This window comes from Euleptes europaea, chromosome 6, assembly GCF_029931775.1.
Source record: "Euleptes europaea isolate rEulEur1 chromosome 6, rEulEur1.hap1, whole genome shotgun sequence".
Lineage (NCBI taxonomy): Eukaryota > Metazoa > Chordata > Lepidosauria > Squamata > Sphaerodactylidae > Euleptes > Euleptes europaea.
Window position 1 is genome coordinate 72,391,947 of NC_079317.1, and position 1,127,115 is coordinate 73,519,061.

The following is a 1,127,115-nucleotide window of genomic DNA, read 5'->3' on the forward strand; positions in this document are numbered from 1 at the left end:
TTTAGTTTTTCACGGTGAACCGTCGTTCAGGAAGCGACTGCGAAGCCGGCACATACCCACTTCGCATTTCTTAAGAGCCCCTTTAAGTGACCTTTTGTGTTTGCTCCGCCCCTGCCGCGAAGAATCCCCTCAAGGCAGCATGCAAAATCACAGCGCTTTAGCTATGCAGCAGGCGATTGCTAATGGCTATGCAAACAAGGAGCAGGCGAGTGTGTGTGTGTGTGTGTCTGGGGGTGGAATTTCTCCTTTTGCATAGGGACGTGAATAGTCATTTTAAAGGTCGCATTAAAAAAAAAGAGCTTTGAGCGAACTTCAAAACTGACCCTGCATAAATGGCCTTAGGGACGGCTCCCTTGTTCCACGGCAAACCCCCGCCCCCAGCTCCTCTCTTCTTAAACGCGACTTTCCTCTTGTAGGATTATGCCGGTCAGAAGGAGATGAGCAGGCAACTGGTCAACAGCCCGGCCGAGGCGGCGGCGGCCGGCGGGCCCCTGGACAGCGCGGGGATGATCCGGAACAGCCCGGAACGCGAGCAGCCGCCGCACCTGCCTTCCCAAGTCCCGTCCCAGCTCGCCAAGGTGGCCACGGCCCTTTCCGGCGACAGCCAGGCCGGGCCGCCCGGTGGAGCCGCGCTGAACGACCCCGAGAGGACCAAAGTTGGGATCTGCAAACTCACCCCCGCCCCGGGCAAAGACGCCATCGAGCCTTTCCCTCTCAAGAACGCCCCCAGCGTGGCGCCGGCCAACCTCGCCCCTTGCAAAATCCCCCCCTTGCAAAGCACGGACGGGGAAGCCCACCAGAGTCTTGGTAAGAGCACCCTGGAGCAAAACGATGCCAAGGGCGGCTGGGTGCCCCTGAGCCAGAGCACCGTAGTCTTGGGCACAGACGGCAACACTTCTGTTCTGCCTGGCAGCCTCGGAGAGGTAAGTTCTCCTCCTCCCCCTAGAACTGCTCTCGCTTTCGGACCGGGTCGCGCACAAGCGCTCTGCGTTCAGACGAGACCGATGAAGCTGACCACACACAATGGTGTCCCAGGCCAAGCCTTTGAACACATGAAGCTGCCCTATACTGAATCACACCACTGAGGTCCATCAAAGTCAGTATTGTCTACTCAGACCAGCAGTGGATCTCCAGGGTCTTTCACATCCCCTCCTTTAACTGGAGATGCCAGGGATTGAACCTGGGACCTTTTGCATGCCAAGCAGAGGCTTGACCACTGAGCCACAGTCCTTTTAGTTCAGGTTTAAGGACTGCTAACCCGAGGTCCTGAATGCAGACCCCTCCCCCCTCTCTGGGACTGCCCCAAAGCAATTGGACCCAACCGGGGGGGGGGGCTGTGGCTCAGTGGTAGAGCATCTGCTTGGCATGGAGAAGATCCCAGGTTCAATCCCCGGCATCTCCAGTTAAAGGGACTAGGCAGGTAGGTGATGTGAAAGACCTCGGCCTCCTGAGACCCTGGAGAGCCGCTGCCGGTCTGAGTAGACAATACTGGCTTTGATGGACCAAGGCAGCTTCATGTGTTCATGGAATAGCACAGCGAAGGCTGAAAATGCTTTGCTCGGACAGGGCGTTTAATAAAAGGGCAAGATAATCAATAGATTATACTGCACCGATCTACCTTTCCTTCCTAGGATCTAAGAAGAAAACGGAGGGGAGGAGAGATTTCCTCCAGTGGATGATAACAGGTCATCATCCAGCAACTTCGGTCTGTTAGGAAAGATGCAGTATTACAGTGCATTCCTAAGGCGAGTTACTCCAGTCTAAGCCCAATGGGCTTAGACTGCAGTAACTCTCCTTAGGAATGCACCGTTAGTCTTAAACTTTTCCTGGTGACTTCACGGCAGGGCTCTCTCTCCCTGCAGTAAGCCCATTCAGCACAGGGGGATTTATTCAAGTGTAAGCATTCTTAGGACCACTTGTGCCCTCTTGTTACGTACAACCCCCCTCCCCCCCACATTCGACTGAACTTCATGGAAAGGAGGGAGATGTTTAGTGTGTTTGATGAAGAATCATAGAAAACCGTAAATTGTAAAACTGAGATTTAATGCTCACCACAGGGCCCTGTTTTGTTTACGTGATACTCTAATCGCACGTGCGTGAGAGGACCCTATAGCTCAAAAGTTACTTTCAGAAGTGCGTGTTCAGCCTTCCCAACTTCACTCTCCCTTCTTGGCATTGAACGCCCCTGGATATTCTTTATGGGAGGACTGGAACAGGAGGAACCCTCTGGGAACACTCTTGCCAGCCGACCGAAGGGGAGTGCAATAATAATAATAAAAAACCCCAACCAACAAAAACCATCCAAGCAAAGAGCGGACTCTGCCAGGCCCTCTCCCCAAAGCCCCACCAGGCCGGGCCCTGCGATCAATCACTCCAGCTCAGACAGTTCAATCGTTGCTCGGGGTCAGTGAGCGAGAGCCCCGGCACTGCGCCGTGATGTGGAAATGGGGCTCCGGTGGTGGAAGGCGCACCTGAGGCCCTGGCAGAACAGCGGCCTCTCCCAGGAATAGCCGGCAGAGGCAAAGGCAGTCACCACTACTCAGAGAGTCAGGGGCCATTGATGCACGGGAGGTTTTGCCTGGGATTTGCCCCTCTCTAGATGCGCATTTTCCCCATCCAAATGCTCAAAACTTAAAAATAAGTCCCCATGCAGAGTTTTGAGAATTCGGATGGGGGAAATGTACACCTAGAGAGGGGCAAATCCAAGGCAAAACCTCCCGTACATAAATGAACAGGGATAGACGCAGTCCCCAAGCCATCTCCGGAGCAGAGAAGAAGCAATATCGGGGCTTTAGCGAGGCGACTCCGACTGCCTCGCTAAAGCCCTGATATTGCTTCTCCTCTGCTCCGGAGTAAATGGAGACAAGGAGGACTGAACCTCCAGCCACAGGCGGAGATCAGTATTTATAGATGGCCCCTAGCACATTTCCCCCCTCTTGTCTGGAAGTCTGGAAAGGTTTCTTAATCCAACGCCAAGCTATAGTCTATTCTACATTCTAATGTATATTTTACGTTGGAGTTACAGGCCGATTTAAGCTTCAAGAGAACATTCGCCGTTGTTGTTTTTGAAAAGGTGTTAGCTTTCCTCCGAGGATGGGTGTATCTAGAACCCAACCCACTAAGATTTAAGATGTTTCAAAGTGCGAGTTGATTGATTGAGCTCAATTGGTTTTAAAAATCTATGGTCCAACTGAATGAGTTACAGAAAAAGCGACCTTAGAAGGATTATTTTGATTCTTATTTTCCTTCATTCATTTCTTCATTTATGATAGAAACACCTCCCATCTCCCCCTCCTTCAAATCAGACACAACTGAAAGTCTGTCTGACAGCTAGATATACTCCATCCGTGCACCGATCTTCAGAGGGTTTCAGTGCCAGGATTTTGCTTTGAGAACCCCTAACAGTTATTGCAGGAAGATCACGAAGTTCTTGCAAGGATTGCTCCGGGCGGCGGGCTGACCCCCTAGGAAGAAAAGCCGCCCCAAAGGCGAGATGGGGCAGCGAGTGGAGAGATTCGGCTCTTCCCTTTTTCCAGGCTGCGCCTTTGCAGGAATTCGGCAGGACTGGGGTGAAAAAGTCTTAAGAGTTTCTCAGATTTTTATTTGGCCAAACGATGGATTCAGTCCTAAAGGCACTTTCCTGGGAGTTAGCCCCACTGAATAACGTGGTTCTTAGTTTGGATTTCTCTCTGTGATCATTACTCAGTATGCCGGCGATCATCAGTGCTGGAAACCTGCCTCTCTTGGCACGTTTTTACTGAAATTAGGTAGATACAATTATGGTTATGGGATTTAGGGTAACAAGATTTTTAGACCATTTATGCATGGGAGGTTTTGCCTTGGATTTGCTGCTCTCTAGATGCACATTTTCCCCATACAAATTCTTAAAACTCACAAATAAGCGCCAATGTAGAGTTTTAAGAATTCGGATGGGGAAAATATGCATCTATAGAGAGGCAAATTCAAGGCAAAACCTTCCATGCATAAATGCCCTTAGTCTCCCGGGTATTTGCAAAGTTGTTCTTTTGTCTTCGGATGGTCCTACTGAGCACAGTTACCTCTTCCAAGAGAGCGGCGCTAAAGGGAGAATTTGCCACGTGGGAACTGATGAGCAATGTGGGATCTGGGATGGCAGATAGCCATGTGAACATGCTTGAAAGCAACCGGAGTAATTATGGCAATAACTCGAAGCCATTTATTAATTAATCGTTCACAGCCCTTCGAAGGGAATGGGATTACATGAAAAGTCCCTTGACACCATTTGGCTTTACCTCCGCGGGATTATTATGTTTTGCCCTTTCCAAGTTTGAAGCGACAGAGGGCGTGTTGTTCCCGCTTGGGTTTAAATGCTGTAAATGCCAATGTTTTTCGTCCGGTTTTTCTTCCGGAGGCACACCCGGCGCACTGGACACCAGGAAAAGACAGTCTGAAAACCGCTTTTAGTGTCCGGTGCAGAAAACTAGTTTTTGTAATCCAACACAAAGGCTTGCCTAAATATCACCTAAATATGGTCAGTTGTATTAGGATTAAAGTGTGTCTGGATAGCGCCCAGTTGATCCGGGGAGGAAGTTCACACGCGCTCGTTTTGTTACCCATTGAGTCCTAAAGCGTTAAGGGAAGTATGTGCATGAATTGGTCTTAATTTGTATCGGACGCCTTAAATTCGTGATCATGCCACAATAAACCTGCAGCCTTTAAGATTCTATAGGTCCAGATCTCTCTCTCTGTCTCTCCACTGCAGTAGATTTTACTGCGCTATTCTTACGTTGGCCACAGCTTCTCTGTGGATTTTTTGGGTAGCTATTTTCGTCTGCTAGTAGCCAGATATTTGAGCTCTGAGACTGAAGTTTGCCAGCCATGGCTATTTTCAGGTCAACGTGATGCATATGTGTGCGTGTGTGTTTTTTTGTCTCCCTGCATCAGGATGACGATGAAGGGGATGAAAATAAAGCCCGGGGCAACTGGTCTAGCAAGCTGGACTTCATCCTCTCCATGGTGGGTTATGCAGTAGGGCTGGGCAATGTCTGGAGGTTCCCGTACCTGGCCTTTAAGAATGGGGGAGGTATGGATTTTCCTCTCTTTTTTACATCCTGCAGCTCCGCGAGGGCTAGACTCGAGGCCTTGATCCACAAGCCAGTCGAAACGAAGGGCTTGGCTTGAATTCCAATCGCTCCGTTTGGCGTAACTGGCTTCTGGATCGACTACCCGCCTGCAAATTGGGGGGTGGGTGTGAAGGGAGGGAGCGTGGTGGAGCTGGGGGACGGGGGGAAGGGAAATTGCGCAGAATGTAGGCAGTCCTAAAAGGGAAAGGGAACACCGCAAGCACGTCCGTTCTTGGATTTCAAGCTGGTTGTCAGTCGACCGTTCAAAGCATTGCGTAACAATCTTATCTAATCCGATTGATGGAGAGTAGACAAAGGGTGGGTGAGTGGGGGTGGGTGGGTGGGGGTCCTCCCTCGGTTTCTGCTTTTGGGGCGAAGCGATCCCAGGCTTCGTTAGAGAGTGGGAAGGGTGGGCAGGGGCTGTGGCTCAGTGGCAGAGCATCTGCTTGGCATGCCGAAGGTCCCAGGTTCAATCCCCGGCATCTCCAATTAAAAGGGCTAGTCACGTAGGTGATGTGAAAGACCTCTCTGCCTGAGAGCCTGGAGAGCTGCTGCCGGTCTGAGCAGACAATACTGACTTTGATGGACCAGGGGTCTCATTCAGTATGAGGCAGCTTCATGTGTTCATGCCACGGTAGTTATTCTGGGTTTAAGGCGGCGGAGAACAACCATGCCGTGTTGTAAAGATTAGATGCATTTGATTTGAATTATGGCACTGCTAAGAATGACCTTGGTAGAAATAAAAGTTAAAGGCCTTTGTAAACATAACACCCAAACCTGCAGTAACTAGCCGCTTTTCTTTTAATGCCTCACCAACCAGTACTCTATGCTTACTTGGAAGTAAGCCTCACTCTAAAGAATGGGATTCCCTTTCGAATGCGGTTGCTTAGTTCGGGCCATACGATTTCTAATGCAACAATCTAATAGCAGTAGAAAAGAGCAGGAGTCCAGTAGCACCGTAAAGACTAACAAATAATTCTGGAAGGGTATGAGCTTTTGTGAGCCACAGCTCCCTTCTTCAGACTGTTCCAACGTGTTTCAGTAGAGCTCACCTCGAAATAAGAGAAGGGCAGTCTGATGCTGTAATTATTTCGAAAGGAAAAAAGTGCGAAAGGATGGCTTCAAGGAGAGCAGATTTCTGCTTTCTAAAATCCTTTGGGAAAGTGTTTTTTATTGGAACGAGCTGGTTCTCATGCTGCGCCTTAGTGGCTAGGAGCTCCTAAGGGACAAAGGCAGGCGTTGGGAGGCTGCCAGTCTGAATGGGGAGAGGAAACGGCTTGCTTAATCCTGCCCTCTGCGGCCATCTGCCCGCTCAAGAGCGCCCTCCCCAGGTCGCTTCCCCCCTTCCGAGTAAAAATGCACACGGTCGGAATGCCAGTTTACAAACACGAAGGTTGATATAATGAAATAAAATATTTAGCTGGACAGGTAATCCATTAACGTTAGACCAGTTCCGATTCAATATATTTGTACTTCTTTATTTGTAAATAAGCCTAATGGAAAATTGTTTTCGAATTAGTCTTCATAAGCAGAGGGAAATCTATATAAAGGACTGGACTCTTAAAAATTCTATTTCTGATATGAAAGCATTTTAACAAGTTTTTTTTTTGTGTGTGTGTTTAATTTTACGAAGACAGAACAAAAATACAGGAAGGCTTGTTCCAAATAACCAGATAATTTCATTCAAATACCTTGTTTAATGTTATCCCCCTTTGTGTTTCAAGTATAAAACTGCAAAACATAACAGTCTGGCTAAAGACCTTTCTTTCCAAATCCTATATTTATTGTAAATACCTCAGGAAGTATTTCTCTTTCATTATTAAAGAAAGCTTATTTTTCTTTTCTGATATTTGGATATTGCCAGGAAGCCACCGTCCCAGTCTACACTCCATTTAAAACATATTCTAGTTATTTATTTGTATGCATCTTTGGGTGTGAAGCACTAGAAAATAACGGTTTGTCCCATATATAACCCCATTCAAATTTAATACATGCATCAACTTTATAGTTTTTAGGGGGCAAATGTCTAAAAATACTTTAGAATGTATGAATAAGTGTTAAAGTCTGTGTGTGTGTGTTAAGTGCCGTCAAGTCGCTTCCGACTCATGGCGACCCTATGAATGAAAGTCCTCCAAAATGTCCTATCTTTGACAGCCTTGCTCAGATCTTGCAAATTGAAGGCTGTGGCTTCCTTTATTGAGTCAATCCATCTCTTGTTGGGTCTTCCTCTTTTCCTGCTGCCCTCAACTTTTCCTATCATGACGGTCTTTTCCAGTGACTCTTGTCGTCAGAGTTAAAGTCTACCTGAAACAAAAAAACTAAAATATTTTCAAGTAAACCTTTTGTTTATCTCAAAAACTCCAGGGAGGCTTGGTAGTAATTACTGCAGAACATGAGGTGTAAAAAGGAGTTGATTCCCCTACAAGCTTGCCCAGGGTGGCTTCCGGGCGTTGTTAAAAAGGTATATGGAATCCATCCCGTTTCCCACATCTGCCGCTGTGGAGCTTGGCTAGGTCGCTGCTGAATTCGGTGCAGAGGCTGCCATCTCATGGATTGTGGGTGGCAGAGAGTGCCGCCGAGGCGATTTAGGGCGACCCGGTAGGGATTTCAAGGCAAGAGACGACAGAAGTGGTTTGCCATCGCCTGACTCTGCGTAGCAACCTTGGACTTCCCTCCAGGTACTAACCAAGGCCGACCCTATCTTGCTTCCTGGATTTGTTAAGATCCGGCTAGCCTGGGCCTTCCAGGTCAGGGCCACGGCCATTTGCTTGGGAGAAAATCCCAATGAGTTGACTCCCACTCCATGGGGTTCGACAGACTCCTGGGCACTTTCACACATGCCGAATAATGCACTTTTCAATCCACTTCCAATGCACTTTGCAGCTGGATTTTACTGAAACAGCAAGATCCACTTGCAAACGATAATTAAAGTGCATTGAAACGGCATTATTCAGCATGTGTGAAAGTGCTCCTGGTGCACTCCCAAAATGGTCCCATTGGATTAGGCGGAGATGAACCCCCCCCCCCCACTCGAGGGCGCATTGGGTTACAGTCCCAGCAAGGGAGTCCCAGGCAGCTGTTCGCTGCCGAGTCGACGTCCCCACTCCGTTCGCTGCTAAAGGGCGTGGAGGAGCCATCGCTCCGGGCTTCTCTCGCCTTTGGCTTCAAAGCGTGGCTCCGAGGGCGATTTGCATGTGAATCAGGCCCGGCGTGGCTGAGTCCGCCCTAGAGTGGCTCCATTGGGCGAGCTGCCGCCTCGCCCCCCCCCCCCGAGCTATCGCCACACCCCAGCCGCGATTGGATTAGCTCGATAAAGCCAAAGAATTACATCCATAGGCTCTTTTGGGGAAGCGGCCCTGGTCAAATAATAAAACGCTCGAAAATTGTAGCCACTTATGCCTGGGAGGTTTTGCCTTGGATTTGCCGCTCTCTAGATGGACATTTTCCCCATCCGGATTCTCAAAACTCAACAATAAGCCCCCCGCCCCATGCAGAGTTTTGAGAATTCGGATGGGGAAAATGTGCAGCTAGAGAGCAGCAAACCCAAGGCAAAACCTCCCAGGCATAAATGGCCCTTAAGATCCAGCTGCTCCCCCCCACCCCATTTCGCCTCAGAGGGACGTGCTTTTCCTTTGGCCGCCCTCCAGGAGGTTGGGAGACGTAGTTGTAGGTGATGATGAGCGAAACGATTGTCCTAATTGAATTAGCTTCGCCACCTGCTGCAAGGCCATTCTGGTTCTGGACAGCCTGCCTTGTCTGACACTTTTTGGAAGCAAATCCAAAACATACCCGAAGGCCGCTGTTGGCTGGCCTAAACAAGGCCTAAACAAGGCGCTTCTCATGGTGGCCGCTAGGGCGGGGGAAGAGCCCCACGAGCCTGAGCAGAAGAGCCGCCTAGGCTTGTTTACTCAGAAGTAAGTGTAGTGGCATCCAGTGGGGCATACTCCCGTGGGAGATGGCCCCTTTCACTGGAAGTCAACCCCACTTAATTACAGAGCGGGATGCACTGGGAATAAGCCCTATCCAATGCCATTGTATTCCCTATTATAGAATCATAGAGTTGGAAGGGAACACCAGGGTCATCAAGTCCAACCCCCTGCACAATGCAGGAAATTCACAACTACCTCCCCCCACCACACCTAGTGACCAGAAGATGGCCAAGATGCCCTCCCTCTCATCATCTACCTAAGGTCACAGAATCAGCCTAAGGTCACAGAATCATACACAGAATCATCTTCCTAAGGTCACAGAATCATACATTACTATGTATGGGTGTGAAAGTTTGACGTTGAAGAAAGCTGGCAGGAAGAAAGTAGACTCCTTTGAAATGTGGTGTTGGAGGAGAGTGTTACGGATACCCTGGTCTGCCAAAAAAATCAAACCAGTGGGTTATAGATCAAATCAAGCCTGAACTGACCCTAGAAGCTAAAATGACTAAACTGAAGCTATTGTATTTTGGTCACATTATGAGAAGACAAGATTCATTGGAAAAGACAATAATGCTAGGAAAAGTTGAGGGCAGCAGGAAAAGAGGAAGACCCAACAAGAGATGGATTGACTCAATAAAGGAAACCACAGCCCTCAATTTGCAAGATCTGAGCAAGGCTGTCAAAGATAGGACATTTTGGAGGATTTTGATTCATAGGGTCACCATGAGTCAGAAGTGACTTGATGGCACTTAACACACACAATATAAACATCCTGAAAAAAAATCATCTGCTGTACATGTGCGTAGGGTATCCTATGTCAAAGTTGTATTCCTGAACCAGTTTACTTGGAATGAAATCAGATTGAAATAGGGAAGGCTCATCATAGATGAGGATGGTTGGGAAGCAGCCTGGAAAACGTTTCTGCCTTGGTAGTAATAATCACAGGTTTTATGGTGCATGAAAACGCCATCTGTCAATCTGACCAATGTTCAAACCTTTTTCGCAGGAGGGTCCCCTGCCTTCTGTCAATAAAGCATATCTACTAAAGAGGAAAGCTTTCCTAATGCTGAAAGGTGTCATGTTTTGTGACGTTCTTAGGGTTGCAAAAAAAGAAGCAGCGGGGATACTAACAAGGGAAAAGGTGAGGGCTCAGTCCTGTCTCCTACTTTGTCACTGAGGTCTGTCCTCTTCTCTTCCATTAGGTGCATTTCTTATCCCCTATTTGACAATGTTGGCTCTGGCTGGGGTTCCGATCTTCTTCCTAGAAGTTTCTCTGGGGCAGTTTGCTAGTCAGGGACCTGTGTCGGTTTGGAAAGCCATCCCTGCCTTACAAGGTGAGCTAAGCAAGAGCCAGCCGTGTCCCCCTGGGCGTTTTGAAGAAGCTCAGGTTTGTTCAGCTTAAACAAGAGAGATCTCTCCGGGGTGTCACTGTTTCTAGAACGTGGCTGATGTGCTGCAGTCTGACTTTGACCTTGAGATAACCTTAGGTTGACTGATGGAGTAGCAATGCAGCACTTCCCCTGCTTTCGTAAATCTTGCCTGCATTTCCCAGCAGGAGCGCATGCCATTGTGCGATGACTTTTATTGCATCTCATGCATGTAATGTGGTAATGATACTTGCATTTGCTGCTGAATAACTCAGGAATACCATACGGCACATTCATTATCCACCTTCCTTGTAGAAGTTGTGTTTAGGGGGTGTTATTTCAGATGAACAAGATGCACACCAAGAGGCAAAGGTACCCTTGGATATAGGCACACTTAAACTGCAACAAAGCAGTGTATTTTAAGAGTGTTTGTGGTGCTTTTTATCTTGCATATAAATAAATGTTCTTCGGAGGACTAATCACATCAAATGAGATGAGTAACTGCTCACTAAATGACAACGATGGATTGATTTAGTGTTTAACCAAATTAAAATACGTGTGCTGCTCATTGTACACTTATTTGGGATTAAGACCTTATGATTTTAATTGAGTAGTGGATAGGATTGGGCTGTATAACCTAGTGAGTCTATGCAAGGTGAATGAAAACAGGTTTATAAGATTTAAAAATTATATAAAGAGCTATTCATGACATTTTTCAGATTGTTATATATTTTAGCAGCTAAATGGAATCTGGCATCTAATTTTCTCTGTTTTCTTTTTTTCCCCAGGCTGTGGCATTGCTATGCTGATTATCTCTGTCCTAATAGCCATATATTATAATATTATATTGTGCTACACACTTTTCTACCTTTTTGCATCCTTTGTACGTGTGTTGCCTTGGGCTTCCTGTAACAATCCATGGAACACGCCGGATTGTAGAGATAAAAACAAACTTTTGCTAGGTAAGACATCAGAGCATGCTTTCCCTTTATGTCCTTGATGTTTTCTTTTAAGGTCTGATGGCCGTGGGTTTGTACCTTTGGATAGGTCAGTGAGGTTCTGCCTCAAAATGACTAATTATAGCTCCCTATAGATCTGCTATGACAAACATTTTCATTTTTTCCTTATTATCACAATTGCATTGAAACTTAAGTGTAACAGATTTAGATCTGACAGTGAAAATGATTTTTGCAACACCATCCACCTTTCACATTTATTTCCCAAGCATGGGATTGAGCCCAATACAAGGAACAATTATCCTCATACCAGCCTTCCAGTGCTTCACAATTAGAGATTGGGCACATCATATACTGGTACCAAAGACTCATACATGCCAACCTGCAGCTTTTCTGAAGATGACTCTCATAGATTCAGTTCCTGTTCTAGATCAAATTCCTTTCCTCCTGAAATGAATTTCTGTCTGTGAGATTTAATGAATGCTTCTTCCACTTCCACAGCTGATGATATAGAGATTACTAATCTTGGTGGGAAATATAAATGAAAAGCCCATGGCACCTTAACAAGGAACAAAATTTATTCCAGCATAAGCTTTCTTGAGACTGAGCTCCCTTCAGACACACGAACTGTCTGGGGGCAGTCCCTCCTCCCCTGCACTTAACAGACTACCCTTGGCTGGTTGAGAGGGAGTCACTGTGAAGCCCCTGGCCCCTGACGGCTGCCTAGTGTAGCTCTGGGCCTTCTAGAGCTGGCAGAGATGTAGGAAGAGCCAGGAAAGCCAACTGATGGGCCCATAAGGAAGTTGCTGGCCGAACAGTGGCTCTTTAATGGACCTCAGCCCACTGAACTATTGTGTCTTCACCCTGTTTTCTGGATGGTGGCTGCCAATAAGGCTGCTTGTAGGTAACATTTTTATCTAGGCCCAGGTGAAGATAGCAAACGCCGTGAAAGCCACACAGGATCTACTATTATAAGCAATTTTTTCCTAGATACAGAAGACATCATACAGTACAGAACTCAATGGTCATTTATGCATAGGAGTTTTACCTGGGGTTAGTTGCTGGCTGAACCCACACTTTTCTGTTGGGAGTCTATGCACCAGCAGTCTCCAAGCTCAAATCAGGAAGTATTTGAATCCCCGCCCCTTGAAATGCTGCTTCGTAATTGGCTGTAGTGAGAGAAAAGTTCCCTTCCCACCCCTCAAACCCAATTGCTGCATAAAAAAGCATTTTAAGAACAAAAAAAAATGGAGCAATCTGAAAAGAAGGGGGGGGGGATCCAAGCCTGGGTTTTAAAAAGCCTTTCGTCTGCTCAGAAAGAGCTCCCAGGAAGCAGGAAGTATTTGAATCCTTGCCTCTGGACATGCCACTTTGTAATTGGCTGTGAGAAAAACTAAGCTTGTGTGTCCCAAACTTTGCCTTATGCATGGAGATTTCACCTGGGCTGAGCTCAGGGGAGAGGGAAGAATCGGGTTAACGGAGGAATGGGAAGGTTCGGGATTTGTAGTGCTGGTCATCTCTAATGGAGGAAAAACTCATGCATAACTCCAAAGAACAACCCAGATAGACAGAGGGTGTGTCTCTCTGTGTGTGTGAATGTGAGTAAAAGTACCCATGCATAAACGACAAATAAGTACTAACCTTCATGATAAATTGACAGGTATTTGCAGGGTCTTTAAAATGACATTTCTATGTTTCTGCCACTTCTCAACAAAATGTGGCATACAATGAAACAAAAGGAAATTATTATAATTTAAATAATTTAAAAACCATTAGCTAAATAAAGGCTGAACAATAAAAACAGCAATCACTTGTGAATTTGAACAATGGAAATTTGGAATCAGCAGGACAGTTTAAGGGTGCCCAAATCTTTAGGAATCTTCCATCAAGATAGTCTGGGAAGCAAATGTATTGAGGGTTGTGTTGTGTATTAATACCAGTAGTTTATTCCATTGTTGATGCTTAGACGTTTGTCACATTAGGGAGACAGTAAGCTGTTGCTGGGCAGACTAGAGCCCTATAGACTGAAAGGGAAGAAAGCAGAGGGGAAGGGGAAAAGAAGGATGGGAGAGGGACTGTAAGAAGAACAGGAGAATAAAACCTTTTATTAAGACTCTTGCTTTGTGTCCTTGCCTGTATTAAGCTACAAAAGGATGCCAGTCTGCTTTTTAGGTTATAATTTCCTTTTATTGTACGTGTGTGTGTGCGTGCATATGCTAAGAATCCATAAGCCATTTATGACAGTTTGTTTCAGATGTACAGCAACCGTTGCTGATGCCCTGCACGGCACCAACTGGCTAGCGTGTTTAATTAGTTTCTTGTACTTTTGTCTATAAATTGTGAATATCAACTGCTTAAATTCACAGACTTTAACTTATCTGTCAGTTATTTGTTTGTCAAATTAGCTGACAAACAATTAACCTTGGAATAATTCAGTTGGAAACGGTTTAGTTGAATAAGTTATCCCTATGTTGGTTAGGAAGTCATCAATGAAACAGCCATTCAATTAGATTGTTTCTTGCTCTGTGGGATACATAATCATGGTTTCTGCCTCTCTGAAATGGTTCTGAGTGATCTGAAGAATGTTATAGATGGAAATTTTTTGCTAGTTGTGGCTTTTCTTATCACATGGTGCACTGAGGTAAGCTATACCTGGCAGAATTTTCTTCTTTCAGTCTAATTTCTTTTGGTCAAATAAGCTCTTAAAAGCATTGGACCAGACAAATCTGTATGGCCAATATCTGCTGACCATTTTGAGTCTCATGGTCCTTTGACTCCTATGGCATTCTGATCTCTCGTGTTCTGTGCTTATACCATAGCATAAATTGAATTGTTTATTTGTTTGATTGTGTGTGTGTGTGTGTAAAGTGCCTTCAAGTCGCAGCCGACTTATGGCGACCTCTTTTGGGGTTTTCATGGCAGGAGACTAACAGAGGTGGTTTGCCAGTGCCTTCCTCTGCACAGCAACCCTGGACTTCCTTGGTGGTCTCCCATCCAAATATTAACCAGGGCTGACCCTGCTTAGCTTCTGAGATCTGATGAGATCAGGCTAGCCTGGGCCATCCAGGTCAGGGCATTTGTTTAATTACCTATGACAATTTTAAATTAAAGATAAATTGAATTTGTTGAACCCTTTAAGTCTGATGATCTTTTCAAAAATAGAATTTAATGAAGCTCTAGATTCACATGTGTGGAAACAGGTTCCTTTAGAACCAGTAAAGTTGACCTCTAAATCTTTAGGACTACAGCATTATTACATAATAGAATGTAAGTCTTTTTGAGATGTTCGATTTTGGTCCTGCAACTGCACACAGTGTGAGCATATATATATATATATATATATATATAAATAATATATTCACTACTTTAATTACAACATAAACATCAATGTATAGACAAGTTACCAACTTTTTACATTCAATCAACCTGTCTTTGGTTATAAGTTCAGTTCACAGTGATCCTGAAATCAGAAAACACTATACCAAATAGTGTTTTCTGATTTCAGGATCACTGTGAACTGAACTTATAACCAAAGACAGGTTAATTGAATGTACGCAGTTGGTAACTTGTATATACATTGATGTTTATGTTGTAATTAAAGTAGTGAATATATTAGTAATTATCAGTGGCTGTGTACTGAGAATTATTTCCTTTTGGATTGCAAACCTCCAGGTTCTAGCTGGAAATCTCCTGCTATTACAACTGATCTCCAGCCAATAGAGATCAGTTCACCGGGAGAAAATGGCCACTTTGGCAATTTGACTCTATGGCATTGAAGTCCCTCCCCTCCCCAAACCCCACCCTCCTTAGGCTCCTCCCCAAAAATATCCCGCTGATGGCAAAGAGGGACTTGGCAACCTTACTTATCTGATGGTGTTGACAACTGAAAAATCTGTCCTGAATACAATGAGAAATAATTGATCGTGCTGCAGTTCAGGGTTGCCAAGGGCCTGCCCCTTTAGAAGTGGCTTAATGGGATGTTATTTACCAGGTGATGGTTAGCTTCATGCCATGAAAAGCTTAAATTGCTAATTTCCATACATCAAGCCCCTATTAAAAAGACAGGGCTCTTTTTTCCTCCAAACCTTTGGCAACCCTACTGCAATGTAATCCAACACATTTAAAAAATATATTATTTTGAAGGAATAATCGAGGTTTGGTCTAGACATGAGGTGATAATGAGGCAGCAGAGTACTGAGGTAGTAGAAATGTGAGGGGTGATGTTGTTCAAAGGTTCCCTGCCATAATAATTCTCTGTAAGGGGAAAACTGGCGCAGTGTGTGATGGGTTATGCTTTCACAATGATGTCCTAATTTTTATTTGCAAGGCATTTTTTTCATGGGGAACATTATTTATTATTTTTCATTTATATCCTGCTCTTCTCCTTAACTGGGACCCAAAGTGGCTCATCACATCGTTCCCCCCCCCAGCCTACCCCACAACAACAACCTTGTAGAGGAGGTTAGGCTGAGAGATTATGATAGGCCCAGGATCACCTGGTGAGTTTCTGTGGCAGAGCAGGGGTTTGAACTGGGTTGTTCCAGATCCTAGCCCAGCACTCAAACCACTTTGCCATGCCAGCATTAAAAATGTCACTCACCTCACCTGCAGTCTGAATCAGCGCATTGGTCCTGTGTAGCCCCTCAAGATTCCCTCACCTTATTCCGCATGTCTAGACCAGGACTGGGTCCATTAGGGTGGACTAGTGTGGCATGGGTAGTTGGGAAATATTGTTTGGGTTAGTTGTTAAAATGTTTTGAAAATTTTAATAACATTTAAGTAATAGAAAAATGATGATCTAATGTCAGTGGAGGGAGCCCCGTGGTGCAGAGTGGTAAGCTGCAGTACTGCAATCAAAGCTCTGCTCACAACCTGAGTTCAATCCCGACAGAAGTCGGTTTCAGGTAGCCAGCTTGAGGTTGACTCAGCCTTCCACCTTCCGAGGTCGGTAAAATGAGTACCCAGCTTTCTGGGGGTAAAGTGTAGATGACTGGGGAAGGCAATGGTAAACCACCCCATAAACATAGTCTGCCTAGTAAATGACATCACCCCATGGATGACCCTTTACCTTTTTTTAGCCTAATATAAGTGGATATGGTTCAATGAATTTTCATGCAGTACAGTCTCATTTTGTTGTTTAACAAAAAGAGTTTTCCCAATGTATTTTTTGTTAAATGTATTTTTTGACCATATTTTAAATAAATTAAAGTCTTATTGCATTTTTAAAATATTATTTCTCATGAAAAAGTAGCTTATCAGAGCTGATGCTATGGGTCATTAAGTTTTGCAATGGAGGGGGAGTTCAGTGAAATGTCTATGGGGAAGATCTGACCTCCTGCCAAGACTATCCATCACATTGCTCTCCTGCCTCTTATTTTCACCTCCTTTGTGAGCATTACATAAAAGTTCCTAGCTGACTATGATGCTGACATGCAAGTCTCAGCCATGTTTATTCAGAGATAAATCCCATTGATCACAGTGGGATGTATATCTAAGTAAACATGCTGGATTGCAGCTGTACAGTAGGTCTGGACATTTTTTTAAAAGTGGTGGAAGCAGAGAAGTATCTGTTCATATGTAGTTTCCAAAATAACATTTGAAGAAGAATGTGTGTAAGGCGATGTGCCAGCTGTTTCAACATGAGTTTGTGTACAAATATGTAGATGCATACACACACATTTCTTTTGGAATGTTACATTGTAAGGTCAGTAAAACAAAGCAAATCAAATGTGTGCATTTTCTCCACACTTCTTTAAATTACATCAAGCCACTGGCTTAAATCCTCAGGAGTTTTTCCATGGGCAACTCCCTCCTCTTGCAGCAGCTAGAATGCAGTTCCTGGGGTCATCCCCCTAAAACATCATTAGGTGGCATTTTGTACTTCAGTGGGAAGGAGGAAAAGAAAGTTGCACTCCATGGGCAGAAATCTTTCCCCTCAAAGGTAAACTCCAGTGAACCATAGAATCATAGAGTTGGAAGGTACCACCAGGGTCATCTAGTCCAACCCCCTGCACAATGCAAGAAATTCACAACTACCTCCCCCCCCACACCCTACACCCTCAGTGACCCCTACTCCATGCCCAGAAGATGGCCAAGATGCCCTCCCTCTCATGAACTGCCTAAGGTCATAGAATCAGTATTGCTGACAGATGGCCATCCAGCCTCTGCTTTAAAACCTCCAGGGAAGGAGCGCTTACCACCTCCCAAGCCATTCTCTCAGGTCCAGAGAACACATTACAGTTCTTATGGGAATGCTGCCTAAAATAACTTACTCATAGCAAGTGGTCCCAAACCAAATCCTAATATAATATATAGGAACTACTTTCTGTGTAAGTCTCCACCATCAAATTTTGAGCTTTCACGTACCCAGTGTACAGCTAGTGACTTTTGCACATGCTTTGGTTCTAATCTGATCAATTGTGAAGAACAGGAAAGTTAGATTAGTAATGGCCCTGCATAATTCTGCATTTCCTTTGTAGTAACAAGTTCTGCCAACTGTCCGCAGGGCACTGGGTTAAATATGCTGCTGTCTCCACTGTGAGGCTACCCAAAAGCTCTCCAATAGTGTAAAGCAGGCTTTGAGTAGCCTCCACAAACCATGTCACATGCATTGACTGCCATACTTCATTGGTGAATTCCAAACCTTCAGCTTAGCTGGTTATTCCTAGGTGCAAAAACAAATGAATAAATTCATGAGTGCCTAAAAAAGACTAATTTGGGGTATTTCTAGAAGCACAAAGTGAGCTGTATAAGATCTCTGGACAAAGCCTCAACTGTATCATGTCCAGCCAGTGTTTCTTTCAAGTGGCGCCCATAAGGAACAACATGTTCTCTGATTTTTGACAGGCTATGTCCAGATTCTGGATCCCCGCATATGTATTGCAGGAACATTCAGGCAACGGCAGAGCCGAAAACTTGTGCCAGTGAAATAAATTGACGTCTCAGTTTCTGTACTCTGTTTTCGGAGTTGTACACTACGGCCAAACATGCTTATTTCCTTTTGTGCTTCCTTGGAATTGTAGCCTTGTTAATGTTTTGATCTGCTTCAGTCATCATACATACCTGAAGGCTAGCAGGATTTGTTCATTGTTTTGGGTATACAATAAGCACAACCGGCTCATCTCTCCCCACCTCCCATGTTCCAAATGAATGATTTTACTTATTACTAATTTCCCATGTAAATGTAGTTTCATGCTAGCACCTTCCAGTTCAGTGTAGTCATTATTTTTCTGCCTATCTTTCAAGATTTGATGAATGGCGCTGCATGGGGAAGATCTGTTTGTCCTTTGCTGCAAAGGCTTGGGCTTTTGGGGGGTATGCTTGCGCCCTCTGCTGATTGGAAGGGCCTTGTGCAAGGAAATCCACAGCCCTCGAAAGCTAAGCTGTAAAAAATCTGCTGCAGTGCAGCAAAAGTGACCTTATGTGTGCCATCCTTCCTGTGATCTCTCGCATGCCACGATATGCCCTAAACAAGGCAAATCCATATTGTGCCATTGCATTATATTGTGCTATTGCACTATATTGTGCTATTGCAATATTGTACTATTTCACTATTCTAGTGCAGATTCCAGAACTTTCACTTTCCTATTAATACAATATCATTAGCCAGATATTTGATTGTGGTTTTTTTTAAATCAAGGAACTGTTCAATAATGCTTGCACTCAATTAAGGCTTCAGAGACTGTTACCATGAAGGAACTTGGAATATGATTTCCCGAATGCAAATATGATATTGTACGTACAGTCTTTGCATCAGCCTATTATAGTATTAGAAATCGAAACAAAATCTGATGATAAATATACTAGCAATGGGGTCTCACTTCATTGAAACTCCCCCCACCCCAAAAAAAAACAATTGAGGCTTTTGTAAGAGAAGTATGCTCAGTTGTGGAAAAGCGAATGTCTTTTTATTCGACTGCACTGAAAACTCAAACCCCAAATGTGGGAGAAAGCCTTCTAAAAAAACCCACAAATTTGAAGGTACTCCCGTTTGTGTTAAATCCAAGTTCTTCTCTTAGATGCACAGCCTACCCCATCACAGAATTAGACATGCTTCTTGTTAATTTCAATGCCTTAAGTATACTTAGTGCCTCAAAACTAGGATTACTATTAAAATAGGCTATTTATATGAACTGTTTATATATGAGCAATATTACTTTACATTGCCAATACAGGATGCCTACCACCCAGGTAATATTCAGGCAAACCAAAGTATGCAAAAGTAGGAAAGTAAGAAGACAGCGTACTACTACTCTCTCTGCTGGCTGACTTACGGTATAGCACCTTTTAGAGCAATATCTACATATCTTTCTGAATAGAAGGCTAGACAGGATACAATAGCAGTTACAAATGAGCTTAATAAAACAGGGATGTATGAAGTGCTGCTTTCACATCAGTGAAATCAAATTTTGTATTCCTTAGAGTCTGATAAACCATTATTATTTGTATGTACTGGCTTTATGACAAAATTGTGATAGTAAAGGATACAAAACTTATAGTTTCCAAGAGTGTGTAAGTGAGTTAGGAACCTGATGGTTCATTGTATTCCACTGATAAACATTTAGGGTTGGATTCAGTGACTCCGACAGTTGCAGGTGTTGCTGGATCCATAGGCTGCAGTCATGGGTAGATCCATATACTCAAAATGAAATACCACTGAGAGCCAGAGTTAACAGTGGTGGTTTGGAGTGGTGGACTCTGATCTGAAGAACCGGGCTTGATTCCCCAATCCTCCACATGAGCTGTGGAGGCTAATCTGGTGAACTGGATTTGTTTCCCCACTCCTACACATGAAGCCAGCTGGTGACCTTGGGCTAGTCACACTCTCTCAGCCACACCTACCTCACAGGGTGTCTGTTGTGGGGAGGGGAAGGGAAGGTGATAGTAAGGTGGTTTGATTCTTCCTTAAGTGGTAGCGAAAGTCGGCATATAAAAACCAACTCCTTCTCCTCCACTGTCTTTTGACAAGAGGTATACGTTCACATCTGTGGGCAACTCTTTTTACATTTGGGTACACCAGAGAAGTTCCGCCCAAGTCCCAATACAGAGATAATTGTATGGTTATATTGACACAGTCATCTAGCATTTGCCAATTAAAAAGTAAATGATAAAGCCCCTTCATGATGCTGGAGGGGGTTTCTGAAGACATATGGGCAAGGTTGGGTTGCATATCACTTTAAATCCAAGTGTGTTGCTTTAACTGAGTTGTAGAATCTCTTGTGTTACTCAAGTTCAGTTGAAGTTCTGACTTAGAAACACACAACAGTCCAAGGCAGATAACACTCTTCAGTAGAAATAAAAGCTGGAGTGATTAATGTTGGCAGGAAGATTGTATGTTTCAGATTAACATTTGATATGTGTTGACGTTTATTACATCCTTGAATGGAATATGCTACTGAGGCTTAGGTAGGTGTGTGTAAGATGCTTTTTATGTCCCAAGAGTCTTCGGAAAGGTTTTAGCCTGTTATTTATTGTTTGCATTTGTGTCTTGCCAGAGTCCTGCATCATTGGTGACCACCCCAAATTACAAATCAAGAACTCTACTTTCTGTATGAGTGCCTATCCAAACTTGACAATGGTAAACTACACCAGCCGTGTCAACAAAACGTTTGTCAGTGGCAGTGAAGAGTACTTCAAGTAAGATATTTTAAAAAGTGTATAATTAACCATTTGGGGAAAAAAATGAAGCTCCCTGTGTAACACATGCAATTAGCCCTTGAACAGAAAACAGTAATTTCGTTTTCTAAGAATGCTTTCCCCACAGTAATCATTTGTTGAGTATCTATGCCGCTTGCCCTTCCAATATTGACACTTCGCTTATGAGATGATAGCTGAGGACACATAGACAGATGCAATCTGATGGCCTCTTGAATGTGTGAGAGGATCTGGCTGCCTGAGAAATAATGCCCACCATTTGGCATTTCAGTGGTCTTGGCGGCTTGAGTGTGAACCCAGAGCCGGATACAGGCCCCATAGAGTCGTCCTTCAGTCTCAGTTCCCAATCCTTAAAAATAACTTCATACCTGGCCTAATAGACTTATGGTATCATAACATTAAAATATAGAATACAGTATAGAATTAGTGTGGTGTAACAGAGTGTACTTTGAGCATGGAGCTCTGGGTTTCTTTCTCAGTCATGAAGCACTGAACTACCTCGCTTTGTGCCTCATGAGGATAAAATGCGGAAGGAGCAAACCATGTTATATTTAGGTCAAGAGGTGAGAAGCTTCTGGAAAAATAAAGGAATACAAATCCATAGGTGGATCTAACTACTTCATAGGGATATTGTGTTATTGTGCAACAGCACTTATGTATTTTTTTAAGCCCTAAAAAAGTTCCCCCATGGCATGGCAGGGAAAATGGTTGCTGTGAGGGACCAAAGGAAGGAAAATGGCACTGATATGAGTGGGTGTGACAGACAGAGCCTTTTTCATATCCCTTTGTAACCTGGAGTCTGACAGAGAAAGCCAGCAATGGCCAACTAGGTCCCTTGGAAGCTTTGAAGGGAGGAGAGAAGCGGGGGGGGGGGGAAGGAGCCATTTAACTAAGGCTTAAATCAGATAGGGTTCAGAGGTTCCTTAGGCAGGTTGGAGGTCTTGCTCTGTCTCCAGTCCCTTCATGTGGAAGTGGACAGTTTAGTGCGGTGACCTAATATGGCAAGCACAGGTTTATGGCTCTTGTATGTATTCTTTCAGGGTTATTTGGAAAGTTCAGGGCAGGCAGACGGCTGTGGTTTAAAAAGACTTTAGTGACAAATCTAAACATTCAGAAAACCTGTGGGAAAAGTAACAGTTTTTATAATCCAAAGTAGTCTTTGGATAATCCAAAGTAGGCAGGCATTCCCTCTTTTTTTTTTTTTTTGAAAAATTTTATTGGTTTTTATAATATAAATTTTCCATGTTAACATACAACAATGAAACTAATGTGAAAAACTAAATCATAAGTAATGTTATAGTTATTTAAGTACTTAATAAAACAAAAAATAAAGGAAATTTTTTTGACTTCCCCATCACCTCCGTCTGCCTCTTAATAAAGTATTCTATCCCATCGTGATATGACCTGACCTTAATTATTCTTATATCTCAATTAAATTTCAATTACAATAATCTGTTGATATAATTAATTACAATTCTTTATGTTAATAGTGTCATCTAGATCAGATTAAAAGGTTCTCTTCCATTTTCCCCAGTCCTAATTCATATTCACAGTATTTCATCCAAGCCTCCCATTCCCCCATAAATCGTACATTGTCTTTTTGGTTTAAAGTAGCTGTAAGTTTTGCCATTTCCACCAGTTCAAACATTTTCATAATCCAGTCTTTTTTCTCAGGTGTATCTGCCCCTTTCCATTTTGCTGCATAAAGCAATCTTGCAGCTGTTTTCGCATAAATCAAAAAAATCCTTTTTATTAACAAGTCATCAGGTATCATACTTAATAGCATCATTTCTGGTGTTTTGGGTATTTTTTTTGTACTATTAATCTTAGTTCATTATAAATCATGTCCCAAAAATCTTTAGCTTTATCACAAGTCCACCACATATGATAAAAAGAACCAACTTCTTTATTACATTTCCATCATTTAGGGGATGTCACTTTGTAAATCCTTGCGATCTTCTTAGGTGTTAAATGCCATCTATACATCATTTTGTAGATATTTTCTCGAATTGACTGTGCATTCCTTTCAGGTCTTTCGACCATAGTCTTTCCCATTTATTTAAAACGATATCATGTCCCACAGTTTGAGCCCAATTGATCATTGTTGGTTTAATTGTTACCTGCTCACAATATATTGTTAAAAGAAGATTATACATCTTGGAAATCAGTTGGGTATTATTATCTAATAACATCCTGTGAAAAGGCGATTTTTCTTTAGAAAATCCATTTTTCATATCTTGTGCAAAGACTGATTTAATTTGATAATATTGAAGCCATTGTAGATCGTCTTTAAGTAACTGAAAGTCTTTTAGTGAGCATTTTTTCCCTTCCCAGGTTGTTAGCTCCTGATAAGTAACAAATTTATCCGGTCTGAGTGGGCGTAATGTCAGCATTTCCTGGGGTGATATCCACATCGGTGTTGCTGGTTCAAGAATATGTTTATATCTCATCCAAATACGAATTAAGGAGGACCTGATTATATGATTACTAAAGTAGGCAGGCATTCTCTCCACTCTGACACAGTGTACTTATTCAATAGAGAAACTGTATCTCCATGTCTCAGTCTCTCAATAAGTTATATGTGTATGATGCTGAGCATAAATTAACATATGAAGCCACCTTATACTGAATCAGACCACTGGTCCATCAAAGTCAGTATTGTCTATTCAGACTGGCAGCGGCTCTCCAGGATCTCAGGTAAAGGTCTTCCCCATCACTTGTTACCTGATCCCTTTTAAAAACTGCAGGTGCCAGGTATTGAGCCTGGGACCTTCTGCATGCAAAGCAGATGATCTACCACTGAGCCACAATCCTACCCCAAACCTGGTCCTTAACATCCACAGTTTATTTTCCCCTGACAATAAAATAAACCTTTTTCTTGTTGTGTTAAATTTCTGTTCTCTAATTCTGTGCTGTAATATAGCATTAATGCTTGCAGTCTGAAGTAGGACTGTTCATAAGTCGCTTGTTTGTGGGTTTCCTAGAGACACCTGGTTGTCCACTGTGTGAACAGACTGCTGGACTTGATAGGCCTTGGTGTGATCCAGTATGGCTTTTCTTATGTTCTTATGTTTATCAATGCATTTGTCTGGCTTTCTAAATTGGTGCTTAAAACAACAGCCTTGTGATGTAGGCCACTGTTTACTCCCATTTTATAGATGGGGAACTGTAGCTGAGATCAAAATAATGACTCGTTCAAGGACACATGGGTTGTCAGTGGTAGAAGTCTCTGAAATTAAACTCCAGTTGACAGTGCTCACTGTCATTTGCAGTGTTGGTTGAGTCCACAGCTCTCTGGAGACAATGGCAAATGTCCTGTTGAGTTTAATGATTGTATCCTATTTCAGAATGTCATGATATTAAAATATTGATCTTGAACTGAAATTCTCTTGAAGTGACTGCAAAAGCATACAGTGAGAGAAGGTAAGCTGTAACTACTTGTATTGGCTCTTACTCAGGTACTTTGCATTGAAGATTTCTGCAGGAATCGAATATCCTGGTGAAATCAGGTGGCCTTTGGTATTTACTCTCTTTCTGGCTTGGGTGATTGTCTATGCCTCCCTGGCTAAAGGAATCAAGTCATCAGGAAAAGTAAGTGGATATCTTTCTTTGCGATTTCCATAACCATGACTTGGGAATGATAGATTGTGCTGAATTCCTAAATACTGAACAACATCTTGAGAAATGAGATAGCCTTAAATGCTTCATGGAACCTGTCAGCTTGCATGGTGGCTGTAAAAAAAGTTAGTAAAATCAAACTTTTTCATTGCTATAAAATATTTGGTAAGTTGCCAAGGGTTCTGTGTGTGGGTCTCTCTTAGCATGCAATTTATATTCCCTCTGCTTTTATGATAAAGATCATTTAACTATGTTGCAAAAAATTAACAGATCAACAGAAATGGGGCCTACATAAAATATAGTTTGGATCCATCAATGTGCAAGTGGGAATGCAAACCTTGTGCAAAACCTGGTACTTACCTCCCTATATTTTATAGTGCCTTGCACAATGTTTGCAAAAAAAATGTTCAAGATATCCTTAACTTAGCACAAAGGGCTAGTATGAAGGTTGTTTTACATTTCCTCTTATATTAGGACTCTAGTGCATGTGGAAATCTTCTGGTGGATCCAAGCGTACAAATAGCAAATTTAGTGAAAACATTCACCCCACTGACAACAGTGCAAGAAAATGGCTGGCTGCCGCCCTGAAGAGTTGGAATGTTAACAAAACATTCTTTTAGTATCAATCATGTAGATGGAATTATTCTGTTTCTACAGGATGCCTTTTCTAATAATTCAGTTGAGGAACTACTCTGTTAAGCATTCAGCTCTTAAATTAACTATATATCCATTGACAACGCTGTGCCTCTTTAGAATGCCTGTCTTTTGTCTAGACCAGAACAGATTTGTGAGTTTCCCAGGGAGTTGAAGGTAGTATAAAGACAGGGGCATGGCTGTCCGTGTTTACACTCATTGTGATAGCTAAAGTTTGGAAACAAACAAATAAACCCTCAATTATAGACTGGAGAGAGAAACTATGGTTATATATGAGGATGGCCAGATTAACGGAATTTTTGCATGGAAATGATATGGAAGAATTTAAACAAACATGGTCTAAGGCCACCTCATATTGGGATAAGATGGCAAAAATGGACTTTATGAAGTTATTTAGTGAGATATAGAAAAAAAAAATATTTTAAGTAAAACTAACTTTTAGACAACTGATAAAAACAAACAAACTACCTGACACTTATTCGGAAGTCTGGTGATGGGTCACTTGTATTTCTTTCTTTCTTTTTTCTTGGGGTGGGGGAGAAAGGGTACTTTTGAATTATTAGATTGATGATTGTAACGAATATTGAAAATTGATGTTGTATAAATACCCTTTTACACTTTTTCCTTATTTTATTGATACTGTATTTTTTTTTCTTTTTACACTGTATGGTTTGTTAAAAATTCAATAAAAATTATATATATATATATAAAAAAGAAGGTAGTATAAAGACAGGGGCATGGCTGTCCGTGTTTACACTCATTCCATCACCATCTTTTCCCCCATAGGTTTTGCAGTTTTTTGATCTGTGCAAAAACCCGTTTAGCCTAGATGACAGTAGGCCGAAAGGAAAGGAGAGGTCAGCGCAAGATGCAAGGCGGCCTTTGTCACACCACATTCAATTTCAGTTCTCTTATTTTAAAAGCATTTGTCTGTCTTTAACCTTAGATCCCTTTAGCAACCATGCAGGCAACACCCACCTCCTTGGGAGGGTGTGTCTCCTGTATAGTTGTTAACCACAATGTAAAACCACATGAGTGGAAGACCACTGAGTTCCCGTATCATTGTGGGAGCCACCGCAGGAGCAGCTGCAACCACTATGGTAAGTGCATTTCCAGAGTGGGTTTTAGAGCACACTGTTTTGTATGAAATATTTAGCCTACATTTATTTTTAATCAGTTTCGTGGTCAAATACAGTAGTAGGAAGTGTGTCTGTATGTGTGTTAGGGTTGCCAGCTCCAGGTTGGGAAATACCTGGAGGTTTTTGGGGCAGAGCCTGAGGAGGGTGGGGTTTGGGGAGGGGAGGGACTTCAATGCCATAGAGTCAAATTGCCGAAGTGGCCATTTTCTCCAGGTGAACTGATCTCTATTGGCTGGAGATAAGTTGTAATAGCAGATTTTCAGCTAGTACCTGGAGGTTGGCAACTCTAATGCATGTGTATCATCCGTGGTGTCTCCTTTCACTTATGTATGAACTCTTTTTCTTCACATGAATTCATGAGCATGTCAGCATTTTTAAAAAATCTTATCCTCTGTAGGTAGCTCACATTCCCATGGGCCAGTATCACTGTCTGTGATGCTTTGCAGAAAACAAGGCAATATGTTTCCTATAGAACTAAGCTGAATGAGTAAATTCTTTGTCTTTGTGTGATCTCTTTAGGTGGTGTACTTTACGGCTACATTCCCTTATGTAGTACTCATCATCTTGCTAATCAGAGGTGTAACCCTGCCAGGAGCTGGGGCTGGAATCTGGTACTTCATCACACCTAAATGGGAGAAGCTAATTGATGCTATGGTGGGCTTATTATTCCAGTTATAACACTCTACTAGGGTGAATAACTCATACAGATTTATTATTTCCTGTATATTAAGAAAACACATGGAACTTTGCTGTGTTGTGCTGAACAATGCTATGTCAGCAGTAAAATCTCGCCTAGCTAAATTTATTGCATGAGAGTTTCATAAAGTTAATTTCATGCCTGCAACAGAAAAGCAGATCAAAAATGGCCCATGTGACAACCTGATAGCAAAGCATCAAGAAAGGCCATGCTCATATCATTCTTCTTTAAGGTATTACTTCATTGGCGTAGCACCCTGAATAGCCCAGTTTAGCCTGAGCTTGTCAGACGCTGGAAGCTAAGCAGGGTTGTCCACAGTCAGTAATTGGGTGGGAGACCACCATGGAAGACTGGAGGAAAGCAATGACAAACCACCTTTGCTTGTCTCTTGCCTGCAACATCCCGTGGATGGGGTCATCACGAGTCAATTGCAACTTGATGGCAAGTTGTTCTTCATTTGCTTTGGTAGTGAGCACTAACCTGGTTGGGATAGGACTGCAACATCGCTGTAAACATACTTTGTTGTCTGTTGGCCAAGTTTCCATTGTATCAGTGCTATATGTGAAAGGGAATGAATATTTTTGGTGCTGGAGAGCTGTGTGTGTGGAGTTCACAGCACCACTTGTAAGGTTGTATTGCAAATCCAATTAGAATACCTTGCTGAATCTGTCTATGCCAACATTTTGGTTCCCATAGAAGACAGTCAGATGTTTTTGGAAATTCTCATGCAGGACAAGGTGGTTCATTCCCAGAATCTCATACTCAAAGCTACACTGCCTCTGAATGTAAAAATTCCATGTGTTTCCATGGCTTAAGGGCGCTGATAGACTTATTTTCCATGGGTATAAATATCCCCATTGTTAAGACACCTTAACCAGAGGTCATAATTACAACTTGTGTGATGTGTTGTGTGAATAATTCCTTTTGTCAATCTTGAACTTTCATTGGATGACTGAGGAATACAATATAATTATTTAATGCACTTAAGTGTACATGGAGAAATCCTGTCCCAAGCATTTCAATTTACATTACAGAAACAGGAGAGGGGGGAGGGATTGAAATGAGCTATGGGAGTATTGCAGGGACAGTCAGATGATAGTGAGGGGCATATAAGGGGAGTTTAGAAAGATTTATGGAAAATGTAACTACAGGAACAGGTCTCAAGCAGCACCTTCAAGAAGAAAAGAAAAACAGCCTGAGAACAGAGGGATAAGGACAGAAAAAATGGCAGGAATAGTAGGGCTGCCAGCTCCACGTTAGAAAATACTTGGAGATTTTGAGGGTGGCACCTGGAAGGAATGGGGTTTGGGGAGGGAAGGGGAGAGTCCAACAATCAAATCAGCCATTTTCTCCAGGTGAACTGATCTCTGTCACCTGGAGATCAGTTGTAATAGCAGGAGATCTCCAGCTACCACCTGGAGGCTGGCAACCCTAAGGAACAGGGATAATCCAGTAAAAGTCCAGATGAAGCCCAAAGAGGACATTTCTCAACCTGGGCTCAGATCTTCATAATAATAATACTTGATCATCAGGCACTATTTATTAGTGGCCATAATATCCTGTTTTACTAACATCACGCAATGAGATTCATTAAGCATTTTGTGCAAAGTCTTTGACAGCACCATTGAGTTATAGTCTAGACCATTATTGATCTATTCCAACTTTCTAAAGTTGTTTGTTGAAGATTAATGCTAATTTTCTTTCCTGAACTGTTGTAGGTATGGAAAGATGCTGCCACTCAAATATTTTTCTCTTTATCTGCTGCCTGGGGTGGTCTGATTACTCTGTCTTCCTATAACAAATTCCATAATAACTGCTACAGGTAAGTGCCATGATTTTGATAAAGCCAGTGGCTTGGTAGTGCTTAAGTGGCAAAGTTCATTCATGAAATATCTGGAATCCATTTTGATCCTTACCAGTAGCCTGTTTGTTATGTTCATAATTTTGTCTCATAATTTAGGGCTACCAATGGTCCCAAATTATTCTAGATAATCAGGCTATGGAAAGAAGCAGATCTGACCCAATGGATTTAAATGAGTAATGGAAATAGAGTCTGTACGTTCAAAGCTATCGCTTAGTATAACCATTTCCAACAGTGAAGAGGGGAGATGGACTATTCTCACATGTGAGGGGGAAAATCTGTGCACATAAAAATTTAGCATGACAGGGCAATGGCTTAACTAGAACTTTTCTCCCTGACATGCTAGTATTCCACAGACATTGAGTTTTTAAAGTTATGTAGTAGCCAGGGCTGGTTCCGGGTTGTCATGGGTCCTGGGCAAAGAGTGCTCAGCCCCCCTCCCCTCTTATGCCCACCACCAGGACCCTCACATAGACCTCTCTTCCTGCCCCTACCCATGTACCCCCCAACCTACCAATGCATCATTATCTGCCTGCTCATGACCCCTCCCACATCCACCTCCTTGCCCTTTCCTCAATGGCACTGGGAGGGGTGTAAAGAGGGGAGTGCTGCTGCTGTGGCTCACTATCCATACACTTGTCCCCGGCAGAACTAGGCAGCCCAGGAAGCTAGGAGCACAGCAGGTGGAGTGCGTGCAAGCAAATGGGTGATGGAAGGGCACGTAAGCAGGTAGCAGAGGAGGTGTGTATGTGTGTGGGTGGGGGGCTGGAGGCAGTGGGCCCTTCCAGAAGCCCTGGGCCCTGGCAGATGCCCCACCTCATGGTACCATGGGTACTCTCATGGTACCATGGGTACTCTCATTTATAACATTAAATGGCCCATATCTGAGCCATATAATATATTTGAATCTGTAGGAAGAAGAAGAACAGTTGGTTTTTATATGTCGACTTTCTCTACCACTTAAGAAAGAATCAAACCGGCTTGCAGTCACCTTCCCCTCCCCTCCCCACAACAGACATCCTGTGAGGTAGGTGGGGCTGAGAGAGGTCTGTGACTAGCCCAAGGTCACCCAGCTGGCTTCATGTGTAGGAGTAGGGAAACCACCCCGGTTCACCAGATTAGCATCAGCCACTCATGTGGAGGAGTGGGGAAACCAACCCAGTTCTCCAGATTAGAGTCCACCGCTCCAAACCACTGCTCTTAACCACTACACCACACTGGGTCTCTGAATGTTCCATTGCTTAGCTAAACTGTGGCTGACTTGTAACTGTTAAAATTGGAAACATTTTCATCCAACAGCCGATTGTTAAAACACAGTCTCCTTCCGGTATGGAAACTATCCTCTGAGTTGGGTAGGACTCTTGGATTGGGTGCGCCCTACTTCCTCTTCAGTAATTAAAAAGAGGCCAGGTTGAAAAGCAATCGAGGGACTTGTCAGGGACCAGGGATAGCAACATGAAATACAGCATAAGTGTAAACTCTGCTGGAGAAAGCCTTGAGATTTAGAAGTAGGCCAGAATCCAGCTGTGCAGACAGTTCTGCATCAGCAAAGGTAACTTTCTGTTTCCACTGTCACTGTCGCTCTCAGTAGCAAGGTGATTATTCCTGTCCCTTCATTACCACCAAGCACAGATTAGGAAAAGCTCTAGGGTCTTAGCGACGGAACATTTGATTAAAGGTGGCAGATAACTTATTACGGTGCTGGGAAAGACGGTTTTATCGAGTGAGATGTTTGGCCTCTTTTTCCTCCCCTACCCACTTACCAAAAATATAGGCTTGTCCCAGATTTGTTTGCTGCTTCTACTGTTACAAGGAGAAACAAAAGCTACAGGTATACCCCAAAACCTAAAGCCCTGCAAACAGCTGATGCTCACAAGGGTAGTTACAGCTGGAACTTACTCTGATGTTTCGGCTGCAGTTGTTAGCAGTGCTCAAGTGACAATTTAATGTTCCACTGAAAAAGTATTACAGCAACAACAGCAAACAACGCCTTCATGTTTGTGTACATGTCACCTTCTTGGGGGAGGGGCTGTGGCTCAGTGGTAGAGCATCTGCTCGGCATGCAGAAGGTCCCAGGTTCCATCCCCGGCATCTCCAGTTGAAGGGACTAGGAGGGCAGGTGATGTGAAAGACCTCTGCCTGAGACCCTGGAGAGCCGCTGCCAGTCAGAGTAGACAATACTGACTTTGATGGACCAAGGGTCTGATTCAGTATAAGGCAGCTTCATATGTTCATGTGTTCACACACTGGAGGGATACTATTTATCACTTTTGTACCCCACCCTTCCTCCAAAAAGCTCAAGACATCCTAGTTTATCTTCATAATCCCAGGAGATAGAGGAGTGGTAAATCTCTTTCTCCTTCCATGTCTTTCATGTTTGAGCAGGGATTTTCTCCATGGTGTCTTCCTAATCCAAGTTTTATTACTGAATGAGAATCTGGGCCCAGGTCTCCCTGGTCTTAATCCAGCGCCCACGTGATACCAGCTTTATAGGACACGTACTCTATTTATAACTGTTTCTACTAGACTGGGAGCAAGCTTCTGAGGTACAGAGACCCCCTTGACAATTTTGTTCCATGGTTTCTTTACACACAAACAAGTACATTTCAACAATAAATATGGCTTTTTTTTCTTCACAGCTAGTTTGGCCTTCATACAGGGTTCCTTTTTTCCAGTGCAGGATTTCCTCTGAGGTTTTAGTGACATCACAACCAGTACAGGAAAATTAATTTTTAAGAACCTTAAAATAATTGCTGTTGCCATATACTTAGACAAGCAAGCTCTGATTCATTTCAAAGGAAAGACAGAAATTAGGGGCAGATCTTTAGGGGCAATTATTTTCAGTATACTTTTTTTTTTTTTTTTTAAAGGAGCACATTGTCTAGAACATTGGTTTTCAAACTTTTTGGTATGATGAGCTACTTAAAAACAGAACAAATAGAAATCAATTAAACTACAAAAGTCTGGGATCTACTTTCATGGGCTTCGTGTGGGTCAGGACCCATAGGATGGGGAACACTGGTCTAAGAGGCACCCCGTGCAGTCCTAAACAAAATCATACCATGGTAAATCCGTTTAGGAAACTGTAACTCCGCTTAGGAATACACTGACAACCATGTAAAAATCCTTTATTTTAACCTCATGATAAGTTTGTTATATAATACTCTGCTTATGCGATGTCTGGTTGTTCCCTTATGCAAGCCACTGATCAAGTCCTAAACTATGTGCCTTCAGCAACTCTGCAACATTAAGTACCATTCTCTGTGTCTAAAGAAAGTACAATATTTGATACTCTGTAGGGTTTGTAGTAAAAATGATTACAGAATCAATACACAAAACATTCATGTTCATACAGGTGTAAAAGACTCCTTTTGTGCTCTTCTCTAGTCCAGGGACTGCTATATTTGAAGTTCTTATGTTTTTTAAACCCCTGTCCCAGATAGTTCTACCATCTTTTGCTGAGGATTTTAAAGATAAGAGTGATGACACCTCTATAAAAATATCACTTTATTTCACAAATAACTCCCCCACCTTTATTTCTCTGAATAAGGCATTTTCTTTCTGTGTGCTTTTAAACAGATACTTGGCTTCACCTCGGTTGATTGAATTGCTGTTGTGGAGTAAGGCTACACACAATGCTGGAGATCTGTGATCAAATCTTCTGATTAAAAAAAATAATAGGAGCCAAGGAGAAAGGCAAATTGCACTACATTGGGGGAGCAAGTGTTATCCACCCCATAATTTTCCTGACTGAAATCATACATTCCCTGCTAAGATAATATTAACACTTAAAGGGACAGGTACATATATTCTTCCTTTTTTCCACAGTAAAGTACCCAGCTTGCTGGGGGTAAAGGGAAGATGACTGGGGAAGGCACTGGCAAAACCGCCCTGTAAACAAAGTCTGCCTAGTAAACATTGGGATGTGACGTCACCCCATGGGTCAGGAATGACACGGTGCTTGCACAGGGGACCTTTACTTTTTGAAGTTACTAGCAGCGGGCGTGTATATATTTGTAGGTGATTTCGACTCGGACAGCAGCACAGGTGAAACTGGTTAAATGGTCTCTTAAATAGTGCTCCCCCCCCCCCCCGAGCCAGCTCATACTAGATGGCTTTTGTGTTTAAAACACGTGAGATTCCGTTTTGGGAAATTCACTGTCAGCTGACAGAATTTGTCAAAAAGTGTCAGCTATGTTTTTCCCCCTATGCTGTTGCTTCTCCAGATACTTTATTTTTATAATGTATGCATATCCTCCAAAAAAACTGAAGGGCATCTTCCAATGTAGCAAGAGCAAGATACTCTCAATGAAATTCTTTAAAAATGTCTCATGTTATTTTGAACAAAACAGAAAAATAAACTCTTTAGAACACAAACAGCATACCAATAAAAAAGAAACAATCTTGAGCAGCACCCAGTACAGCAATTAAAATCCTATCCCTGACTCCCCAAAGCTTTCTATAATAATAAATGTCTTTGTAATCTTCTTAAAAACTGTAAGGAACTGGCATCTAAACATCTCTGGGGAATAAGTAAATAATGCTGCACTTAGGATTTGCTGACGTCTCATTAGATTAATAGTAATTAAAAATCTTTTTTTGTTGTTGGTCATGATCAATAGTGTTGTGGTCTCTGCTTGTATGTTGATTAAACCATTTCTTAGAGCTTTACTGCCCACAAAACCCAGATCTGACTTTACTACTTTCACTTCTCAGTACTTGTCCTATGAATACTGCTTTTGCTAATGGCACGAAAAAGTTCATTTTGCATTTGCATTGGGGCTGATTTAATTACACAAAAAAATAGGTCTCACTACGGCAAAACAGCAACATACATGGAATTATCTTTTTTCCTTTATAACAAGCCTATGAGGAAGGTTAGTTGAAAACAACTTATTTTAGATTTCTTTGTGGCTGGGGCCTAAATGCAAACCCACCAGATTTATGCATCTTGAATGTCAGCTTCTCACGTTATACTCGCCAGTGGCTTCTGAATTTCCAGCCAGGCAAACTGCCCACAGATATAATTGGAGTTTGTCTGTTTGTTTGTTTGTTCATTGGACTTATATCCCGCCCTCTATCCTGGCCAAGGACAGGCTCAGGGCAGTTTACAACCATTAAAATGTCATAAAACGCTGTAAAAATATATATACAGAAATACAATTCGGTACTGATTTAAAAACTGAACACTTCTAAGGCTAAAATCAAATAGGCACACAGGTTTTGGCACACAGGGCCACAACCAGCCTGGAGAGAGCAGTCAGTGCCCCCTATTTAAATGATCGAATGGAATATAAAGCAAGAGAAAGGGGAGGCCGGGAGGCCAGCTCTGATGGAAACAGTTGCTGCCCTCAACCATAGGCCTGGTGGAACATCTCGGTCTTAGAGGCCCTGCGGAACTGCGTTGGATCCCACAGGGTTTTGATCTCATCAGAAAGAGAGTTCCACCAGGCTGGGGGCCAGGACTGAAATAGTTCTGGCCCTGGTTGAGGACACATGGACACTTTTCGGGCCAGGGAGAACTAGTTAAGTTGGTATTTGTTGAGCATAATGCTCTCCTGGGGGTATATTAGGAGAGGTGGTCCCGAAGATACAATGGTCCCAGACCATTTAGGGCAGTGGTTGGCAAACTCATTAGTCAACAGAGCCAAATATCAACAGTACAACGATTGAGATTTCTTTTGAGAGCCAAATTTCTTAAACTTAAACTATATAGGTAGGTACACTGTTTATTAACTTAATAAACTTTAATTAAAGTTTTAAGTCTTAATCCAGAAGATTACGTCAGCATTATCATTATTTTTTAAAAATTACATATTTTGTTTTATTTCAAGGCGCTGTATTTTTTTGTTTTTGTGCAGAATGATAACTAAACTGTGAGACCAAAGATACATTATAGGAGTTCTTCAGCGTAATTACATCCTTGTAATACACTGCAGGGTATACTTTTCTCTTCTATATTATCATAATAACAGTGCCATTTTAATCAGTGACTGAACAGAAAACTTTAATTTTTTAATAAGTAACACAAGGCAAGTCTGATATGGATTCAGTTCTAAAACCATCGTGTAACAGCAGAAACAGACAAAAAACAGAGGATTTGCCGCTCTAGATGCACGTTTTCCCCACCCAAATTCTCAAAACAACAATAACCCTCCCTGCAGAGTTTTGAGAATTCGGATGGGGAAAACGTGCATCTGGAGAGCTACAAATCCCAGGCAAAGCCTCCCATGCAGAAATGGCCAGAGCAGCCAGCTTGCCCCGCTGCCGCCCTCAACCCTTTGGCCGGCAACGCGCAACTTGCACAAAGGTTCTGGGCTCTGGAATTGAAGGCAGCACGTCCACCCTTCACCCTCCTGGGGCGAGCAAGATGGGCTTTGCTTCTGCCCTTGCTCCCGCTCCAGACTCCACAGGAAACTCGGCTCTCCCTTCTGCACTTTTTGGCACCAGGCAGCCAAATTAATGGGATCCCTCCCCCGGCGCCTGGAACATCCCATCTGGGTGCCAGGCATGCCTCTCGCTCGCTCCCCCCCAGGCACGCAGCAGCTCCCAGGGTCACACCAACAGGGGGGGCAGAATGGCTCCCAATGCCCCCCTCCCGGGAGCCGATCTGCGCCCCACACTCTCCCCAAGGTGGGAGGAGGGAGCAATGTCAGAAAAGCAAAAGGGGGGCTCCCGCCCGCCCGCAATTCCTTACCTGTGAATGTCTCCACTCCCGCCGCCAGCCAAAGTCCAGCCAAAGTCAGCAGGCAACTTCCAACTTTCCCCATAGCCCCTCGCTCTCGAGAGGCGCCTCCCTCTGACCCTCCCGAGCGCCAAGGGGGAAGGCTGGGGCGGGCACCTCGGCTCCCTTCCGGGGCCCCTTCGCCTCCTCGAGGGGTGGGGGGACGGCTCAACTCCCTCCGCCAGCCAACTCCGGCCAGCCCTGTTGTGCAGCCCTGCCCATCGCCACCTCCTCCCCCCGGGCGAGCCCAAGGAGCGCACACCGCCATCTTGGTAAAGAACAACTCCGTGCCTCTCGCACCAGTCCCCGCACTGACTCGCGGTCCCCCCGGCAGGCGGGCGGGAGAGAGCAGGCAGGCAGGCAGCAGAAAGCCAGCCGCCAAGTCACGCCCAGCCACCTGACACTGCCGCCTCTCTCCCGCTAGAGGGTGAGCCGCTCGGAAAAAGAGGCTCGCCGCCAAAGCCACCCGCCTGGCACACAATGAGACTGCTGACGGACTGCGCGCCCGCATGTGGTCATTTGTGGCAGAGCCGCACTCAAGGGGCCAAAGAGCCGCATGCAGCTCGTGAGCTGCGGTTTGCCGACCACTGATTTAGGGCTTTAAAGGTTAAAACCAGCACCTTGAACCTGATCCGATGATCCAGCTGGAGCCAGTGCAGTTGTCGGAGCACTGGCTGGATATGTGCTTCCAGAGGGATCCCGCTAAGGACCCTCACTGCTGCATTCTGAACCAGCTGGAGTTTCTGCATCAGTCTCGAGGGCAGCCCTACATAGAGTGAGTTATAGTAATCTAGTCTGGAGGAGACCGTCGCATAGATCACTGTGGCTAGGTCGGGGCGGGAAAAGTATGGCACCAGCTGCCTAGCCTGGCAGAGATAGTAAAAGGCTGAATTGGCTGTAGCTGTGACTTGTGCCTCCATTTACAAGGAGGCATCCTGGATCGCACCCAGACTTTTGACAGCAGGAGCAGGGCTTAATAGCATGCCGTCAAGAGCCGGGAGCAGGCGTACCACATCTGGGCCAACCTGGCCAAGCCACAGGACCTCTGTCTTCGGTGGATTTAGCTTCAGTCAGCTCTGCTTTCAGTCGTCCTGGCCTGTGTGTCCAGGGCGACATCTGGCTGGCCACCCATTGACAGGTAAAGCTGGGTGTCATCAGCGTACAGATGACAAGCCCCAAACTCCAGACTAGCTAGGCGAGGGGGTGCATGTAGATGTTAAACAACATTGGGGAGTGGATCGTGCCTTGTGGGACCCCACACATCGAAGGGTGCCACGGCAATATTTTCTCTCCCAGTGCTACCCTCTGGCCCCAACCATGGAGGAAGGAGCGCAGCCATTGAAGGGCTATTCCCCAGATCCCAATGCCAGCGGTGGTCCAAAATACCATAATCCACCATGTCAAAGGCTGCTGAGAGATCTAATAAAATCAGCAGCCCCAACCCACCTCAATCCAGATGTATTATAATACAGGAAGTGCATATGATGCCTTCTGAAGAATGGGTGAGAAGCCAGGTGCCTGGGCAGGCAACTTGACAGCTGGGTGGGTGAGTGAGCAGGCAGGAAAATGGGTGAGTTGCTGTGTTTTGTTCTGCATGTTTATTCAGAGGGTAATGTCCAACAGAGTTCAATGGGGTCTACTCCCAAGTAAATGTGCATAGGGAGGTGCTATGAGTGAGTACAAGAGGCAATGAGTGAGAATGTAGTGCCTCCTTGACTCCAGAGGTGAGTCCCTTGGGTTGGTGCTGCTGCACCAAGGTTTTTTGGGAAGACTGCCATAGAAGATTGGGTGCCCATGACTATTCTCTGCACAGAGCCCACCAAAACCTGGAACCAGCCCTTGCAGATTTGCTTTCTGTGCTTTGTTTTAGACCATCTGTGTGTATCACTACATAAGTATGGGAACTTCTTCATTTTGTTTTGGTCCAATGCTGCTCTGGTCCCATCTGAATGGTAGATGAAGGGAACTCATGGGTGGGACAACTGACATATTTCTTTCATGCATGAATGTGGCCTAGAATAATGTGTGAACTATGCTATAGTTAGGGCTGTTGATTCGGTAAAAACCTAACTGAAAAAATACCAAAAAAATGCAAATTTGGTAAAATTCGGGTTCGGATTTACCGAGTCTGCAAAATCCGGGAGGTTGGCAAAGCCAAATTTACCATTCCTAAAAAGCCGGATAAAAAAAAACGTTTGCCCCGTGCCTCCATAGAGATACAATGTCTTGTATCTCTATGGAGGCACGGGGCGAACTTTCCCACCGTTTAAAGCCCGGCTTCTCCATTGAGATACATTGCAAAGATCACACTAAAGCATCTGAACACAGCCACTTTACCAATGCATTTCAATGGGGGAGACCCCTTCCAGACCCCATAACTCCGGGCTCCCTGACCCAATCTTTACCAAACCTGGGGGTTCTTGCAAGGAGAGTCCCTTATAGCTACCCTGAAAATTTGGGACCTCTACCTGCAAAATGCCCCCCCCCCCGGAGCCACGGAATGCAGTGAAAAGCCCCCATACAGTTTAATGGCCGAATTTTTTTGGGAAACCCGAATTTAAAGCTGAATTCCTACCTTTACCAGTATAAGAAATTCGGCATTCGGGTTTTCCTGGGGGGGGGGGGAATGGCCAATAAACCCAAATTTTACCAATTTTTTTTAAATCAACTGCCCTAGCTATAGTGGAAAACAACCAGGTAGCAATGATAAAGGGACCCCCTCCTCCCATATCTACAGTAAATAATTTGAGTTCATTTTCCTCTTCTTAACAGTGCAAACAAGCATACATGGTAAATATATTCTTTGCTATGGGGAAAATGAAAACCCCAGGGCCTATCAGGCAACTAGCTCTGGGTAAAATTCCTTCCCAGACCTGTTGATCGGCGACCTACTGCAGTTATAGCAAAGGAGGAGTAGCCACCCCAAAAAGAATCCCTGTGAGCATGGGGTGGGAGGGTGCATTGTTGAAGAAGAAGAGTTGGTTTTTATATGCCAACTTTCTCTACTCCTTAAGGAAGAATCAAACCGGCTTACAATCGCCTTCCCTTCCCCTCCTCTCAACAGACACCCTGTGAGGTAGGTGGGGCTGCGAGAGCTCTAAGAGAGCTGTGACTAGCCCAAGGTCACCCAGCTGGCTCCATGTGGACAAGTGGGGAAACCAACCCGGTTCACCAGATTAGCATCCACCGCTCAAGAGGAGGGGTGGGGAATCAAACCTGGTTCTCCAGAGTAGAGTCCACTGCTCCAAACCACCACTCTTAACCACTACACCACGCTGGTGAGTGCCAAGTACCTCTTCAGCCTCCTTCTTTCAATCTGAGCTACATACCAGAGACAAGCCTTCAGCGTGCCCCACCCATTCCATGATAGGCTGACCTCTGGAGTGGGCCACAGGAAGCCACTCTGGTTGGCAGCCAGTGCTGGGACCAATTACCCAGTCATCCTTGTTCCTCCTCCCTCACCCGGGCACAAATGATGCCCCAGCTCATAGCTTGAGCAATACTTATTCTCACCTACTTAAAGCAACTTCCTTATCCCACTCTGCAATCAGAAGGACCCAGATGATGCTAGAAGCTGAAGGTGAATAAGCAGCCAATAGCAGCCATGCTGGTGGTGGTGTTGAGAGTACTGAAATAAAGATGACATGTGCTATAAACACAGAGTACAACTGAAAGAGGCTTTGAACACATGGAGGTTCATTCACAGGCTGTTTGTATGAACTGAACTATCTCTTGAAACAATTCACTGCCAACTTCATGATTTGGGGAGGGTCATTTGATCATTGAGCTTTCAGGGATTGGTTAACCCTACAGGAATGTCTCACTTTGACAACTGTAGCCAAAATGAAATTGAAAGTTCCGCTTATTCAGCAGTGCACAAAACAATGATTGGTTTCATAAACAATAATTTGTCATTAATCACAATTATAGCAGTTAAACTGTCAGAAGGCCAAGAATGTAATGATTATGTATTGATTTTCTCTTCAGCTGTTGAGTGATTTCTTCCAGGTCATAATGTGGTCACTGAAAGAGGACTCATAGCCTTGCCATATTCTAAATTTATACAGTTTTCTCTTACTTAAAAATGTGCATGCCCACACATGCAAAAGTTCTCTTAGACATTACTTAATATATTTGTAATTCTTCCAGCAGTCAGTGATATTTAATGATTGGAACACGGGATCCCCATGTTACGAAATAAATCAGGCTAGTTTATCACACTGATCCACCTGTATATAATAAAGGATCTATTTATGTCCAAATGCTGAAAAGTGTTTTTGGTTTTCTCTTCAAATGTTGGCATGAAGTATTTCATTCTAAGGGTTCGTATATGAGCACAAAGAGGGTAGCCATATTGGTCTGCAGTAGAACAACGAGATTCAAGTCCAGTAGCACCTTAGAGACCAACAAGATTTTGGGGGTATAAATTTTCAAGAGTCAAAGCTCCCTTTGTCAGATCTGAAGAAGGGAGTTTTGACTCTCGAAAGCTTATACCCCCCAAAATCTTGTTGGTCTCTAAGTTGTTACTGGAATTGAATCTATATGAGCATGAGAAACTCCATTACTTGATTAGGTTCACCAAAGTAATTGGCTATATGAAGTATGGTGGTATCACAGCTTCCAGTGAGTTAATATCAATAGTTTAACACTTTTGGGTTCATTACATATAGTATGTATATTTTTTTCCATAATGTCTGCTGGTTTTAGGTACTTAAATAAATGATGACTGTTCCCACCTGCACTGTCGCATCTACCATGCACATTAAAACAATATGGCAAATATCTGTCTTCTTTTTTCCCTTTCAGGGATACCTTGATAGTAACTTGTACCAACAGTGCCACAAGTATATTTGCAGGCTTTGTCATTTTTTCGGTTATCGGCTTCATGGCAAATGAGCTCAAAGTAGATATTGAAGATGTTGCAGACCAAGGTAGGACAGTTTGTTTTGCTTGCAAATGTAGCTTATTAACAGAATGATCCTACCAGTGCATTCCTAAGGAGAGTTACTCCAGTCTAAGCCCATTCATTTCAATGGGCTTAGACTGGAGTAACTCTCCTTAGAAATGTACTGCAAGTGTGTTTACTCAAAAATGAGTCTCACTGGTTCCTTTACTTCCAAGTACATATGTTTAGGATTGCAGCCTGCTTGTGTAGCTGGACATTAGAAGCATGAATTATTATCTGAATGGCCTACATGTGAATATTCCTTGACTATAGAAGCATCCCCCTTTCATGTCAAGCACACCCACAAAAGTTGATCCTGGGCAATTCATATTGGGATTTACTGCCTGTTTTATACCAGTGTCCTTACAACATTCAGACTTGGCAGGGCATGGTCCTCAATCTCTAAGGAAAATATTGAGGTTGATTTATGTATTTGTTCCAGGTTCAAAGTTGAAACCATGTATTTCCCAACCAATAAACAGTCACGTAGTAATTAAACCTTTTATTATAGATTTGATTATACCAAATATTAAAAATATACACAGAACAACGACATAACTCATAGAAATCAATTATAATAAGCATACATCTTATTCCTATTCTACTGAAGTTGACTTTTAGAAAAGAAGGTTAATTCTCAAAGCTTCTTACCCAGTGCTTTGCCAAAAAAGGAGAAACCAGATTCCACTGATTTCCAGACCTGAGAGATTCAGAGGTTACAGGGTGTGGCCCGCTTATATAGCTATCATATAGGCCAACACATGACTGTATGAAATCTTCTGATTAGTGCTCTGCTCTCTAAAGGCATGATGTAAGACACCTCTGAACATCCCAAATAATAATGTCAAAAAAATCCTGAGCAGTGGTTTAAAGTTAAAATCTGCAACAGCTCTTTTTGAAGCAAGGTGTACTTATATCACTTTATAAAGTCACCATATGTATGCTAATTAGTAATAATAATAATAATGGGTTAGAAAGGTTTTACAAATATGTTTTGTTGAATTCAGAAGAAGGAATTAAACTGGCTGGAATGCTTAGGGATTCAGTAATACTGCTAATGACTATGCCACCTGATAGTTAAGGCCGTTTTATGGGATATACCCACAGAAATTTCCAACAAGGGTCAAAGAAGATATATCATAAGATATGAGTTATACCATATTTCTGCAGTTATACCAGATTTCTACCATGGTGTTGTTTGACCTAATAATTGGTCCAAAGCAATGGCAATAGGACCTCCTTAACTGAAAATGTAGTTGAATACCTACGTGTTAACATGGAGAAATTGCACAGCAGAGAGTGAAATAATTATTGTAGATTTAAAATAGAATATACCACTGCTTCTCAAGGTAAACAAGCCCTGCCATCCTAAGCACTGGGTTTATCAAGGTGCAACTCTATTTAGGATGGCACTGAAGAGCTGTATCCTCAGAGTCCATTACATGATGGGATGAACAGGTACGTTGCTAGCATCTAAAGGATGAAAGGGATGGTTGAATAGTCTCAACATAATTCTGCTTTTTTCTCCTACCATGCTGTCAGTTCATCTCTTGATGGACATTATTTTTGCCTGTCCAATGGAGATTAATATACAGGCCCACTATCTGGGGATATTTCCATTTTCTTCAATTAAAATATCCCCAAGGGTATGATGAATGTTACAAACTCATTATTTTGACTCCTTAATTTAATTACCAGATTCAAGAAACTAGTGCAAACAGCCATCTTATCTATAGCAGCCAAGACAAATTCTTTAATCAGGAGATGAAAGCACGCTCATGAATATACAAGGTCCCCTAAGCTTTCCAACCCAGAAAAACTGCCAGTTAACAGCAGGTTTTAAAAAGAGCTCCTTGCATCTCACCAGAGCAATAAAATGTCTTAAACCAGCCATACTTTTCACGTTGGTTAAGGATTTCCCAAATATTTTGTGAAGTACATACTGAAATTAACTGTCCTGTCATAGAAATGTACCAGCATTATAACATTACAGTGCGGGGCAAACATTGAATGGCCAAAAAAAAAAAAAGCATGATAAATACAAGAGTGAAAGGATCAGCTGCCACTCAAAGAAGCATGACCTACATTTGGAGACCAATTGAACAAAGTTGTGGCATAAGAAGACTAGTTGCTAGACCAGTGATTCTTATCAAGGATTCAAGGGGACCACTATGGTGTTGACCATGGTGCTTCCGGGTAGGGCTGTTGAAAAAAATATATTCGGTAAAATTCAGATTCGGCAAAATTTGGCCCGTTTTCATTCAGGAAATGCCAAAGTCCGAACTCCCCCTATTCGGATTCATGGAATTCGGCATGAAGTTCGGCGTTCCGGAATAAATTCGGCCGAATAAAGCCATTTAAAGCACATTAGCGGCTTTCTGTGGCTCCGGGGGGGGGCATTTTTGGAGGTAGAGGTCCCAAACTTTCAGGGTAGCTTGGAGGGACCCTACTTGCAAGAACCCCCACGTTTGGTGAAGATTGGGTCAGGGGGTCCCAGGTTATGGGGTCTGAAAGGGGTCCCCCCATCCGCCCATTGGAATGAATGTTAGCAGGCAATCCTTAATGTGCATCTAGAGAGCGGCAAATCCAAGGCAAAACCTCCCATTGTTTCTCATTGGCTATTTATGCATGGGAGGTTTTGCTTTGGATTTTCCACTTTCTAGTTGCACAATTCCCCCAGCCAAATTCTCAAAACTCTGCATGGGAGCTTATGGTTGAGTTTTGAGAATTTGGATGGGGAAAATATGCATCTAGAGAGCGACAAATCCAAAGCAAAACCTCCCGTGCATAAATGGCCTCTCCCCCCCACCCCAGGCCACACAGCAACCCAAGACCACGCACATGCACCCCCACGGGGATCTCTTTCTCTCACACACAGACACACTCTCTCTCCCCCCCGGGCTGCGCAGCAACCTGGGACCACGCACCCCCCTCACAGGGATCTCTCTCACATACAGACACACTCTCTCCCCCCCCCGGGCTGCGCAGCAACCTGGGACCAAGCACCCCCCTCACAGGGATCTCTCTCTCACACACACAGACACACTCTCTTACTCTCACCGGGCCACACAGTGGCCGGGCTCACGCACTCATCAGCGACTGATTGGCCAGAAGAAGACCCAGCTTGGCCGCTGGAGAATGCTGATTCAGGGTCGCCGAATTTGTACAAATTTATCCAGCGTCCGCCTGAACTCATCGAGTTCGGCTCGTTGTTTTCCCGCCTTTTTTGACTTCAGTTCTACCCGAACTAGAAACCGCTGAATCGGGGGAAATTCGGCTGTTTTTCAGTTCGGATGGAACCAAATCGACCGTCTTACTTCCGGGTGCCCACTTACTTCTTGAGTCTTGGGGATACAACCCATGTGGTCTTCAATGGTACGGAAACAAATAGGGAGTATTGGCTCACTGTTTGCCAGCTGACAGACAAGCTACACAGTGAGCTTATCCTTGGTTTGGCCATAGACATAAACTTGGAAATTATTCCATGTGACCATGCAGAGAGCAAGCTTTCCTCTTTCTTTGGAAGCAGTGGACTTTTCCATGTGGTTTGTTCTGTGTTGGTTCTGATCCTATACTGCTTTGGTTTATCCTCTGCTTTCCACATGCATTTTGGTGCCTTTAGTCTTCACTTCATTACTTTGTTGCTGTTGTTGTTTTCCCTGGTTTTTTTTTTTTTTTGCCATTTCTTTTGAGACCACTCTTACCCCGATCTTTTTCTGGGATCTGGTTTTCAGTTGGCTTTTTCCTTGTGCATAATGTTTGTGCCTGTTTTCTTTGTCCTGCTGACTACACTCACCTCCACCCCACTTTTTGATGATTGGGCTGTGGTGGCCAAACCATTCCCTCCCCACCAACCTGAAGATAAGTAGTTTTGATTTCTTTTTTTTAAAGGCCCTAAAATATCAATATATCACTAGAGCATTGTAATAATAGCCTAGCAGGTTCACTGAATTCCTAGCTTTCATTAAAAAAATTAAGTCTCTAGCCTTTCCCTCATGGAAATATGCCTTTTTCCTTATATCTCCATGAGGGAAGGGGCTACAGACTTAATTAAAAAAATGAAAGCTTGAAATTCAGAGAGCCCACTAAGACAATGCTGTAGTGATATGTGATATTTTAAGTTCATTTAAAAAAGGGAGAGATGACATCACTGATGATAACATCACCCTTCCTTGTAAAGACTCATTATTGAAGGCATGTGTAGAAGAAAATAAATGGACTCCCCAACTATGAAAATGCACAGGGAGGGCTGATGTGTGGAAGAGCCATGCCCAAACTGATTCCAATGCTTGTGGATGTTTGGCTTGAAACCTCTCAACGTTTTGCAGAGCCTCACAGTATTTGGTGATGGTCCCACTCCCCTCGTCATTCAACCATTTTGTGGTGGTGCCCATTGCTCTTTCCTAAAATTCCAAGAATGCCCACAGGCTCAACAAGGTTGAGGATCCTTTTCAACATCACACAGCAATCTCTAATCAGCAGTGCCCAAATTTGTCACCTTTAAGTTAGGAGGGAAGGAGCTAAAGAAGGCAGAACTTGTGCTCACCTAAAGAAGAAGAGTTGGTTTTTATATGCCTACTTCTTCTTCCTTTTAAGGAGAATAAAACTGGCTTACACTCTCCTTCCCTTCCTCTCCCCACAACTGACACTTTAGGTGGGGCTAAGAGAGTTCAAAGAGAACTGTGACTAGCCCAAGGTTACCCAGCTGACTTCATGTGGGGGGGGGGGGGGAAACCAACCTGGTTCATAAGATCAGAGTCCACTGCTCTTAACTACTACACCATGCTGGCTCTACAATCTACATAATACTACAATCTACATGATACTGCATTTCCCACTTGCCAGTTTGGTCATAACTTTTGGTTCCTTGATAATGCAATAATTTGCGTTATTGATTGAAATAACAACAATTCTCTCTTGTTTTGCCACTTCTAGGTCCTGGGATTGCCTTTGTGGTTTATCCTGAAGCCTTAACCCGGCTTCCTCTTTCACCGTTCTGGGCTATCATCTTCTTCTTGATGCTTCTAACACTTGGCTTGGACACCATGGTAAACTTGCCTTTTTCGTCTTGTTCTCCATTAAAGGACCAGATATCATATCTTGGATTAAAACTTTAGTCTAGAACCCTACTTAGACAGAAGGCTTTCAGACAAATAATATCTGTTTTGAGTTTGGCCTTAGTGTCCAATTTTAGCATCAGAGTCCCATATTGATGTTATCTTTCAAAATCAAGCTGCAGCAGGAGAAAACCAGTCAGGGATGAATCTGGTAGATTACTCTGCATTAATGTTTATGAAACACTTTGCAGCTGTTTTAGGAAACAATGTGGAATACACCTGGTTGACTTTGACATGATACACCTCTGGACCTGAGTTGCAGGACTTTTACATCTGGGTATAGATCAGTGTGTTTGGAAGCTATATTAAGAATCCATGGGATACAATTTAGCGTCAAAAAAAAAAAGTCCACAATTTTTTTCTTCTAAAACTTTTCATGCTGATTTCCTTAGCATCATATCCAGTGGCACTCTTTTTCTTTTTAATTGTGTTCTATATAATATGACCTCAGCTCTCTGGGTACCTTTCCCAAAAGATTACTTATCCTGTGAAGCCCTGACATGGCACATACCTTGTTTCTTCCTATTTTCTGCACATAATAATTTGTATGATGTGGAATAATCTTTAAAAGTGCAAGGCAGGCATGATTTGACATGTGGAAGACCTTGTCTTGGGTCATGATGGGTAACTGTATTAGTCTGTCACTAATAGTAGAAAAGAGTAGGAGTCCAGTTGCACCTTAAAGACTAACCAACAAAAGCTCATACCCTGCCAGAAATTTTGTTAGTCTTTAAGGTGCTACTGGTCTCCTACTCTTGTCTTAGGTTGGAAGAGTAAATCTGATGACCTTCATAGATTCTACAGAATGAAAGTAGTTGTAGCAACAATACTGAATATATTTTCCATCAAAATTTGAATGTTTGCATATGGTTTTTGATAGCTTATGTTTTGTCTTTTTGATGTCCCCCAGTTTGCCACTATTGAAACTATAGTGACATCAGTTGCTGATGAGTTTCCAAAGTACTTACGAACTCACAAGCCTCTGTTCACTCTCGTATGCTGCATTTGCTTTTTCATCATGGGCTTTCCTATGATCACTCAGGTAAAAGCACTGTTATCTGAACATTACCGTGTAAAAATGTGTATGTGTTATGTCCTGTGATTACCCTATGAAGTAAGGCTCAATCTTAACAAAAAAATTTAAAGAAAATGTGGAGGTCAAAATAATTTAAGTAGATTAAGGTATGAAAGTAGATACTGCAGAATTTGACAAGAAGGCAGATGAGTGCATTCTTGCACCAGATTAACATTTCCATACCAAATCACCTCCCTTAGAATATTACTTTTCAGACCATTATTCAGTTCAATTTTTAAACTTCTCTTCCGTTATAAATGCTGTAATCCCCTTATGCAGTATATCTCCCCGGTATACAAAATACAGATGCTCAACAAACATATGTACCCACAATGTTACTGAGGTGGAGCTTATATAGTTAACCAGTTCACCCAAGTTAGCTTGGAAATCTGCATCATCCTACGAAAGGGTAAGGAGAATATTGTATCAATTGTGAGGCAAAATGTGTGATAGATTATATGCATATGAGCTCTGATTCTGATATGAAGCTGGACTGTTGCAGAGTTCCAGTTCATTGAAATGGCTTATTTAGGGGGAGGGCCCCCCAAAATGACTTAAATCTAGTCCTGCTGCAACCTCTCAATAGGGTTCCTTTATTTAGACAGGTTTTGACATTTCTGTTAGTAATGATTTGTTTTAATTTCAGGGTGGGATGTACATGTTGCAGCTCGTGGACACTTATGCAGCATCTTACTCTCTCGTTATAATAGCCATCTTTGAACTTGTTGGAATTTCATACGTTTATGGTAAGCGAAAAGATGTATCCTGTGTACATCAAACAGTAGATGTGCAAATGATGAGTGATACGTAACATCCTGAATGTTAATTTGGTATGATCATGAACAGTTCATATGCATCTGATGTTGAGGCAGAGTTTTCAGCATTAGAGATGTGTTGGCCAGGAGCATGAGCATAACTATGAGTCCCCCTCTTATTTCTATGGGACTTGGATGTCACATGACATCCATCTCCTATATCAGGAAACAAACACTAGCCTCAGAACCCAAGTTTTCCCTATCTCCTGTAATTAGATGGAATGATATCGTTTATTGGACCCCCGGCATTTGAATTTTACAGGACTCTGCTTTATATAAGAATGCTCAGGCTGCAGCATTCAGACATAACTGAGGCAACCAATCAGTTTTAATAATTTAACTTTCACCATGATATAAGAATGTAAGAAAATAGTGAACTACTTTGTTAGTGTGTTCCATATAATTCTACCATCTGTTAAGGAGAATGTTCCCTGGAGTACTTGCTTGGATATTCCTCCGTATGGCTCTTAGTATAAGCAATCTCTTTGACCCATTGGCTACATCTGGGAGGCTGCTTATGTGCAGATGACAGTAGGATAGTATCCTCTTCCCACAAACTCCAGACACCCTGAATCAGAAATTGACAGAATGGGCAAGCAGAAAAAGAACAGAGGGGTGTTCAGTTTTCCTTCTTCTGACTCCTCAGATGTGCTTTGGAGCACAGGCAGGATAATGCTGCTGTAGTTGGCTTCCTAGAGGCTCCTGGTTGTAGGGCTGTTGGAAAAAAAATTCTGTAAAATTTGGATTTGGCAAAATTCGGCCCATTTTAATTCGGGAAATGCCGAAGTCTGAACTCCCCCGATTCGGATCCATGGAATTCAGCGCCAAGTTCCGAGTTCGGGGAAAAATTCGGCCGCATAAAGCCATTAAAAACACATTCGTGCCTTTCTGTGGCTCCGGGGGGGCATTTTTGGGGGTAGAGGTCCGAAACTTTCAGGGTAGCTTGAGGGGACCCTTCTTGCAAGAACACCCAGGGTTTGTGAAGATTGGATCAGGGGGTCCCGAGTTATGGGGCCTGGAAGGGGTTGCCCCCCCCAAATCGCCCACAGGAATAAAGCTACTTAAAGCACATTGGCGGCATTCCGTGGCTCCAGGGGGCATTTTTGGAGGGTAGCTACCTCCAAAAATGCCCCCCGGAGCTGTGAAAAGCCACGAATGTGCATACGCACCCCCCCCATGGGGATCTCTCTCACACACAGACACTCTCTCTTTCTCTCCCTGGGCCGTGCAGCAGCTTGGCTCACACACTCAACCATGACTGATTGGCCAGAAGAAGACCCAGCGAGAGAATGCTGCTAGTTGCTTACTAACTGACGGTTATGCTGCTGATTCGGAGCCCCCAAATTTGCCGAATTTATTCGGTAATTGCCCCGAACTCACGGAATTCGGCTCTTCATTTTCCCGCCTTTTAAAAATTTGGTTCCATCTGAATTGAAAACCCCCAAATCGGGGAATATTTGGCTGTTTTTCGGTTTGGACGAACCGAATCAACAGCCCTACCTGGTTGGCCGCTGTGTGAACAGACTGCTGTACATGATGAACCTTGGTCTGATCCAGCATCTTCTTATGTTCTTATGTCTTGCGCTTGGATTATCTGACCCAAGTTCAATGCATTTTTTCCTGCTTCCCCACAGCATCATGGTGCATGTACCACGTGTCCAGATAGAGAGAGGAAGTAGGAGGAGAAGGTTGCAGAGTTCTTTCTGAGCAGTGCTTCCAGTGAAGGGGATGGGACATGGAAAGAAGGAGGAAGGAGAGGTTTAAAGAAAGTTTCTGCTCTTAAAGAAAGGTTTAAAGAAAGTTTCTGCTCTTAAAGAAAGAGCAGAAAGTTTCATACATTGCCTGATCCTGCAGCTGGAGAAGTTCAAAAATAGCAGGTGGGGTGGTGGTGGAGGGGAGTCCAAGTAAAAAAGAAAAGAGGTTTCTGTTCAGCAGTTTGTGGTGGAAGGGCAGTCCTTGAGGATCAGATTGAACCTAATTTCTCCCTTGCTAGCATGATATTTTAATCCTATTTTTCTTTGGGCATTTTATATTGGGGCCAAATCTCATTTGGAACCTTTCTGTCATAGAGTCAAAGTTCGAGAGTTTTGTCTGTGATTGGTGAGTTTTGGGGTGCTCTCTAATTGGAAGGATATCAGAATTCTTGATCTGATTGGAGGAGAGTCAGAATCCTGTCAGTTATTGATTGGTTTGGAATTTTGTAAAGGTAAAGTGGAAGAGCCCTGTGGCGCAGAGTGGTAAGTTGTAGTACTGCAGTCCAAGCTCTGCTCACGACCTGAGTTCGATCCTGATGGAAGTTGGTTTCAGGTAGCTGGCTCAAGGTTGACTCAGCCTTCTATCCTTCCAAGGTCAGTAAAATGAATTGCTGGGGGTAAAGTGTAGATGACTGGGGAAGGCAATGGCAAACTACCCCATAAACATAGCCTGCCTAGTAAATGTTGTGATGTGATGTCACCCCATGGGTCAGTAATGACCCGGTGCTTGCACAGGGGGCTATTTTTACCTGAAGTGAAAGATGACCAAAATTGGTCATAAGGAAAGAGGGAGGAATGATGGGTGCCAGGTGAGGCAATGGAAAAGTTAGGATTATTGAATTTCCTGGGTTCACACTAATCAAGTTACCTGAGTGACAAGCCTAATTAAGAAAGGTTAGGAGATGGCTGATGGCCCTGGCTTTTCTTGCAATTAGGTTTCTAGGGAACCTAATTCCCTAGATTCCTGGATGGCCCAAGAAGGCAGGTTATTCTTCTGGAAACCTCAGTCAATAATCATGGCCTGAACTTTGATGAGCTCTCAGGAAGCCAAAGGATAAAGCTGTTGGCAGGGGAATGTCCAGGCCCCGAGAAGAACCTGACTACTTCATCATGCATTTAGTAGGCTGGTTGCCTGTAGCCTGGTTCTCGTTTCTCAAAACATTGAACATGAATTTTTTCCTGCAACCTCAGACAGCATATGGTCTGAGAAATCATAGAGGTGACCTAAAAACATGGCTCCTGACCCAGGGCTGCTTTTGGTGTTACAACTGATCTCGGTGAAGTATAGCTGTGGACTTGTGTTATTTGATCCTGCTGAGCTACAACGTTTGCAAACCACCCTCTGACCATCCCCAGTGGTAGAAATGCAGCAGAAAACCAGCTGGCAGTTATCTTCTGGCAATCTGCTATAGTAGCACTGGGAGCGAGACATCTGGGGCCCACTACTTCAGTCCTTAGATTGAGATTCCGGGTGCCATTTAAGAACAAGTGAGAGATCAAGTAAAAGAGACCATATCACATGGGACAGAGGAGACTGCATCCTCTAAAACACTCCTGGTATGTCAGTATACACTTCCTCATGATTAACGATTCACGTTGTTAAAAAAAAGGAATTAAAAGATGCTAGAAACCATTTGATGCACATATCCTGTTTCCATGGAAACTAACTGAAGCCGCATCCGCCCTCATCCAAAAAAAGATATCCCAACTAAATTCATTGCTGACTGATCTGTGAGTCAGAAGAGGGGAGGGCAGGGCAGCTTATAGATTTTGTCGGGGCACGGTTTCCCTGCCTGTGCCTTTTAACGATTGTGACGACTATATTCCAAATCGCAGCACCAGATGTTGTTTATGAAATGGGTGATTTCATACTGCTGTATGTCTCAAGAAGGAAGCATTAAAGTGTCAGGCATCTCTCTTTACATCTTCCAGTTTTTGAGTTACTGTAAATGAATTGAATACTCACTGGATATATTGCCAGGCATTTCAACTTTTGAGGCCTGCTTGTAAGATTTGTATTGCCCCTTTGTGCTATTTTACTGTAATAGAAACACATTACAGTCCTAGCTGGAAGTGGAAAGAATTCTCGTAAAACAGCATCCTTACAAGTGATGAGAAATTTGTGCTTAGAGAGAATACAAACTGGCTTCTCTTTCTGACTCTTACCCAGGATTCCTGGCATTCTCTCCAGGATGCGCTAACCATTTCAACCAGCGTTGCTAAGGGACAGTCAGGTATTCTGGAATTGAAAGTCATGAATCCACTTTCACCTCTACCTTTATTCATATGCTCAAGCGATGAATCAAAAGCTAGAGCAGTTGGATGTGAGTCAGGGGCTACTGACACTTTCATCCTGAGACAAAGGATAAAACAACATGTGACAGAGTTGCTGTTTCTGGTGGGTAGATTTCACCGTTGCATTAACTGACCAGAGGGAGTCAAGAAGGGTCATCGCAGTTAAGGAGACGCCACCATCTCCTGCATTTTCAAAAAACCTTAACCCATCCTTACCCTCGCTCCAGTCTCCTGAATGACACTAAACACACGCTTGATCTTTGTCTTCTCTCTCCAACCTGGATTCTGCCCTTTGCGCACCATTGAAACTAGTCTTGCTAAAATCACAGGTGACTGATAAATCTAAAGTTCTGTCCCTCGGGTGTTTGTGCGCAGCGCTCCCTTACTGTGCAAAGTGCCCTTTCTGTGGCATTCCCATCATCAAATCCCCCCCCCCCCCACACACATACAGTGCTCTAAGCATGTGCTACATGAGACCAGACCAATATAGTGGGCCTTGTGCCCTATTATCTAGCTGAGGTTTATAGAATGCTTTGAAGGGCTGCGGTTGGCTGCAGATTCAGTTGGCATCCTAAGGTTGTGCCAGTACTTGAGAGGCAGGGTGGGATACCCCCTAATGGTGCTCAGTTGTGAGCCAGTACAGAGGTTATACCAACACAGCACCGGCAGGGATTCTCCAGATATGCTGGTGCATTTCCAGGATATGCTAGCATTGAGTTTAGTCACGATTCTAAAGCTTTTTGAGATGGGATTTAGGATTGGACATTTTGTACTCTCCATCACATTACTTTTTAAGAATCTATCCCCAAATTTCCTAGGGATAGTTCCCCCCACCCACCCCACAGTGCTGGATTATTTTTACTGTTTAAAAGCACTTTCAGATTCCTTACCAAAAACTGTTTTGTAGCATGAAGCCACCACCTCTTGTATATCCCTCAGGAGCCCAGTTAAACAACACCTTTTCTCTTTTTTTATGACAGCTGTTTATATATGAAAGCTACTTTCATGTCCCCTTTCACTTTTTCTCTAAGCTAAACACACCTAGTTCTGTCAGCATTTCTTCATCCTGCATTGCAAGCAGCAAGCATTCCCTGTTTATTTCTAGGAAAAAAGTTTGCAAACATCTGAATCTGTATCCATAACATGTTATTCACACATAAACTCTAGTGCTGTTTAATATATCCAAAGCAGCCCGAAGACTTAAGAAGTCAGCAACCTTTGGTGGTTCTGAACCTACTGCTCCTCAGTTTCATTGTGATCAAAAATCATGAGGGAGCAAAAAAAAAAAATCTATAATCTCCTTTCATACATTCATAATTTAAAATCTGTATTGTGTTCCCCTCACATAGTCATTTTTTCTAGACTAAAAAGCTACAAAGCTATATGAAATTACAATTTTTTTGTCCCAGCACGCTTCACTTAGCACTCATTCATGCTGACTCTTCTTTGCCATTTCTTTTGTTTATTCTGCTAGTTTGAAGAGTTCTCCACAGTCAATTTCAAATTTTGCCGTCCATCCATAATTTGCTGTCATTTGTAAGTTTGTCACTTCACTGGTCCCCACTAATTCCATATCATTCATTAAAAATTTAAATGGCAGGTTTCCTAATGCAAATCCCTGAGGAAATCCCACTGCTGGCTTCAATTCACTGTGAAAACTGTCGATTTAATCCTACTCACTGCTTCCTGTATTTGAAGGCTTTGGTTACTGAAAAGTAAGAATGCTGTGGTTGCTTCCTATAGTATGTTAAAAAAAAAAAAAGGTAAAGGTCCCCTGTGCAAGCACTGGGTCATTCCTGACCCATGGGGTGACGTCACATCCCAATGTTTTCTAGGCAGACTTTGTTTACGGGGTGGTTTGCCAGTGCCTTCCCCAGTTATCTTCCCTTTACCCCCAGTAAGCTGAGTACTCATTGTGCTATTTTTGTCTGGCCACTGAGTGGCAGAAACACAGCAAAATCTATGCCAAATTTTGCAAAGGGTTCAATAAACATACAGAAAAATTATCTGAGATAACAGGCACCCCACACAAAGAAGATCTTGTTTACAGGGTTATTAATAACATGTATTCAAATGTATTAATTTGAGGCCATTTTATAAATCACAAGACTGAACTCATTTCAGTCTTTACTCCCGAGCTGTTACAATATATTCCTGTTATTTTTGCTGGTAATCATAAGGGCTAACATATGTGTCTCTAAAGGGAAGCTGGCATAACTGTGGCTTTGTTGACGGCAAACCATAAGAATAGTTCTAAAAGTTGTGACTGCAATACTAAGAATTGGAAATCTGGGGTTGTAAATATATTATTTTGAATAGAATTCTGCTCTTTTTATTTCTCCCATTTTCATGAGCTGAAATCCCAAATGTCCTTTTCTTTGTAAATAAATGTGTACCTCTCTTGCTTTTATAACTCAGCTACATTTTACCATCAGAAGGGGACACATGAGAACAAGCACTCTCCTTTAGCTTCCATTCTGTGATTTTTATAACTCCTTGTGACATTTCCTTTTACAAATATGGAGGTGTAGATTTGGAGCAGAAACTGCCCTATTGGTGGGGTAACAGTGAGAAAAACCCTATATTTTATTAGCAGCCAGTTCTCAAAACCTCCATGGATTTCTCTTGTCTTAGCTGGCCCCCATTGGGCAACTGCTTGGTTGCCACACTAACAACTTAAGAGTTTCTGGAAGGTCAATATTTGTGAGTAGAGATCTGCAATAAAAAAATAAAAAAGCAGACTGGTCTAAGACAAAAATGCCTCAGAAAATGTGATGGTTGTAAATCAATGCAACTCAGACAATGTTTACCCGCAATTTATATCACAATACAATACATTTTTGAGATCTTTTGTGTTTGGTGGCAGATGGTGGCAGAGACCTAAGTGTTGTGAGAGAAGCATTACCTTTCTTGGGAATGCAGCCAGTGCAGCAAGCCAAAAAAAGAAATAAAAATGATTTTATTTTTAAAACCCCATGGACCTCCCCATACAATTCCATGGGGCTGTACTACGATTTTGCAGGCATATCTCCATGCCTGCAAAATGACGCTTTTTGAGCCCGAAAGGGATTAGGAAGCTGCCTAAAGGCAGCTCTGCCCCCGGGAACACCCCCCTGGACCCTGGCGCGGTGAGATACGCCGGGAAAATGCCAGCAGTGCCTGATGACCGTGTTGCCACCAATGTCTGGGGGGCAGTATAAGTTGCCTTATACTGGCATCCGTGCCAGCTTGCATGGCTCAAGTGGCATTGATGCCGGCATGAGGGTCTCACCGGCTCCTGAGAGGATCCGCCCCCTCTTCAGGAATGGGCTGCCCGAGTGTTCAAATGGGCAGTTGAAGTTTTTCATGGCGTGGAAGTAAATAACATCACCAGATAAATAACATCCCATTAACTCTTTGTTAAAGAGATAAAAGAGTTTTCTCCAGACCAGTTGGCAGATCATTTGATAGAGTAATAGTCTGTAACATTCTGCTATGCTTGAATTAAGTATTGAGCGATCCTTTTGGAGCACAGCTATACTTCAGAGTTTTTAAAAGTTTAAAATCAGTTCACTCTTCATGGTCGTCCACCACAGCTTGTCCAAGGAATCCTGGACATTGTAGTTTCCTGATTAGAGCTGCAGGCCTCTCACATTGCAACAGTTTTCAGGGCTTCTGAAGATGAAGCCATGATATCAGTTTCTTCAGTAGAGTTGCACTTGCTAAAACTCTTTTGAGGAAAATCAATGCTCTAAAGATAGGAGTAAGGGCTTGACTTAACGGTATTCTTCTAAGTGACCAAGTATTTTTTTTTTTTTAGCTTCCTACATCTCAAAGCAGAATTTTGTTTTTTTTATTGGCCCACTTCTCTTTTTTAAAAAACCACATTAAAATGCAATGAAGTGGTATAGTCCAAGATAAAAAATCATCATTCATTCCTCTTGTGAAAACAATCTTGGAATGGGCAGCTGTACTGGCATTTTTGTCTTGCTTCTCTTTTTCTTCACATTCTAATTTTAGCTAGATGCATTTCTCAAACAATCACCTGTGCTGCACGTGAGCAACACCTTGCTGTGTGTACTTTGCTTTAAAAAATAATAATAAGCAAGATGCTATAGTGACAGCTTGTATGGTGAAATAAGTCTGTCCTTGGCTCTTGTTATACGTTCTGCTCACTGAGATTTTTAAATCAGAGCGGGGGGAAAGCCCTCTGCACTCCAGTCATCCTTTCCAAAGATCATTTCATTAGTGCTGCACTACAATTAGGGTTGCCAACTGCCAGGTAGTAGCAGGAGATCTCCTGCTAATACAACTGATCTCCAGCCGATAGAGATCAGATCACCTGGAGAAAAATGGCCACTTTGGCAATTGGACTCTATGCCATTGAAGTCCCTCCCCCCCAAACCCCGCCCTTCTCAGGCTCCACCCCCAAAATATCCCGCAGATGGTGAAGAGGGACCTGGCAACCCTAACTACATTCCTCTCAGTGACAGGCGTGCCTTCTGTGGGCAATGTATACTAATGTCCTTTCACTATTTTCTCAGATGAGGAATGAATGATTGGAAAGCACAATTAGGATTTTGCATTGCCAGTAATAATTTCCTGCACAATCCTCATTAGCTTTGTTTGGAAATGCAGCACTTCTGAGCCTGTGAATGTTGGAGGCGACTGTGTTTCAGCTGTAAAGTAAATTGCTTTCATCCATATTTTTCCCCCTGCTAGCACAATCAAAACCAGCTTTATTTTCATGCTTCCTTAAGGGCACAATGAATTTTCAGGTAGCTCCTTTCCGCAGAAATGGCCACAGGAGAAGAAATGTAAAATTGTGTTGTTGCTAATTTGTACTTATGTTTTATATTTTTCTTCAGCTTGAAGTACGAGCAGCTGTGTGCCAAGTGCTCAGGGCAGTTAGGCATAGACAGATGGATCCTGTCCCCCCCAAAGCTAGATGCTAATCCCATCACAAATGTTCCCTTTTCCTTATGCCTATAATTCCCTTGCAGTTAGCCAACACTCGTCCTATGAAGTACTCCCTGAAAACCAATCACATGACTCCTCATATAAATCCCGCTTAGCTTCACTCGCCCTTGCTCCTCCCAATATTACCTGTTTCCAAGGATGAAGGCAAACTCATTTTCTCACTGCCTCCCCTTGCTCTCCTAGTTTGATTTACTAGTGTATTTGTACTCCATGATGAGAAGAAGCATCCGTCAGATCTAGTGCAGTGGTTCCCAAACCGGGGGCTCGGGACCCCTGGCGGGCCCCACAAAGTTATTTCAAGGGGTCCGCAAAAACATATGTGCACTAAGAATTGTCATTTTGATCTTTTTGTCATTATGTATTTTCTCAAACAACAGATACTAATAGTGCAACTACTATTATGTAAGGGGGGGTGTCTGCAGAAATTGTTGGTGTTAGAAAGGGGTCCCCATACTCAAAAAGGTTGGGAACTACTGGTATAGAGGAAGGGCAAAGAAGAGCATGGAAGATTTAAGATTCCAGTGGTCCTAAAATGTCTAGTGTCAGAAATAATAATTGTCACATCTCTTTCCTGAGGAGCTTCTTAATCACTTTTATGACTCTTTTTACCACAATATATTTGTCAGTGTCTAAAGAAGTTCTCGGAAATAACTCTAAAGATTGCTTTCCGTCTCCCTCACAGCACTTCTGAATACAAAAGTGTACAACAGCCATTTTAAAATCAAGTGTGCATTCTGATCAATGTGGGTGTAATTTCCAAACATGGAAATTCAAGTACCGTGTTTAACACTAGTTATGATAATGCTGTAAAGTGCCTCATTGTTAACAAGGCAGCTGCTTTTCATACCAGCCTCATCACTGTGAGCTATGAAAGAGTAGTTTTTATTTTATTGAGGGACTGGGTGGGATGCAGGGATGTGATTTTAAGCACAATTAAATTACTAATTCTGTACAGATTAATGGTAGTTGAAATTCTCCAGCAGCTACTCAGGGCATATTCTTTTTATACCAGTTTAATGCCAGTTAACTGTTACCGTTTCCGCAAGAGAATTCTGGGAATTGTGGAAATGTTGAGACTTCCCTGTTAGAGATTCTTAGCCCCTTCTAAGAACATAAGGTTAGAATCTATGATGTATGGATATCTTTACAGCTCCATCGGATGAAGTAATTGCTCAGAAGTAATTTCCACGGGCTAGATTTCCTGTTCACCTTACAAAAGTCTAGTCTGGGAAAATCTGCACTTTCAAACTGTAAGCATCAAATGCCTCAAGCAGTTATTGCAGAGGAATGTATGTGAGCATTCCAAGTAAATTATTAAAGATATATGCATTATTTGAAGTTTCGTATCAGAATAGGGTTGCCAGGTCCCCCCTCACCACCAGTGGGGGATAGGGGAGTAGGGTTGCCACACCCAGGCTGGGAAACTCCTGGAGATTTGGGGGCGGAGCCTGGGAAGGACAGGGACCTCAAGGGGATACAATGCCATGGAGCCCACCTTTCAAAGCATCCATTTTCTCCAGAACTGATCTCTACTCCGAGGGATGCCCAGGTCACACCTGGAGGCTGGCATCCCTGTATCAGAAGCTAGACAGTCTGCTGAATAAACAGAAGAGTAAAGTTGACTTGACAGTGGCTTTACTCATGCAGTTTTAGTTTTCAGAAATATACAGTACCAGCTGAAGCAGGTCTGCTCAGACTCCTACGTAGGTTTATTCAATGCGGCTTACTCCCAGGAAAATGTCCTTAGGATGATACTGATATTTAGTCCTTTACCCCCATGGTGATCCTCACCATACAGAAAAAATGCATACGTGAAAGAATATACTATGGCTATTTTTGATATGCTTCTGTGTAGCACAATAGTGTATTTTTATAAGTGTGTAACATGTAGGTGTGCTATTCAGGGTCATCGTGGGACTTGCCTTCACACGTAGGGCATTAACGCATGGGCAGAATATTCCTGGTTCGCTCCTCTGTTATCCCACAATATTTTAATCCCACAATATTTAAGTCTGGATAATCAAACGCATGACGCCAGCCTATCCCACATTAAGTCTGAAACAAGTAGCTGCTGGAGGCTCCCCGTGCATTTGAACCAACCATATAATGTGGGATAGTTCGCAGTGCGGGATAGCAGGGGAGTGACATCGCCCAAGGATTGGCTGAGGGGTTATCCAATCAAAGGGCGATTCTCCCCCTTTTTTTCTTGGAACACCAGCGTTCCGGTATACCATCGTCTCAACCTGTTAAGCATTGATCTTCTCAGGCATAAAATGGCTTTTTGGAGTGGGGCAGTGGAATGCATACTAGAGTGAGGGAGGTGCGTTGGTGCTACTGAAAAAAAGATGTGGGTATTTTTTTGCTGAGATGTTAGAAAACCGGCAATCTGGTGAAGCTAGCATACCTCAGAAGTTTACAGGCATTGCAAACGAACTCACTAGTAGAAGCTGGTGTGGATGACAGGATGGATTGTGCTAGTCCCATGGGCTGTCATTCCAGTCCCAGAGCTCTGGGTTTAGAGATCTTACTGGAAAATCCATTCCACATTTTCTTTGCAACTCTGTTTGTGCTGTAATGTATTTCAATGGAGCTCATGCAAGGCAATTAGCAATCCAGGCTCCTTCAATAGGCTATGCATCCTCTCCCATTGTTTCTAATCGGCTAGCCTGTCATTCATTTTAGTGCATCCCGACTTCACCTCTTTGCTTCGTGGCCAGCCCAGAGGAGAGGGGAAGGAAAGCCTTGTACATTTTTCAGCGTGCCACTTCAGAGGCTCGCAACAGCACAGCAGATGGGAACGCGTTGATCAGATTGACGGACCATGTTTTGCTTCCACCCAAAGCTGGAAAGTTGTGCCTTTTCCTTCCGAGTGTAAATAAAGCTGTGTTGTGAGGGCGAGGCAACAAAACTGGCTGGGCTTATTCAAAACAGGACAAAATGGGCATTTTAATTAAAAAGACGGGACGGCCAGGAAATGTGACAAAAACCGGGTCAGCCTATACAAAAGGAAGGTAGGACAGGACTGTGCTTCAGCTGCCATTTGCCTTGGGGTGGGGGCTCAGTCCCCCCTCGCAAGTTCGGGGGGGGCTCGAGGGCTTGAGCCCCCCCCCCAAGTTTACGCCTATGTGAGGGAGACCAGTAAGGGGCGTGTCCTTGAACGAAAGGAGGTTAGTAACGGGCTAGTCATGTGATTACACGCACGTCGGCGTTCCAGTAATGTAGCGAAATTTAAAAAAGTAGCGGTTTAGCACTGAAAAGATCGCTAGAAAACCCGTTTTTTTTTGCCTTAATTCGCGACTAAGGTGGGTCCGATGCGCAGCACTTGGACGGTCGTGCGTGTGGACCACAGAGATTCGCTACTATTAAGGCACAAAAGCGAGACAAATTGGCCGTGCGTTAAGCCCCGTAGTCTCTCTGAATATTCAGCATTATGCAGAGACAAGAAACTCCACAACCCATGAATGAGACTGTTGTAATATTCTGAAGTAAATTCTGCAAGTACTTCCTTCAGCTTTAGCAGCATCACTGGCAGAGAGCCAGTTTGATATAATGGTTTGAGTGTCAAGACATAGCGATGTAAAATTTCTGGAAATTTTGAGGCCATGGGGAAAAAACAAGCAAACCACTTTTCCCTCCTGCTTTTTTCCCCTGGAAAAACAAGAAATTTGGGGGGAATTGAAATATATGCAATGCTTACTGTAATATCAAACCTAAACTAATTTTACTGCAAGGTGTAGCAGTGAAGCTGTTGGACCAGGACCTTGGAAGGTAAAGAGGTAAAGGTCCCCTGCACAAGCACCGGGTCATTCCTGACCCATGGGGTGACGTCACATCCCGACGTTTCCTAGGCAGACTTTGTTTGCGGGGTGGTTTGCCAGTGCCTTCCCCAGTCAACTTCCCTTTACCCCCAGCAAGCTGGGGACTCAGTTTACCGACCTCGAAAGGATGGAAAGCTGAGTCAACCTTGAGCCAGAAACCTGAAACCGACTTCTGTTGGGATCGAACTCAGGTCGTGAGTAGAGCTTTTGACTGCAGTACTGCAGCTTACCACTCTGCGCCATGGGGCAGGTTTACATCCCCACTCATGCCATGGAAGCTTGCTGGGTGAACTTGGGCCAGTCACAAACTTTTAGCCCTGACTCTGGTCAGTATTTGCATGGGAGACCAATGAATACCAGAGTTACTATGCAGAGGCTGGCAATGGCAAACCACCTCTGAATGTCTCTTGCCTTGAAAACCCAGTGGGGTCGCCATAAGTCAGCTCTGACTTCATGGCAAACTCCCCTCCCCATAAAATACATCATTTACAATTAGCATATACAATTACAATATTTTATGTATTTATGGAATTTAAAAGTTATACATGTCTTAGTTTTATACAAGCAAAATTGAAAATATACCCAATATACCCAATACTTGAGAGAAAACTGCAAGCTGATGCACCCAATGCTATCGTAGCACAGAGACCTTAATTTTTTCTATATGGTTAGAGAGAGCTAAGCGCTCAATGAAATGTTCAGTTTTCCTCTGAGGCTTTGATGCAGTTTCTGCCCCACCTCCTTTTGGTCTTTTTTCTCCTTCCTGCAAAGTAGGGCAGTTTTTACCCAACCTGTGGGTAAATGTGTCAAATTTGGTTTGAGGGAGAGGTGAAAAGGTCAGCCATGCCAGATCAAGAGCATGAAGCTATTGAGAAGCAATAGAAGTCCTGCATGCTCCCCTCATGAAGAGTAGGTATTCTTCAAGGGGCAGAAATGCTTCTTGGATTTAAGAGCTGTATATGTCTACAGCACGCCCACCTTGCTTTAAAAGCATTTCACTCATTCTACCAGAGAAAATATTTCATAGGAGTTTTTTTCAATACTCCCCAAAATGTCCAATCTTTCCATTAAAAAAACTGAAAAAAGTCCTAGGAAAAAAGGGAAACCCCCCCCCCCCAGCAACTTTCCTCTCCTGGGCCTTCACATCTCTAGTCAGTCTAGAACCAAGGTGACCTTGGTTCAAAACCTTACTCAGCCAAGTAGCTCAGCCAAGGAGCTTTGGCCAGTCACTCTCTCAGCCTAAGTTACCTCACAGGGTTTTTGTGAGGATGAAGGGAAAGGAACCTGTATGCTGCCTTGAGCCCTTTGGGAAAAGGACTGGTTTAAAACAAACAAACAAACAAACAAACAAAAAGCTCTTGTACTAGATAGTGTTGCATAACGTTTGTGCCAAATCTTTCTGTTATATTTTTTTAATTTCCTGTCATTCAAAGTTTAAGCCCTCCAGTTTAAGCTCCTGTTCTGTATCGTTTCTCACATACGGGTTTAGCCTGGGGTGTGAGTGACTAATATGATAAGGGTGCTTGTTATCAAGGCCCTACAAAGCTAAACATTAGGCACCAAACATAGCGCACCTAAGTCATTAGTGAAAGGGCTAGCAATGACCACAATACTAAAGCTCAAAGATAATTGCAACAAGCTTGTAAGTTTTTTCCCCCAGGGCTTTCCTTGGTGGTTCAATGTTGATACTTAGGATTTATTAGGGCAGAGTTAATAGGGGAACTTAATGTCTGGAGATAGTTCTGTGACAGCTGTTTCAGACACATGATGTTTCAGTTGTTTGAGTACTAACTGATAAATTTGACTGTGGGTGAAAACGCATGGTCGCTTTAGCCTCCTTTATTCCCTGTTTCAGCCAGGATTCAGCCAGGATCAAATGCATGCGTTTTGCCGAACGTGCATTCGATCCTGGCTAAATCCTAGCTGAAACAGGGAATAAAGGAAGCTAAAGCGACCATGTGTTTTCACGCTGTGTGTGTGTGTGTGTGTGTGTTGTGTGTGTGTGTGTGTGCGAGAGAGAGAGAGAGAGAGAGAGAGAGAGAGAGAGAGAGAGAGAGAGAGAGAGAGAGAGAGAGAGAGAGAACTGATCCATGAGCAGAAGGCATATAACTTCTGCCATATTGCTGCTGCTGGTTAATCCACATCATTAAAAACCCCATCCACATGCTACAGTCAACGCAACAGGGTGGAAAGGATTCTGTGTCCTTTGAATGGTAGGAGAATCCTGTTGTTGTTTTTTTCACAGAGGGAGGCTAAAAAGCCGAAATGCACATCACAGAGAAAAATCAGCCTTGATACCTCCTTTCCTGTCACTTCCACAGAAGCAGTGAAGTGACACATTTTATTTTGCATTGAGGTGGGATGGTTTTGTTCTTGGAGAGTGAATAATTAATAGCCCTGGCAGTGCTTCAGCATTGCGGGGCTTCCGCTAGAAAACATCTATTACTGAACAGAGGTGGTTTACTTAGTGGTAGAAAGGCGAGAGGAATGACAATGAGAAACCAAGGAAAAGAAATCACTCAGGCTAATTCTTACTCGGTGCAAAGTGGTGTTGCGCTGCTGCACACAACAAGCCTGACCCCCCCCCCCAAAAGTTGCTCCAGTATAATATTTGTCCCTTGATAAATCAGACTGACGGCAACTGCTGTATGCATAGAACTGGCTCAACAAACCAGATAATGTGGCCACTTTGTGAAGGCCTGGCAAACAGAAGAGTCAATGAACTGAAATAATGTGGGAATTAATGTCAGAGGAAACAATTCTGTTTAAACAATGCCCAGACGGTTTCACTTAATAATTTTTATTTGTATGCTGTTTAATGGTTTAACATATAATTTGATTCCTTGATAACAGAGGAAAATAAATGTTGGTATTAAGGTTCTTTTCCTAAGCGCTTTGCTCCTGTTCTCATCAGCACTGAAAGGAACCCAACTTTAATACTGAGGCCCAAGCCAGAATCCAGGAGATTTTTGCCTTGTAATATTGATTGGCTCATGGAGGGATTTCATTGAGAAACACCTAGGGTTGCCAGCTCCTGGTTGGGAAATAACTGGAGATTTTGGGGGCGGAGCCTGAGGAGGGTGGGGTTTGAAGAGGGGAGGGACTTCAATTAGAGTCTAATTGCCAAAGTGGCCATTTTCTCCAGGTGAACGGATAGTTGTAATAGCGGGAGATCTCCAGCCTCCGCGTGGAAGTTGGCAACCTTAGAAACACCAAATAATATTTTGGCTTCGGGGAAGGAAGCCAACAGAGGCAGAGCCCCTGGACAGCTGAGTAGAGGGTTCTAACAAGAGGTTTACTCTGCACAGAACCTCCTACAACCTGTTTTGGCTCTTGGTCCACAGTTACTAGCTTGAGTTAAATATCTGCATTAAAGTTGCAGTATGAAAATATAAAAGAATAAACAGGGGGGAAAAGACAGGATGCATTTGTAGTGTGTCAGTCGCTGTCAAGATCAGGTGGGACTCAGTCCAGTTAGCCCAGCCTACTTGGGCAAGAAGCTGAAATGGTTAGGCCTCAGGCAGGCAGTGAGGGTCATGGGCAAACAGGGTATCATGCCTGATAAGCAGTCAATAGGGCTGGAGGCGTGACTGAGGGTAGACAGAGGCCCCTTTCACATTGCCATTCTAAACTGGCTGTTGGCCCAATTCCAAGTAAAGCGACATTGGGACGGGGGTTACAGTGTATTTAAATCCATTTATGAGCGGTGACTGAAGTATTCTGGCCATTTCAAACCATGTCACTTTTTTGCGGCTTGTTTTTTTTTTTTTTTTTCATTTTGTGTGTGTGTGTGGAATATTCCAACTTTTGCACTATAGACCAATATCTCAATTCAGTGCTATATTGCCATCATTCATCTGAATGCTAGTAATATAGTGCTGAATAGTTATATTGATCTAGCGCTATTGCGCAAAAGTGAGAATGTTTTAAAAAAGCCAAAAAGAGTGCGCTGTAAAAAAAAAAAAAAGGCAGGAAAAAGTGGCACTTTCAGAAGTGCCTCCAACATTTCAAACACCAAACTGCACACTACAGTGATTCAGAAGGGCAAAGAAGACCTGAAAACAGAAGAAAGCCGTTTTTTTTTTTTAATCGGCTTAGCCCTGCTTTGTGAATGGGACACAACAAGCTGCTTTGTGTGTAAAAGTAAAAAAGCACACAAAACTATTAGCACCCGGGCACCTTTTGAAAGGGGCCCTAATGTTAAAATCCCATAAACAGGCAGTGTAAACCAAATACTCTCACATCAAGCAAGGTGTTAGGGCTGATGAGCCAAGTCAGAGGCATAGATAGCCTCCACCCTACCTGTTTTGCTCACTCAAAGTTCTAAACAGAGGTATACCTTTCTAAGCCCATTTTCTTCAGTTGGAAGGGTATAACTGTCTAGGATTGCTTTGTCAGTCACCCAGCTCTGCTGGGGTGACCTAAGACACAGTTCCCTGGGGAATGGGGCTGAGTCTCTTTTCGGGCTTCGACTTACCTGTGGCTGTTGGCGACTCAGGGAGGAAGGCACTAAGCCTTGGGATAGAAACTCCTGGAACCACATGGAAACAAAAACTGAGACACCTGAGAAATTCTCAAATTGAAAAAGAAAAAAATCCTAATAATTTACCGATGGGAAACTTATGAAACCACTTCCGCAACAACCCGCCACAAAAAGGTAGGTTAGAAGCATTAGCCTGATTTCTTTAATACTAATGCAAACACTAACAACTCATCTTTAACAGAGAGGTGTTTTAACAATATGGTTCAGATTTTTAAAGCTTTGTTTTCAAGAGAGCAACCCAGGAAATAATGCTGTTGTGCAACCTCTACTTGCTTAGGTGAAGCTTGCATAGACTTTCATCACAAGAAAAACAGTGCCTGGCTTTAAGGATTCAAGATAAAAATGGGAAAAATAAGTATATAGCACTGTATCTGTAATAATTAAAGTGGCATTCTTTGCATCCCAGGATGTTAAGAAAACAGCTTTCTGAAATATGCTTAGTAAGTATGTAAAATACCATTTTGGGAAGTAAATAATTTATTAGAATGGCTTTCCATATAATACTCTGCATTGTATCACATGAATAGAATATCTTTTAAGGAGTTAGACTGACAAGTCAGGAGTGTCTCTTCCCATAATTAGACACAAGGGAGATCGCTGTTGCTGTTTTGTAAGCTGCAGCCTGGTCTCTTTTGCATTTTTAAAACTTAATTTCCATGTGTTTATTTTACAGGCTTGCAAAGATTTTGCGAAGACATCGAGATGATGATTGGATTCCAGCCAAGCAAATTCTGGAGGGTCTGTTGGGCATTTGTGACCCCAACTATTTTAACAGTAAGGATTCAGGGAGTGGGGAGAGGAGGAGGGATGGGGGTCCTGGAGCATCTGCCTTTTCCCAGTGTTCTTCCTGCTAAGGATGCATTAGCAGCCACAGTAGCTGTTGAATAACACTAAAAACGGTAAAGGTAGTCCCCTGTGCAAGCACCAAGTAATTACTGACCCATGGGATAATGTCACAACCAACGTTTCCTAGGTAGACTATGTTTACGGGGTGGTTTGCCATTGCCTTCCCCAGTTGTCCACACTTAAACAACCTGAGCTTGAGCTTAGGTCCTCAGGAGAGCTTGTGCTTCATATTCAGATACTTGGCAAGACCCTAAATGAAATAAGGCCTTTGCTGTAGTGGTACTGGGGTTGCCAACCTCCAGGTGGTGGCTGGAGATCTCCTGCTATTACAACGGATCTCCAGACGATAGAGTTCTGTTCACCTGGAGAAAATGGCTGCTTTGGCAATTGGACTCTATGGCAGTGAAGTCCCTCCCTAAACCCCGCCCTCCTCAGGCTCTGCCCCAAAAACCTCCTGCCAGTGGTGAAGAGGGACCTGGCAACCCTAAGTGGCGAAGAGGGACCTGGTAACCCCAAGATTCTAGAATTTCCTTCCTTGTGAGGTTTCTTTGTGAGCCTTCCAATATTGGCTAAGCCAACTCGGTTTAGGCATGCTTTTGGAGTGAATTCTGATTTCTATAGTGTACTGCTGAATTGACCTCTTGGTGGCTTATTTATTTTGTTGTTGTTGTTTTTGGGATGTGTGTGATTTTTATCAACTTTTTAAAACATTCTGCTCATTTTAAAGCATTTTATTGATGTAATTCATGTTGCTGATTAATTATAACACTTTTGCAGTTGCAAGCCACTTTAAGGGTTCTGTAACCAAAAATTGGGGTAGAAGTTTTTTAACCAGTAAATAAATAAAACAAAATGTTTTATTTATCAGTGATAGCTTGGGAGTCTTTTCAGTATGAGAGGAATGCTGCCATCTTTCTTAGAAATTATACCATATTGAGAGTGGGTGGAGCAATCCAATGCCAAGGGCTCCTTTCTCCTGGAAACATTTCTCTCTTAATCAGGTTTTCTGAAGGTGAGCCGTTGCAGCAAACTGTTCTTGGCTAGCTTTCTTTTCCTGTGCACAACTTATGTATTTTAATATAAGCCATTAGATTCTTCCTACCAAAACAGTCCATGACAACCTAGATGCAGATACTTCCTATTGCCACTAGGTGTCAGCATATGTCTTGGCATTTTCTTTTCTTTTTAAAGAGGACCTTGAAAGAATTTGTGGTATTCTGAGCAGAAGGGGAGGGAAAGTGTATGTAATTTTTCAAGAGCAATCAAGATCAATGTATAAACTGCTGTCCAGTACTGCATCCATATTACCATTTTTGAAAAATATGGAACAACGTTATTAATTATATAAATACACAATCTTCCAGAGTTTTATTTTGCTGCAATTTTACTTAGCTGTGTTAAGGGGGGGATCTGTTGCATGTGTTTATTTTAAAACATTAGCAATTTTCAAATTCTAAAGTCAGAATAGAACAGCCATATGTTCACAATGCCTGGGATATTAATTCCTAAACAAGGCATACCCACATTTCTTTCTGAGCACGACCCTATGCTATTATATTTTCTTAGCATCTGTTATTGGCAGTGAGATAAAAGGGTCTTTCATCCCTCTCCCTCCCACCTTTTCAGCTGCCTGAAAATAGGGCAATTTTAACCCTTTATGATCAAGAGTTAGTATCTTTCTCTTTCCAGACTGAAGGTGTACAACCCTTGTTCTAAGATTCTACATGTAATAGCATTTTATCAGTCTAAGTATTGCTACTAAAGTGACCATTAGGGGCACAGTTCAAAGAGGGGAGCAGTCACACTCAGAAAGGCATACACAGATATTTCAGAGCAAATATGATTATTCCTCACAACATTTTTAAAGATCCATCTTTTTTAATACCCCTACAAGCAGCCTCTGAACTTTGCTGGAACCCCTGCTCTTCCCTTTCCCCCATCCACTGAAACAGAACACTTCTGCTGAAAGCTTTTATTGCGCAGAAGACATCAGGGGTGCAGTGAAAATAAAGCTCTTGGTTTAACTTCTGACTTGTTAAATAATGAAAGTCTGAAAAACTCTTCCTGCAAAATTTGAATAGATTCTGATCTTCCCTGTGGTAACAGATAACAAAGTGAAATTGTGGAAATTAAAGTATACTAAAAAAACTATAAATCCACCTCATATTTGTTATTAAATGTTTTACTCCAGCCTTCCCTCAAAGAGCTCATGGGAGCATACATAGACTTTGGGTTGCCAGCTCCAGGTTGGGGAATACCTGGAGATTTTTGGGGTGGAGCCTGAGGAGGGTGGGATTTTGGAGAAGGGAGGGACTTCAATGCCATAGAGTCCAATTGCCAAAGTGGCCATTTTCTCCAGGAGAACTGATCTCTCTCGGCTGGAGATCAGTTGTAGTAGCAGAAGATCTCCAGCCACCACCTGGAGATCTTCTGCTACCACCTGGAGGATGGCAAACCTACATAGACTGTTATCCTAACGGTGTTGTGAGGAAGGCTAAGTTAAGGTGGTGACTGGCACCAGCTCACTCCCTGAGCTTTCTGAATGAGCATGGATTTGTACCCAGGTATTCCTAGTCTCCAGCCCACAATACTAACACATTGGTGCTTGTTAAACAACCCTTTAGCTTATTATCCTGGGCCCTCAATAGAGCTGCCAGATCACACAGAAAGCCTGCCTGTCTCTTTAAAGGTTCTAGGGCAGCTACAGCACAGACAGTGACTGGGCTTTCTCCCCACCCAGGCCACCAATGCCTTTACCCTCCCCCTCCTTTATGCCCTGCTGCACAGTAGGGGTGCCAGGTCCCTCTTGTCAACCGGTGGGAGGTTTTAGGGGCGAAGCCTGAAAAGGGCAGGGCTTGGGGAGGAGAGGGACTTCAATGCCATGGAGTCCAATTGCCCAAACGGCCATTTTCTCCAGGCAAACTGATCTCTATCGGCTGGAGATCAGTTGTAATAGCGGGAGATCTCCAGCTAGTACCTGGAGGTTGGCAACCCTACAGGTCGGCCACCACTGTATCCATGCAGGGAGAGATGGGAAGCTTGACAGGCACTGCAGAGGACTCCTGGGAGCTTCTGGCACTCTGCCATTGACGGGTGCAAGAGAACAAATGAGTCAGCTTGGGATGGCTACTCCTCGTTTCTCTCTGTCTCTGTGATGCTGCCGGCCTGCCATCTGCCTGCCACCTACAATCTTCAGTAGCAACCAAGAAGTAGCACACGGCAGCTATTTTGAATTTTTCAGGCTGCAGTCACAGAAAATAGTTTCTACTGCTGGGGAAAGCTTCCTCTCCCCGCCCTTCAATCCCAGCAAGCTTTTTAAACAGGATAAAGAAAGAAAGAGAATAATTGAAAATAAATGGGCTAGAGAAAAAAAACCCGGCTTTCCTGCTCTTGTCCATAAATAGAAGAGGAAAATAGAAAAAAGCCCCCAAATCATCTGTACTCCCGCTACCCACATTGGTGATCCTAAATGAAGTGCAGCAGTTGTGTGTAGCCCCCCTCCCCTCATCCGACTGCCACTTTGAGGTCAGGAAGCAATTTTTCCTGCATGCCAGATTGGCCAGGGATCCTGGAGGAGTTTTATTTTGGCCATCTTTTGGGTCTGGTGTGGGGGGAGGCAGTTGTGAATTTCCTGCATTGTGCAGGGGGTTGTACTAGATGACCCTGGTGGTTCCTTCCAACTCTATGATCCTTTTTCTTTTAAATCAGCAAGTTTAGGGCGGGGTAGTGCTGGTGTTGGTAAGGCAGAGACTTCTCAATCCCTTTCCCTCCAGCATTTCCCCACTTGAAATCACCTTCTCAAGAACTTGAGATGTGTGTCATTTGTATGATGTCACAGCACAATATACGAGATTCTGGGTAACAGAATCCCTCCCCCCCATAGATTGCTGAAAACAATGTGTTGCATTCAGCAGAAACAGACAGGACATCTGCAGCTTTCTTGCTTGTTGTGGGCTCCATTAAAAAGAATATTTGATGTATTTGAATGGTTAGGATTACAGTTTAAATTGATCCACATCTTTTGCAATAAAGCTAGTCATTTTTTATATGGGCCTTTGTGGCAACACTGCTATAAATCTGCAGCGTGCAATTATTATATACATAGGCAGTTCACAGACTACTGAATTATGCTGAGACATAAGCAGATGCATTGCTCTTCATACAATAAGTGCAATAGACTAACGATAATTGCATTAAACAATACTGCCAACAGACTGTGTAATGCAACTTTTGATTATAAGAATAAGATCCTGGTATCCTCATGTACATCTAACCTGGTTTCATTGATTTCTGTGGAATTATGCTGGAGTTACAGCGATGCTACAGAGTTAGAAATTTGATAATTGACACAAACATTAATTGTTTTATTTGTATGGCTGTATGTTTTTATCAATATGCATGTATGAATACATATACTTTTATAGAAATCATGTTGCCGGCACACATGGGCATGATAATGTACACACAGCTAATATGTGTATGTCCACATGTGAGAGCCAGTGTGGTACAGTGGTTTGGAGTGGTGGACTCTGATCTGGAGAACCGGGTTTGACTCCCCACTCCTCCACATGAGCGGCAGAGGCTAATCTGGTGTACTGGATTTGTTTCCCCACTCCTACACATGAAGCCAGCTGGGTGACCTTGAGCTAGTCACACTGTCTCAGTCCCACCTACCTCACAGGGTGTCTGTTGTGGGGAGGGGAAGGGAAGGTGATTGTAAGCTGGTTTGATTCTCCCTTAAGTGGTAGAGAAAGTTGGCATATAAAAACCAACTCTTCTTCTTCTTTTACCAGTTCATCCTTTGCTTCAGCTTCTATCAGTGGGAACCGATGACTTATGGCACCTATCACTACCCAGGCTGGTCTATGATACTTGGATGGCTGATGTTGGGTTGTTCCGTCATCTGGATTCCAATTATGTTTGTGATAAAAATGCACATAGCTCCTGGCAAATTTATCGAGGTAAATCTTATTCTCCCTCTGTTTTTAACGTGTAAGATGCAGTTCCTGTGCTTTCTCCCAATTTCAGAAAAAGGGACCATGCTTAGCTTACAGCACACAACACCTTCAGGTTACAGAACAGGCATAGCTGAATTGTATGTTGCAACGGGATGTTGGGGAAGATGTCCTGACGGGCGGCGGTTGGGTTTGGTGCAGACAGCGCCTGAGAGGGAACTCTCACTTTCTGCTGCAGCGCCACTCCTGCCTGGGTGACAGGGGTAAGTAAAGACATGCTGCTGGTCCACATGGGAGGAGCCCACTCTGCAGCTCCTCCCCACTTCAAGGTTACCTTTAAGTGGCCTGAGCTCTCCCCATGTAGCCCAGGTCTTCTCCCCAGAGGGGAGGGGCTGTGGCTCAGTGGTAGAGCATCTGCTTGGCATGCAGAAGGTCCCAGGTTCAATCCCCGGCATATCCAGTTAAAGGGACTAGGCAGGTAGATAAAGGTAAAGGTCCCCCGTGCAAGCACCGGGTCATTCCTGACCCATGGAGTGACGCCACATCCCAACGTTTACTAGGCAGACTTTGTTTACGGGGTGGTTTGCCAGTGCCTTCCCCATTCATCTTCCCTTTACCCCCAGCAAGCTGGGTACTCAGGTAGGTGATGTGAAAGACCCCTGCCTGAGACCCTGGAGAGCCGCTGCCAGTCTGAGTAGACAATACTGATTTTGATGGACCAAGGGTCTGATTCAGTAGAAGGCAGCTTCATGTGTTCATGCGTTCTTAAGTTACCCCCTGGCATCATAGCAAAGAGCAGTATTGCAGTTGCTCCCGTGCCGCTGGGTATAATGTGAGACATTTGGTGTCATGGTGAATGTAAGAATTCAAGCCATAGGAAACTGTTCAGAGAGTGGAGTCAGGTCAAGGCAAAATTCCATTGACTGAGCCTTTTAAAAGGGCTTCTGCTTAAAGGCTTAAGAGTGATTGCATATGCATTCAGTGCACATCTGACCTCCACAGTCTACATGCCCTGCATGTCTACAGAGTTGGTGGGTACAAGTTCACAGACCTTTCCCCCCCTTTATATGGCTTATCTATGTGTGTTTGCATTTGAAATTTTATTCTAGTGAAGTAGTTGCTTTTATTCCTCCAGTCATGTCAGGTTTGTATTAGCTATGGAACTGCAGAGATCTGCGTACATGGACAGCTCAGAATATCGAGATTAGACATCAATATTCATGAAGGAGAGTTTTTGAGGAGAATTTTTAGTTGCAAATTAATTTCTGTCCTACTCAAACTATTAAAAAATAAGCGCTGGTAGACAGGATGTGATTTTGATCTTCGCTTTGAAAATATATTTTGATTGGGGCTATTTATTTAGTGCATTTTTATTCTGACCTGCATAAAAGGAGCACGGGATAAAATGCATAGTTCCCTCTCCTCCATTTTATTCTCACAACTGGTCTGTGAGGTAGGCTGAGAGACAATGGCTGGTTCAAGTCTCCTAGTGAATTTCATAACAAGCAGGGATTTGAATTTGGGTTTCCCTAAGTTGTAGGCTAACCACTTAGTCACATTGGATCACTGCTGTTTATACTTTGCCCCTAGAGCAATAAAACCGGAGACAGGTCCCCCCCCCCAAAAAAAAACCCCCCAAAAAGAATACATACTGTAGGAGTTTTAGGATCAAGTACTACTAGAGCAAAGGAAGGGAAATTAGACATTATTCATCTTACCTACTTAAGTGAGTTGATGCTATTCGGAGGCTTGTTGGTTTCCCCCCTCCCCTGCGTCTCACCCCATTTCTCTTTCAAATCATTAAGTGTGGCCGTTTATGCATGGGAGGTTTGTTGCTCGCTGGACCCACACTTTCCTGTTGGGAGTCTATGCACCAGCAGTCTCCAAGCTCAAGTCAGGAAGTATTCGAATCCCCACCTTTTGATATGCGGCTTCATAATTGGCTGTAGTGAGAGAAAAGTTCCCTTCCCCCAAACCCAATTGCCGCATAAAAAAGCATTTTAAGAACAAAAAACAACAACAACAAAACAGTAATCTGAAAAGAAGGGCGGAGAGAAATCCAAGCCTCGGTTTCATAACGCCTTTCTTTTGCTCAGAAAGAGCTCAGAGGAAGCAGGAAGTATTTGAATCTCCGCCTCTGGACATGCTGCTTTGTAATTGGCTGTGAGTGAAACCAAGCTTCTGTGTCCTGCACTTTGCCTTCTGCACGGGAATTTCATCTGGGCTGAGCTCAGGGGAGAGGGAAGAATTGGGTTAACAGAAGAACAGGAAGGTCCAGGATTTCTGAGGGCTAACAGAAAGGTCATCTCTAATAGAGGGAAAACTCATGCATAACTCCAAGGAACAACCGAGGCAGACGGTGTGTGTGTGTGTGTGTGTGTGTGTGTGTGTGTGTGTGTGTGAACGTGAGTGAAAGTACCCATGTATAAATGACCTATGTTTCTTGCCCTCTAAGCTTGGAACTGGTGCATTAACCAACTATAGTGACATCACTATTTTCAAACCATGGTACCAAGCAATACTGAAAACATTCTGTCTTGTTTGAAAGGAATTTATTTCTCTACAGCAGTTATTTCATTTTCGGCACACAATTTCCTGAGCTATCCAGTTCGTAACAGTTCATTTGGGAGGCAAAGGCTGCAAACTGGTAATTAAGCAGAAATTAAAATAACTGATATGGAGCCTTGATTCCCTTTAATAGGTAATAAACATATAATGGTTCCCTCTTAAACCATCAGAAATATGTTTTCTTTCCCTATTTCTATATACAATGCCCCAATCAAATTATATTTTTCAACAAAAAAATCAGTGGCAAGATGAACGAGATTTTCATTGTTTGTACCTCCGCAGAGTTAACACACTGTTTCCTCCTCCTCCCATCTCCAAAAGTAAAATTATTTGTGATCTGATAATTAAAATCTTTGTTCACTCCCAGCAATGTATTACTTTTTGGTCATCTGTATACTTTTGGGAAATTTGCTAAACAAAAATCCAATTATTTTGATGCAGCAACCCACTGCTCAGACAATTGGGCTAAATAATTGAGCACATGTCCTTGGCTATGTGAGCTTGGTGATTGGTGGCCATGATTATGAATTGTTCTTCTGTGGCTGACTGGGGGACTAAAGAGGGAGAGAAGAAGGGGAAGGCTAGATAATGAAAATCTGGACACTTTATCCTCTACTAATCTTGCATATGTGTAGAAAACAAACACTGAACAGCAGAGTATTTTAATATTGCCTTGTAGAATAACTAACACCACTAATTTCAACTGACCATGATCCACTTTTGCAATTGACCTCCCCACCATTTTTGTTGTTGTTTGTGATTCCAGAGGCTCAAATTGGTCTGCTCTCCACAACCAGACTGGGGGCCGTTTTTGGCTAAACACCGAGGCGAACGCTACCAGAATATGATGGACCCGCTGGGAACGTCGTCCCTTGGACTTAAACTGCCACCAAAAGATTTTGAACTGGGGACCCAGTGCTAGTAACTCCCCTCCGTAGTGGCCACATTGTACAGTCATTCCTTTGAGCTTTCTTTCTTTCATTGTCCCTTTTTATTCTTTTTCACAGTGCCTGAAAGTGGTTGCTTAGGCAGTAGGATTTATCGTTGCATGCTTGTAGTGGAGAACTACAGTGACCACTTTAAGTACCGGGTTTTGGTTTAGTGTGTGTATGTGTGTGTACACACACGTACACAGTGGTGTCCAGGAAAAAGTAGCTGCGCTGTGAAACAATGGCAATGAATCAGTTGCTTAAGGAAATTGCTTCAATCACTGCTGGGCCAATTCTGCTCTTAACGATGAGTTCACATAATCTACTTTTGTTACGGTCACAGGGATGGGTTGTAAGTGTCGGCGCCATATCTGGGCATCCCAAGAGCATAGCCTTTCATTCAGCTGTGCGGAGGGACAAGGTGTTTGGCAACTGTATGTAGTATTCAGCAGGTCACTAGACGGAGGCTATAGCCATAGCTTTTCATCCCATTGTTGGAGTCCAAAAATCTGATTTTCATCACAAAATTAATCAAGTGTAGTTGTTCCCGCAATTTCATGACATGCAGGGCTATGGTGGTAGTGGGCAAGTGACTAGGTTTCCCCTGAGGGGATACAAAGCTGCAACAAATTGTTTACCTGCTCTGTGCTCATTGATTTTTTAAAAAGAAATTAAATTGGGCCCTAAGGGGCCACTGGGGAGCAGATGTCTCGATGTGTAAAACTATCCAGTGATGACAAACCAATTGATTGGGCTACTATCTGGGCAAACCGGTTTCATATCTATTTGCCCCAGGTTACAACAGACACAATTGCTTAAAGGAACTGCTTAAGGGAATGCACAACTGTAAATTTTGGATATACAGATAGGATAAGCTGCCTTATGCCATATAGGCTATTGCCTGTTGCGCCCACTGCTACCAAGCCTGACTGTTAGCAAATACTAAACCCAGTCTCTCAGGCCAAAGCCTTTCCCAACCCACAATCCTGTTTACTGATGATGCTGTGGTTTGAAACTGAAGCATCATGCGCGAAAAAGTGCTGCTGCTCTTCCTGCATCCTGAAACCATCAGGACAGTCTCACACACAAAACTTAGATGCTGGGCATATGAAACAATAGAGCATTGCAGGGTGCAGCTCAGAGTTGCATGATTGGACCTATGGGACTAGACTCCTACCTCTGTAATGCTAGATATAAAAATGGAGGCTCCTCTCTGCCAAAAGCGAACTGAATCAAGCGCCCAGTATTTACACCGTAGGAGCTGAGCTTGGCCCGGTGATCCTACTATTACGTCTTCCATTCGAGAGCTGCTAGTTACATCGGCACAAGTTGTCCTGCTTTGTAACACAAGCGAGAAGGCAGCCTCTCAATACAGTGCACTAATATGATACTTGGCAGGGCTGTAGAGAGAGATTAATGAGCCTTTCAGGCTCTCCTAAAGGTATGTTGGGGGGAGGAGGAGGAAAAGAAGAAGAAGAGCCTGGTGAAATGAGCTGTAGGAAGCAAAGCTGTATCTGTTGTGAAATCTGACATGAAAGAGTGCAAAACAAAGGCAGATGGGCACCACTGTCTTAATTAATTTCATGCATTTTAGTTAATAATCTGCTAGGTTTTTGTTTTTCATTCAGTGTTTCGGTTCTTCCTTACATCTTCGTTTCATTGATAAACTGAGGGGGGAAATGCAAGTCCCACTCATGTTTTCCATGCTTTGTACACTTGATTTATAATCTCTCCTTCTCAAGAAGCCATCGTATGATTTGTGCCTAATTTTATATTGTCCTGGTAGTGTAAATCTCCTGGCTTCCACATGCCAAACACTCGTTCCCATTCAGCTCTGTTGTTCAGCTCTGTGCTATGCCCCTGCTCTTTTCTTACCAAGCTCTTTATACAGCCTTTCAGTGTCTCCTTCTCTTTCAGCCAGCAGGGTGAGTGGAATAACTGAACCCTGAAGTTAGTCTATATAGTTGTTGTTGTTGCTATTATATCCGTACACACTTTTGTAAAGACAGATTCTTCCTCCTAACAATAATCTGAGGTGTACATACTTTGCCTTTACTCCTCTTCCCCCTCTGCGTCTTGTGGTCATACCAAAATCATAAACCACCAACTCACATTGCAGAAGGAAACAGGGACAGTGTAAAACAACAGAGAGCAAGAGTTTAGCTGCTTGGCACATCACTCATCAACAGTGCTCCATTATGCTACTTGCATGTGCTACGCCCCATAGCATTGCACTGTGCGCAGTGATATATGAATATTAACCTTAAATAGTTTTTAATCTAACAAGTAGACTGAAAGCACAGCTTGTGAGAATACATTCAACAAATTCCATAAAAGTAACCAGTTTATTATAAATGCACTATACACGAGGAAGAAAAATATGTCTTCAATAATTGGCAAAACTGTAACCTTTAGTATCCTCTTGTATCCTATACATGCATATATGAGGTTTTAAAAAGTGATCAGTGTTCATGTAGTGTGTACTAGTGCTGTTATATGTCCCTATAAAATACTTTAGCAACCAGTGTAGAGATGGTGAGTTTTAGAGTAGTTTTGCTCGTTTCTTTCCTTTCTTCCAGTGTTCGTAGTAACCAATCTAACCGTACTTCCTTTCACGAGATTGTCTATATCATAGCCTTCCTTTCGTCTGTCTGTCTTCACATTACAGGGTCTCAGGTAAATCTTGAGTTTAGAAAAAAAATCTGTGTCTTGTAGATGTGCCGTTTTCATCCTATTGGGGAGAAAATTCAAATTTTACAAAATGCAAACAAAAATGACTAAACTTTAATGTACTTTATATATATATATATATATATATATATATATAATCCAGCCAGAGTTAAGCACTTTTTCTTCTCCCATGCTAAAATATTACTTATTAAAACATGGGAGTTAAATGTGCTTAACTTTGGCCAGATGGTAACCTTCATCATTTTGCTGAACTTTCTCTTCCATGAGGCAAATAGTGTTGCCAGTTCTTTGCTGCTGCTGGATGACTGTCAGTCCTTTAGCAGTTGACATGAAGCACAATCAACTTGCCATCAAATTAAATGGAAAATAGATTTTTAAAAAGTTCTGTCAGCCCCCCCACCCCAATTAGTTAATCAAAATCTGCTGGGATACCTTGCAAAACTGCTCCAATGAAATGAATGGGATTCGCTCATGATTATTCCACAGGACTGAACAGGCTATGTTTCAGCATGTTGTGCTTTGGAAGTCTTGAGTGGTCCTCCTGTAGCTTGAAGTGTCAAGACTTTGAAAGTCCCACAAGCTTACCATCAATCCCACAGTGATGGGGTCACTTTTGCTGGCTGATGCAGTAGGAATCCGTTATTCCACATTTGCTCTGGGATTTATTTTTCTGTCTTGAAGAGCCACCTCTAGCTCTTGGCATAATGAAATTTCATAAACATGAGCTGGAAATTAGCTTTTGCCAACATCCATGGCTGGGGAATAAAGATCTGTTGCAAGGTAAATGATGAGCATTCTTTTCGAAGAGAGCCAGCATAGTGCAGTGGTTAAGAGCAGTGGTTTGGAGTGGTGGACTCTACTCTGGAGAACCAGGTTTGATTCCCCACTTCTCCACATGAGCAGTGGATGCTAATCTGGTGAACTGGGTTGATTTCCTCACTCCTACACATGAAGCCAGCTGGGTGACCTTGGGCTAGTCCCAGCTCTCTTAGAGCTCTCTCAGTCCCACCTACCTCACAGGATGTCTGTTGTGGGGAGAGGAAGGGAAGGTGATTGTAAGTCGGTTTGATTCTTCCTTAAGCGGTATAGAAAGTTGGCATACAAAATCTAACTCTTCTTCTTCCTCTTCTTCTTCCTCCTCTTCCTCCTCCTACTGGAGGGGTGGAGAAAAGGACCATACTACAACCTAGTAATCTTCTGCTTGTGTTTATTGTATTGGGTAATTTTTCCCATTATGTTTTAAATCTGCTTTTATATTAGTAACCTAGTCCAATTTCAGCTACTGAAGAAATTACATTTCTGCAGTAATTAAATAATTTATTGTACTATTTTTAAACCTTATTAGTCAGCTACCCTGCTAAAAAAGCACTCAAAGTAGCATGCAAAGGAAACTGAAACAATTAACATTTATCAAAAAAACCCAACAATTAAAAGAATAATTGTCATCTCACCCCTCCCAATTTTATTTTAAGGGGATCTTTAGAGTAGATTCTGTATTACTTCCAAGTCTTATTGGAAGAAAATTCAACTTTTACATTAACCAAAAGATAAGGATGTAATATTTGCGGTTCAGATTCCCATATTTGCACTGACTTCCCATTCTTTTCTAGATATAACCCCTCCAATATCTTTCTGAACTTTTCCTGTTCCAAATTCTTTGCTTATCACATAAAACAGTGCAAATTCCAGCAAGCACGGTGATTATAACAGGAACCACTGCAGTATATGTATGAATAGGAGTGTACTTACTGTGATTTAACATAACTGGGTCACAATCCAACCAAATCAAAGCTAATTTTAATTGGAAAATTAAGTAATGCTTATTTCTTTCCATTTGATCTTAACTTGGGATAGATTTTGTTCTTTATCTTTTCTAGTTGCTTTCAAACAGACACTGCAGATTATGACTTCAGTCCTCCACTTTCCTAAAAGTGTGTGTGTTTACGTTCCAAGACTCTTTATGTTTCTTTTAAATATTTATTATTTATTTTCAAAATTTATACCCTGTCTTTCTGCCACCATCAGGATCACCAAGGCAGGTACCAGATTAAAAACATATCCTAAAAACCATCAAGGCCAAACAATAACACATCAATCAATCAAACAATTAAAAACAAGTTAAAATCCACACACAATGTGATAAAATACACATACGTAAAAACAACAATTAAAGGGCAGTAAGGAGGGATCGCTGGGAGAACACCAAACGAAAATGTCTTCAGCCACTGGTGGGAGACGGCAACAAAAAGGGACAGATAAGTCTTCCCTGGGAGAGAGTTGCAGAGTTTTGGTGCCACATCTGAGGAGGCCCTTTGTCAGGTGGTGTGTGTGTGTGAAGTGCTGTCAAGTCGCAGCCGACTTATGAAGACCCCTTTTGGGGTTTTCAAGGCAAGAGACTAACAGAGGTGGTTTGCCAGTGCCTTTCTCTGCACAGCAACCTTGGTATTCCTTGGTGGTCTCCCATCCAAATACTAACCAGGGCTGACCCTGCTTAGCTTCTGAGAACTGATGAGATCAGGCTAGCCTGGGCCATCCAGGTCAGGGCTTGTCAGGTGGACCCTCGTCTAATCTCAGAAGGCAGGGGCACCTGAAGCAGGGCCTCAGAAGATGACTGTAGTGTTTGGGTAGTTTCATAAGGGAGTAGTCAGTCCTTTAGGTATGTTGGTCCCAAGCCATGGCTTTAAGGTCAACACTTGTGTTCCTTGAATTGTGTTTTAAAGGCATACCTGTTTGAATGGAAATTAATTGCTTTCCTCAAATGATTGATAATCAAATTAGAGTTGATTTATGTAACCCACTGGGCAATATTTTTGACTCCTGCATATAGTTCCCTGGTAATCATATGCACTAGCACTATCCGCATGCTTTTGCTTTTGGTATACATTGGCAGTTGCTCAAAAATGGGAGCAGGGCATGCTAATGGCTGAATTCTCTGTATTGTAGCAGCTGCAGACAAGACAATCATCACAAGAATGGCACAGTTCTGACTACCAAATAAATTGGCTCTTAATGTCGTCTATACAAATATTCTGGAGGACATGAGAAATACAACATGTACTCTGAGAACATATAATCTGAAAAAAGTATATGCTATAGCATAAAAACACCACGTGGTATCTCTGTGTAAAGTTAGCAAAAATAACTATTTTGAAATGTCTATTTTTCAAATTGTAGTAATTTTCCATTGAATCTGATGGCAAAATCTTTCTTGACATGAAAGCTACAGTTGAGGGTGCTCAACATGGATGGTGTAATTTTAGTTTCTCTCTAATATCTGAGGAACGAAATAGAAAAAAAGAAAAATCAGTCATAACTGATTTGACCACTTAAATAAAAGCAAAAGATTTTGTTCATTTCTAAATTTATCAAGCATAATATATGAATTTAAACTACCAAATATAATAATTCTGCATATGTCATAGCTCTTTGGATTATATGATAGAGACTGCACATATATTTAAAATCACTTGCTGAACATAGAAGTATTTTAGTAACTCTAATTTTAAAAGTGTAAAAGAATGAAAAAGCCATATTTCCAGACAGGTGACATATCAATTTCTATAACTGTAGAACATGCAAATAAAAAAGATTAAAAAATCTAATGGTGAACTATCTTTGTGGCACATTTTGTCTAACAAATAAGGCTAACTTTTGAATAAGCCATCTGCACTATTGTATATTTTAAAATTATATTTTAGGCAGAAATATTCCACCTTCAAATTGTTTGAGGTCATATGTATAGTACCCGTGTTTCTATTTGATATAGCAGCACTTTGTTTCCAAAAGGAGGGTTTAACAAAATGACTTTTAATTGATATAAAGGCTTAGAATGTGTTTAGGCTAATGCTTCATTCGGGTCAAGTTACTGTATCTGTAGGTTCTGCTCCATTGATTGGATAGATGTGCTTCTGCACTAAAAAACCCCCTCATTGTTTCTTCTTTATTGTAGTTTCTTTCCCCATAAAATATCATTTAACATTGACGAGCCTTGCCTTCGCTCCCTGATACTTTTTTATATACATGCACGTTTATGGGCTTACCATGGTCTCTTACTAGGATTACTGCTTATTTCATGCAGATGTTGTTTTTATTTCCTATTAAACTGCACTTTTTAGCAGGTTTTCTGTCTCAAATGAAGAAAGACAAGAAGAGAACGTCGATGTTTTCCCATTGCAGCGGCTCAGCAGGTGTACCTCTGTTACATGGAGTGGTTAATCCAGCAGATGCTGCTATACGACTTTCACCCCTTTAAATGTGGCTTGACTGGGAAGAATACCACCCTGCTCTCCCATAAGTCACACTGAAATGAATTGTGGGGGTGTGCAGCAATGGTGGATTGCTCCCAGAAAGTGTTTTAACCAGAAATGCTACATGTTGCCACTGACCTGGTGTGTTTATGAGACTCTTGTTTTACTAGCCTGTAGCTAAAACCTTCTGCGCATATTAAACAGCGCATACTAACATGGCTGAAACTTAGTATTCCATGGGACCCATACTACAGACTTCAGAGGGAGGGGAGAAAAAAATGCTTTTAAGATATTTATGGTTTCTGCCTTTGTCACCCTCAGGCAGCCGATAACCAAAGAGAGAGAAAGAGAGAGAGAGAGAGAATGTGTGCTTTCGATGAGTTGAATTTAAAATGTGAGAGTTGGGCTGGACCTTATTGCTTGCAATAGTATGATTTTGCCCGCCATGTTTTAAATACATCTTCAGGTAACCATTTGCCTTATAGGTGTATTTCATTGTTAGGTATAAAATTAGTGTTCGACTAGAATATATTGTTGTCCATTACCTAGAGTATATAGTGTACTTTAGTGTCTTCTAGGCACTTTATTGTGAACCTATCATGGAATAGGTTAATTCTTAATTACTTGCGTAATGTCATAAATACTTACAGGCATTCTACAGGGGTACTGCTGCCTATGGATAAAGATATGTACCCCAATCAGGACGTTATATTTTCTCCATGTATAACCTAGTGGAAAAAAGAATATATTATGTTTCAAAAGATGCATAACGTATATATACATACATACATATATATCTATATCTTATATAGCACCTATGATGATATACTATACATTATTCATTTAAGAAGTCATTATTCTTGAGGCCCTACCTCAGATTTTGTATTTATGTGTACAAATGCAATTTACTGTATTATATATTTGCCTATTATATTCTGATGTTATAAAATAGAATCCTATAATGTATGAGTTCAGGAAAAATAAAAAAATAAATGTCCAGTGTTTAAAAGATACAACTTGTGATTGTATCTCTTGGAAGTTTTAAACCAACAAGTAAATTAAAAAAAAAAATCCCAAGCCAACCCCAAAATTATTATTACAATGTAACATACAGCCATAAGATACTTGTGAAATACCTTTCATGCACTTATTGAAAAACTTGAGTGGCAACCAAAAACAAAGCAAAAGCCCCTCAGGTCTCTCAGGAGAATGAAACAGCACAGAGATGCAGAAGTAAATATCAATTAGGTGGTTAGAATTCTAATGATTAGAGTCCTCTGCATGTTGAATAATTAATTACTTACCAATGAACCAATTGGATTTGTTTAAATCCTTTCATTGCATTTAATCAATCATGCAGGATATTAAATAAAAACGGAGGAAAGAATAGGGGGCTGGGATAGAAGTTCATGGAAATTGCAACTCGAAACACGCTTGCGAGGAAGTAAATCCCAGTGAATTCAGTTGGTCATTGCCGAGCAATATAAACAACATTACGTGTATAGGATCGTGGTGGAAGATGCACCGTTGAATTGGAGAAGGTACCAAAGTAAGAAGAGGCACAAAGTAAGAAGAATATGCCCAACGTTAATGAATTCCAAATTCCATTTATTTTAATGGGAGAACTTTACATATTTTTAAAGCTTTCCCACCAAAACAAAAATTTTGTGTCTGGATCCCCTTCCCCCAGGTTTTAAATATTTTCTGGTTCGGAATCTAAGGGCGCTTTCCCCCACCCTATGGCAATACTTGCACTGCAAAGGTAAGAATGCCTCAAAACAAACATACTGCAATGATATTAGTTATTTGAGCTGATACTGACAAGCCTGTTTTCACACATGCCAAAAAACAAATGCTTCTGACAAGCAATCTCCAAGTACAAACGCAGCAATGTGACACCTAATCACCATACCACTACATGAGATGGACACAAACAGCCTTGTTAAGCACACTAAAGACAGATTTGTATTATGTTAAGAGTTGTGAAGGTAACATAATATAGTGCTGGGTTCTAAAAATGTTCTTAGCACATGTTGCTCCCATGCTTGCTAAAGAAATGCAAAGGCCAGCTTCTCAAGTAAATGCTTTGCTTTAACAGTCGTCGTCTTCACTATGGTGGATTGTATATGAGGAATGACTCAACTTAACAGATGACAATGATACCTCTAATTCATCATTGCAATTTCAAGGTGTGAAATATATCTTCTCCCACAAGACTCTCTTCATGACCTCACTTTTACTTGAACCCTTAAATACCTATACATATGCTTTCCCAACTGCTGATTCCACCAGTCTTCCCAGAATAAAAATAGGCTTTGTGTGAAAGCAGCTGAGCACACATATATAAGCATAAGAAGCTAAGAAGAAGAGTTGGTTTTTATATGCCAACTTTCTCTACCACTTAAGGGAGACTCAAACCGGCTTACAAGCACCTTCCCTTCCCCTCCCCATAACAGACACTCTGTGAGGTAGGTGGGGCTGAGAGAGAGTGACTTGCCCAAGGTCACCAAATCAGACCAGTTCTATTGAAGGTTGGAAGCTTGCGTGTGTGTGCCATTAGGTCACATCTGACTTATGGTGACCCTGTAGGGCTTTCAAGGCAAGAGACGTTCAGAGGTGGTTTGCCATCGGCTGCCTCTGCGTGGGCTGAGAGGGTTCTGAGAGAACTGTGACTGGCCCAAGGTCACCCAGCCGGCTTCATGCGGAGGAGTGGGGAATCGAAACCTGTTTTCAAGATTAGAGTCTGTCGCTCTTAACCACTACACCATGCTGGCTCTCAGCATGAGGGAAGCTTAGCTGATCAGTTTATGTGAATTTCAAAGATTTATAAACCTTAGATTTAATTATCAAGTCCCCCAAAGTATGCATGAATTACCTATGTTTTTAAAGTCAGCAGGGACAGAATATGGCCCTTGAAAAAGGTCTGCATCATTCCATTTCCACATCGCATGCCACATTACTTCCAGCTCGCATCATGTTATACTTCTTTCAGCTTGGCTTTGTAATAGGGTTGCCAGGTCCTACCTGGTGGCTGGATTCCCAACTTTGTAATCTCGCAAGTCTGATCAAGGTGGTGCCACTGCTGCTTCCTCATGGGGATGGTGGTTCTGGTGCAAGCACAATGGCAGCTGCTGCACCCATGCCTGAACCACCCTACTTGTGAGGAAGAAGCACTTGCTGCCCCCTCCTCATAAATAGAGTCCAGGTGTAAGGGCAGAGGCTGCATCCATACCTGGATTTCCTTCCTTATAAGGAAGATGTTGGCCCAGATGCAAGCATGGCAGTTCCTGCCGTATGTCAAAATCAAAAGTAGGCACAAGGACAGGACACAGAATGCCACACATACACACCAGCCAGTGTGGTGTGGCGGTTAAGAGCGGTGGACTCTAATCTGGTGAACCGGGTTGGTTTCCCCCTCCTCCACATGAAGCCTGCTGGGTGGTCTTGGGCTAGTCACAGCTCTCTCTGAACTCTCTCAGCCCCACCTGCCTCACAAGATGTCTGTTGCGGGGAGAGGAAGGGGAGGAGATTGTAAGCCGGTTTGATTCTCCTTAAAAGATAGAGGAAATCGGCATATAAAAACCAACTCTTTTTCATCTTCTTAAAGCTTTCAGTGGAGAGGGGTTCATGAGAAAAAGCTAGTGAGTATTTGTGATAAACAGCTAGGCTGTTGTCCACATGTAGACCACACAATGGGACTGCATTCATTTTTATTACCATACAAAGTATAAACTGGAATAAAAACCCTTCAGCTACCAACCAAATTATCAACACTGGTTCTGTGCTCACAACAAGCTTTGCAAATTGCATATATAATAGTACCATTTTCCTAGTTGATTTCACTTAGAATTAGTTGGTTTATGCAGAATTCAGGAGGTGGAAAGAATTGCAGTACCAGCATTAGGCGAGGTGAAGACCACGAAGTATGAGAAAGGGCAGGTTCTTCCCCAAGGCAGTTTTTGTATTGTAGTTTCCAAGCCCTGAGCAAGCACGGTTTCCTTTTCAGACTTCCCTCCACAACTATGAGAACCGTAGACTTGATTTTTTAAGAATAAGAGCAAAGATTCCTTAGGAAACTACAGTAAATCACAGTAGTGTTGGTCCCACACAGCAGGAAATAGAGGAAAAAATAGGATAACATTTGTTTCAGCCAGCTCGGGTTCAAAAAGCAAGCATAAAACATACCTGGATGCTGAAACATCTATTATTCTTTTCCTCTCTGTTCTTGAACATCCAACCTGGGGAATAAGGTCTGAATAACATGAAAGCTTGCATTTTGAAAGCCAGCTGGTCCAAATAATAGACATTTAATGTCTCATGTGCTCTGAGTTTAGGAATCCAGCTTCTGTACCAGATCCTTCACTGACATCATCCATATGAAGGCACTCAGATTTCATACTTATTTACAGAGATATGAAAAGATTTCCTCAATTGATGGTGAATCGAAAGTGGTAACCAGGGAGTTCCAGAAAACACTGAAGATGAGACAGCAGGTGGCAGCTGTGGCTGGGTAGCCCACTGCAGCCTTTCCTGGGCAGAAAATATCTGGGCATGCCCTGGTTACATCTAGATTAGAGTTCTGCAATGTGCTCTACAGAAAGCTGCCCTTGAAAAGTGTTTGGAAACTTCCTACAGACAGGATAGGGTTGCCAACCTCCAGGGGGGGTGGCTGGAAAACGCCTGATATTACAATGGATCTCCAGCCAATAGAGATCAGTTCCCCTGGAGAAAATGGCTGCTTTGGCAATTGGACTCTATGGCATTGAGGTCCCTCCCCCTCCCAACCCTGTCCTCCTTGGGCCCCGCCCCCAAAATCTCCAGGTATTTCCCATCCAGGACCTGGCAACCCTAAAACAGGATGTTAACCGAAGTGGGCTTTAGGGACCGTATCACTCCAGTCTTGGCCCATCTGTACTGGCTCCCAATCTGTTTCTGGACATAATCCAGTATGCTGGTGCTGACTTTTGAAGGCCTATATGGTTTGGGACCAACATACCTGAAGGATCACCTACTTCCTTACGAACCTGCCTGACCACTACAGTCATCTTTGGAAGCCCTGCTTTGGGGGCCTTCACCTTCTGAGATTAGGCGGGTGCCAACCTGGGAGAGGGACATCTCAGTCATGGCACCAAAACTCTGGAATTCTTTCCCCGGGGATACACTTTCTCCTTCTGTTGCCATTTTCTGCTGACAGGTGAAGACTTTTTTGTTTGTTTGTTTGTTTGTTTGATCTGGTGTTCCTTTGGTGATCTCTTCTTTCTGCCAAAGATTTTAATTGTTTATATATATATATATATATATATATATATATATATATATATATTAGCTCTGGTTTTAATTGTTTTAATTGCATGTTTTTGTTGGTTTTAATGAATTTTAAGATGTAATTTTATTATGCATGTTTTAATTTGTTAGCCACCTTGGTGGCCCTTATAAGGGCAGAAAAGTGGAGTGTAAATTTTGTTAAATTAATAAATAATACATACAATTTTAATGCCTTTCTGTGGAAGATAGTGGACTTACAAAGCAACTAGTGTTTCAGTAGAGAGCAAATCAAAACAGGTAATTCAGAGGAATGGTATAAAGCCTCCTTCTCCTTTAAAAATTCTTCAGTTTCCAGTAGGAGGAGGGAAAGTTACTATGCTCTGGGAACACATTATACTTATTCATTTAGAATAAACAATGCATGGTTTATATTCATTTTATGAAATTGCCTCAAATGAGATGTCAAACATATAGCAATAATCATTTTATGAAGGAAAAAATGTCATTTTAGAAATAGGAAATGCCTATCCTTTTTATTTCTTTTCAATACTGTTTGAAAACTTTTTAATGTATCGGGTTTGCTGGTTGGCTTTGACCTTTTTGGAGAAGTAACTAATAAATAAAATGTTACATCTTAAAAAGAATTTATGTTCCAAAACACTCTCAAAGCTAAAAACCTCCCTTAGTATTACAGTTTGCCCAAGTTAACAGGGCAGAATTATAAAACCCAACCTGATTCCTGCTCGTGAAACGCATCTTCAGTTTTAACCCTATTCACCATGTGCCTCTTGTGCTTAAAACCAAACTGACTCCTATTTAATTGTTTCTGCCTATTCCTCATCCTTTAGCTCAATGTACTGAGGGTTAAACTCTAAAAGGAATTATTTGGTAGGACAAACAGCTTCTCCTGCCATCCTCTTTTAATGAGACCCACTTTCTTCTCATATGAATAATTTACAATGATAAAAGGATGACAAACAGCAGGTTGATGAGTGACAGAAAAAAATGTGGCTCTGAACTGTCCGGGCCCTTTTTTATCAGAAGGGGGCAGTTGAGAGGGATTAATGGATGTATTACGTATGATTAATGTCTTCATGAAATAGTTTTAATGGGCATCAAGGTGTCCAGGGGTACACATGTGGGTAAGGAAGGAAAAGCTATATATATCAACAGCAGCAGAGGAACGCCACAGCTGAGGTAACAGCGACACAAGTTATGATTCCTGCAGGCAGTTCTTTCTCAGCACATGTTTAAGGGTAATCTCTCGAGACTTTCTTTCACTGGAAATGAAATCCTTTCCTTTTGGTAGGCATGATAAGCTAGATCTGTGGCTGCTGCTCACTGTATTTCACAGGTGACCGATCACTTGTATTAGCGTAATCAGACTGACTGATGGAAATCCTGTAAAGATAGATTTTTTTCCAGATGACTTTCCTCTATTCCCATCTCATATTGCACAGTGACTTCTGAAGGCCTAAAGTTATTAGTTCAGTTGTTGTTGCCACGTGCCTTCCATGCAATCAGCGCTTCCATATATTTCCGGTGAGATCACTGGCAACTCCAGGCCACCGTAGAGAGTATCTAGGAGTGGCAAAGAAGTATCTTGGGGGGTCTTGGTGCTTACAGGATCCTGTTCAATGACTGATACTGCAGGCTTGGGAGTTAAGGAAAAAAATATTTATTTTATTCTGCTTTTCTGAAAGCCTGCATGGTGCAGTGGTTAGGAACGATGGATTCTATCCTGGAGAACTAGGTTTGATTCCCCACTCCTCCACATGAGCGGCAGACTCTAATCTGGTAAACCGGGTTGGTTTCCCCACTCTTCCACATTAAACCTGCTGGGTGGCCTTGGGCTAGTCACAGTTGTCTTGGAGCTCTTTCAGCCTCATCTATCTCACAAGGTATCTGTTGCGGGTAGAGGAAGGGAAGGAGGTTGTAAGATGGTTTGATTCTCCTTAAAAGGTAGAGAAAATCAGCATATAAAAACCAGCTCTCCTCTTCCTCCTCCTCCTCCTCCAACTACTACTACTACTACACTGGGGACACAAAGTGGCATACAAAATGAAATAAGCATAAAGATACCACACACCCCAAAAGGCTCCCCTCAATACAAGCTTCAAGCTGATAATGAGTCACAAGGACATCTCCAACTGATGATGGTTCTGGCAGCACAGTGCACAAAAAGCCACAAGCTAAGGACCAAGGCCAAGAAAATAGGTGAGATTACATTTCCTATGGAAGACAGAGTTACACACTTTTGTGGTAAGATTCCAGGGCTTTTAAGGTCTTCGCGCCTGACTATAGCACAAAAGGGTCTGCTATCCAATCACTCTATTTCATAAAGCAAATTTAGGATCCTAAACTCTTTATCATCTCTCCTCTGTAGCTGGCAAAAAGTCTGAGGAGGCAGAAGGTAACCAAATAAAGAGGGCAGAGGGGTTTTTTGACCATCAAGTTGCAACTTACTTATGGTGACCCATAAGTCAAGGCAAGAGATGTTCAGAGGTGGTTTGCCATTGCCTGCCTCTGTGTAGTGGCCCAGGTGTTCCTTGGTGGTCTTCAAATACTAACCAGGGTGGACCCTGCTTAGTTTCTAACATCTGACAAAATTGGGCTAGCCAGGGAAGGGTAGGTAGAGTCAGATGGAGGTAGTGGACTGAAATACAGGAGCCTGAGGGAAAGTAGGTAAAGGGGATGGGAAAAGAGGCACAGAAGATAAGCACTACATAATCATTTGACTATGTATTTCAGGTCCTACGGTAGGTGAGAACATGGCTGCTATCTTTTGAAGGCAAACCCTCCAGTATGTTCTGAGTGTGTGTGTGAGTACTTGGTTTGAAGGGCAGTTGCTCAGTGGAAGAGCATCTCCTTTGTATGCAGAAGGTTACAGGTTCAATCCCTGGCATCTCCAAATAACAGTATCACAAGTACAGTGAGAGACCTCTGACTGAGACCCTGAAGAGCATCTGCCAGTCTGAGTTGACAATACTGACCTCGATGGACCAATGGTCTGATTCAGTATAAGGCAGCTTCATGTGTTCATCAGCCCAGGGAAAGGAAACACAGGTTTATGGCCATGGCAGTGGTCCTGATTTATAGCTAATATTTAGAATATTCGAAAGGTTAAGTTGGTGTCTAGATTATTGTTCACCACACATTTGGATGCACAGATATTACTTCTGTTAATGCCCAAGATGAAAAATAGTACTATAACTACATCACAGGATTACAGCCTTGCGTTACAAGTTATGTGAATCTGGACTTCGGTAATAATACACTGAAAAGAAAATACCTTCCTCTAATGCTGGGAGTCTGCTGTTACTCCTAGCTTCAGCCTTCGAATGTCACAATTTCATTAGTGAATGATTCAAATACATCCATTTCCCCTGTTTGCAATGCTTATTTTATAGGGTTGCAGAAGTCCTTATTTACTTGTTAGGCAATGTATAATTTGCGTTTTTGTGAACCGGACTCTCACTCTCTGTCATAAGTTGTCCATTTATTTTATTGTAATTCGGTTTGGGGTTTTTTTGGTCTTTGCTGCTGCCTCAGCTTTGGAATAAAGGTATCAATTTAAATTAGGGTAGCCAAACCAACTATTGAAAGACAAACCAAGTAACACAGAATTTGCAATTTCAAGAAACTAATATTCCCACTGATTTGTAAATCTGAAAGTTCCTCGAACTGCAAAGACACGAAAAGACCCAGAGGCTTTTTGATGCGCTTCACATATCCAGTGCTCCAGTCATAGCAGTATACTTCTTTGACAGCAAGACTTGTGTTCACACCGCAAATAAAGAGCAGTGGGAATATCCTTCCATTCTTGAACGCTAGTTTGCAGACTCCTTAGTTTGTAGACTCACTATCACTCTATCTTCTAAGCTTGCTGTACATTTTTAAAGAACGCAGGAAAGTAATAGATGTCATTGAGCTTTGGATAGAGAAAATGTCTGATTATGTAAATAGCGTTAGTTCCCTGAGTATTCGATTGAGGTAGTGGACTGAAATACAGGAGCTTGAGGGAAAGTAGGTAAAGGAGATGGGAAAAGAGGCACAGAAGATAAGCACTACATAATCATTTGACTATGTATTTCAGGTCCTATGGTAGGTGAGAACATGGCTGGTATCTTTTGAAGGCAAACTCTTCAGTACTTTCTGAGTGTGTGTGTGGGTACTTGCTTTGAAGGGCATTTGCTCATTGGAAGAGCATCTTTGTATGCAGAAGGTCACAGGTTCAATCCCTGGTATCTCCAAATAACAGTATCACAAGTCTGATTATGTAACTAGCGTTAGTTCCCTGAGTATTCGATTGAGGTAGTGGACTGAAATACTAACTAGCGTTAGTTCCCTGAGTATTCAATTGGGTGTGTGCGTTCACTGCAGTTTCCTTGCCATTTGACATTGTAAATCCTAAATGCTCTTCCACTGAACTCAGGAGGACTTAATTTTAAGTAAGCATGATTAGGAACGTGCTGTGTATTCTGCTCAGTACTCTTCTATAGAGAATTTACTTACCAGCCCTCAGCTGAGCTGGCCTTCAGTCACTATCACAGCTGCAATTTGTTCATTTGTGCGTGCACAATTTCTGTTGCAGCCACTGGAGCACAACTGTGCAGAACTGACTGCAGGACTGTTAAGAGCGCCGGACTCTAATCTGGACATTCCCCACTCCTCCACACGAAGGCTGCTGGATGACCTTGGGCCAGTCACAGTTCTCTAAGAACTCTCTCAGTCCATGCCGAGGCAGGCAATGGCAAACCACCTCTGAATGTCTCTTGCCTTGAAAACCCCATGGGCTCCCCATAAGTTGGCTGTGACTTGATGGCACACACACACAAACAGAGACTTATTAATTTGTATTTACCATAGATGATCAGGCTGCAGCCCCTCTACACTCACTTGGAAACAAATGCTGCTTAACTCAGTGGGACTTGTTTGTAAATAGATATGCATATGGCCAAGGTGTTAGGGGAAGAATGGAGAAAAGATGGGCTTATCAACCCCATTTAGATCACATTTATGTGTGTGCAGCATTATTCTGTGTGATGATGGTACAGATACAGGCAACTGATTTGCCATCTTCTACCACACTGTCGAAACCTAATCTACTTATTTATTTATTAACTTTATACCCCGCCCTCCCTGGCACTGCTGGGCTCAGAGAGTCTGTGGGGTGACATACAGAAGAGGGCAATCATGACAATTAAGGGGTCGGAACACCTTTCCTATGAGGAAAGGGTGAAGACTTTTGACTTTCTGGTTTAGAAAAGGGATACCCAAGAAGGGGGGACATGATAAAGCTTTATAAGATTAGGCATGGGGTAGAGAGAGCAGACAGAGAACTTTTTCTCCATGTCCCAAAATAGTAGAACTTGAGGGCATCCCATGGAGTTGATGGACAGGACGGACAAAAAGAAATACTTCTTTATAGAACAAGTAATTCAAATGTGGAATTCGCTGCCAGAGGATGCAGTGTTGGCCACAGGTACAGACAGCTTCAAATGGGGATTAGATAGATTCATGGAGTATAGGTCTACCAGCGGGTGCTTGCTTCGGCAGCACATATACAGAGAAGATTAGCATGGCCCCCGTGCAAGAATGACATGCACAATTGTGAAATGTTCCATAGTTTGATTATTGCATTTGTTTTGCTCATGACCTGTTGGTCATTGACCATGAAGAACAGAATCAAGGAAAGGAAAGGTCTATTGGGGCTACTAGCCGTTGTGACTAAAGGGAACTTCCAGATTTTGAATAACAGTGCCAGGAGGCAACATCAGAGCCTCTATACCCTGTTGTTGGCCCTCAGCAGTAGCTGGCTGGCCATTGTGTGAGAGTGGATGCTGGACTAGATGGACCACTTCTCAGATCCTCCTTACCAGTTGGCAAAGTGATACAGAAATCAAAGCTATAGTGAGTTTAGGCAGCTTATCCAAGGGTTGCTTGGGGAGGGCTATGGCTCACTTTGTAGAGCCATCTGCTTGGCCTGCAGAAGGTCCCAGGTTCAATCCTCGGCATCTCCATTTAAAGGGACCAGGCAAACAGTTGATGTGAAAGATCTCCACCTGAGACCCTGGAGAGCCACTGCCGGTTTCATGCATGTGTCTTCCGTGCATATATATTTTTTTCTCCAGGCAAGTTGTCATTCCAGAATCATTAACAAGGATCAAGGGACGTGCTGGCTATCAGCAGCAGACCCTCCTCTCTGGATAAGGTAAGCAGCTTTCCGGATAGGGTTGCCAGGTCCCTCGTCGCTACCGGTGGGAGATTTTGGGGGCGGAGCCTGAGGAGGGTGGGGTTTGGGAGGGGAGGGACTTCAATGCCATAGAGTCCAATTGCCAAAGTGGCCGTTTTCTTTAGGGGAACTGATCTCAATTGGCTGGAGATCAGTTGTAATAGCAGGAGGTCTCCAGTTAGTACCTGGAGGTTGGCAACCCTATTTCCAGATAGCCTCTTTTCCTACCCACATGTGCAGTTCTTCTAGGGTTGCCAACCTCCAGATACTAGCTGGAGATCTCCTGCTATTACAACTGATTTCCAGCCGACAGAGATCAGTTCACCTGGAGAAAATGGCCGCTTTGGCAATTGGACTCTATGGCATTGAAATCCCTCCCCAAACCCCGCCCTTTTCAGGCTCCACTCCAAAAACCTCCCACCAATTGCAAAGAGGGACCTGGCAACCCTGGCTTAAGAACATAAGAACATAAGAAAAGCTTTGCTGGATCAGACCCAGGCCCATCAAGTCCAGTAGTTTGTTCACACAGTGGCTGACTAGGTGCCTCTAGGGAGCCCCCAAACAAGAGGACTGCAGCAGCACCATCCTATCTGTGTTCCACCGCACCTAAGATAATAGGCATGCTCCTCTGATCCTGGAGAGAATAGGCACGCGTCATGTGTGTGTGTGTGTGTGTATGTGTAAAGTGCCGTCAAGTCGCACCCGACTCTTGGCGACCCCTTATGGGGTTTTCAAGGCAAGAGGCATTCAGAGGTGGTTTGCCAGTGCCTTCCTCTGCACAGCAACCCTGGCCTTCCTTGGTGGTCTCCCATCCAAATACTAACCAGGGCCGACCCTGCTTAGCTCCTGAGATCTGTCGAGATCAGGCCAGCCTGAGCCAATCCAGGTCATGCGTCGTGACTAGTATCCATTTGAACCAGTAGCCACGAATACCCCTTTCCTCCATGCACGTGTCCCCTCCCCTCTTAAAGCCTTCCAAGTGGGAAGCCATCAAGTTGGCTTCCTGCGCTCATGCGTCCGGCGTGCATATATTCGTTTTCCCCGGGCAAGCTGCCGTTCCAGATGCATGGAGCAACCCAAGACAGCACTATAAACGAATTTCTTATGCAAAAAGTGAATTTTATAGTGAAAAAGGGCAAGATATATACAATTATATACAAATAAAGATACAACGAGTCATATCTTTGGATTGCTTATTGTACATTTGTATCTTGTTGTATCTTTATTTGTATATAATTGTATATATCTTGCCCTTTTTCACTATAAAATCCACTTTTTGCATAAGAAATGTGTTTATAGTGCTGTCTTGGGTTGCTCCAATTATCCTTATTGGTCTATCGGGGCTACTAAATTTGCAGGGTTCCAGGTGCATGAGCAGGGAGACCAGCAGCGCACCCTCCTCCCCGGCTAAGTCGGGCCGCTCCCCGGACGGCCTCCCCCCCTGCCCACTTGGGCAGTCCTCCCGAGCTGGCTTCGCCGCCCTCTCTGTCGATGGGAGGGGAGGCGGACGGATCCATTAGGGCTCCACGAGCAGGGGTGGGGGAGAAGCCACGCCGCCGACGCCGCCCTCTTTCCCTCTCTCTCTCCGGCAGTGGGAGGCGGCCAGGGGCGTGGACGGGGAACAAAGCTGGAGCATCAGGGCCTGGGCTGGAGCCGCCGCGGAGCAAGGAAGAAAGAAGGGCCGCCTGCGCCGGGGCGCGTGAGCTCGCCCAGGGTAGCCGCTCCGCCGGGGCTCCCTCCGCCGCGGCGCCCGGCCCCTCCGCCTGTGCAGGCGCTTCAACTTTGGCGGCTCCGCCGGGGCAAAGAGGGCGGAAGGCAGGCTCTGGCGAGCGGGGTTGGCACGGGGGAAGAGCAGCGCGGCCAGCCCCGATGGATGTCATGGTGGGCGTCTGGGTTTGCCTGGCGGCTGCGAGAGCAGGTGAGACCCCCCCCCCCATCTCTCTCTCTCCGTGTGTGCGTGCGTGTCTGTATTTATATATCTATACATTAGGGGATGGGCTGACTCCATAAAGAGGTGGACGGACTCCATCAAGGAAGCCGCAGCCTTCAGTTGGCAAGATCTGAGCCAGGCTGTCAAAGGCAGGACGTTTTGGAGGACTTTCGTTCATAGGGTCGCCATGTGTCCGGAGGGACTTGGCGGCAGTTCACACGTCTTAGGGGTGGGGAGGGATCCTAGCAAGGGGCCGCCCGCCCAGGGCTCGTGGCTAATAATGGGAAGATGTTAAGACGCTTTCTCTTGTCTCCGCTGCGAAGACAAAAGGTAGCCAGCAGGCGTTGTGGAGGATCTAACATCTCTCTCTCTCTCTCTCTCTCTCTCTCTCTCTCTCTCCCTCCCCCCCATTTAGTCTCTATATTTATCTTCGGGATCAGAGATCGCTCCTTAAGGGCGAAGACGCACGGGAGGTTTCGCCCCTCTCTAATTTTGCACGTTTCCCTCCCATCTGAATTCTCAGAACTCTGCATGGGGGGGGGGGGGCTTATTGTTGAGTTTGGAGAATTTGGGCTGGGGGGCAATGTGCATTTGGAGAGCGGCAAACCCAAGGCGAAACCTCCCAAGCTAGGGCCATTTATTCATGGAAGGTTTTTGCATTGGATGCGCCCCTCTCTAGAAGCCCATTTCCCCCATCCGAATTCTCAGAACTCTGCATGGGGGGGGGGGGGGCTTATTGTTGAGTTTGGAGAATTTGGGCTGGGGGGCAATGTGCATTGGGAGAGCGGCAAATCCAAGGCAAAACCTCCCAAGCTAGGGCCGTTTGTCCACGGGAGGTTTTTGCATTGGATTCGCCACTCTCTAGATGCGCATTTTCCCCATGCCAATTCTCAAAACTCTGCGGTGGGGGTTATTGTTGAGTTTGGAGAATATGGATGTGGGGGGGGGGTGCCTTTAAAGAGTGGAAAATCCAAGGCAAAACCTCCCGTGCATAAATGGGAGTTGGCATAAAACTCGGGGTGCGGGCGGATGGGTTTTCAAGGGGGGAAAGGGGTGGGGTGTTTGGTATTGTCCTTTCTTAAAAAAACAACAACACACACACACACACAAAACACACCCATTGACTCGATTGAGTCTGTCGGAGTAAATTAAAAAAAAAGAGGGCCATATGGTTAAAAATGAAACGGCTCGGGGAGAAGGGAGGAAAAACAATGCGGGACTTCCAGAGGCTTTTATGCCGCGCTAGATGCGAAGGGGACGTGCGGTTCCCGGGGGAGAGACCCTCCACCCCACCCCACCCCGTTCTCCGCCTTCCGCGATGGCCCGCCGCTTGCCGCGAGAAACTCGGAAACTTTGCATTGTAATGGCAGCCGCTCTCTTAGGACCGGGCGAGTCCTGCATGGAGGGGCCGTGGCTCAGTGGGAGAGCATCTCTGCTTGGCATGGAGAACGTCCCAGGTTCAATTCCCCGGCATCTCCAGTTAAAGGGACTAGGCTGGTAGGTGATGTGAAAGACCTCTGCCTGAGACCCTGGAGAGCCGCTGCCGGTCTGAGTCGACGATACTGACTTTGATGGACCAAGGGGTCTGGTTCAGTAGAAGGCGGCTTCGTGGGTGAACCCCACCCGGCCGATGCGGTTTGGGGAGCACCTTTGCTTCCCTACTGGCGTGTCGCCGAGGAAGGAGGCAGCATTTGTGCTTCTCTGTCGTTGTTAATAAAAAAACACCCCCTTTCCCAAGCCCACAATGTGTTCCCTCCCTACTTCGGGTCTTTGGATGCTCTAAGGGAAAATTTTGCTTGTGCTGTGCGAGCACCTGTTAAGGATTTGTCTCGCCTCCTGGTAACTTGTTGGAAGGCACCCACGAGCAGGTGGCTCTTACCGGCCAGAGAGAGAGAGAGGCAGGCCAATTATGCAGGGGAGGTTTTGCCTTGGATTTGCCACTCTTTAGATGCACATTTTCCCCGTCCAAATTCCCAAAACTCAACAATAAGCCCCCTATGCAGAGTTTTGAGAATTCGGATGGGGGAAATGGGCTTCTAGGGAGCAGCAAATCCAAGGCAGAACCTCCCGTGCATCAATGGCCAGAGAGATCTTGGGGGAGAATGCCAGGAGACAAGGGGTTTTAGGTGATCTGGTAGAGATTTCTCCTTCGAGGGAAGCGGGGTGCTTCTTCCTCGCCTTCCTGCATGGGTGGCACGCTTTTATTGTCTTCGCAGTCTCAGCCATTCAGCCAGCCCGGCTTTGCGTTAAAGACTGTTGGGCAGCGTTGGGGGGGGGGTGGAAAGGGAGGGTCGAGAAAGACGCTCCAAGGGTATGGATGGAGGGCTGATGGTGATGCTGGTGATCTTGGCCCGTGAACACGGCCTCATAGGAAAAGTTGGAAGGGACCACCAGGGTCATCTAGTTCAACCCCCTGAACAATGCAGGAAATTCACAACTACCTCCCCCCCCCCCCACACACACACATCCTCACTTCGATCGAAAGCAGCGACTTCGGGGAGCCGCGTTGCCTTTGGAGAGGCGAGATCACCCACCTCACAGCCGCGGATCTTGCCCTTGCTGATGCCAAGCCATCCCTGAGAATGGTCGAGAGTTGGGTCGGGGGCTTTGGCAGCCTTGGGGGGGGGGCAGGCCGTTCCCTCCAGCCACTTGCTCGTCCATCAGCCGCAGAGGCAGGCAGGAAAAGTTTAGGGCGCCCTCCCACACCTCTTTCTCCTTCTTTTGCTGTTAGAAGACGGGAAGGACTGAAAGAACTGACAGAGGAAAGGAAGCTGTAGGGGAATCCGCCGGGCTTCACTTGAAAGAAACAAACACCTTTTATGCATGGGAGGTTTTTCCTTGGATTTGCTGCTCTCTGGATGCACATTTTTCACATCCAAATTCTCAGAACTCAAAAATAAGCCCCCATGCAGAGGTTTGAGAATTTGGATGGGGAAAATGTGCATCTAGAGAGGGGCAAATCCAAGGCAAAACTTCCCATGCATCAATGGCCAAAAGGTTACGTCTCGAAGGGTTTCCTTGACCCAACGGAAGTACTGGCAGAAGTCTGGGGAATCCTTTCATTACACTTAGTGGGCAGGGGGGTGGTTGGTTCTGCATAACGCTGGGGATCGGAGCACTTGAAGGCACAAACTCTTCATTCCGTTAGAGTCTGGAGGAGGGGGGGGAAAGCTTTTCTAGTGGGGATTTCTTTTTAGTCGTCCATCTTCTGTGTTATAGATCAAATCAAGCCTGAACTGACCCTAGAAGCTAAAATGACTAAACTGAGGCTACGTATTTTGGTTTCATTATGAGAAGACAAGAGTCACTGGAGAAGACAGTTATGATAGGAAAAGTTGAGGGCAGCAGGAAAAGAGGAAGACCCAACAAGAGATGGACTCAATAAAGGAAGCCACAGCCCTCAATTTGCAAGATCTGAACAAGGCTGTTAAGGATAGGATGCTTTGAAGGACATTGATTCATAGGGTCGCCATGAGTCGGAAGCGACTTGATGGCACTTAACACACACACACACACACACACACATCTTCTGTGTTAACCCCGGAAACCGGTTTTAATTGAGACTCGCTGGAGCAGGCTGCCTTGAGAGCAACTGATCATGGTGTCGAAAGCCTGTAGAACGAATTGCTGGTGTATGAACTGCTCTCCTTGTGCCTTTTCCTCTTCCCAGGACTTTCTAGGGTTGTTGCAGCCAGGGCCTTTTTAATTAAAAGGGGTGGTTTAATGGGAATGGTTCTCTAGGGGTAGTAGATCTTCCTTGTGCAATTAAGAAGAACCTGGAAAATCCTCTGTAAAAACATTCAAGCTAACATCTAATGGAAACGGAAAATATATGCAAAAACAGATTTGGGTCTTTTTTTAAAAAAAAAAAAACTCTTTATCCTCTTTGCACTTGTTTAGAGTTGGGCAGTTAATAGGCTTAGTTTTCAACGGTTTTAAAGGAAGTTTTCTTTACATGGTTTTTGCGGAGATGTTTTTCATAGTTGCCAGCACTGCTGTATCACTCCTCATCTCATGTTACTAAATTCGGCACTCCAAAGAATATTGATTTGGAAGTAAGCCCCATTGAAACTGGTAAGATTTGCAAGGTGTACTAGATATGGCTTCCAGTATCCAGAGCCCTGAGAACAAAATACCTATTTTCTTCAACAGGTCCAGCACCAGTGTTGCTTGAATGTGATGCCCTAAGGGTTAGGCTATTTTGATGCCATTAGGCAGATCCATAGGATAGCTCTTGGAGTGAGCCTTTGTCAAATGGTTGGACGACTGCACTTGGAGATGGGTTCAGACCCCCGCATGAGAAAATTCACTGTGTAGCTTTGGACAAAGTCCTATATCTCCGTTTGAATTTTGTCGCCAGTTGTATGGCAGTTTGAGTGTTTCATAAGTAATCTACTTCCTTGGCATATGGAGAAACGAGAGAAAGTTTGCAAAACACTTTGTTAAGAGCACTTTGGAAATAATTAATGATCCCCTAAGTCCATGTATGTGAAGCTGTTTCAGGCATAATTCGACCAACGTTAAGCAGTTTCAAATTCCATTCATTGTAATCTTAATGGAATTAGTGGAATTTGACAATGCTTAACCTTGATGTCTGAATGGGTCATCCATAAAGGTAAAGGTCCCCTGTGCAAGCACCGGGTCATTCCTGACCCATGGGGTGACGTCACATCCCAACTACTAGTCAGACTTTGTTTACGGGATGGTTTGCCAGTGCCTTCCCCAGTCATCGTCCCTTTACCCCCAGCAAGCTGGGTACTCATTTTACCGACCTTGGAAGGATGGAAGGCTGAGTCAAGCTTGAGCCGGCTACCTGAAACCAACTTCCATTGGAATTGAACTCAGGTTGTGAGCAGAGCTTGGACTGCAGTACTGCAGCTTACCATGAGTACCCAGTTTGCTGGGGGTAAAGGGAAGATGACTGGGGAAGGCACTGGCAAATCACCCCGTAAACAAAGTCTGCCTAGAAAACGTTGGGATGTGATGTCACGCCATGGGTCAGGAATGTCCCGGTGCTTGCACAGGGGGTCATCCATAGTTGCAGTTAATATTCTCAGTGTCTGAATGGGTCATCTATGCAGCTAGCTCTTAGGTGTGTATGAGCAAGTTACACAGATGATGAAATTAGCTGAAATGTTCTCATCCGTTGAAGCTAGCCCTAGCAGGTAAAGAAATTGGAAAAGACTTGGTGAGAATCCTTTTTTCCATTTTCCTGACCAGTAGTTTAAGTTCCTGCTCGCCAGCAGATATTTTCATTTAGGTAATCGAATGTATTTAATTAGAAAGTCCCTTCTGTTCTCTGCAGCTAAGGAGTATCTGTTCGAGAGGGGGAAAGTCTGATGTGCTGGGGTTATCCGTAGAATATGTTGGTGGCCTAAATGAAGCGAAGGTTCCTCTGTGATCGCCATGTTCCAGATAGCCAAGTGGCTGGTGAAAGCACCAGATGGTGATAAAATTTCTAACACTGGGATGAAGAATTTCTTCCTTCCTGAACTCCCCCCTCCCCCTCCCCCCTTGTCATCAGGCATTGTCCAACTTAGTTCTGTGAAAATGCTACAGTGTCTTCAATGTGAATGGGTCAAATTCTTTTCTTCTTTCTCAGACAAAATTAAGCGAGGAAGTAATGAAAGTCAGAATTTGGCTTTGACTTCAACCAGGATAATAAAAACCAAATCCTGTGATTTGTATTGTATTTAGTGGTAATGGTTTCTCTGTTTAATGGCTCTTTTTTAATTTCTGAGAAGAGAAATGGGGCTTCTTCATCCATTTATTTTACTTAAGGCACTGGATACAAATGAGGCAGCTGTCTGCTCTTCCTTAGTATCTCAGAAGGAGATTTTAAGTCTACAGGGAGGAAAACAGACTTGGTTATACTATAGGAGCTTTTTTTGGTGTGTTTATTAATTATTCATTGTTAAAAAAACCCCTCAAACTCTGCATGCAAAGAAATGAATAGGTATGAAAAACAACATATTAATACCCTGCTGAAGAGCTGCTCTGAAGTTGGGATCACTGCTGTGTCAGGGACCTACTCCTAATTGGAGAGATGAACAGATTGGTGGTAATAAAAATTGAGGTCAGAGGAGCTGTCCAGCTTACTTCTGCTGAAGCTTAGTTGAGTAGCCTGCCCTTGTTACGAAGGGGTCCTTTAAACACTGCAATCTACATTACAATTTTCAGGTAGGAAAATGTATAACCCATGCTGTATTTTACTCGCTACAGGTAAAATAAGAAGTAGCCATAGGTAGCTCTGAGATGTTGCAGCCAATGAAGCTTATGCATTTTGCTTCTTTTGTTAAAACCCAGGGAAGTTTCTTCTCCCATGATTTCCTAATTGGGAGCCAGCATGGTGTAGTGGTTAAAGAGGGAGCCAGCATGGTGTAGTGGTTAAAGAATGGTGGTTTGGAGCAGTGGACTCCGATCTGGAGAACTGACTTTTATTCTCCACTCCTCCACATGAATGGTGGACGCTAATCTGGTGAACTGGATTTGTTTCCCCACTCCTACACATGAAGTCAGCTGGGTGACCTTGGGCTAGTCACAGCTCTCTCAGCCCCACCTACCTCACAGGGTGTCTGTTGTGGGAAGGGAAGGTGATTGTAAGCCAGTTTGATTCTTCCTTAAGTGGTAGAGAAAGTTGGCTTATAAAAATCAACTCCTCTTCCTCTTCCTCTTCTTCCCCCTCCTTCTTCTTGAGGAGCCTTTTGGGAAATCTCTCCTCTTTCTGGATTTTTGCAAATAGGATGGATCTTTTCATCCTTTAACTCTTTTGAAATAGATTTTCACTGACTCTGGAACTGATTAAACATTTTGATGATCCCTTCCCTCATGGCTGGAGTTACATTGAAATGGTCCAAGCCCTGTGAACTGGAGACAACTGTATGGACCCCGACTATGGAAACTGCATTGAAAAAGGGGGCCCATGCTCAAGTGGCTGGGCTATTTAACTGTTACTTCAGCTGAGTGGAAGCAGTATGTTGAAAAGTGGTTCCCATTCCATGGAAGCTAAGGTTTTGATTCTGGTTTAGGTGTTGTCGTTATGGAAACTGCAGGGCTGTGTCCTGAGGGAATCACAATTCTTCTTGTGTAGATCAAATTTAATACCAGTGGGCCCTGAAGTTCAAATTTTAGCAGGCTAATTCATACCAATCCAGTCTTTTTTCTGGTGCCAGAGTCTTTTGTCAGTCTGTTTGCTTCTTGACAGCACCGTGTAACTCTTTCTGTTCTTATACGTCTTCCTTCCCAGTGCTTTCTTCCTCCAGGCTCCAAAGCCCCTCATGTGAACCCCCCATTGCTCTCAGCCTGGTGTCTTCTGTGTTCCCCTTCTTTCAGTGACTGCTTCTGGGACCTCTTCTTACTGAGCTCATCTCTTTTCTTCCCATTTTAGAGAACAGCACTCCCCACACCTGTCCCAGGATTTTGAGTGAGGTATAAAGTCATTGATGCTCTCCAGTAGGTACCTGAGATGCTTGTGCATCCACAAATCAGACAGCACTCCCAATGACATTAGCTTCACCTGAGCAAAGTTATTTCTGTACAGCTTTCACTAGTAGGTCCAGGTCTAAAAAATACAGCATATTGTGTTTAAGCACTGGGAAAAATCCTGAAAAACCAAGCCTTTGTTCCTGTGCAACAAATGAGCGATAATGGTGCATTGGTGGCTGTTGAGAGCCAGCATGGTGTTGTGGTTAAGAGCTGTGGTTTGGAGCGTTGGACTCTGATCTGGTGAACTGGATTTGCTTCCCCACTCCTATGCATGAAGCTGGCTGGGTGTCCTTGTGCTAGTCACACTCCCTCAGCCCCACCTACCTCACAGGGTGTCTGTTGTGGGGAGGGGAAAGGAAGGAGATTGTAAACCAGTTTGATTCTTCTTTAAGTGGTAGAGAAAGTCAGCATATAAAAACCAACTCTTTTTCTCCTCCTCCTCCTCTTTATTTATAGCCCACCTTTTTCACTGAGACTCAAGGTGGGTTACAACATATATATAAATGCCATGAGAATCTGTATGAGCTGTTTTTTTGTACTATGCCTATTAAAGGTTATTGAATTATAAATGTAGCCAGACAGCCTAAGATATTCGGTGGACAATGCAATAGTTACTAGGATTGCAAAAGACAATGGCAAGTGAGAAACCATTTAAGAAATGATATACCATAAGCAATACAGAAAATTAATTACAAAAAGAAGAAAGTGCATTAAGAGTAAAATGATATACACAATAAACAGTGCAATAGGCTACTATCCCATTCCCTTATAAAAGTGATTTAAAGTGAACGACACCAACATACATGTTGGGAAGCAAGTTCTGTTTCTCATAGTACACTATCTTTCTTGGCATCTGACATTTCCCCCCAGGTCTGCTGCTCATTATGTACCATAGTTACAATAACTGAAGATGGCAGTACCAGCTTGAAAGAAAAGTAAGAGACGTTTTTGTGCGTCTTCTGAATAGCTGTTAAAAATAAAGTCAACAATAGACGTAAAGACAGTTAACGTTGCATGTTAAGAAAACTGGCGGCCTGGTTTTCTGTTGTAGTGTTGCTTTGTCCAGTTTTAAGTATCCAGCCCCCATCTCTAAAATTTAGTATAATCTGTGTGGGATAAATCACTTGCATACTCTGTCTTTTTCCTAGCGTCTATAAATGTATGGATTTGGTCAAAGGCCCTCTGTAGATAGGTGTTGTGTGATGTCACATAGGCAGAGCTGAGTGCCAGATTTCTGTCCACCTGCTTCATACAGTGGGCTACATAGGGTCAACATGATGCACTGAAATGTTGGTATTTCAGTGTCCTTTTTGTTATCGGAATTTACCCCTTGGTGTGTGTTTCCAGTGTGACATCAGTAGAAAAATTGACGAGAACGAAGACTGATGTCTAGAATATGCCCAAGACACTTGTGTTTCATAATGAATTGTGTGAGCGCTTATATGATTCAGCTTTACCGATCTGTTCATTTGTCTGTTGTTCTTGACTGGCTGAAAGTGGTGCATGATATTTAATCGTCTGCACAGTGTGTTGCTATCCTTTATTTCCATGATTAAATTAATGCAGAGCAGGTGTTGTTGTTTACCTGTCGGTTTATACTCTTATTTTTGGTGATGTTATCATATTTATAAGGAGCCCCGTGGCTCAGAGTGTTAAGCTGCAGTACTGCAGTCAAAAGCTCTGCTCATGACCTGAGTTCGATTCCGACGGAAGTCGGTTTCAGGTAGCTGGCTCAAGGTTGACTCAGCCTTCCATCCTTCCGAGGTCGGTGAAATGAGTACCCAGCTTGTTGGGGGTAAAGGGAAGATGACTGGGGAAGGCACTGGCAAACCACCCCGCAAACAAAGTCTTCCTTGGAAACATCGGGATGTGACGTCACCCCATGGGTCAGGAATGACCCAGTGCTTGCACAGGGGACCTTTACCTTTTAAAATCATATTTATAGTAATGGTCAGCTTCATGAGAGTGATTAACCATTTCTCCCCAAACAATATTGATAAAATATCCTATAATTAAAATGAGCCAGCAAAGATGTCCTAGATTATACACTAGAGTTCAAAACGCATACATATATTTTATGTATATCACACTGTTATTAAATGCAAACGTAATGGCCTGTAGGCTATAGGCAGGGGTAACATGGGAGATGGGGGGTAACCTGAAGTCTCTCCTGTAAGCTATCCCAAGGCTGACTTCATTGCGACCTGGACCTCCTGGACCAACTTCCTTTTTCCTCCACGAAGGACCTTGGGAAAAGAGGGTTAGTCTGCATTTGTATTTTCAGCTCCTTCCTAGGGGGAACCTGCAAGAAGTTCACTCCACTTGGTACACCCTCCCAGCTGCCACTCTGCCCCCACCTTAAATGGACTAGAGAGCTTTTGGGAATCTTCCCCCTTCTCTTTCTCTGCCAAAGCAATGAGGGTGGAGGTTGCCTGTTTACATGAGGCTGGTGTGATTCCGTCACCTCTGCTTTCTTTGTTGCCCTTAGCTTCTGCTTTGCAGCCCTTGGCTCTTATTTTCTTGGGATGGCAGCTGCATTTGCTGTGTCAGTCTAGCTCATCCATTCACTGCTGGCTGCTCTGATTGGTCGGCTGCCAGCATGCCAATGTCAGATGAGAGCAGGTTGGGCCAGCAGATGCAGGGAAGTGATATTTGGAACAGTTGGAAAAGGGTTGCTTAACCCTTTCCCTTCCTGCAGACTTACCCCTCAAAGCAGTGCCCACCAGCAGTTTCTATGGAGATAAAGGTATGGGTGGTCACCCCCCCACACCATAACCTTCTCCCATGGGAATAAAAGGGTGACCTTGCATATAGTTTGAAGTATAACACAGTGGCCTGCTTTCGACCCCCACGTAAGACAGAATATTGGGCATTCATCTTCAGGATATTAAAGTTCCCTTCATCTGCCATTTTTCTTCTGAGAGGCTGCCTGCCTCCAGCTGCTTTGGATAAAAATAAAAAACCCTCAGAAAAACAATAGTAAAACTCCACATAACTTCATTCAGCGCATCGGACCTTTCAAGCCATCTGTAGGTAGCTTGCATGTATCCCCGTTCAGTTTGAATACCAGGTGCAGGGAATTGTAGGTTGTGTATGGCCCATATAGGGACAGTACTTTTCTTAGGGATTGTTTTGTGCACATCCACTGTTTCAGTAAAGTGTAATGTGAGAGAGGAAGAAAATTCTCATATCCAATGTCAAGGAAATGGTGAAAATACCTACACAAAGACAGTGTTGCCTCTCAAACTACATCTACAGAAAACAAGGCTTGATTAATGTATAGGCTGACTTTTGGTGGGAAGCTTTGTTCCGATGTTGGTCAAGTTTGTCTAGCGAGATGTCAGTGTCAAAGAGGGGACAGGTTGTGGCTCAGTGGTAGAGCATCTGCTTGGCATGCAGAAGGTTCCAGGTTCAATCCCTGGCATCTCCAGTTAAAGGGACTAGGCAAGTAGGTGATGTGAAAGACCCCTGCCTGATACCCTGGAAAGCCGCTGCCAGTCTGAGTAGACAATACTGACTTTGATGGACCGAGGGTCTGATTCAGTATGAGGCAGCTTCATGCGTTCATGTGTTCAAAGATGCAGTAAATGCACCAGAACTAGGGGTTGACTGAGTGAAGAAAAGGACTTCCTTGGAATCCCAGAGTTCTTCATGTGCCACCTTAACATCTGGCTACATGCATGCTGCTGCTTGGGAGGTTCTTCTCTTCTGAACTTCTCAGCTTTGATGGTGCTGATCACCTGCTGAAATGGAGAGGGTGCCTTAATTATTATTATTATTTTTTTAACGCCAATAAAGTTACTTGACTTGAGAGGCTGCCTTGAAATCCTTTTTATGTGATGTAAGTTCCAGCCTACCTGCATGACAGTATGGCTTCGTCAAGCAAACAAGCTGAAAGGGCTGACAGGGTTTCTGATCTTTTGAACTCCTTTGACTCTTGCCCAATCTCTCTTTTTCCTCTTCTCTCTAAAGGTATTACACACTGTTCTTTCCCAATATGTTTTCCTTCTTGCCAAGTGTATTGTTGATCCTTTCCAATCTATTTTTTTGTTGCTCTTTTCATTCAGGGGAGAGTGCTCTAATGGGTATTTTTAGTGATTTTCTTCATCGGGTCTATTTCTGTACCTTTTTCTGGATTTGGACATCAGCCTTTGATACAGTAAACCCCTAACCTCTTAATTCTCTTGGTTTTCCAGGTACTATTTTGTCATAGTGTCAATCATACCTTCCTCAGCTCTTTAAGGTTTTCTTTCAACAGTTCAATTTCTCCATCTTTTTGTTTTCTTTAGAATATATTCGGTGATCAGTAAGGCACTCTTCTCTTTATACTGGTTCTGTTCGACCCTGTTCTGTTGGATCCAGCAGAGGATTGATGCGGATGGAAGAGCATACATTTATTTTTTGGGATATTTATATTCTGCTTTTCTCCACAAGGTGGCTTGCAGCATCATTCTTTCCTCCTTCGTTTTATCCTCACAAAAGCCCTGTGAGATAGACTGAGACAGAGTGGCTGGACCCAGGGTCACCCAGTGAGCTTTCATGGGACAACAGGGATTTGAATTTCCAACTCTCTAACCACTAAGCCACGCTGGCTGTCTATTGGACATTGCTTGTCTAATAGGTCACAGAGTTCTCCACACAACCTATGTTTTCATTGTACTGTTGGACCTTTTAATGGTTCTTAAGGTTTGTTTAACTATAGTGGTCCTTTGCCATTCTGTTGCCTTGATTATTGTCTTTATTTCATTATATCACATACAACACGGTGGTGATTTAGAGTGAGGTTACCATATATGCTGATGACACCCATCTCTATTCCTCCTTAACAGCGAAGCCAGGTGGGTCTGGGGGAGTCCTGAATAGGTGCCTGGAGAAGTTAATAGGTTGGATGAGGACCAATAACCTGAAGCTCAGTCCAGGCAAGTCAGAGGTGCTGTTGGTCATTGGAGAAGCTGGTTGGCGATAGTAGAGTCAGCCTGTCCTGGAGTGGATTGCATTCCCCTTGATGGAGCAGGTTCATAGCTTGGGGGTGCTGCTGCATCATATCACCCCTGTTCTGAAAGATCTGTGCTGGTTACCCAACTCTTTTTTGTCACAATTCAAAGTACTCATTGTGATCTTTTAAGGCCCTAGATGGCTTGAGGTCAGGGTACCAGAAGAACCATCTCCTCTCAAGCTATCCAGCTTGCCAGTTAAGATGCTCCTTTCAAGCCCTGCTCTGTGTGCCTCTGCCTTCAGAGGTGAGATGGGTGGCAACAAGAGAAAGAAGTAGAAGAAGATGAATTGATTTTTATACCCTGCTTTTTCTCTACCTTTAATGAGTCTCAAAGCAGCTTACAATTGCCTTCCCTTCCCCACTACCTTCCCCTTGTGAGGTAGGTGGGGCTGAGAGAGCTCTAAGAGAGCTGTGACAAGCCCAGGGCCACCCAGCAGGCTTCATGTGTAGGAGAAGGGAAACAAACCAGATTAAAACCCGCCACTCATCTGCAGGAGTGGGTAATCAAACCTGTTTCTCCAGATTAGAGTCCGCAGCTCTTAATCACTATACCATGCTGGCTCAAAGGGTTTTTTCCTGTGGTGCCATCTCACCTCTGGAATGCTTTCCCCCTTGAGGTATGCCTAACATCGAGTTTACTTTCTTTTAGGTGCCAGGGTAAAACACCTCTTTTTATCCAGGCTTTTAATTAGGGGTTTTATTTTACCAGCTTTTAAATGATATGCTTCAGTTTTATGGATAATTTTTATACTGTTTAAGTCCAATGGCTTGTTCTTAATGGCTTTTCAAATATTGTGGTGGTTTTAATTGTAAATTGTCTTGATCTGGATGCTGAAACATCAGCACAGAAATAGCCTAAATAGATAAATACAGAAAAATTGGGAAATAAAAGAACACTGTTTTGGTTAATGTAGTAAAACATTGGTTTTTGCTTGTAGGATAAGCACAGGTCAAAATATGTTATATGGATATAGCCATACTGCACTGAATTTGTAGCTCTTTTACTTTGGAATAAAAAGTGTCTTTCTTTCTTTCTTTCTTTCTTTCTTTCTTTCTTTCTTTCTTTCTTTCTTTCTTTCTTTCTTTCTTTCTTTCTTTCTTTCTTTCTTTCTTTCTTTCTTTCTTTCTTTCTTTCTTTCTTTCTTTCTTATAGTTGTTGGCTTTGGAATGGATCCCAATTTACGGATTGATATTATCTCAGAACTCGATCTTTTCAACATGTCCGTTGGAGTTACACAGGTGTCCGGACTACATAATGCTAGCAAAGCATTTTTATTTCAAGGTAAGGGCAATATCTTTATCTGATTAACAGGAGCATGTGCGTGAGTAACTGAAAACTTAGTGATGAGCCCATTTCTTATCTAGGAATTATGGACTTTCTGATTGATTTTTTCCCCTAGGTTTTGACACTACACTGGTGTTCTATTGATGTTGCTGGGTAGCTCAATTTCTAATTTTATTTGAAAGTATTTTGGTACACTAAAATAGCTCATTCAAAGTTGACCCTTTCTTGGAAATTTTCATGAAGCAATTGTACAAAGAAATGAGAAAGCTGCTCTTTCCTTTGCTAACATTAGATTATGTACTATACTAAATGGGAGTGGCCAATTAATATGTTCTTGGGGCTACTTATTTTTCTATAGCAGTGGTCTAGAAATATATATTGCTAAGACTCTGTGCAAATATTCAGACATTATAATAAAATTGGTGCCATTCAGCAGTAAGAGATTCTCATCTGTAAAACACATACAACCAAGCATAGCTGTGACACTGTTTCATGTCTTTGATTTGCATATTTGTCACTTAGCCATCTTTGTACAAAAAGGAATATGTCAAGTTGACAGTTACGCTGTATGGACATCCTCTGAGGGTCAGAAACAGTCTTGCACCTTTCTTTATTAGCCTTTCACCCACATGTCAACAAATTAGCTTTTTATGGAGTACAAGGCAACTTACCCAGTTAGTGTTAGATCCTATCTACGTTATAGTTTCAGGTGGGTAGCCATGTAAGGCTGTAGTAGTAGTAGAAGAAAATTCAAGTCCAGTAGGACTTTGAATACCAACATTTTCTGGGCCCTAATAGCTCAGGCTAGCCCAATCTTGTCGAAGCTTGGAAGCTAAACAGGGTTGACTATGGTCAGTACTTGGATGGAAGACCACCAAGAAAGACTGGGGTTGGTATGCAGAGAAGGGCAATGGCAAACCACCTCTGTTCATCTGTTGCCCTGAAAATCACTACCTCACTATCTAGAATGCCAGGTGCCTTTCAAACAGCCAATATAATCTGTTCTAGCAACCAGTTGCTAATGGTTTTTTTGTGTCATTTCAGACACAGATGTTTTGGCTCCTGGCTGCTATCGGATTTTTTCAGCCTTTTCATGCAAAGCTGCTTGTGCCCTGTTTGCAAAGTGGGGCCGTTTTTTTTTAATGGCTTTCCCCTATTTTCATATCTTCTTTGTGCTTTGGAATCGCTGTAGTGTGGTGTTTGAAATGTCTGAGGCGCTTCCGAATGTGCTGCTTCTTTTCCCCGCCCTTTTTTGTGGAGTGTTCTTTCCCATCTTTTTTTAAACATTCTAACTTTTGCCCTATAGTGCTAGACTCATATAGCAATTCAGTGCTATATTGCCAGCATTCAGTAGGAATGTTTTTTAAAAAGGATGGAATAGAACACGCCACTAAAAAGGGTGGGAAAGAAGTGACGTGGTGTGGCTTGAAATGGCCAGAGGGCTTCAAACACAGCTCTTAAATAGATTGAAATACACTGTATGATACCCTGGTCCTAATGTTGCTTTGCTCAGAATCAGGCTAACAGCAGATAACAACTGGTTTAGAATGGCAATGGGAAAGGGGCCTCAGTCTTGACTGGAGAAGAACTGAGTTCAAATTCTTTCTCAGAACGAAACTGCTTGGGTGGCCTTGGGTTAGTTATTTACTGTCAGATTCGGTTACTATATTGTAAACTGGCCTTATTAACTTCATAGTTTTCTTTTGAAAATGAAAACTGCAATTACTGTAATTGTACTCTGCACACATTATAAAAAGCCTTTAGAATGGTTGTAAATCAGTTGTAGAATCGCACAGTAACTTTTTTCTCAGTGTGTGCAGCTTGTCTAAGGCTTAATTTGACCCAGAGTGAGCTTCACAGCTGTTTTAAATGTCAGGAAATATGTGCAGTAGAATAGTGCATTTGAGCATGTGAAGGTTGCCATTCTATAACAAATAGCCAACCCCAACCTGTCACCATTTATCTGGCGACCGTTTTGAGACATTGCTTTCAAGCTTTCTTGAACCTTGGTAGCCCTGGATATCTTGGTGGTGCATAGGGAGTCAATATGTCGGTGGCTGCCAATCCACCAGTTGCTCGGTGCTTTAGTTTTAAGCATGAATCTTTTCTGAGCACTTTTGAGGTAGGGGAATTCTTTGTGTACTGATTCTATCCACATGATTCCGTTTCATGCAGATAATGCAGTGCAAAGTTAATAAGAAAAGTCACTCCATGAAAAAAGATGTGAATCTGTCCTGTATGTTGGGAGCAGCTCATCCTTTCTGAAGTACACATTTATGGACAGAGATTTCTCTTATTAAATGCTTCCAGAAAGCAGTTTCTCAGTATAGATGCAATTTTGTTTTAGAATAATAGACACATCAAATTCCAAAACATGTAACTATCACTTAACAGGAGCCAAAAATAAAAAGGAGACAACCCACTATTTTTCCACATCTCTAATAAAGAATGAAGAATGTGGAAACTACTATACATTTCAAAGCTTACAGTCATTGTCTAGTACACAGGAAAACAAAGGGAATGGAACTGTTTCCAAATTATCTCCTAACTCCTCTTTCTTTTTTGAATCTTAATTTTGAAAAGCACTGTTTTATTTCAGGAGCCATTGGGTATTACTATCATTGTGCAATAACAAGTTTGCTGCAGATAATGTCCTGTGAGATCATAAATGGGACTTCTTTACGTTCAATAACATAAACTAGGACGCTAAAGGAGTGGCCATTAATAGGTTGACTAACCTTTACATCTTTCTGCCAAAAGTCCTTGTATATACAATGATCAGTCATAGAATCATAGAGTTGGAAGGGACCACCAGGGTCATCTAGTCCAACCCCCTGCACAATGCAGGAAATTCACAACTACCTTCCCACCCCCACCCCCCAGTGACCCCTACTCCATGCCCAGAAGATGGCCAAGATGCCTTCCCTCTCATGAGCTGCTTAAGGTCATAGAATCAGCATTGCTGACAGATGGCCATCTAACCTCTTCTTAAAAACCTCCAGGGAAGGAGAGCTTACCACCTCCTGAGGAAGCCTGTTCCATTGAGAAACTGCTCTGTTAGAAAATTCTAGACATTAGGAAGAATTTTCTAACAGAGCGGTTCCTCAGTGAATGAATGACATGGGTGAATATGTCTAATATCCCACAATATTTTCCACAAAGATCTTTGTTCAGTGACAACATCTGGAATGCTGTAGGGAGGGGAAAGTAGAGTTGCCAACCTCCAGGTAGGGGCCTAAAGATCTCTGGGAATTAGAGCTGACCCTCCAGACTACAGAGGTCAGTTCACTTGAAGAAATGGCTGCTTTGGAGGGTGGACTCCATGGCATTACACCCTGTTGAGGTTCCTCCCCTTCCCAAACCCTGCCCTCCCCAAGCTCCACCCTCAAATCTCAAAGAATTTCCCAATCCAGAATTGGCAAGCTTAGGGGAAAGACACTGCAGTGGACCAGTGCTAACTTTCAAAAGATTAAGAGTGCAAGCCTAACAGGGGAGTACTTAACCCGGGCCTGGGGACAGCACAGCCTTGCTGCCTTCTGAGTGCTTGGTGCTAAGCACAGCAAGCCGAAGACACCTTTTTCAGGAAAACCCTGTGGAACTCTATGCAGATAGAACAGCTCTCCCTGCTGCTTCTCCACTCTAAATCTTCTCTTCCCAAAGCTAGTTTTTTAGGCACAAATGTTTGTAACGTAGAGGCCAGCAATCAGTAATGGGGGTCATCAGGCCCCTACCTGGAGGTTGGCAACTCCTATCCTTAACAACCTTGCTCAGATCTTGCAAATTGAGGGCTTTATAGAGTCAATCCATCTCTTGTTGGGTCTTCCTCTTTTCCTGCTGCCTTCAACTTTTCCTAGCATGATTATCTTTTCCAGTGGGGCTGATTTTTACACGAGACAGCCTCATGGTTGTGTGTGACACTTAGGAGGCATGCTTATTCTGCTTTCTCCCCTTCTCCATATGGGTTTGTGAAGTAGCCACGTGGCAATAGTTGAACAATTAAAAGAGCAAATGCACTTGCGTGTCAAATATTCTAAGCAGTAGAACTGTATTGTGTGGTTGAATAGCTAAACAGCTGTGGAAGGGATCTGGGTTCTAGTCCACTCTAGAGTTATGTAATTCTTTTCTTGCCTTATTTGTAACAGGAGGTGGCAGCACTTCTGTGGTCTTTCCCCCCAGTAGTAAAGTGAAATTTGATTAGGATTGTTGGATAGAAATAAGGAATTCATTGGAGCTGTGATGTGCATTCTTAGGAAAGAGTTGAAGTTTGCCCCCCCCCAAAAAAAAAAACAAGAAAAGAGAGAGAGCGAGCTATCTGCTACATTTTGTGAATGAATGAATACATTTATTTACGGCAAAGACCAGAATAGCTACATTTTGTGCAGATTTCATTAAAACGGTAAAAGTCCCCCTGTGCAAGCACCGGGTCATTCCTGACCCATGGGGTGATGTCACATTCTGACGTTTCCTAGGCAGACTTTGTTTACGGGGTGGTTTGCCAGTGCCTTTCTTCAGTCATCTTCCCTTTACCCCCAGCAAGCTGGGTCCTCATTTCACCAAACTCGGAAGGATGGAAGGCTGAGTCAACCTTGAGCCGGCTACCTGAAACCGACTTCTGTTGAGATCGAACTCAGGTCGTGAGCAGAGCTTTTGACTGCAGTACTGCAGCTTAACACTCTGCACCATGGGGCTCTTTCATTTCATTTCATTAACCCTGACAAAACCAAATACCACCATCCTATTTTTCTGCATCTTCAGGCCTTCCATCAGGTTTTCAGAATAATTCTAAATCAGGAATTTCAATGATCGCAGCTGCTGGGAAAAGTTCCCATTTTCAGAAGCTGCTGTTTGACAAGTGCTGTCAGCCAGCTTATTTGTTTGTATACAAAAGCGCACACTTGTAGAGGGTGTTGGTGGGAGTGGTAGCAATGATTGAATATTCTAAGTATTTCACATAGATTATCACAGTGACTCCTAACAACCACGTTGTTCATAAATATTACTATATTGCAGCGACGGATGTGAGGCTGAAAGACAGTGGCTTGCCTCTGAGCTCATATTTGAATTGCAGACGTTCTTGGTTCGCAGCCAGTCCCTTTAGCCCTTAAGCAACTCTAGCGTTTTGCATAACTTCTGCGGGCAAGAGTAATATCTGGACTGGTTTTCAATTAATGTTCCAAATTTTGATATGAGGGAATGGCCATCTGTCTGCTTTCCCAGCTTTCCTGTTCCTGATCCTTCACTTGCGAAGGTTGTTCTGTGTATTTCAGCTTACGTGCTATGTGTTCAGGGATGCGCTGAATAAAAGACATGGGACATTTTACTGAGCTGTGATGCTCCATAGTAATCTAGTTTAAGTTTCAGCTTCTCCCCTCTGTATGCATAGGGAGGCAGAGAAAATAGCAAATTTCCTCTATCCCCACCCCTGAAATTTGGCAGTCAAGAGAATTGGATCACCCAGCTTCCTGAAGCTGGATTTTTTATCTGTGTTTAAATGTTCTGGCACTTAAGCACATAGCTGCACTTTCCTTGTCATTTTAATAAGCGCTCCAGATAAGGAGCACTTTAGGTGCGCTTTCTCCTCACAAGTACTATCAGATAATTATACTGCAGAAGGAGCTCTATACCATAGCATGCTTAGCATAATTGTCTTTAAGAAGTTGTCAACATATGCAGGAAATGGAGTGTGATTCATGTTAATACTTTTGGACAGATAGAGGCAAGATATGGATTGAAAAGCGTTTTGACAGTTCACTTGTCTGGAAACCACAATCTCATTACATCAGCAGCTTAGGAGGTATAGTAGAACAAGATCTATAAGGCAATGTATAACATGAAAAGATAGCATGGGAGAAACAATGTTTAAAATATATAGTATGACTCATTCTTTGCAGTATTTTCTGTCAAAAAGTTTATTTTAAATTTCTAATGCCAGGTTTTTGCTCTGCAGCTAGCAAGAGAGACAGGGAAACTTCAAATTTCTGCCTGCCAGTTAAAATCCTCAAAATCTGCTTTTATGCATTAGCTGGCAGAGATGAGGCAGATGGTGACCAGAGATGGGTCTCCCCCCCCCCCCACAATGATGGTATATTCTAGCATTGCCAACTCTGGGTTGGGAAATTCTTGGAGATTTGGGAGGTGGAGCAGGGTTTGGAGAGGGGAGGGTTGCCGGGTCTGGGTTGGGAAATACCTGGAACCTCAGCAGGGAATAATGACCTAGACTTAGGGTTGCTGGGGCCGCCTGGCCACCAGCAGGGAATGGGGAGGTTGGGTGGCCAGATCCAGGTTGGGAAACTCCTGGAGGTTTGGGGATGGAGCCTGGAGAGGATAGGGACCTCAGTGGGGTACAATGGCACAAAGCCCACCCTCAAAAGCAGCCATTTCCTCCAGAATAACTAATATCTATAGTCTAGAGATGAACTGTAATTTCACAGAATCACCAGGTCCCATATGGAGGCTGGCATCCCTCCATAGACTCCAACCTCCAAAGCAGCCATTCTCTCCAGGTGAACTGATCTTGGTCAACTGGAGATCAATTGTAATAGTGGGAGATCTCTAGGTGCCACCAGGAGGGTGACAAACCCTACTTTTTATAATTTATATATAGAAAAAAAACTTTCTTCTCCTCATCTCCAACTTCCTAATGGTTCATAAGTACCCCCAAACATCTTTATTGAAGAGTCTGTCTTAAAGCCCTGTCTAGTCTCTAGACCAGTTCTCACTTGAGGGTAGGCTAGAAGTAGTGATGATTAGTGATACATTTCAATTCAAAATGTGAGGTATTCAGAGAAGAGTCCTATTCATGAGCGCTTTGGTCAAGAGTCATAAACTGTCTTGCAGTTTCTTCCATGATGGATGTTCTTATGTTGCTGCTTGGAAACAGGCGTGGAAGAAGGCAACCTTGCAACACTTCCCTTTCCTCCTGTGTACATTGTATAGTGGCAAGATTGCCCCTATGCCCATATTTGTCAGCATGGATCCCGTCATGGAGTAGGTAGTGCCAGAATCTCTGGTGGAATTTACAAAAAAGCTCACATCAATTTCAGCCATTGGAATTCAATCAAAGCAAGGAGTTTCTGAGCATGGGCCAACAGCGGCTCCTAGCCTTGGCTGCCTAGTATGAGGAATGCCATGCAGGTGCAGAAATACAAACGTGGCACATGTTTCTAATTGCAAACAGAGTGATAATTTAACGACAATGGACATTAACTCGTAATAAAAATGTGTTACACATTATGATTCTGGTATTTTGTAAATTGGTAGTATCCTTAGCTGGAATCCTGTCCCCTGCTGTACTAGTTTTCTATGTCCAGGGAATGTTTCCCCCCTCTCCCCCAAACACACCCACAAAGCCCAGATACATGTTTACCATTTCATAAGAACTCGGCCTCTGTGATATTTTTAATATGGACAGGAGTTACTTAAATCCTTGTGTTTTAAACAATACCTGGAACACATGAAGCTGCCTTATACTGAATCAGGCACTTGGTCCATCAAAGTCAGTATTGTCTACTCAGACTGGCAGCGGCTTTCCAGGGTATCAGACAGGGGTCTTTCACATCACCTACTTGCATAGTCCCTTTAACCGGGGATGCCGGGGATTGAATCTGGGACCTTCTGCATGCCAAGCAGATGCTCTGCCACTGAGCCACAGCCCCTTCTGATGCTCTGCAAGAGTTAGTAGCGCCATACCCCAGTAACATTTCTTTCATACACCGTATTAATGAAATAGTTCAGGTGACCAATTGTTCAAATACTTCCAATCTTCAGCAGTGGTCAATTTGGTTTAAGTAATATGACAGAATTTGTAACAGAACCTGGTTTCGATGAGCTGCGAATGTGTTGAAAGCTGTCTCTGCAGGTTTTGGCAGCCGGTTTTCAGTGTATTTGAAAAAGCTAAAAAGATATATATGTGCACGTTTCATCCATGCGTGCTGAAAATAAATTGGGAGGTGATCAGATGATCTGACAGTTCTGTAACGCAGTTCACTGTGGAGAGCTCCAAACTGCCTTCTGATTTCTAACAAGCTGACATGCAACATGTACATGTTGTAAAATGTACTCACCTCTGAAATAGAGGTTTCTCTGAGGAGAAAAATGGAAATAGAAAACAGAACTTCAGAAGTAGTCACCATTCAATGCAACTAAATCAATTGTATTTGATGGATGCATTTGATGCAATATGGCCTGCTTGGCACTGTAACCCTACTTTACCAACAGATCTCATGTAAGCAAGCTCTGTTAATTTGATTCAGTTTTTTATCTCTTGCCCTGCTGGGGATGATGTATGCAGGAACAGATATCCATACAGTGGCTGCGGCAGGGCTGGGGATATACAAGAACCCTCCGTGCCCACATATTGCAGTCTGGCTTGCAGGTGCTCTCCAATAGCCAGATATTTGTGAGTTCAGCAGTGGGTCATGTGTGGTCTTAGGGGGTGTCATCAGAGGCATAACACCCAAATCTCAAGATGCCATAGTCTCGCTGTACATTGCATTGGTCAGGCTGCACCTGGAGTACTGTCTGCAGTTCTGGAGGCCTCACATCAAAAAGGAATGTGGACAGAATGGAGTGGTGCAGGGGAGAGTGACGAGAATGATCAGGGGACTGGAGATCAAGCCCTACGAGGAAAGGCTGAGGGACTTGGGAATGTTTAGTCTGGAGAAGAGGAGGTTGAGAGGGGAAATTATTGCTCTCTTGAAGTATTTGAAAGGCTGTCATTTAGAGGAGGGCAGGGAGCTGTTCCTGTTGGCAGCAGAGGATTGGGCTTGCAATAATGGGTTTAAATTATGGGCGGAAAGGTATTGGCTGAATATTCGGAAAATAAGAGTAGTTCAGCAGTGGAATTGGCTGCCTTGAGAGGTGGTGAGCAGTCTTCAAATAGCAGCTGGACAAACACTTGTCAGGAATGCTCTAGGCTGATCCTTCATTGAGCAGGGGTTTGGACTAGATGGCCTGTATGGCTCCTTCTAACTCTATGGGCGAAAACGCATGGTCGCTTTATCCTCCTTTAATCCCTGTTTTGGCCAGGATCGAACACATATTATGTGAAATGCATGTGTTTAATTCTGGCTGAATCCTGGTTGAAACAAGGATTAAAGGAGGATAAAGCGACCATGCGTTTTCACCCTATGATTCTATACTGCTGGCCTTCTAGAAGTCCCCCTCTGGACCTCTAACTTTTTCATACATAACAATAACTGTGTGGATTTAGGACCTCATCCTTGGATTTTTCCAAGGCATTTATGAAAACTGCCTTTCCCTAATAGAATGACAACTTCCTGTCTTTTATGTTTCGGTCCAGATATGCACCTTCCCCTCTCTTGTCCATCACTTTCTCAGGGATGATAGGGATGCCTGTGAGTGATACTGTGGATGTGCTCAAACAGAAGTGGTTGCTGGAAGTGTTCCTGACACAGTAAAGGTACCATGGCAGCATCAGCAGTATTTTGTGGAATGTATTGTCCAGGCTGGCCTTGCATCTGAGCAACTGAGAGCCCAATCCTATGCATAATTACTTGAAAATAAATTCAGGGAAACCCCTGAGGGCTTATTCTCCTCAAAAGTATGCATATAAGGCTTGTATATGAAGCTTCATTACATTTACCTTTACACATTGACCAAGTTGGCGTTGATACAGATTTGATTTTAGGCAAATAATACTTTTAAAAGCTACCTATTTTTTTTTGCTTTGCCCCTTTTCTTGTCTTTTCATGGAGATGGATGGAATATGCGAGTATTATTAAATCCTCTTCAGTGTTTTACTGAGGGAATAGGGCTGCTCTTGTACTTGTAAAAACCATATTATCATGCCACAATTGCGGCTTGTGAGCCTGTCCTTCATTGCTAAAGGTTATTTTCCATCTGCTCTTCATTTGCCATACAATAGCCTGTTCTGCCTTGGCTTCTGATTTGAAGCAGGTGCTTTACTAAACTGATCATAACAATTTTGTTATTCTGTTTTTTTTCCTTTTTCTGATTTTTTTCTATTTAAAAATGTATATCCTGACTTTTAGCCTCCCTTCTTTTTAACAATTTAAGAAGCTTTAATATTTAATCACATCTGGATGTGCTTATATTTATCGTAGAGTATCTGCAACTTGGATATATTTGGTACCATATATATTTTTCTGGCAAGGCTGTAATAAAGTTGTTTGTTTGTTTGGATATATTTGGCAAGATATGTATAATTTGAATAGGTAGTTATGGTAGCAGCAGAAGGGAAGCAATGCACTCTATTGCACATGTGTGCACACAAACAACAATGTTTAAAAGCACATCTTTCAAAATCCCCTCAAAGTCAAATAGAGGACAGTGGTTTATCAGGGGACAGATACCAGGAAATAGGGACCAGCCCCAGTAAAAAGGGACAGTTGGAGCAAATGTAGTTCATGCATGGTAGTTCACTAAGATAAGTCATCAGTACTTTACTATGTTATGAACTATTCCTATTCCAATGGAAAGATGAGGGACTGTTTAGGCAGAAGACTCTAATGGCAGTATTAATGCTCTCTACGGGCACTGCTAGGAGCCCCGTGGCGCAGAGTGGTAGGCTGCAGTACTGCAGTCCAAGCTCTGCTCATGACCGGAGTTCAGTCCTGATAGAAATTGATTTCAAGTAGCTGGCTCAAGGTTGACTCAGCCTTCCATCCTTCCGAGGTCGGTCAAATGAGTACCCAGCTTGCTGGGGGTAAAGGGAAGTTGACTGGGGAAGGCACTGGCAAACCACCCCATAAACAAAGTCTGCCTTGGAAACGTCGGGATGTGACGTCACCCCATGGGTCAGAAATGATCTGGTGCTTGCACAGGGGACCTTTACCTTTTACCTACAGGCACTGCTAGTGAAAGTTTAATGCCATTGGCTCCTGACCATCATGGATTTTATCCCAAGCAACCCAGACAAGCCCTATATTGTAGAGCAACAAAATATGTCCGTCTGGGTTGCACATTTCTTGTTTCATCTGGTTTTGGTAGCAGTTCTGCTATGCTGCACTCTTCAGAAATGCAGGGTACTCAAAGAATGCGTATATAAATAAATGACAGACTGAGAAAAGTGCCTGGAAAAATAAGCCACAAGATTTTAGACATCACAAGGTTTTACCAGAACATGTCATTAATCCAGTGTGAAGCCTGCCTTCTCCTTTGTGTTCTCTGAGAGGTGACCCGTTCTTTTTGCAAACTGGTGCTTTGATCACTCGTTGTGCATTACTGTTTAAAGTCTGCTTTGCCTGCTATCTGCACAAGGCTCTAATACCTAGTATTTTCCTCTCAGCCTTCAACAGGGGCATCGTATGTTCCATAGCTAACTCTATTATGACTGGCTGTATTGGTGGTTGGATTTACTGTCAGGACACCTACTGATACCCTTTATATCATTTGTGTGTGTGTGTGTGTTTGTGTGTGTGTGTGTTTACCAGCTCTCTTTTTAGTTGTTCAGTGTCTGTCACCTTTACCTTGAGGGAGGACAGTATTTCTTGAGTGACATCCCTTGGTGGATATCTCCGCTATCATAATTATCACCTTTACTCAGTCCATAAATACATGGGTCCTAAGAAAGCAACATGTGACTCAGTAGTAACTAAATGGGTGGAGTAAAACAATCCTAAGCTCATTGTTAAATGCACTAATGAAATGATGTAGAAAAAAATGATTGCAGACAATTGCAGCTCTTGGAGTGCACACATCCTTCAGGGCGATTATGTACTAGGTAGATGTTCCTGAAATGATGGGAATGTACATGAAAATATAACATGGTGGGATTTTTTTTTTAATATCGTCCAGGGTTTTTAGTTGTGTATGTGTTAAGTGCAGTCAAGTCGCTTCTGACTGATGGCGACCCTATGAATCAAAGTCCTCCAAAATGTCCTATCTTTGACAGCTTTGCTCAGATCTTGCAAATTGAGGGTTGTGGCTTCCTTTATTGAGTCAATCCATCTCTTGTTGGGTCTTCCTCTTTTCCTGCTGCCCTCAACTTTTCCTAGCATGACTGTCTTTTCTAATGATTCTTGTCTTTTCATAATGTGACCAAAATACATAGCCTCAGTTTATTCATTTTAGCTTCTAAGATCAGTTCAGGCCTGATTTGATCTATAACCCACTGATTTATTTTTTTGGCAGTCCACGGTGTCCATAACACTCTCCTCCAATACCACATTTCAAAGGAATCTACTTTCTTCCTATCAGCTTTCTTCAATGTCCAGCTTTTACACCCATACATAGTAATAGGAAATACGATGGCATTAATTAACCTAATCTTGGTGGCCAGTGACACATACCGGTACTTACGCTTAAGAATCTTTTCTAGCTCCTTCATGGTTTTTTGTTGCCTACAAGCAAATGGTACTAGCAACTTGGGGTAGACATGTAGGCATCCCAACAGATGCACTTCCTGTCCCAGGTCTGCTGCATGGCTTGTGTATATATTGGCTCACTTTAGCGCACTCCTTTCTCATTGGAAAAAAAAAGAAGAATGCCTCTGATAAGCCAAATACACTTTATTGACCAGTAAGTTGATAGAAAAAGGTAGGCAAGTAGAAAGATAGGAGTAGGGACCCTGCAAGGACTTGCAGGATAACTGCATTTCCCCCTGTATCCCCTTCTCCACACTTTTTCTTCTTTCTGTCCTTCTGACATCCTCCATATCTCATTCCTTGCTTTCTTCTTTCCTTCCCACTCAGCAACCAGCCTTTCTTCTATCTGCCCCAAAGTCTTTAGCTTTATTTATTATTTGCTTTGCCCTGATCTGGATGGCCCAGGCTAGCATGATCTCGTCAGATCTCAGAAGCTAAGCAGGGTCAGCCCTGGTTAGTACTTGGATGGGAAACCACCAAAGAAAACCAGGGTCATTAAGCAGAGGAAGGCAATGGCAAATCACCTCTGTTAGTCTCTCACATTGAAAACATTACTGGGTTGCCATATGTCAGCTGGGACTTGACAGCATTTCACACAAACATTATTTGCTTCATTTATACCCCACCCTTTCTCCTCAGTGGGAACCCAAATCAGCTTACAACATTCTCCTCTCTTCCATTTTATCTTCAGTAAGGAAGATTAGTCCCTGACCTGGATGGCCCAGGCTAGCCTGATCTCGTCAGATCTCAGAAGCTAAGCAGGGTCAGCCCTGGTTAGTATTTGGATGGGAGACCACCAAGGAAGTCCAGGGTTGCTATACAGAGGAAGGCACTGGCTAACCACCTCTATCAGTCTCTTGGCTTGAAACCCCATAAGGGGTCGTCATAAGTCGGCTGCGACTTGACGGTACTTTACACACACACACACACAAGGTAGATTAGACAGAGAGATAGAGTGACTGGCCCAGGGTTACCTGGCAGGCTTGCCCAGGGTTACCTGGCAAGCTTGCATGTAGGATTGACATAACCACCCTGGGAATTTCCTGGAGATTTGGGGGTGGTACCTGTGGAGAGGGAAAATTTGAGGAGGGATTTCACCTAGACTGTATGGTATACCATAGAGTCTATGGTATACCATAGAGTCTACCCTCTGAAACTGCTATTTTCTCCAGGGGAATTGATCTCTGGAGAGCAGTTGTAATTCTGGGAGAACTCCTATTTGCATAGCAGAATGGGGTTATGAACCTGTGGGCGAAAATGCATGGTCACTTTAGCCTCCTTTATTCCCTGTTTCAGCCAGGATTCAGCCAGGATCGAAAGCACGTTCAGCGAAACGCATGCATTCGATCCTGGCTGAATCCTGGCTGAAACAGGGAATAAAGGAGGCTAAAGCGACCATGCATTTTCTCCCCCTGTCTCTCAGATCCCAGTCTGACATTCTAACCAGTATACCCCATTGCCATTTTGCTTTTCCCTTTGACCCTCTCCTGGCAATCTCTCTCTGGGAAAATTCTGGCCAAGCTGCAATAGTTGTGAGTAGCAAGTCTCTCAGGTGAGCTGTGTGGTGGCCACTAGTGGGCCTGGCCAAGTTGTGCAAGTTGTGTGGAGGACGCTGCTGGGCCTAGGCGAGTTGTGTGGCATCAATTCATAGCTGCCTCCACACCTGGGTGAGTTGAACAAATTGTGTGGAAGATGCTGGGCTTGGCCCTGATGAGTCTTCCTTTAGGGTAGGAGGGAGGTGAACTAGGAGGCCACAATAGCTCTGGAAAGGGTCCTAACTGCTGTTCTTTACTGAAACGAACCAAGGTTTGAATGAAGGCATTATTGTTGTGGTTTAGGGGTGTATATTCGGCTAAAGGCAAACCAACACCCCCCCCCCCCCCGAAAAATACTTTTTGGGTATTTTTCGGAGGGTTTTTTCATTGGCAGAAAAAATGGCAGCAATAAAGGGAGCCCAAAAAGTGGATACCAAATAATGCCAATTTTTTTCGGCATTATTTGGGCTGCTTTGGCCCTGCCACTATTTTCCCCCTCCCTCCCCTCTTCTCTCCACCCTTATCTGCTGGCTGACTCAGATCCACGCTGCCTGTCTTCTCTGAACTCCAGAGAAGGGGAGCTGCATGGATCTGAAAGAATTGGGTGATGTATGGGAGGGGGTAATGGGAGATGTATGGCAGATGGAGACCTAGGGATGGAGCACACACACAGAGAAAGAGTGATGGGGTAGGGGAAGAAAGAAGGAGAAAGTGATGGGGTGGGGGCCGAAAGAAAAAGTTACAGACAAGGATGATAGAGAGAGAAAGAAAAGGGGTGGCAAGAGGGAGAAACTGAGAGAGAAGTAGGGGGAGAGGGGAGGAACCCATGGGGGGGCCTGGGATAGCTGCTTCTGCAAGTTTCTTGTGGGTTCCCACTTGTATTCCTTATTTCCCACCTTTCTAAGGTTCCTATTATCATTTCGAGAGTCAAATACCTCATTTTCATTGTTGGGAAAGAGCAAATTGTGGTAGATGAGTATGCCATTATGACTAAATCAAGAAAAGGCTAGATTGTTGCCACAAATGTGCTGGGTATTGAGTTGTAAATCTTGTTCAAGTGTTTGGTAATTCCCTCCCCCCCCCCCCCCCGCTTGTCAGAAGTACTTACTATTTTGCGGTGATTAGAGTTTCTAGATCAGGGATCCTCAAACTACGGCCCGCGGGCCGGATCTGGCCCGACAGGGTCCTGAACCCGGCCCCCTCCTCGCTCTGGAGCCGCCGCCGCTGCGCCCGTCCCTTCCCCAAACTAAGGTGGCCGTTGGCCATATAAAGCGTTGGTGGCAGCAGCGGAGCGGCGACACCTGCGCTGACCCGGGAGCCGCCGCCGCCTCTGCGCCTTCCCCACCGCAGTTGCCCTGAAGAGCCGCCGCTGCCTTCCTTTCCCCAGGCGCGCCCGTGGCTCGGGGGACGGGAGGCGCCGCCTCGGACTGCAATGTGCCCCTCGCCGCCGCTGCTCCTCCTCCGCAGCAGCCACTGCATCCCTGAAGGAGCCATGCCGGGCTGGAAGAAGAACATCCCCGTCTGCCTGCAAGCCGAGCGAGGCGAGCGAGTGCCGGGGCCCCCACCGGGGGGCTTGGGTGGCAGCGCCTCCGGGGAGGGGAGGGCTGAGAGACCCCCATCTCCCTCCGGCCTCCTCCCGTGCCCTTTTCACTCCCCCTCAGGCACTCTTTGCCAAGCAGGGGGCCAGCCCACCTCGCCTCCCACTCCAGGAGGCGGGAAAGGAGGGTGCATGGTGGCGGCGGGGGGGGTGTCTCTCAGCCCAGCGAAGGGGGGAGTGTCGGCCATGGAGAGGCACCTGGGGGAGGGGCAACACGTCCTCCTGCTGCAAGTTAACTTTTCTTTGCCTGGGCGCCTGGCTGCCTTCCCGTTTGGGTGGGTGGGGCGGCCGGCCCCCAACAGTGTTTGAGAGACAGTGAACTGGCCCCCTGTTTAAAAAGTTTGAGGACCCCTGTTCTAGATGATCTGGTCAAGAATGCTGCATTCAAGACAAACCTTTTGTAGAGGGACACTTAATTGGGAGTGCCAGGTTTAGTTTGGTGATTTATTTCCTTGTTGAGTTTAATCCAAGATGGCTTCTCTCTCTTGCGTTCTGGGCTCTGGGTCTGGATGTAAATGCAAAAAGAGGGGACCATTTCACATGGCCTTTTCCTAGATCCTTGGATGTCATAAGGAGCTATGAGTCTTCTAGTGTTCTGGGCTGAAACACAGAGTGTGAAATCTTTTTTCCACCAGGTAATCATTTTCTTATTAAGCTTAGAAGTTTCAAACATGCAAATGATAGAAAGGGAAAGCAGAAATTGGATCTACTAGTTACACTGTTCTTAATTCTGCACTGAATATTCTTTTAAATTCCTGTTATTCCTAGTTGATTAGCCATACTGGATTTATCTCCCAGGTTGAAAGGTCATAATTTCCCCAAACACAACCTGTTAATTCCCTCTCAGCTTTGTGATGATATCTTTCTTGCTCATTGCACTGGAGATAACATTCATATGTATATGTGCAGACATTTGGAACATTATTTATCTGATGGGTTTCCAGCGTTGTACCATTAGAATGCCTGAAACTCCTGTTCATAAAATCAAGACTATTTCTCTGCGTATTCATAAAATTATACCATTTTAAAGTTTGCAATTAAATTATTAATTGACGTAAGGACAATTTATGAGTAGATGCATGTTTTGAGGAGGGAGCCTTTTGTCTGGAATGCCTTCCAAAAATAAAAATGGTGGTTACTTGCCTAAATAAAATGCATAAGATGTAGGGTTGCCAGGTCCCTCTGTCACCGGTTAAAAGTATAAAATATTTATACTTTATAAAAGTATAAAATAAAATTCTAACAGAATTTTCTAACAGCTAGAGCGGTTCCTCAGTGGAACAGGCTTCCTCGGGAGGCGGTAAGCTCTCCTTCCCTGGAGGTTTTTAAGAAGAGGTTAGATGGCCATCTGTCAGCAATGCTGATTCTGTGACCTTAGGCAGATGATGAGAGGGAGGGCATCTTGGCCATCTTTTGGTCACTAGGGGTGTGGAGGGGGGAGGTAGTTGTGAATTTCCTGCATTGTGCAGGGGGTTGGACTTGATGGCCCTGGTGGTCCCTTCCAACTCTATTATTCTATGATTCTATTCTATGATTCTATGAGGGCAGGGTTTGGGGAGGGAAGGGACGTCAATTGCCAAAGCGGCCATTTTCTCCAGGGGAACTGATCTCTATCTCCTGGAGATCAGTTGTAATAGCAGGAGATCTCCAGCTAGTACCTGGAGGTTGGCAACCCTAATAGGATGTAAGCCATATCTGAAAAGGAGAATTGGAAGGGTTGGCGTGAACTAGATGAAAGGAAGAAGCTTATTTTAGCTAGTGCTTTTATTTTTAAAGGTGAGTTTCAAAAAGTGTTTTTTGCATGATGGCATAAAGCACAATAACAGCACATCAACATAATAAATTAAAAACCACTTCAAAATCCACAGGGTGACAAACCTTGTTAAAAATACTTTTTTTTTTTTGGCACAGAAGGATTAGTTTTAAGGAAGTTCATTTTTATTTTATTTTATTTTTATGTTGCATAGGTGCATGGTTCTGTTCCACTGCTCTATTTTGCTGTAAAGGCCAAGATTAAATAAATGGTCCCCTTCCAGTATAAATAGTGCCTGTGATTTTCCTTTTCAATCAACAAGGAAATGACAAAATAATAGTTTAATACATAAAGCAGTTATAAATGAATGTACAATTTCCCCAAAGTGGAAATTGTAAGTTAATGCTGCCGCCAGTATAGTAATACTGTATAGTATAGTAATTTTTACTTCCAGTTGTCTTCCTCTGCAGCCTGGGCATGCAACACAGCATACAGGGTTGCCAACCTCCAGGTACTAGCTGGCGATCTCCTGCTATTACAACTGATCTCCAGCCGATAGAGATCAGTCCACCTGGCGAAAATGACCGCTTTGGCAATTGGACGCTATGGTAATGAAGTCCCTCCTCTCCCCAAACCCTGCCCTCCTCAGGCTCCGCCCCATAAACCTCCCGCCAGTGGTGAAAAGGGTCCTGGGAACTAGGGTTGCCAACTGCCAGGTAGTAGCTGGAGATCTCCGCTAATACAACTGATCTCCAGCTGATAAGAGATCAGATCACCTGGAGAAAAATGGCTGCTTTGGCAATTGAACTCTATGGCATTGAAGTCCCTTCCCTCTCCAAACCTTGCCCCCCTCAGTCTCCGCCTCAAAAATCTCCCACCGGTGGCAAAGAGGGACCTTGCAACCCTTCTGGCAACCCTAACAGCATACTGTATAAACGTTTCACAAGAAGTTTGGTTGCATATTGAAATTAATGACATGGAACGCCCATTGGAAGGAATGCATGTAGCAGCAATGCCAATTTTTTTTTTGGGGGGGGTACCCAAAAGGACAAGCAATGACCCAAACCTTTTAGCAATTATGAATCATCAGTCTGTACAGCATCTGTGTTGCTCATGTGGCATGGAAGTTAAGGAGGAAGCCATAACTTAAAATGTTATTGAAGTCATTTCCCCTTTCCCAAGAAAACTGCAAGTTCATTATCTCTTCTCTGAAACTATTTTTTAAATTTTATTTTAGAATATAGGCAGTTTGCTTTGTGGCTTCTCACAATATACATTATTGTAGGGTTGCCAGCTCCAGGTTGGGAACCTGGAGGTTGGCAACCCTATTTACTTGGGTATTTTGTTTCATTATGAATGTATTTTTATGGCTTGTTTTAAAATTGGTAACTTAATGATGTATTTTATTTATTTTATAGTACTGTGTTTTTCACTTTGTGAGCAAAGTTGAGCAAGTCCCTGGAAAAGGCCTATGGTCGAGGACAGCAATGGTTCCATCATAGCCGGCTTCCCTCTCCCCCACCCCATTTTTCCTTCTGCTTATCTCATTGAGGCTTTAAGTGGGAGCTCTGGCTGCTTTTTCCCAGGTCCATCATTAGGGTTGCCAGGTCCCTCTTCACAACTGGTGGGAGGTTTCTGGGGCGGAGCCTGAAGAGGGCGGAGTTTGGGGAGGGGAGGAACTTCAGTGCCATAGAGTCCAATTGCCAAAGTGGCCATTTTCCCCAGGTGAACGGATCTCTGTCGGCTGGAGATCAGTTGTAATAGCAGATCTCAGGCTAGTACCTGGAGGTTGGCAACCCTATCCATCATGGTCCTGTGCTGTGATAAATAAGCACCATTGGATTGATCTGATTTTATTGTTGTATTTTGTATTTGAATTTTAACTGTATGTTGTTGTTTATGTATTTATATAATGCTGCAAGCTGCCCTGAGCCCAACTTGGGCTGGGAAAGGGCGGGGCACAAATTGAATTAAATAAATAGATCAAAATATGTGACTAAAACAAAAAGAGCAAGAAAAATAGTTTTAGATGTGAGTTGTTAGGTCTTTCTTCAGAAGCATTCAATTGCTTTTATGCATAGCTTAATAACTTCTAGCTCTTTTTCACTCTCTCTTTGAACTCGGATGTTAAGTATTTGTGCCAGCCAACTAGACTATAACAATGTTATTAATGTACCCAAATACCATACCACTGTTGTTTGTGTTATTTATGCCACCTGTAATCCTACTTGGGAACACAAAGCAAATAGTTTATATGGGGCTCCCATTCAAGCATTGTCCAGAATGAAACCTGCTTTAGTAGCCTGTGGGACACATTTTTTGCTTTGTGATGGAGTAGCAATCCTGCTTTAGAATGCCTGACACTACCTCTATCAAGGCTATTTTTAAAAAATCTTATGCCTGTAAACCCAACTGCCAGAGTCCCAAGAGAACCACATAATGTTCTGGAATTACAACCAGTATATTTTAGTAGCCTTTGGAAATGTCTGCAAAAGGTTTTTCATATATAACAATAACAGTGTGGGTTTAGGACCTCTTAACGTTTGATTTACCAGTGTCTTTATGGAATGCCTTTCCCTAGTGGAATAAGCCCTCTTGGATTTAATACTTTTGATTTCTTTCAGAGGGTGTGTTTCTCTTGAGGTTTTCCCCTGCTAATTATCAGTGTGTTCCTTAGCTGTGGAAGGTTTGAGAGAAATCATTGCACAAGAGTTGGTATTATAACCTCAAGTATTTTCTGTCTGGTTATGAAACACATAAGCTAGTTATTTATTTTACCTCATTTGTACCAATTTTCTCCCCCGTGGGGATCCAAAATGGCTTACAACATGCTCCCCTTTTCTGTTTTATCCTCACAGTGTTTCTGTAAGGTAGGTTAGACCGAGAGCGTGTGACTGCCCCCAAGGTTACCCAGCAAGCTTCCTGGGCAGGCTGGGGATTTGAAGCTGGGTTGCCCAGATCTTACTCCCAGTATTCAAACCACTATGTCACACTGTTGTTTCTTTCCTTAATCTGTTCTCTTGCTCTGGCAGATTTATTTCTAATGTTCACACCACTGGCACTAGAATTTTATTTTCCCAGTAACTTTAATTGTTTGTAATGGATTCTCATGTAGTCTCATTGTGAGGAACTGGTATTTAACACTACTTGCTTTTTTTTTAATGGGGGGTATTGAAAATTGTTACATTAAGTTTGGCATAACAATTAGATTTCAAGATAGTGTTAGAATTCCAAGTTCCAAATCCAAGATGATAAAATTTATTTTGAAAGGTTATGAGATTTCCGTCTAAGAGTCCTGACTAAAGCAGTTGCTGAAGAATATGACTTCTTTGTCTTGGAGAGGTATGCAGATTTTAGATGTTTCATCGTGGTTAAAAGTCCTGGCTACTGAGAAAGAAATAACACCTAATTTAAGGTTGCTGCATTTTGATACACTGGAGTTAGTTGATGACTTCTGTCAGAATCACAAAAGGGGAAGAGGGAGAGAGATGAAGGAGGAGGTGCATGAGCACAACAGTCAACCAGGTTTGTGCACCATGAACAAAATCTGGTATGTTTTCAACATCTGAATGGTCTCCACAGGGGAAAGAATTTTTAAGATAATCTGACTCTCTGGAGATCCATGGATCCAGTTGGCTTTCATAATTCTTGGTGCAGGGTAGCTTGGTAATCCAATCAATGGCCCACTTGCATCCTGGAAAAGGGTGATGTGTTGGGCAGTAGATGAGATTGTTCTTGCATCCCTTTTACTACCAGCTGTGTGGGTCTCTGCTTTACAGAGGAGTATAATAAGGGAATAACTGCAGTAATAGCTAGGCTACGTGGTAGAAATCTCTGACTGATCAAACATGGTTTGGAGTCCATTAGGAAATCTGCAGAGTGGTAGCCTTCCTTCTGTGTATCTACTGGGATGCTCTCTTTTGCTTGGAAATCATAGAATCATAGAGTTGGAAGGGACCATACAGGCCATCTAGTCCAACCCCTGCTCAGTGCAGGATCAGCCTGGAGCATCCCTGACAAGTGTTTGTCCAGCCTCTGCCAGTGAGGGGGAGCTCACCTCCTCCCTAGGTAGCTGATTCCACATCCGAACAACTCTTACTGTAAAATTTCCCCCCTAATATCCAGCTGTTACCCCTCTGCCAGCAATTTAAACCCATTATTACAAGTCCTGTCCTCTGCTGCCAACAGGAACAGCTCCCTGCCCTCCTCTGAATGACAGCCTTCAAATACTTAAAGAGAGCAATCATGTCCCCCCTCAACCTCCTCTTCTCCAGACTGACCATTTCCCAACTCCATCAGCCTTTCCTCATAGGGCTTGGTCTCCAGGCTCCTGATCATCCTGGTCACTCTCGTCTGCACCCGCTCTATTCTGTCCACACCCTTTTTGAAGTGAGGCCTCCAGAAGTGCCCATAATACTCCAGGTATAGGGTATTCACTCGGCTTCCTGCTCTTAGGTTCATACAGCAGAGACTGGTGTGCTCAAAACATCAGTTATGCCGGGAAAAGGCAGGGTAGCAATCGAATAAAATAAGATAAATAAAATAAATGTATTAGCAAGAAGGATGGAAATGGGGGGAGCAGTCAGTGTACTAACAGGATGAGGTCACTTCCTGTCATGCTGGAAGCAATGTCATTACATGAAGACACTCAATGTTCCCCACTTTTTCCCCATCACCCAGCTGAGCAGTGGCAGGTACTAGCAGGGGACTGGAGGTATTTCACCCGAGGTGGGAACCTGGCAGCCCTAAATGTTTGCGTGAGAGTTTCTTGTCCTTCCCAAATCTGCCACCTGATGCAGCTGCCTCTGCTGGCTTAACCAGAGCTGGCCTGTTACCAAGGGGCAAAGGGTGGTCTTTACAGGGTTACCTCCTGAATTCAAAGGAAGTTTTAAAAATTTGCGTATGTAGAATCACAAACTTGGGGTTGATATTTCAGGTGAATCTGTGAAGGGGACAGAGAAAGAAAGATGGCAGCCTTGGATTTAAATAGAACTTAAACATATGTAGGCACAGAGATCAAGCAAGGAAAGAGAGTAGATACAAACTGCACTACGAATGACTTGAATAGTCCAGGTTAGCCTAATCTTGTCAGATCTCAGAAGCTAAGCAGGTTCGGCCCGGCTTAGTATTTGTATGGGAGACCACCAAGGTATACCAGCATCATTACACAGAGGCAGGCAATGGCAAACCACCTCTTAACGTCTTTTGCCTTGAAAACCCTACGGAATCACCATAAGTTGGCTGTAATTTGATGGCAAAAGAAAAGAAAAAAAAGAATGGGGAATCAATATATCATACCAAGCAATGGCCCCAGACTTACCTGGGACTGTGTGTGTTTGCAGCCTGGGGCTGGGAGTGGTCAGAGGGAGGCTGATCCTGCTGGCTTTGGGAGCATGTGTCCCAAAAGAGGCAGGTCCCCACAGCCCAACCAGCAGCAGGCATCTACATTTGGCTTGGGAGGGGGCACGGAATCCGGGCGATCCTGCATGTGCTCTTGCTACTTACTGGGCTTGCCCTTACATAGCCTGGCTGCAGCCGGGCCCTTCGCCTCACTTGGCTCCGGCTCTGCCACTCACCTACCCTTGCGTCTTGGTTGTTGTGGGTTGCATTGTTTGGTTTGCTTCTATTGTGTTTTCTGTCACAGCTGGGATGGCATTGGGGTGGATTCATTTGAAGGAGGAGACCGTGCCTGCGAGCCTTTCTCCCCCATTTGGGGGGCTCCCGTACGAGGTCCTGGGGATTGAAGCCATTCATCGGCATGCCCGGCTCGAGGCTGTTGGCTGGCTCTCATCACCAGGTGGCAAGGGAACCACACAGTGGCTTGCACCCATGTGGGATCCTGGGGATTGCCACACCGCAGTTTCTCCCACAACAGGCAGGCTGGGGGGATGGAGTATACTGGGCGGTAGGTGGGTTGCCCTTTGCTGGATCCATCCCCATGCTGCGCCAATGCTCCAGTGGTTGTGTTCATTAAAGCTGCGGCATACTTTCCCCCAATTGGTTGTGTGTGGCATGTTGGTGTCCTTCCCAGCCCCGCCCCTTCCCTTGCTTCAGGGTCCACAATGCAATCCACAAGCAATTTAAACAGTTCCGAGCGGAAGCCAGCTCATTATGCTAGATGTATTCTTCCACAGCATCCAAATATTTGGCCCCACCTGTGGTGTTATGGGAGAGAGAGAGAGAGAGAGAGAGAGAGAGAGAGAGAGAGGAGTTAAAACTGAAAGGAGACAGGGAGATTTTGGGTTAGAAGGGGAAGAATGAGGTATGGTCCTATCCCACTTATACAGCTTACTGCCCAGCTTCAATGGGCTGCAGAGAGTCCTCCCACTCCTCCACAGGGGCCAGCATAGGGTTGCCAGCTCTGGGTTGGGAAATACTTGGAGATTTTTGGGGTGGAGCCTGAGAAGGGTGGGGTTTGGGGAGGGGAGGGATTTCAATGCCATAGAGTCCAATTGCCAAAGCGGCCATTTTCTCCAGGTGAACCGATCTCTATCGGCTGGAGATCAGTTGTAATAGCAGGAGATCTCCAGCTAGTACCTGGAGGTTGGCTAATCTCCTGTTCAAGAATAAATATCTCAACACGCAGCCACTTATAATTCTTTTGTTATTTTTATATTTTTCTCATGCCTTCATTTATAAACAGTATCAGTTAGTAATTGCTTAATGTTAAAAGTAACAAGGTATAGCAGAAAAGATAAATTTGTGGGCATTGTACAGGGTAGACAGTCCAGTGTTCATGGTTAATGGAATTAACACACGTTTCAGCAATATATTTTGTAGTTACCACCATCATTTATGTGATGTATCTTTCTTTCACTGGCCCACAAACACTATGTGTGTGTCATATATATATACAGAGACAGACAGAAACACACACACACAGAGGCAATGTGAATTATAGGGCTGTGATTCTATTGAGTGATTCTAATGATGCCATAAATCAAGGGAATGAAGTTTGAATTGCTAAAATCCCAAGATGGAATGCAAGCTCTTTTATTTAGTATGTGTTTGTTTGTGTCTTTAAATAGAATACATGGGTCTGAATCTCAAATAAATCCAGTGCAGTGGCTAAGAAGGGCTGTTTGTTTCCTGCGTGTTCCAGTCGAATTTGGACAGGTTGGGGCTTTTGTTGCTGTTGTCACTTTTCCTTGAATTACTAAACTGTTGGCAGAGCATGTTATGAGCCAAAGTTTATTTGAGGCCCTTGTATGAAAAATGTATGCCTTGATCTTGTGTGCCAGTACAGTGTCACAAACCATAATGTTAGATTGGTGTTCAAGAGACGTTAAGTTTGCATCAGGCCTTTGTCTAGGAAGATGCCCCAGTTGGCCTGATTATTAGTTACTGCTACCCATTTAAGACTTGGGACAAACCTTGATCCGTCTCAGACACAGCTCAGTCCTAAGTGGGAGGGGAGGGCTTTGGAGGCAGCATGACCCCAGCGCTGGCGTAGATGCCACTTGCGCCAGCTAAATGGGCATTTACGCAGGTTCAGGGCCACTCATGCTGGCACTGGGGAGTGGCGCAGCAGCGCCTCACATGGCCACCAAAACAGCCAATGGGACAGCATATCTCTAGCACAGGGGCCAGCGCCAAAGGGGGCAGTCCTGAGGATTTGTCTGTCTGCTTCAATTGGTGTCTTTTGCCACCAAGTGAAGACTTCTTTGTTTTGTCTGGCATACCCCCCAAAAGTGGTTACGGGCTCTCCTTCGATTGTTGTTTATGTGTTTTAATTGAATTATTTTATACTTTTAACTGTATTTTAATTGCTCAAATGTTTGTTTTAATGTTTGCTGCCTTGTGGACCCTGATAGGGTGGAAAGGCATCATTAAAATGTGTTTAAATAATACTACTAAACGCTCCTAACCACCTCTGCCTCCTGTGTCTTTGTGGTCAGAGAAGCATCCAGAAGCATCCCCAAACTGACAGCTTGCTCTTTGAGGTGCTCAGCAGAACCATCAATGATCATTAGTCATAAGTAAGGTAGGAAATGACAGCAGTGGTCCAAAACGATATCTCCCGGTGGTGGTTAGTACGGGATTAAGCACCGAGTATTACGTTACGTTTTCTCCGTATGTTTACATATTTTCTACTCATTTTCCTAGAATGTTCAGGATACATTTATACAAGGAGCTATTTTTATTTTGGGGATATGTGTGTTCCTTAATTCACTCTGCCCTGAAAACAGTGCTTTGAAATAAATCAGAGAAAGCTCCCTTTATTTGGTCAAGAACTTTTTTTCCATACTCCCCTCCCCAAGGCTCTCTGCAGGTTCCATGGTTCCCACTGGTCTTCCATGGTGGGCTGTTGTTGTGCACTGGAGTTTCTGTACAGATTCTTCCTTGTAACTTGGGACTTCTGACATTTTATAGTGGTATAGCAGTGGCTCATTTTCAAGCAAAGAAGCCACTGAGCCTCACAAACGGATTACTTCTCAATTGCTGTAGCTCTTGCCCTAAAACATTTGGGGCTGAGAATTTTCTGGCCTCAAGAATGTTCCAGAACTCAAGTTGTTGTGAAAAGGCGGAATGTATATTTATAGAGGAAATGTTTTTTCGTGTTTATGTCAGCACGGTGAAAGAAAATGCATTACTGATGTCTAATAAAATCTTTGAGGTTTTTTTAATTTGCAAATATGATGGAATTTTTGTATCTCTTGTAGGATTCTCCCCCCCCCCCACACACAAACGTTTTCTTTCTCTGTACTTGCTTTTCTCATTTTACTAGTCACTTCTAAAGCAAGCTAGCTTTCTAATATGTCCCGGTTGACGGCATCCCCTTTAAATAATAGGCATAAAAATAGTTAGAAGCTATTATGCAGTATTACAAGTTGCAGACATATATAATCAAGGCATAATGTGGTAACCAAAGCTTGGCAATTTCCTGTGGTGAAAATAAAGCACTGTCTTGAACTTCTCGGAGAGAATAAAAATTAAATGCTTCTTGTGAGGCATCAACCTGCTTCTTATCTGCTAAAAATTCAGATTAATTTGCCACCTGAAGCGATATCTGTAGCACTGAGGAAAATAGCTCTTTCTGTGTTTTTTTTTTACTTCTGCTACATTCCTACATAAGAGCCCCATGGTGCAGAGTGGGAAGCTGCAGTACTGCAGTCCAAGCTCTGCTCATGACCTGAGTTCGATCCCAACGGAAGTTGGTTTCAGGTAGCCAGCTCAAGGTTGACTCAGCCTTCCATCCTTCCGAGGTTGGTCAAATGAGTACCCAGCTTGCTGGGGGTAAAGGGACGATGACTGGGGAAGGCACTGGCAAACCACCCCGTAAACAAAGTCTGCCTAGGAAACGTCGGAATGACCCGGTGCTTGCACAGGAGACCTGTACCTTTACCTACATTCCTACATATTTTGTTATATCAAGTTGTCTGTAGTTTGTTATAGCCTGGTCCACTGTAATGTAGTTGAAGAAGCTTGAATTGGGAGAACTAGATACTTAACCGACTTCACAGGGCTATTCTAAAGATAACCTCATCAAGACCATCCTGCTTTCTTTGGAGAAAGGATGGAAGTAGGGTTGCCAACCTCCAGGTGGTGGCTGGAGATATCCCGCTATTACAACTGATCTCCAGGCGATAGAGCACCTCGAGAAAATGGCCGCTTTGGAAGGTGGACTCTATGGCATTATATCCCATTGAAGTCCCTCCCCTCCCTAAACCCCTCCGTGCTCAGGCTCCACCCCCAAAATCTCCAGGTATTTCCCAACTGTTGGTGTGGCAACCACCAAACAAGCAGCTGGGATGGGAGCAGAACAATAGGTCAGGTACCTTTAAAAAGTGACGCACTGGGAAATCCAAACAGTTGACATGATGGGAAATGAGCACTCTCATAATCCTTTGCAAAACAATTCATGAGGCAGTGACCCAAGCAACTGACACAATTGCACCTAGGTGTCCCCTCTCAGGTTTGGCAGCCCCTTGGTTTAGTGATGGGCTGCAGATGATGAAAAGTCAGGGGAGATAGCTAAAGCGACAATGGAGAAAGTCTCAGGATGAATCTGACATGGGCTGGAGTTCATTTTAAAGCCTACTCTGTGATGGTTGCAGAGAAATATTATTTCTCTACCACTATTTCATCTTACATTGTAGACCTGCAGCACTCTTCTGGCCTATTGGGGTCCAACCTCTGCAGCCCATTGCAGTCATTTTGCTGAACCCTTTGCAGGTAAAATCTTCAGATAATATCTCTCACATATGCTTGACTTGGACTCTACATTAGCAGCAACAGGATTGTATAGTCCCAGAGTCCTGTTTACGTGGCTTAATTACCATTCTCTTACCTTTTTTGTGTGTTCCATAAAGTCGCAGCTGACTTATGGCGTCCATGTAGGATTTTTCAAGGCAAGAGATGTTCAGAGGTGGTTTACCATCGCCTGCCTCTGCGTCACAACCCTGGTGTTCCTTGGAGGTCATCCATCTAAATATTAGCCAGGGTCTACCATGTTTAACACACATGAACACATGAAGCTGCCTTATACTGAATCAGACCCTTGGTCCATCAAAGTCAGTATTGTCTACTCAGACCGGCAGCGGCTTTCCAGGGTCTCAGGTAGAGGTCTTTCACATTACCTACTTGCCTGGTCTCTTTAACTGGAGATCCCAAGGACTGAACCTGGGACCTTCTGCATGCTAAGAAGCAAAGGGGAGGGGCTGTGGCTCAGTGGTAGAGCCACAGCCCCTCCCCTTTGCTTCTTATTTAAGCTTCTGAGATCTTGCAAGATCAGGGTGGCCTGGGGCTATCCAGGTCAGGGCAGTCTCTCAACATCTCGCTGATAACCTGTCTATTGCCTATATTATCTTTAAAAAAAAATCTTTAGGAATAGGTTATTGAAAGGTTGCATTTTTCATTGTACTCTACTTGTTTTCTTCTATGAATGAAAATTTTGACCAAGCTTCAGTTTGGGTGGACCGTAGATTTGTGTAGATCATTAATTAATCAGGGTTCTATTTTAATGAATGTTATAAAGCCATCACAATATCTGTGTTTGATTTGTGTATGAGTTTCTTCTGGTCTTAAATATCAGTGATGCTATTTCAAATGCTTTTAACTCTCAGCAAATCAGGGCAATCCAATGGGACAGTTTGCTTTCTAGTTCGTTTGCCACTGTCATTGTTTTGAAATGCATTGATTCAAGAGAGGAAACAGTAAACATTATTTCTTGTATTTTTGCTAAAGGGAAGATATGCGAAAAGGAGGGGAGGACACATGAGGTGGTCCTGTTTAGAAGAAAGCCTGTGTTTAGAAACAAAGGCCTTCATGAAGCAAAGAAGCGGTTAGTACACAGATCACGTTTACCGTTACGGATGGACCTTCAGCAGCGGAAGAGATCAAACTTGTCATATTTTATTCATGCGTTCGGAGTATACTTTGGTGAATTAAGAAACGTGATGTTCCAAATTTGTAATTATGATGTCTTAAAAGTTAGGCTTCATATAGTTTTATTACATTTTTAAAAAGTTCTTTGATTTCTCAAAAACATAGGATTCTAGCAATGTATTTTTTAAATTTGTATTTGGAAAAGTATGAGTGTGTGCGTGTTTGTGTGTGTGTGTGTGGGGGAACAGACAGATACATCCAACTCTGTGTTAATACAATTTCATTTGTGCAAGCATACATTTGAAGTATTTCAGGATGTCGTATGTCTGAATATTATCATAATTATTATTTAGTATTTTATGATCCCACTTCTCCTCCTCCTCATTCGTCATTCTTCATAATAATTCTGTGATGTAGATGAGGCAGAGAGGGGCTGTGGCTCAGTGGTAGAGCATCTGCTTGGCATGCAGAAGGTCCCAGGTTCAATCCTTGGCATCTTCAGTTAAAGGGACTAGGCAGGTAGGTGATGTGAAAGACCCCTGCCTGAGACCCTGGAGAGCCACTGCCGGTCTGAGTAGACAATACTGACTTTGATGGACCAAGGGTCTGATTCAGTATAAGGCAGCTTCATGTGTTCAATGTGACTTTTGCACTCTTCAAGCTTCATCACAGGGAAGGGATTTGAACTCTGGTCTCCTAGGCTGGCTTTGAGCATTGTTCAAAGAAAAGAATATACAGAATTATAGAATTAAATATGTTTAAAAACAAAACATCAGAAGGTAGACAAAGTCAGTAATGAAAGATCTTCATGTTTTGCTGAAGTACAAAAAGGTAGTAAATAAAACAAACCAGTCTGATTTCAATTGTATGTCTTTGGTACTGTTGTTCATAGTATAAGGTGATTTCCCAAGTTTATAATCATTGAAAAAACAAACAAAACTTGTTTATATATGCTGCTAACAATCCCCAGCAGCTAAAGAAAGTTTATACCTGGTTGGTGAATCAGAACATTTGTATTGATTTAAGTCCTAATTGATTTGCTGTTACTTAATTTTTTTTTTTTTTTTTGCTGCTTACAACATTCCAGATGCCAGAATTCTGACTGGATATACCAGCTCAGATGCTGCTGCTTCCAATAGTCTAGGGCTGCCAATTCTCCGTTAGGAAATTCGTGGGGATTTGGGGGTGGAGCCTGGAAAGGGCTGGGTTTGGGGAGGGAAGGGACCTTGGTTGGGGTATAAAGCCATGGTCTTTGCATAGGTATAATAAAGCATTTCACCATGTGAAATTGCATTCTGAAACATATTCTCCCTGCTGTTCAATTAGTACTTCTAAAAAGATAAATTTAACTTGCAAGTCGGGCTGCTGAGAGCCACCATGGGTCCCCGGACAAAGATTCCATCTGGGCTGCCCCAGATGATCCTGACCAAACCAAATATCATAACAGAACAAATTACTTGGCCGGCTGTTACCACGCATTTGTAATAAGAAGAGGATCTGCATGTCCATCTGTCTGTCCATTTGTAGCATGCATAACTCATCAGAAAATAAAGCTAGCAGTCTCAAAATTGGCCACCAGCTTCAGGATGATCATGGGAGTTCCAGGACCCAAAATAGAAGGAATAGTAATATCTTGACCCAGCTTATCTCCAGACCCATCCCATACTATTTGCAATGGAAGCTAAGCTTGTGTAGCTTTGAAAGTTTTGGACTAGTATCTGGGAAAACCAGCTTCGAATCTCCATTCAGCCATGGAAGCTTGATTGATGATCTTGGACCCGTCACACACTCTCAGCCTAACCTACCTCACAGCTCGTGATGGGTAGCTGTGTTAGTCTGTTATTAGTAGTAAGCTCATACCCTGCCAGAAATTTTGTTAGTGCTTAAGGTGCTACTGGACTCTTGCTCATTTTTACTACCTCACAGGATTGCTGTGAGGATAAAATGGAATAAAGGAGAACAGTGTGAGTTGCTTTGGGTCCCTATTGAGGAGAAAGGTGGGGTATAAATAAAGTAAATAAATAAATATGTTCTAACTTGTGTTCCTTATTTGTTATCACTGAGGCAGATTAACTAACATTTATCATGCATGTAAAGGGTGGAGGAGGGAGCATCCTTTACTGCTTTGATAGATTATGGAGAAATATTAACTCCCCCCTTCTATCATAATCTTAACAAAGGTTTGCTACTATTGAGTTATGCATGCCACAGGTGAGTTATGCATTCCACAAATACTACTATTAAATACGTTCCAAGTTGCCAACCAGGTTGGATGAGAAGGAGCTGAGTCTGAAAAATAACCGGGGTGGGGGGAGAAAAACTGGAAGTGGGGATAGACAAATGGCAACATGGCAGATCATGAAAGGAAGAGAGCAAAACAGGAGGAGAAAAGTGTGGGAAAGAGTTAGAGAAGTGTAGGAAAAGATAATGAACTTTAAAAACTGTTTTTGCTACCACACACTAATGGGGCAGCCCCTTTGCAAAATCTGGCTGTGCAGGAGCTGTGCAGAACTGAAGGAAGAAGGAAGCCATGGACAGCTGGCAATAACAGGCTGCATCCTGGCTGCATCCTGGTAATCACTGTAACTTGTCCTGGCTGGTCTTGCCTTGCTCCCATGCTGGCTTGGCTGATGGGTTTAACAGGGTCTGAGAAGCAAGGGTTTCCCTCAACCTTGTAATAAACTTTGCGAAAAAGCTGAGCCGGCAGAGTCAGGTACTACTTTTTACTGTCCGCTTCCTGCCCTGCTCCCCTAGTGGCTGGGGTCAGAACTGCATTAGAATAAAAAAATGCTTTCCATGAATACAGCATGATGCTGGCTTCAGGGTTCCTTCTCCTGACTTGAGCCTCCTGAATTTTGTCCCCCCCCCCCGTCCTGCCCTCTCTAAGGAGCCCTGCTTACAAGTTGATTGGCCTTTAGTATAAGACACACAGAGAGAATACAGTAGCCAGACAGGCAAATCTTTGTAAATGTGAACATATGATTGGGGAAATGTACTTTTGTGTGAAATCTGAGGATTTGTTTCCATAGGTTGTCTTTTTTTTTTTAAAGTATCAACCACTAGTAATGCTGAAGGCCTCCTTATCTCAGAGCTTCTCATAAATGTATTTGCAAATGCAATATGTTGAATCGTACTTTTTGGGAGGATAATCTTAAAATCTTTAGTTTTATGGAGCTGTAACTTCAGATTTATCTGAAAATGTCCTTTAGAGAGGAAAATGTCGGTTAGACTGGCCTTGGCAAAGTTTTCAGCGTCTCGTTATTTAGTATGACATTAATGTTTATCATAATCGAAATTAGATCTCTAAAATGGACAGTGCTTCTGCAGGAAGGATAGTAAATCTGTAATGAGTCTTACAAATCATTTTCTTCTCCCAGTGCGCTCTGCATATTGCTGTTGGTTTGCTGATTTCTCTTCTTTTCATTGCTCTCCACTATTAAGTGTGTGTGTGTGTTTAAAAAAAAACACTATTCTTGTACAAAGGTGGAAAACAATAGTGGCAACATTATTCAGGGAGAGATAAAAACACAACACCTTCTGGGTAATAGCAGTAAATGGTGGAGAAAGTCCTTGCAATAAGTGACTCCTGAACTAATTAGTTAACAAGGCGTGTAATTTGATTAGCGAACATGATTTAAGAGCAGATGATGTGCTTTTAGTGGTACTGTGGCGTCTCCAGCGTTTCAGCTGGCAAAGGAATAAACATCAAGTGTAAGAGATCAACTAGTTGGTTCAGCTCAGGATCCTCTTGATTTCTCTGTTCGGGATATGGGAAAATCCACCACTAACGCGAATGACATGATTATCCCAAAGCATATGCTATCGTTTTCAATTTTTCTGTTGAATACAGACGGTTATATAACGCAGTGCGGTAAAACGAATATAAAAATGTCTGCACAAATAGGTTGTAGAACTGAGCGTACTTTTGACTTGCCACTCTAAAAGCCTAAAGAGAAATGATAGGAATATTTTAGACTCTGTATGTGCACAATTCAGACTGTAACAGACTTACACATTTCTCTACTGTGGCACGATATGAAACAAAAATAGGCCTTAATAGAAATCCATGCAATACCTCGGTCAATGGGCTTGCCTTATGTGGGCAAAGCTATTGCTAGTTGCTGTGTTGACATGCCAATGTATACCATATGCTTGTTTCAGTACAGTCGGAATTGAGATGTTATGCGCTGGACATAAGAAACATAATTTTTAAAAAAGTAGGAGAGGGACAGAAAAGCAAATGAGAGTAACTAAGGATACACTGCTGTCAGAGGTGACTAGGCTAGGATCCAGACCTGCCTTGCATTTTTCTAATCTGGAATCACGGCCATCTGTCGCTAACAGTTTGCACAAAAGTTGAAGCAAAGGGCTAGAATTTGGAGCAGAGAAAAGTGAAGGTTCTGCCCATCAGACCTAACAAGGGCATTGGGCTGGATCCCATGTAGTTACACCAAGTTTGAACAATCCAGGGACCTCATACTGCTGGACAGTCTGAAGGACTGACCCACATCTGTATTCCCACGTTTACCCATGGTAGATTCCTGGGTACAAAAAGTCCTGGATAGTGTGCTATAAGGTACTCTATTCATGCCCTGGAGCTTCTAGAATCACTTATCTATGCAGCCAGCATGGTTAAGAGCAGTGGACTCTAATCTGGAGAACCGGGTTGGTTTCCCCACTCCTCCACATGAAGCTGGCTGGGTGACCTTGGGCTAGTCACAGTTCTTTTCAAGTTGTCTCAGCCTCACCTACCTCACAAGGTGTCTGTTGTGGGGAGAGGAAGGGAAGCAGGTTGTAAGTCGCTTTGAGATTCCTTAAAAGGCATATAAAAACCAACTCTTCTTCTTCTTCATAAGAGAGCAAAAGGGTCTTTTAAAAATATATATGCAAGGTCCAGGTAGAAACAGACGAATTTATCATATTCTGCTACATAAAATTATTTGGATCAGTAAGTAGTGCACACGTGGTGGGGGGATTTCATTACTCCCAAATGCTATCTCCACTTTCTCTGAATTCCCCTTGCGATGTCTCGCATTTCCTCAGCCATCATGGGAAACCTCATAGAAAAGAGGCTCATGCATCGGGTGTGTGTGGGGGTTTGTCTGCCTCTGAAGTTGGAAATCGAAGTTTCTTATTGCTGCTGCCTTTGTTGTCTCATTTTTATGCTGCCAGGGCTCCGAGTTTTATTGTTTTTTAATTGGTTTTTTTTGCCAGTGTGTAATTTTATGTTTCAAGAGCTTTATAGGTATGAACCAAAGAGAGTTAATTAGATGGATCAATTCCTTAAAGAGAATCACACTTTGTGAAGGTGGAATGAGAAGGAATGCATTTTGACTCCATCCGATTTCTTAGTCCCAGCGCTTACTTTTCCATCTATTCTTGAAAATGTTCCAAATGCATTTGCAGCATTTCTCCTTTAGCAATTTATGCTATTTTCAGTAATTAGGTTAGTTTGTTAAGGTGGTCAGTCATAAATTGTTTTGTTTGTGTGAACATATCGGGATGACAGCAGCGCTTAATGTGTAAGAGAAAACATCCAGATAGTACTTGCATATTCAAGATGAAAGTGTATATTGTAATATGCTTTCCCACCCCTCTTCTAACACTGTCTTTGTTGCAATGTCATGAGATCTTACCTTTTGAAACATTTGTTGTTCACCCCGGTAATTGCTCCATCCTCTAATTTAATGAAAACTCATTACACCGAAACAATAATTAAAATGAGACATCATCTTGATAGGAGGTTTGCATATTAAAATCACAGAGCATTTCAGTGCTGGCGGATCTTATGTGTGTGAATCAGCGTTGGAAGCAACATATATGAAAATGATTTATGGCAGTAATAATAAATTACAAAGTACTGCTGTTCAACATGATGCCCTATGTTTATTATTTAACAGATCTTTGCAGCGATAGCAGTGTTGAACTCATAAAGCATTTGAAAAATCTCCTGAGCTGGAACATCCTTCGTTTAGGTCTGCTTCAAACAATATATTTTTTTGTACTTACACATGTTTACAGACGAAGCTGCCTTGTACTGAATCAGACCACTGGTCCATCAAAGTCAGTATTGCCTATTCAGATGGGCAGCGGCTCTTCAGGATCTTATGCAGAGGTCTTTCACATCACCTACTGCCAGATTCTTTAATAAGAGATGCTGGGGATTGAACCTGAGACCCTGTGCATGACAAGCAGAGGCTCTTCCACTGAGCCACAGCCTCTCCCCACAGCCTACTATTTGAGTAGTACCTCTGGCTACAAAATAGGCATGACACAGGTGTCATTTGAATTGCACACAGCTGTATTTTTTAGACATCATTCTCTTTACAATACAGTCGAGGAGGGGCCCAGTTGTTGATTTGTGTATTTTAGAACCAAGCATCTAAAAATACTCTTGTTTACAGTACAAATGAGACTCATGGTGAAAATCTTTTGTACTCAGTATCTGAATGTAAAATTATCATCGTGTGAAGTAGTCTTCAGAGCCAGAAGATGGAAAAGAATGTATTTAGCTACTTTGTTTTAATAGACTTCAGTGCCTGCTGCTACTTAATTCTTGGAGTTTTGTCAGATGCTCTTCAAAAGTCAGGTATAGGTATGTGTCAACTGTCCTGATGGGTGTGACATCTGTGCAGATTTGGGGATTTAGTGTCATTGTCCTGTGCTTGAAACCCAAGGTTTCCTACTGAAGCTTTGGAAAGCTGTTGAGCTCTAAAAATCATGGGAAATTTTACTGTTGCCTTCAGTGCAGGTTGAATAGGTTTTCTTTAGGCCTGATAACATCAAGAGCCAGCATGGTGGAGTGGTTAAGGTGTTGGATTAGGACCTGGGAAACCCAGGTTCAACTCCCCACTCATACCATGGAAGTTTGCTGGGTGACCTTAGGCCAGTCACACTCTCTCGGTCTCGATCCTGGCAAGTATTTGGATGGGAGACCTCCAAGGAATACCAGGGGTGTGATGTGGAAGCAGGCAATGACAGGGTTGTGATGTGGAAGCAGGCAATGACAAACCACCTCTGAACCCTATGCGGTCGCCATAAGCTGTGACTGGATAGCAAACACACACACACACACACACACACACACACACACACACACACACACACACTGAGGCCCAAGGTTTCTTGCCCACAAACTCTGAACTTGTCACTGTGTGGAACTAAATGTGGTGAGACATAGGATCAGCACTGCCTCAACAACTTCAGCAGGAAAATTAGTCATCCAGTGAAGCAAAAGAAAGATCAGTTTTGAGCAAAAATTTTAAGTTGACTGACGCACACCTTCCATCTTGTCATGTCTCCATTCAAGAAGTTTGATGTGATAGTTGAGAAGATCAAGGCATAACCCATGAACCAATTCTTAACATTTCTAGGTTCATTGTTTTAATATGGTTATCACTGTTTGTCCACCCCCCCCCCCAAGAAAACACAGTTTTGAGGAATTATCTCATGTGTTTGTGGGAATACTGAAGAAGAAACTAGAAAATACTGGAAAGGAATTGGTGGACAAATCGCCATTATTCCTGCAAGTGGTGAATAACCATAGGCAGCTGGCACTCCCCATGCGTGAGTTCATAAGGACACCAGAAGGCTTGCGACTTCTATGTTACGACTGTATGATGAGCTCCTCTATGTGGTTGTTATTGGTTAATTTTTACATTTGCAGCAATTTGTATAAATCGTGATAGTTCCACTCTGCCACATTTTTAATAATCTTGTGGACATTGGTATCTCTGAATTCTGTTTCCCTTTTCTTGACATTGTAATTGGCTCTGAACAACCACTGCAGCACTATGCATATTAACACAGGATGCTGGCAAACTTAGATCTCAGTATATCTTCTAAGCCTATAGTGCCATGTCATCACACAATCACCTTACTGCCATTGTGTGGGCCATTGCCTAGATTTTGGGAGCTCTTTTTAGCCAAGCATTAGAGCCAAGCCAATTAAGCTTGGAGTGGTAGGCGGTGGAAACCAAGTAGCTTCCTTGCACTTGTGCTATTGTAGTGTGGATTTGGGCTGGAATTGGAAAGTGGGCCATATTTATTTGTTTCGTGGATTTAAAAACAACAGCCTTCCTTTCTTCCTTGGAGTGCAGGATGGTGCTCATAATTCTCTCCATTTTATTTTATCCTCTCAACATCCCTGTGAGGAAAGTTAGGCCCAAGTCACCCAGTGAATTTCATAGCAAGTGAAGCTTGCTTCATGACACATGCCTGGAATAACGGTTTCTTGACCATACTTGGCAATAACACTAAATGATCAGAATCAGACTTGATCATTAAGGAAGGGCCTTCCTGTCATTAGCTACAGTATAAATTACTTGGAAAAAATTCCACTTGAACCAGTGACTATAATTCCACATAGGTGGTTTAGGTTTGCAGTGAGGTGATATGATCACTTGCTTCCTAGCATTTAAATTGGTAGCATGCTGAGGCAGAACTTCTGGATTTACCTTAGAGGTACTGTGGTTTTATTAATTACCAGAGCTAGGAGGATGGAGCTTAATTTCATAAGTACTGGACTGTTCGATGTCAGCTAGTGTTGTAAGTGTGCACAACATATAAATTCTTTAAATCCCAATTCTTCTGGGATCTTCACTCACCAGGACTGTAAGAGTAAGACTAGTTGTGCAGTTCACCCTTTCCAATCCCTATAATTTGTAGGGTGGGCCACACTGCAGTTTGCATCTGTCACAGTCTCAGTCCTACTTTTAAGAGGTCATGCCAACACATGCTTCAAAAAGCAAATAGTGATTCTCTGTTGGTGTTTTGGGTAGTGGGTGTTTTGGGTCAATACGAATGGATTTCCATGGTTTTGTAGGCTGTGGGCTCAGTTGAGTTTTCTCTCATCTTTTGGGGGCTTTCTTTGGTTGGCAGATGAGGCAAGACTAAACCCATTCTTCAACATCCTTCATCATACCAATCCCAAAAAATATTTCTGATACTAATGAAGCATCATTTCACATCCCTGACGATCTTCCACTTCATTTAAATTTAGTTTCAGAGGGTAGCCATGTTGGTCTGCAGTAGAACAGTTATATTTGAGACCAGTAACACCTTAGTGACCAACAGAAGTTTGGGGGTTTAAACATTCGAGAGTCAGAGCTCCCATTCCCAGACACAACAGTACTGTGTGTGATGAAAGGAGCTCTGACTCTCGAAAGCTTTGACCCTGAAACTCATGTTTGTCTCTAAGGTGCTACTGGACTCAAATCTCACTGTACATTTAAATTGTTACTTTGGCTGCTAGGAGGAGTAGAGAAAGTTCTACTAAGGAGCCTTCTTAATAAGAAGAGCCCATAAATAAGTATGCAGACATTCCCCTCTTCCCCCTCTTGATTGTCATTCCTATATGTATTTCAGACAGGCAAGGCTGCCCTTATACTGGCCTTTTAAGTGTTTGTAGAAATTCCTGAAGAGCCACAATCTGCCCTGAGAAGCTGCAGGTAAAATCCTTCAGCATCACCCTTTAAAAACACTGCCGAGTACTGTGCTGGCTTCTAGGGGTGTGCAAAAATATTAGGTTGTTTTGTTTGGATTTGGGTGTATTGTGTGGGTTAAGTGCCATCAAGTTGCTTCTGACTCATGGTGACCCTATGAATTAATGTCCTCCCAAATGTCCTATCATTAACAGCCTTGCTCACATCTTGCAAACTTAGGGCTGTGGCTTCCTTTATAGAGTCATTCCATGACTCATGATGGGTCTTCCTTTTTTCCTGCTGCCTTCAACTTTTCCTAGTATGATTGTCTTTTCCAGTGACTCATCTTCTCATAATGTGTCCAAAGTACAATAGCCGCAGTTTAGTCATTTTAGCTTCTAGGGTCAGTTCAGGCTTGATTTGATCTAGGACCCACTGATTTGCCTTTTTGGCCCCAAAATATCAGTATTCATGATATCCCCAAATTGCAACATCAATATAGTATTCGGATTCAGGTGTTCTTCAGGAATCTAAATTTTTCTGGGTGACTGGGGAGTTGTTTTTGAAGACACAGGCACCAGCAGCCATTTTACAATTTTGCTGCCTGTTTAAATAACCCGTAAATTTCAAGTAGATTGGACCAAGGGGTCCAATTCTATGGCCCCCTGAACAGCGTGCTCCCAGCTGTCCTCTGCTATTTCCTATGGAGGAGGGAAAAACAACAACCCCAAGCAGCTTTCAGGCAAAAGCCATGCCTACAAGCAGCATCACTCATCAAACCATGCCTCCCATGAAAGAACCAACACAACAAGCCCAACAGAACCATTTGCAGAATCCAGTAATCCCAGTAGAACCAGAAGCCAATGTGCCAAGCCCAACAGAACCAATTTCAAACCAGAGAATCTCTGCAGTGGAAACTCAAGGTGGGGGATTTTGCAAGCCCAGAAGAATGAATGGCAATGTATAGAATGCCCAGAAGAACCCATTGTCAGTTTGTCAGTGCAAGCTCAACAAAAGTAGTCAAATCAGAGACTCTCTAGAGTGGAAACTCAAGTTGGGGGATTTTGCAAGCCCAGAAGAATGAATGGCAGTGTACAGAATATCCAGCTGAACCCAGTGCCAGTCTCTCAGTGCAAGCTCAACATGACTTATGTGCATCCGGAGAATCACTAACAGCATTCCATATCCAAGCGGGAGGAGGGGGGCAAGGGTTGCAAGCCCAGCAGAACCAATGACAATGTACAGAATGCCCAGGAGAACCCAGTGCCAGTCTGTCAGTTCAAGCTCAAAAGGAGGACTAATGTGCATCCAGACAGAGAAGAGGACATCCAAGCACTGAGAGAGCAGCAATGTAAGTACAGCAAAAGCAACACAAAGCAACACTTGGAAAGGAAAAAAAAACACACTTCCTGAAACTGACAAAAAAACCTGAAACTGACAGATGCAGCCCTTTAAACTCCCCCTAGGCACAAAAACAAAGGCAAAGCAAGGGGAGGGAGAGGAAAAACAGTCCCCGGGAGCCTGCAAATGCTGGCTCCTGTTCTTCCCAAAAGTGCCAAATATTTACAGGATTTTTCAGGACCATTTTTTTTCAGTTTCCTGGAAATATTTGGGAGAGCTGAAAATGGCTGAAAAATACTGCTGAGGAATTTTAAAGTATATTTTTGGCTTGTTTTCACCTGAATGCACACCCCTGTTGCCTTCTGATTGTTCCACACATTTATAGACACCAAAAGCTCAAAGTCAGCCAGTTGCTCACTGATTCCAGGCCCATCTGAGTAACCAGTAAATTTCTTCTCAGAAGACATCAGAGGGCTTTTGCTACTACCAGTTGTAACACACTTGTTGAAGTAAGCCAAATTTAATAAAGGTTTTCAAGTGGTCTGCACAGCGTCCAGCACAGGTCTTAAAACAGCTGCCCCAAATCACACTCGAAACAATATAGAACCATACCAAACCCTCAGATGTTCAACAGCACCAACTATCAACAGGAAGGGCTTATATAACCATTACAATGCCTGCTGTAACCAGTACATAGAAGCTGTGATTTTACAGTGAAGCAATGTGTCCAATATCAACGAACAGATGAACAGCCTGTTGAACTGCTTGTCGAAAAATCACGTCCTGTTGCGACTGGTGAATAGGACATGAGCTGAATCAGAAGGTGCTTCCCCACCCCTAATCATTTGTTGTCCTTTTCAGGAGAGAAATGAAGAAATCAGCCTGGGTGAGGGCACTGGGCCTGTTGTACAGCTATAGGCTGCTTCTGCACTTAGTAATTTTTTCCCCTATATAGTCAACCAACCTCAATATTTTCTTGATTTATCTGACATATTGCTCGAGTTGTTATGCTCAGCGTGGCATCTGGGTTAATCAGTAGTCTTACTTGCTGTTGTAGGAGGTGTTAAAAAGGCAACTATCATCCTATCAATTAGCCTTCACTTTAAAGAGCCCTGCTGGGATTCATCCAAACAGTGATAAAACAGTACTTTTTATACTTAACACACAGAAACACAATCTTTGCACCTTATGTGCTAAGGCTTCCTGTGCATTCTGGGGCAGCTATAGTTGATCTAAAGTGCTGATCTGGACAAAAAGTGGCATGATTATATTTTATAATAAAAGTTGCCTTGGGAATGTTGCTTTTGCTGATGTAAATATAAACCTCATTCTGGAGAATCTTGAATAGCCCCTTCTTTGATGCAGAGGATGGGACCACATTGCTTGTTGAAATGAGTATGGTAAGCCGCTTACCACTCACCTGGCTCTTATTTCAGGAACATAGTGATTTGATTAAAATAACTCCTGGCATTTCAGATTAAAGAAAAAGAAGCCACCTTAGCAGCAGTTGTGAAAGGGAGGTCTTTATTTCTTTGTCTGTTCTGCTGATCTTGCATTATCATTCCAATGGAAAAAAGTCATATTTTACTGAAGATGACTCGCTAAAGTAATACTCTATATTATCTACAAAAGCGGCATTTTATTATGAGGTGACAATAATTTTCAATGGATAATAGAAACACTATCTTTTTTCCCCTTCATGCTGCTGTCTTTATTTTTTTGTAAGGACTTGAGGCTTAAAGTAAGTCCTGGAGCATTATTCAAATGCCACTTGAATTCTCCAAAGTCAATGCAACTGAACTAGTTCAAGTTGCCATGGAGCCACACTTTAATGTATAGCCCTGGCAGTGTGTCTGAACTGTGCTTTTCTATAGTTTGAGTGGTACATAAGAGTGAGCTGAGAGCATAACTGTATTTCATGTTCCTTAAAAAGCATCTATGTTGAGATTCTTCCAGAAGTTAAAATAATTATGCAAAAACTAAAGATGCTGAAAATAAGCAGATTTTTTTTTTTTAAAGAAGAAGTGAAATAGCTTAGAGAGAAGGACACAAAAAGAAGGAAGATATTTTACCAAACATCTAGGAATGCATTTGACTGTGTGGAAGAAAATGGTCTAACATACAGCTTCCGGAGTATTAACTGGAGATTATGGTATGAAGCATATAACACTGCTGTAGGGCACAAGTCAAAGTACAGTTTTTGACCCCAAAATTGGCCTTACAGGATAACTTGAGGATCACCTTCTTCCCATTCCTTCAGGTCATCATCAGAGCCTGTGCTTTGTCTCTGTCCTCACCCCCACTGAAATGTGGTTGGTGATTACATGAGGCAGACCTTTTTTGTAAAGGTGTGCAGGATATTTTTTCCCTATCAAGTCACATCTGACTTATGGCGACCCGTAGGGTTTTCAAGGCATGAGACGTTGGGAGGTGGTTTGCCATTGTCTGCCTCTGCGTCATGACCCTGGTATTCCTTGGAATACCATCTAAATACTAGCCAGGCTGAGAGTGTTGGTTTTGTCCATTAAAGCCCCACATGGCTTGGGACTGGGGTATCTGAAGGACTGTCTTCTCCCATGCATTCCTGCCTGGGAATTAAAATTGTGGGGATATGCCCTTTTGACTGCCCTACAAATTAAAGATGCTCGTTTGGTGAGTGTTCCTTTTTTTGGCAGCCCCAGTTCCTTTTTTTGGCAGCCCCACAAAGTATACATGAAATGTATATAATTTATACATAAATGTATAATTTATTGACACATGAATACGATTAAAAATGCAGGAAACCTACAGGAAATTTACAAAAATAGTAAATGGAGCAAAAATAAAGAAACTGCAGAGTTCCAAAGCGGTGCTCTACAGAGAAGGGATCCCCCACGAATGGATTTCATGGCACCCCTTCGCTCTCCTTCCCTCCCAAACAAAGAGCAAATCCTGGCTTTCCTCCAACAAATTGAAGGAGGATGTACTTCAGAAGAACCTCTGCATTTGCATACATAACATCTGCAGAAGAAACATACCAAACATCAACACCGGCAACGAAAATGGGCAGACCAGAACCATGCTAAACGACCAGCTATGAAAACAAAATGGAAAAAGGCAATGTTTGTCCATCCTTAGTAATAGGTAGTGAATGTGATATTAATTGACGTTAAAATAGTACAGTGTTTCCTGGAACAGGTTCTTTCAAAGCTGATTTCCCTTGCAATATATATAACGTGGTAGTTCAGAAAGGCAGTATAGTACTATTTATGCTCTAGAATTTTGGAACACTAATCTATTCTGTGGTAATATCATGTTTCTGTGCTTAGTCTATGTAATTTTAACAATGTATGTGCTAAAGTGACACAATTTTGCACTACTAAAACTTGCTTTTGGGCACAATTAACTGTGAATTTTGCTGCTCAAGCTCCATTGAAATGACTGAGAGCTGTGTGATACACTGAGAACCTGTTTCAGAGCTTTACATTTATAGTTTGCACTTCTGAATCATTGTAGAAACTTGGAAACAGCCTGGGGCTGAAAGACTTGGAGGTGGGTTGCAGTTGGGACAGCAGGTGTGAGGAGAGGCAAATAGAATGTAAAGAAGAAGCTGGGTCAGGAGGGAGGTGCCAATATAGTTGGGCATAGGCTAAGCCCACATCTGGAATGGTCCATTGTTAGGACCCTCCACAGGACATTTCTCCCTTCCACGTTCTTCTAACAAGTGATTGGAGACATTGAAACAAATGAGCAGTTCTTCATTTTGTTCTGTTATTGCTCACCAGTCCCACCATAAATTCCACAGATACCAGAAAATATTATTTCTAGGTGAGACTCTTAGGGCCATAGCTTCTAAACTTCTGTTTTGTTTTGTTTTTAAAATAGAAAATTGTCTTTTAACATGACTTAAACATAAAATATACTGGTGATGTGAATGTGTAAGATTTCCAGGATTTTTGTCAGTACATTACACTTCTTTCCCTTCAGTGGTGGATTTTTTTTTTTTTTACAAAGGTGTGCTTTGGTTATCCATGGGCCTCTCAGGAGGTGTACAAACATACATGTAAATCAGGACCCACTGTGGTTTTCTCCTGCTGTTTGATTCTTGCTTCCTCTACCTTGCGACGAATTTGCAGATGTGCTAGCTAGTGAGTGGAATGCTGATGCAGTAGTCCAACTTGCCTTCCCACCATGACTTCAGGGTGTTTTTAAAAGCATGCCCACCTGTACATACAAATCAATAGATGTGGAGTTGTCTCCTTTTTATTCCTGTTTTATTTTTTTTAATAGTTTGTTCATAAAAATGGATAGTCAACAATGAATATATACATAATCTAAAAATAAAGAATCACATAGACTGTCTTCACACATGCCAAATAATGCACTTTCAATCCACTTTCAATGCACTTTTGCAGCTAGATTTTACTGTGGGAAATGGCAAAATCCACTTGCAAACGATCATTAAAGTGCATTGAAAGTGGATTGAAAGTGCATTATTCAGTATGTGTGAAAGCGCCCATAATAACATAAAGTCACATAATTTTTTTCCATTTTAAAGAGAGAAAATCAGATGGGGGAAAAGTTGAAAAACTGCTTTGGAAATTAGGGTGGTCATGTATTAGTGGTTTCTATTTATGAACAGCAGCCTTCTGCTATAAGCATGCAGATATTATTTACCCTGAATTTAGTCCTAGGAAATATGGTGTGTTTCCATATTGGGTTTACCCTTCAGATCAGCTACATCTTTACATAATGTAAGTTGTTTGTATTTCATGTATTTAGACAACGTATATGCCTGCTCTCCAGAGAGATGACTTAGACTTGAGAATCACACTTGAGAAAACATGTTACCATACATATTTTTATATTGTTAAAAGTGGGAGGGTAAACTTGCCATCCTACCTATCTGGTAAATGTAAATTTCACTACCATTGGGATGGGGAAGAACCCTCTTGCATGTATCTTGTACAAAAGTTAACATGATGTCAGGGAATGCTTTGATCATGCAGAAAGAGTTCCCCATGATTTCAAGCAGACATCTGAACAGTGACAGACATTTGCAATGTATGCATTGACATTCCCTAAAGCTAGGCTTTAAAAAGAGTTAAGTTATTTTATGACCAACCATAACATTAGTACCTATCCAAGCGAAACAAAGCTTAATAATTAGGGTAATCAAATCTGGTGATTAATGAATTGTGCTGTTTAGAACAAGCAGGGAGGAGAGGTTTCTGTCCCTTCCATGGCAGAATAATTTGGTGGGGGAACTGTTTGTTAGTGGAATTGCTATATGGTACTTAATAAGATATCAAACCAACCTGTTACGATGCATTTTATCTCCCCATGACAAATGAGGTGTAACTCAGCCTCTGGTTAATTTATGTATAACTTGCCGGGGGGGGGGGGCGCTAACCAAAAATACATGCAGGGTAGGAATAGGAGGAGGTAGGAATTCCTTGGGTAGGAATAGGAAGCTTTTCTGGTGCTGCTTCTTTCTCCTAGTTCCTGTGTGACCCTTAGATTTAGAGACCTTTGTATGATATCTGAAAGCTATTAGAGTAGCTAGATTCCTTAACGCAGATTCAACTCCACAGTGATTATACTACATAAGGGATATTCACTGTTTTAAATGATTATAACTAGACATCTCTATGCTGCATGAATTGTTTAGATGGCGGGAGTGACAGGTGAATTATAGGCACTTGCAACAGCTGCATACCTTAGATTAACAGTGTTTTCTGTGGGGTTCATCTCCCTCATAGCAGCCCCTTCTTTTTATTTGGAAGCATCAGTTCTCATTGTTTCCCCCCCCCCATGAATGTAGCCAAAAGGCCTTTCCCTGCTGCTGCCCCCACTAGGAGTATTCAAAGGTACACTGCCTCTAAGCACTTAGTAATCACACCTAGAAGCTCTTTGTAGTTCTCTCCTCCTTCACTATTTTCTGTACTCCCCTTTTAAAATAATCTAAAAGAGTCATGTGGCACTAAAGGCCACATGTTAATTATGTTGCTTGAAGAAGTGTAGCATACTGTTCATCTTGAATTTATTGCCCATCAACTTCGTTGGGTGCCCACAAGTTCTTGTAGTATGGGATAGGGAGAAGAAATTCTCTCATTCACCAGTGGGAGGTTTTTGGGACAGAGCCTGAGGAGGGCGAGGTTTGGGGGGGAGGGACTTCAATGCCATAGAGACCAATTGCCAAAGCGTCCATTTTCTCCAGGTGATCTGATCTCTATTGCCTGGAGATCAGTTTTAATAGCAGATGATCTCCAGCCGCTACCTTAAGGTTGGCAACCCTAGGCTTAGGTGACCTCACTTTGTCTATAGATTCATCAAGGTGGCTGCCAAGTTTTCCTGCCTAGCTCATTTTTTTAAAAATCCAATTTGTCTGTTTATTTGAAAGCTTTAAAAAAGCAATCAGCCACAGAAGATTTTATTCATTTATTCATTTAACTTCAGATAGACGGCTCTAATTCTGGTGTGAGTTGCCACCAACAAGTGGCCTACCAAAACGTGGGGTGACCACTTGCCATGTTTTGCACTGAGGGATGTTCCTTATTCAGCTCAGAATTTCACTTTTACAAATTAAAAACATTACTGCCTTTTTCAAGAGGGAGCATACTTTTTTTTAAAGTTAGTAATGGAATTCTGGAACAGAAACCTGCACAAACCTGCACAAATCCCCAAAACATGTAATACAGCTGGAGTTTTGAGAGCCAAAAAACAGCAGTGCTGGATGAAAGATGGCAATTTATTCTCTCTAATATAGTTGTCACCATCTGCCGTCACTTCATTTTCACAATTTCTTCTCTTTTTCCTAATGACAATGGTATAAACTAACAAGGCCTGACGGAGATGTGATTTGAAAGTGAGCAGTGGTGTGTGGAGTTTTTCTCTGCTTGGGCAGCAAGTGGGTGCCCATCTCTGAAGCACAGATTCTGGTCTCATAAATGTTTCATGAACTACCTATTTAAACTCTGAAGTCCCAGGAATGATGGTTGTTCCTGCAAACATGTTTTGTGTGTGCCTGTGTATTGAATGAGATGCATTTGGGAGGCACCGATGTATCCATAGGGTATTTCTAGCAATAACACATTTCTGTCCCCTCATGGTACAAGGACAAGTTCTTGCAGTTATGTTATTGCAGAAGACAGTTTTCAAATTGAAATTGGACTTAGCAAGTGACTCTGGGAATAGTCAGTCTTTCTGAATTTGGAAGCCTATTATCTGGTTGCAATACAGTTCCTGAATCAGCAGTGTAATCTGCTGATAGCAGATCTGAATGGCTCGGCATCTCCCGTCAGAGACTCTGTCAGAAAATCACCACCTGTCCGATTGTGAACTTGTCAGTGTGACAAATGGGGCACAGATAAAGATAGTGTTTTCTGTATTCCCACTGCATGATTGCAATAGTAGCATATAGTATTCAAGTCTCTCAGAATGAAGAATGTGTCTCTAGGAGACATAAAAAATGAAAGTATTTTCTTACTCTTTCAGATGTAAACATTTTTACAGTATGTCTGTTCCCCTCCTCTTTTTTTCAATTGAACTTTCTTAGATGTAGACAGAGAAATCCACGCAGCGCCCCACACAAATGAGAAGTTAATTCAGCTCTTCCGGAATAAAAGTGAATTCACGTTTCTAGCTACTCTACAACAGCGTGCATCAACGTCAGGAGTCATTCTATCTATACGAGAACTGGAACACAGGTAAGGGAAAACTGGCTTGTGTTAAATCTTCTCTCACACCAGTGGCACAGACAGTGGGTCAGTTCACGTGCAATGCAAACCTGTGATAGTTTGGTGCCACAGGAATAGGTTTTGGGCTTGTACTCCAACTGCTTCTCAAACCTCTTGAATGTCTCAATTCGTTTAGCTGTGTGCTCTTGCATCCAGACTGATGTACCGATCTGAGATTGTATTCCAAGCTAGGATGGCTTGCCATAACGGTTTGGAGGGCCAGAGCAAGCCATATTTTTTATATTCTCAGATTCATCAGCACATTATGGTTTGTGCTAAATTGGAAATGACTAAATTAAACGGAGCATATGAAAAGAGGAAACAGGTATGCACAAGGCAATGTCAAAACATGATTTGGGAGGGGCTGTGGCTCAGTGGTAGAGCATCTGCTTGGCATGCAGAAGGTCCCAGGTTCAATCCTTGGCATCTCCAGCTGAAGGGACTAGGCAAGTAGGTGACGTGAAAGACCTCTGCCTGAGAAGGCACCAACTGAAGGCATTTCCAATATGTAGCATGCTGCTACTACAGCATGCTCACGGCAGCTGTCAGTGGGCGTGGGTGTTCAGATGAATGGAATGTATTCTTGCAGGGCAATGGCTTTAGACCACTTATGCTGAAGTGTGTTGGTAAAAATAGCCATGCTATCACCCACTGGAAGAATGCTTCAGAGTGGAGTACAAAACCATTCTTAGTCTATAAAAAGATTTCACATTAGCTTTGATGACTTTGCCACCTTACCTAGGAGCTGCTACCTTTGGATCATCCTTCAATTCCTCATGCATGCCTTCTGGTTCACTTCTTCATGGATCTTACATTTATGAGGATTGAACTGGCCTGTGATTCTTGCTTCACTATGTTTTATTTCTTTTAAAAGTAGTTTCTGTAGTCCTTGAAGCCCAGCAATTAGGTCCTTATTAGATTGTATACCCCAAGTGACTTCTCTACAGCGTTTGGCTTAATTAGCTCTTCCTAGTGAAAAAAAAAATAACATACAATGTATAAGGTTTTTTATTTTATCAGAAAGGGAGGCGGAATACTTTTTAAAAAAATAAACAACGGACCTTATAGTTTCCTCAAAAGGAAATCAGAGCAAGTCATCATATGATGAAGTGTGTCTTCCATGGGTTTTGTATTTGATGTTGCAAAGGAAGCACAGTGTCAAATAGTCCAAAGTGTGGGGCGCTTTTGCTTTGAACACTTTTCATCGTTTTGAATAACATCTCACTGTGCCTAGCTGAACGAATCAATTAATATAATGTGCCCAGGTGGCAACAGGCAATGGTCGTAAAGGCATTCAATTGGACACAAAGATTCAATTGAAAACAAGGGATTTAGGCTTAGTTGTCACAGAGGACTGATTAGGTATTTAAAAGGTTTCTATCCTGCCATTCCACTCTGTATGAGTTTCTGTGCCATTTAGAAAAGAGATCTAAAAGTACGGCAAGTTAACCACGTGTGCACACATGGCTGGTGGACAGTAGGGGTGTGCTAGTCCATGTATCTTGTTTTATCTGGCCAAGGGACGCAAATAAACTATCTATCTGTCATCTATCTATCTATCTATCTATCTATCTATCTATCTATCTATCTATCTATCTATCTATCTATCTATCTATCTATCTATCTATCTATCTATCTATCTATCTATCTATCATCTGTAGGGGTGTGCATTTGGCTGAAACTGAGGCAAACACGTACCCTGAAAATACATTATTGGTATTTTGGGGGGTATATTTTGGCTCTGCCACATATTTCCAGGATTTTTCAGAAAACCAAAACTGATGGCCCTGAAAATTCCTGAAAGTATTCAGCAGGTTAGGGAAGATCAAGAGCCAGTGTTTGCAGGCTCCTGGGGAATGTTTCTTCCTTTCCCCTCTTTGACTTGCAGTCTCAAGTTGCCTTTGTTCTTCTGCCTCCCGGGAGTTTAAAGAGCTGCTTCTGTCAGTTTCAGGAGGGGTTTTGTATGTGCAAGTTTTACAGTGCTGTGTGTTCCCTTCGCTGTTATACTGTTACAATGCTCACTCAGTGTCAAGAAGTTGAGGTCTCTCAATTTCTTGGATTGCATGATTTTTTGGTTCAGGCCTGGGAGGCCTATGAATTTTGTGTTATTGGGATTTTAGACCAGAAAAATAAGTTTCCTTTTGAAAACTGCTTCTGTGGAGAGGGTAAGCCCCAGCTGGTGCTAGTTAACCTCTCCCCTTTTTGGAATGCAAGGCCATGCATTGCCATAGTAACCAATTAGTCAGCCATCATGACGATGTCCAGGTGCAGGTAGTTCTGCAGGCTTCCTCACCTGAACACATCTCTGAGTGAGTCAGCAATTCTGACCAAGCGATTAATTAACAGCTAAGTGCTTGCGTTTTCTCAATTGGCCTCTATGAGCTCATGCCACTGAGAAAACGAATATAAGGACAAACCAATCCTTGAAAAAACTATGCACGCTTTGGGGTGCACAGCAGGAAGGCTGTGCTGGCTGCATCACAACCCATTTGATTTTGGCCCTATGGGGAAACTCTGGTCAAGCTGACCTGCTTGGAGAAACCTTTGGACAACCTTTTGAAACTCTTGAATACTGGAAGCATCTTTGGAAGTTGGTAACTATAAACCTGATGCAAGAAACCTTTGCCAATCTTTTTGAACCAAAAAGGCTTTTTGAATGTATTAAGTAGCTAAGCTAAATAGTTTATTGTTTTCTTGCTTAACACTTCATGACTTTTCTTTCCTGTAAACCAGCTTGAATCTTATAAATAAATTGTTAGCCTTTAAATGGCTTGTGTCTGTGATTTTGGGATTCCAAGCCTAAACTCTAAGTGCCTTGTTTGAGTGTAAAAACCACCTACCAAAAACCTAAGACATTTTAGGAGTGTAATCTTTCCCTGGCAGGCCTCTACCTTGCAGGGTAAGCGTTGCACTCAATTTTGGAGTGAGTTGGGAGAGGATTGCCCTTATCTTCCCCCTGGAGCTCAATCTTTTGAAAGAGCTGGTGGCAGCTACTCCTTGGACTTGGGGCGAAAGCCTGGAGTTCAAGGTTTTGTCTTTTGGAAAACTTTTGACCAAACCAAAGCAGCCTCCAACTGGTGGAGACAGGTTGGGGAGCTCTTTGACACTCAGTGCTCGAATTTTTTTCTCAGTCTGGATGCACATTAGTCCTTCTATTGAGCTCGTACTGGCAGGCTGGCAATGGGTTGTCCTGGGAATTCTGTACAATGAAATTGGTACTGCTGGGCTTGCCAACTACACTCCCCTGCCCTTTGGATATGGAATGTTGCCAGTGATTCTCTGGATACACATTAGTCCTGTCAGGCACAGGGTTCTGCTGGGAATTCTATGTTGCCATTCCTATCTCTGGGCTTGCAACCCCCCCCCCCACACACCCCATCAAAATTTTCAGGTCCAATATACCCAATTATCCGAATCCTCCCCCCATTTTTGCACACCCCTAGTGGACAGATATTTTAGTCTCTTCTCCATAGTCCTCAAGGTTTTCCTGCCATTGGTTCTCTGGTGGTTGTTCTTGCTTTTTTGCCCTGCTCCGCAGGGTAGAATGCGGTCAAAATGGAGACCTTGGCAGCTTCCCTCCACTTCTGATTCCATCAGCAGTGGCAGTTAAGAGCTGAAGTAAAGAGTTGTCAGTTGAGACTGAGCTCCGCCATCATGAGGCGAAAAACATTTCCCAAGATTGTTGATTTTATGGTATTTTAATAGCACATTGTGGACAGGTAGGCTGCAAATGTTTTAAATAAATAAGGGGAGGGTGAGATGGAAAATCTGTGCCTGGATTGTAGTTTCAGGGTTCCTCGTGAAAAAATATTTTTACACATGTCAGGGATGAGGCTTTTAATTGTCAACAAATACAGATTTTGGTGAATGGGAGAACATTGTCATGCAAGCCCCAATGTGTTGCTCCAGAGCTCTTTTCAATTCAGTATCTATTCATTTGTTAATTGAATTCCTGTATGGCTCCACTGCAAAGCTCTTTATATACAGTACAATGCCATGTACAACCAAATACAATCACGTATGGATATTTTAGCCATCTAGTAACTACTTGGCAAGAAGATGGATTGATTTAAATCACTAAGAAAAGACGAGTTGGTTTTTATACGCTACTTTTCTCTACCTTTAAGGAGACTCAAAGTGGCTTACAAATGCCTTGCTTTCCCCTTCCCACAAGTTCAGAGAGAACTATGACTAGCCTAGGGTCACCCAGCAGGCTGCATGTGGGGAATCTAATTCAGTTGTTCAGATTAGAGTCCACCACTCATGTGGAGGAGCAGGGAATCAAACCCGGTTCTCCAGATTAGAGTCTGCTGCTCATAACCACTACACAACACTAGACTAAAAAGACTAGTTTAAATTATTAATTTCAGTCAAGTTACCATTGTTGTAATTCATATAACATTCGAACTATTATGCATACTAAAAGGTTTCTGTAAAAATGAAAACAGTTTTGTCTGGGTCTGAATTGTACTTTTGTTACCTAGAATAGGGGTGCACTATTAATATCACTTTGTGCACCACTTCAATACTTTTACTTTTGCCATTGTTTCTTCATTTACCTAGAAAAGCAGGGTGTAACTCAGTGGCTTGGATTATAGGCCATGCTTTTACATGTGTAGTGTGTAGTGTTTTGAGGAGGGGCCATAGCTCAGTGGAATAGCATCTGCTTGGCATGCAGGAAGTCCTAGGTTCAATCCCCATCATCCCCAGTTAAAAGAATCAGGTAGTAGGTGATATGAAAGACTTCTGAGAACCTGGATGGCCACTGCTAGTCTGAGTAGACAATACTGACCTTGATGGACCATTGCTCTGATTCAGTATAATGTAGCTGCATGTGTCTTCATCCCTTTCTGTGCATGTTCTGTTGTGCAGAGCGTTCCACTGGCACTAGGTGGTTCTTAGGTCATTGAAAGGCATTGCTCTTGTATGAGCAGGTGTGTCAATGCTAGAAGAACACTCTCTTCAGCAGAGGACTATCTCCATAATGGGATAGATAGGGCACTGCACAAGTAGAAACAAGGCTGGACCCAAGCCACTGTCTTTGACAGCAGGCCATGAATTCATTCAAGTGGTAATGAGCAAGATGTGAGCACGATTGCGTGCCTGAAATTCAGGTGTCCTTTTAATCAGAGGTATTTTATTGAGAGACACTTACTAGAAAAGAAATAAAAATAAAATGAAAATGTTTAAAAGTCAATTAAATATTTTCTACCATGCTTCCTGAGAGAGCCACTCTGAGTTGACATTTGTGAGGCGTTTTGATGCAACAAAGGTCCCGTAAATTTCTTGGCACTTGTGAAAATTCTGCTCGCATTTTTCTCTTGTGTTTTTTGCAGCTTGTGTTTTGGGACTTTATGACTTTGTTTTCAGTGGCTCTTTTCCATTCCCTGTCATCTTAATACATCCTGTCTGAGGGTAGGCTATTTGTGGGTGCTTCTTGTCACACATTTTAGATAGCAGATCTTATTTGTAATGGTTCCAGTCCCTCAAAATTAAGTAAGCATTGGTGTGACTAAAATGCATCCAAAAAGAGTGGGTAGTTCTTGCAAAAATAGCACACAAAGTGCCTTTATTATATGCACCCATATACTAAGGTTCTTAAACCAGATGAGACTCAGAAGATCACTTTTAAGCGGAAAACACAGAAATCGCTTGGTTGTCATTGTATTAATTCTGCATATAAATTTAAGGTATTACATGATGTGTAAAATCAATTGGAGCCAAATTGGGTAGTTGTACCTCAAATGCTACATGAGTCTCACTTGGTTTTAGGGAAAAATAGGGTTATTTGTTGGACTTTGTTTTTCCTATGGAAATAAACCCATTTATTGCTTCTTGCTTGGAGGAAGTACAAGGGCTTCACTATTGCCACAATTAGAGAGTTGTATAAGGGAAATCTCTATCAAGATTTTAACACCCCCCTCCCCCCGGTATTTGTTTGTATGGGCAGAACTAGACAGGATGCAAGACGGGACCTCCTCATATTTTTGATACAGTGGAGAAATTTCTATAGGAAATGACGTAGTTAAAAAAAAGATTATGTTCTATCCAACCTGATATTATAAATCAGTATAGGAGCTGACTTTCAAACAGTTATTTATGTCTGTGCGGCTATAGTGTGGGCTTCTTCATGGTGAATCTGTCATTTGCCGAAGGGATCCTTTAACCCTCTTTAGCCTGTTTCAGAATAACACAGTGGACACCTGGCAGCACACTCTGCTGGGCAGAGGCTGAGGAAAAATATCAATTAGAGATGACCAGAATATCAGGATAACTGAGCTCTTATACCTTTTTCATATCAGTGTAGGTGAGGGGTTTTTTAGCAGGTGCAAAGATGAGCCAGAGACCACCCAAGGAGAAGAGCAGAGGCTCAGGGTCACTTGGCAGAACTAGATTCCATCCAAACCCAGAGTTCCTGGTCTAGGGTTGTCAGGCATGGCTTGGCAACTAGTGGCAGGAACTTATTGGGAGGAGCATGATCATTGTCACTGCACAATGACACAACTTCTGACATGACCTGGAAGTGATGGTGTTGCACTGGGGTGACCCTCTAGCACTCAGCCAAAACCTCTATGGTTTCCATAGAGTTTTTGATTGAGTGCTAGAACATCACCCCCAGTGTGATGCCATCACTTCTGAGTTGTGCTGGAAGTTGTGTCATCATGCAGGGATGATCATTGTGACCCCCCAATGTGGCCAGCCTGTTTCCACTCACCAACCAGCTGACTGTTGACAGGCAACAGCAGCAATACCTTGGAGGTCTTCTGCCATAAGCAGGCAAATAGTAAGCCTACCGTGAAGCCTTGGTTGAAGGGATTGCCTCTGAAGCTTCAGCTCCAGACAGTGCTGCCAATGTGCCTGATGCCAGGGAAGCCAGCCTCCCTCTCTTCATAGGGCCAGATTTCTGACCACCAGTGTCTCTCCCATCTTCTGGGGACAACGGAGACAGCTTGCCCAGAAAGAGGCAGCACCACGCTGACCCATGCTGTTATCACTGAACCAGACCACTGTTCAAGCACACATAGTTCTTGGCAGGACCAGGTCCCTGGCTAGAGGGAGCCTAGGAACAGGTGGGACTTTATTCTCTACAAGCCCTGGACTGTTACGCCAAATAGAGAGGTCTTCTTTTATTGGGGGAAATTAGCTAGGAGACTGGTAGAGCTTTGCAAGAAGTTGGCGTGGGGGATCTTTGAATCTATTTTTACGTGGATGAGAGCATCAGTGAAAAAGGTTCCCAGTAAAGAAACTTTTTATAAATTTTAAGGGTTTTATTAAAAATAATCAAATTTGTATACACACTCAGAGAAACACACAAATCCTGATACATACAGAACTAGGAAAATAAAGGTATGAGGGGGTGGGCACAAGGATTAGAGGTTCCCAGGGAAAAGTAGATTTACCGATCTGGGCAGTGAGGTCCAGAGAGAGGCAACTGCATGGAATGAGTAACGACCAGCGTTTCTCATAAGGAAAGCAAAGGAAAACTGTACATGCAAGTACAGGGCTCACATTTTGGATCCAAAGAAAAATGCTCGCAATTTGCCAAGGCAAACAGGAGATATTTATACCCCAAATGGGAGTTGGAGGTATGGGTTCACTACGTCTGGCAATGTCTGGTAATAGCCTATCATTCCCAATGGACAAATGTATGATTTCTCTTGTTGAGTTTAGGAGTTTGGTTAAGAAAAGGATAGGAGGTGAGATAAATAAAAAAATAATGCCTAGATACTTTGGACTGAGTGCCCCCAATTATTCACTATAGATTTCCAGTTGAGAGTGAGGTTTGGGAAACTATCTGTCAGGGGAAGGAGAGGGTAAGTCAGAGGGCTTGGATATAAACTTGATGAGTTTATTTGTGTCCACCCTGATTCTCTGAATGGAGTTTTGTCTGTGATGAGATTACTGAGGTGTGACTTATCTGCTGCAGGAGAGTGCTAAACAAATGTGGAAGAAGTCTGGCTTTTGTCCTTTTGTTTCCAGGCTACACCTGGTGTCCTCTCAAGAGGAAACAGGCAAACAAGCCTGAAGTTGCCCAGTTGGCTCTGTAGCTTGGCACATAATACAGATGCCAGCAGACCCCATTTTGTCTCTGGCTGTACAGCAGTGTGCCATCCCTGCACACTTGCTCCAGCCCTGGTGTACCAGGGTAGCCTAGGGCTGTCAGGGTGCCCTAACAGGACAAAACAGGGAGCTTTGCTGTTTCAACCAGTTCATATAGCCAGTGGCTATGGCTTCATGGTGGGAACCAATATCCAGCAAACTCAGACTGTGACCTTGACCTCCATGCTGCCCTGGCTGAAACTGCTGGATAGCTCCTTGGTACTGAGGAGTCTGTTGTCAGCCTCAGAAGCCTGCTGCTGAAAACAGAACGTATGCACCAATGCTTCAGAAGTTCATGGGACTGCACTGTAATATCTTTATTTCTTAGCTCATTTGCATTATTTTAAAACCAATGATAGTTGAATATATCATAATAAATATTTCTCTCTGTTTCTTTTTCCCTCCACTGCTGTTGTGCTGTTATTTCATAATTTAGGGTCCCACCAGCAATTCTTTTCATTATAACCTGAAGTATGATAATACCTGAAGTGAATGCATAACCTTCTGAATCTTGAATAATTCCTGGACTGTAGGTATTTTTAATATGGTTTGAAGGCAGGTAAAGGAAGATAAATGTTTTGTGATTAGCTTGATTCCAAGGCATAGGTTAATACTGACAGTTACAGCAGTGCTTGCAGAAGAACACAAAAAAGCCATTGTATCACAATGCAGATCACACTACTAGCCTTTAGCTTTGCAGGTGAGGTGATCTGATACATGATTATTGCGCCAAGTGCTAGATCTTGACATTCCAAAAGTTGTCGGCTTCAAGTGCCACTTCTCGCTGAACTTCAGTCATTATTGTTGAGGTTGTGTTTAGATTGCCTATAGATTTTGTACCATATTTGGATTGGGTTCCCCTCCTTTCTGTTTTTCTTTTCTTTTATAGAATAAACAGAGTGAAAAAGAGTACATTGCTAGGGAAGAAAGTGTGCAAAATGACCTTGTTAATCTTGATCTGTAGCTGGGTGTTGATACCGAAGAGGAGAACTGGATTGATTTTCAATAAGACAGATGTCCCTGTATTTTAAAGCCTATTGGAAGAGTACCCTAACACTTGTAAAGATTTTGTTTTGTTTCAAGAATTGCCAAAATAGCTGAAAACTAGTGGTTTTATTGTTGCACCATGCTAAGTAGATGGGTCGTGCTGATGAAAATTGTTAGGGCTATGACAGGCACTATTACCAAGGAAAGTTGAACCCCATGTTGAATTTCCTGACTTACAGTATTGCATGTTTATGTAGTGATCCACACTACATAGTGTGGAGGGGCTGTGGCTCATTGGTAGAACATCTACCTGGCATGCAGATGGTCCCAGGTTCAATCCCCAGCATCTCCAGTTAAAGGGCGTAGGCAGGTAGGTGATGTGAAAGACACCTGCCTGAGACCCTGGAGAGCCACTGCTGGTCTAGACAATACTGACTTTAATGGGCCAAGGGTCTGATTCAGTATGAGGCAGCTTCATGTGTTCCACATGTTCCTATTCAACAGAAAACCTCAGCTATGCTAAATGACATGGTGTTTCTCACTAGCTTTGACAAGGCATCCGCCAGTCTGTCAGTATGCTGCCCTTCATCCTTGGTGAGTGGCTGTGAAGAATGCAAGAATCCAGGAAGTTGTTCTGGTTTAGGAGCCAGTTGACTGACAGCTAAGGAATTCTGGGAGTGGCCAATGAAACAGTAATTTTTGGAACTCAGGGAGAGAAAGAGGGAGTCAATTCAGCACCGGAGTTCAGTACGGACAGAGCTCTAAGCAGCTAGTGAGAGCTGCGGGGCCGTCTGAGGAGGATTTGTCCTCAGGAGTTAAAACCAAAGGAACACTATTTAAGTTGTTTGACCAAAGCAGGGTCAGCAACTGGTTCATAAGGACATTACGTCTGAGTGTATAGAGTGCGTCTTGATATTGAAATTGGGAGATAGCTCTGAGGGAAAGAGAGTTCTCAAAACCAGGGAGAGGGAAGTCAACTCAGATGTATTGAGGGATCTGCAAAGGATTGAGGAGAATTATTCTCTAAAGTCCAGAGTGAGCCCAGTCCAGTTTAAAGATTAAACTGGTAAAGTGATTTGTGTAGTTCCTTACTCCAGAAAAAAGGATCATGTATTTCTTTAGCAGGAAGTGTCAGTGTCCATGTCTACTGACCTGACTGCTGTCAGTGAGAGACAGCTCTGAGGTTTAGGTAGGGTGGGAACGCAGAATATGGGGATGAAGGAAGAGACAGAAATATTACATGTTCCTTGGCTTCCAGTTTAATTTGGGATGGCCATTGACCTCTGCCTGATCTGCCTGCTGTGCCAACCTTATTCCCATCAGCAAAAAAGAAAAGAAAAAGTGTCATAATATAGTGGTTGGGGCTGGGTGTTATCAGTGGTGTGTGCTGCAGAGTTGTTAGTGCAAGGGCCATGCTGTGTGCTGTTGACACTATGAAGCCGGCTGAGTTTAGTTCACTGGTGCAATCTAGTTAACCCCTGTTGGTATAATGTGTGCTGTCATTTGATAGATGGGCTTCGTAATATGTAGATGATAGCATTAACTTTATTTGATTGATCCTGAGCTGTGTTAATAATGCTCCAAGGAATTTCATCTGAACCTGTGAGACAATGCAATAAGTAATGGTAAAATATCTTCCATTTCAGCCACACTGCATATGCTTTAAGTGGAACCTTCTCTTGTCCTTGTAAAAATGAGATGGATTTTAATGTTTTAAATTGGTTTTTGTAAATTGCATCAAAGGGAAATTTTACTTGAGATTATTAGACATTGTTTGTATGGTGATGTGCAATAGAGAGACTGCCTAGTTTCATTTAAAGGTCAGGGCAAGTTGCCTCCATGAAAGATATAGCATATTATTTCATTCTGTTGCTTGCCTCATTCACGTTACCCTTGACACAGTGGGTTTGATCTTGTACACTGTCAGCAGAGTGGTTTCATGGAACAGAACTGTCCTCCTGCCTTCTGGCCCATGAAAAGCTGATCCGGAGAGTTACACAAGAGACTTTCTTCTTGTCTGAGCGCTTCCACAAATGTAACAGTGTGGAAGAATTCTGACCATTTATCTTTGCTGCAGTGCCATGCAGTAATCTGTACTATGTTCCTAAGTGTTCCTCAGCCCATAGGAACAGTTTCTCAGGGTGCACATGGGGCTGAAGGGAGAGAACTTCATTCCATGAACTCTTTCCATTCAGAGTTCATTGGCTCCAACCTAGTGTCTGTCCTTTTATCTCTTCCTGACTCTTAAGCCCTTTGCTAGCGTAGACGTTTATTTATTTAGTATTATATTTTTATTCTTCTCTTCCCCCAAAGAGCTCAGGGCAGCCTATATCAGTCTCCTTCATTTTATACTCATGAGTAGATTATAGGGGTGTGAACTTGATAAATTATCATTTTAATTCTGTATCGTAATTTTAGAAAGGGCAGGATTATCATTTTCATTAAACATCAGGCATGCATCGTATTGGAAAATCATGTTGGGGGAAATTTCCATTTTCATTTATGTCAGATTGGATGTCTGCCCATTATTTTCTATGGGGTGGAATGGCAGGTTTTCTGGAGCAGCTGTTTTCCCATTAAGTGGCACCATAATTACAGCAAGTCAAGTCCTCTAAAGATCTCCGCAAGTTTCAAGTTAATTGGACAAAGGGGTCTGATCTGACACCTCCCAGAAGAATCACCCTTAGCCATCTTTCTTTCCATTGTTCTCTATGGGGAAGAGTATGGGGGAAATGGTGGGTTTTCCAGAGTGCCTTTTTTCACTAAATGATACCAAAATTTCACCAAGCCCAATTTTTACCAACACCCCCCCCCCCAAGTTTCAAGTGATTTGGACAAAGGTGTCTGCTTTTACAACCCCTTCAAGAACATGGCCTGAGACATCATTCTCCCCATGTGGGAAAAAAATGATCTTGGCAGCAGCCATTTTTAACTAAATGGTACCACCCCAAAACATGACAATGAACAACAATTAAAATAAGAACAGTAAATTAATAACAACAAAGCAACTTTCCCTTCCCCTCAACCCAGAAAAACATGTGTGTCCTCCCCAAAGGGAAAAATGGAAAACTATCGATTACTATAATCACAAAAAAGCAAATCGGTCTGTGGTACAGGTCATGGTGTAGTGCAGGAGTCCAAAACCCAGGTCAAGGTCTACATATTCCAAGCGAGATCCAGTCAGGACCCTCCAAAGCAATCCAAGGCTTTTTCACAGCCAGAAGCTCGCGGGGATCATTGGGAGGGAAATTGTTGCACAGGATAGCGGGATTGGCCAAGGTCAGTTTTGCTAATCCCTCCCTGGGATCAGATTGATGGTACCTGCTTTCTCCCCCTACCTCCCTCTTCCACAATACCCAAACAACTAGCAGGTGGAAAACTGAGATTAAGCCCCCTGATCTGATTCTAAATTTTTCTGATAATGAAAAAGATTGGGGTTTGGAAACTTTAGGGTAGCCTTTTGCTGTGTGGGATACTGCCTGTCTGATCTGATTACGGGTAAGTCAGACAGATGACTTTTAGAGGTGGCAGTATCTAATCGTATACCTCTAGTAGATTATGTCATGTAGATGGCCATCTGTCAGCAATGCTGATTCTATGACCTTAGGCAGATCATAAGAGGGAGGGCATCTTGGCTATCTTCTGTGCATGGAGTAGGGCTCACTGGGTGTGTGTGGGGGAGTTAGTTGTGAATTTCCTGCATTGTGCAGGGGGTTGGACTAGATGACCCTGGTGGTCCCTTTCAACTCTATGATTCTATGTTGAGAGAGAATTACTGGCCTAATCACACAGTGACATTTATCATCTAATGGGGACTTGAACCTGGATCACAGATACCCTATTCAACACTCGTTCTAATCTGTGCTGCTGAAAAGAGCAGGGTTTAGGGTAAGTAGGTGCTCCCATTCAGGTTGCTCTATCCTGGGTCCCATGACCCCCTATAGATTGCTCTTGTGCTATCCCTTTTTCTAAGTTTGCTTGCTGAACCTTTGAGAGCATCTTTTATTTTATTAAAAGATTTACACCTTGCCTCTTCTTTGATGCAGCTAACAATTGATGCAGCTAACAATCAGCACATTTATAAATAATAAATCTACATATTAAACATCACACATGACATAACACAATTAGATCTGACTTACTTTAGGTTCCCAAAGCCCTTCTGAAGAGCTCTGTCTTTTATTTCCTGAAAGAGAGTAAAGTGAGGTTTTTCTTGGCATCCTTGAGAAATCTATTTTAGAGTACGGATATAACTGCTCCAAAGGCTCATAACTGTGGCAAGGTGGTCCTAGTCTGCTGAGAGATGACGTTCCAGCCCAAAAGAGTTCTTTAAAAGAGCTAAGTGTGAGAGTGGATAAATGCAGGGGAAGTCAGTCCTTCAATAATGTTCCAGGTAATAACCACCTTGGACTGAACCCTGAAAAAAGGTAACCTGTGAAGTTGTTGTACTCTCATGGGGACTCACACCAGTTAATATACGAGCGGCAGCATTTTGTACCAGTTGTTGACTCCAAGTGAAGGACAGCACCACACAGAATCTGTTAGAATAACCCAACTAAAAAGTTACAGAAATTATGGATCAATGTGGTGCAATCTACCAAGTCTGGAAAGAAGAACAGACTCTTAAACAAATTAATATGATTAAAAACACCTGTTTTTGTTATTTACCTGAACTTCAAGGAGTAAGTCTAGGCCTACAAGCACCTACAGGCTTTTATTGTAACATGATAATGAGTAATTTAACCCACTGAAAGTGAATAAGAAATCCCCTGTAGCACCCTTTACAACCAATCTCACCTTGTTTGGATTCAACTTCAGCTTGTTCCCCCTTATCCACTTGACCACAGCTTCCAGACACTATCCAGGAAAGAGACAGCTGCATATGGAGGTTTATGCCCTCCAAAAAGCATTATGCTCAGCAAACAACAACTTGCTGGTGGTCCCCAGCCCGAGAAGTGTACAGCTGTCCTCAACAAGGGCCAGGGTTTTTTCAACCCTGGCCCCAGCCCCGGCCTCATAGAAATATCTATCCAGTGAGACCAGGGCCCTCGGTGCAGTTCTGCAGGGCCTATAAGGCCGAGATATTCCACCATGCATATGGTTGAGGGCAGCAACGGTTTCCATCATAGTTGGCCTCCCTCCCCCCCTTCCCTTATCTTATTTGGGTTTGATTTGTCTGGGGCTCCTGACCATTCCCCTCCAGGCTGGCTGCTGACCTGTGTGCTAATGTATTGGGTACCAGCTGGATTTTAGAATTATGTTGTGGTTTTAATTGTAAATTATATTTTGGATATTAATATTTATGGATTGTATAAATGATGTTTTTATGTAAGCCGTTCTGGGCCTGGCTTCGATAGAGCAGGATATACATTGAAAAATAAATAAATAAATAAATGGTAGTGTCATGGGCCAGCCTGCTGACACCTCCTCAGACTAGGAGGAGGTCAGTCCCAGCCCAGGGCTGATGACAAAGGAGAACTCGCAGGCAGAAGCTGTAACAGGGTAGCGGTCACAGGCAGAAACGGTTGCATCGTGCCCTCAGCTCTCCAGCTCAGGAACTCAAGCTGTGCCTGAGACCCACCAACTGGCAGCCTCACCTTTGGGGTCCCTGGAGCATCAAGAGCAGTGAAGGAAGCATTTAAGATGTGAAATTCAGGAGAGATGAAGAAGTGCAAGATTGCTGGCTCAGTGGAGATCAATCCCTGACTGCAGCATTGAGGCAGATGAATTACACCGGGCTTGGAATACTGAAACAACCTAATTAACTGCAACTGAAATCTGTCTCGGCAAGATAATTCCATGTTTAAACAGCTAGTGAAGAAGGCCTTGTGTGGGAGCATCATGTTGCTTGTGTGCCTGCCTTTGTAGCCATACTATATGTTGGACTCTGCAAACCTGACTCTTCTGGACTGGACCTGACTACGCCTTTTGGATTTGCTTCCTCCTGCTTTGATGCTTCTGACTTGGAATTATCTGTTCTTGATTTTGGACTGTATCTACTGACCATGTCTCGTGCTTCCTGCCATAGCCAGCTGCCTGACTTTGGACAGGTAGTATAGATATGTCATCAGCATATACCTGATTTGGAAGTTATGAATAATCTGATTTAGCCATCTCATATGGCTATAAATAACATGAAAGAAACATAGAGCAGAAGAGGCAGATGATTCAGACTCACCAGTGGGAACTCTCTTCTGTGTATCCAACAGAAACCACCCAAAAACCCATGTTAGATTCTATATCCTTGCTGTAATTGGGCCAACATCATGATCAAACATGGCCAGTAGATCTAATAATATTAGCAAGGTCACACTGCCCTTGTCCAATTGCAGCCGCAGATCATCCACCAGCATTATTAAACCCATATTTGTACAATAGGCATAAGCATCTGAAGAAAAGGATCAGAGAAGACGTCATGTTGACACGCCTAGAATGAGTGTCACCACCCACTCAATTATCTTACCCCAAAGAACTTGTTTTACCTCTCATCTCAGATGAGGAGGGGGATCGAATACAAGGTGCTTTTTCTTCTTTAAAAGTAATCGAGTAATTTAGATCGCATGGACTCAGTAGGGGTGTAATTCCTATACTTTTCTTTGAATTTCCATATATGGTTTCACAGAGAGTGCCTAACATATTATGTTTTTACTACATTCAGAAGTTCTATGTAGAAGAGCCATTTGTGCTATTCTGTGTGACATGGAACACACATTCCACTTGTAATGAATAAGCACATGCAGTTGTTACAAAACAAATGTTCTGTATTTCACTCACAAGGCACTTTGTATGTCATAATATGCCTGTTTTTGTCTACATTGAAATTATCTCTATGTAGGAAAAATGCCATGTACAAATTGGCAGTCATTTGCAATATATGTTGAAATCACTGTACTTCAAAGCTGGACTAAATGGTCTACTGCTTTTTGATAAGATATGAATCACCCAGTTGACATTTAGTAAGAGAAACATGCAATGGTGTCATTCCAGTCACCATTTCCTATTCAAATTGTAGTAGAGGTGAAAAAAATGCTGAATGCAATAATAATATCACTTTACATGCTGCTTTCATAGGATATTACTGGCAGCAACTATCTGTTATCTAGTTAGGCCCACTGGGCCTTGCAGCTAAGCATGATGGTTAAGGTTCCAGTAGTTTTCCTCTAGATGGGAAGTACCTTGTGAAAGGAAGCAAGCACTATGTCCTGATTCATGGTGGATTTTAATGATGTCTAATACATTTTCAATTGCTCCCAGATAATTATACCATAACAGGGGCTTCAGGTTGACTGGAGTCCTACTCTGAAGTGTTCTTAATGTAAGAATTATATTGAGTGTTCACTCCTTAGTTGATATTTCTCATCCTAATGTATCTTTAATATCATGCTCCAAAGTTCATGCACACAAGTAAATTGTCATCAGCCACCATGTAAGATTTCTTGACTTGATACTCCTGTGGCTTATTAGTGCCTGGCAAGCTCTCCCTGAGAAAATCTAGTTGATCTGGTAATGTGTAAAGGCTATTAACACTTTTAGTTAGGGCAGGAGTGACAGTTCAACAGCATACAAACAAGATTTGCCAACTTCCCATATGCCTAAAATTTCACCATTAGCATGGTGTATAACCAGCACGTGTGCTTCTGAGACTGATTTCAGTATTTGTGTATTCAGTAAAGGATTATCTGTAAAGTTTGTTGTACAGAAAGGTGGGAGAAGGGTTGCAAAGATGTAATAAAAGAAAAAAAATGATATTACTTTTAAAGAAGTAAATAACGTATGACTGAGGAAGGGAACTTTGTGTATGTGTGTGTGTGTATGTGTGTGTATATATATATATATATATATATGTCACTAATTATATAAGGAAAACGAACAAGGGTGCTTTCATAAGACCTTGTTCATCTTTGTGGCTTCTCTGCAGTCCCAGATTAGGACTGTGCTTGCATAGGCCAGTCATGGAAACAAACGTTTTGGACCCCTTTCAGATGACCATTCTAAACCCGATGTTATCTGTTGTTGGCTCGATTCTGAGTAAAGCAATACAGGGATGGGCATTTCATACAGCTGATTTCAATCCGTTAATGAGCTGTCCCTGAAGTGCTCTGGCCACTTCAAACAGTGTCACACTTCCCCCCCACCTTTTTTCATGGCATATTCTTTTTTAGCTTTTTTGCCACTTTCTAAGATTAGTGCTATAGCACCATAGCAATCCAGTGCATCCAAATGCTGGTAATATAGCACTGTAGAGTAGATGAGTTGAGCGCTTTGTGGTAGAACTCCCCTTTCACCAAGTTTCATGTGGACAAAGTGGACAAACCCAGCTTGCGGTTTATCCCCAGGGTTGTGTCCAGTTTGTACCTCCCCCCCCACGTACCATCCTCATAGGCAGAGCACATGCTACACTCTTCGGACGCTAGAAAAGTATTACTGTTTTATATAGAGTGTACAAAAGAATTCTGCAAAGATGTGTATCTCTTTGTCTGCTACAGGGGACCTAGGAAGGGTAATTTAGTTTTGCCTCAGTTGCTTTCTCAAAAGGTGATGTCCACCATCCAGTGCTCCTATGCTCTGGCTTAGACACCTTGTCCTCTACCAGTTACTGCACATGCTACCAGGGTTCAGGTGTCATTTGCCTTTGTCCTCAGAGGCATGATTTTGTCTGACATCTGTAGAGCTGCTACCTGGTCGTCCACTTCCACTTTCATTCCACATTACGCTGTGGGCATAAATTCAAGGTGTGAGGCAGCTGTTTGCAAAGCTGTGCTACAGAGTCTCTTCAGTTAAAGATACCACACTCACCTCTAGGGTAATTGAGCTTGTGAGTCTCCCAATGTGGGACTGCACAGAAGCCATGACATTGCCCTTACCTGTAACTGTTGTTACTGTGCGGATACATACCCCTTCCTCCTTTCCCTTCTGTGGGCTCTCTGCTTTAGGCACCCCATGATGCTCCATAGTGGCAAAGGGAGAACTGAGGGAAGGGGCACTCCCCCATCCCCCGGCCATGTGCCGTTTTTGGCATGCAGCTGGGGAGGGGAGCACTCCTATCACAATAGAAAGCACTGGAAAGATTTAGAAATTTCATTTCCACTGCTGGCCTGTGTATCTCCAGTTCCAATGTGAGCCTGCAAGGAAGACCACTTGATGAACAACCATTATAGGTAAGTGCAGTCTTATTTTTCTTGGTGATAGTACATGTGACTGTACAGGATAGTACTCATTAAGTCGATGCAGTCATGCAACTTCCTGATACGATCCCTTCTGGAAGAAAATTTCTTATTACTAAAGTAAGTTAGTACAATTCATAATTGATTTTTAGGTGTAGATCTTCCCTATCTAGAATTGGCAGATTGGATGTTCTAGGAACAAAAATGTCTGCCATCCATGTTCTAAATCTGCACACTACCACACTTCATTTACCTACTGGCTTCCTAAAAAGTTATAAACAACAAAATCCACACTTCAGTATAATCAAGTGGGATTTTTACACCTTAAATGTAATGCAATAAAAAATTGAAACCTAATTAAGAAAAAAACATGTCTTCACAAATTACTTTTGACCCTAATGAACCAGCTGGATGATTGCAGGTACTAAGTAAAGTGCTTTGGAGTGTCATCCTAAGCAGAGCTGCACCCTTCAGAGTCCATTTTGCTCAGGGGATTTAGGAGAGCTTAACTCTGTTTCGGATTGCACTGTCAGTGACTCATTCAAACTTGTATATATGCAGATCAGATTCTAGATTGTACAGTGCTCAAGAAATGGGCAACAGCAAATGTACCCATTAACCTTTCCAATTGAGGGCAGAAGTCACCAGCTTCATTAATATTTATATGCTGAGACATACTGAGAATGGCCAACATTGCTCTGAGTGCCTCAGATATATATATTCAGGAGCAAAAGAAAGTATTGTCTGCATCAGTGCATCCTAGTTGCATTTAATTTCACTTTACTTGACCTTGCCCATGTATTACTTGCAAAGGATTTTTTCATAATACATGCTTGTTCCTATTGGGAATTTCTTTGTTGTTAAAGTAACACTAGATTGCACATATGCAAAATCGTCTACATCTTAAGCAGTGGAAGAAAAGACTCCCCCCAAAAGACAGGGGAACCCAAGGTGGGTTTTTGACGTATTTGAATGATTCACAATCAGAATCAATCCTCATTAAAAAAATAAGAAACCAGGAGAATAAATCAGCAGATTCAGACCAAGCAAATGTGTCCAAATCCAAAACCAGTTTTTTCAAATCTTCTGTCTTCTGCTCCATTTTATTTGATATGCAGTGCAGTCCTGAACAGAATAATACCATTACAACTGATTGATGTAAGTGGATTTAGGGGTGTCAAACTCAATTGTTATGAGGGCTAGGGCTGTCGATTCGGTTCCATCCGAACTGAAAAACAGCCGAATTTTCCCCAATCCGGCGGGTTTCAGTTCGGATGGAACCGAACTCAAAAAAAGGTGGGAAAATGACACGCCGAATTCAGCGAGGTCTGGCAATTGCCGGATAAATTCGGCAGGTTCGGGAAGGAGACGGGGAGGGATCCAAAGGGGCCCAGGAGCAACGGGGTAAACCTCCCCTTACCGGCAGGGTTTTCCTTCTGGGCAGACTTGGCGGCAGGGAAGGAGGTGGCAGCCCTCAAAGAAGCCCAGTCCGGCGGGTAGAACCCAGATGACACCAGAGGGCGGGGCCAATGGCAGGAAGAGAGCCCAGGAGAAGCCGAGGCCAGAATGCAGCCAAGCGGCGGGGAGTGGAACAACCGGGGCGTCGCAATCACCCTCAAAGGCAACTGCCCCGCCGCCCAGCTGACAAGCGGGCGGGCGCGTCCAGGACTGGGGCATCACTGCGCCCCAGCCCTTAGCCCCAGCAATAGTCTCGCTGCCCAGCTGACAAGCGGGGAGTCCGGGGAAGGGGGAGTCTTTAAACTGCTCCACGCTGCCTGGGCTGGCAGCGTGGAGCAGTTTAAAGCCCCCCCTTCCCGAGACTCCCTGTTGTGCTCTATCTATTATCAGTGGCTCATAGAAATCTCTCTTAGAATGCTTGGCAATGCTTGGACCCATTTTCCAGGGTCCAAAGAGGTCCTGGCGTAGAGTAAATCTTTTTACAAGGAAGAGCAGATACTGTTACTGACATTTGGAACTCCCATTTCTTCTCATCCTCTTAAGGCAACAGACGCGTGTCTTGCTTCTGTCTCTGTGTTTTGAAGTTTAAGGGGTAAGTAAGAAACTGAAGTTAATTGTAAGTAAAAAGTCCCAGGATAATTAGGGGCTCTTGGCTTACTTTGGTTTCATCTTAAAGATATAAACCACAAAATATTCATTATTTTTAGTGAGCAGAGCTTGACATAGGTCAGAATTTACCACAGGGGACAGACTTGAGAGAATAAACAAGGTGATGATTGTCAACATCATTGAATCCCTGTACAAATAAACAAGCTTTTCTGATTAAACCTAAAGCATCTGGACAGTAACGTCAGACATCCTCGATGGTGTGAAAAGCAGCAATGAAATGGAAAACCTCCATGTAGCCTAGGAGAGAGGCCACTTTTGGGATTACTTAAAGGCTTGAAAATATCCAGTAGTTTTTAAATGGATTGCCATATCATCATTTCAGCCTTTTAGCATTACTATACAGTGAGGTCGTGATAATCATTAGATATGTGCCTAAAGTATAAGTAGCATGTGCACTCAGGATGAGTGAGGTGAACACTCGGTATATCATTATGAACGTGCCAATGAACTTCATTTGTGGCCCCAGCAGAAAAGGGGGCAAAGAGATGGCAAGGCACCTCCCGCCCCAGCAAAACTCATGTAATGACACAACAACCTTCTGGATTTGAAAATGGCCACAACATTATTGGTACAGCAGATGACAGAGCCTTGGCACAGCATGGAACAAAGGATCCCTGGATCATCCTTTAATAGGGTGAAAGAAAATGGAGGGACCAGAAAAGGGAAGGGAAAGAGGGACCAGAAAAGGAAAGGAGGTCAGTTGCTGTAAAACCGTTGTTGCCCTCAACCATGGACACTATGGCATTATACCCTACTGAAGTCCCACTCCTCCCCAAACCCTGCCTTCCTTACAAACCAGAGTTGGCAACCCTACTTTCAACCCATGTTACAGGTTGTGTTTGAAAGATATAGGGGAAGTCTTCATAGTATAAAAGAACTTGGAGTCAACTGTACGGTGAACTAAGAGCAAAGAACAAGTTCATTTTATTTTAAAATTTGGAATGTTTTATAATTATTCTAACTTCTTGGCTATATTTAACATCTGTTCTTGCCTTTGTTCATGTTGATACTTTCGAAGCTTGGTAGGAGGTGAGGCTGATCTAAAATGAATATATGTTCAGTGGGGTGATTATACAGAAGTAAAATTAATATTTGAAGAATTATCCATCCTTGTTGGCTTAGGCATGGCATTTATATGCTAACTCAGTAAACAATGCGACTTACCTGGGAGCATTATTATTATTGTGGTTGAAATTTATTGTTGCTAAGGCAATTATTGTAAGGATTATTGCTTACTTTTAACAGATGAACTCACATAATGTTTGTTAATATGAACTGTTAGCACATTCCATCTTTCTGTTTGTATTCACCCTCTTTAAACTGAATAACATTCATCTAGCCAGTCATCAGCTGCCAGTGCTATCAAATGGCACCAATCAGCACAATGTCTACATTCTTTTTCCTTGGTTAGGTGATTGGGAAGGTGTTAAAGGTAACTACAATAACATTTGACAAGGCTTTTTACCTCTTCCCATTTATGTTTTAATGCTGTTGTCATGCTAAAAGCTTTGGTTTATGATGGATGGGCTTTAGGCTCTAGGTACACAGTTATGTTTTGCCTTATTGCGAGTGTTCAGCTTCAGGAAATTCCTTTTCAGCAACATGTTGAATACTCCAAGACCTAGCTTGTTTCCTTTTTTTCCCTTGGCCCCCCGTAGAAAACTTAGAGACACTTCTTTTAAGTTCTTACAGCTATTTGAGACAAAAAAAGAAAACTTTCTTTTTTTTGTCTTAAAATAGCTGAAAGAACTTAAAAGAAGAATAAATGGAGGTGGGGAAAAAAGGGTTTCCCCCCCTTTATGTATTACTAGTTCGGTGACTTTTTCCTACTACCTTACTTTGTATTTTCATGTCAATTGAAATAGGAGAGCGCAAGGAACAATCCAATCCAAAGCACACAGGTGTGCTTCTAATAGGTGTTTACCAGGGCTTTTTTAATGATAGTACTCACCAGTACTGAGTACTGACACCTTATTTTGGGGCTGTCCCAAGTGTTGGTCCTTGTGCACTGGCCTGCCCTACTCAGCCAGAGAAAGGGAGAGAGGACTCTCAGGAAGAGCCTAGAGGATCTGCAGAGGGAAGAGGGAATTGGTGGCAATTGGAACAACTTTATATATGAGTACTGGCCTTTTTTTATTACAAAAAAGCACTGTTGTTTACTGATTAAATTTCACTTAAGCTGTCTTCAGTGCCTAGTGTATAAAATCTTTGTAATGCATTTTATAAAGTGTCTGTTCATAAAACAAGGACAGGGCAAAAGCAAAAACAATTAGGGTTTCTTTCTCCAGAAGTAAAACAACAACAGTAACAGTCCCAAAGCAAATATATTTTGCCTTTCTAATAATGTAAGGCACAATGGCTGCAATTTTTCACATTTCCACAGCCTGACTAGCGATGGAATGCAAAATACCACAATGTCCCTCATTCTGCTAGTACTAATTTGCTAAAATGTAGGCTTGCATCACAGCAGAGAAATTCCAGGTGTCCTTTAATTTGCATTCTTAAACCTCTAGTTTTTTTCTCACTATTCAAATGCTTGTTGGTCTGCAAATGGGTAAAAATGTGTTGTGAGAGGTTCACTGAGAACTTTGCTTCCATATATTATGGTTTCTGTACAGTAACACACCTACCCCTCATAACTTTGGTCATCTGGCCTGTGCTGTTGCCACCCTGACCCTATCTTGCCTCTTAAACCCTCTCCTCTTATGTTCTTTTCTGTATTCTTCTCTCTATCATATATGGCTAGGCTTTAGGGTTGCCAGCTCTGGGTTGGGAAATACCTGGAGATTTTTGGGGAGAAGCCTGAGGAGTGTGATATTTGGGGAGGGGACTTCAATGCCATAGAGTCCAGTTGCCAAAACGGCCATTTTCTCCAGGTGAACTGATCTGTCACCTGGCAATCAGTTGTAATAGCAGGAGATCCCCAGCTAGTACCTAGAGATTGGCAACCCTACTAGGGTTGCTAACAACCAGGAGGAAAAAAACCCTCCTTCCCTTTAATAGAGGCTTATTGTGTGGAATTAGGCAGGGGAAGCATTTCAGGGCATGAAAGTAAATAACATTCTTTTAAGCCTCTATTAAGGAGTTAGAACATTTTTTCTCCAGATTGTTGGCAACACTATATATGGCTGCTGGAGGCCTTACAGTTATCTCCCCCCTCCCCGGTTTGGAGTGGGTAGATGGTTGTATTTCATATTCTAGAAATATCAATGGAAGTTGAGACTTCTAGATGATAGCTTCCTTTGCTCATGACATTATACAACATGTAGGAATGGGTATGTCCCAGGAAAAGGCTGATACCTTTTTTTGCTAGAAAAACCCTGTGGTTATAGAGGAAAGACAGTCCTGCCAAATGCATGATTTACACCAGTCCCAGCTGTGCGGACTAGCAGGAGAGTTGTGGGCTGAAGCACCTTGCTTTTCTGGATTCCCATGAAACCACACCCTCTTCCCCTAATCTAGACATACCCCTGTGCAATTCTTGTGTCTACTTGATCTATTTTTATATGTCCCAACAAATACTTGTATGTCTAGCATCAGAGAGGCAGAGGTTTGTTTAAAGAAGTCAGTAGCTTTTTTGCTCATGGTGTTTGTGTGAGAGAGACTCTATTTCTCTCTAGTAGGAGAGAACGGTGATTTTGCTCAAAGGCAGATAAAATAAAATCAGATAGGTTTTTAAGTTTTTTTAAATCAATTATTGCAAGTGAACATTTTTTTTTTAAATCTTGATATAAATTGAAACCATGTCAACAAACATTCATGTGCACATTGAGGGAAGAGGGAAGAAAGGTTTCAGCAGCATCTCTCCTGCATTATCCTTCTACTGTTAAAGTAAGATTCCACCACCATGTGTGCATTAGGAGAGAACGGTGATTGAACTGTATGCCATTGAAGTTCCTCCCCTGCCCAAATCTTGCCCTCCTCAGGCTCCACCTCCAAAATCTCCAGGTATTTCCCAACCCAGAGCTGGCATCCTAATTATAGGGCAAGCAACTGGAGGCTGCTGGGCCAGATTTGGCTCTCTGAAAAGTGTCTTTGCCCACCCCCATTTTCCAATCTGATGATGGAAGAATTATGGGAAACAAGACTTCAATAGGTAGGTCCCTTTTGAGGGTTGAAAGTGGAGCCGCCGGCCTAGCAGCCTCGCTCAAAGTTGTCGCTGACTAAGGTCAGAAATGGTTTACTGCAGTGGGAGCATATCTGTGTGCTATCTCCCCATCTTGCTTTAGAATCGTTTTCTCTTCTGTACAGCTTAGTGAAAGAAGAAGAAATCACTCAACAAGTGATTTCTTTCTTGTGCCTTGACAGGAGATGGCAATTATGAAACATTTAACTTCCTAAAAGAAGCATCATTGACAGTACTTGTCTTACTAACTTTCTTTGATGGAGAAGTTCTGGCAGCAGCGATGCTTCCGAAGACTGACAGTACTACTCGTTGAGTGACAGCCAAACGAAAATAAATCACACTCATGAAACCATTTCCAGCATGCAGTGAGGATATACATTATCAAAGCTGCTCTCCCCCTTATTAATAACTTAGTTCCTTTTGTCCATTGTTATGTGTTTTGTTTAAATGAGAAAAAAGCAAGATCTTTCTGACCAGGTACCTTCACTTTTTTGATCTATGTGGACGGGTTTTTTTTTTGGCTCCCAAGATAAGAATGCTGTGTGAGAAAATGTAGTTAGCTACTTTTGGGTAATATTGTCCTTTTCTTCAATTTCCATGTTTTCTTTGTTTTATGCTCAAGGCTACGGCTGCATGAGCTGTAATAGGTAGATAGAATTTCCCTGTCCGGTTTGGCATTATTTGTGTTTAATTGCTACATGGATATATTTAATAGTTATCTGAGCTATATATATATATATGGGTTAGGTGATGCACACTCATTTTTGTTCCTATCTGTTTCTGTTGCAAAATGAGCCAGTAATTTATTGCATGAGCAAGTCAGTCAGAAGTTTTCATTTTGTAGTTTTTTGGGTGGAAAAAAATTATAGCTGTCTCAATATTACTGAGCATTAGATGTGTGTGTTTTCCTGCTGAGATTTCTTTTCTGATAGAGGCAACAGATCAAAGTCACAAAGGCATAAGAAAATAATGATCAAAATCTACTTTCAAAGGGATCAGCCAATCTTATTGCCCACAAATGATTATTTTCATAAAATCATAGGGGGGCGGGGGTCCAGAGCGAACAAGTGTCTTGAGATTTCTAGTGCTGCCTTGAGAGGGTAAATGATTAGTTCCCATTAATAGGAAAATTTGGATATGTGATTATACATATTCCTAAACATTTGATGTTGGTGTCTAGGACTTTGGATTTTTTTTTTAACAAGTTTTATTAATTTTACATATAAACGGTAATACAAAGAAAAGAAAAAGACAAAAACAAAAAAAGGGGGAGGGGGAAGGGATACCCCCACTTTTTCTAACATCCTAATTGAGTTACAGATATATTCCCTTTTTCTGGTCATAGTCAATCTAAATACATTTATGCATACATATTTGCTTGAGTTTAAGGTTAACCTCCATCAAACAGTGGTTTAATTATCATTTATTCCCCATTAAACCAGTTTTGTGTTCAAAACCTTTTTTTCTTCTTCTGCCCTATAGTTACATGAGTTATTCTTACTCTTTCTTATTCCCTTGTTCTCCCTTATCCTCTCTGGTTTCTATGTTTATACATCAAGGGTTTATCGTTTCATCTTTCACAACCTTTCAGGAATATATAAAAGGGTTCCCAATGTTTTTGATGGTATTCGTATGTTCTGTCTTTTAGAAGATCGGTGAGTCTTGCCATATTGTCATATTCACTTGATTTTTCCAGCCAGGTTGTAGTGTCTGGGATACAATGTTAAGTAGAAACATTTTAGGATTGAAATCAATATGCTGTTTAAGTATTTTTTCGATATTTTAATGTATTTCTTTCCAAAATATCTGTACTCTACAACATGTCCACCAACAATGATAAAACATGCCCGTATTACTGTGAGATTTCTAGCACATTCCTGATGTTGATTTGTCTATATTTTGAATATCATTAGGGGTGATGTACCAACGGTAAAACATTTTAAACCAGTTCTCTATGATGTTTTGACTAACCATGAATTTCATCCCTTTCTTCCATAAATTTTCCCAATTTTCCAGTGGAATATTTTCTTTAAAATTTTCCATCCAGACTTTGGATTTTTTTGTTGGTCTTTTAAAGTAAAGGTAGTCCCTTGTGCAAGCACCGGGTCATTACTGACCCATGGGGTGATGTCACATCACAATATTTACTAGGCAGACTATGTTTAAGGGGTGGTTTGCCATTGCCTTCCCCAGTCATCTCCACTGTACTCTATTCATTTTACTGACTTTGGAAGGATGGAAGGCTCAGTCAACTTTGAACTGGCTACCTGAACCCGACTTCCATCGGGATCAAACTCAGGTCATGAGCAGAGCTTTGACTGCAGTACCAGAGCTTACCGCTCTGCACCATGGGCCTCCTCCTTTAGTTGGTCCTTTAGGTTCCATTAAACATTAGATACTGGCAAGTAAAAATTGGAAGCATTTTTCCAGCTTCCCTCAGGGGTTTATTGTTCATAAAATAACTTTTTACACCCACAAGTGCCATCTAAATTATTTACAATCAGAACTTTAAGGGAGTTGGCTTTGAAAAAGAATATACACTGCATCGCTTTGGAAAATTGCAGAATAAACCGAGGAACTTTAGTTTGACTACTGTTATCTTTTATAGGCAGTATTTTGGGTAGCTAGTTTAATTTCTTATCATAGTTAATTTTTAAAACATTTCAAGTAATTTTCAACTGCAGCAGCTTTTGTGACATCTTAGAACATTCCGAGGAATAATGTACAGTTAGCAAAATTAACTTTCTTCTTACTTTGAATGCAGCTACTTTGAACTGGAAAGCAGTGGCCTGAGAGATGAAATAAGGTATCACTACAGATTTAATGGAAAGTCAAGGACAGAGGTGTTTCCGTATCGGCTAGCAGATGGGCAGTGGCACAAGATTGCATTGTCGCTCAGTGCATCCCACCTTCTGCTTCATGTGGACTGCAATAGGTAAGGTGGTCGCTTGTTTGTCTGTTGTCTTTAAATAGCCTCCCACAATATCACTTGATAAAATCTACACAAGTTCGATCTGCTGTAAAGTTCTACAGCAGAAGTAAATGAGCGAGAGAATATACTTAAATAAAATTCTGTGCTTTGATTATGAACAAAAGGCTGATTACTGATTTGGGCGATGAGTGTTATAAATACCACCATGTCCTGTGAGTTTGAGCTGAAGTTGTGTTTGTCTTGATTATACATGCGGTATATTGTGCTGTCTGTTTCTTCCCTTTCAAAATCTGAAGGTGTAATTGTAGCTGCTAATTTCTTTTCATGTAATCAGGTGCCTTTTAAAAAAACAAACCTCTTCTAAACAAACTTTTAAAAGTAGACTTGTCTTAATTGTTCAAAATGCGCACCACTGATTCCCTGCATCTAAATGCTTCATGTTTCTTCTCTGACTGATAGGGCTTTTGTGGCAACTGCAGCAGGTTCATTTTCCTTTGATGAAGAGAGCATTGGGACTCATGATGCTCTTGTAACAATTTATTGACGTATGTACAGTGGAACAGATGTTATGAGAGTACAGAAGCAAGCACATAGGCAGTTCTAGACTCATAGCAACATGGCTGCCCTGAAATTCCCAAAGTTCTCCAGAAACCCTCTTAGCAAGGCTGTGTCCTCTTTGAAGATACAATTTTACTGTCTGATGAAATAATTATAGATAGAAGGCTTACCTTTCTGTCCGTTGTTTTTTTTTTACATCGTATATCTTTTCCTTGGCCCAGGGCACAAGATAAGATCACATACTCATTTTGGTAAATTAGAAAATGAGCAGACAAAAAAACCCTAATATCTAAAATAATAATAGCCTTATAATTTTAGTTGAACCTGCATAATTTATATTTGTTGAAAAGGGGAAAAGACCTACAGAGAGAAACATCCATTGGTGTCCTGCATTTTTGAAAAACTCTCCAAAGTTTACCTGTGTGTGTATCAAAGAGCTCAAGTTCAGCATGCAGTGGTATTTTATGGCATGGAAATGTTTTTCAGATAAGTTGCTATTGGTCTGTGTATAACAGAAGGTAGATTTAATCAATATGTGGTGGTGATGTGGTACAACACTATCTTCTTGGGAAATGGTGGCAGAAACAGGCATAGAAATGTTGAAGGTTGATCCTATTGTTTTTGTTGAACTGTATAACATGGTGTCTTTGGCATGTTTATATTATTCAGTACAATATTCGTTTGTGTAGTAGAATCGGAATTTGGGAAACATTGGTGTGCAATCTCTGTCACAGGCATATCAGATGGGGGAAGGAAATGACGGAATTTGGTTGATTTGGCTACAGTTGCTACTTATCAAAAATCATGAATGTAATGGCTTAGCTTAACACAGTGTTTTGGTGGATGCTAAGGTTCGACCCACAGAGCATGACTTTTGTGCCTCCCCCCCATCTCTGCATCTCAAAATGCCTGCTGGAATGCTACTCCTGGAATAGCCAGGCCAATATTAGAATGTACAAATTGTTTGGAATTCAGCAATACATTGATAATAGTAGAATAATATACTGTAAATAGATAATATTTGAATTTGATATTATTATTATTGCTTCTCTTTACATAAAACCATACACACTTTTTCAATATGCAAATGATTTACTAAAACTATTCCCTGCCATGAAAGTAAATTTTGCATCGCACCTATAACTTAGTACCCTTTGTTCCCTGAATATGTTCTAGCATAATATAAATGACTCTGTTAGGAACATTTTGCATATGGAAGAATTCTTGATGTAGCAGAGAGAAGGGGGAAAGGTATTTGCCTATGCAAAACATGTACAAATGGACTCCCCCTGTGGTGTGAATGTTGACTCTCCCATGACCTTACTAAACGGCCCCAGGCAAGCTGCCTTAGAGTATAGAGTTACCAGGATTATGCAGTATTGCATGTGAAGTGCTTCAAACATACTGGAGCAATATATAAATGCTAAATATGATTATTAAACATGCCATAATGTTCATTCCTAGTTAAATGGAAGGATGGCAAAGACCCTAAAAGGTCTTTTAAACATTTGTTGAAATGTGCTAAGGGCTGAGAGAGAGTGCTTTCTGGATTTCTGCTGGGTTTCTTCATGGTTGAAATGAATAAAATAAATTTATTGGGCACTTAAGCATAAGCTTTTTCAGTCACATGTGCCACAATGCTTTCCAGCCCTGAGGAGTTATTTGAGGTGTTATTGAGGTAACCTTCAAAGACTTCAGCATAGGAATACTGAACATAGGAACATAGGTTAGCCTTATCTCCTGTTGACTGGGGATCCTGACAAGAACAGCAAACCCTCACTAGATCTTGAGTCATGTGTGACTTTCTGTGCTCTGAAAGTCTTCTTCTCAGATCGAGATTACAAAGAAATGTGACTGGTAGATAGGAAAGCTGTTTAAAGAATATCCCAATTAATATTCCACAAGTATATACAGGTTCATTGGTTCTTGTAGGTTATCCGGGCTGTGTGACCGTGGTCTTGGTATTTTCTTCCCTGACGTTTCGCCAGCAGCTGTGGCATGCATCTTCAGAGGAATAACACTGAAGGACAGTGTCTCCACTGTCCTTCAGTGTTACTCCTCTGAAGATGCCTGCCACAGCTGCTGGCAAAACATCAGGAAAGAAAATACCAAGACCACGGTCACACAGCCCGGATAACCTACAAGAACCAATGAACTCTGACCGTGAAAGCCTTCGACAATATATACAGGTTCTTTCCCCCACTCCATTCATCATGTTATTTTTCTATGTCAAAAAACATGCACTTGGCATAGCTGTACCTATTGAAGAAAGCAGATTATAGCATTGGGCTGCAACATGGATGAAGAGAGAGATGTCTGCACAATGGCACTTGCCCTCTGGCACCTTTCCACTCTTGGCACAGCTTTTGGACTACTGGTCCCTCCACCCTTTCCAGTTTAATTACACTCTTTGGCATTGAGGGGAGGAAACAGGAGACGTGACTAGAAATGTCACAAGCACTGTTCAATAAAAACTGTTTTACTTGTTTAACCAAAGGTTTATATCCCTAACTGGATATGATCATCATAGGAAGAATATTTCATGGATCTAATTCAATATAAATGGATGAGTCCTGAACTGTCAGAGAAAAGATCTTGGAGTTGTAGTGGATAGTTTGATGAATATGTCGTCTCAGTGTCCAGCAGCAGTGAAAAGGGCAGACTCCGTGCTGGAGAGTATTAGGAAATGGGGGGAAAAACCACCAACCAATAATGTAATGTCCACAAACAGATCTACTGTGCATCCTCTAGGAATACTGTGTACAGTTCTGGTTAGAACTGGAAAATGTACAGAAGAGGGCAATCAGGTTGCTAAAGGGATTAGAGCACCTTTCCTCTTTAGTCTGGGTCTTTTCAGTTTAGGAAAAAAAAGATGTCTGGGAGGCATGATAGAGGTTTATAAAATTATGCTTGGGGTGGAGAAAGGGGATTCTCCCTCTCCCATAGTACTAGAACTTGGTGGCACCAATGAAGATTCTCAGCAATAGATTCGGGATGGACTAAAAATATATATATTTTCACTCAATGACTAATTAAATTGTGAAATCCATTGCCTGCAGACATAGTGATGGACATTAACACAGATAGCTTTAAAAGGGAATTAGACAGATTCATGGTCAGCCAGTGGCTAAAGACAACCTCGATATACAAAGGCAGCAAATCTCTGAATACCAGGACTAGGAGGCAATGTTTGTTGACCTTCCAGGGAAGCTGGTTGTCCACTGTGTGAAATAGGGTGCTGGACTAGATGGACGACTGGTCTGACCCAGCAGGGTGCTTCTTATGTTGGCTGCAAGCATCCTGTATTTCTTGGGAGCTGAGGTAGGATGTTTGGGAGGGGTTTTTGTTGAGTTTGCCATTTTGGGTTTACACTGAAATCCGCAACATGATTTTACTTTCCTGGGGTTTTGGTGAGGAAAGGCTTAACATGAAAGTCTGGCAGCTTCCTTGGCTTGTCTCTGAATATGGGAGGCATGGCTCCATGGCCAGCTGCCTCTCCAAGGGTGGCCCAATCTCCCTGAGAGAAGCTTTCACACTTTCCTGCTGCTAGTAGTCCTTAGCAAGTGAATCAGTGATGTGGTGAGGCTTTGCCATTAGTTAGGTGCCACAGGGCAGGCAAGAAGAGTCCCTGGGTTTCTTGTGGTTAGGAAGGGGAAAGAGTGACAGTGCCGAAGCCTGGATTTGCTGGGACAAGCCAAGATACAGTAATAATGCATGGACCAAATCTTGGTTTCACAAATTAACCCATAAAGTGAAAACAAGTTCATCTACAAGCAGCCCTCTGGTAAGTAATCCATATAGGCTTGAAGCAGTAAAGGTAGGTACATTAATGCTTGTTAGATTCATAGCCGTATCATGTCGTACCATAATGTGTTGTTAATTAGCTTGTTTTATAGCTTAATTTCCTACCCAAAGTTTGCATTGAAAAAAAGAAATGAACCTTTTTTTGCTTCATTTTTTTTTTAAAAAGTGGCTTCTGCTGACACTTCAGCGAATTTCATAAAGCTGTGAAAGTGATTAGCTGTGCCTAACAAAGGGCATGGCAGCCAAGGGCACCGTTGAGAGCTGCCAAAGTATCTGAGCTTTCCTAATCTTCAGTGGGAGGAAGGCTGCACTTGAAAGAAAAATGTGTGAATCCTGTATTAGGGAAGGCAGCTTTTACATATCAATTCCCCCATTTTAGGGTGGCTTAGTAGTTTCTTAGGCTTACAGATGAATTGGGAATGCTTAATGAGAAGCAGCGGTTCTCTGGGCTTATTTGAGCAAATGAAGTCATAGGAGAAGGGAACGCTGTTGTAGTCGCTAGATCGGTGGGTTTAGCTGGCTTTGTTAGCATCACTGCCTTTCCTTCCCTTACTCACTCATTCCAGTCAGATGAACAAAATTCGAGACATGGATATCTGTTGAAAATTGTCATTTGTCTCAGTTTAAAAGCACCATAAAGAGGAGCCGCAGCCGTTCTGGACTGTGGCGTTGTAGCGTCAGGTTGGTTTTTTGGGTGGGTGAGAGAGGAGTGTATGAGACCATAGGGTCTCATACAGACTCTAAAGTTCTTTCAGACTCTAAAGCCTAGGTTGTTCCATGAATTTTGTTTTCCCATTCACTCAGACTAGGGGGGAAAGCACTTGTTATGTCACAATAGTGTCGTATAAAAGCAAATTTTAAGCTATAGTCGAACTGGTATGAGTTTAGTGAAGAACTCCCCACTTCAAACCATTCCTCATGATCTTAACGTCTCTTCAATGAATTCTTAAAATACTAACAAATACAAAGAATTATATACAAAGAATTAGTGTAAAATCTGAATACGTTTAAAATCTGCTGAAGCTGGAGGGTGAGAGATTCAAAACAGATAAAAGGAAGTATTTCTTCTCACAATGCATAGATAAATGGTGGAACTCCCTGCCCCAGGATGTGGTGATGGCTGCCAACTTGGAAGGCTTTAAGAGGGGAGTGGACATGTTCATGGAGGACAGGATTATCCATTGCTGCTAGTCAAAATGAATACTAGTCATGATGCACACCTATTCTCTCTCGTATCAGAGGTGCATGCCTATTATATTAGCTGTTATGGAACACAGGCAGGATAATTCTGCTGCTGTTGTCTTGTTTATGGGCTTCCTAGAGGCACCTGGTTGGCCACTGTGTGAACAGACTGCTGGACTTGTTTGGCCTTGGTCTGATCCAGCATGGCTTTTCTTATTTTCTTAATCTATTTACTTTTAATACATATTTCTGAAACACCTTTTGCATATAAAGCCTTGACTAGCTGTTGATCCTATTGTTTGCATGTATGGCTGTTACGGAGATGCGCTATATCATCCAAAAGGGTGAGTGTGTGCCATGATCTCAAGCACATGCCCAAAAGAAGATGGAAGTAAGCTTTTGTATTGTGATAATATCCCCCGTTCATAGTTATGCTTTCCAAACTGTTCGATATGCAGTACGCCGACTCACAGGAACACTTCGACACCTGACGCTTGATTAATCATTGACCTTAGCCATTCGACTACACTTGTAATTTTAATTCCAGTATATGCAAAGAATAGGCACTTGAAATATGAGTGGTGTTGTGGGATAAAAATTATGAGGCCTCTTGAATATTGTACAATTTAACTATGCACTAACGAGATGAAATTAGGGAGCGGGTGGGAATGAGACAAATGCATCTAAAAAGTGTGTTTGCCCATATGTTGGTCACTTTAGAATCTGTTCTTCCTAATTCCTAATAGTCCTAATTCTTTTGAATAGTATAACTGAATTCTGGGGGGGATGCAGTGGAATGTTACGTTTCAACTATGCTGACAGCAGTAAAGATACCTGTTTCCTAATAGAAAATGTCCAGCTTCAAGAAGGAATTTTTCTACTGGCTTCAACAGATGTTGGAGGGTAGAATCATAGAGTTGGAAGGAACCACCAGGTGTCCCAAATAGTAGCAGAAAAAAATTAATACATAGCCAAATTCAAATGTTTTTCAAGAAAATCAATGACCAATTCTTTCGGACTTTAAAAAAAATGCTAGTAATATTTGTGCATCATTTTAGAGCAGAAGTGTTATGTAAACGTTAATATTTATATCCATTAATCAAAAAATATAACTTGTATTCGGAAATGTGAACTTACTATAGAAAAAGGATAAGTAGCTGGATCTGTGAAACGGCATTTAAAAGAGAAACAAACTGGGATAATTTTATGTTTGAAATATATGCAGGCTGAAAATCGCTAAAACCCATTAGAAGTCCCTTACTGTTTCACAGTATCACATGGTATGAACAAACTAGTTCAAACGTCATCTTGCATGTTGTTTAGACCCTGTTTCTGTCTGATTTTTGGTGGTTGGGTCTGTATTTATAAGCCATGGGTACATGTGGAATCTTTCATTAATTAGGAATATTTTTTTTTACAGTAAGAGTTGTTCCATAGTGGAATCAGCTACCTAGGGTGGTGAGCTCCCCCTCACTTTTCAGGGATGCTCTAGGCTGATCCTGCATTGAGCAGGGGGTTGGACTAGATGGCTTGTATGGCCCCTTCCAACTCTATGATTCTATTATTCTAGTCCGCAGTAGGTACTGACTCTGAACCCTTGTCTTTGTCTCTTCCTTGTGAGTGCGCTTATTGCCTTGAATAGTTAAAATCTCAATGTTGCTTTTCGAGTCGTTAGCCGGCAGCCCTATGATTCTAGTGTGGTACAGTGGTTAGAGTTTTGGACTAGGATGTGGGAGACATGCTCTGCCATGGAAGCTTGTTGGGTGACCTTGGGTCAGTTGTGCACTCTGTGAGGACAATCAGAATTAATTAACCTGTCACCTGATCATCTTGATTCACATCATTTTCCTGAAATTTAGGAGTCTTTTTGCCCACTAAAGGATGGTCCATATGACCCCATAATAAAATCCTTAGACCAGTGAATTCCTGCTGAGAAACAGCAACTTCTAATGTAGGGAAAGAATGGAATTTTGAAGTTCAGTGTGTCAGATGCTCAAGATGGGCCTTGAACAAACGGCCCTGGCAACCAGACTTGCTGTTTCGTTCACATGTTACCATTTTACATCACCAGAAGATGGAGCCATAGGTGCATCATGTTAGCTACCTGTTGCTGTTGGGCATTAGCAAAGCAGCTGGTAGGAACAAGGGCGGTTGATGAGCATACAAAGGCAGTTTCAGCTGTGCTTATTTGTAGACTCGAGTGACCTACTGAACCAAACACACATCACTTTACCCTGTAAACGTGGCAAAGGTGATCCTTCCACAACTTAGTCTAGCTGGTTTTGTGGTTTCAGTGTAGTTTCCTGAAATCCCAGTCAACCGATGTACTCTTTTTTCTTCTGCTTTACAAATACATCTGAAGCAGTCTTTGAAAGAGCAAAAGATGAAACACGAATCTTGCAGCCTTGTTTTTTTGTTTTGATGATGGTATGCTGATTTTTGCGTTTCTGTTGTAATTGAAGCTTGATTCTACATTGTTCTCAACTCTGCCTGTCTGTTAATAAACCAATATTAATGTGAGGGAAATAATATCTGAGAGAATTTTGAGAGAACGTCGGTCATGAAAGAGCAGTCAGTTCATCAGTGTTATTTTCACCTCTTCCTGAGCTCTGGATTGTTAAAAAAAACCTATTAATAATTCCTGGTTGAGGAATTATTAAAAACATGCAGTCTGAACTGCTATCGTTGAATAATCCAACACATTTCCAAAAAAGGGAAAATTGATCTCTTTTGTCAGGACTCTGCATTTGCTTATGTTAACACCTACCTAAGTTTTATTTTTGTATTTGATATTTTCAACCCATCAGCTAACTTGGAAAAAAACCCAGTGCGTTAAGATATATTTTTTGCCCTGTAGAGATGCAGACCTGAAACCGTGTACATTTTATTAATTACATATAATTCATGCTTATGCAGATGTAACAGTAGGCGAGGGGTGTAAAACTGATTAAAAGTAGTACACCATATATTGTTCCTTTTTATGGTTTGACTGCTAGAGTGTAATATTAGAGAATACATAAATATACAGGAGTATTGGACTATTTAAACAATAAAACAATAAAAGCCAAACATAGAATTCAGTTTGTTTGTTTAAAAGTCTTATTTATAATTTTCAAGATTTCTTACAAATCAGTGAACAAACAAAAACTGACCTCATAATAACCTAATGTCACATACAGCTTCATGAGTTTAACACCTCCTTGATGATCCTTCTGGATCTGTTGGTAGAGTTTGAACTGAACCATTTTAAAGAGCTTTTGGCTCATGTGGAAGAGTGTTTTTAGTACTCCGGCTTTGAAGGGCAATTCTTTGGCTGCAGTTATAAATTTGTGATTGCTGGATATTTTAATTGTTATGATCTGATGTTTTATTATGTATTGGTTTTATTATTATTAACTGCCTTTGGTGCCAGTTTTCTGAGAGAAAGGCAGGTGTTTAAAGATTTTAAATAAATACTGTATGTTAGAAAAATTGATGAGAGAAAACACAGCTGCTAGAGATCAACACTTGTAAGTGTGTGTACCCCTTCTGGTCCATGACCAGCTTACCTGTTATGCTATCTTAGGGAAACGTTGCCTACCTTTGTTTGAACACTTTAAATACCACAAAGAGGGACTTGTGGGGCGATTTCATCCCGCTGCTGATCCTTCTTACCATTCTATCTCTGTGGTCCCTCCTGCTCTCAGCATCTGCAGCTTCTCCCCCTTCACTCCCCCTTCTCCCCGTTTCTAGCTTTCATTGGCTGTGTGTGTGTAAAGTGCCATCAAGTCACAGCCGACTCATGGCGACCCCTTTTGGGCGTTTTCATGGCAAGAGACTAACAGAGGTGGTTTGCCAGTGCCTTCCTCTGCACAGCAACCCTGGCATTCCTTGGTGGTCTCCCATCCAAATACTAACCAGGGTTGACCCTGCTTAGCTTCTGAGATCTGACGAGATCAGGCTAGCCTGGGCCATCCAGGTGAGGGCTTTCATTGGCTACGATGGCCTCAGTACAAACAATGCAGGGCAGCCATGCATCGATGTAGTTCAGTATCTTAGTTAAGGAATTAACTGCTGGAACAGCATTATGTATTGACTTTAATGCTAGTACACAAGCTGTTCTGAGCTTTGTCACGTATCTGTGTGGGAACACAGAGTTTTGTGTAGGGCAGCTAGGTCTCCTGCTCTAGAGAGAAATCTTCAGCCCAGCAGCTCCTCTGCCACCGCTACAGAATCCCAGAACATTGACCTGACATGGTGTCATTTCCAGGTTCACACCCGAAGTGCTGTTACGCTGTCAGAGTAAGGCAATTACAGGTCCCCCACCCCCTCTGTCTCCCACTACTTGCCAGTGCTGGGCTGGCAACCTTAGTGCTGTGTGTCATAATCCCTTGATTTATAAGCCTGGGCTATTACAATGGTTGGCTGTTAAATTATGGTGGTTGTGTTTGTATTAGCTGCTATGTGATGCATTTCCCCATTCTGCAATGCAATGCATTTTTCAAGCAGTTTAAGGCGATAGATTTCTTGAGCAAGCAGATGCATAAATTAGGTAAATTGTTGGAGGCTGCAAATGTTTTCACAGTGAACAGTGCAGGTTTTTCCTTGCGGAATAGTCTAAACTAATGCCTTTCTGCAAGGGAGGGAATAGCTCCCCTATTAAAAAAAATCATTCTATATATTTGGCAGAATAAATTGTACAATTTTGGAATAGTCTACATACCTGTGAAAGAATCCTCCGTGGTGAAGTCCCATCACTCCATCCTACTTTGCTTTCAGTCTTGCTGGAGACACACTCTTCATCTGTCTGGATGTTCAGCTGCCCCCAGCATAGTGCTGACAGGTGGTATCTGTAGGTTCTAAATGTCTGAGACCTACACAGCGACTTATAAGACTTTTCATCGTGAGGCAGAAAAAGTATTGACTGATAGGTCTGCGTTTTAAACAGGACAGGGGCAATATTGTGTTATGCTTTGCACGTGACATCTTGTATCCATCTTATGTGTATGCCATTGGTGTGGTGGCAGCAGGAGGAAAGGATATGTAATAATAAAATGAATAATTTCAAATCGAGACTGGCAAGGTTCACATGAGGAATTCAGACATTTGCTAAAGCATGGAAGTAGATGCATTATCTCAGACTCAAATATTATGTATTTGCCTTTTACAGTATAATGCTACCTATTTAGATGTTAGAGCAAAATGATGAGAAATCCTTAAAACATTGGAGGCTTCTTACTGCAGTGTAATGCTGAAGTTTTTAGCACAACAGCAGCAAAACAGAAAACCGTCTTTTCTACAGGGAATTTTCTATTACGTGGTCCCCAAAACAGATGCAATCAACAATGTGGTAATTGGAAAAGAGTGTAAATATGCTGTAGGATTTCCCCCTCACTGTTTAGAAATTGAAATGGATTGGATAGATGAATTGGGTGTGTGTGTGGGGAGGTGCAGGGAAAGACTGTGTTTTGTCTAAAGCTTGAGGCTGGAATTCAGTCCCATAAGAAGCCATGTAGTCCAATAGAAGAGATAAATGGGATGGGGGAAAATGAGGAGCTTGTTTCATTATGATCAAGAACAGATTAAAGTAATTGAGCCACTTCAGGCAATGGGTGCATCTTTTTGTATCTAAAATTCTCAATTTAAACCGGTACATACTTTGCTACTAAAGCTCCTCCATAGCAGCACACTCTTTTGTCACTGATTTAAATTTGAAATAATTCTGCTTAAAACTTAGGGTTGCCAGGTCTCCCTCTCCTCTGGCGGGAGGCTATTCGGCTGATATCTGGAATGTGTGCATGTGCACGCGCGTGCCGATACACACGCATCACTTCCAGTTTAGAACCAGAATTGCTGCCTCGCAAGGGGCCTTATACCTCTTAGTTTGAGTGGTAAAGCGGCCCTCTACCACTCAAACTAAGAGTTTGAGTGATATAAGGCCCCTTGCGAGGTGGCACTTCCAGTTGTAAGTGACGTGCACGCAGTATGTATGCGCACGTCCACATTTGCCCACCAACCCTCAGGTGGTCGGCGGGCAGAGGGGTAAATTGCCGGGGGGTTGCCCGCCACCAGCGTGCACCTGGCAACCCATTTAAAACTACACAAAACAGGAAGAAAGTTTGAGATATCTGATTGCATCTCCAAAGAGTTCTAATCTTCAGGACAGAGACATAGGGCGAAAACGCATGGTCGCTTTAACCTCCTTTATTCCCTGCTTCAGCCAGGATTCAGCCAGGATAGAACGCATGCGTTTTGCCGAGCGTGCGTTCGATCCTGGCTGAATCCTGGCTGAAACAGGGAATAAAGGAGGCTAAAGCGACCGTGCGTTTCTGCCCTTTGTTGGGGTTCCTTCAATGGCTAGTGCTGTTAGAGGACCACTTTGAAAAAGGGGCAGGGCTGTATCTGAAAGTATTTTGCAAGTTTCTTCTTTCCCCTCTGAAGCTTCTGCATTTTAGTTGCCCAGGAAAACACCTTAGGGTGCAAATAAACGTTTTGTTGTACTAGAATGTGAAGGAAACACAGGGTCCTTAACCCTGTGTTTCCCTTGTAACACTAATGGTGAAGTATTTCCCCTGGAGAAAATGGCTGCTTTGGCAATTCGACTCTATGACATTGAAGTCCCTCCCCTCCGCAAACCATGCCCTCTTCAGGCTCCACCCCAAAAATCTTCAGGTATTTCCCAACCTGGAGCCGGCAACCCTAAGGTGACAGTGATCAGTTCACTTGGAGAAAATGGCCACTTTGGAAGGTGGACTTTATGGCATTGAAGTCCTTCTCCCCTTCAAACCCCTCCCTCCTCAGACTCCACCTTCAAAATCTCCAAGTATTCCCCATTCCAAAGCTGGCAACCCTACTGATACATATACTTTTATATAAACATATAAGCTCATCCCTAGGGAATAGCTTGACAGGGTGGATTTGGAGGAGAGAACGGGTGGACATCTGGCTTTCTTTTGGGGGAGGGCAGGTAAGAATAATGGACAAAGACTCATGCAATTAATTAACGGCTCTGGTAATGGGCATAGATCAAAGCACTAAAACCTGTGGAGGTGATTTGCAGGATCAAAATGAGAATGTTCTAAATTATGAAACATGTTATGATATGGAGCTTGTTTTGCTGGATATCTGCTATTACTAGAAGGGTAAGGTAGTTAAGATTTAGCCTAGGGTTGCTTGTAACTAATTGTTGTTCCAGTGTGTTTTCCACATGGGGACAGGTTTGTGTGGTTTTCTCTAGAGCAACAGGAATGTGGCTTCTACATGGCTGGTCTCCCCATATTTTCCCTGCCCAGTTCCTCACCCCACGTCACCAGGGGGATTTTTCATTTTTTAAAAAGGCAATTGATATGTAATCATGATGTTATAGCATTAACATGATCTGTCTATTAGGTTCTCCGACTTCCCAGCTTTCATTAAAAAAAAATCAGTAGTCTCTTTAGTTGCAAAGATAAAAGGGGAAAGTCATATCTGTGTAATGAAGGATGCTGGAGACTTTTAAAAATTAAAGCTGGGCATTCATAGAACTTGATAGTTTGTTTTAACACCACACTGCATCAGTTGCTGATTTGAAAAAAAAAATGAAGAAAAACCCTGTGGTGGTAGGGAGAAGTGGCAGCTGTGAAGGGCTGGGGAAATAGTTCTGATGTGGTCAGGACTGGGATCATATAGACCAGCAGTTCCCAAACTTTTTGAGACATGGAGCACTTTTCAGGAGAGAAGTTCATCACGGAGCATTAATTTTCACCTAATACCTTTATACTATGCCATACTATGCTAGGAAAAGTTGAGGGCAGCAGGAAAAGAGGAAGACCCTACAAGAGATGGACTGACTTAATAAAGGAAGCCACAGCCCTCAATTTGCAAGACCCAAGCAAGGCTGTTAAAGATAGGACATTTTGGAGGACATTGATTCATAGGGTCGCCATGAGTCGGAAGTGACTTGACGGCACTTAACACACACACACACCTAAACTGAATGACAGTGGTATTTTTCTTTCCAATCTCTTCACGGAGCGCTATGAGATGTTTCACAGAGCACCAAGTTTGGGAAGATCTCAGACAAGATGGGGGAAACCTGCAAGGTGTGTAGAAGCACCAGAAAGCTATAGGGAAGCGAGAAAGGAAACCCCACTTCCCAGTAATTTAGGAATAGGGCAAACAAACTGTGTGGAAGTGCCCTAAATGATTTTACACTGGGGATTCCAACACTGAAGCATGTTAGAATGGCATATAATGGTTTATGAATATTTCCATTGTTAATATGCCTTTTGGTACTTAATTTTCAGAATTTAGTATTAGAATCATAGAGTTGGATGGGAGCAGACCGGGCATCTAGTCCAACCCCCTGCTCAATGCAGGATCAGCCAAAAGGATCCCTGACAAGGGTTCATCCAGCTGCTGCTTGAAGACTGCCAGAGAGGGGGAGGTCACCACTTCCCTAGGCAGCTGATTCCACTGCTGAACTACTCTCACTGTAAACAGTTTTCCCTAATGTCCATCCAGTACCTTTCCATGTGTAATTTATACCCATTATTGTGCGTCCTGTCCTCTGGTGCCAGCAGGAGCAGCTCCCTGCCCTCCTCTGAGTGACAGCCTTTCAAATACTTAATGAAGGAGGAGGAACTGGATTTTATACACTGCTTTTTCTCTACCTGTAAGGAGTCTCAAAGCAGCTTACAATCGCCTTCCCTTCCCCTCCCCACAACAGACACCTTGTGAGGTAGGTGGGGCTGAGAGAGCTCGGGGAGAACTGTGACTAACCCAGTGTCACCCAGTAGGCTTCATGTGTACGAGTGGAGAAACAAACCTGGTTCACCAGATTAGAGTCCACCGCTCATGTGGAGGAGCAGGGAATCAAACCTGGTTCTCTAGGTTGTGTGTGTGTGTGTGTTAAGTGCCGTCAAGTTGCTTTTGACTCATGGCGACCCTATGAATGAAAGTCCTCCAAAATGTCCTATCTTTGACAGCCTTGCTCAGATCTTGCAAATTGAAGGCTGTGGCTTCCTTTATTGAGTCAATCCATCTCTTGTTGGGTCTTCCTCTTTTCCTGCTGCCCTCAACTTTTCCTAGCATGACTGTCTTTTCCAGTGACTCTTGTCGTCTCAAGACGGGACTCTCTAGGTTAGAGTCCGTCATTCTTAACCACTATACCACGCTGGTGTTCTAAAGAGAGCAATCATAGCCCCCCTCAACCTTCTCTTTTCCAGATTAAACATTCCCAAGTCCTTCAGCCTTTCCTTGTAGGGTTTGGTCTCCAGGCCCCCAGTCATCCTGTGTGCTCCTCTTCTCTGTACCCACTCAATTCTGGCCATTTTTGAAGTGAGGCCTCCAGAACTGCACACAATACTCCAGGTGCAGCCTGACCAATACAGTGTACAGCAGGACTATGACATCTTATGATTTGGATGTTAATGCCCCTGTTGATAAACCCCAAGACTGGATTAGCCTCATCGAGATCATTTATAAAAATATTGAAAAGTACCAGGCCCAGAACTGAGCCCTGTGGGACCACAGTGGACACCTCCCTCCAATCATATGAAAGGCCATTGACAACTGCTCTTAGGGTGTGGTTCTCCAACCAGTTTCCTACCCACTTAACTATCCTAGAGTCTAGTCTGCAGTCCTCCAGTTTACCCAACAGAACATCATGAGGAACCCTGTCAAAATCTTTATTGACAAAGATAAACAACATCAATGGCATTCCCACGATCCAGTAAGCTTGTCACTCAATCAAGAAGGAAATGAGGGTGGTCTGGCAGGACCTGTTAGGAACAAATTCATGCTGGTTTCCCTGGATCACCCAGTTGTCCTTCAGATGCTTGCAGCTTGACCCCTTTAAAATCTGCTCCAAATCTGGGACAGGAGTCAGACTGACTGTCCTGTAGTTTCCTGGGTCATCCCTCCTCCCTTTTTTGAAGATTGGGATAATGTTCGTGTACATCTCCCATCTTCCAAGAGGATGTTTAAATATACATCACATCTTTATTGGCCAATGAGAAAAGCAAGGTATTTTTATCCCCATTGTGCTACTAGAGTTTGAAATACTCACACCAGGGATCATATAAGCTGCTGAAAGTATATAGAACAAGAAGTAGTACTAATGATTTCAGAATTTCATTGGTGTAAAAATGGTTCTAAGTAGAAAAGTAATACCAATTTCATGGAAATCCATATTCAAAATTGTAGCATGAGCTCTTCACTAATTTGTGAAATTTCCAACTAAACAAATGACACGGTTAATCAATTTTCAAGCTTCAGGGAGTTAGTTGATTACCACGAGGGATGAACATTTAGTCTCTTTTGGGAACTGCTGCTCAATTCGCTAATTACATTATGTTTTTGAAATATTTTTGAATACACCAGGTATTGGCTGTTGCTGTGTTTTATGGGTCACTGGGTTAGCTTTATGGATCAAAGTGAAGGCAGTGATGCAGTTTGAATTTCTAAACACATTGGTCAGATTATAATTAAACAATACTTCCTGGTGGATTTACATTTCACATGTGAGAGCACTGTGGAAAGGGGGAAAATGCAGAAATGTTGTATAGAACTTCCCTCTCCTGGAGTGCTTAGCTGTTACGAAGCAAGCTTGTGCTAAACTACCACTGTCACAACATAATTCAGATCTTTTCTCACAATGAAGACGATGAATTAAATTTATCATCGTTAAATTGTGGAACTCCCTGCCCCAGGATGTGGTGATGGCTGCCAACATGGAAGGCTTTAAGAAGGGAGTGGACATGTTCATGGAGGAGAGGGCTGTTCATGGCTACTGGTAAAAATGGATACTAGTCATGATGCATACCCATTCTCTCCAGGATCAGAGGAGCATGCTGAATATGTTGGGTGCTGTGGAACACAGGCAGGATGGTGCTGCTGCAGTTGTCTTGTTTTTGGGCTTCCTAGAGGCACCTGGTTGGCCACTGTGTGAACAGACTGCTGGACTTGATGGGCCTTGGTCTGATCCAGCATGGCCTTTCTTATGTTCTTATGTTAAATCACTGGCCATCGTTTTGTACAGCGTTCAGAAAAAACAATAATATTGTAACATCTTGGCTAAAAAAATTTGTGTTCAAAGTTTTCATTCACTGCTCTGTGTGTGTGTTTTGCTGGTCTGACTTCTGATGCTGCAACAGCAGAGTTTGTGATAGTGCTGAACAACTGGAATAGACCCAGGAAGACATCCTGTTTAGAAAGCCGCCAATGGATGCTTGTTCAACATTACCTCTAACAGTCCTTGGCTAACCAAGAAATATCTTCAAACACAGATTTCCCCCCTAGGCATATTAAAATTACCCTGTTAAGACTCCAGGAAACTTGTTCTTATATGTGCTTAATGCAAACATTGTTTCTGGACATGACATAACTTCTGTGTTCAATTCTTGTTCCATGCAGCTTGTAACAATTTATTTGCTATTATTAAGAATGTGAAATAACCGCTTTTGGAAAGTTCAGAAAAGGAGCAATTATTGAGAAAGTGAATGGTAAAAGTCAAGTTTTATTTACATGAATGTTATTTATTATATGCAGCAGCAATTAAGTGGCTGCACCATACATACTGGTTAGTTGCTTCCCGCATGGAACTTCAACCAAATTGCAACTTATTATAGTTGAGAGAGTTCTATTAAAACCTAGTCCCTCATATGTCGAAACATAATGTCGAAACAGGCTAAGCAGTTGATGCAGTTCACCATATTTCCACAGCAGGGCATGACGGAGATGGCTATCCTTCAGTTGTTTGTGCCTACCATGTGGTATTTAGAAGTATAAAGTTCTAAACTTGCCCTTGAAAGAGCAGATGGCACTCCTGCTCACACAAAATTATGATTTCCAATGGATTTTCTCTTAATCTGTAGCATCCTTCATGTCCCATGGATCTCACTGGCTCTTAGGTGGATTGTGGCAGGAAGGGGGCTAAATTGAGTAGGAGCTCTTTCCATCCATTTACTTCTCTGGACCAAAAACCAGGAATTAGTGGTAGAACACTGCAGCATTAGTCAGGGACAGGTGTTGTCTCCATTCCAATAGAATAGAAAGCCGGGGTGGTGTAGTTGTTAAGAGTGTTGGACCAGTATCTAGGAGACCCAAGTGGGGTTGCCAACCTCCAGGTACTAGCTGGAGATCTCCTGCTATTACAACTGATCTCCAGCCGACAGAGATCAGTTCACCTGGAGAAAACGGCCACTTTGGCAGTTGGACTCTATGGCATTGAAGTCTCTCTTCTCCCCAAACCAAACTCCTCAGGCTCCGCCTTAAAAACCTCCCACCGGTGGCGAAGAGAGACCTGGCAACCCTAGACCCAAGTTTGAATCTCCACTTGTGCCATGGAAGGTCACTGGGTGACCTTGGGCTGGTTACACTCTCTCACTCTTGGGCCTTTGGCCGGTTACACTCCTAACCTACCTCATAGGGTTGTTGTGAGGATAAAATGGAGGAGAGGAGAATGATGTAACATGTGTCACATTCCCGCCGTGGGTCTGTGTATTCCCATATGTGTGTTGCGTGTTTGCCTCCATGTAAAAAGTGTTTTTTTTTCTTCCTGCCACCCCAAGGTATAAAGCCCAGCCTCTCAGTAAACCAGTGCCTTGGGGAACCCTGGTAAGGCAGCCTTTGAGCAAGTACTTAGGGCAGAGCTTCCAACTAACTTAGTTGCCCCCGTGAGCGCGTCCTTTAGCATTCAAGATCTGTCTTAGTGTGGGGGTGAGATTTCAGGCACAGCCGGCCTTCTTAGATATGAAAGAAGCTTATAAAATATTAAACTAGAGCACATATATTGGTAATAGCCATCATAGTAAGAGATACAGATCTAAGGAAATAAAAAGGAAAAACATAAATCTAACTTAGCTGCATCATGCTAGTTACTTTCAGATGGAGCAAGCACCCCCACCCAATTCCCGCATCTCAGGGTTTCGCATGTCTGAGCTGAGCTCCCCTTCTTCTCATCTCTCTTCTCACCTCATCCTTCACTTCCACTTCCCACTCCCGAACAAAGGAAGGGTTGACCATTTAACCCTTCTGCCTGCTGAGGTAAAAACTTCCCTCTCCCAATCCCAAGTCAGATATCTTGCTCATGTGACTTCACCTGCACCATGCCTAATGGACTGAGTGTTATGATGCTCATCCATCAGGTCCTCTTGGGCTGCTATGCCAAATGGTAGATTTCAGACTGAACCCAGTTTCTATTTCTCATTACTTCCCCCACTTGGGATAATGAACAGTTTGCTCCCTGCTAGGCCTAATGCAAGGACTCTCCCGGCTAGGCCTAATGCAATTGCTCAGGAACCCCCAATCATAACAACATGTAGATTGGTTCTAAGCTCATGGCTATCACTGGGAGCTCATTCCCAAGCCTTGCAGCAGCTGGGGACAGCATGGCCGCAGCACCTCCACAGCACCTCCAGAAAGGTTTCCCGGCTGCTGCAAGGCTTAAAAAAAAAAAACCCCTTTTAAAAACAAAAAATAAAAAATGTCGGAAAAGCCCCATTGAAAACAGCGATGCTGCACCAGGATGCTGCTGGAGGGGGTGTTCCCGGACTGGAGGGTCTTTGGAAGTTGACTACCATCAGCTTTGCCCCTGGGAATGCCACCCCCATGGCGGTGCTGCATTCCTCTTCTGGGATTTAGGTCCCGGAGAGACTGTGGCGTTGGAGGAGCAGCGTGCAGCTCTGCGGCGCCCAGGCCCTGACGGAACTGCCCCTGCTGCCAGCCTAAGTGCCTCTTATTCCGTGATAAGAGGCCGCTTATGCTTGCGGTGGGGGTCACGCTGCCTCCAGAGAACTTCCAGCCCCCCCACCTCAGGAATTCACTGTATATCTTGGGGTGGTGAATTTCATAGTTGTTAGTGTATTGTTGTTATATTTGTTACCCTCAAACATAGTGCCAGTCTACTTCAAGTTGGATATCTTCGAGTATCGGGTAATATTTTTCCTAAGTAATTTTAGCTCCAGCTATGTACTCAGTGAAACACTGGATGGATATTCTTGGTTCCAGTTATCTGCATCAAGTTCAGAGAGACTTAGAGAAATATGGTCCTCCAGGCATAATCTTCATAAAGAAGTATTTCTACATACACTCTGTTCACAGCTCTCCCTGCTAGGCCTAATGCAGTTGCCCTGTACTACTGGAAAAATCTAGAGGATTCATAGCGTTTTATGAAAATTGTATTATGACCTTTTTCACTGGTGGGCTTTGTAATTTTCAAAATTTTAATTGATTTGTAGTCTGTAATAACAGGTAATCATACTTCAGCTGTTATCAGCATATCAAAAATACGTTAACACAATTAAATTTGAGATCTGTTAAAATGACTTTAAAGTACAGCAAATCCTTTTTTTAAAAATTTGTCTGACATTATTTTAAACCCTTTTCTTTCTCCCTCTGAGCCAAACAATAACTTCTTGATTAAATAGTTGACAGGTACTGTTGTTTTTCCAAATTCAATAAAGAAAGCCTTTCTTCAAGATCTAAATTTTTTATCTAAATTGCTTTCTTTTGGGGGAAGATTAGGAACTTCTGTAGTATGGCAGGAGTGCGGCACATGGAAATAAGAATTTCCCCAAGGCAGATGATTTGTTTTGAAAGAATGAAAGCTGAGAATCTTGTCCGTTTTGTTTTCAGATACTGAAACCTGAAAATCTTATCCATAATTCAATGAAAATAAAATTGAAGTGATTTCTAAAACCCCGCGATACTATTTTAAAATACTGTTTTAAAAAGCACTCAGTATTTAATTTTTTTGTTTGTTTGGGATGAAGTAGCCGAATGAAGCAAAATGCTGTCAGGAGCACCATGATTCTTGATGGCCAACTCTGGGTTGGGAAATTCCTGGAGATTTGGGGGTGGGGCTTGGAGACTGCAGGGGATTGGTGACAGAAGGGACCTGTCATGGTGGAGCAAAGGGGGAGAGGCGATCTCACAGGTACGAGGGTCCAAGGCCATGAAGTGCTTTGTATGTGAAAGCCAATACTTTAAATTGAGCATGGAAAGTATTGATCAGAGTACTGGTCCATGTGCTCTAACCATTTGAAATCCTCCTCAGTTTCTTAGTGACTTCTGAGATACCAAGCATTGACCACACACTTTCAAGCCTTCCTTTGCCGCTCAAGGATCAGAAACAGTCAAGATTATCATGTTGCTGAAGTTGTAAATTGGTGCCAAACTCTGTTTGCTATAGCATCATAGAAAAACCTTTGTGGTGTCTTGTACATGAAGTTCAGGTCCACCCACTTGGTCTCATAGTGTGCGTGACAAAAATATACATTTATGCCTATAAGATATCAAGGATAAATTCTGATATTTCTATGCAAAATACTTCAGCTTCTTTTGTTTGATGGTTTGTCCCATTCCCTGCCATAAAGTTGAACAGTTATGGCTGTCATTATTTTAGGCCCATTGATTTTTCTACTTTTGTTTTTCCTGCTTTACCCCTATCACTGTCGTTCTCGGGTCCTTGTGGTTCTCTTCTGCTTTATCTGATGCATTCCCTCTCTTAAAGTAATTTTCAGCTACTATCAGTCGTCTTTGACTTGTCTTCCCATAAAGTCTGCTAAAATGGTCGGCAGTTCAATTTAAGACCCATCCTTTGAACTGATTGGGAAGGCAAGGGAGTTAATATTTCTCAAAGCCCCCTTTTTGAAAGCAACATAGCCTAATTTTATTTTTAGCCCTCTTTGGAAGATTTTCCTCTGGTTTTGAAAGGTATTCATTAGGGTTGAAATTGTATTCCAGCTAAGGTACTGCAAGGCTAGAGTCCCTGTGGCACAAAGGTTAAATCACCTGCATGGGGTCTAGTCATATTTATCATGACTTCCACATCATTCAGTGTCATCATTCCAAGGCCTGTCCATATGTAAGTAAATCAAATGTCAAGATTCTTCCAGGGGCCTTGCTGCTTCCTCTCTGTCTGTCAGGTCGTTTCCTACAGTGAAAGAGGATGGGACAGGAAGTGAAAAGAAATACTGTATCTTGCAGGGAAACCATAGCATTAGGTATTCTGTATGGGTTACTCAAGAGGGGGCCCCTCCTGAACTTATCACAAATGTTTTAAAAAATAATGTATAGTTTTGAGTCCCCCCTCTTGAGTAACCCATACAGGATCAAATTCTGTAAAACCTTGTACAGATGTCATAAAATACTACTTGGCTGAGTATCTTACAGTGCAAAGCTCCTTCTGTTTTCAACTGTTATAAGGTAAAGGTAAAGGTCCCCTGTGCAAGCACCGGGTCATTCCTGACCCATGGGGTGACGTCTCATTCCGACGTTTTCTAGGCAGACTTTGTTTGCGGGGTGGTTTGCCAGTGCCTTCCCCAACTGTTTCAACTGTTAAATGTCTCTAAATCAAGGATTGCGCTTAGCATCTGGCAGTCACTTGGCAACTGTCCTTCTTGAACAACTGGTTAGTTTTCCATTGGCATGACTGGTTTTCCCTCTCGTGCATTGCCAGATGATGTTTCCTTCATACAGTGGAGATAATAGGAGAGGCTGGTGTTAGTGCAAAGGAATTTTAAATGAATTAACAGCACAGCAGGGCAATTTCTTTGATGTACTCAGCTTGCTGCCAGTTTTAAATTTCATTTTTAGCCCAGGTTATTCTGTGTCTCAAAAGCAGCTTCTCCAAATACTGCTGCTGTCTTTGTCTGCCTTTTCTTTCCCCCCCCCTTTCCTCCTGATATCTCCTTAATGGGGTGGGAGGGGAAGGGGGAAGGAGAGAGAGAGCGAGAGAGCGAGAGAGAGAGAGCTGTGCAATATTTTTTTTATTTATTTAGAATATTTAGATACCTAGTTTCTCCTGAGCATCTCAGGGTCCAAGATGGGATCTTCCTTTTTGGTTGCTCTCCCTTTGACAACTCAGCTTTGCCTCTGAACACATGGGTGCTACCTTTTGACCCTGTGTGGGTGGGCTCTGGACTGGGCTCTGTCCCTACGTAGCCCCTTGCCAGGTGTGCCTTCCAAGAACTGGAAACCTAGCAAGAAGATTCATGAGATCCAGTGTAACCTATAGACTTGCTTCTTTCCGTCTTACAGTAGAGCTGTACTGTGGCTTCATACACTCTTACCATGCCTGGTTATTATTGAGAAGATTTATGTAATGCAATATGTCATACAGAAACAAACGCCTTGCATAAAAATATTTATTAAATTAATGCTAACCTGTTATGTATGAGATGAGAGCCTGCCAAATAGTTCCATATTTTGGAAGTGTATCCAGCTAAATAAGCAGTACTTCCATTGAATGCAAACACAAAAATCTGAGAACCAATCTGGTGTGCCTGGGCCACAGTTTTAAATTCTGACAAAATACTATTTGCTTGAAAAGTCAAGGTATTTGGAAGCAAATAGGAGATTTGGTAAATGACAACTTTCAGAATTTTTGAATGGTACTAAAAGACTATTTTTGTTTCCCACTTGAAGTTCCATTTCCTTGTGAAATGCTCTTTGTTTTTTTTTTAAATGCCACATTTTAAGAAATGTTTTGTCTTTCTAGTACTATTTAGGCTTCAGTTATATTTGGAGTATAGATATGTCTATTCCAGGGAAAGTGTGTAGAAGAGTGACATTAATATCTGCACACTCAAGGCAGGACATTTTCCCTGTCCTGCAGCATCCCTCCAAGTCCCCCGCCGGTTGCTTCTGGTGTCCCCCCTGGAGCAGCATTTAGAACATTATTCTGCAGCTATCCCTTGTATGCTTTTTAAGTCTTGCATTTTAGGGCCAAACAACATGTTATGATTTGCAAAAAACTTGGATCCAACTCGGGTTCTCCGCAGCCACATAGGAGCTGCAGGGGAACAGCCTTTAAAAATAAAATAAAAAGAGAGCCCAAACAGGCTCAGAAGGCCAGTGTGGACAGAGGAAGGGCTCCTGTCTTCCTCTCCAAGACATTTTCCTGCTCTAAAATAGTACTGGGGGGGATTATTTCCCTGTTTTTGCTGTTCCCTGTGCACAGAATACTCCCCACAGAGCAGCAAAAATGGGAAAATACCCCACCACAATCATACACACTGTTTTCGCACAGGAAAACAGCGAAGGAGGGGAGGCAGGAGTCCTTCCTCCCCCCCCCCCGTGGCAGTGTTCCAAGCCTGTTTGGGCACTCCTTTATTTTAAAAACAAACAGTTCCTTGCAGCTGCTATGAGGTTGCAGGGTACCTGGACCCAACACTTTAAAACACGAACGTGTAGTTTGGCCCTTAGTCCTGGCAAGCAGATTGAAAGGACAATATTTTGTCATTCATTGGCAGTTACGGTATGAAATGTGTTAGGACTATTTTACAATATTTTACACCCATGACTAGTCCTGGCTGTCTCCGGGTACACTTTTATGTGGGGCGGTAACAAACACGAAGCCTTCTTGTGCTGAATGCTCTGTCTAGCCTCAAGTAGAGCCCTTTCCCAGGCCTGCTAAATGCACACCCTCCCTGCCTGCACTATTGGAGACTAGGGTTGCCAGGTCCCCTGTATTGATCGGCGGGAGGTTTTAGGGGCTGGGGTGGCCGTGGATGCGCGTGGATGCACGCACATGATGATGGCACGTCCAATTTTACTTCAGGAAGCGCCTAAGCGCCGCGGCCAATTTAACACTCAAACCCCCATGGGCGCTTCCGGATGTAAAACTGGAAGTGACGTCGTTGCATGCGTGCGTGGCTCATACGTTCACTGCTCTGGAGCAGCTGGGTGTATTGGTGGGCAACCACCCACCTGGCAACCCTATTGGAGATGCCAGAGATATTTTGGGTGCTAAGTATATGTGAAGTATGGGCTTTTCCTAGGAGGGGGACTGGGTGAGTACAGATAGCCAGCCACAGTTCTGATGACCACTGCAACCTCACACATCACTGCCACCCATTCTGGAGATCACCTGGCTTACACAGTATTTCAGTGCATTGTGTATATGTATAATTTCTCTGTATCCGACTTGTACAATGATATTAGGTGCTGCTGTTTTCAATGCACTCTATATTATTAGCAAAGTGAACATACAGAATTCTACTACAATAACTCAAATATATTTTGTGTCAAAACTGAAAACTGACTGGTTTCTACTGCTTTCCACGGTTCTAATGGCAAGAGTTACAACAAACGCCATATGCACCAGTGAGCAGGAGGAATACAAACTTTCTTGATGCCAGTTATATGGGAAAAGGTACCTAAAGCTTATTATGGTTAATCTGAACGGCTGCCTGAAGAAGAAGGCACACAGACGCTTCAGAAACATAATTAGACCAAAATGACACTTGGAGAAAAATGAAGAATCCTTTACCACTTAACACCTACCTTATGAATAGGATTTTCTAAAACGATGCCAGGAAGGAGGGGTTGTTACAACCTTTCTTTCGTAAAGGGCAAAGCCTTTGTTAAATTTTCAACAAAACCAGAGAGAAACCATTTGGGTCTGTGCCTCATTTGTCTTCCTTACATTGTTCTATTGAGCTGCAGCATAATACATGTCGATTTGTATGCTTTACATTGAAAAATTCATTCTTCGTATGTCATTGAAGACAGATATCGTACATTCCTTTTAGAACTTTTTACCAGGCCAGATAAATAAAAATCCAATACTCTCTCATAAGTAGTGTTGAGGAGAGAAGTACATTCCTTTGTTTCAAGCTTTGGGGCTTTTAGATGTTAACAGTTCTTTGTGGAATATTGACTCATTTTCTGAAAGGGCTAGATGTTTTCCAGCAAGGGTTGGCAGCTCTGGGTTGGGAAACACCTGGAGATTTGGGAGGTGGAGCCTGAGAATGGCATGGTTTGGGTAGGGGGAGGGACCTCAGCAGGGTATAATGCCATAGAGTCCACCCTCACAAGCAGCCATTTTCTCTGGGGGAACTGATCTTGGTCATCTGGAGAACTATTGTAATAGCGGGAGATCTCCAGGTGCTACCTGAGGTTGGTAACCCTACCACCAAGTCATGAATAAAAATATAGGAACCATATATCTAAGCAGATTTATGCCAAATAAAGGTGTGATTTGATTTGATATCTAAGTAGATTTTTTAAAACACCAGAGTGTCATTCAATGGCTTGTTTGCTCAGTGAATGGGTCAAAGGCTTTGTTCAGTCTCTCCAAGGAGTACTGTAATAGAGGTTTAATTGTGTATTTGTTACTGAAGAAGTGGGGTGCTTACACTTTAAAATATTGATACAGATAATATATACTTTCAAAGCTACAATGATCTCTAAAATATAGACTCAAGCAATGGTAATATGTTTTGCTGCTCAAAGAGGTAAATTAGTTTAAAGGGAAATACAACCAGGTTATTACCTAGGCTTAAAAAAAAAGCTCACTGCAGCATTGATATTTTCCAGCTTTGAACTGTTTTTTGTGTCTTGGTGTTTTGAGGAAGTAGTGTTGATTATAATTATAGTGCAGGTAAGCAGTCACTCCCCATAATTATGTGAATAACTCTTTTATGCTGTGTTAAAGTTCTTAAGCCATACATTTTAAATAAAAATATTCCCTGTTTTCCTGTCTGTTCCTTTTTAGCTCTCCCCAACCACCCCCGTTACTCTTTTGTCACCTTTTTCTTTTCAAAGACAGTGTGAAGCCTGCATATACTCAGATAGCTACTACTTACTGCTTACAACTAAGTGGTGGCTTTCTTAAGGTCTCTTAAAAACCCTAGTGGTCATTCTAGGCCTGATGCTAGAAAGCTAGCTAAAGTGTAATGAAAGGATAAAGGTGTACTGAGTTATGTTGGTTGCCTGATGTTTCTCTTTGGAGCCTGATTCTCACGTACATTTAAATATATATCTGTGGTGCTGATTTTGGTTGAGGGCAATGAGATAAAAGCCTTTCATCCAATTCCTGTTAAGTGCACACATTGCAAATGACAGGAGTCGATGTGTTTATTCCAGTACACTTGACTGTCTCGCTGCTATGGATTTGAAAGGATATATATTCCCTTGGGTAAAGTATTTCATTGCTTTCTTCAAAGCTTTATTTTAATATTCCTGTGTCATTATAAGGCAACACTTCATGGTATCACAGCTATATATAAGTAAGGGCTAGCAAACAGGAACTGAGATTGAACAAGTGGCTAAAATTCAGAAGTATACGGCTCTGCTGTTTTGGTTTGCTGTTGTCACTGTAGTTTTTCTTGGCTTGTTTCCATTTGCAAATGTAATAACTATTCTTTACTATTTTGGGTGGGGGAGTGAGGTTAGAATCTTTAAGAAAATACTAAGGGCACTTTTACACAGCCCAAATAATGCAGTTTCAATCAACTTTCACTGCACCTTAAGGATCGTTTGCAAGTGGATTTTGCCAGTTCACACAGTAAAATCCACCTTCAAAGTGCAATGAAAGTGGATTGAAACTACATTATTTGGGCTGTGTGAAAGTGCCCTATGTGTCAGTTATTTGTTACAGTTATCCTTTAACTACAAACCACTGTGTTAAACATAGTTTTTTCTCTAACTTACATTGAGCATATTGCAAGTAGTAGCTCTCATGAGCTCATTTTATCTTCTTTAGGCATCTTTGTTATAGAATAGCTCTTTTTTATGAACTCCACTTCTTGGCATTTACAATAACCTGTAGCTTCATCTGGTCATCTGTTTGGTGGTGTATTCTAGATGTACCTTGACCTGGCTGTCCCAGGTGGTCTGATCTTGTCAGTTGTCAGAAACTACTCAGGGTCGGCCCTGGTGTGTACTTGAATGGGAGACCACCAAGGAAGTCCAGGCATGCTACGCAGAGCAGGCAATGGCAAACCACCTGTTTTTATTCTAGCTGTATCTGCAAATATTTTTTTTTACAGTTGTGAAGTTAGAAATAGAGCATATTTAATGAATGGTTGTAGGTGTGTGTGTGTGTGTGTGTGTGTGTGTGTGTGTGTGTATATATATATATATATATATATATATATATATATATATATATATAGTTTGTGTTGTGTGTTTATAGATCTACAGTCTTTTATCAGTGAATTTATATTTTAAATCTTCTCTAATTCTAAGTTAAAACAAAAATTCCGTTGAGGCTAACTATAGCATTTTGCTCTGCAGGATTTATGAACGTGTTATAGACACCCCAGAAACAAATCTGAACCCAGGAAGCAATTTGTGGCTTGGACAGCGTAACAGAAAACATGGCTTCTTTAAGGTAAGCTTATGAAACTGTAGCATACATAATTCATTCATGTTTTGCCTCATACAGCTGTAGTTCATTGGTGTTTCGTATTGTGGACATAGGGCTGAGCTGTGGGGTCCTTTTGCCTAGGTAATAACCACCCACCAAGGCAGAAAACCGCCCCCCGCCAGTCACCTGTAGACCCCTGGATCCCTGAGTTCAAATGATGCACAGAGACTTTTGTTGGGTGAAAACTGGCCACAACTTTATTGGTTACAGCTCTAGGCATTGGCGTAGATCCAGGCTTCAGCTGACCCGGCTGTTAGAAACTGAGGTCCTCCTGCACCCAGCCCGCATTCTAGGTGCAGCCTGAGATGGCAATATGTGGGATCCACGTGGATGGAAGCCAGCTGTGTGGTCCCTTGCCACTTGGAAGGAGGCCATCCTCACAACTCCCAAGCTGGGCATGTACCAACCAGGCCTCCCCCCCAACCCCTTATTGGGGTCCCCAGAGCGGAGGAAAGGGGGTACGCAGGCCGGCTTTCCCCCCCAACTGGATCAGGCCCCATGTCCAAACCGCTTACCTCTAAAGTTGTGATAAGAGAGAAAAACAACATCAACATTTTTACAAACCAAGGGAGGGTGGGCAGGACAAAGGCGAGAGAACTGAAAGAGAAGCGATGAGGCAGCTCCTTAAATACCCGGCCGGAGGACCTGAGTGAAAACCTCTGGCAATGCTCCAGCTGGGGGGGCCCTTGCCCATTGCCAGGGCCTGATTGGCCCATTCAAATCCCCCAAGCCAGGAGGCTCCCTCCCCCAAAGGGCCCTGATTGGCCTAAGGAACTTCGGCTAGGGTGAGAAGGCAAAGGCGCAGAGAGGCAGCCCAGCATGGCCACCATTTGCCCGCAGCCTCACCAACCAGCTGGAGGGCTCCAGCCACATGGAGCGGCAGAGCTGCTGAAAGCCACCCAAGGAGCCCCTCTGCTGCCCGCTGGCATTTCAGAGAGCTGCCACCCGCCTGCTCCCTCCCCCCAAGGTAGGCTTTTGGCCCCCCCGCCCATGCCAGAAAAATGGGCCTCCTCTGAGAGGAGGTGTGTGCCTGTGCATGTGTGAGTGTGTGCTATCACTAGAGCAGTGAATCTGACTTCAGCTTTCAGTGTTTGTGCATAATATTTTTCGGATGTGAGCCGTTTGAGTCATTTGGGGGTAGCGTGACAAAACTGAACCTTGATACTGCCTGGTAACATGCTGTCTGAAGCGAAAGTCTGTTCTGGTTATATAAAGATACATAAACTATGAATGACATCTCTTGTGACTTTACTTTTTCTTTCACTCACAGCTTACTTTAAAAGCAAGGGCCTGCCTAGTACTGAGGGCTGGCTTAAAACCATATTTTCAGATACAGAAGTGGAAGAAGTTTATGTATGAGCTGACAAGAGTACGCATTTTCCCCGCAACAATTTGCATGAGCATGGGGTGTTTTTTTTTGCCATGCTTATCTGTATCACACTAGGAAGTTGAGTAATCCAATCAGCTCTTGCGTTTTCTGCATGCAGCTGCAGCCACAGTACTGCTTCACCTGGAGATTTTAAGCTATATAAATCAGACTGATCTTTCTCATCCTGAATGAGAGTAGGTTGGCTGTGATGCTCCATTGCTGAGGGGAAGACATTCTGCTGTATTGGCTGACATGTTTAAATTACTCTGTTTTAGGGCTGAGGCATAACAAAAATTTAACAAAATAGATCTTTTCACAGATGCATTTCCCCCCTCTTTTTCCAGCTGAGATTCTCATATTCTCATACATATAGAGCCAGGTCACTGGGCTTTGTGTTTCACTGTGATATGAAAGCTGATTTTTTTTAGGTCAGATGGCAGACTTAAAATTGGCATAACTTGCCTTAGTATAGAAGTTGCAAGTTCTTTTTTAATCCCTTCTAATTCTAATAATTTTGGATTCTCTAGGAGGATCCAATTTTTAATCCAAGTAAAACAAGCTGCATGATAATACATTTTCAAATCAGGTAGTCCCAACCCTCCTGTTTCCTTTAACTCTATTAAATTATTATATGCAATTCTGTGTCTTTCTTTACCCCAGATGAACCTCATAATATCCTTCTTCCAATCTTCAAATATCTGTGCTCCTTTCAAAATTGGTAAATTTTGAAACAAAAAATGCATTTTAGGTAACATCATCATTGGCATATAAAAATCACTTCTTCTCCTTCTCCTTCCCCTTCTCCTCCTCCTCCTTTTTTAGCCTTCCAAGTCTGGTTGTCAGATTAACATATTTTCAATAAATATACTTGCCTGTATTTTCTTGAGATTACCATAAATTTCCCGTGGCTATATGGCCAATATACTCAACTTCCATACATAATGTTCAGCTGTCAAGGAATCTATGTTTAGGTGGTGGCAGTGATGGAAATGGCTTTAAGCAAACTAGACAGAATAGCAAACACAATATTGTCTAGGTGGCTCAGTCAGTAAGAATCCTATAATGGTTTTAATATGATGCAGATAACTTTTATGTATGTTTGTTTTTTCATGTAAAGAAGGTGGATAAATTCCTCCTTTACCTGGACTTTATTTCTCCATCTTAACAGCTGAGCTGTCACTGTGAAGTGAAATTGATGGCAATATTTTATTCTACAGCTGTTGGGTTTTTTAACCTCAGCTGCTACCCATAATTCTGCAGATGGTAAACATATGTTTATGGGCTCATAGCAAAAAAAAATAAGGCACTTGTATTGTTTTTTCCCATTTTTAATTCTTATTTGATACAGACTGCCCTAGAGTCTAAGAACTGAGGGATATTATGCATTTATAAATTAATATTTTTACGCCGTAACACTTTGGAAACAGCGGGGTAGCTAATGATATGATAATGAGCTGCCAGTTTTTATTGATCATAATGAAAGTTGAAAAGTGTCTTTCCCCCCTCTATGTATGCTTGAATATTTTACTAACTATCTGCAGGGCAGAAATACATAATTGGTTGTATTTTTAAAGCCTGCTTGAGAGTTTCACAAGCCTTACTTTTTGTTGTTGTTATCCACTGAAGAGCTTATGCTTTCGGTAGTTTATAAGCTATACACATCCCCTGTTCATATATTTACATGCTCAGCAGGACCTCTTTTTCCCTTTCAAAGCAATTTGTTTCAGTGTTTTAGCATATAAAAACCCTATTTTCCTTAGTGTAAACAGAGATCTGCAGGGAAATAAGAGTGTTAAAAAAGAATTAATATTTTTTTATTTTGTATCTGTAGTAGAGCTGTGCTAGAAATGGTATCTAAAGTATCTAAACATTATTATGTACATTATGCTAATAATAGTTATTACAAATCTAGTATGAGTTTAATAGTATACTTTGCTAATATGTTTGCAATGTATCTTCTGCCTTTCTTAAGGGAAAGAAATCTACTAAAATTGTATCATTAAAGCACACTTGGAGGAATCATCCAGTGTTGTCCTTTTTACACTTTGCTGGAAATTTTCTGATAGGAAGCTATGATCCAGTAGTGTCAGAGGTCAAATTTGGATGTTTTTAAAAAATGCTGATTAGCTCCTTACTGAATTATATGGGATCTTGTAGTCCAAAGTGCTTTCTGTTGGAAGATCTGACTGAGGGCAACCTAAGGCAACCTTGCCTTACCAAGACTCTGACCTTACAAAGGAGTCAGCAACATCAATATATTTTTACATTAGTGGGAGGTAAGGATGCAGAACGCATCCTGAAGGTGGATGACAGAGTGAAGAACAAACAGATTAAAGAAAGAGTAAACATTCCATTCTTAGGTTCTTGTAGGTTATCTGGGCTGTATGACCGTGGTCTTGGTATTTTCTTTCCTGACGTTTCGCCAGCAGCTGTGGCAGGCATCTTCAGAGGAGTAACACTGAAGGACAGTGTCTGCTGTCACTGTCCTTCAGTATTACTCCTCTGAATATGCCTGCCACTGCTGCTGGCGAGACGTCAGGAAAGAAAATCCCAAGACCACGGTCACACAGCCTGGATAACCTACAAGAACTTATAAACTCTGACCGTGAAAGCCTTCGACAATATTCCATTTTTACCTTCTACACGAGGCAAAATAATGAATTATTCTATTAGAAATGGAGTAAAAGACAAAGTATTGCGTGTGTGTTGACCAGTCATGTTTTGGGATGGAAGGTCTATATGAGTACTGGGAACAATATCCATGTCAGAGTAGAATAACAAAGCAAATGGTGTAAAAGGGATTCAAAAGCTGAGTCTCTTCAGTGGCATAAAGGCTCTGAAGCACTGTGCTGAAACAAGATGAGGGGAAGTCTTAAGCTGTCCTAAGCTCGCTGTTGCAAGACCCACTTCTCTGGTAAGGCTTTTTCCTATGAGATGAAATGGAGATTCCACTCACAGTATATGTTTAGGTTTAATTTCACAAGGGCAAGATCAGAATGCTGAAGTCATCAGGACTGTTCCATATCTAGTTAATTGCTTTCAAGAGAAAATGCAAACTTGTGTTTTTGGCTCTAAAAGCCCCGAAAAGTCTGTGGCATACTTAACTCCTGCAAGTTCCCTTTTGTCCTTAACATTTGCTGGGGAGGTCCGGTTGAGGATACCTCTGCTGTCTGCAATTTGGTGAGAACCAACAGAGCCAGGGCTTCTCAGTTATTGACACTCTTGCTGTGGAAAGCCCATTTGGCCAAGTCACTCTTGTCTACAGAAGAAACCTTTTAAAACATTTTAACATAACATAAAACATAAAATATTTTAGCATAACATCCACATCGAAAGATGTCATAGTCCTGCTGTATTCCACATTGGTCAGGCGGCACGTAGACTACTGTGTGTAGTTCTGAAGGCCTCAATTCAAAAAGGATGTGGACAGGATGGAGTGGATGCAGAGGAGAGCAAAGAGGATGATCAAGGGCCTGGAAACCAAGCCCCACGAGGAAAGGCTAAGGGACTTGGGAATGTTCAGTCTGAAAAAGAGGAGGTTGAGCGGGGACATGATTGCTCTCTTGAAGTATTCGAAGGACTGTCAGAGGAGGGCAAGCAGTTGTTCCTGTTGGCAGCAGAGGACTAGCAATAATGGGTATAAATTATGGGCGGAAAGATACTGGCTGGACATTAGGTTTTTTTTTTACAGTAAGAGTAGTTCAGCAGAAGAATCAGCTGTCTGAGGAGGTGGTGAGCTTCCCCTCACTGGCAGTCTTCAACCAGCAGCTGGACAAACACTTGTCAGGGATGCTTTAGGCTGATTCTGTATGGAGCAGGGGGTTGGACTAGATGGCCTATGTGGCTCCTTGTCATTCTATTATTTTTGTTCAGGTGGGCTGTTGGCTGCTGCACATAGGGTTGCCAGCCTCCTGGTGGGGCCTGGAGATCTCCCTGAATTATAGCTGATCTCCAGAATGCTGCGATCAGTCTTCCTAGAGAAAACAACTCTTTGGAATGTAACTCTATTGAGGTCCCTTACTTCCCAATCCCTGGCTTCCCCATACTCCATACCCAGATCTCCTGGAATTTCCCAATTCTTAGCTGGCAATGTGATCTGGATTGCCCAGGTTAGCCTGATCTCATCAGATCTCAGGAGAGAAACAGGGTTTGCCACCTCTGCTAGACTCTTGCCTTGAAAACCCTATAGTGTCACCATAAGTCAGCTGTGACTTCACAACATTTTACGCACATGGAGCTGGCAACCCTATGTGCATGGAATTTGTTATTTTCAATGTGAACTGTTGGCTGAGCTAATTCTGTCAAATCTGTTTTTTAATTTATGATAGATATTGAGTTTGTTGGATTTTGTATTGCTTTATTGTAAAGTGTGAACTGACAATGATACCCATAAAATGGAAAAAAATTAGAAACATGGCAAGAAGCGAATATAACTTTGATTTATAAAGAAGGAAATGATCCATTATTACCATAATCGTATAGACCAATCTCATTATTAAATATAGATTATAAAATCTTTACAACAATTATGGCTGAAATACTAAGAAAACGTATTTGAAATTTAATTTATGAAGATCAAATGGGATTTGTTCCAAAAAGATAAAAGAAAGACAACGTTAGATATATACTGAACACTACTGAATATATGAAGAGAAAAGAAGAGAAGACTGCGTTTATGTTTTTAAATGCAGAGAAAGCTTTTGACAATGTTTCTTGGTCAGCTTTAATGAAAGTTTAACAGAATATGGAATGTGGAAGAGAATTTTTAAATTGGACACAAAGTATTTTTACAAAGCTGCAAGCTAGAATTGTAAAAAAAAATAGATCTCTAATGGAAAATGAAATAGCAAAAGGTACACAACAAGGATGGCCAATATCATTAATATTATTTATTTTAGTAATGGAAATATTAGCTACAAAAATGAGACAAGATACAACAATTCATGGAATAAAAAAAAGACGAAGAAGAGTCTAAAACGAAGAGTTATGCAGATGATGTGATCTCTGTTATAAAACCAAATATTTCTTTAAAAAGTACAATGGACAAAATAAATGTCTTTGAAATCGATTCTGGAAATAAATTGAATTAGACAAAGATAATGCTATTAATTGCATAAAAAGAAGATGAAGAAGAAATAGGAAAAAATAACAGCATTTACTGTTGCAAAAAAGCCAGTAAAATATATGGGAATATATGTAATGACATAATGATAACCTCTATAAAGACAATTTTCAAAGACTCAGGAAGATATGCAACAATGGAAAAGTTGAAAATATTGTGGCTGGGAAGAATCTCTGCTGGGAAGAATTTTAAATGTATTTTTTATCCCTTAGTCTGGCCAGAAAACCTTACAGGGCGATGCGACTGCACCATCCATGGCCACCGTCTTAATACCTTCCCCCTTACAAATGGGCTCCTCGTCCCTTAGTTTTACAATTGAGATCTCCAGTGGATGCTTATTGTGATAGTAACACACGGCTGAAAATGAACTATATAACTGATGAGAACATGATGGATAAACAAGGGAATATAAAAACCTGAGAAATAATCAAAGGAGAAAGAAAGGTCATCTCGTGGTTGTTACATCATCAAATGACTTCTAAATTGAGAGAACTAATAATAAAAGAAAGTGGATATTTAAGAAGAAAGACGACTTTTGAACAATTAATTATGGGAGATTTAAGATATTTACTAGGAAAAATGTACAGACTGTTATTACAATATGATACTGAAACAGAGCACGTTAAGGAATGCACTGCCTTGGAGGGTGGTGGAGTCCCCATCTTTGAAGGTCTTTAAGAAGAGGCTGGATGGCCATTTGTTGGGAGTGCTTTGATTGTGGGATCCTGCATGGTGGGGGGAGGGTTGGGGTCACTGGGGATGTGGGGGGGAGGTAGTTATTAATTTCCTGCATTGGGCAGGGGGTTGAACTAGATGACCCTGGTGGTCCCTTCCAACTTTATGATTCTAAGGACTATATGATAAAATGGATGCAAAATTTTGGAGAAAGTATACACATGAGTTAATGGAATAATTGTTGGACTAAAGAAATAAAGTTTATTGAATGTCAGGTATTAGGAGAAAACTGGTATAAAGTGTTCTTTAGATGGTACATCACACCTAAAGATATAGCAAAAACCAACAAAGATTTTAATGGGAAATGTTGGAAATGTTATAATACAGATGCAACATTTTATCGTATGTGGTGGACATGTAAGAAAGCAAGAAAATATTGGATAATGATACGTGACAAAATGCAAAAGATTTTAAAAATTAAGTTTGGGGTAGACTCTAAAAGTATGTTATTAAACATTTTACCAAGCAATATTTCAAAAAACATACTGAACCATTTAAGTATATGGTGGCAAAAAGTCCCACTACTTCTTCAATGTTTTGTCACTTCTGACTGATTAACAGTGCTTTCCTGAGCTTTAAGGGCGAAAGCGCTTAAGAGGCCAGGAAGGTGCTGCACCGGTGTTAGGGTCCCCTGCCCCAGCTCCATGCTATTTACGTCGGTGTTAGTGGGTTTTAGGGTGGAGCCTGAGGAGGTTTTTGGGGTGGAGCCTGAGGAGGACGGGGTTTGGGGAGGGACTTCAATGCCAGAGTCCAGTTGCCAAAGCCGCCATTTTCTCCAGGTGAGCTGATCTCTATCAGCTGGAGAACAGTGGTAATAGCAGGAGATCTCCAGCTAGCACCTGGAGGTTGGCAACCCTAAGTGGAGGGGGGGTTAGCTGGAGGATGGTGAAAATGAGGAGGGGTGGAGACAGAAATAGAGAGAGAGGAAAGGTTGAAAGAGAAGGTGTGGAGGGAGAAAGAGAAGGGGTGAGGGAAGATTGACAGAGAACAGGTGGGAGGAGAAAGAGACAGAGGGAAGATTGACATAGAAGGGGGGCGAGGAAAGAAGCAAAGGCCGGGCAGGGGGATGGGGGTTTCCAATTGTTAATAGATAATTGCAAATAATTTTGCAACAGTTGCCTCACTTCCTGCTCATCACTATCCTAACCCCAGCATAGAGCTCCTGTTTCTTCTCCTCTTTTATGCTCTCACAACAGACGAGAAAGCCATACAATGCTCTTGGGCTTCTGTTTTCGTTGCCCCTGCTGCTTTATTACACCAGCACCTGGCATAGCTAGCTTTTTTGGCATCTGGTGTCAGCGGAAGAAGAAAAGCTCCCATCACATGTTACCATAGCCACGTCCTGGCTATCCTGACTCCTTGTGTTGGCTTTATAAGGTTGGAACAGCCAGTGTCAAATTTCACCTAATGTTCAGTTGTGTAAATATTTCTTTCTTTCTTTTTTTCCACAGTGGAAAGCTGTAATCTATACCAGAGGTTTACAGGGAAGGGCCCTTCTTTTTCAAGTCATTTTTCTTAGTGAAAATTATTCCCCCAAACTGTTTCATTTTCATTTATTTATTTAGACATTTATACTACATTTAATCTTCCACGTGGCCTCAGCACAGGGGAGCCCTTGCCAACACAGCAGCAGTCACCCTACCTTAATCCTCCTCGGCCACTTCTCTATAACCTTAAGCCCCTATACATTTGTTTGCACCCTGCACCTTCCCCAGTTCTGTTCCCCAGTTTCCTTTTGCCCCCTGATGCGAGAATTCTGCAAATTCTCTCCCTTGAGCTCTTTGTTTTTTTTTTGGACTCCTCTGCCTGCTACTTACCAAGCAAAGCCAGAGTGTGTAATAGGAAAAATGTACTTAGGACAGTCTCAGACAACACACACACACACAAGTAAAGCATATAGGTTTATTGAACTTAAAGAGGCTGTAAGGCAAAGAGAAAAATAATACTTAGACAGATTTAACAACATCCCACATAGAGACTGATACACAGACAGACAGACAGACAGACAATCAGAGCTGCTCTGGGTCATTCCAAAGGAGAGACAGAATGATTTCTCCCTGAGAAGGACAAAGGACTGGACATTTGGACCGCCCTTTTATAAGCTGGACCGTGAGGAGAGGGTCTCAAATGACCCCTCCCTGTCACATTCTTTAGGAAATGAGTTTCCACAAATCATGACTAAAATTGTTTAGAAATATCTTGTTCCATAATAAGTTTGCTATGTTCAGGCCTCTGATAAATCTTGTTCCGTCCGTCACCCAATGTTCATAAACAATTTCCTCCCTGCGTAAGCAGGCACTCTGCTGTCCGTTTTAAATGACCTTGTTACCCCTGAACATAATTTCTAAATACCTAATGTGTTCTGGGTGACTAACTATTAGTAATGCAAATCTCCTGTTACTTTCTAAGGTCAGGATCCTAATGGAAAAGTTGGGGTCAGCTAAAGGACTGCTTTCTGAAAGCCTTAGTCAGGTTGTGTGTGACTATAGGTTATGATATTAAGGTATGAATGTGGTTATTCTTAACCCAAACTCATTACAAACTAATATATTTAATATGAATGAATGTTCAATACAAAAAAATTCTCGCGACATACAAATTGTCCTTAAGTCCTATGTCGGTGCACGTGAGTACTGCTCCCTGCTTCCCTTTCTGGTTGCCAAACATATAGTTCTTTCTTCCTTCTGGCTTCTGTTTCGCACATCACTAGCCCCTTCTTGTGTGTTCGGTGCTGTCTCTTTTCTCCTTGATTCCTCTCTGAGGTCACCTTGACTGTTGCATCCAGAGTCCTTCTGGAGCATTGCTAATTCTTCCTTGTTCCAGGTGAGTCAGACCTCCGATGCTTCCATGGCATAGTAGGAATTTGAACCTGGGTCCCTAGTGTAATCTGAACTCTAACCACCCCGTTTGCTCTTACTTATGATGTGTTTACCCCCTACCCAGGTTTAAATCCCTGACTTGGATGGCCCAGGCTAGCCTGATCTCATCACATCTCAGAAGCTAAGCAGGGTCAGCCCTGGTTAGTATTTGGATAGGAGACCACAAAGAAATCCCAGGGTCACTATGCAGAGGAAGGCACTGGCAAACCACCTCTGTTAGTCTCTTGCCTTGTAAACCCCATAAGGGGTTACCATAAGTCGGCTGCAACTTGACGACATTTTACACACATGCATACAGAGAAAGGCAATGGCAAACCACCTCTGTTAGTTTCTTGCCTTGAAAACCCTATGGGCTCTCCATAAGTCAGCTGCAACTTGATGGCACTTTACACGGATACACAGAGTTGTTGTTGTTTTTTAAACCCAACTATTCCGGGGGATTTGTAGGTCATAATGGCTCATACTTAATTAGCCTGTATATAATTTCTTCTTACATGATTGTCTGCCTCAGATTGCAGCTGGGTCCATGGCTGCTTGGAGTGTGTAGGTAAGCAAAAATATCAGAAGAACAGTGTGGGTGGCAGCAGATGAAAAGGGAAGGGCAGATGCAGTTTCACACTTGGCAAACTGGATATAATGGGGCAAACTATACCCTGCCATTCCACATCTTGCTGAACTCTATTGCTTGAAGCTCTTTTATTCCAGCCCAGCTCTGGTACTCTGATAGGCTACAAAGAAAAGTGGCTTAATAGAGCAGAGCACAGCAAGATGAGGACTGGGCAGGTATAGTTTTCTCATTACATCCAGTTTGCTAATGGTGAAACTGTCTGCCCAATAAGATAAAGCAGGAAATAGGGGGTGGTTGTTGCCAGCACCTGCATCTCTATCTATTATTATAATAATGAATTAAGTCATAGGCTTAAAGGCATAGATTTCCTTGTTATTTCTGTAGTTTAACTCAACCTGCGCAAACCTCTCATTGGCGCGTCGACTGGTACTTTGTGAAAGCTGTTTCCTATAGCCATTGAATCTGAATTCTGCCAATGATCTGTGCTAATCAACTAATTAGCCTACATAATGAGAAATGCCTACATAATGAGAAATGCTTGAAAGCATGCCATTAACTGACCTGTGGATGGTAAACAAGCTGGCAAAGTATTACTTGTGCCCTTTTCTAGATGAACAAATACAAAATTTATACTTGATAAGTGGACAAATTTGGGAACATTTGTTTGAAAACACCTAGTGCTCCTTAGATGTGTAATATTCCAAAATATAAAGAAATATTAAAGCACACAAAAGTTTTGAGCTTGTTGAAGAAATTGGCATATATTTCTTCTTAATCAGAGATGGACAAAGTCTTACTAGTGAGTCAGCATGGAGTTGAAGTTAGAATGTCAGGCTAGGATCTTGGAGACCCAGGATCGAATCCCTGCTCTGTCATGGAATTTTGCTGGGTGACCTTTGGCCAGGCATTCCCTTTCAGACTAACATACCTGATGGGGTGGTTGTTGTTGTAAGGATAAAACTGCGTTGTAAGCTACTTCGGGATCCCCATTGGGGAGAAATGTGGGGGTATAAACAAAGTGAACATATGAAGAAGTTATTAAAGTGAAGTAATGGATCACTTCAGATATAATGCAAAAGCATAGTTTAATTAAAGTAACCATGTTTAACTGGTTGCCTGAACCCGCACCACCACACTATCTTAAACTATGAGATGAATCTGTTTCACTAACCACAGTTAGTCTTAACTATAGGATATGTTATGTAGGAACACAGTGTCCTGGCTTATTCCTGGTATGTTTTCCCAGCAGCCTACATAGTCACTTGTCAACAGTGCACAAAAACAGGTCTAATAGTTCCAAACCTCACCCTAACACCGAGTCTGCCATGAATCAGAATCTGCCATGAAACAGCAATGTGGTAAACCCCTTTCATATATCCCTAAGAGGGAAAACAAACAGCAGGGGAGAGGGGGGATGGAGGGCAAATCAACTCCCTACCCCAGTGTTTCTTGAAGCAACCTTTCCCCCTTTTTATATTCAGCCTATCTGAATTAGCAGTTATTACTGCTTGGTACTTCCTGTTCAGTAAAGTGCATTTATCATATGCGTGTTTTATCTTGTGAGTGGGAATGGATGATAGGTGTGTGTGCTCTTCAAAGGCCTTTTGTAGATCTGATGACTCCACTGTAGCTAAGAATGTGTCAAGCAGGTGGTGTTTTCTTGAAGATGAAAACATGCTGGAACATATGAATAAGAACAGGAGGGGCATGCGGTGTATGCTGCAAGTAGGATTGCCAGCTCCGGGTTGGGAAATACCTGGATATTTTGAGGGCAGAGCCTGAGATGGGTGGGGTTTGGAGAGGGGAGGGACTTCAATGCCATGGAGTCCAATTGCCAAAGCAGCCATTTTCTCCAGATGAACTGATCTCTATCAGCTGGAGATCAGTTCTAATAGTGGGAGATCTCCAGCTGCTACTTGGAGGTTGGCAACCTTAGCTGCAAGCTTCTTGCATTCCTTTAAGCAGAAGCAGGGCAATTGGGGAGGGAGGTGGTGTTTGTGTGTGTGAAGGGGTTATGCGGAAAAAGAGAGCATCTATTTCCCATGCTTTTTGAAGAGGATGACATTGACATGAAATCTTTGCTGCTTTCTTGGCTAGCCGCTGAGTGGGTGAGGGAGTAGATGTCATGGGGCCCAAAGCTGGACAAAATAAGCTTCCGTGTTGTTGTGTTGCTGGCAGCCAATGCTGAGTTGATGTGATGAGGCTTTGTCATCTGTTGGGTGCTGTGTCTCTGGCAGGTGCAAAAGCACGGAAGCCAGGATTTGCCAAGACCTTAGCTAAAATGAGCCATAGTTTTGTGTTACTTCTGAACCAACTCACAGTTGAAGTCTGGGTTCTCCTAGTCTCTAGCTATTTTTTGGGGCGGGGGAGAAGTTATATATATGTATTTAAGTCAATTATGTGTACATTTTTGTGTACATTATGTGTACATTTTTACATATTGATTGATTGATTGGTCACAGCCATCATTTTGAAAAAGATATTAATGAGTGTTTCCTACCCACTGTCATTTCTCATTATCCTTTATTATCCTTACTGATCTGTGTTCTCTGAGTCAGGGGGTTTGATCTGGTTATTGCCATTAATATTTTCAATTAATGATCGATCTTAAAAAATAAGGAGGAAGAATTGCTTGCTGATTATGTTCTGCTGTCTCAGTAAAAGAACCCATGAATGTTAAGTGTTGCTGCATTTGCAAAGCTTGGAGCACTAAAGCCTATATTTTATTTATGGTATAAACTCAGTATTCTGTGCAAGATGCAGTGTCCTCCATCTGCTCTGTAACGTCCATTCTGTCACACTTTAACTCCAGATCAGTATTTTCATTGTCAAATGATAGCCTTGACAATTTGCTTTTTTTTTTTTTTTGAAAAGTCCAAGATATCTTTTACATGTTGTGTGTGTTTCCCAATTAGGCACCTGTTCTGGATTCTGATAAAAGCCCTTTTCTGACTTTCAAAGTGTGTACAAAAAGAATACGTAGAGGTGAGAATGAGATCATAGCAGCAAGCTCTGCCCCTGACCTTTGCATTTTTATTGAAAGGCTTGTATAGCAGTGCATATTATGCGTGTGTATAGAAGTCTATTCCAATCTTAATAGGAACCTTGAAAAATCAGGCTTCCTGTTGGCATGGAGAGAGATGTGTATGCTTACACATAAGCACTTGGGGTCTATTTAGGTGTTAAAATCATAGAATAGAATCATAGAATCATTGGCCATTTATGTAGGGTTGATTTTGATGCTCATTCAAAGCTGCTTTTTAAAATCCGCCCTTTAAAATGACTATTTACGGTCTTGATGCGAGAGGAGAAAGTCAAACAAATTCCACACACACCCCACTCGCTTGCTCCTTACTTTGTTTGCATTGCCATTAGCACTGGTTGATTGCATAGCTAAGCTGCGGCTGCGATTTTTCATGGTTCCTTCAGTAATTGCTTCGATGGGGGGGGGGCGGAGCAAATACAAAAGGTTGCGTTAAAGGGTCTCTTAAGAAATGCGAAGCAGGTATGCGCTGGCTTCGCAGTGAAGGCTGGAATGATGGTTCAGTGTGAAGAAATAAAAAAAATGTGCCGGGCACTTCAGCCTGGAACGTGCTGCTAATTACCAAGCATAAACAGCCATAGAGTTGGAAGGGGCCATACAAGTCATCTAGTCCAACCCCCTGCTTAATGCAGGGTCAGCCTAGATGAACATGTTTAGGTCAGGGGAGGACCTTGCCACTGTGATCCTAGTCCCACCTCTATGCATGTTTGTTGTACACACTTAAGATGTGTGAAAAACTATTCTGGGTACACATTTTTGAGTTCAGCAGTTTCAACTTCATGCATGTCTGTTGAAAGTAATTTTCCCCCTTTAACCTTTGTATGAGGCCTGATTCTAAAGAGAATACACCAGCATATTCATATTCAGCATAAAGTTGCATAGTCATTCTTTGTGAATGACTCCGAACACAATAAAATGGCTATCTAAAATATTATGGGGAAACCTCTCTAGAAAATTACTTCAAGAATTGTTGTTGTTGTTGTTGTTATCATTATTAATTCAGTTTATACCCCGCTCTATGTCCTGGCCAGGAATTGTGAAGAAACCTCTCATGAGAATCCCATTTGTTATGTTAGAAGGAAGGAGGCTTTAGCCCAAAATGATTCCAGGGAAAAAGGGGGATTTCCCTGTGTGGTAGTGACCTGGCTGCTTAAAATTTCCATTTGCCCTCAATCTCTCAGACTGCTAAAGTCAAATGTGCAGTTTGGATGTTTGTCCCATTGGAAATAGCTGGACTTTTAGCTCCCTCATCAACATGCTGTTACACTTTGTTTTCAGAATTTTTCCTCGCTGTTTGTGAGAGAGATTAATCCCCCAAACAAGTAGACTATTTTTTTAAAAAATCTAAAGCTATTGTGCTAGTTTTATTATGTTAGTCATTAAGGAAGGACGTCTCTATTATAGTTTCTCCCTGTTTCTAAAGATAATGTTAAATAATTAGTACAATCCAACCAACATTAAGCATCTGAGAATTCCATTCATGTTAACTGCAGAGGTTTAAAGTCGTGCAAAATAAACAAAAGGACATAAAAGTGCATAACTTTGCCTGGTGTCCGCAAAGGTTCCCTCCCCCTAGATTCCAACACTAGCTTCACTTATTAGTCCTGAGTTTCATTAAATAATTTTTTTAATTGAGAAAGACTGTAATGCAAAGTGCTGGTTCTTACTTGTAAGACGCTAAATGGCTTGGGGCCAGGGTACCTGAAGGATGATCTCCAGTACTACCCAGCCTTCCAGTTAAGAGGTTCCTCTCAAGCCATGGAACCATGAAACTGCCTTGTACTGAATCAGACCTTTGGTTCATCAAAGTCAATACTGTCTACTCAGACTGGCAGAGGCCCTCCAGGGTCTCAGGCAGAGGTCTTTCATATCAACTGCTGCCTAGTCCTTTTAGCTGGGGATACTGGGGATTGAACCTGGAACCTTCTGCGTTCCACTGAGCCGCAGCCCCTCCTGTGAGAGCCCTGCTCTGTGTGTCCATGCCTTCAGAGGTGAGGCAGGTAGCAACTAGAGACAGGGCATTTTCTGTGGTGGCACCTTGCCTCTGGAACACCCTCTCCCTTGAGGCTTGCCTGGTGCCTAATTTACTTGTTTTCTAGGAGCCAGGCCAAAATAAGCACATCTTTTTGTCCCGGCTCTTCACTAGGGGTTTTATTTTAGCAGCTTCTGTTTTTCTGTTATGGACGGTTTTTATGCTGTTTAAGTTCAATAACTTGGTTTTTTTTTTTTAATTTGTAAGCTACCTTGAGCAGGACTCTCACGAAGTGGCATAGAAATATCCTGTGTTAAATAAATAAATAACTGCTATTGTAGTTAAATATTTTAAAAACTTAAAAAAACTTCTAGTTTTATAAATTAATATATTATTGTATCATGCCTATCAACAATGATCTGTGAATTATTTTGTACAATTTTAATTGTATAACTATAATCTATATTACCAGCTATCTCTTCTGTTACAAAGGGTATCATTCAAGATGCGAATGTTGTCTTTATGCCTAATGGATATATAACACAATGCCCTAATCTAAATCGCAGTAAGTAGCAATTTTGTTTAGTAAGTTATTATTTTAAGATATGCATATAGCTCTTCTAGTGCAGAGTATGCATTACAGTTTTTATAGGCTGTTGTATAAACATGTGAACTTAATCTTTTAATAATCTTATTTTTACATATGAGGAACTAAGACTATGATTTGACAATCGCTTCTAGTAGGAAACTGCAAAGAGATCTTCAGATTCCAAATGATGTTTTAGTTCTGTTTTATTCCATTATGTGCATATTTATTTTTAGTTCATTTAAACTGTCTGCCTTAGGGGCACCAAAAATTGTTACCCCCATTTCCTGACCTCGAGGGGCTTAGCTGGGATACCCGGTGGTCTAACCATGTGAGAACAGCCTGGATTTATTTCCCTGTTAAAAATTCTGATGTGGCCTCTGCACTTTAGTTATTTGTAAACAAAATGTATATCCTGCCTTTCCATCCTCATCAGGCTAAAAACATACCTGATAAAAGCATATCTTGAAAACAATTGAAACCAAGCAATAACACAACATTAAAAGCAATGCTACCCTGACCTGGATGGCCCAGGCTAGCCTGATCTCGTCAGATCTCAGAAGCTAAGCAGGGTCAGCCCTGGTTAGTATTTGGATGGGAGACCACCAAGGAATACCAGGGTTGCTGTGCAGAGGAAGGCACTGGCAAACCACCTCTGTTAGTCTCTTGCCATGAAAACCCCAAAAGGGGTCGCCATAAGTCGGCTTCGACTTGACGGCACTTCACACACACACAAAAGCAATGCTAAAATACAAAAACATTTTAAAAACTCAATTAAAATAGAGCAGGAAGAAGGAATCACTGAGGGATTGCCAGACAAAACAAAAAATAATCACTTGTTAATGGAAGACAGCAACAGAAGGAGACAGAAAAGCCTTCCTCGGGAGAGAGTTCCAGAGTTTTGGTCTCATGATTGAGAAGGCCCACCCCCCAGGTTGCTACCCACCTAATCTTATAAGGCCGTAAATCCAAAGCAGGCCTCCAAAGATGACCATAGTGGTCATGTAGGTTCACAAGAGGGTAGGCTATATGCTGGTCCTAAGTAGGGCTGCCAGGTCCCCCCTCTCCTCTGGCGGGAGGTTTATGGGGCAGAGCTGGAGTGGGGATTCTGCATGCTGCTGTGCACAACATGATTATGTCACTTCCAGTTTATGCCCAGAAGCGCCGTATTGCGACGGGCCGCTTTACCACTTAACCCCCCAAACTGGAAGTGATGTAATCACGTTGTACGCAGCCACACACTTGTGATCCCTGCCCCTGAGCCGGCCGATTGCCTGCCAATCCCAGTGACCTGGCAACCCTAGTTCCAAGCCATATAGGGCTTTAAAGCTGAAGACCAGTACCATGAATTGTGCCCAGAAACAGATTGGGGCCAGTGTAGATGGGCCAAGACTGGACTTATATGGTCACTATGACCCACTCCAGTCAACATCCTGGCTGCAGCATTCTGCAACTATTGAAGTTTTTGAACACTTTCTGGGGGCAGCTCCACGTAGAATACATTGCAGGGATCTATTCTACATGTAACCAGGGCATGCACCACAGTGGCCAGATCTTTTCTGCCCAGGAAAGGCTGCAGCTGACTAACCAGTCAAAGCTGGTAAAAGGCACTCCTCGCAACAGCACCCACCTGCTTATCCAGCAGTAAGTCTGGGCCCAAGAGCAAGGGGAGTGCAACCCCATCCAGAATGGGTAACCCCTTAAATTCCAGGTCAGACCTTCTCACAAGTAGCACTTCCACCTTTTCGGAATTAAGCTTCACTTTATTAGCCTGCAGCCTCTCCAAAATTGCCACCAAGCACTTGGTTCAGGGTTTAGTGGATTGCAGTCTCTCCCATTCACACAAGGAACTGTCACTGGCTGCCTTCTCCAATTTTTGCTTTTGACTAACTCTCTCCTTGCAGCTAATGATTTCTGCTCCTCCACTTCCCAATTTTAAAGGCATGAGAGACGTGGGCACTACCAACACATACCGAAAGGCAGCTAGAAGTGGCTCTGTCCTGATGTGTGCGCGTGGTTGTGATCTCTTCCAGCTTTCTCTTCCTGTACATGAAAGAACTGTCTGAACTGTTAACCATCAGAGCAGAGATACTGTCATGGAGTGAGCATATGTAGCCTGGTTCTTAGTCTGCAAACATAATTGAAGAGCCATGAAATCCCGTTCAGATTTTATGCCCTGGAGTAAAATGGACTTTCCCTGAATGTCAGTCATGGGCAGTAGAGCTGCCGCATCTGTGAGCGTGGAAATATGCTTCATGCCAGCAATAGAAAAACTGGAAAAGTGAACAGACAGTGCTTGCTTAGTTATCTGGAGATAAACTTAGCCACTTTGAGGAAGGCGAAAAGCATTTCTGGACAATGAAAAGCTGCAACCCAAAAGCACCATTTTTAAAGGGTTTTTAAAATATATAACAGTGGATTGGATCCCATGGAGGCTTTCTGTTGACAAAAAGCGATTTCTGTCCACAAAGTATGATTTCCTGGCCTCCACCTCCCAATCCGAAGTAGTAAGTAAAGTAAAGGTCCCCCTGTGCAAGCACCAGGTCATTCCTGACCTATGGGGTGACGTCACATCCCGACGTTTACTAGGCAGACTTTGTTTTACAGGGTGGTTTGCCAGTGCCTTCCCCAGTCATCTTCCCTTTACCCCCAGCAAGCTGGGTACTCATTTGACCGACTTCGGAAGGATGGAAGGCTGAGTCAAATTGTGGCGGCTACCTGAAACCAACTTCCGTTGGGATCAAACTCAGGTCGTGAACAGTAGCCCCACAAAATGTCACTCCTGGACCTGGGGACTTCCAGGCATAGCATGAGGAAGCAGTTTCAGGCCTGTTACAGAAGGGGGGGAATTGGCAGAAACCACCACTTCCATCAGCGGAAAGCCTCTGAGGGATAGAACCCAGTGATTGCTTTCAAATATTGCCTCAGTGCCCACTTCAGCCCAGTTCAACTTGTTTTGTATTCAAGAATAAAAATTAAATGATGCACTTTAATAAAACCTAGAAAACTAATCCAGTCAAAGGTGCTATCTAACAACATTAACAGTACGTAAATACAATGACTAAATAAAATATAAATGCATTTTGGAAACTGACATCAAATGGAATTACTCAGAGAACGTTTAAATAATTTATAAGTAACACACATTTGTGTGGTGCTTGCCAAATCACAGTCCTCAGCTTCTTTTTCTATAAAAAGGAAACAGAGTCAAACTCTTCCGACTTGCCTTGACTTTTTGGAAATCTCAGTTGGTAGGTTAATTTTTTCCCATTACCATAATAATTATTTAAATGGTAAAGGGTTACTCTTCCAGAAAGTGTTTAGCAACTTTTCTTTGGGGTAATGATGGAATTAAATTTTGTGAAAGTAGAACTGGAATGTTATCAGGTTAGATAGTAAATAAAACTTAAATCTGCGATCACAAAGAATGCATTTTTCTATGATAGTTTCTATTCTCTTAGAACTGTAATTCAAATATGTTAGGGAGCCAGGTCTCCTGCCATAGTGGGAGACCTCCCAGTCTGGGCTCTGTTACCTGATGCTGTTCAGCAGGGCAGTTAGGGGGGAGTGATAGGGTAATTTGGCATTGCGACAAAATATGAGGTCACCTGTTATGAAACTAGAAGTGATGCTATTGTGTCAGAGTTTATGGATTTAACCATAGAGTTTTTGGTGGATCCTACAGCGTCACCCTGATGCGATTACATCACTTTTCTCCCTCTCTCATAATATTAGAACAGATTCAAAACATAAAAGGAAGTATTTCTTCATACAACACATGGTTAAATTGTGGAACAGCCTGCCCCAGGATGTGATGATGGTTGCCAACTTGGAAGGCTTTAAGAGGGGAGTGGACATCTTCATGGAGGAGAGGGGTATTCATGGCTACTAGTAAAAATGGATACTAGTTACGATGCTTACCTATTCTCTCCAGGATCAGAGGAGCATGCCTATTATATTAGGTGATTTGGAACACAGGCAGGATAATGCTGCTGCAGTTGTCTGTGGGCTTCCTAGAGGCACCTGGTTGGCCACTGTGTGAACAGACTGCTAGACTTGATGGGTCTTGGTCTGATCCAGCAGGGTCTTTCTTATGTTTTCACTTTTGGATTCGTGCCAGAAGTGATGTTGCAAGTTGGCACAACAGCAAATAATTTGTTCCCATCTCCCACTCCCCAAATACTCTTGCTGGGCTGCCAGCTAGGGCTGGCAATGTTCAAAAATATTCACTTTTGTGCAAGAGAGCAACATGTTTATTTAATATATCCTGCTTTTCTTCCTTCATGGAGCTCAAGGTTGTCTATATAATGTTGCCCAGAGGTTTCCCATTCAGTTAGTCATTGATTAGACCAAGTCATTCTTAACTTCTGCTACATCAGATGCCGTCAGCCCACGCTTGGCCCTACTTCTAACATATGATACGAAGTACCATGTTAATTACAACCTCTGTTCCATTAGATGTCTCAAATACCAGTCTTATTTTAACTGATCAAATGTGTTGTTGTTTTTTTTACAAAAAACTTACTCCTGTGTGCACACACAAGGCTTCTGTCAGATGTTTTATCTAAAACTTTCCCATTTTAAAGAGTTTAACCAACCCAGTGGCTTCCTGCTACTTTCCATAGCTATTTCATCCTAGTGATATATACTTGAATCGTGTATGCGTGAGATATAAGATAGCATTCTATTCCTTTTTTTATTCTATTTTCATAACAGCTCCCAAATGAATTAATTTTACTGTAATCTGTTGTAATATAATTGGATTATTGAATGAAACAAACAAATACCTGCTTGGTCTCTTTATGTTATTAATTATATAGTATTTCTTTTTTACAATATGGTACTTATCTATTGTTTTCCTTCCTTCCTTTATTGAGCCTGTCCAACATGTAGTGATTTCTTAAGCCTGGTACAAGGAATTATGGATTTACAAGAGCTTCTGGCTAAAATGACTGCAAAAGTAGGTACCTGACCATTGTTACTTTTCCGTTTAAGCTGATGTTTGATTCATATATGGAGCTCCATGTACATATTTTTGTCAGCTGATTTATTTCATTGTATTGAGGAAATAAGTCATACTACAAATAGATAATTAACTGAGTATCATATCAATATCACAAATGTTCTACCTTGTTAGTTTACATAGTTCATGGTATTGCTTACTAAGGTGCGCTAATCAGAGGAAGAGAAAGGGAAAGAAAATCACTTGGGAATGAATCACTGCCTGTCCTACTGGATTACAGCCACTGTAAGGGTTGTTTGATGTGTTACTTTGTGTGTGTGTGTGCACATAGTTTGAAGTATAATACGAATATTTTTTGCCTCTCACAAGTCAATATGTTGTAAAGCCAATAGCGTGCATTGCTTCTAAATTTATATTCCTGTTAGATGCAGAAATGTTCATGCTGCACTTAAAATGACAAGAGATATTCATGTTTTCTAACACAGCGATTTTTAGCTACGTAAAGCAGTAACACTGAAGTTGTCCCTAGGAGGGGGTACAACTGGTTGCTTTGGCTCATGATTTACATTAAGGCCTGGTTCATGTTATGGAGTCATGGCGGGAAAACATGAATGTACATAATGAGTGACATGGAAAAGTTTGGTAATACTTCCACATCAACAGTTTCTCTATAACATCTATTGAGAAGCTGTGTATGAACCTGGCTCATGAACATCAGAAATTAACTGTGTCTGTGGCCTTTGTTCAACATGTGGCCTAATATTATGACAGTTCAAATTGGTAGTCATTTTCAAGATAAATCCTCGATTATTTCTTTTTGTTCCAGAGAAATTCCTCAGCATGTCTTTCCCCTGTAGCTTCCCAGATGGTTCCATGTATGCATCTGATCAAACATATTTTTGCAGTGATTGGTGCTTAGGGTTGCCAGGTCCCTCTTTGCCACAGGCGGGAGGTTTTTGGGGCAGAGCCCGAGGAGGGCAGGGCTTGGGTAGGGGAGGGACTTCAATGCCATAGAGTCCAATTGCCAAAGCAGCCATTTTCTCCAGGTGAACTGATGTCTATTGGCTGGAATCAGTTGTAATAGCGGGAGATCCCCAGCTGCTACCGGGAGGTTGGCAACCCTATTGGTGCTTGAGTCGATAAAGCCATCGTTAGTCCTACAAAGGATTTGCAGCTTCAGTTAAATGGTAGAATTAGGGATGCCTGTTATAATTCATGTTTGCTGTCTTGGTATCCCTGTAAGTTTAACTGTAAGGCAGCTAGGGTTGTTGAGAGGATAAAATGGAGGCGAGGAGAAGGATGTAAGCCACTTTGGGTCCCCACTGGGAATAGGGTTGGCAGTTCCGGGTTGGGAAATACTTGGAGATTTTTGGGGCGGAGCCGGAGGAGGGTGGGGTTTGGAGAGGGAGAGACTTCAATGCTATAGAGTCCAATTGCCAAAGCGGCCATTTTTCTCCAGGTGAACTGCTCTCTATCGGCTGGAGATCAGTTGTAATAGCGGGAGATCTTCCGCTATTACCTGGAGGTTGGCAACCTTAATTGGGGAGAAAGGCGGGTGCAAATGGATTAAATAAATACATAATAAATAAGCAAAATAAATAAAATATTCTGTATGAATACACCTCTAATTATGAGATACTGGGGACAAACAACAGGAGACAGTCATCATGTGAAAGCTCTTCTAGAAGTGTCTGACCCTTTGCTCTTGGAGACAGACTGTGTGGAGAGATGAATCCTGGTTGGAAACACAACCCCGTTTGTCTATTCTTAGCGTTTCATGTCTTTATAATTTCTAGACATTAATTGTGTGGAGGGCTGTCCTAGATTTCTACTTAAAACACAAAATGCTTTATCCTGCTTCCTGATAGGGATGAGCCTTTGGCAACAAATTATGCTAGTTTCCCATTGTTCAGGCTGGCTTTCTCAATTGCAGGCAATGGTTTATTCTTTACCAAGATTTTCAGCATCATCTATCAGAACAAATTATGCAGATTAAATGTATTTGCACTTTTTTATTTATGACAGTTCATTGTGTGTCTAAGATTGCAGCTTTCCAATAATCTTGGCTTTATGACATGGAATATTGTGATAAGGATGAATGCAGAGCATGGAGACTGGGGTTATAATACCAGTAATCACACACATACACAATGATAAATATGTGGGAACTATAACACTGGCTTTAATGTGCTATGCTGAACCAGTAAAGAACACACAGCTATGGAAAAAGACAGGGAGTTGTAGGTCATTTGCATGGTCGCAGTAACCTCCTTTATTCCCTGTTTCAGCCAGGATCTAACTTTTCAGTATGCACGGTATCTTATTCCTTGGTAGGTCAACGCTGTTTCGACTCAAAACCAACCCGGGTCTTCCCGTTCCTCTGTTAATCCAACTTTTCCCTCCCCTGAGCTCAGCCCGGCTCAAAGCAGCGTGCAGATGACTAAACGGGGAAACACAGAAGATTGACTTCTCTCACTGCCAATCACAAAGCAGTGTGTAAAGAGGCGGGGATTCAAGTGCTTCCTGCTACCTTGGAGCTCTTTCTGAGCAAAAGAAAGGCTTTTTAAAAACGAGGCTTGGATCCCCCCCTTCTCAGATTGCTCCATTTTTTTTGGTTTTTTGTTCTTAAAATACTTTTTTATGCGGCAGTTGGGTTTTGGAGGAAGGAAATATTCTCTCACGGTGAGCACTGCGAAGTAAGCCAATTGCAGAGCAGCATTTAAAGGGGTGGGACTTGATTTGAGCTTGGGAGACTGCTTTTCTGTATTCATGGCTTGATTAGCACACCGTTTCGTCCCTGATCATGCAAGCCAATGCATACAGTTTTCCCCAAATTGGGTTACATTAATGTGCAATGAACTCAGGTCCAACCAGGAAGATCCAACCCATGCATAAAAGGCCGTAGAGAAGATACTCTAGACTTGCCTGTCCAAGCCCCATTCTGGTTTCTGCTTTTACTGACTTTATTTAAACTTTGTCTCACTTCTTCCATGTGCTTGGGCAGCTCATAATAAAAGTGCAACCTAAAATAACCTGCAAATAACAACTATACAACACAGAATTCTAGAGAAGAGTAATAAACGTAGTAGCAAAAATGTACAACAACTAAAGCCTTTCTTTAAAATAATGACTAAATCCAGCAGCTAGGGTTACCAGGACCCTCTTTGCCACTGGCGGGAGGTTTTTGGGGCGGAGCCTGAGGAAAGCGGGGTTTGGGGAGGGGAGGGACTTCAATACCATAGAGTGCTATTGCCAAGCGGCCATTTTCTCCAGATGAACTGATCTCTATCAGCTGGAGATCAGTTGTAATATCAGTTGTAATATCCAGCTAGTACCTGGAGGTTCAGCAAACAAAAGCAATCACTAATACTGTACAGTAACTGTCAGGACATAACCACACACTAACAAACAATCTACTACATACCTGGAGGTTGGCAACCCTACCAGCAGCTGACTTTTCCTGTCCAAAAGCCTTATAGAAAAAGGAGGCCTTTCTACTCATACTCGTTTTAAAATGTCATAGCATTCGTGGTTAGAATTTTGGATATCATCTAGCCAAAGGTAAACACTTTTACATCTTACTGATTTCAGTGGGAGAATTTAGTTCATAATGGGCAGAGTAATCCTGAAGGGCGAATGGCCATAGGAGCTTGACGTGACCCCTGTGCTGGCGTTAGTGCCACTTGTGCTAGCGAGATGGGCACTAACGTCAGCGCAGGGCCACTTACAGTGGTGTTGGGGAGCCGCATGGCAATGCCATGCATGGGTGCTGCTTAGGGTTTCCTGGTCCCTCTTTGCCACCGGCGGGAGATTTTTGGGGCGGAGTCTGGGGAGGGAGTTCAATGCCACAGAGGGGAGGGGAGGGGAGGGAGTTCAATTCCATAGGTTTGGGGAGGGGAGGGAGTTCAATGCCATAGAGTTCAATTGCCAAAGCGGCCATTTTTCTCCAGGCGATCTGATCTCTATTGGCTGGAGATCAGTTGAATTAGCAGGAAATCTCCTGCTATGACCTGGCAGTTGGCAACCCTAGTGCTGCTGCAGCTGCAGCTTTTTTTGGCGCAAGGGTTTGACCGGCACCAAAGGGGATGTTCCTGGGGGAGGGGGGTAAATTTAGTCAGCTCCCTGAACCCTTTCACCCTGGGAATGCTCCCTTTTGCCGGCATGAACTTGTGCCAGCAAAAGTGGTGGCGCAACCCCGTGAAATGAATGGAGCACTTTTACGGGGTTTTGAAACAATTCCCATTTTCCACTTGCATTTTCGGGCCAGCAAGCTGCTCAGAAGGCGGCGTGGTGGTGCCATCCCCAGATGTCCTGCAACTCCCCCCCTTAGGACTGCACTGTAAATCTCTCTCATTGAAATCAATAGGTCTTAAAATGTTCTGGTGTTTGGCTGAATCATGTCACCTTGTTTTTGAATGAAAGCTGCAAAAGCTTTGAAAATAGAATATGCCCTGGTTTTAATAGTCTCATTATCCTACTTTTTCTTTTACTGATGTTCCATCTTCATTTTACTGCCTGTTAGTCTTTGAGGCAGCGTGTTTTGACCAGGATCTACTTGAGAAAGAGAAATGTTAAGTTTCAGTTCATTTTACTGCAGTAAGGTGAGATAATGATCCTGAGGCATGCTGGTGGTCTTAGTAGGTGCCAATTAGGAAGTATATTGAGTGACTTGTTCTTGCTGCTGTTAATTATATAGTGCTCTTGCTGATACAGATATACAGGCACATAGACAAGGTGATTAACACTTTGAAGGTTACATGAACACTCACAAGAGGAACTCTCTTGTGCTGTATTGCCATATTCCCAGTGATATTGTCTTGTTGTCATTTGCCATGCATAAAGAGATTATTTTGTTGCATTGATGTGAGAACATGTCCTACGGGATTATTTAATTATTACAGAAAAGCAGATTGAATGTAAAATAAGTGATCTGATTTCTTGCTAAATGTCTACATTATGTGGTTCACTTCTAAATGAGAGTTGCCAGTCCTGCCTGATTGTCTGGCAGCTGCCCCTTGAGCTGTAAGGCTATATCCATAGTATCAGATGCATATGTAGGATCTCCCATTTTGGGCCCCCTCCCACTGGTGCCATCCAGCTGGCCGGCAGAGCTCCTACCAAGCTTAAAATGAGTCTAGGCCTTGATGTTGCTGGAGTGATGACATCGCTTCTGGAAGTGATGTCATCATACAGGTGATGACGGGGAGAAGCTCTGGTATTTGGGCAAAACTCTATGGTAAAAACAGCTTCTACCATAGAGTTTTTGCCCAAATACCAGAACGTCTCATTCATTGTCATCATGCAGGCACCACTGAGCCTTAGGCCTAATTTTAAGCTTGGTAAGATCCCCCCTCCCCTGCCGATGGCCAGGGGGGACCAGGCCATCTTATAAATATGAGCAAAGTGCACTCTGCACATGCTAAGTGGGGCTAGCTCTATTGTTATTAGCTGATATGGTGCAAAGTCCCAACATTAAAAAGTGGTTTCAGGTCTAAGTCCTGCATATATGTTGTTATTTTATTTAACTGGATAATTTGCTGCAATAGCAGAACTGCAACAAATGTTCTGATATCTCCATACACTTAATTTTGCACCATTAAATAGAAACAAAAATGGGGATATATTCTTATATTTCATTTCAGGGTGCTAAAGGGGATGTAAGACCATGTTCCCTGATATAGATATACGCTACCGTCTGGTCCCTGCTATGTATTTATTTACACTAGAATCAAATAAGTATAGGCGAGCTTTAACCTTTGCATGAGGATCTGCTCTAAAAGGTAAAGGTCCCCTGCGCAAGCACCGGGTCATTCCTGACCCATGGGGTGACGTCACATCCCGACGTTTCCTAGGCAGACTTTGTTTACGGGGTGGTTTGCCAGTGCCTTCCCCAGTCATCTTCCCTTTACCCCCAGCAAGCTGGGTACTCATTTGACCGACCTCAGAAGGATGGAAGGCTGAGTCAACCTTGAGCTGGCTACCTGAAACCGACTTCCCTTGGGATAGAACTCAGGTCGTGAGCAGAGCTTCAACTGCAGTACTGCAGCTTACCACTCTGCGCCACGGGGCTCCTGGATCTGCTCTACCCTCAGCTTTCTTGGAGGGAAAATTTAGGAAGCTGCCAAGAGCACAGTGGGAGAGCCTGTGTGGTGCAGGAGAAATGGAAAACACAAGCCATGTGCTCCTGAGATGTGGTTATTATGAGGGTATTTGGTGGAACCCATGTTGTGATATTTTAAAACTCAGTATTTAGTAACTAGATCTTTACTCTGTTGGGGGGCTACATTAAGTTGTGGTAGCCGTGTTGTACCTGTATCCACTAATCATCTCAGAGGTTCACATAAATTGGATAGATGAGGGAGAAATTTAATTAGTTGATAAATGCTAGGAATTTTTGCAGTGAGTTGGCATTAGTATATCACAACATGGATAAAGAAGTTAGCATCCAGTGAGATGCCAGTGAAAGTGATCTTGGTGCAGTACTTTCCCAAAATGGACAGCCTATTCTATTTGCATCAAGGTCTTTATCACACGCAGAATGGGAGTATGCACAACTTGGAAAAGAATATTTAGCTATAATATTTCTCTATGAAAAATTTGACCACTATATTCAAGGTCAGAAATCCATCCAGGTAGATAGTAATCATAAACCACTGGAAATCATTTTCAAGAAGCCATTGCTATCAGCTCCAAAACATGTTCAGCACACTATTATTCCTTAGATGTGTGCAAAAGAGATGCATATAGCTGATCTTCTTTCCACAGCAGCCCTACCACAGGCAACCACCCTGGTGTAGCAGTTAGAGTTTCATAGTAGTGCCTGGGAGACCCATTTTCGCATCACCAACTTGCTGTGGAAGCTCAGTGGGTGATTTTGGACCAGTCACATACTTTCAGCCTAACCTACCTCAGTGGGTGGCTGTGTGGATAAAAAGGAGGAGAGGAGAATAATGTAATCTGCTTTGGTCCCCACTGTGGAGAAATAAGGCAGACAAAGGGAGAGGATATCAGGGTTGCCAGGAGGAGGGAAAGAGGGAATATTTTGGGGAGCAGATACAGGGGAAAGTTAGATGTCCCCCCCTCAAGTCATTGAGGGTTCCCTACCAAGCATGTCAGCCTGGCCCAGTGCCCAGCAACACACATCTGGGCCACAGTTTTCCTAGGTAGAGGCTGCTGTGGGGGGAGAGGGAAAGCTTAATATAGGGGCAGATAAAAGTAGGTTGGCTGTAGGAGGGGAGATAGAGCTACCAACTCCAGATTATGAAATATGTGGAGATTTGGGGGGTGAAGCCTAGAGAGGGTGGGGTTTGAAGTGTGGAGGGTCATCAAAAGTGTATAATGCCATAGATTCCACCCTCCAAAGCAGCCATTTCTTCCATAGGAACTAGGGTTGCCAGCCTCCAGGTGGGGGCTTGATATCAGCTGTATTTACAACTAATCTCCAAATGACGGAAATCAATTCCCCTGAAGAAAATGACTGCTATGGTGGGTGAACTCTATGGCAATACACCCTTCTAAGGTCACTTCCCTCCCCAAACCTCACATTCCCAAAGCTCCACCCCCAAATCTCCAGGAATGTTCCAAGATGAAACTGGAACTCTAAGGGGGAACTAATCTCTGTAGAAGGGAGATATGTTGTGATTCCAGGAGGTATTCAGGCCTCATGTGGAGATTGGCAACCCTAGAAGGAGAGAACGAATCAGGAAAAGGATAGAGGCTATGGGGACTTTCACACAAGGGAAAAAGGAAATATTGGGGGGGGAATGAGATACCTCCTGCAAGTCCTTGTACATTCCCTCTTGTATGTTCTAATAATGAAGTAGGTCAAATCCGAGGATACTTAAATCCAGTGCTTGGAACTGTGAATGGGCTAGACATCTTTCTATAAACCTGAAAAACACTCCAGGTTTGCAGAAAAATCTGAAATGCAAAAACACAACATTGGGGGCGGGTTAAGACCCCAAAATGATAAAAGGAATGCCTGTAGCCTTAACAAGCAGATTCCCTGAGTGGCCATTGGTAGGCAACCACAGGATTCCAGGCTGAGTTTCTGTGGGTAAAAGTCAGGGTGATAGTGCAGGGAGAGGGATACAGGGGAAAGTGAGGTCCCCTCCCACAAGTTCTTGGAGGTTCACAACCATGCAAGTCGTCCTGGATTGGTTCCAACACCACACAACTAGGGTATAGTTTTCCTAAGCAGAAGCTACTATGGAGAGGGGTGAGAAAATGCTGAAGAGAGAGGGACAGATAAATATAGGTTGGCTGTTATGTGGGAAGGACAGAATGAAGCAGGAAAAAGGGAGAGGAGTTGGGTACTTGCAGGAAAGGAAAGAAAAAATAGTAGGGGAGGCAGGAATGAGATGCCTTCCAGAAGTCCTTGTGGGTTCCCACTTGTAATAACAATCAAGGCTTTTGTGAATCCTCTGGCTACATTCAAACATAGCAGTAAATCTCTTTCTGTGAAGGACCCAAAAGCAGCATATTATGCCTGTGTGCTCCTTGCTTCCCCCCCATTTGTTCACAGAGTAATTGAAATTTTCCATCAATCAAACTCCAATTTGCAGTGAATCTCTACTTTTCAATGCAGTTGCCTCTTCAGTAATCTACAGTGGAATGCAGCAAAGCAGAATTTTTGTTCTTTTTCCAAACACAGGCAAAAGCAAGAAGGAAAATTCAGAAAAGTTGATTTCCCTACCACCTTCAGTAACAGTTTTCTCCTTTTGATTGCTTAGTTTGTCATACCTAGTAGCAGCACAACTTGTTCTCCAAGCACCATTAAAATGCATTATCTGTATATACATTCGATGATCATGTCACATGCTTTTAACTTATAATACATTTTTATGTAGCTTACCATCTATATACTTTAAAAACTGCTTTATCTCAGGCTTATATTGGGCTTGAGATCACTCAAAGGGGCCAAAAGGGGCTATGCTTTGTATGGAGGTCCAATCTCTAGTTATCCCTTCAAGAAGCAAAGATCTGTGCCTAAAACTTTGGACTCACCAATCCATCATTTAGTGGTCTTACTCAATTTAAGGTAGTTTGCTAAGTGTTCAGAAACCTCTAAGTAATTGGAAAAGTTTAAAGATGCACCTGGATGTTTATGCTTGGACTGCAGAATTTGAAGTGATCTTTCCAATGATTATAGGAGGGGCCATGGCTTAGTGGTAGAACATCTGCTTGGCACGTGGAAGATTCAGTCCTCGGCACCTCCGGTTAAAAGGATCAGGTGGTAGGTGATGTGAAAAGAGTGATTTGGATTCCGGTACCATGGGCTACGTTTTCTGGAAGATGGCCTACTACCACATGATGGACTTCACCTGTCAAAATTGAAGAAGAATGTGTTTGGCAGAAACCTGGGCAGGTTCTTCAGGAGGGCTTTAAACTGACACCACAAAGGGAAGAAGACGGCCAACATAGGGCTTTCAATGAAGGAGAGCAAACAGCAGAGGTCCACTTGGGAGGGCCAGTTCAAACGGAGCTGAAGGTGCAGGGCTTCAGGTGCCTATGTACTAATGCCTAAAGCTTGGACAATAAGAAGGAAGAGTTTGAGCTTCTAATGCAGATGGGAGGATGTGATTTAGTAGGCTCTACAGAGACTTGGTGGGATGATTCCCATGATTGAAATGTAGTGGTGGATGGATATGAGTTGTTAAAAAAAAACCTGAAAGAGTTGAGGAGGAGTCAGAGTGGCACTGTATGTGAGGAGAGGGTTTGCTTGTCAGGAAATACTGGAGGAGGCGGGTGATAGCCCAGTAGAAAGTATTTGGGTGAGGATAAGGGAAGGAAGGACAAACAGTGTTGTGGTTGGAGTCTGCTACAGACTGCCTGACCAAGACTGCCTGACCAGGGTGAGGAGGTGGATGCTGCTGTCATGAGTCAGCCTAATGAGAGTAAGCCTGAGGTGTCCTCAGATGAAGAAGAAATAGAAGGAGGTGGTTTGAGAGCAACGGAGGAACAGCCACACCCAGAAGATGGTTCACCATGTGTCTGCAGCCTTCTAGCCCAAGCATTGGGACTGATACCTCACAACAAGTAGGGCCCCCAGAGGACTTGCCAAAGCCACTGGAGCAGAGCAGGTGGTGGGCTCAACTGGAAATGCAACAGCAATGCTAGAGTGTGAGGTTACAAGCCTGGTATAGAGCTCTTCCTTGCAGCGATGAGCCAGAGCAGGACTGAAGCAAACCACCTGGCTGAGAATGTCAGAGCAGCCTAATTGGCAACAACTGGCTCTGCTACAACAGCAGAGATAAGGCCCTATTTAAGCCATCAGTTAGGCTTGGCTGTTGTGGAAGCAACTTGTTTGCAACCACTTCAGGTTCTTGTGGTTTTCGGACCCTTTTATCTGCCAGCATTCTGGACAGCTGCCCTCCTTGAGCAGCTTGATAGCGTATCCAAGCAACATGACCTTGTGGTTATGGGTGACTTCAATTGCCCTGATGTGTGCTTGGAGATAAACTTTGCTGAGCATCCAGAGTCACGCAACTTCCAGACCTGCCTGGCCAACAACTTCCTTTTTCAAATGGTGGAGGAAGCTATGAGGGCATCAGCCATACTTGACTTAATATTAACCAATAGGCAAGAGATGGTAGATGGGGTCAAGGTGGTGGGGACCCTAGGGGGAAGTGACCAGATCCTCCTAGAATTCCTTTTTTTGGGGGGGGGGCAAGGAAGTTCATAGCCAGATGTTTATGTTAGATTTTAATTGGGCAGACTTTAATAAACTCAGAGGCATAATGAGAGTCATTCCATGGGCTTGAATGCTAGAAGGGAAAGGAGCAAGGGAAGGGTGAGCTCTCCTAAAACAAGAGCTCTTGCAGGCTCAAGCCATTGCTATTCCAACAAGATGGAAACATGGGAGGGGATCCAAGAAGCCCATGTGGATGAACAGAGAGCTCCATGATGAGCTAAGGAAGAAAAGGGAAATGTTCAAGAAATGGAGGGAAGGACATACCCTAAAGAAGGGTATCTATGGAGTGCTAGGCACTGTAGGCCAGCTGTCAGACAGGCCAAAGTTTTTGTTACCTGAAACAGTACTGCAGTGCTGTTATTTGCCCTGCAGCGATGAAGAGGGGCTCTACAGATTTGCTAGGGTAGATGTGGGGAAGAAGGATTTAAACCTCATGTGCTGTAGTCCCAATCCAAATTGAGTTCCAGCACATTTGCTGGCCTTGATTCTCTAAAATGGGCAAGGAAGAATGGCTCCTACTGGTACTCATGTGTAACCATTCTTACAGTTTACTTTTAAATGAATTCATCACCATGTTTAAAGAAGTCAAGAGATAATTCTAAATTACCTTCTTCAGACATTTCAGCATCTGTTATTTTGACAGTAAGTTTAAAGATCAGATCATTGCTGTGATTTTTTCCAAAGATGCAGTTTATTATTTCCACTAGGTTTACTAGATAAAATATATGCATCTACAATTCATACATATGGTCTCTCTCTATTGATTGTGCTTTGTTGCTGTCTGTGGATCTGGGCCAGTTTACGCTTGTATAACGTTTGCCTGTTTTCATATGGTTTTGCCAGGTATAATAAAATCTAGTTCTACATTTTTGTTTTGCTTTGCTTGAAAGCATGGGTATGAATTCCATAAATTGAATCAAGCAACTTTCATTTACAGCTAAATTATGCAGAAATGAGGCTTAGTCAGTTGGAAAACTGTCACTGTGAGAAGACTTGTCAAGTAAATGGAGTGATTTATCGAGACAAAGACTCATGGGTGGAAGACGATCACTGCAGGAATTGCACATGTAAAGTAAGACATTTCTAACATATATAAAGGACAAGACAATGCATTGCATCTCACTATTGGTTCTTGGGCATATCTCCTTGAACTCAAGGCGGGATAGAATTTTTTAAGTAAAATTTAAATAAATATAACACTAACTCTGAGAGTTATATGGGAATTGGGTAGGGATAAGAGCACTCTCTTGTTTGTTCTTGAATCTCAGATTAGTTTTTTTTTGGGGGGGGTGCATTGTAATGTTTTCTGTGTACGGTTTAGAATTGTAACAGTTGTGTGTGAGAAGGAAGCATTATCTTAATTTTATGCATTGTTGTTCACCTACATCTTGCATGACAACAACATGTAGATTTTGTTTGGGGTATTTATAATTCTGAGCACCAGAGAAACAAAACATTGAATTAATATGTAAATCTTGTACAGTTGAAATTATTTGATAGCTATCAGATGAGAGGTTTTGTTTGTCTAAGAAAATAGAAAACTGTTTGTTAAAATTTAGAAAATGATTGACAGAACTTGTGGAAGATGTTATTTATGAACTTGTAAAAATGGGTAGTTGGTTTATATTGCCTGATCTGCTTTGTTATCATTGGCAGGTGGGATAAAGGGAATAATTTATGTGAAAGAAGTTAACAAGGGTGTCTGTCAGATAAAATTGTATCTATTGCACAATGCCAGAAACAGTCATATAATTTAGATAATGAATTTTCATACGGTAATTGTGCTTTATCAAAAAATATTGCTTTGTATACATACATGTACACACTGGTTTAAATTTCATTTTTCTGATGTTGAATAGAGTGGAGTAGTGGAGTGCCGACGGATTGCCTGCCCACCACTGAACTGTTCTCCTGATAGCCTCCCTGTCCATGTAACAGGCCAGTGCTGCAAAATGTGCAAGTGTAAGTACAGATATTTTACATGCTCTTTCTTTTCCATCACACTAATATCTGCTGAAACAGCTGGCTTTTTTCGAAGTTGTTCTTGTTTGATATGGGAAACATTCATGAAAAATATGTCATGTCTTCCAGTGACCAACATGCTGTCATAGGGTTGCCAAGTGCCCGGTGGTGGTGGGCAAACCCCCGGCAATTCGCCTGTCTGCCCGCTGACCACCTGAGGGTCGGTGGGCAAATGTGCATGCACAGCACTTCCAGTTTACAGCCGGAAGTGCTGCCTCGCGAGGGGCCTTTTCCTTTTAGTTTGAGTGGTAAAGGGCCACTTTACCACTCAAACTAAGAGGAAAAACCCCTTGCGAGGCAGCACTTCCGGATGTAAAGCCCAATAGCTTCCCGCCGGAGCAGAGGAGGGACCTGGTAAGCCTATGGTGTCAGCAGGTGGACAGCTAGGTTATGGGTTTTGTTACAGTAGCTAAACTGGTTCAAAGCTGTACCACAATGGAATTAAATAGTGATAAAGAAAAGCCAGAACATCTTGTTCTGCACAGATGCAAAAAAAAAAAAAAGTTTTAATGATGTGATGGTTAGTTCCATTTCAGATTACAGATTCCTGCATGGAATCTCAAAGCCATTTTATCATGATGGTTATAGGTACATATTACAGAGTTCTATCAGGTACATTACATTTCTGCTCCTGGAATAGTGGCTTACTTCCTTGGGAAAGATTTGAGAGAGGAGGCTCTTTGAGAGAGGAGATCTGCAAAGATGGCCACCAAAGTCTTTATGGATCCCTTCCCCAGCCATTGTCATGTGGATTCTTTTACTTTGGAAGGTGTTGCCTTTGGATGGAGAGTCCTGCAGGATGTGTTACTACTCTAAGGGGAGTAGAGTGGCGTACCCTACTTTGGAATGTATTCTTGCATGTTCTATTGAAAAAGAATGCTTACTGTCACCTCCTGGGAAAGTAAAATTCTTTTAGATGTGGTAGGAGGACAATCTTCCTGCCCTTCTTTCTGGATCTGCTGATATTGTTGATAGTTTTTATGTATTGCTGGAGACCGTTAATTAAACCAGCCAGTGGATAAATGTGGTGTAGTGGATAAGAGTGATGGACTCTAATCTGGAGAACCAGGTTTGATTTCCCACTCCTCCACATGAGCGGTAGACTCTAATCTGGTGAACCGGGTTTGTTTCCCCAGTCCTCCACATGAAGCCTGCTGGGTGACCTTGGGCTAATCACAGTTCTCTCAGAATTCGCTCAGCCCCACATACCTCACAAGGTGTCTGTTGTGGGGAGGGGAAGGGAAGGCAATTGTAAGCCACTTTGAGACTCCTTAAAGGTAGAGAAAAGAGGGGTATAAAAACCAACTCTTCTTCTTCTCTCCCTTTTCCCACCCCCAGTGTATTCCTATTAGTGTGTTCTTACCTTCTATGGTAAATTGTTTATGTGTTTGCTGCTGAAGTGAACTATTTATATTTAGAAAAGTCACAGAGAGGTACCATAGAAATCTGGAAGAAGGAAGATCCTTAGCACTGTAAAGTGAATTCAAGCTTGCATCTGCCTCTTGTTCCTTGAGGTAGGAACTTTTGGTGATGGAAAAAAAAAAACCTTTTACCACATTGTAGAATGAAAATACACATGGGTAGAATTTTAGTTACACTACTGATGTGTGCACATGAATTTTGCATTTGGCTGACTGACCACAAGTAGAAAAGCATCATGAGAAACAACTGTAGCTTTTCAGTTTCTGAATCAGTCAGTTTTGGTAAAACTCCAAACAATGGCCAAGTACAGACAACACTTTTCTTAATTTCTTAATCGTGCATTGGGAGGCAGGGGTTTTTGTTTGCCCCCTCTACTTGAATCTTACTATGTATGGGTGTGAAAGATAGGCAATGAAGAAAGCTGACAGGAAGAATGTAGATTCCTTTGAAAAGGGGTGTTGGAGGAGAGTGTTACGGATACTGTGGATGGCCAAAAAGACAAATAAGTGGGCTCTAGATCAAATCAAGCCTGACTATACCTTGAAGCTAAAATGACTAAACTGAGGCTGTTGTATTTTGGTCACATTATATGATGACAAGAGTCAGTGGAAAAGACAGTAATGCTAGGAAAGGTTGAAGGCAGCAGGAAAAGAGGAAGACCCAACATGAGATGGACTGACTCAATCAAGGAAGCCAAGGCCCTAAGTTTGCAAGACCTGAGAAAGGCTGCTAAAGATACAACGTCTTGGAGGACATTGATTCATAGGGTCGCCATGAGTCAAAGGCGACTTTTCAGCACTTAACACACACTACTTGAACCCTTGTGAGTTTGATGCTCAGTCCTTTGGAATATTAAGCACAAGTTATATTTTCACAAAGATTAACGCTGCATATGATTATTGTAACCAGTTTTGCCATCGTTCGTAACATCCTGGTTATCATGCTTATTAAGATCAGTTCAGATGTAGTGATTGCTGATAAGTGAAGGGAGGCAGAAGTTGTGGGGGAATCTGGAGGAGGGAAGAGGAAGCAGTTTGTAAACCTGCAGCAACCCCAATCTTTGAATCGTTGTGAAGATCAGAAAATGTTACATTTGTATGCAGCCACTGAATTTGAATAGCCAGCTATAAAGTCTCTTTTGTTTCATATCCTATGTTGAAAATATGAACAATAAAACATCCTTTTATCCCTTTGATTGAATTTGGAATTTGATTGGCACCAGGCTCATCTTGAAGGATGTTTCAGGGAGTTGAAACATCTGTCAGAAAAACATGATGTATAAAAGTTGATTGAAATTGATTGCAAATGTCAGTTCCTTGACAGAATGATGGACTTGGGACATATCTTTTTTTGGTACAGAGTACCAATCACTAAAACTGTCTTTAGTGATAATATTGTATGGAATGATTTCTCTGCAGTTTGCCCATTTAGTCATGGATAGTATCATCAGCTATAATTTTCTTCCCTCTGGTCTTATTGAATGCCATGATTACTCTCTTTTTGTTCTTAGGTTAAAGTAGCAAACATTTCTTACATTTAGAATACATGGGGACAAGTTTGAAAAGAGATGTTTCTGCTTTTTCCCTCTGACATCTTCGGTTAATCCCTCCAATCCAGAATGTGCCTTCCAGATCAAAATTGACTTTCAGACAAAATCCCTTTCCTCATATCTGAGATGTGGGTGATGTTATATATATGTGTGTAAAGTGCCTTCAAGTTGCAGCCGACTTATGGCGACCTCTTTTTGGGGGTTTCATGGCAGGAGACTAACAGAGGTGGTTTGCCAGTGCCTTCCTCTGCACAGCAACCCTGGTATTCCTTGGTGGTCTCCCATCCAAATATTAACCAGGGCCGACCCTGCTTAGCTTCTGAGATCTGACGAGATCAGGCTAGCCTGGGCCATCCAGGTCAGGGCTGATGTTATATATATATATATGGAGATTTGGGGGGTGGAGCCTAGGGAGGATGGGGTTTGGGGAGGGAAGGGATCTCAGCAGGGGAAAATGCCATAGAGTCTACCCTCGAAAGCAGCCATTTCCTCCAGGGCACTGGTTCCCAACCAGGGGTCCATGGACCCCCAGGGGTCCGCGAGAACTAAATTAAGGTCCACGAAACAAAGTTATAAACCCATAATAAATTAATATTTTCAATTAAAAGTTCTCTATTATAATATATATATATATTCAAATATAATTCTAAGTTTAATGTTTAACTAACAGTTATGATTAAAGTTTATTTTCAAATTCCCGGAATTTTTATTTTGAACCTTGGGGTCTCTGCACCGAACAAAAAAGTTCTAGTGGTCCCTGGTCAAAAAAAGGTTGGGAACCACTGCTCCAGGGGAACTGATCTCTGTTGTCTGGAGAACAGTTGTAATAGCAGGAGATCTTCAGCCCCCACCTGAAGGTTGAGAGAACCAAGCAGCACCAAGCTCAATTGTTAATAATAACAAGACTTTAGAGTTAAACAAAAACACCAAATACTATCATGCAGACATGAACATATATTAATCACCATATATGCTATAAAGATTACAATCCAAATCTCCAGTAAGATACTGAAATTATACAATAACAAATAAATGTATTACTTTAACTTTCAATAGAAAAATAGTCTCAGGGTATGTTCCATCACACAATTTCTAAAAGAATCCCTTCAAAATATAAGTCTCATAGGATTGCTCCACAGTATCAGTGCAAGTTCCAAACGTAGGTATGAAGAATTCAAACTAAGGCAAATCCAAAGGAAAAGTCCAAAGAAGTCCAAAACGACACCTCCGGGTTTAGTGTTCGTTTCGCGGTTGCTTCATCAGTTGTTGTCTCCTTATCAATTCATGTCGGGTTAATAAACCTCTAAAAATATTTTTAATAGCCCAAAGATCACAGTTAACCATTCAGTCTAATATAACCATTCATAAATTAATTACTACATTTTAATCAAGCATGCAACCGCTTACCATCATTTGACCAGCGTCCCGTAGGGTTTCTATCTATCTCTGATAGCTGGTAAGAGACCTCATTGCAAGCCTCCATTAAGAGACCTGAGTCTGCCGGCACAGCTGAGTGAAATCAAGACCACATAGAGATTTTTAAAGAAAGACAGATAGGTCGAACTCATTGTTCAAACCGGCGGGGGAGAGCGATTTAAATAAATAAATGTGCCTAAGTTCTTGCTGATGTAATATTTTGGCAATATCCTCCTGATGATAGGAACGAGGTTTATATTGCCACAGGGCAAAAAATAAAATGTCATTCTCAGAATGTCCCATCTTGAGATAATGTTCAGTAAGTGGTGCCTCAAGAGTTTTGGAGCGGATCCTGGTTTTATGCTCACTGATGCGGATTTTTAATTGGCGTAATGTTGAGCCAATATAATATTTGAAACATGGACAGAGGACCGCGTAAATAACATTTTTAGACTGGCAATTAGTGAAGTGTAGAAGAGTATATTTAAAATTGGAGGTAGAAGAGCTAAGTTCTTTAATAGGAAGGCTATATGGGCACATCACACATGAACCACGTTTATGATGCCCACGAATATTGATCCTGGGTTTCTCCTCAAGTCTATCAGTATGGACCAGAAAATCACGAAGAGATCTGGTCTTCCTAAGACCAAATATGGGAAGTTCAGAGCAGCCAGGAATGGTGTCAATGACATGCCAATGACGGCGAATAATCTTCTGTATTTCATGGGTTAAATGAGTAAACTGCAAGGATGCAAAGACACCTGTCGTCCTACTTTTCAAGTCCTGGGAGGGTAATAGTAAATCTTTTCTGTCTTTATTTGCTACTCTGGTGAGAGCAGTAGACAGGACGGACTCTTCATATCCTCTATATTTTAATCTGTGGCACAAATCTCGTGCTGCTGGAACAAAGTCAGAGGCAAAAGTAGCATTCCTTTTTAACCTCAGCAGTTGGCTAAAAGGTAGATTACGCCGCAAATGCAGCGGGTGATGTGATCTAAAATGTAATCCTGCTCCCACATCAGTGGGCTTGCGGTACGGTTTCAAGGCAACTTTGTTCTCCACGGTCCTAAAGACCGTCAGATCTAGGAAGGAGATAGCTGATGGATCACATTGACCAGTGAATTTTAAATGAGGGTTTAAAGAGTTCAAAACCTGATGTACAGAATTATAGGCTTCTGTTGAGTCTAAAATGCAGAACAAATCATCAATAAACCGAAAATAATATAGAACATGATTCTTAAATGTATTATGACACATCAGAAAATGTTTCTCAAAAAAAATCATATAGATATTTGCCACGGACGGTGTGCAAGCTGCGCCCATGGAGACGCCCTGCGTCTGGTAATAAAATTGATCCCGGTATCTGAAAAAATTATACTCAAAAACTATATCTAACAAACTGAGTAAGAAATGAGAGGGAATATCAGTACAAGTCCTGGTATCAAGAAGCTCTTCTATGATCCCCCTAACTTCTTCCAGAGGTATATTCGTGTATAATGATGAAACATTGCCCCTCAGATTGCCAGCCTGAGGTAAGCTATAAGCGTGGCTTTCCAGGCCAGATAGTCCCACCATCCCCTAACATTGTTGCTGCTTTTAGGAGTATAGATGAGATAAGAAGCCATACGTGGGGTGTGTAATACATAGTGTCACTGTGAAGCAACATCTATATACATAACAATCGCAGTGTGAATGAACCTAATGGACTAACGTGGAGAATTCATTCTTCTGGCTTTTATTCATTTGCAGCATCTGTCTTTTAATTAGGGCTGCACTCAGGGAAGAATTTTCAAGCCATTCCATTTTGTTGCTTTACCCAGGTGTATAACTGAGCTTTGCCCTGACCTGGATAGCCCAAGCCTCAGAAGCTAAGCAGGGTCAGCCCTGGTTAGTATTCGGATGGGAGACCACTAAGGAAGTCCAGCGTTGTGGTGCAGAGGCAGGCAATGACAAACCTTCTCTGAATGTCTCTTGCCTCAAAACCCCACAGGATTGCAATAAGTCAGCTGTGACTTGACAGCTAAATAAATAAATAAATAAATAAATAAATAAAGAGACACACACACACACACACACAGACAGACATTTGATAGGTAGGAATGGTATCTGCTATCAGTAACCTCATTGCGAGGATGGATTTGTGGTCTGGTCATATTGCATTTATATATTTTTGCCTCAGGTTCTGATGTTATTCCATCAAAACTTAGATCTATATTTCCTTAGAAAGCAAAATCTTAGCCCCCCCTTTTGTTGTTTGCATAAACTACAAATATGCTGACAGAAAGGCTAAACTACCAGCAGTAGAACAAGAAACAGCAATATTTGTGTGTCTGTAGTTTTTTATAAATAAGTGTGGGATATTTGGAAATTCTTGGAGGGAAGAAGGAATTGTAACCTGAATTCCACTTGTTCTGCATTGATTTTAGCAAAATGGCTTACCTACCGAGTGCAGGTGGCTCATGCACATAGAGGGTACTTAGTGACATTTTTCATGTCTAGAGATTTATGGAAAACCTCAATAGGCTTCAGTTTGGACAAGAAATAGGTTCTAAAGCCAGAGGCTTATAAGGTATTTCATTTTGCAATTATAAATTCACAAGATTTGTTTAATTATTTACTTCATTTGAATCACACCAATCTCTCCAGTGGGCACTCAAACTGACTCACAATGTTTCCTTGTCTGAATTATTCTATTTCCAAAGGCAACAAGTCAAACAAAGAGGTAGATCCAGATGTTTATGAGGCTAAATTTGGCCCTTCAGGTTTTCTTCAATGTAGACTTTTATATGCGGTCTTCCTTTTTCTGTTTGTCTGTTTTACAGCAGTAATCGTATTTAATTTCAATAGCTGATTAATCCTTTTGTCTCTGTGAGGTACTTTCTTCTGTTACACAGGGGCGAAGTTTGTCAGTTTCTGCTTTTAAATGTTGAAACTGGGTTTAATGCGATGTCTGTTTTGTTGCTCAACAAGTCTAATTCTTCAGTAATTTGAATACCCCCTGCAAGTATACTTAATGTAAATGTACAGTGGCTGGACTACGGAATATCATTGCCATGACTAATTCTGTTAATGAATTGGGTTCAATATCTGCTCTGCTTTTACTGTTACTTCAGGTCACTAAGTAGCCCAGTTTCTCAATGTAAATGGTGAAATGTTTCAGGATAATAGTGTTTGTAATGAATTTACTATTACAGTCAAAATAAATGAGAGCAATTAACACTGACTGCTATTGAAAGCAAACGACTAAATCATATTTACCACAGTATAGCTATATGTACTTAAGCAATATTGTTTTTACTGAACTGTATAATTTATATTCATTTACTACTAAATACTCATGTCTTTTTCTTTTCTTTTTTCACATTCTAGCCAAGTGCATCTATGGAGGGAAAGTGTTGACAGAAGGCCAGCAGATTTTAACCAAGACCTGCAGAGAATGCCATGTACGTTTTTTTTTAACCTTCTAAATATCCACTGCTTCACTTTTAAAGACTGTGGAATCTTCATAAGTGACAGCACTGAGGTGCAGCATATTGCTTTAGGTGTTGTGGCATTTGTCATCCTTGCAAGGTGACCTAGATTCACTGGAAGCAATGCACATGCCCCAGGTAGTACAATAAAAGTGTGACTTGTGATTTAGGAAGTAATTTTTTCCTTCCTTCCCTGCGTTACATAACTTGACAGAAGAGGCATTTTAGAAGTAGGGTTGTAAACTATGATACATTTTAATCACATTTGTCATTGCGTCTGTGTCCTGCCCTTTCCCCAAGGGGGCACAAAGTGGAATATATGAATTTGTAGGTGATCACTCATCTAGGTGCTTCCCATCTGCTTTATCCCAGAAACAGAACGGTGTCTGATACTGTTAGGCCAGTGATTTTAAAATTGTGTTCCATAGAATATTTGGTTACTGGGTAGATTAAAAGGGATTTCTTAATAAGAAGGTCAATAATGATCGAGAAATGCCTCTGAAATACAATTTGCCAAGTTCTCTCTCTGCAAGGTAAAGATAAAAAGACAGTTTTGGGTGCACGTTCTCTGTTCTTATGGAACAAGTAGGATGCCCTCACAACAGGATATAAAAGAGAGCCTTGGCCTACATGCAGTGTCATCTGCAGTGACAAGATTCCAGTGCTTGGAGATGCCACAGTTGTCAAATCAGTGTGGAAAGGATCTCTGAAAAAAGAACACTCGGGAACCACTGCAACGATCCATTCTCTGCATCATCATTTTGTCTTATAAGAGAATACTTATATAAATTAATTACTGAGGTAGAACCTACCACTCCACTGAACAAAGTGTGAAGCTTTCCTCCAGCTTTAGGAGCCTTCCTCCAACTTAAGTTGCTACGTGGAAATTAATAAACATTTGGTTTTGAGGCAGTGGCCACATTCAGAGGTTTGTAATGGACATGAATACAATGTGCTGATGTACTTGTGCATTACTCTTGCTCTCCCCCTCGCCAATATATGGAGCACAGTTGAAGGCTCTGTGGTTTGGGTAGGCTTGAATCAAACTCCAATTCATTGTGTTTTCCAAAGGCAGACACAGCAACAACCTGTGTCGATTCCCATTACTGACAAAATATCTGTATGAAATTTGAATCCGACTAATGATGTAGTGGGCTTAGAATTCTTCACCACCCTTAGCATGGGGTTGCTTGGTCTCCTGATGGCTGGAATCATTCAGAGTGTGCCAGTGTATTGTTGTGAAAAAACAGAGTTAAACACACTCATACAATCATGCTCCTACCAGGCCCTTGCAAAGTACAAGGTCTTACTGTATACACATTCTCTCTGTCATAGTGCCAGATGTTTTGTAAATGCTAAAATATACATTATTCTGCTCAAATTCTGCAGCACCTCTCAGGGAAAGTGTAGGAAGTTCGATTTTAAAAAACCCATACTAGTTGTAAAAATGCTCTGACAAGCAGAGGACCTGTAAGACTTGAGAGGGTAGAATCTCACCTGCCCTCCCTCTGCTTTGCCTTCCTGCCCACCACTCTGCATGCCTGCCTGCCCCCTATCTCCTCCCTTTCACTCTGCGGGGAGCAACAATGCATGGTGGTGGCTGGGAATGGGGGGGGGCGGTGGGGGCAGCTCCCACTTTCCCCCCTTCTCTTGTCTACCTGATGCACCACTGCCTCTGCCTTTCTGGCTCATGTGACGGCCACAGCTCCCTCTCTTCCTTGTCCCCTGGTGGACCAACAGAGTTGTGTTGTCTGTACAAGTTCAGACAATGCTCCTTTGTTCTGGGGGATTTACCCCTCATGTTTTAAAACTTTTAGTATTTTTCTGCAAGCCTGGGGATTTCCCCAAGTATGTAGAAATATGTCCCCTCTCTCTCTCCACAGATGGGGCCATGTTGACTATTAGATACATTGACTTCCACTAAGGCTTTAGCACCTAGGGTTAATGGAGAAGAGCAAACTCCCCCCCCCATGCAGTCTTTATACAAGTGATCCTTAGACTGCAGTGAGCTTGTCTTAGTATTGGAGTCAAGGTGCTTTTAAGGTGTGGACAGTCCTGTTACTTTAATCTGCTTTCCTAAAATAGGATGCCACATGAGGTGTAATGCCCAAGTCTCTCCCTGTATCTGTGCCTGGCATGAGGCTGCTGATAGCACATCTGATCAAAAGCTGATTGTTTTATATACAGTAGTGGAAGAGAATCTTGTGGCATAGTTTTAGGCTTCTGAATAATGGCAACTTTAAAAAAAATGTGATATTCATAGTTACAGAGAAAAATGTTTTAAAACTATGATAAAATATTACTACTAGTAGTTTTCTTTAATTTAGGAAGCACTGCAGAAGCTAACCATTGCACAGTGACTGAGTTAGAAGAGTAAATACTGTCTGCAGGCTTACTTATAAGACCATAAAGTAAGGGGAAAGGGCAGAAAATTATGAGGACAGGAGTAGGAGAGGCAGGGATTAGAAGGTAACGGCATGCAAGAAGAACAGCAATTTGCTTTGAATTGAAGAGCTATTTTCACAGGGGAGTTAAGCTAAACTTGTGCTATTGGTTCTATTTTATGTTCGGTTTATGTCAACATATGACCTTTGTTAATCAAGAAAAACAAGTAGAATGAAAGCATTTTCAGTGTACAGGGTGCTTGGGAAGTGGCATGCTCATACAGCTGCTGACAGAGCACAGGGTTTCCTGCCTGATGTACACATCCACACAAAGGTAGGGAAAGGCCATGACTTCAGAGGTTATACAGTATAATGAGTTCAGGGAGGGAAATCTTCTTGGACAACACAATTAGGGGATGATGAAGGAAGTATCAGCCATTGCTGACAGACACAGGTATTGGATGATATCACAAATACACAATACAGTTGTTCAGTTAAAATAGTTTACCATTAATCAAATGTGTAACAATTCGCGCTCATCTAAGAGAACCTGGTAGTAGTGGTGTGGACTTAGTGAGTCCAAATGCCTAGATACCAGTCAGCTAATTTTGAAATCAGCCACAGTTTATGTCAATCTGAAGTAATACATGGTTACAGATTTCTTCTTATCTGGTTTGACACTTAGACCACTTTAAATAATGGGATTCTGTTATTAGTAAGCACAAGATGGGACCCTGTGAGGAATTAACTGAGAAAAGTATCAACAGATGGGGCCACGGTGAGAATAACATTTATTAATAATGAAGGTTAGGGCTCAACTACACATCTTGTTTCCACCATGTGTCTTCACTGCCCAGTGGCTACCTGCTTTTCCTTCTGCAAACTGTGCCTGAAAGAACATGCTTCTCAGTGCAAAAGCAGCAGCAGAGAGGTGGATGTTTGAACCTTTTCTTTGTCCATTATCTTTTTTTTATTCAGATCACACCCAAGTACTTCTGCCTTCTCTTCCATTAGTAGTTCCATATTACATATTAATCGAATTTCTGTGTTGGTGGAAAATAGCTGAGTGAATAGTTTGGGTGAGAAAGGTGGATCTCCAGTGGAAATCCCATCCCATTCCCACTTTCCAAAAGAGGTTTCCAGATGAGGTCCAGAGTATCATAACACACCGTGGAAGAAAGTGTTTGTTCCCCCTTAGAATTACAACGGAAAGGTCTCCCTAATTAGTTCTGAATAGACTGGTAATTGTAGAACATTTTACAAAATTGCTCAGAAAGACAGAATGAGCAAAGCATGTGCAGTTTGCCATTTGATTGATGCATTGTGTGGTAATGCTATTTAAAATGCTGTCACACTTCATATTATTTCTTTCAGAATGGAGTAGTTTGAAGCAAGTCTAGTTAGTTAAGATCTGTTCTGGTAATCATTTTTGTTCAAGTTGTAATTCCTAATGACAGGATAAAAATTCAAATTTCATTTGATAGGTGTGATTCAATACAAATCATGAACATTTACAGTGTTGTAGTCCATAGACTCACATATGCACCATGCTTTTATCTGGCATTTTGGGCAGTGCCCTGCTTGTGCTTAGGGCTCTTCTGCGGAGGAAGAATTTAGTAGAAACTGTGACTATTCTTAATGGTCATCCAGTTTTTGGTCACCCAGTTAGTGGTCATTCCGTTTTCTCCCCAAATTAGTCTTTCAGGTGCTGCTGAATGGGAACACTCTTGTCTAACAGTAACTGGGCTTATTTTTTCTCTGATCCTTATTTCAATGCTGATTTATATCCCAGAATATGTGGAACATGTCCACTGCTGTTGGCACAGTAGCCATCATTCTATAAGCTATGCTTGTATTTCCCTTGGTCCATTTATGTGGCACAACTAGGCTTGTGCCCCCAAAAAAGTTCAGTAAATTTCGAGTTCGGATTTATTGGGCCCAAATTTTTTCTGGGAAACAAAAAAGGCAAACTCTCCCACCATTGAAAACAATGGGCCATTGAAACAGAGAAGCATAGCAAAGTACGCAGTAGAGAATCTGACTGCAGCCACTTCACTATTTCTTCTCTATGGAGGAGGATGGAGGTGACCCAGACCCCATAAAACCGGACCCCCAGACCCATTCTTCACCAAACTTGGGGGTCCATTCAAGGGGAGTCCCTTGCAGACACACGGCAAATTTGGGGGCTCTACCTCCAAAAAAAACCCATAGGCGCTTTGAAAAAATCCCCATAGACTTCCCATCATAACTTTGCATGGGCCCATACCAAAAAAGAGAGCCCATTGAAAGCTATGGGAAGACAGGTCTAAGTTCCAATGAAAAAGCAGAGACAATCGCAGGCCAATGCCTCCCTCCCCAATAACTCACACAAGCCCTACCTACCCTACCAGACACCAACCTGATCCAACAGCACAACAAACCACATAGATAAGTCTAACAGAGCCGAGACTCTCTACAAAAGCCCTGAAACACAAACACTCCACAACCGAATCAAAAGTGGGGACTCTTATTAAAGCTAGTTGTGTCTGTGAAGTAACACTGCTAAACTTCCAAGAGAGTGTTATAATACACCAAAAGCTGCAGACCAGAGAACACAAGAAGAAATGCCAGATTAAACTCTCTCTAAACAAACTGAGACCAATGACAATAAAAACCAGGAAGTGCCCCCCCCCCCAACATTCAAATCAGCCACTCAAACCTGGAAAACCACACCAACCAACAGGCTGAACCCTGCTGGGCCGGCTTCTACCAAAATTAATAACAGAGGGCCCAGAAGCCAAGCAGTCTCTCCCCCCACCCCCGCCCAACCAACCAAAGAATAAAATCAGCAAGGCTGGCTTGGCTTCTAACAAAATCCCACCAAAATTAAATCAGAACTGAGGGCCTATAAGCCAAGCCCCTCAAAGATGCAACCCCCCCACCAAGCAACAGAAGGGCAAAGGCCTGCTTGCTTATAACAGAATGTAAAGACAAATGGAAAGGCCAAAAATCCAAAGACTTGAACTGTGTTAGAGCAAGCAAACAGGAGAAAGCAGGATTTTTCCCCACCCACAAAATAATCAAATCAACCTCCCAAACTCCCCCCACACTAGCAAAATTTAGAAAATGAGCCCCAAATACAACTGGTTGAAAAGAAAAACGATGATATCTCAAACCCTTCATTGTCTTCTCCTCTAGGCAGCAGACAGGTGGGCAGGCAAGCAGGCAGGCAGGAATCCAGTCCAATAAAATCCAATGCAATCCAAGCAGCAGGTAAGTAATCCAGCAGGTCAGAATGAGGCACCAGGACCCAGGAACGCAGAGGGAGAATCAGGCAGCCACCAAACTCTCAGACCTCTGAGGAATGGCCTAGTCTTTGATAGTCTTTGGCCAAGCACAGAAAAGTTTGAAAATTTTCCAGAACACAGTTCTTCATGGCCTGGCCAATGATAATTTATGGCTCCCCCCCCCCCCCGCACACACATTAGATTGTCCTGGAAGAAAAGCAAGGTAGGCTGCAGCAGGAAGCAAGGAGATAGCTCTCCTTGCAACAAAAGGCAGAGGAAAAGCCGAATCCCGAAAAGTTGATTCTATTCGGCTTTACTGGGAATTGCCTATTCGGCTCGGCTTATTCCCCTGCCTTTTGCTACCAGTAAACACAAAGCCCGAAATAAGCCAAAACGGCGATTCTCAGGTTTATTTTTGGCTCGGGTTTATCAATGTGCACAAGCCTAGGCACAACTACCCTGCCGAAATGGACTTTTGCTTAATGTGAGAGCTCACAGCAGTGTTCAAATGTGCAGCCTGATTCCAGAGCAACGTACTTTTTGAAGTAGCTTGCTGAATAAAAGGCTTCTACTATAGCTACTGAAGAAAAAATAATAGCTGCAACAGAGGACCTAACATATTTATAATGTTGGGCTTCCCATTATGTGTATTTTCTATTCTACATTAGTTAAGTTATTACTAGATTTGAATTGCTTTTGAGTGTTTCCCACTTGAGTAATGGCTCTGGTTTTAGATCCTCCTCCACTTTTTGCTTTCTTGCATTCAATTTGATATGGAGTTTTTATCATGAGTTCTTGTTGTCAATGCATGTTTGTACTCTTTTCTGAGAACGTTTCTGTGCCTACCAATGACTGCTGTTTATCACAGTATTGCTAAATCTCATGTATGAGTGGATTTTACTCACCACCCATTCCAGAGAAAATTAATTCATTTCTTATTCAGCTATGTTCTGGGAAACAGAACAGCCCGAATAGCCCAGCTTAACCTGAGCTTGGGGGCTAAGCTGGGTTGGTCATGGTCACTTGAATCCAAGGAAGACTGGAGTTGCTATGCAGAAGAAGGCAATGTAGGTCTGTCAAGCTCCCAGGTCCCCCAGGAAAAATAAAGAAAAAAGCAGCCTCATATACTCGCTAGAGGGTAGGTCTAGGAACTACAGGAAACTCTACGGTAAAACTCTAGAGTGATTCCTAGAGCTACCATTATCACTTCCTGTATCGAATTCCAGTGAGTACACAAGGCTGTATTTTAAAGAAAAAGGTTCTCCCACAATGCTGTGGCATCCCCCTGAACTCCACTGCCAGGCAGTCTGAAGGCAATGGCAAACCATGTCTGCTTGTCTCTTACCTGGGTTGCCCTTTGGATGGGTTGTGTTGTGACTCAAAACATATTCTTCTTGGAAGCAGGAAGGGTTTTGTGCTGGGCACTTTATTGTCAGGAACTATAGTTATCAGACAATCAGGTAACATTGTTTGATTTTACAAAATAAAATAATAATAAAAACAAAGCATTAAAATGTATTAATTAAAATCCAGCATTAGGGAGAGAAAAAAACCCACCCCCAGCTCAGCATAAAAACACAGACCAAAATAAATAAATAAATAGATGAGACAACTGACATCCTAAAATAACAATTTCCAGAATAGATAATATTAAAAGAGTAATCCTTTAACCCTTGGGGTGAACAGAAACATTTTGGCCTGGCACCTAAAAAAAAGAAAGCAACATAGGTGACAGGTGAACCTTGCAGTGAAAGGCATTCCATAAGTGAGATACCACTTTCTCTCTGGTTGCCACCTGCCTCTGAAGGCAGGGGCAAAGAGAACAGAGGCTTGTGAAGTAGATCTTTACTAGTGGGCTGGACAATAAGGGAGGCGGTGGACTTTCAAGTACTCCGGCCCCAATGTTGTCATCACATTTCATATCTGTGGTCCATTGGCCTTCTATATAGAAAGACCATTTAAATCACATCTGGGGGAAAAACGAGTTCCTGCTTCCCCCCCCATTCTCCTTTTAGTGTCTGCTGTTACTCCTGTATGACACCTTTCCTTAGAATACATTTGGCATGTATGGAGATATTTCCTACAGAACTAGGTTTCCGCAGCCTTAAAGAAAACTACTGTACAAAAATATGGATGTTGACCGTGATTCTAGCAAAAATGACAAGACAGGAAGTTCTGATGAAGGTAGCTTTGACTCTCGAAAGTGTGTACCCTGAAAATCTACTGGACTCGAATCTAGCTCTTATACTGCAGACCAACACGGCTACCCTCCTGAAACTCAGATAGGAAGCATCATATTGGGAAGGGGTTGATGTTGTGCAAATTCGGGGTTAAAAAAATGATTTTAATACGTTCATTTTGGACATGTACCTTATGTCAACCAAAAGTGGCCCATTTTTAAACTGAAAATGTTGACTAGATGCATCATTTAGGGCAATGTAGAGCGCATTCTGGAATGAAGTTACAGTACAGATCTGTTTTATTTCTATAGCTTGTCTGTTGTATTTGAATGAGAGAAACTAATAGAAAGAATCAAAGTACACCAGATAAGAAAGACTGATACAAGACACAAAAGAATTCACTAGTAATAACCATGAGTGGAAAACTGTAATTCTCTTACATGGTTAAACAGATTACAGAAAGAGGCAACTGCACACTCTTATATTTGAAGAGATGGGCTCGCTCTTTTAAACTGTGGGAACAGAAATGTCCAAGCAGATTTAATCAGTATTTGATGCTATGGTGTAAAATGGATTTAGCTCCCTGCCTTTCCCTTTATTACAGTTGTGCCTAAATATCACTGGTGCTGTAGACTTGAAAACTGTGTGACCCCCCCCAGTCACTTTCAATTTCATCAGTGTCGTTCTTTACAACATTATTTATTTCCAGAATGGGATTTTAGTAAAAGTAACAGAGAGCTGCCCTCCATTGAACTGCTCAGAAAAAGATTACATCCTCCCAGAGGACCAGTGCTGCAGTGTTTGCAAAGGTAAGTCAGAGGTTGGCAGATAACTCGGTGAGTTCTGTTCGTGACAGTGCAGTTTACAAGACAAGAGTGCTACATGTGGATCCGGTGGACTACCCATTGTATTTACTGGTGTCACTGGGGACAATTGTGCATATGATCTAACTTGAGTTACTTTCACATGGATTTTTTACTTTATCTTTTATCACAAAAGAGCCCCGTGGTGCAGAGTGGTAAGCTGCAGTACTGCAGTCCAAGCTCTGCTCACGACCTGAGTTTGATCCCAACGGGAGTTGGTTTCAGATAGCCGGCTCAAGGTTCACACAGCCTTCCATCCTTCCAAGGTCGGTAAAATGAGTACCCAGCTTGCTGGGGGTTAAAGGAAGATGACTGGGGAAGGCACTGGCAAACCACCCCGTAAAACAAAGTCTGCCTAGTAAACGTTGGGATGTGACGTCACCCCATGGGTCAGGAATGACCCAGTACTTGCACAGGGGAGTACCTTTACCTTTTTAATTGCAAAGGGCAGCTTTTTTTCTTTTCCTTTTTGAGCATTTTCACAATATTATCCTTCCTGCGTCTACTTTCTAGGGCTTCCCCTCCTTTTCTCTGGTGTGTCTGAAACCTGATTTGATGCAGACTTATCGCAGTCCAAGCAAGTTTGCATGCCATGTGGATAGGAAGGTGCAAATTTCTTTGGCACCATGTTGTTGCTATCTTCCCTTTATGGCTGCCACACACACATACCAGACACCAGAGTAGGCTTTTTGCTGGCTTAAAGAAAAATCACTATAGCAACTATTTTTTAAAAACAGCTTTTAAAACAGCTTTAAAAACTCAGTAGTTTTTATATCACTATAGCAACTGTGATTTAAACAAAAAGTCCTTTGTGGTATGGGGGCGGGGCAATAAGAGGCTGACCGAGGAAAGTATATGGAATCTTTTGTGTGGATGCACAAAGGGGAATAATTGCTGTGTATAGGCAACCTTAACCACCTCTAATATCAATCAAAATAATATACAGTCTCTTTATGGGATTGTTGTCACCCTGAACAAAATAAAAATAGGCAAATAATTAGCAAATCAGAACACCATTTTAGATTTTAAATTTTATTTTGGAGGGTATGTAGTTTAACCAGCATTCTTTATTTTTAAATGATTAATACATTTTCTTTCCGAAAAAGCAATTTATTTCTAGTTACCATTTTTTTTGTTTTGATTTTGTAATGTAGATATATTTTGTTAATGTTCGTAGTTACAGTTGTAGTCTGAATAGTGCAGCCAATAGATGAGCTGATGATTGCGGTATGTGCATTGCTACAACTATAATTACTATTTTGTGTGACCTTGGCAGAATTGTCTTCACTTTTTCCCGCATTCCCACTCTATTCCCATCTGTTCAATCCCCATCTGAACAAAGCCTTTTGCATACTGTTATTACCATGACAGTTATGAATAGGAACCATAATTTTTGACAAGAGCTTGGATCCATAGGAGCATTCCTACCTCCAAAGTACAACTTTCTTTTCCCACCCACCAGTTTTCTGTGGCAGCCCAAAATATCCCATGAAATGTTGCTTCTGGAAGAATCCAGGAACAACATTTGGGAAATCCTTTCATCCACAGAAATGCTCCAAGCCATAGTTTGTTACTATTCAGATCTCTCCAGTATTCTGGTGGATGCAAGTCATGGTTTGTTACTATTCAGATCTCTCCATTATTCTGATGTCTGGCTGTTTGGGTTAGAGTTCAAGGAAATATCAATGTCAATTACACAAAAGCTAAAATTATATTGAATCACAAAAATTTTAACCAAACTGTACATATTAAAAACTGTGCATGAAAAATCCATCCGTTTTGGTTACATATAGGAGTACCTTCCACTAGTGTAAAAAACCCCTTTTTAGCAAAAGAGGCATTCCTGGCTGTTAAGCCAGGGATTGATTAACCTCAGTCCAATGTGAATAAAACAAGAAGCCAAATTGGCTACAAGGCAAAGGCTGCCATCCAAAGGGAAGGCTGGAAAGAGAAGCTTTATTGTTGTTTCTCCCTCGAAAGGCAGCTTTTGCTGCCTGTTGCTGACCCACCCTCCCTCCCTCTTTCCCTTGAATATCATGGAATTAGCTGGTTGCCGTTGGGGCCAAGCAGGAATTTTTGGGCTTCTTCCCTGATTGGCTTTTGGGGAAGGCTTTTTTAACCTGCTTCGTGATGTTCAGGTTGGGCAGTTATTAATAGCTTAAGTAGGCCTGGTCATTGACTGTTTAGGCCATAACTAGTTTGGCAGGGATTGGGCGGGTTGCTTATGGATAGGTAGGGGTAACGGCGAGGACCCTGACCCATCGGGCGTGATGGGAAGCATGTTCTGAACAGACCATCACTTGCTTTACGGTGGGATGGGGCATGTAAAGGAGTGCCTTTGTGCTCAGCAACATCTTTACGAACCAGATAGTGGCTTCACAGCACATCAGGGAAGGGAGCTGGAGCTGGGCACCTCTTTGCGGGCAATGACAAACAAGGCTGGCAGCAGCTGCTGGCTGAGTTTGGAGCCAGGGTGGATTTGCCAAAATAAAAGGCAGCCATGGCTAGGCTGCTTAACGCAGCCTGCCCTCAATTAATTGATGACATAGATCAGCTGTTTTAAATAAACTAGTTTTGTGGTTGTCTTCAAGGACAGCCCAGCATAGCACTCTGTGCAGTAATACAACTGTGAAGCTACGTAAACATGGATCAGTGTGGCCAGACTGATGGAGTCTAAGAAAGGAGAGAGTTGGCAAACCAAGTTCAGCTGATAAAAGGCAGTCTTGGATACTGCGTCAGCCTACTTTTCAACCAGCAAGACTGGGTTCATGGTAAATGTAGCAAAGTCAGCTTTCTGAAGGAACAGTCCCAGTTTTGTGGGGTTGGCTGTCTTTCCTGGGTTGCCAATTGTAAACTGTTATCATTATCTGTTTTCTTTGAATGCTATCATCCACTAGTGTCTGCTTTGCAAGTAACATTTTTAATTGACTAATCTCCCTGAAATATGGCAGTAAGGATACCTTGAGTTGGTAGCACAGTTCTTGCTATTTCTTCTCAATTGGATGGGGAAAATATTGCTGGAACTACGTTCTGTGTTTAATTGTTTATAATACTGGGGCACTTTCTGTTATTTACTTGAAATTAGACAGGCAAGACCTTGTGTATGAGGGGTACAGTCCAAACAGGATGGAAAACGAAAGGTACAGGCAGAACTGAGTTTCTCATTGAGACCAACAGAAATCAATAGTTTGAATAACAAATATAATAAAAACAAATAGTGTTTGAAATGAAAATACAGAATTGGCATCCTTATTCACAACTGCCCCAGATTATCTTTCTTCTTAACATCAGAGCTTCTTCTCTCCTCCTGCCACCCGCAGAGGCACATATATAATGATGTATAATGATCGCAAGCAATCAAGTTCATTGGTAATGATTGTTGCAGTTTAAGAACTTTTTGTTTAAAATGTAATCATCAAAAGACTATAGAGAAGTGGAACAATTTCTTGATTGCAGTTTAATCACTTTTTAAAAAAGATTTGCCATCCGTGTTGAAATTTACTGCAATATTATGGATGGTGATTGTTACCTTGAGTGGCAGATGTGATTGTGCATTTTCTTCCATTGGTTGTTCAACTAAAAGTCCCACAAAAGTGTTTTATGTTGCATCTGTAGAATTCCATGAGTACACTGCCTGTCTTCACAAACCCAGGTTATTTAATCACTTTCTTGTCAGAGAGATTGAGAAATAGTATCTAATTAAACATTTTCAAGTAAAGTAATTTTTATTCACAATATACTACAATAGTTTGATGGGTTTAGTGTAGATAGGCAGCTAATGCAGTATTCGCCCATTGGTTGAAATATGGTTTTTAGTGGGAAGTGTGGTAGTATATTAATAATATGGCTCTGCTAACCCTTGCATTTACTGCTTATATAAAAGAGGCTTATAATTTCTTTCAGTGGCAGCTTCAGGTGACACTACAATTAGCATATTTCTCATTTCTCCCTATCTAGCCCCAAGACCAGATTCAAGACATTTGTGTCTAAAGGAAATAGAAGGAGTTCTATTTTCTAAGATGCAAAATCAAACATTTCTCATGCATTGCTGTGGGACTTTGAGCTATTTCTAGCTTTGAGTTTTATTAAGTTCCTGATGGATGTGGAGAAGTATGAATGTAATAGCTCTGCATGTGGAATTGTAACGACAACAGGGTTTACAGATTTACTAAAGGCTCCTTCAGACATTACAGTTTGTACTTGGGATCAGATTTTTTGAAGTGTCTTTTATGAATTGTGAAGGTATGTAAGTTGAAGTTCTCGCCCAAAAGATAATGTAACTGTAACCCTGGAAAGATACAGTTCTGGGAAGAGAAACTAATGGTTTATCGTTGTGGTTTCTGTGCAGTCCCCCATTGGGCCTGTGCACATGCAGGAAAAAAATAGAATAGCAGTGGAGATCCTCTCTCTGCGATGGCAGAAAGAGAACTAAGGGAGTAGCATCTCTTCCCCCACTCACATCACGGTTTCAGCGGGAAAGCACCAAGAAAGCTCTGGAAATCTTTACAGGGGCCAGCCTGCATGTGCACAGGCCCAATGGGGGACTGCACAGAAACCACAACGATAAACCTTGGTGGTTTTTTTACAGAGGCTTGAGCTGAGTGCCATCCCATCTGAAGACCCTTTGCCTCTTCCTTGGTTTGCTTTGTGTGAGAACTCTGGGGGTGTGGTCTGATAGAGTCTTGCACTTCACAGCAACTCCCTTTGAAAGACACCAGCCAGGCAAAGGACACAGCTCACCTGTCTGAGGCTGCTTCAGCTTGGCTCTGAGGTTGTAACCTTACTTTGAGCCTCCTACTAATGTCTTCTGCAAAAAGTTAACCCCCTCCCTCAGTTGTGCCTTATTCTAAAGGCCAATGCGCCAACATTTACTGCAGGCTCTCGGTTCCCGACTAAGGATTAACCATTAAAGGACTGCTGACACCAAAGGTGTTGTTTCAGAGTGAGGACATGGCTTGCTATTGCCACTTCTGGGGAACATGGAGCCATTCTGCAGCCTTCTTGCAGTCACACCTGAGCAGTATGCCCCTTTTCTCAGTTCCATGGTAGTCTTGTGAACCACTGAGGATGCAATGTGTTGGGGCTCCTCAGCCTTTTCTGTTTTCCAATAGAGATGATAAACATGCACTTCTAAGCCCAAGCATTTTGAAGTCAGTTTTGCTGTTGATTCCATGTAAGTTTGTGCCAACTTTGCCCATGCTTCTGTCTTCCTTCCAGGAAATGACACTGACTTTCCCTAGAGTCCTCAGCATCACTGCTGCATCTGGGGAAGAATTCTTACTTCAAATGAATCCAGCCTGTTTCAGGGGTCATTCTTATATGGCATCATTTGCAGTGAAAGCCAGTGTGGTAGAATGGGCCCTTGTGAAGGCAGAAGGCATAAATTTCTTAAAAAGTGAAGTGTTGGGCTAGGATCTGGGAGACCAAGATTTGAATGCCCATGCTCCAAAAGGCTTGCTGAGTGGCCTTGAGCACATTGCACTTGATCAACCTGTCCTACATCTCAGGGTTGTTTTGAGGATGGATAGGAAAAGATGGAAAATTTTGTAAGTCATTAGGGAAGAAAGGTGGAGGAATAAATCATAAACTCCCAATCAGTTTTCTTAAAGGATGCCCTATGTTCTACTCAAAAGGGGTGCCCCACGGGATAAAGGCATAGGCAAGGACGTTGTTGCTAAAACTCTGAGGGTATAAACTGTTAGCCTGGGTGAAAATTGGAATTTTCCTGTTATTTCCCTTATAAGTTGCTAATTGGCAGGCTGTTACGATCCTTTTACTATCCCCTTTAGAATGAGCATGACACGCTTCTTTAACCCCATCACGGAGAATAAAAGGGATTGGCTCAAGTGTTCTAATTTAGGCCATTTGAGGTCTTCAAGGACAAATTGTATCTGGGTCTAATAAAGCAAAGGTCCACTGGCACTTTAAAGTTTAACAGCATTTATTTTAATATGAGCGATTGTGTATTCCAGCTCACTTCTTCTAATACCTCTGAGTATCACAGCCTCTGACTGTTTTAGCTAACCTGTAGCCTCAGCTGCTGTTTTTTTACAAGCATCCATGGCTGGCATGAGCCCCCCACCCCACCCCAGGGTTTTTTGGGGACAGGCTACTTTTCCCCTGAAAGAATATTAATTGTCCTGTTCAAATGGACAATGTCCCAAATGGGCAGGAACTGGCTCACTGTTAAACCTTTAGAAACCTCTCTATTTCCCCTTCAATAACCTGATGTTGCAGGGCTGTCTGCAGAGCTGCACAGCAATTAGGGCAGCCCGTGTGAGATTGTGGGATTGTTTTCCTTGCCCTGTTGATGGGTCGTTGATCCCTTCCAGGGCCTTTTTGTCCTACTTAATTGAGATATTTTTTTGCCTTTGCCTTTTTCCGTTTTTAGTCGATCCTTCTTTCACTAAGATAATTCACAGTGGGTAGCCGTGTTAGTCTGTCTGCAGTAGTAGAAAAGGGCAAGAGTCCAGTAGCACCTTAAAGACTAACAAAAATATTTTCTGGTAGGATATGAGCTTTCGTGAGCCATGGCCAGAAAATATTTTTGTTAGTCTTTAAGGTGCTACAGGACTCTTGCCCTTTTCTACTACTTCTTTCACTAAGATTGTTGAACTTCAGTTAATGCAACTGCAGTTCCTACGTTTTTACATACCTTTATGTGGCACCATGACAGAAGTGGGTTATAGATCAAATCAAGCCTGAACTGACCCTAGAAGCTAAAAGGACTAAACTGAGGCTATCGTATTTTGGTCACATCATGAGATGACAAGAGTCATTGGAAAAGACAGTCATGCTAGGAAAGTTGAGGGCAGCAGGAAAAGAGGAAGACCCAACAAGAGATGGATTGACTCAATAAAGGAAGCCACAGCCTTCAATTTGCAAGATCTGAGCAAGGCTCTCAAAGATAGGACATTTTGGAGGACTTTCATTCATAGGGTCGCCATGAGTCGGAAGCTACTTGACGGCACTTAACACACACACACATGACAGAAGTAGCTTTTTGGTGTAAGTTTCTCCTTTCAATGGATGCCCAGATTTGTTTTTCCCAGACAGAGCATACGTACGCCATTCTGGTACTCCTTATGACACTTTCTTATGGCACTCCTTTTGACTCTGCACCTCTGGAAGTTAGTGCCATCTCAGATGCTTCCCTTGCAGTGTGGGATCCCTGCTGTGAGGGTACTGTCTCCCAGTGGTTCCTTTTTTTTTGCCATTGTCACAGCTGACTTATGTGGACCCTTTAGGATTTTCAAGGCAAGAGACGTTCAGAGGTGGTTTGCCATCGCCTGCCTCTGCATCACGGCCCTGGTCTTCCTTGAATGTTTCCCATCCAAATACTAGCCAGGGCTGACCCTGCTTAGCTTCTGAGATCTGATGAGATCAGGCTAGCCTGGGGCTATTCTAGTCTACAGAAGTAATTTGTCATACTACTAGATGCACTAGATGTACCTTATTTTTCTTTGGCCATTTATGCTTGGTAATTAGCAGACCGTTCCAGGCTGAAGTGCCCCGTTTTGTTTGTTTGTTTTTTCATGCTGAACCGTCATTCAGGAAGTGACTGCAAAGCCGGCACATACATGCTTCACATTTCTTAAGAGCCCCTTTAACGCGACCTTTTGTATTTGCTTCCCCCCCGCACTGAAGCATTTACTGAAGGAACCATGAAAAATCACAATCACAGCTTAGCTATGTAAACGACCATTGCCAATGGCTATGCAAACGAAGGAGCGAAGGAGCAGGCGAGTGTGTGTGTGGGGGTGGAATTTCTCCTTTTGCTTCAAGACCGTGAATAGGAATTTTAAAGGTCACATTTTTAAAAAGAGCTTTGAGCGAGCATCAAAACTGACCCTGCATAAATGGCCTTTGTTTTAGTTCTAGTGCTAACAGTCCATGTTGTCATGGAATGCATTGCAATTATGCTTTCCTCCAATAATGGGTGCTACCTCCTGCATAATCTAATTTCCTGCATAATCTCATTGTTGCACTTCCCTGGTGCTTCCTTTATTACTGTGATTCTTAGTCTGTAGCACTTATGACATGAGTACATTGTGGGTTCCAACCTATGTCCCCCTGTTCATGCAGATTCACACTGTTACAGTTTCTGATGCCCTGACCAAGATTCCCTGCCATGAGTTGTCTTAATTTTTCATGTCTCACAAATCTATCATTATGATATAGTTTCTGACTCATAACAGCAGAGCACTTTTTACATACCTTAGATGTGGGTTTTCTTGTCTGTTTTGTGTATCAATGGCCCAATACTACTTTTTATTGGTCAATTAAACTCCAAGAAGGACCTATCAGCATCCTCATACAACCCATCCTTGTGCTGTCACATTGTCTTAAGTGCATGAATGTTGAATGTCCTTTACCTATCTCAGCTTTCTCTTCCAGGGCCGTATACTTCCCGGCTACATTGTTGCATGGTATTCCAGTTGAGGCTTTGGTAGAGCAGCACTTGTTCCTTTATGAGCACCTCTGGGTGAATGTCTGTATGGGATGTTAAGCAACTGTTGGAAAGATGGTCCTTCATGGTCTCTTACATTGAGAGCTTCACACCCATCTCATTCAGTAAGTGAGCTTGCTAGTCACCCAATGTGGGACTGCACAGAAGATACAATGTTGGATATAGAGTTGCACTTACCTGTAATGGTTGTTTATCAATTGGTCTTTTGTGCAGGCACACATCCCTCCCTCCTGCCCCACTGCGAACTCTCTGGAACCTTAGTTTGTTGGGCCTCTAAGGGCAGCATGGAGGGAACTGAGGAAGTAGCGCCCCTCCTCCTGTTCATGTGATTATTTCAGCAGGAAAGCACTGAGGGGAGGAGGATTCTCCTAGTCTTCTAGAAAGCTTTGGAAATCTTTTCCATGGCTGGCTTGCATGTGTACAGTCCCATTTTGTACCTACACAGAAGACTTCTCAATGAACAACAGTTATAGGTAGGGCTGCACATATCGGCAAACCCAAACTGAAAATAAACACAAAATTAGCAACATTCGGCTTTATTTTCGGCCGAATACCAAAACCTGGGAATCTGCCCGTAGCCGAATAGGCGATTTCCCAAAAGCCGAATAGATATTCAGCTTTTTTGGGTGTTGACTATTCGCCTTTGCTCAGATGCACGGCTCTGTGACTTCTCCCATTTTTGTTTATTTGACTAGTTTTGTTAGGACCCCATAGTTGGGGCCCTTTTTGAGGTAGGGGTTGTGTAATTGGAGCCAAGTTGGTCTGACCAGCTTTCCAGATACATCACCCAACAGAAGACTAGTCTGCGTAGCAGAAGAGTCATTTAAAAGATGGTGCTCATCCAAACCCATCCGGAGGGATATACCTCTGACAGCAAACTGCCATATAGATGTGTTGTGGCAGCAAACTGCCAAATAGATGTGTTTTATTAATTTTTTAAAAAAATATTTTTTAAAAAATTATGCCTTGCCTCTCTGCCCACATAAGAGCCACCAAGGCAGCTAACAAATTGAAACATACATAATAAAATCACATCTTTAAAACCATAAAAACAATATCATTAAGCAATAGGAAATAAAATACGTAACACCAACAATTATAACCTGGGGCAGGAAGGAGGGATCATTGAAGGAACACCAAATGAAACAAAAAATGCTTCACTTGCTGACGGAAGATGGCAACAGGAGGAGACAGATGAGTTTCCTTGAGGAGAGAGTTCCTGAGTTTTCGTGCCACTACCAAAGAAGTTCTCTTTCAGGTTGCTACCTTCCTAATCTAATTAATCAAGGCCCCCCAAAGCAGGGCCTCCAAAGATTATTGCAGTGGTCAGGTAGGGACATACTGTCATTTTAGAAAATTATGCAAGGATTGATGAGCTTCACAATCTCTAAACTTTTGAACTTCAGAAAACAAGTAAGAAAGCTGCATTGCATATGTTATAGCTGCCATTTGATTTTTACAGAGCAATCCTAATGGGGGGGGAAGGGAATGGGAGCCAGCGTGACCCCTTCACCAGTGTTAGGGCCACTTGTGCTGGCTAAACTGGCACTAACGCCGGAACAGGGCAATTTATACCAGCTTTGGGGAGCAGCATGGCAGCGTGAGCTGTTGGTGCCGGTGCAGCCTCACCAGCAGTGTTTTCCCAGGACAAGGTCAAAGGGGGCATTCCCGGGAGCGGAGCTGGCTTCAGTCAGCTCCCAAAGCCCTTTTAAACTTGTAAAGCCCTCTTTAGCTAGTGCCAAGTTACTCCTGCAAAAGGGCAGGAATAGCACTATGAAACCCTATGGAGGAATTTCACAGGGTTTTTGCTAAATTTACCTTTTTTGCCTTCCTTTTTCTGGCCAGGAAGCTGCTTAGGAGGCAGTGTGGCTGCACCGTCCCCGGGTGCTTCTTAACCCCCTTCCCCCTTAGGATTGTGCAGTTAGAGGATTAGTATTATGAATTTTATCTAAGAATTTAAAAGCCATCTTTCCAGAGTGATATACAAAAATTTAACTCAGTCAGTCAGAGCTGACCAAAGTTGATAAGAATAAATCCAGAGTTCTGAAAAAAAGACATGCATACAAAGCCTCACACCCAACAATACTCCGAGGGACTATTTTCCTGCACTTGCATGGATTAATAAATATTTTACCTAATTAAACTATCCAAATAATCAACAAAACATTGTCAACCTACTATAATGCTGCTTGTTTATGTTGTTGGAAGCTTGTTTACAAAACTGTTGGTTTGATTGTCCTGATATTTAAAACCAATTTGGATGAATAAATTGTTGGATGCTGATGAAAATGAATCTGGCTTTTGCTATACATTTACATGATCAGTGTATTCCTAAAGAGATTTACTCCAGTCTAAGCCCATTGAATTGAATGGACTTAGACTGGAGTAACTCTCCTTAAGGAATGCACTTTATAAAGCCGAATGCCTTTCCTTTAGAGCAGTGATTCTTAACCTGGGGTATGCGTACCCCCAGTGATACGAATCAGGACATTTAGGGGTACATAAAAAAAAACCTGAATAATGGCGGGAAAAGTTACATATGTCAACAGTGTAGGACAAGATGCAAGTCAAAAGTTGTGAAATTAATTAAACATTATGATTGGCAGAGTGAGTTTTCCTTATTATTTAACCTTGAGAAAAGCCCCATTCTCTCGCTTTGTTGTTTTGGCCAATGGTGGGGAGTCCCTCCCTAAACAATGTGTTGTGAACATGCCACTACAGCGCGCATTCTCAGCAGCCCCTCACAGGCTCAGCTTTCACTCTCCTCTTCACGAACATTTGAGTGCTGTCGCACTGGTACCGATGTACATATAAGGATTTTGGTAATATGAAGAATACAGTTTATGGAAATGAGCTGCCAAGGGGTACACAAGTGGGAAAAGGTTGGGAACCACTGCTTTAGAGCATTTCTACCAGTGTTGCTTTATCTGTTTTCTGGCTTGTATGTTTTTGTGTATATCTCCATCATGAATTGTTTTTCTTTGTGTGTGTGAGCGGCCTTGAAAGTATCCATGGAAATGGGGTATAATTGTCATTAGAGAGGCTGGTTTATAGTTGTTCAGGAGTAATTCTGTACCTGGAGTGTGCTACATTGGATCCTCCAGGGTCTAATGGTCAGTTCACACATAAAAGCCAGCCACCTGTTTCCTCCAAGAGTTGCATCCTGACCATGCCCAAGAATGGGACCACAAGACAAAGAATATGTGAACTCACTGTGTATGGGGTACACTCTTCTGTGTTCATGACAATACTCTTTATTTTCTTCAGTTATACTCCACTTTTCTCCCCAGTAGAAAAATACCCCAAGTATAAAAAATACTAGATATTATTGATTTTAGATGTTTTGAACTGTTTTCCTATAAAACCCATGAAGATTTCTCAGCTGTCTAATCCCTTTGGTTCAAACCACAGTTTATGTTGATCCAGATTTTTTAATTATGTATTTGCAAGGAACCATTCTCGTGTGAGTTATTTATCATGCAATAGAGGAGGAGTGAATCTGTGGTCTGCTTCATGCTTTTAAGCTCTGGATGTGTGTGAAACACCACAGCTTGGATCCAGCGATACCCAAGTGGAAACAAAACGAATGTAGTGCTGTTCCACTTGTGCACGTTCTTGTGCAACACCTTGCTGTTTCCTCTCCTATATGTTCTAGTGTCCAGGAATTGGTTGCACAAGATCTTATGCAAGCGAAAACACAAGTGGGGAGACAAAAACTTTGACTTGGCACAAGGGATTACTGCAGTGTTTTTATTGTGCTTCTGCTTGCACAAGAGCTCTAGTGCAAGTGGAAAAATGTTGCGGTGCATTCAACCCAAAGATTTTTGCCACCACAAAAAATAACAGTTGCGTAAGAGTACCCCAAGATATGTTGGAATTTAGATTGGGGTTGAAAAGTGGCCAAATTCAGTATGTTTAAGTTTGGCTACTGTGTTGTATTAGGGCTTGGTTTTGTTAGGCAACACATTGACATGTTACATTTCTCTGCATGATTCCATACTTGGAAATGGTCAAACTGCATAGGGAATAAAGTAGCTGAATCAAATGTGTAAATAAGCTCATGCTTACTGGCACTAACATATTTACATGGAAGTAAGTCCTTCAAAATAACTGTACCAAGACTGCAGTGTAAGTGATTTTAGAACGTGTGTCTTAGGTTGCTAAAGTGTTTGAGATTTTTTGAAAACTGTAACCTATACCTAACATATTTGGAAGGATATCGGGCTAACCAATTCCACAGTTTTTCACTATTATGAAATTAGCTTGTCTATCTCTTTCCTGAAGCGTGGAATTTGATTACTGTTATAATTAGCTTAGAATGATAAATGGGTCATTGCACAGTCAAATAACTTAAAAAGCAAAATTTAATCTACTGGAAGCAATAGTAATAAAGATATAATGCCCTCAACAGAGGAAAACCAAGTATAGAAAAAATGTACTGGCAACCTTCATAAGGCTAGCAGAGTATTCAGCTGTAATATCTGAAAAAGGACGAAAGGTCGACCATTTGGCAAAGGTCCAGAAGACTTTTTAATATGTATGATTACCGTTTTGAAAGTTTCTGATTGTATCTTGAATGTTTTAAATTGCTTGGAGGGGGGGGCTATCCCACATGTTTATGATTTCTACCTGGGGCAAGTAGTGATCAGGACATCTGTTCTCAGTTGTTTATTATTGTAGTGCATGCTCATTTGACTTGTCATCTGTGTTAACTGGAATTAGGAGTAGTTAATATAAAGCCTCAATGGCTGCTTAGAGAATGTTGCAGTGTGAAAACATTTTGGGAAAATTCCTAATTGTAGGGACTAGGACTTTCAAGTATATACATAAGGCTGGGATCCCCAAACTTTTTTTTAGCATTAAGCACCTTTAGATTTTTGAGGAGTGGTGGTGAGCATAACCCCAAAATGGCTGCCACGGGAGGCAGATCTAAAGAAGAAGAAGAGTTGGTTTTAATAGCCCACTTTTCTCTACTATTAAGAAGTCTCAAAGCAGCTTCCCCTCCCCACAACAGACACTTCGTGAGGAAGTAGGGTTGCCACCGGCGGGAGATTTTTGGGGTGGAGCCTGAGGAGGGCGGGGTTTGGGGAGGGGAGGGACTTCAATGCCATAGAGTTCAATTGCCAAAGTGGCCATTTTTCTCCAGGTGATCTGATCTCTATCGGCTGGAGATCAGTTGAATTAGCAGGAGATCTCCTGCTACTACCTGGCAGTTGGAAACCCTATGAGGAAGGTGGGGCTGAGAAAGTTCTGAGAGAACTGTGACTAGCCTAAGGTCACCCAGCAGGCTTCATGTGGAAGAGTGGGGAATCAAACCCGGTTCTCCAGATTAGAGTCTGTTGCTTTTAACCACTGCACCATGCTGGAGATGAAACTATCTACATTTTGGTTGGATGCATGGTCCAGCCACTGGAAGCACAGCAAGCCAGGAGAAGGTGGTCAGCTCCTGCTTCTGAACACTCATCTCTCCTCATGCATCAGCCTAACTCTCTGGATGCTTAAACTGTTCCATCATCAGCATTTCATTTTAAAAGTCTTTTTTCATAACTCTTGAATTTATTTTGCTCAGACATTATTTATGTCAGGGCTCTCCAACATGGTACCCTTGTCACCATGGTGCCCACCAGTACGGGTGCCCAGTGCCCCCATCTACTTTCCAAAAAGCTCAGCGGGCACCAGGGGCGAGGTACTGGTGGGCACCATGGTATCCATGGGCACCATGTTGGGGAATCCTGACATAAATAATGTCTGAGCAAAACAAATTCAAGAGTTATGAAAAAAGACTTTTAAAATGAAATGCTGATGATGGAACAGTTTACGCTAGTCTAGGAAACAATGTTGTTCTTGTTTCCCTCCATCTAAGTTAACCCTATGTGTCCCTGAAACCAGACAGTGAGTTAGTCCTAACTAAATTATATTATTGTTTTTAATGAGCCAAAAATAACTGGCTCAGGATCACAGGCTCCTTAGAAATAGTCGTCCTTATACAGAATATTTGTGGAAGCAAAAGAAATTGGAATCACAGTCTCTGTAGATTAATAATTTTACAGCAATCTTGCTATGTAAAATGATTTTGTCTTTCCAGTTATTCCCAGCAGACTTTTATAATATTTCTGTAGAGCAGACAAACAAATGAGGGAGGATCTAACAGTGCATTCTTGAGGTTTCGGTGTGGGGGAACAGTGGGGAGGAGGTGCAGCAACAACGCCTCCTAACCCATTTCCCCGGTGCCAAAAACTGAGAGGAAAAAAAAAACCTTTTAGAGGCTTTTTAAAGTTTAAATGAGGCTTTTCGCCCCATAGAGAAAAGCAAGGCTGCACCTGCTAAAAAGCAGGCACAGTCTCGCTCTTCTTGGCGCCGGCGTTCCCAGGGTGAAAGGGACCAGGAAACTGCCTAACAGCAGCTCCTCCAGCCACCCCACCCTGGGAACGTCTTCCAGGATGCTGTGACGCCTCCTGGGACACCAGCTCGGGCCTTTATGCTGGTGAGATGCTGGCAGAAGGCCCCGTTGGTATCCCGGGGTGGCGCTGCTGCGGCAGCCCCCGGAGACCAGCGTCTGGGCCTTCCCAACGGCGTTCAGGCCACTAATGCTGGCTTAAGTAGCCTAGATGCCAGCTTGGGGAGGCTTAACGCCGGCGCATCGCCTTCCTAGCCTCCTAAGGGCTTTTGCCCTTAGAGCTCAGGAATGCGCTGTAAGTATGTTACTTTATAATAAGCTAATTTTCTTGGAAACCTACACATTCCAGGGAGATGTAATGATTCCTATTTATTCATAAATGAATTAGTTGTTAATGTGTTCAAAACAGCATGCTTCTGAAGAACAATTGACCCTTAGTGGCTCATGTATACTATTGTGCTAATGTTGCATCCACAGGTGCCTGAGACAGGTGATATTAGGACTTCATGTGTTTGTTTTGTTACCCTCACTTTCTACCAAGCGCCTGTTTAAACCATTCATTAGGACTCAGTCCGAAAGAGAAGTTATAAGAACTTAGGAGCTTTTTGGTCTTTAAAATTTATTTTTTATGTAAAGCATTTTTATCTTGCTTTCCTCTGGAACTGTACTCAAAACCTAACTCTGAACACACTTCTCATTATGGGAAAATAGGGTAAATAACACAATGGAAACAGTACAAAAGACTAGGATTTTTAACAGTTTGGGTGTGAAGAAATAATATAGTGCTTGAAGTTTACTTCATATAAATCTTGCTTTAACAATCATAATGCAAAGTGTAATTTTATCCATATAAAACAGGTAGGTCTCCAAGGTGCTTCGTAAATTCCTGAGATAAAGGAGTTCCCATATTTCAAGAAGCCGTGAAGCAAGCAGAGTTTCTGACAGTTAAGCTTTTGTTGAAAAAGGTTACACTGGAATATATTTTTAAAAAGAAATAACTTAGACTGGAGTGCTTAGAACTGAGTTAATGGGAAAAAACTAGTTTCCAACTCTCAACATAAAGGGAAAGGATGAAAGAAATCAGATATTACAGGGGGGTTTTTGAGGGGGAAAAGCATATTTGGTGTTATTTTCAGAATGACTTATGGGGCCGCTGAAATGGAACACATTGCCCTGAAGAATTTTCATTTCTCATTGCTTTTGTTTTGATGTTCACACTTACCTCTCGCTGTCAACTAAATAACACTTTGATTAGCTATTTCCATGAATGAATTTATGTATCATTTTCTTTGAGACTGACGTGATGGAAATGTACACCAACAATGCAGATAAAAAAAGAATCTGTCAGCATACTATTAGTGTGAGTTCAGCTGGTAACGCCGTAGGTCAGGCGCCCCCAATCTTGTTTAGCCTATGGGTATTTTTGGAATATAGATAAGTTGTAGTGAGGGCCACCAAAATAGTTGCCATTTAGGGTTGCCAACCTCCAGGTGGTGGCTGGTGATCTCCTGTTGATCAGTTCTCCTAGAGAAAATGGCTGCTTTGGAAATTGAACTCTATGGCATTGAATCCCTCCTTTCTCCAAACCCGCCTTGTTCAGTCTTAGGGTTCCCAGGTCCCCCCTCTCCTCCGATGGAAGGTTTTTGGGGCAGAGGTAAAAATCGTGCGTGCATGGCTACGCTGACATGATCGCATAACTTCCGGTTCACACCCAGAAGTGCTGCATCGCAAGAGGCCTTTTACCACTCAAACTTGGGTATTTCTTTCCACCCAACCTTGGGTACCCAGCTTCTGTTTTTAGGTTGGGTTTTATTCCCCTCTTCTTTCTTCCATAAAATTTAATGCCAGGTACCAGAGACACAAACTTTATAGAAGACACAGGCAAAGCCAATTAATGATATTATTTTACTATATTTTTTACCTAAAATACAAACATGCTTAACACAGTAACACAGTATTTTCTTTTATTTATCAGTCTTTCATCATTGACATCTCAGGGCTGGGGGTGGCTGCTTCGACTGGCTCGCAGGCCAGATAAGAGTTCTCAAGGGGCCGAATCCGGCCCCCAGGCCTTATGTTTGGCACACGTGATTTAGGGGGTTAATGCACCAAGTGTCCAAAAGGTTTTCCAGGCTGTATAAAAGCCATATTTTCAGGACTCAACACACCTTTTCCCTCCGTTTGGTTGTGGAGCCATTTCCAAAGCGCAAAAAAGTTGTACTTTCCGGAAACCCTTTTCCCGCGAATTATTTTTTTCCTCCGACTCCATGACATCTTCTCCGTAGGTGTGAAGGGTTCAGAGCTTTGCTGCGAATCCCAACCTCAACACCCACTTTTCCCATGTTACCCCTCGCTGACTCCACCCCCCTTTCCAGTTCGTGTTTCCCCATGGCCATTTCACCCCCTTCCACTTCCTCTTTTTTTTATTTGAGTCTAGCATTGGGAGAAAGGAACGTTGGGACAGAAGGACATAGGGCCTTTGGTACAAACAGTCCAGCTCCATAAATCAATTTCTTTTTCTTCACATCCCACAAGAAGCTTAAAAAAAGGTAAAGTACAATGATAATTCAAATTAAGAAGCACAGGGTAGCCAGCCAATCTCTTTGGCCCAATGGCTCTTTGGCCCAATGGCTCTTTGGCCCTACATCACCACGTTCCAATGTTAACACCCATGCACGGGGGAATAAAAAAAGGGGGGCGCTGGAAAGCACCGCGACATTTCAATGACGCGGCGCTCTCCCACTCCTCCCCCTTCAAAAAACACGTTACACAAGACCTGGTGTGTAGGGACAGTGTTACGTCTTGGACCCAGTGTTGAAAATGTCAGCAGGGGAAAGTGTGGGGAGGAATTTCCTAAACGGATTAATTTACAGGCGGTGAGGACGCACAATTTCCCTTTGTGCGATAACACCCCTAGATGGTCTGACAAAAGGCTTAACTATACAGTATGCTAGTAGTTCTGTAAATAGAGCACTTTTACTCAGGCATGTAGGGTAGGGGCAATTTGGATTGGGACTGCAGCGCAAGTTGAGAGAGCCTTTAAGTCTTCCTTGTGTGCCATTTTCTTGGTTAAAAAAGAGCCCTGGAGAAGTGCTGTTTTCCCTGTTGTGAAACCACTTGTGCATCTGATACCTGTGCAAGCTCAGCTTCACCATAGGGCAAATAGAGCTCTCTGAGGACTGCTTCTGATCAGCATGGGAATAGGCTTAAAAGCTAGAGATGCTCAAAAAACTGCCAGCTCTGCTCAGTTCCTGTTTGCCAGTGGTGACCAGACAGCCAATTAATTGATGGAGCTACTTGACTGTTTGCAGCCTGTTCCTGTATATTCTCATGAATGGACTATTTGCAGCCATCCACTGGAGAAATGTTGCTCTGTACCCAGTAAAGTTTTTTTTTTTTTGAGTGGGGGTGGGAATCAGGAGCTGACTCCCAGATGATCAATTGGAAGTCCAGTTTTTCTAATCGCCCATCCTGGAAACTTTGCTGCTTGTCAAACCTACTGAGATGCAACGATTTGAGCGGATATCAGAACCCAGCTGATTTCCCTTCTTTCCCCACCCACACCAAGCTGTCAGCTTGGACTGCAGATAGAAGGAGAGAAACAAGCTCTTTCCCCTCTCCCTATTGCAATGCAGAGATCTAAAGCATTGTTTCAGTCTCTGCCCAGCTTGGGAGGAAAGAGCTAAATTTTGCAACATTACTGGGCAACTAGTTTGCTGAGGAATGTGATGGGATAAGAACTGATTCTCAGTTAATCTCCCAGTTAGCTGTGAATAATCTTCTGACCAAAAGGCAGTTGCAAACTTGTTTGGCAGCTATTTGAGTTACTTGATACAATCCAGGCATATCACTGATCAGCTTGTAGTCTGATCAGAGCCAGTGTGGTGTAGTGGTTTAGAGCAGTGGACTCTAATCTGGAGAACCGGGTTTGATTCCCTCCTCCTCCACATGAGCAGCGGACTCTAATCTGGTTGGTTTCCCCACTCCTACACATGAAGCCAATTGGGTGATTTCGGGCTAGTCACAATTCTCTTTCAGCTCTCTCAGCCACTCCTACCTCACAAGGTGACTGTTGTGGGGAGAGGAAGGGAAGGGGGGTGTAAACCAGTTTGAATCTCTTTAAAAGGTAGAGAAAATTGGCATATAAAAACCAACTTTTCTTCTTCTTCTGATCATGAGGGTCAACCAAGGTAATTTTGTCTGCTGAACATATTCCCTGAGAAATGAATGGCATCAATATTAAAAATGCTTTTCCTTTGCACCGTGCTCCTGGTCCAAATCCAGGCCCCATGCACCTCAAATTTAAGTGAATTTAAATAAATGCAGGGGATCCCACACAGAACTCAAACATATAATGTTGTTAGGGCCTTTAGAGTAAGGCAGCTTCATGTGTAAGCAACCCAAATGATTTTGATGAAGAAGGCAAATGGCAGGACAATGATGGGAAGATTTACTAATCAATACTAATCTGTAAATGTGTGAACAAAATTATTTCTGACATTTAGGAACCAGTGGAAGTCTTCCAACCTGACAGTTATTCTAGTTTTTCGTGGTCCAATTTCTCAGAGAGCTGAAGGCAAGAAAGGCTTGGGCAGTGAGGGAAAACGACTTGGCTTCGGCCCGTATGCATGCAGCAAGGTTGTTAGGATGCGGGTTATCCCTGCTGGCAGTTTCCCACTTTTACTAATTACTGCCCAATCTCATTTGCTTTGTGGGAAGGTTCTGGTTCTCTATGCCTGAGCTATCCTGTTATCTCGCACTGCACATACTCCAGTCAGACAAGGAAAAAAGGTTTCTTATACTTGCTTTAAAGCAGGCCAGTGGAGAGAACAGACACAGAGGCTATTGCCCCCCTCCAAGTAAGGAACAGAGGCAACCTCTTTGCTTGCACTAGTAACAAGCAGGGTTGCAGGAGGGGGAAACAGAGGCAGGCACAAAGGAATTCTTCCTGCTGACAGTATCCCACCTATCTATCCAGCAGACATATTTTTTTTGGGGGGGGGGGAATAGGGGCAGCATCTAATGTTTCATTCCCCCATCCTATACAGAGTATATATGCCAAGCAATACAAGATGTGATAGGATCCAGATCATTACTGATGATTGAGAATCTGAGATATCTCAATGTTTGTAGTTTATATAATAACCATTATACGGATCCAAATTTGCCATTCCCCAGTTGCTAATGGAACTGGTATGAAATGTGGAATGTAGGCTCCCTTGAGTGAAGGATATGACTGCGGATAATTTCAGCCTAATTGCTGATATGAAGTTACTCGTGAATGTGTTTCCAACTGAAACCAATGGAGACAATTATTGAATTGATTTACTAATCAATTGATTTACTAATGTATGGGAATCCTACTCAAGTTTCCCAAATGGCATGTACAAACTTTTTATTTCATATTCCCAGTAAAAATGGTATTCTCGGGGTGGGGGGGGGAGTAAGGAACTCTGTAAGATGTATGAACAGGCAAGCAATTGTGATAATTTAGGAATAGGCTTTTCCTTGCTACATTCTGATACAATATTGGATATGATTCATATTTCAGGTCATAACTTTTGTGCACAAGGACATCAGTGTGGTGAAAACTCCGAGTGCAGAAATTGGAACACGAGAGCTACTTGCGAATGCAAGAGTGGTTATGTCTCTGTCCAAGGGGATTCAGCTTATTGTGAAGGTAAATAACATGCTCAGCAAAGTGACTTGATTGCAGTCTAGTGAGAAATGTTCTGTTGGGAAAAAAAGACAGAGCAAAATGTCTCATTACGAAGTCCAATCTTCATGGTAGTATAAATGATAATATCCTCATTTGATTTTATGTGTAGAAAGTCCAGATGACCCAGGGTGATGGAAAGTTCATTCTGAAGTTCAGATCCCTGGAGAATGGCTTGCTTCTTAGCATGTTAAAGTGCTGTAGTGGCTATGATTGTTTTTTAAAAGAGTAGACTGTAGTAGTGCTGCTGCTTAGACTTAAATAAAGCATGGTGTACTCGGTAATAACGATCTTCGCAAGTTGAAATACCAGAATAAGATTTTGTGTGTGTGTTATTATGAATTAGTATGACTGCAAATGACATCTCCAAAAGTGTGAAGGCTGCAAGAGTTTCTTTCGTCTGTGATTCAGGTGCTTCTGTGGATACTTGGAAAACATTTCTCTGTTTCTAATCCAACTGTGATGGATTGCACCTTAGCAAAGTTAATCAGTGATTTTAGCTAAATAGAGCATTCCCCTCTTTCCTGCTTTCATTGGTCAAACTGGATGAGTTGTCATGCAGTAATGGTTTTTATGTTATGCCGAAGATGTGCAGGGATACCATTGACCAGGCTTTGCTGCAGGTCAAGCCTGATTTTGTACTCTTACTTCATGGCTCTGGTTACCTTTCATATGTAAACTAACTTTGTCATTACTGTGAGATACCTTCTGGAGGATTTAAATGGGTCTTTTAATTATATTCTTGGTGATAGAAAGGTCAGGAAACAACAGAATGGAAAACACTCACTTGGTGATAGGGATGAGTAACTGTTCCCTGTTCCACTGCCTTTATACTCTACATCTAATTACAAACCAAACCATAGAGTGCGGCTCAATAAATCCACAGAATGGTGCTAGGGATGGAGGGTCTCTACAAACTTGAAAGAAATTGTGGATTTGCAGAAAAGTTTGAAATCTAAAAACAAACGCTGGGGAATTAAAAATCCCTAAAATAATAGAAATGACACCTGTAACTTTCAGTTGCCATTGTGGAGGTTGCCTTGGTTTCCACAAAGCAAAACCATTTTTTTAGTGGGGGGAGAAGCAGGGGTGGACATGAAGGCCAAAAGAGCCCTGAAAAGGGTCCAGTCCTCCTCCACTGTCATGTTCCCTAATGGAGGAAAGGGCACTGGGGATAGGCCCAGCAGAAACCACTGAAAACTCATCACTTACACCACTCAGTGGCTACCATGTACCTGGGCCCAATGATAACCCCATTGCAACTTAGCCTGACACTGGCAGCCCCCTTGTTACTCATCCAGTTTTTTTTCCCAGGGAGAAACGGCTGGGGGAGGGAAGGAAGGAAAGCTGAAGGCAGGAGAGCAGATAAAGGGAGATTGGTAGGAAAAGGGTGACTGCCAGATAAGGAAAAGAGGGATGAGGGGATACACAGGGGATGTACCCCACAAGGCCTTGTGGGTGTCCCACATGTTTGTTTGTATTTTTGTCCATAAAATGTCACTTCTCCCATTTGGATTGATGATCTTGTAGGGTTGTTGTTGTTTTTTTAAAAAAATGTATCCATGTAGTATGGTTTTATGTATAATTTATGTAGCTTTTGCATATGCAGCACATGCTATTTATACTATAATATTAGGGTTGCCAGCTCTGGATTGGGAAATACCTGGAGATTTGGGGGAGGGTAGAGCCTGGGGAGGGCAGGGTTTGGGGAAGAGAGGGACCTCAGTGGGGTATAACACCATAGAATCCACCTTTGAAAGTGGCCATTTTTTTCCCTAGGCGAACTGATCTCTGTTGCCTGGGGTCAGTTGTAATCATAGGAGATTTCCATCCACCATCTGGAGGTTGGCAACCCTATATAATACTATCCTCTTGACATACAAATAACATTGAAAATGTATACATTTTATGGATAATACAATGTGAGCAAACAAGATAGCACGAAAATCCTGGGTTTGTCTCGCACAAAGGAGGAGGGAAAGAAAGAAAAGTTTTCAGACTAAAACAGGGATGAGAAATATGAAGTCATACTTGCTTGGTTACAGTTGCTAATACTTGAAGAACGCAATAGTTTTAGAAGGACTTCATTTCAGCTGTATGTGAACCTAAGTTGGCTGCAGTGAGTGCCAGTACAGAATTTCCTCTTCCCTGGTGTATCTTCTCTATCTAGATTCAATTTAATTAACCCAGACATGTCGATATCATTGTGATTGTTTTCAGCTGCAATAAAACCTCCACATATACACAATCCCAGTTCTTCAAAAAAAAGCATGGAAGTTTTTAGATGCTGTGAGATCCTGTGTGTTAGATTAAAGCTATAATTTACAAATCATTGTTATCATCCCTGTTTTGGAGAGGAAGCTGGAGTTACTCATGTTTGTTTCCTCCAAGGGACAAAAAGTACATTGTCCCATGGGGTGGGGGGTAAAATCTGTGACCCTACTTCTCTTTCATCACTTCTGAAAAACAACCTCAGTGGCCCTGAGCTTAATCTCTCTCTCTTTGTTTTCTGCATCAGGAGAGTACTCCTCATAGATGATATGAGCTTTTTCTTCCTCTTAACATGACATAGGAGCATTGAGACAGGAAGCATGAGTCACTCGTGCTTCCCCTTTTAATTTTCAATGACAATACATTATTGTCATTGCAGTTTGGTAGGAATCAAGGTGCCTTCTAGTGGTTTTGCGTTGTATGTCTATTAATATGATAAACTGACATAAGTGCATTCACTTTGCCTTGAACAATTTTTGGTTTTCTGTGTTATGATACTAGTGTTCATGACCTTGCCCATGATTATTTTAGAAATAATGCATTTTAGATGAATTTCTGAGATGCTTTGTTCCATTTGTATTGGAGATGGAGAAGAGGTGACATACTTGATGAGGAGTTTAAATATATTGTAGGAACAGGGAGATAAGACTAAGGGAGTCATTGGTAAAAAAAAAGATTTGTGGACATCAGCAGTACTTAACTGATCTTGCTGTTCTGAAAAGACATTTCCCCATGTACAAGCATGAAGTGAAAATATCTAGTATGCTACTAATGAGGAACAAATTGTACAACTGATATTAGAAGTTGCAATCTTGCTGGACCATTGTTTGAATAAACCCATGCAAGAGAATATTTCAGTGCAGTCCCAAGCAGAGTTATACACTTCTAAGTCAATTGAAGTCAAGTGTGGTGTAGTGGTTAAGAGCAGTGGTTTGGAGCTGTGGACTCTAATCTGGAGAACTGGGTTTGATTCCCCACTCCTCTGCATGAGCGGTGGACGCTAATCTGGTGAACTGTGTTGGTTTCCCCACTCCTACACATGAAGCCAGCTGGGTGACCTTGGGCTAGTCACAGCTCTCTTAGAGCTCTCTCAGCCCCACCTACCTCACAGGGTGTCTGTTGTGGGTAGGGTTGTCAGCCTCCAGGTGGTAGCTGGAGATCTGCTATTACAACTGATCACCAGCCAATAGAGATCAGTTTACCTGGAGAAAATGGCCACTTCGGCAATTGGACTCTATGGCATTGAAGTCCCTCCCCTCCCCAAACCCTGCCCTCCTCAGGCTCCACCCCAAAAATCTGCAGATATTTCCCAACCCGGAGCTGGCAACCCTAGTTGTAGAGATGGGAAGGTGATTGTAAGCAAGTTTGATTCTTCCTTAAGTTGCAGAGAAAGTCGGCATATAAAAGCCAAATCTTCTTCTTCAATAGGAGCTTATAAGAGTATAACTCTTCTAAGGATTGTGCTGTTAGTTGTTAATGTCACAGAGCACCAATAGAGACTATGTATATAGAAAATTCTCTGTGCTGCAGAAACTATGAGCCGTAGTTGCTATACAGATGTTGCAGGGACCCCATTCAAAACAATAGAAGATAATAAGATTTCTGGCAGCAACCACCCAGCATACAATTGCTACTGCATACGGTAAACATATTTCTCTTTATCTGATTGCTTTTTTTAATCTAATGTATTTATTTTCATTTTGCATTTGCAAAATACAGCTAAAACAACATTTTGAAAACCTCCTTTCCCTGGATGTTGCTGCACTTGAGAGAAGCTTGTTTGCTGCATTTTTGTCTACAGCAACATTTTAGGCTGAAAGTTGAATTGCCCAGAAATTATCTGAATTTGTGCAAGCAACATCGTTAGGGGTTTAGCTGCACAAATTAGCTGAAATTGTAATGATCACAGAATCAGAATGGGGTTGGGGTTGGGGATGGGAGTTGAAGATTCCAATTAGTTCTCTGTCCCTTGAACACCACCTTATTTTTTGCTGCTTTTTGCATGGGGACGGAGAGTCAGGCAAGAAGCACAAATCTTTTCCTTTGTTAAGAAGACATGCAGATTTTTGGAAAATCTAGGTTTATGTAAATTGATGCAAAGTAACAGAAACTTAAACATTCTTTTAATATGCATAAGTGAACACCAGCACACTTAAAGGAGTCTTAAAATCTATGCAAAATATTTATGCATATTAGCGCACAACAAGGTTTTAAAAACAGCCTTTTGAAAGGCGCATTAACATGTATATTATTTCATGGCAACCATGCTGGAAAAAAAGAAGAAGAATGTTGGCAATGTAAAAAAAAAAATTCCAACGTTAGCCTCAGCTGTAGGGAAAATGGTTACGAACCTACGTGAAACAATATTATGAAACTGTAGGGAGTGATTAGGTTTTAGGGAAGGTTTCATTCTGTTTAAACTTAAAAATCCCCTTTGGCACAACACTAATCATAAAACATTCAATATCTGTGTGGACTTTAAAGGATGTCTTAACCGGTGTAACTTTCTGTAGAGGAAAAGCAGGAAGGTTGAGTGTGGATGTTCTGTTTGGTGACTGAAGGCAGTTTATAGAGAAAGAGAGTAGGTTTGAAAGGACACAGGGTGCTAAAAGCATAAATGATCAGTATGAATGAGGAACCAAAAAGAGATCAATGAAGTGAAACAGCTGAGAGGATCCAGTATGTAAAAGATTAGTTGCTTAAAAAGTAACCCTTCTGTTGATACTAGAAGAGATCAATGAAGTGAAACAGCTGAGAGGATCCAGTATGTAAAAATCAGTTGCTTAAAAAGTAACCCTTCTATTGATACTAGATTATTTAAAGCAGGGGTCCCCTACCTTTCTGAGTCCATGGTCACATTTGTAATTCTGATACAGGGTGACGAGCACAGCCACAAAACGGCTGCCACAGAAGGCAGAGCCACACACTGAGGAAGCCCAAAGAGAGAGAAGAGGGTTAATTTTCAAAATACATTAGGAAAGAGCAGTGTGAGAGAGTATAATGCAAACTCTGGTTGCAGCTGCCAGTGACATAATGTTATTTTAATCTGCATAGTCAATCAGATCTTCAGTGGCAAATCAGAAGCCCTGCTGGTCAAAAGCCCTACCTGGCCCCACCTACTTCCTACTGGTGGACAATAAGAAAGGTATTGGTGAGTGCCGTGGTGCCCCTGGACTCCACATTGGGAACCCTGATCTAAAGTAACCACTGGCAAAAATCATGTGGTAATCTTTAGGGTTGCCAGCCTCCAGGTGGTAGCTGGAGATCTCCTGCTATTACAACTGATTTCCAGCCAATAGAGATCAGTTCACCTGGAGAAAATAGCTGCTTTGGCAACTGGACTCTATGGCATTGAAGTCCCCCCCCCCGAAAAACCCCCCTGTATTCCTCAGGTTCTGCCCCCAAATCTCCAGGTATTTCCCAACCCGGAGCTGGCAACCCTAGTAATCTTACATTCTTCAAAGATTTGCTCCTCTGAATGGGTTGGTTTAGCAAAGCGAGGTCTTTAATTGAATGCAGCTCTAAACACTCTTTGTTTGATATACTGAATCCTTAAACATTGCTATACAGTTTAATATGTGCATTCATGTCACAGTTGTACATTTCAGTTTAAAACACTACTTTGATCAACTTACCTATTTTTAAGTTGAGTAGGAAAGACCTTTACAATGCAGTTCACGATATTGCTCCTGTGATGGCCTGGGATATTTACAAACATTCTAACTTCTTAGGTCAGGGACTATGTTTAGAATCATAGAGTTGGAAGGGACCACCAGGGTCATCTAGTCCAATCCCTGCACAATGCAGGAAATTAACAACTACCTCCCCCACATCCCCACTGACCCCAAACCCACCCCCCCAGTTTAGTGATACTCAGATATGGGAATATATCCTAGGTGTCAAGCAGGGTGGCTGAAGGAAGATGCCAAAGTTCTCTGATTTAAAAATGGCCTCCTAGGGATATCACTGTACCGGTCTTGTGTTTCTTAGAATGTTCATTAGTACTTGATGCACCATGTAGCTGCTCAGAAATTTGTCCCAGGATGGAGTTTTCACTCTGGGATTTCCCCAAAATTGAAGAAAAAACAACTTCTATGGGAAAAGAGTCGTTGCATGGATTTGGACAACACCGGCAAACTCTGGCAATGTTGTTGGGAAAATATGAAGGTAAAAAGTTAGAAGAAGTCTTGCCAAATCATTCGTTGGTTATGTGTGGCACTGCACTAACATGATAAAGCAGTAGTAGATGACCCTCCATCAGATAGATTTCAATAAGAACCAGAACCTCTATACAAATATCCAGTTTTTGTGGTTCTCTTTTTTTTTTTTGAAGGGGAGAAATCTTACAAACTGGGCCTTCATATGATGCAGAGTTATCAACTCCAGGTTGGGAAATTCCTGGAGATTTTGGGGGTGGAGTATGGGAAAGGAAGGGTTTGGGGAGTGATCAAGCAAGATATAATGCCGTATAATCCACCCTCCAAAGCAGCCATTTTATCCCAGCGAACAGATCCCTGTGGTGTGGAGATCTATTGTAATTCTGGGAGATCTCCAGTCTCTACTGGAAGGTTGGCAGCCATAACGTGATGGGGTACCACACTATTTCAGCATCATATTTTGTTGAATACAGTTATGGGTAAGATACCTCCATAGCAAAATTCCAGTTTTGCTTTGGTGCTAGTATTGGGGAGTGGGGGAGAATGGACAGCAGCACCACCAGGTTATTGGCCATAATTTTTCCATAATATTTAGCTTTCTTAATACTGTTAGAGAAGCAGAGTATTGCAGTTCGACCCATTTGCTCATGTGCTGTGTGCTGCAAGTCTCAAAGTTAGCTGTTGTTGTTGTTTTTTTAAAAAAATTATGCTGAACTGAGAACACAGAAAACTGCTGCACTGATATTCCCTTTTTGGGACTGCATTTGGAATTCGATTATGACCAGGGTTCAGCATGGTACCTAATGTTAGCTGTATAAAATGAACACACAAATGTCTGAAAGAAAGCTTCCAGAGCCTGGGAGAACTGGTGGATAAGTCTCATGCTGTGGTAATGAGCCAAAATTTTGTTCCATTGTTTTAAAGGGACTGAAATGGAAATGACATTTCAGATAATTTCTTTTGAGATCTCCAGGTTTCCCTATCTCTTGTGGCTTTTCGGAGAATAATAGCATCAAAATTCAGAATGCACTGGATCATTAACTTAGAACTTTCAGACTTTGGATCCTTATTCTTATATTACCGTACTTGAACACAACATGTCTTCTTTATGTGCACGTTTTGGACTCCTAGACTCAAACTGTTCTGTCAACTGTTGGTGATGATGTAGCGTTTGCCTTTTTAATGGTATGATGCCAGTGTAGTTTTATCCATCAGTTAAGGGCAGAAGTAGTTGTTATGCAGAAAACACTGATGGGTAGTAGACGGCTACAAGTGTTCCCACTGACAGTTTTATGCTTAGTTCCCCACCACCACCACCACCAAGTGTGCTCTGAAACTGGATGAGACCGAGTACATTTAGAGGGAGGAATTCATAGGCATAATAAGCATAAAGTGCCCTTCCCAATCCACTCCTTTACCCACATTCTTCAGTCAGTTCTTTTTTCTCCCTTCATCATTCCCCCTTTTGTCTCCTGTCTATTCTTCTGTGTTTACATTTCTGCTCTCCAATATTCAGCCTTTTAGTGTCCCTCTGTTCTGCTTTACCTTTGGCCACCGATGCAGAATAAGGTGAGCCACCACCATAAGCTGCAATGGCAAAAGGGCCAACTTTATTTTACATTTCTCAAAGGGGATCTGCAGCACATTCAGACCAAAGCCCCGTTCCAAACTAAGGTTGCCAACCTGCAGGTGGTGGCTGGAGATCTCCTGGGATTACAACTGATCTCCAGGTGATAGAGATGAGTTCACAACAAGTTAAGCACATACACATTTACATTATAAATTCAATACAGAACAACATGTAAAGGTAAAGGTCCCCTGTGCAAGCACCGGGTCATTCCTGACCCATGGGGTGACATCACATCCTGACGTTTCCTAGGCAGACTTTGTTTATGGGGTGGTTTGCCAGTGCCTTCCCCAGTCATCTTCCCTTTACCCCCAGCAAGCTGGGTACTCACTTTACCGACCTCAAGCTGGCTACCTGAAACCAACTTCCATCGAGATCAAACTCAGGTCGTGAGCAGATCTTGGACTCTGCAGCTTACCACTCTGTGCCACAGGGCTCCTACAGAACAACATAAAACTATCTAAAATTCATAGGAGAATGAGCTCCAATAAGTGCTGTCCCAGCTGAAATCTGATTTGAAGGCGTTCTGGAAAGGCCTACAAGGGCAATGCCAATCATCTCTAGATGATAAAAAGGCACTCCCATAGGTCCCAGCCAACCTAATCTCAGCAAAGGCTGATTCCCAAAAGAAGGTGTCATGCATCATTTTTAAAGCTTAGTCAGGCTGATAGAGGTGGAGGTGGTCTGTTACGTACTCCAGGCCCTAGCCATTTAGGCCTTTCAAAATCAGTACCAGCACCTGAAACTGAGCCTAGTGGCTTTACTCTTCGTTCCGAGTTTGGCCAAATGTCACTTGAAGCTAGGGCGTGGTTGGCCGCCTTTAAACTACACCTTAAACTGTGCTTTAGCACTGAGGGGTTCCTAGCTTCTCTGAAGCATGACCCTTTTAAATCCTCATGGCAAAAAATCTTAGATGAGAAACTGGCGTTGTTGGGCTTCTCGCGGGATATGTTATCAGATCTTGGGAAAACTGAAGCTTTTGCCAAAATTAAAAAGCGCATTAAAGAGCTCGATTATAACAGCACTACTTTTCGTGCTCGTCGTGTCTGTTCATCCCAGTTCTTCGGAATACCCCCTCCACGTGGTCTGCCTGCCTATACATATTATCTAACAACTCCTCGTCTCTGTAGAGCTTTTTGCTTGGCTAGATTGAATGCTAACCCTTCTATGGTAATGCAGGGCAGAATTCTGAATATACCATACTCAGACAGGATCTGCCCTTGCTCTTCTGATTCTATTGACTCATTAGCCCATGCCCTTTTGGAATGCCGCTTTTACGAGGAACTTCGATCGCACTATATTTCCCCCTTTTAATATACAAATCCAATGCCTCTGTGACTGACATAATGCCTTTTTTACTAAGTGATAGGGACCCCAAGGCTACATTGTCAGTGGCAAGATTTGTTTCAATCCTTATATCCCTCCAACACTAGATATATGCTGCTCAAGATCAATTGATCAAGGAGCTTCTAAGGGATAAAAGGAAACTGAGCCTAGAAATCATCTGGAAGCTGGTACAGTTGAGATATGTTTAAAAAATCTATACCTTGCTGTTCTGTAGCACACACTTCATGTGGTTAGGCTACTCTAACCATGACAATTTAGGCAGGTTTGCATCTATCATGATTCTACACTAGCCACTGAGAATCATTTCATTGCCTACTTGTTTCCTTGAAGTACACATTGCTTCCTATCCCAAAACGTCACCACTTTGTGAACAGCAGGCATCAGTACTCAACTCTCCTTGACCACAGGTTACTGCCTGTCTTGTACAGACCTCTACTCCTCCAAGGAGATATGCTTGCTTCTAATGCAACCCCCTCCCTCCATGGATCACAGGCTTTCCGATTGCACCACAGGTGCCTTTGAAGGCATCAGTCATTCAGTTAGTTTCTGCTCCGTCTCTTCACTCTAATTGCGGATTCTCCCACTGCAGTAACTGTTGGATATTGCAGATGTGTGTCCTAAACCAGCTGATTTGCAGACTGCTGTAAATTTTGGCTAGACAGTTTGTCTGCCCTAATTCTCTTTGCCTCTAAGAGATGTGTCTCATGTAACTTTTTCAACACAACTGTCTGTTTCCCCCCCAATGCACTCACTAGGATTCCAGGGGAATTCAAATAAGTTTATTAAGAAGGAAATTGCTGCATAGTGATTGTTCCATATTCCTCCAGAATGTTTACAACATAGATTTCAATATGTAAATCAGGAATGTGTGGCACATAGATCCACAAAACATATCACATGAATTGATTAGGCATTTTCTGGCTTAGTTAATGAGTGTTTCAATTGTTTTCTCATCCATTTTCATTGGTTTGGAGGTTGTTCTCTGAAGTAGGCTAAGAAAAACAGCTAGATGCATCTTTTTTTTTAAAAGAGAGCTTAATGATTTTGTCCCCCCACCCCCAGTATATGAGATTACCAAGTAAAGGTATCGCTTGAGGTTGCCAGATATAGTTATAGCTGAAGCTTGTACTTTAGTAAATTTGTGTTTAGAACAAAAATATTAATGATGATCAAGGCTGGACATTCTCTGTTAGTAGACACAGACATGCTCGGTCAAGAACATGCAAATTCTGTGCTTCAAAACAGTTATATACGTTATATTGTGTGTGTGTGTGTGTGTGTAAAGTGCCTTCAAGTCGCAGCCGACTTATGGCGACCCCTTTTGGGGTTTTCATGGCAAGAGACCAAACAGGAATTCTCTGGTGAAGCGCAAGAAAAAATTCACTGGTGGACTAGGCTGGTATAGATGGATCAAAAACTTCACACTTCCCCGCCCCCCTGTAACTGGCAGGTATATGTAACACTTTACGGCTGGAGTTGTAATATACGTGTATTTCTGAGGTAGCATATATGAGCTTCAGAATGAGATGTGACTCCTAGTTACCATCATCAGGCAATCAGGCATCAGGCAAAATACATTGGTTAAACTAGGGTTTATTGATTACAATAGGCACTGTGGACATCTGTACAGTCCAGTTGGTCAACTGGTGATCTGAGCCAAATGAAACATAAGGTGGTTTCATTCTGTGTGGGTGATTCTTTTTTATCCCAAGAAATCACAAAAAGGGCCCAGTGCTTCTGCAGACAGCACCCCTTTCTTTTGAGTCAGACTTGTGTTTAATTTTTAATTCTTTGATGTCAAGTTTAAAAAGCTCCTATATATTTTATTCAGATATTCAGTGACTTTTTTGTCTTGGTTCCTAATGCTAAAGCCATGAATGCTGGCTTTCATACGTACAGTTTCACTCCTATCTCAACTCTTCCAGGTATACATGAAAAACAAGAAGTAAAAGTTGATATTATGGGGTCTCTTTGCTGGCCAATGGCTGTAACAATAAATGTAAATGTAATTATGGAGTCTTTTCTCTGTAATTTACCTTTATATCCTAATAAGAAGACAGGTCACAGCAATCTTCGGTGGGGATGCTGCTCCTGTTGGAATGGGTTTTTTCCTTCCTTTTCTGAATTTGATAAAGCACAGACAAATTAGAGTATTAATAGGAAACCTCTCAGCTATTCTTTATTTCCGGATGACTGAATCGTAACCTAGCCTTGAAAGGTCAATGAGTTATTCAGTATTCTTTGCCGCTGTATAATGGTAAAGACAACATTGCCTGTTTATTTACTATTTGCATCTTTTGTATTTGGGTAATAGAGGATTATAAGCATGAAATGGTTTTCAATAGCTTGTCTCTTAATAGAATGCCTTAGATAGAGAAGTCTATGCTGTACAGATAAATATTTGCAGTCAAATACCGTAGAAATTAATGGTCTTCTGTACTATTTTTGGTTCTTAAATAGTAATGCTGCATTCTGCTTAGTTGCACATTTAAATGGTAATAATGTTAATTATATTCTTTCTTAGGGATTGAGTGATTCAGGAAAACTGATGGCATTAAGTGAAATCTTTTCACCTCTGGATCAATCACTTCAACCTCACCGAAAGACATTTCCGTCTAGTTTCAATTCTCAAATGAGCATGTAAAAGGAGTATGTGCTTTTAGTGCAGTTTTCAACAAACAACGAAATCCCTCTTGCCTCCATCTGTTGGCACTAATTGACAGGCAAGTTAATGTTCTTATCAAAGGCCAGAGAATGAAGTGTCTCGGGCATCACTTTCCTTTTCTCAGCATTGGGTTTGTTCATCCATATCAACTTGAACTGGCCTTTATAGTACAATGGCACCATTGCTTATTCTGTTGTTTTAAAACATTTCTTAAGGGCAGTCAGCAGACATCCATTCTAGGCAGGGCCACCAAGAGAGGGGGAATGGGGGAAACAAAATTCCCGGTGCCCAAGTCAGCGGGAGGGCCCCTGAAGCCAGCTTCATGCTGCGTTCAGAATGCATCTCGATTTATTCTACTTCTAATGCAGTTCTTCACTGCAGCCACTAGGGGTGAAGGGGAGGCAGATGACAGTAAACCACAGTAGCTCTTCTTTCTGCTCACCATGCCTTTCTGCAGAGTTCACTACAAAGAGGCAAACACTTGCATATCCTGCTAAATGCATTCAACCAAGCCAGCACTAGAGCCAACACAGCTCATGGTTGCAAGACCTGCCAGCACAGCGCATGGCTGCAAAAGTAATTGCCAGGCTGCAGCCTCCTAACAAGGCTGTTATTTCAGTCTTCCTGTCCTTCCACATAGCTCCATAGTTTTCTCTGTTCACCTAGACCTTCCCTGTTAGTGCAGTGTAGAAAATAAAACAACCTTTTCTCTTTTTAAAATCTCTCTTCCTCTTTTTCATACTTTTCTCTTCATTTTTCTCTCTTCCTTTCATGATATGCCTTCATTTCTTTCTCCCCTTCTAATCCCCCCTTTATTTGTCAGTCTTGGCCTTAACTCCTGCTTATCCCTAGTTGGGAAGTTAGAACATACTTATTGGCAGTATAACAGCAAACCCTTGTTAATATTATGAACAGAAGGGGGGAGGTAATATTCCCCTATTATCTATCAAAGTGGTAAATGAATGCTTCCTCCCCCATTGCATGCATGGTAATAGAATGTTAATTTAGCAGCAATGATTAGTGGGTAGCAGCAATGATTTCACCCAACCAGGAAATCAAGTCACAGTTAATCTGTAGATCTAATTCTCATCTTGGCCCCTGAGTGCGGATCCAAAACTACACAGTGGGGCCTGGCACAGAAAAGAGTGATTTTTTAATAAAAATTCAGGATAATCACCAGGCTTGCAGAAAAATATTTACAAGTTTAAAAATAGGTTAAAACAGAACACACACAAATGTCCAACTTGTATCTAGCAAGACCTCAGCAGTAATTTGGTTAGAGGTGGCTTGGAGAGGAGAGCTCGTTGTATGTGCTTTCTGCTCCAAGCCACCATTGCTGGCTTGTGATGGGAAGGGCTTGTGCTTGGAGCATAGAACATGCCAGACATGCTTTCTTCTCCAGCCCTCACCACCTCCATTACCTGGTCAGCAAAAGAGAGGAACAAGGCCTAACAAGGCTTGGAGCTGGAAGCAATTTCTGCTGCAAGCTGAGATCCCTGAGCCAGGTTGGTCTGTAGTAGAACATCTGGATTCCAGTCCAGTAGCATTTTAGAGTCCAACAAGATTGGGGGGGGGGTATGAGCTTTTGAGAGTCAAAGCTCCCTGACTCCCTGACAAAGAGAGCTTTGACTCTTGAAAGCTCATACCCTGAAAATCTTGTTGGCCTCTAAGGTGCTACTGTACTCCAATTTAGCAAATTTACCACAAAGAGAGATTATGGGTACAAAGTGGGCAGTATTGTTTCCCCCTCCCAGAATATTTAGACTGCTCATATTTTCCAAACATTGTACCTTGATGAAAAATCTGGTTACTGACCCTCTTCATTCAAAACACCTAACGTAACCTAGGAAGTATTTGGGCAGCCCATTCCTAAAGGGGGGGGGTAGATCCATGGTGGCTGGTAGCTGCTGAGCCTTGCCACCTCCTCTCAGGCTTCCTGGCCGCCATGGAGGGGAAAAAAAGTATTTAAAAATTAAAAAAAGGAAAAATAGGGGGAAATGCCCCATTGAAAACAGTGAGGCTAAGCCACCAAAAAAGGTGACACAGCCCTGCATGCTGCTCAAGGGGGAATTCCCAAAGGCAGCTCCGCCCCCGGGAATGCCCCAGGAACGCCTCCCCCACACCAGCCCAGCCGTTCTCTTTCCAGACTGGCTGCGGGGGGGCGGGGGGGTTGCTTAAGCTCTGTCGGTCCCAGACGCCAGGATGTTTGCCCCCACGCTGGTGTATTTGCCAGTTTATTTCATGATAAAGTGGTACCTACGCTGGCATGAGGACATACCGGCTCCTAAGGAGATTCCCCTCCCCCCACACGATTGCAGCTTTAGTGAAATTAATGTGTACAATAGCACTGCTTACTCAGATTACTAGCAAGCAGTGATAAAAACTGCAACACAAAAATGTGATTTTTAGTACTCCTCCTCCTAAAAACCTGCTGTGATTTTTGCTCTTAAATGGGTACCTTGTGTTGTGACTGGTGTATTTTGAGACATTTCTCCTCCAATTAGGAATGCCAAAGGAGAAGACTCTTAAAGGGAAACAGTCTCTCAGATGTCTCATGTTATATCCTTAAGAAGTATAATTTTCTGCTAGGTGAAGGTCGGAAGTGTTTACATAAATCCTGTTGCTTGTTTCATCTTCTCCCTTGTCTTGGTACAATGCTTTTCAGCGTTACCAGTGTGTTTGTTATTCCAGAGGTTAAAGTAAAAAATACTTAAGCCTTCTGTGTGGCAGTGATGTATAACTGGACTTTTGGCTGCCATCCCTGGCCTTGTCTTTCGAATCAATTTTAATGATCATCCTTCTGTTTGTCCCCCTTCACTCCAGAAAAGCACTTCACACTTGAAATTGAAATTTTCTGCAGCCAATTTACAGTTTATTACATACTAAACCACCTCCAAGAATTCTCACCTACCGCAAAATGTGTTTTATGAAGGTACATTCAAAATACATTCATTAAAAACAAGCCTATTAGAGGAAACCTTTGCAGCTGGTGTTAGTTCAGTTTATGACTCCTTAGCAAACAGCAAAAAGGAGATGTGTTTCCAGAAAACGCCATCACCAAGGAAGGAAATGGAATAAACAACGGAATATACAAATGTGATATTTAAAAAATAAAGCTTTATTAAACAATGTAACAATGGCAAAAAGCTGTTGCTTTGATAAGATTCAGATAAAACTTGCATGCTAACTCAAAAAAATGTTGTGAGGGTTATAAGAACATAAGAAAGGCCATGCTGGAGCAGACCAAGGTCCATCAAGTCCTGCAGACTGTTCACACAGTGGCCAACCAGGTGCCTCTAGGAAGCCCACAAACAAGACAACTGCAGCAGCACCATCCTGCCTGCGTTCCACAGCACCTAATACAATGGGCATGCTCCTCTGATGCTAGAATGTAATCATTCATAGCTCCTTTCTGTGCCTCAAGCCATTGGTAGAGAATGGAAGGCACAGCTTGCGTGGTGGCATGCTGCCCAATACAGTGGAGGGGACAAGTAGGGCAAGCCCACATGCACACAGATTCCTCTCTACCTGTCTTATTCCTCTTATTGTTCAAACCTCTGTGTAGGAGAAATCATTCATAGCTTTGGGATGGGACATCATCAATATACTGATGACACCCAGCTCTATATCTCTCTATCCAAATCCTCTGGCAATGCTGTAGAGGATCTTGAGCCACTGCCTGACTGCTATGGCTAAATGGCTGAAAGTGAACACATTGAAGCTGAACCCAGACAAGATGGAAGCAATGCTCCTTGCAAAGTCTGAGGCCTTAAAAAACATTGTGTTTCCCATGGGGCTCAGCTGACCCTTGCTGACTGTGTTGAGAGCCTAGGGGTTATATTAGACCAGGCATTACTGCTGTAGAAGCAAGTTAATGCATTTGCCAAAAAAACAACAAAAAAAACCCAATTTAGTTTAGCTGGAAAAACAGCCCCTTATCATGTCTTGGCTGAGTTGACAAAGAGAACTTTGTCTGCCCCTCCCACAATACTAGAACACAAGGGCATCCAATGAAGGTGATGAGTGGTAGATTCAGGACAGGCAAATGGAAATAATTCTTTAAATGAGTGATTATGAGGCAGACTTCGCTGCTGGAGGATATAGTGATGACCACAGGCAGGGGCAGCTTTAAAAGGGGATGAGACAGATTCATGCAGGATAAGTATATCAATAGCTATTAAACTTGTTTTTATTATTATTTGCTAATAGAAACAGAACAAGAAATATAGAAAGTACAGGATAGAAAACACCAAAAGAATACAGATTGGTAACAAACAAATGTCAAATATTGGTAACCTAACTGAATTTGCTACAAAATCTACTTTTAGCCTGAAAAATTATAGCTACTTTCATGCTTTCATTTACTCTGAGCTATCCCTGCATAACATTAACATCAGTCCCTATATGTTTTTAGGGAATATTATATTTCTGAGAAAATAATGCCTTATATATTCTATCTTTCTGTGTTTAATTCTAATTGTATATTGTTAATTAATTCTAAATATTAAACATTATATAAAACATATAGCTTTAATTAGTCACCAATTCCAGCTGGAATTTTTTTTAATTTTTTAAATGTGATACTCCCCCATGGAATTTCATGGGGCCATGCTTCCTATTTTGTAGGCATAACTCTACGCCTGCAAACTGGCACATTCCTGGGCTGAATGAAATGGCTTTGGAAACTGCCTAAAGGCAGCTCTGCCCCCTGGAACACCCCGAGAATGCTCCCCTGGATGCCGGCACAGGCACTTGTGCCGACAAAACATTGCCGGGGAGGCAACATCGGCGCACAAGGTTCACACTGCTGCATCGCTCCCTGGAGCCAGTGTAAGTTTCCCTGTTCTGGAGTCCGTTCCACTTTGCCAGCGGAAGTGGCACAGATGCTGGCGGTGGGGCCACGCCGAATCCTAAGCTGCTCCGCCCTCCCTTTAGGATTGCACGGAAAAGAGAACCTCCATGTTCAGAGGCAGTCAGCCTCTGAATCCCAGTGCCAGGAGGCAACATCAGGGGAAGGCTTCAGCCTCTATGCTGTGTTGTTGGCCTTCCAGAGGAACTGGTTGGCTACTATGTGAAACAGGATGCTGGACTAGGTGAACCAGTGGTCTGACCCAGCAGGGCTCTTCTTATGTTCATTGTATAATCCACTTTGAGTCTCAGTGAGAAAGGTGGACTATAAATATAATATTCTTTTTTATATATTATTATTATTATTATTATATAAATAAAAATGTAAATGTTCGTTTGTTCAAAATTTTAAATCTCGAAAGTTCTTCACCGATTGCTTTGAAATTTTGACACAACGTTGCATTCGAATACGCGCGTTTTTAAATACCTATATTATATAGATGTCACACCTGTGACAGGTAAAAACATGCTTTTTTGAAAAACAGCGCCATCTGTTGGATGTAAAAGCAACATACGCTATCTTCTTAGATGCACCAGGAGGAACTGGTAAAACATTCCTAATTAGACTGATTCTGGGAGCAATTCGATCCCAAAATGACATAGCCTTAGCTCTTGCGTTGTCCGGAATACCTGTTACATTGCTACCAGGTGGAAGAACTGCTCATTCCACTTTGAAATTGCCATTGAACATGCAATTCATTGAAACTCCCACATGCAACATTTCCAAACCATCCGGCATGGGGAAAGTATTGCAGAAATGTAAACTTATTGTTTGGGATGAATGCACAATGGCGCACAAGAAATCGCTCGAGGCTCTTGATCGATCATTGCAAGATTTGCGTGGAAACATCAGACCATTTGGGAACGCATTAATATTCCTTGCAGGAGATTTCAGGCAAACATTACCTGTAATTTGTCGATCGACACTAGCGGACGAAATAAACGCTTGCCTGAAATACTCTACTTTGTGGCGACACGTAAAGACGTTAAAATTAACTACAAATATGTGTGTCCAGCTGCAAAACGATCGATCAGCTGAGATATTCTCACATCAATTGCTGGAAATTGGGAATGGAAAGGTACAGGTTGATCTGACCTCAGGACGAATTTCATTGCCTCATAACGTCTGCCATTTAGTGATGTCAAAAGAAGTATTGGTTTAAAAAGTATTTCCCAATATTCAAACCAATTATAAGAATCACGATTGGCTGAGTGAACGAGCTATTCTTGCGGCCAAGAACAAAGACGTCTACGAACGTAACAATATTATTCAGTCTCACATTCAAAGCGAGGCAGTCACATACAAGTCCGTCGACACTGTTGTGGAAGCAGATGAAGCGGTTAATTATCCAACAGAATTTTTGAATTCACTTGATCTGCCAGGGATGCCACCGCACATACTGCAATTGAAAATCGGCATGCCAATTATCTTGTTGCGAAATATCAACCAGCCAACGGCACGCAGCTTCCAGTAAAAAAATTCATGAGCAACGTTGTAGAAGCAACAATCTTGACAGGACCTTTCAAAGGTGAAGATGTCCTCATTCCTCGCATTCCTATGATTCCAACGGATATGCCATTTCAATTTAAGAGATTGCAATTCCCAATTCGATTGGCGTTTGCAATCACCATCAACAAAGCTCAGGGGCAATCTTTAGAATTGTGCGGTTTAGATCTAGACACGGATTGCTTCTCACATGGACAATTATATGTTGCATGTTCTAGAGTCGGCAAACCAGACAATCTCTATATCTGCACAGACAATGGAACAACAAAAAATATTGTATACCCACAAGCATTGTGAAATTAAACATATTAGAAACGTGCACTTTCTCTTTTCTTTCTTTTCCATTTAACTAGACTGGGCCACAGCAACGCATGGCCAGGTACAGCTAGTGTATTAATAAATATAGGGGGGAATCCACTTCTAAAAGAGTGACTGAGCTTTATTGATGACATATTCAGGATGGGTTCACTTTTTAAAAGCCTTTAAAACAATCCTTTGCAGCTGCTGTTAATATGAATACGTGTGCTGATCTAGAATCTTCAGAGAAGTTGCACCAGGTTCTTGTGATTAAAATTGCAGCAGCTTACTCATGCACACAAAACTGTACATTCCCCTCCCCGCAACCACCTTAAGTTTAAAAAGTGGTCTCATGATCCAGCTATTGAAGTGAATATGAAGGAAATTAAAAAAACAAACATGAATTCATGCTTGGGTCTAATATATGGTATTGCACGGTTAGCAGGGGGTTGAAACAAAAGACTTACATGTTTATGGTAACTGGTTGTTATAAAATTCAGCACTTAGCTTGCATAGTGGTTATATGTTGTTAAAAACCCCACAAAATAAATAGCTTTAAGAATGAATGACACTATCTGAAAGTTGAAAACCATAACCTTGGGAGTTTTAACTTCAACTTAATAGGATTAAAACTCCATGAAGCTACACAGATGGAAGCTTTAGCAGCGTTGACTGTCAGCTACATTTTGTGTTTCAGATTGCTTGTGCAACTAGCTTTCAGTTGTCACGAGCCTCTCAGTTTCTATGTATGATCAGTTTTACTTGTCTTTTAGAAGTAGCCAAGCATGTAGTTCCAAACATTGCCAGACTTTGAATGTCATTTTCTTGTGTTGATTGTTATGGAGCCTTGTTGCCATTATTACTAAAAGAGATAGATGATACCAGAACTGGATCAGCTGGTGTTGGTTGGGATTTTGAATTCCCAATCTTGCCATATTCAGTTCTGTTACCACAGTGGGGTAAAATAATATAAATAACATTTTTCTTAGAGGCAAGACCAGGCAACTTGTTCAATTTCAAAGCAGGCAGAGAATCCCATGGATTTGGTTCAGCTTCCTTCTCTCCTACCCACTCACCCACCAGCCAACCTACCTTTATCTACCCTCTGTCTTCACCTTTCCCTCCTCCTTACGGCTTCTCCCTGGGAGAACTATGGCCCAATAGTGTGGTGCTGGCAGCAATGCCCAGTTGTGGGTAGGGAACCCACAAGTCCTTGTAAGGGGCATCTGATACCCCTCCCCACATGTTTCGCCTTTCCTACCTCCTGGCAACCCCATATCTTCATCTTTCCCTGCTTTCTTCTCTCCTTCCCAACCACCAAACAACCTACATTTTATCTCCCCCTCCGCCCCCATCTTCCTCATTTGCCAGCTTCAGCTGCTTAGCCAGCTGTAGCCTTCCCTGGTCAGAAAAGATCTGGCCACTATGGTGCATGCCTTGGGTTACATCTGGATTGGATTACTGCAATGTGCTCTATGTGGGGCTACCCTTGAGAAGTGTTTGAAAACTTCAATTAGTACAGAATGCTGAAGCCAGGACATTGACTGAAGTGGGTCATAGGGACCCTATCATTCCTGTTTTGGTCCATATCTATTGATTCCCAGTTTGCTTCCAGGCACAATTCAAGGTGCTGGTCTTGACCTTCAAAGCTCTATATGGTTTGGTACTAACATACCTGAAGGTCTGCCAACTCCATTATGAACCTGCCGCTTACTATGGCCATCTTTGGAGGCCCTGCTTCGAGTGTTCCCACCTTCTAAGATTAGGTGGGTGGGAACTCAGGAGAGGGCCTTCCTGGTCATGGTACCAGAACACTGGAACTCTCTCCACAGGGAGACTCATCTGACTCCTTCTGTTTCCATCTTCTGTCAGTAGGTGAAGACTTTGTTTTGTTTGACATTCTCCCAGTAATACCTCCTTCCTGACCAATATTAATGGCTGTTTTTATGTCTTTGTGTGTATATTAGCTCTGTTTTTAATTGTCGTAATGATGTGTGTGTGTTGGGATGGTTGATTTTAAAGGTTCTGAAATGTGGTTTTACTAAAAAATGTTTCAATTTGTCAGCCACTTTGCTGGCCCTTCTGAGAGCAGAAAGGCAGTGTGAATTTTGTAAAATAACTAAGTATTTATTATTTATTTACCTCATTTATACCTCCCTTTTCTCCACAATAAGAAACCAGAGAACTTGCGTCATTCTCCTCTCCTCCATTTTATCTTCACAACCCAGTAAGGTAGATTAGGCTGAGACTGGCGAATGGACACCGATGGCAACTTCCATGGCAGCATGAGGATTTGAACTTGGTTCTGCCAAATCCTAGTCTGAAACTCTAACCCCTATACAGCATTGAATTTTGTGAGGTGGCTGTTGAACATTAGCAAACACCTACTCCCGGGGCAGTCATGCAAGTCAGATGGTAGCAAGGTTTCTGCTTCTGGGCCAGTCCTGACGAGCCCTCCATCAAAGGCCAAAATAGCCCTGGAAAGGGCCCTGCCTCCTCCCCCTGCCTTTTACTGTCAGAAACCATTCCTTGAAGGTGGCAATACTGTTTTGGTTGCCTAGCAACAGCCACTGTGGGCATTTGTTTCTGAAAGCTACAGGTGCTGCTTCTCTGGGGGAGGGGAGTTAAGCCCCAATGCATTCTTTTTTAACCTTTCAATTTTTTTCTGCAAACCTAGGGCTTTATTAGGTTTTTAGAAAGATCTGATCTGTCTGTTCATGACTCCAGTCTCTTAATTTTAAGTATCCACAGATTTGGCCACATTGAGAATTGCATGTATTGATGTCACTATCTACTATTTAGCCTATTCTTCTTCCAAGGAATTTAGGGTGGTATACATGGTTCCCCCTTTCTCATTTATCTGGCATATCATGTTTTCCAAATTACCCTTAGTCACATGCTTGATAACATTCTTGAAGAACTCCCAAAAGTTGGTGAGGGAGATGTTCCCTTTGCAGAAGGTGTGCCAATTCTTTCTCAGCATAGCTTGTTCCTCTTTAAAATGCACCCTACCCCTTCAAACCCAAGGCAACCACCGTCTGACCCCCTCCCCCGCTAAAATCTATTTTAACAGTTGGCAAGGCTGAAAACTGTAAAAGATTGTAAAAACATTATCTCACAAAGTTAAAGTACATAAAGAAGTGCAGTCACCAGATGTGAGTCAGTCCCATTCAAGCAAGTTTCCAGCCTTCAGGGAAAATAGCAAGGCCTTACAATTTGTTTGTTTGTTTGTTGGACTTTTATGCTGCCCATTACTGACTAGGTCAGGCTCTGAGCGGCTTCATGTGAACGCATGAAGCTGCCTTATACTAAGTCAGATCAGTGGTCCGAATTGTCTACTCTAACTCTAGTCACACTTCTCCAGCAAGGTGCCCATGAGTGCTGTGGCACCCACCAGTACACCAGTACTGCTGCAGTCGCCTTGTTTGTGGCTTCCTAGAGGCACCTGGTTGGCCACTGTGTGAACAGACTGCTGGACTTGATGAGTCTTGTTCTGATACAGCAGGGCCTTTCTTATATTCTTTTCCAGATGCCTTGTTAACTTTTGATTTGTCAGTTAGCCTTAGAACATTATCTCTCACTCTCGTTCTTTGACTCAGTCTTTTAGACATCCTCTTTGAAAATTGTGGCTCCATGGCAGCCCCATGCCTACCACAGTGAAGTCAGACTGAAAGAATACATTTTGCTTATTTGTAATCTCTCTGTCTTCCCTTAGCCAATCCTTTTAATCTGTTGTCAACCCAACAACTTCCCTGGCTGGATTCCTGCCTCTGCCATATTTAGTGCAACCGAATGGGTGTCTTAATGTTTTTGCAATATGTTGTTTAAATTCTTGTTTCAATGGCTTCATTAATATCCTGCATTCGCTTCTCCAGTACATGTGCCCTTTCTTGTGTTTCTCATTTTGGAAAGACTTTTAAAAGAAAACTATTGTGCCTCCTGTGGCTTTCTTGTCTCTCTCGTTTAACTGTACTTACATTATTGCAAGTTTGATGATCACTTTCCTAATCTGTGGCATACATTTTATCTAAACTTTAATTACTATTTACTTTCAACTTCTTTCGACAAAGCCTCATTTTTACCAAGTTCCCTACTTTGAAATAAAATGTGACCATGTTGGCCTTTTCCAGCAACTTCCCATTTATATAAATGTTGAACTTAATAGCGCTGTGGACACTGTTTCCAACTTGTTCAGCTAACCACCTTATACCAGGTCCTCAGTACTACTCAGGATCAGTTCTAGGTCGCCATCCCTTTAATTGGTTCAGTAACAGGTGTTCCAAGGAACAGTCATCTATGATATCTAGAATTTTGTTACTTTGCGATGACCTTATTATGGATTTAATCAGTCAATGGAAAGGTAATCGAAGTCACAAATAATTACAGCCATTCCCACTTTGGCCTCCTCCCCTCTTTTTCCATCTCAAGATCACCTTCAAAGTTTTTGTCTGATATCTATCCCAGTTTTAGATTTTCAGCCCTTAAATTTCCACTCTGTCTTTCATTCTTCCTGTGCTGCACATTCCTCAGTAAAAGTTGCCAGCCACCTACTAGTTCTGCTAATACTTAGAAATTACTGTTGTACTGAAAAGGCGTCAGTTTATTCCTCTTTCCATTGTGGCATTTATTTCTTGCTTGATTAGCCCAATAAACTTTCAGGCTAACCCTCAAAGTGGGCTACAAAGGAACACAGGCAATAAAGTACAAAAGTACCTTGCAAAATCTACTTAAAACTAAACAGATTCATATAACAAAAAAAGACAGCTATTCACAGGTTACTGTAGCCAACCAAACTATAGTCGGATTCCAGTATTATATATTGCAGGATAACGCTGCAATGGAGCCAAACACCACATGGTAATACCATGTTAGCCTCACGGAATGAAATATTGGATTCATAAATATAATGAGACTTCTTTCTCATTGTAATTAGATGCAACACACTTCAGATGTAGAAGCTGAGATTTTTTTTCAAGTTGCAATTACACATTTGAAAGTGGAGGAAGTGCATTTGCTGTCAGGCTAAAAAACAACAACAGTCAACACCTTTTGGAAAAGCAAATGCCAAACAAATTAATGGCACTTTATGTCTAAGAAGTAAATTATGCAGTCTCTGAAGCTTGTAGGGAAATAATAATTTTTATGCCTGTACTTGCCTGTAGATGGATTTGTGTTATCAAACCTGCCTTTGTATTTACAAGAGAATTAGTTTAGATTGCATATTGCAACCCCTGGAACAGTTGAACTGGAATTATTTGTTGTCCCCTGGAGTTACTTCAGTTCTGCTAGTGTAATATCATGCTGAGATTTATATGAAAATGAATTTTAATTTCTAATAAGGTAACCATATGTTTGGAGTTATGCTGCAATAAAGTGTCATAAATAATTATTGTTCCAAGCAAATTCAACCTTGCAGTCGTCAGTTCTTATGTTTAACAGCTGACTTGTGAAACAGATTGCAACTATCATTGCAAGATTTATCTTTTTAAAATGCACAAAATTGCAATAAAAAGGCACTTGAGCTATGCCGTCTTTCCCCCTCATTCAGTAAACGTACCTGTGTTTTAGAATTTATGTCCTGCCATGGGTGGTTGGATGTCCTGAAGATCTATCTACCAGTAGCTTGCATGTGTTAATAATTAGTGATTGGAAATGTATCCCTCGTTTAGTGCGAGGTGAATGCATATATTAATCTAGTCCCCACTGAAGTCAACTGGAGCCCCTTGGCATTGACTTCAGTGTTTTATGGCCTAATTCTAACACTATCTGTGCTAGGAAATAAATGTTGAGGATAGATTATACCTGTGGCTCCCACACATCAGGAACGGAGGTAATTTTGTGGACGTTGTGGATAGAAACACTAGTGCTGATGTTTGTATGTTGTCAGGGTTTTGTTTTAAGTAACGTTCCCCTGATAGTGATTTTTTTTAAAATGATGTGTCTTCACTTTAAGGCACCTCTGATGTATGTTCTCAAGAAGAAGGTGCAGGTAGTTTCCCCTCTTTGACTGTATAAGGAAGTCAATGGGGTGGCAGTCCTCCGTTTGCTCAGACTGAACGCCTCTGTCCTGTTTGCCCATGACATTTTTTTGTTGCATCGATAACCCACCCTCATTCTCAGCAAGCTGAGCTCGGAGAGGGTTCTGATGTGTCTGTGCTGAGTTCCACTTTTCTTTTTTTAAATGTCCAGCCTCACTTCATGTGGATTGAGGGCTGTCTGTAATTTTTCAGTGGCTTCACCTGTTTTACGTTCTTTTCTGTGACTGCACCCGCCCATTAACTTATCCTTAACATATTCCGGCATTAAATCTACTTCTAATCTGGTGTGAAGGACATTGACTCTGGGAGATTACGCAATATCAGTGATGCTATGTGACTATCTTTCCTTTATTCTGCTAGCCCATTCAGCTGTTCCACAATTTCTAGCATAGCATTTACATGTTCATGCATGTGCTGCTATAGTCCTATCTTGTATAGTTTATGGAGCAGGTACAACTTGCTGATAAGATCTGAACATTTATGCAGTTTCTGAAGTGTGTTTCACATAGCTTTAGCTGTGAGGATGAGCTGATCATCTTCCATTAGAAGGCTTATGATTTGATTTACCTTATCCCTACCTTGTCCTTCTCCTCAGTTGGAACCCAAAGTGTTTTCATCAATCTTCTCCCCTTCATTTTATCTTCACAACAGCCCTGTGAAGCAGGTTAGGCGGAGAGAGTGTGTACGTTCCAAGATTTTCCACTGAGCTTCCATGGCAAAATGGGAATTCCAAGGTGGGTCTCCCAGATCCTAGTCTGACACTCTAATCACTATACCATACTGGCTATGATTGCCTCTGCTTGCCTGTTTTTCAAATCCCATTCTCCCAGACTAACAGCTGATCATGGAGGTTTCCAGATATCCAGTCCTTGTGGGGGAACCCCTGCTGACAATCTCCATCCCCTCACTGGTGTTAAGTGGAGCAGCAGGGGGGAATGGGAGGGGGAAATGTGATGTTGGCTTGTTGTGTGACATTCTAGGAATTTCCGCAGTGCCTGTGGTTTTTATCATGAAGTTTTGGGAAGAAACCTAGAGCATTGTGCAACATGGTGATGCCACTTGCAGTTACACAACCGGAATTGGTATTGTGGCATCATGCAATGCCATTTTGCCAGATCTCAACCCCCTCTTGTCTCCTGCTGATTGCTAGCTCTGGGCTGGCAACCCTATCTATCACTGAGGTTATCTTTGGAGAGCAGCATTTCCATTTTGAATTTCCACAACTGATAATTGCCATATTCACTTTGGCCACTGCAAACTTAAATTCTGCACTTCTTGCCATCCTCCTCTGGATAAATGGGCATATCTTCCTTTCTTAATGACTGACAGCTATAGCTTTATTCCAATTTATCCTGGGATCTGGGCCATAATCTGTCAGCAGAGTTGGGAAATTAAACCAGGGCTGTTTTCAATACATGTACTGCAACAGCAAAATTTGCAAAAAACATTAACAAACCATATGCATTCCAAAAGTAGATATACCTTCAAGATGCAAGCACCTATAGGCAGCAAAGAAGCCCAAGAGGCAGGGAATAAACAAAAGAAACATTCAGTAGGCTCTGAATAGTAGAGAGTGTACATTACAGATTCTCCTAGAGCACAGATATATATTCAGTGTGCTCTTTACCAGTATTTATATTAATCATAATAATTTATAATAATTTATTATTAATATGGTCACTGACCAGCAGAAAAAACAACAACAGCCACAACAGAACGTTAATCAAACTGCTCACATCCTGTCACCAGCCACATATGCCCGTGAGGATTACAGTAGGAAAGCAAGATGTTCAAAGGATCACCTCTCACCAGCACCCTTCTCTCTTGGTTGTTCACATGGATGCACCTTTGGCCATCTAATTATAACTGTTTTTGATAATCAAAATGAGCTATTTAAGTGGGTTCCTGGGGCACTGGGCATTCGCAAGCCTCCACTAGCCTGAGCAGAAAGAGAGCTTCAAGGGCTTCTCAGTATTGTCGAAAGTCTTCAAAAGCTTGGATGATGTATTGTGCTAATTTGGTCCAGCAAAAGGTATTAAAGGCTCTTGATTTTGGAACTTTTACTGCACATACCCGAGAATTGGCGTATGGGAATGGTGGGGAGAAGGCGCAGGCGAGCAGTCTCCTAACGCCGTTCCCCGTATGCCGATAAACAAAAAAAGCCATTTTGTGCCCTTTTTTTGTTTAACAGGGCCTTTCAAGCCTTTGAAAACAGCAAGGCTGCGCCTGCTAAAAAGCAGGTGTATCAACGCTGTTCCCGGTGCCCGCATAATGGGGTGAACAGCGATAGGAAGCTGCCGACCAGCGGCTCCTCCCCCTGTCCCGCCCCAGGAACACCCCCCCACACACACCGGCACGGCAATTTTGTGCCATGGAGTGCACCACGGAAAGACGGTGCCAGTGGAGGGGCAAGGCACAGCTCCGCGGCACTTGGGGGCCGGCGGAACTGCCCCCGCCGCCAGCTTAAGTGCATCTTGTTGTGTGATTAGATGCACTTACGCTGGCAGCGACGTCACGCCACCTCCAAAGAGGACTCGCCCCCCCCTCAGGAATGTGTGGTTTGCGTGGAACTTTTTCTGTTAAATGTCTTGTCAGTTAGCTTGAATCACTCCATTGAGGTGACTGGAAAATATATTTTGCCATGATACTTACCTAAGAGCCTAGTCTAACTTATCCAGAAAACCATAGGCTAAAAACTGTATAATGTCAACGAACTAGTGGCATTCCCCGTTTATACTTCTGTTCTTTCAATACTATTGTATCATCTGGTTAGCTGTTTGGTGCACACGTTGGGTTTCTGCATTGGGATTATTTTTATCCCCAAGAATAAAATAAATATGGTACAAACATAATAAATGGCTGTGTCAACTTTCCTGTGACTCTGAACTCTTTCAATGCATTATGTGTTTGTGTAAAGTAAGCTAAGTGCTGCAGGCAGGCTTAAACTAGGTTAGTCCTCGCTTGCCCAGCTTTGAAACATTTTCATTTCCACAAATAACTAGAACATTTTGTTTTTTTCATTCTCCTTTCATGCTGAGATTGCACAGATAAATTGTTATGGTTTCTAAATGAGTGAGAGTGGAAAACAACAGTATCCTTTTAAAGAGCCTTTTCACTAAGAGCTAGTGATTTGCAAGTGTTCTTTGGTGGTTTTTGTTCTGTTAGGTTCTTTGTTTTCTAGCATTCTCACTTGTCTTAGGCTTCTTGTTTTGTTCACTTCTGTTGTTAATTTTGGATTTTTGTGTAATCAGGTTTATTTCAATCTTCCTTCATTCCTTCCTCCCACCACCTGCAGTATCAGTAAATACCACCAATTTTATTCAGTGGAATTTGACTTTCTCCTCTGTAAATTTAGATGGAAATCTAAATCTCCCAAATTTGGAGGACTATGCAAAGTCTTTGAAGAGTACAAATCTCCTCCAAGACTTGTATCAAATAATATTTAATTAATTCCCCAGCCACATTTTTTTTTGCCGTAAGGTTGCAGTTGACTTCTGGCAACTCTATAGGGTTTTCAAGGCAAGAGGCAGTCAGAGGTGGTTTGCCATTGCCTGCAAATATTTTTCATAGACTAAAATGTCTGGAGTGCTTTGATTGTGGGATCCTGCATGGCAGGGGGTTGGACTGGATGGCCCTTGTGGTCTTTTCCCACCTTGTGAACTTGTGAACCTATGTCAGAGTGGAGATTCTTGCAGAGAAACATTTCCCGCCATTGGCGATAATGGGTGGGGGGAGGAATCTAAGGCTGCTGTAGAATCTTATGGGGAATCTTTATGAGGCTCTTGGGGAGCTGTTTTTTTAAGGTAGAGGCACAAGATTTGCTGCATAGCTGCTGGTGATTCTCCTTACAAGAAGCCCTGAGTTTAGTAAAGATTGGGTGAGGGGGTCCACTTTTATAGGCCTCAGTTTTTCCTACATTGGTAACAGTGGAGTATGGATAGGGGCACCCTCTTTGGAGGCTCATAAAATTTAAAGAGCTGCCAAACCTGGGGGGCGGTTTTGGCAGCTTTTTAAAGTTTAAAGAGCATGGCTCCATTGAAGCCTATGGGGAATCTTTGAGGGGCTTGGGGGGGTTAAGGTAGAGGCACAAAATTTGTTGCATAGCTGCTGGTGACTCTCCTTACAAGAACCCTTGAGTTTGGTAAATATTGGGTCAAGGGTTCTAATTTTATGGGGTCCCAAATGAAGGAAAAAATGGGGGCCCATAAAATTGACCCAATCTTCTAAGGGTCTTCTAAGAAAAGACACCAGCCACTGCACTGCAAATTTGGTGCCTCTTAACATAAACCCTCCCCAAGAGCATTGCAAAGATTCCCCATAAAGTATAATGGATCAAAAAAATTAAATATCTCCCCTCCCCCTCCCAAGCCATATCAGTATAGGGATTTGGATTATTTTTGGATTTACCCCCCAAAAAATCAGGTCTATTATACCTGAATCCAAAAAATAGAGGTGTTTTTTTTTTTTTTGGTGCACACCCCTATGCAGGACTTCTTTCTGAACACCATCACCTCAGTCTTAAAGTGGCTGATACATAAAGATTCTTCTTTACAGAACTTACTAAGCCTGCTGCAACATCCTCATAAGGCCAACTCTTGTAAGAGATAATAGAACCATGTCATCAGCATACTAAAGAATAGATACATTCCATTGGCTAAATGAAGGTGAGATAAACTCTGGGCCTGTCAATCTCACCACGATATTGTTGAGGTATAGGTTGAAAAGCAGGAGAGCTAAAACAAGCCCCCATTAAACCCCTCTGAGGATTGGAATCTCCTCCGTTAATGATCCAGATGTGCCCCCTTCTTATTTTGGCTGTTAGATTACTATGGAGTTCACGCAGCAGGAAGAATAGCCATTTGTAACAGCCAACTTCGACCAAAGACGATTCCTGTCCACTGAATCAAAAGCAGTTATGAAATCAACAAATATTACAGACAGATGTTTGGTAGGACCACTAGTGCATTTTTAGGGCAAGATGATATAAGACCAGACAATGATCGATCATACTTTGCCATTTTCTGAAGCCCACTTGCTCTGGTCAGATGATTTGATTGGCAGTTTCCCAATCCTTCAACTTGCCCAAGAGATATTTACTCTACATTTTGGAGACTATTTCCACCAGGTGAATTGGACAATGATTACTGGGTACCCATTTGTCCCTGTTTTTAAATTTGGAACCACGATGCTGCATTTCCATCCAAAGGGGAAAACACCTGTTGTATTGATCTGGATAAACAGCTTGGCCAAAATAGGAGCCCACCAGTCAGGGAAGTGTTTAAATAGTTTTGACGGAATCATGCCCTCCCCTGAGGCCTTGTCAGAAGAAATGGAGATCAGACCTTTTATCTTAGAAGCTGATATGGGAGACTACTGGGGCAAGATAGATAGATCAGTGGGAAGAGCTTGCACAGATACTCTGTTGGGAAAAACAGTCCCAAAGCTCGGACTAAAGTGTGTATGCCAGTCTTTAGCTGGGGAGGGGCCGTGGCTCAGTGGGAGAACATCTGCTTGGTATGCAGAAGATCCCATGTTCAATCCCTAGCATCTCCAGTTAAAGGGACCAGGCAAGTAGATGATGTGAAAGACCTCTGCCTGAGATCCTGGAGAGCTGCTGCTGGTCTGAATAGACAATGCTGACTTTGATAGACCAAGCGTCTGATTCAGTGTAAGGCAGGTTCATGTGATCTAAGCCTCCAACAGGGTGGACCTTTTGCTCAGCCCCAGTTGGTGTTTTGGTTAGTATTTAGGACTAGGATCTGGAAGACTCAGAGCTTTGAGCTCTGAGGCACACACTTTCACCATAACCCACCTCACAGGGTTGTTATGAGTAAGGAAAAAAGTATGCCACTCTGAGCTCCTTGGAGGAAGGGAAGGGTAAAAATGTCCTAAATAAAGAAATAATAATTAAATTTATACACCTGTCTACTCCCCTCCATGAGTACTAACCTTACACTTATAAAATATATGTACTGAACAGTCCTTTTTAAAAACATATATTTCTGTTAATTTGAACTGAATGCTCATTCATTCTTGGAATTATATGAATTCAGTGGAAGGATAAGGAGACAGATGTTCAAGTACCATGTTATAAATTATGAGACTTCCAAAAAATAAAAATGAAGGTATAGGCCTTGAAAAAAGTGAGATGAAGCAAGGTAGATTAATGAGTGATGTTGTTAATGGTGGTAGTTGAAATTATCGACGTGACCGAAATCCCGATTGTGAGCATATAGGGTGAAATAGACAAATGGTGTTTTCCCTCATGAAGCTTGAAGCATTCTTGCTTCAGTGGATTTGTAAGAAGAATGTAAATTTTGTATCGGTCAGGGTGCCATTTTGCATTACAAGCGCCTCTTCTGCATTGAGAATTATTAGACATTCACGTAAACAGAACAAGCAAGACTGAAAGGCGATTTAAATTTTACAAAGTAGTCTCAGGAACAGTCACCAACGGTACGATCCTATGTGGAATTACTCCAGTCTAAGCTCACCGATTTCCATGGAACTAGATTGGGGTAATTAGGAGTGAAGGAGGAGGGGTTTGAAAAACAGGAAAAGAAGCAGGAGCTGATTGTGTCTAAGGTTGATTCCATATTCAGATCAAAATCAGGGGGACTGGCGAGAGCAGCTGCTGTAGAATGAGCAATAGAATAAGCAACAAAAGAGCTTGAAAACAATTTGATGGTAGGTTATAGATGCAGAAGCTTTGTGAGTGAAAGGGCAAAGAGATGGGAGAACCAAGTTGTTAGACTGTAAGGAGCACATTCATTTTTTATCCAATTTGTGTATTGTTTTACTCCTTTAAAAGTGAAGTTTTTTTTTTAACTAAATTAAGCCATATGATTACCTAGCCAATACTCTGCTGTCATCAAATAATCCACAGTTTGGCAGAACTGGATGTGAACACTGTGTCTATGGTACCGCAATATCCACTCGCCATTATTGGTTCTAAGCACAGCAAACAGATATTTCATATCGTCTTAAATGCTTGCAGACTGGAAATGTCAATCAACCCGGTACAGATTTGCTTCAGGATGTCCTTTTCTTTCATTAATGTGTCAGATTTTTAGCTGCTAGCCTGCCACCTGTTTCAAAGGACATTGTTGCTCCATAGTGCATTGCTAATTGCATTTCACTGCTTGAAAGGTCATTCCTTAGAAAACGCTAACATTTTGTGGCGGTTTAAATTAACCAGGTGATAAACAGCATAAGGGAACACAATGTACACATTGCTAAGCAAGCACAATCTGTGAACCTAGTGTGTGTGTTTTCCATTCCTAGAAGTCTGTGGCTTACTAAAATCATGTGGACTATTCCTTTTTAAGACACAGGCCTGATTAAATGTGAAAGCTTGGGAATATTGTTTAGCATAATGCAAACTTAACAAATCCATATTTCAGTCTAGCAGTAAATAGGTAGCCTTGTTTGCCTTAAAATGATTTCCTCGTTTATTCTTAAGCTTTCAACTTAAACTTATGAAAGCATTCCTTAAATAATTTTGAAGCATATGATTATTGTAATGAATTTAGGGTTTGACATGCTTAAATTGCTATTACGGCAAGCCTGTGAACAGGATTTCCATAGCATTACCAATAAAAATGTAATTTAGGTTTTTTTAAAAAAAAGATATTTACAGTGCCTCATATCTAGGGTTGCCAACCTCCAGGTACTAGCTGGAGATCTCCTGCTATTACAACTGATCTCCAGCCAATAGAGATCAGTTCACCTGGAGAAAATGGCCGCTTTCGTAAGTGGACTCTAAGGCATTGAAGTCCCTCCCCTCCCCAAACCCTGCCCTCCTCAGGCTCCACCCCAAAAACTACCCACCGGTGGTGAAGAAGGACCTGGCAACCCTACTGATATCTGTGGCCTTAAACTATAGTTAATTTGTAAATCCAACTCTAAATTCCTGCTAAATGAATGAGTCTTTTTAAAATGCCTTTTTGTGTGTCTTTTATCTTGATGTGAAAACCTGTAGCTGTAGACTACTGGACCATATAACCCAGAATTATCCGACTAGTAAAGGCTTGTTACTGTAACAATTAAGTTGGGCCTGTAATTAGGGCTGCCAGGTGGGTGGTTTCAATGGGCAAATGCCCTCCAATCCCCCCCGGCTGCTCCAGAGTTACGATCGCGTGGCTGTGGACGATTGACCCACCCCTGTCCCCTAAAAATCTCCCATCGATGGAGGGGGGGGGACCTGGCAACCCTACCTGTAATTAATCAAAGCCACCACAATTAATTTATTTTTTGTCATCCCTTGGGTGCTCCCAGATGATGAACATTGGGGGAGAGGTTCTCTTGTCATTTAACACACTTTACTCGAGTTGCTTAATATTCTAAATAAAGGTTCTTACTTGGAAATCAATCTGACAGCTGCTTCCATTGCTTTCAATGAGAAATATATTTCCCTGTGTAACTCCCCAGCTCGTTTGGGATGGAGTTCTCGGGAGCTGAACCCTCAGCCAAGGATCGTCTCTGTCACATTACAAGCAGAAAAAGTGAACACATTTAAGAGGGAAGTAAAATTTGCCCTTGCAGAGTGGGCACAGGTGTAAACTGACATATGGATAACTTTTTCTCTGATCTTGAAGTAGGAGGTGGAGGGGCTTTATTTTTAAAATATAACGTATGGACAAGGGGAGCTAGCTCCTGCCCATTCTTCAACTTATGTTGCTATACTCCAGTGCTTTCAGCATTCATGCATGTTTTTCCTAAATCCTTAACTCTTAGCTCCCTACACTCCAGTACTCCCCCGCCCGGTCCAGATGACATGGTGTAGAAATTAAGCTGGAAGATAAATGCTTGAAACAGTAGCACACAGTAAGGTGATTAGGAAGAGGGAGGAGAGTTAGGTCCCCTCAACACATGATCTGCTTTTGTTTAAAAATAGAACCCTCTGCTTTACACAGGAGCAGGATGACTCATACTTTTGAATAAAGACATTACATCAGCCAGATCACAGAGGCTGAATAATTTTGTTATAAACGATACAGTTTGTTACTTTATCATTGTTGATCTCTACTGTGCACTAGTCTTTATCTCTTAAGTGTGTACTAGTCTTTACCATTGTGTGAACCCTAAACATTTATGTATATAGTTCCTCTTCTATCTGTGTGCTACTGTTTCAAGCATTTATGGAGATAGGGAAGCCTAGGCCTCTACCTTTTATCTCTGTGGTCTCTACAGCCCTGCCTACTTGCAGCTGGACTGACTGCCTATCACAGAGTGAACGAATTCTGGTGGCTTTATAACAACCTTTATAACTCTGGTGGCTTTATAACAACCCCCCCACACACACACCTGCAGGCAAACTGCCTATTATGCTGTTAAACTGTAGGCTCTGCCTCCCCTTCCCATACATGTACCCTGCCTGCCTGCCTGCCAATGAGAACAAGCAAAGCTTTGGCTGTTGCTTAGTAGATGAAATACTGGAGAATTAAATAGGTGACATAAACGTAGAATCAATGTCACCAGAGATTAAGAAAACTTTCCCAAAGCCTCAGATGGTACAATGATTGGTGGAAAGCAGAAATACTACAGATAGAAATGACAACTGGGATAAACTTTTTTGACAGGAAGACTGGTTAAATGTTCTATTTGGATAATATCCTTGTCAGACACACAGAGTCAAAGGTTGCTTTCCTCCTACCTTCTTGGGGAATGAAACAAGGCCTGCAAAACAGAAGATTTCTTACTATTCCCAAATGTTAGAATTCTGCGTGGCTTTGGAGCAATTAGGATACTTACAAAGGGGTGTGTATCAGATCTTGATTCATAAAGTTCTGACCGCATACCCCTAATACAAATTCTGTGAAGAGCCCTGCTGGGTCAGATCAAATGTTCATCTAGTTAAGCCTTCAATTTCCAATAGTAGCCAGCCAAATTCTTCTGATAAAACTACAAATGTAGCATAAGCTTTAAAAAATGATATATTCCAATTTTAGTGTCACATTTTATCACAATAGCATGTGGCATGATGATATTGTTCAGAGTTCTTCGAGCTAGTGTAAATGCAACATACATATCGGATATCTTTTCCATTACTTGTGATAGTGATGCCTTTTAATGTTGTAGTTGCCATGAGCCTATGGAGAGGCAGCACAGATACAGAAATAGGGGGTATAGATAAAGCATTAGTAAAAGTTTACTTCTATAAAAGTAGGTTTAACAGTGGAACTGACTGTCCAGGGAGTTAGCTATATTACCTTCCTTGGACATATTCAAGGTCTAAAACCACCCAGTTATTAGAAATGCTTGTTGCAGTCATATCCTTTCCTATGACAAGATACGAAACTACATGACTTGGACTTTTGACTTCCTAATTCTATGTACCATTTTGTACATTTAGCAGTTTCTAGTGCATCAGCAAATCTGTTTAAGCGTTAAGGAAGAAAAATGGATCTGCCAAACTATCACCATAACCTTTGACTGTTCCACTTACTGGCCACACTCTAGTTTAATATAATTGTATGAAAACCTTTGCTACTATTTTTAGATGTCTAGATTGTTTTCTACTGGAAAGCTTTAAATGTTTTCTTCTTTGGCTTCTTTATATCTTTTTCATTTTTTTTCCTGACAGTATTTTGGTTCATGCCACTTATGTAACATGGCCACACACAACAATATTAATTTTTGTTGTTCTAACTAAATACAAGAAGGGTACATTGGTGTTTTGCAAAACTGAAAATCACAGTGAATGACTAACTAGCAGTACTGTTGTCTTCCTTTTCAACCAAACAATTCTTACAGTTGTGTTGTAAGCATTATCCAGCCCCTAACTTGTACATTGAGTCCTTGCCAACCAATTGTCTTGGACAAAAACAGCTTCATAATTAGCAAGTTCATATATTCTTAGGTGTGATCCTTATTCTAGTGATGATTTGAAAAAAAGAAGGGGGAGAAACTTGTGATAGAAGACAGAAAAAAATGTGCAAAGCACCAGAGGTTACAAGGCATTTATCTAATAACTTGTAGCTACTCCAATGTTTTACAAAATAGTAGTAACAACAAAGGTTTGATTCTTCCTTAAGAAAAAGTTGGCAGAGAAAGTTGGCATATAAAAACCAAATCTTCTTCTTTGTCTTTGTCTTCAAAACAATTCTGTGAGAGAAGCTGGGCTGAAATGTGGTGATTGGCAAAAGATCATATATACTGATTATAATTTGCCAATCCTATCCCAGATTCATCAGTTTTGAATAATCCCACTGTGTTTTATCTGTTAATGGTTCAAAGTGCCATTGTAATTGGGATTAACCACCAGAACTACACACAGTATTCCAAGTGTGATCTCACCATCGATTTGTACAAGGGCAGTTTGATAGCAGCAGTTTTATTCTGTATTCCTTGTCGAATTATGGCCAGCATGGAATTAGCCTTTTTCACAGCAGCCGCACACTGGGTTGACATCTTCATTGAGCTATCCACTACCGCCCCAAGATCCCTTTCTTTGAGTTATAATTTTTGAACTTCAACTCATGGGAGGAGAGAACATTCTAGGGTTATGTGGGAACAAAAATCAATAGGGTTGCCAACCTCCAGGTGGGGGCTAGAGATCTCCCACTATTGCAATGGATCTCTAGGTTACAGAGATCAGTTCCCTTGGAGATAATGACTACTGTGGCAATTGGACTCTATGGCATTGAAGTCCCTCCACTCCCTAAACCCAGCCCTCCTCAGGCTTCACCCCCAAAATCTCCAGGAGCTGGCAACCCTAAAAATCAGGCATGGTTCTGAAACTTTGCTTTTGAAAGCCTTAGCAGCACCCATCTCTGATTTTTTTGAATCCTTTTGTTTGTGGATGACAAATCATAGAAACCTACCCTTAAAATAGCATATAAGATCTTAGGGCACTGGTTGGATATTCCTAAAAAAGGTAAAGGTCCCCTGTGCAAGCTCCAGGTCATTCCTGACCCATTGGATGACATCACATCCCAATGTTTACTAGGCAGACTTTGTGTACGGGGTGGTTTGCCAGTGCCTTCCCCAGTCATCTCCCCTTTACCTCCCAGCAAGCTGGGTACTCATTTTACCAACCTCGGAAGGATGGAAGGCTGAGTCAACCTTGAGCCGGCTACCTGAAACCTTCCGTCGGGATCGAACTCAGGTCGTGAGCAGAGCTTTTGACTGCAGTACTGCAGCTTACCATTCTGCGCCACAGGGCTCTTTGGATATTCCTACATTCTATTTTGAAAAAGCAAATTTCATTTATCATGGTGTAACTTGACCCATACAGGTTTTGCCTAAAGACAGTTACAGTAACACCTTAACCCTAATGTCTTGTAGCCTAGAACTCCGCTGAGCAAAGTTTGAAGCCTTCCTTTGGATAAAGGAGTCTACCTCCAACTTCTGTGTCTTCCTTCAATGGAATAGCTACTTGTAGGAAAGCCCCTCGTGCTGGATAAACTGCCTCCAGCTGAAAGTAGGGTACATGCCACTATGTTGGTTGTTAAGTTGATTTTGTTTTTTGCACATAAGATGCTGTGTAGAGGTCAGGTTCTTAAACTTAACAATGCCTTAATCCAAGAAAAGAAATAGTAGTGTTTCCCCAGTTTTTATACTAGGACAAGATTACAGAAATATAGTTCCCGCTGACAATTCTTCTTGGAGTCCAGACAATTGAACTAGTCCTTACAAATGTACTAAAAAATGCATGTGAAAAATATGGAGTCGCCTAATTCTTTTTTTGTACCATCTACCAGCAAGGCTAACAAAAGAGCACATAGTATCCTACAAACCTTGCTGCTTGGTTGCCACAGAGTTTAAAAGCAGAATAAAGAAAGAGTTAAAGGAAAACAACGCTTCTTCTGGCATCTGCCTATGCTTTCTTTTTGAAGCCATCAAAGGTAGAATCAGCCTTTAGACCTCCAGCCATTTGGAGTAAATCCACTGAAGTTACTCTGGTGATGTACAGTCTTCTTTGTTTGGTTTGGGGGCTGATGACAAACCAGCCTTTGAAGGTCAAGCATACTATACTGTCGTGCAGCTTGTTTTAACCTCTTACCCTTTAGGTAACTTTATTTGCTTCTTGGCTTTACAGCCTCACTAGCTGAATCAATGCAACTGTGAAAAGGTCAGCCAGCATTCTGAAATGCCTTCACTTTGTAATGGAATGTAAGATACAGTTTGCAAGCTTTATTTCATGCAGGGATCAATGTAAAGCTCCCCCCTGACACTGAGTGTGCCGTTTTCCACTAATAATTTATCTGTTTAATATCAAATTTGTGTAACCTATTACATACTTTTTTCCCATAAGAAAATCCTTGCTTGACAACACAAGGCAACATCCAGATGCACCTTTTAAAGTAATTGTCATATTGCTTTTTGTTGTTTTTCTGTTGTTATTCAGCATGAAAGGCCTGTGAATGAAGAAATAACTTCCATGAGGAAAATGTTGTGGCTTTAGTCATTAGAAGAACTTCAGATAATTAGAATGAGAGGAATTGCACCATACCGTAATGTTTCAATATTTAAATTTTTGTAATTATCATAGAATAGAATCATAGCGTTGGAAGGTACCACCAGGGTCATCTAGTCCAACCCCCCTGCACAATGCAGGAAATTTACAGCTGCCTCCCCCCACACTCCCAGTGACCCCCACTACATGCCCAGAAGATGCCCAAGATGCGTTCCCTCTCATCATCTGCTTAAGGTTATAGAATCAGCATTGCTGACAGATGGCTATCTAACCTCTTCTTAAAAACCTCCATGGAAGGAGAGCTTACCACCTCCTGAGGAAGCCTGTTCCACTGAGGAACCACTCTAACTAAATGTCTCTAACTGCTCTAATTAAATGTCTATGTATATTAACTATGTCAATTGACATGACTTTTAAGTGAATATTTGGTATCATGACCCTGTGTTGAGGCAGTAGATCTTTGGATTCAATGCAACTCTGCTAATGTAGCAGCTGTTTGGGAATTTTTGTCCCAGTTCTTCTCTGCAACCCCTGCAGTACTGAAGAAGACAACCCTCAATTGTCTCAATTTCTTTGCCATTATGTAGGGAATTTTTTTTTACACGGGACTTTGGGAGAACAACATAAATGTACATGAGTCAAAGAAAAGATGAAAGGTGTTCTGGACCACGTTAAACTTGCTCCATTCATTTATACAGCCATTCATAAACCACCTATGGCTGCCCATGGCCCCACATGGCCTGAGCGGTGTTGAGGAGACCCAGACATCCTAGCCATATGGTGGGTCCACTGGGATGCTGGTGGGACGGTGGGGTTTGGTCCAGCTGGACTTAGAGATTAAAGGCCTTCAGGGACTAGGAAGGGAGAAATGGTTGGAGAAGATGATGGAGAGACCATGAGGGAGTGGGATGGTGCCGGGAAAGTAGGCGCACAAGCTGTAGGCAGGCAGCAGATGGTGGGGATACAGCTGGGAAGGATGGTGGGGATACAGCTGGAGGGTGGCAAGGATACCATGGACAGGCAGCATTGTCTCTTCCAGGAACCTAGGAAGAGAGACCAGGGTTGGGGCTAGACAGGACGTGAACAGATCCATAAGGCTCCTGGGGGAGTGACCAGTGCAAGGGCAGCTTGGAAGGAAACTCCAAAAGCCACCCCATGCCCTTGCAACTCTGATGGTGGTTGGAGAAGCCTGGGAAAGATCTAACCATCTTCTCCCTGTACTCCCAAGAGAGTGACATTGCAGGGAGCAATCAAGGATAGGAGACACCTTGTGATAGCACATAGGTAATTTTGCCCGGGTGAGACTGGAGAGATCAACTGGGGCCCTGACTGTCAAGCTAGAGACAGACGTCCAGTCTGAGGCTGAGGGTAACGTTGTGCCACCTTTCCAAATATCAGTGGACCGGCTCTTGCCACTAATTGTAATTCACACAACACATAGTTAAATTGTGGAACTCCCTGCCCCAGGATGTGGTGATGGCTGCCAGCTTGAAGGGCTTTAAGAGGGGAGTGGACATATTCATGGAGGAAAGGGGTATTCATGGCTATTAGTTAGAATGGATACTAGTCATGCTGCATACCTATTCTCTCTTGTATCTGAGGAGCATGCCTATTATTTTGGGTGCGGTGGAACACAGGCAGGATGGTGCTGCTGCACTCGTCTTGTTAGTGGCTTCCTAGAGGCCCCTGGTTGGCCCCTGTGTGAACAGACTGCTGGACTTGATGGGCCTTGGTCTGATCCAGCAGGGCCTTTCTTATGTTCTTATGTTCCTATGCTTTAAACCAAAACAGTGTAGGATGCAACCACAATAGTGTAAAAGTGAAATCAACTGAAGTTGTTAGATTATATTTTGGGATGGATTCAAGTCTCAGTCCACTTGTTTAGGAGTTTCATACAATAGTCTTTAAAAAACAGAAATATATTTGCATATTATTTATATTGTTGAGGCACATGGTTGCAATCGTCTTTCAATACTATACAGTATTCCTTGTTTTGGTGCTTTTCTCTGTGCTAAAACTGTTACATAAATTAGTATGTAACAATTTTTGCGTCTTCAAAAAGATGGCCTTTTGAGGTCACCTCCAGTTTCTCTGAATGATACAATTATTTAATGTTCCTTTTACACCCTGGTTCTTACACAGTATCCTTGGTGGCATTCTGCTTCATGCTGTAGAGAGGCAGATGGTCCTTTATCCTTTCTGGGACCACTAATTTCCCATTCCCAATCATCCCCCCAAGTAACTTTTCCCTTGACAGAATTAAAAATGTATGTTTGAGAAGAAATCATGTGAAATCCATTGGAGAAAAGCAACTAGGGGCAGAATCGTTGGATGTATTTATATGCGTTGATAGTATCTAGTGTATTGTAAGAATCTTTGTGGAGTTTTGCAAATTAAGTTTATCAAATTTCATCATACTTAGTGCTGTTCAACATCACATATTGTTTTAAATTTCAAAAATAGCACCGTTCTGTAGTACCTTTCTCTTTTTCTTCCCTTTTTATTTTTGGTCTAGCCTTGGGAAACTGCATATTGATCATGTGGCTTTTAACTTGCTGGTGAGTTGTATTTCTTTGTATTTTATCATTTTTGGCCATGTCTGTAGTGAACCAATCGTGCAAACTTATATAAGCCCATTTGTTTGAGAGCTGGCAGTCTTTGCCAAATAGCGGTGTGAGATACTTCGACCAGCGGACAGTGAAGCTATAATCTGTTAAACCATTTGAAGCCACAGGGGACAAACTGTTAACACTGCTAGAACCACAGTGTGGTTGGTTGCTTGACTTGATATTTGTGATTAGGGCTACACTTGGAGGGGTTTTGTTTTGCTTTATGCCTCATGTATCTCATCTTGGGTTGTCTTGTGTGTAGTGTGGTTTATTTGGTTCAGTTTCATGTCTTAGTGCTCGAAGCTATGAGACCAATGATTTTTGTTTTGTGGTTGTTTTCCACTTGCCATTGTAGGAGCAAAAAATAAGTTTATTTTTAAAGTTGTAGTAAGTAGATGTGTAGCATAATGTAATTTCAGTTTATCACTCTCATAACCAAGACCAAGAAGAATCACAGGCCCACCCCATCCTGTTCCCATAGTTGAAACCAACATTTAAGAAAAGTTGTTTTTTATAAATTTAGTCTATTTTATATCATTGCATCTTCAAGAAAGATAGTTATTTTCTTTAGAAAAGCCTAATAATCTGATTACTTTGTAAGTCAAAGACTGTTTATGTACATAAATTTCTGTCTGGACAAAATTCACACAGTATGCCCTTGCCTGGTTGCCAGCACTGGGTTGGGAAATACCTGGAGATTTGGGGTTTGGGAAGGGGAGGAACCTCAATCCTTTAGAGCCCAATTGCCAAAGTGGGCATTTTCTCCAGGTGAACTGATCTCTATCTGCTGGAGATCAGGAGATCTCCAGCCACCACCCGGAGGTTGGTAACCCTATTAACGAGATATGTATTGCAAGCTGTGTGGGCCTCATTTTGCCTCTCTAATGCTATTTTTATTACTCTCATATTCTTGAAACTGTGCACTATGCATGGTCAGAGAGATATATACAACCTAGACCTGCATCAATGTGAATGTGGCCCACTTTTCAGTACAGTGCAAATTTACACTAAGGGGATTAACACATGGCCAGTTTGTCTCACCTTTGTGCCCCAAAAGTAGTGAATTCCCGTGGTCTAAATGCATGACCGTCCGTGGGCTGCGCATCAGACCCGCCTTAGGCGCGAATTTCAAATGGGTTAAGCAATCCCTGGTTTATAGCGATATTTTCAGTGCTAAACCACTACTTTTTAAAATTTCGCTACATTACCGGAACGCCGGCGTGCATGTAATCACATGACTAGCCTGCTACTAACCTCCTTTTGTTTAAGGACACGCCCCTTACTGGTCTCCCCCGCATAGGCTTAAACTGTGGGGGAGCTAGAGGGCTCGAGCCCCCCCGAACTGGGGGGGGGACTGAGCTGCCCTGGGCAAATGGCAGCTGAAGCACAGTCCTGTCCTACCTTCGTGTTGTATAGGCTGACCCGTTTTTTGTCACATTTCCTGGCCATCCTGTCTTTTTAATTAAATGTCCATTTTGTACCGTTTTGAATAAGCCCAGCCAGTTTTGTTGCCTCCCCCTCACCACGCACCTTTATTTACACTCAGAAGGAAAAAGCAGAACTTTCCAGCTTTGGGTGGAAGCAAAAAGGGGTCCGTCAACCTGATCAACACGTTCCCATCTGCTGTGCTGTTGCGAGCCTCTGAAGCGGCACGCTGAAAAATGTACAAGGCTTTCCTTCCCCTCCCCTCTGGGCTGGCCACCTCGAGATCATCAGGAGGTGAAGTCGGGATGCACTAAAACAAATAACAGGCTAGCTGATTCGAAACAATGGAAGAGGATGCACAGCCTATTGAAGATAATGGGAGCCTGGATTACCAATTGCCTTGCATGAGCTCCATTGAAATACATTACAGCACAAACAGAGTTGCTAAGAAAATGTGGAATGGATTTTCCAGTAAGGTCTCTAAACCCAGATACACTGCTCTGGGACTGGAATGACAGCCCAAGGGACTAGCACAATCCATCCTGTCATCCACACCAGCTTCTACTAGTGAGTTTGTTTGCAATGCCTGTAAATTCTGAGGTTTGCTAGCTTCACCAGATTGCCGGTTTTCTAACATCTCAGCGAAAAAATACCCACCTCATCTTTTTTTCAGTAGCACCAATGTACCTCCCTCACTCTAGTATGCATTCCACTGCCCCACTCCAAAAAGCCATCTTATGCCTGAGAAGATCAATGCTTGACAGGTTGAGAGGATGGCATACTGGAACGCTGATGCTCCAAGAAAAAAAGGGAGAATCGACCTTTGATTGGATAACCCCTCAGCCAATCCTTGGGCGATGACACGGCAGTCACTCCCCTACTATCCCACATTATAAGGGTAGCTCAAATGCTTGGGGAGCCTCCAGTAGCTACTTGATTCGGACTTATAGTGGGATGGGCTAGCGTCATGCGTTTGATTAATCCAGTCTCGGATTAAAATATTGTGAGATAAGGGAGGAGCGAACTAAGAACATTCTGCCCATGCGTTAATCCCCAAAATCAGCCTTAGGATAAGTCAGAAAGCCCTGCTTTTGCTGCCTCAGTGCTATTCTAAATTTGCTGCTGATTAGGTTCTTGACCTGGTTTAAGCAAAGATCCCAATTTGTACCGTGACCCAAAACAGTGGCAATAAGTGATCTGTTGATAAAGAGGTGAAGAGTCCCTATGAGGTTGGAAGGAACACTGAGACTCTGCATAGAGTAAAATCAGAAACAAAGTTTATTGAGGGTAAACTTTTCCCCAAGGCTCTGCAGTCTAAATACAATAGATCAGTAGAGCATAGGATTGCCACTATAGTGGGAAATGATCCGCCACCAAACCCCTGATCCCACCACTAGCAAAACCATAGAGTTTCCACTGAATCCTAGTGTGGTGTGGCATCACTTCTGGGTTCATCCAGGAAATGACATTATGTGGTCAGTGCAATGGTAACCCCCTCATGTCCCACCCTGTCTTCAGCTGAGTACCAGCCACTGGCTGGCAACCCTAACCTAAAAGAAATAAAAGATAAAAAATGCAGGGAAACTTTACCTTTTAAATAAATATATATAAATGAAAGCATTCTAATGCTGTGATTCTTATTCACATTGCATCATCCTGCTCTTATCTCTACCTCTGTCATAGCCAAACCTTTCTTTTCCCAATATTGTCGAAGGCTTTCACGGTCAGAGTTCATTGGTTCTTGTAGGTTATCCGGGCTGTGTAACCGTGGTCTTGGAATTTTCTTTCCTGACGTTTCGCCAGCAACTGTGGCAGGCATCTTCAGAGTAGTAACACTGAAGGACAGTGTCTCTCAGTGTCAAGGGTGTAGGAAGAGTAATATATAGTCAGAAAGGGGTTGGGTTTGAGCTGAGTATTGTCCTGCAAAAGTATTGTCCTGTAAGTATCAAGATAATGTGCTAATGAGGGTATGGTATGTTAATATGGAACCATTGTATCCTGAAGTGATCTGTTAATGTGTGTAATCCAAAGCTAATCTGTATGGCTATTGCTGAATGTTGTCTTGGTCTGGAGGTTTTTCAGGGCAGGAAGCCAAGCCTTATTCATTCTTAAACTCTCCTCTTTTCTGTTAAAGTTGTGCTGATGTTTATGAATTTCAATGGCTTCTCTGTGCAATCTGACAAAATAGTTGGTAGAATTGTCCAGTCTTTCAGTGTCTTGGAATAAGACCCTGTGTCCTGTTTGTGTCAGTCCATGTTCAGCCACTGCTGATTTCTCAGGTTGGCCAAGTCTGCAGTATCTTTCATGTTCTTTTATCCTTGTTTGTATGCTGCGTTTTGTGGTCCCGATGTAAACTTCTCCACAGCTGCAAGGTATACGATATACTCCTGCAGAGGTGAGGGGGTCTCTTTTGTCTTTTGCTGATCGTAGCATTTGTTGTATTTTCTTGGTGGGTTTAAACACTGTTTGTAGGTTATGTTTTTTCAAAAGTTTCTCCATCCTATCTGTGACTCCTTTAATAAATGGCAAGAATACCTTTCCTATGGGAGACTGTTTTTCTTGAGTTTTCTGATTTTTGTTTGGTTTAATGGCCCTTCTGATTTCATTCTTGGAGTAGCCCTTTGCTAGCAGTGCGTGATTTAGATGATTAGTTTCTTCCTTGAGAAACTGTGGTTCACAGATCCGTCTTGCACGGTCCATTAATGTTTTGATTATTCTTCTTTTCTGTCGGGGGTGGTGGTTGGAGTTTTTGTGTAAGTAGCGATCCCAATTTTCTTTTACTTAGTGGATGAGTAATTTCTTAGCAAAGTCTTCAACACCCGCTGTTACCAGGGTCTCTGCCCTACTCCCTTCCACATAAGGGAAGCCGTTCTCTTTCGTTCTCCTTCATTGTCCTTCATTGATGTATTTAGGGGAAAAACAGGACTGATTTATTTAGTTTTATAAATTATTATCCTTCTATGTATGCAAGCTAATTTTTGTAATCAGAGAGGCACAGTGTGGTATCTACACTTGACTTCATTTGTTAAAATGTATTCTATCAAATATATTAATCATTTGGAAGAAGAGCCATTGTTTATGAAAGAAGAATATAACTGGAAACATCAGTTGTGCTTAGATTGTGAAAGAATATTATCAGTGATTTCTTCACAGAATACAAACACAGTCCATAGCAACATGCTGAGTATTGCATATTTCTGGCTGTGTAATGTTAGATCGTGGCTGTATGAATTACACCTTCAGGCTGTTGTTTTGCCTGTTGTAATTTTGTTACAATAATTAAAACGTCAGTGAAACATAACCAAAACAAAAATAAATAAAAACCAAACATATTTTAGCCTAATACAGCTCATGGTGCGTGATTTATTTATATGCATGTGTGGGAAAATGCAAATTGAAGAATGTGCACTTGCCTGCATTCAAAAGTTATGCCTAAAAGCATCTCTAAAGTTTTCAGTCCAGTCTAGGCATATTAGAGAGTGTCCATGACATTTATGGATTTATGTGCAAAGGGTTCCCAGTGTGCTGGTATGCCCCTTTCTCTTTGCAGCAAAGACAAAAATGAGCCATGGGTCACATCCAGAGTGTAGCTCTTCTGCCTGACCTGGAGCGCTGGTTTTATACTTAACAGCATCGTCTCCAGTGTTTTGGGGATATTTTGTTGTAATATCAACCTTAATTCATTGTAAATCATATCCCAAAAGTTCTTTGCCTTCTCACATAGCCACCAAATATAATGAAAAGAGCCCACTTCTTCTTGACATTTCCAACAATTTGGTGACATATTTCCATACATTTTGGCTAATTGCTTTGGTGTTAAATACCATCTATAGATCATTTTGTATATATTCTCTCTCAGTGATTGGTCAAAAGATATGAAACATATGTGTTCACAGAGTCTTTCCCATTTATGCATATGGATATCATGTCCCAAGGTTTGTGCCCAAGTTATCATCGTTGGTTTAATAAAATCTTGTTCCGTATACAAAGTTAATAACATCTTATACATTTTTGATATTAAATGTTCATTATTGTCTAACAACATTCATTGAAAGAGTGATTTATCTTTAATAAAACCTAACTTCATATCTTGTATAAATACAGATTGTATTTGATGATATTGAAACCAAGTGATATATTCCTTCAATTATCCATATTCTTTTAGGGCATATTTATTATCCTTCCATACCAGTAAATCTTAATAAATAAAAATTTGTGCTGGTCTCAATGGTCTCAGTGTCAACATCTCTTGTGTAGAGATCCATAGTGGTGTTCTGGGTTCCAAAAGATGTTTATATTTTAGCCAAATTTTAATTAATGAAGATTTAACAATATGATGCTAAAAGGCCTTATGAATTTTTAATTTATCATACCATAAGTAACCATGCCATCCGTATCTGTTGTCAAAGCCTTCCAAATCCAAAAGTCTATTGTTTTTTAATTGTATCCAGTCTTTTAGCCATACTAATGCTGATGCTTCCGCATAAAGTCTGAAATTTTGTAAAGCAAATCCTCCTCTTTCTTTGGAATCAACCAAGTATTTATAGGCAATTCTAGACTTTTCCCCTTGCTATATAAAATTAAGCAATTAAGTTTCTCCAAATATCAGAATATTTAGAATGTTCCACTATTGGTAGATTCTGGAATAGAAAAAGTAGCCTTGGTAAAATGTTCATTTGGGTTACTGAAATATGGCCCAGTAATGAAATGTTTTTATTGGACCAAATTATCATATCTCTTTTAACAGATTCCCAAAGTTTCACATAGTTATTCTCCAGTAAGTCTTTGTTTTTATTTGTAATCCAGGTGCCTATTATTTAACCTTATTTGTCTTTTCCCAGCCTGTAGTATCCAAAAAGTCTTTTAGTTCTTCTTTTGAAAGATTTTTAAGTAAACTATGAGTCTTATCTTGATTTATCTTAAAGCCAGAAACTTCACCATATTGCTTCAATAATTCCAATAAATGATTCACGGATTGATTCGGATCAGACAAAATGAGCAATAAGGCATCTGCAAAGGCTCTCAATTTAAATTCTTGTTTGTTGACTTTCAAGCCCTGGATTGCTTCTGTTTCCCGGATATTACAACATAAGGTTTCCAAGGTCAAAATAAAAAGCAAAGGAGATAACGGGCTTCCTTGCCTAGTTCCTTTTTGTATTTCACAATTTTCTGATATTGATTCATTTACTAATATTTTAGCTTTTTGTGTATTATATATCGCATCAATTCCTGTCCGGAACCTTGTCCCAAAATTCATCGTTTCTAAAACCTTTTTCATATATCCCCCGAAACCATATCAAAAGCTTTCTCTGCATCCAAAAAAATAAAAGCTGCCTTATGTTAATTATTATGCTCATAGTATTCAGTCGCATCCATTAAAATCCTCAAATTGTCTTTTGTCTGTCGCCCAGGTACAAATCCCTCTTGATCTTCATGTATCAAAGATGTTATGAATTGCTTCAAACTGTTAGATAAAATTGAAGCATATATTTTGTAATCCACATTTAAAAGCGAGATTGGCCTGTAATTAGTCACCTTTTCCATGTCTCTTCCAGTCTTACGAATCAAGGATATATAGGCATGTGACCATGTCTCTGGAGCTAACCCTGTGTCCAGAATTGCATTACATACCTGCAAAAGAGAGTTTTTCACATTCTCCTTAAAAGTCCTGTAAAATAAAGCTGTAATTCCATCTGGGCCTGGTGTTTTATCTATCTTTTGTTTCATTATTGCTTCTTCTATTTCTGCCATTGTAATTGGAGCATCCATAATTTTTTGCTGTTCGGAGGATAGTTTATTTACCTTTACATTGCTTAAAAATTATCCATTTTTCCCCCGGATATATTATCTTTTTGATATAGTTTCGTATAAAATAGTTCAAATTCTTTTATTATAGCTGTTGTTGTATAAACCGGTCCCTTTGTGGTTTGTATTTTGCTATTTATCTTTTTCTGCATGGAATCTCTTAATTGACTTGCCAACAATTTACCAGGTCGATTGGATGCTCAAAATATCTCTGTTTTGCAGTTTTCATATTTTTGTTCATTTCTTCCATAGTTACCAGATTTAGCTGGTGTATGACTACCTTAATTTTTGTCTCTATTTGTTTCCTCTGATCTTCATGTATTTCCAAAATTAATTTCTGTTCTAAATTTTGTAGTTCCCAAAGTATGTCATTTGTTTGCTGCAATTGTTTTTTCTTCCATGCCATGTTCTTCTGAATCATGTATCATCTTAGCAACGCCTTAAAAGCATCCCATACAATGTTCAAACTGGTTTCTCCATTCATATTGATCCGAAAATAGTCCTCAACAATATCCTGTATTTCTTTTCTTGTTTATCCATCTCTCAGTAACCTATCATTAAGTCTCCATCTGAATGCTTGTCTATTATACCACTCAAAGGCAACCGGGTTATGATCTGAAAAGGTCCTCTGGATTATTTGCACCTTTCTCAATTGGGTAAAAACAGATTTACTCACCCATATCATATCTATTCTGGAGTGTGAATTGTGTCTAGCAGAATAAAAAGTATATTCCTTTGCTGTAGTATTCATTGTCCTCCAAATGTCTTGTATATGAAATTCCTTGGTTAATTGTGAAAATTTTTTTGGTAAACAACCTTCTCGTTCCTCCTTTGCAGTTGATTTCTTATCTAATATACTGTCTATAGCTCCATTGAAATCTCCCATCAACAATAGTTGTTCTTCTACGTATTGCAATAAGATGTCATACAGTTGCTTATAAAATTGAGCTTTCCCCTCATTTGGGGCATATATCCCTGCAATCAGTATTTTTTGACCACCTATTTTAACTCTTACCAACAAAATTCCGCCCTCTTCATCTTTATAAACCAATTCTGGAGCAAACCTAGCATGGGCATATATCAAAAGTTCTTTGGTTTTAGTTTTAGCTGAAGAAATAAAAGATTGTCCCAAAGTCTTCCTCTCCAAATATTTTTTTATCTTTCCTCGAGATATGTGTTTCTTGTAAGCATATTAATGAATATTTTTGTTTTTTGTAAAAAATTTAAAATTTTAAAATTTAAATTTTTAAAAAATTTAAAAAAACATTTGTTCCATCTGTTTAGTGAAGGTATCAGTCTGTTTGGCCAAAAGTTCTTGCATTTTCTTATCTTGCTTCTCCATCATGGTATCAGAAGGTTTTGTTGTAGCAGGAGTATGAAATGAGCCTGAGCGCTGTCGTGGAATAGACATGAAACCTGGCAAAAAGTCTCAGTTTTTCGGCAGGCTCCAAGCTGTTAGTCCTTGAGAGGTTAAATACTAGTATACTTCCCCAGCCATTTCGCTGTGGTAAAAATTAAATTTGCCCTCCGGATAGTTTTTAAATCAAGTTTAAATTTTTTAAAAATATCATCAAGTTTAGAGTCGCTCTAGGTCGGCTTCTAGGCAGGAAGTAGGAAGTGCCGTGGACCTTCTGCCGTCCTCTCTATGGTAAGTCGGACACATTTACTGATTGCACCACCTGACGTACTTCCGGTCCTTTGGCATTGCTTTGCAGCCTGTCGTCTCTGCCTTGCCTGGAGTCTCTCTCTCTTTGTCTTGCCGCGCAGTAGAAATTCAGCTATTCGGGGGCCATTGCTGGAGGTGGAAATTTCCTCCTTCTCTCTCAAGGAATTTGGCTTTGCTATTGGGTCAATTTTCAGTCCCGTTGTTTAGTCTATCTTCCAATAGCTTTAATAAGCTCCCTGCCGATCTAATTCAGAGTTTTTGTAAAGTCTTATGTAATCATTCTCAAAGTCGGTCAGGAAGCAGTCATTTTTTAAAAGTTTGTTTGTTTATAGTTCCAATGTAAACAAAGAGATTCTTATTACTCGGATTTCTGAGGGTGAGGCTTTTGTTCCCTTAATTAGTTGCTTTGATGGTGTTGGGTAAGGGAGAGTGAGGCCTGATTCCGAATACAACGTCTGCGGCGATCTGAATCCTCTCAGCCATAGCGGGACAGCATCTGAGCCTCCGGGAGTCTTAAAAAAGCACTCTCGAAGGACTCAGGAGTCAACACCGCTCTTCACTGGCAGCAGAAGAATTCCTGTTTCCCGTTCCACTTTTTAGGGACGGACAGGGGTCAGTAAATGCCCCTATTTTAGACGTCTTTCGGTCCTTCACTGGGAGCTCCCAGTGAGGCAATTCACCTCAGTCAGCATCCTTACCGGAAGTCTCCTGTCTTAGAACTTTTTGAACTGGCAACATGAGTCTAGGCAGGCAATTTGGATGAAAGCAGAGTCAGAATGCCTTGTGGTCAAAGTGAAAGTTTAAGTGTCCTTTCAAGGCAATTCCTGTCTGAGAGAATGTCACAGTCACATCCGTATCACTCATGTAGTGAATTATAAATGATATATGAAAGTCAATTTTTAAATATATATACATATGTTTTTACTGAATACTCAAATTTAGCCTTTTCAGAGAACAATGAAATATACTTTGACTGGAAGTAAGTGATTTGTCTTACAGAGTGTCTGGCATTATGGGTTTGCAAGGAATTTGTCTTAATAATTCTCTATATAATTCAGTAAGAAAGCATGGATATACAGAGGGCTTAAGATACTTCTTCCACTTTTTCTACAGAGAATGTGGTCCCTGATAAAAACTGAGAAGGAAATAATACACATTCATTTCGTTCAAGTGGCACATACCAGGGAATGAGTTAAGGGGGAGAAAACGAAAGTCCAAACACATACCCTTTCTCTTTACTCTCAGTAGAGGCTTTAAAGATGGGAAGGGCGAAAAGAAAAGAGATGGAACTAAGTCACATGAAGTCTGTAGATGAGATCAAGGCTGGAAGAATGGTTTGTTCCAGAAATTAGATGCCAAAGAAATATGTTAGGCTGTTATATCAAAAGAATGCCATAGTCGAAGGTATCAAAAGCTGCTGAAAGATCCAAGAGGATCAACAGATGATACACACTCCCCCTTCCATTGGCTGATGAAGACCATCTAGTAGAGTAACCAAGGTGGTTTCTATATCATGACACAAGATGGAATCCATATTTTAAAAGGATCTAGATAATTAGTTCCATCCAAGAATACCTGGAGTTGTTTTGCTGTTTTTTACAAGAAAATCCACAAGATTTGGTAGATTGAAGATTATTACCCTGGTGTGTGGGATCCAAGGATAATTTCTTGAATAAAAAGCTGACCACAGCCTCCTTTAAAAGTTATTTAGAATAGAGGACAGTAACTTAGGCAAGCCCTCATTGGTCTCCCTTATTATACATGAAGGGCATGGAGCCAAAGGGCAGGTGGTCAGCTTAATTTCTCCAAGTATTCTGTCTGTGTCCCTCAGATTATATAAATTAAGACTTACTAATATCAACACAACAAGCAGACACTCTGGAACAGTGTCTGTAGTAAATGTTCTGTCTAAGTTAATGAGATCACTTCTGTTTGAAAGTGTCTTGCAAACTGGTGAGTATGAACTGATTAACTGCTACTGTTGGTATCAGTGAACTCTAATATAAAAAGCTTCTTACAGCCTTGAACAGTATTGCCAGTTGATACTGTACAGATGCAATGATGGGAAAAAGAAAGTTATCATCTTGGCCATCACAAAAGTAGATTTTTAATTGGGCCCTAGTCTGTGTTCCATCCGTCTTTGACACAAGTTTTCTTCCACCACCCTTGTAGGTGTTCTGAATATCTTTTAACCTACAATATTAATTTCTTGGGGTATCATGATTATCATGGTGCTCAGTGAAGTCCTGAGCTGCTCATAGTGGTCTCAGCGTAGATGTTGAAGTCCTCTAGAACAATGTCTGACCATTGGTCATCTCAAGCAGGGAGACTATTAGGTAGTGGAGTGTGACGTACATCAACACAATCCCAACTGTGTTTCAAGGCCCTAGTACCAACTATAAGCCTTCAGAGTTTTCATATTCTGATTTTTTTTTTAAATAAATGATATGGAGTCAAGTGAATCAGGCAGCAAAGTTTGCAGATGGTGTAGAAAATCCTAAACTAACTGCAAAGTGCTTTCCTTTGAACCAGACAGTTAAAAACTGTTGTATCCTTTTTCTTCCTGAAACTTCTACCATATTCCAAAATGTCTGTAAAATCTTAGCTCAGTGATTGTGGGATTATTTCTCTGAATAAGGATGCATCCATTGGGAGTCATTGGAGGACCATTCTGAGTTATCAACATAAAATGGTTCTCTAGCAGAGCTGCAGGATAAAAATAAAAGCTACTTTTTAATCTCTAAGTGTCAGTATTGATGCCTGTGTTTCTGCCCTGTGAGTCAAATACATTTGGTGGCGACATTTAGGCCCACAGCCCAGAAGAATCACAGAAGTCAAAGCAGCAAGCTTACAGAATTCTTCTACATCATTAATTTGATGGAACAAAGATTATATTATTATAAGTATGAGATTCATGTGGTGATGAAACATAAGCTATAGATGCCTAGGGAGGGCTTTCCAAGCATCCTATTGAAACCATTTAGGAAGAAATATGTTGCATCTAAGCTGGGCTTTGGTCCAGGAAAGCACTTAAGTATGTGAATGATCCCGCTGAAATCAAAACGAGGCAGCCTTAGTAATTTACAGCTGCTCTTTTCCATGTACTGTCCTCCTCTTTCTGTCACTGTTTCTCAGTCCTTCCATCTGGAGATGCTGATCAGTGTCCTCTCCTGAAGCATATACACTGAATTCTTGAAAAAGAAGGATCACTTCAACAGGAATTTGTGTACATTCTACATAAAATTCCAATGGCTTTTGCGATTTTTCTAATTCCCTTCCTGCTGTTCTCCCAGCACTGGTATTCCGAGATTTGCTGCCTCTGTAGATAGAGGCTACAAATGGAGGTTGATGGAACTCTGTTCCATTAATCTAATCCCCTTTTAAAGCTATCTGCACTCATAGCTATCACTACCTCCACTGGCAGCAAATTCCACAGTTCAGTCGGGTATGTCTTCTGTATTCCAAATATGTATGTATGTATGTATGTATGTATGTATGTATGTATGTATGTATGTATTTTTCATATTTGTAGTCTGCCCTCCCCAGCAAGCTGTCTCAGGGTGGATGACAACATTTTAAAAACTTTACAAACACATGATATCATGCTGTATTTCCCCTAAAACTACCAGCAGAGTCTATGCATGTTTTCTCAAAAGTGAAACCCACTAAATTAAGTATAGGAATGGTGAGCTCTTTGCAAAAGTTCTGGTGAACTTTTTTAAAAAAACATACCTTCCTTATAATGCTTCCTAGTTGTCAAGCCGAGCCTATTCTTTGTAGGATTCAAGTAAGTGACAATTCTTTTCTGTCACGATTCACATCATGGGTATACTGTATAACAGGGGTGGGGAACCTTTTTCCTGCCAAGGGCCATTTGCACATTTATGGCATCATTCACCTCCTGGTGGGGGGGAGAGGCTAGGGTTGCCAGGTCTCCAGCCACCACCTGGAGGTTGGCAACCCCAGGGGAGGCCACACAGAGAAGGCTTGCAGGGCACCCCTGCTCCTCACTCCCAGGTGGGAAGGCAGCCAGCGGTGGGCCCGAGCAAATGAGGTGCCAGGGGGGCACAGCCCACAGTCTATCGGCAAGGGAGGAAGGGAAGAAGGAAAACAGAGAAAGAGGAGGAGGGAGGGAGAAAGAAAGAGAAAGGGAGAAAGAAATGGAGAGAGGGGGAGAAAGAAAGGGATGGAGGGAAAGAAAGAAAAGTAGGGCTGTTGAAAAAAAATTCGGTAAAATTCGGATTTGGCAAAATTCGGCCCGTTTTTATTCAGGAAATGCTGAAGTCCGAACTCCCCCGCTTCAGGTCCGTGCAATTCGGCATGAGATCCGGAGTTCGGGGAAAAATTCGGCCGAATAAAGCCATTAAAAACACAATTGCGCCTTTCCATGGCTCCAAGGGGGCATTTTTGGGGGTAGAGGTCCCAAACTTTCAGCGTAGCTTGAGGGGACCCTTCTTGCAAGAACCCCCAAGTTTTGTAAAGATTGGGTCAGGGGGGGGCTGAGATATGGGCCCTGAAAGGGGTCTCCCCTCCTTAATGTGCATCTCTGACAATGGGGGTTTGCAATTAGCAGAGCTTGCTGCCCACTCCCAAAGCTCCCAGCCCTCACAAACAGCTGAGATGCGGGGTTTGAAAGTATAATTGCCCTCCAATGAATACAGTTCCCCATACACTGAACATAATTTGTAAAATCCAATCAAATTACGATTTTTTAAAATCCAGAAAGTAACACTGAGACACAACAAATATATAGCTGGATCAAACGAAGATACCCAAAATTTACTATAACACAATTGGTTAAATAATTCCTCCATGACTGACAGTTCAAAAACTTACTATGATACTTTCAATGATTCTTTCAATGCCTGTGCATTTGGTGGAAGTGACAACCTGGGTCACTGAATTTTAGTTTGTGAACTGAACTTCAAAACTGCATTATAAATTTCTTCTAGGGTCAGCTATCAAGGACTTGACATTGGCACAATATGAGCAAGACAGCATAAAACCATCAAATTGTGGCACTGCTTCTGTGTCAGCAAGCTTAAGTATTGAAGGCCCTCAGGTAATTCCTTCGCAGCCTTGACTGTAGGGAGAACACAATAGTATTCCTTTCTTGTGATGGTTGTTCATACTTTGGGCAATTTCATACTGTCAAGCTCAATCTGGCCTAAATCATTCTACACTGCGATTTAAATCCGAACTGTGAAGCTGGTGTTTCATTCTTCATAATTTCACTTAGGCCTACAGCCTTTTTGTGACTGAGATCTGCACCAACTGTGTCATGGTAAGGCAATGGGACTGCATTTTCTCCCTGAATCAACAACTTCTGTTGTAATTCTATGTAATTTTATTTCATGTTTCTTTTTTCCTGATTGGAAACAAATATTAAATGAAAATATTGGAATGAATTTTCCGGTCAACGTACTCAGTTCATTAGGTAACGCTAAAAGTAGTCCCCTCTGGTGGTTTGCCATTGCCTTTCCCAGTCATCTACACTTTACCCCCAGCAAGCTGGGTACTCATTTTACCAACCTCAGAAGGATGGAAGGCTGAGTCAACCTTGAGCCGGTTACCTGAAACCGACTTTCGTTGGGATAGAACTCAGGTCATGAGCAGAGCTTTGACTGCAGTACTGCAGCTTACCACTCTGCACCACGGGGCTCTACTCAGTTCATTAATCTACACTAACCATGCATTCCTGAGCTGCCAGTATGCGGGGATGGCCGGGAAGAGGCTCAGCTGCGCCTCCTCCGAAGCCGTTGCCTGCACGCCACCAGGACGAAAAAAGCCTTTAAAAGGCTTTTTTTTGTTTTCAACAGAGCTCAAACAGCGAGGCTAAAAAGCAGGTGCAGCAACGCCATCCTGAGTTCGATCCCGACAGAAGTCAGTTTCAGGTAGCTGGGCTCAAGGTTGACTCAGCCTTTCATCCTTCTGAGGTCAGTAAAATGAGTTCCGAGCTTGCTGGGGGTAAAGTGGAGATGACTGGGGAAGGCATTGGCAAACCACCCCGTAAAAACATAGTTTGCCTAGTAAACGTCGGGATGTGATGTCAAGATGGGTCAGTAATGACCTGGTGCTTGCACAGAGGACTAGCTATACCTTTTAAAAACTTCTTACTGGATCACTTAAATGTTGTATTGGTTTTGGCTCAAACTCAGTACCTAGTTGCCTGCAGAGTAACTATTTGTGGTTCAGGTTCATGTCTGAGTCATGCCTAGGTTGGTTAAGTTACATGTAACTGATTTGTTGCAGCTTGTAGTTGACAGTGCTGCACTGCTGGCAAACTAAGTCATCATGTGAATGCACACGCCCCACAGAACCATGGTCAGGTAATTAAAGTGACCTGTTTGTAGAACATAGAACTACTTTGTTCAAGCCTTTGGTGTACCTTTGCAGTTGAATGTAAAATTTATGTCAACAGTGGATGCATTGAATGGAAGAAGACTCATGCAAAATTTATCACCATCGGGACAGTGTTTCTTCCTTTCCTTTTCATGCTCAATGAGTGTGTTTTATGTCATCAGTAGTATGGTAAAATGCCACAAAATCCATCTGTTGTATTTGTCTGAAAGTTCAAAAAGATTTTGCAGAAACGTGAGGAAGGAGAAAACTGCAGTTTCTATGAGGCAATATTGGAACACCAAGCACATATTTCTCCAGACAGCTTGGCAACCCTTAGCAAACACAATGATATTGCCATAAGGGATACAGAGACATTACCTAAGTAGCAAGTAAGTCTCATCTCTAAATGTAATTTTTCTCATGGTTGCTTTTAACTTTTGGAGATGGTGGCTGGAGAGAAGGGAGGAGCAACTGCAGCATAACATTGTATAGTTGTACGTATGCAATTGTGTCTGAACTTTCCAGATGCAGAGTGATGTGAGTTAAGTGCCATCAAGATGCTTCTGACCTGTGGCGATTGTATGAATTAACAACCATCCAAAACATCCTATCATTAATGGCCTTGCTCAGGTCTTGCCAACTGAAGGCTGTGACTTCCTTTACTGAGTCAATTCATCTCTTGTTGGGTCTGTCTCTTTTCCTGCTGCCTTCAACTTTTTCTAGCATTATTGCCTTTTCCAGTGATTCTTGTCTTCTCATAATGTGACCCAAACATGATAGCTTCAGTTTAGTAATTTTAGTTTATAGGGAGAATTCAGGCTTGATTCAATCTAGAACCCACTTATTTGTCTTTTTGGTGGTCCATGGAATCTGTAAAACTCTCCTCCCACACCACATTTTAAAGAATCAACTTTCTTCCTGTCAACTTTCTTCATTGTTCAACTTTCACACCCATACATAGTAATGGGGAATACTATGGTATGAATTAACTTGATCTTGGTCACCAGCGACACAGCCTTACACTTAAGGATCTTATCAAGCTCCTTCATGGCTGCACTTCCCAGTCTTAATCTCCTTCTGATTTTTTGGTTGCAGTCTCCATTATGGTTGATAATGGAGCCAAGGAATAGAAAATATTGAATAATTTTAATTTCTTCATCATCAGTAGTAATAACTTGTCTTCTTGATGTTCAGCTGTAATCCTGCTTTGGCACGTTCTGCTTTAACTTTCCTCAGTAGTTGTTCAAGTCTTCACTATTTTCTGCCAGCAATGAGTTGTCAGCTGCATATCTCAAATTGTTAATGTTCCTTCCACCAATTTTCACTCAATCTCCATCTAAATCTAATTCCGTTTTTCTTATGATATGTTTTGCATATAGATTGAACAGATATAGAGATAAAATACATCCTTGTCTGACACTTTTGCTAATTGGAAACTATTCTGCTTCTCCATATTCTATCCTAACAGTAGCCGCTTCACCAGATATAGCTGAAAACAATTAGATGTTGTGGCACACCCATTTCTTTTAAAACCAATCATAACTTTTCATGATCCACACAGTCAAAATTTCACTGTTATCTATGGAAAACATCCTGATTTTCTACTGAAATTATCTTGTATACTGCAGTAACCATCATAAATTTGCAATATGATCTTTAGTGCCTCTTCCTTTTCTGAATCCAGTTTGGACATCTGGCATTTCTTGTTTCTTCCTTTTCTGAATCCAGCTTGGACATCTGGCATTTCTTGTTCCCTGTATGGGAACAGTGTCTGTTGTAAGATTTTGATCATCACTTTACTTACATGAGAAATTATTGCAATGGTCCAATAATTGTTGCAGTCTTTGATGTCTCATTTTTCAGAATTGGAATGTAGATGGAGGATTTCCAGTATGTAAGACATTGTTTTGTTTTCCATATTTGTTGCCATATTCTTGTCAAGATTTTGATGGACTCTGTTTCTGTGGATTGGAAAAGGTCTGTTGATGTCCCATACCATCCTGGTGATTTGTTTTTTCCCAACTGCTTTCAATACAGCTTTCACTTTACTTTCTAAAATTGCAGGTTCTTCTTCAAAATATTCTTTTCGGAAGGGATCTGTCATTCTTTCATTCCTTCTGTATAGTTCTTCCGTGTATTGTTTCCACTTTTTTTTATTTTGTCCAGTTCAGTTAATGCATTTTCATGTTGATATTTCAGCATACCTAACTGAGTTTTAAATTTCCCTTTGATTTCTTGGATCTTATGGAACAGATTTCTTGTTCTTTTTTTTTGTTTTTCTAATCTATTTCTTTACATTGGCTATTATCATATTTCTCTTTATCTCTATGTGGAAGTCACTGGAATGCTGCATTTAGACTTCTGATTCTATTTCTGTCACCTTTTGCTTCTTGTCTGTCTTTTTAAGAGTTTCATCAGTTGTCCATCAAGGCTTCTCATTTCTTGTGGCTAGAGGAATAGTCCTTGCACATTCTTTCTTGATAATATCTCTGGTTTCACCCCATATTTCCTCCTGTTCCTGTTCACTTGAACTTACTCGTGCAAATATGTTCTTTTCACGGTCTTTAAACTGTCCAGGAATTATGTTTAAATTGTATGTCGCTTCTATTAATGTTTTGGTGTTTTTCTTCAGCTTTATTTTAATTTTCAGTGTTAGCAGTTCACGGTCTGTACCCAATCAGATCCTGGTTTTTGTTTTAGCAAAGAGAATGGAGCTTCTCTATCTTCTACTTCTGATTATGTAATCTACTTCTTCTGATTATGTAATCTGATTATGTAATTTCTGTATTGGCCATCCAGTGATGTCCATGTATACCATGCTCGGCTTCATGGGTAGGCTTAGAAGGGCACCAGCCAAGCAATGAGAGCTGCTGGTGGGGTCTCTCATGGTGACAGCTTCTGTGAGCAAGTGAGGGAGTCTGAAGGAATCAGCTGAAGGTGGGAAGTGCCTCCTTCCCAGTTCTGTTCGACCCCTCCCTACCTCCCTTCCCTCTTCCCTGCTTTCCCTTTGCAGTCTGCTATCTTCACACAGCATTTGCTCCTGCACGCTTGGGAGGAAGCACATGAGATGTATTTGCTGCTTCTTTCAGAGCCTCAGCTTCAGTGGGATGTACTAAAACAAAGGAAAGGATTGCCCATTGGGAACAATGGCAGAGGTCGGAATGCCCATTGAGTATAATGGGAGCTAGGAAAGCCAATTGATTTTCATGGGTTCCATTGAAATACATTACAGCACAAAAAAGTTGCAATGAAAATGTGGAATGAATTTTGAATGAAGGTCTCCAGGCCCAGATAAACTGTTCTGGAACTAGAATGACAGTCCCAGAGTAGAGTGACCACCCCTGAGAGTAGCAGAAGTGTTCAGGGCCTGGAATGACAACCCCCAAAGTGGAATGATAGTTCCTAGCAACAGCATCAGTGCTCTGGGACTGGATTGATGGCCCTAGGGTTGCCAACCACCAGGTGATGGCAGGAGATCTCCTGCTATTACAACTGATTTCCAGCAGATAGAGATCAATTCACCTGGAGAAAATGGCCAGTTTTGGCAATTGGACTCTACGGCAATGAAGTCCCTCCCCTCCCCAAACCCCACCCTCTTCAGGCTCCGCCCCCAAAACTTCACACTGGTGGTGAAGAGGGACCTGGCAACCCTAGATGGCCCCTAAGTGGAATGGCAGTACCTGGGAGTGGCAAAAGTGTTCTGGGACTGGAATGATAGACCCCCAAGTGGAATTAAGGTGACTGGGAGTAGCAGATGTTCTTTGGGCCTGGAATGACAGATCCCAGAGTGAAATGGTGGTCCTTGTGATTTAAATCAGTGCTTTGTTACTGTAATCACAAACCTTACAGTGGAATGGAATACCCCCACCCTTTTAAGCATCAAGTTGTAGTTGACTTGTGGCAATCTTGCAGGGTTTTCAAGGCAAGAGATTTTCAAAGATGGTTTGCCATTGCCTGCCTCAGTGTAGGAATATTTTAATTGATATTTCTGGAAGTAGTTATCCCCAAATCAGCTCCACCTCAATAGTTTTCCTGCTTGTCAACTCCTCTGTTTCCTTCCAGAGTCATGATGTTGGTGTCATGTGAACAAAACACCATGCAATCATATTCTTTTCCATGTCATAACAAAATACTGTCCAGTAATTACCAGCCTTCGCACTGTTACTGAACTTACATATAGAACTGAGAAGTGAGAAGTGAGAACCACCTGATGATAGTGTTAGTCATGGACCTTTGAGGCTACGTTTCAAAAAATTCATCACTCGGCCTTAATCTCACTGGGTAATCATGACCAAGTCAATATAGCTTTTTCTAACCTACCTATCAGGCTCCTTTTAAGATATTTAATTACTTTGTTTATACCCTGTCTTTCTTCCCAACAGGGACTCAAAGTGGGAAAGGCGGGGAGGTTATACTATCTTGCCCAGAGCCTACACAAAACCTGGAAACAGCCCTGACATTTACAATCATCTGTTTAGTTGTCTCAAACATGTTTGCAATGAACAAGTTGTTGTCTTCACAGAATTCTATGAGTCACTCTCCTGCTTCATTTTGTGCTCCTAGCCTAAATTTTCCAATAATATTTGATTCTACTTTGTTTCCCTACTTTTGTGCTCGAGACATCTATGACTATCAGCACATCTTGTTTAGGTGTGTGATCAATTTCTTCCTGGACAATTACATAAATCTTTCAGTTTCTTCCTCTTCAGTATCTGCAGAGCATAAACTGGAATGGTGGTAACGCTGATAAGCTTTCCATAAAGTCTGATTGGTATTATTCAGTCAGACTTTGCATTATAGCCCCTGACTGTTTGTGCTACATCTCACCTTGCTGTTAGAACAACAACTCCGTTTCTTCTCTATTTGTGATTTCCTGAGTAAAACAGTAATTTTCTGACTGAGCAAACTAATAGTTAGGCAAAAAAACTTTCTCTTATAAGACACTGTCCTTCAGTGTTACTCCTCTGAAGATGCCTGCCACAGCTGTGGGCGAAATGTCAGGAAAGAAAATACCAAGACCACGGTCACACAGCCCGGATAACCTACAAGATCACCTACAGTGATTCTCTTATAATAGTTTGGCAAAAAAACTTTCTCTTTTGGCAGCTCTGTTGTATCAAAATGTTAAACTGAACATTTTCTGTTTAAGACCATATCAATGTTTTTCCTGCAATCCCACTCCCCCAAAAAACCCTAATGTTGTAGATTTCTCATCCAGGATTCTGTTTTTGTTAGCAGTGAAAGAAAAAGATCTTGGAAAATGCATATTTTTCTTATTTGGTTCTCACGTGTCACTGAAGTGTTTCCAGCATGAGGTCATTATTTTTTGTCAAGATTTTTAAAAATTATTATCCAGATATAAATCAAGTAGCTCTGAGGTTGCCATGATAATATACTAATAAGTCTGTAGCTTGTAGAGGTACAGCCCTCAGATCGAGAAGGGCATTTTTAAGTAATATATGGACTTAGGTCACATTTCAGTGAAGCTACAATACAGGTCTGGAGGACTGAGGTGTTGCTGATTTAGCGGATGCTCCTCAGTTAGAGCTATAGTCCCTGCAGCACACTTTATACAATAATCATGTTTGATGTGTTGAGAGCCATCACTGATTACCAGAGAGATACCATCTGCTTTCCCTTCACACCATCTAGACCCAATGCAAATATCATATGAAAAATATTGCATGACTTGGTGTGCTCCATGGGTTTCCAAAATGACCAGGGCCCCTGGAATTTTGCCCCCTAGTTCTCTCCCTTTGGTAGTCTTTTGTGGCTACCTCGGTCCACATGGAGGACATGTAAACTCATGTTTCCAATCACTTTGTGTCACACTTTGGCAAACTCTGATGGATTGTGGTTTCGTAGTGAATACTCACTGCATGTTTAAGAATACACATCCTCACACTTAGTGTTAGCTGCTGGGGTCACCTGTTTAACATGGTAAACATGATTGCTGCATAAAATATGTAGCTGCTCTTTTTCTAAACATTATTGCCAAATGCTTCCATATGCTGATGATACAAAGTAAGAAGAAACCTTCTGCTTTTTTAGTGACAATGTTTTTGGGGGAGTGAACAAGCTTTTAGATGGGACACCTCTGGGTTTCCATTGAATGTTGAGTGAACATAATTACTTGAACTTCCCTTAATAAACAGAACAAAGCTCTAATAGATTGCTAGGAAATATAGTATTCTACAACTCTGTTGTTGTTTTTTAAAAAAATGCTAAAAGCATTTCTCATAGGAACAAAATGTTCTTGCTTTTGTTTTAATTTGCTCTTTAAACGCATTCTAAAAATTAGGGATTTAATCTATAGGTGGACAAATAATTGTCCATAAACTGGGGCCTGCAAAGAAACACAGGAGGAGGGAGCAATTTTGAACTCACACACCCAAATCTGCCCCTCCAAAATTTTATAAGTTCTCAGGGCAAGCTGATCCCACTCCTTTTTTTACTATAAGTCAGCATTCTCAAATTTGAGAAACCCATGGAATCCCATTTTGACTTAAAAACTTTCATGGACAGACAAGCCTCCCTTACCAGAACCCACTATACTCTGAACAGCTGACCCTCTAAGTGTGCAGCAAGCTGTTTAGGCTGCCTAAAGACTGCTGTCTTCTCATGTCAGTCTATACAGCGGTAACCTTATCAGCTGCTCTTTTAAAACAAGTGTAGTGTTTGTGTTGTCAGTACAGGCCTGCAAGGTCACGTCTCAAAGGTTATAAAAACTCACCCCCCCACAAGTTTGGGTCTTTGGGATTTTTAAAAGTCCTCTCATGGTTGTTGTTTTTTTTGGGGGGGGGGGTTCTGCAAATCTGTGGGTTTCCTCACATTAGTAGAATGATCTTCCCTGTTTGTTCATGGCCCCATTGTGTTGATTTTTTGATCTGCACTCAAGCCATTGTTCAGATTTTGATATTAAGATAAGACTAAGCCATACTAGATAATATTAACCATATATATTAATTAGTAAATTGATATTTAAAGATTCAGTAGTATTTCCTTAAGCTAACATTTCAGTCAATGGATGGAAATAAGTTTGTTTTTTAAAGTTGGTGCTATCTTGGGTAGTGGTTTGCTTGTCCTAGCCCTTTTGTACATAAAAGGATTTCAGTCTTTCTGTCCCTGGTGATAACTTCATTCAGTCACAGCTTACATCAGTGGAGCAGGAAGGTAGACAACACTCTTATGCCTCTGGGAACATAGATCCAGGGATCTCTTAAGGGGCTAGTGCAGTGGTGGTGAACCTATGGCACGTATGCCAGAGGTGGCACTCAGAGCCCTCTCTATGGGCACGCGCACCATCACCCCAGCACAGAGTTTGCCTGAGTTCATTCCCCCGGCTGAGGAGGCTGGGGACCAGCGGTGCCTTCCTGGCTCCTCCTGGAAGCACCGGGCTCCTTCCCAGTGCCTTCTCTGCAGTCGCCGGCTGCGCACTCCGGAAGTGAAGACAACAACGAGCCTTTTGCCAAGGACTGGAAGAGGTGAAGATGGGATGGGGCTGGACCGGGAGTGGGACGCCTGGGCGGCCGTCTGCGGCGGGCTGGTTGGTGACTGCAGCGCGGGGGATTGGCGGTGAGGGCCGAACGGGGGCCCGCCTGGTGTTTGTGCTGGAGCCGAGCCCTTCGCTTAGCTCGGGTTTTCACTCTGCTCGTTCATGCAACCGACAGTGCCTCTGAGTGCGTGCAGAGGGCTGTCCCCACCATCAGTCCCCCCGCATAACAGTTTTTTAAAATTTGTATGAAGATAACAGATGGGAAAAGAACCAAACTGAAGGGGTGGGGGCTATGCTCCAGCTGCTTTCCTTCCCCTGCTTGGCCGCCCATGCAGTGCTGCCAACCTCCAGGTAGTACAGGAAACTGTATATACACAAAGTGCAAATATTTATAAGCTACTGAGGTGAAACATAGACCATATACGTGACATATATACAACACTATTATATACAATATGTACAGTTCACACAAAAAATGTAGAGAAATTTCCAAAGGTCTCAACTGAGTACCACAAATATATAGAGGAAGTTCCAAAGGTCTCAACTGAGTACCAAATGAATGCTAATATTGTATTACAATATTAGCATTCATTTGGTACTCAGTTGAGACCTTTGGAACTTCCTCTATATATTTGTGGTACTCAGTTGAGACCTTTGGAAATTTCTCTACATTTTTTGTGTGAACTGTACATATTGTATATAATTGTATTGTATATATGTCACGTATATGGTCTATGTTTCACTTCAGTAGCTTATAAATATTTGCACTTTGTGTATATACAGTTTCCTGTACTGTTTTTCTAAACCTTTTGGTACGAGTACAGAGGTGCCGTTTTTCTCCCCAACCTCCAGGTAGTAGCAGGAGAACTGCTATTTCAGTTCACCTGGAGAAAATGGGCACTTTGGCAATTGGACTCTATGGCATTGGTCCCTCCCCAAATCCCACCCTCCTCAGGCTCCGCCCCAAAAACCTCCCGCAGGTGGCAAAGAGGGACCTGTCAACCCCTAGCCCCATGTGGACTTCTAACTGTGTTGGCACTTTGCGATAAATAAGTGGGTTTTGGGTTGCAGTTTGGGCACTCGGTATCTAAAAGGTTCACCATCACTGGGCTAGTGCCTTGTGGATTTATCTTCAATGCCCAGCAGCTATGGAGAAGAGCTATGTGTCCTCGTTCGGAGAAGTTTACTGATATGGAAAGAAGAGGAGATGCTCTACAATGTGTCATCAATGCATTTTGTATTCTGGTTGCACTTAGCTTTGGGATTGCTAATGCTGTGGCAAATGTATAGTTCAGTACTATCTATAGTGCAAATCTTAGGTCTGCATAGGGTACTTCTGCTGCTGCTGTGACTTAATGATGTGGAGCAGGGGCTGAAAACCTCACTATGTTATGGCTAGGATCCATGCTGTTCAACCAAGGACTGGGAAACTTGTCACTGTATGCTCCAGCTTAGAATACCCTGAGACATCTCTTTGCTCTTAAGACTCAGAATCTGAGAACATGTTCTATGAATTGTGTTTCCTAAATATCACCAGAATGTTTTACAAATAATGGCTGAAAGACATTGTTTGAAATTCTGGAACAGAAGATTTCAGTACAGTGCAGTTCTTTCCTTGAAAATGTTGGCTCTTCTTCAGATATTGAAAAATCTATCTTCGAGAAATAATTAATCATTTACAGCTATGGGCAAGACATTCTTTATCCCCTTATATGCTCACAAGCCAGCAGCATGGATGCCTTAGCCCAGCCCTGACCAAATGGTCTACACTAAATGCCCCCCCCCAATCAGCTGGTTACCCAGGGCAAGGCTGTAATGGGGGGGAGAGGAGGGCAGCCACCACCCCTGAGGGATGCAGAGAGAGCGGCAGAACTGCCTTTCCTACCTGGCACAGAGGTGCCTCCAGGAGAGGCAGTTCTGCCACCCTCTCCACATGCCACAGGAGTGGCGGATGCCCTCCTCACCCCCCCTCCCAGTTATGGCCCTGACCCAGGGTCCTGCAGAAGAGTCTGGAATAGAGGTGACAGTCATTCTGATGACCCCTGCTTGTCATGGGCAACCTTAGTTCACAGGCCTAGTTTGACTGGGCAAGGAAGATCTTAGCAATATAACAGCCCATTCCTGAGCTGGCGGCGTGCGGGGATGGCGGGGAAGAGGCGCAGCCGCGCCCCCTCCTAAGCCATTTCACTCATGACACGAGAACGAAAAAAGCCTTGAAAAGCCTTCCCCCCCCCTGCATGGGGCTAAAAGCCCCATTGAAAACAGCAAGGCAGCACTGCCATTCCCGACGCCGGTGTAAGAGGATGAAAAGGGATAGAAAGCTACCTAACTGGCAGCTCCTCCCCCCAGCCCACCCCGGGAACGCCCCCCTGCACCAGCATGGCCATTCTATGCCATGGCCTGTGCCGCGCAGAGGCCGCACCGGCGGAGGGGCAAGGTGTGGCTCCACGGCACTCAGGCGCCGGCGGAACTGCCCTTGCCAGCAGTGTAAGTGCATCTTAATCCATGTTTAGACTCACTTACGCTGGCGGCGAGGTCACGCTGCCTCCTAAGGAGAATCGGCCCCCTTCCTCAGGAATTCGCTGTTAATCTAGTAAGTAACACGGTTTGTTGAGTGTATGGTGTGCTTCGCTTTTTGTTGCTATTCTTTAACAATAGCTAAGCAATTACTTTAAAAATAAGGGAAAGGAAGTATTGATTTTAGCCCTTGGTAACAGATTCTCCGTTCTTTGATTTCTGTGTGTATATGGAAAATCTCTGTATGCAATCACGTGTGGAATTTAAAATATGAACCGTCTTTGATATTTTTTAAAAATGGTGTTTTCCTTAGGTATGGCTAGTTAGCTGAAACAAGGAGTATACAAAGGGCAGAAAAGTGTTCTAGTGAATCTAAAGGGAATTTTTATAAGCATGCTGAAGAAAAACAGGCATTGGCAGAGTTGTGTTGGTTCAATTTGGCTACAATTCTGAGCAGTGTTAGCAATTTACTGAAGCCATGTTGGTTCTCCCCCTTGGCTGTTTGAGCAACAGGCTCCCTGTTTACGTGAAGCGTTTTTTGTGTAGAATTTCCCTCACTAACTGTCCCTCCCCCAGTATATGTTCTGAGTATGCACACCATGAGGCTGGAGAGGTGTAGCCCTGTGCCTTTCATCTAACATACACAACAGCTTTGCTCATCTGAGCAGGGCCTTCTGCAAGTAAAAAGGTAAAGGTCCCCTGTTCAAGCACCGGGTCATTCTTGACCCATGGGGCGATGTCACATCCCAACATTTTCTAGGCAGACTTTGTTTACAGGTGGTTTGCCAGTGCCTTCCCCAGTCATCTTCCCTTTACCCCCAGCAAGCTGGATACTCATTTTACCGACCTCGGAAGGATGGAAAGCTGAGTCAACCTTGAGCTGGCTACCTGAAACCAACTTCCGTCGGGATCGAACTCAGGTCGTGAGCAGGTACCACCCTACAAATCAGCAAGATCAACAACTATCTGAACATGTGGATGCTCTGTACTGTTTGTGTGCGTCTTCCATCAAGTCACAGCTGACTTATGGCGACCCTGTAGGATTTTCAAGGCAAAAGACGTTCAGAGGTGCCATTACCTGCTTCCACGTGGGCTGAGAGAGTTCTGAGAGAACTGTGACTGGCCCAAGGTCACCCAGCAGGCTTCACGTGGAGGAGTGGGGAGTCGAACCCGGTTCTCCAGATTAGAGTCTGCCACTCTTAACCACTACACCGCACTGCCTCTCTGTAGCAGCCCCCATCTTATGGAATCACCAACTTCAGGAGGTCCGGAAGTCTCCAACACTTCTGGCATCCCACAAAATATGAAAACATAATTGTGTAGAAGAAACATTTCATAAAGGTGATGAGGCTCTATTTCAAGGAAATAGTTTAGGAGATGTTTCAAGAAATGGAACGGATCTATGGACTTTACTACTGAATATGGTATGTGTTACCTGAATGAATAGTTTTATTTGCATTTAGCCATAGGCCATCACAAACATGTCAACAGTACCACAGATACGTAATAAAAGGAAATACAAGGTTAATAAAATGCTGGATTGATAATAAATGTACATAATAAAGCTATGCTAAATTGATGCATACAGAGGAATAATAACTAAAAATTGTGGTGGTGTCCCAATCGACCAACGGGACCTTGCAACCATTAAAATCAACTCGAAGGATAGGATTTCTACTTATGTAATACCATTGTTCAACATATCACCTTTAATACTTACGTTTGTTTCAGATTTCTGCTTGTTCAGATTTGGATGGACCCAGTCCTATTGCATAGCATACTAGATGTCTCATCTTAATGACTGCATTGACTTACACTGTGTCTTAGTGAGAAAGGTGGACTATAAATAGCATAAATGAATGAATGAATGAATGAATGAATGAATGAAGCATCGATGTCCTGGTATCCAATGCACAATATGGCTGTTCAGGTTCACTGGGTGGTGGTGGGGGGACGACTTTGTTTTCACTTCTATTGAATTCAAGGGGCATGTTTACATTTTGCCAGGATTTTCACTGGTGAACTGGGATGTGGGCTGAGGCTGTGTAGCTCTGACTTAGTGGGGCTTAGTTGCAATACTAAGCAGTTTTACAGACAGGTCTTAAGGAAGTGCTATGAAGCACTCTACAAGTGCTATATAAATGCTCCCGTATAAAATGCAAAGATGATCGTCATTAATTACCGGTTTTTGAGGATTTATGCTCTGGAAAAGTCTTTCCCATGAACAGACTGCAGCTGAAGTTAACAGTCTATTTTATTATTGGCCAATTAAAAGTTCTTCACAGTGTGCTAAAAGGATGCTTCTAGAATTGTGATGTGATAGGGCTTTTAAAAAATACATGTGCATGTAAAAGGAATGTATATTTTAGGTTCTTTGAGTAAGAAAGTAGTGAAACAGCTTGATGATGTAGCTATTAAGCCTTTCCAGCATGCTGGTGATGTCTGAGAGTATTAAAGAGCAGTAATTATTTTCACACTGATTTTAAATATTTTATGTTTATACCAAGTATTGTAAAAACTCGCATCATGTCAGGAAGGGTGCAAGCACATGTAAATCAAGACTTTCCCTTTAAAATTCATGTAAGCTGTGAGCCCTGTGGCGCAGAGTGGTAAGCTGCAGTGCTGCAGTCCAAGCTCTGCTCACGACCTGAGTTTGATCCCGACGGAAGATGGTTTCAGGTAGCCAGCTCAAGGTTGACTCAACTTTCCATCCTTCCGAGGTCGGTAAAATGAGTACCCAGCTTGCTGGGGGTAAAGGGAAGATGACTGGGGAAGGCACTGGCAAACCACCCCATAAACAAAGTCTGCCTAGGAAACATCAGGATGTGACATCACCCCATGGGTCAGGAATGACCCGGTGCTTGCACAGGGGACCTTTACCTTTTTTAAAGCTGTGGTCATGAAAAGATCAGACCCATACTTTCCTGCATTTTAAAATACAGAGTTGTAATAATGCAATATGCTGTACCATCAATTTTTGAATAGAAAAATAATGTTTGATATGTACATCTTTACCTCAGTAAATTGTTTTGTAATAAATGACCCTTAGTTCAAAATACTTGTGTAGATTTTAGTACAGTTGGCATATACACGAAGCAAAAGCAGAATGTATCCTTAGAGCAAATACAGTTCTTTAATAATGTGAATGTACCTTCTACTGAGTGTATTGCTTTCATTTTGTGAATTGAATTTTAAGCAAGTTTTGCTTTAGGGATACATCAAAGATTGAAACATTCCTATTAAAATTACAAAAATAGAATTTATATTGATGCTTCTCTGGAAGCTGCTGTTCTTTGTATGCCATTCATCAAATTTCATTGTCTCTCTTTGAATGTTTGTTTGAAACCATCTCCAATAATAAAATAATAGCTTTTTAATCTGGACATTTGAAAGATAAATAATATATTTTTGTTTCATTAGGTGTTAAGCGCGGGCACCACATAGATTGTTACTAAATCACCTTTCTGTTGATATGCATTTCATAAGTGGATAACAAACACGGCACTTGGAGCAGAAAAACTCCCCTATTGTGAAACCATTGGGGCATCAAATAATTGGGAGGGGGGTTGGTTGGATATTCTCAGTTAGAAGGTGAATATGTGCTGCAGTGTATCACTAAATTCTTGCCTTGAATGCCTCTTGCTGGGGTTGCCATAAGTCAGCTGCCACTTGATGGCACTTTATACACGTATCACTAGAGTGGTTCTACATCCATATCTTGAATTCCTTCACAAAAGGCATAAATCTACTATTATTATTATCACTATCATTATTAATCTCCAAGTCCACAATGTCCTCAAATTACATGTTGTGAGCTGCCCCGAGCCCGGCCTTGCTAGGGAGAGGCAGGATATAAACCAAATAAACAAACAAATAAATAAATATACGCCCAAATTATCTGGGTGAGGGGGTGGAAGGGCACTGCAAAAGTAACGCCTCAGTCACTCAGCCTTGCAACAGCAATGGTTGACACACCAAGTCCCCAAAATGACTGGCTCCCAGTGGCTGAAGCAGCCTGCCAAAGTAAAGGTATGCGAGGCAAGAGGCAAGATGGGGCCTGCTGTAACAAGCGCCTCACATGCCAATTGGCAAGGCTGATGGCATGACTGCCACTGCAATGAGCGCAACTTTAAGTGCAGCAAGCAAGGGAGAAGAGAGCTGCCATTTGAACTAGCTATGTGTTCCACTCACTCTGCCCAGCCTGCTTCCCAGCACACCACTGAAGCCTCCTCCAGCTCCCTTATCACCCGGTGTCATGGGGATGAAACTGAGCAGTGGATGTCTGTTGGCCATCTCTATCACAGCCTAGATTTCTGTAAAAAGGAGAAGTGTAAAAGTTGGCTCGGACTGCCAGTTTTCTGTGACTACACTTCACCCAGAGATATACCTAGACTAAGAGGGCAAGTGATGGCAAAAAATTGTCCAATCATCTTGTCTGCATTTTCAAATGTAATGAACTCATACTCATCCAAACAATTGTGACAGGCAGCAGTTCTGTAGTACCAAGGTAACTAACAATACATCTTCAAAGCCGAATAGTATGTGAGCAATTTGATCTGCAAAGTGTCTTGCAGAAGAGTCACAGCAGGCTGCAGATGGTTCAACAGTCTCCTGTTGAGGAAGCTGAATTAAATTTCTAACAACCCAGAACATCTTCATTGGACACGATTACTTTAATTGACAAAGTAACCAGTCATCAGGTCTGGGTGGCATGAGCTATGAAAGAACTCGCATGTGCGAGTTAGTTGATCTCTTTACATGCTCTTAACTCATCACTAACATCTGGGAAAGCAGCAAACAAACACCCATTTCTTTAAAGGAATCTAAGGAAAGACGAGAAATTACAGGGCAGTTAAAGTTGCATGTGTTCTGGTAAGTTGATATAAAGCATGGTTGAATACAGAATTATTGAGCATATAGCAGCAGCCTGAGAAAGAATTAGCATGCTTTCTGCAATGTGGGAAGTGATGCACATTGGTGGGTCTGGGAGAGTGGGGGCACCTGTTCCACTGTTAGCTGATTCCAGAACGTGGTGCTATGGGACTGCTCCTTTATCCTCTGACATTTATCTTATGTGGAACGCTTTGTCCCACATCCTGATTAGCATCCACATGAAACCATGGGAGAGATTCTCAGCAGGATTTACAGTACTACCAATATCTAGATGATACCCAGCTCTGTTTCTCTATAACAGCTGAGTGTAGGTGGGTCTGGAATTCCTGAACAGGCACATGGATAACATACCTGGGGGGTAAAAACCTGAAACCCAATCCAGATAAGACTGAGGCATTGTTAGTTGATGAAAAAGCCACTTAGGGACTAAGGAATCAGCCTGTTCTGGAAGGGGTTATACTACATGTGAGGGGGCAGGTTTATAGCATGGGAGTACTGCTGGATCTTGGCCTGTGGTTGGTTGTTCTCTAAATTCCTAGCTTTCTTTTAAAAAAAGAGTAAGTTTCTAGCTTCTTCCATTGTGGAGATATGACTTTTTCTAGGCATTTTTTTAAAAAAAATGGAAGCTGGGATTTCAGAAAACCTTACGCAATTATTTCTATACTGTTCTGTTGACATAACTCTGTTCAGTTGTGGTTTGAAAAGCAATAAAAATTCCCCAGTGATGGGAGGAAATGGCCACTGTGACAGCCGAGCCTCATGAGAGCCCAGGGGTCCACCAGCTTACCCTCCATTTTCTAGCTGTAGGGCTGGCTGTGATTCCAGTGGCAGGGAGAAGCCTCCAGTGGGGACAATGTTGGCATGGTAAGTTGGGGCTGGCTTTCTCTCTTTCCCTCCCTCCCTCTCCACTCCTGCTGCCTTGGTGGTGGTGGGGGGGTGGGATGACAAAAATAATGGTTCCAACGTTTGGGGACCCAAAAAGTAAAACCTGTAAAAAAATGCTGAACTGGTAACAACACTTCAGAAAAATCAGGATATCAAAAACAGATCCAAAATCATTACAAAAATGTTTAAAGTGCATGTTGCTAGTGGTGACCATAGAGAGGGCTTTTCAGGGGTTATTCCTTGCCTTTGGATTGAGGTTCTCCTGGCCCTTGAGGTTCTCCTGGCTCCTGTCTTATTTTCCCATAGACCAAATGAAATCATTTTTTAAAACCAGGACTGAGGGGTTCCTTCATTTTCAGCAATTTTTATGGTCTGCTTCTAGCCCAAGGCTATTTATGAATATCATTTTATGCTGCCAAATGTCATTTTAGGCTGTTTGTATATTCCTAGCTTGTTTTTATAGCTTATTTTTATTAAAGATAATTCGCATGTTGTTTTTAATAGTTTTGTTGCTTTTGCTTTATGAGTGTCCTTTAGCAGGTCTCTGGAGAATGAGCATATACATTTTCCAAAATAAACAAATAAAAATCCTAATTTGACTTATATACTGATGGGATCTGAACTGGTGCTGATTAAATAGCAAAATGTTCTTGCAATCATGGCGGAGAGCTCAATGGATATGTTGATGATGTGCAGAAGTGCTAACAAAGACTAGTTTTTGTGCTGGGTGACATTAGGAAAAGGGCTGAAAATAGCAGCCAGTGTCATAATGCCTTTGTATAGAACTGTGGTACAGCTCTGTTTGGAGTACTGTGCAGAGTTCTGGTAAAAAAAAATTGTAGTGATGAAGATGAAATGATTTAGAAATAAGCAACAAATTATGAAGGATAAGGAAAACTAAGAACTACAAGGAAAGACAAAAGCATTTTGGTACTGTTAAGTAAACAAATAGATGACTGAGGAGTGAAATGATAGAGATTTATAACATTATTCATGGAGCGAAGAACATAGTTACATTTTGTTTGTTTCTTCACAGTACTAGAGCTCACTGGTTACCCAATGGAATTGACAGAAAATAGATTCAAGGCTCAAACAAAATGTGGCACATAATTAACTTACAAAGTTCATGGATACAAGATGCAATGATGGTCACTAGCTTAAATTATTTTGAAAGGATTCTAGAAACATTCATGAAAGATAGGCCTACTAAGGCATATTTGCCATGGTGACACAGGATTTCTATAGTTCAGAAGCAGTATGCTGTTCAATGCATGCTGCGGAGAGGGCACTCTTAGACATGGCTATTGCCTACCTGCCCTGCTGGTGGGATCGAGGAAGTACCTGTTAGATTACTGTGGAGAAGAACATGTGAGACTCATTGGATCTTTGGTCTGATCTAGCTGGGTGGAGGAGGTTCTTATGATCTATTTTTTCTTCTAATACCTTTGATTCCAATACTGTGATGTTCATTGTGTACAGTGATTGTTGACATTAGAAGTCAATTGTGGAACCATGACACAAATAGTGCTACTTTCTTTGAGTCAGTTGTAAAATAGCTCCTTTGCTCTTCTCACAGATTATTCTTGGAGCGGTGTTTTTCATGAAGACAGGTTGACAGGGTAACATCTATATGGTGTTGCCCATACAAATCAATCTTTTTGTTGTATGATAGTTTTGTTCAGCTGTTGACAGTGCTGCCTCATAAAAAGCCAACAAGACTTTCTGTTACTGCGGATGGATTGCTTGAGCATAGTCTAATGTATCAAGCAGATTTTCTATTTGCAATAGTGTCATTGAAGGGTTTGGGTTTTGTTGTTGTTGCTGTTGTTTTGCCATCAAGTCGCAGTCAACTTAATGGCAACTCTGTAGGGTTTTCAAGGCAAGAGATGTTCAGAGGTGGTTTGCCATTGCCTGCTTCTGTGTAGTGATCTTGGTATTCCTTGTGGTCCCAATACTGACCGGAGGTTACCCTGCTTAGCTTCTAAGATCTGACATGATTGGGCTAGCTTGGGCTATCCAGGTCAGAGGGGAAATATTTTAGATGGTAATATTTGCAACTGGATCTTGTCTTGAAGTTAAGATGCTCACTCTTCCTCTGCTGCGTCTGATTTCTTTTAAGATGTAAAGCAGCCTTCAGTTTCCAGGGGAAGGGTGCCCATAATGATGTACTGGTACCAGCAACCATTTACTTAATGGGAATTTTTTTAGTGGGAAGATCTTCAGATTTGCCCCATGGTTATTTTTTAATTTCGGTGTGGTTTCTATTACTGAAAACAAAAATACACAGTCTGTGAGTCCTGTGAGTAAGGAATTAAACTGGCACAGACAAAAAGACATGTGGATTCTGAGATATGTATTTTATCTAAGGATTATTCATTGGCCATAAAAATATGTTGTTTACTGTAAGTGGCATTTTTTTGTGTGCTTTCAAAAGCTGTCACTTCAAGAGATCACAGGTAGTGTATTTTTTTTTCCTGCTGCACTTTTTAGATGCAGCAATGACAGGCTGGTTTAAGTTTTCCTTTAACCATACGATTAGGCTGTTGTCAGCTAGATATCAGTGGAAACTTTAGACACTCTTTTGCAAAGCCAGTCTACATTAATGTTTCATGGACTGATTTCATGTGGTAATGTAGATACCTGAAGGTCCTCCAGGTTCTTCAATAGCTTGTGACAAAACTCAATTGACTCACATCTGTCAGGCAGTGGATAAAACAACAGAGGATTATTATTATTATTATTATTATTATTATTATAATTATTTTAAATTTACAATTACAAATACAAGACATACAAAATGAGACAAAACATACATCCTAACTATATAACACATAACATAATACCAAAGGTGCCTTACTTTATCCTAGATTGACCATCTATTCAAACAATTTTATTTTCTACCATCTATTCACTATTACTTCTTATTTTCTTCTACAGGAACATTTAAGATTAACCATTAAACTGATATTTAAATCTGCATTAAAACAGAAAGATCTTCTTATTGTTAAACTACTAATATTGTTTCTCCAAGATATTGCACCTGTATTTTAACCTGTAGTACTTATTATTTAATATGAGTTATATGTGTTTAATCTATCTTTAGCAAACTAAATAGGGTTTTTCTAGAATCATAAACTTAACTGCTATAGCTACTACTAATCAACAGGGGTATTGGTGGTCTCCCATCCAAATACTAACCAGGGCTGACCCTACTTAGCTTTTGAGATCTGACAAGATTAGGCTAGCCTGGGCCATTCAGGTCAGGGCATTACCCTTACTAGGCACTTGCTATTTATGGTTGCTTCTAGTGCTTCAGCCCAAGTTCCATAAGCAACAATAGCATCCAGGACTGGTTCACCATCAGCCACTCAAAGCAACGTACATAGCTATGGGGTAAGATATCCAGTGAATCATCGTAGGGGGAAAGAGGCACTGCCCCTAAAATAATTTCAAATCTATATGGTTTATGGACTGCCTGTTGAAGAGCAGGGAGTGCAAGATTCTGGTTACATTTTACTATATTTTTGTACATATGGTAGTCCAGAGGCTTGAATCTGATTGGATGAAGTATAAATGTATAACAATGTGTAAAACTATAAATAATTGTGGCTGTGGTCCTAATGCTAATGAACGTCACAACCGTATTTACTTTATGTGCATGTAAGTCTTTTTTTTTTTTTTTTGGCTTTTTCAGCAAAACTCTATGAGAGTCAATTAACTTTATTCTAATGGGTCAAGAATAGTTGGCATTATATGCCCTACCTAACAGAATCACTATACTCCAGGTGCCCAGTTTTTTTGTGGGCAGCATAGCATTGTAAAAATTGGGGAGGGGGTCATCTTTGAGGAGGCTTCTCTGTCTCCAGCCCCTCTGGTTCAGTATATCCTAACTGGAAATATAAGCTGCGAAGAAAACCCAAAGATACACACTGGAAGGAATTTTCTTGTGCATATGCTTTTCTGTATCTGGCCTTCCTTCTGAATAGTTTAACAAAGTGACAGCGAGATGGATCTCACTTGTTGCGTTCAATGGTTACTTTAGGGCGTTAGGTTTGTTACCGAATAAATCTCAAGATGTTAAATCTGTTTTTTATAAACTTTCTTTTTTAATGCTGTTAGGTAGTCATTATCTCTCAGACTCTCCTTTAAAAAAAATGGGATCGTTGATATGGATACTGTGCTTTGTGCAACGTTTTGTGCATTTGTAGGACTATACAAATAAGGTTTTTTTTTCAAACTAGTTATTTAGAATCACTTAGAACTTGTATTCCAGGTGACATCATTTACAGATGGTGAAATCATTTCTTTATCAGGTAATCTTTCTTTCACTTCTGGCAGGAACTGTCTTTTTTAATGCCACTTGTTCTATTTGACAGTGCTGTGGTGTGTTGACAAACCTGCGCTTTCAGCTTGTGCTGGTTGTTAACTCTTAGATAAACAGTGGCTTTTGGAAGTGAAGTTGGCTGTATTAACAAGGGAATGTGATTGGGTCAGCTTCAGATAACATGGAAGGTGTGACAGGTGTTTAGGGATATGTATATATTTAAGATTACTACTACTATCGGAAATCTAAGAAATAGCTTGTTTCAAGCACTAGAAGACATTAGCGCTTTTAATTATCAAAATGGAAGCATAATACACGCAGGCAGAAGTTGGAAATGTATTATAAAGACTATTACATCAGACGTCATTAGGCAAATACCAAAATCTCCTTCAGCTGCATTTGTTGTGTGTGGGTGAATCCCTAAAATATCAGTATTGCATAACCGGATTGCATATCCTTGAAAGTGATAGAAATTGATAGAAATGTGATAGAAATTGGATCACAATCTAGGCTTTTTAGTTAGATGCTAACTCTAAGGCTTAACTGTCAAGGACACTTTGTTTTCAAGCAGCAAACCCCCTCTGTTCAGCATATTCCTTCTCATCATATATTTCCTTGCAACAATCTCTCTCTCTCTCTCTCTCTCTCTCTCTCTCTCTCTCTCTCTCTCTCTCTTCCCTTGGAGGTGATCAGAGCTCTCAATATGGATCACAATGCATGAGCAACTGGTATTCATTCATACGGACAGAAGATTAAAAAAATTGACAGGTTAAAGTTATATTATTAAATTGCAGCAACCTACGTGCACACACAAAATAAGCTGCTGAACGGATTTATGCTGAAAACCTCTTTCTGTATCAGAATGAAAAGTAAAAAGAGCTCAGAAATAGAGAGAGGGAAGGTAGGAAGCCTCAGGGGTTTGGGAAGGGAAGGGCAAGAATTTGTTTCAAGACTGTAATGAGGTGACTGTACCTCGGGGAAATTCAGCATAGAATAACACATTCTACTTGGTTTGCTTCTGAAGCAAAATATTGTTCGGTCATTGAATATGCAGGGATCTCTCTCTCACACACACTTCTGCCTTGTTCTTCAGCCATATCAGCAGAACTGTGGGATTCCAGGCTTTAGTGAACTGTATTTTGCTAATAGCTACCAAAAATTTGCTTGAACTTCTGGTAAGTACATGAGGCTGAATTTAAAATGCTGCAATGTTGTGCTTGGCAACCCTAATTAGTATAAGGAAGTATCATAACCCCCACTGAGCTAGCTCTGGACTCTTGACTCATAAGCTTCTGAGGAGGAGCTTGAGGAGCTGGAAACATGGCTTGGGGGAGAGCAGGGAACTCAGGGAGACCCCTGAAGGATAGAGACCCTTGACCAATTGTAGTGAAATGTAGTCTTGATTGGGGAGTTGGGACAGGGGAGGAGCAACTAACAGGAAACAGGAAGTTACAAGGAGACTGAGAAGGGAGAGAGCAAGCAGGCACTGGGGAGGAACTGTGGCTTTTCTTTGTGTTATAGAAGTTCAATAAACACCTTGTTCTACAAATATCTGAAGTCCCTGGCATTAAAAAGACATGGTGTCAGAAGTCTGACAATCTGTTCCAGAACTTGTCCCTGAGGAGCTTGCAGGAGGAGCTGCTCCACCAGAACCTCTCACTGTCCCCTGAGGTCCTGGGGCAACTAAGTGCTAGCCCAGGACCCAGCCCACAAGCCCACTGGGATCTACCTTCACCCAGCAGGAGCAGCGGAGGCAGTGGGCTCGTGCCAAGATAGCCCAGCCTGTGCTCTGCCTCCTGGGCCAGACCATGCTCTCATTGGATGTAATCTTTTGCAGGATTCTGTCCCCAGTTAAGCCTTGACAAGATGAGTCCCAGTTGCTGCTTCCAGAGCCGGTGGGGATGCTTCCCTCTCAGCCTATTTAAGCCTTGGGCTGGGACGGGAAGTTTGTTGGGTCAGCTGGTCCACTAGACATAAATCTAGTGGCGCCAACTCCCCAAACCTGGCCAGCCCCAGGAGTAAGGGTGTAATACCACTTGATGAGACTAAGGGTCTTGGGTACCACTTGATGAGACCTGACCGACCCTGCTTGCAGAGTACAAGTCAAGAAGTTAACCAGGGTTGCAATAAGCAAGTTTCATACCAGTAAAATGTGTTGCTTTGAACAATATTGTGAAGTAAATACAAAACTAATATAAAACTTGACAAAAACAAAGCTAGAGTTGAGGGACCTGGGGCTTGAACCAGGAATGCTGTGGTTGGAGAGTGGGGTCTAATATAATGAAAGAGTCAGGATTTTGATCATTCATTTCACAGAGCTGACTTCAAACACCAAAGCTGACTTCAAACACCTACAATCTTGGCCCATGCATTTGGAAAGCACCATGAGGTTGCTGCTTGCCCAGATCTGATATAAATGTGATTTTGGCTTTCTACCTTTGGTGATCAAAGCAAAATTTTCTGTCCAATGTGTATCAATGCCATTGAAATTCATAATTCCCTGTTTGGAAACTTAACTTTGGCAACTCATGATGTTCTCTTCTGCAACCACTATGTCTCCAAGAGTTCTTTTCCAGTTTAGATATTTATTTGAGCCAAAGAAAGCCCATTCTTTGCCCCCTCCCTGTCCTGCTGCTTACCTGGCAGCAATGCAGAGGGAGTGATTGGGTTCTATGTACTTGTCTTTATATGGCCAATAAATGGGACAGAAGGCTATCCTGTGGATTTAATGGTGCCCATCACTGAGTGGTAGCTGTATCGGGGCAGCTGAAATAGCTGTTGAATTGGCAGTTACCCTCGATGTGGCTAATGACATGACCAGACTGTGCATGTACTGGACACTGCTGGTAATTCACTAGACTGTAAGGCTCCTCCTGCTCTGGAGTTGACAACTCGCAGTCAGCCATCTTGTGAATATAGTGGGGTAAGGCTCCCCCAGGCCTCAGATTGAGAGAGAAGAGGGTTGCATCACCTGATTCCTTCTCCTCCCCATTGGACTCAGCTCTTCATTGCCTTCTGGGCTGACCAACGGCTTCCTTCCTGGCATGTTCTTGGAGCCTTCTTTGTAAACCCATAGTCCCACCTTCCTCCCCCAGCTCCACCTATCCCCAAGATTTCTTCCTCTTCTATTCCCCCACCCCAGTCTGGCCCACATGCCCATCACCCTTGCCCTCTTTACCATTTGTGTCTTGGGCCCCTGGCCAACACACCTTCAGTTTCCGGCCCCACACTTCCCTGGCCCTCCCTCCACTGACCTGATGACTGTCTGTGCCTTGGCTGGGTAGGGAGTGCTATTGTCGGTTTCAGTCCTGGGTAGGGTTGCCAACCTCCAGGTGGTGGCTGGAGATCTTCTGCTATTACAACTGATTTGCAGCTGAGAGAGATCAGTTCACCTGGAGAAAATAGCCACTTTGGTAATTGGACTCTATGGCATTGAAGTCCCTCCCCTCTCCAAACTGTGCCCTTCTCAGGCTCCGCCCCTGAAATCTCCAGGTATTTCCCAACCCGGAGCTGGCAACTCTAGGTCAGGAACTCCCATGGTCAGCCACTCTCCGGGGGGCCTCTTCCAGGCTGGCACTGCTTCCGCGACACCAGCCAATGACATTGCCAGGCTCTTCTTGCCACAATTCAGCTGCACCTGCTCTGGGGCTGGCGTCTCTACTATAACACAGCTGCTGCTTTCACTGCCTGTCGCAGGAGCTCTGGCCCACCTGGGTGAGTCCTGGCCTCATCTTCAGGGACATATGGGGGGCGCCTGGGGTAGCCTGGCCTGTCAGGAGGTCTGGGCTCGGTGGCAGGACCCCGCAGAGCAGGGGCTCTGTGCCAACACTGGACAAGCCATTCCCAACCTGTCTGCATGTGTAAAAATACATTATTGTTCAGCACCAGTAGTAGGGGATGCATACTATTTTCAGCAGTGCATGTGCTGTGTCACCCCAAATGTCTCAAATAAACTTCAAGTGTAGCATTGTAAACTTTATTTTACCGTTCTGTTGCAAAAACTAGTTTCCCTTTTCCCTTTTTCATTTAGAAGGGAAATCCATTTCCCTAAAGTTGCTGCTAATATTGACTTTAAGGTGATTTTCTGTAATTAGCTTAGCTTATTATAGAATGTTTTAACCTCATTTAAAAATAGAAAAAAGGTTTTTATGACCCAGAATTTGCAGGTGCTTGGAAATTACACGTTATATAAGTTTAATTATCAGAGATTCAAATCATCTTTCTTTTGATTAAGAGATTATCCTGCCACCATATGAACTTCAGAGTACTCCTAAATATCTGACTTCATTATCTCTCTGCTGTTGTTTTTTGCACAGATCATTGGAAGGAAATGCATATCCTGTTAGAGTTTGCTGTAGTAGTCATTTGTTACATTTAAAAGGTCAGATTTGTGACAGTTTTCACCTTGTATAATCATTGCAATTTCTTTGAAGCAGTGTTCAGAGGGAGGCAATATTGCATATAATCATAAGATTGAAAATTAATACATTGAAAGGGGAAGAGCCATAGACGTTATTTAGAGAACAAGTGGTTGATTTATGATTTGTTGAAACCTAAGGATTTTAGGCCTTGGCTGAAAGAATAATAATAAAAAAATAGTTTCAGTTTATTTCAGAGCCATAAGCATACAGACCAGTCCTTATCGAATCAAACCAGATAGGTCACCTGAGTCTCCCAGATCCTAAATCTTACATACACCATAACCACTACACCACACTTGTCCATACTATCTCTCTCTCAGGATTGAGGACAACTAAGGATGTTTACCAATTAAATTAAACAAGTCAGAAAGAATTATGAAGTTATTTTAAAGTACTGAAAGTAAACATATGCTATGCATTTTAATATACTTAGTTCAGGATGTTCAGTTCCAGAATTTGAATTTTGAGTTTTTTATTGCAATTAATTTTAAAGCCTGTCTTGTCTAACCTAATTTGAAAGTGGAGAATAATTGTGTGAACGTAACATGACTAAATTTATCTGGTCGCATATGGCATTAAATAGCTTCCTACACAAGCTTTTATTGTATCTGTATGGAAGTTAATTCCAATAGTGTTGTTAAGAAGGCTGAAGATGTTGAGGGGGAGTGAAGAAACTTTTATGCTGTCTTTTATTTTTGCTTCTGTGCCTATGTGTAGTTTAGCATTTCTGTGTTACATGTTTAATTTTTTTTATGGATGATTTGCTGTTTATGTAGAATCACAGTGAAATTCTGGCTATAATTTTGTTTCATCTTAATAGAAGTCCGGGAAATGTACAAGGTATATATGGAAATATCCTACCCCATGGTGTGTAATAGAAGCTTTCACTACTTTTATACCAGTTTTCCCCCAGGTAATGAAAATACTGGTGGTCCATCAACAACTGTATTAAAAGTTTGAGCTTTCCTTTTAAAAAATATTTACTGTAGAAACTGAGAGGAAGCTTGGAACGTGAAACTAAAGGGTGGGCTGAATGCACAACTAGGCCATGGGGAGATTTGGTCCTTGAGATACATTCCGTCCAAGTCCTTTTAAGGGTACAAGGGATAAAAACAGCGCCGGAAATTAAGTTCAGAAATCAATTGGAACCAGTGAAATTGGCAAAAAAGAAAAGGGGGGGGGGAGAGTTCAGACCAAATCTCTGGAATTAGTAGTCAATCCATCAATGATTTGGGGTGCTATAATTATTATGATTATGGACAGTTCAGTGAAACCATGTTTTCACACACACCCGTCAAGTCACAGCCAACTTATGGCAGCCCCATAGGGTTTTCAAGGCAAGAGACATTCAGAGGTGGTTTGCCATTGCCTGCCTCTGCGTAGTAATCCTGGTATTCCTTGCTGGTTTCCCATCCAAATACTAACCAGGGCCACCCTGCTTTGCTTCTGAGATCTGACAAGATCAGGCTATCCAGGTCAGGGTTTCTTTGGTAGCTCTGTTGAAATCAGTATACTTATTTTGCTTGACTGTGTTTGGATGGACAAAAGGTGGAAGGAAAGCTGACTTTCATTGATTCCTATGGAAGAAATAAAACTGATCATATCAGCCAGGTACTTTGGTGGCTGTTATGTGGGGAGCTGGAAACCTGCTGAAAAAATAATAAAGAAATTAATGACTGATTGGGTAAGATGTGTTCTGGAGTATTGGATATACTCCAGAACACATCTTACCCAGTCAGTCATTAATTAATCCTCACAACCTGCCTATGTACTGAACTCCAGTCAGTGATGATTTCCCATGTTTATCTTCATAACGTTCAAGAATAATTGTGGGGAAAGAATGTGCTGATGGGGGCTATATGGTCATCTTCTAGCCTTTGACCGTAGAACCGGGAGATGTCACAGAAAAAAAAGTTGGTTGACCCATAATGGAAGTGTGCATACATGGGATTGTTCTTTGCCTTAATGTTAAGGAGCTATAAAAGTAGATCTCTGCTTCTAGCTAGTTATAGAAAACACAATTATATTTCAGATATTGGGAAACAAAACACAACTGAGATAATGTTTAACTAGAGCAAACTTTAACTGTGTTGTGTGTGTGTAAAGTGCCGTCAAGTCTGTGTTACTGAAGAGAAAAGAATTAAATTGTAGATTCAATTTCATAGCCAAAAGCAAGGCAATTAAAATAATTTTTTTGTACAAAAGGCTGAGAAAGAATAAGGATGGGGAAAGAGGTTTTATAATCATCTGTTGGGCTGCAAGGGTTCCCCCCCCCTTGAGTTTTACAGCTCTTCTAGTATAGCTTAGTTCAGGTTATACCCAAAGAACGTAGTGTTGTCATTCTGGTAACTATTCCTATAAATCATGCTTTGCCAGAGATAAAATCATCTGGCTTCTTTTTTTTCTTATAAGCTTGAACATATTAATGTTAGATAAAAGAAGCCTTTTAAAACATTCAGCACCTGAGTTTTTTGCTGAAATTTCCAGGATTCTGGTGTGTCATATAACAGACATGTGGTGGATGTGGGAAAACATTACAAATACATCTACAGAGGAGTATGTTTGTCATGAGAAGGCAACATGAGAGATTGTGTCCTGTTTGCCCTAAAGTCTCCTAGGGGACATAAAAGGAAGTCTAACAGAGACAGAGGTGTCTCATTTGTTTGCTTCGAGGAGGAATGCTTATATTACATGAATTAGTCATCAAGGGAATTTGTTCAGCTTCAAAATCGAGTGCCATTAATCTTGTATGAAGAACATCTGTGAGACAGCCAGTAAGGTGTTGGAGTGTTACACTAGGATATGGGAGACCTAGGTTTAAACCCCCACTCAGCCATGAAAGCTTGATGGGTGACTTTGGGTCAGTCGCACATTCTTAGCCTAACCTGCCTCGCAGGGTTGTTGTGAGAGTAAAATGGAGGCAAGGGGAATGATGTAAGCCACGTTGGGTCCCCATTGGAAAGAAAGGTGGTGGATAAATTAAGAAAATAAATCTATGGCATCTCCAGGGCTTTTTTGTGTGTGATGGTCCTCACCGGTTCTGAGAACCAGCACCTTTTGGGGGGGCTCTCCCAAGGGAAAACAGGTGGAAATCAGCACAACCTTATATATGAATACTGGGACTTTTTTTCTTTTACAAACAAGTACAGCGTATCTCTCATTCTTCCACATGTGTTAGAAATAGTCATGGAGCTCAATAGTGAAGAATTATAATATACCATGAATCTTATTCCTACGACAAGAGAAAATAGTGCAGGGGCCAGTTACCCAACGTCATCTTTGTCCGTCCGTCTCATCCCCCAGGGCACAAATGATGTCCCAGCTCAAGGCTGGAGTTATACTTGTGTCTGGAGTGGGGACTAGTCCATGAGGCGGGAGACAAAGATGACGCTGCCATACCAGGCTGGAAAGAATTGGCCACAGCTTTATCGATTACAGGTTCCGCAGGTTTGGGTCCAGCATAGGCTGAGGAGACAGTGGCAGTTGACAGCTCAACTGCCGTCGGCACCTTCCCCAACCCGCTTGTTGGGGTAACCAAGAGAAGAGGGCTGGGATTAGGGCTGGAAGCGGTAGACACTGCTATTCCTGCCCATCACCATTCTCCTGGGGGGTGCTTTCAGTGTGTCAGCTTTGAGGTTGGCTGTCGTGCACCCTGGCCCCCCAGAGCCCCTTAAGGGGACCCCCCCTTTGATCATATAGGGAGCCCACACTGCACAACCTGCACTATATTTCCTAGCCGATGCCTAAATGTCACAGGAGGCAGGTAGCTTAACCTGCCTGGCTCCACTGGCAAACCAAAGTAACCTGTAACATATTCATCAATCCAGCTCTGAGATCCCAAGCCATTACTTTGTCTTCTGTTTTAGCGATGGGTCCAAATGGGACCCTCTCTTTGCTGAGAGTTGCTGAATGCCCAGTGCCTCTTCGGCCTACTCCTTCCAGTCTGAGCTGCGGACCAGACAGAATAGGGTTGCCAGGTCTCTCTTTGCCACCGACGGGAGGTTTTTGGGGCGGGGTTTGGGGAGTGGAAGGATGTCCGTGCCATAGAGTCCAATTGCCAAAGCAGCCATTTTCTCCAGCTGAGCTGATCTCTATCGGCTAGAGATCAGTTGTAACAGCAGGAGATCTCCAGCTAGTACTTGTAGGTTGGCAATCCTAAGAGAGAAATCTGCAGCCTTCGGGTTCTTGAGAGTTGACTGATTGATAGCCAGTGCATATTTGTTCCCCCCACCTCACCCAGTAAAAAATGATGCCCTGGCTCAAGGTTGGAGCTATACTTCTTGATATGGTAATGGTAGAACAAACAAATTAGCTTCCATCTGCATATAATTTCTCAGAGTCCTTCAGAATGCCACCATAAAAGGTTGCTGAGGACACTCCGATTCTGGATCAATTATATGGGTAGCAAGCTACAATTCATCATTTGAAGATTCTATCTGTGTGGATTTGAAAGAGTAAGCTAGTCAATATTGTAGGACATAGATAGAAGGACACAGCCATAGTACAAGTAGTTGAGATAAAAATAGGACCAAAGTGTGAAGGTTAAGATAAGTGCTGATGGAGGTAAGTACTTCACCATAATTGCTTTGAGCATGGCAGCATTAAGAACAAATAATTTTTTAATACAATAAACCATTGTTCCTTCTGATCCATTAGTAAGATTAGTGCTCAGGAGCAGAGACAGTAAAGTACCAGTTAAATGGAAATGGATATAATTATTGAAATATGTATTGCTGGTCTCATTTAAGTAGAAAGGAGAATTAAACATGTTTTAAAATAAGATCAGGATTAGAGTCTCTTGGAATAAAGTATAAATATTTTGAAGGTTTATTACCAGCTTTTTTTAAAAAAATTGCTTCTCTTTCTGACCTTGGAGGGCTTTAAGAGGGGAGTGGACATATTCATGGAGGAGAGGGGTATTCATGGCTATTAGTTAGAATGGATACTAGTCATGCTGCATACCTATTCTCTCTAGTATCAGAGGAGCATGCCTATTATTTTGGGTGCAATGGAACACAGGCAGGATGGTGCTGCTGCACTTGTCTTGTTTGTGGTTCCTAGAGGCACCTGGTTGGCCACTGTGTGAACAGACTGCTGGACTTGATGGACCTTGGTCTGATCCAGCAGGGCCTTTCTTATGTTCTTATGACCTGTTAATCCTTATGTCTTGGAGCAGCAATAAATAATTCTAAAACGTAGCAGAACCCTGACTCCCCACCCCCAAGGATACACCCTCAAATATTATACTTGTAAAGCTGATTAAAGGTGGCATATTCTTGTTGACATTGTGCATTAAAAAGCCAGAAAAAGACAGCTTCAAAACTTTTCAGGAATTGTGTTTGATAGCACTCTAGTGGAAGAGAGGTTCTCTGTTGTGGGTGTAGCCACCAAGAATACTTTTCAGTTCCCCCTTTTCAGTTTGGCACAACATATGATTATATTGTGAGGAAAACGTTTTTGCTTTTTATATACATATTTTGTGATAAAAGAAATGTAGAACTATTCTGCTAATTCAAAGCTTTAGGAAGGATGTGTAAAACTTTCGTCCTTACATTTTCAAAGATTTTTCGGCTTTGCTTCTTTAGGCTGTTGAGTATCCACAGAAAATGTGTAGAGTTTCAGAGACCCTTACTGTCCTGAACAACTTCTATGCATGGAGACTACTTGAAGGGTGTGTGTAGTCGTATCTATTAATTTTATAAGTGCAATATTACAACATTGCTCATTATTCTATCACATCTCTTCCATTCTGCAACCTTGCCTCAGAGCACAAGGACATATGCAATGTGAGAAGAGCAAAATTGGATTTTCAAGCACATGCTCATTGTTTCTCCTGGAAAGTGCCAGCTACAGTTGTGGTAGTTATAGTTGACTAGTTGTGGTTACTGTCAAATGACAAAGTGCACTGGAATGCACGTCCTTTGAAAGGAATGCAGTGCTGACAGACATCTGTTTTTAAATGCACATTTTGATGCACATTGAGCCAACGTTTATCCTCCACTCTAGTACTTTTGCATGTGTTTTACTAGATTCTGCTTGATTTTTTCCCCAGCCTATAGAAAATAAATACCGTATATACTCGGGTATAAGCCGACCCGAGTATAAGCCGACCCCCCAAATTAGAGGCCAGAAAAGGGGATTTCTTATTGACCCGCGTATAAGCTGAGGGGCAATAAGAAATTTCCTTTACCCGCAATGCTGCGCTCTAAAATGGCGGCCGCCATTTTAGAGCGCAGGGCCCCTGCCCCAGGTCGCCCTCCCGCCACCTCCCAGGCCCTCCCGACCCACCCCGACCCCAGTGCCATCCAAGGGGGGGAGGGGGAAAAGCCCCTGAACCCACTACTTACCTGGAGAGGCGGCGAAGCGGCGGCGGCGGGTCCTTCCTGGGCCGGCAGGAGGTCCCTCCAGGCCGCTGCCGGCCAGAGGAAGGTGCCCAGGCGCGTGGGCGGTAGCGGCGCGACGGGCAGGGGCCTCCCATGGCCCCTCCCGGCGGGGAAAATGCGGCGGGGGCCGGCGGGGGCCGGGGAGGGCCGGGGCAGCCTTCCTGCGGCTGCAGAGAGGCTGCCCAGGACCCCTCCCGGCGGGCGAAAATGGCGGCGGGGGCCGGGGGGGCCAGGGCAGCTTCCCTGCGGCTGCAGAGAGACTGCCCTGGCCCCCCCGGCCCCCGCCGCCATTTTCTCCCGCCAGGAGGGGCCCTGGGTAGCCTCTCTGCAGCTGCAGAGAGACTGCCCTGGCCCCCCGGCCCCCGCCACCATTTTCCCCCGCCGGGAGGGGCCCTGGGCAGCCTCTCTGCAGCCGCAGAGAGACTGCCCTGGCCCCCCGGCCCCTCCCGGCGGGGAAAATGCGGCGGGGGCCGGGGAGGGCCGGGGCAGCCTTCCTGCGGCTGCAGAGAGGCTGCCCAGGGCCCCTCCCGGCGGGGGAAAATGGCGGCGGGGGCCGGGGGGCCAGGGCAGCTTCCCTGCGGCTGCAGAGAGGCTGCCCAGCACCCCTCCCGGTGGGAGAAAATGGCGGCGGGGACCGGGGGGCCAGGGCAGCTTCCCTGCGGCTGCAGAGGGGCCTCCCATGGCCCCTCCCGGTGGGGAAAATGTGGCGGGGACCGGCGGGGCCAGGGCAGTCTCTCTGCGGCTGCAGAGAGGCTGCCCAGGGCCCCTCCCGGCGGGAGAAAATGGCGGCGGGGACCGGGGGGGCCAGGGCAGCTTCCCTGCAGCTGCAGAGAGGCTGCCCAGCGCCCCTCCCGGCGGGAGAAAATGGCGGCGGGGACCGGGGGGCCAGGGCAGCTTCCCTGCGGCTGCAGAGAGGCTGCCCAGGGCCCCTCCCGGCGGGAGAAAATGGCGGCGGGGGCCGGGGGGGCAGGGCAGCTTCCCTGCGGCTGCAGAGAGGCTGCCCAGGGCCCCTCCCGGTGGGAGAAAATGGCGGCGGGGACCGGGAGGGCCAGGGCAGCTTCCCTGCGGCTGCAGAGAGGCTGCCCAGGGCCCCTCCCGGCGGGAGAAAATGGCGGCGGGGACCGGGAGGGCCAGGGCAGCTTCCCTGCAGCTGCAGAGAGGCTGCCCAGGGCCCCTCCTTGGTGGGAGAAAATGGCGGCGGGGGCCGGGGGGGCCAGGGCAGTCTCTCTGCGGCTGCAGAGAGGCTGCCCAGGGCCCCTCCCAACGGGGGAAAATGGCGGCGGGGGCCGGGGGGCCAGGGCAGCTTCCCTGCGGCTGCAGAGAGGCTGCCCAGGGCCCCTCCCGGCGGGAGAAAATGGCAGCGCGGGCCGGGGTGGCCAGGGCAGTCTCTCTGCGGCTACAGAGAGGCTGCCCAAGACCCCTCCCGGCGGGAGAAAATGGCGGTGGCTCGGCGGCGGCGGTAAGTTCCCCCCTCCCTCCTCCCTCCTCCCCCTTCTACCGTATTGACCCGTGTATAAGCCGAGGCCGGCTTTTTCAGCCCTTTTTTTGGGCTGAAAAACTCGGCTTATACACGAGTATATACGGTAGGTAGGATACAGTTGGACATAAAGCAGGTTCAGTATGATTCTCTATATCAGCAAAGCCATAATATACATATTGATAATCAAAACCGGTGGATTACTGTGGCATCCCTGGTTGAGATGATATGTTTGATCAAATGAGTGAGGTGCTGCCATAGAGCAAAACTTGTTCTCCTTAAATATTTCATTTTGATGTTATTATTGTTTGCATTCTTTTACCCCAGTACCCGAAATAAAGATATTAGAATATGTGTGCGTGTAAAGTGCCCTCAAGTCGCAGCCAACTTATGGCAACCCCTTTTTGGGGTTTTCATGGCAAGAGACTAACAGAGGTGTTTTGCCAGTGCCTTCCTCTGCACAGCAACCCTGGTATTCCTTGGTGGTCTCCCATCCAAATACTAACCAGGGCTGACCCTGCTTAGCTTTTGAGATCTGAGAATATAGTGTGGGTTTAAATAGTTCATTAACATTAACTGATGAACATCATCAATTAATTATGCTAATATTCATTGAGGGCAGGCTGCACTAGGCAGCCTAGTCATGGCTGCCTTTTTCTGGCAAATCCACCCTGGCTCTAAGCTTGGCCAGAGGTTACCACCTGCCTTGTTTATCCATGCCTGCACATAAAGTGCTGAGAGTTGTCCAGCCCCATCCCCCTTCCCTGATGTGCAAAAAAGCCACTACCAGTTTTGGAAAGATGTTATTCACCGCAAAGGTGCTCCTTCACAAGCCCCATCCCACCGTGGTCAGTTCAGGACACACCCTCCATCACGCCCAATGGTTCAGGGTGCTCGTCACTCTTCCCTAATTATCATAAACAACCCAACTTACCCCTACCAAACAAGGTGGTTATCCTTGCTTAACATTCCTTGTCCCACCTGCCGACAATAATGTTGTGCAGGCCTTCACCTAGAACAGTTAAGTTAGCATCATAGCCCTTAGTACTCGTAAAGATCCCTTGCTGCATCCTACTTACCACTTCCTGAGTACCACTCTCTGAGGATAAAGTAGGCATTCCCTGTGTTAAGGCCAGTTGCAAAGGGCAGACAGATTGCACCCATGGTGAGATTAGCCCTGCAACCCTTCCCAGGGGTCTGCCACCTATTCTGCCTCTGAGCAACTCCATCTGCTGTTTCCATCCTCCGTATCCCCTGTGCCTTTCTCTGAAAGGCCATACTCACTAGCTGCATTACTTTGCTCTTGGGCCACACTTCTCAGAGATCGCCCAGTCAGCTTCACAGCAGAGCCTGTCTCTTCTCCCAGAGCAGTGCTCTGCTGAAGACCCCTGTCCTCTCTGCCAAGAGTTGGACAAGAACTTCCCATGTCACTGCTCAGCAAATTTGCTTCCAAGGCCGCTATGGTGTGGTGTAGTGGCTAAGAGTGGCAGACTCTAATCTGAACAGAGTTGGATTCCCCGCTTCTCCACATGAAGCCTGCTGGGTGACCTTAGGCCAGTCCCAGTTCTCTCAGAACTCTCTCAGCCCCACCTACCTCAAAAGGTGAGGTGCCAGTTGTGGGGAGAGGAAGGGATTGTGATCATAAGCTGCTTTGAGACTCCTTAAGACAGAGAAAAGTGGGGTATGAAAACCAACTCTTCTTCTTGTCGAAGAAGACAATTGCTTTGAACTATGGTTTGATGCCTTAACAGGGCAGGGAGTAGGGCTGTTGAAAATTTTTTTTGGTAAAATTTGGATTCGGCAAAATTCGGCCCATTTTTATTCGGGGAAATGCTGAAGTCCGAACTCCCCCACTTCAGGTCCGTGCAATTCGGCATGAGATCCGGAGTTTGGGGGAAAATTCGGCCGAATAAAGCCATTAAAAACACAATCGCGCCTTTCCGCAGTTCTGGGGGGAAGCATTTTTGGGGGTAGAGGTCCGAAACTTTCAGCGTAGCTTCAGAGGACCCTTCTTGCAAGACCCCCCAAGTTTTGTAAAGATTGGGTCAGGAGGGGCTGAGATATGGGCCCCGAAAGGGGTCCCCCCTCCTTAATGTGCATCTCTGACAATGGGAGTTTGCAATTAGCAGAGCTTGCCGCCCACACCCAAAGCTCCCAGCCCCGACAAACATTATAAAATTGTTTTTATATCCTGTTAATATCTTATTTGATTATACTATTTTAACTTAACTATTTACTTCCTATGGTTTTATTTTTGTTGCTGTTTTTATTGTTGTTATTATTATGTTTTAGACCTAAGACCATGAGAGAAAGTGAATTATAATTGCAATTCAACTCCAAACTCCGTAATTATTATAGCGTAATTCCTTTATTTGTTACTAACTTTATACACACACACACACACACACACACATGTACATACTTTTAAACTACCAACTATTATAAACAGCAAACCTCAACCAACACAACGCAATTAACCTAGAGTAATGATTGGCCCCACTAACATACTGCTGTAACTTAGAGAAAATGGCTGCTTTGGCAATTGGACTCTATGGCATTGAAGTACCTCCCCTCTCCAACCCCACCTTCCTCAGGCTCCACCCCCAAAATCTCCAGGTATTTCCCAACCCGGAGCTGGCAACCCTATAACCACATGACAACAAACTCATGCCCCAGCAGAACTAACTCAATGTCTCAACTTTCCAAGCAATAGATTCTAGCACACTCTTTCTACCTAGGCAACGGGAGGCAAAAGCTGGAGCACAACGGAGGAGGCATCAATATGTAGCTGCTCCTTGCTCCCGTTCCCATTGGCTGACTGCTGTGAGGATCCAAGCCAATTGTTCCTTGTGTTTTATTTTTAAAAGGGTCCGGGGCAAATTAATCTCCAACCTAACTGCCACAAAAGCCTCTTTTCTCTAAACAAGATTATGTTATGTGCATTCTAAGTGTGCATTTTTTAAAAAAAAATGTTTTTTTTTTACCATCAGAGAACTTATGAATACCTTATCAGCCACCCCTGTGAAAGCAAAAGTACAAACATTTAAAAATATTTATAAGGCTACGAATGTTGCCCATTAATGCATTTATCAAACTGCTGCAGATATTCACTTAGGGTTAAGAAAACATATTTTCCATTGAAAAAGCTAAGTGTATATTTGTTACTTGATATTTAAACATGGCACCATTCCAACAAATGTTAATTACTTGATTGTGTTTATCTCCATTGCATGCTTAGACTGTTAAAAAAAGAGAAACTCATATATAAACACCAAGTAACTAGGGACCTGCATTCAAAAATCTGACTGAAGAAGAAGAGTTGGTTTTTATATGCCTTCTTTCTCTACCACTTAAGGAAGAATCAAACCGGCTTACAATCACCTTCCCTTCCACTACTCACAACAGATAGGTGAGATAGGTGAGGCTGAGAGAGTGACTAGCCTAAGGTCACCTAGCAGGCTTTATGTGTAGGAGTGGGGAAACAAATGTAGTTCACCAGATTAGCCTCTGCTGCTCATGTATAGGAGTGGAGAATCAATGATGCTGCATATATAAAAACTAGCCTTCTGTTGTCTTTCTGGCTTAGCCTAAAGCTCTTCTGCCTCCTTCCCTAACCTACATGGTCCCTAAGCACACATACCACCCCCAAACACACTGTATTGTCAAGACCTTTTTGGATTCTCCATCCTGTCTTTCTCCTTGGCTCCTCTTTCCCTCAGTTCCCTTCACTTTCCTCCTCAGTCCACTGTATTCCTTTCTTCCACACTACAGTTGAGCTCCTGCATCTTAATTACCTTGCTTCTTAAGCCTTTCTTTAAAACTTTCAGCCTTCTTAACTTTACATGACCTCTACTGCTGTCCTACCTGCCAGCAGGTAGACATATTGTTTTAGCAACCTTTTATAAAGTTTTTTTGTTTTTGTTTTTTTGGGGGGCAGTCTAATGTTTTTTTCAGTTCCCTCATAAAAATGCACATTGTTGATTCACATGTTAGCTACTTACTGAGGCTCTACTTACATCACAGCCTCAAACTACCTGTAGTGGCCACTAGTTCTGAAACACTTGCAGGTACCTGCGTAAGGGATCATTAATACATATAAGAAGACATGACAGTGTATTAGGGTGAGAACTAGCAGTGTACTACGGTGTTATGACATATCTGAGTAATTTCAGCATACTAAAGCACATTATAGCAAAGAACTGCATCTGTTCAAGAATAGCTGATTGGATCCAAATAACTGAGTGAAGCAAAGGATTCTTGCTATTTCCACTTCTTTCTGCATCCTGTCAGTCTCCCCCAAACTACTGCTGGGGGGGATGATGCGGGATATGTCAGGGGGAGGGGAAAGTATTAAAAATCACCTCTACTTGAGTTTTTCATGAGTTCCTACTTCATTAATTTAAGACTTTGAGAAGAAGAAGAAGAAGAGTTGGTTTGTATATGCCGACTTTCTCTACCACTTAAGAGAGACTCAAACCGACTTGCAATCACCTTCCCTTCCCCTCCCCACAACAGACACCCTGTGAGGTTGGTGGGACTGAGAGAGTGTGATTAGCCCAAGGTCACCAAACTGGCTTTGTGTGTAGGAATGGGGAAACAAATCGAGTTAACCAGATTAGCCTCCGCCGCTCATGCAGAGGAGTGGGGAATCAAACCTGGTTCTCCTGATTCTCCACTGCTCCAAACCACCGCTCAAGCACAATGGATAGAGGATGAAAAATTCTCTTGTACTGCATTCCTCCCTGATATGATCCTGCACAAGTACTAAGACTCCTTTGACCCTCAGGGTTGGCTTTCAGGAGGTGCAGAGGAAGTAAGGAGGAAATAAGCTGGGGTAGATTTGTTGGCAGTATTGTGAGGTGGTGAAAGACCTCTGGTCCCTTGTCATCAACCCAACCCCCCTCTCACTGTGGAGATCCACCACCCCAATTGGATCAGACGGATTTGTATTTGACATTGTCCTAATCACCATTCCAAGGACAGTGAGACTACTATGACCATGGCTGGGATCTTTACTCCCCTTGGTTCCAACCAGACTGAAACAGACCACTATTCCCTGGATGACCCTGAATTCCCAGAGGACCCACATAAAGAGGGAGGATCCTTTGATGATACAGCTTTTGTTTAAGAACCTCCAGCCTTTGAGGACAGGGAGCTTGACTATGCCTCTGAACCCTCACCCGAGGATGTGCTAATAGAACCATCAATACATCCCCCCAGCTAAGACCTGCACACATATAATACATCCACAAGGCTTGATCTCTTGAAATTGACATGTCCTGTGCCCCTCCCAGGGCAATGGATCCAGTATTCTGGGTGATGCACCTGGGGAATACAGGTCCTGTCACCTTCCCTGTCATGGAAGGTCTACTAGAAGTCACAACTGAACCTTGTTCATGTCTGGCATTGATGCCGCCTTCTGCTAGGTGTATTGAAAATTAATTCAGAACCAAGCAGGAAGGATTCCCATTCCTCTTCCAGTACCCTAGAGCTAACTCCTTAGTCGTGGATACATCCAGGAGACGAATAAGGGCACAGCACTCTGCCCCAATAGACAAAGAGGGCCGTAAACTGGAAAGAGTTGGTTAAAAAAATCTTAGCCTTCTCCACTCTGGGACTTAAGGTTGCCAGCTACTGGTACATAATGGCCTGCTAACAACTCTTCCTGTGGGACAGTATTGCACATTATCTGAAGATGCCGCCAGATGACAAGTGCAAACTAGCAAACTTCTAGCCCTGGAAGCTTCAAAACTCTCCAAACATCAGATTTCCTCAGGAAAACATTCCACTGTGCAGCTCATGACTATCGCACTATGCTGTCACTCCTGGCTGATAGCCACTGCACTTCCCAGAGATGCACATCAGGATTGAAGATCTGCCATTTGACAGCACAGACCTCTTCAGCACTAGCACCAATGAAGTACTCAGTAAGATGAGAAAGGACAAACTTATGTCCAAAACATTGGGAATGATTCTATCCACACCTTCCAACCAGAGACTAAGACCCTACTATAAGTCATATTACTCAGCCCCTAGAGAGAGAGGACCTCTGTTGAACGTTCCTTTAGAGGCCTTCTTATACATCTCATTCTCAAATCACCTGTTCAGCAGAGAGGAGGATTCCCCACTCCTAGGGGCAAAATGAAATCCCAATAATCTAAAACCCAACAGCCCGCTCAGCAGGGTTTCTGACAACTACAGCCCATGCCCAGCAAATCTTTCAGCAGAGGAAATAAATTCCGATCATCTCACCTGGCAGGAGGTCTCACAAGACCAATGGACAATAAGCATCATGACAAAGGGTTATGCAATAGAATTTGCCTCTCTTCCAACCTATGTTCCTTGTCATCCAGCCCTCCTGTCCCATCTCCAGAACTCATGGCAGAAATTCAGGCACTACTTTACAAAGAATCAATAGTAGAAGTGCCTGCAAAACATCGACACTTGGGGTTCTATTCCAGATACTTTCTGATCAAAGAGAAAAGGGGAGGAATGAGACCTATATTAGACTTGAGAAGCATAAATAAGTTTCTGTTAATAAAAAGGTTAAGAATGTTATTGATTCCCAATGTTCTTCCTCTGTTGCATCAGGGCGCATGGTTTCTGATGATGGATTTGCTAGGTACAGACTGCCATGTGAACATAAGACCCGAACTCCAAAAATACTTCTGCTTCTAGTGTGGTTCCCATCATTTCCAATATAGGATCCTCCCCTTTGGACTAGCCACAGCTCTGACGGTACTCACCAAGTTAGCAGCAGTGGTACTAGCCTACCTACAAAGAATAGGATGCGAGATATACCCATACCTTGATGATCGGCTAATCATAGCCAACACCAAAACTGCAGGCAGACCTGCGCCTCATATTACAGGTGCTAGAAGAACTGGACTGGCCACACAAAGAAATCCCAATTAGAACCCTCACAGAAAGTCTCTTTCATAGGTGCCCCAATAGATTCAAATCTAGCCAGAGCCTTCCTTCCCCCATAAAGGGTCTTGGTTGTCAGAGTAAACATATTCCATTATCAGAAATTACGTTCACAGCCTGCCATGAAGATTCAGAGGCTGCTAGGGCTAATGGCCTCCACCAAGTCAATAGTTCCACATGCTAGGCTATGCAAATGCCCTCTTGCCACTGTGCTTCATCAGGGTTTTCAGTTCTCTCCACCACCATTAAACCAAAAGGCTAAAAATCTTGAGGCACATGCTACATTCCCTGTGATGGTGGACTCTAAATGTAAGCTTCTAGTTGGGGTCCCCTTTCATCCCCCTCTGTCAGAGATCATAGTCACTATGGATGCCTCCCTGAGAGGCTTGGGCGCCCATGTCTAACTAATATCTGCCAGTGGGACATGTACCACCCAAGAAAGGCTCTACCATGTCAATGTGCTAGAGTTCAAAGCCATTTACAATGGTCTGTCAGCACTTCATATCCATGTGTCAGGCAAAAGCATCCAGATAGCAATGGGCAAGCTGTTCACATAGCAGGGATCAACAGCAGCATAGCAGATTTCCTCAACAGCCATGAATGGCAACTAAATCATACCTACCTATCCTCAATTTTTCAATTTTGTGTGTGTGTGTGGGGGTACCAATAATAGACTTGTTTGCTACCAAGAAATGCAAATTCTTCTGTTCCCTTTTTGTATCCTTCGTAGGCCCTAATCTGGGCAAGAAACTGTCATCACCATCCACTTCCAGATGGATAGTAACTTGTATTAAACTGTGTTACAAGCTGGCACGAGTTGACTGCCGGCTGCAGCTGCACTCTCGCTCTACTTGAGTCCAATCTGCCTCAGTTGCTTTTTGACGCAGTCTATCAAATCTGCAAGGCTGCAATGTGAACATCATCTGGCAACTTTGCCAGGCATTGATCCATGGACATATTTATGCCAATAAAGGTGACTGAAATGGAAACTGATCCATGGACACAGATGCCTCGAGAGACATGGCAGTAGGAAGTGCGATCCTGCAATCGCTGTCCAACTGCGAGCTCACACCCGCCTTCCTAAGACTGGTAAATCAGTACGCTAATCTCCCATGTGGGACTGCACAGGTACCATGATACTGAAAACAGGGTTGCACTTTCCTTTAAGTGATGTACATCAAGTGTTCACCTGTGCAGTCACACATACCTCCCTCCTTCCCCCTGTGAGCGCATAACAAACCCTGATAACTTTACTTCACTCCTGCAGCAGCAAACTGAGAAGAAGACGCTCCATCCCCTCTTTATCACACTGGAAAAGGTGAGAAACAGCATGGGGGAGGGGGACAGAGCACCTCTAGGTATTCTGAGCATTAAAAAAAAATCCTCTCTGTGGCGGGTCTGCATGTGTTGCAGTACTGATGGGTGACTGCACAGGTACAGTTAAGTGCAACCCTGTTTTATTCTCTGGCTCAGTGATACAATTTGAGCCAGAGAAGAATCTGGGTCTGTAATGTTGACATTTGTATTTGACAAGTCACTGGAATTCGTATTCCAAGTTTCAGCAGCGTCTCTGTGGAATATTGACATTGTAAAGATGGTTGTGCAGTATACGGTAGGCATAAGTCCCTTGCCCACCCAGTTTCCTAGGCTGCTTCATGAGTGTCCTCTGTAGTTTCTGAATCAGAAACATGACTGGCTCAAGAGGAGCCAGGTTAATACATTTAGATGTAGTGCTGAACAAACACATTTCCCAGACCGAGACAGCTGTGTTCCCAGACACTGCGTATACCTTATTCTACAAAGATTTATCAGAATTCAGAGTAGAATTTCACTTTAAATCAACAAATCGGTACCAAGTGAGCCAAGAGGATATAGCATGTCTAAAACATTCCAACAATAGGAAATCCCTACATAGCTAGTTATTTTCAACAACTTTATTTTTGGTTGGTCCCAGAACTGGGGTATAGGTTAGTGTTTTTTTTTTTAAAGAATTTCAGTTCTTCTGCAGGCTAATGGGAAAAGCATAGTGCCTTGATAAACACATTTGCTTTTCCTCTCCTCTTCTGAGGTTTCATAACCATATATTATGGGTTTTGGAAGGGTGTGGAGCTTGGCATCTCTGTGATTATAAGATATGGTTGTTCTTATTTTACAAATTAAGTACTGCTTGAGCTGCAAGTGTGACTAAGTTTGCTAGCATTCTTTTTGGAGTACCAGTGAACTCCTAAGGACATAGTTTATAATGAAACTTTTCCTTGGGATGAATGTATCAGTGGATCTTCCTGAAGAAGTTCACTTATAAGCTTTATTTTTTCCCCTCTAGGTATTTGCATACCAATCTATGTGACATGCACTACTAGTGAAACAACTGAGCTTTTCTGGCTGAAATCTTGAAAAATGTAGCTCTCATTTCTAGCAATTATTTTAGCCCTGATGTATTAATATTGTCAAAGCATTTGTCCCAGGGGTAGGATCCATTTCCACTTAGAGAATTTCAGTTCTGCCAGGGCAAGTGGCAGCTAGTTAGTTGCAAGGTTCTTTGAGACAATTCTGTAGATGAAATCCGTAGCCAGGATCTAAGATAGCTGAAATGCAGCACATTATGCAATGAGGACAACCCTAATGGGATTTGACTGAATCTAAAGTCACAACAGAACACTCTGCTCAAGGTATGCAGGAGACAAGCAAGGACCAGGAAACAGGGAGTGGCATGAGCTTTGTGGCAGCATATCATATCTATACTGAGAACTGTGCTTCAGCAAAGTCCTGGGTATCACTGGTAGGCTTATATTCCTAGGAGAGTAATGGCTGGGGAGAACAATAGACTTCAAGAAAGAGTGAGTCCCAGGCAAGTGATGACAAGACTTCAGGTGCTTTCACACATAGTGAATAATGCACTTTCCAACCACTATAGCCATTAACGCATGGCCGCTTTCTCCCTCTTTTCTTCTGGGAATGTAGCGAATCGGTGAGGACTAAATGCACATGCTTTGCCCACGTGCACCTTCAACCCTCCCCCTTTCGCTACATCCCCGGGAGAACTCCTTCCTCTGTTATTGCGACTTAAATGTAAGGCGCACAACAGAGGAAGGAGTTCACCTGTGCATGCTAGGCGCCGGGTTGACTCCCCGCCGAGAGACTTCCGCCCCTGACAACAGCAGCTGCGGCTCCCTTCCCCTCCGGGTAGAAAGCACTGCTCGGCCCCAGTGGGGGCAGCAGCAGCAGCACCTTTTCCTTGCCCCCCAAAAGGTTGCTGGGTGGAGGTTTGTGGTGGCTGGAAGCGCATGGCCCAGTCCCCGGAAGGAGCCGACACCGCTGCTTCACCTCTGATGGTGGGGCTCCAGGCAGCAGGCTGAAGACTGCTCTGAGGTGGGCTTGAAACACCAGCTGGTGCTGGGAGGGGGGGCAGAGGAGGGCACAGGAATGGGTGGGGGTTGGGGGGGGAGAGTGGGAGAGAGATGCAATGGTCGGGAGGCGGAAAGGAGCTGCCTCCCCTGCTGCTGCCGCCGAATTTGTTTGTCCCGGTCTCTGGCCCCATACGTTCAGTTTTTTGAACGAGGGGGCCATAAAACGTGAGATGGGACAGGGGCAAACAAATTCGATTACAACCATGCGTAAATGGCCTTTCGATGCACTTTAATGACTGTTTGCAAGTGGTATTTGCCAGTACACACAGTAAAATCCAGCTACAAAGTGGATTGGAAGTGCATTTATTCGGCATGTGTGAAAACACCCCAAGTAGGTAAGTAGCTACATTAGCACAAGCATTACCCTCAAACTTTAGCTTGAGACCCTGTATACTTGAGGAAGCTCGACATTCATTGCCTGTTTTAAGTACCAGGTTTATTGAGTGACATATAACTTGTGATCAGAGCCATATTATCAGGCAGTGTTCATCAGCATGCTCCCATTAAGATCAGGGGAGCTGTGCCCATTTGCACTGCTGACTGCCTACACTACTGTAGATCTTTCAGTTTTGGTTAAGACCGGCACCTTTTCCACACTTACGTCTTTTGGCTAGTTTTCTCCGCAGTGAGATCATAAGCTGCAGCTCCAAGTTGGTTGCCATTGCTCCCCACTGGAGAGTTTTCCTGCGAAACTTAAAATCGGATCTGTGTGTGTGAAGGGTATTGACACTTGGGAAAACATTTACAAACACCAACAGTACATATGCAAATAGGAAAAAAGTAACCTTTCACCAGAGAGATGAAGGAGAGTCAACCAAACCCCCCTTCTCCAACTGCAAACTCTGGGGCGATTTCAAAACGTTCATCCACCTATTTGAAGAAGACAAAACAGGACCATCCCAACCTTTTTTTTTTTTCAGATTGAAAGTGCAGATGTAGTTTTTAACTATGAGAGGTTTGATGTCAACAGACACCAGCGAAATAGCGTTATTGTAGTGTGTGTGCAAGTGTGTGTTTTTAATTAAGTCAGGGATTTTTAATGTATCATCGACGGGCAATTTGGAGCAAGGTGGGGAGGGTGGAGGGTGGATGTAAGGTGCAAGGAAGCAGGGTCTTGTCAGACAACAAGGACAGGCATCTGTGGGAAGCGGGGGTGGAGCATCAGCGTGACGATGTGGTGATGCTCAGAAATGGGCAGAACAGAATGAAAATCTTCTTTTCCCAGTTTTTCCCTCCCCCTTTTCCTTTTTAATTCTGTACCCTAAAAATCCAATAAAAATTTATAAGAAAGAAAGAAAGAACGAAAGAAAGAAAAGAAGGAAGGAAGGAAGGAAGGAAGGAAGGAAGGAAGGAAGGAAGAAATGCGCAGAACAAAGTAACCACAAATTAAGGAACTCCACAGTAAAAATCAAGCGAGTGGAAATTAACCAAAAAAAAGGAGAAAAAGAAAGAAAAAGAAAAACTTTGCTCAAAAAGCATGTCCCAAAAAAGCAGGGAATCCATCCCCTTTCCCCAATCATGCAGCAAAAGCAGCCACTTTGAGTCTGGATATCCGAACAAAGTGTGAAGATTTAAAGGGCTGGACTCGCAGAAAATACCATGTGTGGATAAACTCCTGGTTTCTTTGTACAGGAAGGCCTCTTTGCATGAGTGGATGCTATCAAATGAGAAGCTTATCTTTTGATAAGTGTGCCTTCATTGATGTGCTGATAAGGCTGTCCATGACAACAGAGCTATGATAGTCATTTCCTAGACTAGTTATCTTGTGATCAGGCTGCTTGAATTGGCTTTATGCTTTGTGCTGTTTTAGATGCAAAGGGAATTGCTTGAACTGCTGTTTTCCAGTGACTGCTGCAATATGGAACAAAATATCATGAAATCGAAAGTTACCAACATGCATATTAACGAAGTACCTTGAAACCCTCAAAAGAATGGTATCATGTACCATGCCAGACTAAACTGTGATGCAGCGAACCTCACCAAAAAGCCTTAGCTGGAGTGACTCCTTGTCATTATAGCAAACTGGCTTATGCAGATGGAAGTTAGTGATATGTGAAGGATCATTATGCTGTGTCAAATTTCATTTGAAAGACCATAAGTATACCTTTTCATAAGAAAAGCAAACTACTTCACCATCCTAGGGAAAGACATAAATCATGTATTTTTATCACTTCAAAAGGCCACAAAAAAGACAAGCTCTAATATTTCAAATGCGACAAGCAATCTACACACATGAATCACAATTTGAGTTCCATAGCAGCCAAACTGATGTATACCCACTGTGTGGTTTATGGATAGTTCTGTAACAATGTTAAATGGAAATCTGGAGCCTTTTGTCTTGGGCATCCAATCTTATACATTTTTTACACAGAAATGAAGTCAGTACCAGTAGCTCTCATCCTTTGGCCTGAACATATCCTAGCAAAATTATTTTGCTGAATGGAAGCCCCTTTACCATTCCTTTGGAAAAGGGCATGATAAAGCTGAAGGAGAGGAGCATATGAATGCTAAAACCAAAAGCTAAAAATTACAAGTCTGGATATCACTGAATGGTTTAGGGAACAATCCTAAGAAGGTCTACTCAAAAGCAAGCCCTACTTTATTCAATGGGGTTTACTCTTAGGACTGCAGGCTTAGTTTACCATTTTGGAGCCAAACCAAACTCGGTGGCCGTGGCTAAACTGAACTCATCAGATCTCAAAAGCTAAGCAGGATCAGCCCTGGTTAGTAATTGAATGGGAGACTGCCAAGGAATGCCAGGGTTGTTGTGCAGAGGAAGCCACTGGCAAACCACCTCTGTAAATCTCTTGCCTTGAAAACCCTATGGGGTTGCCCTAAGTCAGTGGTGACTTGACTGCACTTTATACACACACTTCCCTTCTATGCATTTGCATAACTTGAAGTGTTCCACAGAAACTTTCCCAATGAAATTTTCAATGCTACTAATACTTAGAAAACTCTTCATCTGTACTGAGTGGAAATGCCAGTTAAGTTGTTTCCTTAAGCTTTTTAGTATCCACATTTCTTTATTACGGGGATGGTTTTGTCTTGGAAAGGTAAGGTAAAGGTCCCCTGTGCAAGCACCGGGTCATTCCTGACCCGTGGGGTGACGTCACATCCCGACGTTTCCTAGGCAGACTTTGTTTACGGGGTGGTTTGCCAGTGTCTTCCCCAGTCATCTTCCCTTTACCCCCAGCAAGCTTGTGAAAGCAAAGCACAAATACTGCACCTTGTCAGATGATTTTTTTAAAAACTAATCCTGAAAATTTTCCTTTCTTTTATGCTTTTATGCTTAACTACGTGATTAAACAAACCCCTTTCAGAGCAATGAAACAAAAGCTCCCCCCTAAAAGATAGTAAATGTAGCAGTGTGTGAACACATACTGACACCCAAGTATATCCTTTATGATTCTAGAACAACCTAGTGTGATAGAGAAGGAGCATTACTTTGGTTTTTTCTTTCTTTTTTGACAGTTTATACACATTCTTCAGGAGAATCATAATCAGAATAGCAAAGATAAAAGGCCTGGATAGTTGAGGTATTTGTAATAGGATAGAGACTTTTGCCTCCAAGCTATCATTTCAAATTCAGTCTAGACCACTTACTGATCAAGCGCCCCTGTCAGTTGACAGCTGCTTGGTAGTGAATTCAAAGAGATTTCATTAGTGTTCATAGCTACTTGCTTATTGGATAATGTAATGGATATCCATCTCATAGAAGTTTTTTTTATTATTACTGATGGTGTACTTTCTACTCCAAACACAGGTACAGGATCACATAAAAGCAACCCCCCTTTTTTGTTCTATAAGTACATGATGAGAGAACAAATCATGAACAGTTCTGGTGTCCTTACTTTACCTGTTCAGTTTCACTTGTCACTTTCTAAGTTTCTGAGACCTTTGTCTTCCATGTAATGATCAATATTATTGAATATATAACAGGACTGTAGGTCTTAACTGTTACACTGGTACAATTAGGAATAATAAAATTGAGACTGGTGGAGATATGTTATATAAATGGGATATACAAGGAAAGTCAACCACAGCTGGAAAATAAACTCATTTTGTACCACAGAAACCATCTGTAGTATGTATTATCTGTATTTCATAAATTCTAAAGCAAGGTTTCTTAAATTTCATCCCCAACTGTCCTTATCTCCCCCCCCCCCAGTAACTAAAATAAAATAGATACAGATGGGCCACCTGACAAAGGCCTGGCGAGAGAGGGAAGAAGATCAAAGAGAAATTGAGGGAGTATGCTTTAAGATGCCATTGGGAAAAGGGGGCTGAGAGAAGCACTTAGCATGTATAAAATATAAAGGCTTTTACAGAGCCAAAAAACCACTGCAAATAATTTGACAGTTTACACCTCTCCCTTCACTAATTAGGGGTGAGTTAGCAGAGACATTTTTACTATTCTGTGACAGCAGCAGTTGAGGACTTGCATGCATAGAACAGTCATCACAGATTAGGCACCACAGGGAGAGCCTTGCCCACAATACTGTGGAGTGAAAGGCCTTACTCACAGACTGCTAACAAAACCAAGTCAAGAGACATAAGATATCATTATCAAGTAGGGTTGCCAACCTTGAGGTGGTGGCTGGAGATCTCCCGCAATTACAACTGATCTCCAGGTGACAGAGATCAGTTCCCGTGGAGAAAATGGCCACTTTGGCAATTTGCCTCTATGGCATTTAAGTCCCTTCGCTCTCCTCCTCAGGCTCCACCCCCAAAATCTCCAGGTATTTCCCAACCTGATCTGGCAACCCTATTATCAAGTGATATACATTTTTGTGTGTAGCAGGCCTAAATCCCTTTTCTCTTTTTTGGTAGTGTAGTATATAATGCGTTTAAGCCCCTCCACTCATTTTTGGAGAGGAAGTTTGGGCCATCCAGTGAAAATCAACTGCTAGTCACTTCTCTGTAAAGGCAAACTTTTCAGTATCACAGTCAAATTACAGCATTGAACACATGAAGCTGCCTTATACTGAATCAGACCCTTGGTCCATCAAAGTCAGTATTGTCTACTTAGGTGGGCAGGGGCTCTCCAGGGTCTCAGGCAGAGGGCCTTTCACATCACCTACTTGCCTAGTCCCTTTAGCTGGAGATGCTGGGGATTGAACCTGGGACCTTCTGCATGCCAAGCAGATGCTGTACCACTGAGGCATGGCCCCTCCCTGGGGCTGTTAATTACAAACTGACTGGCTAGTCCACCAGGTATAAATTACACAATGAAGGCAGGAGCTGAAGTAGAAAGAGTATGAGTCCCAACATAAAGCAACAGAACTAATAGTTACACATACTGGATGGTGAGAGAGGTCAGAAGGTCAAACACACATGCAAATGGTTTAAGTGAAAACAGTTACTGTTACAAGGTTATAGTTTGATCAAACATATTAAGATCTAACATTTAGCATTTAAAACAAATATGGAAATCTTTTCCAGAATTTAATATAAAGCTGTAAAATGGTTCTGAGGTCAGCTATAATTACCAATTAGTTGAACAAAAAGAATTTATGGTTGGTTTTTTGTTGTTGCTGAGTATCAGGTATATCTGGAGAGTTGTGGCTCCGCTCCCCTTAGGGAAATCTGTCTATGGCTTTTAGTGTTTTAGAGGTATGACTCAGCAAAGGAAACATGTTGACACAGTCAACAATTATGTGAAGAATTAATATTTCAAATGCAAATGGTAAGAAAAAGAAATCCATTTTACATCTGCCCTTCTCAGTGCATGGTTGAGGCAGAGAGTCCCTAAATCCCAAGTGGTGTCTGTGTATTCCTTACCTGGTTAAAATATTTAGATTGAGGGGTAGTGTGTCGTGCATCACTAAAGATCTGAGGAAACCCCTCTAAGAAATGTTGATAGTCTTATCAAAACTCTTTTGCCTTATGTAAAAATTACTCCGATATTTTGCCTGTGAAAGAACCTTCAAGGTTTGTCTCATATTTTTTCTTTAGGTGAAAATTAGGGCAATGCTAAATACTACTGGTGCAAGCGTGCTGTTCTGTTATGTAAAATGAAAGCTAGCTCTCTATCTCTCAGTAAAATAAACAGTTGTGAATAGGGTTGCCAAGTGCCAGGTGGTGGCGGGCAAAGCCCCGCCAATCCACCTGGCTGCCCGCTGACCAGCTGAGGGTCGGCGGGCAACGCATGCACACGAGTCTGCCTGTGGCGACACGTCACTTCTGGTTGACACCCGGAAGCACCGCATTGCAAGGGGCCGGTTACCATTCAAACTCCCAGTTTGCAGCACTTCCAGGCGTGCATGAACCCTCACACACACCTCCACTCCAAAAACCTCCCGCCGAAGGAGAAGGGGGACCTGGAAAGCCTAGTTGTGAAGGTTTACTTAATTGATGGGGAAAGTGGGCAGTTGGATTTTCTGAGTAATGAACATGTGAATCTCATCCATTTGTCTGAAAAAAATTGGAAGAGGGAGCATTTCAGAGAGCTTGAACAGAGAACTAAAAAAAAACTTTTGAAAAAAAAGTGTGTTTGGGTCTTAATTGAGTAATTTAATATTTTTTTGTTTTCATGCATGGGAATTTCATTTGAACAGTCCAGATAGCAGTCATACTGTAATATGTTATTAATATATATCTTGCCTCTACAGTGTAAGAAAACTCCTTCATAGCAGCACTGTGTAGATAATTTCTGAGAGTAGGCTAACCGTACCTTAATTACATTTTTAGGGAGTAATGGTGAAGTGCATATGTTCAAAGGTAATAGCAGCTTTTGGGGATTTTGGTTAGATATTTATATGTGCTTTTTCACATTCCATTATTGTACCACTGTAGGTATACAGCTGCGCAGCTGATTGCAATTTCACAGAGTATTTTTCTTCCCTCAGATATTGATGAGTGCGCTGCTAAGATGCATTATTGTCATGCCAACACAGTATGCGTGAACCTGCCTGGATCATATCGCTGTGACTGTGTCCCAGGATATATCCGCATTGATGATTTCTCATGTACAGGTAAGATCTTCTTGTGATGCTAGTCACACCATGCTATGTTAGTAATAATCAATGGTGATCAGTTGGAAGGAAGTAAATATTTGTATCTCAGGCAATCAGGCAAGGCAAGTTTCTTCCGTAAGATTTTTTTTCAGGATCTTGCTAATATTGGTGGTATCTTACCACTTGGTTCAGCTAAGGGCAGTGGTATCGTACCACTTGGTTCAGCTAAGGGCAACACATTCCAGCAGTGTAAGCATTGTCCCACAGAACAACCTCTTCTACAGGAAGGATGCACTTTGTGCTGATGGAACACACTGCTTTAACTGTAGAAAAGAGTAGGAGTCCAGTAGCACCTTAAAGACTATCAAAATTTCTGGTAGGGTATGAGCTCATACCCTGCCAGAAATTTTGATAGTCTTTAAGGTGCTACTGGTCTCCTACTCTTTTGTACTCCTAGTAATAGACTAACACGACTACCCATCGTGATCTAACTGCTTTAACATTGATGTAGTATCAGTGGAAATGTACCAGAAAACTACACCATGACTAGGTCAATGAAATATATGGATAAATTAAACATAAGTGAAATTTACAGTTTCATTTTGTTTGAGGTACATATTCAGTTGTATCCTTAATATTAATCAAGATCGCTTTCTGTTCTGGATGTGGAGGGTCTATGAGATTCCGCTGGCATAAGATGCAGGATTTGTGATTTCACCTTCTTTTGTTTCCTCACTTCAGCAACCAATGTTGCATTTATTTATTTGGCCACATGGGTTTCTCAGTGTCTACCACGGCATTCTTGGTACTCAAAAGTTGTTTATGCATGGGAGTTTTACCTGAGGTTCGTTGCTTGCTGGACCCACACTTTCCTGTTGGGAATCTATGCACCAGCAGTTTCCCAACTCAAATCAAGTCCCCGCCCCATTAAATGTGGCTTTGTAATTGGCTTACTTTGTAGTGCTTACTGTGAGAGAAAAGCCCTCCCCCCCACTAAAACCCAATGGCAGCATAAAAAGCATTTTAAGAACAAAAAAACAAAAAACGGCACAATCTGAAAGGGGAGGGGGAGAAATCCAAGCCTAATTTTTAAGAAGCCTTTCTTCTGCTCAGAAAGAGCTCCCAGGAAGCATTTGAGTCCCCACCTCTTTACACCCTGCTTTGTAATTGGCTGTGAAAGAGAGCAAGCTTCCATGTCCTGCATTTTGCCTTATGGATGAGGATTTCACCTGGGCTGAGCTCAGGGGAGATGGAAGAATGGGTTAACAGATGAATGGGAAGTCCTGGGATTTGTGAGGGCTGGCAGTGAGGTCATCTCTAATGGACGGAAAACTCATGCAGAACTCCAAGGAACAACTGAGACAGACCGGGGTGAATGTGAGTGAAAGTACCCATGCATAAATGACCAAAGATTAACTCCTGGGACAAGAGGAAGGTGAAAAGATCTGCCTCCACCGGTACCTTTTGAAGATGGTGCATAGGATCCAACCTAGACAGTTTTGGACAGTTAATAATGCTCCAGTAATGTCTGGAGAGCTCTTTAATTGGGTCAAAAACAATATCATTCAGTATATTTCTAGAGGTGGAAGAGTTTATGTATGAGCACTTGATACTGTTATTTATAACAACTGTGTAGCCATTTTCTTAGCTTACATTTAAATTTGCTGAGCGCTGAGAGGCAAAATGTATTTTCTCTACATAGATAGGCATGAATTTACAACCAGATGTGTTTGGACTTTTCCAGAGATCAGCATCTCATTACATGATGATATTGTGTAAATGGCGTGAATTTTGTTTGATGCTGATTCAGGGTTTGTGAATTTAGCAGATGCTGCATTCCTAAAGCTGTGTTCACAGGCTCCTCCCCCCCCTGCTTCGCTGCCTTTGGGATCAGTGCTGTTATCTCTTCCAGTGGCAAGGCGCTGGAGGGGGGAAATGGGTGCTTGAAGGGTACCCAGAATCTCCTTTTCTTTCTCCCCACTCATGAGATGAGCAGAAGCAGAAACATCAATTACCAACCCCTGCTCCTGGATTCAGGACTAGTGTGGGAGTGTTACCCACATTGGTGCCCATGTCAGGCCTATCATGTGTATATGTGTAGAACCACACACGTTTTCTGGGGCAATTAGATGGGACTGTTCCAGTTTGTTGTATGCATGGATCCCTTAGAAAAATGTATGAGAAAAAGTCTCAAATAAGAAGATCTTTATTTCCTTATCAAGATACAGAGCTAGAATAGGAAATTCAAAGGAGAACAAAAGCATAAACCAACACTGTGTTATAGTAACAGAACCTTACCTATGCTGCCCTTGGAGGTTGCCTAATTGGGATGCACATGGGAATCTAAGTGAAAATAAAGGGATAAAGGAAAAATCATACAAAGCTTGTTTTGAAGAGAAGCATCTAATGCAAGTGGTCCAGGGTAGGATGGGGGGAAAGCTGATTTGAGATAGGGGTTCCCAGGGTGGAAGGAGGTACAAAATAGAAACCAACCACTGAGGTGTTAGTATTTGGATGGGAGACCACCAAGGAAGTCCAGGGTTGCTATACAGAGGAAGGCACTGGCAAACCACCTCTGTTCGTCTCTTGCCATGAAAACCCCAAAAAGGGGTCGCCATAAGTCGGTTGCGACTTGATGGCACTTTACACACACACACACAGAAAGATCTGTATTGCCCGTTCACAGTCACTGGATTTAAGTATCCTCAGATTTGGCTGACTTCACTATAAGTATATAGATACATGTAGTCTTCACTGATTTGCTATTGATCTTTTCCTTCCAACTAGACATTATCATTAGATAATTGAACAAGATAGAAATCAATGTTTTGGTGATTTTTTGCAAGAGTATGAAACAAAAATATGCAAATATGCAGCAATGCTCAGCTATCCATTTACCGTATTTTTCGCTCCATAAGACGCACTTTTTTCCTTCTCAAAAGTGAGGGGAAATGTGGGTGCGTCTTATAGAGCGAATGTGCGCACAGAGCCGGCTGGGCGCGCTGGGAGGCAGCCGGGGAAAGCTGCCTCGCGCCGTTCCAGCGCGCCCAGCCGGCTCTGTGCGCCCGCCCAGCCCGCTCTGTGCGCTTGCTCGCCTCCCAGCTGGGAAGCGGAGGGGGGGCGGCTTGGCGCGCCCGCCCACCTCCTCCCCGCCCGCTCTGAGCGCTTGGCGCGCCTCTCCCGCCCGGCTCCTCCCAGCTCGCTCTGAGCTCTTGGAGCGCCCGCCCGCCTCCTCCCCACCCGCTCTGAGCGCTTGGCGTGCCCGCGCCCTGCCCGCGTTTTTAGAGGAGGAAAACAAGATTTTTTCTTGTTTTCCTCCTCTAAAAACTAGGTGCGTCTTATGGAGCGGTGCGTCCTATGGAGCGAAAAATACGGTATGTTGCATGTGATCCCAGTGAAAAAGGAAGAGATAATTGAATAAGTCAGATCACAAATTTTCTGTTCAGTGGTCATTACTTATTAAACTGATATATTTTCCTGCAGCATTTTAGAGTAACAACACAATTGGAGTTCAAAGTTGACATTAAAAATAAATCATGTTTACATTGTTACTATTTATCTAGCAATAATGAGTGTTCATTCTCATAAATACATTTCAGTTAGGTTCTTCTGTAGTTCAAGGAGAGAATTTTCTTACTAGTATTTTGCAGTAAGCAATAACAACATAAACAACAACAACAATAATAATAAAGCAAAAAACCTTTGAATTTTCACCCCGTGCTATATTTTTTTTAATTATTACTTTACATTATCTAAAACTACTAAACAGTGATAAAACTCTGGAAATCCATGACTTTTGGGGTAGTTTATCAACAACATGAGCATGCTCTAAAGCTCTTCACACAGAAACGTTTTGTTGCCTCCTATAAAAAGAGACACTGTACATGTGCCTAGGGATTTATAAGCATTAGTCTGTTTATATAGATAAAAAAGAGCAAAATAGATAAACCCTGATGTGCATGAGAGCCATGTACATATCTAATCCCATATTTGCACATTAGAGGCACTGCATTATGGCCTAGGAGGTTTGGCTGTAGACCAGGTCAGTGGTACACAGTTGGGAACTCGGTAATTGCAACTTATTATTTATTTATTATTATTCTTATATCCGGCTCTGCCCAGCAAAACTGGGCTCATATACTTATACGTTTCACCCTAGATTTTGATTGCTGCAAAAATGCAGATGACTTGAAAAGGAAGTACTTTTTACCTTTACTGCTTAGAAAATTAGTGTCATTGTTGTAGCTCACTGATACTACATTTTTTTTATTTTAAAAAGCACAGTCCCAGATTTCACACCATCTTTGAGTTTTTATGTTTGTATTATTATTTAATTCAGAAATACCTCAATAGTCAATGTATCTTTAAGCTGTACCTGCCTGCTGCCTGGAGCCACACGATCACAGAGCTATCCTTTTTGGCGGCTTCTTGGGGGCACTAGATCTATCATCATCTGATGGCACTACTAATCCATAGGTGACCTGAAAGAAGACAGTAAAGTCAGCTGGCCACGGATGGGCAGGTGATGACAGTGGTGACTGAAGCAAAGAGCCAAGAATGAGACCAGAGTGCCTTGGGTGGGAGTGAGGGGAAACAGGGTATGAGAAGCCAAGGAGCATGGTCAGAGTATCATCCAGAGCTCTGAATCTTATCGAGGCAGTAAAATTCCAATGAAAGAGTGACTCAGCTACCTGATATCAGGAAGATGTCAACTGTGAAAACCCTGCCCAAATTGGTTGAGGTGGAACTTTAAAAAAGAAATGAAGTAAATTATAAATAAAGGAAGATGTGACTGCACCTTAATAGTTTGTCTCTATTCTTCCTTTAAAAGGTATGATTGACTTAAGACTTTCCCATGGTCGATAATTTTAACAATGCAGTATTTGGGTTAGTCTGCTTCAGAGCCATCATGGTATAGTGGTTAAGCGGCGGTGTCTGGAAAGCCAGCAGATACAAGGGCCAGAGGCAGATAGCGTAATCAGGAAACCAGTCCGAGGTCAGGCACCATGCTGCTCAAGTCCAATTCCTAGGCATCCGTACTGGAGGGGCAATCCAAATTCAAGGTCAGGTTCAGTTCCAAGGTCAGGGTAACAGAAGTCCAGAGAAATCCAGAGACTCACAGAAGCACGAGGTGGCTGCGAATGGACGAGTTGCTACCAGACGGCGCTGAGCTCATTGCTGCCTAAACAGGCCCTATCTTAATGCAGACCAGCTGTTGCTCATTAGGCCATTCAGGCATTCCCGGCCTCATCACTGCTGAGTGCTCTATGCTGGGCCTGTAACCTCACACTTTTTCGACGGCTTTCTAACTCCGCCCTGATCTTTCGACGCCTCTGTTCAAGTGGTCTTGTTGACCCTCCAGGTGATGCCACCTGTGGCTGAACCCCCGACACAGCCAGTTCACCTGAGCTAGCAGACTGCAGACCCGGTGAGACCACCTCTGTCTGTGCCTCCTCTTCACTCCTTTCACTGGCTTCTATCTGCTGTGGCTGCTCCTCTGTCCTCTCCCTTCCAGCTTCCTCTAGTTCCTCTTCACCTAAGGAAGTGTCAGCAGGCTGACTCATGACAGGAAGACTCTAATCTGGAGAACCAGGTTTGACTCCCCACTCCTCCAGATGAAGCCTGTTGGATGACCTCGGGCTAGTCACAGTTCTCTCAGAACTCTCTCAGCCTCACCTACCTCACAAGGTGCCTGTTGTGGGTGTGGGGGAGAGGGAAGGCGATTGGAAGCTGCTTTGAGACTCCTTACAGTAGAGAAAAGCGAGGTATCATAACCAACACTACTTCTTCATTTCCCAAAAATACAGATTTGTCATAGAAATGTATTTTTTAATGCTTTATAGGAATATTTTAGGGCACCATGCACATTATGATGATGATTTATAACATGTCCAGGTAATTAAGCTAAACGGCGTTTGTATGTCAGTATTTTATTTGTGCAGTGTTCCCACATTTTCTGCCTTTTGTTGTTCTGGAGAAAAATCACTGTGTGCTCTGTATTGCATGTCAGGACAAATAAACAGCAACCGAAATAAGTGCAAAGTGGGAATATAGGAAGGGGATAGTCTGATCCAGATATAGTGCCTCAGTCCAGCTACAGCTATGTCAATGCTAAATCTGTCTTTCACACACATCTCGCTGGCTCGGTCCAGCAGCAGCAGGTAGTGGGTGGTAGTTTTGACAAGCTGCATTGGGGGGAAACAGCTGGGGGGTAGACTTAGATTCTCTTCTTCCTTCTGCACATTTTATCAACATTACTGCTGACTACCTGGGCTATGCATTTGCTGCAGTTACACATGTAGTAGGATTGGGAAGTTTTATTTTTTAAGTGTCTTCTTGAATAGATGGCTTTTTCTTTGGAGTATTGTGATCCTGGATCAGAGTTGCCTTGTTTCAAAACACCAGAGCAGCTCTAAAGAAAACTATTTAATTACAGATGGCTTTTGTCTCTGTACTTAACAACCGTTCACTTCACCTTCCAATGCAAAATTTAAAGGAACGTTTTCAGGTTAACAGGCATAATTCACAGGCATCTGGTAACTAGATTTTATTTCAGTTCTTGTTGGTCTAAGCCAGACCTTTTCCGCACATCGAGTTACTTCTGATTTTCTTGGGAGTTGATCCACAAGCATTGGAATTGGTTCGGGCAGGGTTCTGCGTCTTCCCCCCTGTGCATTTTTACAGTTGTGGAATCATTTATTTTCTACCACACGTTATTTAAATTATACGGATTTTCAAAGGAGGGTTCTGTTTTCATCGGTGTCATTGTTGATGATGTCAGAGCACTCCCTTACTTTTTTTAAAAAAGGCCGTAAAATATCGATATAATGCTGTATTGTTGTAACAATAGTTTAAGCAAGTTCTCTGTATTCCCAGCTTTAATTTAAAAACACGGTAAGTCTCTATCCTTTTCGTTTGTGGAGATATGCCTTTTTCCACGAGGGAAAGAGATACTTACTTTTTAAAAAACGACTGCTGGGAATTCAGAGAACCTGCTTAAACTATCATTACAATACTACAGTGCTATACTGATACTTTAGGGCCTTTAAAACTGAAATCAATCATCTTGGGGGGGAGATGAAGTGGTTTAATGATGACGACAGTCCAGTCATTGAAAAGTGGACTGGAGGTGGGTGGGACAAAGAAAACCAATAGAAACATTATGCAATGCATAATGCATAGGAAAAAGTTGACTCAAAACCGGCTTCTAGAAAAACGCTGGAGTAAAGAGGTCTCAAAAGAGTCAAAAAAACCTGGGGGTGGGGAGACGAAAAAAGAGAAGAAGTGACAACTAAAGGCACAAAAATGCATGCGGAAATCAGGGGATAAACCAAAGCAGTATGAGGCCAGAACCAATTAAAAAAAAAAAAAAACATGTGGAAAAGCCCCCAGTGTAAACTGTTGGAATAAAATTTGCCCTTGTTTTTTGCAAAGAAAAACTGATGTAGGGAAACACTGGTGGTGAATTCATTTTGTTGGGCTTCACTGGAAAATATTTACTTCAACAGAGATATGATTGGAGTAGAAGAATAACCTCCAATACCAATAACATTAGTGATTAATACTAATAGATTTTCTCCCTTATAGTTCCATTGGTTTTGAATATCTTGGGTTCAAAAGCTACTTTTTGCTGTTGTCAAAAACTAAAACAACATATTTATAAACAAACAAAACCTGTGTGAATTACTCAGCATGGAAGGAAGGGGGCAGGAATCTGCTCAAACATTCTACCTCATGGAAAGAATATATATGGCCATTAGGGAATTGTGAAGCACACTACAAACAGATTTAGAGGGACCTTGGGGTTGTCAACTCCAGGCTGTGAAATTCCTGGAGATGTGGGGGTAGAGTCTGGGGAGTGCCCAGTTTGGGAAAGTGAGGGACCTCAGCAGGGTATAATACCATAGATTTCCACCTCGAAAGCAGCCATTTTCTCCAGGGGAACTGATCTCTTTAGTCTGAAGATCAGGCCTTATCCAGAGGTTGGCAACCTGAGGGAGCAGTAACATTTTACTTCTTCCAAATACATTGGAATTTGGCTTGGGGTAGTAAATACACACCAGAATACAACTATGATAAGTTTTTCACTGATTCCCCCCCCCCCCCCCCGGTTATCTATAAAATCTAAAATTACTTAACTGCCCATGGTTCCTTCATGAACTCTGGTTAGGGTTCTATGCAGTTTTCTTTCTTTTATAACAACTTTCTTCAAAATTACTTGGATGTTTGTCTAAATAAGAGCCTCTAAATTTATTTCAAAAATCCCTTTGGGTGGAATTCAGTGGCAACTCTATCTCTGGCCAAGCTAGTTTTGCAATCCTGTCGCAATATGGCACTTCAGGGGGCAAACCCAGAAGTGACATAATTGTGTCGCACGCAGCCACACACACGTGCAATCACCACTCTGAGGAGCCCTAGGATAATGAATGATTTTGTTTAGTGGCCACATTATGCTTGAAAAGTGAACTAGAAATTGAATCTGGAGCAGACTGGATCCCTGAGCTTAAGAACGCAATGATGACACCATTGACATGGTTCAGGCCTAACACCATCTGACTCCATGCCCTGTCCACTTTCCCAGCTGTACCAAGGTAAGAGTTGACAGCTGGTAGAGGCAAGTAAGCAGAGATATGGCAGAGGCAAGTGTGTATTGATGAACTGTGCTGATGGACCTCCACGCTGCTCTTTCATTGCTCATCCTTGGTTTCTTGCCCTTTCTTGGTGTGGTGTTCTACAAACTGCTGAATGCCAGGAAAACAGGAACATGGCTTTGCTACACAGAGATGCGCCAAAGTATGTTAAACAATTTGAATCTGGGATTTGATGTGAAACTGTAGTTGACCGTGAAAACACATTTATTGCGTTTGAGGCAAGATTTTAGTGAACAGAGCACAAAATTTCAGAGACCCATAGAATTCAGGGATTTTTTGTATGTATCGTTTCATTTACCACAAGGTACAGGAAAATGATGTGTCTTTTCAGAAGATCTGGAGATTTAATATGTTATATGGGTGTCTGCTTCACCTTCAAGGGCTTTTGAAAAGGGCTTATATGAAGATACAACATGTGCAGCATGTATGGTATCAATTAACTGCAGATTCTAGCCCTGTATTTTTGATAAGAAAATCATGATTAAATTTTTTCATACACATGGAAATACATGCCTGTAATTAATTTTGTGTTTTTATGTGGCTGAATATTTCATGGATAGGGTATTGACTGAAGCAAAGGTATTTTTTAAAAAACCATTATTGACTCCTGAGTATCAATTACTGTAGAATTGATCAAAAAACATGTTTCTGAGTATCCTTAGATGGATATAGCAACAAACTGGATTCTGCTTGTCCAATGGTGAATAACTCATTTGTGCTTGACAACCTATAACAATGTGGTTTTTATCCTAACACTGCTGAATTTTTATGATGTTTGATTTTTCATTTGAATATTGCCATTTCAGAAACAGTAAAGTTCCCTCCAAAAAACAAGCTGTTCCTTGTGGAAAATCCCTTTTTGTGATGAACAATGGCAGATCCTAGTTAGGATGCTTAATTATCTCATTTCGCACTCCAGTTCCCATAATTCTCTGCCTTTTTTGGATTTGGTATTGACAAATTTCATCATGCTTCAGTTCTTTCAGTGTAATAATCTGTTCCTGCAGTAGTACTCAGCAAGAAAGTGTTACCAAAAAGCATGCAAAGATATTACCGGTTTTACTTCAGAGAGCAACTGAGCATGTGCAAAATTGCAGGAGTGCCCTTTCTTCACACAAAATACTAGAAAATGAACCTGAACACCAATTTTCTTCTGCATTCCTTCAGTGGAAAGCAGAATAAAGTTTATGAAGTCTACTTCAGGTATGATGTGCTAAGTTTTAAAACTTTGTATACTTTTCCCAGCTGTTTCCCTGCCACTCACCTGGCTTTGTTCCAAGGTAAGGTCTTTTTTCCTATGTGTGAGATAGGAAAGTAACAAAAAAGTGAAACAAAGGTTGCTATTGAAAAGGATCTAATGAAGGAATTGAAGCCCATGGTAATACCATGAAGGAGTAGAACTCTGATACATATATTGACTATGTATGTCCATGAATTTCGAAACAGGATACTTTTATACTGGACTCCTGTAAAGAAGAAAAGAAAAAGAATATTAAGAAGAAATATTTCATAGAGTTACCTTTTTCCTGTGGTTATACACCTTGATACTTGAATGTCTAGATATACTGCATTTGGATTTGTATGGTCACTCATTGCACTGGATTACCCTTGAATTTTATTATATAGTGTTTACGAGCTCTTTCTGCTTTGCATAGAAGTTGGTTTACCAGGCAGTATTCATATATATGATTATTGCTTGTATGCGTATAGCAAAAATACAATAGTGAGACATACATTTGTAAGCCTGGGTTACTGTGGTTTGGTTTCAAGTGTGAGATAGGGGCATGCTACTTCAAAATTTCTGCAATCGGATGTGTATACAGCTTTTAGCTTGTTAGCCAAATTGCTCCCTATAGGGGGAAATTAGCTGAGCAATCAGTAACTATGTATTTTTATAGCGGAGTTGCACTCAACTATACCAAAATCCGTTTAATGAGACCTTGAATAAAGACAGACAAATGGATTTCAAATTAAATAATGTTTATGTCTTTTGTCATTCAATTCAGTGATGCACACAAACATACAGAGAGTCTAGGAATATCAAGAGAGTAGTACAAGCACAGTTGCCAACGTGGCAGGAGATCGTTGGTTGGGTATATTTACCGTATCTAGATGAGGTGTTGTCCTCACGTAGACTAAGACAGATTGAAAAGTAAAAGCCAAGATGGGGCCAGGGGGTCCCGTAGACTTGACCAGCAAGACGGGAGGGAGGGTGGCTAGGCTGCGCAAACCAAACCAACAGAGTAATGGCAAAGGTGCCAGGAAAGACCTAAGATTGGGATCCAAGAGAACGATATGGGATGTGGGCACCCCAGATATACTGTTTTTCTGGGGGCCGGGAGAGGGGTTTCACCCCTCCTAGGTTCCCAGGTGGCAAAACATGACAAAGGATTAAGCTGTGGCTACCGGGGTGGGGTAGTGAGAATTTGGAAATCTATTCTAATTCCAATGGCTTTTGCAACCCGTGATGAACTGGAACTTTTCTGCTGATGAGATTAACCCACTGGAACAATAAGTGTGATCTGTGTAAACGTCCTGGGATTCCTGCTGTGGAGCTGGAGGAACGGCTCATCTTGATATCTGGATGGCTGCTGACGGCCCATTAAGCGGTGGATGTTGCAAGGGGGGGGTGTTTGGCACTGGCTACGTGACATTCTGTTTCTTCTGACATGGCTGCGGCTGGAAGAGAGTCTGTACAGGAACATGGCTTCCCTCAGGTTCACCGGAGGCTGCTCCTGCGTCTGCTTCCTGGCTGCTAACTGCAGGGCGCTCACAGGAGCAGCCGAGTCCATAACGACGGAGCGCGCAGCGACTGTCCTGTAGCGTTTGGGGCGGGTGCGCGGCCAGCACAGTAGACAAATGCCTGCATAGTGGGTTGCCAGGTCCCATCCGGAAGGTTTAGGCAGGCCTGTATGCTATCAAGCTTTTGCAACTTTTTGACATTAACCCAGCTTTACTATTGCAAAGATCTTCTAATTGACTTTTTTTTTTTTTTTTTTTTTTGCCATTCCTGAATATCTCTAAGTCAGCGGAGGGCTTCCCTTATGTGCTTGCAGCTGTGGCTCCATACTAGGTTCCTAGTTCAGCCCTGGCATTTCCAATGAATGAACGTCAAGTAGCAGGAGTTGGAAAGATCTTTCTTTTCCTGAGACCTCAAAGAGCTACTTCCCATCAGAATTGATAGTACTGAGCTAAAGGGACCAATGGTCTGACTCAGTTTACATTAATGTGCACTCACTATGTCTTGCCATTTGTCAGCTTTGTTGTTTCCAAACTTTTACCGTTTTTCTCTTTTTACTTGTCCAGCCTGTATATTTGCCAGGCACAGGAAATAAGGTATGTGGTAGGAATGGATGTAGTTCCTATTTGCATCTTTCAGCCATTTTTAATCAGGACTAGATTTTGTTTTTGTTTTTCTCAAGCCCTTCAGTATCTTACTTGCTGGAATCACAAAATGGCTACCAAGAAAAAGAGGAAATATTCAACAGAGCTCAGTAGCTACATGCAGGATTCCCTGGCACAACATGGATACATCTGCCAAAGAATTAGCTGATGATTGATTAGATGCATTGTGAAAGTCTATTTGAGAAGCTGCTAGATGAGTCCTCAAAAGTCCAATGTCAAGTCCAGCAGTAGAAACATAATATGAGGAGGAAAATTTTTTAATTGCAGAGGGCACATAGATCCTATCTAAATTGGTTAGAGTTTCCATCAGTTTCTGTCCACATCCACCCTGATCATAACCAATTAATGACTAGGAATCGAGTACTTCTCCTTGCCAGCTTTAGGAATCTTCACATTACAATAGCCATCATCCACAAGTTTCTGCAGTGGCTTGTTGTGAGAGTAGCTGATATTTCCCAAAGGAACCAAGAACCTCTCCCTACATTTGGGAAGGCTTTCCAGCAAACTCAAGTAACAGGTTTTGTTGCATCCTGGAAAAAAAAATTGCTAAGTAACAATCTGGTAGGGAAAGCCCTACAGGGGCCAGCATATTTGGGAACTTGCCACGCACAAGCACCTGTAATCCCACCGCTTTAGAGTGGCTGCAAAGAAAGTATGCACTACGAAACAGGGGAGCATCAGCTCTCCATAACTTTCTAAATGGGAAGACTCCTCCTAACACTGCTGTTCAAGGACTAGAACTGTGCAAAAAAATAATAATAATTAAATTTCAGGTTCGGGTTTATTGGGCCCGATTTCTTTCGGGAACCCTGATATAAGCCAAATACCCATATGGATAAATATGGGCATTCGGCTTATTTCTGGGTTTCCCCAAAAAAATTCGGCCCGGGGGGGGTCATTTTTCAAGATAGAGTCCCCAAATTCACAGTGTAGCTTGAAGGGACTATTCTTGCACAAACCCCAAAGTTTGGTGAAGATTGGGTCAGGGGGTCTGATTTTATGGGGTTTGGAAGGGGTCACCCCCTCCTCCATTGGCAACCATTACAAAGTTTTGCAATGCATGTAAGTGGCTCAGCATTATAGTTTGCCTAAGCACTAGTTTTTTTCTCTATTTAACCTCGTTTACACATGTGCTGTAAATGGCTGAGCGATTTATTCCACTGTTTGTGAACAAAAAAGGGTTGTGCAGCTATCACCATCTGGATATGTATGTATGTGTCATCAACCAACTTATGGAAACTCCAGCTACGAGCTTTCAAAACAAGGGAGAAGCAGACGTGGTTTGCCATTGTCTTCCTCTACAGAGCCTTCCTTGGCAGTCTCCTATGCCAATCCAACCCTGCTTAGCTTCTGAGATCTGATGAGATCAGGGTATATCATACTGCCTTTCCTCTCCCCTATCAGAAAAGCATATAGGCTATTAAATGCACGATTATATGAAGTGTAAACCTATACTGGATATCTCAACATTTATTGTAAATAAAAATTGGAAAATACCAGAATCTTTATTTGCTTTCTTGAGTTCTAGCATAGTTTTGCATCAGTGTATGATGGTTTTCAAGTCTCTCACTGTGTTGCATATTGCCATGAGACTGAATATGTTTAGACAATCGAAAGACTACTTTTGTCTTCCTTGCATTAGTCTTCTGTTGAGCAGAATATAGTCTCAGATGTTGTTATCCCCAAAACATCCGGCCCCTACTTACTGTAGCAGGGTATGTATTTATTGCTCTACTATCAGCATGGATGTCATTGTTTTATATTTTAGGCACATTTATCATTCCAACAAAGGGAAATGATTTGAGAACACAAACTTACTTTGTTCTTTTTAAATGCAGAACTAACAGACGTGCTTGCTTGAGGCCTGACTGTGTGCTTTAGGCAGAGAAACAAAGAAGGAGAGGGATTTTGCCATGCTGTAGATACCCGTTCTGTAGTTTTGGAGCATGAGGCTTTCATGCCTTCTAGCACTGCTTGAGGACATAAACTAATCACCAAGTATTCACAGCTAGAAAGAAACTTCCTCTGTAGGCATATTGCTCCTAATAATTTTGTTTTCGGGAGACTTTATTTCTCCTTAATGCACAGGTTCCCAAACTTCTTCATAGAATGATTCCTTTTTTACACGTGTCTGATCCCACCTTTGACCTGGAAGCTGATACCCTCTGAAGCCCCAGTTCTTTAGTTAGAATTTACAGTCTTATAGTGAAGAATGTTACCCTCCCCAGTTAAAGGTTGGGCCATGCATTTGAAATATGTGAGAGTATTGGGAAAAGATTACAGACCAGGATCCAGAGCATTGCACATTGTGTTCGGTTCACATGCAGAGGCTTTTCATCTTCCCTGTTTCCAGCAGCAGTCCCCATTACCCAGTATCCTCCCCCTGCTGGAGCATCATCCCATAAGACAGAGAGCTGTTGCCGGAAGGAAAAATGAAGAGGATTGCCAGGCCCCTCTTTGCAATCGGTGGGAGGTTTTTGGGGCCTCAGCCTCTGTGCCCTGCTTGGTGGCCCTCCAAGGTAACTGGTATGAAACAGGGTCCTGGACTAGTAGAGTTGGCAGGTCTCTCTTTGCCATCGCTGGGACGTTTTTGGGGCGGAGCCTGAGGAGGGACTAAAATGCCATTGAGTCCAATTGCCAAAGGGGCCATTTTCTCCAGGTGAACTGATCTCTATTGGCTGGAGATCAGTTGTAATAGCAGGAAGTCTCCTACTACGACCTGGAGGTTGGCAACCCTAAAAATGCACCACATCTACACACACTCCACTCATACATGCAGAAGCATTTTCTGTGGGACCATCTCTCCTGGTATGCCCCCCCAGAGAGCTTTGCACTCAGCGAATAACAACTTACTGGTGGTCCCCGGCCCAAAAAGTGTCCGGCTGTCCTCAACTAGGGACGGGGCTTTGTTGGCCCTGGCCCCAGCCTGTGGAACCCTCTCTCTAGCGAGATCAGGGCCCTACAGGATCTAGTGCAGTTCTACTGGGCCTGTAAGACCAAGATGTTCTGCCAGACCTATGGTTGAGGGCAGCAACAGTTTCAATCATAGCTGGCTTCCCTTTTCCCCTCCCTCTTTTTCCATCATATTGAGTTTTACTTGGTGACCCTGATTGCCTTTTTCTGGGCTTGCTATGGTCCTGTGTGCTATACATAGGCACCAACTTGATATGATATTAGAATTTTAGGTCTAAACTGGAATTTAAATCTATATCTATTGTGTCTACTGTTCTGTATTTATTTTATTATTGTATTTTAATGGTTGTTAGCCACTCTGAGCCTGGCTTTGGCCCGGACAGAGAGCAGGATATAAATTTCATAAATAAATAAATGTTCTTATGTGTTCACATAATTATCATAGATTATTTATGTACTCCATTCTTACCCTCCCTGTATCCCCAGTGAGGACACAAACATTATTCTCCTCTTTTCCCGTTTATCCGTAATCCTGTGAAGTAGGTTAGGCCCAAGTTCACCCAGGAAACTTCCATGGCAGAGCAGGGATTTGAACCTGATTCTCCCAGTTCCTGGTCTGACACTATATAGCCATTACTCCACACTGGCTATATGAGAGCCAACATGATGTAGTGGTTAAGAGTAGTGGTTTGGAGCGGTGGACTCTGATCTGGAGAACCAGATTTGATTCCCCACTCCTCCACATGAGCAGCTGAGGCTAATCTGGTGGACTGGATTTGTTTCCCCACTCCTACAAATGAAGCCAGCTGGGTGACCTTGGGCTAGTCACACTCTCTCAACCTCACCTACCTTACAGGGTGTTGGTTGTGGGGAGGGGAAGGGAAGGTGATTGTAAGCTGGTTTGATTCTTCCTTAAGTGGTAGAGAAAGTCGCCATATAAAAGCCAACTTTTCTTCTTCTATCTTATTTAGAATTAGTGTTGATATTTCTAAACAACCTGTCCACCAAACAAGAACTCAAGTGTACAAAATATATTAAAAACTCACACAGTCACTCTAAATAATTATTTACTTAAAACCTTAAAAGTGCATGGGAGGGGGGTGAAGCTCCATAGGAGCCGGCGTGACCTGGCACTAGCATAACTGCCTGTTTAACCTGGAATAACAAGCACTTACGCCATCTCGGGTGGCACACAGGCCAGCGCCCTGGGAACCACAGAGGTACACTGGCCTCTGCTGGAATGCAGCCATGCTGAGAGGGAAACCTGGAAGAGGCAGCATGCACCAAAGTTGGGGTGGTGTTCCCGGTGCATTTCTGGGGGTAGAACTGATGGGAGTCAGCTTCCAAACCCCTTTTGCCCCGGGAGCTCCCCTTCAAGCTGCGGCTCGGCACCGCCACCTTTTTCAGTGGCACAGCTTCGCTTTTTACAATGGAACATTTCTCCCCATGGTGCTGCTGCAAGTCATCTTGTTTGGGGGCTTCCTAGAGGCACCTGGTTGGCCACTGTGTGAACAGACTGCTGGACTTGATGGACCTTGGTCTGATCCAGCAGGGCTTTTCTTATGTTCCATTTTTCGTTCTTGTTAAATTCTTTTATTTTCTCTGCGGCGGCAGGGAAGCCTCTGAGGAAGAGGCTGGGCTGCACCGCTCCTGGCCGCTGTGGACCTACCCCCCCCAGGAATGGACTGCCCATGTGATGAGAACAACCATGCAATAGGAGAGTGTTACCAAACCATGGGTGGTAGGTCTGCAAACTCTATTCTGTGTTTCCATATAGAATCAAGTTTTTTTTTTTTTAAGGAACTAAGTATTGGAGCATTGCATATCTAAGGTTTGTCCGTACAAGAAAACCGACCTCACATATGTGTACTAGAACTCTTTCTCCAAGATTCAGCACTGAATGAGCAGAAGCTGAAGAATGCAGGGTTGGGGAGGGTCTCTAGAAGCTGCTGGAAAAAGCTGCTGCTGGCACTGAAAACCACTCCGGCCCACTGCACCGGAGAGTGCTGCACAGTGGTATTTTGAGGGGTAAATAGGAAGATTTGAGCAAGGCTGTTAAGGATAGGACATTTTGGAGGACATTGATTCACAGGGTCGCCATGAGTCGGAAGCGACTTGACGGCACTTAACACACACACAAACAGGAATTAGAAAAAGGGCCAACAATATGTTTCTGGAGCTGTGATCGGAGCTCTTTTCCCTAATGTCAGATCAAGGATGTATAGCTGACAGTAGCCATGAGAGGGCTTGTAGTTTAGATCTGTCAATTTCTGCCCCATTTACTTCAGATAGCATGCTGCTTTAGCTGCTTGACATAAGTCTTTATACTACAGCCCGCTAACCCCTTGGGTAGGATCAGCTGCTAGAATAATCAACTAGTTCTACTTGCCAGAAAAGCAGACACCTTCTTTTTAAAAAGAATGCATTTAAACTGTCCTCTTTTATTTATTAATGGATGGATACCATTATTTCCTGTAACAAGGTGACGTAACTTAATCATGCCAGGTTTCTCCTCTTATATTTAAAGAGATGTCAATGAATCTAATTGGAATCAAAATAAAAATTGCTTCTTTCCATGAATAGCACACCTTTCATGTTTTTACCTCTTCTTTAGTCATCTAGCAAATTGTTCAAGAAAGGAAGTGTAGACAGGGCCAGAATTTTAATGTGAAAATCAAGCGGTGCCAAAAATAACCTTCAAACATATCCTCTAAGTCATCAGAAAGCCCAACAGAATACACTGCTTTTCTCTGAGTAGAAAGGTGTTACTTTCCATTCGGTAATGTCTTATCTGTTTATAGAATTCTGAATTAAATGGTCAGTTTTAAGGCTGTAATTCTCCACTTCTCTCTGCAAATCCATCCTTCAAAAAAGTAGGAAGGCCCATTGACTGTGGACAAAGGCAGGAAAGGATACATTGGGTTATATAAGGGTGGGGAGGCAAAACAACCATCAATTTGCTAACATGAATGTCACTGAATAATATCTAACCTGACTTCCTAATGAACCACAGTAGTTTGTTAATGTTTATGAACATGGCTATGTAAAAAAGGAAAGCGGTTAAAAATACATACACATTTCCAATAAATTGCTGTGGCAATCTCATCATAATACAAGATTTCATCGTTTATTGCAGATGTCACACAAGCTAACACATGCTCTTTATTGGTTCTTCAAGGTCTGTATGCTTTTATAAGGATATATGCTTTAAGAATCATTATGTCTCAGCCGCTGGGTCCCTGCAAAATTCACCAAAAGCTGTTTGGATGGTGTCTACTGCTTGCTGGAATTTACACATATCCTTCGTTCACATCACACAACCTTTATTGGCATAAAATATCCTTTGTTATAAGGTAAATGTTGGCCCATTTAGAAGCTATGCTTTAAATTTAGAGTGCTGTAGTCCATTGCCTCCACGTTCCTTCTAAAGGTAGGGTCTCACCCTTTGTAATGCTTTAGCAGGTTACAAATCTTATTCCTGAATCAGTTTAAAAAACAAAACAATATTTTCCAGAAGGAGCTGTTGTTTCCCCCTCTCTATACCAATAAAAAAAATTCCCAACCTCATAAGCATCACATAAAGATTACTCTAGCACCATCTCAATAAGATCTCAACCAATAAAATATCAGCAATAAAAATGGAACAATGCTATAATAAAAAATGACAGTCCCCATATTTATTTCCTCAAAAATCTGCTAAAGCAGATACCACTTTTGCTCCTCAACCCCCGCCCCCTCAAAAGACAGCAGACACATATATTTCCAGACTTCTCTGAGACTATACTCCATAGCCCTGGAGCAACCATGGAAATTGTCTTATAACTGATCTTATTCTTTTTATAGACGAGCTTTTGACCAGGGTGCTATCACAGTTCAGTGATTAGACTACTAAACTGATACTTATGGTGTTGAAGGTCTGGACAAATTTTACAGTTTGCCAAAATTAGATGTTGCTTTGATGTTTAGAAGAAAAAAGAAGTTTCCTGTTCTTGTTACACCTGCTTTTTTCTGGCTGAGTCCCGGGGCTAAGGCTCTTTGAAATTTATGTTTCTTATTTGATCTGTTGCAATGAGCTTATATTTAATAAATCATCAATCTGAACCATTAGACTGACTATAATAAATTAGGTTGGGGACTAAGGGCAATTATTAGCCTTTGTGGGGTTTGCTTTTAGGTTGAAAGATACCAATTAATTTGCTCACAAAATTAAATTGTGCCCAGTTTTGAATACATTTGCAATCCTCCATATAGTTCAGCTGCATAAATGCTGTTGATGGCAGTGGAATTTAAGCAGTCCAAGTGCATGTAGGATTGTAGTACAAGCTTGCATCTTGCTTCCTCCCGTGAAATAGAATAATATTTATTTTATATAATATTTTTCATGGAGTTGCAGCCTCTCATTTTTATGTTTTGAGTTTTGCAGTGAAAACACCGCATTCTAATGTATTTCAACTGAAATCTTGAATTTGAAGCCGGCTAACAACATGCAGCCTGTAAATAGAAACACACCACAAAGATTAAGTGCTTAGTTGCTGTCTTTATACTTAGTTCTTTAAAAAATCTCTGCAAATCTCCCATCTGGATTAGGCCCACCCACAGTAGCCCAAGGAGCTCTTGTCCCCTCTTCAGGTGCAGAAGCAGCCCGTTTCAGCACTGGAAAAGGCAGGGGGAGGATGAGGGCTCCTGGGGCCTGTACACCTGACCTGAATAAGGCATGCAGCAATTTTTAAAGAATTAAACTGCTTCTAAAATGGCATTGACAGCCTCAGGATGGACCTCTGGCCATCATCACTTGAACTTTGATCAAGATTTGATGTATGAGATGAGGTAGCATTCTCATATTTGACTAAGCCATCAATGTTTGTAAGATCTAGCCAAGATGTCAACAAAAATGTTGAAATGATGAACTGTAGTTAAAATTATGTGGAGCAACCTGCATCATTAAACATCCTCAGAAAGTAGCAGTGTTTGACACTGAGCTCAGCAGAGAAGCTTTGTGACCTATACAGAAAGGAAAAAAAAAACTTGCCTTTTCCATTGTGGTTTTTCTGTTTCAACTTCTGGCGGAAGAATTAACCTATCTGCTGTCCTTAACCTAGGTCACTGGGCGCTCCCATGCTAGTTGATTATCTTACCTTGGGAGGTAATATGTCTATTGGATGATTAAAAGATAGTGGCATTGAGTAATGTCTTGCATTGCCTGTATTCCAGTTCTGTGGATAATTGTAGCATTTTGATCATAATGACCTGGAACAGAATTTACTGGGCTCATTTTAAACATTAAAAGAGATAACTCTAATTAGTAGGTACCACTTCATCATGACAAAGATTTTTTTCAATCTTCTGCTATGGATGTTTATTGTATAATAGGCAGAGTTTCACTGATATTATGCAAAATGGGGAGAATGCCTTGTGAATACTGTTCCTTCTTTAATATACCTTTGTCATATATCTTATTCATCTACTTTTAGAATCCTAAACAATCATAATCTTTGGAAATCTCTTTACTCATTTGTTCAAAGGAACAAAATGAGACCATTGGAAGCAGCTAGTTAAGTAGATACATGACTTTTGCAGTAATGTTCAAGCCATAATCATTTTTTTCTGATTTTCATTCCGCTCAGCTGAGAAAACGGATAATTGCTGCTATCTGTAAAAACCCTTTGCATTGTGTGTGTTGATGTAGTTTCAATAGGACACAGTGCTGCATTTTAAATGTTCTCGGTTTTAATCACTTAACATAAAAATGTGATCAATTAAAATATCTTAAAAAAAAAAAAGGAACAGCATCTGAATTATAGAGTGAGAACCCTGAGAAAGATTTACGAAATGTGCTTAGGTGAGATTGTTTTAAATCAATACTTCAGCACCAATAAAGTAGTAATATAGAGCTAACAGAAGGTGGATGCTACTGGTAATAATATAATCAATCAGTGGGTGTAAAATAAGGAGTAACATCTCTTGGAGGTAGTATCCTGAAGTGTCAGCTCAAGCATTTTAAATGTGCAGGAGTCCTATTGCCCTTGGCTTACCGTTGCCATCTCCCATTGCCTGCCACCGTTCCAGTGGCCAGCAGGAGAAAAACAAAGTGAAAAATAGCCTTTGGCATGATAGAATCATAGAGTTGGAAGGGACCACCAGGGCCATCAAGTCCAACCCCCTGCACAATGCAGGAAATTCATAACTACCTCCCCCCTCCACACCCCTAATGACCAGAAGGTGGCCAAGATGCCCTCCCTCTCATCATCTGCCTAAGGTCACAGAATCAGCATTGCTGACAGATGGCCATCTAACCTCTTCTTAAAAACCTCCAGGGAAGGAGAGCTTACCACCTCCCGAGGAAGCCTGTTCCACTGAGGAACTGCTCTAACTGTTAGAAAATTCTTCCTAATGTCTAGACGGAAACTCTTTTGATTTAATTTCAACCCGTTTGTTCTGGTCCGACCTTCTTGAGCAACAGAAAACAACTCGGCACCCTCCTCTGTATGACAGCCCTTCAAGTACTTGAACATGGTTATCATATCCCCTCTCAGTCTTCTCCTCTTCAGGCTAAACAGACCCAGCTCCTTCAGCCTTTCCTTATAGGACTTGGTCTCCAGACCCCTCACCATCTTTGTTGCCCTTCTCTGGACACGTTCCAGCTTGTCTACATCTTTCTTAAATTGTGGTGCCCAAAACTGAACACAGTACTCTAGTTGAGGTCTAACCAGAGTGGAGTAAAGCGATACCATCACTTCACGTGATCTGGACACTATACTTCTGTTGATGCAGCCCAAGACTGCATTTGCCTTTTTAGCTACCGCATCACACTGCTGACTCATGTTCAGTGTTTGGTCTACTAAGACCCCAAGATCCTTTTCACACACACTACTGCTCAAACAAGTCTCCCCCATCCTATAATTATGCATTGGATTTTTCCTACCTAAATGGAGAACTTTACATTTGCCTTTGTTGAAGTGCATTTTATTAGTTCTAGCCCATTTCTCCAGCCTGTCAAGATCATCCTGCATCTTGGCTGTCTTCTACCGTATTTGCTACCCCTCCCAATTTAGTATCATCTGCAAATTTAATAAGCATCCCCTCTATTCCTTCATCCAAATCATTTATAAAGATGTTGAACAACACAGGGTCCAGCACAGATCCCTGAGGAACTCCACTAGTCACTTCCCTCCAAGTGGACGAGGTACCATTAACTAGCACTCTTTGGGTACGATCTGTCAACCAGTTGCAGATCCATCTAATAATAATAGGATCTAACCCACATTTTCCCAAATTGTCAACTAGAATACTATGTGGAACCTTATCAAAAGCCTTACTGAAATCTAGATAAAATATGTCTACAGCATTCCCCTGATCCAGCAAGGTAGTAACTTTCTCAAAAAAGGAGATAAGATTAGTCTGACATGACTTATTCTTGAGAAACCCATGCTGGCTCTTAGTGATCAGATCCATCCTTTCTAAATGATCAAGGACGGACTGTTTGATGATTTGTTCGAACACTTTTCCTGGTATAGAAGTCAAGCTGATGGGTTGGTAGTTACCTGGATCCTCCTTTTTCCCCTTCTTGAAGATGGGGACAACATTTGCCCACCTCCAATCATCTAGCAAGACCTGTTTGCCAAGACTTTTCAAAAATAATGGACAGAGGTTCCGAAATTACATCTGCAAGTTCTTTGAGTACCCTTGGGTGCAATTAATCTGGCCCAGAGGATTTTGTTTCATTTAAAGAAACCAGGTGTTTGTGCACTACCCCAATGCCAATTTTAGGCTGCAAATCCCTTCCCTCATCACATGTTCTGTTTATGCCATGTTGAGCACCACTTCCCTCATGAGAAAAAACTGAGGAAAAGTAGGAATTGAGGTAGTGCCCTCTCTTCATCTCCTGTTACAATTTCACTTTCCGGTCCGTGCAATGGGCTTATCTTGTCCTTGTTCTTACTAATACTCTGTACATAGGAAAAGAACCCTTTTTTGTTGCTTTTAGCATCTCTCGCTAGCCTAAGTTCATACTGAGCTTTAGCTTTCCTAACACTCTCCCTACAAGCACTAGTTATTTGCTTATATTACTCTTTGGTTATAAGGCCCTCCTTTCACTTCCTAAATGAGTCTTTTTTATTTCTTTTTTATTTCTCAGCTCTTTAAAAAGCTGTTTATAGAGCCACCCTGGCCTCTTTAGGCTCCTCCCATTTTTCCTTCTCATAGGAATGGTTTGGGATTGCGCCTTCAGTATTTTATTTTTAAGAAATGCCCACCCTTCTTGAACTCCCTTCTCCTTAAGTATTTCTGACCATGGGATTCTACCTAGCATAAGTTTACGTTTGTTAAAATTTGCTCTTTTGAAGTCCAACCTACAGGTCTTGACTACGTACAGGTTTTCCTATCCCCAAGATTGTAAATTCCAAGAGTATGTGGTCAATACTACCCAGGGTGCCTACTACTTTAACCTCATCAATCAGTTCTTCCCTGTTGGTGAGAATCAAGTCTAAGATAGCAGACCCCCTTGTTTCCCTGTCCACCTTCTGGAATAGGAAGTTGTCAGCAAGACAAGTCAAGAATTTATTGGATCTTGCATTTTTAGCAGCGTTGGACTTCCAACAGATATCCGGGTAATTAAAATCTCCAATGACCACCATGTCCCATCTCTTTGAGAACTTTTTGATTTGGTCTAGGGGTGTCCCATCCAAGTCCTCTGCCTGGTTTGGCGGTTGATAGCAGACCCCCACGAGAATATCACGATTATTTCTTATTCCTTTTATGTTTACCCATAGAGTCTCGACTGCACTACCATGCTCAGATTATGTACTTCTTCACAAGTGTACACATCTTTGACATACAGAGCTACTCCTCCCCCTTTCCTTATCAATCTATCCCTTTTAAACAAGTTGTACCCCTCAATCTTAATATTCCAATCATGAGTGACATCCCACCAAGTTTCAGAAATGCCTATTAGGTCAAAATCCCCTTCCTGTATTAGGGGTTCGAGTTCTTCCAGCTTGTTTCCCATACTCTGCGCATTAGTGTACAGACATCAGAATCCGTGGTTTATGTGCCCCGTGGTTTTCGTTTCTGAACTTACCTGTGAGTTTATGTTTCCTTGCATACATGCCACTCCCTGCAAATCTTTATTTTTCTCGTCTCCAGGTATTATCAGCATGCAAGGCTTTAAATTGTTGTCTCGCTCCCCCATAGGATTTAGTTTAAAGCCCTCCTGATCAGGTTTGCAAGGCTCTCACCAAACACATTTTTTCCTACCCTCATGAGGTGTAAACCATCCCCCGACAGAAGAGCTTCTTCTCGAAAGCGTAAGCCATGGTCCAGAAATCCAAACCTTTCTTGACGACACCATCTACGCAGCCAGTCATTAATTTGGAGTATTTGTCTTTCCCTTCCTAAGCCAGACCTTCAACAGGCAAAACTGACGAAAACACAACCTGTAACCCCAAGTCCTTCACCTTCTCACCCAGAGCCATGTAGTCTCTTTTAATACGTTCTGGGCTGTGCCGAGCAATATCATTTGTTCCCACATGAACAAGTAAGAAAGGGTAATAATCTGTGGGCTTGATGAGTCTTCCTACCTTTTTCGTCACATCCTGGATGCGTGCACCCGGTAAACAGCAGACCTCTCGGGACAACAAGTCAGGTCAGCATACTTTAGACTCTACCCCTCTCAGGAGGGAATCTCCAATTACAAGAACACGCCTCTTCCTAAATTGTGGGGCGGAAGATCAAGTCCTCTCATGCTCAGGAGCCTGAGGAATTTCTTTCATGCTTTGGGGGGATAGCCCTTGTTCCAGTGGTCCAGAATCAGTATCTATTGGGAGACCTGGAACTGATTGCTGAGCAAGAGAGGATCAGGATGTGTCCTGATTTTCCTACTCCTGTGGGCCACATTCTTCCATACATCCTCCTCCTGTGTTGTACCTCCATTTGTTAAATGATGGCATCAGGTCAACCCCCCGGAAGTGACATGATGCCATCATGCCAACGGTGCCCTCCAGTTTTCCTCTCCCCAAACTCCTAACCCTATATCACTCCCCATAGAAGATGTTCAGGGGTTTTCTCTTGTAACTTTCACTGCATATACCCTATCTGGCGAAACAATACTCCTAATGAGAGCCATGGCTTGGGCAAATGCAAACACTTGTGAGTGTGTAGTGCTGGAATTTATTGACCTGTCTTTCGGTTTGATCCTTTAGAAACTGTTTATCAATTATTCTTAGGATAAATAGCAATATTTCATTTTATTTGTTGATTTATATCCTGACTTTCTCACCAAATGGGGATCCATTTGTTTCACAGCAACAAACAAACAAACCAACCAACAAGTGCAACAACACAAAAACAAATGAACAGCAGAAGAGAGGGGAAAGTTTGTAAATCTTTCTCTCCCTCTCTCTGCCAGGGACATTTAGCTCTAGGCTAAGAGCCAAAGAGCAAGAGTTCTGGCCAGATCATACCCCTGGCCATGCTCAGGCCTTAACTACATGCAGAAGAAAGAGACAAACTCAGTTAGGATATTTAATTCAGAGAGCCATCTTCCCACAATTGCCCTTCCCGCTTTCTCTTACATAAGAACATAAGAACATAAGAAAGGCCCTGCTGGATCAGACCAAGGCCCATCAAGTCCAGCAGCCTGTTCACACAGTGGCTAACCAGGTGCCTCTAGGAAGCCACAAACAAGACGAGTGCAGCAGCACTATCCTGCCTGTGTTCCATCGCACCCAAAATAATAGGCATGCTCCTCTGATACTAGAGAGAATAGGTATGCAACATGGCCAGTATTCATTCCAACTAATAACCATGAATACCCCTCTCGTCCATGAATATGTCCACTCCCCTCTTAAAGCCCTCCAAGCTGGCAGCCACCATCACATCCCGGGGCACGGAGCTCCACAATTTAACTATGCGTTGTGTGAAAAAATACTTCCTTTTATCTGTTTTGACTCTCTCGCGCTCCAGCTTTAGCAGTTGACCCCATGTTCTAGTATTATGGGAGAGGAAGAAAAACGTCTCCCTGTCCACTCTCTCCAAACCATGCATATTTTTATAGACATCTATCATGTCTCCCCTCAGCCGCCTTCTTTCCAAGCTAAACAGCCCTAAGAGTCCTAACCGCTCCCCATAGGACAGTTGCTCTAGTCCCCTAATCATTTTGGTTGCTCTTTTCTGCACCTTCTCAAGCTCTGTAATATCCTTTTTTAGGTGTGGTGACCAGAACTGTACACAGTATTCCAAGTGTGGTCTCACCATAGATTTGTACAAGGGGAGTATGGTATCAGCAGTTTTATTTTCTATTCCTCGTCTAATTATGGCCAGCATAGAATTTGCCTTTTTTACAGCAGCTGCGCACCGGGTTGACATCTTCATTGAGCTATCCACTACCACCCCAAGATCCCTTTCTTGTTCTGTCGCTGCCAGCACAGATCCCATCAGTGTAAATGTGAAGTTGGGATTTTTTGCCCCAATATGCATCACTTTACACTTACTCACATTGAATCTCATTTGCCATTTTAATGCCCATTCTTCCAGTATGCAGAGATCCTTCTGGAGCTCTTCACAGTCCGATTTTCTTTTAACCACCCTAAATAATTTGGTGTCATCTGCAAACTTGGCTACTTCACTGTTTAGCCCCAACTCCAGGTCATTGATGAACAGGTTGAAAAGCACCGGTCCCAACACAGATCCCTGAGGCACCCCACTACTCACATCCCACCATTGTGAGTACTGACCATTGATTCCTACTCTCTGCTTCCTATTTTTCAGCCAGCTCTCAATCCATAAGAGGATTTGTCCTTTTATCCCATGACTATGAAGTTTGCTTAGCAGTCTTTTGTGGGGGACTTTGTCAAAAGCTTTTTGGAAATCCAAATACACAATATCCACAGGCTCATTCCTGTCCACATGCTTATTGACGCTTTCAAAAAACTCTAATAGGTTAGTGAGACAGGACCTACCCTTACTGAAGCCATGTTGGGTTTTGCCCAGCAGACCTTGCCCTTCTATATGCTTGACAATTCTATCTTTAATAATGCTTTCCACTAATTTACCCGGAACAGACGTTAAGCTAACTGGCCTGTAATTTCCTGGGCCCCCCCTGGAACCTTTTTTATAAATGGGTGTTACATTGGCCATTCTCCAGTTCTCTGGTACAGAGGCTGATCGAAGGGACATATTACATATCTTTGTTAGAAGTTCAGCAATTTCCCATTTGAGTTCTTGAAGAACTCTAGGATGAATACCATCTGGTCCCTGTGACTTGTTAGTTTGCAGTTTGTCTAGATGTTCTAGGACTTCCTGCCTTGTTACCACTATTTGCCTCAGTTCCTCATTTTCCCCTCTCCCAAATCTCTGTTCAGGAGAAGGAATCTGCCCTGTATCTTAAACAGTGAAGACAGATGAGAAGAATTCATTTAGTTTTTCAGCAATCGCTTTATCCTCCCTTACAGTTACTTTACTCCCATTGTCATCCAATGGTCCAACCGCTTCCCTAGCTGGTTTCCTACTCCTAATATATGTAAAGAATTTTTTATTGTTTGTTTTGATGTGTCTAGCAATAAGCCCCTCTAAATATAAGTATTAATTTTGAATCTAAAATCTTTTACAGGAACACTTTTAAAAACCCTTCATTCCTATTCTCTCATAGAACATAACACCACAGGGTATTTCCCCCAGTGCTATATTGTACTGTTTTGTTTTATTTTTTGTAAAGCTCTGTAGAATTGCCAGTGAAATTTCCAAACCAGACTTAAGTTAAAACACAAATCCCAGATTCTTGATGGAAATAATGATCCCAGGGCTGAAAATAATGACTTATTATTTTTCATTTGCCACTGTATATAGATCAGCTCTCTAATTGCATGGGGTGATATCAGTTTGCGTGGACTTTAAGAAGAATTTAAATCCATGAAGTGTTTTTTTTTTTAATTTGCAGAACAAGAAAGCACATGTAACATCTTTTACTGTTAGGGTATAACTATTCTGTGCGAAGTGATCTTCAGTATGCCCTGTTGCTTAACATTCTAAGAAGTAAGTACATTGCTGGATCAGAGAGCTGTCCTCTTAGAGAAGCAAAAATATGAGTAAGCAGCAAAGGTTCCAACACAAATTGACCCACTGATCTATCAACAGCTCACAACTTACTTTCTGCCAACTTGTATTCTGTAGTTAACCATGAGTACAATACATGAGCATAGTATACACTGGTAATGTAGCCAGTCTATTTTGAAGTATTGTTATCTGAATGAGATCCCCACCAACAGAGGAACTGCAGACAGTCCTCTAGACTGAAACCGTTGAAAAGGAAATGGTCATTCTTTTATTTAATCCTTTAGTTTTTGTATAGTTTTTTTTTGTGTAGAGAGCCAGTGTGGTGTAGTGGTTAATGTGTCAGACTAGGACCTGGGAAATCAGGTTCAAATCTCCACTTGCACCATTGAAGCTTTTTGGATGACCTCGGGGCAGTCATATACACTCAGCCCTGACCCTGGCTAGTATTTGGATGGGAGACCTCCAAGGAATACCAGGGTCGTGACACAGAGGCAGGCAATGGCAAACCACCTCCAACCATCTCTTGCCTTGAAAACATTACGGGGTTGCCATAAGTCAGCTGTGACTTGATAGCAAAAAAAGAAAGAAAGAAAGAAAGAAATTGAAAAAGGGTTTTGTGGGAGTGTGTTTGTGTCTATGTGCACAAATACAAATAACTGTCTTTGGGAATTTAATAAAAACAGCCTTTTATCACATTCCCTTATCATTGCAGTTTGGTTAAGTTGTTCCATGTCTGATCCATCTGAACTCAATTTTGGATTGTTCTGATAATTGCTGATGTAACTGCAGCTTTCCTTCAGTGATAAAACCCCATTCCTGCATATTTTCCTGCATTCCTGGGACTTTCTTCCAGCCACTCCCTGTTCTATTTATGCACAAAAACCTTGAAGCATCATTTTCGATACAAAAGTTGAAGTTGTGAGATCTAGACCTTTAGCAAAGAATACAAATAACTCATTAAACTTTAAGATATACTTGCTCTGTATTGTCACCCCTGCTGTTTTTTTATTTTTAAGCACCAGTATTTCTATTGGTTGTCATTGGATGTGATAGGATAATATCATATAATCTTGTCAGAGCAGTGGTTTGGTTAGGTTTCCAAAGGAGTACAATAGAAGAGGTCCATCAGAAATAGAAATGATTTTTACATACCAGGATCATTTAGGTAATGCTTTGAGTATTCAAACCACTTAAAATATTCCTCTTGGCAAAGAGCTCTGTAAAAGGAATATAATTATCCATTTTGATCTGGGCCTGAGTCTGTAGTGAGACTGCTATTAAATATATTGAATTTGGGTAATCAGAAAATAGATATTGTAATTTCCTTGGTTGCAGTGCTGTGCGACTTTTGCCAGAGAATAAATTATAGGATTAGGCATCGAGGTACCATGCCCTAGTATTTTTTGTTTCTACCAGTCAAGAAATGATACAAAAGGAAGTGCTGTGGAAGAATTGTTCCATCCATGGAAATTGTCTTGCAGCGAGTTGGGTTGTAAGGGAGCAAGGAAGGAAGGAGATTCTGTTCTTCTTTCCCCACCTTTATAGACCCTCACAAATTTCTCCCTGTCGCCAGTAGCTGAGAGGAGGATTTAATAGTCTTTCTACCCCACAGACAGTCACCTAAGGCTGTTGAAAAAAAAATTCGGTAAAATTCGGATTCAGCAAAATTTGGCTCGTTTTTATCCAGGAAATGCCGAAGTCCGAACTCCCCCGCTTCGGGTCCATGCAATTCGGCATGAGATCCGGAGTTTGGGGGAAAATTCGGCCGAATAAAGCCATTAAAAACACAATTGTGCCTTTCCGTGGCTCCGGGAGGGCATTTTTGGGGGTAGAGGTCAGAAACTTTCAGCGTAGCTTCAGAGGATCCTTCTTGCAAGAACCCCCAAGTTTTGTAAAGATTGGGTCGGGGGGGCTGAGATATGGGCCCCGAAGGGGGTCCCCCCTCCTTAATGTGCATCTCTGACAATGGGGGTTTGCAATTACCAGAGCTTGCCGCCCACTCCCAAAGCTCCCAGCCCCGACAAACAGCTGAGCTGCGGGGAGCAAGGGCAGGGCAGGTGTGAAGAAGTTTGCAAACGATGCAAAGCAACACATTTGCAACCATACAAACCATGCAAAGCAACACGTTTGCAACCATGCAAAGCAACACCTGACACCTGGGAGTTTGCAAACCATGGAAAGGGACAGAGGCTAGCTATGCATAAGGAGCAGGAGGGGGTGGAATTTCCCCTTTTGCATCGGACTCAGGACAAGGCAAATGCATTCTTTAAGTCACAATTTGAAAACCATTTTTGAGCAAGCATCAAAATAAACCTAACCAATCTTATGATTGAGGGAAAACCTGAGGACACACAACTGAAGCCCCCCCTCAAACCAGGGAGAGAGATACTCAGGGGCACCCCCCCCCACAGAACAGGCGAAAGCCCCCTTTGGCTTCCCCCCACCCACAGAAACTGCTCCCTCCCCACACACACACACAGACTCTGCTTCCCCCCCCCCACACACACACACAGGAGAAAAATTATAGAGAAAAGCCCCCAAATGGGTCTTACTGTGGATGTCTTCTGTTCCATCAGGGGGCACACACACCCCACAGAACAGGCGAAAGCCCCCTTTGGCTTCTCCCCCACCCACAGAAATTGCTCCCCCCCGCACACACACTGACTCTGCTTCCCCCCCCCCCCCACACACACACAGGAGAAAAATTATAGAGAAAAGCCCCAAAATGGGTCTTACTGTGGATGTCTTCTGTTCCATCAGGGGGCACCCCCCTGCAGAACAGGAGAAAGCCCCCTTTGGCTTCCACCCACCCACAGAAATTGCTCCCTCCCCACACACATACAGACTCTGCTTCCCCCCTCCCCCCACACATACACACAGGAGAAAAATTATAGAGAAAAGCCCCAAAATGGGTCTTACTGTGGATGTCTTCTGTTCCATCAGGGGGCACCCCCCTGCAGAACAGGAGAAAGCCCCCTTTGGTTTCCCCCCACCCACAGAAATTGCTCCCTCCCCACACACACACAGACTCTGCTTCCCCCCCACACACACATACACACAGGAGAAAAATTATAGAGAAAAGCCCCAAAATGGGTCTTACTGTGGATGTCTTCTGTTCCATCAGGGGGCACCCCCCCTGCAGAACAGGCGAAAGCCCCCTTTGGCTTCCCCCCACCCACAGAAATTGCTCCCTCCCCACACACATACAGACTCTGCTTCCCCCCTCCCCCCACACATACACACAGGAGAAAAATTATAGAGAAAAGCCCCAAAATGGGTCTTACTGTGGATGTCTTCTGTTCCATCAGGGGGCACCCCCCCTGCAGAGCAGGCGAAAGCCCCCTTTGGCTTCCCCCCACCCACAGAAACTGCTCCCTCCCCACACACACACAGACTCTGTTCCCCCCCACACACACACACACAGGAGAAAAATTATAGAGAAAAGCCCCCAAATGGGTCTTACTGTGGATGTCTTCTGTTCCATCAGGGGGCACACACACCCCGCAGAACAGGCGAAAGCCCCCTTTGGCTTCCCCCCCACCCACAGAAACTGCTCCCCCCCCCGCACACACACTGACTCTGCTTTCCCCACACACACACACACACAGGAGAAAAATTATAGAGAAAAGCCCCAAAATGGGTCTTACTGTGGATGTCTTCTGTTCCATCAGGGGGCACCCCCCTGCAGAACAGGAGAAAGCCCCCTTTGGTTTCCCCCCACCCACAGAAATTGCTCCCTCCCCACACACACACAGACTCTGCTTCCCCCCCACACACACATACACACAGGAGAAAAATTATAGAGAAAAGCCCCAAAATGGGTCTTACTGTGGATGTCTTCTGTTCCATCAGGGGGCACCCCCCCTGCAGAACAGGCGAAAGCCCCCTTTGGCTTCCCACCACCCACAGAAACTGCTCCCTCCCCACACACACACAGACTCTGCTTCCCCCCCCCCACACACACACAGGAGAAAAATTATAGAGAAAAGCCCCAAAATGGGTCTTACTGTGGATGTCTTCTGTTCCATCAGGGGGCACCCCCCCCTGCAGAACAGGAGAAAGCCCCCTTTGGCTTCCCCCCACCCACAGAAATTGCTCCCTCCCCCCACACACACACAGACTCTGCTTCCCCCACACACACACACACACAGGAGAAAAATTATAGAGAAAAGCCCCAAAATGGGTCTTACTGTGGATGTCTTCTGTTCCATCTTCTTTGCACCTGCCCCGCCCTTGCTCCTGGCAGCTCAGCTGTTTGTCGGGGCTGGGAGCTTTGGGCGTGGGTGGCAAGCTCTGCTAATTGCAAACCCCCATTGTCAGAGATGCACATTAAGGGTGGGGAAGAAGACCCAGCTTGGCCACCGATTGGCCGCAGGAGAATGCTGCTTACTGACGGTTGTGCTGCTGCGCGGAACCCCGAATTTGCCGAATTTATTCACCAAACAACCCGAACTCGCTGAATTCGGGTCCCCGTTTTCCCGCCTTTTTTGAATTCGGTTCCATCCGAACTAAAAACCGCAGAATCAGGGGAAATTTGGCTGTTTTTCAGTTCGGGACGAACCAAATCGACAGCCCTACAGTCACCCTTGCTTTTGTGAGGAGAGTTTCTCTACCTTCCCCCCAGGAGAAACAGATAGGCTTAGAGGCTGAATTCAAAAAGTGAATAAAAAGATGTTTACTATTTACAGAAAAGGTTTTTAGATTGTAGATTGTTCTTTCAGAGAGGCACAGAGCCTAAATGATTACAGGCAGTTCAAAACCTTAGTTGGTTTCAAGGCATAGTTCTTAGTTCTCAGTTCATTTACTTCAGAATGCTCAGTAATAAACTTAGATGTTGTTTAAAATGTTCTTAGACTCAAAATATTTAGTGTGGACTCAAACTAACCTAGCACACACAAAATACTGGTGAGTGGAGGTTCATCCACAACCTTTCTCACTCCTTAGATTTGCCCACCTCCTTAGATTTGCCCACCTCCTGTGAAAACAAATCACTCTGCCCCAAAACACTGAGTCAGGAGTCTCCCTGTTTCAGAAGCCACCTCCCACCAAAAGACTTGAAAAAAGGGCTATCACACACTGCCACAATCTTCCCCTTGTCACTACTCCTTAAGTTTGGTTTTGACACAAGCTAGGCAGTATGTGAACAACTGTTCACAGAGTCTGTCCACACGACCTCACAGATCAGGAGCTCAGAGCTATCTGCTCCCCAAGAGCTAACTGCTAACTCCTCAAGATCTCCTCTCTCCCTTCAAAAAGAACCCTGTCAGCTTTCCAGACTCCGCTCACTGCTTGCTGGCATTGGCTGACGGTTACCAAGTCTCTCTGTTTAACCCTTTATCCATCACATGGGTCTACTTATTTTACATGTTGTTTCACTGATATGAAGCTGTTAGCAGATGTTGTTTAGAGGTTATGGAGCTGGGTGTGATTGCTGTTTGTGCCATTCAGTTCTACCTCATCTCCACTGGTTCCAGTGAGATATTAGGATGGCTTGCATAAATGATAATGGGCTGAAACTACCGGCCTGTGGTTTCCCAGATCCCCCCTGGATCCTTTAAAAATGAGAATTACATTGGCCAATCTCCAATCCTCTGGTACAGAGGCTAATCTTATAGCCATGCTGCAAATCTTAGTTAGAAGATCATCAATTTCACATTTGAGTTCTTTCAGAACTCTATGATGGATACCATCTGGTCCTGGTTATCTATTAGTTTGCTATTGTCTATAAGTTCTAGAACTCCCTCCCTTGTCATTGCAATTTGCCTAAGCTCTGCATCCTTCCCTTCTGAAAGCTTCCATTTGGGAATAGGTATTTGCCGTATATCTTCAGCTGTGAAGACACGAGAGGAATTTGTTTAGCTTCTCAGCAATTGCCTTATAGTCCTTTAGTACTCTTTGAACTCCATTGTCATCCAGTGGTTCAACTTGTTCCCTGTCTGGTTTCCTGCTTCTAATGTATTTAAAGAATTCTTTGTTGTTGACCAGGTGTGTGGTTCTGGCCACTTGCATGGTAGGGAACCCGCAAGGACTTATGGGGTGGCACCTCACTTTCCCCTGTATCCACCTCCCAACACTATTTCCTCTTTCCCTCCCCCTGGCAACCCCCAAATCCTCTCCCCTTTCCCTGCCTCGATCTCTCCTTTTCAGCCATTCATTAACCTACCTTTTATCTGCCTCCCATCTTCAGCTATATTTATTATTTACTTCATTTATAACCCATCTTTCTCCACAGTGAGGATCAAAGCATTTATATTATTCTCCTCTCCTTTTTTCTCCTCACAACAACCCTGTGAGGTAGGTTAGGCTGAATAATTGTTACTGGCCCGAAATCACTCAGTGAACGTCCACAAAAAGATGGGGATTCAAACCTGGGTGTCCCAGACCCTACTTTGAAGCTCTAACTGCTATACCACACTGGCTTTCACAGGGTGGCTGCTGTTGAACAGTAGCAAGCAGCCAGGCCTAGGTTACTCATACAAGTCAGGTGGTATCAAGTCACCCAGTGATTGCTGTTATTCCTGGCACTGATAAGTCTTCCCTCAAAGGCCAAATCACCTCTGGAAAGGACCCTGCCCCCTACCTTTAACTCACAGAAGCCAAGCCTTGGAATGCCGTGGTTTCCAAGCAACAGTCACTGAGGGAATCTATTTATTAAAAATACAGGTGCTCCTTTCTTCATTTCGGGGTTTGTTAAACCCCTCAACGTATTTTTTTTTTTCGATTATACATTTTTCTGCAATCCTGGGGCATTTTTCAGGTTTGTAGGAAGATCCATCTTGCTTGTTCATAGCTCCAGTAATTGGATTGAAGTAGTCTCAGATTTAGCCGACATGGCTATTAGTATATGGATGGTCACTTCTGACACCACTGTTCTGCTCTAGAAGGCAGAGGAAAGTAGCAGAGGAGTGTGAATCTTGACAACAGATAGTTCCCACATTATGAACATAATTAGGCTAACCACTGTATTACAGCAGCGGTACAATTTCTTCTGCTTCCAATGCAACAGTGTGTAGGATCACAAGCTTTGTCCATGAGACCAAAATATTTATCCAGTCAACACGGAACTACTCTCACATAGGCAGAGATCATAAAGTTCACAAGTGACTCCTGTGTTAGTCTTCTTTTAAAACCAAGAATGACATATGAAAATACTATAAGTAGTTATATATGTGGGGTGCAATACTGGTTGGAATGTTATCCACAAATTAGGCACACAATCCAGTTATATAGTATGGCAATGTGCTTAGGATGGGGGTAATGAGTTATTGTGTTTTGCTCCTTGTTCTGACTTCAGGCTTCGGCTGGTCTCCCTGAGAGTCAGAATTTACCCTGCAGGTGGTCACTGAGCAGGGACTGGGCTTCAGTAGCAGGCAAGGTCTGGAGCCAGATCTAGCAGGCAAGGGTTGTGAACTGGTTGAGTCCTGCTGTATTTCTGGCACATGCTGGAGTTCCAAAGGTAGCTTGGCATACAGGCCAGGATCCTGCTAACACCCTCAGTTCACTGTTCTACTCTGGTGTTGCGTGCAGCCAGCCTGGCACTTTGCCTTGTTTGTGCCACTTCAGCCCTGGCCCTCTGCCACCAATGTTCCTGTGGACTGGAAGAGGGTCCTGGGGGACTACTGGGCCGGGCTCGAGAGCTGCATGACAGAATCCTGGAGACTATGTCTGTAGCCGATGGAAAGGCTTCCCTTGCAGGCTCTGGCAAGGCAGTTTCTGGCTCTGAGAAGGCATTATCTGCAGGTGGTTCTGCAGTGTTGGGCTCTTCCTGGTCCATCTGGTCCTCCTCAGAAGCCTTGGCTTCTTCTCTAGGGGTTTCAGGTCAAAATCACTGAATGGGCAGGATGGCGTCATGAGACTACTTTGTTTGTGAAAGGCAATGCACTTTTAAGAACATAAGAAAGGCCCTGCTGGATCAGACCAAGGCCCATCAAGTCCAGCAGTCTGTTCACACAGTGGCCAACCAGGTGCCTCTAGGAAGCCCACACACAAGACGAGTGCAGCAGCACCATCCTGCCTGTGTTCCACAGCACCTAAGATAATAGGCATGCTCCCCTGATCCTGGAGAGAATAGGTGTGCATCATGACTAGTAGCCATTTTGACTAGCAACCATGGATAGTCTATCCTCCATGAACATGTCCATTCCCCTCTTAAAGCCCTCCAAGCGGGCAGCCATCACCACAGCCTGGGTCAGGGAGTTTCACAATTTAACTATGCGTTGTGTGAAAAAATACTTCCTTTTATCTGTTTTGAATCTCTCACCCTCCAGCTTTTAGAAGACCGAGAGTGCATTCAGAGGGTTGTAACTGTTCTGATGAATCTCTGTCCCTGGATTGCACCACTAGCCTGTGCTCTGTTTGCATGCTGTGATTGATACATTCATTGTGCTCTCACTATGTTGCCTGATTTGTCATTCTACACTTATTGCCCAGAATTACTGTCATTGCGGAAACGGTTAGACTCTGTTCATGTACCACTCAGTTCTACTTCTCAGTTCTATTTCATCTATTGCCGCCTCCTTGAGCTGCCTATGTTGCTTTCTGAAATTTTGTTTCAAAAACGCTCCTTTTAATTTCAAATTGCTTTGGTTAGAGGAGAGGATTTATTTTCAGCGAAATAGCATTTGTCCAAATACCAAATTATGATTACTTTACAGAGGCATAAGCATTTCTTCTCACAAAAAGAAGCATTCACAGTCATAAAGCTGGGGATTAATTTGCTCCAGTACCTCTTCAAATAAGGCATGAGGCGGTGATTGGCCAATTGAAGGGTAGCCAACCAATGGGAAGACACAATGAAGTGACTATATAATCAAGCCTCACCTCTTTCTTGTGGGCTTTTTCCACCTGCTGCCAACCCGCCCACCCTCTTTAGAATATTGTGGAAGTAGCTGGTTACCATTTGGAGCCAAGCAGGAATTCTGGGGGGTTTCCCCTGATTGGCAGTGGGGAGAGCCTTTTTTCACCTGCTTTGTGATATTCAGGAGAGGAAGGGACAAAGTATATAAACTAGACCTGGTCATAAACCATTTAGGCCATAACTAGTTTTGGCAAGGATAGGGTGGGTTGTTCATTAGAGGTAGGGATGAGTGGCAAGCACCCTGAGCCATCGAGCATGATGGTGTGTCCCGAACAGACCATTACTTGCTTTACAGTGGGATGGGGCTTAAGAAGGAACACCTTTGATGTCTTTCTAAAACTGGTAGTGGCTTTATGGTGCATCAGGGAAGGGGCATGGGTCATGGCACCTCTCAGCACAATATGTGCAGGTGAGGATAATCAAGGCTGGTGGAAGCTGCTGGACAAGCTTGGAGCCAGGGTGGATTTGCCCAAAACAAAGGCAAATATGGCTAGGCTGTCTAGTGCATCCTGCCCCATTAAATATTATCATAGTTAATAATCCATAACATAGATCAGCTAATTTTAATAAACTAGTTAAACTCATGTTGTTTTGAAGGCCTCATTTTAAAAAGGATGTGGACAGAATGGAGTAGGTGCAGGGGAGAGCGATGAGGATGATCAGGGGCCTGGAGACCAAGACCTGTAAGGAAAGGCTGAGGAACTTGGGAATGTTTAGTCTGGAAAAGAGGAAGTTGAGGGGGGACATGATTGCTCTTTTTAAGTATTTGAAAGGCTGTCCCTTAGAGGAGGGCAGGGAGTTGTTCCTGTTGACAGCAGAGGATAGGACTCGCAATAATTAGTATAAATTACGGGCAGAAAGGTACCATCTGGGCGTTACGAAGAAATTTTTTACAGTGAGAGTTGTTCAGCAGTGGAATTGGCTGCCTAGGGAGGTGGTGAGCTCTTCCTCTCCGGCAGTCTTCAAGCAGTGGCTGGACAAACACTTGTCAGGGATCTTGTAGGTTGATCCTGCAATGAGCAGGGGGTTGGACTACTTGACCTGTATGACCCCCTCCAATTCTATGATTCAATGAATTTCAGCCAAAAGTGGTTTGTTAATTTGTTGCCTCTAGAAGCATCACTGCTTGATTTAGCTTTACCTGTTTTGCTTTTCATTTCTTTTATACAGTCTGATTGATTGGTAATCTCAAACTTACAGTTCTAGTTGATTACCATGTAGTATAGACATATTATTAATGTCTTTATTTTAATAATTACTACCCTGACCTTACCTAATAAAGGCAATTAAGATGGATTCCATATAATAAAAATATAAACAATAATTTTATTATAAAATCACAGTTAAAAATAATCAACCGCAAGCCTGGGTAAACAAGTATGCCTTTAGCTGACTCCAGAAATTTAACATACAGTGGCAGGCAAATATTTGTGGAGAGGTTATTTCATAAACATAACGTTCTTCCTGGGAAAAATACTGAGAACCAGGGGTAGCTGTGTCACTATAATGTTGGGAGTCTCAGAGTCAATCCATTGCCCTTTGATATTTAACTAGATGCTATACTCCAAGAGCTGGCCACAGATGCTGTGTTTGGGCTGCTCCAGAAACACACCTGAATTTGTCCTTTTTTGAGAATGTGTCTCTTCGAGCTGATAAAAATCTGAACTGTGGTTTGTCACTTCTTACCTACCTAGAGGATTCATACTTGGCTTCTTGCCTATGCAGTTTGGTACATGATTATGCAATTTGTATGGTATTTAGTGATAACAGTATACAACATTGCAATTTATAATATATATTTATTGAGGAACAAAGAGCATTGGAATATGAGCAGGTTTTTTAGGAGAAGAATTCAGCACAAGGAGACAGAATAGGACACAAAAAGAAAGGCTTATGGGTTCATGTAACAGAGGAGGAAAACAAATGTTTGAATAATAGTACAAGTTTATGAAATGTAATGGCAACCTAGGCCCAGGTCAGCGTTTCTCAAAAGTTTTCAACTTGTGCATTTTTGCTGACTTAATTTTGCCTTGTGCTTCCTCCAACCCAATATCAACAATTGGTTTTATTGCTGAAGATGGCGCGATTCACATAGATAATTATGTGCACTTTGGTGGTGCATTTGATGATTTATGTGCTAATACAATGCTGGCATTGGGAGGAATAGAAGAGGACATCTCTGACTCTCAAGCACCACTCTGGAATCTGTAGTTTGAATAACTACTCTTTTAGCCTCACTTCTTCCCAAAGTGTTAATGGATTGGGAAGGGAGACAACTAGGAATGACATCACAATTCCAGTGTAGATCATTGTGGCTCCTCTTCCAGGACATTCAAAGTACTTAGGTCTTGGCTACAAAAGACTTCTCCTTGTCTCAGGATTATATCCTTCCCTGGAAATTCACACATTTTCCTTTCAGGCATCCGGGTCTAAGTTGTATGGAGGTACACATCTGTCAGATACAACCACTCCTCTCATATCATTTTGTTTCTTTGCTTTGTCTTTAAATTCCACATTTTGATCTAGTTATGAAACCACCCATACCCAACTTCACTCTGCTGATTGGCTTTTCCTGCTGTCATCTTTTCACCTTAAAATTTGGTCATTGGTGCTCCAACTTCTCTTGCCCTTCCATGCTCGCAGTGTGCTTTGTGTGGATGTTGCTGGCTTAAACTTCAGAATCATCAGTGTAAATATATCAATTTTGCTGCTAGAGTTGCAGTTTTCCCCTCACAAACTGTTTTGTAGTCATCCTTCATGTATATGTATATATATATATATATGTGTGTGTGTGTGTGTGTGTGTGTGTGTGTGTGTGTGTGTGTGTGTATATATATATATATATATATATATATATATATATATATATATATATATATATATATATATATTAAAAACACCTGCTTTCCCATATAATAGCATGTATTGTGAAATCTTCATTGTTCATTCTCTTTCCTGCAGCTGAGTGGCTTCAGATAACACCTTATGAATCAGATGGTATTTTGTTGTTGGAAAGAGAGCCATCCAGGGCCTGCACACAGCAAGGTTTTGCAAGAGGACTGCTTTGAATCCTTGATGAGCTGCACTAGTAATGGAGCTGGTTGTGTCGGCTTGAGTTTCCAGGTTATTGCCTCTGTCTCTCCTATGCTCTCTACTAGTTCCTTGCTGAAAAGGAACATATCTTACCACTCCTGTCATCTTGCATAATCCCGTGCTTAAATTCTATTTTTTTTCATACAGTAATATGGCTTACAACTTTCTTATGACTTTCTCATGCCTTCGGCGGCATAAATTCTTCAGAAATGAATTTCCCGCTGGGCTTAATGTAATTCAACCATGTCTTTTTCCATCTAAAGCATCATGTCTTTAGATGTTTTAAGTTATTTTTATTTATTATATTGCAATAGATAGGTGTTTGCAGTAGAGCTGTCTGATGATTATCTCATTCTAAGCACCAAATAGCAGCTGCACAAACAGCATGCGAATGCTGTCCGACTTAACTTTGAATTCAGCAATAAAATTGTATGTCTATAATTCAAAGTAACTACCTTATAAAATATATTACGGCTGCAGTCAAAAGGTACAGGGCCGTCAATAGTCCCACAATGCCAGCAGCCTACTAACATGGTGTAATAGCACTTAGTTGTTATCTTGTGCTTCCCCAGAAAGAAAACTGAGCAGACAAAATCATTAGGGAGCAAAAAGAATCACAACATCAACAAAGTCAATTGCTACACTGCAGACATGTACCAGTCACAGACAAGCTGTGTTTCACATCAGCTTATCATTTGTGGTTGGCAGAAGCCTGGGCATTCATTCCTGATTCATCAGGAGGGCATTAAACTGGCCCCACAAGAGAAAGAAGATGACCAACTTAGGGATTTCAGTAAAGGAGAGCAAATTGCAGAGGCCTACCTGGGAGAGCCGAGTATAAAAAGATGAAGTTGCGGGGCTTCTGGTGCCTATGTACCAATGCCTAAGGCTTGGGCGATAAGAAGGAAGAGCTTGAGCTTCTGATGCAGACAGAGGGAGATGATTTAGTAGGCATTACAGAGACTTGGTGGGAGGATTCCAATGACTGGAATGTAATAGTGGATGGATATGAGTTGTTCAAGAAAAACTGAAAGGGTTGAAGAGGAGGAGGAGGTGTGCTGTATGTGAGGAGAGGGATTGCCTATCAGGAACCACTGGGGTAGGCGGGTGACTACCCAGTGGAAAGTATGAGGGTGAGGATAAGGGAAGGAAGGAGTAGGGCTAGAGTAGTTGAAAACAAAAACAAAATCAGTTTAATTTGGTTTCGGGTTTAAATGGCCTTTTTTTTATTCAGGAAAACCCGAATGCCGAATTCCCCTATACTGGTATAGGTGGGAATTCGGCTTTAAATTCAGGATTCCCGAATAATTTGGCCATTTAAACATATTAAATGCATTTCACTGCTTTTCGTGGTTCCTGCGGGGGCATTTTTGCAGATCCCAAATTTTCAGGGTAGCTAGAAGGGACTCTCCTTGCAAGAATCCCCAAGTTTGGTAAATATTGGGTTGGGGGTCTGGAGTTATGGGGTCTGGAAAGGGTCACCCCCATCCTCCTCCATTCAAATGCATTGGCAAAGTGGCTGTGTTCAGACTCTTTAATGTTATGTTTCCAATGTATCTGAATGGAGAAGCTGGACTTTAAACGGTGGGTAGGTTCACCCCACACCTCCATAGACACAAAGTGTATCACATTGTATCTCTATGAAGGCACCGGGCGAACTTTCCCACCCACTGTTTAAGTCCAGCTTCTCCATTCAGACACGTTGGGAAGATCATATTAAAGAGTCTGCCAATTCATTTGAATGGAGGAGGATGGGGATGACCCATTCCAGACCCCATAGCTCCAGACCCCCTGACCCAGTCTTTACCAAACTTGGGGGTTCTTGCAAGGAAAGTCACTTCTAGCTACCCTAAAAATTTGGGACCTCTACCTGTAAAAATGTCCCCACAGGAGCCGCAGAAAGCCGGAATAGTCGGGAATGGCAAATTCAGCTTTGCCAACCTCCTGGATTTTGTGGACTTGGTAAACCCGAACCAGAAATTTACTGAATTTGCATTTATTCGGTATTTTTCCAGTTTGGTTTTTACCAAATCAACACCCCTAGGCTAGAGTCTATTACAGACTGCTTGACCAGGCTGAAGGGGTGGATGCTGCCCTCCTTGAGCAGCTTGACAGGGTATCCAAACAACATATTTACTGTGATATACATGTATATAGTACAGTCTGCTCCTCCCCCATTATCTATAGGAGTTAGGCCCCACAGGGCGGAGCTCTTGTTTCCAGTTTCTAGTTTTAGTTGATGATGCTGTGAGCTATAGCTGGGGCCTGTTGCAGTTGTTGCTCTACAAATAAAAGCTGTTGGATGGACCCAAAAGTGAGAACTCTTGCCTAATGCTGTATGCCTTAAAAGAGGATCATTACAACCTGGTAGTTTTGGGCGACTTCAACTTCCCTGATGTGTGCTGGGAGACAAACTCTGCTAAGCATCCACAGTCATACAACTTCTTGACCTGCCTGGCTGACAACTTCCTTTTTCTAATGGTGGAGGAAGCTACGAGGGGATCGGCCATACTCAACTTAATATTGACCAGCAGGCAAGAGTTGGTAGATGGGGTGAAGATGGTGGGGGAAGTGACCATGCCCTCCTAAAATTCCTTTTGCAGTGGAGGACCAAGGAAGTTCAAAGCCACACATGTCTGTTAGATTTTATTAGGGCAGACTTTAATGAACTCAGAGGCATGATGAGAGTCATTCCATGGGCAAGACTGCTGGAAGGGAAAGGAGCAAGTGAAGAGTGCCATGTGCTGGGGAGAAGGCTTGGCCAACCCAGGGGATGGAGATGATTGGATGCACCCTTAGTCAGCATCCTGAGCACTTTGGGGTCTTGTGGGCATGGCTGTACCGATTGGGGGACGGCTTGGAATTTCACTTGAGTGGGTGCCTATGGGCGTAACCTTGCGCCTCTCATGCAGCCACCGTGGAGCTGCGCCACTGTCCAAAAGTGGCACAGCAGCACTGTGCCGCCATAAGGGTCAGTCTGCTCCCTTTGCCCGTCTCTCAAATAGGTTTGCATAGTTAGTACTCCTACAAATACTGTACTTCATAGATTCGTATGGGTGTGATTTGAATCTACACTGAGATAAAATAAAACTTTTGCTTCTGATATGATGGTCATAGAAATTTTCCTGAAATCTGTGAATTGTGAAGTAATGAATGAAATACACCTTCCAAATGGTGTTCATTGCATGGAATTAAGAGGTGTTATCTGTTTAAATTTTCTATATGCCTGAACTGATTTTCATCAAAGCACTTGTTTTTGAGTTTCCTTATCCTCAAAGCTATGTAAGTGCAATAAGGAGTGAAGATTTTAGGTTGCTGATTTCCATGATTAAAGTCGATGTAATCTGCATAGCCTGTTCAGATCTTCTGATGAGTATAGTTCCTTTAGTTCTTAGTGGAAACAGGAGACTCGATGCTTAGGTGACATGCCTGTCTGTGTGCAGGGGCACAGCTTCTATTTGTTGAACTTACTTTGAAGATTCAGATAAGCCCTTTCCTTACATTTCAGTGGCACCCTCCCCACAATAATTGCACTGTAGAATATAACCACACTTTTCAAAAATATAAAATTCAATGGATTCTCTCTGTGTCCTGAAGATTTGCTAGGTTCTTCCTTTATCTTATTTGATGTTATTCAATGCAAGGAGTATGTTATCAAGCTGTTTTTCCATGTTCACTTAATATCTGGCTTGCCGCAAAGAGAGTGTTTTTAATATGGCTTTCTAAAACTAAATATTAAATACTCTGGGATACTCTTTCCTAAGTATTTCAGGTGACTTTGCCAAAGTAGGTAAAGAGGAATGCTAACAAGAGGGCTAAAATGGAGCAAAATTAAATGCTTTCTACTACAGTCAGCCTCGGAAAGAGAGAAATATACTAACCACTGGCAATATTGCCAGTTTCTGAAAGCATTACTATGTATGGCAAATGAAAATAAAATATAGAGGCCAGGCTTCCCTGTATTTGCAGTATCCTTCAAGCTATTTTGCTCAAAAAAGCAGCATTCTCATGCCTGTATTAGGTTTACTCAGTCTGAAAATCCATATGCCTGCAGTGTTATAATTGTGTGTAATAATACAAATCCTTAGAAAAAGAAAACAAATCAATTTAAACAATTCATATGTTGTTTGTCAAAGTTGGTTGGAAGTGGGCAGGATTGCATTTTTCAACTTACAGAAAACAAACAAACAAACCGTTATACTATAAGTCCAGAATTATTTTTTATGTATACAAGCCTGATATCCATTAACGTGTAGCTGTTAACAGGTATCTATGTTGTAGATCTTTATTGCTGATTGTGGTGATCCACAGGAGAAAAAAAAGAACCCAAACAGTGGTCCTCACGCAACAAAGTTTAAGAAGAAAAAAAGTCTTCTAGATTCTGCAGATTTTAATCATTAGCTCACAGAGCCAAGAGAATCATCCTAAGTGTTGTGGTAGCAGCTTTGCAAATTTGACAATTACACAGACCCCATCAGTGTATCCACAGTAAGTAAATCAAACAGAGTATTTCCAAGAATTAGCCTAAATAGTCAACATTCTGTTAGGGCCTTGGATCATATGTGGGTCTGAAGACTTGCAGCTCATTCCTGAGCCTAGGTGCCGAATGGGCTTAGAAGGCGACCAGCGCCCTATGCTGCCGTCCATGCACACTGGCATGTATGCTGGTTTAGTGCCACTTGCAGCGGCCCCCCAGGACTGCTGCAGCCCGTGGACACCGGCTCAGCATCCCGCCAGCGTCTTGCCAGTGCAAGTGCTCGTGCCAGCATCCTGGGAGGCATTCCTGGGGTGTTCCAGGGGCGAGGCTGCCGGTTGGCTGCCTCCTAACCCCTTCCAGCCTGGGAACACCCCCTTCCAAAACAGCAGTGCTGCACCAGGTTTTTCCTGGCGCAGCATCACTGTTATCTACAGGCCTTTCCCCTCTTTTTTGAATTTTTAGTTTCAAAAATTGGGGCTTTAAGCCTTGCACGGGCTAAGAAACCTCTTTGGGGGTGCTGCGGTGGCACCTCGGCCATGCAGTCCCCGGCCGCTGTAAGGCTCAGGAACAAGCTGTTAGGATCTTATGGCTGTGTAAAGCAAGATGGCTGTAACAATATTTTCTATTCTTTTCCACACTAGCCTGTCTGGTCTGTATGCAGGCATGGAATCAGGCCTTTGTTAGACCACTTATCATTGCTATTCTTGTTTCCACTCCTAGGTTTGAGAGCTAGTCATGGGCTGTGTGAGGCTGCTTTATCTCTGCAGGGCACCAACCAGAAGGCCATAATTTGGCTAACAATAATGAAACTATTGAAGCTGTCATTGTGCCATAAATATAGTCGAAAGAATGAAATGCAAATTACTCTTTGGAAACAGACTCTACTGAATAGCATATTACCAGTACTGTAAAATATAGAAATAAATGAAGTGAGGATCCGAGAATGAAAATTTAAATAGGGCACTGACCTTTACTGATCTTTATGAAATGGTGCACTCACACAAATCTCAAGGTATAGAGTAATTTTAAAAAATGCAGTACAGAATGGAGGCAGGAAGGTTATGTGACACTGCTCCAAATTGAAGGAGGAGGAGGAGGAGGATACTGGTGGGTTTGTTTCTCATAGGACTGCCCTGTATGCTCTGGCAGCAAAGAAAATAAGGGCCAATATGGCTGCTAAAGGAGCTAATTCTTCAAGCTGATTTTAATGGTCGCTAGGTCCCATTGGCTGATTGGGACACCACTACAATTTTTAGTTATTGTTTGTTGTTGTTGTTGTTGTTTTTGTATGCATCTATTTAGCATAGTTTTATTATTATATATTTATTATTAATCCAGAATTTTATTAACCTAATATTTCCTTTTATTATGTATCTGTGGTATCATTGACATGTTTGTAATGGCCTATGGCTAAATGCAAACAAAACTATTCATTCATATGTCGACTTTCTCTACCACTTAAGGCAGAATCAAACCGGTTTACAATCGCCTTCCCTTCCCCTCCCCACAACAGACACCCTGTTAGGTAGGTGAGGCTGAGAGAATGTGACTTGCCCAAGGTCACCCAACTGGCTTCATGTGTAGGAGTGGGGAAACAAATCCAGTTCACCAGCTTAGCCTCCGCCGCTCATGCGGAGGAATGGGGAATCAAACCCGGTTCTCCAGATCAGACTCCACCGCTCCAAACCACTGCTCTTTTTATTTAAACTTTTTTTAATGGGTTTTGGGGTACAGAAATAAAAAGGAAAATTGGGGAAGGGGAAATGAAAAAATGATTACCTTTCAATATCGAAATACAGTTCATAGAATTTTGTGTGTGTGTGTGTGTGTGTGTGTGTGTGTGTGTGTGTGTGTGTGTAAAGTGCCTTCAAGTCGCAGCCGACTTATGGCAACCCCTTTTGGGGTTTTCATGGCAAGAGACTAACAGAGGTGGTTTGCTAGTGCCTTCCTCTGCACAGCAACCCTGGTATTCCTTGGTATTCTCCCATCCAAATACTAACCAGGGCTGACCCTGCTTAGCTCCTGAGATCTGACGAGATCAGGCTAGCCTGGGCCATCCAGGTCAGGGCAATCTGTTATACACCCAGCCAAATAATAACTGCTCTTAACCACCATGCCACGCTGGCCCTATTCACTGAAGTTATAAGGCTAAAATTATTTAAGGCCACTGATGGGGAAGAGTTTGTTTGTTTGTTTGTTTGTTTGTTTGTTTGTTTAAATGAAAATGAGTTTCATTAGTTGGCTTCGCTAAGAGTGTTATGCTTTGGATTCCTTTACTCATAAGCAAAATGCAAAAGAGGAAAAAATGCAAAATTATATTATCTGATAAATTGTTCTTATTTTTGGGTGTGCTTTTTAAATTTGCAATTCAGCCTGTGTGTATTGTAGGAACTCGGGGTTAGGAAGAACCTGTTTGTGAAGGGGCAAAGATAGCACAAATAGTTTGAATTTTCAGAGGGTAGCTATGGTGGTGAACTGAATAAAATGACAGATTGTGGAAATGGAAGAGAAACGTGTTTCACTACATCATCTTTTAAATCTGTTTTTACAAATTTAATTTAGATAATGCATCTAGGACAAATGGTGTTCTCTGGAGAAATGAGACATAAGAGTTTGTGAACATGTAGACCCTTGCTAATATCTTTAAGTAATTGCCTTCCAGAGCTCTATAGTCAACAGTTTTGTTCCTGTAGCTATTCCATGTCCTTTCCCTCCTGCCTGACTTTTGAAGTGCCTTTAAAATTGCTGTGTTTAAAAACACAGAATGGGATTCCATAATAGCCCATGTACCTTTAAATATTTCTTATTTAGATACAAGGGAGAGTTTTGCTCTCTGTTTCATTGAAGCTAATGCTGGGTCATTAACATTGTGTAGAGATTTACCATAACAATAATGAAGTTTGAGTTTGAAAAGTAAAGCAATTTTCCCTTCGTCATATGAACATCTCAGCCTTGGGAAAGCTGGAATTTTGTTTATTTCTTTTACATAATACCTCATAACAGTTCTTAAGCCAGAGCACAAATATAAAATAGTTACATTACAATTGGCAAAACCCAAATTAAGAGGCAATAGACAATGCTAGTAATGTAAGAAAACAGCAGCATTAAAAATTTGAAAGACTTTAGAATAACAGCAGATTAAAACAGTATCAGCAAACAACACTCAATTTTGCCGCGGTAAAAGATTCAAGTAGTAAAGCCACAAAGTAGTAAAACTAAGAAGCACAGACAGACACTATACAATAGAAATAATTATTAAAGCCTCAGGGGAATGTTTTTATCTGAGTGAATTAAACAATGAAAACAAATACTGGTATGGAGTGGGTGCTACTACATAGAACGTCCTGTACCACAAGGCCACCAAAGATGTTAAGGGCATGGTCAATATGGCATCATTTGACAATCTTTATTGCAGGTTCATATGGGAGCAGGCATTTCTTTTGATGTCCTGACCTGGATCGCCCAGGCTAGCCTGATTTCGCCAGATCTCAGAACCTAATTTGGGTCAGGACTATTTAGTACTTGGATAGGAGATCATCAAGGAAATTCTGGGTCACTGTGCAGCAGAGGCAGGCAATGGCACACCACCTCTGAACATCTCTTGTCTTGAAAACTCTATGATGTCACCAAAAGTTGTATGCGAATTGATGGCACTTTCCATTGTCACCATTTCCTTAGATAACCCTGTCCCAGCTCATGTATGGCTTTATAGGCCAGAACCAGCACTTGGAATTCCATTCAGAAATAAAGCTGCAGCCACTGTAATGCTTTCAATACTGGGAAAATATGGCACAATGACAGCTTCAGTAGTTACATTTGTTACATGCAATAGTTACAGGAACTCTCCCATCCACAGAGGGCAAAATAGTAAGCCTAGCCCCAGGGAATGAGGGGCTTTAAAGGTTGTCATGAGCACCTTTAATTGAACAAGCTGGCAGCCTATGTAGCTGTTTTTAAATAAGAAAGATGTGTTTTCATCAGCTGGCCCCTGATAATAATTGAACTGCCAAACTCTAATCCAATTGTAGTTTCAGGTGGGCCTTCATGGCAATGTAGAATGCATTACAGTAACCCAGACATGATGTTACAAAAGCATGGCTCGGCATGGCCAGGTTAGTTGAGTCTATGAAAGAAGAGGGTGGGAGAACCAAATGTACCAAGCAGAAGGCACTCTTGGCCACTACACCAACCTGCTTTTCAAGTAGCAAGGCTGCATTCATGAGCACCCCTAGCAGCGGAACTCCATCCACCATAACTAGGGATACCAACCTCCAGGTGCTAGCTGGAGATCTCCTGCTATTCAATTGATCTCCAGTTGATAGAGATCAGTTCACCTGGAGAAAATGGCTTCTTTGGCAATTGGACTCTATGGCATTGAAGTCCCTCCCCTCCCCAAACCCCGCACGCCTCAGGCTCCACCTCCAAAACCTTCTGCTGGTTATGAAGAGGGACCTGGCAACCCTATGTCCAGCTGATAGAGATGAGTTCATCTGGAGAAAATGGCGGCTTTGGCAATTGGACTCTATGGTATTGAAGTCCCTCCCCTCCCTAAATCCTGCCCTCCACAGGCTCTGTCCCCAAAACCTCCTGCCGATGGTGAAGAGGGACCTGGTAACCCTAACCACAAGGAGATCCAAATCCTTTATATCATCTGAGTAGGGTTAGGGCCCTACTAACCACCTATGAATCTTGAATGTCAGTCTCATTTCTTCCTTCCTTCCTTCATTATATTTATATCCCACCCTTTCCCAGCCAGGACCAGGCTCAGGGCCACTCATAACAATACAATAGATGCACAATACAATAATGTGTGTGTGTGTGTGTGTGTGTGTGTGTGTATATATATTTAAAACAATTGAATATAATATATAAACACAAACACAGTGCCAAGTGAATACTACTGCCAAACCTGTATGCAGCACTGCCATTTGATGAATGGGGGTATGTATGAACTTTCAAACAAATGTTGCTGTCAGCTGTGACAGCATCAAGAATCTCTTTGGCAGGTGTGTGCACTGATTCAATCATCTCCAGCTGTCAAAGTCAAGAGGGCAGTGCCACCAATCTATTGTGCTTTTAACACTCAGCAGCATGAGTGCAGCTCTCTTTAGATCACAGAGATATCTGGACTGGTGGTGTAATACTTCAGTATATACAGTACAGACAGAGAAGACTCAGCCTTTTCTCAGCCTTTTGCATTCTCCCTGACATGACAGATCAGGCTCAGAGCTTTGGTGAGGGGGAAGTGCTGTTAGTTCTATATCTGAAGGTGGATACTTAGGTATCATCATCTGTAGCAGTTCTCCAGTGATTACTAACTAAAGAGAACCCCTATTTTCAGAGGCAGCGAACCTCTGAATACTAACACTAGGGCCATTTATGCAGGGTCGATTCTGCTCTTTGCTCAATGCTTATTTTTTAAATTCAACCTTTAAAATGACTATTCATGGTCCCGATGCAAAAGGAGAAAGTCAAACAAATTCCACCCCCCAACTTGTTCCTTCGTTTGCATAGCCATTAGCAATAGTCGTCTGCATAGCTAAGCCGGGGCTGGGATTCTGCATGCTTCCTTCAGTGAATGCTTTGATGCGGGGGCGGAGGAAATACGAAAGGTCGTGTTAAAGGGGCTCTTAAGAAATGCGAAGCAGGTATGCGCCGGCTTCACAGTAACGTCTGCAATGACAGTTCAGCGTGAAGAATTTTTAAAAAAAATATGCAAGGCACTTCAGCCTGGAATGCGCTGCTAATTACCAAGCATAAATGGCCTAGGAGTAAACATCAAGGTCAGGGGTGGGGCTTAGATTCTCTGCCCTATTTGTTGGCATTCCAGGACAGCTGGTTGGCTATTTTGTGAAACAAGATGCTAGACTAGATGGACCTCTGGTCTGATCCATTAGCACTGTTCTTATACCTTTAACCAGCTTTAGTTGGTACACAATCCAGCTGTGGTTTGTCCTTGAAAAGTAAAACTGGATGACCTTGGGCCAGTCACACACACTCTGCCTAACCTACCTCACAGGGCTGTTGTGATAAAATGGAGTAGAGGAGAAAGATTATGCCATTCTGGATCCCCCATTGGGGAGAAAGTCAGAGTATAAATGAAGTAAATTAAAATAAAATAGTTATGTGTGCTCTGATCACATCTGTGTTTAACTGCTACATTATATGTTGGGGTGCCTCTGAAGAATGTTCAGTTAGGGCACCCCTTCAAACACCTGTGTGCCTGACACCAAATATGATGAGCTTTAGGTGACAGGTGACAGATATTTTAGGTTTTAGACAGATATTTCATAGACATGCACAGCTGTTTGTTCAAAAAAGACAAAATTATTTTGAAGTGACAGAAACATATTACTTTGGTATATATAAAATATTTCACATTACTTTCATGACTGCTCTGTATTAACTTTTAGCCTTGTTGCAAACAGATAAATATCAGTGCTTGGTGTAAAATGGATTATTTAAACAAGAGCTGATTGAAGATTTAAGGAGCCATCTGTATGATGGCCTTGAATTCCTTGTCTCTTTGCAGTTTTTCAATTTCATCGGCCTAATTTCAGTGAAAAGTCACATGGCTCCATTTTATCACTGGAATAAATGGTGTGCAATTAAAAGAAAATCCTGTATTTTAAAGTCATGCAATCAAAAGAAACCAGGAGAATATATAAAAACTGTGATTCTTATCTACAGTGGCATATCAAATAAAGCTTACCAGTGAAAGTATTCCCCATAACAAATTTGCGTAGATCTCCTATTGTGGAACTATAAAGTATCAATATTATGCATGGGATTATTGGAAAGTCTAATCACTCGTACAATATGTTATTGCCCTGGAGCTGATTCAGATATATCTGCCAGCTCATGGTGAAAATGTTGAATTATGGTAATGGTCTACTTCCATAAACAGTGTAAGTACAATGCAAGTCAAAGCAACAGCTTTGTTGTATACATACATTGAATCTCTGTATCATTTTGTTGTCTGTTCACCCAATCTGGCAGCATCCTTTTAAACTCTGAACAGTCTGCTTTAAAAACTCATTCTCCTAAATACATTTTTCCCATTTCTAACTCATGGCCCATTTCTGAATCAAGATAACTTATGAGCAGGGCTAACCCAAACACATTGGGAGATTCCATGATTTGACTCTCATGAATAAATAGCAAGAGACTTTCTCAGTGAAAGGAGGTTAGTCCTTTCTCATTACACTTTTCCCCCAAGCTCGTATGACCTCACTGGAGTTGCTGTTTGCCCAATTTAAAATATTTACTCAAAAAGGAGATGACTTTTTAAAAATCTCTTTTGGCTTTCTAAAAAAAAAAGGTGGGGGTCATCTTCCACTTGGGTATACAGATCTGCGGAGTCTGAGAGGGTATTCACTAGGCATGCAAGGAGTGCTTTAGAGAAAGGAGTGCTTTAGAGAAAACCTCAGGGATTTCTGTTGGGACCGGTGCTTTTCACCCTGTTCATCAATGACCTGGAGTTGGGGCTAAACAGTGAAGTAGCCAAGTTTGCAGATGACACCAAAATATTTAGGGTGGTTAAAACTAAATCGGATTGTGAAGAGCTCCAGAAGGATCTCTGCCTACTGGAAGAATGGGCATTAAAATGGCAAATGAGATTCAATGTGAGTAAGTGTAAAGTGATGCATATTGGGGCAAAAAATCCCAACTTCACATTTACACTGATGGGATCTGTGCTGGCAGCGACAGACCAAGAAAGGGATCTTGGGGTGGTAGTGGATAGCTCAATGAAGATGTCAACCCGGTGTGCGGCTGCTGTAAAAAAGGCAAATTCTATGCTGGCCATAATTAGACGAGGAATAGAAAATAAAACTGTTGATACCATACTCCCCTTGTACAAATCTATGGTGAGACCACACTTGGAATACTGTGTACAGTTCTGGTCACCACACCTAAAAAAGGATATTACAGAGCTTGAGAAGGTGCAGAAAAGAGCAACCAAAATGATTAGGGGACTAGAGCAACTGTCCTATGGGGAGCAGTTAGGACGCTTAGGGCTGTTTAGCTTGGAAAGAAGGTGGCTAAGGGGAGACATGATAGAGGTCTATAAAATTATGCATGGTTTGGAGAGAGTGGACAGGGAGAAGTTTTTCTCCCTCTCCCATAATACTAGAACACGGGGTCATCTGCTAAAGCTGGAGGGCGAGAGATTCAAAACAGATAAAAGGAAGTATTTTTTTCACACAACGCATAGTTAAATTGTGGAGCTCCCTGCCCCGGGATGTGGTGGTGGCTGCCAGCTTGGAGAGCTTTAAGAGGGGAGTGGACATATTCATGGAGGAGAGGGGTATTCATGGTTATTAGTTGGAATGGATATTGGTCATGCTGCATACCTATTCTCTCTAGTATCAGAGGAGCATGCCTATTAATTAGGGTGCGGTGGAACACAGGCAGGATGGTGCTGCTGCACTCGTCTTGTTTGTGGCTTCCTAGAGGCACCTGGTTGGCCACTGTGTGAACAGACTGCTGAACTTGATGGGCCTTGGTCTGATCCAGCAGGGCCTTTCTTATGTTCTTATGTTCTTATGTAAGAGAAAGCGGGAAGGGCAATTGTGGGAAGATGACTGCCTGAATGAAATATCCTAACTGAGTTTGTCTCTTTCTTCTGCATGTACTTAAGGCCTGAGCATGGCCAGGGGTATGATCTGGCCAGAACTCTTGCTCTTTGGCTCTTAGCCTAGAGCTAAATGTCCCTTGCAAAGAGTGGGAGAGAAAGATTTACAAACTTTCCCTTCTCTTCTGCTGTTCATTTGTTTTTGTGTTGTTGCACTTGTTGGTTGGTTTGTTTGTTTGTTGCTGTGAAACTCTTTGGATCCCCATTTGGTGAGAAAGTCAGGATATAAATCAACAAATAAAATGAAATACTGCTATTTATCCTAAAAATAATTGATAAACGGAAGGATGGAAGGCTGAGTCAACCTTGAGCCGGCTACCTGAAACCAACTTCTGTCAGGATCGAACTCAGGTTGTGAGCAGAGCTTTTGTCTGCAGCACTGAAGGAGAATGCAAAGCATTAGCAGATACTATATATTAAGAACACTTTGATCTCCCCTGCTGCCCTCCTTATAAAAAAGATCAAAACACCTTGTAATTGTGAGTTAATCATCCTATGAGATTTAGTAGAATTATTCCAATTTTGCAAGAGAGGAGATCTTTATAAGTGTGCTTCTTAAAATGTAAGATTTATTAGACCCTGGAAATGAAAGCTTCCAAGGATTTAATACTGAAACTCCTTGCCATTGTGACAGTTGCAAGTGGTGTTATTATATTTTAAAGGATATACTTTTGGAAATATTTGAAAAACCAGTGGGCTGGAAATTCTTGGAGTTGCGGGTAGAGCTTGGTGCAGGTGGGGGTTGGAGAGGAGATAGGGTTGCCAACCTTCATGTGGTAGCTGGAGATCTCCCGCTGTTACTTCTGATCTCCAGGTGACAGAGATCAGTTCACCTGGAGAAAATGGCCACTTTGGAAAGTGGACTCTATTGCATTTTATCCCATTGAAGCCCCTCCTCTTCCCAAGCCCTGCCCTCCTCAGGCTCCACCCCCAAAATCTCCAGGTATTTCCTAACCTGGACTTGGCAACCCTAGGACGAGAGGAAAGGGAGCTCAGCTAGGTATAATGCCACAGAGTCCACTCTCAAAGCAGCCATGTTCTCCAGGGGAACTGATCTCCATAGCTTGGAGATTAATTGTAATTCTGGAGGATGGCAACCCTAAAAACCGGAAAATATTATGCGTTAGAAGCTTAAGGGGGAAAAAAAACAGCTACTAAGGACCACCATCTGCCTTTGCAAGTCTCATCTGGGCTTGAAAGACTGGTGTGTGTGTGTGTGTGTGTGTGTGTGTGTGTGTGTGTGTGTGTGTGTGTGTGTGAGAGAGAGAGAGAGAGAGAGAGAGAGAGAGAGAGAGAGAGAGAGGAGTAAGAAGGGGAATGGGACTATGCTACATATGCAGGCCAAATACTATCACACTGTAGAGTTTGTCCTATCCTTTCTTCTAGCCTTAAAAGTTCAGGACTCAGAGATCCAAGTGACTTTTTTGTTGCTTTACCCTTTGTTTGATGCACCATAAGTGATATGACAGAAGCATGCCCCTTTCTCTCCCCCTCTGTCTTCTAGATGAAAGTACCAGTAGTCCATTCTGGAGATAAGAGAGCATGTGAGAGCCCAGGTTTTCAATTACTTTGAACACTTTTGCACAGTATGGACTAAAGGGCCTGTGCCCACTCCTCTTAAAAAAGAGATAGAAAGTTCTGGGGGGGAAGCAGATGGGTTTTACCACTCAGGTGTTTACTAAAGTGCAAATCCTACTTAACTCAGGTGAATGGCAAACTTCATGGCCTTTATATCTCCCCCCCTTAATTCTGATGATGAATACTGTTGCCATCTCGGAATGTGCCATTCTAAGTTTCCTGTATTAATAGGGCCATAATAATACACAGTTGGAAGAGACGCCATTAGACATCTGTTCTGGTGCTTTATCGCACTGCTATATATCCTCACCTAGAGCAACAATGGCAGATGCCTCTCTAATAATCTCTGGTGATAAAGGCTCCATAATGTCCCCCAGCTGCTTGATCTGTTGTCCATCTGGTACAGTTAGCAAGCTTGTTTCTACTATTCAGCCTGACCGCTTAGAGCTGAAGCGCAGTCCAGTTGTGTTATGGTTGTTTTTTTTTCTCACAGGGGAGAAAAGTTCTGTATTTGTCATGGCACCTTTATTGTCCTCACATAACTGTATTCCACAAAACCTTTGCTCCTGTTCTCTGAATTCTCACCAAGTTAATAGTATCCACATTATAAATGGATATTCTAAATCAGAATCAAAACAATGTGATGCTCTATAGGAAGCCTCCACTAGACAGAAAAGCAAGTCAGTTATAACTATGGGTAATTTGAGAAGCACTGTTGCTCTGACTTTGCACTTTGAAATGGGACTGGTCTTCATTATCGGGACACTAGACTGTCTGATTGGTTTGTGATTTGTAATAGTTCAGACTAGTTCTGCAGCTTCTTTTCAGTGGCACTAGTATTTATTTATTTATTGTTGATATTTATATCCCGCCCTCCCCCTATCTAGCAGGGCTCAGGACGGCTCACAACAAACACAGCATAATACATGGTGGGTAGTTTATTTATGTATTTACAAAATTTATACCTCACCTTTCTGCCCTTATAAGGGCCACCAAAGTGACAAACAAATCAAAAACATACTTAATATGACTACATCTTGAGAACAATTAAAACCAGAGCTAAAATACACCTACCCCCCCCCAAAAGCAATTAAAACATTGGCAGGAAGGAGGGATTACTGAAAGAATGCCAAACGAACCAAAAAAATTATTCAGCCACTGGCGGAAGATGGCAACAGAAGGAAACAGACAAGACTTCCTGGAGAAAGAGTTCTAGAGTTGTTGTGCCTCAACCGAGAAGGCTCTCTTGTGCATTGCCACGTGCCTAATCTCAGAAGGCACAAGCAACCTGAGCAAGATGTTTGAAGATGACTACTGGGATTGGGTAGATTCATAAGATAGTCCTTCAAGTATGTTGGTCCACACATATAGGGCTTTAAAGGTCAACATCAGCACCTTGAATAGAAGAAGAAGAGTTGGTTTTCATATGCCTACTTTCTCTACCACTTAAGGGAGAATCAAACTGGCTTACAATCACCTTCCCTTCCTTTCCCCACAGCAGACACCCTTTGAGGTAGGTGAGGCTGAGAGAGCTGTGACTAGCCCAAGGTCACCCAACTGGTTTCATGTGTAGGAATGGGGAAAACAGATTTGCATCCGCCGTTCATGTGGAGGAGTGGGGAATCAAACCCAGTTCTCCAGAGTCCAAACCACTGCTCCTAACCACTACACCACACTGCCTGGAAAGAGACTGGGGCGATCTTAGGTAGGCCAAGAATAGATTGATATGATCCCTACTGCCCTTGTTGGCTTTAGGAGAATTGAGATCAAATCTCTGTTTACTCTTTCTCATACAAAGTTTCGTATAGAAAATTTCTTCTTCCTTGATCTGTGAAAAAAGATGGGAATGTACCCTACCTACCTCCCCACTGTGTTCTAAATTAAGATGTAGCAGCAGCAGGGTAAATGATAGGGTACAATTCAGCTTTGTGCCAGTTGTATTGATCAAAATAATATAGGACGAAAATAGAAGACTCTCTTCCCATTTTCTGCCATTCTTTTACTAGGTAAATCACAGCTGCTCTGCCTTGATTTGGGGAATGCCCTGTTCCGCCAGTGCCAGGGCAGAGGTAGAATTGCCAACCTTCAGGTACTAGCTGGAGATCTTCTGCTATTACAACTGATCTCCAGCTGATAGAGATCAGTTCACCTGGAGAAAATGGCCACTTCGGCAATTGAACTCTGTGGCATTGAAGTCCCTCCCCTCCCCAAACCCGCCCTCCTCATGCTCCGCCCCAAAAATCCCCAGGTATTTCCCAACCCGGAGCTGATAACCATATTTCCCATGTATCTGGCCTCCTTTCCAGGCCTGCCTTGTATGGGGCCACATGCCTCCTTTGCTGTTGCCGCACCCTGGGGTCCATTGGGCCTGGCTGCTGCAAGGCCCTTCTTTCTGTGGCTGGCCTTGGGCTGATGCTGACTGAATGGATAAGTGTTGGGGTGGGGATACCGCCTCCTGTCAGGGAAGGATGTTTTTTTTTCTTTAGCTTGCATTCTAATTTCCTGAACTTAAGCTACCAAAACCTTAACACTTTGCAATGTTTGGACCGGGCACCACTGTATGTCTTTTTGCAGGGGACAGTCTCTGTAGTGTGGGGATGTGTGATATGGGGTGGTCCAAAGATTGTTTTGGGGTGCAGCTGAGCCCCAGTGTTTGTATGTGCATTTGTCCTGGGGGCACCCCACTTGGGAGCAGCTGGCACAAGAATCGGACTCTGGACCAGGACCCAGCATGCTCCCCCTCAGAGGGCACAGTCCCCTGAATTTGAGGATTTCAATACCTTTATTGGCATACCAAATGTGAGGATGTAGGATATGTGGTGGTCCAATCCTTATTTTGGGGTGCAGAGCTTTTAAATTATCTTCAATATCATCCAGGAACTAGGAAATTTGAGTAAGGAACTGGGAATAGGGAACAAACTGGGAACTGCTTCCATCCCATGCCCTAAAGAAGCAAAATCTACCCACCAAAGTCCCACATCCCCAACCCTTTTCACCACAGTGTATGTTTAGGTGGAAATACTCTGTACAATTCAGTGTACAATCCAGTAGAGCTGATTTGCAAGTTGCATGTTGTTGTGGTGATAACACTCTTCATTACTCACCAGATAGCATTTGGGACCTACTCAGCTCTGATTCTTTGCTTTTACCTGGCACGTTTTTCTTGTTGTCTCTTCTGTCTAAAATGTGAGCTGATCTGTTATGAACCTGAAATAGAAAAAAAATCTATGCCATGTCGCCTCTTCTGCTGTTTTCAGCCATTGTAGCAATCCACTCACTAGTTCTAACTAATGTTTCAAATGTCAGATCCGCCAGCTGAAAAGCCCCTTTTCCCGGCTTTTCTCTCACTTCTCTCTCAATTTCTCTTGCATTGTTTTGTTGTAGAGCGTGATGAATGTGACAGTGGACAGCACAACTGCGATGAGAACGCAATCTGCACTAACACAGTCAGGGGACACAGCTGCACCTGCAAGCCTGGATACGTGGGGAATGGGACCATCTGCCGAGGTGGGTCTGTTGCTCCAAGAACTGATAAAAAGCAGTAGACACTATTAATATTCCTTGACAGTTGCCTGAGTTCAAGCCGCTCACAATGCTGAGCATTTTTAGGAATTCGATGTTTGATTTATCGTCTGGGGACTGTAGTATACACAGGCATTACGAGAATTGATCTGTGCATAATTTACTTCTAGGCAGTTGAAATACCTTTCAGTTTACTGCTTCTGAAGAAGGTTTGCATAACTTACCAACTAATTTCATTGCCGTCTAAATGGCCTTTTTGAGCAGTACAATGCAGTGGAACCCACAGTTATCTTTTGGGCTTAGGTGCACATGGCTTTTAAGCTGGAGTACCTGTCTTTTAAATAAGATCCATGTGCCTTTTAAAAGGGGCCCGTCATTTTCTTTTACAGCAGAGCAAGCTCTCAAAAGGCACTGGATGCGAGGAGTGGCAGACAGACAGGAGTTTTGTTCTTGATGTAGTTTGCTTTGCTGTACATTAATAAGCTGGATGTCTGCATTTTGGAGATATCTCTTTTATTGGAGGCCCTGGGCAGGTCATAAAAGATACATGGTGCAATTTAAGTTTGTGTACAGTGTCCATATGTTGCTCTTTTTTCATAAAGAAAGACAGTCTGCTTTAAACGGATGAAAGAGAAAATGTGCATCGCTTACTGGTCCAGTTGATGACTAATAATCACAATAGCAAAGGTTATTTAACCTGTGATTCCTCATTTTCTCTTTTCTGTTATTGGGTGTGTGTGAATGCAGAATGTTCTCAGCAGTTATTTAGTAATTTGCCATTTTCTGACTTCCTAAACAGTTCCAAAAGGCAAGGATATCTAGATGGAAATGACTATTTCTTGCACATGGCCTCATTAGGAGGCAATTCCCACAGTTAAGATTCTGGGTAGGAGAATTTACATAAAGAGTTGTAAGTTGAATTCTAGAAGGAATATTGTTGCTTGAAGCCTGAATCTTTCAGAAAGTTGCTCAATCATTGTATGGAACCATGTTTATTTATTCTTTTAACTGTCTTTCTGGACATAGTTCAGGTTCATTTAAATGTTAGAATTTTGTCAATGGGATTCCACGTATCCCTGACAAAACAAGCCTACATTCCAAATCATATTGAATTAATAGAATGGACTGATGTAGATGTATTCACAAAAGTGTTAAAATCATGAGGAAAGTGCTATGATCAGGGGAGTGCAGGGGTGGATGTCGGAGTTGCACATATATTCAAAATTATGTAGCTATTTTGCTTTAAGTTAGACTTCCTGGTGAGCTTTTAAGCTTCTCCTGAGCTTTAAAAGCAGCTTGTAGTTTCACAAAAAGGCACCGAAGCATATGCAACTAGATGAGGTTACCGAATAAGTAAAAAAATCCAAAGCAGGTAAATGACAGTTGAATTTCCAGTAATTTACTTTTTCCTTTGCTCGTAATATGGTTGTGCAAGCAAGTGATAACATAGTTATACCTGCCAGCTTTTGCATACAGATTCAGCACATGACCCAGGGAACTTCTTCCAGTAGAAAGGACTGTGTGCCAGCTGTTGTGCTTGCAGAGTGCTCCCAAGATGTGCAACAGCAGTCACCCAACCAGGAGGGGTTCCTTGGCAATAATCCATGTGTTGCCAAGCTCTTTGCACATACATCGGGCAAGGTGACCTGTATTGGAAATAGATGGGATTGCCCGATACCTCTGCTCCACCAGTGAGAGCTTTATGGGGGCATGGCTGGGTGTGTGTGACCTGTGTGACATGCCAATGTCACTTTTAGGTTTACTTTGAAGGAACACAATCTCCGCCGAAACACTATAGTTTTCAGAGTTTCAGCTAAGATTGCTAGAGCAACCTTGTCATGAGCCTCCTCCTCTGCATGACCCTCTTTTGCCTGTCGACCAGCTGAGGGGTGGCGGGCAGCCCGGAGGATTGGTGGACTTTTGCTTGCCTCCACCAAGTAATTGGCAAGCCTAGAAATGGATCACGTCCAAGTCTTTTTCATGCTAGTTGAACAAAACATATCTTTATTTATTCAATTCTGCACCCTGCAATCTAAAAATAAATTTCCTGCTTTTCTAATTTTTGTTTTCTTTTAAGCTATTTATTTTACCAAAATATTGTCATTTATTTGTTTCATGCGAGGTTTATTGTTGTATAGTTTTTACTGGTCTGATTGACTGTACCAATAAATATATATGTCGTTTATTTGTGTGTGTGTGTGTGTGGGGGGGGGATATAGTTCCAGTTCACAATAGGTTCCTGTAGACATGTCTAGGTGATGTTCAATCACTTTCTCATTTGATTGGTTGTAAAGCAACAGTTTGAAGTCCCATCAACATTGGATGGTTCTTTGTGTGACACAGTTAAATGATAAGGTTGTATATCAGCTGACATTCTGGTTCAAATGGTCTTTTAAGTAAAAATATTCAAATTGTACTTAAATACCATTTACCCACTGTCACAATCATTTAGTGATAAGCATGTATATGTGAAGATAAGATATGGTTGACAAAGTTTGCATTTCACCTTTTAATATCACACAAATATTTTTAGCGGAAATAGTTCATACATTTTTTAGCATCTGAATGTTAAGTTGTGATTATTTTATTTTCACAAAGTACGCACTTGAAAATCAAACTCAGTTTGCTCATAGTACACATTATTTTTCTGAAGTTGAGTATCCTGGGTAATATGGTTGCCAGCATGAGACTGTCAATCAGCAGGACACTCACTGGTGGGGGGGGGGGCTCCTCTCCAGTGATGTACTGACATTGCAGAACATGATGACATCACTTCTGACCTACCTGTCGGGAGCAGAAACCCAGCCTTGACTCCACCATCTGCCCAAGCTGAGGACAACCAGGGGCCTGAATCACCCATGAGAGGAAGGCCAGGAGAGGGAGGTGATTGGGACCCAGGCAGATTGCTCCACTACATCCAAGGACAAGACCAGAAATTAGGCAGGAGCAGGGAGGGCCATGGTCAGAATGAAAGGTAGAGCTGGGACTTGGGGAAGGCCAGGATGGGAGGTCTAAGAGGCAGCCCTGAACAGCCAGAGGAAGAGGAAAGCCAAGTAGACAGGCAGCAGGGGAAAGAGGCAGTGAAGGCTTCCCTTTCCTTTTGTAGCCTCCCAGGTAGAGCAGGGGAAAGGGGACTGGATACAGGCCAGGGGGGTCGCATGAAAGGGAAGGCACCACAGCTGGCTGGGGAGGAAAGGAAGGGCTGAGCTACAGAGACAGCCAAGAAAGAGAGAGCCAAGAGGAAGCCAGTCCTGGGAAGGAAGGGGACTTGGGTGGCATAACCTCCTCTTCTTCCCATTCTGAGGCCTCAGAGGAAGTGGCCTGACCTGAAACAGAAGGACAGAGGGTGGCAAACCCATGGTGAGGTGGGAGGAGAGACACACTACCAAAAGTGATGTCATCACATCACCAGGGTCACTCTAGCACTTGGCCACAAACTGTATAGTTTAAGCCTAGAGTTTTGGCTGAATGCAGGAGTGTTGCCAGCAACATCATGATGTCACCTCCAGTTGTACCAGAGGTGTCCTCATCATGTCGCTCACCATTGCTCCCATTCCTCTCATTTTTCTCCTGCCACTCAGCTAAGTGGAAGTGGGAACAGTGGGCAGGAGGAGGGCTTGTGGGCATATGGCTGCTGTGGGAAACAACATTGTGGACTACATGGAATATTAAACTAATCCAGCAGGGCTCTTCTTATTTCTAAGCTATAATATAAAATAATGTTGCAAAGTGTAGTAAATGTATGAAAATATTTTAACCAGGTATTTATATTAATGTGCTTCATAGTTGAGGTGTCAAAAACAAACTACATTCTAGGGCACAATGTAGCCAGAGTTAAACACTTAAATTCTGACTACAGTATTTTGGTGGCACATACTTAACTCTGCCATTGAAACCAATGAGTCAGTAAAGTACTTAACTTTAGCTTTGTTCTGTCCCAAGGTAATAGTTAAATTGAAAAGACAGAGCTGAAAACAAAACTATTCAGGAAACAAACAGTAACAAGCTGTATGATTTCTCCAGTGAAAAGAATAAATAAATACAAAAAGAATTTTCTGTGTTTCATCATAAAAATTGCACATGAAAGTTTTTCACAGTGTGATTAAGGAAAATATGCTGTCAAACTGGACATATAAATTATCAGGAAAGGAAATGGTATGAAACTGATTTGAAAACAAACAAAATGTGCTTACAAAATGGCTATTAAAATGTTTAACAAAAGCACTTTAAAACTGCACAGAAAAGAAACACATTAGTTTCTACCGGGAAGGTTTCTACTGGGAAGGTTACTAGTTGGCAAGTTTATCATGGAGGAGATTAAAAGTGCTGATGCTTTTTAGGGTTCTTCTGTCTTACCTAATCTTTACCATACAAGTCATGCTCTTTCTCAGGGGAAAGTATTCAAATTCCAATAAATAACAGAACAGTTGAACCAGCCAGCTTTGGCTTCAGTTTGTTTCCAATACATTCGACATGGCCGCCACTAAAAGTTCATGTATCAAAAACCTCATGTAATTTCACTTCATATCAACCATATAGAAGTTTATATCCAACAACAAATTCCCACAACAATATAACAATATGTTGCGTGGTTTCAGAAGGCAGCTGTGTTGGTCTGCAATAGAACAGCTAGATTCAAGTCTAGCAGCACCTTAGAGGCCAATAAGATTCTTGGGGTATAAGCTTTCAGGGGTCAAAGCTTTGATGACGGGAGCTTTGACTCTTGACAGCTTATACCCTGAAAATCTTGTTGGTGTCTAAGGTGCTACTGGACTCGAATCAATATGTTGTATACTCTAGCATGTGTAGCAGAGCTGTTATATCCATTTAGCTGGCTCATATAACACTTGCTACAACAGAGGAAGAAATTCATGATTGCATCCTATGGCATTTCATGCAACCTTGTCCAGTATATAGACTGTGAAAATTGCCTATGCAGTGACATTCTGCTTATCAACAATTACACACCAGTCACCTGCCTCCAAAATATATATACGTTCTTGTCTTCTTTTGGGAAAATGCCATACACCAAAATAAAAGTTTTAGATTGAGCCTTCAATTGGTTGTTAGCTGGTCTAGCAGTAGTAACCTTCTTTCAGAGGTTTTCGGCAAACCAATCTGGCTGCGATCCATTTCTTTCTTTCTTTGTAGCCAGGGCCGTTTAAGCATGAGAGGTTTTGCCTTGGATTTGCCGTTCTCTAGATGCACATTTTCCCCATCCAAATTCTCAAAACTTAACAATAAGCCCCCAAGCAGAGTTTTGAGACTTCGGATGGGGAAAATGTGCATCTAGAGAGTGGCAAATCCAAGGCAAAACCTCCCATGCGTAAATGGCCCTCTTTCATTGCATCTCAGGCAGCTGGGCAGTGTTTGCTCTCAGCTGTTGAATGTACACATGTATAGTTTGCATGTTGCATGCCCCCTGGGAGCCAGTGTTTTACATGGTTATGTATAAAATCATTCTTGGTTATATATACAATCATTTTTAATTATTTGCTTCATGCTCGTGTTTTTTCTTACTGATTTCAAGAACTCATGCACTTGTTAACAGCGGGATTTTTTTGGAGTTTTGAGATGGTTACTGATGACTTAGGTGATTGTGACAGTGTCTTGAAAACTACTTTTCCTGGTTTGGATCAATAGTTTATGATGCTTGTGTCATATTTGAGAAAAATAAGTAGACAAGTTGTTTCCCATGTCAGTTTCCACCAACATGTAAAGAGTCTTTATGGCATGGTTGTCTATTCCTCTTTGCAGAGGCAGGGCTGGATCTGCATATTTTTTGAAGGGGAGCAAAAGTACAAAATCATGCCCCCCATTTATTATATACATATTCTTCTTTATAGATACAGATAAATTCAACAACTCTTTTAAATTATAGAATAAATTGTGTTGACATTTATGCATTGTTAATTAATAATTACACTTTTACATTTTCTTATCAACCTATTATCTATGAATAATTGCCCTTTTGATACTTTTGAATCCTGCAGCACTACAATGACTAACAAAATATATTCCAGCTGTAGCTTTCACAAATAAGAGGTCACTTCACTAAATGCTCTGACTCACCAAAGCTTATACTGAAATATATTATGTTAATCTTTAAAGTGCCACTGGACTCCTGTTGCATTTTGCTAATGCTGACTAACATGGCTATGCATCTAAAGTTAAGAGTTTAAGTGGAAGGGCCCAGAGTCTTAGCCAGAAAGAACAGGAGGCAGCAACCTTGCTGAACATAAAATGTTTGGGTCTGGACAACACATGACTGAGAGGTCACCTGGGAACCTCATAGATGCACCACCCTGAGTTCCATGATGGAGAAAAAGGTGGCAGAATAATAATTCACGTGGAAGGATGGATACAATGTGACTTTTCTATGCAGTATTCCAGATCTAATCACAAAATGTCCATGGGAGATAATGGATTTAACTGCCCCATTCCTTTTCTAAACCAAGATACTGAACTTGTTGAAAATGTTTGTGATGGAACTGGAGAACATGATTTACAACACTGGTTTAATCATAGGAAGATCACACAGATTTAATCATAGGAAGGCATTCATCTGATAATTTAGTAAATCATTAATCCATATGCAGTAATTACCCAAACCAATGCACTGGCGTGTGCCTTATTATCTCTGGAAGCAGGAAAAGCTAGTGAACCGTTTTGAGCTGCAGTTAACTATCATTTCATCACTTCATTCATACTGTCTGAACCTTGCTATGAGTATTCATTTGAGATCAGATGTTCATTAGTTCTGTAAGAATTTGGTCTTTGAATGAAGTTTGAAGTGACTATATGAAGAAAGAGCTAGGACCAATATATTCTACATGCATACTGTAAACCCTTCTGTACCTTGTAATTTGGAGCATGCAGAGAAATGACAAAATTGGTAATGATATAGAAAAACTAGACAAATATATTATCAATATAGAAAGCTGATTAGATTTCCATTAAGCATGTTGCATTTGTAGTAATTGGGTTTTTAATAAGGCAGTGGTAAAGTTTCCTCTTGTGCATTATTTTCTCTCGCGCGCCCATATTGAGTAAGGAATGCTAGACTTTTAAATATATGCACACTGATGTTAATAAAGTGAAAATGGGGAAGTGAAGACTGCATGTAGTGTTATATATTTGAAAATGAAGCTGTATGGCTTCTGTTTATCCATTGATTGAAAAAAATATTTTTAAAATATACAATATTAATTTTATTATCAGAATAGTTCCAAAATAAAATAGTGATGATGTCATAAATTAAGCTGATTTATGGCTTATTAGTGCAAAAACACATGCATGCACAATGGTGGTTTATTGTTTACGTATTTATTTAAATGTGCATTTAACCTAAAAGCCACAAGTCAATAATTCAGCTAGCTTCAGTAGCACCATAGAGACCAACAAGATTTGTGCAGTATAAGCTTACAAGAGTCAAAACTCTCTTCATCATTAATTGATGATAATTGAAAACAGTAGTTTAACAATAAGTTAAAACTCATGTATTCTAACTGTATTTTTGTGGTTGATATGTATATAATTTGTATGCTATGAGAATTACAAATTTGGTTGTATCCCACTGCTGTTTTCTGCTCTTAGAAAGCACTTCTGTTGGTGGTTGAGGGATGATTTGTTGATTTCCCCCTCCCACTGCACTCCCACCTTTTCCCAAAATAGGGTTGCCAGCTCCAGGTTGGGAAATACCTGGAGATTTTGGGAGTGGAGCCTGAGGAGGGCAGGGTTTGGAGAGGGGAGAACTTCAGTTCCATAGAGTCCAATTGACAAAGCAGCCTTTTTCTCCAGGGGGAACTGATCTCTGTTACCTGGAGATCAGTTGTAATAGTGGAAGATCTCCAGCCACCACCTGGAGGTTGGCAACCCTATCCCAAAAAGCTGTTTGTGAGCACCCAGATGCAATATTCCGTGGGACTTATGTCTGTAGCATATAGGGACACTTGAGAAAGTTCCTCTCCACAATCGTTGCTCTGCTTATAGTTTGTTAGATACAACCCAATGACTGAATGTTCATTGTTTTTAAGTGAAGAATATGCATGCTTCCAAGCAGTATGTCAAAAATTCTGTTGCCATTCAAATGTGCTGATTATCCAACATTCTTCAGAGACTGTTGAGGTCAGTTACTTGCTATGCCCAATGAGTGTAGCCTGTTTTCTGTCATTTTATTCATTGCAGTCATCTCTCTGATGGCTTCCTCTTGATTTCATTTACGTTACTTGTCCCTCCTAGTTCATGGAGATGATATCTGGGAGCATTATGCATTACTTATTTTATAATTTCCACACAAAAAACTATCCTTTGTTCAATTCTGAAAGCCCTTTCCTCCACATGATTTTCATTCATGATGCGAAGGTAAGAAATTGGGGTACTATCGTTTGAAATGCAAAGTCATGTTCACATCTTTAATCACTGGATTAAAAATGGCTCTGGATGATAAAAGTGTGCCCAAACTTTGTCTTTAGAAAATCTTTATATCATACTTCAAACAGGACATCTTGGTATCCGAAAATGCTTGCTTCAGCTAATTCCTATTGATTATCTGATGAATGCTTTTGTAGTGTTGAGCCTGCAGTGGCAAAAGTCAAATTTAAAAATAGAGTAGAGAATGTCTTCATATTAATGATGTCAAAACTGAAATGGGTGAAAGTCATCCTTAAAATTATATGATTAAACATTATCAAGGATATGAGACCTACCTATTTGCTCTTATTTAGCATCCAGTTGGGAGACCAGTCTCTTTTGCAATATCAGCAAATACTAGAGTATAGGGTAACCTTTATGGAAAAAAATGATATACTTTGTATATGTAGGTGTGAACCTTTAAAAAAGATCTGTCACGGTATCTGTTTTGGTCTCCAAAGATGTAAATACTTCATGTACATGATAGGAACTCTCTTATGCATGCCTTGGGGGAGGGGGTCCAGATTGGTCCCAAGGTATTTAACATCTGTATCAGTGATTCAGAGGAAGGCACTGGCAAACCACCTCTGTTAGTCTCTTGCCATGAAAACCCCAAAAGGAGTCTCCATAAGTTGGCTGCGACTTGACAGCACTTTACACACACACACATCAGTGGTTCCCACTACTGTGTTCATAGGCACCACATCACTTTCTGATGTGGTTCCTGGTGCTTGCTTACCTCTTTCCTCAGCAAAGAGCAAATTCTGGCTTTACTTCACTAGAGCAGGAGGTGCTTCTGTATGGAATACCCATTTGGAAATAACGTCCTCTGTCTTAGGAGGATGCTTGACTTGGAAACACCCAACATTTTGTAATTCCTCTACCTCTGGCAGCTGTTTTACGGTGCCCCCTCCACTACAGTTTCTCAGAATTCCATTGACTATTGTTTTCTTTACAGGCAAACATCAATTTACTAATGCTTATCTTTAAAGGCCTTTATCCCCTTGGCCCAGGATACTTGTGGAAGCTCTTCTACCATCTCTCTCTCTCTCTGGTTCTCAGAGTCTTGATAGTTCCATAATCTTTTATGTCACTGGCAGAGCAGCCCCATTCCACTGAAGAAGAAGACTGTGCCATCAAGTCACAACCAACTCATGGTGACCCAAACCATGGGGTGTTCAAGGAAAGAGATGAACCGAAGTGGCTTGCCATTGCTTTCCTCTGGGTAGCTGCCCCCATCTTCCTTAGTGGCATCCTATCCAAGTACTGACCATGGCCAAACCTGCATAGCTCCCAAGCCCTGGCAAGCAGAGCCATGCGTGTATGTTCAGGCTGCTTCTGTCGAGTTCCACTAAATTTGAGATCTTGGCCCCTTTAAATGGATTTTTCCCTATCTGTTTAGATAGGCTTTTTAATGTATATTGTGCCTAACTTGATTTTATTGACTGATGTTTAGTCTCTTGGATAAATGTTCCTTTGGGGAGTGTTCTTTTGGTTTTTTGTTATTCTCTGATTTGAGAACTTGTTGAAAGTTGTGTTAGAAATAATAAGGAATCAGTTGCTAATGGGAAAGGGCAATTAGTCAGACACTTGAATTTCTGCTTCCCAGAAGTGAGATGAGTAAAGTTGAAAAAGCGTAGCACCTTTTGATTTTGTGGCTCGCATTATGTCTAAAAAACCAACAATGTACATACCTTAATTAAAAATACTTTATTACTAAAAAAAGGTTAACCATCAACTGAGCCTTCAGTGAGTCATAATCTTTTCGCTGATGGAGAATCTTGCCTTGATGTTGATGGCTGCTGACTATAAAAATATCTGTGACACAAGAAAGTGGAACGCAATAAGAAAAACCATGCTGGATCAGACCAAGGCCCATTAAGTCCAGCAGTCTGTTCACACAATAAACAGGGTATGCCTATATACAGAATTTTCATCTTTTGTCAATTATTCTTGATTACTGTAAGTTGTACTTTGTGTTCTTGAAACTTTTATTCTAAATGTTATTTTTGTGTCCTGTAGTCTGAGCAACTGAAATGTATTGTTTTAACAGGAAAATATACTTTTTATACCAACTGCAGTCTGCTGTATATAATTCAGATTAATAATCCTTTTACTTATGATTGTTTATAAGTGACTATTAGTGTCTCAGAGCTTGTCTATAGTGGAATTTTGTGGGAAAATCTCACCAAAGCTAACAAGCATCCATTTAAAACATAGACTGTGTAAACCCAAACAAATATTTAGTGTAAATTGTTCCATTCCCCTGTCATAAAATCAGAATTTACTTAAAATAAATGAATACATACTTTATGAGGAAATAATATGTATTCTATCACAAAATGCAACCTATTTTCTAACACAGACAGTATTTTTTTACATTTATTCAGCTTAACAGGTTGAATGGTAAACAGTCAGGTTGGGCATAGGTGTCTGATGAAGAGCTCTGTGTAGCTGCAAATTTGACATGGTCCTTCCCCAGTAGGAGACAGTCCTTTGTTTGAATTGTTTGATACAATTTTTAGCTGTTTCCTATTGGATGAGTAGAAAATCAATGCCACTGGAACATTTCTCCATAGGAAAAGTCTCTATAGGGATAGACTTTTTTGCCATCACAGTCACTGTGATATAGTTCTGCATATATTGAGAAATTAGTTACAGTTATGCACCTGTGCTGCTGTCTTTGGAACAAACTGCCCATATTACCTGGCAAAATGAAGCCATGTATCAAAGGTAACTTTTTTTAGTTCAAGTGGAAATAACTAGGTCCTAGACTGTCCATCAAACATAGCCAACAGCGACAATAATAAGGACTTCAGTGATAATTAAATGGATGACCATGAATTATTATTATTATTGTATTACTGTATTATTTTTAGATCTAATGGTTTATAACTGGCATGTTTTTTCATGTAAATCATGTAGTTAATTTTAGTAAAGATATACACAAGCTCCAAGGGTAGAAGACATTTTGTAGCTCCATCCGAAGCAGCATTACATCATTGAAGTAAACGGATTTAGAGGGTATAACTCTGCTGAGAATGGCACTTTAAGGGCATGGCAAATTAAAAATTCGGCAGAGCTGAACATTTCAAAGCACTGAAAAATGACACCATTTAGCTAAACAAATGACCAGGCATCCATCTAACTTCATCTCTAAAAGGCAAGTGCATCAATTGCATGAGATTTCTGGCTCTAGGTGGGTTTTGAGTCTAGTACTACTTGTAGCTCTTTGCTGGGGTAGCCACACAATAATCCTGTGGCTTGGTATTTGGCATCTGGATGCTTAGAGATTTTTATCTGCCAAGTAACTGAATGTGGTATTAAGTATCCTATCTTTTAGCTTCTAGTACTTTAAACACAAGGATTACCTTTCACTTTTGTATTGTAAGAGCTATAGATTCTAAAGTCTATATCGTTGAAGTCGACCTGTTTATTTTTAAAATGCCTGACCTGTCTTATCGTTTGAAGCAGCTTACACATTCTGATTCCATGAAATGAACCATTAAAAAAAGACACCAGTAAAATACACAGGATCCCAATAGCCAGACCACTTGTTTTTCGGTAGATAAACTCGGTATGTTTTGACAAAGGTGCTTTGCAGAATCTCTTATACTTTACCACAGAACTACAGCTGACCTTGTTGAACAGAACCAAACTCTCAAAAGGAGAATATAAATAAAAGAAGCTGCTGAGCAACCTGAGCTGGTGAACATCTGAAGAGGAAAAGTCAGACCCTATATTAGGGTTGACAGCCCCCTGGAGAGGGTGGGGGATTTCCCATACTACCTTTCCCCTCCTACTGAGCAGCAGTAGGAGATTTTTTTTTTAATGGCTGTTGAGCTGGCAATGTGATGTCACTTACTGGAGAGAACCTGAAAGTAAAGTTGCCAGGTCCCTCTTTACCACCGGCAGGAGGTTTTTGGGGTGGAGCCTGAGGAGGGAGAGGTTTGAGGAGGGGAGGGTCTTCAATGCCATTGAGTCCCATTGCCAAAGCGGCCATTTTCTCCCGGGGAACTGATCTATATCAGCTGGAGATCAGTTGTAGTAGCAGGAGATCTCCAGCTAGTACCTGAAGGTTGGCAACCCTACCTGAAAGTGATGCCAGAAACTCTGTGGTTTTGCGGCTGTCACCCTATGTCTCCCCCTTCCTGGTCTCCCTCTGGTTGCCAGGCCAGGCCTGGCAACCCTACCCTATGTATTTCATAAATCTCACTCCAAGATAGGGAGAAATTAAAAATGAAAATATGTTTTTTTTCAGTTGTATCACTCATTAGAACATGTTCACGTGTGTCTTCTCCTGAAAATGTACCTGAAATTGAAGAGATTACAAGTATTTTGATTAGCTTAAGAAAATGGTGACATAAACATTAGAACAAATAACACAAAGTTGAACAGTATTAGATTTTTCATAACATCCCATCTGTGCTGGCCCACTAGGGCGGGGTGCGCCTGTAGCAGCACGGTGCTCTGAAGAGGCCTGCAGCAGGCAGGGCAACAGGCTGGGGTTTCTGAAGCCGAGGCTTCTACAGCTGGAAGCTGTATTAATTGAGAATGGGAGTAATAACGCAGTCCAGTAACAGTCCAAGGTCAGTCAGGGTGAAAGGCAATCCGCCAGAGCGAAAGGCAGAGTCAAGGTCGGGCCGGTCCAAGGTCAGGCAGGGAGTTCAGAAGAATTCAGGGTCGAGAAAGCAGTCCGAGTCGATACAGCGTCAGCCAGAGTGGAGTGCCGCAGGTTCGCCACGCGTTGCTTCCACAGCTTCTGCTGACTCAGCCCTCCTAAGTACTTGCAGCTGTCTGGGGAGGCAGCTTCTGTAAAGACTCACTCACTATCTTCATGACTGTCCCGGTTCCTTCTTTGTTGTTCCAACCTGGCTGAACGCCGGCGTTGTTCTGCCAGGACCCGGCCCATTTTCCTTCGACGAGTCCCAGGAGACATCTGTTCCTCATGGTCTCCCGGCTCCCTGGGCAGTTTCCTTGATGTTCCTGGGTCGGCCGGCATCTGGTCTTCTTTAGGCTGCTCTGTAGCCGGTGACTTTAAGGTATGTCTTGGCAATACATCGTCATCAGCTGTTTTCTCTGTCAGTGTGGGTGGGGAAGGAGGACTCTGTCCCTGGATCTGGTCTCCGTCAGTCTGAATCTGTTGTCAGGCAGCCTCTGACACTATCCCCCCCCTCAAAGGCCTCCCCCCCTCCCAGGGCGGGTGGGCCTGGCTTCCGGGGATACTGGTGATGGAACTGCCGTAAAAGCTCAGGGGCGTGGATCTGATCGGCCGGTTCCCAGGAACGGTCATTGGCTCCATACCCTTTCCAGTCCACCAGGTACTGTAAGACTCCCCGTCTGCGGCGGGAATCCAGAATCTGTGCCACCTCAAACTCTTCTTGCCCATCTACGAGTACGGGCGGAGGAGGCGGAGGTCGGGGCACTCATTGTGAGTCTTGAGCGGGCACCAGTAGCGATCTATGGAATACGGGGTGCACTCGGAGCCCCCGGGGCAGGTCCAATTGATAGGCCACAGGGTTAATCTGACGGACGACACGATACGGCCCCACATACCGATTATCCAGCTTGCGTGATGGCCGTAGACTGGGAAGATGCTTGGTCGAGAGCCAGACTCGGTCCCCTGGGGATAAAGGAGTCCCTGGTTGTCGGTGGAGATCAGCATGGGCTTTATAGGCTGCTTTGGCACGGTCAAGATGCTCCTGCAAGAGAGTGTGCTGGGCCTGGAGTTCTTGAACAAAATCATTTGCCGCAGGTACAGTCTCGGTCATGGGTGCTGCCTGCCAGAATCGGGGATGGTATCCATAGTTTGCGAGGAATGGGGATTGTCCTGTGGATGAATGATCGGTGTTGTTATATGCAAACTCCGCAAGTGGAAGTAACTTCACCCAGTTGTCCTGCTGGTAGCTGATGAAGCACCGGAGATACTGCTCCAGGATGGCATTAACTCTCTCCGTTTGCCCATCAGACTGTGGATGGTGGGCCGATGAGAAGTGTAGCTGGGTCCCCAGGGTTTTGTGCAGTGCTTTCCAGAAGTGGGAGGTGAACTGCACCCCCTATCCGAAATCAGGTGCTCGAGAACTCCGTGCAAGCAGAAGATGTTTTGGATGTACAGGGTAGCCGTCTCCCGAGCAGTGGGCAGGCCGATGCATGGAATGAAATGTCCCATCTTGGTGAAGGAGTCCACCACCACCAGGATGGTGGTGTAGGTCTGGTCTTCCGGGAGATCTGTAATAAAGTCCAGGGTGACGGTGTGCCATGGCCGGGGTGGTGTCGGGAGGGGTAGCAGCAACCCTGCCGGCTTTCCTGGCACGTACTTGGCTCGGCGGCACTTGGAACACTGCTGGAGGTACCAGAACACCTCATCCCGCAGCCAGGGCCAATTGAACACTCGTGTAATCAGCTGGGTGGTCTTGAACCGACCGAAGTGTCCTGCCGGTGGGGTATCATGGTGCAACTGAATGATTTCAGCCCGTAATGGGCCAGGAGGCATGTACAACTGTCCCCGGAACCACAATTCTTCATCTTGGATGGAGTAGTTCATTGTTCCACGGACCTTCCCTTCGCGGATCTCCTGGATCTTAGCTTGTGTATCTGGATCCATCCGTTGCTGTTCTCGGACCCGGGTGACCAATGTGTGTGCCTCAATAGCTGCAGTAAAGACCTCGGGGTTGAGGACGGGTGGAGCTGGAGGTTCCTGGGCTGTTAGGCAGTTTGTCTCGGAAATCTGGGAGAGGGCATCTGCCCGTTTGTTCTGGGACTTTGGGATGTATTGGATTCTGAAGTCAAAGCGAGAAAAGAACAAAGACCAACGAATCAGCTGCTGACTCAAGCAGCAGGCGGTTTGCAAGTGCTCCAAGTTCTTGTGGTCCATCTGTACCACCACTGGGTGTCGAGCCCCCTCCAAGTGGTGGCGCCAGACTTCGAATGTCACTTTAATTGCCAATAACTCTTTTTCCCAGATAGTATAGTTCTTTTCAGCGACCGAGAGTTGCCTGGAATAGAAGGCACATGGTCTCAGGACCTCGGTACCTGCTGTAGCCTGCAATAAGATGGCACCTAGTTCTCGGTTAGAGGCATCTGTCTCTACCACCAAGGGGATCGAGGGGTCAGGATGAGCCAGGACAGGTTCCTGCGCAAAGGCATGTTTCAGGGACTGGAAGGCTTCGTCTGTGGCAGGAGTCCACCGGTAGAAAGTCCTGGGTCGAAGCAACTGGGTGAGGGGTTGAGCCCAGTCAGCGAAGCGATGGATAAAGGTTCTGTAGTAATTCATGAATCCCAGGAATCGCTGCAGCTCTTTCCGATTCTTGGGGGCTGGCCATTCTAGAATGGATCGGACTTTGTCAGGGTCCATCTGGACACCGGCTGGCGAGATCCGATGACCCAGAAAATCTATAGTAGACATGGAACTCGCACTTCTCCAGTTTTGCGTACAATCGGTGCTCCCGCAGCCAACGGAGCACCTCCTGAACGTGTTGCCGATGTTGCTGTGGGTCCCTGGAATAGATTAAGAAGTCATCGAGGTAGATGATCTGATACTGGTCAAGCAAGTCCCTGAAAATCGAATGCATGAAGCGCTGGAACACGGCAGGGGTGTTACACAGGCCGAACGGCATGACCAGATATTCGTATTGGCCGTACCGCGTTCCAAACGCAGTCTTCCATTCGTCTCCCTCTCTGATTCGGGCCAGATTGTAAGCCCCACGTAAATCCAGTTTGGTAAAGATGGTAGCTCCCTTAATCGGTTCCAATAAGTCGGAGATCAGGGGAAGTGGGTACCGATCCCGAATGGTGATCTTATTCAAGGCCCGGTAATCATTGCAGAGCCGGAGTTCTCCACACTTCTTCTTGACGAAGAGGACCGGTGCGGATGTAGGCGAGGTGGAGGGTCGGACAAATCCCCGTTGCAGGTTCTTTTCCAGAAAGTCTTGGAGTGCCTGTCATTCGGGTTCAGAGAGGGAATACAACCGGCTGACGGGAAGTGGTGCCCCTGGCTGCAAAGTGATCCCACAATCAAAAGGTCGATGGGGGGGGGGTAGCTGGTCTGCTCCGGTCTCCTCAAAGACATCTTGGAATGTCTGGTATTCTGGGGGCAGAGCCTTCCCTGGGGTTGGAGCACAGGAGCTCAACATGGTAGGAAAAGAGATCTGCTGGGTACACCAATCGATGGTGGGGTTATGCCGAAGTAGCCAGTCCATGCCCAGGATCAGTGGAAAGCGGGGGATATGAGTGACGTCCAGGAGGTGCTGGATTCCGCAGGGGCTGGAGCCTCGGGGCCCAATCCTCCCCAGATGAAGAGGCTCGCATTCACCTGGGGCCGGGAGTTTAATGGGCCGCGTCGCTTCTCTGGGCAGCTGCAGGTGAAGTGCCCTGCCCCACCACAGTACAGACACAAGTTGGCAGTGCGACGCCGCTCCTTTTCTTCAGGGGTCAGCCGGCTCCGGACAGCCCCCAATTGCATGGGCTCTCCCTGATCTCTGGGTGGGATTTGGGCGGGCTGAGGTAGCGCAGTAGCCGAACGGTCCCATCCTCTGGGCTTTGCCCCACGTCGCGCTTGCCGGAGGTCTTCCAGGCAGCCATCAATGCAAAGGCAGAGGCTAATCAGGTCTGCGAGGGTTGCAGGTCGGTCTACCCGAGCTACTTCATCCAAGACCTCATCATTCAGCCCTTCTAAATACTGGTCTCTGAGAGCGGCATCGTTCCATTGCAGGTCCTGGGCAAGCAGCTGGAACTCAGTGGTATAGTCTGCCACGAGGCGTTTCCCTTGTTGCAGCCTGCGAATCAGCCTGTTAGCATGCCCCTCCTTGTGAGCCTCTGTGAAGGCAGTCTTCAAGTTTTCCTCAAATTGCCTGTAATTCCGGAGCAATGGAGAGTCCTGGAGCAATAGGGGAGTAGCCCACCGGGCAGCTCGGTCCTTTAACAGGCTGATGACAAAGCTTACCTTCAGCTGGTCAGTTGGGAAGTCCTGGGCCCGGGCACTCATGTACAGGCGACACTGAGCCAAGAATGTGGGAAAATCCGCCTGTCGCCCATCAAACTTGTCTGGCACACTGAGCGGGCACTTGGTGGGTTGTGGGGCTGGGGCAGATGCAGCTGCTACCTGGTTCTGGAGCTGGCCCACCACTCCAGTGAGCTGCTGCAGTTGGTTTTGCAGGGCCTGGTTCTGGGCAACCAGGTCTGCCAGGGTTTGCTCCATGCTTAGGTTCTCTGCAGCGCCCTCCTCTGATGTAGCACCGCGATGGTGGAAGCAATCTGTGCTGGCCCACTAGGGCGGGGTGCGCCTGTAGCAGCACGGTGCTCTGAAGAGACCTGCAGCAGGCAGGGCAACAGGCTGGGGTTTCTGAAGCCAAGGCTTCTACAGCTGGCAGCTGTATTAATTGGGAATGGGAGTAATAACGCAGTCCAGTAACAGTCCAAGGTCAGTCAGGGTGAAAGGCAATCCGTTAGAGCGAAAGGCAGAGTCAAGGTCGGGCCGGTCCAAGGTCAGGCAGGGAGTTCAGAAGAATTCAGGGTCGAGAAAGCAGTCCGAGTCGATACAGCGTCAGCCAGAGTGGAGTGCCGCAGGTTCGCCACGCGTTGCTTCCACAGCTTCTGCTGACTCAGCCCTCCTAAGTACTTGCAGCTGTCTGGGGGAGGCAGCTTCTGTAAAGACTCACTCACTATCTTCATGACTGTCCCGGTTCCTTCTTTGTTGTTCCAACCTGGCTGAACGCCGGCGTTGTTCTGCCAGGACCCGGCCCATTTTCCTTCGACGAGTCCCAGGAGACATCTGTTCCTCATGGTCTCCTGGCTCCCTGGGCAATTTCCTTGATGTTCCTGGGTCGGCCGGTGTCTGGTCTTCTTTAGGCTGCTCTGTAGCCGGTGACTTTAAGGTATGTCTTGGCAATACATCGTCATCAGCTGTTTTCTCTGTCAGTGTGGGTGGGGAAGGAGGACTCTGTCCCTGGATCTGGTCTCCGTCAGAGTCTGAATCTGTTGTCAGGCAGCCTCTGACACCATCACCAACTTACACTCTAGCCTATTTTGCCAAATGGTAAATTTAAGTGCAGGAAGCTTTTAATATTATGAATGCTGTATAAATATTATGGAAAGTAGAATATGTAAGCTAGATAAATGGCTTAAGTTCTTCTTGGTTAAAATAGGCCCACCTTTCTGATTGACCATAATCTGCAACAGTTCATGGCAGTTTTGCTAAGAGGTCACCTGTGTTACTAAACCTTTGAAACAAAATATAACTGGGTATGATACTTAAAGAATTCCTGAAGTGTTTTAGAATCTCATATCCATCCTGCTCCATTAACCATTCTGGTTTGCTGACACAGTTCATATAACCATTGCATTTTTGACATACAGCATTAGTGAATGTGAATACAAGGAAGGAAATAATAGTGTGTGTGTGTAAAGTGCTGTCAAGCCACAGTCAACTTCAGCAAGGGGTTTTCAAGGCAAATGATTAAGCAGAGGTGGTTTGCCAATTCCTTCCTCTGCAGTCTTCATTGGCGGTCTCCCTTCTAAGTACTGACCCTGCTTAGCTTCCAAGATCTGATGAGATCGGGCTATTCCATGCTGCCTTCTCTCCCAATGTAACTATAGAAGAGGGCTGCCAACCTCCAGGTAGTAGCTGGAGATCTCCTGCTATTACAACTGATCTTCTGCCGATAGAGATCAGTTCGCCTGGAGAAAAGGGCCACTTTGGCAATTGGACTCTATGGCATTGAATTCCCTCCCCTCCCCAAACCCTCCTCTCCTCAGGCTCCGCCGATGGTGAAGAGGGACCTGGCAACCTTAGTATGCAACCAAAATGCAAAGCAAATGACAAAATCTTAAATCATTCATGGTTCTGTCATGGAATGTAATGCTTCCAAGTGTAACTTATGGCTTTCTACCTCTGATCCCAGCTCCTAGTGAAGTTGAGAGATGTAGTGATTATGCAAGCAAACTGTTTCCAGGGCCTGTTCCTAAATTCTAGAGATTTGCTGTAATGTCTAATCTCATGGATCTTTCAATAAATGGGACATGTCTCTAAAAAGCTACAGGGGAAATGAAAACTATTTTTGTTCTTCACCCCTTCACCTGGTCTCTATTGTTTGTACGTTCCACAGCCTCAGAATACTGAACCACTTCTCACATTAAAAATCTTATGACATGATATTGTTTGCTAGCATTGTTTAATGTTGCCAAGGACTGATTACATATTTTTAACCAGAGGAGCTATGCCAAAAACATTTGTAAATGTTACCTGCAACATAGAAGGAATGCGACAACCTGTCTCTGCAAAATTTAGACATTACAAATTTGTGTGTAGCATTTATTCACATTGGGTGCTTAAAACTGAGTCTAAAAATTGCTCATTAAATAACCACATTATATCCTCAGGTTTTTTTAATGCCATGTGTCTGAACTCTGAATTGTGATTTTAAAAGAATGGTGGAAATTATGACAAAGTATGCTGGATTTCACTGCTAATAAAATATGTTAAAACATGTGAATACGGGTAAATTCAGGGTACTTGGCACATTACAGCTAAACTCAAATATAGCTGTCAAAATATTGTCGAAGGCTTTCACGGTCAGAGTTCATCGGTTCTTGTAGGCTATCCGTGCTGTGTGACCGTGGTCTTGGTATTTTCTTTCCTGATGTTTCGCCAGCAGCTGTGGCAGGCATCTTCAGAGGAGTAACACTGAAGGACAGTGTCTCTCAGTGTCAAGTGGGTAGGAAGAGTAATATATAGACAGAAGGGGGTTGGGTTTGAGCTGAATCATTGTCCTGCAAAGTATTAAAGGTAATGTGCTAATCATTGTCCTGTAAGTATCAAGATAATGTGCTAATGAGGGTGTGGAATGTTAATGTGGAACCATTGTATCCTGAAGTGATCTGTTAACATGTGGAATCCAAAGCTAATCCGCATGGCTATTGTGGACTGTAGTCTTTGTTAGTCTGGATGGAGGTTTTCAGGACAGGAAGCCATGCCGTATTCATTCTTAAACTCTCTTCTTTTCTGTTAAAGTTGTGCTGATGTTTATGAAACTCAATGGCTTCTCTGTGCAATCTGACAAAATAGTTGGTAGAACTGTCCAGTCTTTCAGTGTCTTGGAATAAGACCCTGTGTCCTGTTTGGGTCAGTCCATGTTCAGCCACTGTTGATTTCTCAGGTTGGCCAAGTCTGCAGTATCTTTCATGTTCTTTTATCCTTGTTTGTATGCTGCGTTGTGTGGTCCCGATGTAAACTTCTCCACAACTGCAAGGTATACGATATACTCCTGCAAGGTGAGGGGGTCTCTTTTGTCTTTTGCTGATCGTAGCATCTGTTGTATTTTCTTGGTGGGTTTAAACACTGTTTGTAGGTTATGTTTTTTCAAAAGTTTCTCTATCCTATCAGTGACTCCTTTAATAAATGGCAAGAATACCTTTCCTATGGGAGACTGTTTTTCCTGAGTTTTGTGATTTTTGTTTGGTTTAATGGCCCTTCTGATTTCATTTCTGGAATAGCCATTTGCTAGCAGTATGTGATTTAGATGATTAATTTCTTCCTTGAGAAACTGTGGTTCACAGATCCATCTTGCACGGTCCATCAATGTTTTGATTATTCCTCTTTTCTGTCGGGGGTGGTGGTTTGAGTTTTTGTGTAAGTAGCGATCTGTGTGAGTTGGCAAAAGACAAAAGAGACCCCCTCACCTCTGTAGGAGTATATTGTATACCTTGCAGTTGTGGACAAGTTTACATCGGGACCACAAAACACAGCATACAAACAAGGATAAAAGAACATGAAAGATACTGCAGACTTGGCCAACCTGAGCAGCCATTTTCTCCAGGTGAACTGATCTCTTCCAGCTGGAGATCAATTGTATTAGAGAAGATCTCCTTCTACCACCTGGAGGTTGGCAAGCCTAGCTGCTAGGTACAACATCTTGGGTGTGTTTTTGATTGTTCTTCATGTCTCAGTATATATCTTGGGCATGGGTAGGAGGGTCATGCCCTGTGGCCTTGAACAGCAGGCCCTGCTTGATTCCAGACTGGCCTCAGAATACTCTCTATTCTTGTTATCTGTCTTTGTCTATTTAATTATTATTCTTTTATTAAATTTGGTTGATTTTTTTTTTGTAGTCCACTTTCAGCCCATTCCTTAAAGCTGCAGTGGCCAGGGTGGCGTGGCCATGGTGCTGCTGCAGCGCCTCCAAAGTGGTTTTGCAGCTGCTGCGGGGGTAAAAAAGGGTTGTTTTTTAAACAAGGAATGTCTCCCAGGGCACTGGTGCTGGGAGATCCTGCTGGCATCCAAGGGCCACACTGCTTCTGTGGTCCATGGGGGCCAGTGTAAGTGGCACTACACTGGCATCCATGCCAGTTTGCACAGCACAAGTGGCACGGATGACGGCATAGGGGTCACACCACCTCCTATGACCATTCAGCGCCCCTTCAGGAATGCACAGGTAGTATAACATTAAAATGAAAAGCGGCCAATAAATATACCTGCTTAATGTTGTGGTTTAAATAATTTGTACCCTTTTTTTCTTTCTTTCCCCCCCCCCACTTGTTTTGTATGTGTTTGTAGCACAGCTTCTGCAACTAAAACGTTTCTTAGAACTCAGTGCTCAGAAGTACATTAGATTAGTTCCTGAGGCTTTTCATGTTGGCTATTCTAATCTATAGCACAAATCAACAGTTGTCTTTCCTTCATGGAGCCATTAAAGTACTTCCTTTTATCAATTTGCTAGATTTGTGAAAGCTCCACACAGTTGAACAAAAAAGTCCTAATTTCTTCTAAATTATTTGCACTTCACAGCGAGTAGCATGGCAGTTTTTTGTTTTTTTTTAATGGGCATTTGAAAGTTTGTGGACATACAGCCAGTTATTTATTTGGGAATTTTTTTCCCCCAGAAGGTAACTGAAGCTTTAACTCACTCTTTTATATGGCTCTTCAACACATCTCATGAGGGTTATGTCGACAGAATGTCGAGTGCAAGAACAGTGCAAGGCAGGACAAGAAAGTGGAAGAGACCTGTTGCTTACCAGTGGTTTCCTTTAGTATGGTATATGGGCCATCTTCTGGTCACTAGGGGTGTGGAGGGGGGAGGTAGTTGTGAATTTCCTGCATTGTGCAGGGGGTTGGACTTGATGGCCCTGGTGGTCCCTTCCAACTCTATGATTCTATGATTCTATAAACTAGACTGGGGAAAGGCTGTAAATATACATTGATTTTTGTGTTTTGTTTTACTGGCAAGAACACTATTAATTTTCCTCATGGCTGCTAAAATATTAATTTTTTATAATCAGGGGTTAGAAGCTGTAACTGTTATGTAATCAGGGAAGTTATTGACTTGTGCATTACCATTTCTCCCATGCAAGTCCATAGTTCAGTAATCAGCTGTATTATTTAGTCATGTTGATGCTGCTCATTAAACTTTAGTAATTATATGTTTTGGAATGCTTGCCAATATTTTTAGTTAAAAATCCTTATGAATCAAAGGTAATTATGTTGGAGATGTCATTTATTTGCAGTTGTAATGTGGGAGGGATGTTCAATTATTTTTCCCCCTCTTGTGGGGAGTATGGCATACTCGTGGAGTGTTGCCTAAAACTCTTTCCCGAAGAAATTATATTGAAAATATTTTTTGAGATTTATCTACCACAGGGGGTTTAGAGCAGGTTGTCGTTTCACTCAATGAAGCTTGTCGCACCAAACACCTTTTTATTATTTTCATAAAACTGCTTTGATAGTATGCTGTGATCAGTACCCCAGTTTTGAGACACTTTTCATTAGCGTTATAAATATGTCACAGCCCGATGAAGTTTTCGTGGCCCATTTTTTGCACTTCAGATACAGTCCTATAATATCCCTCAGAGTTACTAAAGGCAAGTGTGGGATGTATATGTGATTCTCATTTTAAATATGCATTTATTAAAATATTTATATCACACTTTTCCATTTGGGCTCAAGGTAGCTTACAATTCTAAATTTTAAAACCATCTGTATTAAAATGAAACCCCTTCAACCATCCCACCCTATAAGAAGGATGCTGGCAGGCTGCAGCTTAACCCCCTATTAAAAGCCCTGAAAAATTAAACACCTTACAGCATCTCCTTAAAAAGTGCCTGAGGTTTGATGGGCCTTTAGCAGTGGTTCCCAAAGTGGGCAGTACCACCCCCTGGAGTGTGTGGGATTACCTAGGGGGGCTCTAAGAAGCAAGAGGGCAGCAGGGGAGCACTAGAGGTGGGCCCCTTCAACTGTGTTGTTCACTAATTTAGAATAGATCAAGCTATGGCATCATGCTGGCAAATTTGGTGGAAACTATCAGAATTTTTTTTCTAGACTTTGAAGAGCTGGTACCACTGGATCAAGCTCATCAGTTTTGTTCAATACATTTCAACTAAAAAGTTTTAATTTGATTTTGAATAGATGTGCAATTAATTGTTACTGTTTTGAAATTTTATTGTTTTTATCTTCTTTAGTGAGTCATGCAAACCCCTATTTTGAATAATGCTTTTTATAGGGTAGGCAACATGGGGTTGAGTTTGTGGAACCAAGGGGGTGGTGGCCTGAAACGTTTGGGAACCACTAGTCTATATCTACTCTTTTGCAGGCTGCACAACAATTAAAATATTCACTTTATTTTATGTGTAACTATCTGTAATTTAGTAACATGTTAGTATGTTATTCTCTCTCTCTCCTATTGGACATTTTGTACATTCTCCTATTGGCAAGGGAAAAAAACCCAAGCATATCTGATGTATAGGTAGATTTGCAGGGCACAGAACACACAGCTCTTACAAGACAGGATCCAAAAAACACGTAAGTCAGGACTAAGAGCCCAGGGTCTGGGATCTGCAAAGAAACTGTTATCACCCTGCCCGCAACCCTGCCTGAGGCCGTAATCCAGATGCAGGGGAAGATGGTATTCAGATGTGACTTCAAACCCTTATTCACAGTTACTGATTCATTTTAAAAGTAGGCATGATACAAAGAGAGGTATCAACTGTGCCCTGTACAGAAGAAATTTAGCAAAGCTTAGATGAAAATGTCTCTGGTTGAACTTTGTGTGGGATGGAATGAATATGGCAGAGTTAGGTATGGTGAAAATATTAGGAATGCTCATGCCTACATCCACAGTTTCAAGCACACAATAAGCTCAGCAGAACCAGAATCCATGGCTGGACTTTTAGGCTTTCCTTGTTCTAATGGCTGAGCCCCCACCTGCTACTGGTGTACTTGCAACTTGATTCTGAGAGTATTTAGGGGCCCTGTTATGAAATCCAGGCTTGCCAAGACTCTTGGTCTGTGTGGTGTTGCTATTTGTGTGGCTCTCAGCTGCCCTAAACCTTGCATGTTTACCTAACCTTCCAGTGTGCTTCATTGGCTTTGATTAGGATTGCGAACCTTTAGGTGGCACCTTGGGATCTCCTGCTGTTACAGTTGATCTCCAGGCCAGACGACCAAGTTCAAGAAAATGGCTGCTTTGGAGGGTGGACTCTATGACATTATAGCCAGCTGAGGCCCCTCCCCTTCCCATACCCCAGGCTCCACCCCCCCAAATCTCCAGGTATTTCCGAATCCAGAGCAGGCAACCGTAGCTTCGATGCCAACTTTTCCTTTGACAACTGGAAGTGTTTATTTTAATGCCTTCTGGGAGTCATGGAACTGTGTCCATGACATTTTCCCTAGAATCTTGACCTGTTCCTGGGATATTATTCTGCAAAGACTACAACATTTGTTTCATAATTCCACACTGAGAATATTTCTTTATTACTTAGAATAGTCCTGGCCTATTTACTTGGGTCTGAGTCCTACCACATGTCCCATAGGTCTTTGACTGCAATGGCTAAATTCAATTTAGATCACAATACTCATTGAAATCCCATCTGATGTTGTTAGATCTGGTCCTGGAGTAAGTAATTTGAAGACTACAGCCAGAGTAAGGTGGGATTTTTTTTTCATATGTTCTTATAGTACCCATCTCTTTCTAAGTTATTAACTTCACATTTGCAGGGTGATTAGAAGTGATCCTGTAGTTTGCTAGTGTTAACATCAATGTCATAAGCACCAGTTATTAAAGAGACTGAAAGGGAACTTGCTACTCGTGTTTTCATGCAGCCTCCAGAAATCATTGTGCTTCTTTTGTGCACACAAAGGCAAATGCACAGACTGAAAAAAGAGCACAGTCCATACAAGAGACACGAATGGTCTCTACCTCATTGAAAGCTTTCAGAGCGTTTTTGCTCAATTTTGTTTAGATTACTTCCTTTGTCTTCTCCTACTTTCTCATTTTAATAGCAGGAAAGGACAATGAAAAGACAAGGAAGATGGCTAGAGCAATAGTGGAGAAAGATCCATGATGAATTTGACAAGACACAGGCTAAAGCTCATTTTGAGGCTCCTTTGTGGCAGAGCAGACTCCTAAAGAAACCTAGTCTGGATTTATGAGTGTTGAATAACTACCATCTAGTGTTAAGAAATTCTCTTGATTCCTCTTTACTTGGTTTATTTTCCTTTGTTTAGTAATTTGGGGTCAGTTTCTAATCAATTCCATTTTATTCAAAGAGAAATTGGAAGAGAGGAGGGGCAGGAAGGGTGGTTATGCCGTTTCAAAATTTCACTCTGTAGATGCTCAGAGGTAGGCAATGTCTTCCCAAACCTTTTTATCCTCCTGCTAAAACATCATCTTGTGATATGTAACATAAAACAACTTCAGGGGCTGAATTAACAATAGGGTGCGTTGATTTTTCTAAGGGTAATCACTGACTGGCTATTTGTAAAAAGTGATTTTTGAAAACAGGAATTCCCTTTCCCATATCAGTGCTATTACCATCCACTCTCAAGTGGTCCATTCTTGAACCAGGTGATTGAATGAGTGGGGGCTGGCCAACTTCAGGAATTCTTGAATGAAGCAGATTGTTTGGATCCATTCCAACCTGGTTTCAGAAATGGTTATGGAACTAATGGCCTTGGTCACTCTGGTATTGATCTGCAATGGGAGATGGACAGAGGGAGTGTTACCTGGTTAATTCTCCTGGACTTCTCAGAGGGTCTTTGATAACACTGACCACGGTATCCTTCTAAACAACCTTTTGGGGTTGGGACTGGAAGGCACCATGTTGGTCCTGCCTTGAAGGAAGGCTTTACAGTTGGTGCTGGGGGACTGCTATTTGGCTACTTTACCCCTGGCCTACGGGGTGTCACTAGGTTCCATCTTGTCCCCCATGGTGTTTTTTTTTTTTTTAACATCTATGTAAAGCTGCTGGAAGAGGTCATCTGGAGAACTGGGCTGGGTTGCCACCAATACCTGGATGACACTCAGCTCTATCTGAGTGTCAGCAGATCCCAGGAAGGCTGTGGAAACTGTGAACATTGCCTGGAGTCAGTTTTGGAATGGATGAGGGCTAACAAACTGAAACATAATCCTGACAAAACAGAGGTGCTACTGGTGGGGGAAAGGTCCACCTAGATTAGATTACTGCAATGCCCTCTATGTAGGGCTGCCATTGAGGATTGTCCGGAAGGGGCAGTTGATACAGAATGCTGAATCCAGAATGTTGATTGGAGTGGGCCATAGGGACCATATCACTTCAGTCTTGTTACACATCTATACTGGCCCCCAGTTTTATTTGAGGCCCAATTCAAGGTGCTGGTATTGACCTTTAATGCCCTATATGGCTTAGGACAGCTTAATGAACCTACCCATATGAACTTACCCCATGACTTAGGTCATCTTCAGAAGCCCTGCTTTGCGTGCCCCCAACATTTGAGTCTAGACAGGTGGCAACTTAAGAAAGAGCCTTTCAGTTGTGGCACTGAGACTTTGGAGACTTGTCTCCCACTATCATTGCCTCTTTTTGTTTTGTTAGCAATTCCCTCATTACCTCTTATTAGCAGTTTCTCCTGTTTGTGCGTCTCTGTGTTTATGTGTTTAAATGATTTATTTACTTGGTTTATTTATAGCCTTTTGTTTTGAATGCTGTTTTAATGTTTGAAATGTTCATTACCTTGGGGACCCTGAGTTGGATAGAAAGATAGCATAGAAACGTTTTAAATAAATAGATCCTTTTGTACTATTTATTTTATTTTGTGCCACTTTTGAGGTAGTTTTTAACAGAGTATTTTAGGATGCAGTTTTGAGCTTTTATTTTTGGTATATCTACTTTTTTTTTTTGCTTTAAAATATTATTATTGTCTCTCATTTTGCTGTATTTATAATTTTGCTGTGAACTTCCTTGGCTGTTCTTTGAATTCAAAGCTGTGGTAAAAATTATGTAAGTTAATACATACATGTGTTGTTTGATTTCAGTCTTTTCAAAGGGGGTGGTTTTATCTGTATCCTCTCCTTCCTACAAAGAGCTCAGCTTTGCTAACATGAGCTTTTGCTATTTTACCCACACAGCACACCTATAAGGTAGGCCAGACAAGATATAATGGCTGGATGAAGGTCACTCAGTTCACTTCACAGCTCAGCAGTGATTTAAATCCAGGCTTCCCAGTCCCAGTCCAGTCTGACACTGTTACATACAACCAGGGGCTTCCTTTTCTAAGGTTAATAATATTTCAGTGTTACTGTGTCAGTAGTACCGCATGCCACATGCCACATGCTATTCTACTGCTGTGCTTTTAATTGATCATTGGTCTAATTCTCTTAGTTAAACTAGCAGTGCATTCCTAAGGAGAGTTAATACAGTCTAAGCCCATTCATTTCATTGGGCTTAGACTGGAGTAACTCTCCTTAGGAATGCACTGTAAGTATTTGTATTGAACAAAGTATGCAATAGAGCTAGAAAGTAAGCCATTTTAATTTCCATGGACTTCAATTACATTTGATCATATCTATAGGAACTTATCCCAAGTAATAATTTCATCAGATCCACTGGAATTAGTGCCCCATTAATAACTTTCAATGATTCAGTGTTTTCAAAAATTCCATAATTTGAGGGCAATACGACTGCTTACGTAAGTCCAGAGAGCCAGTGTGGTGTAGTGGTTAAGAATGGTGGTTTGGAGCGATGGAGTCTGATCTGGAGAACCAGGTTTGGTTCCCCACTCCTCCACATGAGCAGCGGACGCTAATCTGGTGAACTGGATTTGTTTCCCCACTCCTACACACAAAGCCAGCTGGGTGACCTTGGGCAAGTCATTCTCTCTCAGCCTCACCTACCTCACAGGGTGGTCTGTTGTGGGGTGCGGAAGGGAAGGTGATTGTAAGCCAGTTTGATTCTCCCTTGGCAGAGAAAGTTGGCATATAAAAACCAACTCTTCTTCTTCTTATAGTAACATCTCTGAGGGTTCCAGGTATGAGGGAAAACATGAGCACAATTCCTTCAGTTTGTTTCCTTTTAGGAGAATGTTGAAATTGGAAGAGTGCACTGCTATTTTTCTTTGTTTACATTTAGCCTTCCTTTTGATTCCTTTCTATTTTCCAAGTTGCAGGAGTCATAATTCAGGTGCTTTGTGGAAAATGCAGGGCATTTGGCCTATCCCCCAGAGCATTATCAGCACTGCTTCATAGAGCAGTCAACTAATTGGATTGTAGAGTTAGGATGCTGCCTTCACTCTCCCATAAGACAAAGCAAATTATCTGTTTGAATGAATTTATTTTCTACAGCCTCTGTTATGAGGGCACGGTAAGGTCACTCCTGTCCTTTGTCTCCAGATGACAATAGATAAACTGCTACAATTTTATCACCATGGTAGCCTTCATTGCACAGTGGTATGATCCTAAGGTAAAGATAGTTTCTGCCAGTGCTAGATAGGAAACAACTTCAGTGCTGTCTGCTTATCGATTTTTAAATGCTGTGGCTAACCAAACGTTACGTATATATTAACTGCTGTCTCTGAGGATCTTCTAGGTTAATATTCATCAACAGGAACAATTTAGTAGTTTGTGTTCTGCAGAACCTCATACCTGCAGAACGTTATTGTTAGATGTTACGTTAGTATAAGAAGTTAGCAGGTACTGAAGTGGCAGTTTAGTCAACTGGCTGCTACTTTTAGCAGAAAAAGCTCTACATCAACTTACACGGCAAGCTTGGAGGGCTAATTCATATGCATTCTTTTCATGCCACTCATAGACCTGCTTTGCACATTCTGAAACATTTGGAAATATAGCCTGGTGGAGGGAACTGTGAGTTATCATAGAATCATAGAGCTGGAAGGGGCCATACAGGCCATCTAGTCCAACCCCTGGCTCAATGCAGGATCAGCCTGGAGCATCCCTGACAAATGTTTGTCCAGCCTCTGCTTGAAGACTGCCAGTGAAGGGAAGCTCACCACCTCCTAAGGTAGCTGATTCCACTGTTTAACAGCTCTTACTGTAAAAAAAGTTTTTTCTAATGTCCAGCCAGTACCTCTCCACCTGCAATTTAAACCCATTATTGTGAGTCCTATCCTCTGCTGCCAACAGGAACAGCTCCCTGCCCTCCTCTATGTGACAGCCCTTCAAATACTTAAAGAGAACAATCATGTCCCCCCTCAACCTCTTCTTCTCCAGACTACACATTCCCAACTCCCTCAGCCTTTCCTCATAGGGTTTAGTCTCCAGGCCCCCAATCATCCTCATCGCAGTTATCACGAGTTATCACAAGTCTGAAAGTTTATTGTTGAAACACCATCTCAGCTGTGAACTCTTCACTTCCACCACTACTGCAGTATGTCGATAATGATGGTGGCCCAAAGTACAAGGTTTTTTATGGAGGTAATGTATGTCAAATGCCTTGAACACTTGAAATGTGCTATCTAATGCTAAGAGTTGTTTTAGTGTGCATTTTTGATGGTGCACAAACATTGGTCCTATAAATTCTTATGTGGCTGCTTACTGTGAGCGATCACACACTTAGACTTGCCAATTCCATCTTGGGAAATTCCTGGAGGTTTGTAGGTGATGCCTGAGTAGGGCAGAATTTCAGCAGGGATGTGATGTCATAGAGTTCACAGAGTGAATCTGTGATTGATTCCAGGAGAAGTTATCTCTGTAGTCTGGAGAGCAATAGTCATTTCAGGAGAACTCCAGGCCCTACCTTGAGGTTGGTCATTCTACCCACATTGCAACAGCATGTGGCTTCTGCCTGTAAAGTGATTGTGTGAATCAGCCATAAATTTGTGTCTGCCTGATGATTCTCTCTTCAATTTTCATAATTGGCTCCACAAGCAAGTCTGATATGGTTTACAAAAAGGTATAAAGCACATTGACATTGCATTGCATGCGTGGCTCTATCATGGAGATCCCAACGATCTTGGGTAAATTTTCCCTCCTCTCCAGTGTTTCCCCTGATTTTACCCTTCCCACTTTGAAGGTGTTTCATGTCAGACAAACTAAATAATAAATACCGGTACATCTTTAAATGAATACTGCTTCAAAATGACATCTTCTGAAATGTCAACATCATACATTGAAAACAAATCTTATTTCCTTTGTGGTAATTAATGTCTTTTTCAACACAGTAAGCTTTGGTGAATGTGAAATTTAAATACAAGTAGATGCATGGGTAGTTTGCATTTAAGGAAATGTTTGATTTCCAATTAAGGATCAGGAATGAGATGCCTGCAGGGGGACTTTCTGGTTACAGTTGCTGACTGGGTAATTATTAGCAATAGGAGATACTGAGAAGTTAATTATAGCTTCTAATCTGGAACTACATATTATGATTAATTGTGACTGTAAAGCTGGTATTTCACATTTTCCCTTTAATTGAAATGCTCTGAATTAAAGAGGTAGTATTTTTATAAATCTCCAGTATGAAAAGAATAAGCAAAAGAAGAACACACCTTTTGTGCATTTAAGATAAAGACTTTATATATCTGCAGTCAGAAAGAGAGGTAGAAAGAGAGGTAGAAAATCCATTTCCAGTAGATAAGAGTTTGTTAAATGTAATCTACTTGTGGATCCACATTATCTGAAAGTTCAGTGGTTGCATTGGGTAATATTTTTGTTAACCTTTTAATTGAACATGTGGCACATTTTGGCTCTTCCATAACTTTTTCTGCTCACCTGTTGAGAGGCAGGAGAGGTGGTACTTTAGGTATGATGGTCCCAGACCATTTAGGGCTTTAAAGGTTAATACCAGTGCCTTGAATTTTACCCAGAAACCAACTGGAAGCCAGTGCAGTTGCCGCAAAATGAGCTGGATATGTGTAAGCCACGGTGAAATGGTCAATAGCCCGGAGGCCATATTTTGAACAACCTGAAGTTTCCGATGCGTCTTCAAGGGCAGACCTTCATAGAGTGAATTACAGTAATCTAGTCTGGAGGTGACTGTCAATTGGATCAGTGTGGCAAAGTCAGAGTCGTACAAGCAGGGGGACAACTGTCGGGCCTGGCAGAGATAGAAAAAAGGCAGTTTCACCACTGAGAACACCTGCTTGTCCAAGGTAAGCAAGGCATCCACCCAGACCCTCAAACTCTTAACAGAGTCCACTGGAATAAGTGGGAAACCATCCAAAGTAGGCAGCTGCAAATCCTCCACTGGCCCAACCTTCCCCAGACATAAGAACGGCCCTGCTGGATCAGACCAAGGCCCATCAAGTCCAGCAGTCTGTTCACACAGGGGCCAACCAGGGGCCTCTAGGAAGCCACAAACAAGACCAGTGCAGCAGCACCATCCTGCCTGTGTTCCACCGCACCCAAAATAATAGGCATGCTCCTCTGATACTAGAGAGAATAGGTATACAGCATGACTAGTATCCATTTTAACTAACAGCCATGAATACCCCTCTCCTCCATGAATATGTCCACTCCCCTCTTAAAGCCCTCCAACCTGGCAGCCATCACCACATCCTGGGGCAGGGAGTTCCACAATTTAACTATGCATTGTGTGAAAAAATACTTCCTTTTATCTGTTTTGAATCTCTCACCCTCCAGCTTTAGCAGATGACCCCGTGTTCTAGTATTATGGGAGAGGGAGAAAAACTTCTCCCTGTCCACTTTCTCCAAACCATGCATAATTTTATAGACCTCTATCATGTCTCCCCTCAGCCGCCTTCTTTCCAAGCTAAACAGCCCTAAGCGTCTTAACCACTCCCCATAGGACAGTTGCTCTAGTCCCCTAATCATTTTGGTTGCTCTTTTCTGCACCTTCTCAAGCTCTGTAATATCCTTTTTAGGTGTGGTGACCAGAACTGTACACAGTATTCTAAGACACATGACTTCAATCTTAGTTGGATTCAGCTTCAGACAGCTCTTCCTTAACCATCCAACCACAGCATCCAGATATCCAATCTGGGCCAGGAATGCCATCTCAGGCTGTTTATCCTGATGGCACCTGACACCAAACTTCCTGACAAGCTCAACTAGAGGGTGCATATAAACATAATTCACATTGGAAACAGGATTGAACCCCTGTGGGTGCCTGGTCTAGTGAGTGCCTGGTTGAAGTCCTGCCCCAATGGCTACCCTCTGAGAGCATCCTTGGAGGAATGAAATGAAATGAAATAAGGCAATGCCCGGCACCCCCAGTGAGGTGAGGTGGCCTACCAGGATCAAATGATTAACTGTGTTGAATGCTGCTGATAAGTCTAGCAATATCAGGATTAGAATGGACTGAGTGCAGATGTCTCACCCAAGAAGTTCTCTCAATCACCTTTCCCAGAAACGGTAAATTTCATTCTGGGTTGTAATTGACTAGCTCCTCTTTGTCTAAGGAAGGCTTCTTTAAGAGAGGTCTAACAATGGCTTCTTTTAAGCATCTACTAAAATATCTTCTTCTAAGCAGATATCACAGAAGCTCAGTCCTGTCTTGCATAAGATTGGCCTAGTACAGGGGTCGGCAAACTCATTAGTCAAAAGAGCCAAATATCAACCGTACAACGATTGAGATTTCTTTTGAGAGCCAAATTTCTTAAACTATATAGGTAGGTACACTGTTTATTAACTTAATAAACTTTAATTAAAGTTTTAAATCTTAATTAAACTATAGGTACACTGAATAAAACTTGATATCATACTTAATCGTGATCTTATTTATTGATAAAAATTAAATTGTAAGTCCCTGCTATTTCCCCCTCCCCGTCTGGAGTCCTTGTCTGGAGGCCTGGTCTACCAGAATAAAAGCCTATTGGTAGATTTGGCCTCCGGCTGAGTCCCATTGGGAGGCCAGGTCTACCCATTGGCTTTCTTGGCAGAAGACCTGGCCTCTGGAGGCCCATTGAAGCCAATTGGTAGACCTGGCCTCTGAAGGGGGACTTTCCCCCCTCCTCGTAGTCCAGGTGTACTGACAAGAAAGCCAGTGGGTAGACATGGCCTCCCAATGGGACTCAGCCGGAGGCCAGGTCTACCAAAGGAAGCCCACCCCACCCAACAGCTGATAGGTGGGGGGGGCAGGAACCGCCAAGCCGCCCAGCAATCACGCGGCTAAAGGGGAGGGAAGGCTTTAGCCTCCCAACCATTGAGGGCAAGGGAAAGGGGGACCTGGCCATTCTCCACAACAGGGGGGGGGAGAGACAGCGTGCCCGCTCGCCTGCTCTCTCTCTCTCTCTTCCCAGCCCGGCTGCCGGCGCGAGCGAGCGCGAGAGCAGGGGCTCCGAACCAAGTTTGGAGAGCCGCACTCAACAGGCCAAAGAGCCGCATGTGGCTTGGGAGCCGCAGTTTGCAGACCCCTGGCCTAGTACGATGATATCACTTACAGCCCTTAATGTTGGGGTCTTGCAGTGATGTCGCTGGATGGTTTAGAAAGGTGAATTTGGGGATTTGGTTGTACTCCAAGTGTATTAATGGGCTGAACACAGTTCCCTTCCAAAGTCTGAGCACATTTAGTAAGACTTCAGATCAAAGCCACACCTACCTTGGAGATGCCATCATGCCTGAATGCTCTCTCTTTCTCTATCTTGGGATAGCAAAGGGATGACATTTGTGAGGGCTTGCTGCTAGGAAGTCCCCCCACCTCCACTGAGCCACGTGGGTTTTCTCTTTTCCTTGTGGAAAACATAAGCAGACCCATAGCTGGTGAGAGTGGGTTTAAATCATTGGATTCAGGGTTCTAAGAATAAAGGAAGAATAAACAGGAGTCTTGGCACCCTACAGACTAACAAAAACATATTCCAGAATAAGCTTTTGTGGACTACAGCCCACTTCTCTGGATGCTGTAAGTGAATCCTCACATTGCATTCATTGTATGCAAGAAAGGATTGGACAGCACGTTCAAGGGATCATGAAATGCAGGAAGTACAGAGGGAAATGTAATTATGTAAAATTCAAATTTTATCAAGAAATACAGACATCATTCCCTAGTTATGCTGTGCTAGTTAACCCTTGTAATGGGCAGGAATTTACAGGTTTTTGTTAAGATAATAGCAGTTGTAGAGAGAGAAGGAACAGAACTCTTAATTCAACCTAGAGATGGGGGAGAGTTAGTGGTAAATTTATGAGAAATCCTTGAACAAATCCCAACTCAGCCATTTCATGTTGTATTCTTCCTTTGAAGTCCCTTTGTTAAAGAATTGTGCCTTACAGATAAGGGGGGAAGATGTCCTCCAACTGGTTTCTGAATATTGTGATTTGTAATGTCATATTTGCGTCCATTTATTCTTTTAAATAGGGATTAACCTCGTGGTCCTATATAAAACGTATAAGGCATTGTTAACACTCAATGGCATCTGTGACAATGAATGATGGGTAAGTAGATGGTGGCTGATGTAACTGGATCCTTTAATAGCACTGCCTACATTTGTGTCTCTATTAGATGGTATTTTATTGTTGATAAGAAGCAGTTTAAAGTTAGCTGACTGTAAGTAAGGAAAGACCTGCCACTCAAGGCTTGTGTCATTGTGACAACTATCATTGTCCAGGATAGGCTGTAGTTCATTGATGATACATTGGACTGGTTTGAGCTGTGAACTGTAGGTGACAACCATCGGTCCTCTGTTGTTACATCTTTGGGACCTGTCTCATAATAAATAGTTTCTGGATACCTCTAGTCTGGCTTTATCAGTCTCTTTGCTTCATTTGGTGGGTATTGTGATTTCAGTAATGCCTGTTGTAAATATATCAGGTTCCTGTCCAAGGAATTGAATGAAATACTGTTGTAATGTAATGCTTGGGTATAGACAATGGATTGTGTTCAGGGTGGTTGCCAGAAGTTGTTGCGTTTTGAAAGCCAGCTGATACTTATGTGTCATGGGGTTGTACAGAGGTGCTAGAAAATAGTGAACTGGTCCAAGATTCAGTTGATGGAACTTTTGAAACCTTGGTGGAATATAAGAGGAAACTCCTCTTCTCCAAATGATCAAATGTCACTGATAAACCTTAAGTGCAACAGAGGAAGCGAAGCTGTAGGTCAGCCATGAATATATTTGGAGGAAGGGTTACATGTTGTGGTTCTTTTGGAATAGAAAGGATCCCTTGAGCTTTAACTGGGGATTTTGTTTGCTTTAATTTCTTTGTTATTTCTATTCTGTTGTCTAGGTTGCATGTTTGGGAGGGAAGGAATAAATGAAACTGCCTGTCACATGATGAGCTAGGCAGTTTAAGCATTTAAAGCCTTTTCTTCATTCTTGTCTCCTTTCCAGCGTAACTGTTAGTCCACTGACAATTTTGATAGGAACTATTGCTGATTAATTTCAGGTTGATGAAAGCAAAATCTGGACAAGCAGGCTAACCTAATTTACATTACCAAAGTCTAGGTAGATAATGGATAATGAAACATTTGTTCAGTATTAATGGATACTTTACCGTTTTTGAAACTTGAAGAAGTTCTTGAAAAGGGGATGCCTACCACTTATTTGCTTCAACCTTAGTATTTCCTGGTTGCTAAAAGAGGGAGAATGTTTTTTTGGGTGCCAGTGAAAGTAAATACATTAAGGCAAGGGGTTGGTTCCAGTTCTTCTTAAGGAGACTGTGGTATGCCTTTTCCTGAAAAAAATCCTAGTCTCTTCCATTCTTAACATCTACAGATTGGTTGTAATTATTCTGTTCTTTGACAACATGACCAATCATGTGATGACCTCTCAATTTTAGAGATTCTTGGATGAAACTGATTATCTAGATAGAACAATCTAGACAGAACAATCCTTACAATCTGGCTCCAGACCTGGTTTTGTCATTGAAACCACCTAAGTTACTTTAGTTGATAACCAAGAAGTGGAGCGAAGGACTGTATTGGTCTTAGTTCTCCTTGCTCTCTTCTGGCATTTGATAATATTAGCTGTGGAATCATTCTGGACAGCCTAGCTTGTGTAGGGTTAGGAAATATTGTTCAGTTAGTTCAGAATGTAGTTGCCCATCTGTTGTATGGGGCTAATTTCTTTGAGCATATTACAACAGTCCTATTCAACTGGTTTCTGATTGTTTCTGGACCATATTCAAAGTACTGATTTACAGTCCTTCATTATTTGGGATGATGGTACCTCAGGGACCGTCTCCTATAATAGAAACCTACCTGTACATTTCAATCAACTATAGTCACCCTATTCTATGTCAAGGGTATTTTCGATGTCTGGTTGGTAAACATTTTTGAGAGGGTCTTGTCATTGGTGGTGCTGAGATTTGGAACTTACTCCTCCAGGGTGTACGTCTATTCCATTGCTTGTAAGTTTGTGTTAAACACCATTATTTTTTTGGTCAGTGTGTGGTTTGGCTTGCTGATAGTGGTTAGCCTTTGCAGTTCTTGTCTTTTCTCTGAATTTTTAACATCTGTGTTTTCAAGGCTAAAAACTGGATATTGTACTGTTGCTTAATTTAAAAACAACAACAACTGCAACTGTTGTAGATTCTATCAATATTTATATGTTGCAGTTTTCCCTCTTAATGTTTCGTTTGCTTTAGCATTTCTAGTGTGCCTAAATTTGTTTGAAGAATTTTTTTCTTAAGATTTCGATTGTAAGTGGCTGTGGTAAATTTTCTGAAAGATGGGATGCATGTGTTTTGTTTTTCAAAAGGTTAAAACATGAGCCTTTCTCCCTATCTTCCATCCTTCTACAAAAAAGTAAGTTTAGTAATAGGAAGAAACTGACCAAAGACTGAAAAGAGCAGAGAGCTTTCTTGCAGTGATCTTGGAAAGCCTCTGGGCTTCCTCTAAGCTTGCTGAGAAAGCTCGGGAAGACTGAGCAAATAACAAAGTGAACTGTGTGCTTGTCCATTGTTAATAGAGCTTTTCAGACTCATGAAGAATTTTAAATGTCTGTTTCATTGAGATCTACTCGTATTTACATTTACATCATTCCAATCTGTAAAATGTTGTCTTTCACAGTAAATGTTTCTTACAGTTCCATTTGCAATAAATCATATCACTCCTAGCATTGGGCATACAAAAGCAATGAATGGAAATAACATTTTGAAAATGCTTTGACTAGCAGCATCCATTCTAGCATTACATGTTTGATTTCTAGAACAGTTCATTTTAACCTGCCATGATTTCCATGGCTTATGTCAAGGTTAGAGTCCTGTCCTTCGCATAGTGCATAATTCAAACTTCCATTTAATTACAGAGTACCTTTAAATCTTTCCTGTTTAAATTACTGTTTCCAGGCATATTCTCCTATCTTCATTATCAGAAAGCTTTCTTGAAGATAAATAAAAACTTTTTCAATGTAATTATTTAATTAATACTCTGGGGCAACAGAGAAAAGGCTGTTGGCTTAATAAAATAACATCACTCTGTTTCATTATTGTAATGTTATTTTTATGTGTTGGAACTGGAAGTATTGATGAGTCTGCTTGAAAGTTAGGCTTTGAAGACTCCCCCCCCCCCAGGGTCAGCCTCATTTAAAAATTTGGTATAAACTCTAAAAGGACTACTCTGAGCCTGCTCTATGTTTTTGTTAGGCCCAGGCTTACATCCACAATGTGTCCTCAACATGCTTATGGTAGCTGGCTGGCCCTCATTCCTTCTCCTTCTTAGAAGAAGAAGAAGAGGAGGAGTTGGTTTCTCTACCCCGCTTTTCTCAACCTTTAAGGAGTCTCAAAGTGGCTTACAATTGCCTTCTCTTCCTCTCCCCACAACAAACACCTTGTGAGGTAAGTGGGGCTGGGAGAGTTTGGAGAGAACTGTGACTAGCCCAAGGTCACCCAGCAGGCTTCATGTGGAGGAGTGGGGAATCGAATCTGGTTCTCTATATTAGAGTCTGCTGTTCTTAACCACTACACCATGCTGGCTCTCTTAGTAGCAGCTGCTGCTGTTACTTCTCATTGCCACTGCCTCCCCCCCCCCCCCGTTCTGCTCACATCCTCTTTGGGAATTCTGATTTGATGGTGGAGAGGAGGACCAGTAGCAGCCACTGCCTGTGCTCTCCCTCTGGGTCAAATAGGATTACTTCCACATAGATGTTTTGCTCTGCCTTGGATCTCAACTGAAGCTTTTCTTGGAGCATCCACATGACATTGCCTTCTGTTCATCCACTTCCCAGGGTTTTCTGTGCTTTACTCCAGTGTTTCCCAAACTGGCTGTGATATGATCTTCCCTAAAAGATTGGAGTCCAAATGAATTTGCATGCTGTGTGGACAGGAAGGTGTGCATTCTCGAACCTCATTCGTTGGATCCATAGTGAGCAGGATTTTGAGAAAGGGTGACAGCGAACAAGAATGGTGGCACTGCTTTCCTCCTCACATTGCCCAAGTGGATCTGAAAGGAAGCAAGGGGAGAAGGAGAGAACAGGGAAGACAGCTGGCAGTAGCAGTGGGGAGGTAGAATAGCAGCAACAGTTGGGGGAGATTCTTGTCGCCTGTAGGTGGCATAGGTGCCAGATAATAGGTGGCATAGGTGCCAGTGCATGATGATGCCAAACCCCTCTTCAAGTGCAGCATTGCATCTATTTACATAGGTGTATGGACATTTATATGCATTGAATCAAAAAAGTGCTTTTTTGTGTTTCTTCCCTTCGATGCACGATGTCTGTGTGCATTTAAGCCTGTGACTGTATAACAAACAGTAAAGCAAGGTGAAAGTTAATCGCAAAGACTGCTAGTGATGCATTATGTGCTGAGAAAGGAAAAAAATGTGGAAAACCGTAAATGGAAACAAAACAAAATGAATTAAGTTCTAGAGGTGGAGAAAATGAAGGGACAGACAGAAAGCAAAGATTAGGAGCGCTGGAGAAAATTGAATAGGTTACTGTAGTTGATTGAATTATGTGGAGCTTGTTTTGGACGGAAAGGGCTCCACAAGAGAAGCTTATAGCAGAAGACAAAAGTTGCACTGAAATGGGAGGATGGAGCACATGATGGAGCTTGGAGGAAATGCAGGTGGCAGAGAAGCAATATTCCATCATACCGAGACTAATGCCAAAGAAAGTCAGTGATTAAATAGTGATGGGAAAAGCAAAAGCAACAGCTGCAGGAGCCCGAATACCTGAGGATGCATTTGTCGTATACCTTAGAAACCAGCTAGATTTTCCGGCTCTGTGATATCCTTTTTCAGATGGGTAACTAGACCTATACGCAGTACTCTAAATACAGCTTCACTAAACATTTATATTGTGATGCTGGCTGTATTGTTTTCAAACCCTTTTGTAATAATCCTAGGACAGAAGTTACCTGTTTCACCAAAGGCACAATGCTGAGTTATCAGAACCTCAAGATCTCTTTCTTGGTCTGTCACTGCAGAAATGATTGTCCTCTTTAATATTTGAAGGGCTGTCACTTAGAGGAGGGCAGGGAGCTGTTCCTGTTGGCAGCAAAGGATAGGACTCACAATAATAAGTTTAACTTGCAGGCGGAAAGGTACTGGCTGGACATTAGGAATTTTTTTTTTTTTTTTTTTTTACAGTAAGGGTGCTTTCATGCAGAACAATGTACTTTCAGTCAACTTTCAATCCACCTTGCAGATGGATTTTACTGTGCAAAGCAGCAAAGTCCACTTGCCAATGATCGTTAAAATGCATTGAAAGTGGAGTGAAAGTACATTATTCAGCATGTGTGAAAGCACCCTAAGAGTTGTTCAACAGTTGAATCAGCTGCCTAGGGAGGTGGTGAGCTCCCCCTCACTGGCAGAAGCTGGACAAGCACGCGTCAGGGATGCTCTAGGCCGATCCTGCTTTGAGCAGAGGGTTGGACTAGATGGCCTGTATGCCCCCTTCCAACTCTATGATTCTATGATTCTATTGTATGATTCTAATAAATATAGCACAAGATGGGGGCACACAAAAGGTAGATTGGTTGGTGGGTGGTAAACAACAAAAGCTTGGGATATATGGACTACCAGGAGACAAATAGAAAATAGTGTGGGGAGGAGGATGCAGGGGGAAGTGAGGTGCCCCCTGCATGTTCCCTACTATGCAACTGAGCCCAGCATGGCTGGTACTATGTAACATGGCCCAGCCTATGAGCTGATACCACACAACTGGGCCAGACTTTTCCTGGGGAGAAGCTGCTAGGGGGAAATACAGAGGGAGAGCTGAAGATGGGGTGGGGTAGATTAAAGTAGGTTGGCTGGTAGGTGGGAAGGAGAGAAGGAAGCAGGAAAAGGAGAAAGGCTATGGGGGCTTCTAGGGATGGGAAAGAGGAAACGGTAGGGGAGAGGAAAATGAAATGGTCCTCCACTTGTGCTTATCTATTCCTTATTTAAGCCTAAATAGGCTAATGGCCATCAATACATTTTGTGGCAATTTATTATATTAGTTAACTTGTTATGTAAAAAGTATTTCCTTTTAAGTCTGTTCTTAACATAGTGCCAGTCAATTGCATTATGTGACCCTGAGCTCCAGTATTATGAGAGAGGAAGAAAACTTTCTCTCTCCACTTTCTTCATACCATTTACAATTTTATAACCTCTCTCATGATCCCGTAGTTCTCTCCTTTTTTATAAACTAAAAAGTTCCAGCACTTCAGCTTTTCCTCTCAGGGAAAGTACTATAACCCCTTGATTATTTTGGTTGCCCTTTCCTGTACAATTGCCAGCTATTCTTTTTTTAAAATGGGCTGACTAGAGCTTTTCACAGTATTCCAACTATGACTGTATCATAGGTCCGTGTGAAGGCATTATGATACCATTTTATATGCAATTCCTTTCCTAATAATCCCTGACATGGAATTTGTCCTTTTCACGACACTGCACATTTGTACTGAATACCCCAAAGTTTCATGACCCCAAGATTTCTTCCCTTGATTGTCATATAAAATTCAGATCCCATCAGTGAATGTTGGATATTAGGATGTTTTCCCTCTTTGTATATCCCATTTGACATTTTGTTAGCAGTTTCTCCTGTTTGGAAGGATCATTTCAGAACTCTTCTACTGGGATTTTCACTAGCACAAACAGTTTGGTGTAATCTCCAATTTAGTTACTTCATTGCATATCCCATTAATTAATAAGTTAAATAGTACAGGCCTAAGTAAAAAACCATGAAGGATCTCAATGCTTTTATCTCTTTACATGGAAAATTGTCCATTTATTTGTTACCAATATAGCTTACGGTGCAATCCTTTGTAGAGTCTAAGCCCCATTCACTTCAGTGGCTTAGACTGAAGTAACTCTGCAAAGGATTGAACTGTTAGGTATCTAAACCTTCCACAGGCCTGTTCCCATGTGGGAAACACCACGGTCTTCTCCAGTTTGGGAACCTTTCACAGGCAAAGACAAAAATCCAGCTTGGAGCACTCCCACACAAGTCGTTGTACTTGTTCTCAGCTATTGTAAAAAAAAGTTTTTATGGTTTTAGTATAGCACTATGTAAAAGGCATCAAACATCACTCCCACAGTACAGAGAAAAGCAAACTACCGTATATACTCGCGTATAAGCCGAGTTTTACAGCCCAAAAAAAGGGCTGAAAAAGCCGGCCTCGGCTTATACACGGGTCAATAAGGTAGGGGAGGGGAGGGGGGAAGGGGGGAGGAGGAGGGAGGGGGAACTTACCGCCGCCACCATTGCCGCCGGGCACGCGCGGTTCCCCCCAGCCAGGAGCGCCCTCCTGTGGGAGGGCCTCCTGTGGCCGCTGCAGGGCCGCGCCGCCATCGCCGCCAGGTGCGCCCGGCTCCTCCTGGCCTGGGAGGGCCTCCTGTGGCCACTGCAGGGCTGCGCCGCCGCCCCCACCGGGCACACGCGGTTCCCCCCGGCTCCTCCCGGCAGCTCCCCCTGTCCAAGAGCATCCTGGAGCAGCCTAGGAGCAGCCTGCGGGGCCTCCTGGGCTGTGGGGGGGGGCCTCCGCTGCTGCCGCCTGCCTGCGCACCAGGTAAGCCTGTTGGGGAGGAGGGGTTATAAGCCGACCCTCGGCTTATACACGGGTGCCTAATTTTTCCCCATTTTGGGGGAGAAATTAGGCACCTCGGCTTATACGTGGGTTGGCTTATACATGGGTATATACAGTATTCTCTGTGTTAAGAGTTCCTCTCTACAAAGTTTAAAACATTCCAAACCATATAGTTGTGGTAAAAAAGTTGTAGGCATGCACAATAAATCTGCAATTCTTTCTTTGATCGTTTTTGTTCTCTTTACTACATAGGAATCTATTGTCCTGTGGACGGTTTGTTTCTTACCTGAAATCAAACTGCTCTATGTACAGGTGGCGTATTTGCTTTGAATGGTTTTGACACACATTATGTAATTTTTTTTTTGGTTAATAGAACTTGAACAGTGCAACAGTTTAATCTGTGATTACTCACAGGGGGGATTCTGGTAAAGAAAGATATTTCTGTAAGCAGCCATCTGTAAACCAAAGTAACCGATACGGTATTTTTCATATTCTTTTCAAACACGTCGGGTGAAAACTCTTGAAATACAAAACCCAGGATGTGATATTACAGCTGATTAGCACCTCAAAAATATTGTGAAGGTGTGCATACACCCCTTTTCATGATACACTCGAACATACCAATATAGTAAAGTAAGCGACTAGGAAACAAAAAAGTTTCCCTTATATTCCCTTGAAAAACAGCTGTGGGGGGGGGTATGACTGAACAATAAACGTGTTGCCATAAGGGAGATGTTGCTATAGATACAGAATTCATGCCTCATCACATTAGTGTCAGTGTCCTCCTTTGCACATTGAATGGAAAACCTGAAAGAGCTTTAAATGTTGAATCATCTATGTGCTGTGACTATTTTTGTTTTTGTCACAACAAAAAAGCACCATACTGCACGCGCCCACACGCACTTTGTAACATACTTTACTTAAAAGAGGGAGGTGAGAGGCCAAAGAGTTAGAACAGGAGGGCAAAACAAATGGGATATTAGAACAAGTCCCGTTCCCAAGGCAGGCAGCTGAGAGTCCAAGCCAAAGGCAAAAGGGCAAGAGCCACACGACATGGCATAAGCTGGGAAATTTAAGCAGCTGCACAAACATGGGCGGTTTAAAGCCAGTCAAAAGCATGCCATGCAAGATTGGAATTCAAATTTAGTTTAGTCTGAACAGGGATTCTGCTTACAACTGAAAGCAAGAGGCTTGAGTAAAAAATGGAAGATCCTCCCCCACCCCCTTTCCTGGCTTGGAACAAGGGACATACCCATAGAAGGGTGAAGAGCTGACTCCAGGTTTTGGGGGAATAATTCCATATAAAGAAACTGATGGGTAGTCTGAAGTCAGAGGAATGGCATGTTTGAAAGCAGTCTTGGTTTGATGGGTGGTTCAGTCACTGTAGCAAGTGATTCAAGCTACATTAATTATGTTATTGGGATTGTCTGACGTGGGGGATAAGCAAAGGTGCTTCAAGGGTGGACTGAGAGACCAAAATGGTCCCAGAAAAGGACCCCACAGCCCTGATGGAGGTTGAAGGGGTCTCCCCAACAAGGGGAGGGAAGCAGCAGACTCACAGTGTCTTGCACCTGTCCACCTTGTGTGGGGCAGGGTCTGTGAGCTTGTGTCAGCAGCAGCTCCTGCCTGCCTTGCATGAGGAGGGGGGCCTTCTGGCTTGGGGTAATGGCAGCTCACATCCACATGAGAATGTGAAGCTGCCTTATACTGAATCAGACCCTTGGTCCATCAAGGTCAGTATTGTCTAATCAGACCAGCAGCGGCTCTCCAAGGTCTCAGGCAGAGGTCTTTCCCATCACCTGCTTGCTTAGTCCCTTTAACTGGAGATGCTGGGGATTGAACCTGGGACCTTCTGCAAGCCAAAGCAAATGTATGACTGCTGGCTTCTGTTTGCCAGTTCTTATAGGGTGGTGGCTGCTGCCTTGTAGTAGATCCTGCACATCTCAAGCAGGCCTCCCTGGGGTTAGGTCAACCCTGGGGAGGGAGTTGGCCTCCCATGCCATAGGCCCACTAGATTTTTCTGGTGGCCTTAGTGGCCAGTCCACCATCTGAGTTCTTTCTTTTGCAGAATGTAATGCAATGGATCCTTTCCTAGCTTAATGCACAGTGATTAATCATTAAGAGACCTTACTTAATGTGCTGATATTTGGGTATCTCCGCTTCTCTCTGCAATGGCTGTTTTCTTTAACAAGTGTGATGAGATTCGATGTGGTGCTGTGGGTTTGCTGGTTCTCCTGCCTTTGTTGTGGCAATTGGCCAAAAGACAGGGAGGAGAGAAGCTGGTCTCAGCCTCAAGGTGGAAGGTAGGAGAGGGGAAGAAAGCAAAATGAAGGCTTGATGGAAGCCCTGCTACCCAGATTAAAATGAAAACCCATTATTGTGCATCTAGCTATAGAAGAGTTAGCATAGATCATAGCACATGCTGATGTTTGATGATCATTTTCCCAGATTGTGTAGTGGTTAAGAGCAGTGGCTTGGAGCGGTGGACTCTGATCTGGAGAACCGGGTTTGATTCCCCACTCCTCCACATGAGTGGCAGAAACTAATCTGGTGAACCGGATTCTTCTTCCTCTTCTTCTTCTTTGTCTTAAAAAAATGGAATCATCACTAACAATTAATCCTAGTAAACCAATATCTTGGATGACTGCTACACCAATGCATCATTATATCACAGATCATGTGTGGCATTAAACCTGAGGAAGCAACCGTCAATTGTTTAGTTTTGATCACATAAAATCCTTACAAGGCATAAAAGAAAGAAAATCAAATCAAAATGGTCTTAACTTGGGGTGCAAGTTAACTAGGGATGCTCCAAATATCCAGAAAATGGTTGTACAGGCCAGGTAGGAGGACTACATACTTGTTAAAACTGGGAACTGGTAATGCCAAACCTGATCCACAGTCAAATAAGCAGCATCCCGTGCTAATGACCCAGACCCCCAAAAGCTCATGTGAACTTTTGATTAGGCACTGTAGGACCTCATTCTAAAAAACTGCACTTAGAAGTTAATTAACATTTTGAATTGCTGGGGCTAGATATAATCTCTTGTCTGCTACTGTGACTCAGCAGTCAGGTAAATCCCCCCAACTTCAAGAAGCTCTCTGGATTGGTTCTTGTAGGTTATCCGGGCTGTGTAACCGTGGTCTTGGAATTTTCTTTCCTGACGTTTCGCCAGCAACTGTGGCAGGCATCTTCAGAGTAGTAACACTGAAGGACAGTGTCTCTCAGTGTCAAGGGTGTAGGAAGAGTAATATATAGTCAGAAAGGGGTTGGGTTTGAGCTGAGTATTGTCCTGCAAAAGTATTGTCCTGTAAGTATCAAGATAATGTGCTAATGAGGGTATGGTATGTTAATATGGAACCATTGTATCCTGAAGTGATCTGTTAATGTGTGTAATCCAAAACTAATCTGTATGGCTATTGTTGAATGTTGTCTTTGTCTGGAGGTTTTTCAGGGCAGGAAGCCAAGCCTTATTCATTCTTAAACTCTCCTCTTTTCTGTTAAAGTTGTGCTGATGTTGGAGAAACTTTTGAAAAAACATAACCTACAAACAGTGTTTAAACCCACCGAGAAAATACAACAAATGCTACGATCAGCAAAAGACAAAAGAGACCCCCTCACCTCTGCAGGAGTATATCGTATACCTTGCAGCTGTGGAGAAGTCTACATCGGGACCACAAAACGCAGCATACAAACAAGGATAAAAGAACATGAAAGATACTGCAGACTTGGCCAACCTGAGAAATCAGCAGTGGCTGAACATGGACTGACACAAACAGGACACAGGGTCTTATTCCAAGACACTGAAAGACTGGACAATTCTACCAACTATTTTGTCAGATTGCACAGAGAAGCCATTGAAATTCATAAACATCAGCACAACTTTAACAGAAAAGAGGAGACCACGGTTACACAGCCCGGATAACCTACAAGAACCAATGAACTCTGACCGTGAAAGCCTTCGACAATAGCTCTCTGGATGTTTGCAAAAATTACCAAAATATCTATGGGCTTTAGGGATGTGCACTCAGATATAACTGAGCCAAATATATATCCAAATATACCTTATTGGTATTTTGGGGATATATTCTGATCTCCCAAGTTGTGAGGTGCCTTGCCCAGGGACCCGTCTTCCCCCCTTTCCACTGTCCCTGGTCTGGCCGTAGCACACGTTTCCCAGACCTCAGATTCCGGGTCTGAGGAGGGTTGCTCCTCTGCCAGCTCAGAGGCAGTGCGGTTACCCATAGCGCCGGGTAACCGTCACAACAGCTGTCTCCTCCCCCGTCTCCACGTGTGCCTGCCTTTTATGGGGCTTCCTTTCCCCGCCCCTTGCCCTTTGCCCCTCTTCCCTTCCCACCCGAGCCTAAAAAGGGGGGAACGTTCCTTCAGGTCCCTTCCCCCTGCTCCTGGGCTTTCCCCGCCTCCCCACCACTCAGCTGCTGGGCGGGGAGACCGCGCAGGCGCTGCACCCGGCTTCCCCGCGGCTGCTCTGCTTCCACCCTTCAGGCCGTGCCCGTTTGCAGGCCCGGCTTGGTTTCGCCAGCCTCCTCCCCCACCCGTCGGCCAGCTGGGAGCCGACGGAGGGCTCGAGGTCACTCCAGCTGCTTCCCCGTGCCCTGTCCTGGCCTCAGGTGTGGCGCTACTCTTGTGCCGGTCCCCTCTCCTTCTCCGGCCTGCCGCTGCCTCGCAGCCCATTCCCCTTCCCCGGTAACTGGGGCTGGGTTTGAGGGCGGTGGTGGGAGTCCCGGAGGCGCGGTTAACAGCCGCATCTTGGGACACAAGTATATTTAGGATTTTTCAGAATATCCAAAAACGGGTCCTGAAAGATCCTGGAAATATTCGGGATTAACTGTGAATATCGGTAGCCAGCATTTGTAGGCTCCCAGGACTGTTTTTCCTCCCCCATCCCTATGTTTCTGTATCTGCTAGGGCTTGGTATTGGCTTGCCAGGCCACTTTTGGTAAGATTGTGTCAGTTTCAAGTGCATGCGCGCTTGTGTGTGTGTTTAAGTTGGTTCTTTGCTGGAGTTGGTTTGTATCTGGTTTGCAGTGTTTGTGGATTCTTATATTTTAAATTGAGATTCTTGCATTTTTCATAGGTTCACATTCTTGTGTTTTCCTTTGGTTGGACTTAGCAGTAGCTTGCAATACTATTTCTATGGGGGGAGATTCTTGGGGTTTACATTTCGGTGGATTTTTTCCTCCATAGGAAACAATGGAGAATTATTGGGGGCACCTTCTTCAGACCCCTTGGTCCAATTAATGTGAAATCTGGGGGGGGGGGTATTTAAAGGACATGTACTAACAGCTCCCCAGCAATTTTGGTGCCAGTGTTTTTACACACACCTCCCCAACCCCCAAGAAAGATTCCCCATAGGGAATAATGGAGCTGAAAAATATTGGAACCTTCCCCCCAAAAAAACCTGGAACCGAATACCATACTGGTATTTGGAACCCAGAAACCAGGAATGCTGACATTTTTCAGCTCCAATGTATCTGGATCTGAAAAATGAATGCAGCCATGACTCAACATGGCAGCTCATTGCGGCAGCTGGCGATGGCTCCGTGGGAAAAGGGAGCACTGCAGCGGTGGACGTTGCCACTCTCGCCCCTGCCACATGCCCAGGGATTCATGCCGCCCCTCCTAGCATTGCAACTATTGCTGCTTTGGGGGTGGGTGGAGATACAGTCAAGCATCAGAGGTTGATGACACAGTCATTCCCTGCGTCCCTCCACCCTTTTCACCTATTTAAGGAGGCGTTGCCCAGCCACCCGGCCTGTTCTTTTCCTGGCGGCAGTGATCCCGCCCACCCTCCCTCGGTTTTATGGTTTGTTCTTGTTTCTTTTCACAGCTTAGGCAGTTTTTGGCATTGGGGGAAGATACACATGGGTGCCTGCCTTCCCCCATTTGGGGACCCCAATAAGGGGTCTTGGGATGGAGTACATCATTGATGCCCAGCTCAGGGGCTGTCGCTAACTCCACTCCCATGTGGCGTAGGATACAGTCAGAGATTTATGTCCTAGTGGAACCAACGATACGCCACTCTGGTTGCTACCCTAACATGCTGGTTGGGGTCGGTTTATCGATCTATCGGAAGACAGGGTGGTCATTCAATGTTTTGGATCTGCTTCCCTATGCCTTGCCACATGCTCCATCTGTTGAAATCATTAAAGCTGTGGCCTTTGTTATCTCAACCATTGTATGTGTATTCATTGGCCTTTCTTTTGCGACGGGGCCGCTTTGGCCATGGAGCCACAATACACATGCACAGAGACACATTTTGCTGCACAGCCCTAGTGAGCTTTCCCTTCCTGGAGTTGTCCATACAATCCTTTCTCTTAGGCAATTAATGTAGGGGATATTGCACAGCCATAGTTTCATGTTACAGATTTCAAACACACTTGGCAAAAAGAATAAATTTCAGCATGGGTGGTGGTATAGTGATTCCTTTCTGTGAGTCTTTCTCTGTTAGTCGATACCAGTGCAGACAGAGGCAAATTTTGGCTATATGCAGCTTATGTTTAGTAGCAAAGACAGGTTAGGGATCCTGTCAGTTTACCATCTGCTCAGGTTGCTTGCAGGGTCCCTGACTGAGTTGATGGAATTAGGTTAGATTTTGATCTGAGGACTCCAAGGGAAATTGTCTGTGGGGATGTCAGCATACATGCTGAGGCTTCATGGTTCTATCTCAGGTTGTAATGGCCTCCAATCATGAAACAGAATATACCACCAAGTGGCTTGCCAGTCATCTGAATAGCATTAGCTACCTTAACTGGCAGTTTGTTTCCAAATACAATTCAAGATGCTGATTATGATCTTTAAAGCCCTTCATGGCCTAAGGCCCACATATCTAAAGGGGAATAATAATCTGGTTTTGTACCTAAATGAGAAGGTTAAAAGCCATATTCTTGATACTTAGAAGCAGCATATCAGCAGGAGAAGATAATATAGGCAAGCAGAACTTTATTAACATTTTATGTGATTTGGTAACTTAATGGTAAAGAATATTCAGTTCTTCAACCTGAAATGTGCAGAGAGAAAATAGAATAGGAAAAAAAACAGGTCTATTATTAATTTTAAAAACAAATCAAGAATACAGATTTTTCAGAGTAAAGTATCAATTTTGACAGCCTTGTCTAATTTAAACCATTTTCAAAAAGTTTCTTGATGGAGTAATTTTTGTTTCAAGTTTCTTTTGCATAATCACTGGGCAAAGAACTGCCAAAGAAGTTTAGTGCTAAATGTTCCCTTCAAACTGCTAACAGCAGTCTCGTGAATTGTTATGCATTAGTTGATTTGCTTAACATTTACACCTTCTCTCAATAAATATCTTTGACCATCTTAGTACAAGTGTGCTTAGTTCTTTCTCAAATGCAATTTCACAGGGCAGGTCTTATTTGTTACAGGCAACCCAGTGAGTATATAAGCCTGGTTTGTCTCTTGCGGCGGGGGGAGGGGGGCACATTGTCTGCAAAGTTGTCCATCATGAAAAAACTAGACCAGGTAGCCTAGTGTTCTGATATGCTTGGGAGGCTGATTTGGGGCAAATACCAACGGTCAAGGTTTAGTGCAGCTTGGCAGAGAAAAACAGGTTTAAAAACAGGGGGTCCCAGGTTTAAACATTTGTCTTTTTTGGCATTTGATAAGTTTCACAACTTATTGTTATGAATTTGATATGATGTTGTTTTTATTTTTGTTATACTTGTGAGCCTGATAAGCTATAAGTGGCCTGGGTGACTCTGGACCTCTAAAAGATCCTAGGGTTAGGGAGGCTTTTAGCTGGCAATCATCATTGGAGAAAAAAGCTAGTGTTGTGAATGACATGATGTCATTTACAGGGAAAACCTGGACATGGCATCATGTAGCTCTAGGAATTGCTGGAAACTCTGTGGTTTTAAGATTGATTTCCCAGTGTTTCCTCGAGTGATATGATTTCACATCCTGGTTTTTCCAGAAGTGATGCCATGGCACATGCAAGGTCGAATGCCCCCATGTGCCTCCCTCCAAGCTCCTGCCAGTTGTCAGGCACAGCCTGGCAATCCTATCTGGAGCCAAAGAGTCAGGGGATGTGTTTTTTATGTATAAGATTCCTGTAACTCATTGCTCCACTGTAGATGGTACTAGTCTAACTTGGTATATATCAACTACTTCTATACTTACAATTCACAGTTAGTCTGTGTGCAGTAGTAGAAAAGAGCAAGAGTCTAGTAGCACCTTAAAGACTAACAAAAATATTTTCTGGCAGGGTATGAGCTTTCGTGAGCCACAGCTCACTTCTTTAGATACAGCTAGAATGTGAATCCATCTGTCTTTAAGTAGAGGAGAGTGAATTCAGACAAGCATTAGTATGTAAATCCCATCACGCCTGCTATTCACATTTACATACTGTTAACATTTACATACTAATGCTTGTCTGAATTCACTCTCCTCTACTTAAAGACAGATGGATTCACATTCTAGCTGTATCTGAAGAAGTGAGCTGTGGCTCACGAAAGCTCATACAATGCCAGAAAATATTTTTGTTAGTCTTTAAGGTGCTACTGGACTCTTGCTCTTTTCTATACTTACAATAATGGTTTTCCAGCTTGATCCTTTACTGTTCTTCATTTGAACCAAAGCTTTCATATGTATGATAATTCTCATGCAGATTTTGCCCATTGAGCCAACTCTTGCAATTAGGGTTGCCAATCTCCTGGAGATCTTCCAGAATTACAACTGATCACCAGACAACAGAAATAAATTCCCTTGGAGAAAATGCTTATTTCAGAGGGTGGGTGTTATCGCATTATGCTCCACTGGGGTCCCTCCCCTTTCCAAACCCCTCCCTCCTGAGAGTCCTTTCCTAAATCTCCAGAAATTTCCCAACCTGGAGTGGACAACCTTACCTGAAAGCCCTGACAAAAATTGTAATTCCTAGTATTGATACTACAAATAAACCAGCCCCGTCCCTGTTTCTTACAATACAGTTGCGTTTAATTGAACTTCAGGATTGTACCAGCATGGAAGCTGACCGTTAGCATGTTGGTTGTCTTTCGTGATGTCTTGACATGTTTTTCATGTCTGTGTTGCATTATCAGAAGTACTTCAGTGTCAAGGGAAAGTTATCATTTACAATATCGTAGCTTTTTCACCCTAAAGTAGTGAAAGCTCTTTAAAAACTGTCTGCAAAATGTCCACTTTATATGCCACCGAAGTATGTCGCAGCTGGCAGCAGAGTAATAGCATCAGTGGTTTTGTGACAAAGACTGGAGAAGAATGTGTGGTTGGACTATCAGGAAGAGAATAAAACAGAATGGTAATTCTGTCCGTGCCTGAAGACTTTCTGGCCCAGCATAATAAAATGTCTTGTGAAATATTCATGCACGTCACCAAATATGCATAGGATACACTCACTAAAGAGCTACCTTAAAACGACAACTGTCTGGCCTGAGCAAAGAGCTATTGAAATTAAAAAGGGCAAATTTGCCAGAAAGCTGGGAAACATATAACCCTTTTAGCAAATGTTTAAAAAGCAACACAGCCTAAGCCAGAGCAGTAATTTAAAAGAAGCACTATAGTTACATTGGAAACATTAAAGCATCTGGTTTCCTACAGTTAATGCCAGATTCCATTCTTGTAAAATAGATGTAAATGAACATGGGCTTCAAAATACATTAAAAAAAAAACAATTGGAAGGATGCTTTGACATATGTGTTAAATGGAATAGCCTTGCTTCAAAGTGATGAAAGACTTTAGTGTTCTTGCACAGAAGTCCTCAGAGCCAGCAACGTTTTGTTCAGCTGTTCAGTGAGGACAGCAATCAAGGTTCCTAGATATACTGGTAGACATTGCAGGAGATGACATTATTAATATTTAGAACATTGACAGAAGTTTGCTTTGGGAGCTCTGAGCTGAACTGAGTATATAACCCTTCTCCTGAAAATGTGGGGACATTAATAAAATTAGCATGGTACACCCTGCAAGGCTTGATGTATAGGACACTGTGGCCATTTATGCATGGGAGGATTTGCCACTCTCTAGATGCACATTTCCCCCATCCAAATTCTCAAAACTCTGCATGGGGGCTTATTGTTGAGTTTTGAGAATTTGGATGGGAAAATTGTGCATCTAAAGAGTGGCAAATCCAAGGCAAAAACCTCCCATGCATAAATGGCCTCTAATTCTGGTGTCAGTTGAACACAATTGCTGTTGCTGGCTTAGGAATGGTCCTGACTATGCTTATGTGGCCATTCTTCATGAGCTTGACTGGAGGGACTGCAGGGGAATGGGGTGAAATGAGATGGTTAAATGAGATGCCTTGTCTTCATTTGTTGAGCTCTGGTGCAAGAGATGTTGAGTTTACTGTAGCATGTCCATCTGATTCCTTCCTGCAATGTGGATGTTAGCAGTTGAATTCAGCTTTGAATGCCCACCAGCCTCCCCTTGAAAGACAGGAGAAGAGGGCAGTGGGAGCTGTGTGCAGAAAGGGAAGGGAGTTGGAGCGCTGTGAATAGGTTGGCAAGATCACTGCTGTTGATGTATGTGTGTGTGTTTGCTCCATCCTTTCTTTCAGCCCAAGATTTATGTGTGGACTTCGAAGGGAAGGCTGTCTTCCCCCGAACCCTCTGTTTTACCATTCATCTATGTATATATGCTAGTACATGCTTGTGTGATGTGTATTATGTGTGAATGTATGTGTATGTACATGCATGCTGTTGACAGTGAGTGCACTTACAGAAGCCATGTTATTGCTGTAAAGTAGCAGTGATGTATCTTTAATCCTCCTTTAGAGGCACAGCTGCCAATAAATATGATTTCTCTTCATGCACTGGAGTATATGTATGGAAACCAGGGCATGTGAAATGGCAAAATGTTTGAACTGGGCACATGTAACCTGGCAAACTGAGTCAAGCTACAGTGAAGAAATTTTCTCCAGAAGGAGAATGTGATTGCTGTTACCCTTAGTAGGTAGAGTGAAAAAGAGTTGAATCTTGGTATCTGAAATGTCTACAGATCCGTTATCAGTCACTAGATCTTAACATTCTGGTTGTTCATGATGCTGCTGATATAGAGCCTATTGCTGTGTTGCCTTTGGTGAACATGGCTGACCCATGTAACTTCCATGTGGTGGTGGGTGAGTGAAGTGCTGTAATCGACAGATTGCATTTTGTCCTGGATTGGTCTGGGTTTAGCCCTCCTTGCAGAAGATTGCACAGTGAGGACATGGAAATTCCCCAGATTTAGACTGGAATATTCATCTGGTTTATGTGTTGGAGCTGAAATGAATACTAATAGCTTGGTCTCAGATTGTTAAACTTTCACTTGTTCTCTTTTTTTATTTACTTCATTTATATCCCGTTTTTCATCCTACCAGGGACCCCAAGTTGCTTACAACATTCTTCCTGCCTCCATTTTATCCTCACAGCAAGTCTGTGAGGTAGGTTAGGCCGTGTGTGTGTGTGTGTGTGTGTGTGTGTGTGTGTGTGTGTGTGTGTGTGTGAGAGAGAGAGAGAGAGAGAGAGAGAGAGAGAGAGAGAGAGAGAGAGAGAATCGCCCAGATCAACCAGCAAGCTTCCAAGGCAGAGTGAGAGATCTGAACCTGACTTTCCCAGATTCTAGTGTGATGCTCTAAAACCATTATACCACATGACCAGTGAACCGGTTTGTGAGTTTGAAACTTGGAGAGTCATGGGTCAATGTAACTGGCCTGGCCACAAGACCCTGTCTCTCTCTTATACTTTGTCATCTTAAAACAGAGATAACAAGAATGTACTATATAGCATATTATGAAGATGAACAAGAAAGTCAGTAAAACAGTTTCTGAATTAAAGATATCTCATAAATGCTAAATGTTTTCAACTTTCAGTAGTAAATCCTCCTAGGCAGAAGCCATCTCCTACATATTATATAAGCTCTTGGATATTTTGCACTCTTTAAAAAAAACGGTATCTATTAACACTGATTAGTTTCTTGGACCCTAATTGATAACTATATATTGTCAATTTTATTTCTTCAATTTGTTCACCCAGGATACCATCATCATCATAAAAAAAATCTCCTTGCAACACATTGTACTTTTACAAATGTAGATATGTATTCAGCGCTTCCAGGGACCTCCGGCTTATGTTACTTCCCTTTGCTCATGAAATGTAGAAAGTGTTGTGATTTAGTGTGGTTGCCTTTCCTCCAAAAGATACTGTCAGGACTGTTCAGTGTGAAGCTGTTAATGGCTGATATGAAAATGGATTATCAGCCGATATAGGCTGCTGGGCAGAGTTATTTTTCTTATCTATATTTTTTGTTTTCCATTAGTGCTCTGTCATATTGTTGTGCCTTTATTGTTCTTATTACCTCTTTTTAATAACAAGAACAAAACAGGAAAGAGTGCATATTTTCTAATTATTTTTTCCTAATCATTTTCATGTTCCCTTCATGTTTTTCTAATAAGTTCATCTGCGAATGAGCTTTCAGTTTTTGGGTTGTTGGGGGGTTTTTTTGGTCAGCTTCTCCTAAATGTCCTAGGAAGGTCATATTTTATATTGTACCATGGGACCCTGTCCTCACTGCCCTCTGTCTAAAGTTCTTTGTTCTCAGCCTCTTCACATACTATTTAGAACATATCTTGCAGAGAAGATACCCATTCACTGTCTTTCACTGTATTATCTCCTGATAATGATTGGTTCTTTTCAGTGATAAGAGGAGAAAGATGGAATCTCTGACATGCCAGCCAAGGACCCCCACGTTCTCTTTGTGAGGGGAAATCTCTGTAATGAGGATTGATTCTTCAAGCATTCCTTTTGTGTCTAGTAACTCACAACCTGGGGACAGTAAATCTTCCATTTCTTTTAGGTGGAAGGTTTTAGATTGAATTTGGAGCACACCCTCGCAGGATATTAGCATCACTTTCCCACAGTTCCAATTTTTATCTAGACTGGCAGCTATTTTTACAGTTTTGCTGAACTTCAGAGAACGGGAAGTTAACCAACTTACAAGGGGGGGGATGATTTTCTAGTAGGTCTCCTGCTGGACTGATTAGTTTATGAAAATACTTCCTTTTAAACAGGTATATATGTGCCTCAGAATGCTTGAACCTCTTCTTCCCCTTTAGTAGGCATTTTTGGCTTCAGAAACATCATTGTACTTAATATTTCTAGCACTTCAAGGCCCATTTATTTATTTTTACACATAAAGATAATTAGTATGGATATCTGCTTATTTTGAAAACTAGGCTTATTATAATTTTTTTAAAAAAATTGAAATCAAGAATCTAACCTTTCTGTTAAAGCATTATTTTGTGTATTATTCTTAAAGCAGGGAATAAAAGCAAAGGTTAGATTTTCTCTCCCTCCTCTTCCCCTCCTCTCTTTGAATGAATTACCTATTAGGATAAAAGATAATTTCATTGTTCCTTCCTTCTGCTTTTCACTTAAATCTGTAAGACTAGGATAGGTTTGCCAACCTCCAGGTGGGGCCTGGAGATCTCCAAGAATTACAGCTGATCTCCAGACTACATTGATCAGTTCCCCTGGGCAAATTGGCTGCTTTGGAGGTCTCTCCTACAGTGGTCTCTCTCACAGAAGTCTCTTCCAACCACAAATCCCACCCTCCCCAGATTCCATCCTGAAATCTCCAGGATTTTCCCAACCCAGTTGGCAACTAACTGTGCAGCAGCTAAAGTTAGAAACTGTATGTGTATGTAAAGTGCCGTCAAGTCGCAGCCGACTTATGGCGAACCCTTTTTTGGGGTTTTCATGGCAAGAGACTAACAGAGGTGGTTTGCCAGTGCCTTCCTCTGCACAGCAACCCTGGACTTCCTTGGTGGTCTCCCATTCAAATACTAACCAGGGCTGACCCTGCTTAGCTTCTGAGATCTGACGAGATCAGGCTAGCCTGGGCCATCCAGGTCAGGGCAGAAACTGTTTACGTGGATAAAATTTAAGGTGCCCAAACTTTTTAAAGGTGCAACTCCCATTACCATGTTAAATTGTAGGCATATATAAATTCTTTATGCTTCCTTGTTCTAGTTAGAATAACATTTTCTAGATAGAACCAACACTATGCATAAAAAGGCAAAGCAGCATTGATGTATCTGGAATTAGCATTGTGGGTGTTCCATAATGGGTGTTCCATAACCTGCCCTGTGTTCCATAATTTCAGTGAGAGCATGGACTTTTCTGTTCCTCTTTATGAGGCTCCTGGTCAACTGAAAGGCACTTGGACACACTCCTGTCAAATTTACACGGGCAAGTGAACTTTATATACAGACAGGTGTTTTTCCCCTTTTTGCGATGTACCTGTCTGTATTGCTGCTTTTAGTCACAGTATATTGATTTACTTTTACTGTCGAGTTTTCGTTAATTATTTTGATGATACATTTTTTTTGAAAAGTTGCTAAAATACTAGTAATAAATATACTTAAGAGTTGTTTTTCTGTAATGAGTTTTTAATGTCTTTATATTGGAGCCCTACGTAGCTGCAGTATACTAATATTCCAAGGAAGACTGAATAACAGCTAAGTGCAAAGTACAAATTAAATTCTCATCAAATCCTTTAAATGGTTCCAATATGCAGACTACATTCTAGACCTGGAGAAATATTGTAATGTTTGATTATGATATAATTGACAACATTTATTTTAGATAAATATAACAGTGCAGATATAACATGGCACACTTGTGTAACGGTGTGAGAGACTTTCCATTACTTGCCGACACCACACATTCTGAAGAGCTGTCTAATCAGTCAGATATGCTTTCATATGCGGTAGTTTGTTCTCTGTGGGATTCTGGTCTTGATGTTCAAGTAATTGCTTGCTGCAGTTCTTTTCAAGTAGCAGATCCCAAACTTTGTAAGGTTTAAGCTAGCCACAGTTCAGCCAGATTTTTTTCCACTTTTTTTCAGCCCTATTCATCTCAATGGAAAAATTAGGCGCATCTCAGTTACTCAAAAGAGTGGGATTTAAAAATGCTTAATTTGGCTGGTTAGCGGGATTCATTTCACTAGGTTTCTGGTGCAGGAATGAGATCTGGCATCAGCAGCAGTGGGATCTTGGAGCTGCCTTATAACTCCAGTCAGTGGCATTATGGGCCAACACCGAGAAACTGGCAGTCTGCACCAGCCAAACTAGAGAAGCTCATGGGGCTAGTCTGAAGATGGCAAAGTGTCACCAGCTAGGACCAGCTAGGACCAGCTAGGACAGCCCAGCTGGGCCAAAACCAGGTTCAGGGGAAGTTGGGCCATTGAAAGGGGGTGGATGATTGGTCCCAAAGGGATCAAAGGGGTAAAGCCGAAGCTGGGAAGGAGAATAAAACACGGCTCCACTCTCAGGCCAGGAAGGAAAAAGAGGCAACACTGAGTCTGATGGAAGGACTGAGCGCTCTTTGGGGAAGAAGGGAAGGACCTGCAGTGCCACAACCCTCGTCCTCCCTGGCCCATTTCTGAGGCCTGGGGAGACCTGACTTAAAGGTAGGGTTGCCAACCTCCAGGTACTAGTGGAGATCTGCTATCACAACTGATCTCCAGCCGGTAGAGATCAGTTCACCTGGATAAAATGGCCGCTTTGGCAATTGGACTCTGTGGCATTGAAGTCCCTCCCCTCCCCAAACCCTGCCCTCCTCAGGCTCCGCCCAAAAAAACCTCCTGCCGGTGGCAAAGCGGGACCTGGCAACCCTACTTGAAGGGCATGATGGCAGAGAGGGTTGAGACCGAGCCAGCTGAAGAGTGCACTCACACAGGCCTCCTGCCATAGCCATAGGGGAAGACCTGGCAAGCCCACCTGTTATAGGTATAAATTGAGGCAAGAACTTTTAATCTAACATTTAATCTAATCGGGTGGAGAGCCTGTGTGGTGTAATGGTTACAACATCAGACTAGGGTTGGGACTGGGAGACCTAGTTTCAAATCCTCACTTTGCCATGAAACTTGATGTGCTACTTTGTCCCTGTCGCGCTCTCTCAGCCAAACTACTAACAATGTTGTTGTGAGAATAAAATGGAGAAGAAGAGAAAGATGTACACCACCCTTAACACCTTGGAGGAATATACTAAAAACAAAAATACCTCCCAGTGTAACACAAAGTAAGGTCCCAAAAGTTTAACTTCCCTTCCTATGTGATTAAATTGTCATTAATAACTACCTGTGATATACACCTTTAGAAGTATTTGTATCTCTTCAGAGAAACAAAGTCAATTTACATGGGGCGTTAACCTTATTCGCTTTTTGTAATTAAACAAACTGAAAATAAAATACATTCATAACAGTACTTGTAAAACTGATCTTTGATCCTGAAATCCTGCCATTCATGGTCGTTGAGAGTTCTCAGGTGGTTTGATCCTGTCTGTAAATATTTGTCCTGATATGAACATGAGAAAGCGCTGCAACTAAATGTGTGCAGATGATTGCTATCAATCTAGAACAATCAAGAGCAAAGTTGGATACCTGCCCAAACCTCAGCATGCAGCTGCTGCCTTTATTGCAAAGCAGATGTTTACATAAATCAAATGTTAGTCCAGCAGGCCTCTGATGGGAGGAAGCTAGGTAACATTTTGTGACACACAGTAGCGTGTTTTACTGCTATGGAACTTTCTCTGGTAGCAGCAAGCCACTTTCAAAGAAAGTTGGCTTTCCCTTCAAATTTTTGGGGTAATCCAACATTTTTACATTGGCTGACAGCAATAATTTTTGTGACATTATCCTGCTGAATTTGGGGAGTCACAAAAAAATTGGCAACAGTAAATGGTAAAATTATAGGTATACCAAAGAATTGTTTTAAAATGAATTTCTTTATGATTTATTATCAGTAAATGTTTGATTTGTGTACCTGTTTTTATACCTATATACCCAGGGTAGCGTAACAATCTCGGCAAAAGGGGTCGCAAGTGGAAAAAGTTTAAGAAGCCCTGGTTTAGAACATGGTTTACAGCGGCTGAAATGTCATGTTCTTCTTATGAAGGGCTCCATCTATATTTGTATTTAGTTTTGGGTGGATGTATATTAACTACATATGAAAAGAGACTACTTCAAAAAAATTAAGAATTTTACTGTGTGTACTCTGGAGTGTGGAAAGCATCATTTTACAATCTGTAAATTATTCTGTGTAGTTCAATAACAGAAAATAAACACCATAGCTTTGTTTGTTACCCATGCAGTGTTTAATGACTGTAAAGAAGTTTATTGATGTTATCGGGATACTGATACATTTGTTAACCAAAAAACTGCATTATCTATGTCATAAAAGTAAATGTTGCATTTCAAAGCAATATACCAAGTATGTTTTTAGTCAATTTTTGCATAGTAAATGTTGCAAAACTATACTGAAAACAGGAATAAATGTTGCTCTGGACAGGAAAACCATTTCTTCTTTAACAAAATAAAACTATTTGTGTAACATGCCGCATATTTAATGGAATGATTTCTTATTATCATTTATGCTCCAAAACTTTATTGCTTGTTTTTAGAGGGCATATGCTATATTATATAAGACTAGCTAATGATATATAGCCTCATTATTTAAAAAATGTTATCATAGACTACATTGGTTACAATTCACATAATTCTTTTAGGAATATTCAGTGACTAGGGTATGATCAATTTCTTTCTCCTCTCTCTCTCTCTTTCTCCTTTGAAGAGTAAGCCTTCATTCACTCTGCAAATTGCATGAGATACAAAATCTGTTTGTTGCAGGCTGCTTTTCATGTTTTTCTCTTCCCCTACCCCCATCAAGGGCCTAGTTGGGTAGGTGATATATATGGGTAGTCAGTTGTCTGAACTATAGAGTCGCTGAAATAGAACCAATGTCAGTAGTTCTGTAAGCCCTGTAGAGTTTGTTAAACTTTCCCCATGTGGATGGGACTTTCCCAACCACATAGTGATACCTGGATTGCCAGGTCCCCCCTTTCCTCTGGCGAGAGGTTTTTGAGGCAGAGCTGCGGTAGGGATCACGCACAACCATGCCAACACGATGACGTCACTTCCGGTTTACACACCATTGGTAAAAGATCAGTCACAACACAGCGCTTCCGGGTGTAAACCGGAAGTGACATCATTGTGTCGGCACAGCAGCACGTGCATGAGATCCCTGCTTCTGAGCCAGGTGATGGATTGGCGGGCAACCCTAAGTGATACAGGGTAGAACCCTCTTGTTTAAAGCCAAAGAATCCATTGGGCATTCACTTGGCATATCTAAAATTTGTTTGGATCCTCCTGAATGGTGTATTTTTATCCTGTTTTTCATAATTGAAGGTAGACCCATTATATCCTTGCATCAGCTAGATTTGAGTCCAGTATCAGCTTAGAGACCAACAAGATTTTTGGGGAGGTTTTGAGAGTCATTATGTCAGTCTTGTGGAGGTAGTAGTAGAAAAGAGCAAGAGTCCAGTAGCACCTTAAAGACTAACAAAAATATTTTCTGGCAGGGAATGAGCTTTCGTGAGCCACAGCTCACTTCTTCAGATACAGTTAGAATGTGAATCCATCCGTCTTTAAGTAGAGGAGAGTGAATTCAGACAAGCATTAGTATGTAAATGTTAACAGTATGTAAATGTGAATAGACAATGCATTTACCTGGGCTGAATAAAGACCTTGCATTCATGGCTCATTACCGATGCTGATTTCTCCACACCCATCTCTCCCCTGGACATCACAGACTCTTCTGCATACCACACCTAATCCCATCACGCCTGCTATTCACATTTACATACTGTTAACATTTACATACTAATGCTTGTCTGAATTCACTCTCCTCTACTTAAAGACGGATGGATTCACATTCTAACTGTATCTGAAGAAGTGAGCTGTGGCTCACGAAAGCTCATTCCCTGCCAGAAAATATTTTTGTTAGTCTTTAAGGTGCTACTGGACTCTTGCTCTTTTCTACTACTGCAGACAGACTAACACGGCTACCCATTGTGGAGGTAGGTTAGGCTAAAAAATTGTGAAGGGCCCCAAGTCGTCTGTGAGATCCTTGACTTAGCAAGGACTTGAACCTAGATCTCCCTGGCTCCACTGCAACTTATCTACTACAACATACAGGTTTTCATATTGGCAGCAGTACAGTACAATGCAATGCAGTACAAATCCCAACTAAATGTTGACAAACTATTTAGGATCAATTGTGTCCTCCTGGAGAAGATTCCGGATGGTAACCATAATTGAGTCATCAAGACTAGACTATTCTAATGTACTCTACATGAGTCTGCCCATGAAGTCAACTCAGAGGCTCTAGTGGGTGCAGAATTCTACAGCCTAATTATTATCAGAAGCTAGCCAGAGTGTGCATATCGCAGCTATTCTGCAGTCACTTCAGATTGCCCATCAGTTAACCAGATTCACTTCAAAGTACTGGCTATACACATACAAAGCCCTTCATGGTCTTGGGCCCTCATATCTACAGGACCACCTCTCCTGCTATGCTGTACTGCAACAGTTTTCCTCATCTGAGCAAGGTTTTCTGGGGGTACCACCTTGCAAGTGGGTAAGATCAAAAACTGTCCATATATGTAGCTTTCCCCTTGCAGAAAGGCCTACTGAGGTGGTCAGGAAAGCCCCCCATGCTTCTGTCATTCCACAAACTATGTAAAAGAGAATTGTTCATGCGGGGGTGGGTTAAGAAAACATAATTTTATAAACTATAACAAAATGGTCCAGGGAATTGCTTCTATAAAGGGAATAGGATTGTAAACTGTACCACTGTGTATATTTTGTAATGTCAGGTCGCTGTATGTATTCTATTATTCACTTCTTTGTTCTTATACTTACGTAATGCCATTTTCTGCATTGTTTGATATATTATGTCCAATTCTCTGTGCTTTGTTTCAGATTGCCTTGTTTCAGATTGCTGTAACCCTATTCCTATCAATATATCCAATTCTCAATATAGCCCCATCTGTAGATACTTAAAGTCTTACACTCAGACCATGAGCAGGCAAGGCAGATCTTTCTACAAACCTGAGAATGGCCCCAGGTTTTCAGAAAAATCCAAAATAAAAACAATCACTGGGGGGTTGACACCCCACCCCCCCAATAATAGAAGAAACTCCAATAGTTTTATGAAATGAATGTGTGCTCTATGGCCATTATTACGGTTGCCAGCTCCAGGTTGGGAAATACCTGGAGATTTTGGTGGTGGAGCCTGAGGAGGGTGGGGTTTGGGGAGGGGAGGGACTTCAGTGCCATAGAGTCCAATGGCCAAGATGGCCATTTTCTCCAGGGTAACTAATCCCTGTCATCTGAAGATCAGTTGTAATAGCAGGAGATCTCCAGCCACCACCTAGAGGTTGGCAACCCGAGCCATAATGGCTGTTGCTAGGCAACCACCACGGTACTGCCAGCTTTCATGCTTTGGTTTCTGACAATGATGGTATGGTAACACTGTTAGTGTGTGTGGACACTTGAATCTGGTGATGGGAGCCATGAACAGATAAGACAGATGTTTCTACAAACTTGAGAAAAGCCTCAGGGTTGCAGAAAAATTTGGAATCTTAAAACAAAAACTGCACGGGTGGTTAACTCCTCAAAATAATAGAATCAGCTCCTCACAAGGTGTCTGTGATTGTAAGCCACTTTGAGACTCCTTAAAGGTAGATAAAATCGGGGTAGAAATATAAAAACCAACTCCTCTTCTTCTAGCTTTAAAAAACAAGTACCTTCTGTGGCCATTGCTAGTCAATGACAGCAGTATTGCTGTTGGGGAATTCCATCTTATCAACTGGAAGTCAGACCAAAACAAATGCAGAGAGTAGTCTTTAAGAAGTTTTATTGCGCACCAGTGCACAAGGAGAAACCTGTCTCACCAGGGTGGCAAGGAGAGAGATTTCTCACTGTACAGCAGATTTCATAAGCATTTTACAGCAGGTGACAAACAACTGCTGCAATTTTTTAAAATCCTTGGAACAGATGACATTTGGCAGCTGTTTTCCCCTGTTCCCTCTAGACTGTGGTGCTGTCCTCCAGTTTACACAAGAGCTTAGAATAACAAAGTGACCCAGCAATTATTAACTCAAGAAATGTCAAGCAAGCATAAGCGGACATGGCGATCTGTGTCAAAGTTTATGGCAGACAAGAAACAGGAGGAGCTGTAGCTCAATGGTAGATCATCTGCTTGGTGTGCAGGTTCGATCCCCAGCATCTCCAGTTAAAGGGTCTAGGCAAGTAGGTGATGTGAAAGACCTCTACCTGAGACCCTGGAGAGCCGCTGACAGTCTGAGTTAGGGTTGCCAGGTCCCTCTTTGTCACTGGCAGGAGGATTTTGGGGCAGAGCCTGAGGAGGGAAGAGTTTGGGGGAGGGGAGGGACTTCAATGCCATAGAGTCCAACTGCCAAAGCAACCATTTTCTCCAGGTGAATTGATCTCTGTCAGCTGGAGATCAGTTGTAATAGCAGGAGATCTCCAGCTAGTACCTGGAGGTTGGCAACCCTAGTAGATTGTCTGGTGGATAGGAAGGGGAGAAGGGAGCGGGTAAAGAGGATAGGCTATGGGGGCTTTCAGGGAAGAGAAAGAGGAAATGGTGGTGGAGGGGGAAATGAGATACCCCTGCATGTCCTTGCTTGTTTCCCACTTGTTATGTTGTATTACTTATCAGAAGTCTCATCCTATTGATTGCATTGACTTGCACAGTGTTATCTGCCTTGACTCTCAACAAGAAAGGTGTGCTGTAAATAAGAACAAAAAATAACCAGTAACCATTTATATCTGAACTGAGGAGAAGGGGGTTAAAGGGGAACTCTTCCATTTATGCTTCCATTACTGTCTGTTGCACATGTTAACAGTTTCTTTATGGAGATGAAAAGAATGGTTACATGTATATGAAGCAGTATATTTTCATAAGACGATTAATTTTCCATTTTATGAGGTCAACTTGTTCTCATTCTTTTTCAGGTCTTTTAAACCTCTACAGACACTGAGTATTATATTGTCATTTTTATTGCATGATTGGAGGAGAAAATCAGATAGCTTGAGGCACAAGCATGTTCGTTTTGCTCATTTTGTTGTGTACAAGTACTACAGAGAGCATCGCATTGGACTGGAGGGGCAAATTATACATGCAGATAAAGCACCCTTTTGAAAGTTGGGACTGGAGTAGTGTGGTAACCATTTTTAGTTGTTTTCAGTTATTTCCGCAATTATGTCTTATGGATGCTGGAACTCTGATGCACATACGGGATTTTTCTGATCTCCGAGACTGCCCCACTCAATTCAATGAAACTGGAATGTATGTATTTGACATAATGATGTATTTCCTTTTGTTTTAATTATTTTTCCATCACGAACCACCACTATCACTTTAGAGACTTATGACCTGTGTCATGTTGTTTTGTTTTTGGTCCCACACTTAAGATGGTTGAGGAATCCACCAAATAAAACTCTTCCTTTGTATAAGTTAGATTATATGCACAAGAGAGGCTTATTGAAATAAAAACTCAAAATGGTTTTGTCTCTTTTTGGGGAAATGGAAAAGTCAGGTTAGCAAGAAGGTTTCAGAAAATAATCTTTGCTGGTAATAATACAAAGGAATGAGGAAACCTATGAGGTTTAAACACAATAAATCTTTTGTAGTCAGGATATATATGATGTATTTCACTGACAGTTGTTGATACTTTTAATATGTACTGAGATAGATTTCACTTGGCTGTCACTGCATAGTTGAATAAACATAAACTTCTTGAAATAATAGTTCTTAAGTTGTAGGTGTGATGAACACAGTTTTTTCCAATGTTCTTCCTTAAAACTGGCATGGGATCACTATCTTTACTTCAGAGCTGTTTCCCTTAGAACTGGTTAGGGATCACTGTGTTTACCTAAAACTATTCCCCTTAGGGAAGACTCTCAGATCACTCCCCTCACTCCTGCTTTATCTTAAACCAAATTGTGTTCCTCTCACTCCAGCTGCCAGCCTCAACTGTTAGCTTCAACAATAAGTTATCAACTCTCATTTTCTTTAACTGTCTCTCTGAACTGCCACTTGTGGAACTCTCTTTTTTTTTTTCAAACCTCCTGTCACTCAAGGTTCTATGACTGGGACAACTCATCTTATTCAGTGATATGTCACAGACATCTTTTTAATCTGTTCCCTCCATTGAAGTGATGTAGGAATGATTCACGTGTGGGGTTTTGAGATTGTATACTTTTGGGATTTACCACTCCCCCACACATGTTTTCAAGCTTGTTCAACAGCATGTAAATTTTGTGATTTTCATTCAGAGTGATTTCAGATAAATCAGTTCCAGAATGTATCATGAGTTTGAGACCTAAAACACAGTATTCCCAGGGCTGTGTCCATTGACAAGATAATGTCTGTGTTAGGTTGCTAAACAAGATCACCTTATACTGATGTGTGTGTATGTGTGTGTAAAGTGTCGTCAAGTCGCTGCCAATTTCTGGCGACCCCTTTTGGGGTTTTCATGGCAAGAGACTAACAGAGGTGGTTTGCCAGTGCCTTCCTCTGCATAGCAACCCTGGTATTCCTTGGTGGTCCCCCATCCAAATACTAACCAGGGCTGACCCTGCTTAGCTTCTGAGATCTGAGGAGATCAGGCTAGCCTGGGCCATCCATATACTGATGACACCTAGCTAAATCTCTTTTTAACTACACTCTTGAACTGGCAGTGTTCGTTCTGTACCATGTGCCTGGTCAGGTGGATTGCGTGGAGGAGAATCCAGGCATGATAAAGGTACTGTTTGTTGGTAAAACTGATGTTCTAGACTAGAGGATTGACTTGCCACATTGGACAGGCTTCGTTACCATTATCTGATCACATTTGGAATCTTGGTGCTCTCTTGTACTCAGCCTTGTCAATAGAGAAACAGATTGGAATACCTGCTATGAGTGCCCTTTACCATCTTTATCTGTTTTGTAAAGTCCTCCCTTTTGGATGCAGATGACCTGGCCATATTGAGCCATACCTACACAACCTTTCAACCAGATTACTGCATGCTGTTCCTTGTGGGGCTGCACTTGATACAACTCTGCAGCCTCTGCAAGTACAGAATGTGGCCGCTCATCTTTTGACAGGGACCAACTCACATTACACCCACTTTAAAGCCGTTGTGCTGGTTGCCATTGCTTCTTGGATCAATTTAAATAGCTGATTCTTACCTTTCAAGCTCTTCACAGTCTTACATATTTTATAAACTACATTTCCTTATGTGAGCTCACCTCCAGCTCCACTCTGTGAATTAATTTTTGCTTACTATTCCTTCTTCAGTATGCATGTAAGTTGCTTGCTTTTCTAGTGAGGCTCCTTTTCTATGAAATGGGCTTCAAGAATCTGTAGGGATGTCACCTTCACTTTCAGCTTTTCAGAAGTCCTGTAAAGGCACTTCATCACAGAGGGATTTGGGGGGGATGGAATTATTAAGGTAGGTTAGATTTGGGGCATGGATCTCTGTTAATAGTTTAATTGTAACTGATTTTGACATTTTTAATGTAATCTGCTTTGAACTTTAAGAAAAGCAGCCTAGAAATCTTTTAACTAAAGAAATAACTGCATTGGTGATACAAGGCTTAAATGTTAAATTATTCACACACACATTCAGGATGACATGAAGTTGCTGTAAATGACGTACAATGTTAATAGATCACCTTACGCTGAAAGAGTCTGCAGATGTGGTGCAGGATGTCCTGACTCCCTGTCTGATATTCTTTTGGACTGCCATCTTTATGATTCCCCAAGAGGAAACCTAATAAGACCTATAGTTTTGAACTTCTCCTCAAATAATACGAAAATACTTTACAAACTATTAGCCGATAAGGACCCTGAGATAACCGAAAACGATAGTAGTCAATTGACAATAGTAGTCAATTGATGGGAATCTAGTCGAACGTAGAATCACAACATTAAGGAATGATTTATATTAATTTTATTTTACTCTAACTTTTATCCTTTTATATATTGCAGATTGTACTATGCCAATAAAGGAATTTGAAATTTGAAATAGATCAAAATGCAAATATTGTTGTGCGTATGAAGTGTATATATTTACGTACAGATGGGTCATCATGTGCAAGCTAAAATTTAGAAAAGATAAGTATTAAGGAATAAACATGGGAAGGGAACTTCAAATACAAGAAAGGGATTGCAAAATTAGAAGATGTATTATTATGATAGACATAATCCCTGAAGTTTGATGATTGCTAATGACAAACTGCAATTGCTTCCCTATCTTGAAATGAAGACACCACAACATGCATGGATCAGATAGTTCAAAATGAACCGTGCAGCTTATTAAACTCATCCTTCCCCATTGTGCAGGTTATCATTAGGTTTGGTAGTTTGGCCAATTCATCTCTGGCTCCAAGCTCACTGCAGCCACAAGCCACTCTTTGTTTTCCTTAACTGCGAGCTATATACAGAAAGATGTTGCCCATCAATGATATCCCCCACACTGTACGGTGTAGAGATTCAAGTGATGATGCATATCATATTATCCCTGCCCAAGGGAAGCACAAATATGGGTTATTCATGCACCTCCCAACTTTGATATGGAATCTAATGTCTGTATGTGTACAGGGACAATCTTGACAAGGTATGGAGGGGAGAGGGAGAAAGAGAAGAGGCAACTTTGAATTGAATGAGATTTGTTTTTTACTGTACAGAGCATGGAAAAGATAAGGATGTGTCTTACTTGGAAGACAAATAATAGTATATAATTCCTCAGTGTGGCCACTGACATGTTAATAAGATGTATTAGATTTCATGCAGAAGGAAAAAGGATGGATACCAGGCTTAAGGAACATATTTTAGAATGTTGAAAAGTCAACGAATTGAACAGATTATTACTCATCTTGGTTGTAGAGTTAATCACCATTTCCCCAAAAGCTGGTGAAACATCTGGCAGAGAGTATAATGAAGCCTTGTGTTGTTATATTTTCCCCTAGTATGTCTAGTATGTTTCTATGAGAAAACACTGTAGAATTCATGAATGCTTAGGTGCTGTCTTGGAACAAAGAATAATATATTACTCGAAAGTTTGCTCAGCAGTTTTGGATGTTTTTAACTGGTCCTAATAAAGCTACTGTTGCTTTTGTAGAATAATATATTCCTTGTTTTTAGCACAGGTTCCTTTATGTTACAAATGCAGCAATATAGCAATAAAAAGGGAGAAAACATACCTCATTATAAAATGTAATATTGTTTCTTTACATTATTCTGCACATCCTATATTATTTGAATCTGAAACATAATAAAATGTAGGGTTGGGAGAAAGAAAAGTCCCCCCACCCAATTTTTTAAAAAAAAAATCTAAAACAAGAGTCACAATTTATTTTAATGTGCTATAATTGTGTGGTAAAGGGGCGGAACCTTGTCTGAGGATTACTTAACCATCAACTGTCAGAACTTTCCATCACACAGGTACAATGGACCATAAGAACCATGTAATTTCCAATACTCTGAAATTCTGCACTTATAATACTGCAGTGTGCTCTTTCAATTTGAGCAAATTAAGTGAGTTTGCACTGGTTTGTTTTGTTACACAGTTGTTATTGGGCATACCAGAAAGGACTATAGAAGCCTGCACTCAATTCTCAATCTCCCATTTCCAGCTGGGAGAGACACCTTAGAGGAAGCAGTGTTGTGTGTCTTTCTTCAGTCTCTCACCACATTGGCCAAAGTCAAGGGTAGGACCTATGTGTTGGGACATTCCCAGAGATTTGGGTGTGGAGCCTGGGGAAGGCAGGGTTTGGGGAGGGACACAATGTTATAGAGTCCACCCTCCAAAGCAGCCATTTTCTCCAAAGGAATTGAACTCTATAGTTTGGAGATTGGTATAATTCTGGGAGATCTTCAGATCCTACCTGAAGATTGGCAGCCCTACTGGGACCTGCAGTCAGGCTTGACCGCAAGGCCATGGCAGTTACTCAACTATGCCTAGCCTTGGTGGCAGCCCTGATTAAAATATGTGAAGGAAGATAGGAAAGTATCATGTGGATCAGAGGCCTTAGCAAAGAGTTGAAAGTTACCCTGTGTCTGGTTTCCTGGCTAATGAATCGCCAGTGTCTTCTGTAATTGAAATTAAGTTTGAGGTTGTTTTTTTTTTTTTACTATAGCTACAGTAACTAGAAAACTATTGTTGTCAGCTAAGATTTTCCAGGTCTTCAAGCTACTAAATTCTGTGGTTCCAAAAGTAAAGAATAGTAAAAGGGAAGTCATTAATCACTTGTGTACCTTGTTTTTTATACTACTTTGGTAACATCTGAATTGTCCCAATGCAGAGACAGCTAAGGAATCTCCCGACAGGGGGAGATATATACATCCCAGTTCCAAATTTTATCAAAGAATTATGAAAAGTGAAAATTACCCATTCAATGACTTCAGTGGTTTTAGAAGGGAGTAACTGTGTTGCCTATATCACAGAGTATTACATACCATATAAATCCTTTAATTTAGAACTTCCTCACAGAGGAGCTATCAGGTTTAATTGTGTGTAATAATCATCAAGGTTCTGAGAGGAAAGCAGTTATATAACAGCAAAGTACTATGATGATTATAGTGATGATACTGAAGCATACCACACCTGCTGTCACAACAGGGGAACAAAGTGACATCAGCCTTCCCATTAAGGATTTCATTTATTCTGAAACTCCCCACCCTAGATAATGATAAGCTTAAATGAGCTTCTTTGGAGCACAGACAGAAATGCATGCTATTCTTTGAGTCACAAAGTCACTTAAGGTTACCAACTCTGTATTGGGAAATTCCTGCAGATTTGAGGGTGGAGCCCAGGAAAGGCAGGGTGTGGGGATGGGAGAAATTTCAGTGAGGTGTAATGCCATAGATTCTAAAGCAGGCATTTTATCCAGGGGAACTGATCTTTGTAGTCTGGAAATCAGTTGTAATTCCTGGAGATCTCCAAGCCCCATCTGGAGGATGGAAACCTAAAAGTGGTTCAAAAAGAATTTGTATAAGTCAGATCTTCCACCCTTCTTGCCCTCCTGATTCACACATAAGATAGCAGAACTGAAATGTTCAAGTTTATAGTCAGAGAAAGTACTTTGAAATGAACCCTCATCCATCTTGAAACACGTAGTATATATATATATATATATATATATATATATATATATATATATATATATATATATATATATATATATATATATATATATATATAGCATATCTGTGATGATGCAGACTTTTAATTTACTCTTATGTTGCAGCTTCATATTTTCAGTAGCCTGCAATTTACAAACCACATGGAAAAAAGTAGAGTTTGAACTGGCAACAAATGTTTTTATTTGAGCAATGTAGAGCACAAGGCAAGCAGAGTTGGTTTTCTTATCTGTTGGTTTATGTAGCTATGTATCTCATTTTTATCTTGCCCTCCTTCCAAGGAGTTCATGGCTACATTCATCATTCTCCTCTGTTAAAATTTATCCTTCCAACAAGCCTTAGGTTACATTTGTGGTGAAACAATACCTATCCTCCAGGTATCTGTGTAAAAATTTACAACTCTGCAAGGTAAATTTGAATGTGCACTCTGCAAACCAGTAGCAAGGTGGGAGGCCACAATGGCCCTGGAAAAGAATCCATTCCCTCCACTTCCATGACCCCCCTAACAATGGAGAGCACACTAGCCTTGAGCTATAAAGCTCTTTATGAGAATGGTGAAACCTGGCTGGGAAGAATGTGTAAATACATTTAACACTGAGGCTCCTGGGAGAAAAGCGTTTTGGTTCCTTGCCATAAACACAGAAGCTGATAAAATTAAGGGCAAGCATGAATATATAATTATAAAGCATCTGACTGTTAGCAGCTCTCTCTTTTTTTGCACCCCGCAAGCTGCTGTTTTCTTTCTCACCTCTGATTAACTCATCTTACAGCTGGGATGTGTAGCTGGGATCCCAAGTTCCAGACAAAAGATGGCTCTCTGATGACTTGCCTCAGTCAGCAAGAGCAAAAGCCCCCCCCCCCTTTACTGGAACCCAATCTGGTTTTGACTGTTTCAGAAGACTACTAGCTTGTGGTTTCTTTTGGTTTGTAAGCATGTCATTTTCTTCCCGTGTCCTTTCAGTAAAATCACATGTATGCTTTAGGAAACATTCTGCTTGAACACCTGAGGGCATCCCTAACTCACTGGGAAGTTATTCTTCATAAGAGTTGTTATTCTTCATAAGACTTTATAAGTCTTGTTTGTGGCTTCCTAGAGGCACCTGGTTGGCCACTGTGTGAACAGACTGCTGGACTTGATGGGCCTTGGTCTGATCCAGCAGGGCCTTTCTTATGTTCTTATGTTCTTAAGACAATTGAAAATGAAGGGGAGCTGTCCAAGGTCTGGTAGCTTTGCTCAGCTGGTTTGAATTTCGGTGGTGTTTGTGCAGGAGAATGTCCTGGTAGATGGTGCCTCTGGCCTGTAATCTTCAATTTGTGTACAACTTAAAAAGTCAGAAGTTCTCTGGAGAAGATTGTCCAGTGTCCATCTGTCTTCCAAACTGAGTTATGTGGCACAGAGACAAATGTCCTAGGAGCTAGTGGAATGCCTGCTAAGTTCAAGCATCCCAGTACAAGTTCACAATTGGTTCCTTTCCTACTGGCATTGTGGCCCAAATATAGGAATAATTTTTGAATTTCTCATCTTCGCCATTTCGACTCCCCAATGCCCCTCTTGCTCCTCCCTTGGTGCAAATTGAATGTGTCCATTTTTATTTTTGCTCAATGTTCTGGCTTTTGCACCAAATTTTGCTTATGAAATATATGCATCCATTATTTGTGCATCAATAAATCAGAACTGTACTGTGTTTTATATACCATGTACTTTGTATACATAAATGCTGTATGAAACCCATGCAACATGCATACACAACTCACCCACAAAATACACAATAAAAAGTGGAAAATTAAAATGGTTGATGAAACAGAAATATAAAAAGAAACAAAATATGCACATTTGCTCATCCCAAGAATAACTCTAGATTCAAGGCACATAACAGCCATCTTTCATGTAGGTGCAGTACAGGATTAAAGACTACATATTATCCACAAATGCACCTGAGAGAGCATCAGTTTCATTTTTTTCAAAATGAGAAGCAGCTTTAGGAGAGGGGAATTCATGTTGAAGAGAGGAAGCTTAACCCTTTCCCTATTTACCATTTGTATGCTCCAAATCACCTACTGATTCCAGCTATGGGTTCTAGTCCATACCCATTATCTGAAGAATCTTTGTAGTGATCCAAAGCTAGGTTATTGGTTCACACCATTTGACAAGTAGAGTGCAGCTGGATAGCTGTGCTCCTCATGTCCAACATAGGGTGAAATTGTAAATCAGTCCTCTGTTCAATGCAGATACTTTACTGGAGCTATTCTTTAGTACTGAACTTCTCCAAACTTCGAGCCACATTAGCTGGTTTGGGAATATGTGTCTGGACAGACTGATTTCCCCCTTTGTCTTGTAAAATCAACAGAAACATAAGAAGCTTTGCTATAGCCATAAGAATGTTCAGATGGTATAGTAACAGAAGTTACTGAGGTTTGAAAGATCCACTTTGCTGCCTTGTCATGAGTTCTTTTAATCTCTTCAGAGGTTCTTTAGATGGAAACATTGTTCATCATGACTAACTAGAAGCTCATGTTTAGTAGTTTATTTGCTCCACACACAAGAAATATGTATATTTTCTTGCAAACCAAAGCTTTTCTTTTTTTAAAAAAGTTATTTCCTTATAGTAAAGTTTTATGATGTTTCCTGAGGCCCCGAAGGGCTCTGGTTTGTATTGCACAGATGTATGACAAAAACAAGAGCTGATGATTTTATTCCATCTCTGTTGTTACACTCTTGTATTGCTTTTTGCTTGTAAAAGCTTGTCTTTGTCTACTATGTTTGTCTTCTATGTTGGAAGTTTCTTTTGCCTATACACTATGAAGACTCAGTGATGGAAAAAAAGGGTTTGGGTATCATAGCAAATTTATTTGCTGTGCTCTGAGTTTTCCTTTAACCCCCCTTTACCGTTATTGCCTTTGCTCTTGTCCTTTTTTCTTTTCTTTTAGAAAGGAATGAGATTGAAAGACCTCTGGATTGTGAAGCTAGAGCTGAACTAAGTCATCATATAAAGGCTGTTTGATAGTCATGTGGCATCTTTTTCTTAATTTACGGGGGCAGTTTTATCGTAGAGCTCAAGGCAGGCCCTCACAATTTGTCCACCAAGACAAATAGAATTTGCTCTCCGTGTATAATATGCATACCAGCCTGTAAGAGCTTCACGTATACATTGATGGGGTCTGAACTGGTGGTGATATCACAGTTGCAGTGCATAGCTTGTTGACTCATTGTGTAGCAACATATGATAATGATAGATACATAGTTATGGTTGCTTCATTTCATGCAGGATATCAAAGAGCTGGAAAAAGTGTAGAAAAGGGCAACCAAAATTTCACAAGGAGTTCCTGCTGTGGAACTTCCAAGGCATCATCTGGTAGAGGGACAATTGCTTTGATCCAGCAGGCTCTTATGTTTTTATAACACATTTGTTTGGTTTGAATCACAAAAATATAGCCCCTAAAAGCAACATCAAAGAGGGACACTGCCATATGATATATGATTTTTTTTTTGCTTCATCTGGCATTCAGTCAGTGATCCCTCCTTCTTGACCTTGTTCTTAATTGCTGTTTTCATGTATGTGTATTTTATTGTATTGTTGGTATTGTATTGTAACTTGGTTTTAATTGTTTGAATGATGTGTTTTTGTTTGGTTTTAATGGGTTTTTAGGTGTGTTTTTATTAGGTTTTTTTTAATCAGCCCCGTCATTTCCCTTTTACAAGCCTCCTCTCCTGTTGCCAAGGTAGAGGAAAAACAAAGGAAATCCCTTCTGGTACATTTTAAAACAAAAAGTGGGTCAGAGGAGGGAAAACCTACCTCATCTAGCTCATCTGGGAATGGAAGTATTTTTTCCTCAGGTAGGCTGTAAGAAAAATGCAAAAAGATCCATAGCACAGGTGGAGTTGGGTGGCACTGGGTTTAAGTGCCTTTACATGAGTGTTCCGTTTTTGTTAAAAACAGATCTGTCATTTCAGGTTCCTAAAAATGAGACAAAGCTTGCTCACATTCCATTACATGCCTGTCTTTGCTTGCTTTGCAAGTGATAATTACAACTGTTTATATAGAGAAAATATGGTGATTATCAGAAATTCCAGCAATATTTTCAGCTTGAACTAAAGAGAGATGAATAGTACAGGAAGAGAGTAGTATTTAAAAAAGCAATCAGACTTGGTATATAATTCACAACTGCTTGTCCCTATCCAGTTGTCTCTATTGAAGATGGCTGCAGTCAATGCAAACATTTTTCTTAGACTCTATCACACTAAACTACTTTATAGGACTGCTGTTCAGATGAAATTATGCAAAGATGTGGAAGACGGCTTGTATTCTGTCAGCAGAGCTACATTTCTGGCTACTGTGGGCAATTTTTCCTTCTACAGTATGAGGATCATTCAAGTATGTGAACAATGAAGTCCTATGTGTCTATGATCTGTCTGGCAGAGAGACTTACAGTGCTGGTTGCCACTATAGATTCCTTCCCTAAATCCAAGATGCTTCAAGTACTTAAAGGCATTCAGTAAAGTCAAAAGTCCACATTGTAAGTACAAGATTCTAACATACAAATATTCCTGGTGTACTTCAGGATTTCTTTTCTTTTTGTTCACCTTTTACTGAAGGGTCAGATTGTGTATGATATAGAAATTATACAGTGGTGGTGCAACAGAGAATGAATTTGAGTCAAATGGCTCAGTGTAAAGCTGTGTCAATCTTCTTGCTTTTATATTTAATTTCTTGATAGCCTGTCCCTTCCTACCAGTTTAGAGCAGATAATAATAGTTGCTCATAAAGAGATATGCCCAGCTCTATGAACATTTTGTATTTACGATGCTACTAACACATCTGCCCTACTTTCCCTCCTAGTTTTGGGGTTCGGATTATGAAACACTGGTATATAAAGCACAAAAATGAATTATTGCTAGGGATGAGTGTGAGATCCTGTTAGGGTTGAGTTCACAATAAGATTTTCATCCTCCACCTCTTTGACTCCTCTTTACATTGAAACCTGAGATATGGAAATCCAGTGAACAGTCTGAAAGGGGTTGGATAGTTACATCTTAGTTTCCCCCTTCACTTCCCCCCAGTAACTGCGCAAACAGGTTTTTTTTAAAAAAACGTCCCATAGGACTTCTGAAGTCCTAAAAGTTAAGGATTGCAGGAAAAGCACCCATATGTTGGAACACCAAAACAAATAATAGATAACAGAAAGAAACTCCTTCAAAATTCCTTTGTCTGCTGAAAACAAAGGGTTTTTTATGGCTAGTTCTGAGTAGGTGTCTGTTGTTGTGTTTCTTATATTTCCACACATGGATCTGTTTTTCCCAAGATAATAAATTTCCATGGTTGCAGAAATGGGACAAAAAACAAACAAACAAACAAAAACAGTGTCTGTGGACCTTGGGGAAATAGGAAGGAGAATCAGTCCCTGGCTTCTGCTCCCCTCTGTGAAATTCACTGAAAGATACCGTAATTGAAGCTAAACCCCAGGAGTAAAGATAGAAGAAAAAGAAGAGTTGGTTTTTATATGCTGACTTTACCTTTAAGGAGAATCAAACCGGTTTACAATCTCTTTCCCTTCCCCTCCCCACAGCAAACACCTTGTGAGGTAGGTGGGGCTGAGAAAGCTCTGAGAGCTGTGATTAGCCCAAGGTCACCCAGCTGGCTTCGTGTGTAGGAGTGGGGGAAATCATCCCGGGTCACCAGATTAGAGTCCGCTGCTCATGTGGAGGAGTGGGGAATCAAGCTCAGTTCTCCAGATTAGAGTCCGCCCCTCTCAACCACAACACCATGCTGGCTCTCAAACTGGGATACAACTGGGAGGAAGTGGGATATACAATGTATCTCAGATTAAGCAGATGAGCTAAAAGAAAGCCCCTGATTTTTCTGTGGCTCTTTTCCTTCTTTTAGCCTTGAATTCACCTCCGGCAGGGGTAAACAAGTGCACAGTTTTCAATGAGTTCCAGATTTATCTTGACATAATTGTTTGTATAAACAAAATCTCTGTGTTCATTTCGAGCCACTTAACAAATAGAGGTTCCGTTCCCAAGTTTTCATTGGAACTAGTGTTGAGATGGCAATGTTCTATATAAAGGCAATTACCACTTTCCTATAAAATTATGTTTTATTGAAATGCTGTGCATATCCTCTCAGCACTGAGGCTATTCTGCACTCATGCTATTTAATAAAACATGATTATTTCAGGATGCCATGAAGTTTTCATTAGGCAATAATACAGTAAATATCTCAGAGAAAGTGTTGTCTCTGAGTGGGTACCTATGTTGTTTAGCAGCATAATATAAAAGTATCAAGGCTGTGCATTTAATGTAGGTGATTTTAAGTTTGTAATAAAATTATTTTATTTAAATACTTGCATTTTCTGGCCATGTTGACATTGGAATATTGTCCTAATTTTAGACTTCTATTAGTCTTAAATTATTGGGTGATGTATATGTGATGAGAGCCAGCGTGGTGTAGTGGTTAAGAACAATGGAACCTAATTTGGAGAACTGGGTTTGACTACCCACTCGTCTATGTGAGTGGCGAACTCTAATCTGTTGAACTGGGTTGGTTTCCCCACTCTTACACATGAAGCCAGCTAGGTGACCTTGGGCTAGTCACAGTTCTCTTCGAGCTCTATCAGCCTCACTTACCTCACAAGATTTCTGTTGTGGGAAGATGAAGGAAAAGAGATTGTAAGGAATCTTCTCCTTCTCCTCCTCCTCCTCCTCCTTCTTCTTTGGATAAAGTTTAAAATGATAGATGGATGGTTCTGTAATGGTTTGCACTGCTACATAAACGTATGGATCCAATTTTGATGAGGACCAATTTGTCAATCAAGTGGTTTTCAGTTCATGGGCCAGGACCTTCAGATGGGTCATGCAGGTCCTCCTGCTGGGTTATTATTTCATATAGAGCAGCCATTTTTGCTGCCCTTTGGAAGGCTTTGTTGTGAAGACTGCAAGGGTGTCCCACTTTCTGCCTCTCTTTGCATACATGCTGAGAAGAGCAGCAGTACAACAAGGTGAGGTCTCTCACTGGTTGTGAGGATTCTTCCATGATATGGCCCTTGGCTTTCTCAGAACACTTCTTGGTACATGGCTTTTATTTCCTGTTTCCAGCACCATTGGTTTGATGCCCATGGTCCTGGCTTTGCTACTGGTGCAATCATAATGCTGCCCCCCATCAACGACACTGGAGTAAGTCTTTCTGGGCACTAGGTCTGAAAAAACTATGGCTATAGGCAGTTGGATCATTATATATGTTTTATTATAAGACATTATTATATAATTGTGTATTATATTATTGTATATTGCAATACTGTTAGAATTCAGTTTTCACCATCAACATAGATATCATGATAATTTCATATGCTTTTGTTGAAGAAGAATCACAGATTGTTACATGTGTGAATGTGAATTCCCTGTGTCAGACTGTGCAGTAAGTTTGTGTATCTACATCAGCTGAAATTAATGACTGCTGAAACGGAGAAGTATGGCAATAAACAGAATGCCGCACAGTTTCATGAAGTAGTTATTGGAAGTTGTGGAGAAAAAAAGAGGTGCATTGTTTAAAAATATAATTTTATATAGCACATTCTTTATTGTGCTATTTTTGTCTGTTATTGTTTCCATTAATTTTATTTATACTTTTATTCATTTCAACAAATTCATGGAATATGCTGTTCATGAGAACCATAAAACTACCTCGATGCTAAGAGGAATAATTTCATCTGTATATTTTGCCATGAGCAAAACCTCTGCTCATCACTGATCACAAATACCAATATTTTTCTTCTTCTTGCGTACATTGAGAATTTATGCAAAATGCCTGTTCTCTAATTATTTTTGCCAGGAGAGAAAAAATAGAGTTAATCAAAGAGATACAGCTTTAGAAATTAGCTCCCTTATTGGAATCTAGGCAAAGTAATTCATGTGTATTAACGTGAAAAACAAAATTATCTGTGATTCTTATATGTATTGGTAGGATGGTCTCTTGTTTCTGTGTTTGGTAAGAGATAATGTCCCCAAATGTACTTAGATATGGTTTAAAAACGTTCAGCAGATTTCTTTTTTTGCTGTGCCATGGGTAGAGTAATGTGGTGACATAATCCCCTCTCTCTTCAGGCACGCGCGCGCACACACACACACACACACACACACACACACACACAAAGCTGGAACAGAAAGGGCCTGACCTTGTAAGGACACAACTTCCCTGGGTTCTCTTTGATTCCAGCTGCGAACAAACAAACAAGAAACTGCACTTAAAGGCACGTAACCCCAAGAGAAACTACCAGTGACTGAGCCAGTTGGCCTCTGGGATGTGTAACATACATGGCCCAAATATCAGTTCCTTGTCTGTTGGGTCTCTGAGAAATATATTTGCTGAGGAATCCTGAAGTGGGGGTGGAGCTTGTCAGGAGCCAGCGTGACCCCTACACTGGCATAAGTGCCACTTGCGCCATCCAAAATGCCCCAGATGCCGGCACAAGGGCATTTACACCGGTTTAGGGGCACCATGCCTCAGCACAAGGCTTGGGCACTGGGGCTGCCTCACCGGCAACATGTTTCAGGTGTAAGTGCTCGCACCAGCATCCATGGGGGCATTCCTGGGGGCAGAGCTGACATTAGTCAGCTCCCTAAGCCCTATCATTTTGGAAATGTCCCTTTTTGCAGGCGCAGAGTTACACCTGCAAAACCCCAGGGTGAATTTCACCGGACTTGGAGAAAAATCACTTCCCTCCCACACACTGCTGCAAGCTGTTTTGCCCGCATTGTCAGGGACCTGTTTATTTTTAATTTGAAAATGCAGGCAAAACGCTGGGAAATGCAGGGAGAGAGTGAGGTGACCTCTGATGGTTGGAAACAGGTCCCTGAAAATGCAGGCAAAATGTGGGAAACTGCCCCCAAATCTCCAGGAATTTTTTAACCTGGGCCTGGTAACTCTAGAGATATGTTGAGACAAACCATAGTATTTTTTTTAAAACAAGTAATAATTTACTAAAGATGAAATACATTACGTCATAGCTAATAAATACCATTTACAAGGGAAAGAACTTATTAATATATATTTTGTTAGCTATAGTGTAATTGATATCAAACTACCCTGGAGGAAGGGAAGAGCCCAATGTAATTAAGAATGAAGATACTGGAGAAGGAATTTAATGTTTATTTTGCATCTGGCATGTGTAGGCTAATACAAAGAGTAAATTGGCCTTTTATGCATGGGTTGTTCCCATCGCAGTCACTCCCCAACTACTTCAGGGCTTTTTTAAAATTATGCATGTACTTTCTGACCTTCAGAAGTCACCTCACTCCCTCCTCACATTTTCCCAATCTTTTCAGGTTAAAGTTTTACCCCAAGTTTTAAGTTTGCATCGATCCCAAATTGAAAGCCAGTCCTCATTTGCCACCCTCCCCTTATACGCGTGCTCTTATAGGCATGAAAGTTTTTTTTCTTGTTCTTATGACCCCTGCATTGAGATAGCCAGAAACAAATTGGTGTGTGTGGGGTATGTGTGTGTGTCTGGACCCTTCTCTGCTTTGGCTGTAAAATGGCCACTTGGTTCAGATCAAAAGAAAGAATCCCACTGTGGAGCTGGCAGGGGCTGGTGATGTATTTTAAAAAATACACTACAGCCAATTACAAAGCTGCATTTTCACGTGGGGTTCAGAAACACCACATTTTCGCTGGAGATGCACAATTGATCACAAGGTACCTCCTTTTGGAGGGGTGAGCCCCCTGTGCATAGTGTTTTGAGTATTCAAATGCGAATATTCTGCAGTTAGAGAGCAGCAGATCCAACAGAAACAGACCATGCATAAAAGGCCATTGTTTGCACCATATAAAATGCATAACCAACAGTCTAGGGATCACTTAGGCCTGTGTATACACTGGCTTTCCCTGGCACATCCCTTCCCCAAAGGAGCTGGAAGACACCTCTAATAAGCAATAGTGAAAGCTACTGACTAAAATGTGGATAGATCAAAGAAGGCAACTGAAGGCATCAGTTAATCAATGGCAATTCATAATGCATCTTGGTATGCGTGCTTCTGAATGTGAGCCAGGGGGTGGGTGGATAAATGTGGTGTGTGGAGCGGCCCAGAAGCAGTCTGTTTGGGAACTCATGCTGGCTTGGGCAGAGAAGAGTAAGGAAGGGTTTTAAGAAAACCGATCATCTTTTATTCATTTATTGACTTCATTTACAGCCCACCTTTCGCGCTGAGACTCAAGGTGGATTACAAAATACAACAACCAATTCAAGGCTGATATATCTGTAGAGATGCTTAGAGATATAATCAACACTGCAATGGACTACAAGCCTATTCATTTACTAAAGTGACCTTTAGAGCTGTTCCGTTACAGTACAGTTTGAATCCCCTTATGTGCAACGGTGTTGTATTTTTAATGTCTATTTATTTTGTACTTTTCCTTGAGCCCTTTGACAACCATAGCCATACTCATGGCTCCCTAATGTCAAATCCCTAATGAGTGACTTCAATGAACTGCTATATGGGAAGTCACTGTGTGAGGACGGTTGGCTTGGCTGGTGTGGTTTGTGTGTTTTAGAGAATGGAGAATTTAGCTAGAAGGGTATTTGAGGGAAGCCTCTAATCCATACATCATTGTCCAAGCCCCCTGCAAGGATTGCCTCCTGAAATATAGACCAGGAAGACATCCTGACAATGTGTGGTGCAAGTGAAATGTTCTCCACACAGCATAGGCGAGTTATAAAAGCATAGTGGAAAGGAAACCACAAGGGGGATAGGCTTCAAACCGAATGGATGTTTCAAATATTTATTTATTTATTTATTTAAAATGTTTCTATCCTGCTCTATTCTCTTTGGAGACAAGGTGGCTTATAAATGCAGAGCACACAGAATATATTTTTTCCCCATCTTGTTCAGCTAATCAGCGTCATACATTTGGGAAGCATTGTCTGATCCTTGGTCTGACCAAACAATGTGTGTTTTGTGCCCCAGCTACCTTGCCTTTTCTCTGGTCCATAATATATGTACAAAATGGAAAGTATCTCTGTGTATGTGCAAATAAACAATGGCTAATGCACAGGGAAAGCACAGATCAGTGTGTCCCAATATCAGTTGTGTATTTGTATCCAAAGACTTATCAGATTTTCCTGGTTTTGAGAGGAAGCAAAACAGACGAGAATGCATATTGTTGCAGATATCCTACATTTGCTTATACATATAAACCTTGGAACTCAAGGAGGTGGAGATAGGTTTGTCAGGCTCTAAGTGGGACTTGGTGATCTTCTGGAATTACAACAGATCTGCAGACTATAGAGATTAGTTCCCATGAAGAAAATCTCTGGTTTGGAGGATAGAATCTATAGCAATATACCCCACTGAGTTCACTCTCCTCCCCAAGCCATGCCCTTCCCAGGTTCCACCCCCAAATGTCTAGGAATTTCCTAATCTGGAGCTGGTAGCCCTGGGTGAAGATTTTCAGACATCCCTGAAAGCTTCCCCAGTGAACCACCAATGTAGTTCTTCATTGCATGTTGGGGGAGAGTCTCTCTCCATCCTGCAAAATTTCAGGAATCTGTATTTTGGTGGGGAAGATGCTACTCAACAGACAGTGACAGAACGGGGCCCTTTTGAATTCTTGTTTCCTAGGCAACTGAAGTAGGATTAATTGTGTCTGCAGGAACAGTAGAGCTTTGCCTGCTGCTGTGTAATTTCTTAAAGCTCACTTCTGTCACCCCGGGTCCACCAAGGTATTGACTAAAGTCACCCAAATTGCTGCTAGAAACAATACAGAGGGCATGTAACTGCATACCGTATTGATAAGAAAAGCTGTCGCTGGGATTTTTCTGAAGTCTGCATTTAATATAAAAAACGCATCAAATTATTACAAGTTCATGGTCTGAGAAATAATATCAGTTAACATCTGAAATACTGAAACTGTCAGTTCTGGTTAATGGACTCCCAAAGAACCTAACCAAATTTAGTTATTTATTTATTTTAGTTTGTACATTAACTGCTTTCCCACCAAATTGGTGGAAGGCTTTAATGGACATTCAGTAATAAAGGGAGGATATTTTCTTTCAGTGGGTACTGGGTTTAGGCAAATTGCAATGTCACATCCATGTCAAAAGTCACCTCCTCCCACCAAAATTCAAATTTAAATTTCTTGCCTCGTATCACATTTTCTTACCCTTTTCTCCCATCTTACATCATGTGTAAGCAGGGTTGCCAGGCCTCCTGCAAAGGCAGGACACATCCTGCCAGCAATCCTCATTGCTTGCCAGTGCTTGCAGCAGGTGGGGAAAAAATTAAAATGTTGGTTTTGCCTGTGGCATGATGCCCTTTCCAGGGAAAATGCAGACATGATATCTCATAGCTCTGGGAATCACCACATGGACTCATGAGGCTGTCTTATACTGAATCAGACCTTTGGTCCATCAAAGTAAGTATTGTCTCCTCTGACTGATAGCGGCTCACCAGGGTCTCAGGCAGAGGTCTTTCACATCACCTACTTGCCTAGTCCCTTTAACTGGAGATGCCGGGGATTGAACCTGGGACGTTCTGCACACCAAGCAGATGCTCTGCCATGGAGCCATGACTCCCCTGTCTATTGATTGATAGGCCCTGGTTTTGCCATAGAGTTTTCAGCAATTTCTAGAGTGGCATGACATCAGTTCTGGGTTTTCCCAGAAGTGATTGTGGCTCTTGCGATGCCATATCTCCTCCCCCCAAACTCCCAAGCATGAGCTGGCAACCCACTTGTTTGCTTCTCTATACATGTGTTCTGTATGTCACACCAACCCTTTGATTCTAAATATTTATACTAGTATAACTGGCTGCTATCCTGTTATGTTCCATTCAGCCTTAAAAAAAACCTTTTCAGAATCCTCTTCAGGTTTTTCTCAGTGTTAAGAAGAAAAAGCCTACTCTGGAGACACAAAGGACGATGTCAGTCAACAGCAGTCCCATCCCTCTTTCAATACCCAACTAGCCTCTGGCCTTTAGTATCATTACAGGCACTAATGAATCAGTTTCTTCTAGACTCCATGATGTGCCTTGGGAGAAGAGGAAGTCCTAGATGATCCACACTCTGTAGCCACACTAGGATTTCTGTTACTTCTAGATTCTATTGTATATCATAGAGTGCCCTCCAAGACCACAATTTTCTTAAGATGAACTGATTTCTACAGTCTGGGGATCTGTCCAGGCCCCATTTTCAGGTTTGTAACCCTAGTAACTCTGGCTTTATATGCTCGGTCTGGTAGGGCTCAGTAACAAGTCAAGGTCCTGTGTTTTGCAGAAACGGATGTTTCTGAACTTCCTTCAAGGGAAGCCCCACGTAGAATGTGTTACAGTAGCCTGATCTCAATGTGAATTCTTTGTTTTCTGAGTCTAAAGTCAGTGGTGTCTACCCAAGCCACTGAAAATTCTTGCACTGAATAATGCTACTTTTTTTAGAATGCTGAGCCCATTCCAATTAATTACAAGTGCGAATGAGCTTCTGAATATTTCAGCTTTCAGTTCTTGTTTGAAGGTTGTCTTGGCTATTAGATATCTGTATGCTGCTTTGCCTCATCTCAGTAGATCTATGAATGGGAATAGTGGTATGTTTGAGCAACAAGTGCTTCAGCTCAGGATTCCTGCTAATTTTGCTTATTTTACACAGCATTCCTTGGATATTAATTCCTTGTTCATCTTAGTTTGGAATTCATCTGGTGAGGTGTTTTGGTTCAACCGGTTCTACTATTTTAACAGTCTATTCTAATTTTGCACAAAGCCACAAAAGCAAGGTATTCTGATCACAGTTTCCAGTATTAGTAAGTTCCTTTTTAATTTGTTGCTGGGAACTTGCCCACTTTCTTCTGCAAAATTCCTGCCCTAACCTTTCAGCAAAAAGGAGAAGCTGCCATATTTTGTATGAATTCAGCATTAGAGTCCTTTTAGGCAGGAATGTGGTGCATCTTTTGATGTGTTAATTAGTCCTTCTGTTAAAAACCTAACCCAGCAGAGCTGATCTAGGGAAGCCTTTGGATCACACCACTGTGCCGTCATGGGAGATATGCTGAGGCTTAGAGGCCTCTGAGCTAGTCACATCCTTTTGGGCATGTCTTTCAAGGAGCAGCAGTGGCATAGAAACTCTGGTCCATGTTGAAAGACACGCAGGAATTTCTGTCTCTTGGTAGCTTCCAATGCCCACATTGTGATCTTCCTTGGAGTCCCTGCCAGCATGGTGTAGTGATTAAGAACGATGATTTGGAGCGGTAGACTCTAATCTGGAGAACCCAGTTTGATTCCCCACTCCTCCACATGAGCGGCAGACACTAATCTAGTGAACTGGATTTGTTTCCCCACTCCTACACACAAAGCCAGCTGGGTGACCTTGGGCAAGTTACAGCCCTGTTACAGTTCTCTCAGCCCCATCTACCTCACAGTGAATCTGTTGTGGGGAGGGGAAGGGTAAGAGAATGTAAACCGGTTTGAGTTTCCCTTAAGTGGTAGAGAAAGTAGGCATATAAAAACCAACTCCTCCTCCTCCTCCTCCTCCTCTTCTTCTTCTTCTTCTTCTTCTTCTTCTTCTTCTTTCCTGACCTTCTGAGGTAAAGTGGGTGGATGCAAAAGATACAGCTTTGTGGTACTTTGGTTGTGGAACTCCTTTCTCTCAATTATTCAGTTGGCATTGAAATTGTGCAGTTCTTGACCTAAAGTGAAGATGTATTTGCATGGTCCTTTCCTTAGTGGGGTTTTTTCTTCTAAATTTAGTGCCTACTCTGGTTTTATTTCTGGCTATTTATTATGTTGTATTTTTATATCTTATTTTAAGCTGCTTCTAAAGTTGACGGGCACTATTATTTACAGATATATCTGCATCTGCTTTTAAGATGGTTTATTGGCGATGGTATTTTAAATTGGTATGGCTGCTGCTACAGATTAAAAATGGTGTTCTGCTGTTTTACTACTTTTGAGTTTGGAATGTGTACTTCTATTTTAACTATTTTAGAGGTTGGCTACTAATGTTTTTACTGAATGTCACAAGCTGGCCCCAGTCATGTTTTTGGCACACAGAATATAACTGTTTTAAATATGAATATGAATGCTTTTATTGGCATTAAAAGGAAATAGTACAGTTAAAAGGAAGTTTACAGTAAAATCATGATGTAAGGGCATGCAGATATCATACGATAAAACTGTTTTAAATAAATAAATTGATGCTAGGGATGCTTGAAAAGCTGCCTGTATGGCTCATTCTCTGCTTGCCAGTTTCATCGAGCAGTTAGCCGTTTACAATTAGATTGAGCCTGTTTACCAGGTTACTTGCATATTCAGTCACTACAGTAAAATACAGTATAATTGACAATTGGGTATATGTATGTTGTCAAACAATCTAATGGAAATCCTAGTTTCCTCCTTCCCAGACAGACCTCAGCAGCCAATCGTACAAATAAATGGGTTGGTCTATGAACGAACACTTGAGTTTAACATTTAAGTCTTTGTTTCCAAGGATATGTTATACACGCAAACATTTGTGCATCATTATTAGACTTATAGTTGCCTTCTTCCAGTCATTTCATTGTCTGACTTGCCCATCTATTGCCCTGGTAGAGAACTGATTTCATGTACTCTGCTGATGGAAAAGCACAAGCAAGGGAAATGAAATGAAACTGTACTACCACAAGGAAACAAAACACAACCACAGCTACTGCTCAGCTACAAAGCAGTTCAGCAGCTGTCCAACTCATATTGTATTAAGGCAAGGACATCCAAGGCTATTCATCGTTGGTGCATTCACTTTCTCACCATCTTCACTGTGCGGTTCATAGCAATCCTAGTCATAATCAGACAGTTAAACTATTAGAGGTGTACCCTTCAAAAACTCATTTTTGGTTTCATTATTTGGTTTCATTATTTCAGAAAGGGCATGATTAACATTCTGTAGAACTGTATGGCCTCTGGAGGTTGGATACCAAGTCTCCTGAAATAAAAACAACTGAAATAACCTGAAAAAAATCCTGAAATTTCAGGAGATAAATTTCAGGAATGTCAAAATTTTAGGTGTGTCTTGGTTCACTATGGGCATTTCCGAAATGAAACAGGGAATTTCAAGCACTGTTTCATATCAGATATATTGAAAAGCATACCCCTAGAGTCAATAGTCCTCTAAGAAGCAATTTCAGCCTTTTATCTAGACTCATTATGGATTCCAGTATATGACTAGGTCCCCCAAAAAACTGGACATACACAGACTGCAAATACAGGGAGCGGATCCAGAACAATGGCCAACACTACCATATATACTCGCGTATAAGCTGAGTTTTTCAGCCCCAAAAATGGGCTGAAAAAGCCGGCCTCGGCTTATACGCGGGTCAATACGGGGGGAGGGAGGGAGGAGGGAGGAGGGAGGGGGGAAACTTACCGCCGTCGCCACCGCGCCCGTGCCGCTTCCTGCCGCCGGGAGCGGCCTGGGGCAGCCTCCTGCAGCCGCAGGAAGGCTGCCCCAGCCCCCCGGCCCCCGCCGCCATTTTTCCCGGGCGGGAGGGGCCATGGGAAGCCTCCTGCAGCCGCAGGATGGCTGCCCAAGGCCCCCCGCCCCCGCCACCATTTTTTTCTGGCGGGAGGGGCCTTGGGCAGCCTCCTGCAGCCGCAGGAAGGCTGCCCCGGCCCTTCCCGCCCCCCCCCGCCATTTTTCCCGGGCAGGAGGGGCCTTGGGCAGCCTCCTGCAGCCGCAGGATGGCTGCCCAAGGCCCCCCCTCCGCCATTTTTTTCGGGCGGGAGGGGCCTTGGGCAGCCTCCTGCAGCCGCAGGATGGCTGCCCCGGCCCTTCCCTCCCCCCCGCCATTTTTCCCGGGCGGGAGGGGCCTTGGGCAGCCTCCTGCAGCCGCAGGATGGCTGCCCCGGCCCTTCCCTCCCCCCCGCCATTTTTCCCGGACGGGAGGGGCCTTGGGCAGCCTCTTGCAGCCGCAGGATGGCTGCCCAAGGCCCCCACGCCACCCGCCGCCATTTTTTTCGGGCGGGAGGGGCCTTGGGCAGCCGCAGGAAGGCTGCTCCCGGTCCCCCTGGGCCTCGCCGCCGCTTCATCCCGCCGGGAGCGGCCTGGGGCAGCCTCCTGCAGCCGCAGGAAGGCTGCCCAGGCCCCCCCGGGCCGCGCCGCCGCCGGACCCTCACCGCTGGAGAGCCCTGTCAGGTAAGCCTGCGGGGGGGGAGGGGTTATAAGCCGACCCTCGGCTTATACGCGGGTGCCTAATTTTTCCCCATTTTTGGGGAGAAATTAGGCACCTCGGCTTATACGCGGGTCGGCTTATACATGGGTATATACGGTATATAAAATTACATGCAAAAGTTACCCTTTTGAATTTAGTGATTGGTGCAGTGTACAAGTAGATAGCACTGATATCTACTTTTTGTATACATTTTGCAGTCTGCTCAGTGGTGGAGAGATTAGGTATGAAGACATTGAAACACAAGCCATTACCACCATCACTCAAAAGATTCATACAATCCAGCAATGCTGGATAGACTACAGGAGAAGCGAGATTTTAAATAAAACAAATATTTCACACACACACACACACCTGTACACCAGGGGTGGGGAACCTTTTTTCCACCAAGGGCCATTTGGATGTTTATACAAAATTATCAACTTAAAAATTAGCTAACCAAGCCCCAAGCAGGCAGCTGCCTCAGATGACCCCCAAACAGGAAGGCATCCAACTGGTGGCACACTTGCCCACCTGGTGGCACAGGATGGTCTGTTGCACCAGCTGGGCATAGCTGTCCAGCCACATGCTGGAGTTGCTCCTCCTCATGGTCGAGGCTGGATTCTACAGCCAGCTCCTTCTACCTCCGCCTAGGGCTGTAGATTCAGTTCATCCTGAACTGAAAAACAGCCGAATTTCCCCCGATTCGGCCGTTTTTCAGTTTGGGACGAACCAAACTAAAAAAAGGCGGGAAACAGGGGAGCCGAATTCGCCGACCGGGGGTTCGGCAAACAAATTCAGCAGATTTGGGGTTCCCCCCATGCACCTTCAGGGAAGAGGGGCGGGGGGTCTTTAAACCCCTCTGCCCCCCCTGCACCTTCACGGGGCTTCCAGGAAGGCATGCGGGGGGCCCTTTAAACAGATCTGTGCCCCCCGTGCGCCTTCCTGGAAGCCCTGTGAAGGCTCGCGGGGGGACGAATTTTCCCCCGAACTCCGGATCTCGCCTGAATTTCGGGGATCCGAAGCGGGGAACTTCGAACTTCGGCACGGCCCAAATTTAAAAGGGCCAGATTTTGTCGAAGCCGAACTTTACCGATTTTTTTTTCAACAGCCCTACCTCTGCCTGCAGGCATGAAATGAGGACACACTGGCTAAGAACTCACCCCCCGCGCATTCTGCCCCTGCCCCCTTTAACCCCTTCATTGTCGCCACTTCTGCCCCCAGCCCTCTTGTAGTACCTAGGGAATATGTTTCTCCACGGCCTGGGTGGGAAAGGGTTAACACAGTTTTTTGGGTGGTCCTAGCAGCTCCATAGCTAATGACTCTTCTGCAAGGGGGAAAAAAGGTTCCTTTTCTCAGCAAAACATACATCCGCCTTGAATAGAGGCTGTTCCTGTCCGCTGGAGAGGGCAGATCGCCAGTCTTAGATCCTTCTGAGCTAGATATCTGCCAGGACCCACGAAGGGCCAGACCAAATTATTTGGGGGGCTAAACAGCCCCCGGGCCTGATGTTCCCCACCCCTGCTGTAGACCTAGGTATAGGCAACATATATGTATATGTATGTATTTATCTGCAGTCAGATGTAATGCTGACCAGCTTCCAGTGCCATCCTTTGCCAGACTGAAGGGGTCAGTAGTTTTGTGAATTAAAAAGAGGAAAGTGTTTTTTTAAGAGAGATGTAGTTTTCTGACTCCTACTTGGACTTTCTTCATTGTGACATCTGTGGAGGAAGGGAGGAGAGAGAAGTCATTCTCCTTGAAATAATTCCTGTCACAAGCTTCTGACACACAATGTTTGCTGGCTGTAAAAGAACAGAAAGATAAAATGCATAGACTTATTATTTATGGCCTGACTATGTAAGTTTCAAAAAGTAAAGGACAGTAAGTTGAATGAAAGAGAGAGGGATGTGCTGTAGCCCTGGCTATAAATAAGACAGCAATTTATGCAGATAATAGTCTCTTTTAGAACAATGATGCCATGGAAGCTTATTGATATTTATGGTTTGTCATAGACTGTGGTGGGGAGGGGAGCACAATGTACACATACAACTTACCAAAAATGTGCTTGGCTTTCCCAATGCTAAGGATTTGATTAGATTCTGTATTTTGCAAAGATAAAAAGAAAATGTATCTATGAAATCCAGTCCCAATCTATCCATCTACCCCTATCCTTTCCTTAGCAGTAGGGCTGTGCATATTGGCAAACCCAAACCAAAAATAAACCCAAAATTAGCAGTTTCAGCAATATTCGGGTTTATTTTTGACCAAATACCAAAATCTGGGAATCTGCTTGAAGCCAAATAGTTGATTCCCAAAAAACCTAATAGATATTTAGCTTTTTGGGTTACAGCTATTCACCTTTGCTCAGATGCAAGGCTCTGTGCCTTCTCCCTTTTTTCTATCTTTGACTGGTTTTGTTAGGACCCCATAGTTGGGACCCTTTTGAGGTAGGGGTTGTGCAATTGGAACCAACTTGGTCAGACCAAACTATCCATCATCCTTCAGTGGATTAGTCTGGAAGGGTCATTTTAAAAGATGGGGACCACCCAGTCCTGTTCGGAGGGATATACCTTTGAATTAAAAAGTGCCAGCTTCAACAGCTGTTGATTCGGCTTCTGAAGAAGACTCCTCACCGATGTGGATGAGCAATCTCCTTCAGAAGAGCTTCCTTGGTCGTGACTTCAGCTGGCTCCCATATCAACACCCCCCATGAAAACCTGCTCACAAGCTGAAGGTCGCCCCAAATAGTGGCTTCATTTCCCTGCACAGACCATCTCTTGAAATTAAATTTCAGATAGCGAGAGATTAATGCTGGAATACTATGAGGCTGCTTATTTAGAAGAATAAGAAGAGTTGATTTTTATATGCCGACTTTCTCTCCCACTTAAGGAAGAATCAAACCAGCTTACAATCACATTTCCTTTCCCTCCCCACAATTTAGTCAGTTTCATAGCAAGTGTGGGTCAGTTTCAGATTGGACAGTTGAAAGAACACTGAAATAATCACAAAAACACATATGTGGCTGCTTATTTGGTCAGTTTCACAGCGAGTGTGGGTTAGTTTCAGTTTTCGGTAGTGTGGAACAGAGCCAGGCCCATTTTGCCGCCCTCCCCTTATACACATCCTCTTATAGGCATGAAAGCCTCTCTTTTTTTGCGAGTGCGAGGCTACTGATGGAATGATGAATGTCACAAATGACCGTCCAAGAATTTTTTATGTTCTTATGACCACTGCATTGAGATGGAGAAACAAATTGTTTTTTTTTTTGGGGGGGGGGGGTCCAGACCCTTCTCTGCTTTGGCTGTAAAATGGCCACTTGGTTCAGATGAAATGAAGAATCCCAGTGCAGGGCTGATAGAGGTTGGTTATGTATTTAAAAAACACACACCACAGCCAATTATAAAGCAGTGTTTGGGGGTGAAGGGGCCCCATGTGTGGTTTAGAAGCTCTGCATTTTTGCTGGAAATGGATAATTGATGACAAGGTACTCCTGGAATTTCTTTGGGGGACAACCTGGACAACCTCACCATGTTAAGGTATGCATCTTCCTATACTTCTATAAAAATGTGTTTCAAGATCATGGGACAAAGTCAGACTTTTAAGAGATTGGAGGCAAAAACATCAGAAGGTTGAAGATATCAGTGTGACTCCTGCCTTGCTTTTCACTATAACTAAGTCCAGCCATTCAAACCATGTACACATGCTCTAGCCCTGCCCCTTGGAAGTCTACGCATACTGGCACTTCTGCAGGGAACTGTGCATAGCTTTTTACATACCATTGGGACACCAGTTTTATGCACATGGATATCTGGTGAGTTAGGTCTAGCAGATAACGATCCCACTCTCCTCTGTAAATAAGAAGCATATGTGCTTTGAACAAATGATCTGGGCTCATGTTGAGTTTAGTCATGGTGGTAGACCAGCTAAGATGGTCTGCCACTGGAAGACATGTGGAACCAGTAAAAATGTTAGATCTTCTGTACTCTGATTCTGTACAATAGAGATTTCAACCAGTAGTGATAGTGATTTAAAAGTATGAACACCATAGACTGTTGTATTTTGGGAAGCATTTCTGAAGAACACCTGTAAAAAAGAAAAGAAAATTGGAGTGGTCATTGTTAAGGAAAAGGTGCTCAGAGTTAAGATCTTTTCATTTCATATTCAGGTTTCCAAATACATATTTTTTAATTGTTTGTAACTATAGAGAGGAGATATAAAGAAGTACAAATCTATGCTACATTTAATATTTTGGTAGAAAAGGGAGTTTCAGCAGGTGCAGTTTGCTTATCCCTGCACAATATGGGAATTTTTCTCAGCTTGGCTTCTAATCACACTGTTTACAGCTGCAAATATTACTGTATCATGGGCTACTTAAAGCTTGGTGCCTCTGCGGTCTTCATCAATTAGCTGGCAGGCAGAAGAAGGATCAACAGATTTGACTCCCCTCCCTATCTTAAAAGGTACCTGAAGGAACAGGGAAGGCACAGGATTGCAATATGGGGCTTTACTCAGTAAACTCCCATGAAAACAGTGATGTGAGAAATCATTGTCATTGAATTTTTGGTATCCCTGTGGATTTTAGCCTAGTAGGTTTCACATTTAGTTCTCTCAGTAAAAATTTTTATTGTAAATTCAATAAGCACCAGTCCAACAAGGCATTTCTACCTGTAAACAAGATTGGAGATAAAATGTATTAACGGAAGAGTATTAGCAGTACAAGTCTCCACAGAGCTTTATCAAGTTTATGCTTAGCTTCCTCAGATTACTAGGAACCTGCTATGAGAGACTGAAAATCCTTGGTGTTGTCTTGAAGTATTAGGTTGTTCCTTAACAAAACTGTGATGCTGAAGGGACTGAAACGCAGCAGAAGTCTTTTGACCTGAACAGCGATGAGACTTATTAACAGTTTTAAGCACAAAGGCTGGCTGCTGCTCAGGAGAGACTCCCGCACCCCCCACAACAGGCACCTTGTGAGGTAGGTGGGGCTGAGAGAGCTCAGAGAGAACTAGCCCAAGGTCACCCAGCAAGCTTCATGTAGAGGAGTGGGGAATCAAACGTGGTTCTCCAGATTAGAGTCTACCACTCATGTGGAGGAGCAGGGAATCAAACCCCATTCTCCAGATAAGAGTCTGCCGCTCTTAACCACACTGGCTCTCAGATGATGTCTGTAAACCTTTCTTTCTTTCTTTCTTTCTTTCTTTCTTTCTTTCTTTCTTTCTTTCTTTCTTTCTTTCTTTCTTTCTTTCTTTCATTCAAATGTTATTGGAGAACAACAATAACAATAAACAATTAGCAACTAAAAAAAGCAGAAAAGACAATTTTCATGATTTACAATACAATATATCTATATACACGTCTGTAAACCTTTCTTATGGGTTTGCTGTTGTTTTGGTTTTGTTATTTTACTGTTTTTATCTTTTTAATTTACTCATTTATCTTTAAATGAATTCATTTTACTCTCTTACCCACTTTAGGCCTCAGTTGTCTGGGGCAAAGGCCAACATGTTCATACTTTAAAATAATGTTTAAAGAAATTATATCACTTTTATGGACTGTAATAAGATTTGTGATCATATGCATGCTGATGAACCTATCCATGTGTTTTCCCTTTATGTGCAGTTTTTGTTTCTCTGAACAGGGCACTCTTATCTTGAAATAATTCAGTATGTGCTAGCGTTACATTCCTCATGATTTGGTACAAAAAACTGACAACTGCTTTTTACCCCTCCTTTGTGCATGGTTGCTTTCACTTAACTGCTATGCTGAGAATACTAATTCTCTTTATATCACATTTCATTTTAATGTTCATTCAATATAATTTAAACACAGCGATGTCTCTGAGGATAATAAAGATTTAGTTGTTTCAACTTCAATTTTGTCAATACTAAGCAGTGTAACTTTCCTAAGAGAGGAAAAATTTGGTCTGAATTACCATGCCAAGAACGGATTTTATAAAAAAGTATATATATAGCTTTCTTCTGTGTTCTCCCAGTTATATTGGGTCCATATACTTTTGTTTCCTGTGAAATTAGATTTTTCATTTTTACAGTTTTTTAAGAGAGTGGAGGAATTTTATATTTTTGTTTTGTGAGCATTTTCCACTTTGTTTTTAAAATCACATTATCACACTATGTTCGTGATCTTCGTACAACCTAATTCAAGACAGTTAATCAGCATCTCTGCATCGTTTATTTTTTAAAGAAGTAAAACCAAGTGAAAAACTGCAATCCTGAGACCACTTTCCTGGGAGTAAACCCCATTTAATAGACCTGAAGGGGATTCTGAATAGAATGCTTGAGACAGCACTGACAGTTTCTTGACCAGGCAGTATCCACGGCTTTGCTGTTCTCTCATTTTAGGCAACCAAGAACATAAATCGGGCAGAATCCTAAAGTGCTTCCCCGTTATTCTTTCCTTCCAATCCATTCAGATTGCCCTTGTCTTCCCCCTCTATTCTTTGTCTCCTAAAAGTCAAAACAGATGATAGGCAAGATCTTCACAGGGATTTAAAAAAAAGCAGTTTCAGGCATGTGCAACTCGATTCAAATAAGTACCATGCAGGAACAAGAGAGGGGATTTAACACTCAAGTTGGGTACTTGCAGCTGAGCTTATGTCATGTTTGCAAGTTGCAAATGGGCAGCCCATTCCTGGGGATGTGTGGATCTGTGGCAGCCGGGAGGGGTGCAGCCACGCTGCCTCCTCAGAGGCTTCCTGGCTGCCATGGAGAATAAAAAAAGCCTTTTTTTTAAATAAAGAAGGGAGAAATGGGGAAAATGCCCTCATTGTAAATAGCAGGGCTGCGACACCAAAAAAGGTGACTTACACTGGCGCAGGGTCACACTGCCTCCAAATGACTCCCCCCCCTCAGGAATGAGATCACAGAGCCCATTTTTTCTTGTCTGTTCTGCAGATTGCTTCACCTTATTCCTTCTTAACAGTGTGGTACAATGCAACAAGCTTTTCATGCACGGACCATCACACATAACCAACTGATTTCCTCCCACCCCCCTTTTTTATGCCACTGTTCTGCTCAGCAGGCAGTTGTTTAAGTAGGTTGATTCCACCCACTCCTTGCATGGCCCCAATGCAGGGTCCTCAGGGAAAATATACAGACTTGACTGTATATTTATAGGAAACGTGGCTGTACAATTGATGAAAGGCCATAACCTGATTCCATGATAACAAGAAATATGGTAGGAGTCTGAGCTTGCCCAAACAAATACACATTCAGTATTTTGGGTAAAACAAAGATCAACAAATGATAGCTATACAGCCAGTTGACCTGTTCAGATGAGCTGAAAGAGGATTATAAATAATGTCTCTGTGTTAGATGCTACAGAATCTGATCTTTGCCTGCCTTTCCCTTTCACCAGCAGACTCCCAAAGACTTCTGAAAAGCCATTGCTGAAGAGTGAGGGGACCCTTGTGTACTAAATATTTTTTATTTAGATGATTGCTATGTCACCTCTCCATAGCAGTAGAAAAGGGCAAAAGTCCAGTAGCACCTTAAAGACTAAGAAATTTTCTGGCAGGGTATGAGCTTTTGTGAGCCACAGCTAGCTGTATCTGAAGAAGTGAGCTGTGGCTCACGAAAGCTCATACCCTGCCAGACATTTTGTTAGTCTTTAAGGTGCTACTGGTCTCTTGCCCTTTTCTACTGCTATTGACAGACTAACACAGCTACCCATCATGATCTACCTCTCCATAGAGCCTGCTTGAGGTGGCTTACAAAGTGAAAAAAGTAAGAACATCATTTTTTTGAAAATCATAAAAACTGTAATAATGAGTAAACTTTTAAAAGGCCACTATTAAAACCCCAGCATTAAAACATACAGCTCCTTAAAACAAGTCTCATAAAACAGTTCTCAGGCTAGAAGCAGACTGTAAAAAAGAAGAAGCTTAAAACCACTGAATTTAAAATGTGGGTAAAAAGAAATTATTTAGCTTGGCACCCAAAAGATGGTGGGCTAGGCACCAAATGAGCCTCAAGGGAAAGGACATTCTACAGGTAAAGTGCCACCACTGAAAAAGCCGTCTTTGATTACTGTCCACCACGCCTCTGAAAGCAGAGCAACGGAGAATTGGGAATGTGAGGAAATGGGGTGGTGGGGTGGCTATGAAGCACACTGCAGTTAGGAGGGAGAATCAGGTGAAATTGCCTTCATCTCCCTCTCCCACAAGCTTAGGAAACACAGCAGAGCACGCTTTTCCTTATGCAGGAGAAAGGAAGGGTGGTTTTACTATCCTTAGGAGTGCCTTGTATCTCATGCCATTTTATGTATTTGTTTGTTTGTTTGTTTGTTTGTTTGTTTATGGATGTATTGCTCTTATATCCCGCCCTCCCCAGCAAGCCGGGCTCAGGGCGGCTCTCAGCACAGTCAACCTTATAAATATAATAAAATACAAGAAAGAGCAATAAAATGACATTAAAATACTACCAATGAGCCTGGTTTGCTGGGGATGAGGGCGGGTTATAAATTTGAATAAATAAATAAATAAATATAATACAATACTTCCTTGACTCCAGTTATTAGCTTATGAGGAGTCTTGAAGAACTGCTGGATAATGGAGAAAGATCCACCTCTGTGAGCAGTTTCTGCTGGCAGTTCGTAGGCGCCAACTCTATAAATTTAATATGCTATATTTCTAGCTCTATGGCAGGCATGGGCAATTGTGCTGTCAAATTGGGGTTTATACTTAAAATACAGAATGTTGTCCTGAGTAACATAAATAAATGAATGTGAATCTAAAGGTGTGTATCAGATTTCATCTCATTATTACTATGTTCATGGGAGCTAATGCGTTACAAACAAATGGTATACAGGACAGGCTACTGAAGGCAAAGGCCTCACGTTCCTCTGTCATTTGATAATTTTTTTCAGTTAATGGAGTCTCTTTGTGGTTAGCACTGAGGCCAAATGTAACCTATGAGTACCTCTTGTTGGTGAAAAAGTGCCTTGGAACATGGCATGAAATTTTTTGCCTATATTGACTATCTCTGCCATGGCCAAAGATGGCTGCCTTTTAGAAAGCTGCTTCCCTTTCTCTTTGCTGGGACTTGTTTACTGGTATAACTTTCCTACAATGCTAAGATGGTGTTAGATAAGAAGAATTTGGCTGGTTGGCATGTCTGCTCTGACTTGGACGTCTAAAAGAGTGATCATGATGAGTAAATGTAAAATGGCTACCCCTGGTGCTACTTCACTCTCTTTAGGTGTCGTAACTAGACATTCTCTGTTGCCATGCCAACTGGTCCATTCTCTTGTCTCCTATGTGGGGCAGAAGAGGGACACTAATGGTTTTGCTGTTTATGCTGTATTTTTCAATAGACAATAGCAGCTAAAATGGCTCCGAAGGCTTAGCAAGAAATTCCCATAGGGAACCTAAAAGGAATAACACTTGAACAGCACAGATCAGTTAAACAGTCCAATTAAGGAGGAGCCTGGTAATATTCTTTTCTCTGCTCACCTGTGAGCAGTTACAATTTGATTACAATTAAAATCCTAATGGTTGATATTTTGCATGCTCTGTTGTGATTGTTAGATTGTTGTGGTACATTGCATAATAAATCTGAAGCACCTCTTTGCTTTCATGGCACTTGAAGCCCCTTTTTATATCATTTGCAGCAGTTTCTTTGCCAGCTCCATCTGTGATTGCAGCTTGCATGATGGCTTGGTGGCTCTGCTATTAACTCCAGTGCAGAAGTTACTCTTTAAATATTAATTGCAGTTTCTCGTTTGTAACCCACTGGGTACCTTGAGAACTGCAGTACAGAGGAAATTCTTTACATTCCATATGGAAATGTACTGCTCTGGGTGCCTCAAAACCATTCACAAAATTTCCAGCGATATCCTTGGCATGAAGAATGGTGTAAAAAATAAATCCATAGCTTTAATTATCCTTATCGTATTTTCTTTTTCTTATATTTTGATAATATCTTTGGAAGCATGGCTAAAGCTCGATGGCTAGACTTCCTGCTGATCAAAAACTTTTGATTAATGGAGTTATATGGGAACTGTTACCCATGCATCCATCCTATGTGATTCCACTATTCATATATCATTGTAGGAAATCCAGAAATGGGAAAATTACTATCACGGCAAACAGATTTTGGCAGGCCTTGCTATGGTGGTACCTTGGAAAACATTTTCAGAAAGTTCTCTTGATGGAATTGTTCTCCTTTCCATCCAGCTCCCCCAACTTGATTAAATTATCATCATCACTATTATTATTATTTCAAGAATTCAGTGTTCTACAAGTATATGGCAAATGTATGAAGTGTTCATAAAGGTAAAGGTCCCCTGTGCAAGCACCGGGTCATTCCTGACCCATGGGGTGACGTCACATCCTGATGTTTCCTAGGCAGACTTTGTTTTACGGGGTGGTTTGCCAGTGCCTTCCCCAGTCATCTTCCCTTTACCCCCAGCAAGCTGGGTACTCATTTGACCAACCTCGGATGGATGGAAGGCTGAGTCAACCTTGAGCCGGCTACCTGAAACCAACTTCCGTCGGGATCGAACTCATGAGCAAAGCTTGGACTGCAGTACTGCACCTTACCACTCTGCGCCACGGGGCTCTTCCATGAAGTGTTCATTCATTGCTAATATTATTGTATTTTAAGCATTCTTGTAAAGAAGGATGCAGATGTGGTGGGATATCTCTATATCTTAAATGGTGTATCATATCATGACTCACACTTTCACAGTCCTTCTAACATATTATGAGAGGATCTGGTAAGGCCCTAGGCCAGTGGTGGCGAACCTATGGCACATGTGGCAGAGGATCCACTCAGAGCCCTCTCTGGGGCATGCACGCCGTCGCCCCAGCACAGAGTTCGCCTGAGTTCAACGCTGCGCGGAGGGGACAGCTCGCCTCAGGCACCGGCTGCTGGAGCGAGGGAAGGAAAGGCGCTGCTGCTGTGCTCCAAGGCTCGAGGTGGAAAAGCCGGCACAGGAGCGCAGCGTGGCTGTCTCCAGGCTGAACGCAGCGCCTTCTCCTTCCCGGGCCAGAGTTGGAAGAGCAGCTTCTCGTTCTCCCAATCAGCGGCTCTTGGGGGCCGACGAAGCCGGGACTGTGAGCGGAGGAGGACGGCGTGCCTATTGTTCCTCCCCATACCAGCTGCGGGGTTTGGGGCGTTTTGGGGGGGAGGCCGATCCAGGCGCATCCAGTGGGATCTGTTGTTACAGCTCCTGTTGTGGGCAGAGTAGGGAGGCGATCCCCCCGCCGTCTGGGTCCTTCTTTGGGAGCGGGCCAAGCCGGCACGGTACGTTCGCCTCCTTCTTTTCTGCTCGCCGCGTGTGCTGCTCACTCTCCATGCGGCCGCAGAGAGCCGGGGAAACTTTCCTCCCAACTTTGTGGTTTCCAGCCGAGGGCTCGGGAAAGGCCCTTGTTAATTGGGGAGGGGCGCTGAAACCCCCCCCCCGGCATCCCTATCCTCCCCCCCTCCCGATTTTGTTCCAGCCTCTTCCAAGGAGACTTGCAGTGGGGACGAGGGATGACAAACTGGCAAACTTCCTGCTGCTTTCCAGCTGAGCCAGGTTCTCCATCGCCCCCGGCATTTAGTGCCTGGTGGTGCAGTGAGCACTAGTTGTTTTTTCTAAACTAAAACCTCAGTATTCAGGTTAAATTGCCATGTTGGCACTTTGCGATAAATAAGTGGGTTTTGGGTTGCAGTTTGGGCACTCGGTCTCTAAAAGGTTCGCCATCACTGCCCTATGCCTTCAGCTCCGTACCAGTTCCAGTCTCACTTTCTAAACTCCCTTTGAAATCCCTTGGTGAGAATGTCTGCTGAATTACAACTAGTAATGAAATGGGGAAGACTTGTTACCTCCCCAATTAAGTTTGCCTCATTACTCTACTGATAAAATATATAATAAGGCTGGAGTTAGACTGATCGAGTTCTGTGTGACTCATTGCTTAATAAATCTAAATGGACTACCATAATTCCCTTCATCAACAAACTCCACCTTTATATCTACAAGAGGCTGCAGTGTGATTGATTATGGTTTATGCTCTTTGAAATTGTTGCCTCTTGTCAAGTCAGTGAATATTGAAACCGTAACCGAAAGTGATCATCTCCCCCTTTCATTTTTATTAAATTTCCCAATAAAGACCTTCAGTTTTTTAAATCCCTCCCCTAATGAGAACAAGGTTTTAATCCTGACAAGGATTAAATGGTCAGAATCTACAGAAATTGAATTGTTCAATATCCTCCAATCTGACTTATTGTCCAAACTAAAGATGTCTATAATTGGCTGTTCCTCTCATGAGGAGGTACTAATAGCCTTTTCTCAAGTTATAGAGCAATGTAGCTCTATAGCCAAACCGATACGTAAAACTACTTTTGAAACATCGACCTGGTTTGATTACGAATGTTTAACTCAAAAAAGGAATTTGTGATCGGTTTTTGGGAAATCTAGGAAAGGAGGCCAAACAATCGATATGGAGCAATATTTTTCATCAAAAAAAGCTTATCAGGAATTAGTGGCTAATAAAAAGAAAGCCTATTATCAAAAAAGATGGGACCAGCTCTTTTTATCTCTGAAATCAAGTGACAGTAAAATCTTTTGGAGAACAATTTCTTGTCTATTAAACAACAAACCCTTTCCTGACTATCAGTACTGGGCAAGTTATATGCTAGACACCTTGAGACCCGCCTCTCGGAGTGGTCTCAAGCTAAATCTATTATTGGCCCAGAGCAAATAGGATTCACTAAGAACAAATCATCTTTAGATCACTGTCTCGTTTTATCCTTTCTTGTAGAAAAATACATGAAGATTTGGGGGGGGGGAATTGTTTGCTGCTTTCATAGATCTAAAAAGTGATTTTGACTCTATTTCTAGAGAAAAACTGTGGGAAAAATTGTCAAATCTAGGAATTGACCCCAGGCTGCTAATACTTTTAAAGAAATTACACTCAAACACCACCTTCCAAGTTAAATACTCACCTAATGGTGGACTGACTAAGAAAATTTTAATTCAAAGAGGCGTTAAACAAGGGTGTGTTTTAGCTCCCCTACTTTTTAATATTTTTCTTTCTGATTTAGCGCAGTCATTGGGTTCAGTTAATGGTCACCCACCTAAATTAGGTTCCCAGTCTTTACCTCTGCTTCTTTATGCGGATGATACCGTCATTCTTTCTTTCACCAAAGTAGGCCTCCAACGATATCTAGATGCTTTTAATAATTATTGCCACTCGAATTTACTTTCTATTAATTCCTCCAAATCAAAAGTAGTGGTATTTTCCAAAAAATGGTCCTTATACAAATGGCATATTGGGAAGGATTCAATCGAACAAGTTAAAAGCTATAGGTATTTGGGAATTACTTATAACTTTAATCTCAATTGGTCTATACATCGACAAAATACTATTAAAGCCACCAGGATTTCCTTAAATCAACTCAAGCAATTTTTCTACGCAAAGGGGAATCAGTGTGTTCCTGCAGTGATCAAAATCCTGAATTTGAAAATATTCCCCCAACTTCTGTTTGGTGTCCCCTTATGGCTTGGAACTCTTAATCAAGAAGTGGAGAACATCCAAGCCATATTCCTTAGACAAATATTGGGGATACCTAAATGTGTTTCATATTTTACAATTTGTCTTGAAACCGGGCAAAACTTGATTGCCACCAAAGCCTGGATTCAAACACTAAGATATTGGCTCAAATTATACTTTCAAACTGAGCCAGGTTCCCTTTTATATATTTTGAAAAGTGAACTTCATTATTTCTCATGGGACATATTGATTAGATCTAGACTCTGCCAAATTGGAATTGATTTAGATAATCTTGCTCTGGCCAATGAATCTTGCATCTTTAAAAGAATCAAGCAACGTCTCCTTGATGTAGAATTGCAGAATTTTAATCCAGCTCTTCCCCCCATCTGTTCTCCGGCGGCCCTAGGCCTTAATAATGGATCGGGTAAAATGGCTAGGTATCTAGATAACCTAGAGATATCTTCTCATCGCCACGCTTTTCTATTAGCTAGGGTTAACGCATTCCCATCTAGGATGCTCTTAGGCCGATACCTTCAGATCCCTAGACACGAACGCCTATGCACGTGCCGTTTAAATTTGTTGGATACAATTGACCACATCCTTTTAGATTGCCCCTTCTATGTGACTTTGCGGGATAAACTGCTATTTACTTTGCTCCAGTACAAGAGTTACAGGAGTAATGAAGTGAAATGAAAATTTCTTTTGAGTGATCATGATCCTAAAATTACGGCTACCATGGCTGAATTTCTTTCAGGAGTTCTTAAAGAACAAGAAAAGTTTTATTAACCTGACTTGTAACTTATATATATTGCCCTTTGGAGGTATATTGTTGTTGTTTTTTATCTCTGTCTTTTGGTATGCCAATAAAGGTTAATGAAATGAAATGAAATTAAACTAGTAATGAAGCTCAAGACAATGCATTCTCCTGAACTGAATAGAGAGCTGGGATTCCTGTCTCATTACCAATGCTGATTTCTCCACGCCTACTACCCCTCTGCATATCACACCTAATCCAATCATGCCTGCTAATGTCATTTACCTGCTATTGACATTTGCATACTGTTGCCATTGGGTATCTGAATTCACTCTTCTCTACTTAAGGATAGATGTACTCACATTCTAGCTGTATCTGAAGAGTGAGCTGAGATTCATGAAAGCTCTTATCCTACCAGAAATTGTGTTAGACTTTAAGGTGCTACTGGACTCTTGCTCTTTTCTACTGCTACAGACAGACTAACCTGGCTACCCATCGTGATGTTAGAACAATTCAGCCAATAATTTCTTTGGGATCCAAGGTATTGTTAGGGGACACATGACATACCAGCTTTATGAGGTTAAGCAGGTCATTGCCTATATTAATCACCTTGAATTACCATTGCCATAAATACTGCGTGATTGTCTGAAAGTTAGTAAGAGTAGCCAGTTGCAAGTATTTCTTTGAGTTTACTGCAATTAGGACCAGTTCTCTCTTGAATTTCCATGCCTAATGATCAGTAAAAAAAATTTGTTGACAAATTGCCTTGTTTCTACCCCTGTGGCAGTTATTTGGATATGCTTGCTCATCTTCCTGCTCTGTAGGCATAAGAGATTAGTTTCCTTTCTTCAGTATTGTTTCATAAAGGTATGGAAATATCAGAAGTATAATATATCTATATAAGATATTAATGTTTTATTTTTCAGCATTTTGTGAAGAAGGATGCAGATACGGGGGGACATGCATCACTCCTAATAAGTGTGCCTGTCCATCTGGATTCACAGGAAGTCACTGTGAAAAAGGTAATATTCCAAACTTTTCTCACTGATTTATTTTGGCTTACATTTTATTATATATAGGGAAAATTGGGGAGGGGGGGAAGTCCTCAGGAGAAAAATGATGTGAAGTGTGAGGCCCCACCCGCACCCAACCAGGCCTTTCAATCTGTACTGTCAACTTACATAAGGGAGTACAGAAGTGTGTTAATTTCACCACTGATGTTCACGGTACTGTGTATGTAGAATGTCCAAATGCATGTGCTGGGCCCCCACTGCTGTGTGCACTCATTTGTGATAGGCTGATCCTCATTTTTTTTAATGCATGTGTAGAAGTTGTAGAAGTTGTACAGAAATCAGTGCATATCAGACACTCAGTGTGCCTTCTGTGAACATAAGGTAGAAATGTGGAGAAGAAAGGGACTGGTTTGGGACACCCCTTACAGCAACAGTCGCAAGATTTTTGCACAGAAAATGGCAGTTCTCTCCCAAATGCTTATCATTAGGAAATGAGGAGGTAGGGAAAAAATGAAAACCTCTTAGCTTTTTAATGTGAACTGCAGTGCAGTTCTAAACAGAGTTACACCCTTCTGAGCCCATTGATTTCAGCTGACTTAGAAAGGTGTAACTCTACTTAAGATTGCACTGCTGGTCAATTAAGTTCAGTTTGTTACATAGAAAAAAAATATGGTGAGGACGGTTTCAATGGCGTATTCCTTGTGTTATATACTTGTGAGCTACAATAATGGTTTCTGTGTGCAAAAGAGACCCTCATCATGCCTGAACCTCTTGACATGAGGTGGCAAATTGGACTGCAGTGCTGTCATTTAAAAGTTGGCTGTCCAGGTGCAGAACTGGACACTGGGCCTTGTAATTAGAAATAGCTCCCTTGCATGTGCAGATTTAATTGCAAGCTCATATTAAACTTCTCGGGCAGTTTCTAACTAATTATATCAATTTCACCTTGCTCCACATCTTTGAAAGGATTCCAAGGGGCAAGCAGGACTGTTGGCTATCTTTTAATAAGGATCCTCCAGAGTCTTTGTTTCTGTTGTTCAGAAGGCCATGCTTGGGTAGGTGATCCATGAATGCAGCCTTGAACTAGGCATATTTAATCTCCCGCTATTAGTTGTTTTTACAGGGGTTCTCAGCTGAAATCTCTTGGTGCTGGGTGATGCTAAAAATAGATGCACCCTTTACACTCTAACATATGGTGCCATGCTCTTTCAAGATTAGCTGTGGCAGAAATGATCCTAAAACAGGTTCAAATGGTGCCACAGGACTCTGAATCATAGCTGGGAATGTATCTAATAATCTGTTGTTCTGCAGAAATGCATCCTGGTTTGGTCCCTATCTGTAGAGAAATGCGTTGTCAGTGACATCTCCCCTTTGCTCCACTGTATCCAAAAATGTCCTTTGAACTGATAAAGGACAATACTTTCTACCTTATTTACAAAAGTGGGAGCTTTCTATTGGCTCAGTTTGTGATGACCTAAAGGTGCTTCAGAATTAAGAGAATTATAACATAAGCTCGCAGCAGTTAAAAATAATCAGTGTAAAGCAAGTGGCTTTAGGCTTGTTTGTTTTTTGGGTCAGAATGATCGGTAATTTGTCAGCTGCCCCACAGAAGTAATGGTATTAGGCTCAATGGGAATTCAGTCAGCATTGAATACTTAGGATTTATGGTGGCGGCATGTGCGTGAAACAAAGTGAAGATTATATTGGAGTTTTAAGTCAATTGCGCAAATGCATAATGCAGCATGCTGTTACAAAGAATTTACCACTGATAGCGTCTTTTGCAATTTAGCCTTGAATTAATAAAACATTACAGCACAGCTGTGGGGCTGCCTTTCTACAGAGCAGCTGAGGAAGGTTTGCAAAACAATAACAGAAGGACATTGGGAGGTAATTTTACCTAGTTGTATTTTATCTGAGACAGCGAGTGTTTCGGTTGTCTTGGGATCACGGACATTCTGGTTTATTATGTTGTCCTTTTCGTTTGGGAACCTGTTTTTATGATTCAGTTGTTTCTTTGATAATGGCTGTGAACCTACCTAATAAAATAAAATTGGGATCCAATAAAAGTTGATGATGATGGGGATCCAAAGAGCCACAGACAATATGCATCTCAGTGGCTGTCCCTTCCCAGTACAGCAACCGGAAAGTTTGCTCCTGGAACCTGTGAACATTTTCAGGGCAAAAACAGTGCCTTCAAAGGGATGAAAAGAGTCCAGTAACCTCCTCCTTCCTGCCTTCTAGCTGTTCTACTGCAGAGCAACACGGTTCCCTTCTGAAATACAGCAGATTGCCACAGTCAAGTTCTTAAACGGCTTAAGGACAAACACCATTTGGGTGAGAGTCAGCCACTTATGTTTGTTCTCGAGGTATACATAAAAAAACAAGATCAGTTTTCTTTGAATCTGAGTATACTGAAGCTGAAAAATATTGGTATTCCCAATATCCCTGAATACTGGTATGGTATTCAGTTTCAGTTTTTTTCCAGGAATCTAAATATATTCAGCTCCATTATAGCCTATGGAGAAGTTATCCAGGGGTCTGGGGGGTATTATTAAGATAGAGGCACCAAATTTGCAGCAGAGCTGCCCTTGCCTCTCCAGAGAAGATCCCATGAGTTTCAAAAAGATTGGGTCAGGAAGCCCAACTCTATGGGCTTTAAAGAATGCATCCCCATCTATTCTCCATTGTTTCCAATGGGAGAAAAAAACAGCCTTTCCCCCCTTCCGGGCAAAAGCAAAGAGGCATGACTGCAGCAAGCGCAGGTCAATGCTTCCCATCCCAAGAACCAGCACAAGCCCAACAGAACCAAAGCAGAACCCAGGAATCCCAGCAGAACCACAAGCCAATGTGGCAAGCCCAACAGAACTAATATCAAAACAGAGAATCCCAGCGCGCGCGCGCACGCACACACACACACACACACAAAATCAAGCAACAGGGCACTCTGGCAGTGTTAGCCCAACAGAACGAATTTCAAACCTCCCCTCCTAGAAAGAAGGTGTGATTGGCCAAGGCAGTTTGCCTGATTACTCCTAAGTCTATGATTGGCTGGGAGAAATGCTGTTCCCTGAGGAATGGCATGATATATTTAAAAAAAAGAAAAGGTAAGGCTATTTTACCTTTCCTGGTTGTTAATTCACAATGTTAAAAGATCTGGGAGTTGTTCCAGGAAGACTTTGACTGCCTCAGATATAGCCAGTCTGATCTGATGCTGGGCAAGTTGGATGGCTTCAAGGGTCAGCAATGTCTGATTGCATGCCCCTAGTCTATATGAAGTCAGTGAGGACAAGGAAAGCCAATCGCTGTGCTCTCACATTGAATGAGTGAGGATGAAATTGCACCATGACTCTCTGCATTGTCATGATGCACCATGGGAGTTTCAGCACAGCCAAATAGGAAGTGTCAGTTTGCTGGGCCGTTTAAGCCCCCCGAATTAAATAATGTCAGAAAGGGAGTGCTTTTATTTGTCAAAAATATTGTGACCTCCCCCCTTTTAGTACAGCTGTACGATTTTCTGGTGACTCTATCCATTAATTCTGCAGCAGCAATTTTCAAATACAGAAAGTTGATTCCTTGGGTTTCAAGACCCTTGTGGAGTTATAGTCATAGTGGTCAGTGGGTCGTAGGGAGGAGGAGGAATGATGCAAAATCCCCCTTCTTGCATCTTCCATCAGCAGAAAGGGCAAATGCCCCGCACCAGAGGCCTCCAGCCCTGTCGTGGGCTCTGTCCCACCCCCACCCCCAAGCAGGAACTTACCTGGCCCACCTGGGTCGGGGCGAAGAGGGGGAGAGCAGTCCGACACCCAGCCCCTGCAGTTAGCAGTGGCACTGGGAGGGAAAGAGAGAGAGAGACGGTCGAGCTGGGGTCCAAGATGCTGGCTGCAGGGGCGATGCGGACAGCGAGGGAGATGGCTGCGGAGCCAGCAGCGGCAGCCCAGGCCTCAGGCATATCAGCAGCGTGCACTGCAGACGTCATCAGAGGGGCGCAGCTGGGAGCCCCCCCCCCCGACTCATTGACAAGCCGAGGGGATGGACCGAGAGGTGGGCTTGGGCTGGGCCCACCAGAGGGCCAGGCGGCGTGTGCAGCCAGGCAGGCAAGGGGATCTTCCAGAGAGGGGAGGCTGGGAGTGCGCAAGCGGCACCGCCCCAATTAGAAGCAGAAGACAGGTGCTGGGAGGAAAGGGATAAAGGGTGAGCAACATCAGCGGCCAAGGAGGAAAGGGATGGCAAGGTGCCAAGCAAAGTTGCTGAGCGTCTTTGCCAGAGGGAGTGTTGAAGGGGTGAGCGGTCCCAAAACTCCATGTCTGAGGCCTTGCTGAAGCCACCTGAGGGAGGGCTGGGCTTAGACCCGAGTAGCTGCGCCGCTCTGGACCCTCCAACAGCAGGCGGGGCCCCACAGCAGATATAGTGATTTCATCCCATTACCTTCCTCACTTCAGCCCACTCACCTGCATGGCTGTTAGTCCACATGGGTCCCATGACCCCAGGAATCAGGTATGGGATGATTCCTAACCATCAACACCTTCTGCTGGATTCAGCATGTTATCTGCATTGGTTACAAGTGAAATGAATGATTTAGAAATGGTATTCATGATGGTTAAACTGCCCTAAACTCAAGTAAAACAAAATAGCTTGTAGATTGTACATGGCATTATGAAAATGTTGAAAAATTGTGCTTGCTTGACACCCCCCCCCCCAAAAAAAAAGAAACATCTGAACTGGCTGTCTTTCTTTCTGCCTATATATTGTAGTTTAGATCAAGGTAGAGAAGGCAATTAAATGCCTAAGCAACCATATGTTTCTTCCTCTCCTTTTCATTTGGCAAATAAACCAATCACATTTTAAAATGGTTGACGTACTTTCCAAATGGTTATTGGTTTGCTTCTGATGAGGCAAGAGGGTTTTTGTGTGAATGGTAATCTGTGTAAGGGATGCTCTACCTTTTTGGTCCTCACAGACGTCTTGGCCATACTGAAGTAATGATTTACATTAACCAGGATATTGTTCACCAAATTCCACATCAGTCAACAAACTTGCATCAAAACACAGCACTTGTCTTTTACAGCAGGTGTAAAATCTGTGCATAAGCTCATAATATTCTTGATTTAAATTATGAATAGAAAATGATTTGCAGGTGTAAGAGAGAGTCGCTTTGAAATACAGAGGTGGGTAAATCCATATATTAAGCCCATTGTTTTAGGATTTCACTGCCACGTGTTAAAGTCTATCTTATAATGTTCCTGACCAGATAACTCTTTTTTGCTTAGTAGTATTGATGTCTATTAAATATTATCAATATGTTCCTGTTATAGTGGTATGTATTGAATTCCTGTGATATTAATTTCCGGCATAGTGCCGAATTGGGGAGTGTCTTGGAGCCGGCTACTTACTGCAGCCCCCCAACCCTGGCCATTCTTGGCATGCAATAACCACGCCATGATCCTAATACTATGATGACCTTAGCATACAATTAAAGATGCGGAGACAGTAGCTGGAATGGAAATGGCCACAACTTTATTGGTTACAGCATCAGGCATTGGCGTTGCATAGGGGCTGGATCCAAGGCATCGGCCCGACCCGCCTGCCGACCTATGCATTCTACTCTCAGCCCACCTGCTGGGAGTAGCCTGAGATGGCAGTATGTGGGACCCACTTGGACGGAAGCCTGCTGTGTGGGTCCCCTGCCACTTGGCGGGAGGCCACCACCCAGACAGCCCCTGACTGGGCATGTCCCATCCTGACAGCCCTCGACTGGGCATGTCCCTGTTCCAGGCCTCCCCCAAAACCCCTTATTGGGGTCCCCGGAGTATGGGAAAGGGGGCATGCAGGCCACCTTTACCCCCAAAATGGATCTGGCCCCATGCCAAAACCACCAAAAGTTGTGATGAATTAGCACGAAGTTGACATAACGACTAAACAGCCCAAGTATAGGTAGGGAAGGCGGGACAAATTAGGAAGCAGGTTCAGCTGGGCAAGGGGGATGGCTTCTTAAATACCTAGCTGGAGGAGCTGAGTGCAAAAGCTCAGGTTGGAGCCTGCCTGCTGGCCCTGTTCCTATTGAGCCAGGGCCTGATTGGTCCATTTGAAATATAGAGCGGGCCAGGTAGGTATGCAGCAGGGCAGGAAAAGTTCCAGCTAGTTAAAGAATCTATGGCTCTTTCTCCAGCTTCACATGAACCATGAAGCTGCCTTATAATGAATCAGACCTTTGGTCCATCAAAGTCAGTATTGTCTACTCAGACTGGCAGTGGCGCTCCAGGGTCTCAGGCAGAGGTCTTTCGCGTCACATACTTGCCTAATCCCTTTAACTTCTGCATGCCAAGCAGATGCACTACCACTGAGCCACGGCCCCTCTCCTGCTTTCAAACCAGCAGCCATTTTGTGGCAGCATGCTGGCAGCCCAGCTGAGTCCCTGCCCCACCAGACAAGTCCTGAACCTTGTGCCAGCTCCCAACCCCTCCCCAGCACGTGCCAGAAAGCTGGGCTTATAGGTAAGTCTAAGCCTTGCTTACAAATTTTAAAGAATCGCATGCATACCTGTCAGGTAGTAATTCAAGTGCTACATCATAATTGGACTGTGTGCTTGGATGCTCCTAAAAGATGAACAAACTCCCATAGGAAGCCAGAGGGTTTTCTAAGGAAATCAAATCAGAACAAGTAGTGAAGAAAAATTTACATCCATTTCATTCTTTTAAAACCTTTGAGAGAGAACATAAGCACTGTGCTAGAAAATATATACATCCTAAGAAAGGCATGTAATGGAGGCAGGTGTTGGATGGCCATTGTTGGAATAGAGAGTTCTCTAAGTATAGCAATCATTTCTTCTTTTGAAAAAAAAAGGAGTATCTAATTTAGTAACTGGAGCGGTCGAATATCTGGAGTTCTCCACTATTTAAGAAGTGTAACTTCTGAATTATTACTTTCAGCATGAAATATCTGTTAAATGGATCAGACATCGAAGTGTTTAACATAACTGGAGGGCCTTTCATGTGAAAGTATGAAATTCCCTTTTCATATTTGATTTTTCTGAAGAGCCTGTCTTTATACGCTGCCAGCCTACTCTATGTATACTTTGGGAATGATACTCATCCATTTTTTGAATGAGACATAAAATGGAGGCTCTTAACACTTCTGGTCATTAAAGGTCCAATAGAACTTAGATCCAATTTCAGCCTTGGTAATTACTTTGTCTGCTTTCTTCACAATTTCTGTATTTACTTTTCCTCTTAAACTGTTGTATATGGCTGCTGGCACAGAATGATAGAAACAATTTCACCCCAGAGGTAGCTGCATTTCCGTCATTGTTGAATGATTGGTTCTTATTCTGAATCCACTTACAGTACTTTAATGGGAAAGGAGCTCCACTAAATTCAATGTGAAATATTATCACACCAGTTCTAAATGTGTTTGCTTAGAACAGCATGTCACTGATTTCAGTGAAGGCTTTTTTTTTCTTTTTTGAGAGCCAGCGTGATGTAGTAGTTAAGAGCGGTGGACTCTAACCTGGAGATTAGATTCGGGTTTGATACCCCACTCCTCCGCATGAGCAGCAGACTCTAATCTGGTGATCCTGGGTTGGTTTCCCCAGTCTGACACATGAAGCCAGCTGGGTGACCTTGGGCTTCTCACAGTTCTCTCGGAAGTCTCTCAGCCCCGCCTACCTCACAAGGTGTTGGTTGTGGGGAGAGGAAGGGAAGGAGATTGCAAGTTGGTTTGATTCTCCTTAAAAAGATAACATCGGCATATAAAACCAACTCTTCTTCTTCTTTGGTATTAATATTATCATTAATACATGTAGTATCATCAATACATGTAGTGTTCACCAATGACTGCTACCCTTTCAAGCAGTAATAAATGCACACTTCCAAAATTTAGCTCTGTTCTGCTGTACTGCTGGGGAAAATGAAACTTGTTTTGGTCAAAAACTAACAAGGAATCCATGTAAACAAGGAATTCATTTGTTAACCAGAAGATGAGCACAAAGTGTTTTGCACTTTATCAAACTGTTTATTCATACATGGAAGAGTTTTTTTCTCTCTCCTGTTGTTACCTTTGTATAAAGCATTCTGGGGAAGGCACTTAAATGACCTTTATTTTTGAAGAACTGTGATTGGGACTTAGGTCTCAGACTGTGCTGATATCGCTGGTTAAATCTGAGCCTGTCATTACTTCCTTCAGATTTGGTGCAGGGCAAATAATAGCATAGTCCTCTGTTGCTGTATTAGCATCCAGTGTTTAATAACAGCTGCCCAGGAGGTGAAGTTAGTAATTTTGGCTAAACTGAGACATCACAAATGCTGATCTCTCTCTGTCATGATTTTGGGATTGAGAACATGCCAGAAACTTACATATTATGTTCTCCCTTTACCCTGCAGATTCTCTTTCTATTGTTAGCATTTTGAAATTATACCTGAAATAGGTAAACTGTGTTTACTGCTATCCAGGAATGCCTCCAGAATATACTTTGCCAACTCACTTCAGACAATTGTTTCTAATCATAATTTGGAGACAATTCCTGGTTAGTTTTAGCCATAGTTTTCTGATTATACCTTGTTTGTTTGTTTGTTTTAAAAATGGAGCTGTTACCAGACAGTTTACATGATCACAAATTGTCTGACCTGGAAATATTTTCATTAAAAGAACAAAAAACAAAACTCATCCAATGTTCCACGCTTGAAGTAAAAGTGAAATTAATAGTATACAGGCTGAATACTCCTAAATCTCCATGGACTAAAATTGGAGGATAATAAATTGATTGCATCTTTTTAATTCTTCATTAAACCTTCCTTGCTGTCTTATATCTCTTATGTAGCAGAAGACACCTTCCTGAGAATTATTTACATGCTCAGCATTGACAGAATTTTTTACCTTGGATTGTTTTAAAATCCAGCAGCTCGGTGATACTAATGAAGGCAGAAGCTGAAGCATCTAATTAAATAATTTCAAGCTTATCTCTGTTTTGGTTGTCTTTTAAATCTATAATTGTTGTGACTGCTTTTACTAAGGATTTTGGCATCAGTTAAATGCAGCATTGTTTACTTGGTTTTCAGATCATTTATTTTTATTCTATTACTGCTTCAGCTTGTATCCCCCTCTATCTCATAGACTCAAGGCAAATTACAACATAAGAAATACACAAGAGTTAAGGCATCAGTCTTGACCCTGTGGTGCTTTGCCTATGTGGATGTCTGCAGTACTGCTGGGGAAAACGAGACAGATCTTCACTTGTGATAGTGCTGGTTTACACATTACATCCTCCAGGCTCCCATAAAGTCTTTGGATCACACATGCACTAGAAGTTTTGTGCTTCTCAGGTGCCTATAGACTTGATTAGTATCAAGGTGTGCATGAATTAGACCTCACCTAGAGTATTGTGTTCAGTTTTGGGCACCACAGTTTAAGAAGAATGTAAACAAGCTGGAACGTGTCCAGAGGAGGGCAACAAAGATGGTGAGGGGTCTGGAGACCAAGTCCTATGAGGACGGTATCACTTGACAAAGTGGCAGTGATCCTAAGCACCTTTGGAAAAAGCTGTGAGACCTAGGGTTCAATTAAATCACAGATAGCTTTATTGAGAAGCATGGTTCAGAAATACAAGCAGTAAAAATAATATCAGGAACACGTTGCCATAATGATGTTAGTATTGTGTGCACATTGCATATTGTGTATTACTTTAAAAAGGAGGCAAGGTGCCCTAGAACTTAGAGCATGAGGTAAAACTGATAGCATGTGGCTACCAATTTGAACAGGTTCTGCGAAGAGATATGGAATCCTCAGGCAGGGGTTCCAAACATCTGGGCAACCAATAATCCAAAAGAGTAAATCAAGGGGGAAAGCAAGATGCACATGGCACCTCAGCATGTGGCAGCTTAAACCACTGCATAAGCTCTAAGTGTTTGGAGTAGTTGTAAAGTGTGCTATGGATACAGATTCTGGCTCTAGTTTAGAAGCTGGGTTTGAATGGTAGACAATTTAATTGTCCTCAACTTTGTGAAAGGGCAGGAAATCCAGATGGATTGATATGATGACTGGTAGAAAGTGAGAAAGGAAAACATAACAGGTCCTGGGAACATATCTTGATAAGAGTAGGGAGTAGGCGTGTTAGAGGAAGGTGTGTTTCCACAGTGAGGGGAAAAAAGTATTTGATCCCCTGCTAAATTTGCCGTTTGCCCTCTGACGAAGAAATGACCAGTCCATAATTTTAATGGTAGGTTTATTGTAGCTCTGAGAGACAGAATAACAACAGGAAAAACCCAGAAACCCAGAAGACAAAAGTCAGAGATTGATGTGCATTATAATGAGTGAAATAAGTATTTGATCCCCTATCAACCATACAGATTAGGGTTAGGGTTAGGGTTCTGCTGTCGACAGAAGCAATCAATCCATCAGATTCTTAAACTAGCCACCATGACCAAGATCAAAGAGCTGTCCAAGGATGTCAGGGACAAGATTGTAGACCTGCACAAGGCTGGACTGGGCTACAAGACTATTGCCAAACAGCTTGGTGAGAAGGTGACAACCCTAACCCTAACTGTCAACCTCCCTCAGTCTGGGGCTCCATGCAAGATCTCATCTCGTAGAGTTGCAATGATCATGAGAACGGTGATGAAGCAGCCCAGAACTACACGGGGGGAACTTGTCAATGATCTCAGGGCAGCTGGGACCATAGTCACCATGAAAACAGTTGGTAACACACTACACCATGAAGGACTGAGATCTTGCAGAGCCCACAAGGTCCCCTTGCTCAAGACAGCACATGTACAGGCCCGTCTGCAGTTTGCCAATGCACAGCTGAATGACCCAGAGAAGAACTGGGTGAAAGTGTTGTGGTCAGATGAGACCAAAATCGAGCTCTTTGGCATCAACTCAACTCGCCGTGTTTGGAGGAGGAGGAATACTGCCTAAGAACCCCAAGAACACCATCCCCACTGTCAAACATGGAGGGGGACATATTATGCTTTTGGGGTGTTTTTCTGCTAAGGGGACAGGACACCTTCACCGCGTCGAAGGGACGATGGAGGGGACCATGTATCGTCAAATCTTGGGTGAGCACCTCCTTCCCTCAGCCAGGGCATTGAAAATGGTAGGGCTGTCAAAAAAAAAAATTCGGTACAGTTCGGATTCGGCCGAATTTGACCCTTGTGGGTTCGGTACCTGCCGAAGTCCGAACTCCCCCGCTTCGGATCCCCGGTAATTTGGGGGGATCCGGAGTTCGGGGGAAAATTCGGCCCCAGCGCGCCTTCAGAGGGATTCCCTGAAGGCACGCGGGGGCCCTTTAAACTGATCTGAGCCTCCCAGCTGGGAGGCGCAGGTCAGTTTAAAGGGCAGCCCGCGCCTCTCCAGCGGAGCCCGCTGAAGGGGGGCGGGCTGCCCTTTAAACTCATCTGCGCCTCCCGGCCGGGAGGCTCAGATCAGTTTAAAGGGCAGCCCGAGCTGAAGGGGGGCGGGCTGCCCTTTAAACTCATCTGCGCCTCCCAGCTGGGAGGCGCAGATGAGTTTAAATGACAGCCCGCGCCTCTCCAGCGGAGCCCGCTGAAGGGGGGCGGGCTGCCCTTTAAACTCATCTGTGCCTCCCGGCCGGGAGGCGCAGATGAGTTTAAATGACAGCCCGCCCCCCTTCAGGGGAGCCCGCTGAAAGGCGCGGGCTGCCCTTTAAACTGATCTGAGCCTCCCGGCCGGGAGGCATAGATGAATTTAAAGGGCAGCCCGCCCCCCTTCAGCGGGCTCCGCTGGAGAGGCTCGGGCTGCCCTTTAAACTGATCTGAGCCTCCCAGCTGGGAGGCGCAGGTCAGTTTAAAGGGCAGCCCGCACCTCTCCAGCGGAGCCCGCTGAAGGGGGGGCGGGCTGCCCTTTAAACTGACCTGCGCCTCCCAGCTGGGAGGCTCAGATCAGTTTAAAGGGCAGCCCGCGCCTTTCAGCGGGCTCCCCTGAAGGGGGGCCGAATTTGCCGAATTTATTCGCGAACTCCCGAACTCGCTGAATTCGCCCCCCCCGGTTGCCCCCCAGTTTTGAGTTCGGATCCGTCCGAACAGAAAATCACCGAATCAGGGGAAATTCGGTTGATTTTCAGTTCGGACCGAACCGAATTGACAGCCCTAGAAAATGGGTCGAGGATGGGTATTCCAGCATGACAATGACCCAAAACACACGGCCAAGGCAACAAAGGAGTGGTTCAAGAAGAAGCACATTAAGGTCCTGGAGTGGCCTAGCCAGTCTCCAGACCTTAATCCCATCGAAAATCTGTGGAGGGAGCTGAAGGTTCGAGTAGCTACACATCAGCCTCGAAATCTTATTGACTTGGAGAGGATCTGCAAAGAGGAGTGGGACAAAATACCTCCTGAGATGTGTGCAAACCTGGTGGCCACCTACAAGAAACGTCTGACCTCTGTAATTGCCAACAAGGGTTTTGCCACCAAGTACTAAGTCATCTTTTGCAAAGGGATCAAATACTTATTTCACTCATTATAATGCACATCAATCTCTGACTTTTGTCTTCTGGGTTTCTGGGGTTTTTCCTGTTGTTATTCTGCCTCTCATAACTACAATAAACGTACCATTAAAATTATGGACTGGTCATTTCTTCGTCAGAGGGCAAATGGGCAAATTCAGCAGGGGATCAAATACTTTTCCCCCTCACTCTATCTAAACAAACAAGAGTTGTTAGGAGTATTCAATTTTCCAGTTCATGTAAGGGGAAAACATTTTAGTAGAAGATGCTAGCAAAGAACACTAACTACACGTTAGCAAGAATGTTAATACAGTAAGACTTTGTATGTCAAAAGGCATATTGACTGATTACAGAAAAGTTATGATTGATGGTGTAAAAGCTGTATCGGGGGGCCTAGATACTTCTGTGGCTGCCTTTGTTTTTGAATAAGAATCATGAAATCAGGATGGGGTGGTTTTTGCCACTTCTCCGCTGACTTCCGCTGTAGCCTGGAACGGTGTTTACTGGGTCAGATAAAAGCTGGTCTGCGCACTCAGATAGGGGAGGGGAGAAAGAGGCCAACAAATGTATTTAATTCATTTGGAGCCTTCCTTTCTCTCCAATGGGGACCCAAAGGCACTTGCATCGTTCTCCTTTCCATTTCATCCTCCCCTGTGAGGTAGGTTAGGCTGACAATGTGCGACTGGCCCTAGGCCACCCAGTGAGCTTCCATGGCACAAGTGGGGATTCAAACCCAGGTCTCCCAGAATACTAGTCCAACAGTCTTAAGCACCACACAACACTGGCTCTCAAATAGAGAGACTTGGAAAGAATCATGCAAAACAATCATTTAACTATAACTTGTGAAACCCATTTTGGGCTTGCAGACAATCATTCAAATTGTGATTTGCCACAACAAATGCTGTTTTAATCAGTCAGGGACAAGGCTAGTGAGAGGTGATGAAAGAGGTTTCTATTTTGAGCTGCTCTAAACGGGCCTGGGAGTGCATGAAAGGCAGAGCCAAGAAACCAGCCAACATGCCAACATTTGTTTATCATGTGAAAGCATAGTGAAGACTAACTGTGGTTAATAAACTGACTCCCAACTATGGATTAAGATTAGGGTTGCCAACCTCCAGGTAGTAGCAGGAGATCTCCTGCTATTACAACTGATCTCCAGCTGATAGAGATAGGTTCACCTGAAGAAAATGGCTGCTTTGGCAATTGGACTCTATGGCATTGAAGTCCCTCCCCAAACGCTGCCTTCCTCAGGCTCCACCCCCAAAACCTTCCACTGGTGGCGAAGAGGGACCTGGCAACCCTAATTAAGATCCTGGTTTGACAGAGGCTAACTGACCATAGTTCATCAAGTAACCTGCATTAGCCTGATCATGCTGACCACAGTTTGTTTCATATCACGTCTTGACTGAGCCTATATTTTCTTTTCATTGTATAGCAGTAAAATGATTCTATTATTTTTTGCTCCAGACTTTCCTAGCCTCTGTAAGTAAGGCCATTCTTATTAAAGAAATTGGATTTTACAGCATAGAAGACAATATAATAATGGCTTATCCATTGCAACAGGAAGAGTCATTGTTCTCTGAAGTGGCGGAGGGGGGGAGGATTTAATTTGTCAATGTGTAGCAATTAATGAACGGGACTTGTAATGTTTAAGCAGTTAGGATTTGATAACTGTGTATTGAATCTATATCTGCAAGCATTTGAATTAAAATGTCACAATATTTATCTTGTATTAATCCTTAATTTCATTATTTGGGTCTTTCTCCTGTGTGTATATTTTATTATTTTGTTTGTATGTTGAAAGCGTGTTTAGCCCATTTTGGATTCTGTTTAGTATTTACTAGAGATTGTTTTAGAATTTTTAATCTGTATAGCCATTCGCAGGAAGCTTATGGATTGATACTGGCATTGTTATGTACAGGTGTAGAGAAAGGGGACAGTGACTTTTAAGTCTGAAAGCTCCAAACAGGAGACCCAGTTGAAGGTTTGTGCTTCTTCAGGGTGCCAGGAAGAGTTCAGAGAAGGTTCAGTTCAGTTCTTGACTTGTTAATGAGATAAATATTACTGTGTGGTTTGCTGCTCTTCTTAAAATTCATTAACTGTACCCTGGGACACAGAGGCTTTAAAAAGGCAGCTAGTTCCTGATTATGTGTGCCCCAAAGATATTAAGAATCTTTGGGGTATGTGAAACACATTGTTTCGGTCTCGCATAGATATTGTGCTATTCAGGCACACAAGATAACAATTGCATTTCCTCTCTAAGAAAATAAAGCTCAGAGTTCATCTCCTCAAAGGCTGTTTTGATCTTCAGCTGAAAACAAGATTATTGTCTGTTTCCCAGCCTCCCTGAGGTCAGCCACTGAGATTTCCCCATCTGTCTTGAGAGCATGTTATAGAGAAATGAAGGAAATAGGACAGTTTGTGTCATGGGGCTTATGATTAAAAACATTTATATCAGAAGCGAGTGCCACAAAACATAAATAATGTTACTCATTGGTATTTAGCTCTGCCTATAAATATTCATCTTCAAATATGGGCTATTTTATGTCAAAGAAGCATGTGCGCATGTGTGTATGCTGAGATCTAATGAACCATGGAAGGAATACAGTGAGTCCCATATCATAATACAAGCTGCTTTTTAACTCCCGCCACCTAATTTCATGTTGCCATGTAGTACAGAGAATAGAGAGGAGCTACTGTTAAGAAAATTGTTAGCCTAAAGACAGACAGACAGACAAAAACTGCAGTGAATGCTGTATCAGCTCTATTCTGGTCTGTTTATAACAGACCTAGAGACGTAAAAGCCCTGGAGGGTGGAGTGGAGATGTCTCCTTTCCCCAAAGATTCTTTTTCAGTTTTTAAAATGGAAAGATTGGAAACTGGGGAGGGGCACCGGAAAAAAACTCCTATGAAATATTTTCTCTTTTGGAATGAGTAGAATACTTTTGAAGACAAGGTTTTACTTCTTCTTTGGTTGGGAAACCAGTCATGCTGTGGCTGGCAGTGTGAGACGGAAGCACTGCAATGTTGTCTCAGGGGCTAGACAGACAAGTGAGTCAGAAGAGACAAAAATGACAGACCGCTGCTGGTCTATCTGGTGTGTTAGAGCCAGACATTAACTGATGTGCTACAGTCTGAGCGACTTGGTTTACAGTAAACAAAGGAGCTCTTATCTAAATGTCAACTCTCTCAAGTTGGACAGCTCCTCCTACTTGAGATTATTAATTTCCGTAACTCTCAAGTTTTCCTTAGCTGCCTCCTGAGAGCTAGCTCAGGAAGTACACAGTTCCCTGGAGTCTAGGAGTTCTGCATGCAGATGTGGAACAAGGAGAGCCATCACCTTCAGATGGGATAATCAAAGAGCCAGCTTTATTTTATTGTACATTGATAAAAAGGGGAAAGTGCAGCACCCACAGGTGTCCTAGTAGGGTACCCCTACTGCCACAGGGACAGACCAGCTCACTGCTTTGTCCCCTTCAGGAGGAGGAGGAGAAGGAAGAGGAAGAGGAGGAAGAAGAGTTGGCTTTCATATGTTGACTTTCTCTGCCACTTAAGGAAGAATCAAACCAGCTTACAATCACCTTCCCTTCCCCTCCCCACAACAGACACCCTGTGAGGTAGGTGGGGCTGAGAGAGTGTGACTAGCCCAAGGTCACCTAGCTGGCTTCATGTGGAGGAGTGGAGAACCAAACCCAGTTCTCCAGATCAGAGTCCACCACTCCAAACCACTGCTCTTAACCACTACACCATGCTGGTGAGGGGTGTGTTGGAAAGGGTGAGCGGTTGAATTGGTTGGGACTTCCCCCCCCAAGAATGAATGAAAGCTCCTGAATTTTAGTTTTTTTAAAAAAAAAGGTGACAGGGAGCCATTCCTCTACCTGCCCCCCATGTAGCACCTTGCTCTGCTGCTCCCAGTGCTGTATACAAAGGCACACATTATCAGGTTGGCTGGCTGTCCTTCTCTACCAGCTGCAGCAAATCCCACCGCATCCCCCACATCTATACAGAGGTAGGGGGTTCCAGGAACACACCATGGCATGGCTCTGCCTGACCTGCAACCGATGTCTAGCTTTTTTCCTTATTTTCTTAACTGAAGCTGTATCCTTGCAGCTGTTGCTGTTGTGTGAGCTTCATGGGGTCTGAGGAGATACGAGAGGGTATAAACATTTTAAAGAAATGAAATAAACAAATAAATATTTTAAAGAAATGTAATAAATGAACACACACATTTTGACTAAAGAATTAAAACTTGTGAAAATTTGACTTAACTATGGTCTGAGGCCTAGAAATTGTATGTGGAAGAACAGAATTTAACTTTCTGAATGCTTCCATTTATTGTTAGACCACCTCCCAGAAGTGGAGGTGAACTGAAGAATCAAAACGGCCGTCTGGTTTGATGATATACCGGCTTGATGGTCTGATGACCTACTGATCTCCCTGTGGAAGGAAATACAGAGTCACATATTTATATCAAGCACAGAACCATAAGGGACTGTTGAAATTTGCATTTTGTGAAACTTACCTTGCATTTTGTACGTTGTGATACTTACCTGGGTGCTGTGATACTTACCTTGGCATCTCAGCTGTAAGTCAGTCATGCTGTATATGTCTCATTTGTAATCGTCATGGCTTATATTGTTATAAGTCGATAAATTGCAGCACTTCAGATCTATACCTACGGTTGCATTTATTTTGGAGAGATATTTTGTATGTAGCACATTTAGCTGTGAGTTGTGCATTGGTCAATTGGCTGTGTCAGACTTCAGCAGTAACCTCGTTGCACACAGTGGTGCCTACTTTTTCAACCTCCAGGTACTAGCTGGAGATCTCCAGCTATTACAACTGATCTCCAGCTGAAAGAGATCATTTCACCTGGAGAAAATGGCCGCTTTGGTGATTGGATATGCCATCGAAGTCCCTCCCCTCCTTAAACCCCACCCTCTTCAGGCTCCTCCCCAAAAATCTCCCACCGTTGGCGAAGGGACCTGGCAACCCTAGTTTAACCATCTTGTAATCTCTAATTTTCCATGTTCAGTTAACTGTCCCTTATATTTGGTTATGGAGTAGAAACATAATGTAGGACAAAACTCAGTTTTGTAAAATGACCTGAAAGATCATCCTTGCATCCTCCTTGTCATGCAAGTCTTCAGTTAAAGTGTGTTAAATTAAAGCAATTTGTGACTTCTGCAATAGAGTACAGCTAAATAAACCCCAGGAGCAACAATAGTACTCAAGGAGTCATTTCCTTGCGTAGGGGCGGGTAGTATGTGACCTTAATTCATGCAAACGTTTAGTTCTTCAGCATAAACACATTTCTAGTAAAATGCTTCACAACTGAAAGGCAATGATTATCCTTCTTTATGCCAAAGAAAAACTTCAATAATGTATTCATGTGTATGGGACATATGAGTTATTAGTCTTTCATACACTTCAAGGAATCATGACTGCCTTTCATAGCTGATTTGACACAGTTTATGGGAGAGGATAATGTCTGTGAGCGTTGGGAGAAAAGAAGTACATCCAATTTTTAAAAAATGATTAAAATATGCCTATATGACAGTGAAGGCTCTATTTATTGCCGGAACACATTTATAAAGGAAATGCAGATAGTTTGCAGTGAATTTGCATGCATTTCTTGGTTTTAAAACATACGTATCAGTTCCCAACAATTCCATATTTGCTTTAAAAATTGTGTCAGCATTGTATTTTACATGCAAGTAATTAATGACATTTTTTAAAGAACCCTTTATTGTCCTAGGTCACTCAATGAAGGAACCAGCTTGCATTTAACCAAAGGCCATATTAAAACCAGATGTATGGATTTTTAGCTCTTGTTTAGACAAGGAAATAAACAGTGATTGAGCAATCTGAAAGCCAGAAATATAGGGAAGCAGTTGCTTGTCTTGACTGAAAGATCATGGAAGGTGTTTCTGTGGACCAGATTCAGAGGTCTTTCAGCTAAACATGCCAAACAATGAGTCCAGAGACCCAAAATAGAGCAGCCGTGGAGACACATAAAGGACAAATGCGTAATAGATTAATATGGCCTCTGATAGATTGGAAAAAGTGTAATTAATATCGATATCATACGTATTAGGGCTCAGGTGTGAAGCATCCATAAATGGCAAAAATGTCCAGCTGAATACAGAAGTGAGATGGAGTGTGTTGGTTGGAGTCCAAAGAAAGTCATACATATGAAAAAATTGTAATTGCTATTTTGTCTTGTATATTCTTGGAATGTGTTAACACAGTATTCATTTTTTTAGAAGATACATGAAAATTTTGTATGGTTAAAGGTATAATTATTTAGCCAAACATGTGAGTGAAATCAAGTGGGACAGCTAACTGTTGTTGGAAGATAAAAACAAGGGCTGTACAAAAAAAAGGGGGGGAGGCAAAATTTTGGGTTCAGATTTAATGGGCTCGTTTTTTTTTTGGTAAACCCAGAATAAGCAGACTACCCATACTGGTAAATGGATATTTTGTTTTATTTCTGGGTTTCCCCAAATAATTCAGGCCCATTATAGCGTATGGAATTTATCTTCAAGGCTCCAGGGGGGCGGTATATTTCGAGCTAGAGTCATCAAATTTGCTGGGTTGCTGCAAGGGCCTCTCCTTAGATGGACACTGATGTTTGGTGAAGTTTGGATAGGTGGTCCAATTTTATGAGCCCGCAAAGGGGTCACCCCCATCCTCCAGGCATTTGTGAGAGGCTAGAGCTGAGCTGTCAATTGGTTTTCAGGTTCAGAAGGTCAGCATTGCAGAGGACTGACCAAAAAAGCCGATTGGCAGGCTGGCACCTCAACGTCTGTGGGCTCCGTTCATACCTGGGTTGCATAGCATGATGTCCATGCAAATTAGCTTCCACACTGAGGGAAACAACTTAAATGCAAGAAAAATAAAGCATCATGTGAACTGCTTTATTATAGTCATCAAAATTTGATTTCAAGAGATGGTCATGTGCGAGGAAACGAAGCCACTACTCGGGGCAACCTTCAGTTTGAGAGCAGGTATTCATTGAATGATGAGGGTGCCTTCCCTTGCTACATTTAGGATGGCATGTAAGTTAGTCCTATTCCAGAAGTGGAAATATTTCCAGCAAATTTGGCTGTGTGTTTGCTGACCTTGTGTGTTTTAACCCTTGTGTATTTAAAATCATAAAGCTTACAAATTGGTCAATTATGCATTTTTATCTGTTTTAATTTTGTTAATTGTACTATTCTTCATGTTCTTGCAACTTGATTGCTACCTTGCTTGCTATCTTGAGGCCAAGAAGATAAAGTGTGTGTGGTGTAGTGGTTAGAGTACTGGAGTAGGATCTGGGAGACCCAGGTTTGAATCTCCACACTACCATGGAAGCTCGATGGGTGATCTTGGGCCAGTCATACATTCGCAACTTTGCTAAACAGGGTTATTAGGATAAAATGGGGAGGAGGAGAACAATGTAAACTGCTTTGCTCCCCGTTGGAGAGGAAGTCAGGGTATTAATGAAGTAAGGAAGTAAATAGACACCTAAGACTTCTTAAGTATATGTGTACATCTGAGTCAGGCCTGATCAGAGTCATATGGAACAAGTCTTCATGTATATGCTACAATGCAGCATCCCACAGGTACCCTAAATACACATCCATATCAAGCCGTGCTTAGTATCCTTAGAGATCTCTTGTCCTGAAGGAATCTGAAAGAAATTCCTTGAGAGATGGCAACAGCTGATATTCCCAGTGGGTAAAGCAATCTAATCCAGCCCATTCTTGTTGTTACCTATGAGAGCCCTGCAACAATCTTTTTCATTTTAGCAGCTAATGTTTCTTCTAGTTATTACCCTCTACCTGTACTTGATTCTACCATCTTTGCTTTGCATGTTCTACCCTACCAAGATATTAAGATCTCATACAGGACATGGAACCATTTTAACATAAAGATGTCATATTCTTATTTGTGCAAGTGGAGTAGCATAATCAATTTTCATGTGCTGGGTGATTGTGTCACTTTTTCAATAGGACATTCCAATATTCATATTGACTGATTTTGACAAATGTTGATCGGCAAGGCAGTAAGGTGCTACATTGCAATCTATGTTATAGCATCAATGTTTATATTCAGAGTGACGTATGGCAAATCATGGAAATGTGCCGGGGATGAGGATACTGGGGCCTTACATGCTGCAAGATAGGATGTGATGTACTGCAATTCCATTCCCTCCATCTTTGACATTCTCTCTAAGTGAATGATGATTTTATCCAGTTAGGGACTACTTTCCATTCTATGATAAGGGGTATGTGGTGGACTAACGTCTTATCCCACTGAGTTCTAGCAAGCATAAAATTCCACAGCTGGCCACATACATGTTCCTGTGTCTAGAGTTGTAACCAGGGTGGGGCAAGATTGTGCACTGCTCCATCTGGAGCAGTTGTATACCCCAAGACTATTTAGAAGGAAAACGGGCTTTTTAATTTGTGACATAGCAACTATCATTAAAAGAATGAGAGGGTTTTTTGTTTGTTTGTTTGTTTGTTTAGAACAGGGCAATTTCTGGTTGAATTCTGCACCTTAATAAAATATCATATTAAGGATGTTTAAGACACTGGACTGCACTAAAAGGTATATCGTCAGATACTTATGAAATGATAAGCCTAGTACCTAAAGATGTTGCAGCTACTGTAGTGGTTTTGATAAAAAGATAACATTTACTTCTGTTTGCAAGGTAGAAAGCATAATTGCTTTCACTCTCCAGTTCTACAGAGTAAAATTTCTGTCCATTTGTGCCCTAGTGTGCTGGATCTGAATCCGTAAAGTCTGCAGCCTTCACCTTATGACCTCTTGTGATTGCTTTAAGAAATTATTTAGCTGAAACCCCGATGCCCTGTCCTTAGAAGGTCAAAACCTCTGTCATTGAACTGGCAGATAGGAAGACAGCCTTAGATTTCAGGGCTTCCAGTTGTGAATTGTCTGGCTATGATTCTCTCCATGTATTCATTACTGCTGTAAAATTATAGGCACTGGTGGAATGGAGGTGATTAACAGAATACAATAGAATCCTATAAATAAGTATATTGATTTGTGGAATGAAAAATAAGGAAGATGGCACTGGTGCCCAACAACTGTGATGATACATAGTAACAGGTACTGTGCATTCTTGTTAACATATGGGGCACTTTACAGTCAGCATCCTTGTCAGATGAAGATTTCTTAATTCAGACATCTTTCCTTAGTCTGGAAAATTTGTCACTGGAAAATGCCATTCACCCCCACCCCCGACAACTATGTCAATTGTAATATTATATATAGCTATGTGAAATGCATCTAAATTTGACTTCTAGTACAGGTGAGGGATAATCCCTGTATCTAGTCCCTATCATTAGCCTGGCCATATGTCTATGCTGTGCGTGTTCCCCCCCCCCCATTAAACAACATAAGTTCACGATCTTTCTGTCACTCTCTTCTTTTTTTGTTGGCTAAATTTAAAAGTATAACTCATTTCTGATGGGAAGTGCAAGTGCACCAATAACTACTTCCACGGGATGCTTTTGAGAGAAGAGGACAGTAAAAAACAAACATATCCCATGCGCAAGCGTGTGATTTTTTAAAATTCTGTAGTCTTTTCCCCTTAGCATTATTTTCCAAAATATAAACCATAAAATACAAAACCTCAGAAAGACCTGCCTGAAAATTATACTATGAATACTTCACCAAATATGTTAAATAGCTCCACAAGGGGAACCTGTTGGTGTTACTTACATGCAATGATTCACAAAACTAGCCTCATTATCTGGCTGCTAATCAGCATATGGTGTTGGGAGCCTTTAGGTTGAATATATTCCCTTGGACAGGTGGACCATATCTAGATTAAATGCAGCATTTGTTTGCCAAGCAAATATTTGCTTATTTTATTCATGCATATGACCAGCGGTGTGCACTGTATGAAAGAGAAGAGCTTTCAAAAGACAGAGACTTTTACATTCCAACGGGCATTTTGGTTGAGTAATATCTTAAATATCTATTTGATTGTTCAAATCAAAGGTTTGTACCCCCGGTAAGAAACTCAACCCATATTGCATTTACCAGCAAAGAAAACAAATTGCTTGTCCATTTATTAAACATCAATGAATTTTCAGAGAAAAGTCATTTTGATATCAAGATATGTTAATCATTACTAGGCCTTCCCTAAGAAGCTTGAACTCCTTCTTTCTTTTTGCCATGGACTGGAAGTAGGGTTGCCAACTGCCAGGTAGTAGCAGGAGATCTCCTGCTAATACAACTGATCTCCAGCCGATAGAGATCAGGTCACCTGAAGAAAAATGGCCGCTTTGGCAATTGAACTCTATTGAAGTCCCTCCCCTCCCCAAACCCCACCCTCCTTAGGCTCTGCCCCAAAAATCTCCTGCCGGTGGCTAAGAGGGACCTGGCAACCCTAACTGGAAGAGATCCTTGAAGAACTGAGCACCACCAGTCCGGTCATAATAAATAGCAGCAGAGAATAGTTTTGTCTTCTATGCCACCAGGTCCAGGGAGTATTTAGAAAAACCCAAGTTACCTTTTAGTATTCATCAGGATGTCATGTGTAGAGAGTTTTATTCTACTTTTTCCTTTGCGAGTTGTTGTCTCCATTATCTCCTCCCCATATGCAAATAATCTCAATACTAACCACACATGCACTTTTATAACTGTTATAGGGAACATTTCACATTCATTCTTTCATCATTTTAAATTTAAATATAAACCAAAGCTAACATGGGTTTTCTGCCATTATAGAACTCAATATTAATTTTCAGGGTCTAATTGTACTTTAAGAGCCCCGTGGCGCAGAGTAGTAAGCTGCAGTACTGCAATTGAAGATCTGCTCACGACCTGAGTTCGATCCCAACAGAAGTCGGTTTCAGGTAGCCGACTCAAGGTTGACTCAGCCTTCCATCCTTCCAAGGTTGGTAAAACGAGTACCCAGCTTGCTGGGGGTAAAGGGAAGATGACTGGAGAAAGCACTGGCAAACCACCCCACAAACAAAGTCTGCCTAGAAAATGTCAGGATGTGATGTCACCCCATGGCTCAGGAATGACCCGGTGCTTGCACAGGGGACCTTTACCTTTTTTAATTGTACTTTAATAGAAAGTACAAAAGCACATGCCTTTAAAAATATGTTATAGCTGAAGTAATGCTTACAGAATATGAAGAAATCATTTTCCTATAATATAGAGACATATAACTGGTCTTTTTTTTTTTTTTTTTTTACAACATATTCTGCTGCATCTTTTCCTTGTAGAGCACAAGAGGTGGGTTCTTTTTTCCAAGAATGGATGTTACAACATATCAAGAATGGAAATAGCACCTGTTATATACAAGTCTGAGTACAAATTTCTCTAGAATAGTTAAATGTTGGTTCATGATATTCTTTCCATCTTTGATCCTTGCATGGTTAAGGATGTTTACCTGTATATGCCTTGGGTTGCCAACCTCCAGGTGGTTACTGGTGATCTCCTGCTGCTATTACAACTGATCTCCAGGTGACAGAGATCAGTTTCCCTGGAAAAAATGGCCACTTTGGCAATTGGACTCTATGGCATTGAATTCCCTCCCTTCTCCAAACCCTGCCCTCCTCAGGTCCACCCCAAAAATCTCTAGGTATTTCCCAACCTGGAGCTGGCAACCCTATATATGCCCTAAGAGTTTCCAATTCTACAGAGCATGGCAGTCAATTGTTAATTCAAGATCCTCTTGCACAATAATAATCAAAACTGGCTCAAAATTTAAAGTCAGCTGTATTCAGTGTGCTCAAGAAGTTTGAGATCAGATTGACAAGGAGAGGGTCACAGATAATAAAACGAAGGATATCAGTTCCACTACAGCCAGTAACACAGGGTCACCATGTATGAAAAGCCACAGCATGGAGGCCTTGTTGTGCCAAAGGTTGTGGTTCCTTTATAGTAAACTATTTCTGTGCTGTGTATGACATTTGAAATTGTGGGGGGGGGGAGGTAGGATTGCCAACCTCCAGGTGGTACGGAGGCTCACGCACTGTTAACCAATCTACATTCAGCAGTACTCTGTCTTATAAATGAAATTTATTTACAAACAACTTAGCATTACCTCATGCTGTTGATAAGAAAATAGTCAATCACAAGAAACAAAACACTAGAAACAAATCTTTTTATCTTATACAATAAGCATCAACATAACATCCAAAAAAATGAAAAAGAATTGCAATTCATACGCAATGCAAATGAACGTCCATGGAGTCAATTCTCAACATACATTTGCGTTTGCACCCAATTTTAACCGCGAAGGTTCTGAATAAGATGGACGAAAGGTTCCTGTTTAGAAGGTAGGTGCAAATGAGTTCAGAGGAGAGCCCGAAGGCAAGGTTATTCACCCACAAGTTCTTGTGGTCCCCCACTTGTCACTTCATAATATTTAATTGAAAGCACAAAATGATATTTCACCATATTGTCAACATTTCATTGGCCTTGTTTAATCTGAAATTTGGTAAGTTGAACTTAAACTATTCTGAATTTAAAAAGCAATTGAAAGTTCCTAAATCTAAATTATAAAATTATAAGAAAATGTAAACAATAAGCTAAACAGTGGATGTTTCCCAGCTGGTTATTGGCACACACAAAAATTTCCAGGGTCCTTCTGGAAATGATAAATACTGCTTCAGTTTAAAACCAGCAACCAGCACCGTGGGCCATTGTTTTGAGTGTCAAAAGCATGATCTCTGATGTAGCACTAAGTCAATTATACAATTCTGCTTTTCTTATATTCATTGCTATGAAATGGTAAATAAGGAAACAAAAAGCCATGAAAGAGATTATTACATAGGATGATTCTGAAACTAAATTGCCACGAATGCTAACTTATATAAGTGTCTTTTTGTATACAGCCAAAGAAAAGGTTTGGCAAAACTTGTTGTGATAACAAAACAGAGCAGGGGAAAACATTGCATGCCACTTTGGTTCTCTGTTCAGGGGAAAGATTTATTTTATTTTAGTTTGATTTGATTTCTATCCTGCCCCCTCTCCTGCTGCAGTAGGGCTTGTGGTGGCTAACACCATATAACATATATGATTAAAATCCAATAAATATATAAATACATAAAATTAACATCAGATTAAAATAAATATACTAAATGGGGTATACATGAATAAATAAATAATAAATTGTGTTCTGAGTAAATATATTTTTAATTCAAGATGTTCTTTTACCCTTTGGAAATGAAAAATGAATATTTTTTCTCCACTTGACATTTTAATATATTTGTTTAATCCTGCTATACTAGATGAAGTTGGCAGTTGCATCTTAGTGATAGGCTTACAAAGTCACTGTGTACATAAAACTAACTTTTTAATGCACAGATATTACTCCTGCTTTAAGTGAACTGCCTAAACCATTGTATACTAGAATTTTAGAAGGAGAGAAAGTATGTGACATTAGTGTTCCATGCTGTAAAGTTTATTACTGCTGCATTGAAAGAGCTGTGTATCCCTTCTTCACAAGATATGGCATGTACAGAGTAAGCATGTCATTATTCTTTATATTTTGATTTGTGGTATGTAACAGAGTCAAAAAGTTACCATTAAAACCTATGTGTGATATAGCATAAGTTAATGCTATGACCACATATGATAACACAGAGTTAAAAGACTGTCACATATAACACAGCTTGTTCATCCTTCTTGCATCAGAAGTCGATCTATGCCAAATACAGTTTTGATTTTGGGATCCAAACATGCTTTGTTTGTGAGACAATATTTTAATAGAGAAGATTAATGTAATTTTCATTTTTTTTAGTGATGTCCTTATGAGAAAGGACATGTGTTTTCTTGATTAGTGGTCCATTCAATCAGGTTTTACATAGTAAAGGCAATGACATCGCAATGCTAAGTAGGCAGTCAGTTTCGGCCAGATGATGATGATGCCACCAAAGACAAATGGAAGCAATTGTGAGTGAAAACATGTGAGATCAATGTGAGTTAGGATTGCCAGGTCCCTCTTCACCAATGGTGGGAAGTTTTGGGGGTAGAGCCTGAGGAGGGTGGGGTTTGAGGGGGGAGGGACTTCAATGCCATAGAGTCCAATTGCCAAAGTGGCCATTTTCTCCAGGTGAACTGATCCCTATCAACTGGAGATCAGTTGTAATAGCAGGAGATCTCCAGCTGCTACCTGAAGGTTGGCAAAACTAATGTGAATGAATATACAAACCTTTTTCAAGGAAAGCTGAAAATCATTTGAAAGGGGAAGTGGTTTAGGCAGGGCTGAAAATGGTTCTTGTAGGTTATCTGGGCTGTGTAACCGTGGTCTTGGTATTTTCTTTCCTGACGTTTCGCCAGCAGCTGTGGCAGGCATCTTCAGAGGAGTAACACTGAAGGACAGTGTCTCTCAGTGTCAAGTGTGTAGGAAGAGTAATATATAGTCAGAAAGGGGTTTGAGCTGAATCAAAGCTAATCTGCATGGCTATTGGATTTCATACATTAACAGATCACTTCAGGATACAATGGTTCCATATTAACATACCACACCCTCATTAGCACATTATCTTGATACTTACAGGACAATGGTTAGCACATTACCTTTGTTACTTTTTGCAGGACAATGACTCAGCTCAAACCCCTTTCTGACTATATATTACTCTTCCTACACACTTGACACTGAGAGACACTGTCCTTCAGTGTAACTCCTCTGAAGATGCCTGCCACAGCTGTTGGCGAAACGTCATGAAAGAAAATACCAAGACCACGGTTACACAGCCTGGATAACCTACAAGAACCAATGAACTCTGACCGTGAAAGCCTTCGACAGGGCTGAAAATGTTCACCCAAAAATTTGTTTCTATTTTACCTCCACATTTTTCCAGCCTTCTGAAAGTAGAAAATGACATTTCACAGTTGAGGACAGGGCAGAATTCCGTATCATCTAAAGCTGAAAAGTCCTGACTTCCTGTGGATGCAAAATTCTAAGCAAGGCACCTTGGGAAGATCTTCACAAGTAAAAAAAAAAAAAAAAAAAAACACCTTGAATTGAACTCAGAAGCACACAAGATAGCCGGAGGCCCAGAATTTCCCAGCAGGTCCAGAATCAGTGACACAAGCCCATAGACTCACTCTTGCTCAGCGGCAGCAACATTCTGCAGGAAGCTTTTCCTTTCAGAATATGCTCATTTGTTACTGACAATACATGCAAGGAGTCAGTTTTTAACAAAGCGTTTGGATAAAGAACAGGTGGCCCTGGGCATATTAAAGAAAGTGTCTTGTTCGATACATGCCACACTTTGCAATGGATCCTTTCAGTTTTAATCTCAAGAGTGAAAAATAAAAACATTGAAACAAATAGAAATTCATTTCACATATATTTTTCTTTTCCTGTACATATAAACCACTCTATTCACTTTTATTTTTACTAGCATCCCCATTTGCAGCAGTATAATATGGGAGCAGGGGATAGAACAGGAAAGTATAAAAAATGGGTAAATGAGCAATAAAAACTTGGCAAAGGCTTATTGTGAAATATATTTCCCTTAAAGCATTGTTAGAGGCACTCGTGTTCATATCTTTCCTGCTGCTTTCTTGATCCAATATCTCCCATTGGCACATTAAAGAGGCCAAAACAGCCCCAGTAGCTTACTTGTATGTAAGCCAGCCAAACAATGCCTCCCTGAAGATGAGCTCTCCTCATTCATCTTCAGCTTCCCGAGCAAATAACCTCATATAAGCACCACAGAGTCCTTCATCATATCTGATGCAGAGCATTAAGATTATTATGGCTGCCAGCACAATGGAAGCTCATCAGCTGACAAGCGCACAACATGGTGACTCCAAAGTGCTCGTCTGAGCCTCTCACATGAACTCGGCATCTATGGTGTAACAAGACAGAAGGGAAAACAAAGGAAGCGTGAAACAGGCCTTTAAAACCCCAGCCATGGCCAGGGGAGCAGGCAAACACCTGGACAAAATCAATCAGAAGGCGACAACCGCAGCAGCATTGTCGAGAATAGCAGACAAAAGAAAAGAGAGCTTCAGGATCTATAGCAAAGCTTGACTGGAAGAGACTGTGGATCAAAACTCTCCCTTCCCAGGCACTCTTCCACACACACACACACACACACACACACACCGCCACAATGTCTCACAGTAGGCTTAAGAACATTCAGAGTCTCAGCATTCAAGCCAGACACAAAGAGCTGTTAACATTTACAACAAACAAGACACCTGTTAAAATACTTATTAAAAAGTTCTGTACATTTAATAATGAGCAAAATACTGACTTTATATATATGGATTAATATCAGTGACTGTTATTGCAGAGCTTTCTTGTACTCGTTTCTCTCTCACACATGAGGATTTTGGGGGGGTACAGTATTTATTTCCTTTCCCATAATCTATAACATGCCCTGACCTGGATGGCCCAGGCTAGCCTGATCTTGTCAGATCTCAGAAGCTAAGCAGGGTCAGCCCTGGTTAGTATTTGGACGGGAGACCACCAAGGAATACCAGGGTTGCTGTGCAGAGGAAGGCACTGGCAAACCACCTCTGTTAGTCTCTTGCCTTGAAAACCCCAAAAGGGGTCGCCATAAGTCAGCTGCGACTTGACGGCACTTTTCACACACAATCTATAACGTATTTGGCCAGCCATAAAATAGAGACTTGTCTGAGAAATATTGTCACTTATGTTTTGTACTAAATAAAGTTTCATATATGGTGCTGCATACTTAATAGTTAAAGCTCAGGCAGGTTTGCACTGAATTTTTAATTTTATTCTTAAAACATTAAAATCTACTTACAGATTACATAGGAAGTGTTAGGGAACTAGAAATCCAAGGGACAATTTTACAAGTGTGCAGGATCAATTTTTAAATAAAATTAGATAAATAAATTTTCCAGTACAGAAATGTAACTGATGTCTTCTGCCTCTCTCCTCTCAAAAGGTAGTGTCCTTCGAAAACCAGCATTACATTTAGATAAAAGAGAGCTGTATGAAGTCAGTATTCTGTTTAAATACTGCAGGGACTATGAGCACAGAAAAATGTCATTCTGGTGTGATGATGTGTAAGCTCCCAAGGGGAGATTTTTATAAAGTGAGCGTCCTGGGGGAAGGGAAATAAAAAGAAATGAAAGAGACAAGAGAGAAAAAAACTGGAATAGAAAGAATTTTGGGAAGGACAAGGACATTTATCAGAAACAATGGTATAAACAGACTAGCCACATAATCCTATGCATATCATTCTATATACTAATAGCCAAGTGAACGGGCAAGGCAGATCTTTCTACAAGCCTGAAAAGGGGCCCAGGTTTGCAGGAAAATATTTTTAAAAATGCATGGGGGGGGGGGTTTAAAAAACCCAAAAATGATAAAGGAAGCACCTGTATGTTTAAGCAGCAGATTCCCGCTAGGGTTGCCAGCCTCCAGGTGAGGACTGGAGATCACCTGGAATTACAACTGATGTCCAGATGACAGAGATCAATTCCCTTGGAGAAAATGGCTGTTTTGAGGATGGCTTCTGTGGCATTACACCCTGCTGAGGTCACTTCCTTCCCCAAAGCTTGTATTCCAAAGCTCCATCCCTAAACTTCCAGGAATTTTCCAACCCTGAGGAGAGAAGTAAGCAAGAAAAGGGAAGAGTCTATGGGGGCTTTCAGGAAAGGGAAAGAGGAAATATTGGGGGAGGGGAAATGACGCCCCCCACATGTTCCCTGTTGTCTACTCTAAATTCCACTGTGTTATCTGGGAGTAACCCCCATTTAAGTGTATATAGCACTGCAGCCTAACAGAGCCATCATGAGCAGAATTGCATCCTTCTAGGTCCACTAGAATCAATCTTCTTAGAAGGGTAGAACTCTGCTTGCAATACTGTTGACATCCCAATGTAAAGATACTTCTCCTCCAAAACAAGTATCACCTTAATACATTTGTGTGAGTAGTATGCAGCACATGAAAAACACAGTCAGTTTAAATAGCAAGAACTCTAGGTTATGGCCAAAGTTAAGGTATGTGCTAAGGCCAAAAAACCAAGAGAGTATCCATCAAGCAATTCTGATCTTTAGCGGGTGGGTCAAATGGTGGCAACAATTCTGTTTGACTTTTGGTCTACCTTCCCAATTCCATGTAGTTAACCCCAAAAAACGATAATAATTTGGTCCTCCTATAGTGTCTTTATTCCTTTACCTCTATGAAGATATACCATTTTCTTAGTCACCAATCACACAGGCATACTGCAGACTGAAAAGGCTAGTAGGTTGGCTTTAGGATCTGTTTATTAAATCCCAGGGTGACATCAGTGATTTATCCTTAGTTGAAGGAAAAGTCTTAATTCCTGTGAGCTTTTGTCAGCAGGTGTATATCAGTGGCATTGGGCCTGTTTTTATAATTAGGATGTATTTGTTGCCAAGTTGTTTTACTTCTACAGCCACCTTGTAGCTGCCCTACATTAAGAAATCTCTGCAGGAAAAGGTGTGATGTCTAATCTAGCAATTTGCCACTACTACTCTGAAATATGTAAGTTAATACACATTTTTTAAACTTCTAGATATATTATTTATGAAAGTATGAATGCTTGGGTCAGCATTTACCAGCAACTGATCATTCCAAGCTCCGTATCATTTCTATACCCATGTTCGCTTCAAATGCGGTATGAAGGGTTTAGCATATGATGCATGTGCTGTCATAGATTAAGGGCCCAATAAATTGGCTGCACATTGCAGCACCCGCAAAGCCACCTCTGAAAACTGACAGCGGTGTTTATGGCTGATCTATGGCTTGATGGGAGAAGGGCACACACCCAACCCCTGCTTTCCTTCCCCAACCCCTGATCCATTTTGTTCGTGATTTTCTGGCAGCTTCAATGTTTGGGGTTAGGTGAGGAACTTGGCACAGAACCTAGCTGCACATGTGGCTCTTCATCATGTTATATATGGGCCGATTGGGACAAATAACCATTAGTAAGGCTCCCAACCTCCAGGTACTAGCTGGAGATCTCCTGCTATTACATCTGATCTCCAGCTGATACAGATCAGTTCACCTGGAGAAAATGGCCACTTTGGCAATTGGACTCTATGACATAGAAGTCCTTCCCCAAATCCCGCCCTATGATAGGTTTTAGTTTTACCTGTTGGTATTTAATTTGACTGCACTGATTAACTAGATGGACAGCTGTTGATATGAAACATTAAGAAACCCTTGGGATCTATTTTAACAATTTTAAATGCTATGAAGTAGCTTTTGTGTCCAACACTAAAAAGATGCTAAGTTCTCATCACTACAGAGAATTTACTTCTGACCTTGATATTCAAAGTGTACTATACAAAATACTAATTTTGATAATGGAAGCAAATGCATTCTGCCAGTGCAGGAGATGAGAATAAACACAGGCTCATGGGAACAAGAACCGCAACAAATAGTTCTGTTGTCAAGGTTATCCAAGAGGATATGCCTGTCTCCTGTACTATTCACACATGCTCTAGTATATTCTACATTTTATCCTCACAAAGAAGGTAATATTCAGTGATCTCTGGTAAAGAAATCTAGTTTCTGAAATGGAAACTATCGTTCTCTCTATATGATGAGTTCCGCAGAGAACTCTCAAAAGGAGTCAATACTCTTATTGCCTCCTGACCTTAGGTCACCTCTCCAGGTAAGTCCACATATGTCTGTTCATCACTTAACATCAAGTGATGACTTGAATTTATGAAACAGACATCACAGATCAAACACCAGATAGGTACGTCTCACTGCTTCAAACAGTACATTTGAAACGAGGCAACTGATGCAGTCAGCAGTTTAATTGTTGAGTAGTAAAACCTTGAGTGATGTACACTTCCAAAAGAATCCGACCTCAGTGTAACCAAAACAGGAGTATTAAGATAATTCACAGTGGGTAGCCGTGTTAGTCTGTTTGCAGTAGTCAAAAAGGGCACCTTAAAGACTAACAAAAATATTTTCTGGTAGGGTATGAGCTTTCGTGAGCTTTCGAAAGCTCATACCCTACCAGAAAATATTTTTGTTAGTCTTTAAGGTGCTACAGGACTCTTGCCCTTTGTGACTACTAGGAGTATTAAGAGTTTGCTAAAATGAAGAAACTGAAAATAATAGTAAGAATAAGAATAATAAGAAGCTATTTTTTTCATTTTAAAAGGTAAAGGTCCCCTGTGCAAGCACTGGGTCATTCCTGACCCATGGGGTGACGTCACATCCCAACAGTTACTAGGCAGACTTTGTTTAAGGGGTGGTTTGCCAGTGCCTTCCCCAGTCATCTTCCCTTTACCCCCAGCAAGCTGGGTCCTCATTTTACTGACCTCGGAAGGATGGAAGGCTGAGTCAACCTTGAGCCAGCTACCTGAAACGACTTCCGTTGGTATTGAACTCAGGTCGTGAGCAGAGCTTGGACTGCAGTACTGCAGCTTACCACTCTGTGCCACAGGGCAAACTCTTTCATTTTAGCAAACTCTTAATACTCCAGTTTTGGTTACACTGAGGTCTGATTCTTTTGGAAATAATAATAATAATAACTATTATTATTGTTGTTGTTGCTGCTGTTGTCCTGCCCTCTCCCACCAAAGTGGGCTCAGGGTGGATCTCAACAAAAGTACACAACAAAATACATTAGCGATGTTATGCACAGTAGAAATAAGAGACATTAAATAAAAATATATATACAACTTTAAAATATCACCTAAACTGCCACTCTCTAGTACTAGACATAACTAGTTTATATTATAGAAATAATGTACAGGGAGGTAAAACATATACCCAGCATACTGAAAACAAACCTGGGGGGGGGGGCGACTGGGGAGGTCCAGATAGAGACATCGCAGGAGGTAGCTTCAAGGAATCTCAGGTGTCCAGGACAGCAGATGGAATCATATAGATGTGATGATAAAGCTGTCGCTGTCCTCAACCATTGGCCTGGTGGTACATCTCCATCTTGCAGGCCCTTCTAAACTGAGAGAGGTTTGTAAGGGCCTGGGTATTTAAGAAGAGGTTAGATGGCCATCTGTCAGCAATGCTGATTCTGTGACCTTAGGCAGATGATGAGAGGGAGGGCATCTTGCGCATCTTCTGGTCACTAGGGGTGTGGAGGGGGGAGGTAGTTGTGAATTTCCTGCATTGTGCAGGGGGTTGGATTTGATGTCCCTGGTGGTCCCTTCCAACTCTATGATTCTATGATCCTTAGACAGAGAGTTCTACCAGGCAGGGGCCACAGCCGAAAATGTCGTGACTCTGGTCGAGGACAGCCGAATAGACTTTGGGCCAGGGATTACCAGGAGATGATCCAAAGAGAAGAGCAAGGCCCTCGGGGGTATGGCAGAAGAGGTGGTCCCACAAATATGATGGTCCCATATGGGCTTTGAAGGAAAGAACCAATACACTGAACCTGATCTGCAACTCAATCCAAAGCCACTGTGGATCCACTGTTCTCAAAATGGAGTTTGAACAGTAGGAGGAATAAGACCTAGCTGCATCTTTTAACCTCTTTCACAATTACATATTATGGAATAACCTATATTTAATGCCCGTGAAATAGTTTTAAATTATCTGGATAAATGTGCCACATTATTAAAAAACATTATTTTTATTGAAGCTTGTCAAGTCCCTTGGCTTCTCCTGCAGGATTTTCCACTCATTTCAGTTGTTCCTTTTTAAATTGCTTAACAAAATGATGTAGTCATATCTCCGTATTGGCTTAATTGGAATGATTGATTTCTGAAGCTGCACCAGACTGGAGAATTGCTTTCTGATCAAAGTCAACCACTTTGGAATGTTTTAATGAAATGGCAGAAATAATGGCCCCTAATTTAAAAAGAAAAGAAAAGAAAAGGAATAATGAAAGGTGAGGGAGAGAGAGGAAAAATGCTGTGTCTTCAGATGTGGATTTTTTTTTTGTAATTTGGGAGAAGAAACAACAGCCATAATTTTAAATTTAACTCAAATTAATGTTAATCTCACTGGTTAGCACAACCCTAAATAAATAGTTGTTCCATTTATGGAACCCTTGGGTATTACCTGAAAGTTTAGGATGCCTGCCATGCTCAATTTAAAAAAAAGAATTATATGTTTTTAAACTGTCAGCTTCCTCCTCTGTAAGCTTTTTCCTTAAACACTTCAAGGAAAGTCTACTTACTTTTGTCAAAAACATCTATTTTCCTTTGTTCTTTAATTCCAGTTTTTTAAAATGCCATAAGAAGTGTCCTCCCCCCCTCACAAATAGAAATTGAAAACACTAAGAAAGTGTTTGGATTCTGTATGCATAGGATTGCCAGGTGGGTAGTCCACCCAGCTGCTCTGGAACCACGGCTGAGTGTGTGCGTGGGCGCAAGCACGCAATAACAGCACTTCCAGTTTTACTTCCAGAAGCTCGGCATCACCGTGGCTGCTTTTGCACTCAAACCCCCAAAATCACATCAAATTTCCCAGCTGCAGAGATCAGTCCCCCTTAGTCCTGGTCTGGTGGGGCGCCAGACTTTGCCTAGTGGCTGTGAAGAACACCATCCTTGAGATGCTGCTGTGGGATACCTTTGCCAAAAAAATCAGTATAAGAGGAATTTGAAATTAAATGTATTTAAATACACTTGATACATTTGATTCACATTTAAGTTGTCTTAGTGGTTAAGGCAATCTAATGTTACAGTGTCCAGGATATAATAAACTTTCATGTGAATGTACAAACATTATGTCTGACTGGAGAATAACCTTCCAGTTAAGATCTGTCTCACAAGCCCTGCTGTCTGTGTCCCCCTCCTTCAGAGATGAGGCGGGTAGTGACTAGAGACAGGGCATTTCTGCTGTCTGTGTCCCCTTCCTTCAGAGATGAGGCGGGTAGTGACTAGAGACAGGGCATTTTCTGTGGTGGCACCTCACCTTTGGAACACCCTCTCCCTGAGGCTTGCCTGGTGCCTACTTTACTATCTTTTAGGTTCCAGGCTAAAACACATCTTTTTCTTCAGCTTTAATTAGGAGTTTTGTCTTATCAGCTTTTTTAAAAGACTGTGTGATGGACAGGAGTCTGTCCTGCCCCTGAAGGGAAAACCAGCCACTCCAGCATCCAGTCACCTTCAAGAAGGGATATGAGATGTTGGAGGGAACACAGGAGAAGAAGGAGTTGAGTACTGCCTCAGGGAGAAAGCAGTGGCAGCTCAGGTCTGGCTCAGGAAAAAGAGCAGACTGAGCAAAGGATAGCTCTGCCTGGTAGTAGGGCAGAGCGGGTTAGCCCTATCTCTGGGGCAGAAGAGAGTGCTTGATTGTTAGGCCCTGAGGATGAGCAGACCTTGTACAAATTTCATCTGACTCTGGGGAAAGGGCAGGATGGTGTGGGTAGAACCCTGTGTGTTAGGGAGAATCCAACCTAGTGGATAGTCAATAAAAGCACCGTCGAAGGCTTTCACGGTCAGAGTACTCCTCTGAAGATGCCTGCCACAGCTGCTGGCGAAACGTCAGGAAAGAAAATACCAAGACCACGGTCACACAGCCCGGATAACCTACAAGAACTAATTAAAGCACTGTTTGTGCCTGAAAGCACTTGTATTTTGGCACATGTAAGCTATCCTGGGGAAGGGGTTGATGACCTCAGGATCCTTTCTTGATCTCGGACCTGATGAGTTATCGCTATACTTCCAAGCCTTTCAATCCTAGTACTCAGGTAATTCAATTAATTATTCAAACTAAAAAGCAAAGTAAATCGACTTGGTTTTTTTACTGTGACTAGAACTCTTCAGATTTTGATGAACAAAGGCCTTTATTTTTTTTTAAAAAAAACCTCTTCTGTCTCATTAAAAGTGTTATTGGCATGTTATTACATGACATAAAAGAGCTTTCCTTCAGTATAATCACATTGAGGCATAAATGTGGGGAAGAATTATAAAAGAACAATTTATTTTAATTCATCATTTTTACTAGGTTCTGAAACCATTGTGTGTTATTTTTGAGGTAGATCCTATTTATCATATCTGCATAAATACTGTTATGAATAATTCAGCGTGCCAAGAAGGTTTAATTTTTTTTAAATGGGCCCATCCTCAGAGGATAGGATTAGCATTCTGCTGCAGCTTCCTTGAATTTCAGCTCTGATCCTATACAATGGTTAAAAAAAATAGATCTTGGACCTTAGAATATTTGCATAGCCTCTGCAATGGGACGTTGTCAAGCCTGTTAGCAAATCTAGTTAAATTGTAAAGTAAGCACTAGAAGCTGCTGAACGACTACAACCCATCAGAAGGGGTATTTGTACAGGAATTGATGTGACAGGACAAGGAGCAGAGTAGCGCTGTACATTGTAACAGTACAGAAAAATGTGCAAGAATTAGCTTAATGTAGGTTCCTCATCGAGACAGATTCTGCAAGGACAAGCAGCATAAATACAACATTATGCCGTGGTGTTCCTTTCAGCAGGGGCTACTTGCCCGACAACTACATTTGATTATCATAGGCAAGGCAACCTCTAGCAGGACACACAAACCAAACCCTGATTCTGCATAATGAAAGCCACGTTTTATGCTATACGTTAATGTTGAATTCTATAGGTGTCCCCTATCAGCGGAGGAAAGTATCCTTGTTTGACTTATGCCTGCTCCTTGCTCTGTGGGCAGGGCATATGCAGATTTCTTGCAAAGGCTTCCACTATCCTGAATGGTGCTCAGTTCCCCTGCCCATGCCCTGCCTGCTCCATGAATTTATTAGCTCTCACTGCTCTCCCACCTTGCTGATTAAAAACACAGGCAAAAATTCCAGTTAAAAAATTGCAGGCTTCCACCTTTTGCTCACAAACAGCAGTAGTGGAAGGAAAGGATATGAAGTCATCCCTAGTGGAAAAATGCCCCAAGGCAGCAGCTAGGACTGCTACAAGAGGAAAGCTTGGCTACTCCTCCCCCTGCCCTGGGACCCCAGTGCTAGCCTCTGCAACATTGGTGCCTGTTCTTCAGCTGCCGGCCTCCTCTTACTTGAAGAGGCACTGGCAGGGATGGGGAATGGACTTCAATGCCATAGAGTCCAATTACCAAAGCGGGCATTTTCTCCAGGGGAACTGATCTCTACTGGCTGGAGATCAGTTGTAATAGCAGGAGATCTCCAGCTAGTACCTGGAGGTTGGCAAACCTACTGGTGGTGGACAGGCCCACTGATGGTGCCACCTACAGCTCTTTTGAGCCACAAAAACTGAGGATATTAGCATGTGCCCGTGAAGTAGGCTTGCCAGGTCCCTCTTCGCTACCAGCGGAAGGTTTTCAGGGCAGAGCCTGAGGAGGGTGGGTTTTGGGGGGGAGCTGCCGAAGCGGGCATTTTCTCCAGGGGAACTGATCTCTATTGGCTGGAGATCAGTTGTAATAGCAGGAGATCTCCAGCTAGTACCTGGAGGTTGGCAAACCTACTGGTGGTGGACAGGCCCACTGATGGGCCCACTGAATCTACAGCTCTTCTGAGCCACAAAAACTGTCCTCCTGCTCACAGAAGAAACCCAAGTTTGTTTGTTTGCTATACTTTAAAATATAGCTATAGCAAATATAGTACAGTGAAATTTTCTTCACTCATTGTCACTTAGCAATCTGAAGAATTATTTGCTTTGCTTCACTGTAGGGCTGCCAACCTCCAGGTACTAGCTGGAGATCTCCTACAATTACAACATCTCCAGCCGATAGAGATCGGTTCACCTGGAGAAAATGCCAGCTTTGGCAATTGGACTCTATGGCATTGAAGTCGCTCCCCCCCAAAACCCAGCCCTCCTCAGGCTCTGCCCTAAAAACCTCCCGCTGGTAGCGAAGAGGGACCTGGCAAGCCTACTTCACTGGCACATGCTAATATCCTCAGTTGGGTCCAGTTTCATGTTTATTCCTTTTGTGTTGCTGCTTGTTGTTGCGCCGTGTTAAGCAAAGTCACTGGCTTTAGACGTAAATAAATACTTTACTACTTCTTCTCATTTGGAAAAGATCCTTTGTTCTGACCAAGATTCTTGAGTTAATCATACATTTCCAGAAGAAAGGAGTCCTTTCATGTGGTCATGAATATGTCAACTCAGCAGTACCATGTGCTTAACAGGACAGAAAAGTCCAAATTGAGGGTCTCTTCATTGATTTTTAAAGCTTTTTTGTGAGTGTTGCAGTTTGACACCAGAGGTACATTAGCAGCTGTTCCATTTTTCTAACACTTTAGCTTGTAAACTCCTTTCCTAGCCTCATATTAAGGTTTCAACTTATAACCTGAGCTTTTTTATGCACGTTGATAAATATGGCAGTTGTGACTCTAGGCAGTGGGACAGAAGTAATCCACTGTTTCCTGACATAATTTAGATTTTACATCATTTGACTTGCTTTTCCATTATTCTAATCAGCTAATAGGGCTGACCCAGAATTCTGCACATTTCCAGGGCTTTGGGAGCAGTCTACCAACCAGTTAACATCCAGTATCATAAATCTAAATCAAATATACTTTCATCCTTACTGTGCAACAGAAATGAACTACAGGAAAATTCTATTGATTTTGCAAATGAAAGAAGGAAAATTAAATTCAGACAGGTCAAGTAAAAACTGACCCAAGGAAACAGTCTTTACATCTGAAACCTAGGGAATTATAATGCAAAGGAAGAGGAGGAAAGTAGAAGAGGGATTCATGGGTAAATAACCCGCAGTAGGACTTACTCAAATAGGATTAAACTTGCTCCACCAACCATGAAGAGAAAAGACTAGGTATACATTCCGTTTCTCTTGGGAAAGGTTTGAATCTGTGAGCAGCGTTCATTGTCAATGGACAGTTAGAGTTGTGCATCCTACGTATGCTAAAATTAACTTCTCTTTAATACAAAGAAGAGGAGGGGCAGCAGAGGGAACAAGAGCAAGTGGAAAGCATAAACAACCCAAAGGCAGAAACCATCGAACACGCACTGATATGTTGCCCATTCTACCACGAAGTTAGATCAAAGCTTATTTCCCCCCTACTTGGTAAATTCCCCGAAGAGTCAGTTGAGCTGAAAAAACCCTCAGCTTATGCTCCAAACTGCCAAGTTCTGCTCTGTTGCTGTTAAAATATGCAGAACTTTATTAGAGAATGATTGTTAGAATATTTTACAATGTTATCGATTTTAAGACGATAATTTTAAAAAATTGAAAAAAAGTTGGACCTAAAGACAAAAAGCCAAACAGTGGAGGACCAGACAATACACTTGCTATGACTGTAGACCATAGATGGTTTTATTCTTAAGCAGAAACACTAACAGGGCAACATTTTGTTACTAAGGCAAGATTCAGAATGAAAGACACATGTTCTTTTTATCAGATCAACATTATTAGCAGCTGGACAAACACTTGTCAGGGATGCTCTAGGCTGATCCTGCATTGAGCAGGGGATTGGACTAGATGGCCTATATGGCCCATTCCAACTCTATGATTCTGTGATTCTATGATTCTATTCAGTTAATATGTATGAGCTCTGGCAGTGACACAGAATATTTTTGAAAAGTAATGATTAATCTCTATCAGAAGAGAAAATGTTCTGAAATTATCTTAGCCCAAATGGTGCTAAATAAAACCTATGCTATAAGATGATCTAGAAGTAGCCATAGCTATCTCAAATGTAGCACTGAAATCCTGTCTAGGGAAAACTCTGGACTCCCTGCTATCTGCCCAACCAGCACTATAATTGGCACAGCTCTGGGAGACCTCCTGTCTGGTGCCTCAATCAGCATGGTGTTGGGTGGCTTTCCCATACATTTCCCATTTTCCATTTAATAAAGGTTACTGATCTAGGGCTAAAAGTGTGGGGAAGCTCCGTCTATAATACAAACGGAATGTAATAACTACACAACACCATAATATGAATTGAAAGATAACTTTTATGGAATATAATTGGCTACAACTTATTTAACTTTGCAAGAGCTGTAAAACATTGGCGTGGCATATGGGCTGGATCCGTGGTCATCAGCCAATCCCAATGCAGCCTGATGTGTGAAACCTTCTAGGGATGGCAGTACCAGGGTTCACCGGGACCTGTGCCACTTGGTGATTCCCCTGCCACCTGGGAAGTGGCATCTGGAACTGCCCCTGAGCTGGGCCTGTCCCGCACCGTGCCACTTCCCAGATCCCTTATTGGGATCCCCTAATGCAGAGAAAAGGGGTTTGCAGACCGCTTTTCTCCCAAATGAATCCAGCCCAATGCTCCCCCCACATAAGTTGTGACAATGATTCAACATGAACATAAACCAAAAGGAGGGGGTGGGAACGAAGTTCGGCAGCAGTCTGAAGTTGCCCGGGGGGGAGGGGCTGCTGCCTTTTATGCAGCAAAGATGGACCAGAGCGAAAAATTCCCCCTGATCCATCTTCCCCACACACCCTTGCCCCCCCCCAGCCCCGGCTCTCTCCAATTGGCCCTTTTAAACTCCCAGGGCACATTTCATTGGAGGAGCCTCCCATCGCCTCTGGCACCTGTCCAGATGCCTCATGCCACGGCGAGAATTGCAGCATACACTAACGCTCTGCCTCCCACCCTCCAGAAGCCTCCTATGCCTCCCCCCGGCCCGGCTCCACAAATCAGGCTCTGGGTTAGTCCCAGAACCTATAACTTGTACTAGATACAAGGACATCCTCAACTTTGCAGTGCCATAGACGCTGCTTGTATAGGCCCCAATAAAAGTAATTTGAAACAATATTTTTTTTTCTGCATGGGGATCTACTTGCAGCAATGCCATAGAGGCTGCTTGTATAGGCCCCAATTCCCATTAAAGGTTATGTGCACGGGGAGGGGGGATCACACCCAGTTTTGTTGCTGTGGCTTGCCATATGGATAAGTCACACACCCAGGCTATGTTTATATTGGCATTTGGTCTGCAGAAAAAAAATATATAGTTTCAAATTACTTTTATTTTCGCTTTGTTGAGTACAAATAATTCTCAATGGATGAGAGCAGTTCATCCTTTTTGTGAAAGACACATATTTATTATTTGTGAGACCCCCTGCAATGATGCTGAAAACCTTCCAAGTAACTGTGTTTTTAATGCTTCTGGAAAACCAAATACAGCCATTTCCCCCTGTGCACCACCTGAAAAATATTATGGCTTCTTGAAAGCGAACATATAATTAATTTTATATTTTTAAATGTAACCCCCTCAAAAATATGGTATAAAGACTCAAAAACACACACCATCCAGGTGGCAGTAATAATCAGCCAAGGTTATTCAAGATTTTGAGGACTATATTGGCCACATTGCAAGAGAGCTAGAACACAACATCCATTTATAAAGCACCACATGTTTTTGGGACTCTGAGAGAAATCCAAATTGTTGTACATTTCAACTACTAAAAATATGTTATTTGCCTCTTTCTGTGTGCAGCCCAACATATAATTGCTGTTGAAATGTTTTGCCTTTTCTGACATTTTCTACAAGTGCAATGTATTCACTTTCATCAGACAGATCTCTTAAAGGTGTAATTACAAGATTAGAAGGTATTAATTAAATTTTTGAAACACTTTGAAATTATAGGTTATAAAACAGAGCATTGTCCGAATGGACAAAGTTTGCAATTATCAAAATGCTACTGAAGTTAATGCTAAAGGCATGTAGAATAGTATGCTAATTGGCTAACCCATAGATATCTTTCCCAAGGATATTTGAGAAAGTTTGTGGACAATTCTGGATGTTCAAAGCTTATTCTTGGTATTTTATTAACCCTTGCTATGGAAAATTAATAAGGGGGAGGAGCCATCTGTTTTGCATGCAGAAGAGGGGTATTCATGGAGGGGAGGAGTGTTCATGGCTACTAGTAAAAATGGATACTAGTCATGATGCATTCCTATTCTCTCCAGGATCAGAGAAGCTTGCCTATTATATTAGGTGTTTTGGAGCACAGGCAGAATAATGCTGCAGCAGTTGTCTTGTTTGTGGGCCTCCTGGAGGCACCTGGTTGGCCACTGTGTGAACAGACTGCTGGACTTGATGGACCTTGGTCTGATCTTGCGTAGCCTTTCTTATGTTCTTATGTTCTTAAGTTCCTGGGTTCAATACCCAGCATTTTCAGTTAAAAAGATCAAGAAGTAGGTGATGTGAAAAAACTTCACCTGAGACCCTGGAGCGTCAGCCTAAATGGACAGTACTGACCTTGATAGACCAATGGTTTGATTCAGTATAAGGCAGCTTCATGAATTTATCTGTTAATATGATTAAATGCTCTTTTTAAAAGGAGGCTATCATAATTTGCATAAATATAGGTCAGCATTTTCATTTTAGGTAAAGATTTTACATTTTGTCAGCCTTTTTGAAAAAAGTGTGGTTATTGTAAATAGCAGTCAAACAGCGCATTCCTGAGCTCTTTGCCCAAAAGAGCTCAGGAGGCAAAAAAGGGGCTGCGTCGGCATAAGTGGGATGGCTGCCAGTGTCCGTCCCACTAATACTGTGCAGAGCGGCCTGGACACAGGCGGGAAGGCCCAAACACTATCCTCCCCACGCTGCACAGCCTCACGCCAGCATCTGGACATTTGTGTGCCATCCCCAGGAGGGCATTCCTGGGGCATTCCAGCACTGGGCTGTGGGAGGAGCCACTTTTAAGTAGCCCCAGAAGCCCTTTGGGGACGGGAATGCCGCTTTTTTATTTTCGCAAGATACGCGAACCCCATGAAGGGTTGCACAGATTTTTTATGCCTCTGGGAGGTTTGGGGTGGGCGGAACCTCCTTTGGAGGCAGCTCAGTCATGCTGCTTCCTATGATTGGTGCAGCCATTCCTCTCAGGAATGTGCTGTAAGTGTAATTGCTATCCAAATTTAGATATTCGTGGCAGGTCTCAGAATGCTCTCAGCCCCCATGGAGGCAGGCAACGGTAAACCATCTCCATACATCTCTTGCCTTGAAAACCCTTTAAGGCTGCCATAAATCAGATGTGACTTGACGGCACTTACTGAAACATTACTGTTGACTTGACGGCACTTACTGAAACATTAATGTTTCAGATGTGACTTGATGGCACATTACTGAAACTTAATTTCTGGGTATATCGAAAATAATTCAGGCCCATTATAGTCTATGGGAATTTTTTCAAAGCTCCTGTGGGGGCATTTTTGGAGATAGAGTTCCCAAATTTTCAGGGTAGCTTCAAAGGTCTCTCCTTGCATGAGCCTCAAAGTTTGGTGAAGATTGGGTCAGGGGGTCCAATTTTATGGGGTCCCAAAGTGGTCACCCCTCCTCCATATAAATGCATGGTAAAGTAGAATTGCATGGTACACTTCACAATGCTTCTCTATAAAGGAGGGGGTGACCCTTTCAGGGCTCGATAAAATTGGACCCCCTGGCCCAATCTTCACCAAACTTCAGGGATCATGCAAGAGTCCTTTGAAGCTAACCTGAAAATTTGGGAACTCTTCCTCCAAAAATGCCTTCCCCAGAACTCATTTTTAAAATCCCATAGGGAAAAGCCCAGGGAAAGCTGAAGCCGAAAAAAGCTGAATATTCGGCTGATTTGGCTATCAGCTATCCAGCTTTGGCTTTAATCCAAATTTTAATTTTCAGCTTTAATTAAATCTGAAAGAAGCCAAAAAGGCCTTTTTCGGGTTTATTTTCGGTTTGGGTTTATTGATATGCAGAACCCTACTCATTACTGAAACTTAATTTAAACCATTATTGAACAAATTTATCCAGATGTTCAACTGATAATGAAAATTACTTTAAATACTGGCTGTGTTTGAATCTGTCTTGTTGGCTAAAACTGCCACAGTAGAAATTTTTGCCCAAATTCATTTTTTAAATTTATACTTATTCAAATTTACTTTTTAAAATATCAGTACCCTATTTTGAACTGTATTTATGGTGATAAAATCCTATGGTGAGCTTTTCAAAAAAGGATCTTTGGAACTTTTAGTAGTGAAGGAATCGATATTCCTTGTTTTATTATAACTCTTGTCTGTTAAAATAAATTATAGTTGTTGTAAGACATGAAAATATGCTTCAGGGTGTATTTATAGAAAGTACTTAGCTGGACATATTATTTCCTTCAATCTTATCCAAAAAATTTCATGTGTGTGTGTGTTAAGTGCTGTCAAGTCGCTTCCGACTCATGGCGACCCTATGAATGAAAGTCCTCCAAAGTGTCCTATCTTTGACAGCCTTGCTCAGATCTTGCAAATTGAAGGCTGTGGCTTCCTTTATTGAGTCAATCCATCTCTTGTTGGGTCTTCCTCTTTTCCTGCTGCCCTCAACTTTTCCTATCATGATGGTCTTTTCCAGTGACTCTTGTCGTCTCATGACGTGACCAAAATACGACAGCCTCAGTTTAGTCATTTTAGCTTCTAGGGTCAGTTCAGGCTTGATTTGATCTATAACCCACTGATTTGTTTTTTTGGCAGTCCACGGAATCCGTAACAATCTCCTCCAACACCACATTTCAAAGGAATCTATTTTCTTCCTATCAGCTTTCTTCACTGTCCAGCTTTCACACCCATACATAGTAATAGAGAATATGATGGCATGAATTAATCTAGTCTTGGTGGCCAGAGTCACATCCTTACACTTCAGAATCTTTTCTAGCTCCTTCATGGCTGTCCTTCCCAGTCTCAATCTCCTTCTAATTTCTTGGCTGCAGTCTCCCTTTTGGTTGATGGTGGAGCCAAGGAATAGAAAGTCTTGAACAATTTCAATTTCCTCATTGTCAACCTTAAAGTTGAAAATTTTTCATAAGAGTCCTTTTACAACAATCAGTCTTAAGGACCTGGAAAATTTATAACTCTAAATTGATACCAAGAATATCTTCTTTGATTCTATCCATGGGGCATGCTTTTCGTGGTGGTAATAATTGTAAACTATTCGGAACAACAAAAATTATGCCATATTAAAGACTGGATAAAATTAGGGTATCCTATAAGCATTGGAAATTTCTTTTTATGTTACAGGCAGAGAAATTATTTGGACTCGCCTACTCAGGTATTTTATTAACACAGATTAACAGTTTTAGAGTAGGACTCCTGCTCCCTTCATCAAATTGAACATCTAAAGTCAGAAAGCAACACTAAGGGTTTGGGCTCAAGAACACATAAAATGGTAATTACTAATCTTTAAAGGCTAGTTGATCTGTCATAAAAGGATTATGTAAGGATGACCTTAAAATACAAATCCTACTGACATTTGCCGTCCTAAGAACCTAAAGGAAGACAAGAAACACTGAACAGCTGACTTTTCAGCCAGTTACTCTGGCAGTTATGTATTGGCCACAAGAGTACTAATTTGCCAGCTACGTTTCTTATGCTTGATGTTGTTAAGCGGTAGAAGCACAAATGGCTATCTAAGCAAAATTATTGGAAAATTTCGTTATTGCGAGGCACTGATCCAGCAACTGAAAGTCCTCTAGGGATTCCCACCCCCAAAGAATAAAGAACTAATGCTCAAGCATTATGGCTAATGTTTGCATGCATAGTGAAGGGACATTCATAATATGATTACAGAGTTGTGTCCTTACCAATGATAATTATCAGTATTAGTTCAAACATTCTAAGAGCACTCTATAGGAAATACTAGCTGGATTTTACATTTCAGAATCAAGGTTAATTTGCTTTTAAATATCACATTTGACATGTCGGATTTCAATTCTATACAGTGATATTTGTTATTTATTATAGCTACCTGAGATTCTATATTTTAGCGTTTAGCATTTCTGTTTGAAATCCTTGAAGGTTACAGTAACTGAATATCAAAACAGCAAAGAAGGTAATTATCAAATGACTGCACAGACTATGCAGACAGCATGTGAACTTTAAATCATGTAATTCTTTAAATACACAGATTCACAGATTGTATAGCCAGTTCATTTTCACTCTGGTGCTGTTTTCACTCTACTTTTTTCTTATTCCACAGTAACAGTGGGGTGGTTATGCTCCCCTGTTGCAGCTAAAACAGCAGATAGCAATTACTTAAAGGCTAAAGTGTATTGTTGTATATGCTCTCCAGATCCCATTCTATCAAATGCACATTACAGTAGATTTTGTTTTATTTTACAATTGTGTCATTTTGTAAGTCTCAAGATTCTTTTGAATTTTATTTAATCCCACAGATCATTTGCATGCATGGATTGCCCGTTTATATCCTTGGAAGAACTGCCCGATTCATTTCAGTGAAAGATCTAGTCCTTGAGTAGTCTGTAGTACAAAGGGCAAGTGTTCATTGAAACACAATACAGAAAATGGAGGCGCAGAACCAAAGGAGCCCTGCACTGAAATGATTGGGAAAATCATTTCCCAAGCAGAAATGTGACAAGCAGAACAGTTTCCTGTGCCTTAACATTTTCAAGATCAGATCATAGATCTCTATGGAATGCCATTTCATCTAATTTTTTCACCTTTTATTTTACAGCATGCTAAAATAGGCCCTGCAGACACCTTGTTCTATCATGGTTGATGTGGACTTTACTCAGCTGGTCCAGATCCCAAGCTGCTAGACCCTAATGAGGATTTCATCTCTCCAGTTTTATCCCCCTCCCAACAAAAATAGTATTTGTTTTCTGCCACTAATGGATATGCATTATACAGACAGACATTCTAATTTTGTGCTTTTCCACATTCTCATTTTCCTCCCTCGTAAATTCTTGTTTCTTTTGTTTGGGTGGGGGGGGGGGTCCTGTCCTGCATATGTTTTGCTCCCTCTGATTCAATATCACACAAGTTTATGTATGATGTACAAACCTGCAGTTTAAAGCTGCATGAAGATATACTGGACATAATCCTGTGTGATATTGGATCAACTACTAGAGAGAGCAAAACATGTTCAGAAGTGGAAAACCCACAAGAAATAGGAACTTACAAGCAAGGAAAATGAGAGTGCGGAAAAGCCCATTCAAAGGCTCTTCTTCCTGTTAAGAACCACCGTTCTTCTATAACTCACCATGGATGCAGGGGAAGTTTTGAAGTCTTACTTATTAGAGTAATTCAGTTATAGGCAAGCATTCCTTCTGCCATCTCTTTGTATCTAGTCAGTCTTGAACCAAGACAGGCTTTTACGTGGGTCAGACAAACCATCCTAACACTGTTGAAGAAAAAGAACAAATGTAACTTTGTATAAGCAATCATTGGTTACAGGAAAAAAGCAAAGAGCATTTCTAACAACTTCTGAACAAAGGAAAATAAAGCATGCAGCATCCTCACTCACTCTAAAATTTACCATCTGTGATGACAATCTAAGCATAAAAATGTGATCAGCGGGTTTCTTTCAAATTATTTAGTTCTCTGTCAATTTTTCCATCCATACTTGCCCTCTTTCATCAAAGTCAAGTTCACCCCATATTCCCTCAAATTAAAAAGTGCCCCCCCCCCCAGTTCTTCTAATCCCTTACAAAGGACAGAGCTCTTTCTTCTGAAAAACCTCTCTGACCCAGCCAATCCGACTGGATTGAAAATTACTAGTCCAGGATGTCCCTTTATATTCCACTGATTTTGAGCAGCTCCATCTGTCACAGGGAAACTTCTTTTATTCCATTGGTTATCTCACATCAACACATGAATCGGCATCCTGCTAGCCTGGAACACTGATAACTAGATAAAGGAACTCAATCTGCAACCTGTTACCTACCTGGAAGTTGATTTTAGCTTAACCTCTGCACACTCATGAAGTGCATATTCAACAATTACCGTGCAAAGTGGAATTTCTTCACGCAGATACCTGGGATAACGTGTCATTTCTGCACACAGAATGCATATATTTGGAAGGTTATTTGAAAGCTAGGTACATCGATATATGCCTGATTATGACTCTGGCTTCTTAAGGGGGAGGGGGTATTATTCACGATCGTATTTTTAATAGAAGAGGTATACAATTACCGTACTACTTTTTATCACGCTGAAGGTTTCAACAACATACACAGCAAAGGAAATTCAGGGGCTAAAAATGTGCAAGCCGTTTATTTTGAACCATTCAAATCGAGGTGGTCAACTTGCTGTCAGTGCAGCTCACTTGTATCGCCCCCAGGCGCCTGATAAAATCCAAAGAGAATCCTAGCGTTCAGCAACTGACAGTTGTATCCCTAATAGCTGTAATGAACTCACTCTGAACAGAGGTGGTGGTGGGGGGAAGAATCCTGTATGGTGCTCAGTGCCCTACAAGTTGCCCACCCATTAATAACATGTATTGCTTCTTCTTCTTTTTTCCCTCTAGAAAGCTTTTATGTTGTGTGTATTCTTTTAAGTACCTAAAATGTTGGTGTCAAAGGAAATTAATATCCTGGCTGGCTTGTGTTTTTCTCTGAGGCAGATATTGATGAGTGTGCAGAGGGGATCATTGAATGTCACAACCATTCACGCTGTGTTAACCTCCCAGGGTGGTACCACTGTGAGTGCAGAAGCGGTTTCCATGACAATGGAACCTATTCACTTTCCGGGGAGTCCTGTATTGGTAAGCAAAGATCAGCTGAGAAGTTATGTTATTGTTCTGCATGGTGTCGTAAACTGACTACTAGACAGCCTTTCATGACCAATGACAATATTTAATGCTGAAATTAGAATGTAACCAACCATTCATTTAAACTCAGCACTGCTCTGTGTAATATAGTTCAGATATTATTACAAGAGACATGAGCCATCAAATCTCTTAATGGTAATATAGAAAATGGACATTTGGAGGTCACAATGGTGATTTGCTTTCCTTTGCTGTTTTCAGTGGATCACTTGGGACAATACAAATCTTGTATATACTGTTTTATGCTTGATAACCTACAAGACATAAAACATTAGATGTCCAGTTGCTTGGCTTACAGTTTTAGTGTAAAGGTTTGGAAATACGTTTAATCATAAATTGGAAATATTTGGGGTTTCCCCCCCTACTGTCAGGATTGATTTAATTTTTCTTTATTTTTAAACGTTCTTACACCTCAACACATGTTTCTCCAAGCAGTAAAAACCTCAGTAAGGCCAGTTTTCTTCTAAAGAAAGACAGAATGCACTTTGTTCTGCTGTTATCTTTTGTGAAACTTTTGATCGAGTTGCAGTGCAAATGGAGCTGTGCTGCATAAATTTATTTCCTGCCTCCCATTGCTGTCTTCTGTTCCCCATAAATTGTTCCCCCAGGGTCAGTGGGCCCCCAGAAACATCGTGGGGGTAGAGGTGAGAGGTTGCTATGAGAGGGGAGAAGACTTCCTGTCTCCTGCTGTTCTTCATGCTCTGTTACCTGCTCAGCTCAGCTTATTGCTTACATCCCACTACCATTTGCTGCGCTTACCTTTGACATCTAACAAGGCCTGTGTCAGATTGAACTGTTTGGATGGAGGCCAGCCAAGAAGAGAGATGAGAAACCTCATGCACGCCGACAGTTGAAAAGCCCACCTGTTTTTGCACATTCTCTCTCTCCCTCAGCCAACTCTCTCCACACCGGGGAGGGGTAAATGATGGAAGCCACAGCTATTTTGGCCAGGGATTGGGGCAACTGCAAGTAGTAATGCAACATTTGGACCAGTCTTACTTGGATAATCTGAAACTGTTAGTAGACAATGGAGGTGCAACTGTGGACCCAGGCTAGGCTTGGCCACCTGATAGGCAGAGGTGGCTTGGATTGAGGCTTGGGCCACTGGCATGCAGGAACAGTTGCCACCACAGAAAGCTTCTATGGCTGAACCAGTTTAAACTCTGCTGGAGTGGCGGCTGCTGCTTTCCAGGTGCCCAGGAACTGGGATGGAAAGGCTTGAAACAACCTTGCCAGCCAGGTTGGAATGTGTTCTTCTGTTTGTGTACCTAGAGGGGTATGTGCATTGTGTGTATGGCTTGAGTATTCTTGTGTGCCTGTATGTGTCCTGTGTGAAGGGTTTCGTATGTGGTGTCGTGGTTAAGAGTGGTGGACTCTAATCTGGAGAACCGGGTTTGATTCCCCACTCCTCCACATGAATGGCGGAGACTAATCTGGTGAACTGGATTTGTTTCCCCACTCCTACACACGAAGCCAGCTGGGTGACCTTGGGCTAGTCACAGCTCTCTCAGCCCCACCTACCTCACAGGGTGTCTGTTGTGGGGAGGGGAAGGGAAGGTGATTGTAAGCCGGTTTGAGTCTCCCTTAAGTGGTAGAGAAAGTCGGCATATAAAAACCAACTCTTCTTCTTCTTCTTCTTCTTCTATGTGTTGGAGGGGGAAAATTTTGGATAGCTATGAGGTAGGTTCTATTTGTATACTGCCATATGCATGGAATAGTTGGGGTTTATGCATTTATTATGTGTGTGTGAGTGTAAGGAACTCTCTGTGTGTATGTGTGTGACTGCAGTATGTACCGTATTTTTCGCTCCATAAGACACACTTTTTTCCTCCTCAAAAGTGAGGGGAAATGTGGGTGCGTCTTATGGAGTGAATGTGCGTCTTATGGACCCTAGCCCAGTCCATAAGATGCACATTCTAGCTTGGAAGGAAGGCGGGCGGGGCGCACAGAGCCGGCTGGGCGCGCCAGAAGAACACGAGCTGGCGTTCCCCACCCCGAAGGCCAGCTGGGAGGCGGGCAGGCCCACTCTGTGCGCCCCCGCCTCCCAGCTGGCCATCGGGGCAGGGAACGCCGGCTCGCGTCATTCTGGCGTGCCCAGCTCTGTGCGCCCCGTGTGCCAGAACGACGCAAGCCGGCGTTCCTTGCCCCGACGGCCAGCTGGGAAGCGGGGGGCGGCGCCTCCCAGCTGGCCTTCGGGGCGGGGAACGCCGGCTCACGTCGTTCTGGCGTGCCCAGCTCTGTGCGCCCCGCCCATCAGAATGACGCGAGCCGGCGTTCCCCGCCCCGACGCAGCACATGCGGCGAGCAGAAAAGAAGGAGGCGAACTTACCGCGCCGGCTTGGCTCGCTCCCGGAGAAGGAACCAGACAGGGGGATCACCTCTCTACTCTGCCCACGACAGGAGCCGCAACAACAGGTCCCACTGGATGCGCCCAAATTGGCCTCCCCCCCAAAACGCCCCAAACCCCGCAGCCGGTGCGGGGAGGAACAATAGGCGCACCATCCTCCTCCGCTCACAGTCCCAGCTTCGTCAACTCCCAGGAGCCGCTGATTGGGAGAACAAGAAGCTGCTCTTTCAACTCTGGGCCAGGAAGGAGAAGGCGCCACGTCCAGCCCAGAGACAGCCGTGCTGCGCTCCTGTGCCGGCTTCTCCGCCTCGTGCCTTTGGAGCACAGCACCAGCACCCTTCCTTCCCTCGCTCCAGCAGCCAATGCCCAAGGTGAGCCATCCTCTCCAAGCAGCGCCGAACTCAGGCGAACTCTGTGCTGGGGTGATGGTGCGCGTGCCCACATAGAGGGCTCTGAGTGCCCCCTCTGGCACACGTGCCATAGGTTCACCATCACTGCTCTAGGCTGATCCTGCATTAAGCAGTGGGTTGGACTAGATGGCCTGTATGGCGTCTTCCAACTCTATGATTCGATGAGTTCTATTTCCTGCAAATGGCCAGGGAGGACCTGGCAACCATAGATCAAGGTCTGGCCTGGGATATTGTTTCTTTGAATAGCAATCTCCCCCCTCTTTTCAAGCCACCAACATGAAGTGTGGGGCCCAAGGCAGTACTCTGCCACGGATCAGCAGGCAAGATGGAAAAGGTTGTGCTCCTTACTTGAGGGAGATAGTGGCTCTGTTGGTATTCAGCAAGTGCTGTCTGGCCTACTGCATGCAATGCCCATGTCGGGAATTGACACCAACGTATTACAGAAGTTGCAGCCAGGCAATATCCAGTGACAGGTAGTGGTCAAGGAAGGGACTGATTAATTTCTAAAATGAAATGAGCCACGGCTAGTTTCCTTGGATATCATGAGCTTTCTCAGAAAGACCTGATATCCCTAATCCTGGATATGGTTAAGTTGCAATGAAGAAGAATAGTCTGCTGATGCATGTTCCGTAACAACTTTAGCACTGAAAACTTGACCTATGTTTAAGGCACAGTCCTTTTTTTGCTTGTATTATTTATGCTTCCTCCAAGCACTTAACCAGTCAATTTGAGATCTAAATACCATTCCTCCTAGTCATCCTAGGCTACTTACTAAACTAATTCTTTCATGTGCTTCTGTCCCACTGTTCATATCTTCCAATCTGAGAAAACATCCCCTTGAGATCATCCTAAATTTCATTCTGGAATCACTTTATTCCATCACAGCAAAATCTGTGTCACTCTGCAACAACAGGACTGAGTCTGCCTGCTCAAAACAGCTAGGTTTGGGCATATATATTGAGTCTATATATTTGTTTATGTTCACGTAACAAGGCAGAATGGCAGATAGAATGTTTACACTACCTTATTTGTTTAAAGCATTTATATCCTACCATCCCATCCCATAGGGATCTACATGGCAGCTCTGATATATGTTTCTGTAAAAGGGATATAATTCTCTGTTACATTTTATCAGCTGGTTAAAATGTTTTTGGAAAGGTCTTCTATCAGATATTAGATAAATTCCATTTTATTTAATTAAGCACTTGCTAAGCTCATCCCTTCTCTGATCTCCTGTGTTAAAATGGAATGTCTGTGGATTGTGATTCTGTGATCGTGCTGAGAAACTAAATAGAAACAGAAGACAAGTGGTTGGCACAGCTTATGGATGTCATGAGAAAATTAATTTAAACATTAATCACAGAAAGCAGTTTCACCAAGAATTAGGTATATGCCCAGTATGTACAAACGTTGTTCATTGAAGTCTCGTCTTTTGAAAATAATAGCAAGCCAATCACCATTTTTAATTGGGGATGACAATGGACACCAGGCAGTTGGTGTTACCAGATGACCGAGTTTGTTCCTCGCTGGACCCACACTTTCTTCTCGCAAAGCTATGCACCAGCAGTCTCCAAGCTCAAAGCAAGAAGCTTGTGAGTCCCCGCCCCTTGAAATGCCGCTTTGTAATTGGCTGTAGTGCTTAGAAGTCCCTCCCCGCCCCCAGAAACCCAAGTGCCTGGTCAAAAGCATTTTAAAAACCAAAAACAAAATGAAGCTCCCTAAAATGAATGGGGGGGGGGGTGGAGAGAAAGTGAAGCCTCATTTCTAAATGGCTCTCTTCTGCTCAGAAAGAACTCCCAGGAAGCAGGAAGCATTTGAATAGCCACCTCTTGACAAGCTTTGTAATTGGCTATAATTCTTTCTGTGAGAGAAACATCCCTCCCCCAAGCTTCCTTGTCCTGCGCTTTGCCTTATGCATGGGGATTTCAAGCAGGCTGAGCTCAGGGGAGATGGAAGAAGTGGGTTAATGGAGGGATGGGTAGGGCTGCCAACCTCCAGGTACCAGCTGGAGATCACCTGCTATTACAACTGATCTCCAGCGGATAGAGATCAGTTCACCTCGAGAAAATGGTAGGTTATTATCCTGCTAGCCCTGATCATTCATCACAGCCAGAAAGTTGCTAACTTCCAGAGCGGCACTGAATAGGGACTGAATAGTGCCTTTGATTAGGGAGTATCAGAGTTCTCGTGGGAACCAGGCTTCTTTCTCTTGCAACAGCCTCTTAATTTCGTGGCTTTAATATCAATGAGAGTGGGGGGGGGGGCTACATGCAACCTCCCTAGCTATGGGTGTGCTGGGGGTATCATTGGTCAGCATGGACTCATATGCACTTAAGTTACTTCACCACTCCTCCTGCTCTGGGAGTCTTTCAGATTCTTATTTTTCCTTTTTAACAAGGTAAAGAATATATTTTTATAATTTATTAAAAAAAACTAAAACTAAAGGCTGCTTCAGATTTTGAGGAACCTGGGAAAGATTACCAGCACTGGCCTCATCCCTAAGAACACTGTCTTTTTTGCTTGTGTGCTCACATATGCACTCGCAGTTCCTCCAAGAAAGTGAGGGGAATGAGGCCCTGTGGTGACCTAAAGATAGAGCATCATGGTTTGATGTAGGGAAAAGGGCTGGAAGACCCCTCCCTCAAGGTGGGAAGGAGAGGCCTTTGGTTGCAACCAACGGTAGAATGGTTTTGGGGAGGTGCTACTGAATACGTTGTTATACCCTGGTAAGATTTTGCAGGCTGAGGAATTGTGAAACAAAGAAATAAAACTCTGAAAGAAAGTTAACCCTTTTCCTGAAGTAGTGATGCTGATCTCTTTAGGGATACTGCTGGACGCTCAAAGAAACATAGCAACAACTGATTCCAGGGCTCAGCTAGCTGTATACTACTGGAAACACCACCATACTTTAAATGAAATTGGAACAACATGAACTAATGTGAGGATCCAATCTGAAAGCTAATAAACAAAAATACTCCCTTGAAAACAGCACAAATCCTTAAAACATGCACTGTTGTTTGACAATAAAGAAATAAGAAGGGGTTTATATACTGGTACTTGTATTGTTGTTGATACGTATTACTAGTGCAATCTGGACTGGCAAAGATATTTTTTCTAAGTTGTCTATTGAAACAATTTAAAGCAGAACTATCCAGCTGGAACATAGCTTGTACTTTGGGAATTCAGAAAAAATGTTCTTTTAAATGCAAAAAAAATGTGCTACAATTGGCATTTTAAAATAGAATTTTAGAAGATTTAGTAACCAGCCATTCAAGCTTTTTGTACTCTATCCTGAACTGACAGTTGCTGTAAGGCAATGCATGTCTAAAAAAGCCACAGTAGTGGATTTCACAGGCATGATTATGTCAAAATGACAAATTTCACAACGTTTCATAGGTTTAATAGATAATACTCCACATGAAAGTCATTCATGCTTTAAGATATTATTGGATGTTTAACATTTTCCCAACGTCTCATTATTTGCAAGCAAAGCTATCTGACCTAAACCAGAAATACCCTACAGGTGCTAAAGTTTTAGTGGATCTTCCATTCCTGACTTTCTCAACAGTATTTAAAGCTGACTGTCCACCTTGTTCAGGAGAGCCAGTGTGGTGTAGTGGTTAAGAGAAGTTGTTTGGAGCGGTGGATTCTAATCTGGAGAACCAGGTTTGATTCTCCACTCCTCCACATGAGCGGCAGACTCTAATCTGGTGAACCGGGTTGGTTTCCCCACTCCTGCACATGAGGCTAGCTGGGTGACCTTGGGCTAGTCACAGTTCTCTTAGAGCTCTCTCAGCCCCATCTACCTCACAGGGTGTCCGTTGTGGGGAGGGGAAAGGAAGGTGATTGTATGCCGGTTTGATTCTTTAAGTGGTAGAGAAAGTCGGCATATAAAAAACCAACTCTTCTTCTTCTCTTCATCAGTCATATGTGCAATATGCTGCTGTAGTCCAGAATCAAGAACAACTTGTTTCAACCACTTTAAATAAGTTGTAACCCGTGATTTTTCTTCCCTTACATTTCTGTCTTATGAAAGGACTCTTCCACATCAAGATCACTGTATAGAACTCTCTATGAAAGCCAATAAGGGTGTAAAAATGACTTTGCTGTGGCTTTTCTACCTCAGAATTCACTGTGTAACACCTCTGGCCTTAAGCCAGCAGAGCCCCAGTATCTTTCACACCCTGTAGCCAAGAGGGATAGGGAGTGAATAAATGAATGCAGCAGAAGTGTTCCTGTTGAAATCTGGTTCACATGTCAAAGGGCTAGTTCTCTAAAAAGCATTACCAGAAATATTCGTCTTCAAAACAATGTGCCCTCACTTTGACCTGCACTATGATGTGGATGTTCACAAGGCCCAACACTGTGGTCATCAGGTGTAAACTGGAAACGCACTATGAAATTAATGGGGTTGTTTTAATTAAATAGCAGGGCTGAGCCATCTGCTGCCAGAGTCCAGTGCCAAAGAGATTAAACTAGTTTTTACTCTTTATTTATACTGGTCTCTAGCAGGCGTTAGTTTTTAGAAACAGTTATAGCGGTGGTAACACTGAAGCAGATTGTAATGTTTTAAAAGCACTTCCCTTAATTTCTTTTTCAATGTGACAAAAGGGACGACTCAGTGATTGCTTATAATAGCACCGAAACCTTCAGAAATAACCATGGAAAAAGTAAAATATGAATGTTAAGGAAATATTTTTTGATAATTATATAAAATGTACAATTCTAATGATCTGATGATGCAAATTTCATTAAAACAAAATGGAATGTTTCCACTCAGGTGCCTTAATGGCTGTGTAAAAGCTACAGTATGTTTCAGAGTTATTCATGAATAAGTGTGTTACAGCCCATTCCTGAAAAATGGGCCCAAAGCCCTTAGGAGGCCGACTACGGCCTCCACCGGCGCAGGGGCCCACAGCAGAGGCACCCGGAAGGCACACACCGGCGTAAGTGGCCCCAGTGCCCCGACTGCTGCCGCCTCCCGCCATCCTCCGGCTTCTGACACAGGCTGTAGCGGTGAGCCGGGAGGCGTTCTGGTACCCTGGGAGGCATTCCCGGGGCGTAACGGCGCCGGCCACGGGGCAGGGCCGACATTAGTCGGCCTCCCAAGCACTTTCGGGTCGGGAATGCCCCTTTTTATTTTTGTTAAGATACGCCAGCTTTTAACTGGCATATCTCCCGTGCAACCCTATGAGCTGCTGTATCTCCCGTGCAACCCTATAAGCTGGCGTATTAGCTGGTGTATCTCCCGTGCAACCCTATGAGGGTTGCATGGGTTTTTGGTGCCAGACAGAGGTTTCAGCACTGCCACTAGTTTGCCTCCTAAGCCCGGTACAGGCATTCCTTTCATGAATGCACTGTTAAGAACCAAAATTACAGTCTTTATCTGAGCTGCTATGATTAAGTGCTGATCTGCATGCCAGTCTGAATAGTGGTGATGAAGGTGGTGAAGTAGGATCTGTAAGATCTGGGTTCAGATCACCATTCTGCCATGAGATTTTCTGGATGCAAGTGTGGGCCCATTAATTCTCTTTGTAGCTGTTGCTGCTGTGAATGCAGAGACATCCCCTAGTGGCAACAGAGCATTCATGTGCAAACTTTCACCTCATTTTCCTTGCCTCAGCCCTCCATGGGTGTCATCATCTCACGGCCACTAGAGAAAGTTTTTCAGGTTTACATGGAAGCATGTTAAACACGTCATGTGGATGCTCCTGAAAACAGCACTATCAGAAGATTTTATGTAATTCCGAATACTTAGGTAAGCTTAAATGTATTTCTCATATTATGAGATGTATGTGGATTTCACTGTCAGCTGAAATTTCCATTGAATAGAGACTAATGGTGCTAAGGAGTTTTAAACGCCCTTTCCTCTAGCCTGCTCTTGGCCAAACACCTTATGAGTTTGGATAAGAGATTTTGGAACACCAGGAAAGGAAATCGGAACTGATCTGTCATGGCTGTTCTGACAGCTGACCAAATGACAATGTTTGAGCTGGGATTCTTCCATGTTTAGAAGATTTGTTTAGATGTAGGGCTGTTGAAAAAAAATTGGTATAGTTCGGCTTCGGCAAAATTCGGCTCGTTTTTATTTGGGCCGTGCCGAAGTCTGAACTCCCCTGCTTCGGATCCCTGGAAATTCGGGGGGATCTGGAGTTCGGGGGAAAATTCGGCCCCCCGCGCGCCTTCAGGGGGATTCCCTGAAGGCGCGCAGGGGGCCCTTTAAACAAGACCCTCTGCGCTGTCTGCGCAGGCAGCGCAGAGGGTTTCCAGCCCCCCGCCAGCCCTGCCGGGAGTCCCGGCAGGGCTGGGGGGGGGCTTTAAATAGATCTGCGCCTCCCTTGACACTGAGAGACACTGTTCTTCAGTGTTACTCCTCTGAAGATGCCGGCCACAGCTGCTGGCGAAACATCAGGAAAGAAAATACCAAGACCACGGTTACACAGCCCGGATAACCTACGAGAACCAATGAACTCTGACCGTGAAAGCCTTCGACAATATTTTGAACGCCTCTACGGGGAGGAAATATTTCAACAGACCCGGAGATTGGAAACACTTCAGAACAAGAAAGCACATCTACTTTGTTCACTTGACACTGAGAGACACTGTCAGGAAAGAAAATACCAAGACCACGGTTACACAGCCCAGATAACCTACGAGAACCAATGAACTCTGACCGTGAAAGCCTTCGACAAAATTTTAATAATTGTAGTTTATGAATGGTGGAAAGTATTGATTTGTTCTGTTGTGAAGAATATTATATATATACAAGCAATTAATTGTAAGACCTTAAAGTCGATGAACCAGTAGTTGACATTATTCAAAGTATAAAAATGAAGCGTCATATGGTTAATTTTGTATAAGGGGATATAAAGTGATAAAATACAGTATTTTTGTTTACTGGGATACAGATAAAGAACTAGTTATGTTTTAGATAAGGAGCCACATATATGAATCTGATATTGCAATGTTGTGTGTATGATGTTGTTACGTTTGTTTTGTTTGAAATAATAAAAAAATTATTTAAAAAAAATACTGTGAGGAACAGTAGACCATGCAAAGGACCAGCTAGTTAAAACTTGCACCTGTGAATAGAATGCTAATTGACATATAGTGAATCACAGAGACAATGGAAGTTTCCTTGTGACTTTTAATGGAATAATTTCAAACACCAGTAAAGCTTTGTGCTGTCGTAGCACTGCTGAAAGGAAACCAAGGCAGAACAAAACCTCCATGTGGAAACAGCCATAGTAAATTATATAATTGATGACCTAGAGTTATTAACCAACCAGGTGGGGAAAAGTCAGCCTAGCCATTGTTATCATGTGCCCTAAAAATAATGAGCATGGCCATTATTATTTCCCCTGCAGCTTTAACTTTTACCTTAAGAAGGCTTGACCACTGGACCTATCAAAACTGTCTCCAGTGTGGAATTTGGTCTTGTGGAGGGGCCGTGGCTCAGTTTGTAGAGCATCTGCTTGGCATGCAGAAGGTCCCAGGTTCAATCCCCGGCATCTCCAGTTAAAGAGACTAGGCAAGAAGGTGATGTAAAAGACCTCTGCCTGAGACCCTGGAGAGCCGCTGCCAGTCTGAGTAGACAATACTGACTTTGATGGACCAAGGGTCTGATTCAGTATAAGGCAGCTTCATGTGTTCATTTGTCTGCACCCAATTTCCAACCATCTAGCAGGTTGTTGTTTTTTATTTCAAATGTTGGCAGCCCTCAAACTATCCCAACCTAGGAATTCAGCATCAATTGCTGTTCCTATCCTGAGCAGCAAATGTCATTTTCATTCTGGAAATTAAGGGAAAGACGGAGGTAACATTTTATACTGTGAAGCTTTTAAATGTTTTCATTATGTTTAATTCCAAATCCCTTTCCAGGATTAAGCTCTGGAGAAAAGCCAGCCACACACAACACTGACTATCTGGAGCCACTTACAATCCCAACAGTAGTTTTACAGAAAAGGTGACAGACTAAACACAGACTTCTGGTTTCCATCTGAATGTGGCACATGTGTGGTAAATGAGACACCCCGCAAACAGGCAAATTCAATTGGGAAATAGAAGTTATCACTAGAATGTCACTGAGTGTGATCTTCTTGACTGAACCAATATATCTGTTATGTAATGGCTGCCAATATTTATTTCAGTAATACTTCTAAATGTGCAGTCTTAGATAGATATATTTATTTATTTAGAACGTGTTTATGCTGCCTTTCTGCCCAATCAGGCGCCACAAGGCAGGGAACATAAAAAACATTAAAACATTTAAGCAATTAAAATACAGTTAAAATATAACATTCAATTATAAACACATAAACAAATAATTCTAGGGGGGCCCATGACCATTTTTTGGGAATGTGCCAGATGAAACAAAACAGTCTTCACCTGCTGGCAAAAGACACAGGGGAAGACAGATGAATCTCCCTGGGGAGGGATTTCCAAAGTTTTGGTGCCACAACAGAGAAGGCCATCTATATCTGTATAGAGATAGGTAGGTAGGCAGACTGACAGACAGACAGACAGACAGACAGACAGGCCTTTTATACAGGGACATTTTCCTGTTGTCACCCCCGCCAACTGCTTCGGGGCTTCCTTTTGATTATGCATGCCTTTTCCGACCATCAGAGGTCGCCTTGCTCTCCCCTCTGTGTTTCTGCACGTTTTGCCAGTGTTTTCCAAATGCTGTTTTAGCCAGAATCTAGAAATTGTGGGCAAAACACACGGAAATGCATGGGGAGAGCAAGGCAAACTCTTATGGTCAGGAAAGGCATGCATAATCAAAAGGAAGCCCCAAAGCAGTTGGCGGAGGTGACCGTGAGGTAACGTGCCTGCATAAAAGGCCATAGACAGATACACACACAAAACCACAGAATTCTCATAGATAAAGCAGTTGTTTTGAGTTCTAAAGATTTGCATGATTTGCATTTTATGACTTGTGTGGGACCGTGTTTTTTATGCATTCTGTAATTGCAACGCAGGGTTAAAAGGTAAGACACATGCCTACTTTCTTCATAGATTGCATGAGCAGGCTGAAAAAGGGGCTCGGTTTATGCAGCATAAAGTATCAATGTATGAATGTGATGGATGGAACACCTTTGCAAAAATAGCCCTTCTTAGATGAGCAGTCTAAGTAATGTGTATCACCACTGTATGAGATACAGCAAAAATACAGTGTAGACATGTTGTGAGGATGAATTTAACTACTGCCTTCTGGTATTTCACATAGCGCCGGATGCATAAACATTTTTAATGATTAATGAGAACATCTGTAGCATGGTGTGTAACCTTTACATTTCTTTTGCCTAAGGGCGCTCAAAAACAGTAAAGCACTAGAATACAATGCCTGATGTGGATGGACTGCATGGTACAGTAGAGCCCTCTGCAGAATACAATGATGCTAGTGGACAATATTTGGTCATTCCATTCTTTTGAAAGATTGGCCTAACATAATTTTTTGAGAGAAACTATCTGGAGGTGTAGAGTAAAGTGTCACCAATATGCAGGTGACACACTTTTTTTCTTTTTCAGCTAATTCAGGTGAAGTGGTAGATGCTTTGACAAGTTTTTTAAAGATAGTAATTTAGAAAAGACTGGAGTACTGTATACCAATAATGCCCCTAAGCAGGGATTGAGATATCACTCTGACAAAGATGGGATTGAACTTTCCTTTAAAATAGCAAGTTCACAGGCTGAGGCTGCTATTAGACCATTGTCTATGGTGGTAAGTCAGATTCTTTAAAGTACATAAAGCTGGTATTTTTTTTAGTTTTTATTCATAGTAAATTGATTTTAAAGGGAAAAAACTAGTGTGCTGTCAGTATTTCCAAGTCTCTGTTTTGACTATGGATATTTTAAGTACAGCAGCATTAAAAGTTTTCTGGGTAAAACTGCACATCAGTTTCACAATCCCTTTAAAACCATAATAGTGGTTTTAAATTGTGGTTTTAAACTACTAGATCTCATTTTTAGAAGTAGAAAATAAATTGCTTGCAAAGTGACGAGTTGTCTGTGAAAAATTATTTGTCAAAGCAATGTTTATAGTTTTAACTTGTACATACATTTCTGGGAAGCTTGGCATACATTTGTCACATCTGATTATATTGTAATGGCTTAATGTACTGCTGAAGTTCAAATTAGCACTCTAGTAAGGTTCTTTTTATCCTCATCAATGTGACAGTTTATCATGTTTTCTGGCCCTGGCATGATACCTCTTAGAACTACATATTCATGAATCTACTGCAAAGACAGATACCCTGGCTAAATGCAGAATAACGTGGGGAGCAAGCCTGGCTTCAAAAGACTGGCTTAAGTTGTCAGGGAAACGAGGTAAAGGAACCTGCCATGGGATCTGAACTGTTGCTTTCATTGTTGTTCTGTCTTTGGTTGCTATCATAACGGGGAGCTCTTGAAATCACAGAGGCAAATTAATCACAAAGGTAATTAAGCAAAAGGCGAGGAAGCAGTACTCTCTGAGCAATGGTTCCCTTGCCCTTGCACTTCAGGGATGATATATCAATGAGCGAGCCTTACAACACGACACATTCTAAACAAAATTGGTGGGCAAGGCTTGGGGAGGGAAAGAATCTGTTGTTGTCGGGAAACATAGGACTCCTAATTAAGCTTTTAAAATGTCGGTGCTTTTTGGCAGGATCAATCACTGTTCTTGGAGGTTGCACTTATATACACATGGTCATAGCATACTTAGACCCCGTCCCCGTCCCCCATGAGTTCATTTGCTCTTACTCACTTCTTGCTGCCCTGTTCATTGTCTTCTTGTTTTTGTTTTGCTCAGAAACCCTGTGTGAGTGCCATCAATAAATCATCTTGGCCAATCTACTAGAAGGCACGTAAATAAATAAATGAAATGTACATTGGTTGTGCAGAATGATAATAACAGCAGCCGGAGCAAAGGACACTTTTAGGCCGTACGTCTTTTTCAATAAGTACCATAAATAATGCTCAGTATTTCTGAAGCTCAGTATACAAAATGTCTGGCAAAAGAATTAGCAAACAGCATTCACAGAAAAGGAGTGGGAGAGCCATATTTATCTTACTGTTCTCTTGGGATTTAATTTAGTTAATGAGTTTGTCGTGGCAGCAGTCACCTGCTAGCTCAGTGATGAATGAAGACATTCACAAAGGTCCTTTGCTTCTTCCAATGTCATGCTGTTGGCTGTTACAAAATGTTTGTTTCCGATTTATTTCAAAATTACCATTTTTGATGAGAGGGAATCTTTTTGCTAAGCATATCTGCAAATTACATGAGAAACATACTTTATTATTTTTTCATCTAAATTTTGGGCACCAAGTCCTGGACACATTCTTTAATCAAGCTGTAAGTCACTGGAAATTATCCATTGTGATACTGAACACACTTTGATTGTTCAGGTGATTTCACTGGAGCTTTGCTCATGCATAAATTCATTTAAGATTCATGCCAGGAAAATCATGTAGTTTACCCAAGGTGTTTCATATCAATTTTTCTAATTGCAAGTGCAATTAGCATCATGTCTGTTTCTCACTTCTCTATTACTGTGCAAAAAAAAAAAACTTGAAGAACTCTTCAAACAGTTATTTAAATGAGCCTGTCTACTCCCTGTCCCTACTCTACATCCAATTTGATACATCAAATAATATCATTTTTTAAATATTTTTTATTAATTTTTCAAATATATAGTGAATTTAGCATCATTTTCACAACAATTGAAAGTATCAATCTTAAACATATAAAAATTCCATATGTTGTTGCAAATATAAATCAATTAAATATATATTGACTTCCCCACCACCTCCCTCTACCTCAAAATAAAATCGTATATTCTATCGTTTATAGTACTGATCCTAATATTATTCTAAATATCCAAATTACCATTAAATAATTCTATGATATATCTGTTTTCCTTTTTGACCAGTTACAAAGATAGTACATTATGGATCAGATCAAAGAGTAACCTTCCATTTTCCCAAAATGCAATTATTGTTCACAATAATTCTTCCAAGCCAATACATCAAATAATATCCTTAGAGTTTTACAACGCTTTCCTGGTGCATAGATTATCACAGTAACCCTTATAACAGTTTGTAAGGAGAGCCGTTATATTATTATGCCCATATTGCATAAGGTGGATCAAGGCTGAGGGGGCTTACCTAAGGCCACCAAATGTGTTTGTAGCGGAGATGATGTTTCAAGCATATTAACACAGATGAACACATGAAGCTGTCTTATACTGAATCAGACCCTTGGTCCATCAAAGTCAGTATTGTCTACTCAGACTGGCAGCGGCTCTCCAGGGTCTCAGGCAGAGATCTTTCACATCACCTGTTTGCCTGGTCCCTTTAAATGGAGACGCCAGAGATTGAACCTGGGACCATCTGCATGCCAAGCAGATGCTCTATAAACTAAACCATGCCCCCTCCCCACATTTCATTCTCTTTGCTATGATGCAGCACCAGCTTCTAAAGAACTCATGCTGCAACCCAATGCACACTTATTGGAAGGCAAGCTCCACTGAACACAGTGCTATATCCAAGTAAATATGGCCATGGTGGCAGTGATAAAAGAAATCTTCCTCAAGACACCTTAATGATAAATGTTCCACTGACTCATTCATCCATATTTTATGTACACAACACTTGGGTTTTGATACACGTTGACATTGCACTCCAAAGCAAACTTCACATGAGAGAATGGTAAGCCCCTTAACCAATTAAATAAATTAATGCAATTCCAATTTTGGATACTACAGAACAATCAAACATCTTCCCTGGAAATTATGAATGGAGGAGATATAAAAATATGTGTTGGTACACTATCCTGAATGAATTCAGAGAAGTAGCTAGATGGAATAATTCTGAGAACTCTTTTCTCCATGGCCATACATATCTTTTCTCCATATCTTCGTTGGGCTGTGGCTCAGTGGTAGAGACTCTGTTTGGCATGCAGAAGGTCCCAGGTTCAATCCCCGGCATCTCCAGTTAAAAGGACCAGCAAGTAGGTGATGTGAAAGACCTGTGCCTGAGAACCTGGAGAGCCTCTGCCGGTCTGAGTAGACAATACTGATTTTGATGGACCAAGGGTCTGATTCAGTATAAGGCAGCCTCATGTGTTCAATAACGGGGTTTTAAAGGGTTCTCGGAGCTCAGTGGGACCGGTGCTTTTCAACCTGTTCATCAATGACCTGGAGTTGGGGTTAAACAGTGAAGTAGCCAAGTTTGCAGATGACACAAAATTATTTAGGGTGGTAAAAACAAAATCAGACTTTGAAGAGCTCCAGAAGCATACTGGAAGAATGGGCATTAACATGGCAAATGAGATTCAATGTGAGTAAGTGTAAAGTGATGCATATTGGGGCAAAAAATCCCAACTTCACATATACACTGATGAAATCTGTGCTGGCAGTGACAGACCAAGAAAGGAATCTTGGGGTGGTAATGGATAGCTCAATGAAGATGTCAACCCAGTGTGTGGCTGCTGTAAAAAAGGCAAATTCCATGCTGGCCATAATTAGACAAGGAATAGAGAATAAAACTGCTGATATCATACTGCCCTTATATAAATCTATGGTGAGACCATACTTGGAATACTGTGTACAGTTCTGGTCACCACACCTAAAAAAGGATATTACAGAGCTTGAGAAGGTGCAGAAAAGAGCAACCAAAATGATTAGGGGACTAGAACAACTGTCCTATGGGGAGCGGTTAAGACGCTTAGGGCTGTTTAGCTTGGAAAGAGGGCGGCTGAGGGGAGACATGATAGAGGTCTATAAAATTATGCATGGTTTGGAGAGAGTGGCCAGGGAGAAGTGTTTCTCCCTCTCCCATAATACTAGAACACGGGGTCATCTGCTAAAGCTGGAGGGTGAGAGATTCAAAACAGATAAAAGGAAGTATTTTTTTCACACAACGCATAGTTAAATTGTGGAACTCCCTGCCCCAGGATGTGGTGATGACTGCCAGCTTGGAGGGCTTTAAGAGGGGAGTGGACATATTCATGGAGGAGAGGGGTATTCATGGCTATTAGTTAGAATGGATACTAGTCATGCTGCATACCTATTCTCTCTAGTATCAGAGGAGCATGCCTATTATTCTGGGTGGGGTGGAACACAGGCAGGATGCTGCTTCACTTGTCTTGTTTGTGGCTTCCTAGAGGCACCTGGTTGGCCACTGTGTGAACAGACTGCTATACTGGATGGGCCTTGGTCTGTACAAGCAGGGCCTTTCTTATGTTCTTATGTCTCTCCTCAACCTTCTCTTCTCCAAACTAAACAAACCCAACTCCCTAAGTCTCTCCTCATAGGGCATGGATTCCAGACCTTTGACCATTTTGGTTGCCCTCCTCTGGTCACGCTCCAACTTATCAACATCCTTCTTAAATTGTGGAGCCCAAAACTGGACACAGTATTCCAAGTGAGGTCTGATCAATGCAGAATAGAGTGGTAGTATTACATCCCTTGATCTAGACACAATACTTCTATTGATGCAGCCCAGAATCGCATTGGCCTTCTTAGCCGCCATATCACACTGTTGACTCATGTTCAGTTTGTGGTCCACTAAGACTCCCAGATCTCTTTCGCATGTACTGTTGTCAAGCCAACTATCTCCCATTCTGTACCTGTGCCTTATGTTGTTTCTACCTAGGTGAAGTACTTTACACTTCTCCCTTCTGAAATCCATTTTATTGCTTATGGCCCTATGTTGCATACAGGCAGGTCTGAGTCTCAGCTTTCCACACAGCAATGTATTGGTGCTGAAGGAAGCAGAGCCTGATGCGTATTTTACCGGGAGGGGGCGGGAGGGGGCGGCAGCTCCTCAATAAGCACAGAAACAGTACACTCACCATTCAGGAACAAGGTCACACACAGACATGAGCTCCTCACCCTTAAGGCCTTGGCTGCAGGCCACGGCTTTCTTCGAAGCTCAACAACACGGCAAACAGGACTCCAAATGAAGCTTCTCAAGATAAGGGTTAGAAGAGATAAATCTCAGACGAGGTTGTCAGAGACAGCCGGCATGCAATAACATTTGCTCCCACAAGGCACTTAACGGTCAGTCTTGCTTATATTGTCTTCGTGACTCTCCAGGTGTTTCAGCTCAACTGTCGGCTTCAGATTCCTCCTGCGCCAACTTACATTTTTTGTCCAAAAGCCGGGCCGACTTTCTCCTTTGCTGCAGTGCCATTCTACCTTTTACTCTTCTTCTCTCCACTGGTGGAGGAGACCCTGAAGGTGAAAGGCTTTCTCTTCCCTGTTCCTGTTCTCTTGTTTCAGACGGCCAGTCTTCTGGCTCAGAGGCCCCGTCTTGCTGTTCCAGTGTTATCTCTTCAGAGGGAGTGAGGGCTTGTTCTGCCGCCTCCTCTTCTTCTGAAGAGTAACTCTCAGGCTGACTCACGACACCCAGCTCTCCAGTCTATCGAGGTCATTCTGAACTCTGACCCTATCCTCCGGGGTATTAACTACCCCCCTAACTTGGTGTCATCTGCAAATTTGATTAGCATGCTCTCTATTCCATCATCCAATTCATTTATAAAAATATTAAATAGTACCGGTCCCAGGACAGACCCTTGTGGCACCCCACTGGTCACTCCTCTCCAGGTTGAAGTTGTGCCATTAATAAGCACCCTTTGTGTCTGGTTGGTCAACCAATTACCAATCCACCTAACAGTAGCAATGTCCAGCCCACATTTTACTAGCTTTGTTTCAAGAAGATCATGGGGGACTTTATCAAAGGCTTTACTGAAATCAAGGTACACTACATCTACAGAATTTCCTTCATCTACCATACTTGTCACTCTTTCAAAAAAAGATATGAGATTAGTTTGGCATGACCTGTTTTTGAGAAACCCATGTTGACTGTCAGTGATCACGGCATTTCTTTCTAAGTGCTTACAGACCGTCTGTTTAATTATCTGCTCTAGTATTTCACCTGGTATTGATGTCAGGCTGACTGGGCGATAATTGTTTGGGATTTCTTCCCCCCCCCTTTTAAAGATGGGGACCACATTTGCCCTCCTCCAATCTGCTGGAACTTCTCCTGTTCTCCATGAATTCTCAAAGATTATTGCCAGTGGTTCTGAAATCACTTCAGCCAGTTCTTTTAACACCCCTGGATGCAGTTCGTCCGGCCCCGGAGACTTGAATTCATTGAGAGTATAGTCGGGTACTCCCGTACTATTTCAGTGTCTGTACTATGCTGTAATTCCCCTATTGCATCCTCTGCTCCATTATTCCCAGATTGAGCACTATTCCTTTTTGGGAGAAGACTGATACAAAAAAGGAGTTAAGTAATTCTGCCTTTTCTGCCTCCCCTGTTAATAACTCACCGTCCTCTCCACGCAATGACCCAATCGTTACCTTCATCTTCCTTTTGATATGGACATAACCAAAAACCTGGCTTCCCTGGCTAGCCGGAGCTCATTCTGCACTTTAGCCTTCCTGACTTTCTCCCTACATGTGCTGGCTACTTGTTTGAATTCCTCTTTGTTGATTTCTCCCTTTTTCCATTTCTTGTACATGCCCTTCTTAAATCCTATCTCAACCAAAAGTTCTTTAGTCATCCACCCTGGTTTCTTCAAACTTCTACTTTTTTTTCTCCTTGTGAGAATTGATTGAAATTGCACCTTCAATATCTCCCTTTTAAGAATTTCCCATCCTTCATGTACTCCCTTCTCATTCAATATTCTCACCCACGGGATCACACTCAGTAGTTTCCTAAATTTATTGAAATCAGCTTTCTTAAAGTCTAGAGTACATGTTTGACTATTTCTTGCTTCTCCTTTCTGCTGTATAACAAACTCCAGGAGAACATGGTCACTCCCTCCTAAAGATCCCACTCCTTCTACCCCATAAACCAAGTCGTCATTATTGGTTAAGATCAGATCCAAAATGGCTGTTCCCCTTGTCGCTTCTTCCACTTTTTGTATTATGAAGTTGTCTGCAAGGGAAGTGAGGAATTTGTTGGACCTAGTTGTTTTGGCAGTTAGCCTTCCAGCAGATGTCAGGATAATTGAAATCTCCCATTACTACTACATCTTTCTTTTTTGAATCATTTATTTTTCCAAACAGCTGATTTGGACATCGCCCATTCAATGGAACACGCTATTTATGTTTTCTCAACAGAAAGTATTTGAAACTTAGTAAATAGGCTGCCTTTTGCGCTTTGGATATATGTAAAATAGATTAAGTTGGCTTTTGGAGTGCAAACAGGTCTGTTGTACTGAGAATATGAATAATGTTGGTTTCCGTAATTGCTAACATCTGGCTTCTCATAAATCTGTTAAATTGAATGGAAGCAAAATTAGAGCCTGTGTCACAAGTAAAGCAATTACATAGAACTTTGTCAGCAATATGACCCTATCCTCATCTGTGAAATTCTTTTAGTTTTCAGCCATGAAATCTAGTTCTCTAATCTACACTTTAATCCCGCTATGTATCATGTCTGGCATAGAGTGAAGCTTTAACTTAGCTGGGAGGTAATGTTTGCATCTTATTAATGTAAAAACTCCGAAGCGAGGCTATAGCTATACTTCTACAACGATTTAGCATAAAATAAATGAAGGACTACTCAGAAGATAAGCAGAGAAAAGAAATGTAAAACTAACCTTTTTACTATCAAAATATCCTTCCCCTCAGTTGTCATACAGTTATGTCTTTTTCCTTGTCGTGATCTGCTCTTGCCTTATGCATAGGATGAAATGAGGTCTGGTTTTTAAGCACTGCCTTTTCACTGATATCTTCCACATGGGTTATCTTCCCTGAGGTCAACGCTTTTAGGAAACAGTTTTTTTCCTCCTTCTTTCCCACAGCATCAGGTTCTTTTGTACACCTCCAGTGGTTTCTCTGGCTTTCCTTCAATCTTTCCCAAACCTACTTTTTCCAAAGTTTTGGGGAAAATTGCAGTAAAGTATGTATGGCTGGTGTGTAGATGAGAAAATGTTGTCTGGCTCACATGGCATCCATTTTCCCTGACCCTGTACCTGTGGCATCCATTTCCTCCCTGAACCACCATGGGGTCTTAAAAAAAATGGCAATAGTATATCATTATATCTGTATACTGATACAACAATAGATGAAGCAGGTTCTCTGAATTATCAGGTTTTTTTTAAAGCAAGTATCTAGTGCCTTCCTTTAAGAAAATATAAGAAAATCTTCTCAAAGGAAGAGGATAGAGACTTCCTTTTTTAAAGATGAGAGGTGAGACTCCAGAGAACCTCATACACCGTTACAACGATATAGTGATACAATGATATTCTAGTGCCATTTAGGGTTGCCAGGTCCCTCTTCGCCACCGACGGGAGGTTTTTGGGGTGGAGCCTGAGGAGGGCAGGGTTTGGGGTGGGACTTCAATGCCATAGAGTCCAATTGCCAAAGTGGCCATTTTCTCCAGGTGAACTGATCTCTATCAGCTGGAAATCAGTTGTAATAGCAGGAGATCTCCGGCTACTACCTGGCAGTTGGCAACCCTAGGAATTGGGGCAGTGAGACTGCAGAGAAACCTGCCATGGGGATGACTTGTTGTCTCTGCACTTTACCTGCAGACACACTAGCAACAGGGAAACCACAAAATCCCATCCCAGTGTGGGAGGCACCGAAATATACAGTGCCCCTTTCAAGCTGCCTGTGTCACTAAATGAAAAACTGAGAGAAAAGTAATGGTATTAAAGAATGTGCGCGTTGACATTCCTTAAAATGATGGTTAAATCATTTCTTGTCAGAAGTGAGGCAGCAAAATTATTAGGGTTGCCAGCTCCGGGTTGGGAAAAACTTGGAGATTTTGGGGGCGGAGCCTGAGGAGGGCAGGGTTTGAGGAGGGAACTTCAATGCCATAGAGTCCAATTGCCAAAGCGGCCGTTTTCTCCAGGTGACCTGAGATCAGCTAGAGATCAGTTGTTAACAGCATATAAAAACCAACTCTTCTTCTTTATTCCACAAGTGCTGTAATTGGATTGGCCTTAATTTGTCAGCAACATTTAAATAAAAGCACTGAGTATTATGAGCTGGCTCCTGTTCTGTACAATTTTGTTGGGTTAAATTTATTTGTTTGTTTTTGAGAGCCAGTGTGGTGTAGTGGTTAAAGTGTCGGACTAGAATTTAGGAAATCCAGGTTTGAAGCCCCACTCTGCCATGGAAGCTCAGTGGGTGACATTGGGCCAATCACACATTCTAAGGCTAACCTACCTCATAGGGTTGTTGGGAGGATAAAATGGAGGCGAGGAGAATGATGTAAGCTTTGTGTCTTCATTGGGGGAAAAGGCAAGATATAAATACAATAAAAATAAAATAATAAACAATACTTATAATATTTCTGTACTCCCTCTTCAGAGGACTGCTCTAGGTGGCTTACAATTTAAAAACTAATTAAAAATAGGTCATTTTATATAAGCAGCATATAAGCTATCCATAAAACAGAAGCAGTCCATTAAAAAGCTGGTAAGATAAACCCTCTAATTAAAAGCCTGTTTTTTTTTTTAAAGATGTGTCTTAGCCTGGTACCTAAAAGAAAGTAAAGTAAATACCAGGTGAGCCTCAAAGGAGTGGGTGTACCGAAGGTGAGATGCCACCACAAAAAATGCCTTGCTGTAGGTGCCACCCACATCATCTCTGAAGGTGGAGGCACAGAGAGCAGGGCTTGATCTTTACCGGTGGGCAGGATAGTATGGGAGGAGATGGTCCTTCAGGTACCCTGACCCCAACCCATTTAGGGATTTAAAAGTAAGAGCCAGAACTTTGAATTGTGTCCAGAAACAGATGGATAACCAGTGCAGATCTCTCAGCACAGGGGTGATACTGTCCCTATAACCAGCCCCTGAAAGTATCCTGGCTGCTACATTTTGGACGATTTGAAGTTCCTGTACTGTTTTCAGAGGCAGCCCCACATAAAGTGCGTTACAGTAATCTAACTTTAATGTGATCAGAACATGGATCACTGGAGGTCCCTTTTCATCAATGAGCTCAAATTTTTCGTTTCACTTTAAGTTTTCTTTTAACATGATCTTAGCCAAATTTCACCTTTATCTTCCTTCTTCAAACGAAAGACAAACTGGCAGATATTATACACTGTCTTAATTTCACTGGTGGTGAGAGCTGGTTCATGTGTTATTTATTTATTTATTTATTTATTTATTTATTTATTTGAAATGTTTCTACACCACCTTTCCACCTAAAGAGGGTATTTAAGGAAGAAAACATCAAAACATTACAGCATGGAAGACATCTCTCCTCTGCAGTTAAGCACTCACACAGATGATCAATTTATGTAAGCAGTGAAACGTTGATGGAAGAATTTATGAAAGATCATGCACCAGTTTTTGTGAGCCAGGATTCGCTCTTTTAGGACATCCTCTGCTCTAGAAACTGTTCTGTGATCTTCCAACATTAAATTGCTCACACAAACCATACATGTGGCAAGTAAAATAAGCAAGGAAACCAGCTGAGGGTTGTGTGTGGACTGACTGTTAATGAGATAATGATAAAATCCTAGGATAATAAACTGCTTTTCCTTGATGCAGAATTCCCTGGCATCTTTTTGACCCTTGCATTATACTTAGGATTGCCTGGTCCCTCTTCGCCACCGGCGGGAGATTTTTGGGGCGTAGCCTGAGGAGGACTGGGTTTCGGGAGGGGAGGGACTTTAATGCCATGGAGTCCAATGGCCAAAGCGGCCATTTTCTCCAGGGGAACTCATCTCTATCAGCTGGAGATCAGTTGTAATAGCAGGAGATCAGTTGTAATAGCAGGAGGTTGGCAACCCTAATTATACTGCACTTTGGGAATGCCATGATTTCTTTTCCTTGTTGTTTCATGCCTTGCTTCTTGTTCTTGCCATTAGTTTAGCTCACACAACAGCCTAGAATTTCTGTGCCGCTTTCTGTTTTTTTTACAAAACCCAGAACGGGATAGGCTCTAACTGAGAGCATTTGTTTCTACTCAGTATGAAATTCACTATATAGTTTAAGATAATGTTCATCCTTGCTGATTGTTTGTGGTAGGCACATTAGCTTTTAATCATGAAGCATCTATCTAATGCTCTAAAAACGCATTGTTGAGTAATAACAGAACAAAAAGAAATAGCTTACAAATCTGTTTCCTTTCAAATTCACAATGTGGCTGCATAAAGTATGCTCATGCAGACTTACTTATACAATCCGCGGACTTCTTCATTTTCCTTAGGTGCAACTTATCACAGAGTTAGTTGAAGCCCAATAAATTTTCTGTGTTATACAGATATTGATGAATGTGCCTTACGGACTCACACCTGTTGGAATGATTCGGCCTGCGTGAACCTGGCTGGGGGGTTCGATTGCCTCTGTCCATCTGGACCATCCTGCACTGGTGACTGCTTGCACGAAGGAGGCTTGAAACGGAATGGCCAGGTATGGACTCTGAAGCAAGACAGATGCTCTGTTTGCTCCTGTAAGGTAAGTTCCTGTTTGGTTTGCTTTGTGCAGAACCTAAAGGTCTCTTGTATTTGCTCTGTGAATAACGGAAGTCCTTTGTTTACAAACTTTCTCCCCCCCTTGTAGAGTCCATCTTGAGAGAAATACATCCACTTTCAAAATAAAGCTTATTCACACACAAAAAACCTGGATCCCTAATACAGAATCTAGGTTAAAATGCATTAGGCTTTTTACTTTGCCATCTTGCAAATTAATAAATTCTCTCTCGTAAGCAAGAAGAAGCAGCATTGGTTTTTTATATGCCGACTTTCTCTACCACTTAAGGGAGACTCAAACCGGCTTACAATCACCTTCCCCTCCTCTCCCCACAACAGACACCCTGTGGGGCAGAGAGAGTGTGACTAGCCCAAGGTCACCCAGCTGGCTTCGTGTGTAGGAGTGGGGAAACAAATCCAGTTCATCAGATTAGCCTCTGCCTCTCACGTGGAGGAGTGGGGAATCAAACCTGGTTCTCCAGATCAGAGTCCACTGCTCCAAACCACTGCTCTTAACCACTACACCATTCTGGCTACAAGCTGTAGCCATAAAAAAATATTGGTCTCAGCAAACAGAATGAGTTTTCCCCACTGAAGTAAAAAACAAACACACACACACACCATTTTTTCTACTGAGAATAAAACAATACCAGAACACAATTTTAGCAGGTGAACAGCCACACTGCTGGACACTAATAGATACATCTAAAGTGAGAATTCTATCAAATACCCTCTAGCCTTAGAATTGTAGAACACCTGATGAAACCTTGCACCAAGTGACATGACCATCTTAAGTTTAGCTGATGGATCAAGAAATAGAGTGTTCTGTGATATGGCACTCTCCTTGTGAAATCCTGTCCCTTGGGTGGGTCAGTTTGGCCTTCCGTTTCAGGGGTCGTTTTTGACAGCTGGCTGAGTGTCTTCAAGATTTTGATGACAAACTTGCCTGCATTGCAATGCAGCAATAGACCGCTTTAGTCATTTCATTTTATTGATTGTTATAATACTTTTATTGTTTTTATATATTGGGTGATTTGGGGTGAGGTTTTAAATGGTTGAGGACCATCTTGAGGTCTCATTTTATGGCTGAATAGTTCAGGTGTCTGCAGTGGAGATTGCCTGGAAGCTGTTTTAGAAGCCCCTCTGAGCTTATCAAAGGAAAAACAGATATGTGTAATAAAGAAAAAAATACAAGGGAAACAAATCAGAGGCTTACTCTTATATGTCACTGAATTCTATACTATCATTATTAGTTATTAGATTGGCTGAGCTTCACTTTATCCTCACAGCAATTTAGTATTGCTAACTGCCTGGAGAAAAAAATGTCCTTTCCCTTAATAGAAGCTTGTGTGTGTGCTGAGTGACCTCAGGTTGCTTCCGACTCATGACAACCCTATGAATTAATGACCTCCGAAACATCCTATCATTAACAGCCTTGCTTCGGTCCTGCAAACTGAGTGCTATAGCTGCCTTTATTGAGTCAATCCACCTCATGGTGTGTCTTCATCTTTTCCTGCTGCCTTCAACTTTTCCTAACATTATTGTCTTTCCCAGTGACTCTCGTCTTCTCATAATGTGACCAAAGTACGATAGCCTCAGTTTGGTCATTTTAGCTTCTGTGGAGAATTCAGGCTTGATTTTATCTGGAACCCACTTATTTGTCTTCTTGGCGTTCCATGGTGCCCGTAAAACTCTCCTCCAACATCACATTTCAAATTAAACAACTTTCTTCCTGTCAGCTTCCTTCATTGCCCAAATTTCAAACCCATATGCAGTAATATGGAATACTATGGTCTGAATTATCTTTATCTTGGTCACCAGCAACACATCCTTACACTTAAGAATCTTTTCTACCTCTTTCATGGCTGCCCTTTCCAGTCTCAATCTCCTTCTGATTTCTTGGTTGCAGTTGATGATTGAGACAAGAAATAGAAAGTCTTGAATAATTTCAGTTTTTTCATTGTCAGCCTTAAAGTTGTGTGATTCCCCAGTAGTCATTACTTTTGTCTTCTTGGTGTTCAATTGTAATCCTGTTTTGGCACTTTCTGCTTTAGCCTTCATCAGTAGTCATTTCAAGTCTTCACAGCTTTCTACCAGTAATGTGGTGTCATCTGTATATCTCAAATTGTTTCTCCATATTCTGTCCTAATATTAGCCTCTTGTCCAGAGTACAGGTTGCACATCAAAGCAATCAAATGTTGTGATGCGCCCATAGAGGTTTAATAGGATGTTATTTATCAAGTGATCTTATTTATCTCCATGGCATGAAAAGCTTTCTCGTGGCCGTTTCCACACATTAAGTTGCTATTAAAGGGATAGGACTTTTTTTCCCTCCATGTTTTTGGCATCTGTACAGCAACTAAGTGATTGGCACAAAGTCATCCAGTGAGCATCATGAGTTGATCAGTGGTCAAGGTCAGTGGTCTCCTCAGTGTTAAAAAGGGTGGACCTGTGTCTCAGTGCTACAGCATTTGCTTTGTATGCACAAAGTACCAAATTCAATCTCTGGCATCTCTCAATCCCTAAACTGCTATCTGTCAGAGTAGACAATACTGATCTTGATAGACCAAGGGTCTGACTCACTATAAAGAAGCTTCATTTGTTCAACACTCTGACCACTAGTGTACTGCTAGTGAAAATGGTGGTGTAAAGACATGGGTTTAAAATTAATTGCTCAATATATTCAATCTCCATTATTTAGGTTGTATTTGCATATTATATTTTCAGATCTAGACAATCTCCAGCAACACATCTTTAATGTTTTCATTGTTTAATTGTTTTCAGTGGACTCATGCAAAGCATTTGGGTTTTTTCATTGCATTTACATATGTGAACAAAAGATTATTTTTTACCAATCCCACAAAGCTCTTAAACAAAAGCACAAAGTATTGTGAAAAAAATAATGCTTTGAAAAGGTAGGGGTGAGTTTGCTCATTTGAGTTTTTGTAGGGATCTCTTTTCATGATGTTAACGCCTGTTCTGCTTTCCCTGTGATCAATGCTCTTCTAAAATGTACCTTTATGTTGTGAAAATAACCTGTAAGTAAAAGACTTTCAAATTTGCGAACTTCTGCAATTGGACTTTTATTTTAGTGATGTGGCCAAAACTGTCACCAACCATTGCATTAGAACGTGAACCTCAGCAACTTGCTATACTTTTCTTCAATATGTGGAAATCTTTACAAACTCGTAGTTCTGTAGCTCAGATTTAAATTTAAAGGCAGTTTACCTTTAAACTGGATTATTGCTTTATTTTCAAAAATGTTGCTGTTTTGCTACATCTTGCCAGCCCTTGCCTGTCAGGGAATACCCCATCTGGTTGGTGTTATTAGCCCCCCTCCAATAAGTCCCTTTCAATGTAGATTAACGCCTTTAGCAAGAAGGGAAGTTGGAGGTGTCTGACTGTTCCTGTGGCAGAGTTTACTTTTCAAGGGGTCCCGGGTCATTCACTGCTGGTCTGCTCTCCATGAGATTAACCATTGGAAAATATTATTCTTCACATTGGCAACTGAAATCTGTGGATCATTTGATGTTCATAAAGATGAGCACCTAATGTCCATTTTTGTACATTCTGTGAAATGTATTTCATTTGATACTTTGCTGCTACAGCATCATGTAACTAGGTGTTCTACAAATTAGCATTTTTAGTTTAAAAAAGCAGTACATAGTACAACAAAAAACAAATGATACATAGAATTCATATTTCACTTGAAATTATTTACAGCATTTGGTGACCTTTGCAAAAAGTGGTAAATTAATATTGTTAATATTGGTAAATTAGTATGTTTAGCCTCATATTATGAATAGGAAGTTGACACAGAGATAGTAGAGGAGCCTGGTGCACTGAGAAGATTTTAACTAGGGTTTTCCAAGTTTATGTTAGTCCTTAAGTCATGTACTCATAAGGCTGGCACCAGGGGTTGGCATTGCTAGGTAGATGATGAGTCCCCAAGGGAACCCACTGTTATTAACAGACCTATCCTACATGAATCTGTCTAATCCCCTTTTAAAGCTGTCTAATGCCTGTGGCCATTGCTACATCCTCTGGCAGCACATTCCACATTTTAATCACTCGCTGTGTAAAGAAGTATTTGCTTTTGTCTGTCCCAAATCTACTGCACATCAGCTCAATTGGATGCCCTCGAGTGCTAGTATTTTGGGAGAGGGAGAAAAAAATTGTCTTTATCAACTCTCTCCACCCTGTCCAGAATTTTATAAACCTCTATCATGCCCCCCCCCCCTTAGCCATCTCTGTTCTTAACTGAAAAGGCCCAGAATCTTCAGCCTTTCCTCATAGGGAAGATGCTCCAACCCCTTGGTAAGTGCAGCAACACATTTCTTCTCCTTTTCTTTCCTCTCCACTCTAACAGAGAGCAAAGGGAGAAAATAGTAAGTGCTGGCTACCATTTGGACCACCACTGCTATGATAGCTAGGGGTCACTACTGTGAAAAAGATAGGTGGGCAAATGACTCCCCCGATGCCAAGGATTAGCCACCACTGTTCATGCACCTGTCCATCCTCTTGCTTGTCTGCCTTAATCCATTTCTCTTCAAAAGACTGATGCCTGTGCAAAGAGGGAGAACCCCAACCTAAGAACACCTTGCTTTGAACTTTGGAGTTGCCCCTTACCCACATTATTTGTTTCCAATCCTCAGTGTAACATAACACATTAGTCAAATCTGAATATTTCTTGAAATACTTGCTATTTAAAAATGTCATTGCTATCCTGCTATGTTGCAGTTTGGATCACTTGGGAATATCAGCCTCTTCATCTCTCCTGCAATGTGTCTGATACTCCCTGGAATTTGTGATGCAATCACATGTGCAATTGAAGTTTATAATGCTGTTTATTTTTCTTCTCAAATAATTCCTGGGATTTAAGAAGCACTTATTTTAGTTTGGTCCTAAGAGGTATTAGAGGGAAATGTCCTAATAACCCTACGTGCATGCCTTGTAACTGCCCTGAAGAGTGCCTTACATCAGATCAGGATGCACTACTGGTTGCGTATTAAAGTGTCAAATCATGTATTCATGTGCCACCATATGTCTCTGCTGTCAGAGACAGTGTCTCTGCTGTCAGAGACAGATGTTGCAGCATTTGATGGATAAGGAGTCCCTGACAATTTCTGGTTTTGTGGCCTTTCGATATTTTTAGAGTCCAAAATAGTGATACCTTAAATGCTAAGTTTGATTTGATTGCCTTTTCAATTCTAAGCCTTTTAGGCTCTTCAGGATGGGTAACTTTTTAATTGTCTTTAATTATAATTATAGGAAATAGAAATAGAAATGAAAAGTTGTAGATTGGATTGATTGCTTAATTTTATATTGCTGACTAGTTTTTAAAGAGAGTAATATTTTGTATAGTGTTTTAACCAAAATGTATTTTTTTTATACTGCCGGTTTGGGTAGGGCAATGTACCTGCAAACATTTTATGTTTGGTCTAAGGACTGTAATAATAAATATAAATATATAATTGTCTGTCAAGAATAAACCATAATGTTTGCTTCGTAATGTTGGTCTTCAGTAGAACAGCTAAATTTGAGTCCAGTAGCACCGTAGAGACCAACAAGTGTTTTGGGGTAGGAAGACTCAAGAGTCAAAGTTCCCTTCATCAGATAATGTTTACTGTGGCTTAATTTAATTTACTGCCTTCCAGAAGTAGTACAAAGTACAAAGAGAGTTTAATACGGTCCAAGACCAGCATAAAAACATACCAGATATACATACATAACATAACACACATAAAAGTGCATCAGGTGTGAGCCCCTATAACATCTTACAATCTCTCACTCATAGAAGCCGTTAAGCGCTTAATTAAAAAATATTACATGTTTGGAATTAGAATTTAATTTACTGCTTGCAAGTCAGACCTATTTATTAAAATTAATTCTGATACTAAATAAAAAAAAAACAGGCTCCAGTAAATTGTACTTTCCTAGTGTCCTCACTGAAAAGGTATAGCTGTTCCATTTTTAAAAAAAGATTAATCTATTAGAGTACTAATGAGGACATTGAAAAATCAAACGGTGGTTATATCTTTTAAAGTGAGAAAGCAGCTTTGATTGAATCAAATGTCACTTTTTGTTTCTGTGGTTAAAAAAAAAAAAGAACAGAACAAAATCCTGAATTACTAAATTTCATCAGCAAAGTATTTCAAATTAAAACCCCAGTTTTTTGATATTTTAGGGGAGGTGCTTTTTTTTTTTTTTTACCATTCTAATAAAAATTGATGTAACTATTTGACCTGATACCTGTTTTCATTGCCAGTCTCATAAAAATGATGTCAAAGAAACTAACAAATTGGGAACCCTAAAAATGACAGCGGGCTCACTGAAGTTACCTGCAGATCTTTATAACTGTGTTACAGTGCTCTGTGTTTGTAAAACAAGGCAGCCCGTCCTAAAAGCAATACTATCCAGTTCTAGCGCAGAACAGTTCTAGTGCAATACTATCCTGTCTTAGACCCCGTGAAGACAGCACCATTTTTAATTTTTAGGTATAAGTGAAAATGGATTATTTCAGCACTCCAAAAGGCACAATACAGCAGCTAATCCCCTTTAAACATGCTGGTATTGGTTCATATGTATGAGGACAAAATTTACTAAAACATTAAAATGCTAACAGCTTAATTAGTTGAGTGCATTCATTACGAAAGTAGCCTGAAGTAGATTTTCTTTGCTTTCTCAGAGTACATCCCTCAAGCTTTATAAGAATTATTACAGAGTTGGCAGAGCCTTGTTGCATTTAATCCTATTTTGTTGTTCTGTTTTCTCATGAATAAAGCAGCTTGACTGGACAAATAGAATGGAAACTAGATTTCTTATGCTCCATGTTTACATGGGGTGGGGAGTAGAGATTTTCAAGATGGAGGATAAGGATGTTCCTAAAGCAGATGAAAGCAATGCATATTGATTGATTGATTGATTTAATCTAGATAATTTATATTCTGCCTCTCCAGAGACTTGGCTTGAGGTGGTTTACAACGAAGATAATACAGAACCATTAAAGCACTCCCATTAAAAACAAAGCCATCAAAAGCCAACCATAAAGAACTGGCCAATGCCATAAAACACAGCCATTAAAAACAAGCCAATGCCATTTAAACAGCCAGGGCATAGCAGTAGCATAAAACACACACCGAGCAGTTTAAAAAGGTGTAAATAGAATAATCCTTGGGCCAGAAGCAGACTATAAAATGTTTAAAAGAAAAACCCCTTATATAAAAGCTGAATGTTTTCGCCTGGCACCTAAAAGAAAGTAAGGTAGGTGCCAGGTGAGCCTCATGGAGGTGGCATTTACAGGAAAACTCCTGTCTCTGGTCAGTAGCCCCTCATTTCTGAAGGTGGGGAATCACAGAATCCTAGAATAGAATCATAGAGTTGGAATGGGGCCATATAGGCCACCTAGTCCGACCGCTTGCTAAATGCAGGATCAGCCTAAAGCATCCCTGACAAGTGTTCATCCAGTTGCTACTTGAAATCTGTCAGTGAGGGGGAGCTCCCCACCTCCCTAGGCAGCCAATTCCACTCCTGAACTACTCTTACAGTAAAAATAAAAATTCCTAATATTCAGCCAGTATCTTTCCACCTGTAATTTATACTCTTTATTGTGAGTCCTATCCTCTGCTGCCAACAGGAACAGCTCCCTGCCCTCCTCTAAGTGACAGCCTTTCAAATACTTAAAGAGAGCAATCATGTCCTACTTCAGGTGAGGCCTATGACATCTTGCAATTTGGATGTTATGCCTCTGTTGATAACCCCAAGACTGCATTAGCCTTTTTTGCTGCTGCATCACTATGACTGCTCATGTTGAGCTTACAGTCCACCCATACCCCAAGATCTTGTTTAAACACACTGCTACCCGGAAGTGTATTCCCCATCCAGTATGCATGCTTCTCATTTTTGTTACTCAGATGTAGAACTCTGTGTTATCCTTGTTGAATTGCATCTTGTTCTCATCCACCCAGTTTTCCAGTGTGTTCAGATCTCATTGGATTCTATCAGTACATTCCTGAGCGGAATGCCTGCACCAGGTTTAGGAGGCAATGCAGTGACCGAAACCTCCTCCTGGCAAAAAAAAAAAAAAGATACGCCATTGGCGTAACAAAAAAAAGGGGGTGTTCCCAGGCCAGAACGGCTTTGGAGGCCTGGCACCATAACGCCCCGGGAACGCCTCTCAGGATGCCATTACACCCCAGGAAGGCTCCACAGGCGTCCCAGGCTGGCACTGCCATGGCAAATCCCCCACAACCAGCACACAGGCCTTCCCGCCAGCGTACAGGCTGCTTACGCTGGTATTGGCTGGCCGGATGCCAGTGTGGGCCCCGTCCGGCCTCCTAAAGGGCTTTCGCCCTGGACGCCAGTGTGCCTCAGGAATGCGCTGTATCTCTATCTTCCAGGGTGTTTGCTACTCCTCCCAATTTGGTGTCATTTGAAGATTTAATGAGTAGTCCTTCCACCCTCTCATACAGATAATTTATAAAAAAACAAGTGCCAGGCCCAGAACCAATCCCTGTGGCACCCCACTGGACATCTCCCTCCATTCAGATGAAATGCCATTGACAGCTACTCTTTGGGTGCGGTTCTCCAACCAGTTCCCTATCCACCTAACTATCCTAGAGTCTAATCTGCAGTGCTCCCGTTTACACATCAGAACATCATGGGGATCCTTGTCAAAAGCTTTACTGAAATCCAGGTAAACAATATTGACCATGCTGCTCCAGTACCCAATAAAGACACAAGACCACAGCGTGGGTTTAAGTAGTTTATTTTAAACAGCTGATCCACGTAATCAATTGACTATGGTAATATTTAATGGAGGGCGGGCTGCGCTAGGCGGGCTGCGCTAGGCAGCCTAACCATGGCTGCCTTTTGTTTTGGCAAATGTATCCTGGCTCCAAACTTGGTCAGCGGCTGCCGCCGGCCTTATTTGTCATTGCCCGCACATACTGTGCAAAGAGGTGCCCAGCCCCAGCCCCCTCCCCTGATGCGCTGTGAAGCCACTACCAGGTTTGGAAAGATGTTGCTGAGCACAAAGATGCTCCTTCACATGCCCCATCCTCTCGTAAAGCAAGTGATGGTCTGTTCAGAACACACACACACCCATCACGCCCAATGGCTCAGGGTGCTTGCCGTTGCTCCCTATCCATAAGCAATCCGCTCTATCCCTGCCAAACTAGTCAATGACCAGGCCTAATGAAGCTATTAATAACTGCCCAACCTGAACATCATGAAGCAGGCAAAAAAAGCCTCCCTCAAAAGCCAATCAGGGAAGAAGCCTAAAAATTTCTGCTTGGCCCAAACGCCGACCAACTGATTCTGTGATATTCAAAGGAGGGAGGGTAAGTCAGCAACAGGTAGCAAAAGCTGCCTCAAGAAGGAGAAACAACAATAAAGCTTCTCCTTCCAGCCTTCCCACTGGAAAGCCCCTTTTGCCTTGTAGCCAATCTGGCCTCATGTTTTATTCACATTGGACTGGGGCAAATCAATCTCTGGTTAACCTGTCAGGAATGTATCTTATGATCCAGTAAAATCGTCACTTGATCAAAGAAAGAAACAAAGTTGGTCTGGCAGGACCTGCTGGGGACTTTCAGATTGACCCCTTTAAAATCTGCTCCAGAATCTTCCCTGGGGCAGAGGTCAGACTGAATGGCCCCTGAATCATAAAGCAGGGCTTCAGAAGAGGAACTTAACTGGAGGATGGAACAGTATGAATAGAGGCAGTCCTTTAAAGGCGTAGTTCTAAAAGACCGATGGAACATTTGTAGCATAGAGCAATTGGGTCTCATTTCTGACATTTCCATGTGGAAACTGATGTTAATAATAGGGTACATAGGGCTTTTGTTTGTTTGTTTTACAGATTAATTGTTCTTGTTTCACTGCATCTATAGTTTAAACACTATCATTTTGAAATAGGGTGTAACATCTTTTCTTTTAATTTTTATTTATCTAATGGACGAGAGCCCCATTTCATTGTGCTGTTTTGTTGGTCCCAAAATACTAGAGATTTGGTAGCTTATAATCACACAACAATCCTGATTATGAACTGCAAAGAAATGATTTTTCATATCCATTTTTAAAGCTATTGAAAAGTCCTTGTTATTCTATTCTGTTGTATGCTATCAATTTATCTAATGCTTTGATTATTCAAAAGTATTAAATATCATGAGTTCACTGAGCTAACGAGATAGTCTCTTGTACTGTTCTTCTCCTGGAGCAATTAATTAAATTATGTGAAAAGAAGGGGGAAAGTGTTATCTAATCATGATATTTGGTAGTCATGGTGGTTATTTTTAGTCTTATTTCTCAAGCTGAAAAGAAAATAGATTCCCTACTTGTTCATTCTGTGCACATAGCTTAAAAGATTAGTAAGAAATTGCTGAGGTTATTTTAGAGATGGATATTTGACACTCCAAAGCAGCAAGAGACTTGGTGTAGTTTAAAAGGCTATGTACGTGTGACTCTGAAATATTGGGGTCAAATTGCTCTCTGTGGAGTGCAAAAAGAACAGATCTGTATACATAAAAAACCCCATGAGAATAAGAAGTATGTAATTGTGTAGCTGTAGAATACTGTGATAGAAAGCTTGAATTCTAATTAAGCCCACATACCAGATGCACTGATTTTATTATTAATTTGCATAATATATTTAATTTACCTAATTCCATCTGAACGTTGGGTTTTTGGAACCTTTTATTTAAAAAAAACATAAAATATGTAGAGGGGGTGGCAGGAAGAAACAAATAAGCACTCAACTGGTTTGTTTTGGCTGTGAGACAGAGGGTCATGTCAACAAAGAGAGTTTCCAAAATATATAAATGTCTTTTTCAGAGCACTGGATACCACTGCCAGTTTTCTGTAGCAGTTGAATTCTTAGCAGGCACTGCCTATACATTTTCAGGCTTCCACAAACATGAAGCTTAAAGGATGTTAAAAATAATGACAGTTGACATGCTGTTTGGATTGTTGTCCAATTGAGAAGATAAAGGCAAGTTGCTCATCCATTGTTCTTATCTTTATGCTACAAGGTCCTTCTTGATCATTCAGATTTAGACTTTGATATGGCTTGTATAACCCTTGCCTTGTGTGTGTTAAGTGCCGTCAAGTCGCTTCCGACTCATGGCGACCCTATGAATGAAAGTCCTCCAAAATGTCCTATCTTTGACAGCCTTGCTCAGATCTTGCAAATTGAAGGCTGTGGCTTCCTTTATTGAGTCAATCCATCTCTTGTTGGGTCTTCCTCTTTTCCTGCTGCCCTCAACTTTTCCTATCATGACGGTCTTTTCCAGTGACTCTTGTCGTCTCATGACGTAACCAAAATACGACAGCCTCAGTTTAGTCATTTTAGCTTCTAGGGTCAGTTCAGGCTTGATTTGATCTATAACCCACTGATTTGTTTTTTTGGCAGTCCACGGAATCTGTAACACTCTCCTCCAACACCACATTTTAAAGGAATCTATTTTCTTCCTATCAGCTTTCTTCACTGTCCAGCTTTCACACCCGTACATAGTAATAGGGAATATGATGGCATGAATTAATCTAGTCTTGGTGGCCAGAGTCACATCCTTACACTTCAAAATCTTTTCTAGCTCCTTCATGGCTGCCCTTCCCAGTCTCAATCTCCTTCTAATTTCTTGGCTGCAGTCTCCCTTTTGGTTGATGGTGGAGCCAAGGAATAGAAAGTCTTGAACAATTTCAATTTCCTCATTGTCAACCTTAAAGTTGTGTAATTCTCCTGTAGTCATTACTTTTGTTTTCTTGATGTTCAGCCCTTGCCTTACTGGCTACTTAAATGTGCAGGGGAAGGGGTGGCTGACTTGAATGCAAGAGATAGTTAAATCCCTCCTTGAAACAGGCTGTGGAGCATCCACTTCTAACCCTACCCTGGCCCCAGGAGAACTCAGTAACTCCTGTCCAGTTGCAGATCTTCCATTCTTGAGCAAGAATGGGTGGTGGCTGGACAACTTCAGCCTTTCTTGGATGAAGCAAACTGTTTAGATCCTTTTCAGTCTGTTTTTAGGCTGGGTTCTGAGACTGAAACAGACTTGGTTACCATGATAGAGGACTTATGCTGAGAGATGGGCAGAGGGATTGTTACTCTGTTGGTTCTCCTGGACCCCTCAGGGGCTTTCAGTATCATCAGTCATGGTATCCTTCTGGACTGCCTTTCCGAGCTGGGATCGGGAGGTACCATTTTGGAGTGTTGTCCTAGCTACAAAGTAGGATTCAGAAGGTAATGCTGGTGGGCTGCTGCTCATCCTCTTAGCCTTTGGCCTGCGGGTCTTGCAAGATTCTATTTTGTCCTCTATGCTGTTTAATACCTGCATGAACTTGCTGGATGAGGAGATTGCAGCTGGGTTGTCACCAATATGTGAATGACACTCAGCTGTATCTTGCACTTCCAGCTGATCACAGGGAAGCACAGCAACCCTGAACCAGTGCCTGGAGGCAGTTTAGGAGTGGTTGTGGGCTGATAAATTGAAGCTTAATCCCAACATGATGGAAGTGTTACTGATGAGTGGAAATTTTTACCCAGGATTCTGGATGGAGTTGCACTCCCCTGGAAGGAACAGGTCTGTAGGCTGGAGTGCTTTTGGACCCAGGGGTACTGCTGGATAAGCTGGTGGTAGTTGCGGCCAGGAGTGCCTTTTACCAGCTTCAAATGGTTAGCCAGCTGCAGCTTTCCTGGGCAGGAAATATCTGACCTCTGAGGCACATTCCCTGGTTACATCCAGATAAATTACTGCAATACACTCTGCGTGGGTGTGCTCTTGAAAAGTGCTTGGCAACTTCAATTAGTGCAGAAAGTTGCAGTCAGAAATTTCACTTGAGTGAGTTGTAGGAGCCATATCATTCCAGTCTTGGCCCATATACACTGCCTCATAATTTGTTTCTGGGCACAATTCAAGGTGCTGGTGTAGATCTTTAAAGCCCTGTATGGTTTGGGACCAACATACCTGAATTATCTTATGAACCGACCTGAAAACTATGGCCATCTTCTGAAGCTCTGCTTTGGGTTCCCCCACCGTCTGATATTAGGCAGGTGGCAACCTAGAACCTCTCAGTTGTGGCACCAGAACCCTTGAACTCTCTTCCCAGGGAGACTCATTTATCCCCTTCTTTTGCCATTTTCCAACCAGCAGGTGAAGACTTTTTTGTTTTGTTTGGCATTCCCTTAGTGATCCCTCCTTCCTGCCCAAAGTTTTGTTATTTTTATGTTTTTGCTTGTATTTTAGCTCTGGTGTTAATTGTTTTAGTGATGTGTTTCTTGATGGTTTAAATTGGTTTTTAAGATGTGATTTTATTACGTGTGTTTCACTTGGTTAGCTGTCTTGGTGGCCCTTATGAGGGCAGAATATAAATGTTATAAAATAAATAAAAAATAAAATAAACATTGTATGAAGTTGAGCCTAAACACTGTGGTTTACAGGCAAGCCACTGTCCATTTCCCTGAGACTTCAGGCTGGGTTTGAGTTCAGATAGAGCACCACACACTGGGCAGTATGATGGTACAGTTTGACAATTTTACCATATCTCACATTTTTCCCCACAGTGGAAATCTAGAGCTTCCAGATCCTCAGGTATGGACACTACTTGTCTCATTAAAAACTCAGCAACACAGTGATGGAAAACAAATACTGAACCTGCTATCCCATGACTCCCCATGTCCCTTTACTATAGTTCTCTCTCTGATGCTCAGAGCAGGACTTGGAGGGAGAGGAAAGCAAAAGCAGTTGGAAGAGCATGAGCAGAGTAGAAAAGTAGCTTAGCTGGTTTTACTGTAGTTCAGGGGGGCCCTAACCTTTTTGAGCTTGTGGACATCCTTAGAATTATGACACAGCCTGGTGGGCATAAACACAAAATGGCTGCTGCAGGATGTGGAGCCAACCACAGAGGAAGCCTAAGGGCAGGGGAGAGGAGGGGTAATTTGATTAATTTACCAGCAGTCCTAAACTGTGATTTAAAAAATATTTTTTTATGGAGTGTATATATTTTATTGTATGTATTCTAGCTATACTGTAAGCCGACTTGCTCTCCCTATGTAAGAAAAGTGGCTAATAAATGTTTTAAATAAATAAAATCATTTTTTTAAAAACACTGGGAAAGAGAAATGAGGGAATAACGCTGTGGTGGCAGTTGCTGCTGAAACATTATTTGAATCTGCATAGGCAATTGGTTATTCTGTGGACAATCAGCAGCCTTGCAGGGCATAAGCCCCACCTGGTCCCACTCTCTTTCTAAAACACTTGGTGGCCACCAAGAAAAGTGTTGGTGGTTGCCATTGTGCCCAAGGACACCATGCTGGGGATCCCAGCTGTAGTTGTACATTTCTTGGCTCCATACAGCATGTAAAGATAAAATATCTAGAAGGCCTACAGATACAAATTGGAAAAAAAAAGACAGGGTTGGATCCACAATGGTGCAGAAATGCAGGGGGGTTTTTAGTTTATGGCCACAGTCCCTCACCCCCTTATCTCAGCCTACTTTTAGAGTTGTGTAAACCAGCTCTGAATATCAGTTGGGCATATGGTGTTGGATCCGTTCCCTTCACAAGCTGAGCGAGTTCACAGAACAGAACTTTGCCTCTAGTGCAGTTGCCCACGCCCTCTGAGAAGCCATTCTGGAGGGCCACAGGTCACAGGAAACCCTCAGGTTGCAGCATGGGAAGCTGCAACAAGAATGGAAAATTTCTCTTTCCCGTTACATTCTTATAATAGTTTTTCATTTGTGCTAGGATTGGGTCCCATTGTTAGATTGCATAACTCTCAAGGCCCTCCAGAGAAAAAGGTACTCTTCTCACAACACTTCTATAGGCTACCACCTACTTCCTTTACCTGCTATGGTTTCTTATTGTAGCAAGTAAGAGAGGAAAAAATAGAAGTGAAACCACTGCCACAACAGAGCTTTAGATGAAGAAAGAGTGAAAGAATCTCTGATAGCCCTATTCTTAAATACAGCTGGATTTTTTTGCTTGAATTAATTGTTCAGAAAATGAATAACTCAGCACCTGAATTTTTATTAAAAAACACACAAAAACATTAGTATTCTTGATTTTAGTTTTATGCTCTGCATATGAGAGTACTAAAATTGAATATTCCCCTATAATAACAGGTAGAATTTTCAGCACAATACCTGTAATTATTACCCCCACAATTTGAATAAACCCTTTCTCCTTTTTTCATTAAACTAATGCAGTGGTTTTTTTTTTTAAGCATTAGAAAATAATCTTGATGCTTTAGATATTACAAGGGTTCTAATTTAAACTGTAACCATTCAAGTATGCAGAATCTAGGGAAGCCTGGCAACCAGCAAGAATTGGCGATCTTTGTCACTGCATAATGACATCACTCCATGGAGTTTCTGTGTGAATGTTAGAGCGTTGTCCCAGTGCGATGCCAGTGCTTCTGAGTCACACTGGAAGTGACATCACGCAGTTAAAAATTGCCACCCTCCCATTTTGCTGGCCTGATTCTGCCCGCCAATCAGATGAGTGTCAGCAGGCATTGGCAACAATTACCAGGAGTCTGCCTGCCATTAGCGGGCACCTGGAAAACCTAGCAGAATCCTTCACAAAACAAATATTTAGTGCTGTGTCAGAAAAGCTTTATGCCAGAAAAAGGTTAAACATGTTTTCTTTTTAATAAATCAGAGAGCATGTTTCATTGAAAATTAAAAACTTTTGTAGCCCCTTTATTTCATTGGGAGAGTTATGATGTGATATTTTTCCAGGGTTTTTAACTAGGGTTAGATGTTTTCACCAAATGTTTTCATCTGATAAATCAGGATGTATTACACTACAACTAGATATAAATGTAGGTGAAGAAATGATAATTTCCCCCATTAATTTGCCATATTAAATTTTGTTGACAATCCTTGTTTTGTAATGTTAGCATGTTCCTGTTAAATTAATGGGGCCACCTGTTCAGCTTGTATTTATTAAAAACAATCTCTGCAACTGCACAATTACTCAAAATGTTAGAAAGAAAACTGTTGGCAGGTGATAGTCATATAAAGGATAATGGAAACGTTTATTTACTCAGTGTGCCTCCAAGAAGCTTTTTCTGTTTTCTTACAAATCCACACAAAACCTCCACGGACAAAGGAGGAGAAATTATTGTTCTTGCCCTTTGTACAGCCTCTGTTCCACTTATAGTTGTGATGGTCAAGGTGTTCTCATCCCCCCCCCCCTTAATGGTGTTTAATGCCAAGTCTGTAACTAATGAAATTCCCCTGATATATGATTTGATCAGAGGTGAAACTGTTGACCTATCATGTATAACCAAAACCTAGCTGGAGGACTCAGCTGTCTTAAATATCACTTTGCCTCAATTAGCCCCAAAAGGATATGTGGTCCTTCGTCAACCCAGAATCGGGGATGGAAGTGCAATTGTCTTTCAAGAGAATACTTTCTACTTCCATGACTTCCTGGTCCAGAAAAGGGCCAGTTCTGAATTCACACACCTTGTGCTGGGTTAGGCATACTGATGGTATGCTGTCCACCTAGCGTGACAATAATAGCTGTGGCTGAACTGACAGAGTTGGTCTCGCAGGTGGTGTTGTAGATGCCAACTCTTATAGTGTTGGGTGACTTCAATATTCACAGGAGACTTCCTTGATTGGTTTGGCTTGGGACTTCATAGCCCCCATGGCAACTGTGGGACTGCTCAAAGTTGTGTTGGGCCTGAAACATGAGAAGGGTCATACGTTAGTTCTTCTTTTCTGCACTGAGGATGATCAGGTAGGAGGATTGATATTACAGACTGGGCCATGATCAGATCATTACTTGCTGTTCCATAAAGGTAGTGGACCATTAGCATTGTCCAACCCCAAATGGTGACTTTGTAGAGGCCCTGGAATGCTATTTGCAGAATAGCATTTACAGAGTTTCTTCTTGGTATCTTTTAACACTCCCCACCCCCACAAGAAGGGCTCCATTTACCAGGCACTGTGGGCTATGTAGAGATTGGGGAGATGGTCCTATAGACTGACAACTATTGGCAGAATACTGATGCCTACTAGAGTCCTGTGGTGCAGTGGTAAGCTGCAGTATTACAGTCAAAGCCCCGTTCACGACCTGAGTTCAATCCTGATGGAAGTTGGTTTCAGTTAGCCAGCTCAAGGTTGACTCAGTCTTCCATCCTTCCGAGGTTGGTAAAATGAGTACCCAGCTTGCTGAGGGTAAAGTGTAGATGACTGGGGAAGGCAATGGCAAACCACCTTATAGTCTGCCTACAGAGCTTATTTAAAATCCTATGAGATGGTGGTGAAGAAAATCAAGAAGGCTTTATTTTCTGCTATGATTGCATTGACTGACTCTCATCCGGAAAAATATTTAGGGTAGGTCTGATTTAGTTCTGATTTGAAAATTAGCTGTGATGATTTTGCTAATGTCTCTCTCATCTGATCCAATTTAGATGCCAGTTTGCGAGTGGATTGTGTGCAGGAGGTATTGGTGGTGACCTCTTGTCACTGTGGATAGCTTCAATTTGCTTTCCTTGTTGGCAGAGTAGTTGGGGTTGTGAAGACCACTTCCTGAATAATGGATCCTTGCCCATCCTGGGTATTAAACTCCTACTGATATTAATATGCTCCTCTTACAAGGCATGTTTAAAAAGGTAAAGGTAAAGGTCGCCTGTGCAAGCACTGGGTCATTACTGACCCATGGGGTGATATCACATCCCAACATTTTCTAGGCAGATTTTGGTTACGGGGTGGTTTGCCAGTGCCTTCCCCAGTCATCTTCCCTTTACCCCCAGCAAGCTGGGTACTCATTTTACCGACCTCGGAAGGATGGAAGGCTGAGTCAACCTTGAGCTGGCTACCTGAAACCAACTTCCGTCGGGATCGAACTCAGGTCGTGAACAGAGCTTTGGACTGCATTACTGCAGCTTACCACTCTGTGCCACGGGGCTCCTGACAAGGCATGTTTCCTTCACAATAAAAGAAACTGTGATTAGATGCCTTTTGAAGAACTCTTCTCTAGAGTAGAAGGATGTGGACTATTATTTACTTGTGTTCAGTGTCCCCTTTTGGGATAAGGCTGTAGCAGAGCAACTGCAGACATTTCTGGGTGAAACATCAGCCTTGACCCATTTCAGTCTGGCTTGAGGCTGGTATTCAGGTCTGAAACAACACTAGGGGCCTTGGCTGATGATCTTTACTTTCAGTTGAATAACAATACTGTAGCTGATTTTGGATCTTTAAGTTGATACTGTTGACTATGATATTTTGGTGGACTGAATACAATCTGTGTATGATGAAGGAAAGAATATTACAAGGTTATTATATCACAAAATGGCATCAAAATTGAGAGAACAAATAATAAAAGAAGGTAGTCAACTAAGAAAGATGACTTTTGAACAGGTAATCACTGGAGACTCAAGACATTTATTAGGGAAAAAATAATTAAAAACTGTTATTGCAATATGATATGGAAACAGAGTAAGTAAAAGATTGCATGAAATTTTGGAGAAAACATACACATGAGTCAATGGGAAATCCTTTGGACTAAAGAAATAGTTTACAGAATGTCAAGTATTAAGAGATAATTGGTATAAAATGTTCTTCAGATGGTATATCACACCTAAAGACATAGCAAGTGCTAACAAAGATTGCAAAGGGAAGTGTTGGAAATGTCAGAATCCAGATGCTACATTTTATCATATGTGGTGGACATGTAAAAAAACAAAAAAATATTGGTTAGCGAGACATGGTGAAATGTAAAAGATATATAAAACTCAGGTTTGCATTGGATCCGAAATGTATGTTATTAAAAATCTTGCAAAGCAATATACAAAAATATATAGCGAACTATTCAATTACATGGTGACGGCGGCAAGAGTAATATATGTAGCAAAATGGAAGGCAGATAAATATCCAGATTTGACTGAATAGATATATAAGCTAACATATTTTATATATAATAGACCAAAGTAAGCTCCATATAAACTTTAATATGATGATTGTTTATTTTTAAATGTTTTTATGTTTGTGAAAAGAAATTTAAAAAAATAATACAATATGTGTTTCAGATAAATGGGACAACCCTCTGTTGGTTTCTCATTTGGAGAGAGAGTTGGCTATTTGGGACCTGATGTGTAGCATACCCAAGGATCCATTTTATCCCTAACATTCTTTAATATTTATGTAAGACCACTGGCTAAGACCATCAGGAGTTCTGGAGCAGATTGTCTCCAATATGCTGATAAGATTAGGCTGATAAGCACCTGGGATAAGAAATTGGTGACCATCTTCTCCCTGAAAAAATACGTTTATTTCTTTTCTAATATTACATTTTCATATTTCTGAAGATATCCGTGATTACTAAGAACACACTGCTGCCTTTGATAGGTAATTTGCGAAAAAAGCTCTCAATAAAAAGAACCAGAACAGCACAGAACAGAAAAGTGACAGCAGGATATATTAGTACATATAGAACTGACATATGTCAGTTCTCCAAGCCATGAGAAGCTACAAGGGTAACACTTTACCTTCATTTGGATGTGAGAGCATCGGAGACTTAATGCATTTTTTGTAGAATCTGTTTTTTAAAATATGGACGATAGAACATAGGTGGAGTCACAGAGGCTGCCCCACATTAGATGCCAAGAGGGGGGGTGCCTAACTGTCTGCTTGTTTCTCTATTTCTTCTGGCATCAAAACTATACTTCCTTTTTACACAGACACACATCTGCTCCCTCCATCTAGGCAGGAGGCTTATTTCTTCAATGGCTGAAGGGCCCTTGAACAACACCATTCCAGATGTTCAAGGCCCGCTGAGAAGATATGTAAAAGCATTAAGACAGATTACCCTTCCTTTTCTGATGTGGGATAAAGTGAGCAACACTAATCAGAGGCCAGCCCTGTAACACTTTATATTCTCAGTGCACAACTTCACACTTTTTGGAAATCCTTTGGAACAATAATATCATATCTGAATTCTGTTTAAAGCTGCACAGTGCATATGCAAGCCACATCAGAACCCGAGTCAATGGGGATTAGGGTTGCCAACCTCCAGGTGGTGGCTGGAGATCTCCCGCTATTACAACTGATCTCCAGACGTTATAAATCAGTTCCCCCGGAGAAAGTGGCCACTTTTGGCAATTGGCCTTTATGGCATTGAAGTCCTTCCTCTCTCCCAACCCTGCCCTCCTCAGGCTCCATCCCAGAATCTCCAGGTATTTCCCAGCCCGGAGCTGGCAACTCTAATGGGGAGACATCTTCTGATACTAGTACAAAGGGCTCACTTAATACTAATGTGTGGTCCACACAGCAGTTTGTCCAATAGCCTTATGAGTTTTGCTCTAAGCCCTAAAGCAGTATAGTTCGAGAACATTTCTTCTTTGAGACAGTTGTTGCTCATTTAAAAAGAGCTCATCAGTCTGCCGATTATATAATTAATTAGACACTGCCCGCTGGTAATGCAATCACTTATTAATGCAGGAAAGTAAAGAGAACCACAGAGAAATTATTATAGCTATTTGAGTAATAACATTGCAATACTCTGAGATAATGGATTGTTTTAAACAAATATTTCATTAATGGATGGTATAGGAATGAATAGGATTTCTGATTTAGGGAGCTATCTAGTTTTAGAAGCAGTTGTATTCATGAAGTGTGAACTACTGTCATTAATACTGTGAAATACTCTTTGCTAACTCATTGGTAGGCATGCCCCAGTTTGCTGTAAACCATCCCCTATTTAGTGCTATTCGTTTAATACTAGTGATTATTCTTTTCCGTGACAGGACGGCAAGATATTCTGTCGACGGACTGCTTGTGATTGTCAGAACCCTTCCGTTGATTTCTTCTGCTGCCCAGAATGTGACACCAGAGTCACCAGTCAATGTTTAGACCAGAATGGACACAAGTTATACCGAAGTGGAGACAACTGGACATTCAGCTGTCAGCAGTGCCGCTGTTTGGTATGGAAGGCAACATAAAAGAGATGCATGAACAATAAAAGTGTGTGATGATAAAACAATACTCAGACAATATAATTAACTCCATCCCCCCACTTCCCCCAGTATGCCACAGTAATTGAAAGAACATCTTGCCTATGTGATATAGTGCTGGGATTTAGTGAATTGGATTTATAACATTTTAACAAGTATTGGGGTTATTTTATTTTACAAGTAATTTGGAATCTCAACAAATAGAACATGAAAAAAATTACAAATATCTGGCGGGGGCGGGAGCACAACATGATCCAGTGTGGTGGCTAAAAGAGATAAAATGCTATAAATATAAGTTTTCCCATTAAAATGGGAGTTTTCAAATTTCAGTAAAAAAAAACCACATAATAAAAACAACACATTAGACCAAGAGTGTCAAACATAAGGCCCGGGGGCCGGATCCGGCCCCTTGAGAGCTCTTATCTGGCCCCGAGAGCCAGCCGAGGCAGCCACCCTCCCTGCTCCCTATCTGGGCTGGCGAGGTATGGCCCGGCCCGACCAAGTGACATTTATGTCATATCCGGCCCCCGTAACAATTGAGTTCGATAATTAGACTATTATCTAGAACATAAATATGACATTCTGCAAGGCATCCTAAATTTTACTAATATCAGAGGAGGTGGAAACCTTCCATCTTTGTTTTGCTTGCTTGCCACTCTAGCTTTCTATTCTGAACATTTTGCAAATGGAGAGAATGGAAGGGTCATCATAAAGTAAAGGCCCTCAAAATCCATGCACTCAAAGAATTGACCTAATAGAGTGCAGGCCTCTTAAGACTATAAGCATATCAAGACCAATTATTTTGCATAACATAGTGTCCAGGAACAGCAGGTACTGCTGAAATTTACAGGAAATTACTGTACAAATGGTGAATGGATTTTACTGGAGAGAAGAGGAGAATACACCTTTATTGCTCAACAGATAATCATGACCCATTTTTGTAAACTACATTCATTGTTGTGCCTTGGTCCCACTATGAGTCCTGCATATATATATTTGGCTGAAAAGCCTTATCCGCTGTGTTGACAGCATCATTAATTTGTTTTTGTTTGTTTGTTTGTTTGTTTTTGTGGGGAGGGGTATCTCTATTCAGAGTTCTTCCCCAATAATGATGAGACTTTTCAGCAAGATGAACACAGCACAACACTCCCCCCCGCAGGGTCAGAATATTTTTGTTATTTACAATTGTAACCAATTCTAAATAAAAGTGAACTGTGATGTTCAGTTCCACCAATCATGCCTGGACAGCTGTTTCATCATAGGTCAAATTTATATGAGGATCTTCAACATTCATCAAATTTTAAACCTGATTAACATTCACTCCAGTGCTATAGTAAACAATTAGGGTCATATCAGTGCTTAAACATCAAATCGTGGCCCTTCAGTGTCTACCTGCACAGCTAAAAGAAGTTAAAAGGCTGTGAATCATAGAATCATAGAGTTAGAAGGGACCACCAGCGTCATCCAGTCCAACACCCTGCACAACTACCTCCCCCTCACACACACCCCAGTGACCAGAAGATGGCCAAGATGCCCTCCCCTCATGCCTCCACTTCAAATCTCACCTCTGGCATTAATTCATTTTGTCGACTTTGGCAAGCCACTATCTCTCAGCCCCAGTCCCCTTACATACAAGATGAAGAGAATAATACTGACCTATCTTACAGGGCAGTTGTAAGGATCACTAGGATAATGTGTATGAAGCATAAACACTCTAAAAAGTTAGGTAAATGCTTATCTTTTATTTTCTTATAAACTGGTTTTATTTTATTGTACATACATGACTTGTTCCATGTGCCCAACACGGCTTGGAATTTTGTTTTCCAGTACTAGGAAGCAATTAGCTTCTGAATTCAGAGGAATTTCAAAATCAAACAGAGTTAAAACATTGACATCTGCTGTTCAATTTTAAAAAAATCAGAAATCTCACAGGGTTCTACGAGTCTTTGCTGTGCCTATGATCTTGGACACATATTGCTTAAACCAAGTTTTGTGTCTTTAACTTTATAAGCACTCAACTGTTTAAGCTCAATGTCACCCCAATGCATCCCTGGGCAGTGTGCTTTAATTGTATAAACTTATAACAAGGCTCTTGCACATGCCAAAGAGTAAGGCCATGAATTATTTACCAATATACCCTTAAATGCTGGTTATAGCACAGTGAAGTTGTGATGGTTTCCAGACAAGTTAACTACTGTGTCATTATCTCTAAGTGTTCGTAAACTACCGAATAGCATTTAACTTCAACACAATAAATAGCCAGTGGCAGCAGTGGCTTACTGATGTGATAATTTGGTCCATGCTTTTTTTTTTTAATGAGTACTTCACAGCCTTTTAAATTGCTTAACTAAAGTTGAAGATATACACTTGCAAAATAGGGGCTATGCATTTTGAATGAAAAATAATTCAGTGACCAAATCCACCAAATAGGGTTGCCGGCTCTGGGCTGAAAAATACCTGGAGAATTTGGGGGTGGAGCCTGAGGAAGGTGGGGTTTGGGGAGGGGAGGGGCTTCAATGGGGTATAATGCCATAGAGTCCACCTTCCACAGCAGCCATTTTCTCCAGGTGAACTGATCTCTGTTGCCTGGAGATCAGTTGTAATAGCAGGAGATCTCCAGCTACCACCTGGAGTCTGGCAACCCTACCACCAAATGAGATCTGCATGCAATAGCAGGCTTTTACACCTGGATCTTTGGCGAGATGTCTGTACCTCTCAATCAGGGCTGGATGCATGTGTACTGCTATTTATTTGCTTTGTACATTTTCCACTTCCAAGAGCAGCAGGGTCCCTCTCCCTCCCCTTTTACTTTTACAGCAACCCTGTGCTGTTGATTAGTTTTAGAGTATCTGTCATTCTATGAGGATTGGGCCGAATGAGAATTTTAATCTGCCGCCCATGTCTTAATCCAGCACTCTAACCACTGCACACCACTGGTACTTCTAATAAGTTCTTGCAGCATATGATAACCAACAGCACTCAACTGTATGGGGGAGGGATATCTTTCCATTCTTGTGATACAGACAGGACCGTGCATCCCCTTCCACTATCCCTATGCAACAACTTGTTGCATGCAATTAAGGTTAACAAGCAGGTATAGAATTATGCCATTAACACGTTTTTATAAACCAAGTCAATGCCAAATGCTCCCTGTTACAATGTGAAGAATATAAAAAAATGTTGCACAGATCAAAGTGCCTATTCATTCGGCATCAAGCTTGATTAATGATCTACTTGAAGTGGTTCTATCCAAACTTCACTGAACTAACTCCATTCCTGTCTGTGATGCTAGTACTGATGCTTTTTTTTAGTAAACAAGATGGTGCCTTAAATTCCTTTGGTGCTGCATAACTAGCATATCTATGACTGTCACCATTAATGTTGAATATGCTGCCACATGCCAAAAACCTAGAAGATCAATAAGTTGCGTATTTGTAGATACCAGTGTCTTACATATAATAATTTATGACAAGCACTACAACAGCCTTTCTACACATGAAATAATATTGACAGTGGGACCCAAAAGAATTGCTGTTTGCAGGTGTCCAGAGGTCATTCTTGCGCAGGTGAATCCCAACCATTGATTATGAAATTGCAGGTTGCAGGTAGTTCAAACTAGTTCTAGAGAATTTATATAGGCCTAAGTTAAACATTCATACAAAAAGTACCTACCATTGATTTTTGCCCAAAGCTGAGTAGTAATGTAACAATTTCCCATGGAGCTTTCTTTCTGTTTTTATAGGAAGGAGAAGTAGATTGTTGGCCACTTGCTTGCCCAACTCTAAACTGTGACTACACAGCAATATCTGAAGGAGAGTGTTGCCCCCGTTGCATCAGTGATCCTTGCCTGGCTGACAAAGTTACTTATGATATCAGAAGAACCTGTCTAGATGGCTATGGAATCACACGGCTCAGTGGCTCAGTATGGACAATGGTCGGATCTCCTTGTACAACCTGCAAATGCAAGGTATTTGGTTTCAAAACGTGGGCCATCATTGTAGTAGGCAGAAGGTATTTGATGGTGAAAGGTCAAAGGAAAGTCATGCAGAATTTGTATACAGCACTAAAAAAGTCCTTTTCCCAGGAAGTTTGCCCTTAGCTTTTGCTGGCAACAGTGCACAGAATAGGAATGCAGTAACAAATTATGCAATTTGTGGTAATGGTAATTATGTGATTATTGTCCCAGGAATCTGAACCAGAATTATGTATTAGCTTTCTGCAACTTTAAAATATTCAGTCTTAACACCCTGCAGATATTCTTAGTAAGCATGTAGAACAATGATGTTAATAACTGGTAAACATTTTAGGCATTTATAAATATGTATTTTCAAAAATAACCTGCCTCTTTAGAGAAAGCAGTTATAGTAATACAAATTGCACTGTTCAATACGTTCATTTAGACACCCTTATGCTTCTTGTTACATTTCTTTTGCACTTAGAGGGACTGGCAAAAATTAGAGATCAGGGGGAGAAAAATTCAGTTTCTTCTGTAAAGCTGGAAAGCAGAAGAAATCACGAAGAGCAACAGTCTAATTTTGTACAACTGTCAGCCTAATGTGGTATATTTTAGGAAATATCAAAATCAAGCTTTCTGAGGTCAGCTGTCACTAAATATGATGGAATAAATACAAATATAAGATTAGACAAGGGAGAAGACAACTCTCTAGTTCTATTTTTTTGATTAATTCAGGCTCTGCTGGAGTTGAGCTTTCAGAATCAGGGCCCAATTATGACTGCCACTGCAGTCTACAATTAATCAGAATCCATTGGTGTCCCTGGGCCAAAACAGAGATTCCAGATTGCCATGGGGGAGGAGGAATCTTTGGATCACAGAAATAGTTGACAATATACCCCAGAAGATCTACAACACTTATCACAGATCTGTGTTGGCACCCCATTGTGGGTCTAATAATCCACCCATGCACCACTGTCCCAACTAAGAAAACCTTCCTCTCCTTGTAATGTTGATGTATTTGAGTAATAATGCTTGGGATAATTTTTGACGACCTAGTCTACCTGTTTGGGTACCCCATCCTAAATAATTGCATTCTGTTGTAGGAAGTTTTAAGAATCAGGCTGTGAAAGTGCTCAATACCAAGACTGATAAAATGACATCCCTTCAAAAAGATTTGGCATAACCTCATCTTTTTTTCCAGTTTACATCTCAGAAATGATGTAATGCGTTCAGTACAATTATCATCAGTTATCCAAGGTTATGCCTTTTATTTAAAATGAGGAGAAAATGAATGTCTATCAAAATAGTAACTTTGTACAGCTAATAACATGCAGCTTTTGAGCAATGCAAAGAAATCAAATCACAATTTCCTGCCCTTTATATCATCCTGATGGGGAGAATCACTTTCTTTTGATCCTTTCAATTGCAACTACCAAATGTAGTTTTAATAAAACCCTATATAAACTACTGTAAAAGATTCCCTCCTACCCTTTTTCTCTCATGCAATGTGGAAAATGAGTTAATGACTGGACCATTTGAGCTTTAATTCACTGTGATTAGCTTCCTTGTCCTTTGGGGTTGTTTCCCTGAGGCCCTGGGATAAGCAGAGCGAGGAGAGAGGAAGTAACCAGTTTTGTAGCTCTGAGGCTCATCTGTATTTCTCAGATGTCACATCCTCAGATTAAATGACAGCAGAGATAGGATTAGTATGGCACTGAAATTGCTGTATTTGCTGAGTGGATTAAGAGTCTCAGCACCTTTGAAAGCCGAGCCCAAGCTGCTTTGGAGATCAGATCTCGCTATGGGCACCTTTGATGCTCCCTTTTTAAATTATTTGGCCTGGATATGTTGGGCAAAGATACTTGACCAACTAACCAAATCAGACTCAGCTGATGTATTTTTTGAAAAGGCTTTTATGTAGACATTGGTACATTTAGACTAGTTATTTAAAATACAGGCTGAGTATCCCTTATCCGAAAATCCAATATCGAAAAATAATCCAAAATCCAAAACTTTTTGAGCGCTCACAAAGGGTAATAAAGTGGCACGAGTGCAGGCAAGTCACACCAATGACAGGTTCCCCACAATGCCCCACATGCACAAATTATTAAAAATATTGTATAAAATTACCTTCAGGCTATGCGTATAAGGTATATATAAAACATAAATGAGTTTCGTGTTTAGATTTGGCCCCCATCCGAAAATGATCCAAAATCTGAGACACTTCTGGTCCCAAGCATTTCGGATAAGGGATTTTCAACCTGTACACTTTAATTTAGTAGCCACTGTTTCTGAAGCAAATGGCATTAAAGACTTGTAGTCTCCAGCATTAACTGAAGACCAGCACATACTCATGACATGCTATGACCGTGCAGGTTGCACTGTATTGCAAGAAAGTCCCAAGCGCTAACTAAGGCTACATTGTTTTTGAGACCAGAAGTTCATTTCTGCATAGCTCGATCCCACAGTCCAGATATGCAAGGATTTTCTGTGGTCCCTGGTAGTCCACATAGCTGAACCAATGTGGGTTCACAGTTCACATCTCTTGTTTTCTGTAGAAATCTTTTAGCTTGCCAAGATTTCAGTATGGTAATTCAGCGCCATATTTAGTGCAACAAATCCAAAGTCCTTCACTAAGGACCAATGCATTCATCATGCTCCCTTCCATAAAGTTTCCCCGTAGATGTTTTTAAAAACGCATCAGTGAAGGCTGCATTTTTCACCAGAACATTCACTGTGAGAGTTAATATGGCTTTCATACAGATGTAAAAATGTTTGGCCTTTTTGAAGCACCAGGAAAGTGGGGGGTATTTTTTTTTATTTCAGAAAAAAAAAAGAGATTGGGCGGGGGATTGAAATGTATGCAATACTTATTTATAAAACCTATTTTATTGCTTTAATAACATAAATGCATCATAGATATCTTAACATATAAGATTGTACTATTTGGCATATTTATTCATTTTAAAAGTATAAAAACCTTTAAATAAATATGACAAGCAGTACAGTCTTATAAAAAGAACGTGAGTATACCCAGCAGTAGGGAGGAGGGTTGTGCTGAGAACTGAAACTGACTCACACTTGCTGTGAAACTGACCAAATAAGCAGCCACATAGACCATTTGTGATTATTTCAGTGTTCTCTCAACTGTCCAGTCTGAAACTGACTAAATTGTGGGGAGGGAAAGGAAAGGTGATTGTAAGCTGGTTCGATTCTTCCTTAAGTGGGAGAGAAAGTCGGCATATAAAAAACAACTCTTCTTCTTCTAAATAAGCAGCCTCATGGTGTTCCAGCATTATTCTCTCGCTATCTGAAATCTAATTTCAAGAGATTGTCACGTACACGGAAATGAAGCCACTATTCGGGGCAACCTTCAGCTTGAGAGCAGGTTTTAATGGGGGGGGGGGATATTGGAGCCAGCCAAAGTCACGACCAATGGTCCATATGTTGCCTCTTCTGAAGGAGATTGCTCATTTGCGCCGGTGAGGAGTCTTCTTCAGAAGCTTGTTCAGCAGCTGTTGAAGCTGGCACTTTTTAGTTCAAAGGTATATTCTTCCAGACAGGACTGAGCGGTCCCCATCTTTTAAAATGACCCTTCCAGAATAATCCACTGAAGGATGATGGATAGTTTGGTCTGACCAAGTTGGCTCCAGTTGAACAACCCCTACCTCAAAAGGGACCCAACTATGGGGCCCTAACAAAACCAGACAAAGATAGAAAATGGGAGAAAGCAAAGAGCTGTGCATCTGAGCAAAGGCGAATAGGCAAAATCTGTATCTGGCTTTTTGGGAATCACCTTTTCGGCTTCAGGTAGATTCCCAGGTTTGGGTATTCAGCCAAAACGAAAGCCAAATATTGCCAATATGGCTAATTTCAGGCTTATTTTCGGTTTGGGTTTATCAATATGCACAGCCCTAGTAGGTAGAAACAGAGCTGCAAACTGTTGCACCCTATGCTTTGCACATATGTCTTAGTTCTTGCCATATGAAAAATGCGAATTAACATTCTTGACCCTCAAAGAAAATTGTCCATAACCTTTAGAACTGATAATTATGTCACTGAATAGAAAAAACCCATTTTGTTCTATTCCTCACCCCTTTTTGGAAAGGGGATAAAACACATGAGTAGACATTTGTACAGGAAGAGGCTAGGTTTACTATAAGCTTGGCAGGAGATTTCTTACCTTCCGCAGCTGCTCAGCTGGGCAGCAGGAGGAAACTACCTGGCAAAATGTGAGGGCACGATCATTGTACTCAGTGATGATGCAACTTCTGGCGCAACCTGGAAGTGATGTCATCATACTGGGGGTGTTGCTCTAGCATTCACCTCTAAACTTTATGGTTTCTATAGCATTTTCAGTGAGTGCTAGAGCATCATCCCTTGTGTGGTGGCATCACTTCTGGGTTGTGCCAGAAGTTGCATCATCAAGATTACTAAAATATACAAATCTAGAAGCTTAATCCCGCAAACAGAAATCACACCACTAAGGGGAAATATGCAAAAAAATATTGAGAGCATGATGGAACAATCATGACAGGATTGCATCTTAGAAAGATTCTACCCTGCTTAACTCCTGACAAGCAGGAGTGAAGGTGGTTTACAATTTAAGTCACACCCAACAGGACAATCCAATAGAAAGAAATTAGCAAAAACGTCTGGTGACTTGCTCTAGCAGGCTAGCAGCAGATGAAGTTCATCTAGGCTCACATTTTCCCTCTCTTTCTTCAGGCATTTAACACGGATGAGGACAAAGAGTTGTTGGCCTTTAGATCAGGACTGTGATAATCTGCTTGGTGGAGCCACACCAGCCCAGATTTGTTTGCTTTTGTAATTTGGAACCTGTTTTGGAGAAAAGTGGCCTAAAATCCATAATCAAACTTATCTGGTGGACCTTGCTCTATACATAGGTTCTTATAGTTCCACAGGTACTGGGAAGGGCAGCTGGTCTTCCTCAGCCCTGGCTGGCACACCTCTTCCTAGAAAAAACAGCAGAGTCCTAGGAATGAGTTCTTATACTGCTCCAGGGACATGGGATGGTTGGGAGTGAGCAGCTGGTCTTCCTCGTAGTGCTGGACCCTGGTGAATATATGAACTGGGTCTTTTGACAATCTTAAAAACATCAACAAATGATTGGCTGGCATCTTTGGTGCACTGCGAATAACACAGCATAATCCCTCTCATTTATTGGGTTTCTGAACCACTAGTGTCTATGACATAAGATTCGTGTTTACCAGTTGTACTAATAGCATTAATTTGTTTTTTCATGTTTCCCTCCATACAGAATGGACATGTCTGTTGCTCTGTGGATTTAGAATGCCTTCACAATAACTAACATAAAAAGCTGGGACTATTATTTTTTGTGAGGAAAACTGATGCAATTTCCCACTTTCGAAACAAATGCAGTTATACAAGATGGGAGTTTTATACAACAGACAATTACCAAAGTCTCCGCCTGAGGAAGATATTTGGGAGTTGCCTTTGGGACCTACCACTATGCGTTCATCCTTGCTAGGCTTGTCATGGGTGACTTTTACAGTACAATGCATATAAATCTATGGTTGTTCAAAGTTTTGAGTGTTGTAAATTACACCCTTTTCCTGTCAAATCATTTGCAAATCCGTTGAAATTATTTCATTGGTAAAATACGATGTATTCATTTGTTTAATTTATGTACAAACAGCAAGATAGAAACTCCCATTTTATTTTAGTTTAGAACAAGGTCCTACAAAAAAAAAGGCTGCCTGTTGTGGTTTTGTCCCATAATATTGCACACCTAGTTCTGAGGTCCCTGTCGGATGTATTTATGAAAATATGTATGTATGTACAGTCAAATTGCATAGTACTTATATTTCATAGCTGTCAAACATTGTAAAACATTCCAAGAAACATTTGACTTGTACAGGCTGGAAGTAATCAACCCTCAGCCTATCTTTACTGGGGGGGCGGGGGGAAGTAAAATAAATAATGTCACAAGTTTAATGAAGTGGCAAAAAGCACTTTCTTTTGCAGACAAATGAGCTAACAGCAAAATTCCTGTGTGAAGGAAGGGAAAAAGAATGACACTGTTTTCATCAGCGCTTCTCCAGAATGCATCCAGAAAACCATGGCACTGCTCAGTTTTAGGCTTAGTGGAGTGTTGTAGGTTGCAAGTCAAACAGCAAATACTGGATATGGGTGTAATTCTGTCAGGACTGTGTAGCATTCAATAAAACAATCAAAGGGCTTTACAAATGTAGATTTTAAGTGAATGGGTAAAGTTTTTGATATCGGTTACACTAGTATACATGAGTTTATAATCTCTCCCCCGTGCTTTAGCATACTCAAATCTGCCATCCTCCGTTATGTATGCCATAATGAACAAGTCCATCTCTATTTGTACAATGTTAGAGCTTACAAGGAACAGTGTAAATGTCACTGCATTTAATGATAATTTCAGCATATATCACACTAGGTGGTGTGCAGGCCTTAGAAGATGGTTGGCATGCTCCATGTTCCAATTTGTGTTACATTTAATGTATTCACCAAACAACCTTGTACCCCTCCTCCCCTTCTGACATTCAAGAAGACCTAATTTATTAAGTTAGCCAACTGTAAAATGCTGTTTAAAAATCCCAAACTTAAGCGGAACTTGTAATTAAAACTTCTCAGCATGCACAAAGATTAAGTTTGAACGATGGGTAGCTGCTTTGATTGCACCAGGCCAGGACTTGTGCAAGTGCTAGAACAAAATCCATCTCAGCCCAAAACATACCCCTCTCCAGCAATTGTATATGCTTAGATCACCACCCACGTGTACACACAAAGCACAGTACAGACCATAGGCTGCTATATGGGAATTGGGAAAGAGAAATCCCCACATCCAAACTGCCCTGGTTGCATGTAGTTGCTTGGGATCCATAAGGAGAACAGTGGGCTCATGGCATTGTTTTGCTTGAATACCCCCACCCTAGTTAGAAAGGGAGAGTTAATCATGCATCATCTGTTCTTTATTTATCTGCAAAAAAGTTGTACTGCTATAAGTAGGGAAAGGGGCTCTACAAACACCATTGCACTCATGAGTGTTTCTTCTTTTGAATTGTACTCATTGTGCTTTTGTGTATGATACAGTTTTCCCTTTCCCTACCGTCTTTTAACTGAGATTCATTGAGTATTCAGAACCAGTTTGTAGAGAGAAGCTTGGCAAGTACTTACTTCATTTGTGAAAAACCTATATTCTTCTGGCCAAGAACTGTATATTTTACTCTTGAGAATGATGGTTGGCTATGTACAATGGAAGAATACTGCATCAACATTCTACATAATACTACGCCCTCATCATTCTACCAAAGGGATAGTCCACGACTGTATGGATGCTCTGGTGTCATGTAGGTATTTTTAGTTTAGCATTTGCATTGGTGATTTTAATGAAAATAGAGATCTATACATCAAGGATCAGTTTGCACATGAGTGCCAGTTTAAGAGGTCTGGTGCACAAGCAGGAGTTCTTGTGAAGAGCTGGACCTTCACACTTGTGGCAACTGTGGTGTTGCCCCCAGTGTCAGAGAATTCCCTTCAAGGGAACAGTTATGCAAAGGATTCTTTGGCATTGAACAGAACAGCGAAACCCTTAGTTGCTCAGAATTCCATATCAGGAGAATGTTGTAAACCCAATGATGATTCAACTGGAGGAAACGATGCAGCAGTTTGGGATGTAAAAGGGGAGTGATTCAAAACTTGTGGCATCTAAATAAACTCCTGTGTACAGATCATCTTGTGTCGGTGCCTTTGTTTGCAGCTCTGCAGAACACTGACATCTTTCCTATTTAAAGATTTATTTACCACAATTTTGTCCCGCCTTTCTTCCAGGGAGCAAAGGGTAGTGTACCCAATTCTCCCCTCCTCCATTTTATCCTCATAACAACCCTAGTGAGGCTGTGAGAAGGACATATCCAGACTCACCGGGGGCATTTCATGAGGAGCAGGCAGTTGAACTTTGGTCTCCACCTTTATATTCAACACTTTAATCACAGTGTTGTGCCGGTTCTTGTCATGCGTTTGTTCAAAAAGTTAGATGTGGTTTATATGCTCTACCTTTGGTTCTGCTTCCTCTCATCTTTGCACGCAAAGAACCCAAATACCAGCCAACACAAGACTGGACCTTTGAAGCACAAAGGCAATCAAGTTTGTGCAAGCATATTCAGGGAACCTCATAGGAATGGGAGAAAGTATATATAGAATCTACCTATTTATTGATTTATTTAGCATATTTCTAGGCCACCTCTCCAGAGACCTGTTCGAGGCAACATATATGTGCCCAATTTTAAAGAAAGATATTCTCTTTTGTGCAGTTTATTTACATGGAAAACAAAGAATGGCATACGTTAAATATATATATTTAATTGCTGATGGTTATCAGCAATATCTACTGCCACCAACTCAGGCATTTCATAGTGTGTGTTCATTCTGGTTTGCAGTTTTGAAAACATAGCTAGCATTTCACAAACCAAAAGATGCATCTGGAAAGTTCAGTGGGGCCCAGGTTGGAATGAGTTATACACCAAGCTGTGCACCTGCAGCCACAATGACCATGGATGTAAGAAGGCAGCTTCTGTGCATTGAGCTCCATCACTGGCTCAGGGCACTTTTATAATAAGCTGATGGAACAGAATGGCAATTTCACCAGTATTGGGGGAGAATCTCATTTAGGTCACATGGGCTTCTACTGTAACCAAATCAATACCTGCTGCTTTCTGCTCTTTCACAGATGTGTATATCTTCATGATGAAATCTAAGGGCCCCATCTTAATTAGCTCCTGAATCACTGTAATATTCAAACCCAAGATTGTTGCAAAAGACTCCAAAAATAAAGAACTTAGATGAATAATTAACTAATTGCCCTAAATTAAAGGTTGCTTTCAGCATTTCCAGTTGAGAGATACTGATGCATTTCTGAACTTCATGTATGAAACATCTAAGTTAATTTACACTTACTTCTTATCATATTAGAATTGCTTCACAGAAAATAACTCAGTTGCTTATTTTAGTGTGGCTGATGGTGATATTTTGTAATGCAATAAATAAATCATTAGCAAAAGTTAAAGGAATGGCAAGGACATTTTGAAAGAAGTAAATCACAACTCTGGCTACAATTGTGAGACAGTATTTATGAGTTGTCACTAATTAGATGAGTTGAAAAGCAGTCCATAACACAGTTTCAGATCATACTTTTCAAAATGCCTTGTATGTTTCAACATTTAAATGTCCTATTAGGAAGGGAAAGCCATGTTCAGGAGATGTCAAAAATGATAGTGATGATTACCGGCACTTGACACAGAATGCAGTAAAAGGCTTGAGAGGAGGACAAAGTATTGTATCATTGCCCAGAGGTACACTGAAATCCCACATAAAATCTGGACTGCTAAACTTGTATAGGTGGTCACACAAACGCTTTTCACCATTAGTGATTTTCTGCCAGATTTAGGCAAAGAGCTGAGAAATGTTTTACTTCCCCTCAGTGAGGAAATCGTCTCACAACAAGAAGAGATCATTGTGACTAGCCTAAGATCACCCAGCAGGCTTCATGTGTAGGAGTGGGGAAACCAACCTGGTTCACCAGATTAGAGTCTGACACTCATGTGGAGGAGTGGGGAATCAAACCCAGTTCTCCAGATTAGAGTCCACTGCTCTTAACCACTACACAATGCTGGCTCCCAAGCCCCATTCCTTCTTGGTGTGGGGACTCAGAAAAGTCCCATGGCTGTCCCAGGTCCCCATTCCCAGGTAGGGTTGCCAACCTTCAGGCACTAGCTGGAGATCTCCTGCTATTACAACTGATCTCCAGCCGATATAGATCACTCCACCTGGAGAAAATGGCCACTTTGGCAATTGGACTCTATGGCATTGAAGTCCCTCCCCTCCCAAACCCCTCCCTCCTCAGGCTCTGCCCCAAAATCCTCCCGCCAGAGCCAAAGAAGGACCTGGCAACCCTACTCCCAGGGGATCAGCATCTCTTTTGGTACCAACCATTGCCACCAAGAAATCTAAAGTGTACCTCCTGCTATAAGGATTTGCACTTCTAGCACTCTTAACCGTGTTGACATTTGAGGTTCTGCCTAGCTGCCACATATCCAGATTTGTTCCTACTAGCTAGCATGGGGATAATATCTTGCCCTTTCGTACTGTTGCACTTGACTGCTACTCCTCTCCTTTCCCATTCTTGGTAAGCGGGACCCACTAAGGTGTGGTGTGTTTACAGAGCTCAGGCTTTGAGCATTCGAAATATAAGAGAGTTTAAAAAATAAACAACAATAACAATTAAAAAGAACCCACACATGGTCCGCACAAGCATCAGGCTGATCAAAATTAAAAAGCAACAATGAAAACACACAGTCCCCTAAACTTAACTTTCTGTTTATCCTAAACAAAGTTTAATTAGTATTTCTTGAAGTTGCCGCATTTAAAATTCTTTCTGTTACTTTGGTTTTCAGAGTTTGGGAGTGTGGTTCAAATGTAGTCACTTCGAAAAGCAAAAGACCTTCATGGCTTGAGTAGGGAAGAACCGAAGAGATAAGAGATAAGAAAATATAAGGGAGAGTAAGAACTTCTTCCTCCTGTCCTGAGATTTATATAATCTCCCCTCAGCAGTCCATTTCCCTCTGAGGTCAAGCCTAACTCAAGAGGAATCAATCCTAACGCAAGAGGAATCAAGCATTAGGCTTCTCAGTCTTTTAAGACTGACAGTCTAGCAGATGGTAAATTTTTTATTTTACTTTGGCCACAGCTATTTGCATTTTTCAGCAGGGAGTGCTTAGAGGATTAATGACTCCCCACCACCAATTGTCCTCTTTGCCAGCTACAAACTTTCAACCATCCATACATGGACAGAGTGCAGTCTCAATTACTGATATATCAAAGAGATCTTTAAAGGAGCAGGCATTTCTTCACATCTTCAAATTCCTATAGATTATTTACCTGGGCAAAGCCCTATGCCTTAAATGTTGTTTTAGATCAGGGGTGGGGAACATTAGGCCTGGGGGCCATTTAAGGCTCGCAAAATCATTTGGTCTGGCCCTTCGTGGGTCCTGGCAGATCTCTAGCTCAGAAGATCTAAGACTGGTAATCCCCCCCCCCCTGCAGACAGGAATAGCCTCTATTCAAGGCAGATGTGAGTTTGTTTTGCTGAGAAAAGGAACCTTTTTTCCCCCTTGTAGAAGAGTCGTTAGCTATGGAGCTGCTAGGACTGCCCAAGAAATTGTGTTAACCCTTTCCCACCCGGGCCATGGAGAAACGTTTTCCCTCTGTTCTACAAGAGGGCTGGGGGCAGAAGTGGAGACAATGGAGGGGTTAAAGGGGGCAGGGCCAGAATGCATGGGGGGAGTTCTTAGCCAGTGTGTCCTCATTTCATCCCTGCAGGTGGAGGTAGCAGGAGCCGGCTGTAGAATCGGGCCCCGACCAGGAGCAACTCTGGCGTGCGGCTTGACGGCTACACCCAACTGGTGCAATGGACCATCCTTTGCCACCAGGTTGGCGAGTTTGCCACCAGTTTGATACCTGCCTGCTTGCCCATGCCGGGGGGGCGGGCACCTGGGGCAGCTGCCTGCTTGGGACTTGGTCGGCTAATTTTTAAGTTGATAACTTTGTATGGCCCGCGAATGATGTTATAAATATCCAAATGGCCTTGGCGGAAAAAAGGTTCCCCACCCCTGCTTTAGATGACGTTTTGTGGCAGCTGTCCTCAATACCCAGCTCAAACTAAGTGTTTCCTACAGACAGAAGCTTCCTGCCAATTTAAATTCATAACCTATTCATTGAAGTCAATCTCAAATTGATATGAGGAGGTTATAAGGCAACAGATGAAATGGCTATCGAAGACTTTCTAAGGAAAGACCAATCATGCAATGTAACATTAACTTCTGGCCTCTCGCTTGTTCTGTTTAAACTTTTCATTTGCTGAAGAATTAAACAACCCAAAAAACACACAAATATGTGCACACACGCACGCATGCGTGCACACACACACACATACATATCTTGGTTAATTTTTTGGGGTAGGACCACTGGGAAGAACATAAAATTGCTCTGCAGGCCACGTCACGCCTCAGCTGGGCATCCCTCGATTAGCTTATATAACCAAAGAGTACTGCCTTGATGAACCCAAATCATAATGAGCCACAAGCAGAGAGCAGTAGGAGACCCAGGTGCATCAGTGATAGACTGAGTCAAGTTTAATAAGAGATGTGCTTAGCAGTTCATTAACACTAAAATGAAGAGTAAGTCTACTGAAGTAAACTAGTAAAAGCTGTGATAAAAGTCCATAGATGAAAATAGCCCCCAAACCTTTGCAAATATAGATAATAATATTTCTTCTAAAATATAGATAATAATATAGATAATAATATTCTTCTGCTTCTTCTTCTCCAAAGTTTAACACTGATTAAACTGATGTTGTGTTTGACCAGAAGATACAAATGAGTTCAAACGTTTTGATTTTTTTGGTAGAATCATTATTCAGGAGCCCGCAATACTTGTGGATGCAATACTTAACAAGTGAGGCTTATTCCAAGAAATGATGGAAAAGGCAATCTGGAACATTTCTTACGAACAACTTTAACAAGAAGCAATTCCAGAAATTGATAAATACAACTTTACAACATTTTTATTACATACCTGTATGAAGCGCATGTGTACTTCAGTATCTTTCAGACAGATAACTGATCATAGTGCTAATCAGTGTTCAGGAGGAGAGACCAAGGCCCATCTTACCCTATCCCAAACAGTGACCAAGGTGATGTAAATAAAGGTACAATTGCTTCCTCAGATGAGGAGCCAATGATGTAATGTCTGTTAGCATGCATGGTTCCTTATCCAGTCAGAAAACCAAGTTGACAGTTTTCATAATTTGGCTGTTACCATTTTAATTAGCGTTCTTAACAAATGTCCTGTGGTGTTTGTAAAGATATTGAATGTAAGAACACATAAACATATACTTAGAAAGAAATATAGGTAAGTCTGATGAAGTAATTCTTTTTTTTTCAACAGAGCAGCCCAGATAGGTAGCCCTGCAGTACAGGCAACACTAATTCAATGCCTCCTATTCATCAATCTTGACCGGAATGAGCCATCATGGAAATAATCAAGCAACTATTTAAATGCTGACTTCTGCTATTAATATTGGATGAATTTGATTTAGTGATGCTTTTAAAATGTCAACGCCTGTCTAGGAAAAACTGTACTTTGTATCAACCAGGAAATTTCACTGGGGCCACCTGAAGAGCTCTTAGGTCATCTTTTTTTTTTCATTTATACTTGCATATAAATAGACATTAACAGACTCCATAAGCCATCGAAATGCAGAGCATTGTATAGCCTCATTACTCTGGAAATGCAGTGAAGAAGATCTGAAACTACAGGGGGGACGTTTTTAATCGTAACATTTGAACATCCACAAAATCTTCTCTCCTGCTTAACCCAACAATGCTATTGTTTGCAATTCTGGTAGAGCAAAGCAATCTTTGTGATTCGCCACACTTTAGAAATGAAAGACATCCAATTTAATGTTGGTCGTATGTGCATTGTTGTGGTAGGAAAGGGTGACAGATTTTTGTTTTTCCTCAATTTTTGGAGTTACATATGCAAATGCCTTACGAGGCACACATGGATATTGGTATCAATATGTATGTCTGTTTCACACTGGAGTGCAGGGAAACAGAGCAGATTATGGTGTTGTCTTTCGAGTTAGCACAAGAATGTGCTTACGGACCCCCTTTTTCAGGAAAAAAAATGCATAAGTAAGATAGAATGCTACATCCTTGGAGTAGCAGTATAATGAAGAACCAGTGTTTATTCAGCAAGATTTATTTACCTATCTGAAGGTATTCCATTTAGGACTATAATATGGTGAGCATCATCACTATGCTGGGGCATTGCATATAACTCTAATATTTAAAGAAAAGCTATTTCTAATATTAAAAAGGAACCTGGACAAGAAGGAATCTGACCAGAGCTTTAAACCAGAGACACTGAATTGTAGGTCAAATCAATGATTAGCTGTGGTTACTTTGATTGCTTCTAACAGGACATGCATCTCAGTTCTATGCATGGCTACTCAAAAATAAGTGTCAGCGGGTTCTATAGATTTTATTCCCAATTAAATGTTCACAGGATTGCAGTCTTAGTCATGACTAGCATTGTTAACAGAAATTCTCTTAGTTCTACTTTAAATTTCTCCCTAAAATCCAACTACCTGTTTCCTTTTTCTCTTTTTTAGGAATTTGGAGTTTGTTTCTAATCAATTCCATTTTGATCAAAAAGAAATTCAAAGAAAGGAAGGACAAGAAGGGAGGTTCTGCAAAACTTCAGAATTTCACTCTGTAGATGCTCAGAGGCAGGCAATATCTTCCCAAACTTTCCTATGTTCCTACTAGAGCTCCATCCTGGGGTGTTCAGCATAAAACAACTGAAAGGGCTGAGGTTACAAAAGTGTGCATTGATGTCTTTTAAAAAAGAAGCAAAAAAAAGTGTATGTAGGGTTGACAGGTCCCTCTTCACCACCGGCGGGAGGTTTTGGGGGTGGAGCCTGAGGAGGGCGGGGTTTGGGAAGGGGAGGGACTACAATGCCATAGAGTCCAATTGCCAAAGCGGCCATTTTCTCCAGGTGAACTGATCTCTATTGGCCGGAGATCAGTTGTAATACCAAGAGATCTCCAGCTAGTACCTGGAGGTTGGCAACCCTAAGTGTATGTCAAAAGGGGGGGGGGAAGAGAGAGAAGCGCAATTTCCGGCATTATTTCCAGGGGCAATTTGCCCAGGTCCAATTTGGCTCAAAGGAGGCACAAAGCCTCATTGGGCAAGGAGTCTGAGCAGCAGCCAATTGAGAGGCAACTCTAAGTGGTACTTATTAGTGCCTCACCTCCTTGGTTCAGGATTTCACATTGATCAAAGCTGCAGAAAAACAACACATTAAACAAATTGGCTCTATTTGCCAATATACATCTTCAAACAAAGCACCACATTAACAATACAATAGATGTATGAAGGGCAGAGCTCATGCGCAAACCAAGCACCGCATTAGCAATTCAATACCAGCCAAAGGGTGGAGCTCATACGATTCTTAAAGCTGCAAGCACCCAAAAAAGGAACTACATTCCATTACAAGAGAAGAATATAGTTAACAGGGTTGCAATATGTTTAGATATATGAAAGTCCATTGCTTGTTAGAAGAATCCAGTTACATTCCTTTTCTTTAAATTAGAAGGCAGTGCTGAGAGGTATCCAGATAACAGTGCTGGGAAAAGACAGCCAAGCCAGTTCAATAAAGCTGTTTCACAGAAAAACCCATACAGGGTTTGTGCTTTGTCAGTTCTTCACCAGCTAAAATAAAGTTAACCACAATTTACAAAAATGCAGTTGTTCTAACAAACAATTTTAACAGCAAAATAGATAACACTCACCCACAAGAATAAAAACAAAACTTTTTTTTGTTTAACAGGAGCGCATATTGGCATGCTCTCGAAAGCTAAGAAGGGTTAACCCTGGTTAATACTTGGCTGTGAGAACACCAAGGAAGTCCATGAATGCTATGCAGAGGCAGGCAATGGCAAAACACCTGGAGAAGCAGCGTGGTGTAGTGGTAAAGAGCGGTGGTCTGGAATGGTGGACTGTGATCTGGAGAACCGGGTTTGATTCCCTACTCCTCCACATGGGCAACGGAGGCTAATCTGGCAAACTAGATTTGTTTCCCCACTCCTACACATAAAGCCAGCTGGGTGGCCTTGGGCTAGTCACACTCTCTCAGCCCCACCTGCCTCACAGGGTATCTGTTGTGGGGAAGGGAAGGTGATTGTAAGCTGGTTTGGTTCTTCCTTAAGAGGTTGAGAAAGTCGTCATATAAAAACCAACTCTTCTTCTTCTCTGTTCATCTCCAGCTTTGAAACCCCTATGGGATTATGATAAATTGGCTGAGACTTGCCTGTTTTCTCCATCACCGATAATAATTGAGAAATATTTCTGAGCAGAGTATTTATATCTTCCACATCCCTAAAATTTCTTTTTGTTATCAGATTTTAAATGGACTATATTTTTAATATAATATGTGGGGGCAATGATGAACTTCCTACTCTGAAACAGAAAAGCAATCCAGAATTCTTTTGTAACAATTTTTTTTTAAAAAAACCCACCTTTCCCCAGTGGTGTTTATATCAGGTACTATCACAGAAAAGAATCTGTGGGTTGCTTTCCATTTTATTTCAGAAAATGACAAAGTATGTGTAAGACTTAAACTTATTTCAAATACACTGAACTAATAATATTGGGGATACACTGTTTGTAACCCCAATAGATGCGAAGCAGAGAGACCAACCGTCTTTGCTATATAATTCCCTTCCTACTGTAAACTCAAAGCTTGGCCCCATTTCCAAACGCTCTACCGTTCAAAGGCATCCAGCTCCAGGGCTTCCTTCACAGATGTCGACCAGCAACAAAGTTCAGAGTTCTTTCATGATGAAAGCACTACAAAGGCAGAATTTACAGGAGGTTGCCTTACGCCTCTGATAAAACCACTCATGAAAATATAGATTAACAATAGAAAAGCTTTCACCTTCATGTATGAGGAAGTTGTTAGCACCTGAACACAAGTAAAATTTATTGCTAGTCAATTTCACTTCTTTGCAAATTTTGTTTGCTAAGATTGGCGCAGCAAGTAGGTCAGAGGGCTTCATGTCACTTTATGCCAAACTAACAGACCATTCCTGAAGGGGGGGTGTTAGATGGTACCCGGAGGTGGTGTAGTTATTGTGCCAACGCAGCAAGCGGAAAAAAGAATAAAAAAACACTTTTCTGGAAAAAAAAAACCTGTGGAACTCCCCATAGAGTTCCACGGGGCTATGCCACGATTTTGCAGGTGTAACTGACGAGATACACTGGAGATACACTGAGGAGATAACGCTGGGAAAGCGCCACTGGGAGGCAGCACCAGCACCGCACTCCTACTGGCATCCAGGGGGGCCAGTGCAAATCACCCTGCACTGTCATCCGTGCAAGTTTGCATGGCGCAAGGGGCATGAACACAAGCATAGGGGGTCACGCTGGCTCCTATGCGGCTCTGCCCCCCCCTTCAGGAATGGGCTGCTCGTTCCAATTTAGAGTAACAAAAACCATACCATAATGGTATATCTGTACCATATAAACTGATTCCATTTTAAAATGTATTCTTATTTTATTTAGTAGCTGTAGTCAAGTAGCATTAAGGTTATTGGGTATTATCTTGGATTAGGTTACTTTTATTTTTTTGTGATCTAATATTGTATTGAAGTGTTTCTGTGTTGTATTCAAGAATAAAAATAAAAGTGTGTGTGTACAAGTTCACTACTATTTTCACACTGGGCCCACATCCACTTACACGTCCAGTGCACATGCCAAAATGGATGAACATGCCTGCAAAAGATGGCATTGCTTCTATCCACCAACAAGTAACTAGAATTGTAAATTGATTGTACTGACTACCTGAGACAGGCTGCAGCCAAGGTACTCATTCCAATGACTGGAATTCCCCCTTTAGGCAGTGGTCCATCATGCCTGGCATCAGGAAGCCGAAGAACTCAGGTGTCAAAAACCAATGGATTAGCATAGACATGTATCTGATTGGCACACTGTCCTAGGTCAATATCACTCTCTAGCATTAGCCTTGGGTGGAGATAATTTTAGATCCATTCCTATGTTTGGAAACAAGAAAGGCCCAGGAATTACCATTCTTCTGGATAACGGCTTGTATGGGCTTAAAATGCAAAGTTTTCGGATTTGCTATTTTTATGTCATGTCCAAAACTGCTGAATTCTCTGCTTTTTGTGTTGGGGTGTGTGTGTGTGCCCTTTTCTCAATTAAAGAAAACAAGAAACATTGATATGTCAGATCAAGTGGGAGAGAAAACTTAGAAAATGAAAGTTTCTGTCGGGAGTTTAAGAAACATGTCTGAAAGGTCATTTTTATCATGAATTTTTAGGGGGTCTTCCATTTGTGAATTAAATAATTTTTGTGGACAATTTTTCATCCAATGTTACTTAAGGAACACACACTGGGTGACCCACTGAAAGGAACTAATAATGGGCAGCAGTGTTAGAACAGAATAAAGAACCAGCATGACTGCCACCAGTTGAAAATCTTTAGCATGTGCAGCCTATTGTTCAATAGGAAATGTGCACAGTAGCACAGGGCGAAAAATCAACTTCCTCTAAAACCTTCCGTTTCTTCATTAACCACTGGGGAGCTGAAATGTATTGCCTCTGATTGCTGACGACCCTGAACCAAAGCATTTAGCAGATGTCGGTAAAGCCATTTCCTTGCCACGCAAGAGCAGAATCTCTCTCCTATGCTTCTATGAGAAGTTCTGTTTCATGAATACAGTAAAATTAGATTCTGAGTTCAAACTTTAAGCAGCAATAGCTGTTTAATAAAGGCAATTGAGGTTGTACTGCACAAGCTCTTGTTAACACTTCCATTATGCAATATTTCTGCAATCCTTATGGGGGACTGATTCTGTCAAACCTTTATTGTAAGTAGCTCGTGAAGAGGGACCTTCCTGCCAGTTCTTCTTCCTAAAAGCCCCATTAAACCCGGAAAAGTTGACGTTGCAGTTCAGGAGATGAAATGCCGGGGCGGGGGGGAAGGCTACAGTGAGGAGGGGGGAAGCCAGAAGAAATTTCCCCTGGTCACCATATGTCCTCTCCCCAAGAAAAACCATGTCCAGAATTTGAACCCCAAATCTCTGCTCCTGTAGTATTCAAATGAATATCCCTGAGCCTGCTGTGTTCTACAGTTTTTTTAAAATGTAGTGAGATGTAGTAGTTAGCACTTTGGACTAGGATCTGGGAGACTGTGCCACTGTGCCATGGAAACTTGGGCCAGTCACACACTCTCAGCTTAACCCACCACACAGGGTTGTTGTGAAGATAAAATAAAGCAGGGGAAAACAGTTTAAGCCACTTTAGATCCTATTGGGGAGAAGTGAAGCAAATAAATTTAGTGTGTGCTTTACATCTACAGCCCTCTTTAGCTTGCAAAAACTTTTGCGTTTTAATCTGTGTTTTAATCTTTTTAATTGGACTGTTATAACTTGTGTCCTCACAACCTGTTTGCTGCATTGTTACCCACCTGAAGTCTGATAAGGCAGGAAGAAATGTCTTAAACAAACAAACAAAATTATCTAATAATATCCTATAGGTAAAGACATGACCTCCTCAGCCCTTTAAGATCCTGGTCACCAACTAGTTTATTGGGAAGGCCCTATTGAGAAGGAAATGGAAATGGTTGTCCAAGGGCCCCACTGACCTAAAGAGGGCAGCCGGCAAACAAGTCTCCATGCTACCTTTCCCCTCTCTAACCTCTTGTGTGGAAAATAGGGTTGCCAACCTCCAGATATTAGCTGGAAATCTCCTGCTATTACAACTGTTCTCCAGCCGATAGAGATCAGTTCACCTGGAGAAAATGGCCGCTTTGGCACTTGGACTCTATGGCATTGAACTCCCTCCCCTCCACAAAACCTGCCCCCACAGGCTTCGCCTCAAAAACCTCCTGCCGGTGCTGAAGAGGAACCTGGCAACCCTAGTGGAAAAGGGTAGCTGGTATTCCCATGGGACCTAGATTCGGCCCTGGCCATGTTTGTGAATAAGAGCCTTTGGGCCTTAAGAAGACATGCACCTTTATGTGAAAAAAGCCATAAGCACTTCATGTTGCACTCAGGAAGAACACACACACACATTGGAGACAAATGTCTGAAAGAGCAGGAACCACTGTCAGAAGATGAATATATTTTGATATCCACAGCTGGAAACCCTAAAGATAAGTGGCGTGGACAACATTGCAGGATCAACTAACAGAGCTTCGGCAGGTTTTAGAGACACTGCACCCCAAAGCCAAGATATGGGCAGGATCTCAAAGATTTCCCATAGATCTGGGAGAGAAAGCATTAAAACAGTCTGTCTGAGGAAGGCATGCAGAGGAACGGGGAGATGAGATGGAGAACGTCCTCAGGCAAGCCTCCTGTCATCTCAGTAGGGTTGCCAATCTCCAAGTGGTGGCTGGAGATCTCCCGCTATTACTGCTGATCTACAGAGATCAGTTCACCTGGAGAACATGGCCGCTTTGGAAGGTGGACTCTATGGCATTAAACCACATTGAAGTCCCTCCTCTCCTCAAACCCCACCCTCCTCAGTATCTACCCCCAAAATCTCCAGGTATTTCCCAACCGGGAGCTGGCAACCCTACATTTCAACGCCTTTCTTCCAGGGGAGGGGGGATGCAGTGTAAATTTAGGCTAGCTCCTTATTCTTCATTATTATTTAATATTCTGTAAAACCTCATTGTATACTGATGCATCCCTATTCCATCTTTTGGGGTCCTTTTTGTAGAAAATATGCTCATTAATAAAAGCCTTTTCTCATGAAATGGGCCTGAAACTCCTGTCTAGTTACCTAGCTGCTTGGATATGCTCACACACACTAATGCATACACACACACACCTCCCTTCTGGGTGCCTCATGGCACCAAGAGGATTTTTGGGGAGCAGATTATTGAGGTACCTTGAGTGGTGGCAGGCTCTACCTACCCCCTCAAAGTCTCCAGAAGAGTTTGGGAGAGAAAGGGGAATCCCACAAGGATGTTGGGATGCCTCATGAGAACACATCCCCTCAGTTCTGCACACAATGGGGGCCACACATAACTCTACATCATATCTAGGCCATCCATTACCTTTGGTAATGAAACTTAGCCTGTCAACAAAGATTCATGTCAAATGAATCCTCTATCCTAGGTTCAAAAAGTTTGAAAACAACCACTTCTGAAGATTTCTCTTATTTATAATACATTGCATCTGTTAGTGTGCAAACTTTCAATCTTTTAAACATCTGATTTAATTTTGAGGAAAAAAAACTTAATTAAAAATACATTCGATTTTCTATCAGCATTGGCTGCTGCAAAATAATCAGTTGCTTGCCTGGCAGTTAAGGCTGTGCAGAAATGGGGGAAAAACCCTTCACAATGATGGAAGCTGATGGTTTATGAAGTTACTGAATGAGAACTGATTATTGATTTGCTATTCTCCTAACAACATCAGTGTCGAGTGATAATGTACTGTACCACTTGTTACAGAGTAAATGGCAATTCTTATATTACTGCCTTTCTTGCAAATTGGCTGCTGGCTGGGAAAGGCAATCATATGGCCAACTAGCATCTTAAAGCAGTGCAGGAAGTACACTGGGAAAGTGCAAGTAAAACCCAGCAGAACTGTTGCTGCCATTAGGATCTTCGGCACTTTACAGGAACTCTGCATAAAGAGGCCACAAATTAAACATTTCCAGCTACCCAGCATAAAACAATGCACCCTTTGATGCTGTTGTCTTCCTGGAGAATATCCGGTTAGGTATAATCATATTCAGAACAATCACTATCATATTACAAGAACAAATACTTTTGTGGGTTTGTGCATTTTGAAAAATAAAGATATGTCTCCTTCTTTTATAAAAACAAGGAAGTGCCAGTGGAAATGGAGACAGTATTTCTAGATTCAAAAATTCGAAATGGAATTCAGGAACAAGGTATAAGATTGAAAGGTTGAATGCTTCCACATATCAAGAGTTTGGGGAGGGGCTGTAGCTCAGTGGTAGAGCATCTGCTTGGCATACAGAAAGTCCCAGGTTCAGTCCCTGGCCTCTCCAGTTGGAAGGACCAGATAGTCGGTCATGTGAAAGAACTCCGCCTGAAACCTTGAAATTCCTCTGTCAGTCTGACCTTGATGGACCAATGGTCTGGTTCAGTATAAGGTAGCTTCATGTGTGTCCACATAGAATCATAGAGTTGGACCACCAGGGTCATCTAGTCCAACATGAGTTCTTTTGGAAAACTATAATGCCAAAATATTTAAATATTTATTTTTTCTATTATGATTTCTAGGTTTTTTTGTTTAAAAAATTCAATAACAGAAATATAATGCAATTTACACATTTTTTTTGTTATAGTCTATCGCTTTGTCTAAAATGGCATCATCTTTAACAAGGAGGCTGTGAAGCGCCCCTGATAATTCATTTATAAGCTGGTTTTTCAGCACAAGATTCCTTCATGGATATAAGCCCCTCTCTGCATTGCCAGCTCCACATTTGGTTGGGTAGGATCAGATTCACCTAAATTGTCACTTGGGTTGGGAAGAGCAAGGAAAGCTCTATCAAGTATCCAGAGGTTCCCCCTCTTCCCTCCTCTTTGCTTGTCATTCCTTTCTGTATTTTAGAAGGGCAAGGCTACCCTCAAGTGCTTGTAGAGCTGCTTGTTGGAACCATGACCTGCACTGGGAAGCTGCAGATAAAATGTTCCTACAAAAACTACCAGGTACTGTGCTGCTTTCTGATACTTTCATTCATTCACAGACAGTGGCAGACCTACATTTTTGGGGCCCTGAAGCTTGAACTGTTATGGGGGCCCCTTCGCAACCAGCAACAATAGGGCAACATCCACCAAGGTCCAAAGGGCCCTGCTGCCCTTGCAAGGACCTTGACGCCCAAATGGTGGAGAACAGGGTGGTGGGGTGGAGTCCTTGAAAATGGGCCATACAGTGAGCCCCTTCCCACCAACAACAAGGTCTGGGTAACCACTGTTATCTTCTTCAGTGGGGTTGTTCTATGGCAGATCACCACAACTTTTAAATAAATTAACTACTGCAGCTCAGATTTTGATTAAAATGCTGTACTGGGTTATCTAGCATGTCAGTCACTGGTGTGAATAAAAAATGTTGTAGAAGCAAAACAATAGTTATATAAAAACTCAGTAGATGGCACTGGGGAGGACCGAAGATGTCATGAGGAAGAAAGACTCGGGTCAGCCATTGTAAAGACATTACCCTCAACATGACCCATATGAATACTTATGTTGAACTGTCTAAAAATAATTCTACCACAAGAAATTCAGTAAATGAAAAATAATCCAGGTCTGCCTCTTCCAAAAAAACTCAATTGAATAAGCAAAATATATATTAAAAAATTATGCTAGAAAACAGAAATATCTTGGTAAATATGGGAACTGAAGGACTAGTTGCTAGTTAACAAAACCTGTAGAAATATCCACATAAAAATATCATCCATGCTAACTATGGACGAAGCACACCTTGACCTATACATCTTTAACATTAAACACTAGCAAAGATATAATCAAAAACTTACCAAAAAAGAAGAAAAAGAAAATTTGGAGGAATGAAAGTCACACCACCCAACATCAATGCATGGAAAAAAGTATTGGTACATTCTCTAAAAGTGTGTGGTTGTCCACAACAAAGGCCAGGGCTTTTTCGGCCCTGGCCCTAGCCTGATGGAATGTTCTTCCAAGTAACATCAGGGCCCCATGGGACCTGCAGAAGTTCTGCAGGGCCTGTAAAAAGAGCTTTTCCACCTGGCCTACAATTGAGGGCGGCCACAGGTTGTCATCATTACTGGCCTTCCTCACCTATCCCTCGGGGCTTCTGATATGAGGATTTGGCTGCTTGGCCGTCTACAGCAGCTTCTCCCCAGCCCTGCTCCCTAGGAGTGAACCCCCTCCCTTTTCAGGCAAGGCCTTTTATTCCTTCTCACCAGGCACCACTCCCATACCCATGATTGGCCCTAGCCTTCCCTCCAAATCCTCTTCCACCAATCACAAGGCCCAGAGGGTACCTGGGAGATGTAGGCCTGGTAACTTGAGGCCAAGAATCATGACACCCACCCTGAGCCCGGCTTTGACCGGGAATCAGGGCGGGCTACAAATTTAACTAATAAATAATAATAATAGGGAGGGGGTTATCAGAGGGGGCACATTAGGATAAAGAGGTGAAAATCTGATCTTTTGGTGTTAAAATGCACACACGAGATGAATGCAACCTGAATTAAAAAGTCAGATGTCTTTTTATGGTTCTGATTGGCTCTAGCATAAGGGCTGAGCTATAGAAATATTAAGCCGTGCACCAACGAAGGATTTGAGGATCCAGCTGCCAAAATGTATGCTATGAATAGATTCTGATGAGCTCAGTGAGGGGGTTCGAGCACTGCAAGCCCCCAGCTGGGGGGTTCGAGCACTGCAAGCCCCCAAGAAAATTTTGAAATTTCACCAATTACAGGGACATTTTGAGGCCATGTGAAATGGGTATTAGACCATATTTTAAAGTCAATATTAAGTACTTCAACCCATTGGCTTATGATTCTATCACTAAAAAACTCCATCAATTTTGTAGAGAAATTCACTCATTAAAAAAAAGTTGCTTTGGGGGCCCCTCCAGGATTGGGGGCCCTGAAGCTTAAGCTTCATTAGTTTCATAGTAGATCCGCCTCTGTTCACAGAGACCTGAAGCTCAAAGTCAGCCAAGTACTTGCTGATTCCAGGCCCACCTGAGTCACCAGTAAATGTCTTTTTAGGCAATAAGGGTTATGTTGTCTTGAAGCCAATATTGCCAGTTTTAACACACGTGTTCAAGGAAACCAACTTTAACAAAGTTTCTCAAGGGGTCTCCAGCAAAGTCTCCTATTGCTGCCCCCCAGACGTCACTGTAGCTCAAATGAGTGGTGGGAGAAACATGGGGCAGGGAAAGTGAGGTTGCAGCACTTGAGGAAGTCCTTAAAATGCTATGGTTCCAAGATGTAAGTGATCTAGCCTGCAACTATGGCCATTTATGCATGGGTGTTTCTTCACGGTCACCCTGCTGACTACTTAGGGCTTTGCTTTGATTCTGCAAGCATTTTCCGACTATCAGAGGATGACTCACTCTTCTCGTACATTACGCACATTTCCCCTGGTTTTCTGGATTTGCATTTTGCCAGTATCCAGAAAACACTGGGAAAACATGTGGAAACATGCAGAGAGAGTGAGGTGACCTCTGATGGTCAGAAAATGCATGCCTAATCAAAGCAAAGCCCCAAAGTAGTCAGGGGGGTGACTGCGAGGAAACACCCATGCATAAATGGCCAAAGCTTAATTTTGGAACAGGTTAAGACTACCTCTGGGAGGCCACAGACAAGTGCAGTCTTGGGACTTCTGCTACCTGGAAGGAATTCAGCATTGCTGCTGCAAAGATGAATTTGAGAAACACTGAAAAGTCCTCAGACAGCATGCTAATCTGTTCAGACTATTTCAATGTTAAGGCTCCTTTGAAACATATAATCATATCTTCAGAGGATTGTCTGAGCTGCATGCTGTGAACATCTGATACTATTCTGTCCTCTGAGCCAACACCTTTTATTTTCCCATGGTCATCGGTGGCAGCCAGAAGGCTAAGCAAAGCCCCATGAAGCGTTATACAGACAGCCTTGGCCTCAAGGTGTTTCACAGTGTGTGATCTACATGCAGCATGCAAATCTTGTTTAATTAAACCATTGACTCTCAGTGCTAGGAATGCATAGTACACTGCTGATTGCCATTCATGCTGTGACCCAGAGTTCCACGAGGTTAATAGTCTGTTCCTAGCAGTGCATGTATTCTAAATGGGGCACCGAATGGAGAGGAAAGAGAAGGTATGCATTTGCCAACGCTATGACAATAACAACCAAAAAAGGGCTGTCCCTTCTGATGCTAAGCTGCGATGAGGAAACTATCACCACCTGCACCTTTTTTATTTGATCCTCATTATTTTATAATTGGCTTACCAGTTAAAAATGGTGTGCTTTTGATTTAGCTTGACTTAGAGGAAGGCATCTTTCTTTGCACCTTGCTCATGAATTAGTCTCATCCCATACAAGTTATTAAGACATAATATACTTCCTGATTAGCTAATAACAAAGCAGTGGAAATAAAAGATTTTTTATGAGAATTTAAATAGCTGTGGATAACAGTTCAGGAGGTTTGAGAATGCTTCAAAAAAAATCAAAATATCATCTGGTCATAGCAGATAGCAGCCATTAAACTCTCCCGTGGGAGATTTGCAGAGCCTCTCGTAATAGGAATGCATTTTGCACATATGAGCCTTCTCCTCTTTGTTAAAATGCCTTGTAATTAAACACAATGACAAGTCCAGTCTGAATTACACCTCTTTTCGCTTGGAATGGCCTTGCCTGAGTCCAGCAATGGCTTTAGAAGTAGAAAATATGACTTAATTGAAACAGACGGTGTATGCCATTTCACACTGGTGACTCAACTAAATTCAATTATGTAGGGGGAAACAGAACACACACAGCCTCGTCAGGAGTGTTTATTGCCACGAGCACTGACCATTGCATTTTCCCATTTCTCTGGTTTGGGAGAGATGAAGAAGCATCTGATGCATCCTTGCCACTAGTTCATGAACAAATGCAGCAACATCATACCACAGATTCTCCCTTTCCCCCCATGTTTGTAATAATTTAATAATAATTTAGAACATGCTCATCTAGAGAAGATCTAGCTAGGTTAATTAGTATGCCTCTAATACATGAGAAAAAGAACTTCTTTTGTACTGATAATGCTTTGATAAATCCCTATGCAATTAAAAATGTTTATTTCCCCTCTTAAAAGTAGCTTTTCAAAGTTATGAAATGTGGTTTTTTCAAGTGAACTGGGATTTTAACTACAACTAATTTTTATAAATACATTAAAAGTGTTTTCAACTACATCTCTACATGGGATTTAAAACACACACACACAGAAATCCTCTGCTCCTTATTAACAAGCTTTGTTCTTCAAGTAAAAAAAAACAAAAAACAAAAAACAGAAGGGTTGTTCCACACAGATATCCATAACCCCATAATGGTTGAAGAATATAATACAGTACAGTGAAAGTACTAACAGTGCAATCCTAAACAGAGTTACACATGTTTAACACTGTTTAGGATCACACTGTTAAGTCCTCTCCATTACATAAACACGAGTCACCCAGTTAGCACCCTTTCTGTTGGGACACTTATAACATGTTGCTTTATTCATATCTGGCCTCCCATAAATATATTTATAATTTATGGGAGGCCATAAATTATATATATATAATTTATGGGAGGCCAGATATGAATAAAGCAACATGTTATAAGCTTGTTTTATATATATAAACTGCCATTCTATTTAATAATTATTTTAAAATTGTATATCACACTTTTATACTTGCTGTAAGCAGTAGGGTTGCCAACCTTCAGGTACTCCAGAAGAAAGCAAGGCTCTGTGCTATAAAGTAGGTAATCAAGATAAGAGACAGCACAATAAACAAATAGTGTCAGTGAATGTAATAGTGTCAAAACATACAAAATTACAAAAACAAACACAAAAAAACCACAGACAATATATACATTAATCAATTGCACAAAGTAGCCAACTAAGGTAACAGCAAATACTTCATGATGAAATTGACATGAAATACAATGTCCATTCACAAATAAGCAAAGATTTGACAAAAAGTCATGAAAAATATGGACAAATGTTTGTATTTTCCCATAGGAAATAACCGAAGGAACATAACTCCGATAAATCCACAACAGTTCCAAGGACGTGTCGTCTAGATCATGTGACCACGTTTTGCTATGGGCTTCATCAGCTGTACAATCATGAAAGACAATTCAAAAGACACAATGGGTAATATCTTGCACTAGACCCGAAGGTTCCTTTCAGAGATCGGGTCTAGTGGAAGATATTACCCATTGGTTTGCCAGATCTAACCAGATAGTGCTCAACACACCTCCTCTGGAGGGGTAGTCTACAACATAGCTGCTACTTTGGAAAAATCTGAAATCTTACAGAGACCAGGTGGATCTCCTTAAAGATAAACACCTCCAAAAGAAGATGGGTGGATCTATATCCTTTCAGTATGTGAATAAAGTCATTTAAGTATTTGAATCCCAAGCTGTGATGGGTTTTAGGTTAAAACCAGAAACTTAATGTGAACATAGGAATGCCAGATAGCTTAGAATAATTATAACAACAACAACAACAACAACAACAACAACAATGAAATCCTATTTAAAACAGCAGAATATAAACCTTTCAAGAGTATGTAACACAATGGCAGAGACATTTAGGGTTTTTATGCATGTTTACTTTATTTCATGATTCCCCCACAATTGTCTCGGTTCTCCGTTGGGGCTATGCATGATATTCTCCTCCCTGGGGGCTCAACTCGCTTCCGTCCTGCAACTTCCCTAGGTTTACCAATCCCTATTTTATCAAGCTATTAAGTTTTGTTCTGAGCTTATATCAGTTACCAGAAGGTGCATAGTCATGTCGTGGGTCATCTTCCCACGCCCCAATACGCCCCCGTTCTCCAACTTTTCCTTGAACTCCTCCTCCAGCCAGTCTTCAACCCCCCCTCACAAAGACCCAGGAAGCCATAACAGAGACGGGCCACCTCCATCGCTAGATGCCCTCCACCTCCCCCCCCCGCCCTTGCTGGTCTTATGGAATATCAATATATCTTTAAATCATCTAAAATACTAATCAAAATAGCAAAGAGAGGCAGCGGAGGCTAGGATCATTTGCTTGCTCATCCCCCCCATGGGTAACTCATCACCCACATGGGGGGGGGGCAGAGAGCATATGAAAAGCTGACAAAAGTGAGCATATGTTGTGTTCACAGTGCTCCAACAGTGAATTTCTGGATCTAGACTTTTCTTTAAAATTAAGAAAAATAAGCTGTGGGAAATTCATTGATCAAAGGTATTGATCTAACTTTGACTTATGGCATAGGACGTAACGGAAGAAACACAGGTAGCAATGTACTTGTAAGCACTGAAAAGAACAAAGGATGCCTGAAGAGAGCAAAGGAAAACCCACTTTGAGCAAATCCCTGGAGAAGCGGCAAATGAACTATCTAAATGAACAAGGATGATTATCTACAGCCAACAGAGGTTTGTTAGTAACAAATGGTGGCATTGCAAGTTAATTTTTAGCTTTGAAAGGATATCAAATTTGGAAGATAAGAAAAAAGCTAAAGATATAATAGGATGTTGAGAAAGATTAAATGTGCATTTCTCAGAATCCTCCGCACGATACTGGAGTTCCAAAGCCAATGTCCAGGGCTCCTTGGCAGGCAAGCTGATGTGGAAAAGGGCCTCTAAAGTTAGAAATCTCGGAGCTCAGAAAATAATAGATGGAGAACATTTTTCTGATTGGATGTTCTACTGACATCCTTTAATTTTAGAAATTCTACGTATTTTTAAAATCCATCCTGATATGGCTAAGTATTTGCCCTGATAAAACAATGGCTAACAAACTATCTTTTAAAAGGAAGAAAACTGGCACACCATTATATCCTTCTTTGTTTTTTGCATTTTCTAATTCATTGCTTTTAGACGCCTAGTAGGATGCTTGTGGTTACAGCTTCAATCCTTGAGCCATTAATTGCATCCAACTAATACTTGTCAGACACTCTATGATGTGTAAAAATCATTATTTTCCTAATCTTCTATGGTGGACAGGGCTATTAGGTAGATGAAGGCAAACAAAGCTGAAAACAGTGTATTATTAAATAAGCAATAAACAAATACAGTCAAAGAGGATGGTAGGTGAAAAGAAAAGAAAAATCTCCCACAGGACTTTTAATAACACTTTTGCAATTTCCATAAAAGAAAATACTTAGAGGGCAATCACCCCATCGAAATAAAATGCAACACTTATTAATTTATTTGGATCATAATCTTGCTAACAAAACGAAAGAAGAGGTCCTGCGCAAATTAGAAGAGTTCTGTCAGGGGGTGGAGTGGTTGACCTCAGTCAGTCTTTAAAATGCAAAATACTGTGTGGGCAGCAAAAAAAATCATCCTTAAATATTGTGTGATCCGAACTATGCTGCACCAATAGCCAGCAACCACCATTCTCCACCATATGACACTGAAGCACTTCACAACAGTACTTGTAGTTAGGGCTGTCATCCTCAAGCGGGCTTTGATATCTCAGAGGTCATTTCCCCTGCAGAAAATTGCTGCTTCGGAGGATGGACTTTATGGCATTATACTCTGAAAAGATCCCTCCGCTCCACAAACTCCAAACTCCCCATGCTCCACCCCACTGCCAAATTTCCAGGAATTTCCCAAACCGGTATTGGCAATCCTACTTGTAAAACAATAACTTCCTGTCACACACCTCGCATATGGTTGCCAACTGCCAGGTAGTAGCAGGAGAACTCCTGCTAATTCAACTGATAAAAGATTCGATCACCTGGAGAAAAATGGCAGCTTTGGCAATTGAACTCTTTGGCATTGAAGTCCCTTCCCTCCCCAAACCCCGCCCTCTTCAGGTTCCGCCCCCAAAATCTCCCACCAGTTGCCAAGAGGGACCTGGCAACTCTAACCTCGCACCACTAAACACCAGCAGAATCTCACAACAGTGAAAAATGTCCTACAAAGACGGAAGTCATCCTGTCTCAGGTTGCCAACCTCCAGGTAGTTGCTGGAGATCTCCTGTTATTACAACAAATCTCCAGCCGATAGAGATTAGTTCACCTGGAGAAAATGGCTGCTTTGGTAATTGGACTCTATGGCATTGAAGTCCCTCCCTTCTCCAAACCTCGCCCTCCTCATACTCTGCCCACAAATCTCCAGTTATTTCCCAACCCAGATCTGGCAACCCTATCCTGTCTCTAGAGAGTTTCTATCTAAACAAGATTAAACTCACCCCAAGCTGTGCATAAAAAATGTAAGGAAGAAAGAAAACTACCTTTACAAACTTTCACTAGGGGAAGGGACAAGAGATAACCCTTCCCTCTTTTGTGTTCTTTGCTCATCTTCTAAACCTTACAACAAATAGATCAGGGCTTTTCCTGCAAAAGAATCGAACATACCAAGTGCATAGTGGAGGCTATTGGAATATCCCTCCTTTGGTCATGGAGCTCGCTCCCATTTCCTTCTTCCTGAAAACCCTACCAAACCTTCAGAGTTAATTTAAAATGAAAGAAGATATAATAAAAAAATCTGCAATGACTTCTCTGGGTTCAGGATGGGCTTGGGTCCTTTCCCCACCATCTGTTTCATCTCGGTCCTGCACTCCATCTCTGACCTAGGAACTGGAGGATGTCCTTTTAATTGTTTAAGGCAAGGGTGTCAATCTCAATTGTTATGAAGGCCAGAAATGACATAAATGTCACTTGGTTGGGCCAGAGCATGCCTTGCTAGCCCAAATCGAGAGTTATGGGGGTTGGTTGCCTTGGCTGGCTCATGGGCCAGCTAAGAGCTCTCAAGGGGCTGGATCCAGCCTGCAAGCCTTATGTTTGACATATGGCCTTATGTCGTACTTATTATAGTAAATTTGCTAAACTAGGGCTGGACAAAATGACATTCTTGTTAACAAAGTTTTCAGAGAAATGTGTGAAAGTTCCTGGATGGAATGAGAAGGATGGGGAGTCTATCCTATGATCTTTAGAGATATGAGGGTGAGTGATTTGAATTAAATGAGTACAAATCTAGATGTTTACTGGAACTCTACCCAGTCGCAATTTGTTTAAAAAATATATAGTACTTAGAATGAGCAATTCAGATTCCATATGAAATCAAAGGCATCAATAGAAGAGAAAGGCATGGAGTCATCTGAAACTGCAATGCTATTTAATTTGTTCATAAATGATTTAAAATTGGGGTGAGCAGTGCAGATGATACCAACATTTTCAGGGTGGTGAAACCCAAAGTGGATTGTGAAGAGCTACAGAATAATCTTTCTGAATTGGATGGGTGGGCAACAGTGTGGCAAAAGAAGTTCATTGTTGATAAGTGTAAGGTGATACACATTTGGAAAAAAAATCCAAAATTTAAAAATATACTCATGGGTCTGAATTGGACAATGCTAAGACTAAAAAGAGATCTTAGGCCAGTTGTGGAAAGCCCAATGTAAATGTTGACTCAGTGTGCAGCAGTGATGAAAAAAGCAAACTAGAAGAAGAAGAGATGGTTTTTATATGCTAACTTTCTCTATCACTTAAGGAAGAATCAAACTGGCTAACACTCACCTTCCTTTCCCCTCCCTACAACAGACACCCTGTGAGGTAGGTGGGGCTGAGAGAGCTCTAAGAGAGCTGTGACTAGCCCAGGGTAACCCAGCTGGCTTCATGTGGAGGAGTGGAGAAACCAACCAGGTTCACCAGATTGACATTTGCCACTCATGTGGAAGAATGGGGAATCAAACCCGGCTCTTCAGATTAGAGTCCACCGCTCCAAACCACCACTCTTAAACACTACACCATGCTGAACATAAGAAGAGCCCTGATGGATCAGAAGAGCAGTCCATCTAGTCCAGCATCCTGTCTCACAGTGTCCAACCAGTTCCTCTGGAGGTCCAACAACAGGGCATAGTGGCTGAGGCCTTCCCTTGATGTTGCCTCCTAGCACTGGTATTCAGAGGTTTCCTGTCTCTGAATGAAGAGATTCCCTTTAGTCACCATGAATAGTAGCAATTGATATTCCTATCCTCCATGAATCTGTCTAATCCCCTTTTAAAAATGTCTGTGCCTGTGGCTATCACTACATTCTCTGGCTGCAAATTCCCCATTTTAATCACTCGCGATTAAAAAGTATTTCCTTTTGTCCATCCTGAATCTACTGCACATCAACTTCACTGGATGCCCTCAATGATAACTGGTTTCCAGGGGCAACCCTTTGAGTCCATTCCGTAAGGAACAATTTAAACCAATCCAAATCGCATCCCCTGATACCTGCTGCTACCTCCAGCATTTCAACAAGTTAGTGTGTATCTACTGTATCAAAGGCAGCAGATAAATCCCACAGGAGCAACAAAGAGGCGTGTTTGTCTACACTGACTCCTACAGAGATTATTTGCTCTGGAGGAAATGGCAGCTTTTGAGATCAGACTATGGCATAGGGTTGCCAACCTCCAAGGTGGGGTGTGGAGGTCTCCTGGAATTACAACTGATCTCCTACTCCAGATATCAGTTCCCCTGGGGAAAATGGCTGGTTTGGAGGGTGTCAGTATGGCATTAGACTCGGCTAAAGTCATTCCCCAAACCCTGCCCCACCCAGGCGGCACCCCTGTATCTCCAGGAATTTCCCTATTCACATCCTCACTGATGTGAAGCTTCTTCCTGTCCTTAACCTCTGCCCTCCCAGGCACCACCCCCAACTCTGCACAAATTTCCCTATCTGGGGTTTATGGCAACCCTAGCTCCAGGTCTTGAGGGCCTTAAAGGGATGGGACTAAGTTGTGACTAACCCAAGTTCTATTGGTTTCAAAGGGGCCTTACTTACAACTTGCAATTGCACCCAATTCATCCTCATTTAGGCCTCCTCCACACTGGCAGTGCGATCCTATACAGAGTTGCACCATTCTAAGCCCACTAACCCTCTGCTTAAGATTGCACTGCAAGGATCTTTAACTGAGGCATTTTACAGTCAGAAGTGGGTCTATTAATAGGGTTGGCAACCTCCAGGTGGTGGCTGGAGATCTCCTGCTATTACAACTGATCTCCAGCTGATAGAGATCAGTTCACCTGGAGAAAATGGCCACTTTGGCAATTGGACTCTATGGCATTGAAGTCCCTCCCCTCTCCAAACACCGCCCTCCTCAGGCTCCACCCCTCAAATCTCCAGGTATTTTCCAACCCAGAGCTGGCAACCCTATCTATTAAAGAAGTCCCACACATCACTGAATATAGTCTCACTTTCATCTTGCCCTAATTCATAACCGTCACTTCATCAAAATCATTAGAGCAACTGTAATTATGGATGTCTGAAGGTATATGCTGTTGGTTCTGTACTTGAGCAAGACTGTAAAGCTATTTTGGACTGTTTTGGTAATATTACTTAACTAGGTGAGCAAGATTCGAGTCCAGTAGCACCTTTAAAGACCAACAAGTTTTCCAGGGTATAAGTTCTCAAGAGCTTTGCAGACCAACCCAGTTATCCAACCAAAGCTTGTCCAGGTGAGTTACCTTCTTGTTTCTGACTTAAATGTTCAGATATGCACATATTAAAGCCCCCTGCACTACTACTACAACTCCCTGTATATGGTACAGTGATTCCATATCAGTTTCTTGCTCAATCAGGACCTGTGTGGGACCTGGTAACTATAGATATTGGTTGGCAGCAACTTCTGTGATCAAAGGGACACTTTGTCACTCCACCGCTATCATGCTTGCACGTGTTATCTGGTTTACACGTGTATCTGAGCACATGTCCATGGAGCTGAAAAAAGAAGTATAATATCTGAAGCAACCTGAGAACAGAAAGGGCTTGTTTTTAGTTGTTTTTTTTTGTCCAGGAGAAATGAACAATCAATACATACCACTCTCTCACCTATAAAATGTCTGTGCCTGTATCAGCGACATGCAGCTATTCTAATGGAAAGCATTTTATGATAAGAATTTTAAAAGCTTCTCTATTATCTGCTGTGTAGTTATAAAATCACTATGCTATTCTACATCATAAAACATGATACGGTTGTGATTATTGTAATTTACGCTTTCTTAAGCATACAAATTAGGACTCTTCTGAGCCGGGCTGGCCACAGGCATTCCTAAAATAGCCATGGATTACCGAACCTCTTTGGTGTGTGAAGGAGTGGGTCAGGTTTTGGGTAGCTGGACCAATTACCTGGAAATGGCTGCCTGAGGCTCGGAAGAGGTCTGATCTGATTAGTATTCACAGACAGTGCGAGGGCAAGATAAAGGACTGCAACAAACAGGCACAACAGTCGAGACAAAAGGGAAGCAGTGAGAAAGAAAAATCTTCTTAGCTGCCCTTTGGGCTTCACCTCTCTAATGAATCTCCTTTTGAAAGCATTTTAAGCAAAGCCACCGGCTTGAAGCGTGTTGGGTGGAGGGAGACAGGGGAGGTGCTCAAAAGAGGCAGGCAGACAGATGCACACAACAGAAAAGGGACATGGCTAAGCAGATATCATTTCTGCATACTTTTATTAGGTTTAGAACTGGACACATCACAAGTGCACAAAAATGGGAGATTACACTATCGAAGCAGAGGACCATGGGCAGCGGCAGCAGTTCTACTGACAAAAAAACATTTGCCGGAAGAAAAAAAGCATATGCTGGCCGGGGAAGGGTGGGGAGGGAGAAGATGGCACGACTGAACTGACCAATTGCGGATTGCAGGGGGACAGATTCGGCCCTTCATGTCCTGATGCAAAGTCAGCTTGCTAGGGGCTTTTCTTTTTCCTTTTTGAGAGTTGAGTGCAAGTTCTAAATTGGCGGAGGGGGAAAGGCACTGGCTTCGTCAAATATCATTTCAACAACTAGATATGTTTTGGGCCAGTCCCTTTTTTCTTCACTCACGATCAACAACTATTTCATGAGATGGCAGCTGACATTCATAAAGTCCTCTTCTTTTCAAAAAGAGTGAGGGCGGATTCTCAAAGCATTCAGGCTTGCATATCCACTTAATTGGGATGAGGTTATATGCCTATCCAAAGTGCTTGTCAGTAAACAGGCCCATCTTTAGACTTTCTGCCTCTGTTCACAGGTAGTACAAAGAGGCACCCACAGCTCCTGTGGGCAAGTTGTATCGTAAGTTGCCCACCTCAGACTCCCAGATGGAAGAATACTAGGACAACACATACAAGTCCAAGATCAGAGTTTGCTCTTTGCTATGCTGTTACTTAGGAAAATATCCTGGCAATACTTTCTCAGCTCACCCGAAGGCTACCTTGTTTTCCATGTTTAAAAGGGACGAGCAGTGACAAAGCTAAACAAATAGGTGATTATTGTGGAATTTTACCAAATCAGTCTCTGGGAGTAACTTCCTGGCTCTCATGAGCAGTTCCTGGAGGTTTGCTTTATTTTCACAGGTCGTTTTTCAGGAAATGATTGTGTTTCCATGATATATACACACACTTCTTCAGATAAAGGTATATGTGCTAATCCTAAAATCAGAGACTCAAGTGCTCAAGCCTATCTGAAAATCACACTAGTCCAGGACAACCATATGTCTGTATACAGGATAAAGAACAGGATTACACCTGCTGGATCCAGGGCTGGATTTACATTTTTTGAAAGGGAACAAAAGTACAAAATGATGTCCCCCATATATTATATACATGTTTTTCTTTATATATACATATATAATCAACATATATAATAAACAACTCTTTTAAATGATATAATAAATTATGTTTACCTCTATGAACTGTTAATGAACAATTACACTTTTACATTATTTTATCTATCTATAATGTTTGACTACTCCCTCAACCTCTCTGCACACATAAAAACCCAACCCAAGGAGAACATTTTTCAGCCTAGCCTTTTCTCAGACATTTTTAAAAATACAGAAGTCATAATTTTGACCTGGGAAACACCAAACACACCTCATGCTGCTTCACAGCCTGCTAAAGTACAGCCCAAGAAAAGTACAGCCCAAGAAAAGCTTTATCTGGTAATTATGCTGCTAGAAGCTAAAATGACTAAACTGAAGCTACTGTACTTTTAGTCACTGGAAAAGACTCACTGGAAAAGACTAGGAAATCTTGAAGACAGTAGGAAAAGAGGAAGTGCCACCATTACAGGAATTGACTCAATAAACGAAACCATGGTCCTCAGTTTGCATGACTTGAACAAGTCTTAACGAGAGGACATTTTGGAGTTCATTGATTCATAAGTCAGAAGCAACTTGATGGCACATAACACACGTGAACAGGCCCTCCATTCTTGTTCCTCCCCTTTCCCAAGGTGTAATATCAGGCTCTTTGGGTAAGGCCAAGCCTTACCAAACCATGAGGCAGCAGGTCTACTCATGGTGTTTGGCAAAGCCACGCATAACACTACTCCCAGTTTTAAAGCCGGGGAGGGGGGCAAGAGAAGACCCTGTCCTCTTCCCCTCTGCCCCATTCAATCCAAGGCTGCTCCAGGGCTTGCAGCACCTCAGCAGAGCAGAAAGCAGGGGGGAGGGAAAGAGGGTTACATCAGGCATTCTAAACCATCACCAGCCCTCAAATCACTTTCCCCCCCCATGAGTATTTAGAACACTCCCTAAGCCCCCCTTCAGAAGTCTCGCATGCCCGAAGCCTACCACGGCCACTGTCAACATGTTCTTGAAAGGGGGGCAGGAAGACAAAGAATTGGAAGGTCCTGCAAGTGGAAGAGTGGAGGGTGCTTTGGCTGGGGGAAGGAGGGAGATCAGCGAGGGCAAGGAAGATTACCTGGGTGTCTATGTCTCCCACTGCATAGAACTTGACATCTTTGAACAGCTCCTCAGGAACCTTTAGCTCCTCCTCCTATTTGCTCGCCATAGTCTCTCCCGACTAACAATAAACAGCTTCTGCCTTACCAAAGATTGCAACTCCCCTCTGAGGCCTGGGGTCTCCCTCCATCTCTTCCCTGCAATTGAGCATCCCCCACCTCTTAGCAGCAGCCTAATCAGGGGAACAGGGGGCGCGCGCTTCAGAACATGCTATCTATGCTGGGCAATTGAGCCTTCCCCACCTCCTAACAGCGGCCTAATTGGGAGAATGGGTGCATGTGCTGCAAAACAAGCCATTTCTTTTGGGCAATTGAGCCTCCCCCACCTCTTGCCACTGCCCCCTCTCTGCCCACCACCCGGGACACCTGCCCCCTTGCCCCCTAGATCTGGCCATGGCTGGATCCACCCACTGCTTACATGCATTCCATCTAATGTAGGTATAGAAGTACAAATTCCATACACACAGGCTGTCTTCCTGCAATCAGAAACCTGCAATCAGAAAGTAAGGTTTCTGATCATGGGGACAGAACCCATGTACCTGATAGGGTGTAGCCCTGTTCACACGTTGCAGTGAATATACGTACTTCCTGCTTGTATGTGCATACATGTGTTTGTAAGAAAGAGTAAATGTGAGTTCACTATGGAGTTGAAACCAGGGACCAGTACCTGGATAAATGTGGGGTTTGTATCATATGTGCAGCTGTACATTTGCTGCATGTAACATGAGGATAGAACTGAACACACTTTTTTTAAAAAATCAAGTTTATACTGTACACTGATTGTGCATGCATTCACTGTAATGTCTGAACTTCTGTGTCAATGTTAGGAGGAATGCACATAAGAAAGAGATGTGTCTGCCCACCATGATATCACTGGGTTCACTACAGGTGTATCCCGGGCTGTTTTGGAGAGAGATGCCTTCCTAACTGATTCCAGCTGAGAGGAAGCTGATTGTCACAAGGGAAAGTTGCTCAGCACACATTCCCCTTTTATTAGTTTTATTGACATCATCCATAGACAACTGCAAAAAGTGGAATTAGGATAGGGTGTCAATATACATCAAATGTATAAATATTTATAGCAGACATTTGACAGCAAAATACTTTTATAAAATTGTTTTCCTCTGCCAAAGAACTAAAGTAAAATATAATTAAAACAAAAATGATCTCCATAGATTTTATACCTGTAGAAGAATATTCTGCACCAACTTTGTTTAGGCACCTGCTGCAGCAAATGATAGATGCATTTTCCTTTTCTGTTTAACAAAACATTTTGGACATTCCCAAGAAACATCCTTCCTGACAGGAGTCGGAGTCAATAGATCTTTCCTGGCCATCTGATGCAAAGTTTAAGTAGCCCTCCAGGATTCAGGAGTCACCAGGGTACATTGCCTCCATCTGCCCCATCAGAATCTCCAGATTATGCCACAAATCTTATCATTAAAAAATTGAGCCATGTGGGAGAACATACGCATTAATGAAAGTTAAATTGCTGCTGTCACTAAAACAGCTGTCCTGAAACTATGCAGTGCCAGAGAAAGAGGGTCACCTGTATTATAGCATATACTTTTATATGCCCCTTGGGATTAGCCTCTGCTGTTGAAGACCAACTAAGGCTGCAGTGCTATACCATTTAACTAGGAAAAAGTCCCACTGAAATTATTTCGCAGTAAACCTGCATTAGGTTGGTTTGTTAAAAGCTGAGTGGGAAAGATGGATCTGCCAAGCAGCCAAACAGCCTTCAGGACAAGTCCAAGAACTTGCAGTTACTCCCGGGGGCTAGGGCTTTCTGTCAGAGACCACTTAGATGCCACAGTAGACATTAAGAGATCCATTCCACAGACTTATTATAGTTTTTTAAATGTAAATACCACTAGCAAAGACCTATTAGATGCCATAGTGGACATCAGAAGACCCATTCAGTGGATCTATTGTAGTTCTTAAAGGTGAATAGAACCAACAGGTAATCCTAACAGTTTGGAACTGCTGATGGGGAGAAGGTGTGTTACTATTGCGGCATCAAGTTTATGAACAACTCAGCAGTTTAAAGTCGCTCACCATTTGTTAACCTGAAAGATTTGTTAACTGAAGCCTGTAAACGCCTAGAATGAGATGTTCAGATGTGACCGGGGTTGTGCAAATAATAATAATAAATCAGTAAATTTTGGGTTTGGGTTTATTGGGCCCAATTTTTTGGGGGAAACCTGAAATAAAGCCGACTACCCATACCGGAAAATATGGACATTCGGCTTATTTTGGGGTATCCTGAAAGAAATTGGCCTTGGGGGTCATTTTTCAAGGTAAAGCCCCAAATTCACAGCATAGCTTGAAGAGACTCTCCTTGCACAATCCCCAAAGTTTGGTGAAGATTAGGTCAGGGAGTCCTGTTTTATGGGGTTTCGAAGGGGTCGCCCCTTCTCCATAGAGAAATATTGCAAAATGTGCAATGGTTCTCTATGCAGGGGGGCAACCCATTCCAGAACCCATAAAATTGTACCCCCTGACCTTCATGAAACTTTGAGGGTTGTGCAAGGAGAGTCTCTTCAAGCTACAGTAATTATTCGGCTTTTTCCAGAATTGCCTATTTGGCTTTAGCTTTCTCCCCAAGTTTGTGCATTCAGTAAACCTGAACTGGAAATTAACCGAAATGGCTAATTTCGGGTTTATTTTCGGTTTGGGTTTATCGATATGCACAAGCCTTGATATGACACTTCTGCAAAGTGAAGACAGCATTGGGAACACACACACTCAATAAATGTCTCTACTTTCTAACTTCTACTAAATCCCTACCTAAGCAAATATTACTAGTTTAAAGAGAAATTGCGGGAGGAGAAAAAGGGGGAAGTGAGACCAGTAAAGTTCATCATGGGAAGGAGAAAGCAGTGTTGCTGAAGCAGGCTGGAAGAACAGAGTGAAGTCGTCAAGGGCACCTGCACTGGATAGCAAGGCCAACAAAGTCACACACATACATTCCACTACATGTTCTCACACAGGGGTTTGGAACCAGTTGCTGGTGCTCAGTATTGAGAGGGGCCCCAATGGCTTGAACAAAGTGCTGGGATTCACTGGGCTATCTTTACGATAGTGTTAAGATAGCAGAGGAAATAAGATGCTCTTCAAAATGGACTGGATTGGAACCAAAAGCTTCAAACCTTATCGGTGGGTTGGTGAGATTACAGTTGAGCAGGAAGTTATCTCCTAAGGAGGGGGAAATTGGGGGCGCTGATGTCTTCTTTGATGAAGTTGATCATCCAAATATAATAACAAAATAGGTCATATTGTCACCATTTGGCTAGATCAAATTCTGGTGAAACATAGCAAGGAGGAAAAAAATATCAAACCAGGAGATGGATGTGCTGGCATGTTGCCTCTAAATCTCAGACAGACCCTGTTGTGTGTTTGTGGAATGCAGAAATCAATTAAGATACTGTGACACTGCTATTACCTTTGAATGAGGGAGGGGGTGAGTGATTGTGATTGAATACATCAGTTCCCAAGAAGATTGTCAATTACCTTTCTTCCTCTCTTTGAAGTAGAGGATATGCATCCCTGCACTGAGATTCCCTTTTGCCTTCCTGGTTAGAATAAAACATATGTTCCTACCGTTCCAAATCACAGGTGAGGCTGAATGAAGAAATAAATAAAAAGGATGCATAAACTTTCTAGAGGATCTGCGGAGGGGCCCCAGTTATATTCAAGTGAGCTGATCCAAGGGCCTACTCATTGACAACAGATGCTGACAAGATCCTGGGCTTTCTGAAGGCCATCATTTGTGTGTTAGATCCTTGCCCATCCTGGATACTTAAAGTAGTAAAGAACACATCAATCAGTCCCTAATGTCTATTATAAATCAGTCACTGACCTAGGGTTGCCAGGTCCCTCTTTACCACCGGTGGGAGGTTTTTAGGGTGGAGCCTGAGGAGGGGGGGGTTGGGAAGGGGAGGGACTTCAATGCCATAGAGTCCAATTGCCAAAGCGGCCATGTTCTCCAGGTGAACTGATCCCTATCAGCTGGAGATCAGCTGTAATAGCAAGAGATCTCCAGCTAGTACCTGGAGGTTGGCAACCCCACACTGACCAAGGGACTCTTTCCTTGTGCCTTGAAACAGGTGGTCATCAGTCCATTGCTAAAAAACACACACCCATAACTAGACAAAAATGATGTGGCCAATTATTATCTGGTATTTAATTTGCCCTTCTTGGCCAAAATGTTATAAAAAATGCCTGTAGAGAAACTCTAGTCCTTCCTGGATATATCATCTTCCCTAGACCTCTTTCATTTTGGTTTCAGGATGGGCTATGGGATGGAGATGCTAGTGTTACAATATGCGCTGCCTGACCTCCAGCCCTGGTCATGGCAACCACACCAGAGACTCACTATACTGCCTGAGTAGCAAAGCTCACTGCTTTGGCAGGCTCTCCCTCGCTTCATGCAAGCCAGGCTGTCCAAGACAAGAGACCGGGTCACCCCTGCAGAACCAGCAAAAGGGAAGCCACGATCCTGATTGTCTTCTGATCCAAAGGGATGCCATAACAGCAAAGCGAGAGCATCATGTTGCCTTCTCCTCCTGCATCTTCCCCCTGCCTCGTATCCTGTGAAAACAACATCCGCTGCAATCTGCATTCCGTATCTCCTGGAGCGTAGAAGATTTACACCTTCGTAAATCAAAGTGAAGATCCGAGTCAAGCCATCCCGAGGAGGTGCAAATCATTGGTGCCAGCTTAGTTTACAAATTGTCACTTTGCCCGATCTATGGATCCAAAGCCTTTGATCCCTATTGTTTTAGATAGGAGCCATCTGGGAAGTCTCAACCTCCCCCCCCCCCTATATATATAAGGGTATATATACCCTTATATAAAATATATAAGGGTATATATTTTGCTCTCCCCGACAGAGCAGGAAGCTTCTTGTCCTTCTTTGCTAAATCTTTACCGTGTGTGTTGAGTTTGGCGGAGCTCCACGCACCCCCCCTCTTTCGGTGACTTGGCTGGCTCAAGGCTCCGATACATCCCTCGCCTATCCCCTGCTATATTTCATTTTTGCATCTTTATGCCACGGATTTTGGACATCTACACATCTAGATCGGTAACGTATCACCTAATCAACAACCTCCTCAAATGTCTCTAGCCTTACCTCCTTTTATTCTTAGTTCCTTGTATGTATGTATTTGCAACACTGAATGAATGAATATACATAAATACTTTTAATCTTCAAATCCTTGGTCTGTTGTTATTCTGAGAGTTATCGAAAACAATTGTGGTATACACTGGGTGATTCCGCTATATAAATAAATTAGTGCCACTGCTCATGCTAATTCCCCCAATCAAAGAGCAGTTCACTAGTGGACCCTAGTGGATGACCTCTGTCTTAATGTAGACCAGTGGTTCCCAACCTTTTTTTGACCAGGGACCACTAGGACTTTTTTGTTTGGTGCAGGGACCCCAAGGTTCAAAATAAAAATTCTGAGAATTTGAAAATAAACTTTAATCATAACTGTTAGTTAAACAATAAACTTAGAATAATATTTGAATATATATTTTTATAATAGAGAACTTTTAATTGAAAATATTAATTTATTATGGGTTTATAACATTGTTTCGCGGACCTTAATTTAGTTCTCGCGGACCCCTGGGGGTCCACGGACCCCCGGTTGGGAACCAGTGATGTAGACAAAGGCAATGCACCTCTGCAACTCTGAAGGACGTGGTGCTCCCCACTTTTCATGGGGTCCAGCTGACTTGGCTAAGAGCCTTGGGATGATACTTAATCCAGCTTTATTGCTTGAGAAGCAAACTGATGCAGCTGCAAAAATATATGTTATATCAACTCCACTTAGCTCAGAAGATGGCTCCCTACCTTAACTCTGCTGAGCTGGCCATGTGGATCCATTCTGTGGTTACCTCAAGGCTAGACTACTGTAAGGCACTTTAAATGGGTCTTCCCTTAAAGACACCTTAGAAACTACAGTTGGTACAGAATGCCACAGCCTGGCTGCTATCGGGTGCCAAGCAGAACCTGAATATCGTCCCTTTCTTCAGACACACCACTGAATACTGATCACTTACTCGGTTCAATTTAAGATGCAAGCTATCACCTACAAAGCCCTTAAAGGCAGTGGACCACATACCTGCAGAACCACCTCTCTTGCTATGTTATGCTGTTGACAGCTCTGCTCATCTGAGCAAAGCCTACACACAGCTAAAATCAACAATTGCCATTCACATACATTATCTGTGGCGGCTCCTACATTGTGGAATGGGCGGAGGCTATTAGGAAGGCCTCTACACTTCTACCAGTTCACAAAATGGGCAAATCAAAGTTCTTCGGGAGGGCATTCTTGTAGAAGGAGCAAAACTGCATTTTAATGGTTCAGTTAAGGAGGGGTAAAGATTTTCCTTCACTGATTATTTTGTTTCCTTAAACAGATATGTTTGAGTGCATTGTTCTGCCCCCCCCCCCCGCCCCATTCTACAATCCCAGCCCAGCTGCATTATTTTATCTTGAAGAGGAGGAGGAGGAGAGAATCCCTTTCCCTTGTCCTGTTTTCCTGACATCAGTTCCTTCCTCTTCCATGAATACCTATCAGTTTCCGCTATGGGAAAAATAGCAACTCGAGTAAATGGGAAAAATAGCAACTCGAGTAAATGGGAAAAATAGCAACTCGAGGGAAAATGATATGACAGAAAGGATTAAAACCCTATCCGTGCAATATCATCCTCCTGATCCCAAGCAACCTCTCCTCAGTTGTTGCTATTTTCACATACACTCAATACCTGGAGAATTCATTCAAAGTAGGGTTGCCAACCTCCAGGTGCTAGCTGGAGATCTGCTATTACAACTGATCTCCAGCTGATAGAGATCAGTTCCCCTGAAGAAAATGGCTGCTTTGGCAATTGGACTCTATGGCATTGAAGTCCCTCCCCCCCAAACCCCGCCCTCCTCAGGCTCTGCTCCAAAAACCTCCCACCGGTGATGAAGAGGGACCTGGCAACCCTAATTCAAAGACATCTTGAATCACATAGGCTTTAGCCCTGAGTAACTGTATATCTATCTGCACCTGAGTGGCATTCAGTTCACATCTTGAACAGACACCCTTGTTATGACATCACTGTCCCAGTTCTGCGGGCCTGATGATTTTTAAAAACAAAATTGTTCATAGTATGCCTCAAAACTTAATAGAATTATGACATGCACTTCTAAACTTTATATACTCAGAAGGCATTCAAAAGGAATCCTGCTACTCTTTGTGGTCTTTTGATCACGCTCTGGTTCAGATTATAAATCAGAACCTGAAAAATAAGGCTAATGTAGTAGGTTTCCAATGTCTTCAGGGCTCCCAACAATAAAAGGTGTTGGATTATTGATCAAAGAGTGACAGACAGAGACTTTGGTGGATGGGATCCCGACACCAGAGGCCTAATTATCTTTTATTCCTCTTTTTATCACTCGATGCTGATCATTCTGTTGTGCACATTGGACAGGGATAGGCTTTTGAATTTTCCTCCTTTTTTCCCCTCCTTCTAAGCTACACAATTTGTATTCTAAAATAGATGATGTGAGATGTTGGCCAGTACCTGACTAGAAAGAAAATGAACAGCTAGCTGGTTAAAAGTGATCCCTGTGGTGAAATTCCCACTGCTTCCCTTGCTACTCCACGTTGCCCCATTGCAGAGAGAGCTAAAGCTTCTTGCATTTCCCGTGTGTGTGCACAGTTCCTTTCTGTGTGTTCCTGAGTATATGGGGATTATTCTTTGTGTGAGTGTTCATTGTGTGGGGAGTATATATTTCCCCCCTGCAGGGGTGTGCATCGGATGCCCTCTGTCTCTGCGTGAAAAGCCAAAATCACTTATCCACAAAAACATCACAAGTCCCCACTCTGAATAACAAAAGTGTGTTATGCAAAAGCTGAAAAGATGAGGTTACCTTATCACAACTTCGCAGCAGCTGTGGCTATCTTGCTTTCCCAGCTGTTCTCTCTCCAGTCTGTAAAATATAAAAACAGTGTGTTGCTCAGCATATATCAGAAGCTTTAACTCTGCTCAGGCAGCAGAACTATTGACAAGCCCTTTGCTTACTAATAAATATTGTATTTATAGCTGGTATCAAAGTTTTAAATACTGGAGGCAGCCTGCTATACGGCAGATTTAATCAACTTGGTTCTAGCAAAAAAATATCACATTATAGGACCAGTTCTCTTCTTAGGGAGATTTCAGGTCAGTCAAAAACCACTGAGCAGCACATTACAAGTAACAGAATTCTTTTTAAAAAATATTTTTATTATATTTTTTCAAAATACAAAGAAAAAAGGGGAAATTAGGGAAAGGAAAATAGAATTACATTCACTGTTTTTCACCAGCGCACGGACTGTTTCATCATCTACATAGAATGTCTCTCTAATCTATTACCGTATATACCCATGTATAAGCCGACCCGCGTATAAGCCGAGGTGCCTAATTTCTCCCCCAAAATGGGGAAAAATTAGGCACCCGCGTATAAGCCGAGGGTCGGCTTATAACCCCTCCCCCCCCGCAGGCTTACTTTCAGGCCCGGCGAAGGCGGTGGCGGCGGCGGCGGGCCCCCCAGGGCGGGGGGAGCCAGGCCGCACGGCCTTCCAGCGGCCACAGGATGCTTCCCCCGGCCCTTCCAGGGCGGGGGGAGCTTGGTGCGCCCGGCGGCCACCGCCGCACGGCCTTTTAAAGGCTGCAGGATGCTTCCCCCGGCCCTTCCAGGGCGGGGGGAGCCCGGCGCGCCCGGCGGCGGCGGCCGCGCGGCCTTCTAAAGGCCATAGGATGCTTCCCCCGGCCCTTCCAGGGCGGGGGGAGCCTGGCACGCCTGGCGGCGGCAGCCGCACAGCCTACTAAAGGCCGCAGGATGCTTCCCCCGGCCCTTCCAGGGCGGGGGGAGCCCGGCAGCGGCGGCTGTGCGCTTCCCCCGGCCCTTCCAGGGCGGGGGGAGCCCGGCGCGCTCAGCGGCGGCGGCCACCCGGCCTTCTAAAGGCCGCAGGATGCTTCCCCCGGCCCTTCCAGGGCGGGGGAGAGCCGGGCGTGTTGGGTGGCGGCGGCCACGCGGCCTTCTAAAGGCCGCAGGATGCTTCCCCCGGCCCTTCCAGAGCGGGGGAAGCCCAGCGGCGGCAGCTGCGCACTTCCCCCAGCCCTTCCAAGGCGGTGGCGGCCGCGCGGCCTTCTAAAAGCCTCAGGATGCTTCCCCCGGCCCTTCCAGGGCGGGGGGGAGCCGGGTGTGTTGGGCGGCGGCGGCCACGCGGCCTTCCAGAGGCCGCAGGAGGCCCTCACAGGGCGCTCCTGGCCGGGGGAAGCTGCATGGGCCCAGCAGCGGTGGCGGCAGCGATGATGGCGCCGGTAAGTTGCCCCCTCCCTCTTCCCCCCTCCCCTACCGTATTGACCCGCTTATAAGCCGAGGCCGGCTTTTTCAGCCCTTTATTGGGCTGAAAAACTCGGCTTATACGCGAGTATATACGGTAATGGCCTTATTTCCTAAATCTAATACAATTTTCTTATACTCCATCAATTCTTGTTCTTCATAACTTTGTCTAATAAACATATTTCTAAACATCAGAACATCAGTATCTTTCATAAAAAGGCCGCCATCTTTGCGTGTGTTCTTTGGTCATCTCATAATGCAATATGGCCGAACGTCTTGCCATCATTGCATATTCATGCATTTTTGTAATCCACATCTTTAAGTCAGGTGTCTCCTTGCCCTTCCATTTTTGTGCTATTAACAGTCTCGCAGCCGTCATTGCATATCATTGCATATTGATAAAGTTCTTTATACTTTACAGGTATCTGAGTTGGAGTTGTTCCCAATAAAAAATATTTAGCTTCCAATTGAAAGCTCATTTTTAACATCTCTTGTATTTCTTTATGTATGACTTTCCAAAAAGTTTGAATTTTTTTACATGTCCACCATTGATGGAAATATGTTCCTTCTGTTTCTGAACACTTCCAACAGTTAACCTGGTTTGCTTTGTACATCTTCTGCAGGTCTTTTGGAGCATAATGCCATCTAAAAAACATTTCATACCAGTTCTCTCTTACTGCTTGTGATCTTGAGAATTTAATTTCTGTTTTCCACAGTTTTTCCCAAATTTGCATTGGAATCATCTCCCCAAAGTTTTGCATCCACTTCACCAAACATCTTTACTTGTTCTGATGCGGCATCTATAGCCAACAATATTTTATATATATTTGACAAAAGGTGGTCCTGATTTTTCGTAATCAAAGTTTCAAATTCTGTCAATTTTCATTGTTTGGATCCTTGTAAATAGTCCTTTCTTAATGCATGAATTATTTGGTGATATGTAAACCAAGAGATTTTTAAATTTTCTTCCTGAAGTTCTTGCAATGATTTTATGTATCCATCTTTCTTAACTAGGTTGTTATAAGTGAGTAACCCATGTTTGATCCTGCTTGCAAAGTCTGTGTATGCTTCAATAAGAGACATCATTTCTGGTGGTGAGGGACTGAAAAATCTTTTAAGTAAATTTCATACCTTCATCATCTGTATTGGTAAATTCTCTGTGTTTACATTCTTGAGTTTAGTTACAACTTTTTTGGTCCAAAGTAGTTGATGAAATCCATGTCCAAGATCAGCTTTTTCTAATCTTATCATTCTGTCTTCAGGGCGGATAATCCAGTCTGACAGTGCAGCCAGTGTGGCTGCTTGGTGATATAATTTGAAATTTGGTAGATTCAATCCTCCTCTATTTTTCTCGTCTTGTAGCACTGCAAATCTTACTCTGGGTTTCTTACCATTCCAAATAAATTTATTCATTCTTCTCTGCCATTTAGTCATTATCATTGGGTTTATGTCAATTGGAATTGTTTGAAAAAGAAAATTGAGTCTTGGCATCACATTCATTTTCAATACTGCTATTTGACCCAACCTTGAGATTTGAAGTCTGTTCTATCTTTGTAGATCTTCTTCAGTCTTCCCCCATACTTCTTTTTAGTTTAAATAAAAAAGTGTGTCAGGTCTCGTTGGTATCTTAACACCCAAATACTTCACGTTCTTCTTTGGTGTGAACCACTGAAATCTATTTTGAATGTCTTGTCTTTCTTCTTCTGAGATGTTATAAAGAATCATATTGGTTTTAGTTTTGTTAAGCTTACATCCGGAGTAATAAGTGAATAGATCAATTTGCTTCTGAATTTCATTCAATGAAAGTTCTGGTTTTCGACATATTAACACCACATCATCTGAGTAGCTTCTTATTTTATATTCTTGGCCTTCATATTTTATTCCTTCTATTTTAGGATCGTTCCTTATCCTATTTGCAAATATCTCCATTGACAAGTTGAACAACAATGGTGACAAAGGACAGCCCTGTCTTGTTCCTTTTTGTATCATCAGTTTATCCATTAGCATCCCATTGATCAGAAGTCTTGCACTTTGATTGGTGTAAATAGAATTCACAGCTTTAAAAATTGTGTACCACAGTCTAGTTGTTGCAACGTTTCCTGCAGAAATCTCCAAGAGACATTATCAAAAGCCTTCTCCACATCCAGATATATTATTGCTGCTTTTTCTCTTTTGTTCTTAATAAAATTAATTGCAGCCAGGACAACTATGACATTGTCTATTAATTGCCTTTTCGGGATAAATCCTGTTTGATCCGGGTGGATTATTTTCGTAATACACTTCTTCAGCCTTTGAGCTAATATTGAGGCAAAAATTTTGTAATCCACATTTAAAAGTGAAATTGGTCTGTATGATTTAGGGGAACATCTCTCTTTTTAATCCTTCGGAATTAGAGATATATGTGCATCTTTCCATGTTTCCAGAATTTTGCCTTCCTGAAGCAAATCATTAAATACCTTTTGCAATTGAGGAGTTACTATGTTCTCTATCTTCTTATAATAGCTCACTGAAATTCCGTCTGGTCCTGGCGCCTTATCTACTTTTAAATTTCTCAGGATGTCATTTATTTCTTGTGTGGTAACTTTCTGATTTAAGATTTTTTGATCTTCCTCCCCAAATTTTTTAAGATTTGCAGATTGAACATAGGATTCAAGATCTGTTTGTTCAGTATCATTGTTCTGATATAATTGTACATAGTATTTCTTGAATGTCTTCTTCCTTGGTTGTCAGTTGTTCATTCTTATATACAGCAGTAATTCTTTTTTGCAGATTCATTTTTCAAAGTATTAGCTAATAGTCTCCCCGGTTTGTTTGCTTGTTCAAAGTATTTGTGTTTTACAAATCTCAGTTTCTTGTGCATCTCTTCTACTTCCAAACTTTCTATCTGTTGTTTGAGACTTAAGATCTTCAGCATATCCTGTTTCTTTCCTGACTTATGGTGTTGTTCTTCCAAAAGTCTTAGTTGGGAATGTAGGTTTCGTAGTCTTTCTTCTCTTTCTTTTTTCACTTTGGAGGCAATTGCTATCAGTCTTCCTCTCATGTAAGCTTTACTTGCATCCCAAACCATTCTTGATTCCATCTCTGGGGTACAATTAATTTCAAAAAAGAGTTTCGCTTCCTCTTGAAACTGTCCTGTCTAAGAAACAGATTATCATTCATTCTCCACCTTCTTGGTCCTCTTCTGCCTCCATGAAATTTCATTTATAGAGGATTATGATCTGTGTATGTCGCTGGTAAAATTTCCACTTCCTCCAAATTTGATAATAAAGAATTTGAAATCCATCCAAGATCTATTCTGGAATAAGAACGGTGTCTGTTGGAATAATAAGTGTAATCTTTTTTATTGGGGTACTTAAAGTGCCATGCATCTATCAACTTCCAGTCTTGAAGATACTGAAATACTATCTTTGGTAGTTTGTTCCCTTTTTGTCTTGTTGATTTGTCCATCTTAGGGTCCATTACCCCGTTCATATCTCCTACTATCAATATTTCTCCTTGATGAAAGTCAGTTAGATCTTCAAAGAAGGTCTTTAAAAACTTTTCCTTAGTATGACTTGGTGCATAAATATTTGCAATTGTGAATTTATGTCCATTTGCCCCTTGCAGTAATAGAAGGACATATCGACCATCCTTATCGGTTCTAACATTTTCTGTGGAAAATTTAGTCTCTTTAATGTAAATCACCACCCCTTTCTTTTTTTGGAATGCTGAAGATGAAACTGCTGTACCAAGGTTTTTATGTTCTAAAAATTTTTCATGATCTTTTTTTATATGTGTCTCTTGAATACAAATCAAATCCGAATTCAGTTCACATAACTTATGAAATAATCTCTTTCTTTTGCCTGGAGAATTTAGTCCATTTACATTAACTGAAATGATATTCATTTTTTCCATTTTATTTATATGCACAAGCTTTGTCCACTTTCAGTTCTTCTTCTAGTTCTTCAGAGTCTGGGGCCTCCAATGCTTGAAGTTTTGCTTGTCTTTCTACTTCTTAATCAATCTCTAGAAGAGATTCAGGTGCTATGTAAGGCTTTGCCGCATCTACCAGCTGATGGAGCTGATTACGTTTCGCCCTTGGTGTAATTGGGTCAACTTTAACTAGTCCTAAAACCGCTTCTTCGAGTTCCTTTTTATTCTTTTTTCTCTCTCTCCTCTCCTGTTCAAATCTTTCTTCTTCTGATGGTGTGTCTTGACTCTCTCTTCTGCTGTAGCGACGGTATTGATGGGAATACAATAGTTCTTCGACTAGCTGCTCCACCTCCCCTTTATTTCTGACTATTCTTCTCCCGTCCGATAAAGAGATATCTAATGCATAGGGCACAATCCAACAGAATCTTATATTGTACTTGTGTAGAATAGCCTGTAATTCATCAAATTGTTTCCATCTCTGAATAACTGCTGGAGGTAGGTCTGAGAAGATCTGAATTTTCTTCTCTTCATATGCCAATCTTTTCTCTCTCTGGAGTCTGAGTATTTTATCTCTCGCTCTCTGATGTGTGAATTTAACTAAGATATCTCTAGGGGCTTGAAATTTTTTGGAGAAAGCTGTAGTAATCCTGAATATTTTTTCCACTTGGATCAACTCTTCCTTGAAATCTTGGAGCAATTGTTGTAATTCAGTTTCCAGGTCCTCAGATCCGAAACTTTCCTAAAAGCCTCTGAATTTTAGATTATTCTCTCTATTGATGGTATCTTGAAGATCAAAACATGGATGCTTTAGGAGCCCCGTGGTGCAGAGTGGTAAGCTGCAGTACTGCAGTCCAAGCTCTGCTCACGACCTGAGTTCGATCCCGACAGAAGTCGGTTTCAGGTAGCCTGCTCAAGGTTGACGCAGCCTTCCATCCTTCTGAGGTCGGTAAAGTGAGTACTCAGCTTGCTGGGGTTAAAGGGAAGATGACTGGGGAAGGCACTGGCAAACCCCCCGTAAAAAAAGTCTGCCTAGTAAACGTCGGGATGTGACGTCACCCCATGGGACAGGAACGACCCAGGACTAGGAATGTGTGTGGTCCATTTACAAAGAAGAACTCTAAAAGAAATGGCACCTTCATGAAGCAATGCCACAGACTCTCAGACTGATGTAGAGACTGAAGTGACATGGCCTGCCACTGCTCTTGCAACACAGGCAGAGAAATCACTGGCCTATTACCCACCTGAATATAAGGAATGGACAACAGGCACATTTAGGGTTGCCCACTCTGTGTTGGGAAATACCTGGAGATTTTGGGGGTGGAACCTGATGAAGGCAGGAGGGGGAGGTATACTGCCATAGAATCCACTATCCAAAGCAGACATTTTTTTCTAGGTTAACTGATCTCTACTGCCTGGAGATCAATTGTAATAGTGGGAGGTCTCCAGCCACCACCTGGAGGTTACAACAACCAAGGCTAAATAGTAGAAAAGAGCAAGAGTCCAGTAGCACCTTAAAGACTAACAAAAATATTTTCTGGCAGGGTATGAGCTTTCGTGAGCCACAGCTCACTTCTTCAGATACACTGAAGAAGTGTATGAGCTTTCAGGGTATGAGCTTTCGTGAGCCACAGCTCACTTCTTCAGATACACTGAAGAAGTGAGCTGTGGCTCACGAAAGCTCATACCCTGCCAGAAAATATTTTTGTTAGTCTTTAAGGTGCTACTGGACTCTTGCTCTTTTCTACTACTGCAGACAGACTAACACGGCTACCCACTGTGACTTATCTTCAAGGCTAAATCGTAGTGCTGTGAAATGGAATGGTAGAAAAATGACAGCACTACGACCACTTAGAAAGTATTTACAGTGAGCCACTTATAAACAGGCACAGTTTGCAACAGTACATATAAATTTAATTCAATTATGAAACTAAAGCTTGTGCAGAACCTAACTGGCTATCTAACAAGCTGCACATATAAACAACTACAATTGCATACACAGTCTTTAAGAGTCCCCTTATAATAATTGGCTGTACAATGTGGTCCCCTTATACTACACCACCTGGAGGTTGGCAACCCTAGGCACACAGCCTGATGCAGCAGATATATATCAGATTGGGCTAGGGATGCCAGCCTTCAGGTGGGAGCTGAGGATCCCCTGAAATTAGAGCTCATCTCCACACACACACATCTGTTCCCTTGAATAAATGGATGCTTTGGAGAGTGGTCTCTGTGGCATTGTATCCCACTGAGATCCCTGTCCTCCCCAGGCTTTACCCCCAAGTCTCCAGGAGTTTCCCAATCTGGAGCTGGTTAATTAAAAATGTACCAGTATCAGAGTGAAATCCATCAGCCAAATATTATTTGTGTATTGAAATAAAAACAAAACCAAGCCTGCTTGTGTTCTGAGTCTAACTTCACATGAAGTCAGTGATTGCTTTAAATCAGTTATACATCAGTTCAAAGACAGGGGCTTTCATTTCGGGATGTGAAGGCTTAATTGGATTTACATCAGATTAAAAAGTGGCTTCTGAGAGAAAACGACCCGCAGACATAAAGGTGCAGCTAATTTAATTAAAACCCTCCTATCACTTAAACACCATCAGAGTTTCTGTTTCTTTTGGCTCATTACAAACCTTGGTTCTGCTCAGGCCAGGATTGTACAACTTGTCAACCAGGATGCCAGACAGACATCTGGTCTGACCAAATACTTGACCAGGTTTCAACCTTCCTTGTTTCCCTGAAGTCTGAGGCAGGCAGCAACTCTGTGACGTTTATCAGATCTCTGGTCAGGCCTGGTTCATGCATTAAAACCACAGATATTTAAAAGTTGACAATGAAGAATGTGAAGGCAGGCACTGTGCCTTGTATGCACATTCTCTGGAATCAGCTCAAGCACCTCTTCCTTCCCAATGCAGGCTTATAGTAGAGATGGACTAAATGTGATACATGTTTTCCCAGTTTTGTTGCTAATACACCACATTTTATTTGATGTAAAGGGACAGTTTGTTTCTAACTTGTTGCCTGTCTTGAGCCAATCCTGCTCATCACACTCCACCTTTCACCTTCTGTAGCCAATCTTGTGCCAATCACATTCTGCACATCACACTCCACCTTTCGCCTTCCCATAGCTGAAGTCACTATAGAGAGTGGAAGATGGCATCACAACATCCCTTTTCTGAGCCTAGATGCAGCTCCAAATGAGCTTTTCCTGCAGCTCCAAATGAAACTTTTCCTCCAGCTTTATTGGCTAAAGTCATCAGGAAGGGAAAACAGCAGGCAGACACACCTCCATTTCATCTGAATCAATCTCAGTTAATTATATGTATTTTATGTGTTAACTCTTGTGTTGGATACTGTTTATAAAAACCACTTTAAGAACACTTGTAATAAAAAGTGGTAATATAGTTGCCAGATGGTTTCAACAAAAATACTGCATGTTTGATTTAAAAAATATGTCAACCTCGCCCCCGCCAACAGACACATAAAATAAAAAAGAATGTCCTGTCCCTTTAATAGAGGCTTGGTTGTCAAAATGAGCTGCTGAAGATTTTAATGTCTTGGAGGTAAATAAGACCCCATAAGCTTCTATTAAAAAGATGTGCAATTTTCTCCATGCAGTTGGTGACCCTAGCCAGGATCTATCCCATCCTAATCTGATATGCTAAATACTACAACACCACATTTGGCTCCCATTTAATACATATAAATACATACAGGGGTTTCTGGGTTTTAGATGGTCATGCAGCAGTAGAAATTCAACAGACAAAGCTAACAATAGGTTAACTGCTATGTTATAGCTTCTGAAAAGCAAAACCACTGAGTCCCTGATAATATTATGGTCTCCAGGGGCTATGTAATAAAATATAAGCATATATTTAAATGTTGTACATGTTTTGTGCCACAGCTGCTGTTTCAAGTCAATTTCTCTCTAAGTCTTTCAGCTTGTTCCCCCTCTTTCCAGGCTTTCTTAATTAGAAAATACTGAACATTTATATGTCCAGTATTTTTGTAGTTTATTTACTGGACAGAAATGGAAAATAGGGGACTGTCCAGTTCAAAACTGGACACCTGACAACCCTACATGGTAAATAAATATGTGTGTGTGTGCGTGTGTGTGTTAAGTGCCATCAAGTCGCTTCCAACTCATGGCGACCCTATGAATGGAAGTCCTCCAAAATGTCCTATCTTTGACATCCTTGCTCAGATCTTGCAAATTGAAGGCTGTGGCTTCCTTTATTGAGTCAATCCATCTCTTTTTTTTTTGGCAGTCCATGGAATCCGTAACACTCTCCTCCAACACCACATTTTAAAGGAATCTATTTTCTTCCTATCAGCTTTCTTCACTGTCCAGCTTTCACACCCATACATAGTAATAGGGAATACGATGGCATGAATTAATCTAGTCTTGGTGGCCAGTGACACATCCTTACACTTCAAAATCTTTTCTAGCTCCTCCATGGCTGCCCTTCCCAGTCTCAATCTCCTTCTAATTTCTTGGCTGCAGTCTCCCTTTTGGTTGATGGTGGAGCCAAGGAATAGAAAGTCTTGAACAATTTCAATTTCCTCATTGTCAACCTTAAAATAAATATAATGAAAACTAAATCTGCATAGCTGCAAAGGCCCTTGTGTAACATTTAAGAGGTAAATCCGCAAAGGAAAAGTAGAAAGAAGAGCTCCATTTTTCTGTCTTAATAGGTGTTTCCTATTATGCTGAGAAGGTGAAGTGGAAGAGAGGATATCTTTTTTTCCAGAGAAGGGGGAAGACTTGGACTGAAAGAATTTTGGTGGTTTAAAGGCTAGCCTGATCTCGTCAGATCTCAGAAGCTAAGCAGGGTCAGTCCTGGTTAGTATTTGGATGGGAGACCACCAAGGAATACCAGGGTTGCTGTGCAGAGGAAGGCACTGGCAAACCACCTCTGTTAGTCTCTTGCCATGAAAACCCCAAAAAAGGGGTCGCCATAAGTCGGCTGTGACTTGAAGGCACTTTACACGCACACAACCTTGGTTTCATTGCATAATTTTCAAGAACATTTAATTCGCAAACAGAAAAAAAATGGCCAAATATACTAGGAACAAAAAGAATGTCTTCCCAAACTTTCTTCAAGTTGCTGACAAAAGAATGGTGGAAGTTATTAAAATAAATCCTATAAATATTTAAAACTGTAACAATCTGAGCAAGACAGAAAGTGCTGTTCCATAGCATGAATTTAAGGACCCACAGGTCTAATCTTATGCATATTGTAAGTAGAGCAATGCTTCACGGACTTGCACCCTGATCCAGGGCTATGTGTATACATTACACTGTTCAGAGAAGATTCTTTGCCTAAAAGCTTTCCTTTTACCAGGAATAGAATGGAAAATTTAATGTATACAATGAGTTGCTGTGATAAACCCCATGGTTGGTAAGCTTGCTTTTGAAACCTACTGTCTTTTGACTCTCTCAGCCTAACCTACCTTACTGTGTGGCTGGAGGACAAAATGGAGGAGACGAAAATATTAGCTGCTTTGGTTTCCCATTGGAGGGAGATGAAGGGTATAAATGAAGCACATAAATAAATTATGCTGTCTAAACTGCAATAGAGGACCACACTTTGTGGGATTAAGGAATTAAGAGCAGATTAACACTGCTGCAAAATGAAGGATGAACCACCCTATTCAGTGGGATCATCCTCTTTCCCTCTGAAGCTCATCAACTTTTGGCTATAACTAATGATCAAGGCTTGCGTGGTAACAATATATCCTTGTGGGCTATTCAGGAATCTCTCTTACAATTCAGCTTCCCCCAGAAACTCATCTCCTGCCTTGTTTTGGGAGTGGAATTTCTTATTTTCCTGAAATCCACTTTTTAAAGATATATCCATCAAAGACATATTTCTCTTTTTTTCCTTTTTTTTTTTTAAAGAAGAGTTGGTTTTTATACCCCAATTTTCTCTACCTTTCAGGAGTCTCAAATCATCTTAAAATCATCTTCCCTTCCTATCCCCACAACAGACACCTTGTGAGGTAGGTGTGGCTGAGAGAGTTCTGAGAGAACTGTGACTAGCCCAAGGTCACCCTGCAGGCTTAATGTGTAGGAGTAGGGAAACAAACCTGGTTCACCAGATTAGAGTCCACCGCTAATGTGGAGGAGTGGGGAATCAAACCTGGTTCTCCAGATTAGAGTCCGCCGCTCTTAACCACTACACCATGCTAGTTTTTTCTTGGATTGGTTTTTCTTGGATTTCTCTTTTTAGTTTTTTGATATGCACTCTTTTGTAACATCTCCTTTTAAACTGTTTATTTTATGTTGCACACAACCGAGTGTGCTAGCAGGAGGGTAGGAAGGTTTGGGAAGATATCCCCTGCCTATGAGAATCTGTAGAATGACATTCTGACATTTTGTAGAAACTCTCTTCCTGGCCTTCTTCTTTTTGAATTTTTCTTTTGATCAAAATGAAATTGATTAAAAACAGACTCAAAATTCTTAAAAAGCAGAAAAGAAATTGATTGTTGGATTTCAGAAGGAAATAGAGTAAAGAGGAATTAAGATAATTATTTTTAACAACGCTATTTACAGTGCAGAAACCCATCCTCTGTACATTTTATGGCTCGTTATTAATCCAGAAATGTACTTGGATGCTAATATTTTCACCATTGGGGAGATGGATTTCAATACTGCTCCAATTATGGAGCAACCCCAAATTCACCAATGGTAACAAGGACCCCAAAATATGACCCAGTACCAAAGAGGATCCTGGAGTGTGATTTTTGTCCTCGATAGTAAAAATGCAAGTATATATATATATAAGAAAGACATCCCAAAATGGGTGAAAGTAAATTGAATTTAATCTCCAAGATTGCTTTTCTACCACTGACATTTCAGGACAGAGACTCCATTCCCACATTTGAATCCTTCCTTCACTGCTGGGGCATGCACACTACAGAAACAGGTAACGTATAACACTTTGCTTCTTTAATCTGCTGTCCCTTCCCTCCCAGTACTAGCATCCGTGTTCCCTGAATTTATCTTTTCACCTCCTCTGCTCCAAGCTTTGCTCAGAGAGAAAACTACAATCTCCCCCCTCCAATTTACCCCTCCCCTCCCTCTTGACAACACTACACACTCATAAGAACACCAAGGGTGTGTTCCACTTTTGGACTAGCCTGAGAGAGGACAAATCTTCCATAACTTGGATGGCTTCCACTAGAAATCATCTGATTTGCTTTTGTCGCTTATTCCCTGATCATTTGTGTCATTTTTATAATGCATCAAGTTACTCATGGCATAATTCCTCAAATAAAGATCTGCATTGCTTTTCTTTCATTCTGAAGTGCCTACATTTGCATTGCCTTGCTTTGCCAATGTTTTAATGTTCAATAAAAACTTTAAAGCCATTATTGCTGCTCTGTCCTCCCCGACTAAAGAAATCTTCTGAGATATTGTGCTGAGGTTGTGCTCATGTAAAACTAGACTCCAAGATCTCTCTCACAGGGATTCAAGGGTATAAAAAGGTAAAGGTAAAGGTCCCCTGTGCAAGCACCGGGTCATTCCTGACCCATGGGTGACGTCACATCCCGACATTTCCAAGGCAGACTTTGTTTACGGGGTGGTTTGCCAGTGCCTTCCCCAGTCATCTTCCCTTTACCCCCAGCAAGCTGGGTACTCATTTACCGACCTCGGAAGGATGGAAGGCTGAGTCAACCTCGAGCCGGCTACCTGAAACCGACTTCCGTCGGGATCGAACTCAGGTCATGAGCAGAGCTTTTGACTGCAGTACTGCAGCTTAACACTCTGCGCCACGGGGCTCCTATTCAAGGGTATATCTGAAGGCTAAAGGTATCCCTCACCCTTGTTGCCCAGATAACACCTGCTACCACTGAAACTAATGGAACAACTCGCAATGTAAAAAGGAGCATATTTACACATGCAATCTTTCAATGGTTTAGGAGATTGACTATAAAACTGAGAGAGTATTATTGTTACCTAGACAGACCAACATCATCATAAGAATTAAGTCCTTCTTGTTTGGCAGTGATTTTGTTTGCCTCCATGCTTGCAACATACTTGTAAGACTCTCTTTGAACTTGAAGTGTTTTGTGCAAGATACTTGATCTGTTCCTTTATGTAAAGTAGGATTTCTAGATTGCACAGAACAAAGTGGAGTCTTATACCCAGATAAGGCCTGAAATACCATGACAGGAGGTTGGGGAATTCAAAATATGTCCCAACAAAATGCACATTCCCCTTGAGGATTAAGCAATGAGTACAACTACAAAGATAAGAGGAGACAGAGGGTGCTCCAGCCACTGACTCAGAATGTCTGTGATCCTCTTTCCCATCAATTATTCAGATAAGAAAGATCTACATTAAAATTAATCATACAATTCTGAATTGCTCCTTTACATCAATAATGAAACAGTGGCACTGAATACAAATAGACACAGAGAATAGGGTACGATCCTCCACAAAGACAGGAAAGTAGTGTTTTAACTGTAAGACTAATTACTAATTTGTGGCATAGTGTTATTTTCAATGACCTAGAACATGAAATGTTCTATTCTGAACAAGAATCTTTCTGATAAGCCCGCATGATTCCCTGTCAAGTATATACATCCAATTCCATGTTCTCAAAACAAACAGATTTAGAAGAGAGAAAAAATCTCAGCCAGAGAGCCCACCAATCAAATCCTTTTCAGAAGAAGAATCTGATCTATTTTAGAATTTCCACATATAATTTGGTTCCCTGCTGGGATTTAAATTTGAAGATTTTCATAATTTCATTGCAGTACTTTTATTTTAAGTACCAAGTTTTCATAAATGCACGAGCGCTCACTACTCAAGTATTTGAGCTACTTAGAGGTTCATAATTTTGATGCAACCATCACCAAACAAGGGGCAGTAAGCCTCTATTTTCTTCGCTGGAAGTTCAGCCAGCTCTTTCTTTTTCAATCTGCAGCTCTGCAGAAGCAAGAAAAGGCTCCTGAACCCTTCTCATCATATTAAAGATATGATATATTAAAGATATTAAAAGATGCACTCTTCAGTGGTGCAGCACCTACTTAGCGTGCAGAAGATCCTGGGTTCAATGCCATCTGCAGATAAACAATCTTAAATAGCAGTTGCTGGGAAAGACATTCCTTCACCTGAGATTCTGGAGAGCCTTTACCAATCAGAGTAGTAATACTGAGATAGTCAGTATTGTCAGATGAAGTTCATTAAGATATTTCATGCTAAAGGAAGTCTGGCTACTCTAGAGTGAAGACACTAAGAACAGTATTGTGGCTGTGAAAAAGAGAATAGTTTCTATTTGCTAGTATCTATATAGCTAATTCCGGGGTGTGCCTCATGCCTGCGGTTATTTAAATCCACAGATAGGGGGCACACTCACCCCAAACAGATGCTTCTTCAAACTAGAAATACTCCCCACGTTTGCGGAAAAATCGGAAATTAAAAAACAAACAAACCGGGGTGAGGGTTAGATCCCCCAATATTTAAAAGAGTGTTGTCTGTGCATGTGCAGGCACCATAAAAACTTACTTCCTCACTAGCCCGGGAGCAGCAACTGCAGCCATGACGGGAGAGAGCTGCAGCGGGCCCAGCTACCCAGGCTGGGAGTCTTGCTGGGCCCAGGAAAAGCAGCAGCAGTGATGGAGGGAAATACATTGAGGGGGGTTACAACCTCCCAAACAAGAAGTTTGTCTGTGCCTGCCCTGAGGCAGCAAAGCTGCAGGTGGGCAGACAGGAAAGTTGATAATTAGGGTTGCCATCCTCCAGGTACTAGCTGGAGATCTCCTGCTATTACAACTGATCTCCAGCCAATAGAGATCAGTTCACCTGGAGAAAATGGCCACTTTGGCAATTGGACTCTATGGCATTGAAGACTCTCCCCTCCCCAAACCCCGCCCTCCTCAGGCTCTGCCCCAAAAACCTCCCTCCGGTTGCGAAAAGGGACCTGGCAACCCTATAGCTAATGTATTTATGGGAGGAGGGAAACTTCTGGGAGACTCAGCGCTACTGTTAGTGTATGTAGGAGGGGGAAGCTGCTGAGCGGGTAGCCAGGAGAGTCGCCACTGCCATTCATTTGCATGGGGAGGGAAACCTGGGGGAAGCTGCTGAGTGGACAGGTGTCCGAGTAGGGTTGTCAACCTCCAGGTCCTAGCTGGAGATCTCCTGCTATTACAACTGATTTCCAGCCAATAGAGATCAGTTCGACTGGAGAAAATGGCTGCTTTGGCAATTGGACTCTATGGCATTGAAGTCCCTCCCCTTCCCAAACCCTGCCCTCCTCAGGCACCACCCCAAAAACCTGTCTGTGTGTGTGTGTGTGTGGGAGAACCTGCTGGGCAGGCAAAGGAATTGCTGCTGTCATTGTTACTGTGGGGGAAGAAGCTGCTGGGTGGGCTTGGGGAAGAAAGATAAAGAAGGGGGGATTGGCTTGGGGGATGGAAAGAGAAAGAAGGGGAGGGAAGAAGAAAGTAAAGGTGGGGAAATGCCCCCTTCCTGCAAGTTTCTTGCGGGCCTCCACTTATCTATATATCTACTGCTGAAGTGTGGGTAAATCTGCAGATATCTAAATCTGTGATTCATACACTGAGAAAAAGGAGATTTTTCTTCCAACTTGGGAGAAGTCCCGGGTTTACAGAAAAATCTGAAATTGGTAAAAAAAACAAAAAAATCACATGGGGGGTTTAAATCCCCTCTAAAAACAAAAGCATTGTCTTCACATGGGCTTGCCAGGTCTCTCTTCACTATTGGAGGGAGATTTGGGGGGCAGAGCCTGAGGAGGGCGGAGTTTTGGGAGGGGAGGGACTTCAATGCCATAGAGTCTACAATGAGTTACCATTTGTATCCCATTGGGAACGGTTGAATTCGTCTGTGCAACTATGTTTTTGATTTGATGTATCCTGGATTGGAACCTAATATTGTCAATATACATAAATTGCTCTTTTCATCCCGACGGGAGAATTAAGAATAATCAAATGCCTTTACATGGAAATATGCATGAGAAATGATTCTAATAAAAACGGGGCTGAAGAAGAAATGAAACGATCGTCCCCCTCATCATTCTTCCATGAAGACTTCGTTCCAGTTCTACTTATATTGAACTTTTGATACCTGTACCTTTCGGACTATTTAGATATAGTTGTATATATATTTTCTTGTTCTTGTTTATAGTCACTTTAAGCACTTTAATATACCTTGTTTATCAGAGTGTTGTTTAAAAATTCTTTCAGCCGCTTCTGTGCTCATTTCCTAACCTGTGGTAACAGTACAGTGGTGTTAATTTTGGTTGCTCATTACCTGGAGGTTGGCAACCCTAGGCAGGATCCAAGTGATGGGGGGGGGGAGAAAGAGAGTAATGGGGGGAGAGAGAAACAGTAATCAGGGTTGGAGAGGGAGAAAGCCAAAAAGAGAGGAAAGTGGTGGGGAAGATTGACAGAAGGGGAGAAAGTAAGAAAGAGGGAGAAGATTGTTAGAGAAGGGAGGAGGGGGAAGGAAGCAAAGGAGGGAATGGATGCACGCCCCCTCAAGTTTCTTGCAGGTCCCCACTCTTCAATATATCTAGTTCTCAATATGCCCACATCTATAGATGGAAACTGAGGCCATGGGCAGACAAGAGAGATTTTCCTATAAACCTGAGAAAAGCCCGAAGTTTGCAAAAAAAATCTTTTTTTTTTTAAAGGACAAGGGTGGTTAAAACTCTCCCCAAATGGTGAAAGAAGCACCTGTAGCTTTAAGAAATGTACACTCACAGTGGCAGTAGCAAGGCAACCAGAACAGTATTGTTAAGCTTTATTTTCTGTCAGGAAAAGGCAGTGGAAGGGGTACCCAATTAGTGCTCCATAAAAGGCCAAAACAGGCCTTGAAAGGGCCCTGGCCCCTCTCCCTGCCTTTCACAAACAGAAACCAAGCATGGAATGCTAGTAAAGCTGTTGTGGTTCCCTAGCAATGACAAATGAGGCCGTTGGTTTCCTAAATGAGGGCGTTGGTTTCCTAAAACTACAGGAGCGACTTTTATAATTTTAACCCCCCTTTTTTTGTTTTGTGCATGTGTTTTGTTTTTAGATTTCAGATTTCTCTGCAAACGTGAGGCTTTTTCAGGTTTGCGGGGAAATTCGTCTTGTCTGCTCATGAATTTCTGAAGTCCAACAAATAGATTAAGCTACTGTCGGGATGTTACTTTTGGCGAGCTGTTGTTTTAAGACACTGTTAAAAGCTGTTTTCCACATCAACTGAATTATTCTATTACTTCAGGCAGACGATGCCATCTAGATATTCTCATATTACAGGAAGTGTGTACAGTTAAAATAATAGCAACAAGATCTAATTTCTTATGAGATAGCTGTAATATCATTCAAAACAGAACACATTTCTGGGAAGAATAATTGGAACTAATTAGAAAACCTCCAGTCGTGCTTACATTGGTAATAGTAAAATCAGATTTAATTATATGAGGTCTCAGGAGTGCCAAAGGTGTTATAAAGAATATCTTTATTAAAGCAATCAGTATATAAAATTGATGTTTACTATTATTAGAACATTCAACTAAACATTTATTTTGTATTAAAAGAACTTTAATGGGGGCAATTGTGAGGCTAATTTTTAGTGAGTGACAAGGCGATCACTGGAATGAATTATAAAAGCAATGATGCATTCTTTGCATTTTTGCATAGGTAGCTCTATTTTATAATGGAAACCGTAGCTTGAAGCAATATTTAAATTTTCTTTACTAACAAAGGGGTGCAATCCCACCGACTCCAGAGAAGTACAAACAATATTAATAGGACAACTCTACACTAAATTATGAATATCAGCAACAATTAAATAGTTTTAAAAAATAACAGCCCATTCCTGAGAGATGGAGCGCAGGGGATGGTGTGTCTGTGGCACTGCTGTAGCGTCTCCAATGAGGTTTTGCAGCCATTGCGGTTATGGTTGCCAATCTCCAGGTTCTAGCTGGAGATCTCCTGCTATTACAACTGCTCTCCAGTCGATAGAGATCAGTTAACCTGGAGAAAACGGCCACTTTGGCAATTGGACTCTATGGCATTGAAGTCCCTCCCCTCCCCAAACCCCACCCTCCTCAGGCTCTGCCCCAAAAACCTCCTGCGGGTGGCAGAGGGACCTGGCAACCCTAGCTGCAGTGGGAAAAAAGGGGGTTTTATTTTTAAAAACCCATAAATTGATGGAAAGGCCTCATTGCAAACAGCAATGCTGTGCCACCAAAAATGGTGTCGCAGCAATGCTGTTGAGTTAGGGGGTGCTCCCAGTGTGAAATGGGTTAGGAAGTTGCCTAATGGCAGCTCTGCCCTCCCGGGATGCCAGTGCAGGGACTAGTACTGGGAGAATGCCAGCAGGAGGCTGCACTGGCGTCCGAGGGCTACGCTGCTACCAGGGTCCAGGAGGGCCAGCTTAAGTGCCCCAACTCTGGTGTCCATGCCAGTTTGCACTGCACAAGAAGCATGGAAGCCATGTAGGGGTCTTGCTGCCTCCAAAGGAGTTTCAGTCCCCTGTAGTGGCAACAGGCGGAAGAATATTGTACGAGGAGTTTTAGGTTGACATGTCACATATCCCTCCATATTCCCGATATGAAAGTATAGTTTTCTGTAATGAATGCTGGTTTAGGTCGTTTCTGTAGTGTTGTGTTGCCAGATGTACTCACTAGTTGATTAGACAGTCTATACTGACTCATGCAGCAGCTGGTGTGCATGATCAGGAAGGCAGGGCTGTGGGCCAGGTGCCCTGAATCAACCCAAAGTACCTGGCCTAAATGAAAAACCCAAGAAAGGAGACGAATGGTGGGCTTCTACACAGATCAACCTGGTTGCTGTGTGACTGGGCTGTTGACCCTGGGATCTCTCTGGATGCTGCACACGGAGCCCCCTGCAGCCAAGGAGGAGAGAGAGAGACTCATGTAAAGTGTTATTACTTTGTGTTACTTTGTATTGTGGATTAAGCTGAATGTTGTGTTACTTTATAAGTAAAGCATTGCCTTTTCTCCACCTACTAGTATTTTCATTGCCCCCAAATCTAAAGGAACCTCTGTCTTGGCAGAACAACCCGCTCAGGAATGCACTGTAAAGCATGCGATCCAACCCAGAGCCTAACATATGCACCAGTGCATTCCAGTGTCAACCCAGTATGCTTCTCTGTTAAGCTTCCATTGAAGTGGATGGGAAAAGTCTTGGTTGAAGGATTTCATGTGTGTACAGGAACTGCTGTCCTGAGACGGCCTCCTTGGATGTATTCCAGCTCTCTCACATCCATCAAGGCCGTGAAACCTTATCCACTTTCTCTGTGAATAAGATCCCAGCTTTAAAATGTTTGATAATGTGGATAGGTATTCCAGGTTGGCCTTGTACACACACACGAAGGTGCCTTATACTGACTCAGACAATTGATCCATCAAGGTCAGCTTTTTAGAGTCAGACTGGCAGTGGCTCTCCAAGTCTCAAGCAGAGGTGTTTCATATCACCAACCACCTGATCCTTTTAGCTGAAGATGCCAGGGATTGAACCTCGGACTTTCTGCATGCCAGGCAGATGCTGTACCACTGATCCAGAGCCTCTTCCATAAGCCTTAGCTGCAAAGTTGGAAGATCCTGTCATTTCACAGGTCAGACAAGAAGACTGATATATGGAATTTTTGTTGAATAGGTGAAGACACCTGTGGCAATCCAACTAAAGAAAGGGCTGCATCCACACAGTGATGATTCTTTTTTTTTTCCTGCCATTGCAACTACAGGGGCATCCAAAGCAGATACAGAGCATCCACAAAGGTGTTTCCTATGTACTTTACTCAGTCATCCCCTGATGGTTGCTATTTACAGGCCCTCCTGTCATGCCACCAGAGGGTTTTTTCTGACTTAAAAAAACCTGGCAGTTGCTATATTGTGATTAGGGTTGCCAAACTCCAGGTACTGAGAGAAAGTATAGTAAGGGCTCTATAAATGACATACAAACTCTTATTCTATAAGCCAGTGAATTTAGTGACAAAAGTGAAACAATTACATACAATCTAATAAAGGAAACTTATGAAAATAACTATGAGTACATGTGAGGCAATACAATACAATACAAAAATATATATTTTTTGGCTTATCTCATTCAATGACTTATTAGTCTCTTAGAATTTTGTACTGTTCATATGCTTATTGTTCCCTCAGGAACCGGGAGAAAGATGATGGACGATAGGTGGAGAGGAACGCCGTCCGGATGCTTTGCGTTTTCACTACCCCGTGGGCAGCTTCATCAGCTCTCCTTTCAATTGGAGTCAATTGAAAGCATCTAAGCAGCTAAGAGCAGAGCAGCCCGGTGGGCGCGTGAAACTTCTAACCTCAGAGAGATTATATGAATATGGTAACTTATTGAAGGAGCTTTGACTTATTTGAAGGAGCTTTCACTTTTGTCACTAAATTCACTGGCTTATAGAATAAGAGTTTGTATGTCATTTATAGAGCTCTTACTATACTTTCTCTCAGCTTGACTTTTATAGTAAACGTGCCTTTTTTGCTCCAAACTCCAGGTACTAGCTGGAGATCTCCTGCTATTACAACTGATCTCCAGCCAATAGAGATCAGTTCACCTGGAGAAAATGGCTGCTTTGGCAATTGGACTCTATCACATTGAAGTCCCTCCCCTCCCCAAACCACACCCTCCTTAGGCTCCACCCCAAAAATCTACAGGTATTTCCCAACCTGGAGCTGGCAACCCTAATTGTGATAGTGTTATAAACTATAGCAATATGGAAACAACTATTTTTTAAAAAAATCACTGTACGAAGCCTACCAGGGGCATAGTGGGGAAAATGGCAGGCACAAAAGGATGAAAGTAGTCAAACTGTGCCAGTGTAGGTGACAGGTTCAAAAATGTGCATCTTTCTGCTAAGATGATGTGCTAACCTGCTTGGACCACAAACTTTCTCAAAAGATGATACTATAGCAGGTTAGGGAAAACCTGGAAAGTAAATGATTGGACAATGACATTGTCAGATGTTTTGACAGGCATCATTCCCTTTGAAAGTGAATGTGGAGCGTAACATCCATGTGGAATCAGCCTTAGTTTTCAGTAAGTCCCAGTCAAACCAAAGAGCCTTGTGTTGGTTGTAACTAAATTGTCTGATGGGTTGCAGTGGCTGTGTAGCTTTACTACTCCTGGAAAACCATTTTTGTGTTGTATCAACCCTCTGCTATGTTCAGAAACTCATGTATACATTCACAGTCACACACATCCAACATTATCACTATTGATCCTCTCCATACAGAAATAAGTTATCTAAGTAATAATGAAATTAAAGACTCCTCTTCTCAATATTTGTCATCGAGTACTAGCCTGTATTAAGCTATTGCCACGTAATTTCTTTTCCTATAATTACTAAAGATAGTAACACAATTTTTTTCCAACTTACTGACCCTCGCAGGATTGTATAGAGTGGGAATGGAGAAAGATTTTAATTGTTATATGCCCAGGGGAACTGAAGTTTAATGTATAGGAGCCTGCATTCCACTTTCAGATTTGCCTTCCATTGGGTAACACATCTGAATAAAAGTCGGAATGAAATTGAAATGTAGATGATGAAAAGGACTAGCAAAAATCAAAAGAACAGACAGCCCCATCTCACAGTGGGCTGCAATGAGACAAGGAGATACCAAGCGTTTATGAAAGAGACTCCCAGCTCGTACACGGAGGAGAAAATAAATAGGGCAGGCAAAAGAGTATCTTGCTGAAGTGACTTGTATTATTGCCTGCAAAGAGACAAGGGAGGATATGTAGAAATTGTCTTCCACAGTGCTGTATCTTTTCTTACTAAAGACCATGTGGGCCTTGATGCAAAAAACAAAACCCTGAAACGATGCCACAAATTGTGTGATAATCCCACGAGTGAATCTAGCTGCACATGTTGAGGTACACATTGTTCCACAAGAGGGAGGGAGGACAGAAAGAAAAACAAAAGGTTGAAGGATTATTCAACCCTTAAATCTAGAGAAATAATAAAGTTAAAGGCAAGCTGTTGCAAAATTTATGTGAAAACGGTTTAGAAAATAAATTTAGTAAGGGCATAAAAAGAGACAGTAAATGTTTTATAAGAGAACTTACAATTTTCAGTCATATTATTTACTACGTTTATATCCCACCTTTCCTCAAAGAAGCCTGGGTTGGCATAGCTCCCCACCCCTCTATTTATCATCTTTGCAATCCTGTGAGATAGGTTTGGCTGAAGGAGAGTGGCTGGCTCACCAAAATTCACACATGCTGGGCAGTTGGTGTCATGCAACAGCAAAGATTTCGCTGATGGACTTCCTGAAAATACTTCACATTTGGCAGAATTCATGCTGAAGGTGGACAGGTGGAAAATGTTTGCCATGTAGCTTGCACAATGGAGAGGAGTGTTGAAATGCACATGGGGAGATCTTGGTGCTATGCTTGGTTGACCTTGAGCCAGTCTTTTGGTTAATATTGTTGTTGTTAGTTGTTGTTGTTATATATGGACCTCATATTGAAAAGTAAACTATCTGTATCTCTATATTGTCGAAGGCTTTCACGGTCAGAGTTCATTGGTTCTTGTAGGTTATCCGGGCTGTGTAACCGTGGTCTTGGAATTTTCTTTCCTGACGTTTCGCCAGCAACTGTGGCAGGCATCTTGAGAGTAGTAACACTGAAGGACAGTGTCTCTCAGTGTCAAGGGTGTAGGAAGAGTAATATATAGTCAGAAAGGGGTTGGGTTTGAGCTGAGTATTGTCCTGCAAAAGTATTGTCCTGTAAGTATCAAGATAATGTGCTAATGAGGGTATGGTATGTTAATATGGAACCATTGTATCCTGAAGTGATCTGTTAATGTGTGTAATCCAAAGCTAATCTGTATGGCTATTGTTGAATGTTGTCTTTGTCTGGAGGTTTTTCAGGGCAGGAAGCCAAGCCTTATTCATTCTTAAACTCTCCTCTTTTCTGTTAAAGTTGTGCTGATGTTTATGAATTTCAATGGCTTCTCTGTGCAATCTGACAAAATAGTTGGTAGAATTGTCCAGTCTTTCAGTGTCTTGGAATAAGACCCTGTGTCCTGTTTGTGTCAGTCCATGTTCAGCCACTGCTGATTTCTCAGGTTGGCCAAGTCTGCAGTATCTTTCATGTTCTTTTATCCTTGTTTGTATGCTGCGTTTTGTGGTCCCGATGTAAACTTCTCCACAGCTGCAAGGTATACGATATACTCCTGAGAGGTGTATACGATATACGATATACTCCCCTCACCTCTGCAGGAGTATATCGTATACCTTTGCAGCTGTGGAGAAGTTTACATCGGGACCACAAAACGCAGCATACAAACAAGGATAAAAGAACATGAAAGATACTGCAGACTTGGCCAACCTGAGAAATCAGCAGTGGCTGAACATGGACTGACACAAACAGGACACAGGGTCTTATTCCAAGACACTGAAAGACTGGACAATTCTACCAACTATTTTGTCAGATTGCACAGAGAAGCCATTGAAATTCATAAACATCAGCACAACTTTAACAGAAAAGAGGAGAGTTTAAGAATGAATAAGGCTTGGCTTCCTGCCCTGAAAAACCTCCAGACAAAGACAACATTCAACAATAGCCATACAGATTAGCTTTGGATTACACACATTAACAGATCACTTCAGGATACAATGGTTCCATATTAACATACCATACCCTCATTAGCACATTATCTTGATACTTACAGGACAATACTTTTGCAGGACAATACTCAGCTCAAACCCAACCCCTTTCTGACTATATATTACTCTTCCTACACCCTTGACACTGAGAGACACTGTCCTTCAGTGTTACTACTCTGAAGATGCCTGCCACAGTTGCTGGCGAAACGTCAGGAAAGAAAATTCCAAGACCACGGTTACACAGCCCAGATAACCTACAAGAACCAATATCTGTATCTCTGATAAAGGAAAAAGAATAACATAATGTTAGCGTGGTGTAGTGGTTAAGAGAGGTGGTTTGGAGCGGTGGACTCTGATCTGGAGAACCGGGTTTGATTCCCCACTCCTCCACATGAGCGGCAGAGGCTAATCTGGTGAACTGGATTTGTTTCCCCACTCCTACACACAAAGCCAGTTGGGTGACCTTGGGCTAGTCACAGCTCTCTTAGAGCTCTCTTGGCCCCACCTACTTCACAGGGTGTCTGTTGCAGGGAGGGGAAGGGAAAGTGATTGTAAGCCAGTTTGAGTCTCTTTTAAGTGGTGGAGAAAGTTGGCATATAAAAACCAACTCCTCTTCTTCTTCTTCTTCTTCTTCTTCTGCTTCTTCTTGGTTTTGGGCTGAGCCAAGCTTTTAAAGTTTATGGAATTCTTTTGCTGGATTTCATGTGCAGTAATGCTGATGATATTACAATGATGTTTGCTTTAATGGAATTATACAATTGACTAGGGTAAAATTGTCTTTTGCTAATCATTATCTCCTTGGGAAAAATATTAGTTAAGAAAAAATGTTACTGTGTTTAGTTTGACTCAGATATGTGATGAAACAGCATGATTTTACATTGATTCTCGTGCCCTCTGTGTAATTTTCAATGACAGATTCCCAAATATGGAAGGGGGGAGACTTTCCAGATAACCGGGATGCTTAAAAAACAAACATATTACATTGTCATTTACTACATGTATACAAACAAGGAACCTCCCAAAGGAGCAGTGAACAAGAGCCAGTATGCTGTAGTAGTCAGAATGATCGATTAAGATCTGGGAGGCCCATGTACAATGCTCCACTCCAGCATGGAAGCTTCCCAGGTAACCTTGGGCCAGGCATATGCTCTCAGCCAGACCAGTTGGATGGATAAAATGGAGGAGAGGAGAACACTATGAGCAGCTTTGCTTCCCATTTGTAAGAAAGGTGTGCTGTAAATGAAACAATAACAAGATGTAAATCTTTCCTCCCCAATCGATCCCTCCAGGATTCTGTAAATTCTCAGGGATTTGAGCAGGCTGATTTTTGTTCCTCCTATTTCCCCTTAAACCATGGGTTGGTTTTTTGTTTTGTTTTTTGCACAAGTAGTTTTAATTGGTTCCGATCCACAATTGTGCTCTTCCCCACCCCCCCACCCCCCGGCATGTATTTTCCTATGTATGGGTGTCACTTTAATTTTTCATCATTGGTTGAAGAGATTAGGAGGCTATGGTCAGCTTTTTTCTAAAAGTGTAGCTAGGGAGAAGAATTCCTCAGCTTTCCCCCCTCACCCCTTCTTGTTGCCAGGAAGATACTTGTGTTATGCTGTAGAAATTATTTTCCTTTTCCTTGTCTCTTTGTCTCTTGGTACTCCATGGGATACCAGATGTCCTCCCAAGGGAAAACGTGGTAAACATCATAACATTGGCCTGTCAGCTTCTGCAACGTGGCACAAACAAGATGGATGCCAAGAGACCCCGGTTTGTCTCTGGCTATAAAGCAGTGTTCCATCCTTGCACCCTAGCTCCAGTCCTGAACACCTTGCTGGGTGTACCAGGGTAGCCTAGGGCTATTAGCATACCACAGCAGGGCCAGCTATGACTTAGCGTCCCTCCCACCAGGGAATAAATAGGCAGGTGCATGCTGTTGTTGGTAGCAATGCATTGTGGGAACCCCAGTTTACTGAATCCATCCATTATCTGAAAGGACATGAAGAATTTCAGTACACAGTTTTGACACAAATGTTAACACAAGTTAATGTTAATACACTGAAATAAAGTGACTCCAATAACAAACAAACAAAAAAACTGTGGAGAAAAGACAAAGGTGCAGAACAGCCATACAGAAGGTGAATCTAATGCTCACAGTTTGACTACTCAGAAAATCAGGAGTAAGCAGAGCATGCGGAAAAGGCCTATGTTGCGTCTATGTGGAGGTGTTTTTTTTAAAGCATCCATAAGACATTTTCTCCTATCATCCATTTTCCAGGAAGTCTAGGGAAAACTGCCATGTGGTATTCACATCTGCAATGAGAACTACACTGTGAATTTTCACTGGGTAGAAGCACTTTCAGCTGCTGATAGGCTGCCCCACAAACATTATAGAATATACTTTCAAAAACAGACAGAGAAGACACTGGAAAATCTGATGTTGCTACATCTGTGGAATCTCTTTGCAGAAAACATGGTTGCAAAATGAATATGTATATATGTATGTTCAGATGTGACATATTTTGCCACAAAGAGAAAGTAACCATAAGTCTGTTATCAACCTCCTCTCTCTCTTGTGACCCAGATCTCTCTGTAGACTGTAATACAATTAATTCTTCCAATCCTTAGTCAACTCGTTTAAGCTAAAGAAGCCTAATCATTTTTTTCTCTTTTCAATTCCTGAAGCTGCTAAATACCAACATCAATTTTACTGTCATTCTTAGAGTTCCAGTTTTTTAACAGGAAGAGCAGAACTGCACAAAATATTCAAGGTGTGAGAATGACTCACATAATTGCATAGGATTAAAAAATAATAATTTTCTTTATGACTGGCCGTTGTGTTGGGCTTTTCCCATTCTGTTCTTTTATACTAATGTATTTAATAAACTTTCTACAACGACTGTAATTTTTTCTCAGTGTTAATAAATGCACAGATTGAGTTCCTCCACTGAAATCATCAGGGAATTGGTCCGTAGAGAATTTCATCTGCCATTTTAGACATGGGGCTTCTATGCATGGGTTGTTTCCATCGCTGTCACCCCCCGACTACTTTGGGGCTTTGTTTTCATTATGCACATTTTCTCCGACCATTAGAAGTCACTTCGTTCTCTCCCCACCTTTTCCCCACTTTTTCTGGATGCTGTTTTACCCAGAGGTTAATGCCTGTATCAAGCCCAAATTGATTGCCAGTCCTGTGCAAAGTTTTACTTTGGGTTGTCTCCCCATGCCCACATTTGCGCTTCTCCCTCCCACTTTCCCCTCCCCTCAAAGCCCCTTTGCATAGTGCTTTGAGAATTCAACAGCAAATACAGTGCATTGAGAGAGCAGCATATCCAGAGGAAACTTCCTGTGCATAAAAGGCCATGGGCTCCAGTACTCTAGTCCTCTAACATATGCTTTAAACAAGGCAGTACAGTGCTTGCACTGCCAGGGATTTCTATGCTTGACTAACATAAAAGTTCTTTTCACTCTGTAAAGTTGGGATATTTTTCACTGTGCATTTTCTTGCTGTTGTAAACAATTGCCTTAGCGTAAGAAAAAAATATAGAGTGAAAAGTTCTACCCACTTGTTATGGAAATCTCTCCTAACATTACAGGAAGTACTTGTTCACAATACATGAATTCATTCCCAAAAGACATGATGATACTCACTAGAGATATGCAGTTGGATCTTTTCTAACTACAATTTGTCCCATTCCATGTCTCATTCATCTGGATAAGAAGGGGTCTGAATCTGAACAAAATTGTTTCAGACATGTGGGAGTAAGCAGAGTCCTTCCAATCTAATGGTTACTAGTCAACTCAGTGTATGGTTCCAAGTAGGAAGCAGGAGAAGTGATGAAGGGAGCACAGAAAATAACTCAATGTCAGCAGTACATGCATGCCAGATACATCAGGAAGAGGTTGCCATGTGTAGTCAGAGGACTTGTGTACCTTAGACCATGTCAATATGAATATGGCCCATTTTCCAATATTAGCTCATCTACATTAAAGCCTGAACCTCAGAAAGAAAACTAACCTTCTGCTCCCTCTCATTTCTGGGAGCTGGAAGCTTAAGTTCTACACCTAACTTAAAGTTACACTCAAATCTAGGCCATAACCCACATACAGCAGTATTAAAAGATATGTGACTAAGTGGTAAGGTGTCTTCTGGAAGGAACAGATCCAGATAATGATTAAAGGGACAGACTAAGATATGGGAAGGCCAGATTCAGATCCCCTCTCTGCCATGAAAACTTGCTGGGTAACCTCAGGCCGGTCACATACTCTCAGCCTCGACCCTGGGAGGTATTTGGATGGTAGACCTCCAAGGAATACCAGGGGTGTGACGGGAAGGCAGGCAATGGGAAACCACTTCTGAACATCTCTTGCCTTGAAAACCCTACGGAGTTGCCACTAGTCAGCTATGACTTGACAGCAAAAAAGGGAGGGGGGAATAACAAATATCTGGACTGAGGGATCAGCAGACCTCAAAAGGGAAAATAATATCAAGGACTCACTGTCAATAATAATAGAAAACCAGTCATTCCAGCATGCAAATAGCCTGAAAGTTACTTGACTTAAAAACAGAGCCAAAAGATGGAAGAGATAAAGAGGTCATCATAGCTATTGATCTGTTCCAGTCCAAGTAGAGATGTATCTGAGCAGTAAAATATCCAAAGAGGGAAGTAAAGCAGGGAGACTTTTCATGTGCTGACAAATCCCTATGCTGCAGAAATGTAGATTGTTTGGACCTAATCAAAAGCAGAGCATACTCTGGCCAAGCACAGTAGAACTGATTACACCTTGGGGGTTTGAGTCTGGCTCTAGTTATAGGACAAGCAACAGGAGTAAAAAGACCCAGAAGTTTCTTTTCTTTCCAGGTATGGAAAGGGGGAGGGTGCAAGAAGGGGGAATCAGGTGTGTAACCTGACTGGATGATGGGAGGAGGAAGTCGTAGGAAAAGTTCTCCAAAATGCAGACATGACGAGGTTTCTAAATAGAGAGTTGAGCTTGAGGCAATCTTTATCTCATAAGAAAAAATGCAGCTTTAGCACTCATTTCAAATGATATAAGTTGGATTACTGGGGCAACAAATCTAAGGCATAAAAACCTTTCTTTAGCAAATGCTAATGTGACATGTTCTCTTTATGGCACACTGATTAATCACTGGGTGTCCTTGTTTGGGGAGGGAGAGACTTCATTGCCATAGAGTGCAATTGCCAAAGTGGCCATTTTCTCCCGGTGAACTGATCTCTATCGGCTGGAGATCAGGTGTAGTAGCAGGAGGTTGGCAACCTTAGACTAGGCTCTATACCTTTTTTTTTTTTAAATGATCAGAAATGTATTCACTGGCCTGATTCAAAAGCAGAGAGAAGAAAAGCTGGTTTCAAAACCAAGATGGAGGGACATGTACAAAATGGGGCTTCTTCATAGGACCCTACTATGTAATTTCTGCATCGTTTAATGCATCATGCTAATTGCTTAAGCTTTGTTTTAGCTCTTTTTCAGATTTCCGCTTGTTTTCAGATTTTTGCAATCCAAACTTTATTGCTTCATTTATTGGCTGTCCCATCCTGTTAATTTCAACTTTCTCTGTAATCTGTCCTGAGTTTCAGTGAGAAAAGCAGTCTATAAACAAACAAATACATGTGTTGCTTTTTTATTTGAGGGTAAATGTGAACTTGACTGTCCACAAGACACAGAGCAAATATCACTGAGTGTGTGGAGGACACACAATGCAACAGCCTCATTGAAGCTAAGCAGATCTGGATTTGATCAATGTCTAGATGGGAGATCTTCCTAAGTATATTACCTCAGACTCAATGACAGAAGAATACAAATATTATATTATAAGACTGTTTTTGTTTGCATTGTTTTCTAATTTTGTAAACCTAATACTATAGCACCAGTTATTGGTTGTTTTATGCTGTCTGATGGTATTGTTTTTGTATTTTGTAATCTGCCTTGAGTTTTAGGAAGAAAGGTAGGCAATGAACAAACAAACAAAAGTAAATAAATGTTACTAAAAACATTTTAATTATGAGACTATTCACCTTTTTTAAAAACCCTGTCAACCCAATAGTTTCTGTTGGTGTTTCTGTTTTGCCTCTCTCACCCACCCCCGGTTTGGGCTTATTTCTTTATCCAGTATTGCTCATAGGAAAAATTCCAAGAATTATACAGTGAATATCATAACATCATAGCATGCTGAACACATGAAGCTGCCTTATCACAGCTCTCTTAGTGCTCTCTCAGCCCCACCTACCTCACAGGGTGTCTGTTGTGGGGAGGGGAAGGGATTGTAAGCCAGTTTGAGTCTCTTTTAAGTGGAGAAAGTTGGCATATAAAAACCAACTCCTCTTCTTCTTGTACTGAATCAGACCCTTGGTCCATCAAAGTCAGACTGGCAGCAGCAATCCAGGGTCTCAGGCAGAGGTCTTTCACACCACCTACCTGCCTAGTCCTTTTAACTGTAGATGCCAGGGATTGAATCTGGGACCTTCTGCATGCCAAGCAGATGCTCTACCACTGAGTCACAGCCCTTCCCCCAGTCTTGGTGATGCTTCCTAAACAGTCAGAGTAGCTGACAAAGTCAGAATTGCTTTAAGAAGCTCACTCTCTTTCAAGAAAGTAGTTTCAATTAATGTTCCATTAACAGGCTCTTTTGATACTCCTTTTAAACAAATAACCCCCCAAAAATAATTGTATGGGTGTTTATGCATATCAAGGCTGCCAAACAGTGTTCATAAAAAGCAATGAGTACTTTCTGTTCAGCTCAAATGTCAATGCTTGTTGCTGTGTTAATGCTTCGGGTACGGAAAAAACTGTATCACCAGATTGAACTCCAAATGGAATCACCTCCAATGGAATCACAGACAGATAATAAATGCAGTCTTTAAAAGCAAGCTGCTGCTAAAAACTTGGATAACTCAAAGACTGGTGTTCCAACATGGGTCTATGAAGAAAAGACGCAAAAGAAAAGCATTTTACTGTAAAAGGTAAAGGTAAAGGTCCCCTGTGCAAGCACCAGGTCACATCCCGACGTTTACTAGGCAGACTTTGTTTACGGGGTAGTTTGACAGTGCCTTCCCCAGTCATCTTCCCTTTACCCCCAGCAAGCTGGGTACTCATTTTACTGACCTTGGAAGGCTGAGTCAACCTTGAGCTGGCTACCTGAAACCGACTTCCCTTGAGATCGAACTCAGGTCGTGAGCAGAGCTTCAACTGCAGTACTGCAGCTTACCACTCTGTGCCACGGGGCTCCCATTTTACTGTAGTAACCACCTTTTACGTGTACTTCACAAGTTGCCCTTAGAATCGCCTTTTTAAAAAATACTCTTCCAGCGTGGCATCATCTTATCACATAGATTATAGAAGTAACTAACTGTCTGAAGGAACTAGAGCAGAGGTGCTATGCAACAGTCCTTGTTATATCTGCACATTTTTTATTTTATTTCAAAATCTACCTCACCAATTTCCTCATCCCTTCTACTCAGCCTTTGGAAGCCCAACAGGTTAGCCCAACAGAATTGCAGTTTTGCGGAAACCTTATATCATGCAACACCGTTCAACAATGGTAACTGAATTATCTAGGTCAGGGTTGTCAAACATAAGGCCCAAGGGCTGGATCCAGCCCCTTGAGAGCTCTTATCTGGCCTGCAAACCAGCCGAGGCAGACACACACACCCCTACTCTAGATCTGGGCTGGCGAGGCATGGCCCAGCCCAAACAAATGACATTTATGTCATATCCGGCCCTCATAACAATTGAGTTCGACACCCCAATCAAGGTCTTCTCATTCTGAATTCTTTTATATATTTATTATGATAGATAATACCCCACATTTCTCACCATTCATGTTGTTCAAATATATTAGTTAGCCCTTAACTGGCAAAGGGCAAAACTGGCAAACTGGCAAAGGCAAAACTTTTGCCCAAATTGCAAAACATATTATGAATTGTATTAGGATTAGGTCCCAGCATTGGCACCCTAGCACAATGGGGGAGTTTGTGCTGAATTAACTTTGGGATACTTGTCCTCTACTCTACAGAGCTTCCTGTCATTACAGAAGCACTGAGGCTGTGGCTTTTTGATGTGCAAACACTCCTGTGACCCTTATCCTTGTTTTTTTTAAAAGAACGTCAGGGTATGTCATGATACTTTGCATCCTTGCCATTTCTGAAAAGGCTATGCTTTAAATCAAAGATTCTACAAATGTGAGGTTTACTGCTTTCCCATTCCCAAAGTAGCCCTCTGAGCCCCACAAAAAGCCACTGATGCGTGTTTAGGAACCTCCAGGATAGTATGCCTTGTGGCCTGAAGATCTGTAGCACAAAGGAATTGGCCAGTCATTTTCCTTTCACTCTTGCACAAGTAGGGTTTAAGCTGTCAGCTCAAACTCTGTGAATAGTCATCTCATTCTTCCTTTTTTTCTTGAGCCTTCCCTAAGACATATTGCAACAGATATAGTTCTGGATGTCCTTCCAATCCTCAGCAGTGGCTTTTCAAAGGCCTGTCAGGAAAACCACTTTTATAAATTTGTTTGATTTATGGAATCCTTGAGTCCAGTACATTGGTATCAGAAATCAGTGGACACTTTTTTTAAAGGTAAATAGGGTTAATCACAGCATGTCTTTGATTCTGCCCACAGTTAGGTAGGAATATACTTAGTGAACTCTACTAATACCCCTTATATTATTCCTGCCTCCAAAAGTGAAAACATCCCTAAGCAGTATTTTAGTTTTTATTTACATTCTCATTACCATTCCAACCATCTAATCAAATCTATTGCTTCTATCATTAATCACTTTCAAGTTATTGTCCTCCACCCCCCCAAAACATTATTATTTCCGCTTGAATTATACATGTTCTATTATTCTCAGGCTATGTCTGCTTGGATGTGATCATTAAAAGGATTCTCAGAACATTGTCCAGCACATGAAAAGGATGAAGTGATGTCATTCAAACCAAATACCTATTTGCTCAACTCAAAATATTGATTTAGCTTTGTGGCCTGCAGGTTCCCAGGGATCAATGTAGGTCACAGGGTCTCTAACACATAACACACAGGTAGATCTTCACCAGCCTGGCTTACACATCTAAGAACATGAGGAGGCAGACTGGGAAACATAAATGAAAGTAAATTTTAATTGAATAGATATAGGAGAGTGCATCAGAGTTGTAGTTTATAATAAAGAGTAAGATGGGAAAGGGAATAACAGCTTGTAAATGGGCTGTGGGATTTTAGGACTGAGCAGAGTATGGCTGAAATAGTACTCTGAGGTACCATCGATGCTAATTTGATGTGTATGTCTAATGTTACATACTGAGAGCTGGTGTCCTGTCACACTCATTGTAACTTCCATATTTGTCAGTAGCAATACCTTGAAGAGAAGGAAGACCAGCAATATCAGCAAAGCTATTGTTTTTCAAGAACTGCACAGTTGGGCAGGTGGCCAACTAACACAATTATGTCCTATAATACAATGACAGAATAACCCACTGCAAATCTGCCTCTGTCTTTTACTTTGCTGGCTCAATACCTTCAGGAAGGAGGGAAAACTATTAGAAAGTTTTAAGCAACTTGCAATTTTCTCTCCTCAAAAAGCCCTGCCCCCTCCCAATATCCCTAGGATCAAAAGTGGTGTCTGTGACATCAGCAACCATTGCACCAATCAGTGCTTTCAAGTTAAGCGTAATTGACATGCCTGGCAACTAAGGATTTACTGTACCCATTGATTATTTATTTAGGCGATTTCTATTCTGTGCTCTCAGCTGACGAAGTCACGAAAGAGCTTAAAATAGCACAGCAACACAATTACAACACAAGGTGAAAACAGAGGCATAAAGTTAACAGTCCAAGCTGCAGTATAAGATTGACCAATGGATCAGCATAAAAACTACTGTTTCTGCATAAGAATCAAAGCAGCAAAACTATAACACTGAAACAATAAAAATCAATGACTCTCTATCTGTTCACAAAAGGCTGGGAAAAGATGTTTTCCCCATGCACTTAAAGATCTTCAAATGTGCTAGTAGGCATGCAGTGCAGGGAAAACTACTACCCCAAGTTTAACTGCTATAATATGTTATCAGTGGAGCCAGTGTGGTATAGTGGTTAAGAGTGGTGGTTGTTTGGAGCAGTGGAGTCTGATCTGGAGAACCAGGTTTAATTCCCCACTACTCCACATGAGCAGCGGAGGCTAGTTTGGTGAACTGGATTTGTTTCCTGGCTCCTACACATGAAGCCGGCTGGGTGACCTTAGGCAAGTTACATCTCTGTTAGAGCTCTCGCAGCCCCACCTACCTCACAGGGTGTCTGTTGTGGGGAGGGGAAGGGAAGGTGATTGTAAGCCAGTTTGAGTCTCCCTTAAGTGGTAGAGAAAGTCGGCATATAAAAACCAACTCCTCCTCCTCCTCCTCCTCCTCCTCTTCTTCTTCCTGACATTTCCCCGCAGTCCGTCAGAGGTCACCTCGCTCTCCCTGAATATTTTGCCTGTATTTTCTGGATGCCTTATTAGCGGGCAAAACATGCGAGGAGAACGAGGCAGCCTCTGATGGGTGGAAAAGGCATGCATAATCAAAAGGAAGCCCCAAAGTAGTCAGCAAGGGTGACCACAGGGAAACGTCCCTGCATAAAAGGCCTTTGTTTCCTTGAACTAGGGTTGCCAGATCTGGGTTGGGAAATTCCTGGAGATGTGCATTGGAGCCTAGGGAGAGCAGGGTTTGGAGAGGGAAGGGACCTCAGCAGGGTTTAACACCACCCTCCAAAGGAGCGATTTTCTCCAAGGGAACTGATCTGCGTGGTCTAGAGATCATTTGTAATTCTGGGAGATCTGCAGGCTCCACATGGAGGTTAACAACCGAAAGTGGAACACCCTCTGTTGTCCGTTTTTTGTAGTCAGGTCAACATTAGGGTTGCCAACCTCCAGGTACTAGCTAGAGATCTCCTGCTATTACAGCTGATCTCCAGCTGATAGAGATCAGTTCACCTGCAGAAAATGGCTGCTTTGGCATTGAAGCCTAAGGCATTGAAGCCTATGGCATTGAAGCCCCTTCCCTCCCCAGACCCCACCCTCTTCAGGCTCCACCCCAAAAACCTCCCGCCAGTGGTGAAGAAGGACCTGGCAACCCTAGTCATCATGCTGATGTTGGCCTATTGCTAGTTACAGGCCTCAAGGGAATAATACTTCCCCTCAAGTAATGGCTTGTGGCTTGTGCATGGTTGCTGAATTCACTTACTTTTGGTAAGCTGTAATTTTTTTCATCCAGGCCCATGGAACTAATTAGGGCTGCCAATCTCCAGGTGGTGGCTGGAGATCTCCCATTATTACAACTGATCTCCAGGTGACAGAGATCAATTCACCTAGAGAAAATGGCCGCATTGGCAATTGGACTCAATGGCATTGAAGTCCCTCCCCTCTCCAAACCCCACCCTCCTCAGGCTCCACCCCCAGATCGCCAGGTATTCCCCTACCTGGAGCTGACAACCCTAGAACTAATGCAGCTTCAGGCCACTATTAGGCACTGGCAAGGGAAGATGTCACTGTTCCTTCCCTGGTTCTTAGGAGTTCTGCCTTTTTCTAATCCTGGCTGGTGGTGGGTCTCAGCAGGGAAAAGAGGGCCACATGTCTCCATACATGCTACCATTAGGTGGGCATCCTGCCGAATTCTCAGTAATAATAAGCCTCATATGGTTAAGGACAGGGGACAGGTTTGTTTAAGCTGGACATTGAATTATAACAACAAAAGCTTTGAGCATACAACACATTTTGTAAAGTAATTTCAGCCCATCTTGTGACTTATAGCGAAACACCTCTTAGACACTGTTGATTTATGACTCATTGAAATTTAATTAACAGATTGGTGGTGCTTTTGCAATTGTCTGAGACAATCACATTCAGCCTATTGTCAGCGGAGATGATATATGTGCAGCACACTTTGCCAAAGGACATATATCTGTGTTTCCAGAAGAAATCAGAACCAGCAGCAGCTTGAAAATGAAGGGACCTCTTGTGGCTTTATTGGCTGAGGACAAGGTTCTTGTACTACCGGGGGGCTGTGAAATGTCTGACAGAGAGGAATAGGGGTTGTCTGTCTTGGCTGAACCATCAAGCAAAAGTGAAGGCCATACTTCTCTCAGTTTGGAGACATTTATCAGCACAACAAGGTCACAGGGACTGAAATGCAATTCCCCTTTTGTCTTTCACTTCTCTCTGCTGGGAAATGGCCTCTCACAAGCATGACTTGAAACCCCTCGTTTTGTGCTGACAAGGGATTTTGAAGGAAAATGAAAAATAATCCAGGAGGATAGTTGGCAGTGTTATCTTAAACACTGATAATATTACTTCCATGGAGAGAAAGGCACAGGGACCATTTATAATTTGTTTCCCAAGTACAGAGTGCTTGACAATGAGAAACAGGGCAACAATTTTCTGCGAAAGCACAAATTCCAACAAAGATAACAGAATAATAACATATTACTGGCTTGCAGCTCTGTAGATTTTCATGTTAAAACAAATTGCGCGTACCTATGAAAAAGCTGCCTTCACTATTCTTGAAATGCCTCTATTTTTTTGGGAGCAAATGTCAAAATGCAAAGGCCTGCTCAATCTGTTGAAACTTTTTTTTCTGCTCTTGTGATCGGATTAATGTGCAGTATTCAGACAGAAGGAAGAATGAGAGAGGGTTTTTTTCCATGACTGCTAAAGGGCAAATCCTCTTCGTACAAATATTGCTCTTGCCATGGCCACAAAGACGTTGAGTCAGCATTGGTGCTAAAGTGAACCCAAAAGGCACATTAGAAGCAGTAGCAGCAGAGGCGAAGACAGGTAGCTGGAGTAAAAAGGTGGCACCAGGATGGACAACACTGCAAAAAATAATAATGAAAAACACTTACAGGGCATTCCTGAGCCTGGGGAATGAATGGGCTTAGGAGGTGCCCAGACCCCAACACTGGTGTCTGTGCCACTTGCGCCGTGCAGACTGGCATGGATGCTGACTTTGTGCCACTTGCACCAGTCCCTTAGGACAGCCGCGGCAGCACAGCTCTCAGAAGCCGGCTCGGCCTCTCACCAGCATCCTGTCAGCCCAAATCCTTGTGTCAATGTCCCAGGAGGCATTCCCAGGGTGTTCCGATGGGGGGGGGGGGTGTGGAGCTGCCAGTAGGCAGACTCCTTACCCCTTTCAGGCCAGGAACACCCCCTTACACTTCAGCAGTGCTGCGTCAGGTTTTTTGCTGGCACAGCATCACTTTTCTCTGTGGGGCTTCTGCCCCCTTTTTGTGTAGCACCCTCTCCCCCAAACAGTATTCTAAATGGTGGCAATCGTACTGTGACAGTGCCCAGTGTGCATCTGCCTACAGTGCCGTCAAGTCACCACTGACTTATGGTGACCCCATAGGGTTTTCAAGGCAAGTGATTAAGTAGAGGTGGTTTACTATTGCCTTCCTCTGCAAAGTCTTCCTTGGTGGCCTCCCATCCAAGTATTGACTAGGGGTGTGTCTTCAGCAAACCGAACCCCGCTCCCAAAAATACTTTATTGGTATTTTGGATTTTTTTTTCCTCCCCCCAAAATGGTGGCAGTTTAAAGGGAGCCGAAAAGTGGCTCCCGGATTATGCTGAATTTTTTTGGGCATGATTCAGGCTGCTTCAGTCCAGCTGCCATTTAAGAAGAAGAAGAGTTGGTTTTTATATGCCGACTTCCTCTACCACTTACAATCACCTTCCCTTCTCTTCCCCACAACAGACACCTTGCGAGGTATGTGGGGCTGAGAGAGCTATGACTAGCTCAAGGTCACCCAGCTGGCTTCATGTATAAGAGAGGGGAAACCAACCCGGTTCAACAGATTAACATCTGCCACTCAGGTGGAGGAGTGATGAATCAAATCCGGTTCTCCAGTTTAGAGACTGGTGTGGAATCCCTTCTCCCCCGCTCCTCTCCCTCACTGATAGCCGGCCAGGTTGGCAAAGAACTCCACCGCTAACACCTCCAGGCTCCACATGGGACTCGGGGGCAGCAGCCACCACCATTGGCTAAAGGTTAAGTGAGGGGAGGGGGAGATGTGAGGTAAAATTCCTATTCAGGTCTAATGGACCCAATGTTTGAGGGGGGATCAAGATATTCCCAATATGGGAGTTCAGGAATATCCAGGTTTCCCCCCAAAAAATTCAGGTCTATTAGACCCAAATCTGAATTTTACCCATTTTTTTGCACACCCTTACTATTGCCCCTGCTCAGCTTCTGAGATCTGATGAGATGGGCTATACCATACCATCCCACATCTCCATAGTGCCCTGTACAATGAAGAAAAGTTCAAATAGTACCTTTCAGTGCTATGAAAGACAATATTCTCTTCACCTTTCATTCCAGGAGAGACTCCTCTTGCTGGTACTCAGTACTTGGGTGCCCGTCCTAGGGGCCTGAATGTAAAAACTAATTCTTAATCATTACAGTCGGTTAGAGCAAGGCTGCTGACTTTCCTACATCTGCTGCTGCTCACCAAGTAAGTTGGGGAGTGGGCCCCCCTCCCACAGTTGCTGTTATGGGAAATGCTTTCTGCTCTCTCTTTATGGATCAGAGCTATTTGTCCCAGCTCTAATCCCTTTTTATAAAGGAAAACATATAGCAACCGATATTAAAGGGACAGTAACACCCGTACACTGCCATTCATTTAAAAAGAGCCATTAAGTTGCAAACAGTCTAACAAAATCGTTAGGGAAAAATTTGGCCAGTAAAAGAAATGGATCGTACTTTTCCAGCCATACAATAAATTCAGAGTTAAAATTCAACAGGAAAGAATCTGTCACTAGTAGAATGGAACTATCAAGAAAGCCGTAGCCGTTCAAGATGAAATTGAAAACCGCAAAGTACTTTATCAAAAGATAAAGTCTCCGCAAACTTTTCGTTAAGACGTCAAGAAAGATCTGAAAGGGAAACAACATAATTTTGAAAATGGATTGTGTGGGTAGAGAGCATGCCTCGTATAAAGATGAGGAGTGGGGAACATTGGGAGACTTTGGAGCCTGACAAGAAAGGGAGTAATTAGGGGAAATTATTTTTATGAGCAGCCGATGCTTTTACAGTGGTGGAGGAATATGGTAAAGGAATAGTCAACATAAACAAGACTGCGGCAGAGATGCCTCCTCTGAAGTGTAAATTCAGCATCTCTATAGTTAAAATATGCAGCAACTGACTAAAGCTGGCTTAGGCAATGCTTTCTCTCATCCCATGCCCTGCACTTTTGGGCTATGTCAATGCAATACCTGCAGATTATAAATCCATCTATAGACAACGAGAAACATCACCTCTGGACTTTTCTGGGTTAGCTGTATGCTGATGCCTCATGTTAGTGGCAGAGATTCATACTGCACTATACCAACAGCAGCACAGATTATTTAATGAATATGGTATTTCTGTTCAAGGCAGCAAGAGAAGGTAATTCACCTATACATGGCTGTGTCCTGAATGGTGTGAATTCTTGCCAGAGTAGTTCTTCTCTGGCTCTGTAGCATTACAAGCTCAAAACATGCTGGACCATATAGCTTCAGGGGGCCTGGTGTCCATACTAGGGAATCAGCATCTCAGCTTCCTCTTCTGATGCCTCTTTTCTGATGTTTTTATTTCCACTGCTAGCCCAAGTTATGGAAATGACAAGAGAGGGGGAATGACATGATCACATGCAGTGGCTCACAGAGGCTTGGGGAAAGGTGTTCAGACCCTGCCCTGCCCCAAATTAAATCATAAGGAGTGTGATAGAATCCAAATTTCAATTAAAAGAGAGAGATTGAGCTATTTTTCCTGTTTACCAAGTTCAGTTCTGAATCAAATTGATAGATGTTTACCCAGCTTGGACACCTGCCTCAGATTTAGGTTTGATGAGGCCCTAAGCTATTGAAGGTAATGGGGCCCTTTATATGTCCAGCTGTCCTTTGTCAACAACAAATTGTCGCTGTTTTTTGTGTTGAATATATGCTATATGGTAATTTATGGACCTAATAGGTATCTAAAGCCATTTGCACATAACAAAATATGTATTTTATCAAAGTAATTGTTGATTTTGGAAATGTACATCCAGTTTTTTGGTTCTTGTAGGTTATCCGGGCTGTGTGACCGTGGTCTTGGTATTTTCTTTCACCATCACACAGCCTGGATAACCTACAAGAACCAATAAACTCTGACTGTGAAAGCCTTCGACAGTACATCCAGTTTTTTTTCCTTTAAATTTTTTGGGGTCCCCCATGAGAGTGGGGCCCTAAGCTATAGCTTGTTTAGCTTATACGTAAATCTGGCACTGACCTGCCTGTTCCGTTCACAGCCTGTTTGCCAACCCCAAGCAGGGAAGAGATAATCTGGGGAGTTTTTTGGATATGTCCAAATGAATTCAGATGTGTCTGTTTATAGGGTTGTGACTTACATGAGTAGATTTTCTTGTAGCTACCCCTGCCGCCCATCTGCCACTCCTGCTGCCTCCATTTTTTTAAAAAAGTCATTAAAAAAATCAGTTTGAGGCTTATGAGGTAGTTTCTCTGTGTGCCATCAGTGTCTACCCATGAAAATCTTGTGATCAGTTTTTTTCCTATTTGTTCCTGGATAGATATGGCTGACTGAGCAGGTGAAAAAAGCTGTCAGTGCAATCTAACCAATGGTGATCATTTAAAGGATACATCTGACAGTGCAGGCTCCAAAAAGGGATGAAAACGATGTATAGCCACCTTGAACCATGAGGAAAGGTGAGATATAAATATTTTAATAAATAAAATAATGAAGTTATTCTGGGCTTTATACACTGGTCAGTTTAGTTACCTGGACAGCCATGTCCTTAGGGGATGCTGCATTTTCTCTGGTAAATGAGATAATATAGTTCTTGGTCTGGGGAAAAGCAGCTGTAGTCTGCAACAACCAAGCAGCTAGTGGGGCAGGTGTAATGAAGAAGAAGAAGAAGAGTTGGTTTTTATATGCTGAGTTTCTCTACCTTTTAAGGAGAATCAAACCGGTTTACAGTGTTTTCCCCTTCCTCTCCCCACAACAGACACCTTTTGAGGTAGGTGGGGCTGAGATCAAAAAGAACTGTGACTAGCCCAAGGTCACCCAGCTGGTTTCATGTGTAGGAGTGGGGAAACTAACCCAGGTCACCAGATAAGTGTCTGCCGCTTATGTGGAGGAGTGAGGAATCAAACCTGGTTCTCCAGATTGGAGTCCACTCCTCTTAACCGCTACACCACGCTGGCTCCTGTTTGGCATGGTATTGTGCTCAACACAAATTTTACCAAGGAACTCATCTGATCAGGAACCCACTTTGCAGGTGGCTGAGGGAATGCAAACAAGAAAAGTTTTCCTGACAAGTAAGTTTACGGTGAAGTTCTCAGCATACCTAATGTGAACATCATTGGTATTTATTGTCAAAAGAAGTATAATTGACAGAGCACATGTTTTGTCTGTAGCAGGTTCCAGGTTTTATTGCTGGTGTCCATCTGAAAATATCCTGGGTAACCGGTCTGGGAAAGACCTTTACCTGCAACTTTGGAGAGCAGTAGCCGACTGGAGAAGATAGTATTGGTCTAGGCAGATCTAGGGTTTGATTTAAAGCTTTTTCATACGTTACCAGAGGAAATTTAGTTGCAGAGGGTAACCGTGTTGGTCTGTCTGACAAAGGGAGCTTTGGAGGTTTATACCCCGAAACTCCTGTTGGTCTCTAAGGTGATACAGGACGAATATCCAATGGAGAAAATTTGCTACCTGTAACTATCACCACAATTTCCATCCATCTGATAGCACTAACAACAGTTGGTTGTTCATAGACAGCTGATAGACATTCACTCTTCATAAAGTCACAATAATAGCATTTTAAATAAAAAGGGTTACATGTTTATCATTGTGGTTAATAAAAAGTCTTAGAAATGCCACCTCCATTTCGTGACCTAGTAATGAAGCACAAAAAATGTAAACAAGTACAACTAAACTGTAATATTTCTGCCAAGTACGTTTGCTGTCTGTGGCAAATTTTATTTGTAAAGTTCTGTGGATTGTAAGGATTTGTGGAAAAAAAATGGCAGTAGCTTGGTGGGACCCTCACAACCAGATTCTTTTTAGCACTGTTTAAATGGAAATAAGGTCACCTTCAACAGTTATTGGCTCAGGTGGTTATTTAGGTGGGGTTGACACTGTTCAATTTTTGTACTATATTGGTCACAGCAAAAGTTGGTCAGTTCAAAGATTTGTATTGTTATTAATGTATTACTACTAATTATGTAGTATGTATAACTAGGTTCATTATAATTAAAAAGGTAAAGGTCCCCTGTGCAAGCACCGGGTCATTCCTGACCCATGGGGTGACGTCACATCCCGACGTTTTCAAGGCAGACTTTGTTTTATGCAGTGGTTTGCCAGTGCCTTCCCCAGTCATCTTCCCTTTACCCCCAGCAAGCTGGGTACTCATTTTACCGACCATGGAAGGATGGAAGGCTGAGTCAACCTTGAGCCGGCTATCTGAAACCAACTTCCATTGGGATCGAACTCAGGTCGTGAGCAGAACTTGGACTGCATAAAAAATATCATGGTCAGGGGGAAAAAAAGGAATTCATCTGGAAAAGGCTGAGAAAAGACATCATGTCTTAAGATGTTTTAATATACAAAAGGTGATCAGAATGCATATCAGGAGGAAGGTTATCCCAAAGATAAGAGGTGTTTCCACATGGATTATTTGTCCCGAGTTCAATGTTGTTGGAAAGTGGGGTTTTTCTGCTTTCCCACAGCATTGTGGTGCATTAATTCCCCTTCTGAGTTTTCCCCAGTTTTTCTCTGTTCTTTCCCAAATGTGCTCTACTCTGATTTTTTAAATCCTTTGATTATGTGCTTAAAAGAAAAAATGAACAGGAACACGATCAAGGTTAAGAGGAAAAGAAGGAAAAATGAAAAGGATGTGAGAAAAGATATAGAATTTCGTTTTGCTAAATTAAGTGTGAAATGATGCTGGATCATCTAAGATGTGACAGCAGACAGTCAAGCAAGGACGTTGGACTGTGCAGAAGAGAATTGTGTAGGAAGAAGGAAAGAGAGCAGCACATGACGGGTTTTGAAGATATACTGAAAGACCATATGAGATAATAAGCAAAACCTAAAAGAGTAACAGGAAGCCTAAAACTGTCAACAGAAGTTACTGAACAAGGGAAGGCTCAAAAGGATCATGACAAGCAATTGTGAAGGATCAATAAGGAAGATGTGAGGAGAAGCAAGCAAGTATGCTATTGAGAAACTCAGTGTAGAAAGGCATAACAGTTCTGGAGAATCAAGTGGATGCCAACATTGTCTTATGCATGTTCGCATGTATATTTGTGACAGCTGAGAATGTGGCTTAAATATATTCTTCAACTAGGCATTTAACTCACTAAGGGCTAAAATACATGAGTTCTTTTTGGTTCACTGTTTTGTTCAGAGTCACACATCAACTCCAAGAATGTTTTTTTTTAATAGCCTCAAATGCTGATTTTGCTGATAGTGGCAGTCCACTATCCATGGAGGGGGGGGGGGGGTCGGGTCTCCTACTTTCCCCCAGCCTTTTTTGAGAGCCTAATGTACCCCCAGTGGAAAGTGATTTGCACAGTCCATTTACAACGTTACTCTAGTAAGCCGTTTCTCCAGAATAGTAGCTTTTATTAAGCACAACAGCAATATTTTTGTGCTCATCTGGGTGGACAAAAAAAAAAAAGACCTTCGAGTAGGAGAACCACTAGTAACCAAAATGTTTTAGCCAAAACATGCACAGAAATATGGCAAATTCAAAATTATGACAGAATTTGGGGGTTTCTTGTAATATACAACTTAAATGTGTAGCCCATCTTTCAGTTTGCATTCTACAGAAAGCTAAAAAAAGTTGGGAAAAAAGAATTAGACTAAATCAATACAAAGAGTCTTCCAGTGATGATGTTGAGTAGCCATTGCAGGAACTGCAAGTGTAGATTGTCCTTCATCCCTCTCTTGGCTACTACTGATTGGCCCTCCATTGGCTATGATAGTTGGTGTTCCCTATGCCAGCAGCTGGGATGGCAATTTTGTTTCCAAATTTGACCATACCTGGTAAGGAATCTAACTGGCCTCAGATGAGAGATACACTCCTGCGAGATGAGCATGGCACGACCCCAAGAAATCAGAATCTTAATTGTGACAGTAGAGGGAAAGAATTCCCCTAGGCGGTGTGAGTCCAATATAAGCAGATATAACATGGTTCAAAAGAAGAGAAGTGAAGTGGGAGATTAAAAAAAAATTGTTGGATCATCTCCTAATTTAGACAGAAGGAAACTTGTTTCTTTCCTGTTAGCATACTGTGTTAGACCTGCATAAGTTAGTGATAGCTAACATGCATGAATGAAGGGGTATCTAAGGAGGGCATTTCCACATTTGAAATAGGTTCAGTGGCTAATAAAATGATCAAGTTGTGAATCTGAATTGTGATGCTTTGTCAATTAATGGCTTCAGAACTAACTAGGCTAGGAACAGCCCCGTTGTGACACCTTTCATAACCCAAACCAAAGTTTCAAAGCAAGTTGGCAACTACCAAATGTGCTCTTGTAGAGCCACACATAGTAACTAATGATGTCTGTGACTAATAAGCCACAAGGATTTTTGTTGCAGACTCCACCAAGCCTATCCTACACATTTCAAATGTATCTTCTTCTTTTGAAATGCTTTGGATTTCATGTTGAAATGTGAAAATCCAATGCAGCTCTAATGACTACATCTGCAACCTATCAATGTGGTAAAGGTTATACGAGCGAGCTAACTTTGAATCCCCTCTTCCCACTTTTCCCATCTTTTTGTAGATGGTTCAGTTACTAATGGACACCATAAACCTACCCACTGCTATTAGTGCATGTTATTCGTGACATAGCAAGCTTAGGTGTTTCTATAGAAGAGGTACATACCAGTAATTCACATCTGAGAGACTGTCAAGAGCACTAGACACAGCATTACAGCAAATCCCTCTTTTAAAAGATGATTTGATTAGTCATGAAGAACTCAAGGGGGGGAAATTCTTTCACTAACTTTGGATATGACTCTCTCAAAAGAAAAGATGTCCTTTCTGTCAAATTACATATACACCTATAAAAAGCAAAATGAGCGCCTAATAACTCCCTCATTTCCTTGGATTTCTGTCCCCCTCGTTTCCATGTGCATTCAAATGTATCTGCAGGGACTTTCTGAGCTGCGCTTCCTTGTCATTCTCTTTTCCACCAAGGTTAAAAGCTTTTTTATGCCACCCCAAGACTAAAAGCAGGGTGGTGAGACAAATAAGGCAGGTTGCAGAGTTTGCAACAGGGCTGGGTGAGCAATTCAGATAATGGCTGGACTATCCAACCAAATAATCGTTTTGATAATGATTGCCACCTTGAAGGATATTATGAAGAATGGGATAGGAAGGATGAAAAATGTTTTTTAATATATATATATATATATATATATATATATATATATATATATATATATATATATATATATATATATAAACCTCACTAAATATATGCTTTTCATGGCCGAGAGTGGCCAGCACATATCTGAATGCTAATGGATGTTTGCTAAGACAGAAAGGAAAAAGTCCAGTAGGCATCATTATTTAGGATTAACATTGACAATTAGTATTTTAAACATGATTTTTTCTAAATCCCCATGTTAAGAGCTCTGTACAAATAGCTGCATGCATGAATTTTTTTTTTTGCATTATACAAAACCAGTTATATCGATTAAACAAATCCCAAGGGAATGTGCATATATTGAATGTCAATGAATGACCTTTTTTCAGTATGTAACTGTCTCTTTAAATGTACCAATTTATTGTTTTGTTTTTGAATGTAAACAGAGGTGTGAGAAACCATGTAAGGGAAAGAAGGCGGGGAATCTACATTTGACTATAGCTTGTAGGTTTTCTACCTCTTAAAACAGTGATATTATTATTATTATTATTATTATTATTATTATTATTATTATTATTATTATTGTTATTATTATTATTACCACCAATATGGGGTCTTGAGGAGGAACCCTCTAGGAGGAAGAGCCTGGGAAAGATTTGATGGTGGAGCCAACGGTTTGCTGCAAGTATGCTGAGAGTTTAAGCATTTGCAACTTCTATTGTATGTCAGGCTAGCTGAGAACCTTAAATGATTGTCTCAAGACTATTTGCTTGCAATTCCAAACAGTTTTTTATTTTACATCTACATAGTGGCAGAATTCTGTATGGCCAGGTAGCCGTGCTTTCTCGCAATTTCCTGGCTTGTTTGGATGCCTAGAATGGCAAGATATTTGCTGTTTCAAACCAGCTGAGTAGTTAGCAGGACTGAAGATTAGTTATTTCCTGGAACATCACTGATCCCTACATGATCACTTACCACATGAACTTCTTTAGCCTATTTCCTTCTGTGGGAGTTAGCGTATTCCTGATTTATTTAAGCATATTCCTCACTATTTCATCTTATTCTGATATGATTTTACATTTTCATCTGAGAAAGTATGCAATCTAGGCATGCTAGTCAATGTTGCCTGAGTCTTATTTTGTCTTCTGGTATTTAGGTGCACAGGAGCTCATGATATACCCAGCTGTAGTAATCTACAATTTATTGACTCAATAAAGGAAGCCACAGCCTTCTATTTGCAAGATCTGAGCAAGGCTGTCAAAGATAGGACATTTTGGAGGACTTTCATTCATAGGGTCGCCATGAGTCGGAAGCGACTTGACGGCACTTAACACACACACACACACACACACACACACACACACACACACACACACAGTAATCTATATATCTAATAGTCTCATGTGGGTTGATCTACGGATATTAAAATCTATGGATCAGGCCCACACTGAGAGAAAGGAGGTTTTTCTGAAAACTTGGGGGATCCCCCCAAAGTTTGCAGAAAAATCTGAAAACTTAAAAAAATACATTGGGGGGTTTAAATCCCTCTCCAAAACAAAAGTGTTGTCTGTGCATGTGCAGACAATGTGCCTACCTCTCCCTCCTCTAGCAGTGAAACTGGTGGGACAGGCCAGGAGTGGCAACAATGATAGTAGTAGGGACAGAGATGCAGTTCCTGGCCTCTGCCAGTCCCGGCTCCACTCCTGACCTCTGCGGACAGGTACACTGTGTATCCTGGCCTCTCAGCCTTCACTGCCAATCACAGTGTTGCTCCCAGCCTCAGCTGAGGGCTGCCAACCTCCAGGTACTAGCTAGTGAAAACAACAGCACGAAGGCTCAACTAAATAAACAATCAATTATGCACTATTATGGTATATGATTATATTCTATCTTTATAAAATAAAATAACTTGACATTAATTCATGTCTGTATTGTATCACTCAGTTCCCAAACCTGAAATTAACAAAAATCCAACATATCACAATAGGGTTGGCAACTGCCAGGTAGTAGCTGGAGATCTCCTGCAATTACAACTGATCTCCAGACGATAGAGATCAGTTCACCTGGAGAAAATGGCCGCTTTGGCAATTGGACTCTATGGCATTGAAGTCCCTCCCCTCCCCAAACTCTGCCCTCCTCAGGCTCCACCCCAAAACCTCCTGCCATTGGCAAAGAGGGACCTGATGACCCTAGCAGAGCAGCAAAGGTGCAGGGGGAGGGAAGAGCAGAGCAGCAAGGGTAGGGTGGTGGGTAGAGGGCCAAGAAAGGGGGTAGATAGGCAGAACAGTGAGGTACCACTGAGAGGAAAGAGTAGAAAAATGTGGCTGAGGGTTTCAGAAACACGAGGTCTAAGCAAGGACCAGTGAGGGAATTTTCCTGTGAGTTACTCACAGGTCCCCACTTATATATTTCATTTTGCTTGCTCACTGAAGCTGTACATTCAGACAAGCCATGTGTGGGCCACAAAATTAAGCCTTTGTCTTATTCATTAATTCCATGTTTCACATTTTTAAATGAGACATGTGCCACATGGTGTACTTCAACAAAATGACTGAAGCAGGAGCTGGAAGAGATGAGAGGGCTGAGAGAGTCAGATAAGTATCAGAATAATTTGCAAGATAGCAGTGAATGCAGATCTCTTATGAATACCTAGCATGACTAGAAGAGACATTCTGGAGTGCTTAAATGATGAAAGATATCTAATTTTTTTGTTATTCTACTATGTAGGCAGAGAGGTTGGCATACATTGCTGTGCTCTCCCCCCCCCCCTTTACTTATCTTCAAGGTAGAATGTCTAGCAATTTTAAGACCCTTTCATGTTTCTTTTTCATCTTCCCTAAATCATTAGTCTGTTTGAGACTTACCAGGTTTGTGAGAGGGAAGAGAACAAAATCCATATGACCCAGCAGGGGCTCAGGAAATGGAAGACTTTTCAAATGGTTCTTGATTGAACCTCAATGCAAAGAAAGAAAGATTAAATCAGAGAACAGATAAACGCATAGCTACCCTACGTATACATTTTGGTGAGATCACAATTCATTACATTTTATTTTACCCTGTAATAATGTGCTCCCAGCTGTCACCTTCAATACAATAGGGAAATATAATTAGGTAGATGTGTTAACGTTTTGCCAATCTTACATAAATTACTTTTGAGCGAGGCATCTGGTTTCATTGCTTGGTGCCAACCCCATCCTTATGACCAAAGGCAATAATTGCTGGCTACTGGTGTGGATCCATAAATAATTGAACAAACCTGCCTTCTTCTAAGCAAAAAGTAACATGGATTCTCATTTATTCTATACAGGAAATCTTGTTTTTTATTTGATTTCATTTTTTCTTCTATTTTTGCTCTCCTGAAATTTAGATGGACTTGCCCCACCCTCAGCTTATTATGTGTGCAACTGTCTATGAAAGGCAGGGGTGGGGAACGTTAGGCCCAAGGGCCGTTTAAGGCCCGCAAAATCATTTGGTCTGGCCCTTCGTGGGTCCTGGCAGATCTCTAGCTCAGAAGGATCTAAGATTGGCGATCTGCCCCCTCCCATGGATGAGAATAGTCTCTATTCAAGGCGGATATGAGTTTGTTTTGCCAAGAAAAGGAACCTTCTTTCCCCCTTGCAGAAGAGTCATTAGCTATGGAGCTGCTAGGACCAGCCAAGAAACTGTGTTAACCTTTCCCCACCCAGGCCATGGAGAAATTTATTCCCTCTGTACTACAAGACGGCTGGGGGTGAAGTGGTGACAATGAAGGGGTTAAAGGGGGTAAGCCTGAATGCAGGGGGGGGGGGAGTTCTTAGCCAGTGTGTCCTCATTTCATCCTTGCAGGCAGAGGTAGCAGGAGCCGGCTGTAGAATCCGGCCCCGACCATGCAGAGCAGGAGCAACTCTGGTGTGTGGCTGGGCAGCTACGCCCAGCTGGTGCAACATACCATCCTGTGCTACCAGGTGGGCGAGTGCATCACCGGTTGGATGCCTGCCTGCTTGCCTGTGCCGGGGGAGTCATCTGGGGCAGCTGCTTGCTTGGGGCTTGGTCGGCTAATTTTTAAGCTGATAATTTTTTATGGCCATGAATGATGTTATAAATATCCAAATGGCCCTTGGCAGAAAAAAGGTTCCCCACCTTTGATGTAAGGTCACAATGCCAAAACAAGTTCAACTGGGAAGGCTGGAAGAGGCCCCAGACATCTCTAGGACCTGTGGCTTCATTCCAAGTCCTGCGTCGTTCCGATTTAAATAGAAGGAGCAAAGCAGGTGTGGGAATTTGCTGGTGTGTTTCCGAACACTGGTAAACTCCCCGCCCGGAGAAACCACTGCCCAGCCCCGGCAGCAGCAGGAGCAGTTCCTCCCCCCTGACCATGCCTCTCTCTCCCCCTGCCCTCTGCCCTCAACCAGCTGGTGTTTCACCCCATCTCACAGGAGCCTGCAGGCCAGAGCCCCCCGGTCGGAGGCAAAGCAGCAGCGGCTACTTTTGATTACTGGGCAATTATTCAGCTTCAAAGTTGATGATGAAGAAACTGAAATTATTCAAGATTTTCTGCTCCTTGGCTCCATCATCAACCACAAGGGAGACTGCAACCAAGAAATCAGAAGGAGATAGAGACTGGGAAGAGCAGCCATGAAGGAGCTACAAGAGATTCTTAAGTGTACAGATGTCTCACTGGCAGCCAAGATCAAGTTATTTCATGCCATAGTATTCCCCATTACTATGTATGGTTGTGAAAGTTGGACAATGAAGCAAGCTGACAGGGAAAAATGTTGTTTTATTCAAAATGTGGTTTTGGAAGAGAGCTTTACGGTACCATGGACCACCAAAATGAAAAATTAGTGGGTTCTAGATCAAATCAAGACTGGATTCTCCCTAGAAGCTGAAATGACTAAACTGAGGCTATCATACTTTGGTCAAATTATGAGAACACCAGAGTCACTGGAAAGGGCAATCATGCTTGGAAAAGTTGAAGGCAGCAAGAAAAGAGGACGACCCCGAGATGGATTGACTCAATCAAGAAAGCCACAGCTCTCAGAGTATAAGACCTGAGCAAGGCTGTTAACTATAGGATGTTTCAGAGGACTGATTCATAGGGTTGCCATTAGTCAGAAGCGACCTGATGGCACTTAACACACACACGAACACTCAAGGTGAATAAACTTAATCCCAACAACATGGAAGTTCTTCTGGATCGTGGGTAAAGCTGATATAGAAACAAGCCAATAGCTGGTTTTGCATGAGATTGTATTTCTCAAGAAAGACCAGGTTTGGGTGTGCTTCTGCATTCCCTTTTGTCTTCGGATAAATGGGGGAGGGGGAGTGCCAATTAGTAGTACATTTTACCAGCTTAGTTTGGCCAGTAGAAAACATTCCTTGATAAAGCTGTACTTGCTGCAACTATACAAACCTTAAAAACATTCATAGTTTGCTATAATGTCACTGGGAAGTAGGGTTGCCAGGTCCCTCTTCGCCACCGGCAGGAGGTTTTTGGGGCGGACCCTGAGGAGGGTGAGGTTTGGGGAGGGGAGGGACTTCAATGCCATAGAGTCCAATTGCCAAAGCGGCCATTTTCTCCAGGGGAACTGATCTCTATTGGCTGGAGATCAGTTGTAATAGCAAGAGATCTCCAGCTACTACCTGGTGGTTGGCAAACTTACTGGGAAGCTTTTTTTTTTTTAAAGCGGGGCACAGATTACTTAATTTATTTATTTTTTACTTTTCTCTACTCACAGACTGCTGATATGGTAAAGGATCTGCTTTTGTGTAGTCTGATCCAACAGTACACCACTAACTTCTGTAAAGGGGAACTATGGGGATTAAGTCAATACTGTTGTTCCTTACCACACCACACCTCTTAAGATCCACGCCTAAAGATTTCACATTTACACAGACCACAAGGAAGTGTGCTGCGGTGGTACACAGGTCAATCTGGTATTTGTTTTCAACACTATCACTTTCTTCATAGCCATAAAGTGATTACTTTTGGAGGGGGGCCTGAGCTTTTCAAGCCAAAGCTTTTGATTCTTTCATTGCGATTCACAATTGCACTTTTGGATCTGAGAAAAGGGTTAAGCAGCTTGCATCTAAACACTTGCCACATCTTTTAATAAAAATGATGCAACATGACATTTTATTAGCTCACCATTGTTGTCCTCAGCATCTAAAATTTCACTCTTCCATTTTATAGCCCTGGCTTTTATTTTATAACCAGCAAATGACACTTAAGAAGATAAATTAAGCACACTTAACAGTATTTCTCTTTTATGTATCAGGTGCAGGAGCCATAAAGATGTATTTATTCATGTGGGGAGAACGTGTGAAAAGGCCTGGCCTATTTTTAAAGTGGTCTATGCACATTTAATATTCATACCTAAATCCATTCTTGAGATATTTTAGCAGATGATGCTACAGTGGTAAAAGTGGCATCCTTGTACACATTTGCAATGGTGTTACATATTTATGGTTGGGGAAGCGTGAGGAATAATTAGCACTGGTGTTTCTTGAAGTAATGGAACGATTCTGGCTATAGACTAGGCTAGGAAATAGAACTACCACAAAGACACACCTAATTATGGCTGTTGAAAAAAAAATTCGGTAAAATTCAGATTCGGAAAATTCGGCCCATTTTTATTCGAGAAATGCCGAAGTCCGAACTCCTCCGCTTCGGGTCCATGCAATTCGGCATGAGATCCGGAGTTCGGGGAAAAATTCGGCCAAATAAAGCCATTAAAAACACAATTGCTCCTTTCCACAGCTCTGGAGGGCATTTTTGGGGGTAGAGGTCCCAAACTTTCAGCGTAGTTTGAGGGGACCCTTCTTGCAAGAACCCCCAAGTTTTGTAAAGATTGGGTCGGGGGGGCTGAGATATGGGCCCCGAAAGGGGTCCCCCCTCCTTAATGTGCATCTCTGACAATGAGGGTTTGCAATTAGCAGAGCTTGCTGCCCACTCCCGAAGCTCCCAGCCCCGACAAACAGCTGAGCTGCGGGGAGCAAGGGTGGGGCAGGTGCGAAGAAGTTTGCAAACCATGCAAAGCAACACATTGGCAGCCATGCAAACCATGCAAACCATGCAAAGCAACACATTTGCAACCATACAAACCATGCAAACCATGCAAAGCAACACATTTGCAACCATGCAAAGCAACACCTGACACCTGGAGTTTGCAAACCATGGAAAGGGACAGAGGCAGCTAGCTATGCATAAGGAGCAGGAGGGGGGAATTTCCCCTTTTGCATCGGACTCAGGACAAGGCAAATGCATTCTTTAAGTCACAATTTGAAAACCAGTTTTGAGCAAGCATCAAAATAGACCTAACTGATCTTATGAATGAGGGAAAACCTGAGGACACACAACTGAAGCCCCCCCTCAAACCAGGGAGAGAGAGACTCTAGGGGGCACGCACCCCAGGCAGAATGGGCGAAAGCCCCCTTTGGCTTCCCCCCCACCCACAGAAACTTCTCCCTCCCCACACACACACAGACTCTGCTTCCCCCCCACACACACACAGGAGAAAAATTATAGAGAAAAGCCCCAAAATGAGTCTTACTGTGGATGTCGCCCCACGCAGAACAGGTGAAAGCCCCCTTTGGCTTCCCCCCCACCCACAGAAACTGCTCCCTCCCCATACACACACAGACTCTGCTTTCCCCCCCACACACACACACAGGAGAAAAATTATAGAGAAAAGCCCCAAAATGAGTCTTACTGTGGATGTCTTCTGTTCCATCTTCTTTGCACCTGCCCCGCCCTTGCTCCCCGCAGCTCAGCTGTTTGTCGGGGCTGGGAGCTTTGGGCGTGTACGGCAAGCTCTGCTAATTGCAAACCCCCATTGTCAGAGATGCACATTAAGGGTGGGGAAGAAGACCCAGCTTGGCCACCGATTGGCTGCAGGAGAATGCTGCTTACTAACTGACGGTTATGCTGCTATGCCGAACCCCGAATTTGCTGAATTTATTCGCCGAACACCCCGAACACACTGAATTCGGCTCCCTGTTTTCCCGTCTTTTTTGAGTTTGGTTCCATCCGAACTAAAAACCGCCGAATCGGGAAATTCAGCTGTTTTTCGGTTCGGAACGAACCGAATCAACAGCGCTACACCTAATGGGCTTTCAATTAATTTTCTTTTTTAAAAGAATTTTTATTGACAGAAAAAGAAAGCATTTTTAACAACAAAAAGAAATTACGAAAAGAAATTATACAATTAAAAGTAAAAAAAGTCCCCTTCCCTCTCATGTGTAAGTGAACAAAAGTCCCCTTCAATTAATTTTCTGAATGCTATTACTGCAGTCATATATCTGTCGTTATTCCAAACCTATTTCTATAAAAACAGATATGTTACAACTGAAATCAACAAAGCTAAATGTTCCTACTTTGCATTACAAATGTGATGAAAAGACCATTGTAAGTGAACAAAGTAGTGGAAAGTTATGTCAGAACTAGCCATTAAATATTTCTGCAGGTGCGAATATTTAATGGTTTGGTAAAAAGGAGGGTTTATATTAAATGCAGGTGACTCTTATAATGAGTCTTTATATTCCTCCTTCCCAACACCACACATGCACACACATGTACCCCACACATATTATATCACTTTTTTTATCATATGCAGCTCTGGGACCAATTAACAAATACTATTGAAACATTCCTAGGCTACGGCCCTATGGCAACTCCATTCCTTGCAGGAAATTTCAGTACTTGATTAGGGGAGCCAACTAATCCATCTTTTGAAAATTAATTCAGTCAATTTTTTTTTAAGACTGGAATCCTATGTACGTTTACTTGGAAGTGAGAGCCATTGAAATTAATTCAACTTAATGGATGATACTAGTATTTGTATCGTGCTATATATCTACCGATTGTGTTTTTTATCCCACTCATCTTCCAAGGAGCTCAGGGTTTTATCTGTGAGGCAGCTTAAGCTGAGACATACAGAGACAGAATAACTGTCAGTGCAGTCCTAAACAGAGACACACCCTTCTAGGCCCATTGATGAACCTTAGAACCTTTTCAGCCTGTTCACCGATGACCTGGAGCTGGGGATGAACAGCGAGATGACCCAAGTTTGTAGATGACACCAAATTATTTAGAGTAGTTAAAACAAAAACGGACTGTGAAGAGCTCCAAAAGGATCTCTTCAAACTGGAGGAGTGGGCATTAAAATGGCAAATGTGATTCAATGTGAACAAGTGTAAAGTGATGCATACTGAGGCAAAAAAAATCCAACTTCACATATACACTGATGGGATCTGTGCTGGCAGTGACAGACCAAGTAGTGGATAGCTCGATATGAAGATGTCAACCCAGTGTGTGGCTGCTGTGAAAAAGGCAAATTTCATGCTGGCCATACTTTGACAAGGAACAGAGAATAAAATTGCTGCTATCATACTGCCCTTGTACAAATCTATGGTGAGACCACACTTTGAATACTGTGTACAGTTCTGGTCACCACACCTAAAAAAGGATATTGCAGAGCTTGAGAAGGTGCAGAAAAGAGCAACCAAAATGATTAGGGGACTAGAGCAACTGCCCTATGAGGAGCGGTTAAAACGCTTAGGGCTGTTTAGCTTGGAAAGAAGATGGTTAAGGGGAGATATAGAGGTCTATAAAATTATGCCTGGTATGGAGAGAGTGGACAGGGAGAAGCTTTTCTCCCTCTCTCATAATACTAAAATGCAGGGTCATCTGCTGAAGCTGGAGGGTGAGAGATTCAAAACAGATAAAAGGAAGTATTTCTTCATACAATGCATAGTTAAATTGTGGAACTCCCTACCACAGGATGTGGTGATGGTTGCCAACTTGGAAGGCTTGAAGAGGGGAGTGGACATGTTCATGGAGGTGAGGGCTAGTCATGGCTACTAGTAAAAATGGATACTGGTCATGATGCATACCTATTCTTGCCAGGATCAGAGGAGCATGCCTATTATCTTGGGTGCTGTGGAACACAGGCAGGATGGTGCTGCTGCAGTCATCTTGTTTGGGGGCTTCCTAGAGGCACCTGGTTGGCCACTGTGTGAGCAGACTGCTGGACTTGATGGGCCTTGGTCTGATCCAGCAGGGCTTTTCTTATGTTCTTATGTTCTTATGTACTTACGTACATTACGTACTTATGTACCTCTACACCACCCTTCTCAAAGCTAGGGATATCTGGGAACATAAAAGGGGTTGTTGGGGGTTGTGTAGGTCAAATTGCCAACCAAAATCAGGCCAAATTAAAATCATAGACCCATGCTTAGTAATCAAAGTGGTATGGAAATTGTGTGTGTGTGTGTGTGTGTGTGTGTGTGTTCATATACATCATGTACCTGACCCAGCCCTGGTGCTAGCACATCAGATATCCAAAAAACCCTGTTGCTGGACCAAGTACCACAAACAACAGAGTTATGATTGGAAGGCAAATGTTACAGAAACCGTTCTGAAGTTAAGCTGATCTAAGTCTGACCAATACCTGATAAATGGGAGGAGCCTAAAGAGGCCAGGGTGGCACCATAAACAGCTTTTTAAAGAGTTGATAAATAAAAAAGACTCATTTAGGAAGTGGAAGGAGGGCCTTATAACCAAAGAGTAATATAAACAAATAACTAGTGCTTGTAGGGAGAGTGTTAGGAAAGCTAAAGCTCAGTATGAACTTAGGCTAGCGAGAGATGCTAAACGCAACAAAAAAGGGTTCTTTTCCTATGTACAGAGTAGGAGTAAGAACAAAGACAAGATAAGCCCATTGTGTGGACCTGAAAGTGAAATTGTAACAGGAGATGAAGAGAGGTCAGAACTCCTCAATTTCTACTTTTCCTCAGTCTTTTCTTGTGAGGGAAGTGGTGCTCAACATGGCATACACAGAACATGTGATGAGGGAAGGGATTTGCTCCCTAGAATTGGCACTGGGATAGTGCACAAACACCTGGTTTCTTTAAATGAAACAAAATCCTCTGGGTCAGATTAATTGCACCTAAGGGTACTCAAAGAACTTGCAGATGTAATTTCGGAACCTCTGTCCATTATTTTTGAAAAGTCTTGGCAAACAGGTGAGGTACCAGAAGATTGGAGGCGGGCAAATGTTGTCCCCATCTTCAAGAAGGGGAAAAAGGAGGATACGGGTAACTACCGACCCATCAGCTTGACTTCTATACCAAGAAAAGTGTTCGAACAAATCATCAGTCAGTCCTTGAGCATTTAGAAAGGATGGATCTGATCACTAAGAGCCAGCACGGGTTTCTCAAGAATAAGTCATGTCAGACTAATCTTATCTCCTTTTTTGAGAAAGTTACTACCTTGCTGGATCAGGGGAATGCTGTAGACATATTTTATCTAGATTTCAGTAAGGCTTTTGATAAGGTTCCACATAGTATTCTAGTTGACAAATTGGGAAAATGTGGTTTAGATCCTATTATTGTTAGGTGGATCTGCAACTGGTTGACAGATCGTACTCAAAGAGTGCTAGTTAAAGCTTCCTCATCCACTTGGAGAGAAGTGACTAGTGGAGTTCCTCAGGGATCTGTGCTGGGCCCTGTGTTGTTCAACATCTTTATAAATGATTTGGATGAAGGAATAGAGGGGATGCTTTTTAAATTTGCAGATGATACCAAATTGGGAAGGGTAGCAAATACGGTAGAAGACAGGGCCAAGATGCAGGATGATCTTGACAGGCTGGAGAAGTGGGCTAGAACTAATAAAATGCACTTCAACAAAGACAAATGTAAAGTTCTGCATTTAGGTAGGAAAAATCAAATGCATAATTATAGGATGAGGGAGACTTGTCTGAGCAGTAGTGTGTGTGAAAAGGATCTTGGGGTCTTAGTAGACCAAACACTGAACATGAGTCAGAAGTATGATGCGGTAGCTAAAAAGGCAAATGCAGTCTTGGGCTGTATCAACAGAAGTATAGTGTCCAGATCACGAGAAGTGATGGTATCGCTTTACTCCGCTCTGGTTAGACCTCAGCTAGAGTACTGTGTTCAGTTTTGGGCACCACAATTTTAAAAAGATGTAGACAAGCTGGAACGTGTCCAGAGGAGGGCAACAAAGATGGTGAGGGGTCTGGATACCAAGTCCTATGAGGAAAGGTTGAAGGAGCTGGGTATGTTTAGCCTGAAGAGGAGAAGACTGAGAGGGGATATGATAACCATGTTCAAGTATTTGAGGGGCTATCATATTGAGGAGGGTGCCGAGTTGTTTTCTGTGCCCCAAGAAGGTCGGACCAGAACCAACTGGTTGAAATTAAATCAAAAGAGTTTCTGTCTAGACATTAGGAAGAATTTTCTAACAGAGCGGTTCCTCAGTGGAACAGCTTCCTCAGGAGGTGGTAAGCTCTCCTTCCCTGGAGGTTTTTAAGAAGAGGTTAGATGGCCATCTGTCAACAATGCTGATTCTGTGACCTTAGGCAGATGATGAGAGGGAGGGCATCTTGGCCATCTTCTGGTCACTAGGTGTGTGGAGGGGGGAGGTAGTTGTGAATTTCCTGCATTGTGCAGGGGGTTGGACTTGATGACCCTGGTGGTCCCTTCCAACACTATGATTCTATGAGAGAACTCCTGGATACCTTTGTATGCTACTTTTGAGCTCCATGGGAGAAGCAAAGTGGGACAGAAAAATAAACCATAATAAATAAAATAAATTAAGCTGATTCACATTAAAAAACTGTTGCAACCATTACCCAGCAATGTGAATGAGAACCTCTTGCTAGGGTTGGGTCCATATCTGCTGCTCAACTGATGACAAATAGGGTCGGCATTGACAGCATTCATTAGCAATTTGTGCAAAAGGGGCTCTATTCAGACCTTGAGCAGGTGACTGGAGCTATTAAAACAGTCTGTAATGGCCAACTGTTTGGTTGGTAGGCGTCCACATATATGTGAATTGGAACCATTTTATTTTAAATGCATTGCTTTGTATTCATTTGACATAGCAGCTTTCTGGGTTTTATAAAGCTGCTACCTGCCCTGAGCCCATGGAGATATGGTAGTTTGTAATTAAAACAAAAAAGACATTAAAATGTTGAACGTTAATACAGTTGTTTCCTGCTTTGGAGAGATTTTGTATTTAAGTGCTTGCAAAACAAGAGATTTTGTGCTCCAGACTAATATAACTAGCATTTGGAGATGTGGAATATTAAATTTCAGCTCCTGAAGCTGACAGATGCCTATAATTGTAGGATACTAATAACATTTACAACTATATAAGCCAAGATGTGGGCAATTAAAATTCATGCTTCAAGGCACCTTTGGGGGGGTCTGTGTTGGAAGGGCTTCAATCCTCCATCTCCTAAATAGGTAGCTGTAAAAATAGAATGGGTAATGGAAGCTTTACTGCACATGTTCTAAACTTCATAGCAAAAACCCAGCAAACTAACCAACCTTAAAAAGAAAACAAACAAACAAAAAACAGAGCACAGGTAGAAATAAGCTGCAGCAACTTAGGGTGAACATCATGGATTTTCATAGCACATTACTGAAGGAACATATTCAAAACAAGAAGCAAATACTAGTTTCATCCCTTGCAAAAATGATAAGATTTGAGGGCCCCTAGGAACCTCGTCACACACTGCAAGGTTAGATTCTACACATCCATATTTGCAACAAGAAAAGTCCTTCTCTCAGAGCAAAGCATGTCGATACATCCATTCAATTTGGTAGAAGCCAACACAACACAGCAGAATCTTTCAAAAGACCCAGTAAGAAACAAATGAAATGTTATGCAGGGTACCCTGTTATGCAGGGTTTGCCCTTATCTGGTACCTGTTACAATTAAAGCTCCCCATATATCACATGTGCTCCTAAACGCATTTGGCCACATGTATGTTTTACATTTCAAAACAACATAGGTATAGGTCTAAAAATATGGGTTTGGATCCCTCAAATCAGTCTGTTAGTGACAGTACTTTCATCTGGCACAAAGAGCCTTTCATCAATGCAAGACATGTTAAGTCACAAATGAATGCCATTTATTGATTTAATTCAATTTATACCCCGCCCTCAATTCCTGGCCAAAACCAGGCTCAGGGTGGCTAACAACATATAAAACCATACAAATTCATTTGAATACAATAAAAACAATCTCAATAAAACCCCAAACAAATTCAAAAAGATTAAAACCAGTTAATTAACAATAGATGGCTCTAACTCTTAAGGTCACTGTGACCCGGCAGCCAGAGCCCCATCTCCGTCAATGGTACAACCACAGTAAAAAAAGAAGGGGGGGGGGAGGCCAGCACAGATATAAAATCATGGCCTCAACCATAGTCTTAGAAAACAATTAACAGTTTTAAAAGCATGCAGCACAGGTTTTCCTAAGGCATCTAGGAAACATTTCAGGCCCATTTTATATTTACTCACATCCACATGTATGCACGTACATATATAGCTGCCTAAATCTAGCTCATTCTCCGACTGGCAGTAACCAGCCAGAGTCACAGCAGAGAAGTGTCTTTCTCTACCTGCCATCCAAGTGGAGATTAGGAAATCAGTACAGGAGCTAAATTCACTTAAAGTGCAAAAATAGACTTTTATGTGTTACTAAACCTAAACTAATACAACAATGTACTCACATACTCATATAACATGTACCACAATAAACCCAACAACATGTGAGACATACAGTGTGACAACAATACACCATAAAGGTGACTGGTTTGAAGGAAATATAGCAGAAATATTTAAAATGTCTCTAGAAGAGTTCATACATCTTCAATTTTGCTTCTTTCTTTTGTAGGTTTATGTAGGAGAAATCAAGTTCCCAAAGAGGAAAATTCACAAGGAGGATACGGCTGTTTCAAATTCTTTTTTTCATCAGTCCTTCCTGTTTTAAAAAGTACATATTTGCAATTTTTCACATTTAATATAAAATTTCTCCATTAAAATTGAAGGTGTATGAACTCTTCTAGAGATATTTTAAATATTTCTGCTATATTTCCTTCAAACCAGTCACCTTTATGGTGTATTGTTGTCACACTGTATGTCTCACATGTTGTTGGGTTTATTGTGTGTTGTACATGTTATATGAGTATGTGAGTACATTGTTGTATTAGTTTAAGTTTAGTAGCACAAAAGTCTATTTTTGCACTTTAAGTGAATTTCGCTCCTGTACTGATTTTCTAATCTTCTTGATACTAGTACAGTGGTGTCTATCTTTTTTCCATCCAAGTAGAGATGGCAGGAATTTTATCTAGGAGTTTCTACATGCAAAGGATGTGCTCTACCAGTAAGCTGTGGCCTCTCCTCCTTTTCTGGATGTGCATTGGTTCACTTCTTGAAATGCATGAACTATGTTGTGAATGCTGAATATTCTTTTTGAAGCTAAGCCTGTTATTGTGTGAGTTCCTGCTTGTCATGGCTTCTGTTATTTCTCTTGCTAATTTGCTGCTGTCTAGAGTCTCTGACCTGGATGGCCCAGGCTAGCCTGATCTCATTAGATCTCAGAAGCTAAACAGTGTTGGCTCTGGTTAGTATTTTGAATGAAGACCACCAAGGAAGTCTAGGGTTGCTACTCAGTGGCAGCCAATGGCAGACCACCTCTGTTTGTCTCTTGCCTTGAAAACCCTATGGTTTGGCTGTGACTTGATGGCACTCTACCACCAAAGTTTCCAGAAAAGTCCCAATATTAATTATTGACATCAAAAGAAACAATTGCTAGGGCACCTTTAAGACTACCAAATATATGGCAGCTTTTCAGATAACAGTTTATTTATAGCCTATGTTTCTTTCATTAAGGAATACAAGGAACCTTACAAGGAGCTCTCAGGAGGTCTTCAATCAAGGCACTGACATTCAGCCAGGCTACTGCATTCTCTGTCCTCTTCTATATACAATATAGCAGCTATATGAGATTTTTCTAACAAGAACAGAGCACTAGCTCTTTAAAAATTGTGGGTTTTGAGGTCTTCTTGAGATGTTCCTTCTCCATATTCTTTCTGTCCTTTTGTTTAAACACATATTCCTAGATGCTTAACTAGTCACCCTAAATAGACTTCTTTGGTTCAGAGGTAGAGCAAAGTTAGTGGTTTTGAATGACAACTCATTCCTGAGCTGTTGGCGGGTGGTGATGGCGGGGAGGAGGCGCCGCTGTGGCACCTCCTAACCTGTTTCCTGGGTGCCAAAAGCTCGAGAAAAGCCTTTTAAAGGCTTTTAAAATTTTAAACGGGGCTTTTTGCCCCATAGAGAACATCGAGGCTGCGCCTGCTAAAAAGCAGGTGCAGCACTACCGTTCTTGCCACCAGCATGCTGGGCTGAAAGGGCACACCCTGGGAATACCCATGGGGATGCCAGAACACCTCCCAGAACACCGGTGCAGGACTTTACGCTGGTGGGATGCCGGTGGAAGGCCCCGTCGGTGTCCCGGGGTGGCGCTGCCGTGGCATCACTGGGAGACTGGCGTCCAGGCCTCTCCACTGGCGTTGAGGCCACTTACGGTGGCGTAAGTAGCCTGGACACTGGTGTGGGGGGGCCCACACCGGCACAGCCCCTTCCTGGCCTCCTGAGGACTTTCGTCTTCAGAAGTCAGGAATGCACTGTGAATCATTATATACTTGGAACAAGGCAATATCTGCATCGCTTACCAAACACTGGAGTGTAAAGATGTTGTTTGCAACTTTGTCCCCTTGTCAATATTTATGGTGCTAATAGGTAAAAGACAACAGTTCTGGAAGGCTGCTCTCCTACACTGTTAAACGCTCTAAAACTGCACAACCTTCTTTGACTATGATGATTTCTCCTCCCAGATAAGAGAAATCCACTTTCAGTTCACTTCAACAGAGCTCATAACCCTCCCTTGTGAAGAATGACTTGGCAATGCCATCTATTTCACAAGACCCATCTCAGTCAGCTATGTTATCACCATCTGTCCCTTTTTTAAATTACAATTTCACAAAAGAATCTTGGTACTTTTCTTATTTCATATAGGATATGATTGTTGGGTTCTCTCAGGATTCATGCCTGGAAGGGACCCTCCTACAGAACAATTTTGTAGACCATGATTGCTTGAGTCTCTAATGAGTCATGGTCAAATTTGGATATGGTGAGAGTAGTGGAAGTTAAATTCCCTACCTGAGAATTACTTGAGATGGCAATTGTGTTTTGTAGGACGGAAGAAGTTTGCTGTGTATGTGAAATGTATTCTTTATGATCTCATTCTGTGATAGCACCAGGCCTGCTTCCATCTGTGCTGTAGTCTCCTACCTTGGCTAGCACTTCTAGTAAATCACAGAACCCGCTCCTGAGAAATATGCTCCTAATATAAAAATACCCCATAGGTGTATTGTGATATATTTGCCCGACCAGCTCTAATGGTATGAAATTGCCCTAAAGAATGTAAAATGAGTAATGCCTGGTACACCTAGCTGAGAGGTAAAGATAAATCTCATATGTTTTTAGGGCCCAGCTTCCCTCAGAGACTTCATTTGAACATGCAGGTGCAATAAGAACTCAGCCGATACGCCAAGCAGCTGCTGCATCAGGGCCGCCACAGTCCCCATGAATCATTAGGCTGGCTATTTCAGCCCCTCTTGAAATCTCTGGAGTAGCTCTCATAATGAGGTCATTGGTTTCCCTTTTTCCTTTCAGTGCAAAACAATGTAGCATCCATTTCTACCCCATTGTGGTTGCTAAACAGAAGTACTGAAGAATCCAAGATTAAGGTGCACAGCCATTCCATTTACTTGGTTGTCAATATTCCGTTCCTAATTTGTCAGCTAAATGCTTCTCGTTGGCTGCCTGACAGCATTTCAACAAGAGAAATTTGTCCATTTCAATATTTTTGCCACCTTTGATTTCCTCAGAATGGTCAGTCTAGCCCAGAAAAATAGTGAGCATCAATTTGCTCAGTCCCCTCTTTCCTCCTTTCTTCTTTCTGCCCTCAAAGCTATTTTCTGTTCCTTTGGGATAATACTGTGAGGAGAACAGAGGCAAAACAATTCTCTTCAGGCCAATATGGCTGTGACCAGAACACACATGTCGGTAATGACTGGGAAGTGGTTTGTGGCTTCATTATATTGTCATTTGTAGTGGCTAGTATACACATTCTGTGAAGCTGAATGGAGTCCATTGCCGCCAGTACTGGAAAGGATGCCAAGGAAAGGATTAAGTTAAGACAGTGAATTTGAATTGCCTTTTTACCTATAACGGCTGGTTCATCTGGGCAGCTTTTCAAACACATTGGTGAAACGCATTCTGTTGTGGCAGTCTCTGTTTCTAAAATGTCAGGAACATGAATATATTAATCTATAATATTTGCTATCATCCCTGGTACGTAAAAGTATTTTAGAAAAACTGAAATGAGCCTCAACTGGAAAATGCAGCTGTCATCATCTTCTACCTGCACACCACTATAATTTTTTGAGGTATGTATTAAAACCTAGAATAGCTCAGTTTGCCACACCATTGCTGAAAATTAATTACTTCACATTGCAGCTGTAGTACTATATGCATTAATGGTATAGCCATGGATGAACAATTGGTGGCCAGTGGGATACATCTAGTACTCACAGCAATTTTATCAGTATCTTGCTGACCCTACTAAATTTAATTGGAGCCCTGAAAGAAAATTAAAGTTCTATAAATGTTTTTAGAGAGTTTGCTTATCCCTTAGGAGGTATGGGTTGTTTGAACCTTGGTTGTGTGAGCCTTTGGGAATACAAATAAAAACATAAGAAGAGCCTGCTGGATCAGACCAGTGGTTCATCTAGTCTTGCATCCTGCCTCACCCAAGGACAACCAGCTGCCCTGGTAGGTGAACAAAAGTATAAATGTTGAGTCCCTCCTCTGCTGCTGCCTCCCAGCACTGGTATTCAGAGCTTTGTTGTCTCTGGATATGGAGGCTCCCTTCAGATGCCATGGTTAGTAGCCACTGGTGGACCTTTCCTCCATGAATCTATATAATCCCCATTTAAAGCTATCGGTGCTTGTGGCCATTGTTACCTCTCCTGGCAGTGAATTCCATAGTTTAATTATTCATTGAGTAAAGAAGTATTTCCTTTTGTCTGTTCCCAGCCTATTTCATTGAGTGCACCCTAGTTCTAGTATTATAGGAATGACCTATGTGTGTATGTGCATGCGTGCAAAGTGCTGTCAAGTTGCAGCTGACTTATGGCAACCCATTAGGGTTTTCAAGGCAAGAGACTACCAGAGGTGGTTTGCCATTGCCTTCTTCTGCATAATGACCCTGATATTCCCTATTGGTCTCCCATCCAAGTATTAACCAGGGCTGTTCCTGCTTAGTGTCTGAGATCTGATGAGATCAGACTAGCCTGAGCCATCCAGGTCACTTACCCACGTTGAATGTCATTTTCCACATAGTTGCCCATTCACCCAATTTGCTGAGATCCTCCTGTAGCTCTTCCCAATCCTGCTTGGTTTTTACCATTCTGAATAATTTGGTCTTTACTGGCATGTATCCTATCGCTCTTCTCAGCAAAGTTTGAAAAGTCACTCCCACTGGATGAAGGCTTCTTATGCTGGAAGAAATATTTTAGGTAGAGGGACCGGATGCAAGCTGCTAATTCTGTTCTAAGTGATCTATTTCTACCTCTGGAACAGATGGGAAAACTAGAACATTTTTGTTTCCAATAGGCCACATGTTATACAAGAGCAGAAGAGTATTCCATTCTGTAGAAATCCAAGATGATAAAAACTTTCCTAAATAATATCTGTTGGAGTAAGGTGACTCAGCATACCATGACTCTGGTGGGCACTACACTGCTCTAGATGTGTATATGCATTATCTTATTAATTAATGGGATGCCTCTCTTTATCTAACCTAGGAGCTTCTCTCTGACTTATCCTCTTCCCGTGTCCTTTGTGCTCTCTCTTTCTCACCTTGTGGACCTGCAAGGAGCAGGATACATCTTCAGGTCTCTCCTGTGAAAGCCATTTCATCTTACCTGCACACACGTGCTACCAGATTAGCTGGTCGATTGGGGTAGGGAACAGTATTCTTTAGATTAGGGTCGAAAACGCATGGTCATTTTGTCCTGTGATTCTTCCGCAAATGTAGCGAATCTCTGCAGGCAAAATGCATGGTCATCTCCAGCCTGTGGGATCAACCCACCTCCTTCCTAAACTTCCTCAGGTTATCCCATCCCTGCTTTTTCCAGATTTAAAATTAGGAATTGCAGCAGTTGCAATTGCTTGCCCACGTGTTTCAAAACTCAGGTTGACTCTCTCTCTCTCCCCCTCTCAATCCCGAAACCTCCTCCGCCTCCCCCCTCTCCGCTCTTTGCGGCAGCCACCCAGCAATCCTAATGGTGCAATCCGAAAGAAAAAACAAAACACTTTACTGGGATTTCTGTTGAAGAGATATGTGGACCTGCACAAACTTGGCCTCAGTCAGGGAACTTTCCCGCCCAGCCACAACCAAGTGCTGGTGAAAGTGGAAAGCAGAAACCCGGTGTTGTGTTTACTCTCCCCACCATCTGACGATCCTTCTCAACGGGCACTTCTGTCCCACCTGGGGAGACCGGGGGAGGGACGGAAGCAGCCACGTCATGGCCGCCTTCTTCCTTCCTCTATTCCCTCCTTCCGTTGGTCAGTCCTGGAGCTGCCCAGCGCTGCAACAAGATGCTCCCCCGTTTCCTTAAAGGTAAGCCCTGCTGGTGCCTCACACCAGGGATGGGAGGAAGAAATGAGCCTGGCTGCCACCAGGAGAAGCCCCCCTCCCGGGAGTTCACCAAGCGTTAGGCTTTTCAATAGCAGAATATAAAAACATGAGACATGAGAGCAAGTATCGCAAGACAAAATGGCCATGCGTTAACGGCCTAGGTCTTCTCTGTCCTGTCAACAGCAAGATGGATGTGAATTGGATCTACATCAATAAATGTACGTTTTACCTTTTTGTGATATACTAGCGTCAAGTTGTGATATACTAGCACATGATACCACACATTCCTGACTATTCAACTTTGCTACATCAACAAATGCATCTCCCCTACAATATGAACAAAATATTGTGATGATACAGCTGTGAATGACAACATTTTTATCAGAGCAACAAAGGGAATGCATCCTTGTGAAACATTCTTGGCTATAGTGGAAAGAATGGGCTCGAGTTCAAAAGCAGGGATGGTCCAAGGCATGTATGTGAAAATATTATTTGGCAGTTCAAGTTCCATTATGCTCTGCACTGTATTGCAGCAACATGTTATCAGAGGAAGAAAAAAAGATATTGTATTGCAGCTACAGCACTCTTGAAGGAGCATGTTGTATTATTTTTAACAAAAGAAAGAAGAATTCATTATCTAGGAAAAAATTTGAGGGAGATACTGAGAATGGAATAGGATACAGCATCCCCATTTTAGATTAATCAATCACAGCCCAGGGGTGGACCTTTCAATAAATGAGGACCGAAGCAGAAATGTTCATAGAGTCGTTTAAAGTAAAGTGGTTTATTATATTGGCTCTGCTGATATGAAAGTATGTAAGTTGCTTAACCCCTATTAACTTATTAGAGTATAAAATCAGAAAAGAGCAATAAACACAGCATGAAAAGAAGATTTTATTACTCTTGTTCCTGTGTTTCTGATGGTATTTAAAACATGGTAGGTATATAACCCCTGGCTCCTTGCTACAGCAAACAATAAAAATCTTGGACAATGAAAATTAATTATTGACTTGGTTATGGTGGTTCTCTCCGATTCTTTGTAGCGGTCTATCAGAGGTGTGGCATGCCAGCTTCTTATGACGCTTCTGAAATAATTTTGTCTGATGGCTGTGAAGTTGCAAAGCCTTATTACAAATGAGGAAGAAAAATCTTTCCAGCCAATGACTCTCATTGAAAAGATGCTCTAAATCAAAGCCAAAACTTGACAGCTAAGCAGACAGTGGGATTGCTGTGTTCACAGAATTCACTGAGAGATACTCAAAAGTACAAATGGCTTATAATACAGACAGGGATGATAGCTTGTGTGAAGGCCAGTGTACATGTGTACACCAGTTTGGAAATCTTATCGCCAGTTCAGGTAAGCAATGGATGTATTTGATTCTTATCACTTGATTACAGGATCACTTGTCACTGAATCTGTGAACTGACATCATTGAAAAATCATTGCTTTTAGCTCATATGAGATGAACTGACCGTGTGATCCTATGCAGAATTATTCCAGTCAATGTCCACTGAAACCAATGAGCTTAGATTGGGCTAATTTGGCATAGCAATAAAAGTTGTAGTTGTGATGTTTAATCTGTGATGGCTCATTGACACAAGAACCAGTAGCATTCAAGGGATTAAAAGTTTATTTGTTGGTTTATTTTGATTCATTTAGACCCCAGCTTTCTCCCAAATGGGGACCCAAAATGGCGTTCATCATTCTCCTCTCCTCTATTTTATCCACACAACAACCCTATGAGGTAGGTTAGTCTGAGAGAGTGCGACTGGCCCAAGGTCACCCAGTGAGCTTCCAAGACACAAGTGGGAATTTGAACCTGGGTCTCCCAGATACTAGTCTGATGCTCTTAACCACTACACCACTAGATATATAATATATACATTGTATACACATATGTACCCCTTTCTGGAAATTATCCTCATTAAAAGGTGCAAGTACTAGACTAAAATGATTTAATGTTGTAATTTGCTGAATAATAATTTTTTTTCTTGCTTTAAATGACTGGCAAATGTCAATGAAAACTCTAGGGTGTAACCATTATTCATAAATGGAAGTAGATATATTCTGCTTGTCTTAGGGTTTTGGAACTGTCCTTAGATTCATCCATCAGAAATAGCGATAAACCTGTGTGGGTATATGGAACATGCTTCATTGTTACTGAGTAAGAGCACTTACTAGACTGCCTCTGTTCAACTTTTTTTTTAGCTTTTGTTTTAAACAAACTCCCATCTGTAAATCAAGGTAACTACATTTGAAATACTTTGGTGTTTGATTATTTGGTTCTTCATTAATAATCGGGGACAAGCATAATAGGAAATATCCAGCAGAGATCTTACTGCCCATCCAATCCCTCACAAATCCATCCATATGGCCTGTAGGAATATTATTGAATTTTATGACAACTCTAGTTCCATTCAAAAGCTGAAGTTTGCTTTTATGCCTTACATCAGGCCAATGGTCCATCCAGCTCCAGCAGCAGTTATCCAGGGTCTCAGGCAGAATAAAAGTCTTTCTAAGCAATAGGAACCTTTGATCCCTTCACTGGAACATAAACTGAGCCTGAGACTTTCCAGGGATAGCATTTCAAGGGGTATTTAGAAGGGAATTAGACAATTTCACTCCTAGCCATAATGTTTAGAGGGAACTTCCATATACCTAATACCTAGAGGTAGCAAACCAAGCTAGGAGGAAACATCAGTGCTTCTATGTCCTGTTTGTTGGCCACACAGGGCAACTGGTTGGCTACAGTGTGACACAAGAGTGCTGACCTAGATAGACCACTAGGGGTGTGACCAATTTTCCCCCTGGTATTTTTTTTTAAGTTTGGGTTTATTAGACCTGGACATTAAAAAACAAACAAATCAAAAAGCCAAATAATTTGGCTTTTCCTGGATTTGGGGGGGGGAATTTGGGTTAATAAACCCCTAAAAATATGGTGCAGAGCTGAAGCAAAACTGAAGATGAGGCTGACTGGGACCCCCAGCCAGCTCTACTTTCAGTCCTTTGCTGCCACATCCTACCTTCACGTGGAGTTTGATGTGGCGGGACACAGAACTGAAGGCTGGGCTTGCTGCCAATGTGTATTGGATCCTTTTTGTTCTAAATCCTGAATCCATCCCGAATGTCACTAAGGTTTTTCCATTTATTGCCTTTTTTGCATTACTTCCAGCAAACTTGCATTTATCTCTAGATTGTAAGTGACTTATACACTAATTGCATTTTGAAAATTATAGACTAAAAATACATTTAAATGTGCTAAAATGAAGGGCTGTTAGCAAAAAGCATACTATGTAACGGTTTAAAAATAATTGTTAAAAAGCCAGTTTAACACAATCTCAATCATCTTTCTCTTTATAGTACAAGATAATATTTGTGTATTATATTTTTCTTTACAATTTTGAAATCCGAATGCATTTTTTAACCTGGACTTGCAATTCACTGCAGAATTAAAAAAAATGCAGACCACTTTTGCAGTATCCATAGCACTAACTGGGATGCAGATAAATGTATGAAGAAATCTGATTATATATTTATATGCTTTTATGTGGGAGGTCATCTAGAGTTTATCACATAACCTTTTCACAGAAAGCAGACCAAATGCCAATGCATTATCCAAAGCAGGTAAAGAAATTAAATGAGTTTTGGTACATCCTGGGAATATTCCTGAGGATATTTCATGAGAAATAAACTTTTCTGAACCACTCTGCTGCTGTAATTCAGTCTGTACAAGACAATATATAGAGGTCCTTTAAATCTCTTTACATTCTGCTTTTCCTTATAGATAGAACACTACTTCCTGTTTCCTAATAGCTAACTCAGCATAATCAAGAAGTTGGGATGGTTGTATTGACCTTTAGATTTGTTCCTGACATGTCCTTTAGACGTATCTCCAGCCACTGATTGCAAAGGGCTGTGGACTGCATCTAGATGACTTAATCACATCACCAGGGCCAATAGTGTAGATATCGCCCAAGAAATTGGTCCACTGTTGGAATGGGAATACCGATTCTATGATTCAATCCACACAATGGACCCCTGCCTACATCTTTCGGATGCTTCTGGAAAAGCAGCTCTCACATGGCAGGTAATAAATCTAAAGGACACCTACTTTAGTTGTTTGGTGGCAAATGAACATCACTGAATTTCCATTATTATCTTAGATCCTAGTGTTTTAATTTAACAGCAATGCACATGAAGCTGTGTGACTTTTTTGTTTTGTTGTATGCTAGCGAGACTGTCACTCACCCTGTCTTACTTCAAGAAGCTATTGTTTTATTTTTGTAGATAATTTTGCTTGTTCTGCCCATAGTCTGAGGTTGGAGAGACGTAACCAAGAGCCAGCACATTGAGCTGGGATGAAAATAGCCCATAACTTTGGGATAATCAACTTCCAGCTGACCTTTTGCATGGTATTGCCCAGTCCAATTGGTAGATAAATGGACAGCCAGCCCACCCACTAAGCTAACTGCATCGAGCCAATCTAATGGGTAAAACCATGGGAGGGAAAATAAAGCAAGAAAGAAGACAACGTGGATAGTACCTGCTGTCCTAGCCATTGCCCTGTGAATGCAGCTGTTATATATCTTACTTACAGGATTAGTTTGTACACCTCTTAGGATGCCCCCAGAGATTCTGTGTTGTGTCTCAAATCCTTACTCTGTATAAGCTCAGAACCCAACCTGAAACCAAAGGACCAGCCAAGACAGACAAAATACAAAAGCATGCTCAAACAAGAATGAAGAAGGGGACTGGAAGAAGGGAATTGGGGGGGGATTTGTTTAATTGGTCAAAGCATCTTTGGTCCATAGTAAGACAAGTGAAAAAATGAAGGGAGAATGGTTAAGTGAATGGGCATGTATCCATATTAAGGCCTTCCATTTTGCAGTCCAGGGATAGACCTCTCTCAACTGTACCCCTCCCCTGATGCCTGCCACACTCTGTTGTTGGCTAGTTGGGACCCCTTGGCTTTTCCTCTCCCCGTATGCCAGCCATAACAGTTATCTTCTTGGCAATGGGGATCTGATCTTCTCTTTAGCATAAGATAACCAGATGAAAGTAGTATGGGATTCATATTAAAAGTAGCCATTAATGAGTTGCGAGATATTGATTCATAAATGTCACTTTGCAGGAGCCAGCATGGTGTAGTGGTTAATGTGCCATACTTGCCACAGGAAGGCCAGAATTGAAATCCCCACTCCGCTATGAAGCTAACTGGGTTATCATGAGCTTGCCCCTGTCACCTTAATCTAGGCATAAAAAGTGGGATTACATTCCTCAAGAAACAGGGCTCTGGTTATGGGCTCCATATTCAAACCGAAGTCTCCAAAATTAGCATCACTGTCTTGCAAGATAAAACATCACTGTGAACTGTATGTTGCATATGTGTGTGTGCACTTGATGCCCTACAATGATATTCACTACATCCTACCCAAAGTGTAGCTTTCTTTTGTATATATTTTCGATTACTGTCAAAATCTCTGTGATGATGAGAGAATAGGCAAGGAAACGGGGGTGAACAAGGGAACAGAATTTGGATGAAAACAAATATTGTTTCTTAGCCAATGGTTGCAAATTGTGCTTCATGCTAATTAGCATGAAAAGTGCCTTTTGGCTATTTCTCTTGTCATAATGACCTTAGAAATATTTCTGATTTTTAACCATGGCAATAAATTTGATGCACTGCCTGTCATGACCTCCACATGGCTTTTTTATTCCGACCATTTACAGAAGGCCAGAAATTAAATACCAAAGTCACCTAGAAGAAAAAAAAAATGCACTGCAGGACATTGTTAACACTTTAAACCTGAATGCAGCGCAGCGACTGGACACCTCTGTCGATGGAGAGCAGGGTCTGTTTCATCCTTACAAAGATTCAGCAACATTTTATAGGATGGTCTCAGGATATATGTAGGTGTAAGGTATCAATCGCCGCTTAAAGAATATGAAACAGAACTAGTCCTTCCGAGGTTCTGAGAAATCTTCAAAAGGTCAAGGGCTTTGCTGAGGCTGGCTGTGCGCCTAATGAAAAGTCTGACAGTGTCTACGGGGTGCGGTAATTTATAGTGAAAATTAGCTGAACTCAATGAAATTGACATTTTACCTGCTTTGGTCCCTGCCATGGAATAAGAAACCACGTGGAAGCCATGAGGCATACAGAAGACTAGGAGAGGCTTTGGAATAAAGAGAACCAAGGGAGAGTAGTGGGCTTTGCCTTTGATCAGACGTTATTGCTGACCCAGGGTTAATTAAAAGGAACGTCGCTATTCAATAAATTCAAACATTTTTTAAAAGTTAACATTTTATTAACACACAACTTTATTAAACAACAACATTATAAACATTTAATTGTAGGAATTAGATTGATTTTGGAATAAATTGGCCACAGCTTGGAATTGGCAAACAGCTGCGACCCTCGTGGTGCAGCATGCGTGATGTGTCAAGTGCCCAGGCCGTGTCCACCACGGCCATGAAGTAACCACTGCCCACAGGGCTCCCGCTGTGGGCAACTGGGATGGCAGTACCAGGATGACACCAGGACGAACACCACTGGGTGTTATCCCCCACCACTTGGGAAGAGGCGGACACCTGCCCTGCCGCCAGGGCATGTCCCTGAAGCCTCTCCCAAAACCCTTGGGATAGGGTTCCCAAAACCAGGGAAGCGACCAATTCCTATGGAGCTTCCCCCCCCAAAATGACACATCCACATGCTAAACCGCCCCAAGCTGTGACTATAAGCCAATAAACCTTAGGGAGGGTGGGTGGGTTCACAAAGAAAACGGAGTGAGCTGTGGGCGGGCCCGTCCCCCTGTTATATACTGAGGGGCGAGGCTAGCCACGCCCCCACCCAGCTCCCGCCTTCCGCCCTCATTGGCTGGAGCCCTTCCTTGCCCCAGCCAATGAGGAGGCTGTATCCGGGCAAATCGGGTCCGGCACGAGCCTCCGTGCGCGCGCAAACGCACATGTTGGCCGGCCGGACCCGATTTCCCTCCCCCTCTGCTGCGATCGCTCCTTCCTCCCCCCGGGGCAGCAAAGATGGCTCCCGGTAAGGCGGGAACCCTATCTTACTGAATTCAGGGGAAAGAGCCCAACACAAGTTGAATAGCGTGTGGGTTTCAATTATTACTAATTATCTAACAAGAGATTGCAAATGAGATAGTAGATTTAAGTTTAAGCACTGAGTTAGTATAAGGTATATAACTGTGGGAATGATCAAGCAGTATATATTTAATGTGACAGTAACTATAGTTAAATTCAGATAAGGGGAAAAAATTGGCTATGCCCACCCAGGGAAAACTTGTTATTAACTAGTTGTCGATTTCATGTCTGTAACATATTGTTTAAGCATTGTCTATGTGTCGTCATTTTGTATTGTATGTTTGATTATGAAATTGGAAAATAAAATAGGCTATTTAAAAAGTTGAATAGTGTGGAAGTAGGAGCAAGCTGCACTCTCAGCGGTTCTTGTGGTCAACTGACAGCCCATTCCTGAGCCTTCAGCAGCCGGAGGTGGCATGGCCGAGGAGCTGCCATGGTACCTCCAAAACCGTCACCCAGCCGCCAAAAGGCTTTAAAAAACCTTTTGAAGTTTTTTTTTAATTTTGCCCCATTGAAACAGTGAGTGTCATCAGTCAGCCTGCAGAGACTTCCTCTGATGAAGAAGAAATAGAAGCAGGAACAGAGAGACACCCTCAGGCAGAAGTCCCACAGGAACAACCACAGGGCCTACAGCCTGCCAGAATAGAGGATCAGCCAAAGTCAGGGGATGACTCACCATGCCGGCAGCCTGCCAGCTCAAGGACTCCAGTTGGACCTGACACTTTGCAACATGCAGTGTCTCCAGAGGCCTTGCCAAGGCCACTGGAACCGAGAAGAAAACAGGTCCGTCTGGCAATGCAGCAGAGATGGCAGAGTGCTAGACTGAAGGCTTTACAGAGGAACCTCCTCAGTAGCAGTCATGAGGAAGAGCAGAGCTGAAGCACCACCTGTGAACTCAGCCTGATCAGCATCAGCTGGCTCTGCTACAGCAGCAGGAGAAGGGATTTAAGCCATCAGTTAGGTTTGGCTGTTGTGCAAGCAACTTGTCACCAAACTGGCCTTGTTTCCCTGCTATACTTTGGATTCCTGGTATCCTGACTTCTTGGACTCATTCTGTTTAACCTGGATGAGTTATTAATGCTAGAGGGAGAAGCAGCTTTTTATAATCAAATAACGACTCTTAGATCACGAATATCAGAAAATATGCCCACTCTCTCCGCCAGTATGTTCCCCACTTAAAATGGGTTTGTCAATATTACCTGGAAAGATGCAGCAATACTTTAGAACACTTGAGGAACCTCTTCAATGGAGAGCATTTATGCTAGCTCAACTCAATTCCTTTCCAGCTAAGGTTTTATACAGGAGATTTACTAAGACTCCCTTTAACAAGAGGGTATGTCCATGTGGAACTGGCCAGCCAGATGCCCTACATCACATTATCTTAGATTGTCATTTACATGAAGAACCCCGTAAAAATATTATATTACCCTTAACCAGCAAATGGATTGCCCCTTATAGAACATCCACTTGCCAATTCTTGCTGAATGACATTACAACTGATGTTACAGTGAAGTTGGCGGAGTTTTGGGCAGAAATTGTTAAGGTTAAGATTCAAACTCAATATCTAGATGTGTATTATCTGTTTATCTTTGACCTTGTGACCATCAATATTATGCCAATAAAGGTTATCTGACTGACTCTGACTAACGCCTCGGACTGCCCTTGCCTGTACTGAGATCTTGGACTCTGCCTGAACTGTGAATGACCTTGGACTGTTCTCCAGACTACGCTTCCAGCCCTCTCTCCTTGCCTGCAACATGACAGCAAGGCTGAACGCTGCTCTTTCTGTCAGTGTACCTGGGCCGAAAGGGGTCAGAAAGCTGCCTACTGGCAGCTCCGCCCCCTGGCACGCCCCAGGAATACCCCCCTGGGGTGTCAGCATGGGGCTTTGCACTTGGATGGTGCTGCTGCGGCAGCACCAGGAGGATGGTGTCTGGGTCCCCCTGCCAGCGTCTGTGCCACTCTGGACGGCATAAGTGGCACGGGTGCTGGCACAGGGGGCACGAGCACCAGTGCAGCCCCTCCCTGGCCTCCTAAGGGCTTTCATCCTTTCGGGTCAGGAATGGGCTGTGAGACTAGTCATAATGCTTCAAATGTAATACTGCAGAGCATCCACAGAATTTGTCACTCTTGAGGCTGAAGAGTGAAACCAGTTTAAACCTCCCCAAACCTGAATTCAGACAGTGGATTGGATGCACAATATACAGCTCATTCATATGGCTTGACTTCTTGCTCAGAAGTAGCACTTAGGGTGGAATTAGACGCGCTGGGGGGGTTCCTTTATAATGCAAGAGGACAAAATCAGAACAATCTTCTTTTGGCACACATGATTTCAGTTGGAAACCCAAATCATGGACAAGATAGTAAGGAACATCAATAGGATATTGAACTATCATTTTAACCCTCTGGTATTGCAGGGTATTTAAATGTGAATGGAAAACTGTTAATTGGGTTTCCAAAAGAGCTTAACCTTAGCTAGTTACTAGCAGCTTGTTTTTTCCCAGCTCTTGCAACACAGCTTTGAAAAAGATAGGCGACAGGGAAAAAAAGGGTAACTTTTGAATCCTGCCAAGATAGCTTCCCCCTTTTCTGATAAAACAAACTATTAATAACATCATAGCCAGACAAACATATCCACAAGCACAGAATTCAGAAATAAACTTAGGATATGGGTTGAGGCTAAATGGTAAAGATCTGCATGTTGAAATTCTTGGCATCATCAGTTAAGAGGATCAGATAGTAGGTGATATAAAAAAAATCTAAACTGGAGATCCTGGAGATGGGCTGCCAGACAGAACATACAATGCTGAGCTTGATATACCACTCCATTTGGCAGCTTACTTGATGGACCACTCCATTTGGCAGCTTACTGTGTTCTTCATTCTTTAGCAACTGCTTGCACCCCTTATGGAGACCTGCCTATTTCTTTACAATGGTATTATCTCATACCTTGCATCTCTAAAATAGCTCCGTAAATAAACATTCAGTATTATTCATCGTGCTTAGAAAATAATTCAGAACTAAAAATGTGTCTCCATATTTAGGTATCGTTCTGTTGCTTCTGAAAAATAAAAAGAAGGCAGAGTTATATTCATTTTGCACCCTCCAAAAAAAATTAAATAACCCATTTTTTTAAACTAGCTACTGCAAATAATCTATATTGGAAAATTAAATATATTGGGTTATAATGAGGGAATGTTGCTAAAAGGCTGACACTATTTTCAGGTCCATACAGCATAAAGCAGGGCAGCAGAAGGAGAAGAGGGGAGGGAGTTCAGCAGAAAACTTAAGTGACATACAAGCATGTTGACCAACCAGTATTGGTCTCACCACCAAACGAGATTTCTTTTCCCCAAAGAAATTCCAGGAGTACCTTGTGATCAATTATGCACCCCCAGTGAAAATGTGGAGCTTCTAAGCCCCTCCCCCATGAAAATACCATTTTGTAATTGGCTGTAGTGTCTTTTTTTACATATGTCATCTGCCCCCATCCACCTCGCAGTGGGATTCTTTCATTATAACTAAACCAAGTGGCTATTTTACAGCCAAAGCAGAGAAGGTCCAGACTCCCTGCCCCCAACCAATTTTTTTCTGGCTATCTCACTGCAGGGATCATAAGAACAGAAAAAACCTCAAGTGGTCATTTCCATTTCATTGTTCCATCAGTAATCTTGTGCTCACAAATGAGAAAAAAGGCTTTCATGCCTATAAGAGGACTGTAGAAGGGGAGGGCGGGAAATCAGCCTGGCTCTGTTGGATGCCCGATGTCTGAGAGCACTCACTGTAAAACTGACCTAGAGGAGCGGGTGGGGGAATCAGCCTGGCTCTGTTGGATCCCTGGTGTCTGAGAGCACTTGCTGTAAAACTGACCAAGAGGAAGGGGTGGGGTTGGGAATCAGCCTGGCTCTTTTGGATCTCCGATGTCTGAAAGCAGTTGCTGTAAAACTAACCAAAAGGATGCTTATGAGGGGAGTGCGGGAAATCAAAGAATGCGGGTGGGGAGACAAACCCGAAGCAAAACTGTGCACAAGACCAGCTTTCAATTTGGGATCGAGGCAGACCTTAAATTTGTGGCAAAATAGCATCTTGAAAATGTGGGGAAACCGGAGGGTGGGAGCGAAGTGAAGGTTGGAAAGATCATGCATAATTCCAATGAAGCCCCAAACAGTCTGGCAGTGATTGTGAGGCTAACTACCCATGCATAAAAGGTTGCAGGAACCTTTTCTCTCATTTGTCTAGAGTTTGACAGGGAGGAGCCCTGTGGTGAGGGGTACAATACTCACGAATTTCATTTCAATTACATAAGAATACAATGTGCCACCTTTAATTGCTTCTGAAACAGGCACTGTTTCTTGCATCGGTCTGAAATTTGGTAGGGATGATCCATTGTTTTAAGGGTCCAGTCCCAGAGAATTTCATCCCACTTGACTGGACGCAAGGAGCCATGAAAGTTTTCACCACTGAAACCAAAGGATATGAATAAAGAATACAATAAAAAATCCAAACAGATGAAATTATACTAAAGTAAATGAATATATATAGAATACATTCCTTATGTATGCTACCTTGGAACGCACTTTCTCAGAAGAGAGCAGTGAACAAGCTTCAAAATTCCCCACCACTGCTTTTAGGCCAGATAAGATTTTTAATTTTGAAAAGCTCAAGGATTTTCATATCCTATCAACAGGAATTGGTTCACCAAAAGGTATTGCTTAAACTATTTAATTTCTTGTTTTCTGGAACAACCTGGATATTTTTTTTTAAAAAAACCTTTGATTTCTATGAAAATGTTTTTCATAATGCGCTTGGAGTTCATCTCTGGAAACAAATAAATTCAAAAATAATAGAAGTACACTTCCAATGAACCAGAAATCTGAGACTTGCACTTAGAGCTGAAAATAAAAACTGGAGCATCTTGATTATGGAGATATGATGCATTCAATTTTATATACAGCAACATATTAAAAATATTCAAATGACTTGAGATTGAGACATGCTATAAATTCAGCCAAGGAGATGAAAAACTCTGGTTGCAATACCAGCATTTTATAGACAGCAGTCTTGTGTTCATGCACTGCATTTTTATGTCCCTTTGTGAATACCCACATCTATTATGGGATACATCCTGTCCTGTGAAATTTAATGCCATACATATATACTGATGCATACTACTTGGGCATACAACTTGGGTCTGCCCTACATTTCTTTACATCACTAAATATAGAGTTTATACCGGCAAGCCTATTTGGGTGAGTATGCAGAGCCAGTTTTTTAGCCCACTAGAGTAATTCTGTAAAACAAGTGCATATTTTGGTTCCTCTTTCTCCCAGAAACTATATACTGATAAATTTTTGGGCAAGAAACCATTCCCTCCTGGCTATTTAGATAACAGATGGTTCCCCAGATGTTCCATGAAAAAGTTTGGATCCTCAAGGTAGCGAGACGCAATTGGGGCTATCTAGGCTGAGTGATTGTAAATATTGGCTCTTCACATCTACTTGGTCCCAGATCTAAGATCTAAGACATAGAAGTCAGAATCCAACCTGGCAGTTATGGATGCTCTGCTTGTGTGTTAGGTTTTCTTATTTCCATCTTCCAGTAGCAGATCCCAGCATTACCAATTTTTTTATTTTAACTTCTGCTCTGTTGACAGCAACACAAGAAGTGGGAGAATCTAGGCTGGACTAAGCTCTGATCCTTCTTACTGGCTTTCTTCTTTGGAAATAAGAATGTTAAAATAATCATGTTTGACTGAATACCTACTTATGGATTTTTCTTTGCTACTTTCTTCTGCTTCAAACACAGTTCAGGTGTTACTAAAACTGGCTGATAAGCCCAAAGAACTATCACATAAAGCTACGTATGTAAACAATGTAATCTTGGAGAAGATACTCATGGAAATACTTTCAACTGTGAAGAGGACATATTGGAAACCAGAAAGTTCTTGTCATGGAAACAGATGCATCATCAGTGTAATGACAAAAAATATTGTTTCCCATGGATCCTGAAGAATGAGCCACTGCAATCTTAAACAATGCTTATTTTGTCTTAAACAATGCCTATATTTTTAAAACATCCAATTGAAAATTGTGTTTGTTAAGTACATCTTTCATTTTGTATATAACGATAACAAGTCATGCTTAAGATTGATGTATATTCATGAGTGGAATTATGGCTGTATATGAAAGCTCTACATTAGTGATTGGTAATCAACATCTACTTTACTTTCTTAAAATTAGCATAGTCACTAATCAAAGATCATTTCATCACTACCATTTACAGTTGATCACTCATTCTTTTGGGGGAAAGAACAAGCAGTGCAATTTACACTTTAAGGCAAGCAGCGCCAGAGCTAAGCAACAGCTAAGATTGAAATGTTGTGTAAAGAATTCCCAATATACTTTAGGATGTATAAAATAATGTTCCTCTACAAGACGGAGTCTATATTTAAAGGGCACTTTCTTTCTAAGACTGAACTCTGTTAGCAGACACTGAACATGTGTTAACATCTAATGCAGCCTCATACCAATTTACCCCATTGGTCCACCTAGCTCTGTATTGTCCATTCTGACTGCCAGCAACGCTTCAGGGTGTTGAACAGAGAATATTCATTCCCTATGCCTGTTGTCTGAGATCTTTCAAACTGGATATGGCAGGGATTGAATCTTGGACCTTCTTAATCAAACGTAGGTTCTGTATCACCAAGCCATGGCTTCTTGCTGTTAATGATCAACTTTTCATCAGAAGCTGTGATGAAATATACCAAATAGTTGCCATTCTCCAAAGAAAACATACAAAGAGCACAAGTCATTTTAGAAGTGTATAAAAATGAACAATTCCAAGTGGCAATTTCAGAATGTCCAAAGAAACTTTTAAAGACCTTTTTGACTTCATCAACAGTGGCAAGTGCTTGCCATACTCAATTTACAGTGCATTCCTAAGAGGAATGCCTGCACCGGGCTTAGGAGGCAACGCAGTGGCGCTGCCTCCTAAAAAGGTTTCGGCAGGGGCAGCTTGGGCAACCTAGCCTAGGTGTTCAAAATCCTTGGACTAGTCCCAATCCAACGCAAGGGTCCTGAGATATAAATAGAGCACTTTCACACATGCTGAATAATGCACTTTCAATCCACTTTCAATGCACTTTGCGGCTGGATTTTTCTGTGTTAAATGGCAAAATCCACTTGCAAACAGTTGTTAAAGTGCATTGAAAGTGGATTGAAAGTGCATTATTCAGCATGTGTGAAAGTGCCCATCGTTTTCAGTCACTACTGAATACTGTGATGCCCTGGAAAATTACAGATTTCAGATATTGCTCATGCAGATATTGGACCTCAGTTAATAGTCTGAGTTGGATAAGAACAACCTTGGGTAAAGGTGCTCACTTGGTAATGTTGCTGAAGAGTGTGAGGCTGGATAAATTAATATTGTGAATGAGATAATGATGTTCAGGGACATCCATATTCTACCTGCATGCACTTTTCCTGCTTGATGAGGAAAGCATATCTAATTGGCATTACCGTATATACTCGGGTATAAGCCAACCCGAGTATAAGCCGAGGTGCCTAATTTCACCCCAAAAATGGGGAAAAATTAGGCACCCATGTATAAGCCAAGGGGGAAATGCACCCTTCCCCCCCTCGCAGGCTTACCTGACTGGGCTCCAGGCGCGCAGGCAGGCGGTGGCGGCGGCCCCCTCCCTGCGCGCAGGAGGCCCTGCAGGGTCAGCTGGCAAGCGGGAGGACCATCCCGGGTGAGGTGGGGGGGTGGGGGGGTGAAGAAACCGCCGCTGTTGCGCAGAAGGCGCAATCGCGCAAAAGGCACGATCGTGCAAAAGGCACGATCGGGTGGGGTGGGGGATAAGAAGCTGCCGCCGCAGCGCAGAAGGCGTGATCGGGTGGGGTGGGGGGAGAAGGCGGGACAGCCCTCCCATCAGCTGGCCGGCGGGAGCGCGCTGGGAGAGGGCCCGGCAGGCGAATTACCGTATTGACCCGAGTATAAGCCAAGGTGAGTTTTTAAAGCCAAAAATCATGGCTAAAAAACTCGGCTTATACTCGAGTATATACGGTAAGTATTTTGGGGGATCATGCATGCCCGTTGGATTCTGTGGTCGCGATATACTGTAAAATGCAGACACAAAAAACCTGGCATGCATTTCAGAATGTTCTCATCTTCTATAGGCTTGTGAGAGTCCAAAATTGTTAAAATAATAATTTCCGGGCTGTACAAGTTAAGGAGATGAGGTACATACTGTTTAAATGATCTGCAAGGCAATCATAAAGGCAAGAAGGCTGTGTATCTGAAAATCATTTCATTCTGTCTTTTTTATGTTCTGAATTATTTGATGGCAATGTCAGATCTGCCATGCCATTTTCTTTTTTCAGACACACTAGTAACACTATTCTGCTTTCTTTTCTTGGCTCTCAAAAATTAATGTTTAAAACAAAAATGCTTCCCTAGCACAGTCAACGGAACTGTTTACTTTTAATTTGGTTTATCTCATTATGGTTGCTCATATTGTACAGGTTGTGTGCACTTGCCAGTCACATTATTGTGCCATCTTGAGAAAAAAAATTAAAAGTTCGTTTAGTCCTGATCACTTTGGAAAGTGTTGTGGTTGCCAAAAAGAGAAGGCTATTCTTCTAGCATCGATGCTCTTTAAAACTCTCACTAATTTAATGATACAAGCAAAAGCAACATCAGAGGCTATAAGTCACTTTAATATGCAAAGAAATAATGACATACAAAATGTGTGCTATAAAATCTTAATATGGACATTCAGATGACATAAATTTTGCATACATTTAAATGAGCCCAAGTTACAAATGATATTGAGCCTCTGCCCCAGGGCATAATCCATTGTCATTGGCAGTATTCCTAATTTGAAGGTATTCCCCCAGTATATTTTAGTTCATCTTAATTTATCTGCAAAAATCAGATGACCATTATGGGGTTGAGGTTGACAGATACAGTTGTAGCAGACAGCTACAACTCCAGTTGACTTAACGAGGATTAAGAATGTACAATATGCCTTAAACATAAATTTCTCCTGTATAGTGCAATCAAGTGTCAGTGACCACTCGGTTCTTAAAAATAGTTGCTACCGGTGAGACCACTGGTCCATTCAGTCCTTGAAAGCCAAAATAGACAATATCACATCCCAATAGGGATGCAATGCCATTTTAGTGCTTGGTTTTTAACTTTTCAAAATGCTGCAGAAGTCCACCCCTTCTGTTGTGCAGTAGATGAGGGGCTCCTGTTTCCCCACTGCCAGCTGTTGAACACAACAAAAGGGGGAGATTGGCCACCTGCAGCCTTTTGAAAAGTGGAAAACCAGGCTCCAGTATGGCCCTGCATCTCTGAGTTGGGCATGGGGATTCAATAGCATCTTGTTTGGCCCTGAGAGTTGCCATGATATAGTACAATAATGGAACATTTCTAGTTATCATTTCCAGATCTCCAACAGTCACTGTATTCCTAGATATTAAATTCCTATATTCCAAGGTAAAAAGGTAAAGGTCCCCTGTACAAGCACAGGGTCATTCCTGATCCATGGGGTGATGTCACATCCCGACATTTACTAGGCAGACTTTGTTTATGGGGTGGTTTGCCAGTGCCTTCCCCAGTCATCTTCCCTTTACCCCCAAGCAAGCAGGGTACTCATTTTACCAACCTCGGAAGGATGGAAGGCTGAATCAACCTTGAACCAGCTACCTGAAACCAACTTCCGTCGTGATCGAACTCAGGTTGTGAGCAGAGCTTGGACTGCAGTACTGCAGCATACCACTCTGCACCATGGGGCTCCTCTATTCCAAGGTACTCTTTGTAAAAAAAAAAAATAGTTTTAATAATGGCCATGCATGTATTCCCAGTTGTGAATTTTTACAGGGAATTGACTGTATGAGAGAAATCCCCATTTGCTTTTAAGTTCCCTGATGAATGCTTAACCCTACACAAACTTTCAGAATACTTAATGACAATAGGCTGGATCCTATCCATTCAGCCAGCTAAGTGTGGAGCATTCCTCTGACTCAAGAAGCCTTTCTCTGGCAGAAGAGGCACTTCCTCAGGCTCTGCATTTATCTGAGCACAAAGATATGATTGAACCCATAGTGGCATCCTGGCTAACGTGTCCACTTTGACATGCCATTTAATAAATGGGACATTATATATACAGCATAGATTTTCTCACCAAAATTATCTGTGTTGTAAAGCGAGGGCTCAGAACTCACCTGACGAGCCCTGTTTGTGGGCTTGGGCTGGGGGGGGGGGGTTGCAGAGCAAGCCAACGGTAGCTGTGGTGGCCGTGGAGCTGCGGGTCCAGGTGTGGCGAGAGGGGTAGTGGAGCTCCTGCGATGCACGGACGACCGCATACTCCAAATTGGCTCCATGTGGCCGAGTAATAACGCCCTGCCTGCTCCTGCAGCCAAGGGAAGCCTCAGCTGCCACCTGGCCCCTGTTAGTTTGAACAGGCCAATCAGGACCCGTGTGTTAGGGGGCGGGCCTGGTGAGGAGTCTGACCTGCGTGTTTTCACTCAGATCCGACTCTACAGCATAAAAGGAGGCCCCGTTTGGCTTTGGCTTCAGTCGGCTTCCAGGTGTCCCACCCACCCTCTGCTTACATATGGTTATATTGTTTTGAATGTTTTGTCTCAACTTTGGTGATTTGGCATGGGCCATGATCCTGTTTGGGGGGAACGCTGGCCTGAATGCCCCCTTTACTCTACACCAAGGATCCCAGTAAGATATTTTGGAGGAGGCCTGGACAGGACATGCCGGTAGGGGCTGTCAGGGACAAGCCCCAGCTCAGGGAGCTGTCAGAAGGGTCTACCACCAACTGGCAACGGACCACACAGCTGGCTTCTGTCCAGGTGGGTTCCAGTTATTGCCATCTTGATTCAGTCCCAGCAGGCAGGCTGGGAAGAAAGCGCATCAGCCAGCAGGGGTTGGCTGATGGCAACAGATCTTGCCCTTTGACTTGCCAATGCCTTGTTGCTGTAACTGAATAAAGTTGTGGCCAGTTTCACCCAGCTACTGTTGTCAGTGTCTTCAACACATACATGCACTATCCTGAAGGGGGGGAGTTGGCCCTGTTGGCTCTGGGTGGAATCTAGTGGTGGTTGCCTCCCCCCCCCCCAATTGGTACTGGGTCCGTAATAGGCATGTGTTAGAGGGAATCTTGGGTGAAGATGGATCCTGTGGGGAAATTCTGCTAATGGAAGGGGAGATGACTGCTTTCCCCCTCTCCTGCTGCAGACCTTGCTGTTTATTGGGGTCCCCTGTCCCCCAGGAGCTTCATTTTTGAGTTTTTCAGAAACCTGGCAGAAAAATATGTGCTACCACATGGTTCTTCACAAAAAGACAATGACCTTAACAGAGAAATAAACTATCATATGAAGCCACCACAAAACATTATCACATATTAAAATACTCAACAAAATATATTTGACACAACAGCAGAGTTTATAGGCTTTGATATACAGTAACAGGAATAAAAGAAATTATGAAGGGCAGATGAAAAGAAAAATTTGAGGTCCAAAATTAAGAGTCATTAAACAGGCACCAGAGTTGAACATTCTCTGTTAAGGCTTTAGATCAGGTTTTTGTTTGTTTAAAAATGACCTCAGTTAACAAGTGATCACAACTAGGACAATGGGAGGGGGGTAAAACATGTATCTTGTGTATAATTTTTTGTTTGTAAGTTATAATGAGCTGAGGAGAATGGTGAAACATGGGTTACCTTCTGGTGGTGTACATTTTTTTAATGGTGCCATGCCTCTTCACTTACTGCTTATTGTTCACCGGATAAATAGATTCAGTCTACAAGGATGAGGACACAAATAGATTGGAAGTTCACACAAGTTTTGCATCTGGAAAAACGAGTGAAGTGTGTGTGTGTGTGGGGGGGGGCAGGATTTGTTTGCCATCCAAAGAACAAAATTCACCATCTGTAGGAAAATTTTGTGTGCTCATGGGGTTGGATCCACCCAGTTTTCCCATGCCATCTCACCCTGTTCCCTTTCTTTCTAGCCCCTGTCACACTGACCTTTTTGACCATGATCCCCAGCATAGTCCTTTTGGTGGCCAAAAGGGACCCCTCATTTTCATCAGTGGAAAATTTGGTTGTATCCAACCCATGAGAAGCCATCTCCATTACAACACCAATAGTACAATTGCTCTGTGATTCTTTGCTAATACAGTTCTTCTGGAAGGTGACACAGACATGAACCGGGGATTTGATTTTTCAGTCTGGTGCACACTGCAGATTGGTCTGGAGTGGGTTGGCTTTCAAGTAACCCTGCGGTGGTATTGGACTATGGAGAACTGTTAAGCATCACTGAGAATTTTACACTTTCTCCTCATAATGAATAATTATGAATATGGGAATCGAAGCAACGAACAGGGACATTTCTGTGAGTCTTACAGTCAAAGAACAGGAGCAACAGCTGGTAACAGGATGAGTCATTACAGATCACTGAAAGCCCAGTTTGATCTTCCTGAGTTTCCACTGTTTCACCCAGGAAATGAAGGTTATAAACATATCCTTTGGCACGTCAGAGTGTTAATGAAAGGAAATTCCATAGAGCATGAGATCTAAACAACAGTCATGTTTGATCAAAGTGAGCAAATGAACAGGGTATAATGCTTCCTTTCTCAAAAAGCTTTGTTCCCAAATATATACAAAGCAAAAATATTGTTCATGTAATCCACCATTTTAATTTTGATAGCTGGCAGGGCTTTTTAGCCATTAGCAATATTGTCATTATAGATATGGAGTCACTTTTGAGATGCTGAATACACTCTGAAGATCTGATCCCATAAACATGAAGCGTTAGGGATATGCAGAGAAATGTGGCTTGATTCAAATATGTTATTTCATTATTATTTTTCCTTGGATGCTTTACAGCGCATTCCTGAAAGTAATGCCTGGGCCAGGCTTAGGAGGCAAACTAGCTGAGTTGCCTCCTAAAGAGGTTTTGGCACTGCTGAAACCTCTGCCTGGCACCAAAAACCCGTGCAACCCTCATAGGGTTGCATGGGAGATACAGCAGCTAAAAGCTGGCATATCTTAACAAAAATAAAAAGGGGCGTTTCCAAGCCGAAAGTGCTCAGGAGGCTGATTAATGTCGGCCCTGCCCTGCAGCCGGCACCGTTACGCCCCAGGAACGCCTCCCGGGGTGCCGGAACACCTCCCAGCCTGTGCCGGCGGACAGAGGCCAGCGGTTGGTGGCAGCGGTTGGGACGTGGTGCCCAGCACTGCACGCCGGTGCTGGGGCCACTCACACCGGCGTGCACGTGCCGGCGGTGGCTGTAGTAGGCCTACTAAGGGCTTTGGGCCCATTTTTCAGGAATGGGCTGTTAATCTTATTATTGTACATGATTAATTTATTCAGTTACTTTCCACAGGCCTTGGCCTCTACTCTGCCACACAGCTGCCCCTCTAGCAGCACAGTCCTCTGCAGCATAGAGTACATACAGAAATTTCTGCCTTCATCCTCATGGTTTGCATTTGCCACTACTACCAGGCTATTTCCTGATAGTTGGAATTGTTCAAGCAAGCAATTCCCTTCTCGTAGGATGAGAGCTCTCCCAAGCTAGGATCCAGCAATGTAATTGGGGGAAACCCTGTGCTTAGAATGCCAATCAAATACAATCCCCACTCTATCACTGTCCCCAGAACATTGAAATACAAGGAGGAAACAGGGAAATGGCATCCAAAATAGCAGCTGCAAGCATCAAAGTTATGCCAGAAAAACAACCAGATCTGGCCTAATTTTTTTTGGATCTGGAAGTCATAGGAAATTTAATTCAGATTAGTCCCCCTTCCATGGTTAGCAACATCCCTATGTAGCACTAGGGCTGTTGAATTTAAAAAAATTCGGTATAGTTCGGATTCGGCCGAATTCAGCCCGTTTAGATTCGGGATATGCCGAAGTCCAAACTCCCCCACTTCGGGTCCGTTCAATTCGGCGGGAATTCAAAGTTCGGGAAAATAATTCGGCCGAATAAAGCCATTAAAAACACAATCACAACTTTCCGCGACTCTGGGGGGGGCATTTTTGGGGTTAGAGGTCCCAAACTTTCAGCAGAGCTTCAAAGGATGTTTATTGAAAGACTCCCAAAGTTTTGTAAAGATTGGGTCAGGGGGGGCTGAGATATGGGCCCTGAAAGGGGTCCCCCCCACCCTTAATGTGCATCTCTCAGCAGAGCTTGCCGCCCACGCACAAAGCTCCCAGCCCCGACAACAGTTTGCAAAGCAACTGCAAAGCAACACAACCTTGTAAAACAACACCTTTGCAACAGGGAAAACCACAACTGAAACCTCCCCCCTCAAACCAGGGAGCGAGAGACTCGAGGGGGAACACACACCCCAGGCAGAACCGACGAAAGCCCCCTTTGGCTTCCCCCCCACCCACAGAAACTGCTCCCTCCCCACACACACACAGACTCTGCTTTCCCCACACACACACACATACACAGGAGAAAAATTATAGATTAAAGCCCCCAAAGGGGTCTTACTGTGGCTGTCTTCTGTTCCATCAGGAGAGGCTGGGGAGGACTTGTAATCCAAGATGATTCCAATTAGGCACGGGATGTTTTGCTCTGGAGATGCACACACAGGATTGTCTGATCCATTCATCCCAATAGGGGAAAGGGGAAAGGGGAAAGGGGAAAGCCCATATCTCGGGACCCCCTGACCCAATGTCCACAAAACTTGGGTGGTCTCTTAAGAACCCTTGTCTGAAACTCCACTCAAAGTTTGGGATCTGCACCCCCAAAAATGCGCCCTCTGCAGCCATGGAAAGAGAAAAGGGGGGAGGCGATATTTCTGCCCCCACTGAACCCATCTTTACAAAACTTGGGTGGTATCTTAAGAATGATTGTCTGAAGCTATGCTGAAAGTTTGGGGGCTATATCCCCAAAAAAGCGCCCCCTGCAGCCACATAAATGGAAAAGGGGGGAGGGAAAAGGGGGAGAGCCCATATCTCGAGACCCCCTGACCCAATGTTTACAAAACTTGGGGGGTATCTTAAGAAGCTTCATCTGAAGCTCCACTGAATGTTTGGGGTCTGTACCCCCAAAAATGCGCCCCCTGCAGCCATGGAAAGAAAAAGGGGGGAGCCCATATCTCGGGACCCCCTGACCCAATGTTTACAAAACTTGGGGGGTATCTTAAGAAGCTTCATCTGAAGCTCCACTGAAAGTTTTGTGTCTGTACCCCAAAAAATACACCCCCTGCAGCCCCAGAAAGGAGCGAATGTGCACAAGCACCCCACACACACGAGGATTTCGCTCTCTCTCTCTCTCTCCCTGGCCGGGCCGCACATCAGCTGATTCCTCCAGTACTCAATCCTGACTGATTGGCCAGAAGAAGACCCAGCTTGGCCACCGATTGGCCGGGGGAGGAGAATGCTGCTTACTGACGGTTATGCTGCTTACTGACGGCCCCGAATTTGCCGGATTTATTCGTGAACTCCCGAACTCGCTGAATTCGGCTCCCCGGTTGCCTGCCAGTTTTGAGTTCGGTTCCTCCCGAACTAAAAACCACCGAATCAGGGGAAATTCGGCTGATTTTCAGTTCGGGCTGAACCGAATCAACAGCCCTATGTAGCACAGCTTGGAGTGCTCTGGATATATCACTAAATACCCACACTTTGCTAAATGAATTAACCAGTCACACAGCCCGGATAACCTACAAGAACTGAATTAACCATTCCTTGGCTTGAGGAAAACCAAGTGGCTTGACCACAGAGTATGTTTTTGGGAAATGGTGATTCATGCAGGGATGCTTTGACAATCCTTTGGGAAATCTTTCTTATGGAGGAGGGAATAGTTTCTAGGAGAGTTACAAGTCCTTCTCTGACCATTCAGGGTTCGGTTTAGTCAAAGGATGTATGCCTTACCAGTGAAAATGTCGATTGGTAATACTGCTAGCCGATGAAGCAACTGCCTAAGGTTTAAATATAACCTTTGTCTTCCTTACAAGGGAAGACTGGTTTGGTTTATCTTACCTTTTCATTTCATTTTTTCATACCTGGAATGAAGTAAAAAGTACAGGTCAGTTCTACCATTTGAAAAAGAGAGGTGAGGTGAAATTCAGGAGACATGTTTTGAGGTACCTGTTAATTGGTAGCAGTTACTTATGCTGTTGCTATGTTTTTACCACCATGGAGGATTATGTGGATTTTCTAGCTAAGCCACCAAAAACTCTTGGGCCATCTCAGGAAGCTGAAATAATTTGTTTCCTGAAATGTGGAGCCTGAGTGTAGCAATCTGTGAGAATCTTTAGAACATATGCATTTAGTATTATGGCTCTGTTCCCCAAAACCACATGCATATTTTCATTTTCTATATACTTGAGCATCCAAACATAGACATACACATAGTGGAGCATTTTTGCACTCCCAACTATGAAGCAAATCATAAGTTTTCAGTTCTTCCTGTGAAACACATTTTCTGATTGACTTCTGAGCACAGTGTGCATTTCAGAGTGCTCTGAGGTGCATGATCTGGCTATTTTAAATTATGCAGCTCTGTAAATGGCTTTATGAATTACATCACCCAAAAGGCATTTTAATTTCTCAGCTGCAATTGTGTGTGTATGTGTGTATAGTGCCTTCAAGTCGCAGCCGACTTATGGCGACCTCTTTTGCGGTTTTCATGGCAAGAGACTAACAGGTGGTTTTGCCAGTGCCTTCCTCTGCACAGCAACCCTGGTATTCCTTGGTGGTCTCCCATCCAAATACTAACCAGGGCTGACCCTGCTTAGCTTCTGCGATCTGACGAAATCAGGCTAGCCTGGGCCATCCAGGTCAGGGCCAGCTGCAATTATACTGTAAATAAAAAAAAATCTAATAAGGAAAATGAGGTTCAAAGACAGTCGGGAAGAAACATCAACATACATATGCACTGTACTAGAATACAATAAATATTTAATCACACAAAATGCTGCTTCAAGGATTGGATTAATTATAATGTGGAATATTTTGATTCTTTCTATATTGGGCTCTTTGTAATATTTTTAGGGGGGACTTGTATCAAGAATATACTATATCTGCTGTCTGCATTAGGGGAGTGCATTTGGTAAAGTTGTCCCAAAAAATAGCCGAAAAATACCTAACCGGCATTTGTCTGCTATTTTTTTTCTCTCCCCTTCCCCCAAAAGCCCACCAGAAACCGATGGTAGCCGAGAACACCGATCTGAAAAAGCCAGGGGGGAAATTGGCCTTTACTGCCAGTGTACTTGAGTTCTGCAAATTCTGAAATTCCCAAACAAAAAATTTCTGCTTCAGGTTGTTACCACGATTCTCCAAAATGGTAACACAGATCCACAGTTCTTAGGCATTATGAACCCCCCCCCCCCAAAAAAAAATCCATGTTGTTTTTGTGTTCAGATGCCTACTGTCAGCAGCAACAGGCAGGTAATTTTTCACTGAGGCAATGGCATTTCCTCCTTCCCATCAAATCCTTGCAAAGGATGAAGAGGTGAGTGCTCCCAACTGATCACCTGTGGAGACAAGTCCCAGAAAAGGAATTTCCATAGAGGAATCTGTGTTGAGCTCTTAACCACTACACCACACTGGAAGGATGGCAAATGCAGGGTTTTCAGCGCAAATGTTTTAATTGTCAGTTATTGTAAGACTGCAATAAAAATGGATATAGACATTTTTTTTTTAATGCCAATGGCTTGCACTCTCCTGCCAGGCCTCTGCCATCCCCCTCCCCTAGAAATCAGTGTAGACAAGTGCGCCTGTGCCAAGAGTTCTGAAGGACTATGTTCTGTGCAAATTTGGTGCCATTATCTTTTTTTATAAAGCTGCCCCAGACCCTTGAATAATGGTCTTAAAATGCTGGAACCCAGGAAAAAAAATACTAAACAGGTAATGTCCTACCTGAAAATCAGAAACCATGGTAAAGGTTTTCCCCGAAACCCCAGATCTGAAATTATAACCAATGTTTTCTTGGATCACACACCTACTATGAAAATAATGTAATTACCAGAGGTTTAGATAATGATGCCATTTACAGAGGGTTGAGTTGGCATGGGAATACATGGGAGACACATGATGGATTCACCTAATCAAAGGCATGGGGTTCACATAATGTAGGTTCTACTTTATAACATTTACATATTTCAAATGCATCATTTAGCAGTTAGGCTTGTTCATTTTCATAACACATGGCTTCCAAACACTGATATCTCTGGAAAACGTCTTTACATATTCATACTGCTTTAATGAATTTTGCCGTATTGGCTTAGGAAGACCAGGTGTGGAGAAGTATCGTTGGAAGAAAAATGTACTCATAATGTTTAAATTTTTACATTTGAAAGTCAATGTTGAACATGGTAATTTCAGCAATATGAACTTAACAAGCATCTCTTTCGAACACCAGATTGCAACATAAAAGGATCTTCTAATCAGAGTATCAAAAGGCAGTTGACATACATCCTCACTAACTTGACCAAAATCCTATTTTCTGCTTTTTATACTCAAGTATTCATAGTTATATGCAAAATATATGATATTCCATCAAGCAAGAATATGTGTGTAACTGAATGTAATACCATCTGAACACAAGAAGCTGCCACATTTCTCAGTCAATGGTTTATATCACTGCCACATAGAGAGAAGAAGAAGAAGAGTTGGTTTTTATATGCCGACTTTCTCTGCCACTTAAGGGAGAATCAAACCGGCTTACAATCATCTTCCCTTCCCCTACCCCACAGACACCCTGTGAGGTAGGTGGGGCTGACAGAGTGTGACTAGCCCAAGGTCACCCAGCTGGCTTCGTGTGTAGGAGCGGGGGGGAAAATCCAGTTCACCAGATTAGCCTCTGCCGGTCATGTGGAGGAGTGGGGAATCAAACCTGGTTCTTCAGATCAGACTCCACCGCTCCAAACCACCGTTCTTAACCACTACACCACACTGGTTGTTGGGAAGGAGAGAAGGAGACAGGAAAAGGGGAGATGGCATGGGGATTTTCAGGGAAGGAAAAAAGGAAATAGTGCAGGAGGGGAAATAAGATGCACCCAGAAATTGTTGTGGGTGAGCATTATTATATGTGCCACCCAAACCTTTTCTAAAACCAAGGCTTTTGATGATGGTCTTTGCATATCTACAAAACTTGTGATTTTTTTTTAACTGTTGCCTCCTTGGATGGATACAGTCAAGGCAAACAGAGCCTAGGCAGAACATGGACGATGATGGGCAGAATCTAGGCAGAAATTTGCAGTTCAAGGGTGGAGCCCAGACTGAACTTGATGGGGTTTTGACAGAATCAAGGGAGTTATGGGCATGAACTTACAGAGCCTGGTTTGTCAGACCTCTGGAGAAAAATCCTGGCTGGTTGGCAACCTTAATTTACATTGAGGGGATATTAGGGCTATGTTTCTTTCCATTTCCAACTGCTACTGAAGAAAATGTTCAATATACATAACTTCAGTCTTATCCCCTTCTTTCCTCCCCTACTTATTTAACTTCTTAGCAGCCTCAAAGAAAAATGAAGAAAATAGTATATTCCATCACACTAACATACCTCCATAAGCAGCTGCCACGCTAATCGGTTCTTTGGCGTTGACCTTTCTGGAACGGCCTTATTTTGCTACAGCATTTATCACTGGGCCAAAATGTCAGTGGAGACCAGGGTACTAGCACTTACAGCAGTTTGCATATATTTCCAGAAATATCACTTCTGCTTACGTTCCCATAAAGATCTTCAAGAACAGGAACAAATAGAAATAGGCAGAGTTGATTTCTCGACTACGGCTCTGCCTGCATAAAGACACCCAACCTGATTAAGAAACGTTAGGAAAATGTACTGCCAAATATGTTTCTACAAAGGTCATAAGAAAGCAGCAGGAAAGGATAAAATAAGTCCTTTATTCAAGCAAATGCAAAAGATGCTGAATAAGAGTGAATTTTATTTGCTGTACTTTCCTTTTATGGCAATGAGCTAACCTACGCAGTGAACTGAACAATTATAAAACTTGAATAAATACATATTTGTTACCATCTAAGCATATTTGTTATCCTGGCATTCAGTGCACTTCTCCCAGATGGAAACGTAAGTTCTAAACATATTGACTTGGAAGTTCATCCTCCACGAAATTTACATTCAGACACAGGAAGATAGAAACATTAGTGGGCAAACTGTAGATAGTAGAACTATTGGGATATCTGGTTAATACAACAGAATTTGCCCAGTCATGTGTGTGAGTGTAAAGTGCCATCAAGTCACAGCTGACTTATAGCAACTGCTTATGGGATTTTTAAGGCAAAAGACTGACAGAGGTAGTTTGCCAATGCTTTCCTCTACATAGCAACCCTGGTATTCCTTGGTGGTCTCCCATCCAAATATTAACCAGGGCTGACCCTGCTTACTTTCTGAGATCTGAAAAGATTTGAGATATACCATGCTGCCTTCCCTTCCACTTGCTCGCTCATAGAAGTGTAATATTAAGTGCAGTAAATAAAATCTCCCAAAAAATCTTTTACAAAAGTAAAACTCACATTTACTCAAGTCGAGTCAGTTCACATTCTGGTTGCAATTGAAAGGAGACACAGAAGCCTAATCTAAAGTGTACTTTCCCTGTAACAAGTGGCCATCTAAATCCAGTACGATGTGTATGGAAATATGAGGGCATTCTTTCTACAGGTGCTGTCTGTAGAGAAGTATTACTCCATGCAGAGCCATGTGGAGATTGGAGAAGAACAAAGTTCAGAGAGAGAGAGAGAGAGGAGGGGCCAGAAGGTAGCTCCCAGGTTAAAACGCACAAGGAGATTCTATTCCAGGAGATAATACTTCAATACACAAAGATCTTTTATGCATGGGTGTTTCACTCACCGTCACCCCTCCGATGACTTCGGGTCTTTGTGTTGATTATGCATGTTGTTTCTGACCGTCAGAGGTCGCCTCGCTCTCCCCCTGCATTTCCCCACATTTTGCCCTCATTTTCAAATTCAAGATAAAACAGGTCTCTGAAACCGCAGGCAAAATGCCGGGAAACACAGGGGGAGAGCAAGGCGACCTCTGACGGTCAGAAAAGGCATGCATAATCAACACAAAGACCCCAAGTTGTCAGAGGGGTGAAGGTGAGTGAAACAGCCATGAATAAAAGATCTTAGTGATGTGGTGCCCCTAATGTCCAGGCATGCTGAGTTGCTCACTCCAACAAGAAATCTGTGATTATTACAGCCCATTCAGTACAGTAAATATGCAGTAAACGTAGGCACGAACCTCACATTGTGTGACAAACTAAATATGACAAGATTAGCTGCTAATAGCATGAATTCAGCCCCACACTGAAAATGCTGGAGTTGCGGCCTTTTTATTGGCTTTACTCCTTATGTCTTTATGTAGATAAAACTTTTAAAATACGTGGATGCTTTTCTTTGCACTTTCCACCCAATTCATGGTCCCCAAGGTGGCAGATGTTAAAACCTCAAAATAAAACATTAAAACAGTTTAGACATTAAAAAGCATGTGTGTGTGTGTGTGTGTGTGTGTGTGTGTGTGTGTGTAAACAAATAAAGCATAATATAAGAACATAAAATATAAATACATAAAAACACACAGACAGGGAAGAAGGCTAGTAAAGGCTAGTTAGGAAATGCCAGCTAGTACCTGGAGGTTGGCAACCCTACTTCAATGCCATAGAGTCCAAAGTGGCCATTTTCTCCAGGTGAACTGATTTCTATTGGCTGGAGATCAGTTGTAATAGCAGGAGATCTCCATCTACTACCTGGAGGTTGGCAACCCTAAATGACAATCAGGTACTAGACGTGGGAATCGTTTCTTGCTGGCTCTCCGCTGATCTGCTCATCGCCTGAGAGGCCTCTAAGGGTGCCAGCAAGGAGGTGATTCAGGGGCGCACTGCTGAGAGTGGGGTAAGTCCGGGCATGAGCCCCGGACATTGACTGACCATACCTCGGGGGCAAAGTTTAGCTCCGCATATTCATTCTATCCCCCACTTTCTGGGGAAACATGATCTGTAGCTATACAACCACTAAAGCAAAGTTCATTAGGTATCAAGGACTTCCTTTTAAATCATTTCAAATCTGTACAGCAATTTCATTCTAAATAAGCTCTGGAAGATAAAACTGCAAATAGGGAGAGACAGGAAAGGCAGTGCTTAAAATATCCCCGGTGTAATTACCTATGTTACACAAAATGCAGTGTTTTAGCATCATTTCAAAGAAAGTTATTCTTTAATCTACGAAGAGCTATAAAATAAGAGAATTATTGATATATTATTTTCATTTTATGCTATCATTGATCCTGTGCAGTGATGGAACAATCACAAATGGCATTTTGACTGACTAAACAATTTGTAGTTCATATTTAGCTAGTAAAATGCTATGCTTCATATACTATAAAATGTGACTTGCATAGCTTATCCCAAACAACCCTATCATCTAGTAAAAAAGGGATCTAAAGCCTACTCAATGCATTGAAGATATTCCTCTGACATCACCTGCCAGTAGAAATAGCCTAAGGAACGCATGACTAGGAACGGTTAATAGGAGTCACACACACAAATACACTTTAGTATGTTCATTCATACACCTTTAATTGGGGGGCACTACAGAAAGGGCATGAAAAGTGGCTTAAATGAATAAACCTGAAAGAATAAAACCTGTGTTCAAGGTTTTAAAAAACAGAATGTATTACGTTACTTATTATATTTTATCCTGGCAAGCTCAAACACCTGCTGGTTCAGCTCATATCCTGCATTACAGGGCATGAGCACTGAGCTGACTATTTGGTGAGCTGATCAGATGTGTCTGAGTGACTCTGAACATGTCAATTTGCATTATTACAATTTTCTTGCACAATTACAGTACAATGCTAAACAGAATTATACCCTTCTAAGTCCACTGAGATCCAGTGTGGTGCAATGTTTCAGAATAGGGCCTAGGAAACCGAGGTTTGAATTGCTGCTCTGCCATGGACCTTGGTTCAGTCACATACTTTCAGCCTGTCATGCCTCACAGGGTTGCTGTACAGATAAAAAGAGGTGTTGTAAGGCACTTTGGGTTTCCATTGGGGACAAAAGTGAGGTATAAATGAATGAAGCCAGTGTGAGCGGTGGTTTGGAGCAGTGGACTCTAATCTGGAGAACCGGGTTTGATTCCCCACTCCTTCACATGAAGGCAGCTGGGTGACCTTGGACTAGTCACAGTTCTCTTAGAGCTCTCTCAGTCCCACCTACCTCACAGGATATCTGCTGTGGGGAGGAGTAGGGAAGGAGATTGTAAACCAGTTTGATTCTTCCTTAAGTGGTAGAGAAAGTCAGCATATAACAGCCAACTCTTCTTCTTCTGAATAAACAAATAAACTCAGGGAACCTAAGGGTTGAGCTAGAAACTAGAAATTCTTATGAAGTAACATATTTATTAGGTATATACAATAAAAACACTGGGCCTGGAATACAGGCTACATATAAAACCACCAGTACAAACAGTTACAAAAATATTCACCACCTTTGATGATATACCACCTTTGATGATTGTGCATATAAATGACCAATCAGCCATACGCGTTATTAAAAACACATCCAGAAATGCACTTTATAAGGTATTACATCAAAAAGTTATAAACATTATATCCTGTGAGGCTAGATGCAAATTAATAACACCAATCATATATCTTTCAGCATGGTAATTTGCTCACACAAGTGTCTGGTGCAAAAAACAAACAGATGTAACATCAACAAGTGACAAAATAAACTCTCCTCAGGATTGCACTATTAGACTTCCTCGCTGCCTCTGCCACCTCCAGTTTTTAAAGGGATGCCAGCAAAATGAGAAAAAAAAATCAGTTTGAGATTTTGGAACTGAGATTGACTGCTCAGTGTGTCAGTGTCTGGTTGAGGACTTAGCAGTTAGTTCTTGCCATTACTTATTGACAAGATCCCATTGGATGTGTGGGTACAAAATGTGGGCAACACATTCTCATCAGAGCTGGTCATTAATCACAAGCACTTAACTACAGTGGAGCAAAAAGGAGATGATCAGCAAGTGATTCCATGCTTTATATGTCAATACACTTAATGACCCAAATGACAAGGATTCCTGGGGGATACTGCCTCTTCTCTGGCAAGACAGAGGATTTAATTCCTGAACTGCACAAAAGTAATCTAAAGCAGCGATGACCAAGCAGCAAAGCTGATCAGAACAGCCACCAACTTCCAGGTGGTGGCTGGAGGTCTCTGACAGAGATCAGTTCCGCTGGAGAAAATGGCTGCTTTGGAAGGTGGCTTCTATGGCATTATACCCCACTGAAGTCCCTCCCCAAACTCTACCCATCTCAGGCTCCACCCCTAAAATCTCCAGGTATTTCCCAGTCCAGAGCTGGCAACCCAACTCATGACTAACAACTACAGAAAACATCAAGGTGATCCAATCAGGAGCTAACCTTGCATGTAACTGTGAGAGTTCAAAGAATGTTGGCCTAGTGCCCTGGGTTATGTTCACTATGTAGTAGTCAGCCTAAGCTCTCCCCAACCAATCAATTCTGACCCTTCGTGCTGCAAATGGAAGGAATTGTATTTCATGGTCCCCATGCAGGTGTGTGTTGCAGGGATGAGTTCACCACAGAACTAAGATGGAGGGGAAAGAGAAATGCCAACCGAAATGGAGACTTGATGGCAAAACTTGTTGGACGGACATAGAGATTGAACTTCAATTAGATTGAATTAGTTCAGTCTTTCGAAATGCTAATCCTCTGAAGATGCCGGCCACAGCTGCTGGCGAAACTTCAGGAAAGAAAATACCAAGACCACGGTTACACAGCCTGGATAACCTACAAGAACAAATGAACTCTGACCATGAAAGCCTTCGACAATATTTTGTTTACACATTGTTTGGTGTATATGTGAACTTATCAGAGCTTTAGGGCTAAAATACATGTTATATTGGGGAGCCATGATCATATCAATGCCATGTAATTTAGTTAATAAAAACCTAGGGTTGCCAGGTCCCTCTTCGCCACCAGCGGGAGGTTTTTGGGGCAGAGCCTGAGGGGGGCGGGATTTGGAGAGGGGAGGGACTTCATAGAGTCCAATTGCCAAAGTGGCCATTTTCTCCAGGTGAACTGATCTCTGTCGGCTGGAGATCAGTTGTAATAGCAGATCACCAGCTAGTACCTGGAGGTTGGCAACCCTATGAACCCCCCCACACACACACAGAGTAGATAAATATTATTTTAGTTTTGGGACTCTTACAGCGGATGTACAGTTACTTGAACATATACAGCTAGTCTGCAAACTTTATCTCGATATGGTAATCTCATTTCATGATATCAGCTCATTTTGGAGTTGGAGTGGAAATCAGCAGATAAGTAACTCATGAGAAAAGGAAGAGATGATATTCAAAGTGTATAATCATGCCTTGTCGTTTAACCTAGCAAAGATCAACCATACCGAAATCAGCATGATTTATAAATGCATTAATTTGTGGGTGGATAATCATGCCATTTTCCTTTTAGTCACAAGTTCTTCTCTGAGCGCGAGCGAGCATTTTAAACAACAGACACGCCAATTTACTTTGGTGAGTGTTAGACTCCCACAGCACTTTCCACACATCTCTGGAAATGTTAAACAAAAGGTTCCAAACAATTGTTACTCTAACAAGGTACTCCCTATCTTCCCCCACTCTCTGCCGGTTGTATAGTAAGTATTTTCAAATGTCACAAAGTGGCACAGTGGCATTGAGAAGGAAATGGAGCTTGGTTTCAAAAGTTAATGTTTCCAATCATGCGTGGTAATGGCTCTTCATAAATTGATATGTTGTTATTGCTTAATTTTAGTAAACAGTCTTACTAAAAAGTATTCTCTCCATCACAGCCTATCTAAAATAAGCTCATTTATGCTAATATCTTTCTCCTTGACATTCGGTAAATTCCTCCTAATGCATTAATTATGACTCCAGATAGACCAATGATTATTTCATATATGCTAATTAGGAATCATTTCATTCAGTCTGCCACACACATCAGTAAACAAGTGGAATCAATTCCCTACAGAGGGGATAAAAAGACAATGATTTCCTTTCCGAAGCAGCTCAGAGAATTTACCCCACAATCAAGAAGTAATTAGAGAAGAAAATGAGGAGTTACAAAATACTCTTACAGGTGTGAACACCAGCAAGTGCATGTTTCTTCCCAACAGAAGGGATAAAAGCAGACGGCTGGAGCACTAATGAGTTTTTACCATATATGATTAGAAGCCATCAGCTCCTTTCAACAAAAGTAAATAAAAAATAACAATCAAATTAGTTCCGTTTCTAGTAGAACAGATTGATATGAAAGAGCTTGATTTTCAGTGCCGGGCTTGTAAAAGATGAAATGTTTAAAGAGACTATGAAATTCACTCTTCCGCCTTTCTGATCTTTAAATGCTAAGGACAGCACTAAAGTTCAGGCTAATTGACAATCTCTTTTGCTTGTACTGTGAAGACCCTTGTTAAAAGTCCCAGTCCTGAAACTGGATGCTTTCCAATAGACATCAGGCACAACGGCATTGAATAGTAGATAGATATCAGGAATCTCCCTGCCTAAATGTCATTTAGTTCTGAAGCTTGAGTTGATCAAACTGAATGACATTGCTAGGTCTTACGTATCTCACACCAATACATGTCCTCATACCCACTCATTTAAATATGTTAATGCCCTTATCCATTAATATATTTGCCTGACAGCCCATTATTTCGAGTATGTGCTTATATATGGCCATTTATAATAAGCACATATAAAACTGTAACTTTTATTTGCCCAAACATTTGAAAACAGGAATCATTTTTTTCTGTACAATATGGCTTTGATATATCAATACTACTGGTTAAATGTGCCCAGGTCATATTCATTACGTTGAATTAGGTTGTGCAGCAATGTATCATTCTGCTTTAAATACTACGGTAGATGATTGATGCAGTGCTATTAATCAGAAGGCTTATGAATAACAGTTGAGGTTGGAATGAACAATTGGGAAACTGAACCCCTGTTACCATGTCAGGGAGAAATGTGCCTGTGTGTGGTCTTTTATGCATGGCTGTTTCCCTTGCTGTCAGCCCTCCAACAACTTCAAGTCTTCGTGCTGATTATGCATGCCATTTCCGACTGTCAGAGGTTGCCTCACTCGCCCCCTGCATTTCCCCACATTTTGCCTGAGTTTTCAGAGACCTGTTTTATTTCAAATTTGAAAATGCAGGCATAACACGGGGAAACACAGGGGGAGAGCGAGGCGACATCAAGTTTATGCCTCTGACAGGGGGCATTCTCAGGTTGAAACAGCTTTCTAAACCCCCTAAATGCAGTCACCCCCTGTTCCACCCACAATCACAATGGCACAGGCACCAACACCTTTGTTCCACTGATGGGTGGCCTCTGTGGGGCTGTGACAGCACCCGAGAGAGGTAGAGTGGTGCTGGGGCCTGCGCCAGCATAACTGAGCCTTACTTTGGCACATCTCTGGGATATACTGGCATAATGCTCAGTCCACTCCCTGAGTGCTTTCAGAACCCCCCTTTTAGGATTACTGTCAGGTCCCAGGGCCAGAGGCTGAGGAGCGTGGTCAAGAGTATTCCAGGTTCAAAGCCAACGGTCAGAAGCAGGTAAACACAGTGCAAGAGAATCATCAAAATCCAGTCCAAGACACACAAAGGTTTTCAAGCTAGTAACTCACAGTTGGCACAGAGTGAAAACATAAGTTGTTCCCACATCTGCCTGGCTGCTAACGTTTGTTTAAATAAGCCTAAGAGGACCCAGATGTTGCTGGTTCCTCTGACTCAGCAGTCCTTGCCAGAGAGAGCTCATCATCCTCATCGCTGTCAGCTGCCAGGGTTCTCAGTAGTGCTTGTAATCTGGTGCTTCTCCTATGCTGGAGGAGGAGGGGTCTGCACCTTTGGTGTTGCTGGGCCCAGGTGAGTCCTCTGCCCTTAGTGGTTGTAGGCCCAGGGCACAGTCATCTGCTTGTGCCTGCTCTGCCTCCTCCCTGTCACTGGCAGCAGTTTCCAGATCTTCTACTCCCAAGGAATCTTCAGCAGACTGATCCCTGGCAGAAGCTTCAGCAGGCTGACCCATGACAATGACACTATGGGCGAAATCGCATGGTCGCTTTAGCCTCCTTTATTCCCTGTTTCAGCCAGGATTCAGCCAGGATATAACGCATGCATTTCGCCGAACATGCTTTCGATCCTGGCTAAATCTTGGCTGAAACAGGGATTAAAGGAGGCCAAAGCGACCATGCGTTTTCGCCCTATAAGTAACTTTAGACTGTAAACAGCATTGGTAACCCTTGTCCAGTTACTTTAGCAAACATTTATGACATGTAGCGAACACTATGTGTAACAGTGTGTAATTCTGGGTAAAGAGAATCTGGCTAAATTAGATGTTCCTGTGTGCTCATTTTTCAGACTTTTGCACTCATCTTGGGAACTGAGGTATATAAAAGCTCGCAAATTTTTATGAGCTATCCTGAATTCCTGTAAAATTCAACGATTTTCTGTTTATAGCTCAAAGGGGATGGAGAACACTTTGATAAAGTATGAAACAGATAAGTTATGTTCACAGACACTAAAATAAAAACACAGTTTAAACATTCCCCCTATTATACTTGTGTTCCCATTAAAAATGTTTCCTTATTTGCCTGATTGGGTGCTTATCAAATTCAGCAGGTGCATTCTGATATTCCTGTGGGAAGAATAATGAGATGAACCTGCTAACTACACTATGAAGCAAACCATTTAGACAGGAAGTCAGTAGCTGGCTGCTTAGATTGGCGAGTCAACCCCCTTTGCCAAGAAATGAGGGTTGCTTACATTCAAATGTTGTTGGTGCTAAACATGTCATCAATCCAAAGCAGATACTTTTGGAAGGTTCCTTGCAAATAAGGGAACCAAGTAAGGAATACAGTTTTAACTTATGCCCTTTTTTTATTTGTCTAGATCTAAAATTTCTCTTTCTGATCAGGTATTCCCTGGGCCAGATCTGGGTTGCCTTCCTGGTGGTGAAGTCGACAAGTGACGTTCCCATCCATTGCATCCAGCAGCTCTAGCAGCTGAGGCAGGTGCTCTCCCAAGAGGTGAGAGCAGGTCAAGATGAGGGGCTGCAGGAAGTGGCAAAGGCAAGTAGGCCCACCACAGTAGAGAGAATACAGACAGTGCAAGTACCTCAGCTGAGTCCTCTTCTGGTGAGGAGCCAGAGGCTGTTTCTGGAGCAGATTACTGAAGCACAGCCGTCCACATGCCAGTCCTGGCAGCTTGGGTGTTTAGGTGAAGGGCTGCTCACCACCGGGGGGGGGGAGGCCTTCAGGCTGTTTGGGCTCCACAGCAGGCTTTGAGGAGCTCTCTTGTCTCCACTTTGGAGGATGATGAGAACTCCCTGGGCATCCACCTCACCCATAATGTTGTGTGTGTGTGTGTGGGGGGGGGGGTTTCATGGCAAGAGACTAACAGAGGTGGTTTGCCAGTCCTCTGCACAGCAACCCTGGTATTCCTTGGTGGTCTCCCATCCAGACCAGGGCTGACCCGGCTTAGTTTCTGAGAACTGATGAGATCAGGCTAGCCTGGGCCATCCAGGTCAGGGCACCCATAATGTTGGAGAGCAGATATTTAACAGATATCATGTTGACAGTTTTTCCCTCCTCAAATCTGAGGCAGAAATGTGTTGGAGCAGCTGTTCCTCAAGGAAGGACAGAAAAAATGGAAAAGAAGGAGGAGGCCAACTGCATGTTCAACCGGTGATTGATTGGGTACATGTTGTTCTTGGGTGGTTCAGTTTGCCTACCCCAAACATGGCTGGCACTTTACCACTGTATTGCACACTTGGGCCCTAGCGGGAGACTCTGCAGCTATTGAATCTGATGACACATTCTGTTGTTACCCCAGAAGTGTCGGTGACACTCTAGCAATCTCCCCCAAAACTCTATGGTTTCCATAGAGCTTTTGGAGGGGAATTGCGAAAGTGTCCCGCATGCACATGGCACTTCTGGGGTAAAGCTGGAAGTGACAGAATTGTGCCATGCGAGGGAAGCTGCCCCCCTTGGTCGCATGCATGAGGCTCCCATCGGAGGCCACGTAGGAACTAGGCAAGACCTAGCTCGCAGGTGGGTTTCTCGCCTGCCTCTTTTGTGATATCAGCTTGGGGCCAGATCCATTTTTGGGGAAAATAGGACCTGTGTGCCTATTTCCCTCATCTTTGGGGATACCTTTAAGGGATTATGTGGTGAGGGCTTGCAGGGGACATGCCCAGCTCGGGGGCTGTCAAGTCACCCTCTCTTTCAAGTGGCAGGGGAAACCATGCAATGGCCTGTACCCACGTGGAATACTGCATCCTGCCATTCTGCAGTATCTCCACCAGGCAAGCTGGTGGTGATCTGTACATTGGCCAGCAGGTAGATCGGCCAATGCCTGGATCCATTGCCCTATGCTGTGCCAAGGCTTTGTTCAGCTGTGACCAATAAAGTTGTGGCCAGGAAGGGAAGGTGATTGTAAGCCGGTTTGAGTCTCCCTTAAGTGGTAGAGAGGAGCCCCGTGGCGCAGAGTGGTAAGCTGCAGTACTGCAGTCCAAGCTCTGCTCACAACCTGAGTTCAATCCCAATGGAAGTTGGTTTCAGGTAGTTGGCTCAAGGTTGACTCAGCCTTCCATCCTTCCGAGGTGGGTAAAATGAGGACCCAGCTTGCTGGGGGTAAAGGGGAGATGACTGGGGAAGGCACTGGCAAACCACCTTGCAAACAAAGTCTGCCTCGTAAATGCCGGGATGTGACATCACCCCATGGGTCAGGAATGACACGGTGCTTGCACAGAGGACCTTTACCTTTGCTCTTTTAAGTGGTAGAGAAAGTCGGCATATAAAAACCAACTGTTCTTCACACACACAATAAAGTTACCTGTTAGTTAAGTGCCGTCCGTGCACTTCTCGTCATCATATTTGTACTATGCACACTCATATGCATGTTTACTCAAAGGTTCCCCCGAGATACCAAATAAGTGTGCATAGAATTGCAACCTCAATAAAATGCATTTTAATTGTTAAATTTATTAAATAATTTTAAAAGGGATGCTTCTGGGGCTATAACTGTGACAATACTTCTAAATTCTGCCAGTTCAGTTACAGCATTGCTGTGATGGATAAAGCAGCGCTTGATATTTTTTAGTTCTACGCAATGCAAGTCTTAAAGGTTCATGGAATTTGTGCAGTCAGAACTGGAGGATTTTACTGACTACCCAAAGGTTTTAAAAAATGACCCACCAAAGATTTTATTTGAAAGTAAATGGGAGTTTCACCATCTCACAAGAACCAAAGTTGAGGCTTCTATTGTGTCTCATGCTGTACAGAGTAATGAGTAATCCTTCACAGAGGATTTCTTTTTAAAAATATATATTTTACCCCACCAATAGTTTTATTTCTAAAAGCTCATGAGACAGAAGACGAGCACAACAAAGAAGTCCAATATCACTTCTACAGATGTCTTCCTTAGCTAAACCCAATTCATGCTGCTCACAACGTTCTGCAAAATGTTTAACAGATATTGTGTGGAACATCCGATTGCCTGGTGGCTAGGAACAATCCTGCCTCTCACTGGAAATGGAGCCTTTCCCAGCTTATAGTTGTAGAAGTCTCCATTTCAAATGGCAGAAAATCTGCCGGAGCTGAAGCCCTCCAGGCAAACAGGCATGTTCACAATAGCAGCAGATAATTCTGGGATGGGATACAATGAGAAATAGTTTCCCCCACTTTCTTCTAGAAATGATTGGTGTGCTGCCCTCAAAGTTTTATTCTTTAAAACTGATACCTCTTTGATAAATTTGCCCCCCAAGCTTATACAATTTTAGAAAAAGAGACAACTATAAACACACATTTATATTTATAGTTTCCCTTTAAAAATGATTCATTTTAAAAAAGGAGAAATTTATACACACACTATGTATTGAGATGTTTCTACACATAAACATGTATACACACACGTGTACACACATACATATCTCAAATACATAGACAGGGAAAATATACAGTGCTATTTTTTGTAGGGAAGAACATTAAATATATAGATCTATCGAATTATGCAAGAACACACATCCATTCAGCATATCAACTATTTCATTCCTGTTATACCATTTCAAAGGACATTGGTCCTAAAGACGTAATGCGGAAGATGTAATTTTGTAACTTCTTTTTAAAGCACTGATGGACTAATATCAGACAGACCAGCCCATTTATTAATACTATGCAAGCCTACTGATTATAGATGTGATTAGTACTGAGTATCTTTATGGCTGTGCTGTGCTCCAAGAAAAAATCAACCAAGAAGAAATTTGTAACAATGCAATCTTAAGCAAATTTATGCCCTTCTAAGCCCATTGGTTTCAGTGGATTTAGAAGGTTTTAACTCTGCTTAGGATTTCATTGTAGGTCATCTACATTTATGGCCATTACATTTATATTCTAACACTCAAAAGCAAGAATCTTTCATTTGTTCTTACACATTTTTATTCCCTATTGTATTTCCAATTTAAATAACCAGTACAGCACTTTTTGTGATAGTCTTTCACATTTTGGAAATTGTTTGGAAAAGACATTATGAGGATTTCTAGCTAACAAATCACCTCTTTTATGGCTGATTACCTAAGATTTGCAAATTGGTTTTTGTTTTTTTTTTGGCAAAAATCAAGCCTTTCAATTTTTTTAGTACTATTTTCCACATCAGAGAAAACCTGTTCACTGAGATGTGTATAATAACTATTGTAGGGAACATTTGGGGCACTTAGTGAGATGGATGATAGTTTTAATTACTTAAATACATAATTACCTGCCTATTAATCCCTACAATGATTGTGTTTGCTTTTCACCCATACCAGACACTTAACAAAATGAACACTGAAGCACTGCTTATTTGTTTTGTTCTACTGCTAATTGCATTTTTAAGAGGTAAATTTAAAGTAATTGGATACCTGGTGATATATGGACACTGCACCATGAGAGTTACTGGATCAAAGCAGACTATTCTGAAAGAGAACTGTCAGTCATGCTCATAAATGACCAAAAATGGCATTCAGCTAAGCAAAACTGATGTGTATTCTAAACTTAATGTGCCCTCTGGGGAAACAAAATCCTGCTAAGCATATAGGAAATCCTCGTTTTTGTACTGTTATGACTTAGCCACATAGAATGTTTTTTTGGTACTTTCATTTAGAACAAGTTCCGCACATAATATTGGTCAAAGTTGAATGAAATATTTTGGATGTATCACTAGTTTCTTGGCCAGCAAAATCCACTTTTTGGGACTCCTAACAATGTGCTTTCAGGAGAACATTATTCTCACGTACTAAGAGAAGAGGAAGGAGATTTAGATCACAGCTCCTGCATCTGTCTAGTAAATGTTCATGGCCACAAAGAGTTATGCTTGTCAGAGCATAAACATATAAATTTTACTAACCCATTTCAATATGTGTATGTCTATCTGTAGTGTTACAGACAGTCTCTCTACAAAGTTAGGAGTCACTCTCCCTGAAATTATACATTAAAAGTTTTAAAGCTAAACACAAACCTCCATATTTTATAGATCAATAAGGAAATAAAAGTTAATGAACTGTTGCAAAGGCTGAATACAGCAATGTATGGGCATTAAAAACAGAAAGCCAATATTCTGGGGATGGTTCTGCTCTGGAGTTAAGCTTCAGCAGGTACAACTGGATGAAGAAATGGCACTAATGACTGGACTATAAAGAACTATCTCCTTTAGAAGTTAGCTGTCTTCAGACTATAGACAATTTAATTCATGCCATTGCTCTACAATTTCATGAGATTTCTCAATGTCAGGAGTAGGAAGACAATGCAGCCCCTAGCCCTATCTTGGCAGACCCTTACTGGGAGTCCAGTGTCTCAGGGCCTCCCCAAACATTGACACCACCTCATGATCCAGCACAGCCCTCAAACCAGCAGGTTCTAGCATGGACCCACCCACTGCCAAAACCACCTGGGGTCTCTTGAAGGGCCCCAGGAGTTTACAAGGAAAGGGGCAATGTTTGAGGCTTGACCAAGCACAGGAGTTCACAGGTGGTGGCCCAAAGCCTCCCCTCTGCTGAGGGAATGCCAGGAGAACCTAGCTTCTGGACTGGGCGCTCTTTTGTTTGGGTGGCCTCACATCCTATAGTAAAGGAGCAATGGCTTTGTGGCTGCTTTGTGGAGAGGAGATTAATGCGACCAGCCTCATGTGTAGGAAAATGCCCTTTATAAGCCTGCAGTGACTAGAGCTGGTGTGGGATCAGCTCTTTGGCAACTCTGCTCTGGTGAGCCTACCAATTGCCTGACTTGCTGAGCTTTTAGGAGCCTTATTACTTGCCCCTGGGACACTGAGGGCAAAAATGCATGGTCACTTTAGCCTCCTTTATTCCCTGTTTCAGCCAGGATTCAGCCAGGATCTAACACATGCATTTCACCAATGTTCATTCGATCCTGGCCGGATACTGGCTGAAACAGGGAATAAAGGAGGTTAAAGTGACCATGCATTTTTGCCCTGACACATCTGCCCTGGTCAGAGGGATCATGACATTTACTTGGAGAAATACCACATCTCTAAGTTCTTGGTCTAATCTTTTTCTTCTCTGTCAGCCTGTCTCTCTGCTAATAGGACTGACACTGTCTTGCTATGAAGGCCTAATAGTGGTTTAGCCGTAGTTACAGTGGGTAGCCGTGTAGTTGTTGGAGTCAAAAAGGGCAAGAGTCCAGTAGCACCTTAAAGACTAACAAAAATATTTTCTGGTAGGGTATGAGCTTTCGTGAGCCACAGCTCACTTCTTCAGATACAGCTAGAATGTGAATCCATCGGTCTTTAAGTAGAGGAACAGTATGTAAATGTGAATAGCAGGCTTGATGGGATTAGGTGTGATATGCAGAAGAGTCTGTGATGTCCAGGGGAGAGATGGGTGTGGAGAAATCAGCATTGGTAATGGGCCAAGAATGCAAGGTCTTTATTCAGCCCAGGTAAATGCATTGACTTTAGTTTGAATATCAACTGTAATTCAGCAGTTTCTCTTTCCAATCTCCCTTTAAAATTCCTTTGTAAGAGAACTGCTACTCTTAAATCTGCAACAGAATGTCCTGGAAGGTTGAAATGTTCTCCCACTGGTTTTTGAATATTGTGGTTTTGCTTGTTCATGTCAGTTTATCCTTAATAAAGTCATACTCTGTTTACCTGAAAAGTTCCTTGGTATATTTCTGAATACATGCAGGATCTTACTGGGACCTTGGGAAAGCCACAGTGTCCCTAGGCCTGGCAGAACCAAACCTGCTCCTATAAAAGTAAATCAACTGATGCAGAAACATTAACTGAAATATAATCTTGCCTGACCTGTCGGATTATAGGGATACTGTATACAGCAAGAAACAAAAATGCTTAGATTAATGTGAATGCTAGATTTATTTATTTATTATTTTGCATAGCATTTCATCATTTGGCTGACCATGTGTACCGTTTTGAAAGGGACAGTCCCATTCTTATCATATTCCCCGGTCGTCCCGTCAGTTTAATTAAAATGTTGATTTTGTCCCGTTTTGCACCTCATTACTCTTCCAACGTTTGTTTCCTTCAGTTCTGACATTTCTCATGCTGCATGCAGGCATGGCTGGGTAAATTCTCATAGAAAAAGTGCTCCGATTGGGTTACGCTTATATGACATAACCCCTGTCCCATTTTTGCCATCCCAATGTCATCCCCCTGTCCCATTTTTGTCTCAAGGAAATATGGTCAGCACATTCATCATGGAAAACATACAGAACCTTGAGGAGATAAAAATAACTAAGGGATATTTGTGGCAAAATAGCAAGACAGGTATAATTTGAACTGCTTACCTTGGCAATAGACATATATATGCACAAAGTTGGATGAATGATGTTTCCCACCAAAATATATGGCATATTGTTTTGTTCCTACCCTTTACTGTTGCAGTTGTTTTCCATGAATGACACTGCACAGTGCTGACAAGGAAGTTGTAGAGATAAGAGAATCTATGCTCCTGTTTATTAACTGAAATGTCCAAAAATTTCAAGGAAATGTATCTTGCTTAATCACTACTTCAAAATGCCTAGTTACAATTCTGACTGTTATAAATATTTCCTTAAAAGGACAGGTTTCTGAAGAGAATGGATTTGTGATCAGAAAATAATAAAGCAATGCCTAAAGAGAGAGAGAGAGAGAGAGAAAGAGAAAGAAAAAGAAATCTAAAAGGCATAGCATTTTAAGAGGACACCAACCGTGTCTTTCTTTTATTGCATGGCCCTTACTCACATTGGCTTTTTACAGAAATCATAGATTTGGAAAGAAACATCTGACCTGACTCATATGGTGATTAGTGGGGTAATTACTTTTAATTCCTCGCTAATGATAATATTAAAAAAAATAAGAAAGGGTGGGTGGCGTAGAAAGCTTTAAACCTTTCAAGCATGGCTTTTGGAAAGCCCAATCTTTTATGAAGATATAGCTTATATTTCTGGTTACATTACATCCTGTTCACAGAGCATAAATCTTTCACGGGTAGTCTAGTCTATTCCTAATGAAAGTCTTAAACCTTAGAATAAGCACTCAGCTGAGGTGCTTTAGAAATAGTATCTCATTCCAACTGCATAGAAGGCTTGCTAAGTACCTCACTGTCCAAATGACTTAGGGAAATTAATGGCCCAAATTAAAATAAAAACCTCTTATATTCTTTTTGTCCCACAAAAATCAGGGCAAGTTAAATGTAGAAAATTGCCAGAAAGATTATATAAGCAATCAGCTGCTAAAACGCTTTCCTAAGTGAGACAATATATCAGCATTATGTGGAATTTATTGGAAACCACCATCACATCAGTTAAAGAGAGTTTACACTCTCTAGGACTTCAAGAACTTTGATTTTGTTATGGTATAATGTTTTTCATCCAAGAATAAGTGCTATAAGGCAACTGAATTATTTAGATGGAAGCACTGAAGCTCTCCCTGAGATGCAAAAAAACTGACCTAGATACTTATTACTACATGTTCAGAATATATTCAGATACAAAATTAGCTCAGGATGGAATAACTTGTGTAATTCTACGATAAGGTCCATTTTTTGAAATTCACTTAAGAACATAAGAAAGGCCATGCTGGATCAGACCAAAGTCCATCAAGTCTGTTCACACAGTGGCCAACCAGGTGCCTCTAGGAAGCCCACAAACAAGACGAATTCAGCAGCATTGTCCTGCCTGTGTTCCACAGCACCTAATATAATAGGCATTCTCCACTGATCCTGAAGAATAGATATGCATCATTACTAGCATCCATTTTTACTCATACTTGGGAACAACTTCTTTTTACATTTGCCAAATTAATTTGAATGTAGACTTGTAGTGTATATATGGACTGAGCATAGTGAAATGGCTTTAATTTCTCCTTACCCCTATATTCAATATGATTATCCTGGCAATGACAAAGATGGTAAGGGAATAACATATTAAGTCTCAGCTACTGATTTATGGGCTACTTGTGACCCAAGCAGGACTTATTTAGTTGGTTTGCTTATCAGCATTCTCATGCAAAGAGGACACACATTGCACAGAAAATGCATTAGTCCAACAGTGTAGTGAAAAAGTCCCAAAATGTTTCAGACACTCCAGCCCTGCTTCTGGAGAGCATGTGACACCATATGCATCTGCACAAAAAGTAAATTAAAATAAGTACTACTGCCATGCAGCGTGCTGTTTGGTGAATTTAAACAAGCAAGGCAACCAAAGCCAATTGAATTTACTCCCAAGTAAGTGGGCACAGTGGTGATTCAGAAAGATCCATTCATACCCAATAGCTGCAGTCCGAGTGAATATTAGTTGTGACTAAGTACTACTGAAAGCAATGTAACATGTTTGTGTGAATGACCCACTTAAGTCCCACAATTTTTTTAACAAAATGTTTATTTTTAAACAAATAAACAAAATATTTAACAAAATAACTGGATTGACTGAATGAGTTTTTGGGATCAACAAATGTTCTATGTTCTTTTCAGTCTTCTTTGTGTCCGAGTTACTGTGAGTGGCATAACAGTAACAATACTACTAGTAAGCATTAAATAGCATTTTAAATGTTTGAAGCATTTCACATACATTATCTATGTGTAATCCTGACATAAACTTGCAAGGTGTGTCTGTGTGCGTGTGCATGTGTGTGTATATAAAGTGATGTCAAATCGCCTCCGACTTATGGTGACCCTTTTTGGGGTTTTCATGGCAAGAGACTAACAGGGGTGGTTTGCCTGTGCCTTCCTCTGCATAGTAACCCTGATATTCCTTGGTGGTCTCCCATCCAAATACTAACCAGGGCCAACCCTGCTTAGTTTCTGAGATCTGACAAGATCAGGCTAACCTGGGCCAGATCAGCATAATTATTTCCATATTGCAGATGGGGGGGCTGATATTGATGGGCTTGCCTCAGGCGTCTCAGTGAGTTCAGGACCGATGCAGAATTTGAACTGGGGACCTCTTGATTCATGCTCATTACAGTGCAACATTCCACACTGTTTTTTTCTATCTCCAAACAGCCTGAGTGTGTTAAGTTGTGAAAAAAATAACTGTTTTGCTGCAGCTGATTCCTTCCTTGCCCCAACCCAGCTATGGTATCGGCCTCTTATGCAGAAGGAAGGAAGGATTCATTCACATTGAGATGAAGCTTACAAACAAGGTTTCTCTGTGTCCCTTAGGGCAGTGCTACTCAGGGTTTATTAATGGTTTCCAAATTATGTTCTTATGTCCAAGTCCAGACAAATTCACGCTTGCTCCTTTTTGCACTGCCTCACCTCACGGGAATGGTAGATTCTTCCTTCCTCCTGCACCCACAGAATCTTGCTTTTCAAACATATATACCAATAAAAACATTTCTCTCGGTTTTGTTGCAGTATTTCTGGCACACAATACCCACGCTGAAAACTAAAAGGCAAGGTAGCTTATGTGTGTTATGTGTGGGATAAATTTGACCATGTATGTTCTCACTCTCCCGCTACTTTAGGTCATTTAAATGATTCATCTTCCTGTGTCTTGTGAACTGCTACTGCTTTTAGTGCTCAATAAGTGCTTGATACTTTAATGACCAGGGCAATGACCCTGGATGATACAAGCCTTCTTTTCTTATGACTGAGAAGTGATCTTACTACACCAGCACGAAGGCAGCAGGAAGCTGCAATGGATAAGACACAAATGAGGCTTATTTACCAAGGCATGACCTGGCCCTGGCCCTATTGCATGAAGAGATACTGTTTGGGTAAATAGCTGGTAAAAATAGTAGTTAAGTCAAACTTGGAACAAAAATAAACAAGACAATCTGGGTGAAAGAGGGCGTCGAGGGTTCCGTTTATGGGGACCCGAAGGCTGATAGTTGCTGCTTTTATTGAGCCTGCAAAGCAGGCAGAAATGCCACAGGTGCAGAAATGCCACCCGCTGCTCTTCCATGCTGGAGAGAGTGTTACCTGTGAGTTTCTGCCAGGCATGCCTAAAAATCACACTGACTGCCACGTTTCCTCAGGTGAAAAGGCAGAAAGTGACATCTTTTAAGGGAGGGGCTGTGGCTCGGTAGCAGAGTATCTGCTTGGCACACAGAATGTCCCAGGTTCAATCCCAGGCATCTCCAGTTAAAGGGACTAGGCAAGTGGGTGGTGTGAAAGACCCCTGCCTGAGACCCTGGAGAGCCATGGGGAGGGGCCGTGGCTCAGGGGCAGAGTATCTGCTTGGCACGCAGGAGGTCCCAGGTTCAATCCCCGGCATCTCCAGTTAAAGGGACTAGGCAAGTGGGTGGTGTGAAAGACCCCAGCCTGAGACCCTGGAGAGCCATGGGGAGGGGCCATGGCTCAGTGGCAGAGCATCTGCTTGGCACACAGAAGGTCCCAGGTTCAATCCCCGGCATCTCCAGTTAGAGGGACTAGGCAAGTAGGTGATGTGAAAGACCTCAGCCTGAGACCCTGGAAAGCCACTGCCAGTCTGAGTAGACAATACTGACTTTGATGGACCAAGGGTCTGATTCAGTAGAAGGCACCTTCATATGTACATAAGGGGGTGGTGGTGTCAACTGGCATATAAATGAGGTTTGATCAAGCTAACTCTGATTTAGGATTGTACTCACTTTGAAGTTTTCAGCATTCTTGAGTCATAATAACCCAGTCTGTTAACAATGACCCTATGCCACTTCACCCTCTTTTGTAACTAGGGTTGCCAGGTCCCTCTTCGCCACCAGCGGGAGGTGTTTAGGGCAGAACCTGAGGAGGGGAGGGTTTGGGGAGGGGAGGGACTTCAATGCCATAGAGTCCAATTGCCAAAGTGGCCAGTTTCTCCAGGGGAACTGATCTCTATTGGCTGGAGATCAGTTGTTATAGCAGGAGATCTCCAGCTACTACCTGGAGGTTGCAATCCTATAAACACAGCAGCATAAGACAACAAAACACATTACTCATACTATGAAAAGTGTGCTATATTCTATGTGCAGTGATCAAATACTACCTGGAGGTTGGCAACCCTATTTGTAACTAAAGGTATTAAGGAATAAGCATCAGAATGGTAATCTCAACTCGTTCGCATAAACTGCTTGGAACAAAGAACTACTCAGCAAGTAATTTTAGAAGGCTTCCTGGAAGTCTGGAAAGCCACTAGGAAATTTAGCAAGTGGGTATGGGGGATTCTATCAGTAAAAATGGAAGATCTGGACTCAGTCAACGGAAAAGCTCCTCACATGAAACGTTCAGGAGGTTAACCTAGGCGGCTGTGAAGAAATCTGTCAAAGAAGAAATTACCAACCGTGTATCCCTTGATAACCATTACAGGCAATTAAGCATTGTTGGAAATTTAAAATTACCAGTGGTAAGCAAGTAGCTGCCATCAACAGCACAAGGCATCCATCCAAATGTTGAGCCAAAGCATGGCCATTGGAAAGGGAATAAAAGAAAGAATTCATTAATTCCACATGAAAAGCTTGGTAAACATTCGAAACACTTTCAGAAGATTCTAACCTTGCCAAAGAGATCATTCCTGGTTTCTATAACTATAACAGCTTCTTTGTGAATCTCTGCTTTGTGATTATTTATGGAGCAATTGAAGCCAAGCAGTGGCCCTTCCCCAAGCCTGTGCTACCTGGAGACACATGTCCCTACCACTCTAGAAGGAAGTCAAGCCCAGACGCTATGGACAGAGGCTCCCGTACTAGCGAGAAAGAACCAGAGGGAATCCATTTTCTTTCTCTGTGCCCAGATCGTGTTTCCAGCAGCTGTCATTTCGCAAGAGATGACCTGACACGTACACAGTCTCCCCCCCCCCTCCTTTTGCATACTTAATGGCTCATCGGAAGCCTTCGAGATAGCAGCGGCCAGAGATCCCACCTCAGGTGTCAAAGGAATGTGTCACCCAGACGCAACATTGAGCAAACTTTTGTTTTAGACCAGATGGCCCCATCTATCGAAGCTCCCCAATCCTCCTGGAATGTGCACAGTCAATAGGTTTAGTTTGCCCATCTAAATTGCCCATCGTCCCACCTTAGCAGCCAACCATTAAGGTCTCTTTGTTGGCTTTGTCAATAGGTTTAGTTAGCCCGTCTAAATTTCCCATCGCCCCACCTTAGCAGCCGACCATTAAGGTCCTTTTAACTAAATCCACTGCCTCTGCCTTATTTTTGAGGGTCATGGTACGGACTCTGGTAGACACAGGCTTAGATCCTGCAGTTATGCCCATTGCCAGTTATTGATTTGCTAATTCCCCCATATAAATATTCATAACTGAGCAATTTGGCTAACACTTTTCCATACTTTTAAACTACTGAGCCAGAATTAAGGTGCTGGACATCTTACCTCTACTGTTTGTACATTGGCTAAAGAACTAGGCCATGAAATCTGCCAAAAGAGAAAAAAATCTTAGACCTTCATGGCACCTATATAGTACATATTTATGGTTCCTCTGACTCAGCACTTCTTGCTGGAGGAGGCTCATTATCCTCACTGTTGTCAGCTGGCAGTGCTCTTCATTGTGCTTGCAACCTAGCGCTTCTCCTACATTTGAGTAGGACTGATCTACTCTTTCTGTGTCCCTGCTCCAGAGGCTGTGGAGGGCCGCTGTCAGATGCAGGTGAGTCCCCTGCCTTGGACAGTTGTAGGCACGGGGAACAGGCATCTCTTTGTGCTCTCCTTGCTGGGCTCTCATCCCCACCATACCAGTCATGGGCTGGATCAAATGGGTGTGTGTGTAGACAGCCTCCCAGCTGTCATACACTCACAAAGAGAAAACAGGACCTTTCCAATAAGGGTCCCCAGGTGCATTGGGGGCACTAGGTGAATCTGGGCTCTGGAAGTCTGGTTCCTGGAACCTGCCAGAATGTAGTGGCCAATGGCAGATGCTACTCACATCAGAAGGATTCATTATTTTCTCCTTAGGATGTGAAAATATTTTGCTCTGGGGTTGAAGAGATTTTATCAGCCTGGCTGTCTCCATCCCACTAGTTCATCTCCATAAATGTCAGCCGTTCCTAAAATGAAACAGTTTTCCCTGCTCTCCTCCACAATGGAAGTCCCTTTTGAGTGGAAAAACTGTGAAGTGGTGGAAAGGTCAAACTCCTTTCCCCACACTATTATCCTGATTTGTACCAGGACCACTCCACTAAATGGTGGAAAGGTCCAACCGAAGATCTCCTTGACCTTGTCTAGTTCTCTGTAGCCAACATACTTTTATCTCTCCCTTCTTCCAAGGAGCTCAGGGCAGCATCCATTATTGTTCTTTTCCCATTTTAGTGTCACAAAACCCCTGTGAGGTAGGTTAGATTAAGGAAGAGTGACTGGCCCATAATCACCCAGCATGATTTATGGCAGAATGGGGATTTGAACCTAGGTCTCCTAGATCCTAGGCCAACGCTTTTACTAAATTAAAAAAAAAATGTGGACAGTTGTAAAACTCTGAGATTGATCATCCTACTATGAGTAGGAATCTTTGTTATATTACTATACTTGGGGGTGGAGGTGCAAGAGTTTGAAATCACTTGGTACAGACGTTTTGATACTTCTCTAAATCTAGCTGGTTTAAAAAAAACCAGGTTGTCAACACTTATTCAAATCAAAGGAAAACAGGAAAAAGAATTCTACACGAAATAACCAGATAGAGAGGGAGAAAGCACAATAAAAATGTGGTTACTATGTATTCCTTTCTTCACCTGTCCTGCACACTGCAATTAAAATTAAATCAAGGGACACATTGGCTTGGATCTACAGCAGCATCTCCAAAGGCCCATGGATTTACAACGAGCATGGCTTTGTCATCTCACACATTCTGCAGCAACCCAAAGTCCCCCCTAAATGAGCGAGGTGGAAAACCTTGTGCCCATAGCAATGCTGGTCTGGATCCCAGCCAGTTCTTCCTGTATTCTGCATAAACATGAAGGCGCCTCCTACTAAGATCGTTAGTCCACAATACGTGTAGACCACAAAAAGCACAATATTCACTTCTCTAACTCCAAGAGTACTCAAGGTTCTCAGCGAAAGACCCTTTTGCTCTAAAATCATTATAAATAATGGAGAACAAGATTGGATACAGGACCTCTGCATTGCAAGGCATTATACTTTCCTTTATATTCTGCCTGAGTCAGACAATAATATGTGAGCCATCAGGCAGGTGGCACTGAGCTAAATAAAATGCAGCACCAATATATTAAAAATAACCTCACAAGATGATAAAAAGAAAGGGAAATAATTATATCACTTCATCCCCCCCCCCATCTTTACTTTGGAAAGTGCCCTTGAAGCTGACAAACAAGTTTATATATTTAATAACCTATAGTCCAACACTCTGCCCATATTGTTTCATAGTATCCATTACATAGCTTTTAGTGTAGGCTCTTCAGAGAACATATTTATCAATCTCTTCATCACATTGTTATCCTGCCCTTCCTCTTAGAAAATGGCAGTATAAACAGTTTGCCTCTCTGCCATTTTATTTTTACAATACTGTGAAGTTCAGACTAGAAGACAAAGACTGATCAGGTCACCCAGTAAACTTCATGTTTGAGTGGGGCTTGAATCTGCACCTTCCTGATACCATGCGAACACAGTAACCTACAGTATCTCTCTTTAAAACATAATGATATGCCCAGTGGGTTCTGTCAGGGCTTCTAGAGAAAGGTGACTGCTACATAAGTCATTAAGTATCTCACCACACAACTATGTATTGAAAATTACCCTTGGATAGCACACAGTGGAGAAGGGACTTGCAACTTGCAAGTGCTCATACCAAGAAAATTATGTCACAGGCTATGGACAATTTGGCTGTTTCAATTTCTTATAAAAGAGATGGCATCTCTAAAATTGTCACTCTTAAGGGGTTACTGTCTTAAGAAGCTGTCTTAAGAAGGGGTTACTGAGATAATGAGGGATTAGCAGTCTCATAAACCAGCCTAAGCCAGATGGTGTAGTGGTTAAAAGTGCTGGACTCAAATCTGGAGAACCAGGTTCAATTTCCTTACTCCTCCACATGAAGCCTGCTGGGTGACCTTGGGCCAGTCACAGTTCTCACAGAACTCTCTCAGCCCATGCAGAGGCAGGCAATGGCAAAACACCTCTGAATGTCTCTTGCCCTGAAAACCCTACGAGATCACCATAAGTCAGCAGTGACTTGCTGGCACTTTCCACCCCCAAACCAGCCCTGGGTCTATGTGTGTTTACATATATGTAGTGTGTTCATGTGCATGTAAACCATGTTCCTTTTCTTTGTGCCACTACCCCAAGTTGAAATCCACATGGGGAACACTAGCAAAGGCTGCCTATGAGCAAGTACAATGGGCAGAGTTTCCCAATTACTTCAGCCCTTCCTGTGTGTGTGTGTGTGTGTGTGTGTGTGTGTGAGAGAGAGAGAGAGAGAGAGAGAGTCTAAGATGGTGATGGGAGGAGTGTGAAACACAGTCTTCTCTCTTAAACAGGAAAACCTTATTGCTACAGATTACTAAGCTAGAACACAAGGCAGGGAAAATAACTCTGATGCCTACTGATTGTACATATCTAAAGAAAAGAACATGAAAACACAACACTAAGCTAAACTTAACAATACCAAATATTTACCTATGATATCCCTTCCTAGATGTCCATGAAGCAGTTGTCCATTAAAGGACACAGGATGTCATTTGCCACCAAAAGAAATGTTTTCTGTGCCGTATTTTTCTTGCATTTAAACCATTTCCCTCAGTGAAGTTAATCTGCATGGGCATCATGCTATGTGCCCCAGTTATGAACAGAGCTCTCAGACTTTGAGGTGTCAGCCTGCCAATTGGCTCTTTCTGCCAGTACTCGGTGACACTGATCTTCTGAACCTGAAAACCGACTGACAGCTCGGATCACAAATGTCTGGAGGATGGGGGAGACCCCTTTGCAGGCCCATTAAAATGGAACCCCCTGTCCCAAACTTCACCAAACTTTGTTGTCCATCTAAGGAGTGTCCCTTGCAGCTATGCTGCAAATTCGGTGTCTCTACCTCAAAATACACCCCCCAGAGCCTTTAAAACAAATTCCATAGACTATAATAGACCCAATTTTTTTGGGGGGTAAACCCAGAAATAAAGCTGAATACCCCCTTACCGGTATGGGTATTCAGCTTATTTTGGGTTTACCAGGAAAAAATTTGGGCCCAATAAACCTGAACCTGAACTTTATCATATATATATATATATATATATATATATATATATATATATATATATATATATATATATATATTTGCACATCCCAGTGTAGTTTATTCATCTGTGGTTTTACTATCAGACCAGTAGCAAAACACTTGCCTTTCTTGTTCCAAATGAAGTGCTTGTTGAAGTCTCAACAATGTTATCTTGAAAGATCTTCCATGCATCCTACAAGGAGAGTGTCTATTGAATCAGTAGATTCAACATGTATTTGGCACATCCTTGCCTCGGATCTGGGCTACATGCTCAATGTGAATGAAAATTTTAAGCAAAGGTTCAGGAACGTGGACTTCTGTTTTTTCTTAAGATCCTTTTATTATTGGGTTTGAAGGCAAAGGGATCTTGAATCATTTAAATTTTTATTGCAAAGAACAAATGCTGCATCACTGTTACTGATCCACTTCCCTTAACATTGAATGCTTCCTGTACATTTGCTTCCGGTTTCATGCTGAACTTGAAGATGATATTTCACTTTCTTTGGTTTCTTGCATCTAACTTATTACCTAAATATATAGCAATAACCTTTTCTAGAGATGCTCAGCAGAATTTACTTCTGCATTTTCTAATATGTGGTGTGACACAAATTATAGTAGCCCACTGCTTTTGCAATGAACAACATACATCTGGTCATCCTTCAGTATATTTGCAAATCTTATGATGTTCATTTCAAAGTTTCTGGTGCATACCTAAGTAATTTCAGCTTCAGTCCATGACAGGTATGGATTTTTTCTTTGTTTTACCTTCACTTCATTTAAAATATTCATTTTTTGTTGTTTCACTCATCGTTGCAGTCATTTTCATTTTTACCTCAGTTTCAATGGGGAAGAATTTTCCATAGGCCACATACACCGACCATTCTGCATCTAATTGAGAAGAGACTTTCAGGGATTCTATGTGGCATTGAAATAATACTTCATGCTAGCTGTCAGTAAGATATGAGAAAGAGTCTCAGATTTATCGCCCATTAAAATTCTGAATTGTAAAGCAGATTGAGGCTTAGTTTCAGAATTTAAAAAAAAGTCTCGCCCATGCCCTTTGAACTATACAACGTGCAGAACTATTATATGTATTGCTGAAATCTGCTGTGAGGATTGGTTGGAATGTTAACCACAGAATTAATCCATAATCCCATAATTAATTGGCAATTAAGATTACCACAGACTACATCTGATACTCCACAAATATGAAGGGTTTTCTGGAAATCACATCAGACTGATATAGTCCAAATATGTGTTCTGTATGCTTTCTGTCCATTCCACAATTCTTTTTTTTAAGAGTGTCTAAGAGCCCTGTTCACAAATTATAGTGAACACATGTGCAATGTGTATCAGGTGTACACTTGCTTTTCTTTATATGTGTGTTGAGTAATTCTCATGTAATGTTCAACATATGCACAAACATGACGCAAACACCACATTTATCCAGGTAGTGACCCCCATTTTCATTTGTAAAGTGAACATGCATTGGCTCTTTACCAACAATTGTACGCACGTGCAGGCAGGAAGTACGGGCATTCATTGTTAACATGTGAATAGGGTTTAACGTCTCTTGCAAATTTACTTTTATTTCTGCATATGGTAGGCCTCGAAAAGGCTTGTGTAATATAACAAGAACCATATTTTCAGACTATATGATTGCTGTAGAGTGACTATGTAGTGATGTTGTACAAAGTCAAATTAATTAACGTGGCCACCAGGAGCCTATTTTTAGTTACAGTTACATAAATCTATCATTAGAGACTCTAAAGAAGAACTCTAGGGAAAATAAAAGTTGTTTCTAGCAATATGTGTCACCCACATTGGACAATATCCCCCTCCATTATGATAGTGAGCCAGACCTTTCCTCTCTGCCCTGCTGGGCATATGTGTGGGCATAATGTTTGATCCAGTTATATGCTCGTATAATAGATCTTGTGTAGTGTTGTAACATCTTACATGGATGTCTGGTATACTTCCATAAAAGGACACTTTTTTTTTCCTGTTCCCCTCTCCATAGGGAGAAGATGGGGGGGGGGGAGTATCATTCAATCCGAGCCCAGTTTCTCTGTTGCAGAGAAAGAGAGAGATTCAAAGGGAGAAGGATATACTACATGCTCATAGGAAATCCAAAGCTCAATTATAAAGTTAACATGTGTTGGCTCTTTACCAACAATTGTACACATGTGCAGGCCAAGCTCAATTGACCAGCTCTGTTTTTATCTAATATCCTCTGTTTACTGGGAAGTAAGTTGCATTGCTTTGAGTGGGACTTACTTCAAAATAAGTGCTCTGAGGATTTTAGTCTTTAATAGCAACTAGTCCCAGATGCCTCAGAGGAAGTGTTTTATAGAACAGGACAAAAATAGAGCACTCTGCTTCTTATTATTGGTTTCTAGATGACAATGGTCTAAAGTCTAGAGATAATAGGCATGTTCCAGCCAAAAGTCAAGCACTTTTCACTCCCCTTGATTTCAACAGAAAAATTAAGAGGATGCTTAAATCTTTTCAATTGACACCAACCAATTTTAAAGGGCTTAATTTTGGATGGTTCATGAGTTTTCTTTGCCACCTGTGAATGCATGCTCTGATTATGTTAACTGCTATTTATATTCAAGTATTTTTATGGAATTTTTTTTTAGGCCATGGGCAAACCGATCACCATTGTAGGAATGCAGGAAAGACATGAAAACCTGCTTTCAAAGAGAGTGATGCAGCTAAATTTCTGGGGGAAACCTGGAATTTACTTGCAGATTTTTTTTTTTTTAAAAAAGCTTCATCCAGGCCCCATAAATCTGTTTATTTCAAAGACTCAATTAATTTTGTGTCCAGTTACAGCTATATTTGTGTGGGGTTTGAATCCTGTTATGTATATGGCCTCACCAAATCATGGGGTTACCAGCTCTGGGTTGGGAAATACCTGGAGATTTTGGGAGGTAGAAGCTGGGGAGGGCATGGTTTGGGAGGAACCTCAGCATGGTACAATGTCATAAAGTCCACCCTCCAAAGCAGCCATTTTATCTAGGGGAACTTATCTCTATTGTCTGGAGATGAGTTGTAATAACAGGAGATGTCCAAGCCCCTCCTGGAGATTGGCAACCCTGTTACTACAGATGTTACTTCTCCAAGAATTCACAGCAACTAAGCAACTCATTTTTTTTACTGAAGTGAGTCAAAAAACCTGGAAAAAGGATAAAAATCAAGGGAGGGTAAGATTTGGAGTACATCATACTGCCCAGCAGCCTGTACATTATTAATGATTGCTCAGATTAGTGATATGGTAGCAATAATAGGGAAGTCATTGGTCCGCATGAATGACTGTCTGTAATAGCTACAAAAAAGGGGGGGAGGAAGGTGAAATGGCAAGCAAAAATAAATTAAGGATCAGAGTTAAGAACTGAAATTTCTCAGAAGGCTGAAATGGCTCTTCTTGCTTCAGTAGTATGTACCAAAATGTGACAACTGCAGTACCAGTGGAGGTAATGGTGTGCACATAGATGGTCACTGTGTACAAAATCACATGGATTCATCACATTTGCATAATGAGTTTTGGCCAAGTTGGGAAGCAGCCAATTAGGCACACATGTAAGGGATTTCCCATTCATTGAGGAAACAGATTTGTGTATACATATTCGTTTAAGTGCATGGAGCTTCCCCTAAACCACTGAAGTGAATGTGGAAGCTCACCATCAGCTGCTCTTTGTGCAGCTGTTGTAATGCCTGAACTGGAGAGATTCTCCATAGCTCTCTTTGCTTCCAATCACGTTGATTCACATTCATCACTTGCTACTTCTCACTGGATTTATGCCTGTGAACCAGGGGTGTTCCTTCAATCTTTTGGGTCTTGCTCTTTAAGCCTGCTCATACCAGGCAAGGATTAAAATGGATATAATCACTTGTAAAGTCCTCAAATACAAAATACCAAAATGCAAAGCTGCATAACTGTACCCCTTTCACAACAGCTGAAATGCATTGCCTTCCTTTTGTTATTTTCTAACAAGTTTCTCCACCTTTTCTGTCCCCCCCAAAGGAACAGCCTTCTTGTCTTCCTATTCCTCCTTTCATCTGAGCTAATAGTCTTCTCCTGTTGGGACTAATTAGTACTATTTGTGACTCTGCAAATGTTCTAATTCTGCAAACACTCACATACCATAATATAGTGCAATTTCACACAATAAGAAACCAAAGCAAGGTTAATGTGTTACAGCATAGTCAGCAAGACAAACCTTACATTAACTCTGCCTATCAAAGTAAATATCCTCCCTGTCACAACCCTGTGCGGATCAGAGTCTGAAAAACACATTTTAGTAAGAATGAATTGTCGAAAAATGTATGAGTATTGTACAATTAAATGTATGCTTTCTTATGATATAAGGATCACGAGGTGTTCCCTGCATAGGTATAAAAGGTCCTATTTATCACCAAGCAAGGCTCATTTTTATATACATAATGCCTACTTTTTTTAAAAAAATGACTGAAATGAAAACAGGTTGATTTTTTTAAATAGAAAGCTTTTTAGTCCCATAGCTACACAGAGAGGGTTCTTTATGCAGCAATGCTCTATAAACGTTCACCACTCTTGCTCTTACAAAGTTAATAGCCAAGTCTTGAACTCTTGGTGAGGGAAATTCTATAGATACAGCTGTCTGATCAGGCTGCTGAGCTGTTCTGTGAAAATTAATGGGAGCTTAGCAATGATATTAAATACATTAAAATTACTGCTTTCATTCAGTTGTAATTAGGCTGCCTTTTAAAGCAATAAAATAACCATCCACAACTGCATTTTATCGATTCACTTTTTAATTACACTTTGCACAGGAGAATATTAATCTACAGATGATTATCAAGTTAGTAAATATTTATGGTAATTAAAAGGTTGAGACATTTTGAGGGCCATTGAGGAAGCAAACCTGTGATTAAAGACTGGTGGCCTGCTACTGTTTTAACTAAATTTTTATTTAATATTTGCTACTGCATCTTGGATAGTTCTTGCCAGTACCTATAGATGTTATGAATCCCTCTTTATTTCTGTGCTAAGTATTGCTTTTATAGGGTTATTATTCATTTGGTTCTAAAAGCATTGCTAGAGCTGAAACTAGAGACTTAGGGAGTTGGGTTTGTTTAGTTTGGAGAAGAGAAGGTTGAGGAGGGACATGATAGCCATGTTAAAATATTTGAAGGGATGTCATGTTGATGAGGGAACTAGCTTGTTCTCTGTTGCTTCAGAGACTAGGACACGGAGTAATGGATTTAAACTAAGAGAAAAGCGATTCCACCTAAAGATTAGGAAGAACTTCCTGACGGTGAGGGCTGCTCGATGGTGGAATGCACTGCCTCGGAGGGTGGTGGAGTCCCCGTCTTTGGAGGTCTTTAAGCAGAGGCTGGATGGCCATCTGTCGGGAGTGCTTTGATTGTGGGATCCTGCATGGTGGGGGGAGGGTTGGGGTCACTGGGGACGTGGGGGGGAGGTAGTTGTTAATTTCCTGCATTTGGCAGGGGGTTGGACTAAATGGCCCTGGTGATCCCTTCCAACTTTATGATTCTATGATTCTAACATTCCCATCTCGGTGGAGGAGCAAAAACTTCATGATTACAAGAAGGAATGGGTAGGTGGCACACCAGCACTGCCTTCTTGACTGTTACTCAAGAGGAACTGAGCCCGCACAGTCTAGGTTTTAGATTAGCAGCACAGAGAATTAATTGGAGCAAAGAATCCTGTTTTCACTCAGTGGATAACCCATAAGTTATAGTGTTTGGCAACATAACTGAACCACAGATCACCATTTGGGGTTCTGTTAAACAGCAAGGCCATCTCCAGCATCTGGTAGCCTCCTCCCCCAAGCATATCATGTCATCCCACGTTCTGCCTGTTCAGTGTCTTGTGACTACCCATCCCAGCCTAGCAGTGGAACCATGGTTCGGTGGCAGGATACTGATCACATAGGTTTGAATCCAGTGATAGGCTCTGGGAAAGGGTGAAAAAGGAGGGTTGCCAATCTCCAGGTGATGGCTGGCGATCTCCTTCTATCACATCTGATCTCCAGGCAACACAAATCAGTTCACTTGGAAAAAATGGCTACTTTGGAAGGTGGACTCTATGGCAATATACCCCATTGAAGTCCCTCCCCTCTCCAAACCCTGCCCTCCTCAGGCCCCACCCCAAAATCTCCAGGTATTTCCCAACCCGAAGCTGGCAACCTCACGTAAGAGAAAGTATAGTGCATGTCTTATCAATTTTCATTTGGAGGATTTCCTTCCTTCCCAAGCAATTTCATTTATCATAAATTGGCTTAAATTTATTCTAAACTCAAATATGTCTGTTCATAAGAACGTAAGAAGAGCCCTGATGGATCAGTCAGGGGCCCATTTAGGGCAGCATCCATTCTCCCACAGTAGCCAGCCAGTTACTCTGGAGGGCCAACAACATGGCATAGAGGCCAAGGCCTTTCCCAGATGTTTCCTCCTGGTATTGGTATTCAGGGGTTTATTGCCTCTGAATGTTAAGGTTCCCTTTAGTAACCATGGCTAGTAGTCACTTATAGACCTATCCTCCATTAATCTGTCTAATCCCCCTTTAAAGCTATCTATGCCTGTGGCTATCACTACATATATTTATTTGCATCAATTACATTATTCATATACATATTCATTGAGATTTTGTCCTGGAAACATGGCTTGGATCCACTAGAAGATTTCTACATGCACAAGTTTTTTTTTTTTTAATGTAGAAGTGGGGAAAAACCCTCATGCTGGGCCCTTTCACTACGTTAAACACAGTGAATTTAGCTCTCTTCACCTTTCTGTCCTGACTAGTTGATCACCTATTCACCTTGAAGCAGATTTCCTTACCTGCTTAGGGGAATTTCTCAACTTCTGTTCAACCTACTTCTAAGGAGTAAAAAAAAAAATACACTTCATGCAACAATTAATTTGAATTAGCATGGACAATGGAAAAGTTCTACAATGCGCTTCTCTGTTTGGCTTTTCACAAGCTCTATCTTTAACATTCTGTATGACTTTAAAGATACACCTACGTCCACATCACCCATAGGGTCTTCCACGTCCACGTCACCCATAGCATTTTCCATGCCATGAAGTACAGCTTGTGGAAGAAATTGTGGGAGTTCTAGAGAAGCAGAGCTATGCTGTTGGCTAATGTTTAGCTAGGCTCTGGTGGTGCAATATAGTTTTGGTCTGAAAATGTAGTGCTACATTTGTTGGATATAAAATGCTACATTTGTTGGGAGATAAAGACTCAGAGATCGCCACTGCAAGTTGTATCTGCATAAGAACATAAGAAAAGCCCTGCTGGATCAGACCAAGGCCCAACAAGCCTAGCAGTCTGTTTATACAGTGGCCAAGCAGGTGCCTCTAGGAAGACCACAAACCAAGGCTAACAAAAATGGAGGAAGAATGGTTATGGCAACAAGATGAAGAACACAGAATGAATAATAGAATGTTCCTTGTGGTGTCTTCAGTGCAGGCACGCATGGGACTGCACAGGCCAGCCATGGAGGGAAGCTTTTAAGCTACTAGAAGCTTCAGAGCTCTTGGAGTGCTCCCCCTCCCCTCCACCCGGAGCTGAGAGCAGGCTGATTTCCCACCCAAATGGTCACGTGATGGAGGCGGGGGGAGCACTCCTCCCTCAGTTCTTCCTTTGCCTCCGTGGAGGGAGGATGTGTTTCTTCAAGAGCTGAGGAAATTACCTCAGAGTTGTTTAGTTATTGTTAGAAGAGTCTAAACTTCCATGATGGCACTTTTCAAGAAATTTAGAAAGTGTGGGATGAAGATGGCTAATAACGACAACCACGATGACTGTCTTTATTGTTTGGGCGAGTCCCACATTGTCAAGACTTGGCCTTCATGCTGAAACCTTACACTGAAGGTGATGAAGGGTGCTTTGACTCTCAAAATCTTATACCCTGAAAATCTTGTTGGTCTCTAAGGTGCTACTGGACTTGAATCTAACTGTTCTACTGTAGACCAATTCTAAAAAAAATACTAGAGAGGGAAACCAGTTGCATTCCTCTTGCTTACTCAAACTTGATCTGTCTATAGGAGGTGTAATGTACCTTTTAACGATATATATAACAAAAAGGAAGGCCTCTCTGCATTTGGCCTCAATCCACTGAATCAACCATGGCAGTTAGATCTGAAGTACCACATGTGAAAAGAGTTTGTAAATGAGGAGAACCTAATGTCTCTGTACAGATTCCAGCAAATCACTTTTTCTCCTTTGATTTTTATCAGATGAGGTTGGAATGCTTCAAGTCTGCTGCTCTGAGATGTTGTATATGTTTTTAAAGCGAAAAAAATAAGCAGAAAAACCAGATCCTTTCAAAGCCTTTCAGAAAAAAATAGCAGTTCTTTAAAAATAATCCTATTTAAATTTTCTCATGCTTTGATTTATTTTAGTAGAATCAATTATGTGATTTATTTTAGTAAAACCAATTATATGATAATATTGTGGGTTTTTACCCTTGCGTCTAAAAACAATTTCAACTTTCTTCATTCACTCCAGTGCTTTCTGTAACAAATCACTGTGTTTAATTAATTTTATCCACTCTTTCTTTTTCCTATCCCTCCCTTCCCAGAGAGTTAATAAAGGGGACAAATGCCAAGATGCAGTATTTATAAAACACCAAAAGCAACACTCTGTTTTACAGGACTTGATTCAATAAGAGACATATAAGAATAAGATTAGGTTAAGCATGCAAGAAATCCAATTAAAATTGATGGCATTATTCTCACATTTTAAATATTGAAGTGTGCAGCTATAATTAACATATCTTGTGAGGGTAATCATAATTTATATCTTTACATGATCTATGAAGTTTACTCTGTTCTACAGACAAATCTGCCATGTAAAAAACCCACACACTTTCCAAAAGTCTTATCAAACTAAAGTTGCTGGGCAAATCCATACATAGGATTTGATAAATGAAAATTGTAGCAGCAGTAGTTAAACTGGTTTATTTCTGGTGTAGTTCCTCAGTTGTTATTGGGACCATTCTTGAGATTTAGGCTTCAGGTTGATTTCAGCAAAATATTACTTCCCGTACATTATTCAGGAAGTCGGTAAATGTACTGGAATGCTGGCTGGAGAAGTTGCCTGGTTTGCTGTGGCTCTGGCCACGTGATATCCAAGGTGTAGCCCTTGGGTGTTGCCCCTGAGGGAGATGTAGTCAGCAACCCCAGCTGCTCAATATGACCCACCAAGCACTCCAGTGACTGGGAAAGGCCTTGTAGGAAACTGCTACCATTCCCATCCACAGATGAGGGGGCTGTCTGGTCACCTTCTTGGCTCCCCCTTTAGGGCTGAATGTTGGTCCTGGGCCTATGAAGACTGGGGTACCTTGATCTGCCCTATCCAGCCCTGAGTATGGGGGGAGGGGGCTCCATAGGTTGGCACTCGCCTAGGGTTGCCAGGTCCCGCCCCCCTGGTCACCAACAGGGGATGGGGGAATAGGGTTGCCAGATCCTGGTTGGGAAACTCCTGGAGATTTGGGGATTAGGGTTGCCAACTGCCAGGTAGTAGCAGGAGATCTCCTGCTAATTCAACTGATCTCCAGCCTATAGAGGTCAGATCACCTGGAGAAAAATGGCCACTTTGGCAATTGAACTCTATGGCATTGAAGTCCCTCCCCTCCCCAAACCCTGCCCTCTTCAGGCTCCGCCCCTAAAATATCCTGCCGGTTGCAAAGAGGGACCTGGCAACCCTATTGGGGATGGAGCCTGGGGAGGACAGGAGCCTCAGTGGGGTACAATGCCATAGAATTCACTCTCCAAAGTATCCATCTTCTCCAGGGGAACTGATCTCTGTTGTCTGAAGAGGAGCTGTAATTCCTGGGATCTCTGGTCCCCACCCTAGGGTTGCCAGGTCCCTCTTCACCACCAGCAGCAGGAGGTTTTTGGGGTGGAGCCTGAGGAGGGCAGGATTTGGGGAGGGGAATGACTTCAATGCCATAGAGTCCAATTGCCAAAGTGGGCATTTTCTCCAGGTGAACTGATCTCTATCAGCTGGAGATCAGTCATAATAGCAGATCTTCAGCTAATACTTGGAGGTTGGTAACCCTACCCCACCCGAAGGCTGGCATCCTGAGATGCCTGCAGGCTGTTAGCCTTTGGGTTGGGGATGCACAAAGGTGGCAAAATAGCAGTTTCAGCTCAAAAGCTGTTCAAAGAGCTGTTGGAGAAAGGGGGTGGGCGGCGAAGGCTTAGGCCTTCCTACCACCAAGCTGGCACTTTCCTCTAGTGAGCCACCTGCATGAGGCATAAGAGTGAAGCAGGCTAGAAAAAGGCTGTCACAGGAGCTGCCAACCTGAAAAAGACTTGTGGATGTCTTTGCCACTGCCATTCTTCAATGCCTCCACATTGCTAGCACTCCAGCCACTGACCCTGCCTCTGTTGCCATTTCTGCTGCTCCCACACTCCCTCCAGCATTGCCGCCGCTGCTGTTGCTCCCACACTGTCCTCCCCTGAAGGTACCCAAAGGTGAATGTGGCCAGGTGCACCAGGTAACTGAAAAAGTGCAGGACAGGTGGACCAGAATGAAGACTAACCCTCTAAGGTACGTTTGCCTGGCCCTACCTTGGAGAAACCCTGGCCAGCCTTCTTATTGGCTGGCTGGCAAGGAGAGCCACAGGGGCCCACACAAGACACACAGGACCCCGGGAAGCTGCCAGCGCACCTCAAGAAGATGGTGTCCAGCCCATCATGCTGCCCCTCCCACAGGGCAAAAATGGGGCCCTGGTAAGTCAGGGGCCTGTGCTTGTGTCTGTTCTTATGATTTAATGAACAATGCTTTTAAAAATAATTTCTGGTTGTGCAAGGCAGACATTTTTAATGTTGGATACTTCTTCAATACAGTGTTCAGTTGTGGCAATCAAATTCCATTTGATTACATATATGATATTTGATATCTAACAAAGATGAAAGTAGGGGAAGATGCTATATACGCTAATGGTCCTTCTTTTCAAATCCAAAGGCAACTCTATAACTTGATTTAAATGTGACATGGGTGAGACCAAATAGTTGTCCCATGAAGCATTTGGATTCGTGAAACATATAACTGACACTGGACAGATTGTTTTGTGAGTGAGAAACTCCACAGGATAGTTCTTTAGTTTCAGTAAGCATCTTACACCTTTAGGGCTGCCAGGTCCCCCCTCTCCTCCACCAGGAGGTTTTGGGGCAAAGCTGAGTGGATGGCGCATGTGTGCGTCACTTCTGGTTTACAACGGGAAGTGCCGCCTTGTGAGAGGCCTTATACCACTCAAACTCCCACTTTGCAAGGGGCCTTTTACCATTCAAACTGGGAGTTTGAGTGGTATAAGGCCCCTCGCAAGGCGGCACGTCTGGTTGTAAACCGGAAGTGACGTGCCACAGCGTGTACGTGCACGTTTGCCCCCCGACCCTCAGCTAGTCAACGGGCAGAGGGGTGAATTGTTGGGGGTTTGCCCGCTACCACTGGGCACCTGGCAACCCTATACACCTTAGTGAACAAATAATTACTACATAGTAATCAGAAGAAATGGTAATTGCAGGGGACAGGTCTAGGAGTGGAAGAGAAAATGCACAGGTGGTTTCAGTGAGGCCAGTGCAGCCAGGCCAGTGTTATATAAGATATATAAGATGGTGGTGGAATGAGTCGGAATTGCAGAACAATGGTTGAACATATATACCAGCTCCAATGGTCTAAAAAGTGAACATTTTCGTGAGAAAACAAATTTTATCCAAATTTTAATAGCCATGTGATGAATTGAGATATGGGGTGGGGATAGGGTTGTCAGGTCGCTCTTTGCCACCGGTGGGAGGTTTTTGGGGCAGAGCCTGAGAAGGGTGGGGTTTGGGGAGGGGAGGGACTTCAGTGCCTTAGAGTCCAGTTGCCAAAGCTGCCATTTTCTCCAGGTGAACTGATCTCTATCAGCTGGAGATCAGTTGTAATAGCAGGAGATCTCCAGCTAGTACCTGGAGGTTGGCATCCCTAAGGGGCAAGAGATGCTGTGACAGTTATGGGGAAGGAAAGGGACCCTGGTGTCTCTGTGGGTGGTAGGGTTGTGCATATCAATAAGCCCAAACTGAAAATAAACCCTTTTCTCATATGAACCTACCTGTCCACTCCAAACATCTTCAGAGGCCCTGCTTCGGGTGCTCCAGCCATCTGAGGCTACACAGGTGGTAATCTAAGAAAAGGCATTTTTAGTCATGACTCCAAAACTTTGGAACTCCCTCCCCAAGGAGATTCCTCTGTTTCTCTCTATAGTTATCTTCCGTGTGTGTGTGAAGACTTCAATGTTTTGCTTGGCATGCCCCCAGTAATTGTTATTGGCCTCCTCCCTGATTTTGATGTTATGCCTTTTTGTATGTTTTATTGAATTATTGTATAGATACTTTATTTTAAATGTTGTTTAAATGTTTTAATGTTTACCACCTTGAGGAGCCTATTTGGGCAGAAAGTGTAAAATGTTTTAAATAAATAAAATAAGTAGTTCTTGTATTTGGGCCCTGGTGGAACACAGTTCAGCATTTTGCTGATGTATCTGCTAGATTCTTTGCTGATAAGTCTCTCATGTCTGGTTCAACTTAAATTTTATTTATTATTTACTTTATTTACAAAATTTGTATGCTGCCTCTCTGCCTTTACAAGGGCCACCAAGGTGGCTATCTATTTAAAATATACATAATTAAATGAAGAAGAAGAAGAAGAAGAAGAAGAAGAAGAAGAAGAAGAAGAAGAAGAAGAGCTGGTTTTTATATGCTGACTTTCTCTACCACTTAAGGGAGACTCAAACCGGCTTAAAATCACCTTCTCTTCCCCTCCCCAAAACACACACCCTGTGAGGTAGGTGGTGCTGAGAGAAAGTGACTTGCCCAAGGTCATCCATCTGGCTTCATGTGTAGGAGTGGGGAAACAAATCCAGTTCTCGAGATTAGTGTCCGCCACTCATGTGGAGGAGTGAGGAATCAAACCCGGTTCTCCAGACCAGACTCCACCGCTCCAAACCACCGCTCTTAACCACTATACCAGTCCATTAAAATTAACCCTCCCCAAAACACACATCATTAAAACAATTAAAAAGCAGAGTTAAACTACATATAAAACATAAAAACGATGATTAAAACATTGGTTAGGAAGGAGGGGTCACTAAGGGAATACCAACCAAAACAAAAAAGTTTGATGACAGCAACACAAGGGGACAGGCCAATCTCCCTGGGGAGAGTTCCAGAGCTTTGATGGCATCCAGCTAAGTATTAATTTAAATAAGCCTCCATAAGCATTAGTCATTGTTCCAAATCATTTGCATTTAGGGTGATGCATTTATTAATTTATATCCCACTTTTCTCCCCACTTGGGACTCAAAGTGAATTACAACATTGTTGTCCCATTCTCCATTTGCTCACAAGTACAACCCTGTGAGGTAAGCTAGGTTGATAGTTTGTGACAGGCCCAAGGTCACCCAGCAATCTTCCTTGGCAGAAGCGGGGACTTGAACTCATGTGTCATCCAGGGTCCTAGTATACTGCTCTATCCACTACTCCACACAAGTTAAGTGGATAAAGGTCAATCAACTGAAACTGAATCTAGACTGGATGGATGTGATACTGGTGGGTAGAGTCAATGTATTTGAATTGAATTACGTACTGGTTTAAGATGCTGTAAAGCTATTCCTGTCAAGTCAGGTAAAAAATGAGATGGGAGGTTCTTATGAATTACTGGATATCACTGTTGTCAGAATTGTCTTCTTCCGCCAGCATTTAGTTTACAAAGTAGCCTCCCTTCTAGACTCAGCCTACTTGGCCACATTGATTCAAGATTTTGTAACTTCCAAATTGAAAGTTGAGCAATAAATACATATCAGACTGGTCTTGGGACACTTCATGGGGTGCTTGCCGGCCCAATGCAGGGTGATGTTCTTATCTTTAAAACCCTTCACAGTCTGGGACACAATTACCTGAAGAACTTTATGTATGCTGTATGAACCTGTGCATCACCTTAAGTATTCTCAAAGTAATTGTTCCACCATATCTCAAACTTATCAGCAAGATCCCATACTTATATTTGTTTTAGCATCTTTTATATTGTATTGTCTTATCAGCCTATGCAAGATGCCTTGAAGATAGTAAAAATTTAGGTACATCTTAATTTTTTAAAACATTTTAGCTATAAGTGGCTTCCAAAGTGGTTTCAGGAAATGAAAACTCATTAACATGACAATTAACATGTAATACAAATGTTCTTTGAGGAGAGGGGGTTCTCCAATAGGCTGAGTCCAACCATAAAGGGGAGATAGCTGGATGCTTTCTGTCCTCCCTCTGATGACCCCAACAATGACCACTGAAAACTAGAGGGAGGGAGGGGGCTTTCAGTTGGAGTTGGGTCCAAGCATGTTTAATGAGAACTAAGTAGAGGAAAAAGTAAATATTTAAATCCTGAAACAGTGTGAAACTTGCTTCTTGTCTTCATCTTTTAATAAGGAAAAACACATCTCTTTAGAGAGCATTGTAAGGATAAAATTCCAAAGCATAAGTGCTTGGTTAAGTGTCTCTTGTGCACAATTAATGTCACCCATGTTAACATGCATGTGTGATACAGTAGGAAATGCTGAGATTCCCCTCTCCCCATAAAGGAAAAGGTGATTAAATTTAAGTGACTATTGCAGTAGGCTTGGGAATGGAATAAGAGCACACTTTCCACAGATAGAAATAGCACAATGCTTAATTTTTAATGAGCCGGATTTTCATAGCAAGAGAAGGGATTTAGCAGTAACAATTACCTTTCAGATAATAAAGATTTTGAACATCTGGTTAGATGATGCTTGATTTACTTCTAATGAGAGAGTGCGTATCAGATACGGATATGTCTTTTCCTATAATCTGATTCTAAGACAAACGTCAAGGTTTCTGTATTATACAACTTCTCAATTTCACAAGAAGTAACCCAGGAATTTGCCAATAGAATAAGTGATCTGAACTTGTTACATTATATAAAATGGATTAGATTCTAATTCTTTTAAATTGAAGGCATTCATGGAAGGAGATCTGCCCCATCTTCCACTTCCCCCAGAAGCCCCTTGTTCTCCAGAACCTCTGCTGAGGGTCTTATTGCAAACAACATGCCAGGCAAAACAGGAGTTATTAGTTAGGAAGGAAAATTGGGCAATATCACTCTTCCACAAGCAAAACAAGCTGACCTGTGAGGTTCATCCTACTTGTGCAGGAACAAGGGGTAGTATATAAACCCCTACTTTCTTTAAATGAAACAAAGTCCTCAGGGCCAGATGAATTACATCCAAAGGTACTAAAAGAGCCTCTGAGCCTCTGTCCATTATTTTGAGAATTCTTGGAGAACAGGTGAGGTGCCAGAAGATTGGAGGTGGGTAAATGTTGTCCCCATCTTCAAGAAGGGAAAAAAGGAGGATCTGGGTAACTATCGACCAATCAGCTTGACGCTTATACCTGGGAAAAGTCTTAGAACAAATCATCAAACAGTCAGTCCTTGAGCATTTAGAAAGGATGGTGTTAGTGGCCTGAACGCTTGCAGGAAGGCCCAGTCGCCTGCCCCAGAATGCCGACGGGGCCTTTCGTTGGCGTCCCAATGCTGTCAAAGCCTGCGTAGGCATCCCAGGAGGTTTTCCCAGGGCATTCCGGCACTGGGCTGGAGGAGGAGCTGCTTTTAGGCGGGCTCCAAAGCCCTTTCGGGCTGAGAACTCCCCTTTTTATTTTCTTGAGATATGCCACCTTTTTAGTGGTGTATCTTCTGTGCAACCCTATGAAGGGTTGCAAGGATTTTTAAAGCCACAAGGAGGTTTCGGCCCTGCCTCCTTTGGAGGAAGTGCAGGAATGCACTGTAAGGCTGTCATCATGATTTAAACTGAATGCAGTATTACTCTTATTAAGATGATTGCCTTGATTTTCACACACAGAGCAACTAATTTCTTGAGGGATTTTTTAAAAGCAATACTAATTTAGAATATTTCTGATCACATTTTAATAGGTGGTGTGTAGAGACATTGCCAGGCTTAGAGTTGTTCTTGGAAGAAAAGTGGAGGCAGACTGAGGGGAACAAACAAATGTAACTAACTTTTCTGCTACATTTGATTGGGCATAGTACAATAGAATATAGTTGTGGTCCTGGGAGGGGAAAATGTGTTTTATATTTTTAAATTTAAGTACGTGAGTTTTATATATTGCCCATCTGCATCATTCTTTTTGACCTGATTTGACTTTATTCTTGTTAACAGTCAATATGCCGTTCTTATGGGAACTGTGCTGTTGAACTGTCTTTATTATAATCTCCTGCTGAGATATTGAAGTGTTTATGACAGCTGTGTAAAAAGCTGATGTAAATTCATTTATTTTGGTTGTTGTAAAACATGAGTAATTTTTTTTCTGCTTAAGGAGAGGTCATCCTTACAATACAAGAGTTACAAGAAAAGATGCCATTATAAATGTTATTCTTGAGCAAAGCCTGATTTCTTCACACTAAAAATTGGTTTCTTCAAGGAAGAATGCTGGCTTTTTAGTGATAAGAGATAATCTTGTGCTGCTTAATTAAGGGTCTGTGAACTTCTTGGAACTCTCACAAGGGAACATTCAGCTGTATTCACATTCCAGGGTTTGCCCTTCTGTACGTTCAACAGAATAGAATATTTACAAAAGGGATGCTTTAAATTGCAGCTTTTTAGAAAGTGCACAATTTTATTCCTTGCAATGATGTTTTTTAAACCTATCTTTTGACATTGGCTGAGTCTATACATGCCTTCAGATTAGTTGTTCCAAATAATCTACTTGTGGGGTGATGAGTAGTAATTCTTTCTACAGTTACAGATGCTGCAGTTCTCCTCTATATTTTAGATTTCATTCCTTTCCGAAAAGAAGCTAGTAGAATAACAAAAGGAATGAAATGCTTCAGTGCTCCCCCAAACACAGGCGCTTTCACCCTCTGACAGCAAGGGACACATAACTGTGATGCGCACAATGTATGAATAGTTTTTTTTTTCCAGAAAAAGAAGGTCCAGAGTTTATAGGGTGTCTGTATAGCAACGGTTCTTGCAAAAGATTCAAGCTTTGTGTGAAATCAACACTCCCAAGTTAATTGGAGCTGTTCATGCTCCAGTATTGTTGGAAAAAAAGCAATCCCGATACCATATGTTGATATCAAGCTTCACTTTAGAAGTGTGGTTTTGACATGTGCTATCTTAATAAGCATGTAGGAAGAGTGGGTATAGGTAGGAATCACCATTTGTGAAACATGTAGATGTTTGAAATGATGTTTGAAAATGTAGTACTGTGGTCCTGGGAGAGAAATTTAGGTTTCTAGGCAAGAGGTTATGTCCAAGATCTCCAAGGTGACATTTTCAGAAGTGGTACCTGTTCCAGTTGTAGGGCCAGCCAAACAAATAAAAAAGGTTAGAGATCTCAGTGCATGGATGTGAAAGTGGTGTTGGGAGGCAATGTTTCAAATTGTTAGGCACTGGGAAACATTTTGGAACAAGCCAACCCTCTACAAAACATGCATGTTCTACTTGAACTGAAACAGCGCCAGGCTGCTGTTGCTTGTCAGAACCTACAAACGGGTCAAAAGATCAGTCAGACTACCTCTCCAGAAAATGACCCCTGCCCCAGCAGTATTGCTCAATGAACTTGTCATGACTAGTGTTTTTTGTAGCAGGGCTACAGCTGAACACCAAGAAGACAAAAGTAATGACTACAGGAGAATTACACAACTTTAAGGTTGACAATGAGGAAATTGAAATTGTTGAAGACTTTCTATTCCTTGACTCCATCATCAACCAAAAGGGGGACACAGCCAAGAAATCAGAAGGAGATTGAGACTGGGAAGTAGGGCTGTTGAAAAAAAAATTCGGTATAGTTTGGCTTCGGCAAAATTCAGCCCGTTTTTATTCGGGCCGTGCCGAAGTCCGAACTCCCCCGCTTCGGATCCCCAGAAATTCGGGGGGATCCGGAGTTCAGGGGAAAATTCGCCCCCCCGCGTGCCTTCAGGGGGATTCCCTGAAGGCGCGCGGGGGGCCCTTTAAACAAGCCCCTCTGCGCTGTCTGCGCAGGCAGCGCAGAGGGTTTCCAAACACCCCCCCCAGCCCTGCCGGGACTCCCGGCAGGGCTGGCAAGACCCTCTGCACAGACAGCGCAGAGGGGCTTGCCAGCCCCCCGCCAGTCCTGCCGGGAGTCCCGGCAGGGCTGGGGGGGGGGCTTTAAATAGATCTGTGCCTCCCGGCTTGGTCACATTATGAGAAGGCAAGAGTCACTAGAAAAGACAGTCATGCTAGGAAAAGTTGAGGACAGCAGGAAAAGAGGAAGACCCAACAAGAGATGAATTGACTCTTTAAAGGAAGCCACAGCCCTCAATTTGCAAGACCTGAGCAAGTCTGTCAAAGATAGGACATTTTGGAGGACATTGATTCATAGGGTCACCGTGAGTCAGAAGTGACTTGACGGCACTTAACACACACACACATTTAATTGTTATCCAGGTTTATTGTATTTTTTGTATTACTGTTGTTTTATATTACTGTCTTGGGTCCTGAATTAGTCAGGAAAAAGGTAGGCACATAATACATGACTATCTGTACTAAAGGTTATAGCTGTAGTGGGTCTATGAGAATATCAGTATAACATACGCGTTCAATCAGCATTCAGGTGTTCGGTTGATGGGAATATAAGCAAATCAAGCCAGATTTGAGCTCAGGAGGTGAGACAATAAGCAAACAAGCACACTGAATGGGACCAGCTGTACCATATAAAAATAAAAGCAAAATAAAGAGAGAAAAAAGATGAGAACTAAAGCAATCAGATGAATGGAAGAGCATGCAAATGTACAGAATGGTTAGGATTTCAATTACATTGCTTTTGGTTTAAACAGCTGGGCTACATCCTCAGACAGTTTACTCTGGAGTCATCACAGAGCCATCAACAGGATTTAGAGAACTCCACACTGACGTGCTTCTCTAATAGAAGTATGCTAAATTAAGTCTTATGTAAATGAAAGAAGTCAATACCATCAAGCATATACATAACTTGTAAACACTTCACAGAGTGTGCTATGAACACATTTCTTCTCCTACAAGAGGTGCACAATATAAGCAGCAAATTTGTAAATGCTAATCTATGCCAAACTGCATTTGTGACCTATTTTGCTCAGTATAAACATCTGCCTCTAGAAAGCACATCGGATGTAAGTGAAGGACTCTATAACTGTTGAAAGGTCTGAGAAAGAAAGACAACAGACACATTTGTTTAGAAAGCACCATCATCTTTCATAATTCTGTCTCTCTTGAAACTGAGGTGTCATTCGTAATTAGGGAAGCATGTCCTTTTCTTAGGAAAACTGCAGATACAGTTTTTAGGCATCCACAATTATACAATCAGAAAAAAACAGTACATACAAACAAGGGGGAATGTAAGCCTGCAACCAGTACACAAACCAAGCCAACCGGAAAAGGTTGGGAAAAAAATATACAGATTTTTTTAAAAAATCAGGTCTACTCTTCAGAATCACTACCATATAAACAAAACAAATATGCTGTAATAAATGAAAAACGTGTCTGCAATCTGCAGAACATGCCTCCTGCAAATCATAAAAGACCAAACTGTGTTTTGATGTCAGTGGCCCCATTATAAAATTTTATAAGTACAACCATTTTTTTATCAAAGGTAAGCATAATAAATAGAATCAAAATACCAAATGTGCAAATAAATTGTCAATACCTTATTGAACTTTGTTCAGCCAGCCAACCTTTACAGGCTTATTCCAAGAACCAAAAATAAAAATAAAATAAAAAATTACTTATTTTTATAAATTGTTAATGAATAAAATATACCACACTAAAATGTTTACCAACCGTAGGGTACTGATTCCGTGAATAGGGTTGCCAGGTCCACCTTTGCCACCGGTGGGAGGTTTTAGGGGGCAGAGCCTGAGGAGGGTGGGGTTTGGGGAGGGGAAGGGCTTCAATGCCATAGAGTCCAATTGCCAAAGTGGCCATTTTCTCCTGGTGAACTGATCTCTATCAGCTGGAGATCAGTTGTAATAACAGTAGATCTCCAGCCAGTACCTGGAGGTTGGAAACCTTAGAGCAGGGACTCCACCCCATAAGACTAAACCAACACACAAATATTAGAGGGGGCAACAGACTGTTCCATTATAATGTATACAATAACCATTCCACAGATTGGGGAGCTGCAAAGCTACAGGGGTCTGGATATCGCCCTGTTTCGACCTGCGTCTTCTTCAGGAATCAACCATGGCAGCTACTGTATCTGCTCCTGCACTGATAGGAACTTATCAGTGCAGGAGCAGATACAGTAGCTGCCATGGTTGATTCCTGAAGAAGACACGGGTCGAAACAGGGCGATATCCGGACCCCTGTAGCTTTGCAGCACCGACTTGGCTGGTTTGTGAGACCTGTGGTCTGTCCATGAAGAATTGTGCATCTGTCAGGATACTACTCCACGAATGCACCCTATGAAGAATTTCCTTTTTAAACTTACCTGAGGCTTGGAAAATGCAATACTTTGCAAAAAGGAAGTTGAGTGGCTGATAATAATTCTCCAATGTGGACTCTATTAGCTGGATTGATTTAGACATATATATGATGCTATAGGATTGTTTATATGTATTGGTTGGTGATGTACACTATCTTACAAGTTATTACACTTTTGGTTATTTAAAAAAAGCTGGGCAATTTTCTGCTGTTATTCATTTTAACCTCCAGGTGGTGGCTGGAGATCTCCCATTATTACAACTGATTTCCAGATGACAGAGATCAGCTCACCTGTAGAAAATGGCCAATTTGGAAGGTGCACTCTACGGCATTGTACCCCATTGAAGCCCCTCCTCTCCTCGCCGCCTCAGGCTCCACCCCCAAAATCTCCAGGTATTTCCCAGCCCAGAGCTGGCAACCCTAGAAGTGATTACGGTCGATGACCCAACACCAGAATTACATTGCTGGCCCAGCAAACACTGCAAATGACTCATGAACGGGTTAGAGGCTGCATAGTTGCTATTTTGGCTACCTGCCATATTATTTGCTTGATTTCCAGGCATAATTAACAGATGGAGCAGACACAAATTCTGTCAGAGAGAGGGGAACTAGGAAAAGTGGAGATTGAGCTCCAGGAAGGGGAAAAGTTGGTCTTGTGCCTTATGGCAACTTCTGAGTTTTCGGCTTGACCTATTACCCTGCTTGATGTATACACATCCTTAAGAGCCCGGCATGCAACAGAAGGTAAGAAGCCTCATTCTAGTATATAAGCCACATTCTAGTATATAAGAAATAAATTAACTTACAGGGAGCTTCACTACACTAGAAGGGCTTTTATACATTTTTTACTGTTCTTTATGATATAGTTATATTATCAGGATGTGTGCTAAATTATAACTATATTACTGACCACTTAGGAAGGCCTTCTTATTCCGAAACGTGTCTGGTCCTTTTTTGGATCCTACTTTGGTCAATGTAAGATTGTACATCGCAGGTGTTCATGTTTGTATACATTGAATGCGAAAGTTTTGCCTATGTTAGAGGTGTTATGTTTTTAACTTGAATGTGCATTGTGCACCTTATTAAAATTTATATATTTGTAATTTTAGCATTTTTCAGCTCAACCTCTTCAGTTTGGAATCAGTACTCTGGTTGAGTTCCATTTGGTTCCCCCCCCCCCTTTTGTTGTTGTACTTTTGAGTTTTGCCATAGGTCAGGAAGGTTCCTGGAAGACTTAATGGGGATTCGCAGGGAATTTGCATGACACACACACACACACACACACAGAGAGAGAGAGAGAGAGAGAGAGAGAGAGAGAGAGAGAGAGAGAGAGAGAGAGAGAGAGAGAGAGAGAGAGAGAGAGAGAGAGAACACACATACACTGTCCTTAATGCTCCCTAGGAGGCAAGCAAAGCAAGGGCTGGAAATTCAGTCACCTAAAGGGCATGAGATAGACTATAGCTTTCTGTGTTTCATTATCCTTTAGAACAGTGGTTCCCAAACAGTGCTCCATGGAGCACTTGGTGCTCCGTGAAACATCTCGTAGTGCTCCATGAAGAATTTGGAAAGAAAAATACTACTGTTAATGGAAAAGTTTCAGCTACAGCTATATGGATACCTTTTCAATCACTTCGACTATTTTCCAGGGTTGCTGTGCAAAGGAAGGCAACGGCAAATCACCTCTGTTAGTCTCTTGCCTAGAAATCCGTATGAGGTTGCCATAAGCTGGCTGCAACTTGGCGGCACTTTACATACACACGCACGCACCCTCACATTACATTGCTACAGTCAGCATAATGCAAAGCACAAACAAGCAGCCAATCATAAGGACATAACGTAGGGTTGCCAGGTCCCTCTTCGCTACTGGCAGGAGGTTTGGGGGCGGAGCCTGAGGAGGGTGGGGTTTGGGGAGGGGAGGGACTTCAATGTCACAGAGCCCAATTGGCAAAGCGGCCATTCTCTCCAGGTGAACTGATCTCTATCGGCTGGAGATCAGTTGTAATAGCAGGAGGTCTCTAGCTAGTTCCTGGATGTTGGCAACCCTAACATAATGTGAACACTACAGCAACTTAATATGTGAAACAGCAATTGAACTATGATTCCCAAGAACTTGTGCAATAATGTGCCTGCATGAGGAAGCCACAGGGACAAGTTGATTAATCAGCAGCATCAGAATGGACCACAGCATTCTAATTATGCTATCTCTCACAGAGTCATATGAAATAGAATATCTATATGTAATCCTCCCTGCTTTGCACCGTGTAATCTTTTACAGCAGTGACATGCACAGAAGAAGCAAATCACAAAGCTGAGGTTCACTTTGTATTGAATAAATTGCTGTGAAAGAGAACATTTTAATCACTTCAAGACTCATAATTGCATGCCTTGCTTCAAAATGAATGCCTTGCTCACGTCTATGACTGAAATAGAATGCCCCTTTTAGGCAGGAAAGCGAAGGCTTTACTAATCAGTTTTGTTTTATTTGAAGCACTTCACTTTCCTTAGGTTGCGTCCACACGGTTGCCCTGCTTGTTGAGTAAGTGGGATTAAAACTCTGGTTCCACATGGGACTTTTATATCATGTATCTCATTCCAAGTGCAAATTAAAAAAATAAAACAAAAACATGATGGGTGCAATAAGAGGGTTGCCAGGTTCCTCTTTGCCATGGGTGGAAGGTTTTTGTGGTGGAGCCTGAGGAAGGAGGGGTTTGGGGAGGGGAGGGACTTCAATACCATAGAGTCCAATTGCCAAAGGAGCCATTTATTGCAAGTGAACTCATCTCTATCAGCTGGAGATCAATTGTATTAGCAGGCGATCTCCAGCTAGTACCTGGAGGTTGGCAACCCTACATAGAGTCCAATTCCCTTTTCTAATTTGTCAGATGTCCATGGGGTGCTTTCACACATGCTGAATAATGCACATTCGATCACTTTCAGTGCACTTTTAATGATCGTGTGCAAGGGGATTTTGCTGTCTCACACAATAAAACCCATCTGCAAAGTGCATTGAAAGTGGATTGAAAGTGCATTATTCGGCATGTGGGAAAGAATCCTGTGGCATGTCTCTTGCATCAAGATTATATTGTAGTTCTGTTGAAAAAGGTTATCCAAGCTTCTGCTTTAACTTCAAAACCAACCCCCAGTATTCCACATCACAATTTCTAAAGGTTTTAGTGTTCCTGACTTATGCTGCTCTATTCACCATCATGCTGTAGACACAGCACCCTGGGACTGTGTGTGCACCTTCCCTCTTGAGTCCTGGCATGTCCCCCTCTTACAATGCTTTGTCCTTTGTAAAAAAAATCCAGCCGTGTCCACCCTCATAGGTAAGACTAGGGTTACCAGCTGGCCTAGAGGGGAAATGTTTTGTTCCTTTAATAGAGGCATAGGGTGTGGAAATGGGCAACTGAAGCTTTTTGTGACATGACAGTAAATAACATCCTATTAAGCTTGTGTTAAAGGGAAAGGACTTTTTTTTCCTCCAGGCAGTTGGCAACCCTAGGTTAAGACTTAAAACTTAATTAGAAGTAAATCCCATACATCAACAGCTCTTTCTGGAGCCTTGCAGTGGTCGGGGACGGCGTGGCCGAGACGCCGCCGCAGTGCCTCCAAGGAGGTTTCCCAGCCGCTGCAAGGCTTAAAAACCAAAAATTCAAAAATGGGGTGAAAAGCCCAATTGAAAACAGTGATGCTATGCCAGCAACGCTGTTGCTGGAGGGGGCGTTCCCGGGCTGGAGGGGCTTTGAACGCTGACTACTGTCAGCTTCGCCACCTGGTATGCCCCCCCCCCCACGCCAGCGCCGCATTTCTCTTCTGGGATTTATGTCCCGGAGAGACTGTGGCATTGGAGGAGTGGCGTGCAGCTCCACGGCACCCAGGCGCTGAGGGAACTGCCCCCGCCGCGAGCATAAGTACCTATTATTCTGTGATAAGAGGCCACTGCTGGCGGCGGGGTCACACTGCCTTCAGACCACTTTCAGCCCCCCTCCAGGAATGGGCGGCAACTGTACAACTTGTCTCTGCAACTAACCTTTTAATTCTGTTCTTCCCACACCCTTTGAGCCATAGGTTCTACTTTTCAGTTTAATTATTTCCTGTTCATTCTCAGTGGCCATAGCATTCTTGAATAGATTCTCAATCAGATTTGTTCCCTGGTTGAGGGCTTTAGTTACTACTTTTTGCAGCTGAATACAGTTATTATTGTTGCTGTTATTGTTGTTGTTTAGTTCTCCTGACCAACAGATGCTGGGAAAAATTCTCTGGTTTCCCACACGTGCCTATCAAAAGGACCAGAAATGTTCTTTTTAAAAACAAGGTCTAGCAAGGATGTCAAATTCCACATTAAGCACCCTATTTTGCACTTCTGTAGACATTTCAGAAATATTCGGGCTCCACATAGTGCTGTTTCAATGTTGGGAAAGTATCTTTCAAAGAAATAAACAACCTATTAGAGTAGGAAAAGAATCCATTCAGTTAGTTCAATTCAACTGGACACAGCTTCCCAAGGGAAGCGGAATAAAAGCCTATTGCTAAATGCACTTAGCATTACACTAGACAAAAGTAAATCTCTCTTGACTTTGCCTTGACTGGAGTAAAGGTTTCTGTAATTCTGAAAACAGACAGAAATTGGCATAGTATAGTTCAATAAAATCTTCTTCATTTATTCTAGTTAAGAATCTGATTAGTCTTGTAGGACAGACTTAACTTCTTCATGTGCTCTAATTTCTCACTTCCAGAAAACAGTAGTTATAGGGCGAAAACGCATGGTTGCTTTAGCCTCCTTTATTCCCTGTTTCAGCCAGGATTCAGCCAGGATCAAATGCAGTTCGGTGAAAATGCATGCGCTTTCGCCCGTATTGTGTGGCCTTTTTAAAAAGCACTATTGAGCACACCAAGTTATACAATGTTTATATAAACTTTATTCTTACACGTAATATGTAATTTTTAGGCTTAGATTATTTGTAGTAGCAGTAGTAGGTGTTGTTGTGGTTTTCATATTATCTATTATGGCTGTTGGTGTTTGCTTGATTGTTTTTGCTAGTCAGTGACCGTAATAATAAATATTGTTATTGTTATTAAATTATTATTATTATTATTATTATTATTATTATTATTATTATCACTATTGAGCTGTATTTCTTTCAATTTTTAGTCTGCCCTTACTTTAAGGAGTTCAGAATGGATACATATTTCTCTTCTCACAAGTTCTGTGAGATCGGCTGAGATAGATAGTGGCCGACCCAAGGCTACCCAATGAGCTTCATGATTTGACTGAAGATTTGAACTTGGAACTCTTCAGTCAGGCAGCCCATTCCTGAAGGGGGGTTTGTTAGGCTACAGCCAAGAAGCCATAGCCTAACTTCCTGGAAAAATAAAAAGGCATTTTAAATAACAAACCTGTGAAACTTGCCCACTGATTTTCATGGGGCTACACCAGCTATTTTGCTGGCATAGCTCTGCTGCAGTGTAAAGGGGCATTCCCAGAACAAAAGAGGTTTTAAGGCTGACTAACGTCAGCTCCGCCCCTAGGAATGCCCCCTCTGTTGCCGGGACGGGCACTCACTTCCGGGACTGCATTGCACTATCAGAGAATTGTCTGACAAAATGTAAAGAGCTGGTGTGATGGGATATAACTCAGGGAACACAATTTTCAGAATATTTACAATGCCACATCTGTGAAAGATGTAGTCAGTTTGGTTAGGATTAAAACCTGGCACTGCTTTTGTAGGTGATTGTAAGCCGGGTTGAGTCTCCCTTAAGTGGTAGAGAAAGTCGGCATATAAAAACCAACTCTTCTTCTTCTTCTAGTGAGAGTTTGAATAACTGCAACGGGAAGCCCGGAAATAGGAAGCTAAGGGGCAAAAAATACCAAGGACAAAGAGATCTGACATAACGTTCAGCCCATATAGTGGACTCAGAAATAGGACCCTGAGAGAAGAAAGGCAGAGAAAGGACAGGGAACTGAGGTGAGGCAGGCCCTGAAAAAAACTCGTCAAAGATAGAATTGGTCACATACATTTTGCTCTTTCCTTTGTCCCCTTGCTAGCAGCTTCTGTTCTTACTGCACATGTACAAATTTTCACAGGGCATGTGTTTAAGTCACTGGTTTGATTGTATCCTTGCTCTTATCCTTCAAGTTTTCATTGTCCAGTACCAGGAACTCCTGGTCATATCAGTACCATTCTGCCTGGATAACAGGTTGCTAGTAACATGTAGGATTGCCAGTTTCCAGGTGGTGGCTGGAGATCCCCCGCCATTACATCTGATCTCCAGGCGACAGAGATCAGTTCACCTGGAGAAAATGGCCACTTTGGAAGGTGGACTCTATGGCATTATACCCCATTGAAGGCCCTCCCCTCCCCAAACCCCACCCTCCTCAGGCTCCACCTCCAAAATCTCCAGGTATTTCCCAACCTGGACTTGGCAAGCCTAGAAACTTTCTTTCTTTCTTTCTTTCTTTCTTTCTTTCTTTCTTTCTTTCTTTCTTTCTTTCTTTCTTTCTTTCTTTCTTTCTTTCTTTCTTTCTTTCTTTCTTTCTTTCTTTCTTTCTTTCTTTCTGTTCTTAGACCAAGGACTTGAACAATAAAACCATAAACCTTAAATAAGACCCATCTCTAAAAACACCTCCCTTCATCTCTTTTATGCAGCCTCCAAAAGACAAGCAACAAAATATGTATGCCGAGAGTCAGAGACCTCTAAGAAGAACTTAACCTTTTGCTACAAGGTTGCTCAAGAAGATGTGGACCCTTTGCTAAAACATGGTATAATCCATTTTAGTTTAAGTTGGTATACATAAGGACAGTGCAAAAGGATATGTACCAAGGAGTCCACTGACTGAAAAAAGGATCTTTAGCACATGGCCCAGCAAAACCATTGAAAAGGGGCAATTAAATCTTGAATGCATAAAGATTCTACATAACTTTGGATTAACCAGAGAATCCATATAGGAAGGAAGATAACCCTTAGATAACAGGCCCAGGGCAAATGGAGAACATGTGCTCTGAGCATCAAAATGAGTGTAACTGTTATCTCTAGCATAGATCAGTTTGGCCACATGTTTTTTACATTGATCTACAGAAGAAGAGTAAAGGTCTTCAACCTTCAAATTTACAAGTGATAGCTTATGTTCAAAATGCTGGAGCCAGGGAGCCTTATAAGAGTCCTTGACAACCCTGGAAACATGATTATTATTCCTTTACTTTAAAAAAAGGAATAGTTGATTCCTATTTGCCATGGGAAGATTGAGATGAGACAGCAGTGGTGGCTCAGTTCTGAAATTAAAAAGCTCTAAAGATCACAGCCTTTTTTTATCATTCCCTGTATATCGAACTCCTGAGCAGCAGAGAAGAGGAGATACTGATAACAGAGCAGCCTCACGCTAAAGCCAATAAGAATCAGGTTTCCCACCATCTCTTATTCCCTTGCTGAGGAACTATGAGTGAGTATAGTTGCTGCATCGTCCTTTTGCATTATTGGGTCTGCGGAGCTCCACAAGGAACTCATCGATGTCAGTTCTCCTTAAGAATGCCTAACTCCATGCTGGATTGTGGCTTTTTATTGACTTTTTCCTCTCAATGTTTTCAATGAGTTTTAATAAGGATTACTGGTGTATATGATTTTTAATACAGGGCTAGCTGTTTGAAAGGTATGCAAAGGGTGAACAGTGGGAACTCCTTTAATGTTTCACACCAGGTGCCAGAATGTCTAAGGCCAGCACTGTTTACCCCTATGAATCAGAGTCATTAAAATACTTCAGGTATTGTTGGAAGGCTTGACGAGAAGAATATGACCTGGTGGGATTGTACTTCCCAATACACCAGACCAATAACTTTAGAACCATAAGGAGGATAACACATTTAAAATCAAAGATGAAGCAGTATCTGCTGGGGGAAAAAAGGCTTCTAAGCTAGTTGACATTTATTTTGAGCCCATTACATTTCAAACCTTATCTTTTGTTATAGTATAAATAAGGCTAGTCCCTTAAAAGCTACACAGCTCATATAATTTCAGCCTTAAATTGAAGAATTCTGTTAGTTAAACAGAACATCATATTGTTACCTCAGGGAATTATAAAAGTCAACACTAAATGATCCATTTTATCTATAATTCTGAAAGTACCACTCAGGATTAAAAACCTAATCATCCCTTTTTTTATTAGATCAATATATTTTCTAATATATTTCAAGGGGTGTTGAATAAACTGACTAATGCTTGGGTGAGAAAAGGATTTATCACGAGTTCAGTCACTTCGAATGCTTTCCCATTTGGATTGTTCCCTGTGGAGCTAATCGGATCTCAATAAAAGTTCACGGGAAACCCAGCTACTAAAGTGACAGATGTACAAGTCTATTTTGCCCTTTGTATTTTGGAACCCATATTTCTTTTAAGTTTGTTTTCTCCTGCAGTAGCTTTCCGCTCCCCAATTTGCCCCATTTTCTTGGCATTTTGTATCTTCTCAACAAAGGAAAGAGGTAGGGTATTTCAAGCTTTCACACAGTTTTGGTTTCTTGTGTAACATTAACTGCCATCTCAAGGTACTGAGGAAGCTCGAACTGCTAAGGGGACAAATTTGTCTTTCTTACATCAACTGCCGTGCCATTTCTCAGAGGAGCAATACATTATTTAAAATGAGGGTCACACTTAAATGACTCAGGATAGTTTTTGCATTACCATTGGACTACAAATCACCCTCCAACCAATATATGGAACCCATAAATAGACTGGTAAAAGTACTGCAATTTAGAACATATAAATGGGTAGATTTATATGACATGGGTATGGGGAAAGATTGGGAGAGAGAGAAATAGCCCTGGAAAGAGCCCCCCCCCCCCGGCCCAGCCCCCCCCCCCAAAGGAGGGACAGAGGGATGGAGAACCACCTGGACTTTGTCTAGCTGGATGCCCTGTTCCGCACTTTGTACATGGCTTCACTGGGTTGAGTAGCCTCCTCTGTGTGTGGCTGGGATGGGTGGCCTCTTCTGCACATGCCTACAGCTTGGCTTGGCCATGCACCCTTCTTCCCTGTGCCCTACCTGGGACAAGGACCCCAAACCCATAGAAGGGATGAAGAACCAGCCAGCAGCCAGCCTGCTGATGAGGGCTGCAAGCTCATTGTGGCTGTAGCTGCACACCTTGCATGGAGCAAGAGCTGCCCTTTGCTTGGGGCTAGGTGGTGTGGCCCCAGTGTGAGAGGGCATCTCCAAGGCCATTGGCCTACCAGGACATTTGCTGGTGTCCTTAATGGCCAATCTGCCCCTGTGTGGGTACAATATACATATATAAATAAGGGGATCTTTACTAAATGGTTTTCCTTTTTTTGAAATGACAGAATTATTCCAAAGTCTATACATTTGCTTATTTAAAGACTGATGAACTTCAGACATTTTTGTACTGGACAGCTGAATGGGCAGACAAGAAGCTTCTATCTATGCAGGGCTGCTATGTTCCAATATGGTACACTCCTTCTATCTGGGATGGTCGTCCTCTTCCACCGAGCACGCAGCTTCGGGAGGGATGCACATGGAGCGGTGAGGGAGGTAGGGGACACCCACCTAGCCAGCCAGATCAGCTGAATCAACCCTGGCGATCAATGGGGTGACAGATGTCACTGCCAGATTGCCCTCACATCCATGTTCCAATATGGAGATTTTGCCTGTTCTTTTGATAGTTTTGCAGTGCGGAAAGAGTGGGTAACCAGAAGTAAACAAGTACAAATCTATTTTTTTGGCACCTGCCAATGATGATACAAAATGTGAATGTGTATAAGTTATCTGTTGGTTTTCTTTGCTGTTAAAACCAATAAGAAACACATGCACATACCGCTACTGCTACTACTGACAACATTTGTCAGCACATATTGTTACAATGATATTACCATGATTCATATGAGCCACATACATAGTATACCAAATCCTTCACAAACACTGACACGACAGGGATCCTAAATTCTGTTAAGCTTTGATGCCCAAGTAGCTAGGTTATTTTTTCACCAATTAAAATAATGGGTAGCAATAAGTAGCATCAAAAGTATGTTGGGATCTAAGATGCTGACCTGAGCAGATATCTTGGCATGTTGCTCCAATTTATATTGTTTATTTTGAGGTTTTAAGATCAATATTTTACTCTGAATAATCAGCCTTGATAAGGCACAGCTGCTACATGCTCTAAACTTGAAGTTGTAAAGAAAAGAACTGCAACCTTTCAAGCTGCAAAGATATAGAGGTTCTCAGGCTTGATTTCAGTATGTCTCCTCGAAGGATCATGACACCTGACAAACAACTGGCTCAAACAAATTTAAGGGAATGTCATAGGTCGGAATCAGACATCCAAGACCATACAAAGATTCCTAAGCAGCTGAAGACTGATGAGCTGTTTATTTCTAAGAGGAGTGAGTAACAAAGGAAAAGATTCTCCTACCTGTACTGTTAATAGCTTTGCCTCCCTAAGGGAATCTCCCACACTTCAACCTCAGGCTGACTGTGAGTTTACTCAGGATATAAAGTTTGAAAAGCTGCCCAAGAACAAGAATGTAAGTTCTTTTTCTAATTCCTCCGCAGACAATCACAAAGACTTCAATCAACAAAAACAATCAAGATAATCGAGATTTTTTGGGAGAACAACACTTATTAACAGCTCAAACTGTAATCTCAATTTTCAAACAGCTGACAAAAATTACTAAATAACTAGACTGCCTTAAGGAATCTTTTGACACCTTTTGTCAGAAGTTTGTAAATGAGTTGGGAGGATCCCTGACAAAAGAAAGAAAATGTAAGGAGGCAGTCGATAATTTGTGAAAGGAATATTGGGAATGGATGTGATAATTGCAACATAGAACTGGTAACAAACAATCATCTAATTAAATCAGAAGAAAAGGGAAATACACAAATTTTACAAGTCATCCAGGTCATGCTGCAAGTCTCCCGTATAAGGATAAATCAAGGGAAATGGGAATCTTGAGAAGTTACCTTTTTTTCCCCTTGAGTAAATTACTGTGCATTTGCCCCCACTCTATCGACTTATCTACTGTTGACTGGCTTTCAGGTTCCTGAGTTTTTAAGAGATTGTTATTGACATTTAAATGTGATACAATTCCTGCCATGCTGTTCAAAATGAATATTTTCTCTGTACTTACCAAATTTTACCTGTAAGGGTTTTTAGAGATTGAGCTGCCCGACCTTTAATTCCAGTCACCATATTAGCTACCCGGAGGATTTCTCAGTCAAGGGTTTTTGCTAAAAGGTCTTTTGCCAAATATGAACGTAGAGAACCACCTGTTCAAATGTCAGATACATTGGGTACAACTCTCTCCTCTATGGATAAAATTCCAGATGGGCAACAACCCATGATTTATTGTAGGAGACCTTTGCATGGTACAGCAGAATGCCAATTGGATTATTGTTCTTGGATAAAAACTGTGACCTGTCATCACCTAAGAAGGATAACCAGATCAAGCCAGATTGTGATGACTATTTCCCTGGAATTACTAAGAGACTTTTTTCATCTGATGGAAATGCAGGAGCTAGCGCTCCTCTTCAAGAAGTCCCAGAATCAAAGAATGTGAAGGCAAGTCTCACACCCTAATAAATAGCTTGAGATTTCACATGAGGAGTTGGATCAAATGGAAGAGACAGATGACGAGGAGTGCCGGAGCAGAAAAAAGAAGAGATATGCTCTGCTAATAGAAAAGTTTTGAGCATAAGATCACAAAGGAACTGCAGGAACTGACAAACAGTATCTCCAGTTGTTTTTCAATACAATTAATTTACATAATGTCCATCTTGTTTTTTTGTCTCACCCCCCGCCCCTTCCCGGAGGAAGCAGTAAAAAGTAATGTGGTTTGGATATGTGGGAGAGGGGATGCATGCAGAGATTTCACATACTCTTGTCTTTCTGAACTTCTGTTTCAGATCTATTGCTGTCTCAGTTGTGCTGTGTACCTTTGACCTCTTTCATTCTCATATCTGGAAATATATGGTCTGGACTTCAGTTCACGCCAATGAGCTGACAAAGATCCAGTACTGGGGATAAGCATCACTCTAGAACTCCTTCCTCTAGTTCTAAAGTATGTATGAGTGAAGGAAACTAATCTGACATCTGATGTTAAACCATCTTGAAGAATTCTGTGTGGCTTATTAAAACTGCATGCCACAAGTAGTTTGTAGTCATCCTGGATGTGGGCTGGATTCTCAAGCTGACTGACAGTGTGGAGATGTGACTGGAAAGTATGACCCCTTGGCCATATTATCTGTCCCATCACCATGCTGGGTTGTCTCACAGGTATGGATTTAAATCCCTCCATTTCTATTCCTGCCCCTGTATGTAATTGATATTACATATTAATGGGAAACAGTTAAATGGGACTCAGATTGCCTCCTGAGTTCCAGGTGCCTTTCTCTGCTGACTCTTGTCTTGGCAAAAAACCCCAAAACACTTCAGTATTTCTTTCCTTTTTCAGGTGTTTGTTTCTGCACCACCATCATGCAGTTGTAAGGCATTAGTCCCTGTGTTGCGCATTGAGGTGTGTGTGTTTCTACTTTATTTTAAAAGCCATTGAAGTGATTCTAAGTGAGGTTGTTTTATTGATTTTTCTATGCCATGTTTTCCAAATGATGTCATCGCTAAGAACAGGAATGGTGTATTTTTCAACTCCATGAATAATTAGGTATATTTTGGACTCTGATAGTTTTTATCCCCAGAAACAGGCTGTGGCCCTCAATGTTTCTGGATTTGGTGACTTCCATAATCTTCAAGCGTTTTCTAGAATGTGGTGTTCTCTGTGTATAAATGTTTCTGGTTAAAAAAAATATATATATTAAAAGAAGTATGTTGAATAATACTGTCACTAGATATTTTTCTTTAAGAACAGATTAAGTTGGAACTGTCAACTTGGAAGGCTTTAAAAGGGGAGTGGACATGTTCATGGAGGATAGGGCTATCCATGGCTGTTAGTCAAAATGAATACTAGTCAAGATGCATACCCATTCTCTACAGTATCAGAAGAGCATATTAGGTGCTGTGAAACACAGGCAGGATGCTGCTGCAGTCATCTTGCTTGTGGGCTTCCTAGAGGCACCTGGTTGGCCACTGTGTGGACAGACTGCTGGACTTGATGGGCCTTGGTCTGATCCAGCATGGCTTTTCTTATATTCTTATGTTCTTAAGATGGGGAGAATATAAGGTTGTCATTTGCCTGGTGACTGTGGACAATTCCCTCGTTCCCACTCAACCACCTGCCCTCACTGTTTTTAGAGGCAGAAGAAAAATAAGGAAAATGACATTGACAGTGATGCTCTAAACCCCCCATCTCTGTGGTAAAGACCATAGGATGCCACCCAAAAATCCTCACCGTCCCTAGACACCCCCCATGATCTCCCAGCATTTGATGGAGCAGGGTTGACAACCTGGCCCTGTTTATTTGCTCTGGGTCCTGTTACAAAAAAAGCTAGGCCCTAAGTTATTCTCCCCTCCCCCTCAAGGAATAACACATCAGGTGAATAATCAGCATTTGCATTGGGCTGCAATCCATTCGGCTAAAAACATCTGTACTCCACACTGCAGCTCCACCCACTCTGGGATTTACTTCTTGACCCAGAGGTCTTTGCCCGCAGCAGCTACCCAAATACCAGAAGTTTGTATTTCAAGAGCTGGCAATTCTAGTTATGACAATAGTTATATAACCTATAAACTGGCTGTCAAAAACCAGTGGATAGAGACTCAGATAACATTGTGTGTGTGTAAAGTGCCTTCAAGTCGCAGCCGACTTATGGCGACCACTTTTGGGGTTTTCATGGCAAAAGACTAACAGAGGTGGTTTGCCAGTTCCTTCCTCTGCACAGCAAGCCTGGTATTCCTTGGTGGTCTCCCATCCAAATACTAACCAGGGCTGACCCTGCTTAGCTTCTGAGATCTGATGAGATCAGGCTAGCCTGGGCCATCCAGGTCAGGGCCAGATAACATTAGGACAGAGAAATTTCAGGATCAAAATGCAAACTGGTTACAATGTGTTGTAAAACAAAAGGTAACCCCCTTTATCAGTTATATAGCAAGATTGTTAATATAAGAGAACTATGTGTGTGTTAAATGCCATCATGGCCACCCTATGAATCAAAGTCCTCCAAAATGTCCTATCTTTGACAGCCTTGCTCAGATCTTGTAAATTGAGGGCTGTGGCTTCCTTTATTGAGTCCATCCATCTCTTGTTGGGTCTTCCTCTTTTCCTGCTGCCCTCTTTTCCTGCTGCCCTCAACTTTTCCTAGCATGATGGTCTTTTGCAGTGACTCTTGTCTTGTCATAATGTGACCAAAATGTGATAGCCTCAGTTTAGTCATTTTAGCTTCTAGGGTCAGTTTAGGCTTGATTTGATCTATAACCCACTGATTTGTTTTTTTTGGCATTCCACAGTGTCCATAACACTCTTCTCCAACACCACATTTTAAAGGAATCTACTTTCTTCCTATCAGCTTTCTTCAATGTCTAGCTTTCACACCCATAAATAGAAATAAGGAATACGATGGCATGAATTAACTTGATCTTGGTGGCCAGTGACACATCCTTACACTTCAGAATCTTTTCTAGCTCCTTCATGGCTGCCCTTCCCAGTCTCAATCTCCTGATTTCTTGGCTGCAGTCTCCATTTTGGTTGATGATGCAGCCAAGGAATATATAAGAGAACTATATAAGATTAATAATCAGAGGTGCATCTTCTTAGATGTGTTCATCTACAATATAAAACACACACCAAATTAACATATCATGTGATTCCAGTTCTGAGATCTAAAACAGAATGGACTGTTTCTTAGAAGCCAACCTTCTCTTCAGATTTTTACATGTAGTGAACCATTTCAGAACTAAACCATCAAACACTAGGAGGCTAATTTAATCAGCAAAATGTTATAATCAACTTTATCACATGCATTTCAACCGCCTTAGGGGCTGCAAGAGGGGAGACATGATAGAGGTCTATAAAATTATGTCTGGTATGAAGAGAGTGGACATGATACTAGAACGTGGGGTTATCTGCTGAAGCTGGAGGGTGAGAGATTCAAAGCAGATAAAAGGAAATATTTCTTCACACAACAGTTAAATTATGGATCTCCCTGCACCAGGATGTGGCGATGGCTGTCAATTTGGAAGGCTTTAAGAGGTAAGTGGTCATGTTCATGGAGGAGAGCGCTATCCGTGGCTACTAAAAATGAATATTAGTCATGATGCATACCCATTCTCTACAATATCAGTATCAGAGGAGCATGCCTATTATATTAGGTGCTGTGGAACACAGGCAGGATAATGCTGCTGCAGTTGTCTTGTCTGAGGGCCTCCTAGAGGCACCTGGTTGGCCACTGTGTGAACAGACTGCTGGACTTGATGGGACTTGGTCTAATCCAGCATGGCCTTTCTTGTGTTTTTATTGTTGGGTATTAGATAGCGAGCTTTGTTACATGTCAGACAGTTAAGGGGTTAATATTGTAACTAACCAAGTGGTCAGTTTTGGTGGCCATCGAGGCCATGCCCGAGGGTCACGTATACAACTATTTTGCATGTTTAACTGCTTTCGATTTCTTTGTTAGAAGAGAAAGCAGTTGCACACTTTTGCTTCGACTGCTAACCAGGCAGGATGATGAGAGGCTCTCCTTTCGCTAAGGATGCCTACTCATAAGTAAGCTTAGTGCCTTGCCAAAGGCGTTTGGCAAGTATAGGAAACATAGAATGTAGACAGAATTATTTGTTTTGTATCCCAGTGATATTTTTCCCTACCCTGAGTTAGAGTAAAGATTGTTTAACACAAAGACAAATGCTTTGTGTCTTTTGTGCGTGTGTGTGATCTCAATTCTCTATAGTTCAAGAGGAACGATCCAATCCCTCTGAATTGGTAGCAGAAAGTTAAGTATCGGGGATCCCTTTACAGAAACTGGGCCCCGATCCCTAATATTTATGAGGGACAAAAATAGTTTTAGATAGTTACAACAAAAGACTAGTACAGCCAGCATGGTGTAGTGGTTAAGAACGGTGGTTTGGAGCAGTGGAGTCTGATCTGGAGAACCGGGTTTGATTCCCCACTCCTCCACATGAGCGGCAGAGGCTAATCTGGTGAACTGGATTTGTTTCCCCACTCCTACACACTAAGCCAGCTGGGTGACCTTGGGCAAGTCATTCTCTTTCAGCCTCACCTACCTCACAGGGTGTCTGTTGTGGGGAGGGAAAGGGAAGGTGATTGTAAGCCGGTTTGATTCTCCCTTAAGTGGCAGAGAAAGTCGGCATATAAAAACCAACTCTTCTTCTTCTTCATTCATGCAAAGAAAGTTTTTGGATCAGATTTATGTGCAGCCCAGAGTCCATTGAAAAACACCCTACAGGATTGTATATGATCTGGAACCTTATTTAAAATATTTTTACCCATGTGCTTTTAAAAATTATTTTTGTTCAAGCACCATTAGCATGCCAGTACAGCTTCCCTCTAGGCTATAGCTTGCTGACGTGCTAACAGTCCATGTTGAGGTACTGGCAAATGGGTAAAAAACAAACCAACCAGCAATGCTGCTGAATACTTACTATTCACAACCTTCATAATGAAGCCAGTGTTACAGGCAACCTCAACAGATTCTTCTTTGGTTGACAGTATGACCTGATCTTCCTCCATGGCATCTCTTGTAAGACTGCTACAGCAACATTTCAAGTGCCAGGGAAATGTATTTTCTTTACTTTTTTAGTTTGGACAGCAGAAACCATGGCAACTAGAAGATCCATGGCTTCTTCCACCAAGAGATCTGACACATGTAGTTTTTCAGAGTGCCTGAAGCCCGTACTGAGGACTTACAAGCCCTCATGAAATTACAACGAAGTAGGGTCAGCATATGACACTGTGACCCCTTAGAAATAATCATTTTAGTACATCATAAGCAATTCATCTTTAATCCTGATTAGGTCTCTGAGGGGTCACTAGGGTCTAAAGTCTGGTTTAACCTGCTTCTTTGGACATGCAGGGCTCTGGAATTCATGGTCATGGATAGGATCTGGTGCAGAGGATGGAAGGATTATGGTAGCTGTGACCCACTCCAGTTGACACTCTGACTGCAGCATTCTGCACTAACTGCACCAACTGTAGCTTCCAGATGGTCTTCAAGGGCACCCCACACAGAGTGCATTGCAGTAGTCTAATCTAGATGTTACCAAAGCATGCACCACAGTGGCAAAGTCTTTTCTGTCCAGGAAGGACTACAGCTGGCTCACCAGCTGAAGCTGCTGAAAGGCACCCCTGGCCACCTGTTTGTCCAACAGGAGGCCTGAGTCCAGGAGAACCCCCAAGCAACCTCCTCTTTTATGAGGAATGCATTTCCTTCCAGAACAGGGGATAACCCATTACCTTTCCCCTCCAGCAGCACCACCATTTTGTTGGGATTAAGTTTCAACTTGTTAGCCCTTATCCATTCCAAGACTACCTCCAGACCCTTTTTTCAGTTTCCACAGCCTCCCTGAGATCTGCTGGTAGTGTGACTGTGTTTTCCCGAAAATAAGACACTGTCTTATAGTTATTTTTCCTCAACAAGACACACTATGCCTTATTTTCGGGGGATGTCTTATTTTTTATTACCATAAGTACGGTATGTGTCCCGAGTCCGCGACCTGGGGCGGACCCTCGGGACTGCGCCTTGCCCCCACCGCCACACCGGGGGACCCTCCGGGAGAACCCCAATGCCTGGGGAGGCAACCCCACTTACCAGGCTGGGGGGAAGAGGAGGCGAGGGCTGCTGAGCCCGCTGGATGCAGAGCTGGAGGGGGAAACGGGGGGAGGCCGAGCACTGACCTTGCACTTCAGGGAGGCAACCCCACTTACCAGGCTGGGGGGAAGAGGAGGCGAGGGCGGCCGAGCCCGCCGGCAGCGGGGGTGGATGCAGAGCCGGAGGGGGAAACGGAGGGAGGCCGAGCGCTGACCTTGCACCTTGGGGGGAAGTGGGCCAGCCCGAGGCAGACGGCACAGGTCCTGGGGGTGGGGGGACAACCCGGGTGACCCGACAGAGGCCAAAGCTCGGCCCCGCGTTCCAGCGGGGGAGCGGGAGTCCACCGCGAGTGGTGGCAGATCACGGGGAGAGCCGTCGGTGGGAGAGGGGAGTGGGGAGACGACGGGGAACGGGAGTGATCGCCCCCTGGAAGGTCGGGGCCCAAGCACGGGAACAGGGAAAGACTGAGCCCAACGGCCCATGGAGGGCGGGGCTCAGGGGAGTTTAGTCTCTCTCTAGCCACGCCTATCACTATGTCTTATTTTCGGGGTATGGCTTATATTGTGCAAATGCTTGGAAATCCTGCTGTGGCTTATTTTATGGGTATGTCTTATTTTCAGGAAAACACGGTATAGCTGAGTGTCATCTGCCTATTGGTGGCAGTTCAGGCCAAATTTCCAAATGACCTTTCTCAGTGGCTTTACATAGATGTTGAAAAGCATGCAGGACCGGATGGAACCTTGGAGAACCCCAGAGACCAAAGGACAGAGCTGCAGTCCCTCAACACCACACTCTGAAACCTACCCTTGAGATAGGATGGGACCTACCATAGAACAGTGTGTCCCAGTCCCAGTCCCAAAAGGCAATCCAGGTGGATATCATGATCGATGGTATCGAAAAACACCAAGTGGTTTGGGAGAATTAATAGGGGCACATGTTCTATGTGAGGCACTGTATGAATTTGCCGAAATCAATCTAGAATGATGTATGCAACTCTCCAAGTAATACAGGATCATCATTTTCAATTATATAGAGGATGCATTTAGCTTCTTTAGGGCCTGCTGTGCAGCGTGGCAGAATTGCTCCTTTGGGTTTGCTGTATCTTCAAAAGTAATCAGCATAACTTTCATCTGAATACGGGATACTTTACCCTTCACCCTCAGCTACTGCAGCTGAGATGGTGTTTGCTGCTGCTCCACTGACAAGTTTAAGAGAGACTGGTGGGCCAGCTACTACCACTGTGCTATGGTCCAGTGCAGGGATCTAGGATAGTTTCACTTTTGCTGAATTGCATGCAATGTTGCTTCTGCAGACGCAGCTCTAACCTGGGCACTGGTAAGAGCTTTCATTCTGCAGATATCCAGAACCTCTTCAAAGGTTTGTGAAAAAGGTTTTTTGAAATATTTTTCCTTAAGATTGCAAGCATGTATGCTGAACACAATGTTGTCCCTTAGCATAAGGCTCTAAGATGTGCCAAACCTATAACGTTGGGCTTTTCCCCCTTAGCTTGGTGACAAAGGAGGAGCCCCATGGCGAGGAGCCCCGGAGCAGAGTGGTAAGCTGCAGTACTGTAGTCCAAGCTCTGCTCACGACCTGAGTTCAATCTCAACGGAAGTCGGTTTCAGGTAGCCGGCTCAAGGTTGACTCAGCCTTCCATCCTTCCGAGGTTAGTAAAATGAGTACCCAGGTTGTTGGGGGTAAAGGGAAGATGACTGGGGAAGGCACTGGCAAACCACCCCGTAAACAAAGTCTGCCTAGTAAACGTTGGGATGTGACCTCACCCAATTGGGTCAGGAATGACCCGGTGCTTGCACAGGGGACCTTTACCTTTTGGCAACATAACCATCTATTCCAGCAACTTCTTTATATGGCAGTTGCTACAGCTGGTATTTCTCAAACCTCAATTGCTAGAACTGGTATTTCTCACATTTTTCCTGGGTTCATAGTAAGGTTTGAAGGGTGTTAAATCTTTTAAACCTTTAAAAAAAAAGATCTGCAAAAATCGCTTGCATATTATTATACATCTCAAGGTCTTTTTCTCCTAAGCAATGAAGCAGGGCTGCGATTTTATAATCCTCAGAGTCTTCTTCACCTTTTGTGACTGCTAGGTACAGACTGAATTTCTGTTCCCTTCATCTCCAGTTCTCCCCTACATTCCCCACAAAGGATCAATCTGATGGAGTCGTCACATACCCCATTATTGAAAAACCAGTATAATGTGGAATCTTCTTATACTGTGCTAGAGAACAAAGAAGTAGCAGGATGACTTCTGACACCATGTGGCATTCCTTTTTGCTTGCAGGTCAGGAACAGCATACTCACTCTGGTTTCTGCTCTTATGTTCACACAGCAGAGACCAGTGTGTGCAAAACAACATCTATTTATTAACAAGCAGATACAGGGATGGGAGCAACTACTTTCAAAACAAGAGAGCTCACACAGCTTACAATTCTAACTTTACAAAAGCACTAAAGGAGCAGGGTAGGGTTGCCAGGTTCCTCTTTGCCACTGGCAGGAGGTTTTTGGGGCAGAGCCTGAGGTGGGCAAGGTTTGGGGAGGGGAGGGACTTCAATGCCATCAAGTCCAATTGGCAAAGTGGTCATTTTCTCCAGATGAACAGATCTCTATAGGCTAGAGATCAGCTGTAACAGGAGAGCTCCAGCTAGTACCTGGAGGTTGGCAACCCTAGAGCAGGGACTCCATCCCATAAGACTAAAACAACACACAAATATCAGAGGGGGCAACAGACAGTGTTTAAACCCACCAAGAAAATACAACAGTTGCTACGATCAGCAAAAGACAAAAGAGACCCCCTCATCTCTGCAGGAGTATATCGTATACCTTGCAGTTGTGGACAAGTTTACATCGGGACCACACAACGCAGCATACAAACAAGAATAAAAGAAAGATACTGCAGACTTGGCCCACCTGAGAAATCAGCAGTGGCTGAACATGGACTGACCCAAACAGGACACAGAGTCTTATTTCAAGATACTGAAATACTGGACAATTCTACCAACTATTTTGTCAGATTGCACAGAGAAGCCATTGAGATTCATAAACATCAGCACAACTTTAACAGAAAAGAAGAGAGTTTAAGAATGAATAAGGCTTGGCTTCCTGTCCTGAAAAACTCCAGACTAACAAAGACTACAGTCCACAATAGCCATGCAGATTAGCTTTGGATTCCACACGTTAACAGATCACTTCAGGATACAATGGTTCCACATTAACATACCACACCCTAATTAGCACATTACGTACAGGACAATGATTAGCACATTACCTTTGATACTTTTGCAGGATAATGACTCAGCTCAAACCCAACCCCCTTCTGACTACAGATATTACTCTTCCAACACACTTTGACACTGAGAGACACTGTCCTTCAGTGTTACTCCTCTGAAAATGCCTGCCCCAGCTGCTGGCGAAATGTCAGGAAAGAAAATACCAAGACCACGGTCGCACAGCCCGGATAACTTACAAGAACCGATGAACTCTGACCGTGAAAGCCTTCGACAATGTTTTGGGCAACAGACTGTTCCATTATAATGTATACAATAAATATACCACAGATTGGGGAGCTTATGGAGCAGACATATGGGCATTGTTGCACTCCTGCTCTGATTAGAAGTATACATACATTTTGAATTTGGACCTGGGCTGAGAAATTAGAGTTGCAGTGGGGGAGTTGGGTTTACCAGTCCCAATTCAGAATTCAGTTTGCCCATCCAAGAAAAAAAAAAAAGCATCCTGGGTAGGGTTCCCAGTTCCGGGTTGGGAAATATCTGGACATTACTGGGGGGGGGGGGGGGAGTGAAGCCTGAGGAGGGGAGGGTTTGGGGAGGGGAGGGACTTCAGCATGGTGTAGTGGTTGAGAGCAGTGGTTTTGGAGTAGTGGACTCTAATCTGGAGAACAGGATGCTAATCTGGTAAAACGGGTTGGTTTCCCCACTCCTACACATAAGGCCAGCTGGGTGACCTTGGGTTGTCACAGCTCTCTCTGCTCCACCTACCTCACAGGGTGTCTGTTGTGGGAGGGGAAGGGAAGGTGATTGTAAGCTGGTTTGATTCTCCCTTAAGTGGTAGAGAAAATCAGCATATAAAAACCAACTCTTCTTCTTATTCAATGGAGTATAATGCTATAGAGTTCACCTTCCAAAGAGGCCATCTTCTCCAGGTGAACTGGTCTCTGTCACCCGGAGATCAGTTGTAATAGTGAGAGATCTCCAGGCCCCACCTGGTAGATGGCAACCCTAGTCCTGGGCCATGTGAAATCCTACAAGGATAAATGCTTTTGTTCAGTGTTGTACAGTACACATATGTACACACTGATAACTCCAAGTGAATGGAATGGACCAACGCAGCAACAAATTGTCCATTGGGCTGGGATTGTCAGGTGGGTTGCTGAGCCCTTCCTGGAAGGTTGTGAACACCTATCAAGCTTCCATTATTTAGTTGCCTTTGGGGGAGACCTGCTGCACAATTCTAGAATTAACTTTACAAATTCTGCTGCTTACATTAGAACTAAGCAGGAGTGACGTGCAGCACAGGGAGAAATTTTGAAAAACTAATGCAATGAAATGGGGGGGGGAATCTGCTCTCCCTATTGTGGAGACAAATAATTCTGACTGAGCTGTTTGTATAATAGCATTGTATGTTGTTGTTGTTGTTGATGATGTATCCAAATGTTAATAGTCTAAATATGACTTTGTGACAAGAGAAATAAAATACCAATCATCGTTTTTGTTAATGCCCATAATCGTTGATAATGGAATGTGCAACTGCCAGCAATACTATATACAAATCATACAATGGCATGAAAATGGCCTATAGTTCTCTTCACATAATAGAACCAAACCATCATTATTTCTTACTGTCTATAATTCTATAAATTAGATTTTAAATATATATATATATATAGAAAATAGTGGCAAGTGGAGAGAAGTAGATGTGTAGAAACAGCCGAGCAAATTACGGATTTTTTCTTTCCATTTTTACTAGTGAAAGGAATTCAACTGATGTTTAAACAACATCATTTCCCCAAGGATAAAACTTGTGATATAGCTTCATTTATTTTTTGTAAACATATATGTCAGGGTGCACAATGGTATTTAATAGTCTATTCAATGTGCCAAGAACTAATTAAAAGAGAACAGAACCAGATATTGTCCAAACATGATGGATGGGAGGTGTGTTGTATATGTATGGGAAGAATGAAAGAGCTGTACCGCTGTTAACCACTATGAATTTTTTTTTTTTTTTAGAAAAGATGTGTTTCCAGCTGTAGTGTCGAGAAGTACATAGTCTTCAAAGGATAAATAAAACACACCAGTTTTTATAGACAAATGATTTATACACCAGGAGTTCAATGACTGTGGGAGGTGGCATTTAAGACTTTTAAAAATAGAAATAAGTAAGGGGTTTTCATAACTAAGTGGTATGGATTAACAGTATTCAGTCTCAGAGGAATGTAAAAAGTAACAAAATGGTGATGGAATAATAGAGAAGAAACACTGTCATGTGTGTCTAGCGATGTCACAGTCACTTTTCAAAGGGAACATGTGACACTCACACCACCATATTTCACTGGGGACCCTCATGCAATCATACCTAATTGGTAATGGATATGCTATTTGAGAAGGGGATCAACTGTTTGTAAGGACACAATACTGCAATTTGGCTGCTATAAAAATGTAAAATGACTGAAACAGAAACATCACCCAGAAGAAAAATGTACGATAGATTATTTACCTGCCTCTTGGCACTTCAGGAGCCAAAATGACTTGAGAGAGATCTGGTTTTGATTAGAAAGCTTGACTTAAAAACCTGATATTCCCTGAATGCCTTAAGTGGTCTGGCTCTCCAAATTCTGACTTGTGTGCCGGTGCCATGAATGATCAGGCTTCAATCCATCAGAACTTGTTATGATCATGTTCCAGTGAAACCAAGTTAACTAACTTAAGCCTCGTTGTTTTCTGTTTTTAGCTTTTGTAGAGCCATAGAGGATTTCTGGCAGTGAGGGACTCACCAAACCCACTGAAAAATTGATGGCCACAGTAGATGTTCAGATCTGGTCTGTGTCAATCTCTCTCTCCACTCCAAATAGGTCCATAGGCAGAATTTAAGAAGAGCCCTGCTGGATGAGACCAGTGATCTATTTGGTCCAACAACCCATCTCGCACAGTGGCCAACCAGTTACTCTGGAGGGCCAGACACAGAGCATAGAGGCTGAAGCCTTCCCCTGATGATGCTTCCCAGCAGTGGCATTCAGAGGTTTACTGCCTGTGAATATAGAGATTTCCTCTAGTCATCATGGCTAATAGTCACTGATAGACCTATTCTCCATTAATCTGTTTAATCCCCTTTTAAAGCCATCTGTGCCTGTTGCCATTACAATATCCTCTGGCAGCGTATTCTGCATTTTAATTACTCACTGAGTAAAGAAGCATTTCCTTTTGTCCATCCTGAACCTACTACCTATCAACTTAACTGGATGCTCCTGAGTAGGGCTGTTGGGGAAAAAAATCGGTATAGTTCGGATTCGGCAGAATTCGGCCCATCTCGATTCGGGATATGCTGAAGTCCGAACTCCCCCGATTCGGATCCATGGAATTCGGCGCCTAGTTTGAGTTCGGCCGAATAAAGTCATTAAAAATGCACTCGCGCCTTTCTGCGGCTCCGGGAGGGCATTTTTGGGGGTGGATGTCTCAAACCTTCAGGGTAGCTTGAGGGGACGTTTCTTGCAAGAACCCCCAAGTTTTGTAAAGATTGGGTCAGGGGGTCCTGAGATATGGGGCCCGGAAGAGGTTGCCCCCCCAAAATCACCCACAGTGACAGGAATAAAGCCACTTAAAGCACATTGGAGCTTTTCCGCGGCTCCGGGGGGGTGCATTTTTGGGGGTGCAGCCCCCAAACTTTCAGCATAGCTTCAGATGAGGCTTCTTGGAAGAACCCCCAAGTTTTGTAAAGATGGGATCAGGGGGTCCAGAGATATGGGTTCCCCCCTTTCCCTATTGGGATGAATGGGATCAGCCGATCCTATGCATCTAGAGAGCGACAAATCCAAGGCAAAACCTCCCGTGCTAACCATTGCAATGTAAAGCAACACGCGAGCGACCATGGAAAGGAACAGAGGCACACTAGGCTAGCTATAGCAAAAAAGGAGCAGGTGACTTGGACTGTGAAAATGTATTGTGAAAGTCAGATTTTGCAAAAACATTTTTGAGTGAGCAGCAAAACAGACCATGCAAAAAAAAAAAAACCCAGAGTTTGTATTTTCTGCCCTGCTTCTTCTTCTCATGGTGGAGGGACGCTCCCCCCTTATGCAAACGACCCCACCAAACTCAAGCAAGTCTCACCAGCACCCCCACCCCCACCTCTCCAACCAATATGGCGCCGCGGTGCACCCCCCAAACGGGGAAAAAATCCAAGACGCAGGGGATCTCATGCAAGTCGCCCCATTGTACTCAACCCCAGGCTAGAAGCAAAAACAGTGAAAAACACCAAGGAGGAGGCTCGACACCAAGGGTGCCGAGTGGAGAGAGACTCACTAGCCGCCACACAGACTCAACTTTAAACTTAACTTTAAAAGCAGTACACACACTCCCACAGAGGTGAGCGGTCACACCCCCCTCGGCAGAATGGGCGAAAGCCTCCTTTGGCTTCCCCCCCCCCACAGAAACTGCCCCCCTCCCACAGACTCTGCTTCCCCCCCCCCACATACACACGGGAAAAAATATAGATTAAAGCCCCTAAAGGGGTCTTACTGTGGATGTCTTCTGTTCCATCAGGAGAAACTGGGTAATCCAATACGATTCCATTTAAGCACGGGAGGTTTTGCCATGGATTTGCCGCTCTCTAGATGCATAGGATCGGCTGATCCCATCCATCCCAATAGGGAAAAGAGGGGACCCATATCTCTGGACCCCCTGATTCCATCTTTACAAAACTTGGGGGTTCTTCCAAGAAGCCTCATCTGAAGCTACGCTGAAAGTTTGGGGGCTGCACCCCCAAAAATGCACCCCCTGCAGCCACAGAAAGGAGCGAATGTGCACACGCACCCCCCCACAGGGATTTCTCTCTCACACAAACAGATACTCTCTCTTTCTCTCCCCGGGCCACGCAGCAGCTGGGCTCACGTGCTCAATCGCGACTGATTGGCCAGAAGAAGACCCTGCTTGGCCACCGATTGGCCGCGGGAGAATGCTGCTTACTAACTGATGGTTATGCTGCTGTGCCGAACCCTGACTTTGCTGAATTTATTCACCGAACACCCCGAACTCGCCGAATTTGGCTCCCCGGTTTCCAGCCTTTTTTGAGTTCGGTTCCATCCGAACTAAAAACCGCCGAATCGGGGGAAATTCAGGTTTTTTTCAGTTCGGGCCGAACCGAATCGACAGCTCTACTCCTGAGTTTTAGTATTTTATATGAGAAAAAAGAAGTTCTCGCTGTCCACTCTTTTTAACCCATGCATAATTTTAAAAACCTCTATCATTTCTCCCTCTTTGTCATCTCTTTTCTAAACTGAAAATGTTCAGAATATTCAGCCTTTCCTCATAGGAAAGGTGCTCTAACCTTAGTCATCTTGGTTGCCTTTTTCTGGTCTTTCTCCATCTCTACAATGTCTTTTTTGAGATATAGTGACCAGAGTTGTGCACAGTATTCCAAATGGGGCCCCACCGTAGGTCCATACAGGTGCATTCTAATATTGGCTTTCTTATTTTCAATCCCTTTCCTAATGATTCTCAGCATAGTTTCTCTTTCTCCCTGCTGCAACACACTGGGTTGACATTGAGTTATCCACCATGACTCCAAGATCTCTCTCCCTCTCTGCAAGTTCAGACTCTATTAACATGTACTTATATATATTTAATTTCATTCACCACATTGTTGCCCACTCACCCAATTTGTAAAGGTCCTCCTGGAGCTCTTCACAGTCAGCCTCGATTTTCACCATCCTGAATAATTGACAGAAGAAGAAGAAGAAGACTTGGTTTTTATATGCTGACTTTCTCTACTACTTAAGGTAGAAACCAGCTTACAATCACCTTCCTTCCCCTCCCCACAAAGGACACCCTGTGAGGTAGGTGGGGCTGAGAGAGTGTGACTAGCCCAAGGTCACCCAGTAGGCTTCATGAGTAGGAGCGGGGGAACAAACCCAATTCACCAGATTAGCATCTGCCGCTCATGTGGAGGAGTGGGGAATCAAACCCGGTTCTCCAGATCAGAGTCCACTGCTGTTAATGAGGGGGGGGGGAAATGCAGGATGACTGAGGATGGGCAAACCACGAGGAGGAAAATGTCCAGCCTTAATAAGTTCAAAATTCTCTAACCCAACCTAGGAAGAATTTGTCTGGCCTGAGTCAATAGAGAAAGGAACTTGGGCAATGCATGTAACATAGGTTTTGGCATCTGCTTTGGTGATGAAAAACTGTTAGACTGGTTTCTAGGATGATATGGTTAAGTTCAGGTCTTCATGTTTATGTTTTTGGAAATTGTTTTAGATCCTCATGTTAGTTTAACAACTGAGTCAGAGGAGCAGGAAACAGCTAGGCTTAGATAAATGTTAATCTTAAAGCAGCACATCTTGAATTCCAACTGGATCAGACTATCAGAGGGAGGGCAGGAAGCAGCTAGGCACTGTTACCCAGCTGGATCAGACTATCAGAGGGAGGGCAGGAAGCAGCTAGGCACTGTTACTTTGTGTCTGAATCAAATAATATTTAGTATTTTTTTTTTAAATTTGTTTGTTTTGGGGTATGTTTCCTATAAGTTTCTTTGAGATCTCATTTTTGGCTGAAAAGCATGATGAAAATGCAGTCAATACATAACCTCAAAGATATAATCAGATTATTCTAATTATATTGACAAGTGCATGACTTATATTGGGCATAATAAAATATGAAGGAAAATTAAAGCAGAGCTCTAACAAATCAGACAAGTCGATCGCATAAACATATATTGGTTGTATACCAATTTAACTGTCATGGCGTCCCCCAAAGAATCCTGGGAACTATGATCTCTGAAGTTTCAGTTGGGTAACTGTGTGTATGTGTGTGTGTGTAAAGTGCCTTCAAGTCGCAGCCGACTTATGGCGACCCCTTTTGGGGTTTTCATGGCAAGAGGCTATCAGAGGTGGTTTGCCAGTGCTTTCCTCTGCACAGCAACCCTGGTATTCTTTGGTGGTCTCCCATCCAAATACTAACCAGGGCTGACCCTGCTTAGCTTCTGAGATCTGACAAGATCAGGCTAGCCTGGGTCATCCATACTTGAACAAAATTTGAGTCCAGTAGCACCTAGATGATTTCAGAGGGTAACTTTGTTGCTCTGTAGTAGAACAGCTAGATTCAAGTCCAGTAGCACTTTGGAGACCAACAAGATTTTGAGGGTATAACAGCAGCCAGAGTTATATTCGCAACAAAATGGAAAGCTAAAGATTGTGCATGGTGGGACGACTGGGAAAGTAAACTAGTAGAGTATGCAGGAATGGTGAAATTAGTGAACTATGTAAACAACAGACCAACCACAGAATTTCTAGATACGTGGAAATAATAGTATTCATACTATTCTTATTAAAATGTGGAGTGGAGGAGGAAGTAGCTGAATTGACATATATGCCATGTATCATGTTAGTTTTTTTTGTCATATTGTACCAAAAGACGTTAAAGAGAAAAACATTTGAACGAATAGCAGGTAGATGACAACTATATATGTACTTATTTTCTAATATCTGGAAATTTTTTGTAGAAATTTATGTTTAGATTTATTATAATAGTTATCTCCACTCAATGTTTATTATTGCATCACCATTTATTTTCTAATATTTTCTAATATTATGGTTACTATCATTTATTTATATTATATTATATGTGCGCCAGTTTGAGAACACCTCCTTGAATGGCAGTGGATCTGCACCACCTTTTTTGGTGGAACGGCCTCGCTGCTCACTATGGGGCATTTTCTCCGGATTATAAATTTAAATTTAACTAAAAGGCTTTTTATGCCTCCATGGCAGCTAGGAAGCCTCGGAAGAGGAGGCGTGGCTGTGCCGCTCCCAGCTGACGCGGATCCGCTACCCCCTTCAGAACTGGGCTGCCCATCTTAAAGAACTGCAGTTTCCAGGATTCACTATTAAACACATTTAAGTTGATAGTGTAGCCTATGCCCTTAGTTGAAGGAAACTCTGACTTCCTGCCGCTGTGTTATCAGATTCCATGACTACAAAATTAGAGGTGACTAGAACTTATGTTTTTTGCATGAGCATATTTTAAATTATGCTATGGTGTAGGCTCACTGTTGCCACAGAAACTAGCTCTGGAAATCCTCTGAATGTGAAAGAACAGGCCATTCAGGAACATAGAGACATGTCATTTTTCTAATTGCTGTACAAGCATCAGGTCTAATTCTGTTAATGAATTATACTTTGTTTTATATAATGAAACTCTCTTTGCAGACATCTTTTGAATAAACAGCAGCTTCATTCACATTAAAAGCAGAAGACTGACATGAATTCACAGTGCAAAGAGTAATTCCAGCCATATTCTGCAGCTGTCCTTTGCACTTCATCTTCATACACTTACTCTAGGCGACCATTCTCTTCCCATTTTTAGTCAAGTGAGTTTTACTTTTAATTAGATTATTTTGTGGGAACAGGCTGGAAGAGGCTGTGCTCAGGAGATTGAGATAGCCCTGATATAACCTCAAAGAAGCTGAGTGTTATCTCAAGATAAGTGCTTCCTGTTAACAAGCTCAGTGAATGTCAGCCGTTTTCGATTAAGTAGCTAAATCTTGAAGGGTCTAACATGGTATTGTAAATGTTGTGAATTAAAAGGCATGGATTTGAGCAACAGAGAGACAATGAAAAGTGACTAAGTTGGGCCTCTATTTCCATCCCTTCTCCTTTCTCAACACTACAAACAAACAGACAAATTCAAAAGGTACTAAATAAATATCTTTGAGTGTTGGCAAGCACTCTTTCAAAAGGAGAAAAAATCGTCAATAATTTACCTCTGATGATGAAGAAGAGTTGGTTTTTATATGCCGACTTTCAAACCAGCTTACAATCACCTTCCCTTCCCCTTCCACAACAGTCACCCTGTGAGGTAGGTGGGGCTGAGAGAGCTCTAAGAGACCTGTGACTAGCCCAAGGGCAACCAGCTGGCTTCGTGTGTAGGAGTGGGGAAACAAATCCAGTTCACCAGATTAGCTTCACCACTCATGTGGAGGAGTGGGGAATCGAACCTAGTTCTCCACATCAGACTCCACCGCTCCAAACCACCACTCTTAACCACTACACCATGCTGGCTCAGAGCATGAAGAGCATGGCTCAATACAAACACTACACTGGTTTGAAACTACACAATACTAATAAGCCTGGGGATATTTGGGCATATATTCCCCTTCCATTGTTTACGCATGTCTAATTGGGCACTTCATAATTTTCCATTGGCTTGCATCTAACAGAGCTTTTCCACAGATGGAAGGATATTTTACCTGCAGATTACTTTCTTGCCTCCCCCTACCTACTACTGTCCAAAATGCCTCCATGCTATTTTAGGGTACAGGGAACCCGAGGGAACAGCATGGGAGCATCTGCAGCTGCAGCATGAGGGAGGATGTGAGAAAGCTGTACTCCATGGGTGGAAGTTCTTGTATCTCTGTAAACACTCTGTGGGTTCCAACCCATTATGATTAGAGTTGCAGGGTCCCTCTTCTCCACCGTGGCAGATTTTTGGGGCGGAGCCTGAAAAGGGCAGGGTTTAGGGAGGGGAGGGACTTCAATGCCATAGAGTCCAATAGCCAAAGCAGCCATTTTCTCCAGGTGAACGGATCTCTATTGGCTGGAGATCAGTTGTAATAACAGGAGATCTCCAGCTACTACCTGGAGGTTAATTATGATGAACCATTAGTATCCTGAACTGTGATTTGTTTCCAGAGTAGAATCCTGGTTTAAACAGAAAGTATAAGCCAGGTGAGATGTAATTACACACTATGGTTTTCTGCACAGTTTGTGGGGGTGGGGGACTCATTAGATTGCCCTGCAGGTGGTTAACAGGAACAGAAGGATCCCTCAGACCCATTCACATAATAACAATGCCGTTACATCTCAACTGAGTCTAATAGCTGAAACTTGAAACATATCAGATAAGATAGTTTAGAGTTCTTCAGTATAAAATTAGAAGTACTTTTCTTGACACCTTTTAAGGTTTATGCTTTCGTTTGTGTTATGTGTAGGGTCGCCAACCACCAGGTATTAGCTGGAGATCGCCTGCTATTACAACTGATCTCCAGCCAATAGAGATTAGTTCCCCTGGAGAAAATGGCCGCTTTGGCAACTGGACTCTATGGCATTGAAGTCCCTCCCCTCCCCAAACCCAGCCCTCCTCAGGGTCTGCCCCAAAAACTCCTGCTGGTGTTGAAGAGGGACCTGGCAATCCTAGTTATGAGTGATACTGTCCTTCACTGCCCCTATGGTCCTGCTTCATTTACTGGCTTCCTAGGTATCAAAGACAAACAGCAACTCTGATTTGCTAGAAATTTCAATAGTTGGCCAGGAAAGATGATGATGATAAAGTATCTAAAGCCACTGTTTGCTGTTTATAAATCAAATCAGAAACCTCCCTGTGCAATTTGAATTATAGGGGTGGGGGATACAAGGGGGAGAACTGTACCACTAAGCTAGGGGCATTCTAACCTTAGTAGGAAGCACTTAAGAGCTAGGGAAAAGAACCCTGACATGCTTACCAAAAGGTTCTTGTTAACCCGAAGAAAAGCAATAAGAATACTCTGAGCAATTAATTTCCTTTCACCAGTGTGTAAAGTTACTGCCACCGTCTCCATCTGGTTCTGCCACATAGCTACAGTCCAGATATTTCAAATGGGACTGGCATCTTCTTCTTCTTTGCAGTTTAATAGCTAGTGGCAGAGGGATTTAAAAAGCAGTTGGCTAAGGGCCTTAAAATGAATCTATCTCTTTAAAGGAGAGCATCCCATTGGCAGCATCATTTTTAAGTATCTTGCTTGGCTGGCATCTTTAATTAACACAGTTAAGCGTCTTCTAGTGCAAGTCTGTGCCTGCAGGACAAAATTAACAGGAACAAAGGAAAAGAGTGACAGGCACAGAGGAATCTACTTTCCAAGACGGTTATTTCATAGAAAGGGGCCATCATAGCGATCCCATCCATTAAAGAAAATATCGATTGGTTGAGTAAAAGACAATTGTGCTGGTTGTTGGGTGTATGGAAGCATTTCTTTCAGCTCAAAGTCTGGTACTATGGAAGATCGCCAACTCTCTGCAGACGTGGGAATGGCTAAAAAAAGGCAGCCCTCCATCCATCTCAACTATTGCTACAGAAAATCAGCAGCAACAGTGTCAGAAAATTGGGCCTCTGTTTTCTATCATAGCTTTGGTCCTATCAGAAGTTTGGCATGCTTGCCCACACTGAAGCCATCTGTTCTGTGTCCAGCATTTAGTGTATTCTGATTGGAAGCCCAACACTATGTTCCAGCTAAGATGGCTCTAATGGTATTCCTGCTTTCATCCTCCCAAATTAGTTATCATCCAGCCTGCTTAGGTAACATCCTGTCTCTCACCATGAGTATGGCTGTTTTGAACTGTTATTGAGTTTCTTTCTTTAAAAAAAAATCTCTCTAGTGAAATCTATTGTTTCGCTGCACTGCTAGCGAGCCTCTTTCCATAGCTTAGTGGATGGAGAAGTCATAGGGAGCAGCCTTCTATTTTGGGATGTACTCCCTGTGGCAGATGTCTAGGGTTGCCAGGTCCCTCTTTGCCACTGGCAGGAGGTTTTTGGGGCAGAGCCTGAGGAGGGTGGGGTTTGGGGAGGGAAGAGACTTCAATCCCATAGAGTCCAATTGTCAAAACAGCCATTTTCTTCAGGTGAAGTGACCTCTATCGGCTGGAGATCAGTTGTAATAGGAAGAGATCTGCTACTACCTGGAGGTTGGCAACCCTGCAGATGTCAGGGATATCTTTTCTGGGTTTTGTATGTTAGGCTTCTCTGCCATTAATGTACATGGTGCGGAATTGTGTATTCTTTGTCTTCTGGAGCTTTGCGTTGATGGCTAAGCTGCACATGGCATTTTAGTTTCAAAAACAGCTCTGGGGGCAATATAGATGGGGTCATGGTGCTGGGGAAAGGTGGCATAACCCTTTCCCTTATGCTGTTTTTCCCCATCAAAAGTGCTCCCTCCTCAGCTGCTTTAAGCCCCGAGAGGGGAAAAAAAGACAGGTACCCATAGTGTGCTAGTGTTCTTTCCCTTTCAAGGCTTAAGTTACCTCATGGGGGCATTTTCAACTGAAGAATGGCATAGGGGAAGTGTCAGCCCTCTTCTCTGGAGCAAACCCGGCAAGCCATATCAACCTCTTTGGGACGATTTCTGCAGCTCAGTTACGTGGGTCAGCATCTGATCACTGATCCCAAGTGTCATGTGCAGTTTGATCTATGTACATGGATTTAACTCATCTTTTTCATGAACAGGCTTATGCAGAGGCCAACTATTGTCACTCTGTGCCATTCTATGCCAGTTCTCAGTCCGCTTGAGATCCATATAAGGTTGTTGTTGTTTTTTGTTCAGATGTATTAAGTCTCTTGATCTGATGCAGGGTGGAAGCTTTCCTCTAACACTGATGGTAGGTAGAGATTGCTAGTTTTGTTCAGGTACAGGCTGCTTCTGTTGCTACCCAATCTGTATCAGACAGAGAATAGGGCAAATGAGTGAGGTGTTAGTATTCATTTGAGATGACTCTTCTTCGAGGTGACTTCTTCTTTGGAATAAAAATGTTCCTGTTTTGCAGAATGACTAAATGCTAGATGAACACAGTTGTGGCATATAGATAATACTTTTTTTTATCCTGGCAGAACATCAGGCTGCTCAGACTGGATATCAGATATTCTCCCCCCCCCCTTTCACAAGAAGAGCATTTACAGTAGTCAGAGAAACATGTTGTACTGATGTAAAAAATCTGATAAATAAGGAAGACTAATTCTGTGTCCTCTGTAGCTAACCATTTGTGGTTTTTTTGTTGTTAGTGAGAGAACTCTGGATAGAAATTCTCCTGTGACCCCTGTGTCTAATAAAACTAATATACTACACAAGCTGGTGATCAATAAAATGGAGTGCTATCTAGTTCCCAATGAAACGTTTCGATTTCCTTTAGAATCAATCAAAGCTAAAGCCTAAATGTAGTTTATTATTTATTTCAAATATGTCAACCCATATTTTAGTTCATACTTGGGTTGCCGAGTGCCCAGTGAAGGAGGGGGAACTCCTACCTCAGCCTCCCTTGACTGCTCTCATTCTGTTGAGCATTGGAGGGTGGAGGGTGGAATAGAGGGGCTGGTATGGCATTCCATGACGTTGTGACATCATTTCCGGCTGCATAACCAGAAGTGATTTTACCCCACTGCAGGATGCTCCACCAGGAGCAGCATTTGGGGGGATATTTTGGGGTGCAGTTGGGGAAGAGGTGAGAAAGTCACCCTTTGCAGGCAGAAATCTCTCCATCCATGATAATGCTTCAGTGGATCCAAGTCTATAATTGTTATGCTTGTTTTAAACATTTTGTTAGTTGTCTTGTTTTCATGCATGACATAGGGTTGCCAAGCCTTGGTTGGCAATTCCCACCAGTTCCATCTAAATCCTAGAGTGACTTGTAATGAGGTGATGTCACTTCTGGTTATGCAGCTGGAAATTATGTTGTCAGGCTGACAACCCCCAGGAGACTGATGGGTTGGAGACTCACTGAAATGATGTCCTGCAGTGCTGTGACATCATTTCTGGCTGCATAACCAGAAGTGACATCATCCTATTGCAGGAAACTCTAGGATTTAGCAGGAAATGGCACAACCTAAAAAAAAACCCAGAATAAAATAGATTTTATTTAGATTTATGTCTCACTTTTCCATCATCTAAGTTAGAAGGAAGAGAAGAAGATAAGGTTTTTATACCCTGCTTTTCTCTACCTTAAGGAGTCTCAAAGCAGATTACAATCACATTTCTTTCCTCTCCCCACAACAGGCACCTTGTTAGGTAGTTGGGGCTGAGAGAGTTCTGAGAGAACTGTGACAGGCCCAAGGTCACCAAGCAGGCTTCATGTAGAGGAGCAGTGGATCAAACCTGGTTCTCCAGATTAGTCTCTCTCTCTTAACTACTACACCACTTACAAGAAAGTTCACAGTATGAAATTAAAAATTATAAAAAGATAAACTAGATTTTACACATTTAGAAGATCTAAAACAGCAGCCAGGAGTAGAATAACACCAGTCCCAAGACTTTATTATATTTGAAAAGTAGTAGAGATAATATAATAAAAACCATCCATCATAAAGCCATTCATTAGCAACCAAATCCACAAAATAAAACAACTTTGGGGGATAAAAAATACTAATTGCCCTCTAGAATAAAATTGTTTTCACAGGTTTCCAGAAGACCAAAATGAAACTTTGGTTCAAAAAGCCCTGTCCTGTGTGCTTGTCAATCACGTATTTGTGAATGCTTGCACATGAATTAGGGTTCTGGTAGTCCGTCTTAGATCAACTGATGAAGCCAAAACAGTAAGCCATACCAAAGTATACTCATTCAAAGCATAGAGCAACACAAACTGGAATCAATATGAGCTTGTTTAACTAGGGAGCCTAATTGCTCTTCTAAAGAACACCACTTAGGCAGAATATCTTGTTGAAAGTTCTAGTCCTCTACTGTTGTTAATTCCATGAAAGGCAAGTGATAAGAACTTTGAAACAATAGGGAGACATGAACCAACAGATTCTGGTGAAATTTGTGATTCATGTACTGGGAATTAAAGTTAGAATTACATAGTGCCTTCCTTTCTTTTCAAGACCAGATAGTTTTGCAAACCAGATTTATGAGGCCCCTTGGAAAGAAGTTAAGGTCCCCATAGTGTTACAAGTTGAGTATCCCTTATCCGGACTGCTTGGGAACAGAAGTGGTCTGTATTTCGGATCTTTCCATATATTGGAATATTTTGGAATTTTTGAATATACATAATGAGAGATCTTGGGGATGGGACACAAATTCATTTATGTTTTATATACACTTTATACACATAGCCCAAATGTAATTTTAAACAATATTTTTAACAATTTTGTGTACATTGAACCATCAGAAAGCAAAGGTGTAACTATCTCACCAGAATACCTGCAGCAGCTGTTAAACAAGAGCAACAACAGACAACAAACAAAGAACAGCAGGCTTTCAGTCTTCACTTATGATGCAGTGTACACTGTATTTTATTTTTTTAGGTGAGAGGAAACTAGGGTTGCCAACCTCCAGGTACTAGCTGGAGATCTCCTGCTATTACAACTGATCTCCAGCCGATAGAGACCAGTTCACCTGGAGAAAATGGCCACTTTTGCCATTGGAATCTATGGCATTGAAGTTCCATCCCGCCCTCCTCAGGCTCCGCCCCCAAAACCTCCCGTTGGTGATGAAGAGGGACCTGGCAACCCTAGAGGAAACACTGAAAGCAGGCAGCACGGATCTGTCTATATACTGGCTCAAAGGGTCCAGTTTTTGGATCAGTCTGGATATGGGCTGTCCAGATAAGGGATACTCTACCTGTACCCCTAAATGTTCCATATTCAAAATGTGAGAGAAATATGAATACTTGGCAGCAATGTGTGCTTCTATGTACTTCCTCTCATTCTCACCTCTCCCAGTGATCCCTCCATCTGTCAATCATGTATATACATACAGGTCCCATTCACATGATAAGCTTTTTTAGTCATAGGATGATTGCTGTTATGATTCTAGCAACTGGATGCATGCGCAAAAGAACTCTGTGAATGGTTCAGATGTGAACTGCTGAAGGGAGCTCCCTAATGAATTACATATTCATTCAGTCATTGTTATTGTGAAAATCATCCTGTGCAGAACAATATTTTGTGAAGCAGAACTTCTTTTGAAAGAAGCTGTTTGAGAAACTCTTATCTATACGGGGAAATTTTCAGTACTGATTCTTTTCAGTACTAAGCAGTTTATGTACAATTACGTCATAAAGGAAAAGGTGAGTTCTTCAAATGTGACTCTTTCTTAATTTGGATGCTAATAAGAAACAGCTAGTATAAAACAGCAGTGATCTATTATGGAGTTCAGTAAAGGTGAGTCTTCAGAATGAGGTGCCTGAAACAGACACAACCCATTACAGGAAAGCTGGCATCATTCCATTAATTTCAACTGAGCTAACTCTACTTAATTTGAAGAAAAAACAACACTGAACAACATCAACAACAGAGATGGGAGTTTTGTTTTTAATCTTCTCTGAAAGAACATTTAGTGAGAAAAGGACTGGGAAAGCTACAAGAATGGTTATAATTAGCCATGCAGAACTGAGTTATGAAAGCATATTAGATAGGGAAAAATAGGGGAAACCATTCTTCTACATAGTGAAGTGACGGGTGTAAATATCACCATCAGGATGCAGCGATTGGCTTACCTGCTGTTATGCTAGCGTCATCTCAACCACAGGCAGCTGGGACAGGCAGATAGCCTTGCCATGGGAGCCGTTGGTCTGATAATATTCAGGTTACACTCCTGTAATGCTTCATGCTATTTTTGAACATATTTTGAAAACGCCCACTGGTGCAGTACATTCAAGCATCTCACCAGTGCTTAAACCAGCATGTTTCCAGGCTCAATTCAGGGTGCTGATCTTGATTGACAAATGTAAAGGACCTTCTTCCTTATAAAACTACCCAGTAGAAAAGGGCTCAACTCCAATAATGGTTTTTCCCCCCTGTTGTTATTTTAAAGGACTCTTCTTTCATAGGTTTTGTCTGCCAGCATTGCTGGAAGGTGGTCTGGGAGGAAAAGGAAATGTTCATCCTTTCCTCACCTACTAGAAAAAAAGCTACCACCCTCCCAAGCTGCTTTCTCTTTGTCAGGAAAAAAACTTACAGGTACTCATATTTTTCTTCAGTGGGAAAGCAGCATGGTAGTGACCTCTGCCAACAAGAAAATGGAATGGGAGGAACAGAGGAAAGTTTCCCTGTTTCCTCCTTGATGAAATAATCCTGGGAAAGAAATTTTCAAAAGGAAAAAAAAAGTTGTTTAAAGTAAACAGGAAAGAAACCATAAGGTATAATGCCATCCTCTGATTTGCTTCAGAGACTCTTTCTGGGTGCCCACCATTAGAGATTAGGCAAGTAGTAGATGGCCTTTAAATCAAATTTGTGGAAAGTTCTCTCCAGACAAATCTATAAGGCACCAATATCTCATTCAGGTGCTGAGTTAAGACTGTTTTATTCCTAGAGCATTAGTGGTTTCTGATGTGTTTATGGTGTCAGTTGCTGTCTACTACCTTTGTCTGTTCTGTTCGAATTTGCCATTATGCTGCATGCTTTCTGCCGTGTGTTATATCTTTCCTCTAACAATATGGCTTTTTACTGTTTTTTAAAAGAAATGTATTATAATTTTGTTGATTTTTATTTTTGAGTTGCCTTGAAGTATCATATAGATACTTAAAATACATTTTAATAAAGGCTAATGTTGCAAGGAAACCAAGGTTTGAAATCCATTTCATTCCAGTGATTCTTTACACCTGTTACTTATGCATTGCTTCACTTATTTCTGCTCCCTTTAGTTTGTGACATTCTATTCAATACTGGCTCATCCTCCCAAAGGTCTATTCAGAGATAATCGGAAAGCTTTGGTTTGCAGATTAGTAATAAATCAGTGAAAAAGGCAGGAAATTCTGTAGACCTTCAGAGAATAATCTTCTCTTGCCAAATGCCAAACCACCTTGCAAAGTTCAATGGTCTCTTCACTGCATAAAACAATAAAGGCAACCATGCTCAGGTTATATATGCTTATGAACTTCAGTAACTGGGTTTGTCCAATGAGCTGTTGCTAGGGTTGCTTCCAAATCCTTCCCCAAGAGGAATTCTTCCTGGAATGTGCCATTCTGATATGATCTGCCCACACTGAAGAACAGAACAGAACTGCATGTGTCATATTTGCCTGAAATCCACTGTGGATAACCCGAAGGACATGTAGTGAAACAAAATTATGGAAAAAGAACAGATCAGAACAAGTATTGGACCTCAGCTATTGGTTAGCTGCATTGGTGTTTGAACTACAACATTGGTACTCACAAAACTCAAACTAATGTTTGTTTAATGTTCTGTGATTGTCATCCCACTATTATACACTGTGTTCTAAAATGTTGATTTTTTTCACAATATTTATCTACTATGCTACTAATCTGACCAATTCAAACAGACGCTACTGCAAACCTTTACATTAGTCAACCTACCTGTGAATTTACAGTAGGAGTCCAGAAACAACTGGTAGGGAATTCACCATTAATGAATTCACCATTAGTTAAGATTACTGCCAGTTTAGGACCAGTTAATCTAGAATACTTGGGTCTAAACGACTGCAGCCTTCAGAAGTCAACCACAACTCACATTCTAGGTAAACCAATGGTTTAAATCTCCTAATTTGGGTTTAACTGGTATGTGGACTCATGGAGCTGCCAGTGACTGTAATTTGAATTATAGCTGAGAGGCTCTTCAAGCCTCACTCTAAACTCACACTTCTCCTTTGTGTTTAACAATACATTTTTATCATTATTACATGTTAGGAATTTATAGTGCTGGGTGCAGCGTTAGCCCAAAGGTTCAAAATGCTAACAGGATTTACTGCTTTCCTATTCTGTTTTAAACCTGTGCTCCAATTCCATTATCTCATTCTTGCTGTGAGGGAGAGGGAAAGACTGGAATACTTTTTTCATGCATCTTCTGCATTCTTTTCACATTGCATCCTTAGGGTTGCCAGGTCCCTCTTCACCACCGGTGGGAGGTTTTTTGGGTGGAGCCTGAGGAGGACAGGGTTTGGGGAGGGGAGGGATTTCAATGCCATAGAGTCCAACTGCCAAAGAGGCCATTTTCTCCAGGTGAACTGATCTCTATTGGCTGGAGATCAGTTGTAATAGCAGGAGATCTCCAGCTACTACCTGGAGGTTGGCAACCCTATGCATCCTTGAATGAAAAAAAATATTGTGATAAGTTATTTAAGTATATATGGACCTTTCCTTTTTTCACTGGGGTTTAATAGATAGGGGTTGATTTCCACTCCCCTGTTTGTTAGTAATCTCAGCTGCCTTCAGCATGGGACTTCCACAGGGAGGGAGCTGGGGTGATCCAATGTCTGCAGAGGCATACTTTTGCAAGATGAAGGGGTGGGATCCTCAGGATATGCTCCTCCCAAACACTACTGGAGTCTTGCATGATGGGGTGGGGTGTGTGACAAAGCAGGAGGAAGGTTCAAGGGCACGGCTGCAGTGACCCACAAGGGTTAAATTGGTGGCCCATGTGTGGCCAGCTTGGGCGCAGCTGGGGGATTGGGTGAGCTTCAGCCCTGTCTGGTGAAGGTGTCGCATTGGGAGGTGGGGGAGAAGGAGATCAGAACCTCTCCCCCAGTTCCTAGGGCAACGGCAACTTATGAGGTAGAACTTAAGGGCAGTCATGGAAAGGAGCTGTTGGAACATGTGAGATGCGAGCTTTGCCAGGACATGGAAGGATAGGGAACAGGTGACTGGAGCAGGGAGTGATCTAATTGTCCTTTGAGAGAGATGTTGGTGAAATATTCCCAATAAAATATGACTTACAAGCTAACCCAGTATCCATGTGTTTCTGGAGGGGCTTGGAAGGTTGATTCCTTCCCAGTCTCTTGCCAACCCCATGAGGAGGACTCAGGGACTACAGGAGGTAAGGAGGGTAAGAGCTGAATTTTATTTAGAAAAAAATTATGCTGCCTCAGTGGGAACCTGGCCAAGGTGGCTTACAAAATAAAAATAATAACAACAAAACATTAAAAGATATTAATTAAAATCTAGCCTAAGCCCCAAGTCCAGCATAAAACCGTAGACCATAAAAACAGACCACTGACAACTTGAGATAACAGCACCCAGACTAAAATAGTGTTTTAAAAATCAGCCCCTTAATTAGAAACTCAGGGGAACAGAAATGGGTTGGTGTGGAACCTAAAAGAATGCAACACAGGCAACAGGCAAGCCTGAAGGGGGAGGGCATTCCATCACTCAGGTGCCCCTACTAAAGAAGCTCAGTTTCTGGCTGCCACCTACCTGACCTCTGAAGGCAGAAACAGAATGCTGGCTCGTGAAACAGCGCTGGACAATATGGGAGAAGGCAGTCCTTCAAGTATCCTGGCCCCAAGCTATTTAGAGCTTTAAAGCAAAGAACCAGCACTTTTCATTGTCCCTGGAAACAAATGGGCAGCCAGTGCAGAGTAGCTGGGATGAATAGAAAGTGGTGGCAATAATGGTGGACACAGACTTCCTGACTAAAATGGTCAGCATCTGTGGCAACTAATCCGCACAGCCAGCCTATCTGAAGTGCTTATGTTGGCTGATGCAAAACATCAGTTTTGTCTTGGTTTCCTTCCTGGGCTGCCTGGTAACCATCCTCATGCCATGCTCAAACCAAGAAAACAGTGCTAAGTCTGGGCATTTCCACTGTGCTCTGCCTTTACCTGTAGTACCACCTGTTCTAGTATATAGGGCTGGTGCTAGGACTGCTGGGGGATTCCTAATACCTTGAAGGAAAGCAAAGATTAAGACTAATAGTGGGTTGATGGAAGAATGAGTACTTTGGATTGGACTTTGGAGGGACAGAATGTTGCCTCTTACATGATGTTGCAGAAGCAACTTAGGCCTTTTAAGCAGGGATGTTTCCCCGCAGTCACCCCCTCCGACTGCTTCGGGGCTTCCTTTTGATTATGCATGCCTTTTCCACCAGTCAGAGGTCGCCTCGCTCTCTTCACACATTTTTGCCCACATTTTCCAGATTCTGGCTAAAACAGCATCTGGAAAACATGGGCAAAACACGCGGGGAGAGCGAGGCAACCTCTGATGGGTGGAAAAGGCATGCATAACCAAAAGGAAGCCCCGAAGCAGTCGGTGGGGGTGACTACAGGGAAACGCCTGAGCAAAATAACGTACCTGCTGCAATGTATGTAAAACGATGTCAGCTTTTCCCTGAATTTTAGTAATGTTATTTTGGATTCATGTGTCTGTAGAGCAGGTTTAAGATATCTCAGGTTTTTCCCTGGCTCTTTTTTATTCTCAGAGGCTGTTGGGTGTTTCTGATGGATCCATTTGTCATTGGCTTAGTAAGAGTACAAGGACAAGCATCCGCTCTAACAATCCCGTTAATAACCTTTTGCCTGTGACAGGTCCATCATGAGCAGAATCTATTTCATTCACATTTCACTGGTGATTAAACTTTTCATTCTAGTGGTGTTTGCTTGTAATCTGCCACCGCTTTTGTCAATGTTAATAACTTAGCACTGCACAGGTGCTGTAATTAAGGGACTAATTTTAGCTAAATTGTTGCAGTAGCGTCACTCATGAAGAAAGTGAGAAAAGCAATTTATTTCTTTGATGTTACATGAAACCTATGAGCCAACTGCCTTTCCCCACAAAGCTATGCAAACACAGGTTATTATTGTTAGCTGTAATTTCTTGTATTGCTATTATGCTAACATCCAATGCAATTAATTTCCCTATTTAAAAACGGGGGTAATCTTATTGTTCTGCCCTTTGCCGTTGCGGCTAAAGCAAGACATGCAGAGTAAATTGAGATTGCTTTATATTTGGTGATTTATTCATCAGTAGGACATGGACAGGGCAGAGTGTATTAACGCTGGCTCCAGAGAAATTCCGATTTCAGCTTCTCTTCCATCCTGATGAAGAAATCTTATTCACTTTATGCAGAAGGTTAGTACGACTACTCTGGAGCACCAGTCTGAATTTGAATGCACAATTTATCTAGCAGATTGCTGCATGAGTCTGTATGACTTACGAAGAATTTCCCAAATTAATATTTTCATCTGCAGCCTTTTTTTTACCTGCAAAAGCCAGCTGATTAGTTATAACCTACGTACGATGATCTCAGAAACAAATTCCATTTCTCTTAGATTTGCCTGCTTGTAATTGTGTGTTGTATTTATTCTTGTTTCCATCCTTGCATAGCCAGCAGAATAGTGTGTGTGCGAGCAAGCAGGGCTGTTATTTTTCATTATGTTACACCATTGTCCAGCCTATTAGCATATTTATCAGAATTATCTGGAAGTAACTGAGTAGAGTACTGCTGTATTCTCTGAGTCAAAACAGAATAAACTAGGTTCATCAAAATTAAATAAGGAAGCAACACTGAAAATGTGAGGCACGGTTCAGTTTTATGAAAGACTAAACAGGATAGGTCCTCCATAATCTATTCATGCAAGATAGGTCTATCATTGGTATTAGCCTTTATAAGCAAACTGAATGTCCATATTTGAAGGCAGTACACATCTGAATACCTGAAGCTGGGAAAGCCAGCTCATACATCCTAATTATAAACTTCCCATAAATACCTGCATGGAAAACATTAGAAACTGAATCCTGGATTAAATACCCTCTTAGTCTGTCTCTGCATGGCTCTTTTTAAAAACAAATATAGAACAGTTTCAGGAGATATTGACTAGTATGTATTTTATTACTTACTTTAAAAGTTTATGCCCTAATCTTTCTATCTATAGGGTCTGAGCAGCTTCCCCAAGACTGTGTAAAACAACCGAATATTCAAATGATATAAAACCCAGGTTCAGCGGCAGAGCATTTGCTTGGCATGAAGAAGGGCCCAGGTTCTATCCTATGGCCCAATAGTTAAAAGGATCAGATAGCAAGTGATGTGAAAGACTACCTGAGATGCTGGAGAACTGCTCCCACTCAGAAAATACTGACCTCAATGGACCAATGGTCTGATCCAGTATAAAACAGCTTCATGTGTTCATGTGCTCAACCATTCCAACAAATACTCAAAATTTGAGATTATACTATCTAAGGGAAATAAAGGACTGATAGGTAGGGTTTATAAATTACTTATAGAAATAAATCTAGAACAAGAAAGGATTAAGTTAGTGATGCTGAAATGGATGAGAGATTTAGGTTATAATATAGATTTGGAAATTTGGGAAAAGTTATGGAAAAAAGAATTTAAGTTTACAATTTCAAATGAAATAAGAGAGAATTTGTATAAAATGTTTTATAGATGGCACATAACCCCAGTATTATTAAGTAAAATGAAGAAAGATGAGGAAGCTATATGTTGGAAATGTGGTACAGAAATAGGCACATTTATGCATGTTTGGTGGTTTTGTAAAAAAATAAGGAGGTTTTGGAGATTAGTTTTGAATGAAACTAATGATCTGATTAAATCAAAAATTAAGAAAGACCCCGCTTTTTGCTTATTGGGTATACCAAAAAGAGATTTGGATAAAGGTGATAGAGTCATATGTCAATATAGTTTTGCGGCAGCAAGAATTATAATTGCTAAAAAATGGAAGCAAACAAATAAACCTTCAATTAAAGAGTGGCGAGAAAAATTATGGATGTATATGAGGATGGCCAAAATTACAGCTTCTTTACATGATAAAGATATGGAGGAATTTAAATGTACGTGGGTAAAGGCCACCGCATATTGGGATAAAGTGGCAAAAACGGATTTTAAAAGTATAGTTAACGAATTATAGTATAATATGATTTTAAATATGATATAATAATAGATTTTTTTTCTGATATGTCATAACACTCCATTGGAAGTCTAATGGTGGAGGGCACTGCGGTGGGGGGATGGGATTTGGATTCAGGGCACGATATGGCTTATAGACTGATTTGAATATTGTATTAACGGATAAATAGTGCGCTGAACATGTAATTTTTGTTTTTCTTTTTATGTATATGTATTTTGTACTTTTTTTTCTTTTTTCTTTTTTTTCCTCTTTTTTTGTGTTTATTATGAAAATAAAAAAATTTATATATATAAAAAAAAACCATTCCAACAAATAATACAGCAGCAAAAAAAGAAAAGTGGACTAAACGTACAATTATGAAACTCTTAGTGCAGCAGTAAAAGAAGTAGGCCAGGTCTCTCACATCCCACATTCACACCCAGGCTCTGGGCTTGAGATGGACAGCTGCATAATGATGAGATGTCTTGGTCATGGAACCTTGAGTGACAGGAGGTTTGACCAGGAAAAAAATCCCTAAGATTTCAACAGTTGGTAGTTGAAAGAGTCCCTTAGTAAAATGACAGTGGATAACTGACTGTTGAAGCTGACAGTTGAGGCTGGCAGCTGGAGTGAGTGGAACACAGTAGTGTTGGATCAAGAAGGATCCTGTGTTTGAGGGGAGTGATTTGAGTGTGCTTCTGTAAGGGAAACAAGGGTAGAAAATTGGAATAGTTCAGGGATGGGCAATATTTACTGATCCAGAAGAGACATCCAGGGAAAGCAGCACTGAGAAGGAAAACAGCCAGCGTTTCCAGGAACAAAAAAAGAGCCTGCCCACAAGTGGGGGTATATGCACTGATCCAAGACACACACACTATGAATGGCCAAAGAACTAGTATTTATACCCCAAGATGAATCCTGAGGCAGTATGAGGTAAGCTGGCAGGAAAACCAGACAGAGATAAAGAATTTGTTATGTATGTACATAGTTAGGCTGATAGGCAGGGGGAAACTTAGGAGCTTGAGTCCACGATGAAGGATCCTAAGCCTGCATGCGCCATTGGCGGCCCAGGGTTGTTCCCCCCTATTACGGATCAGGGGGGAGTGGCCGCAGGCGGCCAGGGGGGCATATAAGCGGGGCCAGTTTACACAGTTCTCTAGTTCTGTTCTGATTCTTCAATAAACGTGTTGTTGTTGGAACTCTGTCTCGACCTCGTGTGTCCTCCCCACGTGGACTTAACAGAATTGATTGCTTTTCTGGGGTCCGAACAAAAAGACAGGAGAGGTTTGATGAGTTGTCAGGATGCAGGAGAATGTCTGGGCTATTATCCTGAATACTGTTTGATTGCCCAGGATGGCCTGCCTTAAGGGTTTGGGCCTGATGGCTTGCCCCTGTCTCTGTCTGGCCCATCCTGGGTCCTGTTGCTTTCCCAGCAATGGGGGAGGAACTTGGCCACCAGCAGTCTGGATGCAGCCATCCTGGTTGCCTCCTGTGGCCACCTCAGGCCTTGCCAAGGCCGGGGGTGTCGGGGCCTTTTGCTGCCCCTTCAGCCTTCTCACCATGACGAGGCTTGCTGTTCCTGCTGGGTCCAAGGTGCCCGGCCACTGCACTGGTGGCTGCCAGTCATTCTTCTGCCTGCCAGCTCCTCGATGGCCTCACGTCTTGCCACGCTTCCTGGGGCTGACAGCGGTAGTGCAGCTGCGGCTCGTCTTACCCTAGGGTTGCCAGGTCTCTCTTCGCCACCAGCGGGAGGTTTTGGGGGTGGAGCCTAAGGAAGGCAAGGTTAGGGGAAGGGAGGGACTTCAATGCCTTAGAGTCCAATGGCCAAAGCGGCCATTTTCTTTAGGTGAACTGATCTCTATAGGCTGGAGATCAGTTGTAATAGCAGGAGATCTCCAGCTAGTACCTGGAGGTTGGAAACCCTATCTTCCCCAGCGATTTGAGGAATGTCTAGGCTGTGCAGCAGCCGCTCTGGTAAGTGGGGACTGAGCAGCAGCTTGCGAGAGTCCCGAGCCATTTGTGAGCTGAGGTGGCTCAGGACAGTTTAGTTAAACTTTTTTATTTTAGTTTTTTGAAGAAATCACACTTGTCAAAGCTGCACTGGATTTCATCACTGTTGGTTTTCTTACAGTACATAATCATAAATGGTTCATTTGTCAGTCCTATTACTGTAATTAATATTAATATCTGCATGGGCAAATTTTAATTTATAAATATTGCATGTAAGAGAGGTTGAAAGACAAAATTATTCTTTGGCAGGTTTATTCTTTTATTCATAATTGATGCAATTTTCATATTATATATTACATTATTTTAAAATAGTTTCATTAATTTAATAGCCCCTTCCCCACAAAATAGCTCACATAACTCTTTACAATGGTCTAGGTTTTCACATGTATAATAGGACTGTTCAAGTGTAATGACTCATAGGTAACTGATCTTATTTCTTCCTTTGTAGGGTGTGTGTGTGTGTGTGTGTGAAGTGCCTTCAAGTCACAGCCGACTTATGGCGACCCCTTTTGGGGTTTTCATGGCAAGAGACTAACAGAGGAGGTTTGCCAGTGCCTTCCTCTGCACAGCAACCCTGGCCTTCCTTGGTGGTCTCCCATCCAAATACTAACCAGGGCTGACCCTGCTTAGCTTCTGAGATCTGACGAGATCAGGCTAGCCTGGGCCATCCAGGTCAGGGCCCATTGTAGGGTACATTTACACTAATACCCCTGAACCGATGTTTGGGTAGAGATAAATTCAGCAGCAAAAGTCCTACATGTGGAGATCTCCCAGTTCTTTAAATTCATTAGACATTTCTTTTACAAAATAGCTCAGCTAACTTAGAGAAAGTGAGATAGCTACTTTGAGATTTGCCACAGCATACATTCAGAAAAATGTCAGTGAAGTATCAGGGAGGGAAGTTTCCACAAGTTTAAAAGTTACATATGGAAAGGGAGTTTAAGGGGCAGAAGTTAATATCAAGTTCCAAGGAGATATACCAAGGTTCTGTCTGGGTGAAATACTGATATCTCTCATTCAGAGCTGAACCCCCAATGCAAGTCTCGACAGCTCCTCTGTCTATCAAGATGTTCTTGACTGTCCTTGACTTAACAGCATTCACTAAATTCTACTGGCTTTCTAATGCTTTTCTACAATAGGCAAGGCTAAGAACTGAATGAAGAAAATAAATATATAAAGAAACTCTGGCTATCTCACTTGTAGTAGACATGTGAGTGTTGTGAACAGTTCTATTCCCCAAGGGTGAGAATAATATGGAAGGAAAATATTTTGGCTGCCAGAATATGTTGTTGGAGCAAGAAAGAAAACAGCCAGACTTCTACTGCAGGTAAGATTTGGATTGGTGTCAACAGTCTTCTGAGTTCAATCGGAAGATAGCAGTCTAAGGGAAGGGATTAAGATGAAAGCATTCAATTCCCAGCAGCTTCTAGATGTGGCATTGAACTTAATTTGATTTCAAGGACAAATTGAACAATTTTCATGAACTTCAGAAAAAATGAACAGAAAATGGTCTCCTTTGTTCAGTGTGGTTTGTTCTTCAGACAAGTGATTCCCTATCTTTATTGACTGTGACATTTTAACTTCTTCTGTTACTCTTCACGGATACTTTAGATTTTAAAACTGAAGCTGTTTTTAACATCTCACATTTGAGCCCACAATGTTCTTGCTCCCTATGCCTGTGATGCAACTTGTCCTTTTTATGCTCAGGCAGGTTCCAGTTCTTTGCTCATGCTTGGTCCCAGGTGAACTCCCAGGAGCTTATGAAATGAAATTATCCTGGTGCAGCACAATTAGATAACTAAACAGTGTTCTACCACTAGACTACCTGCTTGTTCTTCTATTCACAAAATCCACTGTGCCTCATCCATCTGAAATTTAGAACACATAATCTATTTTTTCATTAAAATGTAGCATTTGTGTGTGTGTGTGCATGGGCAAGATGACTCGTTTTAACACCTCCCCCAAGAAAATTCTGGGCTTAAAAAAACCTCTTAAGAGAAAATTTAATTCATCCATGTTCTGCTCAGACATTTGATTTTGATGATCCAACCATATGTAGGAACATGCACAACCCACAGTTCCCCTGATAGGCGCAGTCTTCATGTGATGTGAAAAGGGATGTGTGTTTTCATAAATTTGATGCACATGAACACTACTCTTCAAAATTCTGGTGTTTCTTGCATGCATACCGAAGCTGTATGCAGATAAAAAACATGTGCATAGTTTATTTTCAAGCAACATGGGGACCACAAGTATTGGAAGAATCACAGGTAGTGGGAGGAAGCACGATGCCCTTCCCGCTGGGTCCTGTCAAGGTGGTGACACTGGAGGTGGGTTGAAGGAGAGGAAATTGTTGCTGCCACCCTGCCCTCAAAGTGACAGTTCTAGAGGGTGTTGTAGTAAGGAGGAACCTGAGCCACCGTTGGAGCAGCCAGGTGAGTGGGAGGAGGAGGAAGGGACCCCCCACAAGTCTTGCAGGTCCCAACTTGTTTATGACTAATATGTCAGTGACCACGGTGTGTGAGATTGTATGATGTGCTTATTGTTTACCTATAACATTTACATGGTTTTTGGATTATATGGGCGTGATATCTATAAAAATCAGGAGTTAGAAGAAGTTACTGTTCAGCTGTACTTGTGGGCAGGGATTAGAAATATTTGGAATCTGGAGGTGAGTCAAGAATGGTACTGCTGTTGAAATTCAAAGCTTTGGTCCTCAGATACACTGACCCTGCTGCTTTCTTGTCTACAGAGTGTGAGTATAGAATCTCTGGTCCAAAATCCCATTGATGGCTGGTGTCTAATCTAAGAGAGCCAGCTTGATGTAGTGGTTAAGTACGGTGGTTTGGAGGGTGGACTCTAATCTGGAGAACTTGGTTTGATTCCCCACTCCTCCGCATCAGCAGTGGAGGCTAATCTGATGGACCAGGTTGGTTTCCCTACTCCACCACATGAAGCCAGCTGGGTGACCTTGGGCTAGCCACAGCTCTGTTAGAGTTCTCTCAGCCCCACCTACCTCAAAGGGTGTCTGTTGTGGGAAGGGGAAGGGAAGGTGATTGTAAACCAGTTTGATTCTTCCTTAAATGGTAGAGAAAGTTGGCATATAAAAACAAATTCTTCTTCTTCTTCTTCTTCAACAGTGTGATATGGCGGCTAAGAAGGCCAATGCAATCCTGGGCTGCATCAATAGGAGTATTGTGTCTACATCAAGGGAAGTAATACTACCACTGTATTCTTCATTGGTCAGACCTCACTTGGAATACCGTTTTGGGCTCTACAATTTAAGAAGGATGTTGACAAGTTGGAGCGTGTCCAGAGGAGGGCGACCAGAATGATCAGAGGTCTGGAATCCATGTCTTATAAGGAGAGACTTAAGGAGTTGGGTTTGTTTAGTTTGGAGAAGAGAAGGTTGAGGGGAGACATGATAGCCACGTTTAAATATTTGAAGGGATGTCATGTTGATGAGGGAACTAGCTTGTTCTCTGTTGCTCCAGAGACTAGGACATGGAGTAATGGATTTAAACTAAGAGAAAAGTGATTCCACCTAAACATTAGGAAGAACTTTCTGATGGTGAGGGCTGTTCGACGGTGGAATATGCTGCCTCGGAGGGTGGTGGAGTCCCCGTCTTTGGAGGTCTTTAAGCAGAGGCTAGATGGCCATCTGTCGGGAGTGCTTTGATTGTGGGATCCTGCATGGCGGGGGGAGGGTTGTGGTCACTGGGGAGGTAGTTGTTAGTTTCCTGCATTGTGCAGGGGGTTGGACTAAATGGCCCTGGTGGTCCCTTCCAACTCTATGATTCTATGATGATAATGATAATAATAATAGTAATAATAGTAGTAGTAGTAGTAGTTGTTGCTGCTGCTGCTGCTGTTATTATTATCAGGAGTATCTGGCAAAAGTCACTAACAGAGCCATCCTATGCAGAGTTACACACTTCTAAGCCCATTGTCTTCCACTGACTGAGAAATGTGTAACCCTGCTTAGAATGGCATTGTCAATCTTTCCTTTCCTCTCCAGTAATCTAGAGTTGAATGTGCTTTGCTATATTAGGCTACAAGCACAAAATCAATAAGAAGATACAGGGATCCTTCTCCACCTGCTGACCTTACTAAGCCTTCTAGCAAGCATTCTGCCTTTTTATCTTCATTCTGAATCCAACCTAGTTGTTTCAAATAAGGGGAAAAACAGCTTACATAATCTAACAGTGTTAAAACAATTGAAACTTTTTTACATGATGTCTGTTTCCTTGTCCAGGTTATACTGGTGGAAGGCGTCTGTATTACTCCAGCCTACTTACATTATTGAACTATATTCCCCATTTTTCATGGTGGAAGCCATTTGTTTTGCCATGGTTACAAGTAATGAGTGTATAATTTGGTTCTTCTTTGATCTTGCAAGAGTGATCTACTGATTTGTCAGCTAGGGATGTTTTTTCAGATATTAACTAACCAAAATCCAACCCAAACTCTCTCTATTATTTAATATTGTTAATATGTGTTCTCTGATTACTAAAAAAATATATGGTGTGTTCACTAATCTCAAAACTTTGGAAGATACCAGTATTCTGGTACCTCGTTGCCTGTTTTTACAGTAGCCTGAGGCAAGGGGCCATGAGGGGAGAGAGACTCCTCGGACAACATAACCGATATGACATTTTACAACTAGAAGGGTTAGTAGAGACTTCTGCAAAAAAAAGGATAATTTCCATAAAGGTAAAGGTCCCCTGTGCAAGCACCGTGTCATTCCTGATCCATGGGGTGATGTCACATCCCAACAATTCCTAGGCAGACTTTGTTGACAGGGTGGTTTCCCAGTGCCTTCCCCAGTCATCTTCCCTTTACCCCCAGCAAGCTGGGTACTCATTTTACCGACCTCGGAAGGATGGAAGGCTGAGTCCCTGAATACAGCATTTCCACTTTCTATCAATTACTGCACAGTCCCTAGGAGATTAAAAAAATGTAAAGGTCCCCTGTGCAAGCACCGGGTCATTCCTGATTTATGGGGTGATGTCACATCCTGACATTTACTAGGGGTGGTTTGCCAGTTCCTTCCCCAGTCATCTTCCCTTTACCCCCAGCAAGCTGGGTACTCATTTTACTGACCTCAGAAGGATGGAAGGCTGAGTCAACCTTGAGCCCGCTGCCTGAAACCAACTTCCGTTGGGATCAAACTCAGGTCATGAGCAGAGCTTGGACTGCAGTACTGCAGCTTACCACTCTGTGCACAGGACTCCTGATATAGGGTGGGCTATTTTGAATGAAGTCCTGTTTGTTTCCTGTTCCCTCTTCTGTCATGGGCTTGTTCCAGCCTGCCTGGACAGAGAAAAAATGTTTTGCTTGGCACATTCTGAAGGCAGGTGCTGTGGGAAAGGGAAATAGCAGTAGAGCTAGCTACACTATATCTTTCCTCTTCCAATAGGGTGACTGCTTACAGAGTATAAAGGCAATTTTGCTTGTACTCTCTCCAAGGCAGGCAGCTGCAGGCCAGTGTGCATGTGTGCATATAGGACCACCGAGGTGGCTAACAAATCAAAACATACAAATTAAAACATTAAAAAGCATCGCAACCAACACACAAATACATCAGTAAAACAAGTTAAAATCAAACTTTAAATTAAGTATGCAATAGGTAAAAAACAACAGGTAAAAAAATGGGTAGGAAGAAGGGATCACTGAGGGCATATCTAGTAAAACAAAAAAAAATCTATACTGGCTGGTGGAAGATGGCAACAGAAGGGGGCAGGCAGATCTCCCTAGGGACAGAGTTCCAGAGTTTTAGTGGCACTCCTGAGAAGGCCCCTTCCTAGATCTCCAGGCGCCAGAGATCAGTTTCCCTGGAAAAAATGGCCACTTTAGCAATTGGACTCTATGGCACTATACCCCATTGCCCCTCCCCAAACCCTGCCCTCCTCAGGCTCCATCCCCAAAATCTTCAAGTATTTCCCAACCTGGAGCTGGCAGCCCTAACTGGTCTACACTGTGCAGGTACAATACTGGCAAAAAAATTGTTTCTTTGCCTCCATCACCACCACAGCGTATGCATTAAAATGACCTTTTGCCCACGTCTTATCAGATTCATCCCAAGTCTTCCTCCACTGTCATTCTAGCTGTCTCCCTTGCCTTCTCATCACCTGCAATTATTGTTGCTCTTGTTATCTACTTCTGACTTTAACTCAGGAGAAGAAGGGACAATATTAGGGTAGATCTCACACCACATAATGCGCTGTATTTCCCTTAAGGGATCAGAGAGTCAGGTGGGATTTCCCCCCCCCCCCCTGTGGAGTTACTCTTTAATTCTCTAGTGATGGAATATTTACTTTTCTTTAGAAGAAAGAATCCGGGATGTGTTGACCTGAGCACTCCATAGGGAGTTGATGCTTCTAATGCCAGCAAATGGAATTATGGATAGCAGTGTTGATCTAGGATTTGGCAGGTAGGAAGATGTTGATCCAACTAATCTTCCTTGAGGCTAGTGAGACTCAAGACTGCTTTCTGTATCCCAATCTTTTCATCATTAGAAATAAATCTTAGAGATTGTGCACAGAGCAACAAGCAACAGGGTGTGGGCCTCTGAGTAAATCTGAAGACCTTGCTCTGTGTGATAAATATAATATTAGTCATAAATTCAGCCACGGTGTTGTTTTGAAAACTGTGTGAATGCTTGGGAGGCAGAAATCAGCCTGGGGAAGCTTAGCTGTTATTCCCATATTTTTTATAAGCTTTAAGAAAAAGATAATTCTATAGCTAATAGAGATATTAAAAAAAAACGAGACTGGTGAGATTAGATGAAACAGGGAATTATGATAAACAAGAATAATGCTGGCGAACTGTGAAATAAACCAGAAAAAGAAAGAATGACAGAGAATAAAAAATATTGCTGACAACCTTCATTATGCCATGGATTTTCTCTATAATGAACAGCTGAACAAATAATTCATAGGAAATAATTTACTTGAATGATTGTTATTTGCATTTTGGTAGCTCATAGGGGCTCCAGCCAGCTAGAAGCTTGCATGAAAATAGGTTTGCACAATTTCCATCCCTTCATGAATCAATTTTTTGCTTTCCTAGCACTGCAAGAGTAGAATTTAAACCTTGTATTAAGGCAACTCAGGGGTCCAGCCATAGCCCGATAAAATAATGGCCATGTTGATATTTTCTTGCTTTATACAGCTTAAAAGGCATCTCCTTTCTTAATGCAAAAGTCACAATAGGATGAAGCTGCTTTATCCATCCCTAGAAGATAGCATCAAGAAATTCCCCTGCATCACTCCAGCTTCATTTGGAGAGGGGGCCATGGCTTAGTGGTAGAGCACCTGCTTGGCAAACAGAAGGTCCCGAGTTCAACCCCTGGCATCTCCAGTTTAAAGGATGAGGTAGAAGGTGGTGTGAAAGACCTCTACCAGAGACTCCAGAGAGCCGCTGCCTGTCTGAGTAGACAATGCTGACCTTGATGGATCATTGGTCTGATTCAATATATGGCAGCTTCATATGTTCATTGCAAAAGTACTGTCCACACACAACCAGTACTGTTCAAAGCCAAGGAGTGCAGGGGAGTGGGTTTGGCAGCTGCCGAGGAAGGGAGTGATTGGCTGCAGCTGCAATTGGCATACAGTGCTACACCAGGGATTGTGGGCAGGACCAAACTGTGAGGGGGCTCTTTGCCTTTCCCACTGTATGGGCACCTATGGGCTCTGTTGTGGTTTTTGCTGACATAACTTTCTGCCGATCCTGTGGGGCATTCCTTGACGGGGGCAGCTTAGGGAGTCAATCAAGCCCTGGCATGCCCCCAGGCCTACCCCTTCATCCATTAGTGCAGTGGTTTGCGATGGCAGTGCCCTGCACTATTGCCACCACAGCATCTGGTGGTGTAGCACCAAGGGGCCATTATGCCAGGATATCTCTTGGATATGCTGGCATAGTGGCGAGCTGGCTCCCTGAGTGCCCCCCTTTCAGAATTGCACTGATAGTTGTGCAAAGGGTTGCACAATTAACAGGGTTACACCCTTCTATGTCTATTGAAGTCACTGTTCCATGATTGGAACAATGATTTGAATCTGGTTTTCACTGGGGGAGTACAAAATCACATATACATTGATTTTAGCTTACCTTGGGACTTATAATATCTCATGCAGATGATGGTTGAAAAAAGAGAACACAGCAGTAAGACTGAACATAGACACAGAACTCTGGTGGCTGTACACAATGATTGGCTGTGAGTCCTGACAATAGTAAATGGAGAAGTGGTATCCGAAACATTCATCAAACAGTCATCTAACTCAGGGGGTTACCGCACTTGTATTCCCAGCAATGTATTAAGAGTTTGAAAACAGTATAAAAAATATTGTTTGCACTTTCTATGTATTCCCACCAATGTATTAAGAGTTTGAAAACGTTATAAAAAATACTGTTCGCACTTTGTTTGGCCCCTTTAGCTGTAAAGATGTCTTCCAACCATTTATAAGCCGTGGTATCCAAAAACACTTTTAAAGCGATGTTTTTATAACGTTTTCAAACTCTTAATACATCGCTGGGAATACAAAGTGCGGTAACCCTCCCAATTTTTCTGTGGACTGTTCTGCTGCATTTGAAACCATGACTATGGTCAAGTAAGGGAAACTCAAGTATACATTACAGCAGCCGCACTTATTACAAAATTTATTTCAGTTTAGATTCAAAAGGAACAAAAACCTAGGTGGAGGGGCGTGTAACATCAGTGATTAGAAAATTTATAAACATATAATAGTACATGGCACATACAATTATGTATTTGCATGGTGTAGTGGTTAAGAGCGGTGGTTTGGAGCGGTGGAGTCTGATCTAGAGAACTGGGTTTGATCCCCCACTCTTCCACATGAGTGGTGGAGTCTAATATGGTGAACTGGATTTGTTTCCCCACTCCTCCACACGAAGCCAGCTGGGTGACCTTGGGCAAGTTACAGCACTGTTGGAGCTCTCTCAGCCCCACCTACCTCACAGGGTGTCTGTTGTGGGGAGGGGAAGGGAAGCTGATTGTAAGCCGGTTTGACTCTGCCTTAAGTGGTAGAGAAAGTGGGCATATAAAAACAACTCTTCTTCTTCTTCTTTTAAAGTCTGCCTTTCTTTCTGAGATGCAAGGCAGGTTAAAAAATCCAGAAACAATGCAGTAAAGATCAGTACAATACATATAACAATATAGCAATAAAAATGATAGAACATTAGAGTGCAAAATTAAAGAAAATTGAATTAAATACAGTATAATACATCCAATAAACAATGCAAAAGTGTTTGAGTGTTTGAGACATTAAACCTACAGTCCTGTTCCTTTTTCAAAAAGTGCCCTTTTGACAATTCTTTTACACTGAACATTTCCCATTTTACTACTACCCTATTCCCTTTATAAAACTTTGCTGAAAAAATGAAAACATGGGAGCCTTTCTGAGCACATCAGGCAGTCAATTCCACCAGGTAGAAGCCACTATGGAAAATCCTCGGGTACCAGGAGCTGTTTATTTTACCCATTTGCAAGGGTGGCTTGTTGAAAAGGCTTTGCTCAAACGAGGAGGGCTGTCTCAGTGGAGCATGTGGAAGTAGCATGCATATAGCTTTAGATCATAACTCAATAACAGTATATCCCCCCTGGCTTATTTTGTAGCTGGTGCCATATTGGCAAGCTTTTGTAGCAAACGTTACCAAAATGCTTGTCTGTTTTCCAAGTTCTCTCCCATTTCATAATGTTGGAATGTGTTCACTGATGGTCCCTCAAGCTTGCACATTGGTTGTTTTCCCTCTTGGAATTGCAGTTCCATTGTCCCTACCCTGCAATCATTCTAAGCCCACTTTCATTTTTTAGGTACACTTTGGATTTCTACCGCCTTTAAATAAACAAGAGCCCCGTGGCCCAGAGTGCTAAGCTGCAGTACTGCAGTCAAAAGCTCTGCTCACGACCTGAGTTCAATCCCAATAAAAGTCGGTTTCAGGTAGCTGGCTCAAGGTTGACTCAGCCTTCCATCCTTCCGAGGTAGGTAAAATGAGTACCCAGCTTGCTGGGGGTAAAGGGAAGATGACTGGGAAAGGCACCGGCAAACCACCCCGTAAACAAAGTCTGCCTAGAAAACGTTGGGATGTGATGTCACCCCATGGGTCAGGAATGACCCGGTGCTTGCACAGGGGACCTTTACCTTTAAACTTTTTTAAATAAATAACTTATGATTTTATTTGTTTATTTATTTAAAACATTTATTAGCCACCTTTCTCCATTGTGGAACATAAGGAAGCTTACGACATAACTAAAATGATTATAAAAACACTCTTACCTTGGCTTTTTAGTTTATTAATGGTCTTTTATGCAGAGACGTTTCCCTGCGGTCACCCCCGCCGACTGCTTTGGAGCTTCCTTTTGATTATCCATGCCATTTCAGCCCATCAGAGGTCGCCTCACTCTCCCTGCATGTTTTGCCCACATTTTCCAGATTCTGGCTAAAACAGCATCTGGAAAACATGAACAAAATGCATGGGGAGAGCGAGACAACCTCTGACAGGCGGGAAAGGCATGCATAATCAAATGGAAGCCCTGATGAAGTCGGTGGGGGTGACCGCGGGGAAACGTCCCTGCATAAAAGGCCAATGTTTGCCTAGCACCTGCGACTGTAACAAAATGATTAAGAGGCACCACCAGAACTTTTAAATGTTGAGAATTTTAACTATAACTGTGATGTTTTAATTGTTGTAACATGCTGTCAGCTGCCCCAATCCTGGCATTGCTGGGGAGGGGTGAGTTAGAAATTGACAAACAAACAAACAAATGAATAAATTAATAAAACAATGATAAAAACCCATAAAAAATCACTATTTAAGAATTCCAATTAGGACTGCCAATAAATAAAAAATAAATCAGTCAAATGCAGTCCTAATGACTTTAACTGACTCCTGAAGATCGACAGGACCAGACACACCATCGTGCGTAGATTGTTCCATAATTGGGGGGCTGCAATCAAAGAGGCCCTCTCTCATGTACCCACCAGACAAGTTTATTTGATTGGTGGGACAGTCGGGAGGGCTTCTCCCTGTGATCTTAATTCCCCTGCAGAAATAGGAATTTGTGTGGGAAACGGGGACTCGACTCACCTCCGAAGAGCCCAAGGTTGCCGGGTTGGGCTATGGAGGGTGCGGGTGTGCCAGCTCCCCTCGCTTGCGGCGGCTGGCGGTGGCAGGGCCAGGAGCGGCCGGCTGGAACCGGCTCGCTGGCTTTGTTTCAGGGGGCTGCCACAGGAAAATACAGCCCCGACCCAGCGCCGCGTGTCCGGCCAGGTGGCTGTCCCTGATTGGCTGGGAGCTAGTTCAAATGGGCCAGTCAGGCAGGGCTCCCAGAAGTCAGGTCTCTTCCCTTCAGTCGGACCAGAGGTTTTCACTCAGGTCCAGCTTCAGGGGATTTAAAGGGGGCTTCGTCTGGTATCCTCTCTCATGTACCCACCAGACAAGTTTATTTGATTGGTGGGACAATCGGGAGGGCTTCTCCCTGTGTTCTTAATTCCCCTGCAGGAATAGGAATTTGTGTGGGAACATATCCACCTAAAACATCTGTAAGAACCATTCAAGGTAACTGAGCCTACAGAAAGAGACAGATACTCGCTAAACAAAGCAGTGCTTGGTTGGGTGATCTGGTCATGTAGCTGCACACCATTTAATATATTTTTATTGTGAATGAGGTTTTAATAATAAACGATGCCCAGCACGTGATCACACAGCAACTGGCATGGTCAGGTAGAACCTCGGGTCAGGGAGTCATGATCTATTGAACATTGACTGCACATGTGCAGAACCTTATTTTACATTCTGAGCAAAAGACGAATTCCTAGAAGAAATGATGCGGAATTTGTAATATAGCTGTACAGTGCAAGAGTGTATAATGCACTGGGTAATTATGAATTCAGGTGCCACCATTGATCATAGCTTCTAGAGCTATATTTTAAAAATATTTCTTATCTTGAAGACCTTGGAAACTTTGCTGAATATATTTTGGCTGAAACATGCAGGGGAGAGATAGAAATGATGGAGCTGCAGCAGTGACACAAACATATTTCCTGAGAATCACTTTTGTGCACAGTAAGAAGAGGATTTTGTGTATCTTAATGGAGACAAATAAGCCAATCTTTGGCCGTTCTCCCAGCTTTTCACCTGCCTGGCTATTATTAGTTGATCGTGCACTGTAGACATTTAATCCATTCTTTATTACAATGTGTGAAATACTAAAAGATCATTGGCTTAGGGTTACCAGATCCCACCTGGCGGCCAGCAGGACATGGGGGGGGGGGAGGTAGGGCTGCCAGATCTAGGTTGGGAAACTCCTGGATATTTGGGGGTGGAGCCTGGGGAGGACAAAGACCTCAGTAGGGTACAATGTCATTGAGCCCACCCTCCAAAGCATCCATTTTCTCCAGAAGAACTGATCTCTGTAGTGTGGAGATGAGGTGTAATTCTAGGGGATCCCCAGGTCCTAGGGCTGTTGAAAAACAAATTCTGTAAAATTCAGATTTGGCAAAATTCGGCCCGTTTTTATTCAGGAAATGCCAAAGTCCGAACTCCCCCGCTTCGGGTCCGTGCAATTCGGCATGAGGTCTGGAGTTCGGGGAAAAATTCAGCCGAATAAAGCCATTAAAATCACAACTGCACCTTTCTGTGGCTCTGGGGGGCATTTTTGGGGGTAGAGGTCCCAAACTTCCAGTATAGCTTCAAAGGTCCCTTCTTGCAATAACCCCCAAGTTTTGTAAAGATTGGATCAGCGGGGGCTGAGATATGGGCCCCGAAAGGGGTCCCCCCTCCTTTATGTGCATTTGCAATTAGCAGAGCTTGCCGCCCACTCAAAGCTCCCAGCCCCGACAAACAGCTGAGCTGCGGGGAGCAAGGGCGGGGCAGGTGCGAAAAAGTTTGCAAACCATGCAAAGCAACACAACCATGCAAACCATCACGTTTGCAACCATGCAAAGCAACACCTGATGCCTGGGAGTTTGCAAACCCTGGAAAGGGACAGAAGAAGTTTGCAAACCATACAAAGCAGCACAACCATGCAAAGCAACACGTTTGCAACCATGCAAAGCAACACCTAACGCCTGGGAGTTTGCAAACCATGGAAAGGGACAGAGGCATGCTAGCTAAGCATAAGGAGCAGGAGGGGGTGGAATTTCCCCTTTTGCATCGGACTCGGGACCAGACAAATGCATTCTTTAAGTCACAATTTGAAAACAATTTTTGAGCAAGCATCAAAATAGACCTAACCGATCTAATGAATGAGGGAAAACCTGAGGACACACAACTGAAGCCTCCCCTCAAACCAGGGAGAGAGAGACTCGAGGGGGAACGCACCCCCCAGACAGAACGGGCTTCCCCCCACCCACAGAAACTGCTCCCTCCCCCCACACACACAGACTCTGCTTCCCCCCACACACACACACACAGGAGAAAAATTATAGATTAAAGCCCCAAAAGGGGTCTTACTGTGGATGTCTTCTGTTCCATCAGGAGGTACTTGGAGGACTGGGTAATCCAATACGGTTCCATTTAAGCACGGGAGGTTTTGCCTTGGATTTGCCGCTGTCGAGATGTACACAGGATCGGCTGATCCCATTCATCCCAATAGGGAAAGGGGGGGCATATCTCAGCCCCCGCTGATCCAATTTTTACAAAACGTGGGGATTCTTTCAAGAAGGCTCCTCTGAAGCTATGCTGAAAGTTTGGGGGCTGTACCCCCAAAAATGCGTCCCCTGCAGCCACGGAAAGGAGCGAATGTGTGTTGTAAATGGAATAAAAATACACATTAATGGGGGACCCCTTTCAGGGCCCATATCTCAGCCCCCGCTGATCCAATCTTTACACAACTTGGGGATTCTTGCAAGAAGGCTCCTCTGAAGCTATGCTGAAAGTTTGGGGGCTGTACCCCCAAAAATGCGCCCCCTGCAGGAGTGAATGTGCACAAGCACCCCCCATGGGGATTTCTCTCTCACACAAACAGATACTCTCTCTTTCTCTCCCTGGCTGGGCAGCACAGCAGCTGGGCTCATGCACTCAATCATGACTGATTGGCCAGAAGAAGACCCAGCTTGGCCACCGATTGGCCGGGGGAGAATGCTGCTTACTAACTGACGGTTATGCTGCTGCACCGAACCCTGAATTTGCCGAATTTATTCACCAAACACCCCGAACTCGCTGAATTTGGCTCCCCGTTTCCCCACCTTTTTTGAGTTCGGTTCCATCCGAACTAAAAATCGCCGAATCAGGGGAAATTAGGCTGTTTTTCGGTTTGGGACGAACCGAATCGACAGCTTTACCAGGTCCCACCTGGAGGCTGGCGTCTCTACATTGGTTATTTCACTGTCTGCAGAATTAATTGTTGAAACGAAACATTGTTCAACTATAGTAAAAATCTGGGGGTGAAATCAACACCTCCAATTCTTTCCTTTGCATGCCAAAGACACAATAAATATTAGTGATAATGGATTATATAAAATGGATTAAGGTATCAGATCTGGCATTTAAACCCAAATATTGTTGCTTGTTTACATTAGTGAACTTAAGACCTTTGTCCTGTTATGGGATACATGAAGTTCAGAAGAGAAAACTCAGATAAGGTCCAGGTTAATAACTAACAGAGCCTCGACGATACCTACAGAAGTGAGCAGTCTAAAGAATCTCAACAGTTCTTCCCACAAATGCACATGTTAGTCATGTAAATGATATTAGTCATGTACATGGCTCCTGAAATAATGTCATAACTTGTGTAAAGACATTATTTGTGGCCAACTGGAGGCAATTCTTATTTATCTCTCCAAAGCCCTGTTTGAGGTGATTTACAAGTAAAAACAATGCCATAAAATCATCATGGATTATCAATATAACAACAAAACAAGCAGTTTAAAAAGTAGCCAGGGACGTAAACACAAATGACTCACAGATTTACCAGAGAAGTGGCTATTATATGTCTGATGTATTTGCATTATATAACCCATTTCTCTCATAAGGACCTTCACGCCGTACAATAGCCAGCTGTAGCCATGACTATGACATATACCCTGCTACTTAATATTGTATACAGTGCATTTGCTAAAATGGTACTGCTAAAAACATCATTCATGAGGAATCAAAAGATGATTTTTTTAAAATATCCATGGCAACATGTTTTTTCTTTATCACCACCACCCCTTTGCTTTTGGTCTATAATATGTGAGAAATGTGAACTGGTGGACTGCAAAACCTAATATCACAGCAACCTGCCAAGAGTTGTGTAGGGGAGCCTGGAGAGCCTGCTGAGAAACAAGACAACCTCATGAAGAAGCACAGTGGGGAAGGATGGAGGCACAGCCAGCATCCTCAGCTTGGCAGGCTTCCACATCTCCCCTCCCCCACTACAGTGTTGGGTATGCAAGGAAAGGAGCATGGGATGAGACTAGGGTTGCCATCTCCGTGTTGGAAAATACCTGGGGGTGGAGCCTGAGGAGGGCAGGGTTTGGAGAGGGGATGGACTTCAATGCCTTAGAGTCCAATTGCCAAAGCAGCCATTTTCTCCAGGGAAACTGATCTCTATCACCTGGAGCGGGAGATCTCCAGCTACCACCTGGGGGTTGGCAACCCTAGATGAGATAGACCCTTTGTGTGCGCCTCTTGCAGGCCACTGAACAGCCGATTGAGGGCTGGCTTTCTGTTTGCAGCTAGTGAACAAGCTGTGAGCCAAACCAGTGAGGGATCGAGTATTTCTAGTTCTACCCAATAGTTCAAAATGCATCCTGAGCAGTTATAGCTACCCGTGTTGTTGCGGCAACAATATTAGCATTGCTGGAGCAATAATCTTTATCCCACAGTAAGGCTGTGGGATGCCTTGACTTCTTGCCTTTGCAGCCAAATTCTGCAGTTATCTTAGAATAAAACTTGTTAAAAAATAGAGCGACAAGAATTTGAAGAAAGTTAAGTAAAAACAGGATGGCTGATACCACTAATTAAAACCATTTGGGCTTTGGTTTGTCAAAGAACATTGAGACAAGTGAAAAGGACAAAAGCTAAATTAGAAGGTAAAGCAAAATTTCTTCCTATGAAATAATACACTCTCCTGGTATTAGAATTAATATAAAAGGAACCAGTATTCTCTTGTCTATGATCTCTGAATGAATGGGCTCCATTCTCCCAGAGGAATCAGGGAAACAGAATACAAAGGAAGAGGAAGAAGTATAAAGTAGATGATTTCAAATATAGCTTCCTGTCACTGCGGCCTTGTCCGGTTGTTGGAATATGTGCTGCTGATGCATGTGGGGAGCCTGACATTGTGAGTGGGAAGACATAGTGCTGGGTGATGCCAAATGAAATCATGCATTAGGTGGAACACTGATAGATTGGAGCACAAATTGGGTGGCAAAAAAGTCCATGTGTGTCTGAGATTTGATTGAAAGGCTGAGAACAAGGTGTTTGAGACAGGATTAGCGAGCAAAAGTAGACAATTGATATGGCAGGCCTCCCATCTTGCCTGGGAGGATGAATACCACCTAATCTGTTCCTAGGTCTATTCGAGGCCTTTTCCACACATGTATTACAGCACCATGATATAAAATTGAAACTCTTTTTTAAAATTGTGGGATAAATAAAATGATTTTTTTTCCAATGCTGTCAGTCCCCTACACAGCCTTGCATCCAGAACTATAGCTGCACAATTATTTTGTGAAGCTTTTCTGTTTCCCTGGAGCTCAGAATATTTTCTCTCTCTCTGCACACCTGTTTCCAACCTTTTAGCTCCCAATATTCTGTAACATGGCCAAGAAAAGCAACACAGGATCAGACCATCGGTCCATCAATGTCACTATTGTCTACTCAGACTGGCAGTGTCTTTCCAGGGTCTCAGGCAGAGGTCTTTTACGTTGCCTACTTCCTGGCCTTTTAACTGGAAATGCTGGGGATTGAATCTGGGACCTTCTGCAGAGCCTCATCCACTGAGCCATAGCCCTCCCTATGATATGGCTGTGTCAGTAGTGGCAGGGAGAAGACTTATTCTCTCCTGCAATGGTGTCCCAGAGAAATAAAGGCAGTCAAATCTGAGTGTAATCCTCCCCACTCACCCATAATTAAAAATATGTTACAAGGAAACACTGCTGCAGTGAAGGCACTTCCTTCCTCTCTTTGACAGTCCCTTTTTGGCAGGGATCTTGTATGCTTCTCTGTTATATTTTAATCTCATCCATCTTTCAAAGAGCTCCATGGTGGCATACTTGCTCCCTCCTTTTATCTTTACCAGCACCCTGTGAAGAAGTATCAACTGAGAGAGGATGATTGTAAACAAGCCATCCAGTAGGCTTTATGGCACAGTAGGGATTTGAGCCAAGGTTTGCTCAGTCATAATTCAACACTCTAACTCAGGGGTGTCAAACATAATGCCCGGGGGCCAGATCCGGCCCCTTGAGAGCTCTTATCTGGCCCACAAGCCAATCGAGGCAGCCACCCTCCCTCCCGAGGAGTCAATGATCAAAGAATGTTAAATAAAAGAAAATACTTTAAGAATGTTATTGTTTTAAGGATGTTTGTATTTTAAGTAAAAATAATATCATTAATTGGCTTTGCCTGTGTCTTCTATAGAAGAGAAGAAGAGTTGGTTTTTATATTCCAACTTTTGCTACCACTTAAGGAAGAATCAAACAAGTTTACAATCACCTTCCCTTCCCCTCCCCACAACAGACACCCTGTGAAGTAGATGAGGCTTAGAGAGCTTTAAGAGAGCTTTAAGAGAGCTGTGACTAGCCCAAGGTCACCCAGCTGGCTGCATGTGGAGGAGTGGGGAATCAAACCCGGTTATCCAGATTAGAGTCCACACTCCAAACCACCGCTCTTAACCACTACACTACATCTCGGGTATCTGGCATTAAATTCTATGGTTCACCTGGCCTGGCCCAATCAAGTGACATTTATGTCATATCCAGCCCTCATAACAAACGAGTTCAACACCCCTGCTCTAACTATATCATATAGGCATCCTTTTCCAAAACCTGAGCAACCCAATGCTTGGGGTTCCAAATTGGTAGGGAAACGTGATGTGAGGAGGTAACAGGAGTGGCTTCCCAACCCCTGTGGCATAGGCACTGCTGCTTGGGGTCCAAGATGGGCTTCAAAGGGGCTCTGATCAAACATAAAAAGCCCTGGTGTGACACCACATTTCATCTTGGATGCATGCCACATAGGGCTGTGCATATTGATAAACCCAAACTGAAAATAAACCCGAAATTAACTGTTTCGGTAATTTTCAGGATTTGCATTTACCGGATACCAAAACCAGGGGATATAGCCAAAGCCGAATAGGCGATTCCTGAAAAAGCTGAATAGGTATTTGGCTTTTCGGGTTCGGCTATTCGCCTTTGCTCAGAGGCATGGCTCTGTGCTTTCTCCCCTTTTTCTTTCAATCTTTGGACTGGTTTTGTTAGGGCCCCATCATTGGGGCCCTTTTGAGGGAGGGGTCATGTAATCAGAGCCAATCAGAGCCAAATCAGAGCATGGATATGGCAGGGCATGGCTTCACCCTGTGCCACTCTGTCTCAATGCAGCTGGTGAGGAACAGCATGAGCAGAGCAGCACCCAGCTTGGCTAGTGAGAGAAGCGTGGGCATAGAGGCATGAAGGAGCATGGCTACAACAGTGCCTGGCTTTTCCTTGGGAGGAGAACCATGGGCACAATGACACAATGTGAGGAAGAACATAGGCGAGGTGGTGCCTAGCTTGGCCAGTGAGGAAGAACACAGACACAGTGGTGGCACCTGTCTTTGCCCCCTCAGCCCAGATGTGGTGGCAGCCAGTGAGGAGCATGGAGGTACCTCCTGCTGGTTCTGTGGCCCTCCCTCAGGTGAGGGGGCATGGAAGTGGGAAAGGATGTATAAGTGGGAAGGGGCATTTCGGCAAAATTCCCATTTTATCTTGTACATCACACTGGTACAGGTCTAAGAGTGATTGCTATGTGCACCATTACAATGGCACCCTTTTTAGAGCTTTCATGATATTGGTTTGTAGCAATCAGGGGACCAGGTATCTACGTAAACTGTTTTCAGTTTGTGTAGTACTTAATCCAGGTGAACATGGGGGAGGTGTGTAGAAAAGTTGGCTGCATCACAATCTGTCTGAATCAGTCCTCAGAATCTGTTTCTCTGAACGAGCAAGAATCTGCCTTGCGAATATCACTATACAATTAGACATTCTAATTAGAAAGTTCAAAAGTTAATTCTAATAAAGTCACAAATAATTTGACTTGATTAGAGCTAACTTCCAAACTTTCTGACAATTGAGCCCCAGGACAACATTAACTGTGTAATACTAATTTGGCATTGTTACTCTTTTAATTAATATGCAGATTTTTTCCCTTGGTGGAGCAAATATATTTGTCTCACAGATGATTCCTGACCTAGAATTAGATGCCCATCAATCCATCCATAGGGGAGTTAAAAGATCTTTCACACCAGAAGACATATAGGCAGCTCTTTAAATACAGGAGACTGCTCCTCTAGCAGGAAAAGCACCCCTTGATATACTGCTTCTATGTACAAATGGCTGACATCATGAAAAATATATTAAGTTATATATGGGACTAGAGCCTTATCTGTGAAAGGAAAAAAAATGTTTTCTAATCTAGTAAATATACATAATTTAAGGAGTAATTGACCAACAAGTGTTATGTACAACCCCGCTTAACTCAATTACCCAAGTCATTTATAAAGTGAGCAGATAGTTACTGCCAGAAGAACTATAAATAGTAATTAAGAGAAGCTAAATGTTTGCTTACTTTCATATCACCTCTGGCTCTTTCCTCATCACTTCTTGTAAACTAAGCAAGTTTGGGACTGGTTGGTGTTCAAGACTGTTAAAATCAAGGTCCTTTCAAAGTCAGTGGGACCATGCTCAGACTACAGGCCAACCAAGAAGATTGCATCGTTCCTGTTGGGTTTACTAAGGTATAAAGTGGTGGTTTTCTATTTCCCACCAGCTGTTTTGCTTATTATTAGAATGCCTTGTGGGGAGTCAGAGGCAACACGGAATACTGGGAGATTTTGATTATGGGATTATGGGAAATGTTCCTTCTCAGTGCTGTCACTTCAAACTGGCATGGTTTCTGTCAGTGTGATTGAAACTTGTACACGTTCTGCGGTTCTTAGGCAACCACAATGTGCCTCTTCATTTCCCTTTCCCAGAGACAGCAAACTGGTTATTTGAAACAGAAATAGTTAAAGTGGTCACAAACGATTGACCAAGGGACTGAGGAGAATGGGGGGGGGGGGGAACAAACAAAAAATACGAATGTGATATCAGACCCTATAGACACCCATAACAGAGCCTTCATATTTCAGTAGAATTCAAATGGCACTCTGGCAAGGCATTTCTTCCAGCGTGACAGGGAAGCAGCTTGAATACTCTGCCTAAAGCTGTTTCTAACATAACAAAAGGGGGAAAGCCCAAATAGGAGTTAAGTGAGGGGGAGCCAGCGTGGTGTAGTGGTTACGAGCAGTGGACTCTGATCTGGAGAACCGGGTTTGATTCCCCACTCCTCCACATGAACGGCGGAGGCTAATCTGGTGAACCGGGTTGGTTTCCCCACTCCTCCACATGAAGCCTGCTGGGTGACCTTGGGCTAGTCACAGCTCTCACAGCCCCACCTACCTCCCAGGGTGTCTGTTGTGGGGAGGGGAAGGGAAGGTGATTGTAAGCGGGTTTGATTCTCTCTCAAGTGGTAGAGAAAGTTGGCATATAAAAACCAACTCTTCTTCTTCTTCTTCTTCTCCTCCTCCTCCAAAGGAGGATTCAGTCCCCCCAAGCCAAAAACCTTGCCCTTACCTGCAAGCCCCGTGGAACTGCTCCCTAGTGTTCCATGGGGCTATGTCACCTAAAAATATGGCATCCCTGCAGGTAAGGGCAAAGGGGGCATTCCCAGCCTTTGGGGTTAGGAAGCTGCCTTAAGGCGGGTTAGAGGGGTTAGGAAGCTGCCTTAAGGCGGCTCCACCCCCAGAACGCCCCGGGAATGTGGCCCTATGACAACAGTGCACCTGGGACGACGGAGATGCATCATCAGGATGCCGGTGGGAGGCTGTGCCAGCGTCCCAGGCTCATGCTGCCACAGCAGCACAGGGAGGCTGGTGTGAGTGGCCCAATGCTGGCACCCATGCCACTCTGGCGGCGCAAGCAGCATGGGGACTGGCGCAAGTGGCGCGGATGCCAGCACAGGCCCTTGCCCACCCCCTAAGCACTTTCGCCCTTCCAGCTCAGGAATGGGCCGTAAGTTCCTTCCCCATCAAAAAAATGTAGGAAATCTCTCCATGATTAGCTATGATAACACACTCTTTATGCATGGAAGGATAGAGTCAGCAATAACTCCTGTCTTAAGCCTGTTTTTTCCCCAGGATATGACCACCAGTTCACACCCGGTTCTTTGGCCTTTCATGCAGGGATGTTTCCCCGCGGTCACCCCCGCCAACTGGACTGCTTCAGCATCTGGAAAACATGAGCAAAATGTGCGGGGAGAGCAAGGCAACCTCTGATGGGCAGAAAAGGTATGCATAATCAAAAGGAAGCCCCAGACCAGTCGGCTGGGGTGACTGCGGGGAAACGTCCCTGCATAAAAGGCCTTTGTCTACCCTCTAGACTAGCCAGTGCCTGGTTTCAGTTACCTTTTACAACCTAAAACCGGGTGAGTCTGAGTCCATTCTGCTGCTATGTTTTACACTGCTAATTTTAAATTCTTAACTGTTGTACTGCCACTGCTATGTTTCTATGATGATAATTATGTTTTAAGAAGATTGAATGTGTTTTAACTTCAGTAAACCACTATGACAGTAAAGCAGTCTATGAATTATTTTTAAATTAAAGCAAAATAAATTATGCAGGAGCAATTGACAATAAAGTAGTCAAATATTCTGCAGTTTCATAGCTAATGGTGGAATACAGGACCCATCTCTGGCATCTATAGTTACAAGGAACTCAGGAAGCAGGGCCTAAAATGTTCTCTTGGAGAATCAGAGCCACTTGAGGTGCACAGTAGTGGATTAGCTGAACCAATGATCTGACGTCATATAAGATAGCATTACATATTTGTATGCCCTGAGAATCCCCCTCCCAACACAGTGTACTTAACAAGAATCATTATACCTAATTCTGAACTGGGCCTTAGAGTATGGATAAAAAAAATCCACATAATTGGGCCATGGAAAAATGGTTCCCTCCCCCCAAAAAAGAAGAAACCCAAGGAAAGCCCTAGCCTTACTGGGGGAAAAAATCTGAATTTTTGAAAGGGGGTTAACCTCCCAAAGTAATAGAAGAAACATCTGCAACTTTATGAGATGAACTGCCACTGAGATTTCACAGTATTATGTTCGAAGATCTTAGTGGCCATTTGGGGAGTCATTAGGCAACCACAGCAATATGGATGAATTTTCTAGGCCTAGGGTTCTGTCAAATGTGGTAAGGATAAAATATAGAAAGGACGGAAGTTAACAGGGAAAGGGGAGAGAAAGAGGAGAAGCTGAATGGGGAAGAAAACAAGCTAGTTAGGTGTGTGGGAGAAAAAACAAGGGAATAGGCTGCCAGGGGGAAGGAAGAAGGGAAAGCTGAAGACTGTATCGAGTACTTTCTTATTCAGAGACTGGGCATGTATAGTGTCTTCCGTTCAGTGGTTTTCTATTTTTGTTGTTACTGTGTGATGGTCTGGCAACTAGCAGGGGCATAGGAGGATGGGGATATGGGGTGGGAGAGGTGCCATCACCAATGATGTAATGTCACTTCTGAGGAAACCTCAGAAGTGATGTCACACCTTTCTAGGAATCCAGGAGTCCTAGAGAGAACTGATGTTGCTTATAGATTTCCCCCAGAATTGACATCACATCGTTGACTAGGGTTGCCAGGTGCCCGGTGGTGGCGGGCAAACCCCTGGCAATTTGCCCCTCTGCCCGGCAGGCAAACATGCATGTGTGTGCACACACCGCACGCACGGCACTTCCGGTTTAAAACCGGAAGTGCCGCCTCGCGAAGGGCCTTTTCCTCTTAGTTTGAGTGGTAAAGGGCCGCTTAACCACTCCAACTAAGAGGAAAAGGCCCCTTGTGAGGCACAAGCGCACGAGCAATCCCAACCACAGCCCCATAGCCTCCCGCCGGAGGAGAGAGGGGACCTGGCAGCCCTATAGGGTTGCCAGGTCCCTCTTCGCCACCGGCGGGAGATTTTGGGGGTGGAGCCTGAGGAGGGCGGGGTTTAGGGAGGGGAGGGACTTCAATGCCATAGAGTCCAATTGCCAAAGCAGCCATTTTTCTCCAGGTGATCTGGCAGTTGGCAACCCTACAGCCCTATCATTGACCCAACAGCAATTTTTTGTTATTTTGCTCCTGCTGCTGCTCCAAGCAGTGGTGGGAAGAACAGTTGCAGGCAGAAAGTCTCCTGCTAAAGCTGGAGACCTAGCAACATCATGTGTGAGACTGCCTATGCTGCCACCCCCTACACACACACACACTTTGCTCCCTAGAGAGCTAGATAACGTCTCTTTAGTGTGCCTGACCTCCAGCTGCTTTCCTGTAAATACTCTGTAACTCTCCATGTGGGTTGCAGATGCAAGCCTTTGTTGCCCCCTAAGCCATGTACCTGTATGTGTCTTTCTTGAGATGATGAACCTTTCCCTGTGTCTTTCTGTCTGCTTTCTTGTCTTTCCGAATGTCTCCTTGTGTCTGCTTTGTACGTGACATTTTTAGTTACGAAAATAGGAATGACATGGCTATAAAGTGGGTTCCCCCCCCTTACCTCTCTGATATTTGGTGAGAAGAACCCCTTGGGTGAGGAATAAAACCCCTGTATTTTATTTTTCTTAGATGGAAAGCGAAAACATTTCCATTGAAAATAGATTTTTCCTTTAATTTTTTCATAAAACTGCATCAATTTTTCATACCTAATACTTACAAGGCAGTTTCCCATGAGTGAAGAATGGGCAGCGCATTCTTAAGGGTGGTGGTGTGGCAGCTTGTTGCCAGTGCAGCAAGCTGAAAAAAAGAATAAAAGGAGCCATAAGTAAGTCAGTGTGGTATAGTGGTTCAGAGCGGTGGTTTAGAGTGGTGGACTCTAATCTGGAGAACCGGGTTTGATTCCCCCAGTCTTCCACATTAATGGCAGATGCTCATCTGGTGAACTGGGTTGGTTTCCACATTCCTTCCTATACATGAAGCCATCTGGGTGACCTTGGGCTAGTTGCAGCTCTCTTAGAGCTCTCTCAGCCCCACCTACCTCACAGGGTGTCTGCTGTGGGGAGGGGAAGGGAAGGTGATTGTAAGCCAATTTGATTCTTCCTTAAGTGGTAGAGAAAGTCAGCATATAAAAACCAGGTCCTCTGCCTCCTACCAGCCAATGCTCCTCTCCACCCCATTGTCTGTGTCCTTAAACACAGCGCAGCACACTGCATAGGCCCAACAGGACTTCCCAAATCACTGAGATTTTGAAAGGGTTTAGGAGACTGTATTGGACATGAGTTAGGGTTGCCAACCTCCAGGTACTGGAGAACCAAAACAGCACAGAAACAATATAAGAAATGCTTAATTTTATAAGTGAGTAAAGTGCAAAAGTGACAATAAATATATACAATATAATACAACAAGTTAGAGGTAAGTAATATATCTCAATCCAGCATGACAAGGACTTGGAAACCTCTCAAGTCCATTCGGATGTAAGTCCAATAAATCCAGTAGTTATATAGGAAGAATATTTCCTTTATGGGGATCAGTTGTATGTCTTTTCAGACTATATTTCAGTACGCTGGAAATTAAGCAATCATTTACAAAGCCACAATACAGGATGACAGGACGTGTTGTCTAGATCATAATCAATCACGTTTCGCATATGGCTTCGTCAGCTACATGTATCCAAAAAGTATAATTTCAAAACACCTTAGTAGGTAACATCTCCTTAGGGACCACCAACAGTGTCTATTCAGGTCTCCATTAGGACAGATAGAGATCAGTTCACCTGGAGAAAATGGCCACTTTGACAATTGGAATATATAATATTGAAGTCCCTCCCCTCCCCAAACCCCACCCTCCTCAGGCTCAACCCCAAAAATCTCCAAGTATTTCCCAGTTCAGAGCTGGCAACCCTAAGATAAGTAGCTTACGAAGTTGCATTTCCTAGGGAATAGGAAGTAAGGAGCAGTAGCTACTCCGTCTCCTGAGTAAGGAAAGGCAGGGGTTGGGGTGCAGTGAGGCAGTGGCCAGGAGCAGCATCCCTTGTTGGGCTGTCACTGCAAAGAGCACATGAATATGCTGTTTATTTATGGCTTCCTATATTTATATTCTGCCTTTCTCCCCAGTGAGGGCCCAAAGCAGCTTACAATACAAAAGAAAACAATAAAATTCAGTAGAAATAAAAATAAAAGAGGGCCGGATTTTGAACAAACAGCAGGTCTTCCTTTCCTACCTGACTGATCTTCCTGCTAGCTCAAGGCTGAAACCCTGAAGCTAAGAGCAACAGGACAAACCCTTTGGGTCTTGCCTTCAGTTAGCACCAGAGGGCTCAGCACCTTTGGGCACGCCTAGGCCTAAAATACCTGTGGAGCAGAATGAGAACAGTCTACTAGATGTTACAGAGGGGCTGTTAGCCGGCTAGCACCGTTTCCTCCCCTGCAATATGACTCTGAAATACAAAGATTGAAAAGATCAAAATGTTTTTTTTAAAAACTTAATTGAAGGTTTGTAGAAGGTTGGAATCCCCAGGTCTAATTTTAAGCAGCAGCCTAATTTGGTGAATTACACCAAATATCAGAGAATAATGGCCAACCGCATTTTCCCTGCACAAATATTGTTTCTGTGCAAGAAACATAACTATGAAGCAGCACTTATTAGGTAGTTCCCCTTGCTGTGACTTTGTTTTCCATTTCACTGTTTGCATTGAATTATTGCTCCATTTAACCTTTCTGCTCCAATGCAGAAGAAGCATGTTAAGTAAACATCTGCTGGGTGTGTTTTCATGCTTCAGAGCTATATTCTGTGAAGCAAGGACTGTTGTTATCTTGTTTTCTTTTTTATGGCAGCCCAGCCCAGGGTCTGAATGTGTGTATTGATTCACAGGTTGCACTAGGATTGTAGGGACTGGTTCCTTTTGCGTGGACGGGGGTATTACTTTTATGCCAAGAATTTACACTGAAAACCTTTTGCTTTGACCACTTGTTCAAGAAAAGGCTTGGCCACTAATGTAGCTGCTTCTTGGGACCTGCCCTCTGGTCTTTTAATTAGCTGGTAATTCAAAGTGATGAATGCTTTCTAAGCAGGTTCCCATTTGCAAGGGTACCAGGCAATATCATTTGCATATTATGCAAATAAGACATGCTGATTTAGCAAATCCTAGCTTTTAATTTGCAGCAACCTCTCATCTTTTCCTAAAGCATACCAGGGGCAAAGAGGGAAAAGAGAATGGATAGTCTTTTTAACCTGACTGACTTTAACTGTCACATCTTCTCACATCAGCCCAACAGTGGCCCAGTATCAGTCTGATTTGATTTACACCTGTAACTCTTCATCATCAATTAATATGAAAGTAAGTATTTGGGGTGTGGAATGGGCAGCTCCTTGATTTCCCTGGGCATTTTTGGTGCTATTTCATCAGGAACAACAATCCTTATTTTTAGACTGCAGCATTGACTAGAAGTGTATGCCTTCCCATTTCTCAGAAATGAGATTTAAATACCTGACATGAGCTGTTCTCAAACTCTTTTCCATTGGGATCCACTGACAGTCTTACTGTAGTTTTCAGGAGCCACATAACTACTCCATGCTACTTTATTCTGCCCCAACATAAAACTCAGAGATTTCATGAGTTCATTCCGCAAGCTTATGATTTATTTTTCATGCTCACTGTTCATAAATACGCATGACCAAAACACAAGGCTCTATGTCAACCCATGTGATGAAGAGGCAAACCAATTATACTATTAAGACTTCCAGAGCTTCCACTTCCAGCTCACCCAGCTCCTCCTCCAGCACGGTGTAGTGGTTAAGAGCGGTGGACTCTAATCCGGATAACCAGGACCATGTCCGCACTTCGCGTTTGCAGCTCTGATTTCTACGGGGTTTCCTTGCATGTTCGCAGTCCATCTCTTCTGAAGGATTCCGGAGACATCTCCAGAGCACAATTTCTCTGTGTTAAGAGCATTCGCTTATACGGCGAATTAATAGAAAATAAACGGTTTCCTCACCCGGAGCCTGAAGTGCGAAAATAAAATCTGTCTTCAATCCACTTCCTGCTGCCAGCCCACCATCCACTCCCCCCGCCTAACTGCCCACGCTGGACCAATCGCCGTCCTTGTTCCCCCCACTCCCCCTGCCTCACTGCCCATGCTGGACCAATCGTCGTCCTTGTTCCCCCCACTCCCCCCGCCTCACTGCCCATGCTGGACCAATCGCAGCCCTTGTTTCAAGCAGCAAGTGGGCATGCGCGGCAGGCTACCACCTCAGCCAATCACAATGCTTCTTCGAGCTGGCGCGTGAATGCTGCTGCAAGGGAGAAACATACGGATTTTATCTAATACAGCGGAGGAAGGTGTCGCGATGGGAACAGAAATTTTAAGTCGTGTTGGATGCTTGAGTACTGGACACGTTTAAATTGCGAGGTAAGTTGCTAGTGCGTTCACGGGCCAGGTTTGATTCCCAATTCATCCTCTACATGAGTGGCGGACTCTAATCTGGTGAACTGGGTTGATTTCCCCCACTCCTGCACAGGAGACCTGATGGGTGACCTTGGGCTAGTCACAGCTCTCTTAGAGCTCTCTCAGCCCCACCTAACTCACAAGGTTAGGGTTGCCAACTGCCAGGTAGTAGCAGGAGATCTCCTGCTAATTCAACTGATCTCCAGCCGATAGAGATCAGATCACCTGGAGAAAAATGGCCGCTTTGGCAATTGAACTCTATGGCATTGAAGTCCCTCCCCTCCCCAAACCCGCCCTCTCCAGGCTCTGCCCCTCAAAATATCCCACGGGTTGCAAAGAGGGACCTGGCAACCCTACACAAGGTGTCTGTTGTGGGGAGAGGAAGGGAAGGTGATTGTAAGTCAGTTTGAGACTTCTTTCGGTAGAGAAAACCGAGGTATAAAAATCGGGGTATAAAAAGTTCTTCTTCTTCTTCCCTCCTGGTCTTGTGGCCTATCTGCCAGAGAGAGATGACTCCTAAGTCTGAGAACCACTTCATGAAATCAGGCTTAAAAACCCACTTTCCAAAGCAGGGGAGCATGTGTGTCTCTTTCTCTTCCTGCAACTAACAAAACAATGCAATGCCATAAATGCAGTCTGTAATCCAAATTTAAACAGTATCCAAACAGTAGTTTATAATCTGTGCTACAAATGATGCTTCTGCAAACAGTGCTGCAGCTTTGGAACAACAGCTCATACTTATAAACACTGTTCTGTTCCCATTCTGTAGCAACTGGGTTAATTCTTATAAACTCTACTAACGCAACACAAAATATTCTATTACCACATTACAAACATTATTTAATTATATTAATATTACAAACTTTATTAGACATATCTAAATTTATGCTGAAGATTAGAAAATCTTCACACTGTTACTCAGGGAACAATGGTTATAACTGCAGGTGTCCATTACCTACCCGTTTCCAAGTGTGATGTAGGGATCTTTTAGGACAGAAAAATATGAGAGAGAGAGAGAGAGAGAGAGAGAGAGAGAGAGAGAGAGAGAGAGAGAGAGAGAGAGAGAGAGAGAGAGAGAGAGAGAGAGAGAGAGAGAGATGCTTTATATCTTTCTGTCACCAGCAGCTTTTGCATTCTTAAAAGCAATTGTTAAGTCGTAATGACAGCTATTAAATTAACTAAGTGTGTCCCACCTACAGTTAATACAAATAGAACCCATCCATATATGTGTGTGTAGTAGCTCTGAGGACAAAAGAGAAATGAGAGGGAACAAGAAAAGGAACAAGCTTTTTCGGACTTGACACTGGCTGTGTTTAAGACTGAGCTGGTTGAAGGGAAAGGCAGGAAGGTTGAGTGTATGGCCATTTTTGCATGGTCAATTTTGATGCTCATTCAAAGCTCTTTTTTAAAATACAACTTTAAAAATGCCTTTTCACTGTCCCGATGCAAAAGGAGAAGTTCCACTCTCCCCCCCCACTCGCCTGCTCCTTTGTTCGTGTTTGCATAGCTATTACCATATGCATAGTTAACGCGCCTCTGTTGTTTTGAATTGTTCCTTGAGGGTAATTCTTCGCAGCAAACACCAAAGACTGGGTTAAATGGGCTCTTTGGTAATGCAAAGCAGGAAAGCGCCAGCTTTGCGGTCACTTCCGGAATGATGGTTCAACATGCAAAATTCAAAAAAATATGTGGGGCAATTCAGCCTGGAACTCACTGCTAATTGCCATACAAAAATGGCCTATGTGTGAATGTAAACAGGGAATTCTGAGAAGCAGAATAAGCTGGGAGTGCATTACCAAGGAAGGAAATTTGTAGGGTTCCCAACTGCCCGGTGATGATGGGCAATTGCCTGCCAACTCACGTGACATGATTCCAGCACTTGTCAAAAGCCTTTTGAAAGTCCAGGTATATAAGATATGATGGGTCACCATTGTCTACATGCTTGCTCACTTTCTCAAAGAACCTCAAAAGGTTGGTGAGGCAGGATTTCCTTTTGCAGAAGCCATGCTGATTTTCCTTCAGTAGGCTTTGTTCCCCTATGTGCCTTAACAATTCTACCTTTGATTACAGTTTCTACTAATTTGCCTGGGATAGGCTTTAGATTGATTGGCCTGTAATTTACTGGTTCTGTTGTGGACCCCCTTTTTAAAAATTGGTGTAATATTTTATACTCTCCAGTCTTCCAATATGGTGGCTGAATTTAGTGATAGATGACATAAACGGGTTAGTACCGTATATACTCGTGTATAAGCCGACCCGCATATAAGCCGAGGTGCCTAATTTCACCCCAAAAATGGGGAAAAATTAGGCACCCGCATATAAGCCGAGGGTCGGCTTATACAACGGGTCGCCCTCCTGCCCGGCCTCCCGGGCCCTCCAGACCGACCCCAGTGCCACCCCCTCCCGGGCCCTCCAGACCCACCCCGATCCCTGGGGTGGGAGGGGGAAGAGCCCCTGACCCCCAACTTACCGGGAGAGGTGGGAGGAGGAGGCCCACTGATCAGCTGGAGGCGGCAGCGGAGCCCTTCCAGCGCTGGAGCCGGTGGCGGTGGGGCCCTGCCTGCGCGCAGGCAGGCCCCGCCGGCCGCTTCCAGGCCGCGGGCCGGCAGCGGGGGCGGCGGCGGGGCCTTGCCTGCGAGCAGGCAGGCCCCGCCGGCCGCTTCCAGGCCGCCCAGAGCGCGCGCGGGCCGGCAGCGGGGGCGGCGGCGGGGCCTTGCCTGCGCGCAGGCAGGCCCCGCCGGCCGCCCAGACCACGCGCGGGCCGGCAGCGGGGGCGGCGGCGGGGCCTTGCCTGCGAGCAGGCAGGCCCCGCCGGCCGCTTCCAGGCTGCCCTGAGGGCGCGCGGGCCAGCGGCGGCGGTGGCGGTGGTAAGTTCTTCTTGCCTCCTTCCCTCCTTCCCTCCCTCCCCCCTCCCCCCTCCTACCGTATTGACCCGCGTATAAGCCGAGTTTAGTTTTTTCAGCCCTTTTTTTGGGCTGAAAAACTCGGCTTATACACGAGTATATACGGTAGATCAACAATCTCACATTTGAGTTCCCTAAGAACTCTTGGGTGTATATCATCAGGACCTGGAGACTTATCTGTTTTTAATTTCCCCAGTCAGTCTAGAACTTCATCTCTCATCCTGACATATCTGAGAAAGGGAGATTTGACTCTCAAAAGCTCTGAAAAAGTGAGCTGTGACTCACGAAAGCTCATATCCTGCCAGAAATTTTGTTAGTCTTTAAGGTACTACTGGACTCTTGTTCTTTCCTACTGCTACAGACAGACTCCCATTGTGATCTAAGGTCATATCCTGAAAATCTAAGGTACTACTGGACTTGAATCTAGCTCACAATGGCAGCATTATCTTGAAAGGCTTCAATCACTCGGACCCTTTGCAATGCATGAATACTTACATTTCTTATGCGGGGAAAAACTTACAAAAAGCAGTTTATAATTTTCAATCCTGCAAATTTTGTGTTGTGTTTTTGAAATGTCTGGCATTTGATTTGATGATTTTCCTGTTGCACCAGATGGGGTTGGTTTCCTGCAAAGAGAAACTTTGCTCATTTATGACTCACATAGTCCTTTATTAGCAGAGTCTGCCAGTGGACTGAGCGCTCCTTAGGGTGCCATGGTGATTTAGTTACTTCCGCACAAGAGGGGAAAAAAATGAATACCAAACCTGCAGAGCCAATTCATCTTTCTGTCCTTTCAACTGTTATTATGAGAAATTTGTCTGGAACACGGATACAATTATAACATGGCCCAGATCTAGACTGTATGTTGATTTAGGACCACATGCTATGAGCAAGTCATGCCTACATGCTTTTGTATAATGAACGGCATTTTTTCTTTTTGAAAAGAATGTAAAGCAACAACTTCTGACCTTCCCAGGAAAATACATCACTTTTTATTTAGCAGGTGCTGGTGTCTTAGAAACCCAAGCCAAGTGACAGAGAGAAAAAATAGTGCTACACATCTAAAAAGGAAAAGGAAAAGAGAACTACAACATTTTCCCTACCTACTCCAGAGGGAAGGAAAAGGTCATGGCATATTTGCCTGTGTTGGATCGTTTGCATATATGCCACTGTGAAATTTGCTCACACTGGGAATGAGACAGAAGTCAGGACAGTTTAAAACTGTCGAGGTCACAACTTTATATTGTAAGAAAGCATTTTAGAATTTTATACCAGAGCCTCCAATGACTGTGAAGCAACAGCCTTTGCATAGCTAAAGTCTAATAGAATACTGGGTAGATTTCTTTTTTTAAAAAACCCAAAAAAACCCCACGCTTTTTCCCAATAAAACCAGTAAGGTAGAGGTCCCCTGTGCAAGCACCGGGTCATTCCTGACCCATGGGGTGACGTCACATCCCGACGTTTCCTAGGCACTGGGTGGTTTGCCAGTGCCTTCCCCAGTCATCTTCCCTTAAAAAAAACAAAACCTTTCCCCAAATAGTTTCTTAAATAAATAAATCTCGAATTGCGACAGAATACAGTGAAGATAGAAACTCAGCCATTCTGCTTCCACATGGTGGTTTGTCTCTACTTTGGCTTCCAAACTGGAGCACTTTTTTGAGCATCCACACTATGCTTGCTCTAATAATCCATTTTTCAGGTGTTACCCAACCTCAATATGCTATTTCTCAGACCTGCTTTATTCTGATCTTTTTGAGAAAGCAGGCAGTCCAACCATGTTAGCCTGTCATCCAGAAAGAATGGTGAAGGATTTCTTGTTCTTCAAAGGTTCTGTGCACATTGCTGTCATTTTCTTGCCATCAGCCATTTTCTTAGCGATTTTTTCCCTACTGAGCCACTGGAGGGATTTCCCCCCCCCCCCCGCCAATAAAAAACTGGTAATTGCTACTGTACTATAATACTATTATAATCTATTGCTCTAGTCTAGGCTGATCCTGCATTGAGCAGGGGGCTGGACTAGATGGCCTGTATGGCTCCTTCCAACTCTATGATTCTATTGCCACTTATTAATTTCAGATTTAGTAGAATTGATATAGTGCATTCATAGGGTTCCCAACTTCCCGGTTATGGTGGGCAATCTACCGCCATTGCTTCTGTTGCCCACCGACTCAGCTGGTCGATGGGTGGAAGCATTTGAGGGAAGAGAGGGGGAGTGATGAGTGTCATCTACATGATGATATCACTTATTTATTTATTTATTTATTTATTTATTTATTTATTTATTTATGTATTTGATTTCTAGCTTGTCCTCAATCCCCAACAAGCCAGGCTCAGGGCAGGTAACAACAAATGATACAATAAAACCATAAAACCATATACATCTATACTTAAACTATTAAAACCATAATACATATTAATAATATTAATAATAAAACCAGATTTACAGTTTAAGCAGAAGTGCCGTTGTTAGGCTTTTTCTCACGAGTACTAGTGTTCCCTCCAGCTGCCTGGGAAACCACAGGAAAAAGCTTCCGGGGAGGGAAAGCTTCCTGGAAAACCAGGAATGCCAGGCAGAACGGCAGAGGAGGCCTGCGCCACCAGGGCAGCCAGGGAAGCCACAGAGATGTGGCAGTACAAGTAGGGTTGCCAGGTCCCTCTTCACCACCGGCGGGAGATTTTTGGGGTAGAGCCTGAGGAGGGCGAGGTTTGGGGAGGGGAGGGACTTCAATGCCATAGAGTTTAATTGCCAAAGTGGCCATTTTTCTCCAGGTGATCTGACCTCTATCTGCTGGAGATCAGTTGAATTAGCAGGAGATCCCCTGCTACTACCTGGCAGTTGGCAACCCTAAGTACAAGACAGAAATCCCACTCTGCCTCCAAACAGCTGAATGGTGGTAGGGTGGGGCGGAGGGAGCTAAACAGGCTGCATGGAGACTGAGACAGGAACAGGAGGGGGCAGGAAAAGCCTCACACCAGCACTTCCACTTAAACTGCTATGTCATTGCGTCGGTGATGCTGATCTCCACCCTCCACCCTCACCTCCCTAAACCTCCTGCCAGTTGCGATGTGGGGCCTGGCAGTAGGGAATCTTGTGAATGGAAGAAATTCACAGAACAGAACTCTCTTCCATGTCCCATCTCTCTTCCCCTGCTACCTTCTTCTGGTGATGGGGAGATCTCAAAACACAGTATAGAGGCCTGTGGTAATTTGCAGGGGAAATTAACTTCCTTACCTAGAGTGTGCGAACCAGTGCTTGTGTAAGCGGTAAAAAGAAAAAGGTAAAGGTAGCCCCCTGTGCAAGCTCTGGGTGACCCATGGGGTGACGTCACATCCCGATGTTTACTAGGCAGACTTTGCTTATGGGGTGGTTTGCCAGTGCCTTCCCCAGTCCTCTACCCTTTACACCCAGCAAGCTGGGTACTCATTTTACAGAACTCAGAAGGATGGAAGTATGAGTCAACCTTGAGCCAGCTACCTGAAACTGACTTCAGTTGGGATTGAACTCAGGTTGTGAGCAGTACTGCTGCTTACCATTCTGCGCCACGGGGCTCATTTGTGTAAGAGGTAGAGGACATTTTTGCAGCCCATTGTGTCACATCCCTCTCTGTTCCCAAAAGTATTCCAATTTTTTGGAACAGCTTTATTAGGAGCACAGAATCTACAGGGGGATGTAGAGGGGAGGAGAAGAGCTCCACTCCCTGAACACAGTACATAGTTCACAGTATATAGGATCTAATAATTAGGTTGAATCCAAAAGTTTTTTTTGCCAGCATAACAGTACTTATGCTAGTGGTTCTGCTGACAGAGAAGGGTTGGATTTTTACTGATTCCCACCTCCCACTGCAGATCCCCACTTTGCCACCAGAATGCTCTTCAAAGTCCCCCGAATCCTTTGAACAGAACTTCAGTGGGCTCAAGTAGGACAGGGGACTCCTGTTCTATGAATTTTACCCTGCTCGTGGTTATTTGGATCCAACCCACTGTTTATATTTTTGGATCCATGTTAGTCCTAGGACAGTGCTGTAATCAGGGGTGGATTGGCTACCAGGAAAGTCCCAATGGGACAATGGCCCTGGGGACCACCCTTACTCCAAGCAAGGAGCAGCACTCACCCTGTGTGAGGTGGACGCAAGCAGCCACCGAAATGAGCAGCCACCACAAGAAGCCTGCTGTTCCTTCCCCCCCCCCTCCATTGGAAGTAGGGTTGCCAGGTCCCTTTTTGCCACCGGCGGGAGGTTGTTGGGATGGAGTATAAGGAGGGTAGTGTTTGGGAGGGACTTCAATTAGGGTTGCCAGGTCCCTTTTTGCCACCGGCTGAAGGTTTTTGGGGCGGAGCCTGAGGAGGGTGGGGATTGGGGAGGGGAGGGACTTCAATGCCATAGAGTCCAATTGGCAAAGCGGCCATTTTCTCCAGGGGAACTTATCCCTATCAGCTGGAGATCAGTCGTAATAGCAGGAGATCTCCAGCTAGTACCTGGAGGTTGGCAATCCTGAATGGAAGTGAGGGGGTAGGACTGTAGGAAGGCCAAAAAGCGGAGCCCTTTCCAGGACCTTTTTTACCTTGCTGTCTGTCCCTCACAGTAATGGAAAAGGAAAGAGCCTTTCCCTTCTAAACATTGAGTTATCACCTACAAGTTTTAAACAAACACTATGTCAGTTCCTCAAAAAGGAACCTCAGTTGAAACTTCTGTGACATACAAATGCATTTCATTTAACATATTAATTGGCTAAAGACGATTAATCAAAATTGATTGACATTCATCATTTTAGATGCTGACTATCTGTTTAAATAAGGTTGGACTGTCAAGAAAGGCCCAACATTTTTTTTCCAGACCTGAGGAAGGCTTATGAGAATGGAGCCAACATTCAGTTTAGAATGGGAGGGAATGAAAGGGAAAGGATATCTTAACTGATAGCTGTCCAAGATTATATTCCTCATTGAATAGCTTGTATCTCCTGAAAATATATAACTGAAGCATGCATTTGTGTCATTAGCCTCTGACCTCAAAAACAATCAGGTCGTTTATGCAAGGGAGTTTTACCTGAGGTTCGTTGCTCGTTGGACCCATACTTTCCTGTTGGGAGTCTATGCACCAGCAGTCTCCAAGCTCAAATCAGGAAGTATTTGAGCTTGAAATGCTGCTTTGTAATTGGCTGCAGTGAGAGAAAAGTCCCCCCGAAACCCAATTGCCACATAAAAAAGCATTTTAAGAACAAAAACAAAAAACCAGAGCTATTTGAAAAGGAATGCGGGGGGTGGGGAAGAGACCCAAGCCTTGTTTTGAAAAGCCTTTTGCACAGAAAGAACTCTTAGGAAGCAAGAAGTATTTGAATCCCTGCTCCTTGCCATGCTGCTTTGTAATTGGCTGTCCACATGTTGTGAGAGAAACCAAGCTTCTGTGTCCTGCACTTTGCCTTATGCATGGGGATTTCAAGCGGGCTGAGCTCAGGGGAGAGGGAAGAATTGGGTTAATAGAGGGATGGTAAGTCTCAGGATTTGTGAGGGCTGGCAGCGAGGCCATCTCTAATGGAGGGAAAACTCATGCATAACTCCAAGGAGCAACCAAGACAGACAGGGGTGAATATGAGTGAAAGTACCCATGCATAAATGGTCAAAGAGATTTGATGGTGACAATGTGGTAAATCCTGAACTCAAAGCATTAGGAGAGATAATTTAAACTTCAGAACAAGGGAATGCAATATCAACATATGAAAATCTTGTCTTTCCTAGCTGTTCAACCTTTAAATAGTCTGCCTTTATTCCTTAACACTGTGCTTTTCACTTTTGTTTCGCTATGGAATATAATACAAATTGTGATTCTCCCCTCCCATCAGTCCTGTGAGCTTTCAAATCGATTATTAGCCCCAATGAACTGGTCTTGAACCAGACACAGTCTGAATACAAGGCCAATCACCTAAGATAAACGGAACGGTTTGCTTCTAGAGTACAAGGTTAGGGAAAGTAATTCCATTTGAAGAATTACTTTGTACTCAGAGCAGTAGCATGTGCTAAGTTGATTCTGAAAATGTTATTTATCTTTCCTTTGTCCAAGAGACTTGAACGGTGCTCAGGCATTGCTGTTGTTTGCCAATGCATATCCCTCAGAGAGCAATATATTTTTGTACAGTCTTTGCTGAGATGTGAACACCAATTCAGCTGCAAGGAGAGAAAAAAGTGTAAGTGGTCCTTCGAATAACTATCGTAGCATTTAAAATGTAATTGGTTTTGCAAACTGACAACTCATTATTGAAAAGCAAAAGGGATGTTAGATAATGAAGTGTCAATCAGCATAACAGATGTGTCACTTTGCTTAATGCATTTTGCCCACTGAAATTCTTTTACCTTTCTTACTTTTGGCACTGCATAATGTATATGTGCAGATAGCAGAGATCTAGTAAATCTAAGATATCCGAGAATATTGATGATTGGCCAGTTTCATGAACATTAATAGATACGAGTAAAATATCTGGGTGCTAGTTGAATGTACACTTTTACATTCTCTGTTCACTAGTCCAACCTTGGATTAAGGACTGGGGATGAATGAATGTTCTTATTTCTTTCAATGTTTGTTTGTTTTTCCTACCAGTTCTCTGTTTTTGATTTTTATGTTGGATTTGGAGGTTTGTTTGCATGGTGTATGCATGTGATACCATTTTTAAATGCAATCCATGGAGATAGGCCATGATAGGTAGCCGTGTTAGTCTGTCTGCAGCAGTAGAAAAGAACAAGAGTCCAGTAGCACCTTAAAGAGTAACAAAATTTCTGGCAAGGTATAACTTTTGTGAGCCACAGCTCACTTCTTCAGAATACAAGAAATGAGGGACTATTTTAACATTGGAAGAGAGTTCTCTTTTCCTTTTAGATGATGTATCATAAATGACTTTGTATAACCCAATGGAGGAGTAAAAAATTATGAGGACTAGTAACTTTTTAAAACCACATATGCAAGTAGTCCCTCTGCCTCTATATATCTCACACCTATAAAAGACAGAATAATTTACCAATATGCAGTATCATAACTGCAAGTTTAATTTTATTTTGCAATATAACAAGACAGTTATTTCCCCCCCCCCCCACACACACACAGTTAAACACAAAGGTTTGCTTAAGGAAAAGGGCATTGCCCTTCATACTGAACAGTGCTAGAAATTGAACTCCAGACCATCCAGCAAGAATTTAGAATGTAGAAATGAAAGAGCTTTTCCCATGAATATTTATGGGAAGCTGCATTTGAACAAAAATGATAAGGATGCACCATTTATAATATAGTTTTAATAGTATTTCTTATGAAGTCAATTGGAAAATTAGAAAATGATTCCGTTCTGTAAGAAAGCTACAATCTTCTAAAGCCTGGATCTTGGCTAAACATTCCCACAGATACATCTAAGCTTATTATATGTACTGTCCTATTCAAAGTAATATAATTGTTCATGAAATTACCTCCTTGTCCTACAGTAACTAAACTCTCAGTTACAGTTAACTAAGGACATCCTGCAACATATTCCATCTGTTGGAATCTCCAGCCACCACCTAGAGGTTGGCAACCCTACTTACAACCCTCTTTCCAAAGTTACCAAATGGAAATTCTCCCAAACTGAAAAATGAGTACATATAAATGGGTGTATCGATAAATGGCTTGTTATAATGAAGACTAAAATAGTAACTACTCCACAGAATCTAGATAGTTCCAAACAGGCTGTATTCAGCACAAACATAAGCTCCAAGACATAACTTTTTGTTCTATCTTTTTAACTAATTTCAGTTTTTTAGTTCCCTTGCTTGGGTTAAAATTCTGGTCAGGAATAACAAATACCATTTAAATAATAGATATTATTTTTAAAAAGAGAGAAGAACTTCCACATACTCAAACACTGATGTTCTGATTCTGTTTGTTTTCTCATAAATAAATGAATTTTAAAGATCACCTTTGGGCATCGACCATGCATAGGAAATACCAGCTCTCTCTTTGGAATGGAATGACAGTGTGAAATATTTAGGATGGAGAATTTTTACAACCAATAGCAGGCACAAAGCCCGCCTACCTATCACAGCTTAAGCACATCCATGACTTTATGACTGATTGACTTGATATTGGAGTTGGGCTTCTTCCCAACCCCTCTTGAAGCAGGTCACTATAAAAAGGATCACAACAAATGTGCAAATAAAAATGAAGCTAAGTAAAAGGATGAAGCCCCATACTAGGTTCTAAATTTAATTTGCGCCACTAAAATTTAGCCCTGGCTAGACGGAAAGATCTCTCAGTGTTTCATGGATCAATACAAAAGGCAGCATTTGATGCAGTCTGCAAGGGATTATCGAATCAGTGTGTCAGATCACATAATATCATGTCTGCCCTACATCAAACCCTCCCTATGTTTGTAAAGCTGAATGCCTCGAGGAAGAGTCTAGTGTAGTCTTCTTCTAAATGTGCTAACTATCCATTGCAAGAATGATATGAAATTTTGCAAGCATGCTGGTTCAGTTCAAACATCCCCATTTGGATTTGCTTCTCTTCCTCGTAGGACATAAACCGGGGAGCTTTTCATTTCACGGCATTTTTGGTTTCCTCACACAAATTTTCCCTGTAAAAATCCACACGTTTTTAATTCTGATTGCACATCATTTACATACAAATTGACTCTAAATGGCCTTAAAGTGGCACATGAAGAGTGTGAACATGCTGCAAAATACAGGAAGTTGCAAAATACAAGAAGCTGCCATTGGTCTACTAAAGTCAGTACTGTCTACTGTGACTTTGCAGTGGTTCTCCAGGGATTAGGTCGAGGTCTTTCACATCACCTACTACCTGATCCTTTTTAGCTGGAGATACTGGAGGTTGAACCCAGAATTTTCTTCCTGTAAATTAGATGTTCTTCCTCCTGAGCCATGGCTGCACTGCTAAGAAATAAAAGACAATTCAATAACAGCAGTGAAACTGAGGCAGGACAAAGACAGTGACAACATAAAGAGTAAAATAAAATAAAATGGGCATATTGGCTCATCCCTAATGAATACACAGGTTTTTTTTTTTAAAAGGGGGTATCAAGTAACCAACCCCCACATGCAATACCCAGCTTTGTGCCTCCTTTCAGAAAATAGTTCAGTCTCTATAAAAGGTCCATCTTATCAAGGCAATTAACAGTCCCATCATAAGCAGAGTTACAGCCTTCTACTAGAGTTGCCAGGTCCCCCCTCACCACCAGCAGGGGATCTGTTGTGGTGGAACTGAGGGGAGGGGTTATTCTTCTGGGTTTACCCTGGAAGCGATGGGGACTGTCTAGCACATTCTTCCAAATACTCTATGGAAACCATAGAGTGTCCCCATCACTACCAGGGTAAACCCAGAAGTGCTGTTAATCCCCCTCTTCAGCTGGCCTGCTTCTGCCTGCCAGCCTACTGAAGAACAGTGAACAGCCCCTTTAATTGGTGGGCAATTGCTAGGGTTGCCAGGTCCCTCTTTGCCACCAGGGGGAGGTTTTGGAGGTGGAGCCTAAGGAGGGCGGGGTTTGGGGAGGGGCTTCAACACCATAGAGTCCAATGGCCAAAGCAGCTGTTTTCTTCAGGGGAACTGATCTCTATCGTCTGGAGATTAGTTGTAATAGCAGGAGATCTCCAGCCACCACCTGGTGGTTGGTGTCAGATAGGGCTTCTGACAGCTCTGGTCCCAAACAAGATGGTTTCCCCACAAACAAGATGGAGTTCTCCGTGCACTCCTCCCCCCCCCCCGTTTTGCACACGAGCTCCGGCCAGGGATTTACAATTGTATTAGGACCTGCCCGTGTAAATCTCCAGTCTGATATCAGGTCCCGCGCACAAAGCCAAGAGCTCGGCCATCTCCTCCACTGATTGCTCTTAATTGTTTCTGTTTCAGTTTTACTTAAGTCGTTACCGGCAGGAAACGACTACATTGTCTCTTTGTTCCTGTAACCATATTGTATCAGCCCTATATATGTATCCTCTCCCCCCCAGTCATGTATTCCAGCCTTGCTTGTCTCCTTACTGAAATCATTGACTTTTGGAATAAAACTTTGAATCGCTGTTCTGCCTGGATTTGAGTTCTATTGCCTGAAACATCGTGCATTTGCCGAAGCCTGACAGCTGGCAACCCTAGCAATTGCCCACCATTACCTGGTATCAGGCAACCCTAGTTGCCAACCTCCAGCGGGGGCCCAGAGATGTCCTAGAAGTACAATTGATCTCCAGACTACCAAAATGAGCTCCCCTGGAGAGAATAGCTGATTTGGAGGGTAAACACTAAGAAGAGGTAAACACTAAGAGGTTAGATGGCCATCTGTCAGCAATGCTGATTCTATATCCTTAAGCAGATGATGAGAGGGAACCCATCTTGGTCATCTTCTGGGCATGTAGTGGGGGGTCACTGGGGGTGTGGGGGAAGGGTAGTTGTAAATTTCCTGCATTGTGCAGGGGGTTGGACTAGATGACCCTGGTGGTCCCTTCCAACTCCATGATTCTATATTATACACTGTGGGGGAGCCCTTCTGAGACTCTACCCCCAAATCTTCAGGAATTTCCCAATCCAGAGTTGGCGACTCCATTCTAAGACTATTGAAGTCAATGAGTTTAGAAGATTTAACTCCACGTAGGATTGCATTGTAAAATTCTCAATTGCAGAGCAGTCATGAGGAGGCACAAATATAAAGGCAGAGCACAAAGACACAGGAAGCGAAAATCTGTACTCGACCTTGCTGTCCTTCATTTCTTGAAGCAGTTTTCTCTCACCGTGGCTGCCTTCCCGCATTGGCACCCTGCTGAGATAAAATATGCTTCAAAGAGTAGAAAGCAGTAAAGCACGGCAGAGGGAGAATCAGGATTAATTGCAGTTGCCATGCACTCTGGCTTTATTTAAAAGTAGTTCCACTGTTTTATTCTTGAATGGGGTGGAGTTTTGTCCATTGTTTTCCACCATGGATGTTTTTAAATACAATAAAGATATCCAGGAGATCTCAGATCCTGAACATTTATTTATTTATTTGCATTATTTATAGTCCGCCTTTCTCACAGGGACTCAAGGTGGATTACACATAAGTGAGTCAATATAATCGACAAAATGGAATGTTCAATAAGCAATGCATTATGATTGCAGAATTCTGGATCCAACCAGAAAGACATGAAGAATAGCATAAGTATTAATAAGACACATCAAGCAGTACAAAAATTAAATCATAGCAGAGATGGCAATTGTTTTTCGATAGATATGCTTGATAAAATATGTCAATGTTATGAGGGATGACGTTAGAGGTAAACAAGAGTAGAAGAGTTGCATAAAACTGATCTGATTATTGTATTTTTATTGGGTTGGGTTTTATAAAATAGAAATATTGATATAGGTATTAGTTGAAGATCAAATAATATAACAGCAGTAAAGTATGAAGAGAAATGTAGTACTATGAGTTTTGATTTATTAATTATACTTTCCATTTCTAAAAGAGATTTTACTGGGGGGGGGAATAGGTAGGTGGGTTATCCTGGGCACGGACACAAAATGGAATGAATTGTTAAATTTTCCCTATATGTCTGTTCCCCTTTTATTTTTCTGTACCCCTTAAAAATGCCTGTGTTCCACCGCACCCAAAATAATAGGCATGCTGCTCTGATACTAGAGAGAATAGGTATGCAGCAGGACTAGTATCCATTCTAACTAATAGCCATGAATACCCCTTTCCTCCATGAATATGTCCACTCACCTCTTAAAGCCCTCCAAGCTGGCAGCCATCACCACATCCTGGGGCAGGGAGCTTCACAATTTAACCATGCGTTGTGTGAAAAAATACTTCCTTTTATCTGTTTTGAATCTCTCACCCTCCAACTTTAGCAGATGACCCTGTGGTTCTAGTATTATGGGAGAGGGAGAAAAACTTATCCCTGTCCACTCTCTCCAAACCATGCATAATTTTGTAGACCTCTATCATGTCTCCCCTTAGTTGCCTTCTTTCCAAGCTAAACAGCCCTAAGCTTCCTAACCACTCCCCATAGGACAGTTGCTCTAGTCCCCTAATCATTTTGGTTGCTCTTTTCTGCACCTTCTCAAGCTCTGTAATATCCTTTTTTAGGTGTGGTGACCAGAACTGTACACAGTATTCCAAGTGTGGTCTCACCATAGATTTGTACAAGGGCAGTATGATATCGGCAGTTTTATTTTCTATTCCTTGTCTAATTATGGCCAGCATAGAATTTGCCTTTTTTACAGCAGCCGCACACTGGGTTGACATCTTCATTAAGCTATCCACTGCCACCCCAAGATCCTTTTCTTGGTCTGTTGCTGCCAGCACAGATCCCATCAGTGTATATGTGAAGTTGGGATTTCTTGCCCCAATATGCATCACTTTACACTTACCCACATTGAATCTCATTTGCCATTTTAATGCCCATTCTTCCAGTATGCAGAGATCCTTCTGGAGCTGTTCACAGTCCGATTTTGTTTTAACCACCCTAAATAATTTGGTGTCATCTGCAAACTTGGCTACTTCACTGTTTAACCCCAACTCCAGGTCATTGATGAACCGGTTGAAAAGCACCAGTCCCAACACAGATCCCTGAGGCACCCCACGGCTCACATCCCGCCATTGTGAGAACTGACCATTGATTCCTACTCTCATGAAACATAGTACCCACATTTATTAGGGTTGCCAGGTCCCTCTTCACCACTGGCGGGAGGTTTTGGGGTGAAGCCTGAGGAGGGTGGGGTTTGGGGAGGGACTTCAATGCCATAGAGTCCAATTGCCGAAGAACCTCCAGGTACTAGCTGGAGATCTCCTGCTATTACAACTGATCTCCAGCCTATAGAGATTAGTTCCCCTCCTCAGGCTCCGCCCAAAAAACCTCCTGCCAGTGGCAATGAGGGACCTGGCAACCCTAAGTTTCCCCTGTCAGCAAAGTCTCTGGGGGTTCTGAATGCTTTCCTAATGAGAGGCCAGAGGCACCTTTTATCTGCCGTCTTGCTCTTCTTCTGCCTGGCTGCTTCTCTCCTCTGACGTTCCCTCTGAGGACAGGAGTCAGCCCTCCAGGGTCCAGGTCAGTCAGCTCCCCTGGGGTCTCCTCCTTAGAACGACTTCTGAGTCCTCTCCATGGCAACCCTCTTTCCTTCATTCCCAGCTACCTTCCATGGCTCTCTTCTTTTTGGCACAGCCTCCTGCTGGCCTCCTTTCAGCCGCATCTGCCTCCTTCCTTTTCTCCCTGTGGCCTCTGTCTTCCCTCTCTCTGATGGCTTCTTCTCTTCCAGATAGTTCCCAGCTGTTCTCTGGGTCAGCTTTAAAAGCACCCTGCTGGCCGTCCCTTCCCCACCCCTTCATGAGTGTCTGGGAATCACTTTCAGCCTGATTGTTTTCCCCTCCAGTCTGGCTGATCGCCATCTCTTCACAGAAAGAGGTTTTCTGTCGGCCACACTGCTTCATTCTTACAACTAGACAAAGTCCATGTCAGACTCGTACCTACTGAATCACTCTCTGCCTTCACTGTGCCTTCCACCTCCCACTGCCTGGAAAATTGAAACCAGACAACAGGGTGCCAGAATAACAGTGGGATTTAAAGGTTTCTTGGCGCTCCAGAAGGTCAGAAGTAATTATGTTTGAATTCAGAACTTTTACTTACACATACTTATATGAGGGTGTGGTTTAGTTGCTGCCAACGGCCCCGGATGAAGGTCATGGCTAGGAATAGCAGTTGCCACAGCTTCCAGCCCTAATACCAGCCATCTGCCCTCAGTTGCCCTACAGGTGGGTTGGGGAATATGCTGACAGCAGTTGGGCTGTCAATCACACCCATTGTCCCCAGCCTATGCTGCACCAAGACCTGAGGAACCTGTAATCAATAGGGTTGCCAGCTCCGGGTTGGGAAATACCTGGAGATTTTGGGGGGTGGAGCCTGAGGAGGGTGGGGTTTGGGGAGGGGAGAGACTTCAATGCCATAGAGTCCAATTGCCAAAGCAACCATTTTCTCCAGGTGATCTCTATCGTCTGGAGATCAGTTGTAGTAGGAAGAGATCTCACGCTAGTATCTGGAGGTTGGCGTTCCTAAGCAAATTAGTTCACTCTCAAAATGGAAGCACCTGTATTAAACAACCTTACGTTCTTGTGCTTTACTCCAGAGAATTGTGAACCTCAGAGCAGCAGCAGCTCAAGCTCAGGAAAACTGCCAATGAGTGCAACCCTTTGAGAACAGTTGAAGAAAGCAAGGCTGTCCTTTAATTCAACTTTGACTGTAGCAAAGCATCTTAAAATCACTGAAGAAAATGACTGCATTACGCATGAAGACATGCCTTTATCTAAAAAAGAACTATGTTCCAAATCACAATAAGAGGGCAAACACTCTGACAAAATCATGTGTATGAAAAGTAATTTGCAAAACAGAGAGCTTTGTGAGGATGAATATAATAGACTCGGTAAAATGGGGCAGAATTCTCCACAAGTTTTGTTAGAAACTAATTGCAGTCAGTCAGACCTACAGGAGGAGAAGATGAAATTGGTGATTCAGGAAAAGGAGGAACTTCTTCAAAGACTTAAGCTGGTCAAGATGTACAGATCAAAGAATAACCCGACAGGATTGCAGTCTCTATTAGCAAAATGGTGAGGCAGTTCCCAAATAATACAGTATGAGCTACAGTAGGCATTGTCTACAGACGGCAAGAAGTGTTACGGAGGTGATAGTCAATTTTGGACTAGATGATCAACTGCTACATTAGATCAGAACAGAGCAAGATTTTACAGATGCATAACTACAAGCAATTTATCTAACATCCCCCCCAAAAAACCAGTTTGAAGGTTTACACCCAGTTTTTGTGCCAGAATAGTGAAAGAGACGTGTGATTTTATGTAGAAAAGACTGCAACTAAACAAGCTTCTAGGCGAAGCTAATCCTTTGGTTTATGAGGTGAAAGCATTACAAATGTGAACAAAAAATAAAGTTATGGCTTGATTCCTCCCAGAACTTTGTCTCTGTGACATCCTCCCCCTCCATGGGCTGCCCCCTACTCCAGGCACAATGTCTATAAAAGCTGCTGATCCAGATATATTGCCAGCCATTAATATAACCAAGGATTACTTAGATTAACCCTGAATTGTAGGACCTTCTTTTTAAAAGAACTGATTTATAAGATTTGTGACTGATGGAAGTGTTTATTTTCTGCTGTCTGGAGTAGCAGCACGGAAAGGAGCGGAGAGTACCACTCAATTGGGATGTGTGAGAATATGCACGTTTCGAAGGGTGCCGGCATGGTACTGGACAGTTAGGAAGGAACAGGGTGACGCAAGCTGATGAACAACAACACCCAGGTTAATGGACTGATGAACAATCCATCAAAAATTGGCTCCCTGTTCACACCTGGTGAATAGGACATCAACCAACCTGGCAGGTGACTGAGCATTTGTACATGGAGTACAAAAAGCAGAACATACTGTTCTAAGACAGGAGGCTAGGTTCTAAGTAGTTATACCACATTTGAGAAAGACCAAGATTTCATACTCCTTGTCAAATTCTGGAGCCAATGAAGCAGATCCATAATCCTTCTGCTGTTGAAAAAGTCTGTAAAACTTGAGTCTCTGGTAGTTCATTAGATGACACTGGATTCTCAAACGGTGACGGTCTTGGAACTTAGATATAAGGAAGAGATCAGCAAAGGTTTCCTTGGGTTGTGGTATTTTTTCATTTGCCACATTCATTTTGAAGACTTCTTTGTAGCACAAAACAAACACCCAACAGAATAATATTAGAAACTCTTGTCTACAAAAAGAAGAATGTCCATCTTTCTGTTTTCACAGGTCACTAGAAACTGCAGCAGTGGCAACTTTTAACACATGTTGAAATGGAACTCAGCCTTGAAACAAATTGTATCCACACAGCAACTGGCCAATTTAGGGGGAGTTTAAAGTTACCCACCACAAACCTATTTCAGATTTCCAGTGGTGAATCAGCAACTTGATTCCTTTTTTTCCCTTTCACACTCTCTTTGTTGTGTACCCTAAGAGTTCATCAGTTGAACGGCATGGGCTTTGTATTGTGGACCCACGGGCCAGCGGCTCCAGGGGAAGGAAGAAACTGAGTAAACACACATACACATGTTCTTTGGGTGTAAATGGCCACAGTTTTTATTGATCACAACAGAATGGAGCATTGGCGGAAAAACATGGGGGCGGGTCCAAGAATCAAGTCACCACCCTGTGACCTGATACACGTATCGAAAGCATCGATAAGCAGCCCACCACCGGTGGGCACCAAAAACTGGAGTAGCACTTATGAGGCCCCACCAGGACGGACATCTCTGTGTGGAGCAAGTGCCACCTGGGATTGGAGTACCCACTGCAGGCCCCTTAGCTGGGCATCGTTGCTGTACTCCATCCCAAGACCCCTTATGGGGGTCCCCATAAACGGGAAGGAAAGCACATCTTCCCTTCTTGGATCAGACCCCATGGAAAAAACCGCCAGAACAAACTGTGACGAAGAAAGTAACAACATAACCAAACACAGGGAGGGTGGGCGGGCGACCTCGCCGTCCTGTTGCCAAGAGGACGGCCGCTGGGCTGCGCTGCCTTAAGTAGGCGCAGGGGGATGACGTCAGACCCCCCCACCCCCTTCCTGCATTGGGAGGGGAGGGGGAGCAACCGCGAGGCAGGCCTGGCCTCGCGAGACGGAGCAGCCCAGCGAGACCAACTCTCCTTCCCTGTCTCCAGCCCGGTAAGTCCACAAGTGTGGGACCTGCTTATTCAGGTCCCCCTTTTTTGTGGACCCACGGGCCAGCGGCTCCAGGGGAAGGAAGAAACTGAGTAAACACACATACACATGTTCTTTGGGTGTAAATGGCCACAGTTTTTATTGATCACAACAGAATGGAGCATTGGCGGAAAAACATGGGGGCGGGTCCAAGAATCAAGTCACCACCCTGTGACCTGATACACGTATCGAAAGCATCGATAAGCAGCCCACCACCGGTGGGCACCAAAAACTGGAGTAGCACTTATGAGGCCCCACCAGGACGGACATCTCTGTGTGGAGCAAGTGCCACCTGGGATTGGAGTACCCACTGCAGGCCCCTTAGCTGGGCATCGTTGCTGTACTCCATCCCAAGACCCCTTATGGGGGTCCCCATAAACGGGAAGGAAAGCACATCTTCCCTTCTTGGATCAGACCCCATGGAAAAAACCGCCAAAGAGCAGGGGCTACCGCCCTGCTCCCGCCAACGCTCCTACTGCTGTGACCAACAAAGTAGCGAGCCCCGAACATCATTCAACCACAGATCCTGACCCCACTCGGACAGGTGCACACCATCAGGGCGATACAGCTCCCGCAATCTGAATGATATCTCCTCGTGTCGAATCACGATGCCGCCTAGCGACTCAATGAAACGGCCCACTGCACGACACACCTTCTTCCTGGCAAAGTCCACTCTGTCTGGCTCTGTCGCGCCGCGCCACGCCCGCCGCTCCAACAACGTAGACCAAAACAATTTTGTCCCCGGCCACTCAGCATGCAAGTCCCCAAAGTCCCTCATCATCGATGAACGCAGATCCAGTCCATTCCTTCCCGGTAGATCGTTCTCCCCCAACTGCACCACTATGGCATCCGGCACGCCAAGACGGGCCACGTTCAATCTCACAGCCGACGAAAAGGAGTCCCAGCGCATCCCCCGGCGGCCGATCCAATGTATGGTCACGAATTCCTGCAGTCCCAGCGCTCTGCCCCATCCGGACGACTTAGCATAGCAGCCAGCCCAGTGCACAATGCTGTGGCCCAGGATCCACACCACTTTCCGACGCTCTAAAGGAAGGAAAACACAAAGACCTTTGCCAGGACAAAATTGCGGGCACGTCACTTACGGATGTATGTGCGAAAAGCCCCAGACTTCCATCGACCGAGCGAGCGAATGACCTCAGGTGCCAATCCGCAATCAGCGGCGTAGGATGCTGCACCAATCCGGAAGGAATGCGTACCAAATTCCTTAGGGGGCAGGCCCGCCGACCTGAGACAAGCCCGTAGCACTGCCATGAACTGGTACCTGGTCAGGAATGCGCCGTCCGCATGTAGTAAAAGGGGGCCGGCAACTGAAGGGCGAACCTTTAGGTAAGACCGTAGTGTGCCCACCGGGCAACACGGCCGATTTTTTACCGCATGGAGCACCACTGTGGCTCCGCGGCCGGACTGGTCGGTCTTAGACCACCTCAGCGTAATGTTAAGGGAAGATTCCTGGACCGTGACGTCCCCTATCTCTATGGCCCGGCCAGAACCATCCCGGGCTGAGCCCGGGACAATCTCACTGCAGCGAAAAGCCCCGTAAAAGGACAATACAAAGGCCGTGGCGAACAATTTTGCCTCAAATTTTGAGTGGCATAGCGAGGGGAGGAGAGTGGTCAGTTGGCAGAGGACGGGGAACGTTATGGGGCGCCTGGCGTCCGGGGGACGAGGGGAGATCCTCTTCCAGCCCCTAATGGCGCGCTGTATGGCAAATCCGCGGCAGGGATCCTCGTGGCCATATGCTTTACTAAAGAAGGCCACGGCAGCCATATGGAGAGACATTGTCTTGGGAGCCAGGCCCCGTAGCCTCATGCTGGCCAGGTACTGAAGGATCGTATCCTGAGCCAAGGGCAAGGTGCCACCACCCCCAATACTCAGATCAAAAACCATTACCTTATCGAACGCCCCCGAATACGCCCTCAGAGTAGCTGGTGAGATGGAATTAAATACTCCCTGCAAAATTATATCCCTCCAAGCGCCCACAGCTCGGCCGGGAACGGGTCCGGGTCGCGGTTCGCCTCCGGGGCCAACGTCCGGAATCTCCCCTCCTGAAAGCGAGATAAGGCATCTGCGACCTCGTTATTAACGCCCGGGATATGCTTAGCAGAAAAGGAGACATTGTGAGTAAGACAGGTTAAAACAAACCTGCGCACCAGGCGCATCACCCGCTCAGAGCGTGAGGACTGACGATTAATCACCCGAACGACGGCCTGATTATCACACCAGAAAAGGACCCTGGAATCGGCTAGGGAAGGACCCCAAATGGCAACCGCCACCAACACCGGGAAAAGTTCCAAAAAAGTGAGGTCTCGCAATATCCCTGATTCCCCCCAATGGTGAGGCCAACGCTGCGCACACCACCGCCCGTTGAAGTAAACGCCAAAACCTGTGCTGCCTGCAGCATCCGAGTGAACCTGCAAAGAAGGACTAACCTCCTGGGGGGACTGCCATAGGGACACACCATTGTAGTCCGCAAGGAATGACTGCCAGACCTGGAGGTCCGCCTTCATGCCCTTGGTCACCCGGATCCGATGGTGCGGGGACTTAACCCCTGCCGTGGCCCTGGCAAGCCTGGCGCAGAATGCCCGGCCCGGACGAACTACCCTGCAGGCGAAGTTAAGGTGACCCAAAAGAACCTGTATCTCCCGCAGGGTGCACTTCCTCCTTGCTAGTGCCAAGGAGAGGAGCGCCCGAAGGGCAGCCAGTTTTTCATCTGGCAGGCTGGACGTACCCGCCACCGAATCTAACAGAATGCCCAAGTACACCAATTTTGTGGTGGGACCCTCCGTCTTCTCGGGGGCCAAAGGGACCCCCAGCTCCCCCGTGAGGTCCCCGAACAGTTTCAGGCTGTCCGCACAGGCCGTACCCCGGCGCGGCCCGGCAAAAAGGAAATCATCCAGGTAGTGTGTCACCCGGGAGGAGCCCGCCCGTACCCTAAAGACCCATTCAAGGAACGTGCTGAATGCCTCAAAAGCAGCGCAGGAAACTGAGCAGCCCATAGGCATAGCTTTATCCACGTACCAAGCCCCGTCAAGCTTAAAACCCAGTAGACAGTGGTCCTGTGGATGTACTGGAAGCAGCCGGAATGCGGACTTGATGTCGCATTTTGCCATAAGGGCCCCCGGACCACACATCTGAACTATCCGCACGGCACGATCGAATGACGCGTATCGTACCGTGCAGTATTCGGGAGGGATGGCATCGTTCACGGAAGAGCCCCTAGGGTATGATAGATGGTGGATCAACCTATAATCGCCGGGAGCTTTCTTGGGAACGACACCTATGGGGGACACCCTGAGATTGTTAAATGGGGGGGCCGGAAAAGGGCCCGCCACCCTGCCCGCATCGCACTCTTTCTTTACTTTCGCAGCGACCACGGCCGGTAGGTCCCGAGCCGAGCGCAAGTTAGGCGCGTCAAAAGGGGTGCGCGGGCCACAAAAGGGGATCCTAAAGCCTGAGGAAAACCCTTCTAATAAAAACCTTGCCAACTTCCGAGCAGGGTACAGTGCGAGCCATTTTCGCAAAGGGAGGAGACGAACGGGGGAAGGGCAGAGTGGCAAGAGACCGCCACATGTGGCAGCACTATTTGCCGGCCCCAGAGTTGTCTGCTGTGGCGGTGCTGGTACCGCCCTCCTTCCTGCCAGTACCTTGGAGGGGGCGGGCCCGGCGAAAGGGCTGTGGGTTGTTGCGTTCCCGGGGGCAGGAAAGCCTGGGGTGAGGCCCGAAGCAAACCTCACAATCGTGACCGTACTTGCAACGGGTCCGATTGCACCGTCCCTGGTTAAACTCCCAACATACCTTCCTGTTGGAGTCGCCCCTGAAACCAAACCTGGCCGGCCTCCGGCCCTCTGTTCTACCCCTCTTTGGCCCCACAAAACGGATCCACAACTTGTCGTTCACCAGATCCCACCTAGTATGCTGGCTATGTGAAGCTCTCTTCCTGAATGCTTCATCATACTTAAACGCAGCCGCCTCCCCCGCTACGTCCACAGCAGTCAGCACGTTGGACATGTGGTTATTCAAGTGCCAAGCACGCTCCGGAAAAGCTGCCTCCACTACCCCCCTAAACACCGCGTACCCTGCCACCCAGTTAAGTAAGGTACGCTCTGCACCCTCCGGCTTGCCCCGGTGCTTACTGGGGCGAGGTCCCTCTTGCCCGTCGTCAGATTCCGGCTTCAGTAATGAAAAGACATTAACGTAATAGCCGTCTAAAATCCGTTCTCGCACTTTCCTGGCTAGGTGAATGCCGGGGGGGTCCTCTGCATCCAAGTAGGCCGGGAGGGAGCATCCCAGGCCGGACAAGCCATCCGGGACCCAGCCCGACGCCGGGGAGGCCTCTTGGGCCAACTTACGCCTCCTAACAACCCACCTGGGGAGCCCTGGAACCCGTGCCCCCGCCATCCAATAACTACCCCCTGTATGGGCGGAGTCATCATCAGAGGAGGACTCACCCGTAGAGGATTCATCTGTGGACAGGTCCCTGGTCCTGCAATGTTTTCGCCGTCGTCGCCTCTTCTTCCCGGCGACCGCAGATGCTCCAACGTCACGTGCCGTCGGTTCATCGGATGAACTGGGGGACAGGTCCTGTTGTTCCGGCCCGGCCCCGGTCCCAGGAGCCCCGGTGCTTGTGGTAGGGGCTTCCATTGTTGTGGAAGCCGCAGGTCCCTGCGGCCCCCGGGGGGACTCCCACCTATCCATCCTCTCGACTAAGCGGGCCACTGTGTTGGTCAAACCGACCAGAATATCCGTTGACGGGAGCCCTGCTTGGGTTGCCACCAGAGGAGCCGAGGCCCCGGAACCGGAGCCCCGTCCCCCCCTGACTGTGGCTGGCGTTTCCGACCCATCAGGAGCCCGAACTCTATTACCTTTTGCGGCAGGCCTAGCTGGGGTATTTTGCAACACAGACCTCCGAGAGGAACGTGCGGGAGCCCTGGCTGCCACCGGCCCGGCCTTCTTGGCCGGTGGACAGGCCTGGCACACCCCCTTATCAGCAGTGGCTTTGCGCTTAGTCATCCCAGCCCGCTTAGGCGGCATGGGAAGTGCAGCAGCCAAAGTTTTTACCAGGCACCGTACCCCCACCAGGGACCACTAACAGCTGAAGTAAAGTCCACCCCCCCAAGGGTCGCTGGGTCGATCACAACGCACTCCCAATGTATTTACAAGGCAGAATAAACAGATGCTGAATTAAAGAAAGTGGAACCAAGTGACCGGTCACTATAAAAAAAAACAAAAAACCCCGCACTCAATTTCTTGCCCCCCAGGACCAGCTATTCTCTATTTAATGTCCTGCGACCCCCGAGCAATTTGTATACCCCCACCACAAACCCTAAATTTTGGGGAAAAAGAGACAGCAGTAATATTTGTCAGCAAGCGGGAGGTGGAGGTGAAGACCACCGTTCACTAACCCCCAGGACCCACCAGCAAACACCTGCTACAACACAATGATCTGCGCGAATTAGCGAGGGGGGGGTAGAAATAGGTGCCGCCTACCCTGGCAGTGCCGGCCACCAGCTAAAAAGACAACCACGACCAGGAGGAGGCAGGGGAGGGGGCGTCTGGGGCCACCCACCGGAGGCAGCAATCGCCCCCCAAGGAGGTCTGGATCCTGCACAGAGGGGGGGGGACTATTCAAGCCTCCACTGCCGCCAGGCCGGTCCAAAGCCCCTTAATCCAAGCGTGGGGGGGGGCGGGAGCCTGATAACTGTGTCGCCGCCGCCAGAGGCACTAAGCGACCCGAGCCGGGCGGGGGGGGGGGCGGGTGCCGGTGAAACGAGCCGCTCCGCCAGGAGGCTCAGGGTTCCAAGCCGTGAAGTTGTGTGCGGGCGGGCGCCTGATAATAGCGCCGCCGCCGCTAGTGGCCCCAAACGGCCCGAGCAGGGCGATGGGGTGGGGCGGGTGCCGGTAAATCGCCGCTGCCGCCTGGAGGCTCAAGGTCCCCAAGCCAACCGAGGCGGTGTGTGGGCGGGTGCCTGATAGTCGCGCCGCCCCGCTAGCGTGCTCCACACAGCCCCGAGATGGGCGAGGGGGGGGGTGGGGCAGGGCGCCGCGACCCGCGCCGCTGCTGCCGGGGAGGCGCCGGTCCCCAAATCAAGTGCGGAGTGTGCGTGGGCGGCCCCCGGATAATCGCACCGCCGCTGCTATGAGAGGGGGTGGAGCGGGGCGCCGCGAATCGTGCAGCTGCTGCCCGTAGGCTCCGGTCCCCCAGCCAAGCGAGGGGGGGAGGTGGGCGAGCTCTTGCTCTGTGCAAGGAGCTCAGAACGGCCCGAGCCGGGCGAGGGGGGGTGGGGCCGGCGTCGACTAAACGTGCCGCAGCTGCCAGGCGGCTCAAGGACACCCAGCCAGGTAAAAAGGGGGGTGGTACGTGAAGCCGCACGCGCTGCCGCCTCAAGGACGTCCCTGCGGCGCAAGCCAAGCGATGGGAGGTGAGGGGAGGCCCCCGCTAGTCGGGCTGCCGCTGGCGGACCAGACGCGAGTCGGGGGGTGGCAATAGGTTGTAAAAGGTCAGCTACTTGCGTCTCCACAGAAACTCCCTCGAAATCCCAGCCGCCACGTGGTCCAAAGGGGTTCCCTGCCGCTCTCCTCGACCTCGCCGTCCTGTTGCCAAGAGGACGGCCGCTGGGCTGCGCTGCCTTAAGTAGGCGCAGGGGGATGACGTCAGACCCCCCCACCCCCTTCCTGCATTGGGAGGGGAGGGGGAGCAACCGCGAGGCAGGCCTGGCCTCGCGAGACGGAGCAGCCCAGCGAGACCAACTCTCCTTCCCTGTCTCCAGCCCGGTAAGTCCACAAGTGTGGGACCTGCTTATTCAGGTCCCCCTTTTTTCTCAGAGCTCTGTGTATGGTTCAACTGTTAAGAAAGTTCAGTGATTGCATTTTATCATGAGACTTAGCAATGGCTTCTTTGTGGTGGTTAGCTTAAGAAGAAGCTCACCAGGGGATCCTTATGTTCTTGCTCACAGACTTTAGAGGATGCTATTTGCTATCTGTGCCAAAAAAATTCAGCAGCTTTACTATGTGTGAGCTGAATATTTAAACAGGCCAGGTTACTTTCTTCAGCTATATTTCTTTTGTCTATGATCACCAGAATGCAACTATTACGGATCTTCAGTATTTGGGGTCACTAGCTTTGCTCCCTGGGTCTTTTGGCATCATTGTCTTACCTCTGTTTTCTGACAATCCAGGAAACAAGCAATAATTCAGAAACGTGTATTTTACATATCCCTGATTTAACTAAATCTATCAGCACGTTCCATGCACACAAGACTCTGACACATCAGAACCTAAAAAAGCAGCATGCAGTTTGAGGTTTATTCAGAAGGCTCATTCCATACTAAGTATACATATATCATTGTCACTTAAGCTCTCTGCACTAAAGAAGAGACCTCTGGCTATGCGTATCCAGACTCTTTAAGTGTGTAGGCCTCATCTTGCCAGAAAGGTGGCATATTGGGGGAAGTTGCCAGCGTTGTGTAGTGGATAAGAGCAGTGGTTTGGAGTGGTGGACTCCGATCTGAAGAACCGGGTTTGATTCCCCACTCCTCCACATGAGCGGCAGATGCTAATCTGGTGGACCGGGTTGGTTTTCCCACTCCTGCACATGAAGCCAGCTGGGTGACCTTGGGCTAGTCACAGTTCTTTCCAAACTCTCTCAGCCTCACCTACCTCACAAGGTGTCTGCTGTGGGGAGGGGAAGGTGATTGTAAGCCGCTTTGAGACTCCTTAAAGGTAGAGAAAGTTGTCATATAAAAACCAGCTCTTCTTCTTGCACCTCCTTTAAAAAAAATAAAACAAACTCTATTACTTCACCATTTGGTGAAAAATTTCACTCCATTGACAGCTGAAAACAGGTGGTGGAAAGGGAAAAAAGATACGGTTATCTTCTGCACACAGCAGAATGCAGGGCTTTGGGGAGTAATGAAGCAATGAGAGAGAAGAATATTCTAAGCAATGCTGAATGAAAAAGTAACTTATACAAAAACAGACTTAAGCCATGATGTTTAAATCAAAATTTTACTCTATCCCAGTAATATATAAACTACTTAAACTCCTTTAGATCTTGGACTTCGGCTATTACTGAGCAATGCATGAAGACATGTTGTTGGGGGAACTCCCACTCTGGTAAAGGAGGGGGCTCACAATCTCATAGTTTGATCTTAAATAGATTTGCGCCCTTCAAAGTCCACTGAAGAAAGCTGTTAGGAAGAAAATAGATTCCTTTGAAATGTGGTGTTGGAGGAGAGTGTTACGGATACCGTGGACTGCCAAAAAAAAAAAAAATCAGTGGGTTCTAGATCAAATCAAGCCTGAACTGACCCTAGAAGCTAAAATGACTAAACTGAGGCTGTCATACTTTGGTCACATTATGAGAAGACAAGAGTCTCTCAAAAAGACCATCATGCTAGGAAAAGGTGAGCGCAGCAGGAAAAGAGGAAGACCCAACAAGAGATAGATGGACTCAATAAAGAAATCCACAGCCCTCAATTTACAAGATCTGAGCAAGGCTGGCAAAGATAGGACATTTTGGAGGACTTTGATTCATAGGGTCGCCATGATTCGGAAGCAACTTGATGGCACTTAACACACATACAAGTCCACTGAAGTCAATGGGCTTAGATGGGTGAACATCTGTGTAGGACAGACTGTGAAAGAGCAATCATAAACTGGTCTATTCAAATCCTACTGAAGTCTACTCAATGGAGCTTACCCCCAGGAAAGCATTCGTAGGATTGCACTGTAAGTCACCTTTTTGAAGCCATTGGTGACTGGGATCCAAGAGGTCATCAACAGATGTTTGGTCACTCTAAATTAATGCAGTGTTTGTTTGTTTTTAAACATGTCACTGATGCCTGCAGCCTCAGATTCAGCATCTGGCAACTTGGCTGTTGTCAGGTCCCCAAGGGATCCCCCTCTGCCTCTGAATGTGCAATCTTAGGGTGATAGGGTTGCCAGGTAGCTTTTAATGGCTGGCCCTGCACCACTAGGGTTGCCAACCTCCGGGTGGTAAGTATTCATAACATGTACCATCCAAAGGCAGAAGCCTTTTAAGTAGAAAAAGTCAACAATCCTTAATAAGGTAAGTGCTCATGTTTGCTAATGGTCCCTCGAAGGTTGCCAAGTAGCGAAGATATAAACTGAAGAGGAAACGGCTGTTTCGGTTTCTTATATTAAACTCCTTCTTCAGTCCCCAAAACAGCTTGTCTATAGTTACATTTGACTGCTCTCACACTCTTTAGACCTGAGAGCAGTCAAATGTAACTATAGACAAGCTGTTTTGGGGACTGAAGAAGGAGTTTACTATAAGAAACCGAAACGGCCGTTTCCCCTTCAGTTTATATCTTCACTACTTGGCAACCTTTGAGGGACCATTAGCAAACATGAGCATTTACCTTATTAAGGATTGTTGACTTTTTCTTCTCAAAAGGCTTCTGCCTTTGGATTGTACATGTTATGAATACTTACCTTACTAAGGACTGTTGACTTCCATTTTTCAAAAGGCATTTGCCTTTGGATTGTGTATGAACTGCTTTTGTATGTTCTTCTTTGTTAAGTCACCTTGTTGTTGTTCATGTTCATCATGTTTTCATCCATTGTATCACCTTTGTGGTTTGTATAAGTGTGTAGCAACATAAAGTTTTTTGCACTTTGTTTAATCTTTTCGCATCTATGCTGAATTCCAAACTCAGGTACTAGCATAGAGGTGCCTTTTTCCCACAACCTCCAGGTGGTGGCTGGAGATCTCCCACTATTACAACTGATCTCTAGCCAATAGAGATCAGTGCACCTGAAGAAAATGGTTGCTTTGGCAATTGGCCTCTATGGCATTGAAGCCCCTCCCCAAACCCCCCTCCTCAGGCTCCACCCCCAAAATCTCCAGATATTTCCCAAATCGGAGCTGTCAACCCTATGCACCACTTTCCACTGGCCCAATGTCTTCTCTGTTCCCCATCACAACCTTGTCCATCTGCCAGCCCACACCTCTGCTTCCCACTTGCCTTGAAAGCCACTTGCTGGGGTCATCATAAGTTGACTGTGACTTGACGTCACTTTACATGCACAAACAGGTCTGCTCAGACCCCTCTTCAGGCCTCTTCAGTGGAGCTTACTCCCAGGCCCTGGACGTTTTTTCTTTGTACTGTCAGCATCCCATTTGAGCAATCATAAAGGCTAAGCTCCATAGCTAGGTATTAACATTCAGCTCCAGTGACATTCTCCTCTGGCTTTGGAGCAATTATGAAGTGCAAGAAAAAAGAAAATCTTGTAAATTACAAATGTTCCAGAAATCAATATTGCTAACTAAAGGCACTGTGAAGTCTCTCAATTGCATGTGTGTTAAATCAGTACACAGAATGTTCCTTATCCACTTATGCCTAGCTTCATCTTTCTCCCATGGGTATTTTTATTCATTTCCTTATTTGTATTCTGGGTGTGGCAGATATACATAACTTACTAAGAGAAAGAAAGAAAAATAAAGGCCCTTACTTTTTGAAAAGCAGTGATAGAGGTTTTTGCATTCTTAGCTATTGATATTGAGGTATTGAGAAGAGACTGGTTTCCCATGAGCTGGTTTGAACCCAATATGGGCCTGCAAAGTTTGTACAGTAAGCTTGTGCATGGCAAGACAACACAAGTCTTGTGTACTTAAGCCTTGAGAGCAAAGAGCAGTAGCACCAGTCCATTTCAGTGCAATCTTAAGAAAGCATTCCTGAGAGCAAAACCCACTGAATAACCCTGAGTAGGAATTTGAACAGACTTGTTGTATTAGCTGTTGGGCTCATGTCTAAGTGTTGTTGTTGTTGGGGGCGGGGGTATAGGTCTACTGACAATTTTTAAATACCAGTTTGAAAAGGCATCTCTAAATCTAATTTCTTTAGCTGGTGTTACTAGGCCCTGGACCCCCATCAATATCAACGTGTGTATGCCAAAAAGATTTTTCGGCCTAAAGAGACAAACCCTAGGTTGTTTCTGCTGCAGTCAAGTCCCGAGTATTTTAGGGCATTGTTTTCATTATGCATGCATTTTTTTTTTGAAAATTTTATTGGTTTTTATAATATAAATTTTCCATGTTAACAAACAACAATATACTTAGTATTAAAAACTAAATCATAGATAATGTTGTTATAATTGTTTAAGTGCTAAATAAAAATAAAAAATAAAGGAAAATTTATTGACTTCCCCATCACCTCCGTCCGCCTCTTAATAAAGTATTCTATCCCATTGTGATATGGTCTGATCTTAATTATTCTTATATCTCAACATTATGCATGCATTTTCTGATCTTTAGAAGTCGCCTCACTCTCCTCTTGCATTTCCCCCCACTTTTTGTGGATTCTTTTTTATCCCAAGTTTAATGTCTGCCTTGATCCTAAATCGAAAGCTGGTCCTGTGCATTCTTGTCAATTCAGGGTTTTTTCCCCACGCCTATTCTCACTTCCCCCTCCCACTTGTCTTTCCCCCTCATCTAACCCCTCCCTTCGAAGCTGGAATGCTATGAGGCTGCTTATTTGGTCAGTTTCACAGCGGAGTGTTGGTCAGTTTCAGACCTCAGCCTGATTGAACAGGGATTTTTTTTTGTTTACCACCAATAAGAATGCTGATATAATCACAAACAACCTACACAGCTGCTTATTTGGTCAGTTTCACAGGAGGGTTGGTCGGTTTCAGACCCCTGTGCAGAGTGATTTGAGAATTCAACTGCAAATAGTGTGCACTGAGAGAGCAGCATATCCAACAGAACAACCCGTGCATAAAAGGTCCCTGAGGCACTGGGCAGCGCTCTCCTGATCTTTAAAATGCCAGGAGTAAGGGAATAAACTGTCCCAAGAATGTTTGGCTTAGGGCTGTCAATTCGGTTCGGTCCGAACTGAAAATCAACCGAATTTCCCCTGATTCGTTGCTTTTCTGTTCGGACGGATCCGAACTCAAAACTGGCGGGCAACCGGGGGGGCCGAATTCAGCGAGTTCGGGAGTTCGCGAATAAATTCGGCCAATTCGGCCGTCAGTAAGCAGCATTCTCCTCCCCCGGCCAATCGGTGGGCAAGCTGGGTCTTCTTCTGGCCAATCAGTCAGGATTGAGTACTGGAGGAATCAGCTGATGTGCGGCCCAGCCAGGGAGAGAGAGAGAGAGAGCGAAATCCTCGTGTGTGGGGGGGGTGCTTGTGCACATTCGCTCCTTTCTGTGGCTGCAGGGGGCGCATTTTTGGGGTGCACACACAAAACTTTCACTGGAACTTCAGATGAAGCTTCTTAAGGTACCCCCCAAGTTTTGTAAACATTGGGTCAGGGAGTCCCGAGATATGGGCTCCCCCCTTTTTCTTTCCATGGCTGCAGGGGGCGCATTTTTGGGGGTACAAATCCCAAACTTTGAGCGGAGTTTCAGACCAGTGTTCTTAAGATACCCCCCAAGTTTTGTAAACATTGGGTCAGGGGGTCTCGAGATATGGGCTCTCCCCCTTTTCCCTCCCCCCTTTTCCATTTATGTGGCTGCAGGGGGCGCTTTTTTGGGGATATAGCCCCCAAACGTTTAGCATAGTTTCAGTGAATTATTCTTAAGATACTACCCAAGTTTTGTAAAGATGGGTTCAGTGGAGGCAGAAATATCGCCTCCCCCCCTTTCTCTTTCCATGGCTGCAGGGGGCGCATTTTTGGGGGTGCAGACACAAAATTTTCACTGGAACTTTAGATTAAGCTTCTTAAGGAACCCCCCAAGTTTTGTGAACATTGGGTCAGGGGGTCCCGAGATATGGGCTTTCCTCTTTCCCCTTTCCCCTATTGGGATGAATGGGGCAGCCGATCCGATCCTGTGTGCATCTCTCCAGAGCAAAACGTTCCGTGCCTAATTGGAATCATCTTGGATTACAGCCCGTCCTGCTGGAACAGAAGACAGCCACAGTAGGACCCCTTTGGGGGCTTTAATCTATAATTTTTCTCCTGTGTATGTGTGTGTGTGGGGGGGAAAGCAGAGTCTGTGTGTGTGGGGAGGGAGCAGTTTCTGTGGGTGGGGGGGAAGCCAAAGGGGGCTTTCGACGGTTCTGCCTGGGGTGTGTGTTCCCCCTCGAGTCTCTCGCTCCCTGGTTTGAGGGGGGAGGTTTCAGTTGTGTGTTGCAAAGGTGTTGTTTAACAAGGTTGTGTTTGCAGTTGTTTTGCTAATTTCTCCGCTGTTGTCGGGCTGGGAGCTTTGTGCGTGGGCGGCAAGCTCTGCTGAGAGATGCACAACATTAAGGGTGGGGGGACCCCTTTCAGGGCCCATATCTCAGCCCCCCCTGACCCAATCTTTACAAAACTTGGGGAGTCTTTCAATAAACGTCCTTTGAAGCTCTTCCAAAAGTTTGGGACCTCTAAGCCCAAAAATGCCCCCCCCAGAGCCACGGAAAGGCGCGGTTGTGTTTTTAATGGCTTTATTCGGCCGAATTTGTTTCCGAACTTTGAATTCCCGCCGAATTGAACGGATCCGAAGTGGGGGAGTTCGGACTTCGGCACGTACCGAACCCACAAGGGCCAAATTCGGCTGAATCCGAACTGTACCGAATTTTTTTTTTTTTGACAGCCCTAGTTTGGCTAACAGGATGCCAGAGATGAGGGAAAATGCATACCCACTGCAGCAAAAGAAGGGCATCTTCCAGGCAGCCTTAATGTTCCAGTTTCATTTCCTTTGTTACCATTTCGGGTTAAAAGTAACTTTAATTGGGAATTTAGCTTAAAGTGACAAAATTACACATTTGTTTTTCTTTGGTCTCTGTGATATAGGTGCCTGCTAACTCAGTTTTTCTTGCTGATCTTCTAATTCTAGTCTGTATCTTGTTAGGTAATAAAGTTACTTGCTGGTTAATTGCTTTGCCTCTCTTCTATCTTTTCTTTGCTCAAGATTTGCTGTGTCAAAATGGGAGTTGTAAACACAACAGATTTCAATTTTGCCCCAGGTCCTGTGTATGTATTGTACACATGTAGGAGACACTCTGGCATGACAGGCCCTGCCCAGGGACTGATTTGGGTAACACTGAGTAGGTTGCCCTAGAAAATACAAACCATCTTACTGAGAAACAACAAGTGAATTTATATTACTGAACCACAGGTTCCACTGTCCTATTGCATATTGTCATATCTACAGTATTACACTGAATAGCAAATAGCCAAGGAGCTGTCCTAATTTATTGTGGTGGCTGGGCATATTTTGCATTCACCCTACCCAGCTAATTGCATTGCTCAAATATTCCCACAGACAGCTAGGGTTTCTCCTCAAGAACAGTCCAGGTGAGGGAGGACTCTACAGCCCCATTAATCTAACTCTTACAGTAGTATGTGTTGTCCTTCTCCCCACATAAGAAGAGGGTTAAGACATCCCTCCCTATGGCTCCTTCCTATGGTGGTTTATGCATGGGTACTTTCACTCATGTCCACTCCCCGCCCCCATCTGTCTCAGTTGTTTCTTGGAGTTATGCATTAGTTTTCCCTCCATTAGAGATGACCTCGCTGCCAGCCCTCACAAATCCCAGGACTTTCCATCCCTCTATTAACCCAATTCTTCCATAAGAACATAAGAAAGGCCCTGCTGGGCCCATCAAGTCCAGCAGTCTGTTCACACAGTGGCCAACCAGGTGCCTCTAGGAAGCCACAACAAGATGACTGCAGCAGCACCATCCTGCCTGCGTTCCACCGCACCCAATATAATAGGCATGCGCCTCTGATACTAGAGAGACTAGGTATGCAGCATGACTAGTATCCATTCTAACTAATAGCCATGAATACCCCTTTCCTCCATGAATATGTCCACTCCCCTCTTAAAGCCCTCCAAGCTGGCAGCCAACACCACATCCTGGGGCAGGGAGTTCCACAATTTAACTATGCCTTGTGTAAAGAAATACTTCCTTTTATCCGTTTTGAATCTCTCACCCTCCAGCTTCAGCAGATGACCCCGCATTCTAGTATTATGGGAGAGGGAGAAAAACTTTTAATCTCTCCTGAGCTTAGCCCTCTTGAAATCACAATGCATAAAGCAAAGCACGGGACTCAGAAGCTTGGTTTCTCTCACAGTAAGCAGACAGCCAATTACAAAGCAGCATGTCAAGGGACGGGGAATCAAAAACTTCCTGATTTGAGCTTGGAGACTGCTGGTGTATAGACTCCCAACAGGAAAGTGTGGGTCCAGTGAGCAATGAATTCAGGTAAATCATGCATAAACAACCTATATTTCTCCCACCCCAATTGAGAGGTGTTCAGGCACCAAGTCTTAGTCATCAGCCAGTTTTGATAGTTTTAGTTATGGAGTTGCTGGGCTGACTCACATGACCAGTGTGTGCCTGGTAGCTTTAAGAAAAGCATTGGGATTGCAGGGGGAAAAAATGCTGGCAGGGAGTTCTGTGAAGGATTGTCTGTGTTGATGGGTGCATGTGTCGGTCATCAGTCAAAAGATGAAGTGGTATAAACACATCGTTGCAGAACCACTAAGATCACTCTTTTCTGAGGTGGCCCTATTTGTACAACGTCTTAAAATGATTTCTATCCACCTTATCTTCTCGGACTCAAGGCAGTGAACAATGCAGCAACCAAGCTGCAAAGACATAAATAATCCAGCAAACAAAAACAAAACAGATTAAAATGCACAGCGTAACCGTTCAAAAGCAGCACGGCTTAAAATACACAAGGGCTAAAGAGAATCAGCAAACTCACGGCCAAATCTGCCCTAGCAATAGAGTGAACACCAGTCAGATTGGAACCAAAAGGTCCCCATCATGAAATGATTCTCAGAAGATCACAATGTGCTGGGAGCAAGTGGACATGGAAGCCTGGTTTATAACAATTTTTTTAAAGGGCAGATGCAGAGCAGACTAATATTAGCAGCACCGTAGGGTTGACTTTGCAGGTTTGTTCTCAGGGACAGGCACACTGCATCAATATTATCATCCCTCCCTCCCTTGAAAGCAATCTACTAAGTTCAGACCTTCATTTAGAATAGCACCCTAGAGTAAATGCTACACAAATGCTATTTATCATGATGCTGACTTTTAGGTATAAGTAATATAAGAAATTACTTCTTGTTGATTTTTTTTTTTTTTTTGGCTACAGATATTTTCTGATCTTTTTCATGTCTACTGTTATGCTTTATTTCCTGTTGCTCGTGAACTTACACATTCCAGGCCATTTTGCAACCCTTTACAGTATGTGTTTTATGTTTTAAATGACAATGCATTAATTATTGCTGTCTCTGTGGGATACATCACTTATGCAATGACTCTTTGCGTTGGAAGTTTCTCAGTGTTATACCACCCTGTAGTGTTCAGCAATTATTCCTGAAAATTGCAGCAAGAATGTTAAAATAAATAAATAAAGCAGGGCAGGAAATGACTGGATCAGATTTGCCCCTGTGGTTTCCATAGCAGATTTCAATTGTAATGATTTCAGGGCCACTTCCCAAGCTTCCTTTTGAGACATTTTTAGACACTAGACATTTAAAATATACGCCTAAAATGTAATATTTGGATGAGACATGTTTAGAAATGCAGGTATCACACAAATATGCTGCTGAGTCTCCCAGATGAGTGTCCACTTAATACTACACGCAGGTTTAATGGCACATAATGTACGGGGAAGTCCAGCATTTATTAAAGCTGCCCTTTCAAAGGTCTTTCTCAACTCTTGTACACAATCATTTTTTAAGCTGATAACAATGGACGTTGATCCTGGGACCTTATAAATACAAGGAATAGTTTATTCCTTTGTTTGTTTACATCATTTATATATTGTCTTTCTTCCCAATGGGGATTCAAAGAGGCTTACATTATTTTCCTCTCCATTTTATCCTCGCAATAACACTGTAAGGTGCTTTGGGACTCCAATCTACCTGTGAGGTAGGTTAGTCTGAGAGTGTGTGACTGGCCAGCAAGCTTCTTTCACAGAGTAGGGATTCAAACCTGGGTCTCCAAGATCCTAGTCTGCCACTCTAACCACTCTTCCACATTGGCTCTTTGTTTTACCAACCACTGAGCTATCCCCCATCCTAAATAACTGTTAAAGAAATAGAAGTCAATTCTTGCCTCATATCATCATCAATATATTTAATTCTCAACATGGCCCTATCTTTGGATACTTAAATCCCAAGACTAGAATCATGAGCAGGCAAGCCCCAGGTTTGCAGAAAATTTGAAATCTAAAAACAAGCAAACAAACAAAAAACACTGGGGGATTAAAAATCCTGAAAATAACAGGGACATTTCCTGTACCTTTATGAAATGAATGTCCTCTGCAGCGGCCATTGTGGGGGTTGCTAGGCAACCACAATGCTATTTGCCAGCTTTCAAGCTTGCTTGTTTGTTTGTTAGTAAAAGGAGGGGCGGGCAGGGCTCTTTATGAACCTGTTTTGGCCTTTGAGGGAGAACTTACCAGGGCCAGGGCCAGTAGCAACCAGAGGCAGGCCAGGCTGCTTGCTACTGTTGAACTGTAGCCACTGCAAGAAAGCCAGTATAATGTAATAATTAGAATTAAAGTTTCAAACTAGAGTTAAGAGTTTCAGACTAGGAACTGGAGACCCAGATTTGAATCTCTACTCTGCCATGGAAATTCACTGGGTGATCTTGGGCCACTTTCAGCCTAACATACCTCACAGTGCTGTTGTGAGGATAAAATGGAAGCAATTAGAAAGATTTAAGCAGATTTGGATTCCCACTGGGCAGAAACGTGGGATATAAATGAAGTTAAATTAATGTAGCAGAAGATAGGGTGCAGATAAAGGTAGGAAGGAGAGAAGGAAGCAAAAACAGGGGAGAGGCTGTAGGCTATAGGGTTGCCAGGTCCCTCTTCGCCACCAGCGGGAGGTTTTCAGGGCGGAGCCTGAGGAGGGTGGGGTTTGGGGAGGGGAGGGACTTCAATGCCATAGAGCCCAATTGCCAAAGCGGCCATTTTCTCCAGGTGAACTGATCTCTATCTTCTGGAGATCAGTTGTAATAGCAGAAGATCTCCAGCTGGTACCTGGAGGTTGGCAACCCTAGTAGGCTAGTTTCAGGGAAGTGAAAGGGGAAATAGTGGGGGAGGGAAAGTTTATGCCTCCAACAAGTCATTGTGGGTCCTCCCGCTTGTTTTGCTGGTATAGCAGCAAATCAACCCCCCCCCCCGTGCTCCTTCCAATTTTTACATAGATCATCTGTGCTAGGCAAATAAGTTTTCTAGGCTAGTATCAGAGAGAGGGGCAGAGAGGCAATATAACAACCCCTTGGAGTGAATAAAAAGGCAGAGTAGACTTGATTCTTTTGAAAATGTATAGTTTAATTATAACTTTGAATTGAGCTTTACTGAAAAGAAAAGGGGACAAAAAGATTCTGAGTGTGTGTAATGCTAAATATTCACAGGATCTTTCTGGCACCTTCAGTGTATCCTAACCAGCTCCTTCAAGGGATGCAACACTTTCTGTTGCCAACAAGTAGATTCTTCAAAAACCCACCCATGCAAACACATGGTGATTGTTCATCCCACAGATTCTCAGGTGACATGTTTCAATTAGGGCACAACAGAGGAAACAATTAACCCGTTGCGGCTATAATTGTGTGTCATGTTATATTAACAGCCACCTGGTGCCCTGGGAATTTGACTGAGAGATTTGCTCCTGTTCAAAATGTTATAGTCAACAGATGGCATCAGTGTGCATTCCCTACCACACTAGAATGGATTTTGAATGTGTGGCCTTGAGGTGAAGAATGATTACCTCCCATTGCCAATGCAACAAGCCAACAAATTACTCAGGAGTTTTTTTCCCCCTTAACGAATATTTCCTTGTTACTTTCAATATGACAGGGAAATGCACGTGCTCAGTTATTGTTTCCCAGGTGTGCGCTTGTTCAAATTCTGGAGGAAATCCACGGAAAGTTTAAAGCAGCCAATAGTAGAATTTGTAGCTGAGAAAGGCATTTGGCCTCAAAATCCAATATGCATTTTGAAAAGCCAGACTCACACACAGAGTCTAACATTCCCAGCTGTCAGATTTAACCAAGTGAGAGCCATGTAGTGATTGCACATAATGAAGCATGCAGTTGACAAGCAAACAATATCTCTATTCTTCTGTTATCTGTCTTTTAAATGACTTCTTTTCTTCCCGCTGTAAACTGCTTTCATTGGTGCTGGATGAGAGTGTCAGACACTGAACTTAATTGTATTATCATCCTGATCCACCACTCTGTTTAAGCCAAAATGCTTGCATGGGAAGCAATTTATGTTCATTTGCTCCAATTGAGAAATCTGCAATTACACCACTCTTGCACCCAGAAGATATTGGTGGGGCAGTGACTTACAGTGCAGTCCGAAGCACTGAAATAACAGAGCAGCCCTAACCAGAATTACACTTTAGAAGTCAATTGACTTCTATGGACTTAAATGGGGATAACTCTGCTTAGTGCTGCACTGTTGTTTCGGTGAGACCAAAGTAGTGAACATCTAAGGGCTGGCTCAGATGTATACATACATGTACATCAACTGACTGCTTCCCACTTTATAACTCTCTGCTGAATGCAGAGCTGTCTCCATAGAATCATCGAGTTGGAAGGTACTACCAGGGTCATCTAGTCCAACCCCCTGCACAATGCAGGAAACTCACAACTACCTCCCCCACACACCCCCAGTGACCCCTACTCCAGACCCAAAAGATGGCCAAGATGCCAGTAGAAAAATATTGTGTAGAAGCTAACACTGAGTGATACTAACAGTTCTATCAGGGGCAGTTGATCGATGATGGCACACTCAAACCCTCTCTTGATGCTATTTGCCCTTAGTATTGTATTGCAACTGGGTTGTGAAAGGGGTTGTTCAAGCATGAACAACCAATGGCACATTAAGGGGTTACTCATCCTTTCTTATTGTGGACAATTCCTTTCTTAAACTATAGATTCCACGGTGACATGCATTAAATAAGTGAACAGATTGCAGGTTTGTTGGTTCTTTCTACCTTCATTTTGGTCACTAGAATTCTTCCTTTTCAGGAAGTACTGTGCTTAAAGATACGGAGAGACAAAGGTCAGTTATTTTGTATTCTAAACAGAGTTACGCTCTTCTAAGTTCATTGAAGTCAATGGGCTCAGCAGAGTGTAACTCTGCTCAGGATGGGACTAAAAATGTTTCCTTTGTTGCTTTCTGAAAGCTGCCTATAGATTATTCTTTCAGAAAGGTTTGTAATCCATCCACTTACATGGACTGATCTCATTACACTAATCTTTAATCAATCTACCATTTTCCCTCCGACATAACTGTCATTAGTAAAAGACCAATACATCTGAGTCATAATCACAAAATATCATGCTGAAATATTCCCCCACAAAAATATGTATCAAGTACAGAGATACTGTCTTAGAATCGGAACCAGATTTAGGACCTGTATTAGATTAGATTCAAATTATCTGGACAGATGTTTATTGTGAAGGAACACTTAGTTTCAAAAGAATGCAATAATACTTGATCACCCACTGATTTGATTTGTGATCTATCCACAAGTTGGGCTCAGCACAATTAAACATTCAACAGACTGTTTCACCTGTGTTCAAACTGGTCACATCACATTTGCACATAAAAGCTGATTGCACATTAACATTCTTATGCTGATTTCTTTCAGTATTTCCAGTCCCACCCCCAGCTTCCATTGTTTTCCTGTCTGCTGTTTGTCATTTTCTTTCAATATACTAAATGGTAGAGCCAGTGTGGTGTAGTGGTTAAGAGCAACGGACTCTAATCTGGGGAACCGGGTTTGATTCCGCACTCCTGCACATGAAGCCTGCTGGGTGACCTTGGGCCAGTCACAGTTCTCTCAGAACTCTCTTAGCCCACGTGGAGGCAGGCAATGGCAACCACCTCATACTGTCCACTTTCCAAAGTGGTCATTTTCTCTAGGTGAATTGATCTCTATCACCTGGAGATCAGTTGTAATAGCAGGAGATCTCCAGCCACCACCTGGAGGTTGGCAACTCTATACATAGGTATGGCAATCTGGTGAGGGCTTGATTTATGCATAAACATGCAGGTGAACAATGGTTAGTTTAAAAATCAATTTTTTCAGCATGTCTAGTTGTAATACATGAATGAAAATATGGATTTGATACTCAGATTTGCTTCTGGCAAGTCATTTCTCTGTATTCTGTATCCAACCACCACCCCCGACAGAAAAGAGGAATAATCAAAACATTAATGGATCGTGCAAGACGGATCTGTGAACCACAGTTTCTCAAGGAAGAAACTAATCATCTAAATCACGTACTGCTAGCAAACGGCTATTCCAAGAATGAAATAAGAAGGGCCATTAAACCAAACAAAAATCAGAAAACTCAGGAAAAACAGTCTCCCATAGGAAAGGTATTCTTGCCATTTATTAAAGGAGTCACTGATAGGATGGAGAAACTTTTGAAAAAACATAACCTACAAACAGTGTTTAAACCCACCAAGAAAATACAACAAATGCTACGATCAGCAAAAGACAAAAGAGACCCCCTCACCTCTGCAGGAGTATATCGTATACCTTGCAGCTGTGGAGAAGTTTACATCGGGACCACAAAACGCAGCATACAAACAAGGATAAAAGAACATGAAAGATACTGTAGACTTGGCCAACCTGAGAAATCAGCAGTGGCTGAACATGGACTGACACAAACAGGACACAGGGTCTTATTCCAAGACACTGAAAGACTGGACAATTCTACCAACTATTTTGTCAGATTGCACAGAGAAGCCATTGAAATTCATAAACATCAGCACAACTTTAACAGAAAAGAGGAGAGTTTAAGAATGAATAAGGCTTGGCTTCCTGTCCTAAAAAACCTCCAGACTAACAAAGACTATAGTCAACAATAGCCATGGAGATTAGCTTTGGACTTCACACATTAACAGATCACTTCAGGATACAATGGTTCCATATTAACATACCACACCGTCATTAGCACATTATCTTGATACTTACAGGACAATGATTAGCACATTACTTTTGCAGGACAATGACTCAGCTCAAACCCAACCCCTTTCTGACTATATCTTCCTACACACTTGACACTGAGAGACACTGCCCTTCAGTGTCTCTCCTCTGAAGATGCCTGCCATAGTTGCTGGCGAAACGTCAGGAAAGAAAATTCCAAGACCACGGTTACACAGCCCGGATAACCTACAAGAACCGATGAACTCTGACCGTGAAAGCCTTCGACAATATTCTGATCTTTTGAGTTGATTTTAATGGTTGCTAGGTCTCATTGGCTGATTGGGACACCACCACAATTTTTAGTTATTATTACTCTGTGTGCAGCAATTTAGCATAGCTTTATTATGTATATTTATTATCAACCTAGCTTTTTTAACCTAGTATTTTCCTTTTATTATGTATTTGTGGCATTGTTGACATGTTTGTAATGGCCTAAGGCTATATGCAAATAAAACCATTCATTCAACTCATTTCTGATATGATGTCATGCCATGTGTGATACATTCAAAGATTTCAGAGTCAACCCAGAAGCAATTAGAATATCTCATGGTTTTATAAAAGCTATTTATTTAAATTTAAATAAAATAATAGTTTTAATGTATAATATTTTCATTACTGGATATTAAAATTATGGGAAGGTATGGGAGGACAGCTTACATACCATCAAACCTTCCACAGTTTTCAAATCAGCCACGTAGGACTTCTACTTACATTAACAAAAACCTGTGAGAAACCCTAATCATGGCTCTCTTTTATCATGTCTACTATGACCATGAGAATTGAGAACAAAGCTGATCCTATAAGCTCTCTTAATTTCTCCTTCACTAGATTTCTCCCCCATACTCATCACTCTGTCCCAGTGTTGTCTTCACTAATTGGTGATGGTTCTTCCAGGGATTCAGGTAAGAAAAGTCTTTCCCAAAAACCTGCTCCCTGAAATCATTTAATTGGAGTTGCCTGGGACCAAACTCGGAATTTCTAACATAAAAAGCATTGTGTTCTACTTCCCCATTAAAATCCTACCCTGCATACCCATTCTTAAAGAGACACATAGTTCACTTGAGATACCTAACCAGGTGGCAACTGGCGATATAGTAGAGGAGTTGGTAACAATCTTCCCCTCTAACATCCATCTAAACTATAATGTAAGACAGACAGATGTGTGAAAAAAAGGTCTTATGGTGCCCTGGTGGGCTCACACTGGGCTAGTTAAGAAACACAGAAGTCCCGTCGCTGAGCTCAACAAACAGTTTATTAAAACGCAATGGAAAAAGAAACTAAAAGGAAGAATAAAAAGGAAGTTTTGACATCATATAGAAATAAATGGAATACTGTGCCAACAAAGCAACTGAAAGATAAAAGTACTAAATAAAAATAAACAAATGGAACACCTTTTACTTGTACTGTAAGAATAATTTTTAAAGCACCTTCTCAGTTTAAAGCATCTTCAATGGAACTGAAGCCATGTCCTTCTTTTTAAGTTTATGTTGACTACAGCTGGATGTTTTGCAAAAAGAATGTTAACAAACAACTGATTTCACAGTCCTTGCAGTAAGCATTTCCCAGCAGCTTCTGAAAGGGAAAAAAATTCACACCATCATGACTATTCCTCAATCCATTTTGGTTTGATGTAACTGGGCCTAGAATAGACCAAAGTCAGCATACTTTAGATTTATCAACTCAATGAACACCATTGTGTAGTGGTTAGTGTCTCAGACTAGGATCTCAGAGCCCTTGTTTCAAATTCCCACACTGCCATGAAACTTATGGGGTAGCTTTGATCCAGTCACATAGTACCAGGCTAACCTACCTCAGATAGGGTTGCCAACCTTCAGGTGCTAACTGGCGATCTCCTGCTATTACATCTGATCTCCAGCCGATAGAGATCAGTTCCCCTGGAGAAAATGGCTGCTTTGGCAATTGGACTCTATGGCATTGAAATCCCTCCCCTCTGCAAACTCTGCCCTCCTCAGGCTCCACCCCAAAAACCTCCTGCCAATGGCAAAGAGGGACCTGGCAACCCTAACCTCAGAGGATTGTTTGGAGGATAAAATGGAAGAGGAGAGAATGATGATGCACTCACTCCTCCGTTCCTTGGGAAAAGGGTAAGAAAGGCAGGCAGGTGGGTGGGCAGGCTATGTAGAAACCTGTCTGCATGACAGCTCCGCTCCAGGACTTTCCCCTAATTTGTTCTGAGAGAAAATAATCACATAAATTGCCTTTCCCTCACTCTTGATCTGTGGCAGAGAGGTCTGGATCTGTGGTTGTCCATTCCTCTACTTCATGAACCAGGCTGCTGTCCCTTGTAGAAGTGTGGACCTTCCCAGAGAGCTACTCTTCATCAGCCGATAAACAAGAAGTGAAGGCTGGTAGGGGACATATCCTCTGGCCAACTAGTTGTGCATCCGTCAACAACCTATTCCGTATAGTGCAGCATTTTTGTAAGTCTTGTCAGATACAACTGCACTCACATCAGTCTGGCCAATTATGTTATTATTCTACCAGGGTAAACGAGTAATGACTTCAACAGAAGCAGCAAATTGTGCACTGTAAAATCATATATATGCAGTCTGAATGTTGTTTGGGTATTTAAATATAGGGACAATTATTTATTGGACTTACCCATTATTCATTTTAATGCTATATTTTTACCACGGTCACCCAGGGCTTCTATAAAATCCAACCAATGCATGGTTGTCAAATCTGTTGTCAAACACTAATACATATTTTATGTTTAATCATGATATATATTTTGGGGACATTGAGTTATTAAGTATGTACATTTTTATTATGAATAAGCAATGGCTTGCTGTTAAGAAATATACAGCTCTACTCAATGAATAAATTATTCAGCTGATATTGTTCAGCTATAAAGCTGGTCAAATACAAGGGACATTATTCATTGAATGATATTATTTTGCCTTAAAACTCGGTAAATGAAATTCATGGAATGATTGTTCATGATGAAGTAATGCTCGTCTTGTTTCATTTGGGTTAGAGCTCATAGAATGTGGAGATTTTTAAACCAGTGAAGAATATGGGATGGGTTGCTTTGTTGCCAAACATGCCAACAGACCTTGAGAAATTCTCCTTGAATTGTCATTTAATTTTGCTTTGTCTTCCTTTCAGGCAAATTACTATATGGTATCAGTATTAAGGTTAAGCTCCATTGATTTCATTGGGACATATCTCTATGTAAGTGTGTTTAGAACTGCTGTCTTAATGTGAGAATGTGAAATCTGTGAATTTTTCTGGAAAGTTATTTGAAATGGAGGATTCAGAAGCATGTCATTGATTTGTTTGAGGCGATTTTTGGCAAGACTGTGATTTGATTATTTATTTTTATGGTTCTATTTTTATGCTTTCATCCTCTCAGCCAATTGTAGCTCCCGAGGTGGATCACAATAAAAGTAGAAAATACAATTGATCACTCAAATAGTAAATAAATAAATATTTTTTAAAAAAAATCTTCATGAAAACACCAACCAATGATTCCTAAAATATCCCAAACCAGCAGAACTGTAAAACAGTATGGAATTTAACATTAATTGTTTTAAAAGAATCAAAATAATATAATAAACACAGGTGACAATATTTTATTAAAATATTTAAAATCCAGCAGATCTGTAATGATATCTTTAAATCAGTAGAATAATAAAAAAAATTACCAAATATCTAAAATACTAGGAGAGGGAAACAAATCACACACATGATATAACAATAAAATCAGATAATTCACAGTGGGTAGCCGTGTTAGTCTGTTTGCAGTAGTAGAAAAGAGCAAGAGTTCAGTAGCACCTTAAAGACTAACAAAAATATTTTCTGGCAGGGTATGAGCTTTCGTGAGCCACAGCTCACTTCTTCAGAAAGCTCATAACCTGCTAGAAAATATTTTTGTTAGTCTTTAAGGTGCTACAGGACTCTTGCTCTTTTCTACTAATAAAATCAGACACATCAACAAAATTGACATCTACATCTTGGGCTGACACTGAGCGTAGAACCAGAGTAGGAATGGGCATTCCTCAGGAAAGAAAAGACAATAACATTGGGTCCAGTATAACCCCAAGTCTCTTAACCGAATTAGCAAGCGTCAGCTGAACTCCATCAAAAGTCGGAAGCACAATGTCCTTCAAGATCTCTGCCTTTCCAGCCAGCATCACCTCTGCCTTTTCAGGGATTAGTTTCAATTTGTTTTCTCTTAAACAATTCACCATAGCAGCCAGGCAACAGTTTTGGACCTCTACTGCATCACCAGGAAATTTGGATAAGGATCTATAGAACTATCATCTGCATATTGATGACAACCAACCTTAAAGTTACAAGTGATTTGTCCTAAGGGCTTTACATAGAAATTAAAAGCATGGGGGATAGAACTGGGCCCTGTGGAACTGTGGAACAGGTTAGGTCTCACACTGATGATAACTGGTTTCCAATAGCAACCTTCATGACCGATTCACAAGGAATTATTTGAACCAGTTCAGTGTGCATCCACTTATACCTACTTCTGCCTCCAAGTGCCTCAACAAGATGATATGATCTACTGTATCGAAGGCTGCAGATAAGTCCAATAAGAACAAAGAAGCAAGTCCTTTGTCTACACTCAGATGGTAATCAACTAAAGCTAGCAGAGTCATCTCTGACCCATAGCCTACTCTGAAGCCAGACTGAAAATGGTGTAGAACAGAGGTATTCAAGAAGACCTGGAGTTGGTCTGCTACTGCTCTTTCTATCACTTTGCCCAGAGAGGGCAGGTTAGAGAATGGGTGATAATTGGCCACATCCTTTTTCTGTAGTATATGCATGTACAATCTGTGCACAGCATACCCTTGATTTTTTCCTTTGTCCTTGTGTTACACTCAACACATGTGCAATTGAACGCATGGTTGAAACCTCACAGTTATCCAGGTGCTGGTCTCTGATTTCATTTGTAAAGTGAATATGCATTGTCTCTTTCTTACTAATAGATGCATGCATGTACATGAAAGTTGAGCATGCATTTTCTATAACTTTTATAACCTATAAAATTACCTGCATAGCCCTCGTTAAACCAATCTTTGTACATCTCAGAAACTAGGCAGGGGTGGCCTTAGTTAGTACTTGAGCGGGAGAACACCAAGGAAGTCCAGAGTTACTACACAGAAGTAGGCAATGGCAAACAACTTCTGAATATCTCTTGCCTTGAAAACTCTATGGGGTTGCTGCAACTTCATAGCAAAAAAGAAAAAAAAGAAAAAAGGGGGGCAGTATAATAACAAGATGGTTCAGGAAGGCAATTTTATAAAAGAAAAAGTGCTGCAAACTATACCATGGTGCATAGTGTACTGTACATTTGAGAGCCAGCATGGTATAGTGATTAAGGGTGGTAGACTCTAATCTGGAGAATTGAGTTTGATTCCCTGCTTTTCCACATGAGCAGCGGGCTCTCATCTGTAGAACCAGGTTCGATTCCCCACTCTTCCACATGAAGTCTGCTGGGTGACCTTGGGCTAGTTACAGCTCTCTCAGAACTCTCTCAGCCCCATCTATCTCACAAAAGGCTTGTTGTGGGGGGGCAAGGGAAAGCAATTGTAAGCCGCCTTGAGTCTCCTTACAGTAGAGAGAAAAATCGGGTATAAAAACAGAAAAAGGGGTAGTGTTATGTGTGTTCACTGTAATGTGCAAACAAGGTTTTTGTAGCTACCACCAACCCACATTTTCCCTATCCACTTCCTTGGCAATAGCTGTCAAAAGAAACATGGTGTGATATCATTATGTTTAGTATTTACCCATCATGTTCAAACAGCAGCCATTGGCCTAGAGTGAGCATGTTCTCTTCCCTCTAATCAGTTTTTTCTCCATTCTAGGCTCACATAGAGGACTCCTCTCTGGTTTCCAGGCAACCTTCAAGAAGAGATCTGGAGCAGAAGCTGCCAGGGGACAGGAAAGAACAAGTAGAGAGGCGAATCACACATTAAGGAATGAGGATGAAAACTAACATACTATTTGCGACGGGTCCTAACTATAGAAAATGAAAGGGTGCTTTACAGAAAGATCATCTAGGTACCTCCATTTGTTATTACTAACTAATTCCCTGAATGTAATACTTTTGATAGCTGTTCTGGAGCACTTTCATCATCCATCTGCAGCGCTGACAGCAGAAAGCTGTGAGCTGTAACCTTCAAAATACAAATTGTTTTATTGCAGAGGGCCTTTTGATAACAACCGTGTCAAGCTGTTTTCCATAGAACTGCACTCAAGAGAGATGAAGCACCCAAATGCTGGCAGGGGAAATGCCACCTTTTCTTTCTTTCCTTTTTATTTGCCTGTTACGGCTGGGTTGTGCTCAGGAAGCCTGAAGAATCACTTAACTGAAATCAAGACTAGACGCAGTAGGTTCAGAATCAGTTTAAGGGAAAGCTTTTCATTATTTGGGTTTTAGTAAATCAACAGCATTCCTATGTGGTTAGTGTCAAGACAGAGATACGGAAAGAATAGAAATGGCAAACTGCTCCACTTTCAATTTTTGAAAGCTCTGGATAACCAGCAGCATGATTAAATAACCAAAACATTTCACTCAAACACTGTTTTAATGGGCACTGTGATGGACAGGAGGCTGTCCTGCTTGTGAAAGGCAAGACAGACAACCAGCTGTTTTGTTCTTGCACCTAGGGGAGTGTTGCTCTAGCATCCGATCATCTTTTTTTTTGGGGGGGGGGAGAATGCTGGAAGGAAGCACAGCAGTCATTTTGCGACTGCAGGCAGTTTAAAGGGTAGCTCTGCCTGGTACGGAAGAGTCCAGTGGTGCAGAGTGGTAAGCTGCAGTACTGCAGTCCAAGCTCTGTTCACGACCTGAGTTCAATCCCAACAGAAGTCGGTTTCTAGTAGCCGGCTCAAGGTTGACTCAGCCTTCCATCCTTCCGAGGTTGGTAAAATGAGTACCCAGCTTGCTGGGGGTAAAGGGAAGATGACTGGAGAAGGCACTGGTAAACAAAGTCTGCCTCGTAAACGTCGGGATGTGACATCACCCCATGGGTCAGGAATGACCCAGTGCTTGCACAGGGGACCTTTACATTTTTTACCTGCCTGGTAATGTGGCCGAGTGGTTTAACTCTGCTTCTGGGGGAGGACAGAATACCTGGTTGTGAGGCCTGTCTCTGGGGATGAGCAGACCTGATAGCTTTTAGTCTGACTCCTGGAGAAAGGCAAGGTGATGTGGGTGGAGTCCTATGTGTGTGAAAGGGTTCAGCCTGGTGACTGAACAGTGAAAGCCTGGTTGTAACTGCAAGCATTAAAGACAATTTAAATCACAACCCGAAGTAGGGTTGGCAGCTCCAGATTGGAAAATGCCTGGAGATTTTTGGGGTGGAGCCAGAGGAGGGTGGGGTTTGGAGAGGGGAGGGACTTCAATAGGGTATAATGCCATAAAGCCCACCTTCCAAAGCGGCCATTTTTTTTCAGATGACCTGTTCTCTATTGGCTGGTGATTAGTTGTAATAGCAGGAAATCTCCAGCCACCACCTGCAGGTTGGCAACCCTAACCCAAAGCCATAACTAACTTAAGTTTAAGTGCTTCAGCCAGGCTTCTGCTGTGACTGTCTGGAGACCTGTGCTTCAGAAGCATTCTTCCAATACCACCTGTATATAAATAAATATTTTTTATTATTTTTATACTACTCTTGCCTCAGTGATATCCGTGTTTTTGCTCTCACAAGACTTACCTCATGGCAGTGAACCCAAAGTCTTTATACTCACAACCCCGACTCACAACCCAAAGTCTTTATACTCACAATACCTTCTAACCCAGGGGGAAAACTGAGAGGATGGTTTTATTGTAGAAGACCCAGGTCCCCCAGAATCTTAAGAGGCTGTGTGGGTCCCCTCGGTTAATTTATAGGATGCTGTCATAGCACTAACATATGTTAGAGTTTAGAAGTACTTTTAGTAATGCAAGGGTCATGATAACACTATAGCCTTGCCCTGCAATCCTAAGAATGCTTGGTCAGAAGTAAGAACTACTAAATTCTTCCCAAAATAGTCTTTTGACAAAATCATGGAAGAGGAGTGTTTGTGGGCTTAGTAATAGATTCATTGCTTATGATTGGGCAAGCCAGCCTATATTCCATTCTGTTTTCAACATGGAAAGTAGAAATAGTAAATTTGGGGTCTACAACGCAATTTCATCCCATCTTTTAAAAACCGTTTCTCAAGTGTCTTCAACATTCCATGACTCTAGGGCTGCCAATAGCTGGCATTTCCCACTGCTGCTGTTCTTGTTTTCCCTGAAAGTGACATGAGATCCTCTTTAAGAATCACCAAAAACTCTATGGTTTTACCACAGAGTTTCAGCCAATTCCTAGAGAGGCATGATGTCACTATCAGCCACCAGTCATACCCCATGTCCTATCCCCCTCCCACTGACCTCCTGCTGGTTGTCAGGCTGGCCCATCCTGAGCCTGCCAACCCTACATGGCTCATTTGGGGCAATTGGCATGCTCAGTCTTTGCAGGGCTATTTTTTAGAAACGTTTATTTTCTTCCAAATTTACAAACTAGTATTATTTATCATTCTTAAAGCCCCCCCCCCCACGTATGCAGAAATCCCTGACTTTTATGTTGCTGGGCCCACCTTGCTGGTATTTCTAGGGCATGGTACCATCAGGTTTGTCTCTAGAAGTGATAATTCTGGCCGATGAATTTTGCATGAAGGAGTGTGTTTTTTAAAAAAAAAACCACAATGTTGTAGTTCAAAATGGAGGAGCCAGATTACAGCCATTAGTGGACACTCATATCCTGTCTTCAATGTTACTAAATGTTTGCTTGTGAGTATAATGTTTGCATAATGCATATGTGTATAAAGGCCAAAGGTTAACCTACAATAAAATCTGGGAAACAAAAGGTTCAGTCCTAAATATATCAGATGTATAAAGATGACCTATGCATTCTTTCCATCCAAAGCATAGGCATTGGGCTCACCCAAGGTATGGGTGGAGTTAGGAACCCAATCCTCCCCTCTGACTGTGCATAGCCTCTCTACAAATAGGAAAGGGGTCATGCAAATGAGTCTAATGATAGCAAAGCGCTGTACTGAATACAGAGAACATTCAGTACAATATCTTATTGAAAGAAGGTATCAATTGATCTCCAGTTCACACTTCAGAAATGTGTTTCCCAGAAGCCATAACTTTTGGGGCTTCATTTTGCTTCCTGACTTTCAGACTTCACTGAAATTGCAAAATAATATGACTCTGAATTGTTTGACTTTAAGATGAAATGCCATTGATCTTGCTGCAGTTGCTCTTCATCTGCTTCAGTGACAGCAAGATGTGAGTTAAAGTTCTTCGTGAATGTTGAATTTTGCTTATCTAGTCCTTATAAACTCCCTCATATTTCTTGTTGTGCTATGTTATTTTGACCTTTGTCTTTGTCTTCTATTCTCTGCTGTTTCACATCTTTGTAATCTGCTTTTCAGACAAACTTCGGAGCCTGGTGCTTTTTTAATTGGTCTCCTTCATAAGCTTCTATACATATATCTGACAATTTCCCTCAACATCAGGCATATTGTGTTATAAATATCCTGCTGAGAAACACAAATATGTTTATAGGATGTCAGATAGCATCGTACCTAAGCTATAAATATGAAATGTGAGCGGACATTTCTGAACAAACATTTTGTGTCTGGCAAGAGATTTGCAGTCAAAATTTACTCCCCATGAGACATCACCAAAAAATAATAGTTTTCAGTCATGCCAGTTGTACATTCTTGCCATGTACAAAGGAGAAGCAGAGCATAAGGTACATTTAGGGAGTTATTAGATGGCATGTTCTGAATTGCTAGCTTTTCAAATCATTTTATACAGGGTGATTATTCTGGAAGCAGGGCTACTGAGAGTAGGCTTACCAGGTCCACCCTTCCTCCAGTGGGAGATTTCTGGGCAGGGATCACATGCATGCAGCTGCGAGCAATCCTATCATTTCCAGTTTACTTCCAGAAGCACTGCAGGGCAACGGGACGATTTACCACTCAAACCCCTTTGGCACTTCGGCACTTCCAGGAGTAAACCAGACGTGAGCCGACCAATGGATTGAGGGACAATTGCCTGCCATTCCAAGCCACCTGGCAACCCTAACTGAGAGCCACCATGGGCACTCAAACAAAATTTCATTTGGGACCCCCTCCTATGACCCTTATCCAAAACAAATATCATAACCAAATAAACCACTTGGTTTTCTGTTACTGTGAACAGAATCCTATGGGTAGCCATGTTAGTCTGTCTGTAGCAGTAGAAAAGAGCAGTAGAAAAGAGCAAGAGTCCAGTAGCACCTTAAAGAGTAAAAAAATTCTGGTAAGTTATGAGCTTTCGTGAGTCTCAGCTCACTTCTTCAGATACCGGAAGTGAGCTGGGACTCACGAAAACTCATACCCTACCAGAAATTTTGTTAGTTTTAAAAGTGCTACTGGACTCTTGCTCTTTTCAACTGTGAATATTGTTATCCAGGAATAAGCCCCACTGAATTAAGTGAGACATCAGTCTCAAACAGCACTAAACTTCAATGACTTTAAAAATATGTCTACTAACCCAAAATAAAAAAGAAGATTCACAGGATGCTAAATGGGGGAAAGAAAATTGGGGAGATGTGAGGTCAGTTTCTTTGTCCAGGGAGAGAAGGTAGGTGAGCCAAGTCTCCGGGTGGTGTTGTTTTCCCCCACCTGCACTAATTTTAGTAAGTGATTCCAGTTCCCAGATGCTAAAAACCACTAGTTCCAGCTCTTTCTTCCCATTTCATTCGATTCCCTCCTCTCCTGCTGCTCCTTCCTTAAAGAGGGGAAAAAGCAGGAAAGCAGGGGCAGATTGGGCAACTGAAATTACCCTGGAAATAATTTCTAGAGTGGCCCAATCCATGTTCCTGATCAGGTTGAAGGTAAATATTCTTAGTAGAGCAAAGGGTACAGAAATGACCAAATCTTTTAGGAGTAATTCTAAATAGGCATCCTTAGAAGAAAATCCATTTTATTCAGTGGGGCTGAACCTCAGTTTTCGGTTTTCCTTGCATATGAGCTTTTAAAAATTTAACATATAATATGAATTAATTCCAAGGTATCATGATAGTATGCATTTTAATAGGAGTTACAACTGCTTTTCTTCCTTACTAACAAACTTTTTTTTTCTATGTGTGCAACAATGTCTGCAGCAACATCTGGTGAGTGTAGTAGCAGAGATGCCTATCTGGGACCACCAAGGCTCTTGAGCTAGTGGAATTCAATACAGAGCTGCCATTTTCATCAGCAGCCCTGTGTTCCTTATATAGAATTCAACCCTCAGACAATGCATATGAAATGTTTTTAGCATTACAAAAGCACTACATAAATGCTAAGTTGCAAATGTATGTGTTTTGAGATATGGGATCAGTAAGAAACAATTTTGAACCAGTAAATTCTATTACTATCTCAGGAATTTTTTTAAATTAACATCTCTGAAGCTTCTAATTATATTGGTTTCATATAAAAATATATATAATTATATTTTCCATCCCCTGGATAGCCCAGGCTAGCCAGATCTCAGAAACTAAGCAGGGTTGGTCCTGGTTAGTATTTGGATGGGAGGCATTCAAGGAATACCAGGATCGCTCTGTAGAGGCAGGCAATGGCAAACAGCTCTGGACATCTCTTGCCTTGAAAATTCCACAGGATCATCGTAAGTTGTCTGTGACTTGATGGCACTTTATACCACCATCACAAGTGTTTATTTGATTTTTTTTTTTTTTTTTTTTTTGCTGATACATTGTGCACAACTTTTTGCTTATTAGTGCCATGTGATTTTAGAGATCCAGAAAAGTAATGAGAAGGGATGGGTTAAAACATTGCCAGTGATAGAAAAATCTTAGTATTTCATAAGTATGCATGTTTGAGGTCTGTAAAAAATGTTTCTTCTTTACAGGTTTCTGTGTTTCTAACTCATGTGCAACAATCACATACCTTGTTTTTAGTAAAAAAGAAATTCCTATGGAAAATGAATTAAACGACTCTCATTCTCTAGTTGCTGAACAGTTCTGCAAACTGCAGGTACACTGGAAAGGTACCATGGAGCTAAAATTACAGCTGCATTGTCTTATTCCCAGCTTCTTTTATTACTTTAGAGAAATGCAGAAAGAGGGATGTCAGATTGTGGCAGCGATTGTAGTTTTATCTAAAATAAACTTATTAAATGAGACAGATTCTTTATTAACAAGTCAGAAGGCAAATGATTAAATAGCTTTCCTCCTCTTGGCATACCAAACAGAAATCAATGTAGATTATACAGCATTGGCAGCTGAGATAGCAAAAGACCAAGGAACCGCATAAAGACTGAAGTGAACTGAAAATATTTCTTCAGGATAGCAACCTGGGGATGTGAAGTACAGTACGCTCACAGAATGCAGCCTGGTTTTGACACTTTCAGTTTCACCTCTAAAAAATCTGATTCTATCTATTGTACAAATGTGGGGTATGATCTATAGCTTCTGTGCATGTAGACAGAGGTCATTTATGCAGGGGAAATATGTGTTTGGTTTGCTGCAGCTTTCTGCTCCAAATTCTCAAACATCATAAGCATGAGGGTCCCCCCCCCCAAATTCCAGGAGCACATTGTGATTAATTAGCCATCCCCAGTGAATCAGAGCTTCTGAGTCCCTTCCCTTGAAAACACAGCCTTTTTGCACTTTACTTGGAGGGGACGGGTCAGCTCTTAAAGGGATGGTGTGTGCTTTTGCTAGGTATTCTTCCCCACCTTTCTTCAACAGGGACAGACTCGTGGGATGGAGAAACCCGAAGTTAAGAGCTATGCATGGAATTGGGGGGGAATTTGCATCGCTCTTGCCTCGAAGCAGTATTTAAATTCGTTCTAAAACAGGATCCTAGAACTGCAGGGGAAGAATGAAGCCAGAGTAAAGTCACGTCTGAAGGTCGGTAAAATCATGAATAATGCAAAGGAAGCCTCAAAGCAGTTCAGCAGGGACTGTGAACTAAATACCCTTGCATAAATGGCCGAGTGCTCTGCAATGTATTAGATTTTTCCTTCTCTTACTCAATTGAGTAATGAAAACTGTAGTGATGCAGTGATTGCCGCTAGCATAGATGGCTTTAAAAGGTGATTAGACAGATTCATAGTAAGTAGGTCCATCAATGGCTACTAGCCATGGTGACTAAAGGAAGCCTCCACATTGACAGGAAGTAAACCTTTGAGTACTGGTGCTGAGAAGCAGCATGAGGGGAAGGCTTTGGCCTACAGGCCAGGGCAACTGGTTGGTCACTTTGTGACACAGGATGCTAGACTGGATCAACCACTGGTCTGATCCAGCAGGGCTCTTATGTTCTTATGACTATTACTTCCACCATTGGGGAAAAATGGAGCCACTGGCTCTATTATTATGTTAGCGTCTAAGTTAAGCAAGAAATTGGTTGAAAATTAGGCACCAAAATTGGTTGAAAATACCAAGACCACGGTTACACAGCCCGGATAACCTACGAGAACCAATGAACTCTGACCGTGAAAGCCTTCGACAATATTTATTAGGCACCGAAGTTGTCATAGCAAGAATATTTTAGAGGAACTATAATGTTTACATCAGTAATAATATGTATAAATGTGATTGTTTGTAACATTCTAAAACTTTTATTCTATGTCACTCTGGGTGTTGTGGGGTATAGTGAGTGTAATATATCTTGTATGGTTTTAATCTGATTGTTAAGGTCTGTGACTAAAACATTAATAAAAATTGATTGATTGATAGAGCCACTGGATCTACTAACTGGTTGCACTAATATCCTTCTCTTAGGAAGTCATGTTAAAATACATTACAGTGTCTTAGCATTACTCATTCTCATCTAATAGGGATAGGGAAGGAATTACCTCTACTATGTCTTATAGGAATTTCTGCTTGTGTGTTTATACCTGCATATTTGGGAATGGATGGATAATGCTGATAGTTTTTGTTATGCAAATGTATAATTCCTACAGAACGAAGAAGAATCAACTCCTCACCCTCATCGATTCTATTCCATTCTTCATAAAAGGGAAGAAACTTAAAGGAAATTGCTGTCAGTACAACATTATTTTCATATTGTGTTCTTATTACAGCTACTCATAAAAAGAGAATTTAACTGCCGAGCAATATGTTTCAAGTAATCTGCAATGCTTCAATCAGTGACAGAGAGAATACTACAAGAAAACCGTGCTCAGCAAGATTTCATGATGGTGAGAGCAATGACCAGTTAGAACTTAAAAAGCAATTCAAAGGCAAGAAACAGATACTCCTTTTATAGAATGACGCATAGAGCCTTAGGTTTGAATAAAAGCAGGATTTCCACAGTACTGTTAACACAGAGCCTGAGACACTCACATTCTGAAGTTATAAAAGAGAGTGAGAAAGAGACATAAAGTGTACCCAGAGTTCTTTGCACCTCTGAATAAACAATTGAATCTTGGAAACTAAGGTTGTTCCAAAAAAAAAAAAAAAAAAAAAAACAGAAAATTTTAAGTTTGGGTTTATTGGGTCCATTTTTTTTTAGTAAACCTGGAATAAGACAAATACCCATACTGGTAAATTTCAGTATTCAGCTTATTTTTGGGTTTACTGAAAAATTCGGGCCCATTATAGTCTATGGGGATTTTTCGAAGTACCTGGGGGGCATTTTTGGAGGTAGAGTCCCCAATTTTGCAGCATAGCTACAAGGGACTCTCCTTAGATGGTTGCCAAAGTTTGGTGAACTTTAGGACAGGGGGTCCAATTTTATAGGCCTGCAAAGGGGTTGCCCCCATCCTGCAGGCATTTGCAAGCCGAGCTGTCTATTGGTTTCCAGGTTCAAAAGTTCAGCATTGCCGAGGACTGGTGGAAAGAACCAATTCCATGCTGGCGCCTCAAAATCTGGGGGCTGCCTTCATTTCTGGGTCACTTGCATGATGTCCATGCAAATGAGCTTCTAAAAGGAGGGAAAAGGCTTCAATGCAAGAGAAATAAAGCACGGAAAACATTTCTTTTGGTGGCAAATGACATCCTGTGAGCAGTCTTTTATTGTGGTCATGAAAAAGCTGATTCCAAGAGATGGTCTATCCACCACCTGGAGGTTGGCAAACCTAGCAAGAGTCAGTGTGGCACAGTGGCTGGAATGCTCAGATGAGATCAGAGAGCCCTACATTTTAATCCTGGCTTGGGTTATGAAGCTTGCAAAGTGACCTTGTGCCACTCAGCCCTCTTTCCGCCCAATTCACTATTTCACAGAAACATGAGGGGAAAATGGGAGATAATTCCATTCCCGTCATGCATACCATCTGATCGCCTTGGTTAGGAAAGGTGAGGTATATGTAATTAGAGCTAGAACTTGATGTCTGAAAAAAAAGATCTTATTTTATTTTAAGGTCATTGATGCTTAATACCACTTTGTTTTTTCAAAGAGTAGAAATTAGATTAAAATGTTCTGTGTAACCACGCACACTTGCACTGCTTTCCACAGCCCATCATCATCTTCAGCTTCTCCCATAATTATCTTTGCTGTATGTTAAAAAGTAGTTAAAAAAAGATTTACCTCCTGCTGGTTTGATGAATGGGGTGAAGCTTTATGGTTTATTTATGTTCTAGCCTTGGCCATTTTACCTGAGTGATTCAGTATTCATCAGCTCCAGATACCAAACACTTTGCCATGGCTGTTCTTCTCTTTCTCCCTCTGTTTCTACAAAACACCGAAGAGCAAAAATATCTATTAACAAGAGATGTTTCGTTGGTTATCTTGATCATGATGGGATAGAGAGTGGAAGGAGCTGCACAGTATTTCCCTCTAGAGCTCCCACTTTGCCCATTTTATCTCCCTGTTTGACTCCCACAGGTCTTTTATGCATGGGCACTTTGACTTACTTTCTCCACTGGTCCGATTAAATTTTTCGTTCGGGCTATGCATGAGTTTTCCATCCCTTAGAGATGACCTCGCGCCCAGCCCGCACAATGTCCGGGTCTTTCCGATCTTGTTGTAATGCAATTCAAAGGGTTTGTACAGTTCAGTGCAGTGCAACCAGCAATGTTTCATGCATGCACATTCTCAGTCCAATGGGGACCCTCCTTTCCTTCCCCCCCACAGGCCAGTTGTTACTACATGCTCTGCAGCATTAATGAGCAGTGAGCAAATCAATGGGCAGCAATTATAAATAAATGCTGTGATAAAAAAAGTCTTACCATTCGTTGTCCATTAAAGTCTATGTTAGTGATGTTATTTTTCTCATGTGCATTTTAGCAGAGCCTTAGGGGAGGAGTAGTTCCTGCCTCATATCATTAAATGATCTGACCTGACCTGACTATCCATGACCCTGGGTAGAATCATCTTATCTGCCACACAGATGCAAAATCCCCCGCCAGGTGAGGAAAGTGAACCACCACAGCTACTGTGTAGCTGTAAAACAGACAGATTAGACACTCAGCTCATGGATGATCATGGCTGTCAAACGTAGTATGTTTGCTGATGAAACATGTTTACCATGAAGTTCATGGCAATCCTAGTTCTGCTGGCATGGTGCACCAACAGTTGGAAGAGGTTCCTAGTCTAACTAGTTGCCATTGGCTTAGCAGCACTGATGTCATACAGATGCTTTCCACTTTGATACAATCAAATGAGGATAGACACTAACGTTCTTCAGTATCTGAATTCTAAGAGCTATGAAACTTTTAAGTAAAACTAAATTTCCCATTCCATGGCAGTTCATTCAGAGCTATTCAGTACCCTAAAAGGTAGAATTTGTTTAGAATCCCAACACTAACATGCCTTTATTTTTTATGCCGACATTTTTCAAGTGGATCTAAGAAGTGATTGTTATGAACCACTCAAAGGCCTTTAATTTAGCTATGCTAATGGAGATGTTTCGTTTGCATTTATTTATGTATTTATTTATTTATTTCTATCCCACTTTTCTCCCCAATTGGGACTCAAAGTGCCTTAGAACTTCATTCTTCCCTCTTCCATTTTCTCACAACAACAACCCTGTAAGGTAGACGAGGCTGAGTGTGTGATCAAGCTCAACCAGTGAACTTCCATGGCAGAAATGTGGATCTGAGTGGGAGCTGTCTTTGGAGCAAAAATTAATCATAAATTAGAAAAAAAAATATAAAACTGTGAGGATGCCATAACTGGTTTTGTTTTTCATTTTAAAACAATTACTATACTTTGCACAGGTAATACAAATTGGTATTTCCAATTTTAGGGAGGCATCAGTTATTATTCATGTATGAGGGCCATGGCTCTCATAGAGCATCTGCTTGGCATGCAGAAGGTCCCAGGTTCAATCCCTGGCATCTTTAGTTAAAGGATTAGGTAACATGTGATTTGAAAGATCTCCACCTGAGACCCAGGAGAGCTGCTATCAATCACAGTAGACAATACTGACCTTGATGGAGCAATGTTTTCATTCCATATAAGGCAGTTTCGTGTGTAATTAAATTTTAAGGAAAATTAATAGTTTTCTACTTCATCTAAAGATCACCTATGAGCAACATTAGTAATCTGCTCGCAGGAAGAAATACCTCCTCCAAGTAGAGTATTGCCATACTGGATTAAATTGCCCAAATTGCCATACAGGAGCAAATGCATAATATGTCAATCAAACTCCTATGCCTAGCAACCAGAATTTTAGAAGTAAGCAAAAATATCCTGCAGTTATTATAATGTTCTGAATAATATTTAATTGCTACAACTGACCTTTACTATCCATCATATTCCTTAGTAAAAGAAAATAGTAGAACCTAATTAGGCTTAACCTTAGCCTTAGTTTCTAGCAGTGAGATCAATAGACTAATTATGCCCAATGTAATTGTCATTTAATGCTCTGGAATTTGTTAGCTTTGGAACTTTGTCTTCAGAAGGGGAGCAGCTGTAGACACAGATAGGCATCATCATGTCATTTATACCTTGGGGAAGAATGCTGAAATATACATATGAAATGTTTTGGCAATTCAAATCATTTTTTTCTCCACAACAAGCAGACATAGTTATTCCTTGCTGTTGTCGTATGCCACCTGCTGTTTTTGTAGATTATGCCGCCACTATTTGGGGTGAAACTAAACATTTTATTCAAAATGGTGGTACTAATATGGTTTTGGAGACATGGCAATAACATAAGAAATAATCTTGAGATGGGCCCATACAAGAAGGAGACAAAAGGCGGTGAGTAGGGATTGTGGACAGGGACAGTAACCCCAACCAAAGCCAATACTATTTGCTGTGGATCTTCCAGTAGGGTTGCCAACCTCCAGGTACCTGCTATTACAACTGATCTCCAGCCAATAGGGATCAGTTCACCTGGAGAAAATGGCTGCTTTGGCAATTGGACTCTCTGGCATTGAAGTCCCTCCCCTCCCCAAACCCCGCCCTCCTCAGGTGGCAACCCTATCAACCAGAAGCTTTTCTAGCAACCATATCAATCTGGCAACCCTATCAACCAGAAGCTCTTCTTTATGAGGACTAATTAGGCTGTAGGATCTTTGGCACCCTAGGTTAGCCACTGTGAAGAGCTGATCATGTGCCCAGAGCCAAGCCTCCATGCCCCAAGCCAAGCATGCACAGACCTGGGAGAACCCCAAACTGTTGTGCCTGTCACCCCTGCCCCTTTGGTACCCTAGGCAACTGCCTAGGGTGGACTAGTGGGTGAGCCACCACTGGCAGGATTACTCCTGATTCATGAATCTGCGTCTCCAAGACAGTGTAGCATCCAAAATATTATAGATATGCATTAAGAGGGAAAATAATATATAGCGTACAAAATATGCATACCACAATTCTGTTTTGAAATGGTATTTCTTGAATTATTCCATTGATAATTCCAGCATAACATATTCTCTTCCCCCATTTCCCTGCACTTTTTCCCCCCTTTCCCCTCTCTTTTTCCTTCCCTTGCATTGCACAGTTGTGAGGGAGGGAGAGAATGCCAATGACTTTGCTATGCAGTCAATTTTTGAAGCCCTTAATGTTGCTGCTCATAATTTTATTTTGCAAAGAAATCAGCCTAACTGAAACCACTCCAAATTGAAGAGAAGACTTAAGGGATGGGTTGCAACTACAAAAACACATCAGATTTACAGCATATCCAGTGTTTAAGTCTGCAAATCACCTTGGCATAATCAAAGCCTTTTCACTGAATTTTAGAATGTTGAAATGATTGCAACACGTCTCCTTGGCAAATTCACATTCAAATTTCTCAAGACAGTTTTGGAACACCTGTAGGTCATAAGAAGCAACATCAACCATGCATTAAGAAGTGAATTGCGCTACCCAAGTTTCAAAAAAATGAAAGCATTTGCAAAGGAGAAGCATGGGGTTAAACCACAAATGTATGCATCATGCAGATTTGAGCAGTTTACTAAATATGCCTCATAACTCATCTTCTTTTCTCACTAATGTCATTATTCATCATTTAAAGTTAATTGCTGATTCTGACTACTGCCGTCTCAGGGCATTATGAGTCTGTAAAGAAAGGTCATGAAGTGATTGACTGTTATGAGCAGGAGGAAAAGTTAATTTTCCTTTAGATCAAAAGAACACTCTACATAGATTTTACATCTTTTCCTTCTTGACTGGAACTTTGTGTAGCCATTTCTCTCAGGAATCCAATGGTTCTTCTCTATTACTGCAATTTACTCTTGTCATACCACCACAAAGCTCTGATTGTAGAAAGAACTATCTTTGATAACGTTATCCCTCTATCATATTTTTATCCTGCCCTTTCTCCAAGGAACTCATAGTTGCATACATAGGGCACTGTTCCCATCCTGCATTTAATCATCATTAAACCCCTATGTTATACCTTAGACTGAGAGGAAGTGACTGGCCCAAGGTCATCCAGCAAGCTTCACGCTGAACACAATTTGAACTTGATCTCCCCAGTCAAAGTTTAGTCTACCCATTTCTAATGCATTCAAATGATTTAACTTAAAAAAAAAACCCATACATTTCATTTACTTTCTCAAACTGCCTGAAATTTTAAATAAACAAATGCATTTTATTTGCGGCTAGTATGCCTGAAATTATTTGCACCAAGAAACAAAGTGTGGATTAAAATGAAGAAAATATGGCTGCATTGCTCTGCCGGCTGTGTGCTGTGATTACTTGGCCAAGATCATTAAATAGATGGCACTGAAGACCATTGTTGCTGAAGCTGTGTCATAACATGACCATGGACTAAGTGGAAATATTGTTGAAGAAAGAGAGCTTTAAAAGAACATCTTCTGCGCTCTCTGTAACTCGCTCATGGTGAACATTGCCTGCTGGTTTTACATTTCCCATGTCCCTGTGTGCTGGGATGTTTCAGGGCACCCTTAAAAGGGTCAGGTACCTTTGACACAGAAGGTCATTGGCAAGGAGGCTTCTCATTGAAGTGTGTACTTATTTACAAACATTAAGGTTGAGAGGGGGTTTAGGTCTTTCATGCATGGCTGTTTCACTCGCCATCACCCCTCTGATGACTTTGGGTCTTTGTGTTAATTATGCATGCCGTTTCCGACTGTCAGAGGTCACCTCGCTCGCTCCCGGCATTTCCCCACGTTTTCAGAGACCTGTTTTATCTAGAATTGGAAAATGCTGGCAAAACACGGGGAAACGCAGGGGGAGAGCGTGGCAACCTCTGACGGTCAGAAACGGCATGCATAATCAACACAAAGACCCAAAGTCATCCGAGAGGTGATGACGAGTGAAACAGCCATGCATAAAAGACCTTAGTCTACCCATAAATGTTATCCATCTATAATAATGGGCATACCAGATTAAAGGACTAAACTGCACGCATGGCTCAAGGGAGGTGAGAAGTTCTTAAATGTTTTGCCTGTAAGTAAAGCCTGTAAGACCTCTGGAAGATATAAGGCTGCATGATAGAATTAGCCAGAGTTGGTGAGTCTAACCTAGGCTTCAAGTCTGGGTTTAGACTACAGGCTCGAGTGATACAGAGTGATATAGGTGCCTCAAAGCTTAAGGACCCAGGGTATAGTGATGACTACAAGATAGGTATTGGGTGTTTTTATATTCACTTTCTACACTACTGATCTGTTGTATGCTTCCACAAGCAGGGTAGGTACTTATAGCCAGCAATGCTTTTCTTTCTTACACTAGCACTTGGCCTCTTGCCTTCTCCTTTTGACTAGAGTATATTCAAAAGTATGCTCTTGGAATATGTATTTAACATGGACTTTGTTATATTGGTTATTATTGTTGAATGGCTGATATTTTTTACTGTTTGAGTATGCTAATTCCCTAGCCTGTATTATTCCACCCCAATAAACTTGATTTCTGATTTCACTCTATCTGGATTGGAAAGAACATAGAAAGTCCAGATAGAATGAAATCAGAATAAGGTTTACAGAGTGCTTATAAAATTATGACAAAACTCCTCTTGTTTTAATACATTTTTAAAATTTTGTTCTCACACACACCTACCCGCACTATTTCTGTTGAGACTTATAACTTATTAAGACACCGCTGCGACTAATTATGACTGATCCCTTGTTTTCTGTAAAAGGTCAGGAATATATGGCACTCAAGAGGCTTTTTGAAGTACAACTTATAAATGGTTTTATTTGTCTCTTTTGCGGGGATTTAAAAGTTAGGTTAGCAAAGCTCCATAACAGGAATGTAGTTTGTAACAGAATAACTTGAGATGGTTATGTTCAAGGGATATACTGCAAATCCATTTGTATCAAGGTGGTTCACGTTCAAGTATGAACTTTATTTTCTACTGGCAGCCCATTCCTGAAGGTGGGGGGCGAAGCTCCTTAGGAGCCAGAGTGACCCCACACTGGCATAGGTGCCACCTTATCATGGAATAAGGAGGCATCTATGCTGGCGTGGGGTCAAACATGGGCGTGTCTGGGAGCTGCCGGCCCCTGCTGCCAATGCAGCCACACTGGCAGGACTTTCCCCTTGAGCAGCTTTTTAACCCAGTTCACCCCAGGAATGCCCCCTTGAGCTGCAGCAGGGCTGTGCCACCTTTTTTGGTGGCACAGCCTCACTTTGTTCAGTGGGGCATTTCCCCCTTTTTGGTATGTATATTTTTTAAACCTCTCTTTTTTGTCTCTACCCGCCCTTCATGATTGCGCTCTGACAGTGACTTCTCTTGGCAGTCACTGGTTGTTTTTTTTTTTTTAAACTTAAGCCTCTTTTACACAGTGATTCTTAAATTGGAGGCGTCAGGAACATTAACATCCTTCCCCAGTTTCTCCTTTGAACTGGCCTCAGATCACTCCTTTCACCAAAGGTTTTACCTGTAAAACTCTAAGGGATCACTCTACCAACCTAAGAGCTATTTCCCTACATAACTGGTTATGGATCCTTTCTGATCCAAAACCCATAGGACAGCTTGCAGATTGCAACTACTGTCTCCAAGCTCTGTCTGTAACTTCTCGCAATCAACTGTCAGTTCTCAACTGTCAGAACTCTCCAACTGCCATTCTCAGAATTCTGTTTGAACTCCCTGACAGTCAATGGCTTGTATAATCAGGCAATGCCTTGGAATACAGCTGTTCATCCCAAAACATACAAGGTATAAAACATATAAAGTAAAATTACATTATAAAACTGTGAAAATAAGCCCCCTCTCAAACATACCTCATTAAAATAAGCCTTTAAAATGGTTAGAAACATATAAAACAATTAAAATACATACAAAATCTAAAATATTGGTTAGGAAGGAGGAATCATTGAGGGTATGCCAAATGAAACAACAACAACAAAAAGTCTTCACCCGCTGGTGGAAGGCAGCAACAAAAAGGGACAGACAAATCTCCCTGGGGAGACAGCTCCAGAGTTTTGGTGCCATGACTGAGAAGGCCCTCTCCTGGGTTGCCACCCACCAAATCTCAGAAAGTGGGGCACCTGAAGTAGGGCTCTGAAGATGACCTTAATAGTCAGGCAGGTTCATAAGGGATTAGGCAGTCTTTCCCACATGTTGCTCACAAACCATTTAGGGCTTTGAAGATCAAGACCAGCACCCTGAATTGTGCCCAGAAACAAATTGGAAACCAGTGTATGTGGGCCAAGACTAGAGGGATATGGTCCCTATGGCCCACTCCAGCTAACATCCTAGCAGCAGCATTCTGTACCAATCAAAGTTTTTGAACACTTATCAAGGGCAGCCCCATGTAAAGTGTATTGCAGGAATCTAATCAGGGCATGCACAACAGTGGCTGGATGTTTTCTGTCCAGGAAAGGCTAACCAGGCAAATTTGATAAAAGGCACTCTTGGCCACTGCTGCCACCTGCTTATCCAGCAGTAGGCCTGGGTCCAAGAGCATCCCCAGCCTTCAGACATATTCCTTTAAGGGGAGTGCAGCCTAGGGTTGCCAGGTGCCTGCTGGTGGCAGGCAAACCCCTGGTAATGTGCCCCTCTGCCTGCCAACCAGCAGGCCGGTGGGCAATCATGCATGTGCACACCGACAACCGGAAGTGCTGCCTCGTGAGGAGGTCGCTGCAACCCTTTACCACTCAGACTAAGAGTTTGAATGGTCTAAGGCTCCTTGCGAGGCTGAACTTCCAGTTGTAAACCAGAAGTGCTGCGTCAGCGCGCACACAAGATCTGAACAGAAACCTCCCACCAAAGGTGAGTGGGGACTAAGGTTGTCGATTTGGTTCGTCCCGAACCGAAAAACAGCTGAATTTCCCCTGATTCTCCCTGGTTTGAGGGGGGGGGGGGGCTTCAGTTGTGTGTCCTCAGGTTTTCCCTCATTCATAAGATCGGTTAGGTCTATTTTGATGCTTGCTCAAAAATTGTTTTCAAATTGTGACTTAAAGAATGCATTTGCCTGGCCCCGAGTCCGATGCAAAAGGGGAAATCCCACCCCCTCCTGCTCCTTATGCTTAGCTAGCATGCCTCTGTCCCTTTCCATGGTTTGCAAACTCCCAGGCGTCAGGTGTTGCTTTGCATGGTTGCAAACATGATGGTTTGCATGGTTGTGTTGCTTTGCATGGTTTGCAAACTTCTTCGCACCTGCCCCGCCCTTGCTCCCCGCAGCTCAGCTGTTTGTCGGGGCTGGGAGCTTCGAGTGGGCGGCAAGCTCTGCTAATTGCAAATGCACATTAGGGAGGGGGGCCCTTTCGGGGCCCATATCTCAGCCCCCACTGATCCAATCTTTACAAAACTTGGGGGTTATTGCAAGAAGGGTCCTTTGAAGCTATGCTGAAAGTTTGAGACCTCTACCCCCAAAAATGCCCCCCCGGAGCCGCAGAAAGGTGAGGTTGCGATTTTAATGGCTTTATTCGGCTGAATTTTTCCCTGAACTTCGGACCTCATGCCGAATTGCACGGACCCGAAGCAGGGGAGTTCGGACTTTGGCATTTCCGAATAAAAACGGGCCAAATTTTGCCGAATCTGAATTTTACCGAATTTTTTTTCAACAGCCCTAGTGGGGACCCGGCAACCCTAGTGCAGCCTTATCCAGAATGGATGTGTTATGTATGTATATAGTTAGGCCGGTAAGCAGGGGAAACCCTAGGAGCTTGAGTCCCTGACGAAGGCTCCTAATCCTGCACTCACCATTGGCCCTAAGCCGGCACGCGCCATTGGCGACCCGGGGGTTGTTCCCCCCCTATCACGGATCAGGGGGGAGTGGCCACGGGTGGCCAGGGGGGCATATAAGCAGGGCTGGTTCACTGTGTTCTCTAGTTCTGTTCACAATAAACACGTTGTGTTGGAACTCCGTCTCGACCTCGTGTGTCCTCCCCATGCGGACTTAACAGATGACACCTAAAAATCCTGGTCAGCCCTTCAGCCCTTCAGTAGCACTTCCATCTGTTGGGATTAAGTGTTGGCTCACACCCACTCCAAAACTTCCTCCATGCATCGATCGGTTTAGGGTTTCTACATCCTTCTGGGATCAATTAGAAGCATGAGATAGAGCTGCATGTCATCTGGATAATGGTGACAACCCAGCCCAAATCTTTGGATGACCTTACCCAGCAGTTCCATGTAGATGTTAAACAACATAGGGGACAAGATGGAACCTTGCAGGACCCCATAGGCCAAAGGCTGCATAGCAATCCCCCAGTACCATCTTCTGAAACCTACCATCCAGGTAGGACTGGAACCACCACAGAACTGTACCTCCCAATCCCAGTCAAATCAGGCAGTCCTAAAGGATACCATGAAAAATGTCATAGAGCACAGTGGGTAGCCATGTTAGTCTGTCATTAGCAGTAGAAAAGAGCAAGAGTCCAGTAGCACTTTAAAGACTAATAAAATTTCTGGAAGCATTCTCACAGCATTGAGGGATGCTCTAGGATTTCCCTAAAATTCTATGGTAAAAATCAGGGGAATCCTAGAGTGGTGCTCCCATTTGCCCACTTATGGCAGGAGACCTCCATGTAATTGTGCCCTTACCTGCCAGTGCCCATCCAGTTGGTGGGCAGAAACATGGGGCAAAGTGGGGAAGGAATCGTCCTGGGGAGAAAAATTAAAAAGAAAAAATAAGGCCTCATTGACTTACAGGAAGTTTTTATCATAGAGTTCCTGGCATTTCTTAGTGCTACCCACAAAAGGCAAGGCTAGCTGTAGGAATCACCAGAAACTCCATGGTCAGAACTTCTTATAAGGAGACAGGGCCTTATTTTTCTTTTTAATTCTTCTCCCAGGATGCTGCTTCCCCTCCCCTTCCCTGGCAACCTTCCTGCTGGTTTCCAGGCTCTATCCTAGAGCATCTTGCAATGCAGTGGTTTCATTTCTGGTTACACAACCAAATATACTGGGAATGAAAGGGAATTATGATATTAGTGCGGAGAATTTTAAAACACGGACATAAATTGTACAGCATTCTTATGTACACAGCTGGGAGTATGGCTCATAAAGAACAGTTAAAGAAGTTAAAACTGACGGGGTGTAGAACTTGTGGATTTTGCTTAGGACCCATCTACGTTTCTTCCCACCGTTCAAGCACTGAATGTATTCCTAGCAGCATGAATGATTTGGTGCAAACCTAAATTAACCAAAAGATAAGGTAACAAGGAACAGCAGAGGTCTCATAAAGGCAATGCTGCCATTCACCAACTGTTTAAGCTTGGGAGTTTGGATTCAAGGACACTTCAAATCAGTACAATAAGAAGTCAGCTACTAGCTTAACCAGTCTGTAGATCAGGCTGTGAGCATTGTGTAAAATGATAGAAGGTACATCAAGGTCAAACTGTGCCCAGCATGGGTTCATTCAAGGCCTTACTGACTTCCATTTTCTCTTACCATGGGTCTCTGTCTCAAATCCCCTGCAAAAATTAGGGTGTTAAGAACACAGCAGGAGTTGTAGGAGTTGTCTCCTTCCGTATTTGTCTGTGCATTTGCCAGTAAATTGCTCAGTGCTGTCTGCACAGCACACCACAATGCCCTGTGCCATACATTTCATGATATAAACGCTATTAGAAACTGTTCGATACAGCTATGTTGAATATATGTGCTGTAAGTTGCTAAAGAAATGGTGCTTACAAAAGCATTGCTGCTTTAAATCCCAGAAAGAGGGAGAGGGATAACCTGGATTGTAAACAGACAACAGCTAATTTAATATATCAGCTCAAACAGTACATTTTAACCCTTTGGAATTCCGGGTTCTATATTTTTCTGAGTTCTTATGAACCATAACCAATAGCAATAGGGTCACCAGGTACCTCTTGGCCACCGGCAGGAGGTTTTTGGGGAGGAGCCTGAAGAAAGTGGGGATTGGGGTGGGGAGGGACTTCAAAGAAGAAGAAGAAGAAGAGTTGGTTTTTATATGCCGACTTTCTCTACCACTAAAGGAAGAACCAAACTGGCTTACAATCACCTTCCCTCCCCCTCCCCACAACAGACACCCTGTGAGGTATGTGGGGCTGAGAGAGAGTGACTTGCCCAAGGTCACCCAGCTGGCTTCATGTGTACGAGTGGGGAAACTAATCCAATTCACCAGATTAGCCTCTGCCGCTCATGTGGAGGAGTGGGGAATCAAACCCGGTTCTCCAGATCAGAGTCCACCGCTCCAAACCACTGCTCTTAACCACTACTCCACGCTGGCTCTCAATGCCATAGTCCAATTGGCAAAGCAGCCATTTTCTCCAGGTGAACTGATCTCTATTGGCTGGAGATCAGTTGTAATAGCAGGAGATCTCCAGCTAGCACCTGGAGGTTGGCAACCCTAAATAACAAACTCCTGCATGTATGTGTTTGCTCCATATCACCAATACTGTCACAGAGTAGAATGGGACTGTTGGTTTAGTTAATGTCTTTCCTCTATTTGAAAAGGCAGCTTCAAAGTGACAGAGTAACATGAGCATGATCTTGAAGCAGTCATTTGTTCACTGTGCAGCAAAAAGGATTCTCGAGCCAGCAAGGAGCATAATATCACTGTAGAAAATGACATTCAAGCTGAACTTGGAAGCCACAGAGCTGCAGGAATCACTGCAAAAGATGAGCGCTTGCTTTGTCAATGTGTCAGGGAGGAAACTGCATAACCTACTTCCTTGCAGCACAAGACATCCAACAGATCACCAGGAGAACGTTGTCTCTTATTAGCAAAGCTGCAACTCTTTTCCTGTGGCTTTGGGGTACTCCATATATCAGGAAACCCTAGGCCTGGCCTATTAAGGATACATTAATAGCCCCTTTGATATGCTAGCAGTAAGAACCATTCTTTCAACTAAATAAAACCATGTTAAGAAGGGCAACACCAGTTTACTTACAGTGAATTCCTGAGTGGAATGCCTGCACTGCTGTTTGGAGGCAACGCAGCGGCGCTGCCTCCAAAGGAGGTTTCGGCCCTGTTGAAACCTTGCAGCGCCAAAAATCCGTGCAACCTTAGGAGTTGCAAAAATTCGTGCAACTCCCGCCCCCAGGCCAGCACCGGGGATGCCCTGGGAATGCCTCCTGGGATGCCAGGACACCCCAGGAACGCCTCCCGGGACACCGCTGTGGCCTTTACGTTGTGTGGAAGTCTCCATCAGCATGCCGGCCTGGCGCTGCCATGGCAGTGGCTGGTGACTGGTGTCCAGGCCTTCACACTGGCACTGGGGCCACAAACGCCGGTGTACGCTGCCTGGATGCCAGCACTGTGGGCCCTTGCACTGACGCAGGCCTTCGCCAGCCTCCACAAGAGTTTCATCCTGGCCGCTGGTGCGGCTCAGGAATGCACGGTTAGACCGTTTATATTGTAGCATTTGAGGCAATGTCACTCTTCAATAGCAATTATATATATATATTGGTATAGCAAAGCTTATTAGTCTGCTCTGATATTATGGGAGAATCCGGAAACCCAAGTGTTTGGATCAGCCAAGGCAAAATCGAGATGCACTCATTATCTTTGGCAATAGAGGGAAGACTGCTTGATATGTGGCATTGGGAGTTCACTGCCCTATTTTTTTTTTTTTTTTTGGTCATATAAGGCCACCATGTTGTTAAGTAGCTCAACGTGGTGACAATCTAGTTGAACAGAAAGTCTGCATACCAGTACCATATTATATAGTACACCATACCTAGAAATTTATGACAGAGATATGTTACCTTTTCATATGAACAGGAGCTTTCCCATTGGGAGCTATTTACAAGTATTATGGCTCCCACTTGAAGTCATCACCATTGGAGGAGTATTTGAGGTCAATCATACAGTCTATACGATGTTATGGGAAAAGTCCTAAATAACTGAGGACCAATTTATGTGATCACTTCAGCCTATGACAATTATATTTCAGACAGCCAATTCAGACTTTTAGCAGCATCAGTCTCAACTGAGATGTTCACATTCATATTGTTACAGAAGCATAAATGTACTATTAGAATAACTCAGAGTTATCTGTTGGGAGAAGACTATTAAATCCTGTATTATATCCTAGGAAGAAAGAGACATGTCTAGAATAATCAATTAAGTTAGGAAAGGAAACTGAATCCCAGACTCAATTTCTACCAATTGGCTAAGAAGTCTTGGGGGGGGGGGGTGGATGATGGATCATTACTGGTTCCTCTTTGACTCCTTAAAACTCTGATCCAGCACGGCCCTTCTTGTGTCCTTAGTTTCAAACCTCTTGCAAATACAAAAACTGCTTAATCTGTAATGCAAGGGTCTGATTCAGTATAAGGCAGCTTCATGTGTTCATGTGTTCATCATTTAATCTCACAAGGCTGTTGATGCTGTTTGTAGAGATGGCCTTTAGTAAACATTTGCTAGAGTTGGCTGCCCATGCAAATGTACTAGTAGGGTGACAAAAAGCATGGGTGATCAAAAGGCAAACTTCCCCTACTAGAAAAGTTGTATCTTTTCAAGTCCACCATAGATTCCCACCGTTTGGGTCTGGAAAGGCTCGCAAACTGCCTGCTGATGTCACCTGTCTTCCCCCAAGGCACAAGGCTTAAGGAAAGGGACTCATCTGGCATTTCAAAACTATGATCAGGAAAAACAGTAGGAAAAAAAATAATAAGCACCTGCTTTGGATGCAAAGCAAAACGTCATAATTAAAGCTTCCCCAAACAAAAGCGGATTAAAAATGGATCTTGCAGCTACTCCTTTTTATTCACTGGATCTTTTAATGGGGCATAAACTGCAAGAATCTTTTTCTGAGAAGGGGAGTATCTGGGATTTTATTCTATTTATTTTCATTTATAATGTTTCAACTGAGACACGTAAGCCACCTTGAGCCACAAGGAAAGGAAATGTATAAATTAATTAATAAAGAAACAGAAATGTATCAATTAAGCTGAGGGCCAAGCTGGACAGAGTCCAGAGAACTCTGTGAATGAGTTTCTACACATTTTTTCCATCCCTGAGTTGTTTCTACTACTAAGCAGCAAAACTGGTTGTTGGATGGATAAGTGCCCAAGTACTTTTCCCCTTAAAAGGGACCAATTGACCCCTGATTTGGATAGGGATAGTGGCATGGAGGAGGGAGTTTAATACTTTACTTCATGCTGTTGTCCAGACCTGATGTGATCCCACAGAGCTGGTATTTGTGCTACTGTGGTAAACATACTGGCTGTTATATAAGTCCTGATTAGGAACAACTTGTTTGCCACAGTGAAGCAAATGGCAGTTCAGCATCACTATTTCTGGTCAAGAAAATACCTCAAGGAGAAAGGCTTAAGCTGCCCACCCTTTCTCTCTGCATCACAGACCCAATTTCAGCATAGGTGCTTATTCACACAACTCCCACTGTCATGATTTAGCTCTTAGTAAGAGAAACAACAAGAAGGGGTTGAGGAAAATGTAATGGGGTAGCTCTGGGAGCCATCCATAGTGATTTACCAGTCCACACTGGAAAGGCTGGATGCTAAGAATGCATTTTAAGTAAAAATGTATCTCCACAAATCAGCTCTGAAAAAGACCCAAGAACAGTACAGAAAACACTGGGATGCAATCGTTTGGCAACAGCATCATCTAGATTTTCTATAAACACTGAGGGAATTAATCATATCCATTGCAGTCAGACTGGCTAGCAACTCCATTTGGAAGCAACTCCATATGAAGTATACAGCATCACGGTATTGGCTTTCCTTATTTATGCTTGTGAAACGCAGACACCAGGGAACTAGTATATGAAGGGACTGAACTGTTTTCATCTGGTCTGCTTAAGAAAATTAATGAGGACTAAATGGTAGGCCAAAACTCTCATTACTTGCGTTCATGCTAACATCAGGCAAGGGAGCCATGGTTGTAAAGGCTCAGTAGCGCTGGTCTTGTCTAATCATTTGAATATCTGAGGACTTGCTCTGTAAGAAGTTTTAAAAAAATAGATCTAGTGCATGGACCAAAATATCTAAAGAAACAATAAACACATGTGCTATTTTCTTTCTGAACAAGGATCTACAGGCACAACGTTAGCAATTAAAGAAGCAGATAATTTATGAGGTAACTACGAACTATGGAATTAAGCATATGGTTGCCATTGTTTGCAAGTGCCAGTAATGAAACTATAATCAAGAAAGGCTGACCCAGCCAGTATTTTCACTTGCATCAATCTATTTTGTAGAAGGACAGTTCAAGCAAACCTTGGACTGCTTAGCCTTCTTCACACTCATGAAATGATGATCATGCATATAAGGGATAGGGCCAGTTTCATGGCAAACATGGTCAATAGGCAAACATATTGTGTTTGACAGCAGTGATGGCCCGTGAGCCAAGCATAGGGTTGCCAACCTCCAGGTACTAGCTGGAGATCTCCTGCTATTACAACTGATCTCCAGCCGATAGAGATCAGTTCACCTGGAGAAAATGGCCACTTTGCCAATTGAACTCTGTGGCATTGAAGTCCCTCCCCTCTCCAAACCCTGCCCTCCTCAGGCTCCATCCCCAAAATCTCCATGTTTTTCCCAACCCGGAGCTGGCAACCCTAGCCAAACATCCAATTTGTGTGCCTGTCTGCATCTGCCTTGAATGGGTGTCAAATAGCTTTGTGGTTAATCTGTGGTGGTAGATTTTTGTTTGGTTGTGGCGGACTTTCATTTCGTTACCTTGCAGGGGCTTTTTAAAAAATCTATGCAGTAGGTGAGATGCAGGGTCATCGCTGGCTGGTAAATTCATATATGACAGGAGGAGGAACCATTCCTTCCACAACAAGGTAAAAAAATGCACATGCATGAAATAACATCAGTAACACAAACTTAAACACCAAACAGTAAGACTTTTTTTTAAAAAAATACCATGTTAATTTATCATCTCTGCTTGGTTTACTGCTTGGTTTACTGCACAGTGGGAGGGGGAGCAGGACTCTCCTCAAGCTGTATGAGAATGTGCAGGCATGAAACACTGCTGTGTTTATGTCAACAATCATGCTTAGGCAGAGGTAGTCATGCCTGTTCTCCCTGTACTTGTGTTATATATCGGGTGAAATGGGCTGCAATTAGGGTTGCCAGCTCCAGGTTGGGAAATACCTGGAGAATTTTGGGGCAGAGCCTGAGGAGGGTGGGGTTTGGGGAGGAGAGGGACTTCAATGCCATCAAGTCCAATTATATATGTTCTTATGTTCTTGTGTTCTTATGTTCTTATGAGATCAGTTGTAACAGCAGGAGATCTCTAGCTAGTACCTGGAGGTTCAAGCCAATACACACAGAAACAATATTATCCAGTAAATCACAATATATTCCAATATCTAAATCTCAAAAACTCCAAAGTAGTAGGCAATACAACAATCATAGTCATGAAATATACAAAAACATACAAAAAAGATGATTTCACATCAACTCCACTTAACTATAAATATAGGTAAGTACAGAAAATGTCTCTTTCAGATATTACTCCTGTAATAAATAATGATTTTTTTTCTTTCATAACAGGGTCAAGATTCATCAGATGTCAGGCTGGCAAGGAATGCCATAAAGTCCAATTGCCAAAGTGGCCATTTACTCCAGGTGAACTGTTCTCTATTGGTTATATGTTCTTATGTTCTTGTGTTCCTATGAGATCAGTTGTAACAGCAGGAGATCTCCAGCTAGTACCTGGAGGCTGGCAACCCTAGCTGCAATGACAATAATATATACTGTGCCAGGCTCATTGGCTTCTGGTTCTCACTCAGCGACAGCATATCGGTTACTGTGTTATCCTGTGGTTTAGGCTGAGAGGGTGTCTAATCCAAGGTTCCCAAGTGAGCTGCATATCTAAGCAGGGGTTTTGAAGCAAATGACCCCAATCCAAGTCCATCAGGTTGTCCGCTATATCACACTGGCTCTTAAGTAGTTGTGGTAACAGACTAGAAGTGGTTAGGGTGGTTTGAAAGCATAATTTAGGAACCCCGTAAGTAGGAAAATCCTAGTCTTATTCATGTGAAGGGGGTGAATTGAGCATTGAATCTGCTGGAGGAGATAAAGTGCAATCACCATAAAGCTCATCCAAAGCATTTCTTGCGAACACTATGTACTGTACAGCAAGTTTACAATGGGATATTCTAAAGAGGATTTACTTAGGCACAGGCTGGGGATTTGGCATCATTATCTGCTTTTTAGTTATGCTGCTGTAGTCTGACAATTTGACATGTAGCCAGCCTTATAAAATGTCGCACAACTCTCTCTTGGAAAGCCTGAATACTGACCAGGACAGAGCAAAAACCAAGTATAGGACAACTGTCCCCACCCCCCACCCGCCGAAGAGTACTTAATGCAGAGATAGCACAAGCATTTTTAGTACATTCCAGTTGGAGAAGTAAACACCTTTGGCATAAATCAAATAATATGGAAAGGATAAATATGTAAAGTACAACCTCAGACAACCACCTTTTCTACTGAAGTCATCATCAAGTGATTTCATTGTGTTTATTTTATTCCCCACCACCACCAAAGTGAACTATCTGTGCAGATATGAACCATCCCAGTTTGGGTCACCTACAGCTTGGTCTGCTGCTTCAAAAGACATAATATCACCTGCTGTGATTTTGCTAATCTCCCCTCCTCCCCACAACCTTCTATTCCAGTGATCACATTTCATAACCTAGGATGGAAAAGCAAGGGAAAGGATAAGTGTGTGTGATAATTTTTCTGCTTGAAGCTACTTTATTTAATAACTAAATGATGGCTTGTAGGGTTACTACAGCTGTCTGCTGTAATTTGAGCTGCCCTGCAACTCCAACAACTGTGTCCTCAGGAGCCTCCAATAATAGCTCAATTTGGGGCAATCATTTTACACTGCCTGTTTTTAGGTCAAACTTCCCTGCATGTGCCACACTTTAGTTGATGTTGATGTATGAGATGGTTGATAGGAGGCTGGCGATTATGGTAGCACCTCAGAATGATATTTGACCCTACGGTAGGACATATCCTACTAATGCTGTTGCTATGACCAAAAACAGGAAAACTGCTCCAATGTGTCAGGTTTCTTTGTATATGGAGGAGCTGTAGTATATCCCTTATTTGATGTGGAGGTAGAAGCAGATGAAGAATATTGATGTTTCATTGCCGTGGATGTTGCAGATTAGTCAGCCATATTGGACATCTCGGCAGATATGGATCCAATACATTGTATCTCTATGGAGGAGTGGGGCAAACTTTCCCACTATTTAAAACCCGGTTCCTCCATTGAGATACATAGCAAAGATCACACTAAAGAATAGGAATGCAACCACTTTGCACTTTATTTTCTATGGAGGAGGATGGGGGTGACCCCTTCCAGACCCCATAACTCTGGACCCTTCTGACCCAATCTTAACCAAACTTGGGGGTGCTTGCAAGGAGAGTCCCTTGGAACCATGCTGAAAATTTGGGGGCTCTACCTGCAAGAATGCCCCCCAGGAGCCACGGAAAGCCCCATAGGCATTATTAGACCCGAATTTTTTTGGAAACCTGGGGAAAAGCCAAATTTCCATATTTACCGGTATGAGAATTCAGCTTATTTTGGGTTTACCGGGGGAAAATCAAGACCTGAACCTGAATTTTACTGTTTTTTTTTTTGTTTGTTTGTTTTTTGCACAGCCCTACTGATAATTAATTTTAGGTCTGTCTGTCAGAGGCAGATGAGGCTGGTTATAATTATGCTTCACAGTGCTGGAACAATAAATGGGAAGAATAGGGTTTGTGTTGGGAGTGTTAGAATTGGTGTCATGTGGATGATGCTGTAGCCACCAACTTTAATAGTACGGTGGCTAGAACTATTGAGCTTTTGATTGGTGCTTTTACATGTGCTTTTGGTAGTCATAGGTGTAGGCTATATAATGGCATTTTGATTAAAAAGAGAATTAGGAAAGCAAGCCGTATTATTGTGCCTGTTCCTTATTTTGTTAGTTCATGTTGTGTTAGTGTGAATAGAAAATACACTGATGGCCATAATGGAGTAAAGTTAACAACGTCAGTTTAGCAGTAAGTGTTTGTTGGAAATATGTATTGCACTTTTATTCCTCTCTTTATGCAAATAGTCAGCATAGCATCCTCAGTTTTAACCTCACAACAAAACCTTACAAGGTAGACTAAGAAAAACAGACAACCATCACCCAGTTTGCTGAATAGTCTCCCAGTCTTAGTACAACACTCTAACCAAGGAGTCCCCAATCTTGCTGAGCCTTGGGCACTACTCTAATTTTGAAAATAAGTAGTGGGTGCCAAAACAAAATGGCTGCTATGAATGGGAGAAACCAACAATAAAACGGATGCTATAGGGTCAGGGGCCAATCACAAAATGCTGGGAGATTCCAAGCCAAGTGTCTTCCTGTGGAGTTTTTGAATGTGCGCTCACTGTATAACCAAAGTTGTGGGCTCCTGGGCTCTTCGGAAACATATCCTCCTACAATAAGGTGGAGGAAAGCCAAGAATAGCTCTTGCTTTGGGGAAGAGATGCATTGGGAAAGAAGGACATAGGCCCCAGAAAATGAGTTGATGGCCACTATGGCACCCATGGGTGCTACATTGGAAATAATTGTTTTGTTACAACTCTCTGGCTAGACCAACTCTGCAACTGTATAGCCACACCACACTTGAAGTATCTATTTTGTAACTATTTCAGTGTTTCACATCCTTTGTATCTGTACCTTTTATAACGAAGCTATGTCATGTGGATCGAGGTATAAAAATTTAGAGCATACCTATAAAAAAGGCTAGTTTATCTACAAGTAATGGCATGGGGGGAGAGACTGTATCAAGGAAGAATTGGTTAAAGTATCTTCTCTGGGCCAATGTTTTTTAAGTCTATATCCATGGGACTGTATGATCCTTGTAGTCTAATGTATGCACTATGTACTTCTGGGCAAATTAAAGATTAAATTTATAAAGCACAAAGTGATTTAAAGTGGCACTTACCCCTTCTGGCCATCCCATGATGGTGTTTATCTGGCACCGAATAATAACAGTTAGAAATAGAACCAATTAATGTGAACTGCTCATAATAACAAACACATCCTCCTTATTACTCAAATGCATCTAATCTTTTCAGGGGCTAAAAGAAAAGAGTCTCTGATACAACATCACTATGAAGTAGAATATCTTTTTGACCCTACATAATATGTCATTGAACCCTTAGAGATGTGAGTCAACAAACATCCCTATTAACATAATTGCTGCTCATCTGAAAGATACCGGTTAAAATCTCATATTAAAGCTTACACAGAGAGAGTCACAGAAGGGTTTAAAATAACCGTTAGCTATGGACTGGCACCTTTGCTTTGTAATGTAGTGAATGGTGTTCTTGTCAAATGTAAATGAAATATGTAAAATAATTATAGCATCTCAGCCCTGGTACGATTCCAAGTTTGACATTACTAACCAAAACACCACAATGAGAGTTTCTAGATGGGCGCTTCTTCCCATTTATGGACTCATTGGTTAGCAAGCTTGGGTGATGAAAGAAGTCACACATATATAACACTCCTCAAGTGGGATTTGCTGATGATTTTCAGTTTTCTTTATTGATCTGAACTTTGTGAGTAGTTCATGCGTTCAAACATCTGGATTTGACTTATTAAGCCTGTCTCTTGAGAACTGAAATAGAAAGAACTCTAACACAATGCTCCTTGGTTTTCTTGATCTCCACTTGTTAAACGAGCCCGTTATAATTTAGATAATCATGATGACTGTTCTTCAGTCAGAAGGACTTCTCGGTGAGGTATGCATCCATATGGCAAGTGCAAAAAGTTGGTCTAGTTAATTTTCAGGTCCCTTGCTGGCCACAGTTCCATGAAGAACCAATTTCATGCCTCATTCTATGAAAAGTAGCCAATCATGTCATATTCTGATTCAGGCCTAATATAACTTAAAAAATTGCTTCCTCCTCCAACTTTTTCTTAGGTTTCCAAAGGTCCATTTGTAATCTCAGTTTCTTCCACCAACCTTAGCTGAGGGAAGAAATCATAAGGCCTACACTGGGTGGGGGTGAGGGGGGGAATAGTAGTGCCTCTCATCCTCCAGTTTACACCTCTCTAAACCAGAGGGAATTACCAGTAGACAAAAGGGGGGAAAGTAGGGTTGCCAGGTTCCTCTTCGCCACCGGTGGGAGGTTTTTGGAGTGGAGCCTGAGGAAGGCAAGGTTTGGGGAGGGGAAGGACTTCAATGCCATAGAGTCCTATGGCCAAAGTGGCCATTTTCTCCAGGTGAACTGATCTCTATCTGCTGGAGATCAGTTGTAATAGCAGGAGATCTCCAACTAGTACCTGGAGGATGGCAACCCTAGGGGAAAGTACAGATTTAAAAGAAAGCCCCAGAGCCGCTAATCACCTTTTACCCTTGACAAATAGAACTTAAAGTACAAATGGGGTTTATTCAACAAAAAGGAGTGGGAAAACAAAATATACACATGTATAAAACCTCAACATTAAGTAACATATTTAAAGTTGGAACCATTTTTTTTAGTGAACATAGTCAAAGAATGAAATGATGTCTGCTGCCAATATTCATGTAAGAATGAAATTATGTCAGGTAGGGCTGTTGAAAAAAAAATTCGGTATAATTCGGATTCGGCCGAATTCGGCCCATCTGGATTCAGGATATGCCGAAGTCCGAACTCCCCTGCTTCGGGTCCGTGCAATTCGGCGCGAATTCAAAGTTCAGGGAAAAAATTCGGCCAAATAAAGCCATTAAAAACACAACTGCTCCTTTCCGCGGCTCCAGGGGGGCATTTTTGGGGGTAGAGGTCCCAAACTTTCAGCGGAGCTTCAAAGGACACTTCTTGCAAGACCCCCCAAGTTTTGTAAAGATTGGGTCAGGGGGGGCTGAGATATGGGCCCCGAAATGGGTCCCCCCACCCTTAATGTGCATCTCTGAGCAGAGCTTGCCGCCCACGCACAAAGCTCCCAGCCCTGACAAACAGCTGAGAGCAAGGGTGGGGCAGGTGCTAAGAAGTTTGCAAAGCAACACAACTGCAAAGCAACACTGCAAAGCAACACCCACAACTGCAAAGCAACACCCACAACTGCAAAGCAACACCTTTGCAACCATGCAAAGCAACACCTGACACCTGGGAGTTTGCAAACCATGGAAAGGGACAGAGGCAGCTAGCTATGCATAATGAGCAGGAGCGGGTGGAATTTCCCCTTTTGCATCGGACCCGGGACCAGGCAAATGCATTCTTTAAGTAATTATTTGAAAACCAGTTTTGATCAAGCATCAAAATAGACCTAAACGATCTTATGAATGAGGGAAAACCTGAGGACACACAACTGAAGCCCCCCCCTCAAACCAGGGAGAGAGAGGCTCGAGGGGGCACACACACCCCAGGAAGAACGGGCGAAAGCCCCCTTTGGCTTCCCCCCCACCCACAGAAACTGCTCCCTCCCCACACACACACAGACTCTGCTTTCCCCCACACACACACACACACAGGAGAAGTCAAGTCAAGTTTATTTAAAACAGTCATAGACCAGAATATAAATAAGAACACAATTAATCCATAAGTAAAATAGCTTACATACTACCAATATACATCTTATTAAAATACGAATTTACATAAGGCATCTTTATACGCCACTCCGCCTTTTCTTAATTTTAAGAACCAGCCAACCAAATTTGGCAACTTTACAGGTAATCTCCTGCTGCTTATCCGATAGCAGGATTGAAAGAAGAGACCTTCTATTTTCATGAGGGTAACATGCAATTATAGGCACAATCAGGGATTCTCTAATCTGCCTATATATTCTACACTCAAAAAGAATATGTTCTAAAGTCTCTACAGAACCATCACCGCACTCACATAGACAACTTTCATATGGCACGCCTCTATATTTTCCCTCTAGAACAACTGTGGGTAGCATGTTATATCTTAACAAGGTAAAAATCCTCCTATATTCCTGGTTATCCTATAACTTAATATATGGCATCATGACCACCCTATTCAACCCACTTATATCATAAAGAGGGCTCCTTAGCCTATTCATATCATGCTGTCTTTCGACATCCAATATACGGAGTTTAACAATTTCTCTTGCCTGAGCATAGTCATTTGTTTTGTAGAGTTGTTTCGACAGGCCATAGTAGCTCAGTTTTTGCTCAATCATCTTACTCCAAGGGGAGACAAAGGTATCTGCCAGGGTGAGTGAAACAAGTCGCCCAGGGAAGTAAATCAGCTTAAGCCAGTAAAAAATGGCAGCAATCCAAACTCTAGCCTCGACTGTAACCATTCCAACCTCCAGTCGAATGGCAGCATTTGACACTCTATTAGATACTTGGAGGATATTTCTTAAAAATTTAGATTGAGTTTTTTCAAGCAACATCTTATTTGCCATTATACAGAGTGGGGCTCCATATAATAATTGAGCCAAGGATTTCATATTAAAAAGCTTAATAGCGGCCGCCACATTCCTACCCCCCTTAGACCAATAAAATCTTTGAATAGCCCCCGCACTCATCTGAGCATTCAGTGAGACTTGGGCCAAGTGGGCATTCTTCGAACCAGACTCTTGTAAAGTTACACCTAGATATTTATAGGTATGTACCTGTTCTATCGGGGTAGTATCTATACGCCATGAGTGGTTTTTTGGCCTCTTAGCAAAGGCCATTATTTTTGTTTTTGAATAATTTATCTCCAAGCAGTTCTCCTTACAGTACTGGTTAAATGCATGGAGGGCCCTTCTGAGACCAATGGGAGTTCTAGATAATATTACTGTATCATCAGCATAAAGAAGAAGATGTAGGTGTTTGTCAGCTAACTTAGGGGGATGAAACGCTGGACTTCTCAAATAATCCACAAGATCATTAATGTAGAAGTTAAACAGTAAGGGAGCCAATATACAGCCTTGTTTCACTCCCTTTAGTGTTCTTATTTCCTTGGTCAGCTGACCCTGGGGATTACATCTTATTTTAATAGAGGTGTTTTCATGTAGGGCTCTAATTAGAAATAACAGTCGCCTATCTATATTGGTTTCTTCCAGTTTTTCCCATAGGATGATTCTAGACACAGAATCGAAAGCTGACTTAAGATCAATAAATGCTGTATATAGGGAGACCGTTGATTTAGAGGAGTATTTAGCTATTAAATGCTCCATAATCATACAATGGTCCAAGCATGAGCGACCCTCTCTAAATCCGGCTTGTTCTTCTGAAAGGCAATTTTCCTGTTCTAACCAATCTCTAAATTTCCATTGCAGATGTCTTGCGTACAACTTACTAATTATGTTTAATAGACTAATAGGTCTATAATTGGCTGGGTTTTCTTTGCAACCTTTCTTATAAATAGGGACAATTATTGCTAGGCCCCAATCAGGAGGGATCCTACCTGTTCTATCAACTGCAGTGAATAGTGCGGCCAGGAGGGGTGTCCACCATTCCACATTCCTTTTAATTAGGTCTGCAGAGATTAAGTCACTTCCCGGAGCTTTACCGTTCTTTAGTGTACCTATAAGATTCCTCACCTCTGCATATTGCACAGGGGGCCAGCATGGGACACTATTCAAGTTCTCAGTGGAGGGGGCTGGGCTCTCCAAGCTAGAGTAGAGGGATCTAAAATGTTTTTCCCATGCTTCAGGTAGAATAGTATTATTGAATGCCATAGTGGAATTGGTTAAATGGCTCGAGGTCAAGGACCAAAATAACGATGAGTTTTTATCCCTTATTGCTTGTGTTAGCTGTTGCCAAGCTAACTCCATTGACTCCTTTTTTTTCTTACAGATGAGGGCTTTATAATGAGACTTTAAGCTCTTTATTACCCCCATCAAGGCCTCATTCTCACTACATCGATATTTAATATAGGTGGCACTAAGGGCCCTCTTGGCTTCCCTGCATTCACTGTCAAACCAGGTTTTGGAGTGTACATTTATCCTCTTTTTACGTATATAGTTAGGCTTAGTAATCACTTTGTATATTTCATCCGTTATCTGTTCATAGCATTCTAGCTGTGTGTCAATGTTTTCATTGCCTAGTAATCTCTGAGCTAAGGCATTTAGAGGACCCGATTGAAGGAGTTCTTTAATACTTTTATCAGTTCTATCATTCCACCTGACTCTACAGTGTTTTCTCTCGTAAGTAAGGGTCTCTTTGTGTGTTTCTATAATGCGCAGGTTAATATCTGGGGATTCAAACATCATTATAAGTGGTAAGTGATCACTATCATAAAAAGAGGACACCTCAAAGGATTAAACAGCTTGGACAAAGTTTTCAGATACCATAATATAATCTATAACACTCTTCCTAGTTCCTGAACAATACGTAAATTCCCCCGGATGGTCATTAAGGTATGAGCCATTTAAAATTAAAAATTTACAGCTGTTTGCCATCTGTGTCATCCTGTATCCGGCATAATTTGATTTTAAATCTTTGGAGGATCTAGGAAATGGAAGAACTGGATTCCTAATTTCGGGAAAGCAAAACTTGTATTTCATGTGTAAGCTATTGTCATCCCTTCCCACCCTGGCATTAAAGTCCCCGCCAATGATCACATAAGTTGTCGAATTGATCTTTATAAGATGTCCTATGTAAGCCTCAAGCCCCGCCCATACAGTCTCAATTTGAGATTTAGTTTTAAAAGGGGGACAGTATATATTAATAATTAAATAACATATCTGCTTATAAAATATGACCACAGCCATAGCAAGCTTCAAGTAAGGAGCTAAAACTGCAACTCTAATATTCAGGGCTGTGGAAACTAAAATCCCCAGACCCCCTTTTGCTCTACCATGAGGGGAGGGATCAGCCGCTAAATCGTATGCTTTAAAACCATTAAGTATTGGAGTATGTAAACACCAGGTCTCTTGTACAAGTATAAAATCAAGTTTAGTTAAAAAATTATATGTATCCTGATCCCTAATCCTTGCCTCCCAACCCATAACATTCCAGGAGACCAATGAAAGAGTCTGTGGTGCAGTTCCAGAGTTCAGGTAATGCCCCATCCAGTTAGTCCGCAGATATCATATCCAGTTGTCTAGACGAGTCTATGTATATTGAACCATTTTTACCAACACACCAGTTCATAACAGCATTTATGGGATGTATCGAAGGTAATTCAATTTCATCCCTCTGCTGAGGCTCAATACATGCCTTTCCCTTATTAAAATGCGGGGAGATGATTGGGAGCACTGGTCGGTAGGAGCACTGCAGGATGTCCTCAGTTGAGTGGAGATCAGTCTGGTTCACAGGCACATCCCCCATTTCCATTAAATTACTCCTAAACTCATCCAGCCCATTAATGATATCCTCTTGATCTACTCTTGAGAGAGAGGGAAAGATATTGAGTATTTCCTCTTCCATCATGTTGTTAAGCTCCTTACAATCCAGACTGGTATGAGATACTGGTGATTTCTCTTCAATAGTGTTTTTATCCATCTCTGCATGGGTAGTGTGGATTCTCTCAGCTGGAATAGGCACCAAGGCCAAATCTTGCTGAAGCATTCCTGTCTCAAAATCCCATTTCTTTCTCCCACAAACAGTCTGCTGGTTTGGGAGGAGGGGAGTAATCAGTAAGTTAGAAAAGGCTCTTACTGGAAAAATTCCTTTGCTATTCAGCATATCCTTTTGTCTCAGCAACATTGAGGGAATTCTTGAACTCTTGAAGGTCAGCATAATTCTCTGGGCCTGATTCCAGTTGCTTACAGTTTCAGCCCGAGTAATGTCTATATTGGGGCCACTCATACTGAGCAACTCACTCAGATGTTTGGTGGCCAAGTATTTAGAATTCCATGGTGGCAAGTACCCTCTGTATCTGTAAACTGTTAAGCAATTCTTATGAGGTTGAAGAATCAGTAGTTGTTGGCAATTTTTGCATTGCTGTTTCCTCTCAATTTCCCTCTTTGCTGACTCTTCACGAGCCCTACTTACAGTTGCTGAGGTAAGGGGTGGAAGCCAAGGATAATTAGAGTGTTCCTTATGTTTCGATAGAGTCTGCATCTTATCAGTTAGAGATTGTACCATTTGCATAAGCTTTTTTAAATCAGCTGTGATGTTACCAAGATGGGCAAAAATAATATCAACTGTTTTAGCCGTTAATTCAGAAAGTTTCAGAATAACTTCGGCCTGTTCCATCTGCTCTTCGTTGTTATCTGAATCCTTAAAGGGAACAGCTGAGTTATTTACATCTTCATCTACACCAACACTGTCCTCCTCATTTATGTTGACTTCCAGGGGAGTAAACCGATTCGCAGTAGGCACATTAAAAACTGTAACGTTCCTTGAGGGAAAGTAGTCAGCTATTGTTGTCTGTTTGCTGGCAGGCGAAGAGGATATTTCCTCCTGTTCCCTTGGGCGTTTTCCACCTCTCATATTAAACTCGATAAGAGTTTAAGTCCGTCCAACTAGAACACAAATGCAGAAGCTGTCTAACTCTCCCAGCAGTGTTACGCAGAAATAGTCCAGGTGGCATGAATAAGGAGAAAGAAAATATTGTTGTACTTGCGGAGCATAAGACTGCAGCTACTATCCAGTCGCCATCTTGGCTCCTCCTCCTACACAGGAGAAAAATTATAGATTAAAGCCCCCAAAGGGGTCTTACTGTGGCTGTCTTCTGTTCCATCAGGAGGGGCTGGGAGGCTCCCCCCCTTTTCTCTTTCCATTTTGCCGCTCTGGAGATGAATACAGGATAGGGTGATCCATTCATCCCAATAGGGAAAAGGGGAAAGCCCATATCTCGGGACCCCCTGACCCAATGTTTACAAAACTTGGGGGGTCTCTTAAGAAGGCTCGTCTGAAGCTATGCTGAATGTTTGGGGACTGCACCCCCAAAAATGCACCCCCTGCAGCCATGGAAAGAGAAAAGGGGAGGGAGCCCATATTTCTGCCCCCACTGAACCCATCTTTACAAAACTTGGGGGGTTTCTTAAGAAAGCTCGTCTGAAGCTATGCTGAAAGTTTGGGGGCTGCAACCCCAAAACAGCACCCCTGCAGCCACAGAAATGGAAAAGGGGGGAGGGAAAAGGGGTGGAGCCCATATCTCGGGACCCCCTGACCCAATGTTTACAAAACTTGGGGGGTCTCTTAAGAAGGCTCGTCTGAAGCTCCGCTGAAAGTTTGGGGTCTCTACCCCCAAAAATGTGCCCCCTGCAGCCACGGAAAGGAGTGAATGTGCGCAAGCACCCCCCCACGAGTATTTCTCTCACTCTCTCTCTCTCCCCGGCCCAGCTGCGCAGCAGCTGATTCCTCCAGTACTCAATCCTGACTGATTGGCCAGAAGAAGACCCAGCTTGGCCACCAATTGGCCGGGGGAGGAGAATGCTGCTTACTGACGGTTATGCTGCTTACTGACGCCCCGAATTTGCCGAATTTATTTGTGAACTCCCAAACTCGTTGAATTCGGCTCCCCCGGTTTCCCACCATTTTTGAGTTCTGTTCGTCCCGAACTAAAAAACGCCGAATCAGGGGGAATTCAGCTGTTTTTCGGTTCGGGCCGAACCAAATCGACAGCCCTAATGTCAGGAGCCAATATTCATGTAATAGTGCACTATTACAAGAATATCGGCTCCACAAGAGAAAGGCAGACAATTGAATCACCATCTAGGATATATGTACCTGACCAGGGCAGCAAAATACTAAGCAAGAGGCCTCTGTTTTATATCTCTGCCTACAGTAGGGTTGCCAGGTCCCTCTTTGCCACTGACAGGAGACTTTTGGGGGCAGAGCTTAAGGAGGGCAGGGTTTGGGGAGGGGAGAGTCCAATTGCCAAAGTGGTCATTTTCTCCAGGTGAACTGATCTCTATCGGCTAGAGATCAGTTGTAACAGCAGGAGATCTCTATCTAGTACCCAGAGGTTGGCAACCCTAGCCTTTAGTCAGAGGATTAATACTATTACATTTCACTTTGTTCTATTTTAGGGATTATGTATGCATTATTTTAATGTCTGGAGCTTTTCTGTATGTTTAATATCTATATTATTTGACCACTGAAGAAGGCCAATGGGCCCAAATGCATTTGATCAGGGTCAATAATAGTCTTTTGTATTTGTGCACATTTGTGAGGCTATCATTTGGGCCAGGATATGTGTTTATGAGGAATATTGCAGGATAACCAAAGACCATGAAGCAAGGTAGTGACAGAGCAAAGGGTCTTGCTAAGATACCCAGTTCCCTGGTACTGGGCTACCTGCACCTTAGTTACACTACATCCTGAACGCTCTTACCAGTCCTCAACATAGGGTTGCCAGCCTCCAGGTTCTAGTTAAAGATAACAGCAGCACCCAAGCTCAATATCTCACATTCATTTACTGATGATTGCATTCAAAAATCAAGGAAAATAAATAAAATTTCAAAATATACATCGGTACAAAAAGTACAAATCAACCATGTCTTCAATATTCAGACAACCAAGGTAAGTAGAAAATAATCGCTCCTTTTTCTTTTATAGGAGACTAATGCCGGGTTGCTTCACCCTTGAGGCACAGTTCCATGAAGAATTCCGTGTCCAAATGCAATAGTCCAGTTCCAATGAAAACAAAACGACACTTCCGGATCAGTGCACGTTTCGCAATAAACTTGCTTCATCAGTTGTTATTCTTCTATTATTTCATGCGAATTGCATAAAGCATATATGAGGGTACAAAGACCTCTGCAAAAAATGAACAAACTAACCATTTATACAGTCCAAAAATAATCCATAAAGCAGTCTATCCGGCATAATAAGGTATATGGAAATGCATTTAGGCTTACTGTCCATTGACCAGCAGACCCCCAGGGTTCTTACATCTCTCTGAAGCTGGTATGGACTGAAAAATTCCTATAGTTTAAATTCATTATGCCGGTGGTCACCCAGCTGAGACTAATTCAAGGAACAAACTCCCTTAAAGGAAACATGCTAGATCAAATTCATTATTGAGACCTGCAGGGGACATTGTTTTGAAAAGATAAACAAATCTCATTTCTTGTCTATGCAATATTTTGACCACGTCCTCACAGCAGTAGGGATGTGGTTTATACTGCCATAGGGCAAAAAATAACCTCCAGGTTCTAGCTGGAGATCTCCTGCTATTACAACTGATCTCCAGCTTCTCTACTACAAGCACAATGTAGTATACATTATCTAGGGCAGCCAGGCCTCCTGCTATAAGTTATAAGCGGAGACGTGTCAGCTGGGGTCTGCTGTTTCCTGCCATCACTTGATTGCTCCAGACCAGGTTCATGTTGGACCAATTCGCAGCTTAATTTGATCATTCTGGATCATGGTTTCACTTCAGGGTAGTATTTAGGATTTTGGTATTTTTTAATGAAGGAAATATGGCTTTTTTGTTAAGTTCAAAGTCTTGCATTCTTTGAAAGTTATACAATTAATCAATTTTTTAAAACAAAATGTGTCCTAAAACTTTCAGCTTTTCTCCTACGACGATGTCACTATTTTTGATGAAGAAATGAGGGAAAGGACTGTCTAAGTAGAGGAAAAAGTCCCAATTACAAATCCAGTATTTAATATCCAACACGAGCATAAAGCAGGCTACAACATATAACACCTTAAAACAAGTGTCATAAAACACCTCTCAGGCACAGCTGATTTAAAAGTAGTTCAAGAATTATTAATTTGTTATCCTGCATTTCTTTCAATGGGGACATAAAGCAGCTTTAAAAAAAAGCTTAAACAGTTTAAATAAACAAAATGCAGTGGTTTAGATCCCCCAAAATTTGCCATAGGTGGAAGGATTTGTACTCATGGAGTGCAACTTTCTTTCTTCCCCCCCCCTCTAGGGTTGCCAACTGCCAGGTACTAGCTGGAGATCTCCTGCTATTACAACTGATCTCCAGCCGATAGAGATCAGTTCGCCTGGAGAAAATGCCGCTTTGGCAATTGGACTCTAAGGCATTGAAGTCCCTCCCCTCCCCAAACCCCTCCCTCCTCAAGCTCCACCCCCAAAATCTCCTGCCGGTGGCAAATAGGGACCTGGCAACCCTACCCCTCTCACTGTAGCCTTATATGTCCCTGAGATCTTGTTCCTGGGGGACAGGGGACCCACAGGAACAGGATTTCAGGGGGCATTTCATGCTGCTACAGGAGGAGGGAGGTGAGAAGGCAAATCCCTCGGCCCACAGAAAACCTCCAGGCCAATGTGAGCAAGCCAATATAAACAAACAGAAAAAAAATCAAAAGGTACTGTCACACAGAATGCCCTCAGCAGTCATCCTGAGTCTCCACCTGGTGAAACGCTGCTCTCCCAAAACCAACTGACTCTCAGAGGGTTTTTTCCCTACTTCTCTCTGGTATTTCTGCTGTCACCAGCTGGTCAGTTAGCCTATTACCTGCTAAGAGGGCCAGCAGTCCTAGCTAGGGTTGCCAACCTCCAGTTGGTGGTTGGAGATCTCCTGCCATTACAACTGATCTTCAGGCAATCACCTGAAGAAAATGGCTGCTTTGGAAGGTGGATTCTATGGCATTATAGCCCATTGAAGGTCTTCCCCTCCCCAAACCCTGCCTTCCTCAGGCTCCACCCCCAAAATCTCCAGGTATTTCCCAACTCAGAGTTGGCAACCCTAGTCCTAGCACTCCATTCATGGTACTATTTAAAAACTCCACTTAGTACTCACATCTCCTGCTACCCAACTACTGGTTACTATGGGGACAGTTTGCTGAGCTTGCACACTCCCAGGGAAATAGTAATCTAACAATCATCCGCCTCCCTTCCCCAGTTCCTGTTTAAGAGAGTGTGTTTGAATGGTGGAGGTCTATGTAGTACTAAGATCAACTGAAAAGGATTTCTTGAAAAAGGAAAGTCCACGTATGTACTCTGCACAGCAACAGATGGAGCAAGCTATACAAAGAAAAGGTTCAAGCATGCAGTCCTCTGTCCTTCATCCCTATATATGTCCTAGCTGGTCTTATTCTAAGGCAGGCTCTCAACATCCTGGGGTCCACTGAGGTAGTCCATCAAGGTCACAGGCTGTAAGCCATGTGTTAAGAGCCAAGTACCCTTTAGCTTTCGGCTCATGCCAAAAGGCTTTTACCTCTGACTATGCCCGGGCATTAAGTTCTTGCAATTGGAGGGCAAAAGCTCACCTTGGCTCTTAGTTGGCAACCACCTTCCCACAATTCCCCTCTCTTTGCAAGTTGAGTTGTTATTTGCTTACCACTTTTATATTTCATTTGGTTTTCATTACAGAATTCAAGGGAAAGATCATAGGGTTCCCAGGAAATATCTAAGCACTGATCAGACCCAGACATGCTCAGTTTAAGCCAGAATGCTCAATCATGTGCACTCCAACCATGCCTTGGGCCTTGAGCACATTGTTCCCTGTAATTAGTACTGCCGTTTGCCTGTTTGTGGTGGGTAACTCTTCCCCGACCTCAGCTCCAATCCCCCACTCTTGAGAAATTCAGAAAGGAAGAAAAAAATGGCTGGAGAATAGCCTCCACAATGGTGTTTTAGGAATTTTCTAAAGCGTAATCCAAACTCTAGCCTCTCCAGGCACTGCCCTCCAAATCTCCCACCATCTGCTAAGGCACTGCTGGCAATGCTGCCCATAATTCACTCTAGAATCTGATAAGTTAATGTTTACAGATGCACTGTACATTAGAATGAATTTCCTCCAGGTAAGTCTTGTTAAATATTTGCAATGCCTACTACCATCAGTGTTGGACTTATTAGACCTCACAGAAAAACACGTATTCATGGATACTTGAGGCAGAGCCAATGCAGTACATAGGGTTGCCAACCTCCAGGTATAAGCCGGAGATCTCCTGCTATTACAACTGACCTCCAGCCGATAGAGATCAGTTTCCCTGGGGGAAATGGTCACTTTGGCAATTGTACTCTATGGCATTGAAGTCCCTCCCCTCCCCAAACCCGTCTCTCCTCAGGCTCCCAAAAACCTCCCGCTAGTGGTGAAGAGGGACCTGGCAACCCTAGCAGTACAGCAGTAAAAATTGTCCCAGGGAGCCATGAATTTTGCTGGCTGTCCTTGGACAAATCACTGTCTCTTATGCCACTCTGCACTGCAGGGTTATTGCAAAGATACAATTAGGAATTCCCCTTGTATACCACCCTGAACCCTCTGGAAAAAGAGCAAAACACAAATGTTGCTGTTGTTGTCACCATCAGAATTGTCAGGAGGCAGAATAAATGCCAGTGAATGCTTAGATATGGTAGAAGCTCAGGAAAAGGATTACTGAGACTGAGTCTGGGTAATCTTTTCCCCCTTCCCTCCTCTGCTCAATGTCATTTTCATATGTAAAGTGCAGGCCAAAAAAAAAAAAAGTGCCTTAATAAATGTATTAAATTTCCACAAGCAGATTGCTCTGGTTGGATGGGAGCAATTATGCTTAAGTATAATGATGGGGTCCTCTGCACTGGCACGGGTGAAGTTCATCAGATAAGAGTTCTTTGCCCACATGTGGCTTTTTTCATGCACAAAAGCCATTACGGGGACAATGTCGAGAAAAGAATTTCATCATTGTGAGCCTGATGGATTTAATTCTGTTCTCCCATCAGGCACAGATCTCCTAGAAGCATCAAAACAATAATGATGAAGAATTTTCCATTTATATTAACTTCCTGTAGAGCTATTATGAGGCAGCACATTAACATCCATCTAATGCCGTTGTCATCTGAGACCAAGAAAGGAACACAGATTTGAATAAGGATCCACTCCTGTCTAGGTACTTGGTTTTCAAGGACTGTACAAGCTGGCCTATATCCATTGCTTTGCAATAATCACAGGGTTTCAAAGTAAATAATTAGTCATCCTCTAAGTAATTAACAATAGGCTGTTATTTCTAGGCTGTAGTAACTTCAGCCTAGTTCAGTAATACTAATTCATCTTAGCAGTTTTTATGCTGTGCCATTATGTTTTATATGCTAATGTTATGGTCTGTCCCATTATACCGAGTGGCTTCAGAGAACCCTGAAATGCTCATTATGATGTGGTGGATTTTTTAAATGAGAGTTTTCACTAGTTGCTTCTTGGCTTTTCAAATTGCAGCACACTCGGGAACTGGAAAGCAATTATGAGACACATAATACTGCATGTTTGTGCCCCGGTTGCACCTAGTTTATCGAGCCCTTTTTCTTTTCAGGAGGAAAGAATGGGGTGTGAGTCCCCTTTTTGAAGAAATCTGTTTAGAAAGAAAATGGGACAGTAATAAGGTCTGTACAGCTGAGAAAGAAATCAGTGGGTTATAGATCAAATCTGCCCCCTCACTGGCAGTCTTTAAGCAGAGGCTGGACAAACACTTGTCAGGGATGCTCTAGGCTGATCCTGTATTGAGCAGGGGGTTGGACTAAATGGCCTGTATGGCCCCTTCCAACTCTATGATTCTATACCCACAATCAGCACTATTTGGAAAGCAGCCTCACTGATCACAGAGAGCCACACCATCAAATATCCAGAGAGTTTCCAAGTTGGAGGTGGCAAACCTGTCATAATCACATCAGAAGCTATTTGTTTGTTCTCGGTACCTACAACTATTAACTTTGGTATTATCATTATTTGTATAAGTAGATGCTTTATATTTAAATAAAAATTAGGGTCCCTGTTCAAAGGCTTACAGACTGTAGTGGGGATCCTTCTGTGTTTATGTAGCATTACTTGTGTAGGGACTTGTTTCAGAGAGGGGCTGTGGCTAAGAACATTTCCTTGGTTCAGAAGCTCCCAGGTTCAGTCCGTGGCATATCCAGTTGAAATGAGCAGGTATAAGGTGATGTGAAAGACCTCTACTTGGAGAACTGCTGCCAATCTGACCTTGATAGATCAATGGTTGGATTCACTATAAGGCAACTTCATGTGTGACTTTGAGACTGCCTTCCTCTATAGTCCTTAATGCATTTTGTCCAGGTGCATCCTGCAAGTAATCTTGCCTGCTCAGGTTTCCTTTTTTCTTCCCTCATAAGCACCAGCCAGGAAAAGTAACTTCTTCATTCACCACTCCCCTGCTGTTACTGCTACTCTGATCATATATTGATGACTGTCCCTGTTCCTTGATTAGCACTGGATTTATATGACCATAGAAAACATTTCTGTGAGGTCCTCATCTCCCAACTATATACTGATTTTCCGCCTTATCACCATCTTCTGGTGTGGGGTGTTAAGTTCCCAAGACATTGCTAAAAGCTGGCCTTGTCCAGATAGCCCACTTTGTACTGCACGATTCTTAGGATTGTGCTGACTTCTTTTTTTGGCCTGCTCATGAGTAATTTCAGGCTTTGACCAGTTATGCACACTTTGCACCTAGTCTATTCAAAACTGTGTTATTCCCAGTTATTCCCAGTCAGTGCATCAACAGACATCACAAAAGAGCAGGTGTATCTGGATTTTCCCATAACTATCTAAATGTATATCAGACCTGGTTCATATGCATTCATGTACTGGAAGTGTGGGTGTAGGATACCTGCCTCATCATGCATGTAATATATGTGGGCATTCCATGTAGAAAGCCTACACAATGTTTTGTCTCAGTTTGGTTTGTGCTGATAAAAGGTATCACATGGATTACATTCTTGGTTATGGATTTTGTGTGGACCACTATGGCTGTTCATTTTTTTCCTGTTCCAAATAGAGGCTCACTTTGCCTAGTTGTCCAATTTGTCCAAGTATTCCCCCTCAAAAATATGTAGGGCTGGAGAGGAAACATCAGCTTATCTGAATGTGGAGCACCTGCTTTTTCTCATGTTATGTGCCAATCCAGTGAGAATCTCAATTCAGTAAGAATAAATTGGACCCGGAACACAGGGTAACAATCTGTTATGATCTAACTGTTACAAAGTTGGACTCTGATGCGAAAAACTGGTCTCTAATCCCTGGAAATATTCACTGTCCTTCAGTGTTACTCCTCTGAAGATGCCTGCCACAGCTGCTGGCGAAATGCTAGGAAAGAAAATACCAAGACCACTGCCAAACAGCCCGGATAACCTACCAGAACCGATGAACTCTGACCGTGAAAGCCTTCGACAATATTCTCTAACTAGTCTCAAATTATTGTCTGTTAGCATAACAAATGTCACAGAGTTATCGTGAGACTAAAATGGTGCTCTGGACTCCTCTGAAGAAGGATGGATACTAAGAAACACGTCATTCATAACAACAGGATTCCCAAACTCATTCCTCCCTCCTTCTCCCTCTCTTCCTTCCCCCTAATATTTGACTCCAGCTTGTCTCAAAAATGTTTCACGGTGTACTAAGACTCTTCCTTTCTGAATGTATTAAGTCTGCTGTCCCCCACTATTGCTTTCCCAGCGTTTATTCTCTGCCTCCCTCTGCTCCCATTTCCCCTAGCAACAGCCCATGCCTCATTAGTGAGGCATTCCTCAGACTTTGAAAAACCCACACTAAACTAAAGGGTATTGCTGACTCCCAAAATCAAGGCTTTGCTGAAGGAAGTACCTGACAAACACAGTTAAGCAACTATTTACAAAAAGAATGGCAATTGCATTCAGGTAAAAGTTAGGAAAAAACAACAAAGAGGTAGGGAAGGGATTCACCAAATGGCTTTCCTACAGTCTGTATCAGTGCTGAATATCTCTATTAAGGGGGCAGTTAATATAACCTTTTGTTCAATGGTAGAAGATAGTAATGGAACGACGCTGATAAGAAATCTTCTGCTTTCACAGTCTTAATGTCTCTCACAGTGCTACCAGTCTCTGAAAATGGCTGTCGATATCAAGCTGAACAAATCAGGACTTCACTGGCATGATGTTAATAATTAGTTTGAAAATGTTTTTGGTCAGTTTTAACTCTGCTGTTCATCACTTACTGTAATAACATTCAGGGGAGAATGATGATCAAAGCATACGTTTTGGTGAAATAAGACTTGCAACTAGATCTGGTGCTTCTCCCTTACTGTTGCACTTCTGTTATTTATTACTTTGTATTTGCTTTATTTGTACCTCTCCTTTCTCCCCAGTAGGAGAGATGGGGACATGGCTGCTTTGAACACACATGAAGCTGCCTTATACTGAATATACTGAATATAAGTCCATCAAAGTCAGTATTTGGTCCACCAAAGTCAGTATTGTCTACTCAGACCTGCAGCAGCTCTCCGGGATCTCAGTCTTTCTTGTCACCTACTTGCCTGGTCGCGTTAACTGGAGATGCTGGAGATTGAACCTGAGGCCTTCTGCATGCCAAGCAGATTCTCTATAAACTGAGCCATGGCCCCTCTCCTTTGTTAGGATTTTTTTGTTAGTGATTTTCTTCTTAACCAAATGAAAAATTAGCTGTCATAAATGATGCAGCCAATGGGAAGGACAGCTTTATCAAGGCTTCCCACCTCTTCCGTGTGGTCATTTCCACTTTTGACCTACACACCCTCCCATGAGTTAGGTTGCCAGCCTCCAGGTACTAGCTGGTGATCTCCTGCTATTACAACTGATCTCCAACAGAGAGAGATCAGTTCCCCTAGAGAAAATGGCTGCGTTGGCAATTGGACTCTATGGCATTGAAGTCTCTCCCCTCTCCAAACCCCACCCTCCTCAGGCTCTGCCCCAAAAACCTCCCGCCAGTGGCAAAGAGGGACCTGGCAATGTGGAATTAGCTGGTTCCCTCAGGGCCACGCAGGAATTTTTGAATCCCTGACTGAACAAATCCAGTTCACCAGATTATCCTCTGCCGCTCATGTGGAGGAGTGGGGAATCAAACCCGGTTCTCCAGATCAGACGCCACTGCTCCAAACCGCCGCTTTTAATCACTACATCACGCTGGCTCCCAGTAAACCAGTATATAAATAAATTGGTCAAACCGAAATATGGCTGGTCTTGTGTCTTCATTTAGTGAGGTGTCTGGACAAATTATTCCTTCTTCTCCATTGATTTATCTGGCACATTGTGGACTGGAATCCAAGGGAGAAATCATCTTTCTATTTGTTATTTTTTAGGTTTCGTAAGCTGCTTGACAACACACTGCAAAACAGTGTGCTGAAGAAAATAATGGGATAGATCCAATGCCAATGGTTAGGTTAAATTCATGGAAGTAGATTTTCCTCATCTGTGCTTTCCCCCAGAAGGTCATGCACCTCCCCCCCGCCAAACTTTTTTGAACATTAAGGGACCCTCAAAAACACCAGGCCATGGTGACAACAGAAAAAAGAGGGAATTAAATTATGGGGAAATAAGTGTTATTCTTGCCATTTGGACTACTGATGCAAGAATGTAGGTAAGATTTCATTCAATTCCCCTTCCTTGAAGCAAATAGTAGCGGACACTCTGATTCAGGGAAAACAAAACAGTGGGTAAGAATGAATAACTCATTCCCTGCACCACAGCTCCAGTCAAAATCAGGGGTCCCAACTGCTTCTATATACCAAGAAAAAAAGAGCAGGAGTTCTACTCACAGTTCTAGTTAAGCCCTTACAAGTGTATGTTCTTGACAAAGAGATCTTGAATTTCCATTTTTTTTTTTTAATCCTGTCACATCGCATATTTGTGGTTGGGCATGCACTTACTTACCCAAGCATACAAATTAAAGTCTCAGAGTTCCTGGGTGCTGGCTTGAACCAGCAGAGTGAGCCTAGAGACCGTAACCCTTTAACCCAACTCTTGGTTCTAATGCAACAATTGTAGTTACATTATCTGGTTTGCTTTGGCAGAGACAGAGGTGGTAAAGGATTAGTGCTTTTAATTCCTGTTCAATAAAGCATGAAAACTAACCCAGATAAGAATTGGTTCTTTTACCCACCCCTTTTTCTCTACCCTAAAGAATCTCAGAGGCTTACAAATCACCTTTCTTCTCCCTCCCGCCCCCCACACACACAACAGACACCTTGTGAAGTAGGTGGGGCTGAGAGTGTTCAGGGAGAGCTGTGACTATCCCAAGGTCACCCAGCAGGCTTCATGTGGAGGAGTGGGGAATCAAACCTGGTTCTCCAGATTAGAGTCCGCCACTGTTAACCACTATACCACAATGGCTCTCAGAAGAAACCCATTCAGCTCAGCAAAGGATCTGTGCTTTCTGTGCACAAATTCTAGAGAATAAATGCTGACTTCAGTGGGATAAGAAACATGGGTAATATAATCTGCGTGGTGTAGCGGTTAAGGTGTCAGACTAGGATCTGGACAATCTAGCTTTGAATTCCCACTCTGCCATGGAAACTTGCTGGGTGACATTGGGCCAGTCACACACTCTCAGCCTCAACCCTGACAACTATTTGGATGGGAGACCTCCAAGGAATAGCAGGGGCATGACGTGGAAACAGGCAATGGCAAACCATCTCTTAATGTCCTTTGCCTTGAAAACCTTACAGGGCCACCATAAGTCAGCTATGACTTGAGGCAAAAAAAAAAAAAAAACTAGCAAAGTTCATTGTCAGTATTAAAGGACATAAGAAAAGCCCTGCTGGATCAGACCAAGGCCCATCAAGTCCAGCAGTCTGTTCACACAGTGGCCAACTGGGTGCCTTTAGGAAGCCCCCGAACAAGATGACTGCAGCAGCCCCATCCTGCCTGTGTTCCACAGCACTTAAGATAATAGGCATGCCCCTCTGATCCTGGAGAGAATAGGTATGCATCATGACTAGTATCCATTTTAACGAATACCCATGAATACCCCTTTTCTCCATTAACATGTCCAAGTTGGCAGCCATCACCACATTTTGGGGCAGGGAGTTCCACAATTTAACTATGTGTTGTGTGAAAAAATACTTCCTTTTATCTGTTTTGAATCTCTCACCCTCCAGCTTCAGCAGATGACCCCACATTCTAGTATTATGGGAGAGGGAGAAAAACTTCTCCCTGTCCACTCTCTCCAAACCATGCATAATTTTATAGACCTCTATCATGTCTCCCCTCAGCCACCTTCATTCCAAGCTAAACACCCCTAAGTGTTTTAACTGCTCCTCATAGGGCAGTTGCTCTAGTCCCCTAATCATTTTGGTTGCTCTTTTCTGCACCTTCTCAAGTTGCATTCACCCCTGAGGTAAGTTGTTGACAGCAACTTTTTGCTCAGCATTACCACTCTGTCTGTAGGGTTGCCAACCTCCAGGTACTAAAGAAACAGTGCTGGCTGAATGGTATCAAATCGTATATTAAAAAAACTACATAAAAGTGCAACACACTGACATAACAAGTGATACATAAATTATATACAAAATCTATACAAAGCTGTCAACAATATGAACATCACTGCATAAAGCGCAATGGCTGTCTCCAAGAAGATGAAGATAAAGAAGTCCAAATGAATTGTAGTTCTTTAGCCCAGCATCTGGGATATAAAGTTCCAAGAACGTTAATTGGCTCAAAAGCGAAGGACAAAAGAGGAAACGCTATTCTGGATACTTGTAGCGCTTTCACCACAAACATAGCTTCATCAGCCTCAACAGTGGAGGATAACGCCCTTATCAAGATACCTTAGCATTCTTTGTGGGAGCTATACAAAAAATATTAAAATATTTTAAAAATTCTACAACTACAATATAAAAACTTTAATAAACGACTATGAGCAAATAAGCATAAACCTCCCAGGCAAACTAGAAAAATCATGGGCTTTATCCTCCACTGTTGAGGCTGATGAAGCTATGTTTGTGGTGAAAGTGCTACAAGTATCTGGAATAGCGTTTTCTCTTTTGTCCATTCTTGGAGAAGTGAACTTTATATCCCAGATGCTGGGCTAAAGAACTTCTAACATTCATTTGGACTTCTTTATCTTCATCTTCTTGGAGCCAGCCATTGTGCTTTATGCAGTGATGTTGTTCATATTGTTGACAGCTTTGTATAGATTTTGTATATAATTTATGTACCACTTGTTATGTCAGTGTGTTGCACTTTTATGTAGTTTTTTGAATATATGATTTGATACCCTTCAGCCAGCACTGTTTCCTTATTGCAATTGTTATATTAACATTGATAGTGAGTCTTTTGTTACAACCTCCAGGTACTAGCTGGAGATCTCCTGCTATTACAACTGATCTCTGGACGCCAGTCTCTGGGCGCTGCCATGGCAGCACCACCCCAGGACGGCAGCGGGGCCTTCCGCTGGTGTCCCACCAGCGTAAAGGCCCACGCTGATATCCCGGCATCCCAGGAGGCATTCCCAGGGCGTTCTGGGGGGAAGAGCTGCCAGTAGGCAGCTTCCTGTCCCCTTTTGGCCCAGGACGCCAGCACCAAGGATGGCGTTGCTGCGCCTGCTTTTTAGCAGGTGCAGCCTCACTATTCTCAATGGGGCAAAAAGCCCCATTTAAAATTTAAAAAAAGCAAAAAGGCTTTTTAAATGTTTTCGGCATGCAGGGAACTGCTTAGGAGGCGCCGCGGTGGCGCCTCCTCCCCACCATCCCCACACACCACCAGCTCAGGAATGGGTTGTAATAGACCACTGGTCTGATTTAGTAGGTTCTACTTCTGCTCTTATGCTCTAAAATGGTATGTGAACCAATTCTTTTGTAGGGATATTCAAATGCCTACCAGTTCAGTGCACTTGCCTTCACTAGTAGTGATTAGGAAGTTGATTAACAGGCTGTTTAGCTATTCACAAACTATTTGGGTATATTTACAGGAACAGGCTACTTGCAGCCATCAAAAAGTCACTCCTAGATGATCAGGGCTTAGCTGGGAGTGTGTGTGGGGTAATCAGGAGCCAACTCCCAGTCGATCAGCTGGAAGCTGAGTTCTTCTGATCTCTCATCCTGGAAACTTTGCTGCCTCTCAGACTTGTTGAGATGCAGCACATTAGGAGTGGCACTAATCAGCTGATTTCCCTTCGCTTCTCTCCACCCCAAGCTGTCAGTGTGGACTGCTGAGACAAGGAGAGAAACCATCTCTTTCTCCTCTCTCTTTTGCAATGCAGAAATTAAACACACTATATGTCCCAGTCCAGTCTGGAAGAGGGAACAGTTCCGTTGGGCAACTTCATCATGTAGGTATTTTGCTGAGGGAGTGAAGGGGAGAAGGACCTGGCTCCCAGCTGATCCCTCTCCAGCTGTGAGTTGGCCTCTGACCAACAGGCCACTGCAACTTGTTCGGCAGACATTCAAGTCGTTCACTGCAATCCAATGATATCCCTGAAATGACTCACAGTCTTATTTTGAGTGTCTAATAAGGTAAGTTCACTGCCAAACAGGTTTGCTGATAAATTCAGGGCTTCCCACACCCTCTTCTGTACCCAGTAGCTTGGCTACCGCCAGGGGCCTGGCCCCATCTCTTGAGGCCCAAAGTGGCAAGGACACAGTTAAATCTGGGACATTAGCTAATCTAGATGGCTGGAGGTGAGACTTCAAGTAGATTGGGCTGGCTGGTACTGACTCATGGCTGGGGCCAAATAGTTTCAAGTTAACCAGTGCAGGCCTTGAACTCTCATGAGACCAAGAAGGCTGGCTCTTCTCTGAGGTAGCTGTTCTTCCAGATGTTCAGAGAGATGGAGAGAAGGAGTACAGAAGCCCAGCAGAAGCAGCTTGAAGGGAGGAGAATGAGACTGTCCACTCCCTTTCTGAGGCCTCAAAGGTATCAAGGTTGCAGCATGGCTGGCTGGAGAGATGGCTGCTAGGGGTAGGGGGGAATTTCCACATCCTATCTCACTGAAGTCAATGGAAAAATCACCATTGATTTTAATAGCTCTAGGTTGTACCCTAATTTCATGAGATTTACAGATGAACGTTATTTGCAAGTTCTATGCTGCTGATATGGCCTTTGGTATCACAATACATTCCCTAGAGTTGGCCACTAACTAGACCTGAGGGAAGAAGAGGCTCAGAAAAATGTTGAAGCAGTTTAAAATGAAGCACATGCCAACATTAAATAGCTCAGCGTGATTACTTATTTTCAAAGTCCATTCTTCCACCCCCACCTTTTGTTGTTCAGAATTGGATGGCAGTGACAGTTCTGGAGATTCGTGACAATTGTTGCATGCCAGTCATTGGTATAAGGATTTTAAAAGCAGCTTGGAATCTTATGTAATGCAGTTATGCTTCATCACTAGAATTCTACTGGAGCATGAAATGTCATCCTTAAAGCATGTCAATATTCAGAAAAATGAATTTTCAGGAGCAGTACTTTGTGCTTGCATACTTATACTTTCTCTGTGGGTATAGCTCAAACCTGTTGCCTTGAGAGGGCAAATATATATAGACATCTTTTTTTAATTAAACGCTGTACTCAACATAATGTTAACATAGTCACTCTATAAGATATGAAAGTCAAAGTGTGGATATGTCTTCCTTTCAGCAACAGAAACACACACACACACACACACACACACACACACACACACACAAAGATCCCAAATCAAGGATAGGCACTAGTCTTTGTGAAAACCAGAATGAACGTACTTTCATATCACCCTACAGGAAAAAATAGCCCAGGCTTATTTAGGCTTTGACCTGGAAGTTGTTTCAGTGTCAAGCTCAGAAATTGAAATAGTGAAGTTTCAAACTGTGTCCAATGTCAGTTCTTTATCACTGAAGGCTACTACTGTAGGTCCTACACTTTCAAAAAATCACGCTTTTACTCCAAGGAGCTTAGGTTACTGTGGGAGTGTGCAAAAAAAAAAAAAAAAAAAAAATCCAAGAAAATTCAGATTCAGGTATATTGGAACCAAGAATTTTCAGGATCCCCAAATTTCCCTGAATTCCCATAACAGTATGGGTTGGGGGGTATAATGGGTTTCGGGAATCCGGAAAAAAATCAGCTCTATTTTATGTGATGGAGAATCTTTCCAGGACTCTGGGAGGGGGCTGTTTTTGTAAGGTAGAGGTACCAAATTTGCAGCATAGCCACTAGTAACTCTCCTTAGAAGCACTGCCATGTTTGGTAAAGACTGGGTCAGGGGGTCCAATTTTATGTGGCCCCCAAATAGATGGAAAATGGAGGCCCATAAAATTGGTCCCCCAACCCAATCTTTGCCCCAATCTTTGGGGTCTTCTAAGGAGAATCACCAGCAGCTTGCTGCAAATTTGGAGTCTCTACATCAAAAACAGCTTCCCTCCCTGAACCCCAGAAAGATATCTCATAGACTATAGAAAAGGAAGAGTTGGTTTTTATATCTTGCTTTTCTCTATCAAAAGGAGCCTCAAAGCAGCTTACAATCACCTTCCCTTCCCCCTCACTGCAGGCATCTTGTGAAGTAGGTGGGGCTGAGAGAGTTCTGAGAGAATTGTGACTAGCACAAGGTCACCCAGCAGGCTGCATGGGGAGAAGAGGAGAATCTACGCTGGTTCTCCAGATTAGAGTCTGCCACTCATGTGGAGGAGCAAGGAATCAAACCTGGTTCTCCAGATTAGAGTCCACTGCTCTTAACCACTACACCATGCTGGCTTTAAAGTTTAAATCCCCCCTGTTCCATTATAGCCCATGGGGAATATTTCCAGACCTCAGGGGGGGGGCTGTTTTTTAAGGCAGAGGCACCAAATTTGCAGCATAGCCACCAGGGACTCTCCTCAAGAACCCCCAAGTATGGTAAAGATTGGGTTGAGGACTCCAATTTTATGGGCCCTCATCCATCCACTGTTGCTTCCAGTGGAGGGAAAACACCTTTTTTTCCTCCAGGGGAAAAGCAAAGAGGCATGCCTGCCAACAACCACAAGTCAGTGCCTCCCACCCCAAGAACTAACGCAAGCCCAACAGAACCAAACCAGAACCCAGAAATCCAGCAAAACTGCAAGCCAGTGTGGCAAAGCCTAATGGAACTGATGTCAAACCAGAGAATCACAGCACAAACAGATCGGGGGGGCACTTTTGCTAGCCCAGACAAGCCAAATGCAATGTGACTGTAGATGCCTGCCAAAACCACCCACTCTGACAGTGCAAGCCCAACAGAACCATTGTCAAAACACAGAATGCCAGCATTTTTAAAAGGTTCTTTCATCTCCCCCCCTCACATTTCACACCCAAGGGCAAGAAGCCTGGCACAGCATTCAGGGGGTTGCTTTTGCTAGCCCAGCAGTACCAACCTAGAAGCCCATCAGATTCCAGGCCCACTCAAGCAGTGAACGACCAGCACACCCTATGTCAGACCAGAGAATCTTATGAGTGGGAACTGAAGGTTCCAGAGGAAAGAATGGTAATGCAGAGAGCCCAGCAGAACCCAGTGCCAGTCTTCTAGTGCAAGCTCAGCAGGACTAATGTGCATCCAGAGAATCATGCCAACATTCCACATCCAAGCAAAGGGGAATTATTTTGCAAGACCAGAAGAACCAATTTCATTTTACCGAATGCCCAGGAAAACCCGGTGCCAGCCTGCCAGGGCGAGCTCAATAGAAGGGCTAATGTGCCTCCAGACTGAGAAAAATAAATTAGAGTGCTGAGTGAGCATTGCCACAGTGTAGCAGCGAAGGGAACACGAAGCATTGTAAAACTTGCAACAACAAAAAATAACCTTCTGAAACTGACAGAAGCAGCCCTTTAAACTCCTGGGCGGCAGAAGAACAAAGGCAACTTGTGACTGCAAGTCAAGGTGGGGGAGAAAGGGAGGGGGATCAGTCCCCAGGAGCCCGCAAATGCTGGTTCTTGATCTTCTCGAAAGTACTGAATATTTTTTGGGATTTTTCAGGACCATTTTTATTTTTGGTTTTCTGAAAAATCCCAGAAATATGTGGGAGAGCTGAAAGATACCTGAAAAATACTGACAAGGTATTTTGGGCATATATTTTCAGCTTGGTTTCAGGCAAATGCACACTCCTTAGTGTATAGGACTCTCGCCCACTATCTTTGTAACCCCCACGTGAGCCCAGTGAGCGTAAGCTGAGAGATGGTGACTGACCCAAAATCAGTCATGGCAAAGCAATGATTTGAATCCAGATCACCCAAATTGTAGACAATCCTCTAATCACTGTACCACATTGGCTCTCTTATTGTGGCCAGTAGGTTTTTTAAAACCTCTCTGTGATACAAGTCTGCTTACCTAACAGCCAGAACTGGGGGAAGTACATTCCTCGACCTGTTGTTGTGAAAAGTGTTAAACAGCCCTGAGTAATGAGAACTGGCCCTCAGTATCTGGCAAGGACCTTTCTCAAGGTAAGGACTTGCAGAATTTGAGAGCTGTGGAATACAGGTGGAATTTTCAAGGACTTTTATTTTATGACATGTGTTTTTTTCCCCAGAAACAAACCAAAAAACAAACACACCAAAAAACCTTTTTAGTGGCACACTTTTCTGAACAGAATCACAGTTGTATTCTACATTAATTCTGAGTACAACACTCTCATCTTTGTTGGGAGCACTGAGTATACTGATAAACAGTTGTTTTAATTAAAATTCTCTCTCTCTCTTTCCCTTGCTCAATCTAAATCATATTCTTTAGCCATGGAAATATTACTATTCAAAATTAATTACACTGCTATCAAACTAATGTGTGTGTGTATATATATAGGCAGACAAATAATTAAGTCACTTAACTTACAGAGCTCACATGGTTTCTTCAAGCTGAAGTCATATTACTCCTCAGTGAGTCCTGCAAGTGAGAGTTTGTTCTGGGGAGTCAATCAACCTTCAGGAACAACATAGTGGGGGCTGTCTGCAGTGGGACAGGAATAAACAAAAATTGCCTCCCCTTAAGAAAACTCCGCTTTCTTAATGTGGTTGGATCTAGGCCGCCATCAGTTTATCTGAATCATACCAAAGTGTCAACAATGGATGGTGTCAGTAGGACTATTGAAAAAAGAGTGACTCTTCCCCCCAAGAACGCCTGTTATTTAGCTTTTAGCAAGCAGTCTCTTTTCAAAGGGAATGACTTCTGCTGAAGTCTCAAGATCTAGGGTGCCCGCCAAATCCAACAAAGATTGAAACGCAGAAGTGGCCTGCCCAAAATAATAGCCTGTTTGTCCTCTATGTAGATGATGAAGGTATAAGGGGAGAGTTTGCTTTGAATTCCCCCCCCCCCCCCGCGCTCATTTTGTCAAATGTGCTGTCTCAAGACTTTCAACTCTGTTGTGATCTAAAGTAAAAAGTGCCTTTTGTTCCCAACAGCGAAAATCTGTAGAACACCATCGACTTTTAGAAAGCAAGCTCTGTTGCTCGGAGCTCCCCTGCCCTTAGGGAAGACTCAGCAAACCATTGTCTGTCTTTGCCACCTAGTGGAAAGCTTCATTTTAGAGCAACCATTTGTAGCAAGGATATCATGGACTCTTCTCTGTGTGCAAGCACTGGGAAGGGTAAAAAAAAAAAGCAAGGTAAAATGTCAGGGGACCCTTCAGAGATGTATCACAAAAGGTTCTGATTGTGGAATTAGCTGCATCCTCAAGGCTTAACATGAAATCCGTTTCCCCCCCCCCCAAAAAAAATGTATCTTAGCAACCCTCTTATGTTTCATATACTTCAAAACAGACAGAGCTGCCTTGCTCAAGAAAGCACGTTGCCCTTTGCATGCTTTCCTGATATCACTGCTTAGAGCACAGTGCTTAGTGAAGGAAGAGGCTACAACAGTGAGAACGGATGAAAAGATGACTAGAATCTGAATTAGCAATAAGGAGTGCAGAATCTGGGATGGTGGATTTTGTGGAGCAAGCCATCCAAAATAAATAGAGTGATCTTAGTTGTGGTTGGGTCAGTGTTTACCATCTGCTGATCAGATCTATGTGAAGCTCTGAATGGCCTTGGCATGTTGAGTTGGATCCAGCAAAAAAAAAAAAAAAAAAAACAACTACTACTAATGGAAAGGGCCCCCAGTTTCCAGCAGTTCACCCTCCCACAGGAGCCCCATGGCACAGAGTGGTAAGTTGTAGTACTGCAGTCCAAGCTCTGCTCACAACCCAAGTTCAATCCCAACGGAAGTCAGTTGCAGGTAGCCGGCTCAAGGTTGACTCAGCCTTCCATCCTTCCGAGGTTGGTAAAATGAGTACCGAGCTTGCGGGGGGTAACGTGCAGATGACTGGGGAAGGCAATGACAAAAAGGTAAAACTGTAAAGATCCCCTGTGCAAGCACTAGGTCATTCCTGACCCATGGGGTGACGTCACATCACGACGTTTACCAGGCAGACTTTGTTTTTATGGGGTGGTTTGCCAGTTCCTTCCCCAGTCAAGCCAACCCATAAACATAGTCTGCCTAGTAAGCATCATGATGTGACATCACCCCATGGGTCGGTAATGACTTGGTGCTTGCACCTTTACCTTTACCACCCTCCCGCTGAGACCCCCCTTCATGCTGTTTCCCTGGGGATCCCTGACCCCAAGGAGCTGCATTTGGAGGGAACATGAGGCTGCAGCACAAGGGAGGAAATCTTGTTCCGCTGATAGAAACTCCTTCCATGAGCGGAATTCATGGGCAGGATCTAAGTCACTATTTACAGTGGAGGGGTGTGCAGGAGCATCACAATAATAATGCGAGTTCAAAATTGTGGAATCCTCCACAGATGTCGCTGCAGAATGGTCCTGGGGTTGTTCAACAATCCAGGTGCAAATGTCTTGGTTCTGATGCAGACATTGCCTTCTCCAGATGCTGGGTCCAAAGGTAATTCCTTCTTCCATTCCTACAATAGCATTGCAATGATAGAATGGATAGTGAGGGGTAGGGGTGGCTAACCAGGGAAAAGGTGCCAACTGGCAATCACAGTGCCAAGGAGGAAACAGTAGTGCAGAGAGTAAAGGCATGGGTAGTGATCAGCTTCTTCATAATCATTTTCAAGGCAGGGTTATCTTCCCCTAGAAGTGCTCAGGAGCACAGTTTAGAGAGAATTTCTTTCCTCTAAGGGTTTTTATAGCCATGCCACGAAACCGCAGTAACACTAGAAGTCACAACTGCCAGAATTCCCATCAGGCTCCAACTCAACACTTAGCATTTCCATCCCAGCTCCTCGGGTCACCATTTCCAGTCCGCCAAACTTCATTTGCCTGCTCGCATTCTGCCTGCCAATAGTGCATAGCTCCTCTTGAGTATTTTCACCCTGGTCATATTATCCCTTTGGCTCCTCCATTCTCCAAGTCCATGAGTACACCACTTGTCATTTTGTCAGGCCACTGGCTACTTCGCCTCATGTCCTGCAGCCATTTTTCTTGCTCATACTGTCTAGCCTCCCTCTTTCCCATTTCTGGTACTCAGCCGGTACTGTTGCCTTAGTTTCCTGTCTGCTCTGCCCATTGCCTAAAGCTGGCTCCTTTCTCACCAACACTTCCATCAGGTTCCTCTTTGTCAGCCAATTGACTACTCTTCATTCTCCATTCAATTGACCTGCCTCTGGGCACTTTGCTGCACAGCTGCTCTGTTTTGTGGGACAATTTCTGCCTTATAGCCTATCCAAAAAAATATTCCTAGCTACAGGATAATGCTAATCCCAGGCCAACAGGCAACTTTCCCCTCTCTTACAGAAGCTGTACTGCAAATATCCATCTTTAGTCCCTGACACTGTTCCATGCTACCATATCAGGTTGTCCAACTGATGGCAGAAATTTCACTGCCACCAGCACAGTACAATATAGATTTTAATGGGTGATCAGAGAAAAGGGGGAGAAAGTTTTTGTGGAAAAAGGGAAAAAAGAGCTTCTTGAATACAAAAGACTATGGGGTTGAAGAATGCAGCTAAGTAATGAGCTACTGAACGTCACAGAAGTTTAAAAATCTTTGTGTATCTGTGATTTGGTACTAGTTAGTTCCTTTGTTTCTCAAATATAGACAAATCTATTTTTAATACTATCCATTACGAGCTGCTGACAAAGTAGAATAAAGGACTATGGAGACCAAAGATTCCTTACCATATGTTCCTACTTGGAAATAAGTCCCACTGCGTTCACTGGGGCTTATTCCCATGGAATTACATTATCAGAATCTTTTAGTTAGCTGGCTATAATCCTAGTTCAGACCCAGCAACTCTTGGCGGAATAAGGATGACAGCTGTAGAGATTTTTGGCATGGACCTAACAGATGGGAGAGTCTTGGAAATATGAGAAAAAAGGAACGCTGGTTGAAAACAGAAAACCAGAAAGATGAATGCCCGATGATCAAGACAGCCAAAAATCAAACCAAGCCATATGCTGATCTCAACAGGTGATTAGGTGAAGGTGCAAAGCAGAAATGGTCAAGAAACAGGTGGAGACTCAGAGGTGCTGAGTAAAAGAAAGCTTAAAAAGGGGAGCCAGTTATAGCTCATCAAGGCTTCGACTAAGCACTAGATCTACCCGCCATTAGAATGTTAAGCAGTACTTTTTTTAAAAAAAGCGATGTCTTAAGCTATTTGTAATTATTGGCAGCTGTGTTCCAGAACCAGGCAAGAAATTGTTCTTATCGTTTTTTCTTTTCTTTTAGGGGGACAGTGGCAGATTGGCCATTTAACTTACAGAGAAATTTCCTGCTGGACCTATATCCTAGAGCAGGGGTTGAGATTTCTTTTGGGAGCCAAATTTCTTAAACTTAAACTATATAGGTAGGTACACTGTTTATTAACTTAATAAACTTTAATTAAATTTTTAAGTCTTAATTAAACCATAGGTACACTAAATAAAACTTGATATCATACTTAATAGTGATCTTATTTATTGATAAAAATTAATTTGTAAGTCCCTGCCATTTCCCACTCCCCATCCGGAGTCCTCGTCTGGAGGCCTGATCTACCACCATAAAAGCCTATGGGTAGACCTGGCCTCCGGCTGAGTCCCATTGGGAGGCCAGGTCTACCCATTGGCTTTCTTGGCAGTAGACCTGGCCTCCGGAGGCCCATAGAAGCCAATTGGTAGACCTGGCCTCTGAAGGGAGACCCCTCCTCGGAGTCCAGGTCTACTGCCAAGAAAGCCAGTGGGTAGACATGGCCTTCCAATGGGTCTACCAAAGGAAGCCCGCCCTGCCCAACAGCTGATAGGCGGGCAGGGATGGGGCAGGAACCACCGAGCCGCCCGCCCAGCAATCGCGCAGCTAGAGGCGAGGGGAGGCTTTAGCCGCCCAACCATTGAGGGCAAGGGAAAGGGGGACCCGGCCATTCTCCATGGCGGGGGGGGGGAGAGTCAGCGCACCCGCTCACCCTCTCACCCTCTCTCTCTCTCTCTCAGGCATGCCGGCTCCACAGCCTGGCTGCCGGCGCGAGTGGGCGAGAGAGCAGGGGCTCCGAACCAAGTTCGGAGAGCCACACTCAACGGGCCAAAGAGCCACATGCGGCTCGGGAGCTGCAGTTTGCAGACCCCTGTCCTAGAGGGCTGCTGGTTGCCAAGCCCCAGCAACTCTGTCAACTCCTCAGGGGCCATTTGGCTCAGGCCTTCCCATTGGTAGTTGGTGTCAGCTCATCAGTTGTCTTCTCCTCCACTGCTGCCATTTTGTGGGGTGAGGCAAAGGGTACACCAATGTCCATTGTTGGTGTTCCTGAGTTCAGTGGCCCCTGAAGTGCTAGCTTGTAGTACCACAGGAGCCTCTCAGCTGGGCTTGCTCCAGAGCCATTTTCACTCCCTGGACCACTCCTGTAGGGGGCTCTCCTTCACTACATCAGGTCACCTTGCTGAGGTGCTTTGGAAGAGGAGGTTCTACTTGACAGGGCTTCAGAGCTTGGTGAAAGCAATCCATTTTGGGGAATTTGCTGGGGAAAGAGCCAGCATAGGTCATTCAAGCTCCTATAATTTTGATTGTGCTACTTTGGTGACATTCACAACACACATTTTGTGTCTAACACAATAGCTGAGAAGGAGGGTGTGGATCATGAGTTGTGGTTGCTGCTTTGAGGATGGTGGTGATTATAAAATATTGATGCAGAACTTAAAGGAAATTCAAAAGTATTAAAATTTTTGGATTGGATCCTAACCCATCAATATTTTATTGGACTAGATGACCCTGGTGGTCCCTTCCAACTCTATGATTCTAGGTTTCAATCTGTTGCAGCAGCAGTCTACATCAGCATGGTAGTCTACCTGACAAGGGTAGACCATCCTTCTCATTGGGTGTTGAGGAAAATCATGCCCGAGAAAAAAAAGGGGGAGGTTAATAGTTGCACAACCATCCTTCATGAACCATATGATCCCAGAAGAAGTGAAGCTGAAGATGTAGCAAGAGATCATCTAGTCCAACCCCCTGCTCAACACAGGAAATTCACAACTACCTCTCTCCACATCCCCAGTGACCCCTACTCCATGCCCAGAAGATGGCCAAGGTGCCCTCCCTCTCATGATCTGCCTAAGGTCATAGAATCAGCATTGCTGGCAGATGGCCATCTAGCCTCTGTTTAAAAACCTCCAGAGCGCTTACCTAATTCCATTTGCTTTTCATATATGTCCTGCAAACCTCCTTTGTGCCTTTTAGGGATGGCAGGTTTTGATCCTAAACCAGGTATGGTCTTTGTGAGTTAGTTTAACAAAACTTCCCTTGTTAAGCTTGAAGTCCATTGTTAAAAAGTTGCTTGAATGTATCAGTGGACAGAGAAAAGTGAAAAGAGTGGAGCAAAGTACATTTACCTTTCGCATACATCAAGACATCAAGCAGATCACTAAGACATCAGGCATATGATCTGAGAGCAAACTTGCTTGCTGTCAGCTGGCAGATGGAGTGAATGTGAACCAAGGTTAATTCTAAGTGCACTGGGGGATTGGAGCTAGATATTTGCATGCCACTGTTTTAAAACGGCGACCATACAAACAGCCATTTACAGATAGTCTCTCCAAATCAAGGAAACAGCATTTGACATTCTGCAGGTGCATCTTTTGTGGATATTGTTACCGCTTGTCTGGTCGGAAAGCTGATAAGCTCTGTCAGCTGGTAGCTGCCAGTAGGCATCCAGCTTTTTTTTTTTTTTAAAGGCTGTTACACAAAAGGAAATATGTCCATGTCCCCATGTTCCCTTGGCACAGAGGATAGTCACTGTGTACTTAAAATTTCTCTTCCTTCCCATTCTTGGCTAACAGCAATCCCCAGAGTCACATTTTACCTGGGATCATATTTCCCCTTCACAAAAGATCATTGATAATATTTGATAAGGACACGTCAAGTCCTCTGGTTTCAGGGATGGAATTAGCTGTCTGGGTACTTCTTTTTCCCCCCCACAATGCTTCAGGCTGTGTTTGTTTGCTGTTTGTCCACATCCTACATGGGCTGTGCACAGATGACTTCCTGTAGCAAGTTCGGTCACAACTCAGGCAGAAGAAGTGCTGCTATGTGCCTGCAGTGGGGACCAGCCCATGGGGAGAGGGAGAGAGGATGACACAGATGCACCATGCGGGAAAGAATTAGGCCAGCATGTGTAGTGGTTAAGAGCGGCAGACTCTAATCTGGTGAACCAGGTTTGTATCCCCACTCCTCCACATGAAGCCTGCTGGGTGACCTTGGGCCAGTCACAGTTATCTTAGAACTCTCTCAGCCCCACCTAGCTCACACGGTGCTTCACAAGGGGGAGTAGGGTTGCCAACCTCCAGGTGGTGGCAAGAAATCTCTCGCTATTACAACTGCTCTCCAGATGATAGAAATCAGTTCCCCTGGAGAAAATGGCCACTTTAGCAATTGGACTCTATGGCACTGAAATCCCTCCCCTCTCCAAACCCACCCTCCTCAAACTCCACCCCCAAAATCTCCAGGTATTTCCCAGCCGGAAGCTGGCAACCTTAGGGGGAAGGGAAAGCTATTGTAATCCACTTTGAGGATCCTTATGGTTGAGAAAAACGGGGTATAAAAACCTACTCATCTTCTTCTTTATTGATTCACCAGCCAATGCCTAAAAGCCACAGGAGGCGGGCAGTTTAGATAGCCTGGCTACACCAGCACACTTGCTTCCATGCTCCATTTCATAAGTTTTGACTTATGAATCCATAAAATTGGCCTGCCCCTTATGAACTGCCTTTTGTCACAAGACGATGTCCAACCATAAGTGTCTGAGCTGGAGGCCATCACCAACCCTGAGGATCTGGAAGAAAGCTGGGCCAAAGACCGCTTTGAGAAACCTTCCTTTGTTGTCCTGCCAAAAGCCACTCCATCTAGCCTAGAAGAAGGAAAGCCAAACTCTCACATCATCTTTCATTGCTTTAATAATCCTCAAGTGGTTGGGAGAGGGAATTCCAGCCATGGACCTGGTGAAATGTGCCAAGGAGGCTCAGATTGGCTTGATAACCCTGCATACCAAATTAAAATGACCTAATAGCAACAGTATGCATTGTGAGCCTTGTGTTAGGGCCTTTGATCCTCTCCTCTTCTAATGGGGCTCTCACCTTCCTGGCCAAGCTGATTATGGTCTGGAAGTGACCTGGTGAACTTATCAAAGTCCCTTAGGTTCCCAAGTAGGAAATCATCAAGATGATGATCTTGATGATTGGTCTAGCCATCCACCAGCTGCCAAACTAAGGCCTGTTCAAGGAAGGAGCTGAAAGTTTTTAAAGGCAACACATGCCATTGAGCAGCCCCTTGGCATAGCTTTGTCTATCTACTGGCTGAAAATTATGAGTAAAATGAGAATTCATGTGGGGTGTACCGAAAAGCCTATCCTCAAAAGCCCACACTGGAATAGACAGAAGCAGAACAGACCCATTTGCCCAGCTTGACTGGATGTTAAGTCCTCATGCACACAATTGGAAGAGTCTGTTGCCTCTGAAAGAACTTAATCAGTTTTTCTTAAATCGAAATTTACCATTTGCGTGGTTCTTGTGTAATTCAGGTTAGAGATGAGATAGCATGTACAGCCCCAAGACAAAGAGACCTGGGTGGTCCTGAATCCTAAGCCATTCGAAAAGCAGGAAGCCACATCACTGGGCCCAATGGAAATCCACACTTTCCAGATGACAGATCCTTGCTCTTTTTGGGGTGACAGAGATGCACAGCCCCCTGAAGACCAAAGCAAAAGTAGACTATTGAGTTAACCAGCAAAGGACTGTGGGGCTGCTTTTTTTTTGAATGAAACTTCATTTTACCCTGAAGAAAACCACAGCCAGAGAACAATAAGTATGGAGTTGCCATAGCAAGCTTCTATATTTAGCAATGACTACTTGATATTGTAACAGCTGTAAGTATATTATCCAGAAGACTTGAAGATTACCCACCATAAAGGAGAGCCAGTGTGGTACAGTGGTTAAGAGTTCTGGACTAGTATCTGGGAGTGGGTTCAAATCCCCACTCATGCTATGGAAGCTCGCTAGGTGACTTTGGTCCAGTCACACTCTCTCAGCCTAACCTTCCTCACTTTTGTGTGTTGCCTGTTCCACCCAGGCAGTTACTCAATATTGCTACTCCACCAATAAGAAACAGTTAAAAAGGTAAAGGTAGTCCCCTGTGCAAGCACCGGGTCATTCCTGACCCATGGGGTAACATCACATCACGACGTTTACTAGGCAGACTATATTTATGGGGTGGTTTGCCAGTGCCTTCCCCAGTCACCTTCCCTTTACCCCCAGCAAACTGGGTACTCATTTTACCAACCTTGGAAGGATGGAAGCAGACAGGACCTGTCCTTGCTCTTCAGGCTCTATTGATTCATTAGCTCATGCCCTCTTGGAATGCCGCTTTTATGAGGAACTTCAATCACATTATATCGCTCCCCTTTTAACATATAAATCTAATGCCTCTGTGTCTGACATAATGCCTTTTTCACTAAGTGACAGGGATCCCAAGACTACATTGTCAGTGGCAAGATTTGTTTCAGTCCTTATATCCCTCAAACATTAGATATATGCTGCTCAAGATCAATGGATCAAGGAGCTTCTAAAGGATAAAGGTAAAGGAAGGTTGGAAGGCTGAGTCAACCTTGAGCTGGCTATCTGAAACTGACTCCTGTCAGGATCGAAATCAGGTCGTGAGCAGAGCTTTTGATTGTAGTACTGCAGCTTACCACTCTGCACCATGGGGCTCTTGCGAAACAGTTAGGGAACAATAATCTCCCTGTTTCCTCAGTCTAGTGGAGAGGCAGCATGATCACCATCAAGTTCCCAACATTCATATGCATATTTTCCTTGAGTGACTTTAATTCTCCTGGGGGGAGGGTAAGCTTTCCAGAGAGGCTCAGCTCACCTCTCATATCATGCCCTAGGGGTGCCAGCCTCCAGATGGTAGCTGGAGATCTTTTGGAATTACAACTGATCTCCAAGCAACAGAGATCAGTTCACCTGGAGAAAATGGCTCCTTTGGAAGGTGGACTCTATAGCATTATAACCTGCTGCAGTCCCTCCCCTCCCCAAACCCCACCCTCCTCAGGCTCCACCCCTAAAATCTCCAGGTATTTCCCAAACCGGGGCTAGCAACCCTATCAGTCGCCCTTAGCTAAGGGCAACTGATACAATCACATAGTTTTACAACCCCATGAGATGGGAAGGAAATCTCTTGTACTTCCTATAGACCTTGAAAGGGAATGTTCCAAGGGAATGCCTTCCCAGAATGGGTTTGAGAGCTCTGTTCAAATCTGTTTTCTCCCCCCCCCCATCCCAGTTATGCTTGGATCTTCTAAACATCTTGATTTTATCTCCCTTTCTCCACTTCATTTTCCCTACGCTATCATGCGCCTTGATCATTCCATAAATGAAGCTCACTTTCTGACTTATGTCTTAGGAGATCTGTCCTGGGTTGCTCCCCATAGGTCCAGTGGTTGTGTTCCCTTTATCTGCTAGGGACCTTGTGCATTCAACCTTATCTAGGACATGCATGGGGGGGGGGGGGCACTCAGGCAATTATTTTCAGGGCCAATTTGAGTTCCCATTATATGCCTGAATCTCTCTCCCTCTGTATTTAATGCTTGCCTCCCAGGTCTCTTTTGCGCTGGTGGGTCCACAGTTATCCTGCTGTGAACCCTTCCTTGGCTCCTGGTTTAATGAGAGAATCTATAGCTGACTGCTCCCATGCGTGTGCGTTAACGGAGTTAATTCTGCTTGATCTAGATAAATTACTTACCACCCTGCTGATGGAAATTGGAGCTGGCCACAACAGCTCACTTTCACGTACTGTGAAATCAACTGCACCTCTCTGCCTGTCCTGCCCCATGCGGAGCATTCATGGACTTTCATGCACTTTCAAAAAAGCATAGAATTGTATTCGGCTTCACTGCCGAAACGCATATGGTATGAGCTGTGATATTGTTTGGGTATATTGTTACACTGTTGTAATTTTGTGTTTTTATTTTATTTAGCATGTTCAGCACAGAGGCTAGAGGCTAGAACAGGGCTACATACAAGTTGTTTATATTTATATTAATTATGTGTTTGTATTCAATTTATTATATATTATTCACATAATCACTTGTATCAATATTAGCCCATGATTTCATGTTGATTCCTTACCTTATGGGTACTTTATTCTAGTTTTATAGGGTTAAGGTTTTTCCCCCTTTTTTGTTGTTGCTATATCTTCCCATGATAACTTACCAGATTCCACTCCGGGGCTCTATCCACTGATCCACCTCTAGGTCTGCACAATGATCTGGTATTTTTAAAATTATGTTAGGAATCTGATCCCCCCCCCCAACTCTCAAGGGCCATGGCTCATTGGTAGGGTATCTGCTTTGCATGAAAGAGATCCCCGCTTCAGTTCCTGGCATCTCCAGTTAAAAGAACTGGGTAGTAAGGTGAAATGAAAGACCTCTGCCTGAGACCCTGGAGAGCTATTGCCAGTCAGAGTAAACAATACAAATGTTGATAAACCCATTGGTCCAATTCAATATAAGGTGGCTTTATGTGTTCATGAGTTCCCATTTGTTTGTTTGTTTTTAATGCTTTGAGCTGGGAATTAGAGAATCCAAGTTTGGTCAATAACAAACACGGCCATGACTCACCGCAGAGCCTGAGGTTGCTGGTTTGTGCAGGGCGGGGCACAGACATGCCGGAGTTGGAGGCAGCAGGCGGCAGTCGAGCGGGGAGCTCCTGGGGCTGATGGCCGGGCTGGGGCCCCCCGTGTCTGCCTGGAATGGTGGCTGAGTGGCAAATGGCGGCGTTTCGCCCGCTGCCCAGCTGGGAGCCGCGTGACCACCCAGGGGCCAGGAGCCCAGTTGGAATAGGCCAATGGGCTTGAGGCTCCTGTGGGGGCGGGCCCTCCTGAAGTCGGACCGGGGGGTGTTTTCTTTCTGGTCTGACTTTGCTGCATAAAAGGAAGGGTCACTTGCTGACTCTTCCAGTTCGTTGCAGACCCCTTCCTGGTGGAGCTATGGACCATTGGCGACAAACATTAATGGCAGGGGTCTTCCAGTTGGTAGCCCCGTCCATGCTACAGTTGTATACCTCAGCTGCCTCGGCGTTTTTGTCATTCTCAGCCGGGTCCCAGGGGCCGGTCACGTGGCCGACTTTGGAGGAAATGGTGCTGCGGTACATGGCCAGTCTCCGGGAACGGGGGGGCTGCGCCCAGAACTATAAGGTGCCACATGGCGGCTATTTCCTTTTTTAGTAAAGCCTATGGGCACCCCGACCCTTGCACATCTTTTGTGGTGAAGAAAGCCGTGGAAGGTTGGCGATGGGTCTCCCCACGCCAGCCCGATTCTCGGCGGCCTATCACCCCCCACCTGCTGTCTAAGAAAATCAGTTCCCTTCTGGTAGTTTGCCGGTCGTGATACGAGGCATCCCTGTTTGAGGCAGCATTTTTGTTGGCCTTTTTCGGGGTGCTGCGGGTGGGGGAACTGGTGGCCGGTTCCAAAACTTACACTTCAGGCCGGGCCCTGGGTTTGACGGATGTCTCTTTCAAGGATGCGGAGGTCCACCTCAGCATTCGGCAGTCCAAAATGGACCAGTGGGGTCGGGGGGCAGTAGTCAAACTGGGTTCCACACCTGGGAAGTCATTGTGCCCGGTCTGATCCTTGTCTACCTTCCTGGCTATGCACCCAAAAGGGGGGGCACTGTTGGTGCATGCCAACGGGTTTCCTTTGACCAGGTATCAATTTGCCAGCGAGCTGCGGTTGGCCCTGGCCAGGATTGGGCTCCCCTCTGGGATGTACAGCACACACTCATTTAGGATTGGGGCGGCTACAGCCGCGGCTGGCGAGGGGCTGTCAGAGCCGATTATTAAGGCCATTGGCAGATGGTGTTCTGGCGCTTACAAGATATATATCCGGCCGTAAGGTTGGGTGTGGTGCTAACTGTTTGTGTTTAAGTTGCAGCCCTTTCTCCAGTTACAGCACGGAGGCTTCACGCTTGGATCTGTGGCCACAGCATTGTCCATTGGGCTGGGGAATATGCTGTATCCTCAGGATGGGGTCTGCACTTGGGGTTGGAAGGCATGGTCCGTGTGTCCTGGCGGGGTTGCTGGGGCATGAGATGGGGAGCACTGGTCCCTACGCTTCGGAGGAGAGCTGCGGCTTGCGGGCTCCCTGATGTGCTGGTCATACAACTGGGCGAGAATGACTTGGCGAAGGTGCGCAGTGTTGACCTACGAGCAGCGGCATCTGATGACCTGAGAACCCTGGTGGCAGAATGGCATAACACTGGCCTCCTGTGGTCTGACCTGCTGGAAAGACCGTCCTGGCGAGGGGCGGTGGATCCAGAGAGGGTGGACAGAGCTAGGCAGAGAGTTACGTCTGCCGTGGGGAAAGTAGCCCTTGAGTTGGGTGGTCTGGTGATCCAGCACACGGACATTACACACCGCATCAGTGCCTTATTCCAAGCTGATGGGGTCCATTTGTCTTCTTGGGGCTTGGACATTTGGTTGCACGGCGTCTGCCATGGCATACACACTTGGTTGCAGCGCTAGGCATTGGCGGGAGTTGCCCGGGGTCTGGGGACACCGGCCAGCTCTGGTGGCGGTTTGGCATTGGGGCAGCATCCAGTTTGGGGGGGAAATGGCCTGCGTGCCCATTTTCCCATTCAGAGGATCCCAGTATGGGATTTTGGGGACAGGCTGGATGGGGACATGCCAAGATGGAGGGTTGCCAGGGACGAGCCTCACTGGAGGCTGTCTGGGGGGCATACCTTGCCATGGGATGTCAAGCGGGCCTCCCTCCAAGTGGCAGGGGACCACACAGCTGGCTGCCACCCTCGTGGCAGGGTGGCAGGTCGATGATGGGATACGCCCCCATGCCATGCCAATGCCTTGCTGCTGCAATCAATAAAGTTGTGCCATTTCATCCAAACTGGTCTCTGTGCATTCATTTCCTGTTGGGTTATATGTTACTTGGTTTGATCTTGGGGGGTCAGGTGTCCGGCTGGGGAGTGCACTGCACAGCTAAGCACTAAGCCGGCAACTGCAAAATGGCTCTGTGAAGCATTTTGTCACTGATTTCACGGATTGTCACTGATGTGGATAAAATTACACCTATCTCTCTTAGGACCGTTTCAATGACACACACATTTACAGTCTGTTTACATGAATAATGTACTATATAAGTAGGAAAATCATATAATACTATAGACAAATTCCTTATATTTCTGCTTACGAATGAAGCAAGGATATGGATAGCTGTGATTTCCTTTTGGCTTAAAATAGCACTTTGTCCTAAAGGACTTGTTAATTTGATCTTGTATGATACTTTTGCCTCTCCCTGGTTAAGGAGTCTGAAGAATAAACTAGGCTTCTATGGTCTCTCCCAACAACTACTTCTATCTATGGATTATCTGCAGGCCAGGGCCTTGATAAGGCAAAGAGTACTAGATGTAGAAAGACAGCATGATCTAAATAGACTCAAAAACTTGTGTTACAATCGAAGCACCCTTACTAATGTGGCCCCAATGCCTTATCTTATTTATTTGGATAACCCTGATTATAGGAGGGCCTTTACCTTGCTATGTGGTAATGCTCTCCCTGGAAGGGAGATATAAAAAGATACCCTATGGTGAACGTTTATGCCCTTGTTCTGATGGGAGCACAGAGACCCTTGAACATGTCATTTTTCACTGCAAAATTTATAATAAAATTAGAGAAGACATTTCCCTTGTAATAGCTGGCTACCCAGGGAGAACTAGAGCAACTCGTCTTTCTAACATGCTCTCAGATAAGGACACCGAGCTAACCTTTAAAATGGCCAAATTTGGATGGCGAGTAATGAAGACTAGGCGAGCATGGGTCAAACCTAATGGACTAGTGTTTTTATATTTATATATGGACTGTAACTGTGTTTTATTTAAGCTTAGTTTTTAATGGTTCTCTTATGAGTGTATGATTATGTTTGACAAGTATTTATTGATGTATATAGCTATTATTCTTTTATTATGTAAAAGTTTTTATTGTTGGTCTTGGACCGTATTAAACTATATGTTATATTTCTGCTTTCAGTGTGTCCCACTAACAAATGTAGTTTCTTTTACATTTGTTATGCATCTCACTTGAGTACTCTACACTGTAGTTAGCAATTGTGTTTGCTATGGGTATGGGTATAAATACATAAACAATAAGAGGCATTAATCCTTAGACATGCATAAGTATATGAAAATGGGAGTTGTGATTAGGTCATGACTCTCCACCTCCTACTCATTAATAACACACTCTTTACATATTTGCTGTGAGAAACACTAGTGAACATTGGTGTACATGTGGCAAGCATTTTTGCTGTGTAAAATGTGGCGCCAATCTCACATGAATAGTTAAATATGCAGCTGAAGAAAACACGTGACTAACCTTTATACTCTGATCCTATGCATGCTTGTTTGGCACAACAAAATAAATAGAATTTAATTACAATAAATGTATTTGCTATGAGGTATTATTTAGCATGAGTTCCTGCAGACACTATAGGACATACAAACAGTGAAGTATAGGATGTCAGATGAGGACCAGGATCAAATCCCCATTCAGCCATGAAGCATGTTGGATGACCATGGGCCAATCACTCGTTCTCAGCTTAAGCTCCTCACAGGGTTGTTGTGAGGTTAAAATGGAGGCAACAAGAACTATGTATACTAACTATCCTGAGCTACTTGGAAGAAGGGTAGGATAATGTGATCAGCAGACACAAGTGACAACCTTGGTGCCTTCCATTGATTATGGGATTCCAGATAATAGTTATCCCCTTTACTATCAAACTTGGTGTTCTGGTGCAAAGCAGTAAGACAGGGCAAAATGACCCCACAAAGACAGAATAAGGAGTTCGCTCCCCCAGAAAGTCCTTGCAGACCCTCGATCTGTCTCTAGAAACAGATTTCCAGAATATGTCAAAATGCTTGCCAGAGTTCTTACAGAAAACAAAGTTATCCAGATTTACTCAGATTTGCCTTAATTATCTCTTTTCCTTAATATGCTAAGTGTCACACCCTAACCCCTTAAATTAAATGAGGACTCGACTGTCCTAACAGCTAATAAGAAGAAAAATATGCACACGTTGAATCTTCGCTTACTTTCTCTCCAGCTTGGGTCTCTCCAACCTGTTTCATTACCCTATTTAGTTAAGAAGAGCAAATAAACATCTGACATGTACACTTAATTTTGTGCAGTGAGCATTTTAAGAATGCTAAACATGATGGCATTTTCAGTACACTTAGGAAAAATATGATTTAATTAAGGAAAAGTGGCATGGAGCGCAAGAATTAGATTCTGCTGAACAAAGCTAATCTGGCATCTCTGAAATGAAACACATTCTGAATTAGTGATAATAATGAGAGATAAGTAAGCGAATGACGGGAGGTGGGCAAATTAAGTGGGCAAGGTCACTTATAAAAGGTCAGGCAGAAGACACAAATAGAGCTTGGGATGAAAGAAGGCAGCCATTGAGGTTCTCTGGGATCAGGGTTTGTGGCAAAATTGTTAGCTTTACAAATGGAAAAAGGAGATTAAATTGACTGCTAAGCCTATGGAAGGAGCAGTCAATATAAAGCAGGAGGGCAATCAAATTTGGAATGACTTGAATTGACTCGGAGCATGGGCAGATGAAGCAATTCCGCGCAGAGAAGTGCAAGGTAATAAGACGCGGGATTAGAGCAAGACTGGGAAATATATTTTTAATGGCCATATGCTTGAAAACATTGAGAGGGAGTAGGGATTGGATGGTAGAGTGGGATACTATGCTAAATATCCTTGGCATAGTGCTGAGCATAAGTTAAAATGCACATAGAAGCAAAGCAGTGGGATGAATAAACATATACTAGGCCAAATAAAACCTTAGCATAAACAGCAACAGTTCTAGCAAATGGCAATGGAAACTGCAGCAAAAATCCAACTTACTTATTGCATGGCAATCCAACTGAGTTCAGTGGGACTACTCTGGACTATGTAACTTCTGGATAGATGCCTAAATAACGTATCTCAACTAGAAATACCCTCCATAGGTGAACCATGGAATCCAGGATTGTTACTAGAAAATACTCCCCCCCCCCATCCTTTGTGCATTCTCTGTATTTCTCAGAAATGGCAATGGGTCTCACCTTAATTGCAGTTCAGTTGGGGAGGGGCCATGGCTCAGTGGCAGAGCATCTTGCTTGGTATGCAGGAGGTCCCAGGTTCAATCCCTGGCATCTCCAGTTAAAGGAACTAGGCAAGTAGGTGATGTGAAAGACCTCTGCCTGAGACCCTGGAGAGCCGCTGCCGATCTGAGTAGACAATACTGACTTTGGTGGACCAAAGGTCTGATTCAGTATAAGGCAGCTTCGTGTGTTCATGTGATAGCACATTGTGAATAAGAAGATAGGTTAAAAAGTGGAATGAAAAGAGGCCCTGATCTGTGTCTAACTTCTGAGGATTTGATTTTTTTAAAAGAATGTTTGTTTTCAGCTGGAATTAGCATATCTATGGCAATACAGTGCAAAACCAGGCCTTTTTCCAATGACAACATTTCCGGGCAGAAGTAAGAAACTTGCAACTGCCTCTAAAACCAGAAGTCCTGAATTCTGAATCCCCCTCTCTGGAACATCTGTGGCAATTTATTCCTTTACCTGACCCTACCACATCAGTGATCAGTAGAGGTAGGGAAGCTGACAACTTAATGATGTCAAGTAACAAAGTAAACTTCCCTAGACATTGTGGAAGGGAAGGGGAAACTCATCACAAGACTGCCATTTTGACAGCCTCATATCGTCGTACTGATTTTTGTCCTCAGGATGTATATATACTGAGATCCCAGAAGATTAAGGAAGAAAATAAGTTAAAAGTAATTGTAATATTACCTTATTACATGACCTTGGCAGAATTGGCTGAACATGCTGAATTGGACAGTGCTGCTCTGTAGCTTGCAAATATCTGGTACATTAAATTAGTGTGCCCAACAACTCAGCATGCAGAAGCACTATCAAGATGGAGAAGTGATTGGATATAAAGGGGAGAAAGGGTTTTTGAGATCATGTCATTGGAACACAAGGAGGGCACAGAGCTTGACAGTGTGCTGCCATTTTGAGCAGCAGCCACACATCATGTGCTTACACCCTTAGTTGACGGAGGCAAAAATTGGTGAGGGAAGAGCTGAAAGTACCGTAGGTGACAAAAATAGTCTCAAGGTCACAGCTGCCTTACCATTAGACAGCTGTAGGCAGCCACCTGAGACCATCCGAAAGGCTCATCTGACAATGTTTCCTATAGTGGTTAGCTGGGCAGTGTTGACATAAAGAACGTTGTGTTTTAATTGGTGCCTAGGCTGTCAAACTGCCCATGCCTGCCAAGCTTGGTGTTTGGAACATTTCGTTTTGTTCAAGATTCACCAGCCTATGCTACAGATTTACCTATACCCTTTGTTTAGATTTGGCATTAAAGGATATACTGTAACTTTAGCCAATACATATCACTAACATCCACTAAACCAGATGTTCCTTTGTTACAGCCAGCTGACCTTCAAGAGATTAGTGTATAATTTCAAACACACCACATTTCGTAGATCAAACGATGCACTGTTTTGTCTCTGTCTATTCCATCTCATCTCAGTTAACAAGCACATCTTTGCCTGAGGTTATTAGATCACCAGACATCACATAAAGACAGCCGAGAACATCAGGATGGGACCACCTGATGGGTGTTGCATGGACGTTTGTTCCTGCCTTACGCTTCTTTATGTAGCATTTTCTATTACTGGCGCTCTAAAGACCAAACACAAATGCTCAAGGCAGCACTGAATTCTGTCTAACGTGTCTATTCATGTTATGTCATTTAACATGTATATGAGGCCCCTTAACAACATCATCTGCAATTGGCGGTTTGAATGTCACAAGCATGCTGACAACACTCAGCTCTATATTTCTTTAACAAGAGCTCCAGGTTGCTTCCATTTGCCGGTGACTGCAGAAAAGGAAATATCAAGCAGCTCAAAAAGGTCATTATGTGGAATTGGTGCAGGGTTTTGCTGCCATTTAAAATGGATCATCCTATAGGATATTTTCTTTTTAAAAGGCAATCTATAAAACCCTAACGCAAGAGTTTTTTTCCAGTTCACACAAGTGGGGAACTTTCTTTCCCCTGCCGTCCCCCCCCCCCCAAGTCCCATGAACAGGTTACAAAATGCACTTCAAGGAAATAGGATGCCAGGAAAAGGTTTAATCGGGACCCTGCACAAATCAACAGGGTTAGTTCAACGTGCCAGCGTTCCTTTGGTAGACCAATTGCTGTTAAGCAAATAAATAAATAAATAAATAAATAAATAAATAAAGCAAAGAAAATGATTGGTGGATGGGGAGGGGAGGGGGAAGGTGGAATGGGAGGAGATAGGCTTTGTAGTAGGTGTTGCCAACAGAGGGGCAAAGAAATGAATAGCGTCTCCAACTTGTCCGCACCCCTGGATTGTCGTCTTTGAAACAGAGAAAGGAAATACATCGTCATATAAGCATGGATGTTACATGCTTTGAAATCATTTCCAAGACCAAACAGAAGGTTTTTGGTGGGAACACACAAAGATAAGACATTTCATTAAACATTGAAAATAATTAGTGCAGAAACAACCTTAGTTGAGGATGTCGTAGCAGTTATGGGTTTGATTGCACTGGAGATTTTTCTTTACATAATTTCATGCCTAACGTATTTTAGGAATTTTCTACCTGATTAGCAGTTGTGAATGGTAAAATATGTTTGCAGGAAAGAGCTAAAATTCTCCACTGTTATTGCAAAGTTCCCCACATTTAAGTAATAAAAATGCTGCATCTTAGCACAATAGATCATACAGTGGAGCACTTTAAATGTCTCATGGCAATAAATGTTGTTACACATTTCCCATGAGAAATAGCATGCACAAGGTTGATAATGTAATAGCTTTTATTGAACCTACAAATAAATCAAAATGCACGTGCTTTCAGTCCAAAGAGGTTCCATGCATACACCAGATAATATGAATTGAGATATTTTACTGAAATCACACTGAGTTCAAAGGTTCAGCACGCTCAGAATATTTTCGGTGGATCCACTGCCACTTCTCTTACAATGTTTGCAAAATGTAAATGCATTTGATTTATGAGGTGAGGGATAAGCCATGAAATACACTTCTGAATTTCCCAAACTGACAATATTATTAGAAGGCAAATGCCATAAATTCTATCACCTTTCCTCTAAGGCACCAGAGAGTATTTGTTGTTGTTGTTGAGTAGATTCTATACTAAAAGCCTTGCACGCAAAAAAAAAAGTAGGCATCTATTGTTATTTTTAGAATTTGAAGAGAAATTTACAAATTCCTTCTAAAGTCTTCAACTTTCTTTTCAGAGACCAGTCTTGGAAGATGTGCAGTTAGGGACTTCACAACCGCTGTGTTCTATGCAAGACAAGCAGAGTAGTCCAGGTTTTTGCCATTTACCTTAAACAATACAAGCATCCCACCACTGTTATACCGCATTTCTATATTTACCATACACTCCATTTACCTGTGTATAAGTCAGGCTTCTAGGGAGGACTCAGTCTTATCACTTCATGTTTTACAAGTTAAATACAGTCGTGGAACCTGAGACTAGGAAACTAGCCTTTGCCACACTTCAGATTTAGCTTTTCCATTATATCTCATCAGGGGCTGCGTTAACAGCAGATCTTAAGTGGGTCCATTTTCTCCAGGTGGCCATTTTCTCCAGGTGAACTAATCTTTATTGACTGAAGATCAGTTGTAATAGCAGGAGATCTCCAGCTAGTACCTGGAGTTTGGCAATCCTACACACAGGCTATAAAGATGCTCCCAGAAGGCCTACCAGTGGAGCATGGAAACATGGGGGGGGGGGGTACCTCCTGCAGTGGTCTTATTGCCTCTGCCTCTGAACACAGAAGTTCTAGTAATTATTATGGCAAATAGCCATTTATTCTCCTTGAATTTGTCTCTTGCCCTTTTAATGCCAACTACATTGGTGGCCATCAGCACATCCTGTGGCAGCAAATTCTGCAAGTACATTGTTTTCAAGTGAAGAACTCCTTTCTTCTGTGACACTTTGTGTGAAACAGCCCTAAGCTACTTTATGATGAGAACTAAGAAATTGTGTATACCCAGGAAAAATTCAGATGCCCAGTTTTTGTTGTCAAGAAAGACATCTACTTTTTTTCTTTTGCCTGTTTTCATCACTTAAACCGCAGGTGTTTTATAGAGTTTACTTTTCCATGTCTGAATATTGCCCAAAAAATCAGGCGGGGGTTAGGTAGAAGATGCTCGGTGTTCCACCCAGTAGCTTAATGAAGGTTCATTTAAATGCGTGAGTGAGATTTACCAATAACTAGATCCTGTGCTTCAGGATATCTGCATTTTAAAACCATTTTCATAAAAGTTTCTCTTAAGAGTCCACAGAGGTGGGCCCCACTATGTATCACCTCAAATCAGCAGGTGAGATAGCTGCACAAAGTCTTCACAGTATGACAGCAGATTTCTATTCTTCTGTAGCTTTTGAATGAGATAAATGTATCAAAGTTGTTCAAATGATGGTTCAGAACAGCAGGCAGACTCTGCCTAGTGGCTACTGAACATGTTACCCATGCTCCGGGCTCATCTGAGAACAAAAGAACAGCCCTGCTGGATCAGACCAGGGGTCCATATAGTCCAGCATCCTGTCTCACAAAGTAGCCAACCAGTTTCTCTGGAAGGCCAACAACAGGGCATAGAGGCCAAGGCCTTCCCCTGAAGTTGCTTCCTGGTACTGGGATTCAGAGACTGGCTGCCTCTGAATGTAGAGGTTCCCTTTAATCACCACTGATAGACCTATCCTCCATGAATCTATGGTCTTTTATACATGGGAATTTTTCCTGGGGTTCGAGAATCTCTTGACCCTCACTTTTCTGTTCCAAATCCTAAAAATGCCATGCATGTTGTTGTTTGCCGTACAGAAAGTCCTGGGGTTTCTGTAATACTGCAGAATCACAAGCAAAAATCTGGAAATGTCTGAGTTCCCACCCTTTGAAAATGCTGCTTTGTAATTGGCTGTAGTGCTTACTGTGAGAAAAACATCAACCCCCCCCCCCAGCTCCCCTCTCCCCCAGGAGGAAAGCCAAGTGCCTTTTTAAAACCAATTTTACAAAACGGAGCTCTTTAAAAGGAACGGGCGAGGGGGCAGAAATTTAAACACTGTTTAAAACCCATCTTACTGTGAGAAAAACATCACCACCACCCCCCAGCTCCCCTCTCCTGCACTCCCCAGCTACTGCAGCCACTTTTTCTTCTCCCCATTCTCCAGTTTCCTCAGGCCAGCTTTTTATTGTGACTCCGCAGCTGCTTCTAAATGCAGTCTGTTTAGCCTCCCTCCGAATGTGCTCATAATGAGCTGCATAGACTGAGTCTGCAAGTCTCGAAACTCTCCAAGGGGGAAGGCTCACCTTTCCTCCCTCTTTGCTCCATGCATGAACCTTTTATTGGGTCTGCTCAGAAAGAAATTCTGGTGGGAGACAAAAAAGAATATCATCAGCAAAACCCGAAAGCGTCTGAGTCCCCGGCCCTTGAAAACACTGCTTTGTAATTGGCTGTAGTGCTTACTGTGAGAAAAACATCACTCCCAGCTCCCCTCTCCTGTGCATTGGCTTATGCTTGGAAATGGGGAAAATTTGACCTGGGCTGATCTTAGGGGAGATCGAAGAATGGTGTTACAACAGGATCGGGAAGATCCGGACATTGAGCGGGCTGGGCACGAGGTCATCTCTAAGGAACGGAAAACTCATGCATAACCCCAACAAAAAGCCAAGCTGGGCCAGCGGAGAAAGTAAGTCAAAGTGCCCATGCATAAAAGACCTATCTAATTCCCTTTTAAAGCTGTCTGTGCCTTTTAAAGCTGTCTATATCCCTTGGCAGCGAATTCCACATTTTAATCACTCGTATCTGTATGCCAGTTATCCACACAAGGAAAGTGGTGTAGTGGACAGAGACACTGACTCAAGATATAACTGGACATAATGATGGGATATCCATGATCAGACCTCTCATGTTTTTCAGAAAGCTAGCAGCTACCACCCTCCTCAGGCTCCACTCCAAAAATCTCCAGGTATTTCCCAAACCATAGCTGGTGAAGTGCTTGCTGTATTAATTTAGTAGCCAATGATAAATAACACAGTCAGAGGTTGGAAGATTAACAATCTGTTTATTGTGGCCAAAATAATGCAGTCGGGTGTGATTACCTCAGAACAAGCAGGTAAATTCACACACCAGAACAAAGGATTGCCACGACATTTATAACCTCTGGTCAGGGGTGTTACAATACACGTAATATTGAGCATACACACACAAAGACCCAATGATGGACACCTTTGGATTAGCATAGGCCTATCAGTGGGGGCTGAGGCGGGCATTTAGGTGGCTACATGATCTGGGACGGGGAACCGAAACTTAACATTCCTTAGGCCGTTGGTAATTCTGAGCCATGTATTGGTGGAAGGCTGTACCAGACACAGAGAGCCTGATTTACTGACTCATGACTCCCGGGTGCCACCTTCCCAAAGCCTTCATGTGTGCGCACATGAATGCATAGTGTTTCAAACCAGCTCTTATACTTTAGGCCTAACATTTCCATAAGAGCAAGTATGCAGACTGAACACAAAAGCATACATTAAAATAATAATAATGATTCCAGGCATTACACTGGCAACCCTAGCAGCAGATCAGAAAGAGATTGGCTAAAGAAACAGTAACTTGGACAAAACTAGGCTCAGTGAATCATAGGAGAGGTCATAGGCCGAGTTTTATTTCCTTATATTTATCAAGTAATAGAAACTTTTTTTACAGGAAAAAAAATCCTGATTATTTGATGAACAGCTTGCCCCATTTCAAATGCCTGGCTCAAGTAATAATACATTAATTTTATGTAGCCCTAATTAAACTTTATATTTTCTTGTCCTTCCTTATCTTTCCCTGCCCTGGTCACCAGAGCTCATGATGTAGAGTTTCCAGGTCCCCCTTTGCCACTGGCGGGAGATTTTTGAGGTGGAGCCTGAGGAGGGTGGGGTTTGGGGAGGGGAAGGACTTCAATGCCATAGAGTACAATGGCCAAAGCAGCCATTTTCTCCAGGGGAACTGATCTCTATCAGCTGGAGATCAGTTGTAATAGCAGGAGATCTCCAGCTACTACCTGGAGGCTGGCAACCCTATCAAGATGAATAGACAGCTTCCACAATTTCTAGGGAGTGTGCAGGCTTGGACCCTGGAAGTTGAAAAGTAGTTGTTTAAGCTGTCACTTAGGAAACTTCCCCAATGGGTGTTCCCACTATTTAGCAGTTAATGGGTATTTCCACTATTTAAAGCTTTTACCACGTTAAATGTCATTACACCCCATCAAGCTATTGTAGAAGGAGCGGGTCCCGCATCGGTCTTCCTTTGATTCAGGCTGGTAGTGGCCTGAGACTATATTCTGATGAGATTCCACAGTACGAATCGTAGCTCTGCCCTTTTGCATTTGCTGCCCTTTGCTTTTAGCAGCCCAAAGCAGTTGCGGTCAATTTGCCGTTGCATTCAAAGCCAGCACTCTTATCAAATTCATTTCTTCCCTGACTTGTCCAGGTTGCTTTTGTTTAACTGTTGTTAAAAGAAAGGATTTTTGTGTGTTCCCAGTCTAGTGTGAACACACGACCTTTTAAACAATAAGGGGGGGGGAATCTAAATTGTGTCTGAGATATGAAAGATGTGGAAGGATGTGAGCACGGGGAACAAGAATTCACTGACTAATTTCAAACATTTCTACTATGCTTTTTCTGCAATCCAGGTAGTTTAGAATTACAATGGCAGATGTTCAAGAAAAAATATTTAAAAAACTATAAAAGTAAAGTAAAATGACAGCATCAAATTGCCTTTTGAATTAATGTAGGACTTAGGGTTGCCAACCAGTAAGTGGCAGCTGGAGATCTCCCGTTATTACAATGGATCTCCAGGTGATAGAGATCAGTTCACCTGAAGAAAATAGCCATTTTGGAAGGTAGGCTCTATGGCATTATACCCCACTGAAGTCCCTACCCTCCCCAAACCCTGCCCTTCTCAGGCTCCATCCCCAAAATCTCCATGAATGCCGCAACCCAGACCTGGCAACCCTAATAGGACTTCGCATTAAATTTATTTTTTCCATGAAGGTTTTTAAAAAACAGATGGCAATTGCAGAGGCTGCAATTTAACAGGGAAGATCAGTGCAAGGGCATTTGCCTTTTCCCCTCTGCATCTTTCCCTTCCTGAAAACTACCACCTCTAGCTTCTTTTATCCCCAATGGAGAAACACTTCCTATTTCCCACAAGCTTGTTCAGTAGGGATGGTGATTGGCAGTGGTGAAAAGATGCAGGGGAAGTGTTAAATAGCTCCTCTTTCCTACCTCCTGAGACTACAATCAGTACAAAAAGTATGGGGAAACCAGCCCAATTCACCAGATTAGAATCTGCCCCTCATGTGGAGGAGGGGAGGAGGGGGGAATCAAACCCAGTTCTCCAGATTAGAGTTCAGTTCACCTCTCTTAACCACTATACCACACTGCCATAAGAAGAGCCCTAATGGATCAGACCAGTAGTCTAGCAATCCATTTTGCACAGTGGCCAACTAGTCACCCTAGATGACCAATAACAAGACATAAAGCCTTCCCTGATGTTGACTCCTAACACTGTTATTCAATTATGTTGACTCCTAGCGCTGTTATTCAAAGGTTGGCTGCCTTTACTCACCATGGCCAGTAGCCATTAATGGACCTCTTCTTCTTGAATCTGTATAATCTTTTTTTAAAGCTGCTTATGTCTGTGGCCATTACTATATCCTCTGGCAGTGAATTCCACAAGTTAAATTACTTGCTAAGTAAAGAAGTATTTCCTTTTGTCTGACTTGAATCTATTGCTCATCCACTTCATTGGCTGGCCCTGAGTTCTAATATTATGGGAGAAGGAGAAAAAGCTCTAGATATCTGCTTTCTCCACCATATGCATAACTTTATAAACTTCTATCATGTTCCCCTTTAGCTGTCTTTTTTCTAGACTGAAAAGTCTTCACTCTTTCTTCTTACGAAAGGTGCCCCGACCCTGAAATTATCATGGTTGCGCTCTTCTGTACTTTTTCCAGGCCCTTATTATCCTTTTTAAGACGCAGTGACCAGAACTGTACATGATCTTAGTACGATCCCCCACTCCTCCACATGAAGGCTGCTGGGTGACCTTGGGCCAGTCACCATTCTTTCAGAACTCTCTCAGCCAATGCAGAGGCAGGCAATGGCAAACCTAACCACCTCCGAACATCTCTTGCCTTGAAAACCCTATGGGGTCGCCATAAGTCAGCTGTGACATGAAGACACTTTCCACAACCACCAAAAATCTCCAGCAGTTTGCCTTTTTCACTGCTGTCACATACTGAGTCAACATCTCCTTTGGGCTGGATGCTTTTTTTTTTTTTTTTATTGCTCTCAGCCTCTTCAGGCCTCATCAGCATATATTTAAAGTTAGGAACTTTATTCCAGTATGCATCACCTTACACTTTCCCACAATGAACTTCATTTGCCATCTTGTTACCCATTCATCCAATTTAGAGAGATCCTCTCATAGCCCTTCACAATCCACCTTGCTTTTCACCATCCTGAATATTTGGGAATCATCTGAAAACTTGCCACTGCACTGTTCTCCTACAATTTCAAAAGATTTATGAACAAATTAAACTGCACCATTCCTGATAGTGATGCTTGTGGTGGACTCCATTGCTCACCTACCTCAACTGCAAGAACTGTCTATTTATTCCTATTCACTGCTTCCTGCCATTTAACTGCTTTTAATCCATAAGAGGACCCAAACTGCTTTCCTTCTATATTTATCTTGCTCTTTGGTGTAAAATATCCCAGAGTGGCAGAATAAAATCTCAAAGAACCCAGCTGTCACAGGGCATCAAGAAAAGCAAAGCAGTATAAAATACTGAGCAGAAACTAATAGAATCCAGCATCAACCCAAATGACAGACAAGAAACTATCCCAACAGCCACAATATCTCATCTGAGTGTCACTTATTTAAACCAAAAGAAAAGACATGTCTTGCCCATCCTCCTCAAGGTCAGACACATCCTAGCATTTAGTACATGACTTTGCACTCTAAAAGCCAAGCGGAAAAGATGACTCTTTCAATCATTTCTAAAGATAAATAAGGAAATACAAGTCCGAACTTTAGGAGTAAGATTGCTCTAAGCTTTGGGGCAACAATGGTAAAAACCCTGCTTCTGGAAGACAAGGTTCTCACTTTACACCCTGTGTGAATAAGAAGCGGGCCTGATTATAAACAGTTATTGAGTAGTTTTCACGGGCAAAGAAACAAATGAGATGCCTGTTTTCCTATATTATGTCTATATATTTCCTTGAAAGGTGTGGTGGTATGAAGGGCTGCTGAGAGCAGGAAAAATATTCCCTTTGCTCCACCCTTAAATAACAGGGTGCACCTAGTACAGTGGGAACTCACTAGAGTTGCTAGGTCCCTCTTCACCACCAGCGGGTTTTTGGAGTGGAGCCTAAGGAGGGCGGGGTTTGGGGAGGGAAGGAACTTCAATGCCATAGAGTCCAATTGGCAAAGTGGCCATTTTCTCCAGGCGAACTGATCCCTATCAGCTGGAGATCAGTCGTAATAGCAGGAAATCTCCAGCTAGTACCTGGAGATTGACAACCCTAGAACTCACCAATATTTAATAGAACCAAGGTGAGGAAAGTCTGTCTAGGAAGCTGTTATCACTCACTGTAACCCTTTGCTTGACTCAAAATTATAGAAAGTTCACTTTTTTCTACAGGAGGGCATTTGCTATGATTTCGAGTCAAGCAAAAGGTAAAAATAAAAGATTATGGATTCATAGAGAGGTTTTTACTAGGGGACAATAAGGCAGATAGAACCAGAGCAATCTGCTCTTAGTAATTTTAAAAACCCAGACTTGCATTGGAGTTGTCCTAGTACTACATTTCTTCCTAGGGAAGCCAACTCCAGAAACAGTCAGTGGGTCATAACACCTTCTTCTCCGGATGTCCTTGTGTCCCCATTTCCTTTCCTACAGTAGTTTCCCCTTCCTCCTGCATAAGTCAGAGTTATTGCTGTATAATCACAGTTGTTCAAATTACAACGCCTAGATCTATTGAAAATAAAAGAAAATCCCAAACGGGAAAATGGTGGACTAAAAATGGAGCATCAGAGTTTACCTCAGATTGGAGACTTCTGTTCACAAAGGTGACAAACAAAAATCACAGGCAACTTACTTGAAATGCAGCTGTAAATCCAGCTGTAAATGCATGGCCCTACTTGTATTTAAAATCTGGATCCAAGTAGCATATTTACAACTGCATTTATATCTTTCACACATACTCTCCGTCAGTAGGGTTGACAACCCCCAGATGTGGCCTAGAGCTCTCCTGGAATTACAATTAAACTCCACACTACAGAGATAAGTTCCCTGAAAGGAATGGCAGCTTTTGGAAGGTGAACCCTATGAGATCACATCCCTGATGAGCTCCCTCCCCTCCCCAAATTCTACCTTCATCAGGCACTGCTTCCCAGTTTCCAAGAATTTCCATTGCTAGAGCTGGCAACACTTCCTCAGTAGCAAAAATAATAATAATAAAAAAAACCTCAAAATTGCTTCGAGTTGCACATGTCCAGATGGTCATAGAAGTTGAACTGGAACATAATGACATTGTTCATCTTAAGAAGATATGACAATTCTCCAAAAGGAAATTGCCTTCCTTCTGCATTCTGCACTGGTTGTTTGGCCCTTTGGCTAAAACAATAAAACTGATTAGTCGGATATTATTAACTCTCTTCACGAACGGATCATGATGGTCCCTTTAAAAAAAAATATCTCTTTGATATTATCACACATGTTGAGCCTGATGTTGATCTTTTTTATTTATAGTGATGAGTGTAGAGAGAGGGAATGCCTGAGGAAAGAAAAGATGGTACTTCTGCAGAGACTATATTATGAACTGAGAGGCCTCAGAAGCTTTCTCTTGACTCAAGAAAAACCTTTGATATCGACTTCCTGTAGAGCGTTTGGTCCGAGCGCCATTGTTTCCTGGGGGCTCCCAGGAAACACCAAGAGTCGTTTAGATTTGGAGTGCAAAAAGCACTCCAACTCGGTCCTAAATAGTGGATCGGGAAGCAGGAAATTCCCCTGCAGCCTTCAAGAGCGGTTTGGACTCCCATATTCTCTGAGAGAGTTTTTTAAGCCTCCCGTAGAGTTGGAAGTTGTCCCCGCCGGCATAGGGGCTACCGTTGCCACGGACGACTCTTTGGATTATAGGCTTTGACCTCCTCTATACATTAACATCAAATAATCTATGAAAAGAACAAGAAGCCTCACCTTTGGAAGTCAGAGTGAGTAAAAAGACACTTTTTGCCTTTATCTTGATTGAGAAGACCTGAATGACGATAAAAACACCTACGAAAACAGGCGACTCCCTGCCCAGCGTAACGAGACTTTTAAAATAAACAAATGCCATTAAATGAACTGACTAAGACCTTATCAACTTGATCAGTGAGTAGACACAATAAAAGGGACTTTTGAATGACTTTACAACTACCAATTAAATGCTTTGAGGGGAGGGAGGGAGACGAAAACCTTCCCCCCCCACTTCCGGCTTCTTTGATTCAATGTCCAGCCACGTCGCCTCTTAAGACCGGAAGATAACAAGAAGGGCTTTGTTACCATCGAAAAGACAGGGCAGATTGGAAGACTTGAAGTGAATCTCCCCGGTGTAACCATCAAATCGTTCCTACTACTTAACCACCGAGAGGAGACGACGTAGGGTCTATGATACTGCAGTTTCCTGTCTACTTTCTTTTCTTTATCTGTGCTGCTTTGAAGCATAATTGAGGATATCTTGAAAATTACAAAGCCTGCTTCTATATAAGAATACAAGCAGATATGTCAAACAAGAGGATGGAAGAGATGTTACTCAAACAAATGGACATGTTTGCAGTGCAACAAGATTTAGTCTTTGAAAAACAACAAGCGCTCTCACATCAAGCATTTCAACTAGCTGAGGTGATGAATATCCTATTTAAATCAATTAATGGAAAACTGGACACAATTATTGAGGAGATCCACAATATGAAGACCCAAGATTTTAAAGAGGTAGCTGCAAGTGACCAGCAGGCAAGGAGAGAGAGCAACATGAGAGAACTCAATACCTCTACAATTTACTTGTCTGAGTCACTGCTGACAGGAGGAGCATTATTATCCCAAGAAAACACTTCCTGGCAGCCAGCGATGGAGGGAGACATGATGAAGGATTTTACCAAGAAGATGCTGGAAATTTTAACAAGAAGCCAATGGATACAATCACCGGGATCTTCTTTTACATCTTCAGAGGCCAGAATTGCAGCTACTATATTGAAAAACGGGGGGTGGGGATTGGGAAATAAAGAAGGACTGGCAGATCCCCTCCCAAAACAAGATAATGGCTAAAATGATGCTTATTTTTGGGGTGTAAGGGAGCCACGGTGGATTTACTTTGATGAATTTTTAATGGGAAAATTTGTTTATGTATTGATCTAATCCCTTTAATTTAGAATAATAGAATGTTATATAGAGACATTGATGATAATATTATAACTAGGTAGGACTTGAAATTGCTTATAGAAGTAGTATAGATAGCTTAAAGCAAGTCTGTATGAGAGAAAATAAGGATTAGAAATTAATTTGAAATGCAAAAGTGTTAACCAGTAGAATTAGTGACTGAAGAAGATGCGGGGAAGTCACATATAGTAGATAGCATAGAATATTATAGATAACATATTCTCAGTAATAGCAATGAACTTTTTTTGTTACAAGCAGTTACAACTGAATATATTGTTGAGATATGTTTATTTTAGTTGAATTGTAGAAAATAATAAAAATAATTTAAAAAAAAAAAAAGAAAGAAAAACCTTTGATATCTATGGCCTAGTCCACACATAACAGCAAAATGAAGCTTGCAGAGGCAGAGTTGACTCTGTCGCTTCAAGTGGAACATTTTGAATACTCTACTTCTGGTTTTTTTAACCCTCTCCACAACAAGAAAACGAGTACTTCAGTGTATTCTTCTGCTTTGTGGGGTTTCAAAGGATTTTTTTCTTTTACTCAGAGTAATATCTTTTAAAAGGCCTTTTATGCAGGGATGTTTCCCCAGGGTCACCCCCACTGACTGCTGTTTATTGTTTTTGTTATTGTTGTTCTTCGATAAATTTTATTTAATTAAAAAAAACTAGTTATGGCCTTACCAGTCTATAGAGTTGCCAGCCTTCAGGTGGTGACTGGAGATCTCCCGCTATTACAACTGATCTCCAGGTGACAGAGATCATTTTCCCTGGAGAAAAAGGCTGCTTTAGCAATTAGACTCTGTGGCATTGAAGTCCCTCCCCTCTCCAAACCCCACCCTTTTCTGGCTCCACCCCCAAAATCTCCAGGTATTTCCCAACCTGGAGCTGGCAACCCTACTAGTCTATGACCAGAACTAATTTATCTAAATGTATCCCATCTCTCCTGAACATTGTGAAGCATTTGAAAAAATGCTCTCTCACACTGCCAATCAGGGAAAACCCCAAAGGGCAACTGGCAAGTTAAGCGATATTCTAGGGAGGAATGGGTGGGTTGGCAGCAAGTGGCAAAAGCCTGCATTGAAGGGGCGAGGCTTGCTTATATAACCCCTTCATTATACATTCAGCATCACTGTGTTTCTGTCTTCCATTTATTTTCTAGTAGCTGTGGTGTCATGTAGACCTTAGCTTATCAATTGGACAGAAACTGTAGATGCGGCCAAACAATAGAGAATAACTTACTAAATACTTACCATTTAGTTAGTAGTCATCAGATCTCCTCCTAAATTAGCTATGACTCGTAGTACCATATTTCAGGGCCAAACTAGACATGGCAGTTGGAAATCCATTAACAAATCTCCCATAGTTTTTTCAAGCATTAATAACAGTTTCACAGAGACCATTTGTATAGAGGCCATTGTGTGCATGTGGGAGAAGGGTAACTCCCCACCACCACCACCACCATTTTTCTCCTGAAAATCTAACTTGGGGTAGATGGATAGTTACTATGGCAAAATCATAGATTAAAAATTAGATTTTATCCTACCAATGCATTTGGATGATGGCCACAGTAATAGCTGGTATGCCTTCACTCTAGAGATCTTACTTGATGAAATATTTACAGAGGGGTGTAAGAGAAAGTGCATAACGGGATATCATTTGGCTGGCCAGTAGACTCGAAGGCTTACAGGTCACTAGAAAATTGTGTGTGTGCTCTAGGAATCACGGAAAACTCTGTTGTAAGTCATCAAATTTCCTGTAATGCCTAGAGCTACTTGACATCACTTCTGGGTTTTCTCTGGAAGTGATAACATGTCACATGTGATGCTGGCTTTTTTCTCCTGCCACCCCTTGGAGCAGGATTGTTGGCAGGAGACTTTCCACCATAGAGGGAGGCCTGGCAAAGTCTAATGTTATGGTATTTTCTATATATATATATAGAAACCACTTTGGGTGTATGTGGTATTGCTATATTTTAAATAAATACAATGTAAGTATCCTTGAAGTAGGATTGACATATTGTACAGTAATATTAATTTTGTATACTATTTGAAGCAGTGAGAAATGAATTTTAATATCCCCTTGGTAAATGGAACTCTATTTATTCTCCATGATTAATTTGTATGTGTGATAATTGGTTAAATACAACTGTCGAGTAAACATAGTCTTTTGCTGATTTGGGAGTTTCAGGCTTACTGCAGGAAGTAAGAATAAGATTTATCCTCATGATTTATGTAGCCAAGAAACATATGTTGATCCATAAGACTCCTTTAAAAGAACTTCTCATTCTATCACAGGGAGGGTAGTAATTCGAGGTAAATTAATTGGGTTTCGTTCCTTTAATAGATTTATTTTCATCAGGCTCAGGAATGGTTCAGATAAAGATGAAACCTATGGAAACCTGACATTTTGAAATACTGCAGTAAATTGGCAGTCTCCATTTTATTAATTATCATGTTTTCACAGGCAGATGAAAAGCAAACGTCTTAAGCCAATCAGAGCAATTTTCAAGAGGGAAAATACCGGATTATAGGGTTGGGCTGGAAAATTTTGATACTGGCTTACAGCACCATTTCCCAAATAGAATGCCAAACTGAAACAATTAAAAAAAAATGGGGGGGGGATGTAATGAATGTTTTTCATACTAATGTGCTGCGTGCATCCTAATTAATATGGAAAACATCCGGTCTTGCTTAGAGTAGTCTCAGGCTCACTTTTGACAGCTTTTATTGACATAAGGCTGTGCTTAAAGATCAAGGCCTATCATTCATTTCTTCTATTTTCATAACTGTGTTCTTCCTATTCTCCAATGTTGCGTGAACCCCTGAGTGCAAAGATGGAATTCATCCACAGGACAAGAATAAACTCTCCAACACTGATCTAATAGTAACAAGACTTAATATTGCACCGTGAATATTCAACCCTTGTTGAACAAACTTTTGTATTTCTGCTCCTATTAGTTTTCCTTTAGACAAATTAAACACTAGTGTACCTGCTGGAGGGAATTCTGTGGATGTCTTGATTCCTGTTCTATTCATATCTTTGCTAGACATCAAACCAGGAGGCGCAATGATATTGCATTTCTGAACTCTGGTACATTGTGTGGCTCAAGAGAAATTATGTTGAAGACCTGCCTAGAAAATATTCTTCTGAAACAGATTAATTCATAAAACAGGCATCTTGCTGGACTCCGCAGTAACATAAACCAATGTGGCCTTGGTTATTCAGACTTCGCTCCCAGCACCTGCATTCTTGATTGCATTGGTTCCCACTGGCTTTTTGTCTCTATATGTAGGTTAATCTCTGCATTATGTGTTTTCAAAAGAACCAGCAGGGATGTGAGGGATTTGAAGGAATTTTATGCTTTATCTAGCACTTCTTTTACTGCAGAAGGAGCCCTTGAGACTCTATAATTTCTCTAGCCTGGCTTACTGACTACCTCCTTGACCGATTAACTTCATTCATTCACTTCTTTTTTTCTTCACGTTTATGATGACTCAATGTTCTTAGAACTGGAAATTTGGAAAGATCTCAAATTAATATCTATTTATACACATAGAGGAAAGTTTTTCTTTCTTTTTTACATCTATGGATTCTACAGGCTGTGGAACCTCAGCAAATGGATTTGGGAATATTTAGGCATATGAGTAAAAATGTGACCATTTGTGTAATTTTCCTACTAGTACGTGTATTCTTAACTTTTATGCAGCACAAGATGTAAGTGTGTCAGGACTTGGTATTTATTTTAACTTTGTATCCACACAGGGTGGACGTGTAGTCGGGTAATTAGGAAACAAGCTAAGGGTCAACAAGGAATCAGGGAGACTATCTGGAAATCCTCCCATCCCCGACATTTCTACTTCTTCCTTTTAGTGTCTTGAGCAGACTGATTTACCCTTCTCCCTTTAACTGATATTCAGCTTCTCTCAATATTCCATCCCTTCTGCAGCATAGTAATCAAGAATGAAGTCATATACCCTTGACTGAAGAATGGTACAGTCCTTCTATCTGGGATGGTCGTCCTCTTCCACCGAGCGCGCAGCTTTGGGAGGGGTGCACATGGAGCGGTGAGGGAGGAATTTTATGTTTTATCTAGCACTTCTTTTACTGCAGAAGGAGCCCTTGAGACTCTATAATTTCTCTAGCCTGGCTTACTGACTACCTCCTTGACCGATTAACCTGCCTAGCCAGCCAGATCAGCCGAATCAACCCTGGCGATCAATTGGGTGACAGATGTCACATCAGATCACCCTCACATCATAATTTTATGCACACCCAAGCCACCCAGCTTTAGTCCCCTGTCCTAGGGTTGCCAGGTCCCTCTTTGCCACAGGTGGGAGGTTTTTGGGGTGGAGCCTGAGGAGGACGGGGTTTGGGGAGGGACTTCAGTGCCATAGAGCCCTGTTCCCACTGTGCCACTTTCTTCATTGCATGAGGGCCGGTCAATTTACTATTAGGTATAGCATAGTACAGACCAGGCTGGTGCTTCGCAGCAGGTCAGTTACTTGTCCGAGGCTAGGACAGCCTGCTGCTTTTCTTCTTGAATTTCCTTTGGCTGACACGTCATTTCACAGTGCTTCAGGTGTCTCCGAAGCCAAGAGAAGTAGGACTCTGCAAAAGGAATAAACAGGAGCATACGAGACAAACCGAAAGAACAAAGGCAAGTCATATTTACTTGTTTACATGTTAATACTTAAAGCTAAGTAGCTGCTCTGTCAAATGGCTTCAAAGTTCCATAGTTCCCTATCCACCACAGGTTTAGGAAGCTGGGCTGAACTGTCTATTGTCGTCTACTATGGTTTGCTGGCTTTTGACAGTGTACGGATAGTAAAATGATAGAATTGTCCTGAGCTGAAATGTCTGACTGGAAGGAAGACAGACAGACAGATGGACAGATGCTCACAAAGTCTTGTTAGGGGCATCTTATTCCTCACCATTTCCTCTGTTTCTTCCATGAAAGCTGTAGTAGCCTCTCCGCTTTTCCTGCTTCCTTCTGTGTTTCCTACTCACCAGCCAACCTACCTTTATCTGCTCCTTTACATCTTTCCTTCCGTCCCACTGCCAGTTTCTCTCTGGGAAAACTGTGTTGCGTGGTGCTTGCTGCTGGTCTGGGACCAGGTTTGCCAACCTCCAGGTAGAAGCTGGAGATCTCCTGTTATTACAACTGATCTCCAGCCGATATAGATCAGTTCACCTAGAGAAAATGACCGCTTTGGCAGTTGGACTCTATGACACTGAAGTCCCTCCCCAAACCCAGTCCTCCTAAGGCTTCACCCCAAAAATCTCCTGCCGGTGGAAAAGAGGGACCTGGCAACCCTATCTGGGGTGGGCCCAGTTGCACAGAGCCTGACACCAGTTGACTTGAAGGAAGCACCTCACTTTCCCTTGTATCTCACTCCCCACACTATTTCCCATTTCCCTTCTCCCAACAGCCACCCCCACAATTGCCACTGCAAAATATATTTGTTTCTTAAAGGTACAGGTGCTGCTTGTATTGTTTTGGTAAGTTTTGAGCCCTGATTTATTAGATGTCAGATTTTCCCCCCTGCAAATCAGGGGCATTTCTCACATTTGTAGAAAGCTATGTCTTATCTGTTTATGGCTCCAGTCTCTGATTTTATGTATCCACAGATGGAGGCCATGTTGAGAATTAGATATATTGAGTTTATGTGTGTGTGTGAGAGAGAAATTGCAAGGACTTGTGGGGGAGCATCCCATTTCCTCGCCCCCCATTATTTCCTCTTTCCTTTCCCTGAAATCCCCCATAGCTGTTCCCCTTTCTCTGCCTCATTCTCTCCTTCTCAGCCATTCACCAACCTGCCTTTTATCTGCCTCCCATCTTCAGTTATATTTATTATTTATTTACTTCATTTATACCCTGCCTTTCTCCACAGTGGGGACCAATAGCAGCTTACATCATTCTCCTCTCCTCCTTTTTAATTCTTGCAACAACCCTGTGAGGTATGTTAGGCTGAAAGCATATGACTAGCACAACACCACCTAGTGAGCTTCCATGTAGGTTTGCCAACGATCTCCCGCTATTATAACTGATCTTCATGTGATAGAAATCAATTCCCCTGGAGAAAATGGCTGCTTTGGCAATTGGACCTGAGACATTGAAGTCCCTCCACTCTCCAAACCCCACCCTCCTCAAACTCCACCCCCAAAATTTCCAGGTATTTCCCAACCTGTTACTTCTTGAATAACAATATCACTAAATAAGTGGGTATTCCTAGGAGTTTTCAAGTTATGTTAAATGCTATGTCCTTTTGGGAACCTTGAGTATTGTAACAATGTCACTGCTCATCTTCTTGGAACTAGCCCATTTAGTATTAATGAAAGATTAAACGAAGGAGGGAAGGTATATTTCCATGCAGCAATTGTAGTATACAGTTGGTACCAGCACATTATGTCAGTCTTTGGTCTACTTGCTAATCTGATTTTTCCTTCTGTTGAACCTTTATGTAACTGACATTTTCAGTACTGGCAGTGATTGTTCAAAGACTGCCTAAGATTCATATGTGTACAGCAACAAAAATAATGTACAATCTGTACTTTCCCTGCCATTTGTTTCTCCCTTTTCCCCATTGCTTCTAACACTTAAAAGCTATGTGGGCCTCTGTGACATATAAAGAAAATAGAGCTGTCAAAAAAAGGAGGGAGAAGTGGGATCATCATAAAAAAACTCGCAGCTATGAAAATATAGTGTTACCAAGATTTCGTTCCTATATGCATCAAGAGAAGAGATTGTTACCATGGTACCAAGAGAATATCTGGTACCAAGAGAATATCTGGTTTGTGGAGACAAACACACATGTGAAGATTTTCTGACAAAATAATCACAGCAAAATACAAGCCAAGGTTTCCTGGTTGCGTTTTCCCCATTATACCTCAAAGTGATTTTTGTTTTCGGTGTTCTCTTTTTTCATGATATTCTTGCCCTTCCCTGATAATCACTTTTGCTACTGAAATATGGAACTGTTTTAGTTGTGTATGCCCTAATCTAACAAGCCCTGGTGATGGACAGCCCATTCCGGGGGGGGGGGGGGGGCTTGTGCGGTGGCCGGGAGCGGCTCAGCCACGCCGCCAAAGAAAATTCCTAGCTTCCACAGAGATGAAAAAAACATTTTTTTTAATTTTAAAAAAATAGAAGGGCAAAAAAGCCCCACTGCCTTTAGCAGGGCTACGCCACCCAAAAGGGTGGTGTAGCCACACCGCCACAGGAGGAGGCGTTCCTGGGGCAAAAGGGGCTAGGAAGCTGCCTAGAGGCAGCTCTGACCCCAGGAATGCCCTGGGAATGCCTCCCAGGACGCCAGCACAGGGACTTGCACTGGATGGATGCTGGCGGGAGGCTGCACTGACAGGGGAGGCTGGTGCAGCTCCATTTTGCCCAGGCACTGGCAGAAATGCCCCCTATGATAACATAAGTGCCCATTATAAAAGGTAAAGGTCCCCTGTGCAAGCACTGGGTCATTCCTAACGTCACATCCCGACGTTTACTAGGCAGACTTTGTTTACGGGGTGGTTTGCCAGTGCCTTCCCCAGTCATCTTCCCTTTACCCCCAGCAAGATGGGCACTTACACCATCATGGGGTCACTTCAGCTCCTAAGCCGATTCAAGCCCTTAGGAATGCGCCCTAAGATTCTGTGGTATGTACACAAAGATCCTACAAAACCCTTCTTTCCTATTTGTTTCAATGGATGGAGTAGAACTCCACCCACAAAAGGAAATCTTCAAACTGGCTTACCCCCTGCATGTAAATGAGAGTGGGGAAACTCCAATAGCTTATAAGAAAAAAAAAAAGGGTAGGATCAGGGTGATAACCTGTCCAGCCAAAAAGTGTGAGCAGGAATAAATCCCCCCCCCCCAATTCATTACATCAGTACAAACCCTTGCTAAGAAACTGGCAATTCATTCACTTCATAACAGGCATAAACATCTGTTTTGTTAAATTAACATACAACCAGGAAATTATTGATAAAAGCAAAACTTAGAGGAGGAATAATTATGCGTATCCTAAATAGCAGTTAAGTCACTGGCAGTGTTCTGGCACAAGCTTAAACCATTCCTTTTTATATATGATGCTACTGATAGTTTAATGGGAGTCTGCTATTATTTTTATTTTTTTCTTGAGGTATTTGTTTTTAGATTGCCTTATTTTATATGTTCAGTTTGTTGAAAGCCACCAGGTGGGTGGAATAACAGGGTATACATATTTTTAATAACTATTCAAGATTTTCAAAGTAAATAACTTTCCATGTACTGATATTTATTTTAATTTATGGGTCATCCCAAACTCAGCTTTAGGAAACAAATTTAAATAAACTTTTAGAAAATGTAATGAAAAACAGGTGAGAAAGAAATAATCAGTGGAGCTCTTCAGAGTCCATCTCAGTATGTGTTTGTTGGCAATTGTACTTGGTAAAATTTAATTTGCTAATTAAATTTCTAATGGCTCCATATCAGGAGTAATTGTCAGAACAGATAAGAATTATGCACACCCAGGACGAACCATATGACTTTTTATACCGGAGATATAGAAATGGGATTCTTTTGCATAGCATTGATTCAAAGTCATAAATTCAGCAATCGATAGTAACCACAAGTATCTGCTTGGACTTCTCTGCTGGAAATCACAAAGGAAGAAAGAGATCCGTCAATCTTGGATTGCAGCAAAGTGATTAACCTACCCTTCCCCCCCGCGAAATGTGTCTGCACATAAGGGATAAATTCCCTTATGTGATAAATTCAGCATGGTATTTCTAGTAGGAACACGAAAATAATTACGTTGTTGTCTAAAATGATGATATAGTTTCATTTGGAATACTTGGAGTTGTCAGACTTCTTACACACTGGGAAATTTTTTCAACTGTCATGCAGGCCTTCTTCTTGCAGCCCTACAGAGAAGCCAAAAAAAAAAAAAAAAAAAAAAAAAGACTGCAAGGAGAACATATGTGGATTCCAGAACAAATTGGCAGATGTATTGTGCAGGGGGGGTGGCTGCACAATGGAGAGCGAGCCTGAATGGCAAGTGTGTCGCACCTGTCAATCTCAAAAGTAAGTCAGTCATCAAAAACTACCACAGAGGCTTCTGTACCACGTGGCTCTTTTTTTTTTTTTTTTAAATGGCCACTGCTTTTATTGCACAATTAGGGTCTCTTAATAGGGTCTCTTAATCTTTATTAGTAGAAAAGATTAAGAGTGCTGGTGTGGAGGGTGGGATGCAAGATTAATAAAATAAATAAATAAATAACGGACAGCCCATTCTTGAAGGTGGGGGCAAAGCTCCCTTGGAGCTGCTGTGACCCTGAGCCGGCATAGGTGCCAACTTACCATGGAATAAAGTGGCACCAATGCTGGTGCAGGGGCAAACACGCTGGTGCTGTGATGGGGGAGCATTCCCAGAGCATTCCTGGGGGTGGATCTCCCTTTAGGCAGCTTCTACAGCCCTTTCGCCCTGGGAATGCCCCCTTGAGCGGCGCTGGGGAGGCACCGGCTTTTTTGGTGGCGCAGCCTCGCCCTTGTCAATGGGACATTTCCCCCATTTTTATTATTTTCATTTTTTAAAAACACTTTTTAGGCTCTGCGGCAGCTGGGAAGCCTCTGACGAGGTGGTGCGACTCCGCTGCTCCTGGATCTACCGTCCCATTCAGGATTGGGCTCAAAATTTCTGACAGGGTATGAGCTTTCATGAATCACAGCTCACTTCTTCAGATACCTTTATCCATATTAATGATTGTAAAATTATTTCACATGAATGAAATAAGATCTTGTGTCTTTATAAATCCTTTATACTGAGCATAAAGTTGGATTCAGATAGCTTTTTTTTATTCAGTCCTTCCCATTTCCCTTCCTTCCCACAGGCCCTATCCCACATCACTATTGTAAGTCTCATGATCCCCAGCATAGCATTTTGATGATGATGAAGAAGAGTTGGTTTTTATAGGCCCACTTTCTCTACCACTTAAGGCAGAATCAAACTGGCTTACAATCACCTTCCCTTCCCCTCCCCACAACAGACACCCTGTGAGATAGGCGAGGCTGAGAGAGCATGACTTGCCCAAGGTCACCCAGCTGGCTTCCTGTGTAGTAATGGGGAAATCAACCCAGTTCACCAGATTAGCCTCCGCTGTCCACGTGGAGGAGTGGGGAGTCAAACCTGGTTCTCTAGATCAGAGTCCACCACTCCAAACCACTGCTCTTAATCACTAAACCATGCTGATAGACTTGCAGTTATTTTTCCCCAGCTGAAAAACTGGCTTTATCCAACCCATACTCTGGATAATTATTGAATGAGAGGGAGGGAGAGGATGGTGCTGGGTATATGGGTAATCCTATGAAATGTTGTCAGTTTTCTTCTTTAAATGGTGGTGGTGGGGATAGCTTAAAACAGCCAGTAAAAGGTGGAGACTAGACAGCGAGGGTATTATGTTTTATCTTTTGCTATTCTCTTCAAGCTCTGTTTTGTAAAAGTCCCTAGGCTTACAATCCCTTTTTGGTCCTAGGACTTCTGTGTGTATAAAGAGAGAATTTCATTCCCCGGTAATCTCTGGCACATTCTTCCAGAACGGCGCCCTGTGAAAAAGTAATGAGCCAAGCAGACCCTGCAGCCATTGCAGATTTTTAACTTGATCAGTACCAGCACACATCCGGAAACACACAGAGATACACGTTGGTGGACCACTCAAGTTTCATGTTATAACCATCATTCCTTTAGGATTTCTGAAACACATCTCAGCTCAGAAAGATGTGCTTCTGTCCACAATGAAGTATCTTCAGACAGTCCCCTTCACATCTTCTTTCGGCCTCTCTGTCTCCACGGTTGAAGACTGCTGCGAGCAAAGCAAAATGAAATCAAGTAGGATACATCTGCTGCTTTCTTCATAGCCAGGCTGTATATTATATGCTGGTGAGATTAAAAATGGAGCAGAGTTCCTTTCTCATTACAATGATTGTAATGAAAATGATTAATTGGTTCGAATAAACCCAGTCCAGGAAACAAGCGATAAGATAGCTATCGCCTTGAACACTACATTTAATTCTAACTCTGTTCTGTGGTTTCCATGATGTCGTTATCTTCGATGAACTGTAATGAAGTTGTGACAGTTTTAAAGGAGTCAGCCAATGTGTTACCTGATGATTTCCCTAGAATTATGTGATTTTTTTTTTTACACATGATCTCATTTTTTATTTCAAAACCAAGTGGCTTGTGTTGTGCTTTTGCTTCCAGAAATGATGAAATAAACAAAAGAAGGTGCGTGTAATTTTAAAAAATGGTACATTGTTGTGGTGCTCCTCGTGAGCAGAACCGAGTCTTAAGAACTTCTAGGTGCCCTGTCATGAGGTGCAGTGGCCAGGAGGAAACAAGTCTTATCATTGGTTAACGCTACATCTGTGGAGCACCAATGAAGTCCTTTCCTTTGACATGATTTCCTCCTGGTACATGGTGTTGTTCTAGTCAGGCACTGGCAGCATGAAGTTGGTGGCTGGTGCTCTTCCGCCCTCCCTCCGTCAGGGGGCAGGGCCAGTTGGGGAAAGGCAGACCAGGCTAGCATGCCATCAGCACCTTCAGCACCATCAATGATCGTGTGGTGCACCTGGGTGGCAGTGCTGGGGCCAAAGGCACAGTCCACAGTTGCTACTTCCTTGGCTGATCTGGCCCCTGCCAGGAACTGCCCTAAGCCTTTTTCATCTATGTCTGCATGATGGATGGACCAACTTTGGCTGCTGAGGTAACTAGTGTGGTCACCAAGGCAGGTTCACTAATACAGAGGTTTTACCCAGCATTTACCCAGTATAGCAGCCATTGGTAGATGTATTTATACCCCACTTTTCTCCTTGGAGGTTTCCTGTGAGACCCAGGTTCAAATCCCCATCCTACCATGGAAGTGACCTTGGCCAATCACACACTCTCAGCCTAATTTATCTAACTTGTTATGAGGGTACAGTGGTGAAGAGTAGACTGATGTAAGCCCCTGTCCTGTTTTGGCAAGTTAGCATCAAGTTTCAGGGATCATAGGCTAGCAGGGAGGATCTGAGGGTCAAGGCAAGAGCTGAAGCTGGAGACTTGAGAATGCCTCAAGAGGCAAGTATGCCCTAGACAGCTGAGGCCTGGCAATTAGCTACTTTGTAGGCTAAAGCACAAGCTGGTTAAAAGGAGATGTTGAACCAACAAAGTCTGAGACTCAACTGCAGGATTAAGAACATAAGGACATAAGAAAAGCCATGCTTGGTCAGACCAAGGCCCATCAAGTCCAGCAGTCTGTTCACACAGAGGGCAACCAGGTGCCTCTAGGAAGCCCACAAACAAGATGACGGCAGCAGCATCCTGCCTGTGTTCCACAGCACCTAATATGCTCCTCTGATACTTGAGAGAATAGGTATGCATAATGACTAGTATTCATTTTGACTAGTAACCATGGATAGCCCTAGCTTCCATGAACATGTCCCCTCTTAAATCCTTCCAAATTGGCAGCCATCACCACATCCTGAGGCAGGGAGTTCCACAATTTAACTGTGCCTAATTATATAGGGAACTGAGAGTTCCACCCTTTCCTGTAGCCAGGGCTATGTCCCTGAACCTGCAAAGACCTATAAAGTTGCCTCTTCCTCCTCAGAGAAGCTGGGTGTGGGAGGTCTTGAGCCACCTGGTCCAGGCTTTGTGTCCTGGAAAAGATGCTGGAGGTGCAGGAAGCACATAGGTCCACTCAGGGGTTTCCTCGTCTATTGGTTCTGAAAGAAATTGAACAGGAGCCTGCTGTTGGAGAGAATGCATGGGGTCTTCCCTGGGAGTGTGCACAGCCTTGGGCATAGTGGAAACTGTGGGAAGCTCCTCTTCTGAGGAGACTTGTGAAGAGTCTTAACCCCATGTGCAGTCAGAGCTTGGGCGAGCCTCAACACCGACTTTGGGTTCTCCCTGGAAGAAAGGTGAAGTATAAATGAAACAAACAAACAAACAAAATGGCTTATAATGTCATATAAATAAACCAGCAGACAAGCAAGCAGCTCATAGGCTGCCTTGTTTGAAGAGAGGCAGTGAGCGATGGGCTAACAACCAAAGGGCCAAGAGCCACCATGAATCTCTCTGCTTCCCTTTTTAATCAATCTAATGCCATGACCGGATGTGGAATGGCATAGTGTAGCCCAATCTTGTCAGATCTCAGAAGCTAAGCTGGGTTGGTATTTGGAAGGGAGACCTCCAAGGAAGACTCTTCAGTGGAAGGCAAGGGCAAACCACCTCTGCTTAATCACTTGCCTTGAAAACCTCACTGGGGTAGCTATAAGTCGGCTGCGACTTGATGGCACTTTAAACACACACACAAGGTAATGACCATCCCTGCATCTTCTGACAGTGAATTCAATAAGCCACACTCAAAACTGCCCAGCAGGCAGATAGTAATTTGTCTGGCACTGCATAATTCTCCTACCCCTGCTGGCTTTCACTTTCATAAACAGTTTATCATTAAGGGTTTAAAGGTTTAAAGCTAAGACGTTTATTTAAAAGCTTAGGTTTTTCTTAAACTTATTATACAGGAAGAAAAAAAAACTCCAGTACTCTGGCATCCTTTTGCCTAGGTGCTGAATATTTTGTTGATAGTGCAATAATGTCTCATTGCTTTGGCTCCCTCGTATCATATGAGATCCATGATTGGATCTTAAAACAGGAGTCCAGTGGCACCTGAAAGGCTAGCAAATTTTATCGCAGCATAAACTGTTGTGAGCTGGAGTTCATTTAATCAGATCCAACATATCAGATGAAGTGAGATCAGACTCATGAAAGCTTATGCTGGAATAGAAAAGAGTAGGAGTCCAGTAGCACCTTAAAGACTAACAAAATTTCTGGCAGGGTATGAGCTTTCATCAGCCACAGCTCACATCTTCAGTTATCTGAGGAAGTGTTATTTGGCTACTACTAACATGGCTACTCTTTTGGAATCATCATGATTGGATCTTATAATATCATGAATACAAAAAAAATACTGCAGATCTCCCAAGGTTTTTGTTGTTATTTTAATATGACTTGGGAGGGGGTCACATTTGATTGGAACAATGGCACCATTTATTTATTTATTAGGAGACTGGTATGTCACCACTCCAGACCTGTGTGAAGTGGTTCACAACTAAAATTATGGAACAAAACCAATCAAGACAAGAAGACAAAACAACGCCAAACCAATTAAAAGTGCCAAAGCATAAAAGCACATAAAGCATGGCTTCTGGTTTTATTAAATGATATTAATAAAACAGACCAAAGGGTACAATAAAATGTATTAAAAGATCCCCTTAGTTATAAGTCTGAGTGAAGAGAATTTTTGGGGGGGACTTGCACCTAAAAGAAATAAGGTAAGCCTAAAGGCCGAATGCATTTCAAAGTTGAGAAGCCACCACCAAGAAGGCCTTGTCTCTGGTCACAATCTGCCTTATTTCTGTAGGGAGAGGCACAGAGAGCAGGGCCTGAAAGAAGTAGAAGAGTTGCTTTTTATACGCCGGCTTTCTCTACCACTTTAGGAAGAATCTAACCAGCTTCCCTTCCCGTCCCTACAACAGACACCCTGTGAGGTAGGTGGGGCTGAGAGACCTCTAATAGATCTGTGACTAGCCCAAGGTCAACCAGCTGGCTTCATGTGTAGGAATGGAGAAACCAATCCAGTTCACCAGATTAGTGTCCACCGCTCATGTGGAGGAATGGGGAATCAAACCCAGTTCTCCAGATCAGAATCCACCGCTCCAAACCACCACTCTTAACCACTACACCATGCTGGTTCCCATTAAAGGAAGGCCTTTAATGGCAGGGCATACTTGTATTTTTCTGAGAGCTGGCGTGGTGTAGTGGTTAAGAGTGGTGGTTAAGAGCGGTGGACTTTAATCTGGACAACTGGGTTTGACTCCCCACTCCTCCACATGAGCGGCGGAGGCTAATCTGGTGAACTGTATTTGTTTCGCCACTCCTATACACGAAGCCAGCTGGATGACTTTGGGCTAGTCACAACTCTCTTAGAGCTCTCTCAGCCCCATCTACCTCACAGGATATCTGTTGTGGGGAGGGGAAGGTGATTCTAAGCCGGTTTGATTCTTCCTTAAGCGATAGAGTTGGCATATAAAAACCAATTCTGCTTCTTCTTCCACCTCTACACCAGAAAAGCCAGTAATTTAACCCAACCCTATGTATTTGCCCTCCAAAATGTATGGCACTTTTACACTTTGGAAATCCACATGTTTTCATACATGTGTGGATCTGGGTACATGAAGCGGACTGGAGATAATCAACACTGACTTGCCTGTATAGCCACGCACTCATTTGATGTACGTTAGATAGACAGGCAGAACGGACGGTTTGTTGTACTGAGAACAGCACAGATGGGTAGAGACCTTTTAAGCCCATTTTCTCAGGCATTTTAGGCATCTCCAGTTGCTTCCTCCTCCCTAGCCATCATTCACTCCCCATGTTTCTATTAGAGCTTCCTTTTAAAACAAGCTCTCTTTTCCCCTTCCTAGTTTGTGCCCTGCATCATGACAATCTCCACACAGTTCAAGGATTAGTATTTATTAGTAAACTGCTGCTTTTGTGTCAGCAGGGAAAATGTACACAAATTCCCCTGCGATTGTGCCTCTCTGTATGCCTTTCGTGACAGAGTGGTGAATTAAATGATAAAAAGGAACAAAGGTGTTTAAAATACATGCCATCACAGATTCCAAGAAGGCTCTGTTCAGAAGCCAGCCTTTTAGAAGCCCCTTTGTGAGTCATAATTAGAAGTAACTTCCATTTATAGTGTACATCTCTTTCCACACATCCATTAAGATCTTCAGGCCATCGGGCCATATGTGAAGGATTTACGTATCTCAGGAGAACTGGAAGGGGGGGGGAATATTGTGCAGTTTGCTGATATACAGCCATGTAATCCTGTGATAGGGATGGCAGTTTTGAAAGGAGCTGCATCAATCCAGCTATGACTGAAGATGCATAATTTTATCTGTGTTTGCTTGTTCGGTCTATTTGAATCTTTCATTTTCACATTCCAGTCCTATCCCCTGCACTCTTTTATTGCTCAGCTATTTTCTCATTTCAGTTTTGCACTATGTAATCATACGTTTGCTTTTAGTGCTACAGTGTTACTACCCGGTGCCTGAACAATAAATTTGAATGGGTACCATACCATAGGTTAGGCAAACTGCTCAAAGCTAAGGATATTATTAGACATCCCTGTTTACATGAGAAGAATATATTACCTCCTTCCCTTGTATTCCCACTTCTTTCATTTTATTTCTCTTCCCCTCTGTTTTTTTCCATCTTTTAACATCCCCCATCTTGTTCATTCATTTGTTAAATTTTTAATGTACACTATATTTGTTGTTATAAAGCATGATACTATTAGATTATTTTTAAGTAGCTCAAACTGGCAAAATCTGAATAGAAGATAGAAGGCAGGGCCTTGTGTCAGGTCCCCGGGCAAGAGGCAGAGGAGATTGGTCAAGAGAAGTCCGAGTTAAAAGCTGAGGATCAGAAGCAGGTTGTCAGGTCCCAGGGCCAGAGGTAGAGGAGCGTGGTCAAGAGAAGTCCGAGTTCAACTCTGAAGGTCAGATGCAGGTAAACACAGGCTTTTTTCGTCCTGGCGGCATGCGGGAAATGGTTTAGGAGGAGGCGAGTCTGTGCCTCTTCCCCACCGTCTCCACATGCCGGCATCTCAGGAATGCACGGCTAGTTGCCATCACAGCCTGCATTACGTGGAAACAAACCAACATTAAGTGAGCATGCTTGTTTCATTGGAAAAAAATAGTTAAGACTATCTGATTAATAAGCCAACTTCAACCCATGGTTTCAGATCCTAGTTTGATGTACCTTGGCTAACCATGGTTGTGGACCTGTGTCTGGACAATCATGCTGAGCATTAGTTGAAAGAAAACATGATTTTGCATGATGTCTGGACAAAGCCTATGAATTACATCCAGGGTGAGTTATATAAGAGATTATTTGATTATCATCAAACTGAAGAGAGAGAAAAACTACTAACCTGGGATTTTAGGTGTGTGGGGGTCATAAAAATGTTGAACATTTTATCTTTTAATGGTTCTGCTACTTAAACGATCACAAATTGTCTTTACAGGGAGCTTTCTGGAAGAGGCTTTAGATGTCTTATGATTTTACCCCAGTGAAAATTGGCACAGTAACTTTAATTAAAAGGAATTATTTTCTCTTATTTAATAGACAATATTTTAATTTAAAATGTTGACTCTTCACTTGCATTAGACATAATAAACTTTCCCATGTTTTCCTTATTTATCTTGATAACCTGCACTGGGATGTAACATCACTCTTCCTACATCTAATGCCTTGTTGGCTGCAGTCTGAAAGCACAGAGACATTTTTATGTCAGGCATCATTACTTTGCATCAATTGGTTTTCTACATGGTATTGGACTGTTGCATAGAGCCACATGATTTTATGAGTGGAAGTCCTTCCCAACAAAAGAAGCAATTATGCTGAATGGAACAGGGAATGATTTTTAAACAAGATTTTTTTTTCTTTCTTCGAAAAGGAGGCAAATATGCTGCATGTTTGTGAATGAGATCAAAATGAAAGTCAAATTCTACACAATTTTGGTTAGGTCTAGTATAAATACATAGGAAAAGTACAGCTGAGTACCAAGCAAGTCAATAAAGTGAGAGCATGAGAACTAAAGCTAATAGGTAATACAGCACAACATCCTTACATTTCCCTGCTTAAAGTGCTGTACTCAGAACCTGTTTGTATAATCAGCAGAATCTAACAGTGAACATTTCCCTGAATGCATAATTTCAGTACCATACGTTATGCAGAGATTTGTGATTGGATCTTCTGGTGTTTTTGTTTTTACTTTAATGCAACCACAGGTGGCTTTATGTATGATTGGAGCTCTTTCCAACTCTCTTCCCCTATAGTGAGCCTAACAGAGGAGGAGGAGAAGGAGGAGAAGAGTTTGTTTTTATATACTGACTTTCTCTACTTTTTAAGGAGAATCAAAGTGGCTTACAATCTTCTTACCTTGTAATGGCTGCTTCCTTCCTTTCTTAAGAGTCATGGGAAAACTCAATTTCCCATGACTGATTGTAACCCTGCAATTAACCATGGGGAAATTAGTGTCTTGTGGGAGGAAGCAGACTGCGGCCATTACTTACAAGTCTAAAATGTAAGAATTGTTAAAATTCTACCCGGGGGGAGACGACATTTTTTGAAGTAGAGCCCCCAAATCCATAGCGTAGCTTGAAGGGACTCCCTTTGCATGCCCTCCAAAATTTGGTTAAGATTGGTTCAGGGGGTCTGATTTTATGGGGTCTGGAAGGGGTCACCCCCCTCCATAGAGAAATACTGCAAAGTTTGTAATGTTTCTCTATGGAGGGGGGATGATCCATTCTGGACCCCATAAAATTGGTCCCGCTGACTCAATCTTCACTAAACTTTGGAGGTCGTGCAAAGAGAGTCCCTTCAAGCTACGCTGTGAATTTGGGGGCTCTACCTCGAAAAATGCCCCCTGGACCTGAAAAAGCCAAATAATTATTTGGTTTTTTCCGGAATTGTCTATTCAGCTTTAGCTTTCTCCCCAGGTTTGTGCATTCGGTAAACCTGAACTGGAAATTTATCGAAATGGCTAATTTCGGGTTTATTTTTGGTTTGGGTTTATCAATATGCGCAAGCCTACTAATATCCAGCCGGTACCTTTCTGCCCATAATTTATACCCATTGTTGCAGGTCCTTTCCTGTCAACAGGAACAGCTCCCTGCCCTCTCCTAAGTGACGGCCTTTCAAATACTTAAAGAGAGCAATCATATGCCCCCCCAACCTCTTCTTTTCCAAACTGTCCCTCAGCCTTTCCTCGTAGGGCTTGGTCTCCAGGCCCCTGATCATCCTCATCGCTGTCCTCGGCATCAGCTCCGTTCTGTCCACATCTTTTTTGAAGTGAAGCTTCCAGAACTTCACACAGTATTCCAGGTATGGCCTGACCAATGAAGTGGACAGCAAACTATGACATCTTGAGATATGGATGTTATGCCTCTGTTGATACACCCCAAGACCGCATTAGCCTTTTTTGTGCCACTGCTTCACACTGACTGCTCATATTCAACTTATACCTCCACCAATACCTCCAAGATCTTGCTATCTAGAAGCGTATCCCCCATCTACTATGCATGTGTCTCATTTTTGTTACCCAGATGTAGAACTCTGCACATCCTTGTTGAATTGCATCTTGTTCACTTCTGCCCACTTTCCCAGTGTGTTCAGATCTCGTTGGATTCTATATTCTGCTTTGTTCCCTATTCCCAATTTGGCGTCATCTGCAAATTTAATGAGTAGTCCTTCCACCCCCTCATCCAGATCACTGATAAAAATATTGAAAAGTATCGGGCCCAGAACCAAGCCTTGTGGCACCCCACTGGACACCTCCCGCCAATCAGATGAAAGGCCACTCTTTGGGTATGGTTCTCCAACCAGTTCCCTATCCACCTAACTATCCTAGAGTCTGGTCTGCAGTCCTCCAGTTTACCCATCAGAACATCATGGGGAACTCTGTCAAAAGCTTTGCTGAAATCCAGGTCAACAACATTGACACCGTTCCCATAATAAAGTAAGCTTGTCACTCAATCAAAGAATGAAATGGGGTTGGTCTGGCAGAACCTGCTGGGGACAAATCCCTGTTGACTTCTATGACAACTCCCCCTTTCCTACTTTTTCCCAGCCCTCAGTGATCAGTTTTTTTGCTGAGGGAGAGAGAGAGGGATTGCTTTACTTCTTGTTAACCAAAGGGTGTTATCTGGAGATTAATTTTCTCCTTTTCCAGTCCCCACCTTATTTTACCTCAGAGAGAAATATGACACAAGAGGCTTCTTAAAGTTAACCAAGAAAACAGGGAAATTTATTAAACAGTATACAAAAGATGGATTTTAAGGGAAAACTATTAGAGGGAAAACACACCAAAACTAGATATATATATTTACAAGATTCGCTTCAGAGAGAGCTTAGTTTGTGTTTGGCTTAGATGTTACACAAGTTACATTCCTTCAGTTCTTAGTTCACAAACTTAGTTCTGTTCCTCAGAACTCCTATAGTTGTTGTTTTACAAAGTCTGCCACCTAGCTACCAGGGAAGGAAGAGACCTTGCAATCTGTATTCCCTAGAGCAGGGGTCGCCAAACTCATTAGTCAAGAGAGCCAAATATCAACAGTACAACGATTGAGATTTCTTTTGAGAGCCAAATTTTTTAAACTCAAACTATATAGGTAGGTACACTGTTTATTGACTTAATAAACTTTAATTAAAGTTTTAAGTCTTAATTAAACTATAGGTACACTGAATAAAACTTGACATCAAACTTAATAATGATCTTATTTATTGATAAAAATTAACTTGTAAGTAAGGTATCCATAACATTAAATCATGACAATGACTGCAGCAGCAGTACTGTCCTGCCTGTGCCCCAAAGAACCTAACAGGCCTGCTCCTCTGATCCTGGACTAAATGACCCCAAATGACTATTGAGGGCAGCCGACCTAGAAAAGAGAGCGGGCTCTCCAGGGCTGGGTGGGAAGGCATAGTTTGCAAGGGACATGATTCACAGCAGCTCCAACGTGAGAGAAAAAACAAACGCATTTGGCGCTTCTCAGATCAGAGTAAAGGTGGCTTAGAGAGGGACGCAACATAAATATATTAAACCCCCCCCCCGGGGGGGGGAGAAGAAAGCAGCAGGAGCAGGCATTTCATCTGAATGGAGAGAGGTGTCCAGTGGGGGGGGCACAGGGATCAGTTCTGGGCCTGGTACTTTTCATTATTTTTTATTAATGATCTGGAAGAGGGCAAGAGAGGTACTACTCCAGATGACACCAAATTGGGAGGAGCAGCGAACACACCAGGTAACCAGAAGATAGAGAAAGCATTCAATGAGATCTGAACACACTGGAAAAGTGGGCAGATATGAACAGGATGCAATTCAACAAGGATAAACGCTGAGTTTTCCATCTGGGTAACAGAAAAGAAAAGAAGCAGGAGTAGAAACCAGTAGAGAACCTACTGCACAGTGGGGTGCTGAATGGCTGTGGGGAGAGTGTAACCCCCCATTCCTTTTGAAAGAGGCACAAAGTAGCAGGAAGAGGGGAAACCTGTAGTAATAGGCCAGGGGAGGGCTAACAATTGCCAGACAAAAAGGCCCACTGTTTTCTTCCCCCCCGCCACCATCACCCAGCGAGGGTCCAGACGTCCAGGGATCCCAGGCACAGAGGAAGAGGCCAGCAGGTCCCCGGTCTGTGTGTGTTCCATGCAAACAAACAAGGGGGAGATGCACAGTCCATCCATCCTCCCCCCCCACCCAAGGACATGCCAGTTCCCTCCTGGCCAGAGGGAGGGGCAGGTGCTCACCCCCCCTACCATACTGGGACTGATGGGCTCCAGATTCAGGGCAGGCAGATGCCCAAGCAAGGTGGCTTGGCTGGAGGAGCCCCCCCTCCTTCGGCTGGAGGGGCAGGCAGGCAGGCCCGCGTGTCCAGGCGGCTTCCACAGGGGGAGGGGGAGAAAGGAGAGTCCCCCAACGGCTCCTTCCTCCCTCCCTGGAGAGAGGGAGATGCACAGTCCATCCATCCTCCCCCCCACCACGGACATGCCAGTTCCCTCCTGGCCAGAGGGAGGGGCAGGTGCTCACCCCCCCTACCATACTGGGACCTACGGGCTCCAGATTCAGGGCAGGCAAACGCCCGAGCAAAGTAGCTTGGCTGGAGGAGCCCATCCCCTCGGCTGGGGGGGCAGGCAGGCAGGGCCGCTCGCCCAGGCAGCTTCCACGGGGGGGGGGGAGAAAGGAGAGTCCCCCAACTGCCCCTCCCTCCCTCCCTCGAGGCCATGGCGCCAGCCCCCTCCCCCTTCCCAGGGGCAGCCTGAGCACGGTCTTGGGCTCGCTCTGCAGCCCTGGGGGTGAGGGGACGAGAGCGGCCGTACCGAAAGAGAGGCCTGCGCGGCAGGGAGGGAAGAGGTGGCAGCCGCCGGGGCAGCTCGCTCTCTGCCTCCCCCTCCCGTCCGGGCTGCGGGCGGCCTCAAGTGAGAAAGGCGCCGCACGGGGCTTCCTCTTCCGGGCGAAGCGCGTCCAAAGCAATGAGAATTTCTCTCGAGCCTTTCTGAAGAGGGACTCGAGGAGCCAACAGCAGAAGCCAAGAGGCAGCGGGTGGGCTTACCGTGCAAATATCGAAACGGCGGCTGCTCCCTCCGCTGCTTAAGAAACCCCCAATCCCCACAGCAGGCCAGCCAGCAGCAGCAGCAGCACGTGGTCGCCCCTTTGTAATTTGAGTGCCTCCTGCGCAGACTCTCCCCACAGCAGGCCCGCCAGCAGCAGTGGCACGTGGTCGCTCCGACGTAACCCAAGCACCTCCTGCGCAGACTCTCTCCCGCCCCCCCCCTTTCGCTACTCAGCCTGGCCCGCACATGGAAAGAGCCGCACTCAAGGGCTCAAAGAGCCGCCTGCGGCTCGGGAGCCGCACTTTTGCGACCCATGCCCTCGAGAAACACAGAAGTATGGAGATTTACCAAAATCTCTCTTCCCATTCTCACTACTGAACTAGCCCACACCAGTGGCAGTAATCCCTTCACACTACCCTGTAACTGGAATAGCTTTTCCCCAGAGACTAATCCCTCTTTGTGACCTGAGAAAGGGCCCTTTCTCTCCCAATCTCAATCCTATCACTCCACAGGTTGTGTGATTCACTAGCTGAGGCCAAATTGAACCCTCAGGTTCAGAGTTGTTCACAACTTCTTCACAGGCAGGTTACCAATCTTAGAATCCTTTCTTTTTGTCAGAGCTGTCAGAATGAGCCCTTTGGCTCTGCCCACTCCTTGTCTCTCAGCTTCTACAGAAGATTAACCCCTTGTCTGTCATAACTTCCCTGGATCACCAAGCTGTCATTCAGATGCTCACAGACTGATCCCTTTAAAATATCCTCCAGAATCTTCCCTGGGACAGAGGTCAGACTGACTGCCCTGTAGTTTCCTAGGTCGACCTTCCTCCCTTTTTTGAAAATTGGGATAACATTCATCCTCCTCCAGTCTTGTGGCACATCTCCCATTCTCTAAGAAGTCTTGAAGACGATGGGCAAAAGCACTGCAAGCTCTTTTGAAAGTTCTTTGAGCACCCTCGGATGCATACCATCTGGCCCAGCCAAGTGCCTCTCATCAACATCTCTGTCCATTGGTTTTCTCCCAATTGGTTGTATAAATGATCTTGCTGCTCTGTTATAGAAGAATATTTGTGCCACTGTTGATAAAGATGAGACAGAATTGTTTTATCTCTCTGGCATTTTAGACACCTCTATTCAACATGAAGTGTCTTAATATAATTTGCAGAACTGTTTATCAGTTATTTGTGGCCTTTAAAGCGTTCATCAGTACATTATCATAAAACCTGTCTGCATTGTATGGTGGTCTGGAAGCATGACATTTTGGAATAATATTGTTATCAATACCCATTGAAGGATTGTTTGGGATGAACCTCTATCTGGAAACACAGCAGTTGCAGTACGTGAACACTCTCTTTTTAGTTCATGAACCAGGGTTTGGGATCCCGCAGTTCCATTTTGTTAACAAGAAGCCTTTTCCTAATGCAAAAGCCTTCTTCATTTGGCCAAAAGTGCCACCATTCATGGAATGGATCCGTGGAATCCAATCTAAAGTATGTATAAGTGGTTGTTCTGTATATCGTGTATCTGTTTCATTAACTATTATCATTTATTTAGCTGTGTGTCACATGATTATTTGCTGGCATTTTCAGCTTTCTCCTCCCTTGATATGATGACAGCTAAAACAACATTCTCTGTCAAGCAAGGGGTCCTTGTGTAGTCTTCCTGTTATTTATAGATAATGGATGGTTGGCAATCCAATATCAGCTTATAGGTCTTCAGGAAAACCAGCACCCCAAAACAAATTGGTAGCTGAGAGCAACTGTGCCTCTTTGGCCACAATGGCAACTACATATTACCTAGGAATAATGGGAGGCAACAGAAAAAAACAAAACATGTCTAAACATTTGCAACTTTTTGTTCCCACTAATTAATCCCTGTCAATTAAGGAAGGTTTGAGGCAATTGAGGCAGAGCAGTGAATATATGAAGTGACTGAAAAAATGCATCCTTTGATGGATTACTCTGTGACTCCAGCAGCCAACTTGATTTCCTGCATTATTTGGTATGGCCTAAGGTCAAATCTCTGTTCAGCCATAAAGTTTAGTGACTAGCCACTATTTTTCAGCCCAGTTGTTGTGAGGGCGAAGGGGGAGGCGCCGTATTGCATCCAGTAAATTGCAAACAGTTTGAAGCTCATGGAACAGGACTTTCCCACCTGCCCCTCTGGCTGCAGCCTTTGGAGTCCTCCAAATTTCACTCCCGGGGGGGTAGGAGGATCCTCACAAGCTGAATGAGGGCGAAATAGCAGGTCAGCTATGAGAAGGCAAAAAAGACCTTTTTCTATGCAGACCTAAAATTATTTCCACCAAAGTAAAATGATGGTAGGATAGAAGCTGCAAAGGGTGCAGCTCTGGATCCTTGGAAGAAGTACAGGCTGCAATGTGATTTTAATTTTAATCACCTTTTAATAGGGTTGCCAACTCCTGGTTTGGAAATTCCTGGAGATTTGGGGGGGGTAGAACATGGGGAGGGTGTGATTCGGGGAGGGGAGGGACCTCAGCAGGGTATAACACCATACAGTCCACCCTCCCAAGCAGCCATTTTCATCAGGGGAACTGATATATGTAGTCTGGAGATCAGTTGTAATCCTGGGAGATCTTCAGCCGCCACCTGAAGGATGGAAACCCTACCTGATAAGTCTCCATGCCTGCCCAACATCTCTTTGTGAGCTAGTGATAGCATTGCCAGGTCGCTCTTTGCCACTGGTGGGAGGTTTTTGGGGCAGAGCTTGAGGAGGGTGAGGTTTGGGGAGGGGAAGGACTTCAATGCCATAGAGTCCAGTTGCCAAAGTGGCCATTTTCTCCAGGTGATCTGATCTTTATTGGCTGGAGATCCGTTGTAATAGCAGGAAATCTCCAGCTAGTACCTGGAAGTTGAAGAACAAAAACCAGCACGCAATTCAATGCAATACAAAACAACTATATTAAACGTGTAAGGTGCACTGTGAAACTTATCTAAACACACAACAACAAAATATACAATATGTACAATTGCAAATCCAAGATGTCATATGATGAATGCAAAGGGTTCTTCTATTAAGGTAAGTATTCTTAAATGTTCTTATAAATGTCTTAATTTTTTCAAAAGTATTGCAGAGGAGAGTGGAATGGTCCACTTATAAGACAGCCGTTCCACTCTCCTCTGCAATACTTTTGAAAAAATTAAGAAGAAGAGATGCACGGACGTGTCGTCTAGATCATCATCCACGTTTCGCCAGAGGCTTCATCAGCCATAGGAATAAAGTCACAATTAACACGGGATGAACTCCTCCAGATAAAAATTTCTAAAGGCCAGCTGGCTCTTGCTCAAATCAAAAAGTTCATGAACGTGGATGATGATCTAGACGACATGTCCATGCATCTCTTCTTCGCCTGTCTTATATGTCTTATATGTTTATGGGGTGGTTTGCCAGTGCCTTCCCCAGTCATCTTCCCTTTACCCCCAGCAAGCTGGGTACTTGTATTTATGCTATATATTAAAATATGTGTTCCACTTCCCACTTGCATTTCAGAATAGATGTGAAAGAGTATGCTCCATTTGTAAATAAAATAATTAGTGATGGATTATAGAGGCTTCTGTGTTGCTGTAGATCAGTGCCTTGGAAATCAAGATATCTGGGACAAACCTCTGGCTTCATTGTTTTGAATAGTATTCAAAACATTAAGAACAAATGCTTTACGTTCTGTTGTGAGCACAGTAGAGGGCAATTGTTTTCATATCACGACTTTGACAGATACTGATGGGGTATTTCCATGGGCTCCTAATATTAATTCGCCAGTCCTTTCATTTAATTAAAAAGGGGCTAAGAGAGAAGAAGTCAACACTGAGGACTTTTTTAGGGGCTGGAGGAACGTTGATTAAAACAGATTCTTTTCTTCCCTGTTGGAGGACACTGAGAAGGGAGAAATAAACCACACATGCTGCTGCCGCCTCTTCTTATTGTGCCCATTCTGCAAGTGACCATATTAATTTCCATAACAATGGTACTTTTCTCCTCTCTGTCACACACAGAATACACACATTTTCCAATCAGCCCTTTGCTTGTGAAATTTGTTTAAATACCTTATGGGCAGATCATCAGGGGATAGGGAATGAGAAACTGCCCCAGTTCCAAAATTCACCATTCACAAATGCTTGTTGGTCCTTTTCATGCAGAAATGGATTAGTCATAGGGTTGCCAGGTCTCTGCCTGGCACTAGTGGGAGCTTGTTAGAGCAGAACATGGTGAGGGGGAGTGTTGCACAATGGGGCAACGTTGCTTCCTGAAGTGACATCACTCTGTTGAGTGATGCTCTAGGAATTTCTTCATTTATTCTCTATGGTAAAAACCATAGCAGGCAAATGGCAACCCTAGTAATGTGGGAGGGGCAAGATCCCATTTGCATAATCATGTCTTTGCTGCCTAGGGTTACCCACTTCCAGGTAGCCAGGGCAGTTTCTCATTCTCCTGATCTCCAGCTGATCTCCAGGGCAGTTTCTCATTCTCCTGATCTCCAGCTGATAGAGATCAGTTCACCTGGAGAAAATGGCCACTTTGGCAATTGGACTCTATGGCAATGAAGTCCCCCCTCCTAAACCCCACCCTCCTCAGGCTCCACCCCAAAAATCTCCAGGTATTTCCCAACCTGGAGCTGGCAACCCTATTGCTGCCCCACCCAGCCTGGCCTTGATAGGCTGATTCTATGTGAATCTGCCCCTTCGTACATTAAAGGCCTTGTATAGATTATGATTATTTCTCTAGATTATTTCTGCAATCTAGGGAAGTGTGAGACTCAGTATAAGCAATGAGGCCAGAGGAGCAGCCAGGGGACCCTTCCCTGCTGCCTGGGTCCAATTTTAGCTGAGAATTCCTTTGAACTAAGACATTCCTAAGAACTTCTCCCACAAGCATATTTTAAATTGTATTTTAATTTATATGTGTACAGATTTGATTTGTAACTGCTGTAGGCCACAACCTCAAAGAAATTCTGGGGAAGGGCCTATGGCTTGGTGGTACCACGCTTTCCATGCATAAGGTCCTTGTTTAAACTTCTGGCTTCTCCACTGAAAAGGGCTCAGGCAAGAGGTGTGACGAAACTCCTGAGACTTTGGGAATCCAGTCAGAGTAAACAAGGCCACACTAGCTGGATCGATGGTCTGTCTCTATAGCAGGGTTCCCAACCTCCAGGTAGTAGCGATAGAGATCAGTTCACCTGGAGAAAATGGCCGCTTTGGCAATCGGACTCTATAGTCCCTCCCCTCCCCAAACCCCGCCCTCCTCAGACTCCACCCCAAAAATCTCCCGCCGGTGGCAAAGAGGGATCTGGCAACCCTACTCTATAGAGCAACTTCGTACATTCACTTTGTGGGAGCCAATTTTTGGCTGGAAAGTGGTATAATATACAGTACGTAAGTAAATATGAAAGGGGGACGAAATAGAAATAATGAAGTGTCTATCACAGCACTTCATCTTAAGTTGTACCTCATCTTGTACCTGAGTGGCTTGCAGAGGCATGGCTGAATTTTAAAAATCAGATTTTCCTCAAGCCCCGTGAAACTACTCCATAGAAATGGATTCACAGGGCTCTTCTTTTTGCAGGCACAAGTTCATGCCGGCAAAAGCGGGCGTTCCTGAGGTGAAAGGGCTCAGGGAGCTGACTAAAGTCAGCCCCGCCCCTGGGAATGCTCCCTTTGGGGCTGGCCCAAGCCCCGGCACTGAGGAAATGCTGCGTTGCTGCTAGCGCCCACTTTCACACCGCAAGTGGCACTAATGCCAGCACAGGGGTCGCACCAGTTCCTAAGCCAATCCCCCCCTTGAGGATTGCCTTTCTCTTCAGTGTGGCATCTGCAGAAAGGGAACAAATAAAATGGATACATTTTAGAAGAGATGCCAAAGCCCCACTCCCAGTCTCCAAAAAAAGATTGAGAGGGATGAAATTATTAAGCAACATCTGGCAGAAGCTCACAAAGACTTGCACCCATTTAAGTTCCTCATTAAAGGGATATAAAATTCAAAGGGAGCTGTGAAGGGGGAAAAAACCAATCTAGCCATGTGCAAATTAAAAGAGGAAGTTCCAATGTGATAGAATTACATCTTTAGTACCGCAGTGGCTGGTGCAGCAGCCAAAAGCCATAGACTCATACATATTTGCTCATATAAACCATTAAAGTTGAAAGCTCTATGAGCTGCTACACGTGGTATTTTGTCCAACTCAGAGATTGATCTGCATAGCCGTAAATTGTCTTTACCCTCCAACAACTGGGGCAGAGAATGTTGCTGAGTTTTTCTTCCCCATATTTGTTGCAAACATTCTCCTTGTCCTTTGGAAAAATAATATAACTAATCAAGAAGTGACCTGCACACGTTGGCAAACTTCTGCCTGGTAAATATGCATCTGTACTTACTCATGTTTTCACAGTTTTTCTCCATGGCAAAGAAGACTAGAAGCTTGTAATATTCTTGTAAAATTTCAGCTCAGATACTTAAGATTCCAGTGCATTATTTATGCCCCATTGTTCATAACAATTGCTTTGAAGATTTCTAGCTCTCTAGTTAAAAAAGGAACATACTATTTATAGTTCCCTTCTCTTTCCATTGAACAGTCATGGACGAACATGAATAGGGTTGCCAGCCTCCAGGTACTAGCTGGAGATCTCCTGCTATTACAACTGATCTCCAGCCGGTAGAGATCAGTTCACCTGGAGAACATGGACACTTTGGCAATTGGACTCTATGGCATTGAAGTCTCTCCCCAAACCCCGCCCTCCTCAGGCTCTGCCCCAAAAACCTCCCGCCGGTGGCGATGAGGGACCTGGCAACCCTAATCATGAAAGAAAGCTTGGCAATTGGAATGTAGTGTAGAATGTCTTATTCTGTTTCTCTTTGCAACTAGATCTCAGGAATTTTGACCTTCTCCTTGATTTCCTGTAATTCACAGCAGACAGAGGGCATAAGTTGCTCTCTTGTCAGTCTGTCAAAGCACGACTGGTGGAGATAATCTTGTGATGGTTAATGGCAACTAAGAAGGGACTCCTGTTGTCCTGTTGGTCACTTAAAAATCACTTCTTATGGATTGGTATAAAGTCATAGCCATTTTTTTTTATTGCATTGCTAATGTTTGTCTCAGGGATCTCCAGCATGTTGCCTATGAACCGACACCTTACCCGATGCCAGCCAAGTGTTTTCAGAACGTGGGTGGGCCCAAGTGGGGCTGTTTCCTAGCACAACTTCTGATTGGCCACTGGAGATCTGACTGGCTGTGCAGATTGAAATAGCATTGCCACTCATCTTTTCCAGTGCCGTTTTTAAATTACCCCTCCTCTCCCCTGCACTTGGACTTCCTCCAATTCCCTCAGCAGCCATTTAATGGTTGTGCACACCACCCTGTGTCAGACGGTGCCCATTGAATGAAAAAGGTTGGGGATCCTTTTTGCTAAGGTTGGGGATCTTTTTTTTTGTTGCTAAGGTCGGGGATCCTTTTTGCCGTTTTGCCAAGTCAGAAGTCAGGTTATACAGCTCGTTTCTGCCTTCTTTTATTCTCCAAGTGCCAATTTTGTCAGTCTCATCAGACTTTGTGGTTTCCAATAATCTTAAGAAACATATAGTCTACACATACAGTGGAATCAGTAGGTAACAAGAAATGGGAGTAAACATTGATTTTTCAGTGTTTCTCACGTTATTAAAAACAAAACAAAAACCTCCCTGCTAGTAAAACCAAGCTAGTCTACCACCTTTCTCCCTGATGTGCTAGATTTTATTTGCAGGGATTTTATTTTTATGTGAGAGAACATGAAAAATTCAACCACCCTCTACAAGCAGAAGTAATACAACCTGCTTTACCATTTCAACATTCTACCACCTCATTTTGGCACATGTATAGATCAGGTTTTGGCTTCTTCCAAACCATGCACCCAGATTTAACAAGCCAGAAAGCAAAAAGCTGTAATCACTATGAGTGAATGAAATGTACAAATTATGAAATTGATATTTCATTACATGATTTAATGTATTGATCAAATGTGATGTATTACACACATCAGCAGAAACGGCAATACCGTATTGCAAACAGTGCTGCTGTGCTGGTCTAAGAACTCATTGCTAATTGCAAAATGGTGCAGAGGGATACAACGGATGGTCCTATGAGATATTAAATCAATTGAAACTGAAATACCTAGGGTTGCCAGGTCCCTCTTTTCCACTGGCAAAAGGTTTTTGGGACAGAGCCTGAGCAGGGCAGGGTTCAGAGTAGGGTTGCCAGGTCCCTCCTCTCCTCTGGTGGGAGGTTTTTGGGGCATAGGTGAGTGAAAGATTGTCCGTGCAGCCACTCCGACGTGACTGCATCCCTTCCAGTTTACACACGGAAGTGCCGCATTGCAAGGGGCTTTTACCACTCCAGGTGAACTGACCTCTATCGGCTGGAGATCAGTTGTAATAGCAGGAGATCTCCAGCCACCACCTGGAGGTTGTCAACCGTAGAAACACATTTAGTAGCATTTAGTAGGCACTCCTTCACCTCTTTATGTTCATCTTTTAAATAATTTGCAATAGTAATTTACTCTGCTTTTCCCAATGATGAACCATCTTTCTTATGAATACTGCAGTAAAAAACTGACTTTTATTATTCACAGAGCTGTCACTGTCATGCAGCAAAGTGCTCTGCAATGGCTTCCTTTGATGTTCCACAGCATATAGAATGGGGGTTTCTAATTGTGATTAATGGAGATAAAAGTATTGAGAAAGCAAAATGGAAAACATCAGAAGCCATGCAAGTATGCAGTTCTATGGGGTATTTTTTCACGAAGAGAGCATTCCTGAGATCTAAGGGCGAAAGCCCTTAGGAGGCCAGGAAGGGGCCGCAACGGCATCCGGTAGGGTTGCCAGGTCCCTCTTCACCACAGGCGGGAGGTTTTTGGGGTGGAGCCTAAGGAGGGTGGGGTTTGGAGAAGAGAGGGACCAATGCCATAGAGTTCAATTGCCAAAGTGGCCATTTTTCTCCAGGCGATCTGATCTCTATCGGCTGGAGATCAGTTGAATTAGCAGGAGATCTCCTGCTACTACCTGGCAGTTGGCAACCCTAGCATCCGGGCCTCCCGCGTTAATGTCCCGAACGCCAGTGGGAAGGCCCGGACGCTGGTCATGGGGCACTGCCATGGCAGCTCTGCCCTGGCACATTGACAGAGCCTTGTAGCAGCATCTGAACGCCGTCAAAGGCCATCCCGGCGTCCCGGGAGGCATTCCAGGGGCGTTACGACATCCTGGGAGGTGTTCCCAGGGCATCCCGGGAGGTGTTCCCAGGGCATTTTGCCGAGATACACCACCGTTTAGGTGGCGTATCTCCCATGTAACCTTATGAGGGTTGCATGGATTTTTAACGCCGGGAGGAGGTTTCGACGGGGCATTCCTCTCAGGAATGCACTGCAATAGCACAATCCTAATGGACGGAGTACTTACCCCAGGCCTGGGGAAGGCACAGAGGCACCACCTCCTGAGTGGCCTGCTACCGAACCTAGCAAGCTGAAGACAAAGCCAGCATAGGTGATCCAGCACTTCCGTTAGTGCTACTTTAGCTGGCGCAAATGGCACTAATGCTGGCACTGGGGTCATGCCACCTCCAAACCCTTTTTGACGCCCCCTGTTAGGCTAGAGCTGCCCAGGTTCCATTTAGAAATTTGGATTACCTTATTATGACTTTATGCTTAAACCCTATGCATTTGGTTTAATTTGTGTACACACTACAGCATATGCTGCAGTAGGTCCCTTACCTGTCACTATTAGGATTGCCAACCTCCTAGCTGGAGATCTCCTGCTATTAGAACTGATCTCCAGCCAATAGAGATCACTTCACCTGGAGAAAATGGCTGCTTTGGCAATTGGATTCTATGGCATTGAAGTCCTTCCCCTCCCCAAACCCCACCCTCCTCAGGCTCCACCCTAAAAATCTCCCACTGGTGATGAAGACGGACCCTAGTCACTATGGAATTCCACCAATGGGACACATTTCACTCATGTCTTGGGATATGCAAGTCCTTATTTTACCCCATCTATTTGCTCTGGACCCAGATGCCAGAGCAGAAATGACAGGAGATGGGAGCAAACTTAGCAAATACAGTTTTAAATGCCAAGTAAGAACAGCACATTTGCTTGCTCAGTACCTTTTGACCTGTAAGTGGCTGTTAACTGAAAAGGAAAGGGCGCCCACCCTCTAGCACTCTGATCACTAAATCATAGAATGAGGGGTGTGTAGCTTTTGAGTGGCTACAGATCAGTGACAATAAATTAGCACCACTGATTGGCATTATTCAAATATCCACAGACAAAAAGTTAAGAAGAAGCAGAGGCTTTTCTAATAACACAGAGAAGGCTGAGCATGGTTCTCAAGAGAGAACAGTCAAAGTGGTGTTTTCTCAGGTTATGTGCAAAACACGTATAGAAAATTCTGTTTACAATTCTGTTTCTTTTGTTCAAAGCACAACGTACTTCCATTCCTGTCATGATTTATCAATTGGTTGTTTTAAGTCCAACGCTCTGAATATTGTTCTACTTGCTTTTGCCCATGAGTGCATGGTATCATGAGGTTTAATCTCTTATGGCAGTATGCACATTTTGTTATTCTCACATGTCCGCATGTTGATCAAAGCCCCACCTTAGTTTAATAGGATTCAGCAAGAAGATAGTGGTGTGAGAAATATAAATCAAGTGAATGGGGAATCATTTGGGATGGAAAGATTAAAATACCGTGAGACTGTAGATGGCATAAGAATATGCATAACTTCCATTAACATCATCAAAACAAATGCTTGTAGGGTTAATTTATTGGATGGCAGACTTCAGTATGTGTGTTAGAATCTTCGGAACAGGATTCTGCATTGAAATATTGAAACAAAATGCAATTTTGTCCAGTCAGATTTCCTAGATCAGTATCAATGGTGATTTCTTATTGGTCAAACCATTCATTTCACCCCCTCTTAAACACCTCCTTTTCTCTTAGGTATTCTAGGTAAAGGTTCCCTGTGCAAGCACCAAGCCATTCCTGACTCATGGGGTGATGTCACATCCCAACGTTTACTAGGCAGACTTTGTTGACGGGGTGGTTTGCCAGTGCCTTCCCCAGTCATCTTCCCTTTACCCCCAGCAAGCTGGGTACTCATTTTACCAACCTCGGAAGGATGGAAGGCTGAGTCAACCTTGAGCTGGCTACCTGAAACCAACCTCCGTGGGGATCGAACTCAGATAGTGAGCAGAGCTTGGAATGCAGTACTGCAGCATACCACTCTGCGCCACAGGGTATCCTACTACTCGTTAATTCAGCAGGACGTCTATAAGACTTTGCCTACTTTTTAGAGGCTCACTCTAATTGTAAAATCAGTTTTCTTCTGTTTGTAGCAACGCCTCATGTATAGTGAACAAGCCTTCTAACTTAGGTCCTGTGAAAAGATCCACATTTTGAATGCCATTGCAGACTTCCTCATGGCAAGCTTAAGCGACGACATGCAAAATTAATTATTAGCATTATTTATGACATTTGTATCTCACCCTTCCCCCAAGGCAACCACTGTAGCTCAGCAGATGTGTGCACCAGTCCCAAGTGAATAATGAATGGGTTAGTAGCTGGCATAGTTTGGCAGATCCCATTCCTTGAAGTTTAGTTCTTCAGCTAAACAAATTGCTCTGCATTTTTTGATATTTTTCCCCCCAAGAAGAAACATATTTTGCATTAAGGCAAGCTCATTAATTATTGAAAAAGCCTAGAAAACATGAGAGAGTCTAAACAGTGTTTATGATGATTAGTTATTCTTTTTAATGGTAGGGAATTTTCCAAGGAAAAGATTAGCAAGAGAATTAATGCCTCAGAATTTTGTACAGTTAAACCAGCATTTAAAAAATGACTTTGAAGCAAATATAATACCAGAAGTGTTTGAGAAGCCATACAGTTCCTTGGAGGGGAGGAAGGGGGAGGTCTGTAATATGGGTTTGTCTTTCTCTTAGGCCTTTTGTACAAGGCTTTTCTCCTCTCAATCACCCCCCCTGACTGCTTCAGGGCTTTGCTTTGATTATGCATGCCTTTTCCAACCGTCAGAGGGCGCCTCGCTCTCCCCACGCATTTTCACGCGTGTTGCTCACATTTTCTGAATGCTGTCATAATCAAAGCAAAGCCCCGAAGCAGTCAGGGGGGTGACCACAAGGAAACGGCTATGAATAAAAGGCCTTACAGTTAAAAAAACATTGATAGTCACTCCTTTTTTAAAAGCTGCCACCAATTTACCTTGTGATTCTTTGCGGTCACGATTCAACAGTTAGTGATTATATGTATAAAAAGATGCGCAGAGGTAGTTGGCTGCCTACATACCATTCGTTTGTTTTCCCCATCCCCTCCCATAATTCACTGCACAAAACAGTGACTAAAACCAAAATCACAAATGGGAAGCCACAATCTCGGAGTGTTTATTCTGTGTGTGTGTTTGTGTGTGTGTGTGTGTGTGGCATGAACAGACTGGGGTTCGTCTGTGATAAAAGGCAGACAATCTGCTTATGCCCTTTTGCACTCTTTTGGTTGCGTTGTTTCACACTCCGTATGATAAAGAACAACTGAGCTATTCTGTGCAGGCTTTGCATCTGAGCTCCTGTGACAGAGCCAGCTCCAGATGTTTGCTGGCCCTGTTAACCTTTGTCCCAAAGGTTTTGGGACAGAAGGAATAGTTTTAGGGAGATGGACTGTGCCGGTACTCATTGCAGCTGTTTTAATTTTTAAGAGTTACCCTCAGTGTGTGGCACATCTTAAGTTCTACCAGATCAATTGCTAGCTGATCAGGGCATATCTTTGCTGCTGTTGTTATTAGTTTTATTTCTGTATTTGTTATTTATTTAGATATTTATACCCCCCTTTTCTCCTCAGTGGGAATCCAAAGCAGCTTACAACACTGTTTACCCCTCCTCCTCACACCAACAACCCTGTGCCATTCAGAAAGTAATACATTTATCCTTATCTACCAGTAGTAATACTAATTTATCCTGATCTGACCTTCCTGGGAAACAAGATATGATAGTCCTCAAAAAATGTTTACGGTCAACCTCAAATCTCAGGCACTGGAATGTGACATGAGACAAATCCTCACTGGATCTACAGTCACAGGAGCAGACTCTTTCACTATATAGGAGAGGGGCTGTTGCTCAGTGGTAGAGCATCTGCTTGGCATGCAGAAGAGCCCAGGTTCAATCCCCGGCATCTCCAATTAAAGGGACTAGGCAAGTAGGTGATGTGAAAGACCTCTGCCTGAGACCCTGGAGAGCCACTGCTGGTCTGAGTAGACAATACTGACTTTGATGGACCAAGGGTCTGATTTAGTATAAGGCAGCTTCATGTGTGCTCATGGAATCCCATTGAAGTGGCCTTCTAAAATTGCAAGTGGTAGAATATCTAGGCATGCCACAGTGAAATAATTCATTTATGTCAGTAAAGTATGCTGGAAGAGTCAGGGGTGTTCATACCTATGTTTCTCAGAAAGATTTAAGGCAGATCAAAGTTAAAATATTCAACCAATAAATAACAATAAAGCATCTATAAAATATTATCAGAAACAGCAAATCAATTTACAGAAAGCCCCCCCCCCCCACACACACACACACAAGTTTTGTTTTGCCTGGTTTGTGAAAGAACAGAAGCACAGGGCTTTCCAACTTCCTCTGCTAAGGTGTTCCATCCCGAACGAGCCACAACAAAAATGAATCAAACATAAACTCTGTCGGATTGTACTAATCTGCAGGAGATCTTTAGAAGGCCCTGCTCAGATTAATGAAGCTGACATAGTGGGGAATAATGGGAGAGGAAGCCCCAGGGGCCAGACCATGAAAGGCAATAACCAGCACTTTGAACTGCATTGGCAAGTAATTGTCAACCAATGAAGTGGTTCCAGTTGTCTTCAAAGGAAGTCCCGTGCACAGTAATCTAGTCTTAAGGGTACTATGGCATGAATCCACATGTCCAAATTAGCTGAGTCAAGATAGGAAACTCATTTCTGTCTGAATCAAATGAAAACGGAGAAAGATATTTTTTTGCAACTCAAACTTGCCCGTACATTGAGCAACAGCTCTGTGTGAAGAGAAGAGAGATAATGAAATAAAGACAGCCATTGTGGTATAGTAGTTAGAGTGTCACAGTAGGATCTGGGAGACCCAGGTTTATATCTTCACTCAGCCAATGAAACTTGTTGGGTGTTGGGCCAGTCACTAACCTATTTCACTTCACAGGATTGTTGCTGTGAGGATAAAATGCAAGGGAAGGGAACAATGTTGTAAGCTACTTTGGGTCCCCATTGAGGAGAAAAGTGGCTATGGCCACCAAGCATGGGCTCAGGATGGTCATGGCACAGTCAGGTGGTTTAAACAAAGAAATGCATAGCTGGATACCATCAGTTACAGATGCCACCCAACACCAAAACCACAGATGACATCTCTCAAGGGCCCTACATACACATTAAAAAGCATGAGTGATAGAACAGCCACCGTGAAACAAATCCTGCAAACTTTTCCTCTGAATACCCTACTGGATCGGAATTACAGGAGGGAAAACAAGCTACCTGCACTACAAATCACACCTAAACAGCCAACAAATGCTACATTCTGTGTTCAGCAGAGAAGCTGACATAACCACTGAAGCCAGTTTTTTGTACCAGTGAAAAACATTGCTTCTGCGGAAATACCAAACTCTGTCGTAGAATTTGTCAAGAAGAATACTGCAAATGTGGCTACAATTTTGTATCCAATTTCATATCCAACTCAAAATTTCCATGTCTAATAAAGCATATTCCAATGTCATGCAACACAACAGAATGCAAACCAGTGCAGATGTCACAAATAAGACACAAAATTATATGAAGAACTGTCTGGCTTCAGTTTAGCTCTTGATAGGTCCAGAGATATTCAAGATAAACCTCCTTGCAATCTTGGCCGACTACATTTCAGCAGATATAACTGTAAAAATAGAATGTGGGACTTGGTAGCACTAAAACAACCAATCTGTGGTGCTGAATTGACGTAGCAAATAAACTTGACAAAGTATGTGTCAATCTTGTTGAGACTTGTGTGGTTCTTGAATATCTCAGGGTTGATGTATGCAATTTAGGCCACCCCTGGATTAGATGCATGAAAGAGCTACAAAAGAATTCTTTCTGGAGGGACCACAACTCAGTGGTAGAAATCATGCCTAGCATGCAAAAAGCATCAGGTATGATCCCCATCATTTCTAGTTAAAAGAAACTCAACTGGCAGGGATGGAAGAGACCTGCCAAATAATTTGGAAGGATGCTGCCAATCAGAATGGGTAATTCAGGGGTTAGATGAAAGATGCAAAGCAGTAGGGTTGCCAGGTCCCTCTTCACCACCGGTGGGATGGCATCATGTGTACACAGAATATTTGTATCTAGGTCAGAGAAATTATGCTTAGTTATTGAAATCCTTTAACATGTTAGTTAATTAAAGTGCAATAGCTATCGCTATTCAGTTTTCACTTACCTAGACCTCATATAGAAAATCCATTCCCGTCATAAGCACACAAAGTCACACTAGCTGGCAGAACAAAATAGTCACTCAAGAAGAGAAAGACTGATTTAAAATTGGGCTGTGTGAACTAAGGGATCAGCAGGCAACTTCCTGAATTCTGAGGACTGACATGGTTATATATTTGAATGCGTGAGTGTAAAGTACAGTCAGGTCATAGCCAACCCATGGTGACCCTATAGGACTTCTAAAGCAAGTGATCAAGCAGAGGTGATTTGTCATTGCCTTCCTCTGTAAAGTCTTCCTTGGTGGTCTCCCTTCCAAGTACCAACTTAGCATAGCTTCCGAGTTCTGATGAGATTGGGCTATACTATACCATTCACATCCCATCCATTGAATACTGTTTTTCTGTTACCATTTTATTCTGTTACTATTCAATTACTATCTATATAGCTAATTTTCAAGTCTGCCCCCTGCCTGTGGATACTTAAATCAGCAGATAGGGGGCAGACTGACCTCCAACAGTTTTTTCTGCAGACTCAAGGAACCCCCTGGTTCTGCGGAAAAATCTGAAACTTTAAAAAATGGGGGGTTAAAATCCCCCAAAACTAAAGAAAGTGTTCTCTGAGCATGCACAGAGAATGCACCAACCACTGGGATCTGCCAGTGTCCCCCGCCTCTGGCCCAGAGGCAGCTGCTCTGGACCTTTTGGGTGCTGACAGCCAACTAGAGATTGGGACTTGGAAGGGGGGGGGGCTCAGCAGTCTCAGTAATGGGAGGAGGAGTCCTCCCATGAGTTTCAAGGGCCTGACTTGTCTATATTCTAATAGCTAAATCAGCCAAATCTGAGGATACTTAAATCCGGACATTGGACCCAGAAATGGACAAGCCAGATCTTTCTACAAACCTGAAAATGCCCCAGGTTTGCAGAAAAATCTGAAATCTTAAAACACACACACACATATTATAAAAGGAGCATTAAGGAATGGATGCCCTCAGTGGCAATTCCTAGGCAACAACAACAAGCTTGATTTCTATCAGTAAAAGGCCGGAGAAGGGGAAGGTTCTTTCCAAGACCGTTTTGGCCTCTGTGGGAAGACTCTTCCCAAAATTAAAATGCCACAAGAAAGAAGCAGCAGGGCAGTTACCCAATCTGATAGACAGCATCCCCCACTATATCCGTAATGCCATTCCATACCAATTTGCACTGGAATGCCTCAACTGAACTCTAGCAGTTGTGTGTAAGCTGAATACCCATACTGGTAAAGGGGCATTTCAGCTTTATTTCCAGGTTTATAAAAAAAAAATTCAGGTCCATTATAGTCTGTGGAGATTTTTCCCGAAGCTCCTATGGGGGCATTTTTGGAGGTAGAGTTCCCAAATTTTCAGGTTAGCTTCAAGGGACTATCCTTGCATAAATCCCAAAGTTTGGTGAAGATTGGATCAGGGGTCCAATTTTATGGGGTCCCTAAGGGGTCACCTCCCCTCCATAGAGAAGCATGGTAAAGTTTACAATGCTTCTCTGGAGGGGGTCGACCCATTCAGGACCCCATAAAATTGGACCCCCTGTCCCAAACTTTACCAAACTTTGGGGTTCATGCAAGGAGAGTCCTTTGCAGCTATGCTGCAAATTTAGTGACTCTGCCTTGATAAATGTCCTCTCTGGGAGAATTTCAAAAGTACTTACTTTTCATAGTCTGTAATGGCCACCTTCTTCCTCACCCAAGAATCGTGGGAAAACTTAGTTTCCCATGAATGCTTGTAATGGGCCCATAATTGAGTCTTCTTCCACCCAATCTTTGGCTTCCCACCCACCAGCCAACTCAATTTTAGCTCACCCCCCGCCCCACATCTTCAGATTTCCTTCCTTACATCTGTCTGGAACCCTTTCCATGGGGAAAGTAAGGCTGACTTATGTGGTGGTGGCTGCTGCTACTGGGTCCGACCAAGCTTCATATTGGCCACCACCACTGGACCTAGCTCAGTTGTGCAGAGGCCATGCCTATGCCCAGCTGAATTGTGGATATCGAGCGATCTCCAACAGACCTGTTCCCTGCAAGTCCTCCTCCAGCACGAGACATGAAAGGGGAGGGGGACAGAACCTTTTCCAGGGTTGTTTTGGCTTCCAAGTCTACTTTGCCTGCTCCCCAAACTTTGCTTTATGGAAGCCCAGGCTTGGAAGACTGGGCATTATTGTTGTGGTTGCATAACAACCTCAAAATGATCCTGAAATCTTGGAACATAGTCTCAATGGGCATTCTTTTTCTTAAGGTGTTGTTCTTGTGGGGGTTTTAATCTCCAAATGTACTTTGTTTTTAGAACTCATGTTTTTCTGCAAACTTGGTGCTTTCTTCAGGTTTTTAGAGAAATATCTCCATCTGTCCCTGGTTCCATTTTGTAGATTTTTGATCCACACTCTATGACCCAGTTCAGAATTAGACATATGATAGAGACAGTTGTTAAATTTGGAATCTTCTACTAAGATTTTCTTAGTGCAGATTTTTTTTCCCTTAATACAAACTGTAACAAACAACAACCTGGAATGTGATCTTCTCCAGTGTCTGCACAGACAGGACATTCTTGCATAAGCTTCATGTACTGGGCCGAGGAAGCTGTGATGGATACAGGGTTAAAAGTAAACTCTGAGACTGAGGAACTCTGTCAGCCAATGCCTGCAGGCAGTGGGCGGAGTCTGGTGAGCTGACAGGAGTCTTCTTGGATGGATGGATGGATGGATGGATGGATGGATGGATGGATGGATGGATGGATGGATGGATGGAGGGAGGGAGAAGTTCTTGATCTTTTAGCTCTGAGCTCCTGAACTGTGTATTTGTGTGTAGAGACTCTTAGAACCTGTGTGTTCAAATATTACCTAGCTTGTACAAACCAAACCTGAGTGGTGTCAAGGGGAAGATTGTGGTAGAGAGAGAAAACCGTTTGTTCAGTCACTAAGTGGGAGTTGGCTCCTGAAATAGGGAGGCTCCCGATTCAGTGTTTTGAGGGAGAAAGATTTGTTTTCCACAGGAGGTGGGCAAATCTGAGGAGTGGGAAAGGTTGTGGATAAACCTCCACTCTCAGGTATTCTTTATGCTAGGGTAAGCTGAGTCCACACAGTATATTGAGTGTAATGAATATATTGAGCAAAGTCAATATATTTACTGAATAGCCTGGACTGTACTGAAGAGACTGTACTGAGAATTAAGTACTGTGCCCGTAACCATTTAAGATTTGAACTGTCCCTAACCAACTAAGCTTTGTGCCTCTATAGAAGAAAAGCAGTCAATCTATCTACCTCTCTGTATATAATAAACTTCAATGTGTATTCATAATTATAAAATAAGCTACAGCCTCTAAACCTCCCAATTTCCTCTGGGGGAGGAAAGGGAAGCTTTCTCACACAAACAGAGGTGACAAGGTATGGGGTTTAAGAAATATTAAAACCCCCTCACAGTTATTGGTAACAGAAGAAAAATTTGTGAGGGTTCAAAAAGGGAAGAAAGGCCCTCACAGAAGCCTATTGCACAACAACACCTGTGCATGTATCCTCTCACACGCATATATTCATAGACACATCTTTTAGAATATCTTAGGTTGGTATCTGCATTCTGCAAACATTCAAAACTGGGTCCTTTCATTCTCATCTTGGTTCTACCCTTCCACCCCTGCTTTGTAATTATGGTCTTGTCATCTTGTCTTCTAACAGTCAGTCTAAGAGACCATGTAGGCTCGCTGCATAATAATAATACCATATAGCACAGATTAATTCTCCTGCACCCGTGGCAATGCAACCTGTCTCTCTGGCAGCTAGAAAATGCCCTTCAGTATGGTTCACATATCCCCCCCCCTAGCTGACAATTCCCAACAGCTGTAATGAGGCCTAAGGATGTCTGTGGAAACAGTTCTACAGCATAGGCTCGAAAGAGATGTTCCTCCAGAAGGCACGAGACAAGCATTTCAATGTGGGCTGACCATAATTGACTGGCTTCTGGACCTTGAAGGCAAGAGTCCAAGCAAGTTCCATGAAGGCACACTGCCATTTCAGCAGATGGGCACGAGGGTAAGTAGCCAAGGAGCTCTGTCTGTGCATCAGGCACGGGCAATCAGGGCAGGATTCCTGGCCAAGAACGTGGTGGTGACTGCTGTTTGTCTTTGCTTAGCAAGCTAAGGTTCAGGTAGTATGTCATTCCTAATTAAGGTATGGGAGAGTTTCAATTTTTTAACAACAACAAAAAACACACCTCAGAAAAGAATAAAACATAACATTGCAAGGCATAGCCAGGCCCAGGACAAGTTGTTATTCAGCAAGATTTTTCAGAATATATTTTTCTTTCTTCTCTCTTTTCTGGGCTTTTCTTTCTTCCTCCTGCATTTTCCCAGTTAGAATTAATTTGGAATATTTTTAAACATATATTTTATTATTATATAAGGTATCCTGAGCTGTCATTTAGCAGAAAGGTTGCTACATTAATGAAATGATAGTCTTAATCAAAATAATAATGGTAAAAACATCCACGAGTCCTTGCTTCAGGTACCTCATTACAATCCAGTTTGCGTTTTACTTTCTCCTGCTCCCTTGAAAGCAAGTCTGGGTGCCAAGTTAGGGTTCACATATGAAATGTATGGTATCCTGAGCATGTATATCAGCTTTCAGACTGATAGGTCAATGTTCGATGCAGATCTAGCACTATATTATATTTTGCATTTCCCTCCCCCTTAACACAGGTATGAGTTCAAGCTGATTTTCAAACCTGAAACCTACAGATTTCATGTGTACCAAATTTTATTCTGATAGCTCAAGGTTCAATGGCGTTATTATTGCAAAACAAACCAAGAGACAAGCAAACAAACTTACAAATGGATTTCCAAATTACTTCCCTCTGCCAATAAGCCCAAGAGGTTGGGTTCAGGGATCCATTGGTGAAAAGCACTGCTGGGTGAGAGGAACACAGGAAAGGGTCATGTCTCGTGTGTCATAGATTGTGGGATCCACCTCAAGGTCTTTAATAAGAAGTCTGGGAAAATATAGATCTATTTATTACAGAAGGCTAGTGACTACAGTTCTTCACACACTTAGCAGGACACAATTATCTAAATACCTCTGCACTCTAGCATGTGGCCCTTGCTGTACATTAATTGTTTTTGGTGGAGATACATGAAAAGCAGCAGCCTTGTCTTGCTGAGATTTGGAGCAATACTCTCCCTAGGTTTTCATTACTCATAGGTAACGACAACTTGAGGGAAAATATTATCACTTCCTCAGCCCAGTTACATGGAAATCCATTCCAAGTATTTCTTCATGAGGTTGAGAGCATTGAAGGAATGCTCAAGTATTGGGGAAATAGCAGCAGTGTTGACTTTTAGCCAACATGAACCAATATCATAAACAGCAAGCATCTGATTGGGTCAGCAATATCTGACAACACACTCCCAAAGGAGAGGTGAGTTTACCTGATTCCCTCCTCACAGCAGCCCCTCATCCCATTTGTTTTATTACATAGTTCTCAAACACACACACACACCTAACCCTTTTCAAGGGGAGAAAGGGGCCCTTCTTCCCTCTTATAGTAGTAGAAAAGCTGGTAGAATCCAGCCCACGATTCTTCTACAACACTGATATATCTATAATACACCACATTTGTTTTTCTCCAACAGTGCTTCAGACCATATTCAATAAATAAGCCAAAGCTACACCTGTGACAAAATTAATCAGATGTATGCTTGAAGATATTGGGAAAATGTTACATGACCTGCGTGTAGCCTTGTATCGATTGCTCACCTTCCAAGTATTTCAGGATTCAAAATCAATAAGCATAAGCCCATAGTTTTACGCCTACCTGATTGCTTGCACAGCATATTCCCTGGCAGAAATATTAGGCCTTGTTGAGTCAAATTGTATCAAAGTCAACAGAAGTCTTTCCACTGACTTTCAGGGGCTGTAGGTCAGATTGTACTAAGTGCTTGAGTGTGGATGGTCATTCCAGGCAAACAATCAAAGCAGAATTAAAAGCACCTCTTTATGCCATCAACCATAGAAGAGAGGAACTGCTAGCATTATGAATTCAAGCATAACAAATTGTTAAGGACTTAATTCTCATACCTTTCTTCTAAGGAGAATGCTAAGGCGATAACAGATGGAACTGTACATTTAATGCCACATTGCTGAAGAATAATATGTGGTTTCTATTTAGTTCTGTTTCTCATAAAACAATGAGTTAAGAGCCAGCATCGTGTAGTTGTTAAGAGCAGTGGTTAAGAGTGGTGGACTCTAATCTGGAAAACTGGGTTTGATTCCCCCACTCCTCCTCATGAGTGGCAGATTTTAATCTGGTGAACTGGGTTGGTTTCCCCACTCCTACACATGAAGCCAGCTGGGTGGACCTTGGGCTAGTCACAGTTCTCTTTGAGCTCTCTCAGCCTCCCCTACCTCACAAGGTGACTGTTGTGGGGAGAGTAAGGGAAGGAAATTGTAAGCGGGTTTGATTAAAAGGCAGGGGACATCTGCATATAAAAATGTAACATCAACCAGTGACATTAGCGCTGATGAAGCACTGGCAGAATATGGACCCTCAGTGGGGTCCCTGTAAGGACCCTTGCTGCGGCATTTTGTACCAGCTGGAGTTTCCGGATCAGTTTCAAGGGCAGCCCTAAATAGAGTGAGTTACAGTAATCTAACCTGGAGGTGATAGTCGCATGGATCACAGCAGCTAGGGTGGGGCTGGAGAGGTAGGGCACCAGCGGCCTGGCCTGGGGGAGATGGAAAAAGGCCGGCCTGGCCATGGCTGTGACCTGAGCCTCAATAGATCAGGAGGCTTCAAGGATCACACCCAGACTCTTGATAGTGGGCACAGGTGTTAATCACACACTGTCAAGATCTGGGAGCTGGCACCCCGCCTCAGAGCCACCCCGCCTTTTCAATGGATTTAACTTCATCCAGCTCTTTCTCAACAGCATCCAAGTGGCGTCCGGATGGCTGTCCATCAGCAGATAAAGTTGGGTGTCATCAGCATACTGGTGACAACCCAGCCCGAAACTCCAGAGAAGCTGGGAAAGGGGGTGCACATAGATGTTAAAAAACATAGGAAAGAGGATCGCTCCTTGAAGGACCCCACACACAAAGGGTTGCCCTTTGTGCCTGATCATGGAGGAAGGAGTGCAGCCATTAATGGGCTGTGCCCTGGATTTTCTCCCACTCACATGCAATGCTGCCTCCTTCAATTCTCTTGGCAGGACAATAGAGGTGTGTTTTATTCACTTGCACAAACAACACTCAGCTGATTGGGGGATTTGACCCCCCCCTCCTGTTTAACTGTTACGATTTTTCTGCAAACCTGGGGGAGTCCCTCAAGTTTGCTGAAAAATCTCCCTTCTGTCTACATGCCCCCAGTCCATGGACTTAAATATCAGCAGATGCAGCCAGGTTGACTATTAGATATATTGATGTATTCATTTTGATTCTTTTCTCTGTGCCCTTGTATCCGTAGGAAACCCCAAAAGTAGTAGTAGTAATAGTAGAAACAAAATTGCAACTAAGTGATCTGCAGCAGAAATAGGAGATCATGCTTTGCAGAAATAGTAAAGACAAAATCACCAACAAAGGTCAATGAGACTGATATTATCTGCTGACGTAAAGTATATTTCAGCTTACTGGTTCCAATAAATCTGTGTTAGTTTCATTGCCAAAGATACTGCTATCTGTTGGCGCAGCAGAGGGGGGGGAGGTTTATTATTATTATTATTATTGCTAGTGAGATGGCCACAAAAATGGTGAGAATATATATTGGAATGTTGCCATAAAGCTAGAACAGAACTGAATAGGCAGCTGATGTTGCCAGCTGGCTTTGTCGTACTATGGTTCTAACTTCTGTTCAGTCACCAACTTCCTGAGAAGTGGTTTAGAGGTAGAGTGAGGATAAGTGGAACCGAGGCTGAATTTGATTGGCGGATCTTGGGAAGAACCAATAATGTGCAACCTTGCACAATTCAGAAGGTTATGGAGGGATTCTGGCAGATCTGGAATTTGCAGGCTTTTGAGAACCTGCACATTACCACACCAAACACTTTATTACCAGTTGGACCAGTAAAATACTGGCTGGCTGACAACTTAACTTCCTTCAAACAAATATATCTCAAATGTGTCCATCTTCATCCTTGAGAAAGGTTTCTTAGGTCGTTTATGCATGGGTACTTTCACTCACGTTCACCTATGGTCCGTCTCGGTTGTTCCTTGGAGTTATGCATGAGTTTTTCCTCCATTAGATATGACGTCGCTGCCAGCCCTCACAAATCCTGGACCTTCCCATTCCTCTGTTAACCTGATTCTTCCATCTCCCCTGAGCTCAGCCCGGGTGAAATCCTCATGCATAAGGCAAAGTGTGGGACACACAAGCTTAGTTTAGCTCACAGCCAATTACAAAGCAGCCTGTTCAGAGGCGGAGTTTCAAATACTTCCTGCTTCCTGGGAGCTCTTTCTGAGCAGCAGAAAGGCTTTTTAAAACTGAAGCTTGGATTTCTCCCCCCTCCTTTTCAGATTGCTCTGTTTTTTGTTATGTGTTCTTAAAATGCTTGTTTTTGCAGCAATTGGGTTTGGGAGGGAGGGAACTTTTCTCTCAGTACAGCCAATTACGAAGCAGCATTTCAAGGGCTGGGGATTCAAATACTTCTTGATTTGAGCTTGTAGACTGCTGGTGCATAGACTCCCAACAGGAAAGTATGGGTCCAGCGAGCAATGAACCTCACATAAAACTTCCATGCATAAATGACCTTACAGTGCAATTCTAAATAGAATTAATCCATTCATTTCATTGGGCTTTAAATCTATTTAGCATAGGCTGAGAATCTGAGCAAAGAAGCTACTGGTATATATTTTAAGTTGTTGTAATATTGTCTTGATTGCAACGGTCTATGGCCATGCACAATAAACATGACTGACTTGACCATATGTACACACACATTCCAAACCTTTAAATACCAAAGTGACTGCACCTGGATGCAGAAAGTCAAGGGCCAAGGCCAAAGGTGAATGGAACTGCTGACACTTGATTGACGTCAGGGGAAAGGAACAGGCTTAAGTAAGTCATACAGTAATTGAAATGGTCAATGAAGCTTAAACAGTATGGCCGTGACCCTGTTTCCTTTGAAAAGAGGCATTTGTGTAGATGGAGTCTCTGTACACAGGGGAAGTGAAGATGTTTATGTTTACAGCAAAGTGTACCTGGGTGAGGAGACTGATCCGCTTCAGAGTTTAGTGCATTTATTGTAACTGACAGACAAAAATTGAATTCTTGAGCTCCTATAACTCAGGTCTCTGGTTTGGGGGGGGGGGGCGCACTGGGGACAGGTATGGGTAAGTACTTCTGTGCTTTATGCAAAGAGACTAATCTCCAAGCATGCAAGTTCAGTGAAAATATCCCATTTTACAAAGTTTGGGCATATGACATGCAGAGCTAAGAAACCTGACTTCACTTGTCAAGTTTTCTCAGTCCAGTTCTAGCTCCAGAGGCCCTTCAAAGGGAGGGGGAGAGAAAGCATTTCTAAACGAAGAAGAAGAAGAAGAAGAAGGAGGAGGAGGAGGAGGAGGTTTTTATATGCCAACTTTCTCTACCACTTAAGGAAGAATCAAACTGGCTTACAATCACCTTCCCTTCCCCTCACCACAACTGACACCCTATGAGGTAGGTGGTTTTGAGAGAGTGTGACTAGCCCAAGGTTACCCAGCTGGCTTCATGTGTAGCAGTGGGGAAACAAATCTAGTTCACCAGATTAGCCTCCACCGCTCATGTGGAGTAGTGGGGAATCATACCCGGTTCTCCAGATCAGAGTCTACTGCTCCAAATGAAATGATCATTGCATATCATCAGACTGCAGTATAATTATGGAGCGCCAGTTGCTGCCGCAGTTATTAGCTATAAGAAGCATTCTATTTTGAACAGCAATATATCACAAGGATTTTTTTTTTAAAAAAAAGTATGGAGCTCTGTTGGTCTATAGTAAAACCCCAAAACAAAAGCCATGTAATACCTTGCATTGAGACCAACCGAAACACAGCGTGCAAGCTTTTGAGCCTATTCAGCCTGATGAAGAGTTCTTCAGGAAGGTGTCTAGCAGCAGCATTTGTCCCATCATGGGGCTTCAGTTACAGATGCCACGGGATTCAGCAACACTGAAGGTCACATTTACACAATAATGTTGCCTGTATAGACAAATCTATGATTGCTCTAGGCCTGACGGCAAACAGAGGAAACAGTAGAATCTGCTGCAGAATTTTAGTCTCCTTTCTCAGTGTGTTCAAAGAAATTAGAACAATTCCCTAGCTATTTGTCTTCGCAAGAATGCTCGGAAAGGTGGATACCATCTGGTAAATAATAAGAAACCAGTTATGTGTTTGGCAGGAGAAAGCAGAGAGGGACTCTGGCTTAAATATGTTTAGCCAGCAGAATATAATCAAGGCACCAAATTAATATAAAATCTTTCGTATAGACTTTGGATCTCTATTTGGGGTGTGCATGCGTTAAATGACAGAGTAGGTCAATCAAGTGATGTGATGTGAAGCGTAAGTGATTAAAATTCCATTCCATGCTCTCCTTGAGCTTTCCTTGTCAAATCAGGTATAGGTTTTTAAAGGGCAAATCCCCATCTAGTTCTTCACGTTTGTGCTTTGGTTGCCCAGTCTTCTCTCACACTAAGGAGAGGCAAATGTTAAAGACTGTTTTCAGATGTGGTAAGAGGTAAATCGAGGAGTTCATTAATTAGACAGCATTAAATGCTGCAACAGACAACTCAGGGGTGTGAGAAGTTCACATCAACATGACTATTCCAAAGGCGCTGGTTTTTGACGTGGTAAACAGAGAGCTTCCTGCTTTATTCAGTTACTCATTCCTACAGACTAGAGATTCATAGCCCTTTGGATAATGCTTTGCAGGATACACAGGGCCAGATTTAGCACAATTGCCTGCATATATGGATGACCTTATGGAAGGCGTTGATGGCTGCATGTGCAAAGCATGATGGCTGCATGTGGCTCAGTGGTAGAGCATCTGCTTGGCATGCAGAAGGTCCCAGGTTCAATCCCCGGCATCTCCAGTTAAAGGGACTAGGCAAGTAGGTGATGTGAAAAACCCCTGCCTGAGACCCTGGAGAGCCGCTGCCGGTCTGAGTAGACAATACTGACTTTGATGGATCAAGGGTCTGATTCAGTATAAGGCAGCTTCATGTGTTCATATATTCATCTCACTGGAGCATGCCATCGATTCAGCTTCTTCAGCTTGGTCCTTTTAAGTCCAGTTACCTACTGAGGTCTAGAACTTCAGTTCATGGAATTGCCTTAATGGATAACACATTCAGAGAGATGTGGGTTCCTATACATGCATTCCTGGGTTTTATTTTTTAAAACCATCTGATGGGAGTAAGTCAATACATTGAAATCATTCCTGAGAGTAAGGACTTCTTAACTTGAAATCTGCTGCTACCTTGTATGCATTGTTTCCTCAAACATTTCCCATCTTTACTGCATCTGAAGAATCATTGGCTTGCTTAAATGGCAGGAAGGGGCTTGGTCATCCAAAAAGACTATCCATGACTTTTCTTAAACGGTTTAGCCTTGTGGCTAGAAGAATGCTATGAGTCAATAAAGCCCCCCGCCTAGGTTTAAATCTAACCTATGTTGGAAGCTCACTCTACCCTTAGGTAAGTCATTATACATTTTGGGCCCCACAACTTATGACAGTGTGATCAGATCCCCAGGCGTATTATTTAGTTGCAAACACCAGCTATTAAGGACCTGATATGTGGTGGGGCTGAAGGACCTCAGAAAGAGGGGCTTGACTATCCCCCCTGTGCTGTTTTTCCCCCAGGCTGCTTTAAGGCCTGGAAGAGAAAAAAGGCAGACATAATATGGGCACCTGTCCTTTTTTCCCTCCTGAGACTTTAAGTAATCCAAGGGAGATATATTTTTGATTAGGGAACCACCCATTCCACAGTTTTTACAGCCTTAATCCATGCTTAGCATCACATACAATTTGAACCTCAGCCTCATTTCCCTACTCTCAATCCAATTACTCTGGCAATAAAGCAACTGAGAGTTGATGGAACTAAGAATGTGAGCTGTGAGAATGTAACTCCCCAATTTTCATCTTGCCTTAGCCAAAAACCCTTATCTGCAGCCCACAACATGCAATTTAGTGATAACGACACTGACCTACTTGATAGGCAGGGTTGCCAGGTCCCTCTTTGATACCGGCGGGAGGTTTTGGGGGCAGAGCCTGAGGAGGGCAAGGTTTGGGGAGGGAAGGGACTTCAATGCCATAGAGTCCAATTGCCAAAGTGGCCATTTTCTCCAGGGGAACTGATCCCTATCGGCTGGAGATCAGTTGTAACAGCAGGACATCTCCAGCTAGTACCTGGAGGTAGGGCTGTCGATTCGGTTCATCCGAACCAAACAAACAGCTGAATTTCCCCCGATTCAGGGGTTTTCAGTTCAGATGGAACCGAACTCAAAAAAAGGCGGGGAAAGGATGTGCCAAATTCGGCGAGTTCCGGCGATCGCCGGGTAAATTTGGCAGGTTCGGTGTTCCCCGAACCTGCCTCTTCCCGCCTTTAAAGACTACCCCGCCCCCCTTCCTGGGACTCCCGGAAAGGGGGCGATGGGGGGTTTAAAGTGCTCCGCACTGCCTGGGTCCCCTGCCCAACAACTGAGCGTCTGGATACAGGCAGTGGAGCATTTTAAACCCCCTCCCCCGCCCGGTTTCCCAGGAAACCGGGTGGGGGGTCTTTAAACCGTATTTGTTCGGGAATGCCGAATTTCCCACTGAATTCGGCATTCCCGAACAGGGGAAGTTCGGAATTCGGCCGAACCGGACCCAATTCGGGCCGGGTTTGGCCGAATCCGAACCTGACCGAATTTTTTTTTTCAACAGCTCTACCTAGAGGTTGGCAATTTTGTTGATAGGGTATTTGTAAGAGGTTTTTTTAAAACCACTCAGAGAGAGTGTAATATAAATGCTATTGAGGTTTTCTAGAGAAAGTAGTTTGCAGCAGAACAGTTGAGGAACCTGAGTAATCAGATTGGGGTAGGCAAGGAGTGTAAGGCCCTTCTGACAGCCAAACCATGGTTAGGCTTTTCTGGCCTCTGGGGGTCTGTCTGGGACTTGCTATCCCATCTGGCCATGATAGTGATGAACTATGATCACCACACATTATGCAGCTTCTGCCAGATGGGAAAGAGGCCGCAGAAATCTATTCCAGAGACTCTGTTCAGCCTGCAGGCTGCGTGTTGTTCACACCAGCTAGACAATATTTCTTCCTCTGAGGAATGGCTAATGAAGGCTAGTGAAGTATGTAGGGTGTCATTATAGAGATAAAAGCACGAATAGATAAGGGATTTGCCTAATTCCAGACACAGGCTGACAGCAGGTGAAGTGAGAGAGTCACTACTGGTGTCTTTGCTCCCAGTACCTAAGCTTTAACCCTGGAATGACAGCACTAAATGAAACCTGATGAGATTATAGCAACAAGTGAAATTGCTAGCTGGAAGGGGGCAGGGGGAGAGAAGAAAAATAAGTAATGTCTTACCCAGGCTGTTTTGTATAGGTGGCAGGTAGGGTTGGGATTTTTAAAACCTGAGGCATGCACCTCAGCCCCTCTTTATCCCCCCCTTCGTAAAAGAGGAGAGAAGCCTTAGAAAAGTGACCTAATGGAGAAATGTAAAATACCTGTCATCATTAGGTTGAATCTTTATGTGCCTTTCTAAACGTCTCGTTAAAGAAACCCATTCTAGGCCAGCAAAGCAGCAATTATCCATTGTCCTCCTTTAGCAGCCAATAAGTTAAAATAAATTCTTGTCTCAAATCCTGCAGGGAACAATAAACATTCGCCTTTGTCTTGTCAAGAAGATGGCTTTTAAGGATTGTATCTGAGAAAGGTAAGTGTATTGATTAACGTCAGGATTACCCAAATGCCCGTATTTGAGATTTTATCTTTTCAGTTCCTTAACTAGAGGGAGTCTTGAAATCCCCGAGGATAAGAATTGCTGCTTCTTAAAATCACATTACACATACACATGCATACCCGCTGCTGCTAGAAATCCCTGACAATATATTCATTTGCCCTTTCTTGTGATTTTCTCATTTGGGAGTTATAGGTCAATATATAGACTTAAGTGATGGAGGGCAAAATGGGCCGTGCTCAGTGCAGGCCAGGAAAAGGAAACTGTTCTTACAGCATGAAAGTTACAGCTGTTACAGCCTGGAATTTCTGCACTGCGGGCAACACTGGGATCTGCGTGACAGCAGAATCAAACAGAATATCTACAGGAAAAAAAGAAACTCTGGCCTGTCTGGTTAGATCTCCTATTGGTGACAAGTGAAAGGACTTCATCCTTGAGATGAAAGCATCGCCTGTGATTGAATGGCCTTATCCAGCGCAGAGGGGGAAATTATAATTATAATTATTTTATCCAGCCAGCAATGTAGAGTTGTTCATAAACAGGGCAGGGATCAGCGAACCCTGTATATGAGTGTAAAACAGGGAAGGAGCAAATGTTTCCAACTTTGTTTCAGTTACATTTTTGCCAGTGGTTTTGCATTTCCTCTTTGTGGATGTTGGTTTGTAGATCTTTTCACATTGTATATGCAAGCTGTATGACTGAATCCATACATTGTCGGAGAGTGTGTTCCAGAACTATTCACCTCCTAGAATTCGTTGCCTACATAGCAAAATCCAGAAGATAAAAGATTATGCAATATCCACAGTCATGTGGAGCCAGCCATGAGCAATTTATATATTATTTATATGTTCGTCTTATATTCTAATAGTAAAGTCAGCCAAAATTGTGGATACTTAAATCCAGTGACTGGAGCTGTGAATGAGCAGGACAGATCTTTCTAGAAATCTGAAAAGGGCTTTAGATTTGCAGAAAAATCTGAAATTGGAAAAAAATGCATTGGGTGATTTAAAAAACCCTAAAATGATAAATGGAGCACTTGTAGCTTTAAGCAACCAATGCCCTCAGTGACTGTTGACAGGCAACCATGGTGTTCCAATATTTGGTTCTGTCAGTAAAAGCAAGAGAGAGGGGTTAGAGCCCTTTCCAGGTCTATTTTAGCCCTTGAGGGATGACTCACTGGTTGCCAGCTCCACACTGGGAAATTCCTGGAGATTTTGTGGTGGAGTCTGAGGAGGGCAGGGCTTGGGAGGGAAGAGGTCTCAGCCAAATATAATGGCTTTCAAAGTAGCTATTTTCTCCATGGGGGACAGATCTCTGTTGTCTGAAGTTCAGTTGTAATTCTAGGGGATCTCCAGGTAGGGTTGCCAGTTCCAGGTTGGGAAATACCTGGGGTTTTGGGGGGTGGAGTCTGAGGAGGGCGGGTGTGGAAAGGAGAGGGGAGGGAATTCAATGCCATCTCTTACGCCGAAATCAATGCTAGAGAAGCTGACTCATTGAGAGCTTGAAAGAAATATGAATGAAATATAGTAGAAGATAATGGTTTATTGCATTGAGGCTTTGCAAGGATCAAGTGATTGATGAAGCCATTGGCGCAAACGGATCTTAATCATTTATCCAGAACGTCCCTTGATCTGCCTTCACCACTGCTGGTTACCTATTGAAGAAGTACAATTTCTTTATCATCTTGGTGATTATTCCCTGCAGAAGACACTTCATTTTGGAGTTCACTGTGGACTTGTTGGACTATACCTGTGTCTACCTCTTTTGTGAGGTTGGGCTAGCGTGTTTGCGCATGTATGTTTTGATGAAACTACTGTGATATGCTTGATCCTTACTTTGCTATTATACATCTTGCTTTATTTTTGCTAACATAGATTGGTACGTTTTCATAGCCTGGTGTTGTTTTGTTTGATTTTGCCTCTGCATAGCAACGTTGGACTTCCTTGGTTGTCTCCCATCCAAGTACTAACCAGGACTGACCCTGCTTAGTTTCCAATGTCTGATGAGATCAGGCTAGTGTGGGCCATCCAGGTCAGGGCAAGCTGTCATAGGACGGTTCAAACTTGTTGTAAAAGGAAACCAGAGAAGAGTGCAATGGTAGAGTATTGGAGGCAACATATAGGTGTGGTTGCAGATTATGGATTTAGAATGGGTGGTAGGCATGACTCATTCCTGCAGAGGAAATGAGCTGATGAGTTTATGATTAAATCATCCAGGAAGTTGTATTGTAATGGAGATTCTGAATGCTCTGGTTATTGTCCTGCAAACTTGGGCCATTGCTTATGGCCATGGATGCGAATCCTTGTTCATAACCAGTTTGGGATCTCCCTGTTGCCTAGCTCCCCCCCCCCCCAGTCCTGTCACACAAAGGAGCCTTGATAAATGTTCTCCGGGAGCATTCAGACAACCAAGCTGCTGCCTTTCAAAAGTGCCTCGGGGGAAATCCTGCCTTGATCTACAGACCTTGCCTTAACATCAAAAGGGATGGATTTCATCCATGCCTCTGTTTTTGGAAGGCCAGAGGATCTTGGGGTGCAAAAGGCACAGGAATCAGAGGGGGGAGGGGGCTGGGCAACAGAATTATCCCAAACATGTGATGAAGAAGGATTAATTATTATACTCTGTAGTCTTCCTGGAAAACCATGCAAGAATAATCTTGTGCATGCCTGCCTCTGTGCCTGTCCAGTCCTCATGTCACCAACGGTACAAGATCAACAATCTTAAAATCTACTATTCTGCCTAATAAAATCAACATAGTACAATTTCGCCCGACAGTGGCCTGGTGCCGATAATCAGCTAAGGCTGAAGGTCAAGTCTCTGCCTGATGAAGCATTCAGCAAACACCGTGGTTTCTTTTTTACATTGTCAATTGACACAGTGTTGATCTCTTTCTGTGAATGCCACTTCTTGTATTATGAGAAAGAACAAACAAGGAATATATATATATTGGTTCTTGTAGGTTATCCGGGCTGTGTAACCGTGGTCTTGGAATTTTCTTTCCTGACGTTTCGCCAGCAACTGTGGCAGGCATCTTCAGAGGAGTAACACTGAAGGACAGTGTCTCTCAGTGTCAAGGGTGTAGGAAGAGTAATATATAGTCAGAAAGGGGTTGGGTTTGAGCTGAGTATTGTCCTGCAAAAGTATTGTCCTGTAAGTATCAAGATAATGTGCTAATGAGGGTATGGTATGTTAATATGGAACCATTGTATCCTGAAGTGATCTGTTAATGTGTGTAATCCAAAGCTAATCTGTATGGCTATTGTTGAATGTTGTCTTTGTCTGGAGGTTTTTCAGGGCAGGAAGCCAAGCCTTATTCATTCTTAAACTCTCCTCTTTTCTGTTAAAAAGAGAAGAGGAGAGTTTAAGAATGAATAAGGCTTGGCTTCCTGCCCTGAAAAACCTCCAGACAAAGACAACATTCAACAATAGCCATACAGATTAGCTTTGGATTACACACATTAACAGATCACTTCAGGATACAATGGTTCCATATTAACATACCATACCCTCATTAGCACATTATCTTGATACTTACAGGACAATACTTTTGCAGGACAATACTCAGCTCAAACCCAACCCCTTTCTGACTATATATTACTCTTCCTACACCCTTGACACTGAGAGACACTGTCCTTCAGTGTTACTCCTCTGAAGATGCCTGCCACAGTTGCTGGCGAAACGTCAGGAAAGAAAATTCCAAGACCACGGTTACACAGCCCGGATAACCTACAAGAACCAATGAACTCTGACCGTGAAAGCCTTCGACAATATATATATATATTTCCCTTCAGTATGTAATTCACTCTTCAACATGCCTTTATGAGTTCCCCTTTCCATCAGTTTGTCTTCTAGCCCTCAATCATTTCAATTTGTCTGCTTTGCAGAGGCCGTGCTTTTAATAACTTCCCTGCCCATCTCTGAAACCTCTATTTTCATCCATTCCACTTTGAATGCGCTGAAGCAAGGCAAAGAATTAGCCTCCTAATCAGGCGTATCTGAATTATTCCTGAATGAACTTTGCTCATATATATATATATTATATATATCCTGCATGGATGGAATCTTTTAGCCCTGTGGAGGGCCGTGCAATTTACCCATAAGCATATGGACATCTTAGACTGTGAGGCAGTACAGACATTACCATAGCCTGCTAACTGAAACTTGCAGCAGCAAAGTTCACCGGGTGACTTTATGCTAGCTCCTCTCTCACACACCATATACCATCAGTCTGTAATGTGGTACCCAGAGCTCCATGGTGCATACTGATGGACTAGCCATCCACTTCTTAGGGATAACATCCAACGCATGTTGAATGGAGGAGAAAAAATAATAGGGAGCTTGGGGTTGGCTCTCTATCAGCTGGCAGAAAAGCAAAGAGCTCAGTGCACCCAGGGCCAATACTTGTACATTTCTAGACTTGGAATCCTCTCCCTGGGGCTCTGCAGGGAGCAAATCCTACAGATCCTGAGGAGGCTGAAGTTGGTTGCCAGTTCCCAGTTCATTCCTAGTTCCCAGTTCCTTATTCCTGGGGGCACCCCACTTTGGAGCTGGCTCCAAAGAACTGGACATTGGACAAGGATCCAGTACATGTGCCCTTGGAGGGCAGAGTCCCCCAAATGCAGGGGTGTATGATGTGTGGTGGTCCAAACCTTATTTTGGGGTGTAGAGCTTTTAAACATTGTTCTCAATATTTGTTGTTGGATTCAGGATCTAGGAATTGTGAATAAGGAACTGGGAGCTGGGAATGAACTGGGAACTGGCAGCCAACTTCAACCTCCTGAATGGACTGGGAAACAACTTCAGCCTCCTCAGATCCTGGCTTTCTTCCATCTTTTTGGTGCAAGAGATGCTTCAGAAGAGCCCTGGAAGCACTGCCTCTACATCACAAGGGAGTGTCCATTGAGAAGCTGCTGCCTCCATCACAGGAGAACAAAAGGCTTGGGTAGGGCCATCTCAAGGCATTTTGTCGCCCCAAGCAGATCCCAGCAGTGTGGGTTGGGAAGGTGATGGAGGTTTGTTGCCTCCTAACCCAACTGAGGCTGGGAGGAAGGTGAGCCCACTGGAGCTCACATTCCCCCCAAAAAACAACAACAACAGAGTGGGTTGAAGAGGCTGCAAGTCTCCATCACTTCCCTGGCCCATTCTGCCAGCCTCCAGGACCCAGGAGGAAGGTGAGTCCCACTGGTGATGGAGGACTCCTTGGACCCAGGAGGCATGGGTCTAGCCCAGATCTGGGAAGCAATGACAGGCAGAATCCATGCCTATCACTGTTCCCCGAGTCAGTGCCTCCCTCCAATTGTATCAGCAGTTGCCTGGCTCAGTTGTGTGGTGAGGCAACCCTTGGCTTGTGATCTCCCAGTGATAGCTATCTTGTGGTGGTGCCCACTACCTAAGAATCCCAAATGTGCTTGCCAGCTGGATGAACCTGGGCTTCATGCTGCCCCTGCATTCCCTTTATACCGAGAGCACATCATGGAGCAGAATAACAAACCTCTCACAATTAAAACAGAGGCAATCTTTTGGCCTCAGACTCTGGATCTCTGAGGCCTTTATGCAAGGACGTTTCCCCACGGTCACCCCCACCAACTGCTTCAGGGCTTCCTTTTGCTTATGCATGCCTTTTCCGTCCGTCAGAGGTCGCCTCGCTCTCCCTGCACATTTTACCTGTGTTTTCCAAATTCTGGCTAAAAGAGCATCTGGAAAACACAAGCAAAACACGTGGGGAGAGCAAGGCGACCTCTGTTGGGTGAAAAAGGCATGCATAATCCAAAGGAAGTCCCAAAGCAGTTGGTGGGGTTGACTGCAGGGAAACATCCCTGCATAAAAGGCCTGATTATCACAGTTGCCTTGAATCCATCCTTTTCTATCCTTCTTCAGCTCAGACAATATTCTGCTCTCTGACCGTCTACCTGCTCTTTGTACTGAGCCTGGGATGGAGGGGTGGGAGAGGAAACAGACTAGAGGAGACAGAAATCACAGGACAAAAGCTTCAGTACAGGTGATTTCCACATTGCACTTTGCATACCTTGTGTCATGGGGCAGCCTGCTGAGGTTTCCTCAGATGAAGAGGGCCTTGAAGCAGCAGGCAGTGGAAGAGAGGAACAGCAGCAAGCTGAGCAGGCACCAAGAGATGAATGTCCCCCATGCCTACAACCACCCAGGGCAGGGGGCTCACCTGTGTCCAGCAGCAGCCCTCCAGAGCAACTGGAACAGCGGCACCGAAGGTGCAGAACACTCCTACTCAAGCACAGAAGGAATGCTAGATTACAAGCACTATGAAGATCACTGCCAGCTGACAGCATTATGGGAATAATGAGCTCCCTCCAGCAGAGAGTGCTGAGTTGTTGCTGGTTCCTTTCAGACTTATTTAAACAGACACTGGTATCCAGGCTGACATGGGAACAATTTGTTATTATTACCCTGTGTTCTCTTGGTTTCCTAATTATTTTTGAGACTCTCATGGCTTTGACCTTGGAACAGACTAATTAGCATTTGGACTTTGTTTTGATATTGACCCTCAGATCGCTATCCGACTACGCAACCTGCTTCTGGCCCTCAGGTCTGCTGGCATTCAGGACACCTTGCAGATATTTCTGTCCACCAGCTCCTTTCTGAGTGGTTAGAACATAAGAAAGGCCCTACTGGATCAGACCAAGGCCCATCAAGTCCAGCAGTCTGTTCACACAATGGCCAACCAGGTTATTTCCATTTTTTTTCTGGGATCCTGGGAAATCAGTGCTTCTGATGAGGTGTTTTGTCAAGCCACTTGTGATGAGGTTAGGGCTATCGATTCGGTTCGTCCCGAACCGAAAAACAGCTGAATTTCCCCTGATTTGGCGTTTTTTAGTTCGGATGGAACCGAACTCAAAAAAGGCAGGAAAACGGGGAGCCGAATTCAGCAAGTTTGGGGTGTTCGGTGAATAAATTCGGCAAATTCGGGGTTCGGTGCAGCAGCATAACCGTCAGTTAGTAAGCAGCATTCTCCTGTGGCCAAGCTGGGTCTTCTTCCCCACCCTTAATGTGCATCTCTGACAATGGGGGTTTGCAATTAGCAGAGCTTGCCGCCCACGCCCAAAGCTCCCAGCCCCGACAAACAGCTGAGCTGCGGGGAGCAAGGGCGGGGCAGGTGCGAAGAAGACAGAACAGAAGACATCCACAGTAAGACCCATTTTGGGGCTTTTCTCTATAATTTTTCTCCTGTGTGTGTGTGGGGGGGGAAGCAGAGTCTGTGTGTGTGTGGGGAGGGGGCAGTTTCTGTGGGTGGGGGGAAGCTAAAGGGGGCTTTCGCCTGTTCTGCGGGAGGGGGGTGCCCCCTGATGGAAGAGAAGACATCCACAGTAAGACCCATTTTGGGGCTTTTCTCTATAATTTTTCTCGTGTGTGTGTGTGTGGGGGGGAAGCAGAGTCTGTGTGTGGGGGGGGAGGGAGAAGTTTCTGTGGGTGGGGGGAGGCCAAAGGGGGCTTTCACCTGTTCTGCAGGGGGGGTGCCCCCTGAGTCTCTTTCTCCCTGGTTTGAGGGGGGGGGCTTCAGTTGTGTGTCCTCAGGTTTTCCCTCATTCATAAGATCGGTTAGGTCTATTTTGATGCTTGCTCAAAACTGGTTTTCAAATTGTGACTTAAAGAATGTGTTTGCCTGGTCCTGAGTCCGATGCAAAAGGGGAAATTCCACCCCCTCCTGCTCCTTATGCATAGCTAGCTGCCTCTGTCCCTTTCCATGGTTTGCAAACTCCCAGGTGTCAGGTGTTGCTTTGCATGGTTACAAATGTGTTGCTTTGCATAGTTTGCATGGTTGCAAACATGTTGCTTTGCATGGTTTGCATGGTTTGCATGGCTGCAAATGTGTTGCTTTGCATGGTTTGCAAACTTCTTCGCACCTGCCCTGCACTTGCTCCCCACAGCTCAGCTATTTGTCGGGGCTGGGAGCTTCGGGAGTGGGCGGCAAGCTCTGCTAATTGCAAACCCCCATTGTCAGAGATGTGTGTTAAGGAGGGGGAACCCCTTTCGGGGCCCATATCTCAGCTCCCCCTGACCCAATCTTTACAAAACTTGGGGGTTCTTGCAAGAAGGGTCCCCTCAAGCTACGCTGAAAGCTTTGGACCTCTACTCCAAAAAAAGCCCCCCCCCCGGAGTCGCGGAAAGGCGTGATTGTGTTTTTAATGGCTTTATTCGGCCGAATTTTTCCCCGAACTCCGGATCTCATGCCGAATTGCACGGACCCGAAGCGGGGGAGTTCAGACTTCGGCATTTCCTGAATAAAAACAGGCCGAATTTTGCCGAATCCGAATTTTACCGAATTTTTTTTTTCAACAGCCCTAGATGAGATGACCCGCTCAGAAAGGAATGTGACTAGTTCTGCATCTGTGCTTCCCAGCTGAAACAGCTCAGCAGCTTGGCTGATAGACTTCAGCAGGCCAAGCCGGATGAAATGTCACGCTGGCGTACAGCAGTCTGCTGGCTGTCTTGAAAGGTTTCCTAACTTAATTCACTTTAATTTTCCTTCTCCTTTATCCCCCCCAGAGCATTCAACCTCGGCCCCTGTAATTTTGACTTTATTACTGCATTGAAAGGAAATTGATAAACATCACTTATAAAAAGGACTTGCATCGAGCCATGCGTCTTACACGTCGGATGACCTTTTATTAATGGTGTGTTGGCTATGAACGATAAATCCCACCAACCCCTCCTCTCACATATGGTGGGATTATACATAGTCAGTTGCTGGCAATTTGTTAATTAAATAGGGCATTAATATAATGGAAGGTATTTGCTTGTATCAGCAGGACTACTACCATAAACTTTACAGAGTAATCTTTTGCCATTAACAACGCTTCGCCTGCCTCATTACAAGCAGCGCACACCTAGGCAGGAAATCCTCTGGACTGTAAACGTGGTTTGAAATCTGCTTATGGTGAACAGGTCCAAAACTGTATGGAGGGGACCAAAGGGGTGATCTAGAAACTTAACATTCTTATAAAGTAATATATTTATTAGGTGTACACAATAAAATGGATTAGAACACTGGGCCTGGAATACAGTCTTCTTATCGGTTGGCTCCGTGGCTTCCCTATTGAATGCTAAAAGCACATCCCCATTTCCATGCACAGAGCTGCTTCCGCATTGGAGTTAATAAGCAAACTGCATTGATGTCTAGCTGGTTCAATTGTACTCTAAACAGCCCGCCCCCACACAACATTGTCACCCCAAAGTAGGCATTCATTAATGCAACTATGCTCCCCCTGCAGCATCTTCATAGGCTCTGACTGTAGGCTGGGTAGAGAATCCCTATTGTTTGGTCCTTGTCCCATGTAAATCAGCATCCCTATTCTTTTAAGAGGCCGAGTTAAACTGGTTATTGTGAATTCCTAGAGTGGTCATTGTTTAGGATTCCCATTTAAAACCTGGGTGGGGAATGGATGCATCTTCTCTCTAGCACAAGAGTTGCAGACTCTGGCTTGGTAAATTCCTGGAAATTTCGGGGCGGGGGTGCCCAGGGCGGGCCAGGTTTGGGAAGAAGAGTGAACAAAGTGAGGGTTGGATGCCATAGAGTCTGTCCTCCAAAGTTGCCACTTCCTCCAGGGCAAGTGTATTGCCCTCTTGTCTTAATTCCAATTCCAGGAGAACGTGAGGTCCTACCTAGAGGTTTGCAACCATAACACATCCCCCATACATGCATGAACACTAAATCACTACACATTTCACACACTGCAGCTGTTGGGGCTCACAGCCAAAGAATAACACATGCTTGGTTTCTAAATCTACAGAGAAGATGCAACTGCAGAATAAGTAAATGCAGCAGGTAGATCCTTCAGTGGGGTGTGATGGAAGGAAGGGGGTTCAGGCTAGGGTTGCCAGGTGCCCACTGGTGGCGGGCAAACCCCCGGCAATTTGCCCCTCTGCCCGCCGACCACCTTAGGGTCGGCAGGCAAACGTGCATGCGCATGTGCATACAGCGTGCATCACTTCCGGTTTAGAACCGGAAGCTCCACTTCGCGAGGGGCCTTATGCCTCTTAGTTTGAGTGGTAAAGGGCCGCTTTACCACTCAAACTTAGAGGTATAAGCCCCCTTGCGAGGCGGCGCTTCCGGTTCTAAACCGGAAGCGAAGCACGTGCTTTTACGCTACAGCCTCCCGCCGGAGGAGAAGAAGGACCTGGCAAACCTAGTTCAGGCTGAGACCCTGCTGGAATAATTGGCTAGCTACACACACATCCCTGCTTTCATGTGTGAAATATTGGAAGGTATTTTCTCATTCCTATCAGTATCACTCTGCCCTATTAATCCTGAGCTCCAACTCCACATAAGTAGCATCCTGTCCTCCAACTGTATGGTTACCAATTATACTCACTGCTGGAAACATGGCCTCTCTTTCTCTCTCTTTCACACACACACACACACACACACACACACACACACACAGTCTCTTTTCATTATTAGAGTAGCTTTGTTAGCTCACTTTTCCACTTTATTTAGACAAAGGAGATTTGAAGTTCCTTAAATGCCATAAAGCAAACATTCAATAATAAAACAATAAAAGTGCATGTACAGCCAAAGTGCCTTACATCATTGGCAGTAAAGAACGAATTACTGCCTACGGGTGATATTGTGCAAAGTCAATTTGGTGTCAGACAATGACACGTTCAAAGAAACGCAAGTGCTCAGTAAATGTGATAACTTCCTCTCTGCCTTCCCTGCCCATACTTATATAATGGAAAGCAGACATACTTGAGGGAAGGCAGAGAGTCAAATTTATGATTTTCCATATATTAGCAGATGAGCCTTCTACCTAACCAAGATAAGGAAGGGGACAGAGTTGTTAAGTAAGCTCTTCCCCCTAACCAGACCTATTTTAAAAATGTAACAATTTTCTAATATTTCTCCCTAACTCAACTGAAGTAGCTTTCTGAGCTGTGCAATACAATCTTTGAGCGCCCCCTGCTGGTTCTCTTCTTCCACATTATAATGTATCTAAGCTACAATTAAATGTTACTTTACTTCACACCCAGAATTTTAAAAAGTAAAATGTAACATGATTTAAAAGAAAATAAACACATGTTGTTGTAATGCATTAAAATTTACAATATATTTATTACAATATATTATAATTTAAAGGTAAAGGTCCCCTGTGCAAGGACCGGATCATTCCTGACCCATGGGGTGACGTCACATCCTGACGTTTCCTAGGCAGACTTTGTTCACGGGGTGGTTTGCCAGTGCCTTCCCCAGTCATCTTCCCTTTACCCCCAGCAAGCTGGGTACTCATTTTACCGACCTCGGAAGGATGGAAGGCTGAGTCAACCTTGAGCCGGCTACCTGAAACCGACTTCCATCGTGATCAAACTCAGGTCGTAAGCAGAGCTTGGACTGCAGTACTGCAGTTTACCACTCTGCGCCACGGGGCTCCTATATTATAATTTAGAAACTTTCAAAACAAGGCAGCATGATTGTTTACTGGTGCTAGCCATATAGCCCAAATGATGTTCTACACTGACTGTTCATTTGTTTTAAGGCTAAATTCCAAGTGTTGGTATCAACTTTTAAGGCCTGGGGATTAGGGTTGCCAACCTCCAGTACTAGCTGGAGATCTCCTGCTATTACAACTGATCTCCAGCCAATAGAGATCAGTTCCCCTGGAGAAAATGGCCGCTTTGGCAATTGGACTCTATGGCATTGAAGTCCCTCCCCTCCCCAAACCTGGCCCTCTTCAGGCTCTGCCCCAAAATCCTCCCACCGGTGGCGAAGAGGGACCTGGCAACCCTACTTGAATTGAGATAATTACTTGAATTTATTCTTAACTGGCCTGGAACTGGGGTGAACAGTGAGACAGCTGAACTGCAGATTGTTCAGAGTTATGCAGACACAAGGGGTTTGTAAAGAGCTCCAAAAGGCCCTCTCCGTCTCCAAACTGAGTGAACAGGCAACAAAATAGCAGATAAAATTCAATGTAATGCAAAGTAAGGCAAATCTGAGCAAAACAAAATAATCCCACCTTCATGTATTCGTAGATAGGATCTGAGTTGACGACGAACGAAGACCAGCCCAAAATATCTCAAGCATGGCGTAACTTCTGAGGGGAGAAGAAAACGAGTCAAAGTTGCCCCTCATCTATCTTCTGTGCATGGAAAGCTTGCTGTACCACATGTTTTCTTCCAGCAGAAGAGGGAAGGGCAGGAAGAAATTTCATTGGATTTCCGGTCCTTACTGCACTCTCCCTTCCTTTGTGGTATTTTGTACGTGAGACACCTTCATCTCCCACTACTGTCTTTTTGGGGAGTCTTTAAGTGCAGACCTAAGAACACTTTCCCGGCAGTAAGCCCCATTGACTCAATCTGAATAGGATTCTGAGTTTAGGATTGTTCTCTTAAGGCCATTTATTCATGGGAGGTTTTGCCTTGGATTTGCCACTCTTTAGATGCACTTTCTCCCCATCCATATTCTCAAAACTCAACAATAAGCCCCCATGCAGAGTTTTGAGAATTCGGACGGGGAAAATGTGCATCTATAGAGCGGCAAATCCAAGGCAAAACCTCCCATGAAGCCCATCAACCTCAATGGGATTAGAAACAAAAGTAGCTGCTGAAGATGGCTTTTATAGGTTTTTTGGTAAAAGGGGAAAGATCCACTTCCAGGAGCCTGTATGATTGTTGATCTTATGTGGTAGGGTTTCACTCGTAAATTGTTCTGGACATTTTTTGTCGCTAATTTCATTTTGTTCATTTTTGTTGCTTTCATAAACCTAGGTTAAGAGTGTGGGGCTTAAATATGTAGTAAGCCAACGAAAAGATGTTACCCTGTCCCACTAACTTGATAGGCAAAAATAATGTGCTTAATTTCTACAATGAGGTATGACTGAGCTCAAGGCTTTCTGGGAATCATTCCCTCTAACCTAAGAAATCCACCCTACCACCACCACCATGGACTCATATGTGGGGCGCTGGGGATTCTTTTAAGTAGTTATTTATTGGCAGGCGAAAAGCATTCTGTAAATGCTCAGAGCATTTCTTTTCTTGAAGGGCTGTTACTTAGAGGAGGGCAGGGAGCTGTTCCTATTGGCAGCCGAAGATAGGACTCATAATAATGTATTTAAATTGCGAGCAGAAAGGTACAGGGTGGAATTAGGTTTTTTTTTTCTTTTTTCTTTTTTTTTACAGAAAGAGTTGTTTGACAGTGGAATCAGCTACCTAGGGAGGTGGTGAACTCCCCCTCACTGACAGTCTTTAAGCAGAGGCTAGACAAACACTTGTCAGGGATACTCTCGGCTAGATGGCTTGTATGGCCCCTTTCAACTCTATGATTCTATTATTATTGTGCACATGTCCTCCAGCTGAACTGTGGCTTTGAAAACAGGTCCCAAAACTAATGTTCTACTTAAGCCCTGGCTCTTATCTCAAAAGATGCCCTATCTTGGTCCAGACTTCTTTCTCAATAAGAACCCACTTGAATATGTCAGTGGGAGCAGAACTGGCTATAAAGAGAGTGTAGGCAAAAAAACCTGAGCATCAGAGAGTTTGAGAAGCAGGACAGAGGCATATTCCTTGCTAGCAAGAGACCGACTACCTAGAAATTAATGTTTGGTACAGATAACAGTATATCACTTCCATATCTCAGCTGGAATCCTCATTGGAATGTATCCTTTGTCACATTTAATAGTGGTCCTTTGTTTCCTCTGTCAACCATCATATACACCATGATGCATCTCAAAGATATTATCTGAAAGGGTTTAATCACATTTTCTTCAAAGAATTACAGATATTGGTAGGCAATATGATGTCCTTGGTAGAATTTAAGAGTTAGGATATTGGCCTATCTAAAGCTGGTTATGCATGGGAATTTTACCTTGGGTTTGACGTTTTCTTGACACATACACTCTATTCCGAATTCTGAAAACCATATGCATGGGTGCTTTTTGACACAAAGAAATTCCAGGAGTACTTTTGTACTGCAGAATTGCCAATGAAAATGCAGAAGATCTGAGTTGATGCCCCCTGACAATGCTACCTTGTAATTGGCTGTAGTGTTTATTTATTTGAAATATGTCACCACCCCGTGAGCTCCTGTACGCTCTGGAGTGAGTAGCCATTTTATAGCCAAAACAGAGGCTCTGAACAAACATCACCCCAACCATTAAAAAACCAGATCATTTTTATCAGTCAAGTTCACAACCACCCTTGTCCCTCAAGTGTTTCATGGTCACAAACGCAGGTGGGGGAGATGGCAAGAAACCCTGCATCCCCCAAACTCAGAGCCACCCTCGTTCGGGCCGTACAGGAGAAGGGAAATCCCTGCTGCTTCAGGCCTGTGCACTCCATCCCCCGCCCCAGTTGCAGAGAGCAGAGGGGGGAAAAAACATGCAGCACTTGCAACAGGGGAGAGGCTGCCTCAGGTCGGGACAGCTTTGGACCACGCCCCGCACTGCCCCAGAGAACAATGAGCATCCCTTCCATGAGCTGGCAGGACTCTGGAGGGGGGAATCAACGGGAAATCTTTTTCTGGTGGTGGCAGGCAAAGTGCTTGTGCACGTGCTTGTGCAGCTGCACTCAGGCAGGTGAGTGTCCCTGGTTAGCCAGCCCCCTGCCTGTTTTGTGTGTGTGTGTGCATGTGTGTGCGTGTGTGTGCGAATGAGTTATTTTAGCAATAAAATTATAATGTTCATGTTTCAGCACTAAAATAGCACAAGCACACACACAAAAACAGGTGGGGGTCTGGCTGACCAGGGGCAGTTGCCCACCCTAGTGCAGCCGCACAAGCATGCACACACACACTTTGCATTCCTCTGCTAGGAAAAGATTTCCTGCTAATTCCTCCCTCCCCAGTTCTGCCAGCTCATGGAAGGGATGCCCGTTGGGCTCTGGAGCGGTGTGGGGTGGACTCCAAAGCTGTCCCAACCTGGCCTGCGGTGGGGAGGATCTTTCTTCTCCCGCACAGCCAGAGCTCACCTGCCACCAGTGTGCTAATGTGGCTGCCGCCAGAAAAAGATTTCCCACGATTACCCACACACACACACACACACACATACAGGCAATGTAGGAGGCAACAGCTGCAGCTCCCTGGTGGAGGCTTCCTGTTCAATGGCCTCCTCCTGCTGTTTTTATCCCCGGCTTCCGCCGCCCACCCTGGGGGCATGGTGGGGCAAGGGGACAGAAACTCAAAGTTAATCCTTTGCACACAAATAGCATGAATTTGACTCGAGTGGATCTTGGATCAGACTTTACAATTGGGTCAAAACAGCATCAGGGAAACCCGGGGAAGTTGTGGGGTGGGAGCAAGTTGAACTCTGAGGGACGAAAAAATCATGCATAATCCCAAAGAAGAACCGAGTTGGTCTGGAGGAGATTGTGAATCAAAGTACCCATGCATAAATGGCCCAAGACACTGCAGGGCCACCTTTGCCTACAGAAATGAAAGAGAATAAAAGAGTATTTAGTGTCTTCACGGTTTCATTTTGTCCATGCAAGAGCAGGGAAAATAAACAGACCAAAGTAGAACAACCAAAACATGCAATCTGACTTGGAAAATAGAGCAAAAATTATAGGAAGGCTAAGGGGAAACCATATAATTTACTCCAGACTCATTCTCAATAGACAGAAGCTACACAACAAGCAAAGCCTCTCTTTCTACCTACCTCTGTTATTTTGGCTAATTCTAGTACACTTTCGTTGACTAGAACAAATTGGATGAATTACACAGTAACTGCATATGTTTTTTTGTAAATATATCCTATTCACAGATAGTCACTGGAACTCCAAAGGCAGGTGATCAGTACCTCCGAATCTGTCACCTCACTTTTATGTATGGAGATTATTATAATTGAAATCTCAGACTGGTTAAAATGAAAGAAATCTGAGCATGTTTACGCTGGCACATCAATTTTCAGATACATTAAAAACTTCCTGCTGCAGGCAAGACTTCACAGGCCTGTGCACAAGCATCAGCTATCCTTCCCATTTTGAATCTCTCCCCAAAACCACCCGGAAGAAGCCACCAAATTAACATTTTTTTTTATTATTATTAGGGAGTTCCCAGTGTATTGATCTGTAGTTAGTTTTCTGAAAGATTGCAGGATAACATTGCTTTGATTTCCACCCAAAGCTTCAAAATTCCAAACCAAACAAACAAGCAGCCATTGTAATTTAGTTTCAATTGGATCTGGGGGGGGGGGGTAACAGGAGGGCTTATTATGTTGCTTCTGTATGATTTAAACAACTGTTACAAAAAGGAAACTTTACACCAACACAATGACTTGTGCACAAACTGTCCTTGCACAGTACTCTGCCCAGATTACAGCCTCCCCATAGCTGGTGTGAATAGTTATGCCTGCCACAATAGTCCAACAATCAGAGGCTATTGAAACAGACATCAAACATGGTGAATGGCATCTTTGGGGGATAGTTGTGGGGCAATCATTCCAACAATCAGAGGCTACTGAGAGCCAGAGTGGTGTGGTGGTTAAGAGCAGTGGTTTGGAGTGGTGGACTCTGATCTGGAGAACCAGGTTTGATTCCTCACTCTTCTGCATGAGCAGCGGAGGCTAATCTGGTGAACTGGATTTGTTTCCCCCCTCCTACAGATGAAGCCAGTTGGTTTTTATATGTTGACTTTCTCTACGACTTAAGGGAAAATCACCTTCCTTTCCCCTCCCCACAACAGACACCCTGTGAGGTAGGTGGGGCTGAGAGAGTGTGACTGGCCCAAGGTCACCCAGCTGGCTTCATGCAGAAGAGTGGGGAAACAAATCCAGTTCACCAGATCAGAGTCCACCATTCCAAACCACCGCTCTTAACCACTACACCTCTTTGGCTCTCTGCTGTAATAAGCTGCCCTTACTAATTTTTTTGCCATCTTTGGGTTGTTCTTGTTTAAAACTTTCCCGTGTTTACTGTCATCTCATTTGCATGCTCAGCGTATCTCTTCGCTTTCAAGATGAAACGCTATGAGTTTCTGGAAATGCCAGAGTATAAGATGAGTAAATTGAGTTCTTGCATTGAAAATGATTGTCTTTGGGGGATAAGGCTCAGGTGCATACAGTGAGATCAGTGAATGGAGACAAATTGAAGAAAGATGCCTTTCACAGCAGATTGGATCTTATAAGTGTTACAGGTTATTGCATCCAATATCTTCCTTCCCTCCTTTCTTCCAATAGTCTGTGCAAACTGTGAAAACAAAAAAAGGTTATTGGGGCCATTTTTGCTTATGCATATTATAAAAACCCTGTGATCCGCAAGCCGCATACATTCCTCTGTTCACATTCACAGATGTAGCCCTTTAGTATGTGGGGTGGGCTTCTTTTGTCTCACGCCATGAAATGGCAGTCATAATTGTTCCACTCATTATGGTACATAGACTACAGTAATACAATTGTTAAGAGTGTGATCTCTGAGTAAGGAAGTCCCTGGTTCAAACCTCACCTCAGCCGCACATTCCCAAGGAAAGCTTTGGCAAGTCGCTGCCATCTCAGTCCCGCGCCCTTCTTCCCTCTCAGCGATACTAGGATGATTTTTCCCTACCTTGCAAAATTCTAAATTCTAAAATACTTGTGATCATAGTATTGTTTCAAGTTGTCCACTTCAGTGTGTGTGTGTTTTTTCTTTCTTTCAGACTTCTAATCTTGATACTGGCTCAAATCTTCTGTCTTGTTCTCTAATGTTAATATTTTATGCTTGTTCTCCAATACTAAAAAATTATTTGTTTCACCCTCCCCCTCTAATACTTTTATTTTTTCTCACTTTCAGTTAATGAGACCTTATACTCCTTTAGTTCTAGCGAGTTCCTTTAAATCTTAGCTTTTTCTTTCATTTATTATTTGTCTTTTATCCAAGGCTCCTATTTTGTTCTCAGTCTCATTTCTCGATTCTTCAGGTTTTTGAATTACATGATCCTCAAATTTATGAAATTTGTTTACAACTCATTTAATATTTCCAACTGGTAAACACCCTTCCATATGTACATTAGTTCCTTTTATTTTGTGGCATCTTAATACTTAGCTGAAGTTTACCTAAGTTATCTTGACAATTAATATCCCTAGTAATTTACAGTATGGGTGGGGTGGAGATACAAGGCTAAATGAGATGCCCATTATGGGTCACTGCTTAATTGATGCTGATATATACCCCATTACACCAATTACCACCAGTTTCTCCATAAAGACTACGGAGAGCTACCAAAAAAAGTTGCCATTACTCAGTACCGGTGAGTACCCCCACAAAAAAAGACCCTGGCACAGAGTACTTTAACATATTTGGAAGCATCAAATGTGCTTTTCGGACCACAGTTCAGGGATAAGTAATGAGTCTTTAGATTCATGATGTTTGAGAATTGGGTCTTCTCAACTGAAATGGCTCTCCATATAAGGAGTTTTTGAAAGTAATTTGTGATATTATGTGTGTGTGAGAGTGCTTCTGTTTAAAAAAGAGAAAAAAGTCAAAAGTCCAGCTGGGTGCATGCATGCAAAACTTTCGGTGCACTTTTTTCTCACTGAATTGTAGCCACCATTAGGTGTGTGATGTATTTTTCCCTATATATGCACAAGTTCTAAGCTATGGCAATGTTTCAGTATTTTCGTGGGCTGGCAGGATGGCACCATGAAAGGGAAGATTGTTCAGGTTATTGGTCTATTCCTGGTGATAAAACGTGCCATTGGGATTGTCTGCCTCAGACTTCAACATGCCTTCTTGATCCCATCTTTCTTCCATCATGGAATCCGAAGTGGCAGGAACTTTCCCATCCAGGCAGTGATAAACCCCAGACTGGATCATGTGCCATCAAACCCTTGGGCTACCTTGGGCCATCTGTGAATGGGCAGACATTTCCATGACTTCAGTTGACAAGTGGCTCTAAACAAAATCGAAACTATTTACACAGGAGAATGCACTTCTATGGACTCATTGTGGATGGGAGATTTGTAAAGCTTAGTCTCACATAAATTAGCCCTTTGCTCCACAATTTTTTCTCTGGAGTCATTCCAGTGTAAGTAAGGATGTGATAACCTAGCCCCTCTTAAATCTGTTCTTACTTAGGCAGAACAATGGCAGGATTTGGCCTTTTGCCAACATTACTGAAACTTAAACATAGATAAAGTATGAATTTCCCATGGTGTATATTTTCAGATGAAAAATAATTAACTAACAAATAACTAACAAGTAAGAGCCCCGTGGCACAGAGTGGTAAGCTGCAGTACTGCAGTCCAAGCTCTGCTCACAACCGGAGTTTGATCCCGATGGAAGTTGGTTTCAGGTAGCCGGCTCAAGGTTGACTCAGCCTTCCATCCTTCCGAGGTCAGTAAAATGAGGACCCAGCTTGCTGAGGGTAAAAAGAAGATGACTGGGGAAGGCACTGGCAAACCACCCCATAAACAAAGTCTGCCTAGTAAACATCGGGATGGGATGTCACCCCATGGGTCAGGAATGACCCAGTGCTTGTACAGGAGACCTTTGCTTTTACTTTAACAAGTAACTAAGAACAACAAAAACAATATAATTTAGCAAATCCTGCATCACATGGAATGGTAAAGTACATGCAAGTGTAAGGCTCTTACGTGTCAGGATGGGAAGTAATTTTTTTTTGAGGGAGGAAATATGTCTTATCTTGTAAATAAGCATTTGACACATCCCTTAGCAGGGAAATAAAAGCATGAGTAAAAGAACTGTACCCGGAAAGAGCTGCACTGTGTAATTTCTTACTGCTCTGCGAGCCATCAATCATTCTTTCAATAAACTTAAACTGAGATGCATTGGATCCCTCTGGGGGGATCCGGGTTTGTGGACCCGCGGGGGTGGGAATGGGGTGGCAGGAAGCGGGGGTCCCGGCTTACTGGCTGCCTTGGCTGGTCCAGGGAGGCGGGGCGATGCCCCCTTTTTAGGGTGGGAGACGAGCCCGTGCTCTACGTGGGGCAGCCGGGGGAGGCAATGGCAGCAGCCTGCTCCCATACCCCCCCGCGGTGATCCCCCCGCCCCACAGGTGAGCTTGGCGGGGGTTTTAGGGCTGTCACGGGGCCGGGCTGGCTCCAATGAGATTGGGGCCAGCCAGCGTGCCAGGGGGGGGGATAAAAGCAGCCCCGCACCTGACCTTGGCCGTTCTTCCTCACCACGCCGCTTGTCCCGCTCGCCCTCCCCTTGGTTTATGGGGTTTGGGTGGGTCATATGTCACAACTGAGGGTTGGCGGTTTGGGCATGGGGCCAGATCCAGTTTGGGGGAAAGACGGCCTGCGTGCCCCGCTTCCCACTCTGGGGACCCTAATAAGGGGTTTTGGGGGGAGGGCAGGATTGGTGAAGCCTGGCTCGGGGGCTGTGGTTTGGCCTCCTCCCAAGTGGCAGTGGACCACACAGTTGGCTTCCGCCGACGTGGGGGCCCTGCTTACTGCCATCTCAGGCTGCACCCAGCAGGCGGGTTGGGCGCAGGGTGCTATCAGCTGGCAGACGGGTCAGCTGATACCTGGATCCTGCCCTTCACACTTGCCAATGCCTAACGCTGTAATCAATAAACGTTGTGGCCTTTTCCATTCCAGCTACGGGGTACTAGTCATTTTTGGATAGGACTTGGGGGTCAGTCATCAGGGTATGGGCTTTCCCCTGGGGTAACAAGCCCCCCCTTTCTCCCCCATAGGGCTGGGGCCGCAAGCTGTTCGTAGATTTAGGAGTGCGCTGTGCTTTTCTGATATCCCGATAATTAGCAAATGTTTCTTTAACACAACCATCCAATTGAAAAGGCTCAGGCAGTCATCAGTAGGTAAGGTTTCTGAACATGTTGTTTTGATTTGTTTTATATCAAAGAGGTGCTTGTTGCTCCTGCTTGTTTGTCTCATGAAGGAGTCAGTGCCCATCTCTTTCATTCGCCAATGCATTACAGTGTGTAATGAATAGAACTGCATGACAGAGCACTTGATCGTAAGTTGCTCCTGCCTGTTCAGTGGCCTAACCCAAACTTCTTGTGATGGAAAATAAATGTGACATGTGGGGAAGTGTAAAATGAAACCTCCTGCCTGGTTTGTTTTCCTGCATGCACAATTGTGGGGGGGGGGGGAATCTGATGCAAACCTGTTCAGCTGGCATTTGAGTTGTTCAGTATGCTTTGAATAGACGCAGCAATCAGCTCATGTCCGATCATCACATTCAATCAAAGGTAAATTTGACTTCCAAACACGTTCAAGGCAAAATTCGTGCCATCCATATGTAATGAGGGAGAGAGAAAGGAGTTGAGCTAGAGGGGCCCAGGGACATCCCAAGCCCAAGGGTTCGTAAGAACCAGTAGCTAGACCTACACCTGGTTACACTTGATGGATTACTCAATGCTGTGAAGAATTCAGGATGATCCAACAGATGAGCAAAGCAAATTTTAAACATAGGGAGGCTCTAGGAAAGGTCCAGGCCAAATCTTCCCCACTATTATCACTTCACACTGCAATTCTTTCCTGGATTGGGTGCACTCCCTTCAGTGAGTGGTGCAAAGTCTGCAAGCTTTTAGACTGGCCCCATAGTTAAAAAATGGGATCAGGAACAGTTAGTTTCATAAATCGGGCCTTAACAATCAAATTTACCTAAGTTGCAATGCCCATTTCCCCTTCTAATTGAGCACCTGGTATGATCCCATTGCTGATTTGTTCTCAGTTTAAAATGAGTACTGTTGGTGGCATTCACATTCAGCATGGAGTTTGGCCAGGAGGCTGCAGTTGGTGCATGCTCACAATTTAGTGGTTTTCTGGATTTTATGGGTCATTATGAATGGATCATTTAAAATCAGTTACATTTCAAATATATGTGCTGCTTTTGTACCTGTGCAGTCAATGACTGCACCTTTTGTACCTGTGCAGTCAATGACATTAATCATTTATCATGTTTGCTTATTTTGGTGCATGCTCAGAAATTCTTGGATTGAACTACAGTTACTAGGGGCAGGGCAAGAACTTGCAGTTTATTTGCAATCAATTTATAAAATTTGATCAACATGAATATAGTTGGCTTTGGGAATCAGGCAGGCAACACTGAAATACTAGAGAGACAAGCCACACAGCTTCTGTACCACTACTCCCACAGCAAATTCAAGTCAACCAAGTAAACTACATCTTCTTTCAGAGGATAGATGGAGAGGAAGATCAGGAAAACCACAGCAAAGCAGAGTGAGAATTCACATGCACAAAGCCTTTGTGATATAACATAGGCCATTTTTTGGTGCCATCAAATCACAGCTGACTTATGGCAACCCCATAGGGTTTCAAGGCAAGAGACATTTGGAGGTACTTTACCATTGCCTGCCTCCACATCAAGACCCTGATGTTCCTTGGAGGTTACCCATACAAATACCCACCAGGGTCAACTCTGCTTAGCTTCTGAGATCTGATAAGATCAGGCTAGCATGGGGCTATCCAAGTCAGGGCATAGGCCAAATACAAGCATTCAAAAAAGTGAACAATTTCTTTGATAGTTCAAGGATGCTGCAAATAATTTATGATCAAATTTTGTTGCAAACAGAAGGGTATTGGCATCATCTCTGACTGGGAACATTTGAGTGCTATCCTCTTTCGTTCAGAAAGCTACAAATATATCAGTGGTTCTCAACTGAGATAGGAAACAAATCAGTTAAAGGGTTAGAACATAAGAAAGGTCATACTGGATCAGACCAAGCATGTGTCATTCTAGCTGTATCTGAAGAAATGAGCTGTGACTCACGAAAGTGCATACCCTGCCAGAAATGTTGCTAGTCTTTAAGGTGCTACTGGACTCTTACTCTTTTCTACTAAGCATGTGTGGTGGCATTCATTTCTCATGTTCATGTTCGTAACCGTGGCCTGACCTTGTTTTGAGGCCTATGAGTGCAACGAACCTCCATTATCCCCCTTTACCCCTCTCTTAAATACAGAAATTATACCTGCTCAGTTTTAAATTGTGTGTGAATATCATATGAATATAGTTAAGAGTCATTAGCCTTTAATCTTCAGAACCAAGTGGAGTTTGAACGAGAACTGAAGGGCATACACCTGGAAAGCCTATGTTCAGACCCCAGCTTAGCCTTGAATAAATTGCTGCTTAGCTTCAATTCTTCATCTGAAAATTAAATAGTAATCCAACTTGGGGTGAAGATGAATAAGGAATGCAGAAGTCAGCCCTACCTTGTTGAAGCTGCCTTCTACATGAAGCTGCCTTCTACTGAATCAGACCCTTAGTCCATCAAAGTCAGTATTGTCTACTCAGACTGGCAGTGGCTCTCCAGGGTCTCAAGCAGAGGTCTTTCACATCACCTACTTGCCTAGTCCCTTTAACTGGAGATGCCGGGGATTGAACCTGGGACCTTCTGCATGCCAAGCAGAGGCTCTACCACTGAGCCACAGCCCCTCCCCTGCTTACTCTCAGCAAGTGTGCATATCTGTCCTGAGCTTTCAGAAATCAGGAAAACCACTCATCCATCCATTTTCCATATATCCATGTATTGTGTAAATAGAGTTGCCAACCTCCAGGTAGTAGCTGGAGATCTCCTGCTATTACTACTGATCTCCAGCTGATAGAGATCAGTTCACCTGGAGAAAATGGCCACTTTAGCAATTGGACTCTATGGCATTGAAGTCCCTCCCCTTCCCAAACCCTGCCCTCCCCCAGACTCCGCCTGCAAAACCTCCCGCCGATGGTGAAAAGTGATCTGGCAACCCTACGTGTAAATCAATATCACAGAATATCAGTATAAAGCATGAAGTGAAAGCAAAAGAAGTTTTCATTTTGACCAGCAGAGGGCAATAAGAACTATAGAACGTCTTGAAAATTCCACTCTGAGAAAATAATGGAAGATTCCAACATTCTTTCATATAATTAAATGGTAAGACTTGGACTTCTGACATGTGTTCTGAGAGTTAAAAAAACATTTGTCCAGGCAGTGCCTGGAAAACTTCTCCAACACTAGCAATAGTATCCACTATGGAAAATGTAATCTAAAAATAGAGTTTCACATAAACAGATTTTTTTAAAGTATAGTAGTTTGCATTCTTAAATATGCTAAACTGTCCTATTATGAAGAAAGTTAGTAACCTGATCTTGGTTTCCTCCAGCTCGATCTATGTTTTCCCAGTAACTGTGGTACAGATTTCTGCTACAATAAAAATTCACAATACAAAACCCAATACTTGCTAGAATCCACGGGCATGGCTTGAATCAGGAGCATGTGCCATACTTGAACACTAGAAGCTTACTATTTCAGAGATGAAATAAATTATCAAGAAGGAGAGAAAGGGAAGGATGTGAAGCAGGGTGACAAGAAACACACAAATATCATCTGAATTTTAAACCAAAATCATGACTGTATTATGGTAAGACCTTTGCTGTGCTGTGAGTATAGTAATAGAAACTTTTGTGTTTAACGAAAAACTATTTGTTTAAAAGCCACCCTCCATCTCTACAGGATCCAGGCAAAAACTTAAGAGTGTGAGAAAACATTAATCTATGCCCATGTCTGCACTGATTCATATCCTTGCCATTACAGCACAGCTAACATAATATGGCTCTTCTATAAAGAAAAAGAATGATTTATGTTAACATGTATTTAATGGGTTGGGAGGTTGATAGAATAACTAGCATGTGATGAGAATGGCAAGCAAGGTTTTTTATGGGACTAAAGGGCTTCATAATAAGGTTGCCAACTCCGGGTTGAGAAATTTCTGGAGACTTGGTGGTGAAGGCTGAGGATGGTGGGGTTTGGGGAGGGGAGGGACCTCAGTGAGGTAGAATGTCATGTAGTCAACCCCTCCCCTCAAAGCTCCCATTTTCTCCATAGGAACTGATTTCGGTAGACTAGGGTTGCCAACTCCCGGGTACTAGCTGGAGATCTCCTGCTATTAAAACTGATCTCCAGCCAATAGAGATCAGTTCATCTGAAAGAAAATGGCCACTTTGGCAATTGGACTCTATGGCATTGAAGTCCCTCCTCAAACCCTATCCTCCTCAGGCTCTGCACCAAAAATCTTCAGGTATTTCTCAACCCGGAACTGGAAACCCTACTGGAGACTGGAGAACAAGCGTAGCTTGAGGAGAATTCTAGGCCCCACCTGGAGGCTGGCAAGACTATTTCATAGAGATCCTATGATAAGCTGTATAGCTGCAAGCAATCTAAGTGTGAACCATGTGAAGATTTAGCCAATACACTAAAGCAATCATGAAGGGTGTCCTTGTGTTAGGGTTGCCAGGCTGTGCCATAGAGTAAAGCCATAGAGTTTCCGGCTATCCTATGTCACTTCCAGGTTTTTACATGAAGCCACAGCCATCATTGTGGATTTTTAAAAAAATTCTCCTGCCGCTGCTCTGTGGGCAATGGGAGCACAGGGCAGGGGATTCCTGGCCTCAACTGGGGGCTTGGCAGCCCTACTCTGTGTATAATTATGACTTGTGAAACGTCATGTGTTCTGCTTCCTGATAAATGACTCACAACAACCAGTGTTTGGGCTGCAGAGGGAAGCCGCTGCCTCCTCCTCCTTTCAGCTACTGCTGTTTTCTCACCTGTTGCCCCTGGCAGGGACTGAAAAGAAGACAGGAGAAAGTAGTGCCTTCTCCTTTTCTTTTTAATCATCATCCCTGAAGCTTGTTTATTTATTGATTTAGAACATATGTATGCCACCTCTCCAGACCTGTTCAAGGCAGCTCACAACAATTGAAAGAAAAAAAAAAAACAATTTAAAAACATACAATATAAGCAAATCAGCACAATAATACGTAATAAAACAATTCAAGCCAATAGTATATACTTGGGTGCCATCAAGTCACAACCAACTTATGGCAACTGCAGCAAGGGGCTATCAAGGCAAGAGAGAAATAAGATGTCAGAGAGAAGCTCCCAGGCTAGGCAAAGAGAGGCATCCCATTCATTAAAAAGATAACATACACATCTAGAGTAATGTAGAGGCTTCCCCCCCCCCCCACAATGTCCAGGCATGCTGAGTTGTCTTCATCCAACAATATGGGGGGAGAAGGTCCTTCAAGTACCCCAGGCCCAAACCATTTCTTAACAGGTAAGAATCAGCACTTTGAATTGTTCCTGGAAACAGATGAGTAGCCAGCGTGGACCCTTCAACACAGGCATGATATGATATCTAAGACTGAGCCTTACCGCACTCAGCCTTCTAGGGGATTTTTTAAAGTTGGACAACGTTATACAATAAATAGTTTCCGATGTGTTCCCTACCGCACTCTTCTACTCCAGCATGGCTGGCTGGGATGGGTGGGTGGGTGGCGGGAGGGCTTCTCGTCAGACTCGCAGGTCCTGCCGCCACGCCAAGAAGCGCCCCGGGTCGTTACATGGGGCACATGGGAAAAGTGGGAGTAGACCCCATTATTAGTGACGTCACTTAAACAGAGCAAACCAATACACCGCTTGTAAAGGGTTTTTGGATGCAACGGCCAATAAACGGTTGGAAGACATCTTCACAGCTGAAGGGGCCAAAGTAAGTGCGAACTCCATTTTTTAAAACACTTTCAAACTCTTAATACATCGGTGGGAAAACATTGAAAGTGCGAACAGATTTGTTTACAACATTTCCAAACTCTTAATACATCACTGGAAATGCAGAGTACGGTAAGCCCCTCTGTCTCTCTGTGTGTGTGTGTTAAGTGCCGTCAAGTCGCTTCCGACTCATGGCGACCCTAGGAATGAAAGTCCTCCAAAATGTCCTATCTTTGACAGCCCTGCTCAGATCCTCAGATCCCGTGGCTTCCTTTATTGAGTCAATCCATCTCTTGTCAGGTCTTCCTCTTTTCCTGCTGCCCTCAAACTTTTCCTAGCATGACTGTCTTTTCTAGTGACTCTTGTCATCTCATAATATGACCAAAATACGACAGCCTCAGTTTAGTCATTTTAGCTTTTAGGGTCAGTTCAGGCTTGATTTGATCTATAACCCACTGATTTGTTTTTTTGGCAGTCCACGGAATCTGTAACCCTCTCCTCCAACACCACATTTCAAAGGAATCTATTTTGTTCCTATCAGCTTTCTTCACTGTCCAGCTTTCACACCCATACATAGTAATAGGGAATATGATGGCATGATTTAATCTAGTCTCTAGCACCTGTCAATACACTGAGTGCTGCATTTGGCACCAGTTTAAGTTTCCAAACAGTTTTCAGTGGTAGCCCCATGTATAGCACATTACAGTAATCTAACCTGGGTCAGAGTATAGAGCACAATGTCCAGATTAGTGACGGAAGTGACATTGCCATGTTGCTAACGACAGGGAACTAGGCCTAAATTTACTGCTGGTAAGTTCCTCTGCCAGCTGGCTGAATGACACTGGGAGAGGGGCTGCAAAGTGGGGGATCCTTATGCTGGGCAGGCTGAGGACAGCAGAGGTGGTGGGACAGGAAGCAAGTGGGCCACAGGAACCAGGGTATGGAATGCCCTGGCACTACAGGGGGGGGGGAGACAGCTGGGCAGGGCAAGTAGCCACAGGCCAGGGGCTCCTGGAAGGCCAGTGATGGCCTGCTGCATTTGCTCTTTCCTGCTCTGTCTGCTCTTTCTCACTCCAGTTGGGATTCCCTGTCACTAGGTTTTTGTTCCTTCTGCCTCCTTTTGGCAGGGCAGAGCTGGGGTGGGCCACTTACATTTAGTCTTTACCAGGGCTATTTTTCCTTTCAGTCCACCTCTGCCTGGGTACACTGGTAGTGGCTTGCTGTGGCCAATCCTGATGTTATGGAAAGGATAGCCTGTCCATTAGGTGTTGGGACTTTTGGCACCCCTCCAGCTCTGGCACACTAGGTGATCACCTAGGTGTGCCTAATGGATGGGCTGGCGGTGCTGGCATATCAGGCAAAGCTGGCAAAAGGCAATATATGCCAGAGAAGAGACCTGAGCTTCCAGCCATAGGCCAGGTTCCAGCAGCACTCCCCAAGTTATCAACCTGCTCCTTCACATGGAGTACATTTCCCTTCAAGGCAAACTGACTCCTCAGTCCTCAGGTCACTTTGTCATCAACAGCATCTCAGTCAGGTCTGGACTGAGCATGAGTTTACTTGTCCTCATCTAATCCATTATCTTCTCCAGGCACCTGCTCAGGACTTCCAAAGACCAAACTGGCTCAGCTGTTAATGAGGAATAGGTCTGGGAATCATCCATATATTAGTGGCAATCTCTTTCAATGGTTTTATATAGATGTTAAATAGAATGGAGGACAAGGCAGGTTCCTGAGGGACCCCGTAAAATAAATGCCATGAGGCTGAGAAGCAGTCCCTCTGCACCACCTTCTGGAATTGGTCAGCTAAGAAAGAGTGGAAACACCAAAGCATGGTACCCTCCTCCCATTCCCAACTCAGTCAGCCTCTCCAGAAGGACACCACATTCAATAGCAGGGAGGGCAGTACACCAACACAATCCCTGCCCCGTTACAAGTCCCCAGCTTCAGGAACATACACTCAAAATTAGAACTCTGGGTAACAAAACACCTGGTGAGTGCCATAGAGGCCTGATGGACCTCCGCCACTCCCCCTCCACACCCACCAATCCTAGGCTAATGCTGTACAGGGAAACTTGTGGGCAAAAATTGTCTGCCTGCTGTCCTGTGTGGGGGTGGAGGAATGAAGGGAGGAAAAAGCAGCAACAGCACTGCCGCCTTCTCCCACTGGCCACCATCACTTGCTTGTCTTCTCTCCTTGGTGGAGGAGGTGTCTACAGAAAGGAGAATGCAGCTCAACCTCCACCTCCTCTTCCCAGTCACTACTATTGCCTTGTTACCAGCCCAGCTTGTTCTCTGATTTTACCCTGCTTCTTCTCCACTCCCGCCCCACTGCTGCTGGCAACTGCCTTCACCCCCACCCACCTAGCAATGTTTATTGTGGTTGCTACACAGTCCCGAAACTAGCAGTCAAGATCTTGCAATGCCACACTGCTTGCACTGCTGTGCTGAGAAAGCACCAACAATGTTTCTTCAGTTTGTTTGTTTCTTTTTTAAAAAAAACCTCCCATGTTTAATGTTTGGGATTTTTCTTCAAACCTGGGGTTTCCCCTAGATTTGTAGAAAATTGTCTGTACCTGCCTCCTGCGCACTCCAGGAGCCAGAATCAGAATGAGATATAAGATATGAATGAGATAGAACAGCATAATTAATGTGATTGTATTTTAAGAGCTAGATTCGAGTCCAGTCTCCAGTAGCACCTTAGAGAACAACAAGATTTTCAGGGTATAAGCTTTTGAGAGTTACAGCTCCCTTCGTCAGATGTGTTTTCAAAAAAAATCTACTTAAATTAGGCTCACTGGAGATGTATGCGGAGTAAAAATAATGACATTGAGAAGCATAAAAGTTTCCAAGTTGCAAGCCGCAACATGTTTACTGTACTGCTATATGGAACACAGTTGCACAATATTCTAACACAGTCGCCTGATTAATTATTACACAGGACAAAACAGTAGGGCTGTATCCACCCAGTGAAGATGCTCAGCATTGCTTTCATGGCCCCTGGAACGCAGAATAGGGTTGCCAGGTCCCTCTTGGCAACCAGCGGGAGGTTTTAGGAGTGGAGCCTGAGGAAGGTGAGGTTTGGGGAGGGGAGGGAGTTCAATGCCATAGAGTCCAATGACCAAAGGGGCCATTTTCTCCAGGTGAACTGATCTCTATCGGCTGGAGATCAATTGTAATAGCAGGAGATCTCCAGTTACTACCTGGAAGTCGGCAACCCTATTTGTAAGTGTTTTTTTAAACACTCAGTGTAATATAAATGCTATGGAGATTTTCTAGAGAAAGTAATTTGCAGCAGAACAGTTGAGGAACCTGAGTAATCAGATTGGGGTAGGCAAGGAGTGTAAGGCCCTTCAGACAGCTGAACCTTGGTTAGACTGTTCTGGCCTCTGGGGGTCTGTCTGGGACTTGAGCTGAGGGGTGAATCCTTACCTCGTTCCACATGACTCCCAACGTCTCCTCCCCATTCCTTTCTGGGCCATATGAACCAAAGCGACCTGAATGTTTTCCTTTCTCTCTCTGCAATAAAAAGGCCTATGGCCTTTTATTTATTTATTTATCTGGGAATTCGGAGTAACAAGATAATTGAATGAATCATTATTATGTTACTGCAGTAAACTGCAATAGCAATTGTGTCATCTGCGCTGGCCTCTCTACCTCCTCCATCTTTGATGATTCAAACTTCTGTACAGACCTGAAGGGACTGCCTGCCTCTTTGCCCCAGTTTGCTATAACAACTGTGTGCCATGTATGGGTTTTAATAATTCTGAATGGTCGTTGTTATTATTTTTTTAATCATTTTAAATGTTTTATTGGTATTGATAATTTAAGATGTATAGGTTTTATTGTTATTACCTGCCCAGAGCCTGGTCTCTATTGGCTGAAGATCAGTTGTAATAGCAGAAGATCTCCAGCTAATACCTGGTGTTTGGCCATCCTATCTAGCCACCACCTGGAGGTTGGCAACCCTATCCTGTCCCCAGGCCCTGTGGGAGATTTTTCCTCAACAAGGTAGAAGTTTTTGTGCCCTTCTTATGTCTCATTAGTTAGGCTTACTCCACACGTGAGAACTATGAGTCAAGGGCTGAATAGCCTAGGGAAGGGATACTCACTGAGATGTGTTGCTGTATTTACAAAGCAGGATTACAGCTGAACATCAAGAAGACAAAAGTAATGACTACTGGAGAATTACACAACTTTAAGGTTTACAATGAGGAAATTGAAATTGTTGAAGACTTTCTATCCATCATCAACCAAAAGGGAGACTGCAGACAATAAATCAGAAGAAGACTGAGACTGGGAAGGGCAGCCATGAAGGAGCTAGAAAAGATTCTGAAGTGTAAAGATGTGTCACTGGCCACCAAGATTAGGTTAATTCATGCCATTGCATTCCCTATTACTATGTATGGGTGTGAAAGCTGGACATTGAAGAAAGCTGACAGGAAGAAAATAGATTCCTTTGAAATGTGGTGTTGGAGGAGAGTGTTACGATACTGTGGACAGCCAAAAAAATAAATCAGTGGGTTATAGATCAAATCAAGTATGAACTGACACTAGAAGCTAAAATGACTGAGGCTATCGTATTTTGGTCACATTATGAGAAGACAAGAGTCACTGGAAAAGACAGTCATGCTAGGAAAAGTTGAGGGTAGGAGGAAAAGAGGAAGACCCAACAAGAGATGGATTGACTCAATAAAGGAAGCCACGGCCCTGAATTTGCAAGATCTGAGCAAGGCCGTCAAAGATAGGACATTTTGAAGGACTCTGATTCATAGGGTCGCCATGAGTTGGAAGCGATTTGACGGCACTTCACACATAACACACACATTTACAACACACACACACCATTGGCTCTCTAAAGAACACCCAAAGAGCTTTCTATAGTTCCCTCTAGGTCCTTTTTGCTGGAGCTCCATTAAAAGCCACTATGCAATTAACACAATCAGGTCATATATTGCAACTAAGGACAAACTATCAATAGCCCACTTGGAACTACACAACACATAGTTAAATTGTGGAACTCCCTGCCCCAGGATGTGGTGATGGCTGCCAGCTTGGAGGGGTTTAAGAGGGGAGTGGACATATTCATGGAGGAGAGGGGTATTCATGGCTGTTAGTTAGAATGGATATTAGTCATGCTGCATACCTATTCTCTCTAGTATCAGAGGAGCATGCCTATTATTTTGGGTGCGGTGGAACACAGGCAGGATGGTGCTGCTGCACTCGTCTTGTTTGTGGCTTCCTGGAGGCACCTGGTTGGCCACTGTGTGAACAGACTGCTGGACTTGATGGGCCTTGGTCTGATCCAGCAGGGCCTTTCTTATGTTCTTAAGAATATATATTCAACATTCTTGGAATTCTAGATAAACTATTTCTGTAGAAGTGGTGAAGTCCTGAGCAGATGCCATATAATTATGAAGCCAGCAGCTCAGATACAACTATTGGCATTCTTGGCTTGTTCTCTTCTGGAGGCCTTCTAATTAGGGTCTGTATCTTGCAAAAGCCACTCATGTATTTACAACTGTAAATAGATTTTAAAACAAATTACAGCTTACAAAAATTGGACTTCACAGGACTGGAAGTAATTAACAATGCCAGTGTTTTTCAGACTCAGGTTACTGTATCGTATCTTCTGTTTGTGCTGACATTTAAAGGAAACATTAAATATAGTTGGGAAAGATGCATTATAAAGTACCTGAAAGACAAAAAAAAAAAATTAATGCCCAATCCTGTTAAATGCTCTAGCTCAACTCTTTTAAATATATGATGGTACAAATGCAGGTGCCCTGACCTGGATGGCCCAGGCTAGGTCGATCTCATCAAACCTCAGAAGCTGAGCTGGGTCAGCACTGGTCAGTATTTGGATGGGACACCACCAAGGAATTCCAGGGTTGCTATGCAGAGCAAGGCAATGGCAAACCACCCTGAACATCTCTTGCCTTAAAAATCCTACGGGGTCGCCATAAATCAGCTGAAACTTGATGGATAATCAGGATTAGACAAGCAGTTTACTTAGGGTTGCCAACTTCCAGGTACTAGCTGGAGATCTCCTGCTATTAAAACTGATCTCCAACCAATAGAGATCAGTTCACCTGGAGAAAATGGCCGCTTTGGCCATTGGACTCTATGGCATTGAAGTCCCTCCCCTCCCCAAACATGGACATCTTAATACATTTTAGTTTGCATTGAAGCTGAGACTGAATCCTTATCTGAGCAATCCTAAGTGTGTCTTCACAGAATCCTACTCAAGCCTATTCAATGGGGTTTACTCCCAGAAAGATGTTCTTAGGATTGTACACACAGCAGCAGTGGAGGCAGCGGCTCTCCTGGAATCACAACAGATCTCCCAATTACAGAAATAAGTTCCCCTTAGGGTTGTCAGCTCCAAGCTGGGAAATTCTTGGAGATCTGGGGGTAGAGCCTTGGGAGGTTAAGGTTTGGGGAAGGAAGCAACCTCAGCAGGGTCTAATGCCATAGAGTCCACCCTCCAAAGCAGCCATTTTCTCCAGGGTTACTGATCTCTGTCATCTGGAGATCAGTTGTAATTCCAGGTGATCTCCAGTCCTCACCAGGAGACTGACAGCCCTAGCTGCAGTGCGGGAGGAGACAGAAAACTTAAGAGAAGTCTATCAGTGGATACTTAGCTTAACAGCAAAATGCAACTAAATGAAAGGCCCTGACCTGGATGGCCCAGGCTAGCCTGAACTCGTCAGATCTCATAAACTAAGCAGGGTTGACATGGGTTAGCACTTGGATGGGAGACCACCAAGGAATACCAGGGTGTCTATGCAGAGGAAGGGAATGGCAAACCACCTCTGTCACTTGCCTTGAAAACCCTATAGGGCAGTGATGGCGAACCTTTTAGAGACCGAGTGCCCAAACTGCAACCCAAAACCCACTTATTTATCGCAAAGTGCCAAAACGGCAATTTAACCTGAATACTGAGGTTTCCTCCCAGCTCGGCAAGGGGGGGGCGGTGGGGAGTCCAGGGAAGAGCCCTTCAAAGCCCCCACCACCCAGGGAAGAGGGGAAGTCCAGGGAAGGTTTTTTTTTTTTAAGGGCTCTGTGTTCCCTTCAAAGCCCCTGCCACCCCCGCGCATGCCCACAGAGAGGGCTCGGCGTGCCGGACTTGGCACGCGTGCCATAGGTTCGCCAACACGGCTATAGGGTCACCATAAGTTGGTCGCGACTTGGTGGCACTTTACACACACTTCTGGGGTCTGGAAAATAGACAGAAAATGAGGGAATAACAATTGTCACAATGTCCTGTTTGTGGGTCTCATGGAACAGTGTAGCTGGCAGCTGTTGGAAACAGAATACAAACAAAAGATAGGCCTTGGATTGAGGCAACAAGGCAAATATTATTGTTATAGTTTATTTTGCACATGAATCATAAATAGCGTTCACAAACTTGAAAATGCAGGCTGTTGAAATTGTTGGTTAATATTAATTACTTCAAAATGCATTAGTTTTTGCCATTAAAAATATTCTAATGTGGGAAAAGGTTCTGTGGGGGGGGGGGGAGTAAGTGTAAGTTTTCACAAGAGCTTCCAAGTAAACAGGTCTTTATCTTCCCTGGGCTTTGCTTGAACTTGTTCTTATGTTCACTCAGAGTTGCATACATAACGTTTTTAAAACCAGTAGAGAAAAAAATGTTACATGGCTCTCGCTTGGCTGTCTTTGTTCCTTGTATCTTTGGGATTGATATGATACTTACAAAGATCCAGATTGTCTTACTATCCCGGTTAATAACGAACATTTTGTGAGATCCTCCTCTGAGGCCTTATTCACTTTCCCCCCTCTTTGCAATTGTTCTAAGGAGTTTTGTTGGATATTGATCCATGAAAGATGAATTGGACTAACCTATCACAATGGTTGGGGTTATATTTTATTTTTAAATATCTGCCCAGTTGACCCTTGCTTTCCCCCACTCTGCCATGGAGTCTTTCTCGGTGACCTTGGGGCTTTCACATACTCTCAGACTAACCTATCTCAGAGGGTTGTTGTGACAGTGAAACAGAGGGGAGGAGAACAATGTAAACTGCTTTGGGCCCCCATTGGGGAGAAAGGCAGGCTACAAATGAAGTCAATAAATAAACCAGGAACAAAATCTGTCTAGTAACAGGTATTGCTTTTGTTTGCTTTGGTCCTCATAATCTGAAGAGCAGCCTGAAATATGACAGGTTTATTCTTAAATTTGTTCTATGTTCTTCCCGGTGTCCATTCTTTCAGTTAGTTGCCCCGGACTTACCTGGGGCCGTTTTGTGGCCTGGGGAGGGGGCAGGTCCAGGAGTCAGGTTTCATGGCACGAGGTGTCCTGCTTGAGGCCTTCCCTTGAATCTGCCTGTCCCACTTTTAAAGCCACATGGCTGCCGGGCTTCTCCCTGTTCGTGTTCATTTTTCCTGAAAGAAATTCTGCTCCACAGGCACAATTATTGAAAGCCCAGGAGAATGTATGTTTTATTCTAAGCTCCTGAGCATTGCCTTAGCTAACTAACATTTCTAAGGTCAAGCTAATTCAGGTTGCAATGACTTTGAAAGCATTGTCTTTGGTTGCATCTACACAAGGATGTGGCATTGTGTGCCATGGCACACAGGAGTACCATGGCAGCAACAGCAGCAAGCAGACTGGGAACAGGCAGGAACTGTGTCCACATACCCTGCCCCTGTGCTTACTTCTATCACCCCACCCCTTTTCCATGTTGCAGCTGGCCAAGTATAGATGCAGCAGCAATTTTCCAGAGCCTCCCTGCAGCCCAGAACCCCCTTCCTGCACTTTCACCAGAGAAAGTGCATAAAGGGCCAAAAGGGGAGGGTGGCATATAGCAGTGACAGCACAGCTTAGCTGTACCCTTGCTCCCTGTAGTGGCACTGAGTGGCGTGGAGACAGATTCTTCACTTGCAGCTATCCTGGAGGTCCCTCAAACTGCATTAAAACAAGCTTTGTTTATCTCCACATGAAAGGGGAAATCCCTAGGAAGCCCATGTGTAATGCATGGGTTCCCAACCTTTTTGAGCCTGTGGGCACATTTAGTATTCTGACATGGCATGGTGGGTGCAGCTGTTGCCAGCTTCCTTTCATCTGCACACCCTCCCTCCCTGCCTGAATGGATGTCCTGCCAGAGTAACACCATGAGCAAGTCCCACGAGGCACATACCAAACACAGGGAGCAACTGCCGTGTTTTGTTTCTTACAGGGCACTGTGCAGCGGTGAACACAGCAGAGCATCCTGGGATGACAACCACAGCAACTGCTTCCAAGGAAGCCTTGTTGGGAGAAATCAGGATGTGCTGGCAGCAGTTAAGCCTCACCAAGCAAGAAGACAATGATGCTGGTTCCTGTATTGTCTTTGTTTATTTATTGCATTTATATCCTGCCCTCATTCCCGGCAAGCCGAGCTCAGAGCGGTTAACAGCACAATCATAAAACAACAGTTAAAACATACATTAAACCATACTTTAAAATTCCATACTTCATATATTACAGTAAAACAAGACGGCATTAAATTCCAAAATATAGCTACTAGACAGACCCGGTCAGCTGTGGACCCCCAAGCTAGGTTGGGAGGGAGGGTGGGGAGGTCAGCAACGATGGTAATGTATAGACATGCGGCTGCCCTCAGTTGCAGGCCTGGTGGAACAGTTCTGTTTTACAGGCCCTGCGGAACTCATTTAGGTCCTGCAAGGCCCCAATTGGAAGACTGTTCCACCAGGCTGGGGCCAGGGCTGAAAAAGCCCTGGCCCTTGTCAAGGACAGCTGCACACTTCACGGGCTGGGGACCACCAGTAAGTTATCATTTGTTGAGCGTAGAGTTCTCTGGCGGGTGAACCAGGAGAGGCGGTCCCGTAAGTACGATGGTTCCAGACTATGTGAAGCTTTAAAGGTCAAAGCCAGCACCTTGAACCTTATCCGATGCTCAAGGTGGAGCCAATGCAGTTGTTTCAGCACTGGAGGTAATTGCTTTCGAAGCAAGACCCCCAAAAGAATTTTGCACCAGCTGGAGCCTCCTGATCAGTCCCAAGGGCAGCCTTGCGTACAGCAAGTTACAGCAGTCTAGCCTAGAGGTGACCACCGTGTGGATCACTGTGGCTAATTTGGGGCGGGAGAGATAAGCCACCAGCTGCTGGGCCCGGTAGAAATGTAAAAAGGCTGCCTTGACCACGACTCTTACCTGGGCTTACATAGATAAGGAGGCAGTGGGCGAAGGTATTAAATTCACTCCATCCCCAGGCCACCCCAGCCGAGCCACAGGACCTCCATCTTCGATGGATTCACTTTCAGCTGACTTTTCCTCAACCATCCAGTCACAGCATCCAAGCACCTGGCCAGTGTGTCCAGGGCGGATTCCGGATGGCCGACCATCAACAGGTAGAGCTGGGTGTCATCAGTGTACTGATGACAACCCAGCTTGAACCTCCTAATCAGCTGGGCAAGCGGGTGCATGTAGATGTTAAACAACATAGGGGAGAGGATTGCACACTGCGGGACCCCACAAACCAAAGGGTGTCACTGCAAAACCTCTTCCCCTAGCGCCACTCTCTGTCCCCAACCCTGAGAAAGGAGCGCAGCTATTGAAGGGCTACTCCCTGGATCCCAATGTCGGTGAGGCCGTGGTCTAGTAGATCATGATCGACCATGTCAAAGGCTGCTGATACCAATACCAGCAGTCCTGACCTGCCTTGTTCCAGCTGACAACGGAGATTGTCTGTGAGGGTGACCAGAGCCGTCTCCATCTGA

General features: G+C 42.7%; 2 protein-coding genes and 2 pseudogenes across 2 annotated transcripts; all 4 read left to right on the forward strand.

Moving 5' to 3' along the window:
* Positions 1-437: 437 nt before the first annotated feature.
* SLC6A5 (solute carrier family 6 member 5) lies at positions 438-74,451 on the forward strand. Its single transcript, XM_056851926.1, has 15 exons — positions 438-923; positions 4,924-5,062; positions 10,234-10,365; positions 11,187-11,360; positions 20,849-20,990; positions 24,467-24,599; positions 26,939-27,073; positions 28,835-28,938; positions 40,508-40,632; positions 45,582-45,694; positions 46,674-46,805; positions 47,485-47,584; positions 65,696-65,796; positions 70,662-70,829; positions 74,158-74,451. The coding sequence occupies exons 1-15, from the start codon at positions 438-440 to the stop codon at positions 74,311-74,313; spliced, it is 2,340 nt and encodes a 779-aa protein (XP_056707904.1). The 3' UTR covers positions 74,314-74,451.
* Positions 74,452-91,908: 17,457 nt separating this feature from the next.
* On the forward strand, positions 91,909-652,114 carry NELL1 (neural EGFL like 1). Its single transcript, XM_056851927.1, has 20 exons — positions 91,909-92,008; positions 108,323-108,451; positions 155,315-155,465; positions 182,764-182,934; positions 210,460-210,556; positions 226,773-226,845; positions 231,744-231,826; positions 243,460-243,594; positions 244,382-244,484; positions 252,301-252,374; positions 260,941-261,040; positions 281,513-281,641; positions 387,342-387,467; positions 445,490-445,612; positions 548,483-548,578; positions 597,191-597,331; positions 621,373-621,566; positions 642,328-642,504; positions 646,277-646,501; positions 651,771-652,114. The coding sequence occupies exons 1-20, from the start codon at positions 91,909-91,911 to the stop codon at positions 651,819-651,821; spliced, it is 2,478 nt and encodes an 825-aa protein (XP_056707905.1). The 3' UTR covers positions 651,822-652,114.
* On the forward strand, positions 92,067-92,156 carry LOC130479840 (U6 spliceosomal RNA; annotated as a pseudogene).
* Positions 652,115-921,544: 269,430 nt separating the features above from the next.
* On the forward strand, positions 921,545-922,220 carry LOC130479699 (swi5-dependent recombination DNA repair protein 1 homolog; annotated as a pseudogene).
* Positions 922,221-1,127,115: the final 204,895 nt, after the last annotated feature.

Coding starts and splice junctions, on each gene's coding strand:
- SLC6A5 (XM_056851926.1), top strand. CDS start 438: ATGAGCAGGCAACTGGTCAACAGCCCGGCCGAGGCGGCGGCGGCCGGC. Junction 24,600..26,938: donor GAATCAAGTCATCAGGAAAA/GTAAGTGGATAT, acceptor TGATCTCTTTAG/GTGGTGTACTTTACGGCTAC. Junction 47,585..65,695: donor TGGAATTTCATACGTTTATG/GTAAGCGAAAAG, acceptor TTTATTTTACAG/GCTTGCAAAGATTTTGCGAA.
- NELL1 (XM_056851927.1), top strand. CDS start 91,909: ATGGAGTTGATGGACAGGACGGACAAAAAGAAATACTTCTTTATAGAA. Junction 155,466..182,763: donor ATACGAGAACTGGAACACAG/GTAAGGGAAAAC, acceptor CTTTGAATGCAG/CTACTTTGAACTGGAAAGCA. Junction 210,557..226,772: donor GAAAACATGGCTTCTTTAAG/GTAAGCTTATGA, acceptor TCTGTTACAAAG/GGTATCATTCAAGATGCGAA.